This window comes from Anser cygnoides, chromosome 3 (genome assembly GCF_040182565.1).
Source record: "Anser cygnoides isolate HZ-2024a breed goose chromosome 3, Taihu_goose_T2T_genome, whole genome shotgun sequence".
In the NCBI taxonomy this organism is placed as follows: Eukaryota; Metazoa; Chordata; class Aves; order Anseriformes; family Anatidae; genus Anser; species Anser cygnoides.
In genome coordinates this window covers 17,641,291-18,754,894 of record NC_089875.1, presented here as the reverse complement: position 1 = coordinate 18,754,894, position 1,113,604 = coordinate 17,641,291, and the positions used below count along the sequence as shown (strand labels likewise).

Below are 1,113,604 nucleotides of genomic sequence, written 5' to 3'. Positions count from 1 at the left end.
TTCAGGAGGAATCCATCGTTGTGACAGACTTGTTGATTAACCATACCACAAGCAAAGGCAAGGGTGTTTGTTAGCCTGGAAAAACCAAAATTGGGTCAATGCAGGGAAAAACGATTTGACCGTAATACAGCAGTGACTGTTACTTACAGAAGCACCAAGAAACTTAACTGCGTTTCACAAATGCAAGTGCCTACATTAAAAGCAAAGGCAGCTCGGATCAGTGTGGTGTTAGATAAAGAGGGGAAACTTTCATATCTCATATAGCTTTGCATGATTAAGCTGTGAAGGCCAACTTTATGGGGATGGTGCGCCTAGAATCACAGAGTATCTTGGGTTGGAAGCGACCTTAAAGAACATCTAGTTAGTTCCAACCCCCCTGCCAGGGGTAGGGTTGCCACCCACTAGATCAGGTTGCCCAGGGCCTTGTCCAACCTGACCTTGAACACCTTCAGGTGCTCGTCATAGTGCCTGATCTGGCAGGTGTTCCCAGAGCATGCAGCCTGGATTACAGCTTTTCCAGAAGGTAAAGACTTTGACGTTTTGATGCCCACACCTCGATTAACCCATACTACTGTAATATGAGAATCCAGGAGGATTCAGGGCCGGTTCTGTACGAACTAAACCTCCCTTTCTACCTTGGGCTGTGCTAACAAGTTAGAGAAGAAAGAAACTGCATCTGTTTCTGTGGAATATATAACACACTTCTTAGGCCACAAAAAGGACACAACCTTGGGCTTGGCTGAAGGGGGCAAGACTGGGTATGACCCTCACTGCCTGCATCAGCAGTGGGCTGGTAAGCCTGTGTGCGGCCCAGAGGGACATCTTCAAGACGAGTAGCGCTCAGCTTATGCTGCTGCCTTCAGTCAGAAGGTGACCATTTCTCAGAAGAGGTACCTCTCTTTCTCCTGGTACCCAAGCTTAGGGAAACATTTAAAGCTGGTCAACGATGACCACCTGTGTTCAGGTAGCTCAGCAAGAGCACAGGCAAATATTGGGACCAGCCTGGCTTTTCTGTTACACAAGAACATCTGGATATTTCAATACAATAATGTACGTCTACCATAGCATTAACAAAAAATAACTAGCATTGTACTTAGCATTGTACTTTTATAAAAATATTTGTGGCTTTGCAGATTAATTGGTTCTGTTGTGTTAGTGGGAAAACTTAGGCATAGAAGAGCTACTTCTTTTTCTAAGTCAAGAGCAGAGCAATAGCCAATAGCAGAGCAGTCAATAGATTTTTTTTTAAAAGGGTAGGATTTCCAAAACTCTCATTTAATTTTGACTGAATAACCAGAGGGCCTTTGAAAAGGCCCAAGGCTCAAGTGTCATGGTAGAAAGTTAGCAGCAGCAATGTTTAGGTCAGGAACAGATTCTTTCACCTTTTTGGCAATATCTGCTCAGATTAAATGAAGTCCTCTGCACCACTGATAGGGAGACAGACGCATCCCCTGAGACTGATGTCATCTTAATTTGTTATTTAAGGTGTGTGTTTTAACTACTCAGTTATTAGAGAAATGACTTTATCTCATTCACAGCATATCCATTCCTCTTAAAAACCTATTTCTCCTGTTCTCACCCCTGGGAAGTTTAAACTTAGAAAGTTCAGCTGAGCAGATTATTTAAAGAAGGGGTTGTTTACTCATTTCCAAATGCTGGCTTGTTTATGCAGCAGCAAAGCCTCCAGCAGTTTTAGACGTGGGCTGCAGATGGCAGGATTGAACAGCAGACTTGTTCTGAAGGTCTGAACTCTGGTTTGCTCTCCAAACCTGCAAAAGCAAATATTTTCAAACAGGAGACCAATATATGTGCAGCTTCTTGTGGGTGTGCCTTGTTATACAGTGTTCAGAGAAAAGCACCAAAGATAATCAGTTTCTGGGCATCTTCTGGTTGAGGAATCATTAAATAAATGGGGATTTTTTGGTCTGGAAAAGAGAGGACTAAAAGGGGAGGAGAGAAAAATTGACAGGACGTAGCAGGTACATTAGAAAGACCATTTATTGTCTCTGTTACATGTGAACCAGGGACAGCAAATAGGTCAATCACTGGCGTGTTCAAATAGACAGAAGGAGGTGCTGCTTTGCACAGGCTGTCGGTAGTAGGGCTCGTTTCCACGTGACAGTGCTATGGCTGCCAAACCCTTGCAGCTCTTTGAAAAGCAACTCGACATCACGAGAAAAGAAACAGTCGAGGGCTATCACTCTCAAAGGCATCTCCTCTGGTCACCAGCAGTTGCCTTAGCCTGGGCATCCAGGTGAGGGGATGCTGTGAGACACCCAGCTTTTGCTTCCAAACACCTGTTGCATGAGAAAAGCTGAGCCTGTGACCCAGCGACGTTGGCCAAGCTCGGGGGCCTTCAAGTGCAGAGCAAAGCTGGAGCAAGTGAACTCTGGGCTCGACATGTCTTTCCTAGCACAGTGTCTGGTTAGTGGGTGTAGATCTGCAGATCTATGTAATCTGTACCTCAGGTACCTCTTTGGAGGTAAACGTTTGAGTTAGCACCTTTCTCAAAACCTATCTTCCCTTTAAGGAAAAGTAACTCTTTTCCCTTTTTTAATTAGGCTTTAATAGCATCATGGAAACAGCCCTAATTTGCTGCCACCTCCTGGCAGCTCTAGATTTCCTGTTTGCTGTTTAAATACCACCAGAGTGGCAGGAGTGGTGTTATCAGCAGCTTTTGAAGCCAGCGAAGGAGGAATAACATGATCTCAGTACTGCACTGCAGATGTGCACAGCAAGGCTGACCAGGCTGTGAAACTGAGAACTCTGCAGACCCTGACTGTCGTTATCACGAGGAAAGCAACTGTGTTGCCTCTCAGCAAAGAGAGAAATGCAAGCCTGCAGCATGGTGGGCGAGGGAGTGACAAGGGCTAGGGAGCACATTGGTTTTCTTAGAGGAAAAAGTGAGCAAGAATGACCTCAATGGAAAATTATTTTCTCTCCCTTTCTTTCTGCCTCATAGACAAATATAGCCTTACAAGTTATGCTAAGGCAGTTATCAAGCACGCTTGGAATGAGCAACTTGGGAGGCAATTTGTCTTTGCCCTTGGTTTTGGGCTTTTATTTCATTTCCTCTTGCCTTCTTCCCTCCAGCACGATAAGTCTCTGACAGCTGTTACACCTCAGAGCCAGCACAGCCCGTGCAGCATCTGCACTGAAGCTGTCCCTCGCCCCAGAGCTGTGACAGGCAGCCACGAGGGCGTAACTCGAACGGTGAAGCTCAATGCAGAACCACAAGCCCATCGCAGGACCAGTCAGGGGCTTCTCTGGACCAAGAGAGATGGTGGGACCCCCTTGAGGGGCAGCCACCAGCAACCCCTGGCCATTGTGAGTGCCATGAGAAAAACTACTGGTCTTCCAAGCATGACCTATGAGGACAGATGTGTTGAACTGGGGTTAAAAAAGATGCCAAGTGCTTGCACTGAAGGAAGAAACGTGTGGATTGAATACTATTAAGACTTTTCTAACAGTAAGCAAATGCTGAACTAGCCTGCCTGGAGATCTCGCGGAGCCAGTTAAAAATATCTGCCCAAAACAACACAAGCACAGGCAATTGTTCCTCCTGGCAGACTGACTGCTCACTGACAGGGCAGATGCTTTTCTTGCAGCCGTATTTCTGCATTAGCAAGTGGGATGAAAGCCCCAGTATAAAATTCACTGAACATTTTCGCCTGGAGGTAAAAGGCTGCAAGTGCATGGAGCTGCTCAGAAAAAAAAAAAAAAAAATCCATTTTCCTTTGTTTCCTGGACAAGCATGGTGCCAAGTGCATGGCTTTGCTTTCTCCTCCACAAAACCAGTCCTGTCTGACTTCAAGAAAATCAATCAAGTGGGACAAAACTAAAGCAAACAGATCAATCTTCAGACAGAGAGATTGCTCAGTCTTTGATAAACTAAAAAAAGGAACAATTGCCTTCCCTATAAAGTAACAGCAAACATCATCCACCAGTGTTGTTTTCAGTCCTGGTGGGGAAGTGGACCAATGCTGCTCCCAGCTTTTCTGTGAATGGGCTGGAAAGCAAAGCAATTAGACAGATGAGAATAAACCATTCATCTGAACACAAAAGCCAGCAGAAGAGCTGTTGTAAACAAGGTCGTATTTCCTTCTCTGTGTAGTTTTGAGTGCTCCGCTGATCTGACAGCGGTGACGAGACTGTGGGATGTGCAGTGCACCCAGGTACCCTGCCGCACAGAGCTGAGATTTTTGTCTACGAAGCATAAGAATAATGCAATAGTTACAAAATATTTGCTTTTATGAAAAAAATGTTAACCATTCATTAAAATTCCCCAAGCGTCATTACAAAGTCTGCTGCCCTTCCTTGCTCCCACTGCCCAGGTTTGCACGTCACCCTGGTTTGGACAGGATGGGAGCAGCTCCAGCTGTGCCACCAAAGGGCCCATATGCAGTGGTGCAGCTTCATAATGGGTAACAAATCTGTGCTCTACCACACTGTTTCCAGTCATTAGAGCAATTTCTTTCTTACAGAAATGCTGCCTCTTTGGCAAAAATAATGTTTCTTGGCACCTCAGCTTTCAGTCTAAAATATTGCTTTGGGGAGAAAATGCTGAGCAGTCCAAATGTCCCCCCTTGGTCCATGGGCCTGGGGCAGACCTGCGAGCTGAGCTGAGGCACCACTGCAGGTGGTGTTACTCCAAGAAATGATATGGCCAAACAGGATGGGGCAGGACAGGAAGGAAATCATAAATTTGATCTGTTAGTATCCATAAGGAGATAGAAGAAATTTTTAAAGAAGGAAAGAAATGGAGATGCTCCCTGCTCATAGGCTATTCACAGGAGGGGTGAAGAGCGTGAGGCAAGAGGAAGAAGAGCTGTGCTAGCCAGTCAATCACCTGAGTGACACTGAAGAGGCTTTTTAAAAGGCTGCCACAGCCTCTCCAAAGCATATGTCAGGAGACAACAAGATTTTTTTTTTTGTTTTGAGCGCTCAGCCTCCCACAGATTTTGCTGAAGTATTTTTTTTCTTTGAGAAAACATATTGTTTTGTTTGAAAATCCTGAAGCCAGACTGTGACAGAGATCTTTTTGTTACCATCAGTTACGTGGAATAGTTGTTTGGAGTTGTATTTATCTCTAAATTACACCCCCTATGTTCGAGAAATTATGTATACAGTGACTCAGTCTATCTTTGGGATGATAAAAGTCTTCAGATCAATCTCCTTTCAGATTTCTTTGTCTGTATCTCTTGGGACTGACAATGGGAAACGCAGGACACAAATGTGTTCTGACTCCTTTAAAACACCGCATTACAGAGTTGGCGGTACTGTATTGATGAAACCTGAGCAATTCTTTTATTCACATAAGTATTTATTGTGATCAGCACTTCTTAGATTTTGAAGTTATTGGGACGTGAATGGATTTTTCTAGCTGGGACAAGGACTTTTTCCTCTTGATGGACACCAGTAGGTTCCCATGCTAACTGCTGCACCAACGTATAGGTCTTCTTCCTCTCCCAAACCAGTTAGGACCATGCCTGCTCATTAATGATGGCACAGATGGGTGTGTAATTCCCTAAGCACCCAGTCTTCTCATCCCATATGTCTTGTAGCCTGTTGCTTCTCTCACTGGGCTATGCATACCATTACCAGAAGTGTTTCATCATCTTCCATTGATCTACATGGAAAACCCAAAGGTACAACTATGGTCCTGCAATGACTTGCTGAACGACTTTAATTCACCAGCTTTAATTCAGAATCTTCTACTCTGAAATGTTGTTCTTTGCTCCCAGATGATGTTCCAGCTGATCTACGCTGAAGAACTTTAGAAGAGAGGTCACAGAAACAACTCCCCATATCAGTCTAGGATTGTCCTGCTCACCCTTACTGGGACACATTAATGAACGAGTCTGGGAAGCTTTGCTTTTTCCATGTGGTGCCCCATTTTGTCTAAATTTCACACACACTGACTGCACTAGGGCTTCAAGCCACCCCCTCCAAGCACATGTCCCAAAGTGCACTGTGTCTTATGGAAGCTGTCTCCATGATCCTACAGCAGACCAAGGTGAACAGAGCTGTCTGAAAGGCCTAGTGTTTTGCTCTAATTGAACGAGTGTTTTCCATGTCTGTCCATAGTGAATGTCTTCACAAGCTGTTAAAGTGTTAATTTTCTTCCTGAGCCTGAAGGCCAGAATTTCAAAAGCAAGATACTGAGAAGACTGAGGTAAGGTGAGCTTCTTACCAACTGCTTCTAGCATCTCACCTCCATCCTCACTGCCAGTGAACTGAAATGTGCAGCGGACACGCTCTGAGATTGTGGTCATCAAAATGGAGACCGAAGTCACTGCCATCACACCAAAGACTTTCCACTTCAGCATAAAGAAACACATCCTTAAGCAAGAAGGACATTGCAGACTTTTATTGTTTCATGCTGGCTACAAAAACCCAATGTGATTGTAAACAAGGATTTAGTAGTCTTGCTCTACTGCAGATGCCCCATGAAACAGCTAATTCAGCCAGCTCCGCACATATCTGCTCTGCACAAAAATCAGACCTGCAGCTTTCACTGTAGCTCTGGAGTTTGATGCTTTGAAAAGCAGACCTGCCCCATGCCTAGGGATAACGTACAAAGATAAAGCAAGATCAAGAGGGACAGCTTGAGACAAAAATCACAAGTATCTTATTGTCTCCATAAGTCTATATTACACAAAGTAATTACAATAAAAACAAGATTGAATACTATCAAGCCTCTAAAAACAAGCTGTGTATATTAGTGCCCCAAGGCAAGATATCATCTAGAATGAGGGCACTTGGAGGAGATAATCTCTATCCCTACTCCTCTGTGCACACACACACACACACACACACATTCTCATGTCACAACGTGAAAGAAAATAAACTAAAACAACTCCAAATCTTACAGACATCAGAGAAGAGCAGCCAGCAGAGGAAGCAAGCACACATCTCACATCAACCTGCATCGGGCTGCCAGGCGACGCTGTCAGCGGCACTCCATCATCATTCAGCGCACAGCTCCAGGAGTGCAGCAATGTAGTCAAGTGTGCACACGCCACGACAGAAAAATATGGCATCAAACAATATTATCATGCCACCCATTTCATGTAAGGTGGCAGTGCCCCTTACTGCTTGAAGGGAAAGGCAGCATCCAGCAGACGTTTGCAAGAAAGGGTAAATACAAAGGCTGGGAAGACAGGGAGCTGTTTGCATGTCAGTAGCAGCACACGTTGCTTTACAGGCTCTCACAGCAGCAGGATTGTTCATACTAAATTGTGATGCTCGTGATTAGCAGTATCAGTAATAATAAAGACAAATCCCTGAGCCAGCTGCAAGTGGCCAGCAAAACCCCCAAACAACCACTGTATTGCAGCACTCAAGACAGGAATCCTAGTAAACAAAATCTCCAGCAGTCACACTGCCCCCCATGGAAAACAGTCACTGCAGCCAATGGCTGTCTTTAATATCCTCCTCCAAACCTGCCTTTTGCTATATGAAATACTGCTCATTTAGGAAAGGGAAGGAAGGCAAGGCAAGGAAAGGAAAGGATCATTTGTGAGAAGTATCATCTGCAAGAACAGACACCAGCCATGCAAGACACTTCCTATGAATTCAAGTGTGACGTTTGCCTGAGTTTTTCCAGAAATCCCTTAAGAAGCCAGGCCAGGAGCTGGTTCCGAGCAGCCTACTGGCTTTGAGGACTGGATGTGGACCCAGCCATGAGTGAGGGATGTACATCAGCAGGAGCAGGCGTGCTACAGACTGGCAGCACTGCCATCGGTGAAAAGTCTCTGGAGCTACTGGGCCACATGGCCCAGAAACTGCAGCTGAAAGAAATTGTTCACAAAGACAGCACACATTGATTTTAATAATGAGGCATCATTAACTACAAAGAGGTATCAAATGGTATAAAAATCCCTTAAAAGCCTTCAAGTATTCAGATTATTACCATGTTCTGGCGATGACCTTCCAAAAACATAGGAAGGTGCCCAAGAAAGCAAAACAGCACCCATAAACAACCTCTTTTGTCCTATCTTTCTAGAAGTGTCCATAACTAAAGGATGTGGGATACTGTTCTCCCTCCAGCAAACATCTTACTGTGTGGATGCTTGCACAGACTGTCAGGGCATGATCCTGGTGGAGGACCCAGCTCTGCATGGTCTACAGGAGTCATTACAGAGCCTTCAGAGCCAAGTTTACACATCAGCCTTGTTTCCTCCTTCAAATACTCAGTATCATCTCCTTCAGGGTTGCATTCAGAGTTGAACAGCTGAAGTACTGAGGGACAAACCAGTGCATGGGTTACTCTGAATCCTGTTCCTGCTCCCTGTTACTCTTCTAGAGCAAGGCATGCCAGCAGGGAAATACAAATTCTCGCTGTTGCTCTGTTGGTATGCATTTTGCCAATGTACCCAGCAGAATGTTTATAATTCTTTTGCCTTTTCCTTTTTTTTTTTTTCCTTTTTTTGTTTTCTGTTTTGTTTTGTTTTTGTTTTCCTAAGGTTGCTCTGCCTGCATATATGGTAAACACATCCATAGGAACAATATTAAGAAAATGCAAAAATTCAGGTCATTTGCCAGGCTGTTCATGCTTGGAGCAGCACCCTGGGTATGGGTTTAAAAATAACCTGTAAATTTAATTTAATAACTGCTATCAAAATCCTATCTGAATCCTAATGCATTTTTTTTTGATTCTTCCTGCTTTCTACATCCATCCAGTCTGAGGGAGACATGATAAAATATTATCATTACGTGTCCTTCATGTTTCTGCACAGCTCTTCGTAATTTAGCTGGAATTTGACTCAGCCATTTGAAAGAGCAAATCCTCACACCTCATAGTCCACAGCTCATTTATCAGAGAATGAAAGAAAAATTACTGGCATCACACAAAAGCTTTTGTATTTTGCTTTCCATGTATATTTTCCCTCTGTGCTCTGTGGCTTTTCAAAACTACTAGACTCACACAACAAACACAAAACTTTTTTTTTTCTTTTTCCTTTTTTTCCCTCCTAAAGGGAATGATGCTGATGTTCCTTATCCATGGTTACTGCAAATGCAGAGATGTGGGTTAAAGTCCCTCTTGTTTCAAGGTTAGCTCTTAGCGGCTATTAGGAAGAGAATAAAATTAGACCAAAAGTGTGAGTATTCTTGCCCACAAATTCTACCCTCCTCCAGCAATGAGGTACTGAGGAACTGTCAGATGTTCACTGTGTATTAAGAGGCTTCCCAAAGAGCTTTCTTATATCAACGTGTCCACTCTTCCCTTGAACCTCTATGAGGCTTTTAGCGTCCTCAGCATCCCAGTGCAGGACTGTGCCCCAAGTGCAGGACCTCCGCCTGGGCTCTCTGATGCGCTCGGTGGTGTCACAGAGCTGGCAGCGACCTCACAGTCTCACTCCTGCCCTTATCCCCCGGTGACAGCAGCCACCGAGGCCAGTGTCGCACGGAGAGGCTTCTCCAGAGCATGGCACAGACGCTTGTCTCTGGGGCAGCCGGGCCCCACCTCCAGAGGCCAGCTGGCCACCTGGCCCAGGCGCAGGGCCCGTCCCCGCAGACACTTGCTCACGGCGCTCCGCGTCCCCCCTCTCTTGCAGATGCTGAGGCGCCGCACGGCTGCAGGAGTGGTGTGGATCCTCGTCCCGTGGCAAGGCTGGAGCAAGGATTGGGCTTCTGGAAGCTCCTGCAGATGCACACCCTGAGGAAGTCCCTGGAGACCAAGCTGGGAGCTCTCCCCACCATGGTGCAGCAGTCCCACAGGAGGTACACGTACAGGATGGCACGCCGCACGGCTCCCATGCTGCTGCCCTCCCGTCCTGCCCCCTCCTACTTCTCTTCTGCGGAGGCCCTGTTCCTGCATGAGGATGTGCGGGAGGCCCTGGAGATGCACATCCGAGAGAAGAAGCTGCCCCACCACTGGGGCTTGCCTGCAGGGTCGCTGGCAGAGCCCCAGGCACTGCCATCAGTCCCCTAAGAGCAGCGCGCCGCGCTCCACGTTCAGCACTGCCCTCGAGACTCAGGGTTGGGCACCAGGAAAGCGGGTGTCCGGTGGAAAACATCATCTGCTGCCTGTGCTGTGAGGGACAGAAGCTGCGAGGGAAAGTGGAGGCCTCCCCATCACTGACTCTTCCTACCCCTGTTCAATCCATTAAACCCATTCCTATTAAAACTCCCCCTCTTCTGGGCATCTGCATTGATATGAGGAGGGCTGGGAGGGCTGGGAGGGCTCTGAGGCTCACCACGGCGCTGACAAACCAGGGCTGCGAGATGAAGAACATGGCACCCCTATGATTCTATAATTCTATGATACTGAAGAGAACTGGCCCCTGTACTGAGCCCTGGAGGACACCACTAGTCGTTGGCCTCCAACTGGATTTATCTCCATTTACCCCTAATGGTAACGGAGCAGTAGTTTTCTATTTCTTTGCCACCCAGCTCCCAAGTGCTCAAACAGGAGATTAAGCCCATGCTGTGCAGTAGTTATAGGAGAGCAGGCAAAGGCTTGGATAGCGAGCCACAGAAATGTCTTGGAACAGCTGGCAAGGGGAAAAGAATAGCTCTGTTGGTGCATGCCTATAAAAAGGTTTATATGCTGCACGCTGAAGGATAAAATTGACTCCATTACAGTCAAGTGCCTCGATATCTTCAGCTGTGTGCAGACACTTCTGATCCACAAGGAAATTGCTTCAGTGCCTTTTGCTGTGCCCTGTTAGCTGAGATATGCAACAAATGTACTCTCCAGTGACAATTTCCCTGCACATGCTGGTTGAGGTGGGCTTAGGAATAACTGTCCAAACCCTCCACATTAAGTAAGGTAAAAAGTGATGCAAGTGCGGCTGCCTCCTGCAGTCACTCTGGCCCTGGACTGTTTCTGTGCCAGGGGACCCAGGATGTCTGTGCAGGCTGGGGAATGCAGCTGCTGCTTTCCCCTCTGCAAATTCAGCTGGTGGCAAAGCTGAGCGCCTATTCCAGAGACACAGAAAGAAATAGGACATGAACACATCTGGTCACACAGGCTGCCCCAGCCCAGCGCTGCCTTCAACACTACTCATATAAAACACAGAAAGACAGCTGAGACCCCTTCCTCCTCTCCGGCTGGTAAAGATAGAAGTTCACTAGTGAAGGCACATACACGAGACTCTCTAAATTCACAGGCACACACACATTCATGGATCCTTCGAGTCCCTGGCATGACCTGTCTGCTCAGCACTCCTGCCTGGATCCCACAAGTGCTGCCATGGCCCCTCTGGCCATCCAGCACCCCCAGTGGATCCCTCAAGTACTGGTGCAGCCTGTCTGTCCACTCAGCACTCCTGCCCAGATCCCTGGACCTCTTACTTACTTCATAGGTCGCCTACTCGCTGGCTAGTCCAGTTGAAGTTTGCTGCAAATGCACACACATACATGCACACACAAATGGCTGCACAGAAGGGTGTCACTGCCCCTGGGGGTATTTAATAAAAGCTGGATGTGGTACTTAGGGACATAGCTTAGTGGGTAATATTGGTGGTAGGGGCATGGTTGGACCAGATGATCTTGGAGGTCTTTTCCAACCTTAATGATTCTATGATTCTATGATATACCCTATAGTAAACTCATATGCTAATTTCTCCCTATATAGGCAAGGCCTATCAAGTTGATAATGGAGTCCAATGGGTGATAGAGAATGAATTTTTCATTTTCATTTTCCAGCAGCAACCGCAGCAAGCAGATGTTGCCAAGTAAATCTGACAATTAAAGCAACTACTGAGATTACATTACCAAGATTACATTTAATATGGATGGCCAAATCCTTCAAACAAAATCAATGTTCTTTTACTTAATAATACCCTCACCACATCTTAATGAAGGCTCCTCCAGCACAAGACTCTATTTTTCTGCAGTCATTTCTTCCTGTGACATCGCTGACTGCATCAGATGGTGCATAATTGCTGTTTTCCTCCATTTCAATTGGATTTTATGAATTCCCATCCTTGATTTGTCAATTGCAGGATCAATTAATCAGGGGTTCTTAGCAGAGAAACGTTTTTGCTACTGAGAAGGAAGAGGAATTCATTTAAATTCTGCATCTTCCTGCAGTATCCAACATACTTTATTCAGTCTCCCCACCAGGCATAGACAGGAGGACAATGAGGGACCTACAGACCAGCACTTTGCCACCTGAGTTAACTGCTGAAATAGGAACCAACTAGCGATAACCCACAGCAGGTCAGCAGGGCAGGGCCACGCACAGAGATGGACCTTTCATGGGCAGCATTCAAGAAGCAGCAAGGCACCACTGGAGCACAAGTGGTTGCAGCAGCTGTGGGTGAGAGGAGACAGACCACTCATCCCAGTAGATTCAATTTAATTAGTGATGCCTGGAAAAATTTAATGAACTCATGTGCTAAACCTTTGTTCAATTACAGAGCCTGGTGTAAACCTTTTCTGAAGGCTGGGGGGGAAATGTTAATTTATGTATCAGATGGCACCTGTCACTGGGTGAAGTGTCCCCCGGTGGGGTACATGCAACATCCTTGTCAAGCTGAGATTTTGCTGCAGCATGGGTCCTGCTTCCTCAGAGGTGATGAGCATCTGAGCTAACATCCCAGCCAAAGCCAGTGCCAGGACGGCCCACTTGTGCTGCCTGAACTTGTCCCTCTAAGCTCCGGGACACATCCTCCTAGAACCCAGTCATATTTTTAGGTTCTTCTCCCTGCTGATTCATTAGCAGAGCTGATGTTCTCCAAAATGCTGGGCATCCAACCCTCAAACCGTGCACTCAATGCACTTCTGATAAATACAGACCACTTCAATTAGATAAATTGCTCTAATAGGCATTGTCTGTCCTTGCTGTGCACACACAGGCCACCAGGAACTGAGACGCCTCTGCCAAGGGTATGAATGGCTGCCTTGCTATTTGTTTTATTTTAGCCGTCTTCTGTTCTCGCTGGCTTCCTTCTACATGGCCTTAATCAATTACTCAGGGAGGTTCAGTGGCCCTGGCAGGACTCCAGATTTGGCACAACCTATCCATGCTGCTGCCAAGACGAGCAAAGCTGGTGATGGAGCAGCTCCCATGGGAGCCAGGGATGCAGAACGTCTTCCCTTCCTCTTCAGGGCTTCCTGGATTCTGAAAAGCTGAAGGTCTCCAGCATCTCTGACTGGCTCCACGCATTTGTATTGGCTAGTTTTAGTTAGATTTTAAAATACACCTGAAATTGGGAGTCAGCTGCAATTAGTGGGTAAGAAGCAGAAAGGTTAGGAAGCTTTGGTGCTCGAGTGTTGTTTGTCATGCCCTTTCTCACTGCTGACATCTGAGATCTCCGTTGCCTGTATGAAGGCTTTTAGCAATAATGATCAGGGAGTGAATACAAATAAGACCAGCTGGGATTTGGAGAGGCCTAGCTAAAACCTGAATTTGTTTCTTAATTGTATATCAGAGCATTTGGCCAGTCAGGAGGAAGAAAAGAACTTCACACCCAGGTTTACCACTGGAAAAGGAACGTGGTTTTGTTAAGAAAAGGTGCCTGGTTTTGTTATTAGAGCAATGGGAGCATCTAACTGCATGTTGTATCAATACAGAAAGCCTAAAATGTTCAGGAACTTGGTAACAGCAAGGCTTAAATGGAGCTGGGCTGTGATCTTACAAGATTCATGTCTGATAACTTTAGGACTCTGACGTTACTGCCATCTGTGAGTGGCAAAATGCAGAATAATCACTAAATAAAGCATTAATAACACAGTATGAAAGACATAATTAACAGACATAACAAATGCTAGGTGATGTTTTTGCACAGTGATTTTTAACCTGTGGCCTCTGGGTCCTTGTGGCGTGTGCAGCAAGAGCCCCCTGAAGAGGACCAGGGAAGGTCTGCCTCACATTTGTGGGTTTGTCCTGACATTGCTCCTTGAGAAGTGTTCAGGAATCTGCTAGGCATAAACCAATGAAAGCCTCGGGGGGACAGAAAGTCATGCCTGCACATACTATTTAGGAAGAGGAGGAGCTGTTTCCATTACATGCACTCACTGCACACCATTTGTTCAGCATTACTCAGCCAGGCTGGCCGTGAGCGGCATACTGATAGCACAGAGGTCTATTGAGGTGGCTCGAGGGATATTTATGACAGGAACTGCTCCACTTGTATTTGTTGTTCCTACTGTGCAAGCACACAGAACGTCCTGTTATAACTTTAATAGCTTTTAGGCAACGGCTTAGAATAATGAAGCTAATTAAAGATGAAATATTTAACCTTTATCCCTATCTTTACCTAACAGTCAATGATCTGATCTCTTCTGGTTGCCTGCATCCCTTGCTGGCAGCTTCACATCCCGGAAGGGGGATGAGGGATGGTCCCGTAACTAAACAAACAGCTCTGCTTTTGCTCCTGGACCAACCATCTCCTGACAGGCCATGGTCTGCCACCAGGCTGAGAAAAAAGGACAAGTGTGACAAAACAGAAAGGCACACTGGTCTTGTGGAGCTGGAGTCCCTCTGACCCTCGAAGAGGCTCGGCAGAGTACTGTGGTGTCCCCCTGCCAGTGGAAATTTGTGCTCCATCTACAGGACCACAGGTCCAGGGTCTGCCAGAGCCTGCAGTGGGAGAATGCTGAGCCCTGCTGCTCCTCGTCTCGCTCCCTCCTCCCCCTCTGAGCCCTAAATGATGCAAAAGGCTTGGTAAGGATTTTTCTTTTGTGAAGACTCAGCAGGAAGCGGCTAATGCAACCTCTCCTGCTCATCCCCAGTGCTCATATCCAATGGATAATAAAACCACAGGCTCCCTTCTCATTAATCCCTATTTACGCGCTCTCTCACTTACATAGCACTTTCTGTCATTAGCAGCACAAAGCCGAGAGACTGCCTTTAAGCTTCACACCACGTGAAGAGGCAGACCTCGCTTGCTGTAACCTTGCAGACCTAACTCAGTGACAAGTACCTCAGCAGCTCCCAAGAAACACAGCTCTCACCCTTCCACACCAAACTAGTTTCCAGACAACGGAGCGAGAAATCAATGAGCCCACAAAGTTATATTAAAAACAGGTCCTATAAGGAAGTAAACCTTGCTACAGACCATTGTTTGTGCCAGTAATTACAGTGGTAATAAAAGGATATATCTAAAGCTGAAGAATGATCTCCATATTGACACCTAGCATTCCTTTTCAAGCCACAGCTAATTCTTGAGCAATACTGGCTAAGAAGCAAAACAAGGCTAATGTTGAGCTATACTTCCTGCATGCACAAAGGTTTCCACGTTGCTTTACAGGAACAGGCTAGAAGAGAGTGTATAATTGTCTCTTTCCAACTTGTTATGAACAGCAGGGAAATGTGTCACCTCAACAGACACAACAGCTACAAACCATCAGTCAAGTACCTGAAGGGACACCAGTCTGCCCAAGTGAAGTGAAGGGGGACACCCATCTGAGTGAAGGCAAGGTTTGTTCCTTATGGATGTGTACAGCTTATGTCACACACTGAAATGAAAACAGTAAAATTAAACCCATGCAATGCTTCAGGTCTTTATTGCGGCTGTAGAGTAATTGATACATGGTTAAAATATCCTAATATAATCACTGAACTTTGAAAACTAAGTTTTTCTGTAGGTTTGTAGTGTCCTGGTGTTTTCATTCCTACAACGTTCATATAAAATCAAGTTATAAAAACACTGATCTTTTTTAAACAACGGAGATTGATTCAACGCACAAAACTAGGAACCACATTTTGTATGATCATGACAAGAACTCACAGAGCAGCCTGGGGCCTTGCAGCATTGAACATAAGAGAAATGTCTTGGTCTGATGTTCTGTTACCCAGATGAGTTTAAGGACACAGACACAGAGACAGGATTGTAATCTTTCAGTTCTGAGAAAAGAGAAAGAAACCCACAGTGCTGAAGAGGAAACATTCGACTGAACAAAGAGTATCTTCAAAAGCAAGAAAACCATGCCATTTCTCTCAAATAACATAAGGAAGACCTAGCAGAGATGGAGGTGCTGTAGCAGGAGTAGTCGCTGTTGAACAGTGTGGCTGCTGGGACTACAAGAGGACATAAGCAAGCCATGACAAACCATGCTAATAAGTAAGACAAATCTTGGTGGCAAAATGCGGTCCACAAAAGATAGGTGTGTTTGATTCCTGGTGTATTAGCACCTTTAATCTAACAGCATTGAAAACACTTTAAAGTAACTTACCCAGCACGTCCTAGTAAGTGTAGTTCAAATAAGGAAACAGGGTGAATAAGAACAAGATATTCTCCCCAAAATCTGCATATTAAAACCTTTTGAGTACAAGCTACATTTTGACCAAAGAGGAAAAAAAAATTCACAGAAAGATCTCTCACAGCTCTTCAATCACTTTTTAAACATTTTTTTGTCTTGCATTTCTAATTAAATTGAAAAATGATGCACATAATATGGAAATTTACATCTGTCTCTAAGTCAACACCCTTCCTTGCAAGAAGAGGATTCTTCATTTCTCATGTGCTACCCTGCTTGATGGAGTCAGGCAGTGCAGATGTGGCATTTACAGCTCACAAGAAGTTATTTCTGTTCAATCTGAATTGCAGAATTGTAGGATGTTTACCACATTACAGTAGGTTACATATTTGGCTCTGGCTGGACAGAAAATCCCTTTTAAGGGATTTTATTTCATTTATTTTATTTCATTTTCAGAGTACAACTCTATTCAAACACATAAAAATATACAGGAAGTCTTTCAGCTCTATGACTAAGACCCACACTGATGTTTCTCATACATTTTCACAGAGATTTCACAGAATCATTTTATGACATCACAAAGTTCTCTGAATGACTGAAAAAGGTGTAATTGGTATTCATGTCACCATCATGTAACCTACCCTCTGAAATGATTCCTGAAGACTATACTTAGGCTATTGGAGTAGTCTGGCCATGTTTACGTACGGTGTGAAAGCACAACCGCAGCTCAGGACAAACTAAAAGTCTTTTAGGTCTCCTCCGCATTAACTATAAACGATGTTTATAGTTTTCTCTTGCAATGACAGTACCTGGACATGTAGAGAACTGCACGAAAGCACAGCACAAAGCAAAAAAAAACCCCACAAGCTATGCAGATTTAAGCTGTTGCCTAAATGTCTTTGATATCACAGGATTACATTAACAAATGTCATCATACTGCACAAGAACTGCAACAAAACACCAGTTATTACGTTTTTAGGTACTCAAATATAAATATGAAAAAATCATTAAGAAATATAATCCTAAATATAAATCTACTTCTAATTATTTTTTTAAGAAAAAAAGGGTTAAAAAATTAGAGTAAAACAGATAGCTTCAAGTACTTTCTGCATAATAAACAGTTATTATTAGCACGGATTAAAAAATACTTGTCGCCTTGCAAGGGACAGTTGAATAGAGGCTGGTGATTCATTACAAAAATGGCCTTTGATACAAACATATTAAAAAACATGTTAAGTGTTGTAATGTAGAAGAAAACAGATGTGCCACAGTACTACCCCAGTGCTTGAGATGGGCAGCACAGTACAAGATACACCTTGCACTCTGCACATTTACATTTCGGAGCAATGCAACTCAACATACAGAGCCAGGCCATTTGGGTTTAACTCAAAAGTCAGGAAAGTTTTGCAGCAATACATTTGACCAGGTGGTCTAACATTTTTGAGGCTGAACAAGAAATCTAATCTGAAGTGTCTCCTAAGTGCTGGCAATGTTTGCACCTTTTAGTGTGTGACCATGATCATTACCCTTATTACATACAACAAGAAGTACACTTGCAAAATCCACTGTCAGACTTTAAACCTCCAGGTTTTCTGAATGTCATGAAGCGAAGGGAAAGTTGGGGCCCAAAAAAACAATGTAAAATTACAAGTGAGTATGGAAAAGGAATGATGTAATCAGACAATCAATGAAAATAGTGCAAAGGGAAGATGTAACTCAATTTCTATGTGTTGTGATAGTCTGAACCCCATCTCTTGTAGTACCTATATGGAGACAACTGTTGCATCAGATGCATTTCAGCAGGTCTCGCTGGCGTGCACAGAAAAGACAGTCTTCCTGCCCAGTATTTTGACAACTGTCCAGTGTTTAGACAATTGAAATGTCTAAGGAAGCAATGTGAAAACAGAACTAAACACTCCAAAGAAAAGATAGCTTCTCTGGAAGAAAAAAAGAAAAAAAAAAGTATTTGCAATTAGATAATGTCTACAATGAGACTTCTTTGAGAAAACATTTGCCAGCTACTCAGAGACAGACACTTATTTTTACCTCTACCAAAAAAACCCACAAAAAAACACCACCAATAAAACAACATCAACAACCAAAAAAGCCCAGCTCCCCTATCCTGCAACTCTGTATACTACAGTAGGAACAAACCTCTCACAGCTAAGAAGGGAACCAAAGCAGTATGAAAAAAGCAACAAGAAATCAAAACCTTCTTGCACAGGTCTATTAAATAGCGTGAAGACTTAAACAGAGGCAGAGCCAGCACTGTTTTCTGTACTAAAACACAACGCTGAAGGGCTTAAAAAAAACTTCTGATCAACTGAGCCAGAACAGGTGACTAGTGTGCTAGGTTCAGTAGTGTTTGGAAAAGCTTCAGTGAAAGTATTTTGTAGTAAGTTTGAATATTTGAAATAGCAAAAAAAAAAAAGAAACAAAATCTCCTCCTCCAACTTGTACTTACCATCGAACCATCGGTAAACTTAACAGCTTTTCAAATCTGGTGCTCACTTTCTAATAATGTGATTACACAGAAATCCTACTTCTTTCTTAGCTGGACAGTTTGGATTTGTATATGAAAGTTCAATGCATATCACAGTTATTAACATCCTTTTGATTGTTTAATAATCCAGCAAAGTGTTTCTTAATTACAGCAGGATGCAGTTGCTAGCTGCTTGCAAGAACAATGTTGAAATTATATTGAGATAAAAACTATCATTTTCACATGTATCAATAACTAATGTTTTTCTTTCTTTTCACAGAACTAAGTGCAAATGTCTAACAGACAATGGTGATAGTAAAAGACAATTCTCATGCAAAAATTCTTCCCTGTTCATAGAATTCGCAGGATGTCTCAAAATCAAGCCTTTTTACATCCTTCTCTACCCAAGAGCTAGTTGTTTTTTATTTTTGTGTTGATAAATTTCTGTTGCTTTTTAAAATATCGATGACAAGCAAGTTCAATTAGTTCCAGCCCACCAAATATTTTCTGCTGCACAACAAAAAAGACTATCATGGCCACAAAGTACCATCGTGCAAAGCGGTACAGGTACAGCAGTGCCAACATACCCAGTGGGAACACCGTCCAGTACAGAAGCGAGATGCACTTAACTGCAAAGACCCTGAGTTCTGATTTACATGGTGGAATAATGCTTTGCCTTGTTTTGTCAAAGCACTTTCCACCTTCATAGAAGTGTCGGAGTCTCTCCTCTTTTTCTTCCCAACGCTTCTGGCACCAAAGCTGTAACTCCTCCTTAGAAGTGGGCACTGTCTCTATGGGGTATCTCTGGACATGGAAGTGAATCTCTTTGGGGAAGTTTCCATTCAAAAGGTGCTTCTCCGTCTGAGGAATGTTTTGGGGGTATGCCACGGTTATGTCATGGATAGCATCGAGATTGTTACCTAGAAGAAAGATTTGGGGTAAAAGATCAATACACGTAATACAGCAACCAAAACACTCATCACTTCAAGGCACGATTGAAAAACTGTCAAAATGGTGGCAGAAATCCCAAAGATACATTAGCTACACAGTTTTTTTTATCTTCTGGAATTTGAAGGCTGAGAGGTCACAGGTTTCCCAGCCATTACCTCTTCTGAATCCCAGCAAAAACTTTTTGGAACAAAATTATACCAATTTGTACAAACTAATGTAGAACTACAACACAGTGAGTAAGAGGATAAAATCAAATTCGAAGGAGAGGAGATGCACATCTGATCTTGGAAAAAGAACAGAGCATGCAGGACAAATCTGTTACAATTTTCCAAAACACTCATACCTGTGCTGCAAACTGAAATTACCTTTAACTAATCAAATATAAATAACAATGTATGTTCCCGTGAACGTTGCAAAAGAATGAGTTTTAAATTTGATTTAGAGCAAGCAGCACACAGTCCTAATTTATCGATGATTTAAGAAAATATACCTGAAGTATACCCAATGTAAACAACAGGAGTTCATTTAATCTAGGGTTCCTTACAAAGGCTGAGGAAGCTCTCTGTCTACAGCTCAGCCAGTTTGGCGGGGTACTCCAGTTAACACGATTTTTTACAATTTGACAACCCAGTACTCTGACAGGGTGAGCTGTTGCCTACTGCATTCCAGATCTGGCAAACACAAAGTGTGGTATAAATGGTGGAAAAGCTGAGCTTTACGTAAACCTCATATTGTTAGCTATTTCGCCAGACTATATTGAACCATGTAAAAAGCAATTGTAGATTAGAAATTCAAGGGAATGCTGATGAAAAAACTCAGTTCTTCATTACTGCGCCTGATCAAGCCAACAGTCCTGGGAGCAGAGCATTATTGCCAAAGTAGGTTTTACAATCACGTCTTTGTACTAACCGTTTTTACATGGATGCTCTTTCTACATACCCTTTTTGCCCTCAGCCTTTGACCAGACATTCTTTTTGGATCGTATATAGAAAATTCTGCCAGTGTAAAACTGATCTAAAAATAGGTGCACTGGACATTACAGAGCAGTTAAGTTCTGCCAGCAGTAATTTATCTTGTCTTGCTGTTTCTATTTTGCTGGCTGTCTCAGTGCAAAATAGAATTGGAGACTAAATGCTGCCTACAGTTGCGATGTCTGAAGACAAATGCTGAGTCACCAGGACAGTATGGGGAGCGCTGACTGACAGATAGGGTGATTAAGCCAACCAACACCATCAATACCAGGCAATGGGTTGCCAGGAGATAGATGGTGATATGAAATCACAAAACAGCAAGTCCTAAGGCGTTAGACTGGAGCTGCTGCAGGACAGCAAAACCCATGATTCCCCTGTGGCCAGGGATGTCTCCACTGTCATCTTCATCCTTTGAGGATTGAGCGAATGACTCGTGTTCTTGTACATAAAGCCTGAGTCCATGTTACGACCGTATCGCGTGCTGATTGATAAGAATTTGGCTGTATCTGCAGAGGGGCTGCTCCAGGGACTTGAAAAGCCTTTCTAAGTCAGAATTCTAGAAATTCTGCGCAGTTAGAAGCTATGCTAAGTGGTAGGAATTGTAGATGATGAGCTATGTTGATTGTTTATTGCGTTTTTATGCAATAATAAATCTCTAATTATAACCACAATCCTGCGGCCGTCTTCATTCTGCCAAGGATCCCTAAAGAACCTGCCCGTCCTCTGCAGCGCTGGGTGACAAGGACAGAGCAAATCAGGTAACATTCACTATGGAGGTTTCTTAGTTAAATTACATTTCAGATGCAAAATTAAACAAAACCATTAGGCAGGTACCCCAGCTATTCAAGACAAAAACACCAGTTTCAGTAGCTTAACATTCTTACAACCTTCATTCTGTAGCAGAAGACCCATATATCCTTCATACCTATGAGCAATATTCTGTCCTACACTTTATAGAAGCACCTTAGAAAAAGAAAGCTTACTACTGCACTCAGGAATGGTTAACGAAATTTATCTGTAGTTATTGTTACACAGCTATAAACGCAAGGTAGATGATTAATACATGCTGCAATCTCTATTTTTGGATGATAGAACAGCTCAAAAGCACCGTTACTTTTCTTTGTAAGCATTCTGTGCTCCAGTCAAAGTTATTTATGTTTCAGGATATGTAGATACACAACATTACTTCAATTAACCACAATGCATAGCTGGTCACTTTGGGCAGTGCACTTATATGTGGCATGGGAAGAATTTACCAGGCTCGCAGCCAAAATAAACAGCATCAGAGAAAGATGCCTTCTTTAAAAAATGTTTCCAAGGAAAAACTAGGACAAATTCTCTCACTATGCCAGCTACTCCATCAGGATTTTTGTTCTGTGTTGAGCTGCCAGATCTGGTAGCCTATTAGAGGTGAGGGTGCTGCAGCCCCCAGTTCCGTGGACCAGCTGGGGGCACATGTGAGCACATACTCCCAGTAGGTATGCACACAGATATGCAGGTACAATACAGACACAGGGACAGCCATGGATCAACACGGACAGGAAACATTGCACTTAGGCAAACACAGACGGCCCCGTCATGTTCCCTTCTCCAGCTGATTGGGATAAAGGTCTGTCAGTGGAACTTAGGTACAAACGTACATCCCCATGGATTCTCCCAACAACTGGTCCTGGAGCCTTGCCCCAGGTGCTAACACCGGGACACGTGTGCCCCTTGGGCTGCAGTCCCTCCCCAGGGTCTGGTGCAGACCCCTTTGCACAGATGTACACACACTGCTGACCTTAGACACTCGGGGCCAGCCAGTAGCTGGTCCTTCGACCCTCTCTTCTCCAGTTGCCTCAAGCAGAGAGAAACAGACAGACATACAAACTGGTCTCAGCTGACCCCAGGATCTGTAGTCTCCCCAGCTGGTGGCTTGGACCTTGTAATCCCTCTAGTAGCCAACTTGTGACCCATCTGATCTCCCCAGTATCCAACTCATACTTACAACTGCTTCAATAACTGGTTCCTAAATATCCCATAAATCTTGCACAATCCCCAAACGCTCTTTTCTGCACCTCATAATGATTCCAAAAGCCCTGCAAGCAGCAATCCCCATCAGCCTGTAAGGTGATGGCTTCTTCTGTTGATGCACCGTGATGAATGTCCACCCTTGCTCACAGCTGGTTGCACTCCCATGACAGCCCTGGTCGGAACTGGGGCAGGGGCTCTGTTTCTCTGTCTGGGTTTTGGGGTTTCCCTGCCTGCTGTTGTGCCACCGCCCTTTGTGTGTGCACAGACAATCCTTTTATCTCACAACCCAACATTATAAAACCTTACAACCAAGAGCCTCTTACTATGTTCAAAATAAAGATAGCATAGGTAAACTGAAAATTACTTTTAATAGTGTGTGTTAAATAATACATCAGCACAATACTTCAGTTCCAGGGGGAAAAGTAGCCTGAATGTAAAAGCAGGATTAAAGATTATTTCAGGCTTTTTTCAAATACATTTGCAGATTCAATTGGTGAAAACTGCCAGAAGTGATGCTCAGTCCCAGATCACAGTCCCAAATATATGGATTGGTTGCACCAGACTCATCCCCTGCACTGCAAGGATCACTCTACAGCGCAAGCACTGCTCGTTCCTCAGTAATGAGTCATGCCAGTGACAAGGACACTTTCTTGCTCATACCTGGGACTGAGCAATGCTGAGCAAGCTCACTGTGAGACAAAAGGATCTATCTACATAAGCACTGACTTGAGGGCCAAAATGATGACTCAGAGCGGAAGCTCTTAAAACTCAAAATGACCATCAGTGTGCCAAAAATAAAGATGAGTCCCAAGCAAATCCATGTAATGAACTGCTCAGACTCTCAGCAGTCTGGAAAGTGAACAGGCAGATGAACCTCCTCAACATCAGCAGTGGTGGCTGTGACCCTTTTTCATTCCCAGTGAGGGTCTCAGCAGCTGTAATTTGTCCTGCTTTACTTACCATTGACATTACTTTAAATCATACAAGGATTATATGGTCTCTTCCCCTGCATTGATCCAGTAGAGAAGATGCTATTCTTAATCAGTACCTCACAGAGCACTGCACTGATGAGTTGTTGAGCCAGAACGGGAATGCAAAGGTGTTCTCACAATAAAATATTCATGATAACCTTAAAATAAGCTATTCTGTGAAGTCAGGCTAATACATAAGGGCCTTGGCCCTTCTACCTCCCACCACAATGTAACTACACCACCTTCCTCCTGCAAAGCAGCATATCTATCCCTTCTCCACAACAACTCCAGATGCTTCATACATCTCCAGACTTCATAAAACATTGCCTTTAGCTCTTCCCATACTTCCCTTAACATCCTCAACTCTACACGCATTTCCTTAGGAAAGCAGGCAGAAGGAGGCTCACCTTCTGTAAACAAACTGATCAACAACATAATCAAAGCAGAGATGGAAATGAGTAGAACAAAACCGGCTGTATTGCACAGTATGTGATTATTTTATGTTAGCTTTGAGATGAAGATGTTTTTGGACATAAAAAAAGCCAAAACTGCTTACTAGGAAATATTACTCTGTTGGCTCCTGAGATTTGAATCACTTTTCTTTGAGAAAACTACATTCTGGAGTATCAGAATGGAGCAGGTTCAAAGATTTACCTTGATTTATTCAAGGAAAGTATCATCCTTGTGAAGATTTAAAACTCCAGGCAGCCCTCCTTAAACAAGCAGTGTCAACCAGGGTTAATCTAAATCACTTTCAATTCAGTAGTTATTGGAAATCTTTTTTCGCTAAGTATAGCAATCACATAAGCAATCAAAAAAGGACATGATAATGCTGACCTTGATTAACAGAGAAGAGTGATTCTGCATAACATATCTTTATCTAGCTATCCCTTTTTCCACTGTCATTGTGATACAAGGAGATACAGAGACCTTTCCCCCTGCCAAGAAGGAGTTAAGGCAATAGCACCTCTTGTCCTTGAGAGTGGAAGCCTGGGAAAGGGACAGTGATAGGTTTTGTGATCATCAGCAGGAAAGAGGAGTGCTCTGTGTGCTGTGCATGGGAGTAGAGATCTACTAGGAACTGTCACAAGGTACCTCCGAGGTACAAAGACCAAGATAAGGTCATCCTCATAGCTATCAGCATACATAGCATAAGCTTACTTGTTTGTTAAATACTTTTGGATCACACAGTTTTGTAGTCTGCAGTCTGATGCCGACATCTCATAAATGTGTAAGACAATACCATGAACTGAAGTTGTCTACAGATTCTATACTGAATCCATGTAGTTTACTTTCTGACCACACAGTTCTGTTCAATTAAACAGGTCATGCAGTGTCGGCCTGCTCTACCAAACTTGTAAGTTGCTCATGAATAAACTAAACCCACTGAGAGTCTTAAATCTCAATATGAAGCACGTTTTTAAAAGCTCAAATCCCTCTTGTAGCTCCCTGAATCTTTTCTAATATTTCAACTTACTTTTCCAAGTGTGGGTACTGGAACCAGATAGAGTTTTCCAAAATGGCCTCATTAAGTTCTTACACAGACACCTAAGACTAATACTCCTACTTGGGGTTGATTTTTTAAATCTTTTTGATGTCTCCAATGATTACATCCTTTCTTGAAGGTACAGTACTGCTTTGAGAGCCGATGTTCACCCCTGCTTATTAAGCATTATGAAGTCCTTTGCTGTATCCTAGAAGGCAATGGAGTCAGTAAGCTATAGTGAGAATACCAAGGACAACACCTGGGTAGGGTTTGAAGTGATGTGCAAAAGAGCTGAGGCACAAAACCCTCCATGAACTATGGCTGAACTGGGCATCCACCTCCCATGGACACAAGAAGCCAAAGAAATGGTAATGGGGACCTGACAGGGTACTGCTCCCCAGTTTCTAAGAAGCATCTAACTGGAAAGGAGAATACTGTCTGGCACACCATCCTTGAAGGACTGTTGATGCCTGAGTAGAGTCAGGGCATGCCAACAAGCTGTGGTAAAGTTTTTCTACTCTTACATACGACAGAACCTAAGGTTCTCTCACCCGAGGCCAGTGTTTGCTAATCAGCTTTGTGTTTGTAGCTTTAACACCTCCCTCCTTTTATTATTTCCTTAAGTCAGAAGGGGACTACAGTAAAGCAAACAATAATTTACCCAAATTTCTTTCTTTTTTTTTTTTATCAGCATAATGTCACTGAACTTGTAATGCCAATTTAATCTAATCAACTCTAATACCTCTCACAGATTTAGCGATTCTTTGCAGAGACTATAAATGAATGTATCTGCAATGTCAGGGGTAGATCTCCCTCCTTCCTACTTGAGGGGATGCTCTTCAGTAGACACATCTGTCAGCTCCCTTCTTCCTCTGCAAACCAGATCAGCATTAATACAAGAAGGAAGATGTGGTATAATTCAGTTATAATATGAGAACTCAGTACCATGGGAAGGCTGGGAAAACTAAGAGCAGATCAAGAAGTAAATTATCCTTATCTGCAAGTTAAGATGTATCAAGCGCTAAACTGATTCCTAGTGGATTAAACAAGAACACTCAGGCACATGAAGGAACAGTGTACAGGGGTGGTGACAGGGAACAATTTGACACAGTGGCTCTCTCTGCAAGACTGTCAGATGGCAGTTGCCCTTAAGTCTTCTCTCCCAGGCTCCAAGGGGTTACTTTCTGAATTGCAAAGCAAAAGCTGCTTGAGCTATAAATAAAATAGAAAATATGTGGAGAGGAGGGAGCAAAGGGATAAAAGGGTTGGAATAACAAGTTATTTTCAGTCACTAGGGATGACCAGGCATAACTGACTCACCACTCTTTACTCTATCATTCCTGAACTACATTTATCAAACCCAGATAAAAAAAATGCTATATTTATTCCCCTGTATGTATAGCTGCCCTCTCCCAGCTCCCCATACTTTGTGTCTGCTCTACACACATATATAGAATTAGGTTTTCATATGTATGTTACATGTTTGGAAGGAGAAAAGGTTGTTTCTAGGCTTATTGTACACTATTACTTATTCATACTGGAAATGGTATTTCATGTAATAGGCACTTATGTAGTGGTATGCAGCTCTACAACTCCACTAAACTTTAACATGAATTTCCTGGCAAACTGACAAGAAATTCAAATGAGAATCACAATTATGCTTGAAATAGAGATAATTTACTATACTGCAGTGAAATCCAAGTCTACCTTGTCATAAGATGTCTTCGCAGAAAGGCAAATTTACATAGATTAGAAAATGGCTGATTCCCTTCCCTTCCCTTCCCTTCCCTTCCCTTCCCTTCCCTTCCCTTCCCTTCCCTTCCCTTCCCTTCCCTTCCCTTCCCTTCCCTTCCCTTCCCTTCCCTTCCCTTCCCTTCCCTTCCCTTCCCTTCCCTTCCCTTCCCTTCCCTTCCCTTCCCTTCCCTTCCCTTCCCTTCCCTTCCCCGTTTCCTTGTAAGAAGTTAAAGTAGTCACCCAAGTATTTCTGGAAAGCTAAGCATCATGACAATTAAGCAAAAGTAAGGTATCAAATAACCTTAAAATAAATACATATATATATATATAAATGCATATACAAACAACTCAATCTTATTCTTATCTTTTAATATAACAGACTATCCACCTAATTCCTCTTCCCTGATAGACATTTGAAATCCCTGGGTATCTGGGAAAGAAGCAATCCATCCGTATACAAACTAAAACCACATCCTTATTAGAGGCAATCCAGTTCTGCTAGAATTCAGCTGTTGCATCTGGAATGTCTCCTGTCATTCCCAACTGGCCTCAATGAGTTAACAGTCAAACAAAACACTCTGGAACAGTTTACATACACAACTGCCATCCCAATGATGTTCAAAACAGCAGGATGTTACTGCTAGGTAAATAATGCAGCTGGCTTAAAACCTGCATTTTTAAAGATGTCAGGAACAGCAGTATGTGTGAACTGTCATGTTGTAGCACGAAAGCGTATGTTAGCTTTCAGCATCCTAGTTAAAATACAGACGTTAAAGGGGCTACCCTTCCTCATCTCTCTGTTCATTCTATAAGATGTTATTTATTTCCCCCGATTCTTCCAAAACCTTTGTTTATACTCTTTTCAAAAACATTTTTAATAGTCCTGGGATTTGCTAGGATGGACAGTAGGGATTCTCATAATTTTGTCATAATTTTTAACCATTTTCAAAATGTTTTAGTTATAGAACATTAGGCCCCAGATGATCTGCAGGCCAACCTTGAAACTTGACTCGTCTTTTGTGAAGTCCCTAGAAAACTAGCATGAGACAGAGCGTGAGAAGTAGAGAAAATAATTCACTACGGATGAAACAAGAAAACAGCTGCAGCGGTTCTTGCTCAGTAATCAACTGATCAAAGTGTATCTTTTCAGGAATGCCATGGAGTTGTCACTTTCCGTCAGACCCTCAGTTCATGTCAATGGAAGGATGGTACTATGAGTAGCATAACACCATCCAACTGAATTGCAATGGTAGCAATAAGTAAATAAATAATGGCTGTTATATAAAAAAAAGTTTTATGTTTGGCTTCTAGTGAATTAAAATAATTCACTTCTATAGCTGAGATAAAAGGTTCAGCTTAACTGTCTCCTCTTACTCATTTTTTCCCCTTGTTTAATGGCTACAAACAAGTAACCTGTTAATTCAGCACACTTTGCTATCTGTTCTTATCACTAACCAAAGTCAGCCGCTAGAGAGTACTCTTTAGCTGCTCAGTTACCTTCCACTGTTTTATAAACTTGCCCTCTTCAAACTGTCCCAGGCATCATCACTTATGTCTACAGTAGCCTCCAGGAGCCCCAGGAAGAGCAATCTGTAATGAGTAGTAAATTCAATTCCAAACAACGCTATAGGTGGGCTAGATGATGCACCCAGTACCATCATATTTGGGATACACAAGAAGAAACAGAAAACACATTCAAACTTTAGAGAAATTCAGTATTACAAATACAGGCCATGCCAATCCAAAATACTTGATGAAAACATACCCTGCAACAAAAATAAAATATAAACTATATGTTGAAAAACACCTGCCAGCAGCCACCTCAAATATTTGGATTGAGCGTTTCCACATAAATCTCGAGCCAATCTCTCACATTTCATGCCTCACTGGTATGTGCTATTGCCATTCTTGGTCACAGTGGCTTGTTTTCATTTCAGTGTACAAAGCAAAAGGAATGCAGAACAGCATCAGCAGTCTGACAAGAAGGTATAATTTCTGCACACAGAAAATTATTAGGCTTATAATCTCTCTCTGATCAATACATGTACAATTAAGTGACATTATCCATTTGCTCCAGCTTGTTTTAAATCCAGGGCAAGGATTTTGCTCTGAAAACACTTAACACACTACCATTTGAAGAACTTCTGCCAAGTATGTCTGTTTTATTATCCAAATTCACAGCTGAGGTATATTTACATAGAAACAAGCTCATCTATACACCTCACTGAGTTAAATCAGTTTGGGGCTTGAGAGGCACTTGAGCTTCATTAACCAGCACAGCCCTCTTCTTGAGTTAAGTTCTTTAATGGAACTTAATTCTTTGAGATTCAACTCTAATACCACTAATTCCATTTCCATGTTTTTTTCTCTGCTGGCTGACTACATAAAACGTAGAACCCCCAACACAAAAGCATACAGCATTGCAAAAAACAGGCATGCAGACCCACGACTGTATGCACTGAGATATGAACTTATTGTTCCTAATCCCATGGTGCTAAAACAGTTTCCACCAGACCACAGTACACAAGTGGACAAACCTTATTAAATTTAATCAGCCCAGTACTTGGGGGAGCCATCTTAATCAGTAAGGGATTTAATGAAAAGCTGCAACTCCAATGAATACTCTTTAATTACGACTGACTAATATTTATCCACAAAGAGGAATTTGTTTCAGCAGTAGTCTGAGGACCTGGAAGAAGCCAAAGACATCAATTTAATAATGGAATGCCTAATTAAAGTATAATGGAAACCTAATTGTGATACACTGCTTTTATAGCACACGATTTATTTAGAACAATTGCTTTTCATTGGGCTCATTAGGGAAACTTAATCAAAACACAATAGTAAAAAAGAAAAAGGAAAAAGAGAAACATTGGAACTTTCATGATGATTATAATCAGCTGACGAAAGATAGTGACATGCTTGTCAAATAAAGCACTGCCATCCCTTCACAGGCTGTGGTTGAAAAATTTCAAAGGCTAATGATTATACAGTTCTTTTCCTCCTTAACAACATGGGATCAGACCCAAACCCTGCTGCAGCTATTTAGTGGAGCTACTCTGGTGGAAAGGAGCCATAAAGTTGAAGGCTCTCAGGATTCTCCTCAGAGAAACCTCGTGTAACACATGCAGCTTCCCAGCTATTGGTGAAGTATATATATCCTGCTGTATTTTATTCCTTTTGTTGGTGAAGCACCAGGAAAAAAGCAGAATGGAAAGGAGCTGCTCCTGCTGCTCCTCCACCCTGCAGTGCCCCGCAGCAAACAGGCACAGGGAGCTCCAGGAGCAGATAACCTTCCTCCAGCGGTGGCTGCTGGAACCGCAGATCCCTTGGCTTTGGCTCAGTGTTGTGATGTGAGAACGGTTTTACCAACAGAAGCTGTCATGACTGTCATGGAAAAGAAAAAGGGATGCTAGGATCTGTGAATACACAGCGCCATGGCTTTGTAGATGAACAGCCGATTGCAGTCATTTTAAATGCACAGCAGCAAAACAGGCCTGTCTCTAGAAATAACAAGATTTGTTTATGGTTTTGTTCCAACTACTGCTGTTCATAGAGATGGTTAGAAAAATTATACCAAGGTCAGTTCTTTAAATGAAAATGAGCAAAGACTGCTGAGTGCCTAAATGGTCATTCCTAAACCTAGATGTAAGCTGAATCCTGAACATCCATCTTTTTGTACTTCCACATGTATGATGCTGTCAGTCTGCCAGCCTGAGAAGTGAAAAGTGAATTCTTCAGGCACAGCAGAAGAGTAGGATGTGGGGCCAGTGGTTCATCTTCAGGTATGGTCTCAGTATCGCAATGGTGATGCTGAGAGAGACCACTCATCCCAGTATACAGTGGCCCAATACTGAGCCAAATGTATTGCTCTGCTCGTTTTAAAAAAAAAAGAACGGGTTGAGGCTCATAATCTACATGTTGTACCTTCATGTTAAAGACACAGGTTACAATGGTCTATTGCTTTTTAATACAGATCAGAAGGCAATCCCATGATGGTAAGTGAAGTCACAGACCAGATGTTGTAAATCCCTGTTGTATACAGACCCATTTGAGCAGAAGTCTAAAACTCATTTCCTGAAAATATCTGCTAGAAACTTCCACCCCTGAACTCCAATGAACATTTAACTCAGATGGCACTGTGCACTAGAAAGCCCTGAAAGCAGTCATTACTAATGTTCTGAACACTGATTTTTGACACAAATATGAATATGTACATAACTAAATCACAAGGAATAGAATCAACTGATTCAATTTAGGAACAGCTTACACTGGACTTTTCAAGAGCTGCAGAATGATAAACCACAAGTTGGTCTTTCTGCAAATAAATGATGAGGTGATGAAAAATCCAATGTAACTTGACTGAGATCATAGACAATTTAGGTCTAAGAAACAGTGCTGGTAGAAACTGCACTTCTGTTTGTCCACCAGGACAAAAGAAGAACTTCAGCTGCTTTGCCTTATTTTCTGAAATACGGAAAACATACCCAATGGATGCTGAAACCCAAAGTCCACCACTCATCTCAGTATATTTTCTGCCCAAGTAATAGTGACAAAAACTTCCACCAACTTTCCATCTGCACTGCCTTTTGAAAACATTAAAAACAAGAAAACAAACAAACAAACAATAAGCAATTATAGCATGAATATCTTTGCAACTACACATAGTGACCAAGATAAAAGAAATACAAAACAAAAAGTGAGATCTAGTATTTTTTTTCTCCCCTTGCAATGTCAACCTACAGTCATAATATCATTAAGTGACAATGGTAACTTTAACTGTGCTGTTTTACCCTAGGATGGCATTTCAAATGTCAAGGCTGACAAAACTCATTCAGCAAACTGACAGCTTCTGTTCAAACACCTGTAGTAACTCATGCTTTGGTGGGCTTTGTAACAAAATGAAAAATTCCTTTATTAGTTTATAAAATATATTTTATGTCAAATCAAAACACAGTGTTAGAAGAGCGAATATGCTGTTGCAATAATAGATAATATCTCAGGAGATTACAAAATGGAATCTTTTTCTAGATCAATCTACAAACGGCGATGTTGTCGTAGTATCATTTCACTCTCACCAACTGCAGACATGAATGAATAATTCTACCCATAGAGTAAAATCCTGGCACGTGTCGGCAATTTAAATTGACTAGTACAGTGAGTTATGGTGCTGTGATGAAATAACTTTCTCAGCAAAAGCTCCAAAATGGAAATGAATTGGCTACTGTCCACTTGTCTTTGCTGACTTTCAAAAACTTCTCCCTTGATACTAAGAGTGACAAACTAGGTATGAAGGTGATTTTAGACTCACTGGTAAATCATTTCACCTTATCTGAAATGGAAAACTGGTGGAGGTCCAGAAAGCTAATTTTACCGTTTTCCAGTTTTTTCTTTGAAGTTATTTTGGTTGTTTCTCTGTTAGAACTACTAGGCACATCTTTATGTCCCTTCCTAAGCCATACACCTTCAAGAGAACAGGCAAAGATAGCCACAGTAGTAGTCTGATACAATTTTATTTATAGCAGACACAAGGCAGATATGAGGCCAAGTTAGTTACTGGGAACATCCTCCTGAGGCTAGCTGCAGGAAAACCTTGTTGGAATTCTCAAAGGGAAAACTTCAGATTCGTGTAATACTTAGAAGAAACCCCTCCTTTATGTGCTGCACTGGGGCTTGATGGTCTTTGCCACCTCCAGTCAGGTTAACACCAGGCAGGGTACATATGTTATCCAGATTCCTTCACAGGAAGGTCCTGGTGTCACCGGACAGCGGGGGCATAGTGGGGTTTGTACAAAGCTGGAATAACAGTACGTGCAAGGGTAGAGTGGGAAGACCTAGTGCTGAGTCCTGCCAGCAGTCCAGACCCAACTGCGTCATGAGAGCCACCCAGCTGAGCACACGATTCCTGATATAGGCAGCTCAATCTCCAGTGGGTCCTGAGAAGTCCCGACCCTGTACTTTCGTTTTAGCATCTGCAAAAGAAATATAAACTATAGCTATCAATAGACAGAATAGGTGTACTAAAATAGAATCTGTTTATGTAACACTCTGAAAAATACATGATTACTCAGACACTTCTACAACAAGAAGGGTTGTAAAAACTGATGAAAAGTCCATCATTTCATCCGGACAGAATCCTGAATGTTGACACTACAGCTGATCTGTGTAGCTAATTCTGATTTACTATACCACGCTTTCTCTTCATGATCTATTCTCTGAAATTGTAAGCCAGTAACAATACCTGTCTCGCTTCTGAATACTGAAAAAGGGAAGAGCAGAACAAACACCACTTAATGCATGATGCCCTGAATTCTTGATTCTTAAGCATATGTTCTCAAAAGGCTGTTTTAAGAAAATATTTACTTTTTGGTTGTTATGGTGATCATCTTTTCACAGCAGTTTATAAAAACAGGAATGGCTAAAAATAAAAAATCCAAAGTAACCCAAGGAACTAAAAGGGGAATATGGCATGCAGATTTTTCTGGTTTCTGAATAAATCTGCATATAGTATCTTGCAGCAGCACGTTTTACAAAGGGAATTAAAGCCATGAAATTAACATTTTAATGAAGTAGAGAGACCATTGACGTCAGGACTACTCACTGATTGCTGCTTCCAGGTGGCCTAATGAGATGAAAATGAAGTTTATATCTTTAGCTAGTCTAAGCCAGGCTTGTTTTGTGACTGTGATTGAATTTAAATGAGAAGATACTTCTGTGTGCAAACATGTCTAGCCTTAGCAAATCTAGGCATAATAAATGCTTAATTTAAAATATTTCATGTTAAGAAAAGGGATTTCAGCCTTCTGCCACAATTCAAAATAAATGCAAAGCCAAAGTTTTATCACTAACTCTATAGCGTGCCACAGTTCTGTACTGATTGCTCCAGGAATCCCCATATAAAATTTTTACTGCAAAATGTCTTTGTTTATCTGTCAAGAAGCAGAAAACATTCTGGATTCTAAAGGTGAAGTAGGATATCGTAAATCCAAGGTAGCCTGTGGATAACCTATACTGTGACTTTTTTGGCACCAGAAGCATGTTAGACATTCAGGTCAACTGATGGAAATGCAAGACCACCATATATTGTGAAAGACACTTCAAAGGAACTGCAGCACATCATAAATTACATGTTTCTAAATGACGCTGAGAGTGCATTTTATTTTCAGCCTTCACTGTAAATAGTGAATAGATATGCATAAATATTCTTCATCTGGGAAGGGGCAGCCCTGTTTATATGTACAGACTGGGGGACAAGATGTTGGATAGCAGCCCCACAGAAAAGGATCTGGGGGTTTTTGGTCAACAGCAAGCTGAACACGAGCCAGCAGTGTGCCTTGGCAGACAGGAGGGCTAACCGTGTCCCGGGGGTGCATCAAGCACAGCATTGCTAGCTGATCAAGGGAGTGATTGTCCTGCTCTACTCTGTGCTGGTGCGGCCTCACCTTGAGCACTGTGTGCAGTTTTGGGTGTCACAATATAAGAAAAATATAAAACTGTTATAGAGTGTCCAAAGGAGAGCAACAAAGATGGTAAAGGGTCTAGAGGGCAAGACATATGAGGAGCAGCTGAAGTCACTTGGATTGTTCAGCCTGGAGAAGAGGAGACTGGGGGGGAGGCCTCATGGCGGCCTGCAGCTTCCTCATGAGGGGGAGTGGAGAGACAGGCACTGAGCTCTGCTCTCTGGGGACCACCGATAAGACCCAAGGAAAAACAGCTTTAAGTTGTGACAGGCATGGTTCAGGCTGGATATCAGTTAAAGTTTATTCATTGAAAGGGTGGTTGAGCACTGGAACAGGCTCTCCAGGGAACTAGTCACAGCACAGCCTGCTGGAGTTCAAGAAGTGTTTGGACAATGCTCTCAGACACACGGCCTGATTTCTTGGGTGGTCCTTTGGGGACTCAGGAGTTGGAATCAATGATCCTTTTGGGTTCCTTCCAACTAGGGATATTCTATGATTGTTTCTTATTAGAGGAATGAATCAACATTGGTTTCATGATATACTCAGAATTTCTATGAAATTGTGCAAATATATTTAGTATTTTTCCATTTCCTAGCCTTGTTACAATATTAAAAAATAAATACATAAAAAACAAACCCCAAACCAGACTCAATTACTAACACTATACCTGTTATTTAAGTCTAATTCTCACTTCATTCCTAGGTTCACACATCTGTGATGTAGACCTCAATAGTCCTAGTTTCTCACTTCATATGACGACTTGACATACGGTCTGCTGCTGAACAGTGTCATTGATCAGTACTAGAGAACATAGCATGGCAGGAGAAATGCAGAAAAGTTGTAACTGACCTTCCAAACTCTTCTCCTAAGTCTGTGACCTACAGCTAAAGAACAGTAATGAGAGGACGTTTTATTCCCCTTACAGGATATTCTCTATTTTGTCCATTGTGAGTTGCAGGTTCGTAAAAAGAATAAAGGTGATCCATCAAGAACACTCTGCTGTCTTTAAAACCAAAAGCTTCATAGGAAACCACTGCTATGGAATAGCCCTCTGCTCCTCCGCAAGATGGGGTTACTGTTGTTTACTACTTCTAGTAGACTGCTTATAAGCCTTTTATAGGCATCAGCTTTCTAGGCAAGCCACATGTCTGGATACAATATCTCTATTTGCATTCCTTTTGTCTTTTTTGTCCCCTTGGAACAAGCTGTTGCACATGGATTATATTTGAGGATTCACTAACTAGATTTGAAAAAAATGTCCCCCTCAGTAATGTAACAGCAATAGCTGTTAAAGCTATCCCTGACTCCTCCACAGCACTGCCAAGCAATGACCCTGACTGTTGAGGCAGAGATTTCACAGAATCATGGAATCATTCAGGTTGGAAAAGACCTCTAAGATCATTTAGTCCGACCTTTAACCTAGCACTGCCAAGTCCACCACTAAATCATGTCACCAGGCTCTACATCTACATGTTTCTTGAAGACCTCCAGGGATGGTCACTCAACTACTTCCCTGGGCAGCCTGTTCCAATACTTCACAACCCTTCCAGTGAAGACATTTTTCCTAATATCCAACCCAAACCTCCCCCAGCACAACTCAAAGCCATTGCCTCTTGTCTTATCACTTGGTGCTTGGGAGAAGAGCCCAGTCCCCACCTACCTCCATGCAACCTCCTTTAAGGTAATTGGAAAGTACAGTAAGGTCTCCCCTGAGCCTTCTGTTCTCCAGGCTAAACAACCCCAGCTCCTTCAGCTGATCCTCCTAAGGCTTGTTCTTACTAGGTGTGAGTCAAAGTCTTAGAAATCTTACTAGGTGTGAGGCAGAGTGAAATTGCTTGGAAGGACTTCATGAAATATGCACCATGCCCTGCCATGGGAACTCAGAAGCAGGGAAAGTGACTGACTCAAGCAAGGCAGCCAGGAAGAACAGATGGCAGACACAGATTTGTGATGCTCTTGTTTCATCAGCAGAAGAACCCATGTTCTCATGAGCAAATAAACACATCTGAGTGCAGGACTGCCACCTGGCTGCAGCGACTGTCTGGGACATGGAGCTTTCAGATCTGCTTCTTACACCGTTTGTTTTACTGAGCCAACTGACCTGGACGAAGGGCTGGGTATCAACCTGCATGTTCAGCATGCTACAAAAATAGAAATGCATCCTGTTGTGGCAGCAAATACCTTTCTAAATACCTTTCTCTCCAAAAGATGTTTTTAACCACTTTTATTCTTAGGAAGCAGATGATATGGCTAAACCAATCCAGTACTAACTCACCTCCAGAAGGAGCAATATTACCGGTCTGCTGCTTCACACTGCATGCTCCCTCCCATTGCTCCCCTGGTCCTGCAGTAAGCCCTTTCAGCAGATGTAGCCAGCAGAAGCTAACCCTGCCAGGGAGCCGTGCTTGTACTGGGGCTGCAAGGGAATCTGAACACCTGATTACTGAAGGAAGTGAGATGCTGGTATTCCTGCTAACTCCATCAGGAAAGCTCATCAGGCTGGAGTGGATGCTGTATGCACAACACATTTTCATCTTACAAACCTCTTCCTTCATCCACCAAAGAGAATAAGCACTCTCAGTTTACTCCACCCATCCAAGAGGTCAGTGCTGGCTTGTCTTTCCCAGGGCAGGAGACTCAACCTGCAGCTCACATCTGTTGTGTTGGTAAGATGCAAAAACAAGATTACTCAGAACACAGTGTCCTCCTGTAATTCATATGAATTCTGGGCCAAGGGTTGGGACATTTTTTCTTCATTATTCTATCACTGCCTAGCATAGCAATTTGCAATTGCTATTGCCTAGAACAGCATCTGGAAAAAGTTAGGTAGCCAGAACAGAGTAACAGACATGAGCTCAGTGTGTTCCCAAGACCTGATTTTAAGAGATACAACACACCTGCAGCTTTCAGCAAATTCATTATGGAGTTAAAAGGCTCAAAGCTTTCTGACAAAAATCAAGCCCATGAGGATTGAAAGTGCCCCAGAAATATGCCACTGTTTTCTACACACTAGCTAAATGCTCCAGAGGCTTACGAACATTTGCCTCAAGTATGGATTGCAGTATTTCAGCCTGGGAGGTGACAAAGATAATGAATAACCTCAGCAAGATCCGCGTCTGAGAGGGATGTTCACAAATTCCTGGCTAGCAGCAGATGGAAAAACAAAGGCATGGAACCACAGCTGCTCCTTTTCTGAAGTGGTGAAGGACCCAAGAGAACCTCCAAAATTCCAACACTTCCTCCCAGCTCTCTCTGGTGGCATAGGCTCTTACTCCATTTTGTTAGATAAATGCCCTCTGCCCTTCATCTAGACACATTGCAACATTCAGACCCAAATTTCTGATCACTGACAAAACACAAAATTGCTTTGATTATGGAACAGGTGCATGCCTCACATGCTTTAGCACAAACAACTCCAAGCTAGCTGAGAAGAAAACAACCATGTTGTATCTACGTTGAGGTAAAACTGTGGTTTTCAGCACTTTTTAATCCCTCCCCCAGTATCGTCACACATTTATTTATCTGTAGCAACAACAGCTTCAACAGATTCCTGAAAATAAAAACTTCCAGGGACAAAGAAAATCACACTACAAGTCACCAGCTGCCATCGATAAGTGCTCAGCTCTTGACAACCTCACACACAAACCACTTCCTGATGTCAGCAGGAGATACTCAAGAAACAGTGAAGTGCCTTGAGGGAAGAGCAGAATGAAGACTGGACTACACTGCCTTTTCCAGATGTGCACAGCCTTAACCTTCTAGACATTTATGTTTTAATTTTGCAGACCTCATCTTGAGAAAAGAATTACAAGTAGAGTAGTTCCCTAGGTTTTCCACTCCTCTGAACTACCAGAAAAAAAAAAAAAGAACAGAACTGACTTCAATTTATTTGTATGCTTAATACAGACATTTATACACTGACAGATCAAACAGGGCTAACATTTGATTGACAGGGCAACATAATTACTTCTTTTACTCTTTTTACTCTTCTTTTGATAAAGAATAAACACATTTTTGTGAAAATTGAAAATAGCCCATGGTACCTGAGACAAAACAAAAACAAACCAACCAACCAACCAAACAAACAAAAAACAAAAAAAAAAAAAAGGAAAGAAAAAAGCTCTACAGCATCCTTCAGTTTTGATTCCCTGATTTTATACTGCTTTACAAATGACAAAGTACTTGACCAGAGAATTAATTGCAGAGACATAAAAATAATTCTGAATCCCATCAAGGGACGTTTATATGAAACCATGTGAGGTTCCTGTTCCATAAGAAAGCTCTGAGTAAATGGCCCTGCAAAGAATCTGCTTCAGCCAGAGGAAAAGAAAGCCTTGCCATCAGAATGGCACGAAAATGACAGCACCAAACTAGACACAGGCACTCTCTTCCATGACTCTTGCTACACCTATGTGAAGTATTTATAAACAGTGGCTACTGCGTTTTCTTAAAGCGAGGTTGTAGTTTGTGCATTTAGTATCTAGAATTAATAGTTTTTTTTAGGAGACAGGTATATGCTCTCCATTCACAATATGTACAAAAAGCATGCATGCTTAATCCTGTCTAATTATCTTTTCTACCTTTATGAAATGCATCTAGAATTTCCATCCTAAATTACGCATAGGATTCTTTATTGTAAATGATGTGACTCACCCATATAAACGTAATCTGCCAAGAACTGCTTACTGTAGTCAACTGTATGGCAGGCACATTACTGGCAACATAAAGTAAATTACCTCAATACCTCCACTCCACCCACCAGCTTACTCTCCAAAGTGTTAAAGCTAAAAGATATTTTATGCTGCATTTTGGGAATACTCCTGCCATGTACAAAATGAGAAAAATTCGGTATGAAAACTTTTCTTCTAGGAAGGATTCGTATCTTTTTGTGTGTTTGTTATGCATTCACTATGTGTGGCGGATATGACTCAAACATGTTAGTCCTAGCTGGGACCTGTACGAGGCTGATGACTGATAATGATGACAATGCCAGTCATCATAACAACTTTCACTGTTAGAGATGAATCTCAAAGCCATCTAAGTGGGTTCTAGGGATTCCTCTTACTAGGACTGAGGACATGATTTTCCTTTTTAAAATGCCTAGACTGGCTGCTAAAAAAGCTTGGATAAGGTGTTTAAATAATTCCTGTGGTGTTACACTGACTGCTTCTCAAAATTAGCTTCCAGGTGTAGTAGATCCACTTATTTCTGTTGCTTAACTAAAGTAATCAACAGTTTAAGGATGTTTTATTCAAACATATCCTTAGCTTGTACTTTTCCATTTCTTACATGGAAACATGGGCACAAATACGTTTGCTTCTTGCTTCATGCACAGAATTGCAATTAGATGCTAACCTCGTGCATCTAAAGGGGAAATCATCCGAAGTTTCACAAAAGTTATTTTTATATTCCACTCCAAAATAGAAAGGGTGTACTTGGGAAAAACAAAACAGGCATTACAAAATAAAGATGTCAGAGTATAAAGGTACTGTATTTGGTTGTTTCAAATTCTTCACTCCTTAACCACATTACAGCAATGAATGTCCTGTGTGTGAAAAAGACCCTCACCCAGCCGCTACCAAACAAGTGGTCTGATTTTATTTTTGAGAGAAAAGCACTCACAAATTTAACCTACTCTGGCATTCAGAAAATATTTATTCCATATAGCAAAATCTATTAAATTGGAACCTATAAAAGAATGCAACTCAAGTATTTAAAATTTACTATTAAAAGTATCATCTCCTGATATAATAAACTACATATATATGCGTGTGTATTGCTGTATCTGTATGTCTATATGTCTTTAAAAAGCAAGTTGAAGCTTTTTATTCTTGTTTTCAAATAAAAATTATTTGAATTGGACAGAAAGTGGCTACTGACAGCATTCTATTAAACATGCAAAATCCATTTGGTGGAAAAAAATTATAAAAAAGAAGCATTTTTTTCAGTTAACAGGGTAACTAATAGAAATATTTTGTGCTTCAACATGTTTAAAAGAAAGAAGATACTGGCAGAAGATGAATTATAGAATGAATTCTGTTTTGGTTACAAATTGCTTATTTTTATTTTCAGAAACCTAATGCACTACCAGTCCTGTGCAATCAGATGTGCATAGCTTGATTTGTGTATTTGTGCAGTCCCCTGACCACAAATGAAATTGCTAGATTAGGATCTAAAATTTAAAGAACCTTCCTTAACCTCTCATACCTGTGTATTTATATACACAGGCACCAGCACCTTGAACAATTTACAACCCCTCTGTGTATGCTTATTAATTTTCACTGTGCCACCTACATCTTTCATTTCCCCTTATTTCCCTCAATCCACAAATCCTATTCTGTGCAAGCAAAGGAAGCCATAAAGTGGACAAATATGATTGCTGAGATAGTAAGTGAATAAGAGAAGCACCACATTATACAACAGAGTATTATATAACGTTATTCCCTCCTCATATATATTATTTGATTTTCTCAGACACAGGAATACAGGATGAAGAATACAGATCCAAGGTCACTTTCTGTTTGCACATGCAGTTGCTGTAATTGGACACAAGTCAGGTGAGTGCACACATAGGAAGTGATTTTGAAAACTACATCTGTGTACAACTACCTATAGTTTTTTGAAATGGAATGATTTAAAAATAATACTTTTAAAGTTGTATCTTACAGACTCTTAACCTTCACTAAAAAGTGATTATATAACATTTCCAAGCTATTCTATGTTGCTATACAGACCCTGTATTTTATTAACAGAATATAGAGTGATCAAAATCCCAGTAGGGTATGCTGACATTACTCTCCCTCCAGCTGGTCTTCTCAATATGAAATGGTCTCCAGTCCACAAACAGGAAAAACTACAAAAGAGCTGACAGCATCATATGCCACAGATACATGCATCCCTGCAGATTTCCAGTTTACAATACCAACAGCTGTATGAAAGACAAAACAAAATAAAATAAAACAAAAAAGCATATTCATAACAAGATTTAAAAAACAAAAACAAAATCCCACACCTTAACAGTTCAACAGTTTCTGGTTGAGGAGCTTCAGCTCCTTAATATCTGTATATAAAAGCAGATTGTCTAGCTACAGAAACAAAGATGCAGAAAGACAGATGGTGTTGCATGTAAAAATTGTCCATTTTTATGTCTACCAAAATACAACCGAGGGTGTGTGTGCAGGAGGTGTAATCCTCTTCCCAAATGAATAGAGGATTTTCAATACAGGATGGGTCCAGAGATAGAGGTCAGAGAGAAGAGAAAGGAGAAAAGGTCACATTCAAGCTTTTAATAGACTGTATTATTTTCTGGAGGATATAATTCCAAAAGTATTTGGCAAAACTTCAGGACATCCATCAGCATAAGCAAAATGAGGGTCAGTTGGCTATTCTGTGAAATATTGAGCATTTTGTGAGTCATAAATTTAATAAAATGTGGATGTGCTAAATTTACTTCACTCCCAAGTCACACCCTTTTTTGGTAACCTCTGTCCATGATATTCTTTAATGCATCAATAATGGGAATCCTCCAAAAAAAAATAAACTCAAAGAAATTAAGACTGAATAAAAACAGACAATACACGAATACCGAAGTCCCATTTAAGGTAACAAAAGAATAGAATAAAAACTCCAGACACACACACACAAACCATATATGTCAGTTTTGATACAGGTTTTAATTAATGATAGGAGAACCAAGGTTTCACAAGGCTCCTCTAATTAAAGGATTAGGACCTTGTGAGTAGTTTTGCCAGCCTATGATAGACTTTTCACAGCTATTACACTTGAAATCACAATTGTTAAACTGAGCTATTTCCCTACATATTCCATACATAACTGTATAGCATCAGAGCGTGTCCCTCCAGTCGATCTAACTATAATGTCATTACCAAAGCATACAAAAGCAAATTTTGACAGACACACATTTTTAACATATACAAATCTGTCTCTCAAAAGCAAAATAGTAACGACCTAGGCTGCATACAGCAGCAGACTTCAACGGTTTACTTCTTTAGGTGATTCTTAGTTGGGCTGGTTATTCGATATTTTTTGAATATTTCCCTGATACAACTGATGAAAACCATACTAGAAGTTTAGATAATAGGTGCACTAACTGTCAGATTTTGTCTAACAAGTTATTTTCCCATAAAGGAGCATCACTAGTACTCCCAAATGCCTTCTCACAGCCCGTTCTTTGCTCAGATTTTTGTATAAAATTGAGCAAAATTTCAGCAGTGTTCTGTTACCCAAAGCATGGAGTGCTCACATGAAGCAAACAAGACTCACTCTTTACTCCATCTCTTTGCACTATTCTGTACAATGCCTCGTCTTTTTATTTTGACTGTGAACTATTTGGTTCAGCATTTAATCATAGAATCATACACTCTTCATGTTGGAAATGACCTCTAAGATCATTTAGTCCGACCTTTAACCTAGCACTGCCAAGACCACCATTAAATCATGTCACCAGGCTCTACATCTACATGTTTCTTGAAGACCTCCAGGGATGGTCACTCAACTACTTCCCTGGGCAACCTGTTCCAATACTTCACAACCCTTCCAGTGAAGACATTTTTCCTAATATCCAACCCAAACCTCCCCCAGCACAACTCAAAGCCATTGCCTCTTGTCTTATCACTTGGTGCTTGGGAGAAGAGCCCAGTCCCCACCTACCTCCATGCAACCTCCTTTAAGGTAATTGGAAAGTACAGTAAGGTCTGCCCTGAGCCTTCTGTTCTCCAGGCTAAACAACCCCAGCTCCTTCAGCTGATCCTCCTAAGGCTTGTTCTCTAGACCCTTCACCAGCTTCACTGCCCTTCTTTGGACATGTTCCGGCACCTCCATGTCCTTCTTGTAGTGAATATGTTCAATACTGAACACAGTATTTGAGGTGTGGCCTCACCAGAGCTGAGTACAGGGGGACAATTACTCCCTAGTCCTGCTGACCACACTACTTCTGATACAAGCCAAGATGCTGTTGGTGTTCTTGGCCACCTGGGCACACTGCTGGTTCATGTTCAGGTGACCATCAATCAGCACCCCCAGATCCTTTTCCTCTGCACAGCTTTCCAGCCACTCTGCCCCAAGCCTGTAGCGTTGCATGGGGTTGCTGTGCCCCAAGTGCACAACATGGCACCAGTATTTCAGTATTACAGTGCAATGGAGGAAAATCTGCTGCCACATAAAGAACAGTATTGTGCCACATAAAGAGCCAGACTTTCATGTGACTAAGATGTGGCGTGGAAAGATGAAGACAAAGTTTGCAAAGGGCCTCACAGATACGTTTTATTGCAATTTTAAGTCAGACATAGAGGAAAGTCAGTGGGGAAAGGACAATCTGTAGATTGCAATACTTTTAGTACTTACAAACTAGCCCGAGTCATAAAAAAGTTGGGTGGTGTGGGGAGAGGGGGAAGCAAGATCTAATTAAGGAAACCACTAAATACACGCTCTAGCTTAACCAAACACTTATATGTTCCCTTTCCTAGAAAATAAAACAGAAAAAGGAGAAAGGGAGGATAAACACAATTGAAACAGGCAAAACGTCTTCCCAAACAAAATCTTTATGTAAGAAACGGTATCAAAACCTTCGATGGATTAATAGACTTTAAAAGACATCATTCTGAGGAAACCCTTTCCTGGTTAAGGCTTTGAATTTCAAGTTCCTGCCAAGAAAAAACAATAGTGGCTCTCTGTTTTGGAAATTCAGAGAAGAAGGGTTATCACCGTTTTACAAGGATGTAAACCTTGTAAGCCTCTCTTTTGTTGTCTTTCAAAAACATATTCACTTATTTCAACTGACTATGTATTTCCTCAGGAATTTCAAATCAATAGGTATTTTCAGGCAAGCTATACTGGTCAGTACAAAATGAGCTGATTTCTTGATTTTCCAGAACAACAGTCAGCACAGACAAAAGATTTTAAATTATAGGTGCAAATAATTAATCTTCAAATCTTAATAGCAATCCTGTGAGTGCAATTCTGAAAAGTTGACCTCTTGGGATGTTCATGAGGAAAGCCACTTGCTCCCCCCACAACCATACTGGCAGACAGCTTAATTGTGACTCTTTCTATAAAGTTTGCTGTATGCAGGCATTTGGCTTTTAGTGCTCTTTTTAAAATGCTCATGTATTAAATTGCTATTATGTGATCTCTCAGTTAAGCAACACAAAAATTGCAACTGTTGGGAAAAATACCAAAGTACAAAAAGTTACCTCATTTCTACTGAAGCAATTTTGTTTGTTTTTCTGGTGTGAGCTGGACAGTTGATAATCTCAGAATGATCTTGTGTCGCATGAAATACAGCATGGCATAAACCATGTTATGATTTTATCATACCTGTTTCTTTATTATGGCCATTACAAAGCATGGGATATTGCTGTTCTACTAATTTCAAGTTACGTTCTTTTAATTACAGGATAACAGCCACAAGGGGTGGAACATTTTGTTTTTGTTCTTACTCCTGTTGTTTAATAAACAAAAGAGGACTTAAATCATACAACATCTGTAATTTCATAGCATATATAAAGTGGCAAAGGGGACAAATTTACCGATTTATTTTACAGCCTAGAGGATACATGAATGCAAGGAAGAGGTTTTGTGGAGATCTGGACTTGCCAGGTATCCACCTCAGGTGCCAACTTATAAGAATTCATTATTTTTCTTTTGTCAGCTTGCCCAATTGTCCTGCTGCTTAGGTTAAGCTGTAGCAATTAAGTTGGCATTGCCATCAAAATACAACAGCTTCAACCATCTCCCTCATGTTGGCATGCCACATGCCTCCCCCACCAGCACTGCTGACACAAGCATTTGCAGGCCAAACGGTGAATTGTATCAAAAAGAATACACCGGTTGAAAAACAGTCCTTTTCCTGTATTTTTCCCTGGTGGCAGCACTGGCTTAAATGCATATAAATCTACGATGTTGGTTAGTTTTTGTGTGGAATAAAAATTACCTTCATCATCTCCCCCTAGGTTTTGCAACTTGTTCAGAAGCAAGCTAACTTTAGAATAGTTTCCTGCTTTGTTTTAATGAAGTTCGGCTGAAAAATAAAAACCTGAACTTCCACAGTGCAAACTCAAACATTCTGGCTAAAACAAATGTATTCTCAGATATTTGAAAATACTTGACTGGATGTAATTCAGCAAAGCCTTATGTATTTCTACAGAGCTAAGGAGCCAGTCTTGAAAGAGCGAGCAGGCGGAAAAGCAGTAGATCCTCCCTGGAGTCGGTGACAACTGCATTCATCTTGGAAGGGAGCAAAACAACTTTAGCCATAAAGGGTAAGACATTATTAGTAATAAAATTCTTCACATTCTTTTCACAAAAAGACATTTCATATTACAAGACGATATCCTAACAAACTAGCCTTAGATGGTTTGGTTGGATTGAGTCTGCACAGTGCAATGCCAACATATCATACGTTCTCCTGATCAAGCAAAAATTAAAGTAGGACAAGTTGTCCAGTCCAGATTGGGTTATTTGGTCTAAAAATAAAGTTCCTGAATACCCATTTCACGTCAGTATGAAACAACTCAGATGGCAACAGCCAATTTCTTTTCCTGCAAAGCAGAGTTAGTACCTCCACATTACAATTTCCCAGGACTCTCATTACAATACCTTACTATAGCTGTTACGCAGAACATCAAGTTCGAGCCACTTGGACTGCAGTGGTTTAAATTTCTGGGCTCTTTTAGCCTCAGATTAATTTTTTCTGAAGGGAAGATGGGGTACCACAATCACAGCTAAAGCAATTCAGCTACATTAAAGACTAAGGCTAAAGAAAAGACCTTCTTTTGCTGAGTCTCAGGGAGAAAAAGAGCATTTATGTTCAGGGGAAGAAGAGAGGCAACTTGAGAAAAGTACAAGGAAGTTGCCAGCATATGCAAGGAAAAAATCAGAAAGGTTAAATCCCAGCACGAGCTCAACCTGGCCAATATGGTAAAAGATAACAAAAAATGTTTTTACAAATTTATTAACGGGAAGGAGAGAGCCAAGGAGAATCTCCATCCTTTACTGGACATGGTGGGGTACATGACTACTGAGGATAAGGAAAAGGCTGAGGTTCTTAATGCCTTCTTTACATCTGTATTTACTAGTCAGATCACTTATCCTCGGGGATCAGTGGTCTGACTAGTAAAGTCTGGGACGGGGAGCAGAAGAAACACCCCCAGTTCAGGTGGGAACAGTTAAAGACCTGCTGCTCCACTTAGACTGTCACAAGTCCATGGGGCCAGATGGGATCTCAGGGTGCTGAGGGAGTTGGTGGATGTGATTGCTGGGCCGCTTTCCATCATCTATCAGCGGTCACAGTCATCCAGAGAGGTCCTGGCTGACTGGAGACTTGCTAATGTGACGCCCATCTATAAGAAGGGTCATAAGGAGGACCCGGGGAACTACAGGCCTGTCAGCCTGACCTTGGTGCCAGGAAAGGTTGTGGAACAGATCATCCTGAAAGCAATCACACAGCATGTGTAGGACAAGCTGGGGATCAGGCCCAGTCAGCATGTCATGAAAGACAAGTCCTGCCTGACCAGCCTCATATCCTTCTATGACCGGGTGATCCGCCTGGTGGATGAGGGAAAGGCTGTTTATGTTGGCTACCTAGACTTCAGAAAGACCTTTGTCACAGTCTCCCACAGTATTCTCCTGGAGAAGCTGGCAGGCCATGGCTTGGGCAGGTACACTCTACGCTGGGTTAAAAACTGGCTGGATGGCCGGGCCCAGAGAGTGGTGGTGAATGGAGTGAAATCCAGCTGGTGACTGGTCACCAGAGGTGTTCCCCCAGGAACCCCCAGTGTTGGGGCCCATCCTCTTTAATATCTTTATTAATAACTTGGACGAGGGAATTGAGTGCACCCTCAGTAAGTTTGCAGACAACACCAAGTTGGGGGGAAGTGTCGATCTGCCGGAGGGTAGGAAGGCCCTGCAGAGGGACCTGGACAGGATGGGTCGATGGGCAGAGGCCAATGGGATGAGGTTCAACTTGGCCAAGTGCCAGGTCATGCACTTCGGTCACAACAACCCCATGCAGTGCTACAGCCCTGGGGCAGAGTGGCTGGAAAGCTGTGCAGAGGAAAAGGATCTAGGGGTGCTGGTTGATGCTCGCCTGAACATGAGCTGGCAGTGTGCCCAGGTGGCCAAGAAGGCCAACGGCATCCTGGCCTGTATTAAAAATAGTGTAGCCAGCAGAAGCAGGGAGGTGATCGTCCCCCTGTACTCTGCTCTGGTGAGGCCGCACCTCGAGTGCTGTGTTCAGCTTTGGGCCCCTCGCTACAAGAAGGACATCGAGGCCCTGGAGCGTGTCCAGAGAAGGGCTACGAAGCTGGTGAGGGGCCTGGAGCACAAGTCCTGTGAGGAGCGGCTGAGGGCACTGGGGGTGTTTGGTCTGGAGGAGGCTCCAAGGGGGTCGGCTTCTTCTCACAGATAACCAGTGACAGGACTAGAGGGAATGGCCTCTAGTTGCACCAGGGGAAGTTTAGGTTGGAAATTAGGAGACATTTCTTTTTGGAAAGAGTCGTCAGGCATTGGAACGGGTTGCCCAGGGAGGTGGTGGAGTCACTGTCCCTGGGGGTGTTCAAGGAAAGGTAGCTGGTATGGTGCTGTGTTTTGGATTTAGGAAGAGAATAATGTTGATAACATGCTGATGGACTGAAAAGCCAAGGACTTTTCAGCTTCTCACACTGTCCTGCCAGTGGGCAGGCTGGGGGTACAGCAGGAGCTAGGAGGGAACAGACCCAGGACAGCTGACCCCAGCTGGCCAAAGGGGTATTCCATCCCATATAGCGTCATGCTGAACAATTAATATGGGGGGCTGGCTGGGGTGGGGGGACCGGCTGCTCGGGATAGGCAGGGCATCGGTCAGCAGGTAGTGAGCAGTTGCATTGTGCATCACTTGTTTTGTACACATTATTAGTAAGTATTACTATTACCCTTATTATTATTATTATTTTACTTTCTGTCCTAATAAACTGTCTTTATCTCAACCCACAAGCTTTCACTTTTTTTTCCGATTCTCTCCCCCATCCCACTGGGAGGGGCAAGGAGGGTGAGCAAACGGCTGTGTGGTGCTTAGCTGCCAGCCAGGTTAAACCACAGAAGTGGTTGAGTCTCAACCCATTTAATTCGAAATGAAACTCTGGAGAACTGTATGGTATTTCTGCCTATTTCATAAACAGACTTTAATTTCTCATCTTCTCATTTGTCTGACTGGAAGTTTCTAGGGTGAGTTTTACAGTACTGCTGAGCATTCCCAAATGCAGCCAGGGGAAGCTCTGCTTTGAACACGGAAAGTGCTATGACTGAAAAATAAGTCCATAGGTACCTAAAACCAGGCAGTAGATCTGACCTTAATTTGGCTGGGCTTCAATTTCCCACATGTATGAGATAAATACAGACACAGTGAATATAAATTCTTTCAAGATCATGAAGCACTCTTGTACTAGAGCAGCAAGCAGCAGAGATGCTTATATTAAAATTCTGTTTTCAGAGAAGAGCTTGACATGTGCAGTACATAAGCCCTGGGGCCACACACTAAAGATGAGGAGAAAACAAAATATTTAAAAGTTGCTCCTTCACTGAGTGCTCAGTGAAGCAAAGGATGTGTGTGGGGAAGAATGGCATGCAACCATTTAGTTAAGAACCAGATCATCTTGTATATAGGTGTAAGAAAGCCAAAATAAGATTCCACAAGCAGCTTTGTGATGTTAGCTGACTTTTGAGTGCCAAATTTGCCAAGCATTATGTTTTTTCTTTTTAAGTTTTGCTTTCACTCTTTCATCAGAATAAAATTACCAGTGCCCAAACAAATGGAATAAAACACTTACCATTTAATGATACTGGCTGCTGAAAAGTGATAAAAAAAAAAATGAAATCTGGCCTCACCCTTAAAACATACATTAACCCTTCAAATATGAAGGCTTTCATTTGCTTTTAAAGCCCAACCCTGATTTTGGAAGAAAGATTCGAAACTGTAAAACTCTTAGACTAATTCTTAGAGCTCTATACTTATTATAGCAGTGCTCATTAGCAACCATAAAGGTAATTCACTGTAAGTTTTCTGATTCCATTTCTCTGGCATTCATACAATGAAATTATTCATCCATTTTGGACTTGAACATATAAAAGTTGTACATTTCAAAAGAAGCAAAGAAAAGAAATAGGATTTTGCCATTCTGACTTGCAGCACAAGTGTTAAAGCCTCAACTACAACGTTTGCACATACCAACTGTTTATGATAACAGTAGTCTTATTTTGGGCATTACAAAATTCAGTTGATGCTTCTATTATTTTTTTAAAGCATCCCTAACACACTTGTGCACAGCCATTTCAAAAATATCAAAAACTTTTTAATACCTAGAACTGCAAAACATACAGGCAAATGATTGTCCTGCACGCCTCTGGCAGTACATTTACCACTGATTAAAGACTCCTGTCTTACCGAAAGCTGAATAGTGGCTAAACTAATCAGATTCAGCAGTAGATTAGAAAGAAGGAATCGGACTGAATTTTCTGCTCCAAGCTGAATATTGTCATGACAAACAATTTGACAGACACTGATCTAAATGCTTTGGGATTTGTATTTCAAAACTGAATAACCATATGCTTTCCACTGAAATGTGCCAAAGGTTCTTGAACAGCTTCTGAAGTTTGTTTACCTGTGCATATTAATATGCAATTAAGAATTGTTTTAATACCCTCACCCCAAAGACTTGCAGCTCCAAGAGACTTAAAAAAACTTTGTATATAATCTAGGTTTGTAACTTTTTATATAGTCATGGGCAATTCTGAAATGAAGCAAGCAAGCAGCATAAGTAAAAAGTGGATATGGAGTCAGAATAAGCACTGGCATGTACAGAGTATTTGACAGTAGAAAGCTAAAGATAAACATACCTTTTGTAACTTTTTCCTTCTCCTCAAGCCTGTTTTTATTCTACACTCAGCCACCACAAATGAGTTTCCTATCTTCCAGATAACAAGCTACCTCTTGGCTGAATTTTGGCTGGAGTTGTTCACCAGGGGAAGCCACACGGTTCAGCCACCCTTGGATTTACACCATCCCCACCTCTGCCAGCCCAGCCCATATGCCAGTGGGGAGCACCCCTTCATTACTTCCACAAAGGTTCGGAAATAAACTTCTCTTTTCAAAATCTTGGCATTAACTATGACGGCTTATCACACTGATTCAACACTAGTCCCCTGGAAAGAATAAATGGTGACATGACACCCAACACAGAATTAAATTGGCTTTTGAAAGGTTAACTTGTCTGATTGTTTCTGTACAAGACAATACTTATGAAGACCACAGTTTTACTTTACTCTGTATAAAACATACATGAAAATATCTACCCAGGAAAAGAAGATTTAAGAAGAAAGGATCTATTTCAAGCATGAATTTGCTGCTTTGTTCTATTCAAATGCAAAACTGTTGTTGCTTATTATATTGCCACTTTCAACATCGCTTAATTTACATAAAAATTAGATTCTTCTTTTGTATTCATCAAGCATTCATGGTTATCTGTGTATATTTAATATACTTCCATGTCACCATCCATTGCTAGATAATTAGTGCCTGCAACTGTTACCACGTTTTGAACAGTGAAACATAAGATGTTATTTAACATCAAGTTTTCATTCAGCCATTGAATAGCAATTTCCTACCCATCTTCACCTCTCCTGTGTCTTCATACATTTTTCTGATCTACTATACTTAAAGGGGATGCACATTTCATTTGTCATAGGCATCCAGTCTACTGATATTAAACAAGCATTCAACACAGACAACTAAATGCTGACCTCTCACCTTCTTTATATTACCTTTTCTTCAAGTCATTCTACCTATTCCAACATATGGACATACAAGACAGAGGAATTTTCAGTGAGATCAAGAATTAAAATATCTACCTGAAACGCTAGAATATTAAAATATTTTTTTGTATAAAAATATTGTACAATTTTTTGTCTTGCACAGTAACAAATCTAGAACCTTATCCCAGTACAGTCAGTATGAAATTTTCCACCAGCTTCAACAAGTGAAGGACATAGTCAGAGAGTTGAACAACAAAACAGACACTTAGAATTACCTTAACATAACCTTGCACCAAATTCCAGAAAAATTCCTGCAAAGGAATTCTTACCTCAAACATGAAATATTGTTTCCTCCCACAAAACCCTATGTTTCTATTCTTAGTACACAAAGCCTAAGCAATATTGAGGTACTGCAATAGCCAGGGCACAGGCCTGATAGCAACAACTTCGTCATTTCCCTCCCTGCTAAGATGCTTACAGCAGTTTACAGCTTTGGGAATAAGTTGTGCTCATATCTGCTGCTCTTGGGCTAGGCACTTTGGACCAAAATTAATCTTTCGTTAACAAAAAGACTACCTGCTGGTTTTTTTTTGTTTTTGTTTTTTCCTAGAGGAAATTAATTCATACTTCCTTTCTAGACCTGGCGTTACATTCATTTACTTTCAAATCCTGACAAAAAAATCATGGAAAAGCCACAACTGCATGCACAAGCTGCATGCACAAGTAGGACCCATTACCCCAGATTCCTGCACCCTGCCCAGCATGCCATGCAAAGTTCTGGTAGAGACTTTCCTGTCCATCCCACTTCCTTTGGCAGCTTTACTCAACACTGGTCTCCTTTCAGTTCTGATAGACATGATAATTCAAGCACGTAACCCATTCAAAACAAATTCCTTTGAGAGCCACCAGCTGGCCAGCTGTCCTGAAGACAGCAAGTTTGTCAGTGGGGTCCACATTATTCAAGGCTGTTCAGAAAATAGCAAGGTTTTTCAATAGCCCTTGTTTATCTTGTGACAAAAGCCTATCGAGCATGTTATTCATCTTCTTATTATTTGTTCATAATTTGTCTCTTAGTGGTTTTTTTTTTAAACAGAAAACTTTTTGTGAAGTGTTATACTTTTGGGATAAAAACTATACTGGTATTCCTTTTCAAGATAACTAGTCTTGGTATTTGTCCACACCAGATATACATAGCAAATTACAACATTCCTGAACATTTTCCTGGAGGAAAATACAACATGATGCTTCTGCTCCATAAAGAAGAAATACAATTTAGTAAAGAAAGTCAGTGAAGAAACATACCAACTTGAAAACTGGAATTATTATTTATTTTTTTTTTTAAGAGAGTGAAACCTGAGAGCTTGAAGATGCTTATTTTGTAACCTAGTCAAACATCCTATTTGATATTGCACTGCTCCCTAAAATGTACTCTGGATTATGCACAGATATAAAACATATTATTTTTATAAGATCTGGATTTGAGAATCCACTGTCACAGTATACATCCTCAAATCCCTCTTGCTTCTTTCATCTATCTCCAGCACTTTCATCCTTTTGTATTTGCAACAACTCTTTTACTAAATCAACGAAATTACCAGACTGGCAAAAACACTTTTGTTCTCTCACTCAAAAGCACACACCACAAGAGGGCTACATTCAATCTCACTTTCTGAAATTCCTCTTTCTGGGCATTTAGTTATGCAATCTGAGCATTCAACCCTTTTCTTCTATTTTACTTTGAAAACATGCAGCACCTTATGAGGCTATTGACTTGTAGGTCAAGACAGAGCATGCAGCTAGTGAATCCTGGATTTTTTTTCAAGCCACATGTACCTTCTCAACTGGGTTCCTCTGTCAGCTAAGAGGAGGCAATGGAGCAAGGCAGTCAAACTCATTCTGAAAAAGAGCACTGCCACCCTGGTTTAAGGACGCTCCAGGATATTTTGCAGTCTGAGTGACCTCACTTTGGTCATATTCTGAGCTAGCTGGAACCTATGTTGGCTTCATTACCACACGTTTTTTGGTTTGGGTGTAAAGCTGCCCTAATCTTGCCATGGTGCTTTCAGTCAGTTCAGAGGGAGTGGCAGAGTGAAATCATTTTGCTTCTAAAAAAAATATTTACTGCATAAAATCACAAAGAATAAGAAATAATTGCTTTCCCTAACTGTACTAACAAGGTTTTAAAATGCGATCCTCATCCTAGAGAGTTTGTCAAGTAAGACAGAAAACAGCCCACTAAAACCCCTACATATATACACACCTCTGTATGTAAACAATAGTGTACCTTACATGAGAAACCTCACCATGCAAGCCACAGACTCATTACATTCTATCAGCATTTTGCTGTTCGATTTTAATGAGTTCTGCACTGCTCAGTGCTACCCAAACAAGAGTATGTGAAAAAGAATATGCTGCTGGGTGATTACAAAATGCGTGGGAAACAGTGAGAGGCATGGGACTGAAAGACAAAAGAATTTATCCCTTCAAGGAGATGAATAATCTTTCAAATGTTCTCTCCTAATGTACAACACAACTATTATAAATCAGGAATTACGTATAGATTTTAAAAATGAGTGCATGCTTACATGCATGTCTCAGTGTGTAATGTCAACTGAATTCATTAGCACCACAGGTAGCAGAAATCCTAATAAATCTCCATGGCTTCTCAGTATTGTTTGGAATGTATTATTAACAAGTTTAATAGATATTTCCAATGCTGTGGACATGCAGAGTGCAGTATTTGAGACTGCTGCAGCTTAACTGCTACCTGCTTCAACAACACCAGTGTAATGGTTGTTTCAGACTCACAAAAACAAAGTCTCTGCCTCAAAAAGACACAGTCCTCACAGATACGTAAAGAATGGGAAGAAAAGAAGGAGCCACATAGCTGCCGAGCATATGTTTCATTTCTTTCTTTGATCCATACTATAACAAGAGCAAAGCAACGAGTTCATAGAGAAAGCCAAGGAGCTTTCAAGTCTTTTGGAAGGAATGCTTTTTTTGGGTAAGTGAAGACAGAAGGACTGGTTAAATCACAGTGGTGCTGCTGATGAACCCAGAGAGCACTCAGGCAAAGAATCCTTCTGAGGGAAGATTTTTTAGAAGCATCCCAGCAGATTTAAAGAACAGTAATTCTTATAGGATTTTAAATGGGACTTATGTCCCTAAGGTCTGTGTGTTTGGCTTTTCAACATCAGTACCCATAGCAACTTCCAGGCAACACAAACGTGCCATTGCTCACAAATTCCAAAGCGTCTGAAGCGTTTTTGAGAATGTCTTTCTTTTTATTTATTGTGCATATTATGCTTTTCTCCTAATAGATGTGCTTATTGTCTCTGTAATGCCACAAACCACCAGGACGGGCTGGCTCCTTTCAGTGCAGCGAAGGACTGGTTATCAGCACGAGCCAACCAGAAGGATGCTCAGGCCCCTGCTTCTGCGACTGTTTCATAATAACTAAGAGCATTTGCTTTTAATCTTATACTGCAAGGTCAACAATGACTAGCAACACAAACAAAATTACAGTGTTTCATATACCTACATGTAGATAATACGTACTTCAGAGATGCTTATTTTAAGATACGAGCACTAGCTTTATACAGTAAGAAATGGGACTGGGGAGAGAGATGTCTACAGAGAATGTACATTAAACTCAGTTCTCCAGTTCTCAGCTGGCAACCATTCCACAGGAAACTGACATTATGAAAAGATATTCAAACCTTGCATCTGTATGTACTTCATTATAACAGTTAATTCACATTGTACAGATCTTCAAAGAACCGGCATGGCACGTATGCAGCAGAGGGAAACTCTTCCCATACCTACCAAAGTTTGGTAAGAACATCAACAGCAAAGACATTATTTCCTGCCCTCCAGAAGCCTGCAGTTCAGGAAAAGGTTGACAGAAGTCTTGAAACAGCAATATTTCAGATTACATACAAGGTGAAGAGTTGAGTTTATGCTGAAGTTTGTGTTTTGATAAAAATCTATTTTAGAAAGCATTTATACTCTACTACAATTTTTCCCAAGCTCCTCTGCCCTTGTATGTTTTTCGTTTTGCAGTATCAGTACCATAGCAACATCCAGGACTCATGAATGTGGAACTGCTCTCAACATCTCTGGAGCAGAGTCGTGCAAATGACTGCCAAGATCAGGGATCTGAGTCAGCCTGGAAAAGTAAGACATTGGGCTAATTTTTGTATACCCTGAAAATAATGGCAGGGGACTGGGAGGAGAGCAAAGGGAAGAAGGAGCTGAAGCTGCAACAGTATTAAGGAATGAAAGAAAAAAAAATGCTAACAGTTTAATGATAATTAAATTTTGTAACTAGAGGAGATTGCAAGGTTTATTACTATCTTACAGATTTGATGGCTATATCAACAACTTAAGGGTTCCAACATTTTCAGTAACTGAAATGATACTCCATGGACCTTCTCCCCTGCCAGCAATTACTCAGATAGAAAAGTGATATCAGAAATAAAAAAATACATCTACAACAATTTTAATGCAGATGGAATTGAAAAGAGCCGGCATCTGCAAAAATTGGAAGAGTGGGGAGTCCATTAAATATGTTTGAGAATCTCCTCTGCAATACAACGCTGATTTGGGATTAGTCTATTCAGTGTGTAGATGCTATTTTTCTAATAAAACACATCAGGAAACATTATCTCCTAACTAAAACTAAAGCAGTATTTTGTCCTAGAAAAGTATGTTTACTCTCTACTCAAGACTTCTTGAAGCAAGTAGCTACCTTATTAATAAACAGAGCTGAGAAATGGATATGGTGTGTACAGCATCTGATAATGCCATGTGAAATAGATAGATAACAATACTACTCTGCCATTTAGAGTAATTAATTTTGACTTCAGCAATAATTATACTACTAATCCAACCAACATCCCCTGCAAAGTCTTGTATCATGGCCTGACAAGAGCAAGCAATAATAAACTTGAAATTTACGTCAGGTTCATCTATTGTCTGTCCTGCAGCCATTAGTCTCTAAAAAACCCCCACAACAAACAAACAAACAAACAGCTCAGTATTCTGACACACAAAAAAAATAAATAAAAAATAAAAATCCCCTTGATAATTCTTACATCATTCAAGCATTCAGTAGGCTTTCTTAGCATCAAGCCAGTCACAGGGATGTAGTGAACAAGCCCACAAAAGGGACTGGTTCTTTTGTGTGGACCCACTGGAACATCAGAAGCATTCCAAGATATTATACTGACCTTACTGTACTGCTGTGAGGGACACTATAAGAAAAAAAAATAAAGAAAGAAATGCCATCCAATCAGCTGACTGACCTTTTGAAATAAGCACCCAGAGAGATGCTGACCAAGTCTAGACTAGCAGATATACCTTGTTACACACATTCACTTCACCATCTAGCCAAACAGAATAACCTTTCATTAAAATATCTTGAAAAGAAGACAGATTTAAACAAACAATCAATCAAACAAACAAACAGGAATGTCATCTTTAATTCTTAAGAGGTTAATTTAGCTTTTACTGAACCATCTTTTTCCTGAACTCATCTGTTATCAAGCTTCACTTCTACCCATGTGGTGGGCTACCATCACTCCAGGCTTGCAGTTGTAGAAATTAAGAAGTTCCCATTTGCCAGTCATTACCAGATAGTTATCACACACACTGTGTATTCTGAGTAAAGGGAAAACACTGGAAACCTCTAATGCCACTGTGGGCTAACTGCTGGCAAATATTTTTTTTAACATGGTTAGCACAGCTACTAGTAATAACCTGTGAGGAGGTAAATGGAAAACGATCTGCTACGTGGTTTATCTGCTTGTCACAAGCCACTACGCACACCTAAGAGAGTGTAAGAAGATAACCTCAGTTGATGGATGTTGATAGGCTCAGGATCATTCAACCTGAAATATTTCCTATGAGTTGTATGGATGTGTAGGTAACAAACCCAAGAATTTGTCAAACTGCAAACACTACAAATAGCGGTTCTGACATGAATATGCTGGAAATACTGCAGTGAAATGCTGCACTCCATTCTCAGAAAACAATGGAGGATGGAAAGAGAAAAGGATGGGGTCTGAGAGATGAGAGTGGCTTGGAAAAAAACACAACTCTTTCCTAGAATAACCTAAAAGATGTGCTATTTGACACAGAGGTGAGGTGGTGAGGTGAATACTGCTCCAGCAATACATGAAAAAAGAGAAGGGAAGAAAAAATGTGCATTGCAGGCCAGAAAATATCTGACAGAAAACTGGTGCTTGCTCTGAGATGATGCCAAAGTGTGCTCATGCAGATGTTTGCAAGATTTGGTAATCATTGATGGCTAGCACAATTCTGGAAGAAGTCACTCTGCCCTCTCCCATGCTCCAGCTTACAGAGAGAACTGTCACTGCCTGCAGCAAAGCATGACAGCGTCCCCTGGATTTTCTACATTACTGAATTTCACAGACCTGCCCAGTGACAACAGTACATTTTTGAGCAAGGTCTTTGGTTCGTTTTGTTAGTTTGTTTTTATGAACTAATATATTATGAATTTTCTTCCAAAACATAAAAGGCATACAAGCTTCAATTTATATAGAGATAATTTTCTACATCAAAGGCTATGCTATTTACTGCACAGGTTCCAATTCTTATGAAAGTACAATTACAGTTACAATGCCAAACAGTAAAGCTTTAATACTGCATTTTCAGCTAAAGAATTGCTCTAAGCTCTTTCGCAGCAGTTCTGCAATTTCTAACTATCAGTCTTACTCATAAAATGACTCTGGGAGGCACACATACACAGAGCAAAACAGCTTGGGAAGAAAGAATTTCCTTGCATTGAGGAATGATGCTTTAGAGTTGTTGCTTAATCTTTGCAAATCTGGCAGACATACATGTGAAATCAGTTGATTGAGGACTTCATGTGGCCACTTATACCTTCCTATTTTCAAAACAAGGTGGTTTCAGTTGACACATGCACAGAACAACCACTAGAAATAGGTCAGAGCTGGTCTGAGAGGCTGCACTGCTTAGCAGTGCTGGTCAGTGTACAGGCTCTGGCCTCACAAAACCCACAGAGATTTTGGGTAGTGGCCCAGTGTATCATTCTGGGAGTCAGAAATCTGTTCGATTATAAAAAGTGAGGATAGCTTTCATTAAAACAACAGATCTAGACCTTACTGCGATGTGATATGGGTCCTTTCTATGTACTGCATCTCTGTTAAACAGAATACAAAGTGGGCATGAACATGAAAACTGCTGAAGACCTGATTTACTGTTGTTCCATTGGATCAAATAAAACCTCTGATGGTAATTGAGCAGACACTTCTCTTCTCAAGACCTGCATGCCTCACTCAATGCTTATGTGAAGAGGAAACAAACTTTGCATATCAGAGTAGGAATCACCGTATTTTATGCACTCAGCCATACAGCCCTTAACCCTAACACTAACCTGCCTAAGCATTTTATTCAATCAAGAGAGTTATTACGGACCCACATTTCACACCTGCGTCAATTTTCCTTTAAAAAACACAAATATAATGCCCTCTGAAATTAGTATTATTTTGATTTACATTTGATTTACATTTGAAGGAATGAATGACATCCAGGTGTTAAAGACTGTTAATAGACATATAGTAAGTATCAAAAAGAGGTCAATTAAAATTTAACGTTGACAGAAATGATTGCCTGCAAAAGTATGAACAATCTTCTAACGATGCTTTAAAACCTTAGCTCTGTCTTAACACTTACTGTTTATTTAGTCCTGAGAAAATACTTAAAAGCCATGAGGCAAGTTTAAGAAAACATTCATAAACTACTTTTTTCTCTTAACAGACTATTTGACTACAATTACAGATATTATGTCAAGATAATATATGCAATTCAATGAATCCAGACAGTATTGAATCAAATTCAATGGTATCATTTTCAATCTCTTTGAAACATAATACTAGAGACGTGTGAACTTTCAACATAATTTGAAATGTTAGGAAAAGTTTATGAAATACAACCAGGCCTGAAAACCTATACTTAATTTCTGATTAACTTTCTTGACCTTTCAGAGAAGGATCTTAAACCAGATCATCAAGAGCATTACATAAACCAGAAGTGGTTTTAATTAACCTTCTTAAAGGCATGCTTATAAAAGTATTGTTTAAATTTTTGAATATTTCTGTCATTTTTCAAAATCCCACAGGTTGTAAAGATATCCCTTAATCCATGTTCTGCCAAAAGTAACTCTATGCGTGACATCTATTCTGAGTCTCAAGCTTAAAAAAGGGATTTGATAAGAATTTAGGCAATGATCAAAGAGAGGTATATAATGATGACTTTAAAAAAAAATAAATCATGACCAGTCTTAATTTTGGTGTCTCGAGTTCGTTTTCCATTGCTTATTCACATCAAAACATGTTGTGACTCTGTATTTCCAAAAATGCTCTCCTATGCTCACTACTTCTTCTCAACTCTTCCTTGCCAAGCAAGGATTCTAGCAAGGAAAAACCTAGCAGCATTTAATAATTGAATTTAATCAGGTAGTTGAAATACTGACCATAGAAGAGCGAGAAGAAGGCCAGAGGAATTTGTGTGTTCGTTATCATTAGAACTTTTTAATAATCAAACTTCTCCCTTTGCCAGCAGGTCCTTATTCTTTTTAATACAAAAATCAATTTTCACAGCTCAGAAATTTTTGCCACCTATGGAGAGCAAAGGACTGATAACCCCCAGGGTTATGTTGTTAGTGTTTAGCTAGTGCTTCCTCTAGGAAGCAACTCCCTAGCTAAGATACAAGCAACATTTAACTGAAGGTTATTTTTTCCCCCAATTCTTCATTTCCTATTCAGAAGGGTCGCTAATAGTTATTTTTAGGTAATAACAGGTAATTCTATCTATGCATATTAAACAGTGTTCTTGTCAAATTATTATTTTTTTTAACATTCAAAAAGCAGTTAAACTTCTAATGACATTTCCCCCCCTCTCTTCCTCAGCCTATTTTGGGAGCAAAATAATGTGCTCAGACCTAAAGTTAAGACACTTGAGCCTTAGAAATGGAAAACAGCCATGAGACAAAATGTATTCACAGGAGAGCTGCAGGGCAATAAGTTTGTCATCTGGACATAAAAATACTTTCAAACATGTAAACATGATGTTCAAGGCTCCACCGCTCCCTCATCCATGTTAAAGTCACACACACTGCTTTCAGCTTGCTATTATGAGCAGTAAAAAGGAAACAACTCTATATTTATCATTATTGGTACTATTGCAGCATGATGACAGTCCTGAAACAGGGACAGTGTAAACACCCTATCCTTAACAATCCTGAGGTGGTTTTTTTTTGTTTTGTGTTTTTTGTTGTTGTTTTTTTTTTTTAATTACTGCCGGTATCAGAAATTAGAATTGTAAGAAAGGCACTCAAGTAGTATAAATAATGAGTCAAACCAGAGCTGCATGATAATGCCAGGTAGCAATGCTATGTGCCATCTATATCTGTACAGATGACCACCTGGACATCTACATTTTACATATAAAATAGTGTATATATATGCAGGTCTGTAATACTCTAAAGTGTTTTAAAGTAAAGTGACTACATTTAGGTTGTCCATGTAAATAAAATATTTCCACATAAATGGTCCATATCTGGCACACTTGCAAGCAATTAAAAAAGAAGTCTCAAATTAATAAATAATAATTTAATATTTTAAAATGCTAGTTGAACTACATTCTCAAACATACATTACTACATAATACTCTACAGTTGTCATACTCGTAGCTTATAATGCCTATTATTGTACCAAATAACTAGTGAATTCAATGCTAGAGGGACATTAATATTTCACATAATATTTCCCTGCCTTAAAGAGAAGTAGAGCTTAAAGCACTGGAAAGCCTGGACAAAAAAAGTCTAAGAATGTTTTTGATTTTTTCTCCAGCTTTGTGATGCATAAAATTAGCTAATCACCTTCAAATATTTTCCTTTTCATAACCCAACAGCCTAATTTGCATAGATCTCTCATACAAGAGACAATCTCTGCATCTCTCATACAAAAGAAAAGTATTCTTATAAAATTAGAAAATGACTGTATAACCATAAAGCTCATTTCTGAGGTAAATATAGAATCTACTATTTTTTAAGTTGATAATATTTTGGGTTGAAAACATTCCTTTAACTTAAAATTTATTCCAGGCTAGAAATATTATTATGCAATAGATTAATCTAGTGCTGAAAATTTTAAGTAAAACAACTTTTTGAAATTTCATGTATGACAAATTTTTCATTACAGCAAATTAATAATAAACATTCAAGATACAGGAAAATCTAAGATGTCCGCTGAATGTCAGATGGTCAAAAATATATTGTCTGTATCTATGGTCAAACAGATACATAGTCCTTTACAGAGCGTGTCCAGTTGGAGAAAATATCAAAGTTTTTGGTGTATCTGTTCAGTAGAAATCAGGCAAAATGCAAGTCAACTCCACTTCTAAAAGCCAGGCAAAGATTCTAGCAAGGAAAAACCTACCAGCAGATCCTTATTCTTTTTAATAATCTCAAACTTCTCCCTTTGGCAGGCAGAATAACCAATATGTGGCAAAGATTTGGAATTACTTATCCCAGAAGAACGAGCCTATAAATAAGTCACTTTATATCTACTGTATATGTTTATTTTCTTCAACCATGCATTCATATATACTATGAATATTCACTCATCTGTATTTGAATCGCTGCCATATCAGTATGGTTATAATGGTTACACTGTTATGGCCTAGAGACTGGCAGAAGTCTCATCAAAATGCCCATTTCCAGAACAACCCCCAGATGTTTCGTTCTAACAAGCAATTGCACCTCTATACTCTGTTCCCTTGATATTGGGAATTGGATTCACTCTCTAACACCAGACGAATACAGGGATGGAAGATCATTTCTAGGTAAAAAGCAAGTACCACACGTTCTCTCACCCACTGACCTGCCAAGCAACATAACTCACATTTCATACAGCTTCTCCAAATCACCATTGCCTGGAAAAGCTAGCAGCACTGGGCAGCTGACTTGCTGCATCTGCATGTTGCTCAGCATTCCCCTTGTCCATTGAACACACCAATGTGTTCTCTCTGCCCTCAGAAAGATTTTCCTTCTACTTTTGAGAGAGGGCAGTGTAGTACACGTCTGCATGACATACGACTGAACCCTGCAACCGCCCTGTTGGGATTAAGGAACGGTATAGACAATAAGGCTGAAATTCCTTAGGTTCTTTTTCACTATTTTCCTGGGGTAGACTGCTAAACAAACTACACTATTTAAAAAATGCAAAAGTATTGTTCTTGTATGCTACATATCTTGTGATGATATTAGTATCCTGTATCAACTCTCTCAAATCTCTCCACGTTACGATCATTTTAAGTACGGTTGCAAACAAAACCTTTTTTGTGTGATCAGTATACATAAAGCATCTCTGAAATCAAATGAAGCAGCCTTGTGAATATCAACTGCTACAGCTGTGGTGAGAGCAGTTATCTTAAAGAAGTGTATACAACCACCGAGCAGGATTACCTTCCCGTAGACATTCCACCACAAATGTGAATCCTGTAGTTCGCGGATGTAAGACGTACTCATATTTTCGAAGTCCGTTCTTTTCAGCAAAGTCATTACTGCGGGCTTTGGTACTTTCTGAAAGAGAGAATAAAAATTACCATTTTCTATTAGTGTGTATGTAGACCAAGATTTAAATATAATTCTTATATGACAGCAGTTCACACAGCACAGATGTGAAACAGCTTTTCAGACGGAGGCAGACTGCAAGGTGCTTCTGGTTAGATATGTATTTTGGTATTATGAAGAGCAATGTGGATTGCAAGAAAAGCCTTTTTACCCTGTTATTAAATCTCAGAAAATACTTAGAAAATCTTTCATATTTATGAAATGCAATCTGAAATCTAGAAATTAAAATTTAATCGATCTTCCTAGGCTTCAATACCCGTTTTAAAGTGAAATGTGTTAATGAGTTCACTAACTTTTTTTGAACTCAAAGGCACGACATACAGCAATATAGGTTTGACATTATGTATAGAAATACCTTGAGTTCAATGAAAACTTATTTTGGAAAGAAAACATTAAATGGAGGAAAACAGTTAATCGAACACATTAAAACAGTATTTTACTCCTTCATTTTGAGCTTGATATATGTTATTTATCGCCCTGTGCTGCACACACATAACCCACTTCAATTTTTTGACCTAGTGCCCAGTGCCACAACACATCCTTCTTACTATACACACAACACAAGCTAGGATCTGGAAAGCCACCTGGCTAAACCCCCTGACACATGGATATCAAAACTCTGGCAGAAAGAATTCTCTCCAGAGCAAAACAAATAAAAGTTTTTAAGAGCCAATTCTTACAACTGCTTACAGAGCCCACTAGGGCAGGAAGACACAGACACCAAAGTGGTTTTTCTGAAGACAAGGGGTGAGGAAGCAATTTGTGCTCTCATACAGAGACTCTTCAAAGCAAAAGTCAGCAGCCAAAAAGCCTCTGATGGCTGCACTTACCCCTTCACTGCGGGTACTTCTGCACCTCATCTTGGACCGAAAGACAAAGGACACATACAACGTTCCCATGGTAACGTGAAAAAATTCAACTTTCTCAACTAACTTCTTTAATAACTAGCTTTTATATAGACTCCTACAGATGTTGTAAAAGATGAAATCCCAGCAACGTCTGTGGAACAAAATCATTGCCTAAGCAATATATAATTTTTCTCCAGGAGAAACAGCTCAAAGTATCCAGAGTTAACCTCAACAGAGATGAAAATAAACTAATGGAAAAAAATACTGTTGCTTAATAACTTAACAGAATTGATACTTATAGGTAAGCTCTTTTCCTTGCACTTATCATAATTTTTCCCTGTAAAGGAGCAACAGCACATGTGGACAAATCAGCAACAGCAGTATGATATGCCTTTTTTTACATTGATCCATCTTTCTTTTTGCCCTAAAATACAAGAGCTCTTGGATTTACTAGCAAATGTGGGTCTCTCATAAAGTAACAGCTACCTATGAATAAATGCTATACCATAGCAGTATACTGAGGAATTTTTCCACTGTAACCTATTATTAACTGTACAAGGTAACACGTTATATATATGCTTTTTATCCACATAGATTATCCATAATAAGATTATCTGCACAGTTCTCCTGACCATGTGATTTGGAGGAAAGGAAAACAGTAGGTAAGCAATTCAGTAAAGAGCATCCAAAGATTTAATTCTTACCAAATTGCCAAAATGTACAAACACTTGAAAATATTGCCTCTTTTAAAAGCACTGTTAAAATTACAGAATGTGAGATACTAAAATTATAGATGGCTACATAAATTAATATTTTCTTGGGCATATGCATTATGTCATTCATCATATGATCAGAGTATCTGTTTTTGTCTGCTAGACGACTACTACTTCATTCAATTTTGGAAACGGACTATGGTGAATCAGTGAGGGAACATGCCTTTAGGATCCCTGCTTCTTATGGCAAAACTTGAACAAGGAATCATAATCAAGGCTTGGAGTGGCAGAGAAAGGGAGAGCAATCTGGTAACTATTAAATGTTCCACCGAAAAGCTGGATTCTACCTCTTAACCATAACTGTATTGTACTATTAGCTCAGCAACCTAAACTCTTTATGAAATTACACTGATGACGAGGAGTTTTCCTTTAAAAAGCAGACAAGTCAAAAGCTCCTTTCCAGAATCTGTGGTGATTCAAGTACATGCTTGAAATTAATTTATAGCAAAGTTTTTAAGCTAATGTGTTTTTTCTTTCAAAGGACATCCAACTTCTTCAAATTGGAACATTTCCAATCTGCAAATCATGTCAGTCAAAGCTTTGAGATGTAAGTCTATATGTCCGCTCAGTAGAACTGTATTTCAAAGGGCAGGATAAAAACAAACTTCTTGGTGTTTGCAGAACAATCCTATTTGCACCACAGGAAAAAAAAATAAACAGGCAGCTTATTTTTCTAAACAAGAACTAATTTGCTCTGTAAAAAAGCTTTGGGACCTCCATTGCCCATTGTCTTCAAACAATCATCTTCAAATATCCTTATTCACCTCCTTGTACTGGAAAAAACTCACTGTAAACATCCGTAAACATCTTCCAAATTTCCTTTTATTATAATTCCTTTCTAAAAACATAAACAGCCAGACAATGGTGTTCTAGCCAACACTATTCAGCTACTTATAGACAGCTACAAGTCTATGGGGCCTGATGACATCCATCCCAGGGTCCTGAGGGAATTGACTGATGTAGCTGCCAAACCTCTCTCCATCATATTTGAAAAGTCCTGGCAGTCAGGTGAAGTCCCCAGTGACTGGAAAAGGGAAAATATCACTCCCATTTTTAAAACGGGTAGAAAGGAAGACCCAGAGAACTACAGCAATTTTGGAAGGTTGAAGGGTTTTTGATGCTATCCTGAAAGGACAGGATAGACTTTCACTATAGCAAAAAGCAAGCGTAATACTCTTCCTCCCCATCCTGCCTCTCCTGGCACTTGGAAAAACAAACAAACAAACAAACAAACAAAAAAAACCAGTATGTTATTCTGCTAATATTTATGTACAAATGTACTGACTGCTATCTTACCTGGTGCAAGCACCATGATGCCTACTGCTGCTTGGTATCTGAGTGTGAGACACCAGTGCCTAAACGTTATGGGGGGAATTCAGAGCAAGTCTCCTGCTTAGTACAGGGTTCAACAAAAGGCAATAAGGTGGTTGTTCCACATTATATGAAATCTAGAGTTTAGAAAACTGATCCAGGAAATTAGAAACACGTTTATATCCTCCCCTCCTCTTTATACATAAAGAGAATTTACACAACAAACTGCTCTTTAAAATCTCTTAATCAGTAGACCAGGCTATACTGTCAACGCTATAGAACTTGTGTAGATGCTTCAACATTCTGCAGTCAAGACTGCAATATTTGTAGGCAGAAGAGTAAAAAAAAAAAAAAGAAAAGAAGCGTAGGATGCCTTTGCAAGTCTGATGATGAAAACACTTCCTTAAAAAGAGGAAACGTATGTTCTGTGTTTTGCTTCCAACCAATTCTAATGCAAATTGCATAAAGCAGCTCTTGAAGCAGGGACTGGAACTGAGCTTGATTTAGGTGTCTCTAATCCCAAAAGGTCACTCACATCAGTTGGCTAAGGGTAATGTTCTCTCTTGCTCCTTCACTCAGAAAAAAAACGAGTAAGCATTGCTTTCTAGAAACAAATATTTCATTTTTTCCTCTGTAATTAAGCCAAAGTAAATCTACCTCCTAAGTTTTTACTCATCATTGCTATTAGGCCCATTTTGCATTTTATTTTAACTCCTTGGTTCCATTTTCTCCTATAAAAAGAAGGACTAAGAAGAATGATCTATTTTTTATGGACAAACTTCATTTATAGGTTTCAAAAGTAATACAAATTCTAAAGGCAAGGAATGTCCAGCAAGATTTCAAATGCTAATATGTCCAGTGTAACTAGGGGTGTCTGCTACCTCCATCTAACAGCTACGATCGTGCCACATTCCTTTAGCTTTATTGACAAAACAGGCCAAACATTCAATGCCATGAGGAATTCATTCTCTTTAAGAGTCACATGAAAATCCTGTAGGTGTCAGATATGACCCTTATTAGAACAGCTACATACACACGAATATAAAACCTTCACTACGTTGTTGCCTGGTCCTATTATTTAGGTTAATAATTATGTCACGTGGTAACTTTTAAAATCTGCATACTGTGCAGTAATTTCTGTGACTCTTAAATGAATACTTAGCTCAGATTTTTATACAGGTACTCCTACAAAAATATGTGATAAAACAAGGATGCATTCAAGCACTTAAATTGTGTTGATACACTGCAAGAAAAGCATTGTCATTTGAAGCCCACTGAAGTCATCTGTTTCTTGTGTGTTTACTGCAGTCATATTTTTCAGTTTAAACTGTCTTTTTCAGCCTGCAGTGCACTTGTCAACTTACACAAAAGAAAAAGAATGTAAGGGTTATAGCCACAACCTCATACTTTCTTCTTTTTTTTTTTTTGCTTCTGTGCTGCCTTTGAAATAACACTTGATTACATTTTTTCCCTATTTATCTAAAAAATTATGTCACTAAATCCTATTAATTGCATTACTGTTTGAAGTTATTGGAAAAGTTCCTATGTCAGCAATTTCATAAAAGCACCATACCTCTGAATTTCATTTGAAGTTTACCAGAGTAAGAAATGCCGCCTAATACATTTCTTTCATCTTCACGTTATAAATCTTTAGGAAGTTAAAATTGCTTTTTAACCCCTGAAAACCAGAGGAGAAAATGTGAACAAATTCATAATATTTTTAAACCAAATTATATCAGTTTATATTTTTAATTTATGATCTAGTTTTGAATTGAAACAAAAATGTCTGGAATTTGACTTTGAAGGATGCCAAAATACAGTAACAAGCTTGATTTGTGTTAGTCTAAAGAATATTGGGATCTACAGCTCCAAGACCTATACGCAACAAAAAGAGAAGTCTGCGTTTCCCATGAAACATGTAAGCAGTACTAATTCACCTTGAAAGAACAAGCTCACATGCTTTTACATATTCATCTTTATCCAGACTGATGTATTTTGCTGGATGTCACCCAAAAGAGTGATGAATTTCCCTCATCATTCTACTGGAATGCCAACTTGGACAACTTTAATATAACTACTTCTAATCAACTCTCAACTGTTTTATTTTATTTTTTTTTGCTACTAGTAGTGACCTGAAATTTGAATATTATGTACTATGTTCTCCTTTAATCTGACTTGTGATAAAAGCACGCAAATACTCTTATGATTTCAAGTACTCTCAAATGATGGTACCAGGCAGTCAAAAAATAAATGTGTAGTCCAGAAATCTCTCGAAGAAAAAAAAAATCCCCATTTATCTATTATCAGAGGTTTATATAGAGAGCTTAATAGCTATATTGGCTCACAGTTACTATTTTAAGAAAAAGTTAAGCAATTGCTTTTATCTGTGGTATTTTCGAACTATTACATGTTAAATAAAACTCTACCAGTGCTTTTCAATGATATTTTGTGCATTAGTAAGGTACTTGAACTTTAATAGAAAAGAGAAAATCCAGCTGCAGGTCTGTTACCTTCTAGACAAAATATTGTGTTTCACATCACAACTGCCAAAGTTTGGACTTTTTTTTTTCAGCTGTTCCTTAAAGCAAAGAGGTCTGTGCAATCCTGCTTTGTCCACCCGTTCCCCTTAACTTTTGAAGTTACTGACACCTGCCAAAATAGTTTGACAGAGACAAGAGACTCATAGATAATTAAGCTCCACTGAAGTTTTTAGAAAAATTAATGGCAGAACAAAGGGGAACCCCCAATAACAGAGATCTTAATGATGTGAAAAGCTGGCATAAGCTCCACAGGTATTTAGCCTGTTAGGCTTTCGCACAGCATGCAGTTGTCTGTCAGGTAACGTGTTGCTAAGGATGAGCCACAGCACATTACGCCTTGTGCTGAGGAGAGATTTGTGGCAATGTCACATGGAAGGAAACACGAAAAAATGAAAAATTGGAGTGAAGAAGTGACCACCTAGGGGTGCAGACATACGCAATGAGGCTTTACCAGGCCAAGAGCAATACAGCCACTTTTTAATGTTACTGCTTTGTAAATTGTTACTACAGAGAGTCTTCTAAGGAACACCTAAAAAAATAAAACAGTGAGCAAAATGGTTATATTTTAACTTCCCAGAAGCACTATACTTATAGCAGTTTGTTTTCGTCATGGCTTCAGAAAGCTAGGCTTCTTTTTAAGCAGCTACAACGAAATACCTTTGATGAATTTAGCTTTAAGTTTGAAGTATTCCAGAATGAAAAGATGACCAACCTATCAGAAATAAGTATCATGTTATTACTTCAAAGCCTATAAACACAGTCTCCAAATACATTGTTCAGGGTTCGTGATATTACTACTTTTTAAATTTATGTAGCATCTTTGAATGCAAAGTACCTCACCAACTTGAGGTCAGGCAGTGGGCCATGTCATACTTTACCTTTCCTTGAAATCTTTCGTTCTCAAATACCTGAAAACATTATACAATTTATCATCAAGAGGAGTAGATCTATCATTGTCATGTGGTCTCGGAGAGGATAAAAAATTATAGTAGCATAGAGCTGCACAGCAATTCTCCTTTTCAGTGAAGTACATATGGAATATTGTTTTTAATTTTAAGCCCTAGAAGAATTTTGTTATCAGAAGTCATTAGCAGAAAACATTCCCTCCATTTCTGAAAAATGTTCCCTATGATACTGAGCATCCATTGAGCACAAACCTTTATTTCTCATTTTAAAAGACAGAACATGAGGTTGCAACAGATGCTAACACGCCAATAAGATAACAGCTCTCTGAAAATCATTTTTCAAAACGTTACACAAATTACATTAAGACATTCTTTCGTTCACATATTGCACAATCATTGATTGGATTAGCTTGCAAAGGGATTTTTGTATTGTCTTCTACACTATTTTAAAATATATGAGCTGATGTTTCTTGTGAAGACTATTACATAGGGATAGCTATTTACTTTGAGAAAAAAGGGGGGTATATGCATGCCTGTCCTTATACATCTTATTATGCACATTTTTTTAATCTTTTTTTTTTTTTTTGCTACTATTTTGTAAATTACTACAAAGTGTCTTCTAAGAAACACCAAGAAATATCACAGAATACCAAGGTGACATTTATTACTGACAGGAACCTAGCATTGTAAACACCGGACAGTTTACAACATCAGAAGCCAGCAGAGCTGCCCAAAAAAACCAGCACCCTACCATCCCAGCCCATCACTCTGTCCTGCAGTGCATCTTCCCTGGACTGCACATACACTTTTACTTACACAGCTAGTCAATGAACTGGGGGAAACCATCACCACCAGTCAGCAGTAGTACTAGCACTCATCACCAGTCATTTTAATCGTAATTGATTTTCTTTTTAAAGATGATGCTTATCAAATATTGTTGCACACATGAAGAACCACAGAGCATTCATAAAATGCTTTCTTTTATTGACATTTGAGTCTTCTTCAACACTGGTGAGCAGCTTGCTACTGATGCTGCACGACAGACCTACATTAATGCAGATGTTTTACTAAGAATTAAGCAAATATTGTAGGATTAAACTCATTAAATTTACTATTGTGATAATGTTAACATTTGTTTTAGGTCTATTTTCTATTTTTGTTTAGAGTCAAACACAGACAGTTTACATGGCCTAGTGAACAAGTATCTCCATTTTCTCCTCTTAAAACACTGAGCAAGACATCTGATAGAATCATCAATTGTTATCTTCAATCACCCTTCCATTGGTCTAAAACAATTTGCACTATTCAACCAAATCATATGGAAAATAGGAACAGAAAAGTGATTTATTCCAGGTCTTAAAACCTAATTTTGTCAATACAATGTACAGATAGAACCAATACAAAGCTATTTCAATCACGAGATGCTTTTGAAATATAACAGTTATTTTAGGAAGACTGGCTAGACCTCTCAATGGGACTATGATTGTGCCTATCAGATATATCAGCACATGATCATTAATAACAATAATTTCTACTGTCTGTAAGAACCCACTATTGCTCCTGCAATATTAAAATAGTGACTTTTTTGAACTATTACCAGAAAGAAAAGGGAATCTTCATGACTGACCACTCCACAAGAAGACAACAAATGTAGCATACCTGTGAGATCAGTTCCTTCTGGAAAGATAAGGAGCTGTAGTGGTTCATTAATGTCACAGAAATAGTCCAGCATTTTTTCAAAGTGACTCTTGTCATCTTCCCATTTTCTCTGAATGAAAATAAAGGCAGCAACCTGCATCGCCCAGCCTGAAGTTTAAAAATAAATTTTTAGTAACATTTTATTCCGATACTTCCACAGTATCTGTTATTACAAAATATTTTACAAATTGCATTAGATATATTTTATTTTCCACTCACCTGTCCTCACCTCTGAATAAAGCCATTTAGTTACTGCGTAATAGGAGTTTTGAATAGGAAACAAAAAAATGCAGAATCTAAATAAATAAATCTAATTAAATTTTGAATGGCTACAGTTTTGAAAAACTTAAGTTACCGGAATTAGAAAAGCTTTCTAGAGAGCAAGAGTAGGGTCAGCGATGTCACGAAATGTTTAAAACCATGACCCTCAATGTAACATCCAACACTGATTTCTCAGTAGAAGAAATGCCCCAATGCCCCTTTGGACAAACATTGAAGCGATGCACTACAGGATAAAGTAAAGCAGCGTTATATAGAGATAGTATAGCCCTTAGAAGTACATGTTAATCATGAGTGTTGTGCAAATACTATTTATTCTTTTATTGGCTTTATTACATATACCTTCTTATAATTTTCATTACTAGTAAAAGAAAATACAAAGTTGTTTATCACACTTGATTATATAAAAATGTGACATATTCACTGTATTAACATACAAGACAACTGATAAGATTTACAGCTTTATATCAAAATAACAGTATAATGTAGCTACAGTAATATTTAAGACTGCAGCTCAGGGGTCACACACCATTATCTTCAATGAACACTTGTCTTTTTGGCACAATTTTCTATATAATGCATCACATTAGATTAAAAGTTCTGTGCACTAGTTCAGACAGCAGGACAAAAAAAATCAGGGCTCCAGCTCCATCACAATCCCATGACGCTCTCTTCTTCAACAAGGCTCAGAAGTAAGTGGAACATTCATAGAATCACAGAATCATTTAGGTTGGGAAAAGACCCTTAAGAGATCATCAAGTCCAGCCACCAAACTCACCGACCAAGTCCCATCACTAAACCATGTCCGTTACTGCCACTTCCACATGGTTGGAGACTCTATCACTTCCCTGAGCGCTCCATTTCAATGCTTGACCACCCTTTACATGAAATAATTCTTCCTAAGATCAAATCTAAACCTCCCCTAGCACAGCTTGAGGCTATTTCCTCCCTTGCTATCATTAGTCACCTGAGACCAGCACCCTCCTTGCTGCAACTCCTGTCAGGTAGCTGTAGAGAGCAACAAGGTCCCCCTCACCCTCCTCTCCTCTTCCCCAGACTAAATAACCCCCAGTTCCCTCAGCTGCTCCTCATAGGACTTGTTTTCAAGTCCCTTCACCAGCTTCTGTGCTCTTCTCTGAATGCATTCCAACAACTTATTGTCCTTCTTGCAGTGAGGGGTCCAAGACTTAACACAGTACACAGAAGCCGGTCTCGCCAGCGCTAAGTGCTAAGGGACAGTCACTTCCCTGGTCCTGCTGGCCACACCATTTCTGATACAAGCCAGGATGCTGTTGGCCTTCTTGGCCACCTGGGCACACTGCTGGCTCATGTTCAGCCAGCTGTCAACCACTGCCCCAGGTCTTTTTCTGCAGGACAACTTTCCAGCCACTCACTGTACTTAGCTAGCTTGTATTCCATCAAAAAACCTGCAGAAAGATATTCTACAATGAAGCAAAAACATCACAGCTTCCTACTCACTTCTTTGTTTACCACAGTTCTCAGTCTGTTTTTCCTTTGATGGTGATTACATAACATTTTTGTAGTGTATTTCAGCTCCTCTTTACATGGATTCATTTGTATTCTGTTCTTACAAGGAGCATATGCTAGAAAAACATTTATTAAAGTCACCAATTTTTAAATCAACTTCATAAGTATTCGGCCTGGATAATATATTAACCAGGATGTATAATCTCTTCTATATTGGACAGGATCATTAATTGTGCTAATAAAGATTTGTAACCTGTATTGTGGGATCGATACTTCTTATTTTTAAATCAGCTAAGCAGACGAAGCCCACATAACTACAATGCCTTCTGCAATCTGCACCTAATGAGTCTTGGACCCTGAGATAAGGAATGACATCCAGATAACTGAATACTGGAAATGGGCATGAGAATTAAGAAAGAATATGCTCGGAATGTAGTTTCAGCAAATTCATACACTGTGTTTGTTAAAAACCCTTTGTACACAACACAAAATTTTGACCACAAAATCTTATGTGCATCTATGCATATACCATGTGCCCGGTGTCAAGAAGTACCTGTACAGCTTTATCAGATGAGGTTACACGTATTTAAACAAATCATTTGCAGGAAAAAAGGTCAATTTTAAAGTAACTGAAATATAACTTACGTAATTTAAATATGCTCTGTTCTGGCATTTAACTGCCTTCTACTTGCTATGATATCTTTTACTACAATGGAGCAAACCCCAGTATTTTAAGTTGAACAAAACAGAGCTTCATTTTCCTACTTATAAGTATGTTATGTAAAAGAGGACACTTTCTCATAGCAATTTTTGCCAAATACCAAATGATGCCAAAACATGCAGTTACTCTAGAGGGTACCAAATCTAAAATTAAATTCATAAAAATGGACACAGCACGGGGGAAAAAAAAACCCTCTAAGCAGGAACAGAAATGCCTTGTAGCATTTACAACTGAGGACACAGCAGGCTCCATGGGACAGAGTGGAAAAACACGTTAGGAAAGTTCTGTGGTCGTTCTGGTATTTTCCGCTCATTCTTACCTCACAACCTAGACTTTTTGTATGTTTTATGTACCCTAATCATTACCCATAAATTAATGTATATAAAAACTGTACCGCGCTAAACCATTTTATTGTTTGGTATCACACATCAGGCCTAAGTTCTTCAGTCCTCAAATTCTCATTGCAGAGAGCTGTAAGTGGAAGGAAGGGAAGCAAGCAGCAAAAGAAATGATCATTCGGAAAGCCTGCTGATATTTTCCCAGGTCAGCAGCTCCTGAGAAAGCGTGATTTTAGTCCACAATAGTGAAGGAGCATGGAAGAATCCTCCCTGCCAGATTCCACCCTCTCCCTGCCTCTCTGCAGGCAGCCCAAGGCTTTGAATTATACGGAAGCTCACATAATAAACTCCTTCTAGTGATCCTTCTTTGATAGCGCCATGAACATCAAATTTACAAACCACCTCCGGCTACTAAGAAATCAGCTGCTTGCGTGACTCTTATTTTACTTGCCCAAACGCCCTTCAAGCAGAAGATATATGCAGCAGTATCCCATTCTTACCCTTAGTGGTGGTATATACAAGCTAAGAAGAATTTAATGCAGGCAGTAATGCAATGAAAGGAGGGTTGGTGAGGATGAAGAAAGACAGAGAAAGGAGTTGGGAAGCATCCAGTCTTTAAAAAACAAAAAACAAACAAAAAAACAGGTTTGATTTTATAACATAATATCCATTGTTCTGCAAGCTTTTTTTTTTCCCTCCCTATCTGTAAGTGTGTACCTAATTAGATAAAACATCCCTCATTGCTCCAATAAGAACAGATTATCTAAGAGTAAGATGACCAATAGTAAAGGATAGAGGTTTTCCTCCCCAGCTCCTCCAGCACAGCACCCTGAGCCAAACTATTTTACCATCTATGAAAGTGCAATAATCTTTCACATTCATTCAGCTTCAAAGCCTTCAGCAGAGCATGACGTGAATGTGAATTCCTGCCTTCAGTCAAAATCCTGGTCCATACATCAGCAGCGGAGACACCTACTGTTTGCATGGCTCACTGTTCCACCACATTCAAAGGAGAGAGGAAACCCAGCACAAGCTTGCAGACACATGCCTTAAGCCTTTGAATAGAGTGAAAACAGGCTCCTGCTTTGATTTCCTCACCACAGCCTGTCTGCACTGTGCTGCTGGAAAAACAACACATAATAAGACTTGAGACATGACAGGGGATCCAAGTGGGAAGGCACAGAGGAACAAGAAGAATTCAATAAAGCAACGGGAAAAAATGAAAGCTTTTCCTAACAAGGAAGATTTACAAATAAGCAGAAGGAAGTACCTGCTCATATGCAGCCTGCAGAGAAAGATGCTGCCCAGTTAATTACTGTTTAGTTTAGGACAACATATTGTCCAACAAAAGTAATTACATTTTGCTTGTTTGCACAGTGTTTTTTGGTCATCTAAACACTGCTGGGCAATAGGCATTTTCCTGGCACAGGCAGCATTTACTTGACAAGGGAAAAAAATATTCTCTTTTTATTTGCAGATTTTTGAGAAATCTCTGATTAGGAAAACATAGCAGAGAAACAGTGAAAATTTAAAAAAAATAAACAAAATAAACAATGCAGTTCCATTTCTTTGCTAAAATTATCTTCTTGTAAGAATTTCACACATTTCTGATAGAATTTCCACATATTTCTCATAACTAACATTGCTTGAAAAAGTAGAAGCACTTCATATTTACAAAATGGTTAGCAGTGCAGAAACTTACTAGGTAGAGTACCCAGCCACACTGACCTTTAAATTATTTTTTAAGAGATAAAAAAAAATAAAAATGCAGCTTCAAATCTCATGTAATACATACATAATGATACCTATTCTACACTTCAGTAAAGCTTTATTAGCTCCTAACTCTACACAAAAATACAATACCTACACAGCAAGGACAGCCTGCTTTGAACCAGAGAAATACAGTGTAGGTAAGAATTTCCTTTATTCCTTTAGAACAGGACTCGGAAGGTTTCTTTCCTGGGGTGTATCAGAAGGGGTGTGTGTTAGTAGGTCAAGTGAGGTTCTCCTCCTCCTATACTCTGCCCTGGTGAGACCACATCTGGAATATTGCATCCAGTTCTGGGCCCCTCAGCTCAAGAAGGACAAGGAACTGCTCGAGAGAGTCCAGTGAAGAGCAACGAAGATGATTACGGGAGGGGAGCATCTCCCTTATGAGGAAAGGCTGAGGGAGCTGGGTCTCTTTAGCTTGGAGAAGAGGAGACTGAGGGGTGACCTTATTAATGTTTATAAAAATGTAAAGGGTGAATGTCAGGAGGATGGAGCCAGGCTCTTCTCAGTGACACCCAATGACAGGACAAGGGGCAATGGGTGCAAGCTGGAACATAGGAGGTTCCGCTTAAGTATGAGACAAAACTTTTTTGCTGTGAGGGTGACAGAGCACTGGAACAGGCTGCCCAGGGGGGTTGTGGAGTCTCCTTCTCTGGAGACATTCAAAACCCACCTGGACGTGTTCCTGTGTGACCTGATCGAGGTGTTCCTGCTCCAGCAGGGGGATTGGACTAGATGATCTTTCAACGTCCCTTCCAATCCCTAACATTCTGTGATTTAAATTGTATGTATCTATTGTTGTAGAGAAGTCCTATCTCGTCAGCTACGCAGGAAATTGCCAATGACATTAGAAATTCTCCTTGAAAACTGTCACTGTAGAATAATATGTCATTAGCTGATGACGATGTCATGCAACAAACTGCAGCAGCAGCTACGAGCAGAGCAGTGGTCTCCTGCGGCTCCAACTTGAGCAAGTTGTACCAAAATACTTCAAAGAAAGTTTCTGAAAATGAGACTAATGAAATGTAATACTGCTTTATGAACACTTTACTGCACACAATCTATCAAGCCAAAGCTACACTCTCAGGAAGAAAGGACCATCCATTTTTCTGGGCTTTTTTTTTTTTTTTTTTTTAAGGCTCACGTTTAATCAAGTTTTTTGATATAGTGGAATGCAAAGAATTAATAACTTAAGAACCAAGTAAGTGACTCAATGATTCTCCTTGAAACATTTTCTCCTTCAATTTTAAGTAACCAGAAATAATTGCCTACTTGTTATACAGACTCATTAAACATGATACCTGTACACTCTTCACCCACAAAGGGGGTGACAAGGACTCTGGACCTATTTTCATTCCTTTGCCCTTCACGTGTCATATATACCACTTCAATCAGTATAATCTTTCGTAGACCTAATTTTTACACCACAGCTGGGATGGTAGTTATGATAACAAAGGTGCAACGCTTAATACTCTATGTCTTTTTAAAGACATAGAAATGAAAGAAAGGGTTGTATTATAAACCTTGTATTACACACAATTTTAAATGAAATGCCTGAGAAAAAAATCATTAGAAAGGTCTGAAAAATGGGCTGAAAGCAACATGGCAATTTCATCTAATATATTTCTCAAACTCAAAGTAAGGTTACCATTAGGTAAAGATTTATTAGCGTTACTTTTAGCTGACATATCAATGCTTCCATAATCCTCTATTTTTGAGTATGTATAACTAAATCATGTAAATATATAAACGATGGAATTGGAAGAAATTACATAGCTGTGTTATTTCCAGAAATATTATACCTTGATGACAAATATCTAAAGTATAAATCATAGCTGCAGCACACTGAAACTGTCCAGTTGATTTCCAAGTTATATTCTGGCCTTTAAAAGCTTATAAAATGAGCAAAACATTTATGTCAAAAACCACAGGACGCAGTTTAACAAACAACAACAAAATCTGACAAACACCTACAAAAGGTCTGTCACATAACACAGCAGTGCCATTAGAGTGGGAGAAATTCTGCTCTCACTGATTGGATGAAGAGGGTTGTCTGTTATGAACACTGTTATCTGTATCCCACCAGTATGTACTAACTATGAATTGAAAAAAATCAGTTTCTAAACAACTCTTGACACATTTTTAGGAACCAGATTTTGCCAAGCATATGTAACATCCCAGACTCTGGAGCTGACCTTCCAATTTTATTAAAGGCATTCTAATACTAAGCACGCACACATATAAATGTTTTGTTACACAAAAAATAGGGGATACTTTTGAAGAGATTAATCTTCCAGACTACAATTCTGAATTCCATCTCCCAACATTTCTTTAAAAAGTTGCAAAGGAAGCAGATTCCAGTATTTCAAAACATCTCTGCTATATTATGAAAACATTTATCTAAATATATATGTAATGTTAAAAGAGATATCTTTCTCTAACGTAAAATTGAACATTAAGCTTGAATGTTAGGAAAAAAGTGAAGGGTGTTCCCTAGTTGCAGCTCTTACTTAGAGGACTACACACCTAGTGAGTGAGTGTAATAAAAGCACAACAGTGTCAGAGGTCCTCCTTATGGGATCCTGCCAAAATGATCTATTCAGATAAATGGCCTGACAAAAGGGAACCATAAATAAGTTTACTCTTTTGACATCATAAATATGATGCATATCCTGCCCAAGCTAGTTTTTATAAAAGGGCAAATAAATCAGAGAGAAATAAAATGCAAAGAGATGCTTTTATTTCAGGTAAGTCTATTCATGCAACAGTTTTTAGTCTATTTAAAATAGTTTCTCCAAATATGTGCAACTCATATCTGTTCCCAACTTACATCATGGATTATTTCATATCCTGTACAGCTTATTTTGGGCAACCAAGTTTGATTTAGAACTACAGCTATTAAAATGAAACCTCAACTTTGCTGTTGCCCACAGTGTTTTTCCTTTTTTTTTTTTTTAATCTTCTCAATAGTATAGATTGGATAATGAAGAAAAAATGATAAAAGCATGTGCAATATGGGGTGAAATGGCACCAAAACCAAAGTGTTGAAAAATAATTTGAAAAGAATCATAAAATATCTGTCACAATTTTAAAAATGCTTTCAGTAAGTAGCCATTTTTTAAAAAGAAAGGCTTAAGCATGCAGTTCAGGTGTCCTCTGGGAGATATATGATTTAATCGCTCAATACACCACATATATTTTAAACAAGATTTTTTTTAAATACTAAGATAGAATTTAAACTTAACTGAGTATGAACAGTGCTGGGTGAAGGAATTTTTAAACACATTTTACTTCCCAGGTGAAGAGTTTAGTGACCTACCAAATCCCGGAATGCTTTTCAGACTGGATTTGAGACAGATTTTTTCGAGTCTGAGGTAGCTGTATCGCAGCAGGCAGTTCCACAGGAACATCCAGTCCATTCGGGTGCGATGGTTCATGATAATGACACTCCTTTCTCCAGGAACAAACCCATCACCAGTGACAACCACCTTGGCACCAAACACCATCTCCAGCAAGGCCTAGAAATGATATCTTAATATTATGACTTCACTCCCAGAAGAAAAGCATCAGCACATTAGCAATAAAAATTAATTTCAATGACATCATTTCATTTATTCGTACACATTATCACCGGTAAACAGATTTCTGTTTTCTAATAAAAAAGACAGCTTTTCCACAACTACAGTCAGCTGTTTAATGAAAGAGGAAACAATAATAAAATAGCACATATTAAAAAGCATTCTTTTACGATCCATGTCCACTATTAAACTACTTTTCCATGTTTTTTCCCAGAATGTAGGAATAAAAGTAAGGGAACCAGTATGGATCATAACTTGGCAGATGAAGTCTAAGTAGAGAACAGCTGCACAAATAATCTATGGCTCAATACTGTCAGGTCTGAGAAAGTAACTGAAGCTGCCTTGCTTTCTTCTTGGATCCAAATGGTCAATGTGTTTGTGCTTGACTTCCAACTGTAAAAATGGCTAGAATCCATCTACAGAAAGAACAGCTGAGAGAGCAAAAAAATAAATAAGCTTGAATATGGCACAGTGATGTACATCTAAATCTGTACAAGTGTACAGTGCTGCCTTGAAGCCTGGGCCTCTACCCCACAGTTTAAAAACTCATCAGCCACTGAAGACAGTGATCTAAGAAATGCCATCCCAAAGCATGAAATAAGCCTCAAAACTTGGGAGGATGCAAACAAGAGGTACACATTCCCAAGAAATGGAGATAGACAACAGATATTACTCATAGGTATGACTTATGGAACAGGATATCTATTTCTGAGCACTAATACAGCACTTCACTTAAGGGGAAAAAAAATATCTTAAAAGGCATAGAGGAACAGATGAGGCTTTCAGAGAACAAATAAAGAGATGCATCCCATTCATACTTTCCTCAGGAACAATTCAGAGAAAAGCTTTGTTACTGATTTCCAGACTCCTGGCTACAAAGTTGATGCAATGTAAGTGAGGAAGACTTCATTTCTATGAGAAGTTCTTTTTGACCTGAAATTGTCTAATACAACTACAAGTACTAAATTCTAAAAGGATTAAGTATGAGAACAGTGAAGGTTAGGAACAATGTACCAGACAGTAAATTATTTTCTTAATTAGACAGTTGGAGCACAGTTGAAAGCAGGAGTTTATATGAAGACTCATTTAGGAATCTTTGCAATTTAAAAGAACCCTTGTGCTTCCTAGTGCTTCACCTACCCTTCTCTGATTAACATCTGACACTGGATAGAGGTGATATTAAAATGCTTTTTCAGGAGTACAACCATCATCTGGTGTTAATTTATACATACATTAAACTGTAGGAGAGGGGGACTGTAAGCAGGCACACAGACAATCTGCAACATAGGCTGAGCTAAAGCCTAAGCCTTCACAGATAGTAAGAAAGTTGAGGCCTGATTAACAAAAATATAATAAAGTTGAATTTTTGTTTTAATCAAATATGTTAGTAAACAGAATAAATAGTAGGACTTAGAACAGTTGTCCAGAACTTGGCTCAAACTGCAACTTACCACTGGAAGTGTGAGCCAGGTGGCCACAACACAGTCAGTGATCCAGCGGTACCAGGCCGGGGAGATAAACATCAAAGGTAGAAAAGGACCGAGCATGAAAATACTTCCAAAAAAACTTCCCAAGAACAGTGCAACTACGAAGTATATTCCTTTCCATGACACCATGGCTCTGAAAAACAAAGTTGGCATTATGTTAGAAAAGTAAGCCAATTAATAACTCTTCAGACCCACAAGTTCAGTTTCAGGTAGTATTCCTCCTTTTTTTCATGTCTAGCAACATACAACAAGAACAGTAAAGGCTCCCAAAATGTACTACCTCAGAAGCAGCAGCAGTAAAACAACTCCATAAACACAGTAATTTGTAAGGTGCATTGGGATATTAAAGAGGTCATGTAAGAACCAGCTACATCATAATTTCCTCCACTTATTGCAGTACGCAATGCCATACTGAAATCTTCAGAAAGCTATTTTAAAATGCAAAGGTACAGAAAAGTTGTATAACAGAACACCTGTTACATTAAACTTTTCATCTACTATCATAGAATGGTTTGGGTTGGAAGGGAACTTAAAGCCCACCCAGTTCCAACCCCCTGCCATGGGCAGGGACACCTCCCACCAGACCAGGTTGCCCAAAGCCCCATTCAGCCTGGCCTTGAGCACCTCCAGGGATGGGGCATCCACAGCTTCTCTGGGAAACCTGTCCCCGTGCCTTACCACTCTCTGAGTAAAGAATTTCTTCCTATTATCTAATCTAAATCTACCCTCTTTTAGTTTAAAGCCATTACCCCTTGTCCTATCAACACACCCTGAAAAAGAGTCCCTTCCCAGCTTTTCTGTAGGCCCCCTTTAGGTACTGGAAGGCTGCGATAACGTCTCCCCCAGAGCCTTCCCTTCTCCCGCCTGAACAACCACCAACGCCCTCAGCCTTTCTTCACAGCAGCAGAAGACCTCTTCTTCCTCTAATCATACTTGTGGCCCTCCTCTGGACTCACTCCAACAAGTCTGTGTCCTATATTGGGGGTCCCAAAGCAGAACACAGCACTCCAGGTGCGGTCTCACAAGAGCATAGTTGAGATGGAAATCACCTCCCTCGCCCTGCTGGCCATGCTTCTTCTGATGCAGCCCAGGATACGGTTGGCTTTCTAGGCTGCAAGCACACATTGCTGGCTCATGTTGAGCTTCTCGTCAACCAACAGCCCCAAGTCCTCCTCCTCAGGGCTGCTCTCAATCTATTCCCCACCTGTATTTGTGCTTGGGATTGCTCTGGCTCAGATGCAGGACATTGCACTTGTCCAGGCTGAACTTCACGAGGTTTGCACAGGCCCACCTCTCAAGTCTGTCAAGGTTCCTATGGATGACATCCCTTCCCTCCAGCATGTTGGCCACATCACACAGCTTGGTGACATAAGCAAACTTGCTGAGGTCGCACTAAATCCCACTGTCCACATCAGTGACAAAGTTGTTAAACAGAGCTGGTACCGTTACTGACCCCTGAGACATGTAACATCGGTAAACTACTAATGTTAGCATTTCCTGAAGATAAGGAAATTTGCTTTTTTATTTCTCCATTTCTTTCTTCTTGCAAAGCCTTGTGTTACAACACTTGCTTCCTCACCTAGTAACGGTCTATATATGACCTCCTTTGGAAACCATTCAAACCTTGCATGACTGATCAGCCATTTTAAACACGATTTCCCTTTTCATCACAAGCAGCCGCTGAGATCCCCCTACTATGTCTGGCATAGAAAATTTGTCACTTTTTGAAGTCTGCTGTACTTCAACTGTCCTAATCAGTTATTTTCCAAGAAGCTGAAGCTGAGGTTTGCAAGTCAGTAGTGAAGACTTGATATAATTCAGTGTCCATGCTAACAGCTAGACTGTCTTATTATAAATTGAAATGTATAATGCATAGAGCTGCTTAACACATTCTGGTAGGATGCTTAGCAATCCTCCTAGCTTTTGTAATTGTTCCAAGCTTTCATAATTTAGCAACTACTACCAGCTGTGACAAAGCAAATGTGCAAATATCAGTTCTCCAAATTAGGGCCTAAAAATAGACTGTTTTCAACTATTTAGGACGCAGCCAATTGTTTATAAAAAGAAAGGTTAAGTAGAAGTCACTTTTCAGTCACTTTACTGAATTCCTTTTTTGACAGGCTATTTTAGAAATTACAAGAGCTCAGATGGACAGGACTTCAGAAGAAAAACAGGAAGCTAGTGTTTTTAATTTAAAATGAGCAATGGAAAAGTAATCCATTAAGCCTTGTATACTGTAACATACATGATTTATCTCAAGTGTGTTTTGTGCCATGTCCATAGCAATAATGTTTGCACAGCAAAGTATTCAAAAGTCAAGAAATAGTAATCCCAGTGTTCCTAGCACATGAACTTGCATCTCCTACATGATGTTGACAAGTAACAGGAAAGCAGCAGCATTTGGGGATACTTCTAGGTTTAAACAATTTCATAAACTGTACATTTTTGGAGGATGGCTGAGAGCAGAGGCTGTACAAAGTTTTCCACGTAAGAATGATACAAGCTGTATTTAGCCTGACTTCTGCAGCATAGCAAAAAAGTAATACTAAATACAAACCATTCACTGATAGCTGGCTGTATCAGAAGAAAAATTTAAGAGAATAATGTTGGATTTAAAAAAAAATCCACATTGTTTACATTCCAAAGCGCACAGTCCACTCTTTCCTGCAAAAAGCAGGACCTAAAGAACCAGCTGGCCACATATGCATGCACGAAATATGGACCAATTTTAACATATCAAAGGATCCCTGACAAGCACCGCACTTAAGAAACAATGTGTTCCTGCATGTGGTACTGCAAACCTGGGTGGAGAAAGTCTGACATAAATGTAGCCGAGGATAGAAGAAACCCAGAGAACGACAGAAATAACAAAAAGGGCAAAGAAAAGCCACTAACTGCAGCAGGGCTGGAAGAAAAGACCTCTTCCTAACATACCAAGATTAGAACCCTGCAAAAGGGAGTAGAGAGGATTAAAATTCAATGGGATTGATCTAACCAGACGTGCACTTTCTGAGGAACAAACAGGAAAACAACTGGAAATGGCTTTACAACCCACTACCAGATCAGGAACAGGAGTTTGACCAACTTCAGCCAGCTGCGCTGTTTCTCTTGGAGCCTACTCAGAGCCACTGGTCATGGTGGAAGACACGGGGATGTCTGTCAAGCACCCTGGCCCCAAAACACTGCTGAACAACATGGAAGTGCATGGCCCAGGTGGAAATACTTGAGTACTGCACACAGATAACCACAGTGTTAATAAGAGAAGACACTGCTCTGCCATGCTCCTAAACTGTCTGGAAAGCTATCTAGGTCACTTATTTACAGGCTGAGGTTTTCAGTTTACGTTAGTCCTTCCCTCAAATTATCACACAGAGACAAATATTTAACAAAAACCTTTTCTGTATTTTATGTAAAAGACTGTCTTGTAAACATACTTTTTTTTTCCTTTTTCTTTTTAGATGAAGGTATGTGAGCTATGCTAAAGACCTGAGAAGTTCTTAAGTTTCTCTTCTTCAACCTGAACCCCATCAGCATTTTGCTTATCATGACAGTATATATGCATATCATGACAGTATGTATGTTATACTGCATTCCACTGAGTTAAACATTGCAGTGCTTATTTCTAAACACAAAAGATATCACGTGTGTTTTTAATTGATGCAATTTATCCCTTGCAGGCACGTTTTTAAAGTGTAATGCGTACCATGTTTAGTTTATATTGCTTACATTTACAGAACATATCACCTTCACATTTGTACACATGCGTTTATCTAGAATAATGGATAGAGTGTACCATTGAATTACCTCCACCACCATAAAGCACACAACATGCAAACAGGTATGAGAAATAGAAAAACAGCTCTTAATGAATTCAAGCAAAACTGCAAAATGAGAAGCATAAGCTGAAGAACAACAGCAGAGAGTAACCCATCCAGCTGGCCTCCTGAAAACAGTGTTCAGCAAGACCATTTTAGTAACCAGGTGAAATTACTAAGACACTGTACTTACTTGGTTTTGTTTCTGGGTTCAGTTAGGGCCTGCACAACAGGTTACATGATTTAAAATGCATCTGCCTATACATGACAGCTGAGAAACATTTCCATTTAATCTCATTTTAACCATCAGTCAGTGATGGGTCGTCATCATACAAGCTGCTGGGCATGATGACTGCCAAAAGCATGTGCTCTAGGCTGGAAAGGAGGTCAGCAAGAGTACTGCTCTGCGTGTGTTTACAGCAGAGAGAAAAGTGGGTGAAGACCCACGCTGCATTTGACACACTTCCTAGACCAGGTGGACCACTAAAGCAGTGTGTTGTCTCTAACACAAGTGGTGCCATAAGGAGCCTGCTCCAGCACTTCCTAGATTTGCAGCACAGTGCAGAAGCTTGTAAATTGTATAGAGCCAGTTCTGTCAGATAAAATAATTAGTCACAACTTTGTGTCCTACAAAACCTTCAGTACAGTTTGGGAACTGCCCTGTCTCTGAAGCAATGCAGATGTTCGCACTGTGCTGCAGCTTGCCTAATAAACCCCTTTTTGCTCAGCTTCTTACCCTCACCTTCCCAACAGCAACCCACTGCCAGCCCATGCCTCACACTCCAAACCCCGCACTGCACATCTCCAAAGCAGCAATACTCCTCTCACACACACGCTGTGCTGTCTGGGACAGCCTGGACATGATAAACCCCATTATGCTACAAGGTCTGCTTGTAATAGTTGGTTTCAGTTACCTCAGGAATTCCCCATTAGCTCCTACCAATGACAACAGGGAAGTGACTGATCCTTTTGCGTCTCTTGGCCCTTTACAAAACTAGCTTGGAATGAAGGTGTCTTTATAGATGTATATGTAAGCCATCCTAAATTTAACATATATATTCAACAAGAGGAGAAAAAGCTACAGAGCAATGCAAAAATATACACCAGTGGTTTCAAAACATGATTAGAAAAGCAACCAAACTGGAAAAGTGTACTCAATGAAAACTTGTAAAATGTGAAAAATCTCGAAACAAAACAATCCAGAGCTGATTCACCTGAGAGATGGGATACCCAAGAAATGATTTAAAGGATTAGATTGAAAGTCTGAGCAACAGAAACCAAGCATTTTCAAAGTACATAAGTACTCCCTTATTGCTGTTGACAACAATCTCTTCCTATGGCAGGTATGACTCTAAACACTGGATTTGGCATTTGTGCATTTTAAAGCCACTTTCTATTCACTGTGTGTGTCAGAGCTGTGGTTGAAACAGTCAAAACTATTTTAAGATTCTGGCTCAAAGCTGCAAACATTATAAAGGCAGCACCCACATACTATGCTTGTAGTTATTCATCTGTTTTGTGGCAGAACTCCAAGCTAATGGGGTACTATGCTTCACATGGCCTTGTTGCCATAGCAGAAGGAAAACATGCCCTGTCTCCAGGTAACAGGAAACAGGGATTCTCAAAATACAATTTTTGTTTTACTTTTCAGTTAATTTTAAAAATCCTTGGCTATGATGGGAAAAAATATTTTCCAAAACAGTTGCATTTCTGTTGACTCCAGTTTTATTAGAATATTTTCTGGAAATTATTCCATGATTCTACACATACAGTCTTTGCACTGTAATATAAAGCAGTGGCATCTTCCTGTGATCAGATTTTAGCCTGTTTTGCTTATTGTTCACATGTGTTTATTCCAGGTACAGCTGGAATTACAGGCAAACCATGGCTTGTTATGTTTTCAAAAGGTTTTAAACACGAAAAAGAAAAGCCTATTCTCTACAACAAAACTAGTTCTTCACTACTGTTTTTATGGCTTTGATGAGTGCAAAAGATGCAAAACAAATTTATCTGGTTAGAAACAAGAAAGTTCTTCTAAAATTAAAGCTCCAGAAGTTTCAGAGTAGTTGAGACTCGCCACAAGCTTCACAATTCCTTACCAGTTCTGGAGTCCAAAGTTCTTGCAGAAATAGGTTAGTTGTCTTCCAAATCCAACGAAACACAAGATTTAGCCTACAGTATTGAACTAAGCAATATTATCTGACAGAGCCAGCTGCCTGCTAACCTAGAGCGATTTTCAAGTATTTACTGTTATGCACTCAACAAATGAGGTTTTGTTACCTCACCAAAATAAAAGGGCAATAGAACAACACTGCATTGTTCCTGGTGTTTCCATTCAATAGCCACAGGCAATAAAACTGCATGTTGATTAATCTTCATGAACTGAACATGGAATATGAGGCATTTTGTTTAATTTTTTTGGTCAGTGGAAAAGGTAAATATTAATTCCAATTAAAATCACAGAGAAATTTATATAGACAGCCAATTATGCCTCTTCTCTAACAGTTCTGCAAAGAAAGCTAGCAGTTAACTGCAATCTGACTTACTTTACCTCTGCATTTCTTCAAAGCACTAAGAAAAAGGGGTAGGCTAGAAATTCAATTTTGCATTCTGAAAAATACTTTCCCAGTCAGAAGATAACATTTTCACAATGATTTTAAAACCTTTCACCTGGGTGAAGTGAATTGCTCTTCTTCAAGGAGGTGGGCAAGAAGGTTGTCAACTTCCCAGGTGTTCATTAAACAAGCTATCAAGCTAAAATCCCAATTTTTCAGTATCCATAAAAGAATAGTAAACAATTACAGATGTCTAGAAAGGAGAGTAGGCAGTCAGATAATAGAAAACAACTTCACAGCTTGCAAGGTAAATAATACAGGGGTCTCAGCAAGCACTGATCTGGTGGGCCAAGTTACAGACCACCAGACATGCTGACAAGTTTCAGTGGGAATGACACAACCTAGTAAAATGTTTTAAGCTCAGCAAAATCAGGCTTTTCTGTTTGAGCATTTAAATTTTTTTGTCATAATATTTCAAAGGAAATTTTTAACAATTCTTGTACTCCAAGCAAGAAACTAGTTTCTATATAGTGCTGTATTTTAAAAAAGAAAATCACTTACAGTTAGTTAGCTTTTGTAGACTGATTCAGTCTTATTTACAGATCTATAGCATGCCCTCTCTCTTTGACCACGTAACTACTCACTTGTGCCTCAGATAAAAAAAATAAAAAAAAAAAAAAGATCTGCAGGAATAGCATAAGTTATATGGGAAGCAATGACAGGGAGAAGCTGAATTGTTATTTGCATAGATATCCACTCTAATCAGTAGTTTGTAAAATACAGGCAAGAAGATCCATCAGTTTCCATAAACCTCTTTATGAAATGTATTTTATTCCTGATGCTTCTCTTGTGTACTGCAGTATTTTAAGGAATGTACACATATAGCACAGATCAACATCACAGAAAAAAAAAGTGAAGGAACAGGCACTTGACCATTAAAACTATTTCCTTTTTATTCAGCTCTTGCATTTAAAAAACCTTCAAGGGATTTAACACATGTATCATAAAATGATATAGAAGAGGTCAATAACAGATAATTATCATCACAAACCACATCCCTGACCCTCTCCAACAATAACATGCACATGCACACAAAGTACAATACTTAATGAGTAATTTCCGTAAATATTAACAATAAAATATGATTACTGCTGCATCTTACCATTTATTATCTCTTGTATTTGCCCAGATTTAATCTTACTATTATAATTCAATAAAGGATGTAATAGAATATTTTATTTGCTCTTCCAAGTAATTATCTTTTTCCAAATGCAAAAAAAATAAAATAAAATTGGCTGAGATTCTCTGCAGTGCAGCCTTTAGATACTGTAAGCAGATAATTCAGTCAGAGTACAGACATCAAATCAGTCTGATGATTTTTCATTCAAGTTTACCTGTACTCTTTCCACTGTTGCTCCGGACAACCATTAGACCAATAAAGCTTGAATGAGAACATGAACTAAGGTATTTAAACATACTTTGTAAGAGGGTGTCAAGCAACAGCTACAGCTATTTCTGGGAAAGAAAAAAAAAGATTTATGGAAAAGAAGTAGTTTGCTTTTATTCTTTGCTATCAAATAATCTAATATAATTGACCATTTCAGCTGGTGTAGAAATAACTGCACAAAAGCTTTTTCTGCCAAAAGCTACCTCATTTTTTATTCTGTAAATTGCACAAACACAAGTCATTTTGATTAGCTTCTTCATAGCTTCCCACTTCCCAATTTTTCTTTAAATTATCCTGCAAGTTACTATGACCCCACAAGCCTGTATTAATGAGCAATCAGCAAAAAAGAGTGCCCTGGCTGACAAATCATGAAAAATAATTTCAGCAGATGAAGAACAGCTGTAGTACTCCTGCCATCCCCTTCAAACCTCTGCCTTTAAAAACAGAAAAAAAAAGATCAAGAAGGTTCATCATTAAACATCAGACAGGGATGATGTTTCCTAACCCAACCACACATGGAAGAGCGGACAGTTCTAGAGTTTTATTAGTTTTATAATATAAAGCCTGCAGGTCAACTTTAGGCCTAGTTTACATTACAGAAGAAGCTACTTGTACAGCTGGCACGTCTAAGTCCTCTGATTTTAAAAGTCTACAACAGACCTATCAGCTGACCAGTTTTGATAGATAACAAACTATGAAAAACAACGTTCCACTTTGTAATTGGAGATGTAACAAACAAGTTATTAAATCTATTTTTCCCCCTGTATAACAGCACCTCAACACTTCAGTTTATATCTGTACTTAGGGAATGGGATTTATAATTTCAGAAGTACCCATTTACAATAAAGTCCTCAGTTGGGGAACAGAACTCAAGTATTGCAGGCCAAAGAACAGGAGTCAAAGGCAAAACAAGCAGAGCAACCAATGGAGCATCTTCAAGTCTCTACCACTGGAATGGAACCAAAATTCCTTCCTAGGAACAGTAAAAGCTCTTCAAGTTATTCACATGCACTGCAGCAGATCCTGAACACATGACTAAAAGTTGAACTTCCACGGTTCTAAGAACTTCGCTCTGTTCACCATTTCACAGACAAATTGTTTGCTTTAGTCTGCTTACAGAACAGTAACTGGCAATTTCCTTCTCTATAAGGACACACCCTTGAAACTTTCAACGGCTCTTCTACTGCCATCAGCACAGAATTTTTTTCATTGGGTTAACAACACAAAAGAAAAACAGGAGACAAGTATGAACAAAATCCAAGCGGCCTGTTCGACAAGCTATGTAAACCACCAACCATCGCTAGGATAGCAGCAGCACAACAGAAAATGTATTCTAACTCATATAATTCTGAATATTCTAACTCATACAATTATGAAAATAAAGAGGGGGCATGTAAAAGCAAGCTTTCAGATGCCTTAAGCAAGCTACCCAAGTAGGTGAAGGTTTCAGTGAGAGTTTTGTATTTGCAGCCATTCTTTAAAAAAATCTGTTTTAGAAAAAAAAATGTTTTAGAAAAGAATATATTAACCCAAATAATTCCTGCTTTTTGTTATAATGTATGCTACAAATGCATGTGCAACAAGTGAATTTGATTCTGATTTGACAGTATTACAGTACTTTTTTAACCGAAGCATTTTTTAAAAAAGCATTTTTTATGCTGTGAGCCATTGCCTGTGAAACGATTCCAATTCCTAGCCTATTCTATTTCCTGTTCTTAGGAGCATGTTACATGTTACAAAACTTCAGCAGGCTCAGCCTTAAAAATCCCAACAGAAGACACTAAAGCCAGTAAGGGTCCACCTAGAATCAATTGTAAAATCAACTTAACTAGAGGCTTATCTTCATTTTCCTACCCCTGTAAGACATTCTAGCTAAACAGTACTTATAAAGAGATGGAGAACTATGCCTACAGATGAATTTATGCCCCTCCTCCCTTTTTATAATAAAGATTAAATTGCTGTTATCAATCACATATAACTCTGCCAAATCTTTGAGTCTGAGCAACTGACTCAGGCTTTTTTTTTTTAAATATATTTCCAAGACAAATATAAAAGAAAAAAAAAATACATTTGCAAACAACATTAAAAATACTCTAGCCAATTAACTGGGAAATTCCATACTTCAGATAACTTAAAATTTAGCAAGGCTGCCTTAGTGTCAGGAATACATGGCACTTTGAAGCTTACCTACACATCAGCAAATATTACATGATTATAATAACTTTAAAAGACACATAAATTGTAATTATCTATTGAATTACGCTTACAGACTGGCTGCTTTCCAAGGTAAACATAGTAGAAACAACAGATGGTTACCTGGCAGACTTGGAAGCAAAAGGGGAAACATGAAGTAGTTCTGCAGAAACACTATCATTTCATCCCCACTACAGGCAGTGGAAACTGTTTATTTGCATTTGATCTGTTTATGGACATGAAAACCTGTTCTCCATCTGTTATGTTTTCGTGAAGATGGAATATCCAAAAAATGCATAGCCAAAACTTACATATTGTCAAACTACTGCACTACTATTAACTGGTACTAGTTCTGATTCAGGACCTAACCATAAGAGGTGATGCTCTACCGCGCTTTTCAGAGCCCTCTGGAGAACACCTTTCAAATCTAGTTTGACAGCTCACTAGCCGGACCAGTCAACAACGTGTTGGGATATTTCTAAGATTACATTACAAACTAGAGTTAAGAATTGCAGCTTTAACCCTGTCTTGAGCTCCATAATTCTCCTTTCACCAGCTACAAGGGAAGCTTTTCTTCTGACAGAACCTCAAAGGGAGGTCCTCGAGACTTCAAAACCATTTCTAACAGAGCATTAACTTCACCCATCTGCATGGTGCTGTGCATAGATGCTAGCTTTGCCTGGGAAGATACACAGCTGAGTTAGGTGTTCCGTACTCGACATAAAGCAGCTCCTTATCTCAGCAACAAGCTGATGCAGGTACTTTGCTTCTGGTTCCAGGGCTTCTGAATCCTATTCTATAAAACACAAATGATTTTCTTCAAACTGTAAGTGTATTCAAAGCCAATATACCAATATAACAGAATAGATCAACTCATGTTTTTTGTTAAAGCTGAATGGGTTTGGTCCCTCAGACACACAGGAAGATATGAGCTAACCTTTGATCCCTATTTGTAAAGTGTTTTACGTTGAGATGCAAAGGCCCCAGTGTTATTTATAAATGAATAACAAGATGCTTGCATGAACACTTATAAAGGTCATTTTATCCTATAACAAATTACCAGTACAAGAAGCTAAACAAAGTAATTCAATGTTGAAGCCAGGGAAGTTATCTGCCAGTGCTTACTCAATACTTTTCTAAGCCTCCAGAAGACAAATGGAAAAAAGCAACATCTAAGACTAAGATTTTTAGCCTTATTATGTAAAGTAATAGCTCGTTTGAAACAGAACCTCCATTTATAATAAAGTTTGCCAGAACTGAAAGGAGATTATATAAAAAAATAAAAACTAAGGGTTTTCATAGGTGGTGTATTTCCCATCACAAAGACCATGTCAATGTTACAATGAGTTTCATGTCAGCTGCAAATACATTTATCAGTTGCAAACTCATTAGATGTACATGCTGTGGCAGACACAGATGCTAAGCAATCCAAGAATAAAGTAGCCATGAATTACAGAACAGCAAGTGACCTAGTCAGGGAAATAACCAATTACAGCTATTCAAGGTCTACCAGATTTTACATGTGAGCAATGCTCTAACTTAACAAGAGCTATGAGGAAAAAAAAGGAGGGAAGAAGGAAAGCCTCACAAAAACTATAGATGAAAAGTCTCCCAACACACACTTTGGGCATTGTTCTAGAACAACCGACTGCTTCCAGTCTGTCTCAGTATTGCTGATTTTGCTACAAAAGTGCCTTAAAAGCTTCAAAGTGATAGGGGAAAGGAACAAAATGACAGAACAACTTTTAATAGGCAGTGAAAACTCTGCTGCTTGTAACTTTGGGATGAGAGTCCAGAAAATACATAATATCCAAACCTACACCAAGACTTTCATGTGGAAGGGAGACATAGTGTCGAGAAGGTTATGGGTTATTTGCACTAGATAAATCATATCCAAAAAAAGAAGATATGATCCAGATTTGGCAGTGCAGATCATGCTACCAGAAGTATCTAAATCAGGAATCTTCTCATAGCTGTTCCTGTAGTCATGGAACGTCTTAATAATATAATACAGTTGTTAACATCAACTGTATCTAGACTTTTATTTAGGACCAGACAGATTTAATGATCTAGCAATTCATTATGAAGGCCTTTCCTTTTTTCTTTTTTTTTTTTTGCTAGAAGAGTTTCTCTTCCAAGAAAATCTAGAATTCTCAGTTTTTTCCAAGTGGGAGCACAGCCTGGCATATTTTTCCCCTTTTACCAAGTGCCCTGACCTTTCAAGGGAAAAGGTTATATAAACACACAGAGTTCCTGGAAAGGATCTGCTATTATTGATTAGCATACTAATACCACAGAAAAAAAAAAAAAAAAAAGCTAGAAGAGCTTATCTTCAAGCTGTAAGTTCACTAATAAGGATACGTATAAGAAAGCATGTATATATTTCTAGCTGCATTTGCAAAATTCCCAAATGGAATCACAGAATTGCCGAGGTTGGCAGGGACCTCTGAAGATCATCCAGTCCAACCCCCCTGCCGAGGATGATCACCTAGAGCACATTGCACAGGATGGCATCCAGGTGGGTTTTGAGTATCTCCAGAGAAGGAGACTCCACCACCTCTCTGGGCAACCTGTCCCAGTGCTCTGTCACCTCACAGTAAAGAAGTGCCTTCATATTCAGCTGGAACCTCCTGTGCTTCAGTTTGTGCCCCTTGCCTCTCGTCCTGACGACTAAGTTGAACGAGACTGGCCCCAGTACAGACCCCTGGGGGACACAGCTGGCTACCGGCCTCCAACTGTACTGCACCACTGAGCACAGCCCTCTGAGCTCTGCCGTCCAGCCAGTTCTCAATGCACCTCACTGCCCGCTCATCTAGGCCACACTCCCTGAGCTTGCTTGTTGAGGACATTATGGGAGACAGTGTCAAACGGTTCTTGGAAATGCCTTTAATGATTTCATTGCAATGGGAACTATGATGGTGATACTTCTATTGGGAAAATTATGATTTATGGTCTTGTCAAAAACAGATACTCATGACATTCAATTTCCTTCTCTTCCCCATCACTTTAAAGCTTCTCCCTGTATCTTATGAAAGCAAACACACTACTGAAACTCTCACTACTCCCAAATAACGGTATATCTTTACATACGGGGACACTTTCCATTCAAATAACATGGCCTGCGGAGAGATTATGCAGAAATTAGTTCACTTCTGGCATTACCGCAAGGCCTGCTGAAGTTAAGAAAAAACATCACAAGCACAGCCACAAAATGGAACACAGAAGCATAAGCACTGAAAACAACAGAACTATGAAATATTCTTATGTCCCAGAGTTGAGTGATTTTTTTCAGACGAACGTGGAACAGACAGCTATGCTATTCTCTGCTGAGCAATGTGCAGCACTGAAATTATTTCTGTCGCCAGGATAACCCATCAAGTAAACAGCCTGGTAAACAACAGCAAGTATAGTGATAGCAAATGATACAACACGAGAATCAAAGACCTGATATTACACAGTACCATTTGGAGCCTATTAGAGCTCTTCAATTATGTCAGCACAAGTAAACACTAACAAAAGGATGGAACCTATTTAGAGAATCTATAGTTTCAAGACCTTTATTAAAAAAGGCACTGTAAAATTGTTCCAACTTTTTTTCTAAAATGTTATGAATTAATTCAGTGACAACTGGGATCACTTGTTTTTTCCAGAGGCATAAAATCAAAAAGACACGCAGGATGCTGCTGTCTTAATTCATGGGCTAAACAGCATCTGAATTTCTGAGTGGAGGTAGCCAGGCAGCTGAGAAACACTCATCCTTATATATCCTAACTCATATTGAACAAGGTCTTAAACCTAATTCTGCACAACATCACTAAAATGAGAGCCCGTCTCTTCTTTCTCCAAACTGGTTTTCTTCACTGCCCAAATTCAGCAACAAGCAAGGCGAGGATCTTGCCCTTCGAAGTTCTGACTTCTCCCCTCAGGAGGTCCATCTTGAGCAACGAACGAAGCAACAGCGCATCCAGAAAAGTTACATGGTCTTTCTTATATTGGGGGTCCCGTAGCTGAATGCAGTACTCCAGGAGGGGGTCTCACAGGAGCAGAGGTATAGAATCACTTCCTGCACCCTGCTGGCCACGCTTCTTTTGATGCAGCCCAGGATACGGTTGGCTTTCTGGGTTGCAAGTGCACATTCCTGGTACTTATCAAGCTTCTCATCAACCAACACCCCCAAGTCCTTCTCTTCAGGGCTGCTCTCAAATCCATTCTCCACCCAGCCTGTATTTGTGCTTGGGATTGTCCCAGCCTAGGTGCAGGACCTTGCACTTGGTCTTGTTGAGGTTTGGTCTTCATGAGGTTTGCACAGGCCCACCTCTCAAGCCTGTCTAGGTGCCTCTGGATGACATTCCTTCCCTCCAGTGTGTGGGCCACGTGACAAAGTTTAGCATCATCAGCAGACGTGCTGAGGGTGCACTCAATCCCACAGCCCGTGTTACTTAAAAAAAAAAAAAAGTTAAATAATGCCAATCCCAATAAAGATCCCTGAGAGACACCACTTGTCATTGGTCTCCAGCTGGATATCAAGCCATTGACCACAACCCTTTCAACGTGACCATCCAGACAATTTCTTACCAATTCCTTATCCACCAAGTGGTCCCTCCATCAAGTTAATGTCTCTCCATATTTGAGACAAGGATGTGGTGCAGGATGAAATAAATAATTTAGATTAAGAACACCATTTCCCAAGGCTAAGACATATCATTTTTAATTTTATGTAGAATTTTTTCATATTCAAAGCTTTACCACACAGAAAACATCTTCACTTTCTCCTGCTGTTGTCACAGTTTAACAGCCAGAGAGAGGACTGAAGGAACCCAAATAGTCTAACAGTGGGAATACAGGAACATGCTAGTTATATCAAAGTGAAAGCTCAGAGCTACTTGAAAGCACTCCATTACAGCTAAGCAAGGCAAAACAACATGCCTTCTAACAATTAGAATCCAATTATAGCAGAGGCTAACTAAAATGCAGAAGATTAATATACTGGCTCAGACACATTTAAGCCTGAGTTTTCCATCATCCATCACTGAAGGTGGGGTAAAGCCGATTGTTAGAAAGTTTTCAAATGTGCAGTAAGGATAAAATTTGAAAACAACTTGAGGAAACATGGATTCCTGATGACCACTTAGTTTTCAACAACAGCTAAGATTTATTGTAATGACACTTTTTTTCCAACATAGAAACAAGCTATAACAATGTTTTTCTTTTCCAATTTTATTGAACCATTACAGTAAGAAAAGAAGCTTTCACAACCGCTTTTAGAAGATCTCTTCTGTTGGGTTCAAACATATATTATTAAAGTAATGCTGGTAGCAGGAATCAGTTATTGGACTAAGTGATATCAGGGATTCCTGAGCAATTAAATTTCATTACAAACTTTGATATATTGATGAGAATGTCTGAACTGAGTATTTAGAAAAATATACTGAAAACAAATCTCCATGAAACTATTTTGGTTTTATGTAACGTATCAGAAAATGTATACACCTTCTACGTCAATATTTGGAAAAGTTTTCTGGGTAATATGCACAGTAAGTCAGTTTTTAATAAAAACATTACTATTCATACTTACTACTTAAAGTTATTGTGTTTTTTTTGTTGTTGTATTTGCTTTTTTTTTTGTCTTTCCCAGAACAGGCAGAAAATGTGTGACATCTTTGTCGGTTTCTATTCTAAAAGGTAAGCTAGCAATATTCACTAAAAGCCAACAAGTTATTTTTAGATCCTCTCTCATCTTCACCAATTTATGCATATGATAAATTAACAGTCTTTTCAAAGAGCTATTTTATATGGCTAAAATAAATTAGCCATATAAATTCAGTTTGGAAGTAGGTGGTTGGTAAAATAGCACATGGGTAGCCCTGTACTAGTTGCAGGATGTGCTGTTCTTTGATATTCCCATGAGGCAAAGGATGTGAAGATAAAGGTGTGTTTGGTGCTTTGAACGGAATGTCATTAGGGGATAAGAACAAAGAATATCTGTTTAAAGCTTCTTCTTGTAAATCACATCTAATTCCAGAATTTGTTTTTATTTCATTCCTTTTTATTGTTTTTACTTAAAACAAATCCATCCAACAAAAAAAAACAAAACAAAACAAAAAAACACCACTTTGCTCTATAGAAATATCATCAGTTATGCTTGGTAGAATACGGTAAGAAGTTCAGACAAAAAGCACTCACTGGATAGGCAATGATGACATAGTTTTGTTAAATATATATTTGCTCACCTTAGAGGTATCTCACAGAAACAGTCTAAGTGCAATAGGAAGTAATTGTAGAAATTTTAGTAATTTCTATAATAATGTAATAATAATATAGTAATAATGTAATAATATATAATAATGTAGAGATTGTAGTAATTGTAGAAAGTAATGGACTCTTGGCAGTACATTTAATTATGTGGTGCCATAACTGTGATAACATTAAATCACAAGTAGCTTCCAAATCAAGACACGCGTACATAAAGGAGCACATTCCTTCAAATGTTTTAGTTCAAATAGTTACAAAAGTCAAAAGTGAATCAATTTTAAGAATCAGGCTCTACAGTCAGGTTTCACCCCCTTTTAAATGCATTCTAGCAACATTACTGTGGTTCTGGACTAGCGGTTTGGTTGGTTTTGTTTTTTTTTTTTGTTTTGTTTTGTTTTCTCAAATCTTTGAGAAAAAAAACATTAAAAAAAATCAACTGTCTTCTGTTTCATACCAGCAAAGTAGCACAGACTTTTTAAAATCCTGGATGAAAACTACCTTTCAATTCACCAAGCCTAGTCACAATCCATCAAAGAAGGGTTTTCTTCATTTAATTTAGGGTATTTAAATTAGTGCCTTAAATTGGGTAACTAGAATTATTTCTCCTCATTCCCCACCCTCTCTATTCCCCATGTCTCTCTATTCTGTAAACTGTTCCTGTAATCTCATTTTACAAATGAAATCTCCACTTTCCCTTCCCGTGAAGCACAGCTTATTTTCATGGAGGCTTGATGTACAGGGGGCTAATATTGAAGAACTTGGTAGTGAAGCAGGCAATGATAATAGGAAAAGTGAAAGAGACACTTAACTTCAGGGATTCCCCCCTCTCCTTACATCTTCATGCCACCAGAACCTCCCAAATGCACAATACTATGTAGGCAGTATTTTTTTTTTTTTTTTTAAGTTTTTCTTCTGAGAAAAGGAAAGAAAGGAAAGGGGCACAGGATGCCTTGGAAGAGTTTCCAGTTACGAATAACAATTTTCCTACAAGATATGTAACTACTACTGCACACTGAAACACAGTTTGGAGTTTTAATAGAGTTTCAGAAAATGAAATTTAGTTCTGTGAAACAGTTTTTGAGATGAGATCAAGACGAAAATTACCAGAATCACATTTATATAAGAATAGTAACAACAAAAATAACTACGTTTCTTTTTATGTACAAAAGTGACTAAACACACGCAGTCATAACAAACTTCAGCAATGAAAAAAACTGTATGCAAAATTAAGTGCTTTTGCACAATATCCCTCTCTTCAGTTTTCTTCCAGTTTGTTCCTATTAACTTATACAAAAGAATACTCTTCTGTCAATTTCACCAGATGACATTTCAAAAAAACCGTTTTAGATTCTGACTATGTTTTAGTTGTCAAGGACTTGTCTTCCCCAAAGTTTGAAGAGAAGATCCTTTAACCAAATGTTTATGGAAGCTTATTAAATTTAGTCCACTTAGCCAACAACAGTTTGCCTAGAACAATCTTCAAAAGAGTAGCCCTGTTTGAAAATACGAGCATTTGGATATCTAACGTCTCCCACTATTACACTATTGACCCACATTTCAAGTCAATAATTTTGTTTCCATAAAGAAATTTTTACAGTAACCATAAAAATTCAGTATTCATTTAGATAAAAAGGACAAATGTCCTATTATGTCACAAACAGCTAAGTCAAGAATATTACAATGTGCCACTGAATTTGATCAACCAAACTTATTTTTCTAAATAATCATATATATTCAAAGTCTACTATCCTAGGTGACCCAGAACTGTTAGCCAGGTGTACAACGGGCAAGCTTCATACACCATGACCACCAGAACTTCCCTTAGCTAGTTTTCTTTTCAATAATAAATGGTCAATTTAGAAAAATAACTTTCAGATTATGAAACATATCCAACAAAGATTCTCCCTCACACTATGCAGTGCAATCAACCTGTTAGCCTCTGATAGCTCTAAGAATGTAATTCATTACTAACGCAGTACCTCAACCTTCATGTATGCAACATGTTAGATGCAGGCTACCAGTCCTCAATAATGGGCTACTTAGTACAGTAAGCGGTAACAGTAAGTGTCTAGTAAGATTTTGATTTTAAAAACTCCTTTTTCATGACAATTATATTCACTAGATCATTTTCCTCCCCCTTTTCAGAAGCAGCAACATTTGTCCCTAGTCAAATTATTTGTAACTCAAAAGAGTAAACAGCAACTAAGCTGAGAAATTTATTTTGCCTAGCTTATCTAGGGATTTTCCTAGCACACATCTAATTTACAAGAATTTGGCCTTTCAACAACTACTTACAACTACTTCTACATCCTCCTACAAGAACAAAAACACGGGATTTTAAAAAAACACAGCAGCAAGGTTTTGCTCAGGGCTCCTATCTAGTTTGCCCAGGGCTCCTATCTAGTCCTATCTTTCTATATATCGAGCATATCTGAATTTCAAAACAAGCTGAGCATTTGCACTTCATAAGTGAAAATGCACAAATATGCCTAAATAGAAAGGAAGCTGCACATCTACCTAATCCTGTATGGGAGACTCCCTTCATTTTCAAAAGGGGAACTAAGTCAGCATTGCCACAGTGGAAAAAATTGCCACTTCCTGTCTTAAGTATTAACAAGTTACCTATGACATCCTAGCTGTAAATTAATGTAGTGACGATTTCTCTAGTTATATTCTAGGGTCTTTTTATTTTATTTTAATCTTATTTTAGGTTTCAGTATTCAGTTTGTTCTTAAGACAATTTGTTTTTCAAGTATCCCAAACTTGGTTCAGATGTAGTATTTTATCCCACGAAACCAAGAAAATGTGTCTTGTAAATAACAGAACTTATCTGAACCATGGAGGAGCTGAGGGCATGTAGTAGGCTTACATGGCAAGGTTTTGGTAGCGAGAAGCTGTGGGGGGATTGCTGTGAAAAGACTGCAAAAGCTGCCCCATGTTAGATAAGAGCCAGTTTCAGCCAGCTCCCAAAGGGACCCGCTGCTGGCCAGAGCTGAGCCAGTGAGTGACATTGGCTGCACCTCTGCGAGAGCAGATTTAAGAAAGGCAAAAAAAACTGCTGCACAACAGCAGTTGGTGGGAGAGAGGGGTGAGAAACTGAGAAAGAATTCGAGATACACCAAAGACAGTGAAGAAGGAGGGGAGAAGGTGCTCCAGGTGCTGGAGCAGAAGCTTCCCTGCAGCCCATGGTATACCATGGCAGAGCAGATCTCCACGCTGCAGCCCGTGGAGGAGCCCCTGGTGGAGCAGGTGGATGTGGCCTGGAGGAGGCTGCAGCCCATGGAGATCCCATGCAGGAACAGACCTGCAGCCTGTGGAGATGAGCCTATGGTGGTACAGATCTGGCGGGAGCTGACACCTGTCAGGGTCCCATACTGAAGGAGTCTATTCCTGAAGGGGTGCACCCCATGGCACAGACCCACCCATATTTAGAGCGTATCTTGAAGAGATGCAGCCTGTGGGAAGCTCACATAGGATCAGTTTGGGAAGAACTGTCCCCACCTTGCTTCCTGTCCCTCTTGCTATTTTTCAGTCTTGGTTTCTGATGCTGCTCCTCAGTCTTTGTCACTTCAGTCGTATTGAATTCTTCTGCCAGCACACCTTCTGCTGTTCGTCCAATCTCTGGTCTGCTGTTCAACACCAATTCTAGGTCTCACTCCCCACCATACTCCCCATCATTCTTACTACTTCTGATCATGCCATTGAAGCTGGAGGAAGAACAAGCAGGTGTAGATCACAAAATCTCTACATTTGGATCTCTGGAGCTCGTGTACCTTGGTTTTCCAGCTCTTCATCACAGCATTTCATTCCAGTCTGTCATGAATTACAGGATCTACCCATTCATGCCCCAGTTAGATTCCTCTCAATCAAGCAAAAGAAAAGCAAATATCAGCTACCTAACCGATGCCCTAGTAGTAAGAGTAACAGCTGAGTATCATCAAGGACCAAGCACATACCCCTAAAATTCCCTGCAACCTTAGTAGGCAGATATAGACTATACACTTTACAGTTCTTGTTATCTGGCATTTTTTCATGTAGCTACTCTGAATTAGATGAGACTCTGAAAAAGTGTTTGCTTGATTGTGTGGATTCTTTGGGAAGCTTTGTTGTTATTCTGGGACAGGGAAGGAGAACAACATTTACATAAAACCTGGCAAGAAGTGGCAACACCCACTTTTCATTTGTTATTTTGGCCCCGACTGATGATATTTTTGGATTTTCATTCTGGAAAAAGGATAAAGATGAGGAATTGTCTGAGGGAGTGTTTGTTGGGCTGCCTGCCGTCAGTAAATTGGAAAATTGCCTAGGGTAAAGAAAGGACAGATTCTGTAAACCTGGATTTAATCTGTGTTTAACAGAACATTCTCACAGAAAATGAATATTTACAGTTTCTTGATACCTAAGATACTTTGTTATCTTATATGGTGTTGAACAAAATGATCAGTGGAACAAACACAGAAGTTGCTGAATTGAGTCCACCCAGTCATCCTGTCTGACAATATCTTGAACCACACATTTCATAAGAAGGTGCAGGAAGAAAGCCTGCAGTAGGCAGTGCCAGCAAGTTTATTCTTAGTCTCTGCTGACATTTAGCTTAAACCTTAAAATACATGGTTTTATATTCTTCTCAACATTACTCATTCATTAACAGACCGAGCTTGTCTTCTATATAAACAGACCTAATCCCTTTGTTCTAACAGCATCCTTTGAAGGTTTCTTCACTGTTGCTGAGTATCCAAATCTATAAAGGAAAACGACTGACAGCAGACAGACAACTTGCCCATTCAAGTAACAAAGGTACAAATCTCAGCCACGGTTTCGGGCAAATACTGGTACCAGGTAGTCAGAGTGAGGCAAGACCCATTAAAGGCTTTTAACTACCTTAACTGCAAAACACCCGTAATTCTCACGCTGCTCTCCACCCCCTCCCTTGAATCTTTAAAATAAAGTCTAAAGACTGTATCTCATTCTAAGGAAAAGCTCAAATTTTTTTGAATGTCTTACCAGAAAGCATTGTTAGCTGTGAACAGCACCTCAGATTATGTAAAACAATTTAAAGGCTTCAAGGAACAAACTATTTAAGAAGAGGAAAGTAGTAAGGAGAAAATTAGATCTTATTTCTGGGATCAGTTCAGACAGCCATAATGGAGCAAAGGATGCTCTTGAGAAGCTACCTCTCCAAGCCAGAAAGATCTTGTTGAGTTAGCCAGAAGTCTAAGGTGACAACTACTAAGATTTAATCATCCTTGAGCTGTGGGAAGAAGATCCCATCCTGATGCAGCAACAGCAGACTAGAAACCGAGGAAAGAAAGGACACAAACATATTAACAGCCACTGATGGCACAGACTTTAACAAAGAGCTGGAAGCTACCATCTTAGCTAGCAGAACCAGTGTGAAGAGTCACGTAAAAAAATAAAGCCTGCAATGACTACTCATCAAAACCAGCCCATGCTACTAACATGTCAAAGGATGTAAAGAATGGGTAAAAAAGAAGCCAACTGGACAATCCCAATCTAACAACAGCAAAAGAGAAAAAATGTACTCCTGTCGCCTGTGTTATTTAAAGTATAATTTATCCTCCCACCATTCGTTATTACCCTAGACAATGAAACGTCTCAGCAACTTCCAGAGAACAGATTACAGTTTTTCTCCCCTCAAAAATATGGGACTAACACAACCATCATTCTTTTTTTTTTTTTTTTCAATAACAATATATATACTATGATTCACTTGCATTAAGTCTTACTAAACATATTTATTACCTTTAAAGAGAAAATGCAGATAATAATTTCAAAACTAAAAAGAAAGATGTGGATGTATTATGACTATTATGTAATTTAATCCTAAATTCAATATACTTAACCTACCTTTCAAATATTTTTGTAGGTGCTTACCTACTGTAGGTGCTTATTACTTCATTCCTTTTAATTCACGTTTGCTTTATTTTTCTTTTGCTTACCAGGGTAACAAGTGTACTTACAGAAATGTGTTCTGGAATTCTATACAAAATAGAACTACATCACTACTCTGTCACAACAGTCATGCTGATATGAAATGTAGATGCCATTGTAGCTGAAAAAAATCAAATGGCAAAGAAGATGACAATGAAATATGTGGGAGCAAATATACAAATAAACCCTTTATAATGAAAGAAACTAGTACTAAAAATCTTTTTAAAATGTCAGCTAGGGGGACTCAATAAAGGTCAAGACACTTTGAAAAGAAGTTGATTCAAAAAAATTTTTTAAAGTATTTATATTCCTTTGTTCCACAGTTCAGTACGATGTATTCTACATTACCTTAAGAAATGACCTTTATTGCCAACATTTACTGTCCATTATCTAAGAAGTCCCAATTTTTGCTTGAAGAAGCCAAGCTTATTGATTCGTAAATTGTCTAAGTCTGCACCCTGCAGGATACTTAGTGATTTCAGCCTCCAAAATCACTGCTTATGTTGAATAATTCTAATTACTTTTCACTGTTCTAGAATTTTAAAAAAAAAAAAAAAAAGTGGTTTGACTGCAGGAATCACTTCATGTATTTTAAACAGCTTTTAATATTACTGTTCCCGCCACTAGCAAATGAAAATAGGTGGGGCAAATATTTTTTGTTAAAGAAGAAATCTTTCACTTAGCAACAAAACTGCGTCAAGAAATTCTGAAAATTTAGTGAAATTGTGAAATGTTTGTTTAAAAGCATTTTCATTACAAAAATGCCAGGTAGATTTCCTTAACTAACAGAAAGGCACGTTTATATAGTTTTAAAACTATAAACACAAAAGCAAAATCAAGAATGAGAAAAAATGTTTTTGATACTGTGCATACTCCTGAAACATCTTTTTTTTGGTGGTTTAACAACCATGTTTTTTTGTGTATAAGAATTGCTTTTGTCCCTTCTTATAGTGCAACACCATTACATAAACAAGAGAAACAACCAAAGCAAAACACAGCAAATGCTTCTTTTTCCTTCCTCCCTCAGGAAGGGAAATTATTTTTCTCTGGCAGCCCAGTTACAAACCACTTTTAAAATGCTCTAACAACAACAGGTTTAAAACCACCACTTTGGTTCCCAATTCATACCATCCTAAGACTTCAAATAGGAAAGGTACCTTGTTCCTAAACAACACCCCTTACTCTACAATTTATTTTAAGCTAAGCATCTAACTCCTCCAAAACTGTTGTGAGCTTTAAAGGAATAGGTAAGGTACCTTTTATTTTCATGAGAATCACCTTCCCTTAAGAAGCACCTATAGGTTATCTGAACTCAATAAAGCTTGTATAACACCCGCACAAAGTGGCACAACACCAGGAGAGTTTTCAGCCCTTGATCACTAGAATAATTCCTTTGGTGCCTGTACTACTCAAAGCAGAATTGTTAACTTTTAGGAAATTCTGAATTATGCCAATGTTCCTGAAAATACCTCCTTGATAGCTGCAAAATTAAGAGATTTTTGTCTTACTGGCATTACAGAGACATGGTGGAATGGCTCCAATAACTGGAGCATTGGGATGGAAGGATACAGGTTCTTCAGGAAGGCCCGGCAGGGGAAACAAGGAGGGGGGGATCACCTCTATGTCAAAGAGCAGCTGGAGTGCTTGGAGTTCTGCCTGGGCATGGATGAGGAGCTGACCAAGTCAGTTTGTGGGTCGGGATTACAGGTGACATTGTGGTGGGAGTCTGCTACAGGCCACCTGACCAGGAAGACCAGGCAGATGAAGCCCTCTATAGATAGATAGGAGCAGCCTCACATTCACGAGCCCTGGTCCTCATGGGGGACTTCAACCACGCCAGTATCTGTTGGAGGGACGACACAGCAGGGCATAGGCAATCCAGGAGGTTCCTGAAATGCACTGATGATACCTTCCTTCTCCAAGTGATAGAGGAATCAACGAGGACAGCTGCTGTGCTGGACCTCATTCTCACCAATAAGGAGAGGCTGGTGGGGAACGTGAAGCTCAAGGGCTGCCGTGGCTGCAGTGACCATGACATGGCACAGTTTGGGATCCAGAGGGCAGCAAGGAGGGAGCACAGCAAGCTCACTACCCTGGACTTGGGGAAAGCAGACCTTGACCTCTCCAGGGAGCTGCTTGGTAGAATATCATGCAACAAAACCCTGGAGGAAAGAGGGCCCAAGAAAGCTGGTTAATATTCAAGGATTACCTCCTCCTGGCAAAGAGGAAGTCAGGCAAAAACACCAGGAGGCCTGCATGGATGAATGAGGATCTCCTGGCCAAATTCAAGCAGAAAAAGGAGGCCTACCGAGGGTGGAAGCAACGACAGATAGCTTGGGAGGAATACAGAACTACAGCTGTGGAAGCTTCACATTCCTTGTTTTACGGGTGTCCAATCTGAAACCTTAGCATTGAATACAAGGATTACAATGGACTACAATTAGCTATTCTTAATAACAATGTTGGGTGTCAAGTGCTTATCAAGTAAAATGCACAATCCAAATCTTCAGAGTGGCATTTAACTAAGGACACTTTCAGCTAATCATCAATCCTTTATTCAGTTCAGTATACATCAAATGTGCAACTAGTAAAATGGGTTCTACAGACCATATTCCTTAGATCCGTAAGGCATTCCTAATATACAATCCATCCTAAACAGTAATTTTCTTAAGGGAAAAAAAGCTAGTATGTTAATGGAATTGCGGACGGTCAATTTGTATGTGGAGATGTGGGTGACATGAATAAGACGTATTCAATATATCATTTGTACCTATGTTTTTGTTGATACTGTAATGCAGACTAATGTGAAGAGAATTTTGGGGAACAACTGCTTACCTCTCATAGAAATCATGCAACTTGAGAAATGTAATTTTAGTATATTCAAGGGACAAAAGAAAGCTTTTTGATATTCATGAATTTCCAGAAAATAATTATAATTAAAAGGTAGGACATCCTAAGCAGAGGAAGACGTACCATTCCCACATGCAATGTTTATACTTTTCTAAAATCAAAATTCGATATTTAAGTAAGTCACATAACTATAATGTTTAAGCATCTCCTTCAAATTCTGTACATAAATAAAAGCAGAGATGTAACAGGAATAACTTTCTGCATTTACTACCTTTGAAAGGGTAAATCTGTTATCAACAGATTAATGGAAAAAAGGACAAAGCTTTTGGTTTAATTACCACTTATGTTTCAAAACAGTACAGTAAGTCTGTGTATTCACCGTAGTGAATATCCAGCAGACTATACTGGATTAAAGAGTAAAACTTATCATAATAGTGTTTCACATGCCTGATTCGTGTTACTTTTTTTTTTTTTTAAATGTACATTTCACTATTTCCCTCTAGAGAAGCAAAATAATACCTCCTAGTGACATTAATTGCTCATAAAAGAAAAAGGCTTTAAATAAAAACCTTAATATGATAACCCTAAAATATAACCTATTTCCTTTTTGATATAAATTCTGTCCACCAAGAAAAAAAAAAAATCAATGAAAGCTAGCTTTCAAAATCTGAAGATAAAACATATTGACTCCAAGCCCCCTGCTTTTTTTTTTAAAAAAAAAAATCCAACTCATCACATTTTAGTTATTATTTTTCTTATTTATTCTAAATTAGGGAATAATTTAGCTAAGTGAACTTCCTTTCAAAAAAAATAATTTTGTGGCTTTTCGTAATGGCTGAGTTTAGAACAGGCATATATGGAATTTCCCTAACCCTATTCCAGAGCAAAAATAGTTAAAAGTGTTTTAATTAATCCACTTTTCATTGACAAATAGTTCCTTTACAATGTTTTTAATATAATTCAACATTGGCTGCATCTTTCTTGACAGCTGGTATTTCCTTAACAGAAAATGTCACAAACGGCTTAAGCATAACATTCTTTCTAAAATTCATTTCCTTTCTGTGTAAGAAGTTAATACAGCGGGGGGAAAAAAAGCAGGAATGTTTCATGCCATGTGGGATATAACAGTTTTAGAGTTTTGCTTTAAATCAGCCTAGTAACGTTTTTGTAGAAGTATTATTAATGTTGCTTTACCTCTACATTTGGAAAAAGGAAAAATGCTTGCCCACAACTTTGCTTTTCTCCAGACTGCATTCCCACATGAACTTCACTTTTATGTTCTAGGTCTTCAAAACATGCCTGGTGGAAATCTGAGAGCTCTCAGTGAAGTTCAACTTAGAGGAGAGATAATAAGAATAAAACAATCACCTAGTTAAGAAACAAGAGGCTGATAGTTCTGTATCAAATATTTTCCTAATCAGAAAAAGAAGTGCTTTATAATTTCACTCTAAACACTAAAACCACTCAAAACGTTATTAGCAGCAAGGCACACCGCAACCTTTCTCAAGAGAAGGACAGACACTACGATCTGACAAAAGGAGATGCAACTCCTGTGGTTAAGCCACTCCTCTGCGGTAACTCCAGATCCCAACTTCTTAAGAGCTGGGAGACTTGCAACAGTTGCATGCGGAAGAACTATGTTCCCACCTGCAAAAATCCCTGGAAATGATATCTTTACAGACTATTGAGGGCAAAGGCAGTTAGTTTAAAGCCTGTACCTACACCCCTTAAAGGCTGTAAACGCTTAACTAAACGACTGGAGAGCTACAGCAGTAACAACAGTCTTCAAGTGATGAAGAAATACCTGCTGATAATGTCTTTCCTATCATGCTATGAAAGATTCATTAGAATACTACTGTGAGAGAACAGACCATTTTAAGTGCTGCTGAAAACTTTCATTATAAAGTATTCTGCAGCTTATGCAACTTGATGTACAATGACATTTTGCAACTATTTCCCATTTTGGGTATCTCCTAGCAGTATACATTATCATCTCTTAATGCTGTACATAGAAAATACCTTGCACTGAAATCCAAAGCTGCCAGAAACTTCCCCTAGATTTTAAGGTTTGATTATTTTAAATTTATCAATAATTGACATGTTTCTAAACTTCAGCAAAAGCCTGTCCTAAATATGTCCTCTTCAGCTAGTTCTGTTTTCAAGTCACAGCGAGAGAAGACGACCACAGGAAATGTAATCTTTCTTTCTAACAGACCAACTCATTTTAGCATTCTTCTCACAAAGATGATGCCTTTTGTTCTGAAAGCAGCATTAATTCTGCATGCCTTAGTGCTCATAACAAAGCTATGGACAAGACCTGCAATGCCAGTTTGCTTAACAGACTTTTACGAATGCCTTACACAAAGCTAACACAAGAAAAAGAAAAAGCACAAATTACCACTTCTATTTAACACTGTGTATGTGTGAAAAGGACAAGGATCTGAAGATATCTGAAGCCACAGGCAACAAGTATATAATTCAGTACACAACTGAATAATTTGAAGCTTTCATAAAAAAAAGTACTTGCTAAAGCCACTTCAGGGGCATAATGTTGTTGCACAAGGGCAATGGTCTGCAAAGCTGCAAAGGCAAAGAAAGAAGGCAGACCCTAAGAAAACCATACTAACATGTAACTGACACAATGAAAACTTATGAAGTCCTCTAAACATCTCATAAAGTTCTCTCATTAATTCAAAATAACTGCTATTAGCATATTTTCAAACATACACAGCACTCTTGTGCAGTAAAGTATCACATTATATTGTTCTTCAGTAGATTAGCCTACTGCAACTATTTTAAAGAAAACAATTTTACCTATTTTTCCTTTAGACAAAAGATACGAATTTGTGTTATCAACAATAATTTTAGTAATATCCCTGTCGTGAGCATTCAAGTCACATTTGCTTCTGTAAACATTTAACTTCCACACAAATACATGTATTTATGTATCAAACTTTGTCTTGATTTTACAGAACAGTCACCTCCTGAGGTCCCTCAACCAGCTACAAGACACACAAAAATACAGCTGTTTAACCTTTGACATTTTTGCAGGCATTTGTCACTTAAGAATTATTAAGGTGGCAGATGATAAAGTTCTTTCAAGGTCAAAATCTAAGTGAGATGTTATTTAAAGCATTGTCTTAATTGGGACATTTTTATTGCTTACTGGAGCCAATACTGTTCAACTTCTAACGTTATATCCGACAGAAAGAGGTGCAAAATCCATTGATTCTCAACATTTAAGAAATAGACCAAGACTCTTCCTTCAGAGCAAGACTGAGACGCAGTAAGTACAATGCCTACCTTTAGTACTATATAAGCAGAAAAACTTTTCAGTGAAGAAAGTTTATACACAAATGATTACTTTAAGTAAAATTTGGAAATTGCAACCTCAGGGATACAGCCACTTATGATAAAAAGAAGCATCCATTTTGTAATGAACAGTAGACCAATGCAAGCGCTGGGAATAGTGGTAACTGTCAAAGTTTTATTTAGAACTTGGTATTCAAGTAAGAAAATTTAAACCTGATGTTCCTAATAAAAGAACACACTTCTCTGAGCAACGGCATAATTTTGAGAGACACTGTTACTTTCAATGGTTAGAAATAGATGAGTCTGCAAAACATTTCCTGTAAATCAGACTGACACACAAATATTTTTCTAAGGAAACTACAGTGCAAAACCTATCCCTCTCCTGGAGACAGCACAAAAAGCAGCAAGACTGATCCTCTTTTTGAAACAGTCTATCCCAAACTACAGAAAGATCAAACATACCCAGAACATTACATTCCATCTTCCCAGACAGTCTGCAATTATTTAAGAGAGATTAAACCATATCAAACACCCCCTATCCACACGTGAAACACACATCGGTTCCCAGAACATTGTTTCCACTATCTGTCAATGAATAAGCAGTTTACTGTCAATATACCATTTTTACTTGTTGTAAGGACAAACCTACTGACCTTGGCAAGAGACCCTGAAAGAAATACCCCTAAAACTGTTTTCTATTTAAGGGAAATTACTAGTCAAATTGACAGATTTACTGGTCTTATCACACTGAAGAGGGAAGACCGGAAGAAAGGTACTGTCTATGCAGGGCACTAATGCGAAATTATTCACCAGTCTTACCAGACTCTACACAATCACTTGATAACCTTGGCATCAACGTGTTACCTCACACTTCCTGAAATTCCGCACTCAAGGGAAAAAGGCTTTCCACTAGCACAGAATTTAAAAAAAGTGGCTTAATCCCAGTAGAGATCCAATAGGTAAATTTTTCTTCTATTTGTTTTGCTCTTTGAGAAATCTTACGTTGGTTTCCCTGGCTTTGTTAAAGAACCTTGTGATGACTTCCCCTAGAGCACACGGCCCCAAACTCTGGCTGGTATACTACCTAAAAAAATTATGTGGCAGAGCTAGGAACAAGTTCCAAGTTCTGACTATAGATGGCATGCAGAAAGCCAGTTTTCAGTCTGGCTCACTTTGAAAAGTTACTTTTCATAGATCTGCACATGCTCGTTACTATCTCCTGGTTTAACAGGAGAGTTAAAAGTTATTTTCTTACTAACGAGCACAAAACACACACCTGCTCTTCACTGAGCTGAATGCTCAAGAAATTTTCAACTATACAATATGAATTCTGGGTAACAGTCCTGGTTATGAGAAAAATCATTTAGTGAAATTTACAACTTCAGCTTACTAACAGAAAGCAGTACTCACACCCTGCCGAAGGAGGTACAAGACGACCAATGAAAACTTCAGTAATCTCCAAAACAATGCTTGCACAGAAGTCTGGAAGAACAGCATTTTACTTTGTTCTGATGTAACCTGGCTTCTTGCTGAGCAGAATTTACAGTTTCTTTCTGAACAGCTACCTTTCAAATTTCAGAAGCACCGCATGAAGTGGTATTACAAAAAGACTAGTATCAAGACTATTTGAGGCAATCTATAAATTTTTGATGGAAATAAGTTGTAAAAACACTTCAAAAGCATTAAACAGCTTGCAAACATTTATTTATTTATGCATACATTTTTCTCAATAAGTTAAATCACATTAGGAGAACATCTTTTAAAACATGGCTCAAGCTAATTTTAAGCATGGTTGGAAAAATTTGGCCTACGCTGATTAAAATCTGTACTTAAATGAAAGGAAAATTTAACCACAGAAAATATGCTTAGTTTAGAAAAACAAGCATATCACTGCCAAAGTGCTGTCCTAAGTTTAGACTGCTGCCTAACGTTATAATTAGGAGGAACTAAAATGAATTTCTAAATGTTTCAAGATGAAACAACCATTGGGTAATTTGCAAGATATATGATTATCTTCTGAATTCAAACACAGTGCTAATACTCGATCTGAACAAATGCAGACTGTTGCTTGTGCGGAGATTGGGGAAATCAATGTTAAAATCCATAGTAACGCTAGGTAAGAGTAAACGCAATGCAACCTAAGAACAAAATTACCGAGTGATGTGGAATTAATTACTCAGACATAACGAATGTTATTTGAGGAAGAAAACAGTTTAGAATCTACCGTTTACCACTTCTGTCTCTCCAAGAGCTGACTAAGCTGAAAAAAAAAGGCTTCTCAGTGCTTTTACCACTGTTAAAACCGCTTTAGTGGCCTATAAGTGGTTCACGCAAGTTCTCACGTGCAGGACAGTAATATTTTCACCTTCAAACACCAGAGAAGGTCTTCCTAATGGACTTGAAAGGTCACAAGGCACATTTTCTTTAACTTCCCAATTAACATTGTATCTGGGATGAATCATTATCATACCGAACAAGCAAAAAGTAAGAGAAAAAAATACCACACAATAACCCCAGGTCTGCATGTTCATTCCATGTACGACCACAATAAAATCCAGTTACCATGAACAGTTGGCTAAATCTTCGCCTGAGACAACTAACAAGGTTTCATGAAATCAAACTCGATTCCTATTTTAAAATCGTGATGATGTGGGCTTGTCAGAACCAGCACTACCTGTTATTGTTTCTCTTCAGCTCAGCAAGAGAAATTATGTGCTTGGTTTTACTTCTTGTTTCGTTTCTTGTACCTTGATACCCACAAGGACATAAATGGCAGGCTTATACCAAAGGATGATCAAAAAACTTGCAAGTCACAGAAGTTTTAGTATTACAGAGAAAGTCTTGGAAAAGACTGTTTCAAAGCAGCAAGATGAAAAAACAGTTTTGTTTCAGGGAATCCCCAGAAAAGAATAAGCCCATTGTCAGATTAAACGCAAATTCATTTTCTCAGACTTATGAAAGGACAGTGTATTAACCAAGTCGAGCAATTATTTTTGTATTGACCAGTAAAGCCTCCCTTCATAAGCAAACATATGAGAAAAAGCCCTAAAAAAAAAAGAAATATTTTGTCTAGGTTTAATAAAGTCTGCTAACATTGTTCTCTACCATCTCATCCTATCCTGCAATAGCAACAAGGGCCTTTATAAAGCACAGCTGTCTTTCAGGAGTCACCAACTTTTTGTCTAAGTCAACAAAAAGTTACATAAACCAAAGTGCAAGCCTTTCCACACACTCAGAAAGGATCTGTTTCAAAAAGTCAACTCTCTAAAGGTTCCATTTTCCACTCTCCTAGCTCTAAGAGCTGACCAAACACCGCACAATGCAAACACGCCAGCTAGTTCCCAGTCCGTAGCTAATAAAACATTAAACCAGATTATGTAACTCAATATCGGACACAGAAATCTTGTCTGCCTTTTCTCAGCACCATGACCTGAAGAAACAAGTGAACAAGGGACAACCTTGAAAAAGACCATCAATGGAGAACAGGAGTAAGAAATATGGAAAGAAGAAACAGACAGGCATCATTAGAAGTACCTGCTGGAGAAGCAGAGACTCTGCAGGAACAGATGAAACACATGACAGCCCGTCACTTGAGCAAACAGAGAACGGATTTGTTGAATCAAGTAACCTTAACAGTGCTAAAATCCCCACTGAAGCTCTCTATTCTGAGTGTTAAAAAAACACTACAAAATCTGATGAGCCAACCAACGTTTCAGCGGTGTTCATTTTAAGACATACTTTGACTTTTCTACTTTTTAATCCTAGTTTCCCCATTTTGTAACAAAGAAAAACAAATAGATTCTTTTTTTTTTCCATGTTACTGCAAAATAAGCTTGTGCTTGATAAAGACTAAAACATCGCCAGAGTAAATACTACTGAAAAGTCTAAGTGTCCAAAAGCAGAGATTAGGCGGTGTCTTTAAAAGAAGGAACATCTCCTATGGAGATGCTTAGCAATCAATAAGCAAAATACGCAACCCATTATGTAAGCACACCCCACTTAATAAACTAGGTTAAGTACGGCTTAAAAATAATTACATCCAAGAATGGTATCGCAGTGAATATGCATAAGAACCAAAGCAAGGCTGCACACGTAGTTTAACTCTAGCGTTTATTTCTGGTACCCAGCTTTCTGCAGCCAGTTAAGTTCTCAGCAGTTTGGCTGTCACAAGTTACAGACCTTGTTCTGATCCTCATCCCGCACTTCTGGCACATGGGACATTTGGGTCAAAGTTTAGTTTTGCTACAGAGTAAATCTAGCCGAGATAGCAGCACGCACGGCATCACCAATGGGAGAAGTGACAAGAGGCACGGCGACTAGGGAAAACCACAGGAGTATGGTTGGAAAAAAAAAAATGAAACAAATCTACACAGAACTTTACTGTAATCTTCTACAGAAGTCTACACTGACTCTGCTTTCTTAAGAAGGACAGATGCTAAGGATGAGAGTATAACAACAATCATGCGACTGTCCCTTTAGATATAACAGAATTAAAGGTACTGAAGCCAAGGTTTCGTGACGTACACTTTTCACACAGCGTGTTCCCAGACGATCTCAGGCACTCCCCTGCGGCGTGTCCCCGCCCGGCATCTCCGCGGCTCGCAGCCCTCCTACAACGCTCCGGCCATGCCTGGGGAGGAAGGGCAGCAGGTAAGGCCGGGCCCCACCGAACGAGCCCCGTGGCTGCAGCCCCGCCGCCCTCGGCCACCGCAACCCACCCGAAAGAGCCCCCGGGGCCCGGCCTCACCTGAGGGGAGGCGGCGCCGCGCCGGGAGCAGCCCCCGCCCGCTCACAGGGCCGCCGGTGCGCGGACCGCGGCCGCACCAGCGCCCAGCGCCGCCATGGCCGCCGCCATCTTGGCGCTGCCAGCAGCGACCTCCGACCCCCCCCCGATCTCTTCCGGTCGCGGCTGTCAAGGCGTTGCCATGGCGGCGCTCCCGCGCCCGGCCTCCCTTAAAGGGGCTGCGGGCGGTGTCCCGCAGGCCCCAAAGCTGCTCTGCCTGCCGGCGTATAGCGAAGCATATGCAGTTTTCAGCCACATTTTGCAACAGTTTGATCAAAATGACAGGAATTCGCATTGCACAACCTCTCCTCTGCCCTCCTTCCTACCCCTGCCAGGCCTTTCCTCCCCAAAACAGGACTGCCAACGGCCGTTGGGTGACAGGGCCTTCTGGTGCAGGGCTGTGAGGAACTCAGTAATAACAATAACAACAATAATAACAATACAATCATCTTCATTCCGTTATTAGCTATAAAGTGCGACAGCTAGTCAGCCCAAGAGTGCTGTGTTGTGGGCAAAGTACCCTATTGCTGCTAGCAACGGGTTTTCTCGTAAAATTGTCAGGCAGGCAGGAAAGAAAGCAGCAGCAAACAGCCGTGGAATGATTTCCAGTGCTGTTAGGGCAGGCCTGGGGGTGGTTAGTCCGAATTCTCTCTGAAACTGGCAATATTTTCAGCTTTATTGCACTGAACTTTACAGCTGCGCGTTGTTGACTCAGTTAACCCTTTTATACTCTTTCCACGTACATGTTTTTACAAGGTGAACACATCTGGGGAAACCCTCAACCCAAGAAAGAAAACTCCAGGAGGTTTAAAGTGAAGTTTTATGCTTTTTTAAAACCAAGCCAAGCCCGTGTCCTGCTCAATGGAGCTGCTGGATTAGGGCCAAAGTGATCTGGGTTCTCTTTCTGACCCCTTAACCATTTCCTGTGCATGGCAAACACATCCCTTGGCAAACCTGTAAAGTTCAAGTACCACAGAAAAACCTGACCCCATAACCGTTTTGAGATATATTGCCCCATAGCCACTCCACTGGTGGGATCCCTGTTTTCTGCTGTAGGTAATATTGAGGCCAACATCAGCTCTTTGGAAGCATCTATCATCATCATTCATTGAGAGTGCATTGCCTTAATAAGTACCCTTGTGGAGTTGAAAATCATTCATCAATTTGGTCAATATTGGAAATAAAAAATTAGTGAATGAATGTTCCAGGAATCTCATCCTAAAAATGTTGGAAATTCCATTGTCATACCTTTTTTTGTAAAGCTAAAGATTTAAATTGATACAATACTCAACTGAATTCTCAGAGTACTTTAAATCCATATCCAAAAGCCTCTCCTTCAAACCACCTACAGTTTCAAAAGATTCCTCAACCCTTCATCTTCTTACTATTGCGTTGGGCCAGGGCTTCCCCTCACTGCTAGAGACTTTCATTAACCAGTTTGTCAGCCTCTCAGATGAATAGAATGGTCTTTCTGTTGGTTATCACCATATTGTCCCTCCAGAAAGGTTCTGTCAAAAAGGTCAGACAGTCAAAAGACCAAATGAAGTACCTCTATACCAATGCACACAGCACGAATACCAAACAGGAGGAGCTGGTAGCCACTGCCCAGCTAGAAAACTATGACATGATTGCTGTCACAGAAACTTAGTGGGATGAAAAACAAACAAACAAACAAAACTGGGGGGGGGGGGGGGGGGGGGGGATTGATTGAATGGAGCTGTCTTTGAAGAACAGCAATGCATAGGTTGAGAGTTTACATGTAAAAATTAAGAGACCAAACCAACACAGGAAACTTAATGGTTGGTGTCTTCTACAGGCCACCCGATCAAGGAGGGGATATTGAGGAAGAGCTATTTTTTCAGCTACAGGAAGCATCATGCTTGAAGGCCCTGATCTTACTAGGTGGCTTCAACCACCCTGACACCTACTGGAAAAGCAACACAGCAAACTGCAAGCAATCCAGGAGACTACTAGAATGCATTGAGGACAGCTTCCTAGCAGAGGTGATAGAAAGAGCAACCAGAGGAGATACGCTGCTGGACCTGTTGCTCACCAATGCTGAAAAACTTATCAGAGGGATCAAGACTGGAGATACCCTGGGCTTTGGTGAACATGCTCTGGTAGAATTCTCAGTCATGATGGATTCGGGATGGGCAGAATATAAAGGCAAGACACTAAATCTCAGAAAGGCAAACTTTTGGCTGTTTAGGGTACTAGTGCGAGGGATCCCTTGGGAAACTACCCTCAGAGATAAAGGAGTGAATGAGAGATGAGAGATATGTAAAGACATTTTCTTAGGACACAATAGCTCGTGGTAACGACACTTTGTTTTTGCTGGGAATGCTGTCAGGAGATACTAATTAAAGTTTGATAAGAAAATGTGGAATGCTATATGGCTTTGTGTATTACATCACCAATGCCTGGCTATACAAACTTCCAGTTAAGATATTTTACTTATAACTTTGGAGAAAATAAGTTGTTAAGAAAGAGTAAAACATGTAATGGTGTTTCTGTTTTCCTTAAAGACCCCAAAGCAATTTTGTACATTTTGTAGAGGCATCATTTTGTCTATCACATAGTTGTGTAGCCTACTGTGAAGAAGAACATGACAGCTTTTCAACCATTCAGCATGGCACAGTACTAGAAAATACATAGAATTGCATTTTCAGTCACAACTACCCAAGCAAAGCATGCAAGCCCTCGAACCGCTGTGAGATGAGTTAACATAGCCATTTTGTCAGAATGCAAGAAGTCTACTCAAAAACTATACATGCAGTCATATTACCCCTGCAGTTTTTATGAAAGTGGAAAGTACAATTTCTACAGCCAAAGACAACAGTGAGGGGAAGAAAAGAATGTTCAGTATTTAGTGAAAAGGAAGAATCTGGCTGACTGGAAATGTATGTACATTTCAAAAGGCATTGTTAAAACAATATTAGGTAATGGCTTTACCTCCACAAAAAATAATGCCATTTGAAGTGGTGTTTGAGCTTTTGACATATTTGAAAGAAAGGAAAGGAAAGGAAAGGAAAGGAAAGGAAAGGAAAGGAAAGGAAAGGAAAGGAAAGGAAAGGAAAGGAAAGGAAAGGAAAGGAAAGGAAAGGAAAGGAAAGGAAAGGAAAGGAAAGGAAAGGAAAGGAAAGGAAAGGAAAGGAAAGGAAAGGAAAGGAAAGGAAAGGAAAGGAAAGGAAAGGGAAAGGAAAGGGAAAGGGAAAGGGAAAGGAAAGGGAAAGGGAAAGGGAAAGGAAAGGGAAAGGAAAGGGAAAGGGAAAGGGAAAGGGAAAGGGAAAGGGAAAGGGAAAGGAAAGGGAAAGGGAAAGGGAAAGGGAAAGGGAAAGGAAAGGGAAAGGGAAAGGGAAAGGGAAAGGGAAAGGAAAGGGAAAGGGAAAGGGAAAGGAAAGGGAAAGGAAAGGAAAGGGAAAGGAAAGGGAAAGGGAAAGGGAAAGGGAAAGGGAAAGGGAAAGGGAAAGGAAAGGGAAAGGAAAGGAAAGGGAAAGGGAAAGGAAAGAGAAAGAAAAGAAAAGAAAAGAAAAGAAAAGAAAAGAAAAGAAAAGAAAAGAAAAGAAAAGAAAAGAAAAGAAAAGAAAAGAAAAGAAAAGAAAAGAAAAGAAAAGAAAAGAAAAGAAAAGAAAAGAAAAGAAAAGAAAAGAAAAGAAAAGAAAAGAAAAGAAAAGAAAAGAAAAGAAAAGAAAAGAAAAGAAAAGAAAAGAAAAGAAAAGAAAAGAAAAGAAAAGAAAAGAAGAAAGAAAAAAGAAAAAGAAATCTTGGATTTAATTTAGTCCCAAAACAACTGTGGGGAGAACTGGAAGGAGGGAGGCCTGAATTCCACCAGATTTGCTCCCCGTATCCCTCAGCCTACCTCCTTCCCCACTGCATTAATCTTATCACCTCCCCACACCACGATCAACAACCACACAAGGCAAGAAGTGGTAGATACAGGTTGGCCAGTGTGTACCAGCTGCCAAGAACAGTAATAATGTTTTCTCACTGGGGGCATGAATTTAATTCTCTCACCTCTGGCATGCTGTCGGTATTAACAGATCTTGTAGGAGATCTTGTTTCTGAGACTGCTACCCTTCCATCAAATCGGACAGAAATTCATCAGATGTGTTCAAAAGCTATTAGAGGGGAACTTGCAGCCAGACTAAAAGCCACTGTGGCTGTGTAAGGAATACTTGTGTGGAAAAACAAACTTGGAGGAAAAAAAAAAATAGATAACTGGGGGCAAGGGGGGGGGGGGGTGAATTAATGAGAACTCTCTGAAAAGGATTGGAATTAAAAATGATTCAGACTTTTTAGTTGTGCTAGCACCTGAGAAGTAGAAAGTGAAAACGGGAAGTGAGGCAAGCTACTGTCCATCTACTGCTAGGACTTTGAAATGTATAGATGAAGAGGTAAGAATTTAAGATATCAGTAACACATGAGAAGAACATTTTTTGGCTGTAACCAGCGTAGGCTTTACAAAAGGTTTTCAGTGATATGATTTGCAGAGTGCTCCTTTAATTAGTCGTGTGATGGCACAGCTCACCAGGAATTACGAGTGGCATCTTGAAGCTCCTAACAAGCCACTAAAAGAGTGATGACAGAGAGGAGGGGAAACTTGAAACCGGCTTCACTAATAATAGCAGTGCACCTAAAACATTTTGCTTTTTAATCACTATCACTTAGTTCTGTGTTTTACTTGCAGACAAGGCTCCCCTGGGGCCTCTACCTGAGCCTAGGGAAATGACCACTAAAAAAAAAAAAAAAAAAAAAGAGAGATAAGCAATGTGGAGAATATCTTTAAGCAGCTAGTAATGCCTCCAAAAAAAAAAAAAAAAAAGCAAAAAGTAAACTCGTTCTCCTGTTCTTTGCAAAAGCCTCTGTCACTTTAATGTGAAGACTCTCTAACAGCTCATGGTGCATATGGTTATGCTTGCATCAAAATATTTTCAGAATGTGACCCACAAGCACCTTATGGATCTGCTGAGGGTCTGGGTCTACTGTTCACGTGGCTATTTCCACCTCCTAAATAAGCTCAGAATGTGTTAAATGCTTTCCTAATTGTCCTTTGCAATGTAAGCAACTGCAGAATTAGCCTCAGAGTTGTTATAAAGCAGTAAATTGAAGGAGTGGAAAGAAGAGGAAGAGGAAAGGACTGTGTCACAGGAAGGAAAAGATGAGAAGGGATCATAAATGCAACAGGTGAGAGGTTGAGAGATGCTCTCCCCAAAGACTTCCAACCTAGAGAGCAGCTTAGATGCCACCATCAAAACCTCTATGCGCTCTATCCTGAAACCCTTTAGGATAGCTCAGAACTAATTCCTGTGCTCTGCCCTAACACACTTTGTCATTCATTTGCCAAAACTGCAGTACTCCGTATCCATCTGGATTTTTCCTCTCTTGAGTTTTCTATGCAAATTTCACTGCCTATGAGAAGAGATGAGTTACTTGATATCTGGGACATTCACCTGCTTGCCTTCATTTTCCTACTTTTCTAGAGGGTTCAAGATAAGGATTTGACAAGTCAACATAACGACGTTCATTTCTCCATCTTCTTACAAAGGAAAACAGATATCAGAGTCAACATACCCTCTTAGATAGTGAAATTCATTCGCTGCTCATAACATGCCTAAGCTGCACTTGTTAAATTTTTCAGAAACGGCAGAAGTGGGGACAGGGCCCTAATTCAAAGGGAATCAGCACAGCAGTGAACATCAAAACAGGGAAGGCAGTGACAGCATGGAAAGATTGCACTGATTTAAGCTGGTATAATATTTCTGGTGCCAGCAAGGTAGGTGTATATCTCTGGAAACAGACTAAACTTGTTCTTCTGCACAGTCCCATGAACAGCAAACAATAAATGCCACTGTTTACTGCCTTATAAATATAGTAACTGGTACAGATGACATAGGGAATTTAGCTGATTTGAGAAACACTAGGAGTTTAGTGTGTTAGCTATCAAATTCAAAAGGCATCTGCAGGTATAACCATGAAAGGTAATTCAATAAATTACTGGTATTTTTTAAAAATCCCGAAAGTCTGTGAGAAGATGGATTTAATTCAGAAATATTTATTTGACTTATTGGCTGTTTGGTTCACAGGAGACTCCCCCACAAGGGCAATAAAAAACAAGACTGCCTTTTTTGAATTACAAGGATTTTACACTGCGGTCCTTTCCAGTCTTTTTAAACATACCCCTCTCTTGTTTCAAATACTAAGAAATTCCATTCATCACGTCTCAGAAATTTCAGAGATGAAAATGATCTACTAAGTCCCATGCACCATCTCCTAAGCGGTGCAGAATTGCTCCTTGAATTAGTGAATTAGTATTTTTAATATTTTGTCCATCAAGTTTAGAAGGCCATGTTATCAAAGTGTTTTAAATCGCATTTCATGTTTGTATAAACAAATACACAGTTAGTGTATTTTGGTGTGGTATTACAGATGTGCCACAGAAGGAGGCAAGCAGTAGCCAGGATAAATGGCAGGTGCCAGTATCAGGGTGGTTTGTTTTGTTGTTAATGTGGTTGGTGCTGCATGCAATGGGCTTTCAACTCTTCCTCTGTGGAGAACAGTCACTCTAATGTCAGTCATTAGCAATTTGCTGTTGGACAGTTGGGAACAGCATGCTTTCTACAAATTGCTTCCATTAGTCACCAATTCTGGTCAAAATAATTGGCTAGGAGGGAGAACAAGTCCCTGTGAAACAGGAGTTAACAGGATGGCAGAATGTACATTATTCTAAAATATATACTTAACGTTTTTTGGATACCAAAAGGTAGCGGAATTAGATCAGATCTCTTTTACACTGAAGTCAGGCTAGAGCTGCACCACTAACATCCAGTAGAGCCATTTGAAAAAACAAGGCTAAAGTACATGAGATCACAGTCTGGCAGCAATACAGAAGTACATTTGCTTGTCTCTGAAATGCAGTCACCTCTGGCTTGAAACATGGCAGCTGTTTAACATAAAACAGTGAGTGTGTTGACCAGTATGCCTCAGAAAACGATGAAGAGGGAGGGGAAGAAGAGCATGGAAGAGCCTCACCGGTCCACAACCTTTGGTCACCAGCCTGTTTAGTAGAAGCTCCTATGACAACAACATGGTGTTGTCAGTTCAAGTACCTGGTGTTTTGACAGCCTTTTGTATCACTGAAAATAAGTGTTTTGGCATGACAGATAATAAAAAGGAACAAAAAAATGTAACTATGTACTAAACAGAAAAACACTGTGGCAGAGAAAACAGGTCAGAGTCAGCAGCACATCAACATTCGGCAAAGTCATTCTCAACAGGGTCTTCAGCCTTCCCACCATACAAAAGGAGCTTTGAGATCATACAGGTCATACTGGAGCCTGTGAAAACATACATTGGAACTCAAATGCAGACGTGTTCAACAGCAGTGCAGAAAGAAAAGCAGCAACCTTTGAATCCAGATCTGCCTGTCTCTGAACCAACAGGTAGGAGACTAGACAGTTGTCCCTCTCTTAGGCTCAGTAGGATCCTATCCTATCTCAGACTCAGTAGGATCTGAGAGAGAGACTGGGAAAACAAAGGTGAGTTACTGCTGTCCCCAGAGGAGGCAGCAGCACCCGAATAGTGGATGGGGTCAGAGCAAGAACAGAAGAGCCAGACTTGCATAAGCCATTTTTCAACATTACACAATGGAGAACAGTAATAACACTAATGAACTTTTATAATGCATTCCTATGGAGATTTAAAGTGCTTTGAAAAGGTAAGTAAATATTATGTCGCAAAGTGACAGATGGAGAATCCAGAGCAATGAGGAAATAATCGACTTCCTTGTAGCTCTGTGGAGAGTCAGAAGTGTGGTGGAATGCAGAGTTAAGGTCTGCAGGGCTCTTGGAGGGCACAGGTCTGCTGGAAAGAATTAAAACTAGCAGGTTAGGAAGAAGTTTTCCCTAAATATGGAAACAAATTAGAACAGAGAAGCGCATTTTTCAAAATGGGAAAAGATGTTTGGTGAAAACAACAATGAAGAATTTTGGGTTCCCAAAATTTTATTACCTTTTTCTAATGCGAGCCAAAGGATCCTATCCAGGTTTCCAGAGATTATTCCTCACGGCACAAGCAAAGGCCTAGTAAAAGACGTAGCAATTGCACAGTAAAAACAACAACAATAACAAAAAGATGCCTTTTGTTTAACCACCTGGACAGATCCAGCATGATGCAAACAAAATGTGGGATAACAAGCTGTGAAAGGCAGCTCACATCTACAGGGGCTTGCCAGGCCGAGGCAGTAAAGTGAAACAGTGAGGTGGGGAGTGAGGAAGGACAGTACTGCCAGTAGCACGCTCCTGCCCACAGTCTTCATAGCTCATAGCTTTTTCATAGCTTCATAGATCAGATTATGTTGTCCACTACTTGCCCTGCAATGCAGAAATTGACCTTTCATCAAAAACTCAGCTCTTCCTTCTCCTGGACTAAAATGAGAGCTCAGCCGTGCAGCCATGGGCAATGCACAGATCTGCAGGAATAGCTTTGTGTTGTCTGTGTTAGCTTAGATGCCATGACTTATGGAAAAATATATGTCCTGTCATATGAAATGCAGCAATTAATCTGCATCTGATCTGCATTTCTCTGGCTGCAACATTTAGCAACCATTCATGATTGTGGCATGATAACAGGTCGGTGACCAGCCAGGTGTTACTCCCATTTGTTGTTGGAGAGGTTGAGAGCACAGGACTACTCCTTTTTCCCACTTCCAACTCCAATCATCCCGTTTGCTGTTTGGGGGGGCAGAGCAAAGCCAACACTCGGGTGCTGTATTTGGGCCTCCTCACAGTTATAATCTTTCCAGAGTAGTATTGCTGCCAGGGAGAGACCCCAGTAATGTCCCTGGGGTGTAGGAGGCACTGCTGGGGTAGTGGAACGGTGGGCACTTACAGGACACATCTAGATCATCCCCCCTGGCTTCCGCCTCTGACAGGCTTATCCACAGACTTGGAGGCAAGCAAGGTGGAAAAGACTCGGCCAGCTTTGTTAGAGAGGTCATATATCTGGCTATCAGAAGGAATTCTACAATTCTGTGAACTTGATACTGAAGATATGAAACCCAGCACTGCTTCAAGCAAGAGGATCTGGCATTCTGGGTGAGAGCAACCACAGCAACAGAGGCCGGCATGGAGGGGATTGAGCTGGCTGCAGGAAAAGCATGTGGCTTTCCAAACATCTTGCAGTCCGAAGCAAAATCAGCAGTTCTGACATGCTGTGAGCAATAAGCAATGAGTTTTGTCAGCATGTCTAGAGGAAATGATAATTCTCAGAGTGTGAATGATGAAATGTTAACCAAGGTGGAGGCTTCGAATAGTATTGTGGTTAGGAAAGCATATGTGCAGCACTCTGGAAGAGCTGACACTAAGACAAAGAGCCCTAACTAAGGCATTAAGGTCTTCCTGGTCTCTCAAGCTACTCCCCAGTGGTGGTTTCTCCTGCTCCCTGCTTCAGGTGGTACAGCGTTTCCGCAGGAAGGGAGATTTGCACTGCTGTAACCATCACCTGAGTCTATCCTGTCTCCATGGACTTTCATCACCTACCACTCAGCACTGTCATTCAGTCCTCTGAGACACACAGGTCTTGGGTCAAGTCAATTTACTACTAAAAATGCATTGCAAGATTGATTATCCATCTTTCCCATTCTTTTCACTGATGGGCAGCTCTGATTGCTCTGGTCTTTTCAGCTTAAGATAAAGCTTAATGAATTCAGTGGGAAGGTTTTTGTTTGTTTGTTTTTTAATAGGTTACTGTGGCCTTGATAAAGCCCAGAGCTTAAATATTTTGCAAATCTGTCCCTTACTTCCAGGGTCAAAAAGTTTACTTGTCTCCTTTGCTCAGAGAACATTAAAACTATACACTGTAAAACATGTGAAATGCTTCCAGTCACTCCAGTGATGGGTACCACCAACATGCATTAGAAGAAAACGAGTGAGAACAACTGGAATCAGAGAAAATGATACAATTATTCATAGTAATAATACTAATTTAATAATGTCACCATTGTAGAGGTCTGTTGCAAAAAATAACCTAAAGAGTTACCGTAGTGTGTGTGACAGAGGACATGTGTATATTAGTGCATTAGTGCATCAGATTACACACTTACTTTTTCCTGATGCATCCTATGAGACATGGATCTTTGATCTTTCTCTCCAACCACCCATTCTGAGGTTGTTTTAAGAAAAATGTCAGTCCCGTTATTTAATGCTGGAGAGAAAGAAAAAAAAGAAAAAAAAAAAGCCCTGGTATTCTGCTGTGGCTAGTGTTACCCTCAGGCATTTCTGGTGTGCTTCTGTTATAAATTAATTTTATATGTGGCCAGGAAGCACAACATCTTATTGCATCATGTAAGAAAGTACCATATTTCTTCCCTGTTGCTCGTTTCCAATCTATATAACCATCTGGTGGCAGAGTTCTGTCGCACACTGCAGTTTCACGCCTGAGCCTCATCTTGAAAGAATAAGATCTAATGGCATTTTACTTTTCTCCCTTTTTAACTGTGTCTTTTTATTTATTTATCTCTTTCAAACATGACAATGATTTTCTTTTCTACCAAAAACTGCTTTTACCACTTCCACCTCTGGGAAAATTTAGTTTGAGTAGAGATAAAAATTAAACCCTGCTGCTTTCCAGGAGTATCCTAGCACCATCCATTTCCACCAAGGGCTGGCCCATGTTTTATCATCTCCAATTTTTGAGGCACACTTAGCAAAAAAAATACAAAATACTACACAAGGAAAAGTAGTAAAAGGCCAAACACTCCAGTTTGTATTAGTGATACAGAGAATATGAAGGCTCATCTGCAGTATGATGAACATAGCTTCTCTCCCACCTGTTGTTCATTTCTCTTCCCGTGTCTCCTGACCAAGCCAACATCTGCTTCACCACTCCTACGACTTTCACAATGGCAACTCCAAAACATGTCTACTAAGCATTAGGTGAAAGGCAGAGGGCCATTTGCACAACATAAAAAAAGACTTTCATTGGTCCTACTAGGCCAAGGTCCATGCTGTGTAGTCTTTAGCACTATCTACTGGCACTGTGCCTGTCAACTCAATGCTCCCCCCTGCTCCCCCCTGCCCCTGCATACATGGACAGAGCTCTGCGGTAACAGAATTGGATCATTTCTGCCATGCTTTTCTCTCACAGTAAAAGGTCACGACCTGCCCATTTCTGTCACCATGCCTTGTATCCTGTGAGGGTCTCCTTGTCACCTGGTTAGTTTGGGAACTGAGACACGGATAAGACAGGCTGTGTTTACTAGTGGTCAGAATAGTTCCTCTTAGATAAGCCTCACACTCATAACAGAAGCAGGGAAATTTGAGAAAATGCATCTGATGTAATTAGTGTGACCTTTCTGTCAGGTGGTTAAAAGCAGAGAAAATATTTGGAGTTAATATACCCCCCCTTAGTCCCTCTTGATATAGGATGATAAAAAGATGGATTTTCACAACTTACGTGCATTCCCAGATCTTTACTAGGCATGAAGGAGCACAGTCATAAAGCCATGCAAAACCAGCGATGGCAATATATGTCTATATACTGAGTAAAAGACCCTTTCTTTTGGGATTTGTTGGCAAGGGTCCACCTGCCTCTCTTCCCTCCCTCTGGTGAAAATACCCTAGGCAAACCCCATAGCTCTGGAAACCATGCCCAAAATTTAATATACCCCCCCTTGGTCCCACTTGATAAAGGATGATAAAAAGACGGATTTCCACCACTTACGTGGATTCTTTGCCACATTCAGCTAAGCTCAAACCTAAGCATTTCTCTTAGGGATGAAGATGTGGAGTTAGAAATTATTGGGAAGGTGTGAGTGGAAAATGCTGAGTTTGAAGGGTTTGGATATTTTTCAGGTTTTTCACATTAGTCTTTTGCCTAACTAACTTAGACTTTGTGTCCATCCTAAACCTAGAAACCTATTCAGAAAACCTAAGAGAATCCTTCCAAGATACTTGCAAACTACCTTTCCCAGAAGAAAAGGGAGGTGCTTTCTCCTTTCCTTAAGTCCACCACTAAAATAATATAACACCTTGACTCCAGAGCACGAAGGAGCAGGATCATAGTCAGGACCAAGGAAGGAGACTACATGCAGAAGACAGAGATAAGACTGGAGATACAGTCCAAATAGTAGCAGAGGCAACAGGAATTGTCCACGGGCAGCTCTCCAGGCAGATTTGCTCATCTTTCCCTCCCCTACACAGCACTGATGACCAAGGAGAGCCGTGTAGACTAGCCAGTGTTACAGCAGAGCTGTGAAGAGCATTGCTCAGTGTTTGGATAATACAGCCAACCACTCTCCTGGCTGCCCAACGCCTCTTGTGAAGTGAGCAGAGGTGAGAGAGGCTGTCTGGGCAGTTTGAGTGAGAAGCAGGGCTCATCTTTCCCAGCAGTATTGAAACATTTCCTTTTAGCTCTGTTCTTCTCTCTCTCTCTCCTCCCACCCTCCACACCCCCCCCCCCCCTTTTCTTTTTTCCAGAAGGCACCCATCCAAACAGCCCTCCATGCTGCCTGTGCAGTGTAGTTGTTTCCTGTTGAGTAGCTGTCAGCTCACAGCAGGGGATCTCAGTGGTGGTAGTTGCAGTGATCTCTCTTTTGAAGGGTTTGCATAATGCCCCAGGAACTCCTGGAATGAAAAAAGAGTTATGTAAATAGGAGATATTCCTGCGGTCATTACACACTGCAGGAAGATCCTGAATCACACTGATCCTATAAATTTCCTTCATTCATCTCAGCTGATGTCAACAGTCCAAAGAATTTTAAGCACTTGGATCATACAGAATATATAAATACCTGTATTATGGCTAGCTGCAAAAATTGAATAGTAAGTATGGCTCCCTGGTGAATGAACAGGATATCACAGACTTATTTTGTCTTCCAAATGGGTCAGAGTTGAATTTCCACGTTTATTTTCTCTCAATAGGTTAGGTTTTTACTTGGAGTTATAGTTCTTAGACTCATCATCGTAACAGAAACACCTCCAGATTTTCTGAAGATGTTTAAAATTATTTTATTTTTTACCAACTGCAGTTTGTTTTCTCTTTCTAATGAACCACTTCATTTTTATATATACAGTTCAGGCTTATGCACTCAGCCCGTGTTCTACATATGTAGAACCAGTAACCTTGAATCAATATGTATCTTTTCATGACAATTCTAAGAGGAATTAAGATTAATTAACCTTTAGAGACAATAATGGCCTTTCCTGTGGTATTCCTATTTGCGTACATATTATCTTAAGTAATGACATTATATTCCTTGCTTCAGATACCGGTGAGTCTTACTTCTGTGCCTGGCAAGATCATGGAAAAGATCTTCCTGGAAGCAATGTCAAGGCACATGCAAGACGAGGAGGTGATTTGAGACAGCCAGCACAGCTTCACCAAGGGCAAATTGTGCCTGACCAATCTGTTGGCCTTCTAAGATGGAGTGACTGCATCATAGTTGACAAGGGAAGACGAACCTATGTCACCTATCTGGACTTCTGTAAGGCCTTTGACGAGGTCCCACGTGATATCTTGATCTCCAAATTGGAGAGAGATGAATTTGATGGGTGGACCATTCAGTGGATAAGGAGTTGGCTTGAAGGTCGCACCCAGAGAGTGGTGGTCAATGGCTCTATGTCCAGGTGGAGGCCGGTGACAAGTGGTGTCCTTCAGGGGTCTGTCTTGGGACTAGTATTATTTAATAGCTTTATCAACAACATAGGCAATCAGATTGAGTGCACCCTCAGGCAGTTCACTGATGATACCAAGCTGAGTGGTGCAGTTGATAAAACAGAAGGAAGGGACGCCATCAAAGGGACCTGGACAAGCTTGAAAAGTGGGCCCATGTGAACCTAATGAGGTTCAACAAGTCAAAGTGCAAGGTGCTGTGCCTGGGCCAGGGCAATCCCAGACATGAGTACAGACTGGGAGAAGAACTCATTGTGAGCAGCCCTGCAGAGGAGGACTTGGGGGTTCTGGTGGACAAAAAGCTCGACATGAACCAGCAGTGAGCACTTGCAGCCCTGAAGGCCAACTGTGTCCTGGGCTGCATCAACAGAGGAGTGGGCAGTATGTCAAGGAGGTGACTGTCCCCCTCTACTCTGCCCTCGTGAGGCCCCGCTTGGAGTGCTGCAACCAGGTCTGGATCCCCTAATACAAGAAGGATGTGGATCTGTTAGAGCAGGTCCCAAGGAGGGCCACAAAGGAGATCAGAGGGCTGGAGTACCTCACCTATGAAGAAAGACAGAGGGAGCTGGGGATGTTCAGCCTGAAGAAGAGAAGGCTTCAGGGAGACCTCACTGCAGCTTTTCAGTTCTTTAAAGAGTACTTATAAAAAAGGTGGAGAACAACTTTTTGCTAGGACAGATAATGACAGGACAAGGGGGAATGGTTTTAAACTAAAAGAGGGGAGAATTAGATTAGATGTTAGGAGGAAATTCTTCACTCAGAGGGTGGTGAGGCACTGGCACAGGTTGCCCAGAAAAGCTGTGGATGCCCCATCCCTGGAGGTGTTCAAGGTCAGGTTGGATGAGGCCCTGGGCAGCCTGATCTGGTGGGTGGCATACTTTGTCACCTGTTCACATATTTCAGTAGCAGTGTGTTCAAGTATAGGCATCTCTGTATCCACATTAGATAAAAATTAACCCAGTCATTGCAAATTGGATATATTTCTGTGTTTCTTAGTGAAATGAGCTGATTGCCCCAATCCGTTGCTGGTTAGCAGGACTAAGAGCAACAATCAGAAGTTCTGTCATCTCATCCAGAATCACATACTCACCATCAGAGCAGGTGGTCTCTCCAACTGTCTCATTTTGCAACAAACTGCTCATTTAGCTTTTGTATCCTGAAACAGAAGGTAAGACATCTGAAGCACCTCAGCTCCAAAATGGGTTACACTCAGAACCTTCCAGGATCTGGCCCAATTTTGTCAGAGGAGATGCAGGTGTGGTGCTCAGCAGCTGGATGAATCCCAGTGGAGGGCTGCAGGATTTCTGCTAGATGCTTTGTTGAGCACAACACAAAGGGATCAGCATCCCAGGTCTGCTCTGATCACTACAGAAAGGAAAACAAAGTTCTAAATTAAAAAAAAAAATAAATCCTATCAAGGTTAATCTTTCAAAAGCTGTAGTTCAGCTGAATGCCCTCTTCCTTAGTATTAATTACGAAGACTCACTCTGTAATCCGTAAGTGAAAAATGAGTGAAATGTAAGCTCACTGCAGTTGCATTTAATATTTTGCTTGCTAACAGGGCATCTAATCCACCATGAGCAGAATTCATCGAGCCTCAGGGACTTCCTAAAACACACAATCCCTTTAAATGAGCAGTGATCTCTGCTGAATCTTCAATCTCGTGAACTAATAAGTGATGCTAAAGGCTCATTTGCTTTAGGAGCTCCCAAGGGGGAAGGGACCAGCATCATAGCCAACTCCAAGCGCAGCAGCAAGCATGGCTCTGAGATGAGTGTGTACAAGGAAACAGATTCCAGGCAGTTTTATTTTTGTGGCAGAGAGCACTTCTTCCTTGGCATGCTAGCACTATCCTGAAATCTGTGAGCTGTGTGGACACTGGCATAAAAAGACCCCACTAACAGTCTTAAGCAGTGAGATTAATAGTAATTTCCACAAACTCTGCTCTTTCGCATCCCTCTTTCATATCCCCATGGGATAAGCAGCTGGATGCAGGGCTGACATTCTGCAGATGCTGGGACTGGGGTCTGTTCCAGGAGCAGCAGTGGTGGTGGCAGAAGGAAGCAGCACAGGGGAAAAGCAACTGAAATTCATTACTTGGAGAGGTCACGGGGGTCAGTGACAGAGACACTGAATGGATTTTTCCAGTCATTTTGAGCTGAGATTTGCACTCTGTAATCTGAATGCTTTTATCTATTTCTGAAAATAGACAGGAATTTTTTCCACAGGCTGCTCCAATCTGGCCATGGAGATGCAGGGAAGGATTACAGGGATAAATTCAGGTTTTGTTAAGCAAGCATAGCTTTTCCAAACCAAACATAGACAGCTCCCTTGCAGTATAAACACACATACAATAGTTCTTCTCTAGGAAGGAGACAGCCCCCTGCAAAACAGATGCAAATGATAGCTGCCATGCACTGCCCTGGGGTCCTTAACTCCTGTTTTGCATGCTGTTTGTGTCTCTAGGCCAGCTGTGCTAGAGCCAGTGAGATCATTCCAAGGCTGCGGAGACTGATCTAGATTTGTTTCCCTGCTGAACGGATGAGTACAAGTTTACTCAGTGATTATTTTCTGTTTCACTCACATTTTGCTGCAGTTAAGCTTCCTCTTTTGCTTAGTCATGTCCTCTTGTGGCGGAGGCTTCTTTGAAAAGAGGGCTGATTCTAGAAATTAGGACAGAAACCATTGGGCGGGTGTAATATAGCCGTTTCAGGGACGAGGAATTGATAAGAAGCCAGCTTTATTTACTAAGCCTTTTCTATCTATCTGGAGCAGACAATAGAATGTTTTTGGCTGGTTTTGGTGTTCCTTTAGGGCTGTGACCTAGAAACTCGAGCACGTACTTGGCTGTGTGTATATCAATACCTTGGGGTAAAATACTGTGGAATAACACAACCTGCAACCTCACTGAATCAGCTGTTCTCACAAGGTTCTACCATTTTCTTGGTGTCCCTCTGTCCCACCAGCCCCATGGCTCACCTGCCCACCCTCCCTGGGTCATGCAGTCACCCTCAGGCCTGGCTACTTCCAAGTGCCAGCAGTGAACCAGCCATGCTTTTCCCCTACCTGCATTTTAGCACCCTCACTTTATACACACAAAAAAAGTTTTTATAAACTACAGACAGTTAGGTACCAAGACGTAACCCTGCTCTTTCTGTCTGCAGGCTGGGGAGACTTCATGGTGCCTTTATTTTTATTTATTTATTTTTTTAATAATGACTGTGATATCTTTGTGGTGGGGAGGTATGGACCTGGATGGAAAGCAGTGCATATGGATGGGCTCATCTCCAGAGCAGGGTCTGCATCAATGCAAGCAAGGCTTGGAAAACCATGCCATGAGCTGCTGAAGTATTCTGACAGCTCTGAAAGATGGTGATGAGAAGAGACTGTCCCCTGGGAGTCTCCTCAGCTGGAGGTTCAGAGAGGGGAGAAGGTCTCCTAGGGGGCAGCCAAATCCACTGAGCTTCAGATGTTTGACAACGAAGTTTTTAGATCAGCCCTGGTCAGACTGGAGCTTTAAACATCACCATCTCCTGGGCAATGAAAAGGTCTAACAACAAAGCCTAAGTAAGCGTTCAAAGGAATTTGCTTGTGGGCTGAGATGTTTTTGCAGAAGACCCAGAATTTTAACCCCAATGCCAAGGATTTTAACGTGGTACTTGGCTCAGAGAAATCTGCACTTGCTCCTAATGGTCCCAACAAGTAGAGTGCTGTGTGTACCCACAGCAATGTTGGATGGGCTCTGTGCTATCAGAACTCCAGCTGGCTTTTCTGCTTCTCTCCCTGCCTTCCCCAGTAAACAAATAATGGCAGACTCCTGTTTAGTCTTGTCTATTCTGGGATCTCTGACAGTCCTACTGATATTCACAGTTATACATGTTTACACTGATAGGAGACTGGCCCATATTGTGCAGAGATAATAACAGTACAATTTGATATTCATGAGGTGCTGATGATCTCCAAATATAGAAATGGAGTAATTATTGCTGCCATTACAGGCTGGATTTCAAAAAGCAGATAAATGGAGAAATGGATATGCTGTTTATTGCAGCTTCAACAGTAACAACAGGAGAGCTGTCTCACTTGATTAGGCAAGGGCCAGGCTGCAGAAGACAGAGCTCAGGGCGGAGGGATAAAAGGCTAGGATACCCTATCAATAGAATGGAAAAGCACAGAAAATCTGAAAATGCACCTGATGTCAAGCTCACCCCATTGCACATCACTATGCAAGATACTGATAAAGCAGGTTGGCAGTACCATGAAAACCTATTGTGTAGCTGACTGGAAAAAACATTGCAGACTTTTCTGCCAACCCCCCTTAAGGGAAGACGAAGCCTTTGGCTACTGTAATCAATGCATGTCTGCAGTTGGAGCAGCCTGCCAGGCTGTGATGAGAGCATGCTGAACGCCAATCCCAACCATTTGCACCCACAGGCAGTGAGCCTTGGCCTCTCTCCACGTGTACAAACCACAGGCACAACACTTGTGCAGTTGCCTATAGGATGAGCAGGGTGTGCAGCAGCCCTGCACACTAGTCACTGAACGTGCACTTTCCATAGCAGGGGATATGTTATCATCTCATAGCTCAAAGCCAAAATTGCTATTTCTGGATAAGGTGACACAGAGTTCTTTTTTTTTTTTTTTTGGCCCTAGGATCTTCTCCCTGGCATAAGCCAAGGAGGCCTTATATCTCAAAACTATCGCATCACGAACCAGCTGCATCATGTCCAGTAACAAAAGGTCAATGTTCTACAGACAGTCATGATAGATAATGGCAGGGGAAAACACACAAGCAAACAAACATGGTTCCCTTAGTCTGTGTTTTTTAGATTAATTTTATGGACCTTTAGCTCTTACTGAAGACAACAAAAATAATGGGTACTCAGGGCTTCTTATAAACAGGCTGCTGGTTGACTACAGACTCCTTACACACAGGGGTCAGCACTTAGCTTCAGGCTTGCAGGTTGAAACCATTGAATGATTTTCCGACAGAATCTCTCCTTTGTCAAATTTTGTGTGGTTGTGTATCTGAGAGTACATGTGTTTGGGGTCGTGTCCTTATCCCAGTCTCGGAAGGGCACTAAGCAGTATTAGTTACCTAATGACTGGGAAGATGTCCGTCTGTCTAGAAGGGTGGCCTTTGGAGTTCCCATGCAGCAGTGATACCCACAGAGCTGAACAACTGTGCTGTTTGGACCACCACAGTCATCCAGGATGTAAAGCTCTTTTGTGCAGCCATTCCCTCATGTCCCTCTGAGGAATCCCACCCCTTGCTCCTGCTTTCACAACAGACAAAGCCAGATCTGCTTTGACTTTGACCTTTGCCACTGCTGTGCTTAAGAAAGCACTCACCACCTTCTGTTGCTAGAGGGAAAAAAAAAAAAACCAGCACATGGACAATAGCCAGCCTGTTGTCCCAGAGGGATCAAAAGAAGTGAAGCCTTCAAGCAGAACAGGACAGGAGCTGTAGGTGCATCTTGGGTTTGGTCGTCAGTCTGACTTCTGACACTGATTTTATGAAGTGAGATATGAAAGTGATAAAAGTTAGCCACCACAGACCCTGGTCTGAAAGTTGACTGCAAAGGGGATTTTTCTTAGAGAAGTAATTCCTCAATCAGTCTCCTATTTAGGTGATTCTGGAGTCCTAAGAGTTAAGCAGCAAGCTACACTCTAAATTTCTCCAGGGTTTAGGGAGCCAGTGCTTATGTGTGGACTTCACATGAATCACCTCAGGGCATGAAGAAATGAAATTATTCACATGCTCTGCCCTTCCTGTATCTTCTCTATGAATGCTACTAGCCAAAAAGGGGGAAGGGAAGGGAAGGGAAGGGAAGGGAAGGGAAGGGAAGGGAAGGGAAGGGAAGGGAAGGGAAGGGAAGGGAAGGGAAGGGAAGGGAAGGGAAGGGAAGGGAAGGGAAGGGAAGGGAAGGGAAGGGAAGGGAAGGGAAGGGAAGGGAAGGGAAGGGAAGGGAAGGGGGAAGGGAAGGGAAGGGAAGGGAAGGGAAGGGAAGGGAAGGGAAGGGAAGGGAAGGAAGGGAAGGGAAGGGAAGGGAAGGGAAGGGAAGGGAAGGGAAGGGAAGGGAAGGGAAGGGAAGGGAAGGGAAGGGAAGGGAAGGGAAGGGAAGGGAAGGGAAGGGAAGGGAAGGGAAGGGAAGGGAAGGGAAGGGAAGGGAAGGGAAGGGAAGGGAAGGGAAGGGAAGGGAAGGGAAGGGAAGGGAAGGGAAGGGAAGGGAAGGGAAGGGAAGGGAAGGGAAGGGAAGGGAAGGGAAGGGAAGGGAAGGGAAGGGAAGGGAAGGGAAGGGAAGGGAAGGGAAGGGAAGGGAAGGGAAGGGAAGGGAAGGGAAGGGAAGGGAAGGGAAGGGAAGGGAAGGGAAGGGAAGGGAAGGGAAGGGAAGGGAAGGGAAGGGAAGGGAAGGGAAGGGAAGGGAAGGGAAGGGAAGGGAAGGGAAGGGAAGGGAAGGGGAAGGGAAGGGAAGGGAAGGGAAGGGAAGGGAAGGGAGGAAGGGAAGGGAAGGGAAGGGAAGGGAAGGGAAGGGAAGGGAAGGGAAGGGAAGGGAAGGGAAGGGAAGGGAAGGGAAGGGAAGGGAAGGGAAGGGAAGGGAAGGGAAGGGAAGGGAAGGGAAGGGAAGGGAAGGGAAGGGAAGGGAAGGGAAGGGAAGGGAAGGGAAGGGAAGGGAAGGGAAGGGATCTAAAGAGTTGCAAATGAGAAAAAAAAATAGAGGTAAAACTCCATAGCAGGTACATGGTGTTTAATATGTTATTTTAGGTTTACAAATATTGACCAACCCTTGAAATGCACTATAGATTATTGAAGTGGTTTTTTTTCTGTGTTGTAGTGGCAGCACGGTTGAAATGGACTTGTACAGCTTTCTGTCAGGCAATATCAAGGGATTTTTACTCAATTTTACAGATGGGGAACTAAAGCACTGAGAAGTTGCATGTCTTAGCCAGGGACCAACAGCAAGTAACTGGTATGATTTTCCTGGGAACTCATTCTGGCTCTTGGTCTTCAACACTCTCAAATGAGAATGGTCTTGGTTAAACTGGACATGCATGGGGTTTCACACTAGTTCTCTAGTTCTAGTTCTCATCAGCATGAGCTACACGACTTTGGGGATGCTCTCATGTGATGTGCTTGGCTTTGTGTCGGCATGATGGAGAGAGATGAGAGATTGCAACTGGTTCAGTGCCAGTGCCCAGAGGTCACAATGACTTGGCAAACGGACCCTGATCTCTCAGACCAGGTTCAGATTTGTCTGCACTGACTCCCACACTGACAGATTCACCAGGCATTTTGCTTAAATAACTGCTGTGGGATCTGGTTGAACATGTGTTCAGCTGGATAGAAATCGCTCGGCCTGTAGGGAATCTGTGCTAGCTCCTTTGCAGCATGGTGCAGAGAATTCAAGGCACATACTGGAGATTAGAAGGGAGTTAAAAGAGCAGGAGAGAGTTAGGGTGAAAAAAAGAAGAAACCCCAAATCTTCACTTCACATGTACATTGTCTTATGCACTTTAAAGAGAAGTATGTCAAAAGCATGTCTTTACATGTAGCCAGGGTTCAGTTTGCTGTCTGGGACAATGAGGGTGGAAAGTGGAAATAATTATTGTTTTTAGCTCAGGTTACATGTCCAAACCAAACCTCCACAGCTGTCTTTCCTCATAACTTTTTCCACTTCCGCTACCTGCAACTCTCATTTTGGAATGAGTGGTGGAAAGTCCTTGTGGGTCATGAGAAAGGATCAGGCCTCTAAACATGTTGTTATTCCTGTTTTCCAGCTCTCAGCACTCACAAAAACAGATGATTAAATAGGGTAGGTAGCAGTCAAGTGATCCAGCTCTCCTGACAGGTGCAGAGAACAAAATTCTCTGCAATTCTCTGCAGAGAACAAAACTTCTGGAGTAGTCGTTTACCCTGTTGCAAATTTTCTTATTATACTTTACAGCCAAATCAATGCAGGTGCTGCAAAGAAGCATCATCACCTTACTGGAACACCCTTTCCTGCATTTTTGCTCAGGCTTAATACTAAAATACCTTGTCTGCAATTTCCCTTTAACAAACTTGTGAGCAAATTTGCATCTCTCCTGGTTTAGCAAGGCAGAGCTGTGTTGGTTTCTGCTTGTTTGTTTAACACAAGCCTCTCTCCTACATATTGCACAGGACCTAAGAGAATGGGCTTTTACTTTGATCCAGGTTTCTTGTCATGAATAATAAAATAAATAAGAAGAATCAGTAGTTCAGTATCTACACACATGCCCACACACTTTATCTAGTACTGAAGTTTCTGAATTTAGAATAGTCTTACCCCTTAAAAACAAGAACAAACAAACCAACAACAACAAAACTGAAAAAGACCACAAAGTTTGTGTCTTTCCTCCCACAGAGTCATGGAGTCTATTAGATATCCACACCAAAGAACATTTCCTGCTGATTCACCATCATCCCTTTCACTGAGCTGATGTTACTTCTCCTCAAGCATTTAGACCCCTCGCGGCAGTATTATTTGCAAAACACACAGGTATTACCTGGAAAAACACACGAAGTGCACTCTACATTTATTGGAAGCTGTGGGAAGCTTTAACTTGCCACCATGTTTCCACTACCCTCCTATGCCCCAGGGAGAGACCTGCACAGTGTGGAGGTGATGAAACACAGCACGAAGCTAGTACGAGAGATCAGAAGAAGGTAGATGGCAGAAAAGAGCCCACAGGGCCTGTCCTAAAACTCTCTCAGATGGCTTTAGAAGCCAGGACATCACGGGTAATGGCAGCGGAAGGGAAAATATAACAGGGGAATATTAGAGAAAGGGGTCCCTGGAAGGACAGGGCTTCCAGCTTGCAGTAGAAACGGGCCCTCTTCATCAGCTTTCCCCACTGCTCCTAACTTCATGCGCTGGGCAAATTCCTTGGTGTCTGCTGGGAGAGGGGGTGAAGTCACTTACAATGACAGGCTAGGGAGAAGACTCAAAGCCTCTCTTCCATGAGAGTGTCTGACAAAGATGAAAAAATTTCAAAGTAAATCAACATTCAGAATTCAACTTCAGAATTGCTTAAGACCTCCTAAAGATAGGCTCCTACTGTGCTGGGGTACACTGAGCTGGCTAGCATGGCCTTACAACACACCTAATCCAGCCTCCCCTGTGCTGTACACCCTCTGCTCCCCCAGGACATACCCACAGAAATACACAGTATGCCAGGGCAGCAGTTCCAGGTCCAAAACAACTTTGGTCACCAGGTCTCAAGCAGGAGAGGGCTCAGCAGAGGGTTTGCTGGTACTAAGGTGGGGTAGAAACCTGGGCAAGCACAGAGAGCACCTATTTCACACTCTGGCAATTGCCCACAGCTGACAACAACACAGAGAAATGAGTTGCACTAGCCCCCTGAGACAGAGCCTGAAGGAGGGATTCCAGGTTTTCAGGCAGGAGAAGCACAGTCCATTGCGTCTCTGTTCCCTCCTTGCACTGGTGCACGGTCACTTGGACATGAAACACTTCCCAGCTGCTGCGGCTGTTGCACAGCAGGGCTGGCAGTGAAACAGCCTTTACGAAATGCATGGCCATCCCTTGAGACGTGACTTTTTACTTCAGAAATGCCGGTGGTGTTCTCAGAGAGGCCAACGCCATCGCAGCCCCTGCTGCACACTTGGGGTCACTAGTTCCCTGGGGTCTCCACTGCAGCAGCGTTGGGGTCACCAGGCTGACTGGTCCAGGAGAGGGGGCCTTGCTCAGACCCCCACATGCACATACTTCAACACAGTCATTTCTTTGCACTACCAGAATAGGAGCCTTGGGAGATGAGCAGTTCAAACCCTAAACAGCACTGCAAATACAACAGCCAGCTTAGGCACTTCTAGCAGCCCTGGTGCCTGAGAGGAGAAAATAAAGCTGCTTGCAAAATGAGTGGCAGTGTTTTTCATGTACATGTGCAACTGGGAATCATTCAGCTATAAAGAGAGAGTTTAAAAAAAGCTGGATAATTTTCTTTTGTCCTTTATTTTTCTTCAATGACACAATGCAAAGGGCAATGTTATACAGATGGTCAAAAATGAAGCCATGTAACAAAAGAGAAAAGAAGTTGGCCTAAAATATTTCACAGGGATCCTTCACAATTAATTACGGGCCAGAAATAAAAGTGACCCACGCAGCTCTGGTAGGGATAACTGGGAGTTGACTCTCCAGTGTGTCTTCTACACCATACCAAAAAGCTACCTGAAAATCCCTTACTAGAGTCAGCCAAATTATTTGGAGGTATTCCTGGGCCTTGGCCAACTCCAGTGTCTTCTGGTTTATGAGCCTTGTGGACCCTAAGGCATGTGTGCTGCTGCTATTCACTGCAATGGATCCAGACTGGCTCTCTGCTATCTATATTTATCACGATCCCCTCAGGAAGTGCTTTGGCAGGATTTTGTAATGAAAACCCTGCCCAGAGCACTCTTTGGCATGCAGTGAGCAATCTTAAAATAGTGCACTGACATACTGCAATAATTACTCATATTAACACTCTTTATTGTGCAGTGTGCTGTTTTGTCCCCATTGCCTCGTTTGTTCCACTGCCTGGTGCCGGGTGGGAAGGCAGGGGAGAGCTGGGCTTTCTTAAAAGGTAAAGTTCAGTTCCAGGCTCGGATCCAGAGCCCTGAAAACAACTCCAACCTGATCATGATCTCATCCGTTACACAGAGAGCCAATGCCAGCACTGTGATTTTCTGCCAGATCCAAACGTCACAGGTGTTCGGACAGGATATCTCAGATCCTCTTTTGCCCATAGGTGTTGTTTGAAGAAAACATTAAAATAAATAAGCATGAGAACAGAACCAGAGAATGGCTTTGAGTGCACACTGTAGGAGCAGGCTGGTTCCTGGCTGGTTATGTACTGGCTTCCAGTCTAACCCATGCTTTCAGGCTTTTATACCCTTAGGAGTAAATCTTCCTGCACTGTGATAACTGTACACATCATTTTGCTGTAAAAGGTTAAAAAAAAAAAAAAAAAAAAGGCAGTTTTCAGTCAGAGGATAGATGGGAAAGTTAGCACAACTTTGCTTGAGGTTGATAGAACCCACAAAGCTGCTGCTTCTTTTTTTTTCTTTTTTTTCTTTTTTTGCAAAGTGTTTTCCTCTTTTCAAACAGAAAAAAAAAGAAAAAGAAAAAAAATTGAAACCACTTGAATTGTTGAACTGTGCATTTTGAACATCTGCAGAGTGTTTTTTCTGTTGATGACCAAATGAGCTTTTAAAACAACTTTTTACTCATGCCTATTTACCTAAACACCTAAACTTGCTGGATAAAAAGAACTCAATCTAAAACCCATCCAAGTCAGTACAAAGAACCCTAAAGACTTCGATAAGCTTTGTTTAAAACCTCAAGACCCATACAGTTGCTCAAAGTTCCCAAGGATCGTGGTCCAAAGAAGACACAGCTCTATAATTACATAGACCAGGATCTCTGAATAGATGTTAGTAACTGCTTGATCACTGCCTCACAAGGGTAGATGATACTGTGGTCTCTTCATTATACTCTGATACAAAGAAAGAGAAGTTAGGGCATGGAGGCAGCTACTCTTTTAAATCTTTATTATCAGCAAGTATACTGTTAATTCTGAGAAAATTAGCACCTGATAACACACATCATTTATCAAAAAGATGATCTGAGAGCTGAAGCAGCCTATGAAGACAGGCTGAGGGAGTTGAGGTTGTTCAGCCTGGAGAAGAAAAGGTTCCAGGAAGATATACGGAAGAAATTCTTCAATCAGAGGGTGGTGAGGCACTGGCACAGGTTGCCCAGAGAATCTGTGGAAGCACCATCGCTGGAGGTGTTCAAGGCCAGTTGGACGGGACTTTGAGCAATCTGGTCTAGTGGAAGGTGTCCCTGTCTATGGCATGAGGGGGAGAATTATCTTTAAGGTGCCTTTCAATCCAAACCATTCTATGATCCTACAGTTCTATTACTTGCTGGTATAAGATGTGATCATATGACAGAAAGCCATCCCGCATGCTATATTTCTGTATGCTAGCCCTTTGGACTTCCATAATTCTACCAAGGAGCTCAAAGCACTTACTGAATCCTAACCATGCCTGCACAGCAAGTTGCTATCACTGTAACACTTCTCCTCGACCCCATTTTTCAGACACAACGAAATCAAAGACGTGGAAAGATGGGTTGCCCAGCTCCACTGAAGCTCAAAGAGGCTGAAGTTAGTGTGTGGAAGTGGGTCCAAGCTGAAACCTCCCTCATCTTTGTGTAATCCTTCTGCTCTTTAGAGAGAATGGCAGGAAACCAACAGCAACAACATCAGGAGAGAATGGCAAGAAATGTTACTCCAAAATGTACAGTTAAATGATTCAAACACACATCTGCCTAGAGCAGATTACACCTCAGCATCAGTGTAAGCTAATTGCTGAAACGCAAATAACTGAAGTGGTCCCCTAACAATCCTATTAGTTGCAAATATGTTGGGATTTGGATTATATTCACTGGGCAACAGTCATCCAAGGATCTGTTTTTTGATTTCACACTAAGGGCCACAGTTCTGCTTCCTGGATGACTAACTGAAACTTACTAAGGAGAAGCAAATAAAAAGTAGCCCCAGTGAGTAAAGCACTGTGAAGAAGCACAAGGGGTATGTCCCTTCCTGGCCAGTTTCCAAATATTTTCTGGATGGGGAGCATCTTTCAGCATATTCATAAACAGCAAAATATGACTGAAGGAACAACAGCAAACTGAATCAACATTCAAGGCTATTTTCTTCATTAAGAAAACTAATTCAGGTCACATGAGTTTGTGAATGTGCTCACAACCACTTCTGTAACTATGATGCCATGGAAAAATGTTATTCCAAGAAAGCATCTGGCAAAGTACAGCACAGTTCCATTAAGCGATCCTACACTTCTGTCAAACGGCAAAACATCTTTCAGAATATATCAAAGGACATTTTTTTTAAAGCTGCCATTCTCTAGTGTGTCATCAAATCTACCCTAAAATCACAGCTCTGCAATGAATTCAAATATCTGAATTTGTAATGGGATAGGTATCTGCCAAACATATCGTCACCACTGAACAATGCACTAGTCATATGGATTTTTTTTTTCCATGCACTAGCCTTTATTAAAACTTTTTCAATTAGTTCCATGGTCTCCAGGACCTTCTGCCAAGGTCACTATTCATGGCTGAAAGGGCTGCTCACTGAGTAACGAGAACTAACTTCTCTGGAGACTTTTTTGAAAGCTGTATTCAAACACAATCTCCTGTTAATTGCTTACACATACTTGGTGCATTAACAAGAGCAGCTTTAAATATATACACCCAAACACAACAGAGGAAAGCAAAGCTTAGATATTAGCATCATAAGAAGAGCCTGTTGATGAGTTTTCTACCAAAGCCAGATCTGATAAGTGATGTGGGGCAAATGTTTTATTTGGAATAAAGCCTTTACTTCAGAATACTGTCTCAAATGCAGTGCTGGGTGGGTCCCGTTGTTCTACGATAAATTCTAGCCTGTGAGAAGAACTCAACAATAGGCTTTTGCCCTAATTACTAGTCTAAGAGTTGCTGTCCACTGAAAATTCACTCCTAGAAATCTGGTTTTGCATGACAGTGGGTTGGTTAGTCTAAAAGACATCTCCTTTGATTTGTGACTCCTTAGGGCATGTCCTGCCTTATGGCACTCAGAAGATTAAGTCCAAGGAATTGCTGTCATGAGCAAGCAGGGCCTGATCAAATTGAATCAACATGCTGACATAGCATCCCACTCATCCATAATGTAGGGTTATTCAAACTTGTGAAAATGCTGCCTCTTAAAACTGATCGGTCAGGTTGGCAATTATCAGGGATGGTTCTGAGCCCTCTCTCAGCATGACCTCTGGATGAACAGGAGCTGATGGCACAGGAGACCAGCCTGTCACTGAGTTAAGCCACAACTGATCTCCTCTTCCCAAAACACTCCTCAGTATGATTTGTGACCCAAAGTAACTGATAACCTCAGCCCAAAGACGGTGCAGAGCAGGAAATAATCACAGACAGCTCCAGGCATTAGCAAGTTCAGCAGGAACCAGTGAGGAATCAGTGGTCAGGGGAACGTCTGAATGCATCTGGCTAAAATTCCAATTACATGAGGGAGCTTGCACAACTTCTGCCTCCACAATGCAAATCCTTCCTCTGCTGCCATTTATGCATAAAATAAGAGCTTCTGGAGACAGCATATTTTGTAGCCAAGTGTCTCAGGTGTTGCTCCAGGCCACCCTTCTTACACCAAACAGGCAAGATCGTGCATCTTTAGTTGTACATTGCTTCCTATCAAGTGAGGAGAGAAGCAGCCTCCAGTCTTCAGGAGGAAAACCAGGGAGTGCAGTGATGGAGAACTAGCAGAGCCTACTAATAGACTCATGTCCTCCTTTTTGTTTTTTCCCTTTAAAGTACTGGCACATTAATCCTTTAGACTTCTGGTCTCTCCGGAGAGTAAATTCAATAGGTACTACAGCTAGAAAGAGGGTTGGATCAAGGTCCTGGAGAAGAATAAAGTAGATCTCTAGGCTTCTCCTTGCTTATGTTTTACGATCCTTGTGTAGGTTAACATGTTTTTCTAGGTATGCCACAATCCATATTACATTATTTTTCCATTACTAGTTTCAAATTATACCTCTTCTCCCTCTAAGCTCATAAAGTTCTTTTTAAAAGCTCATAAAATTTCACCTGTGTTTGTTTATGGCTCTCAGGATATGAACTAAACTCAATCAATTTAGCCCTATTTACCACTGCTGAACTTCACTCTATATTTCACTGAACTACCTTTTCAGGAGGAATATGTTACTTCCCCTCCCTTTCCTTTTGCTGAACTCTTCCAGCATGGCCACTGAATCCAGAAGACTAATCCAATTCAATTTTTCCTTTTGTTGGAAACCCATTGATACAATTCTGGCTTAAAATGTAAATGACCGTGTCTACACTGACAAATAGCTTTGTTCCCTGCCAGCACCAGACAACCAGCAACTTTGCCCCTAATTCTGGCAGAAATTAACACACATAAAGCAAAGTGGTAACTAGGCATAAACCCCCAAACTGGAAACAAAGTTTATCTAAACATGTTTGAGTTGCCATGATTTCTTTTCCCATTTTAGACAAAACCATGAAAACAGTTTTGATCTCTAGCCCTTTATTTCCTTTATGGCTGGAACATGAAGTGAATCAACATTTCAGGACCTCCAAAATATTTTGATTTGCTTTTGGTATTTGCTTATAAAAATGATCGGATTTTATCAGGGGGGAGTGGAAGAGCTGGGTTATTTTTTGCTGCATGGGGAAAGAATTTGCAAAGGGTACAACAGAAATTGACTCCAGCCTTTGCAAATCTGTGGCTCATTCTCCTTCTTGGTTTCATAGTACATTGTTGCACTGGACTGGAATGAACCGGCACCACTTGATTTCTTGCAGCCTTGTGACTTTGAAGGAATTGTTCGGCTCTGGTAGCTCACGCTTTGGCACAGGTCAGCCGTGCACATTCCTGCCCATCACAGAAGGTGCACAGCCTCCCTCCTACATGCACCTTGTGGACACCACAGGAGGAGGAGGAGATGCACATGTAGAGGTGGGAGTGGGTTGGAGGGACGGAGGGACAGCTGCTGTTGCAGTCCCTGGGCAGCGGCAGTGGCCATGCAGAGGCATCCCATGTGCTGACAGGGGAGCGCTGACCACCTGCTCCTGAGAGGGAGGCAGCACAGCCTAGTTGTCACTGGGAAGCAGATAGTCAACTGACTTCAATTATGTGTGTTATGCAGAATTAAATTTGCTGGAGGAAAAAAAAATCACCCCAGTGTAGAAACTTCTGCTTTTCTTCTCATAAGAGAGGAAAAATGGTGAACCTGTCCTGTTCAGAGAGAGCTGAAACAAGGACTGGGCCAAAAGCAACACAACAACAGGTACAAACACCCCCGAAGTTTAAGAGAGGATCTCCTCTCCTAAGATGGGCCATCTTAAAAGCCACTCTAAAATGGCCAAACCAAAGTCCTAGATTCTAAGCAAAAATGAATTTGGGAGCAGTACATCCAGATGCATATCTCAGTTTAGCAGGTTTTGAATATGGGAAATCACTATGTGGCATGCCACACCATAAAATTCCATGTTTCTCTTCAATATCACATGCACTCAATAAAAAGACTCTCACACAGGATATTTTAAAGTGAGTAGAAATGCATTCATACGTGGAACTTTCCTCTTGCTTGGTTTTATACAGCAGACCCTGTGTGTGTGAAAAACAGCATTCCTTTCCCATTAACAGTCTCACACTCCTGATAGTGTTTCACGAAGGTAGGTAGTTCACTGAAGTCTCATCTGCTCCCTTTGTATCCTTTTTTTTTAAATGTCCTACTGTTTTCTTCAGGAAAGACATTGACTGTTCTTAATGAAAGGACCTTAAGGAAAGGACAATTTCATAAGAGATTGTACGGGCAGTTGTACCTAGGAGCTATGTGGTCAACTACACACATATCAGGGTGAGATACAAGCAGCCAGCAGTGTGGGCACAGGATGAACACTTCGCCTGCAGTCAGAGTTCTCTCTAGGTTCATAGACTCATGAATGAGAAAGAACAGGATGAAAACCTCACATAAAGTCACAGGTCTTAGCTTTACCTTTAAATCCATTCACTTGAACACTCCTTCATATTTCAGTTCCCCTCAAAAGCAATGTTTTTTGACTCAAAGAAAAATGTCCCAGTAAGCATATAGGCCACAAAATGTGCTAGCACATTGCCAGCTGTGACATGGCTATCTGAATGTGCTCATAACCCCACATCCCTGCCACACATCTGCTGCCTGCCCAGAGCAATGAGGGCTTTTTCTTGAGGTCCTGGGTCTAGAGCTGCCAAAGTGCTGTCTACACCACCATGCTGAGATGACAAAGGCTAGCCCAGTCCCAGTCATAAAAGAATTTGACTATTTATGTGAATATGGTTCAAACTGCTTGGGATCCTTTGCAGATAATGACACTGCAGATCTATACGAAGATCTAAAGGAAGCAAAATCTTTCGGGAATTTCAGCAATGGGTAACCAGATGCTATAATTTCTTAAGCAAGCAGCTTAAAAAATGCAGCTGCAAAAATGTATGTGTACATAGACCTGGTACCATCCCCTCAGCCCCTGTCCTCCATTGTCAGTCCTTTTCATGTGGACAAACCTCCTCCTGCTTTAAGCTAGTATCAGTGTATGGACTCAGCTGCTTCATCTGACGTAGATGAAGCTCAGATGCTTCATCTCAAGCAGGGTGGACAGCAACATCTTAAAGTACCTTTGCAAGGCTATCCAATGCTTACCTATCGATCAGAGCTTCTCCCAGAATTGAACATGCTTTCCTACTCACACCAATAGGTCCCATACCATACCTCTGTGCTACCAAATGACAGTAAGTCTTTAACTGCAGTTCTCGCTGACAGACATGCGTGTGCTCTTGTGGTACACCAAGCCAGATGGAGGGTAACCAATCCAACCACAGCGACGTGGCTTTCAGTCTGAGCTGGCTCCCGGCCCCCAGGTCAGGGCACAAGCAGTGCAAGCATAGCTGCATGCAGAAGACTGCATAGACAGAGAAAGCAAAAGACAGATGGGCAGTGGTGCAGCAGTGGTATTCTCTTAGAAAGCACCTCATGATCCCTGGAGTGAGAGTTTCTTGAAGAAACTGGACTCTCTTCATCCTGTTCTCACTGTGGTCCTAATTTGCCTTTCTTTATTGCTAGCTGTCCTCAAGCTGGGCTTGGGTGAACAAATAAATGTGAGGTATCTGAAGTTTTAATAAACAATGTTGCTTACATAAAAATAAAAAATAAAAATGAGACTCTCTCTCCATCTTTTCCAAACTGAAAAACAAAAAACCCCATCATTTCCCCTTTCTTCCTTCCACTGGAAACTTCTTTGACACATTTAGATTAACAAAGTCCATTTGATAAATCACTTACCATTCACATTCCCATCTCCTACTCACTTTCTTGTCTCACAGCTGAGGACTGATAGTTGTCCTTAATAGCTGCCCATGAGCACCAGGCACAGCACCGAAAGCACAGTTCCTGGTGCCAAGGCTCTCCCCACATCCTGAAATCCAACTGGAAATAGATCCTGCCCCTGCAAACTGGACAGTGGATATTTTCACCCTAATAATAACCTTCTATTTTTAGAGCAGTGGAGGGAATCAACAGCAAGGCTTTGCAAAGACTGGCTTTTTTAGAGCAGCACTGGTCACAACTCCATGGCATGGGTGAGGTCCATACTGGCCCCACCACTGGCTGTACAGCTGGAAATCAGCCCTAGGCATCAGCATCAGATGCTTCTTTTGATGCAGCCCAGTATACGGTTGGCTTTCTGTGCTGCAGGTGCACAGTGCTGGCTTATCGTCAGTTTTTCATCTACCAACACCCCCAGATCCTTCTCTACAGGGCTGCTCTCAATCCACTCATCGCCTAGCCTGTATTCAGATTGGGGATTGCCTTGATCCATGCACAAGACTGGTGACTATACTTGGTTGGTGACTATAATTCATGACTTCATTTGAATTAATTGCTTTTATTACTCTGCCCCTTCCATAATTCCAGAATAGCAAAGTGGGATACCTGACCAAGAACACACCCTAAGAAAGGGGATGTTCCTCCCTTAGGAAGCAGTTGTCTCTCTGTAGCTTATTTGTTAAATTTCCACATAAAAGAGGCTAGCAAAATAACATGAGGACTTTCCTTCAATCTTACTGACAAATGGACCTGCATAAAAGAAAACTCAGTGTACCCAAAGACATAAAACCTGACTTTGCACATAACACTTAAACCAAAATCTGGATTTTTTTTTTTCCTGAATGGCTTCTATCTTTTCATTAGGCTGAAGCAACCAACCTCAACAGCCTCAAAAGTCAGAATTTCCAAACTGTGAGTCCAGAGTAACAGGGGCTGGACTCACCTCCCTGAAGGAGCACTAAACACCAGCAAGAGTGGGCCAGGATAGTTTTCTGCAGCACATGGCTATGCTGCAGTTCCTCTTCTCTACCCGAGCATCTGGGCCTGTACCCCTTTCCATTTCAATTTTCCTACACCACTTCCCTTACTCAGATGACCACACTAGACAGTTGTGGCCATCTCAGTAAAAGCTTGTGTGCGTAAGTAAACCCAGGGCAAGGGTGAAATTGCTTTAGCAGAACTGGAAATTTGGGTTGTCTGTTTTTGAATACCCAGGCTGAGATTTCAAAAGGTTCAGAAATGGGCCGATGCTGGGTCCATTTCAAACCAGGCCCCACAGAATCATAAGAATCATTCAGGCTGGGAAAAAGACCTCTAAGATCATCTAGTCCAACCTTTAACCTAGTTCTGACAAGTCCACCAGTAAACTATGCTACTAAGTTCTACATCTACACATTTCTTGAAGGGATGGTGACTCAACTACATCCCTGGGCAGCCTATTCCAATGCCGCACAACCCTTTCAGTGAAGAAATTTCTCCCAGTCTCCAGCCTAAACCTTCCCTGGCACAACTTGAGGGCACTTCCCCTCATCTTATCACTTGGTGTTTGGGAGAAGAGCCCAATCCATATCTCATTACAACTTCCTTTTAGGTAATTGGTACAATAAGGTCTGTCCTGAGCATCCTCTTCTCCAGAGTAAACAACCCCAGTTCCCTCAGCTGCTCCTCACAGGACTTGTGTTCCAAGCTTCACCAGCTTCGTAGCCCTTCTCTGGACACGCTCCAGGGCCTCGATGTCCTTCTTGTAGTGAGGGGCCCAAAGCTGAACACAGTACTCAAGCTGCAGCCTCACCGGAGCTGAGTACAGGGGGACGGTCACCTCCCTGCTCCTGCTGGCTACGCTATTCCTGATACAAACCAGGATGCTGTTGGCCTTCTTGGCCACCTGAGCACACTGCTGGCTCATATTCAGCCAGCTATTAACCAGTACCCCCAGGGCCCTTTCTGCCGGGCAGCCTTCTAACCACTCTTCCCCCAGCCTGTAGCACTGCTTGGGGTTGTTGTGCCCCAAGTGCAGGACCCAGCATTTGGCCTTGTTGAACTTCATACAGTTGGCCTCAACCCATCGGTCCAGCCTATCCAGATTCCTCTGCAGAGCGCTCCTGCCCTCGAGCAGATCAACATTCGCTCTTAACTTGGTGCCATCTGCAAACTTACTGAGGGTGCACTTGATCCCCTCGACCAGGTCATTGAGAAAGATACTGAAGAGAACTGGCCCCAGTACTGAGCTCTGTGGGACACCACTTGTGACCAGCCTCCTACCGGATTTAGTTCCATTCACCACGACTCTTTGGGCCTGGTCACCCAGCCAGTTTTTAATCCAGTGAAGCGTACATCTGTCTAAGCCTTGAGCAGCCAGCTTCTTCAGGAGAATGCTGTGGGAAACGGTGTCAAAAGCCTTACTGAAGTCTAGGTAGATCACACCCTTGCCTTTCAGGACTGCCTCCCAAGGGACTCTGCCAACCAGTCTCCTTAACAGGCCAAAGTCTGCCCTCTGGAAGTCCAGGGTGGCAGTTCTGCTAACCCCCATCCTTACTTTTCCAAGAATCAAAAACTTATGAATTTATGAATTTAAACTTACGAATTTATGAAACTTTATGAATCTCCAACCTTCACATCACCCACAAGTCCTTCTCTATTTATGAGCAAAAGGTCCAGAGGGGCACCATCCCACATGGTGCTCCCTCTTCAGGCTTATTGAGGGTTAAGGACAAATCTGCTAAACTCCTTGTGCTCCTTTCAAAGCACCAGATGCTACACTGGCAACTCCCAGGCAGTTTGCATCCTAAGCTTACCAGTAGAAATGAAGCTCAAGAGCTGCATTTACAACATCTGGGAAGTACACAGAAACCCATCAGGAAACCACTGAGAAAACTCCAGCTCAAGGCTCAGATCCCAGATGTACCCAGAGCTGCAGGTGTGTTTGGGTCCAACGTTACTGCACAGACTTCTTTCTCCACCACCAAGAAATAATCACTGTCGTTGTCTTCCCAGCTGGCGAATGACTGTCAGAGAGAAAGCACCAAGACTGGAGCTGCTCAGGCAGCTTAATTCCTTCCAGTGCCTCCCTGCCATTGCATAGCCTAAATTAGAGCAAAGTGGCACTTGCATGCCCCAAGACAGATGTGCTGCTCCTGCTTGTCTTGTCCCTGTCTGCTGAGAACAACCAACTCACAAGGAGAGCAGAGCAGCAGCTGGGCACAGTGCCTACAAAATTAAATATTGCCGTCTGGGTCCTTGCACAATGCCTGACACTAAGAGAGAGGTTTCAGAGCTACTTTTTGCATGTGAGGAGGCACACCACTTCTGGCTTGAAGAGTGTGACTCTGCTGAAAGCGAGGGAGCTGTGCTGATTTACACCAGCTGAAGAGTTGATTACTGAGAAGCTGTGCTGCCTCACTCCGTAATTTTTCTTATTTTATGTAGTGTCAGGGGGCAAATCAAGGCCATGTGAAGCTCTGTGCTAAATCTCTCATTGTGATTTAGGAAATGTGTGGGAAAACAGGCATGTGCAGGACAAGAGTCCTCTCTGAACAGAGTCAGTAGGTCGAGGATGGTATCAGTAAACAAGCAAACAAACTCCAAACCCACCATCACACCTGAAATGAGCTTTTGTGGATCAACCTGCTGATAGAAGGAGCTTCCTCCTGATCCTAAGCAATGATCTATATATCCTGAAGCCCACAAGCTCATGTCCCCCGCAATATGCCTTGTTTATTTTTTAACTTAAAGACTGCTGTGCTTCCTCCCTTCACTCAAAAGAAGGGTTAAAAGGAGGAAGTGCTATACAGGCTCACAGCCATGCTGGGGGGTGAGAAGAGAGGATCTGGGTCAGCTTGTGCCAGGCAGGAATATTCTCATTAACACAGAAAATGTGAGCTGTAAGAGCTTCTCTGGGGCATGCTGGATAATGTGTCCTGGTGCTCAGCAATGCCCAGGCAGAGCACCTATCTAAATTATCCTTATCTCAACCTGTGAGGTGTTATTTTTGTTGTTGTTGTTGTTTTTTCTTTGCAGCACAGTTTCTTCTTCCCTTCTTCTTCTAAGGAGGGGGAGTGAGAGAGTGGTTTTGGTGGATTTCAGCTGCCCAGCAAGGTAAAAAACACCACACCTCCATTTCAGATACAGGCAGGGGTGGTACACAGGCGGCCTGCCTCTGTCCTCAGTCCTTCCCTTAACATTCTTCAGTAACTGCTTAAAGCTAAGGGTGGTCTTTGCAGAAAGACCAGACTGGGATGGGTGAGATGATTTCACAAACACATCTCACCAGAGGTGGCACAGATGGACTTCTGGGTGCTGTGACGTGGCCACAGCCAGGCTGATGGCCCCACCAGCAGCAAGACTTCCTATTCACAGAAGCTTCCCACTCGCAAGGCCACTCCACACAAACCAGTGTTGTAATGCATCACTTTCCCAGCCCCAATGACCTAGTGCTGAATCAGTGACCTGGTGAGAAGCACCACAGCCCAACGCATCCTGACCTGCAGCAGCCCAGCCTTGCATGTGACAGAGGTGTCCTCAGCCACTCGTCCCATCCCTCCTGCTTGGAGAAAGGACCTAACTGCAAAGGAGGATCTGGTAGTCGAAATCAGACAGCTGAAAAATGTTGGATTGCAGCCTCCACCATTGCATATTGGAATTGTTTGTTTATCTTCCTGCTTCCTCTGTAAAGCAACTCATCCCAGCTGGGTCATAAGGAGAGGAACAATAGCCATATATTTTTAGGATCTATCTGTGAATCATTGGTAACCAGTTTTTCCATTTTGTCACCCAGAGCGTTTTGTTTGAACGAGATACCATGCAAAGCAGTTCAAGGCAGAAGCACGCAGGGCTTAAGTAGAAGAGAGTCCTGGAAGTCCCTTTTTTTTTTTTTTTTTTTTTTTTTTAATGAAAGGTGCCATTTTTCTATGTAAAGCTCAGACAGATTTCGCCTAGGTGTTTTTTTTTCTCTCCCCTCCCCTTGACCACATGACAGAGAGACAGTCAAAAGCAGCCGCAGCCCACGCTCTGTGCAACAAGTAATTTGCCTGCTCATTAGGAGCAGCAAGTTAACAATGCAATTCTGCAGCCTAAATATAGTGTGTGGCGGTGTGCCCCAGCCTGAGCACAGCCATGCAGCACCTCCGGGGATTGCCGGGGCAGTAACAGCAGAGATATAATATACGGGCATGCGATCAAAGGCATAGTGAGAGGAAACAAACACCTTTTTGGCCTGGCTTTCCCTTCGGGCTCAGGGCTTGCAGGCACTGCTGGACAACCTCTGTGCTGCCGTGAGCTCTCTAGCAAACCTCATCCTTCTCCTCCATGATCTTGTCATCTCCTTCCGTTAACGACTGCTTTTGGAGGAAATTAAGAGTGGATTTCAAAAGCCCTTAGTTACGAACACAAGTTCTGCTGCCTCTGAGTAATTAAATAGTGTGGGAATCATTTCTCCTTAAGAAAAGGGGTTTGGGGAATCACTAGATCACAGATTCCCCCCCATCTCTTCCCCCAAGTCTCCTCTGAAGCAGTAACTCCCTGTAAACTGCAGATTTAGCCCATGAGGCTCCCTTTCAGCAGTGTTTCCTTGTCTTTTGTTCACAGATGAGGTAGTGTAGGTGCAGAGGTAAAGAGGTTTGTTTTGGCATGTATGGAAGATCAGGGGAAATTCTGCCTGCTTGTCCTTAATCATAACCCTATCAACAATCATCCAGACTCCTAACATTGCTTTCTCATTAAACCTGGCGACTCTCCAAAATGGCTTTTTCAGAAGTCTGCCTCACACTCCTCAGTACCTCCTCCCCAGGTCTCTAATGAAGGTGTTTTATCTTTTCCATGCACAGGGGCAGGACCTGGGTACACATCTTGCCCCAGTCTTCCCTCATTCTTCATAGCACTGATTCATGCCAAATACAAACATATCCCATGTTTCATATTAATTATTCCCTTTTCAGGTCATGCTCTTAATGATAGCATTTTTGTGGATCAGTTTCATTCTACTAGCACATAAAAAACTCCAGATCACCCCAGATCATCTAGCATGTTTGCCTATGGAAGTTTTTCCACAGGGCTGCTTTGTAATAAATTCCTTTCATGCAGGAGAAATGATTCTATCAGAAAATGGATGGACTTGTGCAGTCACTTCCCAGTATCTCATACTCAATAATTACTATTTCTGAGGACAGAAGTGTGGATAAGAGCAGACAAAACCCATAAAAGCATGTTTCATTCTTCCTATACTCATACCAGGAGGGAAGGAGGGAAGGAGGGAGGGAGGGAGGGAGGGAGGGAGGGAAGGAAGGAAGGAAGGAGGGAGGGAAGGAAGGAAGGAAGGAAGGAAGGAAGGAAGGAAGGAAGGAAGGAAGGAAGGAAGGAAGGAAGGAAGGAAGGAAGGAAGGAAGGAAGGAAGGAAGGAAGGAAGGAAGGAAGGAAGGAAGGAAGGAAGGAAGGAAGGAAGGAAGGAAGGAAGGAAGGAAGGAAGGAAGGAAGGAAGGAAGGAAGGAAGGAAGGAAGGAAGGAAGGAAGGAAGGAAGGAAGGAAGGAAGGAAGGAAGGAAGGAAGGAAGGAAGGAAGGAAGGAAGGAAGGAAGGAAGGAAGGATCCTGCTTAGCTACACTCTCCCTTTGATGTTGGAAGGGGCTTGGAAACCAAGTGCATTTTTCAAATCCCTGAAGAAATGTTGAGATCTGAGCTTTTCACAGGGGCTTCCTCTCCTTGTTACACACACTCTCTCAGGCCCTCTGATCCAAACCTCCTCAGACTTAGTCACCCTTGGGGTCCCTACATGTCATCTTGCCTCCTAGATTTAGAGCAGGATTTTGCAGCCTGGGAATCGCAGGTACAGGTGAGCTGCAGCCAGCAAAGTCTCAAGCCTAAGGAAAACAATTTGGTTGGGGGACTTGCTGGCACAACAGAGTCAGTCCCTTTTTCATGCTGGGTCAGACTTCCTGCCACGGTCACGTCAAGCTGTGTGGCATACTCAGGCAGAGTTAGGAGTACCTCATTTCACCCTTGGCACTTTTCATCTGGAAATCCAAAAACCCTTCATGGAGAGATCACCCCAGGGCTGCCATAGGCCCAGCAACTTGCCTCCCAGTATACGGTTATAAAGTGCTCCTCACCCTCCAGAAGGCTTGATTTTACCTCGTGTTAGCACACCTGCGTGCTCATTTTGGGACAACCTGGGACATGCCGTGCCTTTCAGGAGCACCGTGTTGATATTGCTGCTTTTGCAGGTGAGGAAGCCAAGGCACAGGAGCTACATCATGATTTACCTGAGAGCGCTTAGCTTCTCCCTCTTTGCAGCGCTGACAGCTCTCCCACGGCATAGCCCCACCACTTGTTCCCCAGTGGGTTTGATTCAGTTAGGTCATGTCCTGCCTCTGCTGTGGGAGGTTGTACATGAGCACTACTAGCCCTCTAGATAGGAGATGTTCTGCTTGGATTTGGGGCACTCTCAGCTACATCTTACAGCCTTTATTCAGGCAAACCCTCTGCTGAGATGTATCCCTTCCATACAGCTTTACTTGGTTTATTTAAGGTTAACTAGGACAGCTGCACTGGCCAGCTTAGTCAGCAAAAAAGAACTGTTTTGTGTTTTGATTTTTTTTTTTTCTTCCTTGCCTTCAGACAGTCTGTGAAGGGAGCAAGTTCCATCTGCTCCCAAAGCTGTGCAAGACTTGACTAGGCTCCAGCTTAACTACAAACCCTGCTGATGGCACAGGAGCATGGCTGTCTAACTCTGAAGCTGCTGCCGCACCAGCTGTAAAATGTCTCATCAGTGCTGTAGGCTCTGGGTCATCTGCTCCAACAAGAGATTGGGGCCATCAGGGTTTGGCTCCTGACCCTGAGCAGGCTCCCTGCTCTTCTGTGTTGCTCTCACCACCTCGTGTGTGTGCCACTCCCTGCCTGCAGATTTACAAATTGGAGGTCTGAGGGCAAGATTTCTGCAAGGCAGCTCTGTTGGACCCCCATTATCAGTGTTTCTTTTAAAAGCAATGGTTGTGTGTGAGGAGGAGGAGGAGGTCACTTGAAGGATGCCTGAAATTCTTTCTGAACTGCAGCCACTTCTGACCCATCACAAATTTCCCCAGTTGCTCTGGCCTGTGAACTCTGTAAAATGCAATTAAAAGAGAAAAAGCAGAGGCCTGAAACCTCTGATTCAGGCAGTCAGTCTGACTATTCATCAACGAGGCCAGCCTTATGCAGTGCTGATTCAATAGGACTGCCTGTCTGCTTCCAACCCCAGTTCATCAGAAGTTCATTAGACATCTGTTCATTAGACATCCAACAGAAACCCACATGAAATTAATGCCATGTTCCCTGAAGCTAAGGGAGAAGCTTATTTAATGCAGGGAAGCACTCACACTCCTGCCCAAAACTCATCCTCACAGCCTGAGCATCCGAGGAGTGTGGGAGATGCACCAGGCTCAGCCAGGCAACCCCTCCCCATCGCAGCATCCTCTGTCTATCACCTCGCACTCCATGTGCCTCAAAACCCGGCTGCCCTGGTGAGGGGGTGGCAGGCAGACACAGAAAGAAGTGGCCATTTGGGGTGGAAGGATATTAACAATGGGTTTTAATGGCTTAATCACATCCATTCCTGGGGGAGGCGGCCCTAGGCTGATGACTGGTCAGGACACCATGCACTGGCAAGTGCAGTCTGAAGCCTGGTGGGGCCATTACATCAGTGAATCAGTGATATTTTCTCAGTTATGCCCTCTGCCCCACACATAATGGCTTTACATCGTGTGTTCGAATTTGTGTGTTTTGGGTTTTTGTTTGGTTGTTTTTGTTTTGTTGAAAAGGGCTGTTGGCTTTTTAGTTGCAAAAACTATTTTAATTCCCAGCCCAATAGAGAGGACCTCACCTGTAGAGTTATAAAACCCTGGAAGAAAGCCACAGGTGGCTGTTCAGGGCAGGCTATTGAAGACATCCACCTGTAATTTGGTACCACTGGGGTTTTTCTACACCAGGTTATGAGTGGTTCCACATGCTTCCTCCACAATTTCCAGACAGGTTCACTCAGCTCTGAGCTGGCCAGGAGGCACTGCAGCAGCAGACAGGACCACTGCATGGGTGCCTGGCTCCGAACCACCCTCCGAGCAGCACCATGGACTGAAACAGCCTGGTGAAAAGCACCTTAATCATGGCTGAGTGCTACCCTCATTTAATATATCACAGACCAAGAGAGGCAAAATATGCACCTACAACAGAAGAATTGATATGCACTTGGGACTGCAAAGAACAAAGAAATAACTCCAACAATTCTGGAGGATCTGGCTGTATTTTCATTGAGGCTAGCTTGACCTATTTTATTTTTTTTATCCCCACACTTCTGTCTGCAGCCATAACTGAATTTACTGGCTGTAACAGCTGAGTGACAATCAAGTTTCCATGGAGAAAACAGACGGCACAGCTCATACTCTAATGTACTCTTATCTCCAGCTCCCTCAGAATCACTGGCTTTGCCGCTGCCTGAAAGCTCCCTCATGGTGAAGACAGGGGTCCTGAGAAAATAACTGCAAGCACAGTCACACTCCCTGCATCTCAGCAGCCTGGCACGTAGGGCCGAGGAGTTTGATCTGTGCCACCTCACTGCTCTTCAGGGGCTGAAGGGAAGGTGCTCATCACAGAGCCATGTCATTCCAAGCTCCCAAGGGAGTCCTGGGACCCAGCAGCCTCTCCTCGTGCTAGCAGCCACTGCTGCACCCGCTGCTGCAATGCCAGACAGGGAGTGTGATGAATGGCAAGTGAGATGAATTCTAATTCCCTTTTTATACTGCAAATTTGACTGAATTAATAATACCTGCAAACCATGCGACCGTCTTACATAACCTTTAATTACTCAGGGAGCTCAGCATTTTCTATTGTCAGACAGCTTGCTGTAAGCTTATATTGTCTTGCTGGTTTGTCAGGCCCTGCAACGCGAAGAGAAGTACTTTCTGCAACTTTGCACAAACCAGGTGTCTGAGAGCTTTGTGCCTGCTCCAAAACCTTTATGCTTCCCTCCCATTATTTCCTCAGACCAGAAAGCCAGACATCACCCAAACATGTTGTTATTAGGAAGTGTGAAAGGGAAGGGAAGGGAAGGGAAGGGAAGGGAAGGGAAGGGAAGGGAAGGGAAGGGAAGGGAAGGGAAGGGAAGGGAAGGGAAGGGAAGGGAAGGGAAGGGAAGGGAAGGGAAGGGAAGGGAAGGGAAGGGAAGGGAAGGGAAGGGAAGGGAAGGGAAGGGAAGGGAAGGGAAGGGAAGGGAAGGGAAGGGAAGGGAAGGGAAGGGAAGGGAAGGGAAGGGAAGGGAAGGGAAGGGAAGGGAAGGGAAGGGAAGGGAAGGGAAGGGAAGGGAAGGGAAGGGAAGGGAAGGGAAGGGAAGGGAAGGGAAGGGAAGGGAAGGGAAGGGAAGGGAAGGGAAGGGAAGGGAAGGGAAGGGAAGGGAAGGGAAGGGGGAAGGGAAGGGAAGGGAAGGGAAGGGAAGGGAAGGGAAGGGGGAAGGGAAGGGAAGGGAAGGGAAGGGAAGGGAAGGGAAGGGAAGGGAAGGGAAGGGAAGGGAAGGGAAGGGAAGGGAAGGGAAGGGAAGGGAAGGGAAGGAAGGGAAGGAAAGGAAAGGAAAGGAAAGGAAAGGAAAGGAAAGGAAAGGAAAGGAAAGGAAAGGAAAGGAAAGGAAAGGAAAGGAAAGGAAAGGAAAGGAAAGGAAAGGAAAGGAAAGACATTTGTGTTGAAAGAGTTATTTCCAAGGAGCTATCTATATTACAATGACAAAAGATGAGACTAATGGGTGGTTGATGCACTGCATGGGGCCAGACCCAGCAAAGCACTTAAAAGTGCATAAAGCTCCTAAGCAAGTTTTCCAATTGACTGGAACCTATCTTTTATTGAGCACTAGACATGAGTAAATGTGAAGAGAATTAACCTCTGACATGGAATCCTGGATCAATCAGATTTTTTCTGTGGCTCCAGCAGTGGCAGGAAAAACACTCATCAGCCATTATGTGAAGCTGTCCTCATGTGGTGGTGACTGACATGCCAGAAAGTCTGCATGGGACAAGAAGCTGAACTCCTCTGTCCTCCTGTGCTTCATACTACCAATAGCACTCAGGTTCTCCTTAAGTTTCTTTGTCCTCCGTGTGCTTGAAGGCAAGACTTGCTCCATGTCATTCCCCTTCTCCCTAAAGCAAACACTAATTATATGGGCCCTGATTATAATGCTGGTTTGCACTGGCACCGCACCACAGATTTCATCAGCATTACTGCTGATGTGTATCTGCAGAACTGCAAGCAGAATCAAGCCTAAAAAAAAATTATTATTATTATTATTATTATTGGTAAAATTTGGTACCTAAAGCATTTGTGGATTCCTCTCATTTCACCACCCCCGTGTTTTTATGCGCAATTAGCTGTCTTAGGGTCTCTATTGGGGATCATTGCATTAAATAATAGCTCAACACTGAGTTACAGAAATGGGTCTATAAAATGTTATATGGCACATTAAATGATGCATGAAAATGAACTAGGCAAGTTAGGGAATAGGGATTTCTGTTCTCTGAAAAGTCCCAAGGGAAATGACAGCAAGCACAGATATGTAGACTCTGCCATGCTGTCTCAGACTGGTGGTGCTTGCCCTTCACCACCCTGGCTCAGCTCTGACCACTGTGAGGAAAGCAGGAAAAGATTTTTAAAAGGAAAAAAAAAAAAAAAAAAAGCAGTGTAATTGCAGATGAACACAAAAGATGTTGTAGCATACAGTGTTAACAAGATCCCTACACACACATTCATATGAGTTCTTAACCTGGTGCTAAAACACAACATGTTGGTGCCCATGGTCACACTCTAAAAATGAAAAGAGGGCAGAATCAGGCCACAGAAGTTGCTTCAGAGCTGGAGAATATGCCTTATAGGGAATATATATATATATTATATACATATATTATATCTAGGGAAGCACCCTGAGTGCAATGTATTACTGGGAAGGTGGATTTGATTACAGTGTTTGAGTGCATAAGTCTAGACACCAAAACGCTCCATCAGAAAAAGGCAGAACTTTTTGTTTCAGACTGAAGCTGGCCACACTAAGTCAGAAATACACAAGCAGTATAATCTTAGTAGTTAAAGACAAATGCCAAAGGAAACAAAAAGCAGAGTCTCCATCTTTTGAGATGGTCAAAGTGAGCTTGGAGAGCTGCCTGGAGGAAAAGTTTTAGCTAAAAATACAAGCCCGCAGACTAAGTGCAGGGTTGGTGAGTTGAGGTTGCATGGCCTCAGATGTGGAGAGGGTCAGACTGGCAGTGCCTTGTAAGCTTGTGCTCTGTGGACAGTTTATGAAAGACTGTATAGGACCCAGTTCGGTCCAAATTATTTAAAAAACAAAAAACTTTTCTTATAGAGTGCAGTGATATAGAAGCCACCAACCTACAGCTATCAGAAGAAGATTAATACACAGATAAGAGTATTGAAAGGAAACAAAGAAACGCCACCAGGGATTTGTCACGAGGTGAGAAGGGTCATCCCTTCCTCTCAGGAGGATGTGAGGGCTGGGGACGCACATCCCAGCTAAGTCACTGCAACCCGTCACTTCATACGAGAGAGGAAATCAAGTTTCCAGAAGGGTTTTTTTGCTATAAAACTTGAGAATGACTGGTGCACCATAGCAGGGCTGAAGGGCTGGGCTGTGGGGACCTGATGTTGGCAGGTGCACCCACAGCATCCTCACACTCCTTACCTGCCTCCCAGGATACAGGAGACTTCATCAAACATTATGAAAGGTCACTGATGCTCAACAATAAAATGGTTTCCTGCTTTCACCAGCTTTTCCTGGTGGTAATTAACATGTCTTCCTGCAGAAGGAATAGTGATAGAAAGGTAAAGCCAAGACCTGGAGAGAATTGGGCTTCCAAGGAACGGCTGATTTGTCCTTGTTTGAGAAACCTGGTTAAGGCAAGTGATCAGGTGTTGCTAGAAATTGGAAATAATCTGTACAAACACATTCCTTCCTATGTGACTGCCAAGTTAATTATACCTTCTTGGGCAGCCACTCCATTTTACAGAAATTATCTCTGTCCAAAGTGTACTGCTGCCTGGCACAGGCTACTCCATCCACTTTAGCACTTTGTGTCAGTGCTGAATTAACCCTTTCTGTCATCACAGCTTCACAGGATGGATATTGCTATCAACCCCTCTCCTTCCAAGGACAGGAAAAAAATCTCTTTCAGTGCAGGCAGTCAAAAAAAGACGCAAGTCTGGGAAAGCCAGGATAGCTCCATGACGTTTCAATGTCTAACTCCAGCTGTAGATGAAAGCTCCACATAGCCTTTTCCTCTCCTCTCTAGCTGCTGACCAAACCTGTGACCAGCAAAGAAGGGTTCAGGACATATGCCCATGTCCACCACCCGTAACAAACGGGAGGCTGAGGTGCTATACAGAACACTCTGCCTTGTGCCTGCTGTAACTTCCCCAGCTAGTTCTGGTCTCACACGATGTCAACACTGGAACAGTTTCTCCGTGTTTACATGCTGCATTCCACTTCCATGGCATGCAATCAAAGCTTTGCATCCTCCTGGAAAATTAAAACGTCCCCTGGGGGAAGATGGTAATTAACACATTGAAAGAGGATGATTCCACAGTGGCAACAGGAGTAATCAGAAAGCTAATTATTTTTATATAAGCTGTTTTGTGTGCAGACTATCACAGGTGCAATGGTCTCATTCTGTTGGCTTGACTGGGGGCCAGTGTGAGCTGTCCATGCACACCTGAGAGCTGGAACCAAGAAAAAGGTAAAGCACAAGCTGACATAGGAGGGAAGCAGTCAGCTGTATCTTTATTTGAACAGGAAGAATTTCTTAAGTGAGAAAAGCACCCTCCCAAAACTGAATTACCTCTCAACCCATGGGAGAGCCCATGCTCATGTTCAGTTTTTCCTAAACCCATTTCTGACTCTGCTTCCATTCAGAGCTATCAACTCAGAGCTACCAGAGGAACTGGCATAGCCCTAAGATTTTAACATCTGATTACTTCAGATTTGTTAACATGCACGATACAGAATGATGGTGATGCTTCCATTCCTGAGATGAGGAATTCAGAAGAGGTAAATTATTTTCTTGCTGAAGTCTTTCTCAGGGTGGGTGCTAATGCTCCAACACTGCTCCATTATCCCTCTTCAGTCAGGGATGTCCCCATACTTGATCCCACGGAGGTGGGAGCTTAGCATCTCTGTACAACAACAGAAATGTGTCCTGAGCATGCCCCAGTGCGGCACAGGGGATTTTGTTTCAAAGAGGCATGATCTCTATCTGCCTATCTCCAAACCACAAGGTTCACATGCCCTTTCCATCTCTGGGGTCCCCAGATGCAGACTGGCTGGAGTTGGACTCAGCTGTGTACCAACAGCAGATTGGTTTCCATGGAGAAAGCCCCGGCTTTCTCCCATAGCACCTGGATGGTGCTATAGGTGCCCCAGCCACCTCTCCAGCCTGGCCAGGTGAGGGACCGGACTCTGGGGCACAGTTCAGGGTATACTGAGGCCACAGCCAAAACACAGCCAGTGCTGCTCAATGCATACAGCAAGGAGAGACCGTCTTCTCCCTCTCTCAGATGGCTTGATGTATCCTGGGGGCACATCCTTCCCTCAGCTTTCTCTTCTTTTAGTCTCGGTAGGTCTGGCTGGTTTGCTCTTTTATTGTAGACTACATTCCTGGTATGATGTTTGCCTTTTACAAAAGCCTCATTACAACATTGACTCATGTCAAGTTTAGGTCTTATGTATGAGGCTTAGAAATTAATTACTTGGGACATGGGAACTGGCTCCAACACGGAGATGGCTGTAATTCAGGCCTCTCCCAAACATGACTCTAATTTTAAAATAAATCTTGTAGGTTAAAATAACAGCATGTCTTGGATACACCTTCAAGCTTCTGAGCCACTTAAGGTCAAAGCTACCGAGGCTGGGTATGTGGTTGTTTGTTTTGTTTAAGTGAAAGGTGAGACTCATCACCCAAATGACATCTGCAGTGGGGATTTTAAGCAAATACATATCTATTGTAGGTCATTTAGTGAGATGCTTCTGCTGGCAGCTACTTTAAAGCCCAGTGCAAGGAGTGGTCACCACACATGACTCACTCAGACTCTGAGGCCTTGCTTTATCCACAGGCCATGGCCTAGCCTTTGCAATGAGGTGGAAACCTGGCCAACAGCGAGCAGCTGATGCCCAGCATGACTTTCTGGACACGCTGCCTTTGTTACATGGGACAAAACCCGGTGCAAAAAAGACAGGGAACTCCTGGAAAGAGTCCAGCAGAGGGCCACAAAGATGATACGGGGCCTGGAGCATCTTCCCTATGACGAAAGGCTGCGAGACCTGAGTCTGTTCAGCCTGGAGAAGAGAAGACTGAGAGGGGATCTTATCAATGTGTATAAATACTTGAGGTGTGGGAGACAGAGGGATTTGGCCAACCTCTTCTCAGTGGTTTGTGGGGATAGGACAAGGGCCAATGGCCACAAGATAGAGCACAGGAAGTTCCGCACCAGCATACGAAACAACTTCTTCACAGTGAGGGTGGCAGAGCACTGGAACAGGCTGCCCAGGGAGGTTGTGGAGTCTCCCTCTCTGGAGATATTCAAGGCCTGTCTGGACGCCTACCTGGGCAGCCTGCTCTAAGGAGCCTGCTTTGGCAGGGGGGTTGGACCCGATGATCTTTTGAGGTCCCTTCCAACCCCTTCGATTCTGTGATTCTGTGATTCTGTGACAACAATAGTCAATATCTGTCTGAATCACCTCAGTTTATGAGGTGAAGGGAGCAATACAGGCTCAGCAAACCTCATCTGAAGAGTGGTTTCAGGCAAGGCCTGGGATCTATCTGCTAGTATGAACGCATGAGATTGTGTGAGGTTTCCTACCTGCTCTTCCTACCCTTCAGTCCTGACAGCTCCTATTTATTGCATAGCCATGGGATCTGCTAGCACCCAGAGAAGAGCTGGGAGACAGATAGGACTGGAACTGGGATTGGCTTCTCAGGAGGGAGGTGATCAAGGAGCAGTCCCTCTGCTTCTTAGGACTACAGAGGTGGATAAAATAAAAGCACAGATTTTATTGCGGCAGATATCTCTCAGCTGTGAAGAAGCATGCTTTTCTCCTGCAAACAAAAGCTCTTTCCCTCTTCTGCCTCTGACGCTGCTTCAGTTTGCTAAGAAGGGTTGCTAATGTACTTGCATGTTGACAGAGCAGACTTCTAGGATGGTTTATGGCACCTACTGTACTCCCAGCTCAAAGCTGTAAAACAATATCCACTGTAGCTACTGTGTAGGGCTTGGCTAGCACAGCCACATTCAGAAGTGTCCAGCAAGAAAAAACAAAGCTATTAAAAACACTCACACACAAGCCAGGAAACATCTTATTATAGATCTGGGTTTGAAGAAGAGAAACTAAAAACTCAAACCCACATTCAGCGTATGCCCCGCTACAGCTGTCCGGTCCACTTATTATCTTCACCAACGCAATTTAAATGCTGTACTACTCCAATATTTCACACTTTAAAAACAAATAAACAAACAAAAAAAGAAACACAAGATGACATTGCTGGCTCATAGCTGAGGTCTATCCTGTTTCCCTGAAGGTTTGCTGATTTGGCATCAGAACAATACCAGGGGAAGCGGAGGGTGGGGGCTGTGTTCTGACTGGAAGATATGGATGGCAGTAAAAGGAGCTCCTTCTGTATTTATATAATTGCAGCAGTCAGTTCATGTGCTGATCTTTAAAACCGTGGTGGAGAATGCACGGCTATGAATGAGCTTCTCCACTGAAGATGTACCTCATGCGTGTATTTCTCAGACTGCAGAAATTAAAATGAAAGCTTTGGGAATGCCACACTACACATGCAAAGTTAGCTATGCAACAGAAAGCTTTACAACTAGCTCATTTATTGTTTCCATAGGGCAAAGACTGGAGATCAATACTGTAAGTACTTTATTAAGAAGTAGGAAGCCTGGTGATGGCTTAAAAGTTGAACTGACCTTCAGCTGTGAAGGTTTTCTGCCCTTAATGCTGCCAGTCACCCCAGGAACCAAAAGCCTGAGGCATCCCTCCCCTTAACTTGGAAGAAATGTGGCCTAGGTGAACAGGGAGCTACTTCTGTGTCCTTGATGAAGGCAAGCTTAAACAGGGCTCTGTAACACGTGCTTTTATTAGTAGCCTGGATGTCTCAAGCATTTTCCTTTTCGGTTCTCATGAGTTATTTTCAGTGCACAGCTTCCCACAATCACTCGCTTTTGGGAGCTGATTAGACCAACTGGTGGAATAAATCCCCACAGATGAAAAACAACAATAACAACAAGAAAAGCAGGCAAACAACAACACAACAACAACAACCAAACGTACCCAGAGAATCAAAAGCATTTCTATAAAAAGTTAGGGACATGGGTGTGGTGTTGTGGGTACAAACAAGACTAAGGCATGTATCTGTCTTTCCACTGCTGAGAAAAGCTCATTCAGTTACACGGAGTGTTAAATACAGAAGATGCTGATTGTGTGTCACTTGCCATTTGTCACTTCTGGTGGTACCTGGCACTCAAATAGCCCAATTGCACAACTACTTCAACTTTATTCAACAGGGGAATTACATTTCAGTTCTATCTCTGTTTGCCTGTTTATAATGAAGTGCTAGGGAACAGATTTGTAGGTGACTTTCTTTTGCACAAACACCTGCCTTCTTTTACTATTTTGACCATCCTAGGAGAGATGTTTGTGTAAACAGATTCCCCTACCCACTCCATCCTCAAGAGGATGTATGGTACACGTATCTGGGGGATGTGCATGTCATGTAACTCATCGCAGCCCACACTGAAAGACAACTCCTTTGCCTAGGCTATAATGTGAAACACCCAGGAGCATGCTCCTTAACTCGTTGTGTAGGCAGGAGAACATAATTATCAATTACATGATTACAGACTATTTCTCCCTCCCACATTCAGTTCCTGCTCTGTATTGTGATCACTCACTGAATGAAAATTTCATTTTTTGCCCCTCCCTTTTCTTTTTATTTTACCATAGTCAAGCTCTGCTTTGAAGGTAGGTCTATCTATTAATATTCTCAGGGCTTTTTGTTTAATCTCTGCCATGGTCTGAGCAGTAACAGAGTGAATACTAACAGCACAGGAAGAAAACGTTCATGGCACCAGTTCAGGTATTTGGATCCAGACCTGACAGCTGCCCAAGTCTTATTCAATCTCTGTTACAGGCTTTCTTAGAGAATGTAAAATCTTCTGGGAACTTCTCTGTAAAACCCATATGAGCATATGCAGATTACTTTTTTTTCCCCAAAAAATGTTTAACATAGTAAAACTTAGATGTACTAGGCTGGTAAACAGATGAGGCCCCACCAAATTTCATAATTTCCAGCAGTATGAATATTAAAGCTGCTGCTCTAAAATAAGTTTGCCAGAATTTAAACTGGGGAAAAACACTGAGTTTTCACCATTTTTTTTATTATTATTTTCAGCAATATCTGAACTTCTCTAAATAAGAAAATATATCTGGAGGTAGAAACTATCGACATGAAATATGTCAGCTGAGTTCAAAGCAATTGGGAAGAAAGTAATGGTACCTACATGCAATGTAGCTCAATCTTGCTCTATGAGATATGGACCCAGTGGCCAATCTGCCAGACTGTGCTTCTTCCCTGACGTATATGACTGTACACCATTTACACAACCTTACATGTGATGTGTGTGTGTGTGTCTCTGTGAGAAAGACGGGAGAGACCTGATCTACAGCAGCACCCAAAGCTGATGCTGTTGAAAACAGAGAACTTGAAGATAGTCTTTTTATGGTTGCTAGCAGCAAGAATATTTTAGCACCACTCTCCACAGAGTTAAGATAAAAAAAAATGAACCTTTCCATAAATGCACTACTGTATTCTGAAGTCAAATAAGACTCTCAATAAAGTCACCCCAGGGTGTTCAGAAAGCAATTTACTATTTATCTTGCTGAAGAAAGCTAGTCCTTATTTTTAACTTGTCTTTTCTTGCTAGGGCTCTAAAACCCCTGGAGGATGACTACCTTGATAAATTGCATAACAAATTACATTTCAGGGCTGTACATCTCCATCGGAGAGTATGGAATCACTGTAAGGCAGCCTGCTTTCATGAGCTATTTTGAGACATGATGGCCAGCCCTGGCTCTCTCAGAATCCATCAGCATCTCAGTAAATGTTTGTTCACGGACACACACATGTACGTTTACTACTGCATGTCTCCCACTGACCCAATAGTTTCCACATACCCCTACCCCAAAAGTTCCTTCTCACAGAAGAGGACAACTGAGGAGATGCTCTGCTCAAGAAGGCCTGATAGCAAAAGGAAAAAAAAAATAATAATACAAGCTCATTCCCATGGTGGGCTTTCAGCCTTGATAGCCTTAAAAACTACTGCATCTGGTGACCATCTGTGGTTAAAAATGGCTTCCCAGGAAAAAACTCTTAGGCTTACCCTGGGGAGGTCAGTTACTGTTAACCGAAAACTTTTTCACCTTGGTGTCTCAAGAAAACAAGCATGTTCAGCAGAGTTGGTCCTTTAGAGTCAAAGTATGTTATTGCAACCTAATGTTACTTTTGGCAAACACACCAGTATCACCTACTTGTCTAGGCTCGTTGGTGTACAGCATGGCTGCCAAAAACAGGATGAAGAAAAGGATGACACACTACTAATCTCTAACCATGCATGCTCAAAGTGCAAATGGAAAGAATGAACACCCTTGACCCTACAGTCCCCTGTTTGTCACCAGAACAAGCGAAGCCCTGGCTGTGACCAGATAACTTTCCCCATAGCATGAATATGTCTCTGACCTAGGCAGAGGGCCAAGGAGAGAGCTGTCACTTCAAAACTCTTCAGCTCCAGAACATCTTGGCTGGGACTGCTGATCACAACAGTGGCAGGGATGCATGGAAGCTAAAATTGTTTGTCTCAGATGACCAACAACTCCTGCTGCAAGAGAACAGAGCAAGGGCCAAGAAGACCTAAATGAAATAAAACCCAGGAAACCACAGAAAATAAATAAATAAATAAAAAATCCTTCTCTCATCCTTTCTTCCCTCTGCCAAGTGGAAAGAAATGGGAAGGCATTGTCCTGTCCCCTTTCCTGATCTGCATCTCCCTGTTCTGGTCAACATCCTGCTTTGTCTTTGAGACCGTGGAGCAAGGATGCTGCTCTACGTTTGCTATCACATGCCTTGTGCAGAGCATCCTGTGTAAACAGCGCACATCTTAACTTTGCATTGTGGAGACATGCACACGTGTCTGAGTCACGGTTTCGATGTGATTGACAGCCCTCTGCTCCAGAAGACGAGTGCTTAAGCTGTGGGAGCTTGGTAAGCAAGGACGTTGTGTAAGAGGATAGTTATTTGTGTTCAAAGTTTAGTTTTGCACTCTGTGAGATTAAAATATATGCATACAAAGCTGAAGAACACATTTCTAAAACCCATTAAACAGTCACGCCCTTTCTCTCACAATCCTCTTCCCATTAGCAGCAACTGCCGAAGTTTTTACTTGCACTGCAGAGAGCAAGGCTTCTCTTTACAAACAGCCTCCTCACTGCTTTCTTCACCCTCTGAGCCCACCCACTGGCACTCAGGACACCACAAGGATTTTCCCCACAAAGAAATGTGACAGCAACACTTGAGCAGAGAACAAGAGAGCTTAATTTCTTAGTGTTCTGCCAGACAGGTGAGGGCAGCACAAGACATCGTGAGCTACCAGGGGAGGAAAGGCAGCTTTGTGGCTGACGGCTGCCCTATTTTAGCAGAAGCCCCTGTTCAGCACTAGAAGGAAGCAAGTCTCCTACAGGACCGTGCCTTGGTCTCAGAGCAGCACATAGAAGAGGCCTGGCAATGTAGCATCACCAGATCCATGCTCTGCCCAAAGTTTTCAGAATGATTTTGGGTCAATGCCTTAAGCAAAGATCCACAGATGTCTACTGAAAGGTTCTGGGGATTTGACCAGACAGCAAAAGTCAGGTGCCCAAGTCACTCTGTGGGGATTTAGTCTTTCTGCAGGCCTTGGTTCTTTCTTCTGTAAAATTCAGATAGCAGCATGGCCCTATCTCCCTCAGAATCAGCCTTACACATATTGCTGGGAGCTGGTCAAGGGGCTTGGAGGTGATCAAGAGGATGGGAATAGGAGCTGAAATTAGTAGGATATAGCTCAGGCACAAGCTAAGCCTTTGCTTGCGTCCTGTGAAACATTTCAGACTGAATAAGCCAAGCCTGTTATCATTTAGATGCTTTGAAGGAAAAACTCGGGACTTCTAGAAATTTGTCTACTGCTAGTTAAGAACTTGAGACAGTTAAATGATACTGGCTAATTCTAGTACTCTGCTACGCCCAGACGGATTTTGGTCTGCACAAGAAATGGTTGTTCATCATTTCTCCTTGCCCCTTATGTAAATGTTCTGCTTTGTCTGTGAGGAAAAGAAAGAACAAAAATCTATAAATACAAAGTAAATGTCTATTTTTGGAAAAGAATTTTCTTCCTGGCATGTGTGTCCATGTGTAAACAATCGTATTCCACATTTCTGTCAGCTTATCTAACCTCTTAAATATTGAAGTTGTTTTTCATTGCCTAGCTGTGTTCCTCAGTCTCTCTACAGGACTCTTTCAGGGATCAGGTTCTCCAAACTCCACGGCACGTCCCAGCAGTGCCCTTCACAGCAGATGAGTTGCACCCATTGCACAAGGCAAACTCTGCCCCTCAGAGTCATCACTTGATTGCACACCCTGTAAGAATACAGATCCCCATCTACCCATAACTGTATACCTGCCTATTGTACATGCTTGGATTTCACTCACCGTTGTGTCCAGGAAGTACATGGATGTAGATGATGGAATCTGCTCCATGCACCACCACCCTCCCTGGCCAGAAACATCCTATTGAACACACATTTTCTGCTGTCACTTCCACAGAGGATGATAAAACTTTGTTGGGAACTTCAAAAGGCTTTCTTGCCTCCATTAGTCACTGAACCTATAAAAGGACCTCCAAGTAGGGTGAAGTGGCCAGTGGTTGCCTGCACACCAAGAGATGTTCTCCAAAGGACACTACACAGGTAAGTGTGGAGCTGAGCCTGCCTGTGGGATCCATTAGGTGGTGGAATATAGTGTTCAAATCCCCTGTATAAGGGTGGAATAGCCTGTGCTGGACTTGCGGGAGCAAGCAGGGAAAAGGGGATTTCAAAGAAAATGAAGTTGCTGTAGTTTGGGATGGATGAGTACCTCAGTGAGGGCAAGGGGCAGGATATATATATAAAATGCAAAGCAGCTTTAGGAGCAGAAAAAAGCTGCTAATGACAATGGAAAAGCTCTTCACAAGAGACAGCAGCATCCTGTGTGCTGATAAGAGACAGGATTAAGTGAGTGGAACATCACATGCCTGGACTGGTCATAGCTCTCCTTCCTACGCAAGCAACAAGCTCTGGAGGTTGATAACACAGGAATGTCAATGCAGAGCTAAAAAAAACCTTCCCTTGTGCTGCTTTAAATATTCCCGGGAACTTGCGGCTTATTTTGAAAGGATCTGATTCAAAGCCCAGGGAGGGCCTTTCACTCCAGCTCATGATAGCACTGCTTACAATGCTAGAAGGCACACACACAGGCAAGGAGACTTGAAACACTGAGTTGGCCTTGCTGCACGTCAAATAATTTTCACCAGGAGCAAAGAGATAACCAAAGAAAGGGACAGAGAGAACAGAATGACTCAAATGACAGGTTTGCTAATATAGTAGCAAGCACATTATAGAAAAAATAATTTCAAGCAAGCATTCAACGTGTGCTCTGTTCCTTACGCCCTTATCCCAAACCACTCGCTGCTGCCCAGTGTCATAAACAAGCTTGTACAGACCTTGGGTCCAACAAGAGCTGTCAGCTCCTATGAGGAAGCATCAAAAATATCTTAATTTTTAACTATTTACCTGAAATCCCAACCCTGTTGAAGACAGTGAGAGTTTTGTCATTGCACTCAGCAGGAACAGAAATCAAGTCATTTGGCTGTGGTCATGCAAAAAACCTGTGGCAGAGGGAGACTTCAGTCCAACCCAACATTACAAACAAACCTGCAGTGAAAGGAGGAGCTTACAGGTTTTGATCAAGTCCATATTTCCTTCATCCAGTTGCCCAAAGATCAATGACTGTTGAAGGTCCTATGCCAGTGTGGGGATAATTTGAATACAGGTCCCCCAAAGATCCAGCATTTGTCCCTCATTCTCAGCATTTCACAGAGTCCTTTGAAAGCCTACAAAACATAGCAGAGAGCAAGACTGAAAGCAGCTGCCTACTCTACCACCTTTAATTTTATGCCTCTCTTTTAAACTACCATGGCAAGGTTTCCAAGGTGGGCTCCTGGACTTAGGAGCAGTGGTGTTCAGGCTCCTAGCCCAACGTGTTCATGTCCTTATCTTGAGCAGCAAACACCCACCTTACAAGTGCAGTGAGACAAGAGCCAGACGTGCTCAGCATCTCTGAAAAATCAGGCCAACAAAATCTGTTTTATCAGCTATAAACCATGATAGCTCAAAACTCTTTCCCAATACTGGTCCCTGGGGAACTCTACTCATCTCTGATCTCCACTTGGACATTGAGACATCGACCGTAATGCTTTGAGTGCGACCATCAAGCCAATTCTTTACCCACTGAGTGGTCCATCTGTCAAATCCATGTCTCTCCGATTTAGAGACAGGGGTATCATGCACGACAGTGTTGAATGCTTTGCACGAGTCCAAGTAGATGATGTCTGTTGCTCTTCCCCTATCTACCAGTGCTGTAACCCCACTGTAGAAGGCCACCAAATCTGTCTGGCATGATTTCCCCTTAGTGAAACCACGCTGGCTGTCACCAATCACCTCTCTGTTTTTCATGTGCCTCAGTAGAGTTTCCAGGTGGACCTGCTCCATGACCTTGCCAGGCACAGAGGAGAGACTGACTGGCCTCTAGCATCTTGCTTACCAGGAGTTTTAGGGCCAAAGGTTAAATTCAGCTCACACACTGAAGTCAGTGTGGTTTTGTGGGAGCAAGCTAGGTTGGAATTTCAGTCTGGCGGTTTGAGGCAGGAGGAACAACTTTGTTCTGACTTAAATAGGAAAGAGAAAGAGAAATAAAATGTTGCCATTCTCTTAAAATTCTCAGACTGTAGTAATTCTGCTGCAGTATGCTGCTTTCCCTAAGCACCCAAGCGGAGCTACTACAAAACAGAGAAGAAAACCAAGGAAGATCAGATGGCAATGGGGTATGATAGACCACCTTGATTTTCTCTTGTTCATTAACCATGCTGTTTCATTTCAGCCACCATCAGCAGTCATAGCCAGTTCTTGAAAGATTTAAGAGGATCTGGCAGGTCAAGCAGACTTTGACAGATGCTTCACCTTGGTGTCACTGGTGTAGAAAACAAAAAATTTGCCCTGATGCTTTCTCTACTACCTACCATCCCTTCTGATACAGGTTTTGCTGTTCTTCGCTCACACCCCTGTAGGAGTTTTGCAGCACTGACAGTGCAGACAGCATGGCATGTCCATATGGCAGGTTAAAATGTGACACTTCCAGTGACACCTGCTCTGTACTTCTTTGTCCGGGTAAGTGGCCTTTAACAAAAGGCACGCTTATCATCAGGGGCCAGAGTCAGCATCACTCGGGAGCCTCTCAGTGAGGAGTGTGTGATTCCTTGGGGATTTTAGCCCACCTGGGAGCATCCAGGTATTGAGAGCACGGATCCACCAGCATCACTGGTGAGACTGGGAAAGGCCAAGTCAATGACTGACCAAACAACCCCATCCCCAGCACTGTGTAGAAATGATTCCATTGCTCATCTTGAAAACAAACTATCCCAATAAGCTCTTCCCTCTGCAACTCTGCAGATGGAAAATGCTCGAGATCCTTCTCCCACCCTCCCCACACCCCCAAAATACACACACACAAACACACACACACACACACACACACACACACACACACACACACACTCTTTCTCAGTCACTCACATCTTTACTAAAGCTGATTTTAAGAGGATGGTTAGATTTGGGAGTGGGACAAGACCAACTCTCCCCAGCACAGCTTCCTGTGGCAAACTAGCCTTCACGTTCAGTGATAAATCCCTTGCCTACCTGGCCTCCTCTTCTGAGAAGAACTGAAATAACTTGATGGTTTCCTGAGGCTTCCTGCTTACAGTTCTTCTGATAGCAGCAATAGCTCAGTAGCCTCATTCATGGTGCACAGTTGTATAAATATACCTTGATCAATCCTAAGTCACCTCTTCAAGTAATGAGTGTTGGCCTTGGCACTTTCTTCTTGTGCAATTTAGTTGATACTTAAATTAACTAAGAACTAAGAATTAAAGAGTATTTCTAGTAAATGGGGTCCTACTTACAGTAGATCAGGGGCACAGCCGAGTAAGCTGACCAATAGGTGAAATATGAAAGAATTAATTTCAGTGTCTGCTACCTCTGCTGTGCTGTTACGGTGATTTTTTCACAAGGTGGAGGAGTTAGCCCTAGGTACACAAAGACCATCTCCACTCTAAGACCCTCCCAAGGAGGAAGAAAGGCTCAACCCAAAAAGATTCTGCATAAATTTTAAGAGGAAAATCCATTTCCTAAAGCATTATTTTTGTAGCAAGGTACAATACAGAAAAGGTATGGCATTTTCCAGTCTCATTAGATGCTCATTTCACAGGATCACAATGTGGCTGAGGTTGAAAGGGACCTCTGGAAGTAATCTGGTACAAGACCCTGCTCAAGCAGGAATACTCAGAGGAGGTTGCACAGGACCACGTCCAGAGAATTCCTTTCACTCATGTATTTAGAATAGAATAGTCTATCATAGAATCAGAGAACGGCTTGTGTTGGAAAGGACCTTAAAGACCATCTAGTTGCAATCCCCCTGCCACGGGCAGGGATGCCACCCACTAGACCAGGCTGCCCAGGGCCTCATCCAACCTGGCCTTGAACACCTCCAGGGATGGGGCATCCACAGCTTCCCTGGGCAACCTGTTCCAGTGCCTTACCATCTTCTGAATGAAGAATTTCCTCCTAACATCTAACCTAAATCTTCCCTCTTTTAGATTAAAATCATTCCTCCTTGTCCTGTTATTATCTGTCCTAGCAAAAAGTTGCTCCCCATCTTTTTTATAAGCACTCTTTAAAGAACTGAAAAGCTGCAGTGAGGTCTCCCTGGAGCCTTCTCTTCTTCAGGCAACTTCTCTTTGTTTTTCCCCTTCTCCACCTCCACCTTCCCTACTGCTTCTGCTTTTATGAATAAATCTTTACTGTGCCTCAAAGAAAAAGTACCTCTGATGGGCTCACTTACCCCTGATTGCTTGTGGCCATCAGAGAGGCAGTCAGAGGGCAGCTTTTGTCATAAGGAAAGCTTCTTCCAGGAAGTGGAAGACACTGCCTGGAGCTTCTATATTTACAGTCTTTCTATTTCTGGCTCTCCCTTTTCACAGGGCTTTAGTCACTAAACCCTGTTCTTCCCCTGTGGCATATTAGTGGGTATACTTACTTCGGAAAAAGAGTGAACTCGGGGCGGGGGGGGGGAAGCAGGGGAAAAAACACACACACCACCACACGACACCAATGCTACCCTCACACCACGCCCATGCCACCTCCATCCCAACCCACAACAGTCCCCAGCCCCCAACCACCAAAAAAAAACCCTCTAGCACAGCCCATGCCAGAAATGAGGGGCGTTTTCACACCTCACACATCTGCCTTTTCCAGGGCAGGTTGGGTGCCCCTTCCCTTTCCTCCTGCCTTACGCAGTGTGGCACCACAGGGCATCAGCACCACCAGCAAACACACATGCAGGGAAGGTGTTAGCCCTCCATCCTCACCACCTCTGCATACTCTTTAGCTCTTCAGAGATAACCTGTCTTCTTTCCTAATGATTTCCATCACTATTCCTGCAAAGGTCCGTTTAGACCAGTCTCACCAGTAAAATCCAGTTAACTGCTCTCCCATCCACTGAGGCTGCAGCTCACCCTCCTGCAGATTTTCATCGGTGGCTCTTCTGAACATTTCTTTCCAATGCCTCTTGAAACCAGATGAGTTTGAGCACAAGCTTCTCTGACACCTATCCTGAGGTGTCCAGGTATCCAATAATTACACTCCTTGCCCGCAGGCACCACGACACATTTTGTGCCAGCCTTACATCATCTTTGTCAGCTCCAGCTGACCTCAGCCTTATCCAGGGAGGTTTACACCGTGTTGCTGTTGAACCCTACAAACTTGCCAAAAACATGTGCTGCCCAGCTCTCTCCAGCGCTCTTCTGAATGGCAAATGTTTACTATATGGCTCCCTTTCTGAGCTTAAAGCCAGCTGGTCCTTCAGCTAGAAAGTTCTCTATCTTGGGTGCAATTTTTTCCAGGATGTGGCACAGCAACACTTTGATAAGGCACCGATTATGAGAGCATATAGTGGTTTCCATCAACAAATGAAGTCATCCATTTCCCAGGAAGTAACAGTCAGGGACTTGGCTGTAAACTTGGATGATTCTCCAGGTTCACAACTACCACTGACAAGGTTTGATCTGCACAAGTGAATGCACTCCCATTCACTTCAGATCTTGTCTCTTTATCCCATCCAGTTACTGCTTTTGAAGGTCCAGCCCATCTCTTCAGTTCTTTTGATTTGAACACACATCCATTTCGCCATTTGGCAGCAAACAGATGAGAAAACACCTGTGTGCTCAAGTCAGCAGGTCTAATCAGAGTTATTTCTCCCAGAGATTTCTAACGGAACAACAATGGTCTTGCCAAAACAGCTCTTACTTCTCTAAATGCTTGCTAGGAGCCACAGCAGGAATAGGGCTTGCCAGAACAGCAGAAAGTCCTTTAATTTTCACAGAAACCATCGAGCAGCTCAGTCAGAGCTATAACATTCATTCACTGCTGGCCAGTGCCTGGCCAAACACCAGGAGCCTGGAGGTGGAGGACATTCATAGCCCATTACCCAGCCTCCTAAGCCACGCAGCTCCCAGCTGTCACTGGTCTTGACAGATCACCTTATTACACAGAAGTTCTGTCCCTGCTCCAATCTCAGCTTGGAAACAAAGTGTGAAAATATACTTCCCTTTCTCCAACTATTTTTCTCTCCTGTTCAGTAGATCTGCTCCTAACCAGTCACCTTCTTGAAAGAGAGAGGAAGAAGACTCAGCTTCTTAGAGAGGGATATGTTAGGTTTAGCTACATGCATGACAAAAACTGGAAATATGCATTATCAATAGCCAAGTGGGCAAAAAGCTGAGACAAGTGGAATCGTACTTGGGAAACTTCAGGCATAGCCATGGAAGGATTCAGTTATGTATTGTTTTATCCCAGTCTGACTCTCAGAAGAATGCTACACTGCAGACTGCTCCTCTAGTTAAAATAATTATTACAGATGATTCCTGAAAATATCAGGAAGCCTTGTTCCCATCCTGAAATACTGTAAGCATAGTCACCCATCCTGACCACCTACATGTGCAAAGGAGGCCAGGCAGATCCTGAGTGCCAAGGCAGAAAATCCTTCCCCTACCAGCAGTGAAATAACTGCTTACAACTGTTTTTATCAATAGGCATTAGCATGCTTTGTAGATGAGAGTAGATTATTATAATCCCTATTGCACACTCAGGAGAGCAGTCAGAGGTGGCAAGGCTGAAATTAAGAAACAGCAATGGAAGTGAGAAAGAAATGCAGACCTCAGCCTAGCACTCCCCTTACCCAACACCTTGCCCCCCAGGAGTGATGGAAATAAAATGAAGCAGAGCTCTATGCCCTCTTAAGCTCTGTAACCAACACAAATCAGGATGCCCTTGTTTTCAGAGAAAGCCCAGGAGAAGGGTCTTTGAAAGGGTTGATGAAGGAATCCAAGAAGCCAGGCTGGGGTTCACCAAACCTCTTTGTACATTAGGGACAGGCTTGACTTAGGGCTGGTTGCATTTCTGGCACTGTTTTGCCGTGGATCAGCCTCAGCCTCTCCCACAAACAGAATTATAGAATCACAGAATGGTGTGGGTTGGAAGGGATCTTAAAATCACCTAATTCCAACCCCCCTGCCATGGGCAGGGACAGCTCCCACCAGACCAGGTTGCCCAAAGCCCCATCCAGCCTGGCCTTGAACACATCCAGGGATGGGGCATCCACAGCTTCTCTGGGCAACATGTGCCAGTGCCTCACTGCCCTCTTTGTAAAGAATTTCTTCCTTATATCTAATCTAAATCTACCCTCTTTTATTTTAAAGCCATTACTTCTTGTCCTATTACTACACTCCCTAATAAAAAGTCCCTTCCCAGCTTTCCAGCATGAAGGCGTATTAGGCATTTTAAACAAAATGACATACATATGCAAAGCTTGTTCTGTGAGAAAGATCCAGCCTCCAAATCTTGAAAATTAACTGCAGAGGAACTAGAATTTCACCTGTAATATTTGTTGACCTATTGAGTAATCATGTAACGCCTCACTGAATGAGAACTTCTGCTTCTCTATACCTCTCACATGATTTTCTACACGATGCTTTAATATTTTTTGTTTCCTTTCCTCATTTCATTTCCTCTTTAAATTCCAAGACAGCTGTCTGTATGCAAGGATAGCAGCTGTTTTGTTCCTGGAGTTAGCATGCAGTTACTGGACAGAAAAACACTGGGCTTTCTGCAGAAAACTTGACTTAGTTTTCAGTAAGATATTTTTGCTGTGTTATGAATCCAAACATTTGGCAGAATCATTAAGGCAGGGAGACAGAGAGAGAATTCGCTGAGATAGAGAAGAGCAAATGGGTTCATAGCTAGTCTTCACATGAAGGGCATAGCTTCCAAAGAGAAGGCTTTTACACAAAGCCCTTTGTGCCCACAGACCCACTGGCACAAGGGTAGCACAGGAAAGGTGTTGGACTGCTGTACCTTTTTTAGCATCAAATCTATGATTCTATGATTCTGTGACGCCTGGGTGCCAGCCAAGGCCAGGGGACACAGGCAGCAGCTGTGATGCCCCCGTGGATGTGAACTTGGATGGAAACACAGAGGAGAGGCAATGCCCATCGGACTAAGCCACCGCACAGAGAGGTGGAAGGGACACGGGACAGAGTCGTGCCTGATGTGGCCATCACCTACACTGTAAGACCCTGTTGGGCTGGACAGAGCAGAATGCCCCAGCAGGAATTACCCAAAGACAACACACAAGTAGTTGGCACGGCCAGCAGCAAAGCTACAAGCATTCATGAGTGATAGGACTGACAATGCCCCTGCAAGCTGGAGAACTAAAAGTCACAGGAGAATATGGGGAGAAGAGAAAGAAAAAGGGCAAGGGTGGAGCCGCTGAATCTCCTGCTCCAGGCTGGAATCACTGAAGGCTGCCTGCTTCCTTGCAAGGCAAGTGCACGGGCCAGGAACTGCCAAGCACAAGTGTCTACAAGGAAGGAACAAAGGAAGGAAGGAAGAAAGAAAGGAAGGAAGAGGCTGGAAATGTTCCTTTTCATTAAAAATGAAACCGAGACTCTTTGACAATGGGATGACTCCAGCAGCTGGGCTTTTAAGGACATTCTAGAAATTACAAAGCTCCTGATAAAATCGTAGGAGTTGGCAAGGCCCTATTTCCCCTGAACAATTATAATTTCTTTGCCTGTGGGTATCTCTGTGTTGAAATGCCTATGAAGTTCCTGCTATGTCATTGAATTTGCAGTCATTTCTTTTTGGTTCCTTCTTCAGCCCTGCCAGAGTGCAGGCATTCCTGAAAATCAACTAACCACACTCACATGCTTTACAGCCTGAAGACCTTAAAGTAAATGAGCCTTGAAGAGTAATTGTATCATTACAGGCACCAAATTATCCTGAATTATGCAGCGTTTAGTGGACACTTTTAGTGGATTGGTCTGGGGAAAAGCATTATCTAATTGAATGTTAAAATGTTAAAGAAGAGTTAAAGTGACACTGTGTGATGGAAAGCAATGGAAAGCACTCCTTCCAGGAGGTCAGCTGAAACGTGAGAAAAAAAATCACTTCCCCAAATGACACAGCAATGCTAGCAAAAACTCGCACTGTTTTCAACCTTATTAGCAAAAAATATGACCTTGCTCATAGAAACCTGTGTGTAGAAAGGACTGCTTTGTAGTAGGAGCTATGTCTCTGCTGGGAGAAGGAATGAGAGGTCAGGCACAGCATCTTGTGATATCAGTAACACATTTTCCACTTGGACACAGTTTGGGTCCCATCCCAGAAAAAAGAGGCACCTGTGGGAGATGACAATCTTTTTTTTTCTTTTTTTTTTCTCCTTTTTCACATTCATAGATTTATCTAGCTCTTACATAGCACTCTTTCTAAGGTACCCATTTGGCTGAGGCTCTTACATTAAAAGTGCAGGGCTCTGTGCCTTTTCCTCCTGAAGCCCATGGACAGTTTTTTTCAGAGAACTGCAAGAACTAGCTAGAAAACATCTCAGTGGCATTATCATGAACCCACACAAAAGAAAAGCAGCAGCAATAGAACTAATGGATGAAACACAGCTATTCCAAAGCGTGGTACGTGTTCGGCAGTCACCAGAGGTGGATGCCCAGCAGTCACTGATCATCTCTGTGTGCATTTCTGCACGTTTTACAAATGGCATTCATTATTATCATCTCTGTTCTTTACAAGTAGAAATTAACCTGAAATGGAGCATTAATTAAGAGATTAATGTAGAAGGTGAGCAGTTTGCTCAAGACCACACAGAAAATGAGTGAGAAATGAAGGATGGGAAATAGGTGTTGCACTGTCCATACCATCACATGGCAATGGCTTCTTACCAACACCTTGACATTCAACAGGTGCTGGAAAACAAAATATTTGGAGGCCCTGCTCCCGAAACTCTTGTGTTTGTTCATGGACAAGAACTTGGGAGAAGGTAGGAAGAGAGCAGAGGAAAGCCTGTTTAGAACCTCACCTGAACTTCATGATGATTTTCAGTTTCCTTGTTGCAAAATTGGGGAATTAGCAGTGAGAGTGATGGACGGGGCAGTGGGAGAAGAAGGAACTTTTTTTTTCTGACTAAGAAATCCCCATGCAGCAATGTCACAAAGGCAGCACATGAAGAGACTGGCATTCCCTGGAGGCAAAGGTGAGCAGCACATGGCTCAGGCATGATGGACTGTGTTCCAGCATCGTGAGACGAAATGCCCCTGCTACTCACAGAGGCATTTCACCCCGGAGCAGAGACTCCAGGCACCCCCAGCTTGAGGAAACACGGGGGCCGGAAGGCTTCTCAGCGCTCACCCATCACGTCACACCACGGCCCTGCATGTGCCTGCTGGGGAGCACTGGAACACAACCCAGCAGGATGTCGCTTTTCCACTGACTCACCCCACAGGTTTGGGCAACTCACTTCTTCCTCCTTCCTAACTTCCCACACGGGCGAAACACCAAGCACCAGGGCTCACTCCACGTACTGACTGAAGCAGAAGTCTGGGGGAGGCAGGTAGAGGGAGGGAAGCACAGTGACAGTCTGACTGAGGAATGCATGATTGCACCCTGCGAGGCTGCAGGCATTTCCTGACCCAGGGATGCTGCCAGCTGAGCTCCCATGGCACAGTCCTAGTGCTGAGCACAGACACCAGCCTCGCCACGGCCATGAGACACGGAGATGAGGGGTAATGGAGGAGGCAGCCACAGAAACCTGCCTGGGTGCAGCGCAAGTTTGCTTCTGGCTTGCTGCCTGCCACTCAGCAGTTAAACACAGGTGTCCACTGCTGTTAACACTGAGCAGTAAGTGGACATTTTTTCCATCGGAAAGAATCTCAAGAATTTCCCAGTTCTCTTTTTATTCCTTTTTCCTCATGCCTCTTCCTAAGGAGGCAATTACAGGTGCGACAGCACTCATGACATAACCCTTGGGTGTTATCTCAAAATCAGCCCCCCGCACACCCTCCTGAGGACACAGCCAGCCTTTAAACTGAAGCCTTCCTCCCTTTCCACATCCCCAGCTGGTTCTTGATGATTTCTGCTTCATTCCCTGACTTGCAAACCCATACTCCCAAATGCAGGCAGCAGACACCTCCTGGACACAATTACACTCCCCCCCCCTCCCCCCCCCCCCCCCCCCCCCAAGCAGCAGAAGCAGCAGGTCATTTCCTATGGCACTTAAGCCTGTTATTTTTTTTACCCAAGAGAAACTAGTCCTGACATACTCTGATACATCCTAGGAAACACAGGGCAGACCCTGCGCCCCCTGCCAGCACCATGCACTATGGGGAAATCGTTGTCAGGTAGCAAAGGTAGCCCAGTGGTCCCACATACACCTGCACAAACACAGGGTGCTGAGATGTTCCTACATGCACCAGTGTGTCCCTGTATGTGCAGTCATTACCACTTTAACTACCCTTGTTCTTCTAGGACTTGGTTGGAAAGCACAAGCACATCTCCAGCCCTCCTGCTTATACCCACGCCTGAATGCCTCTCTCCCTCTCGGAGTGATGGTGATGCTTCCCAGGGACAGCAGCAGTGCCTGGGAACAGCAGGCATCAGCCCCTCTGTTGGGTGTTCTAAAAATATTAATGCATCATTGTTCTGGGAGTTTCCATGAAAAAAAAAAAAAGAAGAAAAAAAAAGAAAATCAACAACAGCAACAACAAAAAGCAATGAACCCTCAGCTGCAGGGTTGTCCTCTCTGGACACCTCTGCTTGTGGGCTGGAGGAATTTTGGTGGCATGCCCAGTGGAAGAAAGCAGAAGGGTTTGAGTTCTGCCTGGGAGAAGACAAGCCTCTATGCTGGAAACCTTTGGTACAAACTTCAAAAATTGCCCCTTTTCCTCCTAGATGCATATGGATATCTCCCCTCAGCACCCTGACCGCTCCATCTGCGCCCACAGGGAACCCAGGAGCATCCCTCCCATCCCAAGGGAGGGATGAGGAGAGGAGGTGAAGGGGAAGGGGAGGGGACATGTTTTTAATGAAAGAATGAGGTCAAACCGCAGGTGAGGCACTACCACTTCACAAGGGGAAAAATAGATAATGACATTAGTCAGCACCCAGCACACGACCTGTGGCATTCGCCCTCCTCAGCCTGCGGAGGTTACAAGCAGCCTTCTGTCCACGTCCTCATTGTCCTCCTCCTCTGCCACCACTGCCTCCCTCCACTCCTGCTGGTTTATGATATAGGCTTATGACAAAACAACTTATTAAAGGAATTATGCAACTGAGCTCCTAACCCTTTGCGTGCTGGATTTTTCCAAAGCCTTACGCTTACCAGGTACTTGTGCTCGAGACACCAGCTACTTGTCACAAGCCCTGCATTATTTTTTTTCCTAATCAGGTCTCAGCTCCTTAATTGCTTGCATGCTTTGTTGAGAAAGCTCAGTCAGCTGGGCGGAAAGGTAATCCAGGAAAAGTACTACCTGCATGCCCCATTACAGGGGCTGGCACTACCTTTGCAATTGAACTCTGCCTACCACCTTGGTACCAGCGTCTCAGGAGGACACTGGGGGGCAGGACATCTTTATGCTTCTCTGTGTAGACTGGCGTCCCAGCCATGTGCCCTGTGAGATGCCCTTCTGAGATGCCTTTGGGCACTGGGGTCTAAAAGCCATCGGCGTAGCATCTTCTTGCTGAGATGGCTGCACTGCTCATGTACAGCACACAGGCACACTGTGATGTGCAACAGACCTCACCAGGTTCCCTCACTAACACAGAGGGACAGGCTTGCCAGCACCGGGGACTGATGCCTGAATTTGGTCTGAGGAGATGAGTGGCATCCTGAAAACATGAAGGGATGACACAAGCCCTGAATACAGGCACATGTAAGTTCATGCAAGGCACGTTGGCCTCTTGGTAGGTGAATGGGGCAAGGCAGAGGGTGCCCCAGAACCAGGTTCAAGGTCTGGGCGTTGCTTAACTTTCAAGAGGCCTGATCTGTTGGTGCTTCTCTGAATGGAAGAGCTGTTCCTTTAAGGTTTCCTTTCACTTTCTCTTGACCACACTGCTACTGTTTACTTCCCTATGTGGGTACCACCTGAAGTGGTAGGTAGGTAGTGGTAGGTAGGTAGGTAGTGGAGGGTAGGCTTGCACCCACCCTGCAGTGAGGACATCCTTTTGGCATCATCTACAGGGAAAAAAAAAGTGATAATGTACCACAGCCCACTGGATCATCCCACCCAGCCTCAAATCTTCTGGGAAACAACATCCATGGTACTAGCCAGCAGGCTTCTCCAAGCATTTCCACACACTGGTACTGCGGTGTATAAACCATATATCTCTGTATAATTAGGAGTGTACGGGGCAGTGACTCAGACATTCCAGTCAGCTTTTTTTTCTCATCGTTGGTGTGTGAACTGTAACTTTAGTCATTTTTTCCAATTACTTTGGACTTTAAAAACAGTAATTAGCAAAGCCAGCTTGTTATCAGCTCCTGTCAGTAACCCATCCTCACGCTGGTCCTTCACTCTGTTTTGGTCACAGACAAAACTTTGGCAGTTGTTTTTCATGGCTGGCATTTGTCTGGAGACTGGGGCAGCTAAGCAAGGAAAGTAAGCCCTAAACCTGCAAGCACTTCCACACATCCTCATTTTAAACACTCAATCATTTCCATTGAAGTAGCTCCAGACTGGGTCTTTACAAAGCACAGCAAACATCAGGCAGGACATGACATAAAACCTCAGAGGCAGCATTTTCTCACTTCTCTTTCTAGTTACGGCTAGGCAGGCATCAACTCAGACAAATTGAAAAGACCATCGTCACTGATGATACTTCTCCTGCTGTGCTTTTACAGTGTCTTTCCCTGCTCAGAGAACATTTCACTACACGTACATCACCACTTAGCTGCAGCTGACTGGAGAGTGAGTGGCAGTCTGTTACTTACCACCTCTCACGGGTCTTTATCCTACAAAATGGTTCAAAGGGTGCTACAAAACCTGCATTTAGTGAGGAAACAGGGGAGACTGCTGTTTCCTCTGCCACACTGGTGGTCCCCTTATTTCCTTCCCTGTTGGGACGTCTGCTACTGCTGGTTGCGAGATCCCAGCAAAGGAGGAGGTTAAAAGATCAATCACAGAAAGACTCTGATCTAGCCAACTTGCACAGATGAGCCATCACCAACAGCATCTAGACTGGAACACAAGAGCAGAAAAATGCCCAGGAGAAATACTTCAGTTGGCAACATTTTAGTATGAGGAATTAGAGTGGAAAGAACAAATCTTCCTGAATAATTCAGGCAAAGAACTCCTGGCAAGTAGATTGTATTTGTCCGTCATTTGTTTTGCTGTATGCAGAAAGACAATGGCGTGGTCAAGGGCCCATCTACTGCCCACATATGTGGAAGCATGGGAGCAGCCAGAATCAGGCACTCCAGTTGTGCCAATGCCAAAAGATGGGGAGTACATTTTATCTTCATAGTCTAACTGCTCCTGTCGGCTCAGGTAGGATGAGCCTCATGAAGTTCAAGGGTCTGTGAACCTCCCTAGCTACATTTGGGTTCAGACAGTTCAGAAAACGCACCCGAGTTCACAAACCCTTATATTTTCTTATGCTTCAGACTGATTTCTCCCAGAGGGAGACTGATGCTGCTTAAACCACACATTTTTGAGGCTGAAGGAAGGTCCATGTTATGTGACCACACCTGGAGAAAGTTCTCGTGCTTCAGGGACCATCTTAAGCACGTGCCCAGCATTCAGCATGAGGTTAAATCTCACTGAAGTCGATGGGATCTACTGCAGATGTGGGTATGAGTGTGCCCAAATGGGACATGGCTATGGGGCAGAAGGGCTTCCAGAAGCTAGGCCAGCATGAGAAGCATGCCAATGGCATAAGCCTGCAGATACTGTCCCTGCAGTTTCTCCTTCTACCCCCTCCATCTTCATTCCACATTCATACCCTATTCATTCATTTGCGGTATTTTCACCGTTTCATCTTATTTCACAAACACTATGCTGTTTGTTTTTTTTTTTAATTATTATTTTTTTTCGTGGTGATTGAAGAACATGAAGTTCATGGGGTTTGGCCTACCTCAGCCAACTGTGCTCATGCTGAAGGGATGGCTGTGGGTGGACAGACATCCTTACACTATAGAAACAGAGGCATCAACACATGAAGACACCAACCCAACAAGAGAAGAGCACAGAGAAAATTAGGGTTGAGGTTCAGCTAGCCTAGCTTCAGTTACTCAAGAGCTGGGCATGCAAACTACCTGGTTATCTACATCTTCTCTTACGATATAGCCAGAGGACCTCCATAAAGTCATTCTTTCCAGTTAGGCTATTAAAATTAATCACCTTCTGGTGGTGTTTATCTCCTTCTGCGGAGCACAGGAAGAGATGAAACAATTATCTCAGGCTAGATGACCAGGTATTAATTAAGATGAAGGCAACTCTGCATGACTAGCCCAGTGCCAGGGTGTGAGGTGGTGTTAGTGCTTACAGCTGGGAGCTTTTCACTTGCTTTCAGAGCAAAACTCAGTCAAATACAGCATCTCTCCAGAGAACAGTAGCTCTGGATATTTTTTCTTACCAAGTTTTCTCAAAACCTACTGCTATTTCACCCAACCTTCCATGTAGACAAGTGTCTAAGTTTTGTTGGAAAAGAAAGGTATGAAAAGTCTCTATAAAGCACTGAGTGCTCACTTCAGTTAAATATTATACTTCACAGGAGCTGTGGCCAAAAATATTATACAGAGGTCAGTAATAGCTACAGAGGTTTAGCTGTTAGATGAAGCAAGGCAGAGATTGCAGCAGAACCCCCTTACTCCAGCAGCAGCAGACGCTACCAGAAGAAACTAGGGAGGACACTCTCAGCTCACTACAAAGGGTTTTCCCACTTGGGGCTGTTTGCAGGTGGTGAATGGTTCCACCACTGCAGCCTGCACAGCCATCTGACCTCAGCCAGCTCACCTCTACCCCACACAACGCAGAGAGGTGACCGTCCCTGTCCCCAGGTAGGCACTGTTTGAAAGGGAGCCAGTCCTCACCCCCAAAGGCAGCACCCAAAGCAGCAGACCCGACAGCCACAGCTCTGGCAGCCACCCCAATGGAAAAGAGTTGTCAAACATAGCTCAGGAAGGCTCATGCCTGACAAATATTAGTTGAGCTGATTGCAACCTGCCTGGCTCAGGTTGCTGAATGCAGGCAACCTGTAGGGAAGATTTTAAAATACTTGAAATTCATCCACCCTGTTTTCCTTCATGAGCACAGCTTGTATCCATCCTCACTTTAGAGGATGTAGAGCCAAAAGCATCAGCCAGTGGGAGCCTGGAGGATCCAGGGCTGTGGCTGTGTGAGAAATACCTTGCCACCGAGCTCGCTGACCACAGAGTAAAGAAGGAAGTGTTGAAAATAAAAGCGAGGCTGCTGTGACATTTTCGTGCTTGGCTTCTGACATCCTCTCCCTCTCATACACTTGACTTGCTTGCTTATTTTTATCAGATGAAGCTGATGGTTGCTGCTACGGTAACAGTGTGTGGTTACAGAGCTGGCAGCAAACAAGTGCTCAGTGCATGTTTCCTTTGTGGCTTCCCTCCCTGCTCTGTGCTTCCACCCCTCAACTCTCTCAGAATAGCGTATTTGACGCTGCTGTGCCTCACTTGTAACTGCTGCCTGCTGTGATGGCCAGTGGATTTATCAGTCCTGTCCCACCACAGTCATTTCTGTTAATGATATTTCACTAGCAAGGGTTATGGCTCATCGTACTTGAAGAAATAAATGTTCAGACTTTCTCTCAGGCTACTTCCCAGCTGGTCTGTCCTCAGTTTTGGCACTCAAACTGCACCAGGCCATTACAAACCACCACCCCAAGCCTTCAGCTCACACCACAGCATTACAAACCACAGCCTTGCACGCATCTTCCTCCAACTGGGCTTCCCCCAACAAGCACCAGGAGCCGCGAAAGGGCAACTGAGGCACAGGGTACATCCCAGCTACACATCCAACCCTTCAGACATGTGCAGTGCCACCAAGGACCTTGAGTAGCACCTAACAGCTGCACACAGTGTTCTTTCTCTTCTGACGTTTCTTTTCACCAGCTCTGCTCATCAGCAGGTTGAAACTGTGCTACCACCAGCCCAAGGCATTTTCTAAGCGAAGTGACACAGTTTGCAGGTTTCTCTGAGCTCAGTTCCCCCCTTTGGTGTCAGGCCTGAAACTTCTTTCCTCCTTCTACTACAAACACCACTCAGAAGCTTTCATTTTTGTTTTGGCCACCTCATGCATACTTCAGCAGAGCAATCTAGAGATGCTTTTACACATAGCAGGCATGCCTGTCAGCTATGGGGGAATCATAGAATATCCCGAGTTGGAAGGGACCCATAAGGATCATTGAGTCCAACTCCTAGTCCAACTCCTGGCACCACACAGGTCTACTCAAAAATTCAGACCATGAATACCAGATTGGTATTAAACTGTGGTGCTTCCACTGGGCCCAAGACCAGCTCTTTGCTTTCCTGACAGCATTTCTTTCCTGTCCAGTCAAACACAAGCAAAAAGACATCATTTATTTAAATCATTAACATTCAGAGTTGTTCTTCTCAAGCAAGGATTTAGGGCACAGTGATTGCTCTCATTTTACATGGAGATGTTTGATTTCCAGGACCAGAGCTCAGAGCACTTGCATTAAAGCAGTGACGCTGATTCTCCTCTCGCTCAGAGGCAAGGAGGAGTGTGGTTACACCAGAGCAGGACCTGGGCCTACACTGCACTGCTCCCCACGTGTTGTAGTGATAGTGAATTATCTTCGCTTTCCAGCACAACAATAACTTTGCCTAGCTGCACCCAAATGCAGGCACAGGTAGATGCCAAAAGTTCTTCTACTCAGTGTATTTCAATAACTAGGTGCTCCAGTGAAGCCAAACAGAAGTGGACACACACCAAAACCAACAAACCAAATATCTGGGAGAGGCAACAGACTGAACTAAGCAGGGCAGCAGTGCAGAACTCACTGTGTCACCATCTGCAATTACAGGGCAAAGCTGTGAATAGAACAAATGTCTGAACTGTAAATGACAACCAAGGGTACTGCTTTTGGGGGCCAGGGGAGGAGGGGAAGAACATAGAAGAAACCTCGCTCTATATGCAAATAAGGGTCCTAATACCCTAAAAGCTTAATTGTGGGTGGTAACTCGGGGTCACCCATTCAGCAGCAAATTCATTTTCATTTGGTGATACAAGTTCCAGTTTGACCATCACAGCTGGAGCCAAGGACCATGGAAGAGCTCCCCTTTACACCATCACCTCCAGCCAAGGCAGACCCCCCACAAAAGTGGCCCAAGCAGACAGTGTACATAAGTTGGCTGAGGTACTAAAAGCACACATTGCAAGGCATCTTCACACTTGATGCTCAGTGGAGGTAAGAATATACACAGGGAACATGTGCAGGTACTGTATTACTATTAGCAGTAAGAAGAACAGGTGAGAATAACCTCACCTCTCCACAATTTCATGCGGTCAGCTAAGGGGTTAGATATGGATTATAGATAAAACTATACAGATTAGATATGAATTTAAGATTATAAATTTATAAAGACAAAATTTAATTCCAGGACAATGCAAATTGAACACTGATTTGCTGCAGCCATTCACACAGCAACAACCAACTATAGAAACATGGAAGGCAAAGACACTGCCCCTCACTCTCCAAGTTGATTCAGGCTCACATGCTGTTAGGTGAGCCAGATGTGTGAAACACAAGTGCCCCCATGTTCAAAGGACAGCCTCAACCTGATAGATATGAGTACTTTAGGATATTTGCATTAGCCTTGCAAGTCAGCACCCCTCATACCCGAAACACAAGCACTGGTCATTACTTGGAAAGTTGGCTATCCAAACCCACCCCAGCAGTAAGAGCAAAGCCAGTATGTTTGGAAAGCATTTTCAAACTTTATTTACAACTGTCACAGTGACAAAAATGTAGTTTGAAAAAAATGCTAGCTTCTCCCTGAGGCTCAAAAAAGAATTACAGAAATATAGAATGTATATCATACAACAGGAGGATTTTTACTGGAGTGCTTTGTTCTTTAGATGCATTCAACAACAAATAGAAATATACACAATACTTCCAAAAAAGGATGCAGACAGAACTACACAAGTCTTTAGGGCAGACAGCAGGTTTGAAGTCCAAGGATTGCCATCTCATTGCTGCAACATGGTATTATCTTTGAAATACAGCTTTTGACTTAGTGGTACAGCCTGAGACCAACAGAGTAACACTTAGAAATAGGACAACTGGCTGGTATACAGGTGTACGAGCTCATTCCATTAAGACAGCAAGACTAGAACAAGTGTTACAAATACAACAGCTGAAACAATTGTCAGAGAAAGTGGCATCATTATGTCATGACCATTCGGTGATGAACCTTCCACCCAGACAGTCAAGGAGAACGCATAATCAGACCTGCATCACTAGGTTTGAGACCAGCTGCAGTGTAGGAACACTGAATTTGTCCTGCTTTGTGCTAACTCATCTCCAAACTCCTATCTATCTGAAAGAGTGATGCAGAGCTGATAAGTTATTGCCATTATGTTTAAACACAAAGACTGAAACAATCCTGTCAACATTTTTAAAGTAGTTCCCAACCCCCACCAGCACTTAACTACTTATGAGGTATTAAAAATACAAATACACATGTTCAAATAGATTTTAAAAATGAAACCTGTTATAAGCAAAGGGGGGTGGCATTGGGATTATTATTAAAGTTTGGTTAAGGCCTTGACATTTCTTTTCCTCTTCTGTGACTCCAGATTTGGTTTAGGTAGTAACTGTTCTCATCCTATTCCAAGAGCAACTGGCTCCCTGAGCTGATCCACAAAGCCACAAAAGCATCACTTTCCAGGAAAACAGTGGGTTACCCTGTTTGGCAGCAGAACTGCCTCCTCCCCAGAGACAGGATATTCTTCCTTGGAGCAGGATATGGTAAATAAGGACAACCACAGACTTTGCAAACCAATCTGCACTTCATTAAACACCTACAAATGTTTCACCCATGCCACAAAGCAGACATCCTATCTCAGGACACTCAGGCTAATACTCTTTAAACAGCAGCCCTCGCCCTTCCACCCTAGATCTGGTATCTAACCTTTGGGTTACCTCCAGTTCTGGCAGCACTCCCCCCTCTGCAGGTTCCTACAGGAGCAGCCAAACCCGCCCTGTACTGCCAGGGTATGAAGAGGCCCTGCAATTCAAAGCTGTAGGAGATCCCCCGACCCAGCCCTCACAAGCCCATGATGCAGCAAGTAGGAGATATGAAACCCTACAGCCTCAGACACCAAGGCAAGCGGGTGTAATCCCCACCCTGTAGCTTTGGGCATAGAAACAAGACAAGACCAACAGCAGCAGCCTTGGCAAATAGGAGAGAAAAATCCAAGGTGTTCAAATCTACATGAGCTCATGCTGCAAACAGAACGTGTCTTTACATTGGATTTGCACTACCTCATGCTAACCACCTGCAAGATAAACTAGATCCTTGCAGCAGCAGAGATGACAAGCAGCAGCCTAACATCACCCTGCAAATACAGCTGTTCAGCACCGAAAGGTCTAAAGGCAAACTGAGGGGGAAAAACCAGCTTTAGGAAAGTGACTGGTACAGGCTCGAGAGCAAAAAGCCCACTACTCCTATGGATGTATGACTCCAACATGACTCTAGGAGGTGCTGAACTGGAGAGAGCTACACGCCCCTCAGCAGTAGAGCATTTAGCGATGCTTCGCTATGGACACCCTTCTACCTTCAGACACACAAAATGGAAGCTTTAAGAAAGGCGGATCTGAGAGATGACTCCTCTGTTCTCAGGCTTTTGGTCAGAGGCAGCTCACAGCTGAGCACTGCTGTGCTTACTTTCCCTCCACACTCCATCCCCATGCTCCCCCCTCCAGCATCCCTTGTGTGGTCACCCTCCACCACGTGCTCGGAATTTCACTGCTGTCTCCACCTTGGAAAAATACAGATAATGATCTCAAGAACAGCAAACATTTCTCTGCGACACTTCCTTCCTCAGAAGGTCTGCTGACACTGAGGGCTTCAGTTCTCAATACAGAGAATACAAAAAACTAAGATCTTGCAGGTGCAAAGTTGAACTTGTCTTTTTTTTTTTCCTTTAAAAAGCCTTTCGAAAAAGTGTGGCTCTTCCTTTAGAAGGGTGCAGTCCCTTGCCTTTCCCTAGAAGCCATTTATTGCTCCTTGTTGTCCTTCTTTGCATCTTCACAGTTTTCTTCTTCCTCCTCCTCTTCGTCCTCCTCCTGCACAAGGAACTCTTCTGGCGGCCATCTTAGCTCACCGCTCTCCACATCGCCCTCTGTTGGCTCCACCACGATTGAGGGCAGGCGGTCCTTCAGCTTGCAGTAACAGTCGAAGTCAGAGGGATCAGGGAAAATCTGAAAGAGCCAAGAAATAGTCTGTGAGAGGAGCTGCTGTGAAGCAGCCTGAGACAAAAACAACTCTCAAGAAACTTGGTCTTCAGGGTGGATTAGTGTCTGGACACAAAGTAAACAACTAAGTGATGAGAAGAACTACTCAACTTCCTACAACATCTGATTGCTTGAAGCAAGCACTGCCCAAAGGCCTTCTTCCAAGGCACACGTTTACTTGGATAGAGCTCACCAAACAGGCCCCTGCTCTTCTGGTTATTCATCCAGAAAGCCTCAACCCCTCCACCACAGCTTTTGCATGAGAGCTCCTGATTTTGCAAACTGAGATATCTCAATCTGCAAATCTGAGATCTCATTTCCTGCTGCTGGCCAAACTACACACAAGAACAGACTTGTGGCTCCAGGCACTGCCATCAGAAGGGGAGGGAGACATGGAGCAGCACAGCACTGTAGGAGTCCTGACCCTTGCCACATGGGCCTGTGCCTGGCACAACTCCTGGGCAATAGCACCAGCCTGAAGAAGTTTGGCTGCATTTTGGATCATTTTGGCAATGTTCTGCATGCTTCAGCTGCCGTACATAAGTATCGTTCTGCTGAATTTCACTTATTTTGTGGAAGGGTTGGAGACTGGACCAAGGGTTGGAAACTGGACCATATTCCTTATGGCAGTGGGTATCTGTGGCATGGCCAGGAATTATGTACTCCAGTTCAAAGAATAAGGACCTCCTTGTCTCCAGCCCCTTCAGGTACACAGTAACACCTTAAGCCTTCCCTCCCACCCATAGCTTGCCAGGGTAAACATGCTCATGGCCAGCAGCAGCACCAGGGCCCACACTCACTAGTAGTACTGCTGGACTACAGGCTTTGATCCCACCAAAAACTGAAGCAGATACGGGTACAGGAAAGTCTGCCACTGCAGTGGAGCGCTAACAGCAGGTTTGTGTGACTAAATGGCAGTGTGAACAGAAAAAAGATGCCCTCCTAGACCAACAGTTACCAAGCCATACCTCACACAGAAAACTGCTGGGTGAGGACAGCTGCAAAAGCAGGTTCCCTGTCCAGAAGCCTTAAGCATTAACCATAAGGCACCAGGCTCCTCACGCCAACCATACAGGTACCCACCACCTTAGGAAAGCCTGACCCAAATTTCAAACTGGAACAACACCCAATCAACTTATTCTTCAGCCTAGCAGCTATTAACCACACCATTACCTCATTAATATTCAATCTTCTAGTATTTAGCCATATTTCTCCCTGAAATCCAAATCTTTGTGTGAACCAGGTTATGAACTTGAAAAGGCCAGACTGCTACTTGATACAAAGTCAGGCAAAGTAACTTCAGGACCAGATACTCAGGAAAACGACTCCGTGCACACAGCCACTTTGTCCTGGGGACAGTGGTAGAGGAGTCCAGTTCCCACTACAGCACCCACCATTCACGTGCTTTCCACATGCACAAGAGCAAGTGAGGTGTTTTGAACACAGACACATTAATATGGGTGTTGCAGCATGAGTTACTTGCTATTAATCACTCCCAGCATAAGTGAGACCGTAACTGTTTATTGGAGCTTTGTGGCTTCTACTTGGCCAAAGACAGTTTCAGACACCCAGTACATTACTGGAAATACAGTTGATGGCTCTTAAGCATCAAGTTATCTAAACTCAGGACAGGAAAAAAAAATACTCTTGACATTACATTGTTTAGAAGGTTGCAATGGAAAAAGAAGTGTGGTTCATGAGGTTATATAAGCTGATAATGTCCACTAAAATAGCCTCCTGTGCAAGAAAAATAGCAGTATAATAATTAAACTAACCTTTGACTGGTATCATTTTAAGCATATTATTTTCAAATAAATTGCTCCAATTTGACCTAGCCTGCCAAATTTTTTTTCCAGAAACTAAGTAGTAGTCATTTCCTTAAAAAACAAACAGCACTGAGATGTGGTGTGCAGCTTTTTTTTTTTTAAATAAAAAACCAGCACAATCTTATCTCAAACAGTTGCAGGACAGGCCAAACCTAAGAAGGTCAAGATTTTTTCCACTAAGTCATGTCTTTTAATCACAGAAGCAGCATGAAGTGAGATGTTGCAACTGCATTTTCAAGGGGTGTGGACAGTCAATGGAAAAATTATACAAAGGCAGATTTCCTAGCATATGACAAGCAGGACAGCACTGCAGGCCAAGTACAAGGACTGAAGGGAAGTGGTTTTCAGATTAAGACTGTTTGCACATTCAGGGAAATGGTATGGAAAAGTCTCCTAGGTCAGCCCCAAATTAAGCAGAGCTGCCAGGCTGTTTTTATGAAGATCAGCAAGCATCATCTTTCTGTTGTCCCACACCAGCAGGGCCACGCTGCATTTGTTGCTCCCATATGCAGAATCTGGTCGTACTCCAGTTTTAGACAATGGGAAGAAAAAAAATCTCTGAAAAAAACTTGCAGTGAGTTCCCCCTCTCAGTGAGGATGCAGCAGGCTCAGATCTGACCTGCTAGCTCTGAACCCTTTTACACAACAGCCAGGACAGCTTGCCTAACAAAACCTGTCTGCAAGCTTCTCTCTGCTTGCTCACTCACCTGAGGGGAAGACTTTTCATCTCCCCATCACCCAGAGAGTGCAGCAGTGATGGCTTAGCTTCTCCCCCACATTTACCAGAGGGAGCTGCCTTGCACACAGCTGTAACAGATGCCTACTGCTGACTTGTATTACTTGATAGGGGACAAATGACAGCCACCAACTGGTTGTTTGGGAAGGCTGGCTAAAAGCAAGTGCAGATGTAATTCAGTGGTATTAGTCAGGTATATACCTGATAAGGTACTGCAACTGCTTCCGTATATCCCCAGTTCTGTGGCAGTGTCCCAGATTGTGGCCTGTAGCAAGAGTCTTCTTATAGATATAAGTAATAAGCACATGTGTATGCTGTTCAGTGTAGCTTCTTGCTTGCAGCAAGACTGGTCTTCACAAGCCTCTCCAGATTATGTTTTGGGAACTGCTGTCTTTCAGGATGGAAAGGGTAGTGAAAGCAGTATTTAAAATGAAAGCTTGAAATGATTTTCTGAAGATCATATTTGCTTTGTTTCAGATGATCTAACTCTGCTACCCTTGAATGAAGTCTTGGCAACAAGAACGGAAAGTTCCCTTTGCCCTGGGGAGGCTCATACCCTCTCTAAGCATTCACAGGGAAAAACACCAAAAGCAGGAGAGATGTCAGACAATTAAGAAGATTAGTTCAGAGCTACCATAATCCAAGTGACACTCGTAGATTCGAATGTATGCTTCATACCAATACAAAGAGTTAAAATGCTTGCCTCCCTACCCATACAGGCTGAAAACTGTTTCAGCTTCAGGGAGACTAAGGTAAGATCTTTCAAAATTAAGTTACCATTTTGGTGGAAAGCTTTACCTCATTGTGGTATTACTAACATAAGACATGAAGGTCTGCACTGAAAAGCATATCACTTCAGGTACAGGTTATGCCCTGATGTACACATACCACTCCTTTGAATATTAAAAGGTAAGTTTTGTGCCTCTTTAGCAGCATCAAGTCAAAATTCTGATTTCTAATGTTAAGTTATTGAAATAAAACTCTGCTGCCATTAAGAAGCACAGCAAGCTCATTCCAGGAAATATTTAAATCATCTCAGTGTGCTTTTTGGAGAAATTTTCCAGTTACAAGAAGTAATGCTGCTAAGTTTCACTCACACAGTAGTCATGACTTGAAACCAAGCTCCATCTAGTATGCACACAGTGTGACTCAGGTTTATGAGCTATGACAACTCCCTAGTCACAAACACATTGCCCTGTCTTTGGGGACAGTGGCAGGGAAACTTCATGCATCATAATTTTCCAAAGTAATGAGACATCAAGGAGGGAGGAAAAAACATGCACTAGGATGTTATGATTAGCTATTTGTCCTCAGTTTGAATTTCAGCAGAACGTTCTTTTACAGAGAGTAGATCTGAACATAATAGTTAGGGCTCTGCTCATTCCGTATCTTGCTCATGCCTTCAGTTAAAGTCCAAGACCTGGAATAAACATTAATTCATCCTAAAATAATTAAGCCTGTGGATTTTGTCTAGTAACTGCATCAAATGTGCAACGTACAGTGGAAGATCAAGTTATCCTAAGCTCAGTTGTCATTATCAAATTCTGCAGCCCAGTCTGAAGACCTCCTGACAGCGGCAAGCACCAGCTCTAACACAGGCCTTCCCCAGGGGAAGCCAAGGCTACACAGATAAGGAGCACCTTACAAGCTAACAAGAGGAATCTTATCTTCCATCCTTTTCTGCTAGACCCCAGGTTGGTCCCTTCATGATGCAGGCTTTTGCATCCAGATCCACTGTACTACTGCTTTCCATCTCCCTAGTTTAGCTGGGAAGCTAGGTGTACATCTCTGTTCTCTGCACTGATGCAGCTCAAGTCCCTCATCACTGAGCACCACAGCTCCTGAGAAAGTCAGTGCTTCAGGGGCTGGTGAAGAGGTTGCATTCACTAACACCAATTTTCCCCAACAAGACAGAAACCCCAAGCTTTTGCCATGGACACTGGATGAAGTAGTAAGCCTATTTACCTAGATTCAGTCAGTCTGACGCAATTTGCAGCTAACTGTGGCTGTGATTAACCTAGACAGATCCCAGCATGATGTGACCATGACTTAAAGAGCTCAAGCTCCCCATGACAACCAAACCCCAGCTGATTGCATTAGGCAAGCTCAGATTCCACATGCCAGTCCCTTAAAAGGGAGCCTGAGGCCCCACAGGATCAGCTAGCTGGGCTGCAAAGTATCATGCTTAGCTTAGGACACATCATTTGTGTAAAACACTTTGGGCAAAGCGTTCTCAGTTGTGCTCAGAACCAGTTCCACTTTCAAGAAACAAGGTGGGATTTAGGTGAAGGTACTGTTTTAACAACAGTTCAGTGAAATGATTAAGCCAGCCTTAATTTCAGTAGCAGCATCCACGCTGCTGCAAAATAGTGTTACAGGACGAGCAGGCATAGTGCTGATGAGGCTTTTCAGAGAACAGGCATACCTGTTGCTAGTACAACAGTGATACAGTACAGTTCTACTACAGTACATTAGCTCCAACTGGCATGGAAAAGGCCCAGCCCTTCAGAGATTGCCAGGCAGGAAGGCAAAAAAGCCCTCTGTAGGTACATCTGTTTGTAGCAGGGGCATCTTGAGCCATCAGCTGCATTTCAATGAGTTGGTTTGGTTTTTTTGTTTAGCAGTCCCTTGGGAATTATGGGATATCTATTAAAGATCCAGAAATAGCTCCTCACTGCAGGCACAAGACCCAGCATGACATCATCTCCTCATCTGCATCTTCTATTCTGTTTATGCCTCCCTGTGCTCTGAGACTCATGCCCAGATTTCACCATTCACATCTACCATCTTCAGAGGGCCCAGAGAGCAACTTTGTCTTGCAAATACAGGAATAAAAACTGCTCTATATTGAAAGGTTTTGAAGTTAGCACATCAGCTTGCAAGCATCTTGCACATTAACTGGAAAAAGGTAACTATGCCAAGAAAGCATTTTGCAAGTGAAACTGCATACAAATTACTAGGTCTGTATGGGCAACTCAGTTATCACAGGTATGAGGCTTCTGCAGTTTGGGTTTTCAGATCATTGCTTAAAGAGCAGCAATGGTCAGCCCACAGAACAGCACGAAGTTTTACTGGGGGGTGCATACCTTCAGGTGATGTCTAGACAAATAGACACTTCAGACTATGAACAGAGGCAAGGAATGGAAGAGGCAGAAGGAAAAAGCAAACAAGTCAAGCTCCCTCAGAAAAATAACTAAGGAGACAGCCAGGAGCCCTGAAGTTCAGTGAACTCCACAGGACGGAAGAACCAGATTGCTGGAGTTTATAGTCTGGAGGCTGTTGTTTCCTCAGTTTACTTCCAGGTCTTTGCTTGGAAAACAAAAATACTTTAAAACAGCATGGTCTGCAAGTCACGTCTGTCTCCAGCAAATACTGACTTGCTTTACAATTCTAGCAAAGCTTCTGTGCCACCTCTTCTGATCCAAATAATCTCATGTCCACATGTGGTGGTAGCAGCAGCACCCATGCTCACTGCAAGCACCCTAAAGACCAGTCCTCAGGCAGACCCTGCTCTGCACAGCCCGAAGGGCAACATTTTGAACCTCAGTTTGATGTATTTACTTTACTGCACAGATGACATGTTCTACTACTAGAACAAGAAACACTGTGGAAACTAACAGCTTGCCTCTCCCAGTCTGGATCTACTTTTTTTTGGTTTCTAATAGAGAACGGCTATCACACATTGTGAGTGCCCAGCTCTGCAGATGAGTGAAAGAAGATGTTGCAGCTTAGACCAATCCTCAGTGCAGGAGCGGTCATGCTCTATTAGCCCTGTCTGGTTTTAAGTTATTACACTACAGCCCTCAGACTAGCATATAATTTTCCATGTACCAAATGCTCTCCATCAGCAGGATTAAGCAAGGAGTGACAAACCCTGAGACAGAACGGAGTTCACAGTACCATTTACATTTGATTTATCTTTGCTATTCTAACTTCAATTTTCAACTGTTGAAGGATGCTTCCAACCAGCTCACTTTGCACTGTGACATTTTCAGTCTAGCAGTCAGAAGAGGAAGGCCGCAGCCATTTCTTCAATCCTCTTTACACTAACCTGATTTAGAGGCAGAACCCTCAGCCACAGCCCACACACTGCCAGTGCCTTATCAGCATCTGCCCTCTATATCTCTGCCCTTTCTTCCATCAGTCTGGCTTACAACAAAGCAGAGCACTACCAGGTATTTACCAGCTCTTGCAGGCATTTGGAAAGAGCCATCTATAACTAGACTACTTCAGAGAAGGAATACAAGATGCATAAGCCCTGCATAGATATGAGTTATCAGCATATATGACTCAAAACGCTCTCAGGTTCAGATGATCCACTCAAAACCAAAGAGGCCCGTCTCCTACTTCATCCAAACAGACTAATCAAGGTCATTAGCACTAGGGGAAAACCTCACTGAAGCAACTGTTAGAACAAGCCAGGCACCCAGACTGACTCTCATTGGAAAATTTGGATAATAGAAACATTTCATATGACTTGGTTAGACTTCTTCACATGGTGACCCACTAAGACAGCGGTTTGAACATCTGGCATAGACCAGCCCGATTGCTTCAGGTTTAGCAGCCATTCTCATTACCACACACTCCCTCTGTAGTGGAGGAAGGCAAGGTCATACGCTTTCCACTAACTCAAGCACTAAAGCAGAACAGCTATTTCCCCACACAGGCAAAAAAAATAACTTGCACTATTCAGACACAGAATTCTGACAAAAAAGCAACACATGCTCTTTTTTCCCCTCTGCACCTTTGGTTTCTACCGGAGGCCTGAGCTATGGCCCAAAGTTCAGCTGATTTCATGCTCCGGTGCACTGCTATAGGCTTGCAGCTCATTTCTCAGGCATAAATATGCAAGCGTACAGCAGCACACCTCCTTAGACTGCACACTTAGAGCAACTGCCTCTGTGCAGGCTGTGTCACAACTGCAAAGGAAGAACTCTGTACCGGGATTCCTGTCACCAAACGACCTGCTACAAGATAAGGCCACAGAAAGGTACCTCAGACCAAACCCGCTGTCTGTCCCAAGCGATTCCCTAGGGGATTGCTGCCGAAGCAGCGAATGAAGCACCCACCTGGTACGACAGGCCGTCCTTGCGGGGGCTTAGCCCAATCTCGTCCATAGCTGGGGTGTTCATCATCACTTCAGTCATTTCAGCTGATCTCAGATAATCGGGGCTGGAAACAAAAGACAGCGTTCACATGACCTGAGGATGTCAGAAGAGCTAAGCGAGGTTTAAGTAACGTCAGAAAAATAAAGAAGGCAGAAGAGGCCGTCAGCAATCTATTTCTGGTCCCTTCCTTCCTGTATGGCCGTGTTTTCCCCCCCACACTGCCAACGCCTGTGGAAGGGGATGGAAAAACCACCGTACCTAGCGAACCAGGTGCTCCACCTCCTGCGCCCTGCCAGCAACGCTCCCCATTCCTCCCCAGCAGCACGGCTCAACAATACTTAGAGAGGTTTTAACAGCAGCAAGGCAGCTTTTTAACTCCGCTTCCTCCAGCTCTGTCCCCAGGGGGGCACAGTGAGCAAGTACAAGCATTGGTTTGAGGGGGTTTTTTGTTCCCTTTTTGAAGCTCCGCTCCGGGTCACGCCGGGGCCGCTTGGCCCGCACCCCCGCGGGCCGCCGGGCGCAGCCGTGCCACACCGCGGCCGCCAGCGGGCCCTGCACCCCTCCGGGGATCCGGGGATGGAAATATCACGATAAAAACATCACGCCACGCTGCCACATCGCCAGCCAGCGGCGGCAGGTGAGCGACGCTCCGCATCCCCCCCCCCCCACCCCAGCAGCCGCCCCCTGGGAAGCTCGCACTCACCAGGGCAGGGGGCAGAGCACAGACATGAAGCCCCAGCGGAGGCCGCCCTCGGGGTGGTGACGGTGGCTCCGCAGCAGCCCGGCAGCCCCGCGCGGCTCCGCGCCCCGCGGCCGCCCCGGCCCTTACATAGCCCCGGGGCGGGGCCCGGCCCGCGGCCGCCCCCCGCGTGACGCCGCCATTTCATGAATGGCCTCGGCGGAAAGCCGGGGGGGGCCGGGGGGCTGCGTGGCCGCACCGCTGCTTCTCGGTCTCGCGAGTGCGTGGAGGGGCCGCAGCACGGCACCCACCCGGGCACGGCCCGCCCGCGGTTGTTCGAGGCTCCTGTGTAAAATCTGTAAAATAAATGCGGCAGTGGGCATCCAGCCCTGCTCCTCAAACCACCTGCTGTGTGCGGTACCTTTAACCGGAGAAAAAAAGAAAAAAAGAAAGTCAGAATGAAGAAGCTCCAGGAGGCCAAGCTATATTTAGCAAGGCAATAAGAATCGATAGCAGCAAGGAGGAGGCGACAGATGCAGCAAATCCATTTACTGCCCGGGAACGCATGAGTACTGCAGGCAGCAGGAGGTGAAACTCTGCCACAGGGCCGCCGGAAGATGCTCAGTGGTCTGAGGGCCTGCATCCACTCCATTTTTTCCTTGTGTGAGCAGTATCTTGCCATAAGCTGTCAGGTCAAGTGTAATTCAGGGAATGTCTTCGTTTAACCTGTTGTTTCATGCTGATGCACCAGCAAAATGGATAACCAAGCACATAACCGTATTTGCTTCTGGTAGCTAACATGCTGCACCTCCAAACGCAGAGCATGCACGTGCGCTGTGCACTGGATATGTGCATCATTTGCCCAGCGTGTACAAACTATCAGGTGCAAGTTCAGTTTCTGCTGGGCAGCTTTACTCTCACTTCCACTCTGCCAGCCCCCAGACTGTATACAAACGCACACATACATACGTGCGTGTGTTTCCTCAGACCGGATATTTTAATCTTCTTAGATTCATATTATATAATGGTAGCATATGTGGGTGTTTTACATCAGGCTTCAGCAAGCATCTTCTTTGTGCCAGATTAAAATGAATCACAAGAAGCTGATCTAGCCCCTGCAGATGCATGGAAAATTGGGTGGGTGCAGACGAATCCGCTGTGAAGGGCTGCCAGTAACCTCTCACAGGTCCCACTTACTGGCTTTGCTAATGTGGGCACTCTCCTAAGAGAAGACAAGACTTGACTTGTAAAAGACATTTATGAAGAAGAATTGAAGTCAGTGCCTCGTGGTATGTACAAGGGCTGAGAGACCACTCTGGAGAGAGACGGCGGCCTTCATGTGCTGTTGATCCACGTTATTAGATTTCTTAAAATTAACTTTTCTGCCTGCACTGAGTGCTCTCATCTCCTAGTGTGTTCAGCTGGAACACAGAGACAGGGCTGTAGTTTAATTCCCTCTGACGTGTCATCAGAAACAAGGCTGTCCCTCTCAGACATACACATACCTGCTGTACATGTCTTGATCTTGGCCTTAGAAAATAAAAGCCAATGAAAACAACAACAAAACAAACGAACAAACAAAACCCACAAATTCTTAGTAAAACCAAAGAGACCTATGAACAGGACCAAGCTCACCCTCCCACTACCCACACTCCCAAGGCTCCTGCAGCCATCACTGAGCAAAAGCAGCTCAGCGAGCTGCTCACCTGCTGCTTGTTCTTCCATCCAGCCTGGCACAGGCAGATAGTTTCATGGTTCTACCTTGATAACAGCCTTTTTGTTTGTTTGTTTGTTTGTTTTTGAGGGGACTAACAAAAAATCATACGTACTTATCTCAGGGATTACTTCCCATTGGTGTGGTGAGCACATCAGCCCATGGGGAAGCGTGGGGATCGTTGCTGTTATTGCTCACTCTGGCTGGAAGCCACTGAGAGATTTATCCATGTGATTAACCATAAGTGCATTAAGAGTCCTTTTGAATGCAAAGGCACACCTCATGGTTTCCATCAGCACGTTGGTGCTTTGCTGAGCCAGGCATGTTTGAACCCCAAGAAGCGAAATCTTTCTTGGGTAAGGTATGCACCAGCAGCATTAAACCTCAATTTCTTCCCTTAAGAAAGCCTTTGTGGAAGTGTTCATGTATCCCAGTGATGGGGGATCCTTGATAAGCCTGAGGATGTGTTCCCAATGCAGGAAAGTTGTCCAAGCATAGCTATAGCTTGTGCTTGTTTCCCTTGCCCCAGAAAGGTATGAAGAGACATTTTTTGTCTTTTGCTTACAGCCAGCTCTAGGAAATGAAGCCCAGCATGACCTGATTTCTACTTTTTTTTTTTTTTCCCCATATCTAGTGTGCTAACCAGATCCCTGTTTCAGTGTTCCATGTTTTTGATTTAAACACTTGGGACTCCCTTCTCATCTGGGGATAGGAACAGCAGCTCTGGGCTCTCAGCTGGGGCAAACTGATTTCCCGGGAGCTGAGCTCATTGAAACCAGATGAGCTCTCATCTCTCATGGCTTTTTTTTTTTTTTTCCTTTTTTCAGTTAATTTTATAATTCTCTGTAATATTTTGTTTATCAGGACGGTATAAAATAACATAAACCAAAAAATTAATAGCAGCCAGTGGAGGGCCCAGAGGTGCTGCAGAGGGGATGGGAGGAGGCCGAATGGCTCTGCATGTTTCCCCGCGGCCCGGGAGGCCCTGTGTGGCAAAGCCCTTAAGCTTGTCCCGATAATTAAATTTGTGCTTGAACGCTTTGTTGAGCTGGGACCTTTACTGGTGTAGTGATACCTGTTGTGGATGACCAGGAGGAGAGCAGAGGGGCAGCAGTGGAGGAGAGGACAGGATGGAGGATACCAATGCATCTCTGGCTCAACAAACCTAAAATAACCACGCAATGACACCATTTTCCACCTGATTTCCCTTGCTTTTCTTCTCTGTTGCTAACAACAGTGTATCTCATTAATGCTTAGCCCCTCCTGGCCATTGTTTCACCCAGCACCTGGGCCTGGATGAGCTCAAGTGTGCACTGCACTGAGCAGGGAAGAATCAGGCCTGAAGCCAAGGGCTTGGGGCTTGCTGGGCCCTCCTTTGGCATTTATGTCCTGCCAGCACCTCCTTCTAACACTTGTTCTAAAAGAAGTGTTATCTCTGTCCTTCTGCGGAACTCAGAAGTATCACTCACATGTATTTAAGTTTGCAAAATGCACTGGTGATATATCTAAAATGTCATTTAATAGCAGCCTCGGCCTTCTGAATCTGTAGGGCTTGGCCTATGCTCACACGATCTGCCAGTGTTGAGCACCAGTCAGGAAAATAGAGAAATGAAATGTCCCTGTCTGGCCCAGCAAAAGCCCCAGCAGAGATGTAGGCATGCTGTAAAGCCTGGACACAAAGGGAAATCTGCTCTGAACCTGCTTTGTCCCTGCTTTTGTCTCCTTGCTGGTCTGCTCTGGAGATGCACCAAGGCTCCATCATCAACAGCGAAGCCAGCAAGATACGCAAGTTCTCAACTAGGCTCAGATCACGCCAGTACAGAAGGACAAGTTAGGAACAAAGAGTGTCTGTGTTAATATTTATATCCTGTCAGCGTAAGTGAAGTGCGTTTTGGCCAGAAATGGTGTATGGAAAATGTTTTCATTTGAAAAATTGAATCCTTTACTGAATCACTGTATTTCACCTTTTTGTTACACTAGGATTTAATGTATTAATGGATTTATTTCATTAACAGTGTGTTCCAATGATACTTACCTTACTTTTTTTTGGTCAGATTGGTGGTCAGCTGAGGAAAGTTGACCCTGTAGACAACACCAGACTTTCACACACTCTGGCAGGTCACAGACCACGTAGCACGTAGACCCAGGATGACAGCAGGGCCTGAAAAGTAAGGAAGCATTTCTGTGCCCAAGAGGGAAAGAGGTAGTGTGTAAATCCAAGCGTCAGGAAGGCAGAAAGGCACAAAAACGGGGGAGCTGACTGGGGAAGTGTGTTGCTCCTGTGAGACGTTGTCTCTGCTGTTATATTTGTTTAGCTCTGCTGGCATAATGGCAACATGATTTTGTGCTGTAATAGCACAAAGGAGCTATTATACCCACAGCTCTACTTCTGCATGAGGGGACTAAAACTGTTGGTGTAAGTCATATCCATCCCAGTATAACAAAGCCAGTGTACTATCTTTGGCTGCAGTAGCTGCATCGTGTCCTCAGCACGAAGAGGAGAGAGGCTGATCAGTGCAAGGCAGCTGAAGCAGTCACCCCAGTTGGTTCAGAAGAGTCAAAAGGACAAAGGAGAGAAAAACAGTATAGATAGATGAATGAAGTTTGGGGGATGACTGCTTGCCCAACACTGAGCCCCAAGCTCCACTGATTACAGGATTGGCCTTTTATATCGAGGCCTTTTAAAATCAGCCTAGGAGGAGCTACAGCCACGGAGCACAGGAGGGGCTGAGAACACGAGAACCGGGCTGTGGTGGGACACCCTGTAGCAGCCAGGTCCCCCACAGCTGTGGTGTGCCTGGATTTAGGGAGCTGCCTCCCAGGCTGTGGCAGTGCTCGTCTCCCTGCTCTTTCTTGCACCTCCGTGTGTGCAGGAGGCAGCGTGTTCCCCTGTGTGCAGGACCCCATCCCATCCCAGATTTGATGAAAGGTTCTTACTGATGCCTATTAAACCAAGCCATGATGCTCAGCAATGACCTTAACTCCGACCTAAGAAGACCTACATCTGTCAAAGAGCAAGAAGTAATCCCATGAAATCCTCAGCTTCCTACTTAAGAGCAGAGGCTAGTTATCCTTGTGCCTTCTGCCCTGAGAGCTCGCTAAGGCAGGGATCAGTGTAATAATTGCTTCTTTTGGGACTCCAGGAATGAATAGCTGAAGTATTTGTGCTCTGCGGTCTGATGCCTACTTGGCCAAAAGTGACTGGTGCCTACTTGGCCAAAATCACACGGAGCTTGCAAAGTGTGACTGCACAAGCACGGAGGAGTGAGACGCCCACATCTGCACCTGCATGAGAGGCAGCTCCTCTCCCCTGCTGGTGGTCCCCAGCCTTCACAGCTCCTCCACCTGGAGAGCTATCAGCATCACCAAACCCAGGGTGAGGCTGTGCCCCGTGAAGGCTCCCAGCACCGTGGTGCACCCCAGTCCTTGTGGAGAATCCTCAGTCCAGCAGAGACCCACCAAGAGGAAGATGTAGAGGATGAAGGTGCTGCAGAGTCACACAAACCGGCTGCAGGCTGCTCAATAGAAAAACAATCGCTCACACTCCATCTAAAGGCCTGTGATTTAATCCTGGGGGACCAACAAGGAGAGATCCAGGATAAACAACATCTGTACATTCACAAATAGGAAGTGGAGCTGCTTTCATGTCCTGAGCCTGTTGATTAACCGGTGTTATTGTTTGGCTTGGCTTTCACTGCCTGGTAACTTGGAAGGAAGGTAACTAAAAGGAATCATTTGGTTACACTCCCTAAATGTGAGTATCTTTAAATAGTGCATGGGTTTGCATTTTGCCTGCAGAGGACTGATGGGAAAAGGTAGCAAAAGAGTGCAGATGGCTATCAGAAGGGGACCTGTGTTTAGTCTGCTTGTGCCAGATGGGAATGGAAAGTTTGCTCCCTTGCCAAGTGTTTAAAAGAGGAAATGGGATGTGATATTCTGCCTCCCACTCCTTTCTCTCCCCTGAAACCAGCATGCTGCTCTGCTTCCACTTGGTGTAAAAAATAAAAAATGCAGCTTGGACCATGTAAAGCCTTGGAGATGGCTAGAGATGCACCTCATTCCTTTTTAATGTGTTTATTGTGTAGAGATAGATGTAACAGAGTATTTTTACACACAGCTGGGTCCAGCACTGCATAGCACCTGTCTTTCAGTCTCCAATATTAATCAGCGCAGCAGAAAAAAAACTGCGAAGTCCTCAAACTGCAGAGATGTCCTGCTGTGATCTCCCTGTCTCTGGCCAGGAGGAGATAAACCTGTACCACAGCTCTCTTCCTCCTGCTCCACAGTAAGTCTCATGTCAAACACCTTGGCTGAGAAATGTACCTGTGAGATGTACCAGAATCTCTCACCTGAAATTCCCGTGACTTCCCCTGGTTAATAAATACAGGTCTGTCCTTCCAGAGATGGTGGAGGCTGAGAAAATGTGGGGCTGAGGCTCATCAGGTTGTTTTAGGGCATCCTGGGGTTGACCCTAACCCTGTCTCATTGGCATGAGCACTGTAGCAACCTTGATATGGTGCGTCAGTAAACCCTCAGGTTAGTCTCAGAAACATCTCATTGAACCTAATGCCACGAATCACACCACCACTAAAGAGCTTTGGGCAGGACCTCTGGAGGTCTCCTGCCTAGCTCCTGCTCCAGAGTAGGGCTGACCTTCAAAGCTGGAGCAGGTTGCAGAGGGCTAGTGGAGCTGAGTTATGGACACTTCCAAGAGCAGAGACCCCACAGCCTCGCCAGGCACCTGTTCTGCTGCCTCACCATCCCCAGAATGAACATTTTTCTTTCCATGTAATCAGAATTTCCCTCCTGCATCTTGTGCTCGATGTATCTGGGCCTCTTGCTATGTGCCTGGAAGCAGAGCCTGGCTCCATCTCCTCACCAACCCTGTTACTGTAAACAAAGCAGCGAAGACCAAGGCATGTTTTAATGTCATTGATTTCACCTAACTGTTATTCGTGACAATACCATGGACTTTCATAGCTGGGGAAGATGAGAAAAGGAAAATGAATGTCTTCCTCTAACTGGCAAAAATGTCTGGGGCAGTGCCAGCACCCAGAGGAGTGGCGCTCGGGCAGAGAGGGCACCAAGGTGTCTGTCACGAAGAGGGTTTGCAGGCAGTGATTGTGCCTGCCCAGGGAAAGGAGCTGGCCTCAATGGCCATATTCAGCTGAAGTGCAGGTAGAAATGAGGCCAGCTATCAACTATTCTGTAATCCCTATGAAACCAGGACACTTATCAGGACCCAGGATGATCGAGTCCCATTAAAAAGCACCTGCCAGTTTGACTTCTCGTGGGTTTTATTATCCTGCTTAGCTAGAAGTCGCCTGTGAGGACTGACCTCCTGTGGGCTTTGCAAGGAGATCAAAAGCTGCTGCACAGGAGCATTGGCACAGGGGTGTTTGGGATACAGTGGCATTTGTTTTCCAAATTTCTCCTCTCTCAAAGGCAATGGGATAGTGCCAGCAACAAGTGGTATTCTTGGTGGTCACAACAAGAGACAATAACATAAAAACTGGGGAGGAGAAACCTGACTTTCTCAGAAGTTAAGAGTGAAGTGCTTGAGCTTAGGAAGGTTGCTGGGAGGGAGGGCAGACTGAACTCTCAAAATCAATCCCTGGGTATGGGACAGGGCACGGCTAATAGGCAGCAAAGAGAAAACCATGGAAATGCCCACTGTTTGCTGCTTTCTTCTGCATTCATTTGCCTTTTGACTACTGCAAAGTCCCTGAGCCATAATTAGGAGCAGACCTGTTGCAAGAGTTCTCAAACCTAATTGAGCTCTCTTGAAACTAAACCATTTATAACAACCTTTTGCAAGAAGAAAACACGATGTACTCTCCTTTGGTACAGTCAAGAATATGCTGGCTTGGGCCTGATTAGTCCACCTGCAGCAGATAAATGGTATGCAGCAGCACAGAGGTTAGTCTCTTCTTCCAGCAGGCAAAGGGTTAAGCAGCTTGAACACGATCCCATTAAAATCAGTAGGGATTTTAGGATCCCTTAAACAGAAGTCCTGGGCTGATGGACCTAGGTCTGTCTGCATGAGATATTGTTAATGGAAAGGACCTGGAGTGGGCTATTAGGAAGATGTTTTCCTTTCCTGTGCATTTGACTTTCAGAGGGTAGTGATATCCCTAGCCAGTCTCTAACTGAAGTTAATGTAATTTGATTTATTTTATTTTATTTTTAAGGGACAAGCAACACTGACTGCCATGCCTCTGACAGGGTGCCTGAAAAGGCTCACACTACGATAGCATAAGCATACAAGGCCAGATCCAGACCTCTGCTCACAGTCTAGACCCCCTCACTCCTCTCTCACGAACAGCTAGAGATCCAGATGGCAGCTGAGAATTTCCTAATGAAAAATCTGGTCCATTTTGTAATGGGCTAGAACTACTATAGCTGTCCAGAAACCACCAGCTTGCCTTTCTGCTTGTCTGGGGCAAGAGCACCATGCCGAAGTCATGACCTGCTTCTGCATGACACCCAGGCATCCCTGGCTAGCAGAAGCACAGAGATCAGGGGCATGGTGGGACCAATCATTTAGCCACTAAAAAGAGTTGTTTCGGACTTAACAGGAATATTTTCAAATGCCAGTTTAAGTCAGCAAGCAGTCATAGCCCTCAAGGCTTATGAACCAGGAGCATTCACATTATCCAAAAAGTCCTGATGGCAGCTGGCTTTACAAAAAGGAGCAAAGTCAGCCTTCAGAGTGAGAATGGAGAGAAGAAAGAATTACAACATTTTTTTCCTATTAAAAATAATTTTAAATGCTGGAAATACAAAGGGACACTAAGCAGAACTGTCCAAAAGGGGTAACAAGAACTCACCTGTCCTTTTTTACTCCCTCCTGTTCTCCATCCTCAGCAAAGACCAGAGCCAGAGGACCAGCCTCACTTCCCAAGCGGTTATGATGTGCTACAGCAAGGGGATTTGGCAGCAGCTGTAGGTCTAGAGCAACTTAGTAAAGCAATAGCTCATTTATTTTGGGAATGGGGAAGAAGAGTCATTATTGCTTTGCCTTCAGACTTCATTTCACTCCTCTCTCCTTCAAATCCTTCTCCTGACAATAAATTTACCTGCCACCACCCACCAGGTGGCACACCTGCGATCAAGGCACGAGAATTCACAAACTGATGTGACAGCAAGTGTCATCGGCCTGCGTATCCGAAACCAGCCTTGTTCAAGGCCGAGAGGCCTCAGGTATCACTTGAAAAGACCAAAGTTACTCTTGGTTGTTTCTCCTCTCCGCCGGCACAGACTTTTTGATAGAGGAAAAATCAGCCCAGCTGCATTTTGCAGGTAATGGGGCTGACCCCCCCAGAAGGTTTTTGGTCCCCACAGTTTAGGGAGACGAAAAACCTAAAAACGCTCAAGGCCTAAAACCAAACCAGCTAACAGAGCCTCTGCGATGGTGGTTTCTGACAGCAGAGGGGGTCATTGGGCTTTTTTTCCTTCTCCTCCATTGCAGAGCCCTACGTGCCCGACGTTCATCCGCACGGTGCGGGCTGCATGGTGCTCTGATGTGGGGTGAAATACGGGCTGGTGGAGCAGCTCTCTGCCTGCACGGGATCTGCAGAGGCTTCCTGCCCCCTCGTCATCTCCAAAAGTATTGGATGGGAGAGGAAGGTCTCACCTGCAGCTGTCAGCAAGACGTGTTTTTCTCCAGACACTACCGCTCTGTTTCCAGGTCCCAAACTGTTCTTCCCGAGTGTCAGAAGCGAACCTCCATCATAAGCAATGTCATGAATACTTCTGACTGAATGATGTCCCCTGCTGCATCCCCCAGATGTAGGGTGGGAATTCGTTCTCATCCTCTGCTCTGGGGGACCTCAGCCTGTCCCTGACCAGTGGTAAATGCAGTGCTTCACTCTGAGAAGACTCCAGAGCAGGACAGTAGGACACAAACCCCTGTTCCACTGTGGAGTGCTCCCTGCCCAGTGCCAGCCCAGTCACATCACCTGTCCCCACGAAGGTGGTGGATTTAATGGCAAAAGGAGGCGAAGTGGGTAACAGTGCACCTCTTATAAATTGCCTTAGCTCCTGGGGATGAAAGGTGTTTTATGAAGCTAAAATATTAAGACTACCCTGGATTATTCATTAAGCATCAATTATCATCATCACATTTACTGTCAGGTGTTTCAGCATTGCTATTCTGCTCTAGGAGGGAATGCATTTTCAAGCTGGTTTCCTAACAAAGGAAGTTCTGTGGGTCACACACTCTGGTTGTCTGTCCGTCCTCACCGATCTGGGAACCTCCTGGTTCACTCCAGCTAAAATTTGCAGAGGGCTGGAAGTCTATGAGCAACAAATTTTGGTTGAAGGATAAAGTTAACCTCATTTGCAAAACAGGATGTTCCAAAACCAGATCTAATTTTCCATCATGAAAACCTCAGGCGAAAGTAAATTGATATTAACTTTAAAGGCAAACATAAACAAGGACTTATTATTTATCATTAAAACGTCTTAAGAAGGCTCTAGAGCCATAAAAGCAAAACTTTGATGCTGTATAAAAGAATTATGTTTCTGAGATGTATCAGTTCAATAATTAAAACAGCATCTATGAAATATAAATGTAAGATATTAATAAATTAAATTAAATTAAAGCCACCGAAAGCCAATTATCTTGTAAAATGTCTCTGATAGCTAAACTGGTGAGATGTAGAGAGATTAATTTAGACCCTCATTTTAGGAAGTGACTATAAATTGTTATAATGCCACATCCAGTTACTAGGTTGTTATTGACACTTGTGAAATACATTTGGAAGGGCTTTTAAATATTTAGAATGAAGTGGAAATTAGAAAGGTATTAGAAATAATTAAAAACTAGTTATCTTGTCTCATTTCACCTATAATCCGATTACATCTTCTAGTTTACACAGCTTCAGATTTGTAAACACCAGCACCTGGGAATCCTGTGCAGAGGAGGACAGGAGGAAAGTAAAGGCTGGGCCTTAATTCATGGAGGCAGCCATCCTTTTTGGTTGTGTGAAAACACACAGCCTTTGCTCCTTTGGTTTTGCTCAGATCAAAGCGTGGGGCTCTTGTGGGGAAAGAGAAGGGTCGTGTTGGTGCAGTGTATGCCAAAAGCCCAGGAAACGTGGTCGTGCTACTCCAGAAAGTAGGCCGCTAGCTGCGTATGGAGGTTTCAGCTTGGAAGTTCATTGTTCGTGCTTTGGTTGGGACTTGCATAGTTGTAAGAGGAACTGATGAGCCCGTGGCCCCCACCCACCCGTGCTCAGGTTTTGCTACACTCTGCGCTTCCTGCCACAAAGCACAGCTAGCTCTGGGCAGAGCAAGCCCTCCCTGATCTGCAGGAGGACTGCAGCATGGGGATGTGTGCAGGGATGATTGTGGGGCCTTGAAACATCCAGGACAGGACAATACCAGAGGCCCTGGTGCTGCGGGATACCCCCTGTGAAGGATGATGGCCCTGGGGCAGAGTGAGGAACAATCTGCAAGGTGTGCACAGCCCTGCTGGGACAGCTGGGTGGGTGTACCTGGCTCTGTGACCATGCACTGAGTCCCACGGCTAGGGTTTTTTCTTTTATCCCCTTTCTAATACTCTAGTTAATAATATTTGTCACTGTTAGTACCATTATAAGTGGGTTAACAAGCACTCTTTGATTGGACTGTTAAAACTTTTAAGTACCTGATAATACATTTTATGTCTTCTAATATGTCTTATTTCCCTAGCCCACATAAGCAGCACAAGTTGTGGTGAAACAACCCTGACTTCAGTCAGGGCAGTATTTGCTAAGCAGAAGTAATAATGGAAAGAAAGGTGAGCATCCAATGGTAGCCTCAGAAAACTGGGGCAGGTCAAGTGCCACCTTCCTCGGCTCCACCAACAGTGACCCTGCACTGGGGCAAGGCAGTTCTCCTCGCCAGGCAGATGAGTTTCCACAGGTGTTCATTGTCTTACCAGGCCACAGGATGCAACACAGGACTCTTGACCTTCTCCTGCAGTGCTAACACCCCCACAATGTATGACTAAATGTGCCTCCTCCTCACAGTACATGTAGATCAGTGATTTACCCCATTTCCAAAGCACAGCCTCAACATTCACAGGTCACTCTTCTTGGAAGCAATGGCCACAGGCCCCATCTCCAACACCAACAGCCCCACTGTAGAGCTTCACGCCTGTTTTTTTTTAAGATGTGAACAACGTTCACATGCAATGCAAGCTTCTGGCTCCTCTGTCCTGTTGTGGAATAACAAGAACACAGATTTGGGTCAGGTCAGAGGAGCAATGGTTTATTTACTATAGCTGTAGGAGAGAAGAGAGAGCAGCAGACAAGCAGGCTCTGCTGACGTGAGCACAGTCTTTCTAAAAGGAGCGGAGAGTTTATATGCTCTTAGAGACACCCCATGAAAGATGACAGGGCGTGAGCTATACATACCTGTTGCAAACACAAGGCCACAGGACTGCTCAAGGACGGTCTGAATTCTGCTTTCTTCAGTGCAGAAGTAATTTCTCATTAAGCTTACACGATGATTACTGTTTCAGGAGACAGAGTGAAGGTTCGATGAAGAGGCCTACGTAAGCCCTAGCATTTCTACATCCATAATTCTCCAGAGGTTGTTCATTACGCTCAGAGTGACTGCCTGTTACATGGGAACAGAGAACTGCTACTAGTTATGATGGGGGGAACAGTCCTTCCACCCTTGGCCTGTTTCATCAGGAAGAAGGGTGGTACAGGCTTGAAACTGTAAGGGACAGTTGCTGCATCACACACCCAATGCGCTTGTGCTAAATGGCTTCTAGCTGCAATATTGTCTGTAATGTCTGACATATAAATCACTTCACTACCTTCTGCTTAAGTACAATGAAACAATAAAAATGAGTCTAGAAATAGATAAGGAAAAAGAATTATTTACATGAAATCATGTTTCCCTCCTTTCTTTGGTAAAAAGGGTAGAGAAAAACATCAGGTGTGAACCTCAGCATCTTGTTTCCTCTTGCTGTTCTTTTTCTTTTGATTCTGGATAAAAAGGAGTAAGAAAATTTGACTTCCATAGAAATAAATGCTGCAAGGGTTACAGCACACCTTCTTTATTTATTGTTCCCCAGAATCTTCTAAGCCTATTAAAACACTCTGAGATAATCAAATGAAAAGCATTGTAGGAATGTGTTTCTTTAATAAGAATCCTTTGTTCAATTTACAGACCAAAACAAGTGATTGGATCTGAGGGCATGCTGCCCTCATATAAGATTGCTTTGCTAGTCACATCATAAAGCCATGTGCAAATGGTTCCCCACCACATCTCATCTCCTTCAGATGTCTAAAATCTTCTCTCATGAAGAACAAACCTTTTTGCCCTCCATGGCATACATTTGCATCTCTCCAGATAAGATCTCATCTGGTGATACTATGCCCAGGTTTTTAATCTCTAGAGAGATGCATTCCTAGAAGTGAGAGGCATGAAGGAATGATATACATACGCATAGCAGAGGATAAAGGCAAAAAAAGGAGCTGGTATACATGTGGACAAAGGCATCAGGTAAAACTCCTGCAATTTTTCCAGTCCCTGAAGGAATAAATGGTGGTATAAACCCCAGCTGCAGTCATCTCCCTGCAGTAATGCTGTTAGTATTAAAAATCTTAACAACAAGTGTCTAAGCAGTGGTTCTGTTCACTGTATCATGATTCAACGGATCGAGTAAATTAAACAGTCTGCCTGGAAAAAGAATAGCAATGACAAAAGCAGGGTAACTGTTGAGACATTTCACAATGTTTTACTCCAGTTTTTTCTTTCCCTCTTATCTGATATTCCCCCTTTCTTCCCCCTTTTTGGGGATATTTTTGCAACTCCTTCAATGTACATAAAATTTGGTAGAAAAGTTTACTTTCAGCCCACACCACAGATGTTTCAAAGGCAGTAACTGACTCAAGTTTGTCTCGTGATGGAAGCAGTGTTGTAGCTTTATGTTGCCATGGCTTCTTCAGTCTACAAAATAATACTTCTGAGAGAACATCTAGGTCTTCCATAGCCCTCTTATTTCTTATGGGACGGGGGTAACCTAAAGGACAAGAAAGTGGAATCAATTGTCAGAGGTTCTAGATGGCTGATGGCAGACCCTGGCAGAGACCCAAGGTATCCTCATCTCCATCAGGCTGTAGCAGCTGCCCTTATCCTGACTTCATGTGATGCAAGCAGGATTTTGGACATCAAAATTTCACCCAACGCTGGTAACACTGGTTCACTGAAACAGTTCTGAAGACATGCTGGGTTCAATATAGCTGGGTCAATACATGTTCCCAAGGTCTTCAGCAGAACTTCTGGCTGGGGTGATGCTCGTGGCTGTAATTTTCATCTTCCCATCTTTTCCTCCAAAGCCCTAAACAGGGCAGGAAGTTCAACTCCAAGCTGTACTGGGTCAGGCTGGGATGTTAACTTTCCCTGCTGCAGCCCATACAGCGCTGTGCTCTGCACTCGTAGCTAAAACAGCAATGGTATCACACCAGTGTTGTGTTCGCTGCTGAGCAGTGCTGGCACAGCATCAGGACTCTCCCTAATTCCCCTGGGGGTGGGCAAAGATGTGAGAAAAGAAACATCACCAGGGCAGCTGACGTAAACCAACCAAAGGGATATTCCATACCATATGATGTCACACTCAGCAATAGAAGGTGGAAAAAGGAGGAAGAGGGGAGGGGTGGGCTCTCGTTGTGAAAACATCTGTCCTCCTCCCGAACACCGGCTACGTGCGTTGAGGCCCTGCTTCAAGGACGTGGTCAAGCATCGCTCATTTGTGGGAAGTAGAGAGTAATTTCTTTCCTCTGCACTTCCACATAGCCTTTGCTTGTTTCGCTTAGTTTTCCCTTTCCCCCTCCCTTTTCCCCTTTCCTTTTTCCCCTTTAGTTAAATTGTTAATTGTTTAGTTAAATTGTTTAGTTAAATTGTTTAATTAATCTTTCCTTAATAATTATTTTTTTTCCTTTAATTAAATCATCCTTATCTCAACCCGTGAGTTGTTCTTTCCTTTACTTCTTCCCCTCCTCATCTAAGGAGGGGGAGGGAGAGAGCGGTTGTGGTGTTCAGCTGCCTAGCACGGTAAAACCACCACACAAGCATCAGGAGAAAGAGGGAAAAAAGCAAGACAGAAAACTAACCACAACGAGCACACAAACAGAACAGAGCTCCCTGTTCCACGTTGAGACCGTACATCAAATGAAAACCGCTGAAGCCTAGGTCTGACATCTGCTCAGACTTCTTAGATTAAAAGCTTCTTACAGCTGTTGGTTAAGTAGCGATCAATCAGCCTCGAAGTTTAAGTAGCTATAGTTACCGCTCTAAACGCGTGGGATTTCCATTTCACATTCTAGTCGTGAAGAAGCCAGCAATTACAAATGCTTAACCTGAGTTTCTTTTACTTTTGCACATTGGAACGTTCATATCCAAATTACCTTTAGCAACCAAATTATTGAAAAGTCACAGTCCAAATTTAGGAACACTAGAACACTGGTTGTCACTGCAAGTTGAATGCATGCCTATAAAAGGGTGATCCTATAAAAGGGTGATAATGGTACCATCCTTACCCTCATGACCCCATACCATTTTCATTCCCAGGCTGCATGTATGCAAGGACAGGATAACCATACGCTGGCTAATCCAGTGGAAAGCTGACATTTTCTAAGTGTTCTACTTTTGCGACCTAAATTACCTCTCTCTAATGTACTTTTGGCTACAACAGAAATCATGCTGAGAAGCCTCATCACAAAGAATGGAGGTTTATCGAGTACATCACTATGTTAATGCCACCTCAGCAGGTAGACATGGAATAGACAGTCCATTGATCCCTTCTGAGATGAAATGAAGAATCTGCCATTCTGGTATAGTAATACTAGGAGTGACTTCTAACATCGCCAAAAGCAGACATTTCCCCAGATCCTTAAACCGTGCTAATTCTGCAGGGAATGTGCAGCAATCACCAGAAATGCACACAGAGCTTTTTTCTGCATGCATTTCACCACATACATCTGGGTGCTGACTGAACTGAGGCAGGTTTCACTTTTCCACTAATCACAAAAAACAAATTGATTGCCATAAGGAAGCTTAGGCAACTTGCTCAAGTTGAGGGCATGGACAGTAGCACTCTGTGTGGACTAAAGCATACCTGCATATGGATTTCCAGACCAGACCAAACCTAATAAAATGGGTAGGATGGGGTTAAACCACTGCTCAGCAGGAGCAGAGCCATAGAGGCTATTTCTGCACCTCGTCCATTCCACCTTTCTTGACTGTGCATGGGAGTGAAGGTCCACTCCTGAAAAGTAACATCCTTTTCTTCCTTCTTTACTTACCATGTAGTTGTGCTTAGGCCAGTCTAAAGGGACAGAAAAAAGTCACCAAGATTTTTGGTCAAGCACCCTTGTATGATCTCGCCATTCTGCCTGTGTTCCCCCAAAAGGAAAGGACTCTTGCTATTTCTCAAAGTGCACCAGTTGCAATGTCACTTTGGACTAAAAGAACTATGGCATGCAGTCTGCTGTAATTCAGTAAACTTGCTGTTTCAAATATTTGTAAATGCTTGCAACAGTCAAATCAAACACTTTCAGTAGGACAAAGCAAGATCCCAAGTCTAAAGATGGATTTCTTTCTAAACAAGTTTTTCTAAAACTGCAATGTATCTAGACATCACGCAAGCACACCTCATGCTAAATCAGAACGTAGGGTCTGAATACTCTTCTCTCTCCCACCTGTCTGACCCTCTCTGACACTTAGGAAATGCTAATAAATACCATAGTTTTTTGTTTTCTAATTTTTTTTTCTACTTCTGTAAGAAATACAAGTTTCTGCTAGTGTGTAATGCTTCAGATAATACAAACATAAACAGAACCTGCTTTGAAGGACAAATTCTTTCCAGCTCCATTCACACAAGCAGAGGCCAGAAACTCAGCACTGTTTTTTCAGTACTTCTTGTTATGAGTGTCCTACAGTGACATTCAAGGAGGTTTCTCAAAAGAAACTCAAGAGCTTAAATTCAGCATCTTCTGCCATTTTTCAGGGGACCTCAGACCCATCTACAATGCCCAAGTGAATGTCCAGTTCCATTTTCCCTGTATCCCAAGTTATAAACAAGAGGTTCAAGCTTACCTCTAGAGCATGTCACCTCTTCTGCTTCTCACAAGTGCATTTATCTGTTATAGTAAGCTCCCCCCTTCTCCAAACACTGATATTTTCCTTCCTCTTTTATCTGGCTTTTTCTTCTGTAACCTGCCTCCCATTGCAGACAGACTTTTCCTTATACCTGGCAACTGTGTCCTGAGCTGTACCTTCACCAATTCCTTACCTGTTAATCCACTGACAATCTGCCAACTCTGTTTCCTGCAGATCAGGGGGAAATCCATAGGGACAAGATTGCCCTGTAAGAATAAGCCTACACCAGCTGCCCATAGCCAACCCCAAAATCCAGTGTAATGCTACCATTTCTAACAGAGCCACAGGATGCGTATGCCATCTCCAAAGTTCTTGTAACATCCATGGAGAGATTAAAATGCTTTTTCAGTCCACAAACAGCATCCAATCTTTTCATCTTACCAAAGATGAGTTTTGCTGAAATGGCAGTTGGCAGCTTTAATGAAGTACTTCAGTTTTGGGCACACCTAGACAGCAACTACAGGATGAGATCATAGCACAAGATAATGTAAACTCTAATACTCTAATGTAAACTCTAATAACATTGCACTGTGCCAACCACCCCTTGTTTGGGAATCTAAGGCTATTGCCCTATTAAAAAATAACACTTAGAGCCAAATAGCAATGCATTCTCTGTGGCTAGGTGTGCTGAAGCTCATCAGCTTGTCTCCTACACGTGAGTTATCTGTAAATAAAGTGTCTCGAGGGAGAAATTTTTGATGGGAAACTCTCCCAGAGCTACCCAGGTGATAACAGAGGGGAAAAGCATGTAGACTGAAAGAGCAATTCAAGGTCTATTGGATTCTGTTTTAAAACTGCAATGGACTTGAGTTCAAGACTTATTTTCTCATGAATTCACCTCTGAAATGTCCAAGTGATATCCATGAAGTGATATGCACCTAGCACCTCCCCAAACCAACTGTACACTCTTTTTGCCACCTATTTAGAGAGAGATGCTCATCTACAGCTTATCACCATACACTGTAGAAACCCAATTATTTACTTAATGAAGGGAAAGGACGACGGGCTATATAATTCATTTGGCAGACTCCATGAAAATAAAATAACTGAAAAAGACTGGCAAATACCAATTCAGGACAAAACATACTTTATTCTATTGTAATGTCGGAAGTACAAGAAAAGTACTGCAGAAGACCATGCTAATGGGACTTTGGGGGGTTTTGAAGGACAGAAACACAAGATAACGGGGTACTACTGTACTCAGTGCAAAAACTGATCTGAGGCACAAGTACACTACTGTTTAAGCAGCTCGATTCAAGCACAGCTCTGGTATGTGATCTACTCTGTTTTCTTTCTATATGACAAATCTATAGTAAAGCTACTTTTACATCAAATAGGCAGTAGATTCAAGTCAGGGGTGTCCAAATTGCCACTAGGCAGCTAAAAAAAAAATTACCCTGCACAGTCACCTTCCACATTTTAACTTCAGATATGGAGCTGTGGCAAGTGAAGAAAAGTTATTCGGAAAGATCAGAGGCCAGATCTGGTTGTCTCCTTGTACATCCGTGGGTGACTTGTTTCACATTGGCCACTATTTACCCAATAAGAAAAAATAAATAAATACAGATCATTGATAAAGAATCATACATGTCTAACATTGAAATTAATTGCAGCCCTTGAGATCTTAACTTATGGCTTAAGACAATGAAAGTGTTTGGGCACCCTTGAGTTAATTAAGGTAATGAACAGCATTTTTGCTACAAGGCAAGCAACATCACTGTTTTAAGCGGAGCTGACCTCTACAAGAAAGCAGAAATCCAAGTCACTAGTTACTACTAGGCTGACATGTACTGCTGCCCAGAAAGATAAAAAAAGTAACATCACAATGAAAAATTTCAAAGTTGAAAGAGAAGAGAGTTTGAACACCAGAAGTGGCATATGAAAACAAGCTGTTTAAGTTAAATCTTTTCACAAGATGCAGCTTGCGTAACTCTATGCATGAACAAACATGCTGGCAGTCTTCTCCTTTTACACAGCAGCTGTGTTTAACATAAGAAGTTCTGGGTTTAAAGAAAGCTACTTGAAGAATTAAGATCTGCAATTGCCTGTCAACTTAATGAGATTAATAGAGAAATAATGAAAAAAATTTACTATTGAAACAGGAGTTTCCCACTGGATCCCTATCATGACAAACAACTTCTGATTTGTAAGCAACACAAGACTAAACAGACAAGTATTATTTTATATTATTACTATGCTTATAAGTTACATCAGTTTTAAAAAAAAGAAGCCAAGCAGTTTTGCCCTATTTCAAGAATAGTTTTCAATCAACATCAGTTTACATAGTGACTGTGACTTCACAAACAGGAAATGGTGACATCCTGGGGTCAAGAATGACAAAAAAAATAATGGGCTCTGTGCTACCAATCAACCTCAACAAGAATATGACACAAGGGCCAGCCCAAGCTGTACCACCACTGAACCTTTAGCACTTGGCACAAATTCGGATCTCTTTAGTTTAGCTAGCAAATCAGGTGAAAAGACTGAGTCAAAAAAAAAGTAGCTAAAAACTTAAGCCAAAAATTGGAATATACTTTAAAAAAACACCTGTAATTTTAAAATAACTTTACACTGATATCAGTTTCTGCAAACTAAAAAAAGAAAATTGATCTCTCTCTAACAAAAGAAAAATCCCCCAAACATTTTTCTTTTAGCCCACTGTATCTGCAGATACATTCTCAGATCTAACAGTTATAAATGCAAGAGAGAAAAAGTTACAGCAACTGCACAACATTCTTTCTACGAACAGCTGCTGGAAAGATAGTAAAATATAAAGGAATAAAGAAAGGAAGGTTCCATCTAAAAAAACTCTCAAAATCTTTCCCACTCTGTAGTCCATGAATCCGACTCTGATGCTAAGGTGACAGTGTATGTAAGCAGATTTTTTTTGTTGATTTTATTACTTTCGAGTTTCGAATGAAGAGAACCCAAGAAGAGACTCAAGTCTCTTCAGGAATTGTCAGACGGAACATGCTCCTCAAATCCTTCACTCTCTCGGACCAAAGCTCTTTCCAGGATAACACGGCCTTCCTTGTAGCGCTGGCTGTCTTCAGTAGCAAATTCATAGATCCAACCCAGTTTGCTGTTGCAGTTCTTGCAGCTCACATCTCGAACCATATGGCGGCCAGTGAGCATGACCCGATCCTGAACTTCACTGTATTGCAGATTTACCACCTAACACAAACATACAGGGGACAGGGAATATAAAGAATTAGTCTGCCTGGAGCAAACCTTGAAAACAATAGGCATAACTGTCAACATTTTGAAAGTAGCCTGTGACACTGCATGTGAACTGAAAACTGAAGTGGAATAGTCTGTGGCCCCTGAAAATTTCCTGCTTGAGAAGGTAACGCTTTTAAAGACATACTTCACAGGGTTGTATAATGACCACTGTCTAACTGAGAGAGGCATGAAATCCTATCGTTAGGCAGGCAAGAGTGCAAAGTACCGTGTTCAACTTTGGGTGATAAGTTCCTGGTGAAGATTTATAAACTAACTGATAGTGAACCACTTGTAAATACATCTACCCTGTTTCTAGGAACTAATACGACCACTTATTTCCAGAAATCAGAACTAAAATATTAAGATGTGGTACTTAAAATTCTTGGGAAGCTTTTGAAATAATCATACAAGAAAAAGGCTTGGTGGCTGAGACCATAAGACATTCACTTTTCATTATACATTCACTTTTTGTGTATGCATTATATTGTCAGTTTAAAATATACTTTTAACTTGTTTAGGCAGCAACATCACAAAATCAGGATGTATAATTCACTCAAAAGTTACGCCAGAACTATATCCAAACTGACAATGCATGGCAAGATTCTAAAAGATGGGGCTGCATTTCTCTTTACGCTTTCCACCTGATTATGCCTGCTCTCTCTGTGTCAGCTGTAAGGGTCCTGACTGCAAAATATAAAAATCTAACAACTTCTGTGATTAAAACCCACTATTTAACACACACACAAAATTTCAACCCCAAGACCATGTGCTTACTGGATGAGAAAGAAATCAGATGCACAGCTCTCTTTTATAGTTATACAGGCTTTTACTTGCATATTCATACTGCTGACAGGATTCAGCAAACAACAGACAGAAAGCCCCAGACAAAGCAGAGTAAAGTGAAGACATTCATGACACCTTTATCAACTCTGCCAACAGCCAGTGGCTAAATGGCTTTCAATGAACTCAAAAGAAAAAAACACTAACAGTTACATGACCAGGAACTTTGTGAGAAAGCAAAGGAAGATCACTATTTCTCACTGACTAATGAAGAAGTCTATATCAAAGGGTTAATAATTAATGCTATAACTCAGGGTTATGACATACATATTTCAATCAGTTGATTTTAATCAAATTTGATAAATATAAAATATTGAACTAATCCCAAGCATTATTACCTGTAAAAGAGAGTGTGGTAACCTAATTTGCTGAAATATTATTAGTCCAAAATGTTTTAGACATGAAAAATATAATCTACACTTCTTTCAAACTAAGTAAATAAAAAGCAAATGCCTTTGAAACTCTGATAAACAAAAATTCTCTCACAATGAGTTTGAGGTTCATATTACAGAACTTGGTTTCCAAAGCTAAAACTCCCTATGTTTTGGTGATGCCACAATATTCATAATCCTCTTTATAGCCTTTTAGTATCGCAGATAAATTTAGATAGCTTGCCATTAACAGTCAATGCCAAATTTGACTTCAAATACAGTGGAATAGATCAAAAAAATAGTAATTACACAGCACTTTTGGTAGAGTTAAAAACTTCTTGGCTGGCAGATTCATATCTCAGTTTTAGAGATAGTATTAGATCACTTTAGTATTAGATCACTTTTGGCTTCTTACCAACCTTATTAAAAAGAAAGGCTCTTCCTGTGGCCCCTGTGAATCGAGTGGAGATGAGCTCAGAGCGATTGGTCAGAATTGTGTCGCAGTTTGCACAGGAGAACAGGCGAGTGCCACCAATATGATCCAGAAAAATTCTTCCCATTTTTAGAACTTATGTAAGTTTATACTCAAGACCTGAAAGCAAAAAAAAAAAGTACATTTAAATAAAGCATCACAGCAAACAAAAACAAAAAAGACCCACATATATTGCTGAATATTCTGCAAACCAATTCAGCTACTCATTGCAAAAGTTCTTTCATATATAAATTACTGAACTCACAGACTGTATTCACTCTTTTTCACCAGATTAAGAAACACCAAACTTAACCAAAATAACAAGGTCTTTCCTAAAATTGACCACGTCACAAGTAAGAACACACCTAGATACAAGTTAATTACATTAAATAAGGGAAGCATGAACTGAAACTCTTGAAATATTGTGATGACATTTGCAGACCAGTCTCCTACTAGACTATATGGTTCTTAAACCCAAAAGCTTACACTTCTTCCCTATTTTCTTTTCCTCTTTAATATGATGCTGAAATTCCATTCCAATATATATTCCCAACGAGTCACCCAGCTTAGTCAGCACTGGGAAATGAAGTACATAGTAGTACATTGAGTCACCAAGACAATTACAGTGTCATTTTCCCAAAAAACACCTCCATCCCCTCCTTTATAAATATATTTTCTCCCTGTTTTGCACATTTATCACATGCAGCCACAGAATACCACCACCCTGGATGCTTTAGTCTTCTACTACAGCAGACTGGCTACTGTACTTGACACTTCAATACACAGACATAACGATTCATATACATAACATCGGATGATATTTAACTTAACAGTCAGCTGAGTCTTTACACCAGACAGCTTTATATAAAACATTTAGAGCTGTCTAATCTAAACACAAAACAGTTTCATTTACCCAAGCTCCATTGCTAAAATACCTGAGTAACTCCCCTGATCAGAAAAAGAGCTTCAAAAGCAAATGTAGATTTGCAATACCTTATAAATAAAACCCTTGCTAGTAGGGAAAATTAAAGTATCTCAACACTAAACAAACAAATTACTACGTTAGCTAGTGAGTAGACACAGAGCGTGTCAGACAGTCTAAAACTTAATCACAGAGGATGAGATAACATGACAAAAGAATTTAAAGATGCTATTTTCATTTCAACTGCAGAAAAGTTTTATGGTTAAACATCTACAGTTAAACAATATGCCTCCATTTATGCTTCAGATGTGGAATCACAAAACAGTATTTTCACTGCTTTTTCATGCACAACAATGCAAAGTAAATCTGACACTGCAATATGCACACTGTGTGGACATTTCAGAGCAGGAGATAGTGTGCTGTTCATACAGAAACTCGTCAAAGTCTGTGCTCGTCAAGTTGAGTATTCTATGTCAAATGCCTTGAGAAGAACAAATACCTAAACTAAACACATTTCAAGTTTTAGAGGCTCAGTTTCTTAAAGCTTACTTCAAGATGCACAAACAAAACGGTATAAAACAAGCACCTGTACACACAAAATTTCAAGTAGTTCATACGTACAAAAACCATAAATCACTGGAAAATATTTATAAACAGGTTGTTTTCTTGCAATGTAAAAATCTTGCAATGTAAAAATTCTAGCAATGTAAAAGATGACTAACATTGAATGGAGTGGTTTTAGCGTACGCTCCTGGCAGTGGATTTTTCAAATCACTAGTCTTCTAGACCCCATCTGAAGGATATATAAAAATTCAAAGCAATGGAATCACACTTTACTTTAAAGGTGACACAAAACCCATTGCTCTTCCTGAAGGATAAATATAACGGGTCTTGAGTTTGATAAAATATTTCAAATAATTAGCTGAGCATAGTGGTGTAACTCCTTGTGACTTGACTCAAAGTACAGTAAATATTTTTCTTCAATTTTCTCTAACTATCATACCTTTCTAATACGTGCCTGTATCCTTCATAGCAAATGATGGAGAAAAAAAAAAATGAACAATGACAGCATGGAGGAAAATCAACAGACAGTAAGTGTGAGTAAGGATCAGTCAGTCTCCAACCAGAAGAAACCACAAACACAAGCAATAGAAGTAATTGTGACAGATATGCCCATAAGGCTCTTGGCCTAGCTCTGTCTGCCATTCTTACTAATTTTGGATGCTATTTTTATCTTGATTGTATTGTGTATTAAAAACAACTAACTGATCACAAGTTACTGTAAATGTGAAATCAACATGCAAAGGGGTGTTTCTTTCACGGTAAACAAAAGGCTCACCCTGTCGTTATTTTTAGAAGCTAACATAAAAAAATACAAAAACACATCTGCCTTTTACCAAGAGCAACCCAAACACTAAGCTTGCTAAGTGACAAAAACAGATCCATTACATAGACTAACCTAGCAAACCATGATAATTTGAAAAATATACACCAGAACTGTCAGAAATGCAAAGATATCAAACATCTAAAAACATAATTCACTTAACTGCACCAAAAAACAGGAACCCAAAGACACTGAGAATAAAATTTAAATACTTAAGGAAAGTTGAGTATAATTCTTACTAGTTAAAAGTCAAAGTGACACCCAAAATGTTTTATTACTTCTGATATGGCGTTATGCATGCAAGTGTTGAGTCCTGGAGTACAAATATTTAAATAAATGCATTAATTAATATACCTGAAGACTTCAGGTCTGAAAAACTTGTCCAGAAATAAAAGGCCTAAATCCCTCCATTATTTATATCACCACAGAGAGCTGAAAGATACCTCATCATTAACTAAATGATAGAGAAGCTTCCAACGAGACTTAGGTCCTAACAGAAAGACAAAAAGAGATTTATTCAATGGCAGCACAAGGATGTGAGAATTCACACTGAAGTTCCAGCAGAATCTAACAGACCAACTGGTACTGAAAGAATGTACTTTGGAATACAGGACATCAGAAAGAAAATGTCTTTCCGAGAAAATCAACACATTTAAAGTTTAGAAAATGAACCTCTATAATCTGCATTACTAAGTAGTTTTTAATCAGTCTTAAAAAAAACACGCTCAAAATTTAATATGATCTTATTAGAATTTCTAACATTTAAAATAACCACTGCACTCATCTGCCTCATGGCAATTTGCAGTTAAAATAAATAACAGCCTAGAACTTCTAGCATTAGCTCTCCATTTTCATTGTTACAGAATTTCAACGAATCCAAAAGGATCCAGCTGAAAAACAGTCGCCTTGCATAGTCATTGCATTACTACTCACAGTTATAAAAAGTAGAAAAATTACAAAATGACTTCTAGTAAGACAGCCTCCAAATGCTGCATTTGATCACGAGTTTTCTAAACGAACTAACAAGGAACTGTCACTTTTTCTTCACATTTAATTTACAGAAGTGAATTTTAACTTGGAATGACCCCCCCACACACACCTTTTTCTATTTAGCCAAGTTACAAAACACAGTGTTCACTTCTAAGACCAATGCAGAAGGTACTTGCAGTGTATAAAGATTGTTCTCCCATTATGTAAAGATCCTAAAGGGTATACTCACTGTCCACTGGAGGAAAAACCAACCAAACAACAACAAAAAAGAGCAAAAGCACAACAGAACGAGGGAAAGCAATTTTCCATACTGAAAATGGAATCGGGGCTCATATTCCTTATATACAGAAGTGGAGTGTACAAAGTCACCCAAAATAATTGTGATGTTTTCCCCCCTATAGTTTTCACTTCCTATGTAAAAGGCATGGCCATCTATTTACATTTACATGTGTAAATGATCTGTAAATGATCAAAGAAAAGTCACAGGATTATGAAGCATTAAAGCTCCTCTGATCAGGGAAGGGAAAATGCACAGGAAGTGCACTTCGCCATTCATCCACTCTTTACACTCAAAGATAGTGAAAGTAACTTCCATTTGTGCGGAGCTGGCCAAGTTTCCTATTGCCATTCACAACACCAGAAAGTGACGCTACCAAATCGCACCAATGACATCACGCTACCAGCAGAAGTTGCAGTAGCAGTGGACAGAATTTCAGTTACTCACAAAACCAAGGTCTGAGAAAAGACATTTTTTGGCCCATGCTTTCTTCTTTAAAAATCAATCTAGATATTTTTGTTGGATATATGCCTCCGACAAAGTCCTAGTCATCCTGCCCTCGTGCAAGTTACCAAGCACAAGTCATAACATTAAAATCATGGATACCAAATTAAAATGACATTCTTTGTATCTCATTAGTGTAGGTATCTACCTACACAGCTAAATCTGTGTTAAATCTACACAGTTCAAAGAGGCAGGTACTTCTATGAACTTAGAGAAGATGCCACTGTCCTAAGTCAGCATCTGGAACACCACTATCAGCTTGCACCTTTAGAGTACCTTTAGAAGAACTATCAGTGATAGCTCATCTTACCTAGCTAGTAAGGCTTGTTGATAGAGCAGTATTATGATAGTACAAGCCTTGATATAGGTTCTAAGTCGTATTGTAAAACGTTTCTTGCCTAGATGCTTCTCCCAGTAAGTGCGTGGACAGTCAGGAAACATAAGCATTGTGCCTGGGTGCTGTAATATGCATTCCTAGTGCAGAGTGCTCCCAAACTTACATGTCTTTCAGTGCTGATTTTGGAAACACCAAGCAACAGCTGTAAAAAAGCTGACATTCAACAAGTTAAATTTCACCACTACCCGCACACAGAGTTCAAACCACCTGAACAACTATGTGGTTGGTATTTGTAGTACCTAACCTGCACACTTTCATAAGCAATAACGAATAAAAAAGTAATGCAAAGAGTTATTTATTAACATTTTTCTAACTACAAGTCAAGGTTTTCTTGTCCCAGAGTCCACCTCTTGAAGACACAGGACCATGAGTGAGAGCTCAAGAGAGCCAGCAGGCACACACCGGACTGCAGATATAGCAGATGCCTCAGTGTTGCGTCAGCATCTCAGATCTACAACAGAAAACAGCTGCTAGTTAAAGGATACAAAGCTCTGACAGCCTCTCATTCTCCATACCTCTAACTAAAATCATTTTCCTTTGTATGGTGAGCAAACAAGTGCTCAATCCCCCTTGAAAAATGATGGTGCGTTCCCCTAAATAAAACATTCTGACAATGTACTTACTCTGGAACAGGGCTTAAGATTCATCGTCTCATGTCAGGAACAGGGCTTAAGCTTTATCTTCTCATCTCAAAGATGGGCAAAAGAGAAAAAAGAATACTTAGCACAGCTACACAAGACTACACACTAAAGAATCACTGGGGAAAAAAAAAAACACACACTTTACCTTGCCGGGTTTCTGCTGCTCACGTGTGAGGATGCATATGAAAACATGCAGCTTCTCAGCAGGTCTGACAATCAGCAGTCCTCCAATATGACTTCCACAACTGTTAAAGCAAACAGGGCCAAGTCTCTGGCCTCTGCCTACATGCAGAATTTGTTATCAGAAAGCACCACATGTAGCCAAAAGCAAAGTAAGAACTGGAACAGGATGCTACACTCCTCAGAGCCACCCCCACTGCGCTACGAAACTACACAAGGAAGTTAATGCAAACAAATGACTGAAGAGTCTTTGGCAATGTAATGAACACAGTGCATGGCTCCCACCCATAACAAGTTGACTTTCAGCAGGAAACTGCATTTGTGCAAGTGACAGTAGTGTGATTTTCTGTTGTAGACAGTTTTCTTCAGGTACAGTGAAAGCTTCACATTCAGATAGTGCATTTAAAAATGCTAACGTACGTTATACTGGTGTATGCAAACACTAACACGTGACAGTGGATGCACACAGATGGGTGCTCGTTTCTAGCACAGCCCCTTTATCTCAGTGTCTCCCACACCATAACTTACACCCTCACAATACTCTTGCTAGATAATAAATAAAAGCACTAATTTACAAGTGGTAGCAGATTCAGATTAAATTTCTTCCCCCCCCACTACACAGAGTCCAAAACTAGTAACAATTTGTGTTTCCTGATCATCTGAAAAGAATGAATTACTAAAGTGTTTTAAGAAAGCTGTATTTCCTGGTTTTTAATATTTTTTCTTTATACTAAGCATATAAAACAATGTTTGTCTATCGATCTATTCTGCAACTTCCACAAAGTTGAACTAATTCAGATGTTGTTTTCGTTGATTTTAGTGCCAAAGTGGTACAAATATTCACCAGAAGACACCAATGATTTAATGAGTCACGAAAAAAAAATAAATAAATAACATACAATCGCTAAAGAGATGGTGGGAAGACAACGACCATCCCAACTACACCCACTGGCGTGAAGGCTGTCAGTATAACTAGCTCATCTCACCGAGAGATTCCTACAGCACCTACGGAACGCCTCAATGCAGAGGCTCTGAAGATAAAGAGAGCCTTGCCCCCAAGTTCTCACAGCGCACGGACCCTTCACGAGGTAGTTTTCAAGCCAAGCCTTGCATGTTTCAGCAGGAGCCGAGCAGCTCGAGGTTTACGCGCAGGTCAGATGACAGTAAACAAACACGAACCAGCGACCTCAACGCCACCTCAGCCCGCCACGGCCACCGGCAGAGGGAACGCCACAGACACGAACGCAGAGACGCGCAGCTCACCGGGGCCGCCCCCCCGGCAGGCCGCAGGGCCCGGTGCCGGAGCCCCCCTCACACAAAGCGCGGCGCGGGGCGGGCCCGGCCGGGCTCCGTCAGGGGCTCGCAGCCAACCAGCGCGGGCCCGGCCCCGCCGCCGCCCGGAGCCGGCAGCGCAGCGCCCTGACAACAAGCGGCAGGAAACAGCTGACGGGGCGCCGCCGCCGGGAGGGGCGCGCGGCCCAACGCCGCCCCGCGGGGCGCCGGCAGGGGCCTGGGCACGGCCGCCAGCCCCGGAGCCGGCCCGGGGAGGTGCCGCCGCCCCACCGGGGAGAGCGCGGCAGGGGAAGGGAGGCAGCGGCGGCCGGGGCCGCGGGGCCGAGGGCAAAGTTGCGGCAGCGCCCGGCCGAGGCGGCTCCGTCGCGGCCCCGAGCGGCGGCCGCCACCCCCTCGACCCGGCCTCCCCCGCTCGGCGCGGCCGCCCCGCGGTTACCTGGAGCGGCTCCGCGGGTGCGCGGCCGGTGCCTTCCGACGCTCCGGGTGCGCGGCGCCGCCCCGCCCCCTGCCCGCCCCGCCCCGCCCCGCGCGCGTCAGTCAGCGCCGGCACGGCCCCGGCGGGGCTGGGCTCGGCAGCGGCCGGGGGAGGGCCCTGAGTAAACGGCGTGGGTGTGCGCGTGGCTGGGCCTCGGCCTCTGTCTGCTCCGCCGGATTCCGGCCGTTAGCAAGGGCTAGGTCGACGTTAGCGCGTTAAAAACTGCCGGTTGTCCTGGGCTGAGCTCCGGAAGTTCAGGTCTCCTCAGTCCGGCTGGTCAGATCTGCACAGAACTGAGCGTCGACGCGGCTCAGGTGTCGGCAGCCTCCCTGTCGGTGATGCAAAGTAAGCAGAAAGGGTTGGGGGAGTCTGTCAGACAGCAGTCACCTCAGAGTTGGTGGCACAGGGACAACAAAAGTATGGAGAATAGTAGGAGAAAGCCATAAACACTATGCCAGGGGGACCATTTATCACCAGAAAACAGAGACAACAACCTGTCTGTGGTGCCCTTGTTATTAACAGATTGATCTGCTCGGCCTCGCTGAGCAAGTGTGAGCTTTGCTCCCAGTGGTTTGTTCAGTCGTGTCACGGGAGTTCTGTGAACGTCCCCATTTTAATCATAATGCTGCTGGGGAGATCGCCGTAAAGGACAACAACAAAAGGGAAAGGTAAAGTGCTGGTCCTTCAGCTGGAGTCGGTGACTGAGTCTTACCCAGCTCTCTGCTGCTGAGGCATGCATACATCCTGGGCAAATCGTTTGTTTATGTCCCCTTTTCCTCTCCGTAAAAACCCCTCACAGGAATACTACCTGCCTTGCTGGGTAGGTGTATGTTTACTTAAGGACTGCTCATATGATCTCCAGTCTGGGCATACAGAGAGGATGCTTCTCTGAATGTTGCAATCATTGTAATATAACCATGAAAATAAAGCACAATCCTCTAAATAGTATTGGGGAACATACGGGGACCCCCTCGTGGTCAGGGGTTGCTGGTGGTTCCTGCTCTGCCTCAGCAAGGTGGTGGCGAGTTGCGGGACCATGGGGGCAATGCTGGCTGTCAGCAGGGATGGCTGCGGAAGCCCATCATCATAAGTGATACTTAGCGACATGGTTTAGTGGGTAATATCAGTGGTAGGGGGACAGTTGGTGATCTTGGAGGTCTTTTCCAACCTTAATGATTCTATGATTCTATTACTATCTCAGGAATAAGGAAGGTAGCAGCACGAATCAGGAAGAAACCAAACTGACCATGAGACAGAGAATGGATTAGTCTTTGTTCAACAGATGCTGTCAGGGACTGATGTTTTTATCTCCCTTGTAAAGGAACTTAGAGGAAAGGGGGCAGGGGAGGGCACGTTTATTAGAATGAAGCAGCAGGCTCTAGCAGCTCTGCTGGAAAACACCAAAAATACCAAAAGGAATTTCCAATTAGTTTGTAAGGGAGATGCTACACATCAGCTACAGGGTGAATAACAGGAACAGCAATATTGTACCATGATACTTCTTTTCAAAGTAGCCTGGAAACATTAATTAATTCTCCTCTGGCATGGGCAAATTCAATGCACTCAGGAGTTCTTTCCTATACTTCACATGCCAGGATTTGGGAAGACCCTGGGCCTTTTCCACAACTGATTCATATCATGATAGCTCAAATGACCCTGGAGGAACCAGTCTGCCATGCAGCACAACCAGGCAGAAAAGGCCTGGTGCTAGGTCTGGAATTTAATAGACTAGAGAGAGATCAGGGGCTGCCTGTACCCAACAGTCCTAGGAAGGCCCACCCTTGATAACTAAATCCAGTCTCCCCCTACTGTGAGTGATACTATAGGAGGTGTTTAAGGGAAACTGAGGTGATTGAGGACACAAACTGTACGGTGAAAATCAGACACCAGCATATTGATTTAATTAAAATCTCTGATAAAACTTCAGCAGAAGTCAGTGAGCCCTGGGTTTATCCCATTGAACTAGCATCAGGACTCAAAGGCTGTTTATGCAGATCTCTCTTTAAAGATGAATGTTAGGCCTTAATGGTTTTTACTCCTACTCGGTCTCCAGAAACACTAACAAATTTCTAGTATGTATGTGGATTCCTGTGTGTCAAAGCCAAGCCTACCAAACATGCATGCCAAAGAATGGGCAGGGATCTAGCAGGATTTTCCATTGCTGTTTCTGCCATGCCCAGAACTTCTGGCAGCAAAAATACTAAGCTAGACATGCAGCCTGTGATTTCTGAGAGAGAAACTTGACTCTTATATGTCCCCTCTATGAGCTCTCAGCTTTGCTACTCTTCAAAAACTGGGTTTGTTCCACTAGATGCTCTTGTTATTTGAAAACAGTTACTGATGACGTGTATTTTTCAGTGGAGATGGTGCAGCCTGCAGCTTCATTCTCGTAAAGTGAGCCTATTGACAGAAAAAAAAATATACTTTTCATTTTCCCCTCAGAAGCTGGCCATTCAGTCCCAGCACCCTGCAGATAGCAAGCTGAAACCTGTTTCTTTTGGCTTAGCTGAAAACTGCAATGGACACAAGTGTCCTTTACGGATAGATACTTTTTCAGATGGCTATGTTTTGCCAGGGGAAATCATTTATAAAGTTAATTTAAAGATTAGAAGATTAGGATCAAGGATGGGGAGGTCTCTGTATGCCCTCTCTGTAATGGCAGACCTGGTTTCATTACCCTGTCGCTGCCCCCTTCCCCTGCCCTCCCAAACTGCTGGTCAGATTTTAGAAGGTGCGTAAGTATAAAATTCCAAAACATTCAGGAGCCATATCAAAGAACAAACTTAATGTCCAAAGAGAGCTTGGAGTTTCTGTGCTTTTACTAAGATGTCAGGAACAGTGACAATAAGCAGACTTGATGCCAGGGAATATACAAAGCTCTCCTGCGTCAATGAAGAGTCATCATTGTGAACATCACCATTCAGGGAGGCCAACAGAGGGGCAAAAAATCAACCTGAAGCCAGCCACTATTGCAATCAGCAGTACTCGCTGCCATTCTCTAGCAAAGAAAGCACAGTTGCTAAGTAGAATGGGTGTTGATACAAGCACAGCAAAGATGGGATCTTGTAGTTTTTTGCATTACTAGGCCTTTTTCTGTTTTCCACAGGGGAGGAAGGTTACTGAAATGAAGAGAGCTTTCAGGCTGTGGTCTCTTGCAAAAGGATAGACTGATTATTGTTCCTCCTATTTACAGGTTCGTATAACCACTTCCTTGTCAAGGGTCAGGATTACTCCATCCCTCCTTCTCTGAAAATGTTTAGAAACCACACCTGCTCCAGAGGATCAAAAGAGGTTTGGAGGACAGACCATCTGTATGACAGGTGTGTGCTTGCTCTTTCCTTTGCTGCTGTGTCCCACATATCGCTGTATAGTGGCAACACTCTGCAAGATCATACAAGTTCACTTTTTTTTTTTATTTTGGGGGAGATTTTATCAAGTGCCCTATACCGTCATAATGGTCATCTGATTGTGTCCGTTCCTCAACACAGCATCTTGATCTGATGCACACATGTGAGTCGAGAGAAAATGCAGTGGGGTGGTGCTCCACTGATCCTCCTGAACAGGGCAGGAAATGATTTAGCTGTCAACTCCCATCTGTTTTACAACAGGCAATTTCAAGTGAGCTATCATATTCAGCTAAGGGAAAGCTGGAACCATTCCTTTAGCACAAAACAAAACAACAACAACAAAAAAAACCAACAATAACCGAACAAAAACAAAATCACAACAGCTGTCTATCAAGAAAGGAGGTAAATATTGTGAAAGAGAGCAGCTACTCCAGTTTACATTGACTTCATCAAACAGTCTAGGTGTTCCCTATTGTTTGGGAGCAGTGGATGAGAACAAAGACAGATTGGGCTAGAAAGAGCCCTACACAGGGAGACTGAGAGAGCACATACTAAATAGGACACATTTTAATGGCTACAGAGGATCACCATTTTTTGATATAATCAGAGGAAAATACTAGATTAGGTATATGTATATATACACACCTGAGGCCCAGATTAATTCCCATAGCTTTCTGTTTGGTTACACTTACATCAAGAGAATGAACTGGTCTATTACATTTGTCATTTCATAGGACAGCGAGGAAAGACTTGTAGCATTGCCCATCTTTTCTGTTTGCTGTTCCTAAAGCTCAAGGTGGGTCTTCCCAGCTGCAGTCAACATGGCATTTCCTTGAATTTCTTGGAGCTGATTCAGTATTGTCATCAGTCTTTTAACAGTGCCACCCTTGTTCAGGAGGCGCAGCTTTAGGTGTCAAAGGTGAACCTAAAGGAAAGCCAGCCCCATTCTAATATTTAATAGTCTCTTTTGTTCATACATAGCTACACAAAGACATTTATCGAGGATGATAAATTTAAAGGGAGCAGAGATCAAAAGCCAAGCAAAATCTGGGAGAGGAAAGAAGTGGCCCACGTAGAAATTTAGAAGGGAACAGTTCATGCAAGCTTACCCAATAAATATCTTCTCTTCATCCATACCACTGAAGCAGAAGGGGAGAGGCTTGTTTTGTGATCTGCATACAACCTAATACATGGTTGTAGTCAAATATCCCTCTGAATGCAGAATACACATAAAATGGGAGGAGAGCTCGGTGAATATATGTCCATGTATAAAACCAGTCTCCAGGGTGAAGAACCTTGAGAATACAGACTTCAAATCTGTTTTCTGCCCATCAGTAAGCACAGGTGAATGGCATCACCTTCTTAAATGAACAATGTGTTTTAGCAAGTGAAACTTGATGACAGGAGCCCACAGCTGATGAAACAGAAAAGGCTTAGCTCCCCTTCTGCAAATGCTTTAGAGATCTGAGGGGGGATGTCAACACAGAGGCCAGCTGTACAGCTGAATGTACATCATCATTTTTGCACCTGGGATAAAGTAGGAGAGACCATATATAGCATATAGCTGAGATATAGCATATAGCATTACTGAGATTGCCACAGAAGAGAGAACGGATTGCCTGAGAAGGAACCCAGGTACAATAGCAGCAAAAAGTGGGATGATAGCTGCGTGTCTTATATCTGAAACTACAGCCGTGAGAATTTGTACTTGCACAGTATCATCCATGCAAAGGCTTTAAAGTGCTTTGCTAGTCTGAATGAGCAACACAATTCTTACCACAGAGATAAAGATGAGGAGTGCAAGTGAGGCAAAGCAAGTCATACGAAACCCCTTGTCAGGCTAGAGTGGAGATGGCGGAGTTCAGCCAGGAGCTGAGAGCAAGGAGTTTTCCCATTTACTGTGCTCTCCGGGCTTCACTTTGGCCAAGAGCCCGAAGGACAGTGTGCTTGGTGGCTTTCATTTGGTCAGCTGCTTACATGGCAAAGAATATGATGTGGCACTGGTAATCTCATGTGATTGTACACCAGACAAATGGGCTCACACAACTATAGAACACCATGTGTGTAAGCAACCCACACCATGCCTGATTCAGTTTTCTTATTTCAATAGGACTACACATAGATTGCTCACATTTGACAGATGTGAGCCAGCTTTCTTCTTAGATTTGTGAGACGTGAAGGTGGATATTGGCTTTCACAGGTGATTATGCATCAACAATTATATCACAGACACACAATAAGACATTACCAGTATCTCAGCAAGGAGCCAAGCTGCAGCAATGACAGCTTCATGTGTGACCGGTACACCCAACACAGCATGGGGTGGAGGGCACCACTGGGCTACCTACTGGAAGAGGAAGCCTTCAAAAGCGGCCACTGCATGTGTTTTGAGAGGGGCACAGAGCAGGAATAAAGCAAACAACAACATTAATTAACCAATAGAACATGGAAAATTATTCCATCATTACTGTTGTTGCATCATTAGTCAAGCTTCTAGGCATCTGGTAATGCGACAGCTAATTATTATTGCTACTATGTTTTGACAGATTTTTAAGAGGCCTCGTGTAGGTGCCTCACTCCTCTTCAGTTTACAGAGGCTTAGGCAACAGGGACTTGTTCACAGTCCAGCTTCAGACTGGAACATGAGAGGCTAGATGAAGTAATGATTCTTTTGTAAGCCTCTAACAAGCAAAAAGCAGATGTACATTCACAGGTGCCCTGTTAAAACCTAGACTGGTTTGAAAAGATTATTTAGATTGAATTAGCCAATTTCTTTACAGGCCAGTTAGTAAGGCTAAGTGATCCTTGTAGACCTGCAGCATAAGAGCATATGGTCTTCTGTATGTCCAAGCACATCCTATGGTTTAGTAGAGCTTAGGACACTGTCAGGCTTATAATGCACACCGTGAAGAGAGGTGGCAGAAGTGCCTAGCACATGCTTATTTACACTACTAGCCACCCCCCACCTCCACTAATTCAACAGCATTCAATAAAGCAAACTCCAGAGGGGATGAGTGGATAGATATGAAGAACCCTTTAGCAGACAAAAACAAAAGGGTGGGGGGGGGTAGTCTTATGTGAATCCCACCCCAAGCAAAAAGGAGGAACTGTGAGCTGTAAGTAGACCTGTTCATTATGGGACCCATATCTGCTAGCGTACATGGACAGCTCTGCATAAGTTAATACAAAGTAAACTGTGAAAAAGGGCACCAAAAAGATACTGGCTTCTTCCCTTACCTTAAATGAGGGCAGGCTTAACTCCAAAATATTTGTCAGGGAGCAGCAATGAGCCACTGCTCCTAAGGAGCACCAAAGCCAGGAGCCAAAGGCAATCTTAGCACAAACCTACATCTGCAAACAGCAAGCAGAACCAAATAAATGCTGGTAACAGGGTCAATCAGTGCAACCAGACACAGCAAGCAATGAAACAGGTCCATGCTCCATCCAGGAACTAAAGTAAACAGCAAGGACAGATCACAGGCTGCAACAACCACAGGAGGGGGCTAGCCATCTAGCAGAAAAGCCACCTGCAGAGAAAATCAAAGGTCCATTCAGGAGTCCAGACTAGAGGCAGGCATACCTGCAATGCAACTCCAACAGGAACTGAGCAAATCCACAATTCAGAATTTAAAGGGAGCCCCCAGGCCCATGAGCACAGGGCATGGGGGCGGTAGCCCCAGGTGAGACTGGTCAGTGCAATTAATGTCTTCGAGTGCCCTTAGGGCCCTGACTGTGTTTTAGAGTTAAAATGGCATTGCTAAACCAGGAAGAGGGTGATAGGAACAGGTTAACTTGAACTTCTCATAGTATAACACTTACGTTGGTATTTCCTGATACCCATTTAAAAAAAAATCAGTTATTGTAATTTAGCATGACCTTAATCCATGAAAATGCATTGTAATTTGTCTGGGGGAATCTTGGGCTCAAGCCTGATGACTTTATGAGAGAAATGTTTCTGATCTTGATCCAATTCCTTGCACTTTTTGTTTCAAAACCATGCACACACTGGGCAGTTTCTGATTCACTTCAGGGAGATCCAGTTTTAAACAGTGGAGAACAAAGCAAGTCCAGAAGAAACACAGTGTGGAGAAACCAGGACTGGGACATTTTTTAAACTTGATACTTGACCCATGCTTTCTTATTTTCCTGTCTCCCCAGTTCTAATGCAGTATTAATCTCGCTGAGCCCTTCTGTACTTTTCCTACCCCACCAGTTCAAATCCAGTAGTCAAACTTGGTAGGGTTTGGAGTTTGTGTTTTGCTGTTGTTGTTTTTAAATCAAGTCAAGAAGCAAAGTCAGAACCTCATGTTTTATAGGCAGTGTAGAAACCACTTGTGAGCCATGGAAGTTGGCTTCTCCAGGTCGTGTAAGTCCTGAGCAAATGTATTTGTTTGGAAGATTTCCAATGGGCAACTTACAACAGAACAGAGCAATGCAGTATGCCTTCTCCCAAAATAGCAAGCAAACAAGGTAAATCCAGAGATGCTTACACACAAAAATTGCAGCTGATGAAACAAAAGGAACAGCTCAGGATTAGGGGCAGCAAAGCAGAATGACAGAGCCAAGAGCTGGATTAAAAATAAATAGGTCAAAGTCTGTCTGAAACACTGTGAAAAGCTTTCAGCTCTCAATTTCACTTCAGCACCTGGAAAGCTGAGAGCAGAGTTGAACCATGTATCAGGCAGGTGATTTTTCTGTAGCTGTTAATTGCCCCCTGATTTCTGGAGGCACCACTAATGGCCATTGACAGCAGATCTGTCACACCGCCCTTTGCCTGCATTTCTACCTTCTGGGACAGTGATGCATCCACAAGCCACGTTACATTGCTATGTAGCCATCCGCAGGCAGCCCACATACTTCCTTCTGTGCTAGCTCACGGTTGCTAATAGCTGTCATTAGCTGCTGAGAAATGAAGACGGTGGCTCTCAGCTGGGAGGAGGTTGGTGTGCACTGGTGACTCACTGCACACGCCTCTGAGCAATACATCAGCAAGCACAACTGGGACTGAACAAGAACTGGTTGCTAAATGATCACGTTTGGTTGATTCATTCTTATTATTAGTTATTATTATGGCTAACCTGGGAAGTTTTCTTTTGTGTGGCATAGCTCTTTCTAGGCTGACACCTGATCCTTGGCCCTCCATCTCAGCTATTAGGTTACTGCCACACAGCTTGGTTGTTTTATCTGTTCCTCCATGATCCTTTAGCCCACACCCACAATCTGATCTTTTGTATGCATGTAGGCAGTAGTAGGCTCTAGTTCAGAGTCAGCTGTTAAACACAGAAGTCTAGGTAATGCTGGGAGAGAGCTGATAAGCATAAATTAAATTGAAAGCCACGGAAATTTTTCTTTATATCAGTGCTTAAAGTAAGCCTATGGGGCAAACAATGAGCTGAAATAGGCTTTTATGTAAACCATTTAGAAATAGCCTGCCACCATTTTAGAGTAGAAAACTACCTTATAAAAGAAGCCCTTCGTGAATATCTCACTGTAATATCATAGCCCGTTGCTTTTGTTGCCTCAAGCAAACTGGTGTTTGGCAGTTTCTTACAGATCATTCCTCCTTGCTGTGCACTGCCTGCTTGGTTCTCTGCAGAGTATCAAGACTCTGCTCTGAGTCTCTGCTGCTCTACTCTGATTCTCTGCTCTGGGAAGTCATTTAAGTCTGGGCTAAATTATGTGACACCCACCCCACCCCCCCATGGTGTTGTGGAATTATAAATACTCAACATGAGGCAGAGCAACTTAGAAATCAATTTTTGGCTCATAACAGCAGCTCTTGAACTGAGACCTGCAGCACTGAGGTAGGAAATTCTTTCCTACTGGCTGAGCAGGACTCAGCTTTCCAGATACTGCTTGTCTCTTCCCTTGCTTCTAGAAACCAGCATACATAAAATGGAAAATGGAAAGGCCACTGTAGGAAATAATCTCCTGATGTTACCCTCCTGTTAGTTTCACATATAACAACGCAGCCATAGCAGGACTGGTCTGTTGTTGGCAGAGAAAGAGGAAGCTGTCTGTGCTATGATGAAGAGGAGTGGAGGTCTCCACAAGGCAATTCTCTGCTGGAAGGACTCTACACAAAAAACAAACAAACAAACAAAAAGAAGTCTAGAGAATGGACTTTGTTGTTGATCTGACAAGCAAATCATCCTTAGCACTCTGCATGATGGCAGGAACCGCCCATCTCACCTTGTTTTTTCTGTATAAACTTGTATATAAAAGCAGAAGAGAAGTAAAGGAACAGGTTACATCCAGGCAAAGAAGTTATGTATAAACATCCCTTCAAAGTACAACAGCACACAGATGTGATTAGAATGTGCAGGTTGTCTCTCCTGTCTTTGAAGCCTGCTGTGAATTCACGCTCTCAGGACCCACACTGCACTCAGGCTTGCACTTTAGCAGGTATAAAGGGAATCAATTCCAGGCTTCACTGATAGAAATTTTCCACATCTTCCCTTTTCTGAGCCTCAACCCTGCCCTCTGCAGTCCTCACTGGGATCTGGGAGCTGAAGACTAAACATTTAAGGTTACACATGGGAAGATACTTGAATATAGCCTTTAGAACAGCAATGATGCTACTGAGAAAGGGGTTAACCTACTCCCAGGAGGCAGCGGCTGCAGTCTGCTGGCAAGGATTTGGGAAGAATACCTTAAGGAAACCAGACATTTATGTCGCAGAGTTACCTTGATATTGTTAGAGGCAAACAGGAGCTTTTTCTACCTCAAAGCAGTATTTCTGTAAACAGAATTCTGATAAGCACTTATTTTTAAAAGGAGTGATTCATAGATACTCATTTTTATTTAAAGATTAATTGTTTTCTGGGGGATTTAAATCTCCCTTGACAGTGTTTATAACTCAAAATGCCACAAAGCAGGGCTGTCGCGTAGCATTTGGAGGAGAATACTGACTAGAAGGGAAAGAGAAGCTGCTTATTCTCGTTTCGCTATCTGGATGGGAGGAGCTGCAGCCAGCCGGTGAGCAGAGCCACGTGAAATGCTACAAGGAACCTCAGGAGGTTACCCCTGTTGCGAGGCATGATCAGCTAGAACAAGCAGCAAGATGAAAATTAGCCTTGGAAAATAATTTGTGCTTTTATAATTCAGTGCGGTGCAGATTTGATCTTTAGACGTTGATTTATATTGTGGGTATGACCATCCCCCTTTCTGTTCTCACCTAGTCCAATTTGCTTGGAATGGGGAATGATTCTCGGTGCGGGCTCATGGTTGATGTCATCCAGAGACAGCGCTGGTGTTAGCGGCCCATGGAGTGTTTCCACCAGTGCAACTAAACTGCCTGGACAGTCTGGGCCAAAAGGCCATGTGTGGATGGCCCTGCAGGGAGACAGCATTTTTTAATTACCTGGCAGAAACCCTTGGAACTGAGGGATTGCCAGTTCCATCTGGAAGGAGTGATCCCAGCTGCCCACTGTAATTTCTTCTACCTGGATAGTGGAAAAAACTTGCAGTATTAATCTTTTTCTTTTTTTTTTTTCCCACTCTGAGGAGCTAAATCTATGGTCTTTGAAAAACACAAAGTGATATTGGTTTGGTAGGGGAAAGGAAAAAAGTGAAGAAATTTGGGACCTACACAGAGGACTGACAACTATGCAAAGCATTTTCAGTCACAGGGTTCAGAGGGAATATTGGGTTAAAGAAATCATCATCATTTGTACCAGAAGTAATTATGTGAGTGGATTAGTCACTAATGGCTTTGGCAGGGCTTTTCATTTTATTTCCAATAAAAGACTGCAATCTCCAGTCCTCTCAAAGCTGTTCGTGGTACACTGGCCAAAAAAATGTCCATGAGGACAACATGGTGCAGTATCACCGGCTCATCTTCTAGGCACTGGGGGCAGGAGGACATTGAGTAGCATTTTGGGGGGATAAAAGGAGTGCTGTCTGTTTGCATTAGCCTTGGACTGTTTGAGTTTTTCTTTCCATACAGTGCAAAGCTCCTGGAATCAAGGTGAAATGTGAAAATCTCAGCTTCTTTGGAAAACAAACAAACCAAAACCAAAACCACCAAAACATTTCCATCTTCTAGGGTTGTGAGGTGCGGATATCAAACAAAGGTGACTAGTGAAGCGGATCTTACTTTGCCAATTCAAACCTTGCTGCTTTAGAGCAGGGCTGGTGCCTGCCCACTGTGGAGACTGAGGCTGCCAGCTGCCAGCTCAGGAGATGCACGGTGTCCCAGCAAGCTGCTTGGAGAGCAGAGCTTCATAACCTCATCAGTCGTAGCAGTGAAAATCAGCCCAACTCCCAAGAGAAAATAAATGTAGGAAACACACTGTAAAGAATGCCTACTGTGGTTTCTCTCTTTCTGGGTGTTTGAGGTGGGTGAAATTGAAATATCCTCCAAAGCCTTCCTTTAGGTTATGTTGGGATGCAATTCCCCTGGTTCCCCTCTGGACTCCCATAGCATTCAGGACAGACTGAAACTCCCAACAGCATTGATTCCCCAAATGGCTTGAAGAAACACAATCAGCAGCAGAGACCAAGGGGGAGGGCTTAGAGTTTGAGAGTGTTTCATAATAAATTTCTGGAAACCCTGAAGAAGACTTGCACTCAGATACGAACTTGCTGTTCTTGTTTCACTTTTAGCAGATGTTTATCCACTGCACAACCACCACTAACTGCTGTTCACAAAGCGATTAATGAGTGCAGGAGTCACATAGAGCTGTGTTTTAACCATTTAAAAGTGTAATCATAATTTTACCATACAGCAAACTGCTCTTGGTTAGTTGGCTACTTTTTTATGCTACCACTTTTCTGAAGGATCCTCCAAATTCAATGGAATATTCCGGCACATTTATTCAGCTTTGATTCCCTGAAGAAATCCCAGAAAACAGGATTTACAGACTGTCTGAAGCAGAAGCAGCTATTCTGCGGACAGAAATTCAGAGACTCCAGGCAAAGTACATTGATTAGTTACTGCGAGGACCAGGCAGGAAAACTTGGGCAGCCAGGCTATGGCTTATGGCCAGGAAAACAGCTGCTTCAAAGTACTTTCTTAAAAGCCAGATGCCTTGGTGTAACACAAGTTGTGCAGAAATTCTTAACTCTTCAGTCTGATCCTATGTCTTTTGTTTTTTGTTTTTTTTTAAATGAAAGCTCATCAACCTGCTTGAAAATATGTTCCATACCTATATTGATTATATTGATTGCCTCTCTCTTCCAGAGGCAAGGTGAGGTTTCCTATGAAAATGAGACCTGGAAAACTTGAAGAGCACAGGACTTACTCCTGCTTGAATTCAAGTCTCCCGAGAGATTTCTTGGATCCATCTGTATGCACGTGAATCTAACCAACACAGGCCACGCCAGGCAGGAAGAAATAGGCACCAACAAGGACAAAACAGGACCTCACTTCTGGTCCCCAGCACAGGGAATATCCTCAGCAGCAGTAAATGCCAAAACCAGAAAGCTATTCATGGACTTCCAGATTGAAACTACCTTTCTTCACAAAACAAATTGCATTGCTTTCCCGGTGCTTGTCAAGTGAGAGACAACGGTAGTTAAAGGACATTTCTACAATCCACAATTCCCAACTGAGAAAACTTGAAAAGACATTTAATATATGAGACGCGAAGAAATTGTGAAGCATTGCAGTTGTGAAATCCATTAGTACGTACAGCTTTCAGGGAATGCTAAAAAATTGGGGATGCGTAGAACAAGCTTAGCAACCTTATAAACTCAGAATATTTGCTGTGTAAAAGCTGTGGTGTATTTCAAGAAAACAACCCCTCAAAATGTATGATAGTTTTCCTTGTTTTTCCTGTACTACCTGCATGACATTGTTCCAAGCGCCTGGATTTCAGTTCAAAGTAGCAGAAAAGAAAATGTGTAAATTGAATAGACTCAACAAAAAAGTCGTAAGCATTTCTGAATTAAATATACACTTAAGAAAAATCTTCTGTCTCACAGTTGTGTCCAAAAAACATTCCTCAGGTTTTCTGAAGCCCTTAGTGTACACACTGAGAAGGCCAATGTGAGCACTGGCATCTCCTTGGTCCTTTCTGTTTGTATAGCTCGTAGTAAAAACAAGTGCACAGAGTGCATGAATACATTAGCAGTTGGATGTCCAGTACTAACTTATTCTCTTAAACCCTCTCCAGGTTATTCCCCTTTCCCTGTCTGGAAGCATTAATCAGGGAGGTTAACGGGCTGAGCGTCCTGGGTTTAAACCGCCCGCCTTGTCGATAGACAAATGAATTGACTAAGCGCTAATATATTTGTCATTAGGCATTCATATCTGGATTTTCTTCTGAGATGGCTATAAGCCATTGGTTAATGGGGTAAAATTAGATTTTTACAGGACTCTGTGCAGATAATTTTCTTAGAATATCTCTTTCTGCTGAAGAGCCAGCCTGGCAAGATTATAAAACGTGACGTTTCACCACTGTCTGGTTGATTGCTCCTCAAGCAGCAGAACTGTGGCTACAAGTGGTAGCCTGTGGCTCCTCCAGTAAAGCTTCTGCACTAGCACAGAAGAGCTGTAATAAGGGAAATGTCCCATTAATGTACAAGCAAGCCCAAAGCTCGACGATCTGAGCATCACTGGACATGAAGGAAATTTCACGTTTGATCTAGAGCAGAGTTATTCTGGGGAACCTCAGGTCCGGAACTTTGATGTCTTCAAATTCTAGGCACAGCCTGCTTAACTTGAACTCATCCATCTTCACATGATGAATCCAAAGAAAGACTAATACCAAGGAAACTCCCTCTCAACAAAATCTCAGAGAGATGTCGAGTCATCTTAAACCATGTAAATGCTAAATAATAAAAAACCTGGCTGGACAAAAAACTTGCTATCAAATATGCCAAAAGCTGTCTTGCAATGATGGAGGCAGAAGCGGGTAGGGATTTCCACATTTTCTCCCTATTTTCCCATAAACATTTTCCTCAGAAATGTCGTTTCCCATATTCTAACTTCCCTTTCAGGCTGAGGAAGGTACACGAAGAAAGCTCTGCGTTTTTCCCGGGGTATGAAGTATTTCATCTCCAGGACACTGTTATCTGCAGTCAGCTGAGGTGCTTCAGACAAATAATCCCCATCCCAACAGACATTAAAGAGAACAAATGATATCTTCTAGTTGCTAATTGACAGGAGTCCACAAAATCACCACCAAGATGTTCCACATGAGCTTTTTATTTAGCGCTAGCGGTGATGCAAAGGGATAGACAGGCCACAGAAATATTCTACAAAAGATGAGGGGCAACTTGCTCTACGTTTAGCAGAGCTTATTTGCCCCAGCAAGAGGTCTGTGGGAGGGCAGTGTTATCCATTCTAAACTGGTGACTTGTCTCTGGTCCTACATACGTCTGTTACTTAGCTCTTTATATCATCCTGTTTTGCTTTCATTCCCTCGCTTGTTAAATTTTCCTCAACAGACACAGTTTCATGAAGTTCTCTGTGGCTGGGAGAAACTCCCCCCCTCAGCACACCCCCGGCTCTCACTTGTTATTCTCAGTTGAAATCCTCAAAAAGGCCGGATGCTTAAACAAAAGTTGGCAGTGTTTAGGCTGACATGTGCCACTTTTGTGTTCTCTTGTCTGGTAGCTCCTGCTTTTAGCTCCCAGCCAGCCCGTGCTTGTTTTTTTTCTCTCCCTCGGAGACTTTCTTGGGAGAGTGTTGGCCATTTTGCTCTGAGTCCTTGTCTGAGCTTGCATGGGAGTGTTGGTTGCTCTCACTGATACTTCTGTATTTTAGTAACATAAAATTAATATTGCGAATAGCGAGCGGCGACGGGTGCCCACCACGGTAAATTATAAGAGGCAGAGTTCCCAGAGGAGAGGAGAGGAAGAGAAAGGGAAGTGGGAAAGAGAGGAGAGGATCCTCCCTGCGTTCCTCCCTGCCCCGCCTCAACTGCCCCGCGCAAACTGCCTGTGCTAACTGCCAAGCCAGTCCTCTCCTCTTGGCAGGTCCTGTGCGCGGCACTCCTGGCACTTTTTCTTTAGCCACTTTATGACTGGCCTGTGCCATCAAAAATGGTCCCATGAGCCCTGCGTAGGGGCTGCTCTCTGCAAGTCCCACTGTGCTGAGGTGGGCGGCATGGTTAGGGGTGCCATGTTCTTCATCCCGCAGCCCTGGTTTGTCGGCGCCGTGGTGAGCCTCAGAGCCCTCCGAGACGTCTCTGCTCATATCAGCGCACTGCCCAGAAGGGGTGGAATTTTAATAGGAATGGGTTTATTTAATAGGAATGGGTTTATTTAATAGGAATTATGCCACGGGACGAGGATCCGCACCAGCGGGCAGGCTGCCATCCTCGTGAGCTGCATCAAAGCCTGTGGTGGGGGACAAGCAGGCCTCGTGGCACACAGGAGCCATCTTGACGAGCTCCTCGGCCTGTCGGAGAGGCCCAGCATCGCGGGGAAGTGTGGCTGCCCCCTGGGTGTTCAGCGCTGTATGCTGAGGAAAGAGGCTCCTCTGCTTTCTCTTCCGCAGCACTGGCTGCCACCAGGACCTGAGGGATGTTCCCTCGGCTGGGCGGAATGAGCTGGCCGTGGCCCCGTGCCGGCAGGAGTCGCTGGAGTCCCGAGAGGAGGAGGAGTACGGACAGCAGGAGGGTCTTGCCTGCCTGGCAAGGAGCCTGTGGTGCCTCTCCCTGACAGCCTGGCTGCAGCGCCCGCAGTCCTGATCGTAGCAGAGCAGCGTGCCCATGGGTCTGCTGCCCACCCAGAGCAGGCTGCTCCTGCAGCCGTGCGGCGCCTCAGCATCTGCAAGAGAGGGGGGACGCGGAGCGCCGTGAGCAAGTGTCTGCGGGGACGGGCCCTGCGCCTGGGCCAGGTGGCCAGCTGGCCTCTGGAGGTGGGGCCCGGCTGCCCCAGAGACAAGCGTCTGTGCCATGCTCTGGAGAAGCCTCTCCGTGCGACACTGGCCTCGGTGGCTGCTGTCACCGGGGGATAAGGGCAGGAGTGAGACTGTGAGGTCGCTGCCAGCTCTGTGACACCACCGAGCGCATCAGAGAGCCCAGGCGCAGGGCACAGACGCGGGACCAGGGAAGGGCACCCAGCAGGGCCAGGGGCTGGGGGCTCTGCAGGGAGCCCCTGGGCAGGAGGCTGGGGTAGGCCAGGCCCTGCTGGCTGGGGAGAGCACTTCGTAGCTGTCAGGAGAGGGCAGTAAGACTGAGGAAGCCGTGCGTTTCACTGGCCTCAAGGCTCCTGAAGCCTCACGGCTCCAGGTTCAAGGGAATTGCTGCCCATGAAAGCTTCCTCGTGCCACCCTGGGGCCATGGAAACAACACCTGCAAACAGTTTCGTTTCCTTCAGTGGCAATTGTCTGCATCCATTTAACAGCCACGTTATTTTGCTGGTGTCCTCCTTCTGTTTGCTTTGGGGATCTGCAGACAAGCATGCTTAGAGCTATTAGAAAGCGCCTCATGGCGATAAACAAATTACGCTTCTCACCACAAGTTACGACATCTCGCCATCTGTCAACCTGTGTATGATGGTCATCATTGGTCCGTGTAGTTCATGGCTCCTATCCTTTCAGACTCGGAGCTTCAGAGGGTTGGTGGATGGGGCGGTCCTTGCGGGAGCTCCCCCAGACAGCTGGTCTCTTTGGGCAATGTCACTTCTAGCGCCTCGACTGCTTGCAGTCGTACCACACCTGAGAATTCCTGGGGGAACCACAGAATGGCTTGGGTTGGGAGGGACCTCAAAGATCATCTAGTTCCAGCCCCCCTGGAGGTTTTTCCAAATTTAGTGTTTTATGATTCTATGAAACACGTTCTCTGCCCCCATCTTGCTCATGCAGACAGTCAAATGAAGGCCATCAAGCTGGTGCTATGATTTCTACTTGGTAAATACATGCTGACTGTTCCCAGCTATCTTGCCCGGTACCTGTTTGGGAACGGAATCCAAGAGAACTTATCGCATGTTCTTTGCACGGATGTCAGGTTGTCCTGTTCCTCTTTGAGACTATGTAAAGATTTGCATCTACAATCTCCTGAAGCAAGGAGTTTAGAGATGCACGGTGTGTGAAGAGCCACTTCCTTCCGGTTGTTGAGAACTTCCTAATAGCTAGTTTAATTTCTTGTCCTCATACAAGACAGCACAATGAACAAATGTATTATATATCCAAGCCAGTCCTCTCCTGTTGGCAGGTCCTGTACGCGGCGCTCCTGGCACTTTTTATTTAGCCACTTTATGACTGGCCTGCGATCAGCAAGGCATGAGGGAATGGTGTGATATGGCCCAGGGTGGACATTGACCAAGACGGACACATCCAATGTGAGTGTGATCCCGTCTTCATTTGCCTGCCCCCATCGGGACTTCCTCTTCCCTTTGGCACCCTGAGGTGGCCTCGCCACCTAATGAGGACGGGGACAGCCAAGGTTTTGCTCTCCCAGAGCCACCTTGCGCCTGCCTTTCAGTTCCCTGCCAGTGCTCCCAGGCCCTCGGAACACGGCAAGAGCCCAAAGAGGGACATCCAAATGGTCCCATGAGCCCTGCGTAGGGGCTGCTCTCTGCAAGTCCCACTCTGCTGAGGTGGGCGGCATGGTTAGGGGTGCCATGTTCTTCATCCCGCAGCCCTGGTTTGTCGGCGCCATGGGGAGCCTCAGAGCCCTCCCAGACGTCTCTGCTCGTATCAGTGCACTGCCCAGAAGGGGTGGAATTTTAATTGGAATGGGTTTATTTAATAGGAATGGGTTTAATGGATTGAACAGGGGTAGGAATAGTCAGTGATGGGGAGGCTTCCACGTTCCCTCGCAGCTTCTGTCCCTCGCAGCACAGGCAGCAGATGATGTTTTCCACCGGACACCCGCTTTCCTGGTGCCCAACCCTGAGTCTGGAGGGCGGTGCTGAACGTGGAGCGCAGCGCGCTGCTCTTAGGGGACTGATGGCAGTGCCTGGGGCTCTGCCAGCGACCCTGCAGGCAAGCCCCAGTGGTGGCGCAGCTTCTTCTCTCGGATGTGCATCTCCAGGAACTCCCGCACATCCTCATGCAGGAACAGGGCCTCCGCAGAAAAGAAGTAGGAGGGGGCAGGACGGGAGGGCAGCAGCGTGGGAGCCGTGCGGCGTGCCATCCTGTACGTGTACCTCCTGTGGGACTGCTGCACCATGGTGGGGAGAGCTCCCAGCTTGGTCTCCAGGGACTTCCTCAGGGTGTGCATCCGCAGGAGCTTCGAGAAGCCCAGTCCTTGCTCCAGCCTTGCCATGGGACAAGGATCCGCACCAGCGGGCAGGCTGCCATCCTTGTGAGCCGCATCAGAGCCTGGGGGGGGGGGGCAAGCCGGCCTCGTGGAGCACAGGAGCCATCTTGACGAGCTCCTCGGCCTGTCGGAGAGGCCCAGCATCGCGGGGAAGTGTGGCTGCCCCCTGGGTGTTCAGCGCTGTATGCTGGGGAAAGAGGCTCCTCTGCTTTCTCTTCCGCAGCACTGGCTGCCACCAGGACCTGAGGGATGTTCCCTCGGCTGGGTGGAATGAGCTGGCCGTGGCCCCGTGCCGGCAGGAGTCTCTGGAGTCCCGAGACGAGGAGGAGTACGGACAGCAGGAGGGTCTTGCCTGCCTGGCAAGGGCCCTAGGGGACCCCAGCACCTGCAGGAGCCCGCGCCAGGGCCGAGGAGAACTCCAACTGAGTCGTCCGTCTTCCTGCGCCTTCCCCTGCCTCAGCTACCGGCACAGACCTGCTGGCAGAGAGCAGCCCCCCAGTGAGCCTGGCCCCGGCTAAGCCCACCGAGAGGCCTCGTGTCCCATCCCGCAAAGCACTGGGATCCCCCTGAGCCCCCAGCCCCCCTGCCCTGCCAGGCTTCCTGAGAAGGGCTGGCCTGGAGCCTCCCTCCTACCTGGCGCCACAATTTGGGGGCTCGTTCGGGAACTGGTCGCCTGCCGAAGATTTCTTGCCACCACAGACAGGAGGGTGCACCCCGCTGATTTCAGCGGTCCCTCGGCTGGAGAGGGATGAAGCGAAAGAGAGACAAGCGAAAAGAGAGTCTCGGGGGTTTGGGCCCTTAGCTGTACGGTACCCCGAGCACGGTGAAGTGAGGTGCTCGGCAGTACAGCCCACCTCTGTCCTAATCCTAGGTGAAGGCGTGTGGTACCCTGTGGGTGGTAAAGTCCACAGCAGCACATCAGGAAAAGATGGGGATTAAGGGTTCCAAGAGTCAGCAGGGTGGGGTTGGAGGCCCCAGGACTGTGCCTAAAGATAGCCCTTTGGAGAGCATGATAAGGATTTGGAAAAACAACCCTAAAACTAGGGAAAAGGATTAAAAAATATATAATTAAAAATGAGCTGGCCGTGGCCCCGTGCCGGCAGGAGTCGCTGGAGTCCCGAGAGGAGGAGGAGTACGGACAGCAGGAGGGTCTTGCCTGCCTGGCAAGGAGCCTGTGGTGCCTCTCCCTGACAGCCTGGCTGCAGCGCCCGCAGTCCTGATCGTAGCAGAGCAGCGTGCCCATGGGTCTGCTGCCCACCCAGAGCAGGCTGCTCCTGCAGCCGTGCGGCGCCTCAGCATCTGCAAGAGAGGGGGGACGCGAAGCGCCGTGAGCAAGTGTCTGCGGGGACGGGCCCTGCGCCTGGGCCAGGTGGGCAGCTGGCCTCTGAAGGTGGGGCCCGGCTACCCGCAGCTCGGATGCAGCCCGGCCCTGGGCAGCAGCGGGGCCCTAGGGGACCCCAGCACCTGCAGGAGCCAGCGCCAGGGCCGAGGAGAGCTCCAACTGAGTCGTCCGTCTTCCTGCGCCTTCCCCTGCCTCGGCTCCCGGCACAGACCTGCTGGCAGAGAGCAGCCCCCCAGTGAGCCTGGCCCCGGCTGAGACCACCGAGAGGCCTCGTGTCCCATCCCGCAAAGCACTGGGATCCCCCCGAGCCCCCAGCCCCCCTGCCCTGCCAGGCTTCCTGAGAAGGGCTGGCCTGAAGCCTCCCTCCTACCAGGCACCACAATTTAGGGGCTCGTCTGGGATCTTGTCGCCTGCCGAAGATTTCTTGCCAGCACAGACAGGAAGGTGCACCCCGCTGATTTCAGCGGTCCCTCGGCTGGAGAGGGATGAAGCGAAAGAGAGACGAGCGAAAAGAGAGTCTCGGGGGTTTGGGCCCTTAGCTGTACGGTACCCCGCGCACGGTGAAGTGAGGTGCTCGGCAGTACAGCCCACCTCTGTCCTAATCCTAGGTGAAGGCGTGTGGTACCCTGTGGGTGGTAAAGTCCGCAGCAGCACGTCAGGAAGAGATGGGGATTAAGGGTTCCAAGAGTCAGCAGGGCGGGGTTGCAGACCCCAGGACTGTGCCTAAAGATAGCCCTTTGGAGAGAATGATAAGGATTTGGAAAAACAACCCTAAAACTAGGGAAAAGGATTAAAAAGTATATAATTAAAAAATGGTTTGATAGCGTGTAATTGTCTTGCCTAAAAAGCTAATAAAAAGAACTTGAGTATTTTGGCCAAAATACGGGTCTGATGAAAATTCAGGCTTGAAATTTATCTGTAAACAATAAGGTTCCGTTTTCAGAGGAGGAATCAAGTTATGGTCCCTATAATGCTAATATTGCTCCGGAGGCAGCAGCAGCTGCTCCTGGAAGGAAGACAGGGACTGCAATTGATGCTGTCCCTGGAGAAGTCGCGCCGGCAGGGGGGGTCCAGGTGGGGCCTCGGGGCCGTTCAGGGCCGGCGCCACTCCCCCCTTACCAGCAGAGAGGTTAGGAGTTTTAAGAAGGAAATGGAAGACTTTAATTGAGGGCCTAGCAGAACAGTCAAATCCGTTTCTAAGGCCTAATTTGTATTCCTGGGGGGGAAATGTCAATCTTGAGTATGTTATTCCCTGGAGAAGAATGTTTAGGAGGGGAATGTTTTGCCAGGCAGCTATGCAAGAATGGGAAAGAACTAACACCCGCCCCGGACCGAGAGTAATTCCGATAGAGCTGAAATATCCACTTAGCTAACTGCAATAATAACAATCCACAACATACCAATCACATGGGAGACTCGGAGTCAGAATTAGAAAGTCCTCGGGGATGAATCCTGAGGGCCCGGTAGCCCAAGGGCTCTTTAAAGTTCATTTTGTGATTGAAGCCTGGCCAGATATACAGAAAAAGCTCCAGAAGGTGGGAGGATGGAGTGAACAGTGCAGGTAGTATGAGGGTGTACGCCAGGAGGGGAGCTGGGAAGGAAAAGCAGAGAGCGAAACAAACGGTATTCACAGCGTACTGGGTAGTGAGGTAGAGGGGGAGATAGAGGCACTTTCGGGAGGAGTCGGGCCCAGGATGGAAAGGAGAGGAAGAGGGACGGAGGAATAGCAGACAAGGAAAGCTACCTGTGTTGCAGCCTAAATCCTAGCAGGGACAGGCTTTGAGAACATGTTTTAAGTGTGGCCAGGCCGGCCACTTCAAATAGGAGTATCCGGAGTGGAAGAAGGAGAGATTGCTGCTATAAATTCAGAATAGGGGAGTCAGGGCTTCTCAGAAAGCAGCTAGTTCCCTGATAAAGGAAAAAGTGTACCTCAAGGTTCCTCAAGCGTACCTCAGTGTGGATCACTCTATGTGATATACGGAGTAATAATTCGTGTCGAGAAGAGGGTTGATGTTAATAAAGAAGGGGGAGCTGTGGGAGCGTGGCCATGGGGGTCGACAAGCCCCACGGTTGGTGATAACGTCGGACTCTTAACGATGAGGCCATCAGGAATGTAAAGAGTTTAGAGGGAACAAAGAAGGGTGATTCAGGAGACGCCGTGCCGCCACGCCGTCTCGGGTTGCTTGTTCTCCCGCCGTTAAGGCATGGAAGTTGCTGGGGGTTTGCTGGTTGCCGGGCAAAGTTGTTCGACCAGTGAAGAGTTAGTGGAGAAGGACTGCTGTGGGGCGAATGGTGTAAGAAGGGAGCCTGTCCTCGACGACGAAAACAGCAACAGGGACATGAACAACGGGAACAGGGACAGGCTGACAGAACAGGGACCAGGACAGGAACAGGGACGTCGATCGCCTAATGAAGATGGGTTCGGCCAAACTCAGCAAACCGCTCTAAGAAGCTCGTCTAGAAAGCTGCTGGAAATAGGCGCACCGGAGCTGGAAGGAAGCTCAAGCTGAGAGAAGCGGACCCGCGCACACAACTGCCCCTCGCTGGCCGAAGGCAAGCAGTTGCGTGCTATGGGGAATCAGACGGCCTTAGCAGCAAAGGCTGTCCCGGGAACCTTACAGCTTATTCCCTTTATTAGCAATCGGACAGTTTACGATCCTGAAACACGGGACCGAACTGAGGTCAGGGTGTGGGACTCTGCTACTAAAAACGAGAAGGTTGCGGTGGGATGGCTCGGCACCTGGCGAGCAGTCTCTGAGGCCCTGAAGAGCCGTGTGCGCCCACAATCAGAGACGTGTGGTTTGCCGGACGGTGAGGGAGCTGCGGGCTCCTCCACCGACCCTCCTGCTACGCCACAGCCCCCCCGCCGCTACCGCCATCGCAGGCCTTTGCTGTCACCCCCTGGTGAGCTGGGCGTTCCTTTTGATCCGGGCCCCATAGGCCCTGAAAAGGAGCCGGGTCTGTTTCCCTTCGATCCGGGAGGAACAGGCTACGTAAGGCCCGAAGGCCGAGGTGCTTAACAACTTGCAGCGAGACGTACTGTTCCCACGACTAGCCCTGGGATTCTCCGGTGTTCGTAATCAAGAAAAGGAATGGAACATGGAGACTGTTACATGATCTGAGAAAAATTAATGAAGTCGTGGAAGACATGGGAGCACTTCAGCCAGGATTACCAACTCCAACTGTGTTCCCCCAGTCATGGACATTAATAGTAATAGACTTCAAGGATTGTTTGTTAAACACTTGCCAGAATTCGGAAAACTTTGCCATGTTTATGTTTCAATTGGTACCTTTTCTGATTGTACATATGTATAGGCGTACTCGGGTTTCTTATGAACATGTAAAAGCAACGTTCTGTATATTTAGAAAGTTTGACGGTTGTGCGTGCGTGTTGGTAGAGCACAGACTCCCCGTGCGCCCAGCGCCGTTTACTTGCCTTTTATAAATATTACTATATTCAGATTGAGTTGTATCTTCTTTTGTAACACCCTACAATTATCGTTACGGGCAAAACAAGACTTAGCATAGGAAGATTAATAAAAGGTATTACCTATTGCTGACGGGCTGAAGCGGTGAGAAACAGAGAAGCAAGCTGGGGGCACCTTCCCCCATCCACTCTCTTCCACCTCTTCCCTGCTCTGAGGGGCACTGGGGGGGGGGGGGCCGGGAGTGGGGGCTGCAGTCAGTCCGTGGTGCTTCGTTTCCGCTGCTCCTTCACGGTCACTCTCCCCCCTGCTCTGTTGTGGGGCGCCGACCTTCCTGGGCTGGTCCTGTGTGGGTTTCTCCACGGGCAGCGAAAAACGGGCTCTTTGGGAGCTGCTTTGGGACCTTCCTGGGCTGCTCCTGAATGGGCTGCACCTTGGAGATCTGCTCCACTGCGGTACACCGTGGGCTGCAGGGAGGTCTGCCTTCCCCAGCAGGGGCCTCCCTGTGGGCCGCGGGGGGGCTTCGGCTCTCGCACCTGGAGCACCTCTGCACTGCACTCCCCCTCCTCTGCACTGACCTTGGTGTCTGCAGGGAGCGTCGAGTAGCTCGTGAACCGGTGGTACTCAGGCAATGAGGAGCTGGCTGAAACTGGCCCTTACCTAACGTGGGGCAGCTGCTGGATTCTTCTCACAGGGCCTACCCTGCAGCCCCCTCCGCTACCAGAACCTTCCGTGTGAACCCAGTACACTGAGGCAGCTGGGTCATTAATGGCCTGTAAAGAATCAGGGCTTAAATTAACTAAAGAAACCCTAAATGTGATGGGGCTAGAAGGGGCTGGGATAACAGTGCCACTCTTTGGGGACACCAAGCTGAGACTAGGGATAGAATGATCACTGGGCAATTATTGTATGCACCCGAGGCAGGGACTAAGTTGTTGGGAAAGGATTTGGTAATCAAATTGGGCATTCAAAGAGTAAATCGATAGGTTAGAATAATGGTGTTATTAATGGGGTGCTCTCAGACCCTGAGAACAAAGATATATTTGCCTTCGAGTGGAAAGACTGAAATGTCTTGCATGCGCAGGGAGCAATATTACTGACCGTGGGTGTGGAAATGTCCATGAAAAAGGGAACAATCCATACTGTACCGAATATGGTAGCCACGGGAATGCTAATGTACATAATGCACACCGGATACAACATGAGAATCCTGTAACCGGATGGCCTGTCCCGAATGGCAAGGAGCGGTACTGGCTATGTGGCAATAAAGCCAGGAAGGTGTTGCCCCTAGGATGGAAGGGAGCTTGCACCCTGGAGGCAATAATTCCAAGCGTAACTATTATTGAAGACCCACAAAGCCAAAGCCCCCTTGAGACCACACGCAGAATTAAGCAGACTTCAGATAATCCTCTAGTAAAATTCTCTAGCATTTCACAGTTTTGCAAGGTGGTTTTTACCGTGGTTAGGGGTGAGTGAATTAGAAAACGCCATTGTAAATATCTCAGCTATAATTGAAGAGCTAGAAAATAAGTTTGATAAGTTTGCAAAAATAGTACTCTAGAATCGAATAGTATTAAGATTTCTTAATAACCTCACAAGGAGGAGAGTGCACTGTAATTAATACTAGTTGCTGTATATGTGTATATCAAATGGGACGAATTTGACTGACCTCAAAAATATTTGAGAAAAACAAAAAACAAAAAACAAACAAAACCAACACAACAAGATCCTACACAGAGTAGCTCACGATGACAGTTCCTGGGGATTTAGAAACATTTGGGAGAAACTAACTTCGTGGTTACCTGAATAGAATTGGTTCAAACAACTATTTGCTGGTATTGTAATAATATTGGCATTGTATATCTATCATCCCTGTGACACCCGAAGAAGAATATTGCACCTTAATGTTGGAAAAACTCAAGAGTGCGGCATGTGAAGAGGTGCAAAAACAACAATAGAAGTAAGAAAAGAAGAGGGGGGAATTGTGAGAAACTAAGTTGTGTTTTTGCAGTAGAGAATTACTGTTCTGTATGCCAAGGTAGTTGTGTAGTCATAATAAGGGGAAATGCTAAGTAGGTAAGTGGACAGTAGATGGCCTGACTGTTCCAAAATAAGGTAGCAGCTTGAGAAAAACAGCATGAGCAGTGTGAGAACAGGAAAACAAAGATCACAAGTTCTCAAAACATAAGAAAGGAGAAATTAAAGGGTTGAAAAACAGAAAAAATTGTACATATATGGTCCAGAGGAGAGTCGAGTAGCTTGTGAACCTGTAGTGCTCAACCAATGAGGAAACAGGGGAGGTGATCCGGCGTCGGGTAACAGGGAATAAAAGGTTATGATTTGTTTACTAAAGTGCGCTCCTAATTGACAGGACGCCCGCCATTGCAATCGCGAATAAAATAGCTTCACAGAAGATCCTGTCTGAAGAAAATTATTTGTGATTTTTCTCACAGACTCCAACAATGGCTTGTATTGGCAGGCTTAGTAATGGAAACAACAGAAACTGGGAGTAAACAGCATTTGAGAATCATGACAAGACCTAGCACCCTTTATCTCAGAGAAGGAAGCAAAAGGAAGGGGAAAAAAAAAAAAAGAATGAGGTAAGGACAAAGTGCATCAGAGGTTATGGGGCCAGCGTATCAGGGGGACCACATCTTGTTGGCATTCCAGCAAAGAGGAGTTTTAAGGAGAGATTCAAAGGAGGATAATTTGCAGGTATTTGTGGAGACAATTAAATGATGACAGCTGTAAGAAGGAAACACCCCATGAAAGTAGCCAGCTACCAAATCCCACCATCAGTTGACATCTTATGCATAACATAGTCCAGGGTTATGCCAGAGTTCATCTTGCTTCCACATAAAGTCATAAGCGTTTCTGAATTAAATATACACTTAAGAAAAATCTTAAGGCAAGGTGAGGTTTCCTATGAAAATGAGACCTGGAAAACTTGAAGAGCACAGGACTTACTCCTGCTTGAATTCAAGTCTCCCGAGAGATTTCTTGGATCCATCTGTACGCACGTGAATCTAACCAACACAGGCCACGCCAGCCAGGAAGAAATAGGCACCAACAAGGACAAAACAGGACCTCACTTCTGGTCCCCAGCACAGGGAATATCCTCAGCAGCAGTAAATGCCAAAACCAGAAAGCTCTGCATGGACTTCCGGATTGAAACTACCTTTCTTCACAAAACAAATTGCATTGCTTTCCCGGTGCTTGTCAAGTGAGAGACAACGGTAGTTAAAGGACATTTCTACAATCCACAATTCCCAACTGAGAAAACTTGAAAAGACATTTAATACATGAGACGCGAAGAATTGTGTCTCACAGTTGTGTCCAAAAAACATTCCTCAGGTTTTCTGAAGCCCTTAGTGTACACACTGAGAAGGCCAATGTGAGCACTGGCATCTCCTTGGTCCTTTCTGTTTGTATAGCTCGTAGTAAAAACAAGTGCACAGAGTGCATGAATACACTAGCAGTTGGATGTCCAGTACTAGCTTGTTCTCTTAAACCCTCCCCAGGTTATTCCCCTTTCCCTGTCTGGAAGCATTAATCAGGGAGGTTAACGGGCTGAGCGTCCTGGGTTTAAACCGCCCGCCTTGTCCATAGACAAATGAATTGACTAAGCGCTAATATATTTGTCATCAGGCATTCATATCTGGATTTTCTTCTGAGATGGCTATAAGCTATTGGTTAATGGGGTAAAATTAGATTTTTACAGGACTCTGTGCAGATAATTTTCTTAGAATATCTCTTTCTGCTGAAGAGCCAGCCTGGCAAGATTATAAAATGTGACGTTTCACCACTGTCTGATTGATTGCTCCTCAAACAGCAGAACTGTGGCTACAAGTGGTAGCCTGTGGCTCCTCCAGTAAAGCTTCTGCACTAGCACAGAAGAGCTCTAATAAGGGAAATGTCCCATTAATGTACAAGCAAGCCCAAAGCTCGAAGATCTGAGCATCACTGGACACGAAGGAAATTTCACGTTTGATCTAGAGCATTGTTATTCTGGGGAACCTCAGGTCCGGAACTTTCATGTCTTCAAATTCTAGGCACAGCCTGCTTAACTTGAACTCATCCATCTTCACGTGATGAATCCAAAGAAAGGCTAATACCAAGGAAACTCCCTCTCAACAAAATCTCAGAGAAATGTCGAGTCATCTTAAACCACGTAAATGCTAAATAATAAAAAACCTGGCTGGACAAAAAACTTGCTATCAAATATGCCAAAAGCTGTCTTGCAATGATGGAGGCAGAAGCGGGAAGGGATTTCCACATTTTCTCCCTATTTTCCCATAAACATTTTCCTCAGAAATGTCGTTTCCCATATTCTAACTTCCCTTTCAGGCTGAGGAAGGTACACGAAGAAAGCTCTGCGTTTTTCCCGGGGTATGAAGTATTTCATCTCCAGGACACTGTTATCTGCAGTCAGCTGAGGTGCTTCAGACAAATAATCCCCATCCCAACAGACATTAAAGAGAACGTATGATATCTTCTAGTTGCTAATTGACAGGAGTCCACAAAATCACCACCAAGATGTTCCACATGAGCTTTTTATTTAGCGCTAGCGGTGATGCAAAGGGATAGACAGGCCACAGAAATATTCTACAAAAGATGAGGGGTAACCTGCTCTACGTTTAGCAGAGCTTATTTGCCCCAGCAAGAGGTCTGTGGGAGGGCAGTGTTATCCATTCTAAACTGGTGACTTGTCTCTGGTCCTACATACGTCCGTTACTGAGCTCTTTATATCATCCTGTTTTGCTTTCCTTCCCTCGCTTGTTAAATTTTCCTCAACAGACACAGTTTCATGAAGTTCTCTGTGGCTGGGAGAAACTCCCCCCCTCAGCACACCCCCGGCTCTCACTTGTTATTCTCAGTTGAAATCCTCAAAAAGGCCGGATGCTTAAACAAAAGTTGGCAGTGTTTAGGCTGACATGTGCCACTTTTGCGTTCTCTTGTCTGGTAGCTCCTGCTTTTAGCTCCCAGCCAGCCTGTGCTTGTTTTTTTTCTCTCCCTCGGAGACTTTCTTGGGAGAGCGTTGGCCATTTTGCTCTGAGTCCTTGTCTGAGCTTGCATGGGAGTGTTGGTTACTCTCACTGATACTTCTGTATTTTAGTAACATAAAATTAATATTGCGAATAGCGAGCGGCGACGGGTGCCCACCACGGTAAATTATAAGAGGCAGAGTTCCCAGAGGAGAGGAGAGGAAGAGAAAGGGAAGTGGGAAAGAGAGGAGAGGATCCTCCCTGCGTTCCTCCCTGCCCCACCTCAACTGCCCCACGCAAACTGCCTGTGCTAACTGCCAAGCCAGTCCTCTCCTCTTGGCAGGTCCTGTGCGCGGCGCTCCTGGCACTTTTTATTTAGCCACTTTATGACTGGCCTGTGCCATCAAAAATGGTCCCATGAGCCCTGCGTAGGGGCTGCTCTCTGCAAGTCCAACTCTGCTGAGGTGGGCGGCATGGTTAGGGGTGCCATGTTCTTCATCCCGCAGCCCTGGCTTGTCGGCACCGTGGTGAGCCTCAGAGCCCTCCCAGACGTCTCTGCTCGTATCAGTGCACTGCCCAGAAGGGGCGGAATTTTTACAGGAATGGGTTTATTTAATAGGAATGGGTTTAATGGATTGAACAGGGGTAGGAATAGTCAGTGATGGGGATGCCTCCACGTTCCCTCACAGCTTCTGTGCCTCGCAGCACAGGCAGCAGCAGATGTTTTCCACCGGACACCCGCTTTCCTGGTGCCCAACCCTGAGTCTGGAGGGCGGTGCTGAACGTGGAGCGCGGCGCGCTGCTCTTAGGGGACTGATGGCAGTGCCTGGGGCTCTGCCAGCGACCCTGCAGGCAAGCCCCAGTGGTGGCGCAGCTTCTTCTCTCAGACGTGCATCTCCAGGGCCTCCCGCACATCCTCATGCAGGAACAGGGCCTCCGCAGAAGAGAAGTAGGAGGGGGCAGGACGGGAGGGCAGCAGCGTGGGAGCCGTGCGGCGTGCCATCCTGTACGTGTACCTCCTGTGGGACTGCTGCACCATGGTGGGGAGAGCTCCCAGCTTGGTCTCTAGGGACTTCCTCAGGGTGTGCATCCACAGGAGCTTCCAGAAGCCCAGTCCTTGCTCCAGCCTTGCCACGGGACGAGGATCCACACCACTCCTGCAGCCGTGCGGCGCCTCAGCATCTGCAAGAGAGGGGGGACGCGGAGCGCCGTGAGCAAGTGTCTGCGGGGACGGGCCCTGCGCCTGGGCCAGGTGGCCAGCTGGCCTCTGGAGGTGGGGCCCGGCTGCCCCTGGCTCGGATGCAGCCCGGCCCTGGGTAGCAGCGGGGCCCTAGGGGACCCCAGCACCTGCAGGAGCCCGGGCTGAGGAGAACTCCAACTGAGTCGTCCGTCTTCCTGTGCCTTCCCCTGCCTCGGCTCCCGGCACAGACCTGCTGGCAGAGAGCAGCCCCCAAATGAGCCTGGCCCCGGCTAAGCCCACCGAGAGGCCTCGTGTCCCATCCCGCAAAGCACTGGGATCCCCCTGAGCCCCCAGCCCCCCTGCCCTGCCAGGCTTCCTGAGAAGGGCTGGCCTGGAGCCTCCCTCCTACCTGGCGCCACAATTTGGGGGCTTGTTCGGGATCTTGTCGCCTGCTAAAGATTTCTTGCCACCACAGACAGGAAGGTGCACCCCGCTGATTTCAGCGGTCCCTCGGCTGGAGAGGGATGAAGCGAAAGAGAGACGAGCGAAAAGAGAGTCTCGGGGGTTTGGGCCTTTAGCTGTACGGTACCCCGAGCACGGTGAAGTGAGGTGCGGCCAGGTGTGTGGCCAGGCCGGCCACTTCAAATAGGAGTATCCGGAGCGGAAGAAGGAGAGATTGCTGCTATAAATTCAGAATAGGGGAGTCAGGGCTTCTCAGAAAGCAGCTAGTTCCCTGATAAAGGAAAAAGTGTACCTCAAGGTTCCTCAAGCGTACCTCAGTGTGGATCACTCTATGTGATATACGGAGTAATAATTCGTGTCGAGAAGAGGGTTGATGTTAATAAAGAAGGGGGAGCTGTGGGAGCGTGGCCATGGGGGTCGACAAGCCCCACGGTTGGTGATAACGTCGGACTCTTAACGATGAGGCCATCAGGAATGTAAAGAGTTTAGAGGGAACAAAGAAGGGTGATTCAGGAGACGCCGTGCCGCCACGCCGTCTCGGGTTGCTTGTTCTCCCGCCGTTAAGGCATGGAAGTTGCTGGGGGTTTGCTGGTTGCCGGGCAAAGTTGTTCGACCAGTGAAGAGTTAGTGGAGAAGGACTGCTGTGGGGCGAATGGTGTAAGAAGGGAGCCTGTCCTCGACGACGAAAACAGCAACAGGGACATGAACAACGGGAACAGGGACAGGCTGACAGAACAGGGACCAGGACAGGAACAGGGACGTCGATCGCCTAATGAAGATGGGTTCGGCCAAACTCAGCAAACCGCTCTAAGAAGCTCGTCTAGAAAGTCGCTGGAAATAGGCGCACCGGAGCTGGAAGGAAGCTCAAGCTGAGAGAAGCGGACCCGCGCACACAACTGCCCCTCGCTGGCCGAAGGCAAGCAGTTGCGTGCTATGGGGAATCAGACGGCCTTAGCAGCAAAGGCTGCCCCGGGAACCTTACAGCTTATTCCCTTTATTAGCAATCGGACAGTTTATGATCCTGAAACACGGGACCGAACTGAGGTCAGGGTGCGGGACTCTGCTACTAAAAACGAGAAGGTTGCGTGGGATTGCTTGGCACCTGGCGAGCAGTCTCTGAGGCCCTGAAGAGCCGTGTGCGCCCACAAGCAGAGACGTGTGGTTTGCCGGACGGTGAGGGAGCTGCGGGCTCCTCCACCGACCCTTCTGCTACGCCACAGCCCCCCCGCCGCTACCGCCATCGCAGGCCTTTGCTGTCACCCCCTGGTGAGCTGGGCGTTCCTTTTGATCCGGGCCCCATAGGCCCTGAAAAGGAGCCGGGTCTGTTTCCCTTCGATCCGGGAGGAACAGGCTACGTAAGGCCCGAAGGCCGAGGTGCTTAACAACTTGCAGCGAGACGTACTGTTCCCACGACTAGCCCTGGGATTCTCCAGTGTTTGTAATCAAGAAAAGGAATGGAAAATGGAGACTGTTACATGATCTGAGAAAAATTAATGAAGTCGTGGAAGACATGGGAGCACTTCAGCCAGGATTACCAACTCCAACTGTGTTCCCCCAGTCATGGACATTAACAGTAATAGACTTCAAGGATTGTTTGTTAAACACTTGCCAGAATTCGGAAAACTTTGCCATGTTTATGTTTCAATTGGTACCTTTTCTGATTGTACATATGTATAGGCCTACTCGGGTTTCTTATGAACGTGTAAAAGCAACGTTCTGTATATTTAGAAAGTTCGACGGTTGTGCGTGCGTGTTGGTAGAGCACAGACTCCCCGTGCACCCAGCGCCGTTTACTTGCCTTTTATAAATATTACTAAATTCAGATTGAGTTGTATCTTCTTTTGTAACACCCTGCAATTATCGTTACGGGCAAAACAAGACTTAGCATAGGAAGATTAATAAAAGGTATTACCTATTGCTGACGGGCTGAAGCGGTGAGAAACAGAGAAGCAAGCTGGGGGCACCTTCCCCCATCCACTCTCTTCCACCTCTTCCCTGCTCTGAGGGGCAGGGGGGGCCGGGAGTGGGGGCTGCAGTCAGTCCGTGGTGCTTCGTTTCCGCTGCTCCTTCACGGTCACTCTCCCCCCTGCTCTGTTGTGGGGCGCTGACCTTCCTGGGCTGGTCCTGTGTGGGTTTCTCCACGGGCAGCGAAAAACGGGCTCTTTGGGAGCTGCTCTGGTGTGGGGTCCCTCTCGTGGGGTGCCGACCTTCCTGGGCTGCTCCGGAATGGGCTGCACCTTGGAGATCTGCTCCACTGCGGTACACCGTGGGCTGCAGGGAGGTCTGCCTTCCCCAGCAGGGGCCTCCCTGTGGGCCGCGGGGGGGCTTCGGCTCTCGCACCTGGAGCACCTCTGCACTGCACTCCCCCTCCTCTGCACTGACCTTGGTGTCTGCAGGGAGCGTCGAGTAGCTCGTGAACCGGTAGTACTCAGGCAATGAGGAGCTGGCTGAAACTGGCCCTTATCTAACGTGGGGCAGCTGCTGGATTCTTCTCACAGGGCCTACCCCTGCAGCCCCCTCCGCTACCAGAACCTTCCGTGTGAACCCAGTACACTGAGGCAGCTGGGTCATTACTGGCCTGTAAAGAATCAGGGCTTAAATTAACTAAAGAAACCCTAAATGTGATGGGGGTAGAAGGGGTTGGGATAACAGTGCCACTCTTTGGGGACACCAAGCTGAGACTAGGGATAGAATGATCACTGGGCAATTACTGTATGCACCCGAGGCAGGGACTAAGTTGTTGGGAAAGGATTTGGTAATCAAATTGGGCATTCAAAGAGTAAATCGATAGGTTAGAATAATGGTGTTATTAATGGGGTGCTCTCAGACCCTGAGAACAAAGATATATTTGCCTTCGAGTGGAAAGACTGAAATGTCTTGCATGTGCAGGGAGCAATATTACTGACCGTGGGTGTGGAAATGTCCATGAAAAAGGGAATAATCCATACTGTACCGAATATGGTAGCCACGGGAATGCTAATGTACATAACGCACACCGGATACAACATGAGAATCCTGTAACCGGATGGCCTGTCCCGAATGGCAAGGAGCGGTACTGGCTATGTGGCAATAAAGCCAGGAAGGTGTTGCCCCTAGGATGGAAGGGAGCTTGCACCCTGGAGGCAATAATTCCAAACGTAACTATTATTGAAGACCCACAAAGCCAAAGCCCCCTTGAGACCACACGCAGAATTAAGCAGACTTCAGATAATCCTCTAGTAAAATTCTCTAGCATTTCACAGTTTTGCAAGGTGGTTTTTACCGTGGTTAGGGGTGAGTGAATTAGAAAACGCCATTGTAAATATCTCAGCTATAATTGAAGAGCTAGAAAATAAGTTTGATAAGTTTGCAAAAATAGTACTCTAGAATCGAATAGTATTAGATTTCTTAATAACCTCACAAGGAGGAGAGTGCACTGTAATTAATACTAGTTGCTGTATATGTGTACATCAAATGGGACGAATTTGACTGACCTCAAAAATATTTGAGAAAAACAAAAAACAAACAAAAAGCCAAACAAAACCAACACAACAAGATCCTACACAGAGTAGCTCACGATGACAGTTTCTGGGGATTTAGAAACATTTGGGAGAAACTAACTTCGTGGTTACCTGAATAGAATTGGTTCAAACAACTATTTGCTGGTATTGTAATAATATTGGCATTGTATATCTATCATCCCCTGTGACACCCGAAGAAGAATATTGCACCTTAATGTTGGAAAAACTCAAGAGTGCGGCATGTGAAGAGGTACAAAAACAACAATAGAAGTAAGAAAAGAAGAGGGGGGAATTGTGAGAAACTAAGTTGTGTTTTTGCAGTAGAGAATTACTGTTCTGTATTCCAAGGTAGTTGTGTAGTCATAATAAGGAGAAATGCTAAGTAGGTAAGTGGACAGTAGACGGCCTGACTGTTCCAAAATAAGGTAGCAGCTTGAGAAAAACAGCATGAGCAGTGTGAGAACAGGAAAACAAAGATCACAAGTTCTCAAAACATAAGAAAGGAGAAATTAAAGGGTTGAAAAACAGAAAAATTGTACATATATGGTCCAGAGGAGCATCAAGTAGCTTGTGACAAGACCTAGCACCCTTTATCTCAGAGAAGGAAGCAAAAGGAAGGAAAAAAAAAAAAAAGAATGAGGTAAGGACAAAGTGCATCAGAGGTTATGGGGCCAGCGTGTCAGGGGGACCACATCTTTTTGGCATTCCAGCAAAGAGGAGTTTTAAGGAGAGATTCAAAGGAGGATAATTTGCAGGTATTTGTGGAGACAATTAAATGATGACAGCTGTAAGAAGGAAACACCCCATGAAAGTAGCCAGCTACCAAATCCCACCATCAATTGACATCTTATGCATAACATAGTCCAGGGTTATGCCAGAGTTCATCTTGCTTCCACATGAAGTCATAAGCGTTTCTGAATTAAATATACACTTAAGAAAAATCTTAAGGCAAGGTGAGGTTTCCTATGAAAATGAGACCTGGAAAACTTGAAGAGCACAGGACTTACTCCTGCTTGAATTCAAGTCTCCCGAGAGATTTCTTGGATCCATCTGTATGCACGTGAATCTAACCAACACGGGCCACGCCAGGCAGGAAGAAATAGGCACCAACAAGGACAAAACAGGACCTCACTTCTGGTCCCCAGCACAGGGAATATCCTCAGCAGCAGTAAATGCCAAAACCAGAAAGCTATTCATGGACTTCCAGATTGAAACTACCTTTCTTCACAAAACAAATTGCATTGCTTTCCCGGTGCTTGTCAAGTGAGAGACAACGGTAGTTAAAGGACATTTCTACAATCCACAATTCCCAACTGAGAAAACTTGAAAAGACATTTAATATATGAGACGCGAAGAAATTGTGAAGCATTGCAGTTGTGAAATCCATTAGTACATACAGCTTTCAAAGAATGCTAAAAAATTGGGGATGCGTAGAACAAGCTTAGCAACCTTAGAAACTCAGAATATTTGCTGTGTAAAAGTTGTGGTATATTTCAAGAAAACAACCCCTCAAAATGTATGATAGTTTTCCTTGTTTTTCCTGCACTACCTGCATGACATTGTTCCAAGCGCCTGGATTTCAGTTCAAAGTAGCAGAAAAGAAAATGTGTAAATTGAATAGATTCAACAAAAAGTCATAAGCATTTCTGAATTAATATACACTTAAGAAAAATCTTCTGTCTCACAGTTGTGTCCAAAAAACATTCCTCAGGTTTTCTGAAGCCCTTAGTGTACACACTGAGAAGGCCAATGTGAGCACTGGCATCTCCTTGGTCCTTTCTGTTTGTATAGCTAGTAGTAAAAACAAGTGCACAGAGTGCATGAATACACTAGCAGTTGGATGTCCAGTACTAGCTATTCTCTTAAACCCTCCCCAGGTTATTCCCCTTTCCCTGTCTGGAAGCATTAATCAGGGAGGTTAACAGGCTGAGTGTCCTGGGTTTAAACCGCCCACCTTGTCGATAGACAAATGAATTGACTAAGCGCTAATATAGTTGTCATTAGGCATTCATATCTGAATTTTCTTCTGAGATGGCTATAAGCTATTGGTTAATGGGGTAAAATTAGATTTTTACAGGACTCTGTGCAGATAATTTTCTTAGAATATCTCTTTCTGCTGAAGAGCCAGCCTGGCAAGATTATAAAATGTGACGTTTCACCACTGTCTGGTTGATTGCTCCTCAAACAGCAGAACTGTGGCTACAAGTGGTAGCCTGTGGCTCCTCCAGTAAAGCTTCTGCACTAGCACAGAAGAGCTGTAATAAGGGAAATGTCCCATTAATGTACAAGCAAGCCCAAAGCTCTCAGCTCGGAGCATCACTGGACACGAAGGAAATTTCACGTTTGATCTAGAGCATTGTTATTCTGGGGAACCTCAGGTCCGGAACTTTGATGTCTTCAAATTCTAGGCACAGCCTGCTTAACTTGAACTCATCCATCTTCACGTGATGAATCCAAAGAAAGGCTAATACCAAGGAAACTCCCTCTCAACAAAATCTCAGAGAAATGTCGAGTCGTCTTAAACCACATAAATGCTAAATAATAAAGACCTGGCTGGACAAAAAACTTGCTATCAAATATGCCAAAAGCTGTCTTGCAATGATGGAGGCAGAAGCGGGAAGGGATTTCCACATTTTCTCCCTTTTTTCCCATAAACATTTTCTTCAGAAATGTCGTTTCCCATATTCTAACTTCCCTTTCAGGCTGAGGAAGGTACACGAAGAAAGCTCTGCGTTTTTCCCGGGGTATGAAGTATTTCATCTCCAGGACACTGTTATCTGCAGTCAGCTGAGGTGCTTCAGACAAATAATCCCCATCCCAACAGACATTAAAGAGAACGTATGATATCTTCTAGTTGCTAATTGACAGGAGTCCACAAAATCACCACCAAGATGTTCCACATGAGCTTTTTATTTAGCGCTAGCGGTGATGCAAAGGGATAGACAGGCCACAGAAATATTCTACAAAAGATGAGGGGTAACCTGCTCTACGTTTAGCAGAGCTTATTTGCCCCAGCAAGAGGTCTGTGGGAGGGCAGTGTTATCCATTCTAAACTGGTGACTTGTCTCTGGTCCTACATACGTCCGTTACTGAGCTCTTTATATCATCCTGTTTTGCTTTCCTTCCCTCGCTTGTTAAATTTTCCTCAACAGACACAGTTTCATGAAGTTCTCTGTGGCTGGGAGAAACTCCCCCCCTCAGCACACCCCCGGCTCTCACTTGTTATTCTCAGTTGAAATCCTCAAAAAGGCCGGATGCTTAAACAAAAGTTGGCAGTGTTTAGGCTGACATGTGCCACTTTTGCGTTCTCTTGTCTGGTAGCTCCTGCTTTTAGCTCCCAGCCAGCCTGTGCTTGTTTTTTTTTCTCTCCCTCGGAGACTTTCTTGGGAGAGTGTTGGCCATTTTGCTCTGAGTCCTTGTCTGAGCTTGCATGGGAGTGTTGGTTACTCTCACTGATACTTCTGTATTTTAGTAACATAAAATTAATATGGCGAATAGTGAGTGGGAAAGAGAGGAGAGGATCCTCCCTGCGTTCCTCCCTGCCCCGCCTCAACTGCCCCGCGCAAACTGCCTGTGCTAACTGCCAAGCCAGTCCTCTCCTCTTGGCAGGTCCTGTACGTGGCGCTCCTGGCACTTTTTCTTTAGCCACTTTATGACTGGCCTGTGCCATCAAAAATGGTCCCATGAGCCCTGCGTAGGGGCTGCTCTCTGCAAGTCCCACTCTGCTGAGGTGGGCGGCATGGTTAGGGGTGCCATGTTCTTCATCCCGCAGCCCTGGTTTGTCGGCACCGTGGTGAGCCTCAGAGCCCTCCCAGACGTCTCTGCTCGTATCAGTGCACTGCCCAGAAGGGGTGGAATTTTAATAGGAATGGGTTTATTTAATAGGAATTATGCCACGGGACAAGGATCCGCACCAGCGGGCAGGCTGCCATCCTTGTGAGCCACATCAGAGCCTGGGGGGGGGGCAAGCCGGCCTCGTGGAGCACAGGAGCCATCTTGACGAGCTCCTTGGCCTGTCGGAGAGGCCCAGCATCGCGGGGAAGTGTGGCTGCCCCCTGGGTGTTCAGCGCTGTATGCTGGGGAAAGAGGCTCCTCTGCTTTCTCTTCCGCAGCACTGGCTGCCACCAGGACCTGAGGGATGTTCCCTCGGCTGGGCGGAATGAGCTGGCCGTGGCCCCGTGCCGGCAGGAGTCGCTGGAGTCCCGAGAGGAGGAGGAGTACGGACAGCAGGAGGGTCTTGCCTGCCTGGCAAGGAGCCGCTGCTGCCTCTCCCTGACAGCCTGGCTGCAGCGCCCGCAGTCCTGATCGTAGCAGAGCAGCGTGCCCATGGGTCTGCTGCCCACCCAGAGCAGGCTGCTCCTGCAGCCGTGCGGCGCCTCAGCATCTGCAAGAGAGGGGGGACGCGGAGCGCCGTGAGCAAGTGTCTGCGGGGACGGGCCCTGCGCCTGGGCCAGGTGGCCAGCTGGCCTCTGGAGGTGGGGCCCGGCTGCCCCAGAGACAAGCGTCTGTGCCATGCTTTGGAGAAGCCTCTCCGTGCGACACTGGCCTCGGTGGCTGCTGTCACCGGGGGATAAGGGCAGGAGTGAGACTGTGAGGTCGCTGCCAGCTCTGTGACACCACCGAGCGCATCAGAGAGCCCAGGCGCAGGGCACAGACGCGGGACCAGGGAAGGGCACCCAGCAGGGCCAGGGGCTGGGGGCTCTGCAGGGAGCCCCTGGGCAGGAGGCTGGGGTAGGCCAGGCCCTGCTGGCTGGGGAGAGCACTTCGTAGCTGTCAGGAGAGGGCAGTAAGACTGAGGAAGCCGTGCGTTTCACTGGCCTCAAGGCTCCTGAAGCCTCACGGCTCCAGGTTCAAGGGAATTGCTGCCCATGAAAGCTTCCTCGTGCCACCCTGGGGCCATGGAAACAACACCTGCAAACAGTTTCGTTTCCTTCAGTGGCAATTGTCTGCATCCATTTAACAGCCACGTTATTTTGCTGGTGTCCTCCTTCTGTTTGCTTTGGGGATCTACAGACAAGCATGGTTCGAGTTATTAGAAAGCGCCTCATGGCGATAAACAAATTACGCTGCTCACCACAAGTTACGACATCTCGCCATCTATCAGCCTGTGTATGATGGTCCTCATTGGTCCGTGTAGTTCATGGCTCCTATCCTTTACGACTCGGAGCTTCAGAGGGTTGGTGGATGGGGCGCTCCTTGCGGGAGCTCCCCCAGACAGCTGGTCTCTTTGGGCAATGTCACTTCTAGCGCCTCGACTGCTTGCAGTCGTACCACACCTGAGAATTCCTGGGGGAACCACAGAATGGCTTGGGTTGGAAGGGACCTGAAAGATCATCTAGTTCCAGCCCCCCTGGAGGTTTTTCCAACTTTAGTGATTTTATGATTCTATGAAACACGTTCTCTGCCCCCATCTTGCTCATGCAGACAGTCAAATGAAGGCCATCAAGCTGGTGCTATGATTTCTACTTGGTAAATACATGCTGACTGTTCCCAGCTATCTTGCCCGGTACCTGTTTGGGAACGGAATCCAAGAGAACTTATCGCATGTTCTTTGCACGGATGTCAGGTTGTCCTGTTGCTCTTTGAGACTATGTAAAGATTTGCATCTACAATCTCCTGAAGCAAGGAGTTTAGAGATGCACGGTGTGTGAAGAGCCACTTCCTTCCGGTTGTTGAGAACTTCCTAATAGCTAGTTTAATTTCTTGTCCTCATACAAGACAGCACAATGAACAAATGTGTATTATATATCCAAGCCAGTCCTCTCCTCTTGGCAGGTCCTGTACGCGGCGCTCCTGGCACTTTTTATTTAGCCACTTTATGACTGGCCTGCGATCAGCAAGGCATGAGGGAATGGTGTGATATGGCCCAGGGTTGGCACTGACCAAGATGGACACATCCAATGTGAGTGTGATCCCGTCTTCATTTGCCTGCCCCCATCGGGACTTCCTCTTCCCTTTGGCACCCTGAGGTGGCCTCGCCACCTAACGGGACAGCCAAGGTTTTGCTCTCCCAGAGCCACCCTGCGCCTGCCTTTCAGTTCCCTGCCAGTGCTCCCAGGCCCTCGCAACACGACAAGAGCCCAAAGAGGGACATCCAAATGGTCCCATGAGCCCTGCGTAGGGGCTGCTCTCTGCAAGTCCCACTCTGCTGAGGTGGGTGGCATGGTTAGGGGTGCCATGTTCTTCTTCCCGCAGCCCTGGTTTGTCGGCACCATGGTGAGCCTCAGAGCCCTCCCAGACGTCTCTGCTCGTATCAGTGCACTGCCCAGAAGGGGTGGAATTTTTACAGGAATGGGTTTAATGGATTGAACAGGGGTAGGAAGAGTCAGTGATGGGGAGGCCTCCACGTTCCCTCGCAGCTTCTGTCCCTCGCAGCACAGGCAGCAGATGATGTTTTCCACCGGACACCCGCTTTCCTGGTGCCTCTCGAGGGCGGTGCTGAATGTGGAGTGCGGCGCGCTGCTCTTAGGGGACTGATGGCAGTGCCTGGGGCTCTGCCAGCGACCCTGCAGGCAAGCCCCAGTGGTGGCGCAGCTTCTTCTCTCGGACGTGCATCTCCAGGGCCTCCCGCACATCCTCATGCAGGAACAGGGCCTCCGCAGAAGAGAAGTAGGAGGGGGCAGGACGGGAGGGCAGCAGCGTGGGAGCCGTGCGGCGTGCCATCCTGTACGTGTACCTCCTGTGGGACTGCTGCACCATGGTGGGGAGAGCTCCCAGCTTGGTCTCCAGGGACTTCCTCAGGGTGTGCATCCGCAGGAGCTTCCAGAAGCCCAGTCCTTGCTCCAGCCTTCCCACGGGACGAGGATCCACAGCACTCCTGCAGCCGTGCGGCGCCTCAGCATCTGCAAGAGATGGGGGACGCAGAGCGCCGTGAGCAAGTGTCTGCGGGGACGGGCCCTGCGCCTGGGCCAGGTGGGCAGCTGGCCTCTGGAGGTGGGGCCCGGCTGCCCCTGGCTCGGATGCAGCCCGGCCCTGGGTAGCAGCGGGGCCTTAGGGGACCCCAGAACCTGCAGGAGCCAGGGCCGAGGAGAACTCCAACTGAGTCGTCCGCCTTCCTGTGCCTTCCCCTGCCTCGGCTCCCGGCACAGACCTGCTGGCAGAGAGCAGCCCCCAAGTGAGCCTGGCCCCGGCTAAGCCCACCGAGAGGCCTCGTGTCCCATCCCGCAAAGCACTGGGATCCCCCCGAGCCCCCAGCCCCCCTGCCCTGCCAGGCTTCCTGAGAAGGGCTGGCCTGGAGCCTCCCTCCTACCTGGCACCACAATTTGGGGGCTCGTTCGGGATCTTGTCGCCTGCTTAAGAGTTCTTGCCACCACAGACAGGAAGGTGCACCCCGCTGATTTCAGCGGTCCCTCGGCTGGAGAGGGACGAAGCGAAAGAGAGACGAGCGAAAAGAGAGTCTCGGGGGTTTGGGCCCTTAGCTGTACGGTACCCCGAGCACGGTGAAGTGAGGTGCGGCCAGGTGTGTGGCCAGGCCGGCCACTTCAAATAGGAGTATCCGGAGCGGAAGAAGGAGAGATTGCTGCTATAAATTCAGAATAGGGGAGTCAGGGCTTCTCAGAAAGCAGCTAGTTCCCTGATAAAGGAAAAAGTGTACCTCGAGGTTTCTCAAGCGTACCGCAATGTGGATCACTCTATGTGATATACGGAGTAATAATTCGTGTCGAGAAGAGGGTTGATGTTAATAAAGAAGGGGGAGCTGTGGGAGCGTGGCCATGGGGGTCGACAAGCCCCACGGTTGGTGATAACGTCGGACTCTTAACGATGAGGCCATCAGGAATGTAAAGAGTTTAGAGGGAACAAAGAAGGGTGATTCAGGAGACGCCGTGCCGCCACGCCGTCTCGGGTTGCTTGTTCTCCCGCCGTTAAGGCATGGAAGTTGCTGGGGGTTTGCTGGTTGCCGGGCAAAGTTGTTCGACCAGTGAAGAGTTAGTGGAGAAGGACTGCTGTGGGGCGAATGGTGTAAGAAGGGAGCCTGTCCTCGACGACGAAAACAGCAACAGGGACATGAACAACGGGAACAGGGACAGGCTGACAGAACAGGGACCAGGACAGGAACAGGGACGTCGATCGCCTAATGAAGATGGGTTCGGCCAAACTCAGCAAACCGCTCTAAGAAGCTCGTCTAGAAAGCCGCTGGAAATAGGCGCACCGGAGCTGGAAGGAAGCTCAAGCTGAGAGAAGCGGACCCGCGCACACAACTGCCCCTCGCTGGCCGAAGGCAAGCAGTTGCGTGCTATGGGGAATCAGACGGCCTTAGCAGCAAAGGCTGCCCCGGGAACCTTACAGCTTATTCCCTTTATTAGCAATCGGACAGTTTACGATCCTGAAACACGGGACCGAACTGAGGTCAGGGTGCGGGACTCTGCTACTAAAAACGAGAAGGTTGCGGTGGGATGGCTCGGCACCTGGCGAGCAGTCTCTGAGGCCCTGAAGAGCCCCGTGTGCGCCCACAAGCAGAGACGTGTGGTTTGCCGGACGGTGAGGGAGCTGCGGGCTCCTCCACCGACCCTCCTGCTACGCCACAGCCCCCCCGCCGCTACCGCCATCGCAGGCCTTTGCTGTCACCCCCTGGTGAGCTGGGCGTTCCTTTTGATCCAGGCCCCATAGGCCCTGAAAAGGAGCCGGGTCTGTTTCCCTTCGATCCGGGAGGAACAGGCTACGTAAGGCCCGAAGGCCGAGGTGCTTAACAACTTGCAGCGAGACATACTGTTCCCACGACTAGCCCTGGGATTCTCCGGTGTTTGTAATCAAGAAAAGGAATGGAACATGGAGACTGTTACATGATCTGAGAAAAATTAGTGAAGTCGTGGAAGACATGGGAGCACTTCAGCCAGGATTACCAACTCCAACTGTGTTCCCCCAGTCATGGACATTAATAGTAATAGACTTCAAGGATTGTTTGTTAAACACTTGCCAGAATTCGGAAAACTTTGCCATGTTTATGTTTCAATTGGTACCTTTTCTGATTGTACATATGTATAGGCGTACTCGGGTTTCTTATGAACATGTAAGAGCAACGTTCTGTATATTTAGAAAGTTCGACGGTTGTGCGTGCGTGTTGGTAGAGCACAGACTCCCCGTGCACCCAGCGCCGCTTCCTTCTGGTTGTTGAGAACTTCTTAATATCTAGTTTAATTTCTTGTCCTCATACAAGACAGCACAATGAACAAATGTGTATTATATATCCTCCCCTTGTCCTTCATGCTTTTATAGATCTCTGTAGTAGCAATACCAAAAGACATGAAAAAAATATGTAAGACAAATGCTAAATTCTGCTTTTCTGTCTCTTTGTTCCATGCAACATTTGACTCCTTATACTTCAGTTCAGTTGAATGTTATCTTTAAGACACTCTACTCTCTCTTCTTCTGTTTTCTTCTCCTTTGCCTTTCTGGCACTCACCAGTGAAGAGCAAGTAGGAATACCTGAGGATATAAGCAAATACTTTTCGTGTTCTTTTATCTGTGTTGTTCTTGAAATCATTTAATGGTAAACATATGACTTACTGACACACTTTAGACATCAATATTCAGAAGTTTAATTCATTGTCTTTGAAAGTCAGGCTAATACAATTTTTCTCTGCATTCCTCCAGGCAAGAAATGCTCGAGGCAGAAGAGCTATCAAGACCCCCAGCTGGATTATTATTTGAATTTCATTAGAATTATGAATAGTGCTGCAGATCAAGATGCCCGGGGAAAACAACAATAACAGCAACTTAATCTGCTAAAGAGCTGTAAAAGAGCCGTAATTCTTTCTGAAAGATTGCTTTGACTTCTTGCTCTGCTAATCTGATGTTTATGTTTATGACGACAGTCAGTATGTATCCTCAAGCAACAATTTTAATGTTTGGTCAACATATGCTGTTTACATGCTTTACAAGTCACTGATTTTGCAGGCAGTTTGTCATTCAGCAAAGAACAAGACATGAAGAGAAGGAGATAACCTTCAGGTTAGTAACAACCAGCTGAACCCTACAGAAACTCACCCTGATCTGAAGAGGAACTTTACTAGAGCACAGGATTAAGGGTGGATCTGAGGCAGCAGTACACTTCTAAGCCACTTGTCTGAATCTGACGCAGGCTGGAAACCTCCAAGTCCTCAAAATCTTCTGTTCATTCAAGGCCTACTAGAAAATAACCTAGCCAACACCATGGGAGTGGGAAAGCTGATGTGGAATATAGCTGGTGATGTCTTAATAATAATGAAACAAGGGTTTTGTATTCTTCACTCCATTGAGAAGGGCCTTTATAAGTAAATGAGACGAAGTTCTGCCTCAGAAGGACACAACTACTTGCAGACAAATCCTATATTGGTTGTGTTCACTGGGAATACTTTGATGGAGTTTGTCCCCCCTGTCCTGAGCCTGTCACTAATGAGGACCTTTGTTTGTCTTAGTGAGCAAAACACGCTGATGCAGAAAAGACGAGCAGTTCCTGTATGGGAAGTGGAATCATCACCAGGCCGACAGCTACTCTTGCCAGGGACCCTTCCCATGCCTTCTAGACTATTCCAGAGCAAACTAAACTTCACATTTTGGAGCTGTCAGGTTAAACGTGATCTCTGGTAAAGCCAATGCAGGGATGTCCTGACAGGGAGGCAGTCTTAACTCTGAGATTTATTACGCTGCAGAGCCACCTTAAAAGGAGGAAAACCCCTAGTGCTGCATGTGGAGGTGGTGGATACAACCCTGGATACAACAGGGAACAGGCTGGAGCAGGCATGAAACAGCAGCCAGAAAACTTGAATATGATCCTTTGGACTGATTGAGTGCAAATGGCTGTTGGGCTGATGCTTGGCCTACGGTTTAGAAAATAAATAAATAAATAAATAAATCAAATTGCTTGTGTGATAGGTGGTAATTCATAAGGGGAGCTGTGTTTAGTTTCTCTTCGGCAATGCCTTGTTGAGGTCTCTCCTGCTAAAATTAGTGAATTGCACCACCTTGTGGGTGTTTGAACGCGATGATCTTTTTTCACTTTTTTCCATGTGTTAGACTCTGCAGTGTTAAATTTGAATAGTGGTGCACCTTTTTAGAGGACAGCAATAGCTGATTCATTCTCACACAGCTTGTCAAAGACTAGGCAGTCATAAAGAACTGTTTTTCTGCTTGTTTTCTGCTAGCTGACAGAAAGAGATCTTAGCACTTAGTGGTTGATTTTCATGGTCTTTGCTAGTGATCTTACTGAAAAACTGTAAACAATGATTTTTAATAATCAAAACTTTTCAATTGCAGTAGGAAAAAACTGAAATATGCATTGAAGAAAAGGGCATCCATCCTGTGCACAACATCTTTCCTCTTTCTAAGATGTTAATTACATGTGGCAGCCAATCTGTCCATTACAAAATTCACTAAACTCATGAAACTAATGTATAACTGAATAATATACCATGTGTAGCATTGTGTTTACCTTTAGAAATTTATCTGGCAAGAAGAACACACATCCTTTATAGCAGAGTTTCTGTCAGACATATGTTGGTGAATAGAACAGCTTGTGTACAATTGAGTCCAAGACTTTCCAGAAAGCATTAGCTACCAGATTTTATACAGCAATAGGACTGATATTATCAAGGATATGCAGGATTCCAGAATGCAAAGTAGCCACTAATGAGAGAGTCAGTATGAATGTACACATAGGGAGGTTTTTTTGTTTGATTGTTTTTTTTTGTCAAGGGTGGGACTACTGCACATCTGTAAAGCCCAGACAAGCAGAGAAGCTCCTTGAAATGTGCCTGGTTAAGATTTTGCTGAGAGAAAGAGATGACATCCTAAAAGGAAAGCCATAATATAGCCTAGACTACAAGAAAATGGAACAATATCTTAAGCACACCACAAGCAGATCAGCAGACAAATTCATCCACTTCAATTGTCCATGGTAAGAATCATAAATAAATAAAAAGGGTTTAAATGATAGTTCAATTTTTCAATCCTTCTTCTCATGCCCAAATTCAGGTTTGGAAGGGGCATTTTGCTTTTACAGTGTTGCTTACCTAACTGTGTACAGGGTTTTTCCAGTCAGAGTTACAAAAGCAGGTCATGATGGATACAAAGCTGGGTCAGAGATGCTCAGAACTCATAGGTAAAGCCAAGTGCTCAATGCCAAGTGGTCCAAGAAGTGGAGAGATGTTAGGACAAGTGACATGAAAAACTTGGCAGGAGTTTACACAGGTTTCTGAGAGTAGGCATCAAGTCAGGAGTAAGAAGAAACAAGGTCAAAGAAAGACTGTGGGCTCTGGTCATCCTCCCATCCATCAATATCTGCCTGATGTCTGTTGGCTGATCCTGCCTCTTGAACCTGTGAGATCACAGGCTTAATGCATGTTACCTTGGCCATCAGCCAGGATCACACCATCTTAGGCATTGTATGAGTAAAGAATAAAAGACAGCCCCTTCCCCAGAGAGCCTACAACAAGACTACAGATGAAGAAATACAGAAAGGGAAGCACATGCTAGGAAAACAGTTGGATGGCAGAAGAGCCGGTGATCTCAGCACATCAGCAGCCTCATCTCTGCCAAGTGCTTTTTCCAGCCATGACTGCAAACGAAAATTTAAAGCAAAGATCTGGAAGAGGAAAATGAGCCAGTTTTATAAACGTTTATGGAGATTTCCTGGTCAGTGCCCCAGACTTGCCTACATGGGAGAAAAGATTGAGCAAGCTCACTTAAAAAGTCAGGCAGTTGATGACAGCAGTGAGCCCATTGGATCAGTCAAACATATATCAATATTCAGCTGTTTAAGGCAGCAGTGGGAAAGATGGAGATTTAGAGGTTGAAGAGATTACCAGTGAATGTTTGACAATGTCAAAAAAAGGGAGCCTTCTAGAGGGAGAAGCTGAGAAAGGCGATCACAGCTGTGAAAACGATCTCGGCGGCAACATTCAGGGTGGTCACAAACAGGGCAAGGTCAGGTCTGTTACAGCTAAAAAAGCACAATATTCATAGCAGATGTTTGAGCCTGTCCTGAGTCTGAACCCCTGCAGACCTATACAATTAATGTTAGAACCCAATGGACCTCAAGTGTTCATACAGGGCCTCTCTCTCACGCCACAAAACACCAACTTCCAGAGAAAATTGTTCAACATGTAAGAACTGAGCAAATATAACTTGTCATGGGGATAAAGCAGGAGGGATCAAGGACATTTTGCAATTTGTTGGGGGATGATTCGAGATTGTCCAAAGAAAAGGGTAGTGTAGCAAAATATAAAGAAAGGCAAAAAGAAGGGGAAAAAATCCAAGAGTTTCTGCTAAACTGATTGCAAGAAAAGTCTTTCCTGGCTTGATATCTGGCAGTGGAGTCAATTCTGATCATATGAGCAGAACATGCTGATCATGCATATGAGAGACATTAATAAAGGGAGAAACAGCAGTGTATTTCATAGCCTTTTAGCCAGGACTCCAACCCTCTGCTCATTCACTGAGTGCCAGGGAAAGCCACAGAGACACTGATGTATTAAAATACCGGACTCCGCTCTTGTGTAAATCTGAGGTAGCCAGAGAGATGTGTAGCATGTAAAAAACAAGGCAAAACAAAAATCCAACAAAACATGAAAATAGAAGAAACACTGCATCAGTCATTCCAGGGCATCAGTAACTCTGCTTCTGCCTCAGTCCCCAGTCTGCAAAGAGAAGAGTTGGATAGTAATTCTTCAGACTTATGAAGACCTGCATGACATAATCATGAAGGCTCCGAAATGAAATACAAAAGACAGCGAACCATATCAGTTTTGGGGTAGAATTTGGCCCTGATGTATAGTTACACCATTTTTTTTTTTCCAGTTTGCAGATTGTGTTTTAGCACTGAGCTGCCAAATTGGACTAATGAGCAACAGGGCAGTGTGAGGAGAGGACAGCTTCAGCTGCAGAGCACGCTGGCACATAACAGCCCATCTATGCTTTAGGAGCCGTGACTGCCAGGAGGACAATGGCTCTCCCTGAAGAAGAGAAGTCCTCTCTTTCATAGATGAGGGAGATAACACTTATTAGCCATCTGCACTTTCAATTTCATGCTGCAGCAGCACAGTCAATATTTCTACCTATTTATGTAGTGGTTTTAGGACTCTATTTGACAGGCTTTAATGTAAACATGGCATTGCAGGCACATTGCTTGCACACAGCCTTTTTTTTTTTTTGGCATTGCTTTCAGTGTCTCTACATAAAATGATTTGGAACAATTTCGGTGTTACTGGGATTTTAGTTACCTTCAAGCCAACAGTTTTGAATCTTGGTTAAGGCTGGATGTTTGCATCCATGATATATGGCCTTATTTTCAGGAGTGAGTCCTGACAACTGGAGCCAACCAGGAGGATGAATTTCTGTTTCACAAAGATTAATCTATTTTAGCGATATTTTCAGACCCCAGATCAAGATCTAAATCACCAAAGTCAGACATCATCATTTAGAAACGAATAGCATTTCATCTTGCCAACATCAACACTATAGGAGATCCCTAGCTGCCTCCACTGTTTAGCCAGGATGCTGGAAGAAGGAGGAGTCCCAGCTCTGTTGTCACTTTTGTCACTTGCCTAATGGAGCTGCAAAACAGTGGGGCAGCAAGAGTGAAAGCTGTCTGGAAACCTTACTCGAGGGACTGTGTAGTTCCTAAGTGCTCAGGCAACTAGTCCACCTGTGAACTTGTGGACTGTCCTTGGGCCTTTGCATGTCAGGGTTGTCCTAGGGGGTTCCCTGGTTTTCACAAGAGCCCTGAAAGTAAAAGGACAAGGGAGTGGCCATTACAGAAACCCTGACCATTCTTCAGCCCTGCTAGGGTCTGACCTCACCAGAGGCTTTTCTGGAGCTCTTCAGAGGAAAATCATTTCCATAAACACATCCCAGTGTTCCCACTGAAGACCTCAGTCACTTTGGACAAGCAGTCATAGTCTTCAGTGTGACTACAGCTTAATGCACCTTTGGAAGGTGGAGTGCGTGCAGACTGGCACACCTTCTGGACCAACGACTCTGAAAGAAGAGTCACAGAGGGTCACAGAGTCACGGAGGGTGGCTACAGAAGCCAGCGAAGCCATGCACGTGTCTAACACTGGTGCTAAGTTAGAAGTTCCATGTTATTTTTCCTGGCCTCCAGCCACTTCTCTGGAAGGACCTTCAACAGAGATTCTTCTGGCAGCTCTGTGTAGATGTCTCAGATCCTCAGCACATCTCAGATAACACTAAATGTTGCATTTAGGGACAGCAGCCCCCTGTGAATAATCTGTCAATGTCAACATCGTGACCAACATGACTGCCAGGGAAAGCAAAGGGAGGGCTACCTCAGGTACCTGCTGAGATTTCCTACCATCCGTGATGCCAGGAAGAGCAGCATCCCCCAGGTCTAACTCCCAGCCCCCAAGAAGCTGGATTTTTGATTCACTGACCACAGCATGAAATTTAAGCCATCCTTCTAAATGCCAGCAAAGATCTGAATGTTGAGTTAATTTCTTTCTGCCCTTCCCTTGGTTACCTTGTGGTAACAGCTCTTTCCTTACCACCAGTTATCAACTTTACCAAAAAGAGACAGTTCTGCTCGTGATGCACAGAAGACTCATTTTAAACAGAATATACAAGTGATTAAATAAATTCTGCATTATGATAAGGAATTTGACATCCTTTGGGACATTACTGAGGAATATTTCACTATGTTTAACCAGGCACAAATAGAATTTATTTTACTGTCCTGAATCAACCAGATGTAATGAATCAGAAGAGAAAGAAGCTTCAGCTAGTGCAAGGTTGGCTCTGACTGTAAACAGGCCCAAATCTCTCAATTCTCCTTCAGCTTTCAATTCAAAAGCTGTTAGCTGGGATCTTACTAAAGGCTGTTATGAACGGACAGCTCTTCCAGGGTTTCTGATATTTAGCATATTTGTATCTTCAGGCTGCTCAAAGGTGCCCAGGATTATATTTTCCCAGGTGCTGATGAAAGAGAGCTGAAAGCTGGCTGTCCATGCAAATAACATACCTCAATGAAACTAAGGGGAAACCACCACGTCCAAAGAATTCTTGAAGCATCAAAATGTTTCTCCTTTAAGCATTCTTATGGAATTTCCTGCTTTTCCATCTCTTCATTTTGCTAGTAATCCAGCAGCTATTGAGTCATTTCTTACCGGCCAGGTTCACATGTACATTAAACCCTAAAGAAGAAGAGAGCAGAGATGACCAGCTGTAGGTTAGCAGGCTCTGAACTCATTAAATGTGGTGGTAGAAGCAATTTGTCACTGACTAAGTCATCACAAGTACCCTGTTCAAGGAAACCATTATTCCAGTACAATTCTTCGAACAAAGCATCTGAGGCCTCAGAAGACACCGCAAATACTTCCTTAACAAATAATTTTGTAATGATAGTATGGCTGAAGATTGTTTTCAGTAGCTTCCAGCAGTTAATCATGGGTTGACAACTGGAGGCTGGAGGGATTAATGGAAGTGCTTGCAACATGAATTTTTCTTTTGTAATGAATTCAATAAAAATAGATTAAAAATATGTTCTTATGTAAGGATACATTGGGATTCATCATGCTCCCAAGTGTCAAATAGTTTGCCTGCTCCTACAGCTCCTGCTCAAGCTGAGCTTTCTTTGAGTATTTGGCTTCTCTGCCCTCGAAGGGGAAATCCAACTGTGATGATACTGGCTCCACAAAATCTGGCTGTGAGGGTATCGGCTCTGCAAAACCTCAGCAGCTGGCAGGGGGTGATCTTCGTCCTTTTTTGTACCATGGATTTTGTCAAAATATGCAATGAAATTGATATATTCTGCAAAGAAATGCAGCTTTATAGCCCTTGCATTTCCCACACAAATATGAAGACATTAACTTTCTGACAAGCTTTTGTTTGTAATACTGAGACAACACTAGAACCACTAAGAGTGTTCAGACAAATTTGTCGGCATTGCACGAGGAATGGTACAACTGTCATTTTTTATTTATTTATTTGCCCACCTGCCTGGTAGCGGAACCTTAAAGTTGCAGTTTTGGTGTAGTGTCAGCTGCTGCATAAGCAGAGAACAAAGACCTTAATGTTTAATGAAAAAAGATCTTATTTCGGAGACTGCCATGAATTTAACCTTGTTGATATTGTGTAGCACCAAATCATCAGGATAATTATGAGTTTTATAAAACAGCATTGCTTTTAATCGGTTTTGAAAACTAAAAGTATTCAGGAAGTATGGTAAAACAGGGCACTGATACCCATAATCATCATGAAAAAAGAAAATGTTCAACAATATCAGACTGTATCATAGTCTCATCCAATCACTGGAAAAACAGCATTTGGTTCAATGTATCTGTAGGCACAAACTGTCTGCAAGTGCTTTTTGTTCTTTAAACAGAGTTCAGCTGGCAGGCTACTTTTTGGAATTGGCATGGCAATCTGTCTATTTCTGTGCTGTTTGAGAGATAAAGTCTCAGATTAGGACAGGAATTGGGAACTGAAACAAATGGGCTCTCAGAAATGGGAGGCACGAGGATTTTTGGCATGCAGGCTCTATGCAATCAGGTCTCAAAAGCACCTTTTAAAATGGAATAAAATAAGCCTTGTTATTTTCAAAACTGATTAAACCAAGCTGACATCTCATCTTCCAGACACAGGTGTGCTATTTGATCTAACCTATATTTGAAGAGATGTAGGACATTCAGTGAGAGTTAGCAACATCTTCATCCCCCCTTTGGAGTTATTCCAGTATTTATTGAGTGCCTGCCATTACAAATGGGTACTTCCTCCCTGAGAGTTGACAGAGGAAACGCATGGAAATGGGTCCTGCTCCTGACCCATCTCCAAGCCCAGGCTCCCCTACTTCTTGTTAGTGCTCTGGGTCTTTGGCTAATGCACAGGTGAGGGTCTGAATGTAGCAGTGTGAACAGTATGTGTGTCTAGATCACAGCAGTGCTCAACTGGCCATGTATACATAATCTGAACATCCTCATTTTGTCTCTAGATGGCTTTCCTACATATATTGGATAAGACTGTTGCATTTTAGGCAGTTATCTTTCACTTCCAAACTTCTGCAAGTAAATAACCATCTGGGGATTGATTTGTTCTTCACAGAGCATATCAGCTGGTCCCATTGCATGTAATTCAAATGCTTTCTAAACTGCTAAAGCTCTGCTTATTTTCATTTCCACTCTCTACCATGTAGTCAGAGATGGCTTCATTTGCTGTTTGAATTCTGCAAACAGAAGTGAAATATTCTGCAATTCAGGACAGGTCTGTTTATAGATTTTTCCAACACCTCAAAGCCTTGTTTAGTCAGCTGGCTGACTTGGAGCTGGTAAATTGTGGTGCAGGGTATAAAAGAAACCTTTCATGCCCAGTAAAACCCACCTTCTGTGTTAGCTGTACTCTTCCAGTTTCTTTACACAAAGTTGTCCACTGCTTTCTTTGTAACTGAGCAAGAAACATACTGTTGAAGTTTTTGACAGATGTAGGATGCTGGAGGCGGTCCTAATCTTCCTCTAAGACTTTTCTTCTTCTTTTCACAAGCAGCTTGAAGTTTTTTCATGTGTGTACCCAGGCAGAAATGTGGCAGGAAGGAGCTGAGCTGAGCTTAGCTCAAATTAGCCACTAGACTGCTGGGGCCCCGTGCCATGGCCACTCTGATCTTAAAGGAATTGCACCATTCCCATCAGCCAATGAAAAGAAATGCAGTTATGGAGCTAGCTAAAAATGGTTTTAGGGGTAGCAAGGAGGAAAAAGAAATAGTATCTTACGTGCTCCATTTTTAAAAAGGATAAAAAGGAAGACCCGGGGACCTGAGGCCAGCCAGTCTCACATCTGTGCCTGGCAAGGTCATGCATGGGGCAGATCCTCCTGGAAACTATGCTAAGGCACATGAAAAACAGAAGGGATTAGTGACAGCCAACACAGTTTCACTAAGGGCAAATTGTGCCTGACAGATTTGGAGACCTTCTACAACGGGGTTACAGCATTGGTCAATAAGGGAAGATCAACTGATGTCATCTACTTGGACTTGTGCAAAGCATTTGATCCTGCCATGCACAGCATTCTTGTCTCTGAAATGGAGAGACATGGATTTGATGGATGGACCACTAGGTGGGTAAGGAATTGTCTGGATGGTTGCACTCAAAGAGTTGTGGTCAAGAGCTTGATGTGCAGGTGGAGACCAGTGAGGAGTGACATTCCTCACAGGTCTGTATTAGGATTGGTGCTGTTCAATATTTTTGACCATGACACGAACAGTGGGATTAGGTGCACCCTCATCAAGTTGGCAGATGACACCATGTTTTGTGGTGGACTGCATGTATCCTGGACTGCATCAAAACAAGCATAGCCAACAGGTCGAGGGAGGTGATTCTTCCTCTCTATTCCACTCTCATGAGACCCCACCTGGAGTGCTGCATTCAGCTCTGGGGCCTACAGCACAAAAAGGACATGGACCTGTTGGAGCGAGTCGAGAGGAGGGCCACAAGGATGATCAGAGAGCTGGAATACCCGAGGGCATTTTGTTTAGCCTCAAGAAGAGAAGGCTCTTGGCTGACTCTACAGTGACCTTCCAGTAGGAAGGCAAAGGAATCTAGGTCCAAAGGCACATAGCCTGTGCCACAGCCTACAAAGGTGAAATGTAAAAACTGATTTGCATTTTACTGCGGAATGGATGCCCTGGCAGTCACCACACAGCACTGACACCACAAAAGTGGTAGTACTTGCTGATGACCCTGCCATGGACGGGAAGTGCTGGAGCAGTAGCAGAACAACTTTTGCTCAGATGATTGCCATTGGAGGTAGATTTAATACCAGAGAAGATGACTGTGAGCCTGCCTGTACTGGGGTCAACGTGCCATGGATTAGATTGACATGGATGAGGCTACCTGGTACTAAACCATTACATCCTTTGAGAGTGCCTGCACACAACCCCCAGGAAGGAACCAGCATACTGTAATTCCCCTCTCAATGTACCAAACACTAACTTCCCCGTACAAATATGTACCCTGCATCTCAATTTACCTAAACACTAGAGCAGATGTTTAAAGCAGTGAGGGTTGGTTAGTGTCTATAACCCCGGGGCAAAGATAAGGCAATTGCTGGTTCAGTGTGCAGCCCCAGCTGTGAGCTGCTCTGGATTAGCAACCTGGGAAACAAAATGTGGATTCCCAAGTGCTCAACTACTGCCAGAGCTGGAGCACACTGAAATCAATGGGAAATTCCCTGTGCTCTTCAGTATTCTTTGGATCTGCCCCTAAGCATGCACATGGTTTATTACAGCCATGGATACAACTGGATAATAGCATGTGCAAATGACTATTTAGCAGTATTTCCATGCATAACCACAAAAACAATGGACTAAAGCTGGACATAGAATCATTTATTCTAAGAATATGAAACCTGGCCCTAAAATTAAATGTTTAGGGCATAAACAACCAGAACTTTTGATAATGGGAAGATGTGCTAAATCTAGTTCCTGATTTGTAAATGGCTATGGTTTTCTCTTTGGATGACCCCAGACATTTGGAGATGATCGGATTTGATACTTGAACACTCCTTATTTAGTTTGAATATACTGTCGTCTCCTTGCTAAATGAAAAAAAGAATTCTTGATTTGCTGTATTTTTCTGTTTTCATATCAAGGTGGTGAGATACCATCCTATTGAAATCTGTTGATTTATAAGATATGTAGAAGTCCTCCTTCCTTAAGCATAAGTTGCAATGAAGGGTGCTTAATTCATTTATTTTCTATGAATTTAATTTCGGTCTGGCCCTTTTGCCTCATCCTATAGGCAGCCCACATCAAGCCTTGGTCCTCTGTGTCTTACCAGGGCATTACACAAGTCGGGTTGCTTAAACCCACTTCCCCCATTACAACTTGCTCTGATCTCAGTCCTGGAACATGACATCTGAGAAATGCTTAGATCAAAGCACTCTATCCACCAGTGTGGTTTGGCCATTAACCTTTTGTTTATGTCCCTGCTGTGCAATACAGAGGCACTTCAGATATTTCCTTGCTAAACAAAGGCAGGCATTTAAACTGGGCAATATACTTTGCAGCTCTGGGAATGGTTACTCCATATCCTGCTTGACTCCTTTCTCTGCAGAGATCAATGCTGGGATCTTAAACATCACTAATGCCTTATAGACAATCCATTAACATCAGTCTCCTAATTGGCCAGCCATACCATTATTTCTAAAATAGGGATCCCTTCCTAATGCTGCAGCTACCAGTCCCTTGATTTCGTGAGTACATTATCATCCATACTATCAGCTGTGGAACATTTTAAACTGCAACATATTCTTTTTACTATTTACTAAGCTGTGTGTGTGAGTGACATACAAAAAATAGATGAATATCGCTGTTGTACTTACTGCAGCAAATGAGCTGATCTGGTTAGACGTGAAATGCAGACAGAAAACTACCTCACCTCTCAAGCTAATTTTAGTCTCTCCCTGCTTTCTCTCTAGCTGTGTGTGTATAAAATCGCTTGCAGTCTGACAGCGTTCCAGTAACCTGCGCCACACACAGAGCAGGATATATTTACTAACCATCTGCTTGCATGGCATGGGTTAACCGAGCCTGTGGGATTGTGCTTACCTAAACAAAACCACTGCAGTGAGGGGAAAAACAATGAATGGGTGGAGATGATCAGCCCATGCATTCCAGCTAGTGCAGTCCAGGCAGCAATGACAGCCTGAAGGTTGCAGCAGCATCGGGATCTGCATTCCAAGTGCACAGATCTTACCATCTGGAGCGATTTTACGGGGAGCAGCTCTTTATTTGCTGAGCCATGGCCAGTAACCAGGCCAGCCTGCAGGACGATCAGAGCAGGCACTGCAAGTTCTTATCCTATATGTTCTATCAGGCTGTGAGAGATCACAAGCCTGTTTGGATGCTAGAAGACATGAGAACTATGGAATATTTTTACTGGGAGGAAAATGCCAGCCTAAGAACGTACTCACCTTCAGAAGCCCTTCTCTATGCAGTGGTGCATAACCACCTGCCTTATGCTCAGTATCTGCTGTCTCATTTTCCAGAGGAGGCTCTCAAGGTGCCTGGGGAACACTTCTGCTATTGCCCATCATCTGCTCCCCACTTGGCCATGGCAGTCACATATGACAGGAGAGATATCTTGGGGCTGATCATCAAAATCGCACACAAGCTCCCCAGCTTGAACTCCTACATCAACAGGACTGGCTGCTTTCATCTGGAAGATGGGAAAACACCCCTACACCTTGCCTGTGAACTGCTGAGGTCAGAGACGGTCCTCATCCTCCTTGGCAATGGAGCTTCTCCTAGGATAGAGGACAGCAAAGGACTTACCCCGCTGGACGTCATCCTGGAACAGATGTGGGACTCCAAAGTCAACGTGGCATCAAAGAAGCTCTGCCTCGACTACCTCTTGCTCTTCATGCCCAACCCACAATTTAAGATGCGGAAAGTTCTACAAGACCATCCAGAGCACTGGACAGCTTTGCTGGGGGAAGACAAATTCAACAGCCTGGTGGGGAACACGCCTGCTTCTTTATATCTGCAAGCTATGCAAACCATTCTCCAGACTCTGCCTCCATCCCACTTCCCCAAAAGCATCCAGGAACTACCTATACCTCAGGCACTAAAGCCCTTACCATCTTATGGCAAAAAGCTAACGACAAAAAATGTGGTAAATGTTTTTCCTTGACTTTATTTGCTGGGTCTTGGATTTTCAAAGGCAACTTAGGGGACCTGGTCACCCAGCACCCTGTGTATTTTAGTGTGATTTTAATACTTATCCTATTAGGCTATGCTGGAAAATCCAATATTTTGTGACAAGATTTTAAATGTTTGTGATTTTTTTTTCTTTTCCTTTTTTTTTTTTTTTTCCTAATTGATTGCAGGCACGGCACTTTTAAAGACAAAAGCCTTCCTTGTTTTCTGTTTGTTGTGCATGTGAAGGGTTAACTGTAGCTGAGACTGTGTTATGTTTGTTTTTTCAGCTGTCAGCTGGTATCAGTGTATCTGAATTCCCAATATAACTGTATCCTGTGTAATGTACCTGGGTGAAAAGGAACAACTCCTGCAGTAGGATTTTCAAAGGGTGTAACTGCACGACTGTGTCCTACCCCCTGGCAGGAAAAATACTAGGAAAAATACTACTGTGTATGAACAGGATGGATTGAAACATCAGGTTTCCTTTCTAACAATGATCCAGTATCCTCTAGTAACAACCAAGAAGTCTACGGCTGATACTGCAGAGACGTAAAGTTAGTCCTGCAGTGTGTGATTTTAGTGAGTTACTTGACAGTAGGTCATAGCATGGACTGTATGCACTTAGAGAGGGCCAGTGGGTGTATATTCCGAGGGGCAAATTGGGACAGGCAGAAGAGCTAGTGGAAAGCATCCTGGCTCACATGGGAGTGAGGGGGTTAAAGGCAACCCAGCCCTGATGTCTCTACAAAGCTGTGCAGTGGGGAGGGAACCATTTTCCCTGCTGTCCAGTAAAAAACTGCAAATCAGAGCAGGTCCGCTGGTAGCCCTGTCCTTCATGAGTGACATTATTTATCCTTCACTTGTGTTTTAGGGGTGACTGTGTCTCCAGAAGTGATGTAGCTCACTGACTTGATATACCAGTGGGTCTGAGAATCACGGGCACTTGTTAGTTATCCGAAATGTGGGCATGACATCCTGCCATTAGAAGTTGTTTCTTGTTGTCAGTCAGAGTATTTTTGTCACCCGAGTCTAGACAGAGGGCCTGATCCTGGAAAATACAAAAAGTTCCCACTGATTTCTATGGGAACTGAAGGCGGGGTGTTTTTGCAGCTTTCCAGGAGTGGGCTGTCCTTGCAGGGCTGGGAATGCCCTGCCCAGGCAGAGTCCTGTCTGTTCAAGGCACTGGTCCTGCTCTCCTGGCTGTGCCCAGCACCAGCAGAGCAGTGGAAGAATCCTAAATCCCTCTTGGGGAACATCCCTTATTTTGGACCCAAATGTTCTCCTTCCTTTGTAAGTGTAATCCTGTGCTATAACGAAGTAGCATAACACATTTTCCAAGATCCGTACTGAGCAGCAGTGAATAAATCCCTCATCTCTTCGAATACGTTTGGTGTAAAAGGCAGTGGGGCACAAACCCCTTTCTGCAAGGCTCTGGCTAAGAAAAGATGTGCGATCAACCTGTGCATTCACATCTGTGAGCAGTGGAACCACTCAGCACAAAAACGTCTCCAGTCTTATCTGGCTAATTCTCTGCCTGTGCCAGGGCTGCTGTACCAGAGCTACACCCTTTTGTATTAATAAGCACGTGGAGCACTTCTGCTTGGTTTCTCTGTGTTCAGGGTACCTCCCGTGTGCCAGGCTACTGGTGTTGCCAGCCAGGGCCAGGTGGAGATATCTTGTGGGGCTGTGCCAGAGGCAGCTGGAAGGGCCCTTTGGAGATGCTGGGACACTCCTCCTGCACACCCTTTCCCAGGTGCTGGGAGGTAGCACTGTGCCAGCGTTGCCTGCGCTGCTCTAGGTGAAGATGCACACTTGGTGAGGCGGAGAAAATGCCAGCCAGACCTACGAGTGGTGAGCAGGCCACAAAAAGGTTAACCCTTCCCCTGCAATCACACCTCCCTGTTGGTGCCCCTTCAGCTCTGCCTCTGGAGACTTGCTCTGCTCTCCCATCTCAGTCTATTCTACCTTGTTCAAGGAGGGGAGGACACGAATAGTGGCAGAGAAATCCAGGGTAAATCTCGGGCAAGGTTTTTGCAAAGAGGCTGCAGCGCACACTGGCAGGTGGAGGCTGTCACAGCTTCAGGAAACAGAGCAGAGCCAGAGGCAGATTTGCATAACAAGTAGTGGCTGAGCTGCTTCTGCCCTGGCAGCCTCCAGAAAGGCAGTGTTGGAGGAGGAGGACAAAGCAGGCACTTGCTGCCCAAGGCTGCTGAGAGCGACTCTGCAGAGCATAGTCTCTGTGGCACCCCTGGAGCCCAGAGAAGCAGGATTCACTTTGTCCCCAGCAACCATGTGCTATCTTATCCGCATGTCAGTGGGCGAGAGGCAGAGGAGGCTGGCGATGGCTATTATTAGAATAGTAATTAGGCCCTGGGAGCAGAGAGGAGGGAAAGTAAATCATCCAAAGGAGGGATGGTAAATCATCAACCATTACTGCACTGTCTTGATACCATGAGAGTTTTGATGCTATAAAGAGTTTCAAAAAAGACAGGAGCGACAGTAGGACTGCTCAGCTTAGAAACCAAATGATGCAGGTGGGAATTCTTGGCATTACTGAGGCAGCTCTTTCTAACAGGGCAGGGATGTATGTCCAGAGAGCCAGAGCAACCCACTGTGAGCAAGTGCTTCTAAAATGGTGCAGGGATTATTTGTTGACTAATAGTTGGGGATCAGTGCAAAGGTCAGAGTTCAGGCACTTTGGCACTCAGGTGGCTTTGTACCAAGCAGAATGCTTTATGTGCCTGTGTGAGGTTATCCACCAGCCAAGACAGAGGATAAGAGCTTGATTCTGAGCAATTGCTCAAGAAACTCAAATTCTGGGGCATATCTGCACCTGGTATCACAGCCTGGAAGAAGGCTTCTGACTGTTTGCTGGCCAGCATGCAAAAACTCAGGTGTTGTTAGCCCAGGGTGCAACAGGCAGCGGATCACACCAGAGCTCTGCCATTTCGGCTTTTCCTGACCATTTTAAGAAAATATCAAGCACTGTCTGGGCCTTGGCCACTCTCCTACTACCTGACCTCAATGTACAGTCCCACTGGGCCAGGGTTTAGGGCCATTAGCATCATGGTGCTTCATTTACCGAACAAGTTTTTCCATCATAAGAGTGCAGGGTGGGATGTCCTTCTGCTGGAGGGAAGGGATCTTTTACCTAAACCTGGTTCACTAATCTTGCAGTGACCTGCCTGTTAGTTTGACGTTCCATTTGTCTGCTACAGTACAGCGACATTACATCATTTACAGACAAATCTACCTCAGCCTTTTCTGTGTTGATCATTTTTTTTCATTCTTTCCAAGCCAGGTTATTAGCAAAAGTAAATTCTATATATTTTCCACTGTTCCTGCTATCTGACAGTCAGTAGTCTTTAAAAAACCCTGTACTCGCATGGCAAATATGTTAGTGACTTTGCTAATAAAAGAAAGTGCTAGGTGCTGTGTAGTGATGTTTACATTTTGCATATAGACATAGTAAGTAAAGGTAGCTTTTTATTTCAGAACTTGCCAAAAAGAATGCAAGCAAGAAAGAAAAGAAAGAGGGATCAGTCTGTGCTAATCTTTGGATTATAGGTTATGTTATTTGATTTCAGTTGTCAGGAGTAGCACTGTAAAGATAGGATATGTGTCTGTGTTTTACTTCAGTATCAGTGAGCATCATTTCAGTGAGCTCTGAGTGACCTTGCGTTCGTATGTGTGCCTGTATGTGCACACATGTATGTCTGCCCTCTTCTGGTACAATTCGTAACTGACTGACAGTACTTAGACACCACAGTACTCATACGCAACAGTGATCAATGCCTTAAGAAAGCAACCTTTTAATGAAATAAGTTTGCGTCCCAAGCACTGTGCTGCTAACAGGTAAGAATGTGTCTTCTCTTTCCAAGAGACAGCAGCTTTGCTTTTGAAACAGGCGTTCTGTCCCTAAGCATCAAACACAAGGGCTTCTTCATGCCAACAGACACAATCATCCAGCAAAGGATTTGTGACAGTGGACACATCTAATTCTTGAACCGACTTTTTAAACAAAATCTATTCAATGTACATCTTCATCTTTCTTTTTTCCTGGTCTGACAGCAGAATTCAGCCACATACGATTTACCAATCTTATGCTACTGTTTCTGCAGCACCATTAGCAGGGAGGACAGGCCAGATTTTGACCTCAGTTACATCTCTTTACACCTGAACTAACACTTTTTACAATGGTCAGTTGCACCACTGCTGATGCTTGTTGGTATAAGAAAAAATGTGTTCTTCAAAGCTCCGTAACTCTGACTTCAGAATATAAATAAATGGATACTTAATCCCTGAAAACATTTTTTACATTTTTCATACTTTGAATGTATACAGATATATTCTCTAACACTGATGGGTACTTCCCTGTTCTTAGTTCCCTTGGCTTTTTTTGTCTTCAGCATGACAGGGACTGATGCTGTTGTTTACTGATGAATGTTGCCATGCCCTAGTACAATGTTCATTGTATGATACAACTTAATGATTCTATGATTCTAACTTTCTTATAAAGCCATACTTTTGTAATTTTGGTTTCTCTTTTTTAGGGAAAAAAATCTTCCATATAATTGTGTTTGTACATTACTCACTGCATGACTAAAGATGAAAAGATTGCAACGTGCTGGGAATAAAAAATATATATATACCTTATATAAATATAATAGCTGTGAAAATTATTTAATCTGATTGCATTGCCATAATAAACTTGCAGTATAAATTTGATGTGTCTTTTATCAGCCAGTTGGTCAAAACCACCCACCAGCTGCTTTTGCTTTGGCTCATCTTGGTATTTGATTACTTCATTCTGACTGCTGAGCCATTACCTCCAAAAATTTGATCTGAAGAACATGGTATTTTCTTTCACAGGCTTGTAATAGCTGGCTGTGCTGCCAGGGGATGACCCCAAGTGATGAGGTGAACCCACATTTCACAGACTTGCTGTAAGGTGAAGGTGAATCAGAAGGGGCTCAACAGGACCAAGTGGTAATTGGTTTTGAAGATTTTCATCTTTTATGTTAGAGCTCAGCTCACAGCAGCTTATGACAAAGCTCTTTCCAGTGAATATAACAGTGCTGGCAGGCTCCTTCCCCTATCTCATTTGTATGCAGTGAACATGCTCCTTTCCTTACTAAGGTTTTAACTCTGTAAGGAAGCATTTCTCTGTAAGGCTTCCAGAACCAACTCTAACTTTTCCTGCATGGTCAGCTGCTGCTGAAGGTCCACAGGCAGATGTGCATCTGTTACTCACTGTGCCACCTCCCTCTGGGTAACAATCTACTGGCATCTGTGTAGAAACATAGCCCTGCCAAACTCCTCTACTGACCTGCCAAACAGCTACTCAGACTGTTTCAGATGACACCATCACAAGGCTTGCACTCCAGTGCCAACTGTACCTACAAATCTCCTCTAGTGCACTATGTACAAGGTATAAACAAAGGAGTTAGTACTTCAGACTGTGATTGCACAATAAATTATTGTTTTCATGGTAGAACGTGGAGAGGGGAATTGTTTCCCTGATTCGACTTTAAAAAAAAAAATAATGGCCAAGATTATCTCTTTGTATTTCTAGTGGGAGATTTAACTACTTTGCCCCCAAGAACGTAGTCCCCAGAGGCAAGTTTTCTGGCTTATTGGTTTCAACCTTCCCTGTCTCTCTCGATTATTTTTCAACAGTCTTAGGAATCTGGAGCAGTCCCAGACAACTACCAAACATTGTTCTAGTTTTCAAGATGGGCAAGAAAGAAGACCCTGTTAATTACACGCCTGTCAGTCTCACTTCAGTGCCTGGTAAAATTATGGAGAAGATTATTCTAGGAGTTATTGAAAAACACCTAAAGGACAGTGCAGTCATTGGTCACAGCCAACATGGGTTCATGAGGGTAAAGTCCTGTTTAATGAACGTAATTTCCTTCTATGACAAGGTCACCCACCTAGATGACCAAGGGAAGCCAGATGATGCAATCTTTTCGGATTTCAGCAAAGTTTTTGATACTGCTTCTCACAGTATTCTTTTGGACAAAATGTCCAGCATACAGCTAGACAAATAAATAATACAATGGGTGAACAATTCCAAACTGCAACAGAATCATAGAATCATAGAGTAATTTAGGTTGTAAAAGACATCTAAGATCATCAAGTCCAGCCATTAGCCTAGCACTGCCAAGTCTACCACTAAACCATATCCCTAAGAAACACATCTACATGTCTTCAGAATATCTCCAGCAATGGTGACTCAACTACTTCCCTGGGAAGCCCGTTCCAATGCTTCAAAACCCTTTCAGTGTTTTTTTTTGTTTTGTTTGCTTGTTTGCTTGTTTGTTTTGTTTTGTTTTCCCTAATATCCAACCTACATCTCCCCTGGTGCAACTTGAGGCCATTTCTTCTTGTCCTATTGCTTGCTGCTTGGGAGAAGAGCAACCCCACCACAACCCACCCTGCTACAACCTCCTTTGAGGTATTCGTAGAGAGCGATAAATTCTCCCCTGAGTCTCCTTTTTTCTAGGCTAAATAACCCCAGTTCCCTCAACCGCTCCTCATAAGACTTGTTCTCTAGACCCTTCACCAGCTTCATTGCCTTTCTTTGGACACACACTAGCACCTTGATGTTCCTCTTGTAGTGAGAGGCCCAAAACTGAACACCATACCACAGAGAGTGTCAGGTGTCAGTCTCAAACCTGAGGCAATACAATGCCCTTGCCATCTACATTCTGGCTACCATATAGCTCAGATGGTCTCATATGGAAGGATGTTTTCATGAATCATAGAATCCCAGAATGGCTTGGGTTGGAAGGTACCTTAAAGATCACCTAGTTCCAGCTCCCCAGAGAGGCAGGTACACCTTCCACTATACCAGGTTTCTCAAAGCCCCATACAACTTGGCCTTGACTGCTTCCAGGGATGGGGCATCAACAGCTTCTCTGGGCAACCTGGTCCAGGCCTCACCACCCACTGAGTAAAGAATTTCTTCCTTATATCTAATCTAAATCTGCCCCTTTTTTAGTTTAAAGACATTCTCCCTTGTCCTATCACTACATAACCTGATGAAAAGTCCCTCTCCAGCTTTCTTGTAGGCCCCCTTTTGGTACAGGAAGGCCACTATAAGGTCAAACCAGAGCCTTCTCCTCTCCAGCCTAAACAACCAAAACACCCTCAGCCTGCCTTCACAGGAGGGTATTCCATCCCTCTTTTCATCCTTGTGGCCTTCCTCTGGACTCGCTCCAACAGGTCCATGTCCTTTTTATGCTGGAAGCCCCAGAGCTGAACGCAGCACTCCAGGTGGGGGTCTCAAAAAAGCAGAGTAGAGAGGAAGAATCACCTCCCTCGACCTGCTGGCCATGCTTCTTTTGATGTAGTCCAGGATATGGTTGGCTTTCTGGGGTGCAAGCACACATTGCTGGCTCACGTTGAGCTTCTCATCAACCAACACCCTCAAGTTACTCTCCTCAGGGCTGCTCTCACTCCATTCATTGCCCAGCCTGTACCTGTGCTTGGGATTGCCCCGACCCAGGTGCAGCACCTTGCATTTGGCCTTGTTGAACTTCACGAGGTCCCTCTGGACTGCATCCCTTCCCTCCAGTGTGTTGACTGCACCACACAGGATGGTGTCATCTGCCAACTTGATAAGGGTGCACCTAATCCCACTGTTCGTGTCATGGTCAAAAATGTTAAACAGTCCCAGTCCTAATACAGAGCCCTGAGGAATGTCACTCATCACTGGTCTCCACCTGGACATCAAGCTCTTGACCATAACTCTTTGAGTGTGACCATCCAGACAATTCCTTACCCACCGAGGGGTCCATCCATCAAATCCATGTCCCTCCATTTTAGACACATTTTAAAATACAGCAGTGCATATACAGGCCTGAAATCTTTATGCTATATTAAGCTACCTTCGATTCTGGAACAAATACAAGTTGGACAACCATTTCTACTTCTGCCTCTCCTTATTGATTTTATTTCAAAACTGTCTGGAGGAGGAACATTATTGTGTTATGTTTACGTTATGCTCAACATAATTAGGCCCTATTCATGAAAGAAATATTTAAAGGCTCTCTCTCAGAGTTATTATGACAGTCCCTCTGGATCAACTGCCATCACAGTGGAAAGAGCATTGTCTTCAAATTGTGAGCAAAATCTAGATGATCTTTCAGAAAACCATCTTCTGATTTTGAGGATTTGACTGAAGCAGAAAATGAGCAACTATAGGACAAAAGTCTCTGCTCCTCTGCCTGGAAGGTGTTAGGTGGTGACAGTATAAGCAGTCTCTTTTTCTAAGTTTCCAGGTCTTCAATGCTATTTTTCTCATGTTATAGATATATTTTCAAATATTACTACTGTTTTTTTTTCTTTTTTTTTTTTTTTTTTTTCATTTTCTCAGAGTGAGATAATATATCATCCTCAATAAAATTTAAAGACTGTTCAACCCGGGGAAGCTGTTAATGAACATGCTCTCACCAGCTAAAAGCAAGAAAAAAGTGTATTTTAAAACGAAAGCCCTGCATTACGTATATATATATATATTTTCCCTCTAATTCCTGTGGCTTTGTGAGAAAGGCCTGTGTTGCTCAGCTATTGTTTGACACTATACAGTTCCTCCATTTTTGCAACAGGTCCTTGAATTGCCACAGTTTTGAAGTGGATTCATTTCGTCTTTTTCTTCCCTCTCTGCATTATGAGTACCCCAAAAGCTCCACAGGGATAGCTCAAAAACTACATTTATTAGAAGATAAAGTAAGACCTGTAACTCCTAAACCAGAGAAAATTCAGCTGGGAAAGGCAGGATAAAAATGAAGGGATTATAAAAAACCCTCCCTTCCTTCAGCCTGCTTGTTTGCCACCAAAGCTGTAGCACGTTTAGTAATATCACTGCCACCCTTACACCCGTGCAGCTGCTACTGATGGTCATTTCTACAACAGACTGCCTATTTTTTTACGACAACTTTAAGATTTTCCAGCGTGCCCATCCCAGGGCGCCCCCCAGGCGCCAGGCCGCCGAGTTTCTCTGGGCCGCAAGATGGCGTCGCGACCCTGAGCGGGGTGAGCGCGGGACCTGCCGCCGTCGGCTGCCCCTCACCAGCCCCCAGTGGACGAGGGTGACGCCGTTTTTGTCACTGTGTCCAAACCTAATTCAAATAAGCAAAAACAGTTTGGGTGATTTTTTTTTTTTTTGGCAAAATTTTGATTTAATTTGAGCAACAGAAGGGCCTCAGGTACCCTAGAATTTGATCCTGGAGCTGAGCAGTAAACAAAGAGCTGTGAACAGAAGAGAATTGTTTTTCGTGGGCCTAGTGGGGTTGCTGGGCAAAAATGTGTTTCAGTCATGAAGAACAATCAGCCATTTCTTATCCTCTCATCTTTGTTCTCTCCGAAGAACAGGAGAAGCTGTTTTGGCTGAGCTAAGAGGCTCCATATTTGTATGTTACAAAGCACGTAAATGCCAGCCCCGCTCCACGCACCTGAAGCAGCCCTGCTGGGGCACTACTCCTGCACACAAAAAAATCTCATTACACAGAGGAGCAGGATGAGGTGGAGCTGCAGGTGTCACCATTTTTCCCTTTCTGAAGAGGAGGTGGGTGAAACCCACTGCGGCCAGACAAGAAGGAAGGCATTTCCGATGCGGCAGGAGCTCTGTACGGGGGCAGGGAGGCTGCCTGTTCGCGTGCTTGACTGGTGCAGAAAGAAAAGGGCTGATGAAGAGGTTGATACCCACAGGGAGCAAAGAAAGGTACTGCCAAAGATGTATTTACCTGTCTTTCTGGCACGTTTGAGTAAAGCTCAAATAGCTCCCCAGACACTGGCAGCAGGCCTGATAGCCTAATCTGTCAGCTAACAAAAATCAGTATAGCTTTCTGAAGCTATAGCCCTCTGATCTGAAAGTCTGCCCTTTATTTTCACTTTTGTCTGCCTCCAGCCTAATCAGCAGACCTTCCAAACTTAAAAATCAGCTTTATATGCAAAACCAAAAATAAAACATCTGTATATATCCTAGAAGTCTTCACAACCTCCTGTTTTAATAATATCTCTAGTATATATATTTTTTTCCTGACTAATTCAGCCAGAATCACTGAAATAATCCTTGTAGGACTGTTATATGTATTTCCAATTATGCAATTTATAAGCTCTGGATGCAAATAGCTTTTTGTTCTTAAGAAAATTATTTCTTCATTAAGCATAAAATCAGATTATTTTTTTTATCCCTGCTTTATCTGCAAGCCCTTATGCCCCCTTTATGTATGGTTTAAGTACTGAGCTATGTAGAAAGAAATTAATCATCTTATATCCCAACAAGACACGGCAGCTGGGTCAGCCTCACTATGAAGAGGCTTTTCAATGTTTGTTTTCAGAGAGAAGTAAAAGTCTGATAGACAGACACTTACTTTCAAGCTGCTGCCTTTGCCAGAGGCAACCCACGCAATCATGAGCCCTTCTGGCATCTCACTGAGTCATGTAGAACTGCCACAGATAAATGGAAGACAGCCAGGAGGAAAAAAAATTCCATTCACATCCAGCTAATGAGTAGAAAGTTCAAAATTGCCTACTGTTTTACAGGCTGTGTACCTTAATTAGATGAATCACAGAACACTGAGGGTGGAAAACACAGGCCAAAGAGCTCATAAGAGTCCACTTCATTCTTTTACACTAACAGCATTATCTACCTCCCCACAAGGGAAGATGTCCCTCCATTTTCTCAGACAACAAAGTCATCTGGTATGATGCATGGACTAATGTGGAAAATAAGAGCAGAAATGATGTATGAGCTAGATGCACAAGCACTTTATTCCTTTTCCTTGCCCCAAATCCAACTATTAACATCACTTTCCATAGACACTTACTTACCTGCCTGCTTTCTGGTCGAGGTCAGGCCCATGACGAAACATCATGAGCTACACTGAATATCAACATAAGGACCAAATTCAAAGTGATGTTCACATGGTAGTATTTGGAATTGACTAATCAGAAATTTCTCTGATGTGATAGCAGGAAGATGTTACGAGCCCTGGGCAGTCCTGGGACTCTCGAGAAGAAACCTCATATTAGTGTAATAAATAAATTGCATTCCCTTCATCTTTCTTTAGGCCAGATTAGAATGAGGCAGCCTAACAATGGAACGCTTCACGAATGCTTAAGATTGATACCTGGTATCAGTTTACAATAGCAAGCACAGAGCATGGAAGAACTAATAAAAGAAAACATAATTAGTACAGTTAGTAAACAGCTAACCTGTAGAAGCAGACAGGAAACCAACACATACCGTCATGTAAACCTATACCTATACTTAGCTTGCACATTATCACTGGAAAATGTGTAATGGGTTCCAGCAGCCCCACTCGGTTCTCCCAGGAATGGGTGTGTAAAATATCTGACAGCAATGGAGCTAGTAGTGGTGTGTTCAACTGTGTAGTTCAGTGTAGAGGCAATGTGTTCACAATGAACTCAAAACCTTGTGGTTTCCTTCTTGGTCTCTCTATATTACGACGTGCTCAGTAACACAATTACTGTCTCTTTTTCCTTTACTGGATGGATTTAGTTTTTTCTTGCAGCAGAAGGAAGAAATACATGGTTGTAGATCTCAACAAGCCAAATGGTACTGTGTATTTTGGTTATTCTGGTTTTATGATGTCTGTTGCTGTCTTAGAAGGAAATAGGTTTTGACAAGAGATTTGAAAAAAGATGGATAATATTGTCACATGTCGTTTTGTCATTGCACGTGGCTGCTGGAGCATAGACAACTCCATTGGCAAATGAAGAGTCACTGATCTGTAGAGTCAAAAAATGGAGATAAACACTTATGCCATGGCAGCATATGAAAGAAAGGAAGAGAATAGAGCGAAAAGCATATCATAGTTGGTGTTCACAATTCATTGTTGTCAGAACGAAAAGGAGAACAGCAAAGTAAATGTCAGAAACAGATACGCAGGCTGATAAAACGACTTTGGGATACAGAGGTTTAGGAAATAATGCCATAGTGGGAAGTCAAGAGATGAGGAGTGAAAAGTGTCAACAATCATTATGCAGGGGCATGAGGTTGATCTAGAAGCTGTGCTTTGTGTTGACTGCAGTGTCAGAGAAGCCAGAAAGGGGGCAATAATGTTAGGCAGGAGATAAGGTGAAAGTTGGTAAGAGCATGATCTGTCCTGAGTCTTAGAAACATTGCAAAGGAAGAACCATTGGTATTTAGACCTAGCCTACCGTGCAAAAAGAGTAGAGAGAACAAGAGAATCCTAGAATGGCTTGGGTTGGAAGCAACCTTAAAGATCACCTAGTTCCAACCCCCCTGCCTAGGCAGGGATGCCACCCACTAGACCATGTTGCTTAAAGCCCTTTTCAGCCTTGTCTTCAACACCTCCAGGGATGCGGCATCCACACCTTCTCTGTGAAACCTGGTCCAGTGCCTCATCACCCCCTGAGTAAAGAATTTCCTCCTGGTTACTTAAATAAAGGAAAAAGAACATGGCAGAATCTTAATTATAAAAGATAAAGGGAATAAGAAGACACACAGAGGAAGATCAGGATTAAATTTTGCTTGGTGTTCAGTCAGCAAGAGAAGTGGGGGTGGCAATTTTGCCACAGCAAAGCTAAGTTGAGGGAAATAGATTCGGAGCGGTGAGTCAGCCTTGAGAGTTTACAGTTGCACAACTGATACTTGCAGCTGCAGAAGAGTGAGGATCATATGAAGCTCCAAGGGAGCATTTCTTCCTGCACTTTACAGCTCAGAATCCCATAGAGCACCTGAAGTTCAACAATCCTTAGTCGTCAGAGATATGCACAGGCATGTCAGGTAGAGAAGAGAATGAGAGAGCAGTGGCTAGATATTGAGCTGCAGAAATATGCCTGGAGTAGAGAAGGAACTTGAGAGAAAATCCCTCTCTCACTGGAGACCTCACCTCTTGGGGGAATCTTCTGTGAGTGAAGGTTTAGGACAAATGTGTCAGCTGCTGCGAAGTCTTTTCTGTGGCCAATCCATGAAGTACCTTACTGGGTGATAAATAATAACACATGGACTATGGAGTCATATTTCAGTCTATAATTATACTGATTAAAATAATTTTGTTTAAATAGCTTATCTTTGTTTGCTTCCTGCAATACTGCTGGAAATCCTATGTGGTATCCAAATACATTTTTCTCCCTTTACTCAAGGTTTTGTGAAAAATGAACTGCTTTGTGACATCTGATTCTTAAGTACCTGCCTTAGTGACTGAGGTAGCAAACACGCTCCTTTATTGCTCTGGAAACTAGCTTTGCATGTACTGTTTCATCTACTCCTTAATTCTTCCACTGGGGCTCTAAATATGGACTAAGCTGAAATACTAGGACAATAATTCTTAATCCACTGAGGAACATTAACTGAGTGGTAAGACAGCGATTGGCTGCATACTATGAACATGGTTCCATTTCATATCCTCTCTGGAGATGCTGATTCACTGATGGAGTGATGTTCTTCCAGGCAGGAAAAGATTAAATAGAGACAACAGACTCAAAAGTAATAAATAACACTGTAGAGCAAAACTGCCTGATGTTGTGTTATTTTAGAAGTCCTGTGTTATCATGCCTAGCAGCGGGGAGGAGGTATGCATCTATTTAGCTCCAGCAGCAGTGTCTCCTTGTGATTCTTTCTTAACCCCATTACCGTAAAAATGTTCTTCAGAGGAACGTGAGTGCTGTTTCCCTTGCTTCCCAAATGTGAAACTGAGGTGCTGGAGCAGAGAATGGTCCTTTGCTGCCTGACACTAGCAGAACATGCAGCAGACAGGAACCATGTTTCCTGGCCACAGCTTCTGAATGCAGCATGTGGTCACACAGCTTCCCTTCTAGTGTAGCGCTGCAGAAGGGCTGCACGGCTGAAACTCCGAAGTTTGCGTAGTGCTTCCCTAGCAGACACAAAGCACGGGCTAGAATCACATGCAGCCCTTCAGAGAATTGTCACATCACCCTGTTCGAAGGACCATCTTCAAAACCAGGCAGCAGCAGTTGATGAAAAACAAGCCTAGTGCTCTTCTCTCTTGATTTTGTGATCCAGAAAGCAGCTGTGCTGCTCTCCTCCCAGCTGCCATTCGTACCGGTGCTGCGAGCTTACCAGATCACCCTTCCTCAGCCTTGGGACAGGCAGCACATTCGGAGTATTGAGCACAGGCTCAACATTCAAAATAGACAGACCCACAGGACGGGCTTCACTGGACACTGTTTCTGTCTTTTCCGGGATAATGGCCAAATGGCATGCATTTCAGCAGTTTTTTGAATGTACTAATTTTACTCTATTTCAGCAGGAATGTACTAATTTTACTCTAGTAGTTGGTCCACATGAATTGTGAAAATTAGGCAGTTGTAAAGGTTTTACTTCTCCTCTGTGTCGATCAAGGTGCAGAAGAAAATCTAACCTTGCTTGTTCTTTACAAGAAGCCACGTTGCTGTAGGACTTAGTGTTAACAAAGAAGCATGCTCGCCTCTTTTATCCTGTGCAAATAAATGTCAGAAAACTGATCACTGACTGGTAGCAGCTTACGAGAGGGTTTGAGTCTCTGAGTTTTCTGTATGTGCAGAAATCCACAAAAACACTGCCTGTGTCTGTGAATTGCAATCAATTTCACCTGATCCAGAATGTTAATTTGCTAAAGGAGACTGAGAAGAGGGCTTGATCTGTATTCGTATGCAAAACCAGGGAGGCAGAATGCTCAGTTTGGTTTTGATAGTATGTTGTGCAGCTGTGAGAGGTCAGGCCCCCAAGACGGACTCTAGAAGTGACCTTGCCCTCTCCTGCAGGTGAGGGTGTTCTCCCAGGGCTGGAGCATGCATCTTTAATATCCAGCTCGTCTTTTTTGCTGTGTGTGCTTGTGGCTCACAGTATAGTTACTCTTGCTATATGCTTTGGGGAACTTCAGTGTTTCACAGCAGGGTCATGGTTGACATTCTTAGCACATTCCTGTCATTTCTTCACCCTGATATAGCAATTGATATTCCACACAATGCTGCCTCATTTCTGGTCAGGCTGTTCTTTACAATCTATTTTTAATTTTTCCCCAAAAATTTGCCTAGTAAGGACTTTTGTATAATTGCTCCTCAAGATTTGCATTTCAGTGTAGTATTAGTTCTTGGAGCTGGCTGCAGGCTCACCTCACCTCCCGCCAAGTTAATCCACATAGATAATTTACCTAAATAATCTAAACACAGAAATACATTTTTATTTTTATTTTCAGAACAGTATCACTCTCTTTTTTCTTTTTTTTTTTTTAACTTTAGTAATTCAGTGGCTTCTGCAGTAGGTCTTCAGAACTCTTCTCCTAACTGAAGGGGGCTGCAGTATCTGTCAGAATGTGTGTGTGTTTTTTTTTTTTTGGTGTATTTTCTAAGTGCTTTTCATGTTTTCCAAGTTTTGCAGCCTAGAGGTAGGCTCAACTTATTTGTGACTGGTGGTGTCAGGCAGGTGGTTCTCTTTCCCTTTCCTCCATAGTCATCTGCTTTAAATTATCCAATTTAAATTAACCTATCTGTGATAGGTTTGTTTATCTTCATTTCAACAGACTCAGAAGGCTTCAGATCCACCTGTGTCATTGGATTCGGATGGAAAGGATGACAGAATGAACCATATTTGCTTTCCAAAATCAAGCTTGAAATTCCCTTTGAACCTGAACTCCCTGGTTGTAATTCACATCTGGATAGACTGACTTAGGTATTTTCTTCATTCCTCTCCCCAGATATATGATCCTCTTTTTTCTACGAGGATGGTCTATTTGTAAGGGTTCCTTGATGTTCTGCCTACGTTTTCCCTTTGCTTCAGGTCATTTTAGAATGCTCCTGTTTCTACCTATTGCTCCCATTATGTTTGTATTCTTGCATACAATTGAAAACCATCTTCTGTCGTTCTTACCTTTGGAGTTGTTGTTTGTCCAGGTTAGTCAGTTCTTTTTCATGTTTCCTCACTAGCTCTAAAAGGTATTTTATTTGAATCTGGCAAATAATGCTCTTCAAACTCAAGCTTTGTGATCCTGTATGCCCCTATCTGCCAACATCGATAACCTTTTCCTTATAAACAGTTCTTAGCATTTTGCCAAATTGTCATAAAAAGAACAAAATGGGGAAAAGCATAAATGCAAATGACGTTTATCGAATGTAATGGTAATGATCCTCAGCTTCATCTTGCAATAATGTGTTTGATATGCCACCTTTCTGGTTTCCTCCTCTGAGTATAAAAATGACCTTTGTCTGGATTCTTTTGCTGCCATTTTAAGAACTCTTGTTCCAAACAGGCAGTCTAACTGCCTTGGCAAGTTTAAAGACCTAAGCGCAATCGGCATGTTTCTCTGGTGGTAAGTGGGCAGTAAGCTACAGTCTCAAAATCTGTGTGCGTGATCACAGTCATTTTTTGGAGTTACGAACCTGTTTGCATCTTTCTCCACTGGTAAACAAACTAAAAGCACCTGGCAAAGCACAGCTGAACTCGCGCAGCCATCACAGCAAGGTAGCTGTATCCAGGCTGCCTACAGGAAATGATATGTAGCATGTGTCAGCCCCACAAACCATTTGCAGGTACTGTAGGTATGTATCAGCTGACCCAGGGCACACCTGTGCCAGGACCATGCCAGCAGTTTAACAATGATGTGTCTTTTTCTGATGTGTTTGTTGGAGTTAAGAAAGAGGTTCAAGATGCCTCTCCTGTGCTTCATGCTCTGAGGCTGAAGGTAAAGGGAATATTTCTGTTCCTGCAATAAGATATGATGAGGCTCCACGCTACTATGATAGAAGGCAGATATTGCAGAGTTACCTGAAGTGTTTTATAACTCTGTCTGTCAAGGATCCTTTTTTCCACAGCTCATGTCAGCCAGACTTTGGAAAATTTCATCTAAAATTACTCAGCCACACATAAAAATGAGAATATGGCAAATAAGTTGATTTTTAACCTTGCTAAAAATCTTACAGTGCTTTCACTTGGAAGTCATGCTTCTTCCAGGCTTTATAGAAAGAAGCATCTCCAGTATCAGGTAAGCCCCTTTTGCTGTCTCCAGGAAAACATGAATTGGCCAAGTGATAACCTCTAACTAATTTTAATTTGGACACCCTCAGCAGAAGCTTGGTAGAATATGGCAGCTAAGTTCCTGGCTGGTGACATCTGCAGTGAATCTCCTCCAGTCTTCCAGCTTCTCCCCTGCCAGCTCATCTGTCTGCGTGCAGCTCCATCCTGCAACCCACAGCTGGCTGCTTCTGTGGTGGAGGGCAGGGCAGTGCTGGGTGAGGAGTGGGGAGCAGGGCCAGCAGGCAGGTAAAGCAGATAAAGAGGACAAAAACTGGAGACTGTACTAGGAGTTGGTATTATAGGAAGGAAGAAGCTGTAGAGATGGAAAACAAAAGCAGGGAGGAAGCAGCACCAGCATTTATACAACCCCATGTCTGTTCTTTCTTCTCTGGCATAGAACAATCCAAGGTTTTCCGGAGTCTCCATGTTTCTTTGTTGACAAGTATCTGTGTTATCTGATCATGAATTACATATCCTGTATCCCTCAAGTTTGCTGATTGAGTTTCTCCCTTATATGACTGACCCTATGGATGATAACAGATATCTCCCACTACCAGTTTCTTATTAGCACACAGTACAGAGATTTGTACTGGGGACATAAAAGGTTTCAGTTCCATTTGGAGGTCACTAGGGTTTCATATAATACCATTTATTTTCAATTAACATAGGAAGTGACTTAATTCCAATAAATTGCTAGGTGCTTAAAGTAAACCTGAAAATTTTTACAGTTACTATTTTACTTGAGATAAAAGAGAAAAAAAAACAACTGTATTTTTGTGGAAGCACATAAGAACAAACTGCTGTTCCTTTAATTGTCCTTTCAAGCTACCTGTCATCATTTTTCTCTGTGTCATCAAAGGGTAAACAGATAGAAAGAAAAGGAGGTGATCAAACCTTTTATGGAAGGATGACTTTGATGTTATAGATGGCATGAGCCAGGGCTTAATCCAAGATTAACATAGTGTACAAGTTAATCGAAAGAAACAAATGTGAGGAAGCTAGTTCTAATTTTCAGCAGCTCATTTAGCTTATCTTTAATGCAAATTGTCAGTGCAATTCCTGTCATGAAAATAAATCTCATTAAAAATACATCACCTCTTCACACACATGTAAACCAAGGAAAAGATGACCTCCTACCAGGTGAATTTGATGTTACTCAGCTGCACAGCAGAGATAATGTGGATTTCACTGCTTTCATCTAGTTTTATATTTTCTGAAAAATCTTTCTAATAATAGAAATATTGCTCAGTGAACTATCAGAGTGCTAATGAATGTGGAAGAATGGAGTGATGTAAACCTCCATTTGAAACACAGTAGAGCAGTATGATTCTCACCTATTTTACAGGTGGGAGACCTTACTAATTGAGGAAGTTATTAGTTACATGCCCCAAATCCATAGATAATGAAAGGGCAGACTTGGAGTAACAAGAGTTCCAAAGCCATATTCCCTTTTTTACCTACAGACTTATGTTACCAATTGTTGTATGCCCTTAGGCTGACAATCTCCTTGAGATTTACTATTGAGTATAAGTTCAGATAAAAGGAATCTCTGAAAGCAAATGCTATTTGAAATTGTATAAAAATTTAAAAAAAAAAGCTATGTTATGTTTATAAATCGTGATATCATATTATTATGATTCTTTTGGAGCAGTTTATGGAGCGGTAAAGCCAGAATTCTTTACAGAGATGAAAGTCAATATCTATCTCCGTACCTGCGCCAACATTAGTAAGAAATATTGCTAGACTTTGCAAGATAGGAAGCAAAGAAGAGGAATATTAACTAGAGACTTTTTTTTCCATATGTTCTATGTTATAAAACAAACAGGGGTATAGTCGTTTGTATGCTTACAGAACTTTCTTTTCACAGAGCAATGAAGAAGTAGATATTCCAAAACGTTTGTGAGGACAACATCAGGGATCCTCTAGAGGCTGTGATCTGCTTCTTCTGTAAGGTGAGAAACTATAATGAAACACATTTGTATGGGAAGCAGGTGTAGAAGTATTTTAATATTTTTACTTGTATTTTAAAATCAATGTGTAGAGTGCAGTGTAAGGTCAGCAAACCTTTTCTTTCTTATTTATGATCCAAAAGGCAGTCTCTGTGTGTCCATTCATTCTGCATATATTTTCAAGGGCTGACTTGAAGCTTGGTCATCTCAGTAAACTTTAGATCAGGCCTATGACCTGAATGGGAATAAGATATGAAGAAGGCTGTTTAGCATATTCAGTTTTGTTTGGTGTCTGGGAAAGCCAGGAGGTGGCAGTGGAAGTCTACTTTACCACACTGGAATCACAGACTCTAGGTGTTTTCCAGTCTTGACACTGGAAAGGTGGTGAGTTGCTGCAGTTCTCCCATTTGAACCATTTAGTGGCAACTGCCTGCACACCGCTTACATTTGCAAGGCTACTAAAAGGGTCCCAGCAAGCTTGCAGAGCTCTCTAAGAAATGCTGTCTAGTCTTTATTTATTTATTTGTAATTATAATTCTGTTCTGCTGACTCAGCTTGTCTGTTTACGGGCAGTTTCACCAAACCATCCTTTCAGCAGCAAACGTGAGTGTTCTGGGTGTGCGTTTTGTTCCAAACAGATGGTATTTGCTTTTGCCCATGGCAGCAAGTGAATGAAAGTACACCATTTGAGCAATTGCTTGACAAGTAGTAGTACATAAAACCTACGTAAGTGTAAATACAGATTCCCTCTCCGTTTTCTTCATGCTTACTCCTTAGCACTCATAGTTGGAGGTTTAGTAACTATTTTGTGTTCGCTTATCTGTTATCTGATGAGGTGATTGTGGACATATAATGTTTGTTTATCCTCACCAGGAGGAACTGAATGGAAATTCCTATTCAGTAGCTTTATAACAATCCAATATCATAGTGAATAATTCTGTAAGTGACCCACATGAAAAGCGGAGAGAAATCATGGGAGAAGGCAGTGCAGATGAACAAAGAAAGAGGAAAAACAAATAGAGAATGATAAATTGGTCACTATCAGCTGGAACACTTTCTGCATCAGCTTGAGCTTACTGTCTCTGTTTTTTAAAATAAACAGCTCTGGGCTGGGTCAGCACATGATGGGGGATTGCTGGGGGGGAAGACAGATGTTCTACAGAAGTATTGCAAATAATTTTGCAGTCTAAACTGTATCTGCTTGTGAAATGACTATTAAATAAGCAAAAGGCTTCAGAAAAATCTTTCTTCCTGAGAGCTACTAGCTGCTGGCTAGTAACAAAAACAAACAAAGAAAACAAATCAAACCAAACCAACCAAACAAAAAAACCACCAGAGCATAGTAACAGAAATAAGCCCCAAGATCTGTCTGTTAGTTTTATCAGGCTGCAGCAATCCCAGGATAGATATCGCTGCTTGCACGAAGGAAGGCTTGTACTGCCCTTTGCCTCTCAAACAGGTTTTTGTACGTCCCCTTCCCTGCAGCAGCTGTAAATGGGGAGGCAGAAGAAATGCAAGGGGAGAATATAGTAAGCTTTGTCTTAGCGTTTGATCACCTTTAAGAAAAGACATTATCGATCTTGCTGTTCTGAAAGACTTGAAAAACCGATAGATGACTGGAAATAGAAGAAGCTCAACCAGGTAAACAAGACTGTGAGAGGAACAGATGATGCAGAGGGTTTATGAACATGATTAGATACAAAGGCAAGAGAAGCATGCATAAGGGAGACAGGCAGTGAGGAGAGGTGAATAGGAGATTCTTTTCACAGAGTGTGTATTGAAGTTGTTATACTCTAAATTCTGTATTTATTACCTTCCCCAAATGTTGCTGGTTTCAAAGCAGCAGTCTATGATAGAATCTGATCCCAAATGAATGTAGTTTTCAAAGTCAACAATAGGAAGCGCAGATAGAAAGAAATTTGGTATCTCCTCCATAATCCTGCCTCTGGTGATAGTTATTACTAGAACTGGTCAGAGGAGGGAGAGAAACTGCATTTCTTCCAATCTCTCTGCTAACAGTTCCATTGTTTCAGTTCCAAGAAAGAACCGACGATATACCTGGGGAGAAATCACCAAAAATATCACTGATATTTTCCTCAAATTTCTAAAGTTTTAGCTAGCTACAGATTACATATACACCCTGAATGCTAATGCAGGCTGTGCCCCCAAAACAGAACTGGGTGGATGAGAGAAGAGGTCACCTGCCATGACCTTCGTGGTCCCTGACTGCTCTGCTAACACCAGTTGCAGAGATGGAATCTGGAAAGCCAACTTTTGTCCACAGGCAACTGAAACAAGAGCAAGTAGCACAAGCAGCCAGACAGGCTGCAGAGATTCTGGTAACTTTCTGTTGCTCCTGGCAAGACTGGAGTTAAACTGGCATCTACCACTGAAGGGCTGCATACCTTCTGGTCCTGTCTTTGAGCTTTGCAAACAGTTCTGTGCATGTTACTCTAATTCCTTTCCCATCAGTCTGAGGACTGCAGCTGTCAGCAGGTCATGAATTGTTCTAAGCATCCAGGTCCAAACCTCTTATCTAAAACAATGGTATTTGCATCGGAAATGCTATTTTGAATCTTCTCTTTTTTCATTTGCCACTGCCTTGAGGATGATGGCTTATAATAGCTGGAATATTTAAAAACCCCACCAAGCGCTGTGCTGACAGAACAGTAATTTGTACGTGCCCAGTACTTCTGGCTAATCTCAGCCCAGAGTTCACATGCTGAATGAATGTTTTTTTCTTTCATCATTCACCATATTAACTTGAGGTCATTGCTCCACTGACATTTGCAAACAGCACCCGTCTCTGTCAGTCAGAGCCATGCACAAAAGGACCTTGGAAAGCATTAACTATGTCTATTACACATACCCAGTTCGCACACAGCCCCTCGGGATGGGAATGAGAGCATTAGGGACTGATGTGAAATTGCAGGAGGAGGGAATAGGGTTTAGCCTACAGAAATGGAAATGCTTATGTTTGAAGTGGTATCACAAATACACAATGTCACAGACACTTAATTTGTGTCTTGTTTTGAGAGAGCTGCAAAACCCAGTAGTTATGGCAAAGCCAACTTCTTTTGTTTTGTATGATTACAGTTAAAAAAGACCAAATGACAGTTTGCAGTCCTGTGAACTGAAGCACAGTGCTCTGGATCACTTCAAGGAAAAAAAAGTGGTAACTGGATTTAGTTCAAAGCTGTAAGAAAACGGAGAGCAGGCTAATAATGCAAACAGCAACAGAGCTTTGCTTCTTAAAGAAAAATAGATTCAGCAGCAATAAATAGTGGTGCTGTTCACAAGCAGCCACATATATTGTTGATGTGCAAAGTCACATGAATGTGAGGTTAGGAAATTTGAGAATAAAAGTCATTTATACAACTGATATCCAAGCACAAATCCATCTCTCTCTTTCTCGCTCCCTCCCTCCTTTTCTTCCTTCTGTCTTTCCAGAAGCTTCAAGAGACTTCTTCACTGGTACAAGACTAATTATTTTGGGGCTGGGGGCAATTCCACATCTAATCAGCCTCACTCCACTTGTACTGTAGGAAAAAGGTTATTTTTATTTCATGGTCCAACAAATTGAGGCTGTGGGAGGAGCTACTGAAGATCACTGCAGGCAATGTTCAACCTAGGATAGGAACTCAGTGCTTTCAGCTTTTATATACAACTTGCTGAATAATGTTTTCTCTTGCTAATGAGAAAATCTGTCTAGGCCAGAAAGGGTAGGAGTATTTCATTCCAGAGAGGAATATCTGGATGCTCTGACTTTTGCCTCCCAGAATATGTTTTACTAGGCTGACCAACTTTTCTGTGTTATTAATTTTAGTCATCTGTCCACAGAATAATCAAGAACTGGCTTAGGAAAATATTAAGCTGAGCCATATACCAGTAAGAGCAAACAAATTCACTTGGACAGCTGCAAAAGTGAATTGAACTTACTCTTGCTGTGCCTAGGCATAGTGTGATTTCAGAGTTTCTTTTTGACATGTCACGAAGTCTCATCACGTTTCAAATAAAGTTACTGGAAGAGCAAAAGCAAGTCTTTCAATATACTACAAACAAGGGACTCCGTGAATCTTACAGACACATGTAAATCTACCTATGAGCATTGCTAGAAAAGTGACTAAGTGTTGTAAACCTCTGAATTCAATCTGTGCAAAGATCTCCATCTCTATAATGTGCAAAGGCAAACAAGCACTGTTCTCCAGAGACTGAAGCAGATGTGTGTGGATCTGCTCCCAACTCTGTGTTTTGATCAAATGTTGGGAGTCTGTAAAGCACAGGTGCTACCTCAGTTTTTCATTACGTTCAGCAAGATGCAGCCTATTCATTGATTCTTGGCAGGGATACAGTTAATTTTCATGGTAGTTGGTATGGTGCTGTGTTTTGGATTTAGGATGAAAATAATGTTGATCCAGATGGCATTAAGAACATTAAAATAACCACCAGGTAGATCAGGCTGCTAGAACTGAAGTGCTTATAAATTTCTAGACAGTTTTGGAATGGATGACTAGATTGTTGTCCTACTGTACCTATATATACTATCAGAAGTAACCTACTTGTTCTTTTAATTAGGCTAAAATTTTCAGTGTGAGAAAATATGCTTATTCCACTGAAAACAGAATTATATGCTGAGAGCTCACAGCCCACTCTTCAATTATTGCATAAATATTTTTATTGTGTATTGTTATGTCCTGTATGAAAAGTGTGTCCGTGGGAACATGTGGTGTGTTAAACACTGTGCCTGCCACCAGTACCTGCTTCATGAGCAGGCTAAATGTGGAAGCACATTTTTACAGATGAGCTGTGCAAACAGTTTGTGTGCCCACAGCATGGGCAAAGCAGGAAAATTTGCATCTGGTTGAGTTGGCCCAGAGTGAAACCTGACCAAGAGACTTCAGTTTTGAGTTTCAGTTGTGCGTTGCAGGAAAACTCATTTGTTTGTCTTTACTTTTGAAAAGTAAGTGCAACTGAATTTGGCCTTGAACGATCCCATTGGGTTGAGGAATAAATGGTTTTATAACAGGAAATGTTGAAACAGAAAGTTGAAATTTTCCTCATGTTCTTTTATTTTTTTTCCTTTTTGTCAGTCACAAATGACTGTCCCAAATGCATTCAAACTTCACTACTAGCCTAGGCTGTACCATGACATTGCATTTTTCTGCAAATAAGCTCATCCCAAATCTGTGGCTTGGTTGTAGAGGTAAGGTTGACTGTACCCTAAAGCATACCACAGGTTGGAGAGAGGGAGGCTATGGAGAACCTATAGCAGCAGCAGGGTCAGTAGCTGTGTTGCACTGAAACCCTGCAGGCAAAGCAAGAAGCAAGGTCAAACCCTGGTAGCAGTGGGATAAAACTGCTCAGAAACCCTCAGCTATGGATTGCCTTGTTCCCTAGCTGTTTGTAATGCAAGCCGGGTTTCTAATTAATTAGGAAGAAGTCAGTGAATTAGTTGGACTTAGATCTGTGAATGATGAATACTGACCTAAACTTCCAGATGTCTGTGCAACAGCTCTCCTTTCAGCATGTGATTCTCGCATTCTCCCAATTCCAAAGCTTTGCAGAGTTTCAGATTATGTTTATCCTGACAGAGCCCATGTTGTGAGCATGGCTAGTCTTTGCTGTGGTTAATTTGTTCTAGTGCAGCAAAAATGCACTGGATATTTGAAGTTTCCTTACTCGAGAGCATTTTGCTAGCTCTGAGGAAGAGCTGCTTTGGCTGCGCAGCTGTGTGTGTTCGCCAGCAGAGCAATATGCTAACTGAAGATCCACCGATTGACTGACCCAGCATCTCCCTTCCTCAGGAGGATCTCAGTGAAGAGATTCTTTTCAATGTTGGACAAGCTTTGAATAAGTCCGAATTTGCTGCAATGCATGCAAAATGAGTCTAAATTCTCTTTTTATCACACACTTAATCATCCCATCACTTTGGACTTTGTTGTAGCCATCATTTCACACATTGGCATAACCTAGAATATATATGCTGGAGGGAAGCTGTGCTGGTAACACATTTTTTTCCTTCTGGGATCTTTCAGAAGTGGTTCCTTTTCCTTGCTTCTATTGGTTAATTGAAGGGACGTACTGGTTTTCATAGACTTACAAAATGATTTGCCATTCATGCCATAATGCCACAGATTTTTATTACCCTTGCGGATTTTAGAAGTACTTTTTTTTTTTTTTTTGGGGGGGGGGGGGGGGCAAAGTTAAAGCGAGACTTTTATAAATCAGAAGAGGTAGAATATGTTATGTAGAATGATATCTGATGGTTTAATTGATATTGGAGCCTGGTCAACCTCTTCTCTAGGCCAAATTGGTCACAATTAGTATTACATGCTCAGCAAAGCCCTTGGGAGACACAGTAGAAACTGCTATCTCTTTCTGCACAAAGATGGTACAGGACAGCCTCACACTGTTCCTTTCTCCCAGTACCCTTCTTTTGCAGTCCCTTCTAAAAGGGAGAAAGATAGTTCATTCCCAGTGGATTTGGTACTGCAAACAAATTGTATTCGTGATGATCTGGACAAATGAGGCCTTGAACTGTGTGAAAGCCACCATTTCACATATTGCTCAATTTATCACAACTGTTAGACCATAAAGAAAATATTATGTCATGTCCCACATTGATGTATGGCCATGGGGGAAGTTCTTTGATATGTCATATTTGCCATTCAGTGCTGTTGTTGGAAGAGAAGCCAGCATTGCTTCAGTTCTGGTATCACTTGTACACAGAAAAATGTGTGTTGAGTTATGGAAAAAAAAATAAAAATGGTGTAAGTACTTTACTGGCCTCGTACCACTCCCAAAAGAGCAACAAAATGCACCAAAATACAGCATTTCAGGACAGCAGTTCATAACCAAAAGCAAAAACGATCAAATAAGTTTCCAAGAACGCTTCTTTTCGAAGTGCACTCAGCTCCCTTATGACAACGGGGTGCAGCTTTGGCAATGACCTCTAGAAAGTATATAATGCATGGGCACTTCACAAAACAGCACCATACAGAGGGCATTCTGGTGGAACACAGACATTTGGGAAATGCTCCCATCACTACGCATGGCGTCAAGTCTCTGCACAATCCTTCTTTCGTATGAGCTGAAAACAGCCTTCAAATGTACATCAGCATCTTTCCATTCATTAAGGTATTTATGTAGAGGTAGGATCTGCACTTGAGTCTACCTTGAGGGTGTAATTGTGTGTTGCTAATGTAATGGCTAGAGCTGGTGATCCAAACGGCAGCATATGAAAGGTCAGTTTGCAGAACACAAGGTTGTGTGGAGCAACTGGAGGAAAAATGGAGTCTGATTTAACAGAGTCAGAAGGAAAAAGGAGGGCAAGGGCAGTGAATGAAAGAGAGAGACAAGATGTCTTTTAAAAATAGATCCTGCAGAGGTGAAAACAAAAAATTTAAAGAACTCCAACTGTATGCAACTAAAATCTTAAAAAGAAAGGTAATAAATAAAGGAAAAAAGAAACAAAAGCCATTATCAGAGCCAAACATTTAAGTGTTGTAAATGGGTGCAGATATCAGATTAGCTGTTTCCATGTATATCATCATGAGAACATTCTGTGTGTATATTATGATGGATGCCCTTAAAACATCTTAGGCAATGACATGCCTTAAAAGGCAAGTTATGGGATGTAATTCTGATCTCAGATAGCCTAGTTAACATCCACGAGTGGTTACTACCATGAGTCCTCTGGCAGGGCACTGCACGAATGAATGCAGGACTTCACTCCTACTCCTTAACATCATTTTTGCCACTGTGATTTGTATTTTCTCATGTGCTGTTGGAAAAATCTGTGTTACTCTTGGTTCTGTTGACAATCAGAAAAAGTTGGAGAACCCAATGGAGCATTACTATAGGGATTTATTTGAATCCCCACATAAATTTAAAATGGTATTCTATCTTAACAACAACAAAAAAATGAGACTAATTTTCTTCTCTTGAAACTGGCCCAGTGGTCATGTCCATGCTTCTGTCACGCTTTGAGGTGCTGTCATTCACTGGCATGGGCTTGTGTACGTGTGTAAGGTTCATTTCAATATCTGATTACATATTTCATTTGATGCATAGCTTTTATCCTCCTAGTGTTTGGACAAGTACATCGCTTGTTTAGGCCCAACTCTAGTGGGCCTAAATTCAATTCTTATTAGAATTATGCAACAAAAAGAAAATATGTTGGTCTTTTCTTGTCTTTGCTGGCTCTTCTCTTGCTTCTCTGCAGATGTGAAAACTATCATTTTGAAAAAGGAAACCACTATCCATCAATATTAACTTGATTACTTCTCACTTTGGACGGGGTCATTACAGCTGGTATCATATTACAAGCTAATGTATCGTATACTGCAAATTGACTCAAGTTTTTATCCTTGTAATGAGATAAAGAGGATTGATATGGCTCTCTGACAGTGATAATAAAATAACAAAGGAAATGGGCAGGAAAAGGAGAAACAGAACTTTGACACTTTCTCTTTGTGCATGCTACTCCTACTGATGTGGTTTTTAAACTACAAACGGCTTGAAGACCATGGTACTGCACTGATTTATGTCACTTAAAGACATAAGACCTATGTCACTCTAGTATATTACCATTCATTTCAGTGTTGCTGTACTTTGCTGAGGCCTCAGAAGGGCTGGCAAAAGAATGCTTTTTGTGTACATGGAGTTTTGTGAAGTACTCTTGAGTTTCCTCAGGTTGCAGATACATCAACCTGTGCCTCACGAGGGAGACAATTTACAGAAATTATAGAGGTATCAAGCTAAATTCTTGACATGCCTGGGTCGCATCAGTAGTTCTCAGAAAGCCCTCATTCCATATGCGGTCCCAGTCTTGGGGTTGCTTGTTAAGGATTAGGGTCTTGGGAGTAACTGTTGCCAGAGTGATCTTGAAGGGGCATTCTAGGAAACAGAGGACACAGTTGTGTTCAGAGGGGTCCCAGGCCTGCCACCTTGGGGATCCATCACCCTAAGACGATGGACCAGTCTGTCCATTCAGAGTCAGAGGCCTGATGTTCAGGACAGTGCATTTGTTATATTTGATGTGTATGCCTCATCTGATGGTAATCCTGAATCACTAAGAGGTCTAGTTAACTCCTCACTTTGAAATATCTGTCAGAGGAAGCTGCCAGAGCAGTGTATTCAGCTGGGCCTTACAGATCCTCACCTTCAAGGGGGTACACCCCCTTCTTGAGTGCGTCAAGATTGTCTTTATGGATCAGCAGAAGCACAATTTTTTTGTGCTTCTTTTGATTTTTCAAAACAAACAAACTAAACAAAACCTGACTGGTCTCTTTATGCTTTAGCTGGAAGGCTTTTCTTGTAAAGGAATCTCATCTAACAGGAGAGTAATCGTAACTGTGGTACTGAAAGCAAAACAGCAAGCAATTTCCTCTACTTTTGCCTTTCCCATTTTCCACAAGTGCAAATGGCTTCAATTGCTTCCTCAAAGTTTGATGAATTTCACAGGGTGGCCAGTGATTAACTGCAAGGGAGATTTTTTCTTCCTCTTTGGTAACTGTTCAGCCATTCCACTGAAGCACTGAACATCAGTCCTAACTAAGCACCTGCACCAAAACACAACAAGGGTAAGGAAGAGGCGGTGGCAGAATCATTCCAGCTGAAATACAGGTGACTCTGTGTGTGGACAGTCCTTAAATGCTGTGTGATGTGAGCAGGCTGAGTCATTCTCCGAACACCAGAGCATGAGTAAGAAAGCTCGCCTTCCTTGGAAGTTTGGTTTTATTGAGGAGCTGACAGCATCAGCTCCTATTTCCAGCATCGCTCCCTGAGTCATTCTCTGCGCGACTTCCTCTGTGCCCAAACAGGTAGTCTCATCCGCCTGCAGACAGGGCCAGACGGAGCAACATGCCATCGTGACTCAATGGCAAGTGTCATGAGTTTGGCGTGACTAAGCATCAGTGGTGGTAACACCAGAAAAACAAGTGAGGCAAGCGGCCTGCAAGAGGTTCTACCTCACCTTCTCATACGGCATTGCTGTAATGCATTAATAAAGACTGACTTGATGAGCAATGAGGGAAGAAGGCTAAACGTTGTGTGTGCATGGTTTGCATGCTGAACTCTTACTGCTGAACAAAGTCCGATGTTTGAGAAGCCCAGTGCTGACTGAGAGACAAGTTAATTTAACTTGAGAATGACCATGATATAATATACTTTTAGAGCTGGAGCTTTCAAAGGAGGCGTTTCCTGCTACAGCACGAAGGGAACTGGGCAGTGGGTGCCCATGAATGTCAGTTCATGGCAGGTTCCAGGTTGTCACTTGCCCCAGACTGGGCTTTTGTATTCAACTCTGGGTGATGCTGCTCAGAACACAGTGGATCTGCCCTTGTGAAAAGCACTAAGAGCGCTTTACTTACGGAAACCACACCTTCAAAACACATTGGAGGAAGGAAGCTTTGACTCGTTTGCTAATGTTTCCATTAAGAAGGTGATTTTTTTTTTTAGTCAGAGTTAGCATTTCTTCAGGCAGTGTAGAAGGCAGACCACTTGTGCTGTCTGCACTGACACTGCTGTAATACTCCCCGTGACTTTTGCCAACAAACTCCACTGGGAAAGAATAACAAATGAAGCACATTCGGTGAGTAGTTTGGAATGACAGTGAGAAGAGATTGCATGATTCACCAACCAAAAAGAGGACAGCACTTCTTGAATAGATTATTCTCTTGGGTTTATTTGCTCAGTGAGCTAAAAGTAAATGTAGAGCCAGTGATAGGTGCCAAGGCCAAAAAGGCAGAGTGCCAGAAAGATGGCAACAGGGACTGCGGGGCACTCATTCAGTTCATTTGACAGCTCTGGGGCCTAAACAAGGGAATCCTGGAGTGAGAACAACACTGTCTACAGACTGTGAAAATTTCTTTATCTCCGTACTAATAGTGTATGGAAGAGCACTTCCTTGTTCTAGACATAAATTCTTTCTCAATGGCTCACCTAGCCATTGGTCTTTTTGCCATCGCTGTTGAGTATCAGTTGCAGGTGATAGACCTGTGAGAAAGGAGTTTGGGCAAGACTTTCTTTGCCACTCTGTCTCTCTTTGCCAACCACCTAAGTGAAAAAGTTATTTTAAAGTAAGAACTGAGGAGCACAAAATGATGGTGCTATGTTTAAGCCATTCCATCCCATCTTGGTAATGAATGGGTGAGGAGAATGGCTCTGGTGATTTTTCTTGACCCAATGACCCCTAGGAACTGTTGCAAGCCTTCAAGTTTCCCTAAGCTGTATTGATTATGAGAACAACAGAAAAATGGCACATGGTCTCACCTGTAGCTCTACCTTCTCTGATGCCTTTGTTGCTTCCTTGCAACTTCTATAGGCCAAAACTTGGGCTAGGACTTTACACAGAGCACCCATCCTTTAAACATGTGTGTTCAACAGCACGTGATGTAGATTTCTTCATATGGGATTTTATTTCTCCACTATCAGTTGTCCAGCACAGAATGAAAATTGGGTGAATATTCACCTGCCTTGAAACACTGCTTATTTATATACAGCTTTAACTGAATACAAAGTTCTTGGCTAAATCATTCTGCAGTCACTTGCTCTACAGCTGCTGCATCCTGCTGTTCCTACATGGCAGCACTTCAGCAATAACTGGAAGGGAAGCATCTGCCTGTCAGAGCAGTACACTGAGTTTTGGGATTCTCCCAAGTGGCAGTCATTACATCCCTGTGCAGTGATATTATTAGCATATTTTCACCCAGCAACAGTCAATGTCAGATTGTTTAACGAAGTGTTCAACAGGCATCAACATTTCAAAAAACACCAGACAAATGTCTTTTTGCTTGACCTCTTTAATGCAGTGTCATTGATCATTTGTGTGTTCACCTGTTCTCAAAACATCAATGTGTGTGTGCTTACAAAATAGGTATCTTCTTACTCCTTTTTTTCCTCCTTCAAGTGCCATGAGAAATTATTTAAGGACGTTTTAATGAAATGCATCTGTCACTTATGAAGATAAATAGCCATAGTATGGCTTTCCATTACTGGAAATGGCAGAATTAAATTAGAAAATTACAATCCTCAGCATCTTCCCTGACATGTTTTTGCATAATGTGTTAGAAAATATGCCCACATAGGCAGAATGCTGCAATACCAATGGAGCATGTCATAAAACAAGACTTCTTTTTATGGTTGTTTCGTTAGTTAGCATTGTGAAGGTTTCTCCTATTTTTGGTCCTGTTTCTGGTCAAGAAGGCACAATTAGTAAGCAGAACATAAGCAGAGTGTCAAGTAGCTAAAACCCTCTTTTCAAAATCGAAGTTCTGGACTTCTCTCTATGTTACTATATGGCTCCCAAGCCAGCTGGGAGGGCCACGGCAGAGCATACCATCCAGACTGCTTAATTCCTCATATCCTATTTACAGTGGATCCCCTTTTCATGGAGTAAAAGTAGCCCCAATAAAATACTTGGGGCCACAGTTTGGACAATAGGAAGAACTGTTGTATTCTGAGTATTAAACAAAGAGATGACAATTAAAGGAGACATGTAAATGAACAGTGGGATGGTGTGAAATTGCCTTTTAAGATGAAATGGGCTTCTGTTAGTCCTTCATTAGCAAGCTGGTCTTTATGTCCTCAAAAGCAGATTGTTGATACTATGTTTTGCCTTTTTAAGTGAAGAGTTAGAATCCACAGTCTGGCCCCGTCATTGTAAACTAGAATGTGATTTCCGGCCTTTAGGTCTGCTCCTTATAGAATCATAGAATCAGTAAGGTTGGAAAAGACCTCCAAGATCATCTGGTCCAACCATCCCCCTACCACCAATGTCACCCGCTAAGAAACGGGGTATCTCCACTTACCAAAGGAAAGAGATGGCAATTGAGAAGCACACAGTGGGAAGTCCCTTGTGTTTCTCTCCTGTGATTCTAGCTGGTAATGGAGGATGCAAGCACAATGCTTGTGTCACTCAGCCGTTGTGCCCACATGCCAGCAGCATGTGCTCCTTCTGCACTACTCTGTCACGGTCCAACTCACCTGGCCTTCCTCCACTCATTTTACTGGTGTTTCTCTCTCTTTCCTTTTATGGCATGTGAATTTTGTGGTTTTTGTTGCACAGGAAATGGCTTCAGCAGACACAGGACTGCTTTACCCCTGCCTACTACCCAAACTCAAGCTTCTTTGTAGGCATGTTACTGATGAATCCTTATCCCTCACTTCCTGAATAAATACTTCAACTACCGTACTCCTATTCAAAACTGAGACCCCTGTGAGGAGAGAGAGAGAGAGAGAGGGGGGCAGTAACCAAAATTACATTAAATACCTTCTAAGGAATCCCAGGGCTCTTGGAGCAGAGGAGGCAAGCAGATAAAATGCATGGGGCATGAAGAAAGGCTCATTGAGAGAGGAGAGTTTTTAAAGCCCTATCTGTTTTCCTTTCAGCCTGCAGCAACTCTACATGAAGTAAGCACTGGTTGTCCTAGCTTTGACCTTCAGCAGCCCTTCATGATTATGGATAGGGATGCAGATCACATCAGTTTTTCTCTGTCTATGCAAAACAAGAAGTATTCAGATTTGAATATCCAGATGACCAGGAACAGCACAGCACCAAGGTCACAGAGAAATAGCATAAGTAGTGGTCAGTGTGGCAAGTGGCTGGTCTCCAAGCAGGGATCAGTATTCGGTTCTTGCAGGTGCCATCATACCTCTATAATACTCCCAGGTAATTGTGAAATTTTGTTTGATTGTTTAAATCCAAAGACTGCAATATCTTGCTGATGCTGGTAGAAGCATGACTTTCTCTGCAACATATTCTACAAATTGACTACGTGCTGTGAAGAGAGGGATTGCATTTTATTTTTTTTTCTACATGTAATACCCTTTAACGTAATCAAGGAACTGCATGTTCTCTCTCCCTCCATGCAGTCTGGCCAGAGGTGGGATAAGAAATTTCTCCTCTATGCCTTCTGCCATCTGGAAAAAGCATTTCTGTATTTCTCTGCTTCATTGGTGTTCCATCTCATTTAAAATCTCAGCTGAAAACTTATCCCTTCCCCCTTACATCTGTCTTTCTGTTCTTATTTATCTCTTCAACTGCACTACTGGTTTCTGTAAAGCATTTAAGAGGTGGAGTTTACATGACAGACACAATTCAAGGGCTTAATCCTCTTACTCTTACTTACTAACACATGTATCTGTATTGGAGATAATGGGCTACTGGTGTAAGCAAAATCTGCAAGGCTGAGTTTGACTGCCCTATATATATCTGGACAGGTCAAGAAGAGAAATGCTATGGAAAACTGACGCTAAGGAGGGGACATGGGCTTCCTTTGTTTTACATACTTAGAGATGATCAGGATGGGAGCAGCACAGTTGACCAGGGATGATGCAGACTGATTACTACCTTGACAAAATGCCGCCCCTTTCTGTGTCTCACCATACTGAAAACCCTCAGGATTCTGATTCAGTCTTAGATACAAGGAATAGGAAACAGTTTTGTACGTCATAACACGTTGCTCTTTGGTCATAAGACAAAGAGTATAAAATGCAAGTTGAGTAAAAGGCGTTCTTCCAGCAATGGAAAAAAACAGTTTATCATACTTCATGTTTCAAAGTGCTGAGACTCACACTTAACCCAAGTCTGGAAGACTTGCTTTCTGTTGTATAATTCTGCACACTGTGGAATAGCTGCCTGGGCATACTCCATCATCCTTCCTCAATTCAGAATACTTTTCACACCCTATCATGAATTTCAGACCTTTAGTAACAGATATTTTCACTTGCAGCCATCAGCAGCATCAGGATGGAAGAAAGAGAATCACTTTGTCAATATTTGGTAGGATATGTTAGGTGAAATTCTCAGGTGATCTTACATGTCGGACAAGTCAGTGCCCTTCAGTGAAAAGTCAAACTAAGAGAAGATTACCTACTGACATCAAATCTGGCAATCAGTGCAAACCCAGGTATGTGGACAATAACATAACCAAAGCCACCCAGAAGATCTTAATGCCTTAAGGAACACCTATGCACCTATCTCTACTTCCTCTCTTTCTCTGTGGCTAATCTTTGCTACTTCAGGAAAAGCAAAAAAAAAAAAAAAAATCCCAAAAGGCAAAATTATGTATGAAGTAGAAAAAGTTTCTTCTTATTATTCCTGGCAGGTGATCAGTAGGAGGTCTAGAACATAGAATACATGTTATGCAAATATATAGTGTAAGCAACACCTTGAAGATAGTTGATGAAGTCATTTTTTTCAGATCCACTTGATTTTTCAAGGACTCCTATCACAAGATTAAATTGAAGTTCTTTATCCACCACTACCCTGTTTGAAAGGCTATTCCAGAATGTCATTCTTCCAATGGTTAGAAACCATCCCCCAAATTCCAGTCTAAATTTATTCATGCCCAATTTATATCCATTTGATCTTGTCCCAGCTTTATCCTTTAGGTTAAATAATTCTTCTCCCTTGTTGATATTTACTCCTTGATGTACCTATATAGAGTCGTTATCTCCTCTCTCTAGCCTCATTTCACTAGGCTAAACAAGGCAAGCTCTTTTTACCTCTTCCTGTGAGATAAATCTTTTTTTCCTGAACTCATCCTAGAAACCCTTCTCTGCACCCCTTCCATTTTCAGCTTATCTTTTTTGAACGGATGTGACCAGAATTGCAGTATCTGAAATGAGGCCTTACCAGTACTGTATATGGTATTTCCATGCCTCTACCAACAAAGCCCAGCCTCAAGTGCCTATTCATTGGGCACTGGGACAGAAGCAGAGCTTTTCGTTATGGGCAGCAGGTTAGTCCTCTATGATTTGTTTGGATGTCAAAAGATATGTATATTAGGGAAATTACTTTTTCTGTGGCAAATTTGTTCTTTTATGCAGAGCAGTTCCCAACAGAAATATTCTAGGGAAAATTCATGGAGAAGTGGAACTTTCCATTCTCCCTTCACTCAAATACAACATGCTTTTAAATAGGAGGCCTAATTCCTAAGAGGACCTCGGAAGCAAACACGAAGAGACAAGGCTATTTTGGACCTTGCCTTGCTGTGAGATTTTCTGGCTTGTTTTGCTTTAATTGAAATAACTTTAGAGAAGGATGAAGAACAGACTTGCAAGTCCAAACTCAATGGAAATGAAACAGTCTCAGAAGTCCTAATCTCCAAGGGCCTTGTCTCAGCTTTGGGAGGGGCTGAGCTCGCTCAGCACCTCTCTAGACTTGTGCCTGAAGAAAGCGAACAGCTTTTCCTGGCAAAGGCAATGTTTTTAGGGGATCTTTTGTGCCAAGTGCAGATGGCATCAGCTTAAATTATTTTTAAACAGGCAAATAGGTAAAAAAAAAAAAAGAGTGTTTTAATTTGTTGGTGATAGTAACAGAAATACTTATGTAGGGAGGAAGTTTCCTGACTATTTTGTTTTGAAGATTATAAAGCAATGGGGAAAGGACACACTGAAACACTGCAGTTAAACATATGGCTCATGAATAGTTACTTCTTGTTTTAATAGGATTTCCTTGTTTTTCTAGCTTGGCTGTCCACCCGAGCACTTAGTAGTTGAGTACAATGTGGTGGTTAAGAATGCTCAGGAACCCCCCGGCACTTCTAATGAACAGTGTGAGCATTCTGCTTAGCCAGACTCTACATCTTGTGAAAACAAACTTCTTCACACTGGCAGTAATTAATTTTGTTGCAGGTAATGATGACAAACTGTTAGACTTGGAATTTGATGCCTTCTTTATGTTGCACATCTGGGAAAGAGAGAACAGATCTAATTCTTCACTAGGCTGTACACAGGAGAGTGGCTGCTCTAATTTAACAGTTCTGCCAATTTGGGGTTGGACACTTTTCTGTTTGCATATTGCACTTGTTGAAAAATGCAGATTCAGGTCAATCAAAATCTGATTATGAACAGATGTTGATCTGAAATTTGTTAGCAACAAATGTTTGAAGTCTAAATTTGTTTGTTTTCCAAAAGGGAATATTTCATTAAAACAATTACAATGAAGTTTTGAAGTAGCAGGACAAACAAAAACAATGTAAAAACAATGTGACATTTTATTTGATTGAAAATGATTGATGGGATGAAATGGAAGAGGGGAATATGGGAGTATTTCATGCTACAAAACTCCTTTGTTTGTCTATTTGTTTCAGGTTGAAGAAATCAGGCTTCTTTTTAATGTTTTGTTTAGGCTATGTCCTTGATCCTCAGGGCTGTCAAGAAGCCTCAGAAGAGCTATAGGACACTCTACTGTGATCATACTTACTTGCCTTCAAGGTGATATCAAAGGTTTTGATGGGAAAACAACTTTGTTTTTAGTAGGTCTTGATGCATTTTTCTGACATGAATTTCTTTCATCTTTCTTTGAATCTAGTTAAGTGGTTTGGTATCCAGAAAGCAATCTGGACAAACTGCTTACTGCATTCAAGATGCTACTAGACAAATTCATGGAAGAGAAAAACCTCCATCATTGCTAATACCCTTATATGCTGCCTCAGTGGACTTAGTGTAACTGAGAACCAGGCCCACTGTTATTCCCAGTGTTAGTCTTACACAACCTCTCACATCTTTGCAAAGTACAATACAAATTAGAGCTTGCAATAGTCTTTCAACTTTATACCATGTATGCAAGTGATCTCAGCTCATTTTCAAGACAGATAATTAAGATTCAGTAAGATTAAATGACTGACCCGTTGTTACTTAACAATTCATTTGTGAAGTGTAAATGATTAATTGAAAGCTCTTGTCTTCCTTTCCCCAGGCCAGCATGTTTCTATCACAATGTAGGGAATAGATCATCAACAAACCTCTTCATCAGAAATACGTAATCTTTTGCTGATGGCTTGTTTGGCAGGCTCTATAGATACTCCGGGACATCATCCAAGAAGGGCCCACAGAAATTAATTGTCTCCTATCCTTTTTTTGAAATATAGGTCAGCCTTTCATGGCTGTGCTAAAGCAAAGATAGACTTAATCACCTAGAACAGCCAGTAAAACCTGGAAAACATGGAGGTTTTCGGGCTCTCTCACTGAGAATCTTCCAAGAAAAAATAACATTCTGACTGGCCCGGAGATAGCTTTAACTTAAAACAAATAAACAAGAAAACCAACTATACTGAAGCCTTTAGTCATAAACTCATGGATTTGTGTGGGACCTCTTTCCTTAGCTTCTCCTACTCATTCAACCTCTCTCTTCTTAGCTGCCCTTCAATTCCCAGAATATGAAGCCAATTAAAAAGAAAAAAAAAAGAATAAGAACCAAAGTAGAAATATTAAGTGGCATCAGAGAAAATTTAACATAGAAATCAGAAACTCCAGACTCCCCCTCCAACATTTGAATCCCTCTCTAGCCCCTCTCTGAAATGAGTAAATCGTCTTATAGGAATGATGCAGACAGCACTGTTGAGCTGCCGTTGATGTGGTTCTGATACAGCTTGCTCTTTACCCCATTATAAGATTCTTGGTTCTTCTGAGCCCAATCTGCTGTCTTTGCAGGGGAAGCAAAGTCACCCTGTTGGAACACGGTATCCCCCTGCTAAGTTCTTACAAAGCTGGTTGGCAATAGTCCAGAGATATTATCTAATACTGGCTTTTCCACCTAGGCCAGTCACATGAGTGAATATGAATGTAAATCTGTTTGTCTTATTTTTAGACTATTTGCTAGTCAATTTGCTTCTTATAACATATTCTTCACCATACTCGGGAAAGAGTGAGTTAATTTTTAACCTTCGCTCACTGAAAGATTTAGTAAGTCTTTATCTCCTTGATGCAAATTTGCAATACCAGTGTCAGAAAAGATGATCATCAGCACTCATTTCCTGGATGACTTCAGAAATACCAAGACAAATTGCACTTATTTAAAGGCACATTTCTCAGTGCTCTCAAGCTTTCCTGCTGTCTTAACATCAGCAACCATTTAACTGCTCTATAAGCTTTCAGTATTTTTACTAACTTGGTGTAAGCAAATATTGATCGTGACTAAGATAGTAATTGAGTTCATCCATGTTAATAGATGTCCCATTGGCTGCACCCATTAAAGATTCTTTAAAAGCAAAAACCATCTTTAATTGCCTGGGGAGACATGGGCTGATGTTGCAGCAGATTGGAACCTATTAATAACAGTAAATACAATGGTTACCCTAGCTTGCTTGTGCTTCTTTGGATTAATGCTTCATGTGGAGTAGAAAGTTGATTAAAATGGGCATTCCAAACAGAATACTAGCCTGGTTATGCAGTTTTTATAAAACACCCTCTTTAATCACTAAAAATATTTTCCTGCAGAGCTGCAGAACATCCTTGAAAAGAGCTTGTTCTTTGGTGAATACTTCTGCCTTCATTCTTCCTCCTCCACCATGGGCTACTCCACCGTGGTACACCTTGTGTGGCAGAGGGAAGCCTGCTCCACCATGGTCCCCTCCACAGGCTGCAGGGGAACTTCTGCTCCAATGCCTGGAGCACCTCCTGCCCTCCTGCACTGGCCTTGGGGGCACAGAAGCCATCCCTGCAGCCCCCGGCTACCGAAACCTTGCCATGTAAACCCAGTACAACCTGAAAGATGGAGAAATTTGGTATTTGCTTGATATGTTGTCATTTTTGTTTGCCATAGGAGCAGAAGACCAGAAGGATCACTAAATTCCTAAAAGTTAGTTCAGAAGGATGCACAGTTTATAAACTTCTAGTGTTTGTGTCTACTTGAAAACTGGAAGTAATTAAAAATATATCTGCATGTCTCCATGAAAGATTTGAAGGGCTTTTTAAGCCAAGACCTTCAAGATATTAATAAAAATTTGCTTTTATACATTTCAAAGCATCCATGAAGCAGTAATAAATCAGGATGGTGGGATTTAATAGCCATGGTGCACCAAGAAAAATGATGAAACAGGTCTCTGGTTTCTTCAACCTGTTACCTATGCTGGATATTACCTGAAGCCAACTGCTTGTTGAAGTTGGCAGGCATGTGAAGGGGACTCCTGAAGACAGTTTCTGTTGCTCTTCTGTTGCTATTACTGCACTCAGTAATATACAGATTTTTTTTTTTGGGGGGGGGGAGTGTTTTTGTTTTTTTTTTTTTTTATTTGATTTGATTTACAATGAAAGATGATATCTGTTATGAGGTCATCCCACTTTTTCAGTAAAAAAAACCTCCTCTGATTGGCAGCATGCCTAAGGGTGACATTGACAACATTTGGGAGTACAGAGTCAGTCCCTTTTAGATGCTAAGCAACAATCTCCTGAAGATGGTAGAAAAGGCGTTAGTTCTTTGTGTACAAAAATTAGGACCCCGGCAAACATTTTCCCACTTGAAGTTAGGCACTGCAATCACTACCAAGTATCACAAACATGTTCCAAATGTGCCTGCAGTAGCATTACATTCTTCATAATGTAAGTTATGCAGTTAAGCATTATTGTCCTTTTTATCCAACCTGAAAAGTTCAGAACAAAGGCAAATGGATATTTGATTGACTTAGCACACAGAAAGGCAATATCCCTGCTGCTCCCTGCTGGAATTCCTGACATTCAGCCCCCTGCAACAGCTGCAGGATACCTTGCAGCCATTCACTCTCAGGTAGTCATTGAGTTTTGGGGATGTATTATTACTTTAGGAAATTAATGAGGAAAAGCATCCCCTAAGTGCAGTGGGTTCATCTTCATTAGGCAGTTTGCTGATGCTGCTCTCAGCCCTAAATATCAGCTTACCAGTGGACTGCAAAATCCACTCCCTAAAGTCTCTTGCATATGCACTTGCTCTTTTTTATTTCTCTTGCAATGCTTGACTCAGCACTAAATTAACCTCACAGACAGAAGGTGAATAGCTGTGACTATTTTTTACTTTGAAAATGGGAAAAATCATGGTTCTGTGATAACCCAATGAAAATTATACAAAATGATCAGATGTATACACCTGCCTGAATTTACGGTCACAATACACATCTCAGGAAAGGTCATTTTCACTCAATTTGCAATAAGATAGGATGTGACCTATGATTCTAACATGATAATCCAAGGACCTTAGTGAACTTGTTCCATTTCCAGAGAATGAGATTTAAGGGTGTTAACTGCCTCTAAGGAATTCAGAAGCTGTTTCAAAAGCCAAGCCACAAGCCTAGAAAGCAGGCCTGGATCATTTTATTCACAGCAACAGTTTGGGGAATATGCCTGTGTATTAAGGAAGTAGTCTGGCTGATGCTCTGAAACAGCAGAAACACTAATGCTTAGGTTTTATGTGAAATGCATTCAAGTGTAGCTTGGCTACAGAGTCTAGCGTTCAAAGAGTAGAGAAGTCCCAGACAGGTGATTCAGAAAGACTACGTATCAGCAGGAGCCTTGAAAGCCATACAGCATGACAATCTGGACAAAACTCAGAAGGATTTCAGGCATGTGAAGTTCAGACAGGAAAGAAGGAGGCAGTACATCCATCTTCAGAGGTAGACTGGGTAGGGAGAAGGGGTATGGCAACACAAGGGAGAAAGGTTCTGTATGCTGGAGGAAAAGGCACGAGAATTTCTGAAAACCTCAAAGCCTGAGAACCTATGACATCTCTGACTATTTTCTAATAAGGATATTTCCTTTAGTAAGGAAATAGAGTTAAATATACAAAATATTTTATTATTTCCTTGCACGGATCAACCTCTAAAGTAAAATAGTGATTGTGCTTATAGATATTTGCATAAGCATTTCTGTATATTTTAGCCATATGTTTAACTAAAATCCAGAAGAAGTGAATTGTAAGTCCAAAGCACCTACAAGGAAAATCCTTTGAGCTGAAAACTGATTAGAAGTAGACCAAGGGACTCAGATAAACTAAGTTACAGGTTGCTCTTCCTCTGTAAGATTCAGAGACAGTGAACCCATATCCAAAACATTACTGGTTCTGAGGCCTTGTTTCTGGGAACTGCGGTTTATATCAGTCAGTATAGAACCAGGCTTAACACTGCGTACATTACACTATACTGAAATGTTTTTGCCTTCCTGGTATAGCTCTATTGAATTAATGTGCTCAGTTGAGCTCTCTTGGAGAAACTGCTTCCCAGGTACAGAGTCCCTCTGCAAGGTCCCTTGGTATCTGTGAAACAGGAATGTTGTAGCTAGCTTGACTGTGTTTGAAATTTCAGCCGTCACTTCAAATGCCAAAAAATTGGCCTTTTCCCCCTGTGAGCACAGTTCATTTGAGAGCACTGAAGCAAGTCAAGTGCATATTTGTGTCTGTATATTGCTCATTCAGGTGATCAGGGAAGAAATCACATTTCATTGGTGATGTGTTTGATACTACGTGGTATGAAAGCCACAACACAGGTTTCACAAACATGATGCGTACCAGCTTCCACCCTACTCTGTTCTTATGCTCTCTTCCATATGCTTTATAACCTCTGTTGTGCACACCAGCATCCAAATGGACATAAATTCTGCTGTAGATTTAAAAGCAGACTCCTGCATTCATGCAAGGTGAGGCAAGCAAAATTACAGGAGAGGTAATGCAGTCAAATGTCCCTGTGCTATTTTATATAGCACCGAAAAAAAGATGAGGCCAGATTGCTTTCTTTCTTTCTTTTTCTTTCTTTCTTTCTTTCTTTCTTTCTTTCTTTCTTTCTTTCTTTCTTTCTTTCTTTCTTTCTTTCTTTCTTTCTTTCTTTCTTTCTTTTTTCTTTCTTTCTCTCTCTCTCTCTCTTCCTTCCTCTCTCTCTTTCTTTCTCTTTCTCTTTATTTCTTTCTCTTTCTCTTTCTCTTTCTCTCTCTTTCTCTCTCTTTCTCTTTCTTTCTTTCTCTTTCTCTTTTTCTCTCTCCTTCTTTCTCTCTCTCTCTTTCTCTTTCTCTCACTCCTTCCTTCCTTCCTCCCTCCCTCCCCCCTCTCCCCCTCTCTCTTCCTTCCTTCCTTCCTTCCTTCCTTCCTTCCTTCCTTCCTTCCTTCCTTCCTTCCTTCCTTCCTTCCTTCCTTCCTTCCTCCCCCTCCCTCCCTCCCTCCCTCCCTCCCTCCCTCTCCCTTTTTTTTCTTTTTCTTTCAAATTGAGAATGGCATTTTCCCCTATTATAAACACAGTAATTCATCTTACTCTATTTTTATCCCAGAACCTTCTTTATAGGGTGTTTTTTCCCATTTTATAACCTGACACATTTTCAGCATTGATTTGTTTGTTTAACTTAATGGGCAAAGCTGTTGTATTGATGCACCCTGCCGTTGGTTGATATTAACCATCGGGGGTTCATGGCTGACACTTGACAGTGTGGGCATTAAGTGATGGATTAAACTTGTCATTCAGAAGCTCCATCCTGCTCCATACTCCTCATATCTATGGCATGCTCTTTCCTTGATAAAAATTCTCGCCAAATAAGAAAAAATGCTTCGAGTATTCAATAAAAGATGAGATGAATCTGTATGAAGGTGAGAAAATATTTCATACAAGTGATGACTCATCTATTTTCCATGTTTAATCCCAGGGATGTGTAAAAAGCTGTGACTGGAGGAAACCTTATGAAAAAGCAGCAGTTTGGCTGGAATTGAGCACCCAATTTGCAATCAGGCTCTCAATTAGGACACAAACGCTGTCAAATAGTAACATTATCACCTATAATTGGTCCAAGAGAAAGAAACACTAATTGTGACATTAGCAGCCAGAATGGTTTCAGGCAGGATCTCTGTTAAAATGCAAACACTAATTGACGGGATGAGGGAGAAAAAAAAAAAAAAAAAGAGTGTAATAAAAGAGGCTGTTATGCTTTATCTCAGTAAATGAAAGGCTAGTTAAGAAACACTCAACAGCCAAAGGGCAGGTAGCTTATGCGGAGCGGTGAATGGAAGAATGGGCATTGTTGATTCACTGCCTTTGTCTCAAGGAGCCAGAGTAACTACAAAGTAATGAGCAGAAGTCAATGTACTTTCTGTCTCATTAGTGTAAATGCAAAGTAGCTTCACTAAGGCAATACAGTTGAGATTTATATGGTGTCATATCTGGCCCCTCAATCACAAACTCTGGATGAAAGAGCTTGGGACTGTGGGTAGCACGGCAGAGAGTAAGGACATAGGTCTGTGCCTGTCATAAATCAGATGCAAACTGATGAACAATTGTTCTGCCAAAACCTAGTGAGGAAAGATCTATCTCAGTGAAGGTTGGGCCGTTGATTGGACTCTGTTGGTCTAACACGTCTCTCATTCAGTTCATCCCAGCAGGCTTAAGCAGCAAGACCACAGAGGGACTATGCTGCTTCTCCGTAGGTCTCCTCTCAGACAGTCCCAAACAAGATGTACATTGCTATATCCCACTGTCAGTTCTTCCTGCTGTCCTGACATGTCCAAAACCAGTCCCAGTCTTCATCTCTCTCTTTGAAAAGTTTGTTGTGTACAGACAATTTGTTTTGTGACCTTGCCACTACACCTTAGATCTAATACATGCCCAGAGTAAAGAAAACCGATGACTTGGATGGGAACTCCGTGGTAGGAGGGACGGATAAACAGTGTCTGTATAGGAGTGCTTATACTCAGTAGTAGCTATTTCTTCCCAGAGTCTAGCTGAAACACATTGTTCTTAAATACCATTTTCTTGTTGATAGTTGGCTTAGCTCCTCAACAATATTTCTCTCCTTTTGCTTTTCTGACACTTTAATGGTCCTGTTCAAATTATGATGCTCCATTTTTTTCTGAGTGAAGGTTTTCCAAGGCAGTGTTGCCTGAAGAGTTGGTACTGTTTACATTATCAGTATTAGCAGAAAGGTTAAAACAAAGCTATTGCTTATTCTTGCTCAGTCTATTATATACCCATCTTCCACTCATGCTACTGCAGTTTCCAATGCTAATGCAGTTTTCTAATTCCTCTGATTAATTTTGAGGCCACGTGATATTACCCAGCTCTGGTATTACCCTACTAATATTTCACATGAAGTTCTGGCAGAGGTTTACTAGAATGTGGATGTATCTTTTTCTGCACCTTTTCCAATGTCTACACAATTTCAGTTTGAACCCTAACAATTAATACCATTATCCTGGTACAAATTTGCAGTGTTTGAGGTTTGCAAGTCTTTCCTTGGAAGAAAACGTCTTCCAGGGGTCTCACACTCTCAGTTTGCACACTCCTATGCATCCCCCAAAGTACCCTGTCTGGCTTATTCTTTTTTACTGTTTTGCTGGTGCTGAAATGTAGACACCTACCAATGTGACTTTTTTTTTTCTCCAAAAGACTAGTACTGTATTTAATCTCCCCCCACCCTCATCCTTTGAGACATCCTTAGATTTCTTCTGCTTTTCAAAATTAATTGCCAGTGACATAGTCAATTCGTTAGCTAAATTAAAAAACTGGGATGCATATTGTCCAGGGCTAATCCCAGCCTGCCACAGAATTGTGCAAAGTATTTTCTTACCTGTCCCTCATTACCAGTTGTATTGACCAGACTTTTAATTTTTCCCAAATTTCCACTCTTCTTAATTTAAAGAGAGAATTTAGAAAGGAAGATAAAAGGCAGCCCAGCAACACAACCACAGGAGATCCCTCATTGATTTCTTTGCCTCTCTTCATTAATGGGGCCATTTTCACTTTTTCAATGTATTAACATCTGTTTCTATTTCATTTAATGTCTATTAATAAAGATGCCTCTTCATTTTAGCTTTCAGCTCTAACCTTCTTGTGTTTCGTGGCAATAAAACAAGGGAATACAGTGGAAAAATCTACATACATTTGTGTTACCTGATTTCCTTGGGACTGTTAAATAACAGTCTGCTAGCTGCCATGACAGGTATGGCCTATTTCAGCAGGATATTGGGGATAAAGGAATCAATCCAATTACTGCTTCTAGCAGCTGAGTTAAAACCTGAACTGTGTCCTGTGTGGTCTGTTCAAGTCAATGAGAGACATACCGTTCACTGAAATGAGCTAAGCGTTAGGTTCAAACTGGTTGAATCTGAGAGGAAAATACTAAGAAGTGAAAACTGCAGAAGTTCTACAGTAGCAACCTCATATGATGGAAATCAGATCTGTGAAAGCAGGAAAACAGCCTACGATAAACTGTTTAAAGAGATTTTTAGAACATTTTCTGTGCCTAACTTGACATTTTCTGCACTAATTTTCATCCCTCTTTGTGAGAGACTCGCTAGCATACAATACTCAGACAGAGGAAGGTGACAGTCCAAAATAATTTGGTGAAGAAGGCAGGACTTAGTTCTCAATCCATGAATGTACGTGCTAATATGACTATCCACTAGAGTAAAAGAAGAGGCTGAATGCAAAGACCATGGTGAACTCAGTCCATTTAACATTTTCTAATAAGAACAGTCAAAAGAATAGAAGTACACATCTTAATTCAAAATACTTCTGTGTTGGATTTTGTGCCACAGAACACTTGTATGTATTCCAGTATTTTTCCAGTCATCTTGCTCTTCTGAGAAAAGGAAGATCAAACCCCAAAGTTTTACTAAAACTTAAAAGTGAATGAAGTAGGTTCACATATTGAGCAAGTGAATTTAATGAATTTTAAAACAAGAAGAGCTGTGGAGAAGAGAAGGCATGTACACAGCCCATTAGCGTGAGTTGGGAAAACACTGTCATCCTGGATGGGCTCTGAATTAGCACACCTGTACGAGGCTGAATACGGCACAGCAGTGCTTTTTGGTATGAAGTGTAGTACAGAACTATTCCTGCGATGATTGCCCTGAAGTACCTTCTTCAGCTCTTCTGTACTGAAAAGATCTTGTTTCTTGTCTAGGATTGTGCCTGCAATTACATTCTTTAGCACTACAATTATGGAAGAATTACACCGGGGTTCTGCTCCGGAATATCTGTGTATTAACATTAATTTGGTATAAGCAGAAGAATAACTGCTTGACAGAATAATTGCATTCTAATGATTATATAGTTCAAGTACCTGGATTATAAAAATATACCTGCATTAAGAATCAAACTAAAGAGATAATAATAAGTCATTAATTCGTGTAGGCAACTTCCAGAAATATGAATGAGTTATGATTAGCTAGAGCACTAATGTAATTACAGTGATTTCACATTGTTTATTATAGGTTTAAAAAAGGAAATTGGTGCACGAACCATTCTTAAAGCCGTTGTTTGCATTCTGAAATGGAACAATTCTGTTCAGTTCTTTAAAATGCCTTGTGCTGTAGGATTTTTTCCTCTGCACTCCTCTCCTTTTCATTTTTTTCCCTACCGAGAAAGAGACCCAGGGTTGCTCTGGGGACCTCGGTTTTTAAGGAGGTAAGAAAGGAACGGGAGAGAGAGAGGGAAGGCAGGGAGAGAAACGAACAGCTCTGCCCATCACTGCCTGCAGGGAAGCGGAGGAGGGAGGAGGCACAACGGGAGCCCCAAAGCCCCACAGCACCCGGCGCTCGGGAGCCTGCGCCCGCCTCGGCTCCCGCCCTGCCCCTGCCGGGCCCTGCCGCGGGCAGCGCGCCGGGCCCGCACCTGGGGACCCCCGCGGGGCGCCGCCCGGGCCATTTTTTTCTCAATGAGCGTTCCCGCGCCCCGCCCCCGAGCATTTGCATAACGCCAGCTGCCGGGGCCGCCATTGGCTGCTGGCGGGCAGGCTCGGGCGTGACGTCAGCGCCCGCCGGGTAATGCCCGCGTTGTGGCGGGTAGTTGGAGCCGGCAAAGCTCGCGCGGCGGCGGAGGCGCGGGCACCGCGGGCACCCCGGCGGCACGGCCGGCCCCGCTCCGAGGCCGTCGGGCACGGCGGGGTCGCAGCGCACGGCGGGGCGCCGCCGGCCGGTGATGGCGGGCAGCGGGCTGCTGGCCCGCCTGCTGGCCGCCGCCAGCCTCGCCCTGAGCCTGGCCCCCGAGGCGGCGGGGCCGCGGGAGAGCCCCGGCCTCTCGCGGCTGCAGAGGAGGAACCTGGCGGTGGACTTCGTCGTGCCCTCGCTGTTCCGCACCTACGTGCGGGAGCTGCTGCTGCCGGGGCCGCCCGGGCGCGCCGCGGCGCGGGGCCGCCTGCTGCTGGACTGCGCGCCCCTGCTCCGCGCCGCCCGCGGAGGGCAGCCCCGGGCCTCGCCGCTCGCCTCCCCCGGCGGGCCCACCGGAGCCGGGCGGCGGCCGCGGCGAGCCAAGCAGCTGGTGCTGGAGGTGGGCGAGGGCAGCCTGCGGGACGGCTGTGCCGCCGAGCCGCCGCCGGGCTCCGCCGGGGCCCAGCTGGAGTTCAACGTCACCGAGCTCTTCGCCTGGTGGCTCCGCGCCGGCTCCGGGCGGCTCCGGGTGCGGGTGATGCCCGAGCGCCGCGGTGCAGCGCCGGGCAGCGAGCGAGGGCTCTCGGCGGCCATCCGCGCCGCCCGCCCCCGCCTCCTCTTCCACGTCTCGGCGGCAGGTGAGCCCTGCGTTGCATGCACTGCGTCGTGCCCCGCAGCGCCACGCGTGTCCGGCTCCGCCGTGCCGCTCACCCTTAGCCCCGCGGGAGAGGGAGGCGCAGCCCCAGCCCCCCCCCCTCCGGAGCAGCCGCGTTTTGCCCGTACGGCTCGTCCTTGCTGCGCTTTACCCGTCTGAAATGTACGGAGGGGGCTGCGGGGCCGGGAGGACCGCTTAGAAAGCGCCGAGGGGGTTTTATGCGGTACAAACAGTCCGTTGTGCCAGACAACCGCAATCGAGACTCGGAGGTGAAAGTGTCATTAGTCTAAGGAGAGCAAGGACAGGTTGTCTGAAACTTCCCTTTTTAAGATGATACATTTTTTACTCAGAGTGCTGCAAGTGGATTTCCAAGATGATGTGCAGGCAGACCTCAGCGAACAGAAACATTTGTACAGCTGAGATTGACCATCAAACATGCAGTAATACTATTTGGTATTGCTATCAATATTATTACTCTTCTCTAAGCATAAAACATAATGGGTGACAGACAGACATGCAAGGAAAAGGTTTTCTGGTGAGTTTCATGTAGCTGTGTCCAAATGCCTGGCCAAAGGGGCATTCCATATCACACGGCATCATGCTGAACAATAAAAAAAAAACACTGGGGGAAGTTGGCAGAGGGGGGCTGCTGTTGCCTGGGGACTGTTGTGCATCACTTGATTTATTTATTCTTTATGTTACTGTTTTTTTTTTTTTCCTTTTTTTTCCCCATTCTTATTAAACTGTACTTATCTCAACCCATAAATTCCTGCACTTTTCAGTTTTCTCCCCTATCCCACTGTGGGGGAGTGAGTGAATGGCTGGTGTTCAGCTGTCTGCCAGGTTAAACCATAACAAGCTGGAAGTGAGTTAATTTCTACCCCTTTTAAAACCGTAGAGGATATTCATACACTATATCAGCTACAGTATGACAAGAAGTTGTTTATCTGTGAAAGCTCATGTATCATTGACACCTCTCTGAAGAGAAGCCCTGGCTTAGATTTTTTGATTCTGGATGGCAGTGATTTGCAGTCAGGGTATGGGGCAGCTCCATTACATCAAGTGAAGTCTCTAATTTGGGCCAATGATCAAGGAAGATTTCCATTCTGTGCATGCATTGCACCTTTAACACAAGCTCTGATTCAGGCTGTCCCAATAAAAGATTGTAATACCTAGAGGTCTGCAGGACCGAATAATTTGTCACAGTGAGTTAAGTAGCTTTTATGAAGCTGTGTGGAAGTCAATGGTGTGTCCCTGAGTAGCTGCCTACTTAATGGTCCACAGAGTAAACAGAAGTAAACTCACAAGAGGTGAGACAATTCAGTACTGGGCTATGAATACGAAGTTGGAACAACCGATTTTTTGATACTCAACTGAGAAGATCCATCAGCAATTTGAATAACTGCAAATTGAGCCCATCTCATTCCTTATTACCTGAAGCAAAAATCAAAGCAGGCTGTTAAAGCAGGCTCTGTGTGAACCAGTCTTATACTTCAGACAAAAAGTGACATGCCTGGGTTAGCTCTTTCTGTGCTCATTTTGGCAGGGTAAGGCAGAGATGTCACCTGCCATAAGTTGTCTGGGTGAGGCCAATGCTCCCTACCTTCAGTAGATCTTGCCTTGCTATGTTACAGGAAAAAAAAATACAGACACCAAAACTCACCTGCTATTTTTTCTCTTTGGGGAATTTATTGTGAGTAGCAGTCATTTTGCTTTAAAAATCTCCTCCATTTTCGGTGGTGAGGATAGCCTTAGCTTTTAATGCCACCTCAACCCTAGTGCTTTTAGCAATAAGGGAGCTGGAGGGCATATATTTGTCTTCTTTGAGGAAGATGGTGTGATGTTTAGCTTGGGTGAAGGGTATCCTTATGAACTGATGGGTGTTTTGGTCTTGTAACAACACAGATGGAGCTTTAACCAAAGTTCATCAGTAAACCCCCAGGCTCTGGTTATTGTCTTCGCTGTTGGGAAGAAATGCATGTTTTTGCTGAGAGATAACAGTGGTTACCTATACCACTGTAAAACCATGTTGGAGACAAGGCTCTGCTGTTTTTACTGCAATACAGTCATGCAAAGTCAGTCACAGGGGATGCAGGAATAGGAGGAGCAGAAGGAATATGGACTGCATCTACCTATTTCACAGCAGTTCTCCTAGCAGCTGTTCATAATCTGCAAAAGTCATAGTTTCCTGCAGAATTCTGCACCAAGGCTAAAATGCATAAGTTGTGGCACTGTCAAATTGTCTGACACTTGGTTAGCAATGAAACCTTAGTGTGTTTATACTACTGTATGACTTTGCACTAGATTTGTAGCATGGGGTTACTGAATAGTTTGAAAATCCATTCTTTCTGCTTTGTGAAGGTGCTGCTTACGTGAACACCATGTGTCACTGCCATAGTTAAATTTGCGCCATATAGATAGCCCTGCTCACAACAGAATATGCTGACACAGTGGTAACAGCATGAGCAGCATCCACTAGCCCATAAGTGTGCAGATTCCAGTAATTATTAATACTATTGCAGCTAATTTGTATAGGGCTTAACTAAAGCCTTTCCTAAGGCAACTGAGCCTTTCCTTCATTGCTTAAGCTAATTGGAAATGGATTTCAAACAACACAATCCCCCCATCAATAACGTAAAGAGGCTTTACTTACGTTGACATACTTAGCACTCTCTCGCTCTCTGTTACACAGGATTGCAGTATTTCCTAGGAAAAAAAGCAATTACCTTGTTTAATTTTTTTTTCCACAAAATTATCCTCCATGTGAATGGAGATTGAATTACAATTTAGGATAAGAAAAAAACTCAAGAAGCTGAATTCCCATTGAGTTTAGGGTTACAAAAGAGTCCTGTAAATAATACTTTATTCTCTTTAACTGTTACTGTCTCTGGTACTTGCTCAGAGATATTTAACTGGAGTGAACCCATTCCTATTCTAACAGCACGTTTGCACAAAGCATAATGCAATTTGTCTCAGTGTGTTACTGAACAATTAGTAAAAGACTCTTACTGGAGTGCTGTTGTTTAATAGACAAAGTTCACAAGAATTTCTACAATGCTCTCCTGCAAATACTCTCAATGCCAGATTTCTCTCGCACACTTAATCTCATGTAATGCGGCATCCTGCAAGAAAAAGCTTCCTTTTGCAGGAGCTGTGGTCCCCAGCCCATCTACCATTTCTGTGTCAGGTTGGCCTTTTCAAAATTAGGTAAGAGAGAGTTTTCCTCTCTTGGAAATGCTTCTTGATTTAATATTGGTTTCTCTTTCTTCCCACAGTGCTCCTCTGGAGCAAAAATCAAATTAATGCACAGGAAGGGAGGTGTCCTGGTTTTGGCTAGGATAGAGTTAGTTTTCCTCGTAGTAGCTGGTAGGGTGCTATGTTTTGGATTTAGGATGAGAATAATGTTGATATCACATTGTTGCAGAGCAGTGCTTACACTAAGCCAAGGACTTTTCAGCTTCTCACACTGTCCTGCCAGCGGGCAGGCTGGGGGTGCAGCAGGAGCTGGGAGGGGACAGATGCAGGACAGCTGACTCCAACTAGCCAAAGGGGTATTCCATCCCATATAGCGTCATGCTGAACAATTAATATGGGGGGGGCTGGCTGGGGTGGGGGGACCGGCTGCTCGGGGATAGGCTGGGCATCGGTCAGTGGGTGGTGAGCAGTTGCATTGTGCATCATTTGTTTGTACACATTATTATTGGTAATAATATTATCCCTCTTATTATTATTTTCCCTTATTTTCTGTCCTAATAAACAGTCTTTATCTCAACCCACAAGCCTTCTCTTTTTTTCAATTCTCCCCACCATCCCACAGAGTGGGGAGGGGCAGGAGGGTGGGCGAGCGGCTGTGTGGTGCTTAGCTGCCCGCTGGGTTAAAGCACACCGGGGGGGCGAGCTCAGAGAGGGTCACAGTGCTGCAGATCTCCCGTACATTAGGTAAGCCTCCCAGCTAGCATGTTGCTGGTGACTTTACTGTCATTGTCTTTGGGTTTGATTGGAAATTCTGTCCTACCTCCAAGGAAAACTTTCCAGAATCATTTTAATCAAAATCAATACATTCCCATGGGAAACCAATCTGCTAGCAAACCTTTTTGTCAGAAGAGTCCTGGCCAGTTTTTGTTTTGGTCTTAGAGGGTTTGCTTTCTGATGTCAACACACAGTGGGTCTCTAGTGGAGTCTGCTCTGGACAGGCTATAGAGCTTTCTTTAATAAAAATCCTAAACGTTCCTATATTGAAGCTGCCAGTTAAAGGACTCAGCACTGACTGTCCCTTGTGTGATTTATCCCACAGGTAGTGGGATGTTGGATAGGCATCGGCTTGGGTTAGTCCAGGTGAAGTGCTCTGCACTTGCAAGGTCTCCATAGTAATCCAGAGCCCTGGTAGCCTAGCCCTGCATAGGTGCTTGTGTTTTTTCATGTTAACATCCCAGATAACCAAATGACTTACTGCAGGGAACCTACGCCACAAATGTTGCTAAATATGTTTCTTCCAAGCTTACTTGGGAAGCTTAATAATCTGAAATGGCCATAAAATAACTTCCCTTGAGAACTAATTGCTACTTACATATGCAAATGTGGGAAGTGTATGTTAAAAGGGGCATACAGTGGTGAAAATGAGTCGTTCCTCCTTCTAAAGGTCAATGTACTTTCATTCATGAAATAGATTTAACATTCCAATTATATTTTTTTTAAATAGCAGTGTATAAGTCTTCATCCTCTAGCTAGGGGAAATATTACTCCTGCACTGTGGTCTTCATCTAAAATCGTATTAACTTGCAACACATACTCTCCCTGAAACTGTCTACATTCATTACATACCACTGCTATTATAATGCTGAGGCAATTAGGCTTTTCATCTTTAGGGTAGTGCTACCACGCACCTGAACTTATTTGCAGGAGGAACCCTTTACCTAAGATTAGAAAGATCTTCAGACTAGATGAAAATGTGTTTCTGAAAGTGGACATTTTGAAAATGAAAATCAGAGCTGCAAGCTGAAATCAGACTGTAGGAAAGTCCACAGATTTTTTTCACATATTTCAGAGGTACCAGCTTTTGACCAAGGCCTTCCCTTCCCTTCCCCTTCCCTTCCCTTCCCCCCTTCCCTTCCCTTCCCTTCCCTTCCCCCCTTCCCTTTTTTTTCCCTTCCCTTCCCTTCCCTTCCCTTCCCTTCCCTTCCCTTCCCTTCCCTTCCCTTCCCCCCCGCTGTCTCCAAAGAACAAAGTTTGGAATTGTGCAATACAGAGCAGAAAAATGGTGAAAGACTTCAGTCACTTCCCAGTCGCTGTCTGTTTTTCTCTCCTCCTTGACTGTATGTGAGGTGAGGTCTGATCTCTCCTGATAAGTTGGAGGCAAAATTCAGTGATTAAGTCTGAACCATTGCAGTAGGGCTTCTGAAAGGCTTACATTTTAGTGCAAGTCATTTTCTTCTTTTCTGCTGGGGATTTGTGCTTTGCCTAGGCCTGTGGGCCAGCTTTACCAGCACAGGTTCAAGGACAGGCCTGATTTGCACTTGAGTTTACTCCAGACAGGAATTAGTGTTACTGAGGCTTTCTTCTTCTACCCTTGGGTAGTCACAAGGCACCAGAGTACTGCGTTCCAATTACCAGTTGCTAAATCACAGTGAACCCTAAGCGTGCTTAGGAGCATCTTTCCCAGTCCTTCCTGCCCTAAATTTCAGGTCTGTAGCACTTCCCTTCCAGTCACTGGTGCTCTCCAGAAACCTGGGCTTGGTCCATCCACAGGAGTCAGGCTTTATGAGAGTCAGGATTATGGCAAAATGTTTTTATGATTTCCAGGTCTTTTTTTTTTTTCTTTCTGCAAATGTCATTTACTTTTAGGCACGGCTCATTTTTTTTAGAAATGTTCTTATTCATAAGCTTATTCAGTAAAATATCAGTAAATGAACACCAAAAGGGACACGAGTATCGGTTTATTATGTTAATTATTTTATGTGGATGAAAATTTATAGTAGATTTTTAAAAGATATTTTCTCCAATCTTGCTGTGCTTTAATTTCCCCGTTCTTAAAAACAGTGATTTAATACCTACAGCAAAGGAGTGCGCTAGCAAACTTTAGTGCTTTATTATATAAATGCAGAAGCATACTTCAAAATCAAAGGTGGTTTTGCACTGTCTGATGGTTGTATTCGAACGTAATCTCATCATTTGGTTCACTGCACATCTCACACAAACATTATATGACAGGAAATATAATCTGTGTTTGTGATAATGTTTGTGAATTAGTCAAAAAAGTAGAGAAAGTGAGGGAAGATTAGCAGCACTTAGCATTTTTAAATTTCACAATTTATTTAATTGAGTCTGGTCATAGTAAAGAAAATACCACCTTTTCACTATATTAGTGCTAACTCATTTGGGGGGACGCTGTTTTGGGAATCCAACTTCAAATTTTCTTCGCAAGCAGCAGCAAATTCAGTGCTGTACCTGGACATTTCTGTTTTTTACTATCTAATAAAAGTAACCACTTGGGTTACCCAGAAACTGAAGTACTGAGACTAGGGGACATCTAGTTTTTGTCACAAGTGACATACCTAATGGCAAACAACAATCTAAGTTGCTTACTTTTCTTACCTCTTTCTTTCCCCCAACCATAGCATCTGTTTCCTGATGAGCTGCTCAATGTGGCTGCTGAGACCACGGTGCTAATTCAAGAAAGGTCCGTTATGAAATGTGCTATATTTCTCTTGCTCTTCAAATTCAGAAAAATTTGGTTGGAGAAAAATGTCATGGAGGTATAAATGCAGATTTGATAAGCCTGACCTTTCTTTTCTTCTGAACAATGAATGTCAGAAAGCTTAAAATGGCAAGCTGAAATGGCTGGAAGTTATTTACGTGTTTAAATATTTAGGCAAGGAACACATTTTGAGACTGAAGTCTAGTTTACATGAGCATTGTGATTTATGACTGAAGCAGCCAAGTAACTTCATGGTTGTCACTACCCTGCATGAGCATGGCTGCTCAGAAATGCACTGTGACAGCACAGATAGGACTTATATATCTCTGCTTTCAGAAGCTATAAACTATGTCAGATGTAGTGAAGGAGAATCATCTGCACTTGTTGGTCCTGTAGGATCTGTGATGTGGTCGAATTGTTCTGGCTGTATCCAAGAGAAAGAGCTGGTGGCCCGCTGCAAGTGGAGTCCAGGCTATTTTTTTTATAACAGGCATTCTAAAGAAAATGGGAAACTATTGTACAAAGATAAAATCAAGTACAGAAAAACAGGCACTGAATGCAAAGTGATCACTGTGGTGTGAAAATAGTGTATTGGTTAATATTTTGCATTTAGTTTTCCTCTTGCCAAAGAACTTCAGTGTTTTACAAAGAGTGGTCACAGCAATCAAATTCTTCTTTAACTTCCAACATAATTGTCTTGCAATATTGGGTCTTCCATCAGTGAATGTGGCACAGAGTGAGCGGGAAGGAGGAGAGAATCACATGAGGAGGTAGAGTCAGAAGGGTTGTATATCGACACTTCTGCCATTGACATGCTGTGTGACGTGAAATACTTCTTTTTGTGGTTGGTACCTCCTTTGCATAACAGGGGTAGTTTTGACTGCTTTTGGACTCTGTTGGTGCAAGATGCTAATTTTTTTGCAGATCACTATTACTTTTACTTTCTAAGAACCTCAATAAAGACAATAAGATGCAGTTTGAACTCTCGGATTTCTGAGGACAAAGCTAAAACAGCCTACCATACTGATTTATTTTGATGTCTGCAGTGCTAATCATAGGACTGCTATTTCCTTGCTATCCTGGATAGCAAACTTATCAAACTTAAAAATGGCAACAGTTTTGTTTGATTTTACAATAGACTGAATTTGTGGTTTTGTAAAAAATTATAAGCAATGCCTTAACCTGTTAAAGTACCATACTGTCTGAAAGCCAAATGGTCAAATTTAGGTTTGCTAGAGTTTTTAGATTTTACTTTGTGGGGCTTTGGCCAGGGATACTTGTAGCCCTACAAAACATGAGGAGGAGTGGGATGGGCTGTGGTTCCTAGTGTCGTGGCCAGCTGGGCCAGGGGACATTTAATGACTGCAGCTGAGCACCATCTCCTCGTGCATTGAAGAGCTGCAGGTGTTGGTACAGTTGACTACCAGGCTGCTGAGCAGGCCACGTGTTGTCTCCTCTGAGAAGTGAAAACCTCACGGAGATGGTGGGAGAAGGTCTGTTGTTTATGATTTTCTTTTTAAGGTGTCAGAAATTAATAGAGAATGTGGGACTTGAGATTGTTTATAACTTTGGTAGTCTGCCTGTTTCCTCCTGGGTTACGGGAAGAATGGCAAAGTTGAGGTACTAGGAAGGAACCTTTCATCTAGGTCTTTCTAGAAATGAGGGCTATCCCCTCCATAAACTTGCCTCTAGAAGCTCTGCCGTTAGCCTTACAAATTTCAGAAGCCTGTAAGTGGCCATCCAATGCTCACATTGAGGCAGAAGAACTGCTTTCCCTGTCAGAACAAATGTGTATGCTGGAATGGCTTGGACTTGAATTCGCCCTGCAGCAGTGTGCTGCGAAGGAGGAGGTGTGGGGTCCTTCTGCAAGATTCTCACTGCCTCTCGTATCCTGCAATGCTGTGTCTTGAAAGAAAGCTGTGACTCTCTCTCTGAGTTAAGAGCTGGGTAAAGGGAGACAAGATGGCTCTGTGTAAGGTGGTCAGGTGAAGAACAGAGGATGCTTCGTGAGTGTGGGGAGAAAGCAGGGACACTACAGCAGTGAGGGTGGGAATGTGGTTAGACATGGCCACGTGTGGATTCTTGCACGATGTATTTCTTGATGTCTGTTAGGAAGAGGTAATATCAGTCTGTGTATGTGCTCAATGATGTGCACAAATAGACATTTTGGAACTTCTTCTTCCATGTCGTGCTTTCTGGGACTCTTATGGCATTGGAGATTTCTTTCTAGCTCAGTTTCAAAAGCTTGTGTGGTTTCTTGAATATACGTGCTGTAGTGCCTGTGGCATGCAGCTGAACACCTCTGATTTCACCTGCCACAAATCTCTGGTAATCTTCAAAGCTCTGCAACATGCAGCAGACTTTTAATTTCTATACGTACATTGGTATTTGCCTGTTGTTTCTACTGGCCCACTACGTAACAGGCTATCAGCTGCACCAGAATGTCTGGGCTTTTTATAGCTTCTTCCATCTTAGATTCTCAAAGTACTTTAAGCCTTATCATCCTGGTGACAATGCTAAGCATTATATCTATTTTACAGAGAGATCCCAGGAGACAGAAATGGAAAAAGCAGTATTTGTTTATGTTAGACTGTAAGTGCTGAAAACAGTTTTCCCATATAGAGTATACTACATAGTGATGTCTTTCTCTGCTTCAGCCAAAAGGCCAAGAAAGATCAATAAATTAGAGTTGAGAGTCTTGATAACTTACTGGAAATACTGCAGCAATTATTGGCAAAGCTGCTTTGGAGTCCTGTCTACTCCAAATTGTGTTTGCAATGTTTGTCTTTCAAAGAAATACGTTGTGGTGGTGGTTTTTCTTTTTTTTTTTTGTCACGTTCCACACTACTACATTACTGTTTACACTTTATTTTTGCAAACATCTGGGATCTGCTGAGCCTCTACCTGTCTTCAGAAATTGCCATGCGAACTTTCAATTTGTAGGAACATGATGCAATGGTTATTTCTGAGGGACATTTCATTATTGATGCTAATTAAACTTGAAACTAATGAGAAGGGATTACTTTTCAAAGCTGGAGAGGAGGCCAGAATAGTTGTTATAGGTTAATTATTCTCTTAAACGACTCAGTTTAAGTAACAATTCAGTTTTATCAACTTTTTTTTTACGTTGTGCCGAAGGCATGTTTGAAGAGGATTCAGAATGTAACTGTTGCACTGACCTCATCTAGTTCTCAATCAGTAAACTCCTTCCCATCTGCAAAAGGTTAACAAAATCTTTAAGAAAAGGAAATTTGTGGCTTATCTATGTGTAGGCAATTCAGATGAGGTCTCACTGCAAGTATTTCTTATTACCCTTCTTCAAGATTTCCTTGGAGTGCTTTTTATATTTGAAAAATGTAGTATTCTGTAAAGATTCAAAATTTAATGGTTGTGTTGCAAAACAGGTGCCTTATGGAGGTGGAGAGCGAATCCGTAATCAGGGCTTGCTTGAGATTATTATTGTGAGCAGCCAAGGAAGGGAGGTGGTGGGACTTGCTTTACACAGGAGTGAAGGGCTCTTGCTGGCAAGCACTGTGGCTTTTTGGTGGTGCGAGGTTGCACACCGGTTCATTTCAGTCCTTCCTAGCTCTCCTGTTGTAATCCTCCTCCTCCTCCTCACAGCTCTTTGGAGAGATGAAAAATGGCCTCAGGTTGTTGCAATATTGTACTACAAAAAGGGAAAGGGGGAGCTGGATTGTTGATATTGTGATTGCAGAAAGCTGAATAAAATGTTTTTGGGCAGGGATGATATCAGTGTTAATTAGCTGCAAGTGTTAGGGCAGCCTACGTGCTCCATTAACCGCTTGCCTGGTGCCTTCTGTCAGAGGCTTTGTGGATAGGGAATTATATTAACGGGGGACTGTAAAGGTAAATGGCCATTTCTGAAGGTGATCAAAATGCTCCACAATGGCTCAAATAGGTGGTGGGAGGCTGTGGTTTAGAGAAGTCCTTCAGTGTTAAGATGGTTTGCCTACTAATTGCAGGCTACAATCAGAGGTACAGCAGGGTGTCCTAAAAGCACAGCGTTTGCTAGTCCTGAGCTCAAGAAAAGAGTTGCATCTTCCATCTGGTTGGTGGTATCAAGTCCACAGATAAAAACACCCTCTGAGTATCCATTTGTGCCATTGGATTGTGTCAAGGCTAACTCACTGGATTTTGGATAACATTCGAAGTGCTCAGTCTCTTTTGTTGTTATGGTTCTAAATCACATGAAGGTTGATCAAAAGCCCAGTGTTTCCTTCTCTGCTTTGCCAGCCTTACTGCCCTTTATCTCCTGAAACAAGGCAGCATTAAATCTTTAAGATCTGATTCAATAACACTTTATGGATAATAATTATGACTGATATTTAGGCTTCAGCAGCCAGTCTGTATGGAGACTTAATGCGTTGGGTTTTAATACTTTTTTTTTCCAACATCAATTGTAAAGCAGTATCAACTAGAAGAGAAAAAAGAAATATCAATGAAGTAGTTGCCTCTGCTTCTCTGCAGGGTGTTTGTATGCTTGCCCCTTAATGTTGCTAGCACAGTGGGATTTTGCTGGTGAAAAGATTTTGTTTACAGAATCTATTTATGCAACTGCAGAGTTGTGATGAGTGAATGAATGAGCTACAGTAATCCTATGCTGGGAAAGGGAGTACATTAGTGGATAGTCCCTGGAGAGCAATTGATCCTTTTAATAATAAGTATCTGAATTCAAATTTTCAGAGATGCTATTTAGAGAAGAGCTGCACAGCTTCCTCTGAGGCTTATCCCACTAATGGGAGTTCTTTAATCTACGAAATTCTTTAGTTACCCCATATTAGTGAGTTGTTATTTTCAGAAGTTTCCTTGATCTTATCAGGACATAGCTGCACGTATATATGTCATGAGTGTTTATGGAGATGGTCCCAGAACCAAACTGAAGACCAGATTGAGCAGAAGAAAGCTCTGATACTTTTGAAGTCCTGAAATGACATGCACAGTTATGCTATATAAATTACAATACAAGAGAGAGGAAACTTTTGTTAGTTTCCATACAGGGTCAATGCAGGAAGTTCTCCTGTTGGCACTGAAAGAAGTTACCCAAAGGACCCAGGGCTGGGTTCTTGCTCAGCTGAACCTTGTGATATCAGTTAATGCATTGTTAACTTTAAGTGTACTATACTTTATAGTTGCCTTTTTTTTTTGCATTGCTCCTCCTTATAACTTTGTGTAAGGAAATCTACCTCCTTGTTAAGTTCAAATAAGATGCTGTCTGCTTTTGTCCTTTTTTTTTTTTTAACCTTTTTGATGGGGGGGAAAAAAAAGAAGGGAATTCTGAAGTGCTTTGGGAGCTACGTGGAGGCCTTTCTTTGACATGGCTAAATATGTGAGTAATGGGGTGCTTAGAAACAATTCTACGTGTGATGGATGCTCAACAATAAGAAATCACAAATTGTGGGCAGCAGAGCTTAGAGGGGAGAGCTGCTCAACAAGATTAATGGGAAAGGAGACCTTTAGTATAATGAAAGACACAGTTCAGGCTTGAAAACGTAAAATGACACACTAGATCGAGTCTTAAGGAGTTGGACAGCTGGGTTTCCTCTGCAAGTGGTAAAATGCTTTTGTAGAGACCCTTTCTAAGTAACAGAAGAGCTGTGAGACAAGTCGTAATTCCCACTTCACCTGCAGCTGAGTACAGTTGTATATTGATGGCTCAGATTATTTACAGGCTACCTGTCAGTGGTGTTGAAGGAAACCTAGATGTTTCTTTGTTATAAGAAATGCAGGCAATAAGGAAAAACAGGATGAGACAAAAATAGAATGTAGCTGGGGCTGAGCACTGTAGGGTTTATTTTACAACTAAAATACAAGTCTTTTAAGTATCTCATTGTGCACTTGGTGTAAGGCTGAAGTCAATGAGATCCTTCTTGGATCTTATCTAGCCAGATTTTCCTGTAGGGGTAAAGCTCATGATCTTAGACAAACCATGTGATTTAAAGGTACTCAAAAAAAAAAAAGGTCTCTTTCAATTAGTTAGTAGAACTTTATAGATGTATTTTATTTCTAGTAGAAATATCAAGTTTAAAGGAAAAAATTGATCAATATTTTGATTCACAATGATAAAAACAAAACAGGTGAAAGTGTAGCTCTTTTTCTTTCCAGCTCACTGTAAGTTGCAAGCAGTTAGTAACTCCAAATATCATGCCTAAGGAGGTTTGACTGTGGATCAGTTAGTAAAAGGTTAGTCGAGCTGGACACAGAACCATTGTGCCTGCAATGTTCCTTATCTATCTCTGACAAGGATAATAGTGTGTGGAAACAAAGCCAGCAAACATGTAAAATACATGTAAATATAGAGGACAGCAAGTAATAACTGGACTGGTACTCAGATGCAGAACGCATTATCTATAGGTACAGTGGCTTGAAATATGGCAGTGCTGGTAGATAAACATTAAGAGGACTATGAAGCTGAGAATAAATAGAGCAGTACTCTAAACAGTAAAGATCTGGAGCACAAGACCATAGGAAAAATATTCGGGGCTTACTGCAGATGTGAAAGATCCCTAAAGCTGTCAAGTAAATGCGCAACTGGCAAGTAGGTGAACTGTTGGGACATTGACTGAAATGGTAGAAGAAATAAATCAAAGGGGATTGCATTAGTGTAACTGAAGGCAGTATGCTACTTTGCTTTCTTCATGGAACACTACACTTCAAAACAATGACTGTCATCCCATTAGAATGATCAAACTGAGTGAAGACAAGTCCCATATTTAGGCTATAGCATATAGGAGGCAGAGGTTTCTCTTCCATGCAGTCATCATTTTCCTTGAAGGCCTTGAACTGGAGTTTGATGGGAGACATAAGCCAGTTGAAGCCAAGAGCATCTTCCCATTGTATACCTACTCCACTCTTGTTCTCAGATACAGCCAGACTGGGCCGGAACCACCTTTCTTGCTCTTTGCTACCAGGCCACCTGCTGTGAGTGTACAGTGAGACACAGCACACCTAGTTTTTTTTTTTTGTGATGGAAGGTTAGAAATTGCACTTCTTTTCAGCGTTTCTGGCATTTTTCATTAGCTCTTAGTCTTGGGTGGTAAGCAAAAGAATATATTGCTGCTCAGTTTAGTGACCAGAACGATTTTGTCTGTACCGTTGTTACATATGAGCATGTGAGATGCTGAGAGCCCTTCTTCTTGAAGTCTTACAACTGTTTTGTGGAAAGGACTCTTGTGTGTAAACTGTTGCTTTGCAGCATGGATATTAGCAATTAAACATATCTTGCTGTGACCGACTGTTAGACCTGTGGCATCCTGTGTCTGAGTTCTGAGTTGAATGAAGACAACAGAAGTATCATTCGAATAAGTGGAATGAAGGAGTAAGAGCATCCTAGTGCAAGCAAAGGGAAAAAGCACCAGGTCTTTGGAGTGCACTGACAGGAGGAAAGGACTTCTGGTTTATTGTAATATTCCTAAATGGAAAGTTCAGATAGTCACCTCTTAAAGACTTTACGTGTGCTGCCCATTAAGCATTATATATCTGAAGACCTAGCTCAAGTATTTTTTTTAACCTTAATTTGTTTAGTTTGCACCAGGGTACTGTACAGCACAGACAGACCATTTGGGTCTCCTAACTGAGAGTAAGCACCCTTCCCTTTTCCCACTGTGACTGTGCTACTGTTGTCATGCCTTCATGATATGCTGATAAGATATTGCAAACCTCAAACTTAAAAGGCCAACAAATTTGCCCTTTATGCCTCATGAAAAAATTCTAAGTAACTTCTGATGTTATTTCCAGTTGCTTTTTGTTACCTAACAGTGTGGAAATAAGTTATTTTTAAAAATAGGGTAAAAGGATTGGAAGGGGGGGGAAATGCTTTCAGAAGAGAGAGTCAGCTAACTTGAGCTTTGTGTCTGAAAGGGGATCACTTCTTATTTGAGAAGGGACAGAAAATGCCTTGCTCCTGCCTCTAAAGTCTGTTCCGAATATCTATGATAGTCAAACCCATCTGCAAAGATTAAGAGATAAAGATCTTGTCTCTTACTGTGTCTTTTATCATCACTGTAATCCCTTTTCCAAGAAACATTTGGGGATTGCATTAGGGGGTCCAAATTAAAATGTTCAAGGAAAGGAAAAGATAATAGAGGGTCAGAGTAGATTATATAAAAGTTAAATCATCAGAGTTAGTAGAAAGAAGAGCAGACAAAGTACCCAAAAAACAATGAAAACTCATGTCCAAACTTGTTTAAAAGGCACTTCCATTTTAGTTGTAATTTTTTGTTAGTTCAGGCTTAGAACAATTCAGAGATATTTTTTCCAGGTCTCTAAATTGGTCCAACACTTGCTTCTTTGAAATGCCTGCTTTATTCATAGTTCTTATTGCATAGCAAGATCTGTGTCTCATGGGTGCATTGTGAACCATTTTAGACAATATAAACTTGCTTTCTGCCTCAAGATTTTGATGCTGGTGCTCTAAGAAGAAATACTTTATATGGTGTTCTTTGAGCTGCTCCGGGCATGTTCCTATGCTAGTAACAAAAGCCTGGCTTTCAAGTTAGCTTTGAGAACATGGTTCTCTGTCTAAGGCCTCGCCACTTCTAAAGGTCACCACTTCACTAAATGCTGTTTTCAGATCCTTATAGACACTTTCATTATCCTGTAGTGATCACTGTGTATCCCGAGGACAGAATCCTGCAAGGTCTGGAAGCCTTTCTGTTTTACACTGGTAAAACACAGGTATCTCTTGCTTTTCTGTAGCATCCATTATTGTTATGAAGAGTGATGGGATCATACGCAGGGAATTTCATCTGTTCTTTTCAGTGCACGCCTAAAGACAGGGAGGGAACGTGACTTTTGGAGGTGAAGTTCCATGAAGGCTCAGTTTTGCAAAATTACTTCTCCAAAAATCCTACTCTCGGTAAAAAGTGCCAAGTTCAACTCTAGCAATCTGAGTCTCACATGCTTTAAATGTAGAGCCCAGTTGGATTTTTTTTTTCCTCTGGGCAAAACCATTTGTGTCTCTTTAGTAGAAGCCTTTCTGTTAACACATTTTTTCCTCTCTGAGAAAGCTATCTGCGGTGTTAGTTTTGTACCACCACAGGAATCCCTTCCCAAAATAGCCTCCTCTTCTAATGAGGCTGCTTGTCATGGAAGTAATGCATCATTGTGACTGACAGTATCATGACTTGGTCCTACCTTGATGAGGCTTCCTCCACAGGTCCCTTCACAAATCCTTTTTTCAACATTGCTTTTCTGAATATATAACTCTTCTCTCAAAGGCACTCTGTAAAAGCAGTGTGGTGCCATTTCTCTGAGTAGCATTAAAACTGTGTCAAACTGAAGGGAGGCTCACAGTAAGGTGATAAACTAGTGGCTTGTCAAGATTTTTGCTGGCTAAATAGAAAATGAGTCGGGCAGCCTTACACTTGAAGGTGGAGAGAGATGAAGGCAATTTTGGTGTTTCAAAATCAGCCATTAACATCCATAAAATGAAAAATTTGTTTTTTGAACTCATTCTGATTTGTGAGGGACTCTCTTCACCAGTTTTTGTTTGCTTGTGTATTAATAAAAGAATACATTGACTAATATATTAAAAAGCTAAGATTTCATCTGTTAATCAGTTTTCTTGAACAGCAGTTTTTGATAGAGTGGATAGTCTGATCTATTTGTGAGGTCAAAACAGGTGAGACTGACGCCTTCTGGCTCAGATACAAAGTTGGAGTTACAAGGTGCCAAGTTCAGCTCTAGTAATGTGAGTCTCACATGCTTTAAATGTAGACTTGCTGTATTTCAGAGTGGTGGAAAGATAAGGTTTTGTAAGCAGTTCTATAGTCTTTCATAATACCAATTTTTCAGTAAAATGATGACATCAGTGAATCTTGCAATCTTGCTGAAGTGGCAGGGAATTAGAGGTGAACTTGGCTCTCTCCAAAGGTTGGAGAGGTTGTGCTGTAACTTGTTATTGGCCATCATCTCTGACACTGCAGGGAAGATGAAACTCTGACCTATTGTGTTCATTAATCTTTAGACCTCTATCTTCAAACGTTTCATGTAGTTCACTTCATTCTTTTCCTCCCTCTTTTTGGGGTCCAATATAACACTCCAGTTAGAGCTGGTAACTGGAGTAGTGGCACCCGTTTAAAGCCAGCAGTTTGCTTTGTGCTCCTGCTGGGTCAGTGCTTGGCAGTAGGTAATGGGGGCTGCAGCACCAGCATGGCTGCTGTGCCCCTGTGCTGGGTGGGTGAGCGTCCCCACTCCTCTTCAGCTCTTGTGCCCCGATTGAAAATGTCTGTAATAAAACATCTGCTGAGAGGTGCATGGAGATCACGGATTTCCTGCCTACCAGGTTGAGGTTGTGAAGTGCAGACATCTAGACTGGTAAAGTTTGTTTCAGAAGCTGTGGATCACTTTCCAGCCACACCTGGAACTTCAATGAGTTTGTCTTTGTAGTTACAAATAGGATTCGACCAGGGTTTTTTAGGGCAGCTTGAAATGTGGTTTGTTTCCTCATGTGGCCTATATATGTTCTTACATTTGCCCTGTTTTTCTGTGAATGTCACCAATCTGAACATTGCTGCTGCTTGGAATAATGCTCTGTTCGGATTTATGGTACTCTGCATACCTGATTGCTCACCACGTATGTCACCAGAATAAAGCAGTGTGCAGAGCAAGGGACTCATTGGGAGAGTGACACACTTGTGACAAGATGAATCCCAAGTCATGCACGAGTTCTCTAACTGTTTTGGGGCATGACTTGGGTATCTGTTTGTTACACGGGACTAGTATTTGGTTCACTCACGGAGACAGTGGGTGACACACCATCGACGTGAGCCTCCTCTGTCGACAGGTCAGTGAGCTTACTGCTATTGAGTATTTGTATGGCAATGCAACAGTTGAGAACTGAGTTATAACATGCAGGTTACTAGGTAGATGTGACAGTCAGTGAGGGAGCATGAGGTGACACTGAGACAATTCAAATTAGTAAGTATCTGTTTGTGCTCTAATTGCATCTCTCCAGATACTTCTGTGACGTGTGGTGGAAGCCAAGCGGTCTGTAGACATAACTGTATTTCAGTGTTCCGCTTTCTGAACACTCTGCTGTGGTTTGTAGAGGAGAGAGGCTTCAAGGACCTAAGCTGCTTTATCTGTGCTTTCAGATAAACTCTAGTCATTCCGCAGTTACATTTCCTGTGTATATATATATTTGAGTTTTCACATTACGATCAGCAAGAGCTGTTTCTGGGAAGCCTGATTAAAAATGCAGTTTCTCCTAGGAAAGAAAACAAGTGTTTTCAGCACTGAAAGAGATCACAGAATGATCATGAAAAGAATGAAATGAACTTTGAAGTTTGTTGCATGGAAGTAGGTAAAATTAACCTCAGGGCTTTCTACTGTTTGTAAAATAGCTTATTTTGAATAGACATCTACTGAAAGTATAAATGACAAAGCATCTAGGAAACAAGAGGTGTCTCTTATTGGGGTTAGCCTCAAGAAAGCGAGGCAGATTTTTTGACTGTTACAAAAGACTTTGTGGAAAAATTATACTTTATATTAAAAAATAGCAACAGCCAACACACAAATTGGCTGTAAGAAACCACAACTGCTATTTCTTGTCCTTTACATTCTGTTAGCGTTTTTGGGAACACACAGGTGGGTTCCAGCTCTGCTGTAGACCTGTGCCTCCTAGGATCAGACTAGTGCATCAGCAGCTCAGGCTGCGGAAGTACAAACACTGCTTTCCTGTTCTGCTCTCTCGAGCTTGATTATGTTCTTTTACAGTGGTATAATTAATCATATAACTGTCCATGTATCTGTAAATAAAATAGAGAGAATCTCAGGAAAATGTTATTTCTAAGCTCTGGAGTTGACCTTTTTGACACTGTTCAAAAGGTATAGAGGAGAGAGGATTTCAGTGGTATCAGGTACTACCTGCTGTACTGCATATGGCCAAAATCTAATCAAATAGTGACCTTCTCATAGGTCTGGTCTGGAAACTTAGAGAGAAAAATGAATGTTGGAAGATATTCACCATTTTCTTTTGACATTCTGAGAAGTCTGGGAGACCTTAGTATTAAACACTATTTTCTGGTTTCTACAGTATAGCCCTAATCTGTAACCAACCCTCCCATTTTTCTCCTCAAACATTCTTTCAGATACGTATCCTTTTCACAGGAATAGAAAATCTTGTTTGTTATTAGCAAAAAAAAAAATAAGGCATGTTTTATCAACAACTTTAATAATGTGTGTTGTATTCTGAAGTGTCTCTAACACTTCAGCTCAATGCATATGTTGAAAGCAATGGAGACTGCCTCTCCAGTGTCTTTCATCAATCATTTTAGATATTTTATGTAAAATCCAACTGGCTCTTCTATAATAATTAGGGGCAAGTAGCTTTGAATTGTCACTTTGATAAATTTTTGGAGTATTGGCAGTGTTATGGGCAAAGGAAGCAGGCATTCAAGCATTTCATCTGTCAATGTCATTATGGAATAACTTAAAAGATCATGTGGAGTGTCCTAGCTATTTGATAAAATAGCTCATCTACACGAATGACTGGATTTTGTGTGGTTTCATAATCTACTGAACTGTCCTTTATCCTTTGCTTTATGAATAGCTGTTAGAACCAGGTGCTTGATAAGTTTGTATTGTTTTTCTGCAGCCTTTTGTTTTTTTTTTATGTCAATGAATGACTTTCTATGGTGAATGTCATAGCAATGATTGACCTATATGGTACACGCATGGTATTAATTTATAGTGATCAAAATTAATTTATCCCAGATGGATACATCATCACGCTTTTCCCCCGTTTCTCTGTAGCATATAATACCAAAGGCAGGCAGAACATTTTTTTCACACCAGTATCCCAAGCAAAAATTCCAAACTAGGTAAAGTCACGTTTGTTATATGCGTTACAAAGCAAAGTGCTGTTTTTAAGGTCCTATATAACTGCATGGTTAGAGCCTATAGTGACATAGTAGTGTGATCTTAGGACCTATTGTGTTTTGTCACTTTCAGCATTGACTGTGCATTGGTTTGAGCACAAATTAAAAGTTAAATACATAGCTTCATGTGCCTTAGGTTAAATGAAATGCAAACAATGATATTTGAAATTAAAATAAGCTGCGGTGTTAAGAAAGGACAGTGACCATTATCTACCCGGTCTAATTGAATTTCACAGTGGTTTGAAAACTAGTTCCCACCAAGTATGTTATGTGTGGGGACAGTCTTTCAGTCACTGCAAGACTAATACACCTGTGGTGAGATTTGACTCTCATTTTGCCAGTTGTTTCAATTTTTCGTGTTTAGGTTAAGGCAGGTGAAGAGAGAAAGAGTAGAGAGAAGGTGGTGATGCCACTAGGCCCTGTGGTAGGGGTGGTAGCATGCCATGCAGCCCACGGTGCTGAGGGAGCTGGCTGATGCCAGTGGCTTGCCAGGCCACTCCATCATATTTAAAAAGCCCTAGCAGCCAGGTTAAGTCCCTGGTGACTTGGGAAAAGGGAAATATCACTCTCTTTTTTAACAAGGGTAGAAAGGAAGACCCGGGGAACTACAGACAGGTGAGACCTCTGTGCCTGGGAAGATCATGGAAAAGATCCTCCTGGAAGCAATGTCAAGTCATGTGCTGCAGGACAAGAAGGTGATGCGAGACAGCCTGCACAGCTCCACCAAGGGCAAGTCATGCCTGACCAGTCTGGTGGCCTTCTATGGTGGAGTGACTGCATCATAGCTGACAACAGAAGACCAACTGGTGTCATCCACCTGGACCTCTGTAAGGGCTTTGACATGATATCTTGGTCTGCAAATTGGAGAGAGATGGATTTGATGGGTGGACCATTCAGTGGATAAGGAGTTGGCTTGAAGACAGGACCCAGAGAGTGGTGGTCAGTGGCTCTATGTCCAGGTGGAGGCCGGTGACAAGTCCCTCAGGGGTCTGTCCTGGAACCAGTACTGTATAATATCTCTATCAACAACATAGACAGCAGGATTGAGTGCACCCTCAGCAAGTTTGTAAATGACACCAAAATGAGTGGTGCAGTCAATACAACAGAAGGAAGGGACCCCTTCTGCTCTGCCCTTGTGAGGCCCCACATGGAGTGCTGTGTCCAGGTCTGGAGCCCCCAGCACAAGAAGGATGTGGGCCCGTTAGAGCGGGTCCAGGCAAGGGTTGTGGAGGTGATCAGAGGGCTGGAGCACCTCACCTATGAAGAAAGGCTGAGAGAGCTGGGGCTGTTCAGCCTGAAGAAGAGAAGGCTCTGGGAAGACCTTACTGCAGCTTTTCAGTACTTACAGGAAGCTTACAAAAAGGGTGGAGAGCGACTGCTCAGATAGATGATAGGACTAGAGGGAATGGTTTTAAACTAAAAGAGGGGCAACTTAGATTACATTTTAGGAGGAAGCTCTTCATTCAGAGGGTGGTAAAGCACTGGACCAGGTTGCCCAGAGATGTTGTGGATGCCCCATCCCCAGAAGGTGTTCAGAACCAGATTGGATGAGGCCCTGGGCAACCCGATCCAGTGGGTGGCATCCCTGCCCATGGCAGGCAGGCTGGAACTAGATGGTCTTTATGGTCACTTCCAACCCAAGCCATTCTGTGATTTAATGCTGCCTTGCTGTTAACTTATGCTAGATTATCATGCAAATTCACTTCCTAGACATAGGATATATTTAGCAAAATGGGAGCAGAGTACTGAAAATATCAATAAAGAAGTCCATACGTAGGAATTCTGTATGAAAAGATCTTGACTTCTAGCTAAACGGGGTGTCAGATCATGAAATAGTCCGTTATTTGAATTATTTTAGTTGTGTATAACCTTTACCAGACTTATTGACCATGTGTCACGTTTTTATGACTGCTTTTCAGTACTGAGGTCTGGAGAGTAATGTCTTTATGAGGTATGTTGCCCTGTAGAAGTTGCAGGAGTCAAGCAGAGGACAGTGGACAACGTGGGCATCCATGTAAAAAGGTTTATGAGATGTGATAGCGTAGGTGTAACCTGCTGGGCTGCCAGGTAGGAAAGTGTTTCTGCCTTGATCTTTGTTTCTTTTTTCTTCTGTGGGGTTAGTAAAGGCAGTTCTTGTTAATAAGCTTCAGACTTACTGTGATTCTGTCTTATGGCCATGATCCACGTGGCTGCAGGCAGCACAACTTTCTGGGTGCTGTCTTGCATCTGGCAGGTGAACTAGATGGTCCTTGTAGGTCCCTTCCAACGGAGTGATTCTGTTCTAAAAGATCCTGACTGTGCTGAGCATTTCCAACATAACACTGGTGTAGTAGGGTGAGTTTTTTTACCAAAGTTAAGGTTCCCTGACGCTCTGAAAGCTGGACAAGCATAACACAATTATTTGTCCAGGTATGTGCTGAGGATCTCCCTTAGGAAAAGAAAAAATGTACAGTGTCATTTGTGAGGAGACTAAAGTTGAGTTTAACATAGCCTTATCTTAAAACAATGTTAATATAAACACACTGGAGTACATTTTTTGCACTATTTCAACTTGTTTATAACTGTTTATAACTGTTTAACTTGTTTATAACTGACAGCTTAGACTTGTGTGACTCCATGTTGGTCTTTGAAAATGAGGCTGCTTAGTTTGGTAGGGAATGAAAAGCTTATGGAGTAACTTAGTAGTAAAGAGTAAATTGACTTACTACTTTGAATACAGGCAGTAGAAAAAAGGCTTGACATGAGAGAAATATGCTGAGGCACCAGCAGCAGTCTGACAACGCAAGCCTAACTGATTCTCTCTTTTTGCTGCTAGTGACTGTCAGGCAGGTGGGTAGGAATGTTAAAGGAATGTTAAGAATGTTAAAAAAAAAAAAACTCCTGACACATGGACTGACAGGTACCCTTAGTGCTTGAGTGTGCAATGCAGTCGTGTGTCTTAAAATAGAGCCAGATGTATGCATAATTAAGGAGACATAATTGCAATGCACTTATGTAAATTATCTTGTGCTTCTGTTCTTCCTTTTTTCCCCCCTTCAGCTCCTTCAGGAAGGTCCCTTAGTCAAAGATTCAACTGATCAGTGAGAAACATTAAAATACCATGTTTGGAGCAAGAAAAAAATAGTTGTCTTTAGGAGAATTGGAACAACTTAACATGAGAGAAGTATGTGGCTCCAAAGTACATAGAGTTGGTGTTGGCAATCTTGCAGTTCATTATGTGAACAAAAATTCATTTTAGAAACTTTCATGTGAATGTAGTGGTTCTGTCATCCTCTCTATCTTATAACTCAGATAAGCAAATAGCATTTTTGCTAGCTGACATCCTGCCTGCGTAAGCTTTTCTTTCATTCAGTGAGAATCTTTCTGGCAGTATATGCTTGTGAATTTAACCTCATTTCTGTTTGTACTAATTATAAGTTCTATTGTATTTTTACATCCTTTGGGAGGAACACAAAGACATTAGTCCCATACATCATGGTTTTATATCTCCCAGATGACTGTTCTGGTTGCATCTGGAGTATTGCTTTCAATAAAATATTCTTTCACTCCACGTTGCTCATCTCTCCTTTTCTTTATCAGTTGTACAAAACTCTGTATATAGCTCTAACAATTACTGTATTTCCAGATCTCTGGTGACTGCGTGCATCAGACTTTAAAAATAACAGTCAAGAAGCTGGTGGATAAATTTCACTGTCTGGGATATTACTAAAATGTTTGCATTGACCATTCATTAATATCAGTTTTGAAGAGTAAAAAGGAATTTAATCCCTCTTAGTGGGGTCCGAAGACTGCATGAGCTAAGACTGCTATGGAGAGTGCAAGCTGTGGTGGTGAATGGTCCCGGCAAGCAAACAACTGCCTGTTATGCTTTTCACTCAGCCTAGTGTTAAATATTAAACACACCATTTAGCACCTATCAAAAGTCGATTGTTTATAGATATTCCTGACCTAGTCTGGATTTAAGCTGTGCTCTTTGTTTCCTGTCAATGAGTACTTTTCTGGAACGAGAGAAGAGTGCACACAGTGTTTCTGTCCAACGAAAGAGAAACATGGTGACTGCCTCATCTTCATCTCCCTGCAGAAATTCATCCACTTTCCACAAGGTTACAGTGCAGCAGGGCAAGGAACTGGGAAGGCAGCAAAGCAGAAAAAATAGCGTAAATCAGGAGATGCACTTCTGCTTTTTCTGTGCTATTTTTTTATGATCGAAGCTCTGGAAAAAGTAGAACATCAACATAAAGCTTGACCATTGATTTCTGTTTAATAGTATCCTACCACTTTTTCACTTAGGGACAGCTGAATTCAAGATACTGATGGTTGGTTATACAGCAAATGCTGGAATAAGCCTCTCTGCTCCTTTTGTGTGGTAGCGTCCTAAAATGCAGAGCTTATGAAACTTATGGATGTACTTGAGTAAGATATAAGATCTGCAATCATGTAAAACTGAGTTGTGAAATGTTCCTAGCAATTAAGTAAATTTATTCAGTGGTTCATTGACCTCACTTTAGAGTTGATTGTCTCTTTGGAGCAGTTATTGTTGGTCTGTACATGCAACTGTTATTGAGTAGTGGGGTTCGGAGAAGAATGTTTTCCCTTCAAAGCTGGCAATAAATTGAAATAATTGAACTGCTGTATATGTGCAGTGTATTGTGAATATAGAATAGTAACTCCTGAATGAGTAGCATGTGGAGCAGCTAATATGTTGTAGTACATGACACGGTGTAAAAGTTACTGAAATAATTCATTTAAATGCAGTACTTCGAAAAGGCATCTTATAACTCTTCTAATATTATTGAAGCTCAGATTACACTGCCTCTAAAAAGGGTTGCACAAAACTTTCCAATTCTAACGTTGTTTTTTGCAATTTTCAACCTTTAAAGCTTAACCAAAGAGACTTTGCTGACCATCTACTACATCTACACTTTTGAGTTATGTTTCAGGTAGGACATCTCATTCTCCCTAAGGAATAAGCATACTAAGCTATTTTATTGTGTGAAACTTTGAATTCTAAATTGATAAATTTATAAGATCTATAAATTGATAAATTCTAAGTAAATTGATAAGCAACTGTATGCACTTACATTGAATTGGTGTAGATGGAGCTAGCATTTAGATGGAAGGAATGATGAAAAAGGATAATACAACCTCTGCAAAAGACTGATGCATGATAACAGTGTTACTACTTAAAAGAGTGTAGCAGTAGGAAAAGTTTTGCCAAGCAACCATTTCCACCCTTTAAACTTCTGAAGGTTGCCACCAATTCTAAATCAAACTTTTGATTGGAAGCAATTGCTTGTTCAATAAGTAAAACTTGCACAGCTTATGTAAACTATAGGCCAGATTTCTCCATCACTGTTAAATCTTTGAACATTATTGATCAGTATCCTTCTGGAAAATGAAGGTAGTCAAAGAATTTGACAGCATCAATTTAATCAATTCCTGATATTTGCTTGTTCATGTTTTTTGTTTTTCTTTTTTCGATTTGCTGTTTGTTTGTTTAAATGGTTGAAATAATGTGAAAGTGTAAAAACATCTCTGTTAGGGACATCTGCAGATGCCAGTGAGATTAAAATGTATCAAAAATTCTGGTTTAGAAAAAGAAATCAGTCTTCCATCTGATATAATTTTCTGAAATTCCCATCCATGAGCGGTGGGGACAGAATCTGCTTCTTCAGAAGGGAAGAAATTTTACATAGAATGTATGCCTGTCTGGTAGTGTGTCCTTTGTGTATAATCATGACACAATGTTTTCTGCCCCATTTTTGCTGAGCCAAATCTGAGATTGCATTTGTGACAGAGTATGATAATATGGACAGCTTGTGTTGTGTCTGAAAGTAAAGAATCTGAAAGGTCTCTGCAGCTGTGCATGTTCCTTCTTCCCATTATGGATAATAAACATCTATTTTGGATATTCAAGACTTCATGAAATGTTTTTCAGGTTCTGTTTCTGATAACAGAAGCTTTGAGTTTTTGTTTTCCCGTTTTGAAGTATGATTTATACTTTATTCCCCATTTTACATAGATGTTTTTAACAGATTAGCTTTAAGACTAAAACATCTGAAAGTTTGTCCTCATGTGTCCAATTGCTGCTTCATGCACTGAATTCATCTAAGAAAATTGGAGCCCTAAGCTAGATAGTGGTAAATTAACCAAGTTTCTAATCTTTCTACATGCTTTTAAATAATATATTAGTTCAGGATTTTTTGGGGCCTAAGTATTAGACATTAATTTATAAATGCAGTGTATAATTCATTAATCAAATGAAAAACTTCTAAAGCCTCAATGGAAAATCTTGAGGGATGTATGTTATATGCATATAATGTATAAAACTATCAAACTGCTCTCTAACCCCCCCCCCCCCCCCTGCTCTGTTGAAGCGGGTATACATGACCTAGACTGAAGTCTCTAGAGAGATTGGGATAACCAGCCTTATAAGACAAACTTGCATAGGGCTTCTTGAAGTTAAGCCTAAATCTGTTCCTTGTAGGAGACGTTTCCTTCAAGGTGCCATTTATTTATTTATTGGTCTGGTTTGCATAACTATGGTCATGGTTGACTTTCTTTCTGAGCTCTCTGAAATGTTCTGTGTTCATGAGCAAGGGGTACATCTTCCTCATACGATATGCATGTTGACATTCCGACAGTGGTCTGTGACCTGCTATATGAAGATAGAAAAACTGATCATACAGAATGATCTTCCTTATTTAGCACAATAACAGCTCTCAAATACTACTTTTAACTCTGGAAAAAAGATGCATAATTACAGCTCCTGGAGCGTATAGACTGGCTTCTCCATTGCTTAAGGAGCTTCTGAAGAGGCTCCTCTTGAGAGCATATGAAAAAGACCTAATCCTATTGTTGGATAGTTGCATCCTTGAATTTTATCTTGGTCTTATCTTGTGGCAACTTGATCGTCTTTTCTGAAGGTCAGGCTAGGAGAAAAGCCTAGGTCAGGACTTGTATTACTGTCTTAAGAAGTCTGAGACTCTGCAACTACCTTGTGATATGCTTTTAAGGCACTGAAAGGCCATGAGTCCAATTGTCCCCTGTGCCTCTAACATCAAAATTATTGTTTGAAACGTTGTGAGATTTTTTGTCAAGTTAGAATTATTGAACAACTCCACTGTACAGTACACAGTCAAAGATATTAAGGATTATGCATAGCTAGACAATGTGTGTGTGGGGGGGTTAAAATCCATAGATATGTTCTATGAAAAATTTCAATCCAAATTAAAAAAAAAAGGAACCTCCTAGCTTCTCCCATTCTCCTCTGTGGACTATGTATCCTTCTGCGTAGTATATGAAATGATGTAACTACATTCTGGGAGGGGGGAAGGACCTGGTTTCCCACTTGTGTACCTACATTATGGTCCTGATAGGATTAAGCAGACACGAGGAACCGTTTTCTGTAGGCATTTATTAGCCTACAGACATTTATTACCTGTGCGTGCAAAGATCAGCAATGACAACTACAGGTGATTGAGTGTGCATCCTTGTGTGAGCATTCCAGATTTCTCTCTTTACGAGCCGCTCAGAATGCGTTATGTCCTTCCAAAGTCTCCTGTTAGAGGAAGCATAACTGTCCTGTGAGGAACATAGGCCTTTTCTGAACAGCTAAGTTTCCTTTGATTTTTTCACTATTTGCATATGACTCTATTAGATTAGGAGATTTGCTAGAAAAATTGGTGTTACTGAAGTTCTGTTTCGTATGTGGTGGGACTTGAATGCATTATTTGCTTAAATGCTTTTATGATTTTACATCAAAAGCTAGTTCTGAAAAGCAATGCATAAAAATGGGATTTTTACTAAGATAGGACTAAGCATAAAAATATTAAAAGGTAATTTTTTCCACGCACACAAGTGACAGACTGTGGTGAAAGCAACTTAATAGAGCTCCCAGAAACCAAGAAGAAATTAACAGTCAGGTCAGTGTCACAAAAATATGTTGGATATTAAACTGTGCACAAGTTGTACTTAATTTTTAGTTCAAACAGACTTTATCTGCTGAACTTATGTCAGGCCATGGATAACAAACAGGATTTGAACTAGGCAATATTTGGTAGCCTAGTAATGTTATACACTTCAAATCAGCAGGGAGGTCTCTCTTCTGCTCTTCATTCTTAGCAAGAAATAACCTTCTGAGGGGTGGTTTCTGTAAATGTATCCAAGTGGTAACCTTGAGAATGGTCTTTTTGTATTTTTTTATTTAAAAAAAACAATCTTGATTCTTCTAGTCTTTTTAACATCAACGGATGTTAAGAAATTCCACTAAAAGTGGCCTAGCACGGGAATAGAACTTCTTTACTGTGAATGTCACTTTCACATCTCATTTAGATAGTATAAAAAATTATGGGAATTCAGCTATTACTGCAGGTTAAATTGATAGTCTCCTTTTGAGATTTCAATACTTAATTAAGACTCTTTGAGAAAACACAGGACACAAACAAAACACTTTTGAGCCAGGCTGGAATTAGCAGGGCTGAAGTACTGCAAGGAGACTTTCTTCTCTCACTCAAGGATTTCCAAACAGTTGAAAAGTTAACGAATTCTCGCTACTGTTCAATTAGGTAGGTATGTTATATGAATGTGTAGACTAGAGCTAAGTGATTTACCAAGGATTACTGAGTATGGCTTTGTAAAGCAGACTCTTTTGTCAGTGTTCTCACATGATTTAATGAAATTAAATTACACTAATGAAATTAGGACCAGTACTTTTGCATCTGATTTTTTTTGCATGGAATAGTAATTATATATTACGTCTTTAGAAAATCATTATTTGTTCCTCTCTTGATGTGCTCTTGTCTTGTCTGATTCTGAAATGCGCTAACTAATGTCTCAGATCTCTTGCGCTAATTCTCCTGAGAGTTCAACGATGTTGTGCTTGGATGTTTGCTAATTAATTAAGGGTTGTGAGTTGCTCTTAATCAAGGATTTCTTCTGAAATCCAGAGCCTAAAGCGCTCTGTGTATAATCTTTGTGGTAGAAAGGGGTAGGCAATAAGATAATTAGTACATTAATGTGGATCTCCATTAATGATCTAATAGATAAAGTTTAGTACAACTGTGTATGCAATTGCGTATCGGTATGTAAATAAAAACGTTGTCACATGGCCCAAACCTGGATACTGGATTACTTTGTGTGAGCATTCACACAGTTGCACAGTATGCCAACAGGACGCCAAAATGCCTGGAAATCACTGGGGGTGACATGACTGGGAGCAGGACAGGCACTAAGTGAGGGCCATGCTCCCAGAACAGGGGGAGCATGGGGTTGTGAAGAATCAGGCCCTTCAAATACTCATGCCAGATCTCATGCAACAAAGAACACTTACTGCTCTGACAGCTCAAGGCCTGGACCCATATATACGTGGTAGTCTGGACATCAGACCTGTATTTATTTTTAGCCTCTGTATCTTTTCCTGCACTTATTTTAGGTAAGGAGTTTCATCACACCCTAGGTGAGTCTTCTGGACCCTCAGTCTCAATTGATAGTTAATCAAATATATTTCCAGGTATTATTTATTGTTGCCCCCTCCGCAGACTAGAATTTTGCAATAATCTAATACACTTCCCCAACCCCCCCCATCCCTTTATTTTCTCTAGTTTCATTTTTAACATAAGATGTGCACAGGTAGATATCTGCTAAAGACTGGAAGTAAGGGGACAAGTTGTCCCCTCTCCCCTGCCATGATCTGTCCACTCACCTGGAATATAAGGCTTTCTTCAGCACCTTCTCTCATTCCTATGTTTCACTCCCCAGTTTAACTGTTACCGAAGTCTGAGCGATGAGAAACTGGATCGGAGGATGCTTTTTTTAAAATTGTCTCTTTGTGTCTAGGGGAAGGGTAAAGTTTGCTTGGAGAGCAAAACTAGCTTCCAAAATTTGGGTGTAAAATTGTGATATTTCAGAAAAGTATTGATTTGAATGTTGCCTGAGAGTGTTTGGAGAAGTGAGTTGCTATGGGGTTAGCATCAACTCAGCTACATCCTCCGTGGTGCTGCTCAGCCAGGAACGTCAGTGATGTGTTAGTTTGCCTGACCCAGAAGGTCGCTGCATGTTTGTGCACAGCAGGGGTTGGACTGCAGTAATCAGCAGTAGAGTGACTTGCTTCAGCTATGGCTGATGTGAGGTGCTGTAGCAACACTTCCAATTTGGAATCATACCTGGTTTAGGCAGATCTCTTCATGAGAATTTAATTTCCATTTATATATAAGGGCATAAAACCAAAATCCAATTTCTTCACTCCACTTTTTTCATGCTAGTGCCCACTCAAAGGGCAGGGAAGAGATGGGGATAGGAATTGATTAATGTTCAGAAAGTTTTCTTGAGCATTTGAGGAAGTAAACACCGTTTTGAAGACACTGCACTTGTGTACATGTATGTATTTTGGTCACACAGTCCCTGAAAATATTGCTGTTACTCTGTAACTGGCTGTATGTCATTAGCAGGTTTCAGCATCTGCAATGAGCTGCGTAGAGTTCTATATTGCAGTTGTTCTATTTTTGTGTCAGTTGTGCTGGCAGCTTAAATCCTAGCTAATGTACCATTGACAAATAGCCCTCTTTGAAAGGAGGCTGTATATATTACATATATAATGTAAATGAATTTATATTCATTTAGAAAAGAAGCACAGAAGAGAAAAATCAGTGCTTTTCAAATCAAATATGACAAATTCACCAGCAGAAGATATTTGATTTTTCTAGCTTCTAAAAAGCAGACAAGATATTTACCATTGTGATGTATTTTGTTTTAAACTTAAAAAGGCTAAAATATGATCTAGAGCTGAACTTGATATATTTGATTTTGCAAGCTGTTACTGGTTGGGTTGACTGAGTTTGTATTTACAAGGCTGTATTTTGAACACCTTAATTGGAATGCAACAGGTTTGATAACCCTTGGGCAGTTCTAATGTGACAGGAAGGAAAGAGCTGAATGGACATTTACCTCCTACCCCTGAAGTGTTAACTCTCTTGCGTGTTATCATTAATTTCTATTGATAATTTTAAAATTTCCTGGGCTCAGATCCACAAAGGTTCCTGGAATCCTACTTCTACATAGATCCCACCAGGGCAATTCAGTTGAAGACTAAAAACCCCCGAACTGCAGTGTGGTGTATTGAGGACCATCTGTGCAGCACCATGCCACATCAAATTGAGTTATTTGAGGTGGCTCCAAATGAGGTACAAGCAGGCACAGCGTGACACAGGGGAGATGCTTGCAGAGGTACAAGCCATGGGAGGTTTGCACACGTGTAAGCTGTTGTCATGGCACTTCACTGGGGCTGAGAGAAGCTCACAGCATCAGAGCAACAGCCCCTGCCACCAAGATTTTCCAATGCCTTTTACATTGATTGGGAATTTTATGCAATAACATTCCAATTGTTTGATTGTAAACTAATAAAATAAATATTAATTCTTTCCTTGAGTATTGCCTGAGGATGATGAAAGATCCTGACTCTCCTGGCATTCCACACTAGATAAAGAGAACAGTTCATTCATCCTTGCCATGGAGAAATTGTGGTCTAAATTATAGCTCTCTGTTCTTTGGCTGAATCTCTCCAGAATAATTTCTTTGCTGAAGAAAGAAATCTATCCTTTCTTGGACCTGTCTACAAATTCTGGATATAATCTCTAAATACTTGCAGCTGGAAAAATATCAGATATTAAATTTATAAAAATAACCAGTGGCTTTCTTTTGCATATTTAAGCAACTGGTTAGAGTGGTCTTCCATGGTGAAGGAGTTGGGACTTGCAAGTCCTATGTAGAGAGCAGCTAAGCCATCAAGCAATACTTCATTGAGCGGGGGAAGCAGGACATTTCAAAGCTCTGCCATATGTTGTTCCATTTTATGCAGAGCTCTTAACTATTCATTTTGAGCAGGAGCTAGAGCTCTATTTCCCTCCTGCCAACTGAGACGTGTCCAGAAAGTCACTGCATCATCTCTTCTCCATTAGGCTAGTCATAAATATTCAAGTATTTTGTACAAAAAAGGACAACTCCTACAGGAGGGACTGAAGGAGACCCATCTCATAAAATGCCCTTTAATTTACTGATTATAAGGTACTTTCCTGGGAAGCTGGTCTTGGAGGAACTTTAGACCTGGATAAGAGCAGGGGATATTGGATGCAAAAAGACTGCACCCTCTTTCCTGCAGTGACTTCCCCTCAGAATCATTTAGGTTGGAAAAGACCTCTAAGGTCAAGTCCACCCATGCACCTAACACTGCAAGTCCACCGCTAAACCATGTCCCTAAACACCATGTCTATGCATCTCTTAAATACCACTAGGGAGGGGGATTGTAGTACCTCCCTGGACAGCCCGTTCCAATGCCTAATCACTCTGTTAAGAAATTTTTCCTGATATCCAATCTTGACTAGTTGATACGTGGAGTTTATCATTGGGTTGAATAACCACCGCTAAAACACGTTGGACTATGTATTTCTGGGAAGTGTGTGGCTGGGTTAAAATGAGCAATTAGACCCTATGCTTAGCTGTGAGGTGGGGATACCTCAGACTGTTCTTGTTATGGCCTGGCGCAGAGCAGGCTACGTGGCTGCAGACATACTATGGTGTTGGAATCTGATGCTGTCGTTTAATGTGTTTGTAACAAACAACACATTGTTAGGAGGTTTACAAACCCACACTTTCCAAGCTGCTACTGGAAGATGCGAGCTCTACCTTTCTAAAGAATAAAATCTTTTTAAGGCCATTAAAAAAAGAAAAAAGTAATTAGAGCCTTCCTGTGGTCATCCCAAAGGGCTGCAACACTGAGTTAAACAGTCTTCTGGTGCCTTGTTAAAGTGCTGTTTTGGGCGTTGCTGCTCAGCCCCGGGGTGCCTGCAGGGCACTTGCTGGTGTGTATGCACCATGTCGTGCTTGTGAGAGCACCCCTAGTCCACCATATCAGCAACTGGGTAAGGGATGATCAAACCAAGTGCAGAGCGTGCATTTTTCAGCTTGGCTTTGTCTGGGATCTAAATATTTAATGGGCAATGCCCAATAAGATGTTTAACTCAACAGTTGAAGAGGAAATTTGATAAAAAGAGCTGATGGAAATAAAGCTTTAAAAAAAAAATTCTTGGTTATCATTTAGACTGGTATTGGAATCTAACTTCACCATGTAGATAAAGTGTGTGGCTAACGGGTATGCAGTGGTGATTAAAATGGGATCGTACAGTACCTCATGTACTTAACCCTGACTAAACTTGACTTGTTTGCTCTGGCAAAGATGTAGCTAACAGAGAGCCTGACCTGAGCAGGAATGGAAGCCTGAGCCTTGCACACAGTGCAGACAGTATTTCTGTAGCAGAGAGGACCAGAAATATGCTGAGGAAAAGTGCATGGGATGAATCTTCTGTCTGAATTCTGGTCTGAGATTTCATGGAAGTTTGTAAGGAGCATAGACATCATCATGAAACCTCTGGGGGGTACAAGCGTACCATTTCTCTGTAGAACTTTGTTTATCCCATATTCTGTGGTTTCAGACCTCTGCCTCTGAAATGGTCCCATTCTAGGTGCCCATCTCAGCAAGCTGATCCTCAAATCATCTCTTCGCATCCGAGACCCTTCACACTAAGCAGAACTCTTTTCTGAATTCTTTTCTGCTGTGTTGTTTTTTTTTTAGTCTATCCCTGACGGTTTGCCATGAAGCAGTTCATGTTGCTAAGCCAAGGTATGGTGGAGTTCTCCTCCAAATCCTCCTACTTTGAGCAAAGTGGCATGCATTTTTATGTATCTTAATCTCATGATATATAGCTTGAATGCTTGTAGGGACAAAATGATTTTGGAGAGACAATTTCTTGAAATAGAAGCATACTCTTTAGCTTATTGATACCTCTGAGCCCAGATACAGCTTCTAAACACATGTCAAGAGAGGAAGAATGGTGGAATGCAAGCAGTGCTAACTGTCATAAAAATTACTTCTCTGATTAATCATAAAATGGCTTAGAGACTGTCATTTGACTGGAACAGAGTTTTCTCCTGAGACATGGAACCTATTTTTTCTGTACACTCAGAACTCATTGTTGCTGCTTAAAGCACGGAAAGGGGTTTCATAAACATTTTAATATTTCATGAGGCTTCTGTAAGCCTGAATGATCTTATGAATGCTAAAATCATGACATGTTACATGAAGAAATGCAAGCAGGCAGCAAAGATTTTGTAGTCTTATCATCCAGATGAACTAATAGATAAGGCAGTACACTTTGACTTGTCATGTTTTGATTTCCCTCCTGGGGAAATTCAGACAAGTCTTAAAAATACTCTGCCTCCAGTTATTATTTTCAGCATTCCCTTAGTAGTTAGCCTCAGCTAGCAGACCAGTTACACATCTTAAGGTCCAGCTATGCGTTCTGACTTAAAAATAAATAAATAAATAAATAAATTGTGTGAATTGGGTCTTTCACTTGGATGAATCTCATGACAGTTTTTTCTTTTATCAACTGTACAAATAATGCTGAAGAGTTCTTCAGTTGTTCTCACTGATACAAGATGTAAGGCTAGAGTAAAAGAAACTCTGAATATCTGAGTAATGTAAATTCAGAAAAGAGATAAGGTAAAGATTTGGTAACCAGCTAGAACAATAATCTTCAAAATAATTAGTAACTCATATCATTTGCAGTCTTGCGAATAGGTACTCCATGGGTAGCACAAATTGGAAACCAAGGCAGAAATTTGATGCTGCAGTTCTATAATCTTCACTGGTTTCTTCAGTGGCTTCCAAAAATAGCTGGACATCATTCAAACATAGAGTGATTGTACTGGATCAGACCAGGATATCTGCCAGTGATCACAGCTCTAAAAAAAAAAAAAAAAAGTAAATTAAAATAAGAAAAAAGCATGTATAAAATACTGTTTTCCTTAATAATATTATTTATTATCCCAGCTTCTGGTAATCTGTAGCTGAGAAACTTCCTGAATGGAAGTTCCACCAGCGTCATCTTGTATAATAACTTTTAATGAGACCTTCTTCCAAGAATTTGTCTCACTGTTTTTGGAATCCTTTGATATTGATCAATGGTATTTATATACCTGAGTTTCACAACTTAATAATTTTATCATTTAAGAAACAGTTGTGTTTTAAGAGTTGTCAGATGACTTTACTGTGTGTTTCTAGTTTTTGGCATACGAAAAATAATGAAAATATTGAAACATAAGAATAATAATGAAAAATAATTACCATCCTATCCCAGCAATTCATCATTTCATATTCCCTTATTAAAAATCTATTTCTGTCTTCTCTTTGCCAGGATGAAGAATTCTAGCCTATTTGAGTTCTCCAGATCTGCCATTTGGCTGATCAGTTTTGGTCTCTTCATCAGAAACTTTTCTAGCTCTTTCATATCCATGTTGAGACTAGGGGAATAAGTGAAGGGAAAAACAGGCCCACAATGACATCACAATTATATTTCCTGATTTTTTTTGATTTCTTGTCTCATAATTCCTGAAGTTGCCTATTTGATTCCTGTTGAGCGTTGAACTGATATTTTCATGGAACTACTCTCTTCAGACTAGTACTGGCTAATTTAGTCACTGCTGGATAAATACACTAGGGCTGTTGATCACAATCGAATTACATTTTGCAGGAAGGAGTGCTGACTCTTAAGCTATCCTACCCTCCCTAATAAAACCTAGTGTTCATTGTTCTTTGTTGAAGAGGTTAATTAACCTCTCTGCTTCTTGTCAGAATTTCTCCTCATTCATCAGCTTGTTCTTCACTGCAGCTGTGATGGGGATACAAGTAGGGTCTGTGTGGTTGAAATCTTGTTTGTTTCCTGCATTGGTAACTGTCTGGGCAAGCAGGACTTGGTAGTGGGAGGATGGGAGGTTCAGATAATTAGGGAAGATTAGTGTGCTTCAATTATCTCAAAGGCTTACCTTTTTCAACTTGTTTTTCAACAGAAATGAAGGGGGCCTCATGTAGATCCTTCAGTTACCTACAAATAATCGAGGTCATGTTAAAAAATATGACCAACTCCTGTCAGTGTACGTTATTAATATTGTAATTAATGGTACTGGGTCCCTCATAGTCTTTTCAGGTACTTAACTTTGCAGGAACCACGTAAGGTAGATAGGGTACTAATGGTTTTAAATGACAGCACAAAAAAAGAAAGAAACAAACAAACTTTTGTAGAGCACCCCAGGGCTCTCTACTATCCAGAAATCTGTGCACCGCTTTTGGTAGGGAGCCTCACATGAACTTCTGGTGACAGCAGGAGCTTGAGCAGTCCTGTACACCCCATGTGGTCTATTTCCCCCTGTGCCAATGTGTCCATTGGACTGTGACCCAGGTACACACAAGTATTCACTCTTCTCACTGCTTGGCAGTTTTTTATTCATTCACTGGATTTGCTTCTTTGCAGCAACTTGTCTACGGCGTCTTCTTCCTTCACTGAAGACCTGATCAGATCTTGGGTGACAGTGTTTGACTATATTTTTACTGTGATTTTGACTGCAAACTGCACTTCCCTTTACATCAGCAGAAGCGCTCAGTTTGTGTTTTGCAGCTCTCTTACAATGGGCCTATTGAGCTGCATACCATGGTTAATAGCCATGGGCTCTTTGACTGTGCATGCAATTTTCCATAGCCTTAGATTGTTGTGGAGGTAGTCTCTGTGCCATCTGAGAGTAACTTCTCCCAGTTTGTCACGGTAATTAAAAAATAAAAATCGATTGTTGATGTTTTATGAGGATTTAAATATATGCTGAGAGTTAACCTGATATAATCACAGGAATAACATAGGTTTGACTGCATTACCCTCAGCTTTCCCATCTTTTTCACAGCCTAACAGAAGATTCAAAAGACGCTGCCACCTTGTCCATAAGGGACAAGAACCACAGCAATTGAACAAGCAACTCCTTTTCTTGGTTTCCCGTTTGATTGCTTGTGTGTGCTGTTCTGTGCAAGTCCAAGTACAGTTACAACGGAACTAGATGCTTTTTAAAAGGACAAAAATAAGGAAAAGTTGTGCAGTGACAGAATAACTGTAGCAGCGGAATAGTTTTTACAGGGTTGTTATGTACATGAAGTTTCTCTGGAAAATGTACTCATGCAAAGGAAGCCTCTTAGCAGAAGTCCCTGCATCAAATATTCTGGACGCTGCTGTTTTTTTCCTGTGAATTGCAGGGCTTCAGAACTGCCCAAGAGCAAACCCCCTTTGACAGGATTACCTTTTAAGCATTGCAATGGCCAAGGGTAATGTTAGTAACACATGGCTCTAAAAATCCTATTGTCTCTTGTGACAAAGAAGAGATACTCTGTACCAAGAATAGGAAGGATTCATCTGTTTGCAGAACTGAACAAACCTAATGTAGGAGGGACAGTATATGTTCTGTCATCTCATTCACTTCCCTGATGTCTCAGTTGTAATTCCATTTCAAATTTAAATAACCCCTTTAAAAAGAAGCTGAGATTCCCTTCCTGCTTCTCATTACTTCTGCCAAAATGTTATTGCTCATTCCTCTGCTATACAGAAGCTTTGTTTTCATTTCCAGGTGCACTTTCTTGTTGATTTGTATTGGTTTGCTGACATGCTAATAGAGCTGTTTGGCTTTAATGACTTTTTTTCCCTGGAATTTATCTCCAGTCATATTAAAGACAGCATTCCTCTACCTTCTTCCCCAGTATTTCTACTTAATACTTTGTCTCCTTCCATCTTTCTGTTCACACTAATTGCTGCACATCTGATCTAATTCGAAGGCATACCACTGGAACCCTCCAGAGCAGATCCATACTCAGACTGATGGCTCAGATGTGTCTTGTCTCGTTTTGGCTGGTAATTGCTGTTAATTAGTAAATGTATGACAATGCAGGCACTTTCTCCATAGTATAGGACTTCCATCCAGACATCCATTTTTTTCATTTAAGGCTTTACGTTCTTCCTCCTCTTCCCAGAAGGGTGAGCTGCTGTCACTGTATCACTGAAATAGTCCCCTTTTCTATGTGTAGGCAACTGCTGCAACGCTTCTTATAGCTCTGTAAAATATCGTTGTTTCAGTTCAGTCTAGAAAACAGCATTTCTGTCCAGCAATATTTGTAAGAATGATCTGAAGACCTCTTTTTGTGAGTTCCCCTTTTAGGACATATAGTTATTGGTACTTTGCTTTTGTTACTGCCTTGTTTATCTCTCAGCTCCTCCCCTATCCTTCAGCTTTCCCAGTGTCATTGATCTCTCGATGGTGCTGTATCAAATAATTTGCCCATGCAGATAGAATACAAGGCACTGCCCTTGTTCAGAAAACCTTAGCAAGTACAGATAGTAGATCTGCCAGCTTTTGCTAGACACATGACACCTTTCAACCCTGTTCCATTCATCTCCAGACTTTCACAGTTCAGAACCTGGTCATACAGTATCGCCACTGTCTTGATAGAGTTATTTAAAACAAAATCTTTGCTACTGACTTGCAATTACATGTGCATTATGGCAGAGAACAAATAGGAATAGGCTGTAGTGAGCAGTGAGATTGCTGAGCAGAAACAAAATTCTATTTCTCTTCTAGTTCAAAACAGAAACAGCCTATAGTATTTAATGACATAATTTAAATACATTGGGAATTTGTTTTCTGTTCTTCATAGAAAAGCTAAAGGAAGAAAAACAATTCACTTTCATTAGCAAAATAGTACTGAAAACTTGACTCCATGAAAACCTTACCTTTTAAGAGCTTAAAAACAATCAGACAAACAAAACCCAACAGAACGCTTTCATTTTGCTGTCTGGAAGCTTGCAATAAATGATAGCGTAGACTTAGGAGGGGATGATGGAGAGACTGGACGACAGCTACACCTTGACATTTTCCTTCTGATTTGAATATTAAAAGCTATTTGTTTCTTTGTTCTGCCTAATTCCTGCCATATCCATAAAGTAGACAGAAGCAATAATCTTGGGTGTTGAGGGGGGCTAATTACACTGAAGGAAGAAGGCAAAGGAGAAGAGAGAAACGTCATTCAAAATAATTCTAGATGGTATGAGAACTCTGCAATCTGTCACTAAGTCTGCAGTTTGCACCCTGATATATGTGGACCAGTTTGTCTAACCCCTTTGGCTTCTTTGCCAGTAAACTGGGACTGCTGATAAAGCCTACCCTGGTAATTAAAGCACTTTGAAATCCTTTAATGAAAAGGGTTAAGTATTAAAAATGTATAAGTCCTCAATTCAAGTTTGATGACATTTCTCACTGTAGGGAATATTCATTTCCACTTGAAGATGAAGTGTGGGAAGATACATGAGCTTGGGGATGGAGACAGGATTGTATCCTTGGTTGTTTCTGAGTTATTTTCTCTTTGAAAAGCCTTAATTCTAGAGCACTGGCTCTGGGCTGCTGCACAGGACATGTAGTTGTGTCTTCAGATCCTGGACATGGAAGCTCTCTAGCACCTCGGCAGGTGTGCAAAAATTTCAGTGTACCATCCATGAGTACGTGCTGCATTTAGATATGTTCTTTGGTACTCAGTCTATTACTGTTTGTTGTAATTCAATGAGTTTTCACTCTCTAAGATAGAAATCTTACATCCTTTCCTTATCGCAGGTGTGAAAGAGATTGTGTATTTAGGCCACCAGCAGCAATTCTGGGTTTGGAATTGTCAGAAGCTGTGTTTTGACTGTTTCCCCAGGAATTGCACTTCTGAGCTAGGGACTGTTTAGCTCACTGGGCATACCAGTTTTCTTCCCCATGGGACAGAAGACAGAAAAAATAAGATAGCAAGTAGTTAGTCATTTCCACAACTCCTATCTGCAGCAGTTTATCGCTTGGGATAGCTTGACTGTTTCAGCAGCTTTCCTTTATTAAGATCTGAAGCTGACAAACTCCTCTATTCTACTGATTTAGTACGTGATATTGGATGTTTCTACATCTTTCTATGCATGACTTCACCGAACTATATAACTGAATGAAGTTAAGTGTTATTACTTGTTGCCTACCTCCTTAAGGATATTCTGTCGTGAAACTGCTTAAAGTTGATAAAACATTTTGATGTTTTTAGGAATTATATGCAAATTTCAGTGAGCAAAAACTACTTCAGTATATTTCAGTATATTTTTCTTTTTTTTTCCTTGTGTTCAGATCTCCATGGATATAAATTCTGGCTCTGAAGACAAAATATAGTTATTTTGCCATTGTTTTTACAAATTCTACCTGGGGATTTGTTTTTTGCTTTTTTTTAGCAGGCAGAGGATACTCACACTTTCTTCTGTGTTTGTGAGGAGGACATGGACTACTAGGGCAATAAGGAAATAAAACGCTTCGGATAAGACTCATATGATGTTTTTATTCACGTGTGCTTGTACCTAAATACCAAGGCACATGGGCACATCAGAGTCTTGTGTCTTTAACAACACTGAGAGAGCTCTACTTTCAAATGATGATTTATATATTTTAATATAATGCACTGTGTTTGGAGGAATGTTCAATACAGTAATTTGGTACTGTATTATCAGTTCTCAGCTAGTGACTAATCCATCAAATCTGTTCAGCACTACAGGTCAGAACAAGATTTTATTCTAAATGCCAGTGTGGCTAGCTTATTCTGCTCTCATAAAAATCAAGTTTTGAGTTATTTATTTTCCACTCCATATATCATAATCATTGCCTACAGTAAAGAGTTTAGAATCTAAGCTTGACTGGCTGGCTATTTTTCTTAGAGTTGCATGAGCCAAAGCAGCACGCAGCTTACTCATCCAAAACTATTCAGAGTGTGACGTTATTCTGTGATACAAATTTACAGAACAGATAAGAAAACTTGGACTGCACAAATGGAACTGATAAGGATGGCTGCAAAATTCCATGGGTTCTTTCAGAATTGGTTTGAGAGTTTTTGGTGTTTTGCTTTGTTTTCTTTTTCTGGCATTGGTGCAGTACATTTTGACAAGCTTCAGCAGTTTTAGAAAAGCATTCAGAAGTTTTTGATGCTCATCTGAACCAATTCCACCTAATCAGAACAAGAACTGAATGCTACTGTTAACAGGAATCAATTGTATTCGTAGAATTTCATCTTTTCTGGTGTCCTCAGTTTATCCTCTGACAGAAGCAACCTTTATTAACCTGTCATTTCATGGTTATTGATTGACTATTATGCCAGTGCATTCAGCTTCTGTTTATATATAAGCTGTTCATTAAATCGAGGTGATAATTGTAATCCAATGCTCTCAGTTTTGAGTGAAAGCACTGTTGTATTCCTGTCACCTGTCATATTTAACTTTTAGGGGTAATGGTAGACTTCCAGTGGCAATGCTTGTGATTGTTAGACCTCCTTCACTTGTCTGATATCCTGTTCATGTTGCTGCTTCAGGGGGTCCACCTGTTAGTAGGCCTAGCAGCAAGGACACGGGTCTGTTTTCAGAAGGAACTCATATAAGAGGCTGTATTGTGTTGCAATTCAGGATTGCAAAAGACAGCTTTCAGCTAGCTTACTCATGGTGTTGTGGAGCTCAGAGTTGAATTGTGCACCTTGCCCTTCAGCTGGGATTGGCAACATGCAGTAGCTCTATGCCAAGTGCTACTCTAAAACCAACACAGGCATGTATCGGCATCGTCCTGCAGCCATTGCCATAACTGTAGGTTCCACAAACTAACTGGGGGTTGGCTAACGAATGTTGAAGTACTGAAATATTTACCTAGAACTCCCTGCAGTTGTCTATTACTGCCAAGCTGAGCTAAAATTGTCAAGCTGTTGGCTTCTTCCTTTCTGCTTGTAGCTGGGCCAGAAGTGCAATAGTCTTCACAGAGTTACTTGTATAGCATGTATGTAAGTGGCAAAAGGCAATGAGTAGCCAGACATTTCTTCACGTTTTTGTTTTGAATCAACAGAACGGTGAGTGTGGGATCAAGCAGCACGTGACTCAGAACAGACCTGGCCTTTCCCACCTAAGGGCTTGACCACAGATTCCCTTCTTCCCCTTGAGAAATGTGATTTTTTTTTTTTTTGCTCTCAGCACAGCAGAATAGCAAGAGCATAACTAACACCCACAGTAGCTGACCCGCCCCAAATCTCCAGGCTTTAGGAAAATGCACTGCCAACATACTGGCTGTTTGCACAGCTTAATGTGGCTTATCAAAAGTCACTGAGAATGCAGCTCTTCTGTGTAAACAGTGCTGCAGTTCTCACTGCACATCGCATCACACTGGTCTCTGTCGTAATTTCTTGACTCTTGCCTAAGCTGCTGGCCAGCTCTGCCTTTGCTCAGGTCGCTCACAGTTCGTTTGCTTTTCTCTACATGTCTTGGCACCAGTGCTGGAGGTGCCTGCCCATTGCTACAGAAGCTCATTTGTACGTGTTTCCCTCACGTGAATGAGTACGTGGGTGATGCCAGGCACTTGTGCCTAGCAGACATGCAGAAGTTGTAATCTGAAGGTGGCTGGATTGGTTCTGCTGCCAGTGAGCTGTGGTTGTTATCTGGGGAGCTCTTTGATGACTGTGCTGCCCAGTGCAGATAATACAAGTTGCCATTACTGAAGGCATGTAATTGGAAAGAGCCAAGGATTTGTCCATGGATTTGGAAGAAGAAAACAGCATTTTTTTCTGAGAATCAAACAGATACAGGATTGAAAATGGTGAAGAGCATTGACCAAAAACTATTTCTACAAGCATGCTTTTCTTAGGCTACAAATCACAATTTATGTGGCTTTAACAAGTGTCTGAAGATTTCAAACAACTAATTTTATTGTTTTTGAATAAAGTGTCCTCTGGTTGTACATTTACTGGACTATTTCAGTGTGAGAGCAAGACTGATTTCATATTGGTCTATAAGTTTCCTGTTAAAATGCCTGTTTCTGGAACACTGCATCTCAGTATCGTATCCAGCTTTGTCTTTGGGTCATTCCGTAATAGTTTATATATACTTTTAAATCTGAGGAGTTAGGGTTGCCTTAGTGACTATATACAACTCTTGTATAATGCAGTTTCTTTTACATATTGAAGTACTATTCCAAGTATACTTGTGTAGCACTGGAACAGTTCCACAGGGAACTGATGATGGCACCAAGCCTGATGGAGTTCAAGAAGCATTTGAACAATGCTCTCAGGCATATGGTTTAATTTTTAGGTAGTCCTCTTTGGAGCCAGGAGTTGGACTTGATGATCCTTGTGGGTCCCTTCCAACTCTGGGTTGATTCTATTGATTCTAAATTTTCTTAGTTGTTTGGGAGAGGAGGGGGCTAGGAGAAGGACCTATTGTTATGCAGATGTCATGAGCCCTCACTGCAAAACCTAATAGCTGAAAAAAAGTAAAGGTGCAGCTCATACCCTGGCACACTGCTCACATTTGGCTGACAAAGGATTTCCTCTTCTGGAGTTTGTGTGTACAAGGTTGCTTGATGAAAGGCTACCTGCAGGGCCTGATGGCACCTCTTGTGAAAGCGATAAACTGATGTATTGTATGCTAATCTCAGAACAGTTACTTGCAAAGTAAAGAATTAATTAGCAAGGGAGAAGTTGCCTGAATTGTACTCCTTAGTTGAAGAAGAAAATAAGACATACAAAATATTCTCTTCTACAGCCCCAGGAATAACTGGACCACCTTTATTAGCTGGAGTTGGTCCTGCAAGGAATTGCTAAATAAACAAGTCCTGAAGGTGACTCATTAATGTCCTTCTGTAGGGACTGCATCTGAGGGAGGCAGGATGTAATACTCTGCTTTGTAAAGTCCTGAGGGGAGGCAGGAGCCCAAGGAGAACCCAAAGCTGAGGATATTGTTCAGGCCTTGTTCTAGCCTCACTGTGATTTTTATTATTATTACTGAAACTAAATTTTAGGAAAGGAGGCAGTAGAAGGGGTTAAAGTCAATACATGGAACAAATTTGGAAAATCCATAAAGCCATGAGTCTACATCAAATTTGAGTATTTCTAGGATGTGACAGTGCTTGCAAATAGCCTTACTGTAGCAAATACTTACTATCATTTGTTGGGCTTTATTATCCTTATTAGCTGATGACATTCCTGTTAGTCCTTGAAACATGCTGGGCATGTCTCCATTTTCTTCCTCTTGGTTAGCTCCCCAGAATGCTTTGTCTAAACCCTAATACTATAGACAGAGCCAGACGATTTGCAGTTAATATTCTACTTGACTATATATTTTGAATAATGCCGCATATATTTTACAGATTTTATGTCCATTCTGTAATACTCTAACTGCCTCCTTCACTGATGTACAGCCTCTAGATTTGGTCCTACAGTAATAGAAAAAAATGCTATATTAGTAATGGAAAAAAAAATGCTATATTAGTTCCTGGCTCTTTTCTCATCATTCTCCAGTTCTGTCTTTTCTTGAAATATGATCTATTTTGTTCCTTTTATTTCTGTTCAAAATATATTATGCATACTGACCCACACATATACTCGCTATTACTGCCTACTACCTAAAAATCAAATTATTTGACTTAACTGAAGTAAGATAGCTAGCCTTCTTTGTCCCCCTCTTTCTGTTCATTCCCCCCTCTTTCCTTCTGTTCATCTGTATGTCTTTGTCTGCCTACTTTATTTGCATTGTTGACGTAATGCTCTCAAGGTAAATATATATATATATATTTATGTAAAAAGCAGCTTTGCAGAATCACTAGAACAACAATGAAAATTATCAGTTGTACAAGTGTTTTGAAAATCTAGTTTCCATTTTTGACAGGAAGAAAACATGCCTTAAAGCATTCTGCTTTGTAGGTATAATTACTTTTAACTGTGTCTTTTGTTTATTACTTCATCACTTATTTCCCCAATGAAATAAGAGAAGTGAGTTTTGCTCTTTTTCTTTCTTTCTTTCTTGTCAGTCCTTGTTTGTTTACTGGTATCTTGGTTAGATGCTGAGTTTCCCGTTACTTCAGAGAATATTTGATTGCTTTGTTGCTTTCTATTGGAAGGGTGATAGACAAAATCCCAAAAAAGTGAAATTTCACCATCTTGGTTTCTTCTGTGTAGCTCCTCATCTGTCACTTGAAAATAAGATTTTTTTTAACAAATATTTGATTGTGCACATTTCCATTTCAAATTGAGAATTGTAAGAACCAATGATATAAGCTGTTACTGGAGAGAGAGGCTTCTGTATTAGTTTGTACAGACTTCTATAGTTCATTTTAAGTTTCTAGATTAGAGTATATACTAGATGTACCATTAACATTTTATTTAGGCAATACCACTTGTATTAAAAAATTACTATTTAAAAAAAAAGTTAATTATATGACCATGTACTGAGAATAGCAGAGGTTTTAGGTGTAGCTAAATGAGTATTTTAGCTGGTTCACTGAAACAGCATTTTTGAATTTTGAATAGCAAAGATGGTTTGTCTATCCTGAGGATGAGAATGGACAGGCTGTTTCCTACATGTTTTTTAAGTTTGCCAGGAAGTGGGAGGCAACAAAGACAATTTACAGCCCCTTTTCCTGGCAGGAAACCAGGGCTGTTAGCACTGTGTTAGTCATCTACAAGGAGCTCAGTTAGTGAACCTGTGCTTGGGGGTCAGCCTTGGAGGGGGTCTTACTCACCATCCAACCACCTCCCTGTTTTCTTTTTCTTATCTGTATTGCTGCCCTTGAAGACGATACTCTTCAGATACTGGTGCTGCAGTTGATGATTTCTGTGTAGGTGTAAGTGGATGTTTTCCCAAACAGCTCTTTCAAACCAGCATGCATTTTGTAAAGTCCTGCCAGCTTTGAGATACTTTTAAAAGCAGTGTCCATTTCCTTCAAAATCGGATCTGTCCCATTCATGATGTATTTTCACTTCCCTAAAACTTGCTGAAGCAATAATCAGCCTTTAAAAATTCTCTCTGCTCACTTCTGAAACAGTTGAACGTTATCCTCTATCCAGGACTGAGTAGCACACTCCCAGTTTGCATTCATTTTTTAAAGTAACTGAGAGGTTTTCATGAACAATGAGCTCATGAAGGTGATGAGCAAACAGAACTATTTGCCAGAGATTGTCTTTCTATGAAATGACAATATTACAGATTATCTGCTGGGCTATCTGACTGTAATTCAAAGAAATACATGACTTCTCTGGCTTTATTACTGCATCTTGTGTGAGTGAGCCAGTCCCATTCCCTCACATTTTACAGGTATCGATGTTATCCTCGTGTCGACTAATATCTAGTTCTGCCAATACAGTGTTTTAACTGCCATCCTTGGGTGTATTTCATGGACTCATTTTCTTCAGTGATGGCTGAAATAAGAATTGAGTCTTTCTGTTTCAGAGCTTCTGGAATAACCTTGTCTGGACCCTTTTGTTCCCTGTTCAAGTGTACTAGTATACATCTCTGTCCTGCTGTTACAGATAAGAGAAGAATATAGGCCCATTCTGATGTTCTTTCTCCAAGAGATTTTCTTTAATAGCCAACCTGAGATGTCCAAGACTAAGTCACACTGATAAGATGATATCTCACAAATTCTAAGGATGAAGCATTATTCTTACGAGGGTATTTCCTTTTAGTATCTTGCCTGCTACTAATTGGAACCTTCTTTTCATCTGGACCTCATTTCTTCCTTATACGTGCAATGGTGACAATGGTGTTGACTTGCTTCTTGTCTCATGTTGAGACTTACTACTTTATAGTGGTGCAGGAGCAAAGTAGGAAAATGGAGAAGATTTGCAGATAAGGAAAAACTTATTTTGCTATTTCTTGCATGTTTCCTTTAGTTCCAGAGATGTTTATTTCCAGAGAGATCAGACTTGCTTTATTATACTGAAGGAGAAGTGAAGATGTAAGTTGTTGAGCCTATCAAGAAAACTGCATAGTACAGCTGAGTCATTAGACTTACAGAGTGGCCCATTCTGGGACTGATTCTGTGTTCAGTGTGCATCTACACAGCATAGAGTATACCTAAGCAAAGCACAAGAGTGGTTTTCATGGTCACAGAATGTTTGAGGTTGGAAGGGACCTCTGGAGAACCGCTAGTCCAAGCCAAGCCAAGCAGGGTCACTGAGCACATTGCCCAGGATCGTATCTAGATGGGTTTTGAATATTTCCAGACAAGGAGACTCCACTACCTCTCTGGGCAACCTGTGCCAGTACTCTGTCACTCTCACAGTAAAGAAGTGTTTTCTAATATTCTGCTGGAACCTCCTGTGCTTCAGTTTGTGCCTGCTGCCTCTTGTCCTGTTGCTGGACACCACTGAAAAGAGTCCGGCCCCATCCTCTTGATCCCCTTCAGATATGTATACCTTGATAGGATCCCCTCCCAAGTCTTCTCTTCTCCAGGCACAGCTCTCTCAGCCTCTCCTTGTACTACAGGTGTTCCAGTCCCCTAATCATCTCAGTAGCCCTCCTGTGGATTCACTCCAGTAGCTCCATGTCCCTCTAGTACTGGGGAGCCCAGAACCAGACACAATACTCCAGGTGTGGCCTCACCAGGACTGAGTAGAGGGGGAGGATCAACTCCCTCGACCTGCTGGCAAAACTTTTCCGAATGCGCCCCAGGGTACCGTTGGCCTTGTTGGCCACAAGGGCCCATTGCTGGCTCATGGTCAGCCTGCTGTCCACCAGGATTCCCAGGACCTTCTCCACAGAGCTGCTTTCCAGCAGGTCAACCCCCCAGTCTGCACTGGTGCTTGGGGTTATTTGCCTAAATGATCTCTAACCCGATCCTCCTTGACTCAGGCCAAGTCCTCCTTTCTCCAGACTTCCTCTCTTGTCTCTAGGGTCTGAGATTCCTGAGGGCTGGTCTTAGCAGGGAAGACAGAAGCAAAGAAGGCATTCAGCAGCTCTGCCTTCTCTGTATCCTTCCTTACCGGGGCACCTGTCCCATTCAGCAGTGGGCCCACAGTTTTCCTAGTCTTCCTTTTGCTATTGATACATTTGAAGAAGCCCTTTTTGTTGTCCTTGACATCCCTTGCCAGATTTAATTCCAAATGGGCCTTGGCCTTCCTCATCACATCCCTGCATATTCTGACAATGTCCTGATATTCCTCCTAAGTGGCCTGTCCCTTTTTCCACATGCTGTGTACTTCCTTCTCCTGTTTGAATTTTGCTAGGAGCTCCTTGCTCATCCATGCAAGTCTCCTGCCCCCTTTGCTTGCCTTCTTGCTCATAGGAATGCATCGATCTTGAGCTTGGAGGAAGTGATACTTGAATACTGACCAGCTGTCCAGGACCCCCCTTTGGGTTATATGCCTCCAAATCCAACTGGCTCTCCTAGGGGCCATTTTATTAGTGTTTGGATTCTGCCTTGCCTTTCAAGTCAGTTCTACAGATCTTCCTCTGAATTGCAGTGTCTGATGGATTACGAGGGCTGTGATCCAATATCCCGACTTTATTTGCAATTTGATAACAGCATGATAACTTCCTCCTAGTAGCTGCGTAGGGAGGATGTAAATAAAACAATCCAAATTGCTGAATAAATATGAATGTCAGAATCCAAAATAGGAATTCATACAGCAGGATTAGGGAGATGGATGGCTCAGGCTTTCACTCTGAGTGGCTGCTAGGGCAGGAGTCTACCACTCCTCAGTCATGCATGGAGTCACCATTGCTTACAGCAGCCTGTGTTTGGCTGCTACTCCACAGGTACCAAACACTGCCTTCTTGACTGTGATAGAAAAATCCTCATCTGACTAAATTGCCCAGCACTATGAGTTCTGCAAAATGTAACTCAATCAAGTAGTTCTATGGGCCTGAATATACCTATCATGTAGGGTGGGGCTATCATTTCATAAAAGTCACATTTCTGTAGAATCTCAGCAAAATCACAGCCTGTTCTTTCTTTAGGAGAATAATTTTCCTTCTACAATGCCTTGCAATATTGCTATTGACAATAGCTGGTCTTACTCATTTCTTTTGGTACATCCTGACCAAACTGTGGAAAACTGAACTGCATGGTTACAGATAAAGAACATAAAGGTGTATTACCATAGCACATTACATGGTGTTTTAACAGTGCACAAGCAAGGTGTAACTGCCAATGATTTATTCTTATGACAAAAAAGTGGGAATCTATATAGTTAAAATGAAAATGGCATTGAATTAATACATTGTTTTGCCAAAGGCCATTGTAAAATTTGGGACTTGGAGAGGGGAGACAAAATCAACTCAATGTTATTATAACATTATTATAATTGTCTTTTATTGTATGCCAGGGAGAAGAAACCAGCACCTCTCCTTCCTCTCAGGAAGTTGTAGAGAGCTATGAGGTTGCCTCTTAGCCTCCTTTGCTCCAGACTAGGCAAACCAAATGTCCCTGGCCTTCAAACCCTGCTACTGGCTTTGTTGCCCTCCTCTGGAAACTTTCAAGGACCTTAACACACCTTTTATTTTGTGGTGCCCAGAACTGCACACGATTTTAAAGTTGAGGCTGTACCAACGCGAACAATACTGGGAGAATCACCTCTTTTGACTAGCTCCTTATGCTGCGTTTAATGCACCTCATGTTGAGTCTACGGTCAGCCAGTACCCCCACATCACTTTCTGCTCAGCTACACTCTAGCCATTCATCTCAATTACTTTGTTCTTTAATTGCCTTCATAACTTTTCTCCATAACTTTTCCAGGCACTGGGATTAAACTAACAGGTCTGTAGTTTCCTGGGTCTTCTCTCATGCCCTTGTTGGAGATGGGTATAACAATGACTAGCTTTTAGTCAGTGGGGTCCTTCCCAGACTCTCATGACCTTTGGTAAATTGTGGAAAGGGGGACAGATATAACATCTGACTTCTTCAGCACTCTGGGGTTAATCCCGTATTATGATGGATATGAACTGAACTCATTTAGTAACAGGCCAAACAGCAATTTCTTACTGTATCTCAGTATTTGTCAGGGACCGTGACCCAGGGAAACATGACTGTTCAGGGTAGCACTAGAGTTTCTGTACTTCAAATTTCTGTGGAATGCATTTTAAAAGGTTAGCTGAGATTAAGTTTGTGCCTGCTGAGTAAAGGGCTACAAAAAAAACAGTGAAAATTAATCGCTGAAATACCACACGAATGCTCAATGTTTTCTGAGTATTTTTGCTGTCTGGAAGCAAAGGCATGGATGAGGGGTTTTGTTGTTGTTGGTTTTATCATGTTAGCTAAAAATTAACCGTTCAATAATGATAAAATTACCAACTTCAGTGTAAAAAAACCAACCTTGAACAGCTGATTTTACTTGCAAATTGGTTCTCTTCAGAGGAAGATGAAATAGTTTATGTGCACAAGTGGCCTGATCTTAGCTTAACTATAGAGATATTTAATCCATATTTTAAGGCTCTGTGTCAACTGTATGGGACTAATAACCTGCCCTAAAGAAACAACAGCTTGTGTTGTTTCCCATAATCCTGGAAAAAAAATCCCAGAATATTTCCCTATCAGAAAAGACAGTTTAGCTGAGCTAGGTGTTTCCCAGCCCATTATACTATTGTTATAAATTTCATTAAGAACAATCTTTTTTATTATTTATAATGTACCATGTTGCCATTTGCATGAGCTAAGCGTTCATCTGAGACGCTTGGACTAGGCACAAGAGGGCTGAAAATCCAGGCCTTTACATTAGCTACAGATCTCATTCTGGCACAGAGAAGTAACATTTTCTTAAAGTTACTCTTGCCACCTTCTAGAGAGAGGGATAATCATGCACTAAACCCAGTATCCTCCATCTGAAATTGATACTAAGGGTATGTCTACATGGCTAGATTTAGACATCCTGGAGTTTGCACTGCCTGTATTTGACATGGTATTAGTGTAGAAGTGTAACAAACCTGATGAGTCCGGTGGAGAAGGCATCCTCTAAAAGTTTAAGCTATTTCATGTGACCTCCAGGCCTTTTTTTGTGACAATCTCAGCCAATAAAGCCCTCTATCTCTCTCAATTTCTTCTCTAGAAGCTATTTTGCTCTTAGTATAACTATTGAATATTCTTTGAAGCAGAACCTTAGTATCCCATTTCCTGGTTGAATGCTCGCCCCTGAAGGTCATAACTAGTCATCCCTTTCCTTCACCTGACTTGTATCATACTGAAGAAAAGCATAGGAAGTTATTCAGTAGACAAAGAAAAATACTTTAGCATAAGAATTGAAGTGCTTGGTCCAGCTAGGTGACTAGGGAAAAGATTCATGGGTCACTTTTGAAGTCCTCGTGTCCTGTTTTTCTCCTTTTAAAGAGGAGCTATGGATGGTAAACCATAGAGCAAAGTAGAAGAAGGACCTCTACATGCAAACTGACAAATCCCACTTTGAAGCACAAATTTCTCCCTCAAGGAGGGGTGGGTGATGAAGTGTTGAAACAAAGTACTAAGTGTAACAGCAAATCCTCTGCCTGCCAACACCTTCAAGTCTGGATGCCTTTTCCAGAAGATCTATTTTAAACAAAAGGAATAGGGTTTAATGAAGGGCCAATTGAATGAAATGTGAGGACTATTGCTATATAAGAGCTCAGATTACATCTAAAGCCATGTCAGTGAATTTATGACAAGGCTTGATTCCAGGTGATGTCAGGAATTATTTCAAGTGTGTGCAAGATTCTGAAAGCCACCTATTTTCTTGAGCAGGACAGCTTGAAAGCTTTCAAGCTTTTTTTTGTTTGTTTTCCCCCTTCCCATTAAAACCAAACCAAAGGTAACAGAACTAACTCATTCAACCTCAGTGGTCAGGATGAGTTCCTTCCCTCTCAAAAAGTCTGCATCTGCAAGTTCCCTTATAAGCCTGCCCATTTCTGTGCACCAGCTTTAGTACCTGTACAGCCACATCCTTTACTTTCCACTCATTTGTTGACATAATGTTCTCTGGGTTTGTGGTACCACAAGGGTCACTGCAGATTCTCGTCATTCCTCCATCTGTGTGTCTTCAGATGAATTAATGCTAATTGGACCTGGAGAAATGTTATCTACATGCATGCTATTGTAATCTATAAAATATTCATGCTAAGAGTGGCAAGTCAGTGTTGTTGGGACCGAAGTTGAGTTGGTAATGTCATTTTAAGACTTGGGTAAATACACCTGTAGCTTTTGTTGTCCATTTTGTTTTTTCAAGTGTTAGTTCTGCATACATATGAGATGAATAAGCCAGACTTCTGTTTAAGAGATGCTAAATTATTTTTCATAAAACATATATTGTTGGCCGTTTAACTTACTATGAGCCAAGGTCCCTGGCATTAAAGGCTACAATGAAATGTGTTCATATTTTCTGCATTTATGAATTTAAATTATGGCAGGATACTTTCTTATTTTTTTTTCTAATGCTTTTTTCCTCACAGCAGTCCTCTGTGGATGTTCACAGATAGACTAATAATAGCAGCTAGGGTTGCCTATTTGTTGCTCTGTCATGGGTTGTCAGAAATTCTTTATTTGTGCCATTAAAAACACGCAAACAAAAAGCATGTTGTATCTGTTTGACGGTCCTCCTCGAAGGCCTATTTACTTTTCAGAAAGGAATTGTAAAATCAAGTTTTTAAACTTTATAAAGGATAAAGAATGAGAAACTTTCCTTCTTAATTATAACTGATCTATACCTGATTCCTCCATCCTGCCATACCACTTAAGCAGTGTTTCCTTTTTTTAGCTAAAGGTATGATATGAAGGAGGTTCAGATCATAACCAAGCAATGCAGAATGAATAACATGATGTTACCAGTTAGACAATAACTTTGTCTATATCACTTATGTGTTATAGAAATTTCTCATTTTGAGAAAAGCTCAAGTTCTTACTTTTGTCACTGAGGTGTCTTTTCTTTTTCACACACCCTCAGTAATTCCTCCCTCAAGCTTCAGCATCAAAACATAACCACTTGTAGGTCATAACATAGCAGCTCTTTCCCAGCATAAGGGAACAGTGTACCTAGCAGTTGCAAGACAAGGTGTAAGAGGGTAGATTTAGTGAGAATGCAAGGAAGAATTTTTTTTTTTTTTTTTACAAGAGCGGTGAAGCTGGAACAGGTTGCCTGGAGAAGTTGTGGATGCCCTAACATTGGAAGGGTTCAAAGTTAGCTTGTTCAGGGCTTTGAGCTAACTGATCTAGTGAAAGATGTTCCTGCTCACATCAGATGATGTTTAAAGGTTCCTTCCAACCCAAACCATTCTATGATTTTATGATATGAAATCACAGGTAAAACTTGGGTATGTAGTCCCAAGCAATTCTCCCAAATAGGACCTTCCTGGCAACCCGTGCTTCGCATCCCAGTTTTGTCAAAAATACCCTGTTTTTCACTGATTAAAAGCTACGAAAACCTCAATGTCATACATCTGGTGCTGATATGTGTAGCACTGCAATCATACCCATATGTGAACCAGGATATTAGCTACCAAGTGTTTTTAAGGTACCTGTGTTCCTGCTGCAGTATCCCTTCCCATCCCTGCCAGCCACACATTTTTTGTGGATCTGGAGCACGAGGTTTTTGTGTCAGGGAATGTATTTCTTTGTGTGCAGACAGCACATAGAGACATGGAGCTGATTTTGACTGGAGATGATAGGTCAGGTCACAACAGAATTAGTAAATGCTTGCAGTGGCAACCAATGTAATTTTCCTCCAGTGTGGCTGGACTTTTTATACAAAGCTTCCATTTTTCCACAACACTGTCTTCTAGGATCCTGATAAATCATGTACGCTTTCTGGAGTTGGCTGATACTCTTCCTTGTGATGCTGTATCTTATGAAATGACTTACTCTGGGATCTTTTAGTAATGGCCAAGATGAAGTGGGAGCCAAAATAATTGGTAGACTTAGGCTACCCAAGCCTTAAGTAAAATATGCCTATTTTATGTTGTTCTCCTCAGATCTCATTTCTTTTACCTGAACTTGCTGCCATGTCTGTAGCTGTAAAGCAGAGTTTGGATTAATGAAGATGCACTTTCTGCACATTTTACAGTTGATCGTGCATTATAAAAAAGTAAATACAGAATGTTTTCAGGATTCTGTCCCTTATACCATCTGCTCTTCACACTCATACTAATGTGGCCACTTCCCTTTGGGCTTGCTGTGCACAAGTGATAAAAACCATTAATATTTCCCTGGAGTTGCAGTTCACAGGGTCTTTAATAATTTATATGTTCCTTGTAAGCATTGGGCTTCAGAGTTTGAAGCCCAGGACAGGCATTTCTTCAGCTTCTGCAAGAGGTATATTATTATTTACCCTGAACAGTGGAGAATTTTGCTAAATATATAAAGCCACCAAAGGGGTTGAACTCCTTGGAGCTGAGAATTATAAAATCCGATCATCAGTTAGGGATACAAATTTTGACAAGTAAAAGAGTCAATGACCTCCATCTTATATACAAAAGAACGAGCATGTAAATGTGGAGTGTAGTCCTGTAGTCTCAATCCTAAAACATTTCTGTTTCACACTGCTGGAAAGCACTGCAGCTAAAGAGCAGCTGTACAGTCTGAGTTCTGCTCACATATAAAGAGACATCCAGCAAACTGTGGCTTGTCCTGAAATGCTGCACCCTTAATGTAGACCATAAACTGTCTTGTTGCAAGGTTTTTTGTATGGTATTTCAGAAGTGCCATTACAGACATTACTTTTTTTTTTTTTAAGTCTTAAGTACAAAGCTTCAAGTGCAGAAGATACTTGTTGAAAAGAAACTCCTCACTGTTGTAACTTTCATTGTAAATGGTGTGTTTAGCTTTGAGCTGGCTCTGGGGAGCAGTGATGTATTAAGGCCATCACAGTGTTGTGGTTCTAAACGACCAGGGTAGCAACAATGTGAGAATCTTAGGCAGCAGCAATATTGCAGTACCCGCAATATCCATCCCTGCCTCAACCTGTGTATATCCCCAGGGTTAGTGCTGCTGTGCTGAGGCTCTTCTTGCTCACTCAGGCAGAACTCCTGTCCTCGTGGGCTGAACAGGGAGAGCGAGGGTCACAGCAGTGGGTGGAGAAGAGGGGATCCCACTTTGGAAGCCAGGGAGAGGAAAGGGTCTTGAGTATTGTGCTCTCAACCGTGTTGCAAGCCCCTGCCAGCAGCAAGTCCCAGGCCCCTAGCAGGATTATACTGACAGGAAGTAAAAGAGTGAGAGAGAATTGCTGCTTCCTGAGCACCCTCAAAACTCATGTCCTAAAGACTTAATGGAGTTATTTTACTTGGTGGAGGCGTAGTCTAGTACTGTGCACAAGTCTGATGGTGTTGCTGAGAACTAGATGACATTGCGTTTGACCCGTTAGTTATTTTTCATCATGGTTCTCATTGCGTGTTCAGAGACATGCTAAGGGAGAATATCTAGGTGTATCATTGCTTTTTAGGGATTGAGACAGAATTTCTGAATTTATTGTACGGCGGGGTGCTTATGGCAGAAGTAATGAAGGAAATGCCCATGAGACACTATTATACTTACCTTCCAGTTGATGGATTGGTTATTCCAGCCACGAGGCCCATTGAAGGGAGATCAGAAGATAATTGACTGTCAGGCTTTTGAGCAATATTAAGGTCAATTGCTGTGAAGATCAGTTTATTTGAACAATGGGCCCGTTTACAAAGGGTTATAGAATGCTAATAATAGTTTTTGCTATAATGGAAGGTCTCAACATTGTCAAGAGAGAATTAACTTTTAAATGTTAAACCTAACTATCTTTTTCGAAATCTGAAGGCTTTTGGACAAAGAGCCCAGCTTCATTTTTTTGTTGGAATGAATGTGAAAGATCTGAAAAAATACACTCTAGAAAATGCCAAAACTCAGTGCTTTGATAGTTGATTTCTACTTCCAGTCATTCAGCCAAATTGCTAATATGCATGTATTTATTACGTGCATATATGTATGTTTATTTTTTCGACTTTATCAAATCTTGAGAGGATCATTTGGGTGCACATGGAAACAACTGAAGGAAGCTATACTCAGAGTAAATTTTTTTCCACGGGGCTCACTGTAGCTTTAAAAATACAAGAAGTGATAATCCCCCAACTGATCTGTGCGTTTTGTGCCTGCTTTGTACATGGGTAACTAACAGGAAATGCGTGAGACCATCAAGAATCAAATTGCTGGCTGTCACATATATTATATCAAGTACATATTGCCTTCCTGTTTTCAAAGAAAGCTTTGTATCAGTGAGATCCTTCGTAAAAAATTAGCAAGGTTTCTAAGTCAAGCCATTTGCTGCAAAGAAATCCTTTCAGCATCATCAACCACAGCCAAAAAGGCAAAGGCAAAACCATAGCAATAAGCCACCGGTCAAGCAACTGCCATAAACTCATCAGAACCTCCCAGCCGTGGCCAGGAAAAGCAGCACTATTAAAGTCAGGAGTAGCTATTGCCAGGTAGAGAGGTGCTTCAGTTTGAGGAAGTGTTTTACACTACTGCCTTGAGGCTCCAGGAACCTTCAGGCCAGTGAAAACGCACGGCTTCCTCAGTCTTACTGCCCTCTCCTGACAGCCACGAATGGCTCTCCCCAGCCAGCAGGGCCTGGCCTACCCCAGCCTCCTGCCCAGGGGCTCCCTGCAGAGCCCCCAGCCCCTGGCCCTGCTGGGTGCCCTTCCCTGGTCCCGCGTCTGTGCCCTGCGCCTGGGCTCTCTGATGCGCTCGGTGGTGTCACAGAGCTGGCAGCGACCTCACAGTCTCACTCCTGCCCTTATCCCCCGGTGACAGCAGCCACCGAGGCCAGTGTCGCACGGAGAGGCTTCTCCAGAGCATGGCACAGACGCTTGTCTCTGGGGCAGCCGGGCCCCACCTCCAGAGGCCAGCTGGCCACCTGGCCCAGGCGCAGGGCCCGTCCCCGCAGACACTTGCTCACGGCGCTCCGCGTCCCCCCTCTCTTGCAGATGCTGAGGCGCCGCACGGCTGCAGGAGCAGCCTGCTCTGGGTGGGCAGCAGACCCATGGGCACGCTGCTCTGCTACGATCAGGACTGCGGGCGCTGCAGCCAGGCTGTCAGGGAGAGGCAGCAGCGGCTCCTTGCCAGGCAGGCAAGACCCTCCTGCTGTCCGTACTCCTCCTCCTCTCGGGACTCCAGCGACTCCTGCCGGCACGGGGCCACGGCCAGCTCATTCCGCCCAGCCGAGGGAACATCCCTCAGGTCCTGGTGGCAGCCAGTGCTGCGGAAGAGAAAGCAGAGGAGACTCTTTCCCCAGCATACAGCGCTGAACACCCAGGGGGCAGCCACACTTCCCCGCGATGCTGGGCCTCTCCGACAGGCCGAGGAGCTCGTCAAGATGGCTCCTGTGCGCCACGAGGCCGGCTTGCCCCCCCCCCCCCAAGGCTCTGATGTGGCTCACAAGGATGGCAGCCTGCCCGCTGGTGCGGATCCTTGTCCCGTGGCATAATTCCTATTAAATAAACCCATTCCTGTTAAAATTCCACCCCTTCTGGGCAGTGCACTGATACGAGCAGAGACGTCTGGGAGGGCTCTGAGGCTCCCCACGGTGCCGACAAACCAGGGCTGCGGGATGAAGAACATGGCACCCCTAACCATGCCGCCCACCTCAGCACAGTGGGACTTGCAGAGAGCAGCCCCTACGCAGGGCTCATGGGACCATTTGGATGTCCCTCTTTGGGCTCTTGCCGTGTTCCGAGGGCCTGGGAGCACTGGCAGGGAAGTGAAAGGCAGGCGCAGGGTGGCTCTGGGAGAGCAGAACCTTGGCTGTCCCCGTCCTCATTAGGTGGCGAGGCCACCTCAGGGTGCCAAAGGGAAGAGGAAGTCCCGATGGGGGCAGGCAAATGAAGAGGGGATCACACTCACATTGGATGTGTCCGTCTTGGTCAATGCCCACCCTGGGCCATATCACACCATTCCCTCATGCCTTGCTGATCACAGACCAGTCATAAAGTGGCTAAAAAGACAAAAAAAAAAATAATCCTCACATGAGATTTTTTTTCCAAACCAGGCAGGAGGAAAGAGTAGGCAGCACCGCCCGCCCACTGGGCTCCCCTGTGTTTGATCCTGCTGCAAGGGAAGGATTTCTCGGCAGGGGCAGGGGCTGGGACCAGGCATGGAGGTGGCAGTGAGGCCAGGCTTTGCAGTGCCATTCTGCTCCTTCCTTCGCAGACTGGGCCTGGGTTGTGCACGGAGGCTGGGGACATGCTATAATTTAACTGATTATGTGCTTACTGTACAACTTAGCCCTAGCTGCATGATCAAGGGGCTGGAGCACCTTTCCTATGAAGAAAGGCTGAGAGAGTTGGGGCTCTGTTCAGTCTGGAGAAGGCTCCAGGGTGACCTCATTGCGACCTTTCAGTACTTGAAGGGACTTATAAAAAAGATGAAAAGCAACTCTGCTCAGTCCGATAATGACAGGACAAGGGGGAATGGTTTTAAACTAAAAGAGGGGAGATTTAGATTAGGTGTTAAGAGGAAATTCTTCACTCAGAGGGTGGTGAAGCGCTGGACCAGGTTACCCAGAGATGTTGTGGATGCCCCATCACCAGAAGGTGTTCAGAACCAGGTTGGACAAGGCCCTGGGCAACCTGATCCAGTGGGTGGCATCCCTGCCTGTGCCAGGGGGGTTGGAACTAGGTGATCTTTGAGGTCCCTTCCAACCCAGGCCATTCTATGATTCTGTGACTGAGCCTTTGTACTACAGTATCTGCTACAGTCAAGACTGGACCTATTTGATAGGAAGACTGATGCTGAAGGAATGTGAGGAGAAGTGGCACTCTCATTAGAAAAAGAGAAGAAACAAACAAAACCAGGTTTTGTTTCTATGATGGACACAGGGTTGGAAGCCCCACAGAGTTTTGAACAGCTTTTTGGGGAGCAGCTGTGGGATTGTGTCTAGTCTCAGAAGGTACGAGGTTCCCACAGGCTAGTCCACGTGATATTTTCCTGGTAGATGAGAACACATGTTGGTGTTCTCAACCTGCTGGTGGTTATATGACCACTAGAAAGCAATCCTTATGCTGAGCCAGTGTGCCTTGCTGAAGGGGGGAACACACTCACCTGGTTTGGCACTGGTAACTAAGGCTCTGCATCATTACTTTCTTACCTGACTTAGAGCATGCAAAGCAAGGCAAGCAGGCAAAGCAAGTTCACACCTGCCTGCAGAGCACCAGAAGATCATATCCTTAAACATACCTTGCCTGTTTAAAAGAGGTATGAAGATCTCCCAGGCTCCTAGTCCTCATCCATCACTCTTTATGATATTTGTTCAAATGGAAGCACTCAAATGGAACCAAGTTTAGGAAGGTAAACAGTGCTTCCATGTAATTGTTTTGCCTTCCGGTTCTCATATACTAGTATACCCTTGAAATGGTGGTGTTGCTTGTTCCTTAGAGGAAAGCTTAGTGCATGCCTTCTGGTCCATACAAGTAAGAACCTAAGAAACCTGGAGATTTCCAGAAGAGCTTAGTTTAGTATAAGAGTAATTGCAAGACTGGGGCAAATGTTTAAGTGCTACTCGTGTGGTCTTTATATGATTAAACCTCAGCTGGAAGAAAAGCAAGGCTTATGTATGAATCCAGATCTCTGTCAGATCCCTATCCAAGATGGAACTGAGAGTGCATTGGAATGCATGCAGTGTCTGTGTTTTCATGTGCAATGAGAGATGGACGAGAGAAGGGGGAGGAAGAAACATCAAGAAGATGCTGTAATGCAAATGAGATGGGAGTTTAGTTAGAAGCAGTATCAACAACCTGTATATTGCTGTATCTGCTCCAGTTCACCCATCTCTACTTAATATCCTTTCGGCTTGTGTCTGTTAATGGAGTTATAAAATACTTGTTATCTGATGATAATAAATGCTTTATTGTTCTCTGTATGCTCAGATATTTTAGCTATATTTTAGGTTTCTAAATTAAGATTTTTTGGACATGTGCATGTTAAGTAGTGCAAGAAAAATGTAAAATGCTAGCATAGCCTCTTGAGTTTTTGCAAAGTTAAATAGTGACACAAAATACATAATAAAAGACAAACGGGCCTTGGACGGTTACATGGTTTGTAGAAGGTCACCACAGGCAGAAACAGAAGTGAAAGACAATATGGTAAGCCTAGGAGTCCTGTTCTCAAGTTCTTAAAAAAGTTTGTCTAAGAAGGGATAAGTTTACCTTCCGTATTTTCTAGGTGCACATCAGAAGATGTAAGTAAGCTTCTATCACATTTGTTTTGTTTTTAAAAATGCTGTTGTTAACAGTTGTTTTACTATGTCTATCAGCTTGATAGATTTTTTATTCCCACCCTTAGGAGCAATGGATATCTTGTGTACAGAGATAAGCAAATGATTGCAGCAGTGTTCTTAGCTGCAAGGCAGTAAAATATTACGATACTCATTTGCAGTGTTGTACAAATATATAATTCTGTTCATCAAATTGCTGAACACTAATGCATTTATATGACTAAAATTCCTTTACCTTCTGCACAAAAAAAGACAGAGGACTTTGCTAGATGAGGGAGAAATCCCAGAACACTCTTGTTAAGAACCTGATGTCAGTCCAGAAAGGGAGGTATGTCTTGCTTTAAACATGCAACAAAACAAAGCCAAACAAAGGGAATAATAACAAACTCAAGACAGCTTGAGTTCTGCTTCAGGGCATAGGCAGATTGCCATAGGATGGTAGAGGAATGATTGTCTGCTAAGCAGACCCCATGTATGAAACATGCATAGCTTAGAAAAATAATGATTTTAAATGATTTTGATTTTAGGTGATTTTGATTTCAGAAAAATAATGACTCCAACTATTTTCCTTATACTTGCTGAAGAATAAGAAGTCCCATATGCTGCAGGAGTTTGTTTAAGAGAGAGTTTTCCTGGAGTTTCACTTTCAAAATTCCAGGTTTTTGGAAAGGCAAGAATGTGGAGGACCTGGAGAATCCATCAGCCCCATTCCCATCCCTGGGAAGGGCGTGGTGCACATTCCCTTCAAGTCTATAAGACTAGAGGACTTCCAACCCTCATCTTTGTGATTCTGTTGCCTGCAAATTGAACCCAGATCTTTAAAGTTAAGTAGGGCCTGGAAATTTCTATAGTAGCACTCGTGTCAAAACTTTTCTAAACTCAGAGGGCATAGATCTACCAATCTCGTGGTGTCAAATACCTAGCTGTGCTATGTCTTCAGAGAAAAGGCTTTCCTGGAAGCCTCCTGTTCTAGGGGCTAGTTGGATCCCGACCATGTGTGACTCCTAACAACAGTGGATGTGGAGGAGGCAGTTCTTTCACACACCTTTTCCAGGCTCTGTTGAGAACAAAGTGTGATTGAAGAATATGTATGTTAGGTTTGGTAGTAAGTAAGTTAGTAGTAAGTATGTTAGGTTAGGTAGGTAATATGTATTTTGCAAGTCCTCCAAGTGACTCATGAACTGGGGATGGGGTAGAATGGTGGGAGATGAAGAAAGAAATTGCAAAGAATTCAGAGGGATTCATATAAGCAAAAATGGAAATCATGATTTTCTTTTATTTCTCAACTAGAAGCAATATTTCTTTTATAAATATGGGTACCAACAATAGGTACAAAACACCATTACAATTCTTGGTAAAGTTGGTGTTTGGACTTGACTGTGAAGGTCTTTTCCAACCTAAATGATTCCATAATTCTATGGTTGTAGGCTGGGAACCCAGTCAAAATCAGGAGAAGCTGCATGTAGGAGTCCTCTGGGTGCCCACTCTTCACTAGGTAGTGACAGCCAGTGACACTTTGACCACCTCCATTTTAATGCAGCTGAGACACAGGCACTTTTGAAAAATCCCCTCTTCATGAATGAAGATAAAGGCTGGGAAAGTGTTTTAAATCCATGTATTTATTTTCCTGGCTGGTAGAGAGGAACCTTGAAAGAGACTCAAGAGTGAAGTAGAATAATCAAGCAACTCATTGATCTAAAGTTAATCTGCTGCAATTGCCTCAGCACATGCTAAAAATGGTCTCTTTTCTTTCTTTCAATAACTGAGGAAACAGCTTCTGCCAATATCCCTCTAGCACCAGCAACTCTTGGTGCTTTTGTCTAACACACTGTGTTTGAACAGATCAAATGAAACTCATTTGTTATTATTGTTTGAGATTAAGCTGTGCTTAGAGAATTATTGTTGCATTATTACGCCAGTATCCTAAAACACAAATAGAATGAAAAACAAAAATAAAAAAGAAGAAATCCTGTTTATTTGAGTTTTAAAGTTCAGTGCTAAGATTTGAGTCTCTGATCTTTTCAGTTGTAAATTGTGCAGTATTGTATTCTACAAAGAAGTACCAAGAAGCTGTCATAAAAACATTATAGTCATTATACCAAGGTCCCATGCAACATGCAAAGCTTTCAGAATGCTCCCCAGACACCGGGAAGGTGTGTTTCTAGTGCAAACAAGACTAAATCACATCTCTTAGCTTTGGACTGTGATGTGGAAACTGTACAGATATGATAAGGTCACGTAAACTATCTTCTCAATCCACAAAATGAAGCTATTGAGTGCCTCATACTTCCCAGGGAGCCAGAAAAAATATCTAGGCAAAATATTTCGGTGTTGACCTGCTGGGATTAGTGCAAGCTGAATTTTGCTTTTGCGCTTTCACTGATGGAAATAATTCAAAGTAGGTTTTCTACCAAACCAGCAGAAGTGATAACATTTTAATCAAAACCCACCAGTCCTCTAAATCATCTTAAAATGAGTTATGTGTGAAAACTATTATTTTCATAGAACCTTAGAATAAATCATGTTGGAAGGGAATATGGAAGGTCTCTAGTCCAGCCTCCCACTCAAAGCAGGACCAACACGGTATTCAGACCAGGTTGCTCATGGCTTTGCCCAGATGGGGCTTGAAAACCTGCAAGGATGGAGACAGCGTGTGTCCCTTGGACCCCTGTTCCGCTGCTTTACTATTATTATAGGGATTTATCTTTTTTTCTTTATTTTCAGTCAGAGACTCCCGAGACCCAGTTCATGACCATGTCTCTTGTTCTCCCACCAGATATACCTACAATAAGCTTGGTTCCTCCTCTCAGTCACTTCACCCTGGGTGCTTGCTGCTCTTAGGTCCTCCCAAGCCATCCATTCCCTGTGCTGAACAAGCCTCAATCCCATAACCTCTCCTTAAAGGCAAGTGCTCCTGCCCTGACTATCTCAGTGCCTTCCCCTGAACTCCCTACAGTTAACTGATGTTTTGTTGTACTGGGTGTCCCAAACTAGATGTAGTGGTCTAAAACGTGCTGAATAAAGGGGACCAAGCTCTTCCTTCAATCTGCTGTCTACGCTCTTCTCAATACAGCACAGGATGCTGGCTCCCATTGTGCCTGCTGTGCGGCAGATGCCTTCTGGCAGAGTTGCTCTCCAGCCAGGCATCAGGCAGGGCCCAGTCCATGCTGCTGCAGGGAATCCGCCCTACTGAGGTGCAGGGCTTTGCATTTGTCCCTGTTGCACACCACATATTCCTGTTGGCCTGCTCCTCCGGCCTGGCTTTGTGCCTTTGGGTAGCAGTCCTGCCCTCAGGCGCATCAGCTGCAACCCTCGGTTCGTTGTCATCCATGTACTGGATTTAAAACAAAACAGCCTAAACTGAAAAATAAATCTATGAACGGTTGGGCTCTATTTGTCCTGCATGTAATTCCTCTGATTTTGCTGAATTTATCAGTAAGTTTCTTTAGGAATGTTTTACAATTGTATTTTCCCTTCAGTTGAGGCAAATTCACTGATCTGAAAGCCTTTCTTTGTTTTCACCTGTGACAAAACCTACTCCTCTAGCTCTTTCAGGTCACGTATACCTGTAGGATCAGAAGTTTCTTCAGTTAAAAACAAAAGCAAATAAATATCACGTTCCTCCCTACCATCTCCATGTCAGGGTGAGGTTAAGTTTTAAAGAACATTTGTTAAAAAAAAAGTTAAAAAAAAAAAAAAAAGAAAAAAAGTGCTAAGTCTGGACAAATCAATACATCAACAGAAGAAACTTTGTTTCTCTGATTCTACTAGAAGGCAGGTATTGGATTGGATTGTATCCCACTTGGTTTTAGTTTTTTTCACTGGTTCTGTACTGCCTGGAGCTCAGGCCCTAGTAGGATTGTGTAGAGATACTGCTTAAACCACAAAGATTTTTTAAAATTTATAAAGTATATACTTGATGTTTAACCAGCACATAAAGGATTTCTATATTAGCAAAATCTTTGGCTTTTAACCCTATGATAGCTATGGATTGCGCTGAATTTTATTTCCACTTCAAACCAACCCTACAGGCAGGTATTGTAGGTTGTTTTGCTCTTATTGCAAGAGTGGAGCATGCTAAAAGTGTGAATGCCACATAATCTTGATGAACTCCCCAGATGAATAGAATTCACCACCGATCTTCAAATGCTGTTCTACTCTAGAGAATGACAATTAAAAAAAAAAAAAAGATCCTAATTTAATCAATAGAGTTACTCTCTGTGTACATTTGGACACATATAAAACCCGTTAGTGACAGCGTGATGGGTTTTATTGCTTTTTTCTATTAGCATTGCAGAACCGATTCAGCTTTGAGCAAGCTGAAATCTCTACGTTCCTATATTATCTCCACCAAAAATAAAAGCTGACACAGCTTAGAGGCTCTTAGGCACCAGAGTGCTATCAATAAAGGCATTGTTAACCCAGGTTCTGGTGAGTAACCTGTCTTGACCACTGGAAGCACTGGGACTGCACAGGTTTTACTGAGACCATAATTTCAGTTTACAGGATTTTTGCTGCTGTGTACGTTGTACAAGGACAAGAAACCCAGCTTAACTTTGACCCGAGGTTGTGTTTACAGGTTAGAAGGTTGTTGCATTTTTCATTGTGCAGCCAAGTATTGTTGCTGCATTACTATAAAGTCCCATTACAATATTTTAACACAGCTGATTTTTGTGAACTAGAATTATACTATTTGGAAGTGTCATTCAATTTGGTTAAGGAAGTGATCATTTTAGAACTGACCCCCCCCCACCTGCAAAATTGGTCAGAGGAAAGGAAGAGAACCTGTGTGCATGCAGCATTCTGATCTGTTTCTGTGGCTGGTAAAGATACTTGAATCTATGTTAATGGAAAAGAAGCATTTTCTAGCAAATTGAGTAACTCAAGGCAAAAAAAAAAAAAAAAAAGCTGAACAGATTATCTTAAAAGAGTTAGACAAAATTCTGGGCAATCTTGCTTATTTCATTCCCTATCAATTCTGATTGTCCAATGTCCAATGTCAAGGTTTCACAAAAATAGACTTAAATTAGCAGAGTTTGATTGCAGTACTGTGATTGACCTGTCAATGGAGATAAATCGTTTTTAGACTAAAATAGAAGTGGCATCATACTCTGCAGTGATAGGATGATACAGATGTGAGATGATACAGATCCCTCCAAGCCAGGGTTCCTGTTTGGATTTTGAATTTGCACGCCTCAGAATTCAGGAGAGTTTGACTTAGCTTCGCTTTTAGTGGACGTGTTGCAAAAGTTTCCATTTCTAGGTGGTCATCATAAAAATAGTGGGTTAGGTGCTATTGGAAACGCAGAGGCTGCTGCCCTGAGAAGCACTTCACATGATGAAACAGAAAAGTAGGGAAAGTTCTTGATGTTATGATATGCAACCCAGGGTGCAGTGGTCAGAAAGCAGAAGTACTGGCAGATTAAAACTGAGAGCTGGGGAACTGAATCTGTAGCTCAGGCAGTCTGTACAAGGAGATAATGATGTTAATTCCTGCGAGTACTGAACTGGATTCCGATCAACTTAGTGTAAGCAGGTGTGCTCCACAGATAGCATGAAACAGAAAAACAGGTTAATTACTATTTTTCTGCAATGCAATAAGAGCATGTTGGACAAGTTTGCACTATTTCCCTGATAAATGCTAGATTGTGGGTGGGTGGATGGCCAGGTAGCATATTAATATTCATTTAAAACTCTGCATGAGCCTGATGGATGCTGGTTGTCTTTCCACAGAAGAACAAAGTACTTCACCATGAGAATCGGTCTGCTGTTATCCCCTGCTGTCCCTTCAGTGTTCTGTGGGTGCTACTCACCTCTAGTGAGAGGTATCTGACTGCTAAAAGCCAGGGGAAACTTCCCCTCTGTTACCAACTCCTGGTACCAGGGCCAAGAGAAGTTCTCCTTCTCCATGGCAAGAGAAATCCTAGGCCTCCTGTGCTCAGTCCCAGGGCTGGAGCAGGGATATAAAATACAGAGCAGAAAGAGGAAGAGGGGCACCTGTCTGTACATATGCCCAATTCCTGAAGACTCCTTCTTAGAAGCCCAGGAGAATGACTATAGGACATCCATGAGCAGAAGGTTATAATGACCCAGACATCTGAGGGAGAGGCAGAAAGATATTGAGAAGAAGCTGGGTGTAGAGAGATGTCGTTGATATCAGAATGTCTCACTGGGGCCCTTATTACCATTGAGATATGGGGTAAATGTCCCAGAGAAGATGTGGCCTTGACCTCCAAACTGTTAGAGAGTTGCCTTGATTTCCAGGTAGTGAAATAAATTATTTAGTGGTAAAAATCTTAACATGCTGTTCTTTTGCATCATTTGATCATCTCTGCATCAGTCAAAAGTTTTATCAAATTATTCATATCTTTCTTTCTCTTTGCATGTTACAGGGCATCTGAATGATGCTGGTCTTTTTTTGTGCTCTAGTGTACTTCACAAATTTAAGACAACATCCTGAGCTCAGAGTCTTTCCTGAAATACAGTTATCATGGGAGAAGAGCACGTTCCCTGTTTTTCTTGCCTGGATTTCTTTTAGTAAACGGGATGGAAAGAAGGCTGCTTACCTTTGCAAAGCATTTTTTGCTGAAGGAGTACAGATGTTTGTCTCTGAGATCTCATATCACATATCATGTGAGTGGGTTGAATCTGGGGTGATTTTTGTCATGTGCAAAGCAAGACAGCTTCAGTGTGTGTCTAGAGCTCACACAGTCATTTCCATAGCACAGAGATTAGAGAGGGGGAAGATGCTCTTAGACAGCATTATGGCATGCAGCAAATACTTCAATGTGAGATAACCCTCTACAACAGTTTTGAATGACAGTTTCTTAATACAAATACGTTTCATGCAATTACTCATTTCCCAGGATGCTTCAAACTGTAGTCATGGGCAATCCAAAGTCAGTTTATTAATGAATCCTACAGGGTTGGCTGCTAAGGTGAAATGTTCTCCTGCTTATTTCTACTTACTAAGCCGTATGAAAAGAACCTTTAAAATACCTCAAATTCCCGCTTGATAGTTTCTGTGATTGCTAATACTGTCACTGACAGAGGGATATTAGGCAGGCCTTGGAAGAAGAAAGGCGGTTTGTGAAACTGTTTCAAAATTCTTCTCCCAGTTTGAAACCAGAAATTATGAAAAGGCTCAATGCTCCTGACTCCCTGATGGGATGTAAACTTAGAGTACTTCTCAGCAGCTGTACCCATGCCAGTTCAGCTTACTTTCTTCAGTGCTGGAACAGATACTTGCACTGTCAGACAGTTAAAGGTGTAGCTAGGGCTACAGGTGCAAGCAGCTTGCAAACAAAAAGGCCAATTTACTTTGCAAAAGAAAGGAAGATGTGTGGTTTTCATTCTGAAACTGCCTGCCAATGTTATCAAAGAAGGGTATAGATATAAAGTGCGGTGGCGTTGCTGTTGTAATTCCCACAGTTGTGCTCATTTGTGCCATGCAGCTCACTCTGTCAATAAAAATAAACATCCATCTAAAGTTTTCAGCAATAGTTTCTTTCATTTGATTTTTTTATGAGTTTACTATAGCTGTGCTCATTGTGTTTTGCTGTTTACTAAATTTTCTAAAAGACCTTATTGATTCACAGTGAGTCTTGTCAGATTGGCCAAGCTCAGTGTCTTTTCTAGATCAAGCTCCCTGTCAGAGGATTCCCAGAGAGGTGCTTGACATCTGCAGAGCATAGTGATATCTTGTCAGATACACAGGAATTAGAATTACTTAAGTTGTTTTCTAATGTCAGATTTTCCACCAGGAAATATCATTTTGAAAACTAGACTTCCTATGGGAATGTATCAATTTACACAAAATGCTGGGGACTTTTTCAGGCTGGGAGAAAATCAAAATGAAATGTTTTGACTATACTATGATAAAGCATTTGGGATAAATCATATACTATGATAAAGCATTTATTTCAATTGCAACTCTACTATAGTATACTTTCCTGTAAAATTGACACAAAATGCTTAAATTTTAATTCTTTCAAACAAAGCACTGGCTTCCAGACTGTTTTCTTGTATGAGATTTATTATTATTATTATTTATTCTTTTTCATTCCAACATATGGAATAGAAAGAAAGAGAAATCCTGAAGTTTTCTGCAAAACAGAAATTCAGGTATCTTCTCAGATCCAGCACCTATTCAGTACCACGGGCATTTGAAAGACCAACTGCTGCATAGCTGGAGTACCACACAAAAGAAACAAACAACCCTCCCAAGGGCTGAAATCTGTTCCTAGTAAATATTTCAGTAATTTCTAAGTAGTCATCAACTGCAGTCTGTCCGTGAACAGTTTGAAATCAGCCAACAAGTGCCAAATTTCAAACAAACTGTTCATTGCAAATTGTTACTGTGACTGAGATGTGTGTCATTAAGAAGCCAACTGTTCTTAAACAAGCTTTTTGCCCTCGCCATGGTAAATACAGTACACAAGAAGCAAACAATAGATTTTAAGGGAAATGGTATTTTGAAAACTTTGCTTAGAAGTTTCTTCATAAAGATATTTACTGCTTTTTATCCAAGGATTCCCAAACACAGAGCATCGTTAGTTCTATTTTACTAGTAGAAAACAACATGGCAAAAAAAGAAACTGCACAATTTCTCTTACATCCCATTGCAGAAAAGAAGAGCTGGGAATGGAATTAGGTCTCTCAAGTTCCAGTTCATGAAACATTATCTATGGAACAATAAGTTAGTTGGCTTTTATTTATAACAGGCATTACTATGGTGCTTCTTGCAGAAGGTTCTGTATAACTCAAAAAATTCAACTTATCAGTTTCCACAGCAGACAGATAGGTACACTCTTCCTTTTCTAGATGAGGGAAAAGATACATAGATTGCAAATTGTTTTACAGCATTTGGGGGTGGCAATAAAAAAGTAACAGGAGACTAGCAGTGCTGTCTCAGCCTTTCCTGGCCTTCTCTCTCTTAATTTGTCACTCATCAGCTCTAAAATCACTTTTAAAGCAACTGCTGAAAGTACGGTGATTTCCAAGACATGCATGCAGATAAAACATTCCACACTCAGAGAATAAAGTTTAAAGAATAAAAAAAGTCCAACACTGAAGCAGCTCAGTGAAGACAGCTGGCAATGATTCCTCCTTGATTATTGCTTAAGGACCATTATTTGCAAGCACCTTACCCAAGGAGGACTTTCTTGGGAAAAAGCCACGGGAGGAAGTCTTCTTAAAGAGGTGTCATCTGTCATGACAACTTGCCTGTCCTGATGAGTCTTGTGCTGAGACTGCGTTATGATGACTGATGAGGCTGTCCAGTGCAGTTAACTCAGCCATTTGTAATCATTTCTCTTACAGGCCTTTTGGTAATCACTTTGGGAAATTTGTTTTGAATAGTGCAGGTTCTAGGGGGAAAAGAAGCTAGGCGTTTCACTTTTTACGGGAAAGGATTTAGACAGCCACATATTCCGGGAAAAATGAAAAACAAAAATCTGTATAAAATATCTTACCATCTTTCTAGATGTTCCTAGTCATTATTCTATTTTGTTTTGGTTTTGTGCAGATGAAAGCCCTTTCAACACACTGGATTTGTTCTAGATGCACAGAATTTCATTTTCACAAGAGAGAGTAAAGTCATTTGGCAGAGACAGGACTGGACTATCAGAAGTGGGGACCTCTGGGAAGAGGGAAACAGCGAATTGTTTTTTTTTTTTTCCTAATCTTTGCTACCAGTTTGCATTTTTTCTAGTCTTTGCATTGTGAATTTGGGCAGGTCATTTAATCCAATGGTTTGGATTGTCCTAGTACCCTTACACATAATAGGTACCTAATTCTGCAAAAAATCTGTTTTGTCTATTTTTTTCTATGTGGTTCATGTCCACTCCTAGCTATTTTACAGCTCCTTAGGTTTCAGTTAAGGGCCAGTTCTTCAGCCCAGCCTTTCTCACCAGCTTTGCCACAGATAAGGAAGGCTGTAGCAGTATCTAGGAAAATGAAACAGTGAAAAGAGAAAGCTCCTCTTTTGGATTATCCCGTGTATAGCAGAAGCCAAATATAAGGACAGGTAGGACTTCACAGTGTGGTGGTTGTACCCTGCTAGCCAGCTAAAGTCCACTATAACTGCTCTCTCACTGCCCCTCCACACAGGAAGAGGGAGAGAAAATATGATGGAAAAGGGTTGAGATAAGGACAGAGAGATAACACACCAATTACTGTCATGGGCAAAGCAGACTCAGCATAGGGAGATTAATATAATTTATTGCTTATCACTGTCAGACTGTAGCAGTGAGAAACTAAAAGCTAACTAAAAACGCCTCCCCCTTCCCCATCCACCCTCTTCTATGTCCTCCCCCCAGGCAGCACAGGGGAATAGGGAATGGGGGCTGCGGTCAGCCCGTGACACTTCGTCTTCGCCGCTCCTTCACGGTCCCTCTCTGCCCCTGCTCCACGCGGGGTCCCTCCCACGGGATGCCGTCCTTCTGAACTGAGCCTGCGGGGGCTGCCCACAGGCAGCAGCTCTTCAAGAACTGCTCCCACACGGCTCCGTACCACGGGGTCCATCCCCCAGGAGCAAACTGCTCCAGCACGGGTCCCCCACGGGCGGCAGCTCCCCCCAGACCCCTGCTCTTGCGTGGGCTCCTCTCCACGGGCTGCAGCTCCGGCCCGGGGCCTGCTCCTGCGGGGGCTCTCCATGGGCCGCAGCCTCCTCCAGGCCACATCCACCTGCTCCACCGGGGGCTCCTCCACGGGCTGCAGCGTGGAGATCTGCTCCGTGTGGGACCCGTGGGCTGCAGGGGCTCCACCACGGGAAGCATTTTTTTAAGATTTATTTTTCCCCTTTCTTAAATCTGCTCTCCCAGAGGCCTGACCAGTGTCACTCACTGGCTTGCCTCTGGCTAGCAGTGGGTCCCTTTTGGAGCCGGCTGGAGCTGGCTCTGATCTGACAAGGGGCAACCTCTGGATTCTTCTCACAGAGGCCACTGTGAGAAGTGACTTATGCCACTGCTGTTGCTTTCTTCCATATAGCAATTACTTATTGACCAACATTAGCACCTGTGATTATTTAATGGTTCCAAGCAATGGAAAAAGGTTGGCTTGCTTCTGGGGTGGAATTTTGCCAGATGTTGCAGGCATTAATGTTTTGGACAATATCTCGTGCCCTCGTGCTCTCTGAGGAAGAAGGATGGTACACATGTCCAAAAAGCTTTTCTCACAGCACACTGCAAAAGAAAGGCGTATATGTAACAGTAGTATGTGATACAGGCAATGTGAATTTCTGGGGAAGCCTGAATAAATCAGCTGGAGAGAAATAAACACACCTCCACAAATTAACTCAGGTGTAACTGGGGCCTTCTGAATATCTATATATATATATTTTATATATATATATTTTTTTTGTCTGTACTAGGAATAATAGGAAGAGAGTTCCTCCTTCCTTCAGATGGGAAATTGTTGTTTGAAATTAACATTTTTTCCCCTCCACCCCCAACCAAGCTCCACGTTATAGTTCAGAGGAAGACAGGGATTTAAATGCTCAGGCCATGTGTAATTGTAGATGGATTAGAACTGGAAGAGGGGCATTTTGTTGCTAGATATGAAAATAAAAAATGTTCACTAAATTTTGTTGTAAATGCATCCAGAGCCAGAGGTACTTACATGGTATGAAAGTGTTGGAGAAGTGAGCCACCACTATTTTCATCCTGATCAACAAAGGAGTCTTTAGCAAGTCATGTAGCCTCTCTGCTCTGAGTGTTAACAGACTCCTGCAGACCAAAGAGGTTCAGATCTGCACCTAAACCTTCAAATAATCATCCCCTCAGCATCTAAATGTTCAAGGAATTTTTGTGTGGAACTTAAGAAATACAGAGACAAAAATTGAGAATTGCATGCCTGTCTTGAAAATGAGAGACACAAATCAAAAGACAGATGTTGAGAAAAGTGTGAGCTTTTATGAAAATTTGCAGGCACTCCAGGCCACTGAGTATCGAGGTATCTGCAGCCATCTTCAGGTGATAACTGCCTAGAGGTCTAGGTTTGTGTATGCATTCTGGTGTAGTACACATTAAGTGTAGTACAAAAGAGGGTTTCAAGTGTATGTAGAGCAGGAGGTTCTTTCTGGCTTGCTTTCTTTCTTTTTCCTTAATCCCACTACTTAAGTGATAAATGACTCTAGCTGTATGTATGTGTTGAATATGGAAGTAGCCATGCACAAATCAAAAGTAAAGGCACTATATGGTGTGAAGCCAGTATGTGTAATGAATTATTAAAACTCTGTCAGGACAACTACTGTTTTTTATTGTTGTTGTTTGCTTGTTTGTTTGTTTGAAAGCCTGGCCACTGTACTTTCTAGAGGTTACATTAATTGGGTACAGAATAAGGGAAAGTGCATGTAGGGGAGCAATATGAGACGTGCAGATAGATGGCCACTGAGAGTACAAGGGAACTAGACTCCAGCTGTGAAAGATGAGAATCATACTGGTATCAGGTAAGAAACTGCTCTTAAATTCCTTGGTTTAGGACCACTGTAACGTAGAGTCCTAGGGGCCAATCCAGCAGGGACTAATGGAGGAAATCTCTAATGTTGACACACATGGCCCAAACATGAACACTGCCTTTTCATTATTTGTTGGAGGTTTTTATAAACTACAGTGGACAAATACACCAGCAAACAGTGGAAAGATCACTTTATTTTTACATGTACAGAAAAAATTCAGAACATTTGCAACCTGAAGTACTTCTTTGCACTTCAGCAGAAAGGTTACCAATTCCACAGACTAAATCTTGCACTTCCCTGATGCCTGCAGTGTCTGGAGGTCTTTCTGTGCTGCACGAAACAGATGGATATAACGGCTTCTGGTTTTCACTGCATACCTGGTGAGTAATTCAGGCACACCAGTTATCAGTACAAAGATAAGGACAAGCATTGCCCTGTATTGAAGTAGTGCAGTCCCAGAAAGCTGTGCCCCATCCCCTGCTCCTTTTCCGTTTGTGATCCTAAAATATCTAGAAGTGATATTATGTGCAAGCGTCCAAAAATTAAGAGTATGTGTTTGTACATGGAGCTTTGCTGTTAAAGGGCATTTCCCCTTTGTTTATCAAAACTGCAGGCTAGACTGGCAGGAAAAGTTCACCCAGAGCCTCAGCCATTGCAGGGACCAACTCTAGCTGAGAGCAGTTTATTACCAACGCTTCACTTCTTTGTTTCCCCTAGGTTGCCCACAGAGATGCTTAATTGTGTTGTAAATGGTTATTAAGGCAAAGATCAGCATATTGTTGTGTGTTTGTTTGTTTGTTTGTTTGTTTAAAGGTTTCTTGTACGCACACAGATGAGTAACAACCTGAAGCCATTCCTAGTCTGGTTTGTAAATGAAACCCCGAACACTTTATCAGTGCCCACTTGTGGTGTCTTAGTGGGTAGGTCTTCAGCCGCTACAGAGCATTTGAAATGCAGTAATATACTCTAGATGGCAGTATATTTTTAAACTATATTAGTTGAGCTAGGTCGAGTATAAGCTTGGTTATTTTAATTGTTTTTGATGCTCTTGTCATGCCTCTAGTAGAATTTTAAAAATTTCTAGATTTCACAACACACATAGAAGTGCTAAGAATTCACAGAAATCTGCAAAAAACACAACATTGTTATTTTCACCTACATTTGTACCAGGAAAATTAGTTTTTCCGTGTAATGAGCAACAATACATGATACTTCTTTAATATTTCCCTGTCACATGTCTTTAAGGAATTCTATTTTGGGTACTTCATGCTCCTCTTCTTCCATCCAAGATCTGCTGATCCAACCATATCTAGACTTAGCACAGACTCTCCTTGCATCAATAAATGTCCATGGGATGTAGTTGTTGGAGGGAGTGTCTAGCTGGTAGAAAAGAAGGAGGTCATGGTGCACCTGATTTCTGATTCAGTTAGTCACTTTTGAGACATTAGTTTCTTCTATCAAAAGTTAGTATTTCCCGTGAAAAGGAAAAAAAAAAAACCAAACACATTTCTAACAGAAGGGAGTTAATGGAAAATTTTAAATAAGCCTTAAAAAGACAAAAAAAAAAAAAAAAAAGTAGTCAGGGCCAGAATGACAACACAGTTCACAGTTGTTGAGTTAAATACAGTTTTATTACTAACATATGCTTCATGTACAGGAAATATATGCTATTCCCAAATGTACTGATCAAGCATCTGCCTGTCAGTATTGTTGATCACTTGTATGCCTCATGCAGTGTGTCTAACTGAATTCCCTATCCCTGCAGATCTGCTACAGCCCACTAAATGCAAATTTCTTCACGGCATTTGGGTACATGTTTGGTGACACATATACTACCGTTTATTTGTATTCATCAGGCTTTCAAGCTGACATAAAATCATTGTAACATAATGCATTATTAAATATATTTTCCGTCTGAAAAAGATAAACTTGACAGACTGTCAAGTGAACATTTTCTTACTTTAGAAAAGGTTTGTAAAAATAAACCCTGGAAGCCATCCATCCGTTAGCATAGTAAAGCTCGCCAGCTATTCAGAACAAGAAACTGTGAGGAAAGCGGCTGCCCTTTGCCTGGTTCTCTGCCTTAACTGTAAACAGATTTTGACTTTTGCTTGAGTGACATTTAGACAGTAGGTTGTATGAGCATAGTTGAGTCTATGGATCATTCACAAAGTGTTAATTTGGGTGCTGGCTTTGGTGTTGCTTGTTCACCTTGATATAATGAAGTGTTCTCACAGAATTCATGATGACTGTGTTTGCAGATGGGAAGAAGGGAGGCTGTATGAACACTGTGGGTGTGATCATGAGGATTAGTTTTGATTTTCTAAGTTTACAGGGAATTTTCAGGCAATCTTTTTTCCCCAGTTGCATCCCTTTCCCCATAAAATCTGAAACTAGGAACTTTTGTGGAGCCAGGAGCTCGGAAATCCTTTAGCAAGGTTCGCCGGGGTGTACACTCACAGCTATTACAGAGGCAGTCCTGAAAATCCTGCTGGTCTTTTCTTGAAATGTCAGACTTTCCCAAAGACTAGAAAATGCAGATCTTAATGAAAGCTGTTTCTAAGCATGTAATTTGCTAGGAAATATTTTAGTGATTGCTGTTACAAACAGGAGCCACAAATACTTCTAAGGTTGATTTCTGATTTCCATGCAAACAAATGGGAATGATTTTGAGATATTCTTCCAGATATAGATGTCACTGAAAATACAGTTTGATCTCAGTTATTAACCTTCATATCTGTTGCAACTGTGAAATCTAGATGACAGGTAAATGCACGTTTGTCACCCCAGATTCACCACTATCTTACAGAATAGTAATAAGAACCTTATCTCCCTGCCAATCTATATACAAAGGTAGATATGCGTCCCCCAAGCATGAAGATATTGGGTTGCCTGCATTGATTCTCAATATATTTTTAGTATTTTTCTTGGAAGAAGCTTTCTTTCCTATTTTGCTGCTAGGATGCATCTTTGGTGAGGTCTAGCTCTGAGAAACTGGGAATAATACAGCTCAGCACAGTGAGAAAGCTTATCTACAGGGTAATGAAGCAATATCAAAAGGGAGTAATATCCTGAAGTTGTTGTTTTTAGTTAAAAATAGCATGGATGTTTCAATAAAAATTCTGTTACGTTCTACACTACACAGAACTTTAGAAAACTCCGTATGTTAATGGCTGGGGATACTCATTCCTTCTTCCAGAAAAGGAGAAAAAGGGAGAAATCCAGTTTGTTTTAAAATGACCAAGGTAGAAAGCTTTTCATTTTTTTTTTTTTCCATTTTTATTTGAACATGCAGGCTTATTCTATTAAAGAGGTATTTTTCATTAAAATAATACATAAATATTTTATTTAATGAATTTGTGGCCTTGAGGATTGACTTCCCTACATATGAAACATTTATTTATTTATTTTTAAACCAAAATCTTGGTGAGCTGAATGAATTTCACATCCCCTAGGGAAATTCCTTTGCACGAGTTTAAAAACAGAAATGTCAAATGTTTTCTTCAGGTGCATGTTTCTAGCTGTGATTGAGTACCTTGGGTCAGGTTTTGGCCCTGGATATTCCTTTAGGGCAGGAATATCAAAAAAACTTCTGTTATACCTCACCAAATGTCTGGCTACTAAAAACAAAGCTGTCAGCTTCTAGTTGGTAATCCATTAATTTTTTTAAAAGGTTAGGGTTACTGTTGACAAGTGATAGAGCACCATGGTACAGACAACCATAATGGGAGGTTAGTATATTTAAAAAGAAAGAGAATAAAATTTCTTAGTGCTTATTGTTTTCAATATTAATTGTTTCAGAGAGGGGGAAAAATTATCTTGTGGAATGGCTCCAGTGTACTCTATGTTTACATTACCATTGCTGCACAAGAAGCATTTGTTTAGCTGATATGCAGGTCTTCTGTAATTACCTTTCTGGTCATAAAATACCCTGGAGGTGGAAGAGGAAAGGTCTCTCCTATTCCTAACCTACAGCTCACTCTGAAATCTAATCATTCCTCACTGTGAAGAGTAGCCTCTTGGCTACAAAAAACCTTTTACCCAGCATCTTTCTCTGAAGATAACTTAATTGGGAAAGATTCATAACTTCTGATACAATCTTCTTGTCTTCAAGTTCAGACCAATAGCCCAAGCAAATCATTTGAGATGAAGTTACAAAATTAATCCTAAGGAATACGAGAAAAAAATGAGTTATTAGGTTAAAATGAATTGCAGTAACTCTATTCTGAGAGGGAGGGGGAGAGTGAGAGAGAGAGAGAGTTCCAATTTTTGATGTTATCTCTTCTGCAGCTCTTGCTGCTGATAGAGGGGAGGTTCAGGTGCCTGGACTGCCTTGTCTTCTCTGCTCAGACGTTCAACTTTATTTTTTTTATCTCAGTTTACTGTATGTAGTGGTGACAGAGGGAACACATCCACTTAGATGAGGCTGAAGGCTGGCATGATTTCTGAGGAATGAGATATGTATTGCATTAGAGTTGTCAGAGGCATATTTCTGCAAGTGAGGAGTGCCAGGGAATCTATGGTATTGCAGCTGATCATTGAGTTACTGATTCCTAAGTAAGGGTGGTCAGGATACAAGCAATGATTTAATTTTGAGTTCCATGGTTGCAGCGTTAAAGAGAAGAATGCATCTGTGTAACGTTCTCTCAGATTATTTTTCCATGGGGAACAGGTAGGTTTTCAGGTTTGTGTCCTCACAGGATTCAGATCCCAAGGCTTCCCCACCAATGCTAAATGCATGACATCTACATTCATTTGGGTCTTGCAGGGGTAAGGAGGCCCCAGAGTTCTTGTTTGTGTTAGATGTGTGACCTGTGTTAAGGTTGTAAATCTTTCCTTGTTTTGGAGTGTTACTGGATGGAGATGTTATATTACAGGGATATTGTTACTCATTAGACATCTCACATCAAGACGAACACACTTATTATGTCCACTGATATTAAAACTAGTTTATTACGGGAGCTCAATTTTTACTATTATTTTTTTAAAATATTATTTTATACTAGCATCAAAGTGAAGCACATTTGTAGGAAAAAATCTGTTTTAGCAGCATCTGTATCTATTGTAATGGAACCTAACATTATTTGCCACATCAAGCTATATCATGAGCTACTGAAAGATGCGTCAACTACGTCTTCATGTTAAGAAGGAAAATCCACTATAAAGGTTATACCATAGTTGCTATTGCTTTGTTATTCACAGTTGAAGGCAGTACACTAGGTTTATATCTGCCCTCATAAATGACTGGCCTCGTCTTTTTTTCTGCTAAACTCCAGACAATAACAGGGGATATTTTCAGGGCCCTGCAACTCCGTTCTAGATCCAAATCTTTCTTTTTATGCTTACACCCTCAGTTTTGGGGCCCAGGCTGTCATTTTTAGGGCACAATGCTTTATTTTTAGGTCCTGCAGCTTCATTTTAAGGTACAAAGGTGCCTTTTTAGGGTACAGTGCCTTATTTGAGAGAAAAAAAAAACAACACCTTTTCTATTTCCAAAACCCTTATTCTAGGAGACAAGGCCTGAATTTTAGGGCCCAAAGCCTCCTTTTAGGATCCAAGAACCCACTTTGAGGGATCAAAGCATCATTTTAGGATCCAGTCCCCAATCAGTTTTTTTGCAGGCCCAAAGCCTTTGTTTTAGTACCCAGAGCCTTCATTTTGGGACCCAAAGGCTCAGTTTTGGGTAGAAGGAATCATTCTAGGGTCCAAAGACACATGTTGGTGTCCAGAGACCCCTTTTCTGGGTTCTGAAACATTCTTTTTTTGTGGCCAATGTCTCAATTTCAGGTTCCTAACATTTTTCTTTTTTTTTTTTTCCTAGGGCCCAGAACCTTAGTTTTGGGTTCAAAGAATCATTCCCAGGGTCCAAAGCCTCATTCTAGGGTTCAGACCCTCATTTTAAGATTCAAATAATCATTTTTAGGGCACAAACAGTCTCTTAAGGCTCTAAACCCTCTTTATTTTTGTGTGGCTAGAAAACATATTAATAGGGACTAAATGCTCCTTTTTATAAACTGAAACTTTGTAATTAGACTCTAAGCCGTAATTTTCACGATCCTGAGCCTACGTTTGGGATCCAAAACCACCTTTTTATCACCACACCCTAAGTTTTCAGACTCAGGTCAAATTTTTAGGGCCCACAGTTTCATTTTAGGGAACAAATCCTCATTTTGGTGTTCTAAAACCTTAATTGAGAGGACAAATCCTCTTTTTTAGTGCCTTAAACCCCATTCTAGGGGCTATGACCTCAATTTTAGGGCCAAAAGCCTCTTTTTAGGGTTCAAACACCCATTCTTAGGGATCAGAACATTGTTTTAAGATCCAGCCCCCAAAACTGTAAAGTCCAAAGCCCTATTTTTAGGTCCAAACCCTAATTTTGATGTCCATACCCTAAGTTTGGGGGCACAAAGACTCCCTTACAAGTCTGAACTCTCTTTCTGTGGCTAGAAAGCATACTAGTAGGGACAAAAGGATCATTTTGCTAGGTTAATGGTTGGACTTGATGATCTTAGAGGTCTTTTCCACCCTAAATGATTCTCTAATTCTATGATTGTACTGTAACTTAGCATAGAGACCAGATTTAATTGAGCCATTAGGGTTATTAATTTTTTGGAATGGCTTACAAAACAGCACAGTGTCCATTCTTATCTTGAAGATTATTGCTTTAAGCAATGAGAAGGAGTTACAGTTCTTATGTAAAAATAGTTATTTTTCTTTTGTTTTTGTTACCATTACTCAGTTACAGGACTGCTAAGAATAAGAATACACTGAGAATGAGGTAGGGCTCAACTAACACTTGGTACTTAAGCTTCTGACAAGTCCCCCCGAAATTTTCAAGTTTTTCTTATGTGAAACAGGGAAGTGGCAGAGCTTTAGCAGAATCAAAGCAATGTTTTTACCACGGCTTTAGCCATTTACCTTGCTTACTATTATCCCCTAAAATATTTCTGTTATTATCCATTATTATTTACCCATTCAGGAGGACAATTATTTGACACCGAATTAATTATCACTCTAAGTTAATTCCTTTTGTTACAGAAAATTTAACCAAACTTTTATTGGGAGGTATCGCCATATTTTTTTTTCTGGTATTTTAGCAAAGCTTAGCATTGCATCTAAACTAAAGTAATTCAAGCCAGCATCTGTATTGTTCTTACTTGACAAAAGATTTAATAGATCAAAAATGTATTTGTTATTTTTTCTTTTTGAACAACAATTTCGTTATGGCTTCTCTGAGAAATCAGAACATATCAGCAAGCCAGAGGTTTGTTTTGTTGCATCAAATTTCCCAAACACAAGTTTTGCCTGTCTGTATTTCTACAAAGTTAAATCCTTCCTTTCTCCTGAAGAGTTCAAAAAATGAGAGGAGGATACTCAAGATCCTGTTATCATCAGGAAAGAAAGAAAAAAAACAACAAACCCACACCTTAAACATTCACAGGGAAAATCTGTGCTTTCAAAGCCTATATTATTCTGCTCATTGACCTGGCATGTTACTTCAGATTCTCTTTGCATCTCTAAGATCACTGTAGTCTTGCACAGTTAGTGCAGTTTTGTACAGATACTTTCATGTTCTGGGTCAGTGTAGTATTCTGATCCCCAAACACATCTCTTAGATGCATAGGGTTGTTGAACAGGAGCTGTGTACTTTTGCTTCTTCCATGTACAGGATGTCTGAATGCTAACAAGACTTTAAGAATAAATAAATTGAAGGAAAGGTCAATGAGAACTTAGAATCTGTGTGGGACTAAACTTGACAATTTTTCTAAGTGATGATAATTCTGTTATGTAAAGCAATTTATCTCCTGTTTCCCTGAACACAGACATACCTGGTAGTAAAAAATGACCAAGAAATAGTTTAATATCAGCACTCAGTGTATATAATATATAAAGCTGATATTTGCACTTATTGTGTAGCATACAAGTAACAATGCCATACATAATGTTTGTATTTCTTTTTTTCTTTTTCTTTTTATTTTTTTTTTTAATGAAAGGTCTGAGCACTTTGGATGTCCCAACAAACAGCCCTCATCTTCCCCCTGGTCTCTCTGCTTGGAACTTGACCTGGGTCATGAGAGATACATCTCCTTTCTTCTCCCATAGAGGACGACACAGTAAGTCGCATTTATATATTTTCCTCAAGAGGCTGTAACTAACTGCTTAAGGATATTCATATAATTGTGGAGCAAACCAATCAAACTCAAACAATCTGTGATACAATATCCATACTGTCAGCCCCTGAGGGCACTAATAAGCCTTACTGTCCCTTATCAGCTTCCCCTGGAGCCTTCCACGATCCTGCTTATGGGCCCAGGAACACCATTTCCGAAGAGCTGGACTTGGCCTGTTGCCATCCTCACAGAGGTTTCTGATGACCTGGGTTGCCCCAGCCTACCCTGCTCCTTCAAAAAAAAAACAGGTCCAAACCGATACCACTCAAATATTTGGGTGGTATCTTTGAATCAAGTGATTTCAAATGAGGAGCTGCGTAGCAAATTCAGTTTTCCTTGGCATCTCCTTTCACAACTTCCATCTTTTCCAAAATCAGGGAATCTGTTTTCATCTTTTCTTTGGTATGACCTATTTCCTGGCAAACCACAGGCACATTCAGCACTGAAGTAGTACATGTCTACTATATGCCTATTACCAGTCTCTATGAGAAGAGTTAAGGTACTGAGAGGCTAATAAGATTTACTCACCCCAAGCCTGTAATTATCTGCTTGAGGGAAAAGTTTGACCTACCTACATGAAGGAGGTCCATATTTCTTCAAATTTATGTTGCAGCCTTTTATGTGTGCAATATATATTCTTTCCCCTGGCATAAAATATCTGCTCCTAGCTGTTGTATCTGCTTGAACGATGAGGACGCATGATTTTCATTTTGGAAGGGACAGTAGTCCAATCTTTTTCTCTTGCTTGGCTTTCTTAGAAGTTGCAAGGATGATTTTTAATTTATCCTTTATTACTTCTTCCTAAACTCTTTTAGATTCTCAGTAATACCATTCTAAGGGAAGACTTTGTTCTTAAATCTAAAAGCATCAATTCCGTCTGATAGCACCACATGGAGATAAATGTACTGCATCTAAGCAAAAATGATTTATTATGATTTCAGCTGGCTGCATGGGACCAAATTCTACCACATTCCAATCATCTGTTTTGGAAGGAAAGGCAGGAATTTAATGATGTGTTACACAAAATGCGATCTTTAATCAGTGCTTCAAAATTGGATGAACATATTCCTCTGCTTTGTGTTCTATTTTTAAGAGGTCCCCAAAACCTTAACTAGTATGCTTCTTACTATAAAAAATACCAGTTTCCAATTCTAAGCTGTTTTCTCCTTCAGAAGGTGTAATTCAGGATGTGCACCTTGAAACTAGTGGGGAATCTGGAAGAGGGGTAGGAGTCATGTTTTTTGCTAGCTTTGCACCTTAAGGTTTCCAAAAGTTGGCAGAGCCTCCTCTAAATTAAAGGGATAGCAGTAGCTGTCAAAGTTTTCAGACCAGAACACCACATGGCATTGCTATACTTCCCTGCCACTTCAGATACACAATATGTGGAGGATTGTTATGTGTATGTTGAATGGAGCATGTAGGCATTGTTCAAGCCTAAAAGAGCAATTCTTAAAACTTCTCCCTATTCCTCTGCACACCTAAAGCTTTTAGGCACCTGAATGTTTCTTAGAAATTTTCCAGGGATCTAGATTTCTTTCCAGAACTGCGATGTGCATGACAGGGATGTAAATAGTGCCTTTCAGCAGCTGATTATTGGCCAAGAAGCTCACTGAAGGTCACACAGGGATTCAGCAGAGCAATGCAGGAGTCAAAGTTAGACTATCCAACTTCTACACTAGTAACCTTGTCTCAGGACCACCTCTGCCTACTGATTAAGCAGTTAATCCAAAATCACACAATAAATCATCAGCAGAAATAAAACCCAACAGTATTTTACTACTAGAGTGTTTTCCAGTTCTACCAGAAGCTTTACCCGGCATGACTGAGATTATAAAGTGAGTGCTCAGTAAAACATCTATTAAAACACCCTCATAATCCGATGGGACCCATCTAATTAACTGACTGACATTGCTGGAGTGGGAAAATATAAGTTGTCTAATTACCTTTTTCTCATATTCCACTATTGGATATATTTTTTTTTTGATTGAAAGGCTGCGTAAATTGAAATGCAGGGTCCCTCTTTCTCTGTCAAACTAAGTTCTCTCTTCCTTCACTCAGAATTAAACATTCTGATGGACAGCCACACCAGTTCTGACAGGAACAATGCTTGATGTTGTCTTTGAAACTATATGCAGCAATCCCAAAAGATAATCACTGGCACAACAGGATGCTTTGAGAGTGAAGCTTTTACAATGCTTCTTTCTATCTTGTCTTGAGTGTCTATATTTGTCTCTATCCAAGCACTGATTAATCATCTAACATCTCAGAGGTGCATCATCCTCCTGCCTTGCAGAAAACAGACTTAAAGAAACACACAAAGTCAAAATTACCTGGGAAATTAACCCGCAGGGTAGGAGGAGTCTTTAAATCACTGTTATTTTATTTTATTTTATTTTATTTTATTTATTTTATTTTATTTTATTTTATTTTATTTATTTTATTTTATTGTTGTTGTTCTTTTTGAGATACACTGTTTAGCTAGAACAAACTTTAAATGCATTCTGCTGTGTGGACTTATTGCAGCATAGTAGCACTTGCAGCACTGATGGAACCCTGTCCTGAGGCTTACATGATTAACTGCACCCAGCCATGTATTTTATTTCTTGTCCTGGTTGGCTGAATATTAATTTTCTCTTCTGTACAGGTATTGTATAAAAAATCGTCCCCTGCATAAAAACGATTAAACTTCTATAACAGGGGTTCCAGACAACAGGCACCCCTTAAGGCTTGGAAGCGTTCATGTCATTAGTAAACCTTTCTCTTCCCCATCCTCTACATGCCCCCAGGCAGTCAACAACAACAAACCTTGAGCATGATTCTGGCAGAGTATGGTGGCAAATGCAGAAAGTGCTACCAACTGGAAAAAAATCAAATGCAGTTAATCCCATCCAAATTCTGTTTTGAAAGAACACGTTTTCTGAGAATAACAGGCATAAACACAGCCATTTCCTTTTTGGAAAGCTGGAGACAGCTTTTACTTTTCAACTCTTCTTACACAGTTGTGCTGTCTGAGTGTGTCTTTACCAGGTCCCCCAGTAGCAGCTGAACTTCTCGTCCATTCTGTACCAGCTTTGTACAAAAGACAGGAATACCTCTCTTGGGCCGTGTCAGACTTGCAATCTCGTTTACAGATATTTTTCCCCAGAAATTTAGGAACTAAAGGTAATAAAGTGATGTTTTGGATTCCTAAGGCAACTGGGAATAAAACTCAGGGGAAAAGTGGAGATTCAGCTATCAAATTACTAGTGTGCTTAAAAAGGGGAGTTCAGCAGAGGAGGAGCACATACCTTCAAGAGTGCATAATTATTCACAGCTTTAATTTAATAGGTACTAAAAGCATAATCCAAAGGATGGCTCTGTTAATAACTTATTAATAATTTCACTCAGCTCTATGACTTCAGCAAACTGATCTGACATTTTTTGTTTTTTCATTTTTTGCCTTTTTTCTTTATTTTACATTTTCTAATAGAATCTTGTCTGTGAAGAGATCATGATTTCCTGAATGGGGTTTGCTAAAACAAACAAACAAACAAACAACAAAAAAAAAAAACACCAAAAATGTATCAGACTAATTTTACTGTGGTATAATTTGGGGTCATTCTCATTGCGTATATGATGCTCAGTGACATGGCTGCGGCTCCGTGAGGTATCAGATGATTATTTTTTTTTCTCTGGTAGGCTGAGTGCCCTTGCTGAACAAGTATTCATAAGCATGCATTCAAAACGCTGTTTCATTCACGTGAGTTGAATACCAGTTAAACACTGCTGACAGGAAACTCAGTGAGTCTGATTGTCAAACAAAAGAGGGCAGCAGCTAGATGAGTTTGTGCTACAGTTATGTTCCCATGACTACTTGTTTTATACATCTACAATAAATCAAACTAATATGGACATTTTCAGAATGATAAATCTATCATGATACTTGACTCTGCACGGCACAGTGAGAAGCATAGATATGAACTAATAGTTACAACAAGTTCCAGCTTGGAAGGTGAGATAAAGTCAGGAGAGGAATGAGCAGAGTAATACTTTGTCTCAAAGGAAAAATAAATCAATGCTTTGTTATTAAAGGTAGTGTAAAAGTGAAGTACCACCTTAATTCAAACATACCCGAACTTTCAAAGAAAGCATTTTGCAATCTTAAAAGTATTCTAACACTGTTTTGGAAATAGTGTTATAAATATAACAGAGCAAGACTTCGATCAACAATGGTTACACTAAATTAATGGAATTGCTTCATATAAAATAGCAGATGCTGCGACCCCATATACATGCACACAAATTCTTGTTTAACAATTAGATGGTGTTTTTACCATGTGTAATGGCACTGAAGTCCGCGGGGAGGAAAATCACAGGAAAAGCAGTTTCTGCCTAACTAAGCTGAAGGCTGTGCTATGCAAGAAGGGAAAATAAAATTTACTAGGGAGAAAAATTTACTTTCTTTCAAGTTATTCTTTTCCTTATATCCTCTTTTCATTCACAGATAATATGCAATGACAGCTCAATATTTTTTCAGTAATAGAGTAATACACAGCAAGACAACAAATGTCTTTTCTTCCTGTGTGTCAAATATTTATTTTCTCTAGAGATCTTTCAAACTTCATGCAAGAGATCCCTTGTATGAATTGTCAAAATATGACACTCCATCCAACTGCTGTTTTGTGCCAACTGGGGCATGTTTTCTAACTATCAGTGTTAGACAGTACTTCAATCTTTCGGTCAGAATGGGCATTAGAAATGCATTTACATCTATTGTTTTTGCTGCATGCTTGGGAGACGTGCTGGACAAGTATTTCTTGTGTGGAAGATGAGCTCTGTCACTTTTCACAGTGGGAGGAATGAAAATCAGAGCTGTTGCTGGTTGTGCTACACATACCCCCTCCTCGCTCTTCTTTCTGTAGCTGTCTCAAAAGACTGTGCTTGTAATTGATTGATAAAGGAGTCCTGGCTTTTTTTTTGTAGCTCGATTTCCACCAAACAAAGCAGCTGTCAAAGATTTTGGTGATTCAGTCCCTGGTGTGCAGTAAGGGCCCAGGTGGATATAAAATGTATGTTGTCATTTTAAAGATTGACTTAACTAATAAATAAATCTTTGCATTATTGTAATTTTCTCTAAGATGTGGCCCATCCAGCTGTTGCTTCGCTCCCCTCGGGGGATTAATTTAAAAGCTTCTGGCAGTAGGAGAGCACTGAGTTCCCTAGGGAGGGAAGTAGCACGTTCCATGCTTGGCTCGGACGCCCGAGCGTCGGGATCTTGAGCTCTCTTCCCGGCAGTCGATGCCATGTCTCTGCAGAGCAAGTGACATTGTGTGTCCTGCTGGGCAATGCTCCAACAAAATTTTATTTTTTTCAGAATACAATCTTAATTTCAATAGCACCTCCCGAGGGAAACCTCGGCGTTTTACTTTCAGTGCGGATAAGCTGTGCTGTTGAAGCCTGCCAGGACGCACTCCTGCGATGCTCCGCACTGAAAGCAAGCCCGCTGTGCTGCGTGCGGACCCATCGGGCTGGAGCCTTCCCTGCACGCAGCGCTCGTGGACGGGCACCTGCAGGCACCCATCGGTGGTCACCAGCCTGGCCTCCTGCCAGGGCCGTGAGGCTGCACAATGACTGTTCGTGCTGCCAGGCCACGGCTGGGCGGCCTCCTGGGCCTCTGCCCTGTTGTTGATGGGATTTCCCACACCAGCGAGCAGGAGGCAGAGGGGCAGGGAAGCCTCTGAGGTGAGAGGAGGTGGGGAAGGGGCCTGTGCAGCAGAGACAGGGTTGATGTGCTGCCTGGAAGGGGGTGGGGAGCTCAGGGAAATGGGGGGAGACGCTGGGGACTGCCTTCACTTAGCCCTACTAGGACACCTCTGGTCCTCCCAGTTAGCCTGAAGGATGCATCCCAGCTGTATAATCACAGAATATCCCGAGTCAGAAGGGACCCACAGAGAGCAATGAGTCCACCTTCAGACTCCACATAGGATGATGACCCCAAAATCAGACCATATGTCTGAGAGCATTGTTCAAAGGCTTCTTGAACTCCAGCAGGCTTGGTGCCACGACCACTTCCCTGGGGAGCCTGTCCCAGTGCCCGACCACCTTCTCAGTGAAGAACCTTTTCCTAACATCTAGCTTCCCCTCTGCTCCCCCTCATGAGGAAGCTGTAGACCATGATGTGGTCTCCCCTCAGTCCCCTCTTCTCTAGGCTGAACAAACCAAGTGACCTCAGCTGCTCCTCACATGCCTTGCTGTCTAGACCCGTCACCATCTTTGTTGTCCCACTTTAGACACAGCAGTAGTTTTATATCTTTCTTATAGCTCCCCCTAGGTGTGGGCCTAGCGGTATGCTAAGCCAAGCCATCACACCACACTGGGGTTTAGCAGAGGCCATGGCACCCTCCTTAGACCATGGGTTCACAAAATGGCAGTGCGTGGTTTCACCACTTCTATGTGCCAGTGGGGCAGTGCTCACTTCCAAGGGCCCTGTCTATTTGTTGTGCCTTTTTCCACAAGTTCCTCCTAACTTTTCAACAGGTTGCTGAACTGAAAGCCAGAGAGCACAACGTCTCCTGTTCACGCTCTATTTTCTGGGAGAAATACCACTGCAGGCATCCCTGCATCACCCCACACGTGTAGCTCTGTATCAGTGGATAGAAATATCTTGATAAGGAAATTGAAACCCTTAGATGAAATGCCTTTTGCTCTTTTCTACTCGGAGGGAATGGGGAAAGGCTGTAGGAACTGGCTTTGTCCCTGGGATTAATAACTGGAAAATCAATTTGTCATTTCCCTGTCATAAATTAAAAGCTTAAAGGCTTCATAGCAGGAGTATAACAGAGGTTAGTGCGTACTGATGGAGAGCTCAAAGCTCACTCAGCAGAGCACATCTCTACTATACAATTTAAATTTTATCTCCTTATACAAGAAGTATCTGACAATATTTGTATAAAAATTGAAATTCTGTGCAAAAATATTTTACCTGTTTCCACACCGCTTCTGTGGTTGTTGCTACTGCAGCAGGTGTATTCTTGAGGAAGATTCTGTTCCTATTTTGATCAGTGTAAGTGACCTCTACATTGTGCGCTTGTATCTGTAGGGGTAGTACAAATTAGTCATATTCAAGCTGATCACTTGCCACTTAGGATTCACATCTCTGAGCTGGTTCTTTGGGGAACAGAGAACCTCTGCTCTCTCCCTTGTCTATTTTAGTGACGTAAGAAAGCAACCAAGCCATTTCAAAAGGGTGTTCAGCTAAGAGTAACAAAAAGGAGTGATTTGTGAAAGCCAGAAGACCAGGGGTGAAAAGGACCCTTTTAATACAGACAAAGGTAGAACAACAAAAGAGCATTCTAAGAGGAAAGTACCTGCTGGTAAGATTTTTTGTGGTTGAATGGAGGCTTTGGTTTAAAATAAATAAGCCTAGTTTGTTATTGGTCAGGTGAAGAAAGGACAGTTTCTTAAAAAGAACCGGCAGTTTACATCTCTGTAAAATTATTTTTATTCTAAACAAAGCATGATTCTGTGAGGCATGCTTACAGAAAGTATCTAAAATGATCCAAAGAGTGAATGATCCATAATCTGACCTGAAGCAATATAAAGGATATTTTTTGCAGATTACTGTGTTTTGGGGTATTGCTTATACTACTGTGTTAAGTCACTATTTTATTGGAAAATTCTGATCAGTTTAATTAAAACAGATGTTGCCAGATATTTTAGTTGCTTGTGCATAAATTATTGCTGATGACTACTTTGATTAAAATAAATAAATTGAAGCATTCACAAGACACTTCACATCATCAGACATACACAGATTCCACTGGCTTTTCAGTCAGATAGTAGCTTAATTTTCTTTTCAGTCTATGGTTGGTATCCTATACACTTTTAAATACCAGAAAATTAAATTATTTATGTCTACAATCTTTCTTAAACAGGTGTTTACCTTGATTTGATTAGAAGCATCATGTTTTGTTTCCTCTTTAGAAGTGTAATTATGATAAAATAGACTTTAATAAATTAAACCATCCTGTTTCTTTAGTGTCCTTTGGATGGAAATACAAGAGATTCTTGGACAAGGGTTTGCTGTTTCATAGTATATTAAAAAAAATCTTTGCAATTTGCTTAAATTTAAATTCTTGTAGAGCTTCTAGGATCTATAATGTCAGTGTAGCTGTGCATACACAGGATATAAATCTTTGTGATATCTCTTTAATAGAAATAAACAAAAAACACTTGACTGTCTAGCTACACTGTTCAAGTCTTAAAGCTCTGTATCTAGTAAATTTGTATTGGTAGTAGGTTTAAAGAATAATCAGAAGAGGTTGTGTTTAACATATTTAATTATCTTTCCTGCAGAGTTTGCTGTTTTTCAAAAATGGGCAGAGTGGCTTTTATTCGTCTTCTAAAGGCAAATGACTATGTTGTATGCTTAGCTGGGCAAGAAGAAAATACATTGGGTTTTGCATTTAAACATGTTATGACAAAAGTCGAAAAGGAATCTGAAAGACCTTTCTTAGGCAGAGGCATAAAAAATGAAAGGTGATTTGTGGAATTAACTCAAATATTGTGATGGTTCTGTACTTGCAGATATGGTTTATATGGTCTTGCAGCACCTACCACACCAACTACAGTTTGTCAGGAGAAAAAAATATATAAAATATATACATATATATTACATATAATGCTTTTTTGTATAAAGTATATTACACTGTGAAGGATGTAGTAAAAGATGGAAAGCCTGGGGATAGGAAGTTAACTCACATTAGGCTTGGAAGACTGGTTTATGTTTGTATTGCCTTTTACTGTGTTGCATCAGATAGCATTTCTTTGTCATCATTTCTTTGTGCTGAATAAGATAGTAGCAGTGAAATTTTGTTCTGATATGAGATTAATTTAAATAAGAGCTTATGAAGAACGCAGATATTCTGGTGGTGTAGGGAGAGGAGTGGGAGGGTTGTTGAGTTCTGTTACAGATGCAAGTATGTTTTCATTAAATCACAGGCACTCTGAAGATGTACAAGGTAAATAGTTTCCTCTTCTTCCAAGGAGTAATCTGTTGTAAAGGCCATCCAGCTTGACCACAACCAGCATGTTAGATGTCCAGTTCTCTGTAGGCTGTTCATTGCAAGGGAAGGAAATAGTATTGCTACTTGTCTTTTTTCCTTTATTTTCACCACTTCACATGGAAGCTTTAGTTGTTTTCAGGGGTCATAACACTCAATGTGATAACTTATTTAAAATCACATACCCCAATTAAGTTGTCCCAGTTGTAAGTCAGAAGCCTGCTGTTTTACATGCTTCCCAAACAATATACAGTTTTCTTTTGAGGAGGAGGAGGTTCTTGAAAATGAGAGAGCCATGTGGATGTCCACAAAAACCTTCTCTGCATGGGGACAGGAGGGTAAGAGAAAGCACAAAGGCTTCTGTTCACAGCAGCTTGATAGCAGAGGAGTGGAAGCAAGCAGTGACCACTAGAAAGCTTATGAAAATTTGTAGGACTGTTGAGGGAGAGAAGCCCACAAAGAATGAAGTATCTGATTTGAAATGTTTGCTCTTGCTGTGTGTTTTCCTCGGCCCAGGCTTTCACTTCCGTAGTTCTGTGGGTTCTGTCAAAGATGCCCTTGCATGAGCTGTGTATTTTTTTTCTTTTCTATCCTCCCCCCTCCTTTTCTTTATTTGACAGTGCCTTAAAAAGCGTACTAATCAAGGTGTTCCTGTAACTGAACTAGTCACTAATAATGATATATTTTCTATAAATTGTAGTTCCGTGTTTGGTTGCTCTTTTCTCCATTTGGGCTTTGGTGCAAAGTTTAATAGACTCAACACTTACAGATTTATTTATTTTTTTTTAAAGAACTAAGGGACTAGATATAAAAGTGGTTTTCAGCTTGGGTACAATATTGTAGTAGTAAACTGTACAGCATGAATATATCCACGGTTCACTGCTGCCTAAATTGAAGTGTGCTTCATGTATTTATTTGTAAAATTTATATTGATAGCATGGAGGCCTGAAGAGGATGGCAGCATGTGCACTCAAATTTAAAGAAATATGTAAAATCCTTGTTATCACTACTTCTGCTGTGTGTGGATTCCTTGCATTGTATGGTTTCCATGGTGTGATGAAGCAGTTAAAACGCAGAGTGAATGACAAAACACCTGAGTAGTGAAGAGAACCGCCAGGAGCCGGCAGCTCTCACGAGAGCGGTTGATGAGCCTTGGGCAGGGCCGGGAGCAGCGCGGCCGCTCTCGGGGCATACGGAAGGCAGTCCTAGGGAGTGCTATGAACACGGCATGGCGCGGCAATCAGGGCGTGGAGAGGGCGTTTGCACGGCAGGTCTTGTGGGATGGTGTCTGTTCAGAAGAGGGCTATTTCACTGGCCAAGTGGGAGGCTTGAAATCCACATAACCCAACAGCAGGGACTGTTCAGTGACCGTTTGCACTGGTCAAGGGCACTCATCCTGCCTCACCCTCAAGGCAGAATGGTGTACGCTTGTCTTAGAGAAGAGACTGCAGCTCCAGCTGGGAGGGTGAGCGGGTCTACCATGTACCCCAGCACCGTCTGATGCCTCCACACACGTAGAGCTGCTGAAGGGAGAGGCTGCAGTACAAACCTCAGACTGCAAGAAGTGTCTAGACCTTTCTCTGGTAGCAGGGACAGGCAGCAGACCAGCCTGCAAATGTGTGCCCAGGTGGAGGACCTCCTGCAGCGGGTGGCTGAACTGTGGGAGGCGGTGAGAAGTCTATGTAGCATCAAGTGACTAAGCTATTAGTTTAGATGATTCCCTTCCCTGATTTAGCCTGTTCTGTCCTTTTATCTGTTCACAAGAGAAGTTACTGGCTTTTGGGTCTTCCTCTTGATCTGCTGCTACCCCCATAATGTATCTCGGTGTGGTCCATTTCGTACAATTTTTTGCCTGTCTCTTTACGGACTTCCCCTATAGCTACTCATTAAAAAAGTACATGTGTGTTAACATACCTTCTAGCACAGAGGAAGTTAAACTTAGTCAACCTGGTGTGTTCTGTGTCTGTTTTCTTTTTCCAGTATTTGATTGCAATTTTGAATCTCCTTGTGAGCTGGAATATTCCCTTTCCTCAAAAGATCAGGAAGCCCCCAGCAAAGCCTGGCTCAGAGTGAGCGCAGAGGATGTCTCACAGCTAAACATCCCGGATGTGCCAGAGAGAGATCACTCTGAGAATACACCAAAAGGTAAGATGAATACAACTATGTCATGCCTTGGTTGTAGTGGTTGGTTTTAAACAAACAAACAACCAAACATAAACAACCAACCAAACATGCCCTTTTAAATACTTCAGGCAGTTATAATCCTTTCGCTGCAGGAGGCAGTGAATTCGAACAGTATGATTAACAAAGGCAGTCACTTTGAATATGAAGTATGTGCTTTTATCTACATTATATATATGGGAAGCAGAATATAAAACATGGTATTATGTAAATTCTGTATAAGGCTGATCTCTCTATGGACAATATCTGGATGAGAATAGTCCTGTGGTGCTCATGTTTAAGGTTATTCAGTGGTTGAAAAAATTATTTAAAATCACCAAGACTGGTTTTACCACTGCTCTAGGTGCTGTTTATCCTTGTGTTCAGGGCTCAGGTTTTCTATTTGGTGCAAAAACAAAAGATAGGTTTTGCCCTTAATATAAGAAAAAAAAATCTTGCCTGTAGAGACAGCTAGGAAGCATGAAGAGAAAGGAGTGTAACACTTTTCTTCTTCTTTGGATGAAAATGTGGTTTGTTGGAATTATTTTTCCTGTTTATAATCATATCTGTGAATGGCAGTATATTTCATTAAGATTTTAAGTGATAAAAAGATTGGTAGATATATTTTCACCCTCCTAAGTATGAGAAAGCTAAAAATTCTTAGCATCTTTCCTGCTGTTTAGTAAGACCTGCTTGAAACCTTTCCCTATAAGGGTGCGGTGGTGGTTGAGAATGGAGCTACAAAGTGGAAAAGTGGAGTTAGGGCTACAAGCTTAACCAGGAATATGGAACAAAGAGGTATAGGGAAGGGTAACAAACATTATCAGAGCTATGGAACAGATTTTGTACTAGGAAAAAAATAAACAAAAATGCTTTATTCTGTCTGCAATGTGACGACTGTGAGATCTATAAAAATGTGCATTGAAGAGCAATGGGAAGCAGCCATGAAGTTAAGAATGCTGTGTATAGAACATACAAGAGGAAATATTTTCCATGTAGTATCTGAGTAAATCGTGGTAATAAGATGCACGAATTAATGTTATGGAGGCCAGAAGTATGCATAAGAAGGGTTGGATGAATTCTTGCAGAACACATTAATCACTGGTTATTTAATTCAAGTCTGCTTACAGTCCTTGACTCAAAAAGCTTCTGTTACAGAAAGCTGCAAGTGAAAAGATCCTTTCCTTACTAGCCAGCATCAGAGATGTCATTTGACTTTGCAGACCTGCAATCGGACTGTATTGCTTGTAACAGTTCTTATGTTCAAGTAAAGACTAAGGAAAAGTTTCAGTGCAGCTTTTGTTCTTGTTCTTGAATTCTGTTTTCTCATCCTTACCAAGAGTATAGAACTTTTCCCCAAAAAGACATTATAAATTAACTTTCAAGGCCGATTGCTTGAACGCTGGTTCATCAACAAACCAAGTCATTTTAGTGGGTTCTGTATTGTGTTTAAAACAAATGGACTGCATTTGTGATACATGCAAATATCTTCTAATTTTCACGTCAAAGAACATATATATGCATAATAAATTTCTTGCTACAAAGATAGTTAAGTGAAAGTTTGAGGTAAATCAGAATGTCTGCTGCTGAAAAAATATTTTTCCTTTTCTTAAATCCTCAAGCAAGCTGACTGCTAATGAAATTCAGGAATTAAAACATGCTTGTTTTGAATTAAAAATAGTAGTTGTTGCTTTCCTGGAGTGGGAAAAATGGAGTAAACAGTGAACAATAAAGGTATCATCCCAGGTGAAGGGCCTGACACTGACCAAGACACTGTGGAGCTTTTCTTTGGTAGAGTTATACCTTTGTCTGTATTTATTTATGTATTTATTTTAAATATCTATCAAAGCAGAAGACAGAAAAACTGTTAGCTGATCCTGTATCCCAGAAATATGACTATTATTGGTTAATGATTTCTAGTTACCTATTGGTATAAAATTCCATTTCTAAGCTCAAAAGTTGTCGTGGTGGTATTTTTTTGTTGTTGTCATTGTTCTGTTTCCACCCCCACTCCCCAACCCCTCCCACTCCTTTCTCCCTCTGGAGTATAGGCAGCTTAGGCTGAAGTTTGTGTTCTACTGTTTTCTCCCATTGCAAAGTATGCCGCGTAACTAATGGCACATTATTTGAATGGATTTATTTGGATGGGGTGCTGGGATGAGGTTTTGGGGGTTGGGTTACCTTTTTTTTTTTTTTTGTAATTATCAAATCTGTTGGACGATTTTCTCCTAAGCCCCTCAATAGAACTGTTGGTCTGAAACTCTTAGGTGACTAACTTTTTGTGTATAAAAAGTCATTTGAAAAATCAACACTTGGAGCTGGCATCTCTACTTTAAATCACTTTAATTACAGCTGCTTGGCACAAATAGTTATGCGGTCTGTTTCATTCTGAAATAATTAAGCACAAGTAATTCCAATCCCCACTGGTTCCTGCAAATTGTACTTCCAATTATCTCAATCTCATTTCATCTCCTTTGCAGACAGTAATGCACAGAGAGAAACAGATAATGTAACCAGCTTTTGAGATGGTTTAGGTCATCCTTATAACTCGGCTATCACGTCGTGTTAAGACATTGATAGAGACAAATGCCTTAGGTATGATTCATTGTGCTTCATGAACATTTATGTAAAAGGTTTGTCAGGAAATCATTGGTAGATATCCCGAAGAAACACACTGAAAGTATTTCTGTTTCTTTTTTCTTTCTTTTTTTTTTTTTTTCTTTTTTATTTATTTCCTGCAGCGTGATATAGCTCAGTGTCTAGGAATCAGATCAAATTGTCATGGATCTGAGTACCTAGAGGAAGAACAAGTTTTAGATGTCTCAGTATTTGGTTATGGTCACATCTGAGCGCTATGTTCACTTGACATGTTCATTGTGTAGTATCACACAAATCATAGATCTGAATAAGGGTAAATGTTGAGGTGAAGAAGTCTGATATTAAATTATTACGTGTTGGAAATTAGAGGTCTGGTTTGCAAAGAAGTGAAAAAGGATGGTTAACCAGACAATGGTGGAAGGTGAAATTTAGTGTAGATTATGTGAATCGAAGTGGTGGGAGAAACAGTCTGAGTTGGCATATGTAAGAATAAGTTCTGATCTGGTTGCAATTATTCAAGCTGATTTTTGGGTAAGAATAGAACTGTGAAAATATCAACTCATTAGCAGTCATAAAATAAATGTCATGTTGGAATTAATTGGGAAGAGAGTAGAAAACAGAAAATAATACACTTTTATAAATATGTGGGTCACCTATATCTAGAATACATCATTCTTTTCTATTTTCTGGTTCCCATATATCAAAAAACATTTAGTACATCTGGGAAAATTATTAAAAGAATGGAAACAAGGATGATCTAAAGTATGCAATGGCTCTGTTTTAGGAGCCCTTAAACTGACTAGGGCTCTTCTCTGCCTGGAAGAGACATCTAACAGTGGCAATGGTTTATCAAATCATAGGATTTTATAAAATATTTATGAAAGATTTTAAAAGGTTTATAAACTCCCAAGACTTTATAGAGCAAGGAAAAGATGAATATAGAAGGAATATTCCTTATTTCTTCTAATACAGAATTGAACATCATCAGGTTAAATTAGTAGGTGTCAGGTTGAAAACAAAAACAAATGAGATCCCTCAGTATGTAGCACAGAATAAAACTGTAGAACTGATTTCCAAAGGGGACTGTTTGTGCTAAAACCTTCTGCAGGTGTACAGGAGGTGTGCAGGGAAGAAAATAATTATCACTATTACAATCCTTTTCTGGCTCAGAAAATCCTTGTGCAATATATCCCTGAAGGCCAGAGGATTAATCTGGGGAAGTGCAACTGTTTGCTCACCCTGTTCATATATTCGTTCCTATGTATCTATACCTGTCTGTTTTCAGAGACAGATGGCTGACCTTGATGGATAGTCAGCCTATGTTGGCAGGGTTGGTGTGATGTTCTGTTCCTCTCCCATCCTTCACCCCAATTTTTTCTTCCTTTCTGAAAAAGGAGAGAATTGTACTCTTTTGTAACAATTTTTAGAGTTAGAGAGAGAAAAGGTGTGACTTAAATATTTAATATTACTTGCTGTTCTGTGAAAGTCTTGTAAATGGTATGGAACCATTTCTTGTGCAACAACATTGACTGTTTGGTAGGAGGAATTGCAGGACTGTCTGTAGGAATCTGTAGAAGTGTGTATGCCAAGGTACTTTGTACCTTGTTGGAAATATTGTGCTTGGAAATTTTGTGCTAAAATACTTCACTCTTCTCCATTGCCTGCTTCCTAGGCCCTGCACAGTACATAAGATCTGCTGGAGCTACTAATATTTTCAAGTCAAGCTTATTAACGTTTTGCAGGATTAGAGATTTAAAGTTAAAATTCCACTGATATGCTAAGGATTGACAAGAAAAACTCTACTAATAGTATCTGAATCTGGTCTGTATGTATTGCAATGAGTAGGCAATCCATTACTAGACTTTTTTCTTTTAATTCATAACTAAACAAAATGCTGCTATGAAAATCTAAAATTCTGCATCAATGAATGCATTTATTTATTTTGACAAGTGTGATTAATTCTTAATTATTTATGATCCTTCATAATATATTATACCACCAAATGTACTGCAGTCTATTGTAATGAAATACGGGGAACTGGAGATCTTGCAACTGTGGCAGTATTTCCTAAGGAGGCTAGTTATACAGTCCAGTCTGTGGTTAGAATGACAGAGTTTGTGAGCTGGAGAAGCTGCCCTTTGCAGCAGCGTGGTTGAGCGTGTTTGTCGTGCCCAAGTGAAAAAGTTGTTGACCTCTCTGATACACTTTCAGTGGGTCAAACCAGCCATATATTCCTGATATACTTTCAGTGGGTCAAACCAGCCATATATTCCTGATATACTTTCAGTGGGTCAAACCAGCCATATATTCTATGCATCTTTATTCAACTCTTGATTCAAACTCAGGGTTTTCTGTGCTGCAGAGCCACTGAGTAACAGGTGGTTTAGTATTCATCAGAAAGTGTGCCACTCGAGAATTCATCCCTCCTGTGACCTTTTCACAGTGCTGGTATTATCCTTCTCCCAGACAGCCAACGGCTGAGCTTCCTATCAGCAACATCACATTGTCATGTTGCCCGTGGGCTCATAGAGGACAGTAATTTTGGTCCCTCATCTAGGAGCACAGTGCTTCTGAGTTAGATTTTACATGGCAGAGGAAGAGAGAAACCACTAGTACAAAGTTCATCTTGTGTATTTAAGGAGGAAGGACCAGCAGTGGTGGAACCCAAAATATGTATTCACAAAGCAGAACAAGAGCTGTGCTTGGTTGAATGTCAGTGTGTGTCAGTGTGTGTTTCCAACTGCAAATGCAGTTTTAAACTTGAAGGATTAGAAGCTTGACCACTCCTGCAAGAATGTTGCCTGCTCCTCGTTTAAGTCTTGTGATACTAGATAAATTAAGTGAATTGCAGCTTCTGTTATCTGAATATTTCAGGACCATGAAAATATGCAGATACTTGATAAAAATTTCAGATGAAGAAATAAGCTGGGGAGGTATGACTACTATTTAAAATAAGAAACAAGGAAGTAATAAGCCAGTCTGCAAATGTGAATATGAGTTGAAGCAACTCCTTAATAGAAAATGTAGATTAAACTTTCATGAAGGGGGCAAGGGAAATGGCAGATGACAGCATTCAAGCCAGCTGCTGATTAGTTGAAAAGCTCTTGTGTAAGTTCTAAAACAATTATCTGCACGTTGTGTTAATGCAATTTTGATTTTGTTATTCTTACTAAAGAAGTGGAGCAAGGCTAAGGCACTGAGCATATTACCAAATGGGAGATAATGAACTGCAGGATTATCAAATGGCTGTTGACTTTAATTTGTGACTACTCAGACAAAGAAGAATGAGGAAGATAATATAAGATAATAAACAATATTTTCTTTCAGGTTATCACTTTATTAACAGAACCGAAGAGTATAAATGAATATGGATTTGCAAGAAGTAAGTAGCTGAGATGTTAATTAATATGTAGTACTCTTAAGCAGAAAAAACACTTGTAATGCTAAAAAGCTGTCTACTAGGGGAAAGAATACGGGGTAAACAGAGTAGTTGGGTTCATGCTAGACAGAAGTCTTCCCTTTATATTAATCCTGAGACTGGTTGCAGGATACGCCTTGATCTCACAGAATTTATCTGTCTTATATATCTTTTAAACAAGATTTCATAGTATTTGTTATACTTCTTTTCTTTAGTAAATCAATATATGGTGTTTGAGGTTTGACAGGGTGGGTCTGAAAACAAAACAGAATTGTCTTCTCAGGAGAATTTCAATTTTATGGGAAGAAAAATATGTAAGTTTTTTCATATATTCATGTCTTCAATTTTTTCTAAAATTTGTGATGTGCAATAAGCACATTTCTTTTTAATTTTGGAGGAGAATATAGCTCATCCTAGTCAGAAGAGTTTCAGTCCAGATGTTCAAATAGTCCTTAGAAAGATACTGCTATAGTATGAGGCCATCCTAGTTTTATTATTTATAGATATTCAGATAAACAGCAAGTATCCTATGAAGATTTGTAAACTTCCATTATTTTGTAAAATCAGAGTGGGATTGGGTTTTCTATTAGTTATTTTCCTCCATAAGATCTAGCCATTGAATCAGTGGAAATAATTGTTATGTTTGGGTTAAAAGATCTGCTACAAACCACAAATGAAATAGTAGGAGAACAAAGCAAGATCTGGAAAAAACACATAGGCTCAAAATTATTCATAGGCCTTATAGCAAATGAGAGATTTATGGATTTACAGGTGTCACTGTCACGTTCTTTGTAAACAGAGAGGGTTTTCAAATAAAAAATGTTATTTACTGTGAATAGTTATGGTTGCTCTACATGAGATTTAAATTTTGATACTCAACTTGGCAACGCATATCAAGTGTTGCAACATGGCTCTGTAGGAATTTATATAACTTTCATACACTAAACACAAAGCAAACTTGCTTCAGAGTCTGTTGGGCTGTGAGGAGAAAAAAGGAAAAAAAAAAGCTTTTTTTATGATGGTCAGCTTCCAACTCATTCTCTTTCAGTACAAGAAATAGACCAGATGTTCTTAGCATTTTGCAGCTTGTTCTTCTCATTAGTACGACACTTGTGCTTTGTTATTGCAATGTTATTTTTCTTTAATGAGCTTTCTCTGAAGAGACAAATTATCATCTCACTGTAGGACAGTGTGTTTGTTTATACAGTAGGTATGTATTTATGCAGGCTGTGGAGAAGCGTGTTTGTTGATTTTTGAAATCTTCTTTGCTAATTCCTTAACTCAGTGAAGACTTGCTTGCAACTCATCATGAAACATTCTGTTCCCCAAGCTGAAAAATAAAAATTAATTTCAGTGTGCATCAGGTGTTAGTGTGCTCTGAGGACTTGCTGCATACCTGTGACTAATGTACTTCAACGAGTATATCCAGAAAAGGCACTGACAATGAAGAATAAATGGCTTGTAAAATGGCCTCTTTCTCACTCTTAGAGACACTTTCTCCTTGTCAAGATGAGAGGCAAATTGAAGGGACAGCTGGAAGGAAGTGTATTCTGCTCTTGGCTGTGTTTAACCTTTTTATAGGAAAAGACTACTGCATTAACACAGATTTGTGATTTTTTTCCTATGTAGTAGGGGTAGTGTTCTTTATCCATGAGTGCTTGTTTCCATGGGCACATTGTTTTTTTATTGTACTTTTCAAGTACAGAAAACTCATATATTTGTGCAAAGAACATTCAATGAATTTACACATTGTTATTTGATAGTTTTAATTTATTTCTAGCCTTTCTGCTGCCTTGGTTTTCTGTGTATGTATATATATATATACATGTATGTGCATATATATATATATATATTGCCATGCTAATGACAGCTACCAGAAGTAGTAGCAGTCTCTATTTACAGTCTCTGTAAATAAAAAATGTAATGCATGATGGAGTATCAGGAAGACACTGTAAACTTTGTAGCTACTTTGTAAGCTACTCCTTACCAAGCATAGTCTAATTATATGCATTACCAGTTATTCCTATAACCTGTGTTTCTTTACCTATGAGTCTGAGAATGTCCTTCTACATTAGACACTTACTTCATACTGTTTTGAAGAGCTGGGAGAAGGGTTTCTGCATGTTACCAAAGCAAAACTAGAACACAACATGTTTAAATTAATAGCCCAAGCTGAGAGCTTAAGAGCCCTAGCTCTTCCAGACTTCATGTATCTTTCGTACCTTAACTAGCACTAACATTTAGATGCCTGTTACTCTGCAATATTTTTGGCATTAAGTTGGCCTGGTCCACTTTTAATAAATAGAGATTATCATATGGGATTTTCTACAGGCCTGTGTACAGGCCCTTTCTACAGGGATCCCAGATCCCTTTCTACAGGGGTCTGTGAGCTTAACTGTGGAATTCTAGAGTTTTCTCTTATAGCAGCTTAAACTGAGAGTGCTTATTTTATCCTACTCGAAGTAATCAAAGAAGGTCGTAGTGTTTAAGGTAAGATACTGAATGAGAATCATTTTACATCTTTAAATATTTTATTTTCTTTTCTTAATACCATGCAATGACCGTTTAGGTGGCCCCAGGCATCTTGCGTACTTTATAATGAATAATCTTCCATTCAATTATGAGTTAGAAGCTATCCCTAGCTATCCCTAAAGTTTCATCTGTTTTCTTTGTTTGCTTGTTTTGAGAGCACAATAATTAAACAGATCATATAATGTAAGAACATGAGAATGGCCATACTGGGAAAGCAGGACAGGGAAGCAACTACCCACAATATTCGCTGTAGGCAGATAGGCTTGCCTTGGGGCTTAGGGGAGCAATACAATATAGCACTCCCACGTTATATGGTAAGTCTGCTGGGATACATGCTACAAGATGTTGTTTGGAATCTGCAAACCTAGATGCCAGTCCTATGCTGAGCATCATTGCCTTTCTGTGTAGTGAATTATATTTTGAGTGCCTCTTTTGGTAAAAAATCACTTCCTCTAAGTTCCCTTAACTCCCTTTAGGCTCACTGGCATAGTCTTTCATATCTATCAAGTGCAGCCGATCTAGAAATGCTTGGCATTTGTCTTTTGCCTTCCATATATAAGAATTTAAAAGAGGATAAATACAAGTGTTTGTCTTTTGTTAAAATGAGGAAAATGTGTGTTTTGTGTTTTGCTTTATTTTTATTTTTGAATCTTGACTTGATAATAGTGGGTTCATATTACTTGCAAACCCAGATAAGTCATTTTCATTAGCTGAATACTCAGGTGTCACAACAGAGATGAAAGAAGCAAGCACAGCATATTTCTAAATGGCATTTCCTTAAGAGTTAATAATAATAATAATAATAATAATAGTGGGCTTTAGTCATTGTTCTGCATTTTTTCTTCTTCCTCTTCTATGGCTGTGAGCAGTTCTTTCCATTCTTCTCTGAGAGGTTGTCATATAAATTATCTGGTGTAAACATGAGTAAATAAGATGATGAGTAGACTTCACCAGATTTGAAGAGGTATTCAAACAGCCAAAGCATTGCCTATGCCAAAAGAAACAATCTGATTTAGAACAGAGCTGCAGTAATTTGTTCTGTGTGCTGCTTTTAGGGTTGGTCATCTCACTGCTTTCATGTGCTTCCAGTGGGGAAGCGGAAAGGTCAGGGAATGAAGGGAAACATTTTGCTGTATACCACAGATAAGCATCTTTGGCAGTCATTTGGAGCCTTGCAAGGCACATAAAAGGCATTAATAAAGGTTAGATGGGAACTCCTTTTCACCTGTCATGGTAATTTTGTTATCAGAGAAAAGCCCAAGCTGCAAAGCTCTGATACCAATTTTGAACAGCTGAAGGTGCAAGGTTGTTCAGGTTTCAAGGTGCTGATTCAGAGCAGTGCAGAAATAAAAGTCCATGTTTAAACAGTGTACTGATGCAGGTTTAATTCTACTTTAAGTGTTTTTCCTGAAGGTGTGGAATTATAAGGAGAGGAAACAGAGAATGGTTTATGTTCAACTACTGTAACAGATTATAGCTTTTTAGGCTGCCAACTTTGGATGGGGCTGAGTCGGTCATACACATCATAAAGGCCACTTTATTAGAGCTGAAACTTCTCTGTGACATACAGAACTTGGAATTTTCCATACTGAAATTTCTTAGATTAACTTTCCAATTACTAATCAAGCCAAAGTAGTATCTGTTATGCCAGAGCGGATTCTACAATATACTGCTTAGTAAAGATGCCAAGGCATTTGCAAATCAGTGACAACAGCTGGATTAACAGCACCAATTAACATTTTTAATAGCAAGTTTCATTAAATACATTTGTTTAAGTATGAATACTAGTGTAGGTTAGGTATCTGTTTGTCTTAGCCACCTATGGAGAAAATTAAATGGATGCAGAGATGGAGGCTTAGCTTTACTGAGGGAATTGATTACCTAGTTAGAGAACAGAAAATCTGGTTCCGTTACCTGTAAACCTCCTGAAAAAATAGAGATGGTTGTAATGACTTTGAAGCAAGAAATGACTAAGATGTAGTCCCGACTTGTTCAAGGTTGGTGTGTGGCAGGCTGCAGACATTTCTCACTGTATGGCCAGTGTGAAGAACAAATGGTTAATGGTAGGGGTTTGGTGTTCAGGGGGCTCAAGTGATTGTTGTCCTGTATAGAGCTGAACTGAATATGGACTTCTGTAAAATTAGAGGTACTTACAAATATTCAGCAAGCTTGTGAATTCCTGATTACCTTAAAATCAAGGAAAACTCAAGTAATGGAAGTTAACATGTTTATTATTTAAAAAAATGAATTTGGGCTTCCAGTAGCCCAAAACCTCCTGCTCTGTTGTACAGTGGAAATTTGACAGGAGGCTGTGGGTGGATTAAGGGGTATTTCACTGCAGATGAAACTTTGGGGACCAGCATTTGGGTTTTGCTTGCACAGGTGAGAAGTCACGTTATAAAGTCATACTAGAGCTAATAACGCTTTCCGTGGTATTGGTGTTGTGTGTTTGCTTATGTGCTTAGCTGAGATGTTTGGGGAGTTTGTCATGGCTGAGTGCTGTGTGAAGCTGAGCAGTCCAGTTCTTTCCACTGACTTGTGGGGAGAATGTGTCTCTCTGGAAAGGTAAGGGGAGGCATAAAAATGTGTTGGAGTAGGGGCACACCTTGAGTGGTCATTGACTTACCTTTTCATTACACAGTGAGTGATAAAGTGTAGTTGAAATAACTGAACTCTAACCAGGTGAGGTGTCTCATCTAGGTGTAAAGCACTGCATAACCCAGGGGAAGAGCTTTTCTGCTTGGCTGTGATATCCCCGAAGAGATGGGAATTAGCTCTGTGGAAAGGACACGTTACAGGCAATATTTTAATCACTCTCTGCCGTGTGTTTTATTGTCGGTATGAAACTATGCATCTCAGACTGCTTTGTGGGTGGGCAGGTGAAATGTATTAGAGCTATAAATTGATTAATAGGTGTGTTATTTAACATTACACCCATTAACCGTCAGAGAGGGTGGGGCACCAAAGACTGGCCGTTTGTGTGAAGTTAATTATGCCCATTACAGCAAGAATGACCTAAACTACTTCTGAAAATTAACTAATTTATTGGTTACTCGTTTTTTTTTTACCTGGCACACTACTTTTACCAGCGGCTAAGCCTTTTTATTGGTGGAGCTGAGTTATTGAGTTCTTTGTAACTAAGACAACTGTTCATAATGCAGACTGCAGAAACTTCAGAAACTACAGATCACTCTTTTTTTTTTTTTTTTTAACTCCAGCAACATAATCAAATCCTTACTCTTTATTTTGCTGTGTATTCTGAAAAGTACCCTCCTATTCCCTCCTTCTCCATTGATCTTTAACAGGTATTGCCCTCTTGTTCTCCTTGTCAGCTTGCAGGATGAATGGTTACAGAGGGCGGGAACTGGCATTTTGCTAGCCCAGGTGTATTTATAATCAGACTGTTTGTGAAATTGCTGAAAGCCTCCAGTTTCTCATTGTCCAGCTGCAAGGGCATGTTAAGTTGAAGAATATGTTGTTCCTTAAAGCCTGATACTGTCATGAAAGTGATACAGATGTGCAACGTGCATTATCTCACTGGCAGCTGCAGGTATGAGACCTGGTATGAGTATGAGCTGCAGCTTTTTTTTGTTTGTTTTTTAACGTGGGTGCAGTACCTTTCTTGCCTTAGAGATGCCAGTTTGTTTGGTAGTATAAGGAAGTAATGTTGTGCCACCTCTTTCTACCTTTCTATTCTTTTTGGCAATTGGTACTTGTTATGTACGTTGATGTTATGTGCTTCCTGCGTGGGGTGGAGGACATAGAAAAGATGGAGTGAGGTTTACCTTTGCACAGGGCATTTCTCAATGTGGTCTGTTTAATCATTTCGATCCCCTCCAGACTCAGTATTAGACCAGAAATTTAGACCAACAACCGTTTGATAACCTGTATTGTAAGCTTGTAGAACAAGTTCAGGAGGGTAGAGACATTATATTCTTGAGAACTCTGTTGAGATTTGGAAGCTTGGTAGTGGAGTTGACCACTTTTTATCTCTTCGGAATGAGAAGCTATAACAATGACGTAGCTCGGGGAGGGAAAAACACTAGGGAAGCAACAAAGGGGATGCGTAGTGTAGAAATGGTAGCATATCTGTTTACTGGAAAAACTGCTGTAGGGCTTAGTCCTGCTAAGAATCAGTGTTTGATGTATTACAGTCATCTGTTTTAAAACAAAAACAAACAAACAAAAATTCTCTATTTCTTACGACTACCCAATACCCAAATACTCGGGGTGTCTTTTGCCAGATTGGGTTCACAGAACATGTTATCTGTCATCTCTGAGAACCTGTCATCTCTGGTACTGAGACCTGCACTTTGATCACCACCAAACATATCTAAAGAAGGAGATTGACCTGTCTTTGGCCACAGCACAATGGATTTTTTACTCCTTTTCAGGCAGAGATAATGACCATAAGGATTTCTCTCCTGCATCACCTTTGGTCTAAAAAGTACTAACACTGAGAACAAGAGATAATTTATCAGGTTTTCCCTATTACCAGATGTCTCTTTAATTGATGGGAATCTTTTTACAATCACTTAAAATAATTGCTTTTGAAGAATTTTTTCCCAATTGACAGCAGCTTAATGACAGGTTGTGACTTTATAATCAATTTTAATTATTGTGTGGCTAATAGTACTAAAAGTAACAACTTTAACTTTGATATGGGGTAATTGATTTGGGAGGCCACTTGTAAATAAATGATTTCTTGTTCCATAAAGATTTTTTCTATTAGTGCTTTTTGAAGTAAAGAAAAAGAAAATCAGGCAAACTAATTTTCAGTAGCTGAAGAACAGCACAGGTAGGATAGTCTGTTATAATAACCACTGCTGCCCTAACTGTTTTTCTAACAGAGCTGTGTGTTTTAATGATTAAAAAAAAAAAACTGGAAGTCAGCATTCCTAGGTGTTTTTCCCATTCCATCACTGAGTCAGTATGCATATGATCACACCCAGCAGCCATTTTGTCCCTCAGCAAGACTCTTAAAATAATCTGCAGACTGTCAAATGCTGTAATGCTAATAAGGTTCAGTTCTGGTAAGGTTATTTTACAAATGGAGTGTAGAAAACTGCATCAGCCTGTTATTTTCCGAATACATTTGCTGAGTTTACAGATGACATGATGCTTTTTTCTTTTTCCCCCCCCCGCACTGTTAACTGTAAATCCAAAAGTCAAACTAATTTCTTCTGGATTTTTTTTTTTCTGGTTGTCAACAATAATAGAGGTTCTCTGGCTCAACCTTTGTGCATCCTACTCTTCTGTTGTTGAATCTAAGTGAGAGTTTTACTTTTAATGTTTGAAGTAGAGGAGCACCCTCCTTTGTTCCCAGAAGTTGTCGGCCTTGTGGCACCAAGGATTTAAATTACATGTTAGTACAGGTCTGTTTGCTTGCGTGCATATTAAATAAGATGAGAAAGAACAAACCCTTTTCAGATCATTATTCTTTAGAGCTGCACCATTTTTTGTATGTTTGCAAAGCACTTGGAGTTCCATCGGAGGAAAGGTGCTATAAGTTCATATTACTGGTCTGTGTGTAAGTGATAGTGGGCCATTCTGTTCCTTGGCAGTAATGGCACGGTGAAAATGGATTATCATTAATGTCAGCAAATACAGTTTTAACAATGTAAAACCCATATCTTTGTGAAACTAAATGAGATTTTTCTTAACACAGCTACTTTTATGTATCCACTATGCATTGCGCAGACTACTTCACTATTCTTAAAGCAGCTACCAGTCACCAGGAGCAGTCAAGCAGTCACTGTATTTTCCATAATTACAAGCAATTTTCCAATTGAATTATCCCGTGATTTAATTCCTTAGCTTGCATCTGGAGAGCATCAGCAATGTGCAGCTGTTTTGGCTTTGAGTGTTAATTGCTGCTAAATGCATTAAGAGTGGCCTTGCTGCAATGATTTCAGAAAAGAGTTAAATCCCAGCTCACTTCTGGATTAAATTTTTGCTTCTTGTTTCTTACTCTCTTGACTCACATCATGATACAGGCCATAGTTTTATTAGTGTTTGTCTTGGGTAGTTGTGAATCTTAACTCAGAGTAAATATATTTAGTCACTGAACTGAAATCGTATTACAATAAAATGCAAAGATTAATAGAACCGTGCCAGAGCCAGTAAAAACCGAAGGGCTGCAGATTAACCATAGAATCATAGAACAGTTTGGGTTGGAAGGGACCTTAAGATCATCCAGTTCCAACCACCCTGCCATGGACAGGGACATCTCCCACTAGACCAGGCTGCCCAAAGCCCCATCCAGCCTGGCCTTGAACACCTCCAGGGATGGGGCATCCACAGCTTCTCTGGGCAGCCTGTGCCAGTGCCTCACCGCACTCTGAGTAAAGAATTTATTCCAAATATAAAAAATAATAATCAAAATCTACCCTCTTGTAGTTTAAAGCCATTACTCCTTGTCCTATCAATACATTCTATGATAAAGAGCCTCTCCCCAGTTTAGTGATAAATGCTGTTAGTTTATATTGGTGTTATGACTGCATAGTTATGGATGGCAAAAGAGAAAGACTCAAGGTAACTTTGTATGGTACAAAGGCTCTGATGAAAATAGGTATGATACTTCACATCAGAGGATTCTTTGGACAGGCCACGTACTTCAAATATATGATTAGCGTGTTTAGTTTGTCCCCAATGGAAGGACTGGCAAGTATTTGGACCGGAGTGTTTGTGTTTTTTGTTTTTGGTTTGTTTGTTTGTTTGTTTTTAATTTCAGAAAGAAGAAATAGGAGGAAGATTGAGAGCCTTGTAAGGCTAAAACTATCATCAGCGCTTTCCATGCTCTGTTAGATTCCAGTGGGAACAGATTTCTTATTGAAAGTCCCAAATTCTCTTCTTTCCATTAAGTATGAAGAATGTAGTTAGGGGATTCTTAAGAATCATAACTCCTGTAGTTTAATGGGAATATTCTTGAACTGTGCTTAATTAAATAATGATGATACAAAGAAAATGTGAGACTTGTAAAGCATGAATTCATTTTCTAGCTTTGAATCCTGTAAGCTTTAATTTGGTTATTTAATATCTTGACCATTTGGTAACCTTTTATTAACAGAATAAATACTTATTGTGAAGTGCTGTTAATATAATGCACTTAGTATAACAAAAGTGGTTTACCAAATAATTCTAATGGCAAACAATTTCTAGGTTTTTAGTAAGAGAACGTTACTGTTAAATGAATATGGTTTAAAAGATATCTACCCCTTACGTGTAGAGGTTATTTATCCAAAGCTGTGTAACACATTTGTGTCTGAATATGAAAAAATGGCTCATTTAAGAATTCTGAGATTCTGCAAGTCCTATTCATGTTAAATGTGGAATGTGTATGGTTCACTTTTCTGAAAGCTTGGCTGTTTTCATCCAGCTATTTGGACAAGCTTGGGCTGTCCTATACACGAAGTTAAATTAGTTCTGGCTAACTTCCTAAGCCACGTTAAGGTAACATAGCTGTATTGAAATTCACTGTTTTGTCTGTTTATCAAGATACTGACCCTCCATTAAAATAGCTGCCTATGAAGAAAATTAATTAAAAGAAATTATTTACTTAATATCTGCAGGATATTTGATCTTACACTATGGTATAAAACTTCTGACTATATTAAAGGTGGTGCATTTATATGATTGTGGAATGGAAAATCACAGAATCACAGAATTGTAGGGGTTGGAAGGGACCTCAAGAGATCATTGGCTCCAACCCTGATAAAATAAGTTCTGATTATATTACTGTTTATATTTTCAATACATTTTAAAGACACTGTTTTGTACAAAGTGTGTGTTTCAGAGTGTGTACACGGATTATACCAATTTGGTATCCAACTCACTTTCTCAAAGGCAATTTGCATTTGCCCTATGATAAAAACTCTATATTTGCTTCCTTTATTTGACTGTAACAAAGGAATTTGTTACGCTGTATTGTGTCTTATTTTATTTTTTTGTAGCCTCATAGTAAAAAAAAAAAAAAAATAAAGGGGGGGGTGGCAAGCCCCCCACTATAAACTTCTGTGCTGTTTAGACACGTTACATTGATAAGTAGGTTCTGTTTATGTCTGAATAATATAAAGGTGATTGAATTTGCTTAATGGTTATGTCTGGTTCATGATTTTTCCTTCCAGTGAGAATCCTATTGTGCAGGTTTAATGTAACCAGGGCACTAGGCAACAAGCAATTGAATTACCTGCGTCTTGCAAAAGTTTCTTTTGTTCTCACTCTAAAAACTGTTTTCTATATGGCTTGTCTGCTCAAGAATTTCACACTTATGTTTTCACAATTATTTTTATTCCTTAAAGGAAGGCTTAATTTTGAAACATGGACAAGTAGCAAACACCCCGAATTAATAACTTTTTCATCTTAAAAGATAAACATATTCTGTCACTTCTGTTCTACGTCTGGAGATGGTTTATCCTGTTCCAGTACAAACAAAGTGCTTTAGTTGTATTTGGAAAGTCTGTATGGGCAACTGCAGATTATTCAACAAGCAGAAGAGAGAAATTCCTGAAGGAGTGCTGAGAAATGTGTAAGGTTATTCGATTGACTGATAAAAGAATTTACAAGTCATTGCCTATAGATTGTTTAGAGAACACAGAAACAGCAGGAGAAACATGGCCACGCAGGATCAAGAGGCATTGCTAATTTAGTAGTGGAATAAATCAAGGAAGAACTTGATGCCTTTAGGACTGGAGTCCCGAAGGCAAAAACTGTAGCAGAAAATGAAAAATCAACTACATGGGGCATAGTAAGAATTTCTGTTCTGAGTAGGGATTTTATCACCAGGAAGTGGGAAGGGAGGCTTGAGATTTTCTGCTAATTGCCATAATGCAGCTGAAAGACTGGTGAAGGCTTCCAGAAGAGTTAAGAATATGTCACTGCTACGGTATGAAACAGCAACAGTGCCTAATGCAGTGTACTGCATACTGCTCTGGTCAGCTATGAGAAAGGTAATCTAAAACGGGAATAGATGTAGAAGAGGGCTCCTAGGATGCTGTTTGGAGAGCAGAGATCTTGCTACACCAAATGAAATTACAAAATGTCCTTTCTTTGTCCATGACATGAGGAATAGATACTGATATTTATAAATACGCTGAGGGAAAGAAAGGCAAGTACTGAATTACAGAAAAGAGCTAGCTGAGGGAAACGGAAGTGTTGATCAAAGAACATAAAGAGGCCATGAATTCATTTAGCATGGAAATGAGAAAAAAAAATATGAGAGCTGTGAATTGGCCTTCCAGTGATGGGAGCCGGTTGTCTAGACAGCTTTAACATAGCACTTGGTATCGTCTGTCAAGAGATGAAAGAATTGCCTTTTCTGGTATTATTGTGATGGGTACTTACTTGTTCTAAAGTTCCTACTGTGGTAGCGTCTGAATTGTCCATAAGGCAATTATTAGAGCTTAGATTGATCTTCTCAGCTGTGTACTGCACATTTATACAGGCCTACAGCCTGATGAAAGCATCTGTAGCCCAGACTGTGCAGATCTTGTAAAAAAAAAATCCCAGACTGCAACTGCACCCTGTCCAGCAGAGCTGGTAATGCTGTCAGTTTTGACAGTTGTGCTGCTTTATACAAGTATATCAGTCTCTGGCTTGCTCTTGCTCTCACACTGCTGGGTTCTCTCTGCTTCTCAGAAATGCTAGTTTTGTTTTCATGTGGATTTGAATGTCCTGATATACTGGCAATTTGCTGAGCTTCTTTTTACAGCACAGAATGGAAGGACTTCCACCACCCCACAGGAGACCACGGTGGCAGTAAGCCATCTGCACTGTTTGCTTAGCTGTGCTGTGGAGAAGTAAAAATGGGAACTTGGCAGCTGAATGCTCCCCCATGTCCTCCACCAATCATGCACCGTGCACTGCACTGTTTGCATTTGGTAAATGTGCAATTAAGGATTTTTTATTCAAATTACCTGGCCAATTACATGCAATGCAAAATTCCTTGCTTGTAGTGTGGTGATAGCCTGAACCGCAGATATTCTTGTGATTAAACTGTCCCTTGATGATGAAGTGGATAATTAACAAGAAGGCATTTTGCTGCATAGTGAGCAAAGTCAAAAAAAAAAAAAAAAAGAATAGAATTGAGTTTTCACTGCTGTAATATGGTTTTAATGGTGCTCTTCTCCAGCAGGAGAATTGTGTCCAACCTTGCCTGAAATGAAAAATGTATAACCACATGCAAAATCAAATGGTAGACCAGATTTCTTTAAACAGAACATAATTTTAACTGGGTAAAGTTCCTTGCCAACTTTTCTTTCTGTGATAGTTTCATCCCAATAAAACCCAAGGCAGCCTTTGCCAACCCTCATGAAGAGCATTTGTAGCTGAATATCTTTGTCCTGTGTGACAATTTGTGTAGTTCTGTGCTTTCAGACCTGAAAATTTGAGTGTTAGCGTCTAGTGATGACTAAAAATGAAGTATGTTGGAATTGCTATTGTTCATTTGTTCTGCAGTCGTAAAATAGGAAATAGACACTTAATCCTCACACTGTTAAGCGTTGTGTGGACATGCAGTAAGCTCTGTGAAAAGCCACACAGCTCATCCATGACAGCCTGGCATGAGCTAGAAGTTAGGCAGGCAGAAAAACTATGCTCCAGTATGGCATGTTACTTGAGCTGATGTTTCTGTACGTCTGCTATTCTCTTACGTACGTATTCTCTTACGTACGTTCTCTTCTGTACGTGAGCTATTCTCTTTAGAATTTATTAGGTTTTCTTTAAGGCTATCCACTTAGAAAATTTAATCTTGTGAAGATGTCAGCTGAGAAAAATTAAAATAGTTCAGATACTGTATTTTTCTCCCTTAGAAATTTCAAAATATTAACAAAAGTAATTATCCTGATTGAGCAAATGTTACAAGTTATGCCCAATATTGTGGATTAATACAATTAAATTATAGTAACTGGTTTAAATGAATGAAACCTGGAATTTTTATTCTTCCTGGAAAGTTTTAGCAAAACAACCTAAAGTATACATGAATTTGTATGAACTTCCTTTGGCCTGCTAAAAAGTAGTTTTGTACGTTGTGCAGGCCATTTTCCTTCAATCTGATCAGTTTTGGTCTAAAACCAAAACTTAGAGCTAAGATGTTTTTGACAAAAAGAACAAGTTAGATCAAGGACTCTATATCCCAGCTAATGCAGTTCATAAAACCAGCAATCATCATTTGGTAAATTAGTGCTTGAAAATGGGTTGACAAACATATGAAGTATAATGTAGTAATTGCATGAGGTCTGTGGGTACTGTGTTGTTATGGCATTATCAGCTAAATTAAATTTGATCAGTTTTATATTTTTTTTAACTGTTTTTATGTACTTAGATTTTGCAAATGCTCATCGTGGTTGAGCATGGTGCCATCTTCTCTAACAGAAGAACATTGTTTTTCGCTGTGTTTCTCAGATATGTTTGTCGTTAGAATAAGTGCTTTGTAAGTTCTCATGTGTAGTGGCTTCTGGTTTGATATATTCGTTACAGCTTTAAAGGCTTTGAAACTTGTGTCTGATATCTCTGAGGTAAGCCTGACTCATTGCCTTAATAAAATCAGTGGACATAACAAAAGCTAAAGAGAACTTTGACTGTTACAGCAGTTACACTGGCAAGCTCAACTTCCCTTTAATCAAAAGCAAATAAAGTAACTTTCCTTAACACCTTTGATAATTTTGCATGTTAACCATTCGTGTCAGGCTATGGGCATAAACTCAGACACAAGAGGTTCCATGTAAACGTCAGGAAGCCTTTACTGTGCAAGCAACAGAGCACTGGAACGGGTTGCGCAGAGAGGCTGTGGTGTCTTAAAACCCTTGGAGATCTTCGAAACCATCTGGAAGTGGTCGTGGGCAGCCTGCTCTAGGTGGCCCTGCTTGAGCAGGGGGTTTGGACCTGATGGCCTCCAGAGGTCCCTACAAACCTTAACCATTCTGTGATCCTGTGATATACAAGACATCAAAACTAAACCGAGCTTTTAAAAAGAGGAATAATTCTGATGAAATTTCCTCTACTGAATCTGGCTAAAAGTACTCAAAAGATGTTCCTGTAGAATTTCATTCACCATTGACTTTGAACAGAAATATAAAGCTAAAATGAATATTAGTTCAGTTCTGTAGGAAGTTAGACTTTTTTTTCATTTTTATTTTATAGATGTTCAAAAGTGTGGGGGAGGAATTAGTGTTTCTTAACCTGCAGGGAATTTCTCTTGCAATCCTACAGATTTTCATCAAAGCACAAAAAATCCATACAACCTTAGGCTTGTTTCAGTTGTTGTAAGCATATATGTTTATGCTTAACAGTAAAATCCACAGATTTTACTGTTAGAGAAGCTTCATGAAATGACTTGTCTGCCCCTATAATTTGTTAGGAGTGAAACAAGAATTGCCTACAGGTGCTAATTTGGAAGAGATTAAGACTTAAGGATGACCTCCTGTGAACTAAACCCTGGGGAGGTCCTAATTTAGGAACAAAAGTGGCAACGTTTCTAATTTTGTTTAACTCTGAAGGTGAGAGCTCTGGTGCTATCATTTCATCATGTCTAAGATACTGTTGCAGACACTAGTACTATATCATACTCTTTGAGGCACTGCTACAAGAAACACTCAAATATGTAGGTATGGGATAAACACCTAAAACCAACTCCCAGCCATGTCCAGCAGGTATGGTTTACATTGTCGTAACCACATGTTCATATCTTCTTAGAGCTGTAGATATTATTATCTCTATAAAATGCTTTATTATTATTGCTCTTGGTTTCAATATTTTATTACAGTGAGTTCCAGAAGCTAATAGTTTGTTGTATAAAAGGTTTTACTTTTATCAGTTTTCAAACTGATACATTGCAATGGTAGACTTCCCCCCAAAGCCCCCAAATGTTAGTAGAGGTTTATTTAACATACAGGAAATTAGGTTGATCTTGATGTAAAAAGCTTTCAGTATCTGACTCTCCTTTATTTCCATGGGATTGAGATACTCGAGCACTGTTAAGTACTTAACAACCTGTAAAAAATCTATTTGTCTATAGCAGATGTGTGTGCTATTTATTTGTACTTTTTCTTTATGTCTGCAAGACTATAATTAGAATGTTTTATACAAATGTTTCCATATCTGGACAAAACTTTTCACTGATTTGATGGACTTCTTCCGTAGTTTGCAAAGTGATTTGGGCTTCTATTTTGATTTAGGCTTAGCAAATGTGCTAAAATGCTTTATTGTCATATTTCAATGTGTATAAGTGCTTCGGAACAGTGGCCCTGCAAAAACTTTCTATTGGAATAGTGAGGCTTTATTCACTTCTCTGTAAAAATACCATATTACTCTTAGATCTTTATTAATGGTTTTCATCAATAGGTGAAGACCATTAATTACTTTTTTCATCAACAGCATTGTTTTTGCTGGTCACGGTGATTATGTAGTTGGTGTGTCATTTTAGAGCTGACAGTGTATTTCTGCTACACAAAAGCTTAGTTATAACTGATAAACATCAGAGACAAACATAAGGCGTTTTCAAGTTACAAAACTGCTCAGGAAAGCTGAAGCTCCTAGATTTAAAAGGTGACTTTCCATTATTCTAAGTTAAATGCACTTGAAAGTCACTGATAAGATGAGCAAGGAACTGTATTATGAGGACTCATGTTAAATAGATTTAGATAGACTCCAACTTGTACAGTAATTCTGGCCTCACAACTTAAGGATTGTTCCATGGTTTTAAAACACAGGGGGTAGGAGGAGGAATGAGAGAAGAAAAGTAACAATTTTGGTCTGCATATCCTATTTTGAGATTAATGATTGAAAAGACGAGCAAAAAAATCTTGAGGGATGCTCCTCAAGCTGAAAACTAGCACGCTGGTGACATCAAGACACAACCAAATCCTGTATCCGGCGTTCAGGTAGCTCCAACTTTTCAGAATATCAGAACTCTAAAGATGTGACATTCTGTTGCTGTAAATTTACCTGGTACTTTGAAACATACCCATTACACTGGAGCCATAGAGAGGGACGAATCAACATACAAGATTTGTAAGAGAAAGGTAACTAAGTTGCTGGGGAAACTGGGACTTGTTCCTGGTAATCTTGTTTACTAGTAAATACAGGGGTCTGTAAAAGCAGAAACATTTTCCTCTGCCAATACAAATTCATTAGTTTGCAATTTTCAGTGTAAATTGGTACAAAGCCAAATTCTACAAGAGCAAAGTTTATTTGCTAAGAGATTGTGCCACTGATGTCGTAGCTAACAGACTAAAAAGATAATTTTATCTTTTTTTTTATTTCTATCTAAAAACGTAAATAAATGCACATGGACTTGTACTTAAATGATAAGTTTCATAAGCAGAGAAGGTGGCAACAGATTTCCATGCTCTAAAGTGGGCACAAACTGAATTTGTCAAGAGCCACTCAAAACAAACAAACAAGAAAACGGGGAAGCCTGGAGATTTAGATGAGAAAAAGGTTGGTTTGAAGTACAAAATGTGCATTCTTGTATCTGCCTCTGCATCACAGTGGGGAGTGACATTGGCAGGGGGCTGAGTATATGTTGTGGCAGTGGGATTTATTCAGAAGAAATGTCCTTTAGCATAAGAGCTGTGGGTTTGGATTTTCAGGGGCTGGGTGAGTGTAAAAGGGGGCAATCTCTCGTCCTTCAGTGGCATAAAATGAAGGTAATGACCACAAATGAGTTATGACAACTCCTGTCTAGAAACCTTCACTGGGATATTATAGGACATACGCAAATGTGCATGCATTTCAGGCGCACTCACACAACTTTGGACAAAAGTCCTTTATACTTCTAAAATGTCTTAAAAATTAAGCATTTCAATGAAACATGTTTTTGAGATACAGTGAAAATCCCAGAAAAACTTGGATTCTAAAATCAGAAGTAAAACTGGCTTCTTCTGGAATCACTGTCTTTTTGGGGAATTGATGCAAAAATAATTGGTATGAATAATTAAAAGTGCTTTAGAATTTATGCTTAGATCAGAAATGTTTAAAATATATGCCTGTAACTTTTCATAGCTTTTAGGTCCTCGTTATCTCTTTAAACCAAAACAACCACAGAACTTCCATGTATAATATATCTATCATCTTATAGGTTACAGAAAGTTTCTAAATGACTTTAAGCCATTTTATATTGATTTCATATACACTTCATAAATTCTTTGTTGAGATGCAAGAAGAGTACAGTCAGGTTGATTTTTTTTTTTTTTTTTAATGAATCACAGAATCGTCTAGGTTGGAAGAGACCTCCTAGATCACCGAGTCCAACCTGTGACCTAACACTAACAAGTCCTCCACTAAACCATATCACTGAGCTCTACACCTAAACGTCTTTTAAGGACCTCCAGGGATGGTGACTCCACCACCTCCCTGGGCAGCCCATTCCAATGCTTAACAACCCTTTCGGTAAAGAAGTTCTTCCTAACATCCAACCTAAACCTCCCCTGGCGCAACTTTAGCCCATTCCCCCTCGTCCTGTCACCAGGCACGTGGGAGAACAGACCGACCCCCACCTCTTTACAGCCTCCTTTAAGGTACCTGTAGAGAGCGATGAGGTCGCCCCTGAGCCTCCTCTTCTCCAGGCTGAACAACCCCAGCTCCCTCAGCCGCTCCTCGTAAGACTTGTTCTCCAGACCCCTCACCAGCTTTGTTGTCCTTCTCTGGACTCTCTCGAGCACCTCCATGTCCTTCCTGTAGCGAGGGGCCCAAAACTGAACACAGTACTCGAGGTGCGGCCTCAAAAAAATGAAAGTGAAATATGTTTAGGTAGAACAATCTGCATGCTACAGGCTTGATTTTTTTTTTTTCCCCCCCACAAAATTTTCTTGAATTTTTCTTGCAGATATATCCCTTAGGGTTATATAGAAAGAAACCCTTTCCACTGAATTGGTTTTAGTATCAGTCACTGCTAGAAATATCATTTTCTGCTACTTTTCACAGGGCTTGTATTGTCTTGTAATCATTCTTGACTAAAGAGACTTGTGACTTAACTGTCCCAAAAACAGAGAGAAAAACATTTTTCTTCTGTTTTTGACTAACAATCTCACTCTATTAGAGAGGCCTTCCCAGTGAAACGTATGTCAAACGCATTTATGAAGCATCCTGCTTCCAAAAATATTGTACACAGAAACATAGAATATCCTGAGTTGGACAGGATCTACAGGGAACATTGAACCCAACTCCTGGCCCAGTTTAGTTGGGTTGAATAGTGGAATTGAACGTGTGTGAGTCAGACACACTTCTGAGTGCCCTGGGGCATCGTGGGCACTCTCAATCTGATTCCTGCCAGGGGAGAAACTGCTGCCCCTGTCCTCCTGCAGGCAGCTCCCCTCTGTCTATAATGCATTCTTGTTGTAATGCTTATTATGGCAATAATCTGTTCTTGAGCTGGCCAGCATTTGCAGCTTAATGAAAATTTATAATGGGCTTTGATTGTTAGATGGCTTGATAATTTTTTTTAGAAAAAAAGACATTAAAATACCTAATAATTACATCCTTTTCATGAAAGAGAAGTAGGAAAGGAATCCTTTCCTGAAAGGATTTTGTGTACTTTACAGAAAAAGTGCTGTTAAAGGAAATGATTGGAGGGTTTTTATCAGTAATTCAGGAAGACAGAAACTTTTAATCGTAGTGCTGTCTAGCAAGTCATAATGTGTTTGCCATACTTTAGCTCATTGGCCTTAAAATAAGAATAAATGTACTGTCATGACTGAGATATTACAAGGCTAACTAACTTGGAAAACAAATTCCACAAATCTTCTCATGGACATTGCTCTAAGTAACAGACAGCTGATGTAATGTTGTCTATATTCCTGGACAAAATTGCATCTTAATTTTGTCCACCTTTTCTAACTATTTCTTTTCAGCCTTGAAGTTGCACACCTGCACTGTCTCTGCATTCTCGTAAAGCTGGGCAGTACTGCTTCACATTTTTTTATCCAGGGCTTGGGGATTTACTCCCAAACTGCTGCTGGTCAGTGTCCAGGCACACTTCATGGGATTGATGGTACTGTATAGAATTTTAAATTAGACTAAATATTGATCGGGATCTCGGGTTTTTACCCGTACAGTGCTGCTTCAGATGTGGTCATATGGAGAAAATGAGTCAATATGTGTGGTTTAAAAACATTTGGGATGGTTGTGAGGTTTTTCTTTAATGAGTAGGACATTCTTCAAAGCTCCTTTTGGGGAGATTGTTTTTTATGGTTTTGTGTGTCTGTGTTTTTTCCGGAATGTAAGTTTAGCAATCACTTGCCTTTGCGGTCTACCAATTTCCTGTCATCAAGGTTAGGAGGATTTTACAGCCTGTATGTTATTGTAGGAGTTTTATTAATTGTTAGGAAGAGTGCTTGCATTATGTTGAAGTTGGCCTCTCGAGAGAGTGCATTTGCGTGCTGGTTTTTTTAAGCTTAGGAAAAGCTTTTGAGTGACATGATTATCTTGACATTTGATTTAATGTGTGAGGTTTTTAAAAATGTTGTTAAATAGTTAAAGATGACAGATACAATAAAACTAAATGAATATCATCATGTACAACACTAGCAGGGTAGCTTATGTAGTAACAAAGCATTAACATGGATGATTGGGTTCAGATGAAAGGCTACTACACCTTGCATATTTTCAAGTTCACATTCTCTTCTCTAAACCTTTTGCTGAATAAGGTTACAGTTAGCAATAGTATAACGCAGTGGCCTTCAGCCTTCTGGGGAAAAACTGGAAGTGACATTGGTAAGAGATTATTTCTCATGGCCAGTAATCTACTGTTTGCAAGGCAAGCATTTTGCTTTTTTTTTTTTTTTTGGTCTGCCACAGATGACACTCCAAAGAAGCTAGACCAATATCACATTGTATATTGTAAGTCCAAGTTCCCATTTTAATCAGGTTTGGTTTAGACTTCTTTGCCTTTTCAAGTGTATCTTTAATTTTTTACTTTGGACAGCCTCTGCTATGGAGATACCGAGTGTTCACATTTTTGTAGTTCCTTTTCCTGTAGCTTTACACAAAAAGGCAAAACATTTTAAGCTAAGTATCAGTACTGATAGTATGTTTGTGTGACTGTCAGTCAACAGACTGAAAGAGTTCCTCCCAGATCTCTGAAACATCATTAATTGTTTCAGCAATTCAGTCTTCTCAGTTATAGTGTTTATATCCCAATTTATAACTAAACTGAACTTGATGGTATCAGTTGAAAATTAACATATTCTATTAAAAAGCACTTCCCTGCCAAGGTGGTTCCCCAATGTCCTTTCCTTGTCAAAAGTGGTAGGCTGTGAAGACTGTTCTTCTTGGAGCCATGTTTGTTTGTCTGTAGAAAACAAATTAATTAATAGATTTTAAAGCCAAAGGAGACCATTAGATCATTTGACTCCTGTGCACACAGTGCATAGAAATTGATCTACTAATCCCTGTATCGATTCCAGGAAGTTATTTATTAAAAATGCTCCTTGGTGTCGTTAGCTGTCATTTGCTTTGCTTGCTGTGTCGAGTGGCAGTGTGCAAAGAACACTGAGCAGTGTTGGTCTTGCACTGTATGATAACGGCAGTGCATTGCACTTGTAATTTACTTGGGAATCTCAACAGACTGAACGATTGGAAAAAGATTTTGGGGGTGGAAAGATGAAGTTCAGATTACACTTTATACAACATTTATCCTGAAAGAAATTAACTGCTAGGCTAAAAATGTTAATTTTTGCTTCTTAAAATAACAGTTTTTAAAAATGCCCAAATTCAGACCCTCTCTATGTAAAAGCATTTAGCTGGTTGTAGTCAAACTTCATCCAGGCTCTGCTTCCTCTCACTGCTCTGGCCCAAAACCAGGAGGGTCATTCTGAGATCTGTAGTCAGGTACCAGCTCCTCCTGCATGGCTTGAAGCCAATTTCAGGCATCATGTCAGAGGATTGTGGATTGGGCCTCTCATCACAGCTAGTCGTGCCCGACTGCAACTGCAAGTTCAACCGATCATCTCATGTTATGACCATTTCCTTTTTGGTGCCACTGCTTCCCAGAACAGGTATCTTCATACCATCAGTGTTGCCATGTTTCTTTCCTCCATGCTGTTTGGCACTGAACTTTATTAAAGTATATGTTACTTGGACTGGCTTTCTTTTTATCATTGATTTGACCTTTTATTTATGATTACCCTGTCTTAATGCTAGTTGTGGAGTTTATTGCTGATGGCATTCTTCTTGCTGTAAGTTGTATAGCAGCAGCCCTTCCCTTCTCCCTTGTGAAAATATGTTCGCTTAGTGATGACCAATTGTCTGTCACTTTCTAAGACTCATCAGACAGTTCTGAAGCCATTTAATCTGTACCATTTCGATTCTCTGGTGTTTTCCTAATCAAAATGTCATGTGGAACTAAGTCAATTGTTCTGTAGAAGTCTGAATATACAAAACCTGTTAGTTTTCTGTAGGGAGCTTGTAATGTTACCATGGCTTGTAACAAGTTAGGCTTCAGTTTCTCTTAACCCCATGCAGATTAGAAGTAAATGTACTCCTGCCTCTTAATTTTTTCTCAATGAAGTAATTACTACAGGGTTCTCTATTAGTTTGACATGTTTGGGTGACCTCTTTAAACCTTTTAAAAATACTAGTATAGCGTTGCATATCTCTTTTAAATTCTCTGTTATTCTAGGAGTTAAAAATAAAAACCTAACATTTTAGATAAACCCTTTAGCCGTGTTTTTTACAATATGCCAATGTTGTTCCATTCTGTTCTTTTGAACACTCATCCGTGTTCAAAAAATAAATAGAAAGGCGCTTGAGTTGAATGAACAGTGATTTGCTCAAAACTGTTCAAAGTTATATGTATTGTCTAAATTACTAACAAAATACCCATGAATAGTTAGAAACCCTTGCTGAAATGTTGACATTTGCAAACAATTAGCAAACTGGCTTTTAGTATACTTCATATCTACTTTGGTACCTTAGCAAATAAGCTGTAATTGCTGTTGCTAAAGACAGGTACTACTGAATCACTGCTAAATGTGTCGGTTTTACAGTAGCAAATTGCTCTGAAGAATGGACTGTGCTTTAAATGTTTTTGGCTCCACCACCACCTGAGTCAGTCAGCTGAACAGTTACTTCATAAGAGACTTCCATTTTGAATTTATTTAAGATTATGATCAGGAAGTCTATTGGGTTTAAGTGGCAAGGGTCTGAAGGGATCAGTTCAGAAGGACGGCATCCCATGGGAGGGACCCCATGTGGAGTAGGGGCAGAGAGTGACTGTGAAGGAGCGGCGGAGACGAAGTGTCATGGGCTGACTGCAGCCCCCATTCCCCTGTGCCACTTGGGAGGAGGTGAAAGAGGGTGGATGGGGAGGGGAAGGTGTTTTTAGTTTGCTTTTAGTTTTTCACTGCTACAGTCTGCTAGTGATAGGTAATAAATTAAATTCATTGCCATACGCTGAGTCTGTTTTGCCATGTTTTTGCCATGTTGGTAATTGTTGAGTGATCTTCCTGCTCTTATCTCAACCCTTGAGCCCTTTTCCATCGTGTTTTCTGTCCCTCTTCCTTAGAGGAGGGGGAGTGAGAGGGCAGCTATGGTGGAGTTCAGCTGTCCAGCAGGGTAAAACCACCGCAGGAAGTCCAGCTGTAACAGCCCATAGAGGGATCTGGATCCCTGCTCATTCTTTTGAAATAGTTCTGTAAGAGTTCAACTGCCGTCTTGAGTTGCATTCCATTTTTAAAATACTTTGCCATTTAGACAGTCTGACCAGGCTAGGTACAGTGCTCAGTGGAACCTTAGCAGTACACACACTGCTGTGTCTTTCCTGGAAGGAGAAACTCACAGTTTTAGGTGATTGCATAGTGCTTGGTTAGACATTAAGAAGGTGGGTCCTCTCATTTCAGTTTTGAGGGCATTAGAGATTTATATATGCTTGTGGAGTAAATGGTGAGTGTGGCATTTGAGTTTTTAAATACTGTGATTATAATTGTATGAGGTTCATGTATGTCCCTAAAAGTAAACTACTTAAATTTATACATTGGTGAAGCATAAGAACAGAATTTCAGTATTTTCATAGATATCTTATGCTATATCTAGCTGTAATAAAACATCTGCTTCATAAATTATTAGTGTTAAATTCTTTTAGTGTTTGTCTAGGCATTTCACACAGCATGCTTAATAGGTATGTTGCTAAACCAGCAGGTATTTTTCTACTTATTGTGGTACAGCTCTTGCCTTTTTTCCCCCCTTTCCTTCCTTCAGTTCTCCTACTGCTTCCAGATCCATGGTTAAGAGTAGGATACTTCACTATTTCATCTGATGGAGTGAAATGAACACTTTCTGGAAGCTTTCAGCATTTTAATTAAACATGCAGATAGTTGAGGAGCAGTACATATTAATTTTTTTATTAAAAGCATGGATAAGGTACAACGTTAATCAGTGAAAAAGATCTTGCCCTTGCATTTCTTAATGGATTATATTAGTCATTAGATCATTAGAATGAGTTCAAAGTGCTCCCTCTTCATCTCATACTGTCACTTTGTTAATACCACTCTCTTATGAGTCACCTTCCCTTTTAAACAGTAATAAATTTTACCTCTCCTCCCCTTTTTTCCCTCCCCAATGCCCACTTATTTGATTTGTTATGTAACTTTCAGGGAAAGGAAATGTACCTGGCTGAGGAGATTGAGAAAGATGCAACTGAAACGAAACAGCTAGGTAGTGAATTAGCTTTGTCAGTTCATGTTCTGCTTTGATTTATGTACTTTAAAATGCTTTTGAAGCACAAAAGATGTGCTGGTCCCTGGAAATGAACACTTACTCTCATTTCTACCCTCCAAGGTTGACATTAGCTACTTAAGTGAAATCTGATCTGTGCAGTTGTCCAAGGCTTCCGTTCGACACCTCTTTCACTTCCCAAGGGTAGAACTCAAAACAAAATAAAGCGCTTGGAAAAGTGCTCTTTGCATCCTTACCAGTACACGTGTGTGCCTGGGGGCAGAATGGCACATCTTTCAAAAATATACAGGACAACAGTTTTCAAAAGCTTTGTGTTTTTCTTTGAAGCAACTGAAAGACGCACACTCCTTCAAGCCCACAAAACTGTGAGAGTAACAAAAACTTCTCGCTGCACAACTGGCTAATGGGAGTAAATCATGTGCAGATCACGGAGTGTCTCATAGGATATGATTGTGGTGAGAAGGATTTTTAAGGAAAGCTTGCTGTTCTGGTTCGTATGAATATTCTGGCAAATGACTCCAGAAAAGGGGACGACTCCGGTAAGAAGACAACCATCATGTAGTGAGCCATCTCTCTTGCCTGGAGAATGTAGAATTGAATGCTTTTACAAACACTATCCTAAGTCTACTGCGTGCTAATTGTGGTGGTTTTACTCAGCTGGGCAACAGAGCTCCACCACAACCACTCTCTCACTCCCCCTCCTCAAAGGGAAAGGGGGGAAAAATATGATAGAAAGGGCTCAAGGGTTGAGATAAGAACATGGAGATCGCTCAACAATTATCGTCATGGGCAAAACAGACTCAGCGTAGGGAAATTAATGTAATTTATTACCTATTATTTACAAGCTAGAGCAGTGTTTTGAGTTTTTCAAACTAAAAACACTTTCCCCTTCCCGTCCACCCTCTTCTAAATCCTTCCCCAAGCATCCACTAGGATGTCTGCCTTGTTGGCCTTCCCCCTGTTCATTACACACAGGGACTCAACCATATCATTCCCAGCCCCGAGCTCTACAACATCGAATTAATGGGACATTCCTACATAATTCAGTTATGGCACTGTACACCTTAAAAATACCCTGGTAAGATGTGCTACAAAGACCAGCTGTATTTAAAACAAAACAAAACACAGCAGATGTGATTATACACCAGAGATATATTTCATGATTTATATTATTTGTAATAGAGTGGTTTCCAAATCTATATTCCTGGTCAAGGGAAGCACAAAATTCGTTTAAAAAAAACTTGCCTATTGTGGAAGAGAATTACATGAAAAAGGTTATTATAAAGTCAAAGCTGATGAAATGGCCACAAAACAGACATTTCAATGGAAAAATTTTCAAATAATGTTAGTGTCCTTTGGATCAGGCACAGAATTTATCATTTTTAATATAAGACTGCATTTACTTATTGGGAAACATTTCTGATTGCCTTCCAGTGATTCCTTGTCACATCAGGTTATAAAAATGTCTAGTCCTAATTTTTACAAACCAAAAATGGGGATAAAACAGCTTTTTGAGCATTCATGCTTTTGCAACCGTTGCTGTGGTGCCACCACCTTCCTGAGCAAATTCTGTCGGAGAGAAACCTGCTTGTTTTAGCATGTCGGTAGATTTGCACATGATGATTACCTGTCCACCAAACCACAAGGATCAAATGTAGCTGGGGATAAGTGCTCTGTTCTGCCTTGGAAGAAGCAGGTCTGAGACAGTATTGTGGGATCTAAGGTATTTAGAAAAACTTGTAAAAGAAACGGGTCTTCTGAAGGGCTTGGGATATGCAAGCAGCCCAAGCAGCCAAGCTGGCATTAGCTGCCTAATGGAGCATCACAGACACGGTGTCTTTGTTCACTTGCTTACTCTGTCAAGTTTCTCATCACCTTAGTCATAGAACTTGATGCAATTATACATAGAATTTGGCCTCAGTTGTCTTTAAAAGCAATGTAGAAAAAAAAAAAAATCTCACCAAAGACTGCAAGCCATGGTTCAGAACCGAGACTCTGTGTGATAGTCGTACTTCCTCAGAGGCAGTCTTTGCTGTTGGGTCTGTAGTGCCAGGTCACATCTGACTAATGGCATCAGTTTCTACATGCTTTATTAAGCACTGATTAGGCTGCATGCCCCTTCTAACATAGCTTAGTCACAAATTTGGACAGTTATCAGGTGTTCCGTGGTGTTTTCCCTTTTTTTCCTTTGTTTTCCCTCATTAGAAGCAAAGGAACATGCAGCAGTAATAAATTTGATCTGATGATGATGTGTATGTCTGGTATCTGGTTCATCTTTGATTTCATGGATGAATCCCAAAGAAGTGTGAGAGAAGGAAATTAGTAGAGAATCGTGTTGGCAAGCAGGATTTAGAAGCTGATAGAGATAACGAAGTATCAGCAATACTGTGTGCAGCAGAGAAGATAACAGCTAAAAAGAAGCCAGTGTGCACTCAAGATGAAAAAATATAATGGAGATATAAAAAATGCAAAATGAATACCAGTGGGTTAATACTGGGAGTTTAGGGCTATCAGGACAGCAGTTGTGTGTGAGTAGTTAGAGCAGAGAGAGGGATGAGTAGAAGTTGTGACACTGATAGCAGGAATTTGCAGTATGCAACCAATCCATTTGCATCAACAAAGTTCATTCAGTCACCCCCTTTACCTCACCTAGACCACTTCACAACGTACAAACACTTTGCTGCAGCCATTGCTGAATGCTAAATAAAAAAGTTAATTCTCTAATAAAAATTAGACATAAATAGGTAAATATATTCTCTAATAGAAGAATTCAGAAAGATAATGAGGTTTGGCTAAAGGCAGCATGGTGCCCTGGAAGCATATTGCTGCGTGGCCTGTTAATAACCTCAGTATGCTTAAAGCTAATTCAGTTTAAGCCATTCTTTTGTTTAAACTTTAAAAAATCGACCTTAAGAAAATAAAAAAAAATAATAATATTCTGGGAGGGGAGCCCCCCAGTACACAAACCTTCAGTGCCTTGTACTTCTGCTTAGAACAAGCTTGTTTCAGCGATCTTTGTTCTGTCTTGTTCTGTAGGCACTTATCTTCATCCCATTGCCATTGCTTTGCTACCTTTGTAGTTTAGTTTTGGAAAGTACTCAGACAGATTACCTGTACATGTCTGTGAGGTAGTTACAGGTCTGTGTAGCTCCTCCATTCATTTTGTAGGTGGATACATTGTGGAAGAACATCTCTACAAGGTGCATAGGCAGTCAAAATGACCCTCTGGAAATGACCAATTGCAGTAATATCGAAAATATTTTGTTTCTTCTCCATAGGGCAAAATGTGTCAGTTTGCAAGTTAGTGTATTATGTACTTGCCATTGTGAGGACGCTAGGAAACGAGGTGGACTGTTTTCAGCAGCCAAACAGCAGAGTGTAAAGGTATTCCTCCTTTTTGAAGATTTGGGTTCTAATATGTATGAGATTGCAAGAGCCTTATCACTTTCACCTAAGCAGTGAACAAGAGCATTTTTGTAAAGGAGGGTTGAAGATGATAGTTGAGGTCTTGATATGGGGGGACATTCCTCTCTCTAAATCTTACCTAGTTGGATATGAGCGTCTTCATTTCTTATCATATTTCATAGCTAGACACTTAATGAGTTGCTGGCCTTTTCTCAAAATGTGATATTTTTCCTGGTGAGCAAATTAAATCCCTGTATGACATTTGCTTACATCAGGGAGGGACAGAGAACTAATGTGTTATGAATTACATTAAAAGACTCAGATGAAAAGTGCTATAGAAATGGAAAATATTTATTACGGTTTTTATGTACAATTCTCCTGTAATGTATGCATGTTCACTGTTAATTCATACTGACATTTATGTGAAAATTTTCAGACTTTTTTTTGTTGTTAATCAATGTTGTAGGATTGATTTCAGTATAATCTAGTTTTTGAAAGGCTTTTTTTTTTTTGAACTGTAATGCAATTCACAGCAGTAGCAGAATCTCTGACTTCTTTTTCCTTTAATTACATTTAGCAATTACAAAGCCATGGCACCTATGTGAACTACCATATGTTATTCATCTTTATTATTCTCAATTAGGGTGTTGTCTGGTTGTTTCTCTCTCTCTCTCTTCTCTCTCTCTTCTCTCTCTCTTCTCTCTCTCTTCTCTCTCTCTTCTCTCTCTCTTCTCTCTCTCTTCTCTCTCTCTTCTCCAGTGACTAATATAATAGAGTTATAATCTCACTTATAATCAAACTTTCAGGAAAGCTTATTGGATTTGAGGTGACTTGTATGCAAGCAATTTCCCGACAGCCAAACGAGATGCGTGCAATTTATGGGATATCCAACCTGATCATTTCGTGGTCAGATACTAGTATATCTAATAGTCAGGTTTCTGGATTGTTGCAGTTATTGATTTTTAGTTTTCTTTTCCATTTTAGGGGCAGTATCTGTGCTTCATTAACTGCAGAGTAATTTTATAGGAGGCCATTAAAAAAAACCACAACTTTTTAATTGGTTTGTTATCAAGGTAGCACAAAGCAATCATGAGTATTCCAGGCACAATGAGGAAGAGAGAGCTGACTGGAAAGAATGACTTGCTTTAAAGAAAAAACATAAACAGGTTTATTTTTTAAAAAACAAATCCATGATATATCTTTTCCATGTACAAGGAATATTAAAATTATATTTAGAAGTTATCTTTCCATGGAACTGGAAAAGTGGTATTAAGGTATAAATTATCATTAACATAGTACACAAGAGTGTATATCTCATCCTTTTAAACAAATCCAGGAGATATATTAAAATGTTCCCAAATAGTGGAATGTCAGAATTCTATCTTTGAAATATTTTCACTTCATCAACAAGTAGCTGTCTGGAAATTCTCATTTTGTCCAGTTACACACATTCTCTGTATGTGAGCTTCTTCCTTGTCTTCTCCTTGGAGTAAATGCTGTGTGCCTGTGAGAAGTGGTGAATGAAAGACATAGCCGGTAGGCTTGGTACTTTGTTTATGACAGTACATGCTCAAAGAGGGAGAGGGAAAGCATGGAATAGCTCCTTTTGTAAAAGACTGTTTTTATTTAGGCTGAAAGTAGATAAGTAGGGTAATTTGCTAGCTGTAGAAGAATAAAGGTTGGGCTAAACATACCTTTGTTTTCTTACTACATGAAGGTTTTAGTTTCAGGTGGATCTTGATATTAAGGAGCAACAATAAGACATATACTTTTCTGTAAAACTGACATTCTCTTATAATTGAGATCTTCTTAAGTCTCTCACCTAATATGCCATCTTAAAGACAGAGTGATATTTTTTTTCTTCCTAATCTATCTGAAATAATAACTGTAAAGTTTAGGAAAGTATCAGCACATATGAGAACCTATATCACTGACAGAATAGAAAGGCACAAGGCATGATTTCAATATTTATTTATTTATTTATTTGTGCATTTAAACAGCTGGCTGAATAAGAAAGGTACTACATTAAAAGTATTGAAATTTTGAGGAACAAAATTTACCAGCTGTGAAGGTTTTAGGATGAGCTGAATGAAATAAATAGCAGCTGCAACACAGTTTCTAAATGGATAAGTATCAACATGACAGAAACCCTCTGTCATAAGTTGCTGGAAGTCTAAAGGCCAAAGTAGAAATTGTCACTGTTATTTCTGTAAAATAATGATTATTCTGTATGCTATAATGCAGGTGGTGCTAGTCTTACTCATTACTTAAAATCTCTAGAACATGTGAAATATTTTGATTCTTTTGACTGCTGTTACATTTCAGAACGTTTTATGTTTCAAGGCTTTCTGAATGCTGATCCTTGACCAACCTACATCTCCCTCCAACAAGGTATTATATCCTGTCAATAGTAAGTTGAAGTCAAACACATAAGCACACTTTAGTATTTCCAGCCATAGTATCAAACTGATTTGCTGTATATTGCTTGTTGGTTTGAGGACAGCAGACTGAACGGTAAAGGACCACAACAGTTGGCTTTTATGGCTTTTTATATCATTCCACCCTATTTAGAGTGTGGTTTTGGTCATATATTGTTGATGGTTTTACTGTAATACAAGATGTGAGCTGATTTCCACCCAGCTGTGCCAAGTTACTATTTTCTCAAAGAGAGTGTTTTCTTGGCTTTGCATGCTGTGTGATGATGTCAAATAACTGCTAAGTTCTGGTTGTGTGCCATTTCCAAATAAAGGAGGATATTCCTCCACTTGAAGGCATTACGTAGTTTATATTTGAAACCTCACAATATTTTAAAGGTAGAGTATTTTAAAGAATAAAAGAGTATATATAGGATCATTGTTAATTTGTATCAGGATCACCCTGAAAGAGTTTGTGGATTTTCATTAGTTTCTTTGCAAAATTAGTCAAATGTACGTTGTTGACATATGTGCAAATAATGCCTGTCACATTCACTGAATAAATAGTACATGAAGCAGTGGTGAAAACTTTATTTACCATTATGCTTCGACTTGACCTGAGAAACCATCCTTGAAGTATCTATAGCATGCAAAAGCCTTTTTCTTTCACAGAGTGCTAGACAGGGATACCAGCTAAGGGCCACAGCAAAAAGAACTGTTGGAATCAGCTGATTTTATTCTAACTTCCCATTTTCAAAGTATGAGGTCCAGTGCTCATGCTGGCCTTAATACTGATAAATTATTATGCAACTGATAAAAATGACTGAAGACTTACGGACACGTCTTGGTGTTCAATTTGGTTTGCAGTCTGGAAGGTGCCAGTGTCTACAGAATAGCAAGAGATGGTCACTGTTATTCAGGTGTGCCACTTTTGGCTGGCATTTAAGGGTGCTTAACTTCCAGCAGAAGCTTTGAATATCATGTATCTCAAACCCCATGAGTCCTAAAATTCCTCATCTCATCTGTCTGTCCTTGAACTCTGAATATAGCCCTGAGGAGAGGTTGCTGGTGTCACACAACAGCATTCTTTCTGTCTCCATCTGCCTGTGTTCAGAGTTGCCACTCAGGTATTTTCCTACAAAAATGCCAAGAGCTGGAAGTGACTACTTCACCTCTACTCTTGATGCAAGAGTTGTGTGAATGGGTAGTTGTTCAGTATTGAAGGCTGCCAAAAGAAGAACTATGTTTTCCATTAGGACAAATGTATAAAAGGAAGCCAATAAAACTGCTGAAATGGAGAAAAGCTATCAACTATATTCAGAACAAGGGTTACAGAAATGCTGAGACTTAGCCAAATTAAGTGCCTCAATAGCTCGTCTCCAAAGATGGGAATGGTTTGAAAGCCTTCTCATACTAAAGGTCTCTGCAGTGTTCCCTCCAGGATCAGTTCTACATCAGTTCTGTAGTTGTAATGGACAGAAAAACAATGTTATCCCTGTTTCTTAAAATAAATAAAATAAAAAACATTAAAACCTTGCCAGTTGGGATGAAAAATACTGCCTGCAAGAACAGTAAAAGTGCATGCTGTCAGATATGACATATATGCAGAAATACCTTTGGGCATATTAGTGCCTCCATAGTGATATGCTGTCAGCAGCGCATTTCTACTGTGTATGACCTTGCAATATTTACCTTTATAGAGGAGGAGTATTTCAATGAAGCTTGAGTATCTCCTGTAACCTTTATGGACTCTCTGCCAACTGCTGCATAACAGTCCATAGCACATTCAGTCTATGTAGGACTCGGGTTATTGAAAAACAATAGTGGTAAATCCTATGTGACTGGATGTCACAAGAAATAGAAGAACTGACTTTTTGCTCTTTGCTGTTGTATAACAGCTTACATGTCTGCTGTCTGCTGCCTCTCTTATCTTATTCCTAGGGGAGTTTATTTTCCATCCTTAAAAGAAGGCTGTCAGACTGATTTAAGACCAGAAGTGATGCTTTAAAAAAACACACATGAGTTTACTGTACCTTGGATCATTGGACAGGTGGTCATAAGGTTTTGTCTGAAGTCAAAGAAAGCAGAATCTTGACTGGGCTTAAATATCTTATCTCTTGCCACTAGTTTTGGCAGCCTTGTGCTAACGCATCCAGTTAGGAAAGGAAAACAGTACAGTCATGCAAAGAAAACTGACCTACAGGTGAAATTCAAAATGTAGGCAAATTACATGTATGATGTAAAAGTGGATTAACAGGTAAAATCTCCATTAATTTAACTGGTGATTTACAGTGCAGGCTTTTAAATGTACCTCAGCCTCATTAAAACTAAGTCCTAAGCATCTCTCTCTAGACCACAAGTAACCTTTGTGAATTTAAAGAGAACATGGGTGGTTTGCCACAAGTACCTTAAACTCACTCTGCTCACTTTTGACTTTCATGTACACTGTATTGCATAAAATGCTGCATCAGTTTACCCTGATGCATCAGTTTGTGAGCAGAAGTGCTTCTACTAGTGCTTCACTAGCAGGTAAGTCACCTACAGTCAGAGCAAAAAGCTGAGGGCAAGAATAGTTGTCTTAAGGTAGGCTATCCCCATTTATGAGCCAGAACTCTTTGGGCTCCCAAATCACTGCTATACTTCTTCCACAATCTAGCTGACATACCTGTTCATTTCAAAAGTAACATTCACTGGTGTTTTGCTCTGTACAGATAAGCACTAACACACATTTGGGCTTAAGGCAGATAGGATCTGACGTTATAAGGACCACGCATATTTCATTTGCACCACCTCACCAAAATATCTCGTTTTTGTACTGATAATGGTAATGGCTTTCTAATGAGGACTCACTGAAACCATCATATAGAATCACAGAATGGCTTGGGTTGGAAGGGACCTTAAAGATCATCTAGTTCCAACTCCCCTGCTATAGGCAGGGATGACACCCACTAGATCAGATTGCCCAGGGCCTCATCCAACCTGGTCTTGAACACTTTCCAGGGATGGGGCATCCACAGCTTCTCTGAGCAATGTGGTCCAGTGCCTCACCACCCTCTGAGTGAAGAATTTCCTCCTAACATGTAATCTAAGTTTCCCCTCTTTTAGTTTAAAACCATTCCCCTTCCCCTGTTATTACTTGCCTGAGCAAAAAGTTGCTCTCCATCTTTTTTATATGCACCCTTTTAAAAAAGAGAAAAGCTGCAATGAGGTCTCCCTGGAGCCTTCTCGTCATCAGGCTGAACATCCCCAGCTCTCTCAACCTTTCTTCATAGGTGACGTGCTCCAGCCATCTTTATGACCCTTCTCTGGACCTGCTCTAACAGATCAACATCCTTCTTGTGCTGGCAGCCCCAGACCTGTACGCAGTACTCCAAGCCTTACAAGGCAGAGTGACTGCATCAGTCTTCCATTGTCAACTGATGCAGTCACTCCATCATAGAAAGCCACCAGACTGGTCAGGCACAATTCGCCCTTGGTGAAGCCATGCAGGCTGTCTTGGATCACCTCTTTGTCTTGCATGTGCCTTGACATTGCTTCCAGGAGGATCTGTTCTGTGATCTTGCCAGGCACAGAGGTGAGGCTCACTGGTCTGTAGTTTCCTGGGTCCTCCTTTCTACCCATTTTAAAAATAGGAGTGATGTTTCCCTTTTCCCAGTCACCAGGGATTTCACCTGACTGCCAGGACTTTTCAAATATGATGGAGAATGACTTTGCAACTACATTAGTAGACTTGTACCTATTCAGTTTCACCAGGTGGTCTCAAACCTGTTCTTTGCTTACAGTGAGAGGGATTCTGCTCCCTCAGCCCTCATCTACAGATTAAGGGAAATGAGAGATGTGGGAAGGCTGACTGCCAATGAAGTCTGAGGCAAAGACGTTATTGAGTACCTCAGCCTTCTCCATGACTGTTTTTACCAGTTCCCCCTTCTCATTTATCAGAGGGGGTACACTGTCCTTGGCCTTTCTTTTCTAACCAATGTATCTATAGAATTCCTTCTTGTTATTTTTTGCATTACTTTCCAATCTCAGTTCTATTTGTGCCTGGGATTTTCTGATCCCATCCCTTGCACAACTATCTCAGTTTTCTGCCCTCCCTGCTCACTTAAGCAGGGGGATGGAGAGTTCTTGCACTGTAACAAAAGCATCCTTAAAGAGCTGCCAGCTCTGTTCAGCTCCTTTGTCCCTAAAGACTGTTCCACGGGATCTCATCCACTAGGTCTTTAAACAGCTGGAATTTCACTCTTCGGAAGTTCAGGATCCTGACTTTGCTCTTCACCATGCCCACGTTCATCGAGATCACAAATTCAACGAGGGATGGTCACTGCAGCCCAGACTGCCTCCAGTCTTCAACTCCTTAATGAGTTCATCTGTGTTGGTGAGCATCAGGTCCAGTAACACTTCTCCTCTCATTGGTTTGTCTAATACCTGGACCAGGAAGTTATCTTCAGTGCCCTCAACAACTCAGGAATCTCCTGGATTGCTTACAGCCTGCTGTGTAGCTTTTCCAGCAGACATCTGGGTGGTTGAAGTCCCCCATGAGGGTGAGAGTATGCAAGCATGGTACTTCTTGTACTTGAAGCAAGAAGGTCTCATCAACAGTTTTCCCTCGATCGGGCAGCCTGTAGTAGACCCCAACCACAAGGAATCATATGGAATGATGGAATCAACTATATGGAATTACTCTGTCAGGTAGACAGCTTCTAAAGTTGAGTGCTATCCTGGGCTGTGTAAAATCTACTTTCTGAGCCACATTCCTTTTCAAATTCACCGTGTCATTTAGTCATTGTTCTGTTGTCTGCAGGCTGAAACTGGAGAAGGGAGGTAGTCTTTTAATAAGACAGCAGTTCTCGCAGTCATCAGCCAACAGAAAACAAATAGAATGTCTCATTTATACTGTATCTTAGGGAAATGAAAAAGAGGGTGGACTAATGGTTACCAAACAAGATGAATACGCAAGTACCTTCTTAGCATAACTATGTCTCTATGAAATTAGAATGTCAGTGAGCTAAAGGTAATTTGTTCAGGATGCCAACAGAATGATAATGGCTGTGATCTCCCTGCAATTACACAACCATGGTGGGATAGCTCAGGTGACTGGAATGCTGTCATAGAGGGCTACATGCTTTCTAGGGAAGACAGGCCAGGAGGGCGAGGTGGTGGAGTTGCTTTTATGTGAGAGAGCAACTGGAATGCATCGAGCTCTGCGTAGAGGTGGATGAAGAGCAAGTTGAGAGCTTATGGGTAAGGATTAAAGGGCAGGCTACCATGGCCGACACCGTTGCGGGTGTTTGTTACGGGCCACCCAATCAGGAAGAGGAAGTAGGTGAAGCCTTCTACAGACATCGGGAAGAAGCCTCACGATCACAAGCCCTCGTTCTTGTGAGGGACTTCAACCACTCTTGTATCTGCTGGAAAGACCGCACAGCTAGGCACAAACAGTCCAGGAGGTTCCTGCAATGCATTGATGACAGCTTTTTAACACAGGTGGACAAAAAGCCAACAAGGAGAGGTGTGCTGCTGGACTAACAAACAAAGAAGGGCTAGCTGGAGATGTGATTCTGTGATATGTCTGAATGCGATCTGTATGATCGTTCTCTCATTAGGTAGTTTAAGTAAGAATGAAAAGGGAATATAGTTGGTCAGAAGAGCCTTGTAGCACCTTCTAGAAATACCTCCACCCACCTCTCCCCCAACAATAATTTTGAAGCAGAAATTTTTGGTAGGGCTGGGATGATATTTCAGAGAATTTTATTTTCTGGGTGTTCCATGAAGAAGAAAATTTCTGTGGTAAATATTCTTTAGTTCTACTTAGCTGAATTCCATGAAAAATTTCTCTGTTGTATTTGGGCATTGTGCTATCCAAATTCATTACTTTTTTAAGGTAAACATTTGTCTTTTGAGAAGTAGAATTGATTTTAAAGGCATACTGAAGGCAGAATTAAAGCATGTGAATTGATTGGCATGCCCTGTTCAGTCAGCAGATCCCTTGTGGCTCTCTTTTTTGAGTTTTAGAGCAAAAGAGTTGTACAGTCTTTCATCCATAACGCTCATCAAGAGCTTCAACTTCTGCAGCTTGTACTCGTGTGAAACCCACATTGAAGCCCCATGAGTATTTGCTTGCAAGAAGAGTGGAGGGCTTATTGTTTGTGTTGGAAAAAGCAATGTCATTTTTATTTCAGTCAGTTTAGTCTATTTAGAACCCAAAAGTGTGATAGGCAGTTTGCAGAATAAGTAAAGAAGAAATAGATTCTTTTTATCAGAAATGTAATTTTGAAGTTGATCACAGTGCAGTCACACAGTAAAAATAGCAAACTGTGAAAGAAGAGATGAGGCACTGGAATTACAGTTTGTTATTGTGGGCAAAATACGTTGTTTATAGATGCGTGTTCTTTAATGGTCTCCATTGACATGACTGAAGCTCCTCTTTGTTTCCATGTGTCTCTCAATTCATAGCTGCCAGCTGTCTTTTGGACTCTGGTACATAGACTTTCTTAGGTACTACCTATCTCACTGGCCTTCAACGAGACCTCTAAAATCCTCTTCTTCATTAAAACACACCATCTTCTCATGATTTATCTTACTTATATTATCTTTGGACCAAGCTCATGATTCTCTGAGCAGCAGAGTTATGACACTAGCACACTACACTGACATTATGGCAGCCTTTATATTGTGAGCTTAGTCCTGGCACAGGAGACAGGAGGAGGTCTATGCCAAGTAGGTGTTTTTACATTGTTTCTCCTGTGTTTTTCTAGTTCTTCCAGGGAATAAGTCACCATACTTGCTCCTTGTTTAAGATGGTGTCTGACGTTACTGAACAGTGAGTTGCTGCAGTATGCAATCTGTTCCAGGCATGTTTCAAGTACTTGTGTGTCAGAATATTGTTAGACTTCTTAATTTTTAAGCTTTTAGCCTGCTGAGTGTAATCAAATAACCACACTCAAGAGCAAAGTGGTAAGGAGGGACAAAGCATTCACCATCCTTTCTCAACTTCCTCTTAGCTGTTGTGCACACTATGACGTACTGAAAAGACATTCTACCTCTCTGTTTTTATTGACAGAACCAGCTTCATCTTGGCTTTCCCTTTAGGTGTGTCTGTCTTGCTCGTGATGATGGAAATTTCTCCCATTTTCTAGTCTCAGAACAGAGATCTCAAAAAGAAACTTGCCCTTTGCCTTTTGTCAGCAGTAAACAAGAAGATGCATATTGGCTAATCATCTGTGCAAGGCTGAATTATTTAAACACTTTTGTCCTTCTCTAGGAAATATTTTAATTTCAGATTGAATTTTAAGTTTTTAATTAACTAACTAATTTTCTCAGTTCAGTGCTTTTCAGCTGGGAGTGAACACTGCTGAGTCATTTAGGAATTGGATTGTAACAGCATCTGGCTCTAGCTCCCATTACAGCAGGCAGTACCTGGAGCTTTAAGTGTTTTCTTCCTTCTGATTTTTATCTTTTGAAAAATTGGCTGTAAAATTCTTTGTGAGGAAAAACTTCTTTTATTGTTGTATATCTGAAGAAAGTACCATGAAGGGATGCAGCTTTCCATATGTGCATGTTACAGATTATCAAAATTTAAACTGAGTAATAATAATGGTTATTTTTTAGTTGAATGGTGTTCCTTTTGACTTCAGCTCACACGCTATGTTCTAGAGATTCAAACAGGGGACACCTATAAAAGAGCTGCATGAAGGTCACTTCTTGGGGACTGCTGCTGCTCTGAGGGAATAGGTAAATTACTAGGGAATATACCTGGTACTAGAGTGTGAGAAAAGGGATGACTCCTCTTTTATAACTTCAAGTTGCATTTCTATAGCACTGCTGCAGTTCCCAAGGATCGTAGCAAATACTGTTTGTTCAATGGTCATGGTTTTATTTGAGTGACTTCTTTGATTTTAAAAGAAATGAAATTTGCCTGATGCCTGACTAAGAGAACAAAATTGGTCTTTATTTTGCTTTGATCAGTTCTTGGCCCTTCCTCCTTATATTTCAGAAATGAAAAGTACTTGAATAGGAGTTAATCTTAAGGACCTTTGACTTGCAGATTTCTGCTGTGATACCTATTTTGGCCATATGTTGTTCATGTTGTTTTCATTTGTTTAATCTGTCTGTTTTAGCTTGTCCATTTGTGAAATGTATGACATGACCACAAAAATTACTATGAATTCATTAGAGTTTCTGAATTACTCCTGCTTCATCTAAACAAACAATCTCACATACCTGCTAAGCTTTAGGAGTGAAATTCTGATTCTAATTAAGCTAGTAGCAAGAACTCTAATTGACTTCAAAAGAGGTAAGATATCATCCAATTACCGTAATTAGATTGTTAAGAATTGTTCAGCTCCAAATTTTGTAATAATTCAAAGGCTGTTACCTTCATGAATTTTAAGTCAGATGTAAGTATGGCATGTTGCCAATCTTCTGGTGGTTATGCAGTCACGTTGCACTCAGTTCTGGAGACTATTCACGTTATTAGTGTTCAGCACATTTTAGAAGCTTGATGAAGCAATTAGAAAATCTGTGTAAGTAAACCTAGAAAAAGCTTTCCAGTATCTTTTCTCAGTGTCACTCAGCTAATGCCCAGTTCTTCCATGGCTTTTACCAAATGCTGAGCTGCTGCTGTGAGTTCTGCTTGAATGGTTAATTTAGAAGCTGAGTGTAAAATGAAGAATCTGAAGCTCTGTGGGATGTTTTGTGATACTGTGGAAGTACTCTCTCTAGTCAGCATCTCCAAAGAACATAAAACTTGATTTAAATTTTTTTTCTACTGTACAGTCCCCAACAGACGTTGACTGTTAATAGTTTTTACAATTCTAATTTAATCTGGTAGAGTATTGAACTTGTATGTGAAAGGTAATAAAATCATTTTAGTAGGAAGATGGAGTTTATGTTCAGAATAACAATCTATCAGTTTTGCAAAGGGTTGTTAAATTGCTGCTTTATAACTGTGATCAGATTAAGTCAGCCTAGCTGTGTTATGAGCCTTGCTTTTCCAGAAAATAAGTTAAACTGACAAAACTATGGTGTTTGGTTATTAAGGGAGGAATGTGCTTGAATTGGCATAAGGACACTGTAATTCGTATCAGGTATCTGCATGTCTTTTCTGTGTGTATGATTGGCTTGGGTGTGTTGCTAAAAATAACTTTCAAACACTGTGAACCTCCCACTTCATTAATTCTAATACATGCCACTTCTGTAACTGATTTTTATGTCCCATCATTTGATGGGACATTATGTCCTCATCTGATGTAATTTCTTTAGGTTTACTCAAATGTGTGGTATCTGGTATACAAGAACATCCCATGCATGAAATCCTAGACCTCATGTGCAAATTGAGAAGTTTCACCTGTACGTTTGCCCAAGAAGAACTGGTTGGCATTTTCTGCAGTGAATGCTTTCCTGGAGAACCTTCCGTTGTAACTTCTCTAGCTGTCATTTCTTTGGGTTGCAGCCATCTTTGCTAGACAGCTGCTTCGGAAAGTTCAAATGATGCATTAGGGTGCACTGACCTCACTTAGCATCATGAAGTTATTTAACAGAACATTGCTCTGTACTGCATTTGCCCTGAAGATTGGCAAGGAAGGATTTAGGAGATGAGCAGTTAACAGGTTGCATTCAAAGCTATTTAGGTGATGACTAGCTTTTGAAAGGGTTAGCAATAGGACGGTAAGTTTGCCCAGTTCCAAGGGCCTAATGATAGCTCTTTCTTTTAAATATTTCAGGGTTGCCTCAGGATTCATTGGAATGTTTCAGTTGTTTTCTGCATCCATATTAGACAAGGATATTGGGTCAAAGATTGGTCATTCGTCATTGGTGTGTTTTGAGTTGTAGTCTTACCCATCTACACCCCTTTGTTTGTAAACATAGAATCACAGAATCATTAAGGTTGGAAAAGACCTCCAAGATCATCTGGTCCAACCATCACCCTACCACCAATGTCACCCACTAAACCATGTCCCCAAGCACCACGTCCAACCTTTCCTTAAACACCCCCAGGGACGGTGACTCCACCACCTCCATAGGCAACCCATTCCAACACCTGACTGCTCTTTCTGAGAAGAAATGTCTCCTAATTTCCAACCTAAACCTCTCCTGGTGCAACTAGAGGCCATGTTTGGACAGGTGCTTTATTGATAGTGTGTCTGCATATACATGGTGCATTAGCATCATTTTACTTTTTTTTACAGATATGTCACGTTACTTTATTAGTCTTGGTGAGTGCAATTTCAAGGTGTCTCTTCATTGTTTGAAACACATCTTGCTACTAAGCCGATCAGCCATCCTTCTTCCCTTTTGGTGATATGAATGTTAGAAAGTTGCAAAAAAGCTTCCAAAGTATCAACAAAACTTTTTCGTGGAAGATATATTAATTTGTCTTGTAATATTCTTCTTATGTCCACTGCAATAATCTCCTGTTGTGTGAGTCAGTGCAGCCAGGCAGCAGGAACAACCACAAACTGGTGGCTAAAATGCCAGGCGTAGATTATTCTTGTTACCTCACCAACCAGAGGATCCCCAACACAACACCTGAGCAGAGGCACACAAGCAGGGATGCAGGAACTGTTAAACAGGGTCCATGCCAGGAGATCACCGACCTGCTGGTTTCTCCTGTTTTTATCGAGGGTTCACAAAGGTGCAGTTTTTACCACCATGCTGTGATCCTCACTGTGCTGTTTTGATCTTCTCCATACCAAGGCTGGGAGCTCAAGTGTGTCCAATAGGGCACCTCTGAGTCCACCAAACACCTCTGTTACCTATTTACAGATGTGCTATTTGCTAAACAGCCAGAGCACAAACAGCAGCAGGCATTATTTAGATGTTTTTCTACATTGCTGCTCCCCAGACGCATTCCCAGCCGCAAGATCACTTGAGCATGTTTACAGTCCTCCTTGACCATCTTCTGTTCTCATCCCATCCTCCTCACCAATCTTCTATTTTTAACCCATTCCTCCCAACACCCGTCCTTAAGTGTAAATATGTTTTAATTTGTGTTTGTCTGAAGTGACAGCAAGTTACCAGAGACTTTATTGGATGTAACATGTTGAGGATGAGGAAAACTTGCCTTATGACTGCAGGTATTAAAAAATTAGGGAAAAATATTATTAGGAGATGAGTAGTATTGGTAAATTTCTTCTACAGCTTGTGAGGGTTTATGGAGAATGTGGAAAATAAAGTATTTGCCATTTGGACCAGTAATTTCTGAAACAACACAAAGCAATATTGGGTAGTAAGGTTTATGTCATATAATGCAAATGCAGATATATTTGGTGCAAAAGGCTGAATGCTGTTCCCACTGCAATTTCTTGGTTCTGTATGATCATGATGAATGAGCTCATGAGCCAGGGAATGCTAAGTGGCTGGGTCTGTGTCTGTATATCTAGTTACCTAGTTAATTTGTGATTATTTTAACTGCATCTCTTCAATAGCAGCACTGCACTGTGCAGCCAGAGTCCAATTTAAAACCTGTAATAGAAGAATCCTGAAATGAGTCATTGGTGAACATCTTCTGGAAATGAATAGACCATTCGGAGTCCTGATTTTAGCAATTATAAGGTCCATGCTGTACCATACACTGTCAGACACAGGTCCTGTCAACATACCCATATTGATCAGTTGGGAAGAAATGGAAGGGGAAGAGCTTGATTTTGTGCTGTGGCATTCTGTGTTTAACCTCTCCTTCATGTGAGCAGTAGAATGTGACACTGTGCAGTGTCATGCACCATGTCATGTACCATGAAGTGGCCTTTCATTTCAGCTTATATCCCCTGATATCAAAATAGCAGCAGAAGTTTGTTTGAAACCACGGTGCTTTTTCTAGCTGTGCACACAGGAAGATCCCAAGAGCCTCATTAGAATCGTGAGAAAATAAGTGCAAAGAAATTATAGCTGGAGTCTTCTGGTCTTAAGGGTCTACACAGAGATCTCAGAGCTTGCCACATAGATTCCCTCCCATCAGAGGGAAATACAAAATTAATAAACAAGTGAACACACACCTTCTAATTTTGCCAGAAAGTTGGGATGAAACAGAATATTCTTCTCTCTCTCGGCATGGATAGGGAATCAATGTCCATATGTGCCTCCAGCTCTTTCTAAGTAGCTTTCTGTAACCTGATCCTGGAAATTGTACTTGTATGGATCCCGTGGGAGGCTGTTTCGTGGAGCGCAGGCAAGCAGTGACTGAAAGATTGTGTCTGTGAGGGAAGGGATGAGTATGAGGATGTACGTTCAAAATATATCATTTCTCTCTTCAGACACTTTAATTTTTCCTTTGTAGGTTTGACATCATTGATTCCAGTAGCATAAGTCCTGCCAACTTTGATGAAATAGGATTTGGGCCTCTGTCAGCCATTTGTTGTGTTTGTGTGAGTGTGTTTGTGGTTGCCTGACAGATACATTACATGTGTGTCAGGGAGAGCAAATTCATGAAATCGGCTTGGTCTGAATTGGTATTTTGAGTCTACTGCTTATGTGGTAAAGAATCTGTGTGATGTTAATACATACTATATGTGTCAGGTCTGGTTACTATAGGAACTCACTGCTTTGCTCAGTGATAAGCAGATCTTGTATCTTGTGAGGAGGAATCTTCAAATTATCCTTGTAACAATACTTCTGCGTTTTCTCTGTTTCTTAGCAAGTCCCTCTCATTTTAACTTTGAGAACAGTCCCAGTTAACACCAGAGCCAGATGCCGCTCTAATACTTTCCTTAGCATTTATGAATTAGGCTGGCAGTAAGAGCAAAAAGAGAGCACCACAGCAGACAGTATTGCCACCCGTGAAACGGCTGAACTTTCAAAAGCGGGAGCAAAGTTGTATTTACGCTCTTTCTCTCTCTCTGCCTTCACAAAAATATAAACTGAGAGGGCATTTCTAATAAGATTGTGTACATTGTTGAGGGCAATACTGCATAACAGCAACGTCCTTCGGAGTGATTTTCTAGGCATCATTTCACAGCAGTATATTGTGGGTCTATTCCTAACGTGCTGCCCAAATGTGGCTGTGTAGCCTCTACCGTGGCAAATTCGTTTTCCTTTTAGCAATATAATTTAACAGGTAGAGCTGTCCTTGTGATGATTAATAAGCCCCATTTGCCCAGAGTTGCCCTGTAAATAAAAGTACCCAAACCAAAGGGGGCTAGGAACTAACACATTTGCTCTAGCAGCTAGCCATGTTTTCTACTAGGTCTCGCTGAGGTTTCAAATCTTTCCTCAAGTCAGGGTGTAAAAAAGCATACACTTCTTTATTCAGAACCATTGCAGGAAAAAAAAAATAGGGGAATGTGAGCTTTCTTTTTGTTTCTTTGTTATGTTAGAAATCTCACTCCCTGTTGCAAGGCAGTAAGATGAGAAAATGGCTCTCGCACCTGCCAAGCTACCATCAGCAATTATTGCAACGCTTAGTGGGTTTCTGCCACCAGCAGAAGTCTCTTTGCTCCCTTTCATGTCAGAGATTTCAGTGTTCTTGTGGGGATGGTACAATTAAAGCCACAAGATTTAGTGCTCTAATTCTCTTTTGTTTGCAACGAAAGGGAGAGACGTGGAAGTATGATATATAAGGCTGGGTTTCTGGTTTTATTTTACTGACCAGCAAAAATAGTGTGTATATTAAACTGTAACAATTACAGTGTTTGTTTAAACTCATCAAACCATTCCTTTAGTAGCTGGATTAAAGGCTACCATTTCACATAAAGGAAACTTGCTAATAAAAAAGTGTAGCAACTACATTTCACTCATCTCTGTTTGCAAACCTTGACACCTGAGAAGGCTGTACCTTATGTATTTCTGTCTGTTTCTTTCAGTATAAATATTTTCCAGTTTTAGATATGTCATGAATGTGATGCAATGTCAAGAACACTGTTTTTTGACAAGTTTGTCAAAAATGTTCCCTATGATAAGTGTGGGAGGGAAGTATGGTGGTTGACAGGAACCCGTGTTTCATTTTGAGCCTTTCTCTTATTCGTCTATGGGACCGGAGATAAACTAACAAGTCAGATTGTTTCAGAGGGGACATCTGTGACCAGGAGTGCAATTCCCCTGTTCTAAACTGGCATCTGGCAGTGAGATACTAAAATCTGAGCTCATCACCCTCAGTTCAGTGGAAATGGGAACTTCTGAAGGGCAATTCACCAGGTCCATTTTAGGATGAGATGAACTGTCATGGGAGCTGAGAATGTCTGCTTTGCACATTGTGATCCACAGCTTAGACACCAAGGTGAAGGTGAGAAGGATCCATTCATGGCTTCACAGGGTTTCTTAGACATTCTGAGCATCAGCAAAGCCTTGGGTTATACCTGCTCAGCCACTTTGAAAATCATTCCTTTGAAGTTTCAACCTCGGTATTTAAAAAAAAAAAAAAAAAAAAAAAGTTGCTGCTCCTGCTAAAATTCATGCTTACTTAAAAACAGATTACAGCCTATCGGGCCTTAGTTTCTCCCTTTGTGAAATTAAACTGTTGATCAGATCTGTATGTTTTGAGTAGTAACAGACAGGCTTTTTTAATGGACACTGCAGAAGTGAAATCTTCCTTTATAATCCTCCTTTATGATTATCTGATCAGTCTTGCAAGAATCTGTGGAATTTAAATTTTTTTCTTGCTTTAAGGGTCGGTCCCTTTCATTTACCTAGCTGAATTTTCACTTACCTGACTAAACACCTCAATGTGCTGACTCTGTGGAAGAATTGGTAAACTGGTCAACTGCCAAAGGGGAGTAATTTGACTTACCTGAAATGAACAACAGTGTAATGAAAATGCATCGCCTCTGTCCAACAGGATAAGCTTCAAATTGTACTGAAATAGAATTAGGCCAGGGGAGTCAACATACTGGATAATAATGAAGTTTAACGTGGATTAGCTGCATATAAAATGGATATGTTAGAATGAATTGCTGAAGAAATAAAGTGATGTCAGGCTTTTATCCTGACTCTTATGGCTTAAGAATGCTGCTCTCTTCTGTTTATAGAAGATCAAAGCTAGAGCTATTGAATGTGTTCTTTATTTGGGTGAGAAAAACAGATACAAAGATTTAATACATACCTGACCTGTCAAATCAGGATGCCACTGGACCAAGGCCATAATGTTTGGCTCTGGACCACATCTGAGAAGTTGCAGAGATGGGAATAAAGTCCAGGAAGTAATAAGTACATAAAAACAAGAATCCAAACTTCTTTAATGGCTTGCCTGGGCTTAAATTTGGAAATCTCTTGGTTGACTGATTGATTTTTATAATTGCTGTTACATGTTTTTCCCTTCAGTAATGTTTGTGGCTTTTTTCACTTTGTGCCTTTTCTTCTGGTAGTTAAATCTAAGGAGTTTCCAAACTAGGTGGCAACAATAATCTTAGGATGAGTGGGAAGTATAGAAGGGCTGCTGAGTGAGTTGTGGCATAAAAATGACAAGTATTAATCTGTATGCTGGGGTTTTTTTTGTATTTTTTTTCCTTAAAGATTTCCCGTTGCTTCATCTATCCTAGGTTCATTCCTGTTCCTCAATGAATCCAAGAGTCCAAGCCCTGTCATCCTGAGCCCTTGGCTGAGAAGCAGCAACAACCAGTGCATAGTTCAAGTGGCCGTTTATAAATTTTTCCAGCAAAATGGAGAATATATTGCTCGGGTCCTTCCCATTGATGAAAGCAGCAGTGAAATCTTGTCAGCGCAGAATCCAGAGAAACATGGGTAAGTCTCATCCTCTCATTTGACTCATAGCTTGATCGAGAAGAAACACACAATTGCATAGCAATACAACCACAAAATGAACGCTACGTATCTATCAAGGAAAGCAGGACACCGCACTGAGTAGATGTTGGTCTTGCATGGGTCTAAGTTATTGCAGAAACTGGTGATTGCTTATTTGATTATTCAAAGCATCAGCAAACTACTGGATCTATGTAACAGTGAGTCTCTAAGTCGACATCACCTTTATTCTCACTGCTTGCGAATACTAATTTGCTCTGATTCCTTTTTACTTCTTCTTTACCCAAGTGTACTTTTGGGGCTGAATATTACTGAGTCTTTGGAGTTTTGTGCATCTGCATGAATTCTAAGTTTTGTCTTGCATTTGTATTTTTTAAATGCAGTCTCTTGTCAGTAAAGCAGTTCAGAGCTACTGCCAGTGGAGGAAAGCTTTTCATCTTTAAAGGGTGAAACTGTGTGAAATATTTTATCCTCTTTGCACAATTAATCTTACTTGTTGATGATGTCTTAATTTGCCAGAATTCCCATGTATCCTTTAGACTTTAGTTAGTGGCAAAACAGTAGGAGCCATAGCTGAACGTGGTACGTATTTTTAAACACTGGAGTAGTGGAGTGCTTTAGAATTGAATTTGGATTTATATGAGGCTAATGTTGTCCCTGTTGTATATACTGATTTTTTTATTATTATTTTTTTTTTCTGTCATAGAATGTGTATTAAGAAGCATAATTTTTACTAAGCACTCCAAATGTTTTTTGTTTTGATATGATAGATTAGAGAGTTTCTAATAGCAAGTCCTGCTGGATTGTGCTTGAAATAAGATGTGATTATCTGATTACTATCTATAGCAAATTCCGTATTTTCCAGTAGCAAAAGAAGAATGTGCAGTTAAAATGCTGACAGGTGATGACCTAAGTCATAGAAACAGTTTGAATAGAAGTAATTTTCATATAACACATGGCCTATAAATGTGAGCAGGAGAGCTTGTGTATGGAACTAAATTGTAGTTAGTTCCAGCAATATCATCCAAATTGTAAATTACTGTTGACGTCTGGGGAAAGGTAATTAGGGGAGCTGCAGCAGCTGTCTTTTTCCTTAGCTCTTTGAAAATGCTGTGCTGTATGCCACAGCTAATAAAAGTGCTTTGTGCAAAGTTCCTCCTGCATTGGCAATGCCACTGCTCCTTGGCATTTGCAGGGAATACTGCTGAGTGTAAAGTGCTTTGCTCTGCTGCGTGGAGGAGCTCTAGCTCACATCTGGAGCACAGGCAAGTGCCAAACGTAAGGAGCCCTGAAGGGAAGATCACTAACTACAGTAACAAATGCACACTTTTGCCATCTGCTGGAGACAATATGGGCTATGCAGCTGTGTATTGCAGATGGCAGAAAGAGATTGTCACCACAGAAAAGATTGCCTGTGCTTGTAAAGAAGGTGAGTTTGGTTATAGCTTGCCTGTACCATCCACTTAGAAAAGTACAGCTTGCTACGCAACAGCGTTTGCATGGCACATAGTGGAGTAAGGACATGCCTGGGACTTTCTCCATTCTATATTGCTGAATCCTTGGTAGTCTGAGCTATAAAACTTCTCTGGTTAGTTCATTTATTCCCCTCATCACTCTTGTCTCATCACTGTGAGAGGCAGTAGCTCTTACCCAGCTCAGCAAGGAAGAAAGGCTCTGATATTGTGCCCACATAAAGGTAACAAAATGACAGTTAAGTTCCTACCCAACAGATGGTAGCCACAGACAGTAGGCTAACAGTTTGTTATTACTTGTTATTATTTTTTAACCTTAATTCCAGAACTGATAAGCGCTCCTGTGCTCTTTATTTGGAGGAATTAGATTAGATTATCTAAGCTCTGATAATAAAACATGCAAATCTTACTTTCGTAAAAATCTTTTCTTTAAGTAGGAAGCAAGAATAGCTGATCAGAATTTAAGAATAATTCAATAAAGTTCTTAAATCAATTAGTAATCCTATAGTTTACTCTTTTTAATACTATATGTTAGAAACTGCAAAAAATGGTGCTGTCTTGTAATAAATTCTTTCACAAAATTCTGTAAGCTCTGAGTGGAAGATAGCTGATGAGCCTGTGCTAGAAATGAGAAAACACCTTGAAGTTTTACAGGTGACACTTCTTTGATTCAGTGCACTTTACATACTGTTTTGCAAATAAGACCTGGAAGGTACGTGTAGTTGTGAGTCCATACCATTGCTGAAAATCAGGCTTATAGCAGGAAAAGCATGTTTTATCGAAAAAACTGCACTTGAGGAGTGCAGTAAATTAATTCCAGGGTGGATTTTCTCATATCTTGAACTATGCACCATGTCAGTATCTTTTTTTCCCTTCATTTTTTTTAAATCTCATAACCTGAATTACACATATTCATATCTTACAAGGTCTTCACACTTCATGTACATTTACAAGAGAAAAAAGTAAATGCTGTCAGGTAGTTCTATTTATTGAAAGAAGCCAAGCAAGTGTTTTGGTTGGCAACATATTGAACCAATCTTAAGTAGAATATATATAAAGCCTTGAAACTTTATTAGGAAAATAGAGACAGTATAGCACCAAATATTTATTTGTTACCAGGGTTCAATCATGCTGTCCTTGTGAGCACAATACACATTTTTGTTGTAATGGATAAAGAGCTAGTGATGTTCTGTTTGCTCTTATGGTCTCATTCGGTCTGAAAAAAATAGCCCAAGACTGTGGACTCACTAATTCCATAATGAAGCTTAGATGGTACAGAAATAGTTATTTAGAAGATGCATATTTGTTTTATTTTATTACTTGACATATGTCACTACATGTTTTATTTTGCTTAGGAAGAAAGCAAGACAATTTAAGATATGTTACATAGTACTAGGATAGGGCAGATGGAACAGACACCGGGAAGAATATGTCAGAAGTGTTATCTGCAAGTGGTTCCTGAGTGATGAAACAGCAGAGGTTGGCAAACGGATTCTTGTTTTGTATTATCCAGAAATTTTGCTAAATAACTTTTCTACATAATATTTGTAACAATCCTCACTACTCAAAAGTTAATTATGCCCTTGTTTATCAATTCAACAGAATTATGTACCATTATTATTATTATTATTGTTTTAAGGCAAAAAAAGTCTTACTCTATATTTAATCTTGGTGGTTTTGGAATACTTTTGATTAGACCTTTACTAATTTAGTTCCCAAGCAATCTGTAGGGACTGCTCTATGGGGAACAACACACTGCTATATTCTGTTAGAATTAGATTTGTTGCATGATAGAGTTTCTAGATGATCTAACTTTGTGGATCTGTTTTTGATATGGTTTGTCTCTTCTGCCTTCCTTAAAGTTCTGTTGCGTTTTACAAGCCCATGCAATTGATACAGGGAGAGAATCTATGTACTGCTGTCAATCCGTTGTAATGGCAAAAAATTGTTAGAATTCCTGCCATGGAGCATAGCAGTTTCTGATTTATCCCAAATGTCACTAGATGTTGTTACTGTCTTTTGCTGATTTTCTGCTCCCTGGGTATTCTCTACAATCCTTTCTTGTTGCTATTTAATAGACTGCATTTTTTGTGTTACTGTAATTGAGGAGACTGCATGTGTACATAGCATAGGAGTTATTTAGAAAAGGAGTTACTATCACAATTTGAATGTTGGCTTGGAGTGCCTCAGAGCTTGTCAGGCTGTCACTGTGGCCAGTGATTTCATTTCACCTGTTAATTATTTTCCTATCTGTTAAATTTGCAATTATAAAGCTAGTAAGCTTATAAATGTGCTTAATGAAGTAATGAAAATACAAAGGAAATCTTTTGAACAAGGTCAGAGTTTGTAATACAGGACTGATTTTTATTTCTTTTGATCTGTGTATTTCAGATAAGCTAGAGCCGGACAGGGGCAAAAATAGCATCATACATTTTAATTACCATTATTATTTTACATCTCTACCAGCACTATTAATGGTAAGTTGCAGTATTATATACTGTATATATATACTGAAAGAATCAAGTATATTATATACTGTATATCAAACAAAACTTTTTTAGTAAGTACGTAGCAAATGACTACATAACTTCAATTTGGTCTTTCATTACAGAAAACTATTACTAATCCCATAATCAAGTTTTTGTTTTTGTTTTTTTTTTTTTCCAAAATATTAGGTAACAAATAGATCTTAATATGGTTCATATGACTGAAGGTAATCTAGGTCTCCCTGAAGAGTGGAGGCAGTGCAGATCCTCAGATCAGCTACCTAATCAGAAATACCAGGAGGTCAGACTTGTTCAGACGTAGATTCAAAAGATGCGACCTGAGCTGCTGGATTGAGTTCACTTCTTGCATCTGTCCCGCATTTCCTGAATGACCTGTGCGCATTACCTGTTCTGTTGTGCTAGCATTTTTTCTCTATGGGAAGAAGAACAGTAATTTCTCTCTCTCTTTTTTTTTTTTTTTAGATTGTATTTGTTTTGTGTTAGTGAGACACTGTCTTTTACTACAAATGTTTTCAACAGTTAGAGGCAAAGGGAGGTTGAGGCTGTAGCATTGACAATTAGATTGACATGGTCTGCTATGCCACCCCACACGTCTGGGAATAGAGACCACAGAATCTATGCACAGAATTGTTGGTACTGAACTGTATGTCTTTTGACTTAAGGAGACACATAATCTGTTAGGAATCACTAGCACCTGTCACATTTGACCTTGAGTTTTAGAGTCTTCTCCTTCTCCTTCTCCCTGAAAAACCTGTGGAAGGGAAAAAAAAGTATAAAAATATATATATTTGGGGTACTGCATATGAGCACTTAAACTACTGACTTAGAATTCTGTGCAACTGAAATGTGCTGCAAATTTTTGGAGATAGATTTTGATGCCTAAAAAAGAGTTTCAATAATTCAGTCCAAACTATGCATTTGAGAAATTCAGTTAATCCAGAAAATAGTCTGGATTTATGGATTCATTAAAAATTAAGCTCTCCAGTCTTGGTGGCCAGGCACCACTAATCCTTACTTTAAGAGAGGAACCTTCAACGGGTCTAGACAGAAAATTATCACTTAAGGTTTTCCTGTGCTGTTATCCGCTAGCCAACTGTTAGTCCCTTTAGGCTGGCAAATAAAATGCAAAGAGAAAAAAATACACTATTTATAACTCTTTCCTTCCCCTTCCCTTTTCAAAATGTACCATCCTTAATACCTTTGAGGAATCAGTCCGTTTCAGAACAGATGCTTGTTTTGGAAAACAAGTTTTTCTTCTCCACTCAACAAAACCTTGATTCTTTCAGTATCTCAACTCTAGCTCTGAAGAAAGCTTTAACTCTGTTGATTGTGGTACCCTGAGGAGTTAATCTCTAGTTCATTTTCAGTAGATGAGGAGATTTAAATCGAAGCCCTTCAGAATGTGTAAGGTGGAATGCTTCAAAGCTTTATGAAACAGTATGAACCTGATCTACAATTGTCTTCAGATGTGGAAATATTGTTTCCGCATTCCACGTGAGCACTAGATTATGTAGATTAAGTTGTCACTTTAGCACTGGAGGTAGGTACATGTCCATATATTTCTCCTTCAAGCTTAGTGGTTTTGCTGCTGAAAAAGTGCTGTATTATTTCTTGAGATGAACCTGGTTCCTTTCTCTTAGATTTTGTACAGAATTATTAAACTTCTGATTGTGCCTTATTTTTGCATGTCAGCTCAAGTACAACAAAGCAGTACCTTCAAACTGCTCCAGAGGGATTTACTGCATTGGCAGCTGAGATTGGACTGTAGCAGTATGTTTCACAGTTTGCTGTCAGACATGTATGTGGAAGCAAAGTGTTTATTACCAAGAAAGATATATTAATATTGTCAGAAACTGAATTTTGAATGGTATTCAGTACTGTGGTATATCGTGTGGTGAAGCAGCAATATTATGAGACCTCTTGAACCAACCAAAAAGAACCAAAGTTCAATTATCAGTTGTTGCTTATATTTTTTAGCAGTTGATTACAGTCCCAATCAAACAGATCAGAAATCAGTCTGGGGCAACGGTGTTGGAGAGGGTGGGGGAAAACTGCAGTTATTAGTGACAGTTATCAGGCAGCTTTTAAGTGGCAAAGCTGTCTTTTACTGATGCTGGCTAGATCTAAATGTAAGCAGGAAGGCCAAGTCTATGCAGCCTCTTTCCAATTACAATTACAGAAAGAGAGAGAGAGAAAAAAAAAAGCAATTTTAAGTTAAAATAAAAGTAGCAAATAAGGAAAAAAAAATGTCCAACAAATTTCATCCTACTACGAGGGCAGATTACATAATGTGTAGAGAATGGAAGATTAGAGGAAAATACACTTATTCTTTAAGGTAAGAATTCAGTTTTATGGGTGCATAGTGAAGCAACTTTCTCTGCTGCTTTTCACGTACTGCTGAGCACACTATAACAGAGGAGGGCTGAGCTAGAATGCCCAATGTGCCCTGTACAAGGAGTCCTTGTGGCTTCCCAAATAATTGCAACACCTCTTGGTGACCTACTCCCAGTTTCTGGGAGCTGCTTCTGTGCTTGAAAGCTGAGACTGTCACACTGGCCTCATAGAAATGACGCCAAACTGGGCATGGTACCAGAGTTGGGGCACCCTTGAAAGTGGCTTTTTTGTGTATTTGTTCTTTTGAACTCAAACGGTCTTTAATAAAAATAATTTCTTATGTGGCTGAAACAATTTCTTCAGACCAATCTGAACAATGTAATCCTACTTTATACCATCCAAATCCTAAGCACAAAAATTTGTCTTCGTAAACTTTTATGTTGTGTCTTCAGAATTATTTGCAGGCTACTCTTTAGTGGTTATCATGCTATTCTCAATTTCCGAAGTCTATTTTTTTCCCTTGCTTTTGTTTTCTCTCTTTCATTTAACTTGTTTCACTTGTTTTATAGATCTTCTGTTTTCCTCTCTACCTGAGGCTTCTGCTTCAATTTTTAGCAGTCATCCTGAATGAATCTTTACAGCCCCATATTGCCACTAGCCTGTGTTGCACTTCATATCTGTGTAGACAAGCAAGGATGAATTTCAATTTCATAAAACCCGAACAAACAAACAATCCACCATATATACACACACCACCCAAGCTTCCTGTCCCCAAGCATGCACACACACACTGAAGTTGTCCTGTTGTCTTTTCTTTTCATGGTTTAGGTGTCCCTTCTGCCATACAGAATTGTAAGCTCTTTCTTAGGTTCCTTTGCTATGTAACTTCCAAGTATGCTTTTGTCACAGTCAAAATGCTTCCAACATTTGTTTCTGGAGGCTAGGCTACATGCCTCATTAATATTGCCAGCCTTGTTTCTAGTTATTTTCTGTTCCCTTCTAGCCAAGTTCTCTGTCATTCTGCTCTTGGCAAAGTTTTATAACTAGCCTGCAGTATAATTTCTTTTTGTATTTCCTGATTATTTTTTGCCTTTAAAAAAATCTTCCCTGCACTGTGCAACCTCCTCTGCAGCTGTCCCACCATACCCTGTGGTTTTGTGCAATTGTCTTGGGGCTTTCCTTGCTAATTCTTAAGAATCTCCTTAATATCCAAGGCAAATATACCCTGCTATATTAGGTGCTATATAAAATTTTCAAGGTCCTATACCTCCCTTCAAATTCAGAGAGAAATGGTTAACCAGGTGCTGATAATAATGATGGGACAAGGGGTAATGATTTTATACTAAAAGAGGGGAGACCCAGATTAGATATTAGGAGGAAATTCTTCACTCAGGAGGTGGGCCAGGCTGCCCAGAGAAGTTGTGGAGGTGTCCATCCCTGGAGGTGTTCAAGACCAGGTTGGATGAGGCCCTGGGCAACCTGATCTAGTGGGTGGCATCCCTGCCTATGGCAGGAGAGTTGGAACTAGATGATCTTTAATGTCCCTTCCAACCCAAGCCATTCTGTGATTCTATGATAACCTTGCAAGATATGAAACTCTTATTTTTGACCTGTCTATCTACTAAGAGTATTTGAACTGTCTATCTCCTAAGAGTATTAGTGTAGCACTAATGTAGTTGATTGTGCATTCTAACCTATATTCTCAGATCTATTACTCTTAAGTTATCTTAGTTGTGCTTCATGACTTATACAATAGGGTTAGAGTCCAGTAGGGTAGTTTCACATCCTCATTTTAAAGAACATTATCTGTTTTGATGCCTAACCAAAAATCTTGACGATTATTCTCAATTGCCAATAAGTCAAGTGTTTCCCACTCAAAAAGGAGTGAGAACTCTGATCAACTTGGACAATAACTTACAGTTTGTGTGTGTATATTAAAAAGAAATCAGAGATTTATTCAACAGAAATTTGCAAGTTAATTCTCAATAAATTCCCAACTGGAAAACTGAAGGAAATGAAGGCTAAAAACCTACTTAGATTCTGATGCTTGCTGCAGCTGCAAAGGAGGAGACTTGGGATTCTTTTCAGTGATCCGTGAAAGTACTGAGCAGGCCTTCTTTCTACAGGAATACAGTGATGATTGTGGTATTTGACACCACTGTGAAGCACTTTGCAGAGCTTTTAATTTAAATCTCATGTACTGTATCTGTTAACTAGTATTTCTAATACCTGAAAGCATTTTCCTGATGTTTTTCTGTCAAATAGTTACCTTTGTTTTCTTTTCACTTTCCTCTTTTTCTGTGGTGCAGATCTGGTACAGTAGGAATGATATTTCTATACCAAAATGCTGGTTGTCTGAAAGGCTCTTCTGTACTGGCAATAACAAACCATTAGTGTCAGTGACTAGTCTGGCAAAAACATGGTTTTGGGTTGACACCAACACCAAAGGCATAATTTTCAGAGAGGGTTGTCAGATCTGCTTTGCACACTGCTATATACAACGGAGTTCTTGACTTCTGCACTGTGCCAGAAGGTTTTTCCACACACTGTGCTGGGTAATACTTGTTCTTAAGATAAATCAATATAGTGAAGACATGAATGTTCATGGCTTGCACAGTAGTGTTTTGGTATCTTGTACAGAAACGAATAGTATTCACTTTCACATTTGGAAGTACTTGCCTTCTCACTACCTTTTTGCAAGGGTTGTGTTCATCTGTTTTTTTGTTTTTTTATGAACATTTAGTTCTCTGAGTCAATGAGTACAGTTGCCAGCTCTTTATAAAAGTCAGCCAATAACCTTATGATATTTGTTGCCTCCTATACCAGGCTGACTAAATATAATTTTCTATTGGAAATAGCAGCAGTGAAGTTTGTTTACTGAATGTAATTGGAGATTTTTTTGATCATCCCTTGCTTGGTTTGCCATTCGTGCTGATGATTGAGGCCACAAAGATGCATAATTAAGTTCCTTTTGACAAGACAAACCTATTCTAATGTGGGACTTGAACCAGCAGCACCATCTGCCATCCTTGATGAACTTTGCATGAGGATAAGACTGCAGACGTTCAGCACAAGGCTAAATCTTTCATGAGGCAATGAAGTTTTTATGACTTTGCTTCATGTAGAGAGGAATACCAGTACCTTAAGGGGACTTACAGAAAAGCTGGGGAGGGACTCTTTATCAGGGAGTGTGGTGATAGAACAAGGAGTAATGGCTTTCAACTAAAAGAAGGTAGATTTAGCTTATATAAGGAAGAAATTTACTCAGAGGGTGGTGAGGCACTGGACCAGGTTGCACAAAGAAGCTGTAGTTGCCCTGTCCCTGGAACTGTTTAAATTCGGGTTGGATGGGGCTTTGATCATCCTGGTCTACTGGAAGATGTCCCTGCCCATGGCATGGGGTTGGAATTAAATGATCTTTAAGGTCCCCTCCAAACCCAAGCAATAGAGTAAGTGAGACAAATTCAACTGTCTCTCATATTCAGATCACTGACCAGTTTTTATGATCCCTTTATAACAGAATAAAATTATACTAAGGGGAAGATTTTATATAAATATTTACATTAAAATGCTTTTTAATAAAGAAGGTAAATGATTTGATTTTATTTAGCAGAAGAAAAATATAAAATGTAGAACAACTATTATCCTCTGCAGCATCCTTGCTCAGATATGTTAAGATAACTTTCGTTAGAAGATTGCTATCGGTATGTTAAGTGCAGTGGACAACCTGAGTATTGGAGGATGTCAAATGTCTTAACAGTGTCTAGCTAAATATACTACCATACCAGAAAATAAAAACATGAAACGATCCATCTGGATATTTTTTTAGCTTGAAAGGAGATGGTGTTTTTAAATCTAGCAACTGTTTCTTGTATCTTGTACCTCTACTCCTTTCCTTTCAAAGTGCCTGGGTTTCAGGAGGCTCTGGTGTGGGAAGTGTGTGCTAATGCTTTTGACAATGCAGATCCATATCAAAACCATGATGACTGTAATTTGCTATTATTTAATGCTAGATGAGCTATTCAGGTACTCATTTCTTAGAGGTCTGTAGATAACATCTGACACAAGTACAAAAATTGATTCCCTCTCCCTTTCTCTTCCTTTATCCTATCCCTACCCCTTTCCTATTTTTGTTGTTGTTGTAAAAGCCAGTTGTCTGGGAACTTGGCTGTCTTTTCCATTCCTGTAGGCAATTTCTTCAGGTCAAGGCTGGGTCGTGTAGCTGGCCTGTTTGAAAGAGAATTGACTCTGCTCTTGCTACTTCTTTTTTAGATAGGGGATTCTGCTTGACAGTATCAAGGCAGTGGCAGTTGCACAGTACCTCGTAAAACAGTCTCTCTCAAACACAATGAGAGATACGATCAACTTAAGTGTTTATCAGCAGAGTGCTATCAATTTTTAAATGCCTTTTTAAAGAACATCTTGCTTTCTTTTCGCTCCTTGCCTCCTACTAATATTCTATTACAAAAGGGAAAAAAATCCTATATAATTTTGCTGAATTCTTTCCTTAATAACTTGAAAACAGACAGAGTGGTGTTTCTTATACAACAGAATTTCTTTCCCTCACTCATCAGCTGTTTTCTCTCTTCTCACTTAGTTCCAGGGCTCACTTGTTCCCTGCTCCCTCCATCCCAGCATACCCTTCCTTGTAGTTTTGAGTTCCAGGCATTTCTCCTAACCAGATTTTCTAGCTCCTCATCAGATCTCATTTTCTCTCTCTCTCTTTTCATCCTCATTTTCTGTCTCTTGCTCCTGTTCTCCTTGACTGTGACTCAGATATTTTTTCTTCTTAACATATTCTGCGTCCAAAGGAGGGGAAAAGCACAGACCAGACTGTAGGGTGGGAAGCGGTACTGTCTGCTGCAGTCTGGGGAGAGCAGTGGTCACCTTCTCTTGCAGAATCCAGCTGCCACTTCTGTTGGAAAATCTTGGCCAAGAGTATACAAATGCCAGCCTGTTAGAGGCTTGCAAACTGGCCTCAGTGAGGTGAATTTTCACAAGAAGAGCCTCACGAATGAAGCAAGTGATGCTGTAGCTGTCCAGCAGCAGCTTTCACTGAGTGATCTCAAGAACTCTTAAAACATTATGACGTTGCTGAAGTTGGCAGCACTATACTCATGTGCACAATTGAGCATTAAAGAGAGACTCTAGCAGATCATTAGTGAGGTTCATATTCAGTAGAAGTACGGCTGAGTGGCACTCTATTTCTGTCATTGTCTGTGCTAGAGGAGTGCAGGATTTCATGTAGAGACGTAATGTTGATGTCTGGATTTTCAGAGTCAAAGGAAATTATTCCAGCAGAGAGATTAAAGTATATCCCCTTCACCTCAAGTGAGTGGCGCAGCCCTGTTTGCAGAGGAGGCATTCATCCCTTGAATTTCCGCATACACACAACATCCAGATGCTGCACTTGTTGCATTGTAGACACACTTGTAGGGGCAAAGTAAAGAGAAAAAAATAATTACTCACAGGCTAGGAAAACCGTAGGCCTGCATACACTCCTGACTCCTTTGCCTCATCACATTTCCACCTTGCAGAGGACAGGCATTGCACATGCTCTTTCCATATCCTTTTCCCCATGCCCCTCCCAGCATTTCTTATTATATTAATTCTCCCCATTTCTAAGACACTGATGACACTGATGTCTTTTCTAACCGAAGGAGCAGAGAAATTAAAATTGCAAAATCTTCATGACTTTTTTTTTTCCAGGTTTTTGCCTCTGCACTCAATTTGAGTAGTGTGTTCTCCCTCCGTCTCCATTTCTCTCTCTCCTTTCTGAATAGTTTTTCTTTCCTGACAGAGCTGCAGGGTTAACTGCAATTCATAGACTACATTTTAGCTCCAGAACATGGGAAATGTGCTGCATTGCCTACCTCTTTTGGGAGGCACTACAAGTTGGTGAAACAAACTGTGCTTTTCTTTTTTAGCTGGACTTCAGAAACTACCACTTGGAAAGACTGAAACCCCTAATACTTAATAGTCTCAGGGATGATAGGTAGGAAGGGAAAAAAAAAATGAAGTGCATTGTATCCAACTGAAATGCCACAACTAATTTAGGACAAGTGCACAATTTCTTTTCCTCAGAAATTGTATCTTCCATGGAATCAGAACTTTTCATGGGAAAAGTTCAGCTTTGATTACATGTTTTCCCTTAGGACAAGCTAGATGAAATACTGATTTCTTGGACTGACCCCAAACACCTTTCAGCTGTCTCTTCAGCATTACGCTGTCCTTTTGCTGCTTGGGCTCACATGGAACAAAGTTTCTATGTCCTTTTTCCTGGGGATGCGCTTTATGCCTCTGGTCACACAGCACGTCTCCTCCAGCCTGGATGTGGCATGCCATGGAAGCTGCATGAGTGTTGATACGAAAACTAATTATACAAAGAATAATGACACCGTTTGAGTTATTGTGTTGTACGGCACAGGAGAGTGCAATTTCATTTTTGATGAACTGAGTCTGAGAGAAATACTGCAGGTCAGCTCAATGAAGCAAAGAAAACATGCTGATAAATGAATGACAATGTTTTGCCTTAATGCAAGAACAAACATCAAAACCATTATTGAAGGGTTTCGGATATTTCATTAGGTAAGTATCTTGATGAGTGTTTTTCCTCCAGTTTCTGGGTAAAATGCATTTGAAATGTTCCTCTGAGATAGGAACTCTGTTTTGTTGTTATAAGCTGTGGTAATTATTTTGATTGGCGTTTGGAGGAGACATTGGGATTTATCACATCTTTACTGTCCTGAGAACTGTATTGGTACCTCTAATGTTCATAATTGCATGGATCTTGCTTTTCTTAAGAAAAAAGCATAGCGGTAAAGGTTGAGTCTGAACACATTACTTTAAAATTATACAGTGCGTATGTATCATGAGGCCAGTCAGGACAGTCCAGTTGGGACTGAGGCAAGAATTTTTATTTCCAAAAATGTGAGGCTGAATAATTTCAGTATGTCATGTTAGCTTCTACCATCTTTAACTTCCTGTGATGAGAACCATAGCAGGGTTAAGACTTCAGATTAAAGTTCTTTTGTGGAGAAAAATCACTACAGAGTAGGACAACTTTAGTAATCATTGAGTCAAAAAAAAAAAAAAAAAAGTCTATCAAATTGCTAGATTTTAAATCTTAAATTTGTTGCTTTTTACTGGCTTGTTTTGTTTCTAGGACAGATATGATAGCTTTTTCACATTCTTGATGTTTTCTTAATGACTTATATTTGTAGTCTTCTGTAATAATTTATGCCATGATTGTGCTCAGTTACTTTCTGACTGGTAATACAGTTTGTTTTATAAACATTCATTGTAATGTAGCTGTTCGATAGAGGCACAGCAAGCCGTGCTAATAACCTCTGCAGGTTAATGTCATTCTTTACTCTGCTCTTGCTCAGTTATCCATCAGAGAGTATTGTGTTTTCTGTTCCTTGCCCGTGACAGCCCTGGGTTACACCCCCCCCCCCCCCCCCCCCGCTGTTTAGGTGTAAAATGGATTTTGATGCCTTTTTATCCACTCAAAAATATTTCAGTCTGGTATTGTATCTTACCTCCTCCATCCTGTACTGGCTGCTGAAGGGTGGCTTTGCTGACCCTTATTGCCTTTTGGAATAGCCATCAATGTCACACAAGTCCCATCCATCCAGTAGTGAATGTAGTTCTAAAACTTTTGTTTAATGGTATAAAAGAGTCATAAGCTCGATGTTTTCAACCACAGAAATAGAAGGGAGGGAAGGAGTGTTCCTCCAGCTCATTAATCAGAATAAGAATGAGAAATGAAAACAGCTCCGTAGACATTTACTGTTTGCTCCAAAGTAAATCTAAATATTAGTGCACTGATGTTCATAGGAAGGGGAGAAAGAGGTGGGAAAAAAGCCTTGTCATTAGCTTGTCATGCCCTGTAGCAAGGTACATGAGAGACCAAAGATATACGTACTATGACATTTTTGTAATGAAAACTTGAGCAATAAAAGTAATTTCAGCTATGTTCTAGAAAAGAAACTCTCAGGAAACACATTAACAGTATTTCACATTACAAATTATTATTGCATACTCAGCTGTTGTTTCAAATGAGAATTGTGTGTACTACAAGGCGAGAGAAGGAAGATCTAGTATTTCTTCTGTAAGCATAATAAAGATTTTATGCACCTGGCAATTTCAGTTCTGCCCTATAAATTTAAGTTAATACTTTCACAGAATGAGGAATTGGTTGTCCCTAGGACACTGGATGGATTTACACATGTAGTTCAGATTATGCTAATAGTGGCTGAATGTCTTAATTTGTTCACTTTCACTGGGCTTAAATGGAAGAAGGTATTACAGTGTGGAAATGAGACTAGAGGGATATATGTGGTAAGGGGCAGTCTTCCACGTTGTACGGATTTACAGACTTCATCTTGTAGATGTTGGACATTATCAAACAACAGTGATTATACTCTGAGTGCAAACTGCATTTTTCCCACAGTGCCTAACAGTATTTTGAATTAATCAAATGCTAAGTAAATTATCTTTGTGTGTTTGGTTTCACCCACTGCCCCTTCCCCACCCAGAAGGTATGTGTACATAGAAAGATGGTTATTTTAATTACCTTCTTAAACTGTAATTAATGTTATGACCTTGCACAGGAGGTCCCAGTTGTCTTCACAATAACGTGGGAGAAAGTTTACAATATCATTAAGAGTTTCTGTGTTAATATGTCAATAGCATAAAGTTATTTCTCTGATGTTAAATTGCTGATTTACTTATTCCTCATCTTGCCTCTTTAGTAGAAGTAGAAGCATCCCTACTTCATATTTTCATCCATCATTCCTCCCTTGACTGGAGAGCTAGGTCCACTGCTTCGCTCTCTTCATGGTTTCAAGAAACAGCTTCCAGCTCTTCTCTCTGAACTGTTTTGTTGGCTCTGACCATGTACCTCACTTTCCATTTCCTGATTGGCCAAGGGTCAGTGAATGAAATTACAGATGTTTACTTGTGGTTTTGAATTTGGTTTCAAATATGTGTGAAAAGAAGAGAGAGAAAGAAATTATTTTCTTTGTTTATTTCTGGGTGTATAGTAGCACTGAAGACATACAGTGACAACACTGTGACTGACAAATCACTCTGTATTGACAGAAGACAGGCTGATGTTAGCAGAAATTGACAGAGGCGTTATCATTGGTTTAGTTCTTCTGTTATACTTACTGGTTTCTAGGAACACTCCAGTCTTTTGCCCTATTTACCCTTGCTTTGGCTTGGCAGAATGGGATGCTGGACATAATTACCTTGGAGAAGGTTTCAAAGAAGCATGGTTTTAAGCTTGCCCTTTGTATCTTACGTACTGCTTGCATCTGTGTCTTAATGATGATGCATCAAGACATTAATATGTCTATTCTTCATCAGCAATATCATTCATTCATTCATTTATATTTACATTAAACTTAAGTGAACAGTATCGTTAACATGTTAGTGATATTATGGTGTTGATTTATTACTGTGTTCTCAAAACGCTTCCCATTGAAGGAGATTTGCTAAGCACTTCATTGCTAGAAACAGTTCTAGCAAACCAGAAAAACGCTCTCTAGTTAAATAAAAGTAGTTTATATTCTTTTTTCTTCCACTGAGATTGCAAGCCAAGTAGCGTCCCGAGATATTCTGACTCTGTGCTAAAAGTGACAACGTTTTTTTTCCCCCTCTTCACAATTGCCTGGTGGAGGATCTGAGCTACTCAATTTACTTGCAGCCCCACATGCTGTGAGAATACAAATCCCAAAAGTTCTAGAGAAATTGGTGTGAGAGTTAAGTACTGTTTCAGAATCAGAAACTCAAATGTTGATTTGCCATGTGGTTGGTTGCCCATTCAAGGTAGATTAATCTTGGAGCTCCGGTGTGATTGAGGACATCTTAGTCACCACTTAGTTATCACTTACTGCACTGAAGACATACAGTGACAATACTATGTAATTTAATTATGAGGTAATGTGGCTACCCAGTTTATTTATTTGCGAATACTGTGCTGTTTCTTTTTTCTTTCTTTGTTTCTTTGATAATCTTGGTGAAAGAAAGGCATGGAAATATCTCACCTAAATGTCATCCCCTGTTTGTGGGTTTTGTTTGTTTGGTTGGTTGGTTTTGTTGTTGCTGTTCTTTGTTTTTTGAGCAAAATGAGAAATTGTGTCCAGATCTGCCCTGCAATTTTTATCTTCAAAGTGACATTCCAGAAAATGAATTTTAATCTATCAGTTTCAAGCAGGAACAATCAGAAAGGAAGTTGTAGATATAGATGTTGATTTTTAACTACTGCAAATGCTGTCTGCTAGCAAACTTTCCCTGAGGGAGATAGTATAAGAAGTTCGCTAAAGCGGAAAGACAAAGTGCTAGAGGAACAAAGAACTTCTATTAATACATGACAGAGTTTAGCCATGTATAAATTAACGCTTTGCACTTTAGCAACACCTTTCAGGTAAATACCTGCGTGACTTTATCAAATACTAAGCTTTTTTTTTATGACAATATTCTGCTGTCACAGATAAGTGATTAGACGACCAGCAGTGTCAAGGGACTGTTCACAACTCTGTATTCAGAGCCCAGCAGTCCTGTGTCACAATCCTGTGTGTTGTTGTGAGACTTCTTCATTTTGAGTCGTTGTCCTGAATACTTTCTCTGTTTTGCTGAACTTCGAAAAATATTTGTCATCACACTGTTTATAGTACTCTTTTTTTTTCTTCTCTGCGAGTGCTGTTTCTTCATCACAGAGCAGTAATTGGAATGCCAACCTTCAGCTCTCCAAGTGATAAAAGCAAATTCTGTTAAGATTTTATGGCTTCAGACTGATAAAACAGAGTAACAGATGGAATCAGTTCACTGTTCAGGACAAGCTGTTGTCCAGAGCAGGTATGATATCTTAAAATATCTTCCAGAGTTCATTGGGAGATAGGAACACATTTGTCTGCATGAAATGAAACCTACCTGAAATCTGAATATTTGGCAAAGCATGACATTTATAGAGATTCAGAAATGTTTGATTCATGGAGAGAGTAGAATACTCCCCCACCACTGAGTCTGGAGGTGTTTTGTACCTTCGGTCGGACTAGAAGAGCCTGGAAGACAAACCTGTGACATTTCATTTTCATTCTGGACATTTGTGACTACTGTAATAGTATCCAAACCTAAGAAATTATTCGTTTAATGATGATATTGTTTATGAGTGTATGTTGCTATAGTGAGTGTAATACCTTCAACAAACTATTGGTAGTGGTGGTGCACACTTGTCAAGCTTCAATGCAAGTTGCCAGCAGTAGTCCAGTGGTACATGTAGAATGTTTTCCTATTAGTTGATAACTCTGACTTGGCCTGCTGGGATCTGCTTTTCCTAGCATTGTTCATAACATGTTGTTGCCTTACATGAAAATAGGTTGTCTTCATATGTTATTATCTGATAGTTTTACAGCATAGGAAGGGGTAGGTCAGACTTAGAGTACTGGCTAGGCATGTGTCCCTTCTCCCTTTGTTCCTTTTATACTGCTTTTCTTTCTCATATCACAGTGAAGCTTCTTTTTTACTCAATTAAAAAAATTGGTAATTAAAATTAAGATAGCAATCAAAAAATTTGCCAGTAGCCTCTGTTGCTACGAAGACCGAAAGGTTAAGCCAAATCTCTGCACATTATTACAATTATTGACCTTCATCTCTCTTGGAAGTTGATGGTATATGTGCCAGAGCAATCCAGATTTTCTTGAGTAGGATGGGTGACACCATGGCCCAGTTCTGGAAAAATAAGCAGTACCAGTGGTGCAGAGGTACAGTTGTAAAGAGTGAAAATTTAAAGTCTCTTGAGCTCTGTCACTGATCTTCTTAGGTCTTTCTCAGATACTTACTATTATCACATTTCTAGTTCAGCATGATAATTAAGCATAGTTGAATCTTCACAGCTCAGAGTGCTAGTGATGAAAACTTTCATGTCTTCAAGTTAACAGTTTCTTCAAATCTGGAATGGTCTTTGGGAATTCATTCATTCATTGCTCCTGACTGAATCATTAGAGGTATGTCCACTTGTAAACTGCTAAGTTTCTCTCTTCTTTCTATTATTTCCCTTCTAGTTTTGAGCATAAAGTATTCACATCTCTCACACAGCATTCAATCAGAAATGCATACAGCAGTTTTGGTGGACATACAGCTTTCTGTAGAACCTTCTGCAGCCTGCCAAAATCTTGTAACAAATGCCAACACAGAGGTGGTAGGTTTGCATTGATATGCAATATGATTTACCCTTTTTTCCATGTGCACTTGGATCAAACATGGTTGACCAAACATGGGAATTGACCCAAAAACAAAAAGATGAGATTTGGCATTAAAAGTTATGAGGAACACAGGCTAGACCAGATCTTTCTTGGTCTAATGCTGTATTTTCAGGGGTGGAATGGACTTTTCAGAAAACTTTGCACTAAATTGATACTGGATTACCAGCTTTCCTACATTTTAGATTTAATCCTACTTTTTTATCCTTGCATTTTCTACAGCTAGAAACTGCCTTAAGTTTTGAAAAAATAAGGTTAGTGAAAGAACATCTTAGGAAAGCTTTTTGTTTCTCATTAATTCTTTTTTTTTTAAATTTTTTTTATTTTACACTGTTTTTATGTTGTAACAGAACCAACACCTTTTCAAGTATTAATTGTGTGCTTGCTTGTTAGGCCCTTCTTTTCTGTACTGGTGCACACTATAGACCGTTCACTTTCCCATGAGTACCCGCCTTGAGATACTGTTTCGTGTGACTCTTAGCTGGCATTTATCTATTCCATTGGTGTTTGAGATGAGGTATCAATCCCTCTTTCTGTTAACAGGAATTTCACTTCTTTTCAGAACTTTTTTATGAGATAGAAGTATAACTGAGATAGGTATATTTCTATCATTGTTTTGTTATATTTTTATTTTCAGACTAAAAAGTCTTTAGCCACTCCCAAAAGTGTCTTCTTAACAAACTCTTTTAAAAAAAATTAACATTAGATGCTGTTACAAAGATCTAGTCCTTTTCTTATTGTGCAATTTTGGTGTATGTATTACAACAGACAGCTGGTTTATTTGCATTACAAGGAGCCGTAAACCACATTTTGTATTTGCTAAGTCTTCCTGAATTTTTTGTTGGCCCACTAGAAATGTCATTATGGATTATCATACCACTTCCACAAGCTCCAACCTCACTGTCCATTGTCAGTTTAGAGAGCTTAGGTTCCCTGCATAGACCCTTACATAGTTATATCCTAAGCTTGTGTCAGTTCTTCCCTACAAGTCAAATTACAAATCCAAAATAGTGGATATTTGTGAAAATGTTGACCTAAATAATTCATCCTAAATCACATGATGAATTAGTGGCATATCAAAGCCCAGCTAGAGATGAAGGAGCAACAAACACAAAGATAAGAGGAGTCCACAAACATTCTAGTAGAACATGGAAATTCATCAAAGTGTTTGTCCATTGAATAGAGTAGTTCAGTTGGAAGGGACCTTCAGAGATCATCTAATCCAACTGCCTGACCTCCTCAGGGCTAACCAAAAGTTAAAGCATATTGTTGAGGGCATTGTCCAAATGTCTCTTGAACACTGACAGGCATGGATCACCAACCACCTCACTAGGAAGCCTGTTCCAGATTTGACCACTCACACAGTAAAGAAAATTTTCCTTATATCTAGTTTGAACACCCCCTGGCGCAGCTTTGTGCCATTCCCTCACATTTTATCATTGGTTACCAGGAAGAAGAAACCACCACTTTCCTCTCCACTTCTTCTCCTCAGGAAGGCATCGAGAGCAATGAGGTTGCCTCTTAGCCTCCTTTTATCCAAACTAGACAACCCAGGTGTCCTCAGCTTCTCATCACAGGACATTCCTTCCAGCTCTGTTACCAGCTTTGTTGCCCTCCTCTGGACACTTTCAAGGACCTTAAGTACCTTTTTATATTGTGAAACCCACAAATGCACACAATAGTCAAGGTGGGTCTACACCAATACTAACTACAGTGGGGAAATCACTTCTTTTGACCAACTGGTTATGCTACATTTAATGCACCCCAAAATGTGTTTTTGCCCTCTTGGCTGTCAGGGCACACTTTTGGCTCATGTTGAGCCTGCTGTCAACCAGCACTCCCAGATCCCTTTCTGGTGAGCTGCTCTCTAGCCACCCATCTCCCAGTCTGTACCTGTCTCTGGCATCACTCTGACCCCGGTGCAGAACCCATTATTTTCCTTTGCTGAACTTCACACCATTGCTAATTGCTCAGTGCTCCAACCTGTCTAAATCTAGATTGGTGAAAGGAAATGCAAAAGATATTTTTCTTGCCTCTAGTCTTCACAACCAAAGCGTACTCCCAGACCTCTGAGAATATTAGTACAGTTTAGAAAGGAGAAGTGCAGGCAACATCCAGGGAGCAGCAAGCCCAGGACTGCTTACAAAAGGTGGATGTATTCAAATCCATGGAGCTAGATGTGCCCAGGGGTTCTGAAAGAGTAGTGCTGTGTGTTCATCAGGCTGAGGTCTATGAAAAAAAATGGGTAATAGAGAAGGACGTATGGATCTTCCTGTTGACTGAAAACAAAGCGTTATGCCAAGTTTTTGGAAAGGCAAGAATTTAGAAGACCTGGAGAATCCATCAACCCCATTCCCATCTCTGGAAAGGGCGTGGTGCACATTCTCTTGGAGTCTGTAAGACAAGAGCACTTCCAACCAACATTTTTATGATTCTGTTATCTGCAAATTGAACCCAGATCTTTAATTCTCATCTTCTCATTTTAGCTGAAGTTCTGTTTTGTTTCCTCAGCTGTGTTCTGCTCATGATGAGTCTCAAACTGTTTTTCAGAGTTGGATTTCCTGTGAGCTTTCAGAAAAGTTAGGTCTCATCTGAAGCTGCAAGTTGTAGCTTAGGATAGTTTGTATTTGGTTTATATTATACTTAGCAAATCGGTATTCAAAAGTGAATTTCTTTATTTCTATGAGTTCATTGAGTTTATGTTGCTCCAGTACCTGGGAAGAGAATAAGTGGAGGGAGTTTAAACTAATAGCTTGCAGAGGTCAGAAAGTATTGATCTCTTCTCAGTTTATCATGTTGTAACAATTACTTACTGTGTTACAGGACTGCTGTATTTTATCTCATCCCAAGTATTGTGTAGTGTCTGTATGCTAGAGGCAGGCTGCATAACTAGTGAAATCAATGATCTGGCACATTTAATATTCAGGTGATACACGAGAAGAAATACATACACTGCACTTTCCAGAGCCCAGTGTAACTTTATTTTCTCCTACTTAAGTTATAAAAACAGTAAGTTTAATTTTGTCAATTTCATGTTAACATTTCATGTTGTTAAGTTTTAATGTATCCTTAAATTCTAGCGTTTCTGAAATCAGGAAAGGCTTCTCAGTTTAATGAGAAGGAGATTTTTATTATTGTTTCTACACTTTGATTATATGGAAGATTCAGAAATTTAAGTCTGATGATTATATTTTCAGGAGAACATAATTAACAAAAATTTGCTGTTTTCCTGATCTAGTAAGTTTTAGAGATAATATTTGCGAAATGCCAACATTCTCAATGAAATGAAACCTGTGTAATCAAGTGAATTTCACATGCAAGGACTGTTTCCATAAACATTAAACTACTGCATTGGCAATCTCACGTCCAACTTCCCTAGCACCCTTTCCCTTACCTGCACCTTTTACAGTGGTATGGAAAGTCGAGGGAGAGTGGAAGGTCAGGGCTCCTTGCATTTCTGTTACAGCTAACCATTTATCCTGGATGAGTCAAACTGCACATGAAATGGAAGTAATTAGTACCATTGAGATTTACTGCAAAAATTGGTGCCAAGGTTGATTTTCATTTTTACACTTCACTCATCCTGTCCCCTGTTGAGTGTCTTCATGGTCCTCTATTTTAACCCAGAACTCCATAGGAACCAAGCAGAAGGTCCAGGCTCCTGTACTGGTGGTAGCTGCTGTGTGCGTCAGTGCTGTCCCTGCTCGGGGCCGATGGGCCTCAGTCCATTTGGGGTCTGAATGCCGTGGAGTCACGTAGCATGGGACCGAGTCTCATTAGCAAATCCAAGTGCGGGGGACAGGGCTTTGCAGCAAGGGCTTGCAAATGTGTGCAAATGAGCACATGCTTTGACAGCATTACAGAGTGGATGAAGCTCTTGTGCACTAGTCCACATCTGGACGCATCGGTGTGCTCATTATCTGAAACTGCAGCTCAGGACTGTTGCAGTTGTAGTACATGGTCTGTGACACCTCTTGGCTGGGAATCACACAGACTCTCTGATCCAGAAACAGACTGTGCTGCAGGAAAGGGAAGGACCAGTTTCTTTGCTTTCTGTGCCACTCCAGTGAGAGAGCAGCTTTGTTTTTTGAAACCAACAAGCAAGCAAGCAAACAAAAAACACCTACAGAAACTCTGTACTGTTATTGATCAGCTTCAGTGGTATACCTCTGTCGTTGGGTCTGTGTTTATGTTCCTTCCCACCGCATATACTGCAATTCTATCAAGAAGAGATTCTGTGAGGATGCAGACATGGGAGAAAATACCCATCAGGTCAGCACGTCAATGTGGAGGAAAAAGGAATGAGAGTTGTGTTTTATCAAATCCTCAACAGCTTGGTCTGTTGGGGATAAATGTTTTCTCCCTTATTGCCTTCTGGAATCCTGGTATTCTTCATCCAGCACGATCCTATGATGTGCAATTGAATTAAGAACCATACGGCATATCTGAGGAAAATGCTCTGAAAAAAACTGCCATTTAAGGGGAGATATTTGTAGGAGATGAACGCTTTCTCTAGCCTCAGTTACCTTCAAAAATAAGTTTAAGGCAGTCACATCAAATACAAGCAAACTTTGCTGAGTAACTACCAGCATGCCAGTGGTCTTGTTGCCCCTACAGACAGGACTTCAGCCTTGCCAGCCATGCTTCAGGGATTGCCTGGCTTGATTTAGTCATGCTTTTTCTTTCCTTCTTTTTACTTAGAAGTGTTGGGGAAATGCTTTAATCTACAAGTGCTCTAGGGCTGTAAATCAGCAGCCTTGGCACTAGTTCTGCTAAAAGGATCTTTTCAAGGGGTTCAGTTGGGCACAGTTCTGGTCTTCTTCCTTCTTGCATTGTAATAGAAATGATAAAAATTGGGCCATTAAATGAAAGCAAAGTTCATTCACACTCTGTGAATTGTGGAGAAGTATATCATTGTTCACTCGCTTCACTAGTAAATTTCAATTTGCAGCTCTGGAAGAAGGAGGGGTGGGAGCTGCCCAAGCATCTGTAACTAATACCTGCTTGTGTTAGAGGTTAACTCTCAGGTTGCCTTAAAATATCTGCAATTTATAATGTTTATCAAAGGAGAGTGAGGCTCTGGGTTCTTATTTTAGATGTGATTTTCTACCGAAATTCTTTATTTTGTGTACCTAGTACTAATAGTTAAGCTACGAGCTTTATGAAACGTGTGCTTTCTTACTAAATTTACCAAGATGATCAAGCACCTCTCCTGTGAGGAGAGGCTGAGAAAGCTGGGACTGTTCAGCCTGGAGAGGAGGAGGCTCAGGGGGGAACTTACCAATGTGTGTAAATACCTGAAGGGAGGGTGCAAAGAAGATGGAGCCAGGCTCTTTTCCATGGTGCCAGGAATGCCAGGACAAGAGGCAATGGGCACAAACTGGAACACAAGAGGTTCCTTCTAAACATCAGGAAGCACTTCTCTACTGTGCAAGTGACAGAGCACTGGCACAGGTTGCCCACAGAGGCTGTGGAGTCTCCCTCCTTAGAGATGTTCAAAAGCCATCTGGACGTGGTCCTTGGCAGCCTGCTCTAGGTGTTCCTGCCTGTGCAGGGGGGTTGGACCAGATGATCTCCAAAGGCCCCTTCCAACCTAAACCATTCTGTGATACTGTGATTCTGTGATTTCTCATTTCTTTTTGCGAGTTTTGTTTCCACTCCTTAATATTCATAAATCGTGCATTTCTGGCTTGAAAATAATACAGTTGGCAAATTTGCCTCTGGCTTTTAAAACTTCACCTCACAGTTTTTAAAACTTTTTTTTCCCCTAAACAATGAAGACTGGAAACTTTATAGATAAACAGCTGACATTGAGAAAGACATCAGGCATTGCATGGTTTGTAATGAACTCACAAGAGCTGGTAAGACAGAGCATTTTGCACGTGTAGATGACTGTGTTGCTGTGCACAGACAGTGCTAGTCAGTAGCTCATTTTTACACTCAGGAGTCTGTCTTGGTTATAGCCCATGGGTCTGTTTCGGATACAAATCAGGCTTCCACATTTGAAAGCCTGGCTGAAATCTATAATGCAATCAAGAAGTACATTCTCTCCTTATCATAACAGCAAACACCAGTACTTAGTACTGACTCAGTTGCTTGTACCCTCCTGATGGAAGAGCAAATGCATTAAGTGCATGAAGTGATCAGCAAAGCAATGTTCTTATCCTTTAACTGCTCAGTTGACTGCTCCCTGTACAGCTGAACACGGTGTTCAAGCATTGTACCCGATGTCATTGCCACGGTGCAGCACAGCATTTTATCTCTGCTGCTGTAGACACGGGATTGCATCTGGCAAGACCTTATGAGCAGCTTCAGTAAGGTCTGCTTTATTCCTATGTTTAGTGATGCACAAATGGGAGTACATGCCTATAAACTTAATGAAAGTTGTGAACTTTCTGGATCTCAATCCCAGAGGTCTGGCGTAATGTGGAGGAGGAGGAGGAATGCCCTAATACAGTGCCATGTCTTGCCTTTGATTGCATTTCAGTTTGTATTCAGATCAGACTGCTGGCCCTTTGAATCCATACTCAGTTAAAGCTGAACTGAAAGAACTGTCAAGCAGGTCTGATTAAACCAAAGGTATCACACAGCATCTTTCTTTTCAGACTTCCTACAATCCACTGACTGCATTCAATACAAAGCAGCTATCTTTGTAGTTGAGAAGTGTACCACGGTAGCGCAGAGAAGTGAGTACAGCTCTCTGTGGTGCTAAGCTTTGGTGGTCTCAAAATGATAGGTCAGCTATCTGTGGTCAGCATAAAGTGCAATGTACAATATTTCATGTCTTTCCCATGCTTTCCTGCTGTAGCCAGATCCTGTCAGTATGGGGCTGCTTCCTTGACTGATTGTAGCCTTCTCCTACCTGAATTGCATTCTGCTAAATGTATAGGCTGTATTTGTATACATCTCAGGAGCTAAAGTCAAGTTCGTATCTAATTTGGACTGTAATTTCAACAGCTTTGTGCTGCTTTCTTATGGTCATGAGCCCCAAGCAGCTGCTCAGAAAAGCATTCCAAAAATGTATTTTTATGGTTTTTGAGATAAATATTTTCTATGCAAAGAAGATGATTAAGAGGGGATGATGTGAATCAAGTCATGCTAATGTGAACAAAGTCCCCAGCCTGGAGGGGAGGACAGGAAACTGCTGTTGTCCATGCTAACCTGCAAGGGTGATGGAGAAAAATAATTCCTTGATGCTTTCTTATTACATGTTTGTATGCATACCCCCATGTTTTCTTCACCTTCTTCTTTCATTTAATGTAACTGTATCTGATTAAGAATTAAAAAACTTAACTTTTCCAAAAAATCCTGCTAATCCAAATTGCTGAGTCAGAGACTATATAGAGCTCACTCAGTCACCAGTTAACAGAGGGAGCCTGGTTGGAACAAAACCCTAACATTTTTTCTTCTGTTCTTTTCCTGGCATTCCACTGGTTTGCAGTGACTATTTAGCATGTAGTGCACTTCTCTAAAACATGTGGAATATGGGGCGTGCCTTGAAGAGAACTGGAAGTAGAAACCAAGTCGACCTGCAAGGGAAAGGTTCTGGTTCTGTAGTGATGTGATGCTTTGTAGTATTTATAAAAAGTAATTTAAACAAAGTAAAAAAATAGTCTGAGAAATTTTAACCATCTTTAAATTTTTCACCAACATACTTAAGACAGTGAAACAGGCTGAGAAATATGTAAACTGCCTTCTAATTAAAGTAGGTCAATAAACAAAAGCTTCCTGGTGCTCTAACTTTAAGGTACAATATGCATTTAATTATCACTAAGGCATAAATGACTTTCAGAGAGGTGTAACTCTCCCCATACACACAATGATACACTTTACTGAACTAGACTAGAGTTTAACAAGACCTGCAACAGCAGTAATTTTAATGGCTCCTTGGAGATTACGGAGTAAACATTTCAAAATCTCATCAATAAGAAATGCATTATTATGCTTTTGGTCAAGCCCAATTTATTGTTAACAGGTTTATTAAAGAGACAGAAACTTATGACCATTCCTGCTGGGTGTTATGTACCCTTTGCTCTCAGTAACGCTGATGAAAATTGGAGATAGTCATTTGACTACCATATGCAGGTGTATAATACTCTCAAGAGAATAACACTTAATTCTTTAACTCTTCCATAAATAAAATACTCTATCGGAAAGTAGCTTACCTCTTTGGCGTAGTTTTTCTTTCCTTGAAATTAGTACTAAACAAGGTGTGATCATGTAAATCTCTTAAATAGCAGTCAGGGTCTTGGTCAATAGCTGGCTGAATATGAGCCAGCAGTGTGCTCGGGTGGCCAAGAAGGCCAACAGTGTCTTGACTTGTATCAGAAAGGTCGTGGCCAGCAAGATAGGGAAGTGATTGTCCCTCTGTATTGGGCTCTGGTGAGGCCACACGTCAAGTACTGTGTTCAGTTTTGGGCCCCTCAGTACAAGAAGGACATCAGGGTGCTCAAGTGCGTCCAGAGAAGGGCTACGAAGCTGTTGAGGGGTCTGGAGCGCAAGTCTTATGAGGAGTGGCTGAGGGAGCTGGGGTTATTGAGCCTAGAGAAAGGGACGCTCAGGGGAGACCTTATCACACTACAGAATTACCTTAAAGGAGGCTGTAGCAAGGTGGGGTCAGGCTCTTCTCCCAAGTGCCAAGTGATAAGATGAGGGGAAATGGCCTCAAGTTGTGCTAGGGGAGTTTTAGTTTGGATATTAGGAAAAAATATTTCACTGAAATGGTTGTGCAGCATTGGAACAGGCTGCCCAGGGAAGTAATTGAGTCACCATCCCTGGAGGTATTTAAAAGACATGTAGATGTGGTGCTTACAGACATGGTTTAGTGGCAGTCTTCACAGTGCTAGGTTAATGGCCAGACTTGATAATCTTTGAGGTCTTTTCCACCTAAGTGATTCTATTCTACGATTATATGATTATTTGATTTACTGTTATGACTACTGTGAAGTCATGACCTATTAATATCAATTGAATTTCTTTTCATGGAGTGCTTAATAATCACGTCTTAAGATTTTTCAGGAACAGGGTCCAAGTTATTTCAGAAACTTCAGAGCAGTCTTGGAGTTATTTTTGAGTTTGACTGTCAAAATCCAGGCATAATATTTGTAATTGAAAATTTAATTTGTACCATTGAGGCATGCAGTTTTTTAGGCAAAGAATCTGTTTTTAAAAGTTGGATTCCTGCTCTATATTGTGGATTTTATCCTACTTTAAAATGACCTACCAAGCCTTACTGGCATAAGATGTGCCCAGCCTAGAGCAAATACATTATTTTAAAGTATCTTAGTACGGTCATTAAATGACCAGTAGATCTATTGGGTGGCATCAAAATATCCCATATTCTGTATTTCTTAAGTCTTTTCAGTCCAGCTAAGGAAGGGGAAAGAACCAGAAGGAGAGGCCCTTGAAGCTACAATTCTCCAGTGACTCAGGATTATATAGCTGCTGCTTAAGTCTCTAACAAATTGAAGTGTTTTAATTCTGTCTCTTCATGGGTCCTTTATGCCTGGTTGTTCCTGAACTCTGTTAGCAGTATATTTGTTCTTGCCAGCTGATGATGGGAGAGAAAACCATATATTAATATTAACTGTGACCTGCCACTGGTAAAGAGAGCCAGACAGGGTCTGATCAAATGGGTAAGAATGGGTAAGAAACTTCAGTGCAAGTTCTACCCTGTGTTTGGTAGTTCAGAGTTTGTGAAAAACTTTTTTCAAGAGAAAGGGAAGTTTTATTTTTGGATATCTGGTTCCTTCTGTGACCAAAAATTGAAGAACTCTGAGCTAGGATTTGGAACAGCTTCTCAAATAATGATAATAATGATAATGATAATAATAATAATAATTCCATCTCCATTTTGCAAACTTGGGCACTTGAAAAGGTTTATCTACTTCTCAGAAGTCTCTGTTTTAAACCTGAACCTGTGGTGTATTTTAAGCTACTGATGTTTTTCTCTTTTTTTTTTTTTCTTAATTGGTTGGAAACAAGTGCTGGGGTACTAACAGGCCAACTCCTGCTCTTACCCCTGCCATCAGTGTGGTTCCAATGAATGTTTAGTGATAGGTAGTTTATAGTAGTGATATAGTTCATATATAGTTTATATATCTAAATACAAATAAAAATATTTTATATATATCATGTACAGAGCAACATTAGGCTTTCATTGCAGACTTGCTCAAGGCATATTATGTGAACCCCAGAAGAATGAATGCTTGAAATTGTCCTGCATTATTTTCAGGAGAGGACAGCAAGAACCATGAGAAAGTAATATAGACTCGGGCAAACGCTGAAATAATGAGTGCCATTTAAAAGCCCTGAAGCAGATTAAAGTCATCAGTCTCGGCTTTACAGACACCATACATAGTGTCTTCTCATTCTACCTCCATCTGCACAGTAATCTGTGGTACTTGAGGAAAGGACATTAGAAAGAGAACTGTAACAAAATGCGGGGGATTCCCTCTTCAGAGCTACAGGACTGTAATTGGGTGCAAAATGAAAGGAGAGCAAGCATTTGATATTATCTCTATACCAGGCAAATTCTGAGATGCTGCAGGGAGAAACACTGCCAAGGCAAGCCAGGGCTCTTCTGGGAGTTGCTCTTTCCCTGGGTTTGCCTACAGATGATGGTGCTTGAAGGAGCCTCCCCTCCAGGGACATTTTGGACCCTGGGCCATCTTGCCATTGCTGCACTAACAGGAACTCCCTCCTGATCTGCTCAGCCTCCTCTGCCTTCACTATGTGTCACCCAGCAGCACCCAGAGATTGTACTGGTGCTAGATTAGCTCTGTTTTAAATGTGTTGAGCACAGAAATCATGTTGCTTATGCAAACTACTTTTAAAAGGGGATTTCAGTTCCCCATTATTCTCTCATGCCACTTTCTAAAGTATGGAATAAGACTGTACTTCTTACGTAAGAGAAACATAAAAACAAATCTTTATTTTTTTCTCTTTTGATCTGGGAGGAAGACTATCTCCAGACAGTTGTCACAGCTGCAGCTTCTTGAGCCTGCAGATGAATGGCAAGAGTTTTTGCACCGTGGCTTGTTTGTTTGTTTGTTTTCTTTCCTAAACCTTGTTTCTTGGGAGTTGAAAATAAACCTTGTGTCTTCCTGACTTAATGTTCCCTCAGGGCTGCTTGCACAGCAAGGTTAGAGCTTTCGTGAAGTCATAACCTAGCAGCTAATGAGCCTTCCAGCACAGGGGAAGGCTTCCTCTTCCTACAGTGAAAGACAGATGAGAGAGAAGTAAGAAAGAAAACAAAAACCCTGAATACAAATCTTCTGTAGTTTCTCTGTTGCTCACAGAGATGAGTCAGTGAACAAACTTTTCTTTCGCTTTTAACCTTTTGAATGTTGTAAAAAGAGCATTGGCAAAGGCAATGTTGTAATTATCTTTTAATTAAAAAAAAAAAAAGTTGAATACAATTTTATTGCCTGATCCTATTGAAGTGCTGATCCACTTCCTTCTACATCATCCACATGGGGGAAAGAGAAGAAAAATGCTGAAGATGAGAAAGAAATTAAGGAAGAAAGAACCGCTTCTGACAACTAGTAGCATTTTCTTAAGTTACAATCTGTGCAGTTTGATGGGGCAAACGTTTTCTTCTGTGTTAGAGAAGGTCTCACAGATAATGCCAGGATGTGTTGGAATTACAGCTTTAATTTCTCCTGGCAGCAGCATCCATCTGAATAACCAACATTAAATGCTCACTGAACCAGGGGTTGGTGTCTTCCAGGTGAAGACAATCAGCAGAGCCTTTCTTACCCTCTTGTTTGCTTTCTACATGTTTAATGTTTAATCTGATACATAAAATGATACATAATCTGATGGTAAGATGGTACATGATAAAATGGTACATAATCTGATACGTAAGATGAAGCAGATACCACAGAGAGGTACATTTTGGAATGCCCCTATGCTGGTGAGTAAGATGGGGATTTTGGCCTGTAATCTTCTAAATTGAAAAAGGGATTTTTCAGTTAAGGTCCTTTTCTTCTCAACCAGACTATTCTTAGCAGTAGCCAGTGGAATATTTTAGAGTTTTATTTTGGGCAAGGAAGTTTTTTGAAAAACACTTATCAGAGCTGTAGAAAATCCAAGCAACATCAATGTAGTTGCATGGAACAGACCTGACAGCGGACCAAAGCTTCAGTCTATGCCTGTGTTGAAAGGCACATGAACAAAACAGTTTCCCCACTACCAGCTCAGTGAAATCTTGTTCAAGGTTACAAAAAAAGCAGAATGATGAATTAGAGCTTTTTGTAATTAGTGTTAATCTTGCTTTTCATCTGGATGTTTTTTTCCTAAGACAGAACTACCAGATTTCCAAGCAGTAAGTAGAAATGCATCTGGTGACTATATTAATCTAAGGATTTATTTGCAAACATGGTCTTTTCTTCTAGGGTAACCTCTCTTAGATATTTATTTTGACTGATGCATTTTTCCAGCCATTCCTTGTGTTGTGATTTAACCCAGCAGGCAGCTAAGCACCAAACAGACATTTGCTCGTACCCCCCACTCCCTCGGTGGGAGAGAATTTTTTGGGGGAAAACAAAAGTAAAAGCTCATATGGGTTGAGATGAAGACAGTTTAATAGGATGGAAAAGAAAGAAAAAAAATAATAATGATGATAGTAATAATAATATGTACAAAGCAAGTGATGCACAATGCACTTGCTCACCACCTGCTGACCAATGCCTAGCCTGTCCCCAAGCAGTGGTGTCCCCCCTCCCACCCCCAGCCAGCCACCCCATATTTATCGTTCAGCATGAATATGGTGAATGATATCACATGGTATGGAATATCCCTTTGGCCAGTCTTGGTCAGTTGTCCTGGTTCTGTCCCTCCCAGCTTCTTGTGCACCCCAGCCTGGCAGGGCGATACGAGAAGCTGAAAAGTCCTTGACTTAGTGTAAGCATTGTTCTGCAATAACTAAAACATCAGCATGTTATCAACATTATTCCTATCCTCAATCCAAAATGCAGCACCAAATTCTAGGAGTAAAATTGACTCTATCCTAACCGAAACCAGGGCACCTAGGTAGAAAGTAAAATACTAATTGATTGTTTTGCTTTATGAGTTCTAGCAGATTTAGGAAAAGATAGTAAACATACAGTCCCGTCATCTTGCTCACAATAATCTAAAAATCTAATGACAAACACTTCATTTTTCTGTATTATATTCTTACTGTACTGTGGGAGATTTTGCTGTTAAAACCACAACACACTTTCTGCAATGAATTTCTCAGTACCTTTTTTCATTCTAAAGAATGAAAATAAAGGCAACTGTACATGTTTATTGGAGGGAAACAAGTCTCCCTGGAGAGATAAATGACTTTGTAAAGAATTCCTCAACACATACCATTCTGAGGAATGAATTCCTTTATTCGAGGGAAGAAAGGATGTAAAAATTTCATGAAGTAATCAAAACCTTAAAAGAGTAGAGAAGCGTCATCCAGTCAATGGCTTTGAGAGCTGGGTTTGCCAGCATATTCACTCACAAACTGGGTTTGATACTGACACTATAAAATTCCTGTTTTCAGGGCAGGAATTTAGGACAGGAATCCCTAAGGATTTAAGCAAGACAAAAGCGTTGCAGAAAGACATGTTCTGCTCCTTTGTAATGAGACAAAATATGCTTTCATTCTGTCTAATTACAGTACTGTGAGCATTAACTAACTCCTGTGGCACCAAAGATCCACATGGATCAGAAACCAGGATTATGGTCATGCCCTTTACTGGAACTGTGTATGTCTCCCAGAGTTGTGGTTTGCAGCATGATACAGAAATTACCAACAAAGAGACTGCTAATCAGTTCTGATTAACAACAAAAGGCTTTTTGAAGCCAGAGCTTACAGAAGGAAATGCACACAGCAAGTACCTTATTTAATTTTAACAAAATCTGTTGGAGAGAGGTGTTTACAGGACTGGCTCTGTATTACCTGTGAGGGGATTGCTCACAGAAAAGATTTAAAAGAAAGTGCATGCTAGTGTCAGATAAAGGTTAAGACATTATCTCTCAATTAGAGCTAATTATGTCCTGGGAGTGTTTGCTCTTTCAGCCGCACTGCGTGACATCACATGTGGTATTTCTCTGGGCAACAACTTTGTGCTGTGGCCTGGATCTTCTGATGATGATTGTTAAGTGCATAAATCACAGAGCTCCAAAATACTGCTACTATAAGTCATAGTTTGAAAATTATCTTATTATATCCCTTATTATCTTAAGGAATATAGAAGATGTCAAAGATGGGTGTTGACTAATGTTGGTTTTCTGGTGTGTGGGTGGACGCTCAAGTGCCATATAGGTATATGAGATACTGAAGCTAATGGATTGTTTTGGTTGATCATGGGCATTTTAGTGAAGTTCGGGATCAGGTAGCGTGCTGTTCCCTGGTGGACTAGGTCGGAGGGACCAGAAGTTAAACACAAAATTGAAATGCTGTATTGTTTATGTGGGAGAAAAAGAAAAACAAAAAGAAAAGAAAGAAAAAAATATTTTGAACACTTGATCATGTGCACAGATTAAAAATTATTTTTGTCCAGAAGGTCCTCAGTTTGTTATGAAATGAGTTGGTGAACTTGGTATAACTCTTGATGAACCTAGGTGGGACTTTCAGAAGTATAAACACTTGTTGACTCTTGTCCCAGTGAAGCAAGTGTGTTCAACCCTGACTTAATTTGGGGTGAAGTTCAACCAAGCCTCAGTGCCTATTTTGAGAAGCCTGTGCTTACTGCCCAGGTCATAGCATTCTTCCTTACACCCGACATTACTTGGCACTCCTGTTTGCAGCACAAGCGGACAGGTCAAGGAATAAAGGGATGTTGGGTATTGACCTTACTTTCTGCTTCTTAATAAAAAGCTACTGTTAAAGTAATAGCTGGAGCAGAGCAGTGGACATTGAGCAAATATTTGTAGTACTGACACTAGTATGTAAGTGTTCTGAAGACTCATCAGTTCAACACAGCAAAGATAAAAAAGGATGGAAGTAGACTGAGAGCTTACACATAAAGCTTTCTTGAAGCTTTGCAAATTAATTTCTCCTTTCAAATTGTTTCCAGCTGTTCTCTGGGTGCTCAGTCCCCTGAACTGGTAGCTAGGGGCAGGGAGCAGAATGAAGTCCTCATAATCCACGCGGAAATGGTTAGCAACCTGCTTCTCCACTTAGATGTACACAAGTGTATGGGGCCAGATGGGATCCACCCAAGGGTACTGAGGGAGCAGGCGGAAGTGCTCACTGAGCTGCTTTCCATCATTATCAGCAGTCCTGGCTATCCGGGGAGGTACCAGTGGACCGGCAGCTAGAAAATGTGATGCCCATCTACACAAAGGACCAGAAAGAGGATCTGGGAAACTACAGGCCTGTCGGTCTGACCTCAGTGCCAGGGAAGCTCATGGAGCAGATTATCTTGAGTGTCATCATGCAGCACTTACAGGACAACGAGGTGATCAGGCCCAGTCAGTATAGGTTTATGAAAGGCAGGTCCTGCTTGGCAAACCTGATCTCCTTCTATGATTCCATGACAAGGTGACGTGCTTAGTGGATGAGGAAAAGGTTGTGGATGTTGTCTACGTAGACTTAATAAACCTTTTAATAAATTACCATTTCCCACAGCATTCTTCTGAAGAAACTGACTGCTCGTGGCTTGGATGGATATATGCTTCTCTGGGTAAAAAAAACTGGCTGGGTAGGTGGGCCCAAAGAGTCATGGTGAACGGAGTTAAATCCAGTTGGAGGCCAGTCACTAGTGGAGTCCTACAGGGCTCAGTATTGGCACCAGTTCTCTTCAGTATCTTTCTCAATGATCTGGACAAAGGGATCAAGTGCACCCTCAGTAAGTTTACAGATGACACCAAGTTAGGAGTGAGTGTTGATCTGCTCGAGGGCAGGAAGGCTCTGCAGGAGGATCTGGATACGCTGGACCGATGGGCTGAGGCCAACCGTATGAAGTTCAACAAGGCCAAGTGCCGGGTCCTGCACTTGGGGCACAACAACCCCATGCAATGCTACAGGATGGGAGATGAGTGGCTGGAAAGCTGCCTGGCAGAAAGGGCTCTGGGTGTAGTGGTCAATAGCTGTCTGAATATGAGGAGGAGTGGGTAATAGCCTGAAGTCTGTGTTATGCCCAGAGGTCACTGGTAACACCCCTGATCTGAGCCCCAGTGAGACAGCAGCCTTCTCCACGAATAGTCTGAATAGTCCGAAGACTTTATTATACTTGCTTCCAGAGATCATATATTTTCTTTTTCTTAGTTCCACTTTAAGAAAAGCAATTTGTAATACTCAGCCTTGTATTGGGACTCTTGCCATAACAATATTAGGAACTCCTATTGTTTATGATGCAATAGACTATGGATATAGAGTAATATTTTTTTCTGATTTACTGGAATCCAGAGTTGAAACAAATTTTGCCAGTTCCATATTTTGCCAGTTCCATATTTTGCCCTTTGGGGAAGTTTCGTGTAATGTTTCCTGCAAAATTATGCTGAGGCTTTTCATGAGCAACATACCTGTATGTATTCAGCTGATATTTAGAAGGTAAAAAAAAAAAAATCTAATTGCTTGTACACATTTGAATCCAAAATGATCCAAAGGGCCTTTCCAAATAATGCACACTGACATGTAATTTTAATTTTAATTGTATTTGTCTGTTACATAGCTGAGATTTGTTGCTCCTTTTTTTTTTTCTTTTTTCTTAGACATTCTCTTTTACTGAAAATACCTGCTTCTCATTCTCATTCTCATTTGGGGTGACACAGTTCTAAATAGAGAAGTTCTGGTGGAAAACAACGTCAACTCTTTACTAGGGTTTTTCTCTGTCCCAGAATTTTCTCATGTTTTCATGCGCTTTGGAAGATGAAAATTCCTTCTTCCATCCAGAGTCTTTGAGGGCCACTTGCACTGCCTTCAGCTCAACTTCCCGTTGTCTTACCTGGAAAAGAAGGATGTGTCTGCAACTAATACTTTTAGCATGTTTTCGTGAAAGACTAAATTCTATTCATAATGGTGATTTCACCTCTAATTCCATACCAGACTTCAAAGTTGAGTAGTACTTTTGAGGGCCTTTCCCTAGTAATTAGCCAGCATAATCCCTGGTTTATTGGTAGGCTCGTTACAAGAAAAGTTTTCAAATGTATGTTCAGCAAAAACTACCAGCAGCTGAACTTAATGTTTCACGTTGTAGTGTCTAACAAGTGCTGGATACAGCTGCTGTATGTTGTTAGCTGGCACTTACTTTCTTGGCACACTTAGCTGAAAAAACATGTAAAAGTAGTGTTCTGGCCACCTGTTGCTTTCATACATTATTCCACAGAAACCCACCTCTGCTGAGTATAAATGATTCAGCTGTAGTTCTCTGCTCTATGCAACCGAAGAGAGATGAAAAAAATATCCATATGAAAAACAGCTTAGAAGAATTCTGTTACAGCACTCCAAAGGCCCAATCAAGAAACTTTCTTTGGATCAGAGCTAAGGGTAGGTAAATATATTCAGATAAGAAAGAAGAGTTTAAATAGGAGTCTGAACCTTCAAGGGAGGCTTATGCTAATACATGCCAAGTTTGTCATTCCCCACTCACTTGTGGTGGTTTGTTACAATAGAGCATAGCTGGTGGTAATCCTAAACCTGTTCAGAAGCAGAGCCATGCCCATTTTCATCACTTTTTAGGCATGACTCCAAAGACTGCAGACATTTAGTATGCATGTGACATTTTTAGCTCTGCATTAAGTGGAACTATCCTCTTTGGAGACTGTCTTCCATTTATTCAGGAACATCTTCCTGCAATGCCAATGTGTTTCAACTGTAAACTACAGGAATAATTTTTATTGGTGAGAAAAAGATTTAGTCTTCACAGCTTGTACAGATGCATGGTGTGCTTTTTAAGAGAACCTTACCCTGAAATGGAGAAAGAATAGTTAGGGTGAGACTATGAATCTTCATCTCGTGTACTTCATCAGACATCACATAAGTATGAATAAAGCATCCATGTCTCTTGAAGTTAGGTCTCTGCATGTCATTTGTTCACGTTTCTAGATTTTTTGCTTTTCTGTTTGCTTTACCTGTCTTCATTTGACTAACACTTTAACTTCCCTGGCCCTGTACATATGTTCCTGTTGACACCTTGCCTCCATCGCTGATGCATAACCCATATATAGTTCTTTTCTTTTCTTTTGGTTAAGTTTAGAAATGAGGGATTACTGAACTCTGCCATGAATTTTGTAGTTCATATGAATTAAAATAGTATTGTTCATATTTAGCAGTTTTTTTCAGTAAAATTTAGAGAGCTGAAACTGTAGTCCAAGCCCAGTTTGTCCTTAGAGGGTAAAAACCTGTATCAATGTTGGTAACCTAGACTTGACAGTATTGTTTTTTTCTATAAAATAAAATAAAAGAAGTAAAAAAGGAGTAGAGAGAAGGCTTTGAATCTGCTGCACTCTTTGAATTTAACAAGCTGTTGGAAGCAAACAGCTTTTGATCACCACCAGCTTTTGGCTGAGTTAAAGCATATGACTTAAAGCTAGGAACAGAAGACTGGGAACAATAGCAAGCAAGAGCTGGGGCATTAGTTAGTCTGTGGTATTCTGGTCTCTCCACTGTAATGGGACTTCCTTTTCCCCCTCTTCAGATGAACTGAACTTCACTAGTCTTACACACTTCTACAGATTGCTTTATTTCAGGAAGCTATATCCTAATCTTCTGTCTTCACCTTGTCTCCATCCTTTTTTCTTTTCCTCCACTCCCCGCCTCCCCCCATTTTCCCAGAATAAGTGATGATGTTGAAATTCGCTATTAAGACTCCTTTTCGCTTAGTAATTTTTTTTTTCTTAGGCATTTTTAGATAGGATTTCTGATTCATGCTTGTAAGTTTCAGGTATATGTTCTTTCTGATATTGACAGATATTTCTGTGAAGGTTGTAAGTACAGTATTGTTCATAAAGATTATCTAAGCAAAAAGCAAAAGAGCAGCAACTGATGTTTCCTCTGGACTGTAATTTGTGCGGCTTGGTTTTCAACACTAGAAAGATCACTCTGTTTTTTTCAATGGATTTTTCATGAAATGTTTCACAGATTGCCTCATGCCCTTTAGAGAATGCTAAATAGTGCACAGAGTGTTCCTTTGCTCTTGATTCATGGCTACATGCTGACATCCCAACGGCTGAAGGAAAGTGAAACAAGACAAGACTAAGGAAGAAGTTTTCTCAGATAAAAAGTCAGTCCACACTGGCCTTGAACTATTTAAATACACCGTTTTTGTTTGGCTTGTGCTTGTCTGTTATTTTCATCCAGAAGTGTTCAAAGAACACCCATTTCCTCATCTTGTTTGAACCACAAATCAGAACCACAATGAGAATGCTGTCACAATCTTAGCTACCTCTGGTGCATCACGTCTGATGCAGCTAGTGCTCTTGCATACATTTTGCTCTAATCCACATGTTCTTGCACACACTGATTCATTTGCTTACCAGTGCTATGGTTATCCAGCTCGCCCACTGTCCTCTCTTTATCTTCTCACTGACTATACAGATGGTCTTTCTGGACTTAATATGATTTGCCCATGTTCACCAGTGTTCTCCAGAGCCCCGTTTACACACTTGTACACATTTTTGAGTTTTGAATGTTGGTGTTTGCACAAAACAACAAGAAGAAATAACCTTTTCTCCTTCCCCTTCTGCAAATAGAGAATAGTGACCAAAAAACAAAGTATAAGGTAAACAAGCACAGAGCAGATGTCTAAAAGGGTCTGAAGGGTTTCTCTCCAGGGAAAGGCTGCTTAATACTTATTAAATTTTGCACTTTTAACAAGAAAATGGTTCTTTGACTTTGAAATGAATTTGAGAGTGGAGCAAGATTTGAAGCATTTGACAGAAACTTCAGGAATAACTCTTGGTGCTTTTCTGACTCTTTGCATTTTCAAGGCCTACATCAAGAGGAGTAAAGCACAGACTACTTCAGTAAGCTGTTAATAATACGCATTTTCTCATCCATGTATCCTGTTTCAGTGCTGATTAGGTTCATACAACTGAAGTTCTCAGTATATAGCTGGAAAAGAAAAATTGAAGATGTGCCTTCCATTGAGCCTCCAGCATCATTGATCCAAGAGTGTCTGTAATTCAGCATGTTTTGTTAAAGAAAACAGCAGTGAAGACAGGGATCTTTAGCCAATGGAACACCTTCTACCTGAATCACAAAATGATTGAGGCTGAAAGGCATGTCAGGAAATTACCTAGCACAATGCCTCTGCTCAAAGCAAAGTATTTGTACATATTCATAAGATGCTACTTGAACCTTCTCTTCTAAACAATCCTTTCACAGCCTTGCCTCATCTGTGAGATGACAGATGTTCCAGTCTGCCATTATGCGTACATTACATAAGCTATTAATCTAATTTCTACTTAGCAAGGTGTCTGGAAGCTGTTTGTCTTTGTGTAATTGTAAGACTGAGAAATATTTCGTCTACTGGCAGAAATCATGTCAGAGTTACGTGAAGTAGGATGCTTATGGGGACTGAGTTCAGAGCTTCTAGCAGAAGAGGGCCGTCCCTATCTATCCTAGAAAGTGCTGTACTCAGAGAGGTTGCCACATCCACTACTCTGACCTCAGGCCACAATTTGTGTCAGCCTTCAGCGGAGTCTTTTGTTGTGTATTCCTGTGCTGTATCTCTGCTTCCTCACTTTCGTAACAACAAGATATCAAGAAACTATATTTAGTGGTATGTTGAGGACTTCAGAGTTATGTTTCCCTGGCACCTGCTATTCAAGCCCAGGGGATCAGTATGCTATAGTGCTCTGTGAAAATGTTCATAGGTCTCTTTCCACAAGTAACTGCATTATACTGGTGCATCAGTATGGTCAGGGAAATAAAACTGACTTTTTGTTTAGTCAGAATTTAGTAAAATTGAATTTGTTTTATTTGTCCACTCTATTGTGTCTGGTTGAACAGAAATTCGCTCAAGGGAGTGTCCCAGTTTTGGCTGGGATAGAGTTAATTTTCTTCCTAGTAGCTGGTGTGGTGCTGTGCTTTGGACTGAGGATGAGAATAAAGCTGATAACATGCTGATGTTTTAGTGTTGCAGAGCAGTGCTTGCACAGAGCCAAGGACTTTTCAGCTTCTCGTGCTGCCCTGCCAGTGAGAAGGCTGGGGGTTCACAAGAAGCTGGGAGGGGACAGCTGACTGGGACTGGCCAAAGCGATACCCCATACCGTGTGAAGTCATGCTCAACAATAAAACTGGGCACGTTGGCCAAGGTGCCTGGTCACTGCTCAGGTACTGGGCGGACATTGGTCAGCCAATTGCATTGTGCATCACTTGCTTTATAGATTTTTTATCCTTATTATTTTTCCTTTCTTTTCTGTCTTTATGTCAACCCATGAGTTTTTTCTTTTTTTTCCAATTCTCTCCCCCATCTCACTGGGGGGCAGGAGGGGAGTGAGCTGTGTGGTGCTTAGCTGCCTGCTGGTTTAAACCACAACAGGGAAGAATCTCTTTGTGTGTTTTTGAACCAGCTCCACTATTTTGTTTATAATCATTGCTGCCTGACAACTTAGACGTTTGACTAACAAGTTTTAAGACAAGTTCTTGAATTTACATGGCTCACATCAGCAGGCATGAAATGTAATACCATTTCAGGTTGACCGTTTCTTTCATTGCAATGGACTGATGATTTACAAGGGACATTGCTTGCTTGGAAATGAACGTTTTACATCCACTAAGTCCCTCAGGATACAAACCTGTCCCTGTAAAAGGAGAGGAGAATAGAAGAGAAGAAGATGTTTAAATGTTTTTTTTTGGTGAAGTAAAAATTGAGAAACATATAAGCAGCAGGATAGGAGTGCTAGAGTTGCTTGTACTTCACATCCTATGAAAGGGGTTCATTCACATTGCAAAACAAAAACAAAATTCTGGAAGGCTGAAACAGAAAATGACCAACTGCAACTAAAAGCATTTGCTGCATGTTTCTTCTGAATGCGCAATTCGTGTTGGTCTTTTAATTATAGTCTATAAAGATGGCTCTGTTCCCTACCCACCACTGAGTTTCCAGAAGTACTGAGTGCTTAGGGCTTTGGCTGTTAATGCTGTAATTGAAACAGCTGCTCTGCTCTCTTAAGTACTTTATTCATTCACCTTGGAAAATCTGTTGTATGTTCTGTGCCTTTTGTTAGAAGTGAATCTCAAACACAGACATGTTAGATGCATTGGGTTTACATGCCAAGGGCTTGGTAGCAGGGGGGATGCAGGGGTGGCCTCTGTGAGCAGAGCCCAGAGACTACCCCATGTCAGATCAGAGCCAGCTCCAGCTGGCTCAGAAAGGGACCCGCTGCTGGCCAGAGCTGAGCCAGGGAGTGATGTTGCTTGGGCATCTGTGAGAGCAGATTTAAGAAAGGGAAAAGACCGCTGAGCAAAAGCAGCTGGGAGAGAGAGGAGTGAGAAACAGCCCTACAGAACCCAAGGTGAGTGCAGCAGGAGGGCAGGAGGTGCTCCAGGCACGCAGCAGCAGTTCCCCTGCGGCCTGTGGAGAGGCCCCTGGTGGAGCAGGTTGTCCCCCTGCAGCCCATGGGTCCCACACGGAGCAGATCTCCACGCTGCAGCCCGTGGAGGAGCCCCCGGTGGAGCAGGTGGATGTGGCCTGGAGGAGGCTGCGGCCCATGGAGAGCCCCCGCAGGAGCAGGCCCCGGGCCGGAGCTGCAGCCCGTGGAGAGGAGCCCACGCAGGAGCAGGGGTCTGGGGGGAGCTGCCGCCCGTGGGGGACCCGTGCTGGAGCAGTTTGCTCCTGGGGGATGGGCCCCGTGGTACAGACCCATATTGGGGCAGTTCTTGAAGAGCTGCTGCCTGTGGGAAGCCCACACAGGATCATTTCAGGAGCTCCTGAATGTTGGAGCAGGGGCAGAGAGTGACTGTGAAGGAGCAGCGGGAATGAAGTGTCATGGACTGACCGCAGCCACCATTCCCTGTTCCCCTGCACTGCTCAGGGGGGAAGAGGTAGAAGAGGGTGGATGGAGGGAAGGTGTTTTTAGTTTGCTTTTAGTTTCTCACTGCTCTGGTCTGCTAGTGATAGGCAATAAGATGTATTAATCTCCCCATGCTTAGTCTGTTTTGCCTGTGATGATAATTGGTGAGTGATCTTCCTGTCTTCATCTCAACCCTTGAGCCCTTTTCCATCATATTTTCTTCCCCTTTTTTCTTTGAGAAGGGGGAGTGAGAGAGTGATTGTGGTGGAGTTCAGCTGCCCAGCAGGGTAAAATTACTACAAGTACTAATGAAGAGAATTTGTTAGGGCTTTTAGTGTTCTTGGCTTTTAAAAGTAGGAGAAGAAAAAGGGAGGGGGTAGGTGAAAGACTTCTCTTAGATCATAAAGCTCTTTGGACTAAATTCACTTTACCTATAAGACCAGTCTTCCTAATTGTCTGTTATTCTCAATGACATTCAAGTGAATGTAAAATATTAGACCAGAAAGTCATTATCTTTATATTCTGTACTCATTTACAAATTACTGCATGCAGAGAAGAGCTTTGAAGAATTGTGATGTAAATAAGTAAAGCATTAGGAGCGGCCCTCAGAAAATCAGTAAGGCCCTGGGCCTGTGGTTGTTCTGCAGCCCCCACATTTCTCTTTTGCCTTTTTACCACAGCCAAAGAGCTAAATTTCTGTAGCAGTCTTTGTTGAAGCCTGAAGACTTTAGGCAGCCAACAGAAGGTCTCAAGTATACCTGTAGCCTTTCTTGGTATACCTTCCTTTAACCATTGCTTTTCCTCACCTTTGTATTTTGCCCATTTCTGAATTGCTGTTTAGGGAAGCAGACTTTGTCAGCATGTCAGATGAATGCACTGAATTGACAGAAAGTCATTCTTGTATGGCCTAATGGCAAATCCAGGATTCAGCTGACAGTGGGTAACATGGATGTATTGGGTAGCGCAGTGGTTTAGATGGAGTTACTGACTAAAACACAATCACTTGAATGCTCTGATGCAGTTTCTGCCTAATGGCATCTTCCTTCCAGCCCACTGCTCAGCTCAGCATATCCTACAGATTCAGGCAGCATTAACTTCCTTGTGACCAGAGTTCATTATATCCTGAGGCAGGTTGGAAATGAGGAGACATTTCTTCTCAGAAAGAGCAGTCAGGCACTGGGACGGGTTGCCCAGGGAGGTGGTGGAGTCACCGTCCCTGGGGGTGTTTAAGGGAAGGTTGGACGTGGTGCTTAGGGACATGGTTTAGGGGGTGACATTGGTGCGTAGGGGGACGGTTGGACTAGTTGATCTTGGAGGTCTTTTTAAACCTTAATGATTCTATGATTCAAGGGCTTCTGTGATCCATAGGCTAGTTTTTATTCAACAGGATTTATTTTTCTTGCCAGATATGGAGTCTGAGAGCTTTTTCGTTACATTTGTTAAGGAAAATTGGAGGTCACTGAGAGACTTTGAGAGTCATTAAATATAAATTTTCATGAAAGAGGCAAAATCCTACTCTGAAGCATGTACTCAGACAGTTCATGTGGAAGAAAAAGTAAGAAAGAAAGGGCTAAAAATTTTACAGTGTTTTGGAGGTCATCCTGCAGCTTTTGGATTATGGTTGTATTATGTGCAGAACAGGAGGAACAGCAAGGAAACTGTCCTAGAAAATAACACATGGAAAAATCCTCTTGCTTTGACACGAAACACATGATTAATGTCAGGTAACACGGTGTTACAGTGTTGGTGTTGCTCCCCAGTTTATGTTTCCAGTAGGTGAGCTGACAGTATATCAGCTGTGCAGATGCTTTTTATTTGGCTGTGAGAAGCCGGTACATTTCACTAGAACATCTTGTGGAGTCTGTTTTCTAGTCATGTTCCTTGTCAAGGCTTTTCTTCTTTATGGTAAGAGAAAGTTTACATGCCAAACGTTGAGACTAACAGGCAAATGTATGCCATGCTAAATAAAACCTCGCAGTGCTCCAGCTTCTTTGAAGTTGCTATCCCAGGCAGTGGCTTAAACTTGTTTTTCTGGGTAGTGGCAGCTGTGGTCAGATACTTTTGGCTTCCTATCAGGGCATTCACCTTCACCTCTTGCGGTTCTTTCTCTTGGAAATGTCTAGTATTAAACAAAGGAGATCAGATCTTTGGGACAGACAGTCTCAACATGTGTGGCAAAAGTTAGTCTTGACCAAAGGCAGTGTTTCTTCTATATGGGCCTGCACAGCAGGTACTGTTCTCACATATTCCAGGTGTAGATCAGTAATGGGTGGTATTCCTCAGGGGTCTGGTACTGTTTAACATCTTTGTCAGTAACATGTGACAGTGAAATTGAGTGCACCCTCAGCAAGTTTGCTGATGACGCCAAGCTGAGTGGTGCAGTTGACATGCTGTAGGGAAGGGATGCCATCTAGATGGACCTGGATAGGCTTGAGGGGTGGGCCTGTGGGAACGTCATGACGTTCAACAAGGCCCAAGTGCAAGGTCCTGCGTCAGTGTCAGGGCAATCCCAAGCACAAGTACAGGCTGGGCGGGGAATGGGTTGAGAGGAACCCTGTTGAGAAGGACCTGGGGGTGCTGGTTGACAAGAAGCTCTACATGAGCCTGTAATGTGTGCTCGCAGCCCAGAAAGCCAACCATATCCTGACCTTCATCAAAAGAAGTGTGGCCAGCAGCTTGAGGGAGGTGATTCTCCCCCTCTACTTCACTCTCATGAGATCCCACCTGGAATACTGTATTCAGCTCTGGGGCCCCCAGCACAAGAAGGACATGGAAGTATTAGAAAGAGTTCAGAGGAGAGTCACAAAGATGATCAGATGGCTGGAGCACCTCCTATGAAAACAGGCTTAGGGATTTGGGGTTGTTCAGCCCGGAGAAGAGAAGGCTCTGGTGAGACCTTATAGTAGGTTTCCAATGTCCAAAGGAGGCCTACAGGAGAGCTGAGGGGGGACTGTTTATCATGGAGTGTAGTGATAGGACAAGGGGCAATGGTTTTAAACTAAGAGAGTAGATTTAGATTAGATAATAGGACAAAATTCTTTACTCAGAGGGTGGTGAGGCTCTGGACCAGGTTACCCAGAGAAGTAGTGGATGCCCCATCCCTGGAAGTGTTCAAGGCCAGGTTGCATGGAGGGATTGGAACTAGATGATCGTTAAGGTCCCTTCCAAGCCAAACCATTCTATAATTCTTTGATTCTATGATATTCCAAATGTGATAACATAATGAGCAGATTGTTATCGACTATGATTGCACTGCTGTCCTTACTGCAATATTGAAAGCTGTGCACACTTTCATGGTGTACACTTTCATGCTTTCACTTCAAAACTGAAATTTCAGTACAGTCTGTCCAACCTCTGAGGTACTATTTGCTCTGATAAGCACATTCTATGTCTTTGAATATAGTCATTAGGTGATTGCTTTAGTTGCTCTCTTTTTTGTTCGTTAAGGGCTTTCCCCATTCAAAGTTCAGTCATACAATTCAGAGAACCTCTCTCCTGCCCAGTAACGGTAACTGTTACAATCCCTGCTATATAAGCAGTAGTAGACACAATCTTTCTGCATTCCAACACCCATCTTTCCTGATTCAGATCCTTCCTAACGAGTCATATCTTTCAAATGTCTGTTTGAGGGAAGCAAATTAAATTGGAGGAGGAAGTTGTTTGTCAGGAAATACATCTTTCTTCTTCACCTCTGCAATTTCCTTTCATGTTGCATACATATAGACATCTGTATTGCACAGCTTTATGAAAGACATTTTACTTCTATTTATCTTGCAATGTGCTTCATTTTTATTTACTTATTTTTCACCGCATGTGGCACACCCTACACTCCATGCAGAATCTTCTCTGACTCATGTGCCCACCTCTGTGTTTCAAACAAACACTGCAAATAACTGAAGATATGGGAAAGGTGGAATTTGCTGAGGATTATCTGCCAGTCTTTTTTTGTGTGTGTGTGAATCTCTGAAATCCAATTTTTTTTTTTTAATTTATTTTTTATTTTTAGATCCTGATATCTTTTTATGAGTTTTGAACTGATAAATGGGGTTTAGGAGCCTCTTATAGAGGCTGGATACTCTCTTGAAATGGTTGGAAATGTCTGGAGTAGATATTCTATAAACCCTTCTGAACCTTACAATCCAAAGAGTACTCCGTCTAGCCCTTAATCTTTCTTTGGATATATTGATACTTCATTTTGAAGTCTAGGTTATTAAAGCTACTAGATAATTGCAGCATATCCCTAAAGGATTCAGAGTTAAGCACAGCTGTTCTCTCAAGTTAAACCTTCCTTCTCATCCACTCTTTCAGCCTTTGAACCTAAAGTCTTTCAAGGGGTTTATTCCACTGTACAGATGTTGAACAGACACAATATCTGTACTTTCCTTTAGGTGTGTTGTGAAAAATCATTGCTGAATGCAGAAGTAAAAATTCTTATTTAATTGGTCTCCCAGACACAGCTATTGAGAACTGAGTTATTTCAGAATACCTTGCCACTATACTCTGCTCTTTGAAGAGGCCTCCTGTCTTCCTGAAGCCTTGACCACATTTGACTGTAATTAAGATCAAATTATGTTTCACTTTAACTATTTAAATAAAAAATTAAGACTACTTTTTGGTACACTAAATAAAAATTAAAAAAATGCAGTGATGTACATTGGGTTGAAAGGATGGAATTTCTTTATGATCCTCACAGACAATTAAGTTACTCCCTGAAGCGTGAAATTTAATTACCATCACCAGAAGCAGCATGATGCAGTGGATTAGGACATAGGAATAAGTATCACAAATTTTTATCTCTGATCTTAGTTCTGCCATCTATTTATTGAATGACTGAGTCATATAACCTTCCTGTGCCTCCTTTTCATCCACCTGAAAAATGAGGTGTTTGATGGCTTTGCTAAGGGGCTGTGAAGTCTGTATAAGCATTTAAAGGTGTAATGGGTTATATGAATGCTAAGTGTTGCTAGGGTTGCCTAGGCTTACATACTATGAGTACTTATTGCAATCTGGTTTCATAGAGTGAAATCTCATTTTTTGGCAGTGTTAGCTTCATTAAAGGAAATGTAATCAAGCTCATGGGCAAATAGGGAGAGGACTACAAGAAGAGATGACACTGAAGAGCCATTGTGCATCAGAAAAAGATGCTGAGCTATTGTTCTTTTCACATCAGCTTTGATGCTACGTGTCAGATACAATTACTAATTGTAGCATCTCAGGAGTGCCTCCAACCATGTACTTCTCATGAGGTGGAAGAAAGCATTTTTAATCTTACACAGTTTAACTGGGAAGCAAAAAGAAAAGAGGAGTGCCAGATGAACATATTCCTCAATGAAGATTGCCTAGCTCTACTGTATTTGCTATTGTAATAGTCTCTTACTGAAGTGGTTAGCCACATCATGTCAGTACGGAGCTCTCACAAAAACTGAAAACTGTTTATTGGATGGGGAGAAGTGGCCAATTATAAAATAGTTTGTTCTGTCTTAAAAAAAAAAAAAAAAAAAACACCAGTGCTTTCTCATGTCACAGCACTACTTGGCCAACAGACCTTTTGAGTAGACAAGTTTCTTAGCATAGCAATAGCCATGCTAAGTTCATATTAAATTCACATTTTGGAATAGTCAGCAACAGAATCCTCCTATAAGTATCTGGGTTACTATTTTCACGGATTTAAAAAAGCAAAACTTAATTTAAAATGCCCATTGCATTTTGTGGGTTACATTCCAGTGCAAAAGTGCCAGATGACTCAGTTGGAAAGAAGTTTGTCCTTCACCAAGCAGACTGATCTCATTGCCTTTCTTTGCATTCCTCTGAGTTTATATGCTGTTTCCTTCAGGACCTCTGTCTGTATTAAAATCCATGCAAAGATTCTCATTTGTAATCACAAGAAAATAGATTGAATTGTGCGGCTGCAGTTCTTCACAGTTACTTATCTGATTCAATTCATTGCAGCATTCAAATGTTTTTCAGAGCAAGATATTTACTTCAACTGGGTTAGTAATGCAAAATCTTCAAAACAAGTCTTTTCTACAAGATACACAGAAAAGCAAAAACTTTAATATTTTAACTCTATTAAGTTAACAGGAGAGTATATTTTTTCATAGCTTTTGTTTTCTATTGATAAATTTTCCTCTGTAGAATAGGTGTATTGTGGTCTTGTAGCATGTTCTAAATATAGGAGGAAATCCAAATAACAATGAAACTCTAATGATTTAATTGCAAACTTCCTATGTTATCCAAGAATAAGTATGAATTAAAGATATCCTGTATGGGCTACTCATGTTTTGTTGAAAACTACAGCAATTTCTTCCATATTATGACATCCCTCAGACTGTACAATTGTCAAAAAGAGTAGCTGTACAGAAGGGCCCACCAGTGCAGTCCTAAAAGGCATGTAAAGTTAGTTTCTTCCCCAGTACAAGTGAGGCAGTATTATTGCAGTCTGGAGCCAAAATCTTCTGGGTCTCCTGTTCTAAGCAAGGTAATTATACCGTGAGTCTGACCTGTTATCCAGATCTAGAAGAATTACACAGTTATTTTCTTGGAGGGAGGTCATTAGTTTTATCTTAAAAGAAAAGCATCAAAACCCACGTGCTTTTTTTCCTTAGACAGTGAAAGAAAAGAAAATCATTACAATTAATTCCATCTTTTTTAATGGCAATTAAAATACATCTGTGAATACATCTTGTAAAGGCATTTTGAAGGAAGGGCTGGGAAGCATTCTGGGAACAGGTAGAATCTAATAGTCACAGGGATGTTAAAGGTCTGATCCAATAACACGAACAAAGGTCTTAATTGTATTTAACCTATCACCAACAGTTACATCTTCCTTTCACAAGAGGCCATAGAAAAAGATAGAAGGACAACTCGCATTAAATCAATACAGGAAAACTATTTCTCTTTCTCTTCTTAAGTAGAATGCTCTGTGAGCAGAAGAGTTTGCACTGCAGTCTTTCTGCATTGTTCAAGAACTATCTCCTTTAATGCTAAATAATGTCATGTATTAATATACACTAACTTTATTTGTTGCCATTTTAGAAAATAGATCCTTTTCAAGACTATATTATCATCCATAAAATTAAGGCCCTGATGTCTTTTAAGTAATTTTAAGATCAGTAAGCTGAAAATAATTTAAAATTGTTAATTAAAAGTAATAGAAGGCAGTGTAATGTATTGGTTGAACCAGTGAAAAAAGCCTTCTGTGGTTCTTTTTTTTTTTTTTCTTCTACTGTCTCTTGGAATTATGTTTGCATCATCTGAAAGCATTTTTTAATTTTATGTTTGCTGTATCCTAAAAATGTCTAGTCTGTGCAGTATGCATTAATTGCTATCAGGCAAGTAAGCATGGAGCAACGTGGAAGCAAGATTAGAACCTGTTATAAACTCCTGTGTAATTATGCAATGGTATGTAGGATGGAGAAAGTTATGTTCTTTTACCAATTCATCTAGTAAAGAAGGAAAATTCTCTTTTGGACTCCTAATGATAATTTTTCTTTTTAATCCTGTCCAAGGTTTCATTCTCAAAAATTGGCTTTCAATTTTTTTCACTACCTTTATCATGCCACAGGTGGATTTTGATGTGAAATACTCTGATGCAGATGCTATTATTGGCATTTTATTTTGTAATTCCCCAAAGTTCACTGAAACCTTTACCAAGGATAGACTAGATTGTACAGGTACATTGCATTTTCCTCTCAGGCATACCATGATAAGTGTTTGTAACAACAAGAGTATTTTAGATGAGAGAGCATGGATTTGGAGAAATAAATCATACTGTAACTCGGCTTGGTTATGAGAAATCTGTCATACCTAAGGTGAAACAACCTATGCTAGAAGCCAGGGCAAACCCACAGTGAAGGCATAGGTGGTAACACAGGTGTCAAGCTGGCTGGCAGCATGGAAATGAATTCTATCTTGCATATGTAGATGGAAGTCTGGAGAATAATCACTAAGATGGTTGCAATGTATGGGATATCAAGACTGAAGTCCTAAAGCTTGCTGCGATCAAGTGTTTTGAAACACCTCTTTAGCAGAATGAAAGGGAACTCAACAAGTTATGTTATTAATTGAATTCAAAACTATCAGAATCATTTATCCACAAAGACAGACAAATGCAGGATGCAAATGTTTTCTCTTGAGATTTTACTTAAGAATTCTAGCACATCTCTTTTATGAATTGACTGCTTCTAAGAGAGCATCCTGACTTGCACTTGCAATTAATCATTGCTGGCATTACCCAGAGGAGCGTGCAACATGGCATCTAATGCATTAGTGTATTGATTAGAGTTAATCAGTTATGTGTTCCTCCTGAAGCTGCACACTACACAATCAAAGAGTAGCTAAACTATAAATATCTCTCAGAAGTTAAGTTTCCATGAAAACTCTATTATGCTTCTGAAACTGGGTAACTGCAGGTAAAATAGAGGCAGGGAAGCATCACCTGGTATCTAGCAAACTGAATCATGGATGGGAGGCCAGAGGAAGCACTAAGAGGAAGGTTAGGTCAGAAAGAAGTGCTTCACCATTACAGTCTGACCACCTAACTCTTTCAGGGCTATGCAAGTCCTAAGGCTCTGTTTCTAGCACACCTTCACTTTACAGAGAGTAAGTGAGTGTACAGGTGGTCACTTGAAAATTCAGCCCTTGTACTGTGATCAGTTTCTGTCAGCAGCATTTTCTGTTTTGGGGAAGAATGATATAGCCTTGTAAGAAAAATTCTGGATGTAGTGCAGGCTTTCTTTAAGCAACAAATTATCTCTAGATAACATATACAGGTCTGAACTTGTATGAAGTCTGAAAATACTTGGTTCCATGATTTTAGCTATTCTGTCACTGAAGACCAAGGTGCTATAAGTTTGAATCTAAATCTATTTACATTCTAGATTCAAAATGTCTGAGCCAGCTTCTTTCATAACATAACTTCAGTGAAAGTCCTTTTGAGTGGGTCTGGCCTGCTGAATCAAGACTCGGAGCAGTGTCTAAACAATGTTATAGTGTGTTGCTTTGCAGCATAAAACATTGAATTAAGATGTTAAGCCATGGTTTTACTTGTTGATTGTGGCAGTTGCTAGAGAGATCATCCTAGCTATTGTGGCTGATGTGGTAAAAACAGATTTTGCTATTGAAGGCTGAGTGGAGATTATAGCTATATGCACAGTAACTGATGCATTTGTCCTTGCAGTTGTCAGCTTACCAGTCTTATTCATCACTCTGTACACTGCTTGGAGGTTATGCAGAGGATATCAGGAACAATCTGTTATCTGATGTAATTTTCTTTTGGGACCTAAGTTTCACAGAATCACAGAATGGCTGAGGTTGGAAGGGACCTCTGATATTTACTAGTCCAACTTCCTTGCCCTATGCAAGGTCAGCAAGAAGAGGTTGCCCAGATCCTTATCCAGTCAGGTTTTGAATAGTCAGGAACAAAATGTATGGATAGAGACTCCATAGTCTTTCTGGGCAAGTTCTTCCAGTGTTAAATCACCCTTAGATTAAGCAATTTTTTCTTAAAAGGGATTTCTTGTATTTCAGTCTATGCACATTCCCTGTTGTCCTTTCATTAGATATGACTGATTGGTTCTTACTTACACCCTTCCACAAGATGTAAACATTGATATGATCCTCCCTGAGCCTTCTCTTCCCCAAGGTAACCAATCCCAATTTTCTCAGCCTCTCTTCATACGTCAGATGCTCCACTGCCTGCTTACCTAAATTATAGTTCCAGCAGTTTGTTGATGAGGATGTGACGGGAGACAGTGTCGGAAGCCTTACTAAAGTCAGATTAAGCAATGTCTACTGCTCTCCTCACCCACCAAGCCAATCATCTCACTACAGAAAGCTACCAGTTTGGTTAAACATGAAATCAGGATGAAGAGACTCCACACATGGTATTGCCACAAATATCTCAGCAGATCACTGAAGTAGCTTTTCTGTCACCTTGCTAAAATGCTTTCTAAAATTAGATTCATAACATATGCCACTCACAATAAAGCTACCACTAACTAACATCTAATGCATATCAGTTATGCTGCAGTAGATCTTGCTACTGCCAGACCGCCTCTATTAAAGGATCTTCAAATGAGTATGGTTCTGTTAAATACAGGGTGTTGTATGGAAAGATTTGGAGATCAGAGTCCCTGTTCTGCCACAGAACAATGGCAGAACTGACTCCAGTCTTGATTTGCTCATGGGTCTCTGTACTGACCTGGTAGCTATTTTTAGTCTCCCTAATAAATCTACCAGTTAGTGTCATCTCCAGATCATTTATTTTTGTGTCTGTGAAGAACAGGATGATACTTGGGAATTAATTTCACATGAATCTTTGAATCTCAGACAACCTATTGTAAGAATTTGTTCCACAAAACAGGAATATATTTTGTAGTGAATCTGAACTTGAGTGAATCTGCCTTTTCCCATCTTGCAGTTGCAGTGAAATAAAATACCTGCTTGGCAACAGCTCTGGGAGTTAATAAAGTTTCTGTGGTAAACTATGAGAAGCCCGAGAATTTCAAACTGAAGTTATTGCACCAGTAACTCAGAAAAGCAATTCCTAAAACTCTTGGCACATTTATCCAGAGGGTTAGCAGTAACACAGAAATGGAAATCATTGTTGAGAGCCACTGCGTACTTGGAATTAAAACCCATCAGTCTTCTGAAACTAAGGAAAACAATTTTTGTGACATACAGATGCTTCTGTAGTTCATAACAAAAATTAAATCTAAATCTTCTTTTTTACCCTGTTTGTATGGAAATTCATATCCTCGATCCTTGTAATATACCTAACTTGAGATGACATCAAAAGAAATAATGCACAGAGAAGCTAGGCATTTAAAATGAAGCACTTTCAGTGCTTCATTTTATTTAATTTCAGTAAAAAACAGAGTTATCCATTTGGGTGAGGGGGATGAGAAAGGAGAGAGAGGATGACAATATCATCTTCTGAAGCTGGAACCTGAAATACAAGAGATGAAATGTGGAAAATGAAGATAACTGTAAAAGATGCATAAAACTTAGAAGTCTAGTTTCAGTGTTCTTGCTGAAAAGGGAGGGAGAAAGAGACCTAGTAAACCACAAAAAACAGACATACAAAAACCAACCAAACAAAAAAACCCACAGTGTTTGGTTTTCAGAGTTGAGAGTTGAACTGTTAGCTGTCATCAGGGTCTTTAAGCAGTCCTTGCTTAAGGACTTTTATTTAGGTCTTTAAAATACCTGTTGGCACCTTCCTTGCCTGATGGGAACTGTGTCATATTGAACAGAGTGTAGTGACACTGCTGTAATCCTGCTGAGATAAAAAGTGTGTCTACCTCCGGCACAAAGAAAAATCTCCTAGATAGTAGAGGTATAGGGTCAGTGATTTGGGATGGATCCTCCCTTGTAGCGAGCACAGATGTTTGTTGGTTGGTTGGTGCAAATGGCACAGCGAGGGAAGGGCAGGGAGAAACACACACATGTACATACATATATTGTTATTCCCATTTGGAAGTGTGTCTTAGCTTGATAACATTCAAATTTTGGCATACCTCTGGGGAAAGAGGTTCGTTGTTATACTACACTATGTAGTTCGTTTTGTTCAAAACTATGTTGCAGTGGGTTTCTCCGTCCCTTAAGTCAAATGCATTCTTGTGTACAGCCCACACAGTCACAAACCAATGGTGGGTGATGATCGTACTTGATAAGGAAACATTTGAGTTTCAAGAGGATATTGGAAAAGAGCAATGAAAAATCTGTTGCCCCTGAACAATTATGTTAACCAGAAATAGTCTTCCACAAAAATACTTGATATTGGGTACTTGAAAGCAACTTCAGGAAACACAGTAAGTTTTTGTTCTCATCTTTAAAACTGCAGCTGGAGCTGTAAAGAGCATTTTCTAGTAGGTTTTATTAGACACCCATTTTCTTGTTTTTCTTCAAGTACAATATGCTAAAAAAGAAATCTCTCTCTCTCTCTCTCTCTCTGTGTGTGTGTATATAGTAGTAGTAGAGAAAACAGAAAAGTGGGTTAGTAGTGACTGAATGGGTTTACAGACAATCTCTCATCTCTGGTCATGTTTATGGTGAGTGACCAGTGAAATGGGTGATGGACTCTGTACAGCTGCAGGAGTAACGCATGCCTCTCCGAAAGCATCCATTCACAAATGGTGCCATCGAGTGTTTTTATTGGCAGCCTGTACACAGTAATGAAAAATGAAATGGGCCAGAGAGCGTTATCATAGTTACTTTATTCCATAGTGATTCTATGATTCTATGAAAACTTCTAGGGTGAACAGATGTCACAATAAAATAAGGACATAAAATTACAATACAATATCCTGGGTTGGAAGGGACCCACAAGGAACATCAATTCCAAGTCATGGCTCCACACAGGACCACCCAAAAATCAAATGAAATGTCTGAGAGCATTGTCCTAACACTTCTTGATGTCTGGCAGGCTTGCTGTCATGACCACTTCCCTGGGGAGCCTGTTCCAGAGCTCAACCACCCGCGCAGTGAAGAACCTTTTCGTAATATCCAGCCAGAACCTCCCCTGATGCAGCTTCATGCTGTTCCCTCGGGTGCTCTTGCTGGTCACCAGAGAGAAGAGATCAGCACCTTCCCCTCTGCTGCCCCTTCTAGGCCATGATGTGGTCTCCCCTCAGTCTCCTCTCCTCTAGGCTGGACAAACCCAGTGACTTCAGCTGCTCCTCATACGTCTTGCCCTCTCGACCCTTCACCTTCTTTGTAGCCCTCCTTTTGACATGCTGTAATAGTTGTATGTCGTTCATATAAGAACCAGAGGGTAGAAGGTGGACATTAAAGAAGGCAAGCCCTTAAAGTCTTCTGACATCTCAGAAAGTACATTAAGCTCATACAGATTTTCTGTTCTCATTTACTTGTGGCAACAAGCAGACTAAGTTGAAACACTCCTGCAGTATGTTATGTTAGTTTCCAGAACTGTTTCTCCATTCCATTTCCTTGATTTATTTGGTAGAACTGTTTGTTTGTCTTTAAGGCCAAAACGAAACAAAACAAAACAAACAAAAAACAGCAAGAAAAATGACATATTTTAGTTGTAGTGCTTCTTGTATGTCTAGACATTCCAGCCAGCCACATCAGAAGCAAAGCATGCTACCTCAACCAGCAACACAGTGTTGGAAATAACCATTTTTTACACAAGTCCTTGAGACTGGCTTATTGCCCAAGTCTGACTAACAGCCTTTGCCAGTGAGGAGCAGGGGGAGTGATATCTAGAGAGCATATACACGTGTGCTACAGATTTCACAGCTTGCTTTGTAAAGACAGTTAAGCTTCTTTGAAACAGCAGGCAGACATCTCTGAGAAGTCCAGGAGCACAGAAGTGCAACAGAAGAGAGCAGTAGGCCATTATTTACTTGGGTTTTCAACATCTTAGCTCTGTGGAAATCTTGGTGCTTAGAAGTTTGCTTTTGCAAAATCCATAGGAGGGGAAGGCACTGACCATGGAGCACCATGAGATGATGGGGGGAGGAGGAGAGAACAAGGTACAGTATGGCCAGCCATATGCAAAGCTGCTTCTCTGAAGGCTTCGGTCCTCGTAAAATAGCCTTTCTTATCATTCTTCTTCTTTGTTCTTTCCCTTTTCTGTATGATGAATGCAGATGGGTACTGCTTCAAAGGAGAGTTGGACATCTAGAGAAACCTTTTCGGATCTCACTGGAGTATGTTGCTCATGGGAACAAGAGCATAGCGGCTGTGGATTCATTTGCAATAAAGAACTGCAGTACAGGTAATGTACCATATTTTATTGTTTCTAGCTCATACTGTTTTGATGACTTTTTAGAGATGAGCATGATTTCTGTCTAAGAAACTTCAAAGAATTAAAGTTTTTCATTTGATAGGTTACTTAAATAGTTTTTTAACTATTCTGTTCCAGAGAATATATTTTTTAAATGTTGCGTTAGAAGTTTTTAACTTCTTGAAGGGAACAAGATCTTTCTTTCCCCCTTTTGGAATGAATTTCTAGGAAAATTCAATTTGGGGAAAAACAGATCAGTACTTTTCCTGGCTTACCAGATGCATATCCTGACAACTTCACTTTCTGCAGCAGAAAATAGAACAGATGAATGGTTCTGAAACATATATCTTGCAAGTCATCTTTGGATGTTCCTTGTAACAGAGTTGTTTTTTTGAACAACTATGGTAAAGTTGGTTTTATAAAGCGTACATTTCTTTGAAAATGTTCCAAAGCAGTTATTGTGAAGTTACCCCTAATAGCTTGATACAGTGTGTGGAATTTTAGTAATGGGCAACCTTATCAGGAGTTACCTTTTTTAATACAAGCTTCATTATCAATTTAAGTATGTAAATTCAGTGCTTTGTGTCAGAAGCAGCTGTGTTTTAGTTCTACCATCTTTATGGAAATTGTGAAACATACTGAAATCTTCAGGTGGCTTGTCTGTGAATATTATTACTTCTAGCACTTAACACCTTTTCTCAGTTTCATTTACTTAGAATACTGCTGAGTGGCATATCCTCCTTTTCAGCCTAACTAGGATAGGGAAATCTGTTAGAGAGTATATGTTGTTTTCATTATTTACATTACTCTCCAGAAGTCAGTTGTATTAAGGGGTTTATGGCACTGTTCGTAGATAAAGATGAAGATCTCTAGGCTCCAACAGTGAACAGCTTGACCTTGTGCTGAAAGTGCAAGGCATATTCAGACAGAAAGCATCTGCTCTTCTCCTGACATACAAAACTCATCTTGGTATATCTGTAAGGATGAAAAGAAAGTATTTCAACACTGCAAAACAAAGAAGTAAATGGGAGATAAGTCATTCATTCCACATTGTTTGGGGAGTATGTTGCAACAAACTGCAGGAATTGTTCAGCTGCTATGAAAGTACATAAACTCTCTTGGGAATGCCTGAAGGAGAGCCATTCGTGACAAGGAAAGGCACTGTTGGCTGAGTGAAAAGTTCATGTTGTTTTAGTGAGACGTTTGATAGAAACTAATACCAATACTGGACACATAAAAACATAGAATCATACAATGGTGTGGGTTGGAAGGGATTTTAAAGATCATCTAGTTCTGATCCCCCTTCTAGTGGAAGGCAGGGACACCTTCTGCTAGATCAAATTTTGAGCAATTTTGAGATTGCTCTGGAGACTTCTCTGGACAACCTGGTCCAGTGCCTCACCACCCTCATAATGAATTTCTTCCTAGTATCTAATCTAAACCTACCCTTTTTTAGTTTAAAACTGTTACCCCTTGTTCTTTCACTACATTCCCTGATAAGGAGTCTCTCCTCATCTTTCCTGTAGGCCCCCTTTAAATTTCAGAAGACCTCTATGGGATCTCCCTGGAGCCTTCTCTTCTCTAGGCTAAGTAACCCCAACTATCTCAGTCTGTCTTCACAGGAGAAGTGCTCCACCCCTCTGATCATCTCTGTGGCCCTCCTCTGGACGTGCTCTAACAGGTCCATGTATTTCTTATGCTGTGGCTCCCAGAGCTGAATGCCATACTCCAAGTGGGGTCTCACTAGAGGGGGAGAATCACCTCCTTTGACCTGCTAGCTACACTACTTTTGATGCAGCCCAGGATATGGTTGATTTCTTGGGCTGCAAGCACGCACTGCCAGCTCATATTCAGTTTTTCATTCACCAGTAAACCCACGCCCTTCTCCACAGGAAAAGGTACTGTTCTGAAGATGACAGAAGTTGGTTGCTGAGGCTATTAAAATATATTGTGAGCATAAGAAGGAACAAATGTCCTATTTTGTCTACAGATTTTAGCAATTGGTTACTCTTCTATTCTGTTTACAATACATGTTATATGAATAATACAACCAGGGAAGAAATCCGTGCGTTCATTTTTCAGTTACTTGAAACTACTATGCCTCCTGCACACAGGTGAAGACTGGGCCCATTTTACTAGAAAGGAAGTAGTGATGAGCAGCCAAGGTGTCACCTTAGGCTTGGAGGAAATACAGAAAGCAATAAGAAAAGATTCATTTAGAATTAATTTTTCTGCAGCTGATAGAAGCCTCTATGCAGTTTAGGTAGTTGGATACCTTAATATCACTGAAGAGTCCAAAACATAGGTGCATTTGGAAAAGAAACATCCAAGAAACAATAACAGCCCTTCAGCCTGACTTTTCTAAGCCTTTTATACACAATATGTGCAATTTAAAAACAAATTAAGGGGCATAGAAAATCTTAGGAAATTGGTCTGCCATTTCCGTAGTTGAATATAGGTTTGAATCTAAATTAGATGTTACTAGAGGTGTGACAAAAGTAGAGGTTTGGGATTGGGATTTGCTTTTGAACGTTGGGAATTCCATTTTGTGAGTTCTTTAATCATGGAAAAAATTGGATTCTTGCATATAAAATGCAAAAATAACAGCCTATTGGGAATTTTAAAAAATAAAATAAAAATCATGTGCTGATAACATTCTGAAGTTTTCTATAATTCTGAATTTAAAAACTCAAGATTGAAATCCCATCTAACCAAAATTTGTTGATGAGAAATACAACTCTGTCAGTGTCATTGTGCTCCACATTCCCTTTCTTTTTCATTCAACGTATTAGAAAGTCAAAGTGATTTGTTCCTTCAATATTTTCACATTCCCCAAGTCCCATCATATAATTATTCTTGATCAGGTTAGGTTGATAGGAAAAATGAAAATATTTGCAATTTGAGGGTTTTCGTTTGTTTGTTTAATGCTCAGGATGAGCCATAAGTGTATTTGGTACATCTCTTACCATTGCTATAGTTCATCACCACCATTCTTCTCATGTACTCTGTCAACCTCTCTACCTTTAATTCATGAAGGGCTTTTTAGCATCTTAAATGGATTCAAGTTTTTAAATGCTTTTGCTTACAGAAAGTTTTCCTGAGGCATGGGGTTAGATTCTGATTATAAAGCTCCTAAAAGCTGCTTGTACTTCTGCAGGTTTGGGATCAGGCCAGTTAACAGGTAGCGTTTCCTATAGTTCTACATCCAATTGATTTTAAGTTGCCATCTTAAATGTGAAGCAGATTGTGTTTGTCAGTATGTAAAACCTGAACTATTGATTGTCTAATTATATTTCTTACAACTTAATATTTAATCAAGTATAAAAAAATACAAATTGTAGAGAAGTAATATACTAATTTAATGTCAGTTAAATTTTTTTCCCTTCTACAAGTAATTGGTACTGGGGCATTTGATAGTCGATAGTAATTTTTAGTAATAAAAATAGAGTTAATTTCCTAAGTATGTATTGACTTATTAATGATATTTAATGGGTTTCTTACAATTTTATTGCAGTTGTAAATTAATTAGTTTGCTAACTTACTTCCAAAAGTCTTAATTAAAGTACCTAATAGTAAGCACAAGTAAATGACAAGACATTGTTTGATTTACCAATTCTAAGTAACTTTTTATGTAAAAGGCATGGAGGTCAAATGCTTCTAAAATGTGTTAAAGGTTTAATGATGCTCTGAGGCTGTTAAAAACAGTTATTTCAGATGCTCACCCTAAGAGGAAGCACTTAGCTTTCAAGTTTTCAAGCTTAATAGGCAACATTAAAAATATATTTATTTTGAAGCAGGGAGAGAATATATGTTGTTGATTTCTTAAGTTAATGCTACTGTCCATTCAGCAATAGCTTTTTCAGGGGATACTAAAAGTACATAGAAATACACTTCATGCCTTCAGAGCTAGTAAGTAGATAGTTCTGTAATGATCTTGTGGTTGTAATATGCATGCAAATTTCTGAAAGTTGAAGTTAAGGTTATACGAAAAGTAAAAGCCTGGATCCAAAGCAAAGGACTTCTCAATAAAGGGCAGGTTTTGAAGACCTAGAGGTGATTTTACTGGGAAAAGAGATAGTGAGGGAAGAGTAAGGAATACAGGCTTGAAAAATACATGAAGAACTATGAGCAATTGCCAGATAGATTTTTTTCATGATTCCTTTTGATAAATAGTCTAGCAACAGATTTATTAATCAACTGTAGGAAATCAATAAGGATTTTCTTCAAGCAGGATTAGTTATATATCTGAATCATTACTAAAATGATGTATTTGTGTATTTAGACAAAACCTGAATATGTGTCATTTTCCCACATATGCTTGCTTTCTGTATTTTGTCTTTTAAATGAATTTGCTAACAGGAAGTTGTAGTTAACTTAAGGAGATACCAGTGAACACCTTTTCAAAATAAGTTCTTGATGCTTCCTACTGGAAAACCACATAGAAAAGTTAACCTCTTCTAAACCAAGAACTAAAATAATATCATAGAATCATTTAGGTTGGAGAAGACCTTCAAGATCATGAAATCCAACCATTAACCTCACTACTGAGTCCCATTACTAAACCATGTCCCCATGTCATGGCACACCTATAGCTAAGGTGTTAATAATTAATTTGTATTTTTTGTATAGCTTTTAAATAAGTTTCGTTTGAGTAAGATGTTTGCAGAAGATTTATGAAGCAACTAAAATGTAAATATTTTTTAATGAAATATTTGCTTAGCTGTAATTATGGGACAGAGGAAAGAAGATGTACCTTCAATGACAAATATGTCATTTTATTTGGTCTGGAGATCCCGCACTTCTCAGATATTTCAGGAAGACCAGTGAACAGAACAATGAGCACAGTCTATTGTGCTATTGTTATAGAACTGAAAAACAGACATTAAAAAAGGTAGTCTTTAATTTCAGTAGTAATTGTCTCTATTTGAGGTTCAGGACCAACATTTACCATAATACATACTTGGGAGGGCCAGATCAATTTTTTGTAAAGGAAGCTGGAGAATTGCCTTTGGCATTAATGCCACAGTTAAGGAACTTAACAAGCCGGAGGACAGATCCAGAGTAAATTGAAGTCAATGAGAATTATTCCATATGTTTGGATTATGTCCCGAGTATCCTTCATTTAAAAAAGAAAAAAAAATAGGCAGATTGGCTGCATTTTCCTTGGAGTGGCCTATGCTATTTATAAAGTTTCAGTGAGCTTGTTTTCCTTTGGATCTAATGTCACTAATTAGGCATTTGGAAGAGCTATATTATTTTAAGAATATTTGCCTTCAAATGCATTCTTCACCACCTTCTTCACCATTCACCTCTTCTCCCCATGAGGCAAGACTGATTATTCTGACCTCAGGCTGTGTACCAAAAACCACCTCTAGCCTGGAAGTGTTTTAATCCTTTAGGGAACTCACGTTGGAGAAAAAGTGCTTTAAATATGAGTGTGTGGTGGCTGTAGTGAAGTTAAATCATTTGAAGGCAATTCCAAAGTGAAAATTATTTCACTTGTGGTTTGTGCCCATTTAAGTAAAATAAATTTAATACGCTTGTAATGGAACATATCTTTGTTTTCATTTTTCCTTTTCATCTTTTAAAAATTAAGTTATAGTATCTAGGAATAAAAAAATAAGCATTTCTAGTCTTAATATTGCTTCTAAAAAAGGCACAGTAATTCTATTAATTGTAGAGCTTTTAACAGTAATGAATTAGTGCTTATGCATTTCCGTTGCTGACTGCAAGCACTTGCTTATTGCAGAGCCAAATTTAGACAGTGATGGTTATGTTAAATGATTTAATGTATTTAAAACATCAGTTTACTCACCAAAGAAGGGAGAGATGAACCTGAATGTCTAACGGATTTGATTTTCATAAGTCTGCCATGCCAGTATGTTGGTGAATGAGACCTAGTGTTTTGTTGTTTTACTCAATAATCATCTGATTATATATATATATATATGAGATATGAGGAAGGAGGTATAAAGAAGTCCTTTAAATGGTGTAATAATGCTCATAAAACTGTTTTTTAAAATTGATGCACTCATATAGAAGGTCAAAAGACCGGAATCTGCCCCAGAAAGACTGAATGTGAATGTTTCTTATACAGAGTTACTGTCTTAACCAAAGTGGACAGGTTCTTCTAATTTAAAAGGTTAGGTGATTTGGGTTAAGAAACAAAAATGAGAAATCTCAACTTGTAAAACTCAAGTCTTTAAATAAAACTCAAGTCTTTAAATATCAAAACGGAAGGGCCCGCTCTTAAGAGGTACTGGAAACTGCTTGGGAGACGCTGCAAATCCCTCAGTTCCTCCTGCAAATGTTGGCAGTAGTGGGTACTAAGTACTTTTTAACACCTAGAAGAAGTGGCCGATATGTTATCTTTATAATGCTGTATATGATTTTTATCCTGACCTTCTCCCTTAATTAAGGCTTATTTCAACAGGGGAGTCATTGATTCAGTGAAGGAAAATGAACTCTGTAATCTGCTTTCCCCAAATTGAACTTATTTTTATTACTATTAATTGCTGCCACTTAGTTCTTGTGATGTTTTAATTGTTTGGATTTATTGAAACAATCATAGAATTCATTGTACTCACCTGAGAAATAGGGAGGACAATGATAATTTATGGATGACCCAATGATTTTAAACCAGTGTTACTCCACATTCAAAGATTTATGCAAGCCAATCCATTGTGTAAGTAGATACCAGTCTATTTCTCCCTTTCTCTTTCTGTAATAAAATCCTGCATTTTCAAAAGACTGCCAGCCTATAACAGAGGGCATGCAGAACCCTGATTTTACTAAAACAAAGTTAAGGACAGGTTTACTTAGAGTTTTGTTTTGTACAGAACCATGAAATTTTCTGCTAGCTGTAGGAAAGGTTGTGATTTGACCAAGGCTGATGTTTAAATATGTTAAGACCTCACTATGCAACTTGATTCATGTTAATGAACAAAAGAGTAGTTTTTGAGAAGAGGTGAAAGGCAGTGGGGAAGCTTAGGAAGTCAGAACAGAAGAGGGAGATGATCAAGCAAAAAGGAGTTGGACTGAGTGAGCAAAAGAATAAGCGAGACAGAGAGAGGTGAAGAAAGATGGTGACCAGTAACACTGAAAACAAATGGCAGGATATCAGGCAGGAAGAACTGGTCTAGATGGTGGAAATGATTAAGAAGTTTGACCTGTTAGAAAGTGATTAAAATAAACGATCCAATTAATTAATTAGAACAATCAAAGTTAATCAGATAGGCAATCAGACCGAACTAACTTGATGGATAATCTGTTACAAGGCAGCACAGGGAAAGAAACCAAGTGAGAATGAGGGAGATTCAGTGAACTGTGAAAATTGATGAAATACAAAAGAAATGATCAATTAACATTTAAAATAATCAAATGAGAAGACAAATGTGTTTAGGTGGAAGTTGGTCCCCTTTTCTGGCATGACTCATAGATATCAAACACACCAATGAGATACTACTGCATTGTAGTGGTGCAATGCATAGAGGATTAAAGAACAGGATAACTCCTCTTTCTTTACTACAGTAAAGGGTTCTGGGGCACTTCTACATTTTGGGTCTTATTTTCTGAAGTATTTGAGTTGAGCTTGTTTTCTCTGTCTAAGACATCTCATTACTAACCTGCCTGTCTGGCCCTTCCCTTTTCTCGTACAAAACTTTCCTTCTGCCTCAAGGAGTCCTGCTTGCTTTCTACTGCCGTTCAATTTCTGCACAGATTATTTCAACTGGCTTTCTTAGCAAACCAATTGCTGAACCAATGCCACAGACATTGCTTGGTAGTTTTGTGCTGTATCTAGTGTGAGAGAGGTGTGGCACATTAGTGTCAGCAGTGATGGATACTGTAAAGTAGGCACTCTGCGATAGAACAACTAAAACCAAAACCCCAACCTTGTAATTCTGAGTCAATTTCATAATACATAACTAGAAATGCCAGCTGACAAAACCAGATGCGTCAATTTCTTCTTGAAAAAATTAAGAATCAGTAATGTGGGGCCAAAGTTTTCTGAAAAGGAGTATATTCCCCTTCAACAAAGCAGACTTCTTTATGCTGTATTTGGAAACTCACAACCTGTAGCTGTACATCAGATCATTAAACCTGTGTGTTGTCATTCTTTTGCTTTGAAGTCATGGAGGAAGTTGGGGAAAGAGAGGAACTTTCAAAAGCTGCCAAGTGACTTAGGTGCACAAATTAATGAGAACTGTGCTCCTTAGTCCCCCAGGGTTTTTCAAAAATTCCGTCATTACTGCATTGCACTGAGGCTTGCCTTCCACCTGTGACGATGTGAAAGGAAAGTCTATACACTCTGGAGGCAGTCTTAAGGAGTACCGCCATAAATGAGACATACAATGCTTTTACGAATTGAGAATTTGAAAGCCCTGCTAGTAAGACACATTGATCCAGAAGTCACACACAGATGGTAAGATCTTAAATTACCAGTCAGGTTTTATTACATAAAAGAAATCTTAAGAACTGAAATGCAGAAGTTTCGTACCACTGGGAGGCTGCAAGAACCTAAATGAGTCAGCTGGATTCTGGGTCCAGTTCCAGACTGAAGTATATTGTCCATGGGGCATGACTGATGGAGTAGCAGCAAATTTGTAAGCAAAACAAGGTTTAGAAATGCTTTTCAGATTTACAAGGAAATATAATTTAGTCAGCTCTTACAGAGAGATTTATCATGTTCCAAAAATTATATCAGTGTTGGATTTTTCATTTGATATGAGTAGAGATGAACAAAGCAACTATTTTAATATCTTAAAACTTTGAGGGTGAGAGGCAATCTATCCATTTTTGTGAGATGATGGATTGTGGCATACTGGGATCTAAGCTGTTCTGGTTGATTTGTGTGAGCCACAATCTGAAGTAAACAATTTTGCAGAGACTGCAGCACTGAATATGCCATGCACTTATGCCCAAATTATATAGTGGATTTTTAAGATGTCATTTAGAGCTGTAAGTAACAACTGCATAAATCCAGCACGATGGTATACAGTACAAAACAGGATGAATATGAAATGGAAGAAATTATATTTCTGTAATAATATGAGTGTTAATGTTCATTTATAGGACGTCATTGTTGACTCCTTAATCAACTCATGGAATAACTGTGTATGTAAATGTATTCAAGGACATAAGTTGATATTAATGAAACCAGAATGGAAAAAGAGCAATCACTCTAAGATCAGGAACAGTAAGTGTAGGGTTTTGGCAATGGTGTCAACTTATCAGGTACTTTTATGGTACACATGAGTAACAAAACAGTAGTAAAGTGACTTATGTGTCTACAGAAATTGCCATGTGGCTTAGACAGCAAAGTACCTCGAGTATGTACTGTATGCAAGCTATTTCATGAAGTAAAGAAAGTAAAGTGAGTACCTGTGAAGTCACTTGGGTAAATCTGCTAGTGGAAGTTGTAAAGCATGTTGCTTCATCGGTCATTGTTGGAGTTTTGACCACTTGCATCAGCTGAAGATCTGTCCCAGTGTATTTAAAAGCTTTTGAAGAAGGAGACACCTTACATTTTTGGTAGGAACAACACTGTTTTTGACCTCAGTCTTGTCATTTCTTGTTTCTTCACAGCCAACAGAAGAGTTTGGTTTAAATTATAGCTGTTCTTTCATCGTTGGTAAAGGAGGCTAAAGCTGATGCTTAGTGTTTGAATTATACATATTACTATAAAGTTTTATACATTTTTAAAAAATAGGTCACAGAATACATTTTTTAGGAAGTGTACTTTCTAAAAATGTAGCTTACTACTAATGGAAGCGAATGAGAAACCCAAAATAACTGTTTCTGTGGGATGCCATAAAAAGGTCTACTCTGAGATATATTTAACCAGTTCATCTTCACACAGAGTGCTTTGCTGTGGCCCGTCTGTTTTCCTCAAATTTTACCTTAGCAGCATCTCCAACTCGCTCTGCTCCCAAGTGAAGTCAATCAACTTGTCTCATTTGGACAAGCCTGTTCCTCCTTTTTCCCTCTAGTCATAAAACATTCCTGCCTATCTAATCTCGTAATACAACCTTTAGGGCAATTATTATTCCATTATAAATGTATATTTTAGCAAGTAGTCTTCAACTTCTTTGTTGATCTGTAGAATGCCATCTAGTTTGTGGCTTCATGTAGCTTGCCATAAATTAAAATGTGCTTCTACTTGCTTCTTCTGTTATTAGCAGTTACAGACATCAGCAGTGTCCGTAAAGTATTACAGTGTCTTTCTCAGGTATAACAGCAGTGAGTACACTCCCTGTTTTATATTATTTTTTGACACTTCAAGTACAGAGTACATTCTTTTCCTGTACAATTAATGTAATTGCCGAAACAAAACCAAAGTGTCATGATGAGGCAGGATGTCACCAAATGGAAGTCAGTTTTGCAAGTTCACTCTTTCTATACTGCAATCGCACAGCGATACTGTTCTGCAAATACTACAGAGGAGTTTATTACTTTTCCCATTTATTCATATTGTTATACCATCTGAGAGCATTACGAACAGGTGTGTCTGGTCTGTGCTGTGCACTGAGTACAAGCAAAGGACAAAGAAATCAGACTGTAAATACCTTAATGCAAGTAGTAAGGGAAGTGTCAACAGAAGAATAAAGATGAGCAAAGCCCTTTGGCTGGGCCACAGTGAGCGAACATTAGATTAGCTGGCACCTGGGATGGAATTAGATGGGAGGAAATGGAAGCAATTTTAAATGTCCCTTTCATCAGTCTTAGAAATGAGAGAGAAATAGTGTGTGAACAGAATCAGGCCATTTGTGGCAGTAACAATAACCAACAATTTACTGGGGTATCCATAACAAGTTTAAATTGAAGTACTTGGCTAATGGAACAGGAAAGAGTAGCACTGCTGTCAGCTTTGAGTTTTCAGTTAATGCTAGACATCGCCTAAGCTGTAAATATGTTGGTATAATTGAACACTGTCTCTCGAGAATCTTCTTATAAAATTGCACTTATTTTGAAAGTTACTCAGGCAGAGAGGTTGGTCATTGCACAGCTTCATTGTATGCCTAAGAAACTTTCTGTACTTGTGTGGGTTTTATCCAGTACCAATTGTTCATAAAGAGTACATAGGAAAAGCATTAGGTGAAGTAAATACGGTTTCTTTTCCAGTTTACAAAGCCAAGCAATGGAGTTGTCCTTTTCTCCATATTTCTTTGTCTTAATAGTATACAGGAGACCTCTTTTTTAACGTCTAAATGTTGCTGATGTTGGCTCTTTTTTTTTGTGTGTGTGTGTTTGTTTTTTGGAATTTGAACAAAGGCCAAAAAACATTTCAGGTGGATAGGAGACTAAAAAATGTTCTCCTGGACTCCTGTTTGCAAAGCTTATTTCCAAGCTGTTCAGCACAATTCTCAGTTTAGACTTCAACTGGGAGTAAAATCTGTATAATAAGACATACATCTAATTCACAACACACAGGATTCATCAAGATTCATTCAAGATTTAGTTCAGACATTCAGATGCTTTGTTGTATGAAGTTAGACAATGTCGTATTCATCTTTTGTGACTTCAGCTATCTGCAACTTAGGCATCATGACAAAGCTAGTCTCTAGGGTCCCTCTATAGTCAACAGAGAGAAAAAGAGGCACTTCAGAGAGCAATTCATTCTACCTTTAGCATCATAGCATCATCAGAGTGTCAGAAAGGGTACAATGCTTTGCTTGAAGAATTGTAGCCTAGAATTTCTAACAGAATTCTCCTTTTAAAGCCAGTGGGTGCTTTAGTACCTGTTATCTATAAAGTCTGCCCACTGATTCCTCACTTTTGAATGAAAAGCATCAGGTAAGGAATCATTAACAAATAGATATTCCTCAATGCTCTCTGGTTAGCATGCTAGATAAATCATTCTATAGTAATTATTTTATAGTAGGAGTGGTTTATTGAAAGTCTCTTAGGATAAACCCTGAAAAGACTAGCAAGACTAACAGTGCTATCCAGGAATACTATATAACACTGACATTGACAATACAAGTTTCATGCATGCAGCATTGACAAGATGTTTCCAGTCAGACTTAGACTGTCTGGGCTTGGTAAAAACAGACAAGCAAACAAGCACCAGCTATGCTGGGAAACCTGTGTAAGTTATAAATATAAAGCCAGATATTAGGCTTGGGTTTTAAACTGTGATACCCTCTGTAGATATTTTATGCATGGGTCTAGAAAATAAAGTATATTTCTGAAAACAAACAAACAAACCAAAAAAAGTCACACTGAAGAACATAAGAACATAGAAGTGGTTTGTCAAAAGTAAGGTGGTTGTTGGCAGAACCAGAGCTACACCAAATACTTTCTAATGCAGCCTTGTAGATCACATTGCATCTCTGCATCCACACAAAATCATTTACGTGTAAAAGCTTTGTTTTTTGTTGAGCACATTCTTAGAATCATAGAATGGCTTGGGTTGGAAGGGACCTTGAAGATCACCTAACTCCAACCCCCCTGCCAGAGGCAGGGATGCCACCCACTACATCACGTTGGCCAAGGCCCCATCCAGCCTGGCATTGAACACCTCCAGGGATGGGGCATCCACAACTTCTCTGGGTACCTGAGTGTACTTGTCCAAGCCATGGGCTGCCAGCTTCTCCAGGAGAATACTATGGGAGACCATGTCAAAGGCCTTGCTGAAGTCTAGGTAGACTACGTCAACAGGCTTTCCCTCATCCACCAGGTGGGTCACCTGGTCATAGGAGGATATGAAGTTGGTCAGGCAGGATTTGCCTTTCATGAACCATGCTGACTGGGCCTGATCCCCCGGTGGTCCTGTATACATTGCATGGTTGCACTCAAGATGATCTGTTCCATCCTTTCCTGGCATCGAGGTCAGGCTGACAGGCCAGTAGTTCCCTTACAACCCTTCTTATAGATGGGTGTCACATTAGCAAGTCTTCAGCTATCTGGGATCTCTATGAATGACAATGACTGCTGATAGATGATGGAAAGCGGCCCAGCAATCACATCCACCAACTCCCTCAGCACCCTCGGGTGAATCCCATCTGGCCCCATGGACTTGTGACAGTCCAGCTGGAGCAGCAGGTCTCTAATGATTTCCACCTGAACGGTGTGGGGGTTCTTCAGTGCAGCCCAGGACGCAGTTGGCCTCGTGAGCTGCAAGCACGCACTGCTGGCTCGTGTCAAGCTTTTCATCCACCAGAACCCCCAAGTCTCTCTCCACAGGGCTGCTCTCAATGAGTTCTTCTCCCAGTCTCTACTCCTGTTTGGGATTGCCCCAACCCAGGTGCAGCACCTCGCACTTGAACTTGTTGAACCTCATGTAATTCACGTGGGCCCACTTCTCCAGCCTGTCCAGGTCCCTTTAGATGGCATCCCTTCCTTCTTTGGTATCAACTGCACCACTCAACTTGGTGTCGTCTGCAAACTTGCTGAGGGTGCACTTGACCCCATCGTCTATGTCATTGATGAAGATATTGAAAAACACAGGTCCCAGTTCCTTTATGGGAGACCTCACCGAAGGTTTTTTTAAAAATCTACCTAAATTGAGTTACATTTGGACATTGGATCCCATGTTATTTTCTACAAAGGGCTAATAGAAGATCCACATGGTTTTTTCAATTACTTCCTTACCAGTAGATGCAATTCCCTCTCTTGCATTATCTCGCTTGTTCTTATTACCCCTGTGAATGACTGTCACTTCTGTTTAGTCAGAACTCGTAACTCAATCCCTTAATAAAGGCCTAAGCAACATTACTTCTAAATGAGGTTAAGATCTGTATTATGTGCAGCATTTGCCTTGAACCTTAATTCGTCTTACTTCTGCGTGGATATCTGGTTACATTCAGGAATTAGTCGTTTCAGATTCAGTTCTTTGAGATCATTGAGTTCTCACCTAAATTTCAACTGACAGGACACATCTTTGACATGATGCGCCATTGAGAATCACATCAGGGAATTAATATTCCGTTAAGTTAGTATAATCGATGTGTCTTCTTCATCAGGAAAATATAAAACAAAAAGGTTTTGGGTTTTTTTTTGGGATGTATCATTGTAGCAAGTTTTTGTTGTTGTTGTTTATAAGTTCATTGTTTCAATAATTTTAAATAATTCTCTCTGAAAATGATTTCCTATACATAAACACACCTTTTTACCTCCAGCTTTAATTTAAAGAAAGGTTCCTCCTTTGTAGTTCTATATTAAGACAGAATTTCCTCTGAACGTGGTAGATACCTGCAGCTGTTTTATTCCATTCTCCTTGTTGTAGAAACAGGCTTGAGCTGAATATCTCTAATAAAGACCAAACTGTGCTTAGAAGTTTTCCAAAAGCTGCAAAGGTAATGGAAGTTGAAAGTCTGATGTTCCTCACTACACCTTCTTTTTAAAAAAATGAGAAATGGAAATACCCACTCCTCCATAAATTGCCTAGAATGGGATAGTAAGAATATTTTTTTGTGTCAGAATTATTTCACTTATTAGAATGACATCTGTTGAATAGTGACTAGTGCACAGCCACTGTGTTCCTCTACCTTGTTGCACCACTGTATTGTGGCCTTGCTCCTGTAATCTTTAAGCAGGTAACAAGAGTCTGTAAGATGTTTAAATGCAACCCAGAGAGCAACAGCAATTTGAAAATTAGATAAGCTAACATAAAGTCCTCAGGTTGGTAAGAAATGTTGCTCTGGACTCACCTGTCTGAAATAAGTTAGGGAGTACTTGCACATGCCTCCTCCCTTGTTGATCAGAAGGTAAAGCAGTCCTTAACAGATGAAGGCATTAATCTCTCCTGCCAATGCAGCTGGATAAGTATGTCTGTCTGTTCTCATTGCAGTCCAGTTTAACTCATTAGCATTGACAAAGGGGAGCTGAAGTGTTGTTGCTAAGGCTTGAGCCTTGCACTGCCTGAGAATTGTAGAGGGGAATATCTTTACCTTGTGAATTTCTGACTGTATATATGAAAAGTAGTTGGGGTCTGTTAATTGACAGAGAGTAGCATCCATAAAATACAGAGAGAGAGACTATGACTTGTTTCCAGTTTTTGGGCCAAATATTTGTTATGGGTCTCAGGTCCCTTCTGTGGCATTTCTTCCTGCAATTTCTTCAAGAAGCAGTTCTTTGTCGTACTAAGTATCAAAGCAGAACTCAGAGACAGGCATTTTTTGAGAGTACCTTTACAAAGCATCTCTCTGTCTTCAAACACGTGTCCACCAAAGAGAAGCTTAGATTCAGATTTGGTGCTGGTAGAGTTCTGTTACAGTCTCCACCACAATGAAAAGCAATTTTCACTTGAGTTTTGGAAAACTGAGCAGTTCTAATAGTGTCGGGTACTCCAGAGATAGTCTGGAAGTCATTCTGGTCAGAAATTGAAAGTCTCTGCTCATGATCTCAAAATTGTAATAAGTACTCGGTGCTTCACCTACAGAAAATTTAATAACTTAGCTTCCAGAATTGACACCATCTGTATATATTGCTGAGTGAAGTTAGCAATTTATATCATTGCATTTGTTAGTACCTAATTTACTGCATTAATCAGTGAATGCCAAACAGGTTTGCAGATTGCATGTAGATCCCTTTAATCTGTCACCTTAATTGTCAGTGACATTTTTAATGTTGAGTTTCTATTAACTATTTTCCATACTGTCACTCACTGAGAAAGCAAAAGCAGAGCACTATGTCTTTAGTGCTCATGAGAAACTGAGTGAATCAATGGTTGTTTTTCACATTGGAATCATGCAAATCTGAGGTTCCCTCAGTGAAACCTGTATTTAGCCAATATTCGCATTTTTTAATAAAATGGAGAGATTGTTTTCAATCACATCAGCCCTAATATGGTAAACAAATTTCCTCTTTGGTGCAGTGTCTGAATGATTAGATTTCACGGGACAGGACCAAGCTGAAATGGTCCACGGCTTCTTCAGACAGTTGCCCCAACAGCATGTGGTAATGATTCCAGTGATTCTGTCATCCTCAGTGTTGCAAGTAGCATTTACTGATACAATCAGTATAGCCTTGCACTTTAGAGCTTCCATGTGTTACAAAAGGGATATGTAGTGTCTCTATTTTTATTCTAGGTTTGTTAAAAATGCAAATTTGGTGAGACAAAGCTGAGCAAAATTCTGGTCAAATTTAGTACATATTTTGACCAAAAAAAAAAAAAAGGGAAGAAATGGTAAATTTTAACACCTTTTCCTTTTTATTTTTATTTTTTAATTTGAAATATGTTAAGAGGCATAAATGAAGATTAAATATTCAAAATGAAGCAAATTTTTATTTTATTTTTAAATAATAATAAATATTTTATTACAGGTCAAATAAAAGATTCTAGACTAAAGCTAAGCAAACATTTTCCATTTTTAGGGGTCATTTTCATTTCAGGTAAGCTCTTAAAAATTAGATATCTTTTCTGTGCAAGGAAAAATACACTATTCATGCAGCTCTATTTCTAAACAATAGGGAGACCACATAAACCCCACAAGGTGTAATTTCTTTCTGGCACAGGCAATGAAATGGAAGCTTGAAGAAGCGAAAAGACTTGTCCAAGGTCACAGCATAAGAGCCAGTTTGGGAATCCTGATGGTCAGATTGCTTATTTGATAAGCAGCATTTCTGAAGGTGGCTGGCTAGCAATTCAAGGCCCCTACACACAGAAATAGTGTGTTAGGGGCCTTGAAGTGGTGGTGGTTTGAAGTACCTCAAAAAATGATGTTGGGTTGCTATGTTTTCGCCGTTTTGCACACAGTCCTTGGTTATGTACTTCATTCTTCCCTTTCTTGGGTATTGGGAAAAGGATGACAGGCTTCTTATTTCTGCGGATATGCTGGATGAGGTGATTACTTAGTCATGATCTACCTGGAAGAAACCTAGTGACTACCGGACACCTTTCACTTATCAGAGACCAACAATGTTGTCCGAAGACCCTCCCAGCAGGAGGATCTTTTCAGAGAATGCAGTGACTGTTACCCATAAAGATGTGGCTGCCATGAATGCTGAGACCTCTGAGTTTTCTGATTATGTTACTGCCTGAGGAACAGTGGATTGCTGATTTCATCCATATTAGATGCTAGGACAAAGTACTTTTAACATCTTTGTGGTATCTCATTGACAGACTGTTTAAAATTATAGTAGTCACTAAAAAGCAATGGTAATTAGATGTGGGATGGGAAGAAGAACATGGTTAAGGTAGAGTTGAGAGCCTTCAGCGTACTTACTGCTACATAACAGTCCTGCTGATGTTAATCAAGACATCGTTGCTAAGGAGGCAGGGCATTTTTTTCTGGTTTAGGTACAGATTCCAGGGCAGTTGGTTTTGTTGGTGGTATTTCGATAAACTTTCGGAACGTAGATTCCCTGTGCGTTCAGGTCAATGTCCCAGTGCTGCAGAGATGTGAATAGTAGTCTGGTGACATTCATTATAGCTGGTAAACTGCATCCACATCCCATTAACTGAAAGCCCCAGGACGGCTGGAGGTCAGGTATTTTAACTGCTCTCTTTATAAATAAATATACACACACAAACATATATATCACGTCTAACACCTTTGCACTCAGTATAACTTAACTGCACCATGGAAGTGATGATGTACAGCTGAAACTGAATGGTAGTACAAGTTCAGAGCAACCTGTGGACCACAGTAAAAAATAGAAAGTGTTTGTGCTCCCTAAGATGATTGACCTCACAAAGATTGCAACCACTTAGAGATAAAACTTAGTGAAATGCATTCAAAAATTAATCGTAAACATTATTTGGTCTTTTAAATTGATACTTCAAGACCAAATTGTGTTTTAAGTTTAGACACATGCAAATGTAAAATATCTTTTAGGTCTCACCTTGTACATTTTATGGCCAAAAGAAAGTTTGGTGGTTCTCTTTTATTTTTTAGCGTGTTTCTACTGTTTTTGCAATCATAAAATCAAAGAATAGTTTAGGTTGAAAGGAATCTTAAAGATCATCTAGTTCTAACCCCCTTGCCAATGGCAGGGACACCTCCCACCAGACCAGGTTGCCCAAAGCCCCATCCAGCCTGGCCTTGAACACTTCAAGGATGGGGCATCCACAGCTTCTCTGGGCAACCTGGTCCAGTGCCTCATCACCCTCTGTGTAAAGAATTTTGTCTTAATATCTAATCTAAATCTACCCTCTTTTAGTTTAAAGCCATTACCCCTTGTCCTATCATTATATTCCCTGATAAAGAGTCCCTCCCCAGCTTTCCTGTAGGCCCCCATTTAGGGGGAAGACTGGAAGGCTGCAATAAGGTCATACCAGAGACAGGCTTCTCCAGGCTAAACAACACCAACTCTCTCAGCTCCTCTGGACCCGCTCTAACAGGTCCATGTCTTTCTTATGCTGTGGGTCCCAGAGCTGGATGCAGCACTCGAGGTGGGGCCTCATGGGAGGGAAGTAGAAGGGGGAAAATCACCTCCCTCGACCCACTTGGTATGATGCAGCCCAGGACACAGTTGGCTTTCTGAGCTACAAGTGCACACTGCTGGCCCATGTTCAGATTTTGTCCACCACTAAGTCCTTCTCCACAGGGCTGCTCTCAATCCATTCATCACCCAGCCTGTATTCATGTTTGCCCCAGAACATGCCAGAAGAGGGTAGTGCCTGAAACCCAGGTGGTTTTCTTGGAATTTTAATGTCATCTCTTCTCGTGTTTTTCCCTGTTATCTTCAGTACCTACCTCTGCTTACATAGAGTCAATCACTGCATTCTGCTCTGACATCTGTATGTTTGTTGTTGTTTGTTGTTTTGCTGTAATCATTTCCAATTCATAAGTTTTTCACATGTTCAAGGGTTAGCACAAGCCTCTGGCAGAGCCACAGACTACAGGAAGTAGTCCTTCTCCAGGCTTTGTTTGATGTCCAGTGCCATTGACCTTCAGCAACTTTGCTCCTAGGATAATTTCATTAAAGTGTAGCAAGGCTTGAAGTACAGCCTGGCACAGAAGAGCAAAGAACTGCTACTTCTCCATCCCTTTTGACTGGCTTCAAAGCACCATGATGTAGGCAGCCTTCAGTGCATTCAGCTGGAAGAATCAGCAGTGTCATAGCATCCACCAACATATTGATGTTCAAGGGCATGTAGAGGTAGGCTAACACTGCACTTATGTCTTTTTGCTTCCATAGAACTGAAAGCTATATACCCCCCATCCACATTAAGTCTCTCCCAGTGGCAAACCTGTTAACGAGTGACCAATGTTATTGCTCTAACTCACAGCAAGTGCTCATGTGCAATTTCCTTTTGCTTATGCTTTGAGTTTTTGCTGCTTTTGTTTTTGAACAAAGTGGAAATTTGCTCCTTAACAAAAATTTGTTGCGCTTGTACAGTTACAGCGTCACAGGGATTGGCACAGTAGAGAGTGGTGTGACATAAAACTTTCTTCCCCAGCAAGCTCCTGCTTCTACCTCTAGTAACTATTGCTTTTCCACTGTGGGGCCACTGCTTTCCACAGAAAAGCATTTGGCTGTGATGTGAGCATGCAACACTGTACCCTGCTGAAATGATCTACGTGCACATTCGTGATTGTGTCGATTTGCGCTATTCCACCTGTCTCCCCCAGCAACTGGTCAGCAGTAAGGCCATAAACCTTAATCTAATGCTGCTGACAGCTAGAGGAGAGATGCTGCTTTAAACAGTTATAGAAGCAGAATTGCATTTTAGAAACGAGAAATATGATTTCTATCTAAAGTGATGTTTGAATGTAGTAGGTGTCATACCTTTATTTGTATTTTTCGTGACAAGGCATACAAATGTACCTCTGTTTACTGTTTTGGCAATGCTGAAAGAGTATGCCTGAGAGACTACTGAGATGCTACTGTTGCAGGATTAAGAGAGAGGTTATATATGACCCCAGTGGAGTCAGTTCTTGATGATCCAAGCTGTCTTCTCCAGTCTCCTGCTTCTATAACTTTTTTCTTGCATCTGGGCAACTTCAGAGCAAAAGGTAGAGATTGGAAGAGGAATCAGAGTTAGTCTGGTTTTGGCAGTTCATGATCTCATGTCATTATATGAAATTGGTTGCTGCATGCAACAAATCCACTATTGGGTTGTGCAAGGCCCTAGGGAGTATCACTGGGCAAAAACAAACTTCAATAATTTGAGTGGATTTGAACCCAGCCTTCTAGAAAGCAAAATGTGAAAGATCACACTTATTTCCTATCTGATCAACTGCTACTGGTTTACCCCCCGAAAAAAAGCGTGCACTGTTTTCACGTCCTGTCTCCAGTAGCTCTGTTTTATTTAAATCAGTTCTATGTCTGATGTTGAGAGTAGAGCAGTGTTAAATCTGCTGCTGTTGTCTGTGAATAAGCTTTGACATCTCAGCCAGTTCATGATTCTGTCAGAGTCCGCTGCATATGGTAAGAGCATTCATCCTCCAGTGAGCCAGCGATCAGCCCAATGAGCATTTCCCATGGTGAAAGTTGTTGGCTGATAAGAGCTGGTCTCTAAGTCCATTCAGACCCGGAGAGGTCTGATGGAAATGGCAAAGTTAATAGGAGAATTTGGAGCCTTCTGTTCTCTCTCTCCAATGATTGTATTTTGAAAAATTCACAGAAAAACAAACAAAAGATTCTGCTGGTTTTTTTTTTAGTTATTTTTGTTCTCTTTGATATATTTTTTAATCAGTTGCTTACTGTTATAGTAATCAGTTCTTTTAGGAGAGGTATGAAAGCTAGTTTGTCGCTGGGTTTTAATCTTATAAAGGTGCAATGCTAGTTTAGAGAAAAGGTACTCAAATAGCAAATGTGGTCTGATATTGAAACACTGGCAACAGAAAGCAAGCAAAAGAAAAGACATTTAGGATTTCAAAAAAATTACTCTATCCCATTACATCATAAGTCAGAATGTCCGTATAGAAGGAAGAAAACCTTAAAGATCTGCTGTGTGAGATGTAAAAAAAAATCCAATGACTATGTGTACACAATGTTTTGTAGGTATTTGGGAACAAATATTAATTTTCTGCCCCATTTGGCCCCTTTCAACTTTGTAGATACCTCAGAATATGTAGGTACTGATGCATGCTGGAAAATCACACTTTCTTTATAAAATTCTCTGGTGCTGCTGCTGTTTACTTGCTTCCTGATAAGTTTTGGATGTGCTGTTGGAGTTGCTTATTGCAACTGCTTATCGCAACTTACTTTCAGTGAGCAGATCAGAAAAATACATGTTACTGGGAGCCCTAACCAAAAAAAAAAAAAAAAAAAAGTTGTGTTTTGGGCAAGATTTATAGGAAGAAAAAAAATTATCATGTTATTTATTGTGCTCAGCAATTATTTACTGTCTCAGGAGCAATGAAGATAAATAGTAGGACCTCAGTCAACCTCCCAGATTAAGAAATGAGAAAGTGTGAAATAAAGCTTTCACGTTCCATATTTTTGTTTCATTTTAAAGAAGGTAGTTGTTGCTGTAAACTTGGGAAAGCTACATCATGTGAATATTGATTTGAGGAATTCATTCAGACAGAAGTTATGGACAATAACTTGACGTGGTCAAAAGCATTTCCAAGAAAACACAGAGGGCCTGCCTAGTCTGAACGCTACCTCATGCTACTGAAATGTGGCATGGAGCAAGCGCCTGCTCCTCAGGTGTGCTGTGGAGCTTTCTTCAGTGTAAGGGATCCTACTGGCATTAGGCAAGGCTAAAGGAGCAGGCATTTTAAAATTTGCATACCAAGTATAACATCCCTGCTTTGAAACAGCAGCAGCAGCAAAGAGGAAGAGCATGCTAGAACTGAGCTGGCTGAATTTCTGACGTAAGAGAGTTCCAAAACAGTAACTTTCCACTTGAGTTTCCTGACAAAAATATATATATATATATATATCTTTGTCTGAATACAAGTGTTTTAGATTTCTTGGTTTTATGTCAATATTTAGTTGCATATTGTAATCTCTTAAGTCATTATTTCTAAACAAGAATTGTTATGAAATTTTTGTTCTCCAAAAAAATTTTGGCATTTTTATTTTAGTGTAAAGTATATTTTGAAATGTTGAAATTTTCTGTAAAATGAACATTCTGTTTTCTACATCTCTCTAAGAAGCAAAATTCCTCACCTTGGAGTAGCTCACTGTGGCAGTGGTGTCCCCTTAGCATGCAGGACATCTTATTTCCTTACAAATGTTAAAGAAAAAAAATTCACAGAGCTCCTGGGATGAGTTTGTTACCATTTTACATACAGGAAATAAAATATGAAGTTTATAGTCAATTTATATGACTGGAAAAATGGGTACGTTTTCAGGCATACAAACATTGGCTGCTATTTCTGCCTGTACCAGGCAGTCTAATAACAAGAGATTACCACCTCCTACAAATGTGGCTTTACTTGCATCCCTAGGCAATGACAACAACAGTACCAGTGCTGTAACGAAGATTAAAGCCAGAAATCATGAAGTGCTGACTAATTTTGGCTGCCTGGCTTGAGAAATCTGGAATCCAATCTGTTTTCAAAGCATTTTTTGAGGACATTGTATTTCTCAAGCATATCTCTTTCTGGTCTCATTTGCAGCTGTGATTGGCAGGCTTTTCTGAAGATCTGCAAACAAGTGTCCTGGGGTGGGTACCTGGAAAATGAAGGCAGTCTAGCTGGCTGTGAAAGTTGTACTTTATCTGTCTGCCCTGTATCATGTTGGAGTTCATTGGCTATTTGCTAAGGATGGCTGCAGTTCCCTTAAACGTGAACTTCCCTCACTTCTTTCACTCTCCTACATCCTTCATTTTGCACGTTCCAACTTCTGCAGTGGTGGAGGCAGAGGTATTACAGACTCATTGACAATGGACAATTTAATTTGTCCTGGGATATCACTATCCTCAGCGCCAAGTGACCTATCAACCTGCATATGCCTGCACTGCTATAAGGCTGACAAGTTAGAGATGAAGAGTGAGGAAACAATGTGCCCACGAGGAATGGGCAAGTCATAGCAAAATCGATAATCAAAAACTCCCCTGAGTTCTCACTATCCTTTTATAGCTAGGCAACAGTTTTTCTTTGTTTCGTGCAACCTTTAAATCCCCAAGTCTGCTCTTTTCAAATATCTCTGACTCAGTGCCTTGAACTCCCGCCAAAGAAAAATGAGAAGATAATGATGAATACTTGTAACAGGTGAGTAATATCAGCAACGGTCCACAATCCATGGTTTTCAGTGACATTCAGCAGCTGGAGGGAGGAGCATAGGACTGCAACACTAGCCTCTTACAGTATTTTTAAAGAGCTGTAATTAAACACTAGGAAAGTTCTCTTTTTTGAGGAGTAGTGTGCGTGGCAAGATAAGCAGGGTAGAATTCCATGTGTGGATATTTCCTCCTACTTACGTGCAGTTAAAAATGGAAGTTTTCACTTTGTATGCATACAGGGTCTTGGCTTGAGAACCAACAGAGTCAGAGTCCAGTTGTGTCTGGCTGGGCTCCTCAGAGACAGCCCAGTGAGCCTCTCCTTGTCTGTGGAAACCACACAAGGGTGCAAATTCATCACAAATCATTGTAAATCATCTGTTTTGCGGAGCACAAGTTTTTTTCACAGCAACCAAGTAATTGACCCACTAGCCTCTCTTGTTTTTCTGTGCACTGAGTGGGAGTGCTTTACCTGGCTGTGGTGGTCCCAGGTTTCAGTACCATTGAAAATTATGGCCTGAGAAGTTCCACGTAACACTTGAAGTTACAATTATGTTCAGCTTGATTGATCTTGCATGATAATTAGTAGTGCAGCCAGTTGGCAAGATAAGGGATATCTTTGCAGAAACCTGTACGAATTTGTCTTCTCTTCCTCTTGGCCAAGTGTGGTGGTAGTGAGTTTAAGGTTCTCATTTTTTACCCATCAGTTGAGCAAATGTCATGAGTAAACATATTTAGCTACACTTCTCAGGGACCAATTTACCAGAACTTGCCAGTGCAAGTTTCTCTGCTGATTAAGGGTGGAAGAAGAGGCAGTCTGAAAAAACCTGAGGAACATCTGCTGCAAAGTAAATTACATCAGCCTTGGCCCCACAGTCTGAGCAGTAAGTTGCTTATCCTATGTTAGGCTAAGCCATGCCATTTTTGCCTTTCATGCTGATCATGCTGCACAAAGACTAACTCCAAAGTCATAGTGAATCAAGAGCCCAGGCTGCATCATTTCTGTCGAGGGTCTGGTAATGGATTTGAATATTGCCAAGACTGGGCTGTGTTCAGAAGCAGGACGTGTGAGGTACAAAGTAAGCACTTGTTCCTCAAGGAGTTGTTTGTTTCTCCTTTTGATTTAGAGCCTGAAACGCCATTTGTTTAAAGTTGCTGTTTAAACAATGATTTATAAGACTCCAAGTCAGCCATAGTACAGCTTAATGATTACTGTACTTTATGAATGCCACTGGCTACATAAACACTGCTGTAAATATAAAGGATGTCTCCCACAATTTCTACTTTGATACTTATTTGATGCAATTCATTTTCCTTTCCTTGCACATCTTCTATGTATGAGTCTAGACCACTTAACTTAGTGATCCAGGTCATTCTGGCTCATCTGGCCAGGAATGGTAGGGGCTGGGAAAAGAAAAGTCAGATAAAACATCTGTTTTTATTACAAAATATTTTAATTGAAGATTAAGTTTCCTTGAGCTTGGTTGCAAACATCTGCATCAAGTGGCCCATTAAAAGGGTCTTATGTATTTGGATTTTTTTGATTAGGTATTTGTCTTATTAGTTTATCTTCTCTTTTCTCCAATTCATTTTGCCTTTGTGCATACAGTAAGCAAGCAAACATAAGACAGAAAAGTTCATGTGCTGTCACAGACCCCAGTCTTTCCATCAGTTGATGCTTTGCTATTTATGTTCTCTAACCTATACAAAGAGCATGTATGTATATGTGCATCTAATGCAAATCTGAGCTAATTCAAGTGCCATCTCCACAAAAAGGAATGAGCATGCAAACCGGCTGTTTCTTTTGAAGGAAAATCTCCTGGAATCACCTAATGTCTAGCTGCAACTGATGCCTTTTAATACCACAGTGAGTTTATTTCAGGGGACTTGTGCTTTTGGGATGCACGAAAGACACCTGGGAAGACAGTAAGTGCTCTTGAATGCCTCAGTTCCATTAAAATTAGAGTTAATGCAGTCCTGTGCTTGGAAAACCAAGTGTCTTTACAAAGGTGTAATTAATTGAGTAAACAGAACAACTCCATTGCCTACAAGACCCTCCTCTGAACATCTGCATACGATCTTCAAATACAGCATCTTCTGGGCTAAAACACAGAGATTGCTGAAAAGATTGCAGATAAACCAAGCGGGATATGAGAGTTGGTAATAAATGTGGGAATTCCTTCAAAAGCACAAGTGGCAAATATGTGGCAAAAATTCAGAGAAGCAAAAATACTTCTAAATTTGACTAGGACTTTAACATTTTTAAGAATGTCATGATATTTCTAACCTAATGGAATCATTCTGGGCCTCAACTCTTATCTCGGGTGGTACTTAGGTGTGTACTGGGAACACAGTGCCCCACAGTTTCATTGCATACCCCAAGGAGAAGGGATCACTTACTGAGTTACTGGAGTCACTTCTCATTTGCACACTGGGACTGGTTTGAGGCAAGTGAAGAGGAAAGGCAGTGTCTTTTAAGAAAGCATTTTTGCAAGGAGCACTGCAAGGGCAAGGAGGATATCTTCTACGCTGCCTTAATCCGTTATCGAGGGGCCTGCAGAATTTGTCAGCAACCAACTGGGTTGAGTTACTTGGCCTATTTTTTTTCTGTGAAACTCTCCTCTGTGCTCATGCTTTGACCCTGACTGAAATACAAGGGCACCATGCAGCTTGCATGCAGCAAGACAGAATTGCTCCAAGGCAGTCAAAAGAATTGAGCTGACAATAACAAAGATCACCCTTTTCAGGAGCCAGGGTCTTTTATTAAAAAAATTTGACATGTATTCCCCCCACTCCTGAATTGATTTGCACCATAAAATAAGCTTGAAGAGAAGTAGTGGTTGTTTTCCTCCATGCTTCATTAATTTTTAGTTTTGGCAGGCAATATAAATAAAACTATCAAGTGCACATCTAATTGAATCACCAATGATTCCCAGCTCCCTGCTGTAACAGAGAACATGATGTAGCTGCGCTGTTTAGCAAGCAAGGATGAGCTAGGCAAACAATGGCTCACTCTGCCCAGAGGCTTTGGTTTAATCTTTAGTACTTACCCATTTAATATGAGACAGAGCAGGAGTTTTTGCAGTGGGGAATCACAGCACAGACCTCTTTGTACTTCTAGACTTGCCTTCTAGGAGTGATGAACTGGAAGCACATCTGTGCAGACCGTCAGGAAGGTTTCTTTCTACATCCAGATTATTGTGGAGGGGGCTTTTGCACTTAGCAAGCTTGGCCTTCTCCATACATACTGACTGGAGGCTGGTGTTAACTAATTCATACCTCCTGCAGGTGACTGATCTGGAGCATGGATCTTAAAAAATAAAATAAAATAGAATAAATAAAATAAAATAAAATAAAATAAAATAACCAAATCAGTCCTTGTCTTGTGTATCACAGCCACAGTCAAAGGATTCAGGTTGAGAGAAGTCCCATGATAAAGAAAATTATACTCATCAGGCTGGATGATCTCTGACTACTCAAGTGACAAGGGAAAGGAGTGCTTCCAAAAAAGGACTGTGCTAAAGGTCCTTAGCACACTAAGGGTTCTTAGTACTCAGGATTATTTCTGGATAGATGGTACTGGCTGATTCTGAATGGATGGTGCACATGTTCAGTGACACATGTCACAGGAGTTGGCTACTTTCCACAACATTGTTAGCTGCCTTTTGCTGCTTGGCATAGGGAAAATGAATTAGTGATTTTTGTATCTTGGTAGATGTAGACTGCTGCAGGACTCCCTGATTCATGGGGAGGGGAGTGCAGGATGCAGGAGCGGGAAGGGGTATAGAAGAGAAAGAAAACTGTAAACAGAAGTCAGGCTGTTTGTTTTTTTTTTTCATGTTTTGCTTTGTTCGCTTGTTTGTTTTCTTGCAGAAAGAATATCAGGATATGATACATCCAAGTCATAGGTAATACATTTTGACAGGAGGGTATGATAGAAGCTTGTGTTCTTTCCAGGCCAAGTAGATACATTATTTCTGAGCAAGAGAGAGACTATATCAGTCTTCAGGACTGTCAGTCTAGCAGTAAATTTACATACAATTAAAAATCTATCATGCATATCATGTCATTCTTGAGAAATATCATAGAGCAGGCTGTAGGATTTCAACCCTCTTTTCAAGGTTCAGAGCTGCCTTCCAAGTAAAAATGACAGACATGCATGAAGAACTTAAGTTCTGCATTAGGTGGACTGTTAGGTATTTGGCAAGACAAACAGGTCAAACAAAAATAAAATAATTACTTTATCAAGTAATTAGTGGACTAAGGGGGTTTCACAAGGTTTTTCTCCTGTTCAGTGTTATCCAGGATCCTATGGCATATTGGCTTGGAGAAAGACAATTCAGTAACCTGAAATGGCTTTTGTTTTCTTTTTCTCTAGGATCTGCTTCTGTCTCAAAAATGGCTTTGGAGGGTTCTTTCATCTGCTGGAATGGTACATCGATCAGGCTGGGCCAGGCATGTGACTTCATCAGAGACTGCCTTGAGGGAGAAGATGAGGGAGATATGTGCAGTGAGTAAATCCAGACCCCCAGGCCATGTCCTTTTTCCTTCTGAGAGAAGCTGAACAGCTGCTTCCAAAAGCACAGATTGTTTTGAATTTTAATACCTGAGACTTCAGTAGTAATGAACTAATTTGGTGTGATCAAAAGACCAGTGTCCTCCACAACACATGCACTTTCTCTGAATGTCTGCCTAGAATGGACCATTCAGTATGTTTCTGTACTGGCCTTCATTAGTTCTGCAACAGGTTAAGTTGCTCTCAGTGCTTCATCTAATGAAATCCTGACCAAAAACTGAAAGAAAGAATAGCTTAAATAGCTACATGCCTTTTAGAATAATGAAACGTGTAGCTTATTTTAGTGCCCTTAATCAAAATGTAGTGCCCTTAGTCAGCATGTGGCAGAAGGAAGAGCAAGAAGAAAACTTCCAAGGTAAGAAAAATGAGTAGAGGCAGGAGGTTGTCTGTGACCAGCTTCTACTCCTGTGTCTTTGTAATTACTCTTGTTTTCAGTCCTCTCTTCAGCAGTCAGTAATTGAATAACATAGACCGGAAGCTGGATAGCAATCTGTGTTTTCTGAAAAAGTTCTATGCCTAAATATTTCTGTAAATGTGTTGCTTAAATTAGATACTTTAGGACCATCCTTTAACCATCTTGAAAATGCCTTGTCTCTTTTTCTGTACTTTTACACGTTCTACCTCCATTGTGTTTCCCTTTGTCAGTCTACAGATATTGAGGAGTGGTGGTTTGTTAGCCATGTAGTTAACCACAGAAACAGTGTCATCACTGCTGTCTTGCAGCTGCTTAGAACCAATAATGCTTCACATTACTGGTATCAAAACCTTTTTGCCTAAGAACTTTACAGCAGAGATCTAAAAAAGAATCACAGAATCACAGAATGGTTAAGGTTGGAAGGGTCCTTGGGAGAGCATTTGATCCAACCCCCCTTGCGCAAGCAGAGACACCCACAGCAGGTTGCCCAGGACCGTGTTCAGATGGCTTTTGAACATCTCCAGTGAGGGAGACACCACAGCTTCTCTGGGCAACCTGTGCCAGTGCTCTGTCACCTGCACAATAAAGAAGTGCTTCCTGATGCTTTGACGGACCTCTCCTGTGTTCCAGTTTGTGCCCACTGCCTCTTGACCTGTCACTGGGCACCACTGAAAAGAGCCTGGCTCCATCTTCTTTGCACCCTCCCTTCAGGTATTTATAGGCATTGATAAAATCCTCCCTGAGCCTCCTCCTCTCCAGGCTGAACAGGCCCAGCTCTCCCAGCCTCTCCTCACAGGAGAGGTGCACCAGTCCTTTGATCATCTTCATATTCAGACTTCATAACGGTATTTCTATTTTCTACATTTTAATTAAAAATATTTAGTAAATTATGCTAATGAGTAAGTTGAATGCATTGTCATTTCATTGGAAGTACAGAGACATATTATTTACCACTATTTAAAATGGATCAGATATATGTCTGGATATACAGTCATGTCTATCTGCTATAAATGGTTCTGCCTTGTGAGGGTAGTACTAGTGAGGTCTATGCTAGTGGGAAGAGTAGAGCTCCAAGGTAGAGTAGTACTAGTCACAGATGCAAACTAAATACCACCACAGAATAGGTCAGGCCTCATGGAACATGCTTGCCTATTATTTTCAAACACTGGGTGCACCTGTGGCTATTGTCTTACCAGTATTCACAAATAAAGAGTCTGGCTCTGCTTTTGCCATTAGTTGCCAGGCTGTATCCCATAGTGAGCCAGGTGGTAGGGTGACCAGTCCTGCTTTCACGTACGCTGTCCATGTGGGTTTGTTTTGTTGCCTTTTAGCCATGTATGCAGCATTCATCCATAGCTATTGGCATGAAGCAGTATAGTGCTTACAGCTATGTTGGCAAAGAATTTACTGAAAATACAGAGAAGGTTAAAAGCAGAAGATATTTAACCACCTGTTTAGCAGAATGTCAGTCCCCAGTTGAGGAGAAGACCACATGGCTTGTTTTAAACCACAGGTACTGGCAATGAGACTTCTTTCTCACAGCCAAAAGGCCCAAAAGGCACCATCTTCCACTGCAAGAGACAAAAAAGACAGGCTTACCCTTAGCTTGCAAGTGCTTTGTTGTGGATATGTCTGCTTAGCCACATAAAACCTGCTCATTTCTGTGGCTGCTTTCTCTGATTTTGCCTCTTTGCTGTGTTGAATATCATTGGCATAAAACTTCTTTCACAAAACAGAAAAATAATCTAATGTTTTAGGTGTCAGTTACATCTACATGGCAACCCAGCACAAAACATTTGTCGTCTTTCAGCATTTCACTTGCCATTTTAGTTCTGAGCAACATGGATGTTTCCATCAGCTTTTTGCAAGTGTGACAAGAAGTGATTCAGATATATAAAGCAGGGAAAGGGTTTTCCCAAGCACTTCTGCCTACACAAAAGAGCTGTCAGAAAAAGATGTAGCCATGCTTGCAACTCTGAGGGGAGAGCTTTTAAAATTACCATTAACTAAAGGTCATGTAAAAAAAAGAATGTAGTTTGTATTTGTTTGTTTGTTTTTCAAAAAAGATGTTTTCTTGTTTTTCCTTCCAGTCTTTTATCTGTTTAAATGCTTCCCTTCCCCTTCCCCTTCCCCTTCCCCTTTCTCTTTCCCTTCCCCTTTCCCTTTCCTTTTCTCTTTCCCTATCACTTGATTTTTATTCATGTTTCTTAGCTGAAAAATATCTCCTAAAGCCTGCTGTTTGTTAACATCTCTTTATTTCCCAATAGCCAATGAAAAGTCATAGTGCTTGTTCTGCATGCAACCAATTAGTCTTTGTAGATAATGTAAAATTAGACAGGGGTGACCCCTGGAGAAAAACATGTTGCTGTTTGAGTCATAATCAATTATTCTCACAGGAGAAAAAGACAGCTCCAAAGACGCAGATGTAGAAATAGATGCTGAACTGTGTTGATCTGTGATCAGATTTAAAAAGTTTACAGACTGGTAGAAGTGTCACACTGGAAATTACTTTGCAGGAGCATACTTTGCAAACTCACATTAAGACTTTGGATAGTGGTGGTCTTACGTCTTTACTAGTAAATTCCTGATTATGAATCACAACTTACTGCAAAAAAAAAATGTGTTTTTTCCCAGTGGAGCAGAGAATCATGTATGTAGTATACCTGGTATGGTACAAGACAGATGAAAAGTCACATTCTTTATTAATACTTATTGATATAGGTCTGCACTACCAAAGAGGAGAATTTGTTTCAGTAGTTTGGTACTTCTCTTTTTAGGTAACAATATCTTTGCTTTTGGTTCAAGAATCTTGCTGCAGGGCAGCAAGTCTAGGCAAAAGTAAAAGTTTTACTGAAAAAAAAAAAGTGCATTCTTTAACTAGTCTAAAACTATCATACTTTGTGCTCAGGTTTTGTTTTTCACCAAAAAAAAAACAGCCTGGGAAAATATTGGTTAATCAGGCAAAGCATGTATGAAAGTTATGGATATATTAATATTTATATTACTAAATGGAAATTATAATAGTATATTTATTATCTGGAGACCCACAGCTTACAGGATTCACCCAGGCCATGACAAACCCAGCATTGATCCTGTTTTCTCTCTAAGTGAATTTGAACACATATTTCTGGTTTCCACTGAAAGTTTCCAAGACAGTGTGGTCTGGAACATACAATTTGAAAAAGGGTTACTCGTTCTCTCCTGGTGTTGCTCTTCCACATTTTATGAACGTTACCTGGAAGAGAAATTGAAAATAATGTCCTCCACCTTTCAGATGGATCTCATAATCACTTTAATTTTCACTCTTTGCCTCAACAAATATTTAAGAATGTTAAACAAAATGGAATCACGTTAACAGGTAAGATAGGAAGGACTACTATCTGATTCGTATTAGCAGTGACTCAAGCTTCAACTCTGTATAGTCAGAGGAGTGCACACACATCTGTCAAGAAACAGATGGCAGCTAGAATAGGAAACTATAAAGTTTGAATTTGTGATAGCATGAGTAACATGAGCAAGTGACAAAAAAAAAAAGGATAATTAATTCTACAGGAGCCAGTTTACTTTCCATGCAAAAAAGAGTTGATTCATTTATGTCCTAGAGGTAGATACAGCCCAGCAGAGTCTCCCTGCAAGCAAAATGAAGTGTAGCAACCTGTTGCATTGCAGTGCTCTCTTAAGATTCCTGTCTTGCATACACAAATTCTTTTGTTCCTTTCTTGATCAAAACCTGCACCTCTAGCAATGAATTTTAACTACTGGCAGTTCTGAATTTAGCAATGCCTTCCAGCATTAAAGGAAAAGTCTTTGTGTACTGTGTTGATTTGTATTTTCCCTTTCTATGCTTCATTTCTGGTAGAATTTTTCAGACAACTTTGCTAGGACAGAGACAGCCACTGAAAACAAACTCACGTTTAAGATTCATGTGCTTCTTTAAATTGTTTGAGTAGGTGACCTTTTTGCCTTCTGCAATTTTCTCCTACATTTTTCATCTTTACATTGGGTAAAGGTCTATACACAGATGAGTAGTTTTTTACTTTTACATCCTTTATAATACATGTCTGGAATTTCACCCTGAATTTTAAACTATAGTACCTGTTCATTTACACCTGGTTTTGAGTCAAGAGCCAGACAATAGAGAACCTGCTCCATCTGCATCATAAAATACTCCAGTTGCTATTTTTTCTTGCTATTAAAGGATGGAAAATCTAAGTTAAAAGTTTTTAACTTTAAAAAATCATTCTTTTAAAATCATTGTGAAGTCTTGAAAATACTTGCTTAAGAACAAGTTTAACACCCTACAGCTTCTTTGTACTTTCTCACTCAAAGAAAAGCAGAGACTTGCATTCTCATAGTGCTTCAGTCTGAATGGATTACTCTATCCTCAGTCCCAAATCCACAAACTGCATCTTACTCTTAATGAGTTCTAAATCTTTTGAAGTTTCTGTCACTGGTGATAATATCCAGCATGACAGGTTTCAGTAGGTATAACTGCTGACCCCTGCTTTAATTGATTTTATAATAAGGTAAGATTAGCTTTCTCTCATCTGTGCAGTGTTTACGCTAATGTGAATTTGAAGTATAAGCACTCAGAAAATTGAGGAGTACATGCTGACAAAGAAGTGCTAGCCAAAGTGCTCTTGGTGAAGCAGTAACACATGGAATCATAGGTGCTGTATGTATATAAAGTAAGATCACAGAATCATAGAATCATTCAGGTTGGAAAAGACCTCTGAGGTCATCTAGCCCAACCTTTAACCTAGTACTAACAAGTCCACCACTAAACCATGCTACTAAGTTCTATATCTACCTGTTTCTTGAAGGCCTTCAGGGATGGTGACTCGACTACTTCCCTGAGCAGCCTGTTCTAATGCCGCACAACCCTTTCAGTAAAGAAATTTCACCTAATATCCAACCTAAACCTCCCCTTGCACAACTTGAGGCCATTTCCCCTCATCTTACCACTTGTTGCTTGGGAGAAGAGTCCAATCCCCACCACACTATAGCCTTCTTTAAGGTATTTTATACTGCGTGATAAGGTCTCCCCTGAGCCTCCTTTTCTCTAAGCTAAATAACCCCAGTTCCCTCAGCCGCTCCTCATAAGACTTGTTCTCCAGACCCTTCACCAGCTTCGTTGCCCTTCTTTGGACACGCTTCAGCACCTCGATGTCCTTCTTCTAGTAAGGGGCCCAAAACTGAACACAGTACTCGATGTGCGGCCTCACCAGAGCAGAGTACAGAGGGGCAATCACTTCCCTGCTCCTGCTGGCTGCACTATCCCTGATACAAACCAGGATGCTGTTGGCCTTCTTGGCCACCTGAGCACACTGCTGGCTCGTATTCAGCCGGCTATTGACCAATATCCCCAGGGCCATTTCTGCTGGGCAGCTTTTCAGCCACTCTTCCTGTAGCAATGCATGGGGTTATTATGCCCCAAGTGCACTTGGCCTTCTTGAACTTCATACAGTTGGCCTCAGCCCATTGGTCCAGCCTATCCTGATCCCTCTGCAGAGCCCTCCTACCCTCAAGCAGATCAACACTTGCGCCTAACATGGTGTCATCTGCAAACTTGCTGATGGTGCACTCAATCCCCTTGTCCAGATCATTGAGAAAGTTATTGAAGAGAACTGGCCGCACTATTGAGCCCTGAGGGACACCACTAGTGACCAGCCTCCAAGATAGAGCAGTGTTCAAGACATCTGAAAATTCATAAAAGATTAATTTGTGGAGGAGGAATCAAATTTTCTGGGAAAGTAATAGGTTCTTATTTATGTCCTTACTTGTTCATCTACAGCAAGCTTTTTCTGGCCTCCAGGCAGGGATTACTACTTAGATGACTCCTCTTGCTGCTCTGATATGTTTACATCATCCTAGATAACATAGGACCATGAAATGAATTCAGCTGGACACCAAGCCAAGCTGTTTCAGTAGGAATTCAGGGCACATTATAATTTGTCATTTTCTCTGGATCTCAGCCTGAGGCTGCACAATGAAATATAATCAAGTTCTGCAGAGTGATAAAACACAGGGAAGCAACTCTCAGCTTAACAGCTCTACATTTAAAGACTATGCTGAATGAATTTGGAGACATTTTAAAAGAAAGGCTCAAAAAACCCTCAACACAAGTACAAGTTTTGATCTTTTCATAACAGATTTGCATGACTGTGGAAAATAAAACAGTAAAATGTGGCTGTCATCTCTGTCAAGTTCCAGGTTCAACTTTGGCCTTACTAAAAAGCCATAGATGTCATTTGTCTCAGTCACCTCTGTGAAGTGAGTTGTTATTCAGGCTCCTAGAAAATCAAATATTCCATGTCTAGACAATGCAGGTGCATTCCCCAGGTCTTTTCTCAGGGTAGTCCAAGGAGTTGCCTGTTGAGGTGTGTGCTTGCAGCCCAGAAAGCCAATCATATCCTGGGCTGCATCAAAAGAAGTGCAGAAAGGTCAAGGGAGTTGATTCTCCCCCTTCTACTCCACTCCTATGAAACCCCACCTTGAGTACTGCATTCAACTCTGGGGCCTCCAGCATAAGAGAAACATGGACCTGTTAGAGCAGGTCCAAAGGAGGGCCATGAAGATGATCAGAAGTCTGGAGCACATCTCCTGTGAAGATAGGTTGAGAGAGATGGTGTTGCTTAGACAAGAGAAGAGAAGGCTCCGGGGAGACGATAGTTGCATACCAGTACCTAAAGTGGACCTACAGGAAACATGGGAAGGGACTCTTCTTCAGGGACCATACTGACAGAAAAAGGGGTTTATGGTCTTGAACTAAAAAATGGCAGGTTTAGATTAGATATATACTGTGAAGTGTGGTGAGGCACTGGACCAGGTTGCCCGGAGAAGCTGTGGATGCCCCATCCCTGAAGTGTTCAAGGACAGGTTGGATGGGGCTTTGGGCAACCTGGTCTGGTGGGAGGTGTCCCTGCCATTTGGGGGGGAGCGGGAGGGAAAGGTAGATCTACATGATCTGAAAGGTCATTTCCAACCCAAATCATTCCATGATTCTATGTATAAATCAGAGCTAAGGCCCTGTGAGCAGTTATTTAATTGACCTGCAACCTCAGTCAGAGAGTTCTGATGAGATGTAAACATCTTGAATTATCTGGGGTCTGGGTACTGGTGCCTTATTGTCTGGCACACACTTTATAGATAGAATTCTTCCCTCTGAAGTTGTCTTCATAATCATGAAAAAATCTGAGTTCAGGAACCTCCTCTTCTCATAGGGAAGCTAATGAAATTGCTGGTATAACCTGGCCAAACTTAGGAGTTTGTAGTCTATCCTACTCTTTGTAAGTCAAGAAATTTTTACTCTGACTTTGGAAAGCAGTTGAAAGGAAAAACTAATTTCCAGAATATATGGTTTTATAATGTGTTTGCACATGAAATTTCATTGTTGTCTTGCAATTTCAAACAGATTTCTGGTCTCATTTTCTTTTCTTTCAAGAAAAAATAAAAACCAACAAAAACAGTTTTAGGGGAAGTTGAGGGGAATAGAGATGGAGAAAATAAATACGGGTTACACTGGTAGCTAGCACAGAGCTGAGTACATAATGGTGTAAAAGCTGTGAGAAGTCAAGAATATCATCATCTCTTTTATAGCTAGTTCTGGTCATCAGAGCAGTTTTCTTTTGCTTACTGGAGGAAAGACCACCCCCACTGAGTATGCATGTTCAGGGGCTTTGTGCTGCCAGCTCCAAGGACTGGTTAGTGTATATAGCAGGACATAAGGAGTGATCACTCTTCTTTGCTTCTCTTCCAGCATCTTTAATGCATAATGTAACTCTATATTTGAACTGCACCTTTTTCTCCCAGACCAGTTTTGTGCTCTACCTTTTTCTCCATATGAGACAGTCTGTGCCCTTTTTACCACTGGGAAGCTTTCTGGTATGTGGCAGAGTTGTCAGCCTCATCCTGAGTGCAGAATTTGTATTCTAGATCGTTATTTATTCACTAAAAGTGAAAATCACATTATAGTGGTAGTGATTTTACATGGTGTTTTACAAGCTTCATTTTCTGCTGAAATTACTTAATAAGGTCACAATCTGGCCTCATGTGAAGAGAGAGAAATGCAAAGGTAGAACCTGACAGCAGTAGAGGCAATGCATGTTTATTAAGGATGATGAGAAAAATGATTTCATAAGTTTTCAAGGAAATGAGTGAGTTGTGGCAGAATAGATCATGTTAACCTGTGGCAATGTAAGTGTACGTCTCAGGGCAAAAGGAGTAGCGCTTTGCACATTTTGTAAGAAGAACTTGGGATGTGCACAGATGGAAAAGGCGTGAAGTTATGTGTTGCTTTGAATGAGATGACTATTACTCTAAAACCAGTTAATTTAAAGGCAAAAAGATAATGTGTCTTTATTGTTTGGAGCTGGAAACATGCCTGAAATCCCAAGCTAGTGACAGAATGAGTGGGCTTCAAATCCTGAAAATATTACTTAAAATAAATTGTTCTCTTTTCATCCATTCATCTCACCAAACAGACCCACAGGTACAAAAATTGAAGCACAAAAAGATTTAGTGCTTTACTCCATTAAAGGCAGCATTCACAAAGAGGAGAGGCCACAGTGCTGAGCTGGGCTGACTTAGAGACAGCTAGAGACATGGAAAGGAAACATGTTAGGAAATATCACTGTCCAAGATTTCCCTGGCTGTAGAAACCAGGTATTTAGGAGACCCCACAGTGTCTACTAAAATATGTCCTCTTACTTGGTTTTGTCAAATTTTGAGGGAAGTCACTTATTCTAGGGGTTGCTTCGCTCAGCACCACCCTCTGTATGGAAAGGCACAAGTGTGACTCCACAAAGAAGGACTGAGTAGCTGTGGGGTTGCCTGCATGTCCCCGGGCAACCCTGTCAGAATTGTAAGCTTCTCCGTGTGCTCAGGCATCTCATCCACAGCTCATCTGGGTTATTCTGTATGTGTGTGTCGCTCCTTCTTTCAGAAAAACTTCCCCCTGGCTTTTACTGTTCATTTGAAGAAGGGGACTGTGGCTGGGTGCACAGCTCATCAGCGTCCCATGCGTCTCCATGGCGAATCGGAAGTCCAGACTACAATCGTTTTCCTTCAGTGGAAGGTATGTGAGAGTAAATAGCAAGTGTAGAGAATGGATGGCAGAAAGCAAAAAAAAAGATAAGCAAACAGCGGGGAGATGGAATAAAACACGTGTCACGTTTTCCTGTGTGATTATATGTTCAGCCCCCAGTGAAACAAAACCCACCTTTCTGCTACAAGTGCTTTGAGCAAAAGGCTATCCTGCTCACTTCTTATCTTGAGGGTACAGACTGGTACCTCAGGTTTCCAAGACTGACACCAGAAAGAGTAGTCATGACCCTTTCTAAAAAACTTCCCATAAAGTATTCATCTTTGTGCCCCACTACCATATTGATCTGTTTTTTTTTTTCTTTCTGATTTTCTGCTTTACCTCTTCCATTTCTCTGTTCTGCTTCTTTTTTCTCTCACACAGACTTCTAAATTTTCCTTCTCTTTGCTCTGTTGTCCCTTGAGTTCCAGTTCTATGTGTAACTACTGTGTATTTGCTTCCACTACCCAAATTCCAGGAGTTCATTTCTAATCCAACTCATACAACCATTGAAGGTTTATACCTTGGTCACTGAACTACTGCTGGTTGAGTTTTGACAAACAGACTGCCTGCCAGGATAAGTTTTTTCTAATGCAGTAATGTAAATCATAGAAGACATTTATTGCTGAGGCACAGAGAATCTAAAGGGATACCATAATAACAGCAGAGTTAATGGTGTATAATCCCAGCATTGATTTCCAAAGTTAGACCCAGAGTTAAACATGAAGAGTGAGATTCTCTACCTTTATGTGAACTGGTGTAGGCTACAAGCAGCTGTTCTGATTTATGCCAGCTGATGGCTCAGCCCAAGGTATTGCAGACCACAAAGAAATTGATGCATAGGTAAACAAGAAAGTAAAGTGCCAGAAAGAGGTAACTGTGGGGAGATTGCAATAAAGTGCTGCTGATTTGTGATCTGTCTGTGCTGTAGAGGTATTTTCAATGTAAGCCCAAATAACTAGGCTCTAAGTAGTGGCACCCTCCTGAGCTGGAGGGCAGAGCTGAAGTAGTACAAACAAACACTTTTCCATCCAGAGCTGCCAAGGAAGAACTGTAGTGTTACTGCTGCCCTTGTTCTTGTGCTGGGTCTGGCTGGGATGGAGTTGACTTTCCTCACAGCAGCCCATGTAGTGTTGTGGTCTGCACTTGTAGCTAGAACAGCGTTAATATGACATCAATGTTTTGTCTGTTGTTGAGCAATGCTGGCACAGCATCAGGACTCCCTCCAACCTCCCCAAAGATAATAGGCTGGGGGTGGGCAAGACGTGGGGAGGGAACATCACCAGGGCAGCTGTCCTTAAATTGACCAAAGGGATATTCCATATGTCACACTCAGCAAAAAAAAAAAGCTGTGAAAGGGGAAGGAGAAGGAAGGGCTCTCGTTATGAAAAAATCTGTCCTCCCAAACAACCTCTATGCGTATTGAGGCCCTGCTTCCCAGGACATAGCCAAACATCACTCACTGATGGGAAGCAGAGAATAATTTTCTCTCTCTTTGCTCACCTGTGGCCTTTGCTTGTTTCTTCTCTTTCTTTTCCCTTTAATTAAATTATCCTTATCTCAACCTGTGAGTCTTTACAGTTCTGGTGGAGTTTAGCTGTCCATCTGGGTGAAACCATCCCAGTTCCTCTGGTTACAACAAATGATTAAAGGAGTAAAGGGACCTCAAGCTGCATTAATAGTACACTGCTGTTATTATGACTTTGTTTTGTTTTGACCAATGTAAATACTTGTTTCCAAGTTACTCTTCGTTTATAAAAAATTCTTTTTCTTATTCACACTTGCAAGGAATATGAAGTCATGGAGGAACAGAAAATAGCTCTAAGAGGAAGGTAGTCAGATTGCTTAAATATGTTTCCTGAGTATGCCAAATTGGTAGGTGAAACTGCATCCCTAATAAATTGAAAAAAGTTTTCTGCTGTCTGGCATCCTGCTGTAGTAGGAGCCAGCTTACATAGATTTTAGAAAGGTTTCACAAGCCCCAGAACCAGAAGGTAAGTGCTGCAGTTTGACATTCTTCCTGCTCTTTTATCCAGGTTGTGGGCTGATCTTTGACACCAGCAAAGCACCAGCAGCAGCAAGCACTGCAGTGACCAGCACTGCATTTCCAGCTCCTTTGAGGAACTCCCCCTGTGAGGCAAGTCCTAATGTTTTATTTTCTTTTGCATATCAAGCTTTTACAAAGCATTTTAGTGTGTCTAACTCTGGTTTTCTGTTAGGGGATTCCATTGTTTCCCCTAGCAGAATGGGTCTCCCCAGGCACCCAGAACTCATTCAAAGAGTGGACATTTAGTTAAAGCAGCAAGAATTTAATGGTACCCATATATCAGCTCAAGCTGGGTGCCTCCAAGGAGGAACCCTGCTCAAAATTTTCCCTGGGTTCTTATACCTGTAGAATCTCTGTTTCAGCCCCTATAGTCCAGTCAGTTCTTCATAACGCATATACGTTGTGTTCCTTCAGATTGGTGGTTCTTTGTTGCAGGGCAGCATGGCTTCTGTTATCTCCCAGGACTGGATGGCTTCTGTTATCTCTCAAGGCAGGGTGGCTTCTATTATCGGGGCGGGCTCTGATCTGGTGCCATCCTTGGTCAGCACATCCCCCACTTCCCCATCGGTGTCACCCAGGCCCCCCCACAATGCCTCTCACTGTTGCTCAATCACCATTACATACCCGGTTCAGGTGTTGTAGAGCTCATGCTGTGGCCTAAAGCTTCACTAAATTTACTCTACTAATGTGAAACAATAGCTATCTGAATTCCTTACATACCAGCAGCTTGTTTCCCTTTCATTTTCAAATATAGGCACTGATCTATAGACCAGCAGACATTTTCACAAATGGTTTATCTATGAAATATACTTAATTAATACCACTAGGTGCAAGGAAAAGATGTGGTTATCTGCTTGAAATTCTACAAAATGTTCTCTGAAAAGCTTGGCATGTGTTGTCCTGATTGTATGATCTCAGATGATGTATTAGCAATCTTCATAATTAGGTGTATGTGCTAAGGGTAGGGCAGCCAGCATTGTATTAATGCAAAGAGGAAGAAGCTTACCACGTGAACAAACATTGCATTTGCAAGATCCAAGAAAGAATTGGCTTCAGGACTACCCCAGAGCCACTCAGAAAATACAATGCATTCAAGCTGGGATTCAAGCTGGCAGGTCTTCAAGAAGCTTGCACCTCAGACCTCCCAGTCCTTACATAAGCCTTATTCTTAGGAGTGCTCAAGTTAGTAGCTGCAGAGATTAATTCATATAGAATGGAAACAGGTTCTTAGTCAAGAAGAAGAATTATTTACAGTCATTAGACATCAACTTAAACAAGTATATCAAGGCTTGCCAGATAACCCTGCTGTTGTGGTTTAGCGCTGGCAGGCAGCTAAGCAGCACAGAGCTGTTCACTCACTCACTCTCCCCGGGTGGGATGAGGAGAGAATCAGAAAGATAAAAGTGTGAGAACTCGTGGGCTGAGATAGTTTATTAGGTAAAGTAAAGGCCACACACACAAGCAAAGCAGAACAAGGAATTGATCCACGGCTTCCCATCAGCAGGCAGGTGTTCAGCCACTTCCAGGGAGGCAGGGCATCATGCATAACGGTTTCTTGAGAAGACCAACTCCATCACTCCAAACACCCACCCCACCTTCCTCCTCCTTTACCCCAGCTTTTATTGCTGAGCATGACACCATAAGGGATGGAATGTCCCTTTGGTCAGTCTGGGTCAGCTGTCCTGGCTGTGTCCCCCCTTCCAACTTGATTTTGAGTCACAGCTAGTGACTTAGAGCATTTCACCTTGAATGCTCACTCTGACATATCACAGAAGCTTCTGGATCCTGGAGCAGGGTTGTTTGGGAAAATTGATCCTAACAAGGTAGTTTTTTGTTTGTTGGTCAAGTACTAAACAGACAAAAGGATCAGACCCTCCCTGTTCCACTGATCTTAAAATGCAGAGAGGACAAAAATGGATACATTAGAAAGTCCTCTGGAATGAAAATACATAGAAGGAGAGAGTATTTCTTTGGCTTAAAGTTTGGTTTGGTTCACTTCTGTTGTGTATCTCATTTCATACAGTTAAGCACAACTGTTTTTGCTCTCTTGATATATCCATGTCCTCCTTCTTTAGGAAATACATTCTACTTTGTTTTATCTCCCTTCGTTGACAAAGACATATGCAGGTTCTGAACATTTTAAGACTTTGTTCTGACCAACAAGAGTTAAGTGTTTTTCATAATCCACCTGACACAGGAAGCAAAGTGAATGATTTCCCAATATGTGTATATTTTTTCCTTGTGTTTACAACAGTGCAAATAATTAAACTTGCCATCAGGGGAGAAGCTGCCATGTATTTCATCTGCTAACATGCCATCCCACCTCTGTCACTCCCCTTGGCACTTAAAAGGCATCCAGACACATCCAGCATTGCAGCTGTCGGTATAAAGAGCAAAGGAGTTTGGCAAGGGTTTTGTCTCTTGCATTTTCATATAGTGTAAAAGCTTCTCCTCTCAATGAGCCCCTTGTGGTTTCAAATTCTATTTTACTGGAACAATCTGTCTGTGAGCAGAATAATTTAATTCCACCTTTCAGTGTAACACAAGAGGAGAAAGGAGATATTCCCCCCTACGCACTTATTCCAACAATAGATGCCAACCGACTTCTGTATAGTGAAATTATGGTCAGAAAAGAGGCTGTGAAAATACCATAATCCTGTCCTGTATTTTTTTCACCCTCAATCAATTCCTGACTGAACCGGCTCAAGGTCAGGCACTAAAAGATTATTTTTCTTCTATGTGTCACTGCTGACAGCTCCACCTGGCATGTCACAACCAGGACAGGTTCTCTGGCAACTGAAACTCCATTGACAAAGCTCACTCATAACTCACATGGTAAAGGGATCTCATCAAGTGTGTACAAATGAGATACATTTATTCTTCCACAGTCAGAGCAAGCCATAAACTTGCTCCCTCTTGTATTTGATCCAGTTTACTCACTCCTTTAAATATCTGCCTGCTGTCCTTGCAAATTCACTTACCATAGTGGTTAGTTCTGAGAGCTTGTTTCAGTACGACAGATAGATTCACCTCAGATTCACATTCTGCACCAATATACACAAATGATGGAGGCTGTACTCAGGCCAGTCATTTCACATCTCTCCCCCTCCTTGTATCTTATGCCTACGCCATTATCATCATGGCCAGTTCAGCTGAACTCCTGGGGGTGTGGTTGAATGTGCTGCCCCAGCTACACAGTTCACTCACCTCGCTTAGGTGCATAGAGCTTACCTGCCCTGGGCATATGTCCTTATGCGGCAAGTGTGAGAACAACAACGAGGCCAACAGACATCCACAGTTTGCTGATTTTGATTCCCCTCCTTCCTTGCTACACAGAAGCTCTGGGGCACTACTAGCCCCACTGTTTCCTGAAGCTACTATCTTTTCCCTCAACTGTTAATTTGCCTGTACTGTATCCACCTATGTTAGACAATTACATCCACCATAGCAAATGTTGACACCCTGCTTTTTAGCCTGAATTGTACATAGAAATTAATTCAACCTCAGCATAAGCAACGTTCCCTGCTGCAGTAGTGTTTACTGTGCTGAGGGGGGATCTCTCATCTGGCCAAACATCCATAGAACCAGGACTCAATGCTGATAAGGAAACAGCCAAGCAAAACTGTCCATGGTGGGTGCCAGCCACAAAGAGTTTGCTAATGCTTCAGGCTCATTTTTCTCTCTCAGCCCGACTGTTTAATCTCCCACTGTGATAGTTAGACTGGCAACAGAGAAGACTGAGCAGTTTGAGAAAATGATTGCTAACACCCTGGAGACACTAGGGTGGACTGATCTGAATGCCTTCCCTGCTGAGGTTCTGGATGGCTGTTTACAGCAGTGGTGGTGCAAGCACTTGGAGACTCCAGAGCCTGGATGATCTTTAACATAGGTATTGCCTCTGAGTACAGGACAGGCACATCCCTTAATCTTTGTATTATACCATGATGTGCACTCCCCATCTTGAGCTCAGTCACCAGGAACATGCTGGGCTGCTTGTAAGCCGTGCTCCTCAAGCATTTCCCATGGCCTGCATGATGCTTCTCTAACTCACAAAGGGAAAAATCCAGCCTGACTATTCTGTACTGCCCTACATGCATCAAAAGATGAGAACAGAGTAAAAATGCATGCAGGAGATAGAGTAACAAAGACAGTCTGTACTTTCCCACACGTTTGGAATTGCCTTGCACTTTGTATATTGCTTGGTATTGGACTTTGCTCCTGTTTTTTTTTGAGCAGCTTTATGTTTTCATTTCTTTGTTCTTCAGTGCTGTTGGCAGGTCAGAGCTGTTAGTCTGTGATGCTGCTCTTTCTTCTTGATTCAGTTCGTTTTTCTTTTTGTTGTTTTATTAAATCTTGGCTAGAGTATCCTGGCTTCAAAGAATTTATCTTGTTCGCAGACCAGACAGTCTTCATTATCTTTTTCATGCTGCACATTCAGTAGAGTCCATTGCCTGTTGACCCAATAACTGTGTTTAATGCCCAGTTCATACAGAAGAGGGAAACTGGCAGTTCTAGTAAATCCTGGGGGAATGCAGGAAGTGGTACACATAGTCCGTGAAGAGATGCTCCATTACCCTGAAGTTGCCAGAAAGGGGAGACACAACAAAAAGCCCAGAAAAAACAGTAAGGAACCAGACTGTGTCACAGTAATCAAAACTGACAATCTTTTTATCCCACATGTAAAAGTTCATCAGAAAAAATAGCACTTGTAATTGAGCACAGGAAGGCACATAAACTGCAAAGAATTAATCCAAATAGTGACTTTATTTAAAGGCAGAATTTATAAAGACTAAACAATAAAAAATATTGTTATTCTCCCATTTTCTTCATGGTGTCATTTCCCTCCTCTGAGTGGGAATCAGAGAATCACAGAATCCCTGTGATAGTAAAAGAACTTTGTGCATTTGGCCATTTTTAAAATAATGAAATGTTTTTCTGATGCAATTTTGACATTTCAACTAGCTATTTCATGAAAGCCACCATTATATTATGTTAAAAAGTACCAAGCTGAGCCAGACTTTTTTTTAACCTGAAATAACTTTTTGAACTTAAACATAGTCTCTCTAGAAAATGAACATAATATGTTGATGTAAAAGAGTGTAATAGAAGTTTGCCCTCTCAGTCAGGTTATGAAAGATGGATTTCATGCTCTGTGGTTAATAATTCAGTTTTCTTTTTCATGCAAAAGTGATGTATTTTTTAAGCATGTAAATGAATAATAGAAATCATTCCTTGAGTGCATTCTGAGCCCCATGATGGCACCTGCAAAGTGTGTCTCTTTTTCTCTCTGTTCCTTGAGTTTTATGTAACTTAGAAGGGTACATGTTAATAACATTGACTCATAACATTTGTGAGCATGAAAAAATGCAATATAGATATGCCTCTAGCACAGCCTTTCATGTGCTTTATTTTGCAAAATGTTGTTATCATTCTTTTTATTTTAAAGTGCTGGTTTTAAATATATGTGCAGCTTAGTCACTGTTTCTGTTCTTACAGAAACTGTTTCTTGCTTCTTTTGACACCTTGCTTCTGTATCATTGGATGATCTATAATATCTGAAATTTCTTGAAGGCTTGAGCACTCCACAGTACTTTGGAAGCAAAATTACAACATTTTTCTCTTTCTTTCTCTTTTCATGTTGTCTTCATTTTTGTTTGTTTGTTTGTTTCCAGAAATTAAGGTGCTTTTATTCAGTTCTTGATTTTATAAAAGTAAACATGAATAATAAATGAGAATAAATAGCATGGGAATTTCTTCTTCTAAAGTTATAAGCTTGTCTATCCTGCATAGATATTTTAAAACTACATAATCAGATCAGTTTAATTACCATTTTATCATTTACATAAGGTTTTTGCTTGCATATTTAAGTTATAAGCAAAAGCAGAAGGCTCGGCAGACTACAAGAGACTGATCATGCACAGTTATTAATCTTGAGAAGAAAACAAGAGCAAGAAGTTTTGGTCATCTTTCTTGAGCCAAAATCATTCAGCAGTTCAGATAGATGACTCTGCTTGTATTGTGTACAAGCATTTCTCCTTGCTAGTAAGAAAAACAGTGTTGCCAATGTGATAAACTTCATGCCTCAAACACACTTCATATTCATGTACAAATCTTACTGAGACCTGGCAAAAGTTTGTCTAACCTTTGTCTAACTGTATGTAAACTGTATTCCAACTTGCAGCTTCAGTTCCTATTTATGAGGTGTTTTTCCAAGCTTCCCTTCCCTTCCCTTCCCTTCCCTTCCCTTCCCTTCCCTTCCCTTCCCTTCCCTTCCCTTCCCTTCCCTTCCCTTCCCTTCCCTTCCCTTCCCTTCCCTTCCCTTCCCTTCCCTTCCCTTCCCTTCCCTTCCCTTCCCTTCCCTTCCCTTCCCTTCCCTTCCCTTCCCTTCCCTTCCCTTCCCTTCCCTTCCCTTCCCTTCCCTTCCCTTCCCTTCCCTTCCCTTCCCTTCCCTTCCCTTCCCTTCCCTTCCCTTCCCTTCCCGTAGTTGCAGAGAGCAATAAGGTCTCCCCTGAGCCTCCTCTTCTCCAGACTAAACAGCCCCAGTTCCTTCAGCCGCTCCTCACAGGACTTGTGTTCCAGACCATTCACCACATCTGTCCCTCCTTTCCCTTGAAAGATAGCGGCTTTTCTCTGTCTTAGAAATAATTTACCCTGGGCCCTCTTCTAAACATGTTTATCTCTTTCCCTTTTCTTTGGTTATTTTTGCTATAGGAAATCATTTAGCTTTTTCTGCCAGGTAAGACCCGAAATATTTCTAACTAAAGTAGACTCACAGGTGTAAGCAGGCCCAAACCTAACCCAGAAGGTTCTTGGTATTTTCCTTCTTTTGAGCATACAAAAATAAAATGAAAGTCTTGCTCATTTCTCACATGGTCTTGAAATTATGCAGCTTATACCCTCATTGTTTTTCCTGACCTCTCTGTTAAACCTGAAAAACCCTGTTGATACTGATGAGGATTAATGTTCTTTCTTGGATGAACTGAGTCTCTTGATTGTCCGTTCAGATATTCCACAAACTCAGAGGCTAAGGGGCTTCTCAGGAAGGCATCTTTATAGACCATATTTGCAGTACAGGGCAATGTGCCCCAAGTTTTGCTACAATATGCTTGTCTTAACTGTGAGTTCTCTCTCCATTTAATTTTGCCCAAATCAGTTTATAGTGTTTCATTTACTTAGTCAGAGTGTTTGCATATGAACAGCTAATCATCAGTTATGGTGGGTTCTAAAGCCAGAAAGCAAAGCACCATTGAGCCAGTGTCCACCTGTAATGGTTAATTAATTTCTCAGTGATGTTTCTAGCTTCTATTTTGCTAGTAGTTTAAGACAGAGGCAGATGTTTGATGTATAATGTTAGGGATATGCCACCAACAGCCCAGATTCAATTTTTCCAAACGCACTGTTTACAGGATTCATTGTGTATATGGTACCACCTGCCATCATTGATGCCGTATTCTGTAGAGTGAATGCCAGCCCCATTCGGAAGTCTTTACTATGGCATCCAGCTCATCATCTGCTCTGGTTCACTGCAGCAGGTGTGAAAAGACCCAGACTGCCCTGCTGTTAAGCTTAGAAGCCATAGAAATCATAGCCAGGAATGCCCATTTGGACACAGAGACAGACGATTCACTCAGAGCCAGTTCATTAGAGTCTGCATATTGCACTTTGCCAGTGAGCTGATCTCCCACATCTAATGCCAACTACTCCTTTCCTTCAAACAGCTGACATGTGTGCAAAGGCATCAATTCCAATTCATCAGTTGCTTCAGCTTTTGCTCTAGTGTTGCATTAATAGCTATCAAAGGTTTGCTCTTTTCTCACTTCTGACCATGTAGATGTTGCCTCTCACTGTCTGGCAGGTCTCCAGAGGAGACAGAAGTCTGAAAGACGCTGTGTAGTAGGACCTTCAAAGGCTTTACTTCACAAATTGTGAATTGTCAAAATGGAACAGTGAAATTGTCCCAACTTATCTGTATTAGAAATTTCACATAGGGTGTTACAGTAGAGTTGGCATTAGGGTACTAAAACTGCTTCACATGTGGACAGTCAGTAAGAGGAGTTGTTTTTCCTACTATAGGTTGAATACTTCACATGTCCACTAGCATCAGCCTGTTCATTGTCTTGTTTCCAAAGATATTAAAAAAAAAAAAAAAAAAAAAAGATTAGTCCTGATATATTTTCTCAAGGGAAAGGACTTAAGCGGTTCTGAAAGGTATTCCAGTGGTATTGAAGGGAATATAAAACGCCCATCAGGTTCTTTAATCTTGATTGTCACCTGATATTAAGGCCACGTGTGCACTAACAGTTAAGAATATCCATGCAAATATCCTGAAGTCTGTGGGCATCAGCCTCCTATACCACAAAACCTCGTCAACAGCCTCTTTCACCAGTGTTGGTTCTGGTGAACTTGTGGGTATGAACTCAGCCCTTCCCTAGCTGTATCACAAAGTGACTCTGGCCATTCCATGACCAAGGAGGAAAAAGAATCAAAGAGTAGATTTATAAATTTTTTACTAAAGTTTAGTCATGATCATGAGACCCCTCCTCTTCCATTAGAGGAATGAGAAGGAGAGAGCCCCCCATTAAAAATTGCAATAGCTTATGTATAATTTGCAACAAAATTCTATGCAAACACATCCAGTCATATCATTATATCAGTCCTGACTCTGAAAATCATCTTCCCTCACTTCCATACACAGCGGAGTTCACATGCAGGACAAGTGCAAGACCTTGCTCTTCTCTGGAGTTGAAATTTTCTTGAAACAGAGTTTTGGTGTTTTGTCACATAATCAGTCTTAACTTGTGTAATTGCCTTAACTTGAAACTCTTAGGCATGTAAGGAGAGAGTAATCTCTGTAGTGTGGATAATAGAGGTATTAACTCGTCCCTGTAAAATTACAGTATGTATGTGAAAGCAAAACCAGGGATGTTTTGGATTCAACTTTAACAAAAAGAAAGGCCACTAGTTCCAATAGTAAATAACATATACTAAGTATTACAGGTTTCTACTTCAGTGGTGAAACTGAAGTTTTCTAAAAGGATTACATGGACATAAGGGAGAGAGAATTGACTTCTTGGTGATTAGAAAACGAAGAAATTAAAGAAGAGTTGGGAATTTTGTTAACTTTTGAGTAATGTTTGTGATGTTTAATCTCTTGTGTTCTCTTTCTTCTAGCTACGAATGTCATGGCTCATCCATGGTGTCTTGCTGGGAAATATATCCTTGGTGCTGGTTGAGAACAAGACAGGGAAGGAGCAGAGCAGGACATTATGGCATTCAGCTAACAGCAAAGGTTTGGGAATATGGCAGTGGTTGATCTTACCTCTCCCAGATATACTGGATAGGTATGAGTCTCTCCTCATCATTCTCCTTCTCGATGATAAGTCACTTCATCACTAGCTAGTAGGCAATGAAAATGGCCAACATCACTCCCAAAAATAGTTTCCTCAGGGAGAAGAACTGCTTTGTCCCTGGGAGGTATATTCTGTTACAGCCAGGGAATGAAACTGAGTAGTTAGACCAAAGCACAGAATTTTAAAACTCCTGAATGGTGGTTGTTCTGAAATTGGGTGTTCTACGACAAAGAGCTTAAACTTATGTGTCTTCATTTCATCGACTGGAAATACTTATTGTCCTCACATATTATTTAAGTAGCTTGTTTTGATCCTCTTATGTGATTTGTTAGAGTTGATGTGAACTCCATAGTTCATATTTTTTTCTGGATATCAAAGGCCTCAGTGTCGAATACCTTTAGATCTGAGGATGAAAGAGATGGGAAGAAGAACCTGCTGCAAAATCAAGACAAGGATGCTTCTGAATACCTTTGTGTTAGCTGTAACAGGAGGATAAGCTTAATGAAGGGGTGTCAGTTATGACTGTAGTCTGGCTTTAAGCATAAAAGTTTTATCTGGTAACATATGCTTAATCTGGTAGCATATGCTTATTTACAGAGTGTTGTTTTAGCTGTTTCTTACAAGTCAGCTTTAAAGGAATAATCTGTTTCTTGTTTACTTTTTGTGTGTACTCTGGCCTAGGATCTTTACAGAGAAGACACAAACATACTTCACCTCCTGCTGCCTGGTCTTTAGGCAATAAGACGCATCTACATTCTGTGTCATGAGCACGGGTGTCCTTTGTCTTTTGGGGAATATGCGCCCTAGAAATAATGGATTTCATTAAGGGATAGTTTCCCTCATAAGAAAATTGAACAAACATTGTATGAATATGTCTTTTATCTTGCTGGCTCTTGGGGATGCATGTAGGCTGCAAATACAACAAGGACACTGCCAACGCTTTCGTCCTGAATGTATAATTAATATGCGTGCGTCAAAGATTTAAAAAATATCTGCATTGTGCAGTCAATGCTGAAGTACCATCTGTAAAAATACCTAGTTGCTTCATTCCCTTCAGCTGTGTTTACTTTGAAGAATGGTATATTTTGCCATTATTATTTATGTGACTTATTTTCTAATGTTGCCATGGGAATGTTTTTTACCTGAATTATTCTGTACTCTTATATTATTGCTTTTCTTTAAATTCTCTCTGGTTGCACAGTCAGACAGAGAATACTTTGATCTTGGGAACCAGGCTAGTAGTGGTTCATGCGGAATCACAGGTCCGGCTGATATACAGTGCTATTATGTATAAGGTTTTGACATCCTTATTTCCCCATTACTTACAGAGAAAGACAGATGGGTTCATTCACTGAGAGAAGGGTTTGTTGGAGGTTAAAACTTAACAAAGACAATTTTGAAGTTTTAGTGTCTCTTGAGAAGTTTTTAATCCTTATATATTAACAGAAATTTCACTGTTTTGAAGATTTTTATAAAGACCGATTTAGTTGAAACCAGTCCTTCCTGTGAGACTTGAAAATACTGCAAGCATCTTTCTCACCATCTTGAAGTCTGCTTCTTAGGAAATCCAGAGTGATGTACAACTTAGGAACTCTATGGAAGTGATACACTGAAGTGGTACTGGGGAGACTACAGTATTGCATTTATGCTATTGCATTTATCTTTGGAGATAAATGACAGATAGTTTTATTGAACTGTTAGAATTATTTAATTGATGTGAATTCCATGATGGTGCTGCTGAAAGCTTGCTGTTTGTCTTTTTCTAATTGGTTCCCATGTCTGTAGCTATGAGGGTGTGCGTTAGACGGAAGGAGCAGGGTATTACAAATATTCCTAAAGGAGGAGCAGAAATCTTAAATCATCCTACAGAAGTAAAGCTCTTGAATAAAGCACACTAATGTACCAGTTCCACACAAAATTAAAGCGTCATCCAATTTGATTGGGAAGCTGAATTGAAAGCGTTATTAATAACAAGATAATATGCCCTAAGGCTGCTCAAAAGCATGCTTGTTCAAAAGCTGCTTAGCCATAATTTTTGTGTTTGGCTTATTGCCCTTCAAGGAAGGACGATTTTCAAGAAATCAGACCACTTCTATCTTTAGAAACAGACACCTCAAATGTTTAAGAAAGCTGTTGGGGGGTGGATTATATTTTGGCAGAAAAACACTCTTAGAACATTCCAGGTGATTCCATGTTATCCCTAATGGCAAGGGCTGTACAGTTTAATCTCTCCCTTACATATAGTACAACACCTCTACCTCGCCTGCCCTGCATAACCCTCCTGAACAGCCGATAGCCCTCCTGAACAGCACTCCTGTCACGGGACTCATCCCACCAAGTCTCACAAATACGAATGATATCATAGCTCTGGGAAAGGACCAAAGGCTCCAGTTTGTCCCATTTGTTCCCCACACCGCATGCATTGGTATACAAGCATTTCATGTGCTCCTGAACCCACAGTGCTCCCTGGAGTAGCATAGGTGCTCCCATTAGCCTTGCCACCCTCAGACAGTGCCACCCCTTGGCTTAACCTCAGTACTCCTAATGGTATCCCCCATCCCACATTAATCTTAGTTTAAAGCCCTCTCAATCGGTCTCAGCAGTTTATGAGCTAAGAAATGTTTCCCCCATGAAGACAGGTGGGTCCCATCAGGCCCCAGTGGACCTGTCATCTCAAAGGCTCTGCCATGATTATAAAACCCCAAATTCCTGCTGCTTTGTAGCATTAACTATGTCTGATACTGTTCTCCTTCTGAAATAGAATTATTCTGGTGATGGCTGTTCTGTTAATCTGAAAAAGTGGGTTTCGGTGATGGTGTGTGCAGTGTACCTGTGATAGATTTTGTACAAGTATATATTCTGCATGGTTGCCCTTAATAACACCTTTGAAACACAACCTTTATTACTGGCTAGTAAGTAACTTCCTACATGGCAATTCTGTCACTGTAACTGAGTTTGGTTAATATGCCTGTAGTTCTCCAAATAATTTCATTCCACCTAAATATGTCTTCTATCCCAAATAGTACGTCATTTGTGAGGTGAGCTAACAATGCATCATTTTTAACAGGGAAGTTAGTGGGGACCTGAATGTAATAAGGGTTAGTGACCTGAAACTCTCTTCCGTAAGTACCTCAATCTCAAGCAAGTTCAGCCATAATTATTTTAGCTAGGTAGAAAGAGAAATCAGTTCCATCAGAGGCAAAACATTACAAGTTATAGAATGGCATCTGTACATACAGGTACAATGTGATTGTGTCACTTCATGGGAGATTGACTACAGGGGAGATGAATATTCAATCTTGTTCAATAATCCTTGTCTTTATGATAAAAAGAAAAAAATAATTATTATGAACCTTTCCAAAATAATAGCATGAAGACAGCTGCCTGGGTCTGGATAATGGAAACCTGAACTGTCCATATGAACTAGGGATAAAATTAGGTGGAATTCAGAGTTGCTACTGAAGGGAGGGAGCTGCAGAGAATTCACATAAAATGAGCTTTCTGAGGTACTCCATTCAAGGAGAATGCTTTTTATTTCTGCCCACATAGGAAAGGACATAATACACCCAAAACCTAACATTTCTGTGTAAAATGAACACCTAAAGATAGGTGACATAAGCAAAACAGTTTGTCTTCATGGAGGCTATACCAAAATAATTACAGATGTATTTTCATACTTTTGGTTCTATATTTCCCTTTTAGATAAGCCCCAGATATTTTGGGGGCTAACAGTCTTCTGTTAGGATCAAGGAAAATGTAAGTAAGGAAAAAGAAAACCTGAACTGAACAGAAAACCCAAGATGATGTCCTTAAGCTCAAATACTGATCATCCTGAAATAAAACCCAGGATTCAAAGATCATGAGGACTGGAGAGGACTACAGTCCAGAAGGTTCACTATTGTCCTGTTTCTGTGTCAGATTTAACTTAATTGGAATACGCTTGGTCCTACCTTTCAAAGAACTGTTTATCTGTATTCTAATTTCGTGGGTTGGGCCAAAGAAACAAACCAAAGGAAAACAATTTGTTATGCTTTTGGTAGCACTTCTTATCCATGATTCTAAGGTATTTGATCAGTAGTCACCCTTGAGTGTTTTTTAAATTTAAGTAAAACTTGAATCCTTCAAACAACTGAGGTGATGTTCGCAAAGGGGAGATTTGAATTTTTATTTCTATTTTTTTGCCCACCTGGTACCACATTTCCCATCAGCCTCAAACAGTTTATTAATTTTTTAATTTTTATTTTTTATTCTTAAAAGGGGTCTTTGTATGAGTTCCATTTACAGCTCAGCTGATGCTCAGTTCTGCTGGATATAACTTGTATTTCCCAATTGGCAGACATCTAAAGAACTTTTTTTTTCTATTTGTGCTGCTGGATTCAAATAAGATAGAAGAAGAGACGGAAAAAAAGTAATTTCCACCAGTCCTCAAGTAACATTTTTTCTGATATCCAAGTCATTAAAACCCTTCATAGCAGGCATATTTTGATTCTTATGAAGAAATCTATCTTACAAACACAGAGTTATCCAGAATAACATTGCATTCCATGTGAGGATGTTGCTGGAATTTAATAAACAACAAAGCTGTGACAAGATTGCCAGCACTAATTTTACTGCTTCTATATATTTACCTCAGGAATGGTCTTTCATTGCCATCCACCAAAGCGTCTGTGTTAACAGTGAGTATGTGTATATGGTGTGGTGGATCAGTATACGTGCTGTATAGGTACTAGTTCAAGTATTGGATGCATAGTCAGCATAGCCCACTTGGAGCTGTGTGAAAATACCAGTGAGATTTTGTCACCGACAGCATTACACTAAGTCACCACAGTAGCATATGCTTTTTGATGTTTTGGTATCAGCTTTAGCAAAGTCAGTGGGAATTGGTTCGTTTATTTCAGTAAGCATAGGATCAAACAGAAGGAAGAAAAAGGAGGGGAAGGGAATGAGATCATCTGTGTGGTTTTTTTTTCCTTCTCACTGATGTGTGACATTTCCATCTTCAGTTTTGATTAAATTTCCCTTAATTAGCCCATTAAGCTAGAACCACCAAAGCTAATGATGGAAATGTTGGTTAACTGATGATCATGTTTCAGTGGAATTTGAAAGACATCATATTTCTAAATTAATAGCGGCATTAAATTGGAGAAGAGGAAAAGATGAACTATTTGTTGCAGAAACTCTGGTCTCAAGAGAAGGCTTGTACTGAACCTGCATTAATGTTTAAAACAAGAACAAAAAGAAAAGGGAAAGGGAAAGGAACAGGAAAAGGAAAAGGTAAAGGAAAAGGAAAAGGAAGAAAAAGGAAAAGAAACACAGATTAATAGGCAACCAGAGCAGCATTGGTGGTCCTGACAGTGCTTGACATTCACATGATTCTTGTCTTTTGGGGTCTTTCCTATCAGTTTTTTCATCCCTGGTGAACTTCAAGAAACTTCTTATGCGTGCTGGTCCCAGTGTTCCTGCAGTTGAAACTGGCAAGGCTCTCGCTTAAGTAAGAGTAAAAGGCAACCTATTGCATTCTTGTATGGGCAAATAGATGGCATTCTCCTCCATGACAGAAACACTGTTTTGTATCACGCTTTCGTGCTCTGAGGGGCTGACCGTTTGATAATTCATGTAAGAACAACCTTTTGTTGTCTGGAGAGGTAGGACATGACCATCAAAGGTTAACACCTTGCAGCATGAAGCTTATGTTCTGCTCAGGAAATTGCCCAGAAATATTTTCAGAAGTATTCAGTTGCCTGCAAGTACAAAAAAAGATGCACAGTAGCCTTTACAGAAGTATCCATCTCTTCTTTTTTATCCATCTCTTGCCAAGATCGGCTTTGGGGCAGACGCGTTCTGTGGTGGAGTGGAGGGATCGAGGCAGTTGGGCTTTTTTTCCGTCACTGGGGCCACTCGAGGCAGCCAAGGGAGCCGCCAGGGCCCGGCAGCCCTCGTAAGGGAGGCTGATGAGGCGCGGGCGGAGCCAGCAGCATCAGCGGCGGGCCATTTAAATCGGGCATCGCTGCCATTTTGCAGCCACTCACCAAGATCTGGCAGAAGAGCTGGCCAAGCCGCTTTCCATCATTTATCATCAGTCCTGGCTATCAGGGGAGGTCCCAGTTGACTGGCGGCCAGCAAATGTGACAGCCATCTACAAGAAGGGCCAGGGGGTAGACCCGGGAAACTATAGGCCTGTTAGTTTGACCTCAGTGCCAGGGAAGCTCATGGAGATTATTTTGAGTGTCATCACGCGGCACTTGTAGGGCAAGCAGGTGATCTGGCCCAGTCAGCATGGGTTTATGAAAGGCAGGTCCTGCTTGACGAACTCAATCTCCTATGACAAAGTGACGCGCTTAGTGGATGAGGGAAAGGCTGTGGATGTGGTCTACCTTGACTTCAGTAAGGCTTTTGACACTGTTTCCCAGAGCATTCTCCTGAAGAAACTGGCTGCTCATGGCTTGGACTGGTGTACGCTTCGTTGGGTTAAATAATGGCTGGATAGCTGAGCCCAAAGAGTCGTGGTGAATGGAGTTAAATCCAGTTGGAGGCCGGTCACTACTGGAGTCACCCAGGGCTCAGTACTAGGGCCAGTTCTCTGTGACAGGTGTGTCACTTGGTTATTCTTTTGTGAGCTTGGTTTGTTGGTGAAGTAAAAGGTAGATTTTAAAAACAGCAGGAGGCAACAAGGCTAATGTAAGAATACTGATAGCTGCCAAAAAGATGAGAAAATGTTTTAGACCAAAAGCCATACATAAAGGACTACAAGCTGTGAGAAGAAAATTCTGCTGGCATTTTGATTATTGCAGCAGTGCAGGAAACAGGATTTGTACAGCCTTTTAAAATAAATAGGAGTGCTCCACAAAAATACTTTGTTCATCAGCTTGTCATCTAAACTGAAACACCTGCAAGAATGCACATTCTAGCTAAAATCTTAAATCCAAAATCTAGAGTAGGAACCATAAGCAAGTTATGTACGTTAAAGAAACACATAAACAGCTCTAACTTAAGGTGCTGTAAAACATCAAGATACAAAACTGAACAAGGTTTAAATAACATTTTTTATTCTCTTGCAGCTTGCATCATATGCTGTCTTCATGTTTTTCTAGTTTTGATACAACCTTTTGGCATCGTATCGGATTTCCAGGCCATGATCTGTTGCTTTATAAATTGTTCTCCTACAAATTGTGACAGATACGCATCAGGAGAACATGCGTTTACTAAGCAAAGAGAAAACCTAAATCCGTGAATGCCCTAAAAAATGCTGTGGTCTGTATACTATCAGATTTGAAATACTAGGTTGTACATTATTTTTGCTCTACCTGTTGACTTGTAATACCACTGCGTGTGAATTTACAGTGATCTTTCTTTTGGTAACATCAGAGTGGCAAAAGCCTACTCCCTGCAAAAGCCAGATGAGAATATGGAAGTGTTTTAAGGCAAACCTGCACAGCTTCAACAAGGAGATAAAGAGTTCTGTTGTTCCTATGGACTACACAGTTCTCGTGGTTTTTTTGGTGGTGGTGGTTTTGTTTGCTTGTTTGTAGCTTTTTTGGGGGGACTTCCAGGACTGTAAGATATCCTTGTCTTCCTCGATCAGTACCAAATACCTACTGAATTGCTTTCAGCTTTTGCCAGCTTCTTTTTAAAAACTCCTAAATGACTTCAGAACCTCCAGCCTACGTACTTTTCTTAGCACTTTAGGGTGCAAAACACTTGTGGGAATAAAATCACCTTAGGTGTCTGATTTTTGGTGCCAGAAGTCACCCCCCAGCACAAGTACTGGCACCTGCTTCAGATTGTAAGCCCCTGGAAGGACAAGGGGCTATACTCATTTTTCTGCCTATATTCATGTGCAGCTCCCCTCTGAAGATCCTCTTTGCTTGTCAGGGGTGAGGATGCTTTCTCTGTCAATTTAATATTTTTGTATGTGAAAGAAAAGTTGGTTTTTTTTTTTTTTTATTTCTCCATTCTAAAACTGCTTTAGTTGTGAATAGCTCTGTTTTATCCCTTTACCAGACTTTAATCCCTGTTCTTCCAATCTGTGCAGGTTTTGGTTTCAGATCATCGCTTCATGGGAAGAAGGATCTGATGCCATTATTGCTTTTGACAATGTCTCCCTTAGTCTGGACTGTTATTTAACAAGTAAGTTTTCCTTTTATCTGCAAGTGGTTTGTCTTTTATTTGCTATGCAACTGAAACTTGGAGAGGGGTTGAAACTGTGGGGAGGGGATTGCATGTTGTTCTCTTCAAAAGACTCTTGAAAAAAGGCATGTTTCTGAAATACTTGTGCTAAGATGAAGGAGACTGTTCAGATTCGTATCTTATTAGAAGAACTGACTAGTGAATGGGTTCTGAGTTTGGCAGTAAATGAATAGTAAGACATATGGTGTGGGAGAGTCAGTTTCCAGCTAAGATAGTAGCATCACCTACCTGCACAGGCTGATGCAGAAGCCAGTCTGTGATTATAGAGTTCCACATGACCTGGCTTGCTGTGTGACAGTTATCAAAATGAATGACAGTTGGACTCTGGCTAGGAGAAGACAGGCAGTCTGTGATTGACACTAACTTTGCAATGACATTGGGCACAATGCTACATTTGAATTAGAACAAGGTTGTTGGTGTTTTTTTATTTGGGCTGACATGCCTTTTAGTCTGAATCAGAAACTAGGATCTCTCCTCTCTCCTACTTTCGGGAAAAATATGGATTTAGGTCCAAACTTTGTGATCAACCAGCCTTTAAAATATGGCCAGTCTATACCTCTGCTGCCAGATTCACCCCATTTAGATTTTTATTGAACAGTTGTGTCTAGCTCATAATCTCATGCATAGTGAAATGCTTAATTTGTAAATGTGTTCAATGATCTGTCACTCTATACCTCAGACCAACAACTTACTTGAGGATTGGTGCTGTGAACACAGGAAACCTCTGCCTTGGGTTGAACGGTGGAACTTAACTGTGTTCATTCATCTCCTAGGCTTGAAGCTACAACTTCTGTCATCTTTAGTAGATTGAAAACCTCTGAGCCACTTCCTCATCCAACAGCAGTCAGAAAGTTTCATCTGCTTTGTGTTTTGTTAGTTTGTGCTGTCTGGGACTGTGAGTGTTTCCGTTTATGCAGTGATACATCTTGGTTTCTGTGCATAAGTACCATGCACTTCAGTTTCAGGTTCCAGTATTCTAAAGAGATCTAAAAGTAGTCTACTTCAGAAAGAATATACATATTTTTACTGACTAAAAGAGAAACAAGCAAGTGCTAAAAAGCACTTGCTAGAGATTGTTCTGTACTTCTGTTTTGTGTCTTCATTCACTTGCTGTTTTGTCCACCACCCATTCCTGTTTATTTTTCATTTGTCACAGTTCCCATTACAGCAATGGAAAGTCAATCTGTCCTTTCCTTTTAATATTATTGTATCCTGTGTCTGCAGGCTCTAATTCTCAGCAGAGAAGCCTCCAGCTGTTAATTAACTTGAGTTTTTTATTACATGCTGACTCAGCACTGTGATAATCAATCTGTGACTTCTTGTTTTCTAGTCAGTGGAGAGAAGATACCTCGAAGTACTACCCCAGACTCAAGCAATTTGCTTACCAATAGAGGTGGCAAGAATAAGTTTGGATGGGAACAAAAGCTTCTGGGAAATCTCCAGCTCAGCACTGCCCCCATTTCTGGTCCAGCAGGTAATTGTCTGATCTGAGAAGCATTCTCAGACAGCAGAGATTTCCAACAAGTACAGATTTCAACTGAATGTGGCTAAAAGCAATATGATTCTTTTTTATTCTTTTTAACCAAAGCCTTTCCTCAGATCTTTTTCTAAATCTCTTTCAAACAAACAAAAAACTGTAGAAAACAATTACCTTTAGCTGTTAACTGTTACTTGGATTTTGATTGCAAGCTTGTGAAAGAAAAGAACCAGAGTGAGGCTCTTCTTAAAGTAAAGATTGCTTTTGAATTGTAAGACAGATTTATTTGATCTCATGATCATTTGAAAATTGGAAGGAATCAAACCGAAGTGTCCAAATTAACTGAGTCCAGCATGTGGTAACCTAAACACCCATCTGTGGTTAATATAAGCTTTGTTTGAAATAACAAAATTCAAATTTTTCCTTTTTTTTTTCAGTAATATCTTCATTCCCCATTTGAAAAAGTACAGCATGGGACTTGATTTTAAAGACATAATTTTTGTCAGAAATGGCAGTCTTGTATACTTGATTCTCGCCCTGGTTCCCCTTTCCAGCTTAGTTGTAGTGGTGTGATACAAATTGATGCAAGATTTCCTTTCCCTCCCCATCACATCACTGTCTCCCAGGCATTTATCTCTTCCCTCTCCCAGGCTTGCCCACACATTCTAATATATGTTTCAGGAGCTACACATAGCAGGAGCATTGCTATGTCAGTCTACCCCTTTTCCCTCTTCCTTGCCAGTTTTTCTTCCTGATTCAGTTCAGGTGGCCACAGCTAACCTGGGGGAGCACTCCAGACCTATCTAGAGGAGCAGGTCTGACCATGGAAATGAAGGATGACTACAAGAGAGAAGCATGCATTTGCTACAACTGCCACCCTTAGCACTGCGTGCAGCTGTTCCTCCTCACATAGGGCTATAGATGCCTGCTGATTTGAAATACCACCTCTCTTAAGTTAGAGAACAGGGGCGTGGTTGGTATATGCCTCCTTTACTTTGTGAGTAAGCCCAGGGATTTGTTCATGCTTCTTCCTTCTCTCCCATTCTTCCATCTTAGAAAGACTTTTTAAAATCTGTTCTACTCTATGTTATGCTTTACTCTCCTACCTGCAGTGTACTATTGAAATACATGAGCTCGTGTTAAGTCAGCTCTGATACCAGCAGCAGTCTGGCCAGTGCAATCAAAAGCTCAACACAGTCTTCAAAGCCTGCTTGAAAAGCTGGAGTAGCCTCAGCAGGGCAGCTGCTGGTACCTGAACCAGTGAGCTCTAGTAAAGTGAGTTGTGGTGGTGGAGGCTGATGTCTGCAGTGTAGGCCAAGAGTTGCCATCAAGTAGAGTTTGTTGATATTTTCTCTTCTGAACATCATGCAGCAAGAAAAGTGCAGGAGTGATGGATTAAATAGGGAGAGTGGATGCTGTGCTTTAGGGTTCTCTTTAATGTTTTCATAAATGATCTGGATGCAGGACTTGAATGTATACTAAGTAAATTTGCAAATGATACTAAATTAGGAGGATCTGACTCCCTCAGGGGTAGAGAGGCCTTGCAAGGAGATCTTAACAAATTAGAGGGCTGCACAGTCACCAACCACATGAAACTGAACAAGAGCAAGTGCCAGATTCTGCACCCTGGATGAGGCAATCCTGGATACATGTACAGACTGGGGGACAAGATGAGCTGGAGAGAAGCCATGAGAAGGAAAGGGATCTGGAGGTTCTGGCTGACAGCAAGTTGAATGTAAGTCAACAGCGTGCCCTGGCAGCCAAAAGGGCCAACCATCTGCTGGGGTGCTTCAAGCACGGCATTGCTAGCTGACAAAGGGAAGGGATTGTCCCACTCTACTCTGCATGGGTGCAGCCTCACCTTGAGTACTGTGTGCAGTTTTGGACCCCACAATGTAAGAAGGAGGGCAACAAGGGAGGTGAAAGGTCTAGAGGGCAAGATGTATGTGGAGTGGTTGAAATCACTTGATTTGTTCAGCTTAGAGAAGAGGAGACTGAGGGGAGACCTAATTGTGGTCTAAAGCCTCCTCATGAGGGGGAGCAGAGAGGAAGGCACTGATCTCTTCTCTCTGGTGACCAGTGATGAGACCCAGGGAACAGCACAAAATTGCGTTGGAGGTACAGGCTGAATATTAGGAAAAGGTTCTTCACTGAGAGGGTGGTCAGGCACAGGAACAGGCTCCCCAGGGAAGTGGTCACGACACCAAGCCTGTTGTAGTTGAAGAAGCATTTGGACAATGCTCTCAGACATATGGTTTGAATTTTGGGTGGTCCTGTGTGGAGCCAACAGTTGGACTCGATGATCCTTGTGGGTGCCTTCTGACTCAGGATATTCAATGATTTAGCTATCAAGATTGTGTCTAGCTCTGTTACAGGTGTAATGCATGAGCTTGCGTAGGTCACAAAAATATACTTTCCAAAAAGGCCCTTAAATTCTGTTTGCAGATCATAGGATCATACTGTCACACAATCGTACAATCATAGAATGACTTGGGTTGGAAGGGACCTTAAGGACCATCTAGGTCCAACCCCCCTCCCATGGGCAGGGATGCCACCCACTAGACCAGGTTGCCCAGGGCCTCATCCAACCTGGCTTTGAACACCTCCTGAGATGGGGCATCCACATCTTCTCCGGGCAACCTGTGCCAGTACCTCACCACCCTCCGAGTAAAGAATTTCCTCCTAATATCTAATCTAAATCTCCCCTTTTTTAGTTTAAAACCACTCCCCCTTCTCCTGTCATTATCTGACCTAGCAAAAAGTTGCTCTCCATCTGTTTTTTAAGCCCCCTTTAAGTATTGAAAAGCTACAATAATGTTCCCTCTGAGCCTTCTCTTCTCTAAGCTGAACATCCCCAGCTAGAGAGCACCTTTCTTCATAGGAGGTGCTCCAGCCCTCTGATCATCTTTATGGCCCTGCTGTGGTCCCACTCTAAAAGTTCCACATCTTTCTTATGCTGGGGGTCCCAGACGTGTCTGCAGTACTCCAAGTGGGGACTCAGAAGCCTGAAGCAGAGGATGGTTTTGATGTATTGACCTCTGGGTTACAGGTATAGCACAATTCTGTTGCACCGCTCCCCCTAGTGGATCCTTTGAAATGTCTCCTGTGATATCTGTACCTCCATTACCTGCCTAAGTGGAACCACTTTTCAAGTGATTTCAGTGTTCTTCTTAGGTAGGTCTTCTTGAGGTAGGATCCGCACACAAGTGTAGATTATGGATTTTCCATAGGAGTATCCATGCTTATGTGGTAATGTAGTTGCCCAAGCCTGCTGCAGTTTTCCATCCAGGGTACCTACTCTTTTAGTAACATAAAAGCCATTAAATACCAGTATCAGATTGGAAATTGGCCTGAACTTTGGACACAAAATTAATCTAAAATGAGCGTGTAGGTGTTAGGCCAGAAATCGTATGGCCATAGGCTTCTTTCAGAATTTTGTTGCCTCCTTTTTCTCACTAGGCCTGATATGATGGGACACATCTAGCTCTTCTATTCCCTGTTCTATCTGGAGAATGCAATTTAAAGAAATGATTGAAAAGTAGAAATAATGGGAGTCAAATTCTATGGAGGTAGAAGAAAAGGTCACTGAGGTACTTTGAGCAATAGAAATCATCTGTATTGAACTCTGGGTGAAGGTTCAAGGCAATTCCTGTGATATTGAAGCCATCTTGCCTAATTTCTGCATTTGATCCTCCATCCTGTTCAAGTGTCTGTCAAAAATTGTCTATAGCCCTTGGGGTTTGAAATCAGTCCTACAGCAGTTTTTTGCCGTTTGTGCCCTTTTGGTGCAGGCAGGGCATACATCAGCAAACTTGTGCTGCAGCTTCTTGCAATGGGAAGTCATTACGTTTCTGAGTGTCTCCACAATACCAAATCACCTTTTTCCTTTGTGTTTCTCAGTCCCTGCTCTCAGTAAACAGTGCAGATGCTTGTTTGGTCCCTGGGCTATGCATTTTACCCAGATTTAATTTTGTTACTTTCTACATTCTATAATGCATTTAAGAAACCTCAGGCTGAGTCTGTCAAGGCCGTTGCTTTCATGGCCCCATATTTACTGTTGTTTTAGTGAAATAACAGGATCAGCACCACCCTGAAGTCCCAAAGACTGCATTGACCGATATGAGCTCAGCCAAAAGTAATTACAGCTAATGTGATCTTTGGCTTGTGTGATGGATCACAGGCTGTAGTATTTCCTTCTTAAGAAATCATATTAAAACAAAGAAAATGCTGTTTCTATAGCTCAGGAGACAACAGGATAATAAAATGCCTTCCCCAGGTCTCTGAGCCTGCTCAGCCTGCACAGCAGGAAGTATGATCTGAAAGACAGGTACCACTTTATTTACCTGACAGTATATCCAAATAAGTTCCATTGCTTTCAAGGGTAAGGGGCTGGATTTGCTCCTTTGTAACTGAGAACAACCTCTTACATGCACCTGCTGGTTTTGCCCTAGAAATCCAGTTTCAGCAGAAGTGATGAACAGTCATCACCACCAGTGTCCCTGTCCTCTCTGTTCTCAGGCCCGTACCCAGTGAATTGCTTCAGCCCTACCATTGCTCACAATGGCTTGGCATTCCTCCAGGACTTGTACACAAGAGTCCAGCAAAAGGTTTGAAACATACAACGCAGCCACACCCTAAAAGATCCTGAAGTTTCCAGAGATCTATTAAACACTATTGTGTGTAACACACAGGCTGATGAACACACTACGTGAAGAATAAGACCCCAGTTATGGTCTTATTCTCTACATAGCATGATGGTGTTACTCTCTCAAGTTTCTTGATGATGACCAGTACTGACACACACACAAAAAAAAAAATCCCTGCAGGTTTTACTTTGCCCAGTCACTTGCAGTGCAAGGTGGCCATGAGATAGATGGCCACAGAGCAATGCAAAGGCTTTCCTTTTCAATTAATTTACATGTCACTCACTGGAATGCCAGCTTCTTGCTGAAATGTTGCAGGTGAAACTTGATTCTGGAAGAAGCCTGCAAAAAAGTTGCAAGAAAGCCCTCTTATGCCAGAAGATTGAAGCAACTTTAGTGTAACTAGGATTTTTGATTGAAATAGTTAGATCTGTACAAAAGGTTTTGTGGTGTTTATTTCGATGGAAACCAAGCTTACTTCAGGTTAGTTTTAATATCAGTTGGGTATTAGTTTAAGTAAAACTGAAAGCTGCTCAGACCATAGCATCTCTCTACAGGGAGTTCAACTACCAATTAAAAAGCCAATTTAAATCAAACCAATGCAATTTCCTTCTATAGACAAGGCCATAATATGGGAAATTCAGGCATAGACAGAGATCACTAGTGAGGAACTCTAGGAAAACGAATGACAATCATGGAAATTGGGAAGAGAAAAAGTAGGATTTTCAGTAAGCAAAAGGAGACAAGAAACAGAGCATTCAAGCTTTAATTAAAGCTTTCTTTTGCTTTTGAGTAGGCTGTAAATACCATGAGGATAGCCTCTTTTTTGATGTTTCAGCTTCTCATCAATCCCACTGACAACTTACTTCTATCAGGTCATACAGTACAAAAATGGTGTGTTGTAAAGCGAACAAAAATGTTAAGCTCAAATATTGTGATGTTTTGTGCCATCCAGTCTGCCATTGTGTGACCCTGCTTTCTTGCATGGAAACTGTCATCAAATCATTTTCTGGACTGGATTACAATTTTTCTTCAGCTCCAGTCTTTTCCCCACAGCACCTAGTGGCTGCACGGATTTTCTTTTCTGTCAGGGAGAGTCCTGTTACAAGTACTTACATAGCTGTTTCTCGGAAGAACTCTGAGTCACATTAGTTAATCAGATGAAGTAGCTGAAAGGAACAGCAGAGCAAGTATTAAGTAAAAGAAAATTACATTTGGTTGTTCTTTGCGTGCAATTATACTAACTGAACTGTTGGTATAATGCAATAAAGGTATCTACAGAATTGTATTTTTGTTTTAAGCATCAATTAACACAGTGAACAAACAGCTCAGTACCCTCCTCTCCAACAAAAGTAGCATTCTGAATAGTGATAGAAAATGTTTGAAGATGGATAGAGGGATTTCAGATTATGTAGTCATGAATTTCTTTATTGCAGAGTTTACACTTGCTTTCTGTAGAGGATTAAAAATAGCAGAGGTACAATACTGAGAACCAACATGGAACGGTTAAATTGGAATTACTGCTTTCCAGAGTTAATCATACAATTGAAATAAACAGGGTAGTTAACACATTTTAAACTTAAAATTGAAAGCTGCCACTACTCTTTAAAATGCAACAGTTTAAATTGTGCAGAAACTGCTATAAATCTCAGGAAAGATTTTGAAATGATTTTGCCACCTCCTCCTGATATGGCCTCTGTTATCCAACATGCATTTCTATCACCTTTTGCAACTCTGAACAGAAAAAAAATCCAAAAAGTTAGTAGCATCTCTCACTAAGCAGCCTTTAAAGAAAACTATATATATATACATGAAATATAAAAGAGAAAAAAAAATATTTTTCTTCATGCTGCTTTGTTAGTTTCTGGTTCCAGAGTGTAGCAAGAAACAAGCCGTTCTCATCGCTGTTCAAAGTCACCCCTTGTCCTGTTATACTGACCATAGATAATTTCCTCAATGGATGCCCAGACAGTGTTCCATTAATCTATACAGACAAGAAAGAAGCTCTGAGTATTTCTTTGAAATGACACTCAGGACAAATGAGGCATACATTCATCATTAGCGCAGATGCTGTTCCTGTTTAACTGAAAAATATGTCCACATCTTCCATTGCCTTCTCCATTTACAGAATGGAAAGACAGGGTAAAGGTAGTAACTCCATAAATAACTGAAAAAAACAACCTCCTCTTAGTCTAGTCATACCTGTGTAACTGTTTACAGCACTGTTAGCAAGACTCACTAATTTCTACCTAATATATAGTGTGATATTCTCATACATAGTACATCCCTTTACCATTATTGTGTAGACACATTTAACTAGTCAGAGACTGTATCTGTGAGCAAAACTTAGTTCTGCAATCGCCATCATCTTTCAAACCTACCCAGTTCTGTTAATGTCTGGCAAACTTAATCCTGGGAAAGATAGTGATCTCAGATTAGTGCTCACAGGACACCATTAAACGATAGAACCTGAAGCAGAATTTAAAGGTCTTTCTTTCCTCACAGCACTAAACATGTTTGTTACATATGCTTGCAGTATAGTTTGTCTACAGACTTCTAGCACAGACCAAGTCTGGAATTACTGGCAGTGCATAACTGAGATTGTTCATGCACTGAATCAAAGGTACATCCTACCACACGTATCACGATGCTAATGGCAGCCAAATGCTATCGAAGGTTAAGATGCATAGTATTCTGTCAGCCTGTAACTTGCCATATTGCCCACATATTGCAAGGGAGTTTGTGAATGTTTTTACACGTAGATGAAGCAAGTGTTCTGCTCGTTCGTGGCATGATGTTCACTCACAGCTGCCTTAGAGGAAGAAGTATACTGAAGTCTCTGAGGGACAATTAATGGGATTAGTTGCTTCCATAATTTTAGTAACTGGGGTTTCTGTGCCCCTGAAAGTGTTAGGCCGTATAACCCTTATTAATTTATTTATTTATTTTTAATCTGGCGGAAGTAAAGATAGCATCTTGGCCTGAAGAGAGGTTGTGGCAGTGCATTCCACACAGTGCCTACACATGGTTTACACAGTGCCTACACACGGAAAGCACCAATGCTTTCATTAGTGCATTACTCTAGAGTCCAAAGTAATTCCAGCACCTCAGTGCTTAGTTTGTGATTTTCTCAAATCACAGTAAAGCTTTGGCTTGGAACAAGTTGAAACTTGGTTCAAACCAACTTAATTTAAGAAATGCCAGTTAATACCTATAGGCCCTTGAAGTGTAGCTAAAAGGCCTGTAGCTGTTTGGTGATATGGAGTTTATATGCTGTATGTGACAGGGAAATTGTTTTCTGCGTTAGCAGTACAAATGTACTTTAGGCTTTGTGCCACTGTTTTCCCTTCGTTGTTTTTTATTATTTGCAGCAGTACTACCTTGGGCTTCAAGTTGTGTCAGAACCTCAAATAAATTAGTCATTTTAAGTCTTATGGGGTTTTGTTCTTTTTCTTTGCAGAAGCAGGGCATCGCTCCTCTTTGCTGCATCTAAATTCCAGTGCTGTTAATTGCTGAGCATTTTATGTATCTAGCCAAGCTGTGTGAAAACAAGAATTCTTGATCTGCTGAAGAAAATAAGCACCAGTGTGTGTGTATCTGTGTTAATATATCAGTAAATCTGATTTGTGAATAAAAAGTGGGAAGAAGAAATTTTTAAAAATCTATTTAAATAGACCCCAAATAGCATTTCCTACACAATGTTTTTCCTGGGACCTTAGTGGTATGGTGGGAAGACTGCCGGGGAGCTTGAGGAGGGCAGATGTGTGGGTGAACAGACAGCAGACCAAATAGTGCTTTTGTCAAGTTTATTGTGGAAGTAGGCATTCTGTCAGATGAACTGATGTATAAATTATTCACTGAAATTTAATACCCTGATCTCAGAGCAATGTTCATTTATTTTCTTCCCCACATCCCAAAAAGGAATTTCCAGTTCTGAAGCCCAGCTAGTATCTTCCAACTGCCAAAGTCAGAACATATTAGGGACCCTGCATTTGGCTGCTTGGTAGTTTTCATTATGGGAATGCCCAGCTGCTTCTGGAAATCAGCCATCTGTGACTTGCATGAAGTTGGGCAACATTCCAAAATGTGCTAGTTGTTGGGGAAGATTTAGACTGGGGAATCCTGCTTTTTTTGCTGTCAGGTGTGTGTGAAGTGCCAGCAGTGTTACCTTGTCACACGCTGCAGAACAAAGAAGAGGCATGCCATGCAGCATGCAGCAGATCGCGGTTGGGCATCAGTGTTTCTCACCTAGCTGCTTAAGGAGTTTCACTTCAGGGCTGCTTCTTTAGTCTTTGGAGATTAAAATAATGCTGCAAATTGAATTACTGTAAACTGCTGTGTCAGGCAGCAACCCATGTAAATGCTGTCTTTGAGCTCATGAGATGTGCTGCAGTCATTTCTAGAATCAGGGAAAACCAGGACTTTACAGGGGATGAATGAATGTCTATTCTTACCTTAAAAAAAGAAATGGTGGGTTATCTAAGGTAGGGATTACTTTGAGTCTGTTTTAATACTAGGTTAGTGGTTTAAGACCTTTGGCTACTGTTGTATCTGCAGATTGAGGATTGGTTTTGTGAAACTTAAGAGAGAAGAGGGAGGAAAGTGTGAGGATTTAGTCTGTATCCAAAACAGTAACTGAGACCTATCTGTCCTGATCATGTTGAAATGAGGGGCAACATCTTCTCGTGCCATATTCTGTCCCATTAAATTCAGCAACAAAACTGCTATGTGTTGGAATAGCTTTTGGTATAAAAATATGGAAGGGAATATAAATGGGAGGAAGACTACTGTCTGCAAGTCAGTGCAGCAGTGACAAATGAGGAGCTCATGCAACACCTGTCTGTTGTCTTTTACTGAAATCCTTGCTCTTTGAAATCAGCTTCCTATGGACTTCACTTGGGCCAGACTTCCTCCTGCCATGTTTTATGAGAATGTCACTGCCCAGCTCTACTGCTTCTGGAACATGAATTCATCCCTTCCCGTCCACCATCTACCTGAACTGAGCAATTAAGTATGTTTGCTAGCACTGACTAAGGCAGCTGCAGAACAAGGGAGGCTTTAGATATAACCTTGCTTATACCACTGTGCAAACACAACAGGACCACTTTTGAAATCTAAGGTAGTACCTTCTGTACTCAGTCATCTCCGGGTTCCTTATGTCATGTCATGCATGCATAATATATCTGTGGCTTTTGATTCTTTAGACCTATCATACTCTGCTTTAAAAGTCAGGTTCTAAGAGCTTAGATGCACATTCACTAATCTTAAATTTATTTGGTCTTACCCTGATACTGCCTCTGCACTGGAAGTAAGCATCCTTTAGTCTGCTGAAGAACTGGAAAGTACCAACGCTTCTCAGTTCAAAGTCTGGAGACATAATGTTTACAGCATGAGGGCACTTTTCTTCTATTCTGACAGGACATTGGGCTGTTTAACGAAACAAAGGGTCATTAAATACAGTTTTGGAATAAGACACAGTTTATTGATCCCCTGTACCTGGAACCCAGTGAGAGTCAACAGCTGCCAGTTTCAGGTACAGCCATGCTCTGTGTTGCACGTGTGATAGTCTAGAGGTAATTCTTCCAGGTGAGCAGACACTTAAGGAATAAGGTTTATTTAACTGGAGTAAATCATAAATGCAAAGCTTAACTATAGCAGCAGTGTGCACAAGCTATGGTCTGTGCTAGGTTTTATCACTTTCAGTTTTCCATTTTGATTCTCTCAAGTTTTGGATGTATTGTACCCTTGAAGGTCATCTGCTTCTACCCTTGGGAGTATTTTTGATGCTTCACCAGAGACATCCAAATGGCTTCTTATTGTTCCAAGTGAAGACATTTACCTGTCTGCATTACTAAACATATGTTTCAGTGCAGATGGCTTAGCCCACTGGGATGCTACAGTGTTAAATCACTGTGATAGCTGACAGAATGAGTCTCATCTTCCATTTCGTGTGAAATTTTGCTTTGGTTTTCTTTGTTTTTTGTTTTTGCCAGAAAAATAATAAACGTATGTAACTTCTGGTATAAGACTGTAAGTTTTTCAGGATGTGAGCTACTGAAGCATTTTACATTGGAACCTTTAGAACTACTTTCCTTTTTAGGTGCTTTTCCCTCATACCTGTTGTTCACGTTTTTGGGGGGAAGGAGTGAAGGATGCATTTGTCTCAGAGGAGGAAAGGGGAATTCTTCCTTTTGCTGTCTACTAATTTTAAGACTTTATACAGCCACCCATTGCTGAAGAATTTGAGAAATAGTAAAATAAGTGTGTAAGTATTCGTATAAAACAAGCAACAGTAGCGAAGTCCCTAGAAGGTCCTTACAGGAGGGTGTGGAGGAGGGATGATGTAGATTCTGCAATAAGACAGAAGAGCTTATTCTCTCAGCAGTACTTTGATTAGGAAGCTTTCCTAAAGTAGTTTTGCATTGCTTCTGAAACAGCCAAGACTCTGTTATGAAGGGTTTTCAGAAGTACCAGCCACTTTATTTCTTACAGTCCTGCCAAATTGTTTGATCCATTTCGTGCACTGAACTTTTTAATAAGAATGAATTTAGCCCATCTTAAGGATTAGTTTGTGAAAACTTGTGCATGGCTAAACTAATGTATTGCCTTTATTTCTGGCAGGTAAGCTACTCCAGCAACAATAATGGTAGAACTGCTTGCCTCTCTTGTCCAAAAATATTTTGACCATCATTTCTAGACCAGATCTGCTTAGACAATAGCTCCAAATGCCAAGAAGCAGATCCAGCTAATCTTCTCATTGTCTGAGCTAGATAGTACCGAAGGAGTCTGCATATGTTGTTTTGCATTAGAGGAAGTTGGGGGGAAAATTACTACCCTTTAATGATATCAAAAAGAGGACTGGCTGACCTGACACCATTTGTAGAAATATCTTTTTTTAGATGTGTCTTTTGTCTTTAATGGCAGTTTATTCTACTAACATGTTCTATGTCAGTAGGATGAATTCCAATAACGGAGTTCATTGGGTACTGTGTATTAGCTTGTTAACAAGTATGGATGAGCGATCACATTTAAAGAGCACCAAAAATGCTTAGTCTACTTATTTTCCATCTATATGTTAGCTTTGATTACCTAGGAAATATTTCCTGATCTACTAGCAAACATACTAGGGTGGGTTTTATAAGAGCATTGTGGTCTTGTAACTGTGCTGGCCCTAATAGTGAATCTTTTGGAAAAGGCATGACATTTCAGCATCATGTGCTCAAATTAAAAATTCAGATTGGTGAGGCACAAATCAGCAAAGCCTTGCTCTAAAAACATATTTGCATGGGGCTAGTGTTGTGTTAAAGGGTAAGGAAGTTTGGCAGGACCTAAACCCCCTTGAATTCCAGCTTGTCCTCAAATATCAGAGGGGCTGGGGGCAGCTTGTCTTAGATTCTGACTGATGCCCAATTTGGCACTGTAAGTCCAGTCACATTCAATATATTAAATTATCATGATCACGGCGGATGCACAAATAACACAATAGTGCAGCACTTTGGGTGCATTTGCAGTAGTTATATTGAATTATCACGATCACAGATGCACAAATAGCGCAACACACTATCAGTCTAGTACATGACTGGCATAGTTTATTGAAGCAAAAGTAGTACAGGTTCTTTTGGGTTGCTGGTGATAAATACTCTGTCTGCAAAGCATGTGCAAATACCAAGAATGTGACAAATACAACCAACTACACATGTGCTAACTTATGAAACAACTCTAAAGTAAATGTTAGGTTTCCCAGGGAAGCACTCAGTATAACTGGGAGTTTGAATCTCACCCAATAGGTGTCCCTACTGGGGGGGAAGAAAGATTCAGCCTGTCGACTTATCCCAGAAGTCAGCAATGTCATTCCAACTTGAAAAAAGTAGAAAAAGTAACTTAGAAAAAAAATAGAAAAAGTAAAGCCATGCTCAAGGTTGTAGTAATTTTGAGGAGCTGTTGCTGAAAAGCTGTCAAATACCAAACTGCACAGTGTTATGAGTCATTTGAAAGAGTTCTGTGAATGAATATTTGTTCTGGCTAGAACCTCAGGGACCAGGTTCTTCTCTTGATCCAGCAACAACAGAAAGTGAATAAAGAGCAGAACAGCTACTTTGGTTTTGGGTGTTCAGAGCATGCTTGTCCTCATTTCAGATCACTGGCTATTCACAACATGTGGTGCCAGTGGACCCTATGGCCCCACACAGAGCCAATGCAATAACGCCTACAGGAACTCCAACCTCAGTGTGGTCGTAGGAGCTGAAGGGATTCTCCAAGGCATTCAGATCTGGAGAGTACCAGCAACCAACACGTACAGGTAAGAAAACCATCTCTTATTCTCATACTGTGTCTTTGCACTGAAACTTTCCCATGCTGTGGATACATGCTAGGCATATATGATGTTATATTCAGAAATTTAGTCAGCTATACATGGGTTTTACTTCTCCCTGATTCTATGATTTCCAGCCTTTCCAGTTTCAGATTTGTTGACTACTAGATGCAACTTTTTGATGAAAAAGGCAAGGGAAGGCAAAGCAAGGCAAGAAAAGGCAAGGCAAGGCAAAGCAGGGCAAGGCAAGGCAAGGCAAGGAAGGAGAAACGAGAAAAGAAAAAGCTTGCGTCAAGCTCTGCTCAGCACCCTGACTGTTTTGAATCTAGGTATAGTAAGTTGAACCTGTAAGCCTAGATCACCACTGTAGAATTGATTTTGGAAGCCAGACACCTAAATTTTAGGCTTTGTTACTGAGGGTGATAATGCTTAAATCCCTCTGTGGAGTCATCCTTAAAGGGAGATGATCAGATACAACTCAATACGACTTAATCTGATTTTTACCTCTTTTTTTCTTCTTTGCTTTTGCTGGGAAACAACAAAAACAACAAATGTACAGATGTACCACTACATCTGAATGGTAACATCAAGCCATTATATGCACCAATTTATTAGCAGAACTGTCACTTTGAATCAATGACTATCTAGTGTATTTTTAATGCAACATTCCCTATTGAAATCAATGATGGTGCCATGGATTTCAAAGCAGAAAATTCCAGTGAAGGCTTTGGACAAATTTCAGTTAAAACTTACTGGCTACTTCTGATTTTTTTTCTCTTTATTGAAAAAGAACTTTAATATTCGGAGTAGATATCAGTCTCTAACAGAAGTCTACTGCAAAGCAGTTTTGAGAAAATGGTTAGGCGAGGCTACCCTCAAGGTCTACCTGAGTGCCTATTACCACAAGGATTGATGGTAATGAAAAAAGCATTAATGATATTTTACTCAGCTATCAAAAATGAGTTGCCTGAGGTGAATGAAATTTTTCAGGACCAGCATTCAGTAAATAGAGATATAAAGTATAGCCCAAAAGAGAAGAGGCAATAAACTTACAACATTGTCATTTCTTTAATAACTCAGGTTGAGAAATTGCCAAAATTTTATTGTAAAAATAGGCTGATTTTTGCTACACAATATGAACCACAGGTAAAATGAGGCTCCTGCTGGAAGAACCTGTCTAATTTAAGTCCTATAAAAGACCTAACAGACTTTTAAAGTCTGTATAGATAATAAATGGCTAATGTCATTAACTGAGTGACATTCTTTTCTGCACCTCTTAAGGCTATAGTAGATAATTCACAGCCTGGAGAAAGGAGGCAGCAATTACAGGCCTTAGGCCCATTAACTTGAGATCTTCCTGATTCTGAGCTGCTGAAGGGGCAGGAAAGACCCCAGTATAGCCTTAGGAAAATGTCAAGTTGCAATATGAGTTCTAGGTTTTCCAGAGTCTGGACCCACCGCCTGTATTCAGCTCCTCTCTGCAGGCCTGCTGTAGTGTGGATCCTATAAGTCAGTCCGATAGCCATCTCCAATATACCTGACCCAGAGATAAAATCCTACAGCTGGCTGTTGGGCTATTAAGAAACCTATTATGGTACATCGGTATATTTTACACTATGTAATTTAGAGCAGTGAGTTACATTCCTGGTAATTTAATAAGAAGAATATAAATCATGTGAAGACAAAACAAAATATGCTTTATTATTATTAATATTCAAAGATGGAAAGCTCCACTTTTCACAAAACTCTGCTAACACAAGCTAACCACACCCAGAAATCCCACCATCTGTGATGGCCTGGGTATACTGCCACATGTTGTAGGCTGCTTCATTTGAAGGTTAGAGTACTACATGCTCTCTTGCTGATGCAGACATAATCAGCTGGTTCGATCCCATGGGACTGCACTTTGTATAATAATTAGGCAATATAAAAGAATGTTTATCTTTACAGATTTCCTTCTAAGCATTCAGAAGGTCTTGTCATCCCACATCTAGGTGTAAGATCAAGTATGAGAGAAGTAAGCTGTAATGAATTACATGTTACTATCCATTATACAGATTCCTTCTGTTTTTAAAGCAAGAGTCTTTGGTTCATTTTGCTGTGTGACCCATTTGATGTCACTTCCACCATTCTCTATCATATGGTCCCTTCTTGTAAAGTAAAGCAAGAACCTAGGACTGTGGAATGCAATATGCTGTTCTCGTTTGGCCAACCTAGACACTGCATTTTTTATATTCTCAAAACTATCTCCAGTGTGGAGATAGAGGTGGATTTACTACTTAGAGGTGGATTTTTTTTTTTTTCTCCAGCACTGGTTTGCACTGTCAGTGCCCTATGCACATTCTGCTCCTTACTGAAGACACCATGTTTTTTTTCGGTTCCAACATGTGTCATAGGAAAAGAAAAGGAGGGAGACACTGTAAGATATTGTGTTTTGCTGACATATGCTCAGGGTGGTCTGAATCTTTCTTCAGTGACAATATGGTTAAATGGGTCCCTCCCATTTAAAAAAAAAAAAAAAAAGTTGTGTCTAAGGAAAGGGATCCTGCTATAACATGAAGTCAAGATAACCCATCTGTTTAAATAGTGACACGCATTTTAAATATGGAATGGCTGTCACCCAAATCTACCATTTGTTGTCTGCAGCCTTTGAATGAGGCAAAAATGGGTTCTCTCAAATTTCCTGACATCGTTGCTTATATACAAAATCTGTTCATACACAGAAAAATACGCCCTCTAATCGCAGCTGATTAGCCTTGCCAGCTTGCTGTGCCTGATAGTGCACCTCATTAGCCATTATGAAATGCTACAGCAAATCAGCTCAGTCTTCAGGTTCATACAGCATCTGTTCAGGGGAGCTCAGTACTGTGTCCATTGCTTTTTCTGCTGGATCCAGTGCAACCTAACTGAGGAATGATTGCTTTGGTTATTGAGAGTGGCATGAACATAATCATGTCACATTGCACAGATCTAATGTGCTTTATGAGGCACTTGTTGCTCCATGTTTGCTTCGACATTAGAATTACTCCATGCTGGCTGCCTCAAAGTGGTATCACAAGGTGAGTTCCTCGTGCTGATCTTTAAGGCAAGGAGATAGCTAAAAGTGAGCTGGTTGTCCCCTGAGGGAGCTGCCTGCCTGACTTTGTTAGGGTTCTCATGCACATTGAGCCCTGCTGGCTTGTTCTTTTTATAGACTGCCTGCAGGACTGTGCTGGGCAAAGACTCACCATGTGCTAGAGAAGAGAAAGAGTTAAAGAGAGCAGCACCTTTAGTGTAATGGGTAGGAAGCCAAGGGAAAATTTTGTATTCTTAGCCCCGCAGTCACTGTTTACACAATCCCGGTTGAATTTTGCTCTCATGGAAATAGCTATTTAGAGTTACTAAATTCAGTGGAGAATCACCTGCTGAAATAAAATCTGAATTGAACTTGCTTTGCCACCACTCACTTGCTAGTGAAGTCAAGCAACTTGGTGTTTTGTTGCAGCAGAGATGTGTGCTTTATGATGATGTGTATAAAGTGCTTTGAAGGCCTGTGAATAGAAAGTGCTTCAAATATGTAAAACACTTATGTACTTAGAAAGGGAGAGAGAGGAGCTGAGCAATACAGTACTACAGTCAAATCTTTGGATACATCAACAACAGTAAGAACCTCTGAATCTTGGCTGCTTGAAATAAAAGTCCCAGTGCCTTAATTGAGACTGCAACAGCCTCTGTATGTAATCTAGCCACTCCTGGCCAGAGATAGTGTGATGTTCATGGGGACTGTGAGTTAAGCCAGGGAGCTTTTGCCTTCCTTGTTTACTGCAGTTAGTGTGACCATCTACTCTTCTACATTCTGGTCCTGGAAACTGCAGAACTGTTTCCCATCTGGTCGACAGTATCAGGACCAGTTATGGTCTGCTTTCTCAAGTCTCTCTGTCAATTTTGCACATAATGTTCCTTTTAGCCGTATGCATTGTACTCGTAGGTTCTCCTACTTCTGTTCTTTCTAGTGCTTGCTGCAAACCTGTCAATAGTATGCCTTCTGAGAAACAAGATGTTTTTCATATCCTAAAGTTTGAAACTACAGGGACTTGCTCAGTGTGTCCTCAACAAGTGTTTGCCAAAGAATCAGTGTGAAAGAAGCTGTTTTGTAGCTACCCAAGTTCACAAACATATAAAGCAGAAGACCTCAGTCTTCAGGCTTTGGGTTTAGATGTTTTTAGAGTGCTGTGTCTTTGGGGCAAGGCCCTGTGACACTATGCACATTTCAGGAGTGCAAAGAACTCAGTGCCCACTAGTAGTTAATATTATCTTCCATTTGTCTGGGACAACTCAGGTTCCACATTCCTGTGTTTGTTTTTTGTTTGTTTGTTTGTTTGTTTTCCTGCAGCATCTCAGGCTATGGAGCAGCTGGTGGGAAAGGAGGGAAGAACACTATGGTGAGGTCCCATGGCGTGTCTGTACTGGGAATTTTTGACCTCCAGAAGGATGATACTTTGTATATCTTGGTGGGACAGCAAGGAGAAGATGCTTGTCCTAGTGTAAGTGACTGTCCTTTCTGTTTTGCCTTAATACCTTCTACAGATCTGTGGAGTTTTATCTGTTTGCAGAGAAAATCATTGTCCTTAGGGGATTTAACGTTATGTGTTTCAAGGGATAGCTACAGTTTTACTAGGAGGTCTTGAATGTCAAAAGCTGAAGTACCATGTCACTATGCTCACTTCCTCTTCAACATTCAGGGCCCACTGATAATACACTTCTGATCAGGCATCTGAGTGATCTGCATATCTCAGAGCATCTGTGGGGGGGTTTGGAGAGAAAAGACAACCCTGCCTTCCTACCCTCTGACTTCACAGGGCTTTCTCTTTGTTCTGCTGTTGAATCCAGCCCTGCCATTGTCATAATACTCTGCAACTGGAGATGCCAACCTGACAGTGGCCTTTTACTTATTCTCTGTATGGGAACGGGAAAGATAAATGAATTACTGCTGAGTCAGTCCTGATCTTTGTGTTATTAATTAAACGTTGCTGCAAATATCTTGATGGAAAGGAACAACTTCTGCCATTTGCAGGCATAATAATATGTTAATATTTTAGTATTCATTGGAGGATGAGGGAATAAGAGATTCTTATGGAGGGAACTAAGCATTATGTGATGAAATTTCACCTGCAGGTTTGAGCTGGACATTTAAATGCTGTGCATTTCTCAGCTTTCAAATGGCTGGCATCCAAGGAGAGAAAGCTTAGCTGTCTTTTAGAGCAGAAAAAGGTTGAATAATGTAGACAAGAAAGAAGGGTTCTCAAGGCTGGGTGCTGAAGTAAATAGTGTTAAAATTGGAATTACACACATCTACAAACAAACCATTAATACGAAGCCTCTTTGAAATAAGAAATGCCCTAACTCAAACTTCAATCTAACGTCTATAACTAGGACATTCCAGCTCAGTCTAACATATGGACTCATTAAATTGCAGGCCACTGTAATCTTAGTGAGAATTTATTGAGTGCTGATGTAATTCTTTCATGGAGGCAAAGAGATTGTATTGACTTGTAGAAGGGACCTTTACTAGATTGGATTCTAATCAGCTATGTCTTTGTTGTGAAGGATTTTTATTTTTATTCAGTTGTAATCTAGTGGTTCCTCTGGGCCATTGACTTTGTCATTTTATTAATCATCTCTACCAAACTCCCAATCAATTAAGGAAAGGGAAGACAGGGGAAAGAAGTATTGTTTAGTTCCATAGACAAGACTACACACTCAGAATGGATGCCTTTCATTCTCTGACATAACCTAGAACACATGCTGTGTTAACAGAATAGTCTGTAACTTGAGAAGGATGTTTTTATCACGTCCCTCTTCCGAAAGAAAACACATATGTGAAAGCAGATGGAAATAGAAGAACAGCCCCACTATTATTTGTGTATTTTCCCATAAAGTGTCATTAACTCAGTGAATTCAGTGTGCATAACAAGATCATGTTACTCAGAAACTTATAAAATGAAATAAGCTAGTAACAGTGCTTGCAGCTTACAGATACTCAAAGCAGAGTCCATCTTGTCATGCACTTTAGTGCTCCAATTTAATATCGGAGCAGCAATTACCCTTTTTAGGTAATTGCTAAAAAAATTGCTAATTGCTAATTTAGATCCAGAAGTACTTAGGAATGATGGATTAATGTTGTCTGAGATTAGTTAGTGAATTCAGTGATTTGCCTAATGCAGACAGTTCATTACATTTGGTGCTAACTGGTGGAAAACATGGAAATGTGGAGGCTTTCAGGTTAGGAATTTTCTGTAACGTGTCATCATTGCAATCTAAGGTGGGATAGCACCTGTTTTGGTAGACTTTGAACAAGCTAGCTCTGATAATTACAATATAATTGCTGATACAGATCAAGCTTGAGAGGAACAACAAAACTTGCTTGAAAGTCTGGATAAATGGTTAATCTATGCTGAGATCATTGCTACTGTCCATGCTATGACTACTTACCTTAAAGCTAGTTCTGGTACGTCTCCGATACACCTTAGTTCTGGATAGACATACGCTGACTGCCTGGCCCCAACCCATTGCTGGGTTACTCCCTGCTTGTGAAATGCAGATGGCTAAGAGTACAAAACATTTGCAGGAAATTCTGCTACATTTTGTATGTAAACAGTTCCTGGAGCAGTATTTCATGGTGATAGACATCAGCACCGAACTTCACATCAAAATAATTCAGTTAAAATGGTAACAAATTCTTCTGACTACGGCTGAAGCAAAAAATTAGATTCTTCTAGAAGAACATTAACTTCTGAGTATGTCATTTCACTGGAGGACCATTTATTGGACCTGTGGTTTGGGAGGGTAGAGAGATCACAAGGCCTGTGTATATGAGGATCTCATAGAGATTCTGGTTTCTCACCAGAATTCAGCCCTGCTCTTCTGTTTGCAGACTAATGACATTATTCAGAAAGTGTGTATTGGAGAAAACAATGTGATCGAAGAAGAGATACGTGTAAACAGAAGTGTCAATGAATGGGCAGGAGGAGGTGGAGGTGGGGGCGGAGCAACTTATATATTTAAGGTATGGAAACATTCTTTGTGCACCTTCAGCATAAACACATCTTGCCACTTGCCTCCAGCATCACAACATGAAATTTCTGAGAGCCCTTTATACACCTTTGTACAGCACTTTGTGGAAAAGGTCCACAAAGTGAGCTCTGCTTGTCCTTCATTTCCAGTTGATAGCTGTAGTGAGCTGAGCTGGCTCTTCACACATTTTACAATAGAATCACAGAATCATCTAGGTATGCTACATGGTATATATAGCTACATGGTATGGCCACACTTGCTTTAGTGTCTTGGAATTTCCTTTGCATCAGTTTGAATCAGATTTTTTTCAATGCAAGCTAAGATTCTGAAGCATAAAACTACAGCAAAGGGCAAATTCCACAGGACTTTATTCAAATTTGTCATTGTAGAACATTAAACTTCAGCTACATTTGTGGCTTATACAATGCAATGACAAGAAAAGTTGAATATAGCCTCTATATTTTCTATGGGCAACGCTATAGCTAGAGGGCACTTATCTTTACTGTCGTGTTCTGTCTGAGACAGTACTCCTTGCAAACACAAGTTTCACACCACTGTTAATATGTTTAAATCACCCAGCTTCTACATAATTTTTCATGCTCAGACAGTTTCCAGTGTAGCTGCCCTTTACCAGTGGAGATACTGTATTGTACTACGTAGAGCAGTGCCCCTTATCTGTTTCATTTGATGATAACAGAAAGTTATCACACGGTAGCATTACAAGCTTTATAAGATCTATCAGTATTGTAGGTACAATTCACAGAGCTGCTGATGCCACTGTTCTCTGTTGCAGAACTTGGTAGAACTAGTGCAGTTCATTAATCTTTTGGATGCTGGTACATAAATAACGCAATGTTGATTTGTAGTGCTCAGCAGTCCTAGATGCCTGTTTAGTGCAACATGCAGTAACGAGCATGTGGTTGAACTTCCATCTGTGAGTCTGACTCAGTCTGAATACTGCCTCTATTTCTGAACTTGTTAAGATGGAGAATGGAGAACCAGTCCCCTTGATAATTGCAGCAGGCGGTGGTGGCAGGGCCTACAGGGCCAAAACAGACACATTTCATCCAGAAAGGCTGGAGAATGATTCCTCTGTTCCAGGGCTGAATGGAAATTCAGGAGCTGCAGGTATGGAAAGTTTATTCTTTTTAAGAAAACTATTGTATTTGGTACTCTCAGATTCAGTGGATGTACCCACAATAGAGGATACTTGGCCTAAATAAGGGTATCAGAGATGGTATCGCCGTAGCAATGGCAACATTCTCCCAAAGTAATGTGGTACCTCTAAGATTGTTTTATTTTTCGGTTGTTGTTGGTTTTTGTTTTTGTTTTGATGTGGGAGTTTGCTGAGACCATCCAGCTCCTTGCACTATTTTGTGCTGTGTATACATACTCATGGTTTCCCTGGCTTATGCAGAAGAAGCACAATTACACACTGGCTAGAACTCTCTGTGCAGAGACCTTGGACTGAACAATCTGCAAAGCTGAAAGTGAGTCAGTGGTATGTTGTATTTTGAGCGGGGCTGGGAAATGTTTTCACATCCATTTCAATAAATTCCTTTTGTTCCGTGTTAGAAATGACATAGGGATTTTTTCTTAAGTATTTTTTTGTGAAGAGAAGGGGAAGGCTCTGTAAGCCAGTAGAAAGTGGCTGGGGAGTAGGTAGGGTATCTTTTGACGTTTTCCATTGGAAATACTATTGAAAAGAGGTGCAGATGATTAACACAGTCGAAAGCTCTAAAATGAGGTCACTGTAGCACTCTATTGCAAGGACATCTCTTCTCACAAAGGAATGAGATTCTTACTTTCAGATGAGGTGTTTTAAATGAATGCTTATTCTGCAGATCCCTACAGAATTTTTTTTATACACAAAAATAACCTTTAGCTATGCCTTTTCTCTTCTCTTAACTGCAGGTGGTGGAGGTGGCTGGAATGATAACACTTCCTTCCTGTGGTCAGGAAAATCCTTGCTAGAAGGTGCTACTGGAGGAAGATCCTGCCCCCAGGCCATGAAGAAGTGGGGGTGGGAGACAAGAGGGGGTTTCGGAGGGGGTGGAGGGGGGTGCTCCTCAGGTGGAGGAGGCGGAGGATATATAGGTAAAGTGGCTTCATGTTCAAGGTGTCCCTTCCCCTCCTTTAGTGCTAATGATTAGCAAAAGGCTGATAGATAATTCTCCTGTGGATAGCATATTTCATTATAGACTTTACGTATTAGTATGTCTGTGTGTTTCCTTTTTAGCACTAGATGAACATATGGCATTTAGTCTTTGAGCAAATAGCCAGATGTCAGTCCTTCAGCTGTAATCCTGGCGTTGCACTCTGAAAAAATGTGCCATCAAGATCCTGCTGTGATTCTTGAGCACTAAGCCGTTTAGGGTTATAGTGCTGAAGAAGCAGGAGCCACAGCCTGGGTTCTCCATTGCCAGCACCTGTATTTTGAGTACTTTGGTCCTGGAGACTGGCAGTCAGGCTTTATGCCAGGGGAAGGATGCAGCTTCTTCTACCCTGCCCTGCTGTGGGTAGGCCTCAGCCCTACGCAGGTGGTCTCCACTGTCCTTTGGTTCCTGGGCTCAGGCTGCCAGCCAGGACCCCTCGTAATAGTGACAGTGGTGTTGACTTCAGTCAACAAGGAACTAATTCCATGTGCTGTGGGTCTCAGGACAGCTGTCAGATGGCATTATGTTGATTATAACTGGTGTGGACCGAGTTCTAGGTCTCTACTAATCCTTAATCTCCTGGGCCACATAGTTTCTTCAGCCATCTGCATTATGGTGGATGTTTTAACCCCTTGTTCTCCACAGCTTAAATCAAGTCCATGATAGGCTTGAAATCCTCAGAAGTAATGAGTTTAAATGATTAAGTGCATGTTTTGTATGAATGTTTCTGTGTAATGCTTCTTTTTCCAACAGAATGCCTCACATAACATAATTTTGATTTTCACTGAAGATGGTTAAAGAGGAATAAAGAAGATATCTTTGGGTGGGGTGGGGGAATCTTTGCATGCTTTTAGTACAAAATATGTGGCCCATACTATGCTTCTGGCAATTTCTATGTATTTCCCATACTCTGCTCCTGATATGTTCTATATGCTCAAGCACAAATGAGCAACTCAAGTATAAATTCCTTCAGTCTCCATTCCTGGTGGACCACCCTGCTTTCAGGGTGCAAAGGAGAAGAAGGATATCAGATAATTTATTCCCTCTGCTGATGCAGTACTTACCTTGATCAACAAGGATACTGAACTAGCCCGTGAGCACTGGTGTTTTCCAGTCTGTTGGCGACATTAATATTGAGAAGGGCTTATATGTTTTCACAGCATCCAAATGGTTAAAGATGAACTTCCTCCCTTAGTTTGCAACAGTCTGCCTAAAACAGGACTAAGATTGTAACAATCTGCAGCTATTAAATTGAAGTTCTAGAGGTGGAAGTCCAGTGTTTCATATCACAACTCACAAAGTGTTCGCTATATGTTGAAAATTTTGATTTATTCTCTTTTCTCATTTGGATGTCTCCCTAAATACACTGAAGCCATGCATGCTTATCTGTATTTTAGTGCTAATGAGCCTCAGTCTGTTAAGGTAACTTCTGGTTTGATGTAGGTGGAAATGCTGCAGAGGACAATGACCCAGAGATGGATGGGGAGGATGGTGTGTCCTTTATTAATCCAATTGGTACTTTATACACTCCAGCACTTAAAGGTATTCATGTTGGTCAGAAGTCTCTTCTAGTGAGTTTCTTCCATGTTAAGAATAGTTTGCATCTGTAGGACATTTTAAAAGCCTTTGGATACGGCTTGGTGTCATTCTGAACATGAGGGAGAAAGATTGCTTAACAAAGTCCAGTGAAGCATTTACGCTTCCCACAAATACTGCCACTCCAGCCTTCCCTAAGCCTGTTTGCCCAAAAGTCTACGTGTTGGGTATGTTTTCAGTGTGTTCAGAAAATAACAAAAATATATATTTAATCAAAATAATGTTTGCTTTAGAACAGCCAGAAGTATGTTGAAATACAAATGGACTCTGGCCTGATAGATTCAGCCAAAGGGTTTTGAAAATGTTGCAGTGTTCTATCTCAGAGGGGGTACGGACCAGAAAAGAGAAAACCTTTTTTCGTAGGCTTGGCAACGGCCTCCTTATTAACCTGGTAGAACTACCTGCTGAAAGACGGCCAGTGCACCTCAGCTGCAGTGGGGCTCATTTAGCTGGACATTATTTTCCACATGAGAAAAGGACAGCAGCCATGGAAAGTGGGGAGAAATCAGTGTCTTAGCTGAGGCTCACCCTGCCACATCTGGCAACTGTGAGCACCATGCCTCCATTTCTGTCAATGCCCACGGGAATGATATGACTGATCTTTACAGTAATTAACTTGTCTTCTTTCATCCATTCCCTAGTGACAGAGGGGCATGGAGAGGTTGATATTAGGCTGCACCTTAACTGCAGTCACTGTGAGATGGACGAGTGCCGTGTTGATCCTGAAACTCAAAAAGTCATTTGCTTTTGTGAGCCGGGCACAGAATTGGCTGAGGATGGTGTGTCTTGTGTAGGTAAGCAGATGTAAGGGATAGGCTGATTGGGTATGAAACAGAAAATGAATTGTAAAAATCCGTAGATTTTTTAGTTTACATTTTCCTGCATGTAAACATGAAGAAAGTCTTATTTAGTCTCTCTCTTAAAACTGGCTTTCTGTTGCATGTTACCTTCTTTCCTGCTGGTATTTGCTGAAGAGTTATTTTGCTAGAACATAGAAACATGAGAACAGAGGCATGGTGCAAACAGCAGCGTCACTGGTTTGCTTTATAGTATATGTGTGGCGTACTGGGCAGCACTGAGTGTTGTGACTCAAATTTTGTCTTCAAGAGACAAAGAGCAACATGTCTGGTTGCACTGATGCTTCCATTTTGCTCTGAAATCACGAAAGTTTACTCACTAAAGGAATTTTCCAGCTAAACTTAACTTCCAGGACAGTCCTCTTAGGAAAACAATAACAACAACAAAAAGTACAAGGTACAGGACAGCGTAATTCCTGTGGATTTGGACACATAAAGTTCATGTGCAGAATCTGTAAGAAATTCTGCATGAGAAATCTCTGAAGAAAAACATACCTGTATTTGCTTTACTTGAGAAACTGAATGCTCAGAGTTCAGTTACTAGGTTTCCTTCATATTCTTGCCCAGCAATTACTGCAAGTGATTCCAGGGTTTCAGGATCTTGCTCTCAGCTTTGTCATTGGTAAGGGAAAATTGTTCTGTACTTTTACCATCCCCATCTGTAAAGTGGGTAAAAAGCGTGGTCATTTTGCCGAGTGAAGTGAACCTTAATAGATGGTCATTGAGCGGCCTGTGATCCAAGTGATGATGCAGCTATGGAGTACTTTGAGCTGCACATGTTATCAGTTTTGTCTGCCTGGGTTAGACGCATTTAGGAGATCATATATTGCAGTCCTCCTTCTGCTTTTGCTCTGATTTGTCATTGATAGCAGCACTCTAGACCGGGCAATTTAATGTTCTTTCCATCTCTCCAGGTCCTGTCCCCAGCTTTTATGGTCTTGTTTTCATACCCAGAGAGTGCGTGTTAATTCCTTGATAGAAAACCATCTGTTTTAAGGGATTGATATCAATTAATATTAGGAATAGAAAAGAGAAATAATGAGATGTTTGAGGTCATAGATCCTGAGAGCTGATCATGTCAGAGGTTGCTTCTACACTATGGGAGTAGCAGATGAGTAAATGGAGGGAAGAGCAGAAAAATCTGCCTGCAAAAAAGTGGGTACTGAAAGATCATTTCAAATGTAATTTCCTTTTCTCATGTTTCTGTTACAGCTGAACCAGTGGTTCATCTCCCTCTCTCCTTGGTCTTGTCTGTAGTGACTTCAGCATTGGTTGCTGCCTTAATTTTGGCTTTTTCAGGAATCATGATAGGTGAGTGATGCTCTGCAAAAGATATTTTCATATGAGGACTGTATCTTAGCCAAGATTAATTGGGCTCTGGGAGAAAAAAGGTTCAGGTTTTTAGCTACTGCTGTATTTAATGACACCTTCCCCCATGCGCTCCTTAACATCAGTTTTCTGTAGTTGTTTCTAACCACGTTGACCAATTTGAGTAGGTTTTGGTTACTGATTGCATCTTTAAAGAGATATTATTGCTTTTGTTGTGGTGTAAAGCTGCCAGAACAGAAGCGTCACTGGTTTTGTGAGAGCTGTTGGTGCTTAATATCTAAAAACTCTTTATTTGTGTGCCTACATACAGATTTAACAATTTCCAATGAGATTTCATAGATATCAGTGAAGTGGTTCAAGGAATACAAAACTATTTTGAGCTGATTTCAAATTTAGTCCAATTCTGTTGTTTAGAAACATCGGAAGTTTTGCAAAATAAATAAATTTTACGTACAATATTTTATTCTGAGGTAACAGTTTAGTCTATCCTTTTTGAACAATGTGATGCAATAATTTATTTCAGACTTTTAGTCACTTCTACATGATTTAGGAAAGTTGATTATGGCAAGACTCCCTCAAGATTGGATTTGGAAAGTCCAGCTAAACTAAACAGGATAAAAGAAAAACCTCAGATCTGTGAAATCAGAGATTTCTGCAAGTGAAATTCATTTTACTTTTTCCAAGCAGTTCATGAGCAAGTCTGCTTCTTTATGACATATGTAAATCAAAGGTTTTTGGATAACTTCAGATTCCATTTTCAATCTGTAATTATTTGAAGTGCAGAAATGTGAGTGTCACTGCTTGTTTTGATTCGCTGGAATTTGACCATGCATCTAATTCCAGGGAGGCATGCTGCACAGCTACCATTGTCTTCCAAAGGGAATATGTGTCTGGTTTACTGTGTTCTCTACATTTAGTGTATCGTCGTAAGCACCAGGAGCTACAAGCCATGCAGATGGAGTTACAGAGCCCAGAATATAAACTAAGCAAACTGCGTACCTCCACTATTATGACAGACTATAATCCCAACTACTGCTTTGCAGGAAAGACCACATCCATTAGCGACCTCAAAGAGGTGCCTCGCAAAAACATCTCCCTCATCCGGTAAATTCATCTTTGCCTTCCCTATGCCCCATATTGTATACTGACATATGCTGGCTCTCTTACACAGATGTGAACTCATGTCTTTTATGCAGGCACATGCAAATACTCACACACTTTTAGAATCGTGCCCCTTCTCACTAGAAAGATAATAAATCTGCAGTAGTTAGGTTTATGTGGAGGGGATTAGACTTTGGCTGTCTCCCTAACCTTTTGCAGGTGCAGTGTTAATCTTCTGGAATCATGAGAGGAACTGAAGAGTCATCACCAGTAATTTAGACACATCTTTTGCAGACTTGCAATGAATGGCCAATTTCCAGCATTAACGGATGAAATGCTGGGAAGCCTAAGGCTTGTAGGCGACTCTTTGGGGCCTTTGGTATAGAGAATGACATCTTTAAATACAGTAGAAGGAAGAGCAATGGTTTTGAGGCTGCAAGACAGAATTAAAAAGACAGCAATATAAGCAAGCAGGATAGCCAGGACTAGGTCAGAACTCCTGGAAAGCTGGAAATAGTCTCCTAGAGAAGACTTGAAAATTCAGAATTCTTGCCCACCCTGCTCTGCCGGTGCTCTACAGTGCACACCACTGGTGAATACGGCATTACCCTGGCACCATGTTTGTTAAACAAAAATCCAAGAAGTAGGAGCAGAAAGTAGAGCTTGGAAGACAGGGGACCTTGTGGTGCTTAAAAAGGTGATGCTCAGAGTAGCCCATGCAGTCTGCAATGCATTGCAGACTTATCACGTTCTTACCACATTCCCCCCTACCTGCAGATCTTGCTGGACTTCATCTGGAAGTTTCTGGTGTAACCCAAACTTACCCTGTGTTGCTGCTGCTGTTGTCGCTTGGGCTCTGAAAGAATTTTTGAAGTGTGGCAAGCTGCAGAGAGTAGAGTATGCAGCTGGGAATTGATAGGGGCAGGGAAGTTGTGCTTTTGGGGAGGTGGGTGAGTTATGAACTGTAGAGATCTGTTTTATATCCTTAGTTTGTAATAAGTTGGTCAGGCATAGCAGACAACGGTGTCTCAAGCTGATACCTACAAAATGTTATTAAAGAAGTGGTTCAGTCACAGGCAGTGCAAGTCCTCACTGCTGTTTCACTGCTCTCAACAGAGTAGATTGCTCTTAGCACCTGTTTGAACTAGGAGGGCAACGGCCCATGCGAATACAGTCCACAACAGACTGGAGGACACTCAGTGCAGCTCTGAGGTCAGACCTGGCACTACCAGGAAAGCATTTGTTGTAGAAGAGAGCCTTAGTGAAAGCCCCTTAATTTTTTCCCCTGTATCCTTAACAAAATAAAACTGTAAGTTTCATAATACAATCAGTGACAGTAACAATTCTCAGCATGATCTCCTAGAGCTTTACAAAGTGCTGTCATCACTATTTACTTACCCAGAATCACAAAAAAAAAACAAGGGAAAGATCTTTAATTTAAAATTCAGGTCCTTTGAGAACCATTGTGCTTCCTAGTTTCTTGTTCAATGTTTTCTTTAGTGGTGATACATAAACATGGGAACTATTATGCTTAGGGTGTGCAAATACCAAGGCTTAAGACCTATCTTTATTGACCTGTTTTGGAGAACCCACCACTATAGCACTGGCACCAAAGCAGCAGAAAGTGCTACCCATTACACTCCGTAGTGCCAGCAGTTTGATTTCACAGGGGACAGTTCATTTCTGAGGATTGGTTTTCCTACCAGTTAAAGACATTGTAGGTCCAGGAAAGATTACATCAAGGTCCCATCTGCTGCATAGTGTAAGGAGAATTATCAGAAATAACAGTGCCAACCTCTAGTCCTGCCTGTTTCACTGCCATGAAAACTGTGACCCCATTCTGTTAGCTGTGACCACAGCATTATGTGTGTTCTCTGTAGTAATACTTCTTGTCTTCTCTGGTCTGTCCAGGGGTTTGGGCCACGGAGCCTTTGGTGAGGTATATGAAGGTCAGGTGACAGGGATCCCCAGCGACCCCACTCCCTTGCAGGTGGCTGTGAAAGTAAGTGACAGTGTATGAGTTATCATGATGGTTTCATGCACCTTCCACCTAAGAGTCCCAATGCATTATAAAAATGAAGATGGATTAAACATTTCTGTAGCACTGAAGGATGTGTTTAGAAAGGTTGCTGTTCTATTGCAACACTTCCATCCGTCATAGTGATGGTACAGCTTGTTACATATGGGCTTTCTATAAAAATAAGTTGATTGTGAGTAGTAAGTAGACAAAGATTTCCTATACAGCTGCAGTAGACTACAAGAATGAGAAATAAGTCCACCCTCTGTCCATTCTCTGCACGCTCTTCCTGGTGTGGTAACCTGTCCAAAGCCTTTGAGTCAAAGGGACAGAAGTCTTAATGTGGCCAAGAGCAGCTGGCATATACATCAAAGAGGCTGTGGGCAGGAGTCTTTCCATTACCGGATGGATATGCACTACATGCATAGCTAAATCCTAAGGGACCCTGGTAGGGTACTTCAGGCCTTCAGAAGCTTGGCTAGCTTGTTTTCTCCTAGAGGTTACATAACAGCATAATTCTACTGCTGGTTATAGTTCCTAGTTTTGATGGGAGGTAGTGGTATTGAACTTTCTGAGAGCTCAGGAGCTATGGTCTCATTTCTCCTCCTCTACACAGTAGAGTCCCATATATCAGCACTATTCCATTTGCACTCTGTTGTATTTCCTGCACTGGTAGGAGGATGACAGTGTGATTGATGGACAATGCATCCTGATCTTTATCTTTCAACATGCTTCACGGTCTAGTTTATAATGGTCTAGCTATTATTAGAGTGAGGTTTCTTTTGGAGAGACAAGGATCACTGCAAACGATGTTAGTGCTTTTGATTGTGTCAGGTGTTCTACACCTGTCAGTCTAAACATCTCCTTGTCAACCTGTTCTTTCTTTTCCAGACATTGCCAGAAGTGTGTTCAGAGCAAGATGAGCTGGACTTCCTCATGGAAGCTCTCATTATTAGGTGTGTATGAATAAGATGAACAAAGACTTATGTAGGCCTGCAAAGCCCAACAGTATAAGAAAAAAAGGTGCTTTGGGAGGTGATGTCCACAGTGATCAATATAGATCAATAGGGATAGGCACTACTATCCTATTCTATACTTCTTACAAATGAAGAAACTAAGGGACCAGATGATTAAAGGCAACATTTTCACAAAGGTCCAAACTAGTTTTCATTACCCAAATTCAAAATCTTTAGGGCCAGTTTTCAGAATTGATAATAAGATCATAGAATCATAGAAGCATAGAATCATAGAAGCATAGCTTCCTGGGTTGGAAGGGACCTCAAGGATCATCTAGTTCCAGCCCCCTTGCCATAGGCAGGGATGCCACCCACTAGATCAGGTTGCTCAGGGCCTCATCTAACCTGGTCTTCAACACCTACAGAGATGGGGCATCCCCAGCCTCTCTGGGCAACCTGTTCCAGTGCCTCACCACCCTTTGAGTGAAAAATTTCCTTCTAACCTCTTGTTGTAGTTTAACCCGGCTGGCAGCTAAACACCACACAGCCGTTCGCTCACCCTCCCCCCTCCCTCTCTGGGATGGGGGAGAGAAACGGGAAAGTGAAGCCGGTGAGTTGAGATAAAGACAGTTTATTAAGACAGGAATATAATAATAACAATAATAATAATAATAGTGATAATGATAATAGTATTAACAATAATAATGTGTAAGAAAACAAGTGATGCACAATGCAATTGCTCACCACCCGCTGACCGATGCCCAGCCTATTCCCGAGCAGCCAGCCCCCCACCCCGGCCAGCCACCCCTATATATTGTTTAGCATGACGTCAGATGGTATGGAATACCCCTTTGGCCAGTTTGGGTCAGCTGTCCTGGGTCTGTCCCCTCCCAGCTCCTGCTGCATCCCTAGCCTGCTCGCTGGCAGGACAGAGCGAGAAGCCGAAAAGTCCTTGGCCTGGTGTAAACACTGCTCTGCAACAATTAAAACATCAGCATGTTATCAGCGCTCTTCTCATCCTAATCCAAAACATAGCACCCTACCAGCTACTATGAGCTACTTAACTCTGTCCTAACTGGAACCAGGACACCTCTAATCTAAATCTCCCCTCTTTTAGTTTAAAACCATTCCCCCTTGTCCTATCATTATCTACCTGAGGAAAGAGTCCTTCTTCTTCCTTTTTATAAGCCCCCTTTAGTTACTGAAAGGCCACAATGAGGTCACCCCGGAGCCTTCTCTTCTTTAGGCTGAACACCCCCAGCTCTCTCAGCCTACCTTCATAGGAGAGGTGCTCCAGTCCCTTGATCATCTTTGTGGCCCTCCTCTGCACCTGCTCTAACAGCTCCACATCATTCTTGTGCTGGAGGCTCCAGATTTCTCTTAGAGACCAGAGCATGAGGAAGAAACAAACCTCAGGAGTTTTGGTTTGACTGTGAAGAGATGCCGTTGACACAATGCTGCTGTCATTTCATATGTCAGTGACTGTGTCCTAGCATCCAAGGAAATAGTTCCCTATCACATTAAGGCCTGGAGAACTTAGGAACTATTAGCACTAGGCCTCGAGGAATATCCCTTCAATAAGCTGATCCCTGTATCAGTATGTTATTTGGAACAATTTTGCCCTATAGCAGCTTCTACCCCAGGATAGGGAACGTAGGGATAAACTCTTAACAGACATTCTCTGCTTCCTGTGACCCACAAGTCTTGCTGCAGCACAGAAAGGATGCAGAATATAGGAAGCCACTCCTTCAATCCACTCCTCCTCCAGTCTCCATTTCTGCACTGTGCAGACAGATGGAGTGCAAGGGTAGCACTTTGCCTTTATCGAGTTACTATGCCTTTGGGATTTGTTACTTATTCTGAAAACAAACACACAAACAAATAAACAAAAAAACACAAATCCCCACAGCAAAATATTTTGATTATTTTCTATAATTGTGCTTTTTGGATCAAAGCTGATCCATTATTGAGCCTCCCTGTCTCCGCAGCAAGTTCAATCATCAGAATATTGTGCGCTGTATTGGAGTGAGCTTGCAGGCACTGCCCCGTTTCATCCTGCTAGAGCTTATGGCTGGAGGTGACCTGAAATCGTTCCTGAGAGAGACACGGCCTAGACCGGTAAGAAAATTGAATTGTATTTAATAAGCTGATGACACAAGGCAAATAGGTAACTATAAAAGGACTGATCCATGCAGCTACTATTTCCCAGCATTTTAGAGAGTCAGAGTTTTTTATTACTAGAAGGCTGATCTGGAGGCAGGATATAGTCTGTATCTGTCATATAGGCAACAAATGTTGTTGGGGTTATACAGAGGAGCCTCATGCCTGGACTTTGCTAGATAGCATTGCAGACACTATCTAAAGAATAAAATCAGTCTTATATATATATATGTGTGTGTGTGTGTGTGTGTATACATATTTTAAACTCTGCTCTTACCTTCTCTGCTCTTACCTGTGGATGTGATTGCTGAGCCACTTTCCATCATCTATCAGTGGTCATGGTCAACCGGAAAGGTCCCAGATGACTGGAGACTTGCTAACGTGAAGCCCATCTATAAGAAGGGTTGCAAGGAGGACCCAGGGAACTACAGGCCTGTCAGCCTGACCTCGGTTCCAGGAAAGGTTGTGGAACAGCTCATCAGAGTGCAATCACACAGCATGTGCAAGGCAACTGAGGGATCAGGCCCAGCCAGCATGGGTTCATGAAAGGCAGGTTCTGCCTGACCAACCTCATCTCCTTCTATGACCGGGTAACCCGCCTGGTGGATGAGGGAAAGCCTGTTGACATAGCCTACCAAGGCCTTTGACACAGTCTCCCACAGTATTCTCCTGGAGAAGCTGGCAGGCCATGGCTTGGGCAGGTACGCTCTTTGCTGGGTTAAAAACTGGCTGTATGGCCAGGCCCAGAGAGTGGTGGTGAACGGAGTGAAATCCAGCAGGCAACCGGTCACCTGTGGTGCTCCCCAGGGGTCGGTGTTGGGGCCCATCCTCTTTAATATCTTTATTGATGATTTGGACGAGGGAATTGAGTGCACCCTCAGTAAGTTTGCAGACAACACCAAGTTGGGGGGGGAAGTGTTGATCTGCCGGAGGGTAGGAAGGCCCTGCAGAGGGACCTGGACAGGATGGGTCGATGGGCAGAGGCCAATGGGATGAGGTTCAACTCGGCCAAGTGCCAGGTCCTGCACTTTGGTCACAACAACCCCATGCAGTGCTACAGGCTTGGGGCAGAGTGGCTGGAAAGCTGTGCAGAGGAAAAGGATCTGGGGGTGCTGGTTGATGCTCACCTGAACATGAACTGGCAGTGTGCCCAGGTGGCCAAGAAGGCCAATGGCATCCTGGCTTGTATCAGGAATAGCGTTGCCAGCAGGACCAGGGAGGTGATCGTCCCCCTGTACTCTGCTCTGGTGAGGCCGCACCTCAAGTACTGTGTTCAGTTTTGGGCCCCTCAGTACAAGAAGGAAATTGAGGCCCTGGAGTGTGTCCAGAGAAGGGCTATGAAGCTGGTGAAGGGTCTGGAACACAAGTCCTGTGAGGAGCGGCTGAGGGAACTGGGGTTGTTTAGGCTGGAGAAGAGGAGGCTCAGGGGAGACCTTATTGCTTTCTACAACTGCCTGAAAGGAAGGTGTGGGGAGCTGGGGGTTGGCCTCTTCTCACAGGTAACTGCTGATAGGACTAGAGGGAATGGCCTCAAGTTGCACCAGGGGAGGTTTGGGTTGGAAATTAGGAGGTATTTCTTCTCAGAAAGAATGGCTAGGCATTGGAATGGCTTGCCCAATACAATACAATTCACTCATGTGGAAAATTGTCAGTTTATGACAGCCAGGCCTACTCTGTAAGTTTCAGATTCAAGCTTCTCCATGGGTCCAGAAAACCCCAGCCCTGAGGGGTTTCTCCATTCCATTTGTAATGAAGTTCATATCTGTTACAGGGTATCTCCTTCCCCATCTTCTGGAGAGAGGCAGTCCTGGTAGATCCAGAAATGTCTGAAATAGGAGCATTGCAGAACTGTCCATTCTAGGAAGTTCAGTGCTGTTTTTTCTCACTCACAGCAAAGCAATCAAAGAACAACTCTGGAAGATAAATCCTAGTTTCCTGTTGTGTTGTGCAGCCTGTTGCACAGAGCAGTGATTACACTGAACAATACACAGAATTTCATTCACCTTTAGCAAGATTCAGCCTCACCAAGGAAGGTATCACATTAGTGACACATCAGTGCTTCTAGCATGCCCACTGCTCTGAGCACTGTCCATTCATCTAGGGAGCAAAAGGTGTAAGCAGCTGTGAAGTGAATTCTTTGGTGTCTCAAGGCTGCATCTCTTGCAAAATGAATCCAAACCCTTCATTTTTCAAACAAATTACATGGCTAAAACATCCTTGGGTGGGCAGCCACATCTGTTTTAGGGCTGTATTTAGCAAAATAAAAGGTGGAAGGAATTCATCAGAGGAGGGAGAGAGGAAGGAAAAAAAAAAAAGAAAAAGAAAGAGAGAAAGAAAAGCTATGTTGTTCAAATCAGCTTGTGTTTTCAAGGTACAGGCTGCCTTGCAGTATAGCTCAGGTCTGCAGTTGATTGCGCAGTAAAGAACGGGGATTTTTGCTCAGCTTTCACTTCAGGTTTTTGAGCCTTGCTCAGATGTAGAGAGAATGGGTAGTCTGAGGTATTCATTTCCCCTTGGTTGTTCCCTGAAGGGTGGGGGTGTGGGAGGGGAAGGCACCTGCATCCTCTGTTCCTGTAGCTCTGTTGGAGCTGGTGAATCACTTCAACTCAGAGAGGTGAAAAAGACGATTCTCCCCTCCCCCAGACAGTGTTTGATGGGTGGGGGAGAGGCTTTAATGTTTTTAGGAAATGGTTATGCTGCATAAAGAAAGGTGGGGGTGGGTGGGGGGATGACAGTCCAGTTTTCTAAAGAATCACTTAAGTATATATATGCAATGAAGTATGCTGAGTAAACAATAACATATAGGCAGGTGATGCGTAGTCACAAACCATTTTGGTTTATGATACCACACTGAAAAAAACAGGCTTTGTTCACACAAAGATAAAGGATATTTCAATTATTTCATTAGTCAAGCACCGAGGCCAGGTCTTTCCTAACCTCTTTAGAAAACATGAGGACTTCTTTAGGTTTAGATAATGTCCAGTATTTAACTATTGCCTGCAGAGCTTGCTGCAGAGCATGGACTTATTTTCAGTCCCACTTATTGGTGCTTTAGAGCAGGTGGCTCAGCACCACGTCATTCTGAGTAGTGTTTCTTTACAACTACAGCAGACAGTCTGGTAGGTCCAGCAGTCACTATTACTGGAGAACTGGTGCTGGTTTGTGCATCAGTAGGAGAGACCCATGCACAGGTGTGCCTTTTGAGCACTGGCAGAATGGTAAGTGTCCACAGAGAGAGAGAGGGTGGGAGAGGTTTGTTAGTCAAATATCTAAGGCCCCAGATAAAGACTTAACTAGCAAATGACTGCTGTGGAATAAGCAATCACTGCCACCCAGCTGTTTGTTATCTGCCCTCTGGCAGAATTAGTTCCCTCCGCCCCCACAGGATTGGCCACAGGGATCACTGGTTAACACCTCAGAGCAGAAGCTGGTGGTTTGGCTTCAGCCCACTACGTGAGCTGTTGCTCAGCCTGCCCTTTTCACAAAAGCATCTGTCCCCTGCTGGCTAAGGCCACAGACTTCATCAGAGGCAGAAGCAGTTAGCAGCCTTCATCTTCCATAGCCATTGGCTAAGCAAACCTGTGTCAGTGCTCTGAGGGGCAAGATAAAACCTACACAGATGTGTAGGAGGAAAAGAGTAAATGTGACTCATGCCATTATACAAAATGTCATTCTCATTGTTGAAGGTGACTTTACAGAAGAGCTAGAAATGATATAAGGAAAGTGTTTGAGGACCAGTTCAGGTGACATACCTCCTCAAAAAAAAATTATTGTGCTGAAAATTCAGAAGTGTCTCCCATGAGAACTGGGGGAAATCCATTTGTGTCTTGCAAAACAGTGGGAGATCCTTAAAGGAGAACCCTGATGGAGCTGGGAAATTGGATCCAGCTGTTCTGATTCTGTCTGGGATTTGAATGACATCATGCCTGCACATCCTGTGTTGTATCAACGACCAATCATGCTGTGTTCTTGCTTTTAAGCCATATTTGTTTTTTGTCTTTTGGTAGAATCAGCCTTCCTCCCTCTCCATGCTGGACTTGCTCCATGTGGCTCATGACATTGCTTGTGGGTGTCAGTACCTGGAGGAGAACCACTTCATTCACAGGTAGGTAAAGGCATCTATGTCAGCAAGGGCGTGACTTGCAGACAGGCCAGAATGACTCATAATGCCCTGTTTGATATATTTATGTCCTGCTGCTCTCTAGTGGCTGAACAACTTTAAGCAAGGTAGATAAAATCAGAATAATCAAAGCAATTAAGAGAAATGCTGCTGTAGATCAGGTTGCAAAGGTTTGTAGTTTTATCAAAGATCCTGAGCTCTTTTTTTCAGTGCCTGCACTTATGCAGACAGGTTGGTTACTTGGCAAAGGGAAACACAATCTTGTGACAGAAGTCTTCAAAGCCCTCCCCGTTGTGAATTTTGCTTAGTGTCTTTTTGTTCATCCTGGAACCCTTTTCTCCTCCCTCTTGAAGAATAGCTGTACAAGTACAGCCAGAAGTACAACACCTTGTGACTACTGTTACCTGCTCCTGCAGAACAGGAGGGAGGTAAAGATGTCAGTTTTTCTCTGGCTCCCACTAATCCAGTACTGCTGTTATTCATGATGAAAGTGCACGGCCACTCTGCCTACATCAGAAGAGCCCAGTACCAGCATGTGGCTTTGCAAGGGGCTGTGAAGCTGCTATGGCCAGACTGTAGTTCACTTTTCTGAGTTTTCCACAAGGGGTGCCACCACATTATTCAGATTTCAGGGTGTACTTCAGCTCAGCAGAGATGGAGCTTTACCTGCATGCACAGATTCAGGCCGATACCTGTCTTCAAAACACTATCTGCTTGTTGTTGTTCTTCCTGTCTCTGATAGTATGATGCTTGTTTGACAACATTTGAACTGGCATGGTAGGAACGTGTCAGTGGATCACTCCCGAGACATCTTGATGCTAGGACTGGTACATTGCTGAAATCAGCCACGCTGCTTGCAACTCCCTGGAGAAATTAAGTGAAATTTAAGGAGGAAGTTTTTAAGGAACAGAACTGTTCAAACTGTTGGGGGGAGATTAGAATTTGGGACATCTCTAGTTACCCATAAACACTGACTTTTCCGGGTGTTCTCTGCACCTCAGGTAAATAGGTACTATTCTGCAAAATTGTTAAATGATTAAGTGATTCTTCTCTTGCTCTTGCTTTTCTTGCCTTTCCTTGTAGGGATATTGCTGCCAGGAACTGCCTCCTTACCTGTCGAGGGCCTGGCAGAGTGGCTAAAATCGGAGACTTTGGCATGGCCCGGGATATATACAGGTAACAGCTAAAGCCAAGGGTATTCACAAGTGGAAGCTCACTAAAATGAGAGATGGGCAGTGTTCATGTAGGAGAGCAAGCTCACATGCTGCTCTGTTTAACTCTAGAAAGACAAGAGTGGAGACACCCAACCCCAGTGAATCCCACCTAATATTTTAATTGTTTTTTGCCTTCACCTGTATTTGAACTGTGTTTTGGAGACTTTTCACATTCCCTGAGAGCTTTCTTCTGTGTAATGAAGTCTTATGGCCATGGAAAGCTTTTTTCCTCCCTCTTGTACTCTATCCACAGCTTCTTGCCTGTACTTTCTCCACGCTGAATGGGACTAATATGCCCTTCTGTTTTGTGGCCGCAAATCTTTCTGAGTTTAGTCTCTCTGATACTATCCCTCCCCCTTTGGTTTGGTGTCTTCAGTAAATCTCCACAATTTAATGCAGGTAAATGAGGAAGGTGCAGAGTAAGGTTAGAGAAATGTAATCACCCAAACTGGAATTCAGCCAGGACACAGGGTTAACTACTCTGATGCTGCAAGAATCATCAGGAAGCCTTTAACGACCATGAGCAGCCAGGGCTGCAGTTTGATATCTCATCTTCTAAATAGCACATCTAGAACTGCAGCACCACGTGCTCCTCTGCTGGGGAATTGATTTGCCTCTGACTCAGAGGAAGAAAAGTGTTGTACTCAGTTACACATGCTGTTTATTCTAGAGCTTCAGCTTCTTTTTAATGCTTGGGGATTCTTCTGTGCAATTACTAAGCCAGGCCTGGCTCTGCTTAGCCTGAGGTCTGCCAGTATGACAGCCCGAGGTGATGCTAACAGAGTGCTACTTTCAAAAACCAAGTGTATTAGAACTGCTTTTTTTTTTTCTTTTTCCCTATCTCCCTTTTCACAAAGAGACCCTACCCTGCTCCTCTGTCATATCGGACTCTGCTGGGAAAAAGTAACATCTGTCACACACGTACAGTCAGCAGAACCACCTCTCAAGATGAATGCTTTGGTGCTGAGTTTTCAGAGTTGCCTTTGAAGTTTGCATGTTCCAGTGCCTGAGAACACCCTTCAGATGCTCAGGCTGCATAGTTATGAACAGTGATACTGGCTTGCATGAGCAGTCTGCTGTAACCACCAGCACAGGATTTGGGGCTTGTAGGTTTTATTTTAAGTGAAAATCACAAAACAACTGAAATACTTTTTGTCTCAGGAGCATAGGAAGTGATTTTTTCTATCTACTGCCCCAGGTAAAAATGGCCAAACATTCTCCTTGTTGCTCGTTGGTCTGAATAAGGGTTTTGGATTCCACTTGCAGTGCTGTAGACTGGGTATATTTGGGAAAAGCTTTGTTTATTTTTGATATGGTGCTTGAGGTGACGACTTGTGAGATGAGGTGAAGATCCTGTTGTGGCTGAAAAATGCAGGATAATAGCTTTGCCAGCAGCAACTTACTATGTGAATAGGTCACTTGAGTATGGACATATATAAGGATAATTCAGGTTCACTGGATCAAGCCTAAGGTGAGGGAGATTGCAAAGCAGTCCTTACATGGCCTGCCCATTTCCACTGTTTTTGTGAAAAGAAACAGGCCTCTTCAGCATTTTCTGTGTCATTCTGCTTTGCCTAAATTAGTCTGTCCTCCAGCTGATAATGTTAATATTCATAGTTATACAAATCCTGAATTAATAACGTTTTCTGAATTCACGGCTGACGCTTTGTTTTCCTTGTTCTCTGCAGAGCCAGCTACTATCGAAAGGGTGGGTGTGCAATGTTGCCTGTCAAATGGATGCCTCCCGAGGCTTTCATGGAAGGGATATTTACATCAAAAACAGACACATGGTTTGCTTCCTTTACTTCTTCATCTGTGTGTGTGCATGTGTGTGTGTCTACTGTAACTTGTTTTGTAAAGTCTGAATATTTTGTAAAAAACACGTTTCTTTTCATTTTGCCTTTAGAGAAAAAAAAAAAAACAGTGATCTTGGAGAATATGAGGGAACAGAAAGGTCGTGAAAGGCAGGTACTGCTAGGGAAGCAAGCAGGCAGGGAAGGAAGAGGTGAGGCAGATGTAGGCAGTGCTTTAGAATCTTAGAATGGCTTGGGTTGGAAGGGACCTTAAAGATCGTCCAACTCCAAACCCCTGCCAAGGCCCCATCCAGTCTGGCCTTGAACACCTCCAGGGATGGGGCATCCACAACTTCTCTGGGCAACCTGTTCTAGTGCCTTACTACCCTCACAGTGAAGGATTTCCTCCTAATGTCTAATTTAAATCTGTCCTCTTTTAGTTTAAGACCATTCCTCCTTGTCCTATCATTATCTACCTGAGTAAAGAGTCCTTCTCCATCCTTTTTATAAGACCCCTTTAAGTATTGAAAGGTCGCAATGAGATCTCCCTGGAGCCCACTCTTCTCCAGGCTGAACATCCCCAGCTCTCTCAGTCTGTCTTTATAGGAGGTGCTCCAGCACTCTGATCATCTTTGTGGCCCTCCTCTGGACTCAGGACTTTGCAAGCCACACCACAAGCCCAGGACTGTGCTGTTAGCTAGGGAAAGTTTTCCTAATTTCCTACTCTCTGAGGTACAGATGGGAACTTATGGGGATTCACTGGCATAGTTCATGAAGTGGAGCTTACAGAAAACAAAAAGGTGGTTGTTAGTGTTCAGGCTACTGCTCTGCTCAGAGTGGCTGATGTCTCAGAAAAGCATAGTCTTTCACATTTGTTACATCTTGTTGAGCAGTGCTGAGTAAAAGAGCAAAACAACCAGATTTACGTACCTATATTGTAGACTCAACTCACTTACCAGTCAACTATTAGCATTCATAAAATTTCAAAATCTACCTTTACAACTATAGAATTTAGTTATGTCCAAATCCTGCAGCAGTGACTTCCACACATTGAGCATAGGCTGCAAGGAGCGATGCTGACTGTGCTGCATTACCCCTCAGTGATGATGATGGTCATTGCTGTATCCTTCATTTTGGTTTCCTTCTCTTCTGTATTCAGGTCCTTTGGTGTACTGCTCTGGGAGATATTCTCTTTGGGATACATGCCCTACCCTAGCAAAAGTAACCAAGAGGTTCTGGAATTTGTAACCAATGGAGGAAGGATGGATCCACCTAAAAACTGCCCTGGCCCTGTGTATGAGATTTTAACTTTGATGTATTCATGCAAATACATTTCCGGTTTGAATATTGTTCTCTAGTCAAAAGTTAATGACTTTTGAGATTGATCTTATCTTGGATGATCTCCCTTATTGAACTTGATTGCCAATGATTTCTCTACCAGTTAATTTTTATGTCTTCTTTGGAGAAGAATTCAGGACCCCTTTGAAAAGTACAGGCTACTGTTTGTTTGGTCAAAGGTCATGCAATATTTCTGTCCTAGACTGACTGTGAAACTGCAAATGTGTAAGCTTGTTCACAGGTAGGAAAAACTGGGTTCCATTATCTGTGCCCCTGCCTACCTTTAATTAATTGCCCAAGGGATTTCAGGTGAATGGGTTATTTCTCTAATGGGCTGTGGATTTCACCCCACTGGTGGCCACATTTCAGTGGTTACCAGTACATCGGGTGTCTGACTCTGGGGAATGCAGAGTACTCTTTATTAATTAGAGTGACAACATGTGCTTATGGTTTCTAGTCTACAGTGACTAGCTGTTAAATATCAACAGGACTTGCCCTTTATGAGATCTCTTGTTCGGCTCTTTCAGGTATCGCATTATGACCCAATGCTGGCAGCACCAGCCTGAAGACAGGCCAAACTTTGCCATAATACTGGAGAGGATTGAGTACTGCACTCAGGTATCAGTGTTCATTCATCTCCTATGAGATGCGTGAAGAGGTTTCCAGTTGATGAAGAGTTTAGGAAAGACAGAGTGTGAGATGAGAAGGTGGCACTGCATTACTGCAGTCAGCAGTCCAGGAAGACTGATGCCAGCCTGGGACCAGCTGATGGGACTCTTGCCCCATCAGGTGGTTGATCCCTCTGTCTTTCACTGCCAAAAGGACATAAGCTTACACAGCTCTACAAATAGCAGACCAAATAGTTCTCCTTCTGCTTATGAAGACACAGATTTTTTTTTTACCACCATTTTTAGCTGACTAGTATGGAACAGAATAGCTCGGAAAACATTTTGCTGCCTGCCTCAGTATGGGTTTCTTGTGTCATCTCATGCAATTATTCTTCTCATACATTCATGGCTGAAATTTTCTCAATATTAACTGAGAATGTTATGAGCTTTGAGACAATATAGATTCCAAAACAACATTCCCACAGGAAATTTGGCTGGACATAAAAAAAAAAAAAAAAATGTTTTTCATTGGTTTTGTGCTCTCTGCCGTTCTGTGGTAAATTCTAGGGTTGCTATTTTTTTTTTTTTAAGAGTCCAATTTTATGGGTATCCCATTGTCTCTCATGGCTAATTACACCTTGTCAGCTTCCTCTACACCTGGAATGTAGGTTGTAGATGGTTTGGGAAAGGTGGTCTCTGATCATAACAATGACAGTTGTCAGATGTCTCAGGTTTTTAATTGAGTCTGAGTATGCATGATGGTAGCAGACTTGGAGAAATTCTTATTTGTCTCTCCTGCAGGATCCAGATGTCATCAACACTGCTCTGCCAGTAGAATATGGCCCATCAGTTGAAGAGGAAGAGAAGGTAGCGATACACCCAGAAGACCCAGAAGGAATTCCTCCTCTCTTGGTTTCTGCACACCAAGACAGAAAAGATGACAAGCAAACTCTGCCATCTCCACCACCCCTGCCATCAGCCATCACTGCTGGAAAAGCTCTAGGGAAAGTGGGAGCCTTGGAACCGCCAGTCCCTGGGAAGGTGCAGTCAGCTTCAGCTGGGGGACATATCAACATGGCCTACACCCAGTCCAACCCCCCTTCTGAGCTACACAAAGGCCGGGGCTCCAGAAACAAGCCCACCAACCTCTGGAATCCAACCTATGGTTCCTGGTTTGCGGAGAAGCAGGCCAGCAGAAACAATCCTCTGCTCGAGAAAGAGACGCCTGAGAGGGAGAATTTGGGACATGAAGGAAACTGTACTGTGGGGCCCAACATTGTGACTGGCAGGCTACCAGGCTCCTCCCTGCTATTAGAGCCATCTTCCCTAACAGCAAGTGTTAAAGAAGTGCCTCTCTTTAGGCTCCGTCACTTCCCCTGTGGGAATGTCAACTATGGATACCAACAGCAGGGCTTACCTTTGGAAGCATCCACGCCACCTTGTGCTAGCAGTTACGAGGACCCCACCCTTAGAAACAAGAGCCACATAACCCAGCATGGGCCTTGAGAGCCCTCTACCCTCTTGACTTTTCCACCCGTGGCCCCAAGCCTTGAGGAGATGTCCTGTTACCCAGCACACCACAAGCAAGGGATGTGACAGCATTACCTTCTATTTGTGCCAACTTGCTCCAAAAGTGCCACCTTCGAAGTTGTAATTTCAAATAACCCAAGCGGCTTCAAATCACCAGAGCCCCAGTACAGTAAAAGAAACAAGGGGGAGGGCGGGAAGATAAAGGAAACAAATGTTAACTGCGAGGCCCAGCTTCCTATCGCATTAACTCATACGCATGGTTGTTGTCATGCCCTTCCTGTGAGCTCTTCTTAGTTGTGCATTCTCTGCTTAAGTGTAAAGCCACAGCTCACTGCCTTGAGTGTTTCATGTCTGGGATTTTCTGTGCCAAACTTGTTGTTGCTAAGGAATGCTTGGAGAGCACCTGCAGCTGGCAGAGGTTTTAGTGGGTTCGGGTAGAGCATTCTTCATCCAAAGTGAAAAAGGAGACAACTTTGGTGACACAATGGCACATTCCCAAGTTGTGCTCCAGCTACAGCCTAGTCTTTGAAAGTCCTTGAATGTACAGTAGTTATGGTGCTATTGGCAGGGCAATAGAATGACTGGTCATACTGAATTGCTTGAAAGAAACGACAGGAAGCAGAGAGGACGGGTAAGATGCTGTGAGGCATTGTGGTTTGGTGGGGGCGGTTGTTGGTTTGCTCTGTGTTGTTTTGTTTTTCTCCTGTGCTTAAGCGCTAAAACTGAGTAAAACCCTGTAAAATTCCTTCTGGCCTACAGAAGTAGGAATGTCCTTCATCACAACTTGTGCATGTCACGTGGAACCCAAGTGAAGCTTTAAAGGACCGTGATTGTGAGAGAAACTTCAGCTGTGCCCTGAAAATGGACAGCCATCTGCATATCTCAGAGGTTTAAAGTAGCCCTTCACATACCATGTACAAGCAAGAACACCACAAAGGCTGATGACATTGTGCCGCAATCCAGATGCCAGATACTGTCTGTATTTGAAGGGTTTAGAGCCCTTTAACAAAATGTGTATGATCATGATTTAAAAACAAACACCGTATTGATTCATTTGTACACCTTGTGCATGAAAAATATTCCAGTAACTGTATTGTCAAAACATAGATGTAGGAAATGATTCATGTGTAAAGATGTGCATTAGTAACTTTAACTTACAGGTGCAAGGAGCTGTTTTAGCATTAATGAAAATTATCTGAAAAGAAGGTGTCTATTTCTATAGAAATGAGTCTTCTGAAGCATCAGCAAAGGAATATGAAGGTGTTCTTCAGGCCAAGACTCTTCATTTCAGTGAAGTAATTCCGAATCTGGCCCTGGCTCCAAATATTGAGGTAAGCTTTCTGTCTGCTTAAGCGAACCAACCAGTATCTGCATTTACATACTGTTAACCTTTGAGATATGCAGCTGGCAATCAGAGGGCTTGGTTTGGGACACCCCCCCTTGTAAAAAAAAGTAATTGAGGGTAAGGGGGGAGCACAGAGAAAAGCGGTGTGCTCTCCCAACCTGCTTTTCTTACATCTCTAGTATGCAGAACGATTATTTTTTTCTTTGCAGTAATGCCAAATTGTGTGTGGTAGTCAGTTAATGGAGATGTGCTCTTGTGTTGACAAGCTTGAGTGAGGAGCTGCCAGTGATCCATTGCACCGCTGTTGCATGAGCTTGGTGGTGATAACTAGGGTTATCCTTTGGGTGTTCCGCTGCTGTATGCGGGCTGCTTTAGCTTGAACTAAGAAAATATTTGTGATTGGTGAGGTTGCTACGTTTGTAGTTCTATTCATGCCGCTAGCCATTGGAGAAGGATTCTGTCTAGCTTAGGACTGTGTTAGTGTCACACTGGCCACTCTTTCTACCTCAGTAAAGTCAATGAGGTAGGTTTGTGGAGTCTCAGGAAAGCTGATTAATTCAGCAGGTAAGCACTATCAGAGAATTTTCTTGCACCACAACATTAGTCATATATAATAGCAATTTTCATTTAAATATTCTTGCTTTCTCATTTTCAAATGGGTTGCAGCTCCTCATTGTTTTCTTTAGCTCATCTTTGCATAGGCGCACACTGAGTTTTTGCTGTCCTGCCTCTTACAAGTGACTGAGGACAGAATCTGAACTGTGTACTGACAGGTATTCTTAAAGAATACACACAAACAAAAACATTGGAAGTTAACGATCTTTGAGTTGAAATTACTCTTATATCTGAGGCAGCAGCTCTGCTGCTGCACAAATGCAGATAACCTACCAGATTATGATGTAGCATTTCTAAAGAAGCTTAAAAGAACAAGGAACAAAGTGTGATGCATGTTTAAGGAGTGAAGAGGAAAAACAAAGGCTTTCTTCAGCCATGGTGATAGCATGTGTACTACGCTGCTGTTTGTGCTGTGCAGTTACATTATCATAAAAGTTTGAACAAAATAGTCTCACAGAGTGAACATGGTAAATGATGAAGGAGCACATTACCGCTTCTTACCTATGCAATATGTGAGGAAGATAACTGGTCAGGCAAAATGGTGAGTTACTACTGAAATTCTCCAGCCTGCTGGGTATGGTTCTTGCACTAGCAGTTGGCTTTAAGTAAGCTTCCTTCCACTGTCTCCAAAGTAAAATGCTTTTTTTTGTTTGTTTTTTGTTTATTGGCTTTGTTGTTTGTTTTTGGGTTGTTGTTGTTGTTGTTGTTGGTTTTTGTTGTTGTTTTTACGCCCCACACACACTTATTAACACTTGAAATGCAGAGGAATTTAGAAATCCAGTTTCTACTTCTTTTTAATGTAAAAGACCATAACATCTCTGAGCTCATCCACAGCAAGCATTTAGTTTTATATACCAGTTTGCTGTCTAAGCTCCACGCCCCAGTTTGCACAAACTGCTCCATAAGTACTGATGCTGATCAAAGCGCGATACTCAGAAACAAAGTTTGGAGAGTTTGCATGTCTTGTTTCTTAGAATCAATGACAAATTATTTCTGTGAATTAACTGCCTGGACCAAAGGGTTCTCTCTCACTCCATGCAGGCTGCATCAATGACAGTTTCCTGATCGCTCTATGATTGCATTAACTTCAAGCAAATGAATGTACATCCTGTTGCTGAAATCATTCCAGGATTTCAGTATTAAAACACCACTTTATTTATATCAACCACTAGGATGTTGTAAAGAAAGCTTTCCTTAATAATAAACCCAGTTTCCTCTATTGATAAGGTGACAACGCTCACTTCACTATTCATTGCTGTCCCACCCAAAATTATCTGAAGGGCTGCAACAGGAATTATCTAACTATCTATGAAGTCCTGTTTCATGTAGCAGTACACATGTGGTAGCTGCAGTTATCCTGCAGTTATGCCCTGTGTTGAAGAATTACCAGCAGGAGTTCATCCAGAGAGGTAGGAAAAAAAGACTGTCTTTCCCAGAGACAATACAAGCCAGGCAGAAGTTGGGGGAAAGCTAGCAAATGATGTTTTAGAGGTAATGGACCCTGTCTGCCTGTAAGGAGCTGAGTAATTTATTTGTCATAGTTGTTAGTGATAAGACAGTATCTTAACTTCTGTACAAGATATCTAACAGAATTAATTATAGCATTTCTGTTATAACTGGAAGCAGTCAATGTCCATGTCCGTATTCCACTTTCTACCAGTTTGGCTCTAGCCTGTTTCTTTTAGATGTAAACCACCAGCAAAAGCATTTCATCCAGTTAATTATTTGAACTACAAACATTGAATCAGTTTTGAAAGCGCCAGTGAGCAGAATGGGCTTAAGTTACAGACCAAAGAGCACCCCAGCCTGCATAAATCCCCTTCTTAAACCCTTCCACACTAGGCTTACAATATTGTAGCAGAAACAGTTGAAGTCATTTAAAATATCTTACAACATTTTGTCCATTGTTTTTTAATTGTTAGTACAATTTATTGAGACAACATAAATTGTAAAATGTACAAGCAAGTACAGAACTTGCTTTTAAACTGAAAAAGTTAAACTTTTTCATTGTCAGTATTTAAATTCCAGTCTTATGTATCTTCCTCATGCTACAGTGGAAAAGCGGGAAGCAGTATGATCTCCAGGATATAAAGAATGGATATAAAAATTCCTTGCTACCACTCTCATATTCTGAAAATGACTCGTTTCCTTGTGGATGTTACCTGTTTCCTGTAGATGTTAGGTAGATTTTCTGATTCTGTGCTGATTTGTAAGCTGCTGAAGGTAAAGTAGGTTAGGATGCCTGTTTATCTACCTTTCCAGTTGTGCTTTCATCTTTGTTTTTACTACTGAGCCTTGCTTCTATATCACATGCTTGGAAATGAAGCAAAGGCAAGAAGTCTGGGTTGTTCTGCTTCCTCAAGGAACAGTGGAAGGAGTGGTGGCAAGAGAGGGGCTTTGCTGTAGCAGGGGAGGGAGGTCAGGTACCACAGACTAAAAGCTCAAAATCTGTGTTAATTTGGCTGAGTCACATCTTTCAGTGGTGTAATATCACTGGTCCACTTGCTTCACTTCACTCCCTGTGTGTTTACAAAAGGACAAAGGCTCAGTGTGAGAGTAACTGCAGCACCACTGGGCACAAATGTTTAGACAGTACATGAGGTAAGAGGTCTGAAATAGAATATGAAGGATTAAATTTTGCACGTTTGCTCCTCTTACTGAGCCTGTCTTTTTGGGGACAAGAACTTTGACATAGGAATAACATAAAACAGCCTTTCACAGCTGCAAAGACATCACAAAGCATCTGTCCCAAAGTTAAACCCATCACAGGAAACTGCCTGAATTGTCTGCACCTGGCTTCTTCTAGTAACAAAGCTTCATTATAGGAATGTCTGTCTCATGTACAGTAGTGTATGCAACACTGTTTATAAAGGAAGGGCCTATGCACTTCAGGGATACTATGAAGAAAAATACTATTCTATGGTCATTGAGTATTTTGTATTGAATAGTGTATTTGTATTGTAAACAAGTGTAGTGAACCAAAAGGCATGAAGAGAAATAAAATGACTGTAAATGGCTTCTTCTGTGTTGGGTTGTATAATGACTGTATCAACATCAGGTCAGTTACAGAAGTAACCAGGTACACCTGTGCAGAAGGAGCAGGTGTGGTGCCAAACAGAGACTGCCATCTTTCTGGCTAACAGCAGCATGCATTGTAAATCTAGTACCCGCCAAGCTTCTTACAGAGGAGAAAGGTGCTGTTCCGTCTATTACAAGCACCAAAGGTTGGCTTTCACCCAAAGGAAAGTGGCTAGTAGAAACAGAGAACAGCATGCACAGTTCAAGAAAGCAGGTGGGTGTTTCCATCCCTATATGTATATATCCTAAGACCACATTTTTCTTTGTTTGGAAATAGACTTTTCGTAGGTCTGATTATAAACTTGACTTAATACAGGGAAGTACCACAGGTAAGTCCTATGACAGGCATAGGAAAAGCGAGCTCCTGCCCTGAAATGCTCCCTTGTTTCCCCTCTCTGTTCCACTCCCACACCTTAGGTAGCTACTTTCTCAAGAAACATTCCTTAAAATTAGGACCAACATTTATAGAGTTATTTATTCTCCTTCACTTGTTTATCCATGTGCTTATTATTCCCTGACAGGATATTACCATGGTTTAGTTAACAAAACTCCTGAGCAGGTTTTAGGCACACACCTCTCTTCTCCATTTCCCCACACACACTTCGGTTCCTTCCTCTCTTAACTGAAAAGGGACCTCTCCTGTGCACTGCGAAGCACACTACACCATCCTGGTTACATAATTTGTACATAAGAACAGAAGTAAGAGAAAAGATGTACATTCTGTAAGGACCTAATGAAATTTCTCTTTACCATACTATACTATCCACCAGGGTTTCATTTTAATAATACCAGCAAGAAACAGATATTGGACAAAGTAATGTTCAGTAGATCACTGCGTTCAGTACATCTTCAAATATAAAGCATTAATTTTTTACATTAAAAATTTACAGCTTTTATATTCAATTTAAATGTCCATACGTTAGAATACAATATGCAGTATTTTAAATACAGCCAAGGAAAAATAGCTACATTAATTGTTAAAATAACATAATAGCAGCAGAATTCTGTCTAAAAATAGTATATTAAGATGTAATTATAGTGTCACTTCTTTCAAGGAGATAAAAGCAGGCAGGTCATTTAAGAATAAAATGACCGTTCTGGAATACAAAACCACCCCGATAATATCCAATAAGATAGTGAGCAATTAAAATACATTACATGTTTAAAACATGGACAAAATACTATCTGTTTTTTTAAAAAGCTGATATGCAAATGTCACCTCACATTGTGTTACAGTGCTGTACCTAAAATTAGCCTTAATTTAGCATAAGACTCTTACAATAAACTTATACTGGAAACTGTTCCAAACAAAACAAAAAGAAACATCAGTAACAAACAAATAGGTAGTTAATAGCTTGCTTGAAAACCCTGCGTATAACCCACACCACTGGCAGGAATTACTATGCTCAATTTATACAGACTTAATATTTATGATGCATCTATTATGTGTAGTTCCATTCTGGGTTCATTTGCACTTAAAATTTGTGATACTCATAGCTTGCAGCACACCAACCAAACAACAAAAAAAATACCTTTAAAAATGAGGGAAAGCTCTCCAAGAGAGTGCAAAGTGCATTATTTTAAAGAGTGCTTCTTATAAGAAGCTCTTTCAACAAATGCATACAACAAAAAGTGCATTTAACAACTACATGCAGTGTCTGTGTGTTTTTAAAGGCTTTTTACTTAATTCATTCACTAGGATGGCCGCAAATACTTGCATTTATCAGCCCTTTTATATTCAGGAGGGGATAATGCCAGGGGGTAAAGAAGAGGATGGATCTGATGATGAAATATAGAAATACTTCACAAGTGCTTGAAAAAAAATGTCTTTTTTGCTTTTTTTTTTATTGCTAGCAGCTGGTATTGAAATTGTCAGTGTCTAGGAAACACACTAACGTCACTCATTAACCACCTCCTCTATCAAAAGCAGGCGATGCATGAAGCATTGTCAGTTCATTACTACATGGAAGAAAATCGTTTAAGTACTATATGAATCACAAAGCAACTTTAGAGAACACTGGATATACTAGCATTCTCCAACTGGAGCATGATTCAAACAATACAGCATCTCAAACCCAAAAGCTTTTGGAGTAACCTTCCCAGGTAAGAGCTGTTTCATTAAGAGAAACAGAATAGTGTGTTTACTTCTTAATATGTGTATATATGCATATATATACACACACACACAATATATATATATCTTTATACACACATATATATTATATATATATGTAAAATACAAATACAGGTTTAATTGTTTAAAAAATAAGGTGGAAATCTAGATGAGGTTCTTGTGTGCTTTAATTTCCTACTTTGTAGCATATTTTGGCTCAGCAAATATCATCTACAAGTTTTGCCCCATTAATCCCACGATAGGTTACTCTGCTAGGTCGAACTAAGAGCCCATGGTTCAGCTTACAGGTGAAATAACGCTTTTCCCCTACAGAGCCATCATTCTTTCCCTTGGCGCTTCGGAGTTCAAGTCCGAGCCATATCCCCGGTGCAAAGTCTGTAGGACCAATATACCTGACTGTACCCATTTCATTGGAGCTGGTCAGAAGAACCTGCGAGCCTTCGTGCAGCTTCACCAGTCCCTCAGTGTTAGTTGCACTGCTATTACTCCAGCTGTGCCGTGAGATAGAGCTCTTAGACCTAGTTTGAAAAGCAGAAAAGAAAGTTTTCTTTCTACAAAACACTCAAGACAAATTTGTAATTTAGTGCAGTGCAAGAAAAACTCTCAAACTCCTTTTTTTAAAAAAAAAATGGTTTTGATCTCATGTTAATAGCAAAACATAATTTTAATATATTAGCATACACAGTAGTCTGAAATGCTTGGATTCATGATGCAGTTGACAATATTGGCACCTTAAGCAGTACAACAAATTTTGTTTGGGGCTTGAAAGAGGTTAGCCAAAACAACTTTTAATGTGCAAAGGTCAGTCAGTATTCTGGACTTCAAAGAGCTGTGTGAAAAATACAAGAATTTGGAGAATGTGCAGTGATTAACTATTGGAAAACCATTTTGATGCCACCTTGAATATTGTATTCTTGAATACAACGTTGAATACAATATTCTGTGTTCCAGGACTGTAATCCTGGATATCCACAGAAAAATGGTTGACTACTGCTTAATCTTCAAAGAAAAAGCTTCAAAGAAAAAAGAGTGGACATGTATCTAGTTTTTACAAGCACAAATATTTTCTTTTGAACAAGAAACAGCAAAGCTAACAGCCAGCTCACCCAACCATTTTAAACTTAAATACTCACCTAACAAAGGAGTTTCTTCTGTTTATCTCTTTTTGTGAAGATGCAGAAGTTGTGCTTAAGCTGCGTCTAAAACCTAAATGAAAAGGTTAATAAACTGTGTAGAACTTGTGTTTTTTTGGTTGTTGTTTATGAGCTCGTTTTTTCTGTTTATTTTTATAGTTTCCACTATCTTTGCTACATGGTCTCCCTTCCAATTTAGAAATTAAGTGATGAAAGTTCTTATGACAATTAGTGTCTGTAACATGTTCAAATGTTCTGAGATGAAATATATTAAACAAACCAAACAAGGGTAATTTGAAGCAGCCTTTTCACAAAAAAGCTTAGGTAAGGAAAACCAAAAATGACTACTTCAAGTATCTCACAGAAGTTTTAGCAATACTGTATGCACCTCTCCCTACACTGATCCCCTCACCAGGGGATGAAGGACCAGGTTCAATTTATGATTACTATGATTAGAATGTAATACAGTAATAAGGAAAAAGCGTCAAGAGTCTTAACTCTGATGTAATTATTTCCACAAGGACAGGGTTAATAACATGGTACTCCACATTGCATTCTGCAGTCAGCAACTGCGGGCTTCATTTTTAGGATGGGAACAGTCAGACTGTTTGCTAGCATTTAGGTTCCTTGAAAATCCCTTTTGCTTTCACAGAGGTTAGCTTTGTGTAGTGGGTGCTAGTCGAAGAATGGTAGAAGGCTACATAAACCAAATCAGTGTCTTTCACACCTACCTGGAAAACTGTGATTTATTTTACTTGATGAAGTCTCTGCGAGAGAATCCAGCGAACCTGTTAATCTAAAAAAGCAATACTAAAATGAAGAAGTCATTTAAACTCAACTTTTAACAGAACTCCTGCTGGAGTACTTCTTGTCAAATGTTGATTACGTTCTAATCGTTTCCCTTTCCCATCCACTCTCAAAAGACACTAACATTTTAATTGTAATAAGGCTGGTATGTAAGAGGTGAACATACTGATTTGCAACAAGCAAGTTACTATGGAAAGCCTTTTATTAACAGACAGAGAGGATGTATAATTTTGAGGCAAAGTTCTTTAACAATGTAGCTCAGATAGGATGTTAAGGGAAAGAAAAGAAAGAAGCTCTGGCAGAGTAACAGGATTCAAATATAGCAGGAAAGAGCACAGTACATCTCAGATTTTCTTCCAAAACCAAATGGAGAGGCTACAAATTAGCTTGGATGTTTTGGGCCTTCCGTGCAGTTAGGAATGAAATGGTATTTCTAGTCAAGCCCAAAGGCTACTCCCTTTTATAACTGAATTTTGCTTGGAGCATCAGGATTGTTTTCATTAAATCTAACCTTCATGACCCAGACTGTACTAGAAATGGAGGCCCTCGAATGAAAATACTTGAAGTAGCAGCAACGGAAATGGAGCTGCACTTCCACTTTATATTCTGCTTTCAGAAAGCTAATCTAAAAACCATAAAGTTTTTAATGGAGGTAATAAACTTCCATTAGCAGAATAAAAAGATTATTTCTTCCATATCTGCTGCAAAACTTCATTTTCCACTGGAAAAGTATTAAGAAAGTGTTTAGCAATACAAACATTAAACCTGCCTCAGTGCTTACCTCTGAACACGAGACGGTGGTGCAAATATACCGTATCTAGGAAGACAACTGAAGTACTGAACGCCTCCTACTGAACCATCATTCTTACCATGAGGCTTGTCCAATTCAATTCCACACCAGAATCCTAGAAGATTTAAAAACAGTAAAATCATGTGTTTTTTTTTTTAAACAAAACCCCACAGGCTTTTCTTTATCCAGATTGTTGGTACAGTTAATATTCACCCATATTAAGAAAACAGTTTCCAGTTAAAAACTATCTACCTAATAACATATATACAAAAAAAAAGTTTATTACAAAATAAGTTTTTGCATAGTTGTACCAGAATAATTATCTTTAGATTTATTGTACATGCTTTCAAAAAATTAACAGCATTTTAATTAACACAGACAAAGTAAAAACCTTGGATATTTAAACTAAAGTTGAATGGAATTGTTACCAAATGCAACAGGGGCTACTTGACAAAAAGGAGATATGAAAGAACAGTAGTGATGGTTCAAGTTTCCCTCTTCAGCCCTCTGACCACATGATTTATGCCTCATCTGAGATCATCAAAGCTAAAATTTAAGTTCTGACATTAATTCATTCCTTCTCTCCACCTAGCAAGTTACAATTACTATAAATATTAAGCGTGACTGTATGATATTGAGAACAGGGTATAAGAATCACAACTTGCCAGCAATTCATCTCATACAGAACACTCAGGAGGCATCAAGATGTTAATAAGCCTGATCATTCATAACCCACGATAAATGAGAGCTAATTATGTAAATGTGCTAAATTTTGTACTCCAGCAGCAGTCCTTATGAGATCCATTTCCAAAAGATTCAAAAATTTAATTAAAGTCACTTGGTACTAAGGCACTGGATAAAATGGTAATTCTAATAATCAGCTCGTGAAACTCAGGAATGACAACTTACGAATTAGAAGGTCTCCGTTTGTCAGAAATTCTCTCCTTCCTGTTTTGAGAATTAAATAAATACCTGCATTTTGCAGCAAAATGAATAGGAAATAGAGTTTTGGTAACTTTACAGAGCTTTGACATTAAAATTGACATTTAAAAATGTTACTGCTAGCTTTGTTAATGCATGTTACTACTAGCTTTGCAAAGCTCTTTTTACTAGCTCTTCCCATCCATGCTTTTTGCAATACCATGCTTTTCACCGAAAAAATTCTTTCCTTAATTTGGATGTGAAAGGGAGGATACAAACTGTCGAAAAGTGTTCCGATTTTAAACTTCTTAGAGTGTATTGAGGAACCTGTCCTTTTCTCATTGTTCACTTTGTAAGAAGTAACAAGATTTTAAGAGCGATCACATAAAAGTGTAGAATTAGTTAAATACAGTATCTTAAGCAAGGACTGCCTAAAATGAAATTGGGGGAAATGATGAGAATTAAAGAAATACGTAGTTTGCACTGCAAACTCACATGCTTTTTTCTTTTTTAAAATGTTGATGCCACCAAATATCAAGACAGAGTATCGTTCATTACGTATCAATTAAGTGGTTCTTACTTAAACCAGGTACTTAAACCAATACTTACCAACTGCAATTATGCATCGATCTTACAATAATAAGATTATAACCTTATTGAAAGATACAGACATAAAGAACAGAATGTGGTTTAAAAAGAATAAGTAGTCAAAAAACTGTTTCCATAATTTAGGTCAACTCACTCTGTTTGAAAATGTCTGGATTCACTGCAACATGGTTTTTGCATTTTTCCTAATTTACACACACACACATATACACATATATATATTCAATGAAACATAGGAGAAAGATAACTTTGAAACAAATCAGTAAAATTAGAATATTTTAGAGGGAGTTAAGAATAAGGAGTTCCCAATGGTTCCCTTCCTGTCCTCATGTGCAAGCTATTTCAAATTGGTTCTAAAACATACACAAGGTGTATTGCAACTACCTGGTGCAAATTTTGTCGTCCCACAAAATCTAACAGTGCCTGTTCTCTGTCCTACCACCAGTACTCTGTCTCCAACTTGAATTTCTCCCTCATTGAAAGGAAATTTCCTCGTAGCTGAAGAGGAACTGTACAGCCCTGTTCAACAGAAGAATAAGATTTCAAATTGTTAACGTTGTATCTTTAAAATCAAAGAAAATCTTAGTAGATAGTAAATCATCTGATTAGTCAAATATCCATACAAATATCCAATAAACTCAGTGTCCCTTTAATACATAGCAACACAAATTTCACTTAGACAAAGTATTGCTTTGCTCCAGTGGACAGTTGTGGACTACAGCCTTTTCTCTATGAGCTGAAAGGCACAGTGCCAAACTATAACATTTTTCTGCTTGAAGATGTTATAGAAAATTACGAAGTTGCAAAGCTTAAGTTTATCAATTAAATACTTTCATCTGCCTTTCTTTATCCATCTCATATTCTGAAACAGCCCAGGTAGTTCCACGTAAGTATTTAATACAACAATAAACTTCCTCACTTGAAAATCTTCCTTGATAAAACGTATCATACCAGCACTCATTTTAGATGAGGCAGAAGACGCTCTAGTAAGTGGCTTTTTATTGCTGCTAGTTGAGTTCCGCTTCTTAGAATAGTTCTGCTTGCCTTCCAAGGAGGTAGTAGAAGAGGAAGAGCTGCTGTATCCAGGAAAACCTACAAGACAAAAGTAAATATCCCTTCAGAGATCACATTTGGAAACTGATGGACTAAGCAGAAGAGAAAGCTTCTGCATGAGGGAAGTTATCTGCTTTCCATACAGTGGGCAGAATGCAAAGTAAAGGGTCAAAATTAAGAGTGTTTTTTTTTAAGTAGTAGTTAAGCAAACACACCAGGAATAACACAGGTAGACCTGGTCCTTCCTTGGGAATAAGGTGCTAGTTTAGTGCTGTAAGAGGTCTCTAAAAGCCCCATCTTTGTTACTCCAAGAAAATTTTTCTAGACAGTCCCAAGCAGATTTATTATAATATGGAAGCCTTAATAATAAGGGATCATACCACCACACTGTCTAGACTTGATGACAAGTGGAAGGAAGGTGACACCATGTGAATGAATTATTGTCTGGATTAAAGCCTACTATATTCTGTTCCATACTGTGTTAATATTAAAATTTATACAATAAGATAAGAAGTGGAAATGAAGCACTTTCATCACCATTTGCAAACCCTGATATCTAAACCGTCCAATAAGACTTATGTTCAGCTTTCCTCCATCATTTTCAAGACTCCCACAGTACCGTTCTGTGTATTTTTTGTTTTTGTTTTTTACCAACAATGGCAATATGGTTTTACAGAGGAAATCCCAAAGGAGACTTGATTTTTATTTTTTTAAGAATACTCCTGAAAGTGAGGTCCCTTCACGTTTTAAGTTCAGCACACACACAAAAAAAGGTTCAGCAAAGTCACAATCCAATTCTGAAACTAGATAATTGCAGAGAATGATTTATATTTAAATGGAAATTTTTAACAAGCTAGTTTCATTTTTCATAAAAAGCTTGCAGTTGTGTCTTCTGTCATAACCGTCATCAAAAAATGAGCAGCACAGAGCAAAAGGTCTCCCTTAGAAACATAAGAAGGTACATCTGCAGGTACTCTGTAATGTCATTTACTAAGAGACAGCTTTCAGCTTTAAGGACTTGTCTGTATTCTTGGCTGTGTATCTGGATAGAGGTTGTTGCTGCCAAACCAGCACAGAATGCCAGTCAAACATTCACATAATTTACTCTTGCTCCTAGTACACTAATGTGTACTTGCTTGGAAACTGAACAGATAGACAAGGTTTTTATTTTTTTTAAATAAGCCTTGCAGATGCAAGGCTTTTACAGAGGCAAAACAGTCATAATACTTCTGCTCTACTCATTTTTTCTCAAAATGTTAAAAAAATAAAATTAGTTTAAATTTAAAATTAATTTAGTTACCTTCTTTTGCAGGTAGCATTTTTCCCCTGTTAACAGTCATTAAGTTGGTTTCAGAAGCACTGGGTTTTTTTGACATATTTAGGCCTAGAATAAAAATATATACATATATATACAAATATCTATAGAATTCAATTGTATCCTAACAATGAACAGCAATTTTACAAGAAAATCATGTAAAAAATTAATTTGAAAGATTTGCAGATTAATGGATGCATGGATAAAAATGGATAAAACTGTAAAACTCTTAGATTCTTGCTAAGTGGGTAAAACATGACTGCAGAATTGTTTTAATGGATGTTAGACACCTTAACACATTAAAACAGTCCAAACTATCTTGCCACACTATAACATGATCTTCAAAATATTCATGTTTATATTAAAGGAGTTTCACTTAAGTCTTTCAAATATTCACATCTATTACATAAACAACACACAAAAATACTTTCATAGTACTTAAGGTACATTATTCATTCCTATTAATTTCATATTTTCTGCATTAAAGATTACAGAAAAATTTTGAGATCAAATCTTCAATCTATAAATAATGTATACCAATACCATTTTTAAGGAAAGATCCTTACTCTTAGAGCAGCAATGTTGTGATATGCATATGAACTAGTATTAACACCTTTTACATTCTATAAACAACTGTATTGCATTTCTAGCTGTGTTCTAACCTAACTCAACAAATAACAAGCTTTTATATGATTTGCCCTGTCCCTGTTATGAAGAAGAAATCCTATATTTTTTATTTAACTATCTCTCTCAGCTTAATTCAGCTACAGGGGCTGCACTGGTTTACAGAAAAATTTGCAGAAATTTTATATTGTAGCCATTAAAAAAAAACCTGTGACTGATAACATATTTCTCAATTTGATTAAAGTAATCCTTCTTCTAAGATCTTGAAAAAGTGCTATCATCAATCTGATGGATGATTCAAATCCAGCAGAAACAACAAATTTGAAAATCTCTACACAGTATCATATTTTACTTTGCAGTTTATAACCATATCTACAAACAACATTTTTTTCCTGGAGCCAGTTAACTGTAGAGACAAGCCAGTTAACTGTAGAGATGAAGTTTAAAGGAAAGAAGAAATTTAATCTGGTGATGCACATAAACACTGCAAAACAAAGTTCTGCATTACGCAGCTTTATCCTCCTATTCCAGACGGTGGAACAGCCAGGCACGTTCATTCTAATGGCCCTTTCGATACAAGAACATGAACATCTTAAAAGTAACAGCTTGAAGGTTACTGTTAGTAGATGTAAGTTCTGCTGGGCATAACTCACTCTGATTTTACCTAAAACAAGCATCAAATATTTTAAATTTACAAAGACAGTCATGAAACTTTGACAGAGAAGACAGTTTATGACTAAACTGTCTTGAACACACTGTCGGTGGCAAAGGAAACAGACCTCTCTATTACAGTTTAACAAGTTCTAAACAGTTCACAACAAACTGAATCAAACATTGAAAAAATATTTAATGAAGTCAGCATAGATCTGCTCCTGAGCAATACAGATAACAAAGTAATTATTCAGAGATGCATTTTATGCAGGACATCAATTTCTAAACAGCTTAAATCTTGTGTTAATTGCAAATACACATAATTCGGGCTTACTTTCCCCCTCAATGTACACAGAGTTACATGAATCATCCAAAATTCTGCCAAAATTACCCTCTTACCAGCCTGTCACATTGTTTCAATAACCTGCCTAAACCTGCCACACTGGTAAAGAGTGGAGTGTTTCAGGGTACTTGAGCAAATTCATAGAAAATGTATGCATATTCTTCCATCCTTGAAGCTGTGTTGCCTTAGTATGAATCACCTAAACAGGATTCAAAAGACTAAAGACATCCTAATGTAATATATTTAATAACATTATTATTAGTCAGCCAGCCAGCTACAGAGCCTGATTATGCATGGTGGGCACTGTACACAGCAGGAAAGAGTCTGTTCTCAACATTGGAATCTAAACAGATGAGAAGAGATGCATCATTTGTACTTTGCAAGTCGTAAATTAATCCTTCCGTATAAGTTTATTTGAATAAATCACTAACAGTCTAAACCACTGCGAGGGACTGAGCCTGTAACTCTAACCAGTAGTCTAATGCCTTAGTATAGCGACATCTGTTCTCTTCTAATTTGCCTCTGGTTTTACCCAGATAATTTAATTAGCAGATAAAACACAGTTCGTTAAATAGTTACTTGATCGTTTTGCCAGAAAATTAATTAGACATATTCAATTTCTATACATAAAATTGTATATAGATTAGTTTCAAGATTTTCACCAATCTTAATGTTTCAAGTTACCCAGGAAGATCATAGTAAATTAATTCATGTTATGTTTAGACATGTAATTAACATCACAACCAATCAGAAATTACTTTAAAGGCTCGAGAATAAATGTGGTGATGAACTCCTACAGAGTGTATTAAAGACAAGAACCTCTGTTGGCACATAGTCACGAAGCAACTATATACAACGTCCTACCAGGAACAGGCAGTAAACAGCACCTTCTCATCCCATGTGATGAACTAATTCCAAACAAGTTTTTTAACATAAAGATTTACAGGACTGGTGGTAATTCTTGAAAATTACCATCTCTGTATCCTGTCTCAACAGGAAAGAAAATACTCACCAGAATTCACTTTGGAAGTTACATGCGTTATATCTATTTTCTTGGATTTGACCAAAGGCGAAGATCGCATAGAAGTACTTCGTACAAAGGGTTTCTTGTGATCATAAGACTTGCTTATTTTAGAAAGAGGTGCAAAGATACCTGGAGAGAAAATTGTATGGGCCGAAAAGAACCAGAGATAATATTAATGTAATGTCTTTCTCTTACATCAGTTAATTTAGGTATTTTTTCAGCCACATTCATGGCTAGTTATGCTGTTAAAGCTCTCGTAGGGTAGGAAGGACTAGCTCAAACGGAATTGCGAAACCAAAAGGCTTATGAAGCAACTTGAACAAAGTAATTCAGGCAGTCAGTAAAACTATCAATTACAATCTCCTTTTTGGCCTAATGGTAACCCTCAGTCTCTGCTGCTATAAAATGCAAGACTTTATCTAATGAGTATTCATGAAATATCAGTGAAAACTGTAACAGGTTGAAAACAACTGCAAGCATGCCTCCTTTCAAAGAGGAAAGCAAAGCAAGTAAAAAACATGACCATTGCTGTTACAAGAGAAATAGCTTCAGCAGTATAGATGTAAAAACAAGAAATACTATTATCTCAGTTTCAAGGAATACCATAAATTTTCATTATTAGTTTCAGTGTTCTTGCAAATATTTGCAGCCAAAATACTAGGCCAGGAACAGTTAAAAGAATTAGTAAAAACAAAACTATAAAAAAAGGCATCAGAATCTGTATTTATTCTCCCCAAAAGTTTATATCTTCCAAAAGTGTTTTTTTTTTCTTAATTCTCTTAAGACATGAAGTATAAAAAAAACATTATACCGCATTTCGGTGCACACTTGAAGTACTGGACTTTTCCAATACTTCCATTGTTCTTTCCTTCTGCTTCATCCAGTTCTACGCCAGCCCACTGGCCACTGGCAAATTCCGTTGTACCACAAAATCTTAATGTACCAACCTATTGCAAAAGGCATCAACATAGAAAGACTGTTAAAAAAGCATTGTTCCCAAGAGCATAGTATAGATTATGAACGTGAGAGCAAATCATCGCGAACCTTTTAATCAGAAAAAATAGAGAAATGCAAACATAATGATCTCTCTTGATGATTGACATTCCTATCTTTCAGTGCCAAAGAATGCATTTTCCAAAACTTATTATTCCTTCTGTGTATATTTTGAACAAAAGCAGTGGCTATTGACAGCTCTCATAACATACCAGAATTCAACAGTAAGCACCATTGTACAATACAACTCAAACTCAGCACGGTACACAAGTATATGCCTAACGAGAAATTCTACTTTCAGTGCCTTCCATAAGGATCATTCCAGAAACCCGGTTTGATAGCTTGCTGAATTGAAGATTCCATGGAAATATTAGATGTTAAATTCCGTAACTTTTTTATTTATATTGGAGAGGTTAAAAGGTAAAAACTGCCTTCAGAACATACTTAATATTTTCTTTGGAAAAGATTATTAATTCTTTTATTCCCTTCTTATGATTAAAGAAAATTTAAAAATCTAACTAATGTTTTAAATATTTTGTTGTTGTTTTAATATATATTAGGTGGACTTAAGACATATTAGTCTTGCTAGTGGACCTGTATTTACTCTACACAAATACACATTATAAGCACACTAACTTCCAGCAAATCGGGGAGGAATATCTAAGAGAGATGTATTTAACATTGATTTCAATTCATTTTCATATTTATATACATATCAGTTATAGTAATGAAAACCCTTCATCTTTCAGTTGCTCAGTTTTCATCATCGCATATAACCTTAATAATCTTACTTGATTTTTTACTGTGACTTCACTGTCCAATCCAGTCTTCAGAGAGTAAACAGACAGGAACCAATCTTTTTTCTAATCTACAACTTTTTGGCTATTATTTCTTAACATTTCATAAGAAATAAACATTACCCAGACACTATTTTTCTTTTACTCTGCAGATTGTCTTTAAACTTGATCATTATAAGCAGGTACATAACATCTAAACACAAACTTTTTAGCTACCAACCCACACATCAAATTCAACTGGGAGAAGTTTGACTAAGTGGCCTAACAGATTCTTCCACTCTCCGGGCACCAGCCAAAGGTCAGTTACCAAGAGAAGGAAGGAACCAGCAGGCATTTTAAACCCTAGGACTTGAGTAAGAAAGGAGCAAAGGATACACAGGCCATGAGATACACAGCAGAAGCAGGAAAAAGAGTTTCCTCCCAGCTACTGGTTTCCCTGCAGTCACGTTTCACTTGAGCATCCATTGAGAACGTATTAACACAGTAGGAGCCAGCAAAACTGTGGGACCCCAAATTATGTACACACAAATATTTGCTTTCACAGGCTTCTACCAAGTAAGACAACTACAACGGCAGATGCAGCAGGAATCACAAAGAATCCATTTCCCCTCTATCATTTACTATGCTCGGGCTTCCATCTGCATTAAAGCTGACACGTTAGGAGACTGCAGAAGCAGTAAAGAGAATAGGTATGTATAAACACTGCTCATAAAAACACTGCCACTCCAGTGCCCTCATTCCAGCTTCTGTGTTCTGGAAAACTCATCAAAGAGAACATTAGGAATTGGGTACCATTTTCATCACTCTGGTTTCACTTCTGCTCCATCCCACACACATTTATGAGTGTAAATGGGGAGGGGGAGACAGGTCTGAAATGAACTTCTCCGTTCAGACAAATGGAGAAAGTGGGTGGGAAGCAGCGCTCCTCACACAGAGAGGAAAGAAGGGAGGAAAGCAGACATGGAAAAGGAAGACTGAAAAGCACAATCACATTCCTCCTTCCCACCTGTCATATGACAGCTTCAGCTCCCGTAACAAATGCTAACAACTTGGAAAGCTTTATCCATACACAGTAAGCAAAATTACAGTACAAAGTACTGTGGGCCTTATTTCTCTCAAAACTACACAGGAGTACTAATTTCTTCCCTTTCTTGCTATAAAGCCTTTATAAATTTGCATTTACATTATCTCCCCTTGCTTTCGCTGTGCAACAGCTTTCTATAAAAGAAAATCCCATGGATTTGTTATTTGTCTTTTAAGAGCAGGCAGCTTCCTCTGCATACTTCAGTTAAAATGCCTTCTGCACAGGTAGTGATTCCCTAACTTCTTCGGACCCGATTCCAAGAATATACCACAAAAATGCAGGATGGAGGCAGCTTTGCACTCTCAGTGGGGTCCACTTTAAAACACTTCAGCTGTGGTAATTACAAATTACAAAGTTATACTAGAAAAATACTAGAATACTAGAAAAATTATTAAGCACAAAACTATTCAAACATAAAATTTTGCTCACAAATGTCTTCAATATTTACCTGAAAAAATATTAGAAATCGTAAAAAGAATACTAGCACTCTTAAATCATTTCTGAGCCCTCGCTATCGCAAATAAAAGGTACAGATATTAGCTGCAACAATGTTGAATTTTTCAAATCCATTTTTTAAATAGTGTCTAGCAAGTTAGCTTCTTAAGAGCTATTCAAATCTGAGCTGGACCAGTATTAAATATGTTCTTATACGTCTACAGAACAATATAACAATCCCTTTGGCACAACACTGCCTCAAAGATTTTAGCTGCATTGCACCAGTGAAACTGGGTTACTCTAGGCTAAGCAGAATTGAAGAAAAAAAATTTTCTGCTGCCTTCTGGAAACTAACAGGGTTAATTCATGAATGAATACTGGTAACTCTGAAACTTGGACAACTCACAAAGTAATCTGTAAATTTTACTATCATTTTGATGTGACACCAAAAGTGTTAACAAAGTGAATGATGCTGATGTACTACAGTAGACTGTTAAAATTTTGTTTACGGATGCGGATGTCTGTCAACAGACAGCTTTCCATGCGAGTGACTCTCTTTAACACCTAACTGTTCGGCTCATTACTTCATGTAACCATACCCTTACTGCCATCCAGAGTTCATACCTCTCAGAAAGCATTTTAGAGCCTCAAATTTGAAATACGTCTCCAAATACATAAATTGACTATCCAGAAATTATAAGGATAATACAGAATCATAGAATGTTTGGAGTTGGAGAGGACCTTACAGATATCTAGTTCCAAGCCCTGCCACAGGCAGGGATGCCACTCACCAGACAAGGTTGTCCAGGACCTCATTCAATCCAGCCTTGAGCACCTCCAGGGATGGGGCACCCACAACTTCTCTGGGCAACCTGTTCCAGTGCCTCATCACCCTCTGCGTGAAGAATTTCCTTCCAACAGCTAATCTAAATCTCTTGTCTTTTAGTTTAAAACCATTTCCCCTGGTCCAATCCCTTCACACCCTGGTAAGGAGTCCCTCCCCATCTCTCTGATCATCTTTGTAGCTATCCTCTGGACCTGTTCTAACAGGTCGGTGCCTTTCTTAAACTGGGGGCCCCAGAGCTGAATGCAGTGCCCCAGATGGGGTATCACACAAGCAGAGTAGAAGGGGAGAATCCCCTCCCTCAGGCTGCTAGCTACACCTCTTTTAATGCAGCTTAGGATACAACGGGCTCTCTAGGCTGCAAGTGTACAATGCTGGTTCACATTCAGTTTTTCATCCACCAATATCCCCAAGTCCTTCTCATGAGGGCTTCTCATCAATCCAGTCACCACTCAGCCTACATTCACGTTTGGGATTGCCCCAGCCCATGTACAGGGCATTGCTCTTGTACTTGCTCTTGGCCTTGTTCAACTCTGTGAGGTTTGCATGGGCCCACCTCTCAAGCCTGTCCAGGTCCCTCTGGACAGCATCCCTTCCCTCCAGCGTGTCGACCACACCACCCAGCTTGGTGTCATCTGCAAACCCACCAAGTTACTCAGCATACCTTCTGTCCTGCAATAACGACACGATCTCCCAGCTTCAGGCCAAGCGATAAGAGCATGGCCTTGCCTGTGACATGATTATGGTTTGGAATCACGGCTTTTGAGACATCACATGACAGAGACACTGCATCCAGCAATATCTGCTTGATTTCTTTTGCACTGGCTGCTGCATCTGCCATTTCCAGTGGCATATCTACTGGATCAGGAACCACATCCACTGGGATCTGCCCTTTGTCATTCTGTAAAAATATAACATACTACTGAATTTAATGTTGTGACAGCTGATTAGGCAAAAAAAACAGAGCAGTTTACGAAGTTTTTAATCCACTTCATTAGATATTTTTCCTAGAATATAAACAAGAATAAGAACATCCACATTTTCAAATGAGGATGCCAAGACATCCTTAGGCAAATAAGATAGCATTTACGGTGTTTTATTTTCAGAAGTGTTAAGTTTCCAAAATTTTTAATCTTAAGAACATTATTAGCACTCTGGACACATGAGAAAGGAGAAGAAGAAAAAAAAGCACCTGGATACATCTGTTTACCCCAACACAGATTCAGTAAAGTAAGAAAGAATTCTGGTCTGTAATATCGATACTATAAAGCTAACATTTCTCAAAGAATTTATCTTTCCCGAGCATACAGTTTAATCCTTGGTGAGGCTTATTCCAAATGTAAGATATAATTAAATTAACACATATAGCATGCGGAGAATACACGAAAAAAAACGGTGTCTCACATAAACTTGAACAACTTTATTCAAGTATTTATTTAGATATGGAGTACTGCATGAGAAACGAAATGAGGATTAAAAATCCTTTCCAAACAATTTCCACGTCCATACAGTAGTTACTGTGATTCCTCTATGTCCCATGAGATGCTTGACCTAGGCCAGAGTTAACCTTAACTCAAGGCCAATTGACCAGAGAGCAAATACACTGCTTGGCCTCCAGGCTGCTACAATGGCAAGTTCTGCCTACCCTCCCTTCAAAGGCATTAGTACAAATCTTAACCCGTCTTCCGTTTGTAGAAGCACAATTATCTGTGTAAAAAAAAGAATCTGAAGATGGAGAACTGAGATACCACCTACACTTAAAAAAAAAATCCAGGATAGGTGGCTACACACATAGAGCAACATTTTACACTGTAACTGAGGTCTGCTATTTGATTAGTAAGAAGAGCAGCTAATTGTTCTTCATTATCAGTTATTCATGCTAAGACTAAGTTTACTACTAAGCAATATACTGAACTGCTGGAGGTCACATACTGTACTCCTGTATTTCTGAAAAGATCCACCTTTCATGACAACTGTTGCAAAATACAAAGGCGTTTTAACAAATGAAAGGTAAAGCATCAAAACAGAACATCTTGAACACCATTTGAACTAATGAACCACATCGAGACATGAAAATACAAAATTCAACACAGAAGTATGACAAAGCATAGAAAGTCATCTACTACAAGTTACAAATAATTTTTCAAAAGCACTATTATCACTCCACATAATACATTTTTAGCTAACCAAAACCCATACATGCTGTTTTACTTTTTCCAGATATTTTTCCCCAGATGATCAAATTATTTAATTATTAGCTTTTTGATGTATATACAACCTAACACCTTACCCTAAAGGCAGGATTTGCTCCATGTTCCAGTAAACGCTTGACGGCTCCTGTACATAGGTTAAATGCAGCAATATGTAAAGCTGTTCCAAAATCAAAATCACTGCAGGTAGCATCTACATCTGCAATTAAATATCATGTAAGGTATGCAAGTCTGTTAATTGAATATTTCACTTTACAGATTACTTGAGAGAACATTAATTTTTATAATTTATATCAACATTTATACAGAGACACAATTAGCTATGTACTAAATGCGTATGAGAAGTGATTCTACAAAGAATGTTAACCTTATTTGCATGTGTTTATTCAGACCATGTTCTAATCTGGAAGATGAGCATTTACTTTAATTTATTTTTTCATACTGCTATTTGAGATACCCAATCCACTGAGCTAAGACTAACAAGTAACTTTAGGTTTGCATGTAAATTAATGTTTCACTGATATTTATATTTTACTGTTTATAGACTTTAAACTTTAAAATCAGATGCAACTTCAACCAGTTGTCTTCCTTTATGAACAGGTAGTGGGACAAGGGAAAACTGACTTTACCTCTGCTTTGCACAGATTTTATTAGTGATGGCCAAGAATTATGTAAAAACTACTGATTTTTATAATTCCTGTGTTTCCAAAGAATGGCACTCAAAAGGGTCTTGCACTGACATTTTGGAAAATACAGTACTGCATTTCACTAGAAGAGGGTTATCATGATGCACATTTCCATTAATTGTTCCCGGTATATCTTTTAATCAGCTGTGAAGTTAGTCTTTGGCACCTCTCCTAAACTATACAAGAGATGTCAATTTGAGTCAATTAAGAATATAACCATTTATTTAAAATGCCAACTGATCTCATACAGAATCCAAAAGCCAAGGATTTAGTAATAATATTCCAGTTTGAAATACTGGTGAAGGATGTAAAACTTTCCACCTCAGGGCTGTACAAGTCTTCTAGCATTCTCCAGTTACAGTCTCTATCCCACTAACCCTTTCCACAAGTTGATAAATAAAATTTATCTCAATTGTATCAACATTCTAATATGTTTATACTGAATTAATATTTTAGGGCACAAAATATAACAGACATATAGATCATAAATAACGTATATGCACATCAACTTTATACATAGAGATTGACTGACATTAAAAAGATGAACGGTACCAAATTTTAACAGTTTTACAATTGGTTTTTGGAGCCCTATCTTTTTATTTTTTATCTTTTTGAAAATATATATTTATTTATGCCAAACACTAAAGTAAAACTGTTCCTTAGATATGACCTTTCAGATAGCTCATATGTGAAAAAAAATGAGTATGTCAAAGCTGCTTCAGCCCCTAGTTTGTCACATGCTGTTGCCAAATCTCCACTTCTCTTTTACCATTCTCCCAATATTTCAAACACACTTCTCAATGATTAAGGCACTTAAAAACACTGAGAATTCGCCAGAATAGTTGCATCTTTGGCCTTGTGCATACATTCTCTTATTCCTCAAACAAGAACTTAGAATTAACCTAGCCGCATTCAGTTCCGTTAGATATTTCCCTACCATTTTGTACAAAGCTCAAGCTTATGAACTTTAAAACACAGCAATGGATTCTGTGCATTAAACCACACAAAAAAAATAGGTTAAGAGAAAACACACCAACAAAATTAACTAGAAGAATAAGAAATTAGAAATTTTTAGTGTAAAATGGGTAAGCAAACCCTACACTTAAAGACCACTACACATCAGCTTAGGATCAACAAAGGAACAAAATACTGACAACTATATGAAACAACAGTAATACCTACCTTTTGGCTTTGCGTTTTTCAAAATAACGCTAATAAGTTCTGGAACATCAAAGTAAGCTGCATAATGCAAGGCATTCATATTTGTCCAGCGGCTGCGTAAACTGCTATCAGCACCCAGATCAATAAGCTGTGTTGCAAATTTTACAGCAGTTTCAACATCACCTGCAAGACAATTTTTTTTCAAACATGCATTAGATATTTTTACAGGACCTCAAAAAATATGCACGTGCTTATGTGTAACAAAACGTACATCAAGCTCTTAAATCTTACAGCGGAGCAATTACTATTAGATGCACTTCTTTTTAGGATTAGAATGCAAGAGTCTTTGCCTGTTATGATAAAAGAGCCAAAATCTCTGCTACATTATGTAACACAACCTGCTTATCTCCAACATAAAGAACAGCAATCTGATAGGAAAAGAAAAAATACGCTCCACGATGATAAAGTTTATGTTAAGAGATCTTCCACCACCAGGAAAGCTAGCCTCTGCGAGACCTCACTATGAAACTTTTAACTCTGAGGAGAACTGGGTTCAGGAGCAACAAACACAACAGGGGAGTTCAGAGTTAAAAGAGCTCTTATTTCCAGTAGTTATGATCATCATAATGTAAACAAAGATTACTGTTTTCTTCTGACATGATCAGAGTGAAAGAAAAAAAAAACGAACAGCCAGCCACTTAAATGTTCTGGTTTTATTAACCTAAGAAGACTGTGAATGCCTTAGTTCACAGTTTGTACCTCAGTCTGAAACAGCCTTTGTTGTTATTTAATGTATGTTTAAATTAGTACTACTGTTTGAAATACCTGTACCACTAACTGCCACAGCAATAACCCCATACCATTTCCATATATTCCTTTCTGATGGACACTAAAAGCCAAAACTAAGCACTAAAAAAGTCTACTTCAAGAAAACCTTCTGTAATACTCATTGGAAGTAGCCTTTTTTAATTAAATAGGCTTTTACATTTGCAATGTTTCTTTACTCACCAATACCATGAGCCCCCGATTTACAAGTGTAATGCAAAAGAGTCATATCAGTCAGTCCATCTCTGTCATTCACATTGCAACCTCTTTTAATGATCTGAGAGACAAGAGGAAAAGAAGCAAATTTTAGCTGTACCATAACTTACTAAATACTGTAATTCATTTTAATGGCTAGTAGCAAAGAAGCTTCCTAGAATACAATGTAAATGCTGAACTGAGGAACATGCACAAATGAAAAAAAATTGAAAAATCTGAAATTCAGAGTTATCTGAACATCACTAACTTCACTATTTACAAATTTTAACCTCTAAATCTTTTTTTCATTATATTATTACTTCTAACATACATTTTGCATGCTGAAAAGTTAACTGCTTTACTGAACAATAGGAAAACTATATCATTTGAAAAGTCTCCCACTGTTCTTTGGTCTCTCAACATTATTTATTTATTTACAAAAAGCCCCCAGTTATATTATGGTAGGAAGAATCTTTACCATACTTCCTCGCCTGTCTAGAAAAACCTATAATAAAAATAAGAACGTAGGATGAAATAAGAAACAAGGTGTCCTATGAAAGCAACCTATTACAGAATCCCAAAAAGATTTCAGATCCTATCTCATCCTGGGCCTTGGAAGCATTGCCCATAAGGTCAGGCTTCACTGTAATTTCATGTATCAGTTTTATGATTACTGTTAAATAGGAAACTGAAGCACCAAGGTAGAGGGCCTCTGAAAAAATAGCCGTTTTGAGAAGAAACATTCGATTTCTACCATCTACCAAATGTGCTGAATTTTTAATCAGTCTTCTCCTTCTATCCAAATGAAAACTGAAGGTATGTGGAATACAAGGCACTGATTGGTAATCGTTTGTGACCTACAAAACCTGTACCTGCATTTATGATTAGTTCTGCTTTTGAATTAACTGTTTTAATTGATGTCACCATAATATTTCTTTAATGCTGTAAGCATTCAAGGATGTTGATTGCCTCACCTCATTCCCAATAACATCAATATTCTGCTGGACCTGTGGAACCCACTGTCTTAAGATAGCAAACAATTCAGAAATTGATGTTTTGGGGTTGAAAAGTATTTCTTGACATGCTGCATCATTGGGATCAAAGAAGGAAAACTCTGTTAAAAAAAAAAGGAATAATTACGTACAACTGTAAGTTTTAACATGCTTTAAGAATGCATCTATTTTTTCAGTCACAGATGCAAAGAATGCAAGAGATTCACTCCACTAATAATCACGCTGGAAAGTGAGAATATGATAAATATAAAAAAAATGTTCCTTAATGTCTGTTCTATTTATACTAAGGTCTTGCTTCTACTTCAGAAAAACCTTTGAACCAGGAACCAATACAATGGTACTGCAAAGGCTGATGTTAAGTTTAGGCAAGGACCAACAGAGATGGGCAATGAGTAGGCTAATAACGGCTTACCCTTATTTCTTCAAGCTAGGCAAAGACTGAAGATTCTAAAATGTTCCCAAGCACAGACAAGCCTCTTGATCTCTCAGCTGAGCAAAGAAACATGTACATGATTTTTCCATATGCTATAAAACATCTTTTTCTTCTTCCATCATAATTTGCATAAAACATTCCAAAACACACACACATGCACAAATCAGGAATGTATTCTGGGGCCTCCATTATTTTCACGCCATAAATGTATCAGTCACATCTGGTGGCAGATGCAGGTAACATACATTTTCCAAAATTAAGCCACCAAATCAAAACGAAGCTGTTGAGGCTGGGTACCTGGAGAACAACTGGTTTTACTATTAAAGTCTGAGGCAAAGAAGGCATTAAGTACCTCAGCCTTTTCCTCACCCTATGTTTTCCCCCCACATCCAATAAAGGATGGAGATCCCTAGTCCTCCTTTTGTTGCTAATGTATTTATAGAAGTATTTTTATTGTCTTTAATGGCAGCAGCAAGATTAAGTTCCAGCTGGGCTTCGGCCCTTCTAATTTTCTCCCTGCATAGCATCACAACATCTCTGTTGTCCTCCTGAGTGGCCTGCCCCTTCTTCCAGAGATCATATACTCTTCCCCCCGCCCCTCAAAACTTCTATCCAAAGCTCTCTGTTCAGCCAGGCCAGTCTTCATCCCAGTCAGCTCATTTTTTAGAACATGGGGATGGCCTGCTCCTGCTTCTTTGCCCTTCAGGACTCCGTAAGGGATTCTGTCAACCAGTTTCCTAAACAGGACAAAGTCTGCCCTGCTGGTGGCAGTTCTGTTAACCCTTCTCCTTACTTTTCCAAGAATCCAAAACTATTATTTCATGATCGCTATGCCCAAAACAGCCTCCAACCTTCACATCACCCACAAGTCCCTTCTCTGTTCACAAGCAAAAGCTCCAGCAGGGCACCTTCCCTACTTGGCTCACTCGCCAGCTGCATCAGAAGTTACCTTCCATGCACTCTGGGAATCTCCTAGACTGCTTCCTCTCTGCTGTACTGCATTTCCAGCAGACATTCGTAAGTTGAAATCCCCCACAAGAAAAAGGGCTAGTGATAATATCATGTAAAACTTAATTTATCATATGAAACTTGAATTTCCAGCCTGTACTAACTCATCAAATGTGTCTCAAGAATGCCAAGTCTGCAAAGACAGAACATTACTTTACGTGTGTTTATTTTTCCTGAAAACAACTGATTGCTGTAATTAATGAGCAGGAAAAATAGAGAGGGAAAAAATAATTTTTAAGGTGTATAGATGCTATTTCAAATATATTATAATTGTAGCTACTTATGAAGATCCTTTAGGCACAGGGACATTTTAATATATCATATAACCAGTTTTAAAAATTATTATAATTCATACATGTGAAGACAAATCAACATTATTTCAAAAGACAATCACCTAGTTGCTAGTTTTCTGTTAAAACATGTTCCATAGTCCTTACCACTGCAAACAACTACACTTCCAACAGAAATATTCCCCTATAGTTTAGTTCAAATACTGAAATCACACTAAGAAAGTGTAACGCTACAGATTTTAAATGTGATGTAGATGCTTAACTACATTAAAATTTGAATTGCAATTTTGCATCTTAATATCCAGCTCTCTGTTTAGACCTACAAACATCTAATCACGTGTACAGAAGAAACAATTAAAATGAAAAGACATTATAATTTAAAATGCATGCAATAAGAAAAAATGGGGAAAGAGTAGGTCTTTGTCTTTCATTTTTCTTTACAAGAACAGAGAATCCATTTAATAAGCAGTAATCTTTTTGTGGAAAGAGGGCATAAATAAAGAGTTGGTAGTTTTTCTTAACATTTATTTTTCAAACTTACTCTCTGCTTACCACAAAATCATTTTCCGTTAATGTACATACCACAGTCTGAAGGCATTGGTGCAGCAGCAACAGAAAAAGTAACAGATGTTTCAGAGTTTGGGAATAAAAAACGCCTTTCAGTGAGAGAATCTCTTTCTAAGGAACGTTCTGGGAGATCTTCTACAGTCATCTTCTAGAAAGCCACTTTAGTAGGAGGGAAAAATGAATGAATAACCTTGTTAGAAATACTCTGGATTAGTTCTATTGTAATAAAATATAATGTATGAGATTAAAATCTTTCCTTTTGCAAACAAATTATTACGACTATCGCATCCTTGCAAACCAATACACTTTATTAATTCATAAAAGCTAGTAGAGTATGGTGCCAAGGATAACCAACTTCTAGACTGGACATTGTCAAACTCACATGTTATTAATGGAAAACATGAAATTTCTCCCTGTTTTTCCATTTGGGCAGTGATGAAAAGAATAATGCTGTAACTAGCAACTGCACTGTAATAATGAATGGATTAGTGTGTTTTACAGCTTAATGAAAAGGTGAGGCATAGAGTACCTTTCCTCATACTCAGCACGCATCTTTCTCTCCTTAAACCTGAGCAAGAACATGCTACCAGCTACTGCTTTCTCCTCTTTTCAGATTCTCGTGACTTCAATCTTCCCACATAAAGCTGCAGACAATTCATCACTGAGTGATTCACTCCTGGACTCATGATTCCCTGTCATCTCCTTTCCCAGCTTCTCCCCTCTGTGTTTTAAAGTAGCTTTTAAAATAGCATACTTACCACAGTGTTGTAGCCCCCACCCTGGTGTTGTTTCCAGTCAACTTTTCAGGCCTTGCAGCAACCTAGGAAAGAGAAGAAAAATAAAATGGTCGCAAAGAATTCTAGTGACATTTTCTAACAACCGGGACAAGTCACATTTTAGTTACAGCCTGCATGCTAAGATAAGAGAAGAGCTGGCTACCACTTGTAACTCATCTACTTAGGCAAATTCACAGATAAATAGAGAAAAATGTTATTCTTGAGAGAAAAACAGAGACTACCAGAGGCTACATCTCACAGATGAAAAACTGAAATTTGAATCTTCATGACTAAGTAGAGTAAAAGTATCACTTCCAATAAACAAACCTAAATTTTTCATTCTGGAGAATACTATACAGTCCTCTTAAACTCAGGAATTTGTTTAAACACTCTGTCTGATAGAAAGGATTCATAGAGCTTCAAGGCATGTTTATTTTTATTACACTTAATCTACAGACGAGTGAACGAGTGGAAAAAAAGAGTTTTTTTTTTTTTAAGATTTATTTTGTTTTGTCCATCTTACACACAGCAATCTATATGTATGAATTTATTCTAATATTTCCCCCAAATAGATTCGCCACTTTATTTGGGAACCTTGCACAATTTCATTCAAATATAAAAAGCATTTTAGCAATGGATTGCAGATGCTAACCTTGATAAATAAAAATAAATCCCTCCTCTCTTCTTCTGTATCTTGTACAGTTCACCCTGTCATCAACTTGGAAGAGGTATCCAGATGAAAAATTATAATTTTTCTCCAACTAACTCATTTCCTCAGTCATGTACAGCTGTAAAAATCCATGTGCTCACAAAAAGGAAAGATCAAGGAGGAGGACACTAGGAACAGGCAGGACTATTTCTTCCCATTCTTAATGCATTATCAAATTGCATTGGCTTAAGCATCCTTAGATTCAACAAAGCCAAAAGTATCACTAGTTATTTCAATTGTTATTTTTATCCAGGAAGGAACAGTTAAACTTTACATTTTGAATGTCAATTTAAAAACATCCTTAACACAAGAAAGTCATTACTGTCAGTACAATGGACTCTTAAGATGTCTCTTATAACGCAAGTGACTGATTTAATCTCTTGTATGGAGCAGTGAAGTAAGTTTGCTACAATCTAATATTTGTTCAGAGGCTGCGGACAAATCAAAACAAAGCAGTTTTATGAAACAGAAAGTCCCCACATCAGTTTTTCATGGCGAGCGCATCAGACACTCTCACAAAGTGTACAAGTAATATGCATGTGTATAGAAGACAGCTGAACCTGTTAAATCAGAAAAAAAAAAAAACCACAAGAAACGATTTATATCCTTTTTGCACAGCACTGTTTAGTACAACAGTGAAGAAAAAGAAACACCGTGAAAAGTAGTCAGACCTGATGAAGCAGATCATAACAGGAAGAGGCGAGATTTGTAACATGTGATTACAAAAGCTGCTGTAACGAGAGATCAGGAGAGACGATTGTAAATTAATAGAAAAAAAAAGTTGTTTATTGCACACAGACTGAACAAAGTAAAATCTGTGGTTTTTCAAGTATCCAGGTCATCGTTTACTTTGAAGGAACACGTAAAACAAAGTGTCAACAAGGCAAAAAAAAAATCAATATACAACAAAGCAAAGTAAACCAGGCAGGAAAACAACCCAGCTTGTTGGGTAGATGACATGAAGACCCAAGTGCCATCACAAATGGTTAGCGTGATACACACGTACACAAACACCTGGAAAGGCAAAAGGAAAGCAAAAGTTTGAAAACAATTTCAAAGAAATGAAGAAGACAAAAAGACCTTGTCCTCAAAATAACTTCCATTCTGAAGAAAAACACAACATTGAGGTATTAATAATATCCAAGATATACTGACTCAGATGGGAAGTCCTGGTGAAACTACAACATCTTCCAGAAAAGCAGTGATGTTCCTATAGAAGAGGTAACATTAATAAGATCAGAAGTTCAGAGAGACAGAAGGAAATGGTTAGATAAATTAAATGAAAAACCAGCAGTTTTCTTTTTCATAGTATTGCCGAGCTATGCTACTATTAAGTGCAGTTCAGCACAAAAGAAAACACCATACTTACTATTTGCCAGCCATATGTTGTTGCAATCCAAGTGCAACCTGAAAACAGGGAAATATCATTGGAAAAAAAAAATAAGAAAACTTGATGGAGTCATCAGATGTACATGCTTTTATATTGGCAAGACTGAAGAGCAAGTACAAGCTTCTCAATACCCATACATTACACAAAACATGCATGATTTAAAAAAAAAAAAAGTTTTATTAATACAGGATCCAGATTTTTTGTGTACTCCATACAATTTGCAATCTTATTTTACAGTACTAGTAGAAAGTTTTTCTGCAACTACTATAAACTACTTGCAAATACTAAAGTACTTTAAGTGATCCAATGCAATTGCTCCACGACTTTGTTAGCAGGACTTGTCACACACAGGATGCTGTTTTTGACAATAACCACATATAATGGACTACTTACGGGCCCAAAAATGTAAAAGCAAGAAGAATAACTTGCTCCAGAGAACAAGGCTCTTGCACAAATGCTAACTAATCAATCTCTAAAATTTATGTTACGGGCGAAGGACGTGTGCTAATACAGATGCACTCATGACTGTTTCTCCAACTGGTGCACGGGGGGCTCTCTCGCAGCGCAGCACTTTCAGAAGCTCTAAGTTCAGAACAGTTCTGGTTTCAGAGCTGTCACGTTGCCTCTGCTGCTGCTGCTTCCAACTCTCACTGCTGCGCCCTCCGACAAAGGCAAAGCGCAGGGGGGAGGCCGTGCAAACGCCGCCGCACGGAGCTGTCAGCACGGCAGCGGCGGCTCCCGGCAGCGGCGGCCAGCGCCTCCTCAGCAGGTCGGGCCCCCGCCGGCGTGAGGGGCAGCGCGAGGCGAAGCACCGCAACGCGCCGGACCCCGGGGGTGCGGGCAACGACCCCCAGAGCGGCCCCCGCCCGTTAACTGGCCGCCTCCGGGCAGCGCCGTGAGGTGTCCCCGCGCCCGCCCGACGGTCCCAACGGTCCCAACGGTCCCAACCGTCCCGCTCCCCGCGGCCGCCCCCCGAACCGTACCTGCAGCCGGCGGGGCGCCGCGCGGCCTCCCCCGCCCGCACCTCAGGCCCTCGGCCTACCGGCGGCCAGCACCGCCCCCCCGCGGCTCAGCACCGCCCCGCTCCGCCCCGCCGGGCCGACACTGCGCAGTGGCAGCGGCGGGGCCTGCCGGGGCTCGTCCGCGGGCGGGAGGCGAGGCGCGGAGCCGGGCGGTGGGGAGCCTCCCGGGTCCCCGCCTGAGGCGCTGGCAGGGGTGATTCAGGTAATGACAGAGCCGTCACAGAGCGCGTATGACGGGCCAAGTGTCATGTCTCGCTCAGAAACGGCCTGCACCGGAGCAGGGGTAGCTTGCTAGCACAGACATGCATGGCTCTTGTTTGTCCTAGGTGAGGATAGGCCTGGAAACCGCCCAGGGCAACACGGACGACATACCCATCAGCTTATCCACCAGCTTAATACTCGGTACCGTACCTGTCCGTGTTCACTGAACGCTAGTAAGAGAGCAGTGATCGCCAGTTATGAAAAATGAGGGGAAAACTAAAGGCAATCAAACTGTGGATCAGACAGCTTGGGTCTGCAGACACTTAGGTAACTAATCCTGATGCTCCACGCTGTTTCATGAGGTAAAATTTGGGTTAGAGAGGTGTAGCCAGGAAGAGACTATGGGTGGCAAAGAGAGAAGGGAAAGTGCTGCTTAAATGACAATTTAAGTTGTCAACTCTTCATCAAACAGAAACTTGCTTTTGTTGAACTGCTCCACAAGCTCAAACCTGCTTCCACTTGTGAGAACTGATGTGAACTATGAAAAATGAGCTATTTTAATTAAAAATCCAAACCACGGCATTGTGTGAGCCTTTACAAAGATGATTAATTCTATCCCAGCCAAAACCATGACACAGTTATATAAAAAAATAAATAAAGCAGGTTTATTTCAGAGGAAAAGAGCTCTTTAAAGTTGTTGTCACTTAAGCTCTTCATAATTTCTCAGTGAGTAGAAACTCAGTTTTCCTCAGAAGTCAAACACAAACCTTAATTTTTTAAGACCTGATGTGAGCATTTATGCACATTTGCCTTTTAAATGCTGCAAACCTGCAAAGGATAGCAGCCCTACGTTGTCTTTTTTTCTTGCTTCCATAATTTTTAAGCTTACATGTTTCACACTGAAACTTCATGCTGAAATTTCAGAGTTTCTATCCATCAATTCTCCCATCATCCAGCCCTAAAATCCATCCCATGGTTACCACACTGGCAACATCTCTGGAGCCTGTCTACCACACATGTCTGTCAAGGTTCAGGCCTCATTCTTGCCTTTGGTAGGGCCCTTAACAGTTCTACTAGTCCCACTCCCACTTTCAGACTAGTCTGTTTTTTATTATCCAGCGCACCAGACATTTCTGGCAGGGTTTAAGAATATTTAAGCTGTTCCCTTCAAGAGTGCTATGTGACCAGGCAGCTTGCTTAAAATGAAAATACTGCCAGATTTAACAGTAGGAAGAAAATATATGAAAGGAAGAACAAAGGCCTTTTCAACAATTTCTTGCTTCTTCCCTAGGCTCTGTTCCTCAAACACGGTTTTGTGTTCATCTGGGACACTTGTCAAATTGTTCAACTCAGCAAGTTCACAGATAACAACGTAGGCTCAAACATGACAAATGTTTTCCTTTTGATATGGGTTCAGTAAACAGTAGCGTTGTAAACCAAAATATGATTTCATAAACAACATATGACAATTCATCTCATTCCTTTACTCTCAAAATACTTGCTTGTCATTCTCCTATCAATATTCTCCTCTACTGCTGTTTTTACTTGGCTTACCTATATTACCATCTCTTTTGTTACATGACCATGGGGCAAAGAACATTTTCTTTTGCATTATCCATGAGGTAAAGCATGTTTTTTTTGAAGTGCCTCAAACTTTCAAAGCAATATATAACTATTTAGGAGCAAGAATATTAATGACAAAAATGCAGTTTCATAAGTGGTTGGAAATAGGTGCAAAGTTTCTTCTCTCACAGAAGCTAAAAAATTTGACACAACATAAATTAGTTATATTCCATATACATGCAAACTATAATTAGAGTTAGGACAAAACATATGCCTCGTTAAAACATTTTTTCTAGGACCCAGGATCTCTATTCAAGAATAAATAAATAAATAATGAACTGAACATAAGTTAATATTTACTAATGTTAATATCAATTGTGAAATAATAAATACATAAGAATCATAAGAATCAGCGTCTTATGTTTTTTGACCCATGTATATGTTGCCAGCAGATGTTAATACATGGCCTGAAAATAACTAGGAAAAAAAAAAGCGACATGACACTAATAAAAAAAGGAAAAAGAAAAAGACCTTTCCAAAAACAACAACCCACATGAGGCTAATTCCCAGTAGAGATGATGGAACTGTTGGAGCTGCTCTTCAAAGTCACAAGAGTACTTTATACAACAAATACTCAGCAAGCTATGTAAAGAGGTCTCTCAACTCACTGGAAACAGAAGAGATATACTAAAGCTAGTTGATTGATCTATTGTGTTTTCCTTGACTTATTGTGGAGGGCTACAACATTCTGACCTCTAGGATCACTAGGATGAAGCAGCTGCCTACACCTGCCCTGTTTCTCCATTCTGAACACATTAGATATGTGCCTAAAAGGGAATGCAAGCGATCTGGGACTACTGTGTACAAGCCACATCATGCTGGGATGCAGAAGCAGCTGGAGCGTGAGCTACACGACTTGCAAGAAGCGGAGTCAAGAAGTAATTACCTGATGCCTTCCAGAAAAGCTTAGAGGGAAATGACCGTGACATCACATACATTAAGTACAATTCATGTGTTCCAGAAAAAATACTGTAGAGAAAACAGGGTTTTAAAAATTTTCTTCGGAGTCACTGGCATGCCTTCTCCCTTGTAAATCAAGGTAAGTTTGCTGCTCATGTTGAACAGAACAAATGAAAACAGCAAAGGCTACAGAGAATAATGACTTTCCATGAAGACATTCTGCTACTACAGTCCAGCTCCAACAAATGAATAATGTAAGCAGGTCATTCAAGTCTGAAAACATTTTATAGGCTTGGCAGCATAAAAAGACTTTGGGGAACTGGATGAGATACCTGCAATCACACAGAAATCACATTGCTAGGGTGAAGCCACTGTTTTCTGTAACCTTTTCTGACACTGAGAAACAGATACCTTCAGTAGAAAATCTACATCTGGAAAACAAAAGGTGAACCCATCCAGTGTGAGTAATGAAGAGGGAACTTGGTGGCAGTTGCTATTGTCATCCTCATCCACATACTGCCCTTCATAAATAAATACTTGGAAAATATAAGTATCTTCTGCTTCATCACAGTATTCCATTTCCTGCTTTGAGTTCTTTTAATTTCTCTTTCAGACTGGGATTATTCTGGGGTTTGTTTTCGCAAGTAAGAGAAACAGCAAGTGATAACAGAAATAATGAAAGGAACAATTCTTTCATGGCCGTAGAAGTGGTTTGAAGAACTTTTTGGTTTTGTTTTTTAGAAATGGGTCTATATTTTTTTAGCTTTTTTTTTCCTTAGAGTTTTAACACTTGAAGTCTTGCTATCAAGAGAACTAGGCCCTGGCAGAGGACAATGAAATAAAGGCAAGCAAGTCACTTTTCTGACTGCAAAGAACATGTTAACACTTTATCCCAAGAAACTCAGAGGAAGGAAAACCCTTTTTTTTTTTGTTATTTTGAGATTTGTTATCTTATAGGAAACTGGATGATTTTTTGTGGCCCTAACCCATATTTTTGAAAGTCTAAAGTCGTCCACTCAGCCTGTGATTTGATTTCTTTCCCAAATTAAGACAGGTGAACTGAACACTGAGCACTGTGGAAAGTTTAACTAACAGCATTTACAATGACAACAAGATAGTAGGGTTTGTTTGTTTGTGTTTCTTTTTTTTTTTTAATACTGAAATTCTACAGTTTAGATGCACTAGAGGTAGACACCATCTTAACCACATATGCAAAACTTATTCTTGAAAGTTCAGCTTTCAAGTTGGGAAGCTGTCTGAAGAGAAAAATACCTTCCAAGAATGATCATGTGACGGGGAAAAAGTCAAAATCATCTTTGGAAATCATAGAAGGACTTAGAAGTAAACAGCTTGTCACTTGCAAGTAGGGGGAAAATGATGAAGACCATCAAGGCAGAAGCACAACGAGTATCTCTAACCCATTTGATTCCATGTCTTATATTCTCCAGCTGGTACACACTCCATCAAGATCACCTTTTCCTTGGTTAAGCAGTACTGAGTGGTATTCACACACCTGTTCAAGTAGCTCCCCTTCAAAAAGGCTTCAAAATATAGTCTCTTTCTTTAGATCTCTACATTCAATTACATGTTACGGTTTTGCAACAAGGGAAAAAAGGAGGGGCAGGTACCAAGTCCTCTTGCCTCCCGATATAGCACAGAAAAAAAATCTTCAACTTGGGTGCTGACTGGCTGGTGCCTGCTTACCGTAATGAGCTTAAAGTCTTATTTGTAGTGGACATCTGTCAATACAGAAGTGAGGCATTCAGGTCCTCTTAATCCATTAGCTCTAAATCCAGCAGAGCTTTCACACTCCTTTTTTGAATCAAAGAAGAAAACCTGAGTGGAAACATACAATGGAACAGCACAGCTTCAAGACCAGATCCTGGGCAGTAAGCACGTGAAATTTCAAGGCAAACAATAAGGAAAGACAGCAAAACTGGAATTGTGATGGAAAACTTGTGAGGAAAAGGACAGTCTGCGGTTCAGGATGAGACAGTGAGTTTAATTCTTTGTTTTATTTTCGCTGGTTCGTCTGGATTTTTAATCAGAAATACAGTCAAAGACAGAGAAAGGATGGGCTGCACACCATCTCACAGCGAGATTGTTAATACTCTTGCAAGAAATGGTTTTAAGGCTTTGAATAAACCTAAAGGTATTTTGCGTATTGATCCAGCAGATAAAGGAATCCCACTGCTAGTTAAAGGTTCATCTTGCTACAATATTGATGAATTCTACCAATACAAAATTCAGAGGAACAGCTGCCTGCGAGAAACTGAGGAGAAACTGTCCGAGCAGGACAAAAGTGATTATTTGCAGTTTTCTTCCAAATCTCATTCAGATCCTCACATTTCCAGGGAAGACAACGTAATTGAGAAAAAAGCCACAGAGGCTGAAGTTATGTCCAAATTGATTGAGTCTCAAAAACACATCATTGAGGCTGTACAGATCAGAAAGCAAAGCTCTTGTGAATCAGAAGCATCAGTTTCCATTTGTGATAATAAAAATGAAAGCAATACAAAGCAAATCCTAAAGAAAGGAAGGAAGCCAAAAAGTCATAAATTAGCTAAGCAAGGTCGACCTAGCAAAATTAAAAAAAAATCAATTTTGTCCCCATGTGAGATAGAGAAAAAGGTAGATTTCCCAGAACTGCTTGTTAAGGCTCATCAGAATGCATATGCCTACTTAAATCCAAACCTCTCCAAGTATGAAGCTATACTTCATATGGCCAACCAGGCTGCCCAAACTCAGCTCTTTCTACAACAGATGGTAAGCTTCCTCATGCTTCGCTTTGATGAAATCAACCAGCTCTTGGAAGAAATTGCTAATGATGGGGAAAATCTTCTCAAAGATGTGGGTAGATATCTGGCATGGCCATCAGGAAAAGATGATTTGAAGGAGCACCCTGATCTTCTGCAACAACTACTTCAGTACACAATCAATAAAATGCAGTTAGTGAGTGGAACACTGGCCTCTGTCACCTCCGACGCCCTGCAGGAAACCTGCAGCTACCTGCAGTCTGCTGCAAGCAACTTGGAAGGAAAACTGAAAGCAAAGCAAAGCTATGATGAGCGCCTGTTTCGGGCGGTAAGGCTGCTTGAAGCCTCAACCATGGGAAGCTCTCAGTCCCACGGTGATGACAGGACTCTCTATTCTGAGGATAGTGGCATTGGCGTGGACAGTGAGTCCCTCAAAGACTTCAGTCCTTTCAGCCAGCTTGGAGCACAAGCAAGCTGTGAGTCCTGTGCACATGGCCTTCTGTCCCAAAACCACACCAGAACAATGGAGCACATGCATAATGGGGCAATGTCACCAGGCACAGCCACATCCCATGGCTGTGCACTTGAATGGCATTTTAAAGATACATTTTATTCATCTGTACGGAGCAGAGAAGAAACTTCTTGTCAGGGTGGAGTACCAGAAGGTATTTCTGCCGCGGCAAAATATGCAAACCTGAGCAAAAGCCACTCCAGTAACTCCTTCCAGTCTGATTCTACTCAGGAAGGTGAACATTTTGAATCAACAGATTTTCCTTCAGATGATGATGAAGGGAGCACCCTGGGGGAGGATGATGACAATACAAGTTTATCAGAAATGGGTAAGGATGCCCTGCCAAAGAGGCCCCAGTCTTCACCTGCAGTCACTGGTAACACACAAAGACAGTTGTCCACCAAAAGGACAGAGAATGCGGAGACAGAGGAAATGATTCTGAAGATGAAAGATGCCATCAGTGAAAAAATCAAGTTTGTCCCAGCTAAATCTGGGCGTAAAGAATGGGTGGAGGATGAGAGCGGAACAGCAATCCTAACAGCAAGGCCCAGTACAGCAATGGGAAGGCAGAAGGCCTCTGGGAAACAACGACGGTCCAGATCGGAGGAGTCCCTCAGAAGCCAGGCAGAGGACCCAACCCTCCTAGAGCTTCAGAGAACTCAAAAGGAGCTCAGCAAAAGGCTAGAAATGTTTTATGGAAAGACGGATACAGATAACAACCAAGAGCCTCGGAAACTGAGAACAACACGTTACTTGCAGGATGAGCAAATTACATCTAGGTCCTCTAGCAAACTTAAGGCATGCCTCTCAAAAAATTTCAGCATCCTGCCTAACCAGGATAAAGTCCCTTTGTACATGGTTGATCAAAATCCTGCCAATCAGCTGGATGAAAAGAGATGCAAGAAGCCTGTCAGAGCTACTGCACCCACCCAGGAGACATCGAGGAGCAAAGACGACAAGACTTCTGGAACACAAATACTCAGTGGCAGCAGTTGTGCCCCCCGCCAATCTGTCAAAAAGCTCATCGAAACATTCAGTCCGACCGATGATCTTGAAAAAGCCACACCTTTAAGATCTTTAGGGCCAATTAAGTGCATCAGAAAATTTGGACTTCCAGTCATCCCACCCACCATTCCATTTCAGAGAGGGTTGGTGCCTTTAAATATTAAGCATCGTATTTCACCAGTAGAAGACACAAGCCTTTCAAACACCAGTGCAGTTTGTTCTAACTTTCCAAATGCCTTTCCTCCTGTACCAGCTGCAGAATTAAATAAGGACACAAAGGAAGAAATTGATGTAGACACTGAGAACCTGCCACCACCACCCCCTGAAATGTTAATGGACACTTCTTCTGAATTCTCTGAGCCTGAAGAAACAGCAAGAATAGGAGAAAACTCTTCAGAAGATGCCAAAAAGCCTGCCAAAACAGAATTTCATGCTACTAAGAGAGCACAAGTTTCCCCGAAAATGAAAGCCTCCCTCCAGTCCATTGACTTATTACCAAGTAAAAGCATCAGCCCCAGCGCAGTTGCTAACAAAGTTTCAAGGAACAGCGGACCCAGGGATGAGAAACTGCAGATATACTCTCTGGAGCTGAACCCTACCAACATGCACATCCCTAGCCAGGAGGAGATATTAGCAACCCAGAGAAAAGAAGCTGCAGATTTGTACAAGCAAACACATAAAATTATTCCTCTTCAAAATCCCAGTGGGGTTTCAAAACCATATGACAGTAGCTCAGAGAGCAAAGAGCCCAGTTCACCTGCTACTTCAGTGCCATATCAAAAGCATGGTTCTCCCGACTCACTGAGGAGAAATGAAAAAGGTTCGTCATTCAACAGGAGGGTCTCCCCAGCAAGAACTCCCCCTTCTTCTCCACCAACTGAGAAACAGCTTTTCAGCCCCCCAGTACACCACGGACGTGCTCTGCAGGCTTTTAACAGCCAGCAGCTGAGCTCACCCACCATGCAGAGGAAACCCAGTCCCCCTGCCAGCCCCAGGGCACCCAGCCCACCCCGGGGGCCCAGCCCACCCCTACAGAAGAAGCTGCCCTCTCCACCAGCCCAGTGGAAACTGCTCAGCCCTCCTGAGGAGCACAAGCAAAGTTCACCAACACCACACCGGCTGCCAGGCTCCCCAGTCTACCGCCGAGAAACAAGCCCTGCTCCATTCTTCACTGCCCCATCCCCACCGACCTCCCCATCCCGCTCCTACAAGGGATCAAAAGCTGGTCTGGATGCTGGGCGTGAGTACCAGCCTGCTTCCTCCAAGAAGGGCAGCAATGTACATTCAATATTTTGCCCAGCCACTTCTTCCTTATTTGAAGCAAGACCTCCACCAGCAGCCAGCAAACCCACAGTGGAAGTCACCAAACAGACTGAAGCTTCACCACCTTCCCAAAAGAGCAGTCTGCTACTCCAGCAGCCTGTAGACCGAACCAGAAAGCTGTCTCTGAGCGCTGCCAATCCTCAGCCGTTTGTGAGGAGAAGCTTTTCTGACCGCAGACCAGGGGTTCGGTTTTATCTTCCAGCTCCTGTAACAGCTGGCAGTGAACCTGCTCTTAACCAAGCAAGGTAAGAAACTTTCTACTTTACGTCAAGAAGCAGAAGTACTGCACTGCGTTGGCTTTCTAAACTAGTAATGGGAATTTATTGCCGTTAAGAAATACCCTAGAAAAATGCCCTGTTCCTGCACAGAACAGATGGCTGGAGAAAGATAACATCATCTTGCCCCAGATTTCAGTTAACTTCCCACAGCTTGCTCTAGCTTTACACTTCATCCAGAGAAAATTCAGTGTTGGTTTCATGCTACTGAACTTCCTTTGTTTGGGGGCTAAGGACATCCACTTTCAATTCTTGAAAGCTATGAAATAGTCTTCAGGTTATAAATATATTTAAACAACCATGAGAAGATAGGCCAGGGTGTCTTTCCTAACATCAGCCTCTAAGCCTGTCAACTATTCAATACAAATCTGTGTTAAAATATTTCAGATCAGCTGGCAAGAATGATGGACAGATAATGGCATGGATCTGTATGGACATTATAGCTTGAAACTTGGAGCTTGGCATGTCAGCTTTCAGATGCTAATTTCAAGTGTAGTGCACCAGACTTTGATTGAGTTTATTGGATGGTTTATTAATCGTGCAAGGCTTACTCTGCTCTGCAATTCATTCAGCTAACAGACGAAAATTTCAAAGTAACTCCCTAGATGTTATATTCCTAAAACTTCTCATTCTGGCAATGTTTACATCTGGTCTCAAATTTGCAAGCTATTCCCACCCAACTGTTAGTCTCTTTTCCTTCATTCCTTTTCTTGCTCTTCCTCTCCTCTCCAAGTTTAAGCCTCTGTGTCTGTTATTTGTGTGTGTGTGTGTGTTGTTAGCAGCTTCAGGCACTAGGTGGGGGCCGGGGGGGAGGAGGAGGAAGACACATGCAAACCCACAATAGCGTCAGACTTCATAGTAAAAGAGTTTGGTAATCAATGAGTTAGCTACTTTCTCCCATGCTTCTGCAAACTCTGGGATATTTGCCTCCATTTTTTCCATGCCCAATTAAAACATCCATTTTCTGAGAACAGATTACTAAATACAATTTTCCAGGAGCTTGTAAAAGTAACATTCCAGGAAGTCATCGGGCAGCAGAATTCCATTTCCCACCCACCCCATTTTAGCAGCAACACCAAAAGAACAAGCAACTTCTATCTCATTTTGGTAGCTAGCATTGACAGGCATTAAATGCCATTGTTAGGTGCAAATTTGCATCGCCTGCATGCTCACTGCCTAGAAGGCAAGAAGTGCTCCTTTCCCAAGTACATCTGCTGCCCATCCTATGCTGCGTGGAATATCAGGACTTAAAACAACACTAGCCTTAGCTAGAGCTGGAGCTTCAGCTTTTGTATTTGGACAGGAGATTCATTTTAAGGTCTCTATTTCTAAGTTCAAAAACTAATTGAACAAATCAAGTATAACAGCTGGTTCCACTTGGACAGCCTATGGTTGTTAGCTACTGAACTAACTATGAAAGTTAGTTACTGACCTAATTTTCCTGTTTTCTAAGCTTGGTCATTTGACAGCAGTCAACAGCTACTGGCATATTATCAGGGCATAGCGTGTGAAATTATCCTGCTTATAGAAATCCTGTGAATCTGTAATAGGATTTCTGTGTATGCAGTTTAACTGAAAATAATATTTCATTGAGGCTGCTAATCTTCCAAGGGGTAGAGCAGAGATAAAAGATTAAATGCTATTGCCATTAAGATATTGTTCAGGAAGGCAAGGGATTTGGTTAATTGAATCAGCCCACAGCAAGTAGTCAAAGTGAGACCTCCTATACTTAGGGGACATTTGAATCTGTATTAGAGTTTCATGACTGGTCATGTATAACGAATATCTTCATCCAGCAGCGCAAATCATGGAAGTCCTAGTAACCAGAACAGGAACTTAACAGCTTGTCTATAATCAAAAGTTAATTCAGTTTAGCATGGTTTCTGTGTATCAGTTCTCCTGTCTGCAATGTGGCAGATTTATACCACCAGAACACATATCCTATTGTCATGTTAGCATACTCAAATGTCACTGTAAAAATACTAAGCGGATGCATAGCAGAGTTAAGACCTTTACTCCAGCTGAGTTTGGATTTGGAACAAGACTTTTCACTCAAATCTGTCTCCATTCACAAGTGAACTCAGATTTGTACTGATCTCCCGTTAAACATTTTAAATATTTTCTTCCCAAGAGAGATTTGGGAAGGGAGAGTACAGCATATCTGGCATCACAAAAGAGGGAACATGGAGAAAAACATCTGGATAGTGTGCATATAGACCACGTACACAGAAGGAGACACTGAGTTACCTAGTACTTTGCAGGATTTGTGCTTCATGGGTTAATGTGGTCTTACCATCATTGTTTTAAAAAGTCACCATTCATAAGCTTCTTAACTTAACTCTCTTCCCTTCTGCAGTGTGGAGGAGAGCCCTGGAAAAGCAGGTGACTGTTGGAGCAACCCTTGTGCCCCTGAAATCAAGGAGTCCAACAGATCCACTTCCCACCCTGAGCTCTACATCGTGGGCCAGGGGCTGCAGAGGGACTGACAGCAGAAACATTTGGGCAGAAAGAGGCACAAGCAGAGGAAACAGCTTTACCCAAGCCTCCAAAACACAACTTATTCACAAGGAAGCATTGCATCTAAAAACACAAACTGCTCCCAACAGTCTGAGGAAATATCAGTAGCCAGCTGCTTCTCCTTTTGATTGCGTTTTAGGGTTTAATTCGAAGTTTTACAATTAGCAACAGAAATACTTTCCAGTTCTGCAAGTCTGAGGCAAATTGATTCCACGAAGGCAGGACCTGAAGCCAAGTCCTTTGTTTCACCATTTAGCTAAAGGAGTTTAAAAACTTTCAGAAATGATCATTATTTGACATGTCATTTATTCAGGAGGCATCACAGCTTTGGTTGTGTAAAAAAGTGACTGATGTGACCTTTCCCTGGGTAAAATCCTGGACCAATTGTATTCTATTGCAAAAATACAAAAAAAGCAAAACCACAACTTCACACTAGGTATTTATGAGTATGGAGGGAAAGAAAAAGGTCAAATACAAGTTAAAACAAAAAATAACCCTTTTTTTAAAGGAATAAAGGAATAAAATTGGGGATATTATTACCTCAAAAAGGCTTTGATCTTCTAAAACACCTTTGATTATCATGTAATCTCATCATCTCTGGTTCCAAAGATACAAGGCTTAATCCTGATTAGAGTAGTTTTGTAAGAGCCCAACCAAACAGCATTATAAATCCGGAGGTAGCTAAGGACATGTAGAGAGAGAGAGAGAGAAACCTCTCCTCTAGCACAGAGAATCCTGTTTTCCCAGGAAGACATTTATGTTCTTTCTGATTTATGCAGTTTGAAGGGATTTATTGTAATTTCTAGACAGATTCTTGCTAATGAAAACACAAGGTACTGAAAATTGGTTAATCTTAGGCTGTTACAGCACTCATTAAAATAGTTTCAGAATTTACTGAATCTTGCTCACAGAACTAGTTTATCATCAGAATTAAGATGCAATTTTTTAATTAATTTGATGTGTTTTCATATGCAACTTTAGTACAGAACAAGATCCAGAAAAAGAGCTATTTCTAGTTGTGTTCTGATAGGAATAATTATAGTTTTTTCCCATAGTTTTCATGATGACAGCGCTTCATCTTCACACAGAATTTTTAACCCTTCCTGCCCACGATCGGGGAACTGAGGCTTGCCTTATGCTGTACAAGGGACCCCTTTGGATACTGAACTCCTGAGTTTTATTATATTGCCTTAATCACAACCATCCTTCTTCAATAAGCTCAGTGCCATTTTATGCCACACACACAAGAAAATCTTAATTATGGTATTTACAGTGAGGTATTGAATATAAAGAAGTAAATTGCAGCAGATAGATACTTTGGATCTCTGGGGGTTGCAAGCTTGAGGTGACAAAGTAGCCATACCCATAGCATACAGATAGATTTCAACAGATCCACCTTGTAATCACGAAGACAGATGCGCCATCACCTATTAAATTGGGAAATCGCCAAGAGATATGGCAAAGATCATCAGCAGGGCAAAGAGCAAGCCAGTCTTCCGACTCATCAGAAGTGGAGTCCTATCCAATCTGCATTAAAAATACAAATACATTTTGTATGCATTTTTGGTTTTTTTCTGTTGTGCTGGCAGTAACCACCCAGAATAGCAATAAACAAGAAACACGACAACAGAAAAACAGCACTTTGCATGCCTAAATATAGCTTTGAAGATGAAAATACAAGAGTGGGAGGACAGCTTCTCTTCAGTTAGTACAATTGTTTTCTCTCTTTATGAGTAAATGGTGAAATTTCTCAGCATCCATGATGGACGGTAACTGAGAAGTATTTACACCCCCCAAGTACCAAATTCTTCTGTGGTGTAAGAGCTACATCAGCACACAGAAAAACACTTCGGCAATCAAGCTGGAAACTTGCTCACATGTGCTGGCTGGACATGAAGTCAGCCAAAGCAACTTTCCCTGAAAAACAGGCTCTCCTGAAGATGCCTCACATCAGCCAGCATCCTAGTACAGCATCTCTCCCAGCTTTGACTAAGGGCCATGTCATCAGGACACTCATCACAAAATCAATCACCTAATCCCACCTAAACACTGCAGCTGCTGAAGAATTCTAATGGTACCCTAAGGATGTTGCAGCAAACTTAGCATTATATTCAAGAAACAGAGCTTCCTTCAGTAGTAATCTACAAGAATGTATCACGAACTCATGACTACATGTAGCTAAGAGATTCTCTTCAGTACAGTTAATGTACAGGACTCTTGCAAAATTCTTCAATTTGAATTGCAAGCATGCGGTTAAGAGCAATTAATGTAGGAAATCACAGTTTAGCTGGTCACTTTGAAATTATTTTTTTTCTAAAGTTTTTTTTTGGACATTTCCATTTTTCATTAATCCAAAATTTCTGAAATATGGTTGTTTTTAAGATAATACTCAACTTCAAGAATTATTTTTCACTGATGTAAATAAATCGGAGTTTTTATACGCAAGTTGTGTTTGATCTCCCTTACGTTCTGTATGCAGCTACCTTAAGTCTTAGACCAACATTATACTACTGATTCCTTACTTAGTGACTAACTAGTGCCCCCTCCTATATAAAGTCCATTTGCTCGCTTCCTCCCCACCTCAGTAAAAGCTTGTCTTGTTTTGTGTTTTACTGGGACATCAATTAAATTAAGTTGTGTTTCCATTAAGCAAATATGTATTTTTATGCCACAAAATCCAGCCTGGACACTGACAGAGCAAAACAGATGTCAGCTGCACTTCCACCTTCACTTGTTCTGATTTAAGCTTGAGCTACCAGGCAATTTTGTACCCTGTTCAGAGCTGCTATGTACAAACACAGCTACCTTGAGCGTGGAGTTGTGGTTTCATCCTAGGGGTTAAAGCCAGAGCACACATTGTGCTTTGGAGTCTTATTGCAGAAGGGCTGAGCACACTGTGAAGCAGTATCAGTTTTCCAGCCAGGGATTCATAGCTGCAAAACCAGCAACTAAGAGTTCTGTGTTACACTTTATCTGCAGACCTTTAACAAGCTGGCAGTTGCCCTTGCTTCCATTGGCACTGCTCAAACCTGAAACCTGTAAGGGAGTTGCCATTCCATGCTCTCAGTATCTGAGGGTGACCCAAAAGCACTACACTGACTCCAGTTACTTTATTTGACTTCAAGAAATACACCAGATATTAGCAATATAACTGAGAATACTATGCATTTTACCAATAAAAACAACATATTGCAGAGTTTTCACTGCCACACTTCTTAACATCCAAAACATTTTATAATCATTGATGGAGTTCTATTATTAAGAAAGATATTCTGAGAATTATGCCCTTTGCTATAGGAATGAAAGAAATCACAACACAGAGAGAAAGTAACTTGTTCGTACTGTCATGTATCATCACTATCTGAAAGAGTGGACTATCTGGATTATCTGAAAATCTGGTGCAAAGATCCCAAGTCTGCATTTCTCCCCACTACCCTTTTGGATGAATAATGAAAATACTAATGATAAAAAATGGATGTGCTGATACAGCCAGTAAATACTCAGTACCATGGTACTGCTTGGGATCTTTGGACCAGATTTTCAGATAATACAATATACAGTTGTGAAGATTCTGTAAGTACCTTGCACAGCAAGAGCAAAATCTCCATTTGAAGTTCATACCTGTAACATGCATCTATGCGTGCTGCAGTCTTGATGGCATTAAGTTTATCTGATGTGGAAGGATTAACAAATTGTTAATCTAGAAGAATTTATTTTCAGATGTTGGCAGTTCCTTAGTGATGAGACATGACAGTAAATATTCAGCAGGGAAAGACGATCATGACCCACGACCACATTATCCCTCTGGTCCCGTTTACATACATCTCATGTATGTCTGCTGTTGGGAGGAATGGGTTAAAAGTGGAAGATCAGTGAGAAGGATGGGGTGAGAACTGAAGATTGGTAAGAATGACTGTAAATACAGTCAAGTGAGCTTGAAGCTAGGAATGTTTAAAGCCTTGAGAGTTGTAATGTAGGAAAACACATGCATCTTACCTATTGCTGTTCATCTTCTGCATGCTTGATGAGTAGAACATCTGTGTATAGATAACATAGGTGTTTGGTAGACTTGGAGGTGCCCTATTGGACATGCTTGAGCTACCTTCCTTAGTATGGAGAAGGTTGAAGCACAGTGAAGATCAAAGCATGGTGGTAAACCACACCTGTGCGAACCCTTGGAAAGCAGGTGTAAACAGAAGGTCAGCAATCCTCTAGCATAGACTGAGCTTAGCAGTGCCTGCATCCCCACTTGTGTGCCTCTGCCTGGGTATTGCTTCAGGGATCCCCCAGTTAGCAAGGTAACAAAAATAAATATACTCTGCATTTCCTGCTGTCTGCCTGTGCTAACTCACGCATTGGCGTAGTCAGCAGGATCCAGAAACAGCCATGCCATGGCTAGCAAAAAATTGGGAACTGGGGAGGCCACAACAGTGACTCCCTGGGGTCTGGGATGGCCCAGTACTGTGTGCTGGACCACCTTGGCCACTTTATTAGCTACATTAACTCTATCAGAAGAATGGCCTGAAATAGATGGCAGGGGCAGTGGTTACCCCTCAGATGACTGAGATGGCTATGCACAAATTGCCATGGAAAGCAGCATCAAAGTATTCTCACAAGCTAGGGGAGACTAGGATGGCTATTAGGTACCAGTCGTAGAGCTCCTGACCAACAAGTTGTATCATTACGGAGTAAAATGAGGGAGTTAGAAGGAGAAGACAGAATATTACAAGACACAAAGGTGATTGTGCAAGAAATAATTACTACTCATGGCAGGGCGGTGTAAGGCACTATAGAGTAGCTGATGGTGTGTATTGCTAACAAAGGTGCAGATATGGGAAAAGTGAGGTTTCAGTTTCCCAAGTTTGTGCTCTTACAGAGTCCTCTGTCTCCAAGGTTGAGTTTGAGCCAGATTTAGAAGGTAGGAAGGTGGTAGGAGCACTACCCCTCATACAAATAAGGGAGCAGCAGGAGCAGGCAGGAGGTTGAGTGAATACAGGCTGAGTGATGAGTGGATTGAGAGCAGGACAGCAGCTCTGAAGATACCTGGGGGTGTTGGTTGATGAGGAGCTCAACACGAGTCAGCAATGTGTGGTTGCAGACCAGAAAGCCAATTGTATCCTTGGCTGCAACAACAACAAAAAAAAGAGGGTGATTCTCCTCATCTCTTTCTTATGAGACCTTACTGCATTAAGTTTTGGGACCCCTAATAAAAGAAAGACATGAACCTATTAGAGTGAGTCCACAGGAGGGCCACAAGGATGGTAAGAGAGCTGGAACACCCAGTATGAAGATTAGGCTTAGAGATTTGGGGTTGTTCAGCCTGGAGAAGAGAAAGCTCTGGAGAGACCTTACAGCAGCCTTCTAATACCTAAAGGTACTTCTCTGGTACTGCCCAGAGAAGTTGTGGACGCCCCATCCCTGGAGGTGTTCAAGGCCAGGTTAGATGAGGCTTTGAACAACCTGGTCTAGTGGGAGATGTCCCTGCCCATGGCAGAGGTTTGGAATTAGACGGCATTTAAGGTCCCATCCAACCCAAATAATTCCATGATTCTAAATGTATTAATGGGTGGAAAAGGTTTAGTAAACCCTATATGCTCAATTACAAATATCAGGAACCTTGATGGGCAGGATATTACTTGTACCTACACTATATCAATGGTTGCGTGCAGCAGTTCTAACAACATATGCAGATCTTGCCGAATTAGTGTAGTGTCTCAGAAAACGGTGTACGATGAAAGAAGGTATTAATTGAGTGTGGCTTATGAGGATGGCTCATGCATTAATTACAGGATCCAATCCAGACAGGTTAGCAGTAATGAGAATTATCAAAACACAGCTTTTGAGAGGGGTGCCTCCTTCACTGAAACCTTTGAATATAACAACTGTCAAAAGTGCTACTGGTAAGGGAGGTGCCCTACCAAATACCTTGAGGGAAATTGGAGCTATAATTTTGGGACCATCTGTGCAGGTGGAGGACAAAGGAAAGGCACCAAAACTGAAAGGAGTTACTTCCTGGACTTAGGAATTGCATTGGATCCATAGCTGAGCTAACATACACGGACACATAAAAGAGATTTTGTCCTTCAGAAAGCCTGATTAACACATCACACATATATTTTCTTCTGTAACATCAGAAACTGGCAACCATGCAGAAATTGCTGTCAAAATGTTAGGGTTTGCATTAGCCTGTAAAGTATTTTTCCCTCAGGCAGAGGAATAATGGCAGCTACAAATTAAAATGTAAGTTTAAAAGATTCAAATGATTATGAAATGAAACTTAACTATTTTTTAAAAGGCAGTGCCATCAATAATTGCATGGTCCACCAAGAATCTGAGCTGCATCCAGAAATGCTTGTTCCAGCCACAGAGGAATTTGTTACACTGTGCAGCACTGGCCAATGGCAATAAGTTATCACATGGCCCTCTGCTGAATGGTTGCTCTGGCTTCAGTATAAATATAGCTCGTGTCGGATGAAGTCCCCATTGACTGGAGAAAGAGAAACAGCACAGACATTTTTATAAAGGGTAGAAGCAAGGACCCGAGGAACTACAGACTGGTCAGCCCCACTACCGTGCCTGGGAACATCATGGAACACATCCTCCTGGAAACCACATTAAGGCATAGGGAAGACAGGGAGGTGACAACATGGCTTCAGCAAAGGCAAATCATGCCTGACCTATTAGCCTTCTATGATGGAGTGAGTTATGTAAGGCCTTTGATCCAGTCCCACACAACATCTTTGTCTCCAAATTGGAGAGAGATGGATCTGAAGGGTGGACTGTTCACTGGACAAGGAATTGGCTGGACAGCCACCTCCAGGGAGTTGAGGTCAATGACTCAATGTTCAGATGAAGATCAGTGATGAGAGGTGTTCAAGGCCAGGATGGACGAGGCCCTGGGCAACCTGTTCTAGTGGGTGGCATCCCTGCCTATGGCAGGAGGTTGGAAATAGATGGTCTTTGAAGATCCTTTCTAACCCAAACTATTCTATGATAAATTTATTTGAGTAATCCTTTTCACCTTTGTTGGCCTCATGGTCAACTCATCCTCCTGCAAGCAAGTCACAAACAACACTATTTGACTGCTGTTCCAGGTATATATATGCCTTTTGAAAAGCAGTGCCTCTTTTCCTTATAAAAGATATTTTATTTTCCTAATTATAAAACAAGATAGAAGACAGCTATGAGCCAGAAATAACTCAAACTGCAAATATACGAAACTAGAATTTGGGCCAATTTTTCTTTGTTCAAACCTTCTGTGAGTACAGAATACATACAGTTAGAAAAATTTATTCTATACAGGACTTTCTCCACATACACCGTGTCCCAAATATATTAAAAAGTGATGCCATTGGAACACTAAATAATATATAGCAGCAGCAGGTGGCACAAAGAAGCCTTGGCAAGAGAGAAAAGAGAGGACCAGCAGGAAGAGAATGTAGTGGGTCAAATTTTTTCTTATTGGAATTGCAGTAAGGAAGAACTATGAGTCTGAAAAAGAAAATCTTTCTGTGTGTGAAATGTGAACTACTGTCAGCCCTGGTGTGGGCATACTGTCACCACTATTTTCAATGGAATTATTAGTTGCAGGATCAATGGGGAATGAAACAACAGTACCTGCCAGCAGTTGCCAGATTGCACGATGAGATCCCACAGCTACAAGGGCAGCCTGCAAGAGGTCCAGCCTAGAAGGTCACTTACCAGAGTAATTGGGCTGATTTAGCTGGAAGGCAGCTGTCTCCTGAGAAAGCAGAAGCATCTCTTGTTGTTTTGTTTGCACTGAGTGATGCTGAAAACAAAGAGCTGCCAGAACAAGACAGCAGCCAAAGAGATCTTAATATTGGCACAATTATATCCATATGGAAGTCATCTTACTAGTATAGCCAATTTTCCTTCTTGTGCTGAAACATGTTTACCATTCAAGTATTTGCACTGACAAAAGTACATCAGCTCTAAGCAGCTTTATAACCCATATTGTGTACACTAACAGCATACAGAGAGGAGAAGAAACATGCAAAGTAACACATACAGACATGAGTGTATAAGGGTGCATACTTCTGTACATGAAGCTAAAGCAGCAGCAATCAAATCATATGCAACATCAAATTTCAGGCTGTGCCTGAGAGCATAGGCATGACTGCAGTCACCTGGGCATGGCCACTTGGCACATATGTCCTGGAAAGCAGTAGATAACGACAAACTTGCACGTCCTGCAGCCTTCATGGCAGCCTCCAAAGCAGAGTTTTACTTCCCGTTCCCAAATGCAGCAAAGGTGAAATGTGCTAAACAACTGTGAGAAGGACAGCCTTCATTTATCTGGAGTACAGCTATTAGTACAGAGATTTTACAAGCTGTTTTACCACAGCCAATTGCATTTGAAAACTATTTGGGAGCTTTTAAGGATACACAGGGGCAGTTCACTGGCTCAATACTTTTTTTTTTTTTTTTCCCAGCTACAGATACCAAGGCAGAGGGGAGGCTTAAAGGTTCAGGTCAACTCTAATTTTAACTAGATAGTTTTCTCTCCTCTGCTTATATCAAAGGCTTTATTACGGTATCAGAATTCAGTGTCAGCTGGCAGGGATTTGTTAGCAATGCCAGTGGTTTTATTCCCACCATCAGTATTTATCAAGGATGAAAATAGCCACCTCAGTGCAGTCCCTCTCCCTCCACTCAATAGAAGGACTCAGCAGCTGGCTCCCAAGCCCACCTTTAACCTTTACAAGGGCAAATTCTGCCAGAATCACCTTACTTACACTCCATGATACAGCAGCATCTCTGCAAAAGCACTATCTACCCAGTGTGTAGGGGAACATGAGCTTTCTTCAGTCCTTCATGGTAGAAGTCACGTTGCCCCTTCTCTCCCACCTTCCCTTAATGACAACAACTCTTACCTTCAGCAAGCAGGAGACTATCCGTGACAGCCAGGATCTTTCTTGGGGCTCTGCCAGGTTGTATGGTAGAGTAAGCTAATGTACAAAACTGCTGTACATATCTTTTGCTGAACTAATCTACCTGGGATAGCCGCTGCACTGCACATTAAACACAACAATCAGATGAATTAAACTGGCCACGTAAGTGCAGCTTGCAGTCTCCTTTCTGGTGAGATTTCTGGAACAAAATAATAATAAGTTAAAAACATTTTTTTTTATTTATTTTTTACTAGTTCTAGAAGAAGGTCTAACACTGCCCTGAGTTTTGGTCCTACCTTCCAAAAACCTTAATAGCTTCATAATAACTTACCATATGTGCACCTGTGCAAGCACGTGGTAGAAGAGCTCACCTGAGCTGATTTAACCTGTACCAATTAACCCTTGCTCCTCTATTCTCACTGCACACTGTCGCTTGGTCAGCTAAATCTGATTTCTCTGTGGTGGGAGTGGCCATGTCATGGGGAAACTGTCTCAGCTGGAGAGTTAAAAAACAAAACAAAACAAACAAACAAAAACACTTAGACAGAAAATAGGTACCAGTAGGCAATGCTTTATTCTCAACAACTGTGGGGAACAGCATGCATGAAAGCAAAACTCAAGGCCAACAGAGAGTTAAGAAACAAGTTACATGGGTTACTTCTTAAACATACTTTGCAAGACCTACAGCTAAAACACATAAAAAGCAGGCTCTGGGAGGCTTCATGTGAAGTGTGTAAAAGCCTTTTTCTCCCAAGTGCAGAAACTCCTCCCCACATCCCCAAGAGCCAAAGCACAGTTGAAGTAAAAATAAACATCTTTTATTCAGCCCAGCTAAAACAGCCTGTGTAGAGCAGCATGGAAAGGGCTCCAGAGGGACAAATGTACAGAGGGAAACTGCAAGAGCAACTTTGGAGGTAGAGAAAGCAAAAACAGGAAGCCCTCTAGAGATACCACCTGCTAAAAATAAAAAATAAAAAATACTACCTTTTAAAATAGACCTCAGACAGTAGCCAACTTCAGGTGCTTCATGAAGTGACACAGTTCCAGATCTGCTTTTTAAACTCAGCTGCCTTCTAACATTCATTCATTCACTTTTAGCACTTCAGTGCATACTTGTACTCTGCAGAACCCTGACACACCTGCAAAAGTGCTGCGCACTATCATGTCATTCCTGTCTCTGGTGAACCGTTAGAAAAAACTCTAAGAATACCAAACTCCAAAATACTCTGGCATATATCCAAGAACCGTGGCTTCCACCAGGCTCTGCAGGATCCCCAGACACACCAGGGTTTCAGAGCCAGGTCCCTAGGCTAGATCATATGCCATGTCTCTTCAGAAATGAGTTCCTGACCACCCCATGCTACCAAAAGTTAGGAGTTAAAAACAAAACACAACAAACAACAGCAAAAGAAACACCCTAAAAGAGTCAATTAAATAGTTTCACCACTTCAGTACTGTACTGAAAAGAAAAAGTGTTTCTGTAAGAGGTGACCCAATGCAACATCATTATCTAGCAAGCTGGAGTCCTGTATAGCTTTAGACATACTAAACAGGTGCAGCAAATAAATGTAAAACCCCAAGACTTTTGGGATGGACAGATCTCCCTGCAGTATTCTTTGGCTTCCCAACCTCAGGCCAGGTCCTTGTAACTCAAGAGCCTGCCAAGTCTCTTGTAAACTTCCATAGCCCCGTTGTGCCTCGCACCTTATATATGTATGAGGCAAACCTTAATTTCTTGAAAGACAGATTATTTTTTTAATTTGTCTTTTTAGACATTGAGAAAATGTATTTATTAAAAAAGAAAAACTTGGTTTTATTTGTTCCACAGTGCCCACCCACAGCTTACCTCTCTCCAACCTCAGTAGGATGCCCTCAGCCCACTTGCTGCCCTCTGTGTATCACCTGCCACCCCCTCCAAGGGGGCACAGCCCCCTGCTTCATGGCCCCTCTCCTGCACCTCCCCAAGGGTGTCCCAACGTGCTTGGAGGCACTCAGACAGCACTTGTCACCTCTCCATATCAGCCCATTGCATGGGGAAGCAAAGGGGACTAAAGACAAGAGGTGTTCCCTAAAATAGGAGGGAAAATTCAGCAAACCTAGAAAGATTTCAGAGAGAAATCTCAGGTACCTTCAGTACTTGTCCTGGCACTGGAGGTCTGAGCTTGACCTGGACATCTCTTTTGCTGCTGGTGCAGTGGCAGCTACAACATCTAATCCTGCAGCCCACATGTTTTCAAAGCACATGTCTTACTTTATAAGTAAATATACATATATGCACATCTCTTACTTTCCAAGTATTTATATAAATATATTACTTTCCTTTTTACAGTTACAAATTGCATTTACACATGGGGTTTTATTTTTTCATACCTATATAAGCTTCATAGGGAAGAAAATAAAACTTTTGAAGAATACTTCCTTTTAAAAAATAAAAATAAAAAAACTTACATCAAAATATACTATGTACATCTGTAGCTATAAACTCTGTAGGGTAAATCTGGTGCTTTAAAACCAAAACAAAACCGATGCCAGGGGTTCCACCCTCCTCTCCACATGCCCCATGCAGTGCCTTACTGCCACCTGCATGGAGTGCACCAAGCCTTCTTCACCAGACATCCAGGTCCAAAACATGCCAGAGGTTTTTCACCACGTGCTGAGGCTGGCCAGCGGCATGCTCCTTGAGGCTGGAGCCCATCTCTTGGTAGAGGCTCTTTGCAAGCTTGGTGACCGCAGCCCTGACGTTGCTGCTCCGGCCAGGCAGGACCCCATTTCCGATCATGTTGCTCAGGAAGTACCAGAGCACGGGCAAGGTGTAGCGCTCAACCACGTGGGCTTTACGGGGATAAACAGATGCCACGAGTACTGCCAGGCAAGAGAGACAAGTTTCTTAACATCTTAATGCAAACAAGTTCTTACCTTTATTTTTGGTTCTTTGAGGGCTTTTCCAGTTAATACCAGCAAGCACAAATAGCCCCAATGATCCAGAAACAGGCAGCAGTGGCTGATCATACACTGAACAGAATAACTGACCTCTGAGGACCTTAATTTCTCCAAATCAACGGCTTTGTTTCCAAGATAGACTTAGTAAAGTGCATCATATACATTTTGTAAATTGTTTCACTAATTACTTGTGTATTACAAATGACAAAAATGTCAAACCTCTTTTTATTTCCATTAAGAAGTCATCTAAAGAAGCTGTAAAAGATTTTGAAATGCAGCTTAGAGAAATAATTGAAAAATTTCTAATAAAAAGGATGATTACTTTTTTTGTGATCTTTGATAAAAAATGCCATGAGTCTGATCTGGCAGTTCCCTTTTGCTCAGTGGCACACAGCAAATGGCAGTAATATACCACATTTCAGAACTCCAGACCACAAAAATGTGTGGTGCTTGACAGTCTTATTAGAAACATCAGTGAATAACTGATATCTCTGGCAGAATGTTCTGATTTGAGCTTTTTCGCTCATACTTGGTGGCCTCTAATGAACAGCTATTTCCAGCTTCAAGATGTCTAAGGTAATAACCTATACCCCATTGCCATGGCATTTGAGCATCTGACAACTTTAATGGCATTTATCTACACAGAGTTCCCTGAAAGACGGAAATAGAGACAGAAACTGTTTCATAGGGGGCTGAAATTGAACCAAAAAACAAGCGTTCCCTCTTACTCTGTGAAATCTGTTCTCAGCCCATTTTCTGAACTGAACTATATTAAACACAAACAAAAAATTACTACCAACAGGCTCCTTGCAGGGCAGATTTTGCTGAGAGATCAAAATCTGAAATGGTCTGGAGACACAGTTCTTATTTTCTGTTCAGTGGAAACATTATACAGTAACCATTTATTATTATGCAGGGGAAGGACCACCATTTTCTCTAAGCTGCTCATCCAGCATCAGTCATCAACACTTAAACAGATGCTGAAAGTACCTAAGAACAGTTCTGGTAAGCAGAACAGGGTTATTACACCTGTTTTAAAATGGAATTTAATTTGAGTTTAAGTGCTATTAAATACAGCAGTCACTACAGAGCTTCAGACGAGAATTTCTGTTCCCACAAAGTCCCAGACAGAACATCTGCTCTCTCCAAAATAGTCCAAATTAATGTTCAAATGCTTTATTTGAAAAAGAGATCAAAATACCTGTGAAATTAAATTATATTATTAAGGAGATTTACTTTATTCAAACTATCTTTAAAGGCCCTTTTTAATTTGCTATGGCTAAACATGTCCTTTCGAGATTCATAATGAAACAGCAAAGTGTATTAAACCTTGGATTAAAAAATGCTGGCATAATTCGCAGTGGCTTTAGCCCTAATTAAAGCAAGGCTATAAATAGTTTTCTCTAATATTTATAGAGATTGAATTTTTTTTTCATTCCTTGGCTATCGCCACTCATAGTAAGCTACTATTATAAATCAATTGTCAGCTGCATTTTTAATGTGTAGGACACCACTGATATGAAATAGACTGTTTATACATTCTGAAATGGCCAGTGTCATGTTATATCTGTAACACAGGCAGGGAGCCACAGTGGGTTGGGATCAACTGCCCACTTCTGCCCCTCTGTTCCCAAATCCTGCCTTGCACATTGTCCTTGCCTGTAATATTTTGTCTTGAGTTTTCACCTGCACTACAATCCCCAGTCTCTGCAGGATTCAGCCACAAAAGTTTCCAACAGTAAGACAAGAATCCCATGCTGACAAAAACTGATCCTCAGAAATACCAGTTACCATATTTTTTTCTATAGGATGTTCATTCAGTTCAGGAAAGGGACCACTTAGAGACTTCCTTGACCTTTACTGCACTGTCCTTCAATGAGAGGAGCTGGCCAGGGTATTTTTAGCTCCTTTCTTTCCTGGAGGTGGATCCTGAGATGCCTCAGGGAGAGATCAGCACTGGAGTCCCAATTTTACATCTTGCATGCCTTGACAAGCATGCAGGTAAAGCCCTGCCAAATACAACTTTTATGTGTATTTTGCAAGAGGGAGAAGCCCAAAATCTTCTAGTGATTGATGAGCTACTGCACCGTATATTGAGAGGAATTTCCTCTAAATATTTGCCATTTCCTGTGAAAGACTGCTTGACTTAAACCTGGAGATTGACTGAAGCAGTCAATACCTGACAGATGTTCTGTGACATCCTGCATAGCTCGACCGCTGAGGAAACGCACTCGGTGGGCAAGCACTTGCAGCAGTAATGTGTTATCTGAAAGAAAAACATTTATTTCTGCTTACTATTAGAGGTTATAAGAAAGAAAAAAAAAAAAGAAAAAAAAAAAAAAGGGCAGAGGTGATGGCATTCTGTAAAGTAAAATAAATTTCTACTAACTTCTGTGTTCTTACATTTGCTCTTTCACTAGAGCTTACTTGGGAGGATTTGAAATTCAAAAAGAAAAGATTTCATTTCACACCTGTAAATAAAAGTTAACTGCTGTACAAGGAGCTGTATTACATATTTCTCATTAGGGCCCTCAAAATTTAAATCACACGTAAGTAGGGAGGAGGTTTTGCATGATAGAGTTTTGCAGAGATGAACCTTGAAGAAAAAGGGTGAGAAGGCTCAAAGGTCCACACATCTATTCACTTTTTACAGATAAACTGGCATTAAATCTGTAATTTACATGGGGGGACCTATGGGCAAGACTCCAAGTTACTTGTATGACAGAATTACCTGCTCACCACTAACACCACGTACTCTCAGGGGCTCTTGTAACATCTCTGAAATCAGAACTTGGCACAGAGACTTAAAAACTAGCTGATTTCCCAATACTTGACTGTTGGAAGTTTTAGAAACTGGTACGTTTTAAAACATGTAAATTTTTCCTATGCTGGCCATTGTTGATTTGGGTTCTTATTATAATTTTAAAAATGTTTTCCAGACTGGTCTGTAATCCTCTAGTCCTACCACTTTGATAAGCTGAGCAAAGCTTCTCTTGGAGAAAGATGCTCATGAGACATGCTCCAGTACCTCATGGTGTCTCCAGGAGTGGTACCAACAAAGCAGACAACTTCTTTTCTTTGTGAACTACCACAGAACCAAGTCCCAAAGTGGTTTTAAGTAGCACTGTGCTATTAAGAGCTCGTTTTTACATGAGATGTAAGAAGGAAGTCCCTAATGATCTTTTTGCAAGCATGAAGTGAAGAATTGATCCTGTTATTCTAATTAATTTTCTGCTTTAGTAATTACAGTCTTCTCATTCACCTTTCTAAACAGACACTTAGCTTTTTGCCTCACAGTCCTGCCATATTGGCAGATGCTGTTTCACACTTGCTGTTCCTCTTCAGAGAGTTACCTTACTGCTGCTGCTTTAAAAAGAAGAAAAATAAATAAATAAATAAATAAATAAGAAAACACTCTGAGATCTGGAGACTTTGAAGCAGTACGAAATGTTAATTAATTGATGATATTGGCATCTACACAGATTTTCATGGAAACACTTGGGTTTTGGATAGATGAGAAGGAATTATTTGTCTTTTATAGGGAGATTAAATGTATAGTCACTATTCACCTTTCAATTTAAGGGTTTCAAATGCCCTGAGCATTTTGAAACACTAAAGCTCCAGTCAATAACAAATCTACCCAAGCATTACTTTAGCTGCCTCAAAAGACCAAAAGACAGAACAGCTTTTAATGGCTGTTGGATGAAAAAAAGGCAGCAGGCAGTTCATTTCTTATTAACTCAGCTTTAATTCTCTGTACTAGATATTAGCTAAACCTGTTGGCCACAGGACAGGTCCAGCATTTGCAATACAAGCGAAAGAAGAATCTGCTTTGTGCTCTCACCTTCACCATGTTCCCCTCTTTGCTATGATAATGCTTATGGGAGCAATTTCCCTTCCCCTTTTGTGGGGGGCTGGTCACTCTGGGAGCTACTCAGGCCTTACTCTACACCCTGGTGCCAGGCAGTGGCCATCTAAAGGATTTTTCTTTCATGACAGATGACAGATTAGGATGGATGTAGGAGCAGAGCAAGATCTATGTCCTGGTGCCATAAGTGATAAGACTTGATTTGCCCCATCTACAAGGTGGCTCCCTCCAGTGAGGATAGGGTCCAGGGTCACAGCTAATGAATTGCTGCTGTGTGTGACCTTCTTCTGGGAACATCCAACTCCATCTCAGGGCTAAGCTAGATGAATGATTTAGGTTTTATTTGGAAACAATTTAGTTTATGGATAGGATTTTTGGTTTAAGGGGTAGGAGAAGAGTGGTGGTTGTTGGCTGGATGGGATTACTACTTGTTTCCTTTGTGTTCTTATTTGTTTGTGTTTGGTTTTACATTGAGTGATCAAGCAACCTTATAACCAGCTTGCATCTCTGCATGGATCGTTGAAGGTGACAGATGAGGAAATCTCATCTAAAACTCAGAATTTGCAGCACGTCAATACAGAGTCTCAGCGGAATAGCAGGGCTCATAGTTAGGAAACTCAGTGGAGCAATGGGGGCAAGACATTGCACTTACTGACTCTAAGCTAGAAGCAGCATTCTTTAGAGAGTTCTGTTGTTGGGGGGTTTGAAATTGTAAAGGCAAACAATTTTAAAGCATGAGGGAGGTTTAGCTCAGGTATTTTGCCAGTAGAGCCTTCCTTCCACCACTAAAGCCCTAAGCCTTGAATTCTGAAACATTTGTGATTCAGTTACCTGTTTGAATTTGTGCAAAAAAATGACCAGATCCAAAATATATATACATATATACACCCCACCTTATTTCTGTGAACATGTCTCTGTGCGAAGTCTTTCTGATAAGAGATAGATGTGCTTTCCTCCTGTTCTGACATATGCCAGTGCTGAAAATTTAAGGTCATATCTCAGAATTAGTGAGGGGGGAAAGATGACAGAAAGCTCCACACAAAACCCTGAAGGGATCTGGTTGCCACATCCTCTGTTAGGAGGATTCTGTGACTCTTCCCCAGCCTTCTCCCAAGCACCACAATAGGACCAACAGCAGGACAGGTCTTGCACCCTTCTCCCCACAGCCCCATATTTAGAACATAGGAAGGTAACAGGTCAGCAATTTCACTGGGTTCACAAAGAGGCTGATGTGGAGAAATTTGTTAGTTCCCCTTTAAAGCCTTCCTGTTCAACAGTAAATTTTTCAGGCATATTCACCCAGTGCTGCATTTTCACAGCTGGCATAAATCTGTGTGGCAAGGTAATTTACAGCAGACCTTGGCCATGTAATTACTGGCTACAGCAATCTTGCCCCATGCAGAACAACATTTGGAACAAGCCATCATTTACACCTGGATTTATACCTGTTTGTTCTAAAGAAATGAACTTGGCAAACCATAAATTCCCTTTAAAAAAAAAAATAAAAGACAAAGAAGAAAGGTAGAAAGCAGACAGGATGCCCATAATGTAGAATCTTCCAGGAAGCTGTTCTGCAGAAGCTCCGATGCACCAGTATCACATCAACAGCAAAGCAATTAGTTTGGGAAATCAAACTAGACCCAAACCACCTCCCAAAAGTCCCTTTGTCCTTGAATTCTAGCTTAGTTGAACACCAGGATTTATTGTTCAGCTCCTTCTGTACCAAAGCAGACAAGGAGCACAGAGACAAAGACTCACAAGAATCTGGGGAAATGCTGATACATGTTCAGGCTTGTCTGGAAATTGGTGCATAAGGACTGCACCATGGCAGCTTCTTGTTACCCAGCTTACCAGTTACAGCTGGCAGGAATTTAAGTCCTTTGATATATAGCATAGATGATATGAGTGATCTGCAAACTTGGCATCAACTCGGGAAGCCAAACACTTTATCTGGAAACTGCTTTTCTGCAGTAGATTTTAATCAGTGGAGGGGAAAAAAAAAACTTCTAGTGAGCACTTTTAGTGATGGCATCCATCTTTCCAAAACCAAACTCCCTGCATGCACAAATACACACACACCATCTCTCATCTCACATTTCAACATAAGTCAGAGATCCAGTAAATAGCATATGAAGAGCCCCCAGGAACTGGAAACATCTGGTCACAATTGCAGCAACAACAGTGGTAGTACAGGTATTGTCAATGGGCTTCTAAGTCTACACCAGAAGATCAAGAGGCAAATTCACGTCTGGATTTGGATTCAGGTCTGAATCTCACTGAATTTTAAACACTAGACTGAAAAGATATAAATCCATAAACACCCCCAGCAAACTACACAGATCAGTCTTGGTCTCCTTCCCTGGTGGAAATGTGTACAAGAACAAAAACAGTCAATGTTGACACCTCTCCACCAGATCCTTGCAGAGGGATCCTACAGGGGACCCAGCTGCCTAAAACAAAGGACATAAGAATAAGCTAAAAGTCACAGATAATATTTTCTACAGACTTAAGGCTGGTTTCAGACTGTGTCCCCGGGCTGCAACCAATCCTAACAGCCCCTCCTTAACTTGGAGTGCCAGCCAGCTTTCTATCCTTGTGCTCACTGTTGTAAATTATTAATATCAAACACAAAACTTAGCTGAAAAAAAAAATGTTAGCGGAGACCCTTGTACTTCTCTCCCATCCTTTTCTTTCTGCTTTTCTGATTCTCTTATTTGTAGGTTACTGTCTACAAATTAAGGCAAACTGAAACCTGTGACAGGTGAGGGGAAGTGGGGAGTCACCACATCAGGGCAGTCTCTCCATATACTTTTAAGAAATACATGCTAGCCATGTGTATAATCAGTGTCTTTCTGACTATCCAGCAAGCCTTTCCACCTTCATCTATCTCCCCTGTGATTTTTCATAACACATAATCTTATCAAGGTCTCAGTCTTCAATTTCAAAGGAACATTTTCATTTGGGCTGTATATGGCTAAACTACTACCTAAAACCTACAAAATAAGTGAGTGAGCTCAAAGCTTTAGGTCAGCAAAGTCCAGATACATCTGCTTGAGCGAGTCATCACTGCCAGAGTATGGAACAAAGCTCAGCAAGGGCAAAGAGCCTCCACCACCCTTCATGTGTCAAAGAAAAAAATACATTACTTTCACCTTGTTTTAGTGGATATAAACTTACTGGAATTAACATCTTAAAAATCCAATTCAATAAAAACAGAACACATGCAGTTTCTCATTAGGAAGGGAGAAAACTGACATGACATGCTAGTTGCTTCCCTCATACTCTTCTGGCAGGAGTTTAGAATAATGCCTATAATGTTCTCTCTGCTGAATTAGTAATTAGATGATAAGCAGTATCCATTCAGCTGCACATCACAAGATGCAATAGATTGGGATAGAAAGAATTCAGTCAGGACTTCATAAACACCTTGCAACAGCTGAATCTTTCCACAGACAACAACAGCTATCAACAGACTGAGTGTTCACTTGGCTCTGAGATGGAGAGTCCACACTTTGAGTCTAAATCCAAGGTCAGCTTTACCTAGGTGAGCAATGGATGCTTCCAGCACCTTCACAGCTGCAGTGTATATCCCTGTGTGCTTTGAGTTCAGGTTGTCAGTGACTGCTGCTACCACATGGATCAGCACTGGGTGTAAGGTGTCTCTGAGGATGGGTGTTATTGAAGCCAGAGCCTCCAGTGCCTGCTGATTCACTTTCTTATTGGAATCCTGAAGTCTTGGTACAAAAACATCAAAAATCTGTTAAGAAAACAAACATAAAAGCTGGGTTAAAATGTCTTTGTTTCTACAAGTGATGCAGAAACAAGTTCTCAACCAAATAAAAGACAAATGTAATCCTTTCTGTCAAGCCAGTGCTTACTAGCACAAATTCACTGTTTTCCTGTGGGTTACTCACTGTAGTATTTGCACAATCTCATGCTGGTTTAAAACACTTTCATATTTTATTACAAGGTTGTGTTGAGGATGAGAGAGTTTATGTGGAGTTTCTCTTTACCTATACATCATTAAATCGCCTTGATAATGGAAAAAAAAAAATCTTTGACATACAGGTATGAAAACAGCTATTTATGATTCTCATTTTTCCATAGTGTTGTCTCAAGGACTGAGGGTAGATTTTGTCTTGCCGAAATTGAGTCTGGATGAGAACCAAGTTTTGTTTTATCTAGCTGTCTCAGAACCTTGGTCTGGAGGATAGCAGGGCTCTGATGAACTCTCTAGGATCCAGACCATCTCTCTAGCTAACCATCTCTCTAAGGTAGACTTCTCAAGTTTAACATGCCATGCTAATACTCATGGAAGTAGTTTCAATCACTTTATCAGGTACCATTTTCTGTAAAAGGGGAAAAAAGCAGATGCTAAGAGGAAAAGGAAGCCATGTCTCCAGACATTTTCCTTCTCTTTGCAAAGAGAAAAGAGAAGCCCAAGAAGAGTGAAAACAGGATTTCCCAATCAAGAAAGGGATGAGAAAGGAAGTGAAGGCTGAGTTTTGCCTTCACGTGACAAGATAAAGTGTACAGAGAAACCTTTATTTTTTATTTTTTAAATCTACCCAGCTCGATACTTCTCTTCCCCATCCCAAGCCATTTTTCTTCTGAATAGTAATTGCCAAGTTTTCAGTGGCTGGGTTTCCTTTCTTTCTACTTTCTTTTCTACCTAATAGAGGAATAGAGATGTAAGAAGCTACAGCAACAATAAATTCCATCATCAACTCATGAACAACACCAACAGGCAAAAGACAGAAAAGTACATCTGGACTGAAATTACTTGCCTTGAAACTTGGAGTTGAATTAAATTATTTTTGGTGAGAAGGGACCAGCTTGTCCTGAATGACTAGCACGTAGTGCCAAGACACATGAAATTAACTTTACTGTGACAGGCTTGGGAAGGAAACTGAAGGGAAAAAAGCAATGGAGATGTCCTAGATACCTGGACAATGTTAGCTGAGATGAGCTGGGGGTTGTTTTTGCAGTGATCTACGAGGAGTACTACTCCCTCCATTCGTGCCTGAAACTCTTTGGCTGTCAGGAGCTTGTTAAGCTCCTTGAGTTGTTCAATCTCTTCCACAGTGCGAAGTGATGTGTGCCGGACTGTCTGACGGGGTAAGATGAGGACATCAGAGCCGGACCTTGAACTGGAAAATAAAAACAAGGTAAAATCTGTTGGCGATAATATCTTCAGTTAATTGTGAGGAAAACATCTCGAGACTTCCTAATGGTGTGATTTCAGCTAGATCTTGATCTGAAAAGCAACTTTGATCTCATAACAATCATTCTAGGAGACAACCTCCAAATACATTTATAACTACTGCTTACATAGGAAAACCAAAGCACCAAGGATGGAATTCATCTCACTTATCTTCAGATGTCTTCAAGGTATTAATCTAGCATTCCTTTGTGGGGAAAAATAGGCACTACTTTAAAGTTATGAATTGTCTATAGTAAAAGAAAATGAAATGTCCTGGAGAAGTGTCCCTGTAATAGGTATGGGAATGTGGATAAATAACTCAGATGCATCTGAACAGGTGAATCCCCCTCAGAGAGATTAAAGGGCATATCTGAAAGGGTCCAGAGGATCAGTAACACAGATGAAAACCTAAGTCAGACAGCCTACTATTGTGCTTGCATTATTACTTCCCTAGGGACTGATTCACAGCTTAACACACTCAATGGAAACAATTCCCTTGGATCAACCTCTCTCTGGCATGAGCATGGGGGCACTCCTAACCATGCTGGGGAGGTGTGTAGTCACCTTCCTACCACCACTGAGCACAACAGGGCTACATAAACCCACTCTGTAGTCAGAGGAAAGCAGGTACAAGTAGCTTTCCCACTAGCCTGGGGAGACAGCAAGGACCAAGTTCCTATCTTGAATGCTGATCTGCAGCATCTGGGGGTGGGGAGTGTGTGTGGGGGTGGAGAACATGCTGTCCATCCATCAACCAGTCATGGGTCTGAACGGCATAAATAGCTACAGAAAAAGTCCACATTGAGATGTCTGTCTTCCAGAGCCACTCAGGAACTGTCTTGCTGATGCTGTTTGAAAGCAATTGATTCAGCCAGCTTAAACCACACGCATGGCAAGTGCCATTTTTGGGAATGGCATCTTCATTCCAGACTGGGACTTCTCATCAAAACTACCCATATAAAAAAAAAAAAAAAAAAAAAAGACTCCACTCAGATAAGAAGACCCCAACTGAAATCATAAGTCCCAAGTCAAACAGCAGAGACACGACTCTCTCACAGCCTCCCTAACACTCTCCTAGCCATTGCATCGGCTCTTCTGGGCTGCCACTGGTGGTAATCTCTTCCTCTCTCAATTTTTCTGGAAACCCCCCCACAGAACTTGTATTCAGCCTAGTTGCAGAAGCAGATATTTTTCATTGTAGAAAGTTTTGTGGGGCTAGAAAATCTCTGGCACAGTTCAGCTCCAGCAGAAGGATTTTACTGAGGAAGAGATACAAAAAGCTTCCCACATGGTTTGTCAGATGAAACAGAAGTGTTCAGTACCCTTCATCAGAAGGCAAATTTTCCTGGGATACCATCAGACCGTTGCTCCTAGACTCCCTGCGGCCCTTGGCAGATGGAAGTTCAGATATATGGTCTTCTATCCCCTAAATACATATATTAAAAAACAAACAGACATTAATTTACAAAAGAGAAAATAGGGAAGCATTTGTTTAAAACAAAGATTTTAACTAGGATCACAGCTACAAAAATAGGCTTAGGAACACATTTTGTAACTTAGAGAGAGAGAGACGGACCAGAAATTCAGAGATGTCTACTGAAGGTTTTGTTATCACTAACCTAATGCAGGTTGTAGGTGTTACCACAACAGCTGGCAGTATAAAATCTTATAAAATCACTAGTCATAAGCACAAACAGGAATAATGCAAACTGATAGGGAACAAGCCTTCTCAGAGAGAATAGCAGAAAACTTTTGGACTCTCTGGAGGTTGGCCCATTATGTTGGGAGTTGATTTGGTTCACACTCACTCTCTCCACTCCTGCACGAAGACACATTCCTTTCTAGAATGTAAGTGGAGAAGATAGAAAAAAAATGGGGATGATTTTCCACTGGCTGCTGAATTCATGGAGCTTCTTTGAATAGAATAGGACCATTAAGAAAAAAAAAACTTAGGAAAAAAATCTATTAGAAAAAAATATATATATTAGAAAAAAACTTCAAGATCATCTGGTCCAACAATCACCCTACCACCAATGTCGCCCACTAAAGCATGTCCCTAAGCACCACTTCCAACCTTTCCTTGAACACCCCCAGGGACAGTGATTCCACTGCCTCCCTGAGCAACCCATTCCAATGCCTAACCACTCTTTCTGAGAAGAAATGTCTCCTAATTTCTAACCTAAACCTCCCCTTGCATAACTTAAGGCCATTCCCTCTAGTCCTATCACTGGTTATCTGGGAAAAGAGGCTGACCCCCAGCTCCCCACAACTTCCTTTCAGGTAGTTGCAGACAGCATGACATCAGGGCAGTATTCCTAGAATACAGATAATATAGCCACTAATTATGATAGCTTTGTGTATCTTTTGTACATATGGGAAATTTCTTGGCACAATTACTTCTTTCATCTGTTGCATTTTGGGGGAGAGGGGCAACGGGGCATTTTGGGGGGGAGTGTTTTTATGGAGGGGGGTAAAATCATTTTCTCTTATTTCCCTTTCCTGTTTGTTGTTGATATCAGCATATACCCACTTTATTTCTAACCATACTAATTCCCTCGCTGTCTGCTGACAAACGTGCTAAGAATCAACAGTTCATTTCCAGGAGCAAAATAATACAACAGAAGAAGAATGAGATAAAGAAAGATTTAATATTTTAAATCTCATATTAGCAACATCAGGACATGCATAAAGGAGACATCTCTCCTGCCAAGCACTTACTTTCTGCTTAATTGTTGCCATAACATCTCGCAAGTCACGTGAGGGGAGAAACTGTTTCAAATACCCATCAAATTTTGGATGACTCATCAATATATTCAGCATTTTCCGTCCATAAAACCTAATACAGGGAAGAGAGAAATGAATAACTGTTTTTGCTACAGAATATTAGTCATCTTCTCCCTCATTTTGTGCATAAAAAAAGAAAGGGATTAATAGAATATGCTGATATTTTGAATTCTCACATGCAGTACTTTCATAAGAAGTTATTATCCACTCAGAGATATTTACCTCCACTTGGCACCTCTATGCAATGCTGCCAGCTGAACACAAGAAGCACTGGAGGACACAGGGCAACAGGAAAGTACAATTTCACAGTGAAATTGTGGAATTGTTTCTGTGGGATCGAAGGATCCTATGGGATGACTGGAGTTCATCTGCTTTGCTGCCATGATTAATTTGCAATGTCTTGCTGCCACTGTACAAAAATTTACCTTCCTTTTACTGGCAGACAAGCTAGGACAAATCAACTCACATTTACTATTTACTATGCTATAGTACAGGTATACAGTAAGTTACTTGTGTGTTCTTGCCGCCTATTAATTGGAATTGAGAGCCATAGTCAAAGAAGGGTATTTTTTTGTTTGTATTGTTGATGTTACCATTTTTATAACCTGCTGTGAAACTACAGCTATCTTCAAGAAGAAATCAGTAATTTGTTCAGCCACAGACAACAACATTATACAACAGATAGAAAGAAAATATTGTGAATAGCATAAGCAATTAGATCTGCAGAAGGGATTTAGAAAGACTGAACACGTTGCTTGAAGACAAATGGAATTTTTCTAGGAGAGTCTTAACCTTACCAGAAAAAAATACTTGGTATCATCATGTAATGAATAGTGGCCAATGCTTCAGCTTTTCGTTGAGCACATAGGACCAAACAAAGTTGTTTGACTGATTAATCTGAGCTCAGCTGATCTGAATAAAGAGTTATTCAAGTCACAGGAATTTGGCAGTGGTCTTTCTTGCTGGACAACCTCATGTTATCCGGTACAGTTGTTTCCCTAAACACCATTATCCACACTAGGAAGTAACTTTCTTAATGTTTATTTTACCTTCCACTCTTTTGTTGCTTTATCATGGCCAGACATCATACACCTTTCAGTTTCTAGGAGGTAAAATTAAGATCCTCACCTTGTGTCCTGATTACAATCCTGAGCAAGCTTCACCAGCGTGTGAACCAGCAGCTCAGTACTGTCACGTGTGCCTGACAGGAGCTTCTCAGCTCCAATTTGCTCCATCACAGTCAGTAGGTGTTCAGCTGCAGACTTCCGCACCAGGACATTGCGGTGACTGGAAACAAGAGCAAGCATTTGGCAGAAGGAAAGGGAAGGACAGAAATGCAGGTCTTGGTCACAACATGGTCTCTGTCATTGCTGGTGGAAGCAGGCATGAGTCCTTGCTGCAGTTTTTACCGACAGGAGACAATACTACCCTCAGATAAAGAGAGAAGCTATGTACAGGGAGGAGGAAGGAATTCAATCTCCCTGGACTATTTGATAATTAATTTCTTTCCTGAAATTATTGACCTTGAGAAAGAGGAATATGAAAGACAATCCATGTTGACTCATCAGAGGGCTCCCATCACAGACAGTGCTGCAGTAGGACTGGGGCTTATTCCACCCATTTATCTCCAAGCCCACAGACCCTCGAAACAACAGAAAAAACTCTGTGGAGCACGAATCTGAAGAATATGCAGCAATGCAGTTTGTTCTTTGAGGCTTGGCAACAGTTACGTTTCCTCACTTTTTGAAAAGCTAAGGAAAGGGAGGGTAGTAGTCATTTTAGCCAGGTTGTCTTTCCTAGAGGGTGCCTATTCAAAACTATCAGAGACAGCACTAATATTTTAAGGCAGCATCTGCTTCAGATATCTCATGGGAGTCTGCCTGTGAAGGCGCCTGTGGAATGACTCACCATCTCAAAGCCAACACTCGGCATCAGTTTGAATAGGAAGTGTACCTCTGAGGACGCAATGGTCAAACAAGCTCCTCTCAGCAGGAGCTGCACTTGTTGAGCAGGTTGTGCTGCACCCAGCCCATCCTCCCATGTGTGCTTCTAGTCCCAGCAATTAGCATCCCTGTCTCTCAAGTTAATGGCATAATGATGATGCATGTTTTTTCCCAGCGCCTCTGTGGTTAGCATTGTGAAATATCAAAGGGCACTCACTGCTGCAATTTCCATTGTCCCTTTCCCCGCAAAGCCACAAGACTGCACTACCAATCTCTGCAGGGACTTTTGCCTCCCCATCATTCACCACTTCTAGACAGTGTTGACAGACTGTGAAAATAAGTAGGCTATAACATGGCAGAAGCAGATGACAAGAGGAAGGGAATGAGGATGATCAGACATTAAAATCACTGACTTCACAGAAGACACAATAGAAAGAACCTTTCCCTCTTCCCATTCTCTGTCTGTATCCCATCCGTCCCCCCTACCATACAATTTAAGGTGAAGGATATCACTAAGAGAACAACCACATACTTGACCCCACTAGCCAGGATAGCAGCCATTGCTCGTGCAGGAGTCACACTCCCCACCATAACACCAAGGGATCGATCAGCTGCTTTCTGAATGAACTCGCTGGAGTCCCCAGTCTTCTGGAGTAAAGCCCGAGCAACCTCCTCCACCTCCTGGTCCATGTGTTTCTTCATGATCCTGAAAAGTTCTCCAAGAGTGTTGATTGCAAAGCGAGACACCTTTGAACGGAGGTTGTTCACCTAGGGAAGTCATGAGGGAAATATTAGAATCATCTTGTAAAGAAAATCAATTTCTCTGGACAGAAGTTCCAGGAAACACTATGAAATTTTTTTCCTGTATCCAGGTGGAACATAAGAGCAGAAGATCACAAGCACAGAAAAACAACATCTAATACCAGCATCTTCTGTGGCTTAGGCCCACTGACAATCTAATTTCAATGAGACTGCAGTTCTAAGAAATACGTTTATTCTATGTTTCACACTTTATTCTATGTGAAACAGAGCTATGCTACTTTGCCCACAATGTATACTGCTTTTATTTCAAGCCCTTTTACTGAAAGGAAATACATAAATAAAGAATGTGAGAGCTGATTTTAAACTACAAAAGCATAATTAATAAAGACAAGATAGAGGAAAAGTGGCACTTTCCTCCTGTCCAAATATGTAACACCAGCCATTTGAATGCCCACCCAGGAAATGGAGAATATAGGTTCAGGTCTACAGTCGACTAATTCACAACAGGAACTTGAGTCCATCTGCTCTGTCTACTCAGAACCCTAGCTGTTGGACTTGAGGCACTCAACGATCCTGAAGGATCGCATGCAATTACAGCTGCTTTCATTAGGTTTTTCTAGCTTTCAGTGCTGCTCTGGAGTGACCCCTGCTTCAAAAGAGCTCTCCTACAAGGGGAAGAAAGGAACATCTGAGGAGTCAGGTGATTCATTCAAAAGCTACTTTGGAGGCCAGCCCAGTGTTTCTTTCTGCCAGACTTGGTTGTGCTTGCTAATAAAAGGAAACAACATGAGGGCTTGAAGTGCTTGTGAAAGCAAAAATCTGGGACTGGAGACTGGAGTGAAATGAAAGCTGAACAATGGCTCTGCACACGAGTGTATGCAGCAAAAAGGAGGGAATTTCCTCAGAAATATAAAAGTAACGTCACCATCAGATGAGTTAAGCTGAAAGGTCTTCTCCTAACTCCGATCTCAGACTGGAAGAATCCAAGTCTTGCATATGTAAACAGAAAAGTTTGAAGAGTCCAACACAAGGGACATTCAGGCCTTCAACATCATTAGGTACTGGCTAGAAGACAAGGACTTTAATGGAAAGGAGCTAAGTATTACTGTACTGTGCAAGCAAAGGAAAATTTAATATATTTGGCAGTCATGTACGAGAGTACAGAGTACAAGGCCACAAACAAATGCTGAGTTGGAAATTCTGTTTCAAACATTTCCAAGGAGCTTAGGTTGGGACTTTTCTGTGAACTTGATGATGAGGCAGCAATCCTGTGTTCAACTGCCCAGCACACACACAGCTGGGATGCTCCAAGTGTCCAGTGGCTGCAATGCAAAATTCAACCAGCACATAGAGGTAATGGATCAACGGGAAGGGCAAATTACCAAAAGGCAGACAGAAAGGAAGAAGAAGAGATCATCAGGCAACACAGGAAAATAAATACCTGTAGTCAATCACCAAGATGCTGAAAAAGAGGAAGTAGGAGGAAGCTGAGAGGCAAAAGCTGCAGCATTTAATTACAGCTTGGGCAGAGATTTGGTTTGTGGCAAATCACCTGATGAGTTCCTCACTTTCTGCATTTGTATATTGCATGATGACTCCTAGCTCAAAGATGAGAGACGCAGATACCCTACATACCAGCAAATGTAGCTATATATACAGACAGATCACACAGATAGGTGACATAGTTATCAGAGGAATGCCATCTAAAAATAGTAATGAAGGCAGACACTGAGCACACATGTAAATGAACAAGTACATATCTACTCTATGCCCCATGCACAATGTATGTGGGACACAGTTAAAAACAATGTTCCTACCTCTTTGGTAACTGCCAAGGTAACATCATGAAGTCTACCAAGAAGGATTTCTGAGTGGCAGATAGCCAGGCGTCTGATGCTGAAGAGTCCTTTCCCCTTCAGCTGCCTGAAAGGCAATTACCAAAAATGATTGATTTTTCTTACCACCCAAAAATAAGGCAGCACCCCCTGAAATTACCGGGGTGTCAGCTCAAACAAAGGGAGGTGTTTCTCATACGGCACTAAGCTAAATCATGGAACTTGCTGCCACTGGACGCTGTGGTGGTGAAAAGCATACATAAATCCAAAAGGCAAATAGATGGTTTCAGAGTGGATGGGTTAACTTCTGGCTATTAAATGAGACAGCATCCCTGAAAGCCCTGGCACACAAAGTCCCTGTGCCACTGCTTCCCAGAAACCTGGAGGCTGTGACGTTTCTGTATCTTGCACCCTCCCTGGACCCTGGCCCTGCAACACAGTCCCATCTGGCGGTTACTGAGGGCATTTCCTCCCCTTCCCATCCACAGAGAGCAGTTCAGGTGTAAGAGTCTGCACTGCCACTCCATAATTGAGTTTGTACCCTGCAATGCAGTCAGGAAAAAAAAGGGGGGGGGGGGGGGGGCAGAAAAAAAAAAAAAAAGCAGTTCATCCTAAAAGATTCCACAGCTGGGCAAGAACGGCCAAAACGATGGATTTCCCAGAAAATCCCTGCTTAAAATGACACCCAAAGCAGCAACATTTTATTTAAAAAATCTGTCATAACTTTCTTTGTGAAGGACCTGAGCTGGATGAAGGCACATGGTGGAGTCACTGGTTCACTACAACAGCCTCCTCCCAGGGGGCACAGAAGGCTGTAGGGCAGGATGGGGAACCCATCCCCACCGAAGTCTCTGAGTGTAACCCGGTCTCCCCACACCTGCAGCAGCTCTCTGCACCTTACAGAGCACCTGTGTGATGCGGCAGAGAAGGCGGGGGGAGAGGCAAAGCAAAGCAACCATGCAAGGAGGTTGCTTTAAAAATTGAAAAGATTATTCATGGTTATCCTGGTGTGAACAGAGCCGTGGTGAGTGTACACAGACCCACAAATCAGAAAGATGCCCGATATCACCTGAAATTCATAGTCTCCTCCTGTCTTCATCTAATTTCAAGATAAATTATGATTATCAACAAAACACATTTGGCCCATATTAAACAGCAAGGGGGAAAGTTTATTTCTAAAAGTGCAAGATTCCTAAAGGATTATTTTTTTCTTTTTCCTTTTCTTCTGCCATGAGCCCCTCAGGAGAAATGAGGGGCCAAGCAACTCTGCACTACTTCTCAGTCTGTTTTGCAGAAATAGGAACTCCCCGTAGGCACTGCTGGGTCAAAGGAAGGCTCCATCTGCTGCTGCTGCTGCCAGCAGCAGGACCAGAGATAACTCCTTATGCAGTCTCACCTCAGTCAGTATCCTGAGGCACCCAAATCTCTAAACTCAAGACTGCTCATGCCGTCAGCAGGCAAATTATCTTGTTCAGCAACCTCTCTTCCCCTAAGCTTTCATTTGCAGCTACGTGGAGCAGAAGGCAAAGCTAGAAGACAGCATGGACCTGTTGTGGCTGTAGCTCTGCTACAGACCAGGTCAAATAAGAGGATGACACCATATTACTGCACCACGATTACTTTGTAGTGGTTTCATGAGTTCTCTTTGGATATCTGGGCTGCCTAGGCCCAGAGATGCTAGAAGAAACTGTTTCTAACTTACCTTTGAACTGAGAGGGAGAAAAGGAGTGAAGAGAGAGGTTTCTTACCAGTCATTGCTGCTGAGCCATGTGAGCGCATCGAGCAGCCCCTGCTCCGGGTGAGAGAAGGGTCTGGTTTCCCAGGCGTCCCCACACTCAGGCTCCTCTCCCCACTCCAAGGAGCCCAGAGCAATGGCCGGCAGTGAGTTTGCTGTAGGGAGAGGGTCAGACGCAGGCAGTGCATACCCTTGGGCAAGGCACAGCACCACAGGCACAGTGCAGACTGCAAACCAAGCTCCTAGCCAAGATTACATATGAGCGCAAGCTGGCGTTGCCTTCAGAGACTTCTCTGCTGTCTGGCTCATTGCTTTCCCCACGCTGGGCCACCCCACGCTGGGCTCTAGCTCCTTCTGTAAACCTGAAATTTGCACACATGCAACCAGCTCCCAAATCCTTACAGGTACCACAGCCAGCTTGCAGATTTATAATGCTGTGGGGCTCACTGTCAGTGGGAGCCAGCACCACCCAGCAGGACTTGCAACACTAAGGGTAAGCTCCTGTAGGATTTTGCTCAGGCAAATCCCTAAGGAGCAACCACTGGGGAACTGTAGTATCTCACAGTACCTTACTCTCTAGATCTGGCAGTGCCTCAGGTTCCATTTATTTCAAGTATTCTAGACAGCTGGCAGCTGAGTGTATATACAGTTTAACATACTTTTGGGAATGTAGAAGTTTATGGGGTTTGTTATGAATATTTTCTATTTCAGTGGTACCCACTTGGCTGTATTTCAAAGATGCTGAGGTGAAATTTATTTGTCATCAAATGTACTTGTTTGCAAACTGTGCAATGCCTAAGCTTTCTCTTATGGAAAAAATGCAATTTCCAGTCTAGATACTCATGACAAAAAGCCTTCCAAATGTGAATTGAGAATAAAAATATGTAAATATAAATGCAAATTGTTGGCAAACACGCTCTCTTGATGATAAATATGCAAGGTATAAGAAAATCTAGATGACAAATGCATTTGTTATAAAAACTATTTCAAAATTTTCATATCTTTCACTCAAAAGCTCATTTTGCAAAGTCTAAATGAAAACACCTGAATTGTCTGAAAGTATTGAGTATAAATATTGCACAGAGTCTAGATGAACTGATATGGACTTTATAAAGTTCTTAAATTGCCTTGTATGTTCTACAAAATATGGAGGATGGAAGAACTGTAACATCAGCAGCACTTTTTACAAAAATGCTCAAATGGGCCTAACTTTGGATCTTACTGATATTAGCGATGTTACTGTATGAATACATAGATCTACATATATATATTCAATATGAATGGAGAGTCAGGTCCGGCTCATTCTGATCAATTTTGAAAATTAATAAGTAGCACCACTAGAAGATGCCATTTGAAGTTTCATTCCTAGCTCCCTTTTTTCTTAACTCATAATCATAATACAACGTAGGCTACCCACAAAGTAGAAATGACAATCTCCATGTATTTGCCATCTGCTGTATATTTATTGCAGGTAGCAAGCAGCCTGGGAGCCCCAGGTAGCCTCTCCTGTATGTCACCTGCTACACACAGCCACAGTTGTTTGGGCAAGGTGACAGAAGAGGCACTGTTCATGCCCAGTTCGTGTTGCATGTGGTAGTATGCTAGAAGCTAGAAGCCTTTAAGCATTTTTAGGTGAAATAGCAGAATTGCACCAAGTTGCTAATTTCCATGCAGTGACAACCCCTGCTCCAATAGCAGAAAAGCTGGCTGGAGAGCCAGGTGGAAGCACAGAGGGCCAGAAGAGTGAGTGGCTACTTGGTCACAGTGCTACCCAGTGGGCACACCCTGCCAGAGTGCATCAGAGCTCAGCCCTACAGTTACAGCTGCCTCCCTGTTTAAGATACTGTCCTGACCCAGAACCAGAGTTATATTTTAGACAGTCAGTACAAGCTTACCACTTTACTTTACCACTGCTTTATTTAGCTAAACTTTCCAGTGGATCTGTAAGGACCAATTGCTCCAGTATCATCAAGCTGGAGCAGCTTCCAAGTGGGCCTGCTCTCGGTCCTGGACAGGACAGGATCTGGACCTGAGCTCCCATCTGTGTTTGGGGAAGGAGCAGTTTGTGTTCTTTGTGGGAGGGAAGAGGTGGCACAGGGGGCTGCAGCAGAGCGGGCTCACCTGAGGAATGGCGCAGGAAGCCACTGTCCTGGCTGATAACGGGGATGCTGGGCAAGGAAGGTCTGTTGACCCGCTTCCTCAGGGTGGTTCCAATGCTCGATCTGCATGCATTGCTTGTGCTAGAGGAAATGGGAACTGTCCCATTGATGTGTAGTAGGCCAAAGCCTGCAGAGACAGAAACACACCTTGTAAGTAGAATGCTGGACAGGGTGACTACAGGCTTAAAAATGTCTAGAAATTTTGCTGGAGTTGGGTAACATCATCTGTTGTTTTAAACAACTCCAAGCATAACATTTACATGCTAACCCGGGACTAATCAAAGAATATAGTGATGCTTTCCCGAAGAAACGAGGAAAACTCAGCACTGTCTTTCCTTTGTTTTCCTATTTCAGAGACTGGATAGGGAAGCTACATTTCTGGGGCTCCCACCTCAGCACTCCATACCACCATTTCTCAAAATAATAGCAAGAAAAAGAGCAGATAACCTTGTCTGATGCCCTTGGGTTGAGTGCTGACTTCTTCAGTTTGCTGCTGCAGCACTTGTGGTAGTGCATGCTGCAGGACAATCAGAGCCTGTCAGCTACAATTAAGTCAGTAAAGCTGTGAAGTCATGTGGGTAAAATGTGAGTGCTTGCTGAGGGCTCCGGCATGGCTCAGCAATGCAAGCTCCTCAGCAGGGAATGGTGGGGGCAGGATAATCATTTCCATCAAGCGAGAAAGATCTTCTTTTATCTTTTAATAGGAAATAGTTTAATTTCTGTTCTTCCAGGTTGCAGCTCAGTTAAAAAGCATTTTTTGGACTTACCAATTCACCTTTCCTATAACCTACTCTCAATTAGAGAGAGGCCAAATCCCAAATGTTATTTGCAAGAATTATCCAGTCTGCAAAACGTGGTAAGAGAAGGCAGGGGGAGGGGTGTTATTTGTGTTCTGTGACTGACTCACTAGGGGCTGCAGGCAAGAAACTCCATGCCTTTGTAATTTTCTTTGGAAAATAGAAATAAATTCCACTCAGATGCAAGCGTAACAGCCTTCCAGTTTGATTCCATATACATTTACAAAACAATATAAATACCGAAAAGTGAAAACAGGCTCACAATTATACCAACCACTTACCTTCTTTGGCCGTAATCCCAGGGTCACTGCTACACGTGGAGAGCTGCAACTTCTCTCTCTCTTTCTCCATCTCTCTTCGCAAAAGCTCCATCTCTCTCATTCGCTTCTGGCGCATTTTCTCCTGAGCTGACTTGGATATGGTAACATGGATCTGGTTGTAATAGAAATACATCAAGGGACATGAAGAACATACGTGACACCTCATCAGGGATACAGTGGTAGAGTGTCACGGTCTTTAATGCAGTTCCACAAACATCCCAATAGCTTCAAAACGATTCCTCATTTTCCTCATCTCAGCATACAATTATACCCAACGGTGTATAATGCTCCATTTCCATATCCTTCCACTGGTCCAAAATACCGTTTCTCAAGCTATGTCATGAAGACCTGCTCAAAGCAAGAGGGCCGTATCAGTGCTCAGAGAGAACAGACAGTTCAATTCCTACAGGCCATGGCAGGGCAGTAAAAGCCATCTGCAATAAGCAGCAATAAGAGGTAATTTGTCACTTCTTCATGCTCACAGCCAGTAATTGCAGCTGTTTCTCCCTTCTCTGTTTCTGAAGAACTCAGTTGCTCCTTAAGAATGGATGAGTCCAAAAGAGGAGTCATGAGGAAAAAAGTTTAAGAAACACTGGTCTTAACATATTAGAAAATGGAGAATAAGACAGCTGTGAGATACAGCAATGATACCAAGGAAAAGCTACTCTCCCATTTTGTTTTGCAGCCTTGCTTACACACAACATTATAATTTCTGCTTCCAAGCATACACTTCATGCATGTTCTCTGATTCATGACTTACTTGGCCATTCAGATCTGCCCTAAATCGTCCTTCATAAATAAAGAGTGCTTCTGACTTAGCCTTAGCATCATCTCCCAGTGTCTTCTGCAACAGTGAAACTGGATTCCCCCTTCCACAACAGAGAAAGATTATGATATTCAGTGACATCTTGTCACTGAAGCAATCACTGACCAGTCACTGAAAAAGAAGCCTGCTCACCCCTACCCATAGTCCTTACCCTTCCATTGCTGTCTTTCCAGTCATCATCCCTCAGAAGGCGAGGGCTCGTGAGATGATCCATCTCCTTGGCCTGGCTGAGAGGCAGACCTGTTAATGTGGGTACAGGTTCATACAAATGTCCAGCAGACTTCACGCTACAGACAACGTGATGATGGGGAATAGGCAAGATGGGTTCCAGTGTCCGGAGTTCTGATGAGATACGAATACATTGTGCATGAGAATGGCAAATAACACATGGCCGCTCTAGATGGATGGAGTAATACTATATTGCTCTGGCAGCAGAAATGACATTTCTTGGTTTGCCATCAAACTCAGGTCTACTGAATGATAAAGGCCTCAGTCCTCAGCTCCTGGTAAGTAGAATCATAAAGTGGCTTGGGTTGGAAGGGACCTTAAAGATCATCCAGTTCCAACTCCCCTACCATGGGCAGAGATGCCACCCACTAGATCAGGTTGCCCAGGGCTCCATCCAACCTGGTCTTGAACACTTCCAGGGACAGGGAAGCCATAACATCTCTGGGCAACCTGTTCCAGTGCCTCACCACCCTCTGAGTGAAGAATTTCCTCCTAATATCTAATCTAAATCTTCCCTTATTTAGTTTAAAACATTTCCCTCTTATCCTATCATTATCTGACCTAGCAAAATGTTGCTCTCCATCTTTTTTACAAGTCCCCTTTAAGTACTGAATGACCCTAATGGGTCCACATCTTTGTTGTGCTGGCAACCCCAGACCTGGATGCAGTACTCCAGGTGGGGCCTCATGAGGGCAGAGTAGAGGGGGACAATCACTTCCCTTGCCCTGCTGGTCATGTCTCTTTTGATGCAGCCCTGGACGCAGTTGGCCTTCGGGGCTGCAAGTGCTCACTGCTGGTTCATGTCAAGCTTTTTGTCCACCAGAGCCCCCAAGTCCTCCTCTGCAGGGCTGCTCACAATGAGTTCTTCTCCCAGCCTGTACTCATGTCTGGGATTGCCAGATCTGTTCTATGATCTTTCCAGGCACAGAGGTGAGGCTCACTAGTCTGTAGTTCATCGAGTCTTCCCTTCTACTCTTCTTAAAAATTGGAGTGCTATTTCCCTTTTTCCAGTCACCAGGGACTTCACCTGACTGTCAGGACTTTTCAAATATGATGGAGGGTGGATTTGCAGCTACAGTAGCCAGTTCCCTCAGGATCCAGAGATGCATGGCATCAGGCCCCATAGACTTGTACCGGTTCAGTGTCATCAGGTGGTCTCAAACCTGCTCTTTGCTTACAGTGGAAAGGACTTTGCCTCCTCAGCCACAGCCTAGAGGTTCAGGGACTCAAGAGACATGGGAAGCCTGACTGGCAGTGAAGTCTGAGACAGAGAACTTGTTGAGTACTTCAGACATCTCCATGACTGTTGTCACCAGTTCTCCCTTCTCATCCATCAGAGGGGGTGCATTCTCCTTGACCTTTCTTTTCTGACCAATGTATCTATAGATTTCCTTCCTGTTATTTTTTGCATCCTTTGCCAAGCTCAGTTCTATCCGTGCCTTGGCTTTCCTGATCTCATCCCTACACATTGACAGCATCCCTGTACACTTCCCAGGCCACATGTCCCTGCGTCCACTGTCTGTGCATTTCTTTCTTACATCTCAGTTTGACCAGCAAGTCCTTGCTCAGCCATGCCAGTTTCCTGCCTTTCCCTGCTTGATTTCTTACACATGGGGATAGAGAGCTCTTGCACTCTAAGAAAAGCATCCTCAAAGAGTTGCTGGCTCTGATCAGTTTCTCTGTTCCTAACGACAGTGTCCCAGGGGATCTCATCCACTAGATCTTTAAATAGCTGGAATTTCACTCTTCTAAAGTTCAGGGTCCTGACTTTGCTCTTTGCCAGCCAGGCCCATATTCCTTGAGATCACAAACTCAAACAGGGCATGAGTGGTCTCTGCAGCCCAGACTGCCTCCAGTCTTAACCCCTTTAATGAGTTCACACTGTTGAGCTCCAGGTCCAGTAATGCTTCTCTTCTGGTTGGTTTGTCTAACACCTGGACAAGGAAGTTCTCCTTGACACACTCCAGCAGTTCTCTGGATTGCTTACAGCCTGCTGTGTTGCTTTCCCAGCAGACATCCAGGTGGATGATATCCCAATCAGGATGAGAGCTTGCAAGCACAATGCTTCTTGTAGCTGAGACAGGAAGGCCTCAGCAACAGGCTCCCCTTAATCAGGCAGCCTGTAGTAGACCCCAGCCACAAGGTGTCCTTTATTAGACTGGTCCTCAACTTTTACCCACAAGCTCTCAGCCTGTCTGTGGCTGTTTCTCAGAGGCATCTCTTCACAATCTATCCTTTTCTTAAAATAGAGGGCTATACTACCACCCCTCCTTCCCTGCCTATTTCTTCTGAAAAGCTTGTAGCCCTCAATTCCAGTGTTCCAGCTGTGGAACTCGTCCCATTACATTTCTGTGATAGCAATCAGGTCATAGTTTTCTAATAGCACTGTGGTTTCCAGCTCCTCCTGCTTGTTTCCCATGCTGTGTGCATTAGTGTAGAGGCACTTCAGCTTGACTTTCAGGTGCATCAGTAGCTGTGTTGGATTGAGAAGAGAAATTAAGATTGCCCTTGCCCAAAAGTTTATCTGTTGCCATTTTGATTTTAGTAAGCATCCTCTTTTTCTCATTTTCTAAAATATCTCCTGTTTTTTGATTGATACCTCTACAAAGGCATGTAGCTATGTTTCCTCCACTTTGCTGGAATATTTTAAAGGGCATTGAAGAAAAGCTCAGGATTGCTAGAGTGTTACCAAAATTAGAATCATGTTCTCAAAGCTGCATTCATTCTCCCAAATGAGTTTCATTATAAATTGTAGCAGATCATCTCATTTTCTGGGCAGACTCACTAAGGGCTGCTTTTCTTAAAGGGAATAGTATAGTGCAGCTCATTCTGAAATACTCTTTAGCAGAGCTGTTAAAACGCAGAAAACTAAATGTTCCTTACAGGGCTTCATGAATGATAAAATCATGTGATAGATAGTCAAGTAGTAAAAAAAAAAAAAAACAAAAAAAAACTTTTAAAATCAGGATTTTTTCCCCATTGAATGGTTAGGTCGATGAGAAAGAAAGAGTTTAATGGTATAGCTCATTTCTAGTCCAGAATGTATCCAGCAAAAATGTCACCTTACTTACTCAGCAATACTTCTCCCTAGTTGCATTCAGCATCCTGCTGCATATCAGCAATAAAGTAATCATTGCTACAGCATATGCTCATTATTTGGCAGAGTTAACACTGAGCTGAGAGACCAGTGGATCTCATCCCTTTTTCTGCATCAGCAAAATTATCTGTTAAACTCTTATCTCTCCCATCACTACAAACTCACAGATGGCAAAGAAATAGCAATGGTGTCATTGAGGTTTTCAACTTAAAAGTATTTGCTAACACAGATGCAACTGACACCCTATTTTGTCTTGCAGATTTTTTTATTGCTAGTCATAATGCAAGGGGAAAAAAAAAAAAAAAAAAAACAGGCAACTCCTACCCCAACCTGAATCTGCAGAACTAACATTTGCAGATAGAGTAGGGGAATGTATTTGTAATAATAAACACAATGTAGTTTAAGGTAAATTAGTTGCAAAATGGAAGCCTCAATTCATTACTCAGCATTTGGTTTAGACTTGTGCTTTAACAGGGTGGAAATCTCAGTTTAGACAATTGCTGCATAGGCTGGATCCTTTATTTTAATCTGTAAATGCAAAATGCACATGGACTCACTATCACTATTTCTCCCAATGTAAAAATACACAGTGTTCATGAATCTACTTCATATCTCAGGGGGTTTGGTTCAGGATCAGAAACTGTTCTGAGTGAAGGCTTCCTCCTCCAAGTATGGGAGGAATGAGTGGGAGCATTTCTCTGTTCGTGTGAAATGCCTTGTTTTTCTCTAATCTTCGTACCATTAGAGAGTATGCAGGGGGGATTAAAAAAAAAAAAAGTGTAGAAAAGAACATGAGGAGGAAGAGTTGGGTGAACCTTTTCTTTTCCTGTTGTGTATTTCCAGGACCTCAGGGTACTCCTCCAGCTACTGCCATTCAAACCCTGTACTGGAGTTATTTCCATTGGATCATCAGAACACACCTCCCACTGACAGGGCTCTGGACTAGCCATCTGAGCACATCAAGGAATAGCAAAAAGTTACAGAATAGTTTTCAACATGACTTTCACAGTGCCACCCATGGGTCAGGATTCCAATATTCATTTTAGGACAGCCATGCCCTGTACTTACCCAGAGATTTAAGGGTCTTCTCTTCTGTTTTGCTGCCTGATCTTGGCCTTAAGAAAATCAAGGAGAAAAGAATATATGAGGAGATTAAAAAAGGAAGGATGTAGCTTTAAATGAGGAAAAGTTTCTTAGCAAAGTCACCCTGATGAAGAAGGAAATGCTTCCCATAAAACCAGCAATATGCAAAGCTCATTAACTGCCATTAAACTTTCAGTTTGCAGAGTCACGCAGCTCTAGATGAAACTTCTAGCTCCAACTGAAGCACAAGAGTCAGATTCTTCAATTTGTGCCTTCAATATCCAATTCTGCTGTCTCCCTTTTGGAGCTAAGTTGCTCTCACTTTTACAAACATCCTTTCTGATTCAGCAAGAGATGTTAAATCAGTTTGCAGGAGCCTAACTTTGCCTGGTTGTGACTTAAACTGATGACAGTATCTTGTAACAGATGGCAATACCACTGCTTTATCCTCAGAGTAGTATTACACCTTTCTGCTCTCTCAAGAGGGAAAAGTTTTTTTTCCAACTGGCATATAAGTATAAGCAGATAAGCTTTTAAAAAGCCATGCTGAAGTTTTCTAATTGGAACTGTATTTCTGTGACTCCTTATTTAGTGTTACAACTAGGACAACTTTGACAGATTTCCCCATGCATATCCAAGAAAGTATCATTCCTCCAGTTACAGACCTGTAACTGTTATCTAGCACCTTGCTCCTTTGATCTTAAAACTGTATGTAAATATTACACATCTATAGGATTATACATCTATAAACAGAGATTTATTTGAGCTCTCATTCCACAGTGAAGATCCAGACACAGAAGATACAACCAACATTTACCAAAGTGCCATATGAATTTGGTAGGCAGCTATATAATAGCCAATATTCGCCCTAAAATATTCTTGCAGGTACGGATATTTGCAGTCAAAGTTCGTGCACAAAACCAGACACTGGATTCAGCTCTGTACAATACAGTTCCTAAATGGCACCACAAGGAATACGGAGTGAATTTGGATCAGAGTCCAGCAGAGTATCTGCTCTTAACGTCCTCTGAAGTCCTGCCTCCTCCTCCCCTCCCCACTCTTAATTTAAGAGTATGATGTTGGGTTTGACATCATGTTGGATCACCATAGATACACAACCTGGTGAATACACAGAGATTTGCATAAACATATTGGAGAGCTGACTGTGGAAAATAATCTCATGAGATGAGACATGTGAGTTGAACAGTGTACCAAGAGGCAGTCACCTTGGCTTACCTCATCTCCAGGGACTCTTGGGAAACCAGCTGCTGAGAGCTTGGGAGAGGCACTGCAGCACTGCCAGGATCCCCATCAGATGGTCTTGCTGACCTCGGGATAGGGGGAATCAAAGCCACCCCCAGTGACTTCTTCCCATCCTCATCACTGCAATACAGGGGCTGCAGGGAAGCCTGGAAATGGGAAAGTACAGTGCTCAGCCTGAGCACGCAGCTTTCCTGCTCGATGCCACAAGCAGTTTAGCAGTACTCTTGCCTAATACTTGGTGGGAAAATAAGTCAAGCTCATGGAGTCACTTGGCCTGGAATGGGCAATGGAAAGTGAAGTGGTGAGGGAGGAACCATGTCCCACAGTGTTGACAGCTCTCTTCCCTTGCTCACCTCTGTGGCAGCAGCCATACTACCACCTGGCATCTATCTGCTTGGCAGATGGGATGTTCTGGGATGCTGCTGCCTCTGCTAGCTTTTCCTATGGGATTGGAATGGGTTTAGGTCACTATCCCCTTGCTGTCCGAAGCCTCCTACCAGCCATTGCTGAATCCCAGCCAAGTCCTCACAAAGTCATTTTGCACCCTGTCAAAATCTGGTTTTCTCAAGCCCGTAATTTTTTCTACTGCTGCCCTTTCAACAGTTCCCCATCAGTCTTTTGGCCCAGATGCTGATGTGCTTTCCAGATCTTTGGTGTTCTCCAGCTCCCACACAATTCATCACTGCAGGTTCACTGGCGTTTATTAGGTTCAGCAGAGCTCTCTACCCCACTGCTCTCTGTAAGGTCTCTTTGCCTGCTGAATCACTTCACTTGGCAATGCCACCCTTTAGGTTCCCCACAGCATGGCTAGGAAGGGCAGTTGAGGGAGCAGAGCAGACACACCTTTCCATAGTATCCCACCATTCTTTTCATAGCCAGAGTCAAATCAGGACCTGTTCGAACTCCAGTGAAACCAACCAAGTTAATGTCAGGGATACATATGGTCCTGCAGAGATGAAATAAAATGCACTAGCCTTTTGTTGGTTTTCCTGTTTACAAAAGCTGCCTTCTCCTGCACATCATGGAAGAATCAAAACAACTGCAACTCCCATCCCTCCTGCAAAACTAGCCATGTGGATGGGCTCTGGACTCCGTTCCCCCTGGCCTGAATTGCCAGTTCCCACCAATTAACCTTGGGCAGACCCATGGAAGGCGATGAAGCTGCACAGGGGCCACTGAACTCTAGAAATATTGTTAGAAGTAACTGTGCAGAAGGACATGGCTGTACCTGGGCCTCAAAGTTCAGTTTGCATGATTATCCACTCCAGCAAACATTTTTTTCCATCTAGACCAGACAGAGCTGGTATAAAAAGACACCAATACACTGGCATGTCTGCAACAGTAACAGCCATGTACACAGCACAGATGGTTCACAGATACTTGTATTTTACTGTGGAAGGATATGCTTGGCCAGATTAAACACATATGGTTGCTCTGTGTGGTTGCTGGTGTTTTTCTTTGTCATAAAACACAACAGGAGATCTTAGAGAGCACAGAAACTATTTGAAGAAGTATTCTCTTATTCATATACACTGGAGACATAAAGCCTGCTATATGCACACTGCAAAGACAGATGAAAATGCAACATCCGGCTGAGTTCTTCCTTGGCTCAGCTGCTACCCTGGGCTCACACCATGGGGAAAAGATCTCAGAGGTCTGCCTACAAGAATCAACTGAAAACTCACCATATATGATTTGGCTTGTTTTCTTTACTTTACACCCTTTTACCTCTGACATCAATTCCTTGTGGTTCCCTTCACTGCCGCCACAGCCTGTGCCATTCTCCTCATGCTCCTGCTCCTTGTTGCTTGTCCAGCTGGGCTCTGGGGAAGGAAGTCTATTCTGGATGGGAGGCATAGGCCTGGAGGTTGCCAGGAGCCTCTGGGAAGCTGACCTGGAAACTGCTGGCTTCAGAGTAATCCCCTTGGAGTCACTGCCATCAGTCATGCCTACAAAGTGGACGCAAAGTGTAAGAGAAGCAGAACTTCAAGCACAAAGCATCTGAAACTAGGTATTGCATTTGAAAGATTTATTGGAAATTTGTAAATAACTGCACAGTGTTCATGCTGGCAGCCACTTGAAGTAGGCCAGTGGACAACACCTATGCATTTCCACAGAGCCACCCGAGGAACACCCTGCTCCTCTGGGCTCCTGTCCTGGTTCCAGTTAGGACAGAGTTAAGTAGCTCATAGTAGCTGGTAGGGTGCTATGTTTTGGATTAGGATGAGAAGAGCGCTGATAACATGCTGATGTTTTAATTGTTGCAGAGCAGTGTTTACACCAGGCCAAGGACTTTTCGGCTTCTTGCTCTGTCCTGCCAGCGAGCAGGCTGGGGGTGCAGCAGGAGCTGGGAGGGGACAGACCCAGGACAGCTGACCCAAACTGGCCAAAGGAGTATTCCATACCATCTGACGTCATGCTAAACAATATATAGGGGTGGCTGGCCGGGGTGGGGGGGGCCGGCTGCTCGGGAATAGGCTGGGCATCGGTCAGCGGGTGGTGAGCAATTGCATTGTGCATCACTTGTTTTCTTACACATTATTATTGTTAATACTATTACCATTATCACTATTATTATTATTATTGTTATTATTATTTTCCTGTCTTAATAAACTGTCTTTATCTCAACTCACCGGCTTCACTTTCCCGTTTCTCTCCCCCATCCCAGAGAGGGAGGGGGGAGGGTGAGCGAACGGCTGTGTGGTGTTTAGCTGCCAGCCGGGTTAAACCACAACAGCTCCCATCAAGACAGCAGGGAGCCCACAGACCTGTGTTTACTTGGAATAAGTCACCTGCACATACACACAGCCACTCCTGTCCCTGTGCCACAGCAGTACACCCCTACAAGCAACAGGAGGGCTACACAGGGGACAGAGCAAGGAAGGTTATTGCAGGGGGGCATATTCAGCAGGTATCTCTTCACTGAGAATGTGTGCTAACTCTCTAGCCTGGGACAGACCCTGCCTCCTGCAGAAGAGTGTGCAGGCTCCAGTCTTACCTCTCTGTGGTGTTAACAAGCCCTCAGACATCCTTCTCTTCTTCAGCTTGTCCTTGATCTGAGTAGTTTCCAGGGCAGCACTGCTCACCTCCCTCTCTTGGGGGTCCTGTGTCAAGGCTGGGTGAGGAAAATGGGAGAGAACTCCTCCAGCCCCAGCACTGAGGTCATGCACAGTAGCCTTGCTGTCTCTGTCCTCCAGGGAAGAGACGGCCCTTGGTTGTGGAGGTTCCCCATCTCCATCCTCTAAAGAAGGCTGCTGCTTCTTCATCTGGGTTGTTAACATAGACTGAAGGGAAGCTGAAAATCAGACAAAAAAAGAAGTGAGTTAGTTAACCTCACTGTTTAACAATCAACCCACCTAAGGAGTAAGGCATTCAAGGTTTGTTGTTGTTGTTTTAATAATTCAGAAGATCATTTTGTTATTTTTCATAAAACTAGCATCAGTTTAATTATTATGAACAGCATTGAGCTAGCAAGCCAGGAGAGAGAGGCCAAAGGCCCTGCTAATAAGAGGGGGGAAAAAGATTTCCATTTCAGGCCTTGGCTTCAGTCAATACTACCAGTAAAGACCTTCATGGTACTACCAGTATTTCTGCAAAGCAGAAAGACATCTTAGCAAGCAGGCAAACCTTATCAGTGCTTCTGCAGCACCACCCTGTCCTCAACATGAGATCTGATGGGCAAGCAGCGAAAGCACTTGGAATTTACCTGTGGTGAGACCACACACTGATAGCAAGGATAGATACAGAACTCGTATCTCATTACAGTGCCCAATTAATAACTAGTCAGGCCACAGTCCCTGCCATGGTGGGCAATTCGGCTACCGCAGGTGAAGTATAAAGCATAATGTACTAATGATAAAGAGATGTGATGCCAAGCACACTGCTGGAGGAGGGCAGGATCATCTGCATCTCTCTGTCTGCCACCTACTCTGACACAGAGCCAACATGAGGACTGACCTTCAAGGACTGTTTCTCCCTGATATCAGGATTTCTCTTGGGCTGAGGCCATCATGTATTCAACCCCCTTCCATCCTCACCTTCTTCTTCAGTGGTCCATCTGCTGCCACAAAGGTGCAAGTTTGAATCAATGCTTCCACCTCGCAGAGCTCTGCATCTGGGTTTATCTTTTGTGATGCTCCCACAGTAAACAGCAACTGGGGCATGGTACTTAGCTTTAAAATAAAGACAGTACAAATGACACAAATTTGCAGCTTTTGAAAAGGAGTAGGAAACAAAAAAAAAGATATCCACTTTCTGTATCGGACTAACACATCAGTATTAACCTACAGTCCTGACCTCAAAGGCCTTGGTATCTTTACGCCATGCTGTCTAGTGAGGCACTTACATTCCAGCATTTTGACGGCTGAATGCTCTGCAAAATTACATGTGTTTTACTAGTTGCCTGTCCAAGACTATGGAATTTCTTCATGTCCTTTCAAAGGGTAGACAACCTGCATAGGTCTCTAGAATTTGGAAATTCTAATTTGCATCTAATAATAACCATAGTATCATAGAATCATTTAAGTTGGAAAAGATCTTCAAGATCATCAAGTCCAACAACTAACCTAGCAGTGCCAAGTCTAACACTAAACCATGTCCCTAAGCACCACATCTACATGTCTTTTGAATACCTCCAAGTAGTAGTAGTAATAATAATAATAATAATCTAATAAGTAGATGGTTTCCAAAACTGGTTCAAAAGTCTTTTGTTTTCATTAAATCCCAATCAGCTTTGTTGGTTGTTTCTATTTCCATGCACAACAAAGAAATCACTAGGAAACAAACAATCACCAAATGTTATACCTAAGAGAAAGTTTGGACTCTGCACTAGCTATTCCCAATATTCAGTGGGATTATTTGGTTACTGTATCTGTAGGATGCAAGTTGTCTATCCAAACATTCTCCTTTGTTCTGTTTCACTGTTACAGGAGTTTATTCCCTGCTTTCCTTACTGCAGAGGCACGCTCCCAGACCCCAACAGAACCATGGCCTGGCTTAGAAAAAAATTTTGATCTTAGTTATTCCTGAAAATTCAAAGTCACATACAGCATGTTTCCCTGTCCTTTATCCTGGCCAGTATCTTTTCCATTACCCAGCCTCCAAGGCCAAGCTCTCACTCCTAAAGAACGAGAGAAAATGCAGGCTCTCATTCTTACAGAATTACTCTTGCCAGCAGAGCCAGCACCTCTATGGCTGCGTGATCAGTGCTTTGAATGCAGCTTTTGTACATGCTCTGCCTCCCTGAGCCAAGCAGCATTCCTGGGATCACGCATCTCTGCTCTGGACAAACACCCTCTGGGCAAAGGCTGCAGGAACAGGATTGCAACAAGGCCTGGCTGCAGTGCTAAAGGTGAAGGGGTCTCCGATCTGCTGCAGCCCTTTACCTGCTGCAAAATTATCTTCTGTTGCCATGGGGTGATGATGGGCTCTGTCAAGATGAGAGGCTACTTGTGCTGCCCGTTGCTGGGCCTGATGCAGCTGCCGGTGGGTTCCCTTGCAGCATCAGGAGCCTGCATGGAAAAATAACGCCGCTAATGCAGGTGACAGCAATAGGTCCCTGGCATTGCCCTGGCCACAAGGTTCATGGGTGGAACATAGTAGTAGAAACTGCTCAAACCGGGTGGTGTTAAAATACCATAAAAATCCAATCAAGCTATGCATGTTCCACATTTTACAGAAATATGTCCAGAAAGTCCAAATGTTGAAGGAAAACTGTTGGCTTGCATAACAGGGGAAGTGTAGCTCCACCCCAGCAGCTGCTGTCTCCATGGCTGGATGGGCACAACAGCCAAGACAAGTTTCTTACTGCACTCACTGCTGTTGGACCTGGCATAGCACACTGGAGCTGGTCCCACAGAACTTATCTCTGCTGCTGCAGCAGGAGCATAATTGCACATGTCTGATAACAAGGAACTGTAGTGTTAAATTTGATATGCACCAATAACAACCAAGAACAAAAAAAAATGAGGTGTGGAATAGTTCCCCTTTTTAATACAAGCATACCTGCACTTAAGGTGGGGTGCCTGGCCATCAATACTGCAGACTGGTTTGTAACCCCGGTCTGGCTTGATAAATGAAAGCTGTCTCTGTCACTTTCCACCAATGTGCAGGACTTTTTTTCTGTAGAAAAGGGAAGATAAGCTTTTATGATACATTCATGTGTAATTCTGAAGCACAACTCAAGCCACGAGCCAAATACTTCTAAATCTGCCACCTGCTGGGAAAGGAAAGAGAAAAGCAGTTGAAACAACTGCTATTGTAGCTAAATAGTCTGCATTTTTAGTGTTGCTGAACCATCTATAGCTCTTATGGCACCTCAGAAAGCCTGAGCCTATAATATGACGTATTTAGGGATGCCAGCTATGCAGAAACTGTCTGCCATGCTCCCACCAGTGAATGCACAGCCCACAGGACTAGTAGGACAGTAAAATGGTGTGAAGGATATACAAGGGTAAAAAAAAAAAAAAAAAGGTTTATGCTTAGCCTTCCAGTTTAGTGCTTTAACAAAACATGACTTTTTCAGCTTCAGCCCCTGTGGTCTATTACTTTACTGGTTTGGTTGCTTTCACTTCAAAACTCTGGATATTTCTTTTCATCTTCTGACAGAGGCTTCAGTCACCATACAAAGCTTTGATTTCTTTTAATGTATTGGCCTAAGAGGGTTTTTTGCAAAGCATACTTCAGGATAAGAGGTCAGTATGGTAAGTCAACACTAAAATTCCTATAAATGTCAGTGGGAACAGAAGGATGCAAACGTGAATTGCTTTTGAAAAGCCACTCATAGGTGCCTATAAAGCTCTGCAAAAAGAATGACTATCACATGGTAGCTAAGTGCAGCCAAAAGGATCAATCACATACAGTTAAACTGTTACTGAAGGAGAAGAAAAAGCAGGTACCTATTAATGTGTTCTGTGAGCTTAAAACAAATAACAAAGAACGCCTGTGCAAGGAGTTTAGGCACCCTACTATCAATCAAGCTTACAATCAGGTAAAATGGTGTCCTCAAGCAAATTACAGTAGAACATGTTCATACTGCAGCAATGCCCTATAGCTCCACCCCCTGGCACAAAGATTTAACCCTTCTCAAAAGTTGTCAAAGGCTCCATTTGGAATAAAGCAAGTGATTTCAGATAGGCTGGAGTTAGCTCAGGCAGTTAACCCACTTCTGGCTTTAACCCTTTTTTGTTAGTCTATATAAATTCAAAGAGACAGCTTAAAGTCAAGACATGAATGCTTAGAGGGTTTTTAGAGCCTAATTCCCACTGTTTTCAGTGAAAGTCAGGCACTAAATATCACTAAAATACAAATGTAGGTCTAGTTGAGAGTGTGTACATTAAAACAAGGAATGAGAGATATCATTGCGAGTGGGACTAGGGCTTAAAACAGAGATTAAGGCATAATTTCTTTGGTCTTGTTGCATAGGATAAATATCCAAGAAATATGCCACTGGCACTTTTGGCTGGTTAAAATTATCACCTCCTAAATGAAGCTGAGCATGCCCTGTTGCTTAAGATATTAAAAATGTTCAAGAGGAAGCAGTAAGTACCAGAAATGAGTGCTAGGACAGAAGGCTACCTCTGCCACTGACTGTAATGCAACTGACTTTACACAAGGCCAGTCTCTCCATGCCTCAGTTTTATACTTCTGCCAGGCTGTCCTAGTATGCCACAAAGCATAATTAGGAAGGCTATTACTTATGGCATCTCCGTGGCCCCAAAGGTATAATTGTCTCAATTCAGGGCCGAGTTCCTAATTCAGGCCAACTACATGGTATAGGAAAACCCAAATGTACATCTATGTAGGATCACCCCTTTCTCTTAAGGGAAGAAAAAGGACAGAAGATTGCACTGAGACTGGAATGGTAATGGGAAGAAATTTTCCTGTAGTCTATAGGAAGCATTGGGTGTGCAGGATTCATCTTCTCCTGCCACTGCTCAGAGAAGCACAAAATGAGTTGGTGCCATTCCCTGTCCAGAGGAGAACAGTGCAAATGGTAAATGGTTCCCTGCTTTGTGGGGAAAAAAAAAAAAAAAAAAAAAAAGAAAGGTTAGAAAATGGCTTTCTGAAGAAGAAAAAAAAAAGGAACACAACTGCCTATGAACAGCTCCAGGCCCTGGTGATGTTTCATTAGACAGTAACTGCACGTCTTGTCATTCTGATGGGCTAATCCGAAGGAAACATCCTCCGGGATGTTCAGCTTCTCTGGCTCATTAGCACCCAGTAAATGAAAACAGAGGTTATTTAATACCATCGTTACTGTCTGCCCCAACTAACAAGCTATTTCTCTGGTGGCTTCCCAGTGCAACAAATACACAGTATCGCTACGTGAAACATGTCAATGCCAACACCAACAACCCTACAGAGCCCATCAGGATTGGAGCTGATGGAGGCTGTACCCAATATTTCAACAGCTGGAGGCTGATTGTGAGGACGCAATGAAACTGATGACAGGATTTTTTTTATTATTTTTTTTTGCCATTGGATTTCAGCTTATAGGACCCTAATGCAGCTGTAGCATGAAGTTTTCACAGAGTAGAAAGTCATTGACCAGTTGAACTGAGCATTTCCCCCAGGCGTGTAGGAGAATGACAAGGCAGAACCCTGAGCTACAGATTGCACCTCCTCCTCCACTCCTTTAAGTTCTTGGTATCTAAACCACTTGAGCTAGACGTACAGCTCACAAGAAGTGCTCCCGTCTCTTTCACCACAATGATCCAATCGTTAGCGTTTGAGATTACACATTCAAAATCTGTTTTCTTTTACCATTGTATTTACTGATTTGAGGATTTTTTGAATCAGTAAACTTGCTTCCTCAAACATTGACTGCACATGGCAAGAAACACAAAGGAAATCACGTTAAAAATTCCACATGCAACCCACGTGATGCTCTTTTTATGAGTTCTGTCCTCGTCTCTTATTTGAAAGACCTTAAAGTTCAATGCCTCTATGAAAAGCTCCTGCAATGGCTGCTTCTCAGAAGAACAGGGCTGCTCAGCCATGAAACAAGAGTTACCACATGCAGCAGCTCACCCAGGGCAGCAAACCAAGAGCTAGGAATAAACGCATCTGAATGCCAAACCTCATCAGCCCCTTCAAAAAGGGGTCGAACAAACCCTCATTACAGCTCTAATGATGTGTTGTGCTGGACACCGCAGCTATTTGAGTACTGTACACAAGTGCACACGGAGCGCTGTGACGGTCCCCGTTGGAGCTGTGGCCAAGGGCATTCATTCCCCAGTGGCAGGTGATCGATCGCTCTGTGGGCTCCTGCAGCTGCTGGGCACAGTGGGACAACGAGGAGCCAAGTACACTGACGCACTTTTACTTTGAGCATAACCCTGCCTTGACCAAAAGCACTGAAAGGGTTCTTTCTCCTCCTGTGGGTGCCCCTTGAACAGAACTCTGGACCTGCAAGGTCCTGAGCCCACACAGGGGTTTGCAGAACACCTCACGGAGAGGGGTCCCCACCATCATGGGCCTCCAGGTACTAATGCTGTATGAACATAACTCAGCTGATAGCAGTACAGCTGTGGGGGCTAGCACCAGAAAAAATACACGATGGTCGGCTGCTGCTTCTCCTTCCAAGAGGAGGACTTGACAGGGCACATAGGATTTCTTCCACGAAGGACTCTGTGAAAGGCTCTACATGCCCGGTGTTCAAGTTTTGGGTACAGAAGTCATGATCATCACTTTGATTGAACTCAAAGCAAATCCAACCAATGTCCCACGTCTCAAAACATTAATACAGCGGTTTGTCAGCTTACATGCTCCCTGGGAGCTTTGCATTAGTTTCTTGTGACAGTATTTTCCTTAGAAATATCAGGCTTGTCTCCTCTGTTCCTTCCCCTCAGCTGCCCCAAGGAGAGAGTTCTCCTACCCTGTGCTCCTGTGTGAAGGGCTTCTACAATACAGAATCACAGAATCATTAAGGTTAGAAAGGATCTCCAAGGTCAACTAGTCCAGCCATCCCCCTACCACCAATATTACCCACTAAACCACGTCCATAAGTGCCACATCTAACCTTTCCTTAAACACCCCCAGGCCCGTAGTTTTCTCCTGGTGAGGCCTCACATACTGTCCCACGCATCTTCCACAAAGGCACAAAACAACTACTAGTACTCTGACTATAGCAGGTTTTCACAGACACCTGCAAAAATCCAAGATAACTCTGAGTGAGCATCCTAAGGGCTCTGTGTTGCTCCTATGTAATCACCAGACAAGGAAATTCTCAGTGATCTGCAACAATTTCATTGAGCTGCATCATGGAATCTGAGTTATGTATAGAAATTTTTCATTAGGGGTAACAAGCGTTGGGAGCACAAAGTGCAGGGCTGACATGCAAAAGCAGAAGCACATCCTCTAATGAGATGAGATTAATTGCCCGTTTTATTACTCTTATATCTATTCTGCTTAGTCCTGGTGCTGTTCTTAGTGTAGTATGAACTTTGAAATACAACAGTTCCCAGCTCAGAATTTATTCTCTAGTCCTTTCAGCATCTCTCTGTCTTGTTCAGGACCTAAGTCCACCACTCAAGCATCAATTAATTTTTTTTTTAAGCTTCCATTCACCTAAGCTATCAGATATCACCTAACCCCATGGACATTTAAATACCCAGAGAGGCCAAGCCTCCACATGCTGATGCCTGCTAAACATTGCTGCTGTCTTGCCTCTGAGCTGCTGCTCAGAGCCCAACACCATTCTGCCCAGAGGAGCCAACCTGCAGGCAAGGCAGATAAATGCCTATTTTCTAGTACCTATCAGCTGGCAGCCTCTGCCCTGGGTGAGCTGGAGGCCACCAAGAGGTAAAGGAGTAATAGGATGGCCTTTATCCATCCTATACTGCAGCATAAAGGGATGCAGTACATACAGGGATGTGGACAAAAAAGAGCTGCCAGGTATGAGCATGCAACACAGTAGAGATGGCTGACCAAACCCTGCAATAGTCTGGCTTAATGACCTGACAGAAAACACCGCGTATCCCAGGCACCACCACTTCTGAGGTCTGAAAGTGAACAAAGCTGAAGAACAGCATGAAAACTGTGCCGGAGCAGTACCAGCTCTGCTGCCAATTCACTGCCTGGCCTGCAGCAAAACATAAACCTTAAGGCCAGAGCATATAAACTTGACCTCTGCACGCCACAGATTTTGAATAAGTCAACTTTAGTTTATTATAGGTCAGTATCTCCAACTGAAAAATGAGAATGGTGCTTGGAAGCTTTGCAAAGCTCTCAGAGATCCTGGGGGTGACAAATACTACACAAATGTGAGTGTGGTTACTGTTGTCATTATAGCAGTGGTTCCTGCAGCAGAGCCCCAGCTTGCTGAACTGAGAGGCATGAGGGAACATAGATATTACCAGAAAGAAAGGAGAGGAAAAAAAAAAAAAAAGCAAAGATTCTCTCCAGAGAGAGAGAGAAGCAGAGGGAGAAAGTAACCTGCAAACACCTATGATAATCAGCAGATAGTTCTTGAATCTCAATCCTTCAGAGAGTTTGGTTCGTCCTCCCTCTGCAGCTGTGGCAGGCTGGCATCTCCGCACACCAAGAAGAATTCAAAATGGATTTGACTGTGGATCTTCCCTCCTCATTCTCCTACATCACTTCCAGATACATTTTTCAGAGATTTGTACTTCTTATAATAAACCTCTCTGAAAACAGTCTATCCTGAAGGCAAGGTTACTTGTCAGAGTGATATTGCTTTGGGACCAGGCACTTATGTACCAGGGAGCCTGCAAGCTCACAAAGATTCTCTTTACTTGGAATAAAAAACAATTCTACTTTTCCCCCACATCATTTGGAGTGGGGTGCCAAGGTTAAACTTAGCAAAACACAGCAATTTAAACCACTGTCAAAAGCAGACTTGATTACCATCCTGCAGGGATGAACAGGCTCATGGTGGAGCCACGTAACCCTGACCTAAACCTCAGCAGCGGCTGATTCAGAAAGTTGGTTTGATTTAGATCTTCTTTGGTTCTACCTGGAAAACAACAGCATGAGCCAGAAAAAGACCCAAAGTGCAGTTTTTGCTTTTTGACCCAGTCAGAGCAAGGTGAGTGCAAGCAGGAGCTGAGCAGGGACTTGTCCTTTTCCCTGTGCACAGCAGCAAAGGGACCCCGGGAGGCCAAGGGCAGCGACTGAGCTGAGGTGGGAGCTCTTGCTCTGCTCCCATGGTGTGCCAGAGAAAATCCCCAGGTGCTCAGCATCTCCTGCCTGTCCTTACCTCCTCTCCTTCATCTGTCACCCCACTTCCACTACACCTCTCAGGGGTGTATGTCTTTTAAATGACACACAAAATCTGGCACACAGCTGGAGTCACCCAGCAGAAACTTCCCTTGTGCTGTTGTAATGTTTCCTAAAACAATGTTTTGAAAAAAAAAAAGAAAGAAAGAAAAGTAAAAGAAAATAAAAATAATAAAAGAAAAATAAAAAATAAATGCAAGTCTTTCTTGCAGAGCTTATTGCCTTCTGGGAAAGACACTTGCACCAAGCAACCTCCACCAGAGCCCAGTAACAGCAGCCCCCCTGCACAGCTCCTGCCAGCCCCAGTGGAGCACCGCCTTGCTGAAAAAGCAGCAGCGCCCAAGACAGGGCTGTTCACCAACCTCCTTCACAAGCACGCGTGTCCTTCACTTCGGAAGCCTAGCTCCATGCTGTTAAGCCTGTAATCCCCCGTGAGGTGAAAGCCCTCCCGCAGGTCGAGTCCCACGAGGAAACGAGGACTTCTTGTGCTCCTGAACCTGTATTTGCCAAGCTGAAAGCAGGGACAGCCATTTGGCAAGCCAGCCCCCCCTCCAGGCCAGCAGGCTCCCCCGTCCAGGTGTACAGCTCCACAAGCAACCAGTGTCACATACCAGAAATAAACAAGGCTGCATAGCAACCGCTCCTCTGAAGAAATCTTGAGCATGAGATGCGAGGAGTATCTCCTGCCTGCAGGGCTGGCAGCCAGCTCCTTGGACACTGCAGCGGGGAGCTCAGCAGCACCCGAGCCTTCAGGCAGGGACAACCTCTGAGATGCAGCGTGCTCCGAGTCCCCCCCCCCCCACAACTGCTGCATGAGAATCATCCTTAAAGCTTTGCTCAGTGCCCAAACAAATAGCACAGTGTGCACCTGATGGAAACTTTTAAAAGGAAGGGGAAGTTTCCCACACCCTTTTCTGCAGGATAGAGTATTTGACAACTTCCTGCCATGGTAAATTGCTTGGATAGATGACGTGAGCTTGGAACCCCTCTCGTTTAGACTGGCGTAAATCCACACTAGTCCTACGGAAAGCATCCTACCTGGGCAAGATTAGCAAAAGAGGAGAACTAATTCCTTCAGACTGGCGCTCTCTCATGCAGCATGGCCACACTTACTGCAATCTCCACTAACTGCTACCGAACAGGAGTTTTCCATCACCACCATTGCAAATACTTCAAACCTCTCTGCTGTGCATAAGTATGTAGAGCAGAAGCTATTTTTCAAATGGAAAATAATGATTTTTTCAACATTTCCATGGCTAGTTTTGAAATCTTCCATAACGAAGTCACTGCTGGCTGTTGTTTGTTTTTTTTTAAAGACAAAAACAAAAATAGAGAGAAATTTTGAGCAAATGTTCAATGCTATTCTCTGTTAACACTTATTGTTAACAACTTGTTAATAACAAGTTCTTGGACAACTCCTCAGTCTGTCTATACAACAACTTGAATGGAGTGTGTCCACACGATATGACGAAAGAAATTCTCCAAGCTTTGATTCATGAGCTCTTGTGCCCAATCTGCAAGCAAACAGAGAAAGAGAAAGAGTTTTTTAGCTGGAAAAATGTGCAGTAATTCAGCTCTTAGAGGAAAACAAACAAAACCGAATATCTGCAAGAGTTAGCAATCATTTGTCAATAGTACAGGCAGCATACCCACCCTGTTGTGATTTGGGGAGATGACTGGCACCTCACTTGGCAAAAGCAGCAGCAAAGCCAAAGAGAAGCATCTTCCTGCCACTGCTGAGCCACCCCAATGGCAGCAGCAACGTAGGAGTAAAGGATTCGGCCTTACAATGAGTCACCTTAAATCATGCGAGTCTCTCAGCTTCTCTGAGGCTGAGTAATCGGATACATGAGAAAATAACACTATATATTGCAGAATGGCAGAAAATGAGCCAACCACAGCTACGGGTCTCCTGCTGTGACATTACCTGCATGAAACAGGGGAATTCTCTCCAAAGCTGTCTTCCCTTTCCTACAAACAAGAGGCAGAGGACTGCCCTCGGCCTCAAGCACTGCTTTAGACCTTCAGAGACACTAAGAAAGTTCTGCCTCAGCTGTGTTGCAGGCTTCAGGCAAGGTTTAATCTGCTACAGCTCCTGCTTGTAAAGAAAGCAAAGCAGAAATGCTGCTTGTTCACCTCTCTCCGTGTTTTCTTTTAGGACAATAAACCCTGCAAGCGAGGGAATTGTCTCTTCCTACAGGCGTGCGTTATCTAACAGAGTAGGCCCACCTGTCAGTTAGGGACAATACCGTAAAAGAGCAGTGGTACCAGCTCTTCAAAGGACTTTCCGTGATACAGTGTTTTCTGTTCCCTTTAATTAGGGGGACGGCAATGAACTACCAGCTCAGCTCTGGTGAAAAATGTAAGCTCCTGTGTATCTCGAAACAAGCACTCCTTCAGGGAAACAGCACTAGCAAAGCTGAAAAGTGTGGCTCTCATCAAATCATCAAAAATGTCAAAAGTAAAGCAAAGGTTGTCAGTCAGTCAGACTAAGACTGGCGGGGAGCACCTAATGTCCAGTCTCCAGCCTCAAGTACCTGCACATATTCCTCTTTTAGTTTTGCTCAGTAATATTGATGTTGATGGGGCAGATTCAATCAATGAGAAACCTGAAAGCCTAGACACTCAGCCTGAACAACGGTAAGCCAAAGTTTTATTTCATATTTCCTGAGAGGAAGAAAAACATTGCAGCCGCCATGGGAGAAAAGAGTGCCTTCCGTCTTGAACCTCGTGTCAGACCCATTTCATCTGGGGCAGCACCACCCACACGGACACACTCTGGTGCCACCTGCACACCCTGTGGTGATGCATCAGTATGTTACACAGGGAAGGAGTAGTGTCCATTGACACACAGGCACCCTGGAAATGAACCTGGTAACAGCCGGTCACGAACCTGGTCATAACACTGTCCCTCAAAGCAACCAAGGGGTAAAACATGCTACTAGATCAAACCCCCTGTCTCATCTATCTGTAGCAAACCAAAGCATCTCCACCAGTTCCCACCCGAAAGAAAACAAACCAAACACCCCTCACGGTAGGTTAACAAAATAAAACCTTGAAGCCCCCTTTCTCTAAAAGTGAAGCACGGCCTCTCCATTTTCACAAATACACCTTGGACATATCTGGTTAAACCTCTGTACTCTGTTTGACCAGCCGCCTGCTCCCAAGCTACATCTTCCTATAGTAGCAGGGAAGCCTCGGGGCACTGCAGGCAGGAGCGTGAGGCTGAGCAGGGCTTTTTCTGCCATCTAGAGCAGGGATAGAATTAGTGCTATGTTCTGCAGCTGTAATCAGAAAACTACTTATTTATTCCTCTTCACCTTTTTTCTTTCACATGGTGCACTTGCTTGGCAGCGTGATCCTTTGCAGCAGCCTCACAGCATGCATACCGCTTCTTTTTCACTCACAGGAGCTTCTGCTGGGTTAGGAGTCCTTGGACTTTTCCCACTGCAACCTCATTTGTGCATTGGGGATGGGCAATCAACACTGATTCAGCATCTGAGGTGGTGAGGGAAACAGCCCAAGCGCACGGCATTAATTAGCCCAGCCGACAGGTCAGAAGCCAGCAAGTTTATACAGACCTTCTGGTTGTATGACCTACAGCAGCAGAAGCAGGTTATTAATTTAGTACTGGAGGTGCCAATGAAGCTTTGCAAACTGGTAGGAAAGAGCTGAGTTTCACTAACAAATACAAGCTGTGCTCCAAATCCTCTTCCAATGATAAAAATCAATGCAAGCTGAAATACCAACATAGGGAAAAGATGGCTGGGTATGAAGACTTTTTATTTTTAAAACAGTCATTTTTTGGTAATACTTCAGTCTTATAACTACATTGCAACTTCTCTCTGATGAGCCCAAAGCAGTTTGTGCTTCCACAAGTGGCACTCAACTCTTTGAGGTGATTCAAGCAGTGTATAAATATATGGGGACACTGAGGCCGGCAAGAGCACTCCTAACTGCACTCATGGCCTCAGAGTAAATAAACTGCAGTGACACCAGCAAAATAAGGTTTCTCTTGATGCAGTGACAGCTGTCTGTGACAGGGTAACAATTGTGATTGGGTCATCTCGAGAAGAAAATGCTGAGACATTTTTAAAAAATGACTAAAACGAGGTAGGGTTTAAGGGCACTAGTCTCATTTACAGAGGTGCTATATTAAGATCTGCCAACTAAGCTTTACCAGAGATTTATCCTGTGGGGATCAGGGACTTTCAGACTGATGGATAGAGTATCTTGGCTGTAGCTTGCCAAATTTTTTTTGATGGAAAACAACGATTCCACAAAATCGATGTGATCTGTGAAAAAGTGTTTGTTTCAATGATTTCTGTGAAAAAAATAAGTTTTGGAAATGAATGCTTGATATTTTCCTCAAATTCCTCAATCAAATAAAATGGAGATAAATTTATCTCTATTCTGAGTAACCTTAATCCTAAGCAGTGAAAACCTACCTTACCAAAGACGTGTTTCCAGACCAGACCTTGAGACACCCTCTGGTGATTCAAGGCACTGTATACACATGATGCCTTCCAACCTAATTCGTTTAGGATCATATGGTCCTAAATTAAGCCCACTCGGTTCCCTATGTTGCTAATCTAGCTAACTGCATATTGGCTAATTGCAGGCTTTAACTCACCACCAAATGTAGCAACTCGCCATCTGTTCATTCTGGCTACCCAAAAAGTCAGCAAGCACATGAAGTCGCACCTCAGCTGGGGATGCAGGGAAACCAGCTGTCAGCAGCTGCGGTCTGGCACAAGTCTGCATTGCATTCGATTTATCGTAACAGAATGGTTATTATATAACAGGGGAATAATGCAAAAAGCAACTCAGTTCACCCTTCACAAACAAAGTGTGGGGGCAGACTTCGCTATGACCCTGATTCTTTTGCAGCTATGTCAAAAGAAGGGCACACGAGCCAGTCTGCTAACCACGTGTATGCAAATGCACCTCTGATTTTCCTGAGGGTAAGACATGACTAAAAAGACCTGTCCTCTCCCCAAGTTTATGAGAATTTAGCATAAATCATTTTGAAAACTGAACCCAGTCAATGCTCTGACCCAAGAGTCAGAGCATTGGTACCTGTCTGTTAGAGGCAAACCTTGGCTGGTGCACCTTTAAGGAGGTGGGCAAAGTCCATTAGCTCCATTAATGCCACACCACAAACCTTTATTGCAGAGCAATACACAACCCTAACTGCAGCCCTGCTATACCTGTGCTGCTGCCTTGAAGTACAGCTGCAGTGTGTGCAAGCCGCAATAACTTGCTTCTGTGTGCTTTGGCTAGCTACTGTACACACTGAGGCAGCTGAATAACATCAAAGCTGCACAAAAAATTAAATGCTTTTCCACAACGTCACATTAAAGCCTAGAAAGAACCAGAAATCAAGCCCCAGTGACACAGAGTTCAGGCCTCACACTTTAAAATCCCTCTACTCCTACAGAAAGATTAGTTGTTTCTTTCCCAAGAGCCCTGTTTTCCCCTCCTACCATTCATCTGCCAAGCAGAAAATCTGTCCGTCCGGTTTGGGGTGCAGGACTGAGGTTTCAGGACCGCATCTCTGATTTGAAGGGCTCTCAAAGATCACAAGCAGAGAATGCATAACCTCAACATCTGTAAAACAACAGGTACATTCATTGGTAACAGCGGTGAAGAAGATGGAGATGAAGGTGTACAACAGGTATATGTAGGAGCCCATGTTACTTCCACATGGTTTACCAGCTGGCAGCCACCAAACCATTTTCAGGAAACAGGATCTGCTAAGTGCTCTCAGTAACCCCCTGTAACACAGCACAGGTCAGAAAGCGGATGTTCCTGAGGGCACTTTAGGAAAACTGACACAGAAAAGCATTGTTGTTTCTAAAGTCCTATAAACAGCAAGAAAATACTCTGTTTCACTCGTTTCTGAAAGAGGAAACAGTGGAATTATTTGGATGGGAAAATGAGTAAAAGAAGTACCAGCAGAAAAAGATTTGTTCAGGCTATTGAACAATTCACACAGTAAAGGTGACCGAGACTTGAACTGGAGATAAAGAGAAGAGAAATTAGGCCTGCAACTTATTTTACCTACCAGCAACTTCAAAGAGGTCCTAAAACACTTTCAACTTCGATCAATCCCTGATAAGAGCTTGGCAGAAAATGTCCTGTGAGCTGGAGGATACCCAAACTTCCTAAAAGTCATCTTAACTCTCCCAGATCAGAGAACATCACCAAAATAAACACACAGATGAGACAAATTGAGTCAAGATGAGAAAGGACTCAATTTCCTTGTTAATGGTTTTCCATTCAAACTCTCTAAAGCTCCAGAAATTAGCTGCTCGAGCTCTATAGAAAGGAAAAATTGGCACAGGCTAGTAGATTTTTCTCAAATAATTACAAAAACTAAGTATTTACATACCACAACAAAGTCATGGAGAAGACTGCTGTGGTAGATGAGTAAGTTCCCTTTTTCACCGTCACTATTTCAAACAAACTCTGTACCTATAGTGGAGAAAAAGTTTTCCATGGCTACCTTGAGTTTAATGTGTGTGAAAGGGATGGTAGCTTTTTGTTGCTGTTTCTTTTATGTAGCCGCTCTTGAAATAAAATTGTACAGGATGCAATTCTATCTCCTTTACCCTTCATTGAGCCTGCTGGGGTAAAAAAAAAAGAAAAGTAGAAATTAGAGGACTGAGTGTGACCCCACTAAAATCAAGCAGCCGCTGTGCCCAGCTTATGGGCATTTTGAGAAATGATTCCTCTTCCAGATCACTTTATCCCTGTCACTCCTCAGTGGAAAATGATTTCCAGTCACTAGCCTACAGCAGACAATAATAAAGGATGAAAAATAGCCAAGCTATCATTCATACTAGATGCCAGAAATGAAGTATGGGAGAATTTTGTGGGCTTAGTGCACTGGTGGGAAAGCCAAGGAGGAATGGCATCAGCCCCTGCCTGCTCCAAGGTGGCAGCAGCACGGTGGGAACAGCTCATTTAGCAGATGGCATTTTTCATCAGGCTGGTAGCTGTGTACGGAGCCTTCAGTATGAGCTGGAGTTTGGTCATGACAAGAGGCAAACAATGAGTATATTGAAATGCCATAAATCCCATGTTGGCAGAGCTCGAAGCAATTCAAGCCTCCATGCAGCATTAGGTCTCATGACTGCACCTGGAGGCAGGCAGGTAAATGAAAAATCAGTACATCTAGAAGAGACCATTTCAGTGCCAAAAAATAAAAGGAGAACTTGGGGGCAGAAAGAAAAGCTCACGTGGAACTATGGCTTGCATAAAAGTGGCTGCTAACCAGCTTGTGGATTGCAAGCCAGTTGCTCCTCATGGCCCTGCAAATTACGTCCCACAAAGCCTCACTGAGAACAAGGGTCAGCACCTCAACAGAGAGCTGTGACTTGCCTTATTGTATCCTCTCTGCATTCTGGCTGCTGTAGTATCTTCTTTCTCTCACCTTTTTGATGTCCTTGCCTATGTAAACTGAAAGCTTGTTGAGGCAGACAGCAAAGAACCTTCCTGCAGGGTTTTCCTCAGGACATTAAGAAGCACGTACTTTGTCTCCACTGCGTGTTTTTCTCTAAAAAATTCCAAGCATTCAGCCACAGAAAACAAAGAATTTTGATAACCTAGCCACGTAGGGCTATCCGTTCCTTGCACATGGAGAAACTGACATACAGAACTTGGGTTTCAGCCTTGGTGGTCACTGATTTCCCATAGCTCAGTTCTGAGATAGTTTGGAAACCACTATGATAGCTTCAGCAACTAGTGAAGCAAAGCTTTCTTCATACATCTTACACGGTGTCATTCAATTCCTCATCTGAGTGGCAGGGATCACGTCAGAAGTTGTACCATTATCTTAAAGCAAAGCCAGGAGTTCACTATTTTTTTCTCCAAAATAAAAACCCATTGTCTAGTTAACAGTTTCTGAGAGTTTAGGTGAGGGTTCTTTAGTTTCTTTGTGCTGTTTTTTGTTTGTTTGTTTAAAATAAATAAATAAATAAATACTGCCTCCGAAGCTAATGAGATGACTGAAAGATGAGATTCCTAAATGGGATAAAATTTTGCTCTGCTGTTGGGCATCAAGTGCTGCTCCTTATCAATGAGAGTATTTCTTAATGCCAAATTTGATGGGGTTTGAGCATTTATTGAAAGACAGTGGAGGTTTGTGCTGCTTGTACCTAGGAGCACTAAGCTAAGCATCCCAACAAGGACGTGTCCTTGAAATCTGAGTCTCAGGGAACGCTTAATACTGTGACAGGCTCCTCTGGAGACTCAGGCATTTCCTTTTTCCTCTCTAGAGCTGCCAAAGAGCTTTGAGTCTGTGGGGCAAACATTTGCCATGAAATTATGATCATCCCTAGGACTGATTGATTCAGGCTGCTCGAGTTTTTTCTTGTTTGTTGTTGGGTTTTAAACCCTAGGAGTCACAAGAAACCATGAGAAGAGATGACAGTTTAGGTCTTATCTCATTCTCATCAGCGCTAATAGCAAAACTGTAATTGATTTTAATTGTCAGGGAAAAAACCTCAGCACACGGACTAAAACATGGAATGAAGCTTCTTCATGCAGTCTGCTGTCTGTGCATTTTTTAAAGATGTGATAAAAACCTCCATTAGAAATATATTCTTCAATTAAAATAATTTTTTTCTCCAAACACACACTTAGGTTGTGATCTTCTATTTTCCACAAAACAGGTTTAAAAAAAAATGATGAAAACAGTTTCCAGCTGAACAGAAACAGAGATGTTTGAAAACATTTGACAAAGCCATACAACCATCTGAAACATAAACAGCTCTCATTTTTATTTTAAATGTTTGTCTTCTTAAATTTCCACTAAACAAAAAAAAAAACAGTGCTTTTGTAAGAAGTCTAAAGTTTTAGAAACTTTCCAGTGAATCTAAACCTTAGAGAGGAAGTTCTCAGCCTTTATTATTTTTAAAGCAAAGGAATGGCTGGAATGGCCCACTGGGATCTCACTGTTACCCAAAGAAGCCATAAGGAGAGCCCCACAGGAGCTGTGGAAGGGGCACGGTGCTCAGAAGACTTGTACGTACTCCTGCAACCCAGACCAGCACAGCATTCAGCAACAGAGCTTTTCCCGGGATAGACCAAAGTGTGCCACGGGTTCAGCCACCAATGGGGTAAACACAGAAGCTAGCTGCAGAGGTGTGAATTTCAATACACTGGGCATTTTAAGCAAATCCAGCTGCATGTGCTGCAGTGAAACCACAGATGTGTTCCTTGGACAGACCCAGCCACCCACCTTACGCTGGCCAAAAGGGCAACTGCTCCTCATTTCAGCATCCAGCTGAGTGGTCTTCCCAGGGTGAAGAGAAATGCCTTACACCATTTCTTTGAGAGTCAGAGCTACAGACTGCTTTTTCAGACGTGTCTGAATTTTGCATACCAGCCCTTACACATAAAACTCATCTGGTAAAGAGCCACTGGTACATCACTTCAGGAGGCAGAGAAGGAGCTAGCATGGATTGAATCTGTTTTTCCCATGCATTTTACTAGGAATAATAAAGGCTATTATAATCCCACCTACCAAGGGATCCTTAAAAAAAAAATTGTTGAAACTATGACTCAAGGAAACACTAATAAGTAAAATCTACTGCCATGCAGCTTGCCAAGGAGTTCGAGTTCCTTTGGCAAACAACATTAATTGCAAAGCAAATAAAACGCTTGCTGCAAGAATGACAATACGGGAGACCTACCTTCATCTTTGTTCTTATTTACATGTTTCCATCAGTACCCAGAGAAGTTTAACTCTGGGCTGAAGGACCTGGCATGGTAAAGTCCTCAGGTTTCAGCATTCCTCTGGCAATCCATCACCCCTCAACTTCTCCTCCGCAATTCAGTCCCAAGGCATTAAACTGTCACCACTCACTAAGAAATTGGACTTGAAGACACCTAAGCAGATTCATTAACGTATTAGGTAAATGCAATCTCATTGGCTCCTTTTTTTAGGCGTTTGGCAAGCAGTGTGCAAACAAACCTGGAGGATGAGGCTCTCAGGGGAGGGCAGGCATCTTGCCAGTGTTCTTGCTTAAATGGAGGGAAATAAAGCAGCAGCTCCTCACAGCCACACCAGAATTCGCAACCTGCTGTTTTGCTTCAAGACAGCAAAAGACACAAGGTGACATCAGCTGCTTCAGCCTTATGGATATGTGATGTACTTTCTGTATGTGCCACGTACATCATAACGCACAGGGCATTTCTACTTTAAAGGCAGCATGGTACTAGTCACAACCAAAACAAATCCCAATAGGTTGTTTCTTGCATGTAGACTGAGTGACACAAACCATCTCTAGATTAGTCTTCAGGACTGTAGAGGGGTTATTTTCATTATCCATAACCAGGCGGTTGGTGGCTATGTAGCTGCACTGACCTACAGCCCTAACTCACATCCTAATAGCACAGACTAAGCAATAAGGCCACCAAACCAGCACAAAGGGAGCCATTTGCTGGTGTCAGGCATGTGTCTACCCTGTTAATTCTGTCATGTCCCATAACACACACCAGCTGTCATAGACTGTGAGACTTAGACATCTGTCCTTCCCAGAGATTCACATTTTGTCACTGATAAATATAGCTATTGGCCCTCTAATTTGTTAGTTACAATTTTGCAGTACACTTGAACACGTTATGATTGGCATTTATTTGACTTGTCCAGGCAATTTGTCCATAGCACTTCCACCCCAGGCTATGAGCTCATTAGACCTCATTAATTAAGCAGAACTAGACTGGAAAGATGCTTGGAGGAGAATCTTGAAGTGCATCAGGAAGTAGGATGAGCAATTCAGTAACAAACATTATTCTAGGAAACGCTACTACGTCAAAAATTAGATAACACATTTTGTACATGACTGCAAAACTTGACATCTTTTGGGAAGAGAAAGCAGTAAATCCAAACAAATATGCTCTATACATTAAATATACCTATACCTAAGTATAGGAACATTACCTCATCTAGACTTTGCACATCACATGCCACTTTTCCAGGAAAAGGCTACCTATGGTTGCCTCACTTTCCTTCAGTGGCAACCTGAGTTCAGAGCTGTATTGATCATTTCCTCATTCTGTTTTTAAAAATCTTTCTGTTTATTTCCCTCAATACCTATTTAATACTACTGATTAATATTAACATATTAATATTAACAATATTAATATTAAATTAAATTAATATTAAATTAAATATTTATTAATTTATTAATAGTTAAATATTAATATTAAATTAATATTAACAATATTAATATTACTACTGATTAATATTACTGATTAATAACAGAGGAGACACTTCGATAAAGTTTCAACTTCGCTGCTGGTTCAGGTAATGGCTGAGCTCTCTAGTCTTACAGCAAAACTATATATATTGACACATTTTATTTGTCTATAAAGCAAGCTTTGCTTTTAATGCTTGTGTATAAATTAGCTGACAAATAGCTCATTTTGCTAACTATAAACCAATACTGATTTTCACATAGAAATTATTAGCAAATATTTTCCAAGTTCCTCACAGAAGCAATATTCAGATGAGTGAACAGCAAAGAACTCCTGCAACGATTACAACACAGCTCTTCCCCAATGATATCACAAGATCATGTATTTCACTCCCATTTTTAAAAAGAGTAGAAAAGAAGGACTTGTTGAAAGAGGTTCAACAAGTTAAAGTGCAAGATTCTGCACCTGGGTCAGGGCAATCACAGACATGAGTACAGGCTGGGAGAAGAACTCATTGAGAGCAGCCCTGCAGAGAAGGACTTGGGGGATCTGGTAGACAAAAAGCTGGACACGAACCAGCAGTGTGTGCTTGCAGCCCTGAAGGCCAACTGCATCCTGGGCTGCATCAGCAGAGACATGGCAAGCAGGTCAAGGGAGGGGATTGTCCCCCTCTGCTCTGCCCTCATGAGGCCCCACTTAGAGTAGTGTGTCCAGGTCTGGGGCCCCCAGCACAAGAAGGATGTGGGGCTGTTAGAGAGGGTCCAGAGGAGGGCCACAAACATGACCTGGGGCTGTTCAGCCTAAAGAAGAGAAGGTTCCAGGCTGATCTCATTGTGGCTTTTCAGTACTTAAAGGGGACTTACGAAAAAGATGGAGACTGACTCTTTGCTCAGTCAGATAATGACAGGATGAGGGGGAATGGTTTTAAACTAAAAGAGGTGAGATTTAGATTAGAGGTTAGGAGGAAATTCTTCACTCAGAGGGTGGTGAGGCACTGGAACAGGTTGCCCAGAGAAGTTGTGGATGCCCCATCCCTGGAGGTGTTCAAGACCAGGTTAGATGAGGCCCTGGGCAACCTGATCCAGTGGGTGGCATCCCTGCCCATGGGAGGGGGGTTGGAACTAGATGATCTTAGAGGTTCCTTCCAACCTGAGCCATTCTGTGATTCGCACAAACACAAGTCAACCTTCCTTTGATCCATTCAGCCTGCTCTATTGTTTTTTCATCACAGGACATTCAGTAACCCTGAGAGCAAGGACAAAGTAGTCATTTGCTACAGAAGAAGGCATATCTGCACACAGGTTTTGTGTGTCCTACTACACAGAAATTCAGGGGCCCTGCCACTGCTTGGATAACACTGGAGAAGGCATCTGTTGCCCATGTCCTCAGCCTCTGGAAGGACATGAGACCACAGAATTCCACATCCCCAAGACCCCATGAGCTTCTCCCACCACCTCAGTCCACTCCCTGTAACCTTCACCAGCATGCACACAAGGAAACTGCTTCTCATGACCAGGTCCAGGCAATGAGCCCCAGGCAGCTGCATATCTCAACAAGAGAGCTGAAGGAGTAAATTGATGCCTGTCCATCGGCAGCCAACTGAAACTTGCCACTCCTGAGGGACAGTTGTATAAACACAAACTGTATTGAGCTGGAAAGCAGCAAAGGAAGTATGCAGTAACAACTGTCAGTCCATTATTGCATTGTTTGGATTTTCGTTTGATGCAATAGGAAGGTTACATGATGATAGACCGGGTCCCAGATGAGAGGCAACATGACCATACGACAAATCCATTGTATTTTGGTGAAGAGAGTGAGAGAAAAGGAAGTACCACCACGCTGCATTGCCTGCTCATCACAAAATCTTTCCAACACATTTAATGTACTGTCAAAGTCTCCTTACCAACAACTGCAAAGCATTCAGATTCTTACATGGCACTAAATAGTTAGATATATTTCCATGCACGGTCTTCTACCTCCTTTTTTCAAATAGGAGTCAATGCCTTATCCTGCTTCACATCTGGCCATCACCTTTTTTTTTTTTTTTTTTTTAAACTGTGTAAGTAAGAGCTTATATAATGTTGATTTAAAGAGAGTCTTCAGTCTGGATGACTCCACTGAGAGAGAGACAGAAGAGCCTCAACAGGTCAGGGCCGTGTTCATTTGCATTTTTCCTTGAAATTTTCCTTGAAATTCCTCTGAATTTTCAAGGAGGGGATTAGGAAGTGTAAAGGACCTGAACAGAGGTGTGACTGAAAACCACATCCCCTGGGCAACCTGAAGTCTTATTTAACTCATAAATTTGCAAATGGCTCACATAAGGCACTATGAAGCATAGATTACACCTGGGTTTATGCCCTCCATTAGGATGAAATACTGTGTCTGCTCACTGCAGGGCTCTTGTGCCTTTCTCTAAAATATTGAGTCCGGGACTGTCAGAGATGGGATTCTGAACAAAACAGTTTACCTAAAAACAATCCATTCTGTCAATCCACATATTCATGATTAAGCACCCCTCATCTCTGACCTCTGCAAAACAAGCCAAATAAATTAGCTGCATATTTATTCCTTTTACAAACCTCTGTCTGATTTTCAACGAGCTGATTTCACATGCATTTGCAGCCCCATAATCAATACCTTATTTATAAATACCTCCTCCAGCTTTGTAGACAATACCAACAGGTAACAATAACAACTCCAAAAATAGGTACACGCTCCAACATCAGAGGTGAGGGAGCATGCATTCATGTTTGACCTATAATTAGCAAAGCAAGTCATATAAAGACAAACTCAGTAATACATAACCAGGTTGTTTCAGGGTACTCAGCAAAGGTTTGTGGGTTCAGCATACAAACACTAAGCTCCTTGGAGAGGTTATTTGAGGACCGATTGGAAAAGGAGGAATGAGCAGGAAACTAGTCATGTAAGGGATGAGGACAACTGTTGAGGAGGCTGTTTCTTATTTTTCAGTCAGATGATTAGACCTGAGACCTTCAGCTCCAGATCCATCCCTTTTTACCTAATACCCAACTCCCTGTAAGAGAGTGGCTTGAAGCCCCCCCCCCCCCCCCCCCCCGAAAAAAAAACGGAGTTAATCTCAGTAAACCTTTTTCAAAAATTGTGCACCTATACCCCAAACCAGCCACACGAACAGGTCCTTTCCCATATGGGAAACAGAAAAAGCAGTGTACAGAGGACATACATTACCCTCCCCCACAGGCTGGGACCGGCTGCGCTGTGTACATGAGGTGCCCAGTGGATTTCTTTGCGCCAGCAGTCCAAAACCAGGCTGGAAACGCTCTGAAGATCAGACAAAGCAAAACTGAACCGGTTAACGGATTTTCCCAAGAAACTAAGCACTTGTTTAGCATATACTCCTGGGGGACATCACAGGAGCCTGTGGTGAGGCATCTGTAGGGGGCTGCGGCAGGGCCACCTCTGTGAGGTGAGGCCGGGCCTGCCCTGTGCCGGACACAGCTGGTTCCAGCTGGCTCCAATGGCCTCACCCCAGGGCACGACTGAGACCCTCAGCCATGCCAATGGAGCCTCTGTGAAAACTACTTAAGGGTTAAACACTGCACAGCAGTGAGGGAAAAAGTGTGAGAAACAGCCTTGTGAACACCAAGGTGAGACAAGGAGGAAGAGGACGAGGTGTGAGAGCAGAGATTCCCTTGCAGACCCTGGAGGGACTATGCTGGAGCCAGTATTTCCCTGCAGGCCACAGAGAAGAGACCACGGTGGAGGATATTGCATTTTTCCTGAAGCTGTGGGCCCATGGAGGAGCAGGTTTATCCATTGGTACAGAGATCGCAGCCCTTGCAAATAACCCACGGTGGAGCAGGAGAAATCTACTCCCATTCCCCAAGGCCACTCAGTGGGTGGTCAGGAACGGAGCTCAGGCTGAGAAAAAGGCAGGGTAGGGAGGGAGGTGTTTTAATTTTGCCTTTGTTTTTCACCATCCAAATCTCTTCCACATCTCTTTCAACTGGCACTAAATTAAATTCATTTTCCCCAAATCAAGTCTGTTTTTCCCACAATGGTAAATGGTGAGGGACACCAAAACTCCACAAAATCCACTCTAGATGCTACAAGACAGTTCAGACACAAAGGCAATCATTACTTATATAAAACACTATGACAACTCCTAGAGGCCCACTTTGGCAAGATCTTGGAAGCAAGGGAAGATATCTGCAGCTGTTTAAAGACTTCTCCTCACTTGCAGCTGTATTCATATTTCTAAAAGGAGATTACAGGGCTACACTTGAGTACTTCCCCAGAGGCACACATCAGAGTTGTGCTTGCACAGTTGCTCGTTTCCCCCACATCACTAATGAATGAAGATTTCTTGCACACACATACACTTCCCTTATGCTGTCAGCCTTTTCTCACTTCACATAGTGAGCAGGAACTGATCCCTGTGAAACCATACTTTAAACCCTTTTGGACTACAGAAATACAAAACATTGAAGTCGAGATAGCTGCAGCAGCTGAGACCCCCTTATCCTCCCCTCTCTTCAAGGTAATACAGCACTATCATACAAAACAGCATTAAAAGTCATTTTTTAAATGACGCTGTTTATTTGGCTCCAGCAACTGAGAAAGGACAACAAAATGAAGGACTGAAATAGAGGGATGACGAGAGGAACAAGAGCAGGCACTCTCAGGAGGTGCTAATCCTGCAACTGAAAGAGTCGAGCTAACTGGGGAGGTTAATGGAAGGAAGATTTGTACTGCAGAATCTACTCTAATCTTTCAACAGCTGTAATGCAATGACACTTGGAGCTCCACTCAGCAAGCACTGTTTTTGATGTTCAGAGCATTTCTTATCAGATGCAATTAAGGCTGTAATCTTCAGTCCTCAGGAGAAAATAAATCTTTGGCCTCAAAGTTACATGAGATCACCTTGCCTAATCAGTCATTTCCTCTCCTGAGTGTTACAGTGACATCAGCTCCTGTACCTGGGCACAACATTGCATACTAAACTCCTTTCAGCAGTTCACTATCAGAGGCCTCAGCAGATGATGCCTGTAACTCATATGGGACTCCAGGGCCTTAGCTACTCTCTCCACCAGTTTCTCCTCTCCTCCCAGTACACATCAGTGATGTATCAGTAACAGACTCTCTCAAAAAGTCAGCTTCTGCAACGTATTCAACCACATATTTCAGTCTAGAGAAGAAATTTCGACAGTGCAAATGTCACACTCAGCTATCACTGCCTTCAAGAGCTCTGTGGAAAGATCAAGGAGACAATGCAGCCTTTACAGAGGAACTAATAAAGGCACTTACTTAGATTTTTATTTTTTTTTTTTACTCATCCCCTGAGGAATATAACTTCCCAGAAATACGTCTATCCCTACCCACCATTGGGCAGCATTTGCCCAGCAAATGCTCAGCATTTCACTCTGATCATCTCCCCCTTTTCATTCTAGTACTTACCAATTGGGAAAGAACTGAGTGTTGACAACAAAGCAACACCACCAGGTTTTAGGACTGGCATGCCAGCCAGCAAGAAACAGGGAGTTGCTGTTTCAGGCCACCTGCATATTCAGCCTGTTCACTGGGTAAATAAGGCTTGGTACTCTAGGTGCTTTTTGAAGCCAAGGGAACTAAAGGAACACTTAAGTGAATCAATGAAAGCTGAGATTCTGTGCACACCACCAGAACTTCATGCACCAGAGAAACACATTTAGTTGGGTACACAGACCATGCTTGTTTAACCTTTTCTGCAGATATCTTCTCACAATGACCCAATTGGCATCCTTTATGGTCCCTGAGTGCACTTAAGTTCTGAATATCTCCAAAAGTGCTATTACTACACTTAAAAAATCATCACCAGTTCTTGGTCTGCCATTCCTGCATTTTAAGAACATTACAACAATTTTCCCCACAGAGTAGAAAGGCATGTTGTGCAAATCAAGGAGCTAAAAGTCACACCCAAAGGAGCACACACCAAGGATGGACCACAAAGGCCTGGGGACAGACCCCAGCTGGCACAGACACAGGTGGAGCACCCAGCATGTTTTTATTACTAGTTTTCTCCACCATTTTGCAAAGCAATCAGCAGTCTGGAGCTGAGGACTGAAAGATAACAAGAAAAACCTGCCTTTATGGTTACTGTGTCTCTTCTAAGTTCCCAAAACTTCACCTGAAACACTCTGAAGAGTTTGTATTAGGTGTTTCTTTGCCTGGCCCAGCAGGAGACGCAATAGGACATTTGGTCCCCTTCCCAAAATAGTTCAGACTACCGCACTGTTATCAACACATACATTTTTAAATGCTGGACTATGACTAGTCCCGGGAGCACTGCTGCTTCCCACAGCTATGCTGAACAATGTGAAGAACTGAGAGGGTCTCATCTGGTGAGCAGCTCTGAAGTAGAATATTACTTGCACTGCAGCCTGCTGCAGTACCCCTCAGCAGCTCTCCTTGCCAAGACTGAGTTAGGGGAAAAAAAAAAATCAGATTTACATCTGGATAAATTTAGATAAATTGAATAAATTATTCAATTTGAGTAATTTTGAATAATAAAAAAGAACCAACGTAAGTGTGAATTGTTTTGAGTATCTAGAGGAGATTAAACAAAAAGATTAAAGTCAGATTAAAAACAACCAATACCAAAGAAGAAGCCAGAAGTTCTATCAGGATATTAAAATAAGATGTTTCAGCCTCTCCCTGCCACTCCCCAAGCAACCAAAAAATTTCTACTTTTCCCTTCAATTCTCCCATCCCTTTATCATTCACATTGCCCTCCACCTTATGTTTGTGCATCAAATTATTAGTCTGATCAAAACTCCCATTTTTCTTCTGCAAATGTACCGTTACCAAGTTACATTGCAATGTCGCTTCAAACTTCAGGCTTCCAGGAAGTCAAAGTGTTCAAGACACCATTTCTGAACTAAGAGTGACCTTATGTCTATAACAACATAGACTTCTCCTAAAAATCAATCAGACCAAAAAGAGATCACCCATGAACAGCAATGACTTGCATGCTTCAAACTCACGATGCAGAAACAAGGATGGCTTCAGCCAGGACACGGAAGTGGGATGCTGGTCATCCCACCAGCGTATACAGGGTGGTTTCCTACTTACAACATTTTGGAAGCACCAGGAATGCTGTTCCATTCAGGCTTTAATTGTATAAAAATGCCAACACTAATTTCTTGCCAGTCTTGTATACCTTCAGCACATCCTGCATCAGGCTAGTTTCTCTCCACTCCAGCAGAGTGCTTTTGGAAGAGACAAGGATGTACAGCCAAAGCCTCCTGAGTGTTCAGAAGCACACTGGGTGCTGAGCAAAAGGTAGACCACAGGCTGACCAACCACTTCTGTTTCTTGTGCTTTTACACACTCCCTTTACAAAGGGAGTCTTCATAGGAACGGACAGAAATTTATTTCTCTGTGGAGAGAAAAACTCTTCCTATAAACATGAAAATATTTCACTGGAATCAAGGAGACTGTAGGAAATGAATTGTCATTTTGAAACTCATTTTTTACAGAGGTGAAAACATTTAGTTTGAAGCATCCAACAGAGTTCATATTTTCCGTAACAGCCTTCTCTTCAACCTATTAGTTTCTTTCATTTAAATGTATCCCTTTCCCAAATCTTTAATCGTATCTGCAATTTCTATTTCAGCCATAACCCTTGCTTTGAGGAGCCTGAATGCAAGATAAAGCTTCAAAGAACTGCAAGTTCAGACAGGACCCAAGCCTACAAATGCCTGAAGGCAGTTAGCTGAAGCAGCAACTACAAATACCCATGTTCCCCTGAGTTCACACCACAAGATTTTCTCCATTGCAGAAATCTCTGAAACAACACAGCGCAACTTGAGCAAAAGCAGATTCTGCCAACCTTTGTTGTCAAATCTCCTTCCCAGAAAACCCAGATTCAGCTGGTGGCAGAAAACATTTGATCTGATTACAGGAACTTCCAACTTGAGATAGTTGAAAGGGTCATTGGTCCCTGTACCAGACATTTTGCATGATATCATTTCCATCTGACTTACCTCTACGCCAATTCTGGGGAAGTTGTCACAAATGGTCTCACCCGATTCAGAGTGGGAAGATTTTTAATAGTTTCATTGATGTGGACATGAAAAAGATTCTTGTTGATGTCAGTTTCCCGCAGCAACTGTTGCCATGGTTATAAATCATTTATTGCCCCCCATTGGCCAACAGCTGAATATAAAGAATGGGTTTACTATGTGCAAGCGAGCATGACAAACACACAGACCTGCTCCTCCTGGAACGTGCCACCAGGCAGCAAAATACTGTTGATGTTTTATTGCAGAAGCTATGGGAAGACTGTAAAATAACCAACAGACAAGTCAGTTGGTGAAAGCAAACAGTCCTCCAATTCAGCTGCAGAAATCAAGGGGTCCTAAGCTTGTATGTGCAATAACTATCATGGGAGGAGTTCAGAGACAAAAACCCTTCTGCCAAGCCCCCATAGACCTGGAAAGATTTTTTCTTAAGGAGAAAATGCACCACTAATTCCTTAAGATATGCCTAAATAACTTATAGTGCTCATTCCTGAGCCAAGGTATTTCAAATAACCTAGTTAAGCCCATCTCTGTGATTAGAAAAGCTTTGGATAGGCTCCAGGTCTGGCGATGACCTCACTTCCCCTCCTAGACAAAGTGAGATTTACTCACACAAATCTTATTTCTCTCTCATACCTCCTTGCTGAACAGTGATATATCTTGCTGCCAAAACAGAAGCACAGAGAAGCACACTTGGACTTTTCCTTAGGCAACAACCCAGGCTCTCTTCCAAGCAGGATTTTCTTAATTATCTTGATTTTACAAGGAACTGGTATACAATACTTCTGGAGAAAAGATCTAAAGAAGAGGCTATGTTTGGGGCAGCAGTGAAAACACAAGCAATCATGCTGGCAACAACCAAATGCATTTTGGCAAGTTTGTTCCCCTGCTTGAGCACAGCAGTTTCCCCACATTACTTCTGTAACTCCTGGAGAAAGTGTCCCTCTCTCTTTCCAGTTCAAACCAAGCCCTTATAGACACTTAAAAGAACTGAAAAATCCCACAGCTGTCACAAAAAAAAAAAAAAAGCTAAGGCACTCAGACACTGTAATATAGTATTACAAACTGTTTTACAATACATTTTCTTTTGTCTCCAAACCACAGTTCCAGCATCCCTCCCTGTGACACAAGGTGCTGGGCACACCCAGAGAGTTTATGGACTTGGGCACTGGGAGGGAGACAGTGAGAATAATCCCAAACTGGAAGGGTATGGTCACCTGGCACCTAGCTGAAGTAGCAGTCGTCCAATTTTAGCAAACTGGGAGATGTAGAAATACTTTCTCTCTACAATGTCAGTCACACTGCTGTCTAAAGCAAAACCGAGGTTTTAAGCTAGCTACTGTAAATTAACTCACAAAACATCTGGCTTTCCTACAAACCAGAGAAAGTCTCCTAGATGGTTCATCAAGGTCCAACAGCGGAGAGTCTGGACACACCTGCAAGGAAAAACAGTGTTTGCAGCAGTCATCTCTCTCCAACCCTGTCCTTCCAGAGAGAAGGGAACCACCATCTCAAAGGCCACAAAATTGGTTCCTTAGAGATTTGATCTTGGTTTATGCATCAGTTAAAGGGGCAAAGGGCAAAACTGTACACAGAACAAGTTTTCATTATCATGAAACAATTCCCTTCCGTACAAAATGGGTTGAATACATTACTGAGCCCTTATTTTGCATGCATGCATGGGGACCATGAGCAAAAGACCCATACTGAGTCTTCTTTACACAGCAGAACCTTTCCTTAGCAGATACAGGGGCACAGCCCAAGTGGGCAGCTCTTACTCCTGCACCCAGCTTCACAGGATCAGATTAAACACTGAAATATTTAGCAAGAGAGGCAGCAAGCATCGTTTGCATAAAGGCGGGGTGCAACAAAGTTCCTCTGGAAGCAGGCCATAACAAGAAACGAGAATGTGAGTGACACTGTTTTACAGCAGGATCTATTTAGCAACCGTAAGATGATACCGTCATCAAAGGCATTAATTCACAGGTTGTTCTTGCTGCCCGGAAAAGAAAGGTATTTTTGTGAAGCTGTTGTGACACCCCCTGGTCATTTGTGGTATTGCTCCTTATCACATTCGAAGTTCATTTACTTCAATAACCTGGAAACAAGGCCACCATCACACTAAAAAAAAAAAAAAAAACAGCAAAGAAAAAATCCCTCAGGTTGTGCAGAGGTGTCTGGACAAACATTAAATAGACACCTATAAATGGGACAATACAAATTTGGTATATAAAAACAAAAGTACTCCTCAGAGTTTACATTGCATGGATTTGTTGACTGTTTAACAACCAAGGCTTGCTCTGGACATATCTTATTTGACTTTATACAAACGCCCATCCAAACTCCATTGCTCAGAACAAGCAGCTAGCCTATCCTCCTTACTCTCCTCATAGCTCTAAACACCAGGTTTAGAGCTGCAAAGCAGGACCTAGCCCATTTCCAGCCTCTTTCTCCAGATGATGCTGCATCTTTGAAAGACAAAAATATGAATGGCGCAGTCAGCTGGCTGATACTTTGGCTTTGATGTGAGAACAGTCCTCAAAAATCCCCCTCCTCTTCCTGCTACCAGGTTCTTCCACGGCTCCACTCCTGGAACAGGTTTCTGTTGTGCTGAAACGATTGACAAAGGTAATATGCCTTCCTTGACAGCGCATCACAACCCATGTCCAAATAGTGCCAGCAAGGTACTCACTCCACTTGGAGCCAAACCCAGGGCCCCTGCTTTGCCTTCTAAAAGGATGGTGCACAACTATGTGTATGCAACTATGTGTAGGACCTTGCACAAACCAAAACACATGTACTGCTTGTGTTACTCCATGCCCTAAGAGCTCAGCACTTTAACTAGAGACGCAGACCTTCATTCACACTCCTCTTTTGCCTTATGTGAAGCCAGTCTGCAGGAACATCAGTACTGCTTGAAAAATTACACATCAGATTAGCTTGATATGGTGGCTTGTGTGAGTACAGAGCATGCACAAGTGTTTGCATTTATTTTCACTGCTTCTCAGTAATGAAACAGAAGCACAGCTTTACGAATTCTTCAGACAGTTATGTACTGTCAACTAAAACATTCCAAAGACCAGAAACCTCAAACTGCTGCTGTTTTACCTTCACCTCTCCAAAGAGGGATCAGCTCTTCCCACTATTAATCCACTGTTTCTCCAGACACCACACCACCAATGCAACAGGGAGGTAAGAAACCAAGAGTATTAGATGCTTTGCAGAACACTGTAACATATTAGGTCGGTTTCCTCTTACACAAGAGAACTACTTTGTACAAATAGGGCATTTCACCCTTCAGCACCACCCTTAGGTACCTAAAGGATCTCTCAACAAACATCACAGGACAGATATTTGGTAAAGGAGATGTATATTTATTCACTTTACAAAGAGGGCGGTATTTAGTTGCAACAGCTCCATTTATAGACAAATATATTGTACATTATAGTGGTGAATGGCTCAGACCTTTACCATGTTTTGCTCTTAAAAATGTTTGTACCTCTTCAGCTTCCATTAGCTGAGCAAATAGCTATCCTTGTTCTGCCTCTGAGATTAAAAATCCGTAATAAATGTGTAGCTGTGTGCTATGTATTCACAAGCATTCACCTTCTCATTTCCCTGTGTTACTCCCTTCTCCCTACCCAACTCAACAGACAGTCCATCCTCTCTGGGTTAGCATTAATCTTATATACAGCCTCAATTAAAATGAAATTAGGAACCAGTGATATAGTTCTAATGTTCTTTTAAAGCACAAGAAAAGTCATTGATTTCTACATACAAAAGTCTTGAGTTCAAATTTGTTTTTTAAAAAAAAAAAAAGCTGTTTTTAAGCCACTTTGGCATTAAGATACTGCCAAGGCATGGCTGAACTGATGGAGGGTGGGGAGAAATAAAAGAAATCCATTAAAGAATTTAAATATTACAAAAATATCTTTTTTTTTCCTTTTTCTTTTTTTTTTTTTTTTTGAAAAATGCGTCAGGATGTCCACTTGCTATTGCTAACTGAAGCATGGAAAGAAGGTATAGATCAGTTGTCTTTGATCCTTGAACATCTGAAACAAACTCAATGTAAAGCTGAACCAAGTTTACCACACAAACAGCGGTGGCAGATTTATTTCACTTGAGATACAAATGCATGTCCACGTGACAGGCATAATCTGAACATGAGGTGGAAGAAATGTTTCTATAGTAAGCGCAGGGAAATAGGGCGAGAAAAGGCTGGCGTGGTTAAACATTCTGGATTCAGAAATGCACAGTGCCCCACATGTGCCTCTGCACATAGGCTGTGCACGAGTCTGCACTCCCTATATGCAAATATGGCATCTTTCAGCAAGATGATCCAGAATTGTAAAGTTCTGGTGGCCCACTTGTTTAAACTGTTAAGTTTATTCTTTTATGCTGTTATTCTTCTTCACTTTCATTTTCTGGTTCCAAATCAGAATCACCATTGATTTCCTTTTCAACAGTCATGTCTTGTTCCTCTGATTGCTCCTCTTTTTCTTCATCTTCATCCCAGTTTTCCTGGGGGAAGGTAAAACAGGAATGTTTGAGCTTTTGACAGTAATACAATTTCTGTTACAATCAAATGGGAGATGGTCTGATCCAAGCCCACTTACATCTGAGTCTTTGTCTGCAATCATCTCATCATCTGAACCTTCCTCTTCTGAGGATTCTGCAAAAAGAAAACAATCCCTCAGTCTGGAGAACACACCTGAATGTGTCCAAACAAAACCCAAACCCACGCGCTCCTAAACTAAACTGTGCTCCTCCACTGAACCGTACTACTTAAATTCCAAAACTAATTCTGCATGAAGACTAGGTTGATCAACATAAATAAGAAACTAGCCATTCTGTTATGCTTAAACAGTATGTGGTTGCAGTAGAAACTGCAGGTCCAAATTGGAAGTGTACACGCACACAAAATGACATTACCACCTTGCAGTTCTGATGACTCAAACACAGAAGCTTGACTGCATCAATCTTGGCATATGGACAGTTAGTGCTAGAAATCTCAGTTTGTTAGTTAAGTAGTATACTGAACTTCCAATTAACTGCTTTTATAATTTGTAAAGCAGGGACAGGAAGGAAAGAAAAGTAACAAAAGTAAGGGAATGAAGGAACAACTAACTGTAAGATGCCTACATGATTAATCCCTCACCTACCTGCCATGGGTTTCCCACAAAAACTCTCTGCTTGCAGACAGTACACTACTAGTAGATATGCACAGGAACATGATGAACAGCCACCAACCATCAGCTATCACGGGAGCTCAGGAGTTGAGCTACGCCTAGCATACAACACTTACCGTCCTCATATACCAGCTTTGCAGTCTGGTTAACTTCAGTCACATCCTGAACTGTTTCCGATGCTGCAACCTGAATAGAATTTGCAGATTAGCCTTAGATGAAATCATGTGTTCCCCAACCTTAAAAGTCGATAAAACTCAACAACGTAAATTAAGTCTACATCAAGGTTAACATTCATTCATAATTGTAGTTTAAGAGCCACGTAAATAGGAAGGACAAAGTAAAATTTTAGAAGCACCTGCTCTGAAGTGGCCTAGTATCTCGTTTATTGCTCTTTAAAATGCTATGGGTTAGTAGACATTTGGCAGGAAAAGACCACCTTCTGCAAGCACGGATTGACTAGACAGTCAATCAGTTGTGGTGCTTTGTGTATTATCAGTGTAGCTGTACAGCAGTTGCACTAAGTTCATGATGACAAGTTCCATTAAATGTGATCTCAACAGAAAGCTACGGCTGCAAACAATGCTTCTTCTACACATCTGTATACACCTGTATTATTAAATCGGAACTCACCTGGGTGACAAGAAGGAAGAGTCTTCCATTTAGACGGGAAAGCTTTTGCAGAGTTTTTACTCTGCTCTCCATTAACTGGTATAGCATTCCCAGCTGAGGAATAAGGTCTGGCAACTTGGGAGAAGGAGGAAGAAAAACAAAGCTGTTAACCAATATATCATCTATGTCTAATTTTTAAACTTTTTAAATTTTTAAATTTGGGGCAAATAATCCGTGCTCACACCACTCTGGATAGAAGGAAAAGCTAAGAATTTACAGAAATCACCTGCAGACCAATCGAGTAACTTTTGACCGTGTCTAGAACAATCACCTGCTTTCAGAACACAACAATTCTACTTACATTACTTTTTCTTTCCACAGTCACTCAGTAAGCAGGTTTAAAAGCACTATTCAGAAAGCTGTGTAAATGGGAACTGAATATACACCAGTTTATGAACACAGCATTAGCAATGCCCCTTTTTTTTTTTTTTTTTTAAACTGAACAAGAATGCCTTATTCATCACTTGCTAAAAGAAGGCTGGACCTCTGTCCAGAAGCTACTACATTACCTGCTACCCTGCCAACTTTGGCATACCCTTACCCTATATATTCAGTCATGCCCAATACAGTCTCACGATTAGCACTACAGTAGCAGGACAAATTTAGTTCTTTAAGTTTTAGTGACATACACTAGACCACACTTATGACAGTTGTTTTGCTCCCTAATTGTCTTAGTTATGACATAACTTGTTTTGACTTTGGGATGACTATAATTATGTCATGAATAACTAAGACAATTTATAACAGATGTCCATCAACACAGCAAAGTTGTAGAAGTATAGTCCTCTGCACATTGGTTTGGACACCACCATATGTGGAGAGCAAGAGACAGATTCCTGAAGGAAGATAACACGTGTTTAAGCATTTAAATCTAGTTTTACTTACATGCACTAAATTTAATGCAAGATACTTACTGTGGAAAGGTAGGAGGCATGTAGAGTAAAAACACACTTCAGCCATCGAACCATTTGTGAGGCACTAGAAATGATATTAAAGAGATATTGACTGACAACACCCATTTCATTTTCTATACGCGAAGCTGTTCTATAGAAAGTCCTCTACTTACATTATATAAAAAGAAAAATGAAAATAATATAAAAAGATGGAAATATAGTAAGTTTGACTATCCAGATGAGATGCCTATATGTAAAATACTTGCTAGGAAAAGAACAGACATCTAAGCGAAGGATTAAAACTAGGTATGCTCATCTGTGTTTCTAATGTCTTTTATTGGAGGTTTCAATGGATAAAAGACCAAAGTTTTTTTTTTTTTTTTTTTTTTTTTTGTTTTTGTTTTTTTTTTTTTTTGTTGTGTTTTTTTGTTTTTTTTTTTGTTGTTTTAACCAGTTAAGGACATCTAGTCACAGCAAAGCTATCCCTATAGCAGTATAACAGGACGGGGGGGGGGGGGGGGGGGAGATGGGGTGCTAACAAATAATACCAGGAGCTGTCTCAAGAAAAGCAAACCACACAAGCAACACACATCCGATAGTGATTTGAGTTCATATATTTAGCAGGTGTGAGCTGTCAATATTCTGGGACTTCAGATACTTTCTTAGAATACTGATTTCAGGTATCCTTTTCCCTTTTCATTTTCACTTTTAATACGACAGTGCTTTGTCAGGCTGACAAATTCTTCTTTGCACCCGCAGTCAGGTGAGAATTTTTACCTCAAGATGCTATTATTACAACAACTGTTAATTAGTTACTTTGGAAATCATCACAGGGAAAGAGGGGACCATAATACACACAATAAAAATGTTTTCTGGTAAATTAAACTACGGGTGGCTTGTCTCTTACCTGTATGGGTTGCCTTGCAATCTCTTTGTAAGCTAGAAGGACAAAAATAATAACAATTAACAAGCAATAAATGCATAATGAGCTTAAAACCCAACATTATATCTACATGACAGCCCCAATATTGGGGCAGAAAGATCTCCAGGCATTTGAAGTTTCCTAGAACTAACCACTGCCAGATTCCAGAATATTATATTGCTGGCTCTACCATCCTATATGCAGGCTCGTAACTTGCAGAAGCTGAGTTTCATTACTACAACAAAACTGGGACTCTTAACATACAACACATCCAGAGGAACTTGAAGCTGTCAGGAAGAGCTAAGAACGAAATCCCTTTGTGATTTGTTTGTATGTCTCCATGTATCTGCTTAGTAGAGCAGCTGCTACTACGTTGACAGGTTAGAGAAGTGAAGCCTCGAAAGGTAAAGGCTGTTTCATAGAACAAATTGCAAGTTCTGGACAAGAGTAACATGAACCCCTCTCCATCCACTGAGATTATCTACTCAAATACTTATGATTCTCTGGCACTGGTCCAAGAGAAGAAATGCTGCACCTCATTAACACAAGTCGGTTTCAAAACATAACATAACATTAACATAAGTAGGTATCAAAACTTATGTGCTTAAAGCAAATCTAAACATTCAAACCCAGGCAGTCTGCATACTTCAGTTAAGATTAGTAATACAAGTAAAAATTAAATTTTACTTGTAGCCAGCACATTAAAATACAAGAGAAGTCTAACCATTAACTTGTTACAGAATGTCATTCACATAACAAGAGCAACTAACTGATATTCCGTTTAAACAAGTAATAGACAGATAAGGCTAATTATTAAAGTATTTCTGCCCAAACACAAATTTTATGAACTATCACTGAATATGCAGTCCAGAAACCAAATTCCCTCTCAAATGACTACTAAATGACGCCGCAAATCACAAATATAGCAACTAGTCTTTTAAGCTGCCTTCAAAAGAAGAATGAAATTGCCCCAAAAGTGCTATCTAAATTGATTGTTTTAAGTACATATTCTGTTCTTCTTTTTCTCATGTATCTAGTGTATTTATGGATTTATGCTCATAAAACTTACTCAGGCTCGTACTGCTATTTTCACGTTTCAAATTATCATCTACTTTAATAGCGTAAAATAAGTAACGCTTTTTTTTTTTTTTGCCATGGACTAAATGCTTTAGAGCTGTAGCTTACCTCTTCCTTCTTTTCTCACCTAAATTTTTATGATAATACTAAATGATTTAATGCTTTTCCTAGCTTTGACAGTGGCACTTTGTCCTTTGGTTAAGCTTCAGCCAGACAAGATAAAAGCAAATCACAGGAACTAAGAATGAAATAATTTTGGTACTATAAAACTTTAAAATCAATGTTATTTCATTTATTGAAATCAAGAAACGTGTCCTGGATTTTCCCCAGATAAAAGACAAGTCAAAGCAGTTTGTATGACAAGAACATGAAATGCAATCTCTCCTACCTCATGCAGCAGTGGAATGACAGCATGTATAGGCATCCTGGCTACTGTGTTCTTTATTAAAGTTTCCTTTCTTGTGTTAAGCACTTTCTGTTAAAAATGTGGAAAAATAAGATCAGGTAGTCATTCAGCTTTAACACATGGGATCACAAACAAAAACTCTCTTTATATGTCTTTTTCTACCCCTTTGCATGCTCACATGAAAGTAACAAGCAAAACAAAATTTACTGTAAAGAGTCCCATTTTTCAAGTCATCTACAATTAACAAGACATTTGATTAATCTGCCTAAAACAATCTGCTTTTGCCCCTAGTCCACCCAACCCATGTTAGAAACAAAGCACCACAGACTTATTAAAGAGAATTTTCCTAGCTATTTTTCTATTTGTTTCACTTCTGTAAATAAATGCCTTTCACCAGTGTCTGCGACAGATAATTTCTACTCAGTGTTAAATTCTCAAGAGATTTCATTCTCCTGCCCCATAACTATCATTTTCTCCTAGTTCAAGTGGAACCATAAGCTTTTTAAGTGAAACTGTTGTCATCAATGTATTTTTAAAACAGTATCTACTCAGAAACTGTATCTAAGCACAGATTATTCTCTATCTCAAACTGAAGGGCTTGCATGGTAACATCAGTTGTAAAACATCTGAACTCTGACACGAGTTTATCATACACAGAAGTGCTTCAAAGTTCACAGACTGACTCAGAAAGCAAAGTCGATTTTAAAAAAAACGCCACTACCATAATTTATAATAGCAGTACTTGAGCAGCACATCAGCAAAAAGCTGCTAGGAGAAACAATAGGATCCTAACTGTTCAGCCTCCACAGCTTTCAGGGAAGCTCCCCACAAGTCTCAGCAAACAGATAAAACAGCATATAGTGATCCTGTAACACTTACATTTAAGATGTCTGAATCATTGCTTTCCAAGCCCTGAACCAAAAGTACTGCAAAGCTATCTGTTTGCGGAAGGCCACCTGGAGTTTTCACTTTGCTCACGTCGATATCCAATGCCCCCAGGCGCTCTTCAATGCTGTCCTGCAGACAGTAAATAAGGGCAGTATTTCAGTGCAGTTTCTCAGAAATATCAGCGGAAAGCAAAGTAGCTAACCTACACCATTCCCTCCCTCCTACCCTGCTGAAAAGTAACAGATTGAGCATATTCTTTTAAACATACTAAGAGAGAATAGCCAGAGAAAAGCAAATGAGGTTTTGACTGAGAAGCAAGAATACATCTTAGCACAGACTGACAGACACAAGTGTGTGATAAAAGTTCTGCAGTAACATGGCAAAACTATGGGAAATGCACTGAGGGCTTGGATGAGAGAAAGTTCTTCTTACCAAAGAGAAGACTTTCATACCAAGATTTTATGATTCACTTTGCCTCCATGCCAAACACAAAGCAAGTTCAAGTTTACCTAAAGAAGCTGCAACGATGACTTAAGACTTTCTAAATCATCGTGTTTTAAAGAGGATGCACCTTACCTCTGTCTCTCCTGGTTTCCTCTTGCTTTTATTTTTCTCCTTTCCTGAGGATGGAGTTTTAACAGCTGCACTATGTCCTGGGATGCCAGGCACTAGAACTTTGGTGTCTGAGTTCACAACTGGTGTCTTTACCTAGTAGAAAGAAATAACCGCATATGCATGAATTGCTAATAATTGCTAATAATTGCTAATTGCTAATATTTCCTCATGTTTAAAATACTGATTTTATTTCCAGACTCTTATGTGTGTGTTAAAACCAGCCTGCCACAACCAATTAGAAAAATGCTACATGCCCCTTCCAGAACACATCTTTCCCCACAGCTCTGCTGCGTCGGCCTTTATTTGAAGTACCTGCCCGACCTTCTGTACTCGTGGGAGCCCTGCTGGGTGCCTGCTGAAGTGATACAAAAACAATCTACCACAGTGAGCACTTCAACTTCCACATGATGTGCGTAGAAGTCAGACTCATTTGATTTTGTGGTTCAAGAACTTTACTGTAGAACAGTGGTGGCATTAAAATACTACCCTCTTCGCTCAACACACATCATCTTTCTCTCCACAGGGCATGCTCAGACAGCCAAGAGAAATGAGTCTTCATTGCAATTCAGCAAAAAGCGAAACCAAGATGGAGATCATCACTGCATGCCAGGGAGCTCCCAGACCTCTCACAGCATTTCAGTTCTGTTATCCTTCATCTCCAGGGACCAAGGATTTAGCACAAAGGCCCACCAGGCTGATGGAGCACCAGAACTGGCAGCTAACCTGAGGGTAAGAAAACTGGGGCTTTTGACTAACTTCATTGATGCCATGAGCTATGATTTGAGCTACTGGAAGGTAACTGCGCGAGTGCGTACCAGTACACAGAGCAGCCATGAAGCACACTTCCCCCCACACCAAAGGCTATGGACATCTGTAACTACACACTGCAAATCTGAGCAGACCTGTCCAGTAATGCCAGAAGTAAATTCTAGCATTTCTGAAGTAAACTATGAGAAGCAACGGAATTCTATTTCACACAAGCTCACCTTTGTCACAGCAACATCTGTTTTAAGTGCCAACACTTTCTGGACATCCCTTATCAAACATATGTGGGATTCGGAGGTGTTCAAAGACTAGAAGGCCAGGAATAAAAACAGTTAAATATTAATAATTGCAGGGGCAATTCACTGAACTACTGAAAGGTGAGAACAAACTCCAGAGGCATAAAGAAGAATGAGCTCTCCCCCCTCTCCCCCCCCCCCCTCAAAAAAGCAGCTACTTTATACACCTGCCTTTTGTTACCAGATCTCTGCAAACAAGTTCATGCAGAGAACAAAAAAGTTTCAAAAAGTGTCAGTGGCCTAATGTAGTTAACAGTTGAGATGGCAGGAAACAGCAATAACACCAAGTTTTACTTTAATGGAAAGAATGGAAGAATACAAATTCCCTTCCAAAACAACTCAGGGGCAACAGTCATAACTCCCAGAGAAGGGGTAGTAGTAAGTTCCATCTCAAGATGTAATTCAAAAAAGTGCATAAAAAACCTCCAAATGAGAGTCGTTTGGAACCATATTAAGAAACCCAAAACCTCTCCAGTAAGTTTTACATACCACTCTCTCTATGATGGGCTGCAAGGTGTTTCCATACACAAGCAGCAGAGACTGTTTGTCTGTGCAAAATGCAGCTGCTAGAATAGGGACTGGTTTTGGCGTGGAGTCCCCGTCATTTCCAGGTGTTGCTATCTGGATAGTACAGTTTGATGTTAAGGGTTTTTTGCAATAACTGCAGAAAGAAAAAAAGGAATGAAAAAAAAAACGTTTAGCTTATAAGACTTCTACACCTTGCACATGTAAGCACCCTTCATTATCAAGTCCTCAAACTCAGCTAGTTTACATCAGATGCTTCAGATGAGGTACAGACAGGGAAAGCCTCAGCAAAAGCAAGTAAATAGCAAAGTACAGTACAACCCCCCAACAAATAAATTCTCCTGCATTTCCCCAAAAAACATGTCAAGTAAGCCAAGACAAAGAATCCATTGGAAACTGGTCTGTGAAGAGATGCCAGAGTTTAAAGGCATCAGCACAACAAGATGAGCTTTGCCTTCCAGTAATCCCAGACCTTTCCCAAAAACACTCTCAGAAAGAACACTAACTTACCCATTTAAAATGTGTTCAAATAAATGCAACTGCCCATCTCTGCACACAACTGCTAACTTCACAGGCTGTAAAAAAAAATCACAGAAGATTTTAATTAGACCAAATAACAAACATTCCACAAGTATGAGACATCAAGAGATATCTGCATGGTTATTATTTGACTTTTTTCAGTAGCTAAATACATTAGAGATGTAACTACATCCATAAGGAAGGTAAGAGACACTAACATCTCAGGAACATTCAGTACAACTATTAGAAGACAAAAAGATAATTTGTAACTGCACTTTACTGTGTCACTATTGATACATCCAAATCTGAACAGCTTTCAGACACTAGCAGACATATGTAACTATAAACAGCAATGTTCCAAAAAATACGGTACCCAACATGTCTAGAGGCACTGGTCTACAAAGGCACTGACACTGTAAATATTCTCACAGGAAAGGAACAGAGACAAACTACTCTGAGCAATTAAATTACAGGTGTGCATTACAGAATATTTTCGTCTCTAATACACACAATAAGAAGGCACAAATGGAAACATTAGAAAGTATAGCATGAAACACTGGTTTTGGAAAGAAACCTAAAGGCAGCAGGAGAAAAATGTTTTAAATCATTAAAGAAACTATTTCTGAATGTTTCATATGCAGACATTTTTCATAAGAAAACTACTATGGAACACTTGTACTTGCTGAAATTGAGACTTGGAGAATGCACATTGCTACTTCAACTTGTAAAGGTTAGTTAATTCAAAATGCAGTTGAACTACTGACGTCATTTGTGATCAGAATAAAACAGGGCCACACTCAAACTGCATTTTAGAAAAAAAAATCAATTCTTTTACTGACAAAATCTAACAAACATTTTGATTACTAACTTGTCCTGAATAGGAAACAAATGACATTTCCACCATAACAAGCAAAATTTCAGAAAGACAAATGGAATTTGCACTTAGTGGCTTTGAAAATGAGTATTTCAAACTATCAGCTATATAAATACACCTGTAATAAATATCCTCATACTTGTGAATCGGCATTCAAACCCCGTCCTTTCGTAACAGGAAAGGAACACAAACCAAACTTCTTTCTTTATACCCTAGGAAAGGAAACTAATGTGAAAATTGTTAAACAGTTGGTTATAAACTACTGCTCCTACCTCTTCTTTGACTTCTGAAACAGTCAGGTCAATAAAAGTTGGTTCATCTGTTACTGTGAAAGACATCACAGCATTCTTTTCTTTCCTATCTGATCTGATCTGCCTGGAGACACAAACAGCACAGATTATTTACAAGAGCAGAAACAGCAGCCTCTGCATCTGAAAAGCAGCAGAGTGTTATAGAACCTGTAAATCACTCGTGACTCTTATCTACCTCACCCATGCCATAATTGCAGCTTTCAGGTTGGGAATTCAAGTGGCAACTACTGGAAGCATGCTCAGACACAGCCAAGGAAATTCAAGTCTTCATTCAACAATCAGTGAATTGAAACCACCATTTAAGAGATCATCACTGCATTTTTCCAGAGTGCCCCTTCTGCTTAATCACAAAGTTCAGAACATACTTGTCGAGTCTATCCTCAATACTGATCATAATCAAAGTTACAAATTACGAAAAGCTTACATACCATACGCTCAGTAACCGGTCATGTATAGCTCCGGACAAGAAATAAAGCCCTGTAATTCCATCAAAGGACTTATTTTCATTCATAGGCTTCACTGTAGTAAACATTAATGATGACACTGATGTGGCATGGCCTGTGAAATGCTAAGAGGGGAAAAAAAGGAATTCTTCAATCATTGCCATAAGCAGTCATATGACAAAAAAATACATATTGGTTAAAGAATGTTAAGAAAGATCCATGCTTTACTAAGTCAGCAAGGATATTTCAGTGTTTTTTTGTTTAACTAGTGATCAACTTTGTTGCATTTCTATATTTCTACATTTCATGGAAATGTTTTCAGACACTCTACATATTCATTAGAATTTAAAAAGTTTAAGGGGGAATAAAAGGCAAACTTGCTGAAACTAAGCCTGTGAAAAGAAATCACATATGCCTGTACTGCTGTTACTGTCAGAAAGCACCTCGTTTCACATTTTACAATGAAACTAGATTCACAGTTTAATTCTGAACTATAAGATGAACGTACAGGTCTGCTAACACACCAAGACTGTTCAAACAGAAATGAACTACTCAATTTTTATGTTCACAGATAGTGTTTTTGGTCATCACAGGATGATGTGTCATCACAGACACACGTACAGTAGTTGCCAGATGCCAGCAAGTCCACAGTAATGGCACATGTACACACTTACCTGGCTGCAAGTACCAGGAAATTCAGAAACTAGCTGCTTCCTCTCTGCTGTCATGCAATAAAACACAACTGCATTTATGGAACAGCCAAAATATGGTAACTTGCTTGTGTCTGAGCCCTGCCCAGGGAACAATAATGGTTTTGCTCCTCTGCCTTCCAATTGTTTTAACAGCAAAGCTGATGCCATCAGTTATATACAGTTTAGCAAAGAAACCTGAAGGAGCTCTCACAAAAACCCATGCCAGCAGCAAACTAATAGTGCGCTGAAGTTAGTTCCCTGATAGAAGGGCATCAGAAAGGGACCCAGTGAAAACGAAAGACACCTAAGAGAAAGGGTTTTGGTGGCATTCTCAGAGACAGCCAGGAAATTCAACATCCTCGCTGAACTCTCAGCAAGTTGAAACTACAGTTCATACTATCATCACAGCAACAGCTTCCAGCAGCCCCAAAGGTGCCAGCTGCCTCCTCATACCCAATAAAGTTTTCAGATGTCTTATTAGGAAACAAATACATAATGTCAGCAATCGAGTAAGATTTTTATTATTTTATTTGTTATTATTCATTATTATTTAATTTTTACATCTATTTGAGCAAAGTTACTTACTCTGTAGACTTCTTTGGTCTCCAGGTCCCACAGTTTTATAGTTCTACCAGCTGACAGCAGCATTTTCCCATCTGGACTGATGCACAAAGAGCTGACACTGCTATTGTCGCCTTTCCACTTACTAGAATTTGGATGTAGTTTTTGTCCAAAGGGAGAAAGATGGAGAAATAGAAAAGACAATATTCATTAGCATAATCTCAAAATGCATGCCAATGATGCTGAAAAATTTAAGGCAATATGTATTTTTTAAAAAAGTAGTTGAAAATGAGGTTAGTTATTCTGTTTCTGCTCCTCTTTCAAATTAGTTCACACAAATATACAGCAGTTCAAAAACAAAAAGGTATTTTGAACCACTGTGCTTTGCTTTGTTTGGTTGCTTTTTAAATATTTGCTTATTCTGTTCTGAATGTCCCCCTCAAAGTTATCTACTATTCAGAATCAGGTAAGAGGAGACATACCATTTCAAGACTTCTCTCAGCACCATAATCCAAAAAGCTTACACCAACCTATTCAGAATGGACTTCTGAGTTTTAAGGCCCACTCACTTCCTGGCACTCCTCTCAAGTCTGTCAATGACACTGACAATAATAACCTTGGCCTTAAAGAGGTCCATGGTTGAAAGCACTATTTAAGAAAAAGAAAGATGCGGTCATGCATCTGCTTAGAAAGAATGTGAGTACCGTTACATTTCTCACAGGACAAAATTACAAGGAAATCATTAACGCAAACCCTTTATAGATAGTAAGTACCTCAAAACTCAACACGGCCTGATTGCGAACAGCCCCTCTGAAATACTTCCAAATAACTTTCACATGCCCAAGCAGCACCTCTCCTGTCTTCCAAAACAGAGCTCATTTGCAGCATCGCCTTTGATTAGATTTCACAAAAGCTGCAAGTTTTACTGCCTACAAACTTCAAAAACAACATTACACTTTACACAAAGTATAAAAAAAAAATCTATTATCTTTCAAATGAGAAGGTCAGAACTAAGAATTTCAGACCAAGCTCCATTTAATGAAGTGAACCCAAGAAGATATTTTCACATGTTCTAAAAAGACTCGTCTAAACTAGACTACAGAATTTAAGTCACAGCAAAAAAATGTTAGTTTTCACTTAAGATGCTCTTTATATAATTTTACAGGGAAGAGTTGTTAAATAGGACACCATGAAACAAGAAGTTGCATAAGGAGACAAACTGAATGCCTCTGAGTGTTCAGGGTTTAAGACTTGAAAAAGCTACAAACAGAAACAAAATGTCATCCAGAATTTTCTATATTACCTCTCTCCAACACCTTGTCTTGCCTCTTCTTCTATAGAAACTCCCTCTTCCCCAACTTGCTCTTCTACCAGAAGCTTGCTCTTCTACCAGAGGTTTTCATGTGTGCTGGACAGACCTCCTGAAGAGGTTCTACAGACTCTTCTACAATAATTAAAAAAGCCAAACCTAAAGCCACGTGATTTCAATTCCCCATCTAGCAGTCCGTACCTCTGCTGGAAAATATCCAGAAGACTGCAAACCAAAAGAAGTTGAACATCACTTCTCTACCCCAGGAGCTTCTATCCTGAATTCTGTGAGATACACACAGATTCACTTCCAGGCACTCACAACTGTTAGAGAATTCAGGCAATCTGACATGTACATTGGTCATAAGCTGTTATTTTGGTTACCTTGTTCCTTCTAGGCTCATCAATTTGGCTAAAATTTTAGAGAACTTTTTTTTCTTCTCTTTCTTTTCTTCTCTTTTCTTCAGTTACTTCAGATATGACTTGAAATACAACTAGAGTTTGTTTTTTTTTTCTGGTAAAAAGCATGATATTATACTGCCAGTGTGCCTTTCATTTATACACTCCAGTAATTATTTTTTTTTTGTTGTTGGGAAGTGATTGTCCCCCTGTACTCGGCTCTGGTGAGGCCGCACCTCGAGTACTGTGTTCAGTTCTGGGCCCCTCGCTACAAGAAGGACATGGAGGTGCTCGAGCGAGTCCAGAGAAGGGCAACGAAGCTGGTGAGGGGTTTGGAGAACAAGTCTTACGAGGAGCGGCTGAGGGAGCTGGGGTTGTTCAGCCTGGAGAAGAGGAGGCTCAGGGGCGACCTCATCGCTCTCTACAGGTACCTTAAAGGAGGCTGTAGCGAGGTGGGGGTTGGTCTGTTCTCCCACGTGCCTGGTGACAGGACGAGGGGGAATGGGCGAAAGTTGCGCCAGAGGAGGCTTAGGTTGGATGTTAGGAAGGACTTCTTTACTGAAAGGGTTGTTAGGCATTGGAATGGGCTGCCCAGGGAGGTGGTGGAGTCACCATCCCTGGAGGTCTTTAAAAGACGTTTAGATGTAGAGCTTAGTGATATGGTTTAGTGGAGGACTTGTTAGTGTTAGGTCAGAGGTTGGACTGGGTGATCTTGGAGGTCTCTTCCAACCTAGACGATTCTGTGATTCTGTGATTGTTGCCATCTTCAAAATAAAAGAATACAATGTCTCTAACTACCTTTTAACTACCTCAACCCCTACCATCAAATCTAGTAGTATTTTTCGGCATTTACCTCAGCAATTATTACACTGTAACCAGAACTGCCACAGAGTAACATCATTACTGTCAAACTTTTAGCAGAGTTTGTTGGTGGCATTCTCCTCGATTCAACAGAGAAGACTCACATAGGAGTGGGCACATCCTGCACATCAACACCTCGTTAGGGGGCTGGCATTGCAGGCAGGTCCTTGGCTTGTGTAACCACAGGACTCTCTTTCAGCCACAAGGACTGCTGAGGGGAGATGGTATCCATCTTGCAAAGTGAGACAAGAGCAAATTTAACACCAGGCTTGCTAACCTAACAAAGAAGGAATTAACCGAAGTTTGTTGTGAGACAGTGACCATTGTCCCAAAAGAAGTGGAGGTATAGGAAAGAGGCAGAGGGAAATACCCAGGTGAAGTGTGATGGGAAAAACTCTCAAATTTCCCAATACAGCAGCATGACTGGACCCATCTCAATGGCTGCGCATGAACACATGCAATATGAGAAACAATCAGGATGAGTTAGATATCCATGGGCAGCTTCAGAGCTTTGGTCTTATTGGGACCACAGAGAAACAGTGGGAAAGCTTGCAAGACAGGAATGCTGCAATTAATGGACTTTTAGGGATGCTGTTCAGTGAAGACATGCCAGGAAGGTGAGGAGGTTTCCTCCACACAAAAGGGTGGCTTGAATGCATGAAGCTTCACTTTGAAACAGGCAAAGAGCCAGTGGAGAACTTACAGGTACGTATGAGAAGAGGCCAATAAGGGTGATGTGGTGAGCATCTGCTACAAATTGTCCGATTAAAAAGAAGTAGATAGATCTTCAGAATCCCAGGCTCTGGTTCTTCTAAGGGACTTTAACCACTCCAGCAACTGCTGGAAGGGCAGCACAGAAGGGCAGAAGCAATTCCAGAGATCGCTGAGAAGTGCTGAGGACATTGTCTTGACACAAGTGATTTACAACCAGACTATGAAAGGTGCTTTACTGGATCAACTACAAAAAAAAAAAAAAAAACAAAAAACCACCCCACAGGTCAGGGATGCGATGGTTGATGACAACCTTAGCTATAGCATCCACAAGACAAAAGAATTCAAGATCCTACGAAAAAATGAGCAAGATAACCTGCAGAATAGCAGAATTACAGCTGTGGACTTCAGAAAAGCAGACTGCAACTTATTAAGAGAATGATTTGCAGTATCCCACTGGAGATTGCCCTAAAGGGCAAAGGGCCTCAGGAAAGCAAGTTACTCTTCTAGAATAAACTCCTTGAAACACAAAAAGGTCCATTCTAGTGTGCAGAAAATCACTGGGTGTTGCAGAAGGGTGTCTTGGATAAAAAGATAACTCTGGACTCACTTCAGAAATGCAAAAAAGGAGTATAGAGAAGTTTGAAGTGGGGATAAGCTACATATAAAAATATTGCCCAGGCATGCAGGGACAGAATTAGGAAAGCCAAAGATCAGCCGGTGTTCAGACCAGAAAAGAATATGAAGGCCAACAAAAAGGACATCTGCTGGCACATCAGCAGCAGTAAGATCATGACTGAGAAACGTGCAGGCCTGGTGCTGAATTGTGTAGGGACCCATCAGTACACAGAAAAGGCCAAACCACTGAAGAGCAAAGTCTACTCTCAAGCCTCCCTTGTTCGCAAACCTAGTGCCAGAGCAAGCAAAGCGTTACCCACAGTAAAAACACATCAAATTAGGGATCACAAGAGCACAGGTTAACACATGCAGCTCCATAAGATGGAGCATGGGATAAGCATAAGCATGCTCCATAAGCAGCATGGGATGCACCCAGAAATGCTGAGGTCAGTAGTACTGCAAGGCCACCCTACCATCTTTGAGAGGTCACATAGCTCAGAAGAAGTATCTGATGACTTGAAAAAAGACAAATGTATCTGCAAAAGGGAGAATACAGGAAACAACAGGAAAGACTGTACAGCACATTCACCTACTAACCATTTCCAGATACAAAAAGGTCAAAGTGACTGGAAACAGCCAGAATAGATTTTAAAATGGAAATCATCCCTAACCAACCTAACTGCCTTCTTAATGAGACAACTGGCTTAGTGGACAGGCACTATACGCAATTTAAATTGACTTTAGCGATGTTTCTGACAACGTCTCACATTAGACTACGTAATTCCAGTCTGGCTGCAATGATACTAACTGGAGAGTCTTGAAGGTGGTCTAAGAACTGCATGGATGACTGGGCTCAAACACCTGGAATCACTGCTATGAAGTCCAGCTGGTGGCCAGTTACTGGTGTAATTTTCCCTAAGGACATTTCAATGCCATTTAACAACCTTAGTATTCACCCAGGTCTTTACTAATAACCTTGGAACATGACAGTATACACCCATAACAAATTCACTGGCAATACTAAATTACAGAGATAAGCAGATACACTGGAAGGCAGGGCTGCTATTCACGGGCATCTCAACAACCTGAAGAATTAAGAAGTCAAATCTCAAAGATCAAAGGAAAATGTAAAGTTCTTCGCGTGGGATGGAAACACAAGTTAGTAGTGAGCATTTGTAGCAACGAGGTCAACTGCACACTGACCTGCGTTAGCTAAAGCATGCCCAGCAGGTCAAGAAATGTGATTCTTCTCCTCTGCGCAATACTTTTCAAATTACACCTGAACACTACTACCAGTTTAGAACAGTACAAGTTATTGACATAATGCAGTAAATCCAGTGAAGGACTACCAAGAAGGTTTCAAGGCTGGAACACATATGATAACAGGAATAGGTGAGGGAATTAGGCTCATTCAGTCCTAATAAGAGAATGCTAAGGGGAAATCTTACTGCCATCTTTTGCTATTTTATGTCAGGGTCTAAACTTAATACAACATAGGGACACATTCCTTTCCTAACAAAAATGAGGAGGTTACTGGTGATCAGCTGTCTGCAATGCCCACACCATCTCTAATGAAACTGGTAAACTGCTGCAAGAATAACTCACAAGAAAGTAACAACAGCAGAAGAGAAAGGTCAAGGTGTCATCACATACTGGGCTTTTATTGAGGTAAAATAACCAGGATCAGTAACAGAAATCTTAGTTTCTTCTTTTAAGTTTAAAAAATATTTGACTTTATTAGAAAAGAAAAAAAAATGCCTACCTCGACAGGAGTTTAAAGAGTAGCGGCCTGCTCAGACAGCCAAGTGGAATTGTCCCCACTGCACGTCAGTAGTGAGCGAAACCAATTGGGTTATCATCACGGCAAGGCCCTTTGGGCAAAGTGAGGCACATAACAGACCTAACTAGGATGAGGTGTTCCAATATCTTCTAGAATCTGTAATTTTCAGTGTCAGAAAGCTTGTGTCTCACTTAAAGACAGCATTGAGGGACCTGAGCCCCTCTTAGCAGTAAGGAATTCATCTAGTATTTCCAACACAAGGAGGATCCAATACAAGGAGGAAACCTGACTGAGAATTACGCTTTTACCTCTTAATAAAACTGCTTTAAAGCCCTCAGAAAATCAATAGCCAACAGACAGTTTTGTCCAGTGGGCACGAATCCTACATGGAGTGCAAAATTTCAACAGGACATCACTAAAACCTGTGAAGGAGAAAATACACATCAAGTGCCAAGAAAGCCAACCAAGAAGAAGCACCACTCACCACTTTACTTTGCAGGTCTGTGTGTTCCATTCCACAATGTGTTTGTCCTCTGAACAGCTATACAAACAGTAGTTGTCCTGATGCCACCTCACACAATTTATTCTATTGTCATGACCACCATCCTACAAAAGATAAGAGAGGGTCACTTATGAATAAATGAAGAAATCTTGCTACCGAGTCTTCCCTACCATCAACAAGCTGCTCTTTCTCAAGAACTGAATTCAAATCATTGGCAATTCATAGAGGGGTGCATAGCATACAACTTTTTTTTTTTGTGCTTTTAAAGACCAATACAGATTATACAATTATAAGTTAAAGATACTTCATATTTTGGTTTGTACATATAAGTATTTGGACTAATTCTTGTCCTAGTACTTTATAGTTAACAAAAAAAAAAATTGTCTTGTCACTAACAGCCAAAACTGTCTTAACAATATGAAATTTGTTCAAAAGAATGGCTAGTACATATGCCTTGCTGATAGTTTTCTAAGTGCTTGATTGTTTAAGTACATTTAGAGATGGGTACCCTTCCCTTCATGCTCAACATTCAAGAACGTGCAATCATCAGATCAGAAGACCCTACAACAGGTATCATCTACCTTTCTTATTGAAGGACTGAAATATCTGCTGCTCAAATCAACAAATCTTTTAATCATTTACCATTGTATTTCCTGCAGTTTATAAAATTTCACTATTTGAATCAGCAACAGCCAGCTCAGACTGCTTCCAAGAAAGTCACTGTAAATTGGCCTTGAGCGAGACAAAAAACATCAAAGCAAGACATTCTGTTTAATAAGGACAGCTAAAAGCTACAGCTCTATTTCTAGCAGGAATAATCATTTAATTCAACCTTTCTGTATAAAAACTACTCACTAAATACCATCTGCTATGCTGATTATATAGAAGAGCAGATAGTGTTTTCAAACTGACCCAAACTGTAAATTTTAGCCTGAAACTCCTTTACTTTGTTCATAGTTTTCGGGCATAAGACCATAAAACAGTGTTGACATTCATCAGCTAGCATCACTTGGATGCATCATGATTTTAAGATTTCCTGGCTTTCTCCTAATTCCTGTACATTTATCACTACGAGTTTAGAAGCAAAAGAATGCCCAAATATATCAAAGTATTGCAATGAGTTGCTCATACAGATTCACATTGCTTGTTACATAACCCAAGCCTAAAAACAAGTTACTTGGGAATAGCAGAAAAGCTAGCAGAAAAGCTAACAATGAGAAGTGAAAACTTTGAAAATCAGAATCTCATCTGAGAAAGATCAGGTTCTGAGAGGGCTCCAAGGCCTCCACAAGGAGGTAAGTTTACAGTATCTGTACAGAACATCAATGCAACACCTTCACAAGAGTCAATGAATGCTTCAATCCTGCTCTCTTTTCCCACAATGCCGTGCAGGCACAGCGGGTACGACACTCCCATGGAGGACCTAACCGTTCAGTTAGACATTTCATCAGTTCTACCATACCCAAGGTAAAATAATAAATCCACACACAGTATTAGGATACTGAATAAACTTTCAAACCAAGAGTTCTTGATGCGTACATACTGCTAATAATAGAAAAAGCTTCAATGATACATTTCCAATAATTTGAATTACTGCACCTCTATTCATATATGTAGCTATTAAGAAAAAAAAGATCTGAATAATTAGGTCAGTTTATCCCATTTCTGAGCAGCAGAAAGAATAGGATAAACTGACTGACACAACCACTGTTCGGTAGCGTGTGATGAAGAGTGTATAACTTACTAGCTTGCTCTGTAACTCTCCTTTAACTGTGCTGTACAACAAAATGCTACCAACTGCTGTGCCAATAGCCAGGATATCTAACTGCTTGTCCACTTCTGCAGCTTCAGACTTCCGTTTTTTCCTCTGGGGCCCATCCTGGAAAATTGGAGAAAAAAAAGAAAAAGTGAAAGAAATTAGTCTGACCAGCTATTCTTAAGTGTTAAAGCAAAGGGTAAAAAGCTTCTGCAAGTTTGAGACCCAGTCAGCCAGCACAAATTCTGTGGAGGCATAAAATGAAGACACTGAAGCACACAGAACCTAGAGGTTCATCTTGTACCTCCATGTACAACTTAACAAAGTTACTATGAGTCACTTGGAAATATTCAGTGGAGGCCATTTTGCTAACCTAGCCACCACACATGAAGAAAAAAAAAAATCAAGTTTTTCACAGAGCTCACTTCCCAGAAGAAGGTAAAGATTAATAAGATCACAAAACTTAATCCCCTGGATGGAAATGTGTTTTAAGTTTTATCAAGCATGATCAGTTTACCATTTCCAAAAACCTATTCAGAAAAGTTTTGCAAATACTAAGTACTGATAACGCCTCTTAAAAAAAAGAAAGTGTTACCCAACTTGGCAGAGGGAAGCAACCAGGACTGAAGCTAAGTCATCTGCCCAAGCCCTCCTCTGATCAGGCAATTCTCAAGCCTTCACCCTCTTGCTTTGCAAGCGATACTAACCACTTCAAGGAGTTTCCCTTCATCTTGCTTAACCAAACGCACACCAAACCGAAGTAAGAAATAGGCAGAAGAAAGAGCTACATTTATTCTTACAGAGTTAATCCCACATAACTAATCACCAGAAAAAAAAAATAGAAAAAAGTGTTTGAGCACTTTAGAAGAAAAAAATCATCCCTAATGCTAGAGGTTAGTTTTTAAATTGGACTTCGGTAAGTCTCCTTACATTTGTTACATCATAGCAAAGCATCCTCTCATATTAAAAATAATACCAAAAAAAATACACACAGGGTAAGGCTTTCTCTATACAACAGCTATATGCACTAACCAACAGCCAGACAAAGGCACAGGAGACTCAGATAAAACGTGGGCTCTGTGCAAACTCCATGTAGTGCAGCTAATCTGTCATACAATAGACATCACACAGCAGACGTGAGTAATTTCTACTCAGGCCCAGAGATATGATTACAGTCAGGCTTTGGGAGTTTTCATTACAATTAAAAATTAAAATTTTAACAGTGCAGGGTAAATAGTTCAGTTGTTTAAATTACTAGGACTTTTCTTCCCCTCCATATTTAACATACACAATGTTTTCCCCAAGGAAAAGCGTTTTGTTTGGAGCCAATAAATACAAAAATGCTATATTGCTGGTTTAAGACAGAAGCAGGCTCTAGAGAAAAGAGAGGACACTGGGTTTTTTGCAGGCAATTGTTTAGGCTTTATCCTTCCTGGGAAAGAAAAGTGTTTGGAAAATATAACGAAAACATACGAGCTAAGAAATCATCACAGTTACAACGCACAACCAAGTAATCAACCAGGTTTTAAGAAAATATGAGAAAAGACACACACACCAGTTAAATTTTTGGCAGCGATGCCAACTAAGCCATCTCAAAACACTTGTCAGAAATGCAAAGACTGGGATTACATAGCCAGTGGAGATTCAAGTACAGTTTCTCTTTTCAGGTACTTTTCAAAAACTCTTTATGTAGTTTTATTAATCAACAGTACCAACCAAGACTGCACTTCAAAACCAAAATTTAAAAGAGATTTTATTCTCTTCCCTTCCATAAAGCCTTTAATTAAAATGTATTCACCTTCCATTTCAGTTTGTGACTGACTTCCCACTAGAGTCAATGGTGCTTCCAGTGTCAAGGAGAAAGCTAGGGGCAGTAAAGGTTTCTTCAATTTTATTTTTTTTTTAAACATCTCTTGCTTTACTGAACACGCTATATCAGCACTGCTAGAGGGTCATTTTGTCAGAAATTTTTGCTTGAAAGAACTACCAGTGGAAAAAGTGGAAAAAAGCACCTAGCTTTCATGGAGCAGACAGTGGAGCTGAACTCTATCAAGTATCTGGTCCTTTCAATTTTTTCAGGTTTATGGACACTCAAACTTGTTTAGAAATACTGAAAAAGCATAGTTTTAATAGTAGAGATGGTTAGAAAAAGTTATTTGCAAAGGGTAGTTTTTTCCATAATGTTCTTTCTTAGGTAGGGCAGCTCTTGAGAATCAGACTTTTTTTTGTTTGAATTAACAGAAAACTTGTCCCCACTGCTAACTTGTGAAATAAAGCACTTAAAACACTCAAGTGGAGGTAAGCCTAATGAGACTGAAGAGTTGGAGGTGAAAAGAACAGTTGCAACGTATTAGGAAGCAAGTGGAAGAAGCTATTTTGAAAGTTGGTGGTCGGCATCCTCTTGCAGAACATACCGCTGCATGGTAGGGGAGATGGTGAACAGGGCAAGCAGGAAGCACTGACACTGCAAAAGCACGTGTGCAGGGAACATGCCAACAAGCCACCACTGCATCAGCAGTTCCAGGGCCTGGAGTTCAAAACTTCATTTCCAATATTCCCACACACAGCCTTTGTTAACATGGCAGCAGTCCAGAACATGGCTTAGGTGTGACTTGTTGAAACAACTTTTATAGATATCTATTGGCACAGTTTTACCCCTGAACACCAGATACTAGTACTACCTGTGGAGATGTCAGCTGCCCAGCAAAAGGAGGAAAAAAAGACTGACCAATTTCAGAGAAAATTTCAGACCAATTATAAGAGAAAATGCATTCAATATAATGTATTTGGAAGAACCATCACAACTGTAGTTCTGCGGCTTCGTCTAAGGACAGCCCAATGAATTATAAAAGTTTATGGCAAAATTATTCCAAGAAACAGTATGTTTTGAAACTGAAAAAGTACCAACTTCCAGGCAGCGGACAGCATTCAAACTGCTGGAATAACAGAAAGCACCAGGAGGAGACCAAAGTTTGTCTGATGAAATTCTTTTTCCCCTACAACCCTAAATACAGTTACATTGTAGCATCTGTAGCTTTTAGGGGTGGCTGTCTAGAAAGACATTAGCTTTTAACAGTCACTGAAGGCTTTAAAACTTTAAAAAAAAACAAAACCTTTTTTTAAAAGTCTCCTGTGGTTGACCTAGGGCACCAAAAACAGTGCAGCATGTTAGGTTTTGAAGTCGCACTGCACGAAGCATAGATCAGCACCACTTTCACATGGCAATTTCAGTTTATGTAAGAGCAAAATTCCTACTCGGCCTTTTAATCAATGTATGCATTTTTTTCTTCAAAAGTGTATTAAAAATGGATAAGTTAAAGGCCAATTTAAAACTAATGCTTTCTTCAAATGCCCTTTTTAAATTTGCTAAACTAAGCTATTCAACTGACAAAAATGGGAAAAAACAAGTCTTCCTCTGGACAGGCAATCTAAAGTGCGTTATGCACTTCAAAATATCTGTTAAAGTATTTTCCATAAACAAAAATGTTAATATACCAGAACAAGTTAAAAAAAAAAGTACTTGTTATGACAAAGGGGGTGTAACACATATAACTGTCCATGGTTTAAGATTCACTCAGGAAATGGTATGGCCTAGGTAAAAGAAAAGGAAATGGTATGTTCTACCTAAAGGGATACAGATTACTTCAACATGAATAGGATGAAGAGAGCATATCTGACGGTATATAATACAGATATTTTCATGTTGAGTGTCCAATTGAGGTGAAATAACTGAAATTGAAGGTGGGAAACGTCCAAGCCCTCTACTGTGTGCTCAGAGGACAATTGCTGAACAGAGTACCTACTTGCAGGATCCCTGAGGTGAGGGAAACGCGTCGCTGACAGTGCAGCAGCCTGCACAGACGTATTTCTGAGCAGGGGGAAGCAGAGATACGGCCTGTACCGGTACCTGCACCGCACGTGGACGCACGCAGCCTCTCTGTAACACCACCTGTGAGGCGTGCCGTGGAGTAAAGCGACATACCTTGCTCCTTCGGGAAAGCCTTCTTCCGCGCAGGTGATACAAAAGACAAACGAGTTTCGTGGTCAGTGCTTTTGCTTACGGCTCTTTTTTCAGAATCAAAGAAAGAAGGAGAAAGACCTTACAGTGCCCGTTTGCCTGATAACACCTGAAATTTGCCTTCCACGGAGGAAGATGGGAGGGGAAACCCCACACACACGCGGCGCGGGGACAGGGCCGGGCCCGGCCTCTCACAGGCACCGCTCGTGTGCGGGACCCCGCTCCTCGGCCCCGCCGCCGCCCGGCCACGCCGCGGCCCCGCCACATGGCGCCGGGAGGGCGGGGTGAGGCGGCGCGGCCACGCTCCGAGGCCGCACGGGGCACAAACCCCCCCCCCCCTCATCCCGCCGCCACCCCGCGCCCCCCGCGCCGTACCTTGTCGGGGGGCGGGCGCCCCCCCGGCGGGGCCCAGGCCAGGCAGGTGCAGGCGGCGCTGAGGTGGGCGGAGGGCACGTACTCGTGCCGCAGGCGGCTGCCGGCCGCCTCCCAGACGCGCAGCCTGCCGTCCGAGCCGCTGACGGCCAGCAGCCGGCGGTCGCAGGGGGAGAAGGCCAGGGGGGGCCGCGCCGCCGCCTCCCCGCCGCACGCTGCCGCCGCCGCCATGGCGCTCCCAGCCCGGCCCTGCCGCGCCGGCGCAGCCCCGGCCGCGTGTTCGCCGCCAGCGCCTGCGCCGCGCGCCCCGGTGACGCCGTTCCGGGCCCGGCGGGGCTGGGCGGGGCGGGGCGGGGCGAGGCCATGGCGGCCTGGAGGGGGCTGCGGAGGGGGCTCTGCTGCGCGCCCGGCGGGCGGCGGCCGGCGTGGGCGGCCTCGCTGTCGCCGGAGGAGAGGCTGCGGCGGATGCTGCCGCCGGAGCTGGGGGCGGCGGGGCCGCGCGGGGCTCCGCGGCCCCCTGAGGAGGAGCAGCAGCGGGGGGAGGAGGAGGAGGAGGGGGCGGCGCGGTCGGTGCCGGTGCCGTTCCGCGCGGGGGAGCTGGCGCTGGCGGAGGCGCCGCGCAGGCAGCGGGCCCCGGTGCGGCTGCTGTGCCGGCTGGCGGCGGGCGGGGCGCTGGCCGCCCCCGGGGGGCTGCTGCCGCACGAGCACATCATCGGGCGGCCGCCCGGAGAGCTGCTGCGCCTGGCGGGCGGCGGGCGGCTGCTCGTGAGGCGGCCCTCGCTGGAGGAGTACGTGCTGCTCATGCCCCGCGGGCCCGCCATCGCCTACCCCAAGGTGCCCGAGGCGGGGTCGGGGGGACACGGGGCCGAGGGAGACCCCTTCGCGCCGGTAACGTGCCGCTTCTCCTCCCCGCAGGACGTCAGCGCCATGCTGCTGATGATGGACGTGCACCCCGGGGACACCGTGCTGGAGGCTGGCAGCGGGTCCGGGGCGCTCAGCTTGTTCCTGTCCAGAGCGGGTGAGAGCCGGGGCAGGGGAGGTGGAAGCGGGGCCATGCCCTTAGGGCATGTGGCATGTCTGATGGTCAGGGAGTTGCGGTCAAATCTTAAAAGTTCTGCAGCAGATTCAGTTTTAACTTAAAGAATAACTCCATCTCTGTCAGGCCTGCGGCAGGGACTGCATTTTGACTGTACTTTGAGTGTTGGCATGCAAACGGTCCATACAGGTCCTACAGAAAGCTGAATTTTACCTCTTGGTACTGTTGGCTTTCTAGCTTATTAGGCCCATCTTCCTGTCTCGCACCTTTCTCCATTTTCTTTTCCCCCTCTCATTGGACCATCGGAGTAATGAGATTGCTGGGTACTAGTGAAAATGTTTGTTTTCCTTCCAGCTAGCCTGGTTGGAGCTAGATTTCAGCGCTCTAGCAGATGGGCAGCCTTTGTTTGCACTCATCACCGCTGTTGTGTTTGTACCATCCAATTCCATTAACAGCTGGTTTGCGGCATAACTTGGCAGATATCTATTCTTTTCCTTTGTCTAGGCTCTAGGTTTAGTTTCCCACTAGTTTAGCGCCCTGAGCCTGCTCCCTGCATGGCCAAAAGAGAGATGGTGTCTGCAGCGGGGAATTGATAGGCACTGACATCGCTGACTGGGGCAGTAGGTAGGCAGAACCTCTTTGCAGTACCCCGTAGATAGTTTAGTCTTGCTGGAGTCTGTTTTGTAGTTGTTTGAGGAGAAACCTCACCCTTAAACTTCATCTCATCTGTAGGCATCCTGGTAGTGGACCACACTTCAGAGTAGTTTGATCGATGGGCTCCTGATAGAGAAACTTCCTTAAGGAGAAAGTCATGAATTTTTCAAACATGAATGTTTCTGAGGTTGCTTAGTATTGAGCAGGTATGTTACTAATGCCAGCTATCCGATTCTGTTCCAGGATGCCAGGTCTTACTGCTGAGGAGAAAATGAGGAATTAGGAGTGGTTACAATAAGGGAATTGTGTAAACTAGAGTGCTGAGATCCATCTCATGAGCTTAAAATCAGCAGGAGCATGTAAGCAGCCAAAGAGGGAATCTGGAGAGCCCCCTGCTGAAATGAACAGAGCAGTTCGTTCTTAGTTCTTTGTTTTAGCTGCAGTAATCTCCACCAGGCATAAGCTGAAAACACTTATTTTAATAAGCCGTTAAAAGCTGACCAAAGCTCACTCAACTGCAGGTCGTCTTGATGTATGTTAGATACAGGTTTTGAGGTCAGCAGGTGTACCTCAGCTCCCTCACCCTCTCTCTGCCATGTACTATTATTCAGTCGCTTTCAGTCACCTTTCTGCAATAACTTTTCTGGGGTCCCTTGATGGGATTTTGAAGATAGTATGGAAAAATCTCAAAGCAACCGTTGCAGTCTTGGGAGCTAGAAACTGGCAAAACAGAAGAGGAAAGCTTCTCTTTCCAGAAATGTATTTAGAGGGAAAGTAAGAGCCTTTATCTTTTCCCTTCTTCCCCTACATGCAGACCCTAAATCTGAAGAAAAAGCTTGAATGCTTGTTGTTTGCTAAGGCAATAGTTAGTTATTGCCAAAGACAGCAAAGGAGTTTTTTGCACTGGGTATTCAGTCCACTACGGCTATTCCATCCAAGCACGTATGGACTTGCAGATTATTCCTCTCCTTTTTCGGTCTTGTCTCCTTCTGATCGCTTACTTGAATTTAGCTGTAACCGTAGAAAGTCAACAAAATCCTTTGCATCACCAGATCATTCACCTTACCCATGTGAAGAAAGCAGTCCTTGTGCATCTGTTCAGTTCTGTTTCGAGGAGAGGGGAAAAAAGGTACAAGATTGTATTGCTATTCTCAAGTATCTTGAACTTAAATCAGCACCAAATACAAACAGCTCTAGTTACAGTTTGATGCAATTTAGTGCTGGCCTGGAAATTAATAGATTTGACTTGCTCTTTCCCAATAGTGGCTAATTTTGCCACCATTTAATACAGTGTTACCCAACAAGAAAAATGGCTGCTACATAGGTAAATGCTGAAATTTAAATACAGTGGATGCATTACCAAGGTCCACAGAAATTTCCAAAATTCTCATTGAGTTATCAAATTTGATTAATATTCTCTCCTTGTGTTATTCATTTAGTGTTTTGTGTTCCATTGTCCTTTATTGTTTTCCAGCAACTACTGACATGCAACAGGACAAAGTTAGGACTATGTTAAGAATGTGACACTTACCATAACAGTAAGATCTTTGAAAAGTAGAAACTGTGATGTATGCAAACCTCACATACTGCAGCTTCACTATAATGGAGGTGTTTTGTTTTATTTTGTTTTTCCAGATAACTGGTTGTCCTTATTTTTCTGGAAGTCAGTTTTAAAATGTAGGAAACTTTAGAATGAGCAGAGTAAGGAGTAAGACTGACTCCAAGGTGAACAGTTTTATTCTTCAAATATTTCCAAATTTTTAATTTTGAGTAATAAGAAGTTTGTGCTGCAATTCTACAATTGTTTAAGATGATCTAAGAAGACTAAAATCCTCCCTCCTTTCATATTGATTCTGGCCTCAGGGTGAGTTAGATCATGGAGAGATTGGCAGGAAGCCTGTCCCTTATTTTGTTGCTTTTTTTTTTTTGGATTCACAGTGGGATCAAATAGGTGAGGGAAGGAGTCTGCTGACTCCACCTTAAAATGGCTTAAAAAGTCATGGAACATTACCTGCAGAAAGCTATATTTGCCCATTAAAAAGTATCAAGGAGAAGTGAATGGTATGATTGGTTTGAGAAATTAGAATAATGCAAGTATAGAATGATACAGCAATGTATACATTGCTGGCTTTGCCTGGATAGCCTGCTAACACTTCCTTTACAAATAATATTGTACAGTAAATTTCAAGATAGCAAAACTTAAAACAAGTAATAAAGTAATTTATAATGGTCATAAACAATAACATGAAACTAACACAACCATGTGTAAATCAGGAAGTACATTAGGAAAATTCGTCTATGGGACTGAGATCATCGAGCAGGTCTGGGGGGTTTCTTATCCCTTCCTCAATTCTGATTAAGGGAAAGGTGGAGAAAGAACAGCACACCTTTGTTTTTAATAAACAAACAAACAAATCAGGATCATAAAATATTTAAAACCATCATTTTCAAATCTTATTAACAACAGAAGCAGTGACTAGCTGTCCTCTGCATAGTATCTGTGAGTAGTGACCTACATTACAGCTCTTTCAGCTGCTACCTCTGGTAACTGTAGTAGATAAATCATGAGTAGATTGGGCCACAGATGCTCAAGTCAACTCTTGCTGCAGGAGTTACTTTGGGAGGACATCTTAGGAATAGTTTGCAATGCTATAAATATGTTTTGTTTCTATCTGTGTATTGACTGATTTCAGTCTATACAATAATTAACCCAGCACTTTATCTGTGTATACTTGTTTTAAATATAAGGGAAATAATAAATTGTAATTGATTGTTTCATATGTGGTTATTTCCTAAAGTGAAGTTGAGATTTAACAGCATGCTTCTGTCACTTACAATGCTACTTTTTCCTAAATTCTTTATTGTGGATGGGGGAAAAAAGTAGTAAATCTAGTATTTTTGTTTGTTTTAAGTTGGGCCCAAAGGACGAGTTGTAAGTTATGAAATCAGAGATGACCATCACAATTTAGCAAAGAAGAATTACAGGCACTGGCGTGCTGCATGGGAAATAGGGCATATGGAAGAGTGGCCAGATAATGTGGATTTCATTCTTAAAGACATCTCAACAGCTGCTGAGGATATGAAATCTGTAACATTTGATGCAGTAAGTGCAATAAAAATCCCCTCATATGACATAAATCAATGCTTATATTTTCTATATAATTTGAAACCTCTAGTGCTCACACTTGCAGTGGGATCCCCAAATCTAACGTGATTGCAAAAGCAATCGGATGATCATCAGTGAAAGAAACACCATGATTTTTTCATCAGGTTATGGGTATTTCAAGGTTTCAATTACACTTTCCCATGTAAGAGTGATATACTATAGTCAAGAAATATTAAAATTAATCACTGTTGTCTTGTAAGCAAAGATATACTTATTTTCTTGTATTTTGGAGAAATGCAGAAAATTTTGTATTTGAGTAAGACATTTCAAACGTTAAGGAAAATATACAAGCTTATTAAAATACGAATACTTAAACACTTTGCTATCAGCTCTATGGAATACATAATGTTACTAAGCAAACAAACTACTTCTATTAACTCTTCAAATAAATGACAATTGTGTTAAAGGATTTAAGTGAAGAAACAAAATATCACAAAAATACCATTTTTGAAACCTTTTGACAATCCACAGGAAGGATCGGGTGCATCCTTTCTCACCATTTCAGTTTGAATAGTTTTCTAGCAAAAGATGGATAAATTGACAAAGAAGTTTTCTCAATCTTGAAACAAGGAGCAAGTTAGACATTGAAACTATAGTGTGATCACTGTATTATGCAGATGCATTGAACTTTTTAACATTTGTAAACAGGACATCTAAAGCTGTTTGTAAGTGTAGTCTTACAGAAGTTTTTATTAAGGTGAACAGTGTGGAGTTTAATTAGGAGGAGGTTTAACGTTTCCACAGGACTAATGTGTTGGTGAAACATGACTTGTGTTAATAGAAATTCATTTGGAAGTAGCATGGACTTTGATTTGTAAATGTTGGGACCTGGTGTTTCTCTAAGCTGTTCAGAGGCAGTAATAAAATTAGTTTGCAGTTACAAGCTGCTATAGTATGCATTCATTTTTCATACATAAGTGTTGTTTTTCAAACACTGTTGTTACGGAAAAAAAAATCTTTCTCTTGCAGATAACTCTGGATATGATTAACCCTCAGTCTGCTTTATCTGTTGTATACCCAAGTCTTAAGCAGGGTGGTGTATGCACTGTATATTTAGCAAAGTAAGTATTTACCTTCTGGCACTCAGAAATTTGTTCAGGCATCACCTGAAATTGTTACAAAACCAAGCATCTCCTAAAACATACATCCAATGTAAATGTAGTAATTAAAAAAAAAAAAAACTTTCTTTGCATTTTTCATTTATTTCCTTTTTTAGGAGTTGTATAAATTACACTTGGCTATATCTTTTGGTCTGTACTTCAGGAACTATGGTCAGTGGAAGTTTTTAATGACATCCTCAAAATAACTTTGCACTGTTTTCAATTCGGTAGTCAGGTTGCTAGCTCCTTTACCCTAAAATCGAAGGACTTGTATAAACAAAGGTGAAGAATGTGACAAAGGCAATAGAATTGAGGCTAAGTTTACTATATTGATTTGAGTTTTCAAAATATTTATCCTTTGCATTTCTTCAAAAGCATCACGCAGGTTATTGACCTTTTAGACAGAATACGGACCTGCAAGCTCCCATTTTTGTGTGAAAGTATTGCTGAGGTAACTCATAGAAAATGGTTGGTACTTCCTGCTAAAATCAAGAATTGCAAATCAAGCCAAACAGTGGAAACTCAAGAAAATATTGAGGAAGGAACTCACCAAAAAGACTATGATGAAATCCATGTTCAGGATCAAATAGTTCTGAAAGATGTTGAATGCAATGGTAAGAACGTTATTGTTAATGAGCTAGCCTGTTATTAGAATTTTGATAACGTAAAGATACAATGAAGGCAAAGTTGTTTGTTTTAGGAAGATGAGGGCTGTGTTTCTTTTCCTCGAGATCAGCTATAAACAAGCTTTTGGACAACCTAGACATTGTCAGGTTTGAAAAAGGATTTATTAATGGTTATTTAAATATCTTATTAAAAATCCAGACTAAATAGAAAATAAATGGCAGTCAGCATGTACAAAATGACTGTCCTTCCACTACTATTTTCAAATAGAATTCAGTCCTCCATACTTAGCCTATTGCTGTTTTAGAGAACCCTGCTGGGCTCAAGGATTCCATAGAAGAAATGTTACCACTGTACTCCGTATGCTAATTGTGCTGTTTTAACAAATCTAGAAAATATACCTTATATATATACTTGTAAATTCTGTAGTAGAGCACAGAGGTCTGAATGTACTGATAAATGGCAACAAAGCAATTTAAGAAAAACAGTAAGAAAATGAAAAGATGTCAAGGAATAGTGCATGTGCGTTGCTAACTGTACTCTGTTTTGTTGTTGTTTTTCTTTGAAAACTTGCTGGAAAGAATTACAAAAAGATGTACTTCTCACAGAATCATTTTCTGATGATGCTGAAACATACTGCTCAGTACCTTACGTTGCTAGACCATCTAAGTGGCAGGATGCTCATTCAGGTGAGACACTAAGTGTATTCTATATATATATTTTTTGTACTAGGACTTCACATGTTGCTACATCATGAAATCATAACATTTATAATAAACTAAAAATTTTACATTGAAATACTGAAGTAGTAACTTGTTCTGTTTTTCAATTAGCGTTCCTCACCAAGCTGAGAAAGTTTCGACCCCTGCGTTCTTGATGCTGCTGTGATGTTAGCTACTAATTTGAGTGTTGTATCAGAATAAACTGTTACAAAATAGCTGTGTTTTGCAAGTTGTGTAACTTAAGTAATTTCTGCTCTGATTTCTACTGCCTATAAACTCTTAAATCCTGTGTGTGATTTAAGGGGAATGTTTTAACAGAATCATTATGTATGGTACTACCATGCAACACATTTTTCTGCAAATCGCAGTATTTGTCTCATTCAGTGTTTTTCATTCTTCATTGCTTGTAAACCAATCCATGGATTTGTCTTGGTTCAAGATGCTACCCCGTCTGCCTTTCCTGGACTGGCTCTGACAGTCTACCAGAAATCAAGAGAAAAAAAAAAAAGTAAGAAAATAGTGCATCAGTATCTTCTCTTTGAAATGTAAGTGAAGCAGCTTCTGAGTTTACTAAGTACCAACCGGTGATTATCAGTTTCTCTAAGAACAATGTTTGCACAACTGTAAGGGAAACTGAAATACACTAAATATGGTCTTTTGATAAAGCTGTACTCACTTCAAGAAAAAGATCAGTTGATGAAGTACTCAAATAGTTAAAATAGACACAAACAGAGCTATAAATTAACTGCAACTCTATGGTTAATTAACTGTAACCGTAACCAATATTAAATGTGTATACCAAGAACACTGCACTTTATCTGCATAATTGAGGCCTTACACAGGAAATTTACATCTCAAGTGTATTCCACTCTTAACTGTAACTTAAATAATAAACTAACCTAACTGCTCTATGTAATAGAGGCTGCTCATACAAAGGCTCAGGAGACTACTTTGAGTAGTTCAATATGCAAAGATTCTATTACATTAAACAATTTTCACAATAAACTGTTGTATTTTCTACACAGTTCCCAACCTTAAAAGGATATCTTCCATCAATTGTCAAAGACAGAGATACACTTAAAAGAAGTGTGAAGTGCTGATTTAATGTATGTACAAACTGATGACTGTAATTGAGGAGCCTGCCCTTTCTAAAAACACCACTTTCAACAAGAGCACTTAAAACTCACCTAACACACACTCCATTCGTGTGACAGACACACCAGTATTTTTACTGTTTCTTCTTGCCAAATGCTTTTCAAATAGGATTATCAGTTTAATTTATAATGTGAAAATAGTAACAAATGCCTAAATAGACTAGAACACAAAATTAGCCAGAGTAGTAGACGAAAACACTTTGAACAGACTTAACATGTAATGCAGTTGGTACTTCCAGGAGACAAGATGTGAATGTATCAGTTAAATGTTTGGCTGAAGCAAGATGTTATTTGTGTCATAGAAAAAGAAAACAAGGAATGTTTTGCAAAAATTAGTTCAGATATGGTAGTAATTCTTAAACACACGGGTCGTTTTCCTGATACCACAGTGTCCAAGGCTGTTAGTATAAAAGTTTTCCCAAAATAAAGAAAGAAAATGGTAACTGCATTTGTAGTAGAGGTTTCTGCTAACACAGAGGTTGGGTCTTGTCACACCAAGAAGAACATAGTAGTCCCTACAGTAGTCTAACCAGCAAATACTGTCTCGGTTACATAAGCTATTTGAAAATTATTTGCAGTATTAAACTATACCTTGGGCATAAGAAACAGGAGAGTCAACCAGCATTTTTTCAACTGGAAAGGTGTCCTTCATATCCTGTGCTGAATGTAATTCAGTCATCTCCAGCGTGCCAGTTGAAGAGGAGGAGGAAGATAATCCTAGTCGCACAAATCTTCCTTTCCTACCACAAAGCGAACAGTCCACAGGCGTATTACTAGGTCCTCGGGGCAGCTGTTCTTCGTCTTTGTTGTAGCTCCTCACAGCTCCACTGTGGTGCACAGAACGTTCTCGCTGCCATACATAATGTGTTGGAGCAATAGCCATTACCTATCAGAATAGCCATTATATCAGAAACCATAAAAATAACTGGCAAACATGCAGCTGAAAACAAGGGATCCGATTCACGTATGGCAGAGAATTAAGACTAGAGAGTTGAAGTGGATATCATCTATTATTTATCTGCCTCAGTCTAACTAGAAAGTTCGCTACATTAAGCAACAATAAGTGAACTGGTTATGAATCAGATGTTGAAACGTAAGTTTTATAGCCTTGTATATTCGTGTAAATCATCACAAATACCAGTTCATGCTTTGTTGGACTGAAGATGGTGTCTTACTATTAAACTAGGTGGATCTTCTGACTAACCATGTCACTAAACTAACAATTGCTAAAAGTTGGGAGGGTATGCTGGGAAAAGCATTCTACACTTGCCTTGTTCCTTGTATTTTTCCCCATTAACATCTCATCCCATCCATAGAGATGGGATGCTAGAGCAAATAAGATTTTGTTTTCCACCAGATGTAGTAAACAGTACCTGTCAAGGCTCTTCCAGACAGACACATGCCATCTGGAAAGTGAGGAATGTCTTTTTTTCACCCAATGTTTTTTGGAAAAAAAAAAATGCAGGTTGTAACAGGGCATTAATAGAGAATGTTAAAAATACATCCTTTCTTTTTTGAAATGCAATGAAAAACCATTACCCTACAAAGTCAATTGAAGTTATACTGTTAATTTTGAAGAGGAAAATTTCACCTGAGGTGCTAGGCTTTGGAAGGTTTTACTTTGTGTACAGTTTAAAATTTGTAAAGTAAAGACACAGACAAAAATATTTCTACAGTGAATGAGTGAAACAAATAATGGTAAATTTAAGTAAAAATATTTGCATAAAGCAGAAAGATTCTTCTCATTAAAAACTACATTTAACAGCAGCGTAACTTAAGATATTCTAATTTACCTTAAAAGCATAGTTTCAAAGACTGTATTTTGAAAGCAGAAGAAAAAAAATTGATGGAGGGTAAATGGGCTGTTACATTTTAGCTGCATCTTTTCCTTCTCATGGCTTGCATACACTCTTTAAGGTAAAAATGTTTGTATAGAGCTATAGTGTTATCTGGTATTAACTGTAGTTTCAGCATCTACAATATTAAAACCCTCCCTACCTCTTCACAGCAACGTCTGCTTACAATAGCCCTGTAGTCAATTCTACTCCATAGTTGATCTCTTAGCTTTAAGAAATCAGGAAAGAGCTTTCTCCATTTTTTTCCCAAAGCCCATGGGAAAATGTCATACTTTGATTCTTCATCGTCTTCCTCCACTGTATTTGCCAGATACCTTCAAACACATATATGTTTGTGTCTGTAAGTGTTACTCAATCTTGAATCATTATATCAGTGTGATTTCTAACAGTAAAAAATGTAATATTAAAGTAGTTCTGTATCTTAATGTCATGAGAAAGATTGCTAACAAAACAATTCTCTCTTAGTGTTACAATATGTTCTTAACCAGAAAGTTCCACATATATTCTTCAGGTAAACATAAGCTATAACAACAAATATTTTACCCTAGAGCCTCCTAAATTAGTAGGTATGTAAGAACTAGCATATCCTGACAGCTTTCACTTGATACTGAATTCCTATAAATCATACCTGAAAAAATTTCTAGTTTTAGTCTCCTTCCCATTTTTCCTCACTTGCTCCTAATCTCAGTCTTCTCTCCAGTCCCACTCTAATGTGACCCTCTGACACTTTCTAATTCTCTGTTATCTTCTGGGCCTCTTTTTTTCTCCCTTCAGTGGAGTCAGACAACTTCCTCTTCCATGCTTTATGGATGCTATCTGGAATACCACATATGGTAGAAGGAACAGCCATCTTTCTCCTTGCACTAGTGTGCAATCAGAGCAGCTGCCAAGTGCTATTATAGAAAAAGATGACCTGAGCTCTGTAACACTATAAAAGAAAATAACTTAATCGCTGTAGGTATAGCATATATCCTTATATATGTATCCTATAATATAGAATTATATAGGCTTGGAAAAGACAGATTTATGATTGCACCTCCGTTTCAATGTATAGGAATTTTTTAAGTGTTCAAAAAAGAAGTTCTCTGAAATTACCTACCTATATTTTGACAGTTGACTCAAATCACCTTGACAGAAACTTAATTAATAAAGTTACCCCAGAGTTGTGCATCATGATGAAACATTTCAGTAAAAAGGACTTAAAAGACGGCTAAGATATTAAACGAGGTCTTATAAGAGAAAGCGTGAGCTCTACGTATGTTGCCACATACTATCCTGCATTTACTTCTTTTAATGTTAAAAAAAGTTCACAGATTAACAGTTCTGTAAGCAGAAGTCCACGCAATGTATTGCAATACCCATGCGAACATCCCCTCATTGCTACTCAGGTTGAACATCAGGGAAACAGTGTTGAATTTGCACTAATTATGATGTGTAGGTTATGTTTCTTTGCTTCATATAGAACCCCAAACAACTACAAAGTGGTTATGAAGTCTCACTGTATATCAGAATCATTAGTGATGTAAACAAAGGAATAAACTAATGCAAAGTTTATGCTAATAAACCAGATAATTTAAGAGTACTTACAGAGCAACAAAGAAATTGATTCTGGTATGCTCATTTATTGTGAAGTTAGCCCTCTTGAAATAAACGAAAGTCATTGCCAAAAGATACTGTTTTAAAATGTAAAATATTACATTCATTATTAAGTATTAACATATTATTTCAATATAACATTTCCTAAAGTGCTTAGCATGTTTGTCTCACACAAAACTACTTTGTTCATTCTTATCAATGAGGAAAGCATAAATTGAGTTTCTTGAAGTTTCCACATGAACACATTAGAAAAAAAAATATGGTCTGTATTCTCATTATAGTATCAATATTCTCATTATAGTATCAAGTGATTAACAGTCAATTTTCACTGAATATATGTTCTGTTAACTAAGAACACTTACCTTGTCTGTAATTTTACAACAACAGTCCATCCATAGGAAGTCTTGAATCACATCATCATCTGCAACAAAATTGTCATAGCATTTCAAACAATAATGTTTTTCTTAGAAAGTCAATGTAAACAAATAACAAAATAAACAATTAACAAGTAAATAACAAATAAAAGTTCCTTTTATTAAACCAAACAAAAAGAAAGAAGCTGGACCCACCAGTAGAGAACAGAGAAACTGACAGGGGAAATGGATTAGGTATGAAAAAATAGAAGACAAACTAACAGAAAGGTAAGGTGGAAAAAAACTACTGACAGCATCTCACTCCATGATACCAAGTGAAGGTGAAAAAATCACCAGTATTTTTTCTATTCATGTAACCTTTTCCTGCATAAAAGGTTCCCTTGAGTAATGTACAGTTGTTTCTGATTAACCAGAGACTGTTGAGATCTCTGCACCTTGATTACCTGACAGCTTTTACAAGGCAATACTTGCTTGATTACTTGTGGTCAGTGTATATCTCTGTGAACATGTACTTCAATGTTCAAGGTTTAAATAAAAAAAAAAGAAAACAAATGTAATCTACTATGTCTCAATCACTTCTAAATAAATACAAAACTTTATATGAAAGAGATAGAAATGCAAAAGAGAGGCAGCAATTCCTCAGATTTTCTTCTCATTCGGTTTCTCTCTCTAAATGCTTATTCCTATAATAAATAACATGTTTATAGAACTGGGACACCAGCCTTTTTTAAGCCTTGTGTAAAACAAGGTGTATGTTGCTTTACATGCATTTGTTGAAAGCTAAGAGAAAATAGTAAGGTATGGGAAATTATTGTAGAAGGAGGTACCATACCATCTTGTTTTCGTTTTTCATTTTAAAAGATGCTTTTCATCACTTTAGTAGCCTTTTTTGTATTTTTTAACTTAAGCATTAAGTATTTATACACTAGAATATAACAATAAAATATGTTTAGACAAAGACATTAGCAACTATTTATAAAAAGCCGTCTCAAAATTATCATTGAGTTTAGAAAACATACTTACTTATGGTTTTCTACTGTTCAATCAAAACACTGATATCTATCATTATTAACCTACCAAACAATTTAAAGAAAGCTGTCATTTCCTGACGCTGAATAACTAGGCATGGTCCCATTGGATGTATATATTTATGACTAAGAACCCTTTTTTCACAATTTTCTTGATGGTCTTTAGAAGCAGGCCGCTTCAATCTAACAAGTTTTTTTTGCTGATGTGATCTGGATGCACTCGATTTTACATGCAGAGTGACAGTGGGAGGTGTCTGACACACCAGATTGTGTCTCATTTTGGTAAGTAAAAAGTTCCTGTTAAAAAAGAAGAAGAAGTTAGCTACAAAAAATAGGCAGTTTTAGTAGTATGTCTCTAGAATTGTTTTGTTCAAATGAAGCGTTTTCAGCAGAGCTTTGTCTGTCAGCTGGTATAAAAACTAATTGTATCAGTACGCAGTCAGTTAGGCAGTTTAATTTAGTTCTGATCTGATGAAGCTCTTTTTCAGTGGAAGCAGACTTAATCGTTCATTTTTCATTCAAAATTAGAAAACACATCGCCTTTCCAGAAGAAGTTGCAGTTTGTCAGATCGTCACACATTTATCCAGGTCTACCAAGGAATCTCCATGCCTCCCCTCCTATTTGTGAAGGGGTATTTTTAAAGGAATGTTAATAGAATCAATGTAACATTGCCATAATCAAACCATATAATATGAAAAATAAAATCTTGAAATGCCAAGTTATTTTCATAACCTTTGGTTATAGCCACTGGGTATAAAATTTAAATTAAGTAGATTAAGTAAATTAAGGAGATAACATAAAGGCATAACCAAGGAAACAAACCTGAGGTTTCAGTAAAAATCAAGAGGATACCAAACGGAGCATGAGGAAAGCTACGTTTTATACACGAGAAAACAACTTTAATTCTTCAGAAGGTCCCTACGCAGAGTATAGCGAGACAGCCTCCCTAGATCTACAGCTCTTACTTAGTTGTGACACAGAGAGGGGGGAAAAAAAATAACAAATAAATAAATCTCACACTGAGTATGTAATTACCCCGTTTCGGTTCCCAGCAGCTGAGCCCGGAGGAAGCCGGGGTCCCGCCGCAGCCCCACCTCACGCGGGCCGAGCCCCCTCACAAGGGCCGCCCCCCGCCTCTTCTCCCCTCAGCGCCGTCCCCCTCAGGCCGCGAGGTCGCGCCCTTGGCAGCCAATGGGAGCGCGGGAGGCTGCCGCCTCCGGCCCTACCTCTGCCGCCTGGGGGCGCTGGGCTGCAGCGCTCCGGCGGAGCCCGCCCGGCCGCGCCAGCCAATCAGGCTCGGGCACGGCTGTTGCTAGGCGGGAGGGAGGGTAACTGCCCGCACAGGTGGGGAGGGATAAAACCAGGGAAGGGGGCCCACTGGGTCTGGTGCCTGTTAACAGGGAAGGTCCCGTGGGTGGTGTGCTGGTTGGAGGCCGCTCTGGGCACAGCGATCAGGAGATGAGAGAGTTCTCCATCCTTGGGGAAGCAGGGATGGTCAGAATCCCCGCTCAGGATAGAGCAACAAAGCTGGTGAAGGGCCTGGAACACAAGTCCTGTGAGGAGAGGCTGAGGGAACTGGGGGTGTTCGGTCTGGAGAAGAGACAAGGGGAGACCTCATCACTCCCTACAACTACTTGAAAGGAGGTTGCAGCAAGGTGGTTGTCAGCCTCTTTTCTCAGGTGACAAGTGGTAGGATGTGGAAACCACATCTAGTTGCACCAGAGAAGGCTTAGATTGGATATCAGGAAGAATTTTTTTCAGGGAAAGAGGGGTTAGGCATTGAAACAGACTGCCCAGCCAAGTGCCAGTCACCATCTCTGCATGGCGAGAGATGTGAGGATGTGGCATTTCAGGACATGGTTTAATGGTGGACTTGGTAGGTCAAGTCAATGGTTGGACTTACTGATCTAGAAAGCCTTTTCTAACACAGATGTTTCTATGTGTGTTCAGTCAGATTGAGTCAACCTGCATTAAATTTCCTTTATTTAAAAACAAACAAAAAATCCCTACCTTTTACACGCACGTGCTCCTGTTTGTGCACAATGCTTTTCGTCTAAGGAACTCCAAGCAATCAGTTACCAATCATTTGATAACTGTGGAAACCAAAGGAAGGATAAGTTACAGAAAAATCTATTTAACCACACAAACCATTGAAAGTAGGAAGAAAGTTTTTTGTCATTTTTTGCAGACTGCAAAACATAAAGCTGCAGTAATTGTAAAGTGTGTGCATTCTTAATCCTTACACCTTCAGATTTGCATTCCTCACAGTATCAGTAAAAAGGAGGTTACAAAGTAGATCTTTACCGGCTTCCCAGGGCTTGTCTGTTTTTTCCTACAGCTCTCTCCTTTCTAAAATAGTTTAGCTTTTTTTGATTCCTTTTTTTTGAGCCCTTGGTTCTGCAACAAAATATCACAAGATCTTTTATTTTCTTTTCACCCTCAAAGATCTGTTACAATCAAGTTCAAATTACTCAAGAGGTATAGTGATCCACTCTCTGTAAACCTTTTTGTACGGTTCCTCACCTCCCAAGACCCAAGGTTCAGTTGCAATACATGCTAGCTGTGTTCAGACTAGCTTGGTTCAGACTGAGGAAACTGAAGTTGTGAGAAAAAGCAGGGAGAAAATTTGCAGTTTTAAGTTTCTCTCCTTGCAAGACTTTAGAGACTAAGGTAGGATTGCTGAGATGGGGATTACTCAAGCATTCAACTTGAAACACCATGGAGAAACATCAACATGGAAGGGCATAAAGCCCAAAAGGAAAAATCAGGGAGTCTGAAACTGACAGCTCAGATCAGAAAATTTATTCCAGGGGAGTCACAGAGGCTCACAAAACCTTCCTGGTTGCTAGCCTGGCTAGCAAAGGTCCTCTGGCTTCTCTTTGGAGGTGATGAGCTTAATGTAGTGATTAAACTCTGCATATCTTTTAGGTATGTTTACTAATAAACAATTGTTTTGTATTCCTGAGTTGTATATCTTACATTCAGGTCTCTACTGGGTATATGGTAAGAAGTTCTTGAACAGAGTGACAAGAAGGAAACAGAACTTTACCAGACTGTAAATCCTGTGCATGATGTAGAGGAGCTAACTGGTTCTCAGCCTTTATTACTAATGTATTAACTATAGTTTTTATACATGTATTATTAACTACAGTTTTTGGAAGTTTGTTGAATAATTCATCCAAGCATATCCGGGAGACTGTTGCTAGTTCTCTGATTTCCGAGTAACTCAGTGAACATCAGGGGGCACTATTTCACTACAAGCAATTTAAACTGAGACAATATAGCATTGTCTTGTCTCCTGCGCTAGACTTATATTATTTAATTCAGAACCCTTCCCATAGGAAGACGATAGATCATTTGAGTTACTCTTCATCTTTATATGCTATTACAGTTTGAACTGTTTTATGTATGTATATATGATTAAAACCTGTTGTAATTCTTTCAAAATCTTTTTTTTTGCAGGAAAAAAAAGATTTTTATAAATACTCTGGAACTGAATTATGAGAGATATATAGTTGTATAACTACCCAGTAGCTTGGTAGAAAAAGGCAAGTAGCAGTTTACTTCTCTTAAATTAAAAAAAAAAAAAAATGTTTTCAGTAAACCAGTTGTGAGACACATGGATTAAGAAAATGGATTAAGAAATATCACTGAAGTAATACTTGTAAGGTAGGAAAACAAATGCCTTTGACATGTGGTATCCTTTCTAGTGGACTTTCTAGTGGATGATCTTAGAGGTCTTTTCCACCCTAAATGATTCTGTGATTGTAGTGAGGTTTTTGTTGTTGTTGTTGTACCACTGGAAGAACTTCTGATATATCTTTTCAAAGGAAGTCATGAAAAAGAAACATTGGTTTGTCTAAATATAGATCGTTGTTCAAATATAATGTGTATTTGTCCAATTATAGACTTTTTCTACTTATTGCAGAGTGTAAAATAAGAGGAAACAAATTAATAGTTCTCTTCCCTTTAGAGAGAACTCCTGCCCTTGTCAGGGGGAACCCAGTCTCTCAGTCAAATACGTTCTAGATGAAACACACAGGATGAGAACTCTATTCCTACAGACACAAATAAACTCAAGCATTCATCTAAAAATCAAACGCTGGACATACAATAACTCTGTTAGAATATAGGGTGCAATAAGACAAAACAAGTTTCAGAAAATTTCAAGGGAACAGGTAAACCACCTGAATGCACATCTATCACCAGTAACCTGCTTCTTTTACTTGGAAAGGGAGAGTAAGAATTTAGATGAGTTGTGTGAAACAAATCATTACAGCGTTGTGGTGCCTGAGCTAGGGCTACACTTAACAACCTGAATGTGGCTTACCTCTTTGGTACATAAACCAGTAACTAATGACACTAGAAATTATTCTTATAGCTAAATCATTGCTGTCACTAAATGCAACAGTAGGATTAAAACTAAAAATGATCTAGTGCGACTTAAGTATATGTCAGTGATGGATGGATGGACATGGAGATTGACATCTGCTTTGTTTACTTGAAAAGAACTTCTAAGCATACAGCAGGATTTTCTAATATATAAATCCAAAACTACCTCTGGTTACTCTCAGGTGCTGAGAAAGTCAGAAACTATTAAAAAAAAAAAAAAAAAAAAAGGAAATACCACAGTGAACAAGAAATGTACTGGCTATACTAATACAGCAGATGACAGAAGAATGTCAAGGCTGCCAGCAAACACAGTGCATGTCTAAACATGCTGCTTCTGCATACTGCAAATCAGCCAAATGCTCTGCAGCGGCAAATCTACATAAAGTACTGGGGACATAAATTTGAACTTGCTGTTCATTTCTACTGTAAATAGACTGATATATCCTGTATGACTCAAAGCAGAAAGTGGAAGCATTTATGTTTTTGGTGTTTCTTTTTTTTTAAGGATTGGCAGTTCTGTGCTGATTTTAAGTGAAACCAAATAGTCTTACCTGAAGAGTTCCAATTACTTGCCAAAATAAACAGATGAGACTATGTTAGGTCTTCACCATCATGTTTCAATAAGGCAAATGAGGAGCTGATGTTGTATCTCTCAACATCATTAACTCTGAACTCTTTACAGCATATTTTACATCAAGGGGAAAGGACACAAAGTGTACAGTACCCCTTAAAGAATTTTTTTTCAACTTTCTGATGCCACCCACAACATTTTAACTTTTAAAAGTAACTTGAAGTTGCATCCTGCACATTAGTGAGCATTTAATAAGCATGGATATTCATTACCGCATTGTGCCCATGCAGTTTCCTCATACTGTATTGTGCAAAGAGCACTAATAAAACAGACTCCTGTACCACCATGACCCAGAGCCATTTCTTTCAGCTGCAAATTATCTAAGGAAATAAAAAAGTATAAAAAGTTTGGTGCTTTCAAAATGATGTCCTATTATTTTTTTTCCTGAAGGTAAATTCATCATTTCTTAAATTCATAGCTGTTTGAGTGGATGAAGAATAGGTGGGAGCCTTCAAACTCTAGCTAGCCAGTTTTTGATTCTGCAATTGGACAAAATCTGTAAATTGCATTGTCTTTCTGACCTTGTTTTCCAATTACAAAGTTTAGATTTACTTCTTGGTTTACTGGTTGCATAATTCAGATCACAAACTCTTCCAAACACAGGGTATCTATTTATTCTGGTTTTACACCGTGGAACACAATTGAATCTTTTTCCATGACTATAGCCTCTATAATATGAAACAATATTAGTAATTAAGATGGTGTAATTTCTCTATTGTCAAGAGCCTTATGTTGATGGCAGGGCATTCACAGACTCATCCCATTAAAGGATTAATCAGCAATAACGTAGCTATAATTTCTGAAATAAGGGAAAATAATTTTTATTTGCAAATATTTTGGCTGCTATCCCCCCATGCTGTTAAGAAAGGAACAGCCTCAAGTTCAGTAGCAGGAAGGCAGAACTTTACAGACTAAAACCAGATTAATTAAATTGTAGACTGAAGAGTCTGGATGTTTTTTTTTCACCCCAATCCAACAGTTCAGGCTCCAAACGGTTAAATTAGAACTGCCACAGTTTGTTAAACATTGAATGGCCCTCCCTAGAAGCAATGGGTTCTATAATTACTCCACAGCAGGTCAAAAAGCTTTCTTGTTTCTCCGAGATCAGTAATCGCAAATTGTAAAAGTTTTCTCACCCAGAGGTTGAAGCAATAAAATGACTAGTACAAGGGCTGTAAATTAAAGTGCAAACTGAAACAGATGAACTTTGGTAATAGCTAGCTAACTGGAAAAAAAAATAAAGATAAACTCATGAAATAGGAAAGTAGTTACAACACAAAAGCAATGTATTTCAGTAAGGAAAAAAAAAAAAAACATACTGTCAGCTATGGAACACCTCGCTCCTTTTAACCCTACTCTTTGGTGCCCATTGTGTTATGCTAAATGGTGTTTGTGGGCTTAGCTGCTTCTGCTCAGCTCTTCCGTGTATTTATTCAACTTTGCCTTGGGTTTGACTACAAATACAAGCTGCAATGAGGTAAGACTGGGTGGGGATTTATAGCATGTGAGCTGCTCCATAGAAACTGCCTGTGTGAATGCTGTGGCCCTGTTTTCATGGTTTTTTTTATTTTGGTTTGTTTTTTTTTGTTTGTTTTTTGTTTGTTTGTTTTTTTAAGGAATAAATGTCTTCTGCTTACTGCCATGTACAACACTGTCCATAGGCTGTTACCGTGGGTTAGCTGATATATGGTAAATCTACACCCAAGCTTGCCTTGTAGTGACCTGTACACACAGACAAGTCTGACATAAAGAAATTTAATGGCAGACACCTCCAAATACTTAATGTACCTTCCAATACCACCACACTGGACACCTATCTGTCCGTACAACCATCTGTTTTGGTTCTTAGAACAGCACTGAGATGTTGTCACACAATAAAACATGTTAAAATCTATTTAGGACTCTCAAACAGTTCTTAACAAATTTAACTTTTGACAAAGTTCCATCTGTAATGGCTAAAAGGGAAAAAAAAATCTTATATTCCAGAACTGAAACTATTTTAGTTTAAATGGAGCTCCTCTGACTACAGCTTGTGATGTCATGTTTTCTGTTAAGCCCTTTCCAAACTATACGAAAGCAGTGAGTATACTAAGGGATTGGACACAGTATGAGATTACTGTGCTTCACTCTCTGCTACAAAGTAGGCTGGATGAAGACTTACTCATTTTTTTTCCTCTAGTGCTACACATTTTAAGCAGCTTTGAATGCTGACAATAGATGCTGTAAAAATGCTGTAGGTATAAGAGCCATGAAGACATATTTCCTTGGCAGTAAAGAGAGGGATGATGATGAGCCTGTTAGTGACCCCACCCACTGGAGTTAAGACTAAGCCCTAGTAGAAAGGTGAGGATGCCATGATGTATCAGACAGGTTGGTTTCTATAATCCTCAAAGATACAGACAGAACACACACTAACTGCATGAGCATCTCTCTCCAGTGGCTACACCCTGTCTACTTTTACAAACCTCTGAACCAACAGTTGTATGCCTTAGATACTCTTACTTTCAGCCCAAGCTTGATGGTGCAGGTTTCTGAAGCTGAGGACAGGTTTATGAGTGTTGCCACTGCCTCTGCACTGATTTTCATCTCCGGTGTGCATGAAAATTTCAGCAAAATAAACAGGTACATTCATAAACTGTGTTACTACTCAAAGAAAAAACGTCATGATTTAGAAACAGGTCAAAAATACACAAAATGTAAGCTATCTTTTTACAGTGTACAGAAGTAGTTAAGACAGTCGTGCAGAAAAGACACGATTGCTCATTTATTTCCTTACTGGGTCTTTATTTGACCAGCTACATGTGGCCAAAACTTTTAAGTTCTGTATTACTCTCAATGTTCTCATTATTCACATAAAGATAATACTTACCTGCTATGTTGTTGTGGTTTAACCCGGTCAGCAGCTAAACACCACACAGCCGTTCGCTCACCCTCCCCCCTCCCTCTCTGGGATGGGGGAGAGAAACGGGAAAGTGAAGCCTGTGAGCTGAGATAAAGACAGTTTATTAAGACAGGAATATAATAATAATAATATTGATAATAGTACTACTAATAATAATGTGTACGAAACAAGTGATGCACAATGCAATTGCTCACCACCTGCTGACTGATGCCCAGCCTATCCCCAAGCAGCCGGCCCCCCACCCCGGCCAGCCACCCCTATATATTGTTTAGCATGACCCCAGATGGTATGGAATACCCCTTTGGCCAGTTTGGGTCAGCTGTCCTGGGTCTGTCCCCTCCCAGCTCCTGCTGCACCCCCAGCCTGCTCGCTGGCAGGACAGAGCGAGAAGCCGAAAAGTCCTTGGCCTGGTGTAAACACTGCTCTGCAACAATTAAAACATCAGCAGGTTATCAGCGCTCTTCTCATCCTAATCCAAAACATAGCACCCTACCAGCTACTAGGAGGAAAATTAACTCTATCCTAACTGAAACCAGGACATATGTAGTGTTTTTCAGTCCTCCAGGAAATAAAAATGGCAATGTTATTACAGTTCTTTGATCAGCAGCATACACTGGTTTGTGAAGGTCTGGAATCGTCAGAAACACATCATGGACAAGATATTATATATTATTTCTCAGTATTGTCCTCTTTCTATGGTACTTTCAAGGGTCCTTCCTACGGTCCATTCTATGTAGAGAGTATAGTCTGCAAAAAAAAAAAAAAGAAAGAAAAAGATTGAACACATTCTAAATGTGTCCTAATAAAAAGTTCCTTAGTTTATATATAACATATAATTGTCTGTAACTTAGACAATGTATATAACAGTCTACCATCAAAAAAAAAAACAACCAAACAAAAAAACACAAACCTGTTTTCATTTCTGAGCACAAGACTGTTTCTGCTCGTTTCTAACTTCATCAGCCTTAATCAGTTGAAAGTCATCATGAATTTTCAAAAAGCATTAATTTTGTGGGAAAACACTAGTAGCACTGTTTTGCACTTTGGCATAATACTTGGCCTATTTTTAGGGACATCCTCAGAAGAGCACACCCCAAACCAACGATGTTTGGAGCCTCCAGAAAATCTCAGTTAGAGCTGGATTGCCAAATACTCCAATGAAACCGACCATCTTCTCCCTACTCATCTCTCCGATCTGCTGACCACAATACATGTCACAGCCCCACCTTGCATCATTTCCTGATAGTTCAGGAGTGACTCATAGATTCTTGCAACTTTCCCTGAAAGCAGATTTTATCCCTTTTCTGTGCCTGTGGAGTGTCACAAGACCACTCACCCAAGTTCTAGGGAACACCTGCAAGTTACGTTGTAAAGACCCAGGCCAGATCCCATTATCACACTAATTCTTACTGGCTTCTGAAAGAGCTGAATTTATCTCCTCGGACCTGATCCACAGTTCGCTGAGTCAACAGAAAGTCTCCCACCAGCACCCACAGTTCTTCAAGTAATACTTAAGTGAACTGAACTAAATTTATTCTCCAAAGAGATCTGGAGCAGATATGAACTGGAGAGCAAAAGTTGAAAAACACAGATCACCCAGGTTTCTCGAATATGAGTTTACATATCCCCTAAAGCCTAGTGATCAAAACAATTTTATATATATGTAAGAACCAGAAATGTGTTTGTAGCATTTAAATTATAATTGGTGTGAGCTGTAATTATGCTTTCATAAGTGTAAACCACATCTATCCTACACTGTACTGCCTAATTGGCATTCAGCTATTTGCTAAGAGGAGATATGTCCAACAGCTGATAAAATTCTCCTGTTTTTAACCAGTAAGCAAGATCTTACCTTGAGAGCTGTACACTGGGGAAAGTCAGTTTAGAATAGCCATTGAACAAAATCATGCATTTCCCCAAAAAAAGCCTTTTGTATAACTACAAAATGTTCAAAAAACCGTTCTCCTCTCTAAGCCCCAGACACTGAGTTGTCTCTGTAATTAAGCTATTTCAATACCTGGATTGTTTTATCTCTTTGACCATATGCCTGCTCCACTGGCTTAGATTCTGCAGAGAAGCTTCCCTCAAAATAACCTGGAAAGACGGTAAAATTAATGCAACTGAGAATGGTCCTTCACTCCCATTGCTTTGCTGGGTAATGACATTGTGTAGAGCAACTCTCTCAATTTCCAAAATACTAAGCAACGTCCATATGTATAAACAAGAATTTATTTTGATTTGGAAAGCTGGAGAAATTGAAGATAATGAGACCTGCATCGGTTCCTGCAAATTGGAGCCAAATCAAATGCAACATGGTGCACCTATCTTTCCACTAGTTATGGTTTGGCTTTCTAATGCTGATAGTTCAGGGAACATGTAATGTGTCACACTACAAGGCCAAAACACACTGTGACGGGCTTCTTCAGACCACACAAATATCATAAGTCCATTCAACCTTTACACACTGAAGGTTATGGCTGTTTTTTGTATACTGACAACAAAGACTTGTCCAGTATTTGGAGGTGGTGGAAGAAGCAGCTTTACTTCCAGTAGTAGCCACTATGAGGTTTCAAGACTGCAGACTAAGGCTTGGATTATTAATACTAGGCACAGAGGTTTACCTATACTAAACAAGAGCCAGGAGAACAAGAAGGATTAGCATGTGCTCACTCTGTCCTGTTTCTATAAAGTTACAATATTAAAACAAAACAAAAGGCAAAAACCTGTCATGAAGTGTACTGTTCCCTGTTTTTAAGGTCTATGTAGTTTAGCTTGGCAATTTGACATGACAGGGTAACTCCTCATCTTGAAAAAAACAATACATTTACACACAAAATGAGCTTTACAATAAGACAGGCATTTCTGAGCCTATTGATCCTGCCCATCTTTCTGCAGAATGCCATCATCTGACAGCAACAATGTGAAAAGTCCATGAGAGACTTTAAAGTCTTCCCAAGTTTTCACTTCGCTAAGATGATGTTGTTAATTTGAGTCATTGAAAACTGTACCAGAAGAGTATTAATAAGCCACTCAAAACTGCAAGAAGAATTAAAAAAATCTGGAGAAGTCTTATTCAGACTGTACTAGGAGCAGACCTAGAGAACAGTCATTTAACTCAGACCCATCAGAGAGAGCTCGTCGATTTCAGCAGGCCATTGTGGACTATAGTAAATATGAAAACAGAGATGCAACACAAACACAGCTCACACAGAGACAAAATGGCACAGACCGCTAACCTGTGCTTACTTTCAGAATATGCAAAGGTTTTAAACAGTTTCATTAACTTAGGTTTGCATGTAAAAGGAGTGGCAACATGTTTGTATTGTACAGCGAATATAAACACTGCTAAGAGGAAGTTTCAACTGTCTTTGGAAATAACGATTTCTCATAAATGCAGAATGTCGTTCTTTTTCTCCTTTACTAAAATAACTTAGTTTTCAGGACACTAATGTATCTTTCAGAAAGATTTTTTTAAACTGAATTAATAAATTCAGAAAAGATTCAGAAAAAGGTGTACCACACCTTCTTTTTGTCTTACATTTTGGCATCACTCTTCCACTTTGGAAAGTAATTCTAAAACCAGCAGCAAGCTTTCCTACCTTTCGTCTTCTGTAACGTTGCCAGGGTTTTTGCACTACCTACAATTTCGTATGTTCCTGGTAAGGACTAACTGCTCAGGGACACGGTACCGAAGGCTTTGTTTTCTCAACGAGGAAAGTGCAGATACTCCTGTGCCAGAGCGATTCACTTCAGAGCAATCCTAAAGGGGAGTAATCAAACATATACTTCACTGTAGTGTTTTAGGGGGAAAAATAGCAGAAAGATCCTTGAGGAAGCGTGTTCTGTATAGACAGGTGTCTGGTTTGTTTTTTCCTAAGCTAACTCCGGGATTATCAGGATTTCTGTTAAGCGCTTATAGGAAAGAGTTCAAAAGGCACCGGTGGATCTGAGCAGAATTAATCATTAAACGTCGCTATCTATCACCGTTCCTCAGCCCGACGGAGGTGGTCTGCGGGAGCAGGGGGTGGCAGCGCGACCACCCAGGGGGCACAAAACACCTCGGGGGGGGGGGGGGGGAACAAAAGGGCGAGGCAGGGCCGGGGAGCCCCGGGCCGGCGACGGGGCTGGCTTCGCTTCCCGGCCCACCTGCCGTGCGAAGCACACACACACACACACCTGCCCGGGACTTCTCCCCGGTGACTAACAGTTTCTCCTCCTCGGCGGGGGCGGCTGCCTGCTGCCGACGCCCCCTCCTCCCCCCGACGGCCCGGGGCAGCGCGGTTTCGTCCCCTCTCCTGCACGACGGGACGGGCCACACCTCGGGGCGCTCCCCGTGCCCGCCCCCGAGCGGTCCGGAAGAGGCTATATTTGGGCCGGGGCAGAGAAAGGGAGGGCGATGAGCTCGGGCTCGCCCTGCTCCATCCAGTTTCGCCCAGGTGCGGGGGGGAGGGGGCGGTTTAACAGCGCCTGGCTGCCGCGGGAGGAGGTGCCGCTGCCGCCCTCTGCGCGTCTCAGGTGTAACCAGAGCCAGGAGGGTGCGGCGCGGCCATCCCCTGCCGAACCTGTCGGGCGGCTCACATCGCTCCCCGCCGCGCACACAGCGCTCGCTCTCTGCCCAGTCCGCTCCTCCGAGGCTTTCCGCGGCCTCTCCGCGCCCCACCGCCGGCTGAAGCCATGGAGCCGCTCCGCGGGGCTGCGCTCCTGCTGCTGCTGTGTGCCGCTGCCTGCGCCCAGAACGGTGAGTGCCCGCACCGCACCCCTCGGCCCGCCCCGCGCTTTCCCCGCTTCCCCAAACGGGGCTCTCGACCCCCGCGGGCGACCCCGCTCGGTCTCCGCGGAGCCGCCCCACGAGCCGGGGTGGTGGGCGCCCCGCTCCGCCCGGCCCCTGGCAGCGCCACAAAATGGCGCCCCCGCTGAGGCGGGGGGTGCCCGCGGGCGGGAAGGTGCCCGGCCGTCGCGTCCCTCTTCCCCCGACGGCTCTCGCCCCGTCCGCGGGACGGCCACGGCTGGGGGTGCCCAGCTTCAAAAAAGGGCCGGCAGCCGGTCCTGGTGCTTCGAGAGGAAAGTTCTCGCCCTTCGCTGGGGCCGCCGGGGTTGTTGAGGGTGCCTGGCGCCCCGGGTCCGACCGCCCCCGCCTGGTGAGGGGCGGCTGTGGCTCGCCTCGTCGCCCGCGGGGTCAGCCTCCGCCCCGCCTCGCCTTCGGGAGCATCCGCGCTCATGGCTGTGTATCTCTCCCAGATTGTGTTTGCCAGAAGAATAAGCGTGTCACCGACTGCGCGTTGGTTAACGGCGTCTGCCAGTGCAGCTCCATCGGCTCCGGTGTCATTGTGAACTGTGATACTTGTGAGTACAGACCGTTTGTCCTCTGCGGGTTTTAACCTGGGAGTTCTCACTACTATGGGGGTGCTAAATAAAAGTGCCCGCTACGGTGTAAGGGGGTATGTGGACATGCGCAATGAGCTCCTGGCAAATTACAATAGCAAGGGAAGGAAAGAAAGATTCTTCCTGGTCTTCTAGGTCAACTGGCAATGAACAATAAGCATGTCTGATTCCTACTGCGTAACTTGTGTGGATGTGTGTATGACTCCACTTCCCTGATTTCTTTTATTATCTGATCTTTGTCTAACAGAAAGGATTTCTCAAACGTTAATTTCTTGCTTCTTTCTAAGCATATATCGTAACTTTTCCTAGGAATCTAGGGGTGAAAGAGCCTTTTCTCAAAGCCTTACCTCTTGGTTTGAGGTAGCCTGTGAATCTTCTTCTGGGCGGAAGAAACCGAAACTGCCTGGACTTAGGCATTTGGTTTCAGAAGCTGATATGCTCCAAACTGTATTGACTTTATTCATTACCTACATCTTGGGTATCTGATCTTCCTTGTAATGGCTTCAAATACAGTTGTTTCTAAAGTAACCATGTGTGTTTATGCTTTTATGGAGTTTTGTTTTGTGCATGTGTGGTCTGAACTTGTAAAATGTGACTTTCTGGTTATTTTTAGTGACATCAAAATGCTTGTTGATGAAAGCAGAAGTAAAAAGCACAAAATCAGGTCGTCGGGAAAAACCAAAAGATGCATTTGAAGATACTGATGGTCTTTATGATCCTGAGTGTGAAAACAATGGTGTTTTCAAGGCAAAGCAGTGCAATGGAACCACCTGTTGGTGTGTGAATACAGCTGGTGTTAGAAGAACTGACAAACATGACACAGACTTGAAGTGCAATCAATTAGTCAGAACAACGTAAGTCTTTTCAGCAGGGTGTGCTGTGACCTAAAAGCATTCCTGTATAAGGTTCTGCCTTACAGAGGATTTATCTGTGTGAGTGATACACTGGGACTGAATGAACATGGAGCAATAAGTACTTGTTTACTGCCTTTTTTTTCCCTTTGGAAACAGTGAGATTTGTGGGGAGAGGGGAGGATATATATTTTTTTCCTCTCGTTGCTTCACCCACCTCCACCCCCCACATGAGATTAGATTTTTGGTGTACACTGTTTATATGCATGTGTTTTTAAGAATATTCATTGCTTCAGGTGGATCATCATTGAAATAAAACATACTGAAAGAGAAACTCCTCTAAACCCCGAGTCTCTGAAGAAGTAAGTGACCTAATGTACTTCTAAACAGCTAAGTGTTTAAAAGCATTGACAAATGTGTGAACTCACTTCTTTATAAGGCTTTTTGTGAGTGACCTATAGGTTCTTCATAAAGCTTGCTTTAATTTTATTGGAAACTAACAGTTTACATGGAAATGAGTCACATTTCCACTTAAAATTGATTCTGCCTTTTAATCAAGTCAAGATAGTAAAGAAGGTAATCAGGTGAAACTGCTCAAAAATTAAACTGACAGAGGGGAGGGACTTCATAAAAGAAGCAGGAGACAAAACATCAGGCTAGCTATATTTCTTGGCTAAAATAAAATTCTACCTCTTGTCAGAGGTCATATAGCTAGAAAAATGTGCTTGTAGCTGTGAGGGTTTTTTTGCGTATTGCTGGAACAGAAGTTTCTACTGTATTTGTGAAATCTTAAAACTATGTAAAGTCTTTTGATCTTCACCAGGGCATTAATTGTTTGTTTTGCAGTAAGTGCAACTTCACTGTTGGGAATTAACAGAGCTCTAGTACCTCTTAATGAGTATGCTGGGCCTGGCTGGGGTGGAGTTAATTTTCTTCGTATCAGCCAATATAGTGCTGTGTTAGACTGGTCACCAAAACAGTGTTGATAAGAATCAGTTAGTTATAGTGTAAAGGTCTCCTCTGTCTCTCCCTCTGCTGCCTCAGTAGGTTAGGGATGGGCAGGAGGTTGGGAGGGGAAACATCCAAGACAGCTGACCTGAATTGACCAACGAGATATCCCAGATCATATAACATCATGCTCAGCAATAAATCAGGTTTGGAGAGGGTGGTTCCAAAGTAGCTATTGCTTGGAGACTGGCTGGCATAGCTGTCCGCCTAGGGTCAATCCCCCACAAACAGACTGTGTGTGGGGGGGGAGAAATTGTACTACTTATCTGTAAAGTGATGTGTAAAATAGTACTGCTTTTAATAGTTATGGTTTTAATATCCTTGTAGATTCTTCAAAGAAACAATTGCCAGACGTTATATGCTGAATGGGCGCTATATAACCAATGTTATGGTAAGAGGCATATAATTTTTAGTGAATTATTCACAAAATAAAACTTCAGTGACTTTGAAGTTCTTGTTGCATGTACTGAAGTACAGATCTTAATGGAGGCTCGCAAAATAGTGTCATTGTTATTGAACGCTAGCAAATGACTGTATCTGAATTGAAAAATTGCATGTCTGTCTTCCTAGTCTATATATGAATTTACTTTGCTTCATCAGAAATGCGGAATTTGAACTGTTCTTTAAAAACTTTGCTTGAGAAGTACCATAAACTTGATTGAGAATGTTATCTCACAAGTCAGATTGTATTTTGCTGCGTATTTAGTAGTTGGGTCTAAATTAGCCCCTTTAATTCTGTACTGTCTTCTTCCCCAGTATGAAAACCCTTACATTACTATTGATCTGAAGCAAAATTCCTCAGACAAATCTGCTGGAGAAGTGGATATAGCTGATGTGGCCTACTACTTTGAAAAAGATGTAAGTGTCATGGGTAGAGTCTTCCAAAGACTAAATATGTATTGTGTTGGTGTTTGATAGTCTTAGAATATTCTGGCAAAAGCAAGTTAAACTATTGTGATGCATAGAAGAATGCCTATTACAAGGTGAACTAGCAAGTCTCTTTTGCTATCTGTCCTTAGGTAAAAGGTGATTCCATCTTTCTTAATGACAGACTGAATGTCAGTATTGACAATGAAGTGGTACCTATTGAGAAGACGGTGGTCTACTATGTTGATGAAATAGCACCAGAGTTTTCCATGAAGTCTCTGACTCCTGGCGTCATTGCTGTCATTGTAATAGTAATAGTAGCAATAGTTGCTGGAATTGTTGTTCTGGTAAGTTCTAACAAAGCTGCCAGGCAGAGTGGGTAACAGTGTAATTTGGGGAATAATATACCAAGGTAATTGGACTCTGATAGAAAGTCTTCTGCTGTAAACTAGCTGTTTGTGGGTTTTCTTTGAGACTCGGGAGTAGAGAGGAATTAGTGGATTGACTGTCACTGATTTGGGTTGTGACAGAAGGGTGTTGCATGGAAAACAAAGTATTAGGAAAACACATTTAGGCGGAGGAAGTACCTGTCTTGCCTCCTGGTTTAAGGTAGTCAAGAGTGGCAGACAACCTGTTAAATCTGGAAGGATGGGGAATGGGCAGTTTCAAGATCACAGTGCCAGCCAGATAAAGTTAAATGTAAATCAACACTTAAATCAAACTTAACAATTAATCTGTCCTTCTCTTACTCTTTCTTTCCTTACAGGTCCTCACAAGAAGGAAGAAAGGGAAGTACGTGAAAGCAGAGGTAACTTTTGTTGATGATATATGGGGGAAGTGGGGGGGGGTTGGTTAGAACCTAAACTTAGAAGTTTCTGCTGTAGGTTAATAGCTTGCTTTGGGTGCTTCAGATATGTTCGAGGGTGGTGGTGGGGGGGGGAGTGAAATTCTGTAACTAGTTTTGATCTCTGTATAGTTCACCATGTTGGCTCTGCATGTTAGTTTCAAAGGCAACTGGCAATCTGATGCCTTTCCCAGGATTTGGGAAGGGGGAGATGCTGGAGGCAAGTACTGTTTTTACATTTCTATAGCAAGGGCTGTGCAATCCACAGGAAGCACTGATAGTCTTGTTTTATTATGAAGATGTGGAGATCTTCAGGGATCTTCAGCTTCTTCAACTGCAAGGGCCTTGGGGTTCCTGTTGATGTGCTACTTTCCAATGGAATTGTGCTAAGGTGTAGGGTGTTTCAGCCCTAGGTACTGAGTATTTGTAGAGGAATCCAAATGTTGTAGCTGAATAGTCCAGTTGACAATTACCCCTTGCTAATGAAAATCTGGAATAAAGTTACTGATTTCTGGGTTCTCCTGTTGAGAAGTAGCACAAATGTTGATGTTCCTCAACCTATTTCCTCCTCCCCCAGGTAAAGGAAATGAATGAAATGCATAGAGGACTGAATGCGTAACTAAATCAGCTGAACACCAAGTAAGATTCAACCAATAAGAAAACAAACAGTGGAGGCATGGATCTTAAGAGTTAATATTCCTTGGATGGGGAGGCAATTGTGCTTGCTTAATGATTGTTAAAACAAAGCCTAGACTGACAACCATGCTACTACTTTTACTATTTGTTGAGAGTTAAATCTTAAACATCTGATTTTATTCAAGTCAAAGTTAACTACTACTCCCTGATTTTTGTAATGAAATGAGCTGTCAACTGCTGCTACTGGGCTTTTGGAGCATAAACTTTTAATGGTGGTTTTAACCTTGTGGAGTTTTTTTGAAGACTTTTTTTTTGTAGCCATGTCATGAATATTTGGCTCATGTATAAGTAACTGAACATGCCTTTGTTTTTATGGCTATTTGTACATATTTGAACTTACTGTAAGTTTTTTTATGACAAGCTAATAAAACCTTGAAACAGGCTTCTAATTATTCCATGTTGAAATGATGATTTGGTAAACTATCATGCTTCTAAATTCAGTAGTGTAATGCTTAAAGCAAGCAATCTTAGAATAGGTGAAAATACTTTTAGAAGCTCAAATAACAGCTATCTAATCTCTTGATAGCCTGATTCTTTTTCCTTAAAGTAAATTTTATGCTTTTTCTACTATTAATGTGCAACAGGAGTAAAATGATAACGTGGATTGATTGTATCAAAAAATAAACACGCTCTGAACATAGTAATTTCAGGAACATGTAGACTGCTCTTTCAAGTGGTACATATGTATTTATAATAAAACAAGCCTTTAATCAGGGGTAGGTTTTGGAGTGGGTAGTGTTGGCATCTGATCTCAGAGCTGGAAAAGAGCTAGAGCTCTTACACCCTTCACAGACTGTTTCTGCTTTTATTACTGTTTTCTGTCATGGAGTCTGACCAGACTTTAAAAGGCAATCTACCTCCCCAAACTTAGCATAAAATAGTTTGCTTTGGCAGTCAATAATCCTATGTAATGTATACTAGCTAGCATGTAAATAGATGGTCCATCCAGCATCTGATTTATAAAGGAAATGCTGTAACTCCTGTTGCCAAAGAAATAATGAGATACAAGATAAGGAATGGAATGACAAATCTGTTTATTAATGCAATGTTTTGTTCCCCCTCCCTAAAACAGGAAAAGTAGGCTAAACTACATACTGTGTTCATAAAATTAAATGTGGAACATAGCCTATGAGAGAGCTTGTGTATGTCTGCAACTTACAACAAGGAAGTTGGCCATAATTATGTCACAGGTCACCAGTATACCTTCTGCTTTCAGACAACATGGTAGCTATCATATGCTTGTGTTAGTTACTGTATTAGATGTTGAAAATATAGGCTTGTTACTGGTGGTGATCACTTCTAGGCTTCTATCATCTAGTGCTATGAACATACGGGCATGTGTACTGAGCTGCTGCAACCCATAGGTTTTGCCAAATTTTGATAAGCAGAGGCATTCCTATCAGTTTGCTCTGTCAAGCTGCTAGTCTTGCTAAGCACAAAAATCTAGTTGTAGGGGATTTACAGGAGTGCCTTTACCCCTTTTGGTGGGCGTGTTAGTTGGTGACAGTTCCTACAGGGCATTCTTTCTTTGCCAGTACATGCCGCTCCCTTTCTTCCATGGTGTAAAGGTAATCTGCTGAGCCATGCTAAATTTAATACAATTTTATAAGCTGTTTAATGAAGTCTAGTAAGGTTGTCTTTTGTTGAGTCACATGCAATCTTATATTTTCTTTAATGTCTACAGTATGCCATCATTACCATGCCTTCTCCCCATAGATATGCTAGTTTTTCCTCTCCTCCCTAGACTCCCCATCCCTTTTTCATGCTCTATTTTTGGCCTGTGGGATGGAAGGAGGTGCCATGTGCTGTGGCTGAGCTGGTGCTACAAATGTGCTGACTTGACTGGTATGTGCCTGCTGTGTGGCATGGATGTTGTCCTAGTTTGTTCGAAAACATTTTTCCTACAGTAGAGGAAGGCATTTCGATTTTTTTTTTCAGAGTGATTTTACTGTGTCTGTTTCTAAAGTCAGTTACTATGGTACAAGCATGCTGCTGCTTACCTGAAAATGGCTGTTATTCACAACTGATTCAGTAGTAGGCTTTTCCCTGGTTTCCTATCCTAAGTACTTTTATTGATCTTTATAGGTTTTTGTTTTGTCCCGTTTTGTTTACTAAACATGACTTGTAATGCAGCTGCATAGGAGTATATATGTATGGAGAAATGGAAGAAAAATAAGGGTAAAAAGAGGTGTTCTGCTGTGTATTATAGCCTTCTGTATCTAGAGAAGGCTAATGTACTGAATTTATTAAAAAAAAACAAAAAAACAGTATCACTGTGGTGGTTTTACTCTGGTAGACAGCTGAGCTATGCCATGACTGCTCTCTCACTCCTCCTCCTCAAAGGGAAAGAGGGAGAAAATAAGATAAAAAGGGCTCAAGGGTTGAGATAAGGACAGGGAGATCACTCAACAGTTATCTTCACGGGCAAAACAAATTCAGCATAAGGAGATTAGAGAAATTTATTACCTGTTACTAACAAGCTAAAGCAGTGAGAAAGAAAACAAAGAACACCTTCCCCCTGTCCACCTTCTTCCACCTCGTCCCCCTGAGCAGCAAGGGGGAGTGGGGCCTGTGGTCACTCTAATGCTTTATCTCTACCACTCCTTCACGTTCACTCCCTGCCCCTGCTCCATGTGGGGTCCCTCCCACAGGATGCCATCCTTGCTGAACTGATCCTGTGTGGGTTTCCCACAGGCAGCAGCTCTTCAAGAACTGCTCCCACGTGGCTCTGTCCCACGGGGTCCATCCCCCAGGAGCAAACTACTCCAGCACGGGTCCCCCACGGGCGGCAGCTCCCCCCAGACCCCCTGCTCCTGCGTGGGCTCCTCTCCACGGGCTGCAGCTCCGGCCCGGGGCCTGCTCCTGCGGGGGCTCTCCATGGGCCGCAGCCTCCTCCAGGCCACATCCACCTGCTCCACCGGGGGCTCCTCCACGGGCTGCAGCGTGGAGATCTGCTCCGTGTGGGACCCATGGGCTGCAGGGGCACAGCCTGCTCCACCAGGGGCCTCTCCACAGGCCGCAGGGGAACTGCTGCTGCGTGCCTGGAGCACCTCCTGCCCTCCTGCTGCACTGACCTTGGGGTCTGCAGGGCTGCTTCTCACTCCTCCCTCTCCCAGCTGCTGTTGCCCAGTATTTTTTCTTTTCTCTTTCTTCAATCTGCTCTCACAGAGGCATAAACAACATTGTTTATTGGCTCGGCTCTGGGCAGCAGCAAGTCCCTTTTGGAGCTGGCTGAAACTGGCCATATCTAACATGGGGCAATTTCTGGATTCTTCTCACAGAAGCCACCCCAGCAGCTCCCCGCTACTAAAACCTTGCCACATAAACCCACGACAATCAGATGTCAACTCTCTACATAGGCATATGATGTTTCTTTACAGAGCACTTTTGAACTGCTGGCAAAAATTATTATGGGAAAATGCTAAGATATTAAATAGCAAAATATTAAGCATTCTTTATTGCAATACTTCAGAAGTTGACAGCAAAGTTAAAAAGCAATTTTGTATTGCATCTGGTTTTGACAAGGTAAATATTTTAATACTTTTGTGTGCTTAATTCATTAACTTCCTTCAGTGAAGGAGCATGTTTCCTAAATCTAAAGTTCTACACAATGTTGTGATACCACATTCCTTCTCTTTTAATGTACAGGACATAAAGGCCAGACTGTAGATTTGTTAAATAATTTGAGGATGAACAAAAGAAATATTTATCTCTGTATGTACAACATGGGAAAGTAGTGCTTGTATAGGCAGGTGCAGATCTATTACTTTCTTATGAGTTATGCTAGTATGCATTTATATATGTAATATATTAACATTATTATTATTGCTGAGCAAAATTAAATGTTTATGCAAAACTAATGAGAGACTTTTTAGAAGAGGACATGCAAATAACAGGCTTGAGAAAACATGACCAATAAAGGTCATAAAAATTTCTTACAAAGACGTAAGTAATCCCTAAGCATAGTTTCCACGCCTACAAAGTGAAAGCACAGTGTCGAGTATGTAGGGTCTGTTGGTGATAGTATGCCCGTTACCCTCATCAACAACCATAATAAATGTGGTAAGACAAATAGCACTGTTCCTGAAATGTGTATTTGAATCTTTACCTTTGGACGCTGATTGCTATAAAACACAGAGGCTTTGAATTACAGACTGCTTGAAATAGCCCTGCAAAAAAAATCTAGGTAACTAAAAATGCTAGTAGCTCTGCTGCCCCAACTTTACAACTGATTCTGAATTTTATCAACTTCCTTGTGAGACTGCAGTTTGGCATTACAAAGATCCATTGTTAGGCATGCAGGTAGTCAGGCATGCTGTAGGGAGGCTCACATACAGGGAATAGTGGGTTCATCTCCACGGGAGTTTTATGGACTTTGCTAAAATCCTTCTTTGTTCTTATTTCTTAGTGCAATGGCAGACACACAAGGGGGAAGGTGGTAGATAAAGGAGGTGATGTATAATGTTAAAGGCAACACTTATCAAGTTACAGCATGTAAAAACTTGATACATTTAAGATGTTTTCGTTTTCCCTCTGTTAAGCCCTAAATGCACTGCAGAATCCTTACACATTCAGGTGACTGCAAAGTAGAGGGATGGCTGTGGCAAGTTGGTCTGAATAAAAAACTGCATACAAGAAAGTTAAAAGGTCCTTTACAAGGTAACAGCCACATTTTGTTTTCCAGCTTACATTAACTAACTATTCTTATCCCATTAATATTATCTTAAACCTCTGTTGCACTGTATGTGTGCACATGTGTACCAGTCACAAAATTTCCTGGTGACATCCCTAGAAATTCAAAAGCATTATTGCTGCCACTGATCACCGTTGGATACTAATTAACTGTTAGTGAAACAGGATTTATTTTTTTAGTGTTTAAAGGGCATTCATTTTCTTAACTGAAAAAAAAAATTGAAAATTTCTGTGTACGCTCATTATGCATAAAAAGGCAACAAAAGTAATGAAGGTCTAGATTTGCATACATTTACCATCCACCACATGCCTAACAGTTACACGCATCTTCTCGTTCTCGTCCCTGCAAGAGAGAAAGCAGCAAGTTTTCTGCTAGCTATAGCATGAGGAAGCAACCACCCTTCCTAATAGGCTGATGGTCTGCACTCAGACTTGTGTGGATCAGCCAGTGTGCAGACAGGTGGGTTAAAGAAATAGCCAAAGCTCAGAGGAAATGTGACTGATCCAGTGAAATATTGAAGAGCAGATGTCATGGCATAAAGGTTTCTCATGAACTGTGCTCACCACAAAGAACGCTAGTGGCAGGTTTAGGTGGTGGCTTTCTGTAAATGGGAGAGTGCAGTTCAGCAGAGCTGCCTGGAGCAAACTGCTGAAGGAGGAGGTGTAACCAGCCCTGAAGAGTGAGAATGAAGCACTTCAACACACAGCAATTACAGCTTAACAGGCATTATTATCTCTTTTGAAGGTGGCAATGAAGTCCCTTGAGCTCATCTCCTCTCCAAATGTTCATAAAAGTATGTTTTTTTTTTTTAATCTTCTTGTGCCATCATCTGCCTTATCCATATTCATCAATGTGTACAAAGAGAAGTAATCCCATCTATTTTGGGCTGATGTGGTTTTATCACCTCACTTATGAATGCCTTTCAGAAGGCTGCCTGTTGTGTTTGCTGAATGATAGTTATTTAGGCCTAATTTTTCTATGTGAGCACAGCCTCAAGTAAACAATTTTGGTGCAGGTGAATATCAGGCTAGGTGGTTTAGCTCTTCTGAAAATAAGTTTTGGAAAAGTATACTTACACATACTGAAAATAAATCCAATTGCCTCTCAAGAAAGATGCTGATTTAATAATTGTTCAGGACATAAGAGGAAAGAGGAAGATTTGGAGTTACAGCAAAGCCGTCAAGGTTCTCCTAACGTATTTACAGCAATGCCACCACATTTATAACTGAAAATGGGTTTCCAATTGTCTCATTAATTGAATCAAAGTAGTCATCTGTACCATAACCTGATGGGATGGGAGGGACAGGGTGCCTGGGGGCGTCACTTTGAAGGGGGACTGGGAGAGGGCAAGCCCCCAGCTGAGAGGTGTGGGTGAGGAGGTGGCCCCAGGGGGAAGCAAGAGACAGTCCTCACCATGCTCTGTGACATCCTAGTACTGCTGGGGTGGCGGCAGTGTGAGGCCCTGGGGCGATGCTGCAAGGCGTGTGCGTGTGTGAAGCTGAAACAGACCCTTGGGCGGCAGACGGGGTGGGAAGCACTGAGGTACCAGAGCACGGGCTGCATTAGCTTTTAGGAGGAAAATCTGAGGAGAGTGTTGGTGTGAGGAAAGCTGTTATCTCAGCGGTATGGCGCTGGTGTTTGGGTCGGGAAGGCCGAGGTGCCCCTGAGGGGACGGGCAGCTCGGGTGATGCCGTGCACGAACAGGACAGAGTGGGGATTGTGGTGGGAGACGCTGAAGTGCTTCTTGGGAGGGAACAGCCAGGGACTGGCGGGATGGACGGAGGGGAGAGAGGTGAGGTGGGAGAAGCTAATGTAGCGTGGAAAGATGGGAGGAAAGCAGTGGGAAGCGAACAATGGGAGTCAGAAACAAGAAGGGATAAGGACGCATGCAAGAAATGCTAAGGCATTTATTCAATTCTAAGATGTGTTTCGACTGTAGGCGATAAGATGCAGATAACTGAACTGGGGCATAAGAATCATGATGTGGAACTGACTGGAAAAAAAAAAAAACAAAACAACAACAAAAGCGATGCCAAACATCCAAGTGATTTCTTTTCGCCCCGGGGTGCGTTCGGGGCCCCCGGACACCGCCTTGCCCGGCGTTTTAGCGCAGCGCCAGGCCACCCAGCAGCGCTCTGCGCGCCGCAGCCCCCTGCAGGCAGGGCCGGGACCTGAGCGGCGCCGACGGCGGCGCGGTGCGGCCGCTCACGGGACCCCGCAGCCGCCATCCCCTCAGCGGCCCCTGGGGACCGGCGGGGAGGCCGTGACGTGCTGCAAGAGCCGGGCGGCGATTGGCTGCCGGCGGTGGGGCGCGTGCGCCGCTGGCGGGGCGGTGCGCGCGCGGTGGCGGTTGGCGGGAGGCGGCAGCAGCAGGAGCAGCAGGAGCAGGGGTAGCAGCAGCAGCAGCAGCAGCAGCAGCAGCAGCAGCAGCAGCAGCAGCAGCAGCAGCATGGCGGTGGAGGCGCCGCGGGAGGCGGTGTGGCCGGAGGGCGCGGGCGCCGAGGCGGGCTTCGTGCGTGCCGTGCTGTCGCTGCCCGAGAAGCCCGACACCACCGTGCGCTTCTTCGAGCGCGGCGACTACTACACGGCGCACGGCGCGGACGCGCGGCTGGCCGCCACAGAGCTCTTCCGCACCCGCGCCGTCATCCGGCAGCTGGCGGGCGCCGCGGGTGCGTCGGGGCCGGGCGGGGGGGTCTCGAGCTGCCGGTCCCGTCCGTTGGGGTCCGTTGGGGTCCGTGCCGGCCCGTTCCGCCCGGTCTGGAGGCCGGGGGCCGCGCGGCGGCCCAGGAGCGTGGCCTCCTCCCGGCCTGGGCGCTTCTGGCCTCGCTGCCTGGAGGTGGCGGCCTGCTGAAGGCCGCAGCGCCCAAGTGTAGCGGAGCAGCGTGTGGTGCTGCGCCCTGTGCTGGCAGGAGCGGGAGGGAAGGCGGTGAGAGGTCTCCAGGTGTTTGTGTCTGATCTGGTTCGCTGCGGCTTCACAGCAAGCGTAAATAAATGCGAATCTTCTTATTTTCCGACCTCTCGCTGCTTTGAAATGATAATTATTAGTCATTCCGAGTGGGGTGTATGTGACAGATAATGTAGGAAAGGATCTGCAGCAGACAGCGTGCTTCTGTTTACACACCTCTCTGTGTTTACACACACCTCCCCCCATAACCTCACACTGCACAACCGTCAGATGCGGATGACTGGTTGGACACAATAAACACCATTTATTAGCATCAGAGCACTGCCAGATTTCCATTTGTGGAGATGATTCCGAGACATTTTCTGCGATAGCTGAGGACTCAATGCTTGTGCAGGTGACAAATTGGTTAACAACAGTGAGATTCATATGTACGATGTCTCCATTCTTAGGTGGTTGACTCATGATGGCCTGCAGCAGTGAATAACATTTAATTACGTATTGCTTAAGATTTTCTCTTGTGCCTGCCCCTTGTTGCTTTTTTATTTATCTCTTTATAAAATAACTACTAAGAAGGTAGAGCTTTCAGACAACAGATGTAAGAGCATTTAGATAAAAGCATTTTGTCAGAAGAGGCAAACCTTAGTATTATCTTAAGGAGCTTAATGTTGCGAAGTTATATGGTGTATACTTTCTTCATGCTTAACGTTAATCAGTTGAATGTTGAGTTTTTATGTTTCATGGGCTTTGCGTGCTTTTCAATATCAGAGTAACGTCCACCACAAAGGCTGTTAGCTCTGTTTCTTGGGGATTTTGATTACAGAAAATAAACGTGAACACGTTATTCGGGCATCTAATAAAACTTTTATTTTTTTCCCCTAGGAAATCAGAAACTTGAAAGTGTTGTGCTTAGCAAAATGAACTTTGAATCTTTTGTAAGAGATCTGCTCCTGGTTCGTCATTACAGAGTTGAAGTTTACAAGAATAAAGCAGGGAGTAAATCTGTCAAAGAAAATGACTGGTATCTAGCATACAAGGTACAATTTTCTACCTTTTTTTTTTTTCTTTTTTACAGATGTGTGTGTGGGGGAAATTACTGTTTCCTGTGTCCTTCAGTTTGGAACTCTGAGATTTTCAGTGACTGACTGGTGGTAGGGTGGCAAATCATGTGGTCTGTTGTATATTCCAGTATTCTACTGCTGGAGGAACTTGTCATAGGTTGGGAGATTAAAGAAGCCAGAGGTAGTTCACTTTCTGTATATGATATGTAAAATTTCAATGGTTAAAAAAGTTAAAACAGCTGTATGTTCTGTATTAATGGATTTTTCTTATCTGTTGTTGTCTTTTTTTTTTTTTTTAGTAAGTTTATCTGTTTATCACACTCTTTAAAACTATATTTTTTCTCTAAACAGGGTTCTCCGGGAAATCTTGCCCAGTTTGAAGAAGTTCTCTTTGCCAACAATGATATGTCAATGGCTATTGGGGTTGTGGGGGTGAAGCTGTCTACTGCTGATGGACAAAGAGTTGTAGGAGTAGGGTATGTTGACACTACGCTGAGAAAATTGAGCGTCTGTGAATTTCCAGATAATGATCAGTTCTCAAACCTTGAAGCTCTACTGGTTCAGCTGGGACCTAAGGAGTGTGTGCTACCAGGAGGAGAGACTGCAGGAGAGATGGGAAAACTGCGACAAGTAAGGGAATTACCTGTGCTCATAGCCTTAGGCTTACAGCTAGACAAAACTTTATCTAAAAAGCTCTATCTCTATCTTTTTAGCTAGGTGCCGTGATTTATGGAAAAATGAGGAAGTGCTATGTAAACTTGAAGAAATTTTGGTTTACGCGTATAAAGTATATGATCCGTCTGACTTATTTGCGTTTTAATCAGAAAAAATTGTAAGGGTAAAATCTTGTGTCATTCTCTCTGCAAATCAGCAGTAAATAAATGTCTCCTCAGTGTGTCTCCCCTCAGGAGATGAAAATCTATCCGCTGGAAATTGAAAATAATTGATAACTGTGTCTGCTTATGCATGACAGGTCGTTCAGAGAGGAGGAATCCTGATTACAGACAGAAAGAAGGCGGAATTCACAACAAAAGATATCGTTCAGGATCTCAATCGCTTGCTAAAATCAAAAAAAGAAGAACAAATTAATAGTGCAGCATTGCCAGAGATGGAGAAGCAGGTGAGCATAGAGCACTGTTTAATGTGCCCCTGTTTTTCAGAAGCAGAGTGGTATATGCACGTGTTGTAAACTGATCTCTACCCTTCTTGATCCTGTTTTATACTCTATTCCTGCACTTCTGGGAAAGTACATTGTATAACCCATGGCATATTAAGCTGCATTCTTGTTGAAGTGCTTAGCAGTTCTGCCCTGCTTGACTCTTTATGTCAAAGTCAGATTCTAGGGGTTCTGGAAAAAAGTGAGGTATCAAATATCTCTTTAAAGTAGTAAACTAGTAAACAAATTGACTGTAAGCAGGAGGTATGTCCTATTCATAATCTGTCTACATGAGAACTCAAGAACAATCCTTAAATTAATTTGCATAATGGGCAAACTCATTTGGAAATAGAGTACTGTGTATGCTAATATTTTAATGTTTTATATCATCTTACGGCTCAAACATGCGATGTAGTGCCTGCATATCAACTGAGTGTACTTGTTCTCTTAGTCAGCTGTAAACAAGAGTTAATTTCCTTGAGATAAAACATGTTTTAATTTGTTTTAAAATGCCTTTGATTGTACCTTACATTTGCAATGAGCATCAGCAGAGTTATTCTCCCTTAATGTGTGATTTCATAACAGTTCAAAATTGTTTGAAGTCTGTTACAACTGAACAAGTCAGTAATGCTGCTCCCTCTCTTTTGTGCTGGCACTAACATTTGTAAGGCCATGTTGGTGAGCCAGATCAGATCCTTGTTCTGTCTGAAAACTAACCCTGAAACCATGTCCTCAGATGATCCATGGTGTCTTATTTACGTGCAATAACTCGTTTGTGTTCCCGGGCCAGAAATGTGTTCCTGGGCCAGCTGATAACAGCTTTGGAAAGCTGGCAAACATGTATTTTACATCTTAGTTTGTTTATCAGATTATGCAAATGTCTAGTTCATTTTTCTTGCACCTACCTAGAAAGGAGCTGCCATGCCCTAGAAAAAAGGAGTGCATCTGATATAATTGATATGGCTGAGAGACATTGCCTGATTGTATTTCTTGTAATTTTGTTTATTATCAAATGCTCCCAGATTCAGGAGTATTTCGAACTAGATTCTTTTTTTTTTTCCAACTTCAGGTCGCTATTTCATCTTTGTCAGCCATTATCAAGTTTTTAGAGTTGCTGTCGGATGAGTCTAATTTTGGACAATTTGAACTGACTACTTTTGATCTTAGTCAATACATGGTTCTAGATAATGCGGCTGTCCAAGCCCTCAACCTTTTCCAGGTAAGAAATGCACAATTGAATTGATCAGTGTTTGGCTGTATGCTTGTTTAGCTGTTGACAGTAGGACAGTAGTAGCCTGACAGTCAAGTCTCAGCTCCCCAGATCCTGATTAAGGATAGTTTCTGGTTTTTGGCTTTGTTTTTAGCTACCGTTGTATAATGTATGTTTTAGTTAGTCACTGTTACCACTGTTTTTGTTTGCTGTTTTTTTTTGTTTTGTTAGCCTTCTTTCAATGTAGAAGAGAAGATCATAAGAGAGGTAGGAAGTGGCCACAAACAAGTGTCTGCGTGTAAAATGCAGATATGGGAAGTCCCTTAGAAGTACTTGGTTGTAGCTGCTGAGGTGACTGCCTAAGCAGAGGAGGGAATGCTTTGACTTCCCTTTGTTTTAGTCTGAGAAGTTCATGTCTCCAGTGGCAGGAGCAGACTTGGGGTGAGAGAAGAACTCTATAGTTGGATCATATTATGATAAAGAACTCCGAAGTACTGTTGCTTTCTACAGTCATGCTGGCTTTGGAAAAGAGAATTGAAGTCTGAATTAGTTCATATTAAGGAAAGAGGAAGCATATGCCAGGAGCACTGCTGTTGGTGATGGAAATGGAGGGCTGGCTGCAGCAGGTAGACCAATGAACAAGATGGAATTTAAGAACATTCCGAAAGCACCATGGCGTTCTAACTGGGAATTCTAACCCTTGAACCAAAGACTTGTTTCTGCCTTTTTTTTTTTTTTCTTTTTAAATGGACAGGATTACCCCCCCCCCTCCTTTTTTTCACCTTACAAAGAGCAAACTAGCAAATATGTTTTCACTTTTCCTATTCAAAGGAATGACCATCCAATGACTAGGCACGTCTCTCATTTTTCTGATGATTCAGCTAGTATCAAAATACTATTCATTGCTTGCCATGTTCCAGGGACCAGAGTGTAGCTGCTTTAATGCTGTGCTGTTTCATTCGATTTTTTTTTTGATGGTGCCAAGTTGTCTACAGAAAAAACTCTCTGATCTGTATTTAAGTAGCAAACTTGAGTGCCATTCGGTGGGTGTCAGTAAACTTCACTAACTCTTTTTTTTTTTTTTTTTTCCAGAGTTCTGTTGAAAATGCTAATACTACACAGTCCCTATCTGGTTTACTAAATAAATGCAGAACCCCTCAAGGACAAAGACTAGTTAATCAGTGGATCAAACAGCCACTTATGGACAAGAATAGAATTGAAGAAAGGTAAAGGTGTTGCATGCTTCACAGACGTATGCAAATTAGTAACTATTTCACAGAAGTCTTTTTCTTCTTAAGCAAAAAAACAAAAACACACACAAAAAACAACCAACTAAACAAAAAATGTTTAACGCTTGCTGTGTTAGAAATGGTAGCTGAAAGTGTGCAATCTTCTAACATACTGTAGCTAAACAGAGCAGAAGGTCTTTTGCTCTATGAGATATATAATGACAGCTCACTGCTGGATTAAATACTTTTACAATTATGACCTTTTAGAAAGGAGGTATATATTTAGATGGTCAAATAATTAATGCTGCATGCTAAGGCACTGCAGCAACCACTTTCTAACTGTTCTTCATACTACAAATGCTCAGTCTGTGTAATGGTATCCTGATGCCACTTCCAGTTTACCAGTGAATAAATTAAGCAGTAGTGACCTCTTTGTATTTCTAGAAAATACTTTTGGTTGCAACAGGACACACTTAACCATATCTTGCCTAGATATTGTGGCCCAAGTATGGTCTTTAATCTTTCTTGACGTTTCATACTGCCACCTGTCACCATGTGTCTGCCCTACCAGTAGAGAGCAGTATCAGTTGATATGAAGCTTTACAGAATTTCTCAACTCACTGCTAAGATTGTACAACTAATTCTCAGTCCTCCAGAAATGAAAACTGCAAATGCCGTATTCCCACAGAAAGTTTGCATGTGTGTTTATTTCTTGATTATATTCACCACACAAAGAAAGCATACAGTTTCTTTTAAACTTCTACTGAATATAGCTATTCCCCTATCACCTAAAACTAAACTTGATGCAACTCAAGTAAATGGCAGGTTAGTGCGTTTCAAGTGCATTTCATATTTCAGATAACAGCGTATATGAACGTACCTGTAATGTCTTGAGCTTTAGCACAGATCAATACTGCCAACAATGACATTTTGGCTTGTACAAGGGGATGTTTAAAGAAGTTATACAAACAGTAGTCTTCTCTCTAGTTTTACAGACTGAATCGTTTGTCTTTTTTCAACAAATGTATGCGTTTTCAAATCATTTTAGGAATGATGCCTAATAACTTAATCAAAACTTGCTTAAAACTCTTTGAGGTTGACATGAAATATTTGTTCTCAGATTTACTGAATGCTTTATCTTACTCCTGCATGTGTTACATAGCTTTAATTGTTAGTTCTTGGTTATATGGTTAGGATCTTCTACCTCTGTCGGTTCTGGTTCCTGAAATCCATGACAACTTTAATTTTATGGTTATGCTGGTTTTAAAATTTTGAAATTAGTTACTCCCATTTGTGGTTTTCTTATGCCAGAGTAAACATTGGAAATTTTAACTTTTTTATCAGTCTTGTTTGCTGCTTATTGTGCATCAAAAGTCCTGCAAATCTGGAAGAAAGACAGTGTTTTCCTTATAAAGTTGGGGTTAAACGATAGGGGGCAGAAAATGTAACTTGTACTGTTCTGTAGAGTTACGATCATCTCTACATTCTGTGTTGTGATTCTGTATGGCTGATGGTGGTTGTATTTAGCAAAAGCTGTATTTAAAGGAGGAAGGGAGTAGTTGGGTGGAGTTAACATCAGTGAGGCTTGTAAAGGTTGGTGTATCCAACTTTGAAACATTTTAAGGAGGTCATTGATAACCTCCTGTATCTTGCCTAGCCACAAAACCACCAGGGTTGCAATTTATTGAAAGTAGTGTCCATAAGTACAGACTAAAAGAAAAAATAGTCGTACCTTTCAGTTTATTCTGCAGCATTGCTGCATCATAGCTAAGCTTGTCTGAACGTGTCTTTCTTTCAAGGACTGCTTTAATGAATTTAATTATTTGGCCTCCAGATAAAAGCAATGTATTTTACTCATAAACTGCTGATATACCATCCTCCTAATCTTAATGCTATTCAGAGTGTGTAGGGCTGTTCTTTTTTAATTCAAAGGAACAAACATAAGATAAATTGTTAGTTGGACTGATAAGATGCGTTGCCAGATTTAAATATCTTTTCAAATATTTGTGATAGCCAAGTTATCTTTTGTATGCTGCACTGTATATTGTGGTTGTTTTAAGAATTCAGAATTTTCACACAGTATAATTTTAGAGCACCTAGATAGTTAGCGAAGAAAATATCTGGATGTCTGGTCCTTTACTGTTCATAGAAAACCAGTGCTTCTTTTGTTATCAAGGTGGGTAACCGATTATTTCTTAGCTTGAATGTCTGTCACAATAAAGCACCCCATTTTAAAGCACCTATTGCAAGCCTCTTAGCAAACTAGCCTAAACTATCCAGGTTTGACTGATGTTAGATGACATTGTTTTGGAGTAAGCCCATTGTTTTTGCTTACCCAGGAAGTATCTTCACTTAACTTTTTATTTCAGAAGTGTAGAGTTGGATGTTTGACGGTTTATTTCAAAAACTCGAGACTTTTGTAACCCTCTGCTAAGGCCTGTAGATGGTGCAACTCATCTTTTGGAGCTAAGTGGGTCAACTTTCAGTAGTTTGTAACCTGCAACGTGGTGTTGCATTTATGGTTAAATGGAACACAGTTGTTTTATCAGTAATCTGTATTAACCATCCATACAGGATACAGTAACAACATGAATTAATGTATGCAGTGCAGGTGCTTCAGATAACAAAGTTTACCTACTGGAACAGCTTCTAATGAGAACTAAGAGAACAGAGGTTCCTGGTTCTTGTCTGTCTTGAAAGACGTGGGGTTCTGCCCATGTCTGTCTGGTTTTCCATGATTAAAAAAATAATGATCGGTCATAAGTATGCAAGAGACAACACTGCTTTCGCCATACAGTGAATTCAGATGGCAAGTACATGAGGTTCTTACTCCTTTTGTAGTCAGCATATTTTTGAAATTAGAATGTAGTTCCAGAGATGGGAAATGAAAATTGGATTGCAAATATGTATATTAATTGGGTAACATGGTTTAGTGAAGTACAGCAAGCAACTTCAGTAGGTTTTGTTTATTTTTTCAGATATAAGAAAGTTTGAGAAATGCAGAAGAATGTAAAATAGTGCTTGTTCTGTTATTATATATATATTTATTATTACTTTCTGAGGGAAACTATCTCTTTCTGAGTACAAAATTGTATTTTTACACAGCACGAATACAAGGTTCCATCAGACCTTTTTAGTCCTCAGTGTATACTGTGGCTGTGTCCTGTAGCAGAAGAGGTGTGGGGGTCTCAGTTCCACAGGAGTTACAGGCTGTATTAAAGGATTGTTTTCTATTTCAAGACTGTTTTGAGCTTTTTTTGCAGATTTTTGAATACCTATGCTGCACGAGGACCAAATTGGAGAAACCAATTCTATATCTAGCAGAGTCAGAAAGTAATAGATTTAGGGAACTTGAGGTGAATAAAGGTCTAGCAGGGTAAAATCTCCCTGTTCGTAGAACATTCTCATGAATTGATCTTAAATGAAAATTGAGGTAGCAGCTTGTTTAAAAATGGAAAAAGTAACTTGTTGCTAGCTAGCGTAGGAAGACTTTAATTCCTTTCCATGCTTTATTTAGTCATGCTAAATTCATCCTGTCATATGCTTTCTCTAGCAGACAAATGGAGGGACCGAGTTGGGTAATCCATGTGGGGTAGCTCAGCAGGGTAAGTGTTCGCAGTGCCCTGTAAGAAGCTGTATGACTGGGGACTCGTCTCAGGTGCATTTGAATTCTTAACATGGATGAGAAACGTCCAGCTGAAATGAAAAGTCTGTGGGCATTGCAGGTTTGTGATCTCCCTCAGATCACAGAAACGTGATCATGTAACTGCAGTGCTGTAACACATGCTCTTTATGGAGGTCAGACAGGGAAGGTGGAAGGGTTGTGCACTTAGTCACATGGTCTGAATTTTTGGGTAGACCTGTGTGGTGCCAGGAGTTGGACTCGATGATCCTTGTGGGTCCCTTCCAACTCGGGATATTCTATGATTCTAAGGGTTATGTCTCTGCAGAAGGTGCGAATGTGCAGAGCTCTGCTGTAGAGAGGGCAGCAGGCTTATCAAGAGCTTATGGGTCAGAATTAGGAAGAGAACAAGGTGGGGGTGTCAACAGAGAACATCTGCAGTGGATGTGCCCCCAGGTGAGGAAGTGGACAAAGCTGCCTTTAGATAACAAGAAGGAACATGATCGTAGGCTCTGGCTCTCTTGAAGGACTTGAGCCACACAAGAGTGAGGCATGGTGCTTAAATCTCATATCCTGGTGGACAAGTCAGCAGTGTGCATTTGCAGCACTGAAGGGTGACCATTAGGACCACTGGGCTCCATTAGGAAGAGCAGATTGAGGAAAATCATTGTTCACATCTACTTGGCAGCTGTGAGGCTGCATCAAGAATACCATAGCCAGTCTGGGGCTTTGCGTTACGGGCGGACTGGCAAACGGGAGCCAGGCCAGCAGAGACACCAAGGAGGGCAGTGGGCTGGAGCATACGGCGGTATATGAGGGGAGGCTGAGGGAGCTGGCCTGTGGCTTGGAGAAGGGAAGGCTAAGGGCACCTTACTGATGGTTTTAACTACCTTGTGGGCAAGTGTTACAGAGAAGGTGAAGCTAGGTGCTTATTGTAGGGGTTCAGCAAAAGGATGAGATGAAACAGAGATAAGTTGCAACAGAGGACATATGATTTGGATATAAAGAAAAAAAATCTTCACAGTGAGTATGGTCATTCTGTGGAACGGGTACTCAGAGTTTGAGGGATCTCTGTTCTTGTTAAATGTTCAGCTGATACTAGCCCCATTTTGAACAAAGACTGGGACTATAGGCCCTGAATTCCCTTCCCACATACTTTAGTCTGTGATAGAAAAGAACGCCAGAGTAATGAAAACCTAACCTACAACTGTCCCTGCAAAGCATTACAGGGAGGCTTTGTTTGGTTTGTTGCTTTGGTTAGCAGCTTTGTAAAGACCTTCAGTACTTTTCCAAGTACAGGCCAGTACTTCTCTAAAGCAACGGACTGATTTCAGGCAGTTAAATTAGTAGGTGGTGGCCTGTGCCCTCATGAAGGGAGGGGAGAATATGAGCAGCTTGGAGGTTTGTCTAAATGACTTAATTAAAATGCACTTCAGCTAAACACTGGGAGTGCCTCCGATACCTGCAAAGATGGTTCTGAAACACAGGTTGAATCTGAACAAACTGGAAGACAGAAGTGTAATTTGATATTGTCATGCATATCATAGCGCAATAAATATTTTGCATGAAAGAAGTTGTCATTCCAGTGCTATGTAAGTGGTGTTGGCTTCGCAGTAGGCCTCTAGAAATGTTAGAAAAACATTACCTTTGTCATTTTAAAAGTTATAGTCTCTGAGTTCTCTGGTAACATGTTTGGAACTTGAAGATCTAACATTTCTTTAATCCTTTTCCTCCCCTTGAACTATGCACCAGTACTCTCTGTGTCCAGCTCTTCAGCCAATTTTTGATCCACTTCATTGTATGCTCAACCAGCTCATAATTCAACATCTTCTCTATGAAGATCTTATGGGGGACAGTGTCAAAGACATTACTGAAGTCTAGAGGACAATCTCCACAGTTCTCATCCATCAGGCTGGTAGTTTCATTATAGAATCTTATGAGGTTGGTCAAGCATGACTTCCCCTTTATGAATACGTCATCTACTCTTGATGTTTTTCTTCTGCTTCATGTGCATGTGGAATTGGTTTCCAGGACAGTCACCTTCCTAGAGATCAAGGTGAGTTTGACTGTCCTCTAGTTCCTTGGGTCCTCCTTCTTGCCCTTCTTGAAGGTAGGAGTGGCGTTTGCTTTTTTCCAGTCTTCAGGCACTTATCCCAGTTGCCATGGTTGACCGAAGATTATAGAGCCTTGCAAAGATTATAGCCTTGCAGTCATATCTGCCAGCTCCCTGTGCACTTGTGAGTGCATCTCGTCATGGCCCATAGACTTAAGAACATCCAATTTGCTTAAGTATTTCCTGACCTGCTTCTCTAACACCAAGGGTATATCTTCCTTGCTCCAGCCTTTTACTCTAGTCTCTGAGACCTGGGATTCCTGAAGGCTGCTGTTGTTGGTAGACTGAGGCAAATCATTCAGGATTTTTTTTTAAATCACGGCCAAAGTTAATTAAGTTTCCAGTTTAAAGAATGAATAGTCTACTCTGTGGCGATAAGAAAACTTTCACTATGTATGTGTGCAAAGCTGTCTGCTTTGTAACAGTGTACTTGGTGATTACTGTTTTGAATGTTGCGTACAAGAATATGGTTTATTCTTCATGTAAGAACTATGAACATACTATTTTTTTCTGATCTGTTTAATTTATATCCACAAACATTGGAAAGGTGACGTGTAAGGAAACTGCAATGGAAACTTTATGCAAGATAGTTTTGTCTTGACATGTAATTTAATTTCATTTAGCATGTATAAAGGGTATAAGGGATTTGTTTGCATACATTTTAGAGTTTTTTTGCTTTATGGAATGAATGCAAATGAAGAAATACATGTCTTACAGCAAAGAAGTAGAACTTGCATGGTATGCTCTTTGCACAAGTTTAAGGGTTAGCAATTTGAGAGAGTATTAGTATAGATGGAGTGTAATAAACATAACTGCTTAATTTTAGTAATATATGGAAGCTAGCGAGCAGTAAATCATTAAATAAAAATCATGGAAATTCCTTTCCTGATCTTTACCTAGTCTTTAAAGACCATATAATAATGTTGTTTCATCACTGGATCCCAAAATGCTGTATTTAATTAACCTCCCCCCGCAATGTAAAGTATTATGCTGAGAAGCAGCCTTAGCTGCTTCCCACCTTCAGTTTCTATAGAAGGTTTTGGGTGGGGCAGTTTCACTACACAGGCTTTATGAATTTGCCCATGACTATGCAGTACTTGCTCTGTTGTCTTCATTGTTCTTTGTTATGATTTGAAAAATGGAGGTTTATTAGAAATTCTGAAAACGATGTTCATTTGTTTTCTAGAAGCCTAAATATTGCATTGAGGGTACAGCAGCAGTGTTCAAAACGTATTGTGAAACTAGTTGTTCTTGTCTGTATTTAAATTAGTAAGTTGCATTGTATTCATGCCCTTAACACTTGTTCACAGCTAGTAGTCCTGTATGTAGTATTGCCTTTGGTGGTCTTTGGCGGTCAGAATTCAGTGTGATTTTTTTTTTTTGGTTTTGTTTTGGTTTTTGACTCTTTCACATCATGCAAGCAGCCTGCAACACTGAGAGAACTGTTTTGTAATTCAAATCAAAAGATGTAGTCATGCCTCCCCAAATGTGGATTGTCATCATTTCCCTTTTTATTGGCACTGGTGTTCGTGTGGCTGCTTAGTTCATCTCTTGATGGGGAATTTAGCCTGCTAAAATAAATAAGGGCATAATGTCATGTAACCTCTAATCCAGTAAAACTAGGCAGTTGCCAAAAGGGGCAATCCCATTTCTTTCTGGCCTTCTGGCTCTGCTGTTCCCTTCTTTTGGTCTGGCTATCTTGTAGGTACAGAATAATTTGATTTGTCTTATTCACTTGATGAAAACTAATACATGAAAAAAGGTTGAAGGATGTAATCTAAAATTAATCCTTTTGCTGCTCTGCAGCTGGTCCTTGGCTTGCTGTCATCATAAACATGAAAAGATTAATATCTTAAATGCAGATCAGGCAGTGCCAAAAGCCCGTTCTTCACATTTAATGATCTGACTTGTAAGAGTTTGTTTTCTGTTGGTATGTTGACTTTTTTAAAGCTCACGCTTAATTAGCTTATATTGTAAATTGGATTTCAAAACTTACTACATGAGAATTAATTGGATATCTGCATATCCTCACATTGGAAAAATATTGTCTGAATCTGTGGACTGGAACTATTCACAACCAGTATTCAATAAAACTGTGCTGCCTTTCTGACAGATTTGCTATGAAAGTGCTATTTGAATAATTTTAACTCTCATAAAAGTAAGACTATGAAAGTTTTATGAAAAATAATATATATATATATAGAGAGAGAGAGAGAGGGATTAATATGTCTCTTGTAACTTTGGGGAGATATCATGCCTCTGCTGAAGTGCTTGGAGGTACTTAGCGAATCTTGTTTTATGAAATATTCTTTTGTCGCTTTTTGTCTGTACAGTTCTTGAGGGTAGGAGACTGTTCAGTCCAGCAAGATTGTGCTTTGAGGTGGGAGAAGATTTTCTACGTAAAACATATCAGCAAAGTTGCATTTTGAGTATGATTTTTTTTTTCCCCTTCAATAAGTGAGTTTAAAAGTTGGGAATAGTGATAATCATTCTGTGAAGCAGGTTGCTATAAGGTGAGAAATTTCCTGATTTATTCCAGCTACTCTTTTGTGGAGCTGTTTAATTCTTTAAGGGTAATAATTTTATTTCTCAAATGAGAATGAGGAGTGGTAAATCAAACTTAATAGTGCTATTACAGAAGACTGTAGTCTGAATGGCAGTTAGCAGTAACAATTAAAATTTCCTCTTATTTGGGAAACATAACTTTTGAGAAACATAAGTGAAGGTTTATTATCTATAATTTTAATTTGATACAGAATGGGAAATAAGACGCCAACTGTGACTGGGTGATTGTGTAGGTATACATCGGATGCACAGATGTATGAAAGTTTCTTTAGAATGTAGACAGGAACAATACTTTGTGTTTTAAATGTTTGAATATTTTCAGGATCCAGGTCTCAGAGCAGGGCTGGTCTGCCCTGGGAGTGTGGAGTAGTCCCAACTGTGAAGTGAGCCATTATGGGGGAGCTGGTCGGGTGCTGCCAGTAGGCGTCTTTGGGTCTCTGCTGCAGAGTATAGGTGGCCTGTCTGGTGTGAAACAGTGGGACCCTTGACAAGCTCTGGTCAATGCCTGCCTATAGGAACGTTCCTGAAGATTCCTTCCGTTATTGCGCAGAAATGCACCTTGCAGCCTGCAGCTCTTGGCCATATGAAAAGATAGGTGTGTGATAGAACTATGAGGGGTGTTGCCAGCTTTGCCTTATAAATGAATAAAAAAGTGTTTCCTTTCTGCTTCTCTTACTTCTCACTGTAGGGCATTTGTGTGCGTGTCTCAGAGCCTGGCAGTTCTTTGCATTGATCTGCTTTCTGGCTAGAGGAGGAAGAGCAGAGCTCTCCTTGTGTCCTGGTGATTTATTTGCATATGCCTCAGAATGATGCCAGGCACTCCTTTCCCTTGGGGTCTAAAAATATTGCCTTTGCAGCAGCCTGCTTCAGGAGCAAGATATTAATTGTATTAAATGGCATCGTGCTGGCAAGGATGAGACCCAAAATTCTATTTTTCTGCTGAAGAATCATTTTCTTCTTTACTTTGCTAATCTGAGGTCAGAAAATGTTTAAAAATGTTATGCTTGTGTAAAACATAATGAATTTTGGTAACTTACTCTATTGCTGTCTTATATTCTGAAATATCTTAAGGGGGGGGAAACATTATGTTGGAGTTAATGATGCTTTTTTGATAATCCTGTCTGGTTTTTAATCTGAGCTCATTAGTTTACAGCCTTACAGCCAATGCACACTGCTTCCAAAGCTTTGCTTGATAGTTACAGAAAGTACTTATTTTGTGTCAGGTATCCCTGATGTAATCTAAGGGCTTTAATATACAATCTCTAGGTTTTGACATGATACTCAAACAATACATCCAGCCATTCATGTAGGGTGGGGAAAAGTCTGTTGTTTCCCTGGTATATATTACTTTTATGTAGAAAGCATGTATTGAATTCAGAATCCATATCTGTAAATGAACCATTCTGAAGTTGCAAATATCCAGCATTGTTTTCATGGTAAGACAGTTTGGGGATTAATGAGGAATATTAGAAAAAGCATAAGACTGATGTTAGGATGTGGCTTTCTCTTATGTTACATAATCTTTCAGGTTAAAAAGGAAGTCTGATGTGGTGCACAGTGTGCACCAAGCGCTCTGAAGTGCGTGCAGTATGACTTTTGCAGCTCCTCTAGGGTCTAAACCTGCCCATGAGACTTTGGACTCAGTATCACAAGGGACTGCTTCAGCAGAGCTGCAGGAAATAGTCAGCATAATTCATAGTAACTTGAAATTATACCTTTGAGATTAAAAGACAGTAGTTGTGAGTTCAGTCCAAAGACCTACCTGTCATAGCGGAACAAAGGCCACTTTCTAGTAACGAATGTGTCTTGAGGGCATATTGCCTGCAGATCCCTTGATTAAGTTCACTCATGACTTGAGGGAGAGGGTATGGCAGGGTGGAGAAAAGCGGCAGGACACCAGTGCTACTTCACTCTTTTTGTGGTGGCGGTGCTGGTTCCTGCTAGCTTATAAGTATTTGTGGGACTGTGGCTTAAGGGAATCCTATCTTAGCCAGCTTTGGACAACATCACAGTTCAGGTGGGCTTTTCCTTAGTTAGCAGACCCCTGAGAAAGGTGTGCGACAATTTGCTGTGTTGTCTGCTTCTGAACTATAGGCTTTCTGCGTGGACATGCATTTATGGGGGAAGTTGGGACTGATTGAGCTGAAAGAGAACTTATTCAAGTGTTTGTTTACATCTTTCTTGGATTCTTGTTTTTATTTCTTCCTGTATTTTCTTTTTGTTTCCTCAGCCATAATTTGTTTTTAATATAAAGCTTATCAATTGATTTCATTATTACTTGTGAGCATTAGATGTGGTTTATACTTGTGTTACCTTAATGTAGCCCTTCCTATTCAGCAACCTTATATGTATTCCTACTGGACAGGAACCTGTTCTGCAAAATGTTGTGTGAACATAAACCTGTCAGCCTTGTGTTTGTGGCTGGCAAATACAGGAGGGAAAAATAGAACAGTACCAGGAAGATCATGAGATGTTAGTCTAATTAGCATGGTTTTGGCAGAAGAAAAATGTATCGTGCATATCTTAACTCTTTGAACTTGTCAGTGTAGTGGACACAGGAGAAAAAAAATTGAATAAAAATCTGAATAAATTAGGCATTTCAAAATGCCCTTGACAAGTTCTTTTCCAAGAGGCTGTTGAACAAGCTGAAAGAATCGTGGGATGAAAGTGAAAGATTTGTTTGTACAGCACTATGTAAAAAGCACAAGCAAGAAAAGAAAAAAGGAAAAGGGAAAAAGGAAAGAGTGAGCTCGAGTCTGGAAGCTGCACTGAAGAGATTCTCTAATGATCAGGATAGCAGGATAGGAGCTAGCTAGCTAGTAAGGTGGTAGCACAAAAGAGGACCTAACTTTTAGTGAAAACCAAAATAGGACAAGTGAGTGGACAGAACAGCAATTGTTAGGACTTTAATCATGCAATCATCCTAAGCTGGGTCCTTCATATCCTATCAGTTGTCACCTGAGAAAAGAGGCCAACACCTTCCTTGCTGCAATCTCATTTCAGGTAGTTGTAGAGAGCAAAGAGATCTCCCTTCAGCCTCCTCTTCTCCAGACTACACAATCCCAGTTCCCTCAGTCACTCCTCATATGTCTCATTTTCTAGTCCTTTCACCAGCTTCATTGCTCTTCTCTGCGCAAGCTTGAGTAACTCAATATCATTCTTGCCGTGAGGGGCCCAAAACTGAACACAATAGCATCCAAGGCACGGTCTTTCCCAAATGCAGATATTCTCGGGAATCCCTACCAGCTGAAACCAGTTGTAAAGTCTGGAGCAAAGACCACATACCCTCATTAAAGGAGGATCAGGTTAGCAAACAAGTCCATGGGACCCAATGGAATATGCCCATGAGTGCTAAGGTAGGTGGCCATAGAGACCTCTCTTGATAATCTCAGGTCATGGCAATTGGAGAAGGCTCCTCCAGGGCAGGAATTGACACTTGATTTCTTCCAGCCCTCAAGAAGGGCAAAAAGGACTATGAAGGGAATTAGAGGTTGGTCAGCCTCATCTTCATTCTTGGAAAGGTGATTGAGCAAATAATCCCAGAAAACGTTTCCAAAAATACTAAGGATAAGAAAAGGATTGAAAGTAGTTGGCATGGATTTTTGAAAGGAAAATCATGACTAACCAACCTGATAGCCTTTTACGACAAAATGACTAGGCAGTTGGATAAGGGAAGAACAGTGACTATTGTTTATCCTGACTTAGCAGCCTTTTGTCACCCTCTCCCATTACATCTGATGAAGTGTGGACTAGATAAGTAGGTAGTGTGGTGGACTAAAAGCTGGCTGAACTGTTAGGTGGTAGTAGTCAGGGGCATAAAGACCAGCTGGAGGTCAGTAACTAGTGGCGTATTCCAGGGGTTGTTACTGGAGCCATTCTTAAAGATACCCAAAACTTGACTGGACATGGTCCTTGGTAACTGGCTGTAGCTGATCCTGCTTTGAGCAGAGTTGGGTGGAATAGAAAATGTCCAGGAGTATCTTCCAACCTTAAGGATTCTGATTCTGTGATATACATTTGCACATCTCCACTGTGTCAAGGTTGGCCTTGAGCACAGGTAGCTAAAGTCTGCAAAGAACAGTGTTTTTCTTCCCTACCAAGTATCTGTTCTTTAATAGATTACTGGATGACTTTTTTTATGGTCAGGGAAAAGATTAATCTCAAAGAAGGTTCTGAGCTTCAAAATACCTACTGGACAGGTGTTGGCAGTTTGAAATGGTTTCACCCCAATGCTGTTGGTTAAATACCCCAATAGTAAAAATTAAACAAGTACGATGTAGTCTGAATATCCTTGCTTTCTCAGCTTATGCGTTGTTCTGGTTTAACTTGCTCTCTCATCAGGAAAGTGGCCAACAGATACACCCTTAAAGAAAGGATAGAGAAACTTACAGATAAGTGTTTTCGTTCTAATTGATGACAAACGAATTGCAGACCATGCCATGCTAATCCTTGTTATGAAATCTTATTTAGGTTGAATTTGGTTGAAGCCTTTGTGGTAGATCCAGAACTACGTCAGGGCCTTCAAGAAGATCTTTTACGTCGCTTTCCAGATCTTAACCGGCTGGCAAAGAAATTTCAGAGACAAGCTGCAACCTTACAGGACTGTTATCGAATGTATCAGGCTATTAATCAACTGCCTAATGTTGTAAAAGCACTAGAAAAACACGAAGGTAATGCTATTCCCTGCCTATTTTCAATGTTTTATAATGCATTAATGATGCCAAGAAATAGTATATAGATTTCTAAAGCTTACATTTTTCATATGTACTTTTGTTGCAGGAATAAAGCTTAAAGACATTTGAATTTGAAATATATTGGAATTCTGAAATAGCAGTCAGATACTTAAAAATGAACATAGCAAAATTTTTGCACAAGAAAGTTTTCCGATCAGTGTGTAGCTGAAACACTTGAACTGTTGGGCAGTGGTCTTGTAGTCTTTGACATTGGCTCGTCTCTAAGAATTCTTGGCTAATTTTTGCATGATGTGTATCTTACAGTCAAGATAGCTCTTGATACAATACTGTGTTCCTTTTGAAGACTTTTCAAATGCACTTTGAGTTGTAATTAATGTGATTTTTGCATTTAAGGATCAGTGGCATAATTTGAACAGCATTTTTGGGTGTTGAAGTAGTAGAATATTCCTGCTGTGGAGAAGAGTAATGTGGCAGGCTTTCTGCTCATAGTCATTAGTAGGATCTCAATACTATGAAAAGCAAGCTTAGAAAATAAAGGTTGCCATTTCTTTTCCTTTTCTGTGTGTTACCAAGAAAATGCAACATAAGATAGTGTCAGCACAGTAGGGGGGTAATTCAGTACAGCAACATCAATCCTAGCCCATCAGAATGCATGTTTTTGTAGAAATTTACCAGCTATATAGTTGTGCTGTTTATCTTGAATAAGTGAATTCTGGTTGTTGTGGATTTTTTGAACGATTAATTCATTCAATTCATTTTTCTTGTTTGTTCTTAACAGGAACTCACCAGATGTTGTTGTTAGCAGTGTTTATAACACCTCTTAATGATATTCACTCTGACTTCTCAAAGTTTCTGGAGATGATAGAAACAACATTGGATATGGATAAGGTACGGGCTGGTGTGTGTGAACAGGTTTATTTCGCAATTAAAGTTTCTTATTGAACTTCACAATCTGCTCCGCACTCACCAAGTTAATTGATTAATCTGTATTTTAAGTAGTTAGCCATATATAGCGAAGCTAATATATGAGGATTGATATTAATATAGCAGACGAATATCAAGAGGATATTCACACTACTGACTTAATGATGTAGCCAATGGAAAAAGTGCTTTGGGTACATGGATGCTATGGTCCTGAAACTTGTTAGAAAACTCACTATTAAAAGTGGGGAGATTATTTTTCCACTTTTCTGCTTCTTTTGTCATCACTTCAATGTTACTGTGATGTGTCTCCAATCTAGAATGTAGACAGAGCGTGTATGTTACCTATTTCTCTGCTTCTCTAGAGTTTAGTAGATTTGCTTCTATATGGTCACATTAAGTCTTTGTAATTAATAGTTTGCCTCTGTGGAAAATGATTGACCTAGATATAAAGATGGACTTCCCAGGGTAAAGAAGTTTCTCACTAGAGGGAAAGCTACCAAAATTAATCTAGCTTTGCATCTACACCTGCTTATAAAATACTACTGCAGACAGGACTAAGCCTGCAAGGCAAAACTGGCATTTTTCAGAGAAAATTGGCCAAAGAAAGCTAGAAGGAACAGCTCTGTTTCTTAATTCTGTACTGGAAAGGATAAGGGATAAGTATAGGTGAGTGGTTTATCATTGTTTAACACTGAACACTTGGTTCATGTTTTTGGCTGTGTCCAGTTGCCAGAAGTGAAACAATGCTAACATTTTTGGTGCATTTTTTACATATTTTTTCCATTGTATTTGTTGGAGAATTGGTACATTACACATAGAAATGTACATGTTTTTACAGTATCACTATTTGCTCTACTTATTAAGAAACTTAGTTAATATTTGTTTCTTATGTTTCAGTCAATTTTGAAAACTTGGAAGGTTTTTAGAATTGCCATAAATGTCAATCGCAGCTCACTGTAGAAATGAGACCTACCTACAATGTGCTAGGCATGGTAGTAACAGCAATTTGTGGAACTTTTGAAAAGTGTACTGGCTTTAAAATTTTGAACATGCATATTTTGCACCAGATGCAGAAGTATTTTTTTCCCTCTTTGTATTGTGTATGCATTCATCAGCTGCATTATACTCTTTAAGACTGTTTGACTGACATGTTGCTGTAATTTATGATATATGCTAATGAAGAAATTTATAGCTTTATGCTAGTTACAGACCATCTGTTGATGCAATTTTGTATGCCCTGGAACTCTGTTTTCTTCAAAACTAACAGCTGTTCTGAGCCTTCACCCTTCATAGTCCAGCTATTCAAATTTATTTTCAGCTTCTACTTTAAAAAATATTTTGTTGTTTTTCTAAACAGAATGATGAGTCAGTTATTTTTAATCGAGATCTGATATGTTGAATTTGTGGTTGCTTTTCCTTCACAATACTGGAATCAATTAAAATGGCTACAGATAAATCAACACTGGTTTTATGAAGAATAAACCTTTTCAGTATGAATGTTAAAACTTGAGCATTTGACTTGCAATTCCTCTTAGATTTTTAGGGAATTGAAATTAAACACTGAGATCTAATCTAGGTGTGATTGAAGGACAGGTTGTCATAGCAACTATATTATGTCAGTAATCTATTCAGGGCAAGCCTTCTGATATTAAAAAAAAAAAAATCTGAGTTCAAAACGCGTGGGATGTGGCTATTCATTTACCTAGCTGTTTAATTAAATAAAGTTAAGAAACTGTCACTTCTATTCCTGTATTTCATAGAATCATAAAGGGCCTTTGAAAATCATCTACTCCAAACTTCTCTAAATTTTGTTAGTGCTTTCATTACGTAGGATTTTAGTTTTAGTAAAGAGCACAGCCTTTTACAGAAGGACTTGCTTTTCAGATTAGTTAGCTAGCTCAATATAGTTTCTGTGTCTCCAAATCATTTACTGTCAACTCATTAATTGAGAAACACTTGGAAACAAGACCCACTTGCATCTTATTTCACATAAGTAAACATGCAGATATCAAAGTGTCATCAGTGTTGGGACTGTTCTGGCCAGTAATGACAAAGGCTGTCATTCTTAGCCTTTTCAGCCTATTCTTTCTGTTTCAGAACAGGGATTTGCCCTATTAAAACAGGAATGGTCATTTCTGCTGTATGTTCTGTCATAAATGTTCGTTATTGTTCTTTTTGCAGAAATATTAAGGGAATGGGAGGAGCACCCCTAACAGCAGGGCCAATAACAGGGAAGGAATTTTTTTATACTGCTTTATCAATGTCTCCAAGTTTGAAGAGGGTCTTCTAAAATTTCATAATTTTGTGGTGTCCACATCTCTGGTTAAATAGTTGGAGAACATTGCTACTGCAGTATGTTTGCATGCAACAAAACTGCAACTGAAATAGCAGGCTGTGTGAAATGCTTTGCAGTGCTGGTAATTGCACAGAGAAAATAGACACTGAAAGTTCAGTTGTCCATGATGCAAATTCTCGTTTGTTTTGTAGTTGTATCAGACTCCAATTATCACTAATGGTACTGCATTACAAAATTGTGTATAAAAAGGCCCAACAAATTGAATAAGTGATTAAGTAAATTAATTTCACTGTGTATGATCAGAGAGATTATTATTTTTATTATTGATAATAATCCTACAATTTTTTTCCCTTTTTTTTTTTTTCCCTAGGTGGAGAATCATGAATTTCTTGTCAAGGCTTCTTTTGATCCTAACTTGACAGAATTAAGAGAGAAGATGAATGAACTGGAAGAAAACATGCAGTCCTTCTTACAGAGTGCAGCCAAAGAATTAGGTAGGGTATGGCAATGCCTTTGATTCTTACCTCCTTTTTAAAATGTTTTGAGATCAAGCGATGTAAACTGGTATAGAGGAGTTAGGGGATGTTTCTATTATTTCATGATTAGTTTGGGGTGACTTTAGTTGTCACAGTATGATCTATTGAAAACTGATTTTGGAGCTACAACTTGGCCTTTTTTAAAGATCGCATTACAGAATGTTTCAGAAATTATAATCCTTGTTGTCGTGTACTGTGGAATTCTAACTCTTGAATAAGCCTAGTTTTATTTTACATCCTTTGAGGATGTGCATTGGAACAATTTTTTTCTGTCCATTCCCCTGGATTATCTGTTCAGGATATGCTAATTTTCCTTTGAACTTCTTTGCAAAATGTCTCATTTGCTTACACATGACATTTAAAGGATAGATTTTTTTTTTTTGTATCGGATAATCGATGTGCAGTTGACGAATTGGGCATTTAAAGAGAAACTTTAAAATTAAATGACAATTTTTAATGCAAATGTGGCACGGAAAACTGGAATCACTGTAGGTATTTTAGACTATACTCTTAAGGGCTTGCATGTTGTTTAGTCATGGTTTTTATATTTATTTTTTAATACTTTTTTTTTTAATTTAACGTGCTATCTAAATGAAAAGAAAGACAAGATTATGTAAGGAAGAGAAATCTCACCAGCAGAAGTATGTGTTAGTAAAAGAATCACAAGACTATGTGCTGTGCTTACAATGGCAATATAGAATGTCCTTGTAGGGTGTTATGAACATTTTTCATATTTCTGGAGAATGTGTAGCAATATAGTAATGATGCACACTTCATTTCAATATGCAGTTTGAGGGTATATCAAAGGTAAGAGCAGAGAATGAAACAGTAAACCTTTGTTAGGTCTGGGCATTTTTCATACATGTGCAGAACCGAAGCAAGTATACTGAATAGCATATCCAAGAAGTTATATCATACAATCTGGGATTATTGCACAGAAATAACACAAGCTGAAGGATTTTTAATAACACCATTGTTTTCTTTTTGTTTTCTTTCCTATTTTTTTCTTCTATTTTCATCTAAAAGGTTTGGAAGCTGGCAAAAGTATTAAACTGGAGTCAAATTCACAGTTTGGACATCACTTTCGAATTACTTGCAAGGAGGAAAAAGTCCTCCGGAACAATTCAAAATACAAGATAACTGATACACAGAAGAATGGTGTGAAATTTACTAACAGGTATGAGATCATATTGGTAGTTCTGAAAGTGTCTTGTAAAAGAAACAATTGTTCCTTTCTTTATAATATTGCCAATAAACAGTTTTTTGTACATCTTAAATGGCTGAATTTTCCTCTTTTTAATTGGCTTACAGATTGAGAAACTGAGCAAGACTGGCATGAGGGAGGAGAAGTCATGCAGTTTCTGTTGAAAGCACATGCCTGCATTCTCAATTTCCTTTGCCAACTGTTAGCTATTTTTGCTCCTTTTAACTTTGTCTAATTTCTCTGTTTTAGCTACACCTAACAGTGTAATTACATTCAGTGTGAGTGTTTATACAGACACTTTCATAAGCTGCAATGGAAAAGAGCTATTTATGTTTATCACCAAATATGACATGCAGCAATTTTGTTGGTAATTACCTTTTCTGATCCACGTTATAGCTCCAACAAAGATAACGGCATGTATTGGACTTCCATTCTGTGGTTCTGTGGATTAAGCCATTTAAAAATTTAAACCTTTAGGTTAATTGCTTTCATGGCTGTTTCAGGTTCTCCTTGTCCAGACAGAAGTTGTCACAGGTACAGCCAAGTCTGTACTTTTTGTTGAATTTTTAGCTCTTTTTGAAAGTTTTTAGGAGGAACAAGGACTAATCCAGTCATCATCTCTCTCAGAATTTCATTATTGTAATACAGGAGTAAAGAAGTTACCTATGTAGAAAGTTGTCTATGAAAAATCATGAAATTACTTGACAAATTAGAGGTCTCAGCAATCACCACCTGCATGAAGTTTAACAATAGCAAGTCCCAGGTTCTGCACCTGGGATGGGGTAACTCTAGAAATATTCACAGACTGAGGGACAAGAGGCCGGAGGGCAGCCATATAGAAAGGGATCTGGGGGTTCGGGTCAATGCCAAGTTGAATATGAGTCAGCAGTGTGCCCTGGCAGCCAAAGGGCCAACTGCATCCTGGGTGCAACAAGCACAGCATAGCTGTGATATAGAGTGATTGATTGTCCCACTCTATTCTGCACTGGTGCGGCCTCACCTTGAGTACTGTGTGCGTTTTTGGGCGCCATAATATCAGAAGGACATAAAACCATCAGAGAGTGTCCAAAGGAAGGCACTAGAGATGGTGAAAGGCCTGGAGGGGAGAATGTATGAGGACCATCTGAAGTCACTTGTTTTTTTTCCACCTAGAGAAGAGGAGACTGAGGGGAATCCTCATCATGGCCTACAGCTTCCTCACGAAGGGGAGCAATGTGGGAAGCACTGATCTCTTCTCTCTGGAGACAGTGACAGGACTCAAGGAAATGGAATGAAGCTACATCAGAGGAGGTTCAGATTGCATATTAGGAGAAGGTTCTTTACTGAGAGGGTGGTAGAGCACTGGAACAGGCTCCCCAGGAAAATGGTCACAGCGCCATTTTGCTGGAGTTCAAGAAGCATTTGGACAACCTTCTCAGGCATATGATTTGATTTTTGGGTGGTTCTGTGGGGAGCCAGGAGTTGGACTTGTTGACTCCTGTGGGTCCCTTCCAAATCAGGGTATTCTATGAATCTATGACACTTAAATTGAAGGAGATCTCTTGAGGTTAACTGGTCCAAACCCTCACTTAAAGCAGAGGCACCTTTGAAGTTAGATGCAATCTCAAAATTAGATAAAGTAGCTCAAGGTCTTGTTCAGTTGCCCATGCTTCAAGCATCTCTTCATAACCTGTTGGGGCACAAATTCCAGTGCTTAACCAGTCTTTATGAAAACTTTCTTCATCAGATCTAGTGAGAACTTGCCTTGTAGCAGCTTGGGTATTTAGTATCTCATCCTTTTGCTCTGTACTTCCAAGAGTCTGACACCTCTCCTCTCCAGACTGAATAAATACACTTCTCTCAGCCTATCCTTGTATGCCATGTGCACCAGCTTGAAATCTTTGTGATGGCCATCTGCTGCAAGTTCAATGTCTCTTTTACACTGGAAAGTCAAAACCGAAGACAACATTGCAGATATGGCCTCACAAGTAAAGGGGAAGAACCACCTTTTGACATGCTTGCTGGCTGCGTTCTTCCTAGTACAGCCAGTAGGAGCTTGGCCTTTGGCTCAGGTGCCTCAGGTTCAGCTTGTTGTCCGCTGTGTCCCCCAACTCTTTTATGCAAAGCTGTTTTATAGGCATTTGGACCCCAGTCTGTACGGTTACATGGAGTTATTTCATCCCACCTGCTGGACTTTTGGACTGTGTTTGAAATTGTCCACCTATTTCCCTGGTCTGTTGATATCCCAATGAATGGCAGTCCTGTCCTGCAGTGTACTGATGGCTCCCTTTAAGTGGTGGTGTTTATAACCTTTCTGAGAGTGCATTCAGTCCCATCAGCCAGGTTATTAATCAAACAGTATCTACCCAAGAAATGCTACAAGTAATCAACTGCCACTTGGACTTCAGATTCCTGAGAAGTTTGTTCTTGTCTGCTTCATGTGTTATATATAGAATGGTTAAAATAACAGGGATTAATACATCACACAGTCTGTTTCAGACAAACCATGTAACTGTCACTTTAGGTGTAACAGTTCCTGCTGGAGTTCACATCACAGAAGTGAGTTTCTTGAGAGAAATCTTGATTGACAGATGTACAGGGCAGGGTTGGTTTCAAGCCTGTGCTGTTACCGATGGTGACTGTTTCTGTTAATCACTCACTTTCTTAAGTAATAAATCCTTTGTTTTGAAAACGATTGCAAAAATATTGATATATTTCACACCAACCAACATGCTTCTATATTTTACACCAATTTACTTAAATGAACAAAGTAAAAACCTAATGTGTGTTTTAACATTTATTACAAGAATATTTTTTCAAAATATTCCTGATTTTTTTTTGTTCTAAATGTGTTATGAATCTAAATGTAATGATGAAGTTAGGCTTTTCCAGAACATAGAAGATGGTACTTAGAACCTCTACTTTAAGTGTCATCTGTTACTTTTCTAAGGAAAAATCTTGTGGATCACTAACAAAGCAGAATTCTCTGTGTTTAGTTAGTAGTTACACTTCTTTCTGTACACACTGTGAGAAGTAGAAGGTTTCTACCTATAATGGAGGTGCACTACCTGGATATCCACTTTTCATATTCAGTCCTACTGGCTGTTCCAAAAAGTGAGATGAGTAGCTTGAGAAGAATGAAAGATTGTTTTAAATATTCTCTTAATTTTGCTTTAGCCTATTTTGAAGGCTAGAACCAGTTGTTAGAGACAATAGTTCCCCAGGTTTTTTACTGAATGGAAGAACTTAAATGCCTTCAGCTCTGATAAGCCTGTTCTGGGCTACTTGGTTGCTTGGCAGGAGTTCTTCTCTGCCAGCTCTGCAGTGTGCCACATCTTGTTCTAAGATGGCCATGGATTCAGTTTAAAGAGAAAACCCGTAGCACATAGCATGTCCATAACAAATAACTGCACTGTAAGACTTTTAAGAATGCTTGTGTTTGGAGTTGCTAGAATTGCTGGTTTGGCCTTTGTGGATGATTTTCAACTCAGAATTAATCTTACTGATATCCTGGATGAGTTGTAGGTTAGCTGTTTTGTGGTCTTTGGGTTGAACCCAGTTGTTAAAACAGGTGGGGATTTCTGGTACTGACTCACAGATGATGTGGCCAGAAGTTACATGTTGTAGCAGTGAAGACAGAGGACGTCACAACTTCTAAATGTTGTGGTTTTGTTCACAGCAAACTGAGCGCCGTCAATGAAGAATATATAAAGAACAGAGAAGAATATGAAGAGGCTCAGGACGCAATTGTTAAGGAAATCATTAATATTGCTTCAGGTGAATGCATCAGTGTTGATGTGTATGACAGTCTGGAATGCTGGGAGGGCTTGTTGTAGGACTTTGTAGGTCCTTACGCAGCGAAGGACCTTAACTTTCCATAAAGAATTAATGTGTGAAATGAGTTTTGGCCTGCAGATAGTTGTTGAAAGTTTGAAATTTATTTTCTTCTGGTCAGACCTTTTCCTGGAGTTGCTACAAATGTGCAGTGATGGGACATGTGCCCCTTGTCCCTTAATAGGGAGAAAAAATGTGTCCATAAAGGCCACATCTATGATCTTCCCTCTCTGACTGTGGGCATCTCCACCCAAACAGCAGGCTAGGCAGAAGGCAGAAGAGGTAAAAGGCAACAAGGAACTGAGGTAACAGGACCTCGGGACTGAGATGGAAGAATGTTGGTGTGCCATAGAAGAACAAGTTAGTCATCGTTTATATAGTACAATAAAAAACTGTTATTTTCCTAATTAATTTTCATGTATTTTTGCTCCAAGATTGCTTACCTACAGGCAGAGAATCTTTACGATTCTTTACCAAAAGGAGAAGATACAGCAGGAAGTTTCAGTCTGGAGGATTCTGTAAATATTGTCTCCTAAAAGCACAAGTTCCAGCAGAACAAATCACAGAATCATATAATGGTTTGGGGTGGAAGGGGCCTTCAAGATCATCCAGTTCCAACCCCCCTGCTATGGGCAGGGATGCCACCCAATAGATCAGGTCCTTGAAAGGGAAAAGTAGAAAGTGAAAGCCCTAATGAATCTTAAGCTAAGGGCAAATGTATTAAAGATAGGAAAGCACTTTTAAAGCTGAATATAAATAGATTTCAACGTATAAAGTTACAGTGGAAATCTTTGACCCGCTGTTACGGTAGGGAGCTTGCCAGTATATTACAAAAGATTTTTTTTTTGTATTTTGGTAATCTTTAAGTGATATTTTTTTGTGTGCAGCATAGTGAGGTTTGTATATGTATCTGGAAAAAGCTAAATTGAGTATTATATAGCAGAAATAGCTGCAATGTCACCTATAAATACCTAGTATGTTTAAAAAAAGTCTTGCTGCTGCTTAAGGTTTGTGGTGTGCAGTAATAGACTTACAAGTGTATAGGTGTGGAAAAAAAGCATTTTTTCCCCCAGTGGAGGCAGTTTAATGAAAAAGACTGGATTAAATGTGTAATTTGTAGTGAAAGTGACTTGAAGTCATTCTAATGATCTATACTTGGCAAAGTTCAAGAAATGTTAGAATAGTGAATGTATTTTCTAAAGGTGAGAGTCTTTCTGAAAGTCACTACTCACCTCTTCCTACATATGCATCCCTTTTGCAGATGTTACATGCTTTACCTCTATAGGCCATCATCCCTTTCACTGGAAGCCCCTCCCACCTCCCCCACCTCCAAAACAACAACAACAACAAAAAACACGAAAACTTAAAACCAAAGTTGGTACTGAGCATCCTGGGCCATCTAATCTAGTCATCTGAGATCACTGTATTTTACAGACCCCTCCATAATATAATCTGCACAAACAGAAGTGGTTGCACAGTGCTGTGTCTGAGTTGTCAGTGCTTCATCTCAATTGTCTTTGCCCCAAAATTCAGTGTATTGTTGGGGAAGGAAATGCATTAGGTTTCCAGCCTTCATGCCATTGTGTGTATTTGCATTCCCACACTAAGATAAGCTGTTTGTCATTGTCTGCTGTTAAGGCAAAACAATCAACATGGCCTCACCTCTTCTTTTCTGAGTCTGACAAAGTCCCGTTTGTACTCAAAGTACAGAAACTTAAGGGTTGCATCAGAGTTTGTCACAGAAGGTGACTGGTATCTTGAGGAAAAAAGATTTTAATGCAGATGAATTAAATTTGGATCAGTATACGCTTTAAGATATTTTTTTCAACAAGAATAAAAAAAATGTTGAATTTGTCTCTGTAATCAAAAACAGGTTATGCAGAGCCGATACAGACTATGAATGATGTAATAGCTCATTTAGATGCAATTGTCAGTTTTGCTCATGTGTCAAATGGAGCACCAGTGCCCTATGTCCGTCCTGTCATTTTGGAAAAGGGACAAGGAAGGATTGCGCTGAAAGGTGCCAGGCATCCTTGCATTGAAGTGCAAGATGAAGTGGCCTTCATCCCCAATGACATTACGTTTGAGAAGGGCAAGCAGATGTTCCACATTATTACTGGTAAGTGTTCGTACCTTTTTCACTTGTCATTTAGATTTTAACTTTTTTTAAGAAGTATTTCCAGCCTTTTTTAAAAAGGGGGGGTCAGGGAGGGGAGAAGTTATGTCAGAACAATTTTTCTAATCAACAAAGGGTGAGCAATTAGAGAGTTATTCATGTGTCTGTATGTAGGCTAAGATTTAGCTCTGGAAAAGAAGGTTGGATGTTTGTAACTGATTTATTATATATATATATATATATTTGTAACCTATTGTTTATTTTATACATATCTATTTAAAAGTGTCTACAGGGTTCTTGTCAAATGATTCCTGTGGTAGTGGATATTATGGAAGCTTACGCGCATAAATAGGTCTTCCAAACTACTAATCATAGAATTAGATTTTACAATTGTAGTTACAGTGCACTGTTGGAGAAGGTGGTCACTAATTTAGAAGTATTCATTTGGGAAGAAGAGACAGGCTGCTGTGAAGGAAGTAATTTCTTACTAGGAAGTAAGAAATCAATTCCTTAATATATCTATTCTGTGCCTTACTGAATGTCACTTCACAGGTCATATGACCTCAGGAGCTGGAGAACCTGAACCTACTGAAGTGATTTGGAAAATTCCATTAGGCACCAATTGTACCATAGCCACGTAGTCATCTTCTGTAGACAAGATTTTAAACACCCACTTTGTTAATGTTTTCTTTTAGTGATAAAGTTGATTTAAAATGCAAAACATGTTTTAATGACTACCTTCTTTCTCCCCATTCTTGGTGTAATTAAGATAATTTTGCTATACAGGAAAACATTTTTAGTGTTTATACATTTAATTGAATTTTAATTTTCATTCAGATGTGCTTGATGCATTCTGAGTAGCAAAGCTCTGAAATTAGAGGATGATTGATGAACATTTCTAACATCAAAAAACTGCAAGAATCTGAATAAACGCATAGCAATACACTTATTTTTCTGGTTAGCAAAAGTCAAATGATCTTTTTTTGAAAATACTTTTTATTTCATTTGCACTTAGTTAAAGTATAATTTCATAATATCTGTTTTTGATGATTCAGAATCCCTTTAGATTGTAATTTAAATTAACAGAAAGCTTGTACCCAGTCTGTAACTAAGCTATTTCATTTTTACAGACAAATTGTTATTGTAGTTTGAAGTGAAAGCAAATTATTTTCGTTCTTAAGCAGTAATGCTGATGACTTTAAAATGAAAGCTTATTAGGAATAGGTATGAACATGTCTTTTATATGACTTCTGAGACAAAAAACAGCATTAAAATACAAACCACCACCACACCAAAAAAAAGCATTCAGCAAGACATGCCGCCTCTACTATTACTGGTAGAGCTACTTGTTGCACCTGTTAGACAAGTCTGGTTCTCTCTCTCCTGGCAAAAGTGTAAGAAGCTTATGTGTTTTTTGTTCTAAGAGCCTGTTCTCCTTTAAAAGGAATGCTGAATGGTAAAAGATGACGTTTTTGAATTCCTTTGCAAAATTTCTTCTTTAGGCCCTAACATGGGAGGAAAATCAACATACATCCGACAGACAGGGGTGATTGTTCTTATGGCCCAAATTGGGTGTTTTGTACCCTGTGACTCTGCGGAAATAACCATTGTGGATTGTATCCTGGCTCGGGTGGGAGCTGGAGACAGTCAGCTGAAAGGCGTGTCTACTTTCATGGCTGAAATGTTGGAAACTGCTTCAATCCTTAGGTAAGTCCTGTGTTTATTTGTTTTTGTAGGTTAGGGTTGATTGGAAAGGATGTGCTCTAAGAAGGATGCATCTCAAGATTTTCTTTTATGTAGGATCTCAGCGGAGGATATCAAGTCCTTCACAGGAGGACTCTAAGTTCTTGAATTAGCCTACTGTTTATTTCAGTGGTCATACAGAGGTGCTACCAGGATGCAAAGTCTAAAAGGGCCAAAGAAAGCCTAACATGGAACATAATTTCTGGTACTCCAATATCCAGAATAACGATATTGAGATTGCGCTTTTCTCAAACTTAATGCTCTTCTGTTTTAGGACAGCATCTGAAAACTCCCTAATAATCATTGATGAGCTGGGAAGAGGAACTTCTACCTACGACGGCTTTGGCTTAGCCTGGGCTATTTCAGAATACATTGCTAGCAAAATCTGTGCTTTTTGTATGTTTGCTACGCATTTTCATGAACTGACAGCACTTGCTGATCAAGTGCCAACAGTAAATAACCTACATGTTACTGCTCTAACCAGTGATGACACACTGACAATGCTTTACCGTGTCAAGGCAGGTAAGACTCTATTAATGGTGAAAATGTAAACTTAGCAACTATTATGAGAGGAAAAAAATAATACAAAACTAATATGCCCCAAGTAGGTGGGTGAATTTTCTCTCGGATCCACTCCTCCTTTTTTAAACGTGTATCAGTTCATCTAATCTGGTCTTTGGTGAAACCTCTAGAAGCCAGGTTTCATACTTTTCTTCAACCTGTTTTCCCAATTTTAGTCATACACATCTTGTCTTTGTATGTGCAGTGTTTTTTCAAGACCAAGTTTCTTGGAAGAGCTATTGAGCACAGAGGCACAATAGTTTGTATCTTTTTAAACCTCAGTCAGATTAGGTGCGACATTATGAAATCTTTATCTTAAAGTAGCTAGTCTCAAACTGGATGCATTTCATATAAGGTTTTGCTTTTAGTGTCGTGCTCTCTCCCTTTTGGCGGAATTGCATTGTTGAAGCAAGAATGTAAGTGTATGCACCTCACATCCAGTTTTGTTTTGAAACAAACAACAGGTTTCACGTCATTCGCAATGTATAACTAAATGTAAAAGACATGACATGAAACTTTTTATAGAGTATTTTCATCCCTGTCTTCATGAAAAGGGTACACTGGGTATAGTTTTCCAGGCCTCTGTTCAGGACTTTCTCAACAGAAATCTGAGTTAACTTTGTGTCTGTGGAGGTGTATGTTCTTAATACAAAATCAGGAAAACTACTTTCTGCTTAAAAATCTTAATTTCCCTTAAGAAACCTGAGTGATTACAATGCTGATGAAACGGAAAAAAATCTAAATGCCAGATTTTTCTTTGCCTATTCTTCAGTTGCCCAGTATTTAATAGATGCTTAGTGAAGTGTCATTTTAAACATATAATTCATTTATTATAACTCCTTGCTGAAGATCAGAATTAAAAGGATGTAGTAATATGTGGGGTGGCCAATTGGAACGATGGCAATGTAAACAATTGGAGTTGATGGATTGTATCAAAGGGCTTTTGATACCGAAGTGCAAATGATTTTATGTAACTGTGTATAACTGACGTATTCTGAGCAAGTGTGAGAACTTTCATTCTCAACCCAATGTTATAAACCGTATATTAATCGAAGTCAGTGTAAACATGAAGTGGAAAGGTTTTGATATAATTAAACTCCTCCTGGAGACTAGGAAGCTATGTGGGACTGGCAGAAAGGAGGAGGAGGAGGACTGAGAGTGTACCACGCTATTTTTTTAATATGTAAGTACAAATGCAGTTTTTGTATATTTATACAAATGATGCAGATGGTTATTTTCTACAGATTGTGCTGAAGTGCTTTAATGAAAAAAATTGTTCTACTTCATTCAAGTACTAGAGGAAAACTCTTTCTGCCTGAATTTTTTTCTTTCTTCCTGAAGCACTTCTGGACCTCTGCAATTACTGCTCTAAGACAGCTTAGTTTAATAAGAGCATATTCTGTAATCTGTGTTATCATATATAGTCCAAAAGCTAAATCAAAATATACTCTGAAAACCAAACTATATCACACACTTTTTCAGAACAGAGAATTACTATAAGTTTGTTCACATAATCTCTGTGTGCATGGCCTTATCACCTCTTGAGATTTCTTTACAGGTTGTTTTTCTCTCAACCCAGGTGTTTGTGACCAGAGTTTTGGAATACATGTAGCAGAGTTGGCGGCTTTCCCAAAACATGTGATAGAAAGTGCAAGAGAGAAAGCACTGCAACTGGAGGAGTTTCAAAACATTGGCAAGTCCAATGAATCTGAAGGAGAACCACCATCCAAGAAATTCTACAGAGAAAGAGAGGTTTGTCAAAATAAATGCTTTTTTTTTTTTATTTTTTTTCCATTTGTTTAGCTGGAGTAGCTCAAGCAAAATAGTTTTAGGATTCAGCTTTCCCCAGAAGCTTGATCATAATTAAATGTGCTCCTGTTTTTCTGTAATAAAATCTTTTAGCTATGAAGTTTGTTATGAGTTGAAGAGATGTTCAATGGTAGTGAGTTTTGGTTTTAATTCATTTCACAATAAGCTTGGGCAAGAATTTTGTCTAAAGACTTACTCATAAGAATTAAATATATCTATTTTTTTCTTAAAGAACAGTAATCAGCAGTTGGTGTGATTGGCATAGAACTGAAGGTGTTCACCGGACCATGTCTGTAGCTGTTCTGTGGGATTTTCTTTTGTGTTCAATGCTTTTGTTGGCTACTTACTTGAGACTTAAGTTGTAGCTTTTGTGTTAGTTGTTGTTTAGATTATTCTTGGCTCTGCAGGTGGGTTGTAGCTGGTTTCGCTCTCCCCCTTTTTTTCTGAGGGCTTGTAAGCACTAATTCCTTTGAGCTCAAAGTGATTCTGTTCAGATCTGTTCTTGAAGTGTTAATCATGTCCAAAGAGCTTTATACATTTAAAAAGCCTTTGCTCTAGAAAGAGGCTGCTACTTTATTTTCAGTTTCAGAGGTCCACTGCATGTTTCCTTGTCTCGGTAAGAATGTTACAGATAGAATAAGTGTTATAGATGAATGATCTCTGTTTTGTCTTAGCTGTTGGTGTTAGGAGGTTCCCCCCTCCAGCTACATCAGCTGCTCTATTACCTTTCCTTTGCCAACTTTCTAGATACCGTGGTGAAGTATTTTTCAAATTAGTTGGATCTGGCTGTATGAAGTTAATTCCTTGTAAATTAAATTGACAAGGCAAACACTTCTGACAAATACGGTGTCATGTTTTATTCTTTGATAATTTAGTAATACATAATATATTAAAAACTCTCTGGGCAATAGAATGGCATAGCATTAGATTTCTTGTCCAGGCAATTTGTCTACCTTCATTAACATATTTAGAGGCACAATCATACTATTATATTTCCAAGTGATTTGGAGAATTCCTCACTGAATGGACACTGCATTAGTCCTAAATATTGAAATGAAAGTATGAATGCTTTGTGGCAGAGTAGCTAATGTAGAAAATGCAGAGCACTAGGCAGAAATCTGTGTTCTGGGCAAATTGTTTATGATACAGGAATCCTGAACACAATTCATTAAAATGTTTGTTCTTGTTATTCATTTCAAATTGTTTAGAATTTCCACTTCGCCTGTTTGTGTAAAAGCATATGCATAAAACTTAATTATCATCTGTTCTCAGTGCTGAGAGCCACTCTCCAGTTGCTTGGTAACAACTTGTTCTTTGCTTTTGCATATGGAAACATTGATTTGGATTTACAGTTCTTCCAAAAAGTAACTAGTTTGGATAATACAGCCTCTCTAGCTTGCAAACCTCTCCTACTGTGGTTGTGTACCGGAATGAAATGTGGAACAGCCATAGGAGCTCTCAGTGGTAAACATTGTTTCTGCTGATCAGCTTATGTTTGGGAAAGAACTCCTGATACCAGTGTAACTGTGTATTGTTCTGGTGTTGGGACCACGATAGCAAGTCCAAAAATTTTTTCCTGCAAGAAGTTTCTGGTGCTGAATAATACTTTGTATTTATGGTATAATTTGGAAAAGAGCTTCTGGAAAGAATCTAAATATATTCTGTTTTCTTTTCCTCTTTCTTCCCCTCACTCCATTTTAGGAAGGTGAAAAGATCATTCAGGATTTTCTTAGTCAGGTGAAAGCATTGCCCCTGACAGATATGTCAGAAGAAGACATCAAAATCAAGCTGAAGCAGCTGAGAACTGATGTGTTGGCAAAGAACAACAGTTTTGTGAACGAAATCATTTCCCGAACAAAAGTTACATCATGAAAGATATGAGAACAGGATGCAGCTCTTGAAGTGCTTGAAGCTTTTTTTCTTTACATTGCAAGAACTCTTGCTTTCTTGTTGTGTAGTTTTTGAACTTTGATATTTCATACTGATTTGTGTAGGCTTTTTTTCTTGGATTGTAATTTTTTTGTAAAAAATAAATAAATTGGCACCCATTGTGCTAGATTCTTGCTTAAGTTGTGATCATTTGTGTTCTTGTAGAAGTTTTCAATAAAAGGCTTTTTTCATAGTGAGAGAATTATTGACTGTACAAACAAAACAGGTAAGGCTTTACCAGAAGAATAGAAAATATAGAAAGTATAACACTTCAGATAGCATACAACTACCACAGCCTTGAAAAGTAATGGCCCATACACAAAATCTTTTTTTTTTATATGGTGCAATTATGTTAATTCAGTGAAGTTTTAGTAACACTCTTTTAGTGTTCCATTATAAAAAGCATCCTAAGTGATATGTCTTAAAATTTTTGTGGGTGTACCTGTGTGAAGCTTTGGAAGAGAATTGTTTTTGTTTTAATGTGTGAGCAGGTAATGCTTGAGTCAAATATACTACAGGCCTACTCTTCATGGTCGAGTGGTGGTAACTCTTGCGTTTTTTTTTGATGATTTTGTAATGTAAGCAGAGGCTGAGGTGAAGTTATAGTTTAACTGGAACTTCTGAGTTGGTCTTGGTTTGCCAAGTCTGTCTATGAAGAAAGTATGCATTGATTGATTTATTTATTTATTTTTAATCTACTACTCAAACCGAGACATTTTGAAAGCATTTGGATACAGGTTTATATTCTCCTGGATATTTAGCATTTTAAATTGTAGCTCTAGAATGCTTTACCTGTATTTAAAACTACCCATATTAACAGATTAATGGGAAAAGGTGTTTACTGTATTGAGATAGGAATAAAGTTATGCCAAAGATGTCATGAAAATTCTTGTTTTTTTTCTGTAGCAGAGATTACATCAGTGGTTTGTGTGCTGGGGGCAATAATGTTGCTGTTAAAGCTGTGCTGTAACTGCGTAAAGGATTAGTCTGTTGCAGTAGTCTGCATTTCAACATTCCAACAATTGACATAAATGAGTGGTGGGGGTCAGCTTGCTATTGAATAGCATTTATTTGTAGCTGGACAAGAACTTGGAAAAGAGATGCACTTCTCAACAGAAGAAAATAAAGGATGGTTTGTGAGTGGTTCACATTCTGCATAACACCTTTTTGGTCTTTAAATCAGAATGCATTCTCCTAAAGGCAAAAATAAAGACTTGCATTTACAGAAAGCACAGCTGATAAGTGTATTCAGTAGCTGTGTCTGGAAAGTGTGAATGGAAAAATCTGTTAAGTGATGACAAATGGTTTGCAAACTGGGTTACAGGTAGTGTGATTTCATGTGAGCATGAGGATGGCTATTTCTGATAGTTCCAATTTAGCTTTTATTTCAGAAATGTACCTACCTATATAGCTGGTTTTTTTTTCCAAATGCAGTTGGTTCAAGCACAATCTATTCCAAAATAGAGTTATACATACAGTACACAGTGAGAATCAATTTAGAGCACAAAATACTGCAATGATGCATTGTTTGCATTAGATCAAAGTGCTTGAACTGTTGCTAGAAGTGGGCAGTAAGGACAGTAAGTGATCACTGTAAGTGATTGGATGGCTGGCACTTATAATGTCTTCCTGGGTATACTGAGGTGTCCTTGGTCTGGTGAAAGATGTCAGTTCCTGTCCCTGATGAGGTAAACAGGCATAGTAGGCAGTGGGTTTATTTTCCACGAACTTCTTATTTTCCCTTTGACCTTGCGTGAATTTTAAGTTCCTACCACACTCTTGGCTAAGGTCTTCCTCACAGAGCTGCCATGTGCAGGAAGGACCGCTTCTTGTTTGCCTGGAACCTGATTTCTAGATTTGTTTTTTCTTTTTTTTTTTCAATGCTTCTTGGTTTTATTCAGTACAGCGTGTCTGCAGTATGCTCAGGAAATGCCATTGTTTTTGTATGGTAGTTGGAGGCTGATAGAGCTGCTTATGTGACACCGGATTCTCCCCTCCCCAGGGGTGAAAGCAGTACTCCTGTGTTACTCGGGAGTGATGGGGTACCCTGACAGGACCAGCTCCAGGTGACATCTTCTCCTCTGTGCCACAGAAAGAGAGTTCTGCATCTGAACAGAGCGAATTCAGGTAGTTTGCTCCCACCTTGTGTCCTTCAACACTGACAAAGAAGAAAGCTGCAAATTAATGGGATTTTAAGTCCTTTCAAGTAATCCTCCTTCTACACGGCGCTTCTGCATCCTCCGTTCCTGAATGTACTGAGGCTGCCAGATATAAGCAAAAGATGATCAGGAACAGTAGTCTCCATATGTCGTGGTGGCTTGCAAACTGGGTTGCAGGTAGTGTGATTTCATGCGAACGGAAGATGGCTATTTTTGCTAATTCCAATTTAATTTTTCTTCCAGGAACATACCTAAGAGACAGGAGCAATTCCAAAGCTGCTTTTGTTATTACAGAGCTGTGCCAAGAATGCAGAGATATCCGAACTTCATAACAAAATAATGTAGCTTTTGAGGAGCAGTGAGGCCCCTTACTGTCAGCCTTGACTGAAGATGCAAGTTTCTCTTTGCTTGCTCCCTTGAGAAAGCTCGGCACTGAATTTTTATTACAGGTGCGGTCTCTATTCAGTTATTGTTCATCTCGAAAGCTCTTTATGAAGGAAATTGCATTAAGTGGGATGAAAGAAAAGAGCACACATGATCAAACACTGAAGGAGTTTATTTCTTTTGATTGCTTTACCACCCACCTTCTAGTGATCAGGAGATGGAGCAACCTACTTGTTTGCAGGAATATGTGGTAGCCAGGATGAGGAAAAAAGGCCGGGCTCACCTCTTTGCTTGTGGTCAGCCTGCTCCAGTTATGTCTGGAGGACTTGGGGACCAAGCTAATGAATCCAGAGGCAGCAGCCCGCCAGTACTGGGACTCGGCTCTGCCATATACCTATTCCTACTTGCAGCTGTGCAAGTTTATCGCAAATTATAACGTAGTTGATAAATGACTCTGTATCTCTTTCCTCTGTTGGAACCAAGGTAATTTTGGAAGCAGAAATTGCAAGAACACCACCAAGATGAGTCTTTTCCCACTGAGAGGTGCACTAAAGTTGGCTTGAGAAGAATTTCAAGCCTGAGAGACCTTCAGATACCCGCAGTTCAGCCTCTGCTTTCATCTGCTCATGGGGAACAGGTCTTCTGGGCTAGGCTTTGTGAGCCTAAGTTTGTGGTTACTAGCTCTGGCATGAGTTTAGTTTATACAGCTGTTCTGGGTTGATAAATGCTCTGTAAGCAAAGGGATGTGCTGGGGGTCTAATTCCTTCAGATTTAGTGAAGTCTGTGTGGGAGCTCATTGTTCTACTGGAGGAGATGCTGCCTTTGCAGCTCAGCTGAGGTCCAGGATTGTGTGCACAGATTTTTTTCTGATTTTATACATGATGAGGATGACAGTTCAAACCGGTTTTCATGGCATGTAATGAGTTTTCAAATATACAAAATATACAACTATGGTACGCAAGCTGGGAGATTTCTATGGCTACAGAACCCTATGAAAAGTAGCCTTGCTATTCTTCAGCGTGGCAGGTTTATTTGAATAAAACCAACAAGAGGCAGCAGGTGCTGCTTTGCATCTGAAGCAGCGTGAGGAAATGCATTGAGTGGATTGCATCTAGCTGACCTGGGAACAAAGAAAACAAGTGGCCAGAGGAGCCTGAGGCCGGAAAGACAATGGGAGAGGTATTGTCATTTCCGTGTGAGATACCTGTGACCCTTGCAGTTAGAACTTGTCTCTCTTTGCTGTTTACTTAAAGGCCTCGTATGCACTTGTATTTCAGATTTTCTTCCTTTTTTAGCCTTGCAGTCATACTTCCCAGCCTATTCCCTTTCTTTTCCATTATCCTGGTGTCTGCAGTGTTCCTTTACACGCAGGAGTACCTTTCACTGTGTGAATCGCAACACTTTGTGTGCGTGGCTCTTTTAGCAGCAATTTTTTTTTTGATCTTTTGCATGAGATGGGTCAGGAGTAGACACAGGTATGCATGTGTATTCTTTTCCCAAACCAGTTCTGCTTATGCTCAAGACTTAAAGAAAAACAAACAAACAAACAAAAAAACTCCTTAAAAGAAGCTGGTGTAGCTCAATTTGGCCTGACATTAATGGCATGCTTTGCTTTGCCTGTCAAGTTGAGAGTAGCAGCCTCTGTTGTTGAAGAGGAAAGTGACAATTTGTAGTCGTTTTCAGCTTGCTGCAGTGTCCTCTGCCACCTGGACCAGTAGCAGTGGCTGTGGCTAAAGAAAACAACGCAGTAAAGCAGTTGGCAGATTGTGCTTGCTTCTGCAGCTGGAGTAAGTAGCACTTCCATGGAGCTGAGAAAACGTGTCTGCTTTTTTGCTGTCATGGCATAAGATGCCCTGGCACCTGGGTTGAGCTGGTGGACGTATGTGGCCATTTCCATAAGGATGTAGTCATTCTGTCTATGTGGGGATGTCTGGAAACCTGAAAACAAGTGGAGGGAAAATCTGAGAGTAAATGGTCTGTGCTTAGGCGAGCATTTCCCCTGCTGATCCCCCTGCTCCTGCTGTATGCAGCAGTCATCGCTTGTCGGGGCAATGCAGTAGCACAGGGGACTTCCTTCGAATTCCTCTTTTGTTTCCTTATTGGAAAGAAAAAAAAAAAAAAGACAAAAAACAAAAAATCTTGTTCCCATGTAGACTCATTGCAGGCTCTGGCTTGGGACCCAGCTGTGCAATGGCAAGCAGCAGGCCTTCACCCTGAGCTGCGAGCTACAGCAGCTCGCGCTGACAGCCTGGTCCCCAGCATGCCACCTAAAGTGTGCTGTGGTGAGGCAGGGGCCTCAGCAACTGTGGCTGGTGGGCAGCTCACTCCCAAAGGGTGTCTGTGCCTGCTTGAAGGGGCTGACTTGTGCTCTGGGGAACATGGGTTGTTATCTTGAGCTTTTGAAATAATATTGTGGCTTCTCTTGTCCTGTACCCTGATTTGTGCATGGAAATACATCTCCAGGAAAATACCAACCCCTGTGGGCTGTTTTTTGGTCTTCAGTTGCCTTGTTGCTGCTGCCTGCTGGTTCCCTTTGTGTGGCTGTGCCCATACCTGCGTAAGGGCTCATTTTCTGTAACCAGTGATTGCTCCTGTTTTCAGTGTGGGCACTAATAGCCTTTTCAAGCTCACACTCTCTTCTTGCTTGTAGTAGGTCATCTGTTGTATCTTCATTTTTCTGTGACATTTATCATTCTTTTCAGGGATGCTGTGATGCAATGTAACAATTAACTTACATATTAATAGCAATAAATAACATTGAAAAACTGCATGCTTACTTTGTGCCTCTGTGCTATGTAAACATAAGCACAGGGGTGGGGGAGAGAATGGGAATGGAAAAAAGTAAAAACTCATGGGTTGAGATTAAAGGGAGTTTAATAAGATAGAAATGGAAGGGAAAATAATAACTATATAAAAACAAGTGATGCACAATGCACTTGCTTACCACCCACTGACTGATGCCCAGCCTGTCCCCAAGCAATGATCCCCCTCCCCCAGTCAATCCTCCCAGTTTTTATTGTCCCATATTGTGTTATATGGTACAGAATGTCCCTTGGGCCAGTTTGGGTCAGTTGTCCTGGTTCTGTCCCCTCCCAGCTCCTCGTGCACCCCGAGCCTGCTCACTGGCAGGGTAGTGTGAGAAGCTGAAAAGTCCTTGGCTTAAAGTAAGCACAGCTCTGCAACAACCAAAACATCTGTATGTTTTCAGCATTATTTTTCTACTAAATCCAAAACACGGCACATACCAGCCACTGTGAAGAAAATTAACTCTATCCCAGCCAAAACCAGGACAGTATGAAAGTGAAAAAGGCAGGTCTGGAGGTAGAGACACAAGGTGCCCATGAGCTCTGTGAGGTGCTCTGAAACTCAAGCAGCCCCCAGAGATTAAAGACAAAAGCCAACCCATTTCCTAACCCATCAGCCGTGGGTGAACCTGATGAATGCATTTTCACAAAAGTCCCAACCTCAGCATGGGCTGAGGTTAGATGGGGTGTGTGGGAGCATCTCAGCTCTACCAGGGGGAAAGTCAGTCTGCTACTGTGCCAGCTGTTAAACACATCTGTTGGTGAGGGTGAGAGGGTATGGGAGGTGGTTGCAGTAGGTGTCCTGTTATTCCGTACTTCTGACAAGAAAATGAAGCCCCTGGTTCCACCTCCTTCCTGCCCTTCATGCATACTCTTCTTGCCCTTTCTCAGAGAGTAGCTCCAGTTGTGCTGGCTTCATGGTGTTGTCTCTTTTGGTGTCTACAACTGGTTCTCCATACTCCATGAGACCCCTTGAAAACACTATTGAGCTGGTCCTGTGGCCACCAACAGTGTCCTACTTATTACCTTTGGTTTAAATAAAACCACCAAGGCTGAATATCCCTCTTTGAGGTTTCCATGAAAGAAGACTGACACTTATTAAGCAGACTAAGACACTTACTAAGCAGACACTGATTAAGCAGTCCCTCCCCCGCCCCCCCCCATGCTACCAGTCCCAGAAGTGCTGGGCAGATAGGACCCTGCAGCTCCTGCATAGCCCCAGGCTCTCTCTGACCTGCCATCGCTCAGCAAAGCAGAGTTTAACTGGCTGTGACAGATTTGAGTCTTATTCCTAGACTTCTGAGTTATATTTTTACTTGTAGCATTTTAATAGCTTTTTTTTTTTTTCTTTTTTCCTCTCCCAAGAAGTAAATTAATTTGTGAAAAGAAAATCTTGCAGAACCACTGCTATCTGTGCTGCGGGGACTGGATTTTATGCACAGCGTGTTATGGTGCACCATTGCCTATGAAAAAACGGCAATGCTATTATCTCTCTGCTATAGAAAGACACAGGATTATCTCTCAGTAATCTCTCTTGTAAGAGAAGTGCTCATCTGGTGTGACTCTGAGGAGCTGCATGAAGTAAATATTTTTTTCCTTAGATCAGAGTGGCTGTTGATTTGGTTCATGGGTCTACACTATTCTATTCTTGGTAGTTCTCAATGGTTTAATCTCTCTCAAGTTTATTCTGTCTGTAGATAAAAGTGTTATTTTCTCTCAGGAAAACCTTGGAAGCTTGTGAATATCTCACCCGTTAGCGTTGTAAAGTTTAGCTTTACTGATTTCTAAGGGATTCCAGCAATGCAGTGAAAACTGTATAGTCAGTGACCAGGTGCTCATTTATTCTCTACATGAGAAAGAGTAAAACCATCCAGGACTTTAATCCCCCTCCCATGCATACTGCGGGATGAACTTCTTACCACCTTTCTTTTCCTTTTTCCCCTGTCAAAAGAAATCAGGTGAGGTGCCAAGCTGTTTAAAGATGTTTTATGTGCACAGAAGTTTTTGGGGAATACAGTAACCTGTACACTAATCTGACATTTGAAGATGATGGCTAAAAATGTGCTCTTTGGAGAGGATTTCTTCTTCTAGGAGAGGAAGGTGTTTGTGTGAGGGGTGCTTGGTATGAACCCCAGAGCTGCTGATCCACTGGCATCCGGGCCAGCCTCCCCTCAGGGAGGGCTTTGGCCATAAATAAATACATCCAGCACCTACCCATTAAGCCAGAGGAAACCAGGACTAGCTGGTGCAACTGCTGTTTCAGGGAAAAACAGTTTCTGCTTTTGTTCTTTAAATACATTTCTATACCTGCAGCGCTCTGCCCACAGCCTTTGTACAGCATTTGAACCAGCACGTGGTACTGTCCTTGGACGCGGCCTGCTATCTGCTCTGCATGGAGCTCCTCTTCAGCCCACTGGAGATTTGGACATGTCTGTGGGTTTGGATGTGTCTTGGGGACTGCACGTATGGAAGAACACAACATGTCCATACCATGGCTACTCTGAAGCTTCAGCCTATACTGCATGTACAAGGAAAACATGTTGCTCTGGGGGAATGTCTGGTAGTCGCTTAATTTCACTTAAAGTCCCTTAATTTCAGCCGTCACACTCAGCATCACATGACATTGAACTGCTGTGAGCACACAGAAGTCACTCACAGCACCCACTGCAGTTTGAAGTACCCTTTATGGGAACTGCTATTTGCTCTTGCCTTGCTCTTGCTCAGTCCATTAGACAAGAACTTGGTTAATTAAGAAGAAAAAAATGATTAAATAAAAGTAAGAAGCATGAATAACTATAGGGCCCTTTGACTTCTTAACAAATTCCTCGTTGTAATTTAGTGTAAATGTGGCCATACAACTAAAGAGGACAGAAAGCAGTAGAAAGCTCCAGGTATGGCACTCTTAGTATCCAACTGGCCAACAGAGGCAACACAAACGAGGAGAACCTGCAACCATCTATCTTAATTAAACTGTGTATTGATCTCCCATTCAGCTATAATGAATTCTACTGCCTCCACACTGTAAGCCAGCAGCAAATACCACAGCACGTGCTCCAGCAGGTGGGTGATCCATTGACTATCCCTTGTAGCTTTTCCCAGAGTCAGAGCACACAACATTTTGTAGCAGTCATACAAGTGAATGCCTGGTTACGTGGAAATGAATGACTGTCCATGTCCCAGGGCTGTGGTGCTCCTTTGAGATGTGTTGTGCAAGTGAGACAGGCCAGCTCTGGGCCCCGCACAACGCACAGAAACCTGCTGCTTTCATATTTGCTTCCCCAGGCCTGCAGGAGCTGGTTCTTCCACACCCACAGCCTGTTGTAGTCTTAAGCTGACGAAACAAGGAAACTTTGAAGAAAACAGGGGATTGGTAGCCTTGAGCTAGCAGAAGCAAGAGAGATCAGTGTTGGAGGGGAGCACGCCAGAGACTGAGCGCGCACTTGTGATTTTATCGGGGTCTGGCCTACACTCTCCGAAAGCCCGGGGCCGGCAAGTGGCACAGCGGCACAACGCCCTGAGGAAACTACCGAACGTCTGGGGGTCAAGGGGGACGTCACTGGACTGGTGAGTACGATTTATATCTTCCCGTGGGTTTTTGGAGTGCGGATTGTCAGTCTCACACATAGGCACTGTGGTTTGGCAAGAATAGGACACGGCCCTGTGAGCTACCTGACCTGATCGGTGGGTTAAAGTCAAAGCTGAGCGTGAGCAGCCGCTGCAGGGAACATGGGAAGCAGTCAGTCCAGAATCCCTTCCTCCCCTCTTGGATGCATCCTTAAAAATTGGTCTAAATTTGGTGGTGATTATAGGACAAAGGGTAAAATTAGGCAATATTGTAATCAGGAGTGGCCTCAATACAAACTGGATGATATGGAACAATGGTCTAGAAAATGGATCCTTCAATTATAATACTATATCGCAGTTAATGTTATTTTGCCTGCAGGAAGGAAAATGGGATGAGCTGATGTATGTTAGTGCTTTTATAGCATTGTATCGGGACCTGAGAAGCCAGACTGAGTGTGGGTTGTGGGAACACCATACTTTGCTATACACTGAAATGAACTTCCAATTGTTTGTGCATGAATGAAGAGGGGTGGCGGCCAGGGTGATGACCAAGGTGTTGGGAAGCTGGGAAAGACCAGTGGTCTACTTTTCCAAACTGCTAGATGAGATGAGTAAGGGACGGCTGTCTTGCCTGAGGGCAGTAGCAGTGACGGTACTCCTAGTCCGGGAGGCTAGAAAACTGACTCTGGGACAACTTTTGATGGTCTTTGCAACCCTTTGGGACACCGTAGAAACAAATTCACTACCCCGTAATACCTCAGCACAAACAGCTGAATTGCTTTGACTAGGGCCTTGGGATTAGCAGAAGGGAAGGCCCTCAGTGTCTATACAGATAAATATGCCTTTGGAGTGTTGCATGCCCATGGAGCCACCTGGTGGGACAAAGGGCTATTGACAACAGCTGGAGGACCAATTGAGCACAGTCCAGAAATTTTGCAGTTTAACAATGAAAGTGCGGAGGCAATGCAAAGTCCCAAAGATATAGCAGTAATGCACGGTAAGGCCCACCCAAAGGGTGATCATGACATAATAATAGGGAGCAGAAAAGCTGGCCTAGCAGCCAAGGAAGCAGCTAGAAGAACACCAGGAGGCCTACAAGGTATGTTAGTGCAAAGACTCAATCCAAGGGGAAGGTTGGGTAAGACGATATTTGCTGTCTTTGTGGATTCCGACTCTGTGTGCTTGTTGGCCAGGCGCACTGGGCACGAACCTCCAAATAACACTGTGATGAACTGTGGTGCTGGTGGGGGGTGGTGGATATGTTTTTTTTTTTTTTTTTTTTTTTCTGCCCAGGCTGTGCTCCACACCCAGGAGACCCCGTTGCAGCAGAGCTGGCCAGCCAAAGACTTTGCCAATGCTGGCCGTGGTTTTTGCTGACCAGTGTCACTGTTCTCCAGCTTGGCTTCCTCTTCTGGCTCTGGGCTGCCAGCTAACAGCAGATCCCATTTTCCAATTGCTTGGGCACTGATTAGGTCCCAGAGTGATTAGCGCTGTAAAAATAGATAGAAATAGTGCAAAAAGTAGATATTGTCCTTTGCAAAGGAGAACTCAGCTCTAGCACAGCTGTGAATCCACCTGGCTTCCAGACAGCCAGCAGCAAACATCTGGGTCTTGCACTGCTGAGTTGGTATACATAGGAATCAAAGGGGAGAGGAAGGGAAAAAGGGGAGGGGAGGTAACACAGATAAAAATGTATTATATTCATGTTTCTGGAGACAGCTTTCTGAAAATATTTTTTTCCCCTCCATTCTGCGCCCTTCTATCAGGCTTCATTAAAAATGTACCTGCGAGCAGACAGGTGGTGATGGGTATTTATTGACGGTCTGTATGGCAGGCTGGGAGAGTGGGAGGGGTAAACCCAGCACTGCCCAAAGCAGCTTCAAAGACTTGTCAGAAATCAGTGTCAGAGACCCAACAAGTGTCTCCTTCAGTATATCCTCAAAGCTAGCAGTTCTTATTTTAAAATGGCCTGAGGGGACAAAAGTAGTTTCTGGAAGATATTTATGAAGACGTTGCTCTTTACCTGCCTCATATTATAGAAGTGGTAAACTCTGAATGGACATCTTTGTTGATTTTGTGGTGTTTGTGGATGGTCTTGGAAGGAGACCAGCCCTTGGCTTCCCCCTGAAGCTATTCTCTCTGCAGGTGGGAGTCCTCATCCACCTGTGGGGTGGGTTTTAATGACAGAATTTGCTGAACAGCAGGGCAGGTCCCCCATGTGGGCACTCACCATGTCATGTAGCCCTGTGAGCTGTGCTGTCTAACTGCAGCAGAAGAGAGCTTGGAGACTTGAATTGTCTAGCAGCTAGAGCTTGTTCTGGGAAGCCACACTTCCAGGGCAGGAGATGTGGTATACTGATCATTAATGGGGTGCTAGAAAGATACTGAAGGCTATAGGGCTGAGGCTAATAATGCCCAGCTGTAATTTCTGGGGTTTGGAAAGATTTTAGAGCAGAGATGACTGACAGTGCTGAATGGTGCTGTGGACACATCTCCTGGCAACATGGGGCACTGCTAGTGCTGACTGGGACTCCAGCACTGGGAATCCTTTGCCCAGCCCACAGCATCCTTGGTGCACCAGCAGTGGGTACCAGCAGTGGCCCTCCTGCCCTCACTGCCACAAGACTTTGGTTTGTGCTCCCAAGGCAGACACTGTTACATACCGGGAAGTCAGCCAGCACGGTGGAAAGCAAAGTGTGGCTGAAAGCCAGACTGATGCCTCTATGCCCAGTTCTGAGCCAAGGGGCTGACTGGCAGACAGCTGCTGGGAGCAGCAGCATCACCCTGAACAACAGGTCCTGGCATGGCACCATTTCTCCTTGCCTTTTTTTGGGCAAAGACAATTTCTTTAAAATCCTTTAATCAAATTATGTTTTTAGAAAATGTCTCCCAAGTCTCCTCCATTGGAGTTGCTATGTATTTATTCAGCTTGGCTTAAAGGGCAGCCAGGAACACATCTTTGGGTACTGGAGCCCAAAAAGCTCTTTGGCTCACCAGGGAAGTGGTCATGGCATCAAGCCTGCTGGAATTCAAGAAGTGTTTGGACAACACTCTCAGACATATGGTCTGATTTTGGGGTGGTCCTGTGTGAAGTCATAAGCTGAACATGATGATCCTTGTGGGTCCAATTCCAATTTAGAATATTCTATGATTTTGAGCCAAACTGTCTTGGTGAAGAGTGGATTGAGACCAGCCCTGAGGAGAAGGACTTGGAGATTTTGGTTGATGAGGAGCTCAACATGAGCCGGCAACGTGTGCTTGCAGTTCAGAAAGCCAACTCTGTCCTGGCTGCATCAAAAGAAGCATGGCCGGCAGGTCAGAGGTGATTTTCGCCGTCTAGTCTGCTCCCTTCCTGGAGTACTGCATTCAGCTCTGGGGCCCTCAGCACAAGAAGGACATGGACCTATTAAAACAAGTCCAGAGGAGGGCCATGAGGATGAGCAGAGGGCTAAAGCATCTCTCCTATGAAGACAGGCTGAGGGAGTTCGTTGTTTTCTGCTTGGAGAAGAGAAGGCTCCAGGGAGACCTTACAGAGGCCTTCCAACACCTAAAGGGGGCCTACAGGAAAGCTGGAGAGGGACTCTTTGTCGGGGGTTGTGGTGATAGGAAAAGGGGGAATGGCTTTAAAGTAAAAGAGGGTAGGTTGAGATTAGAAATAAGGGAGAAATTCTTTACTCAGAGGGTGGTTCATGGGACACTTGGAAATTATAGGCAATAGAAGTACCAGTGACAGAAGGCAAAAAGACAGAGGATCTATACATCCATAGGATCCTAACTGTTGATAATGCGCTGCATTAAAAAAAGGTGATTGTACTTCAGATGGAAACAGTCACTAAAACTGATTCCTGATTTTTTTTTTCTTTTCTCTGAAGCGCTGGGGATACAGCCTGTAACTGCCATTTCTAATATAAGGTAATTTCTGCTTAAATGATCTCACAGATCTCCTGGCTGTGTTAAAATTTCCCATCATCTATTAGATCTACTTAGAAATGTTTAATTTCTTCTGTAATAGCACAGCTGATGCTCATGAGAGGTTGTTTAATTATAACTACATTTTGGGAGATGGAGGAAAAATATAAAGTTTGGTAAAAATCAAGATGTTACTTGCAGTCACTAAGAGTCAAGGGCAAAGATTGAGCCTCGTTATATGGGTATGAACAATCTCTTCCAATATTGGCTTGATCCTGTATAATTACTGATGGGTTTTACCTGATTTGCAGTGATTTCAGGAGTGAGTGTGTATTCCTCCATATAATTCAGAGGAATCAGTTTGATCTTGCATGGGGGAGAACACTGTAAACTCAGGCAATGTAAGGAGACACAGGTGGCTGCAGCTCCTTTCAGAGCTAGGGTTGGAGGAAAAGACTTCAGAACCTGTATGGCCACTGTGGGAGTAAGCTGGGGAGAGCCCAAAAATGTGGAAAAGGCAAAGTGACCCCCCCCACGCTCCTTTCCTGAGAAGTGCTCCTGGGTTTGGTCTCTTTGGCATGTCAAAATTAAGCTGCTGTAGCATATTAGGCTAAACATTTTTCCTTTCCTGGACACCTCCATTTAGCCAAAATCCATCATTTGAAGGACACCTACTATCAAATTCCCACTTATTTCCTACTGAAAGGGCCTTTCTGAGTGGCTCAGAGTCACTCCTCCTATGTATTTTACCTAGGATGGGGATGTGATGGCCACTGAAAGCTGAGATGCCTTTAGATGTCTACTCTTGGCAAAGCAAACACAAGCATGTAATCTACTACTGTATTTTTCTTTGTTTTGTTATTCCTTTCTCTAGTTTGCTGGCAGAATAAGGTCAATACAATTTCCTCCACCAAGTAAGTTGTAAATGTGGTATTTTGCCAACTAATTGACACTGAGGTGGCGATTAGCACATGGGTGTCAAACTTTGAACAACACACATCCACCTGCAGCATCAGCAGCTACTGGTGTGAGACACGGGGACTGGCTCTCCTATTTCTGTAAACGTGCCCAAATAGGAAGTATTCCTTATCATTTGCTGTTGCTTTGGGGCTGAAGCACTCAGGAAATCATCCTTCTTGGTGTCGACATACTCTATGTGCGTGTCTGTGTGTGTCTGTGTGTGACTGATTAAACCCCATGAAAGCAAAGAGGCAAATACCGAGCCAGTTATCGTTTCTCTAGCACTAATTTAAAAGACATTTCAGCTGAAGTCTTTTGGCTTACACTCATTTCAATAGCCTGATTTTCTACCAAAATAAGTGGTTACACAACTAGGGTGAGCAGGATTTTAACCTTTATGTAATCTTCCTGTATAAAGGTAACAGTCACACAAAATGCACGCTCCAACTTGGGTATAGACATGCAAAGTATGGGACAGTGTCTTTCTCAGTGCATGACCAGATGTCCACCAGTGGTGGAAGGAGAAGAACATTCAGACACAGGAAAATGCAACAGCAGTCATCTTAAGCCACTGAGGCTTGCAGCTGGGTGAGTGGAACCACTGAAAAATGTAAAATACCATTAAACCCCCACATTACACTGTACAAGGTCTAATGAATCAGCAGTAACTGTCTCAACATGTAAGCACCAACCCTCACACTATTTTATGTAAATATGAATTTCTATCAGATTAGTAGCTTTTTTTCTCCCATATTCTGTGATGGAGGATTTTATGGTTTTAATTGTGAAGAAATTGAACGTTTCTGAGATTATTAACTTCTCCGACCCTGTACAAATGCCAGGGGAACTGGTACTCACAGCATCGGTGTCTGGTGATACCTAGCAGAGGTGAATTCAACACCAAGCAGCCAGCAGCAGCCCTCTCCCTCTTGTATTGCCCAGCACAACTTTTGGTGGCTTCCCCTCTCCATCCTTTCCCTTTCCTGACAAGGAAATATTTTTTTTGTGCGTTTTGGCAAGCAGGAGCTGTCAAATCAGTGCCTGCAGGTGGTGTGTCTGGCTGGGATACAGCAGGAGCGGGTGCCTTGAAAAACCTGTGCCAAGCACCAGCTCTTGTTGAGGGTTATTTTAATTAGGTATAGAGGTGGGCGAGAGGAGCGTGGGACTGTGAACCAGGAGCTGGGTCTGTGAACCACAAAAGTTTGTACTTTGGTTCCATGCTATCTAGCAAGATTAACAAGCCTCCACATTCGAGGCAGTAACATTTCTCTGTCTGCAGCATGATTGATTTTTTTTTTAATGTCTCTCTTTAATCAATACCAAAATTTCCTGGATTTATCTTAATACCTTGGACAGAAGGATCCTATTGATCTGAACGAAAACCAGGGAGATAGAGCTGGAGTTCCTTATAGCTGTTTACAGAGCAAACAGTTTCCATCTGCTTTCTGTGTTACTGCAAAGCAAAGAATGGGTTTGCTGCAGTCTTTACTAGATGGTAGCCGTGTGCATTATAAGCATGTCACAACAGTTACCCCCCGAGCTCTACCAAACCGTACGCTGGTGAATGAGCATGCTTCACACATGAAGGAACTTTTCTCTGAGAAAGAAAATCAAATGCAATCAAAAGCAACACCAGTAGTGCTGCCTCCAAAGAGAATAATACTCACACACATCTTCCAGGCAGCGTTTTCTCTTATTTATTTCAAGAGTCTTTGTAAGAGGTTAAAGGCAACAATCCAAGTGCCATCTCCAACCTGCTACCCTACCAGAGGTACAGCAATTTTAACTGGCTATGTAGCACAGCGTTAAAACCACAGAGGCATGTCCACTGAGCGTGGTGAGCAGGTTCTTCGGGGTTGTCACTCGCTGTGCACCCCCGGACAGTGCCTTTGCACCACTCGGTGATGCAGCTGACCGCCAGCCCTCTATGCCGCCCAGCGCCGTAACCCTGCTCGTGTGAATGAAGGGGTGTGGAGCCAAAAACGTCCACTCAATTTTGTTTGCGAGCTGTATATAACACACAAGTAGATTTGAGTTCAGTTAGCTTGGTATATGGCTTTTAGTCCTCTACATTCAAAGATCTTACACTAGAAAAATCACGGGCTGACATCAACAATCAGGTGGGTTAGTTAAAAGCACTCACAATTATTGGATGTGCTGGAGGGAAAGTTCCTCTCAACCCAGAACGAAATCATTTTTAAAATGTCACTTGCTTAAATAGATTTCAGTTTTGAAGTTTATTTCAGCGTAATGTTTTGCTAGGAAGCATCATCTCAAAGAGGATAAATATCTATAATTTCTGGTCAATGGTTTACAGGAATTTATATTCCTTTATTTCAGCTCCTGACTCAGTAAACAAAACTGAAATTGTGCTGTAAAATTCATATAGTTTCTTTTGACTCCTAGCATACATTTAAGAGTAATTGTGTAAGTTTAATTAGGCTGGCTACTACCTGGAATTCAATGAAGTTACTCCAGATTCAGACAAGTGCACTTGGAGAGCAGAAAATGGAGAGCAGCGTTTGCTTCCTAGAACCCCCCAGCTCTTTCATTTATGTAATCTCCTCATCATTCAACTCTTTAGGAATAAGGTGACCGAAGTCAGCAGGTGAAGGAACATCTTTGTTCATTTCTCACAATGGGAAAAAAAACAAGACACAGCAGTACCCACGGGAAGACCAGGCTCCCAGGGTAGCCCAGAAGGCTCTGGGTACCACACTAAAGGGAATTTCCACTCTTTTAAGTTACCAATTCTGTCACTTTTGGAAGTAGAAAGTTATTTCAATCTGAGGTCCCGGGGGTGACAGTCTTGCAGTGCACAAAGCATTTTCTAAAATTGCTGTCATCACCAAACCCACACAAGTGGGAGTTCCTGACAGGTGAATTTTGCTAAAAGTGAGTGAACAGCTTGTGGAGGAGGAATGTAACAAAAGGGGAGGTTTTCAGGGTTTTGTCTGTCTGGAAACAGAGATTGATGCACACCTGGACCTGCCACAGCTAATATTGCTATTACCTGTGACAGGTTTCTTGTAAAAAGCACATGCTTGTGTACAATTTGCTGTCATCTTCTGATTTTGGTATAGATGATGAGAACCTTCCCTAACAGTGCAGAAACATCTGCAAAAGCTTTTTCATGAAGTGTCATTTGTGCTGCCGTAGCTGTTTGCAGGGCAATGTCCAGCACCCTAAAAATCCAGTTTCTGCTCTCCTAAACCCAAATTTCCTTCAGTGCTGGGAAAGCATCTACGGCTGCTACCAACAGCAGCTTCTGTATGGATCATCAGTATTGTTTTATTTTGATTTATTATTTGGGTTATTTGGCTATTCTTAGATGCTGCTATTTGGTGTTTCTTTCTTTCTTTTTTTTTTTTTTCCTTTTTTAATATATATTTTATTTTGTTAGTTTTTTGGCAAAACCATGACCATCAAAAGGGCTACCTGCACATGTTTGGGCAATCAGGTCTGACAGAACCAGCACGGCAGCTGAAGGCCAGCTTTTCATGAAACCCATGCTGAGAAAGGCTTGGCTAGAGGGGACTGCTGCCACTTGCTGTAACATAATTGTTAAATGACAAGATGTTTCTTCCCTTTTTACTGTTAGAGATCTCTTAGTGAAAATAACCAGCCTGGGCAATTGATTCATCTTGTAATATTTATACATGCTGTCATCATACAGGAAGCCTAAACAAATTATCCCATCCATTTAACTGGCAAATTAAGATCACAGCACAGCTGCTTTTCCAGTGTAAAATGAGTCAGTAACTACACCTGTGCCCCAAACCCTCAATTTTCAGGAACAGCCAAGTTCAAGGACAGCCAGAAACCATTTGGAGTATGTGAAACACATGCAGTGCTTTGCTGTGCCCCTCAGGAGTGGCTCAATACCAGTCATGTAAACTTTTTTTGGCCTTTCTCTACTTCCTTATGTTGGAAATTCGAAGAAAATATTCCTTTAATCGGCACCATTTTTTCGCCTGAAATAGTGGAAAGCATTAACATCGAAAGCTTTGTTCTTCCGAGTTACTTTGCGTATGCTGACCTTGAACAAGCTGCCTTTCTCACTCTCAGAAGCACCAAACAACACAGCACATGTATACACTGAGTCAGTAAACCATCCTCGATACAGCAGCTTTTTACCAATGGTCTTTTTGATAAAAATGGCCAGCAGAAAGTGGAACTCCAGTATTTCTGTTTATTCGCCTGAATTAGAATTACATTAGTATGCCCTTATTTTGTAGATGCCACACAGGTAAAGTATTCAAGTTTTGAGAGCTTGTCAATGCAATTGTGTTTGCAGTGATCTGGTATGCTCAGTTTTAATCCCTTTAGAAGTTCTGTTCATAAGCAGGAGTGTGTGGAATAGAGCATTTTCCAAATGGGATTTACATCTGTCTTACTCTCTGTTAAAAATTTTACACAAATTGGATAAACTGGATAAAATAGGAATAATTTTTTATATAAAACTGTACCTTTAACATCATTTACTGAGTTAATGTCAAGTTTCTATTGGTAGGAAAAATATCCAGTCTGCTAATTTCAACCATTACAAATAATTTATACTCATAATCTAGAATTTATAAAACATTTTTTTAAAACAAAAGTGTTCAGAAAAGTGTCTGATTTCAATGTTTCTCCTAAGTATGTCTGCAATTAATGCAAAGGGGAAAGTGATACCACCTAGGAAACAGTATGGGTCATTCCTTTCACAATGCACACTGAAGCACAGCAGTAAGCAAATACCAAACACAAAAAACAACGGAATTAACAGAAGAAGAAAAATTCTTCTGACATTCACAATAGGAGATAATAATACCAGTTCAGTTAGAGATATCTACCAAGCTGTGTCCCTTAAAAAAAAATAAAATTAAACAGGAATACCTTTGAGCAGATATATTCTTTTATCACTGAAGTCCTTTTGAACTGGCTTGAAACTTGCAACTACGAATTTTGCAGGAAGTGTACAAGGCAGAATTCCAGTGAGCTAAAAAATCGTGTATCTGTGTAAGTAAAGGGATGGCATCTTTTATTTTTGTAAATAAACGTTATCTGCACACACACAAAGAAGCCCAAATATTTTTCAGATGTTGTGCTTTTAGATATTGAGGTTTTTACAGTGAAATTAGAGCTGAATTCTTGCTCATGGCTGGATATGTTTTACTTGCAAGGAGTAAAACAGATTTTCTAATACAAAAATTAGAAAATGACAGCCACTGAGAAAATACTTGGTGTTTGAATTGCACAGTCAGAATTATCGGTGATTGTGTATTGTTATAAAGGCATTTATTTTGAATTGACTTGCTGCCTTTGAAAAGTAATCTTACAGTCTGGGAAATATAAAGGGATTATGGGAACATCTTATTTGTGTTTCTTAGACGGTTTGACAAAGCACCATCTGCTGGAGGGTCTAATCCTGAAAAGACTTGTACTACAATGCTACACTGTTTAAAATCCACTGACTTCCTCATACCCAGTGCTTCCTTGTGCTTGGTGCAGGCTTGGGAACTGGCTGGCATGTGCCAGAGTGTGCCATGGGTGTTGGGACTGATGGGGACCTTAGGCATGGGAACTAGGGCCTGCACTATACATAAAATATTGCTCATCCATGTAGCGGAGCAGCATAGTTGCTTTTTCAGCAGTAGGTTTGGTCATTGTCATCCTGAAATCCAACCATTACAATGATCTCCTCTTGGATGAAGTGCAGAGTGTATGTAAGTGTGCAGCCCCGCTCCCTTCCCTCTGCTGCTCACAAAATATGTCTCTTAATGTTCCAGATGAGGTAGATGAGCCTGTGATGCACCAAGACCTACTTTGGGCTGTGATGTTGTCTGAGATTTTATGATAGGTGTGAACATCTCAAGGCTTTGGAAGTAAAAGGGGGTAAACAGGTGGCAATGTCCCTTGCTAAAGGTACACTTGCTGTTCTTTGATAGAAGTCTGTGGGTTTTTTCCTGTGCTAAGTCGCCAGTACTGGGTACTCTGCTATAAGCGGTATCCATATGCACACTATCTGTCCTTTCCCATGGAAGGAATAAATTAAATGACCTTGGGTTTTACATTATGGGTATAAAATCCTTAGGGAAATTGTTGTTTTTTAAAGGTATATTCTAATTAAGGGGTGGATGTTAACTATTATTAAAGAAAAAGGGAGAAAAAAAAAGGCATGCATCTTTATTGGGCTCTGTGTGCTGACTGAGGTCACATAAACTGAAGCAGCCTTACCTCTGTGCCATCACTACATAACATGCTTGTAAGGCATAATGAACCACTTACTGTGCATATATTAATATGCATATCCTGTGAGTCAAATCTCGGGGGAGTTGGCCATCCGTTTCCCACAGATGATGTAGTGCTTCTGTTTTGCTATTGTGACTACGCACAAAAGCAGATCGTGAGCTCATAATGGAAGAATTCACAAAAAAAAAAGAATTTGGGTATTGGTTGTAAAATGCCCGAAGCACACCTCACTAGCTGTTTCATGTGAATAAAATATTTATGTGCCCTAATTGATCTTACTCCGTGACATAACATTTCTTGTGTTATTTAAATACAACATTGAAAATGTATGTTAGTTTGAGAAGGCACATTAGTACTCCAATTAGAGCAGAAGCCATATCCATAAATTTGCTTAGCAATCAGCATCACACCAAGTATGAATTTGTTCAAATTAGTGTTGAACATTCATTGGAATAATTAGGCACTGACTATTTTTTCAAGTGAAGTTAGAAAAACACAAAAAAGTGAGAATTATTTCCAGTAATAATTTTGGCTGCAAATGGAGATGACAATTGGGCTATCCATTAGCATGTACTCATCAAAGAGGCAAAAATACCAGTTATAACAGGCTATCTTTCCATTTTCAGTTTTGCTGCTTTATTCCAACCACTGCCTAAAGTGCGTTTGAAATTCTTGCTACTGTTAGCAGGAGCTACTTATGAAAGATTTCTTCCAGAGGAGAGAGAGGCAAACCAGAAGTTAAACTGCAGCCTTGTCCTTCCAAAACTGCTATCTGTGATGGAGGTCAACGAGATTGTTTCACTGTAACTTTTTGTGTTGTTTGAAGGACATCCTTTACATATCAAGGAAATAAAAGGCAATCTATTTTTTTTTTTTTCACAAAACATGAAGTGTGTTTTCAGATGGGAAGAAAACAGTGGCAATCTAGTGATGTGTCAGTGTGACTTGAAACTTGGTTTGAAAGTTGTCAAGACAAACCCCAAGAAGTAAAGGTAATGACATGTTAAACACTACTAGTTTCACAATAAACTATTCCTTGTAAATGTTCTGTCCTGAGCTCCAGCAGAAAGAGAGAATTCATGCTCATGGTCTTGTTAATTGCCACTTAAATTTTAATTCTTATCCGCAAGATATTAGTACTTGGATCAGGTGAACACGGTATCTCCTCCCTTCTTGTTAGAGGTCTGAGCAGTTCATGCCTGTGCAACCATTTCTCTCGTTTGTGGCTGGCTCACAGAGAAGTCCTGCAGCTCTCTGCTGCTTGTGAACACTCTTCTCAGGCTTAAATAGCAAAAGCCCATTTTGGGGTACTGGAGCTGAGTTACAGTTTGTGCTGCCTGTATAGCTGCTCATCATGCAACTGAGATGACTGGGTGTGAGCCAGCAGGGATCACTGCTGCTGCTCTGGGGGAGGATGCAAAGAGGGGTGAATAAAGAAAGATGAACTTGCAGACCCTAAGTTAACTTTCTGGCTGTCCAAAAATAAAACTTGAAAAAAAAAAAAAAACTAAGACTGTAATATAACTCCCAAGTTTCCTGAAAAGAAAGTGCAATCTAGTGCAGTGTGCTTTCATTTTCTTACTCTGTTCCTTCAGTTTCCTTCTGATTTCTTGTGCTTCAGCCTATATCTGGGTATTGTAGGTATCTCCTTTGTGAAGAAATACCAGGAAAAATTGCACTTGGTGCACCTAGTGCAAGTTTAGGGTTTACTTCATAAAAGAAACAGGCTGCTGTGGGGAACTGAGTAGAATCGTACATAGCAAAGGAGAGGAGATAGTTGCTCAAGCCTTGCAAGCTTAAAGTTTCCATGAGAAAGCTAAAGAAAGAGAAGGAGGGACTGTGAAAAAACTAGTTTCAAATCTCCTGTGTCCTCTTGGCTCATGTATTCATGCACATGGGTGATGAATGCTCAGATAGTAATAGAAGGCAGAAGTCTAGGGATTTGGAACTTGGTTTTCATGTATCTCTGAAAAACACTTTGGCTACTGAATATGAGGGAACCGTAAGTCCACCCCTTCTCATAAGCTCTCCAGTGAGACACAGTTCAGTAGCCAGGCTCTGAACACTGTTGTAAACTGGGCTTGATGAGTCAGGTGAGTTTAGGGATTTTTATGGAGTTTAGACACAAGCTGGGGTGTCCCTGTGGTTGAGTCACGTCACTATGTGGGGATATATGCACTGCAAGGAATGGGGCGATTGGTAGAAATCAAGGCATGTGCTTTCTTTACATCCCTCTGAGGCTAAGGAGAAGGTTTTCAAGGATCTCAGGAGTAATGAGACACTGGACATAATTGCACACAGTAGCAATCAGATGTCCAAATCCCTTGGGAACCCAGTTCTAAAAGCCAATCCAACTTCCCCTGATGTCAATAGGAACTGCAAAGGGTCCTACAATGCTCTTCCTCTGGGGTCCAGTCTAGCATCTAGATCAGATGAAGGCAATAAGAAACAGTAACATGTAAATCAGAACTCAGTGGACTCAGAAAAGTGCAGCAATAGCAGAACAGGTGTATGCACAACTCCATATTACTTCACATTTCCCAGGCAGGAGCAGGTAGTTTGAAAACAATTTACAAACATTTAAACATGTCCCTAATCATAGCTATAATTCTTACTCTTTAAAAGCAACTTACTGAAAAAATAAAACCCCTTAATTTGCAATTTTGCTATCATAAAAATGTATCTCCTGGGCTCACAGAATGTTAATGCATTTGCACTCAGTTTTATAACAATAAACCTAAGTAATTCTGCTGGAATAAAGCACATCTGCCTCTACTCATGCTGCACTTCACGCAGCGGGTTTCTCTTCAATGAGTCCATGCAATGGCAAAGGTACAAAGGTACAATCCTAAGAGTGGTCTAGCTGCAGAGACCGCAGCACACCATACATGGTCTTAATATACTAATTCATAAATCATAATAATCAAAGAGATCTATCATTGGAGATAGTCCTGTGGGAAAGAACAAATTCTTTTGGCTCCCTGCCTCTGCTGTTCCCAAAGATGGCCCCTGTGGCTCTGGAAGTCACCTTCCTGAACTGGGTCTCTGAGCTTTCCCCAGACCATGACCTGCACCTGTACATCCTGCTTACAGTAATCCTTCAGGGGCCTTCAACTTAGCATGACCAAACACTTTGACCTTTGTATGCTTCCTCAAAAGGCTGCTCAAACGTAGCACCTGAGACAGAGTGCGCACAAAGACACATGCGGCTTTGGGGGTCTCTGTCACCAAGGAAGCTCCTGCCAGATGAATGCCTCTTGAACACAGTCTCTGCCATGCCAAGTACTCTTAAATAGGATTCTGTATCAGGTAGATAGAGAATGCAAACATCATTGAGTGTTTTTGGCCAGATGCATCTTGATAAAAGTTGTGACTACATTTATGATATGAGAGTCACATGGGATGGTCTATCTGCTGCCCTGATTCCTTCTCCTTTAGACAAAATATACAGTCACTGCCATCCTTCAGCTGGCAGTCTCAAGTGTGCAAAACCTTTATTTAAAAGTCAGTTTTCCATGGTTAAATTCTGAAATGTTTTGCACTCCTACAAGTTAAAAAGAAAACAAAATGAGGAAGACCCCAAACACATACAAAACACAGTAACACAATAACTATATGAAACTCCACAGATGTATTTTCAAACATTTCTAATATTCCTAGTCTGTTTCCATCAGCTTTTTCATTATTTTTTTTCAACAGCCAGCCTAGTAGTCATCACCTTGCCTAAGGCTTCAACCTTAAGTTGTATTTCTTGCTGAAATATACAGAAGCCTTCGTATTATCTTTACATCCTTAAAGACGTGGTACAGAACAGAGAAATGATCCGGAGCTTTGGAAATAGTTATGATAGAAATCTGCAGATATTCCTCTGCCCCCTCTGTCATGGTAAACTACACACTTAGGCCAGGTTTGCTTAAAAATGCTTCTTTAGCAGTTTGGGCTAGTACAGATTAAATATGAGTTAAAACAGTAGCAACAGCCTTAGGCCAATTTATGATTTAATATCAACATTTTGGGAGAAGTCAGCTTCTGGGGGATCTCCAAAGCAAAGCTCTTTTGTAGAACTTTCACAGTCAGGTTTGTGGAAAACAAGTACAGTGCTGGGGCCCATGAAGAACTGCAAAGAAATTATTTGCATGATCCCCTGCAATAGTATTGTAGAAGTAAAAGATACAAATTTATGATGACAGAGAGCCTACATTCACTTTATCAGACTATTTCATGTAAAAGTAATGTAAATAGTAAACAGTTTAACTTATATTTCAGTGGTAATGCAAACATTTGACACCAGAGATGAATACTGTCTTCTCTGGTATGTTTTCGCTTATTCAGTAGGTAGGAATAGTTTTGCACATTTTCAACATGCTTCTTCTGACTGATAATCCCCTGACTTTTAATAGTTAGGTAGCACATAGTGGTTCAAACAAGACTAGCTGAAAAAAAATCATTGACAGTTAGGGGAATTCAGTCAATATGATCCTCTGCAATTGAGGTCAATAGGATTATTGAAGTGAAGCACAATCACCCTAAAGCTGGTATAACTGCAGTCACCTACATGTATGTTATATACAGGCCTGGTATGAGGAACTGGTGAAGAACATCAAGTACAAAGTTCAGGGTCAGATCCAGACTTCAACAAAGTGAGATACTGGTTTAGCCAACCCTTATCCCCCAAGTTTGAATCTGGAACTGAATGTGCCCAGAATGCATTTTAACCCAGAGTCTGGGTTGAGGTTATTTTCTGAGGAAGATGTTGGTTTTGGCAGCATCATAACAATGCACACCCTTCTTCTGAAATTGCATCAGATTCTTCATCAAAGACACCCAAGTCCCTCCCACAACCTCTCTGGGGAAAATCGTAACATTACGGTAAATATGTTACTGCATATTAGAGAATACATAAAAACTTGAGAAACCAAATTGCCGGACGCCCAATGAATACTGTCTGTTTCTGAATTTAAAACTTTCCAGTAGTTTACAGTGATAATTCCTCCTTAAGTCATCGTTTTTATTAAGGAAACAAAAAGGCATTTCAAAAACTCTACCTACGATCACTTGTTTCTGCCAAGCGGTTGTTCATGATGGCTAGAGCACCCACCCCTGCAGAGAAACCATTTTGTCTTGTATTGATACAAACGTTTCTTGGGTAGCCATTGGCCGTCTCAGACAGCTGCTTTTGCAAAATGGCCAGGGAGACTTTGTTTGATGCCATGAGCTCCCGCATGGAGATCATCTCACCGGAGAGCCTCCTGCCCTCAGTGTCACTGTCGTACTGTCCATCAGTGTCCATCGAGATTTTATGCCGACGCAGGCGTGCTCCTGGTGTGATGGCGTTGCGACGTCCAAGGCGGGCACTTGATTTATGGCACTTTGGGCAACATCTGCATTCAAATTTTTTCAACACCCAGTTCAAGAGTTGCTTGATCATAATTGAGATGACATTAAAAAGAGAGTATATGCAACATACTCCCATTAATATAAAGATGAAGTTTCCGAATCTGTATAATCCCTGATTTTGGTACACAGCATTTTGGCTGCTTACCAAATCTCCAAAGCCAATGGTGCTAAAGGTGACAAAACAATAGTACAAGGAGTCAATGTAGTTCCATCCTTCCACCAACGTGTACATCGCAGACGCACAGCAAGAAAGGGTGATAGCAAAAATTCCCAGAATCAGCATCACATGGTAAACTGATGGCTTCCACCCGATGAGGCTGCCCACCCCAGCCATAGCTGACCCCCTTCGGAAGTTGGGAGGTAGGAGACCACTTCTTCGCAGCTGTCTCTCATGGCAAGCCTTCATTATGAATGCCAGGAGAGAGATAATGCGCTCCAAGAAGAGGTTGAAGAAAAGGATAGTCCCGGCACACCCAAAAAGCCCATAAACGATGAGGAATACTTTTCCAGCCACTGTTGCTGGTGTGGTCATTCCAAAACCTAAGGTGTGAAGATAAATGAGCAACGTTAATGTCACAGTTTTTCATGCATGACCTCAGGATTTATGTAACTTATCAGAGGTCTTGTCTCACTGGACAAAAGAAAGAGTGCTATTTCTATGTTAGGTTAGGTCAACACAAAATCGTGTAAGGAATGAAGATCCCCACTGTAAATTCAGGTGGAAAGTATTCCTGAGCCCAAGCCATTTTGTGGTGAGATGAAGCAATCAGGTCATCTCCCTGCTTCTACGTGCCTGAACCACCATGGCCTGCTGAAAAAGTTGTCTATTCAAAAGCTGTAAATCAGTGTAACACTATTATTATCAAAGTTTGATTACACCCCTGTGGCTGAGAAGATGGAAGTCTTCAGGTTGCATAATGGAAAACAAACAAACACAAAACTTCTCAAATATTGAACGTTATTCAAAGAATAATGCTGCTGTAAAGTCTAAATCAAATCCCAAGAGAGCCTAGCCCACCTGGTACAATCGAAGAACAAAGGAAAAGCCACGATCTCATTTAATTCTGGTGTGATAGCTACATTGTAGAGCCACTTGGCAGGCTGGGAATAGTATGGTCCTGCAGATGGATACTTACAGCAGGGTAAAACACTGCTGCACAGTTAAACAAAACAAACAAACAAACAAATCACAGTATACAAAGTCTAGAAAGATCTAGGAATGCTATTAATTCTTCTCTTCTTTATAAGAATTGATTTTGCCATTACTCATATACATAATTTTATATATAGGCAGTAATGCCTTGTAGCTGTAGATGCTTAAACGTGCAAATGATGTAAAACAATCTCACATTTTTATGCAAGTAAACACAGCAAACTTGTCCCACATTATTTGCTGATACCAGTCATTTTATGAAAAAGAATTGCATATATTTCATGAAGTATCTCAAAAAGATTCTTCTGAAACTTAATTCTGTAGGTATTACCCTTGCTACTGCTATTCTTCCCTGTAAAAATACTCACCAATTCAGTCAAAAACTGAATTCACATTCCATGAATAAATAACCACATGTAATTAAAATGAACAGTTTGCCAAAAATCACAAGCTGAAGTTTCTTTACCTCATTGTTACATAAAATTGCTGAGCAAGTAATATATTCAGGGAGGTAAACATCAATATCAGATCACATCAGTGAAAGTTTGCTAAGAGTAAGAAGGGCTGTATTTAATAGATAATGCACACATAATGAAATCATTAAATCCAGTTTATCATCATTATGCACCTTTAAACAGAAACAAAAAAGTATTTCCTATCCATAAATGAGTCGAGATTGCTGCTCAAAACCTATTTATTCACAAAATATGTGGAAGTGAAAAATCTGCAGAATAGTACCAAAGAACAAAAAAAATAAATAAATTACACAGAGGTAATTAGATGTTGTCTAGACCCACAGTATCTCTATTTTCTTGTGCTAAAAATCTACCTTTCAAGCAGACTTCACAAAGCCTACCTTGCTGGTCCCAGACTCAATAAGGGCGAATGAGAAGTTTTTTATTCAGTTCCTCTTCTATGGGGTGAAGTTGTTCTCTGGGTCAGTCTAGCTGCTTGCAGGAGCCTTCTGATTTAGCAATGAATATCCATTAGTGGTTGCCAGAAGCTGGGGAGTCTCCTGTGGCTGCCAGCTAGGACTACATGGCCAGCTCATTACAGAGAAGACATCTGTTAGCCCATGCCTCATTAATAAAAGTAGTTAAACATGTGCTTCACTGTAAGCATTGTGACCATCACAATCAAAATAAATGGGTTTATTGTCACACATATGGCTAAACACATTTATTAATTTAAAAAAAATAGTGGCAGTTCAGATGGAATTGTAAATGCACTGATTTTTTTTAGTATTTTCTGGTGATTAGTCATGAGAGGTGGTATATATTTTTCATACATTTTGTTTAAGTAAGATTTCTGAAGCATAATATTACCAAAATTCACTATATAGCTATGCAAGATGAAAGGACATGTTGCTGTAACAAGAGCACTAAGGTATATATAAAACAGGCAGACAGTAAGAACAGGTAAATACAGCAGTATCACATGCTCTTTCAGCAGTTTGCAGCTAGAAGTGCACTCATGCACTCTTCCTACAGGGGCTTCCTTTGTCAGTTGTGTTCGTCCCCTCAGCACCACTTGAATCAAGAGGGGTTACTTCTGGTATGTTCATCACAATACAACTGAGCTCAGTCCCTTCTCAAGGCTCAGCACATCATGATGCCTGGATGAAATTAATACAGCCAGAATTGCCTGCTTCGAATTTTTCAGTCAAAGAACAACAGTGTATCTGGCATCATCTACCAGGACTTGTGTAAAGCATTTGACACTGTCCTGCATGATATCCTTGTCTCTAAATTGGAGAGACGTGGATTTGATGGATGGACCCCTTGGTGGGTAAGGAATTGGCTGGGTAGTTGCACTCCATTGAGTGTTCAATGGGTCAATGTCCAAGTGGAGATCAGTGATGAATGGAGCTCCTCAGGGGTCGCTATTAGGTCAATGGCAGCATTGATTTCCTCTCTTTGATGTCAGTCAAAGAGATTCAGTCAAAAAGCTGAATTCATATTCCATATGAATAACCTATGAATAACCACATATAATTAAAATGAATGGTTTGCCAAAAATCACAAGCTGAAGTTTCATCTCTTTGATGAAATGAATGCTCCCTAGACAAACAGAATTAGCAGAGATGAGTTGATAAAAACTCTCAGATAATGCTTATACTTCTGCAGTCTCTCATGGGTAAGTGCTGGCAATTAATGAGTCCCTTTCCCTGACTTGCATAACAAGTTTTGTGGTTACTATTCAGCTCATCAGGATTTCGATGTATTTAAGTTGGTGATTGAAGCAAGAAACAAAACTTGACAAACTTGCAAAGACGTATGTGCCTGCAGTATGTTTCCTGTTGGTCTTGCTTTTAAGATTCAAGGGGTGACAGTTTTCTAGTAGAGATATATTTACCCAGAAATGTTTTAACCAGGAATACTTTAGTCACCTGAAAATTGAACACAAGAATTCAGGGAGCAGGAAGTTTCCCAGCCTTTGCCTATAGCACTCCTGCCTCTCTCAGCCAGCCTCTCAGCTCTTCTCATGCAGGTGTCCTGCCATGGTACTTATGCAGCAGGTGAGCAAAACTGGCAAATCATTTTAAATCCCAGAGTATAATGGTACTTAAGTCATGAGGTTAGTATCATCCCTTAGTAATATGGTTATATTTAAAGGAATTAAAAAAAACCAACCAAACAAACAAATAAATAAAAAATACCACCAACAAAAAATAACAACCTGAACCCTAAAATTGTTGAGTATAACATTTTAAACAGATGACTTCTCTAAATGAACAAAACCCCTCTAACTGGAATGCTGCTTCCAGGCAGAAAGAAGTTCATGAAAGACAAAGACCAAGCTCTTACAGGGCTGGTCCCCAAGATGTACGTTACAGAAAAATAAACTAAAAGCAATCAATTTTATTTCATGTCTGTTCCGTACTTCATGGTTTTCCCTAGTCTCAGTAGGTCATTATTGATTAAGATGTATACTGTATCATATTTTGTATTTCGAGACTAAAATTCTGTACTACAGTTCTCGTGTTCCTTCCCTTCATAGAACAGCTTGGGTTGGAAAGGACCTTAAAGACCATATACATTTCCAATCCCCCTGCCATGGGCAGGGATGCCACCCACTAGATCAGGTTGCACAGGGCCTTCAACCACTTTTCACATGTTAGCATTTCATCATTACTGTTCCTGACAGAATCTTACCTGTGAATTTCCCAGCTACCTCTCATTTATTCTATAGCGCCTCAACACCTAACATCCAGAAACAGTTGCCTTGGATACAAGGCCACAGCTTAGAGACAATCTGCTGCAGATGGAGAACTCTTCTGCCACATACAGCACTTTTACCCAAAGACTGAGAGTACGATGAGGCAGTTCTTCCACTTCAGCTGCGATTTTCCCATCAATAACAAAGGCTATGAATGAAAAAGTTACTTTCCTTAACAGTATTGCCAGCCAGTTTTATTAAAACACCCCACTTTGGGCTCAGACAATATACATATTTTTAGAGCTTTTTCAATGCCAAATTATTTGCTGTCAACATTACTGTACAACCACATTAATAATAATTAATAGGTAGGCTACTTCTGGTATGTCCTAGCTGTTTTGCAACTTCTGTAAAGTTCTTTCAACATGAAATTGCTCTCCCAAAACTCCAAGGTAAATAGGTGGGGAGGGATGCTGTAAATTTGCTTTGTGAACCAGTGCTGCACTTGGGGTGGGCTAAGACAAATCTTTTGTTTTCCCACCTCTTATATTTGGTGCACACAAATGTACATACACGCACCCTGCCCACTAGCTAGACACTGTGGGCAAAGATGTTAAATCTGCTCTGTATCCTTAAGGAGCACTATGATAAACTCAATGAACATAGTGAAAAGCCAGCCAGGTCGCTGCTGTTGTTTCTCATTACATCTCCGCTGTTGAAATATGTTGCTTGGTAGAATTGCTATTCAAAGGAATCCACGCTTGCAGAATGATGGAGATGATGAATAGAACATGAAGGGGTTTCAAGAAACTGAGGACAATTATTAAATGCTTTCTACAGCACCAATTTTATTCTCTTTATACACAACTGTAATCAGGTTATTGGTTGTCCAAAACACAGCTATGCATAACGAGCGAATTACTGAATCAGTTATCCTCAGTGCTTCTCTGCTGGGTGTGATTTAAACCACCACCTAAAAGGTCATGGCTAGGTTTTCACTCCTTTTAAAAACACACCAGTTTCTAAGAGAGTTAACAGATTTGTCATCCTCAAACACCCTAAGCTTCCTTACTCCCTCCCCCCCAAATATGAAGTTGGCAACCATGATAATAAATAACTAAAAGGTAAAGCTAATGAACAGTTGTCATGGGGGACACCCATGCCCTACAGGGAACATGTCTTGTGTATCAGATGTGGAGCAACGTATTTAGGGTGAAGGACGTGCTAGACCTGAGAGCGGTAAGCACGAGGTTTCTTTTGAGCACCTGAAGTGTTACCACCTCAACAGGACTCGAACGCACTGGAGGTGCCCCCAAGGAAGGGGAGAAGAATACAGCTTACAACCTGGCTGACTGCATACGTTTACCTTCTGCTCCCCACTGCAGGTTTCCTAAGTGTGTTTTACTATGACCACACCTGGTTGAGCTTTCCAAGAAAGATTGTCAATTTCTAGTGAGTAGTCAGCAGGGACATTTAGAAGCTCAAGTGGTATAATTTTTGTAAATTTGAGTGACAAATGGCCCTTAAAAAATGTGTTGGAGCTTCAGCTTCCCCACCAGCAGCAATACTCCTGCTCTATTAATTTACCAGAAGCAGGTAAGCTTTTTTTCTGCATTGTACCGCATGTTGCCATTTCTGTGTACACCATGAGAACTGAGGGCATACCAGAGACTAACCCCCCAAAACCCTGCTTGCTGCTACAGGCTGTTATTATAAGTACAGAAGGAGGCTGATCATCTGCTCTTGCCAAGCTGCTTCGGCACAGAGCCAAGACCAGGAAGAAACAGAAGTGTCTCTAAATCAGTTTTATGGTTCCTCGGCTGTGGCTGGCTGCTCCTCTGTGTACGTTGTATGAGCAATTGGGTATCAATTTGTGCTAAGCACCCAGCACCGCCAAACGAGCAGCAGCTCCAGCAGCAAGGCCTTGCTACGCAGCTCTCTTTCCTCCTGCCAGCATCCCTGGAGTTGGAACACCCAAGGAGGGTCTCAGGTTTAAGGCTGGAAATCTTTGGCAAATTTACGTTTGGGTTTTCTGGTTAATCCTATTGTATCACGACAGGGTTTCTAATGAGGGACAGAAGCCCTCTCCAAAAAGGAGACTATGGAGAATGAAGCTCTGAGAAGGATGGCTCCTGAAAACCAGAAGACTACATATTCAGACTACAGAGAAAAAGAAAGCCATGAGCTACAGGCTGGCAGTATTCTTGATGACTCTAAGTCCCTAGACTGAATAGGGATGGAGGCACTGTGCACCACCACAGTCTTCCTTAATTTCTCTATTAACATATATGTCGTACATAAACTTTCTTCCAACGCATTGAGCAGTATGCCCTTTCTTTCAATAGAAGACTGAGTCCTTGTGAATTGACCTAGCCTAGTCAGGAGCTGCTTCTCATGGCTGTCTGATGATCAGAATCCTCTCCCTGGTTTATTTCTTTCCTTATCCTAAAAGCTGTGTGAAAAACATTTTTGCTATTAGGTTTTCTGAAATTGCGGTGGTGTTAATAATGGAAAAATATAGCCCACACACTCCTGAGTTGTTTGAGTAAGTTATATTACTGTGGAAAAACACTTTCCTGCACTAGAGGCTAATGGTCTTTAAATCCTGCTTTAAGAGCTGTTGCAGCTGTATCAAAGCCTTAATCTCATTCCAGGTTGTGTGCAGAAGCATCTGTCTCAGTTTGCCATTCTGCTGAACCTCAGCTAAAGCATAGAGATTTTGACACATTAACACTATTAGAGAACACAACTCTGAATTTAGAGTAACTATTTCCAAAAATTGGCAGAAAAGGGAAGAATGATAAACAGGAAATATACACAGTCAGCTTCAGCACCTATGGATATACATAATGGTAGAGCTCATGGACTCCAAGTGTTGCCACTTCCTTTCCTCTCTTGAGATTTGTCAACTGTCTGAAACTGTTCATGACTGCTGTCTCTGACCTTCGCACACTCTTCATAGTTGAGGATAAAATTCCATGTGAACATTGTTTCAAAAAAAGTTGCCTTCTCTTGAGATTGCAATTTTTCATCCCTTAAAGCTCCTTCTGCTCTTATTTTTCTCCTATGTTTTTGAGTATATATATATATATATATATATTATGGACAATTGTGTATCTAAGCAACACCCTAACAGGAAAAAGCTTATGCTCTGTCATCTGAAATTGAGTGTTTCAAATATTAGCATTCACATTAGCTTCCGTTGCTGAAACTTGCATTTCAGATGCCTGTACAGACCCAAGGTTGTAGAAAAAAATATATATATTTCGAGCTGCCAGGAAAAAAGGAATAATGGTATATAAATTTTGTTATATTCCTGAGATATTATGGACTTCAAAAGAATATCTGCATGTTTACTGCCACTCTAGTGCAAATACACCTCACAACACTTCTCCTTTGAGGAGAATTGATTTTCACTCAATTTGAGATGACATAGCTGTTAGAAAGCATTATCTGATTTTCACAAGTGATCTTGGGTGTATGCCTTATTTCTCTACATGAGAAGTTTGATAAAACAGTGTGTTACTCCTGGGCTTTACAAGCTTCATACACGGGAAGGGTTGTCATATGCTTTAATCACTGGCTTATCTTTTGGCTGGATTAAAACAGAAAACTTATAGATATTTTTTAAAGTTGCATTTCTTGATGGCTGTCTTAGCTCTTCTGCTTTAAAAAGAGTAGCCTATAAAGATGTACCTGTAAGGCAAAAACAACCTAAACATACAGGGCAAAATCTTTTACATTGTTTGGCCATTTCCCCCCCACGTTTATGTACAAACTTCTACAGTTATGATTTAATGAAAAAAACTAACAAACAAACAAAAAAAACCAACACACACACACACACAAAAAACCAAACCAACCCCAAACCAACCAACCAAACAAAAAACTGACAGACCTACATCACTTTCTAATGGTCCAAATATGCCTTCATGAGGCCCATTCTTCAAAAAGTTACAGCTGAAGGCAAAGAAACGAACTCTTAAGCCTCTTTTAGCTCAGTCAGGTCTCCTACTTCCTTCATGAAGACACAAGACCTAGTTTTAAGTCACTGCACTAGAAATACAGGATGATAATACTAACTGGACTAACCAACTATTTCTCTTTTTCAACTTCTGCATGTAACTCTTCCTTCTTTAGTAAGCATTTCCCTTAATTCCTTTTAAAGACAATGATATCAAACACCTTAGACACTTTATCAGCCAATTTTGATGTTATCCGACATTTTTCTGGTCATTTCAGCTCTGCCAGTAACAGTTTTTGTAAACTGACAAACTGTTTTACCATATTTTTTTTCCTTTACACTGCGGTCATTTCCAGCCGCAAAGTCTTAAGACTTGACTCTATACATATGTTGAGCACAAGTGATGCTGGATTTCTTTCATTTATCCTAAGGAGATAAATATATTGCTTGCACAATAATCAGCAAATAAATGACAGAATATTTAATAATGAATAACCAAAAGGATTCTTTTAATCGAAATTTACTGAACTACTTTCTCACACAGTTCTCATATGGGCAAATTTCCCCTAATTGCTGTTTTTGCTGTGATTAAATTTGCTTGACTTGAGACTGAATGTGAACATTGGCCTATAATTTCTAAAGGAGATTTGTTATCAAGTTATTATTGCTTTTCTCATTTATGGGTAAGGAGATCTTACTATGAATTTTTAAACATGAGTAATAGCAGTGCCTCACTCGAGTAATCCCCTACATTAACATCAAACCTTTCAATTTCTAATCTTATTCCAAACCAAAGCTTTAATTACTTGAAAAGGCTACTAATGCTTTACCCCATCTAATGCACTTAGATTTAATTTTCTTTCTCCTTCTCTTTGTTTGATTGAAGAAAGATTGCATTTAAACCTTCCAACATCTACAGCTCTGTGCACTGCTTATTGCCATCAGCAGACTCATGTGGCTCAGGGAGGTGCATTACCTACAGCAGTGACATGTACTAGGAAGTACTGACAGTGTCAGATCTGCATATGCGATACAGACCTAGTGTGCCAATAAAATGAGTAAAGTGGGATTTCCTAAAGCTCTCTAGGTTGACCCACTATTGACTTCAGCAGAAGCAGGCAATTGAGGAAACATAAAATTAAACATATTTGATTTGTGTGGATTGCTATGCAATTGCCCCTTAGGTTATAATTTTTAAACTTAAATACTGCTATTCACAAAATGTTTTAATACCACTTTTAAGATGTATTGGGCTCTGAAGGAGTTTTACCAGCATGAACACTGTTCTTTGTCCTTGCCTACCTTATCCCAAAATGCATTCAGATATGCACTTGGTGCTGAGACTTTAGGAAAACCATCTCTTTTCATAAAGGTAAGCAAGCTTCATATGTATCGTAAGTAGAGGCTATGTTTCCAATAAAAACAAGCTGTCTTCACACAAAAAAATGAAGGATGAAATGTTCCAAGTTGTATCTCTGTTGCTCTACCCATAATTGCTATTACAGCAAGCAGTAAAATTCTCAGTGACTTCAATAGCTGCAAAGGTACGTTAATAAAGCAGTCAGTAATGACGATTTCCCGTAGTATTTTCTAGCATAACACCTGGAGTTGTTATTGTTACATGACACTAATTGCCAACAGATCTGTCCTATAATTCTTTTTCTTTCCTGACAATGAAGAGCAATTAGTTTGCATAAAAGCAAGACAGAATGCTTGCAAAAATGACCCATCAGTAAATGTGAGAAAAAATGATGGAACGTGTATGTTCTGTGACAAATAGAAGACATCCAGAAAAGGGAGAAATATTTAGACCGAAAAAAGAAATGAGGGCCAATAGCAAGATTAACAGTATAGAAGAGAGACCAGGGTGATTAGGAACAGAAATATACTGTAAAGCTTTACTTTCAGCTTGTTTAGTAGCTATTAACTTGAAAGGCTGCAAAGATGCAAAACAAGTATTCAAAATTTAATGAAGTAAGCAAATCATCGGTAGTGGAGGGCTTGCTAACTGGGAAGGACAGAGCAGAAGCTGGAGGAATTAAGAGTGCTTGCTTGGGTGACAGGGGAGTATTAGGTAAGCTCTAACTCCAGGAAAGGGGGAATATATCCAGGGGAATGACAGAGGAGAGGAAACAGGGATGGCAAAGGCTAGGGGCTGGCTAGGCTCCCCAGGAAGACAGCGTGCAGGGTTTCAGGCAGCGTTTGGATTTATTAAGCCATCAAAGCACAGAGCAAGTACACGCAGGTTAGGGATACTGCTACTCAAAGGAACCAAAGAATAACAAACTGTGATTTGTTTTTGCCCTGAACCTGACCACCACACAGTAAGTCAATATAAAACTTCCTCTGATATCTGTGATGCGGGACCACATCTCACATCACGACGAGTAAATTCTTTATTTCCTGATTTTAAGGAGGGGCTTTGTTTTCCTGGTGACTGCTCTGAGGTGCTGTGGGGCTTGGCATTCAGACCCCAGGTTTCAGTGCTCCAGCTGGGTGCCACAAAGCCCAGAGCACACACAGTGAAAGGGAGCTTAGAAGTGCATTCTGGTGTCCACTGATTTAGCTTCTCCAGCCATGAAACAACAATCAGATCTCCGCTGTACTGATGTTGGTTCATTTTGGTACAGTGTTTTCAAACATAAATACTCATTTTTTCTGTGTATCAGTCTTACTGGATAGGTCTGTAACTTAACATAGGTTAGTAGAGACTAACCCACTCCCCTGCCCAATTTAGAACATTCTGAGCCAGGCCAGAGCACTTCAGAAAAGTTGTACCGAGGCAGGGGTGATGGGAGAACAGTGGTAGCTTTCCACCACACATCCACGATACCCTGCTCCCACCCCACTCCTCCTGCCCAGGACAAAGACAACCTGGGCTTTCCACTGACTGTGCAGGTAAACTTGTGCTTCTGCCTTGAGAAGTACTGAGATTGATTAAAATAATACTTCTGGAAAAATTTCATTTTTTTTAAAGGGCTTTATTGAAAGTGCTAGGGTTCCTCCCCTTCTACAAAACAAACAAACAAACAAAACCAAAAAAAAAAAAACCAAAACAAAACAGAAACTAACAAATGTCGGATCAAACCCTTCAGCAGGGACACCTCAAGTCGCCCACATAATTGCATGGATGTTCTCCAAGTACAGCTTCCCATAGTCACTGTCAACTGCAAAGACGCAAACTAATTACTTTGAGTGCTTGAAGCACTCGAACCAAATCCACACATTCATGAAATTTCCATCAGTAGTGCCCAAGGAATTTAATGCTTCCGTGCAGCTATGGGAAGTAGAAAACATTGCTATGAAGCCAGGTCTTCATCTCAGGAAAATCACTGAGGAATCACTTATATCCACAGAAGTAGAAGGGAGGCGATTCTCTCCCCCTCTACTCTGTCCTTTTGAGACCCCCACCTGGAGGCCTGAGCTCAGCTCTGGGGCCCCCAGCACAAGAAAAATGTGGACCTGTTAGAGTGGGTCCAGAGGAGGGACACAAAAATGGTGAGAGCACCTCTCCTACGAAGAACGGCTGAGAGAGCTGGGGTTGTTCAGCCTGGAGAAGAGCAGGCCCCAGGGAGACCTTCCAGCGGCCTTCCAGTACCTAAAAGGGGCCTACAGAAAAGCTGGGGAGGGACTCTTTGTCAGGGGGTGTAGTGGTAAGACAAAGGGGAGTGGCTTTAAATTAAAAAAGGGTAGATCCTAAACAAGGTGAGTGCAGCTGCTGGGAGCTTGGTAGCTAATAAAAAATACCGAACATTTCTCATTATGTGGCCTCCCTACCTGTGGGTTCATTTATAAGGCGAGAGCCTTATCTCTCACCTCGCTTCAAGGCTGTCCCTTCGCCACCTCTCTGTGATAGAAGTGAAGAAGAGCGTTCCCCATCACTTTGGATGGAGCTGTCATTTAACAGGATACATCATGGAAAAAAGAACGGATCCTACTCACGCCTGTAGGGCATGCCCTAAACACCTGCAACTCTCACACAGCTGTACAGAGGGAAGATGTGAAGATCTTCAATCCTTTTCTTCACAGTGGCCTTTTCTCAAGCACACAGACACGTTGTATCTCAAAATAATCCACCTGCTGTAAGGGTGCACTTTAAAAATCTTATGTTGAAAAATCTTTTTTTTTTTTTTGCATTGGAATACTTACTGGGTTTTATGCCTGGCGTGGATTTATCTAAAGCAATTTTATCACTTCATTTTCCAAAGGATTTTGAAAAATGTATTTATGCATTAGAAGATTAAAATCCAAATTTCATAATGAGCTGATGTCTCAATATGTTTTCATAGGTAGGTACCTACTGTTTATTCTAACATTTAAGACAAGAAAAAAATCTGGGTAGAGCCTAGACTCGTGGACCAAGAAATTCAGGGCTTCAGACATTCAGAAGATGCCTTATGTGCTAAGCAGAATGTGTATGTGCCACTAGAATACAGGAAAATCTATAACAGATTAGGCTAGGCTTTGCAACATTTTACCAGGGAGAAGACTTGTTTGAGTTATGCTTTGCTTTCAGCCTTTAACAATGTGCTGGGAACTATTTGTGATTTGTATTTGGGGAAGGAGAAAAACTCATCTGAAAAACAAAGTCTACTGCCAGTTAGACCAATGAATCAAGAATATATTTCACCCAGCTGCTCCTTAAAGAAATCAGAACAAAAATACTACCAATTGAATACAAGAAAATACCTTTTGAAGAGCAAAGAAATGACTAAATAAATGGTGTAGACTGACAGCAAGCAATCTGAAGCTAGTCTGAAAATTTTTCTTACATAGTTCTGAAAATCTAGACATGTTTAATGAAAAATAGATTTGGCATTTCATTATTCAACCACAAACAATGCAATAATAAAACATGAATGCCCAGAGTGCTATCAAGAGGGTGTTTTATGGACTATAAGTCAGTCACTTTGTGGGCTATTCAGGAAAATGCTGAAATATTAGACTTAATGTTTCATGTTAACTCTCTCATTTCTTGAAGACCTCGCTAATGTGTCCCTTACCCGGGGGCTTGGGGCTGTGTCTTGTACTCTGTGTAATTATGCAAGGTGCAGAGCTACAGCCAAGGTAATACAAGAGATGAAGCACCTAACTGGAAGCAGAGTAGAACAAAAGTCCTGCCCGAGAAGAATGGAGGAATCAGCCCTTGTCCCCGGCCAGGTGGAGGCTGGCTACTTCTCCCCAAGCCACGCACCTGAAGAAAGATGGGTGGTTTTCCCTGTACCTGCACTGTGCGGATGGGATGAGGGACTGGAGCACTTCTTCAGGAGCACCGGACTGCATCACAGTAAGAGCTGGGGACAGGAGAATGAGGGCTTGAAAAGGCCTGGTGAGTTTTCTCTAAACTGGAATCCTTCACAGATAAGAGACAGAGTAACCCATGGGTGATTTTACCTTGACAGAGACGGCATCTACTTTTTGTGAAGCTCTCTGATGTGTTGCTAACACAGACGTGTGTTCGGCTGAAGTAATAAAGCTGCTTTGACATATGTAGCTGATGAAGCAGTTGGGGAAGGCAAGCTGTTTTGACTCTAAATGTCTGGTAGTCCTAGGTGAAGTTGAGCAAAGACAGCTTTCTCCTTGTCAATGAATTGTGACATGTACACAAGTGAAATTGCTCTGAACCAGGATAATAAGGTATTTCAGGTGACAGTGGAATCAAAGATAGATCAGATAGCTAGGTATTTAATCGAGCTGGCTCAGAGACGAAAGGGACTATAAAAGAAAGGCTTTGGAACTACTTCCCTGGGTGACACGTTGATGTCTACCACTTAGTTTCTCCTTTGCTGGCAGTGTGAGCAAGATAGCTTTCTGGCACATTTCACTGAGTATTTTTGTTGTTGTTTTTTACTTTTTGCTGAGCCAATGCAATGAACAACAATAGATGTACACAACTGTGGTAGAAGAAACCTAGCCCATAAATAAGAAACTGATCCCACCATGGGCTTTGCCTCTATTTACCAGCTGCAGCAGCCTGAAGAGGCAAGAGGAGTAATGAAATAGGGTAGCAGCTCCTCTTCTGCAGGTGCTGTGCACATGGCTGGGAAGAGCAATGCTGGGATGCAACAGCCTCGGGGTGCAGGTTCTCCAAGAGATGCTGCTCCTGCTGGGGCTGCTACAGCTCTGGCACCCTGCAACAGCCTTGGCGGTGCCCAAAGGCACAGCCCAGTCTTCGCTTCCTGCTGCATCTCCTCACCAGGGCAAAACTTTGCTCTACCACAAGCTCACTGAAATCCCAGGAAGCCATGTGAGGAATCCAGAAATAAGAACTAGCAGGACGTATGCCAAGAGAAAGCAGTACCCTGGTGAATGCTTGGCAGAGTTGGGCCTTTGTTGTAGCTCAGGAAAAACAATCTTCAGTCTCCATCTTGCACCCAAGATACACACATTATTGGCTATAAAGAGAGTGCGATGCCTTCGGTCGTACTGCAGGAATATGAGAAATACAATACTCGCTTCGCCCATTTCCACCTGTCAAGATTGCTGTAAAATGCTGCTGAGTTTTTCATTCCCTTTGTGCAGGTACAAATGATTGCAGACAGAGCAATGAAGTGGAGACACAAACAGCTATTTGCAAATGAAGAGGAAACATTTTACATTTTAACAGCCACATGTAAGAGAAGCTGGGGTTTGAGAAGAAGTGAACAGATCTGCAGTTAAACATCTCTGCTTGCTATAGCAGGTGTAAGGACAGAGCAGCTCTTGTTAATATATTGACCATTTTTTCCATCCATTCAGCTTAGTAATAACGGTCTTTCAAAAGTATGTGTTCCTTTGATAAAGAAGGCCTAACAATGTTGAGTTAAAACGGTGTTTTAATGACTGGATTATCGAATAGCTTTGAAGAGGAAAACTTAACTGGATTATTCAACGCAAAAAGTAACAAAACTTGACAACGTTGTTATAGTCATCATCACAGCTCTATTACAGAGCTTAGTCACTATTGATAAAACATTTTCTGAACGAAATGAAAGTGTGTGCAATAATGAGCTGTACATTTCTTTCTTTTTAATAAACACAAAGTATGGCATTTTTGCTCTGCAGCCCCAGGACAATTGGCTTGTTACAAAACTTAAAAACTGGTAGAGCGAAAAGATCAGCATGGTATTTCTGCAGGGACACAATTTCTAAAAGCAATTCTCCAAGCCATAGAAAGCCAGAAACGCACTTAAACCAGATCTCCCACACAACAGTTCTCAATGGGGCAATTTCAGAGTAAAACAAAATTCCTCCCCCCCCCAGAAACCCACTATTTGCTCATCAGGCGAATGCCTAAGCACCGATGGGACACGCGCAATTGCTGTGGCCAGCGATGTACTGGGAATGCGTATTATTGTATGGCTACGAGACGTACGGGTTGTAGATTTCATGCCTTTATTCATACCGATATCTTAACTTTATCAGCACTGAAAACCAGCACCAAGTCCGGTGGGTGATCCGACCACCCAGGCCCCCCGGGACGACCCGTGGCCGGACTTTCGGGTCGGTGGAGCCCCGAGGATGCCCGAGGGATGTCCTATGGATGCCTGAGGATGCCCGAGGGATGTCCTGGGGATGCCTGAGGGATGCCCGGGGGATGCCCGAGGGATGCCCGGGACCCGGCACGATCCGGGCGCGGCGCTGAACGACCCGGGATAAGCGCGGGGCGGGTGGGAGCCGCGACCCCCGGAGGATTTGCGGGTGCACCCCGAGGATTTGGGGTGTCCCCCGAGGATCGGGGGGGCTGCCCCCGGTCGAGCCCCGGTTGCCAGGGCAACGCGGCGCCGCCGACGGCGGTCCCCAAACTCGTGTGGCTGTAACGCCGGCCCCGGGACGCGGCCGCAGGGCTCCCCGGGCGCGCCCCCGCGCCTTGCCGTCGGGGCGGCGCTCACCTATGGTGGAGACGACGGTGCCCACGAAGTAGAAGGCGCCGGGGAAGTCCCAGCGGGGCCGCAGGGCGTCGACGCGGATGCCCGCGGCCATGGCGGCCTCGTAGCTCCGCAGGAAGGCGCGCAGCTCCGGCAGGCTGATGTTGAAGATGCGGCTGAAGTTGTGCAGGGTCCGGTTCCAGCGCAGCTGCGCCGCCGCCTCCGACGGGCTCTCGAGGGCCGAGAAGACGGTGGCGCCGGCGCTCAGGTACGCCGCGATGAGGGCGGCCAGCAGCAGGAACCGCCCGTTGTCCTCGTTGAGGGGCGCCAGGCGCCGCCGGCGGCAGCCGCCCGCCGCCCCCCGCGGAGGCATCACCGGCGGCGCGGCGCGGCGGGGGCCGCGGGCATGCGGGGGGGAGGCGCGGCGCGGCGGGCGGCGCCGCCGCAGGGGCCGCGGCTTCGCTGCAGGGGCCGCGGCTCTGAGTCATCCCCCGGCGGGGCTGCCCGCAAGGCTGGCGGCGGAGCCCCGGGGCCGCCGGCCTCGCCCGCCCGCCCTCAGCCCGACGCCGCGGCCCGGCGGCGGGCGGCGGCGCCCCGCGCCCCCGGGGCCTCGGGCTGCGGCGGCGCGGCCTCGCCGGCGCGCCCCGGCCGGCCGAGCGCGGTGCCCATGGGGCGGCGGCGGGCGGGGGGCGGCAGCGGCTGGCGCGGCCCCCGGGGAGCCGCATCCCCGTCGGGCGGCCTGCCCCGAGCCGCCGCCCGGCCCGGCACGGCCCGGCACGGCCCGGCCGCCGCTGCCGCCGCGCCCCCGAGGGCCGCCACGCCGGGCTGGGGGCGGGACGGCACGGGGCGGGGGGCGGCGCGACCGACGGGGCGGCTCGGCCCCCTCGGCCCCCCCCCCCCCCCGCCCCGTCGGTCCCCTCGGTCCCCTCGGCCTCCCCGGTACCGCCGGTACCCCCGGCCCGGCGGGGTCCGCACCCCCCGTGTGTCCGCGCCCCGCCGCCGGGCACCCCGGGGGGGGGCACGGCCAAAGCGGCAGCCCCCCGGCGCGCTCGGGATGCGGTTCAGCGCCGCGGACCTGCGGGGCTTTGTTCCTCGCCGGGAAACCTTTTGTCTCATCACGATGCCCGGCGCTCGGGGAGGTGGTTTCGAGTGAGCCGGTGCTGGCCGATGGAGCGGTAATGGATTTAGTGCAGCCATTTTTAGGTGCACGAGTTACCGGGCTGCGCAAAGTTAGACCCAGCACCGTGAAACATCTTGTTTTCGGTGCCAAATTCTTAACCAGTTTTAGCTAGCATCTCAAAGGTCCTTTTTTCCCAGCCTCCAAACCTGTGGATTGTTTCTTCGCTGTTTTCTTCAGAACAAGCACTACATCCTTTCTTATCCGTTAGGCTGCGGTAAGAACTGCAGTCCTTTCCTGAGAGTCCTGTAGTACATGATAAGAGTTGCATCTTTAGAGAAAGGGAATGGAAATTCACGCCGATAAAGTATAGCAAAGAGGATGGGAGTGATGACAGTCGTGCAAACAGGCATGCAGGGGACGGTAACGTGGGGAAGATCTGGGTTTGAAAGAGCAAATACACCTTACAGCTTTCAACCGCCAATACCAGGTTCACATGGACACAGGCAAATCCCTTGGTTGATGTCTTTTTGCAAATTAATATTTAGCGTCCCTAGGACTTCTCCATAGCAGTTCTTCATGCATTTATTTCTTATTTGGGATTGGATAGATATTGCTGAAATTTTTGCCCTGAGATTTCATGTTGTTGGCAGTTATCTTCTGGCCCTATCCATAACAGGAGACTTTTCTCCATTCCTAACAGACTGTTCATCCTTGCCAAGTGAAGAAAATGACTTGGGTTTGCACCTATGCTATCTGTCCAGGAAAAGAGGACAGATAAAATGCAACAACTTAGTTTACAAGATACTTGAATATCATGTTTAAATAGCCCGTAACACATTTACTCTTAATTTTTTTGCCATTATTGTTTTTGTGACAAAGGTTTTTTTTCCTGTAGAGGTGAAAGGATAGTGTCCAAGCAGAAGCATCAGAGAAGATTTTCAATCTCCTGTAATGCTGAAAGGGACTGGTATCACATGCAGCCCTTAATAAAAAAAAAAAAAAAAAAAAGTGGCTCTTTTTTCAAAGTGTCAGTTGTGTATGATTATAAATACTAAAACAAAATAAAAATAAAATAATTAAACCAATAAATCACAAACTCAATAGCTGTAAAAGTAAGAGCAGATCTCAATGACAAAAGAAGTGAAAAGAATTAAGAAAGTAGAGCAGACCTAATCAAAAACCCATCTAAACAAGTGTAATGTAATAGGTCAGGTATGGGCTACTCAATTCTATAGATATAGTTAGAGATAATTTCCACTCTGGTAATCCAGGAGTGATTATGTGCAATCTACTGTGTCAGCTTCCGTAAAGCTAATCTAATATATTTGAATTCACAGGAATTATGCTGCTGCAGGTGAATATTGGGGTTTGGATTCCTGGTATTTATGTGTTTACAGAGGAAATAATTCTGAGACTTTTTTTTTTGTTTTCCATTGAAAACATTAAAAAATGAGTGTCCAACTCTCTGGAGTGCTCAGCAATTTCATCTTTTGAGAAAGACCGATGAAGTTTTTAGTTGGCAGATGGTTAGAAAAGTTTCTGTAACTTGTATACGACATGCGCAGTCCCATAACTGAACCTTTTACCAGCACTAGAAGCTGACTGACTTTGGAGTCTGTGACCTTCCAGGAGATGTCCTGTCTATGAAGGGATCCGCTGCTAAGATGCTGATTAGAATCACATAATGGATAGGAGATGCACCGGTAACTTTTCCATGAAGAAAGAAAGAAACTTAATCGCCAAAGAACATGGTTTAGCTATTCCAGCACTGAAAATACAATACTCTATGTATCACCGAATCTCAGCTTCTAAGAATTAGAGCTTTGTCACATTTTCAAAATGTTTTGACAACTCATTTCACTAAGATTTTTACTTAAATCTTGAAATTTGTCACTGTTTTGTGATAATATTTTTTTTTTAGCTATAAATCTAGGGTGCAGAGGAGGGGGGAAGAAATGTCCATTTATTTTTTATTAAAGTTCTTGATGAAAATGTATAGTTCTTTTCTAAGCAACTAACTGTTGGAAACCTCCTTCTGCTGGATACAAATCCTCTACAGGACTTTGGCTTAAAGGAAAGTCCCAGTTTCTGTCGGTCTGTTAGTACAGATACCAGAGTTTGAGGAAATGTCTTGAAGCCACTGCTGCATCTTGACATAGGGAGAAATCCTAAAGGCAGTTGTTTGTTTAAATGAATGATTATTTTAATAAATGTGCTTGATTCATTGAAAAAAAATCACAGTGCATTTGGCCAAAATATTACTGTGTTTTAAAACATTTGCCTAGTAATTTTTTCAATGCTGATGGTCAACTGTAAGTCTGTTTTTTTGCTAAAATTGGCTTCCTGCACTGCGGGTTTACTGGGGCCCAGCTTCCTCTGTTCATACGCATTGTATCAGCCATTTTGTCAGAGGGCTGGTGTTCATGAAAACAATTATTTTAATAATCAAACAGTGATGTTTACATTATTAGCTTGGTTGTTTGGAGTGGAGCTCATGCAAAGAAATGAGATGCATTCATTAAATGTTTAATTAAACCATTGTCTGAAAATAGGTCATATCACTGAACATCATGTCCTGCTTTAGAGAATGAAGTTTAGTATGGTATTTTAAAACAGCCCAGCTACTGTTATTCCTTTCAAGGGAACAGTTCTCCTTCTCTTTTGTAGGCAAAATCATTAAATTCCCATCCCTGGTTTGACTGTGTGACTCACAATCATGTTAGCAAGGCCACCTCCTTTAACCTCAGTGATACTAAGACCTCCACAGCTGGATGCTTGGTTTCAGTACAAGCTTCACTTGTACATATCCCCACTGATACTGCAGCAAATATTTTCGGTGAAAAAAAAAAAAAAAGAAAATGGGTAATTTAGCATCTTTTAACCACTATATTGGAATGGAATTGTCCCAAGTAATTACTTGGAGGTGTCCCCAGCAATATGAATATAATTGTGCAGTACAGTTCCTGACCTAAATTATATGGCTGGTTTGAAGTAACTTGACGTATTTTCTACCGTGATGGTGACCAAAGACCAATTATAGATTTGTAAATGTTACTGTAACTGTGATTGTTGTGCAGATGCTTTTCCTTTACTCTTTATACCGTTCAAAACTGTTTAGTTTTTGATTTGTAATGCATGCCAAGGAAATTACTTTTCATTGAGTAGTCTTTTGGTTAGTCTGGATGCTTAACAAACTGTGCATGCAATGCAATGGTGCTCTTCACTTTTTTTGTCTCGGTACCTGTGGTGGTACCCTAGACATTCTTAATGCTACTTCTTCTGGGAGTATTTTGCTGGGTTTTGAAACACAACACCAGAACCCATCTAGCCGATCAAGGAAAACCAATCTAGTCGATCTAGTCAATCTAGTCGATCAAGGGAAACCAGCTGATGTGATCTTTTTGGACTTCAGCAAAACTTTTGACACGGTTTCCCATAGGATCCTACTGGACCAAATGTCCAGCATACAGCTAAACAAAAACATCATACGATGGGTGAGCAATTGGCTGACGGGCAGGGCTCAAAGGGTTGTGGTAAATGGGGCCATATCTGGCTGGCGGATGGTCACTAGTGGGGTCCCTCAAGGCTCCATTTTAGGGCCAGTCCTCTCCAATGTTTTTATAAATGATTTGGATGTAGGACTAGAAGGTGTTCTGAGCAAATTTGCCAACGACACCAAACTTGGAGGAGTTGTGGACTCGGATGAGGGTGGAAAGACCTTGCAGAGAGATCTGGACAGATTGGAGAGCTGAGCGATCACTAACCACATGAAGTTTAACAAAAGCAAGTGCCGGGTCCTGCACGTGGGACGGGGCAACCCTGACTATACGTACAGACTGGGCGACGAGACGCTGGAGAGCAGCCCTGCAGAGAGGGATCTGGGGGTTGTGGTTGACAGCAAGTTGAATATGAGCCAGCAGTGTGCCCTGGCAGCCAGGAGGGCCAACCGTGTCCTGGGATGCATCAAGCACGGCATTGCTAGTCGGTCGAGGGAAGTGATTGTACCGCTCTACTCTGCACTGGCGCGGCCTCACCTCGAGTACTGTGTGCAGTTCTGGGCACCACAGCACAAAAAGGACATTAAACTGTTGGAGAGTGTCCAGAGGAGGGTGACGAAGATGATGAAGGGCCTAGAGGGGAAGACATATGAGGAGCGGCTGAGGTCACTGGGCCTGTTCAGCCTGGAGAAGAGGAGGCTGAGGGGAGACCTCATCACAGTCTACAACTTCCTCGTGAGGGGGAGTGGAGAGGCAGGTGACCTATTCTCCGTAATCCCCAGTGACAGGACCCGCGGGAACGGTGTCAAGCTGAGGCAGGGGAAGTTTAGGCTGGACATCAGGAAGAGGTTCTTCACCGAGAGGGTGGTCGCACACTGGAACAGGCTCCCCAGTGAAGCAGTCACTGCACCAAGCCTGTCTGAATTTAAGAAGCGATTGGACTGTGCACTTAGTCACATGGTCTAAACTTTTGGGCAGACCTGTGCGGAGCCAGGAGTTGGACTTGATGATCCTTGTGGGTCCCTTTCAACTCGGGATATTCTATCATTCTATGATAACAGTGACCTGAACAGCCATATAATATCCCTTGTCTCTTACATGTGTGACCTTTTGGGGAGAGGAGAGGAGAGAGAAAACAACCAGGCTCATAGCTTGTCTTGAAGACAGATGTTAGCTGCTGCAGCCAGTGGGGTTAGCTATAGCAGCAGTCTGTCTTCAAACTGGCAGGAATGTTTATCAGGTAGCTAGCTCTGTGCTGTATAATGCGTTGTTACTCCATCAGTAGCAGTCTGTCATCAGAGCAGAGCCGAAGAAGTTGATGAAACGAACTTTGGAATCCTTTGGGAACCCTTTCTTTTATTCCCAAACTCAAAATCAGGTCAGGAGAAGAAGGTAGGAATCAGCCACATGTGAGTTTTGGCTTGCTAGCCAATTTCAAACAACATTAGTGTACACTCACTTGCCAGTAAAGCCAGTGGAAACTGAAGGCACCCAGTGTCTTGTGCAGTTTGTTCAGCATGCAGATGACTTATTTTCATCTCAGTCTTTGGTGGCATGCAACTTCACCTTTAATGGCCAAACCTTCCACTCTGGTGGGTTATGTTCTTCCTATTTGTTTTGCTAATTTGCTTTCTATTATTACTTTGTGTAGGGAAATCTGCCAGTGTCTAGACATTCACAGGATTTTAAAAATGGATATACAGTACTCTAAAACTCCATGAAAAACAACTCTGTAATGTCTCTAAAAGCTTATAAAGAATATGTTCTGAATATACAACCTGCTGTAGAATTCATGTAGCATAACAGGTAACCAAATAATCACTTCCCTGTCTTTTTTTTTTTTTTTTAGCTCACCTTGTTCAGCACAACTGGGGCCAGACTTTTCAGAACAGATTGGTATTCTTCAGTTCTCCAAGTTAAGGGCCGTTTCCTTTGAAAGGACTGAATGGCCAATTAGGCTGTGAAGGTGTGCTGCAGCCTGCCATTTCTCTTGGCAATAACTTGGAAGAAAGAAGCTTTTTGGAAAAAAATCTCTCTGTTAAGGTGAGATTTATTGCATGCTGGCTTCTTTTGAACACGTCCCCCATAGTCAATCACAGAATCATAGAATATACTGAGTTGGAAGGGACCCACAAGAGTCATTGAGTCAACTCCTGACTCAACACAGGACTACCTAAAAATTAAACCCTATGTCTGAGAGCATTTTCCAAATTCTTCTTGAACTCTGTCAGGCTTGGTGCCATGACCACTTCCCCTCAGGAGCCTGTCCCAGTGCCCGACCACCCTCTGGGTGCAGAACCTTTCCCTAACCCCCAGCCTGACCCTCCCCTGTCCCAGCCCCATGCCGTTCCCTCGGGTCCTGTCGCTGTCCCCAGAGAGCAGAGCTCAGCGCCTGCCCCTCCGCTCCCCTCGTGAGGGAGCTGCAGGCCGCCATGAGGCCTCCCCTCAGTCTCTTCTCCAGGCTGAACAATCCATCTGACTTCAACTGCTCCTCATACATCTTGCCCTCTAGACTCTTTACTGTCTTTGTTGCCCTCCTTTGGATGCTCTGTGATAGTTGTATGTCCTTATATTGTGGTGCCCAAAACTGCACACAGTTATTGAGGTGAGGCCACACCAGTGCAGAGTGGGACAATCGCTTCTCTCAGCCATAGCTATGCTGTGCTTAATGCACCTCATGTTAAAGGGTTTGGCTGCCAGGGCTCACTGTTGACTCATATTCAAGTTGTCATTGACCAAAACCTCCAAATCCCTTTTCATGGAGCTGCTCTACTGCCTCTCATCCCCAAGTCTGTATTATTTCAATCAGAATGGGATGGATGCAGCTCTCGAGAAACCTGCAGCCTGCAAATCCACACTCGCCTGTGAACCAGAGAGCTGCAGGGAGCTTGCCAGGAAGGAAAGTAATTTTAGAGTGTGATTTGGAAAATGATTCAGTTAAAAAATTGCTATTTTTGAAGGGCTACTTTCCACTGGGATCCAGTCCACAGCATATTCACAGAAGCTCTTGTCTTGCTGCAGCAGAGCGTGGTGGAGGTGGGAGGAAGAAGGTCTGCCTGGGAGCTGGCAACCCCACACCTCACACCACTGCTAGGAAAACAGTCCATGGAATCGCATCCTCCTCCTACTTCAAGTCTTACCTGTATTTGGCAGTGGGATGTAAGGTGAGTGCTTTAAGCCTGACTAGCTTGATAGAAATGATGAAGGTAGCTCTCCTCACCCTCCACTGGTGGGTTCACTGTCCCCAGGGGAATGAACGGTCCTGTGTATCTAGAAATTGAACCTTTAGAGAAAGTTTTGAGACACAAAAGCCTACATTTTCCTCTTGACATAAAAGCCAGTGACAGACTTAGGAATTTATCAAACAAATTCATGACTTAAAAAATCACAAAACATCCTTTTCTTGCCAACTTAGGACTTACTGTATGTATTTTAAAATCCTGTGGCTGCCTCCTTGATCAGTTACTTCAGCTGGTAGCACTGACATGAAACCTGCTGAGCTGATGCTCATTGCATCAGGCTGAGCCTTTACAGAAGTACAGGAAAGGACTAACACAGCAAGAAACGATTGGTAATCCCTCTGGCTTGCTGGCTTTGCTTTCTAGGATGAAAAAATGCAGATGAAGCTCTGATGATGTAGATAGGTTTGTTGCAGGTGGAGATGTGATGATCTGATCTGTGGTGATGAACCTTGTCAGTTAAAAACAAACAGGTTAAAATGTCCCCTCCATGCTGGATTTCCCTCTCTTGTCTCATGCTGAGTGTTGGCCTTTTGAGGTTGTTCATCCTGCTAAGCTTTTAATAAACAAGTGCAACTGGTGAGTAAGCAACTTTATATAATTTAATTTGTTCTCAAGGATGCCTGGAGTTAAAGTACATAACACATACAAAGCATGACTATGCTGTAGTTCACATGCAGATTTCAGGACGGCATGAAGCTGATGGCTTTAGGAAGCATTAGCGTTTTATCACAATGGTGCCTGAACCCTGAGAGTGATGGGCTGTTGGGTTTCCCAGACTGTGAACCTTGTCCAAGTGAGATGTGCATGTGTGTCCATGTATACGTAACACAAAGGAGTAATTTCCCTTGAAATGAAAGACAAAGTTGGGCCTACAGTTGGTTGATCATCAATTTATCCTCTGCTGTGGCGGTGTTGGAAATACGGGTAACTTTTATCAGCTGGAGGGTCATGGGGAGAACCACTGTGTACAATTTGTCAATGCAGCATTGCAGGTTTATTTCACTCTGTTCAGTGACTGACTTTAAACAAGGTGTCATTCTCATCACTGTTTCTCTTGATTTTCTTCAACGTTGCTAGGAAGTGGAAGTTTGGGTCAATTTTCTGAGAGGTTTCTCTGATCCTGTTCATGTTCTTGCATGCAGCAGATGAGTAGCCCAGCCTCAGGCTGTATGAGAAAACTTTGAAATCCAGCAAGCAGGTCCTTGAGGGAGCAAACAGGGGTCAGACACTCATCAGCTCACCTTGTGTGTAGCAGAGATTGATGACTCTTGCACTGAGTTCACCAAACCTTACACAGACACTGTCTGCTGAGACTGTGATTCACCCTGAGAGATCAAGAAATGATAGGAAAAGAAGGCATATTGTTTTGCTGATTGGTTATTATTTCTTTGTTCTGGAACACTTGTGTCTGAAAGAGATGTTACAGTCAGTTCTGTATCTGGGGGGATGAGAAACGTATGAGGCAAGCAATGTATTACCTCTTGAACAAATGCTAGCCTTCTTCTAGAAAGCAGAAGGTAAAGAAAGAACATGACAGTCAGGAGGCTGCTCTTTTACACCTGTCCATTCCTGCTTCAGAACTTGGTAAGCAAACTGAGAAATGTATTGAGCTTTCAAAAAAAAAAAATCCAGCTTGTAATGCAGAGTTGCAGAGTGTTTTAAAGGACTTTTCTTCCCAGTTTTTTTTTTTTTTTTCTTCCCAGGACTTTTCTTCCATTATTTATATCCACATAAAAGACGTTTTCTGTGCAATACCAATATATTCTTTGTGCATGTAACAAAAGAGAGCTACTGTGCTACTGAGCATGCAAAAATGCATCAGGCAAAACAGACAAAACTGCGTTCAGGACCAGGTTCAGTCTCATTTTGGAGTCTTCCTTAACCTGGAAATGGGCTTCAGCCTGGAAACTAACTTGAAGTGTCAATTCCCCCTCAGATTTCCTATTTTTGTAGTGGCAACTGCCAAATATTCACCTGGCCATTAGTGGAAAATTCAGTGAAGCTATTTGGCAGCATTTTGCAGTAGTTTTGCAAATGAGCAATCAAAGCAGCGGAAAGAATAAGTTTTTATGCTTCTTACATCAGATGATCCATTTTTTTAGAGTACTGGAATATGATTTAGCCTATAACAAGCACTTGTCAAGTGAAAATGTATTAGTGGAAACAAATAAACAAAAAAGCACAGAGTAGAACATACAGTATGAAATATAGCTACATGGTTTGCTTCAGGTAATGGAGACTTTAGGTAAGGAATGAGGTAAAGGTAAAACAATAGTGGCACAAAAGATGCCTAACTGTGGTCACTCCAAAATCTGACTAAATAATGGTAACTCTGGTGGCGCACTGTGCCTGTGATCATCTCTGAAGATCTGCAAGCATGAGAAGGGTAGGAGGCAAGGATGGAGAACAGAAAGGAAAACATGCTTTGTTAAAAAGATTTCTGAAGACTCCATCAGCCTTTCATCCTGTCATCCTGAGAGTTTTTCTCCTAGCTGCACAGCCTTTCTGGTTGGTTAACTTCCAGTTAAATTAGACAGCCAGCACGGTCTAATGCAGAAGCTGAAAAATTTTTCAAGCCTTGCTTGCCAGACTAGATTTTCCTTTTCTAAATTGGAGGTTCAGTGTGCTAATATACAACATTTTGGAGAAATGAGGGCTATCTCTCATGGAAGAAAGCTGTTGCTGAGCAGTGGAGTGTTGAACCTCTCTGGCAGACAGGGACTACTGGCTTCCTTTGAACTCACAGCTAGAAGTTACTGTTTTGCAGCGCCTCCATGTCATTAGGACTCAGCTCATGCATCCTCTGTAGGCACTGTGCTACTGACACTTGGTCCAATGGCCAGGTCATCTGATTGAGGCTTAGAAAACAATTTTTTTTTCCTCACCGACTCTGTGCTGATACCTCATGTTACCTTGCTCCAATTATTTCTCTTTCACTTTCTTTACTTTCTCTTCCAGCTTTGCTCCTGTTTCTCTCCTTAAGTTGAGAATTATTCCAGAATAGAGTTCCTTTTACTTTAATGTATTATAATAGCTGCATTGGAGATATAGAGGTAATCATGGTTGGGAAAAGTTCCCACCATCCAAGAAGGACTTAAAGAGCATCCTATTGGCCAGAGAACCGTTGTACTGGGGAGACCTTGGCATGCTGTTAATGATACAAGGGTATAAAACCTCTACGAAAAAGAAATGTTCTCTAGCAGGCACGCTTCATTCCTGTCCAAATGCTGGTGTGGCTTATTATTTTCTAATAAAATTAAATGTATTCCTCCTCTCTTAAGTAGACTGTGTTGATTTAATTTGTGTTTTATGATAAAGATCCTAAATTTCATATCTTGCATGTTTTATAATTAGTGAGCAGGAATTTAGCTGCATGAGACCCATTAAAGTCAATACAGCTAACTCCCCATGCAGTTCTTTATAGACTATTTTATATACAGCAACATGGGTTTTCACCTCTTTATACTTCTCTTAGTCTCTGCAGGAAAAATAGTGATAGCTAATCTGAAGGCAAGCACACATTTTATTATTGCTCTTAAAGCAATAAGCATTTTTATTACTCGGAATTTTTCCTGCTGACAAACAACAGGCAGTGTGTAACACAGAAATCAAATAGCTGCTTTTTTTGTGGTTTGGGGAAAGTAACAGAACAGTTTAGGGGAGGAAATCACAGATTATTAATGTTATGTAATTTCAGTGCACTGCCTTTTTTTGTTGTTGTTGTTTCTTGTGTGTTTTGTTGTCTTGTTTGTTTGTTTAAGAGCCTTGGTATGCACAAAGGTAGGGAGACACATCTCCAGTTATTAGAAAAGGAAGAACATTCACTTTCCTAGTTGAAGTTTTCTGGGTTTGGTTCCTTTTTCACATACGAATAAAAATGATCCAACCATTACTGAGAATGAAAATAGGAAAAAAAAGACATTTTCCAAGCAAAAGATGTGAACTTCATCCTTTCACGTTGTCCTTACAAGCCATGTTTTCAGGATTTCATTTCAACTATTAAATTTATCTCACTGTGCCTTCTGCTGCTAAGACAAAAATTCTTATCTTAGAATCTCGTTGTTCATACTTCTTGCTATCCATGAGAACAGAGCAATTTGGAGACAATCATAGATGATTTTGAGTATATGCCAGCAGAAAGATCTGTCAGCATCCGCTAAGGACTGTAAGTGGGTCTTGGACATGGCAAGATGTTTTATTCAAGCTCAGCTTGGTGGCAACTCTTGCCACAATGTGGATTGCACTGCTACACGTGGTAGGAAGTATCTGTGGGATCTCACCTGAATTGTGCTTACCATTAGGTAAGAAAACATTACACTTGTAAAAATTTAGTCTTCCCCAAACTTGCCTTTCCTGATTCAGTGCATGAATCAGATAAACAAAATGCAGCTTATTCCAATGGCACTTCACAAGGGTTAGACTCACAGTGTCCTTTTCACATTTTTTTCCTAGTTTTCGATTACAAAACATTATTTTTGCTCTGTATTAAAATGAGGGAATACTTCCTATTTTGCAAACATCAGGTGTCTCCAGACCTGTGCATTTCTGGTCATAAAGAATATGATGCACTATACCACTCATTGACACACTATTAAGCCCATGAACGAAATTCTTCCATCTGTGATCAACTGCTGAAGGAGGCCAATACAATACAACTGAACAGAAACCATCATTTTAACTGCAGTGTGTGGAAACTTGTGTCATGGACTTCAGCTGAGCAAACCAAATCTATAAATAGAGACGGAATGAACTGGAAATGGCCAAGGACACAAGTGTCTGGATTTTATCAGCTGAGAATTGTACAGTTAGGAGCTGCCAGCGTGGGTGCCTAGGTCTCACACACACTGGATGTGTATAGCTTATATAGGTAGTTCATTTGGAAGGGACCTTCAAAGGTCATCTAGTCCAGGTGCAGCTCAGAAATTCATTATTTGACAGCTATGGGAGTTACGAAGTCCAGGTTTGCTTGATCCAGATGCTACTTCTAAGCTGCATCATATGTAAGTATATGAGGCTGAGTTCTTGATGCCTGCAGTCAATACATGAGTCAGAGGAACAGAGCTCAGGGAAAGAAAAGGTTTGCTGAAGCTAAAAGGTAATTTTGGTCCAAGAGCAAATGAGTGTATATTGCCCATGACCACACTCAGAATGGATATTTGAAAAAGTTTCTAACTGTTAAAGCAGTCAACTGTTTGAACAGTCCTCCAGTAGGAAAGCAAAAACCTGGACTACCTGTAAGGTAGGGTCCAAAAATAGCGACCAAGTCTTTGCCATGGGCCAGATCTTTTCTGACACATACTGTAATTGGCTAAAATCACTGAAACTTCGTTGAAAGTCTAGTCAGCCCTCTGGATGTATACGCTGTGTTCAACGCAATAAATGTTGACTTGAAAGTCGACTATCATCGTCTGGCTGGGGAATAGATTTAGGGAGAGAGGCTTAGCACAATTTTGCTAGAAGTCTGAAAAAACAAAACAAAAAAGAAATATGTCTGTTTTACAAACATGAAGGCTCCTCAAGGTCTCCACTATTCAGAATGCATCAGGAATTTTCCAGCTGAGGAGAAAAGAGAAATGTTTACTAAAAGACAGATTGCGAGCATCAGTCTGCCTGTTCTTTAATTGATCTTTTACACTGAGCACATTCAGGAAATCTATACTCATGGATAGGCTGTTATTTGGAAAACTGGCATAATAAATTTTGCTGAGAACTGCTTCGTATTAAACTTGCAACCTGGGAATCTTTTAAAACACAGCAATTGTCTTGAACGTTCAAGATACACAGTGCTTTGTACATCTAAAGCAATGATTTGTCTTTCAGACCTGCTTTTTTATTTTTTTCTGATTGATTAAGAAACACGAGAAATAACACAAAGGATAAAAATGCATATTAGAATATTAGAGAACATTTTGCTAAATGCAATGCTCTAGCTCTTTCCTGAATGAGAAAAGTAAAAAACAGGGGGATACCACATTCAAAACCCAAATTATAAACATCGGCTGGTTCTAACTTCTTGCAGCCTTGATTCTGCTCTTTCTTGCATCAGAGTTATGTTACACAGCTGCAGTAGCATCCCAATTTCACCAGAATATTTGTAATTAGAGTCGTGATATACCTTCCCTAAATAGCCTAGAGCTTGCACCTCTAAACTTGGAAGTTTGAAAACTAAGTGCAGATTTTCTCAAGTAGGAGAGTTGTTAAATTCAGTCCTTAATGCTGGACCTGGTTCAATAACACACTATTGAAAAGTCCAGAAATGGAGAAATCATGGTCAAATGCAGTAGCAGTTTGCTGAACAATTATATTGCCATTTTTAGGAGAGGCACTTTTATACTGAGTCATATCAATCTTTAGTTTCTTATCACTGCTGAGTATGCTCCTTTTATTGTGCTCTTTTCCCAGCCTCTTCAATCAATACCTTCTTGATGAGATATCTAGTAATTACAAGATTAAGTTCTGCTGTGGAGGTGAATTTGCTAAACCTTTTGAATTGCTGCTTGTAGGACACACAGTCACAGAACACAGATTTAACGTTTACTGGTATGCTTCCTATCTGCCAACATGAAATTGCATCCAGATCTCCTGGGTTCCTATCTAGTACTCATCCACAAACCTGCTTTCCTCAACGGAGAAGCAAAGCTATGCTTTGCTGAAAAAGCAGGGGTGAAGAGCTCTGTGGTGCCTTGGTCCTTCGTCCAGCTGTTCCATCACTTCTGTAAGTCCTGAATCCTCTGCAATAAAGCACCTTTCACAGTCATTTCCCAGAAGAGGTGTAATAGCTATAACCTATCTCTCTGATATAAAATTCCCTGGTACTAACGGATTATGGCCTTCAGCATTGTTGATATTACTAAGAACAATACTGTTACGCTGGAAATTCAGTCAACTGTCAACTTTTACATTAATTGTTAAAGGGTTTTTATCTTGGCAGCCCAACAGGAAACAAATATCCTTGATCCATGAAAACATCTCAGACATAAAAGTCTCCAAGCAATGACTGACAGTCCTTGTTTTTCCCTTACCCTCAAAGGAAACCAAGGAATTAGAAAAGATGTTGGTAGAAGAAAAGCGGGTACGCAGTGCCACAGGTCCTTCATAACAAATGTTGCCTGCTTGTATCAGCATAGTGCACGAGCAGTTCATCTGTTTCTCGAAGGGGATCAGAATGCTTTCCCATGAGTGGTTTCCACCCTGATGGAGCTTTCTTTGGTGGTAGGAAAGAGCAGGAGAGAAAAAACTGTCACAAAGTGCACCTTGGAAGGTTGGCACTGGCCACAAGGAGGAAGAAATGTCCCTCAAAGGGTAGTGCTGTGGTGCCATAGGTCACCCAAAGAGTATCTATGATCAGACCATAGCTTTGTGTTTCAAGGAACAGCAAGTGAGGGGCCCAAAACTGAACACAGCACTTGAGGTGCGGCCTCACCAGGTAATTAGAATTAGCTGTGTATCAGATGATACTGTCTCCTTCTTGTCCTTGGGACACCTTGTATGATTAAGACACTTTGGACTGATTAAAAAGTGGTCTTCATGGAAATCTTTTCAACTGGACGTGAAAGTACAAGCATATTCTACTTTTTTTAGCTACTCCAATATCTTTAGAAGAGAAAACTGTCAGTTCTCTGGGAAGACTTAAATATCCATTTTTAAACATCTCCACTACTCTTCACTCCTAGCTGCTGTATTCTGCAGGCATTCTGTTTTGTTAATGTAGAAGCAGTTCTAAAAGTAATCATAGGCAAGAATTATTTCATGGATTCAAAACCATAAGCAGGCTACTTGTTGTTTTACTACAATTCCATTTCCTAAAAACTAAAACATGATTTTTCTCATATTAAACTACTGCATAAATTGGACAACATCTTTCTTCAATAACTAACTCTTACTATAACGAAACAGACATTATTGAAAAACTGTCAGCACATAAAGTTGCACCCAGTTCCTTTAAAAGAACAGTTCAAGGAAGATAAATCTTTTCCGGATGATTTACCAAAAATAACTTTATTCCAAAAGAAAAACTAAAACAAAAACAGCAAAGTACAAAGAATTGGTTTGACTTTTTTTTTTCTTTTTTTTTTTTTTCCTTTTTTTTTTCTTTTAATTCCTCAACATGATTAGGCTTTATTTCTCTGTCCACGACCGGCATTTCTGGAGATGTCATGTCCTGCGACAGCGGCAAGAGCTGGAGCAAGGCTGCTAGCAACAGTGCTTTGTGGAGACAGGCAGGTAGCTGAGGAGCAAGGGGGTATTTGAGGCAAGAGAGGGTATGGAAATGAAGAAGAGATGTTTACTGCAAAGCTAGGATGAGAATGAGGGAGATAAGATATTGCTTAAAATAATTGTGTGACTGTTAAAATACATTATTTTGCTACCAAGTGAATTATAGATGAGAAATAGAGATTATTCATTTGATGCATCATAGAGACAAGACATAAAGGATTAGAAATGCTGTTCGAGCCATAAAGCTTTCACCAAACAGGGAAAGAGTAATGCTTTTGTTTTTATTGTGCTGTCTTCGGCTGACAAACTTCTAATTTCATTTCCAAAAATAAAGTTCTGAGCCAAATATAAAGGGACCTTAAATCATGTGCGTTTGCTTCTGTGACACTGTTGACTGTGCATAAGTTAGTTTGATACCTATCTGTTGGAGGTTTAGAGAAAACGCAGGCTTTATGGAAGGCCAAACAATTCCCAAAATACATGCAGATAAAATTTATTCCTATTATTTAGCCTTCTGTGAGGGCTGTGCTTGCTTTCTGCACCTTGTATCTGAACTTGGTCTGGTTCCTTCAGCCCAGTGTCATGAAACGCTGCACTGAAAAGAGTCTTATTCCAAAACTGCATGTCCGCTGCTCATCCCAACTCCTCTGAGTCACACGTTTACATCATCCTGCTCCTTTTGGTGCATTTCTCAGCTGTGTGTTGGGGAAAATGCTGCTGCAACCTGCTAGTAGAGCATCAGTGATAACAACAACTGCCAAATTGACAACAAAAAAAACAAACAATGAATTTCCTGTATCAAATAGGCAAATCATAAGGTCTGACATAAGAATGCCATGCACTTCAGTTCTGTTTCATATTTATTATGACTTTGACAGCTCCTTGACTGCCTGTGGAAGTAGCTTTAAAAATAAATTCTAGTACATTTTAGTTACCAGATCACCAAGTGCTGCTATTTTTACAGCATTCAGAATGAGGTAGCTGGTGAGGAATGTAATAAATAGACTTAAATCCCTCCTGTAAGCCAATTTCAAAACTCAGAGGAGCAGTTTTACCCTCAAAGCTCAGAGCAGCCAAAAGCATTTTACATTCAGATTTCCTAGGCAGGCAATATTACAATGCTGTGCCCTGCACTCTTTTGAGCCAGGCTGTTGAGTTATGTGATTCAGATATGCTGAGTGAAATAGCAAACCTGATCTGCCAGCTACTCTGTTTCCTTTTTTTTTCCTTTTTCCTCTTCCCTCCTTTACAGTTTTTCTTAATTCTTCAGTAGCTTAACAGTATATTTATCTCAATTTCCAATTTGAAGTTAGCATAGAGAAGGATGTATTAAATACCCAACCGATGTATAAAGGTTGCAATACATGAATAAAGCACCAAAAAGATAGATACATATATAAAGTTATTCTGACTTATCAGCCTTGGGAGTAATATTTTCATACATTCTAAACAATTTAAAGGCAAGAAAAATATATATTTATTTATTACAAGGGTAGCTTATATTTGTTCATTGTTACTCTCACATTGTCTTTCTCTTTTTTTTGTGAGTTCCAGCAGATGATAACTTTAAATAAAGCAGAAAATTTGGTTGGCAATTCCTAAGTGCATTACCTTCTTCTACAGCTTCACTGTACAACTAAGCTAATTTCTTAGACCATATTTCTCAAAATTACCTGCTTCTTCCTGCAGCATATTCTAATTCTTCGTCAGATACTGAAGCAAATTGTTCCTTGCCAGCATTTTTTTTTCTTTTTTGGACCCATACCATTGCATAAATATGAAATGAATATTTATTTCTAAGCTTGGCTATAAGAAACTTCAGCAGATCCTTTCTCCAGTCCCCAAATTACTCTTTAGCAGCCTGTTAACATATACTGTTTAAGTAGATCCTCTCAAATAACTAGTCTCATACTGAGCTTCCTCTTATATACCTTAACTAATAAATTGTAATGAAGCCCTTCACTGAACACATAAAGATGATGTCTTCTGCCTCATGTTTAAGAAAAAAAAAAAACACGCTCAGATAAAATCAAACCAAACCTGGAAGTACTGAGCTGTACTTGTTTAGCTGTACTTAATGTTTTGCTAACAAAACCTAATGAGTGCTTAACTTAGACTTAAAACTGAAGGCATTATTGGCCACGACCTGAAGAAAGAAATTATTGTTGATAATAATTATCATACTTGTCACTTTTCTTCTTCAGAAAATGCTTTATCAACATTAACAAATTAATGAAAATGCAGTGGTATTTCATGCCCTGTGGATCTCATCCAGTCCAGTTTTAAGCTTTGCTGCTTCTGTAATAGCTGGCCAAAGAATTATCATCATTAATGCTCTGTGTTTAAATGTACAGTCAAGCTTGCTTTAGTGGGGAAAATGGTAGTCTAAATTTACTCCCTGACAAATATTGTCAGTATAGGGTGCTTAGTCAAACAGCAGTGAATGCTTCTTCTTAATGGAGATGTGTTTGTTCCTGTTTAATTGGACATTATATAGGCTTCACTTCTTCATCACCACCTTCGTCACGTTCTCGACTTCACCTCTTCAGTGGTGACCATGTCATTGTGTACAGATGGGTTATATGCAATTCCAGTTGTGAACAGTATATATTAGCAAAAAAAAACCAAAAGAAAACAAAAAAAACAAATAATTAATAAAAAAAATAGACATTGCTTTTGCCTGCAGTGAAACCAGCATGTTCAGCTGAAAGCAGAGTAAGTCTCAGGTTTAGTTTCTGTCTCCATCTCGTACTCAACATGTAGCACAGAAACATAGCAGCTGTTTAATGTGAAAAAATGGTGGACAATCCTTCTTTTGTGATGGAGAAAACATGAAGTTCACAGGATTCAAAATACTCAGTAGCTCTCAGAACAACTTTATCATTATTATGCAGCAGGGACTACTCTATTTTTCATTTTGGTCAATGGACTCTGTCTTTTCATCTCTGGCTTTTCTCTCTTTTCCTTTCCCAGAGATTTGAAATAAGATGGGTGCATTTATAAGTGACAGCATCAATTTCCTTTGCACTGATAAGTAAAATCAACCTTTCTTTTCAGCAAAAAGAAAACATCTCTGCCATTTGTATGTTATTGGCCTGTCTTTTATAAAACGTTACGCCATTCTTAGCTAGGCAATCTGCTATAAATATAGCCACGCGGCAGTACATTTTACAAACAGCTTGTCAGGACAGAAATAAAAAAAAACTAGCGTTAGAGAGAAAAATAATTTGGCACTGATTAGCCATTTGCATTTGTGCAAACTAACTGCAGAACTGTGTGGAAGAGATTGCAAGCCGCTCTCCTTCACCCTGCGTGCTCCCTGTCAACATCTCCACAAGTGTCATAGAACAGATTCATAGAATCATGGAATCATTAAGGTTGGAAAAGACCTCCAAGATCACCTGGTCCAACCATCATCCTACTACCAATGTCACCCACTAAACCATGTCCCTAAGCACCACGTCCAACCTTTCCTTGAACACCCCCAGGGACGGTGACTCCACCACCTCCCTGGGCAACCTGTTCCAGTGCCTGACTGTTCATTCTGAGAAGAAATGTCTCCTCATTTCCAACCTAAACCTCCCCTGGCACAACTTGAGGCCATTCCCTCTAGTCCTGTCACTGGTTACCTGGGAGAAGAGGCCGACCCCCAGCTCGCCATACCTTCCTCTCGGGCAGTTGTAGAGAGCAATATGCAATGTCAATGTGGAACCCTTAAAGGAGAGGTGACGGGGGTTCCAAAAACAGAGCAGGGCCTGGGAAGCTCCTGCTGCCCCTACCTACAGGTTTGCCAGGATGGAATGGAGGGGAGCAGTTGTTCCCCTGCCCCCCAACAACATGGTCGTGCACTTCTCTTGTGCCAGGAGCAGCCCCAGCCTCCCTCATGGCCCTGCCCTGGTGCCACAGCAGGAATGGGAACCTCAGCCTCTTTGTCCTCCAAGCCTATGTGAACACCTTGAAATTTTCCAAAGTTTTTGAGAAAGATTGTGAGAAGAGGCAGGAAAGCAAGGGTTTTATCTGATGCCAGTCTTTTCCATAACTATCAGAACTACTTCTTCTTTACTGCATTTTCCTTGGACTCAGACTAGAATCATGTTTTGGCATCTGCAGGTAAACCCACATCAACCCTGCAAAGCTAAAAAAAAAGCAGAAGTGACCTGGGGCACCTCTGGAGACATGCCTAACCATGATTTGGGGCAGAAAGAAAACCTACAGGAGATGCAGATTTCCTCTTGTCCTCTTGCACGTGTGCTGGCAGTGTGGGGATCCCAGCAAAAATATCCAATGAAGCCACTGAATACCTTGCTTGTCACAGTCCATTATTTTTCAAGCAACTTTTCATTAGTGCAGTTAATTAAAAGCAGAAGGTGATTAATTCCACATGATGTAACTCAGTTTTAAATGCCCTGTTTAAATGTCCTAAATGAAATGCTGCTTCTTAACACATAGCTTTTCAATTTCTGCTATGACTTAGAATGCTAGCAGTAGCATAATAATTACAGAAAAAGTACAGAGAAGGACAGTTGAATGTTCAAGGATAAGGAACAGCTTCCAAGCCAGGAGAGATTAACAAGGGCACTGCTCCTCATCATCAGGAGGAGATGGTCTGCATAGAATGAGATAAATGCTAGCGAAAAGTGGAATGTTTATTTGTTAGTCCTCCTACAGCACTGTTATGAGGCATGCTGTAAAATTACTGGGTAGCAGGTTTAAATGAAAATAATGGATTGCTTCGTATGGTTTGTAATTCAGTTGCAGAACTCATTGCTGTTGGCCACTAGAGACCGATCATTTAAATGGCTTCAAGAGGAAATTGGCTCATTCAGGGAAGAGAGTTCTGCCAGGGCCTATTAACACACCGAGATGCTTAAAAATAGAAATGCTCAGGAGCTGGTGTTTTGGTGGAAGTATTGCTCTGCATGCTCCTGGCTCTTACAACCCTTTCACACTTGCTGACAACTGCTGTCAGAGGGATCCTTGGTATGATCCAGTTGCAGCAATTATAATGTGTGAAGTGCTCATCTGGCAGTGACAGTAAGCACTACATGTCCTTGTACAAGCATTTGGTCAGCAAGACATGCACAGAGCAGGGCTATATGTTCCAAGAGTATGGAAATGGAGATAAAGCGGTTAATGTGCCTGTTCCAATCTGCATATCAGCAAAAGAGTCCTAAGGACTTCTCTCACCTCAGTCTCATGATTCAGAAGGTGGCAAATGGCTTTTTAAATGGTAATTCAGGATACAGACTTTCATCAAAGCATATATAACAAAAATATTGTGATAGATGAGCAGTTGTTTTAACATGAGAAGACATGACTTCCCAAGTGATCTCAGTGTCTTCGATACTACACGGAGCACTTTCTTTTGTAGTGAACAACATGTTTTTAAAGACCAATCACAAGCACATCTGTGGAAAGTAAATACAGAAGAAAAAGGGTGAAAGAGAGTTTCCACAATCCCCTGTGTTTTGGAGTCCAGCATCCTCATTTTAGAAAGGCAGGTTGGTTCGGTGGGAATTTCCTTAGTAAAGTTTTTCACACCTTTTGTCTGTGCAAGAGGCATTTTCATCATTATTATAATATGGTTCTGCTGAGCACCACTGTATGAGCACCAGAAGAACTTCTCCGTAAAAAGATTTTCTTCTGTGGAGTATACGTGTGGGGTGTAAAGCAGCAGACTAAGATAATGATTTTTCTAGTCTTATATATTGCATAGCGTTGTCACCCAAAGAGTTGGTATGAAGTACCTGTAAGACACTAGAATGCAAAAAAGCAATTTTTGTAATAATTACAAAGGACAGAAAAAAATGTGCCTTTTAATGCAGCATAACAGCTATATAACCATTGTTTCTAATAATTTTCCTAATCTGAAAATGGACTGTGCTTTAGATTTTTATGAGAGGGAGTGATAAGACATACTTCCAACACAGCTGTAGATAATGCTATATGATCATCCGTCCTTAATTAAGGGCATCAGATTCTGCCTTCCTTTTCACTTTTGCACAGATCACTCCTTTCAAAACTACTTAGAGTATAAAATGGTAGAAATCTAGAAAAATATTATCGTATCCAGTTTACCCAGGTGGCTGTTTGGCTTCATGTCTACTTCAGTGTCTGTGCCATGGTTGCAGTGGTGCTGGAGAGCTCCAGCCAAAGAGACAGAGTTGCAGGGTTCAGCTCTCGAGCTTGCTGGTGAAGTACAATTCATTTCTGTTAAAGACTTTATGGCTTGCATGAAAAGCAATCCCTATTTCATACCCTGAAAGGAAAATAGTAGCTGGAGAGCATTGTGCAGCCTTGTGGTTTTTTGAGGTTTATGTCTGGGCCCTCCTGAGAGTAACTGTAGTCTGCAGATTTAAAAAGAAATGGTGGCCCCACTGTGCTTTTTGATCTGGCAGACCTCTAGGGTTAAGCTTTTGCAAACATAAGCTTTACAAATCTTGAGCTGGGTCCTTCATTGGGGTTCACACGCAGACTGAGATACTGAGGATGATCTGCAGCTGCTCTTTAACATTGTAGAAAAAGTTCTCTAATGATGCTCGGGTCTTGCTGACTCAGCACCTAATTTTTACATACAGTTTTTCAGGCAAATAATGGCATTTTTCCAAGTAGTTGACCTCATCCTTCTGGCCTTGAAAAAACTACTAATATGAAGCGTGGAATCTGCAGAAGGACTTGTCTGAGGAAGAAACTATTTTATTTTGCAATATTAATAGTCCTGTATTAGATTTACCATGTTTCAGGCTAGACGGTTTAAAAAGCATCTGGAATTTTAACTAGGGACCATCCTTCCACCTGTTTGGGAGCAGCTGAAATTTGGGGTTACCTAGCAGCTATAGTTGTTTATTTGTACGAGGAGGGAGACTCATAAGTATTCCTCATATCCTTAGGAAAAAAGCGCTGTAGCAATATAGAAATTAGCTTGAGTTCATAGGCATGACTTAAGACTCTCATTGTGCTGATCATGCTGTTTCAGTTAAGATTTACGCGTTTTATTACTGAGGTTGGTGGAGTCTCAATAAATCATCTTGATTTAGAGATAACAGTCTGACAGAGTCAGTAGTTAGCCTTACATCATTAAGAGAATAATGCGGAATAAATGTTCTGTGAAAACAAATTAATTTCTTGGCTTTATACTCCTATGAGACATTCTAAAGTGACTGGAAGAGACCGGCAACTGAAAATCACGGATGTAAAAATTTGTTATTATTAGTCCTTTGGGGGACATGATCATCTGTGTTAGCAGACCTTTCAACAACTCATCTGTGATGATCAGAGATTATAATTATTTCTGTGCTTTCTTTTAAAGCTTCTTTCAGTATGAAATTGTTAAAATACAATGTAGTAATTTACAATTTTAAATGTTAAAAATTATTATCCTAATACACCTTTGAATAGCTTTTAAACATTTTTTTTAAGGTTTAATATATCTGAGGAGGCATTTCATAGGTGTATTATTGACATAATATTTTTAGTGATGACACCAGGACAGAGGAACGTTAAAGTTTATCATGAATAAACTTTATATCATGGCATTATTCATCTCTGCCCTGAATTCTTAGTACCATTTATTTGTACACTAAATATAGTACATGCAATTTTGGTGGAAATAAATATTCTTCATTCCAGCCAACCAAAATTCAACTGGTATTTTACATTGGATATAGTCACTCATTTTTTTTAATGGTTACTCCTGTCCATTTTACATGGTTCATTTAACTTGGATACCACTAAAATGAAGATGAAGAGCTTCAAAGAGCCAGAACTGTGGCTCTCTAGACTGAGGCTGGCTGCTCTCCCACAGACCTTGTATAGTGTTACTGAATGGAGGACCCAAATGGCTTCTGTCAAACTGGGGCCCACACCAAAGACAAGAGAGGAACTTATTTCCTGGCTCAATGTAACGCAGTCAATTCAATGACTTCCTTGTCAAAGTAACATACATGTTGAGTTATGTAAGTACATGTAAACAGCTTGCCACAATGTCTGATATCTCATGAAGAAATTATATACATTTTTGATGTAACATAGTCGCCTTAATTATTTTCAGAATTCAGACAGCATGTCATGATTTCTTGCTTCAGATTTCTTTCTTTGCATGACTTCTGTTGGTGGTTTGTTACTCAGTAAACTTTTTAGCAGCTAGTTTTGAAAAATTGTCTTTGAATTGGTGGTGGATTGCACTCTCCTCCATCTCTGTCAGAGATTAAAACAGGCTTTGCATTCATGAATCTCCCCTTGGAAATCTGTGGGTGTCACAGTGGTGCTGATCTAAAATGGACATTGACAATAAGTCCACTTAACTCTTTGGAATAACTTCACCTTCAGCCTGCTGGATTATATTCTGTTTTCAGTGAAACCAATACTACATGATTAAAGAAAACAGCTCATGGACTTTTTACAGAGGAGAATTTTTCTTGTTGTAATGTTAGAGCCACGGGAGGCAAGGATATGATTAAGATAACAAGGTTGTTACTACGATAACAAGATCGTTATCTTAATAAGTAAATATGTATGTTATTACAGCTACATAGCATAAGAAAAGAACAATCTATACATCTTACTTATGACTTGTAGGTGCAAAAATGATAATAAGAGACTCACTGGTGATATAAAGAGCAGCAATCTATTTTTCCTAGTTAAAAAAAAAAAAGCAGTGAAAGAGCATGAGCAGGGGGAGAGATACTTTGATCCATTTTTCATTTCCAATGTTGAAATAATGTTTCAACAAGGTTTCTGGGATCTTCTTGAATTAAGTATTGTAGTGCTGTAACCATGTTCTGGCTGATTCAATGCAGGCATCTTGACAATCTCCTCTCCTTCTTTCCTGGAGCTACCTCTCAGTCCCATCCAAAGCAACAGCAGTAGTAATGTAACTGTTCAATTACACCTGACAAGTAGTATCACAACAATGATAATGCAGTATTACTGCAGATTCTTCTGTGACAATTTGATAGGGACGCTTTGCCTAACATTTAATCAGCTAAAGATGATAGGCAAACTTATGACTCAAGACAATTTAACTGAATTACAGAGGAGAAATAAACGTGGGATTTCTGGTCCAAATAAAATTATCTGGTAGGAATGCCATTCAAACTGAAGATACAGTAGATTTCAAATTTGCTATGGTGCTATTGCTGTTTTGTGAGAAACATCAGAAAGCATTTTAGTTTCATGCTTAATTTTCTGAAGCTGCTAATGTAAGCTACAATGCTGTTCTGTTATTTAACCAGCTAAGCTACTAGAAAATTATAATAAACCATGAAACCTAAGACTAACGGGTGCTTGGACTGAATTTGTAGTTGTGAGACACAGTGTTGGACCTTGGAGGGTCCCGAGGCATGACAGAAACATCACATGTATGGACGTCAAGTGAAAATAGTTAAAGATAATTTTTGTACTAAATTACTGCACTTTCAAGTTTGACAACTTCTTAGGGTGTTATTCTTCCCAGGCTGTCTAAAGGATGGGCATATAAAAAAGGAAAGCTAAAACAGCTTGCTACGGAACAGGAAAATTGCCGCAGTGCTGTAGGTGTGCTTCAAGAAAGAGTCAGGTGTTTGGATGGGAGGCAGACATTCCGGGGCAGATTCAGCTCACCATTCTTTCTAAATCCACAGCAGTCCATTCAAGTCACATTTTCCTCTCTCTCCAGGGTATACATCAATAAATTAATTTTGCGGTATAATCCAAACTTTCTCAATTCAGAATATGGGCAAAAAAAAAATCCAATTCTGTGATGGATATTCTGGAAAATTAGATGTTTATAGAATCATAGAATGGTTTGGGTTGGATAGGACCTTAAAGATCGTATAGTTTCCCCCTCCCTCCCTGCCATGGGCAAGGACACCTTCCACCAAACCAGGTTGCTCAAAGCCCCATCCAACCTGGCCTTAAACACTTCCAAGGATGGGGCATGCACAGCTTCTCTGGGCAACATGCTTCGCTGCCTCACTACCCTCACAGTGAAGAATTTCTTTCTAATATATAAACCTACCCTCTTTTAGCTTAAAACCTTTACCCCTTGTCCTATCACTACACTCTCTGGTAGAGTCTCTCCTCGTCTTTCCTGTAGGCCACCTTTAAGTACTGGAAGGCTGCTATAAGGTCTCCCTGGACCCTTCTCCCAGCTCTCAGCCTGTCTTTGGAAAGGCGCTTCAACCCTCTGATCATCTTTGTGTCCCTCCTCTGGATCTACTCTAACAGGTCTGTGTTTTTCCTGTGCTGGAGGCCCCAGAGCTAACACAGTGCTACAGGTGGGTCTCATGAAAGTGGAGCAGAGGGGGAGAATCACCTCCTCCGGCCTGCTGGATGCGCCTTTTAATGCAGCCCAGAATGTGGCTGGCTTTCTAGGCTGCAAGCACACATTGCTGCCTCATGCTGAGCATCCACCAGCACCCCCAAGTCCTTCTCCACTGTTCTCTATCCACTTGTCACCCAGCTTTTATTCATGTTTGTGATTGCAAACCTTTGTACAAACTTTTTTAATTCTTGCTAATCCATAGATTTCCTAGTTCTTGGACTTAACTGCTGCCTAAAGAGAAGCAAACTCTTCTGTTTTTTTCTTGTTCATTTATTCATACAAATGAGGCATTCTATTCCCACCACCACAGCCTGCTAATAGATTATTTCTTTTATCTTTAATTGCCTTTGTTTGCTGAGGCTGTCGCATAGTTTTGAGATTGCACTCTTGTGGCTGTAACTCCATATCCTTTTTAGCATCACTTTCACTGACAGCAGACACCAAATGGGTATGTTTCAGTTCATTTTGTAATTTTTCTGCCCTTGATGATCTCTATCTATGGAGTAATTTGGACTTTTATGTCTGTGGCAGCTGAAGTGAAGCTGTGTTTTAGCAAATGATCTTAACAGTTTATTACTTTTAGTCCTCCTACGTGATCTCTTATATAACTTTATGAAGGGTACATTTCAAACTGGTGCAGTCAGTGCCCCCAGCAGGGCCACTTTTCTCTCTCACTGTGGGGAGAAGGTGGAAGAGTTGAGCCTGTTGAGGGCTTTGCTGGCCTCATGGGAAAGGCTCATCTTTGCCTTGAGCTCTCGAGTGGGCCAGGTGGGAAAGGATTACCACAAAGTACCCACCCAAAAGACTCCTTGCCATCTGACTGAAAAACAGATCTGACTTGCCTGCTGACCTGTGGTCACGAGCACGAAGCGATATTTTTGGTACTGTTCCATGCGCAGGTGAGTACATGCCTGGCTATTTAACAATATAGTCAGATAAATTCCTTTTTGCCTCTGCCGTGGCACTGGCATGACTTTATCATTGTGAGGTGACCTCAACATGGGACAACTGCACATAAAGCCACGAAGAATACACTAGAGGTGAGACGTGATAAAGCAAGCTGTAAAATAGATGGCTATGCCTGATGATGACACCACCAGTTACTTGAGCATCTCAACGTTGGTGCGTGCAAAGACTCCATCCTAAATTCTCACAGTACTTCTAGGCTTGTGACTCACTGGAATCTTTTCTAGATGTAGGTTTTTATACATAAAAGCATAGACTAATGAAAAACAGTGTGTTTTTCTCTCTGCAGCATTTCCTAGCTGGTAAAACTATTTGTCATAGCTTGGCAATGTCTGCCCTCATTTTAAGAACACGAATCTACAGCCGGTAAGGTTTCAGATCTCTGTTAAAAATGTCTCATTTCAAAATCACTTCAGTAGAACCCTCTTGCCTCTGCTGAATGCTGCGCTGAGCTTCTAAAAGAACAATGCCCACAATTTGTCTCTGGCTGTAGCTTTCACATCACTGTTACACAGCCAAAGGCAGAACTGGTTCTCAGATACTCGTGTTAGACATGGGGCCAGTACGAAATATGTACTAATGGGTCCATAGCATCAAAATATACACTTTCTTAGTGAGACAATCCTGAAATGAAGCATTGAGCCTTGATTTTGACAGGCAAACACACTGAGCGTGTCTATATTGCACAGTTAAATAAAAGCTTTTTCCCATTCAAAGACAACATCCCTCAGAAAAAAAAAAAATCATGTACTTGTATTAGTTACCTGCCATATATAAAAACCCTTCTGGTTAATGGAGAGTTTTCCGATTCATAAGTAAAGCATTTCAAGCACCTTCTTAAAATGAGTAAACCTTCTTTGGCATGAACTGGAACATGCCAGAACTACCAATGCTTTTCAAGGGAAAGATTGAATCAGTAAAGCCTAGACTTTTTTGGTCTTCTAGCAGAGGCTATTACTGAGCGCCTTCATTACTGGCCATAGATACTAGATGTACAGTGATGACATCATGTAAGGTAGCACTGCTGTAAACACAATAGTCACTAGATATAAATGACACATTTTCCAGCAGCACTGTTCATTAGAACAACAGTGTCAAAGCAGAATGCACTGTTAGGCAGTGCTTTGGTGAGGCATTTATAACAAATCATTGACGGGCAGCTGTTATCCCAACATGGTAGCGCTGCCACGAGGGATGTGGCAACTGTGGCAATGTGCGCTCAGACTTTGAAGAATTTTTTCCTACCTTTCTGTTTGTCTTTTTTTTCCATGTCTCCCACTTGCTTTCACATACGAAAAAGGGACATAGTGTGCTACCTGTTTTTGTCCCTATCTGCAGTCCAAATTTTCTTTCCCCAGCATAGGCAGCCCCTTCTAGTATTTGCAGAACACATGGGAAGGAAAGGTCTCTTCACTCTGTATGGAAGAGCAATATCATTTAAAAATAAATCAGTAGCAAATGTACACAATCCTGTATGAGAACACTCCCTAGCACTTTTTTTGAAACCCTAAGAGAAAGTATGAGAAGGTAGAATCATAGAATCATAGAATATGCTGAGTTGGAAGGGACTCACCTGAATTTATGACTGCTTTCTATGCAAAATTGCCTCTCAATATTATTTCCCAACTTTTCAGGGTATTTTTCCACTGCATGTCACTTGCATTAAAAATAAAAAATTGAAAGGGAACAGAAACAGCTTTCAGAACCCCCTCTGACACTATAAGTCAAAGAAACAGGCAGATAAGTGAAATTCCTCCTCAGAAAAGAAGAATTACCATTTTTTATTTATGTATTTATTTATTTTGTAGGGACAACAAGCAAGATTGGAATGAGGACCACGATTTTTAATTGCTCTTTTTACGTAAACCAGACTTTAACGTATGGTCAGCTGTTGTCACAGCTAGAAGATTTTTGCATTAGCATGGAAAGTTACAAGTGCAAGGAGAAAAGCAAAAACAGTTGGTTTGAAAAGGCATCTGTGTGTTTTTTGTATTAGCTTTGAAGACATGTTCAGATTTCCTCTTAATTACATAAAACTTACCTGTGTGATAATTATAATTATCCATTGTTAGCTGAGATGTCACTTAACTGAGTATTTTATGCTTGTATTAATGTTCTCTTCCCTCCTTTTTATCAGACCACTTTGTTTTAAACTAGAAACATTTCATATGGCAAGGCATTAAAATAAACCCTAAGTGCGAAGATCCTAACAATTTGGTTGCGTGGCATGAAGTGGAAAAAGCACAACATTTTCCCGAGAAAACATTTTTCACAGAAAAAAAGGTGATTTGACAAAGCATGGGCATTTGAGGGAAAACATTCCTTGCAGCTGAAGCTTTCAGCAGAGTGTGAAAACAATTATCTCCTCAGGTTGCCCAGCTCTCCTGCTCATAAATGGAACAGTTTGCAGTCACCCTGCTTTCCTGTAAAGTGCCTGCCTGCCTAAATAGTTTGGCTATTTAAAGCAGCCCCTTTCCCTTAGAAGTCATGCCTGTTGTTTTAAAAGGCAATGGTACTTGTTACTTTTATTTTACTGTTAGAACCTTTACTCCATTTTAAAAAGTTTTTTTGTAATTTCTGCTGCTCTCACAAGTGAAAGTAATACATTAACCTGCACTGTACATGCAGCAGTGAGCTAATAAACAATATATCATATCTCTGTTAGCTGGGGACGTTATTTTTTTTCATGTCAGCATCAGCAGAACTGGTTGCTCAGCGTGAGCATGTCAGTGAGCTGGCAACAAATCTCTGTGTATTGTGCTTAGCCTCAGAGTTAAGATTCTGCTCTAAAGGATATTAATAGTAATAATAATTTTAAAAAGCCAAGAAATACAGCTACTTAACACTCCCAAATGCCTGGGAGACAGGATAGGAAAGTGTATAACTGCCAAAGTATTTCAGTAGGAAAAGCGACTTTGTAAGAAACTTCAGAAATACTTCTAGTTTTTTGGATATGAAAAGAATGCATTTCATTCTTAGCTGCTATATTACAAGGCATTTCAGCACAGGTCTAACTTCAAACAAGTAAATACTTTCATGAAACTAAAGCCCTGAGTGAATCACGTACTTTGGCTGTATTTATTGCTTTGCTCTTAGATGTCACACCTGTTAATGTATGACATTGAATCAAACTCTCCACTGCATTATGATGATTTTCATTCTTCAGAATCCCTCTGAAATAAAATGGATTAAGAAATGGAAAGAAAACTGCTGGGCAACAGCAGCTGGGATGGAGGAGTGATAAAATGTGAGAAAAACAGCCCTGCAGACCCCAAGGTGAGTGCAGCAGGAGGGCAGGAGGTGCTCCAGGCACGCAGCAGCAGTTCCCCTGCAGCCTGTGGAGAGGCCCCTGGTGGAGCAGGCTGTCCCCCTGCAGCCCATGGGTCCCACACGGAGCAGATCTCCACGCTGCAGCCCGTGGAGGAGCCCCCGGTGGAGCAGGTGGATGTGGCCTGGAGGAGGCTGCGGCCCATGGAGAGCCCCCGCAGGAGTTATCTTTATATATTTCTTTGCAGCAATGGTACAGTACAGGCATTATTCCCCCATTTTATAGAGAAATGCTTTTGCATTTTCTGCTTCTTCTAAGCTGCTGTATCATTCTTGCTTTTTTTGTGTGTGTGTGTGTCACATTAGTTGGATTCATCACTGCCAGAAGACAGCCAGGATTTCTCCCCTCATCTTTGTATCTCATGATACAATAATTGTCACCTCTGATGCCAGTAGATCTTATTTTAAAATATCTTGCTTTTGTCTTTGTGCGCAAAGACATTCTTAGACTTAATGACCTTTATTTGAAATGTGAGAACACTGACATGAAAAAGGACAAAAATGTGAAAAACAGTAGAGGTTAAATGTTGTTTCTGCAAGTCCATTAAGAAAAGGGCATATAACTATAGCTTGTTTTCCCAGGTCATTTACTGTGAGGGTGACAGAGCACTGGAACAGGTTGCCGAGAGAGGCTGTGCAGTCTCCTTCTCTGGAGATATTCAAAACCCACCTGGATGCCATCCTGCACAATGTGCTCTAGGTGATCTTGCTCAGCAGGGGGTTGGACTAGCTGTTCTCCAGAGGTCCTTTCCAACCTCAGCCATTCTGTGATTCTGTGATAGCCAGGAATATCTAGTCAATTGCCCCAGACTGAAACCATTCTTTCACAACCATGTCTGACATCAGTCACAAGCGCATGCATGCTGGCTGCTCATCTACAGGGCCCAGCAGAAAGCCCTTCTGGCTCTCCTCCGTGCAGGCTATCATGGATTACTGGAGTGGGGACCATGCTGAGGGCAGCTCTCCACTGGCAGTGGACGGCCACAACCTGGCTGATGGTCTGCAGATGTTAATGTCATGTTGCTCCAGCTGCTAGAGGAACGTCCTAACCTCTCCAAATTGCTCCTTTGGCTTCCAGTATGAAATTTTCCCTCCTTCTCTTTTGGAGTGTGTAGATGTGTGTTATTACATGTCAGTCATCGCAAGGGAACCCACTGAGCATTTCCACTGAGCTGGAAAGTTGCAGGCAACTACATCAAGATAAAACATCCCCATCTTACTCTTGTTTGAGAAGTGCATGCAGCTATAGTTCAATAAATGCTAAGGATTTTAATTGCCAGGTCTGGGGAATTAGAAGGCTTTTATTTGTGCTGTGACAGGTGGCCATTGCACAGAAATGTGAGAATGAAAGCATTCAATAGTAGTCACTGGTTGCTGACAGACTGACAAAATATTTCAAGTGAGGCAGGAAAATGTGGCAGCAGAGGAAACTAGATGAGCCAGGCACCCTGCCATAGGTGAGCAAGAAGAGCATCAGACCTTTTCCTGGGTTAGCGGAGCTATGTGTTTTAGTAATGCTGTTTTCCTTCCTACTTGTAGTCATTATTTACTGTGACTGTGCTATAAAAAACACTGGGCAGCTATTTTCAGTGCAATGTACATATCCAGGAAAGCTCATCAAATTCAGATGCATGTCTTGAGCTGAATGATCTTCCCACCAGAAGGCAAATATTTAAAAATGATTCTCATCTTTTCAGCTGGCAGCAAAATGGGCAGAGATACAAATATATTAATCTTTCTTCTGTTCTCACTGACAAAGTATGGATCATATATCACAGTGGGTATTATACCTATATGCATCAAAGAGCAATGTTTGCTTTTCGTTGAACGGTCAAAGCCTGGGGTTTTCTGAACAATGTTTCTCAATGCTTTCTAGAAGGGGACGGTGCCCCATGCATAAACCTGAGGGGATGGTTATACAGACACAAAGTCCAACTCCACGTCTTTGATAAATCTCAATCTTAAAACATCATTTAAACAATGTCAGAAGACCCTCTCCTGATTTCTGGCACACCGTAACTGTGCACAACCAAGCCAACAAGAAAGTCTGTTTGTTGCCACCTTTCCCTGTCTACCCACCAAGACAGAACATCTGCATTAACTGGAAAGTTTGTTTTCTAATAGTCCTGCATTGGGTTTTGGTGGCAATGGTTTGGTAATGGAGGGCTGCAGGAGTGGCATCTGTGAGCAGAGCCCAGCAGCTGCCCCACGTCAGATCAGAACCAGCTCCAGCTGGCTCCAAAGGGACCCATTGCTAGCCATAGCTGGGCCAATGAGCGATGTTGGTTGTGCGTCTGGGAGAGCAGATTTAAGAAAGGGAAAAAAATGTGCTAGGTAACAGTGGCTGGGAGAGAGAGGAGGGAGAACCAACCCTGCAGACACCAAGGCAGAAGGAGGGCAGGAGGTGTTCCAGGTGCCTGGGCAGAAGTTCCCTTGCGGCCTGTGGAGATCTTGAACGGCTCTTGAAGGGCTGATGCCTGTGGGAAGCCCCTGCAGGATCAGTTTGGAAAGGATGGCATCCCATGGGAGGGACCCCTGTTCTACTCTGTTACTAGTAAGCAATAAATTACATTGACCTCCCTGCGCTGAGTCTGTTTTGCCTGTGCTGATAATTGGTGAGTGGTCTCCCTGTCCTTATCTCAATACCTGAGCCCTCTCCAACGTATTTTCTCCCCCTTTTTCTCTAAGGAGCAGTAGTGAGAGAGCAATTGTGGTGGTGTTCAGCTGCCCAGCAGGGTAAAACCACCCGAAGTCCTCAAGCAACTTCCTTGGGAAATTCAGACTGACTAGAGCCTCCTATCTGAGTCATTAAAAATGGAAAATAACTTCTAAAATGTCCGTTTAAGAAACAAAATTATAAATCTTGTGGAAAATGGACTGAGTAAATTAAAAAGGTACTTACAAGGTTGATAAATGAATATTTTTGAAGTTATTATTTTTTTTAGTGTTGCTTTTTACATAGTTTTCTTTGAGTGCATGCATGGTGTGCGAGTCACAAAGCAATTTTACAAACCGTAAGCATTAGGGATTCTATTCTATTTGCTAGCTGAAGGTAGCCCAAATATTGGGAAATTATCTTGGTCATTTTGGCTTTGTGTCTTCAGGTTTATTTTCCAGGACACTTCATTTATCTGAGAAGACTACAGTTGCTTTTGGCATGGCTGAAACTTGGGGTTCACCTTGTTGTTTTGTTCAGGTCACAGTGGTAGGAAGGCTGTTCCCTTAGTTGTGGTCCTAACTCTTTATTTTTACATGGGTATGGAAGTTTTCCGTGGGTGTTTCCATGGGTCTTAATGTTAATTTGGAGGGAATTAGGGTTTCGTATAAGTAAAGAATCATTAGTTTTGTAAATATTATGTATCCATAAGTTGCCCAGAACAAAGAAACAAGCTGATGTCGCTTCTGGCCAGTGCCTTCTGGTGATGCACATTGGTGCAGAATTCAGTTTAACGTTACCATTAAGATCAGATATTAATATTTTTATTCTGATTTTTTAAAAAATAACACTGTATTTTTAATGTGTATCCATTAAAAAGTTATTTTTATTGTGCCCATGGTGAAGACCTGTTTTCAAAAATCACTGGAAAATGTTGGTGGGTGGAATAATATTTGAATCTGCCTGCAGGTCCATTGAACATTCAGTCCCAGAAATACACCAGTGGCCAGGACAGTATTTAAGATTGTATCAGAGAAAGCTTTATCTGTGACATGATCATAGAATAATAGAATCGTTCAGGTTGGAAAAGACCTCTAAGATCATCTAGTCCAACCTTTAACCTAGTACTAAAGTCCACCACTAAGCCATGCTACTAAGTCCTACATCTACATGTTTCTCGAAGACTCCAGGGATTGTGACTCAGCCACTTCCCTGGGCAGCCTGTTCCAATGCCCCAAAACTCTTTCAGTAAAGAAATTTTTCCTAATATCCAACCTAAACCTCCCCTGGTGCAGCCTGAGGCCACTTTCCCTTGTCTTACAACTTGGTGCTTGGGAGAAGAGCCCAATCCACGCCTTGCTGTAGTCTCCTTTAAGGTAATTATACAGCACGATAAGGTCTTCCCCTGAGCCTTCTTTTCTCTAGGCTAAATAACCCCAGTTCCCTCAGCTGTTCCCCATAAGACTTGTTTTCTAGGCCCCACACCAGCTTCATTGCTCTTCTCTGGACATGCTCCAAGTCCTCAATGTTCTTGTAGTGAGGGTCGCAAAACTGAACACAGTATTCAAGGTGTGGAGGTACTCAGAACAGTGAGATTACTAGTTAGACTGAGCCTAACAGCTGTTCTCCCTATAGACCATTTCTTAAGGTTTCCCAGAGGTCCAACAGTCTACCGTGCTTGCCGCTTTGCCTAACTTTTGATGCAGCTACTTTTATTGGGTATTGATAAGCTTACTACGGAGTCGACATAAAAGATGTTCCTGGTGCATAGGCAGCCATCATTAGGACCTGCGGTGCCAGTCTTGCTCAAGGAGAGACAATAGGGACAACCAGAAGGCACGCATTTCTAAAGAGAAGGAAGAGGAAGGAAAAGAGCAACAATGCAAATTTTCATGGGGACAGGAATGTGGCCATCCTGAAAGTATTGGCAAAGGAGAGAGGAGGCTGCATGGCCAATAAGCAAGAAGCAAGAAATGATGTATCTGCATGATATGTTCTCATTTCTTTTGTTCTTTCTACTCTTTCTGTAGGAAGAAGCAGACAGACAGATAAAGGAACAGAATGTGCTATGGTGAGTGATGAAAGAAGCAAAACAACTCCTTAAGGAGTTAGTTTATTAAAAAGGAGCTTTTCCCTTTGCATTGATGATCTTAGTGGTGTATACAGCTCTTGAATATACAATCAATTTTAATAAACCTGTGTAGCATATATAATTGCCTTTGAAAATGTCAGATTTCTCAGAGCATCTTTTAAATTTATTCAGTCCACTTCCCACAAGACTTATAATTTTGTTTCTTAAATGGTCATTTAAGAAGTTATTTTCCTTTTTTAATGGCTCTTAGGTGACTCTAGCTAGTCTGAATTTCCCAAGGAAGTTGCTTGAGGGCTATTACAAAATGAACTTTCCAGTTAATACAATTATTCTGTGTGGGTTACTTGTATTAGTCACAATGTGAATTGACATTACTTGAGCATACATTAACCTTCTCACTTCTCCAGCTGGGCTATTAGGAATTACAAGTATGTAGCTCAGAACAACCTTAAAAGGCTTCTGTCATCCAAAGAAACTTGAATTACATTACAGCAATCAGCATTTTCTGGTGAATCTTTTTTATCCATTAATGTCATTACATGAGGTTTGAAGTCTTAGAAGTGTTTGGAGAAGACAACATTCTCAATAAGAAAAACCGTACCAATGTTTGGCATTCCCTTACTTTAGAGGCTTTTTTTTTTTTTGCACAGAAAGATAGAAAGCTGACCTTAATTGAATTTATTCCTGAAGATTTCCTTCTCCTAAATGAGTTTTTTTTTTTTACATTTTCATTTTGACTCATCTGCATCTCTTCCTAAATTACATATTCTTATAAACCCATATTTTCTGAAGATGAATACCATGCCCCTATCAAAGTGTGCATCTTTCAGGTGGAGGTGTCCTACTGTCTGAGGAGCTGCTTTTACTGTTTGACCAGAAATGGGTCTAACACTACAACTTCCCACTAGTAGCATATTCTCAGCTTTAAACTAAACTTTGAATAAACTATGTTAGGGCACAAAGCCATAGAGAGCAAGGCAGGCTTCTCAGCTTGTTCCCAGTCCCATGCAACGTGTGTCTCATGGTTGTTACCTAATGAGCACAATAAAGTGAGGTGGTGCTGACATTGTGTTCCTCAGAGCTTCAGTGCATTGACCAAACTGTTCTCAGGTGTGAAGTACAGCCAGCACGTGGAGTGTGTCCTATCAACTGTAATTTGAGACCCCTTGCAGTAAGCACATCTATTTTCTGAATTACTGCATAAAAAAAGATTTAAAGCAAGATGCGCTAAGTTGCCTTCTAGACTCTGTATAAAACCAGCTGACTGGTCAGTGACTTAAAGTACTCTCTTTTATGATGTGAAATGTTCTCATAGCAAAACAAACAAACAAAAACTACAAAATGTCCTAGAAATACTATAAGTACAGTGTTACGTACATATGTTTCTGAGTGATTTATTCTCCTTAAAGCAGAATTCCAGTCTTCTCTCTAGACATCATGTGCACAAAACAAAATGGGTTTGTAAAGACATTTGTACCACAGTAACTTTATATGAACGTTTCGTAGTTTATTTAATAACATTTTATCATTATTTTAGATTTATGTTGATATGGTTATATTTATGTTACTGTATTTATATTTTATTATTTAATAATGCATTTTAATAACAAATAGCCTGCAATGTATACATTTTCCAAAATATATTTTTATAAAATATGGGACTTTACTAGTTCACTTTTTTTTGAATGGGGTATATTTTTAAACATATTTCTCTACTATGATTTGCAATGGTGCAGAAAGTTGTAAAAAGTCCTTTATTTTCTTCACTTTCTCTTGGATTATTACAACAAAATGTTTAGCCAGAACGCTCATTCCTAAGCCATAAGAAATAAAAATTTTCTGATGTGTTTTTAGCTGTTGCTTTGCTATAATGCAGATTAACCCCCAGGGAGTTACTGTGTAAGTGTCTAAGGACAGATGAAATGTGAAAGTGGAAAGGCACAAGCAGACATAGACTTGATTTTCTTCAGGTCTTCAGATATATGTAGTAGCAGAGCTGGACCTAGATTTTTGTAGGGCCACAGCCTAAAATCAGTGACTTGCTTGGCTGTAATAGATTGTACCATCTTCAGGGATTTTGCTTCTGCTTTATACTGCCATTTCCATCTGCTAGCCTCTATGATACATAAATAGTCTCTAGGTTTTCTCAGCATGCCTTATTTTCAGTCAAAATCCAAGTGGAACATAGAGCTTTCTAGTAAGCAACACAGATCTTGTATATAAGATTCAGTACGGTATTTTTCCCATATGGTAAGCAATCATTTAGTAATAAAGTAGTTTTTGCAACATAATAAAATGTAGTAAAGATTGAGAGGCATCATTAGTCTTTACATTCATCGTTAAAATGGACAGAGGGTGTTGATGTTTTTGGCTCTTATAGATGTTACCACAGTGGTACCACATCAAAACCTGAACAGGTGCTGACCTTATGAAAGTGAATTACAGAAGAAAATTATAGCAGCAATTGCGAGGGTTATTTGTGTTTGAAACAGCCTAGAAAACTGGTAGGCATACTGCTGAGAGATATTAATGTAGATAACAGCTCCCTAACCGCTTCTAAATATAAGCTGCTGGCCTGGATTCTCCCTTCCTAAAGGCTAACCCTTTGCCAGCCAACATTCATTTTGATGATGTACTAAAGATGGGACAGAAGCCAGATAAAACTTTTGAAAATGTGCAGTGACTTACAGCATTCTTTGCAATGCTGGAAATGTAAGATGCCTTTCTCTCCATACTTTACCCATTCTAAACCCCTCCCCAGCTGACACGATGTATTTATCACTGACACGTATATCTGTCTGGTAATCTTTTGAAACTTTGGAAGAGCACACTGACTCAGCATTAAGTACAGAAAGTGAGAGCTTTGTTCATAGAGTTAGTTTGTTCTCTGTTGATAGGAGCTCCTTGCTTCTGAGACATACTAACTGGTATCGGGTCTGAGCCCGCATGTCCCACTGCCCTGCTGTGACGCCTGCGCCGTTCTGCAGCACAGCTGGAGATGTCACCGTGCGAATCGTTGTCATTCACAGTAGGTCCCCCTCCTACCCTGATGGAGTAGCAGTGTGTTAAACGCCAGCCAGGGGGGCAGCAAAGTCTTGGTTTATTTATTTATTTATTTAAAATTGGTTGGAAACAGAAGTGCTGAGGTGCTGACAGGTAGACTCCTGATCTTACCTCTGCCATCAGAGTGATTCCAAAGAACGCTTATCAACAGGGTGATAGGTGCTTCATGTTTACATATATCCTGTCCTCCTATGCGGAGAATGCAGTGCATTGGTTACCTCCATCGGCAGGTGGTAATAGTCTGTTTATGCCTCACCATTTTTTATGTTGCTGGACTGAGCAAGATTGACTCAGGATTTTGAAGACACACACACACAGCTTGGCCAAGTGAGAAGTGCTGGAGAGCATCAACCCTCCGACCAGTGTTGTGCAGCATCGCTTTGCAAAGGCTGGTGCAAGAGCGAAGTCCAGGAGTGCATTAGATGTTGAGGACTAGACTAGAAAAGTTCCTTCCCAACTGGTTTGCATTCTGGCCAAACCATCTGCCTCAGTTGGCAATGTGGTCAAAAATGTTGCAGCTTAATTCACATTTCTGCCAAAAAAAAAACACACCACAAAACCCTCAATTGAATAAGGTTATTAATTAAATAATTGATTGGCATTTAAATAATTATCAATTTAAATAAATGCCATTTAAATAATGACAATTTTGTGATGGTTTCATTCACTGGTACTCAGCATATAATTGGCACACATTTCTGTAGGCAAAAAGGATAAAGGACATAAATTACAGCTGTCACTCATTGTGAGGGTTGTGTTTTCTCTGTATTGCAGTGTAGCAAAATGAAACCCAGATCATGTTAAGAGCTGAGAGCATGAGTGCCTCGTGTAAATAACACAAATCCTGGGAGAGACTGAACTGAGCTACAGTGTCACTCAGTAGCTATGAAGCTGTTTGGGGATGAACTCGACTACATAACTGATAGCAAGATCCTTGTAAAGTGGTACTCCAAACCTGTAAGTCATCTTACCCTAGTGGTTTCCTGTGTTTGCTCTGCTTACAAGTGAATGAGGACATTTTAAATGCTATCAGCCAGGAGTCAGTCCATGTTCCTTCTGTTCCCAAATTCTGCAATTATGTATATATTTCTGACAATGCTTGCAGAAGAATGAAACTAATTAGGTTGTCTCTGCAGGTCTAGGATTCACTATGCAAAAAGTGATACCATCAGCAATATTTAACTTCCAGAAGTGAGCTGGAACGCATTCTGCAGAAACCCATCCTTGCCATTAAAATGAGTGGCAGGAGGGGAGAATGGGTGTGTACAGCTCTATCAGAAACAGCCTCTATATGTTTTCCATTTCTGATGTGCAGCATGGTTTTTAAACGTTAAATACTAAGTCATCAGTAAGGACAGGAACTGGTTGATCACAAAGTGCTTTTCCAGCTGTCCAGGTTTCCCGAGAAGACACACAGATTATTCGTGGGGAAGCAGCTTTATTAAATGTTATGCAATTTAGCCATTAAATCACTCATCTGCAACACTTCCTTCACTCATTTATGAGTGGTGACACAGGACTTTCCAGATAATCCCTCCTATTTAAGGTTTAGTATTTTATCCATTTCAAATGGGATAAGGTTAAGACTTTTTTCCTTACAGATTATCTTAGACAGACTGTAACTGAAAAAGTTTCAAATCACGTAAGCCTTTATTTTATGTTTTCTTCTAGGTGAAGCAAATATTGCTTCATTTAAAAAAAAAAAAAAAGTCTTCATAGAACAGCAAACTTTTCTATCCCCAAATGACACAGATTTGAATCTAAGTTGATATGGGCATGTCATGCAGGTAAAGATGTTTTCCTAATGTTCATTACATACATATATTTATGTGAATATACGGGTATACAAGCATATGTATCTGTAGTCAAACCCTGAAAGTGCCTTGTGCACAGTCATGATATTTAATATAAAATGAGAAGAAAGTGTTTGTGAAAACTATAACAGAAAAAATATAAAGCATTTTTTAACATGCCTAAAGTCTTTATGTGAGGAAGACAACAGGACATGTGGCACTGTGGCTGCTAAATTATTTAACTGGAGACAATATGCAAGTTCTCATTTTTTCAGTCAATGATGCTTTTCTACTCTATCAGCATCCTTACCCGCTTCTCCAACAAACCCACTGCAGATCAAAGTAAGACTCCCCAGCTGAGACTGGACCTTCAAGCGAGCCAAGAGCTTGTTTTGCACTTTGCCTACAATGGAGTTAGCAGATTGGTCTGTCATGCTGGCCGTTTGCTTGTATATCTCTGCACATTTGTCTCACAGTTCCCCTGCCCACACTTCCCATGAGCTCTGTGACTCATGAACTTCACTTGTCAAAGATCTGGAGTACCTGAGCAGCAAGGTGCTGCTTTTCTTTTGACTGAAAAAAAAAATGATAATCAGTGCTGTACTAGAAGTCATGTAGAATTTCAAATACATCAGAAAGTGAGGGCAAATCACATTTTCAAATTGAGGTTATGTAAAAAAAAATATCCCAGTATCTTGTTTTAAAATGAAACCATACATTATCTTTGGCTGTACTAAAAAGGTGACATCTTTGAAGTGCTCAGTTCAATGTTTTTGCTACCCACTCTGGAGCTTTTTTTTGCTCTGCTTCCTATTCATGAGGAATACTTAGGGCTATGCTTGAAAATGAAAACCTAACTTTGCTTGTAATAGTCAGAATACCTTAGGCTTCAAAATTTGCATGTGTTACTGGAAATTGCTAACTCAGTGCCTCTTGAAACTCTTATTTGCTTATTCAGCAAATAAGGTATTAGCTGTATGCATTATGAGAACATTGCCTTCATATAGAGATTAACCTGTTGAAAAATCACTGGAGGGCATGAAGAAAAATGAGGAAGGAAACGACTAATTGAAACAAATGGCTACACTGCAGTTTTATTCCCCCACCCAAGGGAAGCTGGTGAAACAAACTTAAAAATATTGTACAATGCAGAGAAGAGCTCACATCTTTGTGACCATCAGGTCCCTGCTCTTCCATGGCAATTTGTTCCCATATGTTCCCATTTGCTCACTCAAATACCTTTTCCTCCCATTGGCATGCTACTCACCTTGGCACTGTCAGGGCTGGCAGAACGCATGGCTTGCATGTACGATAACCTGAGGTCACTATGCTGTGATTTAACCTCCCCTCCTTCCTGTTTTCTGGTGTGCCGCTCTGAGATGTCACCTCTGGATGAAACCAGAAATGCAGGCTGCAGTCATAGTACCATTGATAGGAATGTGCAAACTTCATTATAAGTTCCATCAAACTATAGACCTGCTAACCCTCACACTACTACAATACCGTCCATTTGCTATGTTTCAGCTACAGTTCCTTATAGTGTTTTCAGTTTTCTCATTAAATCCAGACCTAATAACCTCAGGTTTTCATGTAAGTTTTGGAAGGTTAGAGGTCTGCTAGTTTCCTGTTAGGCAGCTCGTTTGACTTGACTCTCCTACTGCATCTGTCTTTCCCATTATAAAATCCAATTTACTCTAGTATCTTAGAGCTCATTATTAATTTCATTTTAATGCATTTTCATTTTAATAGCAATTTAAGGGATGTATACACACGCACTTCCTGGGAACAGATCATCACAGTTTGACTGGCTTGGTCAATACTAAATATTGTATGAGTATTTTAATGCTCTGAATACCCTCAGCAGCTGGCTGAGGTCCTAAAAATACATGCAAAATTTTTACTGATGAATTTTCTAGCATGTCTGCAGAAGAAGGAGTTAGCTCAGGAGGTGTCTCAGTCCAGTCCAATTTGCTACAGCATTCCCTGTTTTGTGGCTGAGAGCTTTTGTTTCACACTGTCTTATTCCCTGCCACCCTCCCCTGCTTTTCTGAAGAAAATCTTTTGATCTTTTGTCCTGTTAGAATTCAGCAAATTGCAGCCAATTAATTATAAATGATCTAATTTGCTTAATGCTAAATGAACTAGCACCCATACTTATTCCTCTCAGTGACAAGTTACAAACACCTGTGCACCCGGTGTTAGTGCAAGGGCTTGGCTCTGGGTGAGAGGTAGGGGAAGTGGGATGCTAGTGTCAGGGATATCATCTGCTGACCGGCTTGGCCAGACACATGGTGAAAGGAGCAATTCTGATGCTAGTTTGTGGAGCTTGATGCCAGTGGTGAGGCTTAATCACAAAAAAAATACATTCAAGGAGATTTAGGCTACAGTTACCTTTTGTATGAAAGCAGATATATAATCTGAATGGTTTTATTTGCAATTAAAACTTGCCCTGCTCTCAGTTGCTCATAGCCATGTGTCTGAGTTAAAGAGATTTGGTTATTCGTAGCTAACGGGCTGGATATTTTGCAGTGTGTCTATTTTCCCAACTAAAAAATCCTTCACTGAAGTGAAACTTTTTGACCAGCTGCAGCTCCCTAGAAATCAGTGCTCCAGCGCTCCCCTGATAAACAGAATAAAGACAAGACTGATACTGTGCAAATGTCCTGAGAAAGGCTGGGAAATCAGATCCAGCATAACACATCTGTGTGGAGGAGTTCGTTTCTGTGCATCTCCCCACACTGGCCTCAGAACCTTACTAATGTGAGCTTTTTGTTCGTTTTCTTTTTTTTTTTTTTGTCCTTTTGCAGTGTATTTCTTCATGAAGTATTCCCCAGACATTATTACAAACAAGTTATGAATGTGTTAACAGAGGGCATGAACAAGTTATGAGCATGATCAGCATATGGTATTTTAGGCACACCAGACACTAGTACAGATGATTATAATTCACAATTAGAAGGCACCTGCTTTATCCTTTTATATTATACACTAACTAGATGCCATTCTTTAAAGTATTTACTAATTATCCTTAGCCTTGCAACCAGACATAAATGTGTTGCTATAAAATAACTAAATTGCAAAATTAAAGTAATTTGAGTATCTGGAAATCCTCCTCTCAAAACATACAGGCAGGCAGAGATACACCAAATTACTACTGTTTAATGTTTGGCATGATGAGGGCAAAGCCATCTTTCTCTCTCTTGTAACTGACAGTATTTGGTAGATAGACAAAAGAACTCTCCTTCATGCATAGTTTCTGACCAAAATTGTGACTGTGGTTCCTCTTGTTAGATCTGATTGGAAATGGCTGATGAAAGATGACAGTAGATAAGCAAGCATGTAGAAACATACACTGACAGACGCACGCTTACCACACTAGAGGAGCCAACTAGACAGGGCAGTCTAATATAAGTTATAGGGCTCATAAAGGTATATGATTTCAAAGCACTTTACCACTGCCGCAACAGGCACTGCACTAAAATTTAACCCATTTGAACAGCGTCTAGAATAACCATTTATTCCAAGAGCTCATGAAAGAAAAAACCCTTATAATGAAATAGTGTTTTGGTTTTTTTTCTCCAGTGGTGTAATGTGCAATGAATCGATACAAGCTCCTCTTCGTCCATAGCCCTAAAATATCTAAAAGGACACAAAGAGCTCATTTTCTAATTGTCTAAGGCGTGTGATGGTTTATAAATAGAACTAATTCCCATGCTCTTCTAGATTTATCTTCATTTAAGTCTGACTAAGTAAGAAATTGTGTTATGATTAGGAATCATTTATGAATAATTTACAGTTCATTTTAGTAAATGTACTTTTACATGTATGTACACACTCCTATAGCATATACACAAATACCTTTTTCCCCTTTTTTCCAAATGGCTTCCTATTCTGTTACATGGTTCCCATTCTGTTTCCTGAACTGTGCTTCTTGTCTGCGGCTTTTTTCTGTAGCCTCATCTGATGAATTTTTCATTTTCAATGTATTCAGGAAATACAAGCTGTTCAGCAAAGCAGTAAAATATTTTTTTTCTCTGCAAACATTTACTGCCAGAATTTAAACAAAAAATTTTGGGTTCCATTGTACTGAGAGACTTAATAGCCTGTCGTGCTTTTTCATGTGTTTAAAAATTATATGGCTTACATTTGAAGTCAGTCTTGCATCAGAACATACTTGCCTGCAATTAATTCTTTGGGGCCTCCCTCAGTGATGCTCCTTGCCCTTATTTCTGATGATACAATTTTCAGAGTCCACTGAAATTTCAGATAATTGGGAATGAGGAGGTGCTTTCTTTTAATTTTTATTTTTTACAAATTGATCTATTTACTCTTACAATCTATATAAATACTTCTCTTTATATATAACTACACACAGGCCTATACATATACGTGTGCTGTTATTAATTGTTGCAGTGCAGGATGACCTTCACAACAAGCTGTTTGATTACTGGGATTTGTTCCCTGACTGAAATGAATCCAGGCTAAGGAAAAAAGTACAGACTTCAACTTTGGATAATGTTGTTTTGCCAGCTGTTCCTTGTTCTTGCTAATGCTAGCTTCAAAGTAACAGAAGAAAATGATACATCATTTAGGCAAGAAAATAAGTTATTTGGTCTAACAATAAAGACATCCAGTATTGGGGCGAAGTAAATTATATGTCTTGTCTTGACTGAAGTCTAGTCATGCCATATAAATCATTGTTTCCAAACCCCCTTAGCTTAGTTCCAATTTTAACCCACTGAGTCAGATTTTCCCACTGGTTTTTCTGATGTGACTGACTTAAGCATTGGTTTTCAAACTCAGGAGCATCCTGTTCTGCCTGTGCTGCAATACCTGCATGAGATGCAAATCTACTGACCCAAAGTGTTTTTTTTTTTTTTTTAAACGTTTTATACCAGTGGCTAATTCTTCTCAAGAAGGTATGCCAGCATGTGCCTAATTTAAATACAACAAATCATTCACGTAGATACTGTAGGTGTTTCTTTAACTACCTTAATTAATAGGTTCTTTAGTAAAGAAGCAGTTGGAAGGTTTGTAGTAAACCAGTGGCTAGTAATGCTGTGGGGGAAGCAATGATTCCTTTGTACAGTATGAGGAAAAACTATGTTTTACTGCAGGATTTAAGGTGGTATTTTGTAGACAATAACTTTAAAATGAAAATCTGAGGGCAGCGTGCTACCTAGAGTCAAAAATCACATGCTGAATAAAAAGTCGTAAAGACATTACATTGAAAAGCCCTTGACCAAAGAAGAGTGAGCACGAATACAGAGAAGGTATGTGCCTGCATCTAGCTTACCCAGAGTGAAGCATAGATCTGGAATAAAATGAGTACATCTCCCCAGAATCGAGCTTCAGGCTGCCTACAATCACTCGAATTATGACTCCGTTTCCCAAATGCACTGTGGTGCAATGCCACTGCCACAGGTGATGCCATGAATGGGGTGACCCATGTGGATGCACATGCACAGCGTCAGCCAGTTAGAAGCTCTGAAGGACTATCCTGCCCATGGGAAACAACAATCCAGCAAAACTTACAAGCAGAAAGTCAGGACAAACTGTACTCTGTTTTTAGCAGCTTGGCCTCACCTTCAGAAACCTGCAAGATGGCGTTACAGGAAGAGACTGGAAGTCCTGAGGCCCAAGTGTTCTCAGTGCCTTGAGCTCTGTCCTGTAAGGTTTCCAGTGCCAGAGCAGTCCTGATGGTGCAGGTGCTTTGGAGAGAGAATGCCCTGCATTCCCCAGCTGCCAGCCCAACGGTCTGGTCAGGGTATCAGGCTCACCAGGGGGCAGACATCTCCCACCAGCTTCTCCCTTCCACAGACAACCTTGCCCTGTCATCATCACCCTCAGGTTTCTTGTTTTTTGCTCTTAGGTGAGGTCCTGCAATGCCAGCACTGATATTTCACAAATTAATTTATCTGCTTTGGCAGGAAATTCTAGGAGCTCATTCTGATTTCTTTGAGAAAAAAAAATCATTTTTCAGTTTTATTTTTTTTCTTCCTCATTCTGTGGGTTTATTTATAATGCTTTTGGCCTGAAAATGAGCTGGAGCTCATTGTGCTACTGTAGTCACTCACAACGCTTTGATTTGCTTGTGTGGGGTCCTTCCACTTACATTGATGCTGAAACAGCAGAGGTAAACTAGGACTGATGAAATGTCTTTGCCGTTTTTACTATGATCCCTTCTAACACTTGTGCATCACCAGGTCACCTTTGAGATACAATTCTTGCTTCTAGGGGGAGGCTCTGGACAGAAAAGGGCAGGGAGCAGGTGGTGAGGCACACATGGGTTGGGCTGCCAGACCTGCTGAGGCTATTTTGAGGGGCTGGGGGCCAAGCCAGTACCACAGAACACACACATGAAACTTGGAATGGCAGGATTCAAGCTGGCTTGGTAAGAAACTGCCTTCGTGGGCAGCCAGTTAGCCAAAAACCACTCAACACACACATACACACCAACTGTCACAATTTTTTAGGGTGTGCTAACGAAGGATGTGTAGCAGGCCCATGAACATATAAGTATAAATGTATGCAGTGTTATCAGAAGAAGCTTTAAGTGCTGCGTTTATCCTTTTTTTCTTGCTTCCAAAACCAGAACTTTAAAGGACTTATTTTGCTAATAAAATTTTAAAGAAATTGGATATGCTGGAAAACTACTTTTGACAGGTTAAACTTAAAAGAATTATTTTCTGTTCTTTGAACAGCTGTGGGAACATAAAATAGGAAAAGTTAGTCACATCACCAGTTGTTTTGTAAATCATTTTCTGTCTCATCATTTCTTTGGTAATATTTTGGAAATTACCAACTGGTTATTAAAGTGATCTGAAACACCCCTGTTACCTATGTGAAGATGCTCATAGCATTCTGCAACTTAACAGACAATAATTTAACATCTTTAAAAATAAGCATAAGCATTTTTCAAAGGTTAAATTACCCTGATCTGCACTTGAAATGCCTAAAAAATGACTGCAGCACATTGCGGTAAGCAGTTATGTCCCAGTTTGCATTGCTGTCTAGCTTTCAATATCTCATGAACACTTGAGGAAGAGAAACAGAGAAATGCTATAAATTTCTAGTTTAATTTCATGGCTCTGCAGATTTGGGAGTACCCTGAATCTCTGAAGAGCTATTGATACCAGCAACCTATGTTTAAACTTTGCTATCGTGTGCCCCCAGTTGCTCAGAAATCCAAGGTAACTCTTAGTATCCTCTCCCATCATACGCTGCTTTTTGAAATGAGTTTTCTGAAGGATGTGGTTTCTGTAATGGTTTGCTGTCTAGCCTGGTCCTGCTTGAGTAATTCTGTCTTGAGGAGAACAAGCAGGCTTCACTGTCAATTGATTTGGATCAGCATGGAAAGCTATATATAACACCATCTTGATGCATTAGCACAGTTATTTTTTATTTAATAAACACAGTCTCTTCTTGAGGAAAACAAATACCTCTATAAGCCTCTTCTGGTACTGACTACAAATAAACTCTGGTGTCCCTTATTAGTGTCACACAACATGTATCCTCTCCATCTATCTACAAAAAAAAAGAAAAATAAGGAAAGAGGATTTTTTTTTTTCCTTAGGCATAAGGTTCCATGGTTTATTATATTAGGAATGTAATTTTCAAAAAGCTTGTTTTAGAGAAACTCAATTTTAAGATCTTAAATTCTGATTTATGATGTGTTGTACATGCATGCTCGAACAGCTACAAAGGAATTATCAGACAGACCTATTATTTCCTTGGCTGTAGGTAGCTAAATGATTCGTCGTAGCTGGCATGAAAGGCTGGCGTCCAGCAGTGAAGCTGACTGCTTCAGTGAGGCGCTTTATCATTAGTGGTCTTGAAAGTGGGAGCTGAAACCCTCCTTTCAGTTAAAACCTGGGCATAGGTAAGCCAAGCAGCAAACGTCCCGTCACCTTTGGTGCTGCAGTCGTTTTCTAAAGCCGTGCTCTTAGTCCATTGGGCTGGTAATGTGATGCACAGAGTAAGCTGCTTGTGGTGCCCTTTAGCAGGACCTTCAGAGTATTAGCATCAGGTGGAGTGTCACTCACATTGTAAATGGTGTTGTTGAGAGAGCTTCTCTGCAGTCCTCAAGTGTCTGGTGAATGGGCTAGTCAGTGTCTAGTACTACGTCCATTAGGTGAGGAAGCAGCCTGAAAGAAATCACATCTTAAGCTATCTGAAAAGTCGGGGAAATGCTGGTAATGAAAGTGGTGTTAATAAAAGTCTTCTGCTTCAAGATGGCTTCCTTTGTGTGGATTTTAAATTCAGTATGATGTTTAGTGTTAGGAATGGGGATGAGCCTTTAGTCTTGCCCAGGGCTCTAGCAGGGACTGAGCGTAGCTGAGCCTCTGTCCATGCTCCTCCGGGCAGCGTGCTCAGGGAGGGCTTTTTGCCAATCCGTCCCACCCCAGGGGAACAGTGGTGTCCTTGGTCTAGACAAATATGTTTAAAATGGACGTAGGACTACACTTGAAGACCTTTCTAAAACAGGAAGCACAGCTCCCACCCCTGCCAGCTCATCAATGCAGACACCCGTGCCCCCACCCCAACAGTAGGTGCAGCACGGCAGCGGGAGCTCCAGTCCACTCTACTGGGGGGGGGACTACAAAACAGGAGTCTGGAGGAGACCCCTGCAGAGCAAACATTTCTGGAGAGTAGCACTGGAGCAATTTGTAGTGTAGATGTGCCTAAATGTCCTCTGTGCTGTGTCCTCTGTCCTCTCTGTGTCCTCTGTCCTCCCTCATTCATCATACCAGCAAGCTCATAATCCTGCCGTGCACGGGCTGACACTGACTATGGCAAATGAGGTCAGAATCGTGCATGTCTTAGGGAGGCATGCACCTGCGGCTGGGTTTGAGCCTAGCAGGATGATGTCAGTTTATTAAGGCTTTCCTTCACTTTTATGCATGGTGGAAAATACAGTTGACCTTGTGGGAGCCACTGAGGAATCTTACTACATCTTGCAGCTTTCGGGAACATTTAAATATGGAAAAGCCAAGACAGAGACAGTTTGACTGCAAGGTTGGCTATATTTAATCCTAAAGCCTCGGGAAAATATCAAAGATGGCACTGACGTAGGGAATTCTACTTTTCTCAAAAACTGTTTGTGGCCTACGCAGACACATTGTTTTCTTCTGGAACCCAGGATACTGTCGAAAATGTCATTTTAGAAAAAGATTGCAGAAAGCTTGTCATTTTAGAAAAAGCGTTTGTATAGACTCATGAGCCTGCACGTATAATCTTCTTGGCTTAATATAGTAATGAAAGAAATATTTCCAAGGCTTTGCTGGAGGAACAGATTGGAGATCATGATAAAGAATGAGCATATAGTGCCATTTATAGCTTGCCAGAGTTAAATTTCTCATGTCTGATTTGCAGTTAAAACTGGATATAGTAGGCTTGGGTTGCCTTCGTCAGCTGATGAAGAACTTGTATCAGGACAGTGGCTGTTCATTTAGCCTGGCTGTGTTCTGCGATCCAGTTCTCTGCAGCTGTCTCCTGAGCTTGTTGATGTGTTTAAAGAACACACATTTGGTACTTCACGCGTGTGGAGGTGGCATGGCTTCACACTTCCTGCTGAGACTTAGCACTATACTTTACAGAGTTGTAGAAACAAAATCCCCTAACATAAACAATCAAAATTATTCTAGGAAAGCGATGACTTTTCAAACCAGGGTCGTGAAGTTCAGACTCACAAAAAGGTCTATGGCTAGTTCTGCATTAGCTCAAAACTAAGATCCAAAGCACGAGACAGATCTTGTTCTGCCTTAAGCTAGTTTGTCAGGGTAAATACTTACATTTTTTGAAATACAAAATAGGTATCAAAACCAAACGTCTTTGATGGTAATGGATACAAAAATCCAACGTTATGTTTAACTGAGAGGATTACATATGGGTGTGGAAGATTATATCGACACTTGGACACCAAGACACGTCTGCACACTTTATTGTGAGCAGTAATAGCCTAATGGATATTTAACTTGAAGGACAGACCAACACCGTGTGTATTTATATATCACCTGTTTGTTAAGTGAATGAACTCTGTAGAACAGGGACCACCTAACTGTGGGGCTATTGGAAAAGTAATAATGAAAGAAACAATAAAGGAAAGTGTAAACATCAATAAGTAAATAAATGAATGAATGACTGAATAAATAAGAAGCAGACTGGAAAGATGTGTGAGGATATATGGCATGGCAGAAATATGCAATAGGAGGGTGGTGCAAGGGAAGCAAATACACAATAGAGGCAGATGGAGGACAGGTGTGTGAGTGTAAGGCATGGAGTGGGATGTGACTATGGTAGCAGCTTCTCCCTTCCGATGAGAGGGTTCTCGGGAGGGAGCACTGGGCTGGGGGGCTGTCACATTCAGAGACAGGGAGCTATCTATCCCTGTGCTTGCCTCAGGTCAAGTACCAAACTCCACAATGTGAACTGTTTATTCTGAAAGATGATGCTACAGGTAGAGGGGAAAAAAAAAATCAATTTGCTATAATGAAAAAAGGCAATTCAGGAATCATGAGCTGAAATTACTTAAACTGGTGGTATTAGTAAAGCTGCAACACAGTTGCAGCAGTCTTGTGTCTGGAAGGAAAAACAGCTCTGCATAGAGACTGTCTTTGGAATGGGTGTTGCTGCTCTGAACTGAGTAGGATTCAGCATCTGATGAGAAATGTTGAAAGGATAAATTGTAGGGGTGAGTTTCATTTTTTTCGAAATGTGAGAGAAAAAAAAAAACACACCTCTTTCTTTAAGCAAGGATTAGATCTCTTCCACTTAGTACTAAACTTCAGTTTCCCGAAGTTAAGTCAGTATTCAAAAATACATCAGCATTCATCCTGTTCCAGAAAGTAGTTGTGGAACTGGTAGATTTATGCTTTCAAATGACAGAAAATAATGTAATATTTACCGGTGGAGGGGAGGATAAAATAGAGATGTTTTATTAAAAGGTTCATAAAGCTATTTCACTTAAGAATTCTATGTTTTAGATATATATTTTTCCTCTAAAACTCTATTACCATCATATTGCTTAAATTGCTTTATTGTTGATCTATTACACTGAAAACTAATTTTCTCATTTGAGGTAAAAGCTACAGTTATTTTCTCTATAAACATCCTCAGCTAAAGGCAGTCTGGAAGTTTTTAGGGATTCTGAATGCCAAGACAGCCAGGAATTATATTTTATTTCCATCTGAAACAGATTTAAAACCCTGTCATATAAATTTATATTATAGATTAAATATAATTTTTATCTGGAGACAAAACCACACATGATAACCTAGCAAAAGCCGTTGTGCTATAGCTTGTTCACAACTGGCTTTCCTGCTGTCTTTTTTTGTTTGGGTATTGTCATGTAGACACATGAGCACAATTCCAGAAAAAGATGCATTAATCTAGCATGAATTTCTTTTTCTACAGCAAAAGCATGAGATAAAGGAGTGCTCAGTCTGTTGCAGGTCTTTCATCTTCTTTTCATAGAATTGCTTGTCCATAGAGAGAGCAGTTTTTAGCAGTTGTGACTCAATAATTTTTTGTAACCTAACTATAACTTCCTTTAGCAGAGCACTCAGAAATTATCTATATAGCCAAACGTTGCAGACCATGAAAAGATACACTGAAGGGAACCTTTGTGCCTGTTCTCACTAGACAATATCCATCCTGTCCTTATGTGCATGTCTATGGATGGCTCTCAGATGCAGAGTCTGGGAGCTACTCAGTTGACCTTGTGTGCTGGTATCCTTGTTCCTGTATTTCTATGGGATTCGTGCTCAGGACAAAATTGCACAACTACACTGTGGCTAAAGATACACACTTAACATTTGCCACTAGGGATCAAAGATGAGCCAAAAGAATGGAGCACAAAAAGTTAATAATGCCTTGCCTCACCTTAGAAACATTGCCTGTCTGTTACAAAAATAACAGCTGATGGGCAGCCAGTGCCTTTCAGAGGCCCAAGTGCTTATGAAACATAAAGTCCCAAATAATCTGGCAAAATACTATTAAAAGGTGTGGTGTTATGACTTTAAACCTACTAACCAGGGATGTTTGTCTGGGCATGAAAACTATGTCACAGAAAAGAAGTAAATTGAAGTGTCTGGCAGGTAATGGAAATTATTTAAGTCTTGTATATATTGGGAATAAATACTCCAAGCATGAAAAACTTGTTCAGCAAAATTCAGTTTGCTGGGGAATCTAGTCAAAAATGCTTCCAATAGAAGTGAAAGCTGATAAGAAAAGCCACACGAGATAAATTGCTATGATGTTAGAAAAACAACATAATCAATATGTGTGATTGCTGGAGTACTAATTGTTGAAAAACTAAACACTAGCATACTACAGATGTTGGAAGAAACAAAAAGAAATTCTGCATAATTTTAATCTAATGTAGGCAGACATGAATTCTATTCTCCCACAGCTTTAAGATAACACTGGCATTACTTTTTTTTTTTTTTTTTTTTGACCAATAGTTCCTATAGTTACCATGTTCATTATAAATGTTCTGGAGCTTCAGTGCACAATGCATGAAATTGCTTGGTGGCCCTTCCACATTGCTGCTGCTGGTGTGGGGCATTTCCACAATGCAGGCCAACATGGAGACTTCTGCTAAGCAAACAAACCTTTATTATAATTTGTATTTTTATTTTTCAATCTGTTTTTTTTGAGCATATCTGGGATTCACACTGTGCCAATGAAGGGGAAAAATACCTTTTGTAAGACTTTCAAAAAGCTTTGTCTATTCAGTAGTGCTGAAGCTATTGTTTAATACAAGTCCCCAAGTCAGTACAATCAATAAGCCACAGAAATTCCCTTTTAGTAGATTCCCTTTAAGTAGAGCTGAGATCAGTATTTGCACTCAAGTGTTGAATCTAGTCTTCCAGCTATCTAGAAGGTAACATACTTTTGCAGCTAAAACTCCCTGAGAAATTTATCTTTGACTGATGTGATGAAACTGTCTGCCCAGGGGAGGAAGCAAAAGTGCAGGAGACCAAACTGCCCTGGGAAATAAATTTGGATTTACTTCACAGTATATCAAAGTGACCCCAGTTGTCTCTATGCTCAAGCCTTTTTTAATTGGCTCTCCTTTAAAAAAGGTGTCCTGATATACAGACAAAAATCTTTATGAAAGGTACTAGAGTAGTTACTTCCATATAGACCGGGGGACCTGGGATGGGAGAGTCTCAGTGACTTGACTATCTTTAGTTACTTAAAGCAGCCTAATTTTACAACTCTTAGGCCATACAAAAGCTCTTAATGGGTGTATAGATTCATGTGGTCTTATTACACAAAGATAAATTGCTTTGCTTCCATCCTAAACTGTCTGTTCTGCAGTGCACTACCTGTAAATTAACAATAAATAGAAGAGACGTGGTAGAATTGTGTTTCTGCAAGAGAAATTGATCTGATAAGATTTAAGTTCTGTGCCAGAGGCTTTAGTAGGTCTTTCAGTTGAAGGTAAGATTAACTTCTTCCCTAAAGCTCCGAGATCTTGGCTTGTACTTTTTTTAAAGATGCATAAAGGATAGATATCCTTGCCTTTCAGCTCCTGGATCAGATCATGTTCATTTAGCTTGATGATATCATGGCCATAAATTTCAAAGCTAAAAATAGGCTTGACTTTTTCTTTCTCTCTTAATTCTCTGAAATAGATAATGATTCAGTGCTACCTTGTGGCCTTTCAAGTCTAGGTCACTGCATGTTAAGTGAACATATTGATTTGGAGACTCTTACAGTTTGAGGTTTTTAAAAAGTTAGATTTTCATATCTTTTATTTAAAGCCACAGGTGAATTTATTCCTTTACTGCATAGCATACATGTGCCAACTGTGGAGCATAAAACCCAGATTCTGTTTTTTCACTTCAAATAATTATATCCCAAATCTTTAATTTTTACAGAACTTCTTCATAATATGTAATGCCATTAGAGCTTGCTTTCACGTGTACTACCATGTATCTTGCATAATTAAGGAAAAGTGACACCAGATTTGTGCCACCACAGAAAAGATCAAAGAATGACCATCAGCTCTTGCCTATATGACTGTAATATTAATTGCTACTAAATGACTGTATCAGCATCTTGGTTTAAAATTAATGTTATGAAAGGCTATTTTGAAAGAATAAACCACATCAGAAGATTTCTTTTTAGATGTCTAAGACGGAGTCCAATAGCAGAGCATTCAGACTTCAAAGACCGAGCAAAACACATGAAGTCATCAAGAGGTTGAAGTCTGTGGGAGATGTCCCTCACATCAAGATTTCCTTGCCAATTTCTCTAGTACATGGAGTAATTCCCAAGACATCCTGTCACCCTCAGGTAATGGCTATTGTATACCACTGACATTCCTGTGATCCAGAAGACACTTCTAGGAAGCTAAGAAATTCAAACTCTAACAATATTTTGTTTTTCCTGTATGTGCAATAAGGAAAAACTTGGGTTTGGTCAAAGGCTTAGCATAAACTCTGTGCTAGATTAAACAGGAGCTGAGGGTCACACGCAGAAGTTTTGTATTATCACAAAGAATCACACAATGATTTTGCTTCTCAGCAGTGAAAAGTGTATTAGAAGAGCAGCGTAAGCATAATACAACCAGTGACTGTTTTGACTGTGGTCTAAGTCAGCAAGGAAAGGAGTGTGCTGAGTGTATTTTGCTGACTGTTTTATGTGTGCTCAGTCCTTTTAGTGATTCTGCTCATGCAAAAGTGAAGAGTTTGGACCTTATTTTTAAATAACTTTAGCATTCATATCACAGTGTCTAGGCTGTGTGTAATATCCAAAATGGCATGTCTCTCAATTACAATATGGGTTGCCTATTAGTTTCCTACGTTTCTTGGGCTTTGAATTGCCCCACTGTTAATAGAGGAGTGACTCTGTTCCTATGGCTACAAGGTGTTTATGAAGGCATTTTAACTCCTTATAGAGCATTGAACAAGTTATAAATACTGTGAGAAGACCAAAAGGAAATTGTTCATCTGAAAATCAGACACTGGGTATGAACAAAATTCTGACATTAAGCTGAGCACTGAATAAAGCAGGGGCCTGGGGTATGGAGAGGAACTTGGAGGGAAGGAGAATAGAATGAGGCTGTCACAGAGAGCATGGTCATGAAAGAACTGCATTGAACCCAGTGCACGTGTTTTATCTTACCTTACTTCCGTGATAGGATTCTGCATTTAAAAATCTCTCTTTCCCCTTCTCATGAGCATAAACCAAGAAAGAATAAAAACAAGAAAACATAAAGACTAGTTTCTATCACACACGATGCTTGGTATTTTCAGGCTGTGCCACCAGCAAGTGTTAGATGGGAACAAACAGCTTGAACAGATGATTTGTGTGCCATTTGTTACATGTAGCAAATATATGAGCAGTTAGTAATGGACTTTTCAGGGAGCTGACAGTCATTTCCAGCAGGCAGTACTGATAATCTCCGTAATTAAACCAGTCACCATGATGTAATGCACACACAAATAATTTTTATAATAATTTTGTCTCTTCTACTTTCTGCATCACCCATGTCCTTTGCTTTCAAATTATTGATGAACATCTTAGTATTGCTTTTGATGAGCATCTTAGTATTTGCAGTTGTGTACAGCACGTGAATGCTTCTTTTCTTTTTGGTAGTTTATGAATCAATTTTCAAGCTATAACTAAAGCAAAAAGAGTGCCTGGGCATTCTGGGACAGTTCACTAATAAGCACAATTCAGAGAAACTGGTGAAGTCTTGTAAGCATAGGTATTATTTAATTCGATTTCAATTGATATTGTAAATGCAGTCCTGCTAAAACTGTTGTATTGTCTGTCTCTTAGCAAAACTTGACAAGGATCTCTTTCTGAATACATGTTAATCTCAGTGAATTAATAAAATTTTGAGTATGGTAGAAACCACCTCAAAACAAGTCTAAGCAACTCAGAAATGAGCCGTCTCGACAGCATCTGCAGGGTAGATCTGTAACCTTCCAATTTCAAGTGCAAAAGAGTCTGTCTTCTTTACTAGATCACACAGAACAAAACAAGATCATGAGCCCACATTGCAAAACTGTCCTCAGAAAAAAAAGGAAAAAAAAGGAAAGAAAGAAAAGGAAAAAAAAAAAAAGCTCAGTAAATGCTAAATTCATAAACAGAACTAAAAAATAATCAAAGAAGCCCAACTCTGTTACCTTCCTTGGTTGGACCTGGGGTCTATATATATCCATTTGATATTCACCCTAAAATTAAATACCAGCTCCTTCGGTGTATTGTTTACAGATTAGCATATTGCAGTTGTGGGAAAACAGTCACTACAACATTTGCACTGGATGAAAATAACTCATTTGCTTAAAAGTTGCATTTATCTTAGTTGCCTGCTGTGTGTGTCTCCACCTTCTAGCTGCCAGAAGATTGTAGTCAATTATGTAACTGCTACAGTATGGAAAAATACAGTTAGGAGAGGCACTTCTGACAAGCTGGATATAGCTCTGCCCCATTTACTGAGGAATGCAGCCAAGCAGAGGAACAAAGAAACAAAACAAAAAAATGCTTGAAGCATCCTGTGCATCTTTTCAAAGCTCAGCGTATCATATGTCAGCATGATCAGCATGATTTTCCCTGCAGTGACAAGCCTAATTCTTTACTTGATACAAAGGAATATAGGAGACAGACAAATAGTTCATTCTGATACTCAGCTCTCCATCACTGCAAGAGCACAGGGTGCTGTCAAAGGCCACTTTCACTTTGAAAAAGTCCCATAGACAAAATCTAAAGGAAACTATTAGTGAAAGGTTTCTATTTGGAGAAATCCATGAACAAACTAAAAAAAGATGGCAACTCCTTCATCCTGCATCCTGTCTCTTTCCTCTGTATTACTCCTTTTCCCTTATCTCTCCCTAAGCAGCCACCCATCCCTGTACTACTTAATCTTTTTTGGTTTGCTTTGTTTGTTTGTTTTTTTGTTATTTTTTCCAGGCACAGGGATCTATGTTGGAGGTTACTCCCAGCAAAACTTAACTTGTGGCTCAAGGCACGACCAGTGGTATCTCACATATCTCTTAATTAAGAATTATCACTGCCCAGGCAAGTAACATTGTTTCAATCCAGGCATAAACTAGTGAAAACTTTTTTTTCCAGACTTTTTATCCTAATTACAGGTTACTGTGCTAGGTAGTTTCTCTTGTAGCAAAATCAAATTGAAAATCCCTGCACAGAAGATTTCCTGTTCAGATCATATTCACTTTTGTTTGTCACTTTACATATTCATTTTTATCCCTTGATTCATTTTCCCTGAGCCATGAATTTGCGGAATGTACATGTAAATGTAATCTCTTAAATTTTACAGTTGGATAAAGTGAGAGTTAGTCACCTCCTACTCAGAGCACAGCTAACGACCCTGTGGGAGGAGGATCGGGAGAAGTTTAAGGAATTTCCCAAAGCCATGATGTCTATAGGATATCAGGGCAGAACTTTTGCTTAAGAGGTAATTAAAGCAGATGAAATGGCCTCCTGCCATGCAGACTAGTTCACCATCAGAGGAGTCTGGAATATAAAGGGGAAGATACCCAAAGCATTTCTGTGACTCCTACAAGCAATTAGATGAGCGGGTACTGCAGGAACACCCCTTTCTCACACCAAAACCCTCTATTCAAGAGGAATTGTCGGTGAAGTGATGCACTGCTGCTATAATGGACAGCAATTTTTAACACAGAAAGAATGAGCCAAAGCAGGATGTCTCACTGACATCCTTTGTGCTGCACATGTGGCACCAAAGGCCAGTGAGCTGCAATTAAAAAAGCTCTCAGACCTCTGCATTTCTGGAATCAAAGGTACCTCTCATTATGTACCAGGATACCGCTTCTGATCTGCAAATTATTACAGAGGATGAGTGTAGTGTGCTTGCATCAGGGTAGGATGATTCCAGGATTAGTTTCATTATAAGAGTCCTTTTAAGCCTTGATCTTGGTAAACCGTAGTGCTTTGTTGCTGGCGCTCTTCAAGCCAACAGGCTTACTTGTTAGATGACCCATCCTCAAAATGAAAAGGAAAATTGGACTAAATTTGCATGTGGGAGATTTTAAGGTCCAGTTTCTGAAAGGAGATTGGTGCCTTTTAATTCTCTTGACTGTCATAGGAACACAACACTTTTCAGCATTTCGTGTGGCTTGGCCCTACGTAGTCAAGTATTTAGATAGAAGTATGTTATGTTTACAAAACTCCTGTTACCTTCTGCTGAAATAAGCACGACAGGCAGTCAAGCGTTGTTTTAAAAATATAATATAAAATTAGTTTTTATTTGACATGAAGACAGACTTATATTTCTCATTCTTCTGTGCTTGGTGCTTTTCCTCCTTCTTTTGTCAGTGACAATACACTCTTTACTGTTCTGGAAGATGATTATAAAAATGACCCTTTTTTCTATAAACTTCCCTACCGAAGTACTTGTAAAATACCATGCATTATGACATTTACACAGCAATAGAGAAATTAAATAAATTCCTTCCCTGCTTCAAACAAAAAATTCTAATAAAACATCAAAGTCATCATTTAAAAAAAGAACAAAACACTTTCCTAATGTAGGAAAGCAATTTTAAAATGAAATGAAGCCTAGCTACAAAAGCTACTCTCAGCTGTGGAGCAATTGTAGTACATCATAACCTTCTGCCCTGCCACTTCGTCCTTTAAAATTTTTGGATTACCAGTTTGGCATCACCTGATTAAAGAAAAACAAGTGAAACAAAGCAAAGCAAAGCAACAACAACAACCCAACTGGTCAGGCAGGAAGCAGGTTATGTGTGAAGTCTGTGTGGTATTACCAAAATAAACATGCCAGAAACCAAGTACAGGCAAAGGGGATTGGGGTAGGGAAAGTAGAAAAAGACAGTTTTGCAGCCAAGCCAGGAAGGGACAGTGCACAGTGTCACCAGGGCAGGACTGCTCCAAGTGATTGACTGGTTCAGTAAGACCATTACCCACTCCTTGGCCAGGAGAGCAGAGAGAGACATCTTGTACAGCATCTTCAACCACAGGGACACGGAGACTTTGCTTGACACAGGCAGCTTCTCCTCGTTCCAGCAAGTGACTCAGAAAGATCTCCATCCGCTTAGAAACATCTCTAGCTTTAATCTTGAGCTTCGAGTGGTCAATCAGTGTCAAGGACCACACTCAGCAGCCTGCTTGTGGGTGAGAGTACAAATCATTCTTTTTGCTTGTGTAAATCAATCACAAATGCCAAACTGACTGTTGCATTTCACCTCTTTTATTTTCCCTGACCTATTTTGCCTAACTGTATATGTGACTCAGACTTCCAGCTTTGCCACCTGAGGTTTTTCCAGAGCTCTGCTGATTTGCCTGTTTGTCCAGATGAGACATCAAACTGTGAAATAGGTAAAATTAAAGCAGTCAATGTCAAAATTGGGGAAGCGAACTGTGCAAAAGCTTTGGGCGCTGAGAAGGAAGTGCTATCTGAGGGCACCTTCATCCACCACCTATTTTGGCCATGTGGCTTGCTGTTTGATACCTTTCACAAAAGGGAGGTTATATGCTGTGAGTTAATTGCTTGCAGGTAACATTTCCATTCCTCCTTAGCCTGTGAACAACTCAAGTTACCAGGCAAGGCAAGGAGTATGGCACAGTAAGGAGTGTGGCATACTACAGCATTTTGACACAGATTGCTTCCTCTCAATGCAAGAGGTGTCTGGAACACCCTTCCTGGACGCACCTCTCCATCCAAGTCACATGTCCTTGGATTTGCAGGGATTGTCAGCCAAGAAGACATGGCACTGTACAATGGAAGCAAATTCAAACCCTGTAGATTGTCAAAAGAGTCTTCCCAGATAAAAGACTAAAGGAAGAACTTAGAACAGGAAGGGGCTGATATAAACGATAAACCAGCAGAGAGCAGTGTGAAAGTGATAAGTACTTTTCTTATAAGCTCAGTGAACATACGTACTGGTAGGCAAAAACCTCGTAGCTAGCAGCAACATTTGATGGATGGTACAGACAACATACTTACCACATCTCTGTACATAATCCAGAAGCCAGTGTCATAGAATCATAGAATGGCACCAGAGTCATAACACTAAAACTATGGGTGTTTTGGCAAGGAAAACACAATCCAGAAACATAAGGATTACAGACTGTTAAAGAGGATTTAGTGATCTTTTTGCAAGTAGCCTTTACTGAAGCTTGCTTCTGGGTCTTACTTGATTAACAGGTACAGCTTGGGAAGATCCACTCAGTGAGATTTAATCCCAGCAAGATTCATGGTTCCTAGTGGCTCAGCAGTGGGAAGTTACAGCTGCTAAGGACTTTGCGAGATCCAACAAGTCAGTTGGAACTGACGTCCCAGGAAATGACAAGGTATGGTTTAACCATTAGATATTAGCTAAGGTCCTCAAAGGAGAGACACATTTCCTTTAGCACTGACACACTCTTTAAGTGCCTGTAGCATGGACTAGATAAGCAAAGAGGGGAAGCATATGGCAGCCATGGCTGGGCAAAAGTCAGTAAGGCACTTCTGAGTTGTTTTTTAATTAAAGTTATGAAGCATGCTAACAGAAAGAGTCTCCTGGGCACAGGAAAGCAGCACTAATTCACTGAAAGCCTAGCAGAATTAAAAAAATAAAATAAAAAATGTACTGAAACAAATGCCATCCTAAGCTTCCAAGTGTTAAATAGGCTGATGGACTGGGTACTTTCCCTCCCCTTGAAGCCCATCTGTTTCACTCCACTTGGCCTTCGTTGTCTGTATTAGCTCAGGAGCCAGCAGAGCCCTCCGCCAGGCTCTATGTGTAATTCCAGCTACAAGTAGGAAAAAATAAAGAGTTCAGAGACTTATTTCAAAAGATGATTTTTTTTTTTTTTTCATGGCAACAGGTAAAAAAAAGTGTACTCTATGGTCTAATTATGCAACAGAATGGGTAGATAAAGAACAGTGCAATACAGATGTGACATTGGCAGTCGTGTTACACTGGTATATGTAAATTCTGACTGTGAATACAGAAAGAAAAAAAAGCAAATGTAAAAAAAAAAAGAAAAAAGAAAGGTAGATACAGAGTGCAGATTATATGAAAAAAATGCTAACAAGGAAATAACCTATTTTGACACAGTTTTGCCTTAGCTAAGTTCTGCATTTCAAGTAGTGTTTGGAAATTTGTGGGCAGACATTTCCACATGAACATGGGTTCAGGGTCAGAGGGGTATGGTCAGAGTGCCAGTCCTCTCATTATTATAGTTGAGGCTATAAAATAGCTCAAACTATAAATGACATTTGGATATGATTGTAACACCGTGTCTCAACTTTAGTAAGATAAAATGCATATTTGTTGGCAGTTTTGTACCCAGGTTGTTTTTCCTGGCACTCTGACCATGGAAGCCCCAGATCTCTGTCTTGTTCGTCTGATATTTTCTGATCCCACAACTGCCAATCGGGCTTAACACAAAGTTGACATGAGCTGCCCATAGTTATCACTTCTATATGCTAACCTAATAACTGTAGTCTTAGAATTATCAAGTCCTATCATTATATTTACAAGCTCCTCTTTCTTGAACAATGTACAACACCCAGGCATCATGGAACAGCTGGGATAAAAGACAGGCCTACCCTGAGGAAGGTTCCTTTGCCTCAGGCTCTCTGACCCAGCAAGCCATGTCCCTCAGCTCTGCCTGGGAGTGAGCTTGAGTGCATGGTAGAAGGAAGGGAAGAAAGTAATGCCATGTTTCAGCTGTGCAGGCTGGGTACACCATATTCACCCTACTTCTACCTGCAGTGAAAAAATGGGAGAATGGATTAGATTTGGTGCCAGACCAGAGTGTGGGGGAGAAGATGTAGCACTTGCACATCTCTCACTTTCCTCTCTTCCTCCCCTCACTCCTGGCTTCCATTTATTCCCACTTTCTCACTGTCATTACTACCTGATCCTCCTGCTGAGTAGGCAGCAGCAGGAATTACAGACTTTTCAACGTATATACCTCCTCTTGATACCCACCTCATGGGTGCACAGCGTACGCCTTCTTGCTCCACTCTGGCTATGGCCCTACCACTTGTTTGCCCAGGGGAAAGCAGCAGGCTTTCAATGTGCAAGAGATGAATACCCAAGAGGGATCTGGCCCACGGTACAGGAAACATCTTAGCTGGCATGCCTTGCTGCAGCCTAAGCTGTCCCATGGGTAAGCTCTGTCTGAATCAAGTTCAAGAAGTATTCAAAAACTGTCAACCTGCCATTGAGACAGCATGATGTATGTCCCTGGAGTCAGGCTTTAGCAGACAAGCAGAATCAGCCTGAAAGTAGAAACCACAATCCCAGAGCAATAGCCAGCAGTTAATTAGGATTTCACTAAGAATGAAGTTGGCAGGGACAGAGAGGCATATTGCTAAAAACGTCTTGGCAGGTAGCAGGAGAAAAGGCAAAAACCTGCCTGACTCAGCTCTCTTTGGCCATATTAAGGTAGCAGGAGGCCCTACAGCATGCATTTGCTGAAATCACCCTCTGTGGGTCTCCCTTTGGTATGTAGTAAATTCCTATCAGTGAATTCTGCGCTGAATCCTGCTCAGTCCTGGAAAAAAAATGATGAAGGAGAAAGAACCATTCTTCCCGTCAAGGAAATTTTTGTCTTAAAGCAAATACATACAGAGTGCAGCAACTAGTAGGTGCAGCACGCTGAACCTATCTTAATTCGTCTGCAAGGCCCCTCGTCCCTCAATAGAGTGAGCAGTATCTTACAGTTTACTAGTCAGTGAACTTCAGAAGCATTCAACTCCTGCATCCAGGTCATTGATAACGACATTGAGCAGAACCAATGCTAGAACTGAGCCCTGGGGAACACTGCTAGTGACTGGCCACCAGCCAGATGTATGCCCATACAAGCCCATGTTACCTGCCATCCAAAAAATTACGGGGAAATAAAATAAAATTTTATCAGTGTAACAAAGTGGAATCCTTATATAAAATTGCATTTGATAAACAAGTTCTTGGACAAAGGTTGGTCAAAAAATTAGGGATGACCAAAGTCTTGATTTTTCAGTCTAGAGCCAAAACCAGTTTTGTGTGTCAATGACTTTATGTAAGTTTGGGATTGTTGTATGTTTCCTTTTGCAGCTATGAGAGGCAGCATAATTAAGTCCATCTACCTATTTATTTTGGTAATTATCTGTACTATGTTTATAACATTTTCATCATAGCTGTTGTGACACCACAGATGGCAAAGCTCTGCATATTGGCTGTGGAATCAGACTGAGAAAACCTCAGGGCTTTAACTGATGTTTTTAAAATCCCTTGTGAAGTACTGCAGACACCTATTACCTCATATATGCATTGCTACTGATCATTACATGTGGACAATTTTATATTGCAAAAACACATAACAAGGCTGTAGTATATCAATCCCATTTTTCTCAAAGCTCAAAAATTTTGAACAGTCTGCCTCAAAAAGTCCTATTTCACCTGTAATAGTTTCAAGTCTTAGCTATAATATGCTGAGCTCAGATTGAAATTAGGAAACAGTAACCCTGTGAAAAGAAGGGCTGCAATTCTCTGCCTATTATTAGTACATCAACACTTCATTGTAATGTCCAGAGTCTTCAAACATAAGACAAATGAACATGATTCTGCAAAACAAGCAGGAGGAAAAAAATATATATATTTATATTCCTATGTGTTTTGTTGATTAAAGGACATGCATTTAATTGATACGGGAATGAATTTGAATGGGCAGGAAAGGCAAAAGTTTAAAGTACCATATTGCTATAGTTGAAAGCCTGGTGTCCAAGAGCCATTGTCCCTTGTAAAGGTAGAGACTGATGGTTCCTAGCACAGACCACAAGATACCATGTGAAAATTGAAAGTCATCATGCAACTAGCTGCAAATTCCAATCTGTAGGTCAGAACCGAGGCACAATGTGTACGAGAGTGTGAGAGACATTTAAATTGGTGTTGCATCTCATTTGTAGATAAAATCTTCACTTTCCAGTGACATTTCTCTTGCTGAAAGCCATTCTGTACTCTGAGAGTTCATGATTTTTTTTAAATGTAAATGTCTGAGGCTGCTGGAAGGCAGTGGTACACTAAGTTACACTGTGTGACAGGCAGAAACCAAGCCATTCTAAGAAAACCCACTGATCTGAGAGGCGAGGAGAGAATAAACGGAAGAGAAACAAAGCAATAGAGTGAACACATTTATGAGCATTGTTTTTAAAATGTAAAGCTAAAATAATATTTCATAATAATTTATCACACATGCTTAGTATGCATTTACCACACTAAATTTAAGAAACAGAGGCAAGTCATATATAAGGACTGTGCTTATTTTATAGGAGAAAGAAAATTGGGTAAAGAGGAGTAAAAAGTTTCATCCTGCAGTGGAAAATGAACATTCGAGACCACCGGGGCTACTTACTGCGTTGGGACTGCTCAAAGCCTTGTTATGCTGTTTAAATTCATGAGTGACTGAAAACACAGCTGGATATCAGGTATTCCTGTGTTCTCATGGGAGACCTAATGTATTATTTCATTAAAACAGCCATTTTTAACTGCTTAAAGATTTTCTGGTTTTCCATGTCTAGCTGATAAAATATATTTTTTCTCTTTATCACTCTTGGTCATTCTCTTAGACCAACAGTAATATTACTCTTGTTTTAAAACATGTAGTACTGGAAACACCTGAAATAATCAGAGTGAGAAACATGAGAACACTAAAAATCAGGGGAAATTGTAACTTCATGGCAATTTACAGGAAAAGAAATTCATTAGGTGAAGTTAAACTATATCTCCCTGAAAATCACAAGATTTATTGCAGCAGGTTAAAGTTGTTCCAAAGAATGGTCACTGTTACCAGACTGCAATATATAACTGTCATATCGCAGATTGCTGCAGATCTCCTGCAACTGGCCACTTCCAAGCCCCATGCTGGGGCAAGGTATAGGTAGCTACCACGCTCCTGAGAGCAGAAAGCTGGATGAATGTGCAGGATTTGAAGATCCTTATGTAGTTTTGCTTGTCTCTTGAAAGAATAAAAATATATTTTTATTTATATATTTTATATATTTATATATTTTATTTATATATTTATTTATATGTATATTACATAGAATTTTAATAATACTATGCTGTTATTTTTATGTTCTGTATTTAAAGGGCTTTATGCCATCTCCTACTGTATTTCAAAATCAATTTGCTCCTTTGCTTACACAAGTTCCAGCTCTAACACTGGAAATGCTATAAAGGAAGACTAAGGGGAAGGAATCATGGTTGTTGTTCCCTACTTGGTTCTTATAAACTAGATCTTAATACTTCAGTTTATTTATTTATTTATTCATGTATTTATTCACCAGTGCCTCTGGAAATAAAACTAACTACAGGGGGAAAAAATCCCCTGAATCTCAAATCTATTTACAGACCCAGCTGGGCACGACAAGCAAATGTAATGCTGATGGTCACAAAATTACAACAGATATTAATGAGCATAGAACACATTTCAGAAAGTGAAGAGCTTCCCACCACTAGGAATTACCAGAATACTTTTGTAATTTTTGATTTTGAATTTTGAATTTGATTTTTTTTTTTGAATTTTTGGTAAGAGTGAGACTAACCCTTGCAGGTTATTTATGAACTCAAACTTGATAGAATGCGTGTGGCAGCTAACTGAAAGGTATTGCAAGCTTTTAAACTTGATTTCACTAAATGCAATTGAGGACTAAGAGATATCAGATTCATGCAATCATGTTTTCCCTATCTAACAATTCTTATTAATAAATCTCAGGGACCATTTTAAAATTTGGTATTTGCTGGTCCTCCCTTTTTCTTTCTCTTTTTTTTTTTCCCCATTACTTATTTCCATCACACATCTGCTTGTATCCACCTAGCAATTCCGCTTTATTATGGTGCTATGCAAATTCTGTTCAGGGAATATGAGCTGGGCCTAGCGAATCCAACCAGTGAGGAATTCCTTCTGTCTGGTGAAAGCTACTTGAAGACAGAATCTGACCACTAAAAGCACTAGTTCCAAAAATTTCTTAATATAAAATGCAATCTTTAAGGTACATGGGTGGACTCATTGGGTGAGCAATGTTTATGTTACCTATATTTATTTGCTTGCTCTGACATGTAGATTGGTTACCAACTCTGTCTCCAAATTATTTTTGCAAAAGTAGAGCAGCATATCTTGACCCATATTATGAATTAAACTCTTGAAAGAACTATATAGCAATTCCTTCTTAGCAGATAACAAAATAGAAAGGAGCATCAGAAATTTACTATAAATGGAAATTGTTACTTCAAAGATTATTCTACAAATTTAAAGTACTAAGAGGACTTGAGCTGTTCTTTTCTGTAAAATATTAGAAATAATTACTTTCCCTACCCATACAGTTGATATTTCTTTTGTTAGCTGATGAACAGTCTTTATTGTGGTTGATATATTATCCCTTAAAAGTTCTTTAACCTACATCCCAGTAATAATTAAACTGGTATTGCTCTGAACAATGCAATGTAAAATAAAGTTTATAGTTAAAGAATCTGAACACATTTTGGCTGTCAAACTGTCAGCATGCATTAATACCTGGTTTGAACCTGACTGAGCAGGAGAGTCCTTTTACCATAATAAATAAATAAATGATACAGTTTTGGTGGGTGTAAGACAGTTTTTCCTTGAAGCAAGATAGCATTTGTCAGTGTCATGCTAAAAGAAAGTAGGGTGACTGTTTTGTTCCTAGAAACCTTTGATCTCTTGCTTCACTGATCATGCCAGGTAGCTTGAACTCCTGAGACATGTGGGCATGCACAGAATAGCATCTCTGCAGGGAAAGTCTCCATTGCTATACTGCAAAGCAAGGTTTACATTTTCTGTAATTGCATGATTCTTCCTGTTCTTCTTGCCCATACTGTCACAGAGCATGAAGGGACAATAGCCTACCAGATTCCTATAACATGTCTCCTGTGAGGAGGCAGCCATCCCCTGATTGCCAGTCTGGGATTCCTAGAACTGCAATCTTTCAGCAGCATTTGAGCTGACACAGTGCAATGCACATGGCAGATTTTACCCAGTTTTGTAATCTCTGTACTGTTTAAATGACTTACAATAATGTTAGCTCTTGCGCTAGTAATGCTGTTTCTCTGTGGGAACATTTAGGGAATACTGTAAATCCTTCAGTAATTTTATGGGCAAGACTATATAATACACTTATTTTGGGCTTCAGCTCACAGTATCATATGATTATATCAGAATCCAGATATGGTAAGCTTCTTGCCTTTACAAATAGCTTTAAAGGAAGAAGAAACTCTTTAAAATATGAAATTGATGCAATGTGATATGCCTGGGAGTGTGAAATGTGCCCTAAAGAGTGTGAACTCCAGAATACATTTTCATTTGGTATTTATCCCTGAAGCCAGGATCCCAGTGAAGCTAGTGACAACCAGGCATGCAAAAACAATGAAAATTCAGGAACAGATAACTGTGGCAAGCCCTGCCAACTCACTAAGTCAATGTGCCCTGCAAATTAAAGGAACTATTACAGGTTCTCCTGCTACTCTTGCCTCCTTTCTTAAATTAAAAAGTTCCTGTTTTCCATTGCTACTTCCACTGAGTGTGTAGGACTATGACAAAAGGTCACTGAGTATGGAGCAATGGAAGTCTTGTTGGCAATAATTATGGGCTCTGAATACTCTTTTTCTAGCCATCCATGGGCTACAAATGCTGTCTCATAAGGAGATGCAAAAAATCAACCTAATGCAGCGTAGTGTTGAAAGTTCATGAATGTTGCACAGCTTGATAAACTACTACTTTTCTGTTTAAGGAGCCCTGGAAGTACACATGGGGATAAGGGAAAGAGCTGAATCCGTCAGGAAGCTGTGATTAACGATTACGTAGTTAGAGCCAGAAGCAGAAAATAGCTGTAACTCTGCAGAAAACTAGAATTAATAGAGCCTATTGATTGCTTTGAGCCATAATGTTATCAGCCTGCTTTACTCTCAGTTTATAGAAATTTCCATTTCCATCTTTTAAACTCATTTGTGTGCTGTAACTGGAGGCATCATCTGGCCTTTTGATATTTGTTACTATTTTCATCTGTTATCATTTAAGTGGTTTTGCCATTAATGAAGGCTTTTAGATTTCTTTCCTCTTTGGGCAAAGCTGTTTTAATTGCTTGGCTGCTAATGAGCTAACAGTAGTTGGTTTGAACATTTGTGATCTGATAGTGTATTCTCAAGGGACTAAAAATATGCCCATTACTGATTTACTAGAATAACCATGACATTTAACTGACTGAGGTCTTTATCTCATGCTGAACTTAATGTGACCTTTAGTATCCTATTGGCTAGCAGAATAAAGAAAATCTTAACAAGGAGTGAAAAGAAAATGAAATTGAAAAAAGTAGTCATGATAAAGCATCTCGACTTACAAATATGAACAGAATTAAATGTATATGTTTGTGCATTTCTATTTATTTTTACTTCTTTCTCATTAGCCCTATTTTTATGGTTACTATTTCTGAAGAAAAGAAGCTGGAAGAAGAGAAAGATGGTCAGAACTTCATTTTAAGTAATGAAGGAAATACATTGACAGAGAGTAAATGTAAAAAGAAGCAAAACAGCAACACGGGCCTTACCCTGATTCTCTGCTGCAGCTCCGATTGGAGCTGTTGAAGCTGCTCATCTCCTCCTCCCCCTCAATGTTACGGCCTCTCCAAGATCCGTGGGCATAACCAAGCATGCAGATTTGCGCTGTGTTAGCTGAGGTACTTGGCTTTACTGAATCATTCAGTGTGTTGCCCTGCCAACAGCTGAGGTCAGAAATACTGCAGGGGCAGTAGCATCCATCCGAGGACGGATGATAGCTGCTGATAGCAATCCCAATAGCCCAGCTCAGCTGCCAGGAGAGCACTTCTGACCAGCTAATTTTGTGTAAATCCAATGACACTAGATTTTTTACTACTGTATCTCAGAGGAGATGGTGACTCATAAAAACTGTAAAAAAGGGAGAAACAGTGCGTCGGTTTGGAAGAACAGGAAAAGAAGAACACCCTGGAGGTGTTCAAGAACAAAAATGGCTTTAAACTAAAAGAGAGTAGGTTTAGATCAGATATTTGGAAGAAATTCTTTATTATGAGGTTAGTGAGGTACTGGAACAGAGAATCTGTGGATGCCCCATCCCTGGAGGTTTTCAAAGTCAGGTTGGATGGGGTTTGAGGAACTTGTTCTGGTGAGAGATGTCCCTGCCCATGGCAGGGGGGCTGAAACTAGACGAACATTAAGGTCCCTTCCAACCGAAACAATTCCATGATTCTATTTTATGAAAAGTTAGGAGAAAAAAATGAAAGGGAGACACTGGCTGTTGCTCTGCACAAACCATCTGTATCTGTTTATCAGTGGGGCAACAAAGATCATAGAATCATAGAATGACAGAATATCCCGAGTTGGAAGGGACCCACAAGGATCATCAAGTCCAACTCTGGCACCGCACAGGTCTGCCCAAAAGTTTACACCATGTGACTAAGTGCACAGTCCAATCGCTTCTTAAATTCAGACAGGCTTGGTGCAGTGACTACGTCGCTGAGGAGCCTGTTCCAGTGTGCGACCACGCTCTTGGTGAAGAACCTCTTCCTGATGTCCAGACTGAACTTCCCCTGTCTCAGCTTAACACCGTTCCCGCAGGTCCTATCACTAGTGATAACAGAGAATAGGTCACTGCCTCTCCACTCCCCCTCGCGAGGAAGTTGTAGACTGCGATGAGGTCCCCCCTCAGCCTCCTCTTCTCCAGGCTGAACAGGCCCAGTGACCTCAGCCGCTCCTCATATGTCTTCCCCTCTAGGCCCTTCATCATCTTCGTCGCCCTCCTCTGGACACTCTCCAACAGTTTAATGTCCTTCTTGTACTGTGGTGCCCAGAACTGCACACAGTACTCGAGGTGAGGCCGCACCAGCGCAGAGTAGAGCGGGACAATCACTTCCCTCGACCGACTAGCAATGCCGTGCTTGATGCATCCCAGGACACGGTTGGCCCTCCTGGCTGCCAGGGCACACTGCTGGCTCATATTCAACTTGCTGTCAACCACAACCCCCAGATTCCTCTCTGCAGGGCTGCTCTCCAGAGTCTCGTCACCCAGTCTGTACGTATAGCCAGGGTTGCCCCGTCCCAGGTGCAGGACCCGGCACTTGCCTTTGTTAAACTTCATGTGGTTGGTGATCACCCAGCTCTCCAATCTGTCCAGATCTCTCTGCAAGGCCTTTCCACCCTCATCCGAGTCCACAACTCCTCCAAGTTTGGTGTCGTTGGCAAATTTGCTCAGAACACCTTCTAGTCCTACATCCAAATCATTTATAAAAACATTGGAGAGGACTGGCCCTAAAATGGAGCCTTGAGGGACCCCAGTAGTGACCATCCGCCAGCCAGATGTGGCCCCATTTACCACAACCCTTTGAGTCCTGCCCGTCAGCCAATTGCTCACCCATCGTATGATGTTTTTGTTTAGCTGTACGCTGGACATTTTGTCCAGTAGGATCCTATGGGAAACCGTGTCAAAAGCTTTGCTGAAGTCCAAGAAGATCACATCAGCTGGTTTCCCTTGATCAACTAGATGGGTGATCTTATCATAAACAGAAATCAAATTTGTTAGGCAGGACCTACCCCTCATGAACCCATGCTGGCTGGGACCAGTGACTGCATTGTCCCCCAGGTGCGCTTCAATAACTTCAAGGATCATCCTCTCCATAATTTTACCAGGCACTGACATGAGACTGACAGGCCTGTAATTGCTAGGGTCTTCTTTCTTACTCTTCTTGAAAATTGGCACAATATTTGCCAGCTTCCAGTCTAATGGGACCTCTCCAGATTCCCAAGATTGTTGAAAAATAATTGAGAGAGGTCCTGCAATGATGTCAGCCAGCTCTTAAAGCACCCTGGGATGAATCCCATCCGGACCCGTGGACTTGTATGGATCCAGGTGGAGCAGCAAATCCTGCACACGTTCAGGGTCGGTTGGGAATTTGTCATTCCCACCGTCATGGTCCTCCAGCTCAGGGTACCCTGGGTCGTGAAGCCCATCATCAGTGTTGAAGACAGAGGCGAAGAAGGTGTTAAACGTCTCTGCTTTGCCTATGTCATTGTCTGTGAGGAGACCCTCCCCATCTGTGGGATGCAGTTGGCCTTCTGGGCTGCAAGAGCGCACTGCTGGCTCATGTCAAGCTTTTCGTCCATCAGAACCCCCAAGTCCTTCTCTGCAGGAAGTAAAAATACTTGATTTTTCAAGGCTAATTGTTTTAGTCCTACCCAAAAGAAAAGTCTGTGGTTTCATCGTAATCAAAATAGAAAGTAACAATGATTGTGAGGTCAAACTGAACAGCTTTGTAATCCGATATTATTATTTCATTAGATTTTCATATACTTTCACACCATCTTAAATAGTTAACTTGATTTTGAAATATGACCTTATTTTAATATGAAAAAAAGGTACTTCTCTTTATGAAATATTACATTAAAACAATCTTTTTCACATATTAGGGGATTTTTCTATATTTGAGGCTGAAACTTACTGATTAAATTCACGTATGAATTTGCAAGGAGTTCCAGGTGATTCCAAATTGCATAATCAGCAAATGATTTATTTGCATGGAAAGCTTTGGCTACTTTTATATTTTATTCTCTCCATTTGCAACTTTAAACAAAATTGTATATACTACAGTATCATGTATCCCATTACTTGACTGCATATGAAAGTAGAATATTGTAATTAATGCACAGAGAATGAATCAAATACACAAATAAATCTTTTGAGAGTAATTCACACTTCTTCCTCTCTAAACTACATAAAATCAGACTTTCAAACTGTTTTTTTCTCACTTACTTACTGACATATCCGTCATGCTGTTTCCATACTATTAAACTGATGTAAACTAGAATCTAACCTGGTAATTTGCAGTAATCCTCTTTTCAATATCAATCTTCTTAAAAGCAGAGCTGTGTTGTGTGAGACCTCTTTTGCTGTCGTTATTTATATCTGTAAGGGCTAGAGTGTTATTTCTGAATATGCCTCATATTGCATTCATCTTTGGATAACTTCTACGTATAACATCTTAGTAAGAAGATTATGACCAAAACATCAGGGAGAAGGGGGGACTGCACAGGGTGTAAATCTGATATGAAATCATGATCAGCTATGTATGAATCACTCTTTCAAAAGACAAATGCAAATACTTAATGATCTAACCACATGCCTCAAGGAAATTTACATGGCAGTGAGGTACTCGTAATAATTTAATAATGCCTATGCAATGTTAATGTGCTACCTAGCAAACCTAAGAAAAATCATTCATCAGTCAGAGAGAATTTCTCCTAGCTTCATTTTTTTTCCTGTTGCCTTCCTCTATACTTCAAAATGAATAATCATTCAACCTTTACTTTATAAAACTACCTTTTTGTTGTTGTTGGCAGAGGAACTATTATTTAACACACACAATTTTAGAGATAGATTGAACAGTACAAATATGAACTGGGCTGCATTTCACCAAGAGCAATAAGACTAGAGAAAGAGGGGCAAAAAGCTAAGAGTGTCAAAACGCGTAGGCCAAGAGAAAGGCAATTTCAGCATGGCAAAAATGAAAAACATTTATTAAGAACTCACTACTAACTGTACATACTGGCAGGATTAAAAAATGCTACCAACTATAACAAGGAGAAAAAAACCAGCTTATTACTTTACAATACTGTGTAAACTTGGAATTTTCCTAAGAAATGCTCTTGTATTAGAGCTTGTACAGTTATACAAATGATCTCAAAGGTTATGAAATCTACAATATTACAACATATTATTTTGTTTTAACATAGCAACTGCTCTGGGAGAGGCCAAGTAGTAAGAAATCAGGCTAGCCAGATTCTGTAGTCCTGTAGTCTCAAAACATCATGTAGGGGGGTATAAGAAAGAATAATTTATAGAATTTTGTTAGAATTGTTAGATTTTTTTTTCCTATAGAAAAGGATCTCAAAGTTGTAATGGCTTTCTAACAGTAATTTATTGTAAAAGAAGTACAACATAAAGATAGTAACAACTTTAAAATGATACCAATGATATCAGAAACTATTTCTCTAATTAGGTTATTTATTTCATTTTATCTTACTGTGTGAAGCACATGGAGGTGTCCAGTGTCCTAGCAAGCAGAACAGCATATTAATGAAAGATAAGAGATTAAACAAGCAAACAAACAAACATCGCTATCCTGAGACCAATATAAAGCACATTACATACTCTTGTAATTAGTGCTTTTTCTTCAGTGCTTTGGTAACTGCAGCAGACAGGCAGAATGCATATTTATGTAAACACAGCATTGCTGGAAAGTAGTTTAAAACGTATCTAACGTGTTAGCTGAGACAAAGTGACCCATAACAACCTAACAGAACAGTGGGGTTCTGTGCACCGTCTTTCTCTTTGATATGTTCCTAATTGGACAGTTCTGATTTCATAGTTGGTGAAAAACCAAAGTCCTTTGCAGCAATGGAGAAGGCCTGAGCATTCAGCACACATTTTTCTTTCTACAGATCATTTTCTAACCAAGTGAGTGAGTGTTGACTTCCTCGAGACATGTTAAGTGCAGGGGAAGGTGATTATGTGGCTCCCTCTACTGCAGCATGCTAGGTGGTGTTGCTGGTCCCTGCCACGTTCTCTGCCTTGGCTATGAGAAAAAAGAAACAGTCCTTTTAAATAAAAACAAACCAACCCCAAATATTACTCCAATAAATCTGTCTCAGTAAGGAACAGCTTTATGACTTGCTGAAGTCATGAAGATGTACTTCATTTCAGGTAGCAGAGCTGGCAGAAAGTCAAAGCATTCCACCCAAAGAGGTTCAGATGCAGTTGGAGACTTATAGCTCCTTTTAATGCATGGAGGTGCTGGTGAGGCTGTGAGACATGGGGTGTTCCCTCAAAAGGGCTCCAGATGCTGTCCAGCTGCAGATACACTCTCACCTTTCTATAGGTTCCTTTTCCGCCTGCTCACATTGATTTCTTGCCTCCTTTTTCAACCACTTTTCTTTTTCTCTCCCGTGCCCCTTATCCTTATACTCTCCTGTTGTCTTTTTCTCCCCTCATTGTTTTAGGCTATTTTTTCATTTTCTATCTTGTTTGTTTCACCACTTCTTTATAAGGCAAACTACTTTGTTCTGACAGCCCCAAAAGAAGCTGTTTCAGCTTCTTGATGCTGCAGATATTACAGTGCACCCACACCATGAAAAAAAAAAAAAAGAAAAAGAAGAAAAAAAAAAGAGTTAACCACCTTCTACCATCCACAGAAGCATGGGAGGAAATGTGCTGCGGACCAAGGAACAGATTTGTGTTTCTACATGCAACCAGTCTCAGTGTGGTTTGACAACAGTGTGACCTGTCATCCCTGGGCTACACCAAGCTGGTCTGCTTTTCAATTAATCAAGTAGAAACAAATTAGTGATGACTCAGGACTACATTCAGAACTAATGGAGAAATTGCTTGAATGGCAATTGGCAGTTATTATAGGCAGACTTCTTTGAAATCAATGTAAACACAGCTATTTTGTAGCCATCTGGATTCACTATTGTGCTTGTGCAGGGGGGGTCTCTTCACCTCTGGTCTGCCAGCAGCAGAGTTAACAGAGTATGCTGTGTAAAGGGCTACTCGTATCTTTGCAAAGTCAGTGAATGCCTGCGATGTGAGTTCATGTCTAACTTTGCGGTGAAATTAATTGGCACTGAAGCTTTTGCTTGATCTGCTCAGCCTGAGGCAGATGAGGAAGGCAGTGTCCAGCTGATAGATCGCTATTGTCACCCACTGTGTCATCTTCAGCTATTGTGTCATCTTCAACCACTCCAGCAAGATCCAATAAAGATGTAAAGCTATTGCCTTAGCCTCTCCCCACCTACTGATAGATGCTTTCTCCTCCTCAGTGGACAGTTAATGAAAATGGGCAATCCTCCACATACTACCGAAAAGATGATCACTTCTGGAAAGACAACTTTCTGAGCTGAACATCATGAGTTTGCGTGCATGTGCATAATGGTCCATTAGTGGAGGACTTGTTAGTGTTAGGTCAGAGGTTGGACTAGGTGATCTTGGAAGTCTCTTCCAACCTAGATGATTCTGTGATTCTGTGATATGCATGGCCACACACGCTAGATGCACTCTAGTGAGGATGCAGAACCGTCCTGTTGAGTACCATTATCTGCACAATTGCAAGTTCCGTGTTTCTGTTTGTTTGTTCTGTAAAATTCACAATACATGATACTTTCCATGAAACCCATTTCCAAATCTCCAGCATTACATGAATTTTTAAGCTTATTAGAAAGGAAGGCATGTGCTTAGCTTTTATCTTTCCAGAGAAACAGTTGAAAATTAGGCCACCTGGAGCTTCAAAAATCACCAGGCAAATTTAGAAGTTCATTACATTTGAAAAACTTGCTATTTTTTTAATGTCTGAGGATGCCAATATAGCACAAGTCCTATCCTGCTGTCAGCTTACAGATTTCTTAAATTAGATGCTAAAGGAGTTCAGCAGTCCTCACCAAAAGAAAAAAAAAAAAAAGGCACAAAAAACTTGGGGCCATCTGTTTCCATGAATTTCTTCTAAAATTATGAATCTCTGTGGCAAGTGCTGCCCAGCTGTAATTGGCTAAGAGGTGAGTAAGCTAACACTTGAGGGAAGAAAAAAAAGACAGTGAATATAAACTTTACCCAGAAAATGAGCAGAATATAATTAAGATATTTAACCATTTTTCCAATAAAAAGTGTTTCAAACTAATTAAGCACATTTTCCATTCATACAGAAATAAATGTGTTTAGAAAGTGCATCAGTTGGATGAGCTAGAAAGCAGGACTTTCTCTGAGATCCTCCATTAAGATTTAAGGAAGAATGTGGGAGGTGATAGTGGATGCTTTAAGACAAGACAAAATTATTTAGGTGTAATTCTATTAGTAAAAAGCTGCTCTGTATTATTATTAATACAGGATATTCAAGACATATGGTAATAGATAAGGTAAGCAGTGATGTGGGAGTCCTCCATGTTGAAGTTGCCTTCCTGAAACTATGAAGAATGGAGAATGTGTCAAACAGAAGACCATTACATGTGAAGCAAAACAAAGAAAAAATAGCAATGCAAAGGTAGTGTGTAAAATGAGACCTTGTCTCCTGGTAACCTCGAGGAAAAATCAGATTTAGTGATAGAGATTACACCTTAAATTATGCATGAGTGAATGTCACAGCTATAAACTTTGACTTCTGAGGTTCGGGCAGCACTGATAGAAGACCTGCCATGCAGCCAGTCTAACCTCCCAACCGCTCAGTGTCACATCTGTGAAAATGCCAGTGCCTACAGAACACAGACATTGAAACACAGAACACTGTGAAACACAATGCACGTGTCATTGCAGAACAGATCACCTCAATCCATGTCACCTCATCCTTGTCTTGATCTACACCTCCTGACATTCAACAAGTAAACAAATTTTGGAAGGCATTTGCCAGATTTAGCATCAAGGAAAAAAATGGAACTTGCTTAAACCTATCCATCTAGCTTAAACCTATATTCCCTGCTTGACTGCTGTAGAGATGTCATGCTACTTAATTAACAGACCATTCTCATGATCTGTCTTTGCAAATCAAAGCTATTTTCCACAGGTCTGATTTAAACAGGGATTGATTCAGGGAAATCCAATGCCCTGTGCTACCCAGGTTAGGCTGTTTGGTCGCAGGTTTTTTGTTTTGTTTTGGTTGTTTGCTTGTTTTTAGATGTAGACATTTATTATTTGTAACTTGAAATTGTTAAGCTATATCATAAAAAAACTCACGTGTTCATACTATTTATAGACTCATAATAAAACAGATGGCAGGAAGCAAGATAACTGAGTGGCCACTGCAATTTTAAAAACCAGGAACATCTTGAACCCAAAGAAATCAGCAGAAGACTGTTCTTGATGGTTCAGTCATCTTCAGACATGGCCTGTTTCTCTTTTGTTTCCGGCTTATTTCTTTTACTTTTTTTTTTCTTTTTCTTTTTTTTTGCACATTTTGTTATTATTTAGGGGTCTATAGTATATCACATGAGAAACAGATCTGAACTGGAGATGCAGTCTGTTCAAGTTTTTGGTTGGTTTCATGGGTTACATTTAGACTATTCCAGCAGCTCTGATCTCGCTTCAGACCTACATCTAAATGAAGGCATAATGCAAACAAAATATCTTAAAATGTCATTTATTCAGAAATCTTACAGTTTCATCTCTTGTTTTCACTGCTTTGTCATTTAAGGAAAATAGTAAAATGGTTTTAGCAACAGACTGTGAAATTCAAGGGACCGTAAATAATCATACATACCTTGCTGCTAAACAAGTTCTTCTAAAACTGGTACAAGGAAGCTGCATGTCTGCAGATGCAAAAAAGCATGGTGGTTTCTCAGCCTAGCTACAGAACAATAAGCTAGTTAATGAGCACTAGTCTGTAATTTATTTTCATACTCTTGCTTAGCCCTTTAAGTATGCTGGACGTTGAGGAGGAAACTAATAAGTAGAAAACAGCACAGAGGATAAATACCCTTTAAACCTTTTAACAACCCTTTATACAGTCATTTTTCCCAGCCTGCACAAAATTTGTATATTAGGGTATCTGACTCTTACCAGTCTACCAGATGAATTTTATTTATGTCAGTGACATCAGTCTTCATTAACATTTTGTCATGGTCATATTTTTTTTAACCCTTAGCCTTTCCTTGGTTACCTTATTTGCATTTCACATAATACACAGATATCTCATGCTGGAATTCTCCTTTTGGGGTCAATTTTTTAGCAAGGTCAACATTGTCTTCAGTCATGTCTATATTAGCATGATGAAATTATTTCTGTAAATTATTCCACCTCACAATGTAACAACAGCTCATTATTATTAGATTGGTCCAGCACACTTTGTCACCAAGGTAAGGCTCATAAAGCATTTAGCACTGCTTTAAGGTTACATCTGATCATCTCACCTCTATGGGTGTAAAAGCAGTTTAAATCATCCTCAGAGAAAGGACATGCATTAATAAAGTGAAGCAGTGGATTCTTCTTCCTACTTCCCGTTAAGCTATTTGCATGCCAGTTATTTCACTTGATTTTGATAGAATCACTAGGTGTTTGCAGCAGCCTATATAAAAAGCAATTGAGACTCACAGCTTTCCTCCTTTGTTGTGTTTTGTGCCAAAAAGTGAAAATAAAAGATATTAAAAAATTACCTGGAGGCATGTTTATAGTACAAGAGAAAAGTGAAAATTGCTATATTTTGTCCCAGTAGAACAACTGCAGGATATTGAAATGAGAAAATCTTACAGTTTTGTTAAAAAAAAAAAAAAAATTAAAAAATCCTACCTTTGTTATTTTGTTCAACAGATATAAAAAGAGGGGTAGTGCATTTATCCTTCAAACACCCATCAACATGAAACTTCCTAGACTACTCTTGAAACTAGCTATCATATACCTCTTTTGTGAATCAATTAGCAAATTCTGCTTGAAGAGGTTCTAAAAGTTTGTTATCAGCAGTTTGTTTCTTGAGCAACAGCCTTCAGGTAAAAAGAAGTTTAAGACAGTTCTGCAAGAACAATTTGTATATACCGATAGCATACCTAATACACAGGATGTTACCAAACATCAATACCTTGCAGGATGCAAGGCCTTCATCCTCCTGAGGGCACCGGTAGGCATCAGAAGCCCATGGCCCTGCCCGTGGGCCCAGAGGCTTCAGGTCTTCTTGGCCCTGGGCATCCAGTCCCTGCCTGAGTGGTGCTAGCTGACCCTGGGCCTGATCCACTCCCTTCTTTTTTTTTTTTTTTAGGGTTGGTGCTGTGGTTACCAGTACCCTGCTTTGCCCACCCCGTTCAGATGCTGTAGGTCTGCATCCTGGTCAGCAAGGGCATAGCCTGTGCCAGGAAGCACTCTTGCTGTTCTCCCCAGGCATGATTTGCTCTTGGCTGTGCCTGGCAGCTTCAAGAACTGTGTGATCCCTCACCTGAGGAATGATTCTTCCTTTCTATATTTTTTTTTTCTGAAGAATATTAGAGATAGCAAACACTATAGAAAATAAACAACCAAGTGTTGATCTTTATTTTATTTTGCTAGTCTGTTGTGGTTGGTGTTCTAGGTTTCTTTCTTGATTTATGTAATTTCATTTTCCCAGAAAGATCTCAAAATCACCTGGTTAGCATTTGCTTATTACAGCATCTAGCAAAAGAGAAATGAGTTATTCCAAACTCTAGGAGGAAGCCTAAGCATAGCAGTCACTGAGCAAGCTAGTTCATGGATCCTACTCCACCATTAACATGATCAACAGTCCATTTCCCTTTCCTGTATCAGATGCCAAGAAGGTGCCATATAATTTGATAAACCAAGGTGTGTTCTTCAAAGATGCTTCAGTTTCAAAAATTTTAAGATACTATCTTGAAAAAAAGCCAAATCCGTGCCTTTTCCAATGCACCTAGAATGGAACTTATTCAGAAGTACTTAGGGAGATAAAAAATACTGTTGAAGGCAGTGTGGGTGTATTTGTGCATGCACTGGCAGAGGGAGAGGGAGGAAAAGAATCAGAATAAATAGAGCACTTCTTTATATTAAGCTGAGCTTGGTGTAAAGTCTATGCTACAGCACTTTAACAATTCCCAATGGTTTTCTCTGCAAAGGAGAAATAATGATAAAAAATGATCGATATAATGATCAAAAAAAGGAGAAAGGACACAGAGGGATGTTTATAGTAAGTTTTCAGTAATATCACTTACCTTTCAAAGCTTCCTACAAAAAAACTTTGAAGATTCATGTATTAATTACACTAGACCCTACCCTGCTGAGACTGGTAGAAAAACAAGTAGAATTATATATCATACTAGAGGGAAACTGAAAACCCTGTCACAAAAGCCCCCTCTGTGTTCATTTGTGTGAATGGCTCTACAGGTATGTGTGTGGATGGAGAAATAGGTACTAGAAAACAGCAGGCTGAAGAGAGGGAAAGTATGTGCCAAGTGGTAGCATGTGAAAGTCTCCCATGAACTGATAAGCTCCGGAGACTAGCAGTCCTGCTGAATCCACAAAAACTGATAAGCTCTTAACAACGAGTCTGCTGAATCTGTCCAAATCCACTAGCATCAATAATGGATTGTATAACCCAGGCTACGTCCAAGAAGGCTGCTATTTGCAAGACTACAAAATTACCTGTGTAAAATACACACACATGCACCCACGCTGAAATGAAAGACCTTGAGGGACTTCCTGAACACCTACCTCAAAGCCACTGGTACACCAATACATGCCTCTGCTAGTCTCCCAAGTCTTGCACCAACTAGATAGCTGTGAATGTGCGTGTGTGTGAACTGCGTGAGGGAATTCATGAGCGTAACGTGTCATGAGTACCTTCTGTGGTATCAAAGTGCAGAGCTACCCTGGTTTAGGGAGGGTGCCTGACATTGGATCCAGAATTTCTACAATAAGGACTTGGATATATTTCCAATGCGGTATTTCTTAAGTGGCCAGCACCATAAGTGCAGGAATGCCCAGATCCAGACACTGCGACATCACAGACACAGAGAAATTGTATCACCGTATGGGACAAATTAAAAAGCTGCAACCCAAAGTACTGATTTTCTCAAAGCTGCAGACTCCAGGCCACTTGCTCAAGCTTCTGGACCACGTGGTCCTTGAACTGGAGCATCTCACATACAAAGAAAGGCTGAGAGAGCTAGCGCTGTTTAGCCTAGGGAAGGGAAGGCTTGGGGGGAACTTATTAATGCTAGTTTGAATATTAATACCTGAAGGGAGGGTGCAAAGAGGACTGAGTCAGGCTCTTTACAGGGGACAGGAGGCAATGGACACAAACTGAAACAGGAGGTTTCCTCTGAAATCAGGAAGAACTTCTGTACTGTGTTGGTGAACAAGCACTGGCACAGGTTGCCCAGAGAGGCTGTGGAGTCTCCCTAAGGGGGATACTCAAAAGCTGTCTGGACATGGTTCTGGGTAACCTGCCAGTATACTGCAGGTTATACTGTAGCACATTGCACTTCAAAGTTCTTCATGGTCTGCATACTTTGGAATCCCCTAGGGTGTTCTCAGGAAGCTAAATGTCTTTCTACTTAAGTTTGAGATGTGTGTAGCTGAGGACACATCAGATTGTTTTGGAGGCAATACATCATGCATTAAATGGAAATTATGCACTGAAATTAAACAGAGATGATTCCTTTGGAATGAATATGCTTTTAAAATACTTTGGTATTGCTTGGGTTTGCCTGACCTCTTGTGGTCAGGTCCCTACCTTGCAGTTCCAAAATTTACTCTCGGTGGTAGCGCACCTGAGACGTTTTTTTGAGGGCTACAGCTGTGCTGAAGAGAAGACATTTTGGTTTGCAATCCTAAACGGCAATTTTAGAGAAAGAAAGAGCTAATCTAAAAGACATTTAATGACTTTTTTTTCTTCTGAATTTATGCAGATAAAAATAACTTCTTATTTTGCTCTGTAGTATTATAGACTAAGCACAGCATTTAGGATGACATGGATTGTACTGTAACATATCAAAAATTTGCTTTTAAGGGATATAGTCTCACCACTGAACATGAAAAAAAAAATAAACGCATGGGAAGAGCACCAGAGAGAAGAGATCCAATTACTTTTGCAGAGATTGCAGGCTATGTATTATATGAATGATGAAGCTACATAACTACAAGCTTTCCCCTGAAGACTAATTCTTAATAGGACACCTATAGGTAATGAGTAAGATTCCCCAAAACCTGCAAGCTGTAAAAAACAAACAGATAACTCCAACTCCTCTGCAGAGCACCTGATGCTCTTACTTTTGAAGTACTTTTACTTTGCTGTACTGCACATCTGCCAATTTTCTGAGAGTAAACGCAGCTGAGAAGTACCATCTTAAATTAGGAGACAATTCTTCTCAGAAAGAGCAGTCAGCCATTGGAACAGTTTGCCTAGGGAGGTGGTGGAGTCACTGTCCCTGGGGGTGTTCAAGGAAAGTTTGGACCTGGTGCTTGGGGACATGGTCAAATGGGTGACAGTGGTGGTAGGGGGATGGTTGGACCAGAAGATCTTGGAGGTGTTTTATGACTTTAATGATTCCATGATTCTATGATCTTGCAGCCGGGCAGCAGTGCAGGCAGCTGGCCAAGCTTCTGCTCTGGCCACAGCCAGCATCCTTCCCACAGCATTACTGCTCTTGTCCTCTGCAGCAAAGGCTGGAAGAAAATCCCCATTGCAGGTGCACAGCTTCCATTTCCCTGCAATGTGTATATATATATAAATATGTGGGTTTTTTTGTTCGTTTGTTTTTTGTGGGAAGGATCCTCCCAGCTGTACATCAATCACAACAATCGCCACAGCCTCACTGACTGCTCGTCTCTGCTGTAGGCAAGGCGCAGGGCTGCAGCGCCCGCGGCCCTCCCCCCTCACAGCGCCACGCACCGCGCCGCCAGGCCCCCAAAATGGCGGCTCCCGCCCGCGGCGGCGTGTGCCGAGCGCGGGATGAGGGGGGCGGAGCCTGCGGGGGGGGGGCGGGGCGCGCGCCGGCCGTCTTGGCGCGCGCGGGGGCTGTTGGCGCGCTGTCGGCGGGCAGCGCTTCGCGGCCGGCCATGTCGCGGCAGAGCACCCTGCTCAGCTTCTTCCCCAGGGCGCGGGCGGCGGCACCGGCGGCGGCACCGGCGGCGGGCGGCGTGGAGACGCGGCGCCGCGCTGCGCGGGAGCAGGATGGCCGCCAGGCCGCCGCCGCCGCCGCCGTGCCCCCGAGCCCCGCGGCCCGGTGCGGCGAGGCGGCCGAGAAGGGGCGGCGGCGCGGGGCGGCCGCGGGGTGAGCGGGGACGGGGCGGGTGGGGCGGCCCTCGGGGGGCCGGGAGGGGGCTGCGGGCGCTGCTGGGGCCCGGCCTGCTTGGGGCCAGCATCGTCGGTGTCTGAGGTGCTGGCTGGGATCTGCTCGGTGTGGGGTCCTGGGGAGAGCAGATGGGAACCGCATCAGAAAAGCAAACAAAAAAAGCAAAAATCTGCAAAGCAGAAAAATAGCGTAAGGAGAAGTCCGAATGTGGTCGTTTTTATGGGCCGTGTAAAGCAGGTCACGCCGCTCAGGAGCTTTCCGAGACCTCCAGTTGCTCAGAAGCAAGGTGCAGTTGTGTTTCTGAAGAAAGCTGTTTAAAATGTTAAATGCTCGTTAAGTTCTATGTCTGTTGTCTTTGTAGCGTCTCCTGTGATTATTCGCCTGGTGACTTGGTCTGGGCCAAGATGGAAGGTTACCCTTGGTGGCCGTGTCTCATATACAACCATCCGACCGAAGGAACCATCGTCAGAGGGAAAGGGAAATCCACCCGTATCCACGTCCAGTTCTTTGACGACAGCCCCACAAGGGGCTGGGTCAGTATTAAATACTTGAGGCCGTATAAAGGTAAGAGATGTAAATATACGTTTTTGAAATGAAAATATGCCCCTTGTTTTGGAAGCATAGGTATGGAATATAGGGTATAGTATTCTCCATAGAAAATGAGTAGCAAAACCAAAATTAGCATTGAGTGCTAAAGCATGTTCTGTACTTCGTAAGTTTAGAGAAAACAAATTTTTGTGGGTTTCAGGTGTGTTTATGGTTATACAGTTCTTTAAATATAAAACACTCTGCCCTCTTGTTTGTTGGATGACAATGCAAACTTGAAGTTTGCTTATGTCATAGTGTTTTTTTTTTTTCTTTTACTTCTCCCATGCATATAAAGAATATCAAAGATAAATCCCTGAAATCCTGAAAAATGTTAGGACTGTCAAACCTAAATTTTAAGCAGATATTTGGGAATTGCAGTTTGACCAGAGTAGAAAGATTAGGCACAAGATGTAGGTCAGCTAAAATTACTTCTTTTGTGGTGTTATTTCTTGTAAGCCTTGAAGTACAGTTTTGTTAAAATGTTAACTTGAGGATTCAGAGTGTTAGGGTGGTGCTTGTAGTTAGAGAGCAGGATTGGCGCTCATCATCTTGAAGAAATGACTTAGCCAACTGATGTAAAATCATACGTAATAAAAAGTTAAATCAGAATTTTGCATAATAAATCTGATCTTAGTAATTACGATTGCTATATAATGATTTATAATGTTACTGTGGCTGAAAACGGTAAATCATTTGCTGTAAACTGTGATACCACGTTTCTGTAAATTGTCATTGCGTAAGCCAAATGAGTACTTTGGGTGTAATATGGTATTTTTGGTAGACTGTAAGATTTGATTATTTTGTCAATGAAACAAATTTGACTTCAAAAGGTTCCTTCATTTTTAAAAGCCAATTCTATCTCATGTGATCATGTAGTCATCTTTTGTTTACACTGAAGTGTATTACAAATAAGCCATAATTATTTTTAAATTAAAATGGTACTGTTATTATTGTGGACAGCTGAAGGTATTCTAAAAGAATCAAATATGTTTTTAACAGCTTATAGTTACGCTTAGAAGCAAATACAGGTGAGGAGAACTGAGCTGTTTATCAACAGAGCAACAAGATATATGAAAGATGCCCAAGCACAGAAATGCTGGTGTGTGTACAAGAAAGGTGGCTAATACAGAACAGACTAGATTATTTAAAATGCGTGCTTTGCTTTTAAATTGAGATAAAAAGCTCCACTATTAACCAAAAAGACTCCAGCACTCTCTATTAGTTTAAGAAGTGGAAAATTTTCTTATTGTTGTATTGCTTGCAACTGTGAATAAGTATAGACGCCACAGGGCTAGGCTTTTTAACAGTTGAGCTTGCAAGAAATAGTGGTTTATATACAGATTGGTTAAATGAATATGAGTGTGTTGCAGACTTGAGTATGCAGTTAAATTATATGATGAGATTTGCTCCTGTCACTGTTCAATTGTCATTATTGAATGCAAAATACTTTTAGATTTTTCTCGCTGCATTTGCAAAACAAAAATTAAGATCCAGTTTGTTTGTGTGTTGCATATGTGATGTAGAAGGAGCTACTTTTAACTCCATACTTAGATACTGTGAGCTCAAATAAATTAATTTGAGAAAGAAATCTGTTTGGCTTATATTTGAGATAACAGTGGACAAAAGGCAGTGTATTTCTACAAGTCCAGCTAACTTGGAGCTGAATCTTCAGTTCATAGCAGCCTTTGAAGTGATTCACAAGAACAGGTACAAAGACCTGTTCAAGCAGATACTTTTGTCTCATGCAGACAGCTAAACTTACAAAACAGAAAAAAATTATTCTTCCCCATCTATAGCATACTCTTCTCTTCTTTCTATCCCCAAGCTTAATGTACATAGTACATTATAAATAGAGTTTACTTCTTGAGCATGGCGTTAAGATGAATCCCAGCTTCTCTGGGATTCCTTTCTGAAAACCAGTCTGTAGGTTGGCTGCCTTTGTTTTTGTCTTTGTTTATAGGTAGTTGTCTCCTACAAAGAAAGAGGAACCGTGGTGCTAAAGGGATGTGAGAGAAAGAGAGAAATACATATGTTATAGTATAATACATATTAAGTATATATTATGTATTTAATATATATGATGGTTTGAATATATTTAAAAGTGAAGGATGAACACTAACTAAAGGACTGGTTAAATGCTAGACCAACTTCAGTTTCTGACATGTTGCTGTTTTGTAGGTTCATCAGATGGGGAGGCGCTTAAGGGAGGTATGTTTTATAGTACAAAACCTGAAATTAAAAAAGCCATGGAGCTGGCCGACAGCGCAATGAGTAAAGATAAAATTAAGCGACTTGAGCTGGCAGTATGCAGCGAGCCTTCTGACACGGAGGAGGAGGAGGAGGAGGAGGAAATGGAGGTAAATTTTTTCTTACTTGCTGTTGTTTTCAGAAATAATACTGTATCTTAGAAACTGTCTCTTGGAGCTAAGCAAGGAATATCCTACAACTCTGTAGTTTAGTTATCACTGCCTATCTGCTCTTTTATCATGCATGCATGTGTATCCCTATGTCTTTTTTGCATTGCCTTTGTGCTGTTAGGTTATATGCTGGTGTCTCACCTTTTCTAGTAGGAAGGAGAAGTCTAATATTTCTTTGGTGTTCCCTAACCTCAGATAAGTTACATAACTTCTTTAAAGTATATCATCTCTGCTCATTGATCTCTCCCAAGTTAGCCCAGGTTACCTGCCTACTTTTCAACTCAAAATACTTTTCATCTGCATCTCTATCTTCTCTGCTCGTGTTCCAAGTTCCCATAAATTCAATCTGAAATTCTCATTTGCCATAATGTAGAAATTCATAGCTTTTCGAGTGCTTGATTTAAAGCATTAAATTGGATTTTGGAGCCTGCCCTTGTGGAGCTGCACCAAAGTGCAAATTCTTATACTGTTAGTACCGATTTGTTGGTGGGGTAGCTAAAAGGAGATCTTTTATTGTGTTGTGTGCACATAGTATTTGAATTATTCACAATACAGTTTCAGTACTGCCACGTGTATTGGAACAAACTTCTTTGGAAGGGAATGGTATGAAGAAAGTGCTGATGTGGTGGGGGTTTTCCTTACCTCCTCTGTCAACGTGACCTGTCTATTCTTTTTACCAATTATATTTCTGACACAGGCCAGGTCAGTAGGAACAAAATCACACCACCGTTAGCCGATGGTGATGTTTCTTTGCTAAATTTCATATACTGTACACCTTTTATCCTGTTTGAAAGGCTTTTTAATCAGGATCACTTGTGTGACGTTATAAGTGAAACAGTAAGGAACACAAAGAAGAGTAATTATGCCACAGGCAGACAGTCGTTCATTATCCAGAAAAAAGTCCACGAGTGTAAACTGAATTGGCTGTGACTCCCTGTCTTCTGGCTCAAGCATCATAGCTACTGCATTATCCTGCATTTCCAAGCTTCTTTTTGCAGCTATGATATTTTACTTTGTAGCCAGAATTTTTAATAGGCTAAATAATTTATTTTACAGCAGTCAAGTGAAAGTGCATCAGGTGACAGTGATGACCCGAACAGTGAGGAGGATGTGAAGGGCAACAAGCGATTAATGAGCAAGGGAAGTACCACAAAAGCCAAAAGAAGAAGAGTGTTGGATTCTGACAGTGATCATGACGGTTCTGATGTAGAGTTCAAGCCTGATGTGAAAGAAGCAGCAAGCAGCGAGGAAGCTAGCAGTGGGGTGGAGGAAAACGAATCTACTGACGCAGAGACAGATGAAGAGAGCATTGCAGAAAGTCCTGTAAAAGTCTCTTCTAAACGAAAGAGAAGAGATGTGAGCAAGCCTTCTAAAAGGAGCAGCTTAGAAAATGGGCGTTCTGAAGCACCCAAGAGAGCAGCAACGGTTTCCTCGGAGGCCAAGTCTAAGCTGACATCGTTTGCAGCACCTGAAAACTTTGAATCTCAAGCAAATGCTTGCAGTGGAGGAACTGGTGGCTTTGCAGTATGGGAACATGAGAAACTTGATTGGCTTCAGGAAGCGAAGAAGAAAGATGCACACAGGAGGCGACAGAGTGACCCTGATTATGACCCACGTACTCTGTATGTACCTGAAGACTATCTGAACAAATGTACGCCAGGCATGCGGAGGTGGTGGCAGCTGAAAAGTCAAAACTTTGATGCAGTGATTTTCTACAAGGTTGGAAAATTCTATGAGCTGTATCACATGGATGCAGTCACTGGTGTGAATGAGTTGGGCCTGATATTTATGAAAGGTTCTTGGGCCCATTCAGGTTTTCCAGAAACTGCGTTCGGCAGGTTCTCTGACGTTCTAGTGCAGAAGGGCTACAAGATAGCCCGTGTTGAGCAAACAGAAACTCCTGAAATGATGGAAGCACGCTACAAGTCAATGGCCCACCCAACAAAGTTTGACAAGGTCGTACGTCGAGAAATCTGCAGAATCGTTACCAAAGGCACTCAGACCTACAGCATTCTGGATTGTGATCCGTCGGAGAACCATAACAAATACCTTCTGTGTGTTAAGGAAAAGGAAGACTCCTCTGGACAGCGTGTTTATGGGGTCTGCTTCGTTGACACATCAGTTGGAAAATTTTATGTAGGCCAGTTCTCAGATGACCGGCACTGTTCGAGGTTTAGGACTCTAGTAGCGCATTACACTCCCGTGCAGGTACTGTTTGAGAAGGGGAACCTGTCTGTGGACACACAGAAAATATTGAAAGGCTCACTTGTTTGTTGCATTCAGGAAGGGCTGATCCCTGGCTCCCAGTTCTGGAATGCATCTAAAACACTAAAAGTTCTTCTCGAAGAAGAGTATTTCAAGGAGAAACAGAACTCTGAAAATGGGTGTTCTCTGCCCTCTGTGATCAAGTCTCTGACTTCAGAGACTGACTCGCTGGGATTAACTCCTGGTGAAAACAGTGAGTTAGCCTTGTCAGCTCTTGGGGGGTGTGTCTTCTATCTCAAAAAATGTCTGATTGATCAGGAACTGTTATCGCTGGCAAACTTTGAGGAGTACGTCCCTGTGGATATTGATACTGCAAAAACTGTGAGTTCCAGTAGCTTCTTTGCCAAAACTGACCGGCGGATGGTGCTGGATGGAGTCACCCTAATGAACTTGGAAGTTCTGCGGAATGGAACCAACGGAACCACAGAAGGAACTTTGTTGGAAAGGATTGACTCCTGCTGTACGCCGTTTGGGAAGCGGCTCCTGAAACAGTGGCTCTGTGCTCCGCTCTGTAACCCAAAATCCATCAATGATCGTTTAGATGCTGTTGAGGACCTTCTGGCAGTGCCAGACAAAATGTCTGAAGTTAGTGAGCGCCTGAAGAAACTTCCCGACCTTGAAAGGCTGCTCAGCAAAATTCACAGTATTGGATCACCGCTTAAAAGTCAGAACCATCCTGACAGCAGGGCCATCTTTTATGAAGAAATCAAATACAGCAAGAAAAAAATTGCTGACTTCTTGTCTGCACTGGAAGGGTTTAAAGTAATGAATGAAATTGTCGATGTCATGGAAGAAATTGCCACTGACTTCAAATCTAAAGTACTTAAGCAGTTAGTCACCCGCAAAGCCAAAAATCCAGATGGACGCTTCCCAGACTTGAGCGCAGAGCTTAAAAGGTGGGATACTGCTTTTGATCACAACCAGGCTCGAAAGACAGGAGTGATCACTCCAAAGACAGGCTTTGACCCTGATTATGACAAAGCACTGCAGGATATTAAAGCTGTTCAGGAAGATCTCCACGTATACCTAGATAAGCAACGCAAACTGCTTGGCTTCAAATCCATTTTGTACTGGGGGGCCGGCAAAAATCGGTACCAGATGGAAATACCAGAAAGCGTGATATCACGTAATTTACCTGAAGAATACGAGCTGAAGTCAACCAAGAAGGGGTATAAACGTTACTGGACCAAAGACATTGAGAAGATGCTGGCTGCCATGGTTAATGCCGAGGAGCGAAGAGATGCGGCGCTAAAAGACTGTATGAGGCGCCTGTTCTACAACTTCGATAAAAACAGCAAGGACTGGCAGGCAGCTGTGGAATGCATCGCGGTGTTAGGTAAGAGGCTTTTTTTTAGTTTTATCATATAGCAAAAATAATCTTGCGTTGTAACTGATGAAATCTGACCAGGATAAGCAAAAAAAAAAAAAAAAGGCCTGTAGCCAGCCCTTAATTTGTAGTATAAAAGCTGTGGCTGCGATAACAGCATTAGTAGGTAAGAGTTACAGCTCGCTTCCTTCCTGTCAGTAAAGGCAGAACAGGTCGGTTGCCGGGTCTTGCCATGTGCAAGCTCTTTCTTCATTCCTGTTGTGTGATTGTAGGTGTGCAACTGAGCATTTCTCACTGCCCAGCGTAGCATTATTGGTCTCACACTACAGCTAGGATTCTTATGTATTGATGAGTAGCTTCCTATTAAATGAAGACAGTGATGCAGATGGAGGTACAAAAATCCAGCCTGATAGTCACTGTCCAAGCAGACTGCTTTGTTAGCAGCCTTTAAAAATAAAATAAAAGGTGGTGGTTTTCATTACCTTGACAAAGGTAGTCTAATAGGAAGACTTCCCCAAACTTTACTTCAAGTCTGGGGTAGCACAGTCTCCTGTATTATATTCTTAGAGAAGAGGATTCTCTTCTCAGTCCTAAGAAGATGTCTCCAGGGAAAAACGAAAAGAGTCTCATGCCACTGCAGCAGAAAAGGGAGGACAGGCAGACAGTGAGGACAGCTGTCTAGGAACCAGCTGAGTGGGTTGGGAGAGCTGGGAAGCAGTCACGCTAGCTACACTATGGCACTAGCACGAGTATTGAAAGTCAAAGGAGACTGAGCTTTCAGGGTCATCTGTTTAAAAGTTGTAATATGTGTAAATGAAGTCTCTCAAATCACATAAAATGGTGTTAACTTTGTAGGCAGCCAGTGCTTTGAACCTTAGAGCTAGGCTAATTGAGGGGGATTGCGCTGCTTTCTGCTAGGCCATCAGAATTTTAATCTTTATATAATTGATTCTGACAGGTTTTAAGCAGTGTTATAGTTCTTAATAACTTACTGTCGTGGAAGTTGGTTTCCTCCTCATGTAGCTTGTTCCAAATCAAAAAACAATGCTAGAAAAATAGCTTATTTTTATATACATGTAATAAAAATGTAATATAAATACTAAGTGAAATGATTTAAATGTTAAAGACTTTAAAAACGAGAGGGGGTATTTTTAATTTGACATCAGTAGAAATCTTGAAGGAGTGAGGAAAGACCTTGTGAATATCCCACCTTTTAATCACTCTTCAGGAGTACTTCTTGGGTGTTTCCTTTAACAGGAAACTGGAAAAAATTGTTTCCAAAAATGCTGTTCAATGAGTAAATGCACTCCAGTGAATGGATAAAGAAAGATAAAGCATGACTTACTGGAATTTCTCTTAATCTTATAGATGTCTTGATGTCCCTTGCTAACTACAGTCAAGATGGTGATGGACCTTTGTGCCGACCTGTAATTCTACTGCCTGTGGATAGCGCTCCTCCCTTCCTGGAACTTAAAAATTCACGCCATCCATGCATTACAAAAACCTTCTTTGGGGACGATTTTATTCCTAATGACATCATGATAGGCAGTAAAGATGAAGACAGTGGTAGTGAAGCTTCCTGTGTATTAGTAACTGGTCCAAATATGGGTGGCAAATCGACACTCATGAGACAGGTGATTGTATACCTACATAAAATTGAATGTTCCAGAGTACCTGTGTGCTTTGCATGAAGGAATTGCATGATTTACTTGTTCATAAAAGCCAAAGGAGGTCCCACTGGTGGTCTGCAGGGTTTGCAGTACAATACAGCAATTATACTCTACAGACAAAGTATAATTCTGGTTGAAAATGCCAATGCTTAGGTGGTAGATTTACTATTTATACTGACTTCATAACTCTTGTGAGAGATGGCTGGAAAAATTAAAGCATCTTTTATCTCTTTCAAGCGTTACTATCCAGGACTTGGCATCGTCTGGCAAAAGATACTTCAAATTGAACAAGATTAAAATAGAGGTCATAGGCAACTGGGAAAGCATTAGGAAGTTTGCTTTATAAACACCAGTTGCTGTGGTAACTTGTGTTTGAAGGCTTTCAGAGTAGTTCAGTCCTAGCTGAGATTATGATGCTACAACCTGCAGGTCTTAAAACTGTAGCAAGTTTTGTGTGTTGTAATTTGTTTCAGGGGAAGTGCAGTTCCATTCCCTTGTTCTCTGTGTGGGACTGAAACTCCGAAGACTTAATAAAAATTCAAATGGTTTAATGTTTGTTTTGCAGGCTGGTCTCCTGGTTATAATGGCTCAACTGGGATGCTACGTACCTGCTGAAGTCTGCAGGCTTACACCAATTGACAGAGTGTTTACAAGACTCGGTGCCTCAGACAGAATTATGTCAGGTGAGTTTCTGTAATCCAACTGGCCAAGGGGTTTTACCACAGAATGAGTTTCTTAGTACATTTGGACACTTTGTGCTTTGAGCGAGTGGCAGGTTGGAAAGGGATAGTCTTTCGTGTTTCCATGGAGAGCCGAGTGACTAATTCTTTGTCTGCCATTGTTCAGTTGTAGGTATGCTTGATTTGGTTGGTATGCTTGTTCTCCATTATTTTTGACAGACATTTACAATCATTTGTTATAGACTTAATATTAAAAGCCTCCCTTGCAGTTGGATGCAAATCGGAGGAATATCTTTTGGGACGTTGTACAGTTGATTAATATTCTACTTATACAGGCATCTTTTTCTAAATGTTCTGGAATAGGAAGGTGGCGTTCGGGTATCTGCAGTAGAAGAGTTATTTTGCTATCTTCTCTCAAGAACTAGAGGTCCTTTGTTTCAATCAGGATGTGTTTGTTAATGCTGAAATCCGATTTCTTCAGATGGAGTAAGGCAGGCTTCCTTTTTGGAAGCAGTAATTGTCAGTTCTTAGACTATTTAAAATCTTGGATGGAGAGGAGGACAGAAGTGGGTGATGACACAACAACTGGAATGGGAAAGTCTGCCTGGGGTGGTATGCCAAATGTCATGGGGCTTGAAAAATGATTATTTTTATCAGGTAATAACTGGTATCACAACTTACTTAAGGTGCACTTTTTTTCTGTGAGCTTTGTGCTGAAAGATGTGGGTCAGTGAATATGAGAGTATCTAAATTGTTTCAAAAATTTAAGCCCATGTGTTGTTGCACATAAGAAACTTGGAAATGAATCATTCCATCTGAGTTCTTGAAGTTTTAAAAAAAAAAAAAAGAGAGAAAATTGCGCCTCCCCAAACGGCAACTTTTCTTTGCAGCTAGAGAATTTTACTAAGGCTTTTTTTGCCCAGCTCTTTTTCATTTTATACAAAAATAAATTTTGAGAATAGAAGATTGTTTATGGTAGAAATAAAAGATGCCCTTTCTGCAATAGCAAGGTGGTTCAGAAAAACATAGCGTTTTTAATTTTTTTCTGTCAGCTACAAGCTATGCTTTTCTCTTCCAAATATGTACACAAACATTTTAACTTCACCTTACAAGGCTGCACAACAGAGCTACCTTTGAAATCTGTTTCCACACTAAGCAGAAATGAAAGCGCAGTGAAAGTTTTTCTGTGGCAGTCAGTTAATAACAGATGTCAATGGAACTTATCTGAAGTAACTTATAAGTAGTGTTGTTTCAAAATTGCCTGTGTAATTCTTGGATTTTATTTTCCAAAGTGAGTAAATGCTTATTCATGAGTATTCTTAAACCATATGAAAACCTGGAAATTTCTTTACATAAATGCAGAAAATAAAGATTGCTGGACAACGTTTAATAATGCCTATAAGAAACTTGTGCTAGAGCACAGCAGTGTGGGGTATGTTCAGGCTTCTAACCAAATGAATACAGGAAGTCAACACTTGTCTGCTCCAAAATCGCCATTTTGCAATTGCACTGCTGCATGTGATTATTTAGAATAAATGAACTCTACGAAGAATTAGTAAATCTGGACTTTGTACCCATGGATGTGTAGCATGCAAGGCTCTGAATAATTGTGTACTTCTGCTTGTAATCTGCTAAGGGGGAAAAAAAAAACTTACATATTTCAGCATGAGTATTGTAACTTGGTTTGCTGACACTCCTGTCAGATGTTCAGTTTTCAGCAGTGGTGAAATTTTTAGTGACTTTCAGAAAGGTTTGTTTATATGAGTACAGTCTTTATTATTTGAATAATTCATTGCCTTATGACATCACCAACCAAAACAATAAGCCTGGCTTCTTAGTCTTTTTAAAGCTCCCTGCTTGCTTGTTCACACTGAAAAGTCACACATACATTAGGCCTGTGTCTTGTGCACTTAAGAAGGAGCAAGAGAATCTTGTCTTGTTTCCTTTGTGGCCCTTTTTGATACAGCTAACGTATCTGACCACTACTGTTAATACGGGACAGATGAAGTGTGCCTGTATTGTTTAGCAACCAAAACCTGCTTTTCTTGCAGCAAATGGACACCCCACCATTTTAATGCTGGAAAAAATGCTTTATGTTTTTCTTAATGTTTAGTTTGCTAAGTTTCATTTTAGCTTTACTAAGATACCAGTGCAGATTAAATGAGGTTTTAGCTGTGTTTTTCAGCTCTTCAAAGACTTCATGGCTTTTTTGTTATTGTTTCTTTTAAAGGTGAAAGTACCTTCTTTGTTGAACTAAGCGAGACTTCCAGCATTCTCCAGCATGCAACAGAGCACTCCCTTGTTCTTGTGGATGAACTCGGTATTTTGTCTATTTTCTAATAGATAGAAACTGTCTAAGATGTAATGACTAGCTGTAGGGCTAAATCAGAACTCAAGTATGTAGTTTTATCATAATGCTAATAATTTTTAACTAGTCAATATCTATGTAATTGTCTCAAAAACATTAATTTCTTGGGTGCCCTGGGCATTAACACAACCCCTTTTATCCCCCAATCCCTATTACCCTATTTCTAGTTGAGTTTTCCTGCCTGCCTTTGCGTGATTACTTGCAGAAAACGTTGAGCAAGTCAGTATCGTGTTTCAGTGCTGAAATGTCCTCTTCTGCAGCGCAGAAGAGATTGTGATTGTTACGGAGCATATACTCCAGTGAGCTCACCCTGCCCGTGGCTCTCGTTCCTCACTGCTGTTTTGTTTTTTTTCCCCTCCATGCTGCTTGGAAGATTATTTGCCATGTATCAGTTCGTAGTGTTTGTCAATGAATTGCACTTGAAAACTTTCTTTAGAATGTCACCTTTGCTTTTATCCCTCAGTCTTAATGCTTAAGGGAGTCTCTTCCATAGCAGGTAAACTATGGATGATTTACTTTGCCTCTTCTGTTCCTGAGTATACCAAAGCTTTTCAATTTCATCTCCAGGTAGAGGCACAGCTACTTTTGACGGAACAGCTATAGCAAGTGCAGTTGTTAGAGAACTTGCAGAGAAAATCAAGTGTCGAACCTTATTCTCCACACACTACCACTCCCTGGTAGAGGATTATTCACAGAATGTTGCTGTGCGGCTCGGTCACATGGTAAGTATAATAAACTGTGATATGCAAATCACGAGCACCGAGGTACAGGGACTCTTCCTCACGGCTGGCAGATCTTATATTGTTTGTGCTTTTCTGCAGTCATCTGCTCAGAGTCACAGAGGTGTCCTGAGAACAGCTAGTGATGTTTCATGCATTTATTAGTCTTGTAAGTATTACATACACTAACTTGCGGTAACATAATCTTTCTAGGCATGTATGGTTGAAAATGAGAGTGAAGATCCAAGCCAGGAAACTATTACATTCCTGTATAAATTCATCGAAGGAGCATGTCCAAAAAGCTATGGCTTCAATGCAGCAAGACTTGCTAATATTCCAGAGGAAGTTATTCAGAAGGGGCACAGAAAAGCAAAAGAGTTTGAAAAAATGATGATATCACTGAGACTGTTTAGGTAAGGCCTTGGTTCTCCATTTCTAAGTTGCACATTGCTTACTAGGTAGACATTTTAAAATTTGGGCAGCTGCTTCTGCTTTTCTTACAACTTCAGTCTTTCCGCAGAGGGGGAAGTAAAAACTATTTTTGTGAATGTCAAAGGTACTTCACAAGCATTGAGGGAGGGATGTAAGAAACCCTGGGCTGGGAGATAGCAGATATGATGAGTAATGCAGTATTTTGAGGCTGGGTCATGTGCTAGGTTCCAGGGCTAAGAGCTTGATTTGCATAGGTGCTAGGCTGGATGTGACCTGAGTCTAACTGAAGGAATGCATGAATAAGTCCTTGCTGACAGCTGCTGGGTGGGTACTGGGGGAAATCAGTCATGCAGGAACCATGGTTGCAGCGCCTCTGCAATAAGGCACTGAAGGCTGACAGCAGCCTTTACACCACAGGGGAAAAAAAAAAAGTAATGTGTGTCTTCTAAAGCTGTGCAAGTAAGAGGAAGCTTATATTCTTGCCCCTTGGTGGCCGTGTTCAGTAACAATGACTGTTATTTTCTTTAGGTATCTGTGCCTGGTGGTAGATGATGCAACAAGTGATGCAAATGCAGTTCAGAAACTTATCACCATGATCAATCAGCTTTAAGAACAAAAATGCTTTTGTACTGGCAGTTTCTCAAAAAGGTGGTATCAGACAAGGTTATGATCTAATAAACTTTATTTTTTAAAAATGACCATTTTTCCATTGTCTTTCCTAGGAAATTAAACCCTTTAATTCTTACCTACCCTCTACATAATGGTTATTGAGTACTCCACAATATATTAAGTCTAGATGTTATGGTACATGCATACACTTTCAGGCTGTTGATTACCCACTGTCACCAATACACATAAATGGAAAAAAGCTATGAAACGGTATAGGGCTGTATATATACTTGTCTCAGCTTCATTAGAGCAGGAAATTGCTGTGATTTCCAGCAGGTTATGTAAAGTAATGTCCAGACTGTTCAAAAAAAACTATGAACAGAGTAAAATACAAGACTGTTTTGAGGAGACTTTCTACTGTGTACTTTAAAACATAGTAAAATTTCACTCACAAAACTTAGTTACATGGGTACTTTGTTTTATAGTGCATTATATTCTAGGAAGTCTCATTAAAACACTCGCTTTTTTGTTAGGGTGGTTTGAGTACAGACTATTGCTGGGGCAGGGAAGGAGATTATTCTAACTTCAGAGGACACCAGAAAAATTGCTGGATATAATTTAAGATTAGTGTTTTCTCTTTCATAGAAAGAACGTACATACTGGGACATGAGTACAGTTACAGCAAGTCTAGGTGTGCTAACAAAACAGGACACATTCAAGTACAATAAGATTTTTTTTGCTTGAAATTAGAAACAAACTACATGAGATTAAAGCATTAAAATCATATTTCTCAATCTGAATAAATGTTAAAAAAAATCAAAAGAAATGCAGAAGTGCTAGCTCACATTTTTTTACCATGTTACAAAAGCAATTGGTACCCATGTCCATAAAGGCAGCAACAAAGAATGCTGCTTGTCTACAGAATAGTACTACTGCAAATTGGACTGCGTTTCAATGCTACTTGTAAAAACACCAGCTTTCAGAAGTTGGTATCTGTACAAAATTGCAGCTTATTTTTCTTCACTTCTGTCCCTTCAAAGTCTTTGTTTACACAGTAATGCTAAAACGCCCAGTTCTGTTATCCTGAGTCAACATATTGCCACTTTCTTTTTTGGTAGGTTGAGCTCCATAGTGTCAACACCTCACACATCCGCTTTAATACAGTCTCTTTCTGCAGAAATGGGCAAGTATAACTTCCTCCAAAAAAAAGTTTTAACAGTTATGATATTAGAATGGCAGGACTTTCTTTCTGAAAGGAATTCAGTTGTGCTGCAATGTATTAGATTCTATAGGTGGAGCAGAGTCATATAGTGTATCTGTGTCATGAGTAGGCTCTCCAGCAAGCGTACAGGGGTTAGACAGTGTTCCAGCACCACAGTCACAGAAAAACCTACAAAGAAATAGAACTCTTTAGTTCTCCTGTTCACTTGCATTGTCAAAATTGCTTTACATACTTGTTCGAAACATACCTATCATGCCTAATGAATTCTACATCATGTCCTTGATGGCACTTCTTAATGCAGTTCACACATATGGCATTACGGTCTGTGGTGTTACAGGTATGACATCTGAAGAAAAATACATCACATTGCGCATGAATCAAAAACTGATAAGCTGGTAAAAGTGGTTGGGGAGAGTGGGGGGGAAGAACAGTACTTAAGGAAAGGATATGCACAGGACTAAGACTTGAGAATTTTACTCAAACGTGGATTTCATGGCACACTTTTGGCCGTGTGTTTTGAAAAAAGTTCTGCCATGTAATCCCTTTAGGTTTATGTTCGTGGTAACCATACCTTTCCCTGAAGCTCGCAATAAATTAAAGGCAATGAAACTTGACTGAAATTTTTCTCTTGCAGGTGAGGGAAAACACACATTTGTCTTTTACTGACACAGCAATTTTTAGGGACCTTGCTAAAAGAACATGCGTGAGAGTATTTGAAAAACCTTACTGTAGGTGACTAAAAATAAATTGTTACCTGTAGAAGTCATGCATCGGATAGCTGGTGTAACTTGATATCTTATATAAACACTGGCCTCTACTGACAGCTTTTTCTATGGCATCTTGATTGTTCATTATTTTGTTATCTGTTAGGGGAAAAAAAAACAAAAACCACTAATTATACCTCAGTCAATGAATACATTTACTTTTTATTATTATTATTTTTAAAGATGTTAGTTTTTTGCCCACCTTTTAAAGAGCTAAAACAATTAGGAACAGTTAGTGTTGTGCCTGCATTTTAGTTTTGGCATTTAAGCACATCAAATACTCAATTCCAGATGACAAGACAGGTGCCCAGACAGTGCAGTGCTGTCCTCAGACCAAAAATACTGCTGCTCTATGCACTTTGCATAAACCATATGATAAGCTTTTGTTTAAATACTCTTTGTGAACTGGCTTGTGAAAACAGTTAGAGAAACCAGTTTAAGTTTTCCGTTCAGAAGTCTGAAAATCCAATGTCTGAAAGCCTATAGTCTACCATAAGGACTTTCATACATCCCTTCCAATAGAAAGTAAACCAGAATTAGGCCTGAAATTAGGACCACCTCCAGCATTTAAAAGATGCGTCCAATGACATAGTGAACTTGGTTATCCCTCCTTTATTCACATACTAGATCTTCTACCAAGTCCCGAAGCACACCTGACTGCTCCATCACAGCATTGACTGATGCCGTCAGTAAGTCCAGGAGCTGAGGCGTGAACCAGAGCTTATGTTTTGAGTTGGTACAAAGAAATACAGGGGACAGGCAGAATAAGCACATCCAAGCAGGTAAAAACTTCTGCAAAGTGAACGTTTCACTTCTAGAGTAACCTCCTGGAGGTTACTGCCATTCAGACCATCACTCCAAACTCCTCCAAAACGGCCCTGTCTCATGCACACTCCCTTACTAGACATGGACATTTTAGGTATATAAACTATTCCTATTTTCTGAAAAAGTGATTTGGGATCGTGAATACTCATGCTTTTAGATCCTAAAAGCCAAGTGAGGCATGCTTTTTTACTGGACACTTGCTTTCAGATTTGTGACAAAAGACTTACCATTATACTAGCTTAGAGTGTGAATCAGAGATGGGCTAAAACCCAGTGACCAGTTCAAAAACCATTTCGAGACAGAAGAGCTAATAACAGTTTTAATAATGATAGCAAAACCTTAAGTTACCTTTGAGAGTTTCTGGCTATCTGTCTAAAAATCTAAGATAGCTTAGCTTGGCTTACTACCTTCAGTTGAAAGGTTTAATTACAAATTTAGCTTAAAAACATGCCAGATCTGAACCCAAAAGTGGTACAATAACAAAAAAAAAAAAAAAAGCACCAAATTAAAAAGTGCAAAGTGAACAAACAAAACCAAAGAAAGGCTCAGGCTCACCTTTCATTGTTACATTGACACCAGATGCTAGAAATAAACCTCCAAAGCGGTTGTTGAAAATCTGATTGCCTTCTAATGTTGCAGTTGCATGATTAGTTATTTCAATACCTTTTTTGGGTTGGGAACAGAGAAAAGAAAAGAAAGTGGGAATAGTTAGTTAGTCCTCAGCCATTGTGCATATTTGTACCTCTCTCATAAGCTGTGAGGGTTTGAGGGTTGATTTTGTGTATGTTTTTTTTTTTTTCTTTTTATCATAAGCTCAGGGAAAAAGTAAAATGACATAGCTAGGAATTGGACTCTGAACCACTACAAAACTGAGGTTCAGATACTTGTTGAATCCTTTCAAAGAGCTACAGCTGGCATGCATGGTTTCTGGCAGTAACAATATATTACCAGTTTATCTGATAATAAAATGCTACTTTTATCAGGCATTTCCAAGGGGTATATGATTTCTGGGTGTTTAACCTACCATCTTCATGTATATGTGAAAGTTCTTGTGCACATACCTTACCTTTCTTAAAATATCTTTTTATTATATATATATATATATTTTTTTCAAGATAGGGACCTAAAAATCATTTAAATCTTAGCTTTTATCATTAACCCATGTCTTCCAAGTCATTTGTCCACGACTGATCGACAGCAACCTATCCTTCCCCCCCCTACTACACACAGAAAACAACACCTTTAGAGACGCCTTCTCAGAAAACTTGCTTCTTCTGAAAAAAAGATGGGAGAAAACTCAAGAATGTGATTTTAGTTGAAATGGAATAGAATGCAAGACGTATGGAAGTCTGATCATTAAGCAATAAATTACACAGAAACCATTATTAAACATTCTTCATCTCTTTTGGAGTCAGAAATGCTTATTTCAATAATTTTTCAAGTTTGTAGAATGAAAGTTAATCTTGAGATGCAATTCAAATCTCCTTAAAATGTATTTGCTATATGTTCCTTTGTTTTAAAGCAGTGATAAAATGTTCTAGACAGCTTTACCAATTACTTCTAAAATAAAATAGCAAAAAAAATATTTTACAGAAAAATGAGAAGGCAGAATGTGCATTATTTCTCAACACACGAGTAATTCCAGGACTACTGTAAAGATTTTTTGCTACAATTCTGAAATTATTTCAAAAATACACTGAAGGATATCCTGATTGCTTGTTAAAATGTCTAAGTGCTGTGGGGTAACGGAAGTCACAAATTCAGCTTTGTGAACAGCTTACTCTAAGCTCTAACACTTCAAAATTTGATTTGAATAACACAAACCTGCAGCAAATCCATCGAATATTCGATTTTTCCTTAGCACAGGGTGGCTGTTGGTGCTGATAAGAACACCAGCTTGAGCATTCCTGAAGATATCATTCTCTTCCAGAAGACCTATTACAGAACCAACAAACATTTTGGGTTATTAACATTTCCTTATCTGTAACCATTCTGCCAAACATATATTCCTTTCATTTGGGGAATACCCATCAATAGCACCAAAGTTAGTTTGTGATGCAAGTTTAAAGTCATTCTCAGTGTATAATTATATTAGGGTATTTTTTTCAGTGTACATAGTAGAATTTGGAAATGCATGCACCGTTACAGAAAATTCCTTTAAGTGCCATTTTATTTTTGTGGAAAGACTGAATCTTTTGACTTCACAATCTTTTCTTTAATTTTTCTAGCATCTTTCTGTTCTTGTCTTCTAAAACTATCATCCTGTCAACGCAAAGCTAAACTTGCATTTTTGTTATTGCAAGACTCTAAAATGCTTAAAATTAAATCTCATTTTAACTACAAAATATCAGAAGCTGTTTTCACACAACAAGCTGACACACGATAGTCAGAAGATTTTGGAAGAGGACCATTTCTAGATCTAACAGGTGTACAAAGATTCCTTTATAAATTTTTTTTTTTTCTCCTTAAATCGTTGACCCTGGCAAAACATGAAATGTTCATATGCAAGATTTTGGCTAAGTGACTTCAATTTAATACTGTCTCGGTGAAATGGCAAAGCTTACAAAAACAGATGAGATAAAAAGACTGTCTTAAGCAGCAATCTAACAGTCTTCTTGGATTAGATTAATTACCTCTCCGCCCCCCACAGAGTTCAGTATTAGTGATGTAATTAAGGCTAAAAAGCATCCATATATATCTGTTATAGCTATTTTATTACTTCAAAAGACAGGAGCTAGTTTTCTAAAGAGCACTTTAAAAAGGACACAGCTTAATCTGAAATTAAACTCTTATCCAGAATACTCAGCACATGCTAGTAAGGGAAAAAATATACCTCTTCCCCCATTAAATATACAGATGCCTCCATCTCTTCCATCATGAATTTTGTTTCTTCTTAGTGTAGGGTTACTGTCTGTTTTAATCCATACACCAGCCATTGCATTATCAAAAATTTCATTGTCTTCTATAAATCCAAGGCCTTAAATTGAAGGAAGTGTGGAAAAAAATATATATAAAAAAAAGAACAATAAATGAGAAGAGATAATATTGCAGAACATAAACAGTTCTGAATAAATGAGAGAAACAGACCTACCAGAATTATAAACAAGAATACCACCATTCTGACCTCCCCAGATCTTGTTGCGTCTTATTTTGGGGTTGCTTCCAGTTCTAGAGAGATACATACACACAGAAGTCATTTAACAAAGTTCACTATTTCTCAAGGCCAAAGATTTGAAGCACCTCTGTAGAAATGCCCAATGGATCTCATTGTTTGGAAACCTGAATAAGATACTGTATTTTCCAGCAGGCAAACAGGTTTTAATTTTTACATGCTTCATAGGTCACACCTTCTGGTCAAAAACCAGGCTATATTAGAAGCAATTCTTTATTGAAGCAGAGGATATTCAGAAATACTGAATTCAAAAAAAGTTATTTTTAGAAACTGAGTGACAAGAACAGGATAAAACAGCACAACACAATGTTTAGACATAAGAATCAGAATACATTTTACCTTATCTGAACCCCTGAGTACATGTGATTATAGATGTCATTGTCTTCTAGCACGCCATGTCCATTGTCATAAAAATAAACTCCAACCTAACATATAGAAAAATAAATTATGAGTTTGAAAGTAAAATATAAAAACGCAAAAGAACTTTCTTCTTTTTTGGCCCCCTTCTAACACACAAAGTAAAACTCACCTGTTTCCCGCTATGTATTCTGTTTCTCCTCAAGACTGGAGTGCTCCCCGTTGTCACCCAGACCCCAGCCAAAGTATTGCTGTAAACTTCATTTTCCTCAATCACACCTTGTCCTTTTTCATGCTAAATACAAGAAGTATAAGAGTCGAGAAAAACTGCTAACTGCAAATATTGTTTATCTGGTTGCACCCACCATCCCCAACATGGATTCTTTACTGTGGAAATATAATTCTCTTCTATTTGAGTATATATTCACACTATTAAAAAAAAATAACATTACAATTTTGACTGTTTGTCATAAAATTATGAACACTCTACATATAAACCACCATATTTCAAGGCTCTGCCGTAGTATTTGCTAATGTCTGCTAGTTTTTGTTAGAAGAGGTACTTCCCCAGCACCATGCCATCAGATGAAAGCTGTGGCACATAGCACTTAAACCTACACCCAGCCTTGTCCACTAGACTGACAAAAAATTGCATGTCACTTTAAAGTGACATCTTTATCACATTTTTGTGCTTAAAAGCAAAGCAACAGTATGAACTGTTCTGGTTAGATCTGTCAAATGAGCAGATTAACACATGTAGCATTAGCTGAACATTTGGTAATTTCTGGTAGGAAAACATGCAAATATTTCTTTAAACAAAATCTGACATGGCTCAAGATGGCCTGACAGCTCATTGTGCTTTATTCCTCACTTTTACAATACATGCCTGTAAAGCACCTGCAACGCATATCATAACTTCAAGGCAAAAAAAAATAAATCTGAGGTTACTGAATATATGTAAATGCGTAACACGCAAAAAAAGCTGAACAGATTTCTAAATTTATTTTTTAAAAAAGCTTTTATCCAACAAGTGAAGTTCTGCCATCCCATTTTAAATGGTGTACTCTGTAACAGAAATAATTTAGTAACACTTGTAAGAGCCTTAATCTTCTAAGTACGAGCACCAGCTTCAGCCTATTACAATTAACCTAAGAAATCTAGTCATTGTAAGTACAAACATTTTACGTATAATATACACTTTGGCAACGTTTCTACGAACAGAAATTAAGTCTGCATGTCTGCTTGTGGGTCATGCTTACCACGTAAATTCCACCATGCTGACCATCATGAATCTTGTTGTGTCGAACTATGGGACAGCTGTTCGTTCGAATCTGTATTCCTGCTAATGCATTACCTAATAACAAAAATGGTATTTAATACAACGCATATGCTCATTTTTCTCTGAATTCAAGATGCAATAATCAAATCAGCTTACCGTAAATGTCATTTCCTTCAATAAGGCCTCTTCCATCACCGAAGATATAAACACCACCTTGATTCCCATTAAAAATTGCATTGCCCCTAAGAAACGAAAGAATCGACATTATGAAATTGTTATAATAATAGTACACAATATATAATGTCTAGGACTGTATAGTACCCAGACTTGAAATATTTTTTTTCTGTGTCTTTTCAAGAAATACGCCCTTCCAAATACACATGCAAATTAAAAAACACAGTTCGGTCAAACACAGACAGTAATCTCATTTTTACGTATACAGGAATATTTTCAGTTCATTAGAAATAAATGAAATAGGGTTGCACTTTTCCCATTCCAATCAACTCTCTTATTCTAAGTAGTAAAATATCAATAGGGAAAACAATACCTTATTGTTGGGTCACTGTTTGAGGTAATCCATACACCTGCAAAATTGTTTGCATAGATTTTGTTCTCTATGAATTGTCCTCTTCCTTTTTCATGAACATAGATTCCTCCAGTCTGGCCATGATGAATTTCACACCGAACCACTGTAGGATTGGCATAGGCTTTAACTTCAAAACCCGCTATCCTGTTTCTATGGATGTTGCAGCTTTCGAAATAACCCTTAAGACACAAAATATACAATGTTTCCCATAAATGTCTTTTCTCAATTGAAGGCCGAACATCGAGATGTTATTCTCTCTCCCCTCCAAACACCATGGTCATTTAGAAGGAAACAGTATCAAAGCTGACAAAACATCAGCACTTACAAGGCTAATGAAGACAGCTACTGTCACTATATCCTGTTTTTCCCGGAAAATAAAATACTGTTTCAAAGACACTCCGTAGTGCTATTTATTAGTACTGATTGAATTACCAGTAAAAATGGCAACTCTGGATATAGCACCTCAAAGAGGACTGAATATCAAATTTCTTTAGCAGCTACAAAGCCCACACGTCTAGTATCTGAAGGACAGTGTTAGACGACAACGGGCTCTTTTTTTCCAACCACATATATATTCTGTACAAATATAATTAATTTAGGAAGAAGCGCCCTAAAATTCTTTGTAATGACTGGTCAGAATAAATGCATATGGCTGTGGGAGATAAGTAACATTTCCACTGCTTGATAGTAACTAACCTCTTCTCCCTTTCTTCAAGTCTGAGCTGCCAATGAATAAACTCTCCCTCCACCCCCACGCAGTTACACACTTCATTTAGACACTGCAGTAGTATGTGTCAATTATAAAAAAGCAAGAATATATGCAGTTCAAGGAAGAAATCAAGACAGTGTGTGCTTTACCCTACGTTGAGGACTGCAGACAGGAAAGGGACTACATTGATTAAGCAAGCTCCAAAAAAGTACTATCAGTATACATGGCTTGGATCCTCAGGCCTGTGTGGTAAGTCAAATGGAAAATGACTGTTTTTTGTAAATACTCAGAATATATTTCAAGAATTTAGGATTAGGTCTGGTCTCCAAGTGAGATGAGACATTTTCAGAATTCTTGAAGATGCCACACAATAACAGACAGGGGAATGTAAACAAGATCTCTTTAGAAATACACCCTTATGCCAACAGGCAGCCTTCTGTGATTCTCATCCCCAAAGGAAACACTATTTTCTCATTTTTGTTTGAAGAGAGGCTGTATATGAAACTTAGGTAGGATGACAACTTGGTATTAAAAAAGCTTCATCCTCTTCATGGTGGAATACATCATTTCAATTAAGATGCTACTTCATGGTCTGGTATCTTTTTAATTACTTCACAGATTATCTTTGAGTGCTAAATATGCTGCAACTACGAAAACTGCTTGGGTGAAAGAAAAAGGGTACATAAGGTGTGCTTCATCACAGAAATCGCAAAGCAGCTGCAAACAGGGTTGCTTAATATAAAAAAAGGCTCTGTGATTAGTAACAAAGGAGTAAATGATCACAGAATCATAGACTGGTTTGGGTTGGTAAGATCTTTAAAGATCATCTAGTCCAATACTCCCTGCCATGGCCTGAGACCTCTTTCACTAGAACAGGTTGCTCAAAGCCCTGTGACACTGTGTAATTCCAGTAATGGGGATGCACGCAGGAAATAGATTACAAAAATACCAAGTCTAAGCAGACTCAAAATACTATTTCTGAAGCAGAAAGAATCACAGAATCACAGAATTGTAGGGGTTGGAAGGGACCTCAAGAGATCACCAGGTCCAACCCCCCTGCCCAAGCAGGTTCCTTAGAGCAGGTTGCCCAGGCAGGCGTCCAGACGGGCCTTGAATATCTGAAATATATGAAAAGCTGCTAATAAAAAAAAGCTTCATAATATATGAAAGCTACTTTTAAAACATTAAGAAGTAGTCTCCATACAAGATTTATTTAAAATACCAGGCAAGGCATTAGCTGCAGGCACAAAATGACAGTTACAATGACAGAAAGGCTGCTATGTGGGTAAGACAACACTGGCGTAACCTGTTAAGACCCGACCAGAGAAAGTAATTGCAAACAAACACACACCACAGTAACTGTAGTGTTGATGCTTCCACGCGCTACTTAGCATACAAAGTGTATGTGACAGCAAAGATCCTTTCCTGCAAAGTTGGACAAGATCAGGAGACTTTTTACATCAAGACTAATTCAGGAATTCATTTTGTTTGTGCTTTCTGCATTTTATCCAGTCCAATGAATACTGCTTTGAAATATATTTAGGTTAAATTTTTTAATTGATGCAATTTTTTTCACTTTTTTTTTTTCCTCAGAAGAACTTTTCTGTATTTTTATACTTTTTTTTCTTATTTCAAGAATAACAGTATTACAGAAATGCAGACATCTCACATTATTGTTTGAAAAATATAGGTATTCAAAAAAAAGGAAATCATGCAAATTTTAAGATTTCCTAAATATTTACTGAAACTCATAGTCTCAATAGGGCAAGAAAAAAAAGACCAAGATAGAAAGAAGAACTGCTAAAGAGTATCTGTCTTTGTATTGACTTAATTAAATATATAATAAATGTGACTGACAACATAAAAATATATGTTCATAAAAATTTGCCTACCAAAGTCTGGAATGGTCTCTATTTGAGAGTTGGTGGATTTTATTAAAAAAAAAAAAAAAACAGCATAAAGAAAAACATATTCAAGATGCAGAACAAACCCTTTATTTTTAGGGGATAGGAAAAATTTGCTATTGCAGCAAAAGGCCAACTGAATTTTTATGTACTCCACATAGAAACTAGCAAAAGCTTCATTACCATTTTTGGACTACGTAAACACTTCTTTAAAATGATCTGATTTGTAATATTTAAAAGAATGAGTGCTATATTTCTCATTTGGGAACAAGGAAAATGAAGACCTATGCCTTGCTCTCAACTACAAATTACAAAATTATGTTAGCTTATTCTTACAGTACATTTGAACGTTCTCTGTTGTTTGCATATGATGATCAAATACAGTTTAGTCTGGCAACTTGTCTCAGGCACCTGGCAAGAGACATCAGTGTAAGACACTGAGGGATGCCAGGGCCATTGCCGCATTTTTAATGCCTGTTTGTTCAATGTTTGGCACAAGCCCTAGCAAACAGCAGAATACTGCTGGTTTAGAAATAAGAGGTTAAGTTTCTACAAGCATCAAAACACAAAGAACAGTCTGAGAACATGAAAGTGAAAAACAAAGCACTCTTTAACCTTTCAGAGTCAGCGCTGCAGTACAGAAACCCACGGAAAAATAACGTGTAGGGTAGGAATTTGGTACTGGAATGCACTTATCCTGCTTCACAGTTACAACCAACCAAAGAAAGATATATACAGCCAAAAATACCACATGAGAAGCAAGAGAAAAAGTATAGAGAAAATCCACTCATTTGGTAGGTATGTAGGATTTGTATCTGAAAAATACCGTGTCACTTAAAGGATATTTACATTTTGCAATGGTGTTACATCATCATCTCTATCGCTGGCCTGATACAGAACAGAGGACTCTGAAAAAAGCAGGCTTCGAGATGGAAGGAGGCAGGGGGAAATCTTTCAAAGGAATTTATGACTAAGAAGCATTTCAATAGTGGAACTAGGCCACTCTTAAGGATATTATATTGTAAAAATTGACCTGTTTTTCCTCCTACTTATTGAAATACTTCCCAAATATACAGGCCAATGCTGCTGCATTCCTCCCCCTCCCTTTTTTTTTAAAACTCTAAGTATCTCAAAGACTGCATTGCTCTGCACATTTAACCATAGTTAGTATGTGAGACAAGAGGATCATCCCTCTTATTTGCAGCTAAGATAAATATTAACCACATTCTCTTTAATATGCTACTGTTTCTTTTATATAAAAAGGCAAAATGTCTTTGTATTCCGTTTTGCTTGTGAAACCACGTTGATCACAGTGTTAGAATAGATAGTATTAGTATAGACTGTGTATTCATTCTAGCTGGAAGAAAACAGAACACTTTGTTTCCAATGAATCAAGTGAGCACAATCTAGTTTTATTATTATTACTATTTTACAAAAACATTTCAGTACTCATATGCTAAACACTTATAATTCAGTACTTAAACCAGAAGCTTATCCTAGCCAGATTTTCAACCAACCCTCAAGCCTATGCACACAGACAGCTCCCCTCTGGGAATTACTGAAGCATTCACCTTTGCCAGCCTTCCTGTAGCTGAAATAATTTTATTACATGTTTCAGAGCCTGCTTAAGTCTTGGAGGGATGTATGGATATAGGTATCCATTGAAGTGGATTAAGAGTGCTTATACAATACATTAATACAGCTTAGATGAGGCAGTGGCAGCCTGCAAACACTGAGCTACTATAAAACAAAGACATAACGTCTTAGGTTTGCCATCACTCTTTGCAAAATGCCTACACAACTACATTTCTAGAACACATATAATGTTTAAAAAACATAAATCTGCCAGAGGGCTGCTAGAAGGGAGCTCTGTGCTGGTGTAATATTGCCCAACACAGAGCAAATGTGCTCCTTAGGGTGTAACAGAGAACGGAGAAGCACCACCTAACAGAGCAAAATCCTACCACATTTAAACTTCTGCTAGCCAGAAGATTTTCACAGAATGGTTTAAGTGGTGAGGGACCTCTAGAGGCCATCTGGTCTAATGCCCCTGCTCAAGCAGGTACACCTAGAGCAGGTTGCCCAGGACCACGTCCAGATGGCTGTTGAAGATCTCCAAGGAGGGAGACCCCACAACCTCTCCAGGCAACCTGTGCCACGGCTCCATCACCTTCAGAGGGAACCTCCTGTGTTCCAGTTTGTGCCCACTGCCTCTTGTCCTGTCGCTGGGCACCAATGAAATGAACCTGGCTCCACCTTTCTATCCTTTTCTCAGGTATTTATAGACATTGATAAGGTCCTCCCTGAGCCTCCTCTTCTCCAGTATGAAGATTTTATGCCAGCTGCAAAAACAACAGCAGTACACATCCTGATTAACTTATGGTGAGACCAGGAAGCTGCAAATCAAACTGCTACAACTAGTACTGCATTGCTCCTTTACTCCTACTTCCCCAACAACTTGGGTGGAAAGGAAAAAGGCATCAGTAGTTTGTGTACACAGTCCATCTTTTGTTAGTACTATCTACAGACGTAACTCTCATCAAAAACCCAACCAAGCCTGAGCTAGAATTAAAGCAACATAACAAGTACTTACAAAGGCAGGAAGATGCCCTAACTAAAGGAAAAAAGACCCACAACTTAGTGAGCATAGACACACTTGGGGATCAAAATATGGATCTTCTAAAGTCGTCTGCTTCTCTTCTTCCTCTTTCCCATGATAAAATAACATGGATTTTTTGGGAAAGTTTGCTATGTTGCGTTTACCATAATTGCATTTAGTATCTATAGAAAATATGGAAATCCATTTCCCAAAATAAAGGTCTTATTTTATTCAATCAGGAATCTGATACCTAGCCAATACTCTCCCAAGACACAAATAGTAGAAAAACCTCATGTAAAAAGTTCAGCAGAAAAGTTAAAGCAAAAAAAAAAAAAGTTAAAGCTAGTACCTGAATTGACACATTTAATTTAAGAGTAAGATTACTTTAAAATGTTGGACTATTGTTTGTTTGGAGCAAACACTGAGTGAGTATAACTTAAAAATTATTAACTAACGCAGTTAGGTAACTGAACATACTAAATCTGGAAGGAGAGTATGATAGTAAGATGAAATACATGGAGGCTATGGAAGGAACAGTAGATCCGAAGGTCATAAGATGAGTGAGAAAGTGAAATGAGAAAGCAGAGGTCCTGTCTGCACCCAAGCTACGTTTGTATTAGTGTGACTCGGGACTCATCTTTCTCAGCTAGTCAAAGCCATTAGTGTTCAATGTGTGCATTTTTACTAGTATTATCTTTCTTGGAAACTAAGATCTACCAGCAAAATTACAACTTAGATGATAACAGACATTTACTTACAAAGAATAACAGGCTACCTATTCTGTTATCTAACAGAGCATCTGTTGATAGAATATGCTAACTAATTACGGTCTTCTCACCAAAAAAGAAGCCTAACATATTTAGTCACAACTAGTCAAGTGCTGTGTCAGGTAGTGGCTAGGAACAAAATGTATGGAAGGGAATATGCAGTAGTATCTGACAGTACATAACACATGCACTGGGTTTGGCTGACCTTCTTCTTCAACAGTGTTCTGAAATTAAGTCTGTTAAAAAGGAGGCTTTCGTTCCGACAGCAGCTGTTTATCTACAGCACCTTTAGAAAAGGAAGCCCTAAGCAACTGCCTATGTAGTTTATCATTCTCTACAAATCCCTATCAAGCAGTACACAACTCCTACAACAAGATAATCAAATTCTGTGCTACCAATGTTAAGGTAAAAAGGAATCTTTTTTTTTTTTTTTTTTTAACACCACTTGATCTGAAAGCAAGCAGCATTAACCTCAGTAGCCCTCATTTAGCTCATTTAGTCTGACATTTAGTTCACTGTACTTGATTCACATTCTGTACTTTTAATGTGCAACTCACATTTGTGCTCATAATTATAACAAAAAGTGACCAGAAAAAATCCTGCCATTTTTGTCAGCTGAGGGGGGGAGGGGGGACAGGGACTAGGAGTTCAGCATTCAAGCAGGAAAAACAATGATTTGGCACTGTTTGGAAGACATGCAGAGTATTTTGCCAAAAACAAATGAGCAAATAATCTTTTACTTGAATGGCAAAAATCCATTCTGCTTTCTATTTCAAGGAATACGCACAGTCATTACACATTAGTTTATATGCACATAGAAAGTATCACCTTCATCCCACAGAAACATTTTTATGAAAGAATGCACGAATTCTGAAGTAAAATTTTGTGATAAAATTCGACAACTAAGTCTGTGCTAAAATGAGTCTTCTTTCCAGAGAAGTTGGGCATACCCTGTTTCGGTGATGTACATTAAAATAGGACTGGTTAAGTGTCCACACAGCGATTTATTATGCTTTCAAATCTTCTAGCACCTAAAGGTACAGAATCCTACAAGAAAAAAATTAGTTTTGTTCTATTTTGAAAGAAAAAGAACAAAGTGATAGTGTAAATGTAAGCCTACCATTTATACCCTACTTCAAGAGGTATTTTATCACTTCAACATAATTCAATATAAGAGGCTGCCAATCAAATGCAAAAAGTACTTAAATCTCTCAGCTAAAACTATCTTTAAAATGAAATTGGCCACGGAAGGGCAAAAGAAGCAGCAATAGGCATATTTTTAAATAACTATTCACATGTAAAAGCATGTTTTTTAAAAAATATATTTCCTCAATAATGAGCAAAGTCTGAAGACTTCAGCTATGCAACGTCATCTATCTTTCTTCAAAAGAAGAAAATAAACGTTACCATGCCATGGTCAAAAGTGAAAACGCCAACATCACGTCCATGATGAATGTGATTCCGTCTGATAATGGGATTTCCATGGTTTTTAACCCAAATTCCTGCTAATGCATTGTTGGAGATCTCGTTGTCCTCATATATTCCCTGGGAAATAGAAAAGTAAATTAAGATGGGAAACATAAACAGTAAACAATTTTATCAAAGTAGAAGAATTGATTCAGAAAATACCTGTGCATGGTCTGTAATGTAAAGTCCAACATTTTCACAGTCGCTGATGTTACAGTGTTTAATAGTAGGACAAGCTCCCTGGCCACTGACACATACTGCAGAGCCAACTGAAAGAAAACAGTACAGTTACCATAGCTTCAAAGCACAGTGTATCTATAAATAGTCTGGCACCAGTCTTGCAAGAAAAGTTAGCGTGAACTGATATTTCAAAAAGATCTGCCATGCGCAGTGCCAAAGCACTGCAAGCCACTGGTGGAAAAACACCTGCGTCATCATTTTGTAGATACAAAAATCTGAGGCAGGAGTTGCTTTTTAAAATCACTCTTCCCAGGTTATGCAGCAGCATATAACTGCCAGAATAGACAACAGTTTCTGTAATAACTCATGTTTATGAAAGTTCTCATTTGTTTCCCCACAGCCCGTCCACTGTATACCGTTAATATTTGTATACAAAAGACACAAGAAATATAATAAAATTCTTTGATAATTCCTGCCTTCTTTTAACTCCGTTTAACCCTTCAGAACCCAGTACTTCCAAAGCCCAAACAAGTAACAACACCGTAGCATACGCAGACACCCTGTTTAACTCAATACAAGCAGCACCAGCAGCGCAAGGTAGAGCACAGAACTACACCCCAGCAATCCACACATCTCTTCCCAGTTGAATTACAACGCTCCTTGCTGCAGCTCCTTGGGTGATTTTACCTAACATGCTATCTATTACCCAGAAAACAAACTCTTCAGGGAGCTAGGACTCAAACTGCTCAGGACTTCACCAGACCAGCTCAATTCCCTCCTTTCCATGAGGAATGAAAACATGCAGTTCTGCTCCATGGCAGATTCACAGCGATTTCAGAATGGTAACATTTCATCTCAGCGTATCTGGCCTACATAACACACGCCTTCCCTTCAATTAAACACCACTAAATAAGCAAGCTGGTACATGCCCTATTAGTAAGCTTTCGTATTACTTCAAGCATACCACAACAACTAGCCTTTAATAATTCATAGACTCATTCAGGGAGCTGCTTTTGTAAAATCCTGAAGAAATCATTCTGGTTGTCTGATCTGACCGTATGAATAATACAGACTGCAACACCTCCCCGGGTTAACTCCTGCTTCGATTCTAGTAGCTGCAATGTCAGCACACATCTTTCAGATACACTTAGTTTTGATTTGAAGGTTTTCAACAATTGAGAAACCACCTAAAGCTTGTTAGAGCTTGTTACACACTTGTTACCCTGTGAATTTACACTTCGGTTTTTAATCTGAATTGTCCCAGTTTCAGTATCCAAATATTGGGTACAGATATGTTGTATACAGAAAACTAAGGCATGTATTTAGTGCAAACAACCTATTCCCTCAGTCTGCTCGTTGCAGAAGTAACAGTTTGTGATCAGTATGCATTTCATTATAAATGAGTTCTGCTTTATCCTTTAGGACTTTTTGTTGACCTGTTTCTGAATTTTCAACGTGTTGCCATGGGCACCAGCAACAAGAGGACTTGACCTTAACCAGGACTAAAGATGGGCACAATACAACCCGTTTCCCCTCAATATTCCCCCATGCCTAACTAAGCATCACATTAGTTCTTTGGACCACTCAGCTACATGTGGGTTCGTATTTAGCTGTTTACCTACAATGACTCCTAAAGCTTTTCCCAGGAACACAGCTTCCCAGGATAGAGGTTTATCACTTGCACCCAACGGGCTGTTCCTATTTCCTAGTTACTTTGCATTTTTCTGCATTAATGTGAATATTGTTTAAGAGAGCCCATGTTACAAAAAGGGTACAGCAACACATCCTCCTGGTTATTTGTAACACCCTAAATCATCATCTACAAACTTCATCAGTTATATGTTTTATATTCTCTGCAAGTCATTGATAATGTTAGAGGGGCTTGAAGTCAAGAAGCCATCTTTGAAAAAGCCACAAGTCATAAAAATAACTTGTGGGGTAATTATAATCTATTCAATGTGTGCTATGTTAATTCTGTGGAATTCAGATGCTTTAAAGCAGTGCAAGATAAATTTGAGTGTCTTTGAGGGATCTACATAGTTTATATTGGGACTGCTCCCTTCTTTTACTCAGATGAACTCATCAAAAATGCTAACAGTATAATGCAACCATTAACATTTTCTGTAGTTATATTTGTTTCGATCATTAATTTTAACTCTTGACTGACCATCCACCTGTATTCACCGTCTCCTCATTCTATCCATGATCAGTAAGCAGTATTGTTTACCATATTTCATCCTGTTTAGTGTTAGTATCCCACCTCTCTCCCACCCACCCCCAACAGGTTCTCATTCACCACCCAATCCAGGCTTCAAGTTACTGTTTATACCTAAGAGGAGTTCAGAAGATTTCTTGGCCCATTCTTTAAACTCTTCTATGATTTTAGAATGGCTGTTTTTACAGCTGTTTAACCTCATCCATGGTTACTGTCAGAGTAGAACGTATCTCATTATTCCTCTAGGGTATGAGCACATTTATCATTCCTACCTATTCTCATTAAATATAGAGCAAAAATTACACAACACTTCTCAAATTCTTCCGTATCTATGACAGATCAGCATCATTGCTAGAACTTCAAGTTCAAGTTTTCCAAGTTAGGGCACAATCACTGTCTCTTCTGAATAATTTTTCATCTTGTTTTTTAGTTTTGTTTTGTTTCTCTTGTGGGAAGACAACGGGACATTTCTGAAGGGCTACTATTTTGTTGAGGGGAAGAATTTCCCCGTTTCTTACAATTCCTAGTTGCTTCCAATTTATATTAACTGCTAATAATTTCTCCTTTCTTGTATCTCCTAATTGTTTTCACTCCTTTTCCTCTACCTCTTGCATGACATTAAGGAATTGTGCATTTTGGGGAACCCAGTAAGATGTTCTAAAAGTGTACCTCTATCACATTTTGATTATAAAAGCACTCTTCATTCTGACTCACTTCACTGGACTTATTGATTGGGTGAAATTGGTTCTTTAGAAGGACCAAGCACATCTTACTAGTTTAGGCTTTTTTCATTTTGCTTTTAACTTAGAATATAATGATTGCACACAAAAACAATACTTTAAATAAATAAATGAGGCATATTGCCATCAACTTTTGGTTTTGTCTGTCAAGATGAAAACCAATCCAGATTTCTTCTGCAATGGATGCAACAGAATATCTAGACTCAGGATCTTCCCATTTAAACTTTATTTTAAAATTTCAAAGATAGTTTGGACTGGCAGTAAGAGACCTCCAGCTGAAATCACTTACACAGCTCCCATCTTTACATATTACATAAAGAATTTAACATATAACAATATAACAATCTAGAAACAGGCTTTAATGCAATTAGATCTACAGAAAGGGTATCAAGCATGTACTAGGAGAGAGATTCTGAATGTTAATGGATCAATATTTCAGAGATGCCATTGACTTGGAAACAGTAAATGGCTTTTTTGGCAGACTGCCACTTTTTTTTTTTTTCACACACACAATACTTCCTGAGTAGATTATAGCATGGCTTGGTAGGATTAAAAAGTCAATAAAAATTAATAATCAATAAGTGTTGACAGCATAGCCTGCCCACAGCCTACAAAATTGACCAGAAATGTTAACTTTGGAGCAGAGAAGCAAAAATACAATGCAGCAGAAATTCAGAAGTCCAGAGGGTTGAGGAGGGCAGTAGTCCAAAATTATCGGAAACAGTTTGTTATAATAAACAGTGGCCATAAAAATTGAATCTTAACTTTAATAAACATTTTTCACAAGAACATCAAGACCTACTGGCTTATGTTCCATGTCCAATACATTCCAAGCATGTTCCAACACAAAGCCATGCAGTTCTTCAAACTACTTCTCTAAGCAAGTGGAACGTGTTCCAAGAAATTAGAATAAATTCCTCTCATTCATTATCAGAGTACCCAATATTGGTATAGAGAAACTTAAAGAATAAATTTGTTTTGTTTACTTCAGCTTCCCCAATATTTAAGATACAAAAAGTAAAATAAAAGAATCAAGATACTTTGAGTAGCTAGTTGTCCTTTGTTCTTCTTCATCTTTAATACTTTCATATACTAGCTGATCTGTCTCCAGAAAAACAGATGATCACAGAATCGTCTAGGTTGGAAGAGACCTCCAAGATCAACGAGTCCAACCTCTGACCTAACACTAACAAGTCCTCCACTAAACCATATCACTAAGCTCTACATCTAAACATCTTTTAAAAGACATCCAGGGATGTTGACTCAAAGCACAGAGCTGACCATAAACGCAGTAGTGTTTTGCAGCCTGTAACCTCCAAGAAAGAGCATGTCTTCCTTTACAAGGCATACACAAGGAATCCTTCCCTTCCGCTCTCCTCATTACAGTTCCCAGTAGATTTTCCTTGTTATTGTACCAGAAAAGGATGGTTTCATGTCTAGTTGAAGATCTCATTGCTTCCCTGCCTTTATGTTGAGCTGAGCAACTATTATGCACAGCCTGCTGTGTAGATCCATTCCATTTCACTAGCTGAACATAAATGTTTATATTGTGATTTCCATGCAAAGACTCAGTATCTTAGTTCTCCTACACCTCTTTTTTCTGATGCTCCAATTCTGTTTTATCTGCTTTTTTTCCAAACGCATAGATGTTACCATGTCTTGTCATTGTGAACTGTCATGCCTCATTTCCAGTGACTACGAACTGACATCCATCTTCTCAGACCTTCACTGCCTCTGACCCTTTCTTTCCAGAATCTCAACTACTGTTATTTCTCAAATCAGGTGGTATAAGTTTCTCATCATCTCTGATGCTGAAATGAGTGTCAACCTTCCACACTGTATTTCTTCTGTCAGTATAGCTAGCAACTCTCATGCTTATGTCAAATCTCTTCCACTCCTGTCAAGAAACTTAAGCACAGTAGTTACAGCTCATGACTGTTTCAGTGCCATCAAATACCAATACTGCATATTGCAGTGAACCTGACGTAAAGTCCCACGTATGCCCCCTTCAAATGTCATCTCCTGCCAGCTACAACTATGCATATCAGAAACAACTAAGTTTTATATAAGAACACTCCTGTCATTTCTCGGGTTTTAAACTAACTGCCCAGTGAGTCCGAACTGACTCAAACAGAAGACCAAGCATGTGTCATCACAAAGGTCTTAAGACATCAGTAAATCACCAGAATGATGCCGTTTCAAGGCAAATAAGGTTTTCAGACCTGTATTAAACACCTGCATAAAAGAATATGGCAATATGGATCATAGTTTGTGTACTCCTTGTATGCACACAGGTTAGATTAGTCAACTTTAAACAGAGTGTTAATTTCAAACAATAAAAAGCCCACTAACCCGTACAAGTACTTCGAATAATACAGTGATCTATAATTGGACTGCAATTCACGGTAATCTCTAAGCAGTGGTGTGCATTGTGGTGCTGAGCAGATTTGTCATCAGGATTGAACTGAAAAGGAAAACAAATATAATATTTATTGGTTCAGGCATTGAAACAAAATTTTTAAAAGCTCCACTCAAATTTGATATTCTTACCCTGATTGTCATATATCCAACATAGGCATCTTCAGAACCCTCCATAAAAACGAAGGTGGAATCTCTAGTGTTTTCTATTATAACTTTATCTGCTACTTTTCCAGGAGCTGTAAAACATTAAGAAATTTACATTTTAGTGTATGTCAGTGAAAATAAATTCTACAGAATTCTATTCAAAGCAACAACAAAAGAAAATGAACGTGATTCATGGCACAAAAATCTTGATGTCAGAAGACCTTGACAACAGTGAATTTCAAAGAATGGAGAAACTAGTCTTAAATGATCTTGTACCATTTTATTATTTAATAACATGAGAAGATCTTCTCTTGTATAGAGCTAGTTTTTCTGAGTTCAGTTTATTAGAATTTCTAGGAAAATTGAAAACCACAAACTGAAAACCTGTACAAGAACAAAAACAAAGACAGTAGCAACAAAATACCAACACGTTTTCTGAATACAAACTGAAGAAACTGTTCAACAAACCTGGATTCCAGTCTAGATACTAGTCTAGATGCACTGTAATTCTGTTATAAAATACAATTTAGTTTGGTATTCTAAACTTTTATTAAAGCTAAATACATACATTCCACCACTAATTTGAACCAATTTAAGCATCTACTTAGTAAGCTGTTCACGACCTACATGTGACCCCTCAATGCCTCTCAAATGTAAGATTCAATGTTTAAATCATTTCTTCGTTTACAAGAAAATCTTGCATAACTAGACTGAACTCTACTTCTGAAAACATACAGAGAATTTTTCAAAATAGTTCATTTACAGTTTCCCACAATCTGGAATTTGATTTCCCATACGTTAACAGCAAGGCTCTGCTATATTCTTTATCCTTAATCTGAAGGGAAAATAATGTTTACATTGGTATTACAAAAGCCAGCAGAGGGAGCACAAGTTAACAGTCTTACAGTGGCATAAATTCAGTGATACTTATTCACACGCAAGAGTTTGTCCAGTTCAAAACTGCACATGAAATATGCAAACCAGAAACCTTCATATATGAAATGCAAACATGGAAGTTTCACATATTAGAGCAAGCTATGGGAATGATTTGGAGTTGCAACTCTGAAACAAGAGATATGCAAATGTGACAGATATTTGCCCTAAATTCAGTTTTTTTTTTTTTTTTTTTTTTTTTTTTTTTACTGAAGAGCCTATCCACAGCATTTCTCACCAGCAGATCTTTTTCTGTTGTCTGTTGACACCAGGTACAGACAAGTGGTATGTCCTGTTCTTTAGCACTCAGGCAGAAAGGTGCCAGTCAGAATGAAGCAATATTTACATAATTACCCAGCTTGTTCTTACTACTTAAAAGCCAGATCTCTGTTTTCACTACTGCAGAGCTGCAAATGTTTTCAAGTAGTCCAATCTAGCTCTTTGTACCACTATGCACTTAGCAATAGCCAATACCTAAAAGAAGCTGTATGTTGTCACACAAAATGCTTTGCTGTGACCTGTTAATGTTTCTATTAGCTGTTTTTCTCCATCACACAAATGCATTGACATATATACATTAGTACACTTCAGCACCTGAGAAAGAATGGCCACACAGTACTGCAGCCAAACTAAAACTAGAAAATGAAGTGTGGTCCATGGCAGAAAATAAGAGCCATAAATCAATATCGGAATTGTGTTCAATCCCAGGGAGCAAGGAGAATTTGTACTTTGGATGCTCTGAAACACTACCTAAGCAAAGCAGATAGATCTGTGGAATTGTGTTTGGAAGTGCTTGCCATACACTTGCTTGAGGTTCTCTACAGGCATCTCCTTCCTCTTAGCACAGAAGAGAACTTACAGGTCTGAGTTTGGGTGGTCCCAAAATGTCCAGTATGGAACATCCCAATTAGTAAGACCAGTGCATTTAGATGTCCCACCAGGAAAAGACCGAAAAGGGAAAAGGGCATGTTCAAGGACTGATTTTATTCTAAATGCAAAGAAATACTCTGAATAATTCTTTTGCAAAGATGCTGCAAACAAACATCTCCATTTCAACTTTTGGCTTAGAATACTTTACAAGAGAGAAACCAAAAAAAAGAATGGAAAAAGAAAGAAAAGTGCCACTAGTGTTATAATCAAGCAAAACACTGCTCTTACGAGTTCTACTTTGCCATAGTCTAAGGGAGACAATACCCCACAGGATCAGAGTTGGTTCTCAGTTTAAGGACCAAAATGTGACAATTTAAAAATAATTTAACAGAAAGCCTATGATAAGAGACTGCCAAAAGGAATTAACTGGATGTTGCCTCAGAATTATTAAATGCCTAAAAAAGGAAGTTTTCAGTACATTAATAGGAAAAAAGCAATAGATTCTACAGCAAATAATTGTTATGACCCTGTTCAATCACATCAGGCAAAAGATGCCGATATCCTTTTAGATCTTGCAGCATACAAAATCTATGAAAAGGATACAGCTCTAAGCTTGGCTAAAATATTTTCCATTCAAAGATACAGAACAGGTATCTAAAGAAGAGTTCAGTCATATTGAAGTTCTTTCTTGATCACAGGAAGTATCTAATTATGACAGTCTACACTATTTTAGATTTTGCTACCCTTAAAATTACAATCATTTCTATTATTGTCACTACTGCTTTTTCATGATTGGAAAAAATCCTTTGATAATCCCTTTTTCACTTACTTGCACATTATGTAAGTGAAGTGGAAAATAAAGGAAAAAAATGAAAGCTGTATCTCCCAAAATACAGAAAAACATATATAGCTAAGACTGTCAGATCAAGATACCTGTCTGGACAACTGCTGAAACAGTTAAGACAAGACGTTTCTCATCTTGAGTGAGTTGAGCACTTCATGGAAGGCCTGTACTCCTGCATATATCCGACTCCCTACCCCACCACTTGTTTTCCCCTCCAAACCCTGGACAATAGAACTTATTTTTTAAGAAGTTCATAGGCGTTTTTGTCCACTGAACTGGATGCATCCGTTTCCTAAGAGACAGTCTACTCTTGCGCCTCCTACTTGAGAGTTCAGATAAACCACATTACTAGTAATTTAATTTCCTTTACAACAAGGTTATTTACCCAGTTGATCAAGGGAAACCAGTAGATGGGATTTTTTTCTTTTAGATTTCAAAGCTTTTGATACTGTCTCTCACAGTATCCTTCCAGACAAGACATCCGGCATACAGCGAGACAAGTACATAATATGGGTTGGGCTCAAATTGATATAGTAAATGGGGTTACGTTAGGCTGGTGGCCAGTCACCAGTGGGGTTTCCCAGGGCTCTATTTTATGGCCAGTTCTCTTCAAGGCTTCATTTATAAAAAAGATCTGTACGCAGGGCTCAAACACATACAAACTCAGCTTGCAGATGATACTAAACTAGGAGGAGGTGTTGACTCCATTGAGTGTAGAGAGGCCTTGCAGGCAGATCTCAACAAATTGAAAGGCTGGGCAATCATAGAATCATTAAAGTTGGAAAAGACCTTCAAGATCATCTGGTTCAACCATCCCCCTATCACCCACTAAACCATATCCCTAAGCATCACGTCCAACCTTTCCTTGAACACCCCCAGGGATGGTGACGCCACCTCCTCCCTGGGCAACCCGTTCCAATGCCTGACTACTCTGAGAAGAAAAATCACACCTCATGAACTTTAACAAGATCAAGTGCCAGACTCTGCATTTGGGATGGGGCAATTCTGGATACACATACAGACTGGGGAACCAGAGGCTATAGAACAGCCCCACAGAAAGGGATCTGGGGAGTTTTAGTTGATGGCAAGATAAATATGAGTGAACAGTGTGCCCTGGAAGTCAAGAAGGCCAACTATGTTCTGGGAATGCAGTAAGCATCACTGCTAGCTGGTCAAGAGGAGTGGTCACAGCACCAAGCCTGTCTGATGTGTTTGGACAAGACTCTTACAGACATGGTTTAATTTATAGGTAGGGTAGTTCCTGTGTGGAGCCAGGAGTTGGACTTAACGAACCTTGTGGGTCCCTTGTAACTCAGCATATTCTATGATTCTGCAACTACAGTAATACTCCTAAAGGCTTCCTTCTGAACCAGACTACCTCCCCTAGATTTAACAAATTTAAACACCAAAATTGAACAGAACAGCAAACATAGGATACCAGGCATTATTCTGTAAGAAAATTTTGCTTATTTGGGAAAGAAAAAAATTCTTGAAAGCTTGAAGTATGTAAAGCTGTCTTACTAGTAATGCTGTGCTTCTTCAGAAGTCCACAGAAGCAAGTGTTAAAGAAGATTGAGTAGAATTGCAAAGAGATTTGGTGCTGTCTTAATCCCACCATTCTGAAAGGCATACCAGACTGAACTGAGAGGAGGTAGTTCTCCAAGGCTTAGTGGTTCGCTTTGTTTTCTTTTCAGACATGTTAAAATTGAATCCCTCTACAATCTTACTGACCATTCAGTGCAGAAAGTCTGAGGAAATGAAGAGACAGCAGTGCCAGAAACTGAAACAAATACATCTCACATTTCTGGTTTACTCTTAGAGATTTTGTTCCTCAAGACAGCTATTCTATTACAAAAGTACAATGCAAATCCCTTGCTTGTAAAGAACTGCAGTTAAAATTATTGTTTTCTGAATAACTGAGGTTAATTGCAGTGGAAGGGAATTACTGAAACAGAGGGTATTTCAGACTTGAGAGTATGCGTAAGTTTAACTAGGTATCAGAGATGTCCTTTCAAATTTCATGAAGTAATTGAGATATTTTGTATCTTTGAATAGTACTGATCCATTTTTTTCTGGATTTTAAACACTGAAAGACTCTTGCCCTATTTGTACCAGTAACTATAACTGTCATCCCTTAACTGAAGCAGAAGCCAGGTCAGTATTTTGATATTGGTCCACAGCTATGGCTGCGTTAGACAAGCACTGCAGCACAACGGTAGTGAAACCTACAGAGTAAAATCAGTAGTGCTGAGGAGCAGGCACCCATACCATGTTTGTTGCAGGACAGTGAGGGAAGATACGACTGACTTTAGATTAGTCACAGCTTGGTCCCTTTGACCGAATGCACACTGACTACTAGATTGCAGCAAGTGTATACCAAGAACATGTCTTAGATCAGCCTCATCCAAAAGAAATCTCATTTGTGCTCTAAAACCTCCAATTACGGTGCTCTGGTTTGTGTTGTGGAGAGAAGTTCAGGAGGTTAGTACTGAAGTGCAGTCCTGAACCAACACACTAATTCAGCTGCACCTTGCAGATTTGCATGGACAAGTTTTGTTGCAGTATTAAGTCTTAATCTTACTCAGTTGGTCAAAGCATTTCTCACTCCAAGACAGCAAAACCCAGGCAAGAAGTGCCAGAAAGAGGTTCACTCAAGAACAAAACAGCTGGTATACAGAACAAAAATACCTGAAAAGGAGGGACTTTTTCTGGTCAGGAAAAAAGGCAGTACCACGTTTATCTCGAAAAAAAGAAAAAAAAGCAGAGCTGACAATTGACTTATGGTCACTATAGAAGCAAAGACACTGAAGACCTCTTAAATAAGATCTGTACCAGATAAAGAGAATCAAAGTTCTTATCACTCTGAGAATGCTAATCTGAGTAGTACAACACAGTAAGGACAGGAGAAGCAAATTGCTAATTTAGCACCACAATTTGCAGACAGGATCTATTATTTTATATTAACTACATAAGACTTTTAGAATAGGGAAGAGTTTATTTATTTACTACTCCATACAGGATTTTTCTTTAGAGGAACAGCTGAGAAATGAACAAAGCAAAAACCTCTAGTTTCAGAATCTTTCTGCTAGATGTTCTTATTTCCTAAGTCAAGATGGAGTTACGATGCTTAAGAAAATAGGACAGATACTAATTTGGTCTTGCTCTCACTACTGGATTTTACTCAGGAGATAAGATATAAAAACAAATTTCATAAGAACCAACTGAAAATTTCAACTGTAGTCATAACCAAATATACTTCCTGACAAATTCAATTTTTTTTTTCCTTCTAATGAAATAAAGGAGATAAATAAGTTATTCCAAGAACTAACAAGCAGATAATAGTACTTCAGTCCAAAGCATCAGCCATTTTTTTGTTAGTGACACTTGTACAGAAAGTATTTATTCATTATGCTCAAGACAACAAACTGGCATTTATACCAGATACTTAATATACAAAAATATCTTTGTAATGAAGGTGGTAGTGAACACAAGTCATGCTTTGAGACAAAGATGTTTTCAGTTTAAATACCTGCACCGATCATGGTGATTGGAGATTCTATATATATCCATTCATCAGTATATATACCAGAGTGAACAAAGATAAGTCCATCAAAATGAGCTTCTTGAACTCCACCAAGAGCATCCTCAATGGTATCATAATACTAAAAGAAGAGTCAGAAGTTTAGAGAGATATCCATAAAAAGGTATACAAATATTCTTAAGAATAACTGCTTTAGAAACTTACCAACATATTTTCTCTTCCTTTATATCTTGCAGGATTACTGTAGAAGTGTTCAGCAAAACCTGGCTTTACATGTGCTCCTTTGTACTGAAACAGGCAAAATAATTTATGATAAGCTTGCAGATAGGTGGATCTGAATGCACAGCCAGACACCTGCACGTACATACAGACAAGGGGTCTACTAATCCCCTAATTAACAAGCCATTTCTTGCTAATGGTTAGTTCTGGGAACTAAGGGTCATATTTGACCTCCCACGTTAGGGAACCCAATTGAAAATGGCAGCATCAAAACCAAAGTCTGAGTCTTAAGAGTGAGTGATCGGCTAGCTCACTTACACAGCCAGAGGCATCTGAAATAACTTAAATTTGTCAGTAAGCTCTTCACGTACCTTATGAACTCCACAAATTTCCATCTTTTGATTTTCTAGCTGCTTGCCACAGAACAAACTGCACTTATGTGGTGAGGAAAAAATAATCCTGTATACATTCACATCTGATTCAGATACCAAGTTTGTCTTCAACAAGCCTTAGCGGTTCATTAACCAACGTACACTGCATTTTGTAACAGACTCGCTTTGATATTTTATTTCCATTTCCTACATTTTTCAAATATAAGCCATTTTTATAGTATTTTGATATTTTGGATTAGAGGTTCAATCACATGCCTTAAAGGTAATTGTTTAGCTCCAATCACATCAGCTGTAAGCCACCATTTAAACCCAAGTGATGTTAATAACGTACTGCTCAGTTTACTAGTGGAAGAAGCATATGAATCTCATAACCAGCATGCACACAGGCTTAAAAATATACACGACAACAATATACTTGAAGTTTATTTGTGAGCCACAGACCATGACAATCTCTTCCACAGAATTTCATTGATGCAATACATGAACAAAACCCAAGAGAGAAGAGCTGGATGCTCAAACATTCTACTTAAGCATGATCTTTCTCTAAAGTGTGCCTCAGAACAGGAAATAACTTCAGATATTTCCTTATTGCATAAGGGTAGAGAGATCTCTACCCACCTCCTTAGTCTCATCATCTCATTTACTTTAAATTTGAAAAAACTTACTTCAAACTCCAAAAACCAAGTCATTACTATATAGTCAGCTATATTTCAGAAGTCAGTTTTTGCTTTTATATACCATATTGAAATTGGAATATAAATTAATACTACTGTTACCAGTTGCTGAAAGCTTTCTTTCCAGGGATTTGGATGTTCATATTCTTCTGGATTAATCTGATAAAATTTACCAGCTTCAGGATGCATCATTGGACGTGTGTACTCAAATACTTCCATATACAGTCTTTTCCTGAGCAGAAGTGTGAATCAGGAAAGAAAATTAGTGTACTACTCATAACTCCTCCATTTTAATATACCACACAGAAAATTAAAATTGTTTAATACAGTCAGTGACAGTGAATTTGACCACGATCAGTAACAAACACTTCGAAACACTTTCAAAACAATTTCTCTGTTGGACTGGCTTTTGTGTTTCTGTAAAATAGCTTTTGAAATGTGTTTCAGAATCCACGTGACCATGTTTCTCAACATGTAATTTCAATTCAGGGAGAAATCTTAGTTAGCTACACTGTTTTTGGAACTGGAGTCCAGTTGTGCATGAACTGCAGAAGTGTTTTAGCATATGAAAGCTAGCATAGTAAGAATTACAAAACTTAAGACAAAGTGAGCTACTATTTAATCCTCACCTTGACAAAAAAAAGCTGCAAAAATACATTCACAGAAGACCAATGATGCACTGTATCTCAAAAGAAATTCCATCAATGAACAGATTGCACTGATTTAAAAAGAAAATAGCACACCAAGCACAACAATTGGATTATTTTGATTAATACCAGAATTCAAACAATTGCAGTGTCTGAACCTGTTACTTAGTTTTACAGGATGACACCAAATCTTAGAAATTTTAACTCAGCTAACAGGACACCCCCAAAATTGTCTTTAGGACAGAAAAAAAAAATCACTTTTGTGATGTCATACTCAGGCTTTGTTCTTTTCGTCCTAATCTTTATCTAAAACTAAACAGAAAAACAAAAACCCACATCAAACCCTAGCATGTGAAACACGTTACTTTCCCTTACAAAATAATGTTAATTTAGAACCCATTTATTCAAGCTCTCAATAACCCAGGGGTGGGGCGAATTCATATGTGGGAAAAAAACTTCAGTATCTAAGCAATAAACAAAAAATGAAAACAAAACCAAATAAAAATATCTAACACTAGACACACTAGCACTTATCAAGACATTAATTTTATTTTTTGGGTCAGGTAGAATTCCCACAGAAACCTGAACAATTTAAAGGGAAGGAGTGGCTACTGAAGGAATACCTCACTGAATTCTAAAGCAGCCAACTACTGTCTACACTACTAGATAATCAGTTACTGTTTAACACACACAGATATTTGTAAGTAAAAAATAATACTTGTGTAAACAAGATATATTGAAATACAATTTGTTTTAATTCAACTAATTGCAACTCCTAACTAACATTTCAAATTTTCTATTGTAACAGAATCTCATGCAGCACATCTTATATTTTCTCTAGATAACGAGGAATAGCTTGTTCACTTACCACAAAATTGGATCATTAGCCAGCTCACTGAAGCGTTTACACACACAAGCTGCTCTGCAGAGATCCTGCTCCAGCAGGTAGGAGAAGATCTTTAAAACCACTTCATCTGGCAACTTTTCCTGAAGATACTGTTCTGCAGGTGCTGCTATTAAACAGTAATCTATGTGAGATTGACATATTTAACCAGCCCAAATTCTAATCAAAATAAATCACCAACTTGCCATTTGCAACATTCCCAATCACAATTCCAAAATCTCAGATTTTAAATCCCTTCATCTAAATCTAAAGGCAAAAAGAGGTAAATGGTTGATTCTGGAGTCAGGTAGAAGTTACAGACTGACAAAAACCAGCTACTAAACATGTTTCAGTAATGAAGAGCCACTGTATCTATTATTACTATTGCCACACATGACAGTTTATACAGAAAAGACCATCTATACAGTTTGCATTCTCACAAGGACCTTCTGTGTCAGGTATCCTTACAACAGAGATGTTCTATTTGCAAAGGTCACTTCTTTGGTTGTTGTCTTTAGAATCTTTTCTCAGGCAAAGCCATACAGAATAGCTTCCAAATTTTAGATTTCTATGCATGGCATTAAAAGCTCCTGCTACACTCATAATGCAATTATATCCATGTAATGCTCCTTGCATTATTAATTTTTTTCCTAGAACATCTGAACCAAGGGAGCAATACAATGATTTTGACTATTACAGGAAGATGACTAGTAGGCCTTCTGTCTCATGGTCACTTCAAATTTGAGTGAGATTCTGAAAAATGGTTGCCAAATGAGATTTACCTACCTACCCTACCCCCAACAAAACAAGACACCACACAAGGTAAGCCTCAAGCCTTCCACAGGCAAAGCAGCATGAACAGCTATGTTATTTCCAGCTAGAAGGGAGAGAATACATGAACTGCAAGGACCAGGACTGCGGCTTTGGCAAAGATGTTAAGCTGTGGTTTACAGACCACATCACCAGAAGCTATGGACTATCAAGAGAACTGATTAAAGCTGCAGCACACTTGTGTGTTTGTGTCTGTCCCCGTGCCCCCCTGGGTGTTATACTCACATCTGTGGTCAGACCATTTAGTAGAAATTACGAAATATTACTGACTCTCCAGTGACTTCCCCTAAACTTGTTCTTTGGGTGACATTCATACAATGGCGTAGCAAGTGATTCACAAATATTGATTTCCTCTGAGATGCTAGGAGGATAATTTATACAATGTACTGATTGCTGGTCTTTAGAGCTTATGACTGTAAGTTGTGTTACTATAAGTATGCGCCCACCACTTTAATCAAACAAAAACCCATGCTGGGCATAAGGCAAAGTCTCACTATTCCCTATGTTCATTGCTATTCTCTTCCAAAATATATTTTTAAGTTTGTAGTATTGATCATGCACAGAGGAAAAAAAGTTTTCTTCCTCATCCTTACCTGCCCTCCTCCAAATTACTATTTTTCTGTATTAGCTCCTTGGTATAGCTCGTTCACAAGGTACAGAACCATTAGCATGGGTACCATTAGCATGGATATCCAGAAGCTAGATAAGACAGTTCTTGTCAGCAGCAGTACTACTAATGCCAGATTAAGGCATTTATTTTTATTAATAATAATAAAAATTCTTATGAACCAGGCTGAAGCCAGTAAACTACCAGAACTAATAAAGAGTAAGCAAGTAGTCTGGAAAGGTCTCTTATGTTCAAGATGGACTTTGAGAGACCAAGATCTGCATACCATACACCAACCCTTGAGGTGAATACAGCTAGGAATCATCAAAAAATATTACCTGTGCAATCAGTGCTACTTTTTAAGAAGGTGTTTTTCCACTGGACATAAAGGGTTTTTTTTCCTGTATCAAGCAGGCAGCAGCAACTCATTCTACAGTCCAAATTACCCTTGAAATGCAGCACAGGATGACTAGGCTTTGCTTTTGAATTCATCTTTTCCTGGTAGCTTTCCAGTTAGATGTGGAGATAGTCTTACAAGCTGAAATGTAATGTTGTGAATGCAAGGCAGTAAATCCTTACAGGTCTTCCATGACCTGTCTTGGGCTTTTAACACACACACAAATCCCTGAGGCATACAACGTGATCTTCTTCCCAAGACAATCAGTTACTTGCCTAATCAGCCTTCAGAATTTCATCCTCCAGTAAATTTACCTATATTAGGACTTGATTAACTTTGTATGGAGGGGGGGAATTTCATTAGTGTAGTGCCTCCCATTGCTCAACAGTTCATAATTCATTTTCCTCCCTAGGTCACATCTCAGTAAGAATTGAAATCCAGTTGCATTTCCTCACTGGGAGAAATGGGAGAACTTTGAAGGTATCAAAAAAATTCTTGGGGAAAACCAAAACCAACAATATCACACCTTGCAATTTTTCAGGCTGTATCTACTTGGAAGTTTAGACACTGCTTGCAAAATGAAGACAACAATTTTTACAGATGTTTGCTGTCCTCTCCCACCTTTACCCAAAGTCCTTTAGAAGTATGAAATTTTAAGTTGCCTTTCTGCTCAGTTACAAAAATGGGTTTAAGTGATTTCAGTGTACATATCAGAGACAGTGACAGTTACCAGGTGGAATTCTTCAGTAAAATTTAAAAAGGTTGGCTACTTCTTAATGTGAATACCTAGAATACCTCTGAGTCCAAGAAAGAACCCCATGGTTTTGTTTTGTAAATTCATGCTTTGGTATCTTTCAGTAATTTGTCAAAGCAAGGATGCATTTGTGTTTTCCCCAGTTCACAAAAATAGTCCAATTCAGTTTTAAAAGCCTATCTGGTGACCAAACTAGGATCATTAGTGTGCTGCTACTTCTGGTAGTTGGAAAGTTATTTAAGTTTTTTCATGTAAGTATGCATTTCATACTTACCTTAATTTAATTCCTGTTGACATGATGAAGTGTTACAAAAGACAAAGTGCAAGAGGCTACCACCAATCTTTATCATTGCCCTGACACATAGATTCCAATATTGATGATTTTAATAAAGTGTTAATATATTAGACAACTGAAAATTAGAAAAAAAGGTGGCTGAGTCATTCTGTTTCCACAAGATAGGCATGAAGCTAGTTCAGTTTCCTTTTTTTAATCATTTAGTAAATAGAAACTAGTACAGCAATAAGATAAGGGCATGAAAAGCTGCCTGAAATTGAACTGCAGTTGTTGTACAGAGATCAAGAATGCCATCCTGTGAATCCTGAATTGTAAATTATGTCTTGTATGGATACTTTTTTTTGTCCATTTAGAAGAGAAGATAGGGACAGATATCTTTTGTTCTGTAAGAAGGCACTCAATGTTTTCTTAATAAGAAATAGTTGTCAGAAAAGATGGCAGGCAGTGATCTTGGAAAAATAACTTATAATCAATAGGAAAAAAGGTTAGTAAGTTCTGTGAACCACGAGCTACGCATGTATCTGATGTAAGAAATAAACAATAAGTGATCCAACAACCTAGAGTCTCAGCATCTACTGTAACTCCATAGGTCATCAAAAAGAAATAAGTTGTCCCTGAACTCAAGTCTTCCAAAAACGATTAAAAGCCAGCATGAACTGCTCAGTATAAAATGAATATGCAAATATAGTGATGTAGCGAGAGAGAAAAAACCCTACACAGTAATAAACAAAAAGGAAGAGTGTGTTGGTGGATTAAAATGACAAGTGGTACTGAAGGTTGAGAAATCACGTTAAGTGGAAGCAGACAGTTGATGTAAGGAAACAGAACATACCAAATTTAAAATCTTTCTGTAAATCAGGAAGCACTATGAATATCAGCATATGATAAAAGTATTCGTATCTACAAGATCTAAAAGCAGTAAACTTTTTATTCAGATACCATACAAATAACAAATTTGTAGGTTCACCAGTTACTTGTGATGTAAGCAAGACAACTCAAGCATATCTTTTTCTTATCTACTTTTTTTTTTTTTGTATTCTTGGTATTCTACTTAAAGGGGTTTAAGTGAAAAATCATTCACATTTTCTAATAATGTACAACTTTCTTATCAAGATTCTTATATATGCATTAATCTTTCTGTCTCAGGATTGCAATACATACTGTCCATTACCAAGACTATTTGAGGACACAGTTGCAGAGAAGAAAAACTTGTCAATGTTTGAAATCACCAGAAAAAGTCTGAAATACTGTCAGGAAGAACACATTAAAAATTTTAAATAGTGACTTTCACAGAAACAGTAAGGCTGAAATCAGTAATAAAATACATAATACTCCTGTTTTTCCAACTACTGGCTCTAATCCAGCTGAATACATTGGTTGACTAGCATTTCTCCTTTCATCTCCCCCCAGATTTTCCTCAACTCAGAGTCTATACAAGAAGGAATGGTTCTCTACCCAGACATATCCCTACATTACTAGTCCCATGCCTTTATTTTAGAACTCTAGGTGAAATAAACAGTTATACGTTCCAAATGATAATATACCATTTCCACTTGTGATGTTCCAGAAAACTTCATGCTCACACTCAGTCACAATAGCTATCATTATCCATGGTAACAAAGAGCAAACAAACAAAAAGGCAAGAAAAACCTTGTGGCAATCAGTATTTGCACAAATTTAGAGGAACATCTCAAGAAATGGAAAGGGGAAAATAAAGTAATGATCACCCACGCTGGAAGAGCGATTAATATAAAGTGGTTTGACAAGTATCCTCTCTTGTCAAAATTGTGACTGGTCTGAATACATTCTTAAAAATATAGTTAGAAAATCATTGTTTACAATTCCTCTGATAATTCCATGCTGGAGAAGCTTCCACAATTCGGTACCTTCCCCAGATGAGTTCGGTAATGCAACAAGAGGAACATACAGGAAATGTGTAGAAAATTCCTTTGGAAATTAGCGTTGCGATGTAATTTGTACCAGAGGACTTGAGTAAAATTACTGACCTTCAATAAAGCAAGGAGGTGGGTATGAGCATAACAAAGGATGTATCAAAAGTAAATAGCCTTGAAGGAAAACCAGGAACTGGCAAGAGAAACTGAGAAACTGAAAAGAAACAGACTTTGTACCAGGCTTTAGGTATCAAGTCAGGAAGTGAAACTGGAAGTAAAACGACAAAAGGTGATGTTCATTTGGTTCTCACCATTTCAAGGACATAAATCTAAGGTTAAATGGTTTTTAGTTACAGAAATTAAGAGAGAAAGCCCGAAAGGGGGGATGGATATAAAACAAAGGGGAAAAAAGAAGACAGACGGCATGAAATAGAAATCTACACCACCAAGAAGGTGAGAAGCCAGAAGGAACAGACTCCAACAGAAGCCGTAACTGACCAGTCTCATGCCAGCACCTCAGGCTTAATTCACAAGGTTAAGACAGACATGGACTAAAAGATACCCTTCCCCCAACACTCCCCAAAAGCAACAGAAACTACATCAACAGGAGCTGGCAAGTGCTAGCACTGATTTTTCAGGGAGAAGTCACAACAGATCTCATGGAATTAAAGTGTGTAGAAGACAAAAAGGGGAAGAAGCAGAGACTGAAAAAGGATACAGAAAAAACGAACAAGTAGTATGTGTGTGCTTATACATGTACACATGTGAACATAAACACACCCATATGTACACACTGTATGCATAATACACATACTTTGTGCATGTGCATATATGCACGCAGGTGTATGTGCATGTATGTTTATTTTTTAAAATAATTTCTCACACACACCCCGAAAATTGCAATAATGACAAACCAAAACTACTTCTACCTGCAAACAATATGCTGGAACAATATGAGAAATCGTAAACAAACTTAGTCCAAGTGCTGCACCATTATTACTTTTAAGAGTACCTTGGATATAACTGCACAGCACTTAAGAGGAATAAAAAACAAATTTAAAACAAACACCACAACCTGCATCTGCAGTAGAGCAGGCAGACTGAAGGACCAGATTCTAGAAATCAGACTAAAACTAGGTGTTCTTCCATTGCAGTTTCTTAGTTCAAGAACAGAAAGGAAAAATGTTTTTATTTTGAGGGTTAGAGGGGTAGTGGTATCAAAGCGCATCCCACCAATCTTTGTACAGTTATTACCTGATAAATCCTGGGATTTTCCAGATACTCTAGCACGTTTAGCTCGGTGACCAAAGTTTTCAGTAGCTGAAGTGGAGGCACCCTTTAACAAAATAAGTAAGGATTAATTCAGTCATTACGTAAGTTACAAAAAGTACTAATTAGCTGCCTATTCTTGAGGCAAGAACTACAGTTAAAAAAAAAACATAAAAAAGTTACCTCCATACTGTTCTTTGTAGGGCAAGCTGTTCTTTTAGGTAGAAGAGTTTTTCTGCGAAGTTGGTATGGACTATTTTGTGCACCAGGACCTGATTCTTCTGCAACCATATCTGCAGGCACATCATCATCTGTCAACAACAACAAAAAAAACAGTTTAATTAGAATTGTAGGGTTTTTCTGTTTGTTTTTTTTAAAAACAACAAAACACTACAGAAGTTTTTAGATAAACCCATTCCGTTTCGGGGTAGAGGGTAGGGAAGTGCTAGAGCACAGTGAACATTTGAAGAAGTGTGGAATATACATAGTAATACGAAATTACATTCAAAAGTACAGATGAACTTAACCTGTGCTACCCATATATATACAGCAGCTATACCAGAAACTACTTTTTAAAAAAGCAATTAAAAATACAACTTCACTTTATTTGCAAACATGTTATTCACTGTGCCAATTCAATTCTATTACCTCATTACCGCAAACTTTTCACCTCTGTAACACTATCATAATGAATACCACTGGAGCTTCAATTATTAATCAGGTGTTATCAAGAAGTCCCCTAGTAAATACGGTACTTAGTTCAAACCCACGGCGGATTTTTCCGAAATATTCCAGCCAGCATACAAACTCTTCAGTAAAAGGGAAAAGGAAGACATAACGCTAGAGGTAGCTTTAAGGGCATACACTGATTGCCTGAAGTACACTTTTTATATAAAGAGTAAGAGTATATCCTCTTCCTGCTCTTTTAAAAAAAAAAATACAGAAAGCGTGATGAGTATTACTTGAAAGCAACGAATGAAAAAACTTAAGTTTCCAATGTTTATAAAATTATGCAACACATCTAAAACAAGCAAGGAATTACTATTTATCTCTACATCTCCTACAACTAGCATCACACAAAGTTACAATAATTTAACAAAGGCCAGAACAAAAATCTGGTGGGACAAAAGGCTGGTGGCAAATGCAAACCAAGCTCAAGGCAATCTAGGAGAGTGTCATCAGTTATTTAATCCACCTGAAAACTAAGCCTTCACGAAGTACCTCCATGCTTATCCTTCAACCAGACCAACAGCTCAGCACAGCCACAAGGAGGGGATGAGACCACACAACAGGGAAGAAGAAGCACCCCTTTTGCAGCACCAGCACAGGTTTTTAAGGACATTAAATGAAACTTGTAAAAAAAACAAAAGTAAAACAACAACTCCTTAACTTCAGCTAGCTCACTTTCCCTCCACGCCATCTGCTTCTTACATGGGGGACCTCGCTAGCAGCTGAGGACTTCCATCTCTGAAGTGTTTTTTCACCACACAGAGCACCACCAACACACGAACTCCAGAGCACGTTCCTGCGAAGCGCCCAGCCCACCTCCGGCATCATGCTCCTGTTGGACGTTACTGACAACTTACAGGTAACTAGCTACATCCCCAAGGTTCAGTCATCAAATTTTAAGTTTCTTTGCCATCTCTGATAGCAAATACTGTTGCCAAGTTAATCGCACTGTATCAGCAGCCGGAATAGAAAGCCTGTTACAAGAGAGCTCCCAGCTTCCCTCACACCTAGTAACAGCAGCAGAGTCTGAAGCAGGCCTTGATTATATACTCTTGCTCCTGGCTGCCGCTTCAAAGCCAAACTCTTGCACCCGAAGGTGTTCGAACATTTGAGCACATCACTACTTGCACCCCTTATTTCTCTGTTGAAGGACTGATACAGTAAGTATGAATTCTGTTGCTGATACCGCCAGAAGCATGCTATTTGGAGATTTTGAGTGTCTTCTCTTAAGCCTCTTTCCCCATTTTGCACTGAACACACACCACCTGTCAGAAATGCATGATCTTTCTTCCCCCATTCTTGATGGTAAATACAATAGTTGAAAACTGCCACATGGAACACAGTAAAAAAAAACACATAATAAACAATGAAAAAAATATCGAAGCACAGGTTTGATCTCTCAGTAGGTGATGAAGAGGGCAATGTCAAAACCCCAGTGGGGTTCTTAGAAGAAAACCAATGAAGGCTACTAAGAACAAAAATATATTACCACTGGAAAGAAGACAGAAGCCTCTGGGGGCAGGGGAGAATGGAAGTAAAGGTCAATTTGGCTGAAACACTGAAAGACTGCTTAAGCAGAAAAGAAAATATACTCATTTTCTTGCAGGAGATTTAGGAGGATGGCACGAGTCCTGCTCGAAGATCACTCTTCTAGCTCAGATGACATTAAGAGATGCATGCATTCACTCAGATTCACAGCAGGTACTGTAAGAATTAAAACCTTCCTTCTCCCATCTGGCTGGCAAGGCAGATGAGGAAGATGAGACGAGTGCACCAGAGGCAAGTGTGAATGTGCAGAGCGTGGGAAGCAGCAGGGTGCCCGGAGCAAGGGTGGGAACAGTCCCCACTCCTCCTGCTGCTGCGTGGCATTGCCACCAGAGGTGCTGCTCCTGTTTGCTTTAGCATTGTCAGAGCAGCTAATGGGGCAGAAGCAGCTAATGCTTCAGAAAGCAAGAGCCTCCAACCTGAAGGATACGTTAATACACTGGCTGCGGATGAATGATAACAAGAGTTGAGTGGATGAGATGCCTCGTTTCCTCACCAGTATGTTTTGGTCACACTCACTAAGGGCTGGCCCAACCCTCAGAAAGATTTCTAATATTACAGGAACAATAACATTGTTCAGAAACTGCTAATATTTTTCCAAATGTGCCCCAGTGTTTCACTTAAAGTAACTACCAGGAAACTCGGAAGTCTGAAGTGATCCATTAGAGAAGTAATCTCACTGCTTGTTTTTGATCTTCCAAATGCTACATTTCAAACTCCGAACAGAGTAGAACAGCTACAGGGTAAGTTCTCAGAGAAATAGTTCTCAGGATGTACTATTTCCTGCAGACTGTGTTACCCTTCCATAAAGGAGTAACACGACAACACCCAATTTTGCCTGGGAACTTTCTGTGCTAAGAAAACATTTTGAAAATCCTCTCCTAAAAACACTCACATGATAGACATCCTCCTTTTTTTTTTAAAAAAAAGGTCAATTTTAAAATACAGAGCCTCAATGCCTACAAATCATTTGAGAAACACAATTTTAATGTGCAACAGTACTAGCTACTGCATCTACTGACATAAAATGCATTATCAACATCTGTTGATGGTAGAAGTGTTTGTCCTATAAAGTCATTAAACAAATTCAGGGGAGCACGTGTGTAATATCAATGCCCTCGTGTACACACCTGCTGAAATGACTGCCAGATGCTGTCACAATTTTAAGTCAATACATTTGCAGTTTTAAAAGATTAATTTAAGCTGGAGTCTGCTCTCAAACATTTACCTGTATACTTTACACTAATTGTATTATTTAAGAATATAAAATAGTTTCAAAGAAAATTGCATTTATTTAAAAGTTTAATCTGCCACTCTTGTCAACTGCTATAAGCAAGACTTGCATTTCCACAAATGCTATGAAGCGTGTACTTTTAAGTGTGTATGTTAAAGAACATAAAATTAACATTTTTTAGAATGCAACTTACAATAGTTGCATGAAAAGTAATAAAGGACTTTCAAAATAGTTTATTAAAAGACATACGGAGCACCTCAAGAGAAAGTTTATCATGACCATACCATTTTCTTCACAAAAAAGCATGCACGTGTAGTTTCATTTCTTACACATTAAGATTTCCAAGAGCCTTCTCAAACAATGAAGACAACCTTCATGAAAAGAGTGGGGCTCATGAAAGCTTTTTAAATTATTTTTTTTTTTTTTTTAAATGCCAGAAATACACCCTTAGCAGAAAAATACGGGGGTGGAGGTCACCAAGAGAGGAAACTCACATCCTATTCTGTAAAGTTGAATTACTTAGTTTAATGTCTGTAACATTGGTTTCACTTTTTTTGTACTGTTTTTCCATATACTCCCAAAACATGGGGGGTAACAGGGGAAATGTAGAGAAATTTGTACTCACTGGCAGATGAAGTGACAACGAACCGATCAGTTTTAAACTAGGGAAACACCTAGTGAATAGGGAGCGGCTCCTAGAAGAACACTTCTGAAACAAAGTAATCCATACTGAGGCTTTCTGAATGAAGTGATGATTAATCTAGCCCGTCAGACAAATTTTAACAGTGATAAAGGTCAGTCACACACAATCTTAAGTAGCTGGTATAATTTCTGAATGAAATAAGCTATTAGCTAAGACAGAAAATCCGAACACTTTCTAATTAGAAGAAAACCTGAAAATAACAACTAAGATGTAAACCAATACAATTCCCAGGCCCATAAGAAAACACCATGGGGAAGACATATGGCCAACCTGCAGAGATGACAGCTCCCACTACTTCACTGCCTAGAACTGCAATGCAGATGAGAAGAATGAAGCTTAGAGAGTGGAAAAGGAAGATGCACATACAAAAAAGAAAGATAGAAATGAAAACAAAATAACTTATGGAAAACAGAAATACATGGCAGAAGTTTCATATTTGCACATACAATATTTACAAAAATGTGAACATCTCAGTAACAAATTGTCAATGCACAATAAAAGAAAACACCCACCCAACATTTTTCTTTAAAATTAAAAAAAAAAATCTGGCAGTGAGCTGTTAAACAGGTGTGTGTTTCAATAGGGCAATTGACACTTATCCCATGTCCTTGCAAAACATCCCAACAACTGAGGGACGTCTTACTTTTAGGTACTGTATCCACTTTTTAAAAAGTGACTGCATATTTAAAGCGTACATTCCACACCTTACATCAGAGCAAAAATCTTCTTACATGGAAGCTTTCCCACTGATTCAGGACAGCATTTAAGGCTTAGACTATGCATTGCAGACCATAATTTGGAGTTGGGATAGCTCTTGAATGAAAGTGGTCTCTTCTGCAATCTGAATACTTAACTTAGCTTCAGAGAAAGCCACTGACTGGGTATACCACCACAAAGAAAAAAAACTCAAGAACTGAGGAAAATGAATCAACTCCAACTGCAAGAAGTTCACTGAAGCAAGATCTAACATCATTTTAATAGTCTTTCACAGTCAAGCAGTCCCTCTCCTGAGTGGACTTCAAAAAAAAAGTCAAAGAAAAACACAGTATGCTTATATACAGTAACAGTAGGTTTAATGGTAAAAGAAAGTGTTAATATTAAAATAAGAAGTACCTGCAAACTCATTTACTACTAATACAAAAACTAAAGACTTCGATAAACATCACAATATGTTGTAATTGTCATTAATTAAATCCTACAATATTTTTTAAACAATATCCAAAGCAACCTGACTCACAGAGATAAAACCGAAGAGATGACATTTTTGTAAGGTTCCAATGGCACAGGTCAATGAGAAGGATTAATCTGACATGAGAGTTGAGGCTGCTTGGAACTGGAAGAGACCCAGCAAGAATAAGATTCGGAGGCAGATCTCCATTCAGAGTAGCAGGATTTCAGTTTGGAAAAGGGACAGACCTAACATTAAAAATGCATGCTTTCAGGAAGACTCCAGAAAGATCAGACTTACTGAACACCATATGGAATAAGGATATTCTGCCTTATGGAAAGAACAACGAGAACAGAATAACCATTACTGACTGCTAGAAGGTTTTAGGCACATATACAAATTCTTAACTGATGATAAACCAAAGATATCTCACTCTCTTAACAATATTCAAGTTTATTGTAATTGGTTCAAGTTTGTTTGATGAAAGAGTCTTAGCACATGTAATATCTAGATTTTTTTCTGTGTTAAGATTTGTATTTTCAAGATGAGGGAATGCTGTTTTACTGTTTAAACAAATACTAAGAATTGGTAAATGTATAAGACAGGTGGTGATGGGGAACCACAACAGAGAAAAAGAACAAACAGCATCTTTTGGGAATTTACATTTTAAGCTTTTAAACATCACTGTCCAAATCAGACAGCTTATTACTCTTTGGAATTAGGTCATGCACAGCAGATAACATGATGGCCTAAAAAGAGTAAGAATAGATCAGATAGATGCTCAATTCTATTTTTATTTGCTCAAAAGTTCATGTTAGTTTTACAATACATCTCTCTCTCTATATATATATATATATATGTATTAATAAGAAGGAAGATAACTAGATTTAGCATCTATACAGAAAGTTTCTTGAGACCTTTTTTTTTTCCTCCCTGTTATTCTTAGGATGCAACAGAAATTAACTTTTATCTAAGAACCTGACCTTTTCTCCAGCTCTTCTCATTGTAAGGCCCACTACGTAGGTCATTAACAAAATGCTGAATAAAGCTTATATACACACGACAAAAACTTAAGTTCTTAGAGCTGGCACAGAGAGAAAAGCAGAGAGAAAGTGAAAGGTGACAACTGGGCAAGATAAACTATCTACTAGCCCCAAACTAGTCCCCAGCTACATTTGTTTAAAATGTATGACCACTCAAAAGCAGCTATTCACAGCTCTGAGCCTCATTAACTACGGAGCTCATAGCCCAAAACTATCTAGCACAAAACCATGCGTGGACAGTAGTTAAAACACTCCAAAGACTATGAAAAATATTTTCCTTTTCAGACACCAGAAGCAGAAAGTGATAACAAGGATCTGATGAGAAATTCTAGTTTCTTTCCAGAATACCTCCACCCCAAGGTATTAGCACCCAGTTAAAGCCAGAATTTCTAACGAAATACAGTAACATGCACATTTTTATTAGGCATACAGAGTAACTGTTGAACTACCTGCATACTTGAGTTACTTGTTATCTAACTCATTTTAGAAAAGCAAAGAAAACTTTCTTGGAGCAAGCAGCTCTAATAACCGGTACTGGCACGTTTCAGACAATAGTACCAGACCAGATAGATTTTTCTTTTAGTATTTTTCTAGATCATACCGTTTTCCCAAACCGATAACAGTATCACAGCCAAGTAATAAAACAAATCTCCAGGTGGCTGCTTTACAAGTATTTTATTAAGAGAATTTCCCTTCTTGCTTAATAGCCAGCTTGACTCCTGCTCTAACAAGCTTTCACTGAGGAGGGACAAGGATCCTTTCCTGGATGCACTCCCCATTAATAAACCAACCCTTTCAAAGCCGTGGCCTTGGTGCATGGTTCCTTGATGATACAGTGAAAATGCTGGCCAAGTAAGTTTTAAAGGTGCGGGAATATAGAGTGTTTAAGCACTATATAGGGAAGTCACTTAAGGGCCCTTCCTCATTACATTTCTGAGCAAATAAAGAAAGGAACTTTCTTTAAAAACTTGGAACAGTTTATATTTCTATCTGGTGATATTTGCTTCCTTTGTTAGAGAAGTAAGGTTACCAGTCTCGAAAGTCATCATCCTCTTCAGCTGAAATATAGCAACGTTCAATAATTAAAAAAGCATAGCCAGTGACAACAATAAAAACAAGCCAAAACCACACTGAAAGAGGTTCAAGTATTCCCATTCTATTCTGCATTACAATTGATCACAGCAATTGTCCTGATCAACCAGTGTGTTTTAATTTATGGCTGTATTTTAAGGTGCCTAAGCACCATCAGGAATGCATGCAACTCTCTGCCCACATCCTTGCATCTACTATTATGGAAAATACAAAAAACCCCTTCCTCCTCATCTTCCTCTCAACAAACATCCCACCTCGTCTGAGATGCCACCTCCTGATAAGAAGAGATGAGATTATCCAATACCAACAGCAGAATGACCAGAACACATACACTTCAATGGCACTGTTGGTTCAACAGTTCCTGACACTTCAAAGCTCACTTCTCTTAGTAAACTTGCTGAATATTGATAGGATGAAAACCTGCCTCCAAAAAGTGTTAGGAAGAGGACAGACTCTGGCTGGGGTCAGGAGGGACAATTAAGTCAGTTAGTTTTATGGAACAGCCATTAAGGGAAACCAGTAAGTCCATCTTGTATGAAACCCTGGCTCAGGCTAGATATGTTTTCAAGTAAAACGTCATAGCAATCATATCTAAAACAGATATTGGGGACAATAGATTTCTAATGATCAGAATCACTGAGCTATGAAGCAGAAAGGTTACATTATTTAATAAGACTGAATCTGGACATTCTTGATACCCGTAAACTCCAAAAAGAATGAATTAGAAGTTTATAAATAACTGTCTTTAGCACTGCCACATCTAAAAAATGAACTGACAATCCCCACCCACCTTTTGTGTTTCTCATATCTTAAAAAAATGAAGTTGGGAAAAAACAGTATAGGAACGAGCAATAACTCAGTGAGAATGCAGATTTTACTTGATGCACCTACATTTTGGATTTCAAGTTTTCTATGGCCCATAACTGATCCATCTGCAGGAGGATTCTCCTGCAATGCATGGGTACCTAGAGAAGTCTGGCTGAGAGAAACATTACTCCCCTTGAAATGACAGGAAAGCTTTGTGTAACAAAACAATCCAGCTAGCTAGAAATCTCGGTATGACTAAAACTATTGCAACTATTCAAGCATAACTCCCATAAAGCATAATCTCAGGGCACAATCACTTAACCAAATTTTCAGGAAATGGAAGCCTCCCACAGATTTCTTTGCCATAAGCCACACCTGCAGAGCACTGATGTGACACAAGGAAGGGGTGGTGGCAAAACATCCTGCTACTAGCCGTAGTAGCAGATTTAGAAATCCTTGCCGTCTGCCTTATAGAGACTCAGTATCAGAAATAACTGGCATCTATCAATACACTGGGCCAGGGGAAAGCCAGTTATGTCAAGGAACAGTTTCGATATACGGAACTAGGAATTTCCTAAGGCTCTTCAGAAGTGTTTCTGAAATGCCTACCAATGATCTGTCCTGCAGTAGCAAACGAAAGATAAGATATGAGCTAAAGTATTTCAGGATTTGTTGGACAACTAGATCAAGCTAAAACAGATTATGCACAAAATACAGGAATTTTCTCGGACCCTTTAGTAATCCTTGGAGAATTCTACATAACGCCTAGAGTAGTTTGCTAAAGAAATTTCTGTTTTGACTAGAAAAATTGGGGAAGTATATAACTATCTTCAATCGTCTCTTCCAACCTAACTATTCTGTGATTTTAGTGTACACAGACCACCCTCAGATAATGGAAAATACTTCTTTCTTAGTACAAGGGATTCATTTTTGAGCAACAATACAGCTCTTTATAATTAAAAAATAACAATATATTAAGTGTCAATGCAAGTTTGTGACAACCCCTGTTCAGGCTCTGAAGAATGCAGAGGTAAATCTCATCTATTTTAAGACCAGAAAGTGGAAAACTATAATTCTTGGTGTTACTTCCCGATTTAATTGAGTTGTCTTTTGGCTTTGTTGTTTCAGTCATATGAGTTGAAAGGCCATATAGCTCCGGGTGCTACGGGTAAGAAGGGGTACAGACAGTATGGCTTTTTCCTCTCTAAGCAGGAAGAGGAAAAAGTAGATTGGTAGTGCTTTAAAGCTTACTGGTTTGGGCTGATGTTACATCAAAGGAAGAAAAAAAAATGAAGATCCAGGAACCATCAACTTAAGCACTCCGTATAATTTAACGTTACTGTAGGAAAACGGAGGATAAGCAAGGAAACCTCATAGTCTGACACTTTGTTTTTTTACAGATCCCAGGTAACATTTTGACAGTCTGTTGGCTTGTACTGTTTCTGAACGCTATGAAGCATTTCTCTTTTTTAAAAAATAAATAAATCCCTGCTGCTACTTACTGTACCAAGCAAAGTTTCCAAGTCGTATTTGGCTGCAGTTGCAACTTACCCAACCGTTAGCCTAGGAAGGAGCAAAAGGCCACCATATAGTCTCAGAGGCAAAAAGCTGTACCCCGTAACTTAGACATAAAGCAATGAAGAAAAAACACCTTGAGCTAATAATAGCCATAATTTCAGATGTACAACAGCATGCCGCTAAATAACTGCGTCAACTGCAGAAGGTAAAATGTGAGATTTGCTACCTCTTTCAGCTATTTCCCCTAACTCACCATTACAATAATACTAAAACATGCGCATCACTTCCTCCTTCCCCTCCCCCCCGCCAGCCCAAGTACTAAAATCAACATTTACATAACTTTCAAATGTTATAGCAGAAATGAAAAATTATGAAATATCACTATTTGAACAATATTATTAGAAACAGTATACTAAATACACTACACACCAAAGGGAAAAAAAGGGGGGGGAGCAAGGCATTAAATCCCCCAAATTACTGTTCTTTACCAAAAAAAAGACAGAACCTCTATTACAGTATATATTTATTTTTAATCTGACTTTCAGTAAGGCCATTCAGTGATAATTAAGACACAAAAAGAAGCCTCTATTATCCTTGGACCAGGCAACAATACGTTGTATTTAATATAAAAGTCAAGCTCATTACAAACTACTAGACTTGCTCCTAACTGTGGCAAGGCTTGCATGCTGTGAGTCAGACATATCTGATCACTATTTACTCAGAAAATGTTTCAAAATGACTTTGCCTATTTTTCTGTTACTTGGATTACAAACTCCAAAGGGCCTGACGAGCAGGAAAGCATGGCTCTGTTTAGTTTCAGGGAAGTCACTATGAAAACAGCCCATGGACTGCAGTAAAACCAGGCAACATCAGGGCTCAGGAAGAACTTTCTTTGTTACTCATTACGTTATCTGTTAGCATATATGGTATTAAGATGGGTTACAAAAGCTGACACCACATTATACAGTGCCAGTGTAGCAGGCATCTTCTGATTGGAATTTAATTTTGTTAATAACTACAGTAAAAAGGAAAAAGCTATCAAGATTGGAGTACAGTGGTAGTAATGGTTAAAAGTCTGCCTAGGTCCAAGCTGCTATGAGAAAGCAAATTGTACAGAACATCCACATTCAGACCACCTACTCTGGCAGATAAAGCTAAAAAGGTTTTCTACTCTGTTTTAAAATCCTAACATATTACATAAACACGAATTGGAAAAAACATTGTTTTCCATCCCCAACACGTGTGTTAGAAAACACGTCAGAAAAGCTAGAAACAGGTTTTGTATTAGATGCTCAAGGAAGTTGCTGCACACGAAGGATTTCTGTTCTTCCTTGCCCTGAAGAACAAGCATCTTCCAACCACGCCAATCCATCAGTTACTACAGCAGCTAATACACTGCTCTTGGATGTCAGCAGAAATCACATCCTGAATTTTATTTTTTAAAGTTATAAAACCAGATGGTATAGTTTTGAGACATTAATCCAATTTTCTACCTCTGTTTGTTTCAACTCCTTCCAAAAAAGCTTTTTTTTTTTTTTTATAACCATGTTTACTTTGAAAGACAGTTGTTATACTAAATACTCTAGTCTAGATTTTTCTAAACATAAACATTCAGTTTTAATTCTACATGCATTGGTTACCCAGCCCATTCCACAGCACTTCATAATCTAATCCACAGTTTTCAGACCAATTGCTGCACAATGCCCACCTAGTTTTTACTATGACATTTTCAACTGCAGTGGAAACATGCAGTCAGATGCAGACAGCTTTTTTTTTTAAACCATTAAAAGCAGTATCATGCATGAAATGCTGCTTCAGTGAACTTCTAAGAGCTTTTTTGTAAGTAGTTATTAGATTTCCATTTGTATTTTCTATTAACGTTGTCATTACAGATCGTTAGGAGCTCTTACATGGGGATTTACGGATTTATGTATGTATTTAAATGCATTCCCACTTCAGAAAAAAATACATTTTTATTACCTGCTTAAACTGATTTTGACACAGGAGCTCAGTTTTCAGTAAAGCTTCAGAGACTAAAAGACCAGCACCTGCAACTGCTAAGGCATGCGTGTGCAGGAGGTGTATCAGAAGTCAAACTGCTTTTAGCAGTTGCAATTTAGCTTTTAATTTTTTTTTTTTGGCAACTAATACTAGTTGCTGATTTTTTAATTTATTTATTTTTAAGAAATGCTGAAGTGTAGTGGCAGCTTAAGAGTTTCCAAATTGAGATGTTTGCAATGAATTTTCTCAGCTTCAAGACTCTGCGGGTGATGCCCTGGTTCTTGATGAAGTATTTCTAAACTACTGACAGTTTCTTGAAGCAAAATAAATAAATAAATAAATAAATCTAGGTTCACTTTCTCAACCATCTCTCAACTGTTTCTCTCCTAGTCCCAATCTGGCCACAGCTCTGTTTCAGTAAGCAATATGTAAACGTGATTTGATGAAAAAAACAAAACACAAATACTAACAGCCTCAGCTGGAGATTTTTTAGTTTTCAAATAAGAGATGCTTGTTACTGGTTCTTCAAACTATTCTTAACAGCATTAAGAAAGACAAATTTCAAGTAGGCGGCATAAGCTTGGTTATCTGATAGCAAACATAACTCACAAGACAGAAAGGAACTACCAGTTTTTCATATTGTCTAAGACATCCACAGGTAGGTGCTGAAAGCTTTCAACATTGTTTTGCAACTCTCCATTCCCTTTTATGTCCAGTCTTTCTATATATCCACAGCAGAACCCTGAACTTTACTTATTGTTAAACAGGTCCTCATACTTCTGCACTTCCCATTTCATTTAATTTCCATAGTTCTGGAAATTCACCCATTGTAAGACCAGGTAGAACATCTGCCATTTATTCAATATCCATACTGAAGTCTGGACCCACCACACCTCCCACAAACTCCCTTTAATTTGTCATGCCTTAGTATAGTAAGTTTCTATTTAAAAAGCTACTTAAAAAATACGTTCATGAGCTGTAAAAGCTGTTTGGACATATGTAACAAAATTTTCCTGAATATTTTGAGAGAGAATAGTTTCTCTGGAAAGTTAATAGGAATACTAAAAGACGCAAGATTCCCCAGAGCAGCTGTCCCACTGGGACACCTCTATCCCATGTCTGGTGCTGACTCCCCTTCTCCCAATCAGCCCCATATTCCCAACTGTTCCACAGGCCTGTGCAGCTTGATCCTTTCTTTCAGCTTTTCATAAAAAGAAAAATAATACTGAGAAGTACTAAGCAAATACATATAGACTAGAAATGCAGCCGTTTGCACGTGCATAGCTGTTGAGGCATTCTTCTACAGACAATTTTGATATATATATACAAAAATATGGGAAAATAGTCACAGGCCTATGGCCCTTGAACAGTTCCAAGCACACTGATCCACCTGAAAAGATAAACACTTTTCATTTAGCCAAATTAATTTTACTTAGTACAACAGGCTAGGTCAGTCACAGTGCCTCGGTTAAGGAGGGCTATCATTTCATACTATTAACTTATTGTGGTTTTTAGGTCATCTGGCTATATCCTGAAAAGGCTGCAGGAATAAGGAGTATTAACATTAAGAAGGAACACCGCATAACAAACAAGGCAGATGGCTAACAAACCTTCAGATAAGTTCTGTATGACAAATAATCTTCTAGATAATTATCTCTTTTAGAGGACAAACTGTTCAAGTATTATCTTAAAAAAAAAAAAAAGAAAAAAGACTTCTCTGGTCCAAAGCACTGCAAAAGTTAACTTACAGCTACAAATAGGGAGCACTAAAGCACTGGAAGGACTTTTATTAAAAAAAAAAAAAAAGAAGAATCCATCTGAACATAAGGAGAGGCTTCTTTACTGTGCAGATAACTGAGCACTGGCACAGGTTGCCCAGAGAGGTTGTGGGGTCTCCCTCCATGGAGATCTTCTAAAGCCATCTGGACGTGGCCCTGGGCAACCTGCTCTAGGTGGCCCCACTAGAGCATAGGGTTGGACCAGATGACCTCCAGAGGTGCCCTCCAACCTAAACCATTCTGTAATTCTGAAAAAAACCTCAGTGCTCCCTTGTCTTCTCTGAGCATTTACAAAACCTCAGCTGAAGCTACTTCTTAGCATTCTAATTTTGAAATATCTTGGCATCCTGGCATGAACGAACAAATCAAAGTACCTAAAAAGCAAACCGTTGTCCCAATAAACTCTCAACCATTTTTCTTACCCTCCAGAAAGGCAGCAGTGTGTTTGAATTTCCATATAATAAATTAATAGTCATGGCATCTTGGGTACCATGCTTTACAGTCTCACAAGCACCCAGTCCTTTCCTGTAAGTCTGCCTGGAACATGCTAACACAGACTGTAAGCCTGTGTCAGCCATGGCTTTTGTAACACAACTCATTTGAGGTACAACAAGTTAAGGGAATACTCAAATGAAAAGCTCGAAAGGCTGTTCCAACCATTTTTGAAGGATGACCTAAGTTATGAGCCTGGACAACCCATGTAGTCAGCAAAGAGAAGTCGCTATCTGAGGACAGACAACTCATTCATGGCTTGACTTCGGTGTGCTGAACAGCCAGGTAGCTTCCCCACTCCTGCTGAACATATGAAGAACTCACGTATTTACCAGCATACCACCTCTAGATTTCACATTTCCTGGTCTAGCTAAAACACCAAAGCTTTCACCCAAGGAATACTTCGTTTATAAAACAAAAGCTTGTGTATTAACATCTCAAAAACCTCAGACCATATTCATTGTACCGAGTACTCCACACACCCCTAAGTCCCAGACCATACAGTACTTTCAACTGTGCACATGTAAAGTTTCATAACTTCATGTAGCTTGCATATCTATGTAAACGTGCATATTTTCTATGCCAGCAAGCGTTACCGCAATAAGCAGAGAATCTCTCTGTATCCAAACATATTTTGTTAGCAATAAGCCCATTATGAAGGAATATGAAGAATGGTTTAAGTGTGTCAACAGCACAGTAATTTAAAGAGGTCTGATTAAGTATAAAATATAACTTGTTAAAAATGATCTGCAGTTAGAGAAGCTTCCTTCTTCCTCTCTTAAGTTTCCATAATGCACACATTAACCCATTCCTTCCCAGATGTAAAACCCAGGTGTTTTTTTGGGGGGGGAGTACCTCATAGGGTACTTCTACACACTTGATCAGGCAAGTAAAACATTGTGAAGCCTCTGAGAACACACTACATTTACTTAATAACAAATAGCTGAAGGGCTATTGGTTGATGAAGACTTTTTAAAAGCTATTTTATAGTAATAACAACCTTTTCACAAAACTGACACTGATGACTAGCTTATGAGATCACTGTCAATTTACTTATGTCTACAGGAAAAATAAAGGTCTGTCTCAAAGGTGATTAGCAGAAGTTTTAGAAAAGGAGGACTCAAGCAGTTTCCTTCCTCACCTTGGTACATTGAAGACTCTTCCAAAAGCTAAGGAGAACATGTTTGCGTGTAACCCGGAAGGTGGACACGGATGCAGCCACACAGAATTGAAGAACTGGCCTGCGTGATCTCACGTACACTGCTCAATTTTGGTTGTACCAAAAATAAAAGCTTTACCTGCAGGAGTATGGGAAATATTTATCCCTCGCTACTAGAGATGAGAAGAAGTCTGACAAAATCCCAAACATCCAACAGATCTCCCTTTAAGGAAACAAAGCGTCCAAAACGCAGGTGCGGGATGGAAGCAGGCCAGCGATAACCTCCCGCTGCTGTCGAGCGGCCAGGCCCTCCCAAGCACAGCGGGCTGCGTACAGGCCCACAGCCCCAGCGGGTACATGTATGGCCCCAACGCAGAAAGGTGGGTGTGCAGAGGTACCTACAGCAAGCTCTGCTCCTTTCGCTCTCTTCCTGTCCCCATCTCATGCTCTTCCGTTCTTCTGTTTGTGCCAGAACAGGGAGGCACTTGGCTCACAAGTACAACCCGCTTCAGTGCTCTTCAAAATAGTATTTTTCTCCCGTTTCTTTCACCAGAATGAAGTATTTACACAATTACTGTGCACTATCTTTATACAAACTTGTAAGTATCTTCCTAGTACAAAAGATAGTTCACCCTTTCTCCATGTTACAGCTTTAGGCTCCCAGTGTCTAAAATGCAAGAAATGTTACTCTGCCAATTCATGTTTCACAGATCTTTGCAACTGTAAATTCAAGTACGCTAGAACACATGCTTGTTCGCACTGAAAAAAAAACACCCCACGATTTATGTGCTAGACATGATCCATGCCAACTAGAAAACCATAATAATAATATATTCAACCTCATACACCTCCATTCTAAATTACAATTTGCTAAAAGTGAAGCCGCATGTGATTGCTCTCCCTTCCAAAGTATGCTCTCAAACTAATGAATTTATAGACTTTACTAAGATGGCTGTAACATCAGCGAATTGAATTTATGTTGCTTGCCCTATTTTCTGTCAGTCTTGGTAATCACTCTGGTTTCACCTTCCTTCAACAAATGATCCTGTCACGGTTTCACCTGTGCTTAACTCACCAATCAATCTGACATACCTGTCAACTACTCAGTTGTTCCAGTGTTAGTCACTCGCAGGAGCACCTAGGGACAGTCATGTTGGTCACTTCCAACACAGACCTGGGGGACACAACACCTCACCTTGCCCTGGTGGCCTCATGGACATTGTTACAAGCACAACTAGAACAGGAGAAAATAAGGCACACGAAGTAATCGTGCTGAGTATGTTTTTGCACAAGCATACACCAGCACGTTGACCATGGTTTGGGGATTACATGAACGTGGTTCACTTTTCTTTGCTCCTACTGGCTTACTCGCGGCCAACTCTTTTTTCTTACTTAGAGATCTGGGATGATGGCTACATCTGGGATGATCGATACATCAGTTAAGAGCTCTGCCTTCAAAGGCCTGCTTGAAACTGAAGGAGCCAATTCAGAACTGGTTACAGCCATCTCACCATGCTCTTTACCTGAATCACAAGCGTATGAATGATTAATGTCTTCCAGAATTATGCCAGGAAGGGTTAAAAAAACCAAAAACATAGAAACAGACATTGCTGCTTACAGTCTTTCAACTGCTGCTTCTTTCAAACATCACTGCTGACAAGAACTACAGTTTCCACTGCTTGATCTAAATTAATTTACCTTATGCCAACACTTAGGACATCAGTTCAGTACCAGAAGTCCTTCCTTTTATTAACCACATTTTACTCTCATTTTTCTTCACTTTGCACTTGCAAACTCTACAGAAACAACAAAGCTCATTAAACCACAACTGAAGTTTAACAGAATGGCCACTGTTTACCTGCAAGATAACAAGAGCATCTCGATGCCATAAAAGCATACATGCGTTTCAGAAACTTACAACCCCCCCCCCAGAAAGGTGTCTGGAGAGCAGTTAAACTTGCAAAGAACATACACAGCCTTTGGCTTCTCTGTACTCTCAGGTAAGGGCTGGACAAGCAGACATTATTCAAAATCTGCAAAAGGGAAGGTTTTCAGGCAGCAAGGACAGAAGACTACTTTTAAATACTGATTACACCTTGAAGAACCTTATTGCCGTACAGCAACTGGCTAACAGTATTTTTCCTCCAGGAGATGTCAGAGCACATCCCACTACTGATGACAAACAAGGAGCACAAAAAAAATTTGGTGCATCAGTCAAACCATGATTGAAAAACCTATGAAACTTGAACATCGAATCAGACTGCTATCTTTGATGTGTAATACTTGGTGAATTATTTCATGTCAGCGCTGTGTGGGTTTTTGCTGCTGGCACAGGAATGAGAAACGGGCCAGAGTCTGACCTATGATGGAATGAAACTTCATTTGCAGTTGATAGGCACAACCAACACCACTAGCAGACAGATGCACTCAGCTATCTACAGCGATATTCTGAGAAAATATCATGGCAGTTGAAAGTGTCCAGTCACAACCAGAAATGAAGAAGTAAATGAAACAAATCATCGTAGAGATGTACTTCCTTTCAGAAAAACCTCAAGTATCTTTTGAAAGTGTAAAGAAAAAAAACTCTTATGGAGAAAGACACTTCTAAAAACATTTCTAAAGAAAAAAAAAGACTATAGCTCAGTCTCTGGAAGGACTTATAGGAGGTTCCACCTTTCGTGGAGGAAAGTTTGAGACCTCTATCGCAAAACAGAGCTATGCATGTCTGCACACAAATGCCAGATTATTTTATATATATATATATGTATGTATGTATGTATAAATGCATTGAAGAGAAGGCCCCACTTCATTCTGCTCCAGTCCCTCTACCTTTCTAGCATTGTTTGATCCTGGAGAACTGCAATGTTTCAGGGAACACTGGTCAATGCCAACAATTCAGCTCTAATGCAGTTCTATCACATCTGGGGATGAGAGGTTTTCACCGACCATCAAGCACCCTTACCTTGAGGAAAGCCTCTCTACAGTGTCCAAGTCTTCCTAGAGGAAGACCTCCATAAAGGATCTGCAGACTAATGATACTGTCTTTTAGACAGTCATTCCATGTACCCTTTCCACTTTTCTTGGCAGACCAGTGCCTGCATAGGTTAGTGCAAGTACAGGGCTCAGCCTTAGCACAAAGGCTCATGACACTCATCAATTGTTAATCGTTCTCCATCCAAAGCAGAAACCCTGGATTACTGCTCATTGTTTCTGTTTTTGCCACTAGCAAAATGGAGATAATTTAAGTGTTCTAATACATATCAAGGATATTTTACAAGTGTATTTTGCAGTGTATCCTGCTGTATTTTGTTTGACCATATAGAATACTAGCCATCTTTGATACATTCATGCTTAACAAGCTCCAAAAACCGTCTAAAATGTATTCTACAGAATTCATTCCAATAAATAATGTTTATTCACAAACTATGGTTCAGTTAAAAAAACTGTTTGCATTCTGTAACAACAGAATGAACAAGAACATTACAATGCTAGTGTATTTATTAAAGTAGTATTTGTTCATGTGATTTTTCATAGCTGTTTTACCACAGAGTTTTACAGAGTAATTCAAGATTAATAGCTTTCACAATGCATTAAGCCTCACCTTTCTGAACCCAGAAGTTTTCTACAGCAATCTTTACTTTTTCTCCCCATACCTATCTTTACTTCCCCCCAACACAAACAATCTGTCCTACATTCCAGATCCTATAAATACATCATTTGGGTTAGCTTTCTTGCGTTTAGTTGATTACTGGTTTCTTGTTCCTAAATTCAAAAAAAAAAAAGAAAATATCTTGGTAGGAAAAAGTATTTCTGAAAATTTTCTACCGCAGTTATGTAGCGATATCTAGTATTAATTCACCAAGAGCTGTAAATCCCTTTCCAGAAGGCTTTATTTTTTTTTGTGCAACATGAAGAACAGACTTCCACACTCTCTCTCCTCTGCCACATCTTCTTCATCTTTTGCTTACTTCCTCCCCACAAACTATAACAGAAAGCTGTGGAAGAGTCCTGTTATTTGTTTTAGAAATCTGACATTATTATTTATCACATAGGACAAAAAATTACTTCATATTCTATGAAGTTTGAGTTCCAGCATTTCTGACTACAAATTTCACTTGCAGGAAAAAAAAAAAAAGGCAGCAGAGGAGGATTCCAGTGTGTTCTACTCTGTACAAAAAGTAGCCAGCCACAGGGGCTGTTTCCCCCAAATATTTCAAGAAGTTTCAGGTATAAAGTATGCATAATAGGCTGAAGACTTCATAGCACAATCCTCCAGGATATGCTACCTTTTTTTCAAGGTGACTTGTTTTTCTAGTCATTCAGGTAAAGGAAAAGAAATCCAAAATATATCCACCAATTTCTAAGATTCTCTACCTTTAGTTCCTTCCCACAAAAGGTTGGTACTCTTCACCTTCAACACACCCATCAGTAACAACATGAAACACTGCAGAGAGCTTCACTACCTTTTCCTCTTCAAGTTTCCTCTGAACCTCTTTACACATTAAGGCTGCACCCAACAACTGAGCTGCCCCTACTTTGTGATCACAAAGCGGGCTTCTCCAAGCGAGGTAGAAATGCCTGCATCTGGCACTTCTGTTTTAAGGCCTAGAAGAGGCTGCTGGACACCCATCCTGAGTCAGGACACTTACCTGCACTTGATTGTCTTCTGCTCCAGCCATCCATAATCACTGAAGGTTCCCGTCACAAACTGGTCTCTTTAGGAACAGGCACTGCAAGTCTTTTTTCAGAACATCTTCTGCCTGACATGCATGGAGCACTCAAAAAACACCCACCTACTTTTTATTACCTGGGTAGCCATATCGCATATGATAAGACAGCTATAACAAGAGACAACAAAACCAACTATACAGAAGTTATTGCAGGGGTGGGGGGACGCGATACAAAAGGGACACCAACCCAACCCACTCAAGGGAATCCATCATCAATACGAGCGCTACAACACACTCCAACTGAGGAGCAACCTAGACCTAAGTTCTTCTGCAAGACAATTATAAGTTGAAAATAGAAAAAAGATGACTAGCCAGAGTTTAGGTTATAATATATTAGACTTCTACACCTACTGCAATTAAAAATAAAGATTCTGTAAAGAAATTCTTTCCAATTCTCCTGAATAGTGGATAGAACAAGAGGAATTACTCTATACAGACTTACAAATCCCCATTTTCTAGTAGCTTTTCTTCTAGTCTCATCTGAAGAAACTTATTCACATCTTCTGCCTACCACCAGCCTCCTCAGCCTCCAAAAAAAAAAAAAAGAGCTCTGCTGGTACCAGGTAACAGCTATGCATCATCCTAACATTTTAACTCATTTGTAGGCAATACAGTAGTCCATACTACTCAACAGAAAACGTACATACACAGGCTCCAGGTATGAGAAACTCCACAGTAATATAAATAAGGACTTCCTAAACCTTGGTACAATCACTAGATCTAGCAGCAGACGCAAAGGCCTCACATACAGGCAGGAGGCTGATAATTCTCTCAAGCTATATACACACCCATTACTTCTAATTAAACATACGGAGAGGCAATTCATATACATTGGGGTTCCCACCTAGTATCAAGTAAAGCATACAACAACAACATCAGGTATTTTGTGGATCAAATGCACTAGTTAAAAGCAGTTACTCAAACAAAAAAAAATTAAACATTAAACATTTATAATCACCTAGCCTTGGAGAGGAAAATTCATATTTCAAGCTCAGACATGATTTACTGCCAGGCAGTAAACTGTTGAATACATATAATTAAGCGCACACAACAGTACTATGCTAACAAGACTAAGAGCAGCAGTTAGGTAAAAGACCAAAAACATCCTGCGTTTCAGTGACCATTTCTCTATTCCAAGTGTTAGAGCTGTTCACTTCATAGTGGTGCCCAGCTACTAGTCAGACAGCGTGAGCATTCCCACAAAAAAAATAAGTGAAAAGCTGTGACATTACAGGATTTTTGAAGAATTTAATTTCATTTCACACTCAAGTGCTAGCCCTCTGTTTTTTAAGGCAGAGGTTTGTGTTCTGTATGAAAGAAACAGAAAGGGGAGCAGCTTCCCTTGAGCAAAAAGGAAGTAACGGATTGTGGCTGAAGATCAGCTAACCTCAGCTATTAAAGCGTTGGGGATGTAAGAGAATCATACACAGCTAAAAACTTCTAGAACCTATACAGCAACAAAAATCACCAATGATTTAACACAAATGCAAAAAAAAAAACACACACAAAACAATACCTCTTTTGGTGCCCTCAGCAGACAAACACAGAGCTGCAGCTGCTTGAGTAAAGAGCAGCTCAAAATTAATTTTTCATCTTCTATGAAGCAAAGCCCTGATGTGAACTGGTTGCCCACTGTAAAGACTGAAGAGCTCTGGATTCCCAAGAAAGAAGAGAGATGAAAGCAAGGGAAGGAGACCATTGTGTATTAAAACACAAGTTAAACACCATTTAAAATACATATATGCACACACTACAACCCCACAGCTTCCTCCCTCTCCTACCTTGCTTAATGTGACCGCCTCAGACAAGACAGCATGCTTACCAATATAAAGTTGTTGCTAAAATATCTTTTAGGAATCATGGTATAGGAGAACAGAGATCAAAATCAAGGCAACTAGCTCATGAACCTGAGCATCTGAAAATCCAAACTACACCTGACAAATCATTTATCAGAAGCAACTGGACTGAAAACAATTTTGAAAGTGGCACTGACCTTTACTTTGCCAGCATAGAAATAGAATAGTTTGTCTGTGTCTCTTCTGGTACTTACAATTGCAACTTATTTTCCTTCAATTAATAACAATGGTGTTGTTTTTTTGTTGTTGCTGTTGTTTTTTAATCCAACTGCATTTTTCAGATTAAGTTTAGTTCTGTATTATTCAATTTCCTGGGAATTTGTGAGGCAATTATTCATGACAAATGCTTCCACTACATCAGGAAAAAATGTTGTCAGAAGTTTGCTTTCACCCAGCAAATGATATGACTTGGGAGGACAGCTGTACAGAAAGGTTTAACTGCAGACTGTTCTGAGCTGCACGCCCCAATGAGGAGATGCTCCAGACATCCCACTGCGTTTTCAGAAGAACACGCTCAGTCTGTGGGCCCTCCCTATTATTTTTAGACGTTGTGAATGCACAGTCAGCACTGAGACACATTCCGAGACCAAACCAAGAGTTTATCAATTTTGTGCTGGTGGAAGACATGTTAGACATGCCCTTTAACAGTCTCTGGTATACTGGACATGCTAGAGAAGTGGGGAGAAGTGGTCACAGCACATGTATGCCAGCCAGTAACAGTTTTACAAAGGTCCTTTAGAAAGCAACAGCAGCTAGTTTAAATTGAGCAGAATACCATCTGCACCTGTCGGGATTATGACTAAGGACTAAGAATCCCCTACAAAGTTACTCTGTTTCCTACCTTTTACCCCAGGCATATGAGCTGGCTATATGGGATGAAAAAAATAGCAGCAATTAGGCTCACGCAAGAGCAAACGTAAAATGCCATCCTCGGCAATCCAAGTCCTCCTGAAAACAGTGAGCTATCAGCTCATTCCTGGATTTGAAAAAGCAAGGAAGCCAACCAATTGAATAAAATATACAGGCAATAGTACCTCCTTTTCTGATAAAAATACTCAAACCATTTCAAATTAAAAGCCACATACTGTTTGACTACCAACTGCAATGTGTTCTCCAGCTATTTTCCCAGCAATTACCTTTCGTAAGCCCAGTCTTCCTCAGATAAAACAAGGCTCAGTGCTTTTTTTCCTCTACTCACAGCAACAGATCCAACCATGATCAGCACCATTAAGAGGTCAGATGTCCTTACTCGGAAACCCATACCAAAACCACTGATGATAGATTTCTTAAGAAACCTGTGCAAAATCTGAATGTTCGAACCTTCCACGTGGTTCTTTCCCTAGGCTGTCTCAACATATTCCCTTCAATCTTTATGTTTTATAAAGTAACTTGATTAGAAGTAAGAATAATTTTCTTATATTATATGACTGGCTCAGTGCACGCAGAGACGAACCTACAGCTTCACAACCATCCTATTATTGTTACATCTTGAAACTGCAAAAAAACAAGTCTCTAAGAACACAGAATACACATCATATGAAAGCAATTTATTCTTGCAGAAACGTCCACTTGTCCTCTTGGGATTTTTATTTTAATTAATTGCACAAATAATTAAGGGAACCCCTACCCTCTTTCTTACCAACAAATAAGGGCTCTGACTGACAGGTAGTGGCAAATTAAAAAAAAGTCTGCCAGCTGAAGCAAGCCTCACCCCCTCCAGCTGCCCCTTGGAATACAAGTTGTTGCCCCAGTGACAGATGGCCATATAGCTCGTGGCAATTCAAGAGCAGCTCCAGGTTTCAGCCTAGCATAATTAAGCAAGCCAACTGCAATTCCCCTTTACCTTAATAATGCTGCCCTGAAAGATCAAAGCACCACCACAGCCATATTTTGAGCTGTTCAGTGATCCCCACCTTGAACAGGGATCAGCTGGGACCAGAGGACAAATTACAGCTGAGAACAACAACCCCCACTCCAACCATCTCGTGTTTATCTTGGGACAAGCTGAGCACTAAAATAAGACAGGTACTGAACCAAGAGAAACAGCACAGCTCCTTGACTATGGTACCCGCTACAGGAACCTTAAAGCACCAAGTTCAATTTCGAGCTTTGCCATGGATGCAATTCCATGATCAAGGGAAGCCAACGTAGGGCTATAATGCTACCAGAAAAGACAGTACGGACCTCTTCCCACCAGCTCCCCTACATAACGTCCACTGGTTGGACAGTGGAAGTGTGGGAAAGAAGGAAGGACAGACAGACAAGCATCAAATCCCTTTTGGTGGCCATCTACAATCCGACTGCTTAAATCAACAGCAAGATGGTGCCTACAGACTTCCCTGGTGATTTTGGACAAGTTAGGACTTTTCTTAACACTTTCATTCCCCACTGCTGAAGTCAGAGCACCGGTACTTCACTGTATCAGAGGCGTGTTCCACAGCCACCCTCGTTGCACAACTGAACTCTACGAGCCGCAAGACTGGTACACAAAAAACATCCAAATCAGTAAAACAAAGGGAAATACCTGTACTCAAATTACTCTAGGCCATCACTATAACAGTCATAAAAAACCATGGTGGGATAAGAGACATTTTCCACACACATGCACCACTGAATGCTTGAACAGTAGGGTTTTTTTGTGTGTGTGTGTGTGTTTTTTTTTTTTTTGTATATGCTGAGAATTGACTTAGGAAAAAAATTCTGCAAGGAGTCAGGAACCTCCTGGACTAGAAATTGCTCCTTAGCCTAACTCCATCTACCACTGTTACTGAAACTACTGAAAGAGGAAACAGCCACTGAATTACTCCTGTTGCTTTAAAGTAAGAAACTGAATATGTATATATGCATGAGTGAGTCTCTTCATACGAGGAAAAAAAACCTAGCTTCTATTTGAATCCCTAAGATCATAACATCTTATATAAACACACCGACCGAAGGAAATTTCGTCTATGTAGGGAGACTTTACCAGCTAGGTTTGGAGAAAAATACTTCAGAATTCTGTCTCCACATATGTGAAAAATATCTGATGGCGGGGGGGGGGAAGAGACATGCCTTGAGAGGACATTTATCACCCATGTGTACTTATAAAAAAGGAACTTTTTTAAAAAAAAAAACTACAAATCCAATGCGAGCAGGATTTTTCAATACTAGCTTCTATGAGCCTGCTATTCTGACCTATACCTCTTTGCCCCCTTCTCAAACCATATTTTAATTTCAGAAGCTACAGGAATTAAACAAATTCTGTAGCCAAAGCTTAAAAATAGTTCATTTTCTGTAATATATTTGGCCACTTCTGCAATAGGACAGAATAGAGGTCGGGGAAGATGACAAAACAAAAACATATATGCCTTTATATCCCAGAAATCTTGAAAAGATAGATAAGCTAACCAGGCTCAAGCAGTCCCCCAGCCACCAGAACATACACACAGTATTTTTATCACTGAAAATAAAACCTTTCTGCCAACAGGGCCCTACACACAAGTACTCAAATCATAGTGAATGTTTAACACAGTACATGCGCAGAATTTTAGTGACTGCAACAGCATCAGAACCTCACGAAGACACCAAAACAGATGACTTTCAGTTTTTTCCTACTATTTAAAACTTGCTCGTTATGCAAGTGGCATCATTCAAGTGACAGAACAGTTGAAAATTTCTGCCTTCCCCAGCCATTAGAGTACTTCTTCAGTGGACTGTTATCTGCTTGCTAACACCAGTAGGAGAGAGGAATTCTGGAGGTCCTACGTTGCTGGTAAGGAGAATCAACAGGGCAGCAACCAAAGTATATTAAGTATGAAAATCGCTGTGTCCAGCTCACTAAGATGCTCAATGTTTCCAGACATTATTCTTGATTTCACCTGACTGTGTAACACTTCAAAACTTCATATTTAAAAAATACATTGGCAGCTCAGAGCACTCTGATCTTCGCCATTAAGAAGACAAGTAAATGACAAGCTATGCTGCCTGTTGGGATCTGCCCAAGAAGACGGGAATGAATCCACTTTTACAGCAAAAGTGGAGGGCAGGTATTGCTTGGTATACGCTTCAAATAGTTAAAAATTGTGATTTTGACATATGCAAACCATTTCTAACTGCCACTGTATTAATTAGTTAAAGCAACCCACAGCAAAGTACATGCTCAAATCTTCAGTTTCTTGATAAAGTTTTCTGAAAAACATAGGCAGAAAAATTAATGAAGTGAGCACGAAAATATAAGGTTTAACTTAAACTGAACTAATACACAGTGTCAATATTGAAAATTTCAAATAAATTGAATAACATGTCAAAAATAAAAAGGAAAGGTAATTCCAAACAGATTTTTACAAGTTCACACTTCCTTTATACATCTCATCTTCACTCTAAGTACAGAAGCTAAGCTAATAGCTATACCAAAGCAAGAAGCCTCCAAAAGATGAAGTATTTCTTTCAACATTAACATATCCAGTATATTTTCTTTTAAAGTTACATACTGAGGTTATTTTGTCCATAACTGAAAATCAGAATTTTACCTCTTCCTCTTCTGTTGCATGTAGAAAAAAACAGGTTTAGCTGAGAAAGCTGTCAGAAAACTTCATTTCCTGCTAACATTAAAAATGAGTTTCACTCAAACTCAGTTGTTCAAAAGTCACTTAGGCAAAATGGGAAAGGCAGCACCATACTGACATGTACCATGACAGCTTTCTCTTCAAACAGGACTTCATTAGATACCCAGTGAACCTAGCCAGGTATGCCCTTTTCGATTATTTAAATCTTGTAATTTAAAGTAAAGTTTGACCAAGGCAAATATCCACACTGATGATGGATACACCATCAAATATATCAACGGATTATTGATCACGAGCTGCTGTGACTGAGAAATTTGGCAAGATATGAAGGGGTCTAAACTCGCTATTGAAGGTCACCTGAAGTCACTCAGATGTTACCTGTTATCACAACCATACCAATAATTCTTCTAATCATCCAGACTACAACAGTAGCCAAAAACATTCATCTCCTGCCTCCTCACTGTTGTTTAGCTAGCCAAACAGCTTCAAAACTTGCACTGAAGGAGGTTCTTTCAGCAGCAACTTGAAGCATATGCCTTAGAGGCTCCATTACCACATACCTTTGCAGAAAGTTAAAAACGGACATAGAGAGGAACAAAACGGATCAGAACAAAATGGTCATTCAGTGATGGAACACTTGCCACTCGTTTTCATATACTACAGCCACCTTAGAGACCTTCAGTCTTGCAGCACCCCAGGTCAGAAAGGATGGAGCTCAGGTTTTCCGTCACCATGGGTGATCTCAACATCGACGCTGCAGTCAATACAGTCAAATAACTGAGCAAGTGAAATTTCGGAGCAAACTGGTTTGTTTTGAACAACAGGTCTTATCACCTTCAGAAAAAGGTGAAACATCACACCTTGCCAAAGTCTTTAACGTAACAGCCATTTAAAGCTGTTGTCCATCCACCTTCAAGATGGCAACAACTCAAGGAAATGGCAGATGCATCCATCTGGTTATTACATCTAGTTTAAATTGAAGATACATCAGCTGTTGGAACACCTTTCTTGACTCTTGCTTTCATGATAATCAGGAAAGAGTTATTGAGCCAAAAAGCATCTGTTTTATCCTCAGATCGTACAAAAATGATGAAAATTGGAAGTTTTGCTGTGTTTCTGCAGCATAAAGTTTTTCTTTTTTTAAATCAATTGCAGCCTACTGTAAAGCGATGTTGATAGACCACCTTCACAACTGTTTATTTCTCAGAGAACCACATTAAGTCAGCACCTAGGCCTATGTCTTCAGAAGACTGAATTCCAGGAGTTACACTTTTCCATTCATTTTTCCCAAGTACAAGAAACGTAGGAGCTGTAAGTTTTACATAGTATTCCCTTAGAAATTCTCATCTGCTAAATAAGAAGAAATGGGAAGGACATTATTTGTCATACAGATGTAGGATCAGTAATGCAGTAATTAACTAACCATATTTGTCTTGGGAAAGAGTGGGAACTGATGTAGGTTCAAGAAGCAGTTCTAAGTTTTTACTTGGGAGCCCTGGAAATTTAGTCAGGGAGCAAGACAGAGTGGCAATACCTGACTACTGAGAAGTTTTTTGTCCCACGCGCATTTAAGTAGTATTTTATATTTTTAATAATTATTGATGAAGCAGACTGGATAGCTACGTATTTACTGTCACAAACTCAAATTTCATATCACTAAGCACTAAGAAGAAAGTTGATTGTTTTACCTTTCATGTCAATTCAGATCAAACTCAGGTGCCATTTTGTGGTCAATGGGAATCTTTCAGCTAGCCAGGATTTCAGTGAGCTTTGAATCAGAACATCCAAAAAGCATTACTGAAGCATTAGAACGATTGACTTCTTTACGAAGATGCTTGGTAATTGCAAAGTAAAACCTACTTCTTTAAATACGAGAAAGAAGTATACTGAGATACTGTGAAATAACCAACTTACTGTAGTGTTTTATAATGTGCTAATGAAGCTTTCATAAGTTTTGCCAAAGGTAAAACAGACCTGGTAATTATAACATCTGACTGATTCTCTGGGTAGCATCTTTGTAGCAATCATTCCTTCAGCAAGGTATAGTCTCAAAACAGCAATGATAGAGCAAACTATGGCGAAGCCCTCATCTTACTGTTGTACAGATACACTCAAACTAGCTTGGAGACAGAAACTGGATTATTGTTTTAGCCAGGCACTCCAGCAGGTCTAACAATCCACGTGGACAAGGGAGTGCCTTGAAAGAACGTAATGAAAGAGGGTCAAGCTAACTCAAATTACCTTCCATTTGCCACAGGCTAAGAGCACACACATGAACAATTATGGTGCATCAGATACCACAGATCAGCTGACATCTGGTAACCTGTCATCCTGCAATAGCCTGTCCAAACACAAAGATAGCTTGAAATTTAGACAAACTGTAGAGTTAGAGCCCACTCCTGTTCAGAAAGCAGAGACTAAACTCACAAACTTTTGCCTCTAACTGCACACAACAAAAGAAAACCCACAAGTCAGAGCCCTTAAGGCAAGCAGGCTGTTTCCAAACACTACAAACCAGGATTACCAAAAGGAAATAGTTACTGTAACATGACCTATTCATGCTAACCAGCCCCTTGGTATAAAAGCATGCACACAGCATGATGATCATGAGACTGCACGTTCAGCTCTTCTGTTGATCTGGACAGTGGTTATTCAAAACAAGTACAATAATTCCAAGTACAGTTTTTAATTTTGCCTTGTAATGGCAATTCACAGTAGGACAAAAATAAAAGACCTTTTGCTTCCCAACCTCGTTCCCAGGAATGCTTGTTTTCCCTACGCAGTTTTCAGGAACCAGAGGGAGACTACCCTTCTAGCAGCCTACAGCCAGAGTAATGAATGCGTACTCCTGCCTTCCACCCCCAATATTTTCCAGCCATTCCCCTGTCTCCCAGCCCAACAGCACTGTCTGCTAAGAGGTTTAGCTAATTTTCCAAATCAGTTTTCACTAACAATTGCAAAAACAATCACTAAGTAACAGCCCTAATCCTTACACCTATGAGGTTTGATTAAGTCAGGAAAAACAAAAAGGGGAAAAACTATGTACTTAATCAACACTAGACTGATGCTGACCTGACAGAGCTATAAAATTTAATCAGTTTTTGGAACACAGAATCATTTGCACTGGAAGATAAATACTATTCTTTTGATACTGGAATAAAAACAGCAATAACCAGTATGTATTGGAATGATACAAATATATATTTCTGCTGAATTAACTAAGTAGAATCAAGAAACTGTAACAGCTTGTCATAAACAAATTTAAGAGCTTCAGCAATGACACCTGTAAACAAGAAACACCTATGCACCAGTTAGAGCTCCTACAGCAAACCAGTGCCTGAACTCTCACATTTAAGACACCAGGAGAGACCCAATGAACCTGGCAATGGGGTGGAAACTGCAGGTTTCTGTGACAACAGTAAATTTTATTCATGTTTTATTATACGTGTAACAGCATGTTATCTTAGAACAAAGCCACAGCAGCGTTTGTACAGCTCCTACGTAGTGGACAGGACTATCACCATTCACTGCGTAAGGCTACAGTCTCCTACAACACCAAAACTGCTTGACTGATTATTAGCCATGACAGCAAGGAGCAGTCCCACTTCCTCCCCCCCATCCCAGGTACATACCTGACGACCGCATCTCATACACACTGAGCTCTGCAGTTAGCTAGTTCTAAGTGCTTAACCAGCAAGTAACTATTCAGGTGGTGGTTTTGTTTGTTTTTTCTTGATTCTTAGCTTCCATGGTATTCTGGGTCAGGGTTGGCCTAAACCAGAGGAGCGACAACACAAGGTGGGGTATAAAAACATGCTTAGAAGCAGGAATAGTGAGACAACCCCTTCCCCTAGCAGGCAGGCTCTAAAATAACTTAGTTATCTTGTCAAAATGCAGCTAAAGGAAATACCTCAGAGGACTGCATAAGGAGCAGTCCTTAAAAGCTTGCTGAAAGAACTAAATGGTTTACAAGTGGTCATTTGTTGTTTGCCTGCATCCTAGCAGCTTCTATGAACAATAACATTTTAAGAACAGGCAGCAGCGCAACAAGCAAACCTTATGTATTGAGAAGAACCACAATGATTACTATGCAACAGTTACCTTCTTAGAAGCATTCCAAAGTCAGAGATTTTAACCACCTCAAAAGAGTTCATTAAACCTTCTAGTAGGAAGTAAAATTAAAGGTACCCATAAAGTGTCTTCTTTACTTCAGGATTTATATCTAGACCTTGCCTTCCTCTTTTACATCAATCCAAAATGCCTTCTAAAAGTAAAATTTTAATAGGTGTTTTGTAATTTCACTGTATATTTCAGTTTGCTTTCTCCCTCCCCCCCCCAGCTCATTTCATCAAGAAGCAAGACTCAAACTAAAATTCTAGGGATATGTTCACGTACTGAAGTTTAGCGCTACGAAAAATAATAAAAAACACTAAGTATATTTCCCCTCCTTTTCAAGTGCTAAAAAGAAAAGCACCACATAAGCAAGAAATCAGCATTAGTACTTAACAGTCAGAAAACAGAAGAGGATTAACTAATGACAGAAAACAACTGGAAACAAACCTTTCATTTTTTTTAAATTCTTATTAATTCAGTTACATCTTCTTTTCTTTGTTTTTATTAACCACATACTACACAGTTCTGATTTACTTTTCTTACTTCACATTAAATACGTTTACAATTGTACATTATAAACAGTGTGATTTAGAAATCTTAGAGAAACACACTACCTCCTCTTTATGGCAGATCAAACAGTTCCCAGCCACAAGCTGTAAAAGGAAGTTCAAGCCCTGCCACAGGTGACCCACATTACAATACACCTGGAGCATACTCCCAACACAACTTCCTTTGCAGAAGCAACCTAGAGCAGATGGTGACCAAAGGAGTTGTCTTCGCTGCAGTGGCTGCCCTTGGCCTCCTCGATGATATCGGCGTGCATATGCAAAGTAAGTACGCTTACTGCGCCAAACAGACCCCCACACGCAGCAGTCGCTTTGTATGTACACTGCAAACTGAAGCACTCGCCGGGCACGCCAGATTTACAGTGCTGGTGTGGAAGCTGCTACGTAAACTAAACTGCAAGTCTGACGTTCCCAGGCAGCTGCTGGGCTGACAATGTGTTCACAGTACTCCAATTATATGCGTATACATTAAATTCTTCCTATCCAGTGTGCATAACGTCTATTATGTGTAATACCCTGCACACCTGCAATAAGCCTGACACGTGCTGGACACCTTTGGTCCACTCCGTAACTGCGATGCTCCCAGGTAGCACTAGAGCAGGAAGGGGGCAGAGCGTAACGCTCCCACAAAGCAGGAAGGTATTAAATAGACCAGTGTAGGAGACTGCATTTGCCCAACCTAAACCATTCAGCTCAAGGTTTTTGGAACACAGAAATAAAATTTGAAAAGACTTGCTAGTTCTCAGAAACTAACGTATGTTAATATTCTTATGAATTATGAAAAATACACCAAAACTATGAGCCAATCAGCATTATTACCAAGACCAAATATACTCTGTTTTGATCTTTGCAAACGAGATACATAATCTTTAGCAAAAATTTGGCTCTTGTCCTACATGACAGACAATAGTACAAGTAAACAAGTACACCTCTTTTGTACTCCTGATGCAAAATCAGGATTTGAGAAGAAGTAGTACTTGCAAAACCAAGTTCATAAAATCTGATTTTTTAACTGTAAGGCAGACTTTAGAAACTTTTTGCTGCAAGAACAATGACTACGCATCTGTATGTAAACATTTTTTCACAGCCTAGAACTCTGTTTTAAGGAATATGGAAAAACCTGTATTAGATTTCTTTCCACCTGGAGCAATTGATGCCCGACTTCTTGACTTCTTGCCATAAGGGATGATCCTACAAAAACTGAAACCAATTTAGCTATTTTGTTGCAAGGCTGGGCATCTGCTTCAGAATAAGAGTCATTTAATTCAGTCACTGTTACAGGCCAGCACACACCAACGTAGCCCTTTTGGTGCATACATTAAAAAATAAAAAATAATCTCGCACACGCTTACACACATGCACTTGAAACAGGGCCAAATCAAGACTCCTTAACTTTCCCAAGATATTTATCTTAACATTACAAAATTCAAGCTGTGTGAGCAAGAGATCTACTGGAGCTTAGTTTCTACATGTTTGTGTCTTGCACAGCCTAACCTACTCTTCCTCTCAGTACTTCAAGCACTCGTGTCCCCTATACAGACAAATGACTAATTCAATTACCTTGTGTGCTGACAGGCCAGCTGGCTGTTGCTTCTTGGCATGGGTAGAGAGGATAAGTTACAACTGTCTTTTCCTCATTGTCTTCTTTCTCTGCCCATTCAACTATTTCCACAAAACTTAAGAACTTCACACCCCTTTGTCAAATCTTGTTGAAATGAGCTAACAACTTCAGAAGTTGCAGAGTGACAGACAGACAGAATGTATGGGTATGAAAGTCTTGTTTTGTTTGGAAAACAGAACAAGGAGGAGAAAAATGAGCAAGCTTGCCAGGTAGGTATACAAGCTGTATTCCATATGCCCCAACTGCAGAAGTATCGACCCAGCTTAACCCAATCTAAATTGGAGCTGCCACCGTCCCACCACACCCACAGGCATTCAGTGTTATCCCTCCCCTTGGCACTCAAGCCAAAAATACACCTGGGAAAGAAAAAGAAAAAAAAGGAGTTCGTTTTTGGCACAGCCAGCTCTGAGCCAGCTCACTACCTTGTCACGTGAATACCAAAACCATATAAAAGAGGCGAGCAGGATCACGGCAACCCCACCAGCTGTGATGGTGCTATACATGTGGTGCTTAACAACATGCAAGGTCCAATCCTGAAAACGCTTAATACTGGACATAAAGCTCAGAACCTCATAAATACCATATTCAGTAATGTACTGACATCACGAAGAAGCACATATGCACTAATGCATTTATATTACTCTGAGAGGAGTAGAAACAAGAAAAAAATAAAACTATCATACATGATAGCTTTGACGTTAAGTTTAGCTGCATTCTGATTTTTTTTGTTGAAGTGTCTAACCTTGTTTTCTTCCTAAAACTGTAGCCAAACAGAAAATAGATAAATAAATAAAAAGCACTATAAGCAAACATAGGAATATTTTAAACACAGACGTCACCCAGTCTAAATTTCCTTCTGGACAGACCATTGTCCTAAATAAAATGAAAGGACCCATCCATTCTGTATCCTTCATGCAGAATTCCAAAACCACAGAATAAACCACTGGCAACGCCACCGGTGACTGTGGAAAGATCAGGAGGGAGAAGGTAAAACAGAAGTAGCATAGTGTAGCCAGAGTGGCTAATTTAGATGGAGGGAGGTGTGAACAGCAGAACATAAGGCAAAACATCTTGGGAACTATATTCTGATGACATCTTATCTTGGCTGTACAACCCAGTAAGTTGGGGGGGGGGGGGGGGCGTGGATTTTTATCTGCATGCATTTATGATCTCCCTTCCCCAGAGTAATCAGAATAAAGGTACACAATCATTATTTATCAATCTATAATATAGATAGCACCATTATATGCTCATTAGATCTATTCATACTACATGTATAAAATACATTAAGAATAATCTCATATTATACAACACAGCTCTATATGATTTTTAAACCTTTACAAGGAACCTTTGACAGAGGATTTCTTTACTTTTTTTTCTCGCAATGTATTAATAAAAGGAGTCATAACTCTAGATTTTTACACAATAGTGAAATTTTAACAGCTGTTGCACAGATGCAAAACACTGTGTACCTATGCACCATTAAATAATAAATAAAGTTCAGGATCTAGCACTCATTTTACTAAGCAATCTACCTTAATGATATGAAACAACAAGAAGTTCCAAAGATTAACTATATGCTACATTGTATACTCTGTTCTACAGTATTTGTAAGATCCTCCTTACTGTGATGTGAAGGACGAGCAGAATTAATTTTAACAAAAAATAATTTTAATTTAATCACAGGCACACTCACATTATCTAATAATAATTTTTAAACAAATTTAAATCTGATTTTAATAGAAACCCTCGGCTAATAACTTGCACTGCTTCTTTTATACAGACTTTTTTAAGACGACCTACATTGCTTGGGAATAAAGGTGAAAAAAGACAGCACTGACTTGTGTGGTATAGTTTAACCCTTTTATATTGACTTCTCATTTGGTAGCATTCTTCCTCATCCTCTCCAGTAACAGCCATGCCCAAAGCCATCAAAGTCACAGGTAAAAGTGGCATTAGCTTCCAGAGATACTGAATCTGACCACACAAGTTCTGAGATGGGAATAGGAACTGCGCTAGGGGTACCCTAAACGTAAATATGAAATTAATACAAAAGCCCCTAACGCTAATAATGCATTTTTCAGCAACCCAGACCTTAGCGCAACTGACCTTCAAAAATGGAAGGAAAAAGCTAGCAGTGACCCATATAGAACAGTAGTTTCAGCAAACAGTTACCACCATTGAGTGGTAAACAGCAGTAACAATGTAAGAAAATAAATAAAAATAAAATAAAAAGGTTAACCTAGAGTTCCACAAAATATCAGAGCAATGCAAATAGATTGGAGTCTCATATTTTAACAGAAAAAGTTTCTGCCTGGATCTTTAGCAAATTAGTAACATGTGAATGGTTTGAGACAGGCAGTAAAAAAAATGGTTTGAGACAGGCAGTAAAACTGAATAATCACAGCATTTAATTTATAAGCACACCTTCCTGGATGCCTCTTAGAGACTGTAGTTTCATCTGTTTAAAATATGAAGAAAACTCAGGGGTTGAAAAAAATTCTGTATTGTGCATACGGAACGTCAATGACGAAAATCCTCAGTGCATATCATTGAGAGGAGGAAGTACTTTTTTTTTTTTTTAAATGTCAGTTTACCAGTGAAGTCATTTTAATTATATAATTACTGAAGATTTGGGAAGATTTACACAAGCCCCATAATTGGGCATAAGACATCACATCCTCTGGTATATACACAGCAAGCTGGTCCGGGTAACATTCTTTGCTCTGACCAATGTGTGCGAGGGGGGGCGGGGGAAGGAAGGGGAGGGAGGGGAGAGGGGAGGAATGGAGAATTAAAAATACTTCCTCAGATTAAATTTTATTTACTTCGTTTGATTAAAACGCTTCGATTGCCACAAACACGCTGGAATATTTATTGTGACGCATCTCCATAGTTAGAATACCTCGCTCTTGATGTGATATCCTGGATACTCAAACAAAAGACATTCAGCTGACAATGAAGGCTTTTTTTTTAATTTTAAAAAGACATTTGTACGTCTAAAACTGCACCACGGATCAGTCTCCTTTATCATGCCGGAGTTGTGACAGCCAACGCATGAAAAATTAAAATCCAATCCACCAGATAAGACATGCAAAATGTCTCCTCCAATCCCACCCCCATCTCGCCCTTAAAAAAAAAATAAAAAAATAATAAAATAAAAAATCCGCAAATGCACGGAGCACACGGGCACCCCCGAGGACCCGTTCCTGCGGTAGCAGCCCCGGGCCTGAGGGACCACCGTCCCCGGGTCGTCGTCGTCGCCGTCGCCCCCCCTCAGAGCCCGGCGATCCCGCTCCGGCCTCCATTAGGGCCGGGATCCCCCCACGGCGATCCCTCTCCTCTCCTCCCATCCCCTCAGACAATGGTGGTGCTTCCCTGCCTGCGCTCCGATTGTCAACATTTCCAGGCCAGGCCCCGGCCCCGCCGGCCTCGGGGCTCCAGGCGCCAGGGCCCGAGGCCGGGGGCGGCGGGGGCGGCGCGGCGGAGGGAGGTCACCAAATGGCCGCCCGGCCCCCGCCGCCGCGGCCCGCGCCCCCCCCCCCCCGTAACCGAAGCCCGGGCGCCCAACTGCGCAGCAAGCCCTGCGCGGCCGGGCGAGGCGAGGCGAGGCGGGCTGCGGAGGGCCGCGGGGCTCCGGGCCGCCGCCCCCGGGCCGCGTTTGGCTGGGGGTGCCCGGCGCCGTTCCCCCCTATCCCCCCCCCCCCGGTACACACACACACACACACGCACCCCGCAGCCCCCCGGGGTGGGCTCGCGTCACCCCGGCCGGGGCTGAGCGGCGAGCCCCGCTCTGTCGGCCCGGCCCGCCGGGGCTCCCCGGGGGACGCGGCGCGGGGGCAGCTCGCCCCGTTCCGCCCCGGGGGGCCGGCGGCGGTCGCCCCCCACCCTCCCCGGCGGGCGTGGGAGCGCGGCCGGGGCTGAGGGCCGGGGCCGAGCCCCCGCCTCCCTCCCTCCTTCTCTCTCCCTCCCTCCCTCCCGCTCGGCGGCAGGGCCCGCAGCCCCGAGCCGGGGCAGAGCCCGAGCCAAACAAAGCGCGGCCTGAGCGGGAGCCCCGGGTGCCGCCGCCTGGGCTTTTCCTGCCGCTGCCCGGCCGGGCCCGGCGCCGCGCAGGCCCCCGCTCGGCTCGGCGGCGCCTTCCTTACCCCGATCCCCGGCGGCGGCGGCGTTGTTCCTCTCCTGCTGCTGCTGCTGCTGCTGCTGCACCGGGCGCGGCCTGGACACTCGCCTGGGTCTCCTGTTGGCGGCTCGGACCGAGTTCATTTGCCGGCTTCGTGTGGGTGGCGGCAGGGGAGGGGGGGGGGGGTCCTCCGGCAACCGGCGCCTGCTCGCGGGGGAAGGAGGGAGCCCCGGGGCGGCCGCCTCGCCGCAGCGGGCGCAGGAAGGAGGGGGCTCCGGGTGCGGGTCCCGCTGCCGCCGCCGCCGCCTCCTCCCCGGCTGTGCTCGAGAGGCGGAGGAGCCGCTGGGTCTCCCGAGCGCTGGCTGCGGGGGACGATGGCTCGGCGCCCCCCTCGGCGGCCCCCCCGAGAAGCGCTCTCTTAAAGGAGCCCCCGGCCCGGCCCGGCTCAAGCCCGTCGCTGCTCCGTGGCAGGAGGAGCCATTGACACTGCCGGAGACACACACTCGCGGGGAGGCAGCCGCTGGCGGCCGCGCTCCGCCAATCGCCGCCTCCCACACAGCGGGCCGGCGGCGGGGCGGCCAATCGGCGCGCCGCTTCTATGGGGCGCGGGGCAGGGAGGGGCGGGCGGGCGGGCGAGCGGCGCGGCGCGGGGTGGGGTGGCGGAGCCCGATATAAGGGCGGCGGGCGGGGAGGGGGGGGCGGCGAGGCTGCGCGGCGCGGCGCTGCGTGGGCAGACATGGCGGGCACCGGGATGGCGGCAGGGACGGGGGCCTGCGCCCGCAGCGCCGTGCTGACAGGGCTGGGGGCCTCCTCACAGCGAGCTCCCCGCTGGGAGAGGACGCATGGAGGGCCCCGGGGGCCCTCAGCCGTGTGTAAAAGGGGAAGGAGGCAGGCGGGCGGGCGGCCGCCGCCTGGAGTGCCTTGTTGTGTGTGCGCTGTGCCTTGGTAACCTGCTGCTGCTGCTGGGTGTGGGCTCGGGCCCCGGCCGGGGTGGGTGGCTTCTGGCTTCCACGTACAGACTGCTCGTTTCCTGGCTCGTTGTTAACAACTCTTTCGTTCGGGGGATGTGCGTATTTCTCAGTGTAAACGCTCTTTCTAATATAATAATACGGTGTTTATTTTGGGCTGACGCTGTATGAAGCTTCTCATTTATTATATTGGTGCTCACCTGGTGGCCTGGGATCTGTAAAAAAAAAAAAAAACCTACCTATCCTACCTATGTTTTTTACTTCTCAGACTTCATCTAATCCAATGGCAAAATCCAAGCAGTGAGGGTCTTCTCTGCGTAGTCTTCTAGCCTTGCAAAGGTTGGTTTGTGCATGGTCCTGCTTAATCTAAGCGCCTGGAAGCCTCTGTGGAAACAGGACCTGGTGTGTTATCTGGCATGAAATGTAAACAAAGGGTTGTAATTAAAAGCGCATTAGGCAGAAGATGGTTTGAAGCAGACATGAAGATATAATGGAACCTGAAGAAGTGAATGCTCTATTAAACAAAAAATGAAGACTGGAAAATGTTTATATTTATGCTTTTCAAGTAAAAGACAGTGAAATCTTGCCTTTAAGTTCATACCAGTTCAGAAACCAAGCCTGAGTGTGTATATATGTACATGTGTAAATACATACAAAAATAAAGAAATCTTGTAGTAGTAACTGTTAAGGAGTATTTCTTTGACTTGGTATTTTGTTGCCTTGAAGAATGGTAGAAGAAACTGAAGAATTGTTTTCCACACCTGAAAAAGTAATTCTTGCTACTGTCTCTTAAAGGGAGGGGAAATAATAAAGGTTAGTGCTCATGAAGAGAACTTTACAGGAAAAGAGAACAGTTGTCACTACTTGAGGCAAGTTTCTGTCATAACAATTACCAGGCTAGAATATAAGCTTTTGTTAGAATGTACATACAAAATACATTTATTTTCAGATAACAGCAGTGTGAAACTGCTTTAACTTTCAAATGGAAAGGGTGATCCATAGTAAAGAACTGCCTAACTTACAGTGACAAAATTGAGGGATTTCATATCACTTGAAAACCTATGGTCTTTAAAATACAGCCTATTAATGATCTAACTATACAAACTATTTTTTGTATATGCTACTAATAAATAAATAACTTTATACAAATATAAAAGTTTATGTGTATTTCTGTTAATTTTTTCTGGTTGTTCTGTCTTCACCAAGATCCACCAAATGAATCCTTAGTGACTCCAACTTGCCTGTGGTTGTGCAATATAGTATAACCTGATTTTCTAGTACTCTGTCCAAATTTTTGAAAATACGTTCAAGGGTCAAGATGGATGACGAGCTAATTTTTACCTAAAGCATAAAATAATCTAATGTTCTGATGCTAGAATAAAACTTTGAAACCTTTAACCGGAGCAGACTTTTGACTTCAAGTCACTTCAAATCTTGACTTGAACTACTTTGAAACCCAATGATTTCTTGGCATAAAAACAGTTTTTGCAATTGTCTTACGTGGTAATCTGGTTAAAGATGTAATGGTGGGAGTCTAGCAAAATATACTGTAAATGGAGAAAAATATTGTGACTACTTGTAAGCAGTTCCAATATGTATTCTTACTGATTTAGTCAAGAGGGATTGAGGGCAATCTCTAGAAAGCTATGCAAAAGTTTGAAAAATGTTCTGAGTTGATGTAGTAAGAACCTCATATGCTGAGTAAGACAACCTGTATAAAGCTACTAAATAAATTACTGGTGCAAAAAGTGATATTATGGGCGCTTTCATTTGTCTTACAAGGCATGAAGTATCAAAATAGTTGCACTAATCTTCTAGTGCTCATGGCTACACATTAGGAAGCCTGAAAATTCTTCACACCAGTTTTTACTAGTATTCCTTTTTTTTCCTCATAACAAAATTATTCTGTCTGTGATGGCTGGGAGTTGATTATCATAATTTCAGTTTTGTAAGTCCTTAAATTCTTACACATACCCATCCCAAGCATTTGTTATTGCTGTGTAGTGTCTGAGAGGAGAAACACCCTTCTGTGATGCAAATGGCGCTGAAGTCCAAAGTAATATTAAGGCTATGTTGTACTGACTACTGTGGAGATAAATTAAGCCATCCTGTATGATGTGTTAATAAAAGCTTTTCTGAATGTGGGTGCAATTTATAGTGGCAAGTTAATGTTGCCTTTGTCAACACGGCTTTTCTTTATTTAAATTGGAAAGAGAGGGAACAGAATGTGGAACTAAACCATAATGTGATTTATATTGTAGATAATTATGCAAAGAAAATGCTTGTCAGACGGGTTCTTTGCCACCAACCACCTTTTGGTGACCTGTGAACAGCAAGGCACAAGACCTGGTAAAGAGTTTACTTGGGCCACTTTCAGCATAAGCAGTTTGGGCAGAGTTGTTGTGTGCTAGTTCATTTCAAATGTAGATGTATTGAAGCATTAAAGATATTTAGTTCTCTGTATGTACAGGAAGAGTTGGCTGCTGCTTTGAAGAAATCAACTTCCTTCATGAATGCAGAAAGGGATGCCATGGAGTGCTTAGTGATGACAGTAACACGTTAATTATGTGTTAACAGTGAGTAGTTAGAACTGCTTAGCTAATGAGACTACTTCATAGAGAGAAGTAGTGCAGGCAGTAGTAGTGAAGGAAATACTGATAATGAGTTTCCTATTTATTTGTGAGGGTAACCTGCAGAGAGATGAGCAACTCTGGTTCAGATGACTTCTGAAGTGAAGACCGTTGCAAACAACTTGAAGATCTGTTCCAGTAAAGGGATAGTACAGCTAAGCATTTCTTTTCTAAAATCTCAGAATGAAGAATAGACAAGATGGTGGGTTCAGAGAATAAGCTGGGTTTACAAATGGATGTGGGCCAGTGTAAACTGTTCAATCAGGATGATTCAGGCCAGGGTGATCTGCTGGAATCCCCACTATTTTATTCCCCTTAATGTGCCCGTTCAGTAGCATCCTGAAAGGCCTTGCTTCAGAGACTGCTGAAAATGCTTTGAATGTGAGACTTTGAATGTTGTAAGACGTTGTGATCCTTACATATCCTGAGGATGTGAGTATTGCTTCAACAGTTGATCAAAACAAGTCTAGAATAAAAGATTTCAATAGATGGTGGTCTGTGGATTGCTTCTAAGGGGTTTACGGATAAGCAAGAACAGACTTTAAATTGTATACAAAGGCTTAAATCTATTTACAAATTGTTCAGAATCAGCAAATTGAAAAATAATAAATTGTTGGTTTGCAATTAAGTGGAACACAGTATTTTTACTGGTCATTGCTTCCTAATATTTGAGAGAACGAGAAATATTGAGACCACTGTTGCAGCTTGTTACACAAAGCCTACCACAGAGCCTTCTGCTACATACAGCTCCTAGATTTGAACAAGAAATACAAGTCAGTTTTCTGTTGCACTTTTTAATCAGTTCAGAGGGCTTTGCAAAAGAGCCACATATCTATCCCTCTCCTTACAGATGAAAGTGAGGCACAAAGGGTTGAAATGACTTGCCCGAGAGCATTCACAGGCTATTAACAGGGCCAGGAATAGAACCTGGTGCACAGGAGTCTTTATCTAAGGCTTTCTCTACAGTGTCACATTTCTGCTTTCAGGAGCAGAAGACTTCTGCTCCTATTATTTCTATCTTATAAGCCATTAATATATCCCTGGCCTAAAAATACTACATTGAAGATTTTGGACTGACCCACTGGCAACTACTGACTTTAAACCTGGAGGGTCGTTTCTCATAAGCTTGGAAGATCTGAGCATTTCAAAAATACTGGGATCTAGAACTGGTTGAACCTGCTTACTGTGCAGCTGAAAGTATTAATGCCATTTTGCTGCAGTTGCTCTGACCCCTGCTTCAGCTAAGTCTTCCACGTGTTACAGCAAATGATTCTTAGAAGTCCCTGCTGTTTACCTGGAATCCACGTCTCCAGAAATCTAGCTTTATTTTAGCTCACCTTAGTGGCTTGCGTTGTAGATGAATGTGACTGGGATGTGGTCTGCTGCTGTACCAACGTGGTTTCTGCAGAATGAGTAAAGACCTTGGGAAAAGAAAAAAATATATTGTTTCCTATAAGCACTTGGGTCTTGGGACTTGGTTATTTAACATCCTAATTTTGATTCTGCCCTACCAAAATGTTTTTGGAAACCTGAACACTGCTTCAGTTTTCGTATATATATATATATATATTTTTTTAAAGGTAACTGCTAAGTCCTGTAGGAATTTTTTAAAGCATCAGCACAGCACTCTGTGGTAATGTTTCACAACCACGTATGCATATACACATTACCTGCTTCAGGATTTTCTTGAGTGTATTTTCAGGGGAGGGAGAGTAAATACGAGTGATATCAACTGATGGGAAAAGCACCCAGTTTTGTACAGTTGCCCCATGAGCAAGGAGGGAGGTGGTATGCAGTTCCCGTGGGCCACCTTCACCCAACAGCTAGAGCAGAGCTCTGGGTGCTGGCCTCGGACAGGGCTGTCACACTGGGACTAACCCAATCGCCCTTGACAGCCATAAGCAGGCTTGTAGCAGGGCTTAGGAACGTGCTCACTTGTGCGGCTTTCTGCTCTGTGCAGGGAACGTGTGGGAAACTGCTGCCTTTGTTTCAGTACGGTTTTGAGAAAGCGTGTTCAATCCCAGCTATAAATTAGGAGCACAACACGTCTCAAAGCGAAAGGAGCAAGAGCCTGTGTTAGACATGAAGTCTGAATGACAATTTTAAGGTAGCATTACGGCAGAGATTTCACTCTACAGACCAACCTAATGTCAATAATAAGAGTTTATGCTGAGGAGCTAGAGTGGATGAAATCCACTGCATATGATGGTATTAAATTTTGGTTCTCTGGATTGCACTGAATTTATCTATTTCAGATAGTCTGAACTGATAAAAAGCTGCTGTGCTAAAATTAATTTAAAATCCAATGGATGTAAACCATGTAATTTTAAGGGTGACCTGTCAAAATAGCATGATTCTTCCCAATTATTTGACTAGATATTTAATATTGAGATAATGTTTTGACTCAGCAGTCAATATCCATTCAGGGTTTGCTTTTCACTATCCCTTTTCAAACATATCTGTACAGGGATTTTTAAGCATGGGCTACACCTTATACCTGTAGTTTCTCTCAAGTCTGTGGCTTAGATTTGAGAATTATCACTAGATTTTTTTGTTAGTTTCTAGTTTCAAATTTGCCTTGCGCTCAGTTCCTATTTCTTGGAGTCTACTTTTGTTCTGCTCATTGCACCAGTAACACATCCGTATGACAAGTTGTGTCTGTAGGGTTGGGCTTTTCTGCCCCCAGATACTGTAGGTATGTCTGCTTATATTGCCTTGGAAAGCACAAAGCCTGAACAAACCTTTCAACACACTGAATTGAATCAGACCCTGAGTGAAAAAAGTTTACAAGAAGCACCTCCAATACTACCAACCAGAAAAATCAATTTTTTGATAGAAGGATGCTGGAATATGGAGCCTGCCTCCAAATTAGGACCTACCTAAGAAAAAAAATGTTTCTTTAGGAATTTTTTTTTGCTGGTTTAAGGCATATTTCTCCCTAAAAATGTATCAGTGGGATTCTGAACTCTCCATTTTTACAAAGCAATAATGCTCCCTGATGCTTATCCATGATGGGCCTAGATTGTCAGGAGCAGTTAATGACACTTTGCCTCATCTTCATTATGCGCAGGTAAACCTAAAAATGAGCACAAGAAATCCCATTCTTCATTTCAGCTGTTGATAGTGTTGTAGAACATCCAAAGGAGCTGTCTTAAATGAGATTCAGTATCTCCAATTGCGTCAATGGATAGTCAGCAGTAAAGAGTGATACCTGCTTCAGTCCTGGAGACAGGAAACGAAGTGTCTGTATTCACGTGCTAGTGGTGAGATGACATGTGGCACGACTGCTTTCACTTCAAATACTGAGAGCAGGTGGATATGGGTACTATTGGCATTAACTGACTACTGTATCAACAACTGATTTTGTTTACTGGTGGGAGTAAGTTCTCACTAACAATGGATAATATGCAGAATGTTACTGCCTTTCTTTGCTAGACCAATGCTATTACAGACCTCCTGCTCCAAAACAGTACCCTTTTCTTCAGAGGACTTCTTTAGATGTAAAAGGATTGTGAAATGAATTCCCATGAGCATACTAACAGCTGATGGGGAAAAAAAATCAGTGTAGCATATCTTATGTGTATGTCTTGCATGTTTGCTCCTTCTCTAGATTGAGCAGCTGGAAGAGAGGAGTCTAGGTCCTTGTTGCCCTTCTTAGCCTCAGCTGGATCTATCACTCATGGCTCAACTAGGCCTTTTCCCTCATTCATAAGATATCCTTGCAAGTGGTTGATAAAGTCATAGAATGGTTTGAGTTGGAAGGGACCTTAAAGATCATCTAACTCCAACCCCTTGCCATGGGCAGAGACGCCACCCACTAGGTCACTGGGCCTGTTCAGCCTGGAGAAGAGGAGGCTGAGGGGGGACCTCATCACAGTCTACAACTTCCTCACGAGCGGGAGTGGAGAGGCAGTGACCTATTCTCCGTTATCACCAGTGACAGGACCCGCGGGAACGGTGTTAAGCTGAGGCAGGGGAAGTTTAGGCTGGACATCAGAAAGAGGTTCTTCACCGAGAGGGTGGTCGCACACTGGAACAGGCTCCCCAGTGAAGCAGTCACTGCACCAAGCCTGTCTGAATTTAAGAAGCAATTGGACTGTGCACTTAGTCACATGGTCTAAACTTTTGGGCAGACCTGTGCGGTGCCAGGAGTTGGACTTGATGATCCTTATGGGTCCCTTCCAACTCGGGATATTCTATCATTCTATGATTCTATAGATCAGGTTGCCCAGGTATTTCCCCAGGAAAGGTTTTTGAATGTCCTTAAGAGTATTTTGTAGTTAAGGTCTAAACTCTCATTGCCATTAAAAAGCAATCCTGCTCTTCTCAGGCAACCTTTTTCTTTTTATTGTTCCTAACCTATCCCCCTATTCTGTCAACGAGTATTTATGCAGCAGCACAGTTAGGCAGATCAAGGAGGTAATACAGCTGAAAAATAATCTAGCTGAAAGTGCAACTAGTTTTCAGGCACATGTGCAGGTGTTAGCACAGGTAAGTGGAGGGAAAGCATGGATCCTGTGTGGTGAAGGAAGCTTGGATTACTGTGATCCTGGAATCACACACATTTAGCATTTCTCTGAGTCTTTAAGGTGAAAGTTGTGTTTAATTAAGTAAGTTTTATTAGAATGTTCTCAGACGTACCTGCTCTGCTGGAGGATCTCTTTGGGCTGCTGATGAAACACCACATTATTTTTCTTGACCGATCTATCAATTTAAGCAAATGGAAGCATGTACTTAAAGCTCACCAAGTTATAATCACACAAAGTGTATGGATGCTAAGCTTGTTAATGACTTTAATCAGTTTGTTTATCTTCATTGCCAAGCGGTGTTGATGTTGGTTGTTCCCTTCAAGAGCTTTGGACTTTCATTGTTGTGGGCAAGTGGCAGGGATGTCTTGAAGACCAGTACCTCCAGATTTCACTGTTGTTGTGTGTTTTTTTCCAGTTATCCAAATGCTGGGGACATTAGTGCTCCTATTTGTGCGATACTTTACAGGTAAACATTCCTATACCTCAGCAGGGTGAGCTAATCAACAGCAGGAAGTGTTTTGCTAAGGATAATTTTGACAAAACGTAATGCTTTTTCATGGCAACATGCTGCAGGTATCTCCTTTTGAAGCCTTGCTCATCTGTCACTCTAGATTACTCTAGATCTATAACATTTTCCTATCCCATCTTTATCACATTAGTCAAAATCTTGGCTGTGATCTTTTCATCTCCCTACTGACTCTGTTTCTTTAGTGAGATCTGAACTCTGTCCTCTTGTCCTCAGTGGGTGAGCTCTCACTTTCTTCAGATACACCATTGTCAATGCCTTTCACTGTAATGTTGCTGGATCAGTGCAGTCCTTCAGTTTCTGTCCATCCGAGAACTCCAGAACTACAGGTAAAGGCTCTTTTGTGTGGAATACTGACTTGTTTCACTTTCAGCACGGCAATCCTTGTAATAAGTCTTCAAAGTTTATTTGCCACTAGCTAACTAACTAATCTGGAGATGATGAGTGTTTATACTCACCAAGGTGAGGAGCGGAATGGTGGGCTGCATTCCTGGAAGAGTCAAGCATCTTGCAGTTGAAGGGAACTGAGGGCTTGCATTGCCTCCTTAGCAGAGTGTGTGGTCTGTGCCCTATAGGCAGGTATTCTCTGCTCTTGACTACATGTAACCCGCACATGCAAACATAAATACTAATAGATATGTAACCTTTCATTATGCAAAGGACATAAAAACAGGAATTCACCCAAATTAACCGATAAAGAATAACTGTGCTGTGTATGAAAAATGCTCTGGTGTCTTTCGGTTGCCTATTAGGATAGTTGTCTTGGAATCTCATCAGTTTTATGCTGACACGCAGAGATAGAGAAGAATTTTAGAAGAATGTGTGTATAAATGACATCAATAGCACTGTAAAATCCTCTCCATTGACTGCTGATTATGAGCATCAGCGTGATCTAGGCCTTGAAGAAATTTATACAGTATAGGTGACAGCATAGTAAGGACAGCTTACAAAACAGCTGGTTTAAATGTGTTTAATCAACTGTTTTTCCTCCACCTGTCTGTGTCCAGTACTACGAAGCCAGATTTGCTGAGGCACTGAAAATCTTGCATCTTCTGTTTCCTCAGCTTGTATTTCTGTGATTTTCTCCACAGCAAAGCAGAAGTGGAAAACGGGAAAACTGAGATTCTCATCTATTTTCAAGTCTCAGTTGGCTAATGTGAGAAGGAAAATTTGAATAAGACAAGACTACTCTAACATTTTAGAGAAATTTCCTATTAGGAATTGGATAAAGGGAAGTAATGTGTCTGTGCTGTTTTGTGTACATGGGTTATTGACAGTCACTGCAAGTGTATGATTGAGATAGGTAGGCTAGCTGTTGTTCTAGAAGTTTATAAATGTTCAAACTTTATTGTTTGTTTTGTAATCTCCATTTCTTAACATCTGATATTTCTTTTTTTAATCTGACTGGTGATCTTACTACTGTGTATGATTAAATGAATTACTTTGTCTTGTAATGTTGCCTGGCAAAACCAGGCACATTTTGATGCAAGTTTGTTTCTTTTTAGATTTATATCTGCTTACATAGCATTATTGCTGTTGAAGTAGGGCATTTTATTTTCTTCAATGGTATGTGATCAGAAAATGAAAGGGAGAAAACGCATCAAATCAAATGTTCTTTGTATAAACTCTGTTTCAACTTGTCATTGCAATAGCTAACGTTGGGCAGTGTTGGACTGTGGAATAAGCGGAACAATTTTTCATAGCTCTGAAGATGTTTGAGTGGATACTGGAGGTCTAGCCGTCACAATTGTATAGTTTCCCTGGCCTGTATGAGTGCCTTGGCAGCTGTGTTCTGCTGCAAGACCCTGTATAAGACTGTGTTTACATGTCTTTTATCTTTCAAAACTCAGCCTGTGAGGTGTGGGAGAAAGAAGCTAACAGTCTGATTTATGAGTCAAATTTTTTGGAGGTGTGCAAGAGTAGTTAGTGAAGATGAAAAGAAAAAAAAAAGATGAAGATTGGGGAATGGAATGTTTGGTGTTGGTTTTAATTAGAATCATCCTGTTCATCACTCATACCATGAGATAAAAGGGGAGAAATATCCATTACTAGAGTACATGCAGAGAGAAAATGTTTGTATTATAGTGAGTGAGCAATTCTAATTGGCCTGCCAAATATAATTGAATTGAAATACAGACCTCTTTACTCCAACATTAAGTATATTCCCTTATGTGTATGAGACACACAACTGGCATCATATTTATTCCTAATCTGTTTGCCATCTAATTATTTTTGTCTAAAATACATGCTAATTCAGTATTAAAGCTAGCAATTATCTTAGTCAGTACTCCTCCCCCCCCCCCCCAAAAAAAAAGCCAAGTTAGTAAAATTTTTTTTCATGGATATAAGCCTTCTTGTGCCTTTCTTCTTCCAAAAAGGAAATCAATGGGTTTTGTATTGTGGCTTGGAAGAATGCATATTTTAAACCACATAGGAAGTTGATGGATGACCTTTCGAGTTCAGAGATGAAGTTTCTTCTGTTTTGGGGGGGCTTTTTTCCTGCCAAGGAGTAACTAACAATCCGCTCAACTGTCCTGCTTGTCTTCCCATAGGTGTGGTGCAATGACATGACAGGAGAGGTATTTGCTACCCGTAACTGTAGTTAGTCATGCAAAGTGACCTATGCTCTAATCTCCCAGCATTGTAAACCAGCCAAAGTGACCGATACTGCTACTTCACATGTTACTGCAAGTTAGATTAGAATCTGCTGCTCCTGAAATTTAATTAGCTGGCAGTATCTTTAAAATACTTTCTGGAGTGTTTGAACTGTAATGCATCGTTTTAAAGACATGAACCTCACTAAATGAAGCAAAACAATCTGTGCTCCTTCCACATGTTAAAGGGAAAAGTTTTAAAAAAATTCAGATCGTACTACATTTTAAAACTTAATATCAGGATAAGTGGGTACAAGTAGCCCTTTCAACCTCTAGTTTATACAAAATGCTGTTCTAACTTTACATGAATGCCTGTGTGTAGACTGCAGTTCAATCTGAACCATTTTTTTTTGGTTTCTGACTAAAAAGCATGCAAAGAGATGGTCCAGGGTAAGTACGGCAGGTTGCTATCAAACTCCCAGATATCATATCTAAAAATAATGATAGAGGAAAGAACTCTTGATTGATTGCTTTCCTTTTCTAAAATAAAAGTAAGGCAGTTTTGACACTATTTCATTCAGGTCATCGAATTCATGTAATTGTACAACAATGGGTAAGGCATACATTTTAGAAAAATGAAAAGTGCAGAAAGTTTGAACGATACGTGAATGTAAATTTACTCATCTTCTATAAAGTGCCTTCTTGAGGTGCTGACATTTTCAGTACATTAATTGTTCATAATGAATACTCTTGTATAAAACATTTCAAAGGTAATTTTCTGAGGCCAAAGAATCACTAAAATGTTATTCACTAAAGAGCAGTCAATAACCTGCGTCCAGAAGCAGACTTACAGGATGTGAAATAAATTGATGCAACAGGCAAAGAGGTTATACAAAATAATCACTTGCCCTTTTACAGGTTCGATGTCCTAAAAGAGAAGCTTCTGAAGTGGTGTTGGCTGATGCAGAGGCAGTCATTCTGTTCTGACCATGTGCCATTGAAGGAAAGGGAGGAAATGGCTCTGGGCAAGATATCCATACCTATTGTAGCAGAAGCCCAAGAGGAAGTCACCTCTGCTGCAGGTAAAATGCAATCACCTTTGTGCTACGTGCTTCAGGATGGATAATACTAGTCAGTGAAGATACAGTATGTTTGGAGAATATACGTAAAAATAAGGGAAATAAACTAGTTGATCTATCAGGCTGCTTCCAGGCGGTAGTCTTTAAATAACTTGTCATTGGTTTCTTGGCTATTACAGCCCTGCATAAAAGCTTTTCCTGGTTCATAAAGAAAATTAATGTGAAATCAATAATGGTATTTAAAAATTCACCGATCATTTCCCACCCAGATAAAGTCTGTTTCAGAGTGCTACTAATGCTACAGGCAGAGTGGGAAAAACACGGAGTTGACCCTAATGGCAAACAAAAGAGAAGGCAGTGCAGATGGAAAGTGCAGTGGAGAAAGATGCTTTCAGGAGCCACCAGGAGGAACAGGGAAGACCTGCCTGCTCCCCCACAGGAGCAAACGTCTACACAGAGCCACCATGGGATCAGCCTGCAAAAGTCTTCTGCTTGAAGATGTAGCCTAGATGCTGCACTGACTGCAAACTGAAGGATACAGGTGACATGAACAGCAAAGAAAAATTTGCTTAATGGTGAAAAGACCAACAGAAACACAGTAAAATGAATTTCCTATAGCATATCATGACCTTATGACCTGCTGGATTCCTGACGGTGAAGAGGATACTTTTGCTACTTCAGATTGCTTCATTCTGCTATCCCAGAAAACACAGAATTATTGTGGAAATTCAAAGAAACAAACCATATAATTAGATTTGGTTGTATATGTGTTTAGGCTACTTCTCTGCTGAAGATGTGTTGTATTTACAAGTTGTACAATTTAGTACAACTGTAATTACCTGCAGTCGCCACATTTAATCTGTGAAAAATAAATAGGATTTGTCAGTATTCCCTCTCTTCCTCTTTCCTCCCTGAAGCAACGGAGAGCTGTTTTCCAGCCTCTTTCACAGCATGGTTCAGAAATAGCAGAAGGCAGCAGCAGCAGCAGAGCAAAGTCTCTAGAGTTTGGGGTGTAATGGTCTTTCCTGAAAGGCTGATTTCCTGATCCACTGCACCCAACAGTGAGGTTCAAAGGGTTTGCTCAGGATTGCCATCTCCTTGCCCTCATACCCATATGCCCTCAGTTGCCTTCACACATTTTAAAATATGCTTCTTTATTACTTGTGATGGTTTCTAGGCTGGGGGGTTGTGTGCCTCACATTTTCCCAAGCAATTCTCTAAACTTCAGAGTTAGAAAAGTCATTTTTCTTTTTAGGTTAAAATTCAGATTTGCATGGAAGTGCTTGACTCCTGAAGCTGAGGCTCAAACCAGCAGATAGGAGGTTCGTGATAAAATTGGCAGAACTGTACTGCTCTAAGCACTTTCGGAGACATATGCTGCTTTTCCTGCTCCTGGAAGTAGTCCCACAGATGTCTCATGATTATTCACTTGAGTCATGGTTGCAGAACTGAGTTTTTGGTGTTTTGGATTTCCAGATACACTGCACATTTATGGTGTTTGGAGAGCAAATTCTAATAAATGACCCGCCTATTTTAAAACAGAGGATTATGTTTTACCCCAAACTGGTACTTTGAATTTAAACTAACTTTCCTAATTACGGCAATATTTGTTCAAAACGAGACATCTCCCAGGACACAGAAATGACAAGCATAAAACTAAGCTGGACATGGCACGCTGCTATTAAAACTTCTGCATTTGTTTTTATTCTCCTTGCGGTTTTCACCCGTGGTATTACTGTGATATTAGGCACTAGGTGGTGCTATCCTACATGGTCTCCTGCATTCCTCTCCCAGGGTGGGAGTGTCCTGGGCTGCAAGTCCTCAGCAGTTTGTTTCAGAAAGAGAGCATGGGAGTTATAAAGTTAGGCAGCAAAATCTCTGGCCCATTTGGACTGGAGTGAATTTTTAGTGTAAAGTTGCTCTACAGAGCCTAGGTATTATTTTTTTTGGCTGAGATGCCTGAAATGAGAGACTGCTTGTGTGCCATTTATGAGCAGCTCCGCACGCAGGTTGATGTGCTTTGTAACAACTCGGTAGTGCTAAGCCTGTACTTACAAGCAGTTTAACTCTACAACTTCTATTAAGCTACAAGGCTTTAATGTCTAATGTGTCAACACAACAAGAGCTTTTTTTCCCATGTGTATTTTTACTGTTAGCTGAATTTATTACAGGTATTTGTATACACTGTACCATTAACAGATGTTAGGCAACCTGAGAAAACTCACACAGTTTTCACTTTTTCCATTTGCTTTGTCTTTTTTTTTTTTTTTTAAATTGTTTCAGATTCATTCATTTTTTATTTTTATTTTTAATTGAAATGGGGAAAAAAAATCTGTCTATAGCAATCCTTTACAGAGTTCAAAATTTTAGATATGTAATGATGAGAGAAATTTAAAGATTGATTGAGTACTAGGGATGGTCTGAAAATGGTAAACATTTCTCAGTGCTTTCTCTAAATTTCCCACAGAGTTTGGAACATTTGAATTATCTGACTGTAAGTCAGTTTGGTTTTCAGGCAAAGAAAGTTGTTTTCTTTTTCCTCGCTTGTAGTATTTTTACAAGAAGTGAGGACAAGATCAGACAGATGGAAGGAAAGAAGTGTGAAGGAATTGCAACTTCAAAATCTTTAAAACTGCAGTTTGGGTTTGAAAAATGAAAACATTAATTGTTAGATGCTTCTGCATCTAAATTTCAGGAAGTTCTTAAAAATAGCATTTTTTTTAATGTGTTGTATTTATTCAAAGACATCCGAGAATGAAAAATATTGAAACGTTCTATTAACTGTTTTTATATGGAATCTATTTTCAGCCTCATACCAGAAAAATGTCTGTGTTATTTTTTTTGATTGTGATCCTAATCTTGGAATGACTTTTCATTTATCAGTGCCTCTAAGTCTGCTATTGTGTTTCAAGCCAGATCCTTTCTGCACCTTTTTTACTGTGTCAGCTTCTTGCATACTCACCACGGGGCGAAGTTTGCAGTTATTTTCCACCTGCACAGGAAGGATTTCCCCTCTCAGGGGTGCACATGGGCTTTACAAAGTGGAAGCCAAGCCAAGTTAATGCTGGTTCTAATCTTTTGTGGTAAAATTTCTTGTGGTGTATTATATTTAATACTGAAATCTGCAATTTGAGATTTGACTTCTTAGCAATTCAAAGGCCTTTCTTTCTTATGCTGTTTAGTCAGATGAAATGGCTTACTTCCTGCTTTGACAATAATAATGTTAAAATACCACTTTCTAGAAGACGATTAAGTTCTAGTATCCGCCACTCAGAAGTTGGAAAATGTGATTACAGTGCAAAATAAACAAAAAATGAAAAAAGAACTGATTCCTCTTAAAATTGCATGATTTTTTTTTTTCATTGCTTAATGATATTGTAGCATTTAGATTCTCTGAAGTGTATGTATTTTGACTTTTAACTCCCAGGGTGTTCAGGTTCATTTCTATGTATTCAATATGCAAGAAACAGCTGAAATTCTCTCAGAAAAAAACAAACAAACAAACAAAGCCCCACTTATTGTTCTCCCCTGATTCACTATTTGCTATTACAGGTTTTGTAACTCCTGGTAGCAGCAAAAATTTGTGTTCAGGTCCCTGATCAAAGTTCCCACGTCCCTGCCCTGCAGCAGCTATGTGCCAGTTATCATGGCCGCCATCTCCTGCAGCTGAATGGGTCTTGTAAACTTGTGGAAAGTGCTTTGTGTTCCCTTCAGATGAAAGGCTGACGTTCAGACTGGAGTTCCTTGTATCAAACGTGCTTTTGTGTTTCTCACTGGACATTTGCGGCCTCCAGCTGGAGCTGAGGGAAGCAACAGTTGTTTGCTAATCTCAACTAATCAGATACAACAGGAGAGAACCAAGCATGCACGAATCAAAACCAGACAAAACTATTCAAGCTGGCTGTGCCATGGGCTCGTATTGCTCAGTTATGTTTTTCCAGGTGCCAGTTTAAAAATTTAGTCCATCGTGTTGTTTAGGTAACTGACACTACATATTAGAGAGGCCAATAAACATCTGTATCACAAAATGAAAGCACAGGTATGAAACCTCTTTGGGGGTTTTGTGCAAGTTTTGTTTGGAAAGAGCCAGACTCGTCCAAATCAGGTCCATGGGAAAGTGTCACCGATGCGCTGGTCTGGCTGCTTGCCTCGTTCTGCTTTCCCTCCTGACATTGAGTTGTGACCTTTGGATGATTCCCTTCCCATCTCTCGGCACTCCGGACTCCTCCTGCCACTTGATTGCTTTGTCTTTTCAGAGATGAGCTCCCGGGGAGGGCGAGGCTGCATGCTCTCTATCTTATGAGGCGTTTTCTCAGTACATGTTACAATGGGACTATCTCGGTCGAGATCTCTAGGCAGTAATGCACTACCAGTAATTGTTACTATGAATAACAAAAGCATCTAGTCGTAATAGAGTGTGGAAAGGGGAATAACTTGGCATTATTAATGTCAAGTTTAAAGAGCAAAAGCTCCATTTGTGTTATTACCTGTCATCCTCTGGAGAGCTATAAGCATCTCCCTGAATAGGGATCCAATTTCTGCCCTTACCCTATATAACCTTACTGGCTTCAAAACAAGATTTGATGTCTTTAGAGCAGACTGGCATGAAATCAAGGGATTTTGTCCAAGGAATTCAGAATGCCTTTACTTAGTTTTGTAAGTGCATAGCATCAGAAAGATCACTGAGAAACGTACCCGTAGCAGCCTTTCTTCCCAACTATCTCAGTTCCTGCTTGTATCACCATTCTTTTTGCCTATGCTGCTTTCCATTATATGGAGCGGCAAACATCTTTCAAACAACTTAACATCCTGCAGGATATTTTACACTTCTCTTGTTCATCTCATAACTGTGTGGTCTGCTCGTTACCTAGGAACTTGGTCAGCCCTCTTCATGTTCTCAAGATCGGTGATCGATTAATACTCCTCTCTGGTTTTGCTGTGGGTTAATTATCATAATTCACAAATGGACTAATGTATATGACTAGCATTTAGTTTTATACAGGTTTCTCTTCTTTTTCTGCAACGTTTTTTTTCCTGCTGCTTTACACAAGAGTATCTACTTCCATGATAGAGTCAGTCTAGAATTCCTGAATTAGTGATTTAGGTTCTCCTTCTGTTTTTGTCTTTGCTTCCACTTTTAAATCCACTTTGCACTTTGAAATTTATGCATTTAAAAAAGGGGGGGGGGGGGGGGGGGGGGCAGAGGAGAATCTCCATTGTGGAACTGCTTAGATTTCTTTTGTCGATTTTTAGTATATCATTCAGTGATTTGTATCCTGGTAGATATAACTCCTCTAGAAATATCTTTCTACAGTCCTTTAGGGTACCTCCAAAAGGAATGCAAAGTAACTTTCTATTAACTTAAGAATGAAGCTTGAGGTATCAAATTGTCCCAGGAAGAACGTGACCACCTGATGGGGTGGGCTTGCTGCAGAGGGCTAAAGATGGGAAAGAGTGTGACTCTGCATGGAGGTGTGTCTGCTCTAGAGCCCCTATAAATGTAAATATGGCTGAAAGCCCAAGAGAAGCAAGGAGGCTGTGCAGGGCAGCGTATCATTTCCTGGTGTCATTGTAGAAAACATGTTTTAATGGGGAAAGAGATTTTTATCTTTGGAAATTGATGCCCACATGGGTCTAAAAGAGAATGAGTTGGAGATTTCCACTATGGTATTTTGATTCTAAGAGAGACAGTGACCTTGATAAGTAGTGAAGAAACGAGACTTACAGTGATTCTTAAGGAAGCTTTTTCAGCAAAAGCAACAGAAGCTGTGGAATGGCAAATTAGAGGATGTGGTCTAAGAAAAGTTTAATTCAGATCACATAGCAGATAAGTGTGTTCCCAAAGTACAGGATATTCCCATAGGAACACCCCCTACCCCACTCCGCCCCCCCCCCCCCCCCAAAAAAAAAAACACAACACTGCCAAAAACAACAACAAATGGAAGTATTGGATTCCTTTACCAAACTAAATCAATCTCCCTGGCATGACATGTCAGTAAGCATGTAAACTCCTTGCTGTAACACCTTTCTGTATAGATGAGTTGCAGACATGAAAACTGAAGACAAATGTCATATGTATTGAAGAGCAGACTCTTCGTGAGACTGTATGAAAGATGTTAAAAACATCCCTGTTTTTATTTTATTTTTTTCAGAGGGCCAGAATGCATGTCAGATGGGAAGAAAAAATCTGAACTTTGCAATGAGAATATTTCAGGTGAAATGTTTCCTCTTAAACCCTAGAGAAAGACACAGAAATGATAACAACAGATTTGTTGTCAGCTGTCAGAATGAGCAGGTAGTACTTACCAAAGGGCACCCAAAATGGAGAGCCTGCGGATCAATCTGTTTATCTCCTGTAAGAATAACCAAAAAAAACAATAATTTTGGAGTAGTTAAGCATTTGAGAGGTATACAGTGACAAAATGCAATATAAGACAAAACTTTCAGAGATTAACTAGTACAGAAGAGTTATTTCACATAACTCTTGTTTCTGATCATTTTCCATCCAGTTTCCTGACTTTGCCTTTCAGTTCTTTGTAATACATGTGCCAAGAACTGTTTCCAGTGAGTCAATTCAGACAGAGGCTGAGCAGATATCTAAGGGAGCAGTCTTTGCTACATCACGTAGGAACATATAGGTAGAACTAGAAATTACGGGCACAGGCTGAACACCCCTGTATAACTTACAGGCTGTACATATTCAGTCCTGCAGTTGCAGCGTTTACAACAGGGATGTGACATATTGCTCATTTAAGGGGGATGTGCCAGAAATTATGAATTACAGATCAAATCTAGTAAAAGAAAATCAGACCAATTGGAATCTTGTCTAATATTCTCAATTAACTTAAAACTCAGCCTCTTCATTCTAGAAAAGAGTGCCTGAAGGGATGGAGGCACTTGGATAACAAAATTTGGATATAATTCCAAACCATTTGGAATTCACTCTGATAAGAATAATTTTTGGCTTTATTTCCAGCTAAATTTCAAAGTAAGATGTTAGTCAATACAACCTCTGAAAACTGAAACTGAAGAGGAGAATTCAACTGACTTCTGATAGCTTTATATGGTACCAGTCAGTCCGGATACTACAGTATCTGAGCATCTCAGGCTTTAATGTATGTAGCTTCAGAACTTCTATACAACTAAAATTTTTTTAAAGGTCAAAATCAACTCTTTAAAAACCACCCAGAATGTGAGAGCCAATTCCTAAGAAGAATTTGGCAGCATGCAACAGGTGAAGACATATTTCAATGTGGTGTGTTTTGTGATTATTTCTATTTATAACATACATCTTTCGTAGGCATACAACCAGCACAAATATATAAATAAATAATCCATGCAATGAGCTGGTAAAAAGCAGTATATCTATGACCACTCAGTCTGCCAGGTTTTATATTTTTCACCCACTCACACTGTTCTCACTAGATCTTTGTGTCTAGAGAAAATCACAGGATTTATAATGTACCAAGAGAGCAAAAAATCTCAGTCCCTGCCATGCTAAGGGGAACACCAAGTTTCAAATAAAAGGATCATTTCCCAACACATCCTCGTCTGTTTATTTTATTCTAATCTACTCATATTTTACATATTTTTATATTATCTTTGTTATCATAGTATTTGAGCATTTCTTCCCACTACCCACAAGTGGAAATACTGTTCTGTATGGCTGGTAGATAATCATGAGCAAATGGGAGTCCAACAGGCATAAGCCCAAATGACTAATACTATTTTTAACACTTGCATGCATTTACTCAAATTCTCATGTTCTAGTGTCAGTAAGGTCCACACCTTATGTTTGAGTGCTGCTGAAAGATAAACGAGGAACAAAATGCACATGCGTTTTCAGCTCCCCTAAAGGTATAGTGGAAACTCCCAGCTGATTGTACGGCTATCATGGGACAACTGAGAGGAGTCAGGGAGGAAGGAGGGCAGCTGATCTCTGCCGTGGCTGCAGACATGGCTGTGAAGCAACTGCAAGGTCAGCAGCAGCGGTGGGGCTTGCTCATTCCTGCTCCTGTAGCTTATAAAGAGGGACCAGACGGGGCTACACAGAAAAGTTATGTCCTGTTATGAGGAGGGGGAGAGACGTGAAATGCAAATCTATAGAAAGTTCCATTGTTCGTAGCATAATTTTATGTCATGTGCATAAAAGCATGGCAGTGAACGTATACTGCCTTTTAAAGAGGCTGCACAGGTCTGTGAAAGAAGCAGCCCTGTTCAGTCATTTGCTTAATACTGCATATGAAATAAAGATGAGGTTGGGCTCTACACAGTCTGACTAACTATGGGTAGTCCTGGATTCAAAAGCAATATAATATTCTTATTTCTCTCTTAATCCTCGTCGTTCAGGTATATACTTTGGTTCTTCTGCAATTAACGTTCATTTTTTTCTGTGTTGTAGCTCAGAGGCCACCATCCCCCTCGTTATAACGTTTCCAGTTTGTAAGAGGGCAGTGGGAACAGAAAATAAGATAGTTCTGAATCTTTCATCTCCATTTCTAAATCCTGTAATTTCTTTAAAGTACACGCTGTCTTTCTTTCTTGCCACCAGAAACAAGAACTTACTTGAATGTCAAACAGGGCCTTAATGAATCCCACAAGATAATCATAGCTGCAGCTGTCCAAGTTAGTTTCTATAAATAATTCTATATCATCTTTACTTAAGTTTTTGAGCGCTAACTCCAGAGTCTGTTTTTCTCTTCATCTCATACATCTGTTTGAAAACAGGGATGTGAATTTACCAGTTAAGGCCTTGTAAGTACTTCAGCTTAGGGTCAGATTGTGACACTGAACCCTGATCTCCTCAAATGTGCCAACTGAAACGAAGTATGTAATTATGGAGGTAGGCACTCTTAACTAGTCAATACTGTAAATAGTGTTGAAACAAATTGTTGAAATTGTTGAAAGAAATATTTTAAAATGTCTTGAAATGACATTAGTTACCACTCAAAGGTTGGCACCTGTAGAATGATGGTTAGTAAATAATCTTGTGCTTTATCAACTTCATTTGACAGAGTATATCTTAAGGGTTTACTAACTTCCTCTAAGGAAGCAGCGCGTACATACAGCATTTTCCCAGTAATATACCTTTTAAAAGTCATACAAAGAAGGGCACATGACAGTAAACTAGCATTGTTGCCTTGTCTTCTAATCTGTGTGTGCTCTATCCATCACTAGCAGATGCCTGTGCTTTCCTTTTGGACATACGTCTGAGGATATTCTAAATTTGAATCCCTTCATTTGCACATACATATCGGTCCTAAAACAAGGATGTGCAGCCAACGTGCAAGGCAGTTCCCTCATGTAGGAATCCTAGCCCAACATCTCTGTCTGGTTCCCAAGAGACAATTCTTACACCAGAATTGATTTAACAAGACTTAAAGCAGACAGCCAATTTTCAGACTGTTCACATTGCCTCCTCTTCTTCTCAGTCTGCCAAGGCACCAAGTCCTTGCATAACCCAAAGACTGAGCAGCAATATAGCAATTCTCTCTCAGAGATGAAAACCTGCTTGCACACTACAAGGGCAACATTAGAAAATTTTGTACTGATGCTACAAGGAGAAGCTTCCCGTAACAATTTGCCTGCTTCTGTTAACAGAAATGGTAACTGCAAAGCTTGAGAGCTTTGCTCTCGACTGTTATTTCTGTAGATGGGTTCTTATCCAAATTACTTGAGTCTGCAAAGCAAGGGTAGGACTCAGCTTTCTGGTAGTACCCTGATACTGGTTACATGTATCTTTAAAATGTTTTCAGGTTTTCAATGCGCTTACTAATAGGCTTGTTCTCAATAACTTTAATTCCTGGCCTGATTAGTTATACAGATAGGGGCTTTTTTATTTCAGGAACCTTCTTTTTCTTCCATCAGTTATTATACCTTCACGACGACATCTTGTAGGGCTTCCCCCAGGAGTACTGGGTTTCACACACATTTTTGTCAGAAGAAAGAATTTTTTTAGTACCTCAGAACTGTCTCTCTGTAGTTCTGCTATACTTTTTTTTCCCTTCAGTTGTTTCAGATTTGCAAGTAAGATGCCACTAGTAACATAGGAAGGCAGCAGTAACTTCCAGCCTGTTCTCAGCACTGCCCACAGACTGATGCAAATCGGCGTATTTAAAGCCCAGGCAGACTGCAGCTGTGTAATCCAGTGGCATTTCCTTCTAAAATTTTCTGCACAGAAGAGGAGCTTGAAAGGAACATGAAATGAATTAGCAGCTTGGAGAAGCAGCACTACACTAAGCAATACATCTTTTTGTCTGTATCTGCAGAAAGAGAAAGCCGCTCCTGGCTTGCTGGCTCTGTCCCTACCACCAGGCAGGTGCCCGCAGACCTCCTTCCCCTGTCATCTGTCTGACCATGCTGCAATTCCCTTTCACCCTATGCTCACAGTTTCCTTTTCCATGGAAACCAGGACACTGCTGAAGAAGAAGGATGGGAGGGATACTGTGTACCTTATTTCAACCTGACACGGCTTTAGGGCATGAGCAGAAAACAACATCCAGATGCAACCCTTTTTTCACCTTGCTAGGTTTCCAGTAGTTTTAATCAGCTAGACAGTGTCTGACTTGAAAAACAAGCTGAAAAAATACACTAACACACAATTGTTTCATCAGGAGAGGTCAAAAAATGGACTTGCTGTGTGGGTTGTCTAACCTAAGCTGTCTGTCCTTCAGTGTGCTGGGCTGACGCCGGTGGTTGAAGGCCGAGCTGTTTCCCTGCTGGGTTAGGGGGAGTTGTCCCCACTGCCCTCCAGCTTTCCTGGCCCAGCTACTGCTCCCTTGGCAAAATGTGTCTTTTGGGCTGGGTTGCGGCGAGGAGTGTGCTGGACGTGGCATCTGGCAGTGATATTTTAGGAGGAGTCCAACCTAAGAGGTGAGACCAAAGAGAAGACACAGAAACCCGAGCTGCAGCTCTCAGGGTACAAGGCTTCCCTGTGCAGCAAAATGTAATTTAACATTGAGCTGTCTCAAAATAAAAGGCCAGAGGATTTTTCTTTCCCATCTCCCTTTCACATCACACTGATATTCTTCTCTTTACTACTATCTCTGGGCTTTCAGTTCCTCTAACAAACCAGCGGCCTGTTCTGCTTCTGGGGAAACTTGAGGAAAGGAACTGCAAATGGAAAATAAGTCCACTTGTTTCTATCCACCTCTTCCTCTGCACAACTTGGTAAAAAGAAAATTTGCTGATTTCGTATCTCCTTTTGTTTAACCCCAGACTGCTTTTCTTAATGCTTTCTGTAGTAATTTCAGCTATGCTTTTTGTTCAAAAAGAAATAAACCACTTCATGTTTAAAAGCCACAAATTGTTGCTTCCATTTTGTCAAAAAGGATGGTCTCTGTCCAGGTTTAGAAATACACTCAGATCTACCAAGTTTTGTCAAACATTAGCTTCCTTTAACAAGAAATATTCACAGTTTTTGCATTAAAGAGAAGAGGAACCATTCAAACGGCTTCTAAAGAGGGAAGATTTTGTATTTTCTTGGGTGCAGACAGAGGGGAAGAGGAATATGGAAACAGAATAAAAAAGAAAAAAGCAGGCAGAAATACCCAACTGAGGGCCAATTTTAGTTTATAATTGGTATCAGATTCTACCAGTTTTACTCATGTAGCACAATCCCTATTGATTTCTAAAGGTTCCTCACAGAATAAGTTCCTCACAGAATAATGTTTAACGTAAATAAAGGTTACAGGATCTTGTCTTTTAGAAGTAGGGGTTTGAAAGATTTACCAATTCAAATGCCGTAATGCTGACTGGCAAGCCTGCTTGATTCAGGGTTAATTAACAGATTTTTGGAGTGGAAGTGCTGTGGAAGAGCACGATCATTACCATTTATATTCATTCTAATATGATGTGTTCCAACTCCCCCTCCATCATGTCTTACAGGGAGTTATCTGGTAAAGGAGGATGTCAAGTCTTTGTGAAACGATCACAAATCCTGCCAGATTTCAGTGCTCATATACTCATAGTTCACGTTGCATAGCAGTGCAGGATCAGACATAGTGTGAAAGAAAATAGTGCATACCTTTTTTATTTGAGGTTAATTTTTAAGCTTGCATGATGCGAGACCCTGTCATGACAGGGCATTTAGCTCACTTTTCACATCAACCTTTGCCACCTAGCCCACTCCAACATGTGGGAAAGAAACACTGATTTGAATTCTGCCATGGTGCCGTGCATCTTAATAACACTCTGGAGTGATTGGCACTGAGTCTGGATCCTAAGGATGGACCCACTCTCTGCCAGGAGGTAATACTCAAGAGAGGGACTACAGTTATGGTCTCTGAAGGGACGTGGACAGTCTATTGATGTATTCTTTCCCTGTATCTTGCAGTGCTTTAAGCTGCTAATTTGTTCACATTTTCCTCTTTTCATTAATGTACTCTCTCCTTTAAAATTCGCTTTTAAAAATAGAAATGTGTGTTGCCTATCTGAAAGATTAATCACAAGAAGGTGCTTTGGGTGGGAAGGGTTTTCCGGCGAGGTTACACATGTCAGGCAGTCACTCCGAAGGGTTATTTCCAGGTAGGTCTTTTAGCTTTCGGAAGTGACATTTAGTCTGACATGTGCCAGCTGCATAATCTACCTAGCCCTTCAAAGTGCAAATATGAACATAAATGCGTATTAAGATACTGGGTGTTAGCTCCTTAGCTGAAATAAAGGGTGGGTGTTTCAACAGAGGCAAGCAAATACTGTTGATTTACAGTGGCTTGAGGATTTGGTCTGTTATCATTCTTTATACACTTTTTAGCAGAGCTGCAAATTACATAGCTAAGGTTTTTTCCTGGAACATAGGCAAATAATTGTTTGTTTAAGCTGACTGGTAGTAATGCTGGGGAACCTTTTGCATTAACTCCTATAGAGATACTTATTTATCTCAACCACTTGTCCTGGGCCTGCCACTCCTCCCAGTGATCTCATCGGAGCAGATATTAGAGAGCAGCTCTGATTATCCAAGGTATCTGTGTGTCTGACCAATATATCTGTGGAAGGAGGTCCTGGACCAGTTGTGTCTGTGCTGTCTGGAGCAGTGCCCACAGGCAGCCACCCTGTGCCTCACACCCAGCCTGCCTGTGCAGACGAGGTGCAAAAGTAGCTCCAATGCTTTCTGAAAAGCTCTGGTGTTACTGCACAGATGCAAAGCAATCGCAGTGCATGTGAAATAACACCAATGCTGATTTTATAAAAGTCTGATTTTATAGTATAATTCGATCACAGTTTTCTTAGGCATTTTTGCCTCTCTACTAAGTACGCTGTGAGTACATCTATGAGCATCCACACGTTGCGATAAAAATACTGGTGGTACTTATCTCCCCTTCTGCTGCTGCTGCTACCTCCATGGCCTGCATGCCTACATACCCACACAGACGCATGCACATGACACCTGATCTGGTTTCTTAATTATTTTTAGCCCAATTCCCTCTGTTGTTCTGCTTCCTGCTGATGAATGGGAAGTTGTAGTAGTGCAGATTCATTTCACCAGCTTCTCAAATGTAGAAATTACAGTAAAGTTGCGAATAAATGAGATTGGATTGATAGTTGCACCTCCTTCTCTAATTAGCCAACCAGAGTATCTGTGGAGACAAGGAGGGAATAAGATTTCACCATGGCAAGAGTGCTGGAGGTTCTTTCTTGTCTGTTCTTTCTTGTCTGTCTGTTCTCACTGAGACTAAACCCTTTCATGATGTGTGCTTTATTTACAACTGCCCTCACTATGCTACATCAAAGGTTTCCCTGACCTTGGCTCCATGATTATGCAACAGAGCATTGTAAATTATCTTGTCACCAGAATCTCCATTTAGGCAAGTATAATCACTTTCTTGTAAGAACCCAGGCCTGATGTGCAGAAACAAAAAGTCTACTGCATAATAATGAGAGCAACGTGCTATTAGGGAGGAGAAAAAAAAAAACACCTCTACCATATGGAAAACTACAACACAAGGGTGCTTGCAACCTGAACGTCATTAATTTGTGCAAAGTGCTTAGCAATCCTTTGCAAAAAGGTGATAAAGAGTAAAACGTTATTTTTAGCTATATTAGGAAATGCAGCATATCCCAACTTCTATTTAACACGGTATTGAGCCTCTCTGCGCCTTGCTGCAGTGACATTTGGCAGTGCTGCAATCACTGCTTGGCAATGCTTCTGCAGGCTCCATATTGCGAGGAGTGTTCCTCACCTTATTGGCTCTCTGATCAGTGGGACCTGCAGTCGAGTTTTTCTACACCCATGGCAATAAAACATGTAAAGCTAGTTCCTTGCAATGCATCAGGGGAGTGAAGTGGAGCAATTGCATCCTGCTTGCTACAAGAAAATCGTATTATGTAGATCAGGAATCGAATGGCTGTGTGTCTGCAGGTGTGTATGTGCACACATATGCATACTGATTCCTTCAAGGATATATATATATCCTTGCTTGATGTTGCTAGCAGGGCTGCAGGAGATGTGGTAGGGATCGGCTATTATAGCAATGATTGTGTCCAGTGAGCTAGAATCAATTTAAGAGGTAGCATATTTGCTAATTCTAAATCTGCTCTCACATTTGCTTCACTTCAGCTGAGAATTATCCTTTCCTGTTTTGTATGTCAGACTGACAAAAATGTCCCTCCCATAAAACAACTCTTCAGTTTGTCTCCAGACCAACTTGTCAGCAATTTTCCATTTCTCTCTCCTAAACCTTGAATGTAAAACCTTGGACTGTTAAATTATATATATATATGTGTGTGTGTGCGTGTATGTATGTATACAAGGGAATCACATTATCTTGTTCTTACTCTAAAGACTTCATAATTAGTCCTCAAACACAGTACTTTCTCCTCTCCCTCTCCATAGTAACAGAAGAACAGTTATTTTGGTATATTTGTTAGGAATGTAGTTAGCATTCAGTGAATAAACTCAGAAAGCAATATTTCACATAGAATAATGATGAATATGTATTTACTTGAATAAGCTGTTGATTTTGCATGAATTCTGCACACTGGTTCTTAGGCAAATATGCTAATGATTGATGTGTGAAAATTTACTTTATTTTGGGCTTGTCAGACTAACTAACAGAGTGATCAAATCCAGAAAATTATTTCCTTACACCTAAGGAGCCATAACAATTACAGGAATATTCCAGGGAAGCTGATTACTAATACATCAAACACTTCCCTTACATATACGGTGACTTTGCACCACTATGTTTTTTTGAAGAGAAGGACTAGGGATCTGGGTGGACATGTTGAACGTGAGTCAGTGGTGTTCCCTTATGGCCAAGAAGGCTGGCAGCACACTGGCTTCATTAAAAAAAGTGTAGCCAGAAGCTCAAGGCAAGTGATTACCCCTCCTGCACTGGTAAGACCATACCTGCAGGGCTGTGTCCAGTTCTGAGCTCCCCACCACAAGGTAGGCATGGGCATAACTGGAGCAAGTTCAGCAACAGACACCAGGGCAGTCAGGGAGCTGTGGCATACGGTGTACATGGACAAATTAAGAAAGCCAGTTTGTTCATCCTGTAGAAGGGATGATTAAGGGAGAATCTTACTGTTCTCTGTTAGTATGTAGTAAGTGGATACAGAGAAAATGCAGCTGGACCCTTCTGGAGGTGCACAACAGAAGTGCTAGGTGCAGCAAACACCAGTTCCAGCAAGATAAACCTTACTTAGATATAAGGAAAAGATCTTCACAGTGAAGGTGATCAAGCATTAGAGCAGGTTCTCAGAGAGGTTGCAGACTCTCCATGCTTGGATATATTCAAAGCTTAACTGGACAAGGCCCTGAGTAACCTCACCTTATCTCAAAGCTGACAGTATTTTGAGCAGGGCTTTGGACCAGAGACACACTAGGCCCCTTCCAGCATATTCTATGGTGAGTTTATGGCTAACAGTTGGAATGAATTTTGCGCTTAGAAAAGTACTCCTTTTATCTGTATTTTGGATATCTTCATGTCACAGTAAATTCCACCAGAAAGGCATCCAAAGAATGGGAATTTTGCCAAAGAGATGAATGCTAAGACTAATTTGTATCACGACAGTCTAGCTATGAATTTATAGTTGGATCACTCTAAAACCGACTGCTTCCATACCTACAGATCTCTGTATCTGAACTCTGGGCACCTGCTTTTAGGGTTGAAAACTCTCTGATGCTTTCATCTACAAGTTGCAGTGGATGAAACTTCTGTCCTTCACTGGACACCCACACAATTTTGGCTCTTTGTTTGCAGCCTGCCTGTCTGCACTGAGTAGGCTGTGCAACCCCACGTAGGTATGAAGGTGTGAGACTGATCTTCAACACAACCGTCAAAGAGCCAAATTTGCAACCTAAGTGTCTCCTGTATCACTTGAACAAGGAGAATAATGAAACAAGTTCTGAGCTGCTATGAGTGAAGTCCTTTCTGGATTTGAATCAGTGGGAATTGTGTCATTGATATCAATGACAGCAAGATTTCACAGTTCCCCTCCTTTAAATAAGTACATACAAAATCTTAGAAGTAAATCACAAGTTTAAAGGCAATGTTTAATGCAAGAATAATCTAGGTAAGCATATTGACACAAGAATACTAATTGTTCACAAGCTTTGCCTTTTCAAATGTAAATGGGAGGTTGCTTGCAAACTGGATTTAATGGTTCATTTCTGATGGTGAACCATAAATGAACATTTTTATGTGAGTTTGGATATGGGGAAGAATACTTGGCATTTGGCTTGAGCACTTCAGTGGCAGGGAATCTATTCTTCTAACTGTCTGGATGATGTGCCTGGTGAAGTGTGCATAGGATAGACTTCAAAACTGTTCAATAAGCTTTCTTAAAACCTCCAAAATTATTTTAATTTCTGAGCATATGGAAAATAACTGAATAAGAAATATTAAATTTGGGGGGTAGCTACACAGTACAAGATTTTTCAGCATTGCTTTGCTAATGTAACTGATTGAGTACAAGATGTGTTGCTTGCCATTTCCCGGAATAAAAAAATGAGCTGTTGAGTCTTAATGCACTATTCCAATTATGGTTATAAAATACTGAATCGAGTCATTCTTTAAAAAAAAAAAAAAAGAAAAAAAAAAAGAAAAAAACACCACTTGCAATAGTACTTGGAATTAAACAGTTCAACAGAATTAATGATTCCAGATGGGCTTGTATTTGGCACTAAGAAGTGTGTGAAAGGAAACATTTTAGGGAACTCATTTTAAACCAGAATTTTGAATGATTTATAAAAGTCCTTGAAAGATTTTTCACTAGTAAAAATGCCCTTTCAACCTTTGCACATTTGGAGCTAACAAAGGAAGTGACACTCACTCACTGAAAATCTTGGCATTGGTGAAAAACACACATATGTTCACGAAGAGAAATGCCTGAAACGGTACAATTAAAAGCCTTAGCAAAGTCAGGTTCCCAACACACTCTGTGTGCCTTATTTCTCTATTAGTAAAATAGGAATAATAGCAGTTTGCTACCTCGAGAGGGTACTGGAAACAGGAAATCTTTTGTGATTGCGGATTACATTGATGGTACTGATACCTATAGAATATGTTGGGAATAAAAGCAGCTTCTATTTGTAATTTGAATCTTTCTTTAGGTCCAGGAGAGACAAGACACTGGGCCAAAAAGAGCGAGGTCTACGTTCGACAAGAATTATTTTAGTACATAATGTTGGGCAGACTTGGGAACACTGGAAATAGGTGAAGGCAAAGTTATAAGCTCTTACCCAAAAGTAAATGTTATCTAACTCCACTGACTAATTGTCTCCCTTTTCAACAACATCCTTGTTATAACCACAAAGTATCTATAAGACATTTAGCTCTCTTAAATGCAAGTCAGCAGCTGGAGTTAGGAAAAGAGTTGGCATCATGTGGTCAAACAACCTCTTTACTGGTCACCAGTGATTCATGGATTATATTAAATGGAGGAACAAGAAAACAGATTACACACACTTCATGTGTTACATTAAATCAATTATTAATAGACAGTTGGACATTTTACTGACTTGTACTCTGTTATGAATTTGTAAGAATGAAAGAATGATGAACAGCGAAGCAGAAGATAATAGACTGCCCCAAACCACTTTTTTTTTTTTTTTTTTAACTGATTATGGTTTTAGCCTAGTGTCACTTAATGGAAATTACTGAATTTCCACATCCTGCCTCTTCTATGATTTACAGTCCGTTCCTTGATCAAGACTTAAGGGAGGATGTCTTTTGCAGGGGGAGTAAAAACAACAACATATGGTTTCTGTCTCATATTACACCCATTTGTAACCTACAGATTTAGCTTTCTTTGTCCTACAAAGCCTGAGGGATCCCTTGGCATAACTAGCTCCTGAATGCCCCAGAACCTTTCTCCTTGCAAAAGTCCCTCTCCTTTATTCCACCACCTCACAACTTGCTGCCTAGTAAAGTCACAGTCTTTATTTGTGCACCTAAAACTGCCCAATTATTGATAATTTCTGGGCCCAAGTTCAACGAGTCTGTTTGAAGATAATAGTTGCTCTGCATACACAACTTCCTTTCCAGTGAGTGGTCCAGGCTCCTGAGAGCTCATCTGTTTCAATGAATACATGGCATTCTTATTTACCTGCTTTAAAATGTTAACAAATGTTTCCACAGGCAAATTACTGGATTTCAAGACTTGCTAGAGCCATGATGTGTTGAGTGTTGCATGACTTTATTGTGTAAGTGTCATCATCCTTGTTACGGTTTAAAAGCAGATGCTCACCAAGAGTGAGCCTTTAGTGTTTCAAGATTTATGAGGATAAACTGAGGAAAATGGGGTTGTTTCGTCTGGAGAAGAGGAGGTGAGGGAAGACCTTGCTGCTCTCTACAATACCTGGAAGGGGGTTGCAGCAAGGAGAATGTCTGTCTCTTTTCGCAGATGACAAGTGATAGGACATGAGAAAATGGTCTCAAGTTGCACCAGGGGAGGTTTAGATTGGACATTAGTAAAAATTTCTCCACAGAGAAGGAGTTCAATCATTGGACAGGCTGCCCAGGGAAGTGGTGGGGTATCCATCCCTGGAGGTGTTTAAGAGATGTGTGGATATGGCAGAAACGGACATGGTTTAGTGATGGGCTTGGTAGGGTAGGTTGATGGTCGGACTTGCTGATCTAGAAGGTCTTTTCTAACACAGACGATTCTATGATTCTATGATTTTTAATTCAATCTTAGTGGCAGCGTATCTCATCTGCACCTTCTATTAATTGTAAATTTTAGAAAGAACATCACAGTTACCTTTCACTTTCTGAAATTTCCAGGCCTTCACTTCTTTCGCCTTTACTGTTACATGAATTTGAAAAAAACAGGTTGCATCCTACATGTTGGATCTATGAATGTTTATTTTTTTGTCCACCTATACTGAGACAGGTTCTGATGCCCTGCACAACTGGCAGTGCTTCTCTCGTCAGGCTGTACTTGCTCCTCTCATCTGCCTTGGGACCTCTGGCCACAAACACCTCACCTTTCACTTTCATCATGAATTTTTCCTCTTTAAAAGGGTTTATTGGCTTACTGTATTGCTTCCTGTGCAATCCTTCTTGCAATCCTTCTGTTCTTGTTCCTGTTCTTGTTCCTGCAATCCTTCTTGTTCTTTCTTGGGTTTTGATCTTTTATAAAAAGGATTGGCAGCAATTCTGATCATGCATCTTTTCTACTCCCTTCCTTCTTCAGTACCTTCCACGAAGAGCATCATATTGTCCATTGCTTTGTAACTTTTCCATCCATTCAACATGCTCGGATGAATCTGTCATTCTGGTGTTTAAACCAAAACTCATCCAAGACCATGGAAAAATTCCTAATTCCCTCAGCTGCTGGGCCTCATAAACTTGGCACTGGTTAGTCCAAAGCTTTGTGCCTTTTGTATAATTATTTAGAAGTTTGCAAAGTCAGGGGAAAGTTAAGTGTTACACAAGTGGAATATCAGGGCTTCACAGCCCCTCTGCATAGCTGTAAATGAGTTAGAAAACTCAGAAAATCTGTTCTGCTTGGTAAAATAATACTAACAATTTGGAGTTCATGTTGGGCTTAGGCAGGCAGAGCAAAGCACCAGCAACTCTGCCTCGGAAATGTACAGAGAAAAGCCAAACCTCATAAACATTTCCTTTCAAGGAAAATAGGTTTTGAAACAATGTAAATACAGACACTGCCAAAAAAAAAAAAAAAAAAAAAGTTTTTCTTCTATGGAAGGACCATCCAGGATGGAGTATTTTTTTTTCTTCCATTTAGGAAATAAGGAGGTCTATAAGAAACTGGTCAAAATCTATCAGAAGCAAAGTAGTCTGGACAAGAAGGGGAATAATCAAATGAAAATTAATCTTTTCTTTTTTAGGATTGTAGGAGCTGTCTGTGAATTATTTTGTGTTTTAAGGTCTAATTTTCTGACAATAAATAGATCTGTTTCAACAGAGAATTTTCAACCTGTCTTTACATCCTTGTGCACTGTAGCAGATGCTAACACTAGCATTTCTCTTATTTACAGAAATAACTCTGGATTTGAATGAACCACCTGGACAAATATGGCCTTGCTGTTCTCCTTTGCTAAGAGATACAGCCTTATTTCCTCCTTCTTGACTAAGCCCATGATCAAGGTGTCAGCTGAGACTTGAATCCCACAAGACCCTATGGCAGCCTGACCTGCTTTTAGCTTACCAAAATCTGTGTTACACAGTTATAACACAAACTTCAGGTCTGCATATGCACAGCATTACTTCATTCCAGGGATATATCTTTTGCAATGTTTTTCAGGCTTGAGGAAGAGGCTTTAACTGTTCTCTGCTGGCTAGAGAATGAAAGGACAGCTCCCAGCCTGCTCCTTGGTTGTGGTCTCAATCAAATCCTGGCTACTGCAACTGGAGATCTAGAGATGTGAGATCCCCAAAAGGGGAAATTAAAATGTGGAAGAGGTTCTACTTCTAAGGCAGATCATGGGCATTAAATAACTATCTGGGCATGCAGGCACACAATGCCTGGGTTGGAGGAAAAGCTACAAACCAAATCTGATTGCTTATTTATACATTTTTTATTCTTAAAAACGTAAATTTGCAGCAGGACCACACATGTGTCTGATATGCCAAAAAAGACATTTGAATAAACTTGCAAATTATAAAACACACTAGAAAGTGAAGCTCACTTCTGCTTTCCCGGTTGCCTAGGTGACTAACAAGGGATAAATACAGTTCTTCTTATGTCTATTCTTAAATCTTTAAGACAAAGAGCTTTTGACTTGGTGTTGCAAGATGTGAAGGTGTTTCAACAGCCAGATTTCACAAGAGTTGGACCCTCCTCCTTTCCCTTTGCTTGTATCACATTTCTGCTGTGAAGGTCACCTTATAGTCACTTCTGAACACCCTCCAAACCCTGCAAGGGCTGGGAGCAGGGACTGTCCCTGGGGGTGACCAAGTTCAGTGGTGAGCGTGCTTATAAGTAAAGCTCACGCTGGTTAAAAATACCAAGTCATATATAATTATCTGTAATGCCATTAACACCCTGTAAGCGTTAGAGCAGCAAATGGTGGTTGGCCATGAGAAAGAACAGATTGCTGGGCTAGAAATCAGGATACCAGACTGCTGCCTCTGGCTTTGGCACCAAACAGTATAACCCTGAGCTAGTCAACTCATTTCTAATCCCTCCCTTATTTTTTCTTTGTCATGCCTATTTAGAGAGTATGTCCTTTGTGTCAGGGATAGTCTCTCCCCTTGCATTTGTACAGTGAATGGCACAGTAGGCCTCAATCTCCAATGATGGCTCCAAGATACAGAACCTTCACGAGGAAAGACTTCTGATGCAGAAATCTTCTTGTCTGATAGCTTCAGGAAACTCATTTCTGATACCTATTTTCCCTTCTCCATTCTGAAGATCTCAGACTGTTTGTAAGTGAGCATCAACATGAGGCTGGGAATAGCTGTTGCCCTTATTCAACAGATCAAGAAACAGAAGTACAGAAATGTGGAATTATTTTCTCCAGCTCATACAGCAAATGGGCTTTTTCCCCCCTCCCTCTCCAAATTCAGAAATACAAAGATACAAAACATTAAAAAACATGAAAAGAAACACAAAATCCCAGAATATCTTCGAGTTTTTACTTCCTGCTTCCTCTCCCTCTTCATGGGCTGGCAGAAGCCACCACATCTGCAAGTATATGCTTCCTTTCATGTACTCCCCTCTCCTTCCTCCCTGCTTCTCTGCTGACCTCTGGAAACGCTCTGGGGATTACCTGAGCAGCTCTTATCCATGCAAAAAGTCTCTTCTTTCCAGAGACAGCCACTGAACATGCCTAATCCATCCTGAGGTTGTAGATGCCTGTATCTACCTAGCCCTACTTAGCCATAAATTGAAGCTTTTACTGTGAGACTTCAACATTCACACATTGACAGTAATCAGACTTTGTTGTTGTTGTTGTTGCATGTTTCTGACCGGGAAGCAAAAAGAACATTATCACCCTTCGTTTAACCTCACAGCTCCTCAGAGGGGGAAACTAATCAGAATAGTGTCTACTTTAAAGACTAGCAAATTGGGGTAAGGGAGTATGGTACATTTTGTTGGGCACTTACAGAATTCTGAGGTACAGTTGGACGATGAAGCAGTCCATCGCCTCACTGCTAACTGGGAGGGGAAACCACCCTCCTTCGGGCCAAATCCTTCCCACTACCACGCACAGTAAAACAGAGAGCTGCCTTTGCCGTTTTGTGCATTGTGTGTGAATTTGGAGCTGCTTCAAAAAGGAAGCTTAGGAAAAGAAAAAAAGAAAAATTAAGGAAGAAAAAGAGGAAGGAGAAGAGAGAGAAGAGGAAGGAGAAGAGGAAGGAGAAGAGGAAGGAGAAGAGGAAGGAGAAGAGGAAGGAGAAGGAGAAGAGGAAGGAGAAAAGGAAGGAGAAAGAAGAGGAAGGAGAAGAGGGAGGAAGGAGAAGGAGAAGGAGAAGAAGAAGAAGAGGAAGGAGAAGGAAAAGGAGAAGGAAAAGGAGAAGGAAAAGAAAGGAGAAGGAGAAGGACAAGGACAAGGACAAGGACAAGGACAAGGACAAGGACAAGGACAAGGACAAGGACAAGGACAAGGACAAGGAGAAGAAGTAATTTCACACATATTTCCCGGGCTGCTGTTTGGCGTTTCAGCTGCAGCCCGGTGGCACGACGCGAGGCAGCCCTGCGGCGTGCTGTTCGCCTGGCTCGCAGGGACACCTAGCGGGTAGGGCAGCGTGTGTCGGGGGAGGCAGGGAAGAACACGCTCTCTCGACTTCCCACCATGGGCACTATTTCATCTTCTGAGTCATGCGTGTGCCTAACCGAGACTCATGTTATCCTTAGGAATTAGCAGAGAGCTGGGAAGAGTTTACAGCCAAGCCTCCTTCAAGAAAAAAAAGGCTGTAACTTGAGAAGGGGATCTGAACTGCATTACCCAAACTGCTGTTCACTGGAAACTCCGCCAGCCTGGCTTTTGTGTGATTTACTTCTTTGAAGCCTGATATAGTCACAATAAACCCCTACACTGGCTATACATGAGAGCTGAATCAGAGCTGGTGTGATTCATCCCTGGATTCAGTTATGAATTCCATGGGACATCCCATTGGGTCCACTTGTGCTGTCTTGCAGCCACCTACAAACTGCTCTCGAAACCCTGCTCTCAGTGGCATTGCTTAGGCAGGAAAAGCAGTAGGAAACGAGGAAAGCAGTGTGACCATCCATTCCCCCCCAGAATAGCAGGACTGGGCCTGAGTCCCTCCTGCCTCCTCATTGCTCATGGCTTTGCTGGCCCCCGCTCTCAAGCTGTTTCCCAGATTCCCTCCTTGATTGCATTCCCTTAATGCATTTTTTTTACAGGAAAACATTGCTGACTAATACCTTTGTTTCCATTGCAGGTCTATGGACAAAATTTTCCTGGCCTCTTCCTAAGTACCTATCTGAGAAGGCTGGTATGCAGATGCTAGGTCCCAGATTGATAGCATCCCTAAAACTCTCCAGCCTGTCTCAGAAACAGAAGTATTATATGTGGGTGATCTAGTGCAGTGAAAAGTCAAGTCCTCTTATAAGCATGTTATTATTATTATTTCTTTTTTTCCCGGTTGAGATCAATACTTTTGCTCTGCAAACTACAAAATCTGGAGGCTGGGAAGGAACATCCTCCTGCTCCCACTCCGTGGGTATAGACCCTGAAGAGGTACTTACACATAAAATTTTAAGATGAACTGCAGCTTCTGAATCAGAAACAGATTGCCTAAATAGCAGGAAGCAGTTATGCTGTGGACATTTTGAAATCCCACTCTTCTGATCTAATTATGTACTAGCAGTAAAACTGACACAGTTATGGTTATTAAGTCCTTTTTTTTTTTTTTTTTTTTTTCCAGTTTTTAACAGAAGTGTAGGGGTTCTATCTTAGGCTTAATAGGCGCTTGCATCATCTCGGTCCTGTGTGCTATATTAAGGAGCATCTACATCATCATTTTTGTTGTGCTGAAACTGCACACAAAGTCAAATTCAAAGGTTCAGGACTTTCTTTTCTTTCTTTTTTTCTTTTCTTTTCTTTTCTTTTCTTTTCTTTTCTTTTCTTTTCTTTTCTTTTCTTTTCTTTTCTTTTCTTTTCTTTTCTTTTCTTTTCTTTTCTTTTCTTTTCTTTTCTTTTCTTTTCTTTTCTTTTCTTTTCTTTTCTTTTCTTTTCTTTTCTTTTCTTTTCTTTTCTTTTCTTTTCTTTTCTTTTCTTTTCTTTTCTTTTCTTTTCTTTTCTTTTCTTTTCTTTTCTTTTCTTTTCTTTTCTTTTCGCTTTTCTTTTCTTTTCGCTTTTCTTTTCTTTTCTTTTCTTTTCTTTTCTTTTCTTTTCCTCGTCCTCGGCTTTCTGCATAAATTTAGTGGCTTACTCTTTATCAGTTCTTTAAAGGAGAAGACAATTCTCGTTTAAAGAAATTAATACATTTAAAGGAAGGGGTAAAATTGTTAATTTCTGGCAAAGCTGTATTGGCACAGTTTTAGAGTAGAACATATATGTCTATATTCTAAATACTGATGACTGGAAGAAATAGTAGACAATATATTTGATGATTTTTGGTGCTAGTAACCTATATTTGTATATTTAAGCTTGCAAAATACGGTTTATACAAAATTAAGATTTTTATATGATTGCATACACAAATAGATGAAAAAACTGCCAAAGAATTATTGCTAATGACTCAAACTGGAAGTAAATTTCAAAAGAGCTTTCCAAGCAGATGTGCAGAGATCTTTAGGGCTGATTTTAGTCAATATTTGTATTAGCTATTTGGAGGATAAATATACAGTACACTTATAAAACCTGCTCAGTCTGGCAGGCAGGATCATAATGCAAAATGATAAATTGAAGAGATGGTCTCAGATCAACAAGATGAAGTCCACTAACGATAAGTGCAAAGTGCTATACTGCAGAGGGAGATATCAAATGCATAAATACAAAATGGGAAATAATCAGCTCAGCATCAATATGAGAAAATGATCTGTGTGTATAGTGGTTCATAAATTAAGTATGACTCGACAATGTGATTATGCTGCAAAAATTGCTAATCCCACCTGGAGATCTGCTAATAGAAATATTGTGTGTGGAAAACAAGAGATAGTGTAGCTATCATTCTGGATGCTTGCAGTTCTTTAATTGCAATCTGGACACCAAAGTAGATAACACTCCCCATCACCTTCCAGACCTTCCTTTCCCCCCCTGTCCAGGCCCTTACTTAGTTAACATTCTTTGCTGGCTTTCTCCATGAGGAATCACCAACCTCTTCTTCCCTCATCCATATTCCATGTTACTTCACGTCATTCTTTCTCATGAATGATGCCAGTGGAGGAGGTCTCCATAGCAATCCTATAGGCACAGTGAATCCCATATAGGCAGCATTCATTTCTCAAAGGAAACTCTCAGGGACTCTTGCAAGGAGGACATGCTTCTGCAGATGCTCCTGGCAGTTTTGGTCTGAAAAAAGGGAATATCACACAAACTCAGTACAAATGTGTCATTTGCAGGCATAGCTATGCTCAAAGGGGAAGGGGAAATAAATATTTAAGCGAAAGAAAGAGGCAATCCCCTGAGAATTACAGCTGACCCAGTCAAGACAAGAAACTGGTGGGAAACGATTGCAGTGTATTGCCTCATTTTCATGTTGCAGTGAATTTTTGGAAGGTGTTTTTTTTCTTAAGTCATCCAGGGTTGAATACATACAACCATCTCCTGCAGCTGTCAGAGTCAGGCTCCTCCAGATCCAGGTGTAATGCCATGTATGAACAGGTAGGTTACCAAGAATAAAGCAGGGTGGGCCATACGGTGTTAATAGACATGAATATAACATATATTTCAGAAATCACATACAGATCACCTAAAAATTGTAGGGCTGGGACAGCTGCATGAAAAAGCATCTTCTGAGGCCTACCACTAGATGGCAAACTTTAATTTTTAATTTCTGAATTTCCCTGCCCAAAGCTGTGGCCAGGCCAGAGCTGGTGGCTCTGAGCCTGAAGGCCCAGGCCCCTCCACACTGGCTGGGTGCTAACCGGGGCCTCTCCTTCCCCGCCACATGCTGTCTGGGTCACCACTACTTTTCCAGTCAAATGGGTTCTTTTTGGAAAGTCCGAGCCAAAAATTTCCCTGGGGCATACCGCTGACACACACAACATAGTCCTGAGTTGGTTTCCCTGGTCTGTTACGGCTGCTTTCCCCAAATAGCACAAGCCCAGGAAGGCCTGGCAGTTCTCCCGTGCTTTTCCTCTGTCTGAACACTGCTGGTGGTTGCAGTGAGCAAGGACACGGGTGGGGAAGTTCCAAGAGGTCAGTTGGTCTTGGCTGAGGAAGGGAACCATGCTGTGCTGGGTTAGGCCTGCAGGGTGCTGGATAACCCCAATTGCTCTCCTGGGTACCACCAGCCTCCTTCCTTCAGCCCCAGTCCACCCTCTCGTACTCACTGGCTAGGCTGGGTGCACCAGAAAACAGAAATGCTTTTCAAGGCTCAGAACATTTTATAGGGGGGGAAGAAGTCTTTTCTGCCCTTCTCTCCCTGATGATTATCTTGGAAAGCATTAAGAAGTTAAGAGAGCAATTCTAATGAACTTGATATTCTCCAGATTTTTATCAGTCCCCAAGGAAATGGGCACAAACCGTAAACTAGAGTGGTGCCAGCAATGCAAGTAACCTCAGATCTTACTGGTGCGTGCTTGGTGTATCATGATAAATTCTATTAACATGTAAAGTTTTAGACATATTTAAGGAAACTCTAATAATATTGCCTAAACCAACCTTCATTTTCTTGTGAATTTATGAAATGATTAAACTTCCCCATCAGCCATGTGTGTTGCCTTAATTTAATCAGTAAGTTTATTTTAGTGTGAGCAGTACGAGGAAACTTGACTCCAAGACTGAGATATATGCTCCTCCGTACACAAACTCACTGCTGGGTCATATTTCCAGCACCACTAGCATTAGACCAAAAGCTGACGTTATGAGAAACGCTGTTTCTAACACTGGGACTGCAAGATGCTTCAGTGAGATAAATCACATTTTCTCCAGAAATATAGTTAACTGTATATTGTGTAGCATTGCCAGGAAGAATGTATCTTCACCACAGCAGATAATATTTTTGTAGCAAAATACGGCAGGTAGCACAGCAAATTCTGTAAAGCCTCTCAGGGTTTTATTTGCATCTACTTGCAGTTCTCATTCAAGGCAGTCCTTTTAGATCTTTTGAAAGTCTTACATATTAAGCCATTCCCAGCAGTTGTCCTCTGCACATGAAGTCTCTTTAAAAATTTTGTATGTTATGCAAATAGGTGCCTGCTTTTACTGATTCATTATCTTTTAAATTATATGGAATGAATGATGTGAGAGAATATGGATTCTTCATTTTCGTGTACTTCTATATGTTAACTCTCTGTCAGTAGTCTAGTCCTACATCCAATGTCATTACCTGAAAGCAAATTCAAACAGATTCCTTCCAGAAGAGCTGACTCCTCACCACAGTCTTCTGAACCTCTGTTTTGAAGCCTAAGCTTCCCAGTGGGCAAGGATCTCCCCTGGCTCCACATATTGGGGTTAATTCCTCATTTCTAAGTAACCTCCTGAAAAAAGTTTTTAGCAACAAAAGCAGTATTTCCTTATTGGGATGTAGGTGCTGCAGAAAGATGAGGAGTTCAAAGTATACCTGAGTTTGAATAAATAAAATACCCTGGCCTACCTCTTGGTGAAACCCTTTCTATAAGGCAGGGGCTGGTACGCAACATTCAGAAGGAAGTATCCACCTCTTGTTTTCCACAGGACTGACAGTTCCTCTAGCTATTTCTGCAAATGTCTGCCCAGACCCATGTCTCCGAGAGTTTGATTTCAATGTCAGATGGCCAATAAGAGACTAAGCCCAGGTACCTCCTCTTCCAGGCACCTTCCTCTTCTTACGGTTCTTGGGAACCATAACCTCCATCTTGTTTTTTCTCTTCCCCTGCCATTTTGTCAGGACTTGGCAGATATGTGTGACTGGTGGAGAAAGATGTTTCTGGTGATGCTTCCTATTACGGTGAAAATGTAATTCTAAATAGCACACTCAGAGCTAAGGTAAATAATGAAGGGTTTTCCAAAGTCTTGTTCCTCTGGTGGACTCTTGAACCAGAACGTTCCAGTTACAAGGATTGCAGGAAGGCAAAAAGACTGATTTGGGATCAAACAGCAAATAAATAATACATTATTATGTATTGCTTCCTACAAACATAAACTGAAAACAGCAAAGAAGGATTTGGTATCTGAATGTATATGCATTTTTGACAAAAGGGCTAGCTTTGGGAATGGTGAGGCTGTATACTTTGTTTTTCAAAAACAAAAATGTACTTTGTTTTCAGTGTGAGAAAAGCATCAGGTAACTGCAAAAGGGCAGAGATTTATTTTGTAATAATGGACTCTCATTCAATGCACTTAGTCAAGATGAGCACAGGAGTCACACCAGCTACCTGCGTTTACCCAGGACCTGTGTAGCAATGCCCATGCCCTTTAATGCTGGGAAGAAAAATAATAATAAATTCCTTTGGGTGTTGCTGTTAGCACTTCTCTACCATCGAAAATGATTCACTGTGTGAGTGAGGGAAGTCTTGTGAACGATGAGCATTCCCACCCACTCAGTCGGGACCTTACCAATGTGATGGACATGCCCTGTGGCTCTGAGCAGTCAAAGATATCAGAGAGGTGGAAACTGTTCAGGCTGTCTTCTTACATCTAAGGAAGGAAAAAAGATCACAAGCCAGTTCTGAAAATGTCCTTTCCCTTCCAAGTTAACTATGATCATCTTCTGTTCAAGGAGAAGACAGCTGAAACATAATCTGCCCATTAGACGCTGCCACCTTAAAGAATGCAAGGCATAGCTTGATCAGTGAAGAGGTAGCCAGGAAAGGGCTGGACATACTGTATAAGTATATGGATGTCTGACAGCTTATTCATTGGTGCTAGAAGGTGCTAGTTGAGAAGGACAGAGTGCTCACAGGGTTGGCTACAGTCCTTAGGACCAGCTGTTGGGGAAAGGCACCACTGTTTCTCAGTAACTGCATAGATTTTGTGAAGTGTGCATGAAACACTTACTGGATAAATGTCCAGGAGGCAATATCTGCCTGCAATGGCACTGAGTGATGTGCTAGCCAAAGTCAAGTATGGTCTGATGATTCTGTTTTTTCCCTAGTAATGGTTGCACCAACATCTTACAGCTGAGGCTCAGAGATGCGTGTAGCTGGTGCAAGGAGTGCCCATTCTGCTTCATTTAGAGATCCCCGTGGGTACACATTGTACTGAGCAGGGGGACACTGGACATGCAAAGATGGTGATGGTCTGGCCCACTTTTCCATGTTGAACTGCAGAGTTTGGGGGAGAGCTTTCTTTTTTGTCTAGTATTTCTAACAGCATCTCTTTAGCAATGCAATCAGTCATGCACACTGCCAGTATGAGGCGCACGATGCTGTTGGTGCTGCTCACTGAATGTTTTGGTATACCTGCTTTTATATGTTAGATCCAGGCCCCCAAGCAAACTTCACAGCTCAGACCCCCTTCTCACTGAACTGGGCATGGGGTAAAGAAATGTTGAAAGCAGGACTGGTGTTTCCCAACTAGGCCTCCATAAGCATTTTTAATTAACTGCTACCAACTTGAGTGTGTTTTGGGCTGTTAGCAACATTGACCGAACTAATCCATTGAACCTTTAGGTAAGGCTTCATTTCTTAATTAACTCCTATGGTTGACCTCAGCAGGTATCATTTAGTGGTGTTCAATTAAACATTTGCAATTGTATCTTGACAGAAGTTTTGAGTTCAAGATTATATTGTTTATTATTTTTTCTCAGGTTGCTAGATATGAACAGTTTTATTTTGTGCTATGGTACAGCCCAGTTGCCTGTTGACCTACATATTATGCAAACAAATACCTAGGGTAATATAAAAGCAGACATATTAAAAAAATTAATGAGCACTGAATGGCGAAAATTGTTCTTCCTCAGAACAAAGCCATATTTTAAGCTTGCAAAATTTTTCATGAAAGGAGTTTCATTATTCCGTATGTTCTCCTTGAGACATCTTAGAGATGTTTTGATTTTCATTAGTTATTTAATATCAGATTCCTGAGGTAGTGTAAGAAAAGGAATCAGAACAGTAATATTGGTAATTGTTTTTCAATGTGCTGTGTTAGCATTCCAACCATTCCCTTTATGCAGCAAGGTAGTAAATAATGTGAACTTTGGATGAAAATCTGCTTGTATAAAAGCCACTGAAGGCAATACAAATCATTTACAATTCATTTTGAATTTTAACTTCATGCTTCCCCATCAGGAGTCTGTAAAAATGCAACATCCTTAATTGTTTTCCCACATTCTGTGCTAAGTAAAATGTATTAATGTTACAAAACATTTTTTCTTTTTTTTTTTTTTTTCAATAACACTGTTTAAATTTTTCCCCACTTACTAGCCATATGTGGAGTATGAAACAGGGAAGGTCTGATTTTGATCTCAGACTGCTATAAACCCGGAGTTAATCCATGGAATCAGTTGTGTGACAATGTGAGAAAATGGTTGTGAGATCAGAGTAAAGGCTTCTGTTTCTAGGAAGACTCATTAAACAGGTTATAGCTAGCTGTTTTCCTGGAGAGATGCTTCAGAGCTTTTCACATGCTTATTTTGATAATTTTTAAAAATACACTGAAGTGAAAAAAAAAGTTGAAAAGAAAAAGATGTTTCTAATTCTAGTTGTTTCAAGCAGTATCTTAAGATTGAGTACAAAACAAACCATACATAAACAGTAGAAAACAGTCCGCATCTTGTTGCCATGACAATGCCCTACTTATAGCACATTAAGCTGATTCATGTCTTTTCTCACCTCACTGTTAATAAATTATGGTGGCTGATGAGAATTAAGCCAGCTGGAAGAGCTAGTGAATGTAAGCAGCAAATTAATTTGCCACTTAACCATGGTGTCCTTTAGGGGAATTACCCTATGTGTAGCAAATAACATCTTACTACATGTAAAACTGTAGGGATGGGTTGAAATAGCTAATCTTTGTTTTCTTTGTAATACGGATGTATCATAGCTTATTCCTGTACCAGCAAGAACTGGCACGGTCCTGCTCCTGCTGTAGGCAGCATCACCAACTTGGGTTGATGGAGGACAGAGCGTTGCATAGCCTCTTCCGCCGCATCCATGGAGGTTTCAGGAATAAGTCTTTAAAAACTAAGTCCTCAAGTTTGGTTCAGTTTTGTCATTTAAAACATAGGGCACTTGGCCAATAGCTGCTAAAGCATGTCCACTGCAATCCAGCACCTTTTTGTTAAACTGATGCACCATGCCTACTTGTGCAGAGTTATATTACTAATCAGCTGGTGTATGAATAGGATTTATGCAGGTCACAGTGCAAGAGTTTGGATGGAAATCAGCATTGGTCAGTGGTGATCAGAATTTAGGCTTCTGAATATATATTCAAGGCAGAAAATATTTCCTAATTTTTCTGCAGGAAGAGATTCAACAGTGGTAATGGTAGGACCAAATAAGCACTGTATAGCTCGTAATAGCAGCCCTTAACAGAAACCAGCCGTACTTCATTCAAACCTTTGCCTCTATACTTACTTGAAGTCAATAAACTCCAGCAGCTGGAGCTGGAACTCTGTACTGTAGTACTGCCTGAGTCACGAGTATAAGGACCTTGGAAAATAGCAAATGGTTGCTCCTGGGACCTGAAATCTGAGAAACACTAACTGAATTCTAATTATAAATATTCTGTGATCTTCAAGTATTCGCTCAAGTGCAGATTGCTTTCCCTGCCTTTTTTCACTGCTGGCTTTTTGCATTGTTCTTCAATAGTTTCATTTTTTTTCTCAGCTCTAAGTAGGTAAAATACAAATTTTCTCTGGCTTTGTGCTTTAGTTTGAGTTAACTAAAGAAACATTACCTGAGCAGTATCAGCTGAGAAAGCCAGATTAAACAATCACTCAGAGTAGTTTGGCTAAACTAAGCCTTCTTCCTTCTGATTCCCGATTTCATCCATTTCTTTAATAACATGAAAAATCACTCTAGGCTGACATCTGCTCAGCTATCAAAATGCTGTTGAAAGAAAATTCTCCACATTTTCATTTTGTCAGAAAAGTCTCCAACAGGCAATGGCAAATTTGTTCTGAGATTAAGGAACTTTACAGACTTCCCAACAATTCACATTGCATTGGAAATGTCTGCAATAACAGCTTTGTGGTGAATAATACGGTGATAAAGAACAAGCTCTGCACATCCAGACTTAACAGCAACTCAAGAGATCCATGATTTCTCTTCATTATGAGAGCTGCAACACCCATTTTTCTTCTCATTACAGAAGGCGTAACACCTATAAACACTAGCTCGAAGTTACAGCTCCATGTTGTTTTCATCAAATATATGTCATAAAAATATATTTTTAAAAAACCTACCAAGGGGCCTGAAGCTCTTAAGAGCAAGTAGCTCCTGAGAAACTTGACATTATTCCCTTATGCTACAGACCGCAATGAGGAATTGAGAAAAGCCTTCAATGCCACAGCTACCTGCTAGTGCTCTGGAAAAGGTAACTTTCCCATGGTCTTCGGAAGCCAGACTTGGAGGTGTCTTGTACATGGCATTGTTGTCTTAGGAAAGTTGAATTGACAAAATACAGTGTTCATGCTCGGTATAAAATTTTTATAATCTCCAGCTTGCATCATAATCAACTCACCGTTGTTAAATGGCTTTCTCTGAAAGCAGAAACCAGGGTTGTCATACAGTTGTCTTGGTCTTTGCCTTCTGATGGTCTGACAAATATAGATTCAACTCCAAGTGAGACTATTTTACTCTCCCACAAGAGCAATAATTACCAAAAACGCCACCCATGCCCTTTGGCCCCCAGGTGCTGTATCATGTTCACTTCCTAACTTTAGTGCTGACCATTTCTCTTCTGCAGAGGAAGGTGAGGGGACAAAAAGGCAACAGAAATTTGCCCTGCAGGAGCCCTGGTCTGGAATGCCTCATTCTTGATGCCCAGTATCCATGTGAGATGGCCACCACCATGTATTCCCCTTTTCCTGGTCCTTGTCAGTCCCCACTGGCTCTGCAGTCATCTTTAGCAAGGGTCAGGAAAAACGATGCCAAACATGCTTATGGCTGGTGTCCCCCCTCCACCATGTTAATTCAGATTAGGAGAGAAAAAAACAAAGTGCTGCAGCCCTGGGTCTTCTCAGTAAAATGACCCTTTGGGGGCATGTATGCCACATACACACACACACTCCCCCCCAGTGCTCAGAAGCAGTATCCCCCCTGCCTTATATGTGCTGGTACATATGGACAGGGACATTACTAAAGGTTGATTAATCTTTTTAGTTTTCATACATACATTTCTGAATATGCTGTCGTAACAGGCTTTTGGAGAAGATCCACTGGATTATGCTGAAGAGCTGAAGAGATAGTTCCAAAAAAATAATTTAGTTTTCATCATCACATAATAGCTCTGTTTTGTTATGGGTAGGAACATTGGCAGTTTGCTTCTGCACAGCACAGCTGGAGAGCCAGAGCCTGCAGCTGTGGCGTTCTGTAGAGCTGACAGCACCATGGGGATAGATCCTGCTGGCATCAATTGACTTGGCCTCTTAGTGTCTAGACACTCTTTCCCATCCTTCCACAGCAGGAAAATATTCTAAATGATTATATGGATTTAGCAATTCAAAAGTATGTCTGTGCACCTCATCCAAAGGCTACTGAGCCATGAGGAAGACGTGTGGGAACTCTTGCTTTATTCTGTGTGCAATGCTGAGCTCTGTCTTGTTCAATTTCTCTAATGCTCCTGTGCCCATCAGCTCTGTAGCATTGTTAGCATTTCTTTCCTTCTATTCCACACCAACAGTCTGGATGGATTGCTCTAAAATTCCTTTTTTTAATCTTTGTCCGGAGAGTATTGGACAAGAGCTGTCTACTGCTAAGAGGTCTTGTTTAATGAAGCAGGAAGTATCAGCTGCTCTACCACAAAGCCAAAATTCCTAGACTTCTTGTAATTTCAAGGCACAACACTGAATTTTGTATCAAGGATTTTTTCTTAAGGTGAACCTATTCCAGTTCCCTGCTCTGAATTATGGAAAAATTAATACATGTGAGTGCTGCAGGAGTATCACATTGAGAAACGCTTAAGAGTATGTGAAAATTGCAAGAATCTATGTGAAATTAATTTTTTGCCTCTGAAACATGACCTTGCAGTGTGTATTTGGGAAACTGTGGATTAATCTGTATCCTGCTTTTACTCCTCCCTCTCCTGTTTTGCCTTATGACCTAAGTATTAATGACGCAAGGTGGCATCACACATGAAACCAATACCCAAATCTTGTAGACACGAAATGAGTGCTGCCTGCTCTCCCCCACTACCATCATCTACCCTGTCCTACTGGAGCATCAGCTTCTGTATATTACCTTAAAATCTCTCTCCTCTAATGCAGCCAAGCAGATTCATACCAGCTGACTGACCTGTGCAGCTTAGTGCATATGGAGATCTATGGATTTCAGGGCTTGGAGCTCAAGGAAGGTGACAAGTCGTTTCTGTGTCTCCCTGTGATTTTTTTCCTTAATTAAAAATATAAGAGAGAGGTGTGTTTGTTACTTATTTTTGGATAGTTTCTCAAGCAGGTACCGTGCAACTGCAGAGAGATAATATGTACCACCAAATGGCAGTGGAGATTTTGCTGGAGCCTTTTCTTGGGGGGGATACAAAAAGCAACGGCAGAGAGGACTCTCTAATGTGAATGGACTGCTTCAGCTTAGATATTTCCTTCCCCGTGTACTGGCCAGGTAGGTGAGGGGGCACACAATATAAAACGCTATGTGTGGAAAGGAACACAACCTCTCCAAAATTAGCCATTACCTTCCTATCCTCACCAAGAATGTTGTTAGTTTGAACAAAGCTGTGTCCTATTTAATGCATCTGGAGCTCTTCCTACCTTCCTGTGAAGTCTTGTCTGCATCTTTCTCTCAGAGAGAGGTATGGCGCTGAGATTCTTCATGGATCACCTTGCAGTCTTCTCCATCTGTTTCAGTAAATAATAGATGGAAATCATGAAAAGTAAACTAAAAAACAACGGTGCATTCAGTTGAACGACACTTAGCACAAGGATTTCTAATTTACCTATAAAGAAAGGTGTTTGTTTATTTATTTATTTATTTATTTATTTATTTATAAACGTTGCCTGGGTTATTCTAGTTCATACTTGTGATAATTATTCTCTCCTTCAGTTCCCATTTTCTATATTGCTAATTTAAATATAAATGAAGCACCCTTGCATTTTAAGAATGCAGAATCAGATTTATAGCTGCCATATTTTGGCTTTTCCTCATTTACTCCAATACAGCTACGTACAGCGATATCAGCTTAGGGTCTGATTTGTGTAGTTGTGTTAAAGGAACGACACACATAGATAAATCACAAATAAGTAAGTCTAAACACAGCAGAAAAATGTTCATTACGGGCTGTGTAGGCAGATAACCTGCACTCTCACTGCTATTAATGCACTTAGAAAATATCTCCAAAAGATTGTATTGTGTTGCCAAATAATGCATGAGGAAAACCATTTTCCAGTCAACTTTTCATATGCAGAAACAACTGAACTCAAAACTATTGAACTGATGTGTTTTAACTCTGTACAAGCAAATACAAGCAGTGGTTTTATCTCAAAATGCCATATGATACACTAGTGCCAGGATATGAATGATAATCAGGATAACTAATTTTAAAAGTATTTGTGTTTTTGATGACTTTTTCTTTCCTGAGATACAGGGCAGAGGGGAGAACAGGACATGTGTTCAGCAGCTATATTTCAGACACAAACGATCCAGTTGAAGTTGGTTACTTTGGCATGTGGAACAAATGGTCTGAGCACTGCCCTAATTTTGTGTGCCTCTTGTGTTTGGGGGTAGATGTTGTTGATGAACAACTGATATCGCAGCTACCATATCGACAAGTGTCTGATCCTGCTTCACAAGAAACTGGTGGATATCTTTTCTTCAGTGGTTAGAAGCAAACCCACGTCTCTGGCTTTCCCACAGCTCAATGCATTATTGCTTGAGAATTGAGGAGAATCTCCTACCAGTGCAATTTTATGGTTTCTTTAGAGTTTCTTAGCCTTCAGTCTTGCTTATTCACAGTCACATGTAATGTATGTGGAAATTGCAGCCATGATTTACTTTGTAGACAGTATGCTGTCAAGTGCATAATCTCTAACCATTTGAATATGGGAAGTATCATTACCAAATGACCATAGAATCATTCAGGCTGGAAAACACCTCAAGACCATGATCAGCTTCTCAAGAATAACTGTGATATTTAGGAATTTCAGAACTATGAACTAGGGCTTTTTTTTTGGCTTTTTTTTTTTTTTTTGCTTTTTTTTTTTCAGTGGTGGAGTCATAACATAACTGGAAGCATAATTCAGGGAGAAGGGCATTGCTACAACTACTATGTTTAAAATAAAAGCTAGCATTCAATCTCAGGTGAATAACACTGTTCCTCAAACCTACTAAGACAGACCCTACCCTGCCTGTTGGTGAACGAGTGGCAGGACTTCAGCACAAAAGAGAGGGCGTAAAGAACAGCAATGCAGCTGGTGGCAGAACCAGATACCAGCTTCTTGGCTCTGTTCATATAAATATCTGAAGGGAGGGTGTCAAGAGGGTGGAACCAGACCCTTTCCAGTGACAGGACAAGAGGCAAGGGGCTCAAACTGAAGCACAGGAGGTTCTGGCTCAATATGATGGGGCACTTCTCCACTGTGAGGGTGACAGAGCACTGGGACAGGTTGCCCAGAGAGGCTGTGCAGTCTCCTTCTCTGGAGATACTCAAAACCCACCTGGATGCCATCCTGTGCAATGTGCTCTAGGTGACCCTGCTTGGCAGGGGGGTTGGACTGGGTGATCTTCAGAGGTCCCTGCCAACCTCAGCCATTCTGTGATTCTGTGATCCATTACTGCTTGTCTTGCTAGAGTTTCCTAATGGGTTAATCCCAGCACTAGGGTTCATTTCAATAGCACTGACTTTAATAGCACTGTTACCTAGGAACTAAATTGATCTCTTCCTTCCACTGCTTACTGAAAGGCCTAAGGGTGGAAGTTTTGGACATGCTTTAAAAAAAAAAAAAAGAAAAAGGGACAACTGGAAGGAACCCAGCTTGGTTAGTGATTCCAGATGACTGATATTGCTGTCAACTGGTCTGCAACCTACAATGGGCTCGAAAAACTCCACTGTTGCAGATGTGGGCACTGCAAGATCCTGATAGCTAATAATTTAAAGTCAGTAAAGGTGTCCTAGTTGTCCTCTCTTGCAAGAAAGAAAATATTGTAAGGTGAGATTTAAATGTCTCCATCCCTAGTCTGAAGCAGTGGCAGAATACCATCATTGATCTGCTCTTGTGACAAAACCTGCTCAGTGGCCAACAGCCACGAAGTCAGCAATGTTAACTCTTAACAAACACAGAAGAGCATTTATTCTTTCAGATGCACTGTGGTGTGACATGGTGCCTCTGGATATGGTACTGCGCAGGCAATCCTGGCTGTGCTTCAGCTGTTTTCATGAAGAAAGTCAGGCTATTAGCTGTCTTCTGGCAGACAGGTTTGGCTAACAATTGCCAATCTGCTTAGCATTAAGCAGGAAACTTAATGCTAAATACCATTACGTTAAAGTTAAAAAACATCAACAACAAACAGTTTTCAGTAACTGGAAGGAAACGCTGGCTGCAAGTCAGCAACAAAACCTTTACCAGGATATTTTCTCAGATACAGACCTAGAGTGTTTTCTGCAGTTCTTTCATCCTGCAGGCAGGTTGGTAGCAGTAGTGACTGTGGTTGCTTTCAACAATACCGTTTGTGGGTCTGGTCTGGGGAAGGAGGGCCAGCTTTGGTAACTCAGGTACACTCTTTGCTGCAATACTGCTATGTTGCAGTTCAGAAACTTGAGAGAAAAAAAAAAAAAAAGAAAAAGAAAAAAGAACTTCTCATGTAGCATACCAGCAAAGATGGCACTCCGCTACTCCAGCTTTTCTCGGGTTTTGTGAAGTTATGGGGTGGTCTCCCAGTGGTTAACACTGTTCAGTGAGTATTTTCCGGGCAGTGCTTGACACCCACCACTGGCTGTCATTGTGACAGTTTTCCCCGGACTCCCATCACTGCCCTGCAGTGCGTGGGCTATGTCCGTGCCTGCGTGTGAACACTTCCACCAGCAGTGAAGTCTGTGATAATGATGAATGATGATGGTCTTTTGGGCATGTTACAAGCAGGTGTTTTCGCTTAATTTGTGAATCTGCTAACAGTTATTGCAAGCTCCACCATTTAGGGAGCCACCTCAGGCAGCCAGAGGAGCAGTGCGCAGTGCTGCTGCTGGTACCCTGCTGTGTACGTGCTGACACTTCCAACGCCTGTTGGGTGAAAAGCAGAAGACACAAAATGTGTGATAATTACATTTTAGCAGTACGGATCACTTTTGGGACAAGAAGAAGAGTCACGGTTTGTCTTTTGAAAGCAAACTGATTTTGTAAGGTGGGATGGGGGGTTATATGAATATTTAAAAATTGTGGTTCACCACATCCTATAGCACAAAGGGGGAAGAAGGAAAAAGCTGATAACAGAATTGAAAAAAATGAAGTGCTACAAATTTTTCTAGATCTCCACAGCATCTTGAGAATAGCTGAGAAATCATGAGACTTTTTAAGAAACTGGGTCTCTCTTGGTTTTGTTTGGACTTTAGTAAGGACTTCAATAAGTCCTCTGGATACATTTGTGTCACACTTTTGAGCTTTATTCTGCAACCATGAGGGTTAAAAACTTTTATAGTAAAACTGGAATACTGGGGTCATTGCTTTAACCCAACAAATGCTGCAAGACATACAACATATTTGTGAGAGATGCCAGAGAGCTGCTTCTGACATTCTCCTAAAGTAAGCTTTTACAACAATCCTCCCTGCAATGGCTTGCATAAATCATAAATAAATAAATAAATAAATAAATCTTCCAAGCTCTTTTTATAAATTCTTCATCTGTTACTTTTGAAAAGCCAGCACATACATGCAGCCTGTGATCCCAGTGAATTTCACGAGGAATTAGTAATAAATATTTCCACACTTTCCAAGAACTGTTTATTATCTCCATAATTCACTTCCCTTCTCCATGATCTCTCCCAAATCCTCACCACATGTGGCTGATCCAAATGCTGTGTAATCCTTTTGATGCAGTTTGGTTCGTTTTGAGTCAGCAAAGCACTTTGTATGCTTTTAACCTCCATGTTGCATGCCACACCTGTAGGGGGCTGCTAACCTAATTTTGATTCACAGTGGGGGCAACAAGCAGGTCACTTATGGTGTTAATGTCAGCTGCTCCACTAATTACTGTAGGAAAGTGATCCCATCATCCTGGATGGAAATGTCTAACTCTACCCTACAAAGCGATTTGAGTGTGTTAATTCTGTTAATGCTCCGTTACGGCTTCACTTGAGCTGTGTGGTCCGTATCCCAAAGTAAGGTGGTAAATCCCCAGCCAGTTCCAGAACTGGGAAAATGTGCGGATAGAAATATTAAATATATTATTGGGCATTGTTTTCTGTTTGATTGGTTTGTCTCTTGAAGTTTATTTTGAAAGACCTTCTTTGGTAACTCTTAGCTTATAGTAGCCTCAATCCTTTGAAGATACATGCCAAAAAACAAACAAACAAACAAACAAACAAAAAAAGTCTGTGGACATGGTTCTGATCTCTCTGCTCCTTGGATAGTGAAACAAAAAATGAGTGCAACAAGACCATAATTACTCATTATGTCTACACAGCGCCATCGTACACACCACAGTACCATTATATCTACACAGAGCCATCTTCAGTGGTCCCTGGCACTGGCCCAGGGTAAACACATGTGGTTGTAAAAAATATTAATGAAAAGAGACACAACAGCACGTGGTGAAATTAAGGAACTCTGGTGCTGAATTACCTCAGTGACAGGTAGGATAGATGATGACTGACTGTTTCAGATGCAGCACCCCTTGTCTGTGGCAGTGAGAATGGGATCTCTAAGGAGTTAATTCACTGAATGAATCAGATCCCCAGAGACTTAAGTGGATCCATCCTGATGGATGGCATGAGCATCAATGGCAATTTATTATCTACAGAGTCTCTGAGCTGCGCTCTTGTAGGGAAAGCACCTTCCTCCTGTGTGGCTGGTGCTTCTGCCAGCTTCAGCAGGGACTGAAGCCTGGTTGTGGAGTATCTGGCCCTTAAACCTTCAAGCATTAAAAAACTGCTGGAACAGTAGAAATACAGCACCAGAGCACCGTGCTCACCGGAGCACCTGCTTTTTCCAGTTCGGTTCTCTGTCACTAGTTCTGTTGCGTGCATTTAGGAAGGAGCCGTTTGTCTTCAGTATTAATTGTGGCTGCCGAGCACCATTGCTATGTTACTCAGCTCAGCAAATTCCTGTCCTTAAAACAAGGTGACTATGGCAGGGTCTGGTCTGGTGCAAAGCACCACCGATGGGAGTGCCTGGGAGTTGCTGCTGTCTGAAGTGACAGAGGTAATCATATAGACAGACGGTACTTTGAAGTGATCATTTTTCCTAGTCCTAGTCAAATATAACACATTAGGTTTCATCTGGTCACAAGGAAGGCTGCTATCAAACCCTTATCAATGTAGTGCTTTTGATAGAAATCCCTCTCTTTTTTTTTTTTTCATCCCACCCTTCTTCCTTGCTGGGCATAAAAGACAATGGAAGGGAGAGGGCCAAGCTGCTCTTCTGCACACAAGAAGCCAATTGTTTAAAAACAACACATCATTCAAGACCATGGGAGACTGAAGACAGTGGCAGAAGCATGAATGTACAAAAGTGCCTACTGTTAAGGCCACAGCTTTAAGTGTTTAAATTCAAATCACATTCCCATTTGAGGTTCGAATTTATACCAAGAACGTGTACACAAGGGTTTCAGTGTTTTCTACAAATTTCATCTGACTTCTCAGGGTATTCCTGATGGCAGTACATCAGAGCTGAGTGCAAGGGAGACTTGCTTTCCTTGCTATGTGAAGCAAAAACATTGCAGTAGGTTATTTTGGTTTGGTTTGTTTTTATGTGTTCTGTGTTGGTAAATAGAGCAGCCTGTCATCTCTGGGCTCTGGTTTTCCAACTGTGAGCTTAGTCTTTGGCTTGAAACACTACTGTTCTTGGACCTTTGCCTTCAGCTGAAGGGTTTAGTTGTGGGGAGGAAGAGGAGGAAGCAAGCTAAAGATGAAGTGAAATAAAATCCTCTTTATTGCTGTGGAGTAGGTAATGCTTTCCTCGATATTTTGGCAAGTGCTGTCTATGCAGACAGTGTGGACTGGTGCAGTTTGCTTTCACGTGGAAGAGGTGAATATCCGTATCCCCTAATGGCTTCCTAATATTTTGCTCTGTGCTCTACTGGTGTTTGCTTATGCAGGTCACAGCAACTACACTCTTTCCACTGCATGTCAGGCAAAGAGCGTTTGCATTGCAGATGTGAGAGGCAGGTCGAGCTCCTTCACACTGCAGTGTCTCTCAGCGCAACCCTATGGTGCCTGTTCCTGCTGTGGCCCTGTACCAAGGGGAGATGCTGAGATCTATACGGGCTTTTGGGTCAGGACTGTGGTACAAAACACCTGTGCGTACATGTGCAAAGTCTGCCTAGAACAATACCTGGACAAAAAGCACTCACTGTCTCCCTTTTTGTACCTGCCTCCACAACAGGGCATCCCATAGGGCACTAAAGGCTACAGATTTAAGCCAGTGAAGGAACCATTTTTGCGCAAGACTTGCTGCAATGAGACTTCGTGCATACGGGAGCCGAACAGATGTTAGGTCAGTTGCAGGAATAATGAGAGCATCCCCAACTACACCAGATGATCTGTAAAGTAGACATGAGGTAATTGCCAAAATCTTCTTTTGGACAGGACATTTCCTCATTGCCTATTTTAGGCATTGGAGTACGTGCCACTAAACATCTGCTGTGAACCCTGTTGGTGCTGGCTCCAAGTGTAGGATTGACTTAGAGCACATATTCCCTTGGTTTGGACATTCAAACATTTTCCATTAAAACCACTCAGATGAGGTTATATTTGACAATCCACCACCACATGGATAGACGGTGGACAAGGAAAGCCCATAGAAGCTACATCCTTCACCTGTTTAACAATGCTTTTCTTGCACTGATAAAATATTACTGAAGCTTTCCTAGTTAAAAGACATGGAAAAAGAGTTTCTCTCAGAGATAGTTTTAGTCAGGTCACTGTGAATATTTTATGTGTAGTATCAAGAGCATAATATGTTCAATTTCTTGAAATATTTGACAAGCAGAATATCAGAACTTTTTAATGTAGGGGGCTTAGTGTCTTAGGAAAGAGGTATGGTACACTTTTAGACATTTTAGGGATCTATTAATAGTATTTCTCCATATGAGTAAATCAAGTAGCACTGATGATGTCTCTGGGGTCTTTTCCCAACATGCACTGCTTGTGCTCATGAAGTGGGACAATTGCTGTGTCTCTCGGATCCAACAAGGGTATCTGTATGGAAAATTCCCAGCTCTGGCATTATAGTTTGGGTATATTATTAGCACATCCTGTTTCTTTTAGGATAGTTAATTTAGAAGACAAGGCAAAGCTTCCTTTTCTCGAATCAGTAAAACCTTGGGGATCCCTTTGCGGTGGTAATGGATTAGGTGTAGTCAGATGTCCTCCAAGAGAGGTGTGTTATTAAAAAGCAGGCACTTGAGTACTGGTTTCATGAGCTGGGGTGGAGGTAAAAGGCAAGCATACAAATCCCTTGTGCAGAAACATCAGGCTGGGCACTGCTGCCTTGTTGCAAAATACAGCCATTTTGTTTTTCATATTTTCAACCTAAAATATGGCTGTGCGTCAGGTATCTTGCAGTGAAGTCTCCCTCATGATTAGAAAAATGGCTTATGTACCCAAAACGATGGATAATTTTCTTCCTGCATGAGCAGCTGCATTAATAAAAGATATGATATCTTCTTACAAACTTTGTCTCATTTAGCAAAGGAAACCCAACTGTGGTTTTAGTCATGCACACGGGTGAAAGAGAGGACTTGCCCGTCTGCACCCCAGTACCATGCCCGTGCTTTGTCTTTCTAGGAAATGGGAGGCAGAAAATGTTCCCCGAAACAACTCCTACCATCACCTTTTTCAACAATGAAGCCATTTTGTTTGTCTTTTTTGGGGGCATTACATTACTGTTTAATAGACCTTAAATCACTTTCCTCCCCTTCTGTGCTTCACGTTTCATTTGTGCAGGTACCAGCAAGCACCTGCTGGCCAGGTGGGGTTTATTTAAAGTAGAATAGTTCATTTGGAAGGCATCTTCAAGGATTATCTAGTCTAACTGCCTGACCACTTCAGGGCTAAACGAAAGTCAAAGCAGATTATTAAGGGCATGGTCCAAATGCCACTTGAACACTGACAGGCATGGGGCATCAACCACCTCACTAGGAAGCCTGTTCCAGTGTTTGACCACTCTCACAATAAAGAAACTTTTCCTAATACTCAGTCTGAACCTTCTCTGGCTCAACTTTGTGCCATTCCCATGTCTTGTCATTGTTTTTTGGAGGAGCAGAGACTGTCACCTCCTTCTCAGTTTCCCCTCCTCAGGAAGTTGTCACCTCAGGAGGAGGTCACCTCTGAGCCTTCTTTTCTCCAGACTAGGGAATCCAGGTGTCCTCAGCCTCTCTTCATAGGACATATCTTCCAGACCATTTACCAGCTTTGTTACCCTCTTCTGGATGCTTTCAGGTATCTTAACATCCTTTTTATGTTGTGGAGCCCAGAACTGCAAGCAATATTCGAGGCAAGGCTGCACCAACTCTAAATACAGCAGTTAAAGTTCCCTCCTGCAGGAATCTTTCAGCTTGGCTTGCCACCTCCAGGATCAGCACTGCTGTCTGCAGCCACTGATGGCTGGAGAAATGTGAGAGCTACAGCTGCAGTGTTAAGGGGAGCAAAATGCCATTGGAAGGAATAAAATCACCAAACCAACCTCAAAGTCAATGCAGGGGTGAGGGCAGCACCTGGGGTGCTGGGCCTGGGGAAAGCCGACAGGAGTCACGGGAGCTGAACAGGGGGGGATGGATGCAGTGCTGCTGGTTGTGCTGTGGAAGGTCTTCCTTCATCTGCTCAAAATACCAGGGTAGATCCGACTAGCTTAGACTGCAGGATGTGATTCCTGAAGAACAAAAGCAGTGGATGTCATTCCTTCCACGAAGTAGCTAAGTGTCTTCATTTTACCTTTGTGGAAGTAGTGCCTGGGTGAGGTTGGCTTCTTTGTTTAAAGCATTCATCTTATCAAGATCGTTATGCATCCCAGTGTCACGTTAAATGTTGTGATACTCTTACTCAAATTCTGACTCCCCACAGTGTTGGTCTATAAAATAAATAAATAAATTTTGTCATCATTCTCCTTGATCACCTTTCATAGGGAATTAAATGAAACTCTTTTCTCTGGCTTTATTACCAGCTGCTGTTGCAAAAGGTGATTAAAGCTTTTTTGTTTGTTTGTTTGGTTTTTTAACTGGCCGCTACAGAAGTATCACTTCCATTACGTAAAATGTGTAATGGTTGCCAAGAACACTTTAAACCATTTATATTGCCTCGTGGCATAACTAATTTAAGAATATCTTTGCAAATTACATTAATTATGATTTTCCCTTGTGTTATGGAAAACAAAGAAGAACTTTTTTTAACAGCAACAGTTTCTTGTGTCCTGGACTTTGCAATGTTCAAACCAATTATCACATCAGTCACTACATGAAAAACAGTTTCACAGTTACGGTCATCATTGAGAACACAAGGTTGTAGTTGTTGAAAATGTTCTATCTACATTCATGTGTATCTTAACAAATACCAAAAGAATTTTTTTAAAAGAATCTCAAGCAAAGCAGTGTTACTGAAGACCACAGCAGTGCTGTTGTTTCTGTCATCATGGCTTAAATTCTGCTTTCAAGATGAATATCTGAATTGGCTCATGTTGATTGATACAGATTTTAAGTACCTATAGTCATAAATGTGAGCAAGATTTGGCTTAGCGACTTTGAAAATGTATTTAAAAATAGGAAGAAATTAATATAAATAAGAGGATGTGTGAAGAGCTGTTTCATATTGCCAGGAGCAGAACAATTGGGTTTCTTTGGTTAACACATACAGCACATCTGCATCCACATCTTAAGACAGGGAGACAGAACTGACTCAGAGCTACCCTACAGCCCCAAAATACCTTGCAGCTCTGCTTTGAGTGTGGCAGGCTCTCCAAGCAGCTGATTTTCAGCCAGTTCCTGCTGAGCCCTGCTACTTGGTGCTCACAGTGAGCTGAAGATGGTTTCAAAGTGCTGCTTTGGCAGTTGATGGAAATTTTCA

The 1,113,604-nt window shown here is 41.1% G+C and overlaps 16 protein-coding genes, 5 long non-coding RNA genes and 3 other non-coding genes across 74 annotated transcripts; 12 read left to right on the top strand and 12 right to left on the bottom strand.

Moving 5' to 3' along the window:
- Positions 1-15,439: 15,439 nt before the first annotated feature.
- On the bottom strand, positions 15,440-113,721 carry LCLAT1 (lysocardiolipin acyltransferase 1). Of its 2 annotated transcripts, XM_048078409.2 has the most exons (7): positions 113,566-113,720; positions 113,343-113,448; positions 80,407-80,575; positions 78,697-78,895; positions 70,743-70,889; positions 62,539-62,655; positions 15,440-19,557 (listed from the first exon to the last, which is right to left on the bottom strand). In XM_048078409.2, the coding sequence occupies exons 3-7, from the start codon at positions 80,569-80,571 to the stop codon at positions 19,049-19,051; spliced, it is 1,137 nt and encodes a 378-aa protein (XP_047934366.1). In that variant the 5' UTR covers positions 80,572-80,575; positions 113,343-113,448; positions 113,566-113,720; the 3' UTR covers positions 15,440-19,048. The 2 variants fall into 2 exon arrangements, with proteins under 2 accessions (XP_047934366.1, XP_047934368.1); XM_048078411.2 differs by lacking the exon at positions 70,743-70,889 and having other exon boundaries at positions 113,566-113,721.
- A 72,295-nt stretch (positions 113,722-186,016) lies between these two features.
- Positions 186,017-197,090, bottom strand: LBH (LBH regulator of WNT signaling pathway). Its single transcript, XM_048078484.2, has 3 exons — positions 196,931-197,090; positions 196,189-196,291; positions 186,017-188,524 (listed from the first exon to the last, which is right to left on the bottom strand). The coding sequence occupies exons 1-3, from the start codon at positions 196,954-196,956 to the stop codon at positions 188,321-188,323; spliced, it is 333 nt and encodes a 110-aa protein (XP_047934441.1). The 5' UTR covers positions 196,957-197,090; the 3' UTR covers positions 186,017-188,320.
- Positions 197,091-214,852: 17,762 nt separating this feature from the next.
- Positions 214,853-230,228, bottom strand: YPEL5 (yippee like 5). Of its 19 annotated transcripts, XM_066993591.1 has the most exons (6): positions 225,712-225,789; positions 223,948-224,084; positions 223,785-223,849; positions 223,564-223,612; positions 218,635-218,807; positions 214,853-216,956 (listed from the first exon to the last, which is right to left on the bottom strand). In XM_066993591.1, exons 5-6 carry the CDS (start codon positions 218,773-218,775, stop codon positions 216,732-216,734), a joined length of 366 nt encoding a protein of 121 aa, XP_066849692.1. In that variant the 5' UTR covers positions 218,776-218,807; positions 223,564-223,612; positions 223,785-223,849; positions 223,948-224,084; positions 225,712-225,789; the 3' UTR covers positions 214,853-216,731. The 19 variants fall into 19 exon arrangements, with proteins under 19 accessions (XP_066849692.1, XP_066849691.1, XP_066849697.1 ...); XM_066993590.1 differs by lacking the exon at positions 223,564-223,612 and having other exon boundaries at positions 225,712-225,788; XM_066993596.1 differs by lacking the exon at positions 223,564-223,612 and having other exon boundaries at positions 223,948-224,047; positions 225,712-225,782.
- On the top strand, positions 225,956-238,264 carry LOC136790343 (uncharacterized). Its single transcript, XR_010830096.1, has 3 exons — positions 225,956-226,095; positions 228,944-229,070; positions 237,046-238,264. It is a non-coding gene; the product is annotated as an uncharacterized lncRNA (long non-coding RNA).
- A 2,480-nt stretch (positions 238,265-240,744) lies between these two features.
- On the top strand, positions 240,745-262,950 carry LOC136790344 (uncharacterized). Its single transcript, XR_010830097.1, has 2 exons — positions 240,745-241,022; positions 243,206-262,950. It is a non-coding gene; the product is annotated as an uncharacterized lncRNA (long non-coding RNA).
- A 17,771-nt stretch (positions 262,951-280,721) lies between these two features.
- Positions 280,722-283,166, top strand: LOC125179661 (ankyrin repeat domain-containing protein 9-like). The gene has a single exon (XM_048078424.2). It carries the CDS (start codon positions 280,866-280,868, stop codon positions 281,754-281,756), a length of 891 nt encoding a protein of 296 aa, XP_047934381.1. The 5' UTR covers positions 280,722-280,865; the 3' UTR covers positions 281,757-283,166.
- A 7,789-nt stretch (positions 283,167-290,955) lies between these two features.
- Positions 290,956-321,248, top strand: LOC106043149 (uncharacterized). Its single transcript, XR_007168867.2, has 3 exons — positions 290,956-291,494; positions 300,643-300,727; positions 319,952-321,248. It is a non-coding gene; the product is annotated as an uncharacterized lncRNA (long non-coding RNA).
- A 6,968-nt stretch (positions 321,249-328,216) lies between these two features.
- Positions 328,217-633,257, top strand: ALK (ALK receptor tyrosine kinase). 10 transcript variants are annotated; one of them, XR_010830090.1, is made up of 30 exons: positions 328,218-328,957; positions 408,929-409,048; positions 420,127-420,291; positions 471,810-472,011; positions 527,163-527,290; positions 554,743-554,874; positions 564,300-564,431; positions 566,474-566,574; positions 575,656-575,825; positions 583,867-583,961; positions 585,352-585,495; positions 598,278-598,440; positions 602,825-602,975; positions 605,366-605,497; positions 606,489-606,633; positions 607,420-607,482; positions 609,105-609,203; positions 609,899-610,051; positions 611,327-611,425; positions 612,361-612,547; positions 614,456-614,546; positions 615,453-615,517; positions 617,506-617,635; positions 621,685-621,782; positions 622,881-622,973; positions 624,700-624,801; positions 625,964-626,098; positions 626,670-626,760; positions 627,552-628,911; positions 629,040-633,257. XR_010830090.1 is itself a non-coding variant. In XM_066993582.1 (29 exons), exons 1-29 carry the CDS (start codon positions 328,372-328,374, stop codon positions 628,254-628,256), a joined length of 4,551 nt encoding a protein of 1,516 aa, XP_066849683.1. In that variant the 5' UTR covers positions 328,218-328,371; the 3' UTR covers positions 628,257-633,257. The 10 variants fall into 10 exon arrangements, 7 of the variants coding, with proteins under 7 accessions (XP_066849684.1, XP_066849683.1, XP_066849682.1 ...); XR_010830091.1 differs by having other exon boundaries at positions 627,552-629,611; positions 632,295-633,257; XR_010830089.1 differs by having other exon boundaries at positions 627,552-629,611; positions 631,282-633,257.
- An 816-nt stretch (positions 633,258-634,073) lies between these two features.
- Positions 634,074-680,560, bottom strand: CLIP4 (CAP-Gly domain containing linker protein family member 4). 6 transcript variants are annotated; one of them, XM_048078523.2, is made up of 19 exons: positions 661,119-661,244; positions 660,115-660,152; positions 659,901-659,955; positions 658,019-658,080; positions 657,276-657,419; positions 654,924-655,063; positions 653,938-654,031; positions 652,951-653,112; positions 651,163-651,281; positions 649,537-649,773; positions 645,531-645,666; positions 644,708-644,848; positions 642,063-642,146; positions 640,661-640,801; positions 640,094-640,228; positions 638,174-638,297; positions 637,317-637,381; positions 636,586-636,658; positions 634,074-635,970 (listed from the first exon to the last, which is right to left on the bottom strand). In XM_048078523.2, the coding sequence occupies exons 5-19, from the start codon at positions 657,403-657,405 to the stop codon at positions 635,649-635,651; spliced, it is 2,103 nt and encodes a 700-aa protein (XP_047934480.2). In that variant the 5' UTR covers positions 657,406-657,419; positions 658,019-658,080; positions 659,901-659,955; positions 660,115-660,152; positions 661,119-661,244; the 3' UTR covers positions 634,074-635,648. The 6 variants fall into 6 exon arrangements, with proteins under 6 accessions (XP_047934480.2, XP_047934475.2, XP_047934474.2 ...); XM_048078518.2 differs by lacking the exon at positions 661,119-661,244 and adding an exon at positions 660,529-661,064; XM_048078517.2 differs by lacking the exon at positions 659,901-659,955 and having other exon boundaries at positions 661,119-661,204.
- PCARE (photoreceptor cilium actin regulator) lies at positions 661,222-673,109 on the top strand. Of its 2 annotated transcripts, XM_013192448.3 has the most exons (4): positions 661,222-661,359; positions 661,484-661,685; positions 663,374-669,721; positions 672,108-673,109. In XM_013192448.3, exons 3-4 carry the CDS (start codon positions 665,955-665,957, stop codon positions 672,235-672,237), a joined length of 3,897 nt encoding a protein of 1,298 aa, XP_013047902.3. In that variant the 5' UTR covers positions 661,222-661,359; positions 661,484-661,685; positions 663,374-665,954; the 3' UTR covers positions 672,238-673,109. The 2 variants fall into 2 exon arrangements, 1 of the variants encoding a protein (XP_013047902.3); XR_010830093.1 differs by lacking the exons at positions 663,374-669,721; positions 672,108-673,109 and adding an exon at positions 662,650-663,367.
- Positions 680,561-681,731: 1,171 nt separating the features above from the next.
- Positions 681,732-743,621, bottom strand: TOGARAM2 (TOG array regulator of axonemal microtubules 2). Of its 5 annotated transcripts, XM_013192454.3 has the most exons (24): positions 743,475-743,621; positions 738,674-738,771; positions 737,939-738,000; positions 734,246-734,362; positions 733,965-734,160; positions 718,027-718,143; positions 716,061-716,195; positions 715,022-715,318; positions 713,752-713,972; positions 711,997-712,169; positions 710,746-710,792; positions 706,504-706,694; positions 705,488-705,638; positions 704,372-704,536; positions 702,264-702,405; positions 700,498-700,603; positions 698,451-698,686; positions 697,104-697,262; positions 695,910-696,027; positions 694,514-694,617; positions 692,934-693,138; positions 691,529-691,745; positions 686,300-686,386; positions 681,732-684,042 (listed from the first exon to the last, which is right to left on the bottom strand). In XM_013192454.3, exons 6-24 carry the CDS (start codon positions 718,052-718,054, stop codon positions 683,786-683,788), a joined length of 3,039 nt encoding a protein of 1,012 aa, XP_013047908.3. In that variant the 5' UTR covers positions 718,055-718,143; positions 733,965-734,160; positions 734,246-734,362; positions 737,939-738,000; positions 738,674-738,771; positions 743,475-743,621; the 3' UTR covers positions 681,732-683,785. The 5 variants fall into 5 exon arrangements, with proteins under 5 accessions (XP_013047908.3, XP_047934467.2, XP_013047910.3 ...); XM_048078510.2 differs by lacking the exons at positions 733,965-734,160; positions 734,246-734,362; positions 737,939-738,000; positions 738,674-738,771; XM_013192456.3 differs by lacking the exons at positions 733,965-734,160; positions 734,246-734,362; positions 737,939-738,000; positions 738,674-738,771; positions 743,475-743,621 and adding an exon at positions 717,408-717,533.
- Positions 743,622-747,319: 3,698 nt separating this feature from the next.
- Positions 747,320-771,757, bottom strand: WDR43 (WD repeat domain 43). Its single transcript, XM_066993588.1, has 18 exons — positions 771,484-771,757; positions 767,079-767,213; positions 765,317-765,438; positions 759,180-759,300; positions 757,888-758,027; positions 757,421-757,523; positions 756,266-756,330; positions 755,720-755,891; positions 755,156-755,242; positions 754,131-754,262; positions 753,546-753,683; positions 752,649-752,735; positions 751,169-751,200; positions 750,283-750,346; positions 749,330-749,443; positions 748,816-748,885; positions 748,127-748,182; positions 747,320-748,031 (listed from the first exon to the last, which is right to left on the bottom strand). Exons 1-18 carry the CDS (start codon positions 771,709-771,711, stop codon positions 747,912-747,914), a joined length of 1,986 nt encoding a protein of 661 aa, XP_066849689.1. The 5' UTR covers positions 771,712-771,757; the 3' UTR covers positions 747,320-747,911.
- LOC125184600 (small nucleolar RNA SNORD53/SNORD92) lies at positions 754,696-754,774 on the bottom strand. The gene has a single exon (XR_007168888.1). It is a non-coding gene; the product is annotated as a small nucleolar RNA SNORD53/SNORD92 (small nucleolar RNA).
- Positions 757,695-757,778, bottom strand: LOC125184602 (small nucleolar RNA SNORD53/SNORD92). The gene has a single exon (XR_007168890.1). It is a non-coding gene; the product is annotated as a small nucleolar RNA SNORD53/SNORD92 (small nucleolar RNA).
- On the bottom strand, positions 764,842-764,919 carry LOC125184601 (small nucleolar RNA SNORD53/SNORD92). The gene has a single exon (XR_007168889.2). It is a non-coding gene; the product is annotated as a small nucleolar RNA SNORD53/SNORD92 (small nucleolar RNA).
- A 67-nt stretch (positions 771,758-771,824) lies between the features above and the next one.
- TRMT61B (tRNA methyltransferase 61B) lies at positions 771,825-778,997 on the top strand. Of its 2 annotated transcripts, none has more exons than XM_048078487.2 (7): positions 771,825-772,314; positions 772,396-772,498; positions 776,083-776,273; positions 777,306-777,397; positions 777,812-778,050; positions 778,669-778,749; positions 778,894-778,997. In XM_048078487.2, exons 1-7 carry the CDS (start codon positions 771,844-771,846, stop codon positions 778,935-778,937), a joined length of 1,221 nt encoding a protein of 406 aa, XP_047934444.2. In that variant the 5' UTR covers positions 771,825-771,843; the 3' UTR covers positions 778,938-778,997. The 2 variants fall into 2 exon arrangements, with proteins under 2 accessions (XP_047934444.2, XP_066849675.1); XM_066993574.1 differs by having other exon boundaries at positions 778,642-778,749.
- On the bottom strand, positions 775,548-797,029 carry SPDYA (speedy/RINGO cell cycle regulator family member A). Of its 7 annotated transcripts, none has more exons than XM_066993576.1 (11): positions 796,893-797,029; positions 796,316-796,476; positions 793,329-793,463; positions 792,684-792,800; positions 786,802-786,884; positions 784,840-785,087; positions 783,751-783,809; positions 783,380-783,465; positions 781,935-782,106; positions 780,528-780,822; positions 775,548-779,261 (listed from the first exon to the last, which is right to left on the bottom strand). In XM_066993576.1, exons 6-11 carry the CDS (start codon positions 785,066-785,068, stop codon positions 779,173-779,175), a joined length of 930 nt encoding a protein of 309 aa, XP_066849677.1. In that variant the 5' UTR covers positions 785,069-785,087; positions 786,802-786,884; positions 792,684-792,800; positions 793,329-793,463; positions 796,316-796,476; positions 796,893-797,029; the 3' UTR covers positions 775,548-779,172. The 7 variants fall into 7 exon arrangements, with proteins under 7 accessions (XP_066849677.1, XP_066849678.1, XP_066849679.1 ...); XM_066993577.1 differs by adding an exon at positions 794,734-794,810 and having other exon boundaries at positions 796,316-796,954; XM_066993578.1 differs by having other exon boundaries at positions 793,014-793,463; positions 796,316-796,954.
- A 124-nt stretch (positions 797,030-797,153) lies between these two features.
- On the top strand, positions 797,154-802,746 carry EPCAM (epithelial cell adhesion molecule). Its single transcript, XM_048078428.2, has 9 exons — positions 797,154-797,454; positions 797,955-798,059; positions 798,712-798,952; positions 799,246-799,311; positions 800,285-800,348; positions 800,714-800,815; positions 800,977-801,171; positions 801,591-801,632; positions 802,246-802,746. The coding sequence occupies exons 1-9, from the start codon at positions 797,391-797,393 to the stop codon at positions 802,285-802,287; spliced, it is 921 nt and encodes a 306-aa protein (XP_047934385.1). The 5' UTR covers positions 797,154-797,390; the 3' UTR covers positions 802,288-802,746.
- A 6,670-nt stretch (positions 802,747-809,416) lies between these two features.
- On the top strand, positions 809,417-844,669 carry MSH2 (mutS homolog 2). Its single transcript, XM_048078444.2, has 16 exons — positions 809,417-809,726; positions 810,842-810,996; positions 811,372-811,650; positions 811,994-812,140; positions 813,246-813,395; positions 814,479-814,612; positions 827,386-827,585; positions 828,388-828,497; positions 831,200-831,323; positions 832,392-832,542; positions 836,228-836,325; positions 838,256-838,501; positions 840,001-840,205; positions 840,516-840,763; positions 842,382-842,554; positions 844,313-844,669. The coding sequence occupies exons 1-16, from the start codon at positions 809,507-809,509 to the stop codon at positions 844,481-844,483; spliced, it is 2,811 nt and encodes a 936-aa protein (XP_047934401.1). The 5' UTR covers positions 809,417-809,506; the 3' UTR covers positions 844,484-844,669.
- Positions 844,670-859,994: 15,325 nt separating this feature from the next.
- Positions 859,995-886,584, bottom strand: KCNK12 (potassium two pore domain channel subfamily K member 12). Of its 4 annotated transcripts, none has more exons than XR_010830084.1 (3): positions 886,099-886,584; positions 863,199-870,491; positions 859,995-860,327 (listed from the first exon to the last, which is right to left on the bottom strand). XR_010830084.1 is itself a non-coding variant. In XM_066993573.1 (3 exons), exons 1-3 carry the CDS (start codon positions 886,445-886,447, stop codon positions 860,311-860,313), a joined length of 1,254 nt encoding a protein of 417 aa, XP_066849674.1. In that variant the 5' UTR covers positions 886,448-886,584; the 3' UTR covers positions 859,995-860,310. The 4 variants fall into 4 exon arrangements, 2 of the variants coding, with proteins under 2 accessions (XP_066849674.1, XP_047934443.2); XM_066993573.1 differs by having other exon boundaries at positions 869,604-870,491; XR_010830085.1 differs by lacking the exon at positions 859,995-860,327 and having other exon boundaries at positions 862,499-863,317; positions 864,591-870,491.
- Positions 886,217-950,178, top strand: LOC136790341 (uncharacterized). Its single transcript, XR_010830088.1, has 5 exons — positions 886,217-886,342; positions 892,541-892,734; positions 893,713-893,855; positions 940,490-940,657; positions 946,524-950,178. It is a non-coding gene; the product is annotated as an uncharacterized lncRNA (long non-coding RNA).
- Positions 950,179-968,851: 18,673 nt separating this feature from the next.
- Positions 968,852-982,302, top strand: MSH6 (mutS homolog 6). The gene is made up of 10 exons (XM_066993570.1): positions 968,852-969,117; positions 969,500-969,702; positions 971,905-972,083; positions 973,200-975,744; positions 977,104-977,369; positions 977,971-978,088; positions 980,316-980,405; positions 981,021-981,175; positions 981,386-981,585; positions 982,133-982,302. Exons 1-10 carry the CDS (start codon positions 968,903-968,905, stop codon positions 982,212-982,214), a joined length of 4,053 nt encoding a protein of 1,350 aa, XP_066849671.1. The 5' UTR covers positions 968,852-968,902; the 3' UTR covers positions 982,215-982,302.
- Positions 982,269-1,055,948, bottom strand: FBXO11 (F-box protein 11). Of its 2 annotated transcripts, none has more exons than XM_066993571.1 (23): positions 1,055,457-1,055,948; positions 1,018,796-1,018,923; positions 1,018,598-1,018,679; positions 1,012,553-1,012,694; positions 1,011,140-1,011,269; positions 1,009,957-1,010,040; positions 1,009,741-1,009,873; positions 1,003,550-1,003,656; positions 1,003,352-1,003,463; positions 998,027-998,133; positions 997,805-997,942; positions 990,380-990,597; positions 989,989-990,074; positions 989,813-989,907; positions 988,726-988,848; positions 988,536-988,621; positions 988,116-988,192; positions 987,858-988,001; positions 986,849-986,959; positions 985,580-985,687; positions 984,190-984,298; positions 983,683-983,781; positions 982,269-983,603 (listed from the first exon to the last, which is right to left on the bottom strand). In XM_066993571.1, the coding sequence occupies exons 1-23, from the start codon at positions 1,055,572-1,055,574 to the stop codon at positions 983,474-983,476; spliced, it is 2,667 nt and encodes an 888-aa protein (XP_066849672.1). In that variant the 5' UTR covers positions 1,055,575-1,055,948; the 3' UTR covers positions 982,269-983,473. The 2 variants fall into 2 exon arrangements, with proteins under 2 accessions (XP_066849672.1, XP_066849673.1); XM_066993572.1 differs by having other exon boundaries at positions 1,012,553-1,012,697; positions 1,055,457-1,055,946.
- Positions 1,055,949-1,056,067: 119 nt separating this feature from the next.
- On the top strand, positions 1,056,068-1,057,076 carry LOC136790340 (uncharacterized). Of its 2 annotated transcripts, none has more exons than XR_010830086.1 (2): positions 1,056,068-1,056,497; positions 1,056,668-1,057,076. It is a non-coding gene; the product is annotated as an uncharacterized lncRNA (long non-coding RNA). The 2 variants fall into 2 exon arrangements; XR_010830087.1 differs by having other exon boundaries at positions 1,056,068-1,056,513.
- The last annotated feature ends 56,528 nt before the right edge of the window (positions 1,057,077-1,113,604 follow it).

Coding starts and splice junctions, on each gene's coding strand:
- LCLAT1 (XM_048078409.2), bottom strand. CDS start 80,571: ATGGTGTCATGGAAAGGAATATACTTCGTAGTTGCACTGTTCTTGGGA. Junction 78,896..80,406: donor CCTGGCTCACACTTCCAGTG/GTAAGTTGCAGT, acceptor TATCATTTCTAG/GCCTTGCTGGAGATGGTGTT. Junction 62,656..70,742: donor AGAAGGAACTGATCTCACAG/GTATGCTACATT, acceptor TCTCTCTTTCAG/AAAGTACCAAAGCCCGCAGT.
- LBH (XM_048078484.2), bottom strand. CDS start 196,956: ATGTCTGTGCTCTGCCCCCTGCCCTG. Junction 196,292..196,930: donor GTGCTCTGCCCCCTGCCCTG/GTGAGTGCGAGC, acceptor TTTTGTTTCCAG/CCCCGATTATCTGAGATCAG. Junction 188,525..196,188: donor AGGACGGCCTGTCGTACCAG/GTGGGTGCTTCA, acceptor TGGCTCTTTCAG/ATTTTCCCTGATCCCTCTGA.
- YPEL5 (XM_066993603.1), bottom strand. CDS start 218,775: ATGGGAAGAATTTTTCTGGATCATATTGGTGGCACTCGCCTGTTCTCC. Junction 216,957..218,634: donor GAGCCTTTCTTTTTAATAAG/GTTGGTAAGAAG, acceptor TGTTTGTGTTAG/GTGGTAAATCTGCAATACAG.
- LOC125179661 (XM_048078424.2), top strand. CDS start 280,866: ATGGCCAGTAACCAGGCCAGCCTGCAGGACGATCAGAGCAGGCACTGC.
- ALK (XM_066993585.1), top strand. CDS start 328,372: ATGGCGGGCAGCGGGCTGCTGGCCCGCCTGCTGGCCGCCGCCAGCCTC. Junction 575,826..583,866: donor CTCCCAGATATACTGGATAG/GTATGAGTCTCT, acceptor CAATCTGTGCAG/GTTTTGGTTTCAGATCATCG. Junction 626,099..626,669: donor AAAAACTGCCCTGGCCCTGT/GTATGAGATTTT, acceptor CGGCTCTTTCAG/GTATCGCATTATGACCCAAT.
- CLIP4 (XM_066993586.1), bottom strand. CDS start 657,405: ATGACTGTAGAAGATCTCCCAGAACGTTCCTTAGAAAGAGATTCTCTC. Junction 655,064..657,275: donor ACCAATGCCTTCAGACTGTG/GTATGTACATTA, acceptor TTTTTTTAACAG/AGTTTTCCTTCTTTGATCCC. Junction 638,298..640,093: donor GACGACAAAATTTGCACCAG/GTAGTTGCAATA, acceptor TAAATCTTCTAG/GATTCTGGTGTGGAATTGAA.
- PCARE (XM_013192448.3), top strand. CDS start 665,955: ATGGGCTGCACACCATCTCACAGCGAGATTGTTAATACTCTTGCAAGA. Junction 669,722..672,107: donor CCTGCTCTTAACCAAGCAAG/GTAAGAAACTTT, acceptor TCCCTTCTGCAG/TGTGGAGGAGAGCCCTGGAA.
- TOGARAM2 (XM_013192454.3), bottom strand. CDS start 718,054: ATGGCCAGGCACCCCACCTTAAGTGCAG. Junction 716,196..718,026: donor GCACCCCACCTTAAGTGCAG/GTATGCTTGTAT, acceptor TTTATTTTAAAG/CTAAGTACCATGCCCCAGTT. Junction 713,973..715,021: donor CTTGTTAACACCACAGAGAG/GTAAGACTGGAG, acceptor TCCACTTTGTAG/GCATGACTGATGGCAGTGAC.
- WDR43 (XM_066993588.1), bottom strand. CDS start 771,711: ATGGCGGCGGCGGCAGCGTGCGGCGGGGAGGCGGCGGCGCGGCCCCCC. Junction 750,347..751,168: donor TTGCAAGGCAACCCATACAG/GTAAGAGACAAG, acceptor TATCATTTCTAG/TGCCTCACAAATGGTTCGAT. Junction 748,032..748,126: donor TTGCAGACAAAGACTCAGAT/GTAAGTGGGCTT, acceptor ACCTTCCCCCAG/GAAAACTGGGATGAAGATGA.
- TRMT61B (XM_066993574.1), top strand. CDS start 771,844: ATGGCGGCCTGGAGGGGGCTGCGGAGGGGGCTCTGCTGCGCGCCCGGC. Junction 772,499..776,082: donor CTTGTTCCTGTCCAGAGCGG/GTGAGAGCCGGG, acceptor GTTTGTTTTAAG/TTGGGCCCAAAGGACGAGTT. Junction 777,398..777,811: donor TGCACTGTATATTTAGCAAA/GTAAGTATTTAC, acceptor TTTCTTCAAAAG/CATCACGCAGGTTATTGACC.
- SPDYA (XM_066993576.1), bottom strand. CDS start 785,068: ATGAGACACAATCTGGTGTGTCAGACACCTCCCACTGTCACTCTGCAT. Junction 780,823..781,934: donor GCAGACGTTGCTGTGAAGAG/GTAGGGAGGGTT, acceptor CTATTCTGATAG/GTAATGGCTATTGCTCCAAC. Junction 779,262..780,527: donor TCCTGTTTCTTATGCCCAAG/GTATAGTTTAAT, acceptor GATTTCTGGTAG/ACTGTCAGAGCCAGTCCAGG.
- EPCAM (XM_048078428.2), top strand. CDS start 797,391: ATGGAGCCGCTCCGCGGGGCTGCGCTCCTGCTGCTGCTGTGTGCCGCT. Junction 798,953..799,245: donor AATCAATTAGTCAGAACAAC/GTAAGTCTTTTC, acceptor TCATTGCTTCAG/GTGGATCATCATTGAAATAA. Junction 799,312..800,284: donor AACCCCGAGTCTCTGAAGAA/GTAAGTGACCTA, acceptor ATATCCTTGTAG/ATTCTTCAAAGAAACAATTG.
- MSH2 (XM_048078444.2), top strand. CDS start 809,507: ATGGCGGTGGAGGCGCCGCGGGAGGCGGTGTGGCCGGAGGGCGCGGGC. Junction 827,586..828,387: donor AGCACTAGAAAAACACGAAG/GTAATGCTATTC, acceptor TGTTCTTAACAG/GAACTCACCAGATGTTGTTG. Junction 831,324..832,391: donor GAGTGCAGCCAAAGAATTAG/GTAGGGTATGGC, acceptor TTCATCTAAAAG/GTTTGGAAGCTGGCAAAAGT.
- KCNK12 (XM_066993573.1), bottom strand. CDS start 886,447: ATGCCTCCGCGGGGGGCGGCGGGCGGCTGCCGCCGGCGGCGCCTGGCG. Junction 870,492..886,098: donor CACCGTCGTCTCCACCATAG/GTGAGCGCCGCC, acceptor TTCACACCTTAG/GTTTTGGAATGACCACACCA.
- MSH6 (XM_066993570.1), top strand. CDS start 968,903: ATGTCGCGGCAGAGCACCCTGCTCAGCTTCTTCCCCAGGGCGCGGGCG. Junction 969,118..969,499: donor CGGCGCGGGGCGGCCGCGGG/GTGAGCGGGGAC, acceptor TTGTCTTTGTAG/CGTCTCCTGTGATTATTCGC. Junction 972,084..973,199: donor AGGAGGAGGAGGAAATGGAG/GTAAATTTTTTC, acceptor TTTATTTTACAG/CAGTCAAGTGAAAGTGCATC.
- FBXO11 (XM_066993572.1), bottom strand. CDS start 1,055,574: ATGAACTCGGTCCGAGCCGCCAACAGGAGACCCAGGCGAGTGTCCAGG. Junction 989,908..989,988: donor TGAAGGAAATGACATTTACG/GTAAGCTGATTT, acceptor TTTTGTTATTAG/GTAATGCATTAGCAGGAATA. Junction 988,002..988,115: donor TATTCTTGTTTATAATTCTG/GTAGGTCTGTTT, acceptor CTTCAATTTAAG/GCCTTGGATTTATAGAAGAC.